Here is a 1,153,433-nt window from a genome sequence, read left to right on the forward strand (position 1 = left end):
TGGAAAGTTATATCTGCACTTTGATTACCCATTCTGAAGGCAGAAACTTGTTTCAGCTCCATTAAAGCTCTAGAAGGCTAAAGTGAAACTCAGTTTTCCATTTACAGGTGGTTAAGCTCAGTCTTTTGAGATGTGAAATTAGGTTTAGATGGCAAAGAATTTTAAGGGATTGCGCTGCATGAATCATCTACCATCTAGAAGGACAAGGGCAGCAGCTACATGGGAACACCACCTCCTGGAAGTTCCCCTCCAAGCCACTCACCATCCTGACTTGGAAATATATTGCCATTCCTTCACTGTTGCTGGGTCAAAATCCTGGAACTCCCTCCCTAACAGCACTGTGGGTGTACCTACACTACATGGACTGCAGCAGTTCAAGGAGACAACTCACCACCATCTTCTCAAGGACAATTAAGGATGGGCAATAAATGCTGGCCTAGACACCAATACCCACATCCCATAAATGAATTTTTAAAAAGGACAGACTGTCTACTGCATTCAATGTGAGAATAAGTAGGGTAGCCACCTCCCTAACCTTCGTCAGGAATGTGAGATTTTCAAGCTATGTGAGTCAATATAGTGCCAAGACTTTAATCAGTTTGAGATTTTAAGCTTGTTCTGTTCATATAACAGGAGGATCCAGAAACAAACTCTTGAGGAAGGGGTAAAAACAAAAAACTGTGGATGCTGGAAATCCAAAACAAAAACAGAAATACCTGGAAAAACTCAGCAGGTCTGGCAGCATTGGCGAAGAAGAGCAAAGTTGATGTTTCGAGTCCTCATGACCTTTCAACAGAACTAAGTAAAATTAGGAAAGGGGTGAAATATAAGCTGGTATAAGGCCTGGGGGGGGGGGGGGGGGGTGGTGCGAGAGAAGTGGGTGTTGTTGTTGGGACAAGCAAGCAGTGATAGGAGGAGATAACCAAAAGATGTCACAGACAGAAGAACAAAGAGGTGTTGAAGGTGGTGATATTATCTAAAAGAATGTGCTAATTAAGAGTGGAGAGCAGGACAAGCAAGGTGGGGGTGGGGTATTCCACCCATCATTTACTTCACCCCTTCAACACCTCTTTGTTCTTTTGTCTGTGACATCTTTTGGTTATCTCCTCCTATCACTGCTTGCTTGTCCCAACAACACCCCCCCCTCTTCTCCACCCTCCACTTTAAACCAGCTTATATTTCATCCCTTTCCTATTTTTACTTAGTTCTGTTGAAGGGTCATGAGGACTAGAAACGTCAACTTTGCTCTTCTCCGCTGATGCTGCCAGACCTGCTGAGTTTTTCCAGGTATTTCTGTTTTTGTCTTGAGGAAGGGGTACTGGCGGTGACAACTGTCAGGAGCCACAGAGACTAGGATCTCAGCTGACTGGTGCTGAACTTTTCTGCATGTGTAGGGCCCAAATAATCACTCGTTGATACGGTATCAAATGGCAGCTACTTTCAAGGGGGTCTGGGCTCTCCAACTGCCAAGTAACTGGGTCCGTGCAACTCCGGATACACTTTCAGTTGGCCTACAGGGCCTTCTCTCTTAGCTTCACACACGCACTGACTGGTGCTGGACGGCCTCGGGTTTCACATATGACTGAGAAAATGGACTGAAAATGCAGCTGTGAAGACCAAGTGCTACTCGATGTACTAAACGGCATTGGCGTGTTTAGCGGTATTTTGGGTGCAAGGAGTGGGTTTGCGGCGCATCCACTGTCGGGACCGCAATGGGTGCTGTCGATGCGGGGACATGGGCCCTTAGGCTGGCCGTCGGGCTGTTGTCGGGAGCTGTGGGACTCTACGCCCTATATAAACTGACAACGTTAAATCAACAGCAAGAGGAGCAGATGGGGCGGGGTAGCGGCGACCGGCAGATAGAGAAGCAGAACTTAGTCCATCGAGTGTCCGGCCTGAAGGTGGCGGGTGATAACCGAGGAATTGCGGATACTCAGCAGGGTAAATGAAGTCGAATTACACGAAGCGTGGAAGGAAAAAAGAGCCATTCATCTTACTAAACCTTCCCTTTTCACTGTCCTTACACAATATATTGGACCATTACCCCATTCCTTTAAACTCCCTGAAGCAAAGTGCGGCATAAATACTTCCACATTTCATATTCGGGGAGGGGGCAACTGCAGGTTGTTCGTCCACACACGCACCTGAATTTTTCAAAACAAAAACAGAATTACCTGGAAAAACTCAGCAGGTCTGGCAGCAACGGCGGAGAAGAAGAGTTTCAATCCTGACCTGTTGCATTTGACGACAAAATCTCCCTAACAAGGAGACACTAATGGGATTGAAACAATTAGAGGATGAAGGCAGCAGGGTTTCTGGGTGCCAGAATTAAGGCACTAAACCTGTTTCTACACACTAGCAAGTATAAATAATACACATTAGATAACATCTTAAATGTAGAAAAAGTTACAGGGATGAAGTAAAAGCAGTGAGCCCTGGCACTAAAGTAATGTTGCGGATGGGAGGAAAGGGAGGTGTGGTAATTTAAACAACACCAATTTCTCCTCTCTCCACACCCCAAACAGAAATGTGTTTTGGATCTGCTTCTCTCTTCGTAAGAGTTGGTGTATTTCCCCAACGCCTCAAGTTTTTGTGATCCAATTTGCTAGAATAACCCCACAATGCAGAACGAGGGTCGCAACATTGCCTCCACACTCAAACAGTAGAGTGAGAGAGAAAAGAAGGATTTACAGTACAGAGAAAATAAAATTTGATTCATGTGGGTTCCAGAGTCCAGAATCAAAGTCCATTGAGGTATTCCTTCACAGAGGTTAGTGGGTTGAAAACCGATGCTGTATAATTCACTTTTCAGTTGGTTTTGACTTCACACGAGATAGGTATGCAGAGATGAATCAATCTTGTAGGTGATGGTACAGAACTCCTAGCAGAAGAAGGGTAGATAGGACCAGTTGTCAAACCTGGGCCAAAGTTTCTTCATTGTGACTTGCTAGTCAATTGTTAAAGAGCAGTCTCAGTTATTCAGCCCAGCAAGGCAATATTACTTGTTCAACAAGCCAGAAGTGTAGGTCATGTGACTTTACCTCCACCATGTCTTCAACAAAGGATGTTTATCTAGTGTTTGGAAATTGGCTTTGTGTTCCAGGCTGATAATATCTCAGCCATTATGAGTCAAAAGGAATGTTGGAGAGGCCACTGTCTTAGTAGACGTTCCACCTCCCCTGGCCAGCCTGGGTTATCAAATGTTTGTTAGTAGCTCCTCAGAATAGCAACGTGTGAGTTCCCCTTAAAATACAATGTGGCTTCTTTTGTTCAGGGGTCAGAAACAGACAGTTTCAGCCGTTTTACAGGTCTTTGTTCAGTTTTTAAAATTTTAGAAATAGCGTTAAGCATATTTATTTATATTTTATAAAAATATACAGTCTAAGATCTTAGTCCCCTCGTAATAAGGAAAAGTGGGCAAAAGCTTGGTTGGTTTATAAAAGTGTTGCGAGATATAGAGACTGCGATTTAGGTCAGAGGTTCCATTGTGCAGTGTCAAAGCTTTGCCACTAATGGTGGAACAACCACAAAGCAGGGGATGGTGGTAGTGGTGATGAAATTTGAGGAAGAGTGAAATAGGGTGGGGAAAGATTGTAGAAATGGGGTGGGACAAAACCATGGAGAGATTTTAACATTGTGTTGGGGTCGTAAATATTGATCACTGTATGTTGCAGATATGAGAAGAAGGGGCATTGCTGGACATGTACTATCTGCTTTCAATAGGTGGGAGTAAATCCTCAGGTCTCATCATAGTTGGCCTGTGGAAGAGAGGAAAATGGAGAACACTGTGATTAGTCACTTTGAAACATTGCAAAGAGCTCAAGAAGGGGAAGGTGAGATAATGCTCAGAAGGACGACTGTGGAAAGTACATGAGGCCACCAAACAGTTTTATGCTTGGTGGTCTTGAGTATTTTTGGCAGCATTTGGTCACGATACAATGGATTGAAAAAGTCCTGTTTTTTTTCTGCTATGGAATTTATTCTTCAGTATATGCAGGTGGTTTCTGCAGCCCCAATGCATATACAGTCAGTTTTTGTTTTCATTATGTTTGATTAATAGAAGATGTTTTCCACAAAATACATAAGCTGTACAAGCTAAACATTCAATATAATTTTCAGATTAAGATAAAGTTTGTTTAGATGAAATAATAACAATGCTGAAAATACAAAAGCAAAAAAGGCATGCCTTGCATGAATTACATTGTATCAATGCCTGACTGGCAGATATTGGTATATTTTAGCAGTGAAGAAGAATCCTGAAAGTTGTAATTCAGTCCAATTGAGGAAATTATCCTGAACATCCGTTTGGTTAATTTGGGAGCTGCAACTGAATTTAGATATGAAGCACAAGTCCATTTTTGCTTTGTAGTTCTAAATCTAAATGTAGGCGTAGAGCAGCGGAATCCTTCATTTGTCTTCTTCCATCATGGTCTGCTAACTCTTTACTGTGATGGAGTGGCTGATGTCAATTTGTGAAATGACCTTGCTGTATATTGCTGCCATCGGCACAGAATATAGCCTCACATTTCTGTTTGGGGAATGGAATTAGTTTTTAAATTCAGACTGAGGAATGGAAAGAGGAGAAAATCACTAAGGCTTCAGCTCTTGACTGACATCCAGTGACTCCTGCTGGATGTACATATATAGATATTTGTGGATTTATCTGTGTTGCTTCATGAAGTTCAGTAGCCTGCTGAGCTGGCTACCAAGGGTGGCAGACTGATAATGGCTTTAGCTCCACTAAAGGACAGTGTCCTTCCACTTTTGAAATTATGCCCTGGATTTTCATCCTCGAGGTGTGTAGCAGGAGTCAGGGAAAATTCCCAGCTTGGCCTGCCCACTTTGGGAGAGAGTGCCCACAATGGTGGGATCTTCATTGCTGGGGAGCAGTCACAGAGACTGCCAGTTGCAGTGGAGGGCTGTTTAAAAGGCCTGGCTTGGTGCTGTGTGTCTTTGTTCCAGTTAAAATAAAAACACAAAAACACTACAGCCCTCACCCCCTCATACCCTGTCATTCTGCAAACACTCCCCATGCCCCATCCATGCCACCTCATGCTCCCATACCAAGCTATGCCCTTTAACCCACCCCTAAAGCCCCCGTGTCCCCCATGCCAAGATATGGCACTTCCATGCCCATTGATTCGCTATACACTATCTAGAACCAATGAACCCTGTAGTTAACAGTAGGATGTTTTAAAAAAAAGCTTTGAAAAAAGTAATTCATTCATAAGTCATTTCACTACAAGCTAATAAAAGTGTCAATCATATAAACCCTTTAAAGTATCTAATCTCTGCTGTCAATTTCACAATGCTTGTTTACGTAAATGTCTATGTAAACAAGCATTGTGAAATTGACAGCAGAGATTAGAGAGCCTGACCTATCAATTAAATACTGTTTTCTCTGGGGAGCAGCTGTTTCACAAGCTTAATGGTTTTCTGGGCTCAGCCAAGTTTTATTATGTATTCTTAGCTGAGAGCCCAGATATCTGTTACTCTTGGTGAAACTCCTGTGCTACAGAGAAAACATTGCTTGATTGACAGCTCAGGCTCTCTGATCTTTGCTGTCAATTTCACAATGTTTGTTTACACAACTTAAGTGGTTACAAGGGTTTATGGCTTTGTTGATACTTTAAAGGGTCTGGATGATTGACACTTTTATTATCTTGTAATGAAATGGCCTTTTTTCAACATAGGAAACAGTTATAAATGAATTTTTTTCAAATTTTTTTTTAGCCATCCTACTGTCACTACAGGATTCATTGCTTCAAGGCAGCATATAGTGGATCATTAGGCATGGAAGCACCCCAGAGTTTTGCATGGGAGCATAATGGGCCATAGGGGGTCGTTGAAAGGGCATTAGAGCCCATCGGGGGTGGGTGGAAGGGTGGATCTTGGCATAAGGAATCATGGGGATGGTGGATGGAAGGGCAGAACTTGGCATGAGGGGCCATGGGGGATGGGTGGAAGAAAAGAAATTGGCTTGGGGACATGAGAGTCCGTGGGGCTGGGTGGGTGGAAGGACATAGTTTGACATTAGAGGTATGAAAAACCTTTTGAACTTACTTTTTAAAAGGTCCCCTCATGCACACCTGGGCCATGACTCCTCTGACGGGTCATAAACCACAACTCTTTAAAAACCTGGCCTGATTCCATGAAAACTGCGAAGGAGTAGGACATGCCTACTTCCACAATGGAGCCGGCCAGATCAGGAGTGCCGGATGCAGGCTTTTGACAAGAACCAGCCCGCTCACTTGGAAGGTGCTCCGGAAAATCAGACAGCCTGGAAATGGAGTCGGGAATCCTGGAATCAGGACCTGCCTGCCATTTTTAAAGGGCTTCCGAGTCATTCTAACTCAGTGAAAAGCCAGGCCTATACCTCAGTAATGAGTTATCAAGTGGAGAAAATTGATGAAGAAAAGAGAACTTTAAACTGGATTCATTTTATCCTATGTATCCATCAGCAGCAGTTGTTGATAAGAGGATTGGATACAGTATTTTAATTAAATATTTCTACATTTTTCAAACAACATGGTTAAAGGGTAAAGTTTGCCTTCATTCTTCACAAGTTCTCTTTCTACAGTTAGTGTAAGATAGAAGATACGTTTGTCCTTAATTCAGCATAAGATATTGCTACAGTATTCAACCTGCATCTTCTCGCTATTTAATAATGGCCCAGGAATTTGCTGCACTGACAATGACAACAGATGGCAAATGTTGGGCCATTTTGCACCCCCTTTCCCAACAATGTTCAGCACCATTTGCGACTCCTCAGATACTGAAACAGTCTATGTCCGAGTGCAGAAAGACCTGGGCTGACAAGTGGCAAGTAACATGTATTTGAGGAAGCAAGTTGTTTTATTTCTGTTTTTGCAGATTTGTGTGGAACTTGACAGAAGCCACCCAAAAACTCTTGATTATTGACACAAATTCTCATTTAATGAGCATCATCGGGAAACGATCTAAGCATCTAGGTCCTTCTTTTAATACAAAGCTGATGACTTGGAGCGATATATTCATGTCACATGACTCAATTTATCTAAGAAAATCCTTGAACTCAGTCACTTTAGTACTAGTGGCCACTTAAAATTCTGCCCTTAAAGAGACTGTAGCCATTTGCTATACGATTCAAAGAGCAGATGAAGATACCTGTAATTAAAAGTCTGCTCAAATAAATAATTGTTTTCATTATAGTTTTAGAAATCTGATCAGTAATTTACATCTCAATGATGTGCATCCAGTTTCAAGAAAGCCATATATGAGCATAAGTAATATCTCAATGAATATAAATACAAAAGCAAAAAATTGAATGTTATCTCTTCAAAATGTTATTCACAAGTTAATTTAAATGGCATATTTATAATTACCCTAGTGAAAATATGAGTCTGGAACTAAATTAGAAGTAAGTACTAGTTTTTAAGACATTTTCAATCAGTGATAAATTGGCATTCCTGCATAGCAGGTAGCCATCAATAAGACAATTCTCCCTTTCCTTAACATTTTCTCCATTGTCAATATTGGGGCTGGAGCTGGAAGAGTTCAGAACTTCTGACAGTCGATGAGTCACCAACCTATTGATAGCATCCACCTAAAATCATAGACTGCCCACTGCTTGACATTGGAGTGCCACTGTATCCACACAATAGCCAGTGGACTTTGTAACCGTTTTGATAAACAAGTTGCCTTACTTAATTTACTTTGTCTCATTTTGCATTGTGTTTTATAACATTGGTATTAAGTTGAAAGATAAATTGCACCGTTAGCAGGATCAATACATTTGACCATTGGTTGTGGCACTTCTGATTTGTTGCTCGCCCACTTTGTAGCATTTAGATTAGCTCTCCAAAACATTTTGGCATAAATTCATTACTGGAGTATCTGGGGTGGGTGAGTTATTTTTATTCATTCATGGGATGTAGGCTTTGCTGGCTGGGCCAGCATTTATTGCCCATCCCTGGTTGCCTTTGAGAAGGTGGTGTATAGCTGCCTTTTTGAACTGCTGCAGTCCATGTTGTGTAGGTGTACCCACAGTGCTATTAGGGAGGGAGTTCAAGGCTTTTGACCCAGTGATAGTGAAGGAACTGCGATATATTTCAAGTCAGGATGGTGAATGACTTGGGGGGGAACTTCCAGGAGGTGGTGTTCCCATCTATCTGCTGCCCTTGTCCTTCTAGATGGTAGTGGTCATCTAAGAAGCCTAGGTGAATTCCTGCAATGCACCTTGTAGATGGTACACACTGCTGCTACTGTGCGTCCGTGGTGGAGGGAGTGAATGCTTGTGGATGTGATGCCAATCAAGTGGTCTGCTTCGTCCTGGATTGTGTCAAGTTTCTTGAGTGTTAAGTTCATAAATCATGCCACTGCCAGATCTGCAGCTCCATTGTTTTTCAGTCCAAGTGGCAATGACATGAAAAGTGACTTAAATGCAGCAAATTTGTCACTACCATTGATTTTAATAAGGGCAGAGCTAAGATGATTATTTCACAGCTATTTTTGGTGAGGGATAATGGAGTGCAAAATTCCCAGAAAATTATGGTCTGGTGTCATTCTCGTCATATTTTCCGAAAGCTTTCTACTGGAACTATGGATAACACCATTGGTATAGCACAAGATTTCAGCAAATTCTGGGCTTTTTTTATTACTTACATTCTGGCCTTTCATAAAAAGCTTCAAGGTAGCTGAGCTCTTTGCTGAACAAGTTATTAACAACATTTCATTATCTGTTTTGTTCCTCCCCAGGTGTATAAATCAGCTTGGAGTTCATCAACTAAACACAGGGAGTTAACTCTAGGGTCATTAAGTCAATTCCTTCCTAAAGTGTTCATTACCAGTGTATTTGTCTTTAGTCTTTGGCTTAGGTTGTTTTACTGACCTTCATCACCTTTCCACAGACGTCTTTGTGTTTTTTCACATTATTATCCAAAAATTGAGAATAACTTTTCTCAGCAGTAAAAGAATAACAAACTGATTTAAGGATTTTTGTTTTAAAAGCATTGATGTGCTGTTTCCTCCTCTCCTCCCAGGGCTTGTACTTGCAAAATCTCCTGATGGTTTGGAAAAGCAACATCTACAAATGGTTCTGGGTCTACTTCAGGGGTCCTCTGATTCTTGCACTCGAGAACTAACACTGGTGACTGTAGGTAACAGTGCTGCGTTCACCTCTAATCAGGTAAAGCCAATTACATTTGTCATCCATTTAAAAAAGTGAAATAAATTTTAAGGGTCAGTTCTAATATGAAGATGGTAAACGAAAAAAAAATGTTATTACGATCATATATCTGTACTTAGCGTATATGTTTATTCTTGGCACACAAGATTTTGTCGAAATTTTCCATCTGCACAAACAAATTATTTCTGATGTGAACTTCAAATGACCTTACGTTGTTTACTTGTTTAATATTACATTAGAACAAAAATGCTACATTGATTTTCCTAAAATTAGAATGTAAGAATTCTTAAATTGACTTCTGCCTTTATATTTTCAGGATCTTATTCGCAGCCTAGGTGGTCTCAGTGTTGTTGCAAATTGCTTGTCTGATGAAGTCGCATCAGTCAAAGTTAAGGCAATGAATGCCCTGAATAATCTCTCTATGAATGTTGCTAACCAAGAAGAGCTGAAGGTAATGAGATATTACTGTGTTTAAGTTAGAAAGATATCTTGCAGTGTGGTAACTCAATAGTAGAACTGCTTCCTCATTTTTGTACTCTGCTGCGCACAGTAATACCTTTTACCTTCTATTCATGTCACAAAATGCTTTATAACCAAAGCATTACTCTTGAAGTAGTCATTTTCTACACTAATTTTTTTACATAGGCAAATGTGACAGCCCAATTTCTGTACCAGGTGCCCAACAGTAAATGAATGAGTCATCATATAACTGTTTTAGATGATGCTGGTTGAGGGAGGAATGTTGGCTAGAACACTGGCAGAAGTCACTACTCCTCTTCAGTATTGCTGAAAAAAAGGGACAATTTTTTGTTGAAGCTTTTCATCCTTCATTGATCAGGACAATTCGCAAGAAAATGCCCATGTCAGGGGAAAGAACAATTTATACTGTGTGAGAAGAGAGTGCTGATTGGTTGGTGAGTGAACTCTGGTTCACTGGTTCATTCCCCAGGTCAATGATTTGACAAATCAGAGTCAAGCTGCCTGGTTTAAATTTCGAACAATGCTTGGCAGTCAACTGTCAGTCACCATCAATTGATGTATTCTCCATGTCTACCTCTACCATTCTCTACCAATTAGAATCCATTTGCCAACCAATCAGCATTCTTTTCTCATACAGTATAAGTTGTTGTTTCCCCTGACATTGGCATTTTCTTGCACATTGTCCTGATGAGTGCAAGACGAAAAGCTTCAATAAAAAAATGTCTCTTTTGAGCAATATGCGAGTTCTGTGCTAACAAACGACTCCTCTTCAAATGGTATAATGAGATCTTTTACATCCATTGGAACAAGCAGATGAAGTTTAGCATGGCATCTGAAAGAGAGCACCTCTGACAACTCTCTGTGATGTACTGTACCATCAGCCTAGGTTATGTGATCATAATAAAGCTTGAACCCTTAACATTGTGACGGAGGCAAAAATGCTACCAATGGAGTCAAGTTGATAACTCTAAAATATTTAGAAACTGCACATTGTATAGGCTGTACTTTTAAATCTGTGCTGTCTGGCTTGGATGCCTTTAAAATTAATCCAATTCATGAATGAATTTGGAACCACAGGTGGCCAAATTAAGTGGCTGCAACAAATTCAAAGGACAAGTCTCCAACAGTAATTCAATACTACATATACATCTAGATTACCAATGTGTTATATAAATAAGTATGTCTCTGTGCATATCTTTTCTAAAGGATAACAAGAGCTGGAAATATGCTCTCATATTTCTCAATTCTGTTGTTTAGCCAACTACCAGGAAATGCAGATAAACTGTTGTGGGTAACTTATCCTCCAGCTTTCTTTTTGATCCTTTGGAAAGTGTCTGTCCCTGCTCTCAGCTGCAATGGATAGATTGATTAGTTGACATGTGGCCAGTTGCAGACATGAAACTTCCTACCACCATATAGTAAAGTACTGGAGTTCTCCAGCGCACTAGCCACCATAAAGCCCAGGATAGTGACAAGAGAGTAGGAAGATCGAAGAGCATTGAAGCGTTAGGGTAGGGATTTGGGAGGGCAGAGTATCTGAGGGAAAAGAAAAGAAAGGAGGTATGACAAAAAGAGAATAGGGTTCAGGAGGAGTAAAGAGAAAAGTAAGGAAAAAGGGAGAAGATAAATTGGAATTAGAAGTGATGTGCTCTGGTCCAGAGTGGCAGCCAAAAAGTACCACATGAATGAACACAGAAACCTCAGGTTGCCTAAGCCTGGTTATGAAGCAATTTAGGATACATAATATATGTAGGCTTTAAGAAACATCTTAAAGGAGGAGAGAGGCAGAGAGATTTAGGGAAGAAATCCCAGTGCTTAGAATTTAGATGAATGTATGATCTACAGTGATGGAACAATGAAAATCAGGCAAGCACAAGAATTGGAAGAGTGCAGAGATCTTGAACAATTGTAGGGCTGGGGTTGGTTACAGAGATAGGGAGGGGTGAGGACATTGGGGCACTTGAAATGAAAATTATAATTTTAAAATCAAAGTGTTGCCGGACCAGGAGGCAGTATAGATCAGTGAACACTGGCTGATGGATTTGGAGTATTAGGTTACTCTGAGGTAGCAGACTTTTGAATTAGTGAAATTTATGGAAGATCAGACGATTGACTGAGGTTGGGTCATAAAAGTTCTGCTCTAGATATGGAGAGGGTTGAGAGTGCAATTAAACAGATTGATGGCTGCAAGTGTGATTGAAAGACCAAAGGATAGTCAGTAAGCAGCTTGAAAGTCCAATTGTAAGTGAAACTAAAACACTGAAACACTGCACAAAGCAAGCCCAACAGAGTGGTCCATTTTATTTAACTGAGTGTCCCTCTGTGGGTTCATTGGATAAAGATACATATCCTTGGTCTAACCAGACTCCCTGATGATTTACAGGGTAAAAGCATCTCCATTGGTGCTTCTTTCTTTCCTCTTACACGCACATACTTTTCTACTTTTATCAAAGTGACCAATCAAGATGACTCATTTTATCGCAAGGAATCATTTTAAGTATCAGTCACCTTAAACAGGCATGTCAAGCACCCAGTGAGTAAATTTTAATTATTCAACAAACACCAGATTTGCTCATTAACTGTTGAGTTCTTTTAAATTTGCCTGTTAGACCAGACAATGCCAGATAATATTGCAAAAGCAAAAAAATGCAGATGCTGGAAATCTGGAATAAAGACAAAAAATGCTGGAAATACTCAGCAGGTCAGGCAGCATCTGTGAAGAGAAAAAGAGTTAATGTTTCAGCTCATTGACATTTCATCAGAGCTGAAGAAAGATAGAAATGTAAGAGTTTTAAGACAGTAGAAGGGAGAGGGGCAGGAAGAACAACAGGGAAGGTCTGTACTAGGGTGGAGGGCAGGATAGATTACCTAACAAAAGATTTCATGATGCAAAAGCTAAGGAGAGCGGTAATGAGTATAAGAAAAAAGATGAGGTGCGAATGGCTATATAGCAGCCATCTGAATGCAACGTGAAGGGATAGAGAAAGAAACAAGCCAGCAAAAAAAAACACTCAAAAAATCCCAAAGAACAAGATGGAACAGAGGTAATGATCTACCAGATAATAATGCCTTTCTTTCAGGTCACTCCCAGGTACTGTTTATCTTAAGCAGGCAGAGTAACTTGTGCATTATCGCTGGGTTTGTAACCTTGACAACCAAGGATTATCAGCTCCAATCATTAATTGGAGCCAGCTGCTAGTTGTGTCTTTTGTTCTAAAAGTACCTGTACGGGCTTGGCCTAAATAGCCAAGTGGTTATGGTACTGGGTTTGTAACCCCAAGATCCAGAGTTCAAATCTCACAAAGGCAAACTATGAAACAATGTAACTTCATCTGAAACAGATGGAAATGGGTTTGTACTTGAAAGAGTTACGGGCTTCACAAAATACTTAACATTAACTGTTTCCCTAGAGCTCATTTCAGTGGTTTAAAAACAATTTTAAGGCCATTTATCACACACAATTTTTAAGTACGTTTCGTTTCAGTAATGGTTTGGAATCAGAATCTTGGCCAGTGTAAGATTGGTCAAATTTTAAAATCTCAAGAATAAGAAAAATAAATTGTCTCTGACTAATTAATTTTCAGGCTGGGGCTCAACCCCCACCATCCAAAGAGTCGGCGGGGAACATATCCCCACCGGCAGTCCCGATGCCATTTCATGCTTTAACAAGTGTTGATTGGCAGAAGGCGGGACTTCTGCCCATCACCGGGAGGAATTCCCGCCTTGGAGAACTGCTGGTCAATCAGATTGGCTCTCCAGTCATTCCAGAAACAGCACTGCAGTGGCCGGAAGAGGCACTGCAGCTAGCTGCCTGGATCGAAGTGCCAGGAACCTAGAGGAAAGGTAAGTGGTAGGGGTCAAGGGGGTGTGGGGATGGCCTCGGGGGGTTGTGAGGGGGGCGATCGGGTTCTCTGGGGAATAAGGCATGGGTGGGAGAGAGGTCTGGAGGTCACTGGGCCTAAGGAGAGAGCGCCTCAAGTCAGAAGGGGGCTTCTGATGGAGGGGCTCCATCCCCAATTCCCACCTGAGATGGAACTTTGTTCAACTTCGGGTGCCCCCCCCCCCGCCCCAGTCTATCATCCGCCCGCCAAAATTGAGGCTAGACGTGCAAATACCCTTGTGTGGCTATTAAATGGCCACTTAAGGGCCTTAATTGGGGCAAGGGTGGGCATCCTGTCCGAGGCCCTGCCCACCCCAGCGTAAAATCGTGACCAGTTCGGGGTGGGGTGGGGAATCTTGTGTATGCAATTTCACACCCCCTACCCCAGCCTCAGAAGTTACTGTGGGGAGCGTAAAATTCTGGCCCAGACGTTGTTGGGTTAATTAAATCCAGGAGTGCTGTTGTCGTTAATGTGAGAACTGTAAGTTTGCAACTGATGCCGCTCTTACCAAGTTAAAAAAATTTTATAAGTCCCATCCTGTAGCACTGTTTCCTCGGGCTTGTTAGCTCCAAGATGGTTTTTAGGCACTTTTAGGTTTTGCTGTTTGTTGTTTATAGCTGAACAGCTACCTACAATTCATAACACCAAGGGAGGGAAATCCTGTTTAAGAATCACCAAATTACCAGAAAACACATGTTTTCAAAGAAAAGCTTTTATTTAAACACAGTGTGTCAGAATTTGGGACCCACCTTAAACTCAAACATAAATATTTTTGTTGTTTTCAGTCCTCCTCTTCCATTAGGTACCTGCCTTGTCCTTGTGCCTTAGTATCACATCATGGAGTGTATTTACCTACTTAGCAAGTAGCTCTGAGGCTGTGTTTTTTTATGATGCTTGAAACTCATAGGGCGATTAGGACATTCCTGTTTAACATTGGCTCTGCACTACCACTGGGTCAAATCAATCCCTTTTCAGCTAATTTAAGTGCTACAAATGGGAAGGGTACCAAAAACAAAAATACCTGTAAAAACTCAGCAGGTCTGGCAGCATCTGCGGAGAGGAGCACAGTTAACGTTTCAAGTCCGCATGAGTCTTCAACAGAACTCAAGGGAAGGATGGTTTGTTTAGAGTCTGGAAGTGTGACAATGTAATTTCAGATGTATCATATTTATGATTTATTATAATAGTACAATTGTCATGTTCTACTGTGTTGGACTTATAGTTTTTGAGAATACAGTGGACAATATTAAAGGTACCTTCCTCCTATTAAACCTGTAAGAACTTATCAATTTCCAAACAAGCCATCCTGTGATCTCTGCCCAGTGATGCTAAATATTTAATGTTTAAATAAAGGGAGTTTTGTGCTGTATATTTACTTTATTTTGAGAAAGTAGGTATTTAAATTTAACTATGTGCTGTCCAGTTAAGGACTTAAAGGTGCACATTATGGTTTTCTTAATGTATTCTAAAAAACACAATATTTGTTATAGATTTGGATCCCTCAAATATTGGAGATCATAGAGGCCACCACGTTAAACTCTGAGTTGCAAGTAGCTGGCCTTCGAGTGCTGACTAACATCTCTGTAACCAATAATTATCATCACATGATGACCAACTCCATTCCTCACTTTCTGAAGCTACTGGTGGAAGGAACTGAAAGCATAAAGGTATGATTACTGACTGCCAAAATTTCGGCTTTAATAAAGTAAGCATGTTTTCTAAAGTACAACATTGTTTATTAGCTATAACTTGTACACTTCAGTGGTATAGAAGATTTAATAAGGTGAAAGCCAGCCTGTAGCACTCTTCCATTCTCAGCACCAAGAATAACATGGCCAAATGCAGAACAGTGATACTCTTACTGTGCCTGAGTAACAATCCTCAATTCCTTTCTTTAGCAGGTCACTCCCAAGATATCTCCTGCATATGTTTGAACTTAGCCATTTCAGTACAAATCATCCCATGGCCTCTGTCAATGAGGATGTACATGTAATGCTTAAATAAAGGATTTTTTATGCTGTGTACTTGTGCCCGTTGAGTTATGGTGAGCCAAAAACACTTGACAAACCTTTATATCTGGCAGGATGATAGCCTTCTCTTTTAATTTTGATAGGCCTTAGGTTCCAAAGTTCTTGTAACTTCCAGCTTCTAGGCATATTCTTTAGTGATGGTCAGAGCCAACATTTGGCTTTGACATCTTCCTGTCTACCCAATCTGAGAAACTGATCCTCTACATATGATTGTGCATAAATGGTAAACTGTCCTCTTTGCTTTGTAAGAATGTAATCACCTTGCCCCAGTTTAATGCAGTATTTAGCACTTCCCAACTCTTGCCAGATTGTTTCCTGATCCTTTAATGGATAGCCCTGTCTTGTTCCAGCAAGGCAATTTCTTGGCCTTAGGGCTGCAACCATCTCAGGAGTACATGACAATCATTGTTTGAGACTTGTAGTTATGTATTGTTAAATCAGTGTTCCTCTTTATTACAATCCATATTGTGTAGTGTACAAATCAACCTGAATTCCAACTGTCATTATAGTGATAAGTTCCGTAGAGTGGAATGTACTTGGGGAAATATATCCTACATTGTCAGAATGCCAGTGTATAGTACCTGATCAAAGTTGGTAGCCAGGGCAATCAGGTTGGTGCAGTAAGTTGAAAAATGACCTTTCACTTCAGGAACCCGAGTTCAAATTGAGCCTAGGCTGGTGAGATGAAAGTATCTTCTATCTGTAAGGTCCTGTGTCTTTTTTCATTTATTCTTTCATGGGATGTGGGTGTTGCTGGCTATGCCAGCATTTATTGCCCCATCTCTAATTTCCCTTGAGAAGGTGGTGGTGAGTCACCTTCCTGAACTGCTGCAGTCCATGTGGTGTAGGTACACTCACAATGCTGTTAGGAAGAGAGTTCCAGGATTTTGATCCAGTTACAGTGAAGGAAAAGCAATATAGTTCCAAGCAAGGATGTTGTGTGGCTTAGAGGGGAACTTGCAGGTAATGGTGTCCCCATGCATATGCTGCCCTTGGTTCTTCTGGGTGGTAGAGGTCGTGGGTTTGGAAAGTGCTGACTTTCCCTTTGGTGTGTTGCTGCAGTGCATCTGGTAAATGGTACACACTGCTGCCATTGTGCATCCGTGGTGGAGGGAATGAATGTTTAAGGCTGTGGATGGGGTGCCAATCAAGCAGGCTATTTTGTCCTGGATGGTGTCAAGCTTCTTGAGTGTTTTTGAAGCTGCACTCATCCAGGCAAGTGGAAAGTATTCCATCACACTCCTGACTTGTGCCTTGTTTTTGGTTGTCAGGCTTTGGGGAGTCAGGACGTGAGTTACTTGCTGCAGAATTCCCAGCCTCTGACCTGCTCTTGTAGTCATGGTATTTATATGGCCGGTCCAGTTCAGTGTCTGATCAATAGGAACTCCCAGGATGTTGACATTAAATGAGTTTGGACAGTTGCAGACTAGTTCCTAGTGAGTAAAAGGTTATACACAAAACTGTCCTAATTTGGCATCAAGGACAACATAGTGGCTGATGTAGGAAATGGGAAACAAAGTCACTTTGGAGCAGGAGGAGTGATGTTTCCTGACCAAGGCACATTGTGGGAACAGAGTAGAGAGGACCTGACTTTGGAGTACTTTATGTCGACCTTGGAGGGTTGAAACAGGAATAATTCCATTCCTTAATACTAACATCTTTTCATCTTGATGCTGACAATAATTAAGTTTAAATTTAAAGAAAAGTAGCTGTCTTGTATTTCTGCAAGCAAACTTCTACCAGTTGGTGTACCTTTTGATGGAGTTCCCCAATAAACTTCTGTGCTTCTAGGTTGTTGTAAAACATTGCTATTTAACCATTAACGACTATATAAATTTAGATCATATTAAATTAAGGACAGAATGCAAAACTTTAAGATCTGTACCGAATTATATCTGTGCACTGTTCTAGTAAAGATTCATGCAACCTAGACAAACAAGTGTTTGAGGAGCAGTAGCATAATTATGTAAATTTAGATGAATATATTTTGGTTTCATTGGAAGCTGAGCCTCCTTGATCAGTGAATTATTCTTAAGTAGTTAAACCATACAGTTCAGGAACATCAGTTTCGGTACCTGGTGTTAGCTTATCTCAGCTGGGGAATGATAGGGAAGCAAGGATTGGCATAGCATCCATGAGTTAGGGAGAGGTAAATTGATCAGGGTTCCAGTTTTGATAGCTTTCCCAGTTACCCCTGCTGAAATTTTGAAGCCATGTAAGGACAAAATTCAGCTTGGTTGTGATGTTCTGTCATTTCAGGTCATCTGTTCACACTTGTGAAGACCCACATGAATAGCAAGCTATTAGAAGGTGATTGGTATAGTTGAACTACATACACTCTAGCCTCAGGAGAGATGATGGCAGGGGATCCAGGTTGAGTTTCCATAAACAGCACTTTTAATGGATTTTTATTTGTTTAAAAAACAGGTTCAGGTATTAAAAGTCCTGGTAAATTTGTCTGCAAACCCAGGCTTAACTCATGACCTTCTCTATGCTCAGGTAAGATCCAAGCTAATGCTATTAATTGGAGCTATTTTGCAGCTGAATACTTGATTTAAACAGGATACGAATAGAAAAGAAACCTTTTACTCCTTGCCTAATAGTCCATAGATATTGTCGGTACTAATGAAACACTTTGTTCAGAATGATCTTCACTTATTTTATCCAATCACATTGTTTTATGCTTGATGGGGTGAAGATCAGAATTCCCAGAAAGTTTGAACAGATGCCCAGCGCATGTATGTACAGTTTTAGACAGCCTTGCTACCAGTTTAGATTTTGAGTTCATCTTGCAATTGCCAATATTGATTTTGTATCCCAGATGATTGACACTGATAACAAAATGTAATAGAAATGAAGCATGAGTAACTGAAAATGTTCTTGTATAAGTATAGGATTCAGTATCACTGTTCCTTTTTGATAACCAGGTGGTTAATATGTGTGTAAACCCAGAGTCTTCTAAGGAAGCCACACAGGTAATGTTTCTGTTTATTCAGTGGTGTGTGTCTTCGCTTCACCTACCTATGTGCAGAGAGCTCAGGTCCTGATGTGTGAAGACCAAAGTGTAGGAACAAGTGTGCACATGTTTACAGATAGATAGTAACCAGTTAAAACCAGCCAACTAACAAGCAGGTGACAATACACTACCTACTGCTTGCATATAAAATGTGAGCTATTGCCACCATCCTCCTCACACAACATAGCCTTCAAATATGGAATACAGGACTTTTGGTTGCAGAGGAGCAAGCAGTTATTGCCATCATGGCATTGAATCCAGGTTCTTATACCTGTTCTGCTGAGAACTTCTTGCAGCAACTGTTAGTCCAGGTGTCAGAAAATTTGTATATATCATGGGCCTCTGTCTTTAGTAAAGTGGAAAGACCTTAGTAGAAGAGCTGGCAATGTGCAGTGTGTCAAAATCCATTTTCACATACTAACTGCTTAATCCAGATGCTTGTCTGAGGGCTTTAGCAAAGCTCTGGAGGCATTCCTGAAGGTTTGATGATGATGTCTGCAAATGTTATTGCATTTACCTGATAAAAATTGGGTCCTTTGTGGTTGATTATTTTTGCTTGTGGTTTTGTGCCACGAGCTGTAAGAACTAGTAAGAACTGGCAGTTGAAGAGGGGAAACCACTGATTCCTAGCTCTGCTGGGCCCCATGTCAACCTCATTCCCCTCTCTCTTTCTGCCCAAGCTTAATTCTCCTCTCCAACCCTCCAGTTCAGTGTTGAAAGTATGTTTTTTTAATGGTTTTGTGTAGGTGTGACACTTTTCTTTTTTAATTCTCCCCCCTTGCACCCCCATCAGCCAAACTATGGTCATTGCTGCTCTGAAATTTCTTCTTGTTCATCAGCTTTGAATACATTGTCCTTTTGTATGATTTTCCTTCCAGTACCTTTGTAAAAATCAAGGTAGTATTAACTAAATAGAGAAATACAAGAAACAGTGCAATAGGAAGAGAGAACTTGGAGACGAGAGATGAGTGAAGAACCCACTCTCAGATGCTGGGCTTTTTGTACCTGTCCAGGTGTTCAAGAGAGATGTTAGAAAAGTATCTAGATAATGGAACTAATTCTAAATCTGGAACACACTTGGACTTTATCAAGAGTTGCAAGATGTTGATGGAAAATTAGGTGTTTATTATGAGAAAACAAAGATTCTTGACGCCAACCTACAGTGGAAAGAGGTGTAAGAGTTCCTGAAATCTGAGGAGATATGAGGCCAAAAATTTCAATCAAGCCATCAAAGGTAATCATTGTACTCATTGATAAACAAAATATTCATTGCACCATCGAAGGCATGGAAGCGACTAAGGTACAATGATTAAGCTTTACTGTCTGAGAAGAACAAAGGTAGTGAATATTGAAGAGGTGAAATCTAAAGGAAGTTGATGCGTATGGATTGAAATCATTATAAGATTGAATAGGGTCAAATGATAAATGGAGGTTCGATGCTACAAAAGTGACAAGTTATGCCACCCTAACAACACAATTATTTTGGGGTGACCAACTGTTCCAGCTTGGGCCTAGTAATATTGGCCACATGTACATTGATGTTCTAGTATCCACTGAAATTCAATGATGTATTTTGTTATGAAATTCAGTGTGTATATGCATGTGGGATGGATCCCTTCAAAATTTGTGGCATGCTATGAATGTTGCTTTAGGGTGCCCAGGCTTACTCAACAAAGATAATTAAATATAGCTGTGGTTTGGCATCGGCTGCCATAACTAACAAAGGCAGCTGTAACCAGAGGTTCCAATTTCAGGAATCGTTCCGTATGTTTGCAATGGGTTTCACCCACAGAATCTTCTCCCATATTGTTGTTAATAAAATGGGAATTCAAATGGCCTCTTTATTGTTGGGATAATTTCCTGAATTTTTCTTAAACTCAGTTTACAAAAAAGTTTTCTTCCCTTTATGAGAAAATACAGTATTTATATGCAAAATATAAGAAATAGCCTTACTTGAAATGGAACAGATGTCGGCTGCTGCTCCCTTTAAACTGTATCAATATATCCTAATTTTAGCCTCCAGAACTTAACAGTTATGCCACACCTGTAGTGGTTTTTCTGAGTGATATTGCCAGTTATTGTGGTTATTAAATGCTGGAACAAGTTTCCCTCACTCCAAGTGGTCGAGACAAGATTAGCTGCTGAAACAATTTGTATTTGGGATATTTGCAGATGTCCCAGAGAGGACATTCCCAGTTTAGGTGTGAGAGATGAAAGGGCAATGTTTTAACTTGCAGAACCCACCTATGTTTTCCTAATTGTTTGTGAATTTAGGTTCTTGGTTGGGAGTTGTGTATTATATATAAACTTTTATCATAGGCACTAATTGCACTGTAAAATACAAGCATTCAAATAAACACTTCATAACTCAAATTATATGTAATGTTGCCATTTTGTACATCTTTTTGCATTAAATGGACAACCATTTTGGTAACTGGTGTCATGTGTAAAATTAGTAGCAAAATAAATTGGCATTTGTTTTTTAAACAAGGAAATATACAGATATGTCTGAAATCCAGTTTTCACCATGATCAGAATACTTGGGGATCAATTGGACCTTTATTTTAAAATGTGATTTATAAACTATGCTGTGAACTCATTTATACTTTGTTCTAGGCACCACTGTCGTTCCTTTTATTGTTTGACAGCCGTGTAAACAAAGAAGTTCTTCTACGATTGCTGATATTTGTGGCAAATCTGAAGGAAAATTTGAATCTGTTGCAGGGCTCTGTTCAGTATGAAGTGGAATCTCTCCATTCTGTACTATTTGGGAATCCAACACCATTTTCTCATAAACTTGCAATGCTCATGTTGTATCAAGATAATGAAGTGAAACAACAGGTTGCTAGGATTATCTCAGACTAAATTTTCATTACTTACTTAATAAGCAATTCTATGTTTTAGTGACAATACGAGCTAAATGTGTCAAATTGAATATAAATATTGAAGTGTCACAGTAATTTAGCTCACCATGTTTTATTCAGTGTCTATATATTGCTTTTGTGTAATCCGAAGGGGGGAGTAGTTTCCAATGCTCATGGAAATTATTCTTGTGCCAAAGTTCTTTTTGCTGTTACGTTATTTGTAAAGGAGTAATAGGATCTTAATCCCAAAAAACTAATTGTATAAAGAAAGATTAAAAATTTATTTTGTCTAGTGTTGAAAATCATTACAATATTTTAAATGTGTATAGTGACTTATCAGGATTACTGAAGTGTTTTTATGAATCACTGTAAACTGATTTAATATGATTGATTACATTGTATTTGTTTTGTCTAATTATTTAATTTGCAACACTGCCCTTATTCCTTGGTTGCTTTTTGAAGCTAAAGGTGATGATCATCGAATAAGTTGCAAAGACAATTAAGTCACAAACAATTTCCTGTGTAGTTCCCTAAATTAGATAATAAATTTTAGCCAGGAAAGGATAGTGGCGGTAAACAGAAGTAGTGAACCCATACTTTCTTTATGACAAACCGAAGATGAAATTTAGATAATGCATGCCACTGGGTTCCTACAAGAACAGAGAAAAAATATGTACAAATTGACAGAAGACAATGTAAAACCACTTAAAAACTTAATTTATACCGTTAAACCGGGAAAATGTACAAAATCACAAGAAGTAAACAAACACAGAGAGGCACATAAATGCACCCAAACAAGAAATTACATTTGCTGAAACAGATTTGAAAGTGAAAGTTTTATTTGATTGTCAATGGTAAGACTATTCCTGAATTCTTGCTCTTTTTTGTACAGTTAAGATTAATAATATAGTAATCAAGATAAATATTTTTCAGACATTACATTGAGGCAGATCTTTTTAGATCTGTAGCAACAGTGGATATAGTTTGAAGCTTAATATCCAGCCTTTGGACAAGAAAATCCATCTCCCTGCCTCTCTTATGTTCATGAGACATTTGGAAAAAGTTATCTTAAGTTTGGGAATTAAGATATTATACATGGGTATTTATTTATCCAAACTAAGTTTGTAATAAAATGCAGACGCTGCTATAGAATTTTTTTCCCCAGAAAATGTGTTGTTACTAAAACGCACACTGATTCTTGAGCAGGACCACCACATTTTGAATGTCATAAACAAGTTTTCATCAGGAACAAGCAGCTGGAAAATAGCTTTTAAACATATTGGTGTTTGGGGAAGATATCTAAAGTCAAGGAAGTTGGCACAATGAATCTGCACAATGAATTAGCATGTCTCTCAGAGATGCAATTTTTTTTAGTTTCCTTCCCCTAGACCCAGAATATTGCAAACTATTAAGAAGTAACTTTGGTATATGTGCAAATTCACAATATTTTCAACATACCTTTTGATCGAAGCAGTGTATGATGTTTTGCAGAAACTATTGATACATCATTCCTAAAATATAACATACTCCTGAAGTAAGTTTTCTGGTCAAAATACATACTATGTACCCAATGTGCTGAGTCTGCATTGATTTCTGCAAGATTTTAAGCTACTTTAATTAACAAGCAGATTTTGCATAATGAGCTGTAGATCCTAGATCTCTTTCCAGTTCAAATCCACAAGACTGACTGAAGTAGGAGCTCAAAAGCCACTAAGTTTTGATCATATGTTACTTTGTTGAGATATTCGAATATATTTGTAAAGACAAAACCACAGCTAAAATATGTAACTGTAATTTGTAATATAGTTAGCATGAAGTCCAAATCATTCAGCTGCTTTTCTACCATCTACTCAAACTCATTTAAAATCACATGAACCATTTCAGGCAGGAGAAAACCTTCAGTCCACCTATCATCTTCCCCCGCAGTCTTTTTTCAAGAGAGAAAAGACCCATAGTAGTTTATATTTCCTAATAGGTCATTCCATTAAGTTATAATGAACCATGTAGACCTTCCATGTACCTCTTCCAATAACTGTATATCCTGTTTAGAAATATATGAGGTAAAACTGCATGCAATGCTCCAGATGTGATCTGAAGGCCAAATACAGTATCAAAATTACCTTAACTGAATAGAATCAAAACTGCATGCAGTATTCCAGATGTTATCTTGAGACCAAATACAATTTTAAAAATACCTTAACTGCATTTTTATGTTATATCCTTTGCTATGCATCCAAACATTGTTTGTTTTAAATGAATTTAAGAACATTGTACTGATGACTTTAGTGATCTGTTCACTAAAATTTCAGGTAGAATCTACCTATGGTGGGTGGGGGCAGGTGTGGAGCCGATCGCCACCCATGATCATCTGCACACCGCCATTTTACAGGGAAGGGCCAATTTTGTAAACTTCACAACATGTCCCCTCATGTGACAGTGTCACATGAGCTGCGACATGTTTGAAGTTTACAAAATTTATTTATTAATTTTAGGAAACCTTGTCCCGCTTGTGGATGAGGTTTCGTGGAAAATGCGAAGGCCGCTTAGGCTCTATGCCTGCTCGCCAACCTTAAGATTGGGTGGCGTTGTTAATAAGGTCAATTGCTTTCTTAATGGTCATAATAGGCCGTTGACAGTTCGGGCGCACAGCTGCCTCTGGCGCATGACTGCCGAACGCAATATTGAAATGATGTGCGATGACGTTGGGATGCGCGTCATTTTACATGGTGTGTTGGGCCCACCCCTGCACGCCAACGGCAATATTCTGCCCTTCAAGATCTCACTACTATTCCTGTTATCTCATTAAGATAATCCACATCAACCTTCCCTCCAAAATCCTCATAGCCTTATGTTTCCTGTATTAAATTGCACCTGCCATTTTTCTGCACTGTCATTGAGTTGTCGAGATTATTTTGAATTTGTGCACATTGATATTCATCGTTTACCACTTCTCCCAATTTGCTATTATCCCCTGAATCCTGAAAACTAAGAGAAAATTAGTTCTTCTGAAAATTTAACTTCTGAAAATGAGTGAAGTTAGATAAATGGCTAATACACTTATTTCCACTCCATCTCATCACACAGAGATAAGCTCTCCCTCACTCATTCAATTGGTCTAGATGAAGTATAAGTAAAAATATAGACAGGAGTTCTTTGTGTTCTCCAAGGTGATAATATCCCATACACCTTGCCTGCTATGATTTGTTTAAATAACATTTTATGTATTAAAAAGCACCATAATATGGCTTTGGTTTTACTTCCCTATTGGAATGATAGAGAAAGGAACATGTTTGGCATTTATGCAGTAACATTTGTAAATTCTGAAGAAGTGCCATGTACTGACCATCATGTGATCATACATCATAGGTTGTGAGATCAAATTTCCAGGGATATGTTCAATCAAAGGTTGGTAACCGTACCTCAGGGGCAACTTTGTTTCTGTTATCAGCTGCTTTAGCCAACATTAACAAGCTTCTTGAAAAGCAGAACACTGCGGATGCTTGAAATCTAAATAAAAACAGCAAATTCAGAAAGATCATTGAGCTGAAACTCTGTTTCTCCTGCCACAGATGCTACCCGACCTGTTATGTATTTCCAGTATTTTCTGTTTTTATTAACAAGCTTCTCTGTTGCTGCTTAAACATCTTTTAAGCAATAGGATCAGCAATTTCAGTATGAGAGCTTACCTAAGTTGGCTTCACATGAGAATTGACGCTGATATCACGCACGTTGCAAGCATACAACATTGTGCAACTATGGAATGACATCATCATGACACACACTCATCTCCATAGTCAACAGAATATCTTCATTCTAACTTTACAAACAAATATGGGTGAAATAAATAAACAGCAACTTAAGAGTTCATTGCTCTTACTCTGAGGTTACTTTTAATTTCTCCTTTTGTGCCTTATCGCATTATCTGGATGTCCTAAAATACTGTGTCCTTTCAGTTTTTTGAAGTGCAATCATAGTTTTGCAGGCAAGTGCAGCAGTCATTTTGAGTATATCAAGCTTCCACATCTCACAAACTGGAAGAATGCCCAGTTAATGCACTAGTCATTTGGAGGTGTGAACTCATGAGTCTTCAACGTTGCTTAATTTTGTAGGGTGACCCGTGTTCTTACACTGAAGTTACAATGGATACAGAAATCTAGCCCTTTCATATTTATGTAAAAAAATAAATCTTAATCTCTTAAAGAACCATAATGGAGACAAGCAAAGACAAGATAACAGGAAAATAGAGACTTTTTTAATTTTTCGTCTGTGAACAATGTCATTGAGAGATCAGCTGGAGTTTTCTCCTCAATTTTTACATTTCATCACATTTTTATGTAACTAAAAAGATTTCATCTCAGCTTCTACTCAGTTCTAATGGTCCATTTACTACACCCACACAGTCCTTAAGTGTTAAATCAGTTGTAAAGGAGTATTAGCATAGTAGCTACAAAATATGTACTATTAGCCATTCAAATTTGTTAGGATTTTTAAATGGGAAAATAAACCCAGGATATCAGATGTACTTCCCACAGTGAAAGTAGCATCCACCCCCTGAGAAAATCGATTAAAAACATTTAAAATATCTCCTGTCTGAGAGCAAACACAAAGTATTTATAAAACAGCCAAAAATACAAATTGAGAGGTTAATTAGCAACAGACGGAGCCAGGGTTCCAGCAAAGCAACTTTGAATTAACTAGGTAGCCCTACCATTATCCTTTCTCTCCAGTCTTGCATCTTCCCCTAACTGTGTAGCATACTCTTATTTTCACAATGATTACCAAGCTCAGGGCTATAGATCATTTATTCATAAAAGACACTGATAATCCACATCTTTGTATATCTATCTGACCACCAATGCATCTATAGTGTCAGTACAATTTCTGATTATTAAAGAGGCACTTGGCTTAAGGCCAACTTTCCATTTCAAGTTCAAGGTCATAACTCAAGCTGCACTGAAATCACTGCATGAATAGTATTTAGTTATAATAAAGCTTTATGCATTTCACATGCCCAAAATATCCATTTATTTAAAGTGTGCAAACTTAAAACATTTTTGGCAAACGTGCAGGTGACTAAATGCATCTACAATGGAAGACAATCACGGGTTCACTTTAGGCAGCTCACACACTGCAAAACCCACTTATTTATCCAAAGCATTCAGCAATAAAATGGTGTTTTTTTGGTAGTTTGATAAAACAAACACTATATAGACTTCAATTAATAAAAATTTTGGGGGGCAAGAGAAATTTAATTTGTAAAGCAGCATATATGATGCTTGTTTTTAGAATATGTGCAGTGAGATTAAAGAACTGTGACAATCCATAAGCTAATGGCACTTCAATTAAAATTCAGCCCAAAATTAAAAACAATGGTTATCAGAAAGGCAAGCCAAGTTCTGCTTGCTGTGTGTGAAACAACCACACTTAGCTTATAATCAATTTGTAATTTTATTGAAAACCTTCATCCTCACTCAAATTCTTCGATTCTCCATGCTTCAAAACAAAGAAATCCTCCGGTTTCAATCCATATCTTTCTCGAGCTTCCTCAAGTTTCCTTCGAGGTTCCAAGTAGTACTGGAATTGAAACAATCCTTTAATAATTCATACTGTAGATTTGAAGTATTAAAGAAAGAAGACAAATATTAATGCCAATAAACAATATAGCATTTCAGTACGATCAATAAACTGCCACCTCTTAAAGAAATACACTTCATTTTTTTTACAATTTTATATTCTTTGCTCTGGTTTTCATACCTAAGATCCATTCCATTCCCACTTGAAAGGACAGGAAGGCTGCTTGAGGTTGTCCTGAAAGACCATCTGCAGTCTCCTCCAGTGAAAGCCAGCAGCATTCAACCAGCCACCTTGCAGCCATAGGGATAGTGCTAGATAGTGCCACATAGCAGACTAGCAAAGGGAAAGGCACATGATAGACAGGCACTAAGGGAATGCACAAGACTATGCCTTCATGATGGTACGGTTGTGCAGCATGCAGACTAACATAAATCTTGACATCTGCGCTCCTGAGGACAGCAGGTCTCCTCTAGAGTGGCCCAGGCAGCAGAAATGTTTCAGCAGGCCAGTGGTCTGCTCTATCATTCTGGCAGCATGACATTCCTTGTATGCATGCTGTGTGCTTATGCATAGGTTGCACACAGGAGTCTTGAGCCATGTTGTCTGTAGTTACCCTTTATTTTGCATGGTGGCACAATTGCAGATAGCACAGCATAATGTACAGAGTGAAAGCATCATGACTTCTGTCAGGATACCATGCACTGACCTGCATGATTCACAGCCTATAGTCATACCAGCTGGACAACGAGAGATGCAGTATAGGTGCCCATAAAAGGAAGTGTGTGCCACTCTGCATCTTGGGGAAGCCTACAATCCTTGTAAAGCCATATGCTCACTCCGCTTGCTGCTCTCTGGCAATGAAATATAGTCTCTTTGAACGTGACATCCCTTGTGTAACTGTGAATGTTAAACTACTGTATGTTACAAATATCTCCAGCTCCAGCCTGGTAGGAGCCCAGCACATCAAATTTCATCGCCATGGTCACTTTCACGGCCAGTGGCAATGTGAATCTTTCCCTGCTCTGAGGTCACAGTTTTGGCTATTGCAGGTGGCAGATTTCAGTGAGGACATCTGACAGATTATTCCTCAGAGGTTCAGATAGGAGAATTGCTCCCTGAACATGCTGAGAAGACTTGACTTCCTGCTGAGAGCTGCTCCTCTTCCTCCTCTATCTCCAGCAGCTTTCCCTCTGTTCATTGTCTGAAATCTATTACTTCAGCCATGTCTGGGAGCAACTGGTTTGTGCAGAAGCCTTGAAGTCAAAACAAAGTCCTTCAGCACCTGCCACACCACTCCATGTAGACTTTAATAACTTTAAAGAACTTCAGACAGCACCAAACACTTGAAAAATCATAGCAATAGCCAGTAAAAATGAACCAGCAGCTAACATGTAAGCATCCGACGATCTCTTTAAATAGCGTTGGTGGAATATGGGTTGCTACTTCTGGCTGTTGAACATTCAGTCATGCGTGATTAAAAGATAGAATTCAAGATGCAACTTCTTAAATGCCATCCACTATTGACTAATTGTCTCTCTATTCAAAGTCCTTTGACTACATTTCATTTAAATCCTACATGCTGATTTATGCCCTGATTTACTTAATCTGTAGATGTCTGGCAGATACTCACTGAATGCATACTAATGCCCTCACCAATATGGTGACTTGCACATGGCACAGGCACCATTTTGGAGGGTAATCATAGTGCTCAAAAACTATGGACCCAAATTTTGTGCTGGTTAATTCTAACTACCAGGCTGTAATGCCTAACTATTACGCTGTGTGGCACAAACATTCCACCAAAACCAAATAATTCTGTTTTCACTATATAAATGTGTCACAATTTCAACAATAAATACATTTGCTGTCCTGACACATACTTCTAAAGATCAGGAATTTGAAAAGTTGCTTTCAAAATTTATTAACCCTTTAAGTTGCTCTTTGTAAATTCTAAATTAAAAATATAGAAAAAAATATTTCTTACGTATTAGAAAGAAGAGTTTAAAAAATTAGCATTGGGCAATAACACCTCTGATGAGCCTCCCTCTCTCAAAAAAAAATCACATTATGAGCTTCCCTTTGGGAATCCCACTGGTGACACTAATGGAGCAAATAGAGAAAAATAGAATAGTTGCCAAAAAAACTCATGACAACCTAACAGAATGTTACAAATATGAGGTTTTTAAGATTATTATGTTTTGGGATTGTGTCTTTAGGATAAAATGAGGGCTTCTATTCTGAAGTCTGCCTAACAATAAATAGGCCTGTGTGACGTGCCTGTTAGAGATTAAAGGGAAGCCGGATTGTTTTGCTGGAAAAGACGTTCACACTTGGATACATTTGTGTTTACGGTGGTGAGAATGCTATTCTCCAAAGTCCCAGGAAAGTGATACAAATGTCATGTTGTAAACAGTTATGCTTTAAACCGCCCACTTACTTTCAAGATAGAGTAGATTTGGGTTTAAAGAATAGCTAATCAGCATTTCTACCTGGATACAAGGCACATATGATTCATATTGTCATGGAGATAGAAACGCTTCCCCTCTCAAAGCTCAAGATATCCCTGAAAGCTCACAGACTGAGTTAGTCTGCCAGGAACCAGGAGAGGGAGAGAACAACTAGAGGCCAAAGGTCCCTATGGTTCACCATGCAAGAACGTAGGTGGAAGCTCACACTTGGATTGAAAAGACCAAACTCGTTAGGGCTGGAAGAATTGCCTAGCTTGTGCTAGAGGGAGAATCTCCAAGAAAACCCTTCACTGTAAAAGGCAATTCTGAGGTTAAAAGTTACCAGACTGGGAAAGGAATGGGAGTAAATACTTGGGAGCTAAGAATCACTTTGGACTCTGTCCAGGAAAATCGAATGACTACTCAGTGTGAAGTCTGGCTGTGAAGTAGTTTTTTTGGTGGTGTTAAAAGTAAAACGGGAAAGTTCTGTTCTGTAGTTTAAGTATAAGTTGCCTATAAAAATAGTGTTTAGTCAACTGTGCTTTTAGTCTGTTGTCACAGTAAAAGTCTTAAAATCTTGTTGTGTCATCCCCTTTCAGCTATTAACTGGAAGTTTGTTTTCCTTGAAAGGTTATCGGTCTCTACGGAGATCATAACAAATAACATAAAATCATGAAAATGGCACAGAAATGACCATAGAACTTTCCACAGAATCGTTTTACAGTGCCCTTAAAATTAACTTACAAATACAGCTGACCTCTGGGTAACCCTGGATACTCATTTTATAAAGGAGTTAATTACATTTAGCATCCTGCAGGCATGAACTTTGCAGAATGGCATGCAGGACAAAATTATGTCATTCCTTCTCAGTTTCTCCCCATCTATTCAGCATGTGGAAATAAAATGCAAAGTAGACTGTAGGGAAAGATTCTGCATAATGGATCACCACTACCTGTGTAAATCAGTTTATAGGACATAAGGAGACAAAAGGCAATACCAGCAACTAAATACAGAAACTGTACAAACAGCTCTCTACATTTTTAAGAGCCTGTTAATCTATTGTGAAAATGAAACCTTTTTTTATGATCTCCCCACACACACCCAGTCCCACAATCATCCCGAAGTTTTTTTTCCCTTGGCCAATCTTTGTGTCACATGCATCCTGGATCTTAGACCTCTCAGTGGGCAACCTAGTTCCAGGATACTGGCAAAGAAATACTAGTAAATATCCAGGATATAGGTGAAAGTGGTTCCATGGAGATACTCCCAAACTACCCTACCCCTGTCAATTTTTACTTACTCTTATTCAGACATCCTTAGTCTTCACTCAGTGTCTTTCAGCTGCAATTCAATTAAGATTTTTTTAAATGGAGAAAATCAATCTTTGTCTCATTAGACGACATTAAGTGATCCAAGATACTCTGCCACCATTCCGTTTGTAGATTATGAAGTCATTCAGTGGAATTTATTTTCTCTTTAAAACACTTAAGATACTCTGTTCTAACTGAAATATTTTGGCAATTATCAGTTTCAGCACAGGCCTAAAGTCAGGGTGTTTTTTTTAAAAACAGCGCTGTTGGTCATTCTTTGCTTCAAGCCAAAATAAACACTTCTGAATATATACACATCTAATTCATTATTGTCTAATTACAACATACTCAATATGAAGCAAAATATATGTCTCCACAAGACTATTTTAAGATATGAGCCAGGGATTTCTCAAAATTGCTATTTATGAAGTGGTAATTACCATAAATTAGGTCCTGGGCCAAACTCCATAATATACGCATGTTATTTTTTTTAAAATGCTTAGTTTTCCTGTATGTTCATTTACTGCAATACAAATTCCTTATGGAGCTATAATAAAATATGTTATAGCACATGGTGTGTCATACAGCTGGAGAATTCTTGCAATTCTCAAAACGTTAATATACAAGCTCCTCCCTTCTACAGAACACAACAAAATAGGCCAGGCTTTGCTGGAGCAGGTCATCTCATGATGTGCTCTGCTAATTAACTCTTTTTTTCCCTCCCCAATTAACTCAAAAAACAAACTTGCCCTGTAAGTTGCTGCAAGTGTGAACTGAATGGTGCGGTGAGGACAACGAGGAGTTTGGGACTTTAGTGAACAACAGGGCAACAATCTACATTCTTAACCAAGTTACAGGTTGAGAAAAAAAGGAACAACGAAGAAAGAATTAGAATCAAATCAGGTACAGAAAGAGAAATAAAGAATTGGATTAAGAGAGAAAAATTAGATCAATGAAAACTAATAAGAAAAATAATTAAATTTTAAAATCTCTTAACAATATTTTATCTACCTGAAGGAATGAAACGCCACAGTTTAAATTGTACTTTATCTGGGCTGGAGAGATTAAGCAGCATTGCAGGAACATAAATCTCCTCAAAAAAGTTACTGACACTGTTAGGAAACAGCCCAAACTAACAATAAATATGCAAATGCAGCAACTTCATGAAACTCATACATGGGCCTGATATTAACTCTGTGCAAATAAACAGGTTTTGAGTAAGTTAAATTCTTGCCCATGTCAAGGTTGAGAGTGAGTTGCCATTTTCATGCTAACAGCGGAGTGGCAGAAATCACCCAGCGAATTGTGGCAATTCACTTCCTTGACAAAAGTTGTTAGATGACTTACACATTAATAACTATGCGTGTATTAAACTCGCTGTCATTTTGCCAGAAACTCTGGCCCAATATTTCACTCAGCCTGTACTACTCAACGTTACTTGGGGTAGCAACCATCTAGTATAACTATATATTTCCAATATTATCCCAAGGTGGGATTACAAGATACATAGATGAGCAGCCTTTTGGATATCACAAAACCAAAATACCTGTGGCTCATTCACAAGAATAAAGTACTCTCAATGAGTGATCATTCTGATGTCTTCTTCCAGTCAGGTACAAATTGGGATATCACTCAGACTGTCAGCAAATTTAAATACGATTAGTACAGGCAAACAATTTCTCACTCTACAGTTTATCTTTTAACATTTACATTCAACTGCAAAAGCTGGATATTCATGTTCTGACGAAAATACAATATTGGAAAGAAACACTTGACCATTTTGCTCCTTAGAACCACTTCTTATTTTTATCTGAATGTTTAGAAATGCATTGAATCTTATGTTCCAACAATTTTCTCTGCCAATTTTTTCCATTCCTCTTCTGATGCCACAACTCCTTGGTTAATGTTTCCATAACCATTGATTACCTAAAAGCAGGTACTAACGTCAAAGCTGGTTCAGATAACACCAACATAAGAACATTTTCAGCAACAAAATTAATTTGATTAAATTTTGCTCATTTAAATAGAGTTAATATGCTATGCTTTGACCTTCAGAACCTGGGTTTAAATTCAGTCCACATTGAAAGGCTGAAAAATTCTCTCTTTGCTGGATGTAAGAGGCCCATCTGAAATGAGCTTTCACAATCAGCATGGGCTCACAGCATAAAGCTGCCTACATTTTAGCACAAATTGAAAATGTGATTCAGAAAGGCTGTAAGGATGATTTACGTGGAAACAGGGAGAAAGGTGTCCAATCGGTTCTACCTGCAAAGGATTTATAAAGAATGGGTTTATTATTTTGTGACACATTACAGACAGGGGAAATGTTCCCTTTGGTGCAGAGTAACAGCGGCTTTATTCTTACACCCAGCTGTGCTACACCAGACTTTGCAGTGCCTGACACTGACAAAACTGACTTCTTCATTCACTCCACGGGCAGAAATTTCCCTCCGTCGGGGGTGCTGTACAGGGGTAGGCGCGAACCCAATCGGCACCCTCGATAGGGGCTGCGCCGCCATTTTACATAGGTGCGCCTTACGCTCGCCTGGAAGCGCTGAACACACAGAGGTGCCTCAGGGAGATTTGTTTTAAACATCCAAATAAAGAAATTAAAAACTTTTAAAACATGTCCCCTCATGTGACAGTGTCATATGAGTTGGGACGTGTCAATGAATTTTTAAAAAAAATTTCATTGAATTTTTAAACACTTCATGAAACCTCATCCCGCCCGTGGATGAGGTTCCATGAAAAATGTAAAGGCCGCCTGGGCTCTTCGCCTGCCCGCCAACCTTAAGGTTGGACAGGCAGCTTATTTAATTATTTCAATTAGTTTTTAACAGGCCTTAATAGGCCTTTGACAGTTCGGCGCAGCTGTGTGCTCGCCGAACTGGAAATCTAAATGACGCACGAATGACGTTGCGATGCCTGCGTCATTTTATGCGTTGGCAAGTGGGCCCCGCCCCTGCTCGCTGATCAGAAAATTGTACTCCAAGAAGCATAAAGATCCTTTTATTGCCCATCCCTAGTTGCCTTTGAGAAGGTGGTGGTGAGCTGCCTTCTTGAACTGTTGCAGTCCATGAGGTGTAGGTACACCCACATTGCTGTTAGGAAGGGAGTTCCAGGATATTGATCCAGCGACAGTGAAGAAACGGTGATATATTTCCAAGTCAGGATGGTGAGTGACTTGGAGGGGAACTTCCAGGTGGTGGTGTTCCCATTTATCTGCTGCCATTATCCTTCTAGATGGTAGTGGCCATGGGTTTGGAAGGTGCTGTCTAAAGAGCCTTGGTGAATTCCTGCAGTGCATCTTGTAGATGGTACACACTGCTGCTACTGTGCGTCAGTGGAGGGAGTGAATGTTTGTGGATGTGGTGCCAATCAAGTGTGCTGCTTTTTCCTGGATGGTGTCAAGCTTCTTGAGTGTTGTGGGAGCTGCACTCATCTAGGCAAGTGGGGAGTATTCCATCACACTCCCGACTTGTGCCTTATAGATGATGGACAGGCTTTGGGGAGTCAGTGTTACATTATTCCTAGCCTCTGACCTGCTGTTGTAGCCATAGCATTTATATGACTGGTCCAGTTCAGCTTCTGGTCAATGGTAACACTGAGGATGTTGATAGTGGGGGATTCAGTGGTGGTAATGCCATTGAACACCAAGGGGCGATGGGTGGCTTCTCTCTTGTTGGAGATGGTCATTGCTCGACACTTGTGTGGCGCGAATGTTACTTGCCATTTGTCAGCTCAAGCCTGGATATTGTCCAGGTCTTGCTGCATTTGGACATAGACTGCTTCAGTATCTGAGGAGTCATGAATAGTGCCGAAAATTGTGCAATCATCAACGAACATCACCACGTCTGACCTTATGATGGAAGGAAGTTCATTGATGAAACAGCTGAAGATGGTTGGGCCTAGGACACTACCCTGAGGAACTTCTGCAGTGATGTCCTGGAGCTGAGATGATTGACCTCCAACAACCACAACCATCTTCCTTTGTGCTAGGTATGACTCCAACCAGCGGTGGGTTTTCCCCCTGATTCCCATTGACCCCAGTTTTGCTAGGTTCCTTGATGCCACACTCAGTCAAATGCGGCCTTGATGTCAAGGGCAGTCACTCTCACCTCACCTCAGGAGTTCAGCTCTTTTGTCCATGTCTGAACCAAGGCTGTAATGAAGTCAGGAGCTGAGTGGCCCTGGAGGAACCCAAACTGAGTGTCAGTGAACAGGTTGTTGCTAAGCAAGTGCCGCTTGATAGCACTGTTGATGATCCCTTCCATTATTTTACTAATGATCAAGAGTAGACTGATGCGGTGGTAATTGGCAGGGTTGGATTTGTCCTGCTGTTTGTGTACAGGGCATACCTGGGCAATTTTCCACATAGTCGGATAGATGCCAGTGTTGTAGCTGTACTGGCACAGCTTGGCTAGGGGCGCGGCCAGTTCTGGAGCACACGGAGATCAAAGCTGGGAAATAAACATTCAGGGGTATGTGACTTTTCAAAAGGACAGGCAGGAAGGAAAGAGTGGTGGGATAGCTTTGTTAGTACGAGATAGAATAAGTATGATAGGAAGAAATGATCTTGGATCGGAAGACGTGGAATCTATATGGGTGGAGGTAAGAAATGACGAGGAGAAGAAGACACTGGTGGGAGTAGTCTGCAGGCCTCCTAACAGTAGCTATACCGTTTGACAGAGAATAAATCAGGAGATAATCAGGGCATGTAAAAAAGGCAGTACATTAATCATGGGTGACGTTAATCTTCATATAGATTGGGAAATCAAATTGGCAGAGGTAGCCAAGAGCAAGAATTCATAGAGTATATTCAGGACAGTTTCCTAGAACAATGTGTTGTGGATCCAACCAGTGATCAGGCTATTTTAGATCTATTTTAGATTAATGTGTAATGAGGCAGGTTTAATAAATGATCTCAGAGTAAAAGATTCCCTCGAAAACAGTGACCATAACATGGTTGAAATTGACATTCGGTTTGAGAGTGAGAAACTTGGGTCGAAAACAATTGTGCTAAACTTAAATAAGGGTAATTAGAAAGGAATGAGGGCAGAGTTGGCTGGTGTGGACTGGGAAAGGAGTTCAGCAGAAAAGTGGGTTGATGAACAATGGCAGACTTTTAAGAAAATAATTCATGACTCACAACAAAGATATATCCCAGTGAGGAAGAAGGATTCCATGAAGGGGATAAACCAATCATGGTTAAATCCAGGAAGTTAAGGGTAGTATTGAATTGAAGGAAGAAACATACAATGTGGCAAAGATTAGTGGTAAGCCAGAGGATTGGGAAAGTTTTAAAACGCAACAAAAGATGACCAAAAAATAATAAAGAGGGAGAAAATAAACTTTGAGGGTAAACTAGCAAGTAATATAAAAATGGACAGTAGGAGCTTCTTTAAATATATAAAAAGGAAGAGAGCAGCCAAAGTGAACATAGCTGGGGAAATATTAATGGGGAACCAGGAAATAGCAGAGGAGTTGAATAAATACTTTGCATCAGTCTTCACAGTAGAAGACACTAATAGCATTTCAAAAATACTAAATAATCAAGGGGCAAAAGGGGGGGAGGAAATAAATACAATAACTATCACTAGAGAAAAAGTGCTAGGGAAACTAATGGGGCTAAAGGCCAATAAGTCCTCTGAACCTGATGGGTTGCATCCTAGCTTATTAAAGGAAGTAGCTACAGAAATAGTGGATGCACTGGTAGTAATCTTTCAAGAATCCTTAGACTCTGGAAAAGTCCCAGAGGACTGGAAAACTGCCAATGTAATGCCCTTATTCAAAAAGGGAGGGAGACAAAAAACAGGAAACTACAGGCCAGTTAGCTTAATATCCATCATTAGGAAAATGTTGGAGTCTATTATAAAAGATGTTAAAGCAGAGCATTTAGAAATACATAACATAATCAAGTAGAGTAGGCATGGCTTCAAGAAGGGGAAATCATGCCTGTCAAATTTATTAGAATTCTTTTAGGAGGTATCAAGCAGGATAGATAAAGGGGAACCAGTAGATGTAACATATTTGGATTCCCAAAAGGCATTCAATAAGGTACCACACATAATTCTATTTAATAAGAGACCATAGTGTTGGGGGTGGTAATATTAGCATGTTAGAGGATTAGCTAACTAATAGAAGACAAAGAGTTGGGATAAGGGGGGCATTTTCAGGATGGCGACCTGTAACTAGTGGAGTGCCACAGGGATCAGTACTGGGGCCACAATTGTTTACAATATATATTAATGACTTGGAAGAGGTAAATGAATGTACTATTGCCAAGTTTGTGGATGACACAAAAATAGATGGGAAGACAAATGGTCAGGATGACACCAAGAGTCTACAGAGGGATATAGACAGGTTAAGTGAGTGGGCAAAAACTTGGCAGGTGGAACATAATGTGGGAAAATGTGAGATTATGCACTTTGGTAGGAAGAATAGAAGAGCCGCATATTATTTAAATGGAGAAAGACTGCAGAAAGCTGCAGCACAGAGGGATCTGGGAGTCCTCGTGCATGAATCCCAAAAAGCTAACATACAAGTTCAGCAGGTAATAGGGATGGCAAATGGAATGTTGACCTTTATTTCAAAGGGAATGGAATATAAAAATAGGGAAGTCTTGCTAAAACTATGCAAGGCACTAGTTGGACCACACCTAGAGTACTGTGAACAGTTTTGGTCCCCTTTTCAAAGGGGACATATACTGGTATTGGAGGCAGTCCAGAGAAGGTTCACTCGGTTGATCCAGGGTATGGAGGGATTTTCTTATGAAGAGAGGTTGAGTACTCATTGGAGTTTAGAAGAATGAGAGGCAACCTTATTGAAACATATAGGGGAGAATTTTCTCCCTGTTGGGGGAGCTGAGTGCACCGCCATTTTATGTGGGTGGGCCAATTAAGGCTTGCCCAGCATGACGCGCACCCAGAAGCGCTGTGCGTGCCCTGTGCTGACAGGGGGAGTAGCCTGAGTCAGATTAAGATTGAACGGGCAGCTCAGTTAATTACTTTAATTAATTTTTAAATAGTCTTAACAGGCCTCTGACAGTTCAACAGGCGTGCAGCTGACTCTGGTGCATGCCCCCCAAACTGAAGATCTGAATGACGGGCGGTGACTTCGGGACGCACGTCTGACATCACTGCGTGTCATTTTATGCGTCGGAAAGCGGGGCCCACCGCCACACGCAGACCCAAAGATTCTTGCCATAAGATTCTTAGGGGTCTTGACAGAGTACATGCTAATCGGTTGTTTCCCATTGTGGGAGAGTCTAGGACCAGAGGGCATCATCTCAGAGTAAGGGGTCTCTCATTTAAGACAAAGATTAGGAGGAATTTCTTCTCTCAGAAGAATCTGTGGAATTCTTTACTGCGGAGGTTTATAGACAGATTTTTAATCAGTAAGGGAATCAAGGGTTATGAGGAAAAGGCAGGAAAGTAGAGGATTATCAGATCAGCCATGATCTCATTGAAAGGCGGAGCAGACTCGATGTGCCGAATGGCCTACTTTTGCTCCTGTCTTATGGTCTTAAAAAATACTGTTATGTAGGTATAGTGTGTTTTTTAAAACTGCTCATAACTCAATTTGTTTTAACTGTCTTAATTTAATTGCAATTAAGGCACATCACACTATGCAGTATAGTAAAACGTGACTAGTTTAAAGTGTATTACTACACTGCCTGCCCCACCTTATGAACAATGGCTGCTTTGTAAGTAGCTTGAAGTTTTGTGCTCTTTGTAAGCCACACCATTTTACTTTGTTCCCAGATTTAGGCTTTAGGATTGTTACTAAAGAATAATCCATGCTTTAATGACCAATACTATGCAGCTAATTCTTTGCTACCCTTAAATTAGATAAATTCTTCCTGATGTTGGAGTCTAATTCTGGCTTCTCTGTATCAAACAGCAATTGATTGATTCAGGAATCAACAAATTAAAACTACAAAAATATCTCTATAGCAACACTCTTTAAGGCAAATTTGGCTCACAGACAACAATGGTTCTTGCCCAGGTACATGATGAGAGATCAAACAATTTAGCACATACTTTGACACAATCACATTCCATGCACAAAAATTCCATTGAGAGGAATTATTTTATTGCTTTTGCTAAAGGTCAGTTTGCTGGAATGGATAAATTTCACCCCCCGCCCCGCCAAGTTACAATGAAAAAAAAATCATTCAGTATACCATCTATTATAATTTCCAGTGGAAAGTCACTTTATTGTTTTCAGTTTGTTTTTCAAAATAATTCTCACAATTCCTCAATCTTCCCAGCTTAATGTTTTTGCTGCCATAAGAAGGATGCCTACTAGGCATCAAGGTCAGTTAGTATACCATGTCACAGGGAAAATGTTAGAAGCTATTATTAAAGATGCTCTAGCAGGACACTTAGAAAAATTCAAAGCAATCAGGCAGAGTCAACATGGTTTTAAAAGGGAAATCATGTTTAGCCAATTTATTCTTTGAAGGAGTCACATGTGTTATGGATAAAGGGGAACTGGTGGATATTTTGTACTTAGATTTCCAGAAGGCATTTGATGAAGTGCCACATCAAAGGTTATTGCAGAAAATAAAAGCTCATGGTGTAGGGGGTAATGTATTGGCATGGATAGAAGATTGGCTTGCTAACAGGAAGCAGAGAGTTGGCATAAATGGTTTTTTTTTCTGGTTGCCAGGATGTGCCACAGGGATCAGTGCTGGGGCCTCAATTTTTTACAATTTATATAAATGACTTGGATGAAGGGACCGAAGGAATGGTTGCTAAATTTGCTGATGAAACAAAGGTAGGTAGGAAAGTAAGTTGTGCAGAGGACATAAGGAGGCTACGAAGTGACATAGATGGGTTAAATGAGTAGGCAAAGATCTGGCACATGGAGTATAATGTAGGCAAATGTGAAATCCTTCATTTTGGCAGGAAGAATAAAAAAAGGCTTATTATCTAAACGGTGAGAGACTGAGGAGCTCTGAGATTCAGAGGGATCTGGGTGTCCTAGTGCATGAATCACAAAAGGTTAGTATGCAGGTACAGCAGGTAATTAGGAAAGCTAATAGAATGTTATCATTTATTGTGAGGGGAATTGATTACAAAAGTAAGGCTATGCTTCAGTCGTTCAGGGCATAGGTGAGACCACAAGTAGAGTATTGTGTAGAGTACTGGTCTTCTTATTTAAAGAAAGATGTAAATGTGTTAGAGGCAGTTCAGAGAAGGTTTTCTAGACTAATACCAGGAATGAGCAGGTTGTCTTGTGAGGAAAGGCTAACAGGTTAGGCTTGTATCCATTGGAATTTAGAAGAGTAAGAGGTGACTTAATTGAAACCTTTAAGGTCCTGATGAGTCTCGACAGGGTCGATATGAAAAGGATGTTTCCTCTTGTGGAAAAATCTAGAACTAGGGGTCACTGTTTAAAAATAAGGCGTCGCTCATTTAAGACAGGGAGGGTTCTGAGTCTTTGGAGCTGTCTTCCTCAAAAGGCGGTGGAAGCAGAGTCTTTGAATGTTTTTAAGACACAGCTAGATAGATTCTTGATTAACAATGGGGTGAAAGGTTATCGGGAGTAGGCAGGAATATGGGGCTGAGGTTACATGCAGATCAGCCATGATTTTATTGAATCGAGGGGCCGAGCAGCCTACTCCTGCTCCTAATTCATATGTTCGTATATAACTTGATTCCTGACGTTTTTGCCAATGCCCCCTTTGACCACTGTTTGGAAGGTTGCATTAAAGGAGATCCCAGATCACCATGAGCTTTGTGCGTGTTGGTGGTGAAGGGAGATTGTTAGAATCCACATTTTCTAAGGTAAGTGGCTGGAATTTTCCATTGATGAGACTAAGTTCGGTGGCAGGTGGTTTCAGCGCACCCGCCCCACTGCTCGAAATGGCAGGAACTCACGCCCGATTTCGCATTTGGGTGCTCATTAATTATGCAGAGGCGAGTATCGGGCTGAATGATCTAGCGGGTTGCAAGCTGATTCATCCACCCTGCCGTCAGTTGGTGGGGTCGAAGGTCTGGGTGCTACATTTAAACGCCAGTCGAACACATACATCTCACTCTCTGCAGCCCACCTGTATCCAGGAGACCATTACAGATGTCTTCCACACACAACAAGAAGGCTGCGCCCCACTTCAGATGCGATGCCCTCCAGGCCTTGATCAGAGGAGTGCAGGTTCATAGGAATGTGCTTTATCCCAGGGACGGTTCCAGGAAGCACACCAGCCTTACTTCTTGGGCCTGCAAGGCCATCGCCAAGGAGGTCAGTGTAGCTGCCAGCTGCGCCCAGAAATACATCCAATGCAGGAAGAGGATGAATGATCTCATCCGCTCCGCTACGGTAATTCATCCTTCAACTCCCTCTAATATCAAACTCTCATCTTGACACCATGTACTCAAATGGCTATTCTCTTCAGGGATCTCACACAACCATTACAAGGGAACACATATCAGCAGTGATAAACTAAAGGAACCTTTTATATCACCACCACCCCATCTATCATGCTGTGCACTCTCCATCCTAAGACCTGCTGGAGAGGACTCACCACACACAGGGGACATGAATCTTTGCTAACCCATGTTCCATCCCTTCTCATCACATGCCTTTCTTCTGTCTTCATCCAGGTCAAGCTTGCCCACAACAGGTGGGAAAGTTCCCAGGCTTGGAGTGGGGGGCACAGCCGACACCATTGACCTCACACAGTTTGAGGAGGCTGCAGCCCAGATTGTTGGGGAGGACAGAGGAATGGGAGATCGGATTGTCTCAGCAACCCAGTAAAGATTACTCCTCCATGAGTTCATCACATCCTGACAATCACAGTGAGTGACACGCAGTCTTGTATTCCTCATGCTCATCTACTAAAACTCTATTCTCTATCTTATAGGCACCTGCAGATCGAGGCCAATAAGGGACACCAATAGAGCTCCCAGCCCCCAGACCACATCCGAGGATGTCACAGCACTCACCCACACCCTCCAGCAGTCCATTGACTCAGTGGGGAACATCTCTAGATGATGCTCGAACTCATTTTCTGGAGAACGCTTCACTGACACTCCCCGTAACAGTCGGAGGCAGGGACAGGCCAGGTCTCTGGCACTTGAAGGGCTTCTGGAGAACAGCCACCCACTCAGTCCAATTGATGCTGATAAGCCTCTGGAAGTTGTATTCCAACTCATGATGGATAGTCAGCAAAAGGTGGGGAAACATCACACATCGGTGTCTGAAGCCCTCAAAGAGGATGACCACCAAAGTCATTAAAGGCAAGAGGGCAAACAACTCCGCAGACTGCCTCCACCCCTGCTGCGGATGTCAGGGCAGCACCTAAAAAGAGTGGAAGGCCTAGAAAAATCAAAACATTTTGATCACAGCTTGTTGCACAGGTGAAGACAATAATTGTTACTAACTGAACGTCTGCAAATATATTCACTTTCAATGCATATTGTTTACAGTTGTCTTTCAGCGTCCTTCCCGAGGCTTTGCAAGGCCCACCACCACCAAGCAATTTTCCTGCGTGCAGCCGGCCCCACAACTAAATCTGCAGGGAGAAAGTTCTGTGGCAGTGCCTCTCAGAGCCTTGTGCAAGCATGCATCCGCACACATGGAGCCTTCATTCATCAAACACATCTCACTGGTCCTTAGCATATTCAATAATGGCTGCTACAGTTCCCTTACTGTTGTCCAGCTGAAAGAACCAGCATCTCCACCCATGCACTGACCCAACTCCCATGCAGCACCTTTGCCAGTCCAACACAAGGCTCTGCTCACTTTCAATTTGAGAACTATGGTTGTAGTGACTTTCTTTATGAGCTCCTCCACCATTTCCCCTCCCCAAGTCACCCATGTCCTTTCCCTCATCACCATTGACATCCCCCCCACCCCGGCAATACCTCTAACCTTCCCACCATCACTGTCCTGCCTGCACCCTTCTCCTTCCGGGATGTCCAGATGAACATACAGGTTCCCTTCCTTCCAAGGCATCCTACTCCCATCCACATTGACCTCCTCCTTCCACCACCCCTCCACCCTGTGTTTGTGTCAATCTCCCTATCCCAACTAACAACCCTCGCTGCCCCTTTGCTTGATACCATCGAACTCTCACCCTCACACCCTACCGGCTCCCTCTGCCCCGTTACCTTAACCATCCCTACCTATCACACCCACCCTGAGTTTGCACCCAGGAGTCAGAAATTGACTCCACCAACTCCTCCCTGTGAGTACATTCATCTGGACATCTGTCCGCGCCACCCCCCCCACCTCCAGCACTCATCAGTACCTCCTGCTGCCTTCCATCCCACAGCTCGAGGCTCCCATCCCCCATGCTGAAGTCCCTAGAAGATAGTCCGAAACCTCAGCGAAGTCCCTGAAAGGCTGAAGCCACAGCGAAGTTGAAGCTGCAGCATGGAGACTTCCCACCTTCCGAAAGCTGCTTTATGGAGGAGCCGTCTGGATGAGGCTCCACCCACCATGCGTTTTACATGTTCCTCCAGGGTCTGATAGCTGTAGACCTCCATCATCTTCCTCTCATCAGATACCTGTGAGCTGAGCAAGGCCCTAAAGGTAAGTCCTGACTTGTGCACGCCACTCATTTTCAAATGGGTTTGAGGCTGATGTAATTACCCGCTGGTATGACGCAAGATTGGGAGGCGTGAGGAGATTCCAGCAAGCAGCTGTATTAATGAGTATTCATGAGATGTTAATGAATGCTAATAGCGTTTACACCACTAGTCGACAGGATAACCAACCCACCATCGGGAGAACCGCAAACTGTTTTCACACCGGCGGGTTTCCACCTTTTTGGCTCCCGCTGGAGTCTCCGCTCCTGCCTGCCGTGAAACCCACCGCGGGAAGGACGGGAAAATTCCACTCAGTGTTCTAACACAGTCTACATATCAGTAAATTTTATATTATTGTTTCCTACATTACAACAACGACTACATTTCAGAAATACTTCACTGACTGTACAGCACTTCGAGGCATCCCGAGGTTGTGAAAGGTGAGATATAAATGCAAGTCTTTCATTCCGAGAGCCCACTGATCAACAGGAGGGCAGACCTAACATTAGTTAGATTCAGCAGACATGAAAACGTCACCCCAAACCTCTCAGGACCCACTTTCCATCATTTGTTTTCCCCAAATGGTTCCCGAAGTCTAAAGGCAGTGGTCAAAACATCAGTTTTGGATGACTTGATGAAGAAAGAGTTTGTTCTGTGCTGGCATCTAGGGCTGAAAATTAAATCTGTAATTTTGATGTTTGGGGGTTGGAATTAAGGGTTAAATTGGTAATCTCAGCTCTGTCACCAAAGGGAGGCATGGAATAAATGTCAGGCTCTTCTCTACAGGAAGTTGGGGGTGTGGTGGGTGTGGGTGGTAGTCATTATCAAACTCAGTCTATCGCATATCTCAGTGGCTGCGCAAAGTGATACTGGCAGAATGCTTGGACTAATTATGTAGCTAGGGAACAGCTTAGGGAAGACTAAAGTTAAGGAACAAAAACACAAAAATAAATTTAAAAACTATCCTAGTGCCAGGATAGAGATTGTCACTTGGCTATGCCTAAATACAACGTGTGGGCAGTTGGCAGTTACTCATGCAGAAGAGCCACTGTAGCCTGTAACTGGTAGCAAGGCAAAATCAAGGAAAATGGTTAAGAAATAAAATGGATTGACAGAGACTGAGAGATTGAGAGCAGGAGTTTATAAAACAGCACAATGTATTAAAGGGGTGTAGTGCTACTGGAGTGTACTGCAGCACCACTCTGGCACCTCTGACCAGGGCCCAGAAGAGGGGATTGCAGACAGTTCCAAACATGAGGGCCCAGGGGCAAGAGGGTCCCAGGCTCAGTGTTTTAAACAGAGCTCAAGTCCGCTACGATGAGCAGCCGGAGCTAAGGACCTGACAGACGGGCTTAAAAAAAATTGGAACTTCTGAATTGGAACATCAGGTCAATTTCATTCATTGCTGCTCCGCTGCTGGGGAGGTTGGAGGGGTATGTGGTGGTGGTGGTGGGCAGAGAGGGTTGGGGAGTGGGGAGGGGTGGTTGGGAGATGGAGAGGGGGTGGGTTGGGAGGGTGGTAAGAAGGGTTTGAGGGGGTGTTTGGGGAAGGGGAGTGGGGAGGAGGTTGGAGGGGGTGTAGGAATCATCATTTGGTTCTATAAATGTCAACTTCCCAATGAACCAAATCACAGGTAAACTAAATGTTTTCTGTAATTTTCTCAAAGTATTGACAGAATTTTTCTTAAAGATGGAAGAGTGCACAGAGAAGACTTGAAGTGGAAAACATTTAGAATCAGGTCATTCTTTTAAACTAAAAGAGGAGTAATCCCCAGAGTGCATGTAACTTGTTGATTATTTTTCAGACTACTGGGCAGTTTATTTACTAGTGAGCCACTGAGTCATTCTTTTGAATTTGCTCAGCTATTAAAACAAGAAGTAGGAATCTGCAAAAATTGCCAGCACTGTCCGCCTTTCACAATTTCAATTTACAATCGAGCGGTGCTAGAAAAGTTAAAGGATCCCAAACCAGATAAACCACACAAACAAAAATCATAACGAAGGATGCAAAAAAATGTAGTTTTAAAGTCCTTGTCGCTATTAATACAAAGTTTATTAATATAAATCAAACAAGCATCAGTGTTGAAAACAATTCCTGCTTCCACTGCCATCTCTTCTCAGGGTGTGTCATGCTTTGAGAAATCCCTTTGCACTTGTTCTGATGTCTCGGCACATTTTTGTGCAGCAGTAATGTGTTAATTGAGCAATATCCAAATAGGGGGAAAGCTACAACAATTAGAATGTATAACTATCCAAAATGAGCATCAAGAGTACAAATGCCAGCGATCGGGGACCTGAATACAGTTTAAGTTTTTAAAGCAATTAGGGAAATGTTAATTACCAAAAAATATATATAGATTGCGGTGCCAAGTATAAAACAATTTGTATGTATCCTGAAGGTGGCAGAAGGATGATTCAGCTGCTTGACCTAATGTTTAAACCAGTGTCCTTATATATTTAGCGCACACTTGCCCCCGCCAATTTTACATACTGGTCCAAAAGTTACATGCACTCTGGGTTTGGGCAGAAAAAGTTTTCGCAAGCATCCTGATTGGTGAAGAAGCTTTGCAGGGGCAGGGTAAGTCGAGCAGGGCACTCCCCACTTTTCAGTGTTTCAAATTCAGCAACTTCCTGGGCTACTTCAACCAGAAGCATTTTTTTTATTTAACAAATAACTTACTGGACTGTTTACTGACAGAATACTGGACTGTTTACTGACAGAAAGAATAGAGTTCAAAGGAACTGTTTCACTTTCCCTCCTAACACCACCATCAAAGCAATGAGCGATTAACAGGAAAAGCTTGTTGGGGTAAGGCTCTACAACAAGAAAAAGGATTTATCACTTCTCAGTCCTGTATTAAGGCAGGTAAACTACACTCACTGTATATGGGGAGTGGGGATCATCTTTCATTACTACGGCTCTCTTTGTATTTAAGTCTCCTCCCACCTTTTTGATCACACTATCAGGGTAACCTCCAGCTTTTTTCTTCCTCAGGTGTTTATCAAGTTCCTTGAATGTATCTATAATAGAATCACAGAATGGTTACAGCACAGAAGGAGGCCACTCAGTACACTGTCTTTGTGTCATTTCTTTGCAACAGCATCACAGCCAGTCCCACTCCTCGACCTTTTCCCTGTAGCCCTGTAAAATCTTTTCAGATAATTATCAAGTTCCCTTTTGAAAACCACAATCCACATGTTAGGCAATGCATTCCAAATCCAAACAACTTGCTGCATAAAGAAGTTTTCCCTCATGTCGCCTCTGGTTGAGGACTCTGGGTCTATACGATGGAGTTTAGGAGGATGAGAGGGGATCTGATTGAAACTTACAGAATACTGGAAGGCCTGGATAGAGTGAATGTGGGGAAGATGTTTTCATTAGTAGGAGAGACTAGGGCCCGAGGGCACAGCCTCTGAGAAAGGGAAGACCTTTTAGAACAGAGATGAGGAGAAACTTCTTCAGCCAGAGAGTGGTGAATCTATGGAATTCATTGCCACAGAAGGCTGTGGAGGCCAGGTCATTGAGTGTATTTAAGACCGATGTAGATAGGTTCTTGATTGGTAAGGGGATCAAAGGTTAGGGGGAGAAGGGAGGAGAATGGGGTTGAGAAACTTATCAGCCATGATTGAATGGCGGAGCAGACTCGATGGGCCGAATGGCCTAATTTCTGCTCCAATGTCTTATGGTTCTTTTGTTAATCACCTTAGGATTCTTGACCTTCTGCTGACAGGAACCGTTTTGCCCCAGTTACCCTATCTAGACCCCTCATAATTTTGAACCTATCTAACAAATCTCCTCTCAACCTTCTCTTCTCCGAGGAGAACAGCCCCAGCTTCACGAATCTATCCACATAACCGAAGTTTCTTGTTCTCCGAACCATTCTCATAAATCTTTTCTGCACCTTTCTAAAACCTTCACATTCTTCATATTGAGGCTGAACCAGTGTTTTATGAAGGTTCATAACCTACTTGCTTTTGTACTCTATGCCCCTATTAATAAAACCCAGGATTCAGTATATTTATTAACTACTTTTTCAATCTGCCCTGCCACTTTCAATGATTTATGTATGCACATATACACCTAGGTCCCTCTGCCCCTACATTCTCTTTAAAACTGTACCCTTTATTTTATGTCACCTCTCCTTATTCTTCTGACCAAAATGTATCACTTCACACTTTGCTATACTAAATTTCATCTGCCGCATATCTGCCCATTCCACCAGCCTGTCTGTATCTTCTTGAAGTCTATCACTGTCCTCCCCACAGTTCACAATACTTTCAAGTCTTGCATCATCTTCAAATTTTGAAATTGTGCCCTGTACACCCAGGTCTAGGTTTTAATGTAATTCAAGAAAAGCAGTGGCCCCCTCTATATACCATCCCCCAGTCAGAAATAAAGTTTTCTGCAATTCATGTTTTTAATAGTCTTGAATTAAACAACTAAACTGTTGCATAATGAAATTCTAGTTATGCTAAAGATTAATGATTCAAAATACCACATGGTTCAAAATATAATGCCTACCGGCACTAATATTTTTCACTTAAAGAGATAGTTTTACTGATGTTTGGGGACTCAAATGATTCATACATAGGAAAACAATGTGATGGTAGGTTTAGAAACGATATGGCCAACACATTTTCTTAGAGCTCTTGCGCTTCAAAATTTGGCACTACACCACTGCCCTATTAGATGAGACTGACAAGTAAAGCGAATAAAGAAGCAGATTGGAGTGGCATTTTTATGTGTGATCAGAGGAGGGTCGAAGGATTTACTACAGTTGAGAATTTAGGGAATTTACAAATAGTCAAAAGAAGAATATTCAAACTGCAGAGGTTTGTGGAGCCATTGTAACCTCCTGCAGAAAATGCATTATCATAAAATAGCCTGAAATATTTAGGGAACTTTGTCTTTTGCATTCTTAAGTGAGAAATAAAATAATTATTATTTTAAGGGTAGGCTTAGATTAAACAAGTAATAAATCAGTAATGCTGTGCAACAAACTAATCCATTGAAACATGGCAATCAGTTTCAAGCTAACGGTAACTGAGTACTGTGGAATTACTGAAACCTCAGCTATGTATTGCAGCATACATTCCCTCATATTTCTTGCAAAAATAGTTTCACTGCCATTCCACAACAAACCAAATCTCCCAAAATATTTGACCTTGCAAACCATAATTAAGTTGAACTTTAGAAAGACAAAATTCACTTAAGCTATTTTTAAAATACATACTCAGTTCCCTGCAGTGTTTTAATGCTAGGGGACTGACCTTTAAGTATAGATGTCTCATGGCCAATTTTTGACTCCTTTGGGTGTGGCAGAGTCAAAGTCCAACAGGCCACCTGCTAATTAAAATAATTACATTACTCCAATTACCCATCCCCAAAAGGAACTTCAGTTGAGGCTGAAAATGATTTTACATCCACAGGCTTAAAAAGAAAGCAAAATGTTTGCAAACAGGCATTTTTGCAAAAACTTTAATTACTGTTTTGGAAAGTCATAAGCTCATTTAAAGTAAGCAAGGTAATAAGGTAAGAATATCCTATGAATAAATATGTCAACAATTCTCTGATGACATAGACTGACTTGCATGCAATTAAAATTACAGTCTACAAGAGTGGTGTAAAGTAATCACCACACTGCCAGAATATCTGCCAGCCTGGTCTCAACCACTAATGTGATTATTGAAGGGTGCATTTACACTTTAAATCTAGTGTTGCTTCCCACCAACACGGCAATGATAATGTAAACACAAACACAATCTGATGTTAGGCCCAAAGTGATACAGGAACTGTGTTACGTGAAACTTCCCTGGAAAACAAGTTCTGCTTTTCAGTCAATTGAAGCTTTTACATTCAATTTGCACTCCAAGGGCTGCATTATCTCGCTCATCGTCAAGTCCCACAACCAGAGCTGAAAGCGGAAGCCAGTCCCGCTTTCAGGTGGCAGGACCCCGGGGTGGAATATTGCTGGCGGGAGTCAGTAAAAAGGCTGCCGCCGGGAATGCCATCCAATTCAGGAGCGGTGTCTAATCTCAAATTCTGCTGCTAGTGGTGACCACCGCTGAGGCTGCAGCTACAGGATGAGGGCTCTTCAATGGCAAGACGCCCTCGAAGAACAGGTAGGATTTCATGGGAATACCAGAACTAGGTAAGAAAGCCCAGCGATCGAGCAGAGGGAAGGACAATTGTGGTGCATTGGCAGAACTCTTGCTCAGGTGGGGCCTCCCGAGGTGGGGCCATAAAGTACCCATAAAGGAGGGCCACCCCCTACGAACCCAATGGGAGGCCGCCAGGGTTTACTTAGCAATCTCCCCATGTGGCAGCTGGCTCTACAAATGTGGGAAAATGCTCCCAGGTGTGGGAAGTGGCCCTTAATTTGACCATTAAGCAGTTCAACTGGCTGCCAGATTGGTGGCCACACCGCTAAGATTCGTGCCACTGGCAATATGCCCAATGTCAGAAAGATTATGGGCTCCCCTCCCCACCGCATGTTGCCAGCACTCCCAGCCTGATCCCAATGGGTGGGAAAATTCAGCCCCAAATTTAGTATCAGTGCGAAGTGTTTTCTCCTTTGCAGCAACATTAAAAGTGTGCAGCGATACAGCTCTGTAACAGAGATCCCCTCAACATGGTCAGAAGTTCAGAATTCCAAAGAAATAACTTCTACTACTTGTTACGGTGTGTCTTCTGGTATTTTCAATAATGATAATTGGAGGGATTTTTTTTTTAAATGGAAGTTCTGTGGTAGGACTTTTGTTTCTAAATGAAGTGAGCAGAAAGTTATTTGAGTGTCATAAGTGGAAAATCATATTAGAAGGCCCTACATAAAAAAATAGAATTAAATAGGAATAATCTTCCTTGCAATTCATGACCTTGTGTTTTAATTTTTTTTTAAAAAGTGCTCTGCTGTTACTAATCTCCTCCACATGTGCTTGGGTGGCAGCAACTTTACAATACCTTCCCAAATGGTCACTCGTCAAGTGTAGGCAGAGGCTGACAGGTTATTTATCAACCTCACACCTCGCCTCAAGTGTGGTGACCCTCACGTTAAACTTGCCACCAGTTGGTGTCTCTCATATGAGACAGCAGCCTATGGTCCTCTGGGACTATGCGACTTTCACTTTTCACTTTATTCCAGTCGGGGAAGGAGATAAAGGGAAGACAGCATTCAGGATACTGATCCTGTCCTCAACCTACATTTACAGACACCTACAATCCAACAAGGATCACTGTACTGCAATAAAAACAGAAAGTGCTGGAGAAACTCAACAGGTCTGGCAGCATCTGTGGAGAGAACAACAGGATTAATGCTTCAAGTCCAATATGATTCTGCTTCGGAATCGATCCAGAAAAGAGCCCCAGTTATTTTCCCCTTCGCAACTTGTGGTTGTTGGTAAACTCTGGAATTTAGAAAATTCTAATGACAGTAGGGTGAAGGTACTGTACTAAAATAGATGACCACCAATATGACTTCTGAGATTCTTTTGTGATTTTAATGGGGCAGTTAAAGAAAATGTTGAATATGCTATTTTTTGGGAAAGAGCTTTCTAAAACTTAAAATTCATCATAGGAATGAATAGCACCAAAAAAGACAATGTTGTCCATCTAGTTGGTCCCAGTGTCTAAGAAATATCATACCTCAAGATAGCTCTCACACCCCTCTTTTTTCTTTCCAGATGCTTATACAACTTTTTCTTGAATTTTCCTATAGAATCAATCCTCCTGCCTCTTTTAGCAGGCTGCTCCATACATACACTACCCACACATAAAATAGTTAAAGCTAAACTGTGTTTTCAACCTCTATCTTTTAAGTTTAATGCTTGTTGTTGAATCTGTGACTGTTAAACATATTAAACCCCAAATTTGCTCGCGTCTGCAAGAGTTATGCTTGACAATGCTGCCTCTGATCACTCAGTGTGATTTTCCTGGGGCAGCCAGTTAATGTCCAGAGAGTTGGGCTCACTTCCAATTAAGGATACCAAGGCAGACTCTCGAAGCAGGATGGCCAATTAGAGGCCTTGCAGCTTGAAAGCAGCAGCAGGATGCCATTGCAGTTAATTGAGGAAAGAGGTGCCCAAAATGGAGATGCACTCTCTCCAACATTTTCAAAGTTTAAATTAAAATTGGGTATTGCCACCAAGCCACCACAGTCGGGGGGAGGAGAGGAACCACTTTACAGGGCAACCTGTGGTTTCTGCTGTATTCGGGTAGGCAGGGAGGGCCTCTAAGCCTGTCTGGGAGTACTGCTCCCCCAATCTGCTTCCAGGCAACTAAACTGTTCCCCACCACCTCCAGAAACCTGAAACTGGAAAATCCCAATTGGCCTCCTTCGATTGGCCTTAAGTGGCCCATAATTGGTTTAATAGATTACTCACCACATACAGGCAGGCAGCCCTGCTGCCGGAAACCAGCACATTGGTTGTGCCGCTATTTTTAGCACCCACCCGCCTCAATTCCCGACCCTGGCAGAAGCTCAGAATCTAATGCAGAAATTGCTGTCACTTTCAAAGGGGTAATGACAGCTGTTTGATCACTAATATAGGTACCACAAAATCCAGGATTATATCACTGTAAATGATTTTCAATGTAGATCTGAGATTTGGGAATATACTAAATCTAAAATGTAGCATTTTAAATTTACTCTTCCAACAATCAAAGGTGAAAATTTATTTCATGTCTATACAAAAAAAAATTGGTTTGTAAGTAAACCGCAGGGAGAAAGAGGTGGAGATGCATCAGATTTTCATTTAAATGCCCTCAGAGACTTGGAAATATTGTCCTCACAAGATTTTGGCGATGGTTTGAGCTGAAAATTTATGCAATTTTATAGACGAAATGAGCATCCCAATTGCACATTACAGACTGTTATCAGAAACGTGCATCATCTGCTGTTATAAACAGCTTAATAATCAGCCTCAATGGAATATCTTCAAAGATTAACAACAATAAATTACACTCCCTTAGCACTGCCAGTAATGTACTATAGATAATTACCCATTTCCCACAAACATACATTAAGTGACAATCTGATACTAACATTCTCTTAACATCCTTCATTTGTTCACATAAACGCAGGTGGTCAAGGTCAGCAAATGCGTCTTCAAATGATTTCTCCTATCCACCACACCACCAACCCCTTACAATGCTCAATGCACCACAACTACATCGCTCACCCATCAACAATTAAAACTCATGCCTAACATTCAGATTCTCCACCTCACCTTCACACACTTAGCAATACTGTCAGCCTCACATCCACCTCTTACAGCTTCTACATACTTCCATATACCTCTTCAGCACATTACCCAAACACAGTGCAATATAAACTCACTGACGTTTTTTCCTCTCACTTTCTGGACAAAGTTGCACATAACTGCAGGAAACAGCAGAGAACCAATGGGGGACTGGTATGCATGCGTGTGCTAAGATCTTCGGAGGAGATGATGTTCCACATCATGGGGCCAGCTGTGAGAAAGGCCATTCTATCTGACATTGCTGAGAACATTCAAGGCAACGGTATATTCCTGTCTTATGCCTTTTCAAATCCAATTCACTCTCAACCTGCTATATGAAAATGAAGTGCAAGCTCTCTTGCTTTACACCCAACCTCCCCCTTTCCCGTTCTGCATTTTTGTTTTCGGTTATCCAAGATATGCTATCTGGCCAGCCATAACAGCCTCACCGTGAAATATGCCAGCAACAGCAGACCTCTGATGAAGAAGCACCATTACTTGATCTGACACTTGTAGCCACCAGCACAGATATGGCACCTCACATACCTTACAGGGTAGTATAGATTCTGGATCAGCATATATTGAGTGTCTGGGCACAAGTGGACTGCAGAAGGGCCAGGGGGAAAAGACAGTGCCAATTCACTCAAAGATGTGGCCGCAGACAAGTTCTACAGGCAGAGGACTCCTAAGAGAATTTTGGTGAGGCATTGTACAGGAAAACACTGATGGGTAAGTACACAGATGTACTTGTTGCATTAGCAGGCATGCCAGAGAGTCTGCTGTCATTGTCAAAGAGCTCAGAAGAGTCCAGCTCCAAATTGGCACAAGGACTCACACAGAACTTGGAGCTCATCCATTCCAGAGTTGAGGTGGTGACCAACTCCATGACAGCACTAAAAGACTCAACTGTGACACAGCATCTGGCAGCCGACATTTCAGCTTCCACTGCAAAGCAGGCAGAAGCCAGCCAACTTCTCAGTGCTGCAGTGGAAGCTCAGACTGAGGTGATGAGAGAGATGCTTGTTGATATGCAAATGCAGCTTGGTGCCATGCGAGCTCAGACCGCTACTGTCACAGCTGTAGATCTCAGTGCTCATAAGGGCATGCAGGCTCTCATAGCAGTGCAGAAATCTGTGCTCCACTAGACTACTAGGATTGTAGAGTGGCCACCTCAAGGGAATGGCAATTTCTCCATGGTGTACAAATCTGCTGTCCTCTCTCTGAATTACATCATTCATCTACTGCCACTGTCAGTGTCCCTGCTGTTACCTCTCAGCCAGCCAGCCCAGGCTGCTATCACCCTTACTGAGGTGGTGTAGTCCGTAACCAGGCCCTCATTGTCAAGAGCTGTTTGAAGGTGTCCTGCAAAGCAGGATCTGGTGATCCCATTAAATAGTGTTAGTGAGGGTGGGGAAGGTCTGGGAGGGGGAATCTCTTGTGCAGCTGAATACATGCAGCTGAGAGAATTAAAAGAAGTTGTTAACAGGAACTGAAGTCCAAAATGGCTGTTCTGCGCCAAATCAGTGTGAAACAATGTTTGACCACTCTGCATGCTTCTGTGCACCTATGGCACACCCATAGTGCTAGTATCCTTACAAGGCATGGGGTGACACAGGGGCTGCGCCAGAAGTGACCAGGAGTAATCCAGCTAAAATTTTGAAATTCCGGGCTTCCGTAGCGCCACACTAGCAATATTGCGGAGCTGAAATTTTCAGCCCATATATTTGCCAGAATGAGTCACTGAAATACTGACCATGAAAGAATTTTTGAAAAAGCTTAATTTATCCAATCAGTCAGGGAGTTGAGGTCATCCTGTTGCACTCAGCTGCTGTCCTGCCGAGATTAACAAAGATCACAGAACCTGGCAAATTCCTAATATGTGATGTTCAGTAGAAATGATTCAGTGCAGGAGAATTGTTTGTGTCAACATTTCCTACCTGCCCAAGATAGGCCAATTCATCTTGGACAGAGTTAAGTGTTACAGCCAAATTGAAAGCAAACAGGTCATCAGTGAGATATGAATCAGAATGACCAGTGACAATCAGACTCAGAACCCGCTGCTCGAGACCTATTGATATGGGTTTTGCTGTTTTCACAGAAGCCACTGCAAAGCTGCGTGGGTGCATTGTTAGCAGATGGCACAAGACTTTTTCATCTTCACATCTAAAGTGGATCTGTAGTGATTTGCAGATGATTCTGAAGAATCAGCATTCTATTCTTTTGTTCTACTTTACAGAGGTAGTCTTACTGTAAGTTCCTTTATCAAGATTTGGGGAGATTGAAAACAGCGTGAGAGGTGAGTCAGTCAGGAGATTGAAAACAGCGCGAGAGGAGAGACAGTTGGGAGATTGAAAATAGCGCGAGAGGAGAGGTGATTGGGAGATTGAAAACAGCACGAGAGGAGAGACAGTCAGGAGATTGAAAACAGAGCGAGAGGAAAGGTGATTGGGAGATCGAAAACAGCGCGAGAGGAGAGACAGTCGGAAGATTGAAAACAGCGCGAGAGGAGAGGTGATTGGGAGATTGAAAATAAAAGGAGGGGAAGCTGAAGAGGAGCAGCCAGCGTGTGAGCAGCCTAGTGAAGGAGTGGAGCTTTGAGGCTTTGGCTTGAGAGGCTGAAGACTAGCTTGGTCCCAGTGAGGTAAGGCCGAGTAAGTTCCTTTAATTAAATTAGGAGTAGGTAATGGAGGCAGCAGTTAGGGCAGTCGAGTGCTCCGAATGCAGCATGTGAGAAGTCTGGGACAGCACAATTGTCCCTGATGACTACACCTGCAAAAGATGCATCCAGCTACAGCTCCTGACAAACCGAGTTAGGGAACTGGAGCTGAAGCTGGATGAACTTCGGATCATACGGGAGGCAGAGGCAGTAATAGACAGGAGTTTCAGGGAGACAGTCACCCCTAAAAGTCAGGAGGCAGGCAGCTGGGTGACTGTCAGGAGAGGGAAGGGGAATAGACAGAAAGAGCAGAGCACACCTGTGGCCATTCCCATCAACAATAGGTATACCATTTTGGATACTGTTGGTGGGGACGACCTACCAGGGACAAGTTGTAGTGGTCGCGTCTCTGGCACCGAGACTGGACCCTCAGCTCAGAAAGGAAGGAGGGAAAAGAGAGCAGTAGTGATAGGGGATTCGATAGTTAGGGGGACAGATAAGAGGTTCTGTGGGAGAGATTAAGAATCCCGGATGGTCTGTTGCCTCCCTGGTGCCAGGGTCCGCGATATCTCGGATTGAGTTCTCAGTATTCTCAGGAGGGAGGGTGAGCAGCCAGATGTCGTGGTCCATGTAGGGACCAATGACATGAATTGGAAGGAGGAGGAGGTCCTGCAAAGAGAGTTTAGGGAGTTAGGTGCAAAGTTGAAGGACAGGACCTCCAGGGTTGCGATCTCAGGAGTGCTACCCGTGCCACGTGCTAGTGAGGCTAGAAATAGGAAGATAATGCAGCTAAATACGTGGCTAAGGAGATGGTGCAGGAGGGAGGGCTTCATGTTTCTAGACAATTGGACTCTGTTCCAAGGAAGGTGGGACCTGTTCCGACAGGACGGTTTGCACCTGAACTGGAGGGGGACTAACATCCTTGCAGGTAGATTTGCTAGTGCTGCTCCGGGGGGGTTTAAACTAGATTTGCAGGGGGAGGGGAAGCAGAGTGTTAGAGCAGATAGTGAGGTGGAGGAGGATAAAGGTCAAGCGAGGAATGCAAGTATAGACAGAAATCAAAGGTTTGTACATGATAGAAATGTTCTCAGGTGCATCTATTTCAATGCAAGGAGTATTATCGGAAAGGCAGATGAGCTTAGGGCGTGGATTGGCACGTGGGATTATGACATTATTGCTATTAGTGAGACTTGGTTGCAGGAGGGGCAGGACTGGCAGCTCAATGTTCCGGGGTTCCGTTATTTCAGACGTGATAGAGGGGGAGGGATGAAAGTGGGAGGAGTGGCGTTACTAGTCAGGGAAAATATCATAGCTGTGCATAGACAGGACAGCCCAGAGGGCTCGTCTACAGAGGCCATATGGGTGGAGCTGAAGAACGGGAAGGTGTGACCACACTAATAGGGTTGTATTATAGACCGCCCAATTTCATAGAGAATTGGAGGAGCAAATCCGTAGAGAGATGGCAGACCGATGTAAGAAACAGAAAGTTGTAATAGTAGGAGATTTTAACTTTCCACATATTGACTGGGACTCCCATACTGTAAAAGGGCTGGATGGCTTGGAGTTTGTCAAATGTGTTCAGGAAAGTTTTCTAAATCAATATATAGAGGTACCAACAAGAGAGGATGCAATATTTGATCTCCTATTAGGGAACCAGACAGGTCAGGTGACAGAAGTATGTGTAGGCGAACATTTTGGGTCCAGTGACCACAATGTCATTAGTTTTAAGTTAATTATGGATTAGGATAGGTCTGGTCCTTGAGTTGAGATTCTAAATTGAAGAAAGGCCAATTTTGTGGAAATGAGAAAGGATCTAGGAAGAGTGGATTGGGATAAGTTGTTTTCTGGCAAGGATGTGTTCAGTAAGTGGAAGATATTCAAAGGTGAAATTTTGAGAGTGCAGAGTTTGCATGTGCCTGTCAGGATTAAAGGCAAAGTTAACAGGCATAGGGAACCTTGGTTTTCAAGGGATATTGGCAATCTGGTTAAGAAGAAGAGAGGTTTATAGCAGGTATAGGCAACAAGGAGCAAATGAGGTACTTGTAGATGATAGAAAATGTAAGAAAATACTAAAGAAAGAAATCAGGAAGGCAAAAAGAAGACATGAGGTTGCTTTGGCAGATAATGTGAAGGTAAACCCGAAGGGTTTCTACAAGTATATTAAGAGTAAAAGGATAGTAAGGGACACAATTGGTCCCCTTGAAGATCAGAGTTGTGGTCTATGTGTGGAGCCTCATGATATGGGGGAGATCTTAAACAGTTTTTTTGCATCAGTATTTACGCAAGAAACTGGCATAGTGCATAAGGAAGGAAGGGAAACAAGTAGTGTCATTGGAACATATAGAGATTAAAGAGGAGGAGGTGCTTGCTGCCTTACAGCGAATAAAGGTAGATAAATCCCCCAGGCCTGACATGATATTCCCTCGGACCTTGAGGGAGACTAGTATAGAAATTGCAGGGGCCCTGGCAGAAATATTTAAAATGTCCTTTGCCACGGGTGAGGTGTCGGAGGATTGGAGGGTAGCTTGTGTTGATCCGTTGTTTAAAAAAGGCTCCAAAAGTAAACCAGGTAATTACAGGCCAGTGAGCCTGACGTCAGTAGTAGGTAAATTATTGGAAGGTGTTCTGAGAGATTGGATATACAATTATTTGGACAGCCAAGGGCTGATTAAGGATAGTCAGCATGGCTTTGTGCATGGTAGGTCGTGTTTAATGAACCTTGTAGTTTTTCGAGGAGGTTACCAAGAAAGTAGATGAAGGAAAGGCTGTGGATGTTGTCTACATGGACTTTAGTAAGGCCTTTGATAAGGTCCCACATGGGAGGTTAGTTCAGAAGGTTCAGACACTTGGTATCCATGGAGAGGTTGTAAACTGGATTCGAAATTGGCTGTGTGGAAGAAGACAGAGAGTGGATGATTGCTTCTCAGACTGGAGGCCTGTGACTAGTGGTGTGCCTCAGGGATCTGTTCTGGGACTATTGTTGTTTGTTGTCTATATCAATGATCTGGATGATAATGTGGTAAATTGGATCAGCAAGTTTGCTAATGACACTAAGATTGGAGGCGTTGTGGACAGCGAGGAAGGCTTTCAAAGCTTGAAGAGGGATCTGGACCAACTGGAAAAATGGACCAGAAAATGGCAGATGGAATTTAATGCAGAAAAGTGTGAGGTGTTGCACTTTGGAAGGACAAACCAAGGTAGGACATACACAGTAAATGGTAGGGCACTGAGGAGTGCGGAGGAGCAAAGGGATCTGGGAATTCAGATACATAATTCCCTAAAAGTGGTGTCACAGATAGACAAGGTTGTAAAGAAAGCTTTTGGCATACTGGCCTTCATAAATCAAAGTATTGAGTATAGGAGTTGGGATGCTATGGTGAGGTTGTATAAGACATTGGTGAGGCCAACTTTGGAGTATTGTATGCAGTTCTGGTCACCTAACTACAGGAAGGATATCAGTAAGATTGAAAGGGTGCAGAGAAGATTTACTAGGATGTTGCCAGGTCTTCAGGAGTTGAGTTACAGGGAAAGATTAAACAGGTTAGGACTTTATTCCTTGGAGCTTAGAAGATTGAGGGGAGATTTGATAGAAGTTTACAAAATTATGAGGGGTATAAACAGAGTAAATGCAAGTAGGCTCTTTCCACTTAGATTAGGAGAGATAAACACGAGAAGACATGGCTTTAGGGTGAAAGGGGAAAGGTTTAGGGGGAATATTAGGGGGAACTTCTTCACTCAGAGAGTGGTGGGATTGTGGAACGAGCTGCCATCTGACGTGGTAAATGCAGGCTCACTCTTAAGTTTTAAGAATAAATTGGATAGATACATGGATGGGAGAGATCTGGAGGGTTATGGACTAGGTGCAGGTCAGTGGGACTAGCGGAGTAATATTTCGGCACAGACTAAAAGGGCCGAATAGCCTGTTTTTCTGTGCTGTAATGTTCTATGGTTCTAAGAAGTTAATTTTAATACGTTGAGGACAGCATTTTACCGTAGCCATCAGGGCGCTGACATCCAGACCAAATGGGCATCCCAAGCCCACATATGCCGGGAGGCAGACTGGCACAGTAATATTCCTGGAGGTGGCCTCCTGATTAGCCACCTCCGAACTCGAATTCCTCATGGGCTGTAGATGCTGCTGGTCTGTTCAGAGGAAGAACGTGAGGGCATCAAAAATGGAGGCGCCCTTGGGAGGGTCAGTATAATTTTAAAATATTGGATGACCAAGGGAAGCTGGCAGCCTCCGCATGTGGCGGGCTGGAGAGGGGGGGCGGGGGGGTGGGGTGGGTGAGGAGTGCTGCTCTACCACCAGTAAAATGCGAATAGGCCCTCTAAATCATAGAATCGTTATAGCAAAGAAGTAGGTTATTCAACTCCTTGTGTCTGTACTGGCCCTTTGAAGGAACAATTCACCTGTCATTCCCCTGACTTTTTCCCGTGGTCCTATAAATTGTTCCTCTTCAGATAATCATCCAAGTCTCTGTTGAAAGCCACAATTGGATCTGCTTCCACCACAATCTCAGGCAGTGCATTCCAGATCCTAACAACTTGCTGAGTAAAGAAGTTTTCCCACATGTCACTGTTGCTTCTTTTGCCAATCACCTTAAATAGGTGCCCTCTGGTTCTCAATCCTCCCACCAATTGGAACAGTTTCTCCCTATCTACTCTGTCCAGACCCTTCAATATTTGAATACCTCGATCAACTCTCCTCGCAACAACTTCTTATCCAAGGAGAAGAGCACCAGATTCTCCAATCTATCTATACAACTGAGGTCCCTCATCACTGAAATCATTCTTAGGAATGTTTTTTGCACCCTTTCTAATGCCTTTATATCCTTCCTAAAGTGTGGTTCCTGGAATTGGATGCAATACTATTGTTGAGGCTGAACCAGCAGTTTGTACAGGTTTGGGTCATAAGTTCCTTGCTTTTGTACTGTTATGCCCCTATTTACAAAGCCCAGGATCCTGCATGCTTTATTAACTGAAGCCTCAACCTGCCTTGCCCCTTCAATGGCTTGTGCACATATACCTTCAGGTCCCTCTGTTCCTGCACCCCTTTTAAAATTGTACCCTTTATTTTGTATTGCCTCTCCCCATTCCCCCTTCCAAAATGAATAACATTACACTTTACTGCATTAAATTTAATCTGCCACTTGTCCATCCATTCCACTAACCTGTCTACGTCCTCTCTGAAGTTTAATACAATCCCCTCAGAGTTCACAATACTTGCAAGTTTTGTGTCACCTGCAAATTTTGAAATTGTGCCCTATACACTAAAGTTATTAATAAATATAAGGAAGAGCAGGGTTCCTAACACCGACCCCAGGGGAATCTCTACAAACCTTCCTCTAGTCAGATGAACAACCATTCACCACTACTTTCCATTTCCTGTCACTCAGCCAATGTCATATCCATGTTGCTACTTTCACTAAATTAGCCCTAATAGAGGCCTTAATTATTTAAATTGGTTGCCCGCTTCCCTTTGACCTTCAGGAACTGTATTGGAGCCAATGATTCAGGAGCTCTTTCCAGGTCAATACCTACCTAGGAACTATACCCTAGTTAATTACCCCTTCAGGGTAATAGAGAAAAAATGACATCAAAGTTGACTAATTTCTTTTAAAAGGGATCATTTTCACATTTATTCCAGAGGAAGAAATTCTACTCTTAGATTTTTAGAGCTGCTTAATCTTATAGGCAATGCTGAGGAGAGGAGGCAATTTGGAGATTCCTTCTAGGTAGGGAGAGAATAAGGCCTATTAAAATATGAATGTAATTCATGGCAAGGGCAGTGAATATAGCAACTTGGAATGTACATGATGCAAGTAATCCTGTTTAATATGACAGAAAATCTGTCCAGACTTGGATGCAATAATAGATAATTACAAGAGATACACCCACGACCAAATGAGTCAGACAATTACAAAGGATGAATAGTAAGCTGCTGTATTCTCTCGACAAAGAGCTGGTTTGAGAAAGAATGTCCCTTTCTCTTTGGATGTTTTAATTATGGACTCAGATGGGCAATTATTGCTCTCAAGATGAAGAGGTTACAATAATAAATTCTCAGGAAGCAGGAGATACTAATCAGAAAAATGGCAGAATTAAATTCCTCTGCCCCTCAGATATTCTATTTCTACAGATCAAATTTTGCATAGACACTGTGACCCATAATAAAGAGGATGTTGATTGGGGTATTGAGCCCTGCCAATTTATAGGCCAGGATTTTGCCCTCGTCGGGCAAGCTCAGCAGGGGCAAACGGGAGCAGCCACGAAAGCGACCACCGCCCGCAATTGAGTCTCGACTGCGATTTCACATTGGCGGGCGGGAGGAGGGCAAGGGTGCAAGTTCACACATGCGTGTGCAATGACAGCTCCCTGAGACACAGAGCTGCTTCAGGGAGCTGAAGATTTAAAAAATTAAAAATAAAGAATTTTAAAATGTTAAAAAAAACATGTCCCCTCATGTGACTCTACCACAAGAGCAGGGACATGTTATGAATGAAATGTTAACATTTTTATTTAATTTTTAATTGCTGTTGGAAACCTCATCCCACCCGTGTATGAGGTTTCCTAAAAAATCCAAAGGCTGTTTGGCTTTTTTGCCTGCCCACCAACCGTAAGGTTGGACAGGCAGCGAAAAACTTAATTCAATTGGTACTTTAATGGCCTTAATAGGCCTGTTAATTGTCAGCGAGCGCGCTGTCAACCGAAGTATTGCATGAGTGCGCAGTGACGTTGGGACGCTCACCCAACGTCATCGGGCATCATTTTACGGTCGTGCGGGTTGGGTGCGTGCTGGCCCAACAAGCACAATATTCTGCCCATACTTTCTACAATATCCCGTGGACATCATATTCTACTTTTAACAATGCAACAGTCAAATATGGTCAAACCCTAACCCTTTCCTAGCTCCAAGATATTTGGTTAGAAGCTATATATGTACTAACATTGATATTATTACATTACGGGATCACATGCCTTTAACTTGTACCTTATTACAATGTTTAGATTTCCTAAAGCTGTGTATTTCCTTATGGATAATGCGGATAAGCGTGATGCAGGACAGAGGTACACACGCCAAGATTAAATTCCTAGTCTGTGCTGAGCAAGTTAATCTCAATCAAGGCAGTAGTGTAAGCCTGATAATTGGCCTCAAAATTCTCAAGCTAGGCAGGGGGTAGAAAAAAACAACAGGATTCCCATTCCTGATCATAACGCAATCTTCTCTTTTCGCAGTTTTCTTTCTTCCGGTCTGTCCTAAACATTTAGCCTTCACTCGGGAATATAGCATTATGACCATTATTTATGTGTTGGCTCTAACATGGCAGTTGGATTTTTCTCTGCTATCCCTCCCAATATCTGGAGGAATATCATTGCAAAAAGGATAAAATCAGGTGATAAAGCAAATCCTCACATGCAAATTGCTGGCAGAAAGTAGGTATCTAGGGTTCCAGCAGATTTTCCTGCTTTCCTTCTTTCTTGTTGTAGAAGTTTCCTCGGAAAGATGATAACTGGCCCAGTGACTGCAGCAATAAGGCCTCAAATTCTTCCTGTGGGAGGAAAAGGGGCCTCCCCTTCTTCCAAATGGACGAGTGACCTGATCTTTTTAGGCCCTGGTTCTTTGTTTTTTCTGCAGGGCTCCACCATCCCTTTTAAATTCCCTACCACCTTTTCTAGTCCCGCAGCATGAATGGTGGAAATTTGTGTCCTTGGATTGATAAACTCTGTCATAGTGGATGCCACTTGGAACCTGTTCCACATTACTAATGGCCCCTTGATTCAGGAAAGTGAATTGGGCTGGAAGGACAGACAGATGTTACATCCCACTTCTGCCATGCTGCAAAAAGGAGAAGCCAGTTTGCACCCCTGTTTCTACCCAAAATCTACACACATGCAGCTCCAACAAGGGATAGCAATTATGATCCATGGTCAAATTTTCTTTCCTCTTCTTATCCTCGGTTGCTGAAGTCAACTTCATTAGCTCCTGCTGTCATCCCAGGTGAAATCAGCTAACTCAGCAGACTGGGGAATGTCTGCTCTGTTTGGCTCAGCTACCAGTGGGCATAATGAGCCACTTAAGGAATCATCACTTTGCTGTTATCTGTACAGAAGTCCAGCTGTGTGGAAATAAGGACCCTAATCGATTTATGAGCCACACCATTGATTAAGGAGCTACAACCTAAGCCGTGATATACTGCATGGTGTTGCGAACATCTGATTTCATAAGTTACATGTTTTAGGAAATAACTTTTAGTTTAGGAATTGAATGTTAAATGTAGATAAATGGAAACACTTGACTGAGAAACCAATAAATAGACCAAGGATAACTACAGTTCAAAGGGTAACCTGTGTTCAGTTAATGGAGCATCATTTCTGAGTTCGTGGTAGGGACTGGAGGTCTACAGTTATTTCAGTAAGGGATTTAAATTATTCATGCAGTTCCCAGGTTACAGAAGCCCAAAGCACCTTTGTAAACAAAGGCGTTTCTTCGTGTAACCGTCAAGTCTGGTAAGTGGCCCATCAACTCTATTAGAGATTATATATTATTATTGTGGGTCACAGAATCAATTGGTTGTTTTGAAGGTAAATGTTAATTAGTTTATATTTTTGGTTGCAGCAGCCCAAATTGTGCCACATTGCCATGGAGATGGGTTGTGGGGGTTAGGAAGGTTTCTTTGTTTTAATTTATGTGTGTGTGTTTGTTCACTGAAACAGGCAGTGAGCAGTCAGCTTGTTTAGAGCTAGTAGGCAGAGCTGCCAGCAGCTGTGGGAGCAGACTGGAAGAAGGCAGTCTGTGTCTGTCCAAAGTCAGGACAAGAAGCATAGAGGCCATCAGGAACCAGGGACATTCCTGATTTTTTAAAAATCAGGGAGCATGAATGCAGTGAGGCCCAAGCATGAGTTGAGAAGACCACAGTCATAATGTTTTGAAGGAAAGTTTGAGGGTCGCTAGCCAACAATTAATGGAAGGGTCCCCATGAAATTGCATACCTTGGAGAATAGTTGGAACACAGAGGATAAATCAAAGTGAATTCTAGAGAGCTGTGGCATACTTGATTTGGTCCCAGAAGGAGAAACAAATGAACCCTCAAGATCACTTAATTTTTAAGGGAATTCTTAAGGGAATTTTAAGTGGAATTAGGAAGTAAAAAGAGGAACTGGATTTATACTCTAAGTCTTGATAAACTATAGTGTTAAGTTGTAGTGCTTGCTTCGTTTAATTGTTTTAACATACAGTAAATTTTGTTTTTGTTTAAAAATGTGAAATCTTGTGGCATAGTTCTTTCAGTTAATCATTGAGTGTTCAAATTTCTCTTTAAACCTTAATGGTATCTACGGAGATCATAACAATAGTTGAACAGTCAACACACATGATCCAAAGTTCACAAAAGCAGAATGGTGCTTAGATGAGATAATAGAGATTGTAACTGCTTTTTTAAAGTTTTACTTCCAATTTATCCGAGGTAAATTATATGAAAATTAAAGTACATGACTATCAAAACACCAAAATAAACTTTTTGCCATGAGTATGGAAGTTTAATGTCTACAAATGGCACTTTGATAGGCAAAGTACTTACCTCATTGGCTAAAGCAAAAGTTCCCCAGTGTATTCCTACAGACTTTTTTGCTTGAACATCTATGTGGATCCTTACAGCCTCCTCTGGGTTCACGTGGTTATATTTCATAAACCATCTGCAGCAGAGACAAAAACATAGATTAGTAGACTAGAGGCCTCAAAGTGAATAGCAACAGAAGCTGCATATTTCTGTATTAAATATAATGAAGTGTTACATCCCTTTTTCCTATTTGATAGAATCTCAATCATGTTTATTAGAGACAGTGCGAGAGAAACAGAGGAAAAGGACAAGAGAGACAAAAACAGATCGGCTAGTGCATGTATAAACTTTAAATTGTTACCTACACACTAATTCTCAACTTTTTAACCTCCGTCATCTACATACCAAAACTAAACTGACCACCATAGATATACATGATCTACAGTTTGTGGATGACTGCAGTGTTGTTGCCCACTTTGCACCAGATTTGCAAGCCACTCTCAATCTCTTAAATTCTGCTTACAAGAAATTCGGCCTGTCCTTGAATGTTACCAAAGCAAAACCCACACCTGGCCAGCCAAATATTCCACCTCCCATATATGTGAAGGAGAGACTCTGGAACATGTTGGGCACTTCCCATACCTTGGCAGACACCTCTCTCAAAAGGCCACTATTGACAAGGAAACCCAACACCATTTCAGCTGTGCCAGCTCAGCCTTCTACAAAATACATTAGTGAGTGTTTGACAATAAAGACCTCCGCAAATCAACAAGCAGAATAGTTGCCGTCACCATACTCCTGCGTAACTGAGTAGATGTCATCCTCAAATCAAGGTATATTGAGCTGATGACAACGAGATCTCAGTATTACTTTGCTTGGTTTGCATTTGATATTCCCAGAATTTTATAAAATAAATAAGCAATATGGAGATTTCAGGAAAAGTTCGCTGCTGCCCTAATAGAAGCCAGATGTCCTTGTCTTGCTCCATACTTCCTTACGTTCTTAAAGAATTATTCTCCTCTGAGTGGAGCACATACTTGCCACTGCATGGCTCCATGAAGTAAATCAATGAACATTACATCTGGCTGCTACCCTGCTACCACCAATAAAGAATGATAATAAAGCAAACATGTGAAATGAATTCCATGGCATATAGTAATATATGCCTTTATATAGTATGTTATCACATCAAAACATCTCATAACACTTTACAAAATTATTATTTGATGAGAGTGATTGTCATTATGAATACAAATGCAGCAACATCCTGTAAAAAGACAAAGGATAATCAACCAGGTTTTTTTGGCAGACTTTGTTGAGGTAAGAACATTGGTAAAGACCCTGCAGGGGCTCCATGCTTTGCTTCCAAAAAAGCTATGGTATTCGAAAGGCCTATCTGAACCACTGGAACAGCCAGATGTAACGTCATTCTAACTTCTCATTCAATAAGTGACATCTCAAGGGTCTCGGTTTAACGTCTCAACTGAAAGGCAGTGCAGCACTCTCTCAGCATTGCACTATTAGCCTAGAATTTGTGCTCAATTATCTGGAGTGGGATTGATCCCACAAACGTCTGACTCAGAAGTGAGTTCTACCAACTGAGCCACAGCAGTTGATGAAACTGAGCCCCTCACAATTAAAAGGAAAACTATTAAAAGCATAGAGAGAAAAAAACAGGTAAATGGGATTTGGAGCTCCAAGGTAAAGGTGGCATTGGTGAAAAGATGCTGAGCCTCCGTTTGTGCTGAAATTTCTATGATAAAGCATGGTATTATAGTGAGGCCGTTACTAATACATTTATTTGAATTTACCAGACCGTTTACAAGTCTGAATGGCTAGACTATAAAACAAGAGAGATTAGAAATGATAGACTATAAAAGAGGGATTAGTCAGTTCACTGCAAGTCATTTTGTAGGACTGGTCAGAATTCACAGCTTGCTGTTTAGTATAAGATCCAACTGATGATAACCTTTGTATTATCAAAATACTCCACTGAGGACTGAACAAAATCTCAGATACGGCTGCATAACTGCATGCCATCATTTGAAATTCCTATCTGTTAGCATGAAAGTAATCTGCAAGGTACATAAAAATAAAAATATACCAAAGCATGCAGAGAGGAAAAATAAACCCATGCAGCTGCTGCTAATATCATTACAGCACCGAGGAGAAATGGGGGGGCGGGGAGGGGGGAGCAGCGGGAGGGAGTGCAAAGTGCACTGTCACAGCACTCTTTCAAAAAGAACATTTTTCTTTCTTTGCATGGAATCAAGGAAAATTATCAAATCAAGGACAGATCAGGAGTTAAATGCCCATTCATAATTGTTAAGTTTGTCTTTCAACTCTGGCATGTGCGCCAGAAGGACACAGAAGTAGGCCAAGGTCTGGATATGTCGAGTTCTGGCCTAAGGTGGCAGTTTCTGCTCATTCTTGCAGGAAATAAAGTTGCTGTCTTCCCCTTAAAGGTCAGTGATACAAAGGGTGCAGAGATGGGACTTCATATGCTGGGGTTATCCATTCCCCCTGGGCCACTGGGACCTAGCATAAGGTTGGAAACTGCTATATCCAGTGGAATGAGGTGTACTGGTTGCCAGAAGGGTGCAAGTGGACTCACCAGAGGGTCAGACCATGGAAGTGGCCTGGACTTTGGAAGAAGGGCTGACCTAGAAATTCAGCTGCACAACACCCATTTTTTGGATATTAAATGACCTCCTAAGCCTTCAATATGGCATATAGGAAGCACACACCCATTGTGAGACAACAGCGTGCCAATCGCCATAAAGATGAAGACCAAAGAAATTGGCATAGAATGGGCATGTGGGGCCCCAAGCCTGGCAGATCATCCCAGCTCCACCTTCCACTGAAGGACCTAATTCCAAAATTCAAAGGTGTTTATGCCCCTTTTAAAAGATCTTCACAGTTCTTCTGGTGAAGCAGCAGTGGTACTGTTGCAATAGCAGTGGGAATGGGCTCTGACTTGGTGACAAGAATTAAGTCCAACATCTGCCCTATATCTTCAATGACTCCCAAATGGGTTGGTGATCCAGCGATGTTGGAACTGTCACTGGGAGCAGAATCCTAGCCCTTGACTCTTACAGAACATGTGGGATGAACCAGGACAGTTTTCTGTTTTTGCTATTAATCCGATACTGAGACAAAGAGGCCACTGTAAGTCAAATTTTAAATCACACTTGCCCTCTCTGTCCAAACTCTCAAAATATACAATTCTTGGGTTTTTAATTTGTTTGGGGTTTAAATATCCTGCTTCCATCACACCAAGCACCAATGTAATTGTGCCTCATCAAAGGATCAATGGGAGCAATTTTGACTTTGGACTATACAGTAAGAAAGGGTGTAACAGCCACCTTGAAACAGCTCTCTCAATTTTAATTTCCACCAAAGTCAATGGAAATGAAAATGGGGAGAGATGTTTTATGGGCAGCTGGTCCAATATCACCTGTCTCACCCAATTACCAAAGTCTTAGGGAGAGGGGGAAGGGGGGATAAAAAGTGATTCAGATGTCTTCTCAATTGAAGGGAGAAAATCAAAAAGGGTATTCAGGCATTAGAGAAAGCACAAAAAATCTTGAAGTGGATGATGCCAGAAGTGAGAGGCTATAATTATCAGGTAAGACTGAATAGGTTGGGGCTTTTTTTCCCTCTAGAAATGAGAAGGTTGATGGGTGACCTGATAGCAGTTTTTAAAATTATGAAGGGGTTTGATAAATTAAATGTAGAGAAAATGCGGGGCAGTCCCACACTAGAGGCCATGAATATAGGATAGTCGCTAACCTATAGGGAATTTAGGAGGAAGTTCTTTAACCAGTGAGTAGTTAGAATGTGGAACTTGCTACCACATGGAGTAGTTGAGAGATGAATTGTTTAAATGCATTTCAGGGGAAGCTGGAGGAGGCTCGTGTGAAGCATAAACATGTAGAAAAATATAGACCAGGTTGGCTGAATGGTGTCTTTCTGTGCCATAAATTCTATGTATAAAAATGGGCGATGAGGAAAATAGATGAACACTGGAACAGTCAGTGTGGCAGTACTGATATCTATTCCATTCTCATACTGTAGAGCTTCTCTCTTTAGTTCCCTTGTTGATGTCAAAACTGACTCTTTTAAGAAGAAACAATATTAAACAAATGAATAGAAAAAAAACTGTGTTTTTGGTTAGTTTCTTTCCCTTTCCTCTGAATTTGGTCTCCAAGCAGCAATCCGATCCCCAGAGAAAGAAGCAACCAACAAGTAGGCCTTTGCCTGTGACAGTTTAAATGGAAATGAAAGTGAAATGCAACACTACCCTAGGGTGAACATTCTCTGATTTGTCTGCCTAGTGAGGAAGTGAGTTACCTTCATCGACCTTTCCTCACTACAACACAGCTGTGATTGGCACCTCAGTGAGTAGAGTGTTATGTGGGCTCATTCCCCTGCCCCACTTCATATTGCCGCCAAAGCAAAAAAAAAATCTAAGTTAAAGTTAACGATAATTCTTTGTAACAGTTTGCTTTTTACACAGGCGCAATGATGGCTGTTGCTATTTAAATAGTATGATTAAGTTCAATGACAAGAAATTTTATTGAAAGATAACGAACTGGTAAAGGCACTGAATGGAAATTCCATGGTTAGTATTGCAGATTCCCTCCTTCCTCACTTGTGCTTATTAGACAAGTTTGAGTGCAGCCCAGAAACCTGCAGCGCATTGTGACATGACTATTCCTTCTGATTTTTGCCCCTTCTCTTCTGCTGAGGATGCTGATATGCATTCATGATTCAATTGCTGAAACCTTGGCTGGAATTGTATTGGTGTGGCAGGGGCAACCTGGCTTCAGCCATTTGTCGGACACTCAGCAGCATTGTGCGGCCATCTGGCAGCTAATTAGTTGCCACTGGCGCTCCAGTTCCTTTAAAGGATGGGCACCCACTCCAGGAGCTGCCAGCTAATTGGGGCTGGCACCTCAGCAGCATCACAGGGCACGGTGGCACTGTTGGGGCTGCGCCTAGAAGAGAGGATGCCACTGAAGCAGGCAGTCATCCCAAACAGGTACATGGAGTCTGGGGGCGCTGTGGGCAGGTATGGGTTTCCACAGAGACGGCCAGTGACATGAGGGGTCCTCCACCATGCACCACAAAGTGCCTGATTGGAAGGGCCCAACCTGAGCCCTCAGGAAGGCCGTCAAGGTTCATCAGGTAGTCTCCCCATGTGGCAAAGGGCCCAACCACTGCTGGTAAAATCCCAGCAGTGGCAGGAAGAGACCTTTAATGAGCCACTTATTTGGTTCAGTTGGCTTCTAGGAGGGCTATCCTCCACCTTTCCCATCGATGGTAAAATGGCATGATGGTGGGAAGATGACACGGGCACTCCACCTCACACCTTCCCTCGCCTTTTCAGCACTTTTCACCACCCTCCCCACCCCGCCCAGTCTGTACCCAGAGGGCTAGTAAGATCCAGCCCCTTGTTCAAGAAGCCATTTCAAAGACACAAAGGGCTGAATTTTCCACTCTGGGATTATGAAACAGGTCAGGACTGCTTCTCGATGCCACACCCACCCCCAGGGAAGAAACAGTCACTCATGGTGATTTTCACAGGATTGCCCCTTAAATGGCCTGGAGACAAGTTTGCTGTCCAATTAAGGGTGACAGGAGGGCTCTCAAAGCTGGAGGGCTAATCAGAGGCCTTCCAGCTTTAAACAAATAGCAGGCTTCAACAGAAGGTAAATACGAGAGAGGGTGCTTCAAGATGGAGGTGCCCTATCTCCAACTGCTTAAAATCTTAAATTAAAAAATGGCATTTGCAGCCAGACCACCACATGGTGGTGGGGTAGACTCTTCTACAGGATGACCTGCAGATGATCTTGAAGCCAGGCAGGCAGGAAGAGCCTCCAAACCTGCCTGTAACATTGCTTCATGCACCCCCTCCACAACCAGCAGACCAGCTTGCTGCTGGGAGGCCACCTCCAGGGACCTAAATTGGCCCTTGCCATCTGCAGAACCTGGCGGCCCCCTGGAAAATTCTAGTCAGCCTCCTTTAATCGGCCTCGTGGCTCTTAATGAGCCCGATTGGCTAGCTCTCATCCCCGGAAACCACCACCACAAAAAATGGGCCGGCGCAGGATGGAGCTGTGAAACTGGCAGGCCATATGGCAGGACTAATTTTAGCTCTCACCTGCCTCAGCTTTGAAGGTCGAAAATCCAGCCCCAAATGTCAGCAGGAGTTGAAATGTTGGAGCATCACAGCTATGCTGAATCCTGTCTTTACCTAGTGTCCACGCATGAAGAGGTCTGTTCATAGCAAACGAGTTGATTTCCCACCCCAGCTCCACAAATCCAAGGGGCACTTAGGCCAATTTTAGCCAATTCTTCTGTCACCCAAAAATCAGCTCAGACTGGGAATCAGATTAGGGGACTATCCTGATTCATCTGTCTCAGTTTCACATTAGGCGCTTCAGTTACAAACTAAATCATAGCTTACTAAAAATACCTTATTTTAAGGGGTGGCAATACCATTGGTCATCCACACAAAAGAAGTGCCTACAGGGAATGGTAGAATCTTCTGTATATGAGGTCGTATGCTAAGGCGGTATGGAGACAATACTGATGAGGATGTCTCATACTGGTGCCTTAGTAAAATAAAAACCAAAAGCAGCTCAGAAGCACTCAGCCCATTATGCTAAGAACATGGGTTCCTCAAAAGTCGTTTATTGGCTTTGTACTGTCACCTTACTGTGGAAAGAAAAAGATGAGATTCTTCTCTGGGAAAATGGCAATTTCAGTATTAAGTCATGTTTGTCTGATATTTTCTGACACTAGCATAGGTTTAAGTGGCAAATTCCTAATGCTAGTGGAGTAAAATCATAAATTTAGCTAATTTTTGGACTGGATCCAATTAACTAAACTGGGAGTAATTGACTCTGACAAAAAGCAAAGAAATATTCTCCAGCATGCCAATCCATTCAATGTAAGTGAGCATCAAATACACACCAATTTTTGAACAAATCAAAAAGGGGAAATGATGCCAGATTGACGTACCTTGGCTCATAGGCTCCAATTGGAATGGCAGCAAGGTCAAATGGTCCGTATCGTTTCCCTATTTGCTCAAAGGCCACACAGTAACCTGTATCTCCAGCAAAAAAAAATCTGTTCCAGGGTCCCAGAACACACCAACTTCCCCACAGCACCTTGTTGTCATCTGTCACAGTCCGTTTGCTCCAGTGTTGCACAGGTGTAAACACAAATGTGACCTCATCATGTCCAGGGACACAGTTTTCTTCCCACCAGTCCAACTCAATTATGTTTTCACAGCCACACTTCTGCATCCAGTCTAAGAGACCCAGTGGTACAAACCACCTCAAGTCACCCCCAAATCGCTCATTAAGACTCAGCACTGTATTGTAATCCAAATGATCATAGTGGGTATGACTGATAACTACAGCGTCTATTTTGGGTAACTGTGCCACTGTGCAGGGTGGATTTCGGAAACGTTTTGGTCCAAAGAATTGCACAGGTGAAGCTCTCTGACTGAAGATGGGATCTGTCAGAAAAGTTAGTCCTTCCATTTCCACCAACAGTGATGCATGTCCCAACCAAGTCACTCGAATTCCATTCCCCATACTTCCTACCAGCTCCGGGTTTTTGACAAAGTACGGTTCTATTATCGGCAATGCTTCGTCAAGCTCCTAGAGGCAGAGAGAAAAAAAGTTTAAAAAGTAACTCCGATCTATAGCCTTGTACAAATTGATGACACCTGGAAAATTTAACTGAGTCAACTGAACATTTTATTTAACAGAAATGCAGTGCAGCAAAAGCCAAACATAATAACTACCTCTGAAGATGACTTTAGATGGTCTTTACAATTCAGGTATCAAAATCACTGCTGTAAGTAGACTTTAGTAGTGTTTCCTATACATTAGAAATGTATTTGTTCTATTTCCTTGTTAAATAACCTGCCAAAACTTACTGGTCAAAGCCCACACATGAATAATGGTGCCTTAGGAGACAATAACTGGTACCTGTGGAGCTGTAACTCAATTAAGGTTTTAACAGCTTCTGGAGCCAAGGGAATGCCAGGATACTGACGCTGCACGTAAAAGAATGATGGTATATGTCCAAGTAATAATAGCTTGGAGTTGATGCTGATGTTCGTATTTTAGTCCTTCTTGGTGGAACAGATTATGGGGCAGAGAAATGCTATTAAAGTAAAAAGCAAAAAACTGCGGATGCTGGAAATCCAAAACAAAAATAAAACTACCTGGAAAAACTCAGCAGGTCTGACAGCATCTGCAGAGAGGAACACAGTCAACGTTTTGAATCCGTATGACTCAAACAAAGGAACTAAGGGAAAATAGAAAAGCGGTGAAATATAAGCTGGTTGGAGTGGGGGGGAGACGACAAGTAGAGCTGGATAGAGGACCAGTGATAGCTGGAGATAGCCAAAAGATGTCATAGACAAAAGGACAAAGAGGTGTTAAAGGTGGTGATATTATCTAAGGAATGTGCTAATAGGTGACATTAAGGGTAGAAAGCAGGACGAGCAAGGTACAGATAGCCCTAGTGGGAATGGGGTGAGGGGAATGAATCGAAATAGGCTAAAAGGTAGAGATAAAAAACAATGGATGGAAATACATTTAAAAATAATGGAAATAGGTGGGAAAAGAAAAATCTATATAAATTATTAGAAAAAAGGGGGATCGGAAAAGAGGTGGGGATGGAGGAGAGAGTTCATGATCTAAAATTGTTGAACTCAATATTCAGTCCAGAAGGTTGTAAAGTGCCTAGTCGGAAGATGAGGTGCTATTTCTCCAGTTTGCGTTGAGCTTCACTGGAACCTTGCAGCAGGCCAAGGACGGACATGTGGGCATAAGAGCAGGGTGGAGTGTTGAAATGGCAAGTGACAGGGAGGTCTGGGTCATGCTTGCGGACAGAGTATTGAATTCAACAATTTTAGATCATGAACTCTCTCCTCCAGCCCCACCACCTTTCCGATCCCCCTTTTTCCCAATAATTTATATAGATTTTTCTTTTCCCACCTATTTCCATTATTTTTAAATGTATTTCCATCCATTGTTTTATCTCTACCTTTTAGCTTATTTCAATCCCTTCCCCCCACCCCACCCCAACTAGGGCTATCTGTACCTTGCTCGTTCTGCTTTCTACCCTTAATGTCACCTATTAGCACATTCCTTAGATAATATCACCAGCTTCAACACCTCTTTGTCCTTTTGTCTATGACATCTTTTGGCTATCTCCAGCTATCACTGGCCCTCTATCCAGCTCTACTTGTCCCATGTACAACACCCCCCCCCCCCCCCACCCCGCCTTAAACCAGCTTATATTTCACCTCTTTTCTATTTTTCCTTAGTTCTGTTGAAGAGTCATACGGACTCGAAAAGTTAACTGTGTTCCTCTCCGCAGATGCTGTCAGACCTGCTGTTAAAGTAAACTTGGTTAGTTGCTGCAATGCATTCTGTATTTGTATGTACTGCAGCCACAAGGTGCCAGTGGTGGAGAGAATGGATATTAAGTTTAATGGTAGGGATGCTGATCGAGTTGAGTGCTCCACCCTAAATGTTGTTGAACTTCTTCAGTGTTGTTGTAGCTGCACACATTCAGACAAGTGGTACATATTCTATCACTGTTCTAACTTGAACCTTGTAGATGGTGAGGAGTATTTTGGGAATGGCTACATTTGCTGCCAACCTGGTGCATGCGCAGTTATAACGTTTTACTCCATGATGTCATTGCGAACAATGGAATTCAGAATCAAAACCAAAAAGAACTTAAACCAACTTTCCAAACTAAAAAAGTGCATGCAGATTAACAGAAACGTTTCCAAAAAAACACTTGACATAGAAAGTTAAATGTGAGCCAGAAACTAGATGCATGTACCGCTTTCCCCTTGATCTCCGACTCAGTTCAATGCAACAGGTTTGTCACAGCAGTTATATAGACAGCCCGTCATTGAGTTTTTTTAAAACTCTTTGCCTATGTAACCAGACAGGGACAACAAGGTTTCTCTGATTGTTTTAATATTCCCCTCCCCTCTATCACAAAAGTTTCTTTTCAAGACAGGTTTTGCTAGCACTGTGTCTCCAGAGGAACTTCTGCAATTAGATCCAGTGACTGAGATAACTGGATATCCAGAAACATAGCCATCTTCCTTTGTGCCAGACATAACTCCAGTGACTGGAGTATTTGCCACATGACCCCCATTAACCTCATTTTTTTTTCTAAGGCTCCTCAGTACCTTTAATGTTAGGGTCAGCTATTCTTACTTCATTTCTGGCATTCTACATTTGCATCCACGTTTCAATCAGGTTAGTTACGAAGGGTTTTGGAGCCAGGTTTTCTAGCAGAACTCAAAATGACCATCACTGAGAAGGTCAACTGGTGAGTGCATTTTGTTTGTTGACACTGTTCATGTCTGCTTCTTTCACTTTTATGATGACTGGGAGGGTGCTGGTAGGAGGGTAATTGCCCTGGCTAGATTTGTCTTCATGTTTGAAGATTGTAAAAATATTGTCCAAGTATATTCATTGTCAAACAGATGCCAGTGTAATACCTGTAGTGGAATAATTTAGCTAGGGGAATGGCTAGTTCTAGTATGGAGGTCAGCCCTGCTTACCAAGTAAAGCTCACTCACCATGACATGATGGATGATTTTCTAGATATGTACACTCTATACTACAATTGTTATGTGTAATAATGTGCTGTAAATAAACAATTGTAAAACATTATTTGCTTAGCCAAATGCGAGGGAAATTACTTTATAGTTTTTGGAAAAGTTTCCTTTGATCTTCATGTTTAATTTTCTTTGACATTTATTTCTTCTACTGTTGTGCAGCAGTAATGTGTTAAAATTAAAATGCTATCAACAACTTGTATTTATGGAGCACCTTTAACATAGTAAAAAATATCAAGGTGCTCAAAGAGCATTACCAAAAATAAATGCCACCAAGCCAAAGAAGGAGGGATTAAGGCTGGTGAAGAAATGTTTTGGTAAAGAGGTAGATTTTAAGCAGGGTCTTAAAGGAGCATAGCGAGTGGAGAGATGAAGTGGTTTGGGGAGAGAATTCTAGAGTTTAGGGCCCAGAGAGCTGAAGGCACAGCCAAGTAGATATAAAGCATGTAGAGGACAAGTGCATGTGATTACTTTTTTTAAATTACTTTAGTGTTTACAGCTGGCTTACACTAGAAAACATGATACACAGGAGGATAGATCTTTCAATTGGATATGTTTTTGTACTGGCCCTGAAGTGTCCACCAGCTAATAGGGGGTTAACTATACTCTATTAAAGTTAGCGTTATTTCTATGACATCTCCAACATCAAATGAAACTCTTACATCTCCACTGTTGTACACATTTGCCTTCCACATTATTCCATTATTCCTTGTGTCAAAATACAGGCTCATCATGCTGTTTTCTACTCTCCCATTCATCCCAAGATCACAAAACTATGGAACTCCTTACCATTATCAATCTTCTATACTCCTATATAATCTACAAATGCTTAATATCTGAGCATGGCATCACTTTCTCTCCAGTTCTGGGATGACTTCTACTATTCTCCTAATCTAGGTAGTATTCTGCATTATGAACCTAGGCCCTTCACCTGAGTTTCTTAATAAAAAAAGAAAATCAATGGCAGGCACTTTTAACAAATGACAACTTCCGGTCAGTCAAACCCAGTGGCAAACATAACCACTTCTGAACCTTTGACCTGAAGACCCAAATTGAAAAATCATGTTTTGCTGGTACAAGTGATGTGCAGTGCCTCAAGCATCAATGCTGGAACACAGAAATAAATAAACTTTAATAGCACTCTTGTCTTATTCCCCATTTAAAACTACACTGACTAAAAATAAACTGCAACTTGACATTGACCTGCAAACCAGCATAATTCGCTGTATGTAGCATAATCATTTAATTTTAGGGAAACCACCTAAACCAATCCAAAGATATGAATTTACACATTGTAGGTTTCAGCCGGAAACTGTTACAAGTAGACATTTTTTTAAAAGAGAAAAATCATTCACAGATTCATAGTTATTCATTTGCTCAACAAGAAAACTGTACAGAGTAATACAGATCTGATTCGTTTTTAAGGATAAAATATTTGGTGATCCTCCTCTCACTGTAGGCTCCAGCCTTTCTCCTCCCAAGACTAGCATTCTTATCTTTTCTTCTTTGCTATCTATACTGCTTTGGTTATTTCTTCTCTGAACTTTCTTGAGCTCCAATACATTAATATACATGTTTCCTTCTCCCTGTATCCTTACTCTGTTGAAATCACAACTCCGTTGCCGAATATAACTCAGTCTTTTCCAGCAAATTCCCCCTATTTCTCAGTCTTCCTTTCTTCCTATGATCTGCAAGTTTTTTAAAACTCAGCTTGGCAGCACCTAATCACTGAACTTTGACTTCTCTTCTGTCTAGTGCCTGGACTAGGAACTGTGCAAAGCAGATGGATCCAAACAAGCCCCTTTCTACTCTGGCATTAAGTGTTAGAACTCCATCAATCAATGCCACCAAGCTACCACACAAACCAGATTGTTTTAACATTTTCATTCATGAGGAATGTAACTCATGCCTTGATGTAAAAATGATATTTCATCAGCAGGCAATAAGTATGTATTACGAAAATTACCAAAACACTGCTTTGTTTGCTACACCTACTTGTTTCACAGGATCATTCACTGAGGATACAATGCAAATAAGAATGAAATGATTAATAAATCATATATGAATAATAAACAGTTGAATTACCTATGATCTTATATTTGGTCAAACCACTCACCGCTTTTGAACGTGGGATGTTGGTGTGGTCCTTCTCCATCACAGCAAACTTCAGCACGTTGGTGAAAGCAAGGTCACTCCAGGTTGGCCAGGGATTGACAAATCTGCCATCTTTTCCTCTTCTGGATTTTGTCACATCTTCTTCCAGACGGTAGTCCAATCTGAAGCTTTTCCTGGAGGATCGGGATGATGAGCTCCCTCTTACATCTCGGCTCACATTTCCCGGTCGTTTCTTCACAGCTTCCTTTGGATAATGACTGCTGGAAACCTGCTCTTCAAGCTTCACATCCATGTTTCCCTCAACTCCGTAGTGCAATCTAAAAATGTGGATACATAATAATTACTACGAATGTAGTTCAAGACTCCTCAAACTTCTACAAACATACGTTCAAATGTCTGCAAAGTACAAAATTCCAGAATTTACATTTCTCTAACTATATTATCCAAATAATGATTTAACATTAATTGCCACTTTCAGGTCCATGTGTAGTTGCAGATGTGAATTGATGTCAAATGGCAGTCGAAGTTAAGGTCAGATTTCAATTTAATTGGTGCATTAATGCCAAATTATGAGAACCCCCCCTCCAGGAAGCCATTTAACAACAGTTTAAAGCTTGCACCTTGCATTCTGGTGCATTATAAACACGGCCAGAGCAAAAGCTGCATTTTAAAAGTAACCAGATGACCCACTTGACATTCTGGGGTGGGGGGAGATGTATACATTGACTTTTTTTCTTGTAGAAATTAAGACGATGGCTCCTACCTACGTTCTCCTAATATCAACAAATAGCTCTCTGGCCTTTGCGCAGGGGCCTTAGCATCTCAGTGGGAGCTGCAACTGAGGCAAATCGGTAGTAAAACTCGGACCGGCAGTTGCGCAGCACATTCCACCAACACAAATCAACCACCAAGAACAGCACTTTAAATGACACTGCGGTAAGGCTGCTTGGCAACTCCGGCTTACAGCTGCTTAGAAGATGAACGATCTAGAGTCGGTAGATCAGCTGGACAATTTTTGATAGATTTTTTCCTGTAATAAAAACGCTATTTAATCTGCCCGTAGCACGAACGTAACACCGAGTTATACCAAGGACCATAACGGAGCTGATTTTCATGAACCAGCGTCCCCCCCAAACCAGCATCCTGGTGCAAAGCCACGCTTTATATAATGTTGATATTATTAACAACGTGAAGCTATAAAATACATATACAAACTTTCTGATTGGTAGAAAAAAACACTCGTGTGATGTTACGCTGTATATTAAAAAGATACCCGGTTAATTACCACCAGACACGCTTAACCCCGCCAAACATTAATAAAATATACAAAAGTTCGTCGCAAAGGCTAGGAACAGTTTCTCAGCTTACGTCGTAACATCTAGACAAAACAGAACTGTTAGCTCCAAAAACAGCAGAGAAGCGAAGGCAGAACACAGAAAAGAAAGGGAAAACATTGTGAACCTTGCAGAATGATAACGATGTGTTGTAAGTTGGGGGTGGGGGGAAAAGAAGCGCCGCAGTCTCCCACTTTATCCACTTACTGTAGATTTTCCCCCTTGTTCCCGCCCGCAGATGATGTGACAAGAGGAACAAGTCGGGGCTCTGATGTCAGCCTCAGCCCAGCTCCAACACGTGATCGCCTTATTATCCTGCAAACCAACCATTCAGCGCTTGAGTCAAATTGCTGAGAAGTACTCTTGTCAGAGGCACAAAGGGAGATTCTTTCTGGATCCCAACAACCTCCATTAAAATAAACAACAGCACAAAATAAACAATCCTAAATTCCTCGCTATCATCTGCTTCAAGGCTTGCCAAAGTAGCTTTAACACAGCAGCAACAAAACGGAGCTGTGAGATTCTGCAGCCCTGGTTTGACATTTTAAGAACTGCACTCTGTTTTTGCGAAACAGGTCTAAGAGTAAAGTTGTCTTCAATCCTTTGGTTGTTGAATTTCCATATGCAATAAGTCAGACTTGTGCAAAGTTTTGACATTGGATCGGAAATTGCGAAAATGTCCTCGGAAAATCGAGATGGACAAAAGAAGAGTTAATAAGGAGAAATTTCCCAGTGTTTTACCTTTTTTCAAAGATATGATTATGGTCGATTGCGTTCGATGTAAAAATAGTTAGTACCAATTACAAATAAAAAGTGAAACTTAAAATATAATTTCACAATTAGAACGACTGAACGCATTGTCTTTAAAAGACAATGTTGTCTTCCCCTCCCCAAGAGTGTAGGTAATTTCGTTACTCTCCCTCCCAGCTTCTGCGGGGGTTGCTGAATGTCCGCCGCCCTTTCTCTCTACACCTCTATTCTTAGTAAAGTTATACAATAGCGACTGACCGCAGCCACTCCAGTAAAACCAATGGAAAGGAAATGATTTGACTGGTTTAAGAAAGTCCGATCTGAATTTCAGATTGTTCCAATTTTAAAACAAACTTTCTCGAATGATCCTTCAAAACAGTGCAGTAGTCGGTTCAGTCTGGTCGCCGCTCAGCTTGTTCACAAACCCGAATTACATTAATTCCCTTTGTTGAAACTCCTCCCAAAAGGTTGCACACGGTGTCAAAACTGTCATAGGGATTAGCACTAAAATCTAGGGCTGAGTCAGTTGCCCAGGATAAAAATATTTAAAGGGGTTGCAAGTTCAGAACAATACAGAAAACGCGTCCAAAAGTTGTTAAAACAAATCAAAGAGCATCTGCTAGCAATTAAAGATTCGGGGTTTTGCAATCAAGTTTATATGCTTTTGTTATGAACCAGGATCTATGCGAGAATTTTCTGAGGCCGCTGCTCTTAAAAAAAGGAGAATGAGATCATTTCTGAATCTATAAAGCAGCATTTAGGGTGAAAATTGACATTGCCACAAAAATGGATCCGATCAGTTAAAAGGAGCTCATAGAAGGTTAAAGGTTCACCTGGGGTGGCAGCGAAACTTTTTCTCTGCTAAACCGCCTCCTTGCTCACTCTGACCGCACTTCACCGAGTATCTATGGATGGAACTCCCTACTTTACCTGCTGCTGTGACAGAGGCAGCCGAGAGAGGCCGACACATCTCTAGGCATGCAATCGCAGCCCTCTCCCTGACCATCGCCTCTCACAACACAAGCCTCGACACGTTATTCAGATCCATCTTTTAAAAAAAAATATGGTAACTTCAGAACGACGAGGTGCAGGCCAAATAACGACAATCCGCAAATTTCCCAAGATCAAATCCCACGCACCCGACGCGCTCCTGCAAGGCACCCGGAAACCACAAGCCACGTGTACTGCACCTAGTCGTTGAGCACCCACAAACCAGGTGGCAACTTCAGTCCTGTGGTTCCATTGTCTGGTTTGGCCAGCGGTTAGAATTCTGAACCACCAATTCGACCCCTCTCCCATGGCCAGATTTCCCAAGATTTGCGTGGAGTTGCCGTGTTAATGGGCTGTTTTCCATAACCATATTTGAATTTTTTTAAAATTGGTTAAATCTGACTGCACGTATTCTGCTTGCGAGTACATTTTGTGTTGTAAAGTTACAGTTTCTATAAGAACAATTGGGATGGACAACAAATGCCGGCCTTGCCAGTGACGCTCACACTCTAGTAATGAATAAAAAAAGGTAATAAATTATGCAGTCCTAACACCTAATCACGAAAACAACATACACCACAATTTTAACGCCTTAAGCCTCAGACATTAGAGGTTAGGGTTGGTTCACTGAACCAACCCTAAGACGTTGCCAAACTTTTTACTTTAAATGTCATGGTTTGAATAAATGCTTTCAGAATGCAATTTTTATTTAATGTTATATTTCGCAATTCCAAATTATTCATGCAAATTTAATTGAGAATATTTTAACATTTCATAATACGATATATTTAAGGACACGGTTGTATAGGTACAGCTAAGTGGCAATCTAGTGATGTCTGCCTAAACGTTAATTAAGCATACTTATTGAACCGGTGAAACACACAATCTGTTTACTGCTCACAGAATGCGAATTTATATTTGTGTCAGAAACGAGTTGGTTATACACAATATGCACGTTGTAACGCATATTTTTTTAAAAACTCACCTAAATGCTATTACAAATTATCGTCCACTTTTTAAAATAAATATTTATGTGTGAAATGTAATATGTAAAATTAATATTTTGTGATTTTGTAAATATTCCCAGAACAACAACCAGATATCAACAGGAGAAATGTGGATCCATTCTCGTGCTTTAGACCACAGCAACTCGGAGCTCCCAAGCAGGGCTACCCATCCCGCAAAGCGTCTGTGGGTCGATTAGAACTGCCTGTGTGTGGCAACCTGCTGTGACGTAAGACGCACGCCCTCACTATCTGCGCATGCTCACTGGTGGCCGTAAGATGGCGGCGTGTTTGCAGCGTTTGAGTCATGTTGCCGGACAGAGACTCCTCGGGAGGGTTTTGGCCAGTTGCAAGCGGCAGGTAGGTTCGGGGCGAAGCAGCACAGGCTGTAGATCAGTTGTTGGAGATGGGAATCTGTTTTTATTAACCGGCGATTTGGGGCTCGCCGATGTCTTTAATCCCGAGCCGGGGAATGGAGATAAAAGCAAAAAACTGCGGATGCTGAAAATCCAAAACAAAAATAAAAATATCTGGAAAAGCTCAGCAGGTCTGACAGCATCTGCGGAGAGGAATACAGTTAATGTTTCGAGTCCGTATAACTCTTAATCAGAAGTAAGGAAAAATAGAAAAGAGGTGAAATATAAGCTGGTTTAAGGGAGGGGGGGTGGTGGGACAGGTAGAGCTGGATAGAGGGCCAGTGATAGGTGGAGATAACCAAAAAATGTCACAGACAAAAGGACAAAGAGGTGTTGACGGTGTTGATATTATCTAAGCAATGTGCTGATAGGTGACATTAAGGGTACAGAGCAGCACGAGCAAGGTACAGTAGCCCAAGTTGGGGTGGGTTGAAGGGATCGAAAAAGGCTAAAAAGTAGAGATAAAACAATGGATGGAAATACATTTAAAAATAATGGAAATAGGTGGGAAAAGAAAAATCTATATAAATTATTGGAAAAAAGGGGGATCAGAAAGGGGGTGGGGATGGAGGAGAGAGTTCATGATCTAAAATTGTTGAACTCATTATTCAGTCCGGAAGGCTGTAAAGTGCCTAGTCAGAAGATGAGGTGCTGTTCCTCCAGTTTGCATTGAGCATCACTGGAACATTGCAGGAGGCCAAGAACGGACATGTGGGCATGAGAGCAGGGTGGAGTATTGAAATGGCAAGCAACAGGGAGGTCTGGGTCATGCTTGTGGACACACTGAAGGTGTTCCACAAAGCGATCACCCAGTCTGCATTTGGTCTCTCCAATATAGAGGAAACTGCATTGGGAGCAGCGAATGCAGTGCACTAAATTGAGGGAAGTGCAAGTGAAATGCTGCTTCACTTGAAAGGAGTGTTTGGGCCCTTGGACAGTGAGGAGAGGGGAAGTAAAGGGGCAGGTGTTGCACCTTCTGCAGTTGTATGGGAAGATGCCGTGGGAGGGGGTTGAGGTGTAGGGGGTGATGGAGGAGTGGACCAGGGTGTCCTGGAGGGAAGGGTCTCTACAGAATGCTGCCGGGGGTGGGGTGGGGGGAGGTGAAGGGAAGATGTGTTTGCTGGTGGCATCATGCTGGAGTTGGCGGAAATGGCGGAGGATGATTCTTTGAATGCGGAGGCTGGTGGGGTGATAAGTGAGGACGAGAGGGATCCTATCATGGTTCTGCGTGGGAGAGGAAGGATGTGCGGGAGATGGGCCAGACACAGTTGAGGGCCCTGTCAACCACCGTGGGTGGAAAACCTCGGTTAAGGAAGAAGGAAGACATGTCAGAGGAACTGTTTTTGAAAGTGGCAGCATCAGAACAGATGCGATGGAGGCGAAAAACTGAGAGAATGGGATGGAGTCCTTACAGGAAGCGGGGTGTGAGGAGCTGTAGCCGAGGTAGCTGTGGGAGTCGGTAGCCTTGAAACGAATATTGGTGGACAGTCTATCACCATAAATTGGGACAGAGAGGTCAAGGAAGGGAAGGGTAGTGTCAGAGATGAACCATTTGAAAATGATGGAGGGGTGGAAATTAGAAGCAAAATTAATCAATTTTTCCAGGTCCAGACGAGAGCATGAAGCAGCACCAAAGCAATCATCGATGTACTGGAGAAAGAGTTGTGGGAGGGGGCTGGAGTAGCACTGGAACAAGGAATGTTCCACATACCGCATAAAGAGACAGACATAACTGGGGCCCATGTGGGTACCCATAGCCACACCTTTTATTTGGAGGAAGTGAGAGGAGAAATTGTTCAGTGAGAGAACAAGTTCAGCCTGACAGAGGAGCATAGTGGTGGATGGGGATTGTTCGGGCCTCTGTTCGAGGAAGAAGCAGAGAGCCCTCAGACCATCCCATTGGGGGATGAAGGTTTAGAGGGATTGGACGTCCATGGTGAAGAGGAGGCGATTGGGGCCAGGGAACTGGAAATTGTTCTTATGATGTAGGGTGTCAGAGGAATCCTGGATGTAGGTGGGAAGGGACAGGACAAGGGGAGAGAGAATGGAGTCAAGATAGCAAGAAATGAGCTCCGTTGGGCAGGAACAGGCTGACACGATCGGTCTGCCGGGACAGTCCTGTTTGTGGATTTTGGGTAGGAGGTAGAAGCGGGCCGTCCGAGGTTGGGAGACTGTTAGTTTGGAAGCTGTGGAAGGAAGATCTCCAGAGGAGATGAGGTCAGTAACAGTCCTGGAAACAATGGCTTGATGTTCAGTGGTGGGGTCATGGTCCACGGAGAGGTAGGAGGAAGTGTCTGCGAGTTGACCCTCAGCCTCTGCAAGGTAGAGATCAGTGCACTAGACAACAACAGCACAACCCTTGTCAGCAGGTTTGATGACAATGTCAGGGTTGGACCTGAGAGAACGGAGTGCAGCAAGTTCAGAGAGAGATAGGTTAGAGTGGGTGAGAGGAGCAGAGAAATTGAGACAACTGATGTCACACCGACAGTTCTTAATGAAAAGATCAAGAGAAGGTAAGAATCCAGAGGGAGGGAGAATATTGGAGGCGGGTAAAAGGATCCATTGAACGGGGAGAGGACTCCTGCCCAAAGAAGTGAGCACGGAAACGAAGGCGGCAGAAGATTAATTCAGTATCGTGCCAAGCCTGAAATTCATTGAGATGAGGGTGCAAAGGTATGAAACTGAGTCCTTTGTTGAGCACTGAACGTTCAGCATCAGAGAGGGATGGTCAGAGGGTACGGTGAATACACGACCGGGGCTGGGATTGGAAGATGGGATGGGAACAGAGGGACGAGCAGGGGTGGAGGGTCCCGGATGGGCATTGATGTCGATGAGTTGTTGGAGCTTGCATTCCTTTGCACCTGAAAGAAAGAGACAAAGTTTCTTGTTGAGGCGTTGGATGAGACGAAGAATAAGATGAAACTGAGGGCACGGGCAGCTTAGAAATAGGGTGCGTCGGTGCTGTTGGAGGGAGAGGTCAAGTGTGTTCATATGGCGGCGCATGGCACTGAATGTGGATCTCAGGATGCAACGAGAACAGCAGTCCGAGGATCATTATATGTCCCAGAGATACCTGTAATCCTGGATGAAACATGAGGGATGGAACTTCAGTTGGAATCCACGTGGGGTAAGTTGGAGACGGAGACAGTCACTGAGGAAGGAAATATGGCTGTGAAAGCAAGTTTTAGTAAACACCTTGTCAAACACTAGGAGAGAAATGAAAAGCAATGAAGGTGAACAAGGCAAAAGAGAGAGACAGAAATCCTGTCTGAGAGAAGAGCAATTCTTCTCCAAGGTAGGCATTCCTTGAAGAAAAGTGGCAGTCAATTAACACTAAGATAAAAACAAAAAACTGCGGATGCTGGAAATCCAAAACAAAAATAAAAATACCTGGAAAAACTCAGCAGGTCTGACAGCATCTGCAGAGAGGAACACTGTTAACGTTTTGCGTCTGTATGACTCTTCAACAGAACTAAGGAAAAATAGAAAGGGCGTGAAATATAAGCTGTTGGGGGGTGGGGGGGTGGGGGGGAGTAGAGTTTGTCCTTTTGCCTATGACATCTTTTGGCTATCTCCACCTATCACTGGCCCTCTACGCATCTCCACTTGTACCCCCCACCCCCTTTAAACTAGCTTATATTTCACCTCTTTTCTATTTTTCCTCAGTTCTGTTGAAGAGTCATACAGACTCAAAACGTTAATTGTGTTCCTCTCCGCAGATGCTGTCAGGCCTACTGAGTTTTTCCAGGTATTTTTATTTTTGCCGGGGAATGGCTGTGTGTGATTAATGTGACCGAGCCAAGGCCAGGCTGTGGTTTGTTAATAGTTTTAATGAGGGGACTGGGAATGTTTGGTTGTTAGTGTCACAGAATCATGTTTCGGGTCGCTATCACCGGTTGGCCCAGTACGGTCTTGTTGCAGTTTCACGTTGAAGTAATAATGACACAATTGCAACTGTAAATTGAAGTTCTACTTCTGAATAGTGATAGATTAACACCAATTTTGTTTTGAATGTGTTATTTTATGAATTATATCAATAAATTATAAAGGGTATAAAGATGTAAGGGTGAGACAGCCATTGTCATGCTATTGATAAGTCAGAAGATTGTAGGTTCGAGCTCCTTTCCAGTGACTTGATCTACGCAGACACACCAGGACTGTGGTGAGGGAGTGCTGTACTGTCAGAGGTTCTGTCTTTTGGATGAAATGCTAACCGTCTTCATCGGGTGAATGTGGCATTTTTTTGAAGATGAGCAGCAGAGGTGTCCTGGCCAATTGTCAAATCATTTAATTCATTGCTGTTTGTACACCATGCTGTGTGGAAATTGGATTCTCAATATTATAAGTTATTACACTTCAAAAAGTGCATAATTTGTACTTTGACTTGTTCTGAGATGGTGAAAGGCATTCTAGAATTGCAAGTTCTTCATCTGTGACTACCTCAGTATTTGTTTCTGGCAAATACAAATTAAGTTACAGTTCACATTGTTGAACTGTGGTTTTGCTGCTGTTTGGTCATTGGTCTCTTTCTTTGAACTGCGTTAAGTAGTAGTCCAGTGAGTTAGCATTACATATAAAACTGTAATATGGTGCATCTGAATCGAACTCTTTGTGTGTTGGGAAAAGGGAGATATTGGAAACCCTTCCCAATATGTAAGGCTTATTAAAATGAAAACTCAAAAATCGCGTGAACAGATGCATGTTCTGCTGTTTTGACAAGTTAATGAGGAAGAACAGAATTCCAATGGAATTAAATATTGCTCATAGGTCACAGCAATAGAATGGATGGCTGAATAAAAAGGAGCTAATCTTCCTTGGCAGTAAAAAGTTTAAGAGTGCTGATTGGCTTTTGATACTTTTTAACTAAACGTAACTGCAAATATGAGTTTCAATTAGATTTATACATGGATTGCATCACCCTAGCAGAAATTTTAAATTCAAGGAAAACTTAAAGAATTGACTTTATAGACAGCATGTATATTAGAGTAATTAGGAAAATTGTCAATTACAATCTTTTTTGTAATTGTATTTTTCTGCCGTTATTTTGCCTTATTATTTTAGCCTGTCCTACACAGCTGGAACCGATTCCAGGCCACTCAAGCAACAGCTGCACATATTGTTCTGAATATCCCAGAAACAAAAGTAACCATTCTGGAAAATGGACTACGAGTGACATCTGAAGACTCCAGTCTTTCAACATGTACAGTGAGTACTGAGCTGTTTGGTGCACTGTTATTTGTTGCTTGCTCAACCCTTTTTCTTATGTGAGCTTTATAGTAACCAGGAATTTAATTGCCACATGGTGTATACCTGTTTTTGCTTTATTGCATTATTTATATGAAGGATGTACAATTTTTTTCTCAGTGACTATTTGATTGGTATACCTTGGAACCCATGTATGGATCAGCTATGTATAGGGTAATGCCATATATCAATGATCAAGCTCCAAAAGGCAAATAACCCAGCATAATTTTGCTATAAACACACCACATTGAGCACATAGAGTAAATATAAAATAATTACATTTAAAAGTTTCAGTTTATAAAGTACTATCTTCTGACCCGGATTTCTGTTCTATATTGCCTGACTCCATCTCTAAACCTTTGCCGTACTGAAACTCTTATTCATTCCTGTATCACCTACAAACTCAGTAACCATCAGACTGTCATTGCTGGATTCCCGTCCTCTACAAATTTGAGCTTCTCTGAAACACTGCCGAAAACTTCTATCCCAAAGCAAATTCAATTTGGCAATCAGCTGTATCCTCATTGACCTATATTGGCTCCGAGTCAGTTGTCTAGAGGGTGTGAAATTAGGAACATTTCATCAACCAAAGCTGAAAAGTTTGGACCCCTCCAACACAAACTGCAATTGATGTTAGGTAATTTGTTAATTTTAAAATTGAGATAGATTTTGGTTCACCAAAGGTGTTAAGGGATATGAGGCACAGGCAGATATAATGAAGTTAGGTTGCAGAGCAGCTGAAATCTCATTGAATGGCAAAGAACAGGGTCAAGGAGTTAAATGGCCTATCTTGTTCCTGGGTCTCAAGTCCCCAAAGGCAATAGGTTTAAAGTTCTGTTCTTGTCTATGCCATGCCACACCCTTCTCTGCTGTCTCCTTTGATTCTGTATCCTGTCCTCAGTGCTCTGCTCCTTTGACTGCAGTCTTCTGTGCATTTCCCACTTCATCCCACCACTAGGAACAAAACTTTCAGCCACCTAGTTCACTGCTTTGGAACTCCCTCCTTAAGTCACGCTACCTGTACAACCTCAAAACCTCTTTTGATCACTTGTTCTAATCTGTGCCTTTCTGACTCAGCATCTGTCTCACTTGCATCTACTTGTGAAGCCTCTTGGCCATTTCTTGCCTTGAAGTCACTGTGTAAATGTTTGTTATCCTAGTCCAAACTCTTCATCCTACTCATGAAACCATGCTACACTTTCCAACCATAGTAATGTGAATCTCCAATCAGGTTGATACATAGGGTAGGTTTCCTCCTCCTCTTCCCTTAACAAACCAGGCTGCACCTGTAGCATGTTAACTGATACAAGATGCTTACATCATGAAAATTAGCACAAAAAAAAAGATTCACGATAGCAGGGCAAAGCTGGAAGCAAAAACAAAAATTACTGGAAAACCTCAGCCAGTCTGACAGCATCTGTGGAAAGGAAGACAGAGTTAATGTTTCGAGTCTGTATGACTCTTCATCAGAACTGAAGAGGAATAGAAATGTGGTGAAATATGAGCTGTTTAAGGTGGGGTGGGACAGGTGGAGCTGGATAGAGGGCCAGTGATAGGTGGAGGCAAAGGAGAGATTGTCAAAGATGTCATAAACAAAAGGACAAAGGGGTGTTGATATTAGCTAAAGGATGTGCTAATGGTGACATTAAGGTAGAAAGCAAGATGAGCAAGTGACAGATGGCCCTAGTGGGGGTGGGGTGGGGAGAAAGGATCGGATTAGGCTAAAAGGTGGAGATAAAATGATGGAAATAAATTATAAAAATAATAATAGAAAAAGGTAGAGAAATAATATATATCTATAAAAAATATATAATAATTATTAGGTAAAAGGGGGATCAAAAAGGGGGTGAGGATGGAGGACAGAGTTCATGATCTGAAGTTGTTGAACTCAGTGTTGAGTCTGGAAGGCTGTAATGCGCCTAATCCGAAGATGAGGTGCTGTTTTAGTATGCATTGAGTATCACTAGAACATTGCAGCAGGTTAAGGACGGACATGTGAACATGAGAGCAGGGTGGAGTGTTGAAATGGCAAGCGACAGGAAGGTCTGGGTCATGCTCGTGGACAGACCGAAGGTGTTCCACAAAGCAGTCACCCAGTCTGCATTTGGTCTCTCCAGTATAGAGGAGACCGCATTGGGAGCAGCGAATGCAGTAGACTAAATTGAGGGAAGTGCAAGTGAAGTGCTGCTTCACTTGAAAGGAGTGTTTGGGCCCTTGGAGAGTGAGGAGGGAGGAATCAAAGGGGCAGGTGTTGCACCTGCTGCGGTTGCTTGGTAAGGTGCCATGGGAGGAAGTTGAGATATAGGGGGTGATGGAGGAGTGGACCAGGGTGTCCTGAAGGGAACAGTCCCTCTGGAATGCCGACAGTTTGGAGGGAGGTGGGGGGTGAAGGGAAGATTTGTTTGGTGGTGTCATCATGCTGGAGTTGGCAGAAATGGCAGAGGATGATCCTTTGAATGCGGAGGCTGGTAGGGTGATAAGTGAGAACAAAGGGGACCCTATCATGGTTCTGGGGGGAAGAGGAAGGTGTGAGGGCGGATGTGGGGTAGATGGGCCGGATACGGCTGAGGGCCCTGTCAACCACCGTGGGTGGCAAACCTTGGTTAAGGAAGAAGGAAGACATGTCATAAGAACTGTTTTGGAAAGTGGCATCATCGGAACAGATGCGAAGGAACTGAGAGAATGGGATGGAGCCCTTCCAGTAAGCAGGGTGTGAGGAGCTGTAGCCGAGGTAGCTGCGGGAGTCGGTGGGCTTGTAATGAATGTTGGTGGATAGTCTATCACCAGAAATTGAGACAGAGAATTCAAGGAAGGGAAGGGAAGTGTCAGTGATGGACCATGTGAAAATGATGGAGGGGTGGAAATTGGAAGCAAAGTTAATACGTTTTTCCAGGTCCAGATGAGAGCATGAAGTGGCACCGAAGCAGTCATCGATGTACCGGAGAAAGAGTTGTGGGAGGGGGTCTGAGTAGGACTGGAACAAGAGAGACAGACATAACTGGGGCCCATGCGGGTACCCATGGCCAAGTTATATCCAGCTTGAAGAGAGCCTGAAAGGAAATCTGAAAAGATCAGCCCTTAAATCAACCTGACATCTAATGTTCTGTGTATGGGAAAAGACTCCTCACAAAAATCAGACTTTCTAATCATATGAGAATCGACAACTGTATCAAATGAAGATAAATTGTAAAGCTGTCACCATTTACAACAATGGAAAAACCATTATAATCACTAAAATAAATTTAATTGTGAGCATATCACTGTCAATACCAAGTGTCTTTGGAAAGATAAAATAATCAATACAATAAGTAAAATATTTTTTAAAATGTTAAGAGAAAGAAAATATAAAAAATATTGCCACTTTTTACTTTTCTGTTTGTTGTCGTGTTGCTTCAACCTCTGGTTGCCTGTAGGTCTTTGTCCTGGCTCAGGCTGACTACTCCCTATCCTGTGGTTGAGATTCAAAGGGCCCAGAAAGAGAGAGGGGTGCGCCGCATCCCTTTCGATGTTCTAGATCTAACTGAGCTTCCAAATTCTTATTGATCACACCTGCCATTGTTAGCTTCATGCTATCTCCGAGGTTCCACAAGCATCCACAACAACCGTTTTGAAGTTGTTCAGTGATTATATATTGAACCTGGCATTTCAGGTTTGGGATTAACATAGCCCTGTTTTATCTATGATTAGCTCTGCCAATTTTGATTTTTACACTCTAACTTTCTGCCTTTTAATGCTGTATGTATCTCCTTGAGTCTCTCTTCTGATGGAATGAGAAATTTTGTTGCATCCCTGCCTTTGGTTTTATTTCCCTGGATACTCATTGCTCCTCTAAATTAGCTACTGTAATAATGATATATTACATTACTTCATTTCCTCATATGACCTCCAGCAATTGTCATTTTTCCTATGTGTAGCTAACTGACCTGTTAGGTAACTGTTTTGGGAATTTTTTTTCCTAAATTCTCATTTTTGTGAGATGAATCAATAAGAAAACAATATCTTCTAAAATTTGAGAACAACCCTCCCCATTGCAATTTCCCATTAATTTCTTGCCAAAAATCAGGTCCTGACATCAGCTTGCATGTTGCACCTGCCATGTTGACATCATAGATGTGATGCAAATGTATCTGGACTGGATTACAGGAATAGAAACAAAGACTATGTAATTATATTTTAGGGGAGCCTGGATTATCTTTAGGTATTGCTGTGAGGAAATTGTTTGGCTTTGATTCAAATTTATATGCTTCCTCCTGAGTAGAGTTTGTTGTTTTCTGTAGGTTGGACTGTGGATTGATGCAGGGAGCCGCTATGAGAATGAGAGGAACAATGGAACAGCTCATTTCTTGGAGCACATGGCTTTCAAAGTAAGGCAACACCAACCCACCAGTGCTTTCAGCCTGTATCCATAGAAGTATTTTTATGTAATACATAAATAAAACATAAAAGTACCCATTAAAAGTAGAAACTTTCATTTATGTAGCACCTTTTTATGTAGTAAAATGTCAAAGCAGCTTTTATTAAGTGACAATCAGTCCTGAGCTGGAGTACAGAATAGAATTAGGTGGAGTCAGCTGAAAGGATAGACTTTAAGGAGGTTTTTGATGTTGTACCAAGCTGGAGTGATTGGGGAAGAAAATCATTGTAGGAATAAGACATCATCAATATTTTCATGAGTGAGGATGGGGGTAGGAAGAAGAGACATACAGTAACTAGAGTTGGAAGAACTGAGATTGCAAACAAGAATTTAGGACCCAAGGAAGGTTGCAGAGGCAGAGTGGAGTGAGGGTGTGTAAACATCTGTGCTGAGGACAGGGGGCCAGAAGTATTCACCAAGTTTAGGGGTAATGGGTAGTGAGACTCAGTATACTATAGTTGGAGTGTATGTGGAGCAGAACTTGGGAGACTGATGGAGAGAGCATTGGAGAAATTGAGCTTGCAAATGATAAAAGAGATGGTTGCGGTTTTCAGCAGAGATGGGTTGTGGGCTGGAGAAGGACACTATCTTGGTGGATTGTCAGCTTTGGGGGGTGGACTGGGTGTTGAGTTGGAAGCTCAGTTCAGGGTCAGACATAGTATAATTTCCAGAAAAAAGCACATACCTATTCTTTCATCGCAATTCAATACATTGCCAGTAAACCTATTCTTCCTCCTTCCGCACAGGGCACAAAGAAACGCTCTCAGCTAGACTTGGAACTTGAAATCGAGAACATGGGAGCCCATTTAAATGCATACACATCTAGAGAACAAACAGTGTATTATGCGAAAGCATTTTCTAAAGATCTGCCCAGAGGTGATTCAATTAATCTCTAATTATCTTTTGAACCTGACTGCTATAGAACATAAAGGTTCTCTTATTTTAAAGAGAGCTATAGTTCTGTAAATTATTTTTTTTGTGACGGCTTGTCTCTAATAACTGGAAGAGATGCATTTCCACACCACCCCCACCCCAGCTAGCGCACACACAGTAATGTGCTCTTTAATCTGAATTCATTGTGAATATAATCAACATTGTGTTTTCCAGAAACTTTAAACATTTGTCTGCTTACAAATGACGTGTTGCATCATAATGTTACAGGATTCAGTGATGAGAACTTGGTCATAAAAACATCAAATTAAAACAAGCCTACATTTTTTGCTACTTTGCTCACAGCTGTTGAAATCCTCGCAGACATTATCCAGAATAGTACTTTGGGAGCAGCTGAAATTGAACGTGAGCGAGGAGTTATTCTAAGGGAAATGCAAGAAGTTGAAACTAATCTTCAGGAAGTCGTCTTTGACTATCTGCATGCAACAGCCTATCAGGCTACGGCTTTAGGCCGTACCATCCTGGGCCCTACGGAAAACATTAAGTATGTCCTTGTTAATAGTCATTTTGAATTTTTGTCCTAATTTTTAAACTCACTAGAATAATTATTTTAACAGATCTATAACTCGGAATGACCTAGTGGAATATATCACAACACACTACAAGGGACCAAGGATGGTATTAGCTGCTGCTGGAGGTTAGAACATTTTCAGTCGATTCTTCTAATAAGGAATGATCTTCATTCAGTGGTCAATGTATCACAGTGCATTCAGGCAACAGAGAGTATGGTTTTGGTGTAATTGGTCATTTTAATTTCTTTTGTTATTGATATGAACATTTTATTTAGCGAAGATATGCTATTGGATGTAAAGAAGAGTGCAAGAAATGGACTTTAAAAAATATTTTTAGGGAATATTGTTATTCTGTGGAAAAGGCTGTGTGTGTGTGTGTTTGTGAATGTATGATTAAGCTGGGCAGAGTTTAATAGGAAACAGGTTGCCGGGGGTGGGGGGCGTTAAAACATGAAAAGGAGAGTGTTAGGTTTGAGGTACCAATGAATAGATTAGATCTAACATTTGCATTTTTTAGATAAGGTGAGAGTTTGTTTGAATATCAAAGGATAGTCAAAGGTACAAAGAAACATGTTTGCATCTTGCAGGAGTTCCATAGGTAAATAGAAGGCGGGGTATTGTATTTTACTGACCTGAAAGTAAAGAGAAGATGGAAACATGGAAGATGTTATATTTGGAAGGATTTGAGTTTCAAAGAGGTGTGAAAACAATAGAACCTGAGATGAAAGTGAAAAATGGTATTTAAGGGTTCCTGTGGAGACCTTAGGGTAGCTGTTTGAGCTGTGAGTTGTAGCAGCTGGAGCTGTGGCTGAGAGAGGATGCAGTTTAAATCAACCATCCAGTCAAACCAGAAAAGTCTCTGACTGCAAAAAACAATTTTATTCTGAAGTTTGGATTTTCATAGCAGAGTGGAAGTGTGTTCCAGGTCATGTAGCTGAGTTTATTCTGTGCATAAATCTGTCACACAGATGAGGAATATTCAGTCCTTGGTTTGCATTCTGTAAGGCTGCTAACAATTAATATTCCAGGTTTAAGGAGCTTTTGTTCCCATTCCAAACATTATTACCTGTTGGACCCTGCTAGAAAAGCACATTTGTGAATGTCAGTTGAAGATAGGATTGGGCTTTACTATACTGCTCCCTGCAGTTCATTAGCCTGTGACACAGTCACAGCAGACATATGAATAATGGCCAGTTGGATAAAGTACTGAAAGGTGATCAGTACACACACAAGCCCACCCAAACAAGAAGAAATACATGTCTTGACATGCGGGTATTTAAGTTGTACATGTTTTGCTTAGATTGATCATTAGGCCAGAAGCAATCAGCTTTACATTGTAAGTACTGTATGTCCAGAAATTAATTGGATTGATTGAATATTTTTCTATATGTCTGCCAGCATAGTTGCACATTTTCTTCAATCCTTTAAAGTTTGAAATCCTTCATGCAGGAGTGGGACATGAAGAATTGGTTGACTTGGCAAAGCATCATTTTGGTAATCTATTAACGACTTATGACGGTAATACCACACCAGATCTGCCTCCCTGTAAATTCACAGGAAGTGAGGTACGTGCATAAAGACCTAATATTTCACAAAGTTTGCATGCTATTGCAAGACTGAGCATGTCAGTAGGTGACTTGGTTCCAATTCCTTCTATATAGTTTGGTTGTGACAAGTGGCTGCTGTGAGATCATCCTTCTTTCTTAACTTTGAGTGTAACTTTGCACACTTCCTTGTGATCTTGCAGAGATCTGCAGTATCCTTGTGAGGATTGAGAGTATGATGGTGGATCACCTGGCTAGCTGTTGTCTACCTGTCTTTTCATCTTTCTAGTCACTTGTGTGTCATTTCTTCATCCTTGTGTAGCAAAACAAATGTACTTATTATTCTGGTCAAATTGGGAAAGAAGTGAATGAGTTCCTTTTATTAACCATTAAGGAGGACAAAGTTTTACTTGATTGTACAACTTTGTATAAGCTTGCACCCCAAATGCCAGCCAGTAGGAGGGAGAAAAAGGGCCAAGAAAGTCTACACCTGATTGTGTAACAATTGTTTGATAACTATTTAGATCTCATATTATGTTGCTCTAAGAATTTTGGTTGGGAAGTAGTAACTCTTCCAATTGAACTGAGGAGGTCAACTCCAACACATCGTTAGACTTTAATTCAGATGGGCCATCACGTCAGAACTCCCCAGCGTTGCATTTGGTGGGGTACCCCAGATATGTGCTGGGGAATCCCTCTCGGAAGTTCCCAGGGAAGAGTTTGCATGGCAATTGCCCAGAGGTGCAAACTTCCTCTGGACAATTGCCCTGCTCTGGGAACTATCTGAAAATACGATTTAAATCACACACAAGCTTCAGATGGTTCCGCCAGGGTTACACCAGTAGTTACTCAGGAAAAAGTTAGAAAAATTAAAACCTCTTCTAACTTCTGAATAGCTAATCTAAACATCCAGACCAACTCTCCCTGCATCTCTGCCCACAAGGTTTCCCACCTCCCGAATCCTATCCACTTATCTTCTCCCCTGTCAATTTCACTGGCCCTTTAAACGTACCTGTTTTATGGCAGCTAGTGTCATAAAAGGCTGCGTGGCCTCCTTGAATCCATTAGAACTGCATATCACAGGGACCTGCGAGGAGTCTTTTGATGCAGACCCCAAGCAGCTTCAGGTGTAATTTAAGGGCAGGTATGTATTTATTTAAGTCCTGCGGCCCATCTCTTTCCGACGGTAGTTAGAAGTTATGGTCCAATTGTTGTATCTTTGGGTGCATTGTTAAAGTTTTCTCAACATTTCTGCTTGTATTTTCATAATTGCAGCAGACTTGCATTGAAGTGCTAACTGACTTTGTTTAATAGATTCGTGTAAGAGATGACAAGATGCCATTAGCTCATATTGCAATTGCTGTTGAAGCTGCTGGCTGGTCACATGCAGACACCATTCCTCTGATGGTGGCAAACACCCTGATTGGTAACTGGGACCGTTCTTTTGGTGGTGGTGCGGTAAGTAAGCAGGAAAATCCCAACAGAAAATAGGCTCTATTAAACAAAAAATATCAATTATTTGTACCCTCCTTTTAAACCTGTGAATATTTAGTTTGAGGTTGGTGCTTTCAGGAAAGTTGTGGCAAAGTGTAGACGATTTTCCAATAAAATACTAAATACTTTGGGTGGTGAAGAAGCCAAACTGAAAATTCCACTTTGTGACAAATTCCAGCACCATCTGAAATTGGTAAATAAACCCCTCATCACTTTGGCTGGCTGCACCAAGAATTTCTCTCAAATTTAATTAGCTTCCTTCCTGAAACTTTTAACTATGCAGGTAGCACAGAATAGACTCTGGTAGAATCCCACCAATCACTGGCACCCTCAAAACAATCTTTTTCCATTTGTTGTCATTCTGATTTCTAATACAAAACCAGTTTGCAAACTAGTTAGCCGATTTTTCTATCCATTTCGGTTGTTTATCACCCTAGTTTTGGGCTGTTGCATGTATTGAGCCAACCAAGATCCACAGCATTAGGTCACACTTCTCTGGGCCGTACAGCTAGTATTTAAGGAGTTTTGAATACCTTACTTCTTACCAAACCACAAAATGGTAAAATACGCTAACTGTTCTATTCCACTGCTTTGTGTTCTAGTTTAAATTAAGTTGACTTTCTGAATAAACAATTCACTTTTTTTAAAACAGAACTTGTCCAGTAAGTTGGCACAGATGGCTTGCCAGGGAAACCTCTGCCACAGTTTCCAATCATTCAACACCTGCTATACAGATACTGGTCTTTGGGGGCTTTACATGGTCTGTGAGTCTAACACAATTGACAACATGCTGCATTTTGTTCAAAGAGAGTGGTGAGTGAGTGTCCATAATGCATCACAAGTCTTACTTTTTAACTGTCATGACTATCTTCCTGTGATCTTGGTGATATCAAAATACTGTTTTCATAGAAAATTGCAGTTTATTTTATGGAACTAAAGCTACCTTAAGTACAAAATACTTTAGAGGCGGGGGATAGTGTGCAGAGTTCTGTCAGACAAAATATCAATGCTTTAAAATTCCACATCCTTCCATATACTATTTAGACAAAACTTAGTTATAGCAAATAGTTTTTTTACAAAACTAGATCTAGGCTTTGGAGAAGACACAGAAGGGATTATTCTCTTCTGAATAGTGAAAACTAAGAGGGGATTTGATAAGTGTTTTTTAAAAATGAAGCTTCAAATAGATTAGAGACACTGCCTCTGGTTCTTGACCCTTCAGACATTGGAAACTATGAAAAACCTTTTTACCCAATGAGTGGTTAGGATTTGGAATGTGCCATCTGTAAGGGTGGAGAAAGCAGCTTTAGTGATAGTGTTATGACTCTGTTGCACTAATCAGCCTCAGGAACCACCTATTAGAAACTATTTTGATCCTTATAGTGTAACAGACACACATGCAAAAAAAATGGCTGCTACAAGTTACTATGGCTACAACATCTCAAAAACACTTTGATCATACCTAACAACTTATGCTGGAACTGTATGAAATGCTGGTTAGGCCACAGCTATATTATTGCGTGCAGTTCTGGAATCCGCATTATAGGAAGGATGTGATTGCAGTAGAGAGAGTGCAGAGATTTACCAGGATGTTGCCTGGGCTGGAGAGTTTGAGGAGAGATTGGATAGACTGGGGTTATTTTCTCTGGAGCAGAGGAGATTGAGGTGGGGGAAGATGACTGAGGTGTATAAAATTATGAGGGGCATAGGGTAGACAGGAAGGAACTTTTCTCCTTGCTGGAGGGATCAATAACCAGGGGGCATAGATTTAAGATAAGGGTCAGGAGGTTGAGGGGATATGAGGAAGAATTTTTTTACCCAGAGGGTGGTGGGAATCTGAAACTCACTGCCTGAAAGAGTGGTAGAGGCAGAAACCCTCATAACATTTAAGTATTTGGGTGTGCATTTGCGATGGTATACAAGGCTATGGGCCTAGTGCTGGAAAATGGGATTAGAATAGTTAGGTACTTGTTTGACCGGCACAGACTCATTGGGCTGTAAGGCCTTTTTCTGTGCTGTAGACCTCTGACTCTAATATCTCCTTTGGATATTTTTATACACGTTGAAACAAATGATGGATCTGAGCTACAAAGACTGTATATGCCACTAATTCAGATGTTTTTCTATTTCAGGATGAGATTGTGCACCAGTGTTACTGACAGTGAAGTTGCTAGAGCCAAAAACCTCTTAAGAACAAACATGTTGCTGCAGCTTGATGGTAAAGATGAGGTTTATCTATTTGTAGAGTTTCTTACCAACGTTTGTCTAAAATATTCATTTAGAATTTCAAAATTTGCAGGATCAACACCAATCTGTGAAGATATTGGGAGACAAATGTTGTGTTACAATCGAAGGATTCCAATCCCAGAGCTTGAAGCTAGGATTGAGGTAAGTGTACATAATGCCTGCATACTAAAGCTGAACGTGCTGTTGGGACAATTAAGAGGACAGTTGTGTTTAAGGAAGTTTACACAAAGCGTACCTTTGTGCAGCTGCTTTAAACTAAATAATACTTTGCATTTTTGAACCAGGCTGTTGATGCCAAAACAGTAAGGGATGTGTGCACCAAGTATATCTACAATAAGCACCCTGCAATTGCTGCTGTTGGTAAGTGGACATCATCATCATCATCATGTAATTTTCCTGCAGGTTGTTTCAATGTTTTGTAATGCTATTTATTTTTTGTTCCAGGTCCTATTGAACAGCTCCCAGATTATAACAGAATTTGCAATGCAATGTATTGGTTGACAGTGTAATTAGCAGCAGCTATAAATGTTTGTAAAAAATAAAGTGAGACATTTATATTTGGTTTTGTTGTTTTATTATCAAATAATCACATGCACAATGATAAAAGGGAGTGGTAACATCTCATTTCTTCGATCTAGCAGTATTAACTTGGTCTTGTGCAGCTTTCTTTGCTTTGACCATTTCAACAAGTTCCTGTTAAGTAGGAGCAAAAGTTTCAACATAAAGGCCAGCTTTGAAATCAGGCATAGCAGATGACTAAACATTAGTATAGGTAACACCTCTGAATCAAAGTTATACTCAAACTAAGTTTAAATAAAATGTATACATTTTTAAAAAGTTGAAAAGGTAGGAACTTGCAAGTCTAAATTTTATTATGCTTAAGAGGTTGCAAACTGCTTTGGATTGTTTATAAAGGAACTAGAACTGGTTCAGACTTTTACTCACCTTGTATCTCTTCATGCAATCTCTCTTTGTTCTTCCTGGAACAGTTGCTGCTATCTTTTCCCATCGTTCAGGGGTGTTCACTGGATAGGTCTTTAGTGCTTGTTCCAGAAGTTTCTGTTCTTCTGCTGTCCAAGGGTTAATGTCACTACCAGGTGCTATGGCACAAAACAAAATAATCAACCAGTAATGTAGGGTTTTAATTCTTCTAGTCAAAAGCAAGCATCAGAGAAGCATTTACAAACTTGCTGTCAGTCACTTCTTACCTTTGAAAAATTCCACAAAGCCTTTATTTGTTCACATCAAGATCAGAATTATAAAAGGCATTGAATTCAGGGTAGCTATTACTTGAATAAAGCATTAAGTATGACTTGCTAAGTTTTAGTAGTCCAATTTTCTACCCTTTTCTCTCCTAAATGTCACAAAAGTACCATTTTTTCATTATAATACCCCACAATAATATTAAGTAGGCTTATGGTTCTGTGTGGCTGATTTGATTTAATTGAATTAGAGTTGGATAGACTGCAAGGTTGAAATTAAAGAGTTAGGTGTAAAAAGGGTATGAAATGCATGAGTGAGCTAGGGTGTGCATGAAATTTGCATTTTAATATAAGTGGAGAGGTGTTTATCATCATTCTTTGAAAACCAAAGTTCTACATCTGACAGGATAAATAGGGCAAAGTTATTACTTTTCCCAAAAGGAAAAGGCCATATTGACAACATGAAGGATTTTTAGAGTATGAGAAAAGTAAATTCCAAAGACACATGGAAACAATGGGATTTACAGATTAAGAGGAAGAAATATATTTAAAGAAGGATGGAAGGTTGTATTGGGGTGGCTGCATAGGATCTAAAAGGTACACTGGGGAAACAGCGTCTAGCCACTTTAGTTACTGCAAAGTTGTGTTAAAAAGCCTTTAGCATTTCACTGTCAAGTGAATGCCTTGCTGGACTGCCTCTCTACATTTAAAATCTATTTTGGACTGTTGCCTTAAAGGGTGTATGTTGTTGGGAGTCAGGTTAATTAGGAATTTTGGGATTTGTTATAAGTAAGTAACTCATTGTATATGCTTTTTCTTTTGCTAATGTTTTAATTTTTAAAATCTCATTAGTCAACTCATTACTTCTCAATTCAATGCACAAATTTCCTCATAATAAGTGCAAAACTATTGTGATAGCATAGCCAAGTTTCCCTTGATTTGGTCAGCCAGGCAAATACCACATGCCACATCATAACAGATGTTATCAATTCATTTTAATGCCAATTTCCTGCTTAAGTGGTTATTTTTGTGAGCCAAGGCCTCAAACATCACCAGCATACTGCAATGGAGAGTAGCAATCAAACAGACTTTATTCTACTACCACCACCCATGCACTTTACAGAGGTGTTAATCAGAAGCAGGATTCTCTCCCCCACCCACTTTCCTCCTCAGGAGTATAGAGGTGAATAATATATTCTGAGGCTAAATAACTAAGGACATACACTGATTAACCCTCACTATTTTGAAAGGTATTGGAGTTTCACTGCCTCTTCTAAAGTTGAATTCTTTTTTTCTCCCCTTTGGGGAACTAAAGTGGTCCACTAGCCAGGAGTCATTCCAAACTTAGTTGTCCCAAAAAATTAGGTGCTCAGCCATTATGAAGGATTTTTTTCTTTTGTTTTTACTCCTGCTGTTGCAGTATAACATTTTGGCCAGAGAAGCTTTTTCTCTTGTACCTTAGTGTTTTTTTCATTTAAAAAATTGAAACATTACTATTAAAAGACAACTTTTCAGGTACTAGTTGTCTGTGATCTAATTGCCCTTGGTTGCCTGAAATTCAGTGTGCATACTCTCACAACAGTGAAGAGTACACTGGGTGTAGACATTAAATGTGAGTGGGACAAAACACCTGTTTTGCTTTCCAGTCTTCAAAAATTATAAAATATAACTTATGATGCTTTCTGCTTGCTTAAGTCCCAACATATATACATCAGCTTTAAATGTTTGTAAATGAGCACACTTTCAAATTCAGTGTGGATTGATGTCATTTTTTAAGAGATAACAAATATATTCTCATTACATACTGTTCACCATTTCTTACCCTCAAACCTCTCTGAAGGAGTTGCCTTATCCAGTGCTGCAACTGCTGTACTGTGCTCTTTATTGAATTTTTCAAATGCTTTCTTATTAATTTCATCTTTTTGCAGAGGATCTGAAAGACAAATAGAAATAATTAAAAAGCTACCCACTTTTGTTGGTGGACAGAACATGGTGCAAAGGAGAAAGCTGTATTGACAGCTGAACTCGTTTAAGTTTAACTATTGAAGGTTTACCCGACTGATTCCTGGGATGGCAGGACTGACATAGAACCATAGAAAAGTTACAGCGCAGAGGAGGCCATTCGGCCCATCTTGTCCATGCCAGTCCAAGGACACCCAGGTGCCCTTTCTAATCCCACCTTCTTGCACCCAGCCCATAGCCCTGCAGCCTACAGCACTTTAGGTGCAGATCCAGGTACTTTTTAAAAGAGTTTAAAGTTTCTGCCTCTACCACCAACTTGGGCAGCAAATTCCAGACACCCACTACCCTCATGACCCACTACACCTTCTGCCACTTATCTTGAATCTATGTCCTCTGGTTCTGGAATTCTCCATCAAGGGAAACAATTTTATCCTGTCCACTCTATTTATTCCCCTCATAATTTTGAACACCTCAATCAAGTCATCTCTCAGCCTTCTTTGTTCTAAGGAAAATAACCCCAACCTATCCAATCTCTCCTCGTAGCTACACTTTTCTAACCCTGGCAACATTCTTATAAACCTCCTCTGCACTCTCTCCAGAGCTATTACGTCCTTCCTGTAGTGTGAGGAGAGATTGAGTTGATTAGAATTATATTCGCTGGAGTTTAGAATGAGGGGGATCTCATAGAAACCTATAAAATTCTAACAGGACTAAACAGGGTAGATGCAGGAAGGATGTTCCCAACGGTGGGGGAGTCCAGAACCAGGGGTTACAGTTTGAGGATATGGGGTAGACCATTTAGGACTGAGATGAGGAGAAATTTCTTCACCCAGACAGTGGTGAGCCTGTGGAATTCGTTACCATAGAAAGTAGTTGAGACCAAAACATTGTATGCTTTCAAGAAGGAGTTAGATATAGCTCTTGGGGCAAAAGGAATGAAAGGGTATGGGGAGAAAGCGGGAGCAAGCTATTGAGTTGGATGATCATAATGAATGGCGCAGCAGGCTTGAAGGGCCGAATGGCCTACTCCTGCTCCTTTTTTCTATGTTTCTATGTAAATGCTTTTGTGATTTTCCTTCATTTGAGTTTCTCTGCATTGAAAGGAATGAATAGTGCTTCCAAATATATGTACAGATAAACATCAGAAAGCTCAGGAATGAACCTGCAAAGCAATGCAGCTTTCTATTATGACTACCCAGCTCTACAACTGATCAGTACAACACTAAATATCCAAAAGATTCAACGATTAAAATTCAACAACATCATGAAAGGTTTTCTTTTGGCCATAGCATTTGCTTGATAATTCTCCCTGAAACAACTTATGTTTTTCCATATAAACTGATTAAAGCTTTTCAGTTTTTCTATCGTCACTTACAATGCTTTTGTCAAATGGTGGATCAGGTTATGCTGAAGATTGAATGAAAGGAGATCCCGTACTTACCAAGTTTTTGTAAATTCTTGGCTTTGTTGATTACGTCCTTGGCTGTCCTTTTGATTCCACTTGTTGAGTGTGAATTAATAAAATTAGCAATTACTTCCCATCTGAAAAAGAACAGTTCTATACGATCACTCGGATTAATTACTCGCTTTAACAAATTGGATTTTTTTTTAAGTGATGATTGGAAGAGAAAGGGGCAACCTTGGACAGGTATTTGAGCATCCAGCTATCCAAACACAACATTTCTGATGTAGTGACCCAAGCATAATGTTAATCATTAATCTTTCACTTTTAAATGTTGACAAATTTGCAGTCAAACTATGGCATATGAGATGAATACTGTACAGTGATTGGTTGTGATGGCATCTCCCACACCCCCTCACATGAACAGGTTTCTGGAGAAATGAAGCACCCACGGAACAATAATTGAACCTTCAGAGGATGAAAGATACAGAAAAATATAGGTGGAGGAAAAGTCAGAAGACAAATATTTCCCTCAATTAAGGATTAGGGCCTACCAAGATGTGCAGTAGAGATGGAAAATCAAGAGGGTCAATGAATCAACCGAGGGAAGTCCCATATTTTTTGGAAATATTTAAGTTAACATTGACCTGCTTATGTTTTTGTTCATCTTCATCGCGTTACCCACCCACGCCGCCCCCCCGCCCCCACCCCCCCACCCCGGTGAAACAAAGGTACAGAGCTAAGGACTCTTGCTTCTAATTTTACATTTAGAAAACAAAAGCATTTTCATTTCTCCAAATACTTATGCTGGATTTTCACAGTTGCAAAGAGCTGCAGCAAGCATGACACATTCTTACTATAATTAAGTTACTTATTCAACATTTTTTGCCATGTATTACCTTGCATTAGTTCCAGCAGGAAAGATATTTACACCTTTTATCAACAGCTGTAAGTCTTCTTCTGGCCAGGTTTTGCTTCCTCCACCACATCCTGTGGCATGATCAGAACTTTTCGCAGCCTGGCGCATTCGTGCCTCAGCTTCCTCTTTCTCTCTTGCCAACTGTGCATTTACCTCTTGGATCTTTAGAATAAGTTAAAATTTAAAAAGATTATTGCTCATTCAATTAGGATTTCCTCAAATTCCAATTTTTCAGTACAATTATTCGATATCAACTTTCCCTCATCTGGATCTGCTAGGGATGCTATCATTCAGCATTTGTTGGAATTAGCTATTGAAACAGATCAAGTACAGAAGAGGGAATAGAAGGCAAGCATGTTTTGTTCATAATTAGAGTCATAGAGATCAACAGCATAGAAAAAAGCCCATTGAATCTGCACCAGTCAAACAAGTACCTAACTATTCTAATCCTATTTTCCAGGACTAGGCCCATTGCCTTGTATGCCATGGCATCGCAAGTGCACATCCAAATACTTCTTAAATGTTATGAAGGTTTCTGCCTCTACCTCCCTTTCAGGCAGTGAGTTCCAGATTCCCACCACCCTCTGGGTGAAAAAATTCTTCCCCTCATCCCCTCTAAACTTCCTGACCCTTACCTTAAATCAATGCCCCCTGGCTATTGATCCCTCCACCAAGGGGAAAAGTTCCTTCCTGTCTACCCTATCTATGCCCCTCATAATTTTAAGCACCTCAATCATGTCCCCCTTCAATCTCCTCTACTCCAGGGAAAATAATTCCCAGTCTATCCAATCTCTCCTCATAACTAAAACTCTCCAGCCCAGGCAACAACCTGATAAATCTCCTCTGCACTCTCTCTACTGCAAACACATCCTTTCTATAATGCAGATTCCAGAACAGCACACAGTACTCTAGCTGTGACCTAACCAGCGTTTTATACCGTTCCAGCATAACCTTCCTGTTCTTATATTCTATGCCTTGGCTAATAAAGGCAAGTATCCCCATATGCCTACTTAACCACCTTATCTACCTGCCCCACTACCTTAAAGGACCGGTGGATATGCACACCAAAGTCCCTCTGATCCTTGGTACTTCCCAGGGTCCTACCATTCATCGTGTATTCCTGTGCCTTGTTTGTCCTGCCCAAGTGCATCACCTCACACTTATCTGGATTAAATTCCATTTGCCACTGACCAGCCTATCTATATCCTCCTGTAATCTAAGGCTATCCTCCTCACTATTTACCACCCCACCAATTTCGTGTCATCCACGAACTTACTGATCAACCCTCCATTCTTCTTGCCATTATTGCCATTTAGAAAAAGAGACACCATGGAATGGCAACACAAAAGGCACTACAAGTACTTGTAAAAGAAAGTAACCTGTTCCCAACCACCAAATGATTTTATTGCCCGGCGCTTTTGGTGGCAAGTAGGTGGCATACATGAATTATTTTTGTATGATCAAACACAAAGCAAACTGAAGCTCAGATAATTAAGGTATGTAAATAAAAAAAAAACCCTAAGACACATGCACAGACCAACAGGAAAAAATGTTAAACTTTGCTTGCAACAATCACAAGTTTGAGTCAGTGCCTAACACTAGTTACATTTAGTGTATTACTACTATTTTGCTGGGAGTGCAGTTGGAGAAAGATTTCTTAATTAAATTCATACACATTTCACTGTGATGTTCTTAAACTGAACTGCTCCCACCAGTATCAGCAACAGTGTTTCTCTACCCCCTCCACCCCACCCCGTCTTACAAAACTCTCTTCAAACACAATCCAAATTTGAAAGCACAGATGTAGTACTGCCATGGAGTTGAAGTACAGATCAGTTGGCAGAATAGGCTCAAGGGGCTGGCTGAATAGCCTGCACTACTGTTTCATCCAGCAAATATTATGGATCATAAGCAAAAGGTCATCAGACAAATGTTAACTCTGCTCCTCTCTCCGCAGATGCTGCCTGATCTGCTGGGCGCTTCTAGTATTTTCTGTTTTTTTATAGATCATACCTGTTTCTCTATCTCAGCTTGGCCTTCATCCCTTGTACTTGATGCAAGTACTTCATTTAAGGCTTGCAGGCTGGAAAGAAATAAGACATGAAAACACATTGAAACCTACTAAATAAAATGCTGTGGTCAGGTTTTCTGGGGCTGATTGTAATACTGTTGGCCCTTAATGTTACAGACGTACTTATGGGTGGAATTAATCCAGTCCTTGAATGGACACAAATATAAAAAGTGCAAAATTAACACTTACTCAGCGGGGGCGGGGTGACTATTAAAGTTTGTGCATGTATGTTAAAACTCTCCCCCCTCCCAGCCCTGAAAATCAATTTGCATTTGTATAACATCTTTAAACTGAAAAAAAATCACTCCATTAAGTGCTCTGGAGGCATACTCAAACAAAATTGACTAATTCAAAGAAGCAGCTATTAGTAGGGGTGACCAAAAGCTTGGTCAGGGTTTCAAGGAGAATGCTAAAAGGAGGAGAAAGGGTTGTAAATGGTGATGGAATTCCTATGGAAGGTCAGAGAAAAGAAAATGCACAAAACATGGATAAAGATAAACATGATAAGCAGCAAATGGGTTTAAGAGAAGGAGCGAGGGGTGATGTTAGAGGTGTCAGTCTTTGTGACAGAGGAGATATAGGGTGGGGAGCTCAGCTCAGGCTGTGGACATTCTGGTTCAACTTGAAACAATGGCCAGGGAGAGGGATTGAAGTTGTGGCATAGGCAAAAGTACTAAAACATCATTTTATGCTCTAATTTCAGATTTTCAGTATTTGTATTACTTTTTTTATTCATAGTTTTTGTTCCTATCAAGGAAGAACTGAGGGAAATCCTGAATTACATCTCTTCCAAATATACTTCAGAGAGACCACGAGCATAAGTATGAACTTAAATTTTAAAAATAAATTGAAAGCAAACTATTCACCTGGAATTACGAAGATAAGGAATTTTAAAATAAAAGGATATTTACCTCATCAGTTCAAGTCGATCACAGAGTTTCTCCACATCCTCCATCATTTTCACATTTTCAGTATGATCATCAGTGAAGTAGTTCCAATTCTTTGAAAATAAAAAAGTCTTTCATCTTTACAATACAGTAATCAGACTGGAAAGTCCAATGATTTAAGTCAGCATTGATTATAACTACAGATGCCAATGGCGCTGATGTTGTATAGTTCTCAGAACTACTTGTACAGTGGTGGCAGCAGTACATACAGAACATGGATAGCAGGGCATGATTTCAAGACAAAAGCTGAATGCTAAGTACACTAGCTAGCCAACACAGCCATAAAAACAAATCAATGGCACAAATCTCAATCCCTCATTAGCTGTCAGCCAAGGCAGTGGGTGATGCTGCTACATTTAGTCTTGAGCATGTCACCTCTAAAGGGGGCAGGTGGGCGAGGGGAATAAATCAGCTGGTTCCCACTTCTGATCCCTATCCTATCAGAGAACGGATAGAGGTGTGGATAGCATGAGGCTCAATAATTCTGCCCCTAAACAGCCAACTAACATTTCTGAGCTTCTGGTAAAGAATCACATCCTAGAAACTTTATCCAAGTATGAGGACACAATATAAAACTAGCTTGAAGTGATGCACTAATTTAAAGCCCCAAAGACACTGCCCTCTTTATAATAAATTTCAAGACATTCTTTTTTGTGTCTATCAATAAGTTTTTAAAAGCCTTACTTTAGTTGTGATCAGTCTGCAAGCTGTGGATGATGTAATGTCAGTTTATTTTTCTTAAACAGTTTGCAGGTGGACAAAAATATCTCCTGCTCTTTATAGTAAGGGTGAAAAAAGTAGACATAAGCTGAGCCAGTGATGATTTTATGGTCTAGATTTTCCAAATTCTTATTGTAAACTGATAGCTGAACAATGAATACAAATATGTGATACTACTGGATGTTTGGCAACAAATATGGTGATTTATTGAAAAGCATCTTTATATCCAATTATCAATTATGGAGTACAGTATGTAGTTCTTGTCTGGTTACCTAATTATGGGAAGGTGTTCATTACTTTTGAAATGGTACAGAGAAAGGGAGACAAAGACAATTCTAGATATTAAATTAAGTTTATAAAAAGGGTGAAAGAAGGTGGGGTTGATTTCTATTGAAAAGAGGAATCTCATAAAACCTTAAATAGGTAACCTCAGATATAGGGAGGGGAAAAATCAACAAATTTGATAGACGCAAATTTTTCTTAATGGTGAAGGGCTTGAACACAATTAAAATGAGGAAGATAAGTCACTTTAATTTACACAAAGGGTAAAAGCTGTGCACAAAGTTAGAAATGAGGTATTGAAACTGACATAAATCAGCTCAAGAAAACAGTAAATGCATTTCTGGAAAGAGCAAAGAGGGAGATACGGTGATTTGATGAGAAAAGTACTGGGAGAGATTGGACATGTTTGAACAGCCTTTTTGTTGTTGCCAAAAATTCCCAAAAAGGCAAGACATAACTGGAAAAGTGTGTCCAAGACAATTCACAAATATTTGAGATAGATGCTAAACAATGAAAGAAGAGGCCAGAAAGGGTGATTGAAGGCTAAGTTAAAGATAGATTTTGAAAAGGTTTTTAAAGAAAGAGCTGCAGAGGTAAAGGGAAAGGAATATAGTAGCTGTAGCCTAACCAGATGAAGGGAAGATGCACAGAAGGCATAAGTTAGAGCATTCAGAAAGGTATTTAGGGCTGGAGCAGATTGTGAAGATTTTACAGGACAGGAAACGGTCATTCTAAGCCTATTTTGTTTGTGCTGTTGTGGTCTCGGCAGAGTATAAATCAAGTGGAGCAAGGGCATGAAGTGTCAGATAGATAGAGATGAGGATTTTGAATTATTATTCACGGCACTGAAGTCAGGGAGATGGGTGAGTTCAGAATTGAATTTTGGACAAGTTGGAATATAAGGAGGGCAGGGAATGGGAAAACAGGAAAGGAGTGTTGCAGAGTCAAGTCCACACATGACAAAGGCACATAATATAGATTTCAATGGTAAAAGACTGAGGTAGCAGTGGAGGTGGACAATGCTGTAGTTGTGGATGTACACAGCCTTGATGACAATCAAGGACATGAGATTTAAAGCTCAGCTTGTGGCTTTACAGGGCACCAAAATTTTGAGCCAAGTGTGCAATGGGAAAGGGGAAGAGGTCAGTAATGTGAGTAGAATTTGTAGCAGGGGTCAAAGACAATCGCTTCAGTCTTCCAGATATTGTGACTCATTCAAGACTTGATATCATACAAGCCATCTCCATGCTGGCAAAGTACAAAAGAAGCAGCAGAGAGATGGATAAAAGCAAAGAACTGCGGATGCTGGAAACCTAAAACAAAAATACCTGGAAAAACTCAGCAGGTCTGGCAGCATCGGCAGAGAAGAGCACAGTTGACGTTTTGAATCCTCATGACCCTTCAACAGAATCTTCTGTTGAATGGTCATGAGGACTCAAAACGTCAACTGTGCTCTTCTCTGCCGATGCTACAAGACCTGCTGAGTTTTTCCAGGTGTTTCTGTTTTTGTAGCGGAGAGATGGAGTTGGGTATTAACAAATACAAGCCAGGTGAAAGCTGACCCAGTGCTTTCAAATATGTCAGTAAGGAGCAATGTGCAAATAATAAAAAGCAAGTTAAGGTTACTTGAGGTGATGATAGGTGGAAGCAAAGAAAAGCCGAGAAAAGCTGGAAATGGATGGGCCATAGTTAGATATGAAATGAATCATAAAAGGCTAGTCTCATGGGTAGCAGAGGAGAGACATTGTTGCATGATGGCATGGTCAAATCATAAGGGATATTGTTTAAAGGTCAGAAAAGACCAGGAGGGATAATTTCAATTTAAATCACATCCATTTGTCTTGGGAGACTGCACCCAAGGTGCTTGTCACTTCTGTATTGAACATCGTCTGTTGTGGCTGTGGAGACCAATTCATGAGTGGTAGTCCCTTCCACAGCTGGCACAGATAAACAGCATTCACCTGAGGTCAACAGGTGTTTTTTTTCCTTCCAGCAGACTCACTTTTCCACCGTCTAGTCACTTCTTTTATCCTTTGCTTTTTCCAGGATCTTCCTGACTGCTTGTCTCCAAGCGCTCCTGTCAGCAGCAAGAACTTCCCTTGCATCGAATCCAATCCCTGTCAATTTGAAGTCCCGCTTGCAGACATCCTTGTATCACAGATGTGGGTGACATTTTAGTTTTGTGCCAATAGTAAGCTCGCCATAGAACATGTCTTTGGCTCGCATGACCCAGCAAATAGAGTTGCCACTGGCTCAAGGAGGCAAACACTTTGGCCTTCCAAATGTTGATCGTCAGTCCAAACTCTTTGCATTCCCAGGGGAACTAATCTACAAGCTGTTGCAAGTGGACTTCAGTGTGGGATGCCAGCGTGACGTCATCAGCAAACAGCAACTCATGGCCTAGGGCATTATGTACTTTGGTCTTGGTGCGCAGTCGTCAAGTTGAACAGCTTCCCGTCAGCTCTCGCATGCCAGTAGATACCATCATTTGAATCACCAAAAGCATACAATAGCAGCATGGTGAAAAATATGCCAAAGAGAGTTGGCACCAGGACGCAGTCCTGCTTTGCCCCACTGCTGATCTTGAAAGGCTCCCATGATGCTCCATTGTAACTGACAAAACTGTGTATATGTTCTAGTGGAAATAAGAAATGTTGTCCAGGCCGGCAGCCTATTTTCTACAGCAGTTTAAAGAGTCCATCTCTGCCAACAAGGTTATAAAGACAATGTAGAGTGGTCTGTGCTGCTTGCGGCATTTTTGTAACTGCCAAAGTGAGAAAATGTCAACTGTCAATCTGCCAGATCTGAAGCTGCATTGAGACTCAAGGCAGATACATGATGCTGCCAGAGTCTGCAATCTGGTCAGAGCAACGTGGGCAAAGGCCTTCCCCACAATACTTAATAAGGAAATGCCTTATAATTGTTACAGTCACTGCAATCCCCTTTGCTTTTGTACAAGGTGACTATTTTTGCATCACGCTCGTTTTGAGGCACAAATGTTTGCTTTCAGCAGAGACACAAAAGTTCATGGAGAAGCTGCAGCAATGCTGGTTTTCCACTTTTGATGATTTAAAGTGGAACGCCATCATTTCCCTTGGGCTTTACCACTGGCTAGACGGTCAATGACCTTGTTGAGCTCTGCTATAGTGGGTTCACCGTCCAGCTCCTCCATAAAAGGAAAATCTGGAATGGCACTGACACTTCTTCAGTGACAACTTCAGTGATAATGCATGATATTGAATTATAAAGAAGATCATTCATGACTTTGGCTAAGGCTGTTTCAGTGCTTTGATAAGGGGTGAAGCAGGATTAGAGGGAGGGGTGAGCATGCAGCTGGAAAGCAACATGTTCAATAACTTAGGAAAATGAGATTAGAGATGGGTTGATATTTAAATAAAACAGACAAATCAAAAATGGGTCATTTGGAAGAGGATGATAATGCAACATTGGTTTTGATGAGCAGTAGAATGATGCTAGAGGAAAGGGAACCAATAACAATATCTGCTGGAATGGGAGCCAGGAAGATGAGCTGGATGGTCAGGAGTCAAGTGGGGAGAGAATCAAGAGAGCAGAAGTTACATCTCATTAGTTGAACTTGGCGAGGGTGGTGGGGGATTAATGAGCTGGACGAAGAAACAAAAAAAAAAAACCTCTGAAGATACCTGAACTAAAACGTGTAAAAGATAGTGCACGGAAACCAGTTTGACACAGACGTCACTAAAAAGTTTGTCATACAAGTTCATGAAGTGACTATCCAGAAAAAAGATTTATCCTATCAAAATCCTTAAAGCTGGTTTTGGCTTTTAAATAGCTGGTAATGCTGTTTCACAATGCATTAATTAGGTTTCAAATATCATGTTTTGCAATTTGCCAACTGTAATTGTAGATGATATATTAGGTTTAATGATAGCATGTAGGCATATCACGTCACAAACAACACAGTAACTGAAACCAACATCTGGTGAGAAGTGGAAAGTGAGAGAATAGAAGCCTGGGGGCAATACAAATTTACAAGAGAAGGGATGTGGAAATCACCTGTAAAGCAAAAACTCAGCTGTCTAAAGATTGGCATGTAATGACTGTTGGAATAATTCTAAAGGACAATAATATACACCCAGGGATCAGGAATAATATCTATAGAGAAAATTGAGGGTGGATTCATGATTAAATCAATGAACTATACATTAAGAAATGGACAGAAGGAGGATTAATGGATTAGCAGGGACAGAAAAACAAAAGACTGGAAAACCATTTGTTCAACTGCTGCCCAAATGGCAGAGAGCAGAAACAGTAACAAAGTCTGGTCAGATTAAATATATTTTGTTTGGCTTTTCTACGTCAAATAGAGCAATTGCTGTTCTTTGAGATTAGTAGGTAGGAGCTGAAGAAATAAGAGTTTTTAGCTCAGTGTAAACAGCATGCTTCTTTGTTGCTTGCACTTCAAAGGATATTTGATAAAGTATATGCTAATCTCAATTGTGGTAATATGTTGATTGAGGGAGATCACATTAGAATACCTTACAAAGTGCCATTTATATAAAAAAGCTATTTTGGATTTTTTTAAAAATCATCATGGTCCTCATGCTGTGAAAACTATAGGGTAACATTTCTCGGTTTACCTGCTCCCTAATCAGACTTGGTTTCTAGGAATATATACCCAATAATCACACGCTCAGCTCCCCATGATTTTCCACCTATTAATTTTCTGAAAATTATCTTTATATTCACAATGAAAGCCACAGAACTGACCAGCTACACCAACTAAAATAATAGTGCATCATACCTTACAGACTGTACGCAGCTTTTGCCTTTCTTTCTTAATTGCTTTCTTCTGTATTTCCTTTTCCTTCTTTGTTTGCAAGGCCTGCTGTCTGGCTTCTTCTTCTTCTTTCTCTTTGGCCAAGCGGGCAACTTCTAATTCAGCCTGCTTTTGCTTTATTGGAAATAAAAAAACAGAAGTATTTTGAACGACTTTCTAAATAGAACAAAATGCTGATGTAAGGTGGTTTGTGCAAGTAAAATTTATTCGTGCATAATAGATTCCTAAACCTGATATCAGTTTAACTGAAAAATCCCAAATTAAATAACAAAATACAGGGAAATGAACCATGTATTTCAAATTATAACAATATTAGTGCCTGAAAATTTATAATTTTGTAAATATTTAGGATAAAAATAATATAAAAGTACTCAAAATTTACAAGAGTGCTGGATATAATATTGGCCTGTATTTATTTAATCAGGTACAATGGCTGGAACCAATTTCCGACTCTACTCAGTTCCTTCACAATGCAACCAGCTGCGTTATACTTCCGCACCTGTACAGGGTCATTTCATGCAATATTAGTGTGTTTTTATATGATGTCCTTCATTCATGCATCTGTGATGGTCTGGGTCTGGTTCATTGATTTACGATATTGATCAGCACAAATGATGAAAGCAGACTTGTATTTTATATGGTGCTTTTCGTGATCTCAAGTTATCCCAAAGCACATTACAACCAATTAAGTACTTTTGACGCATTCACTGAGTGATGTAGCAAAGCACGCCAGGCCATGTCTGTCCAGCAGAGGCCCACAGACAGCAATGAGATAATGAATTTTAAAATCTGTTTTAAGAGATGTTGGTTGAAAGATACATGTTGGCCTAGACACCTTGGTGAACTCCACTACCTCAGATGGTGCTTTAGGATCTTTTATACTCATCTGATAGGGCAGATGTCTCAGTTTATCCTCTTATCTGAAAAACGGCACTTCCAAAAGTGCAACACTCCCTCAGTACTGTATTGAAATGGCAGCCTAGACTGTGCACTCAAGGTTCCTGATGCTGAGCGCCACCAGAAGTTGCAGCAAAGTTATTGGTTTAGGAGACCTTTTCTACCTAGATTGGAAGTCTGGATAATAACGTGCAAACTATCCCAAGAACATGTTTTATCAAGAATGGAACTCATTTGGTTTTATGGCTCAAATGGCCTAAGTCATAAATATATACTATAAATACTCTGATATACCTATTGACAATGAATTAATTAATGGCCAGATTGAAAACATGGTATAAAGGAAGGGTGTGAGCTTAGTTTGGATTAGTATTCATTTCCCATCCCTAACTACCCTTGAGAAGATGATAATGAGCCAACTTCTTGACCACAGCAATCCATGTGATGTAGGCACACCCAATGGGTGGGGGGGGGGGGGTGCTGGTTTGGTGGTGGGGGTGGAGTTCCAGACTTCTAACCCAGTAATGATGAAGGAATGTCGATGTAGATCCAAGTCAGGATGGTGTGTGACTTGGAAGGGAACCTGCAGGTGGTGATGTCCCCATGTGCTTGCCATCCTTGCCCTTGTGAAGTTGTGGCTTTGCAAGGTGCTGTTGAAGAAGCCTTGGCGAGTTGTTACATTTGTTAAAATGGATCCCTTGCCTTCTAATACATTTCTTAGCCAGCTGGTAGCTGAAATGTAAAGATTCCAAGACAAACCTAAGGCATGTTTTTTGGTCACAAAGGAGTTATATTTTAAGACATTTTTTGATCCAATTTGAAATCTTTGCAACAAAAACTACTGACTAATGATAGTGGGAGACTTTACACTGTTACTATCCTATCCCATATGGTCTACATTAGGATAATTAAAGGGTGGAAAGGGGTAAGGGGAGTGTGTTTAGGGGAATTTTCTTGATCAGTATGCTTCCAGTTCAACAAAGGAGGAGGCATTGCTAGAATTGGTTCTGGGGATTGAGGGTGGTCAAGTGTCAGCAAGGGAGCATTTAGAGAACAGTGATTATAGTATCATATTAGCTATGGAAAAGGACAAGCAGCAATTAAAGTAGAAATATTTAATCGAAGGAGGACCACTTTTAGTGAAGTGAGAATTGATTTGTACTGGGTAAATTGGAATCAGATTAGCTGGCCAAATTGTAACAGAACATGTTTAAAGAGGAGAATGCTTGGGTATATTCAAGGTTTGTTCCCCATGGGGGGAATGGTAGGGCAACCAAAGCCAGAGATAAAATACCTTCCTGCACTGACAATTCTGGTATAGTGCGATTTTCTCACGTGACATTTGTTTTTAAATTATTTGAGCAGAAATCGAGTTGTAACATATTCAAAATTAAACCGCAGACATTACCAGCTTTTAATCCTTACTTTCTCTTTTTCTTCCTGTTCTTTTCTTTTTGCTTCAGCTTTTGCTTTCTTTTCTGCTTCTTTCCTTGCCTTTTCTTCTTCTTTAAACTTTTTTATTCTAGGATCACAGCTGTAAGCAGTGTCTGTCAAGCAAATCACCACAAAAAAGTTGTATTTGGCATTTTATTATACAGGATTTCTTTGGTATAAACTGACAATATACGTTCACGTATGATAGCCTTACGGACCAACACTCACCACAATCAAACCCAACAAAAGTAAGAAACAGATACTATAAATTCTTTTGAAGGGGAATTAGGTGGTGGGGGGCGTTCCTAACTGCTGTGCTAAGTGACCTGTGCCAACACTGTACTCACCCTCCTCGATCACAGGAGATCATTGAAGCGCTTACGGCACTGCACCCATGTGCGCCTCACCACATCATGGGAGCTCACCCTGGATGGCACCTCCTCCCAGGCATTTTTGGTGAGGGGTTTGGGGGAGGGGCTCCTCCTCCTCCTATTCCTATCCCTGGGGAGGATATTAAAGGGAAGGGTTGTGCACAGCAGTACATTTAGGCTGAGCCATGTGAAGACACAGACTCAATGAGGGTTCAATGACCTTTCCCTGTGCTGTACCAATCTATGATTCTAAAATGGGTGAAGTTGTTACATGACTGTCCATTTCCTTTTAACCATCTGAAATGAACACATTGGTTACAAAAAATATCAAGTGCACTGAACAAAAATGATCATATTGAAATTAATATGTATTAGAAGGCACTTTTGTATAGCACTATCACGTCTTGAAATGCTTCACAATAGTGAATTGTTTTAACCACCATGTAAACACGACAACTAAAGGTCCTATGATTAGCTAAGTGACACTAGTTCAGTTAGGAATATTGATGACCAGGACGCTGGAAGAACTCTATGCTTCATCAAATAATGCCACTTAGGTCCACTTGAATAAGCCATTTAATGTCACATTGGAGATTCTTTCCTTTTACACAACACAGCAGACTGTACTGCATTGAAGTATCAGCTCATAGATGCGCAAAGATCCTGGGGTAGGATTTCAACTACAGATTTCGGACTCAGGCAACATTACTACCAACTAAGTGAAGCAGATATGCAGCACTTTTGCAGTTTGTTCCTAAAGCTTGTCCATCCCTTACTTAGTAGTACAAGAAAATGTCCCTTTAGAAACAGCTTACCTTCATATACTGAATATCTTTCTAGTATATTTACCATTATAAGGGCTAAACAAATAATTGACCCATCAGAGACTACAAAACTATCTTTCCACTTTAATCATGTTCAATCATGGATTTGAGCACTGAAGAACAGGTCCCCAAGACTGATGCAATACATATAATACCCCAGTTACTTAACTGTTGCCACCTGCAAACCTGAAATATGATATCCACGATTCATACAAAAATTGTGTCTATAGATTAGTGTTTAACTAGTTCTAGTCCTTTCTCAATCTAGAGAAATCCATGCCTTATTCCACTATTTATTCACCTTACCTGGTTCTTTTATTTTCATTTATTCATACACGGAATGTGGGTGTCACTGGCAAAACCAACATTTATTACTCATTCTAATTACCCCAAGAGGTGGTGGTGAGCTGTCTTCTTGAACTGCTGCAGTTCATGTTGTGTGGGTACACCCACAGTGCTGTTAGGTAGGGAGGTCCAAGATTTTGACCCAGTAACAATGAAGGAACAGTGATATATTTCCAAATCACCATGGTGTGTGATGTAAAGGGAAACTTGGAGGTAGCAGTGTTCCCATATGCTGCTGCCCTTGTCCTTCTAGGTCATAGAGTTGGTGGATTTAGGAGGTTATGGCAAAGCAATTTTAGTGAATTACTGCAGTGCATCTTGGCACATACTGCTATCACTCTGCACTGGCAGTGAAGGGAGTGAATATTTAACATGGTGAATGGCGTGTCAATCAAGCAGGCAGCTTTGGCCTGAATGGTGTCTGTTTCTTGAGTGTTGTTGAAGCTGCACAAATTCCAGGTAAATGAAAAGTATTTATCATACTCTTGACTTGTGCCTTGTGGATAGTGGAAAGAGTCAGGGGGGGTCAGGAGCTCAGTCATTCACCACAGAATATCTAGCCCCTGACCTGATGTAGCAACACATATCTATGCCACTGGTTTCAAGTTTCTGGTCAATGGTGGCTCGCAGGATATTGATGGTGGGGGATTCAGCAATGGTAATGCCTCTCTTGTTGAAGATGGTCATCGTCTAACAGTTTTGTGGCACAAGTGTTACTTACCGCTTATCAGCCCGAACATAAATGCTGTCCAGGTCTTGCTGCATGTGCACACACTGATTGCTTCATTATCTGAGGAGTTGTGAATGGAACTAAACACAAATCGTTAGCAAAAATCCTCACTCCTGACCTTGTGATGGAGGGAAGGTAATTGATGAAGCAGAAGATGATTTTTGGGCCTAGGACACTTCCCCGAGGAACTGCTGCAGCAATGACCTGGAGCTGAGATGACTGACCTCCAACTATATTCCTTTGTGCCAGGCATGATTACAGCCAATGAACAGTCTACCCCCAATTCCTAGTTACTTCAATTTTACTCGGGCTCCTTGATGCCACACTCAGTCAAAGGCTGCCTAATGTAATGAAGCTCAAAGAGCTCATCCGTCATGCTTTAAATTAACCAGTAATTCAGATGAAACAATTAAATAAACAGCACAGGAAACATTTTACACGTGAAAAAAATTGAACTAGCAGGTAATTCAAATTCAAAGCAACTTCCAATTAACAGGAGCTTGTAAAGAAGTTTTGAAAAATCATTTCAAGTTACCAACTAGTGTCCTTATCCTATTCATTTCTTCTTTCTTTCTTTGTGCTCGAGCTGCTCTGTTCTGCTTCTCAATCCACTTTCTCTCATCTCGGCTGCAAACAGAAATATCACAAAGTATTAGGACTATATTATTGATGTTCTTGAATCCTTGAGAGAGTTTGGACAGGGTTCCAAACTATGTTGAGTTTGTGCTGAAACAATTCAATCTCTAAGTGCAGCTGTACATATAGCTCTCAGAACTGCAAGCTATACAGAGTCATCAGACTTGCAAAGTTGGACCAAAAAAATTATAAATGGAACAACAGTAGAATCTACTAAATTATAAACAGAAAAACACGGCATGTCAAACTGCTTCAAGCTTTGACAATTCAAGATATGACCAGCTGGAAAAAGCAAACTATGTTTAATGGGCGGCTTTTGCAAAAACAATTAGGAAAAATACCTTTCACATTAAAAACAAATCATGTCCTTTCACAATTGCTATTAGATGTAGATGCTAGTTAACACATAACAGTATTGATAGAGCAAGGAATGGGATTGAGCCAAGTATAAATCAGGCTTGGGGTGGCATTGAGGTGTTCTAACATACAATGACATAGATTGGAATGACTCTTGTTTATGCCTGTTAATTCTCACTTGGTAAGTGGAAATGTTGACAATAACCTACAATTGCATCATTATGGTAAAAGTTGAAGCTAAAAGCTGTGTAAACTTACCCAGTGGGTATATCTGCTGTGTGTTATGTACAGATGAGAAGATTCATGTTTCAAACCCTAGTCCATGTGAAATTAGTTGAACAGAGCTGAAACTTTGGCAGAGGCTCCAGACTTGATCTCAGCCTCCCCAGAGATTGACAATAGGAGAAGAAACCGCAGACAGCTGGGATTAATACTTCTGAGCTGTACCCATAAATTCCTACTAGGAGTGGGAGCACGTGGATGCCAACTCTGCTGCTGATTGGATCTCACTCAGATGATCCTATAGTCATCCTGCTATCTAAGGTCACACACAGAGAATGGCCATTTGGGAAGAATATACAGTTACACAACACCAAAAAAACATATCCCTGCCTGAGCCACTGTTTTTCTTATTTACTTTTGGTTTGGGAGGAGGGGCAATGGTAGGGGGTGCTGGTTGGGTCAGGGGAAGAGGGAATACATCTATTCAAGTTTATCCAGGATCTTGCCTCCTTCAATGTGGGCAAGCCGAAGCATAATATTCCATCTCAATATTTTTTTTAGTACTGTGACCATTTCATTTGTATGGATTGACAACAGTAAAGCTTCAATTGTCTAATTTGGGAGTTTTGGTGAACAAATAGATCCAACTGGATGAGAAACAAGCAATGTTTCTAAAATGATTTATGTTAAAGGATTTCAAAAAAATATTGAACAAAACCAAAAAGGAGTAAAAGACTACATACCATTCTGCTTTTTCTTTTTCTTCTTCATCCAAGTAAGAAAATTCCCGCCAAGAGTCAAAGTTATACCTGAACATAAAAGGACTTGAGCATTAACTATGAAGCAGAAGAAACTCAAATGAAGCAAATACAATGCAAGATCACGTTGTGCAATTAGAAGCTCAACCCAGTACCATAGCAATTAAGAGCTGTGCAACTGGGAGCATTCATTCAGGTGCCATTGACAACATGCTGAATATCTGAAATAAAATCAGAAAATGGTGGAAATACTCAGCAGAGAAGGCAACATCCATGAACAGAGAAACAGAGTTAATGTTTCAGGTCATGATATTTCATTAGGTTCTGAAGTCGTCAACCTGAAACATTAACTTTGGGCAGAATTTTGCCCTCGGATGGCATGCGGGCCCCACCAGCTCGGCGGCGGGCGGACAGCCGACCCCCGCCACCGAAACGGGGCCTGCCGCCATTTTGAGTGGGTGGGCCAATTAAGGCCTGCCCAGCAGCCTACCCAACAGGGAGCACTATGCGCTTCCAGTGCTAGGGGGAGTGGGGGGGAGGTGGGGAGGAAAGGATTCCCCAACTGTCAAAGTGCGCTCTTTCGCACACGCTCCCTGAGACTAAGTGCTGTCTTAAGGAGATTAGTGACAGTGCACAAAACTTAAAAAAATAGAAAAATAAAAATATTAACATGTCCCCCTCATGTGACAACGTCACACGAGATGGGACATGTTAATAAAAAGGACATAAACTTTATTAAACTTTTTAAAAACGGATATGAAACCTCATCCCGCCAGTGGGACTCCTGGTCTGCCCGCCAGCCTTAAGGTTGGATGGGCAGGTCTTTAATGATCTTAATTAGCCTGTCATTGGCCATTGACAAGTCAGTGGGCGGACAGCTGATTTCACTGTCCGCCCGCCTTCCTAAAAATTTAAAGGAATGGGGATAACATCGGGGGTTCCTCCCAACATCATTCTGCATCATTTTCCCATCAGCGAGCGGGCCCCGCCCCCAAATCGCCAAAGGGAAAATTCTGGCCTTTGTTTCTCTCCACACAGATGCTGCCAGACCTGAGTATTTCCAGCATTTTGTTTAATTACATCTACAGTCAGAAAAACAAAATTGTATCTATGTGGCAGCTTTGCACATCTTTAGGATGGCGTAAAGCATTTCATAATTAATGAATTGCTTTATGAAGTGCAATCACATATATTGCAAAATGCAGAAACCAATTTGCACACAGAAAGGATGCTGGTCAAAACACAATTCTTCTTTTATGGCTAACTGACAGTTAGGGACCTCAGTTTAGCATCACATATAACGGACGGTAAACTTCGACAATACAATACTCCCTCAGTATTACAAAGTGTCGACCAGATTACATGCTGGAGTATTGCTATAAACCACAACCTTCTGACTAAGAGGTAAATGTGCTGCCAATTACATCAATTACACTTGATGCACCACATGGAGAACATTTTCTTTACATAGGGAAGAGAGAAAGAAAGGCAAATTATAAGCTCTTTATCTATAATCTTACCCCTACAACAAACACACATCTTACAAAAACATAATAGCTTCAGAACATGTAGACAAACACAATTATACTTGCACTAAGAGAAATAGCTACAGTGAAGAAAATTTGTGCAGAGGAAGAAAAACATTACAATATTTGTTTGGGAATCAATTTTCCTTTGAATTATCAGACACTGTTTTGGGGGTAAATTGGCTTGTCACTGCATTTGCAATATTCAGAATTCAACATATTCTGTTATTGTCATTATATGTTGCTGATAAATCTCTGGTACTTCCAATAAACTTAACTTGGGAACCACAGTGGTAATCTTGTATCACACCTAAAAGCTAAACTTACACATTGACCCTCTTCTTAATATTATTCCACAAGTCAGTGGAACTATAGAACTGTTTGCATTTTCAGGTTTTCCAGATTCCATGGAAATGTACTAACTCTAAGTTATAAAAGGACCAGGAATCAAACCTACTATTTGGGGGTTGTTTTTGATTCAATCTGCTTCCAAATTATGCTGCCAACTTTAAAAACCCATCCAGTGATTATTGTTCAATAGCATGATGTCATGCTACAAATCAATGTTGTGATTGTGTGATCAGCTTATGATGGCCAGGTGAGCACATTGCTTAAGTGACTGCCACAATTTATAAAACAACACTCAGAAGCATTTGGAATTGAGCCCATGTTCTCAAAAGAACATGAAGATGTTGTTGAGGAGATCACAGAAGAGATTTATGAGAATGATTCCAGGGGTGATGGATTATAGTTATGCGGGCAGACTGGAAAAGCTGGGGTTGTTCTCCTTGGAGCAAAGAAGGCCAAGGGGGAATCTGACAACCGTTGTTTAAAGTCATTGAAGAGTTTAGATAGAGCAAATGAAGGGAAACTGTTTCCAATGGCTGAAGGGTCAATAATCAGAAGTCACAGATTTAAGGTCATAAAATTGGCAAAAGAATCAAAGGCAACATAAGGAAAAACTTTTTTTTAATGCAACAAGTAGTTAGGATTTAGAATGCACTGCCTAATAGGGTGGTGCAAATAGTTTCAATAGTAGCTTTAAAAAATAAATTTAATACAAAAATAATTGCAGGGACATGGGTGAAGAGCCAGTGAGTTGGACTAACTACATTGCTCTTCGAAAGAGCTGGCGCAGATTCAAAAGGCAAGGTTGGTGTCCTTCGGTGCTGTATTATTCTATGATTCTAGGAAACATGCAACATGATGAAAAATATCAAGAACTTGCATGTATATAGTGTCTTTCATGATCTCAGAACACCCCAGAGTGCTTCACATTGGTATAATTTTGAAATTCACTGTTCTAATTTAGGAAAACATAGCAGCCAATGATATGTCCCACAAACAGCAAAAAGCTAAATGATTAAGTAACCTGTTTTCAAGTGACATTAGTTTAGGGAGAAATGTTTCCCAGCACAACATGAGAACTTTCCATTCTTCTTCAGGTAGTGCAGCAGGGTCTTCTATATCAACACTAGAGAGCAGATGGGGCCTCAGTTTTAACATTTTATCTGATTGATGGCACCTCTGATGGTACAGCCGTCTCTAGGTACCACACTGGTGTCAATCTAGATTATGCACTCACTTTTCTGGAATGGGACTTTAATCCACAATCTTTTGATTTAGGAGTGAGTGTGCCATCACTGAGCCAAACCTGACATCTAGATTAAGACACTAATTTTCAAGACATCGGCACTGAAATAAGATGTGTTGACCTGATAGTTTATTAAATGGTTTTTTAGTTGTCCGGTATTTTTAATGTTAAGTGTACACTTTACTAGTTAACAGCAAAAAATTGAGTGGAATCAATTTGGTAATTTCCAATTATCCATCTGATCTACAGCAATGGCTACAATTAAAAGACAGTGTGCAAGACAATCATCTGATTGACTGCTTAAAAAAGAAGCTTCTCCTGATAGTGCAGCAAGATCCTTCCCAGAACCTGCACCTAGCTAATTAACTCTTCCGCCCTCCTTAAAACTTCCTCATTCCTTTTGCTAAAATGCTGTAAAATACCTAGGGACACTTTGTGCCATAAAGATACTATATAAATGCGAGTTGTTGTTAAGGTTGCAGCAGATCATTTGTTTTGTAGACAAACACTAACCGACATCTAAAATACAGTACACTACAAAATAAAATAAAACTTACCAGAATGAATAAAAAGAATCTACTTCTTCAATGGAAGAATTCAAATTGCCCAGTTTTGGGACATGTTTCTTTTTGGACCACCTGAGAATAATATTCATATTTTTCTTAATCAAATGTTAAAGTACAACGCAAAGCAGATCTTATAAATGACAAATGAAACTAAAATAAATGTTGGTATTACAAGGAAGCAGTGTCAAACCACATTCAACAATTTGCATTTGAACAACTAGACGCTAAATCCAAATTGAGAAAAATACACTGAATAAAGTATATGAGACACATTGGATTTACAAAAACCCATGTTCAGTAAAAACGAATTTTGAATATATTGTATAAAATTATGCAACTTTATTCAAAAATAGAAGGGACTAACAAATTAATAATGTCAGTGGGTTTAATATCAATAGCAGCCCAAAGAAAGAGCTATGCTTCTAAAATTTTTCAGTGAGGCATGAAGAACACATTACCCCACACTGAAAAGATGGAGCAGAGATAGAAAATAATCATTTGCTAGTACAGAACTTGAGTATTGCTGAAAAAAAGACATTGTCAAAGCTTTTCAACTTGCACTCATCAGGACAATTCGCAAGAATATCAAATGCAAAGGGAACAACAATTTATACTGCACAAGAAGAGAGTGTTGATTGATAGGCAACTGGACTCTGATTAGCAGAGGCGTTGCCGAGGAGAATGCACCAGTTAACTGATGACTGACAGTGTGGCTCACTTACGTGTGCTAGAAGCTACATATATTAATACACAGGGCACTGTCCTTTGCAGACAGAGTGCACACATTGTGCCTTTTTCAACTAGACAAAATAGGCGACAGCCATTCTGTGATTCATTCTCCAGGGCAATGCCTTGACCAGAGTCAACCTGCCTGATTTGAATTTAAACAAAACTTGGCAGTTAACTGTCAGTAATCAGTTAACTGGTGCATTCTCCATGGCAATGCCTCTACCAATCAGAGTCCACATGCCAACCAATTAGCACTCTTTTCTCATACAGTATAAATTGTTGTTCCCTTTACATTTGGTATTCTTGTAAATTGTCCCAATGAATGCAAGATGAAAAGCTTCAACATGTGTCTTTTTTCAGCAATAGAGATAGAGAATCTAAGTCACTGAATCAATTAGCAGGATCTCCCTCCAATCCCCCCCCAATCAGCAAACATTGAAGTCATAGCTCTCTATTTTGGAAACATTTTATTTACACCATTTCAGTCTTATCCATGTTTGTGTGAATCTACAGATGTGATCAAATTAAAGAGCTGTCATTCCATGTTCAAGAGCAGATTGCCAGTCATGAATAAGGTCCTTTTGGATATCAGAGCTTGGCATACTGTGTGGGCACATTAGCACTTGAAACGCCATAGCTTACAGGGCAACGGGCCAAGTGCTGGAAAATGGGATTAGAATAGATACCGAAGACCCTGTTTCTGTGCTGGATAACTCTATGACTCTATATATTGCTAACTCGGTTATAAAGCTAGTTTCCAATTATGATTTTTTATGGTCCAGTACAGAGTTCTGCAATGTAGGATTTAAAACATGTTATCCAACCAGTAGCAACTAAAATAAGAAAAGCAGTGAATGTGGAGCAGGTGCAAAGACCCAACAATGTTCCAATGGGATTCCAAAGCAATTGTTTTTCAAATATATTTCAAATGCAACATAATTTCATATGCCAATAGTGAAATAATATTGTTTTTCATGCTCCTATAAGTAAATTTGCTTACTTCCTAGATGATTCCAAGTTCTCAAAAGGAGTCATTCAACATAATTTATTGAATACATTCAAATGATTGTGTGCATGAAGCATAGTGCAAAAATAGGCTCTAAAATGCCTAAATGCACTGTGCAAATCTAAAGCTATTATCTGTTTTACCACATTAGAATTCACTTGTTCGCCACGCAGCTTTTATCCAGTTGTATCCATCACAAGACAAGTAAAATTTTGATGGCACAGTTTGAATATAAATCTTTGAAACAACTGGATGAATATTTCAGAAATTGTGATAAGGGATTATTCAGACATAAATATGTCATTGTGAACGCAATCTGCAACTTCCAATAGCTCTAACAATCCATTACAATGTAACAAGAGCACAATTTCCTAACAATAATACTTCACGCATCTTATAATGAAGCTTACTGTTCTAGCCTAAATGGAGTGAACTACTTTGCACTAAGATTTCATTTATATTTTAACAGGCAAATTTTTGATTTACGAAAGCAATATATTTTGATATTCAAAAGTGCACATTTTGGATTGCGCTGTTACTGTTTAATTCAACTTGTTCTCCTCTGCTCTTGCTACGGATCGATTCGTGGAAACATAAGTCACTACCGAGATTTCAATACATTCAAACTTTCCACAGCAAAGCAATTGGAGATTGTCTCTTACCTGGCATTCCGTTCGAAAGCTGAAGAAAACACCTCAATGAAGTTCTCTTTTGCCTCACTCTTAGAAGGTATTGCATTGTCAAACGTAGGATCTACACTGTCAAATGCTCGGCGTTTCAAGGGATCTGACAGCATTTCGTTGGCTGAAATATTAGGAAAATGCCGTTAACAAATGTCATCCCATCAGGAGGTAAAAATCAACCAAAAGATAAAATTAGTTACAATTAAATCCCTCCCCATCACTTTCACAGTTCAAATATAATTTGAACCTTATCACAAATTAAGTTTTCTACATTACAGCAAGGGTTTAAATATCTGTTCATGTTCATGTTCATGTTCATTTTAAATCATAAGAGACATTTGCAAATTGTTTACTTACGATCCACACACCAGTAGAATCTTACCTTTTGTGATGCATGTAAAATAGTCATTGTCCCCTTCACCTATCTGTTCGCCTGCTGCTTTCCTTTTGTCAGGATGATGCTTCAATACCATTGTTTTATCTGAAAGAGAATATGGTAGCTTAAAATTGATTTACATTGAGCAAATTGAGCAAAAACTGTTTTAAACATTTAAACATTGTTGAAGACTGCATTTACAATTCTGAATGAATCATGTCCCAGTGGTCTATACAAAGGTTTCCATTAAATCAGTCATGCACATACCAGGAGGAATTAAGCTCCCTCTTGACGTGTACTCAGTTTTGGTTTCCAGTTTAATACATATATGGTCTGAACTTCCGCAGTGACAATCAGAGTCAGATTGCCACTCTGCTCCCAGTTACTTAGATGGAAATCCAGCCACTCTTTTCTCAACCAACCTTCCGATGCAGGCCAGACGAGAACTGTGTAGGGCAGCGTACTCCTCAGGCCTTCAGTTGAGGGTCAGAAAGTCACAGGTAAGGAAGCTATGCACTGTTTTTTATGGCACAAGTTGCCATAAAGCAAGTAAGTTTAAAGGTCCAGCCACTGTCAGAACCAAGGGGAAGGTAGGTTTGTGAGGTAAGTGGGTAGGATTAGAGCGGGAGGGGTGGAAAATCGGGTGGGGAGGGGGGTTCCTGTGGGCAGGTCAGTACTATAGTTACTCAGGAGTTAGAAGTGATTTTAATTCTTCTAACTTTTCCTGGGTAGCTATTGCTGCAAGACCTTCAGAACCATCCGAAGTTTGTGATTTAAATCATGCTTTCGGATGGATCTGTTTGCAGGGCAATTGCCCAACAGAAGTTTGAACTTCCTGGGCAATCCTCACCCTGGGCCTTCCGGTGGGGTTCCCCAGCGCATCTCTGGGGTACCCCCAAGTTACGACTTCCAGAAGCTTGGAAGTTACTGGCCACTATTCATTGCTTGACTCCATCAGCTAGTGGCATGCAGAGATCGTAACTCCAAAAGCCAACTTGTATAAGCACCACTAATCGTTAGATAGGCTCCTTACCCTGCTTTTATAAATTCACTCCATGAGAAATCAGAAGTACATTTTTATAGTTTTAAAATGTTGGTGAAGCAGGGACTTGACAGATTTGCACGCATATGTGTAGAAACTAATATTTGTTTTCATTTGACATAGTATTTAACTCAGTTAGGGAGTCACAATTGACAGTCTTGTTTTGGAAATCCGTTTAAAGATTGGGTAGTTAAATATAGATCTGCAAACCCCCTAGAGTTTGTAAGAGGATGATAAGAAATTCACAAGGCCAAGCTCTTGTCCAGCTGCAAGTTATGACCATGCTAATTCTGCTGCTTTACACTTGGAATAATTTTTTTAAAGTAGCAACAAAGATAGCATATTCCTGTTTTCCTTTAGGTGGCTGACACTGTGTTTTGACAGTTTGGACAGGGAGGCCCATGAAAGTGTGCTAATATTTAAAATGGGACCCTAAGCACAAAAGTTGAAAATTGTCCATGATTGCTAGTGACATAACTGGGGTACTATCTTTAAAGAATCAATGCTGGAGAGTTCCTGGGTTTATGGCTACATCCTCAATGCTAATAAGGCTGATCAAGCTAAAACTCATTTAAACTATACCGCCATTAAGGTCAAAATTAAAATGTTTACGCTTTTGTACCATGGATAATAGGTCTTAGTAAAATTTTCTCCAATTTAAATTACTACTGCTGGACCGATTATGTTTTACTGTATTTACCACAGATGGTCAAACAATGTTACATGGTAAATTTACTTGAATTAAAAAAGGACTACTATATAGAATTATAAAATAAATATCCACAAACAACGTTATTTACATCCAAAAAAGTTTTCAAAAGCAAGGCTTGAAGCAAGTCTTCATGAAATGTGGCAAAGCACACAACACAATGGCCCAAAAATCGCCTTCAAAGTAGCTAATAGCCTCACTGTTATTTATGTGCAATGTCACAGCAACTTCAGGCGATTGCAGATGCACGATTAAACATGAAAATTCAAAGTTTGCTGTATGTGATGCACCACTCTGCCATTAGTTTTGCAAAACCAGCATTTTGTCGTCTGCGTCATCATTCAAGTGCATTGAACAGCGTGAAGCTCCTGTACTTGCTTGGTGGGTATGAATTATACTCGCTAGAGAAAGCTAGGGCTTGTCCTTTTCAGTCTAGGCACCTTTTAATTATTAACTTCAAATTAACCTCTTTGGCACTGAAAACTGTTACAAGTATGGAATCTCATTCCTTTAGATTTTGATTGTTATTGGAGGTCTTCTTACTGTCTTTTTTCTCTATGATTTTTGTTTCACACTCTAACTTTCACTTCTCTGTTTAGACAACACACTATTAATTTCACAAATCTTTAATTTGATTTGTTAAGGAGGTACACAGCTGTTTGTTTTTTTCATCTAAATTCCAGATGCCCTGTAGAAGGCACCATACCATTTTCATCTCTTGTCCAGCAATTTGCTGTGCAAAATATCAACAACACTAAACAGGCATGGGAAAATCTAACTAACAGCAGCCACTGTTCATTAGCCTGCCACAGCAATTTCTGGACTAATATCAAGGATATAAAAATGTATTACTGTGTCACTTCCACACAATATTGTTACATCAAAATTAATGTATAGCTGTTCTTAACAACCCCCAAAGGGTCGACAAAGCATTTTATAATCACCTTCCAACTCTTTGCATATAGATCAAGCCAAATAAAAACACTTTGACTGACAAGATTAAATCCCTTGAAACATATATCAAGAAAGTTGCAAGAATAAGAGGGACTCAAAGGGAGTGAACCTTTCGGATTAGATCAGAAAAAAAACTTACGTGCAGCTTTGATTTGCCTCTGCGTTGCTTTGTACCTCAAATGTGCGAGCCCCAGAACTGCATAATGATCTTGATTCTATGAAAGGTACAAAAAACCAACTGTCAAATTAACAATGAAATTAGTATAGAGATGGACATCTCAGGTTATCTGTAAACCATTCCACTCAGGTCAGGATGAGTTACTGGTATTTAATAGCTCCCTGTTTACCTCATGATTTACAAGCAAACAGAAGCTTTTACTACCTTTGGTGCTATACTGAAAGTATTGCTCCAGGATATTCTGCATTTCCAGTGCTTTGAGAGCAGTGCCTTCAACCAAACCCTATCACCTTAACAACAGAGGAAACAAAAGCCAGATTGCATCACATTTACTACTTCTACAAAGGGTTACTTTTTAAAAGCTTGTTAAGTAGAGGTTAATTGGCTTTCCTCATCTCCAATCCATCCTAGTGATCCTGAGTGGCCTTGGATCCTTTAGAGCCTTATAGAACTAATTGGTGCTTAATGTCATGTACAGTTAGAATTTTATTCCAAACAGTGGAAGGGATCAGATTCATTTAAGTATGGGACAGTATATTGTGTACACTGGGTAATACAGAACTTGAATATTGCTGAAAAAAGAGACAGGCTGTTGAAGTTTTTCATCTTGTACTCATCAGGACAGACACAAGAATGCTAAATTTCAAACGGAGCAACAATTTATACTGCATGTGAAAAGGGTGCTGTTTGGTCAAGGCGTTGCCATGGAGAATGCACCAAGGGACTACTGCCCTCCCCTTGTGTTTAATTCAAAAAACACACGATGCCTGGACATGTTCCTTTTCTCTGCAGAGGACAAGTCTCTTCATATGAACATATGTAGCTTCTAGCAAGTGTAAGTGAGCCACATTGCGAGCCTGACTGATAACCTTAAATTGTTTTAGTGTAATTCTCAGCTTACTCAGCAAGTGAAATCACATCTAACATTAGACATTACATTGAGTTTTGCAAGCACAGGCTGGTTGAGCGCAGTCAGTAAGCTGCCTATTGCAGACAGCCAAAGGAATGTGCTATTTGATATGATCCACCAGTCATTGGACGTACAACCCAAGTACCTGGCATCATAACGGCAATGAATTTCATATCCACATTACTCATTTGTGCGGCAGGAAGAACGTCTTCTTGGCTTGAAGGCAGCATCCAATCAGTGGAAAATACCAAAAATAAAAATAGAAAATGCTGGAAAATCTTAGCAGGTCTGGCAGCATCCATGGAGAGTGAAACAGAGTCAATGTTTCGAGTCCATATGACTCTTCTTCAGAGCTAAAGAGAAGTGGAAATGTAATGGATTTTATACATTTTAAATGGGTGTGGAGCAAGATAGGAGGTTAGGGATAGGTGACAGCCAAGGAGGGCTTGAGAAAGATGTCATGGACTCAAGACAAAGGGAGTATTAATTGTGGAGGTAATGAGTAAAGAAGGTGCTGGTAGTGGAAAAAGGTAAAAGAGCAGAAGGTGTTAATAGCAGAACTCTATGACTGATGGCCCTATCCGGGGCAATGGAGGTTGGAGAAAAAGGATTTTAAAAATGACCAAATAAATGAAAGAACAAAATAAATAGATAAGAATTGGATTTAAAAAGGGGTCAAGATGGAGGAGAGTTCATGGTCTGAAGTTGTTGAACTCCAGATGTTAAGTCCAGATGGCTATAAAGTGCCTAATCGTTGGACGAGGTGCTGTTCCTCCAGTTTGCATTGGGCTTCACTGAAACATTGCAGCAGGCCAAAGATGGACAGGTGGGCATGAGAGCAAGATGGTGTGTTGAAATGGCAAGCAACAGAAAGATCACATGTTTGCAGACTGAGCGAAGGTGTTCTGTAAAGTGGTCACCCAGTCTGCTTTTAGTCTCCCCCGTGTAGAGGGGACTGCATTGGGAGCGCAAATACAGTAGACCAAATTGACGGAAGTGGAAAATACTTGTGTTGCTGCTGCATAGTAGCAGTGTGAAATAGCTAGCTTCACCTGTTGCTCAAACTGAGATAAATTAACCTGGAAGGGTAGAGTGAGGTATACTGCCCTTACACCCATTTGTGAGTATGCACAATACACAGCACGCAGTGATCTGATCAGGGTAACCATTATCCCACAGAATAGCTTTAATGTAACCTATTTCGGCGTCAAGCTTGTAAGGTGAGCAAATGACTCGGGCCCTATTTATGGGATTGCCAATAAGGCCAAACTTATAGCACATGGAGATATAGAAATCCCAACAAATGGTAGCATGCTTAGATTACCATGATATAGTGACATGGTGCAAATGTCTATGGTTTCCTGAGTAGCACATTAATGAATAGGATCATAATGTTGAACGAGCACAGAGGTCATGGTATTGCTATCGATTATCGATATGGAGGCTGCATTTAGTCTTCGCGAAGGTGAAGGAATCCTTCACTCTATGTGGAGAACTCACTCAGAACCGGTTACAGTTCCATTTGGCCAATATATGTGCGAAACCAATCATAAAGTAAGGCGTATTGGGACATCACCTTTGTATGTCTTGGGCAGCCCATACATACATGGACGTAGTGAGCCATGAGGACAATGGTACATAGATGAGACATTTGTTGCATTTGAAGCTGCAGCTGCGTATAAGGATTTCCTTACACAGATTGTGTTCCATCCCGTGACTCAAATTCACCTTTGAAATAGAGCAGTGATATGAGCTTCCTTTCCTTTCCTGGGTGTGCTAGTTGAAAAATCTACTAATAGGTTCTCTACATTGTCTTTCTATCGCAAGCCTAATTTCACTGGTCAATATACATGTTGGGATTCCTACAGCTCCATGTGCTATGAGATTAGCCTTATTGGCAATCTCATAAATAGGGTCCTGGCCATTTATTCAATGTGCACCAAAATAGGACACATCAATGGGATAGTGGCTACCCAGAGCAGATCATTGCTGTGTATCATGCATATTCATGATGGGCCTAAGGTCACCACTTTCAGACCTGAAAAGGGCACAATATTCCTTAAATTGCCCTGGAAGTGTAAGGTATCTCAAAAATTTGAGACACAGGTGAAGTTAACAGTTTCACGCTGCTACAATGCTGTAGCAACACGAGTGGTATTTTCCACTAACTGGGTGCTGCCGTCAAGCCAAAAAGACGTTCTGCCTACCAAAAAAATGAGTAATGAAGTATATGAATTTCATTGCAATGCCAGGTACATAGGTTGCACATCCCAACGACTGGCGGATCATATCAAACAGCAGGCGCCTTTGGCTGTTCACAATAGCACTTTACTGACCATACTAAACCAGCCCGTGCTTGCAAAGCTCAGAATATAATGTCTAATGTCAGATGCGATTTCACAATTGGACAGCAACTGCTGAACAATCCCAAGTGTGCCAAGAAATACACTAACAACCAACTTAAGATTATCAGTTAGGCTCGTAATGTGCCTCACTTACACCTCCTAGAAACTACAAATATTCATACACAGGGACCTGTCCTTTTCAGAGGAAAGGAACCTGTCCAGACATTGTGCCTTTTATGAGTTAAACAAAAGTGTGGGGGGACAACAGTACCCTGGTGCATTCTCCATGGCAACATCTTGGCCAGAGTCGAGTTGCCAAACAATCAGCACTGTTTACTCATACTGTATAAACTGTTGCTTCCTTTGAAATTTGGCATTCTTGCATCTGTCCTAAAGAGTGCATGATGAAAAGCTTCAACAGCATGCCTCTTTTTCAGCAATACAGCATATTATGTTCAAACTACTAACCATTGTTGACTTATTGACTTAGACTTAGTTCCTCAGGTCCCATGTGGGGTAATAGGCAGCAAGATTCCACCACCAGTTCAAGTCCATTGCAATTTCTTTCACTCCAGCGCAGGTGGTATCCCATTCTTGGAGGTCCTCCTTAAATGTGCTTTGCTAGGTCTTCTTTGGTCAGCCCGTTGTCTTCTTCCATCTGATGGTGTCTATTCTACTGCCACTCTAGCAGGCCATACGTACGGGAGGCGAAATATGCAGCCTGCCAGCCTGTCATCTCTCCGTCACCATGTCCCACAGGCTCCTCTGAGCAGTTTTCTGTAGCTCTTCTCCGTTGGTGATGTTTCCTCTCCATGTGATACGCAGGATCTTAGTAGGCAGCGGTGGTGAAAGATGTCCAACTTATGTGACACCTTTGCCATTCTCTTCCATATCTCACAGATATAGATTGCAGTTGGTACTACTATGGACATGTAGAGATACAGCTTTATGGCCACGTTGGTGTTGGATGCTGAGGCCGTGTGGAGCCATTGGAAGGCTGATGCCGCTTTGGCAATTCTTGTGTGAGTGTCGATCTCTACATCACCCTCCCTGAAGATGTTACTTCCTAGATAGGGGAAGCAGTCATCATCCTCGATGTTCTGTTGTCCAATGGTGATGGGAGTGCCTTGATGCCGTCCAGTCATCATTCTTGGTCTTCTCGCAACTGATGCGTAGATCAACCTTGGCACCACAAATCACAAAACTGGTGGTCATGTCTTAGAGTGCGCACAATTCTTCGGCCAAGCCGTCTGCGAAATCCAGGTCTGTCAACCTGTGGTTTTGCCACAGGATGCCAAAGTCTGCATCCACCATCACCTTCCTCATGATGAAATCAATAACCAACAAGAAATGGTACAGGATGAGTATGCAGCTTTGTTGTACTCTTGTAATGATGTTGAAGGAGTCTGTTGTGCCCCCCCCACCCGCCCACCTCTCCCTTCTTGCTAGTGTGCTCCACACAGGTGCATGCCCCATGCATCATGGGATTATTCCGCTGAAAATGGGAGTCGCAATTTTGGGTAGATATGAGAAGTGATCCATACTATAAAGAGAAACCATATTACGAATTGGGAATATAGGGAAGAAAGAGACTGGAAATATCATGCTAGCAAAAGGGAATGCATTACATTAAGATTGAGATATTTAAAATATATTCATGGCAAAAATAATAATTCAAAGTAAGTGGCATGCTAATAAGGTGGTTCAGAAAATTATATAGATGTAATAATTGATCAAACAGCCGAAGTATTATCATTGCCCAACCAGCAGTTATAAAGGCAAACAGGAGCAGGATTGGGCCATTAGGCCTTTCATACCTATTCAACAATTCAATGAAATCATGGCTCATCTGGATTCTAACCTCATCCATCCAACCACCTTGGCTCTATTTCCTCAATAACCTTGGCTAGGAAAAATCTATCAATTTCAAATTTTAAATTATTAATCAAACTTTTTGTACTTACAGCTTTTTGTGGGAGAGTTCCACATTTGTACCACTCTTTGCTTGAGGTATTGGCTCCTAACTTCTCTCCTGAATGGCCTGGCTCAGCTATGATTTTAAGCTTTCCCCTTGTCCTAATCACCCTCAACAGAGGATAAGGTTTCTCTATCTACCCCATCAGTTACTTTCAAAAATCCTAAAAACTTCAATCATACCAGCTTTTACTTTCCATAAGCCAGGGAGTACAAGCCTAGTTTACATAATTCCGCCTCATAACTTAACCCTTAAAGCTACTGGTAATATTATGGTTAGTCAATCTGTGCTGTTCTCTTTACAAGTACAGTTTCTCTCTCCAGCTGCTGCCTGACTGGTTGAGTGTTTCCAGATTTATTTATTTTCATTTCTTATTATAGTGCCCAATTACGGGCACCAAACTGACAAAAAGCAGAGATTCATTGGCAAGAATGCTTTTTTTCAAGGGAGAAGTAGCAAATAGAACCTGAGGTTTAAAATAATGAAAAGAGTTAATAAAGATGGATGTAAAACTATTATGTGTGAAGGCTGAACAGGCCTATTATAAGATAAAATAATCAGAATGGGTCAAGAAACATAAAACAAGATGAAAAGATAGAAATAACAAAAGCTCTCACTCCTACATTGGAATTATGTAACTTGAAGGTGATCTTTGGTGGGTACGTGAGGGGAGCAGGGGGATTTTAAATGTTTTAATCAGAACAATGTTGAATAAATGAATGCAAACCTTCCAATCCTTTGGGTCGAGTGTTTTCAGCAATGGATATTCCTCCAATTGTAATTCCTCATCTTCTGACTCAGAAGATGATTCTTTCTCATCTTCCAACTCATGAAAGGAGGCTGACACATTCCTCGCCCGCCGCTTTACAAGTGCTTCAAACCATCTTCCCACTGGTTCCACTGGACAAAGCACAGAAGCTGCAAATAAAAAAGATGTTGTTTGAAAGGCCTTGCTGCATACATCTATTCTTATTCTACCAATCTCAAATAAAACTTGAAAACTGACAATTCAAGTTGAAATCTAGGGAACTTAACTTTGTGCAGTTCATAATTTAACAACCTCTATACTTACAACTATTACAAAAATGCCCTTCTTTATAAAGAGGAACTGACAACCCAATAGAAATGATCAAGGTTGAAAAGAGTAAAAGAGATTAATTCAGGTGATTAAGTGTCCCAAAGCTTGGATTTTTAAAGCTGAGTGAATGTAGGAAGCAAAGATTGAGGGGATAAACAATTTTATAGCTTTGAAGTTCTGAGAAACAATGAATTACAGTAGGAAACAATGAATGATGGTAACATAGTGGCCTGGATAATATGTAAAGAATTTTGTGAGGCTGACAGTGCTCATCATTATTAAGGAAAAAATTGGACAGCAACTTCTGGATTCTGTGACGGCACAGTTAAAAGCGGAAGTCTGAAACCCAGGTCTTCCAGGCAGCAATAATGACGGTCGGATTGTCACTGCGCTCAAAAACACACCTGACTCAATACTGTTACGTGTTTTTTTGGGGCCTTCCATTCCCAGCTTTCAAAGAAAAGCACAACACATCAACCCCTGGGGAACTCAAGTCGGTGAGAGAATGGGTAGGTGTGTAGGTGGTTAGGGTTAGCTCGGGAGGGTTATCAGGTCAGGGCAGGGCAGGTAGTCCAGCCGGGTCAGGAGGTGTAACCGGTTGGTTAGTTGAGGTGGTTGACAGGGATGGTGGGGGGGAGTTTGTAGTCGGATGCTCAAGTGAAGTCATCAGGGGGGGTGTGGGGTTTTAGGTGTGAAGGTCAGGGGTTAGTCAGAATTCTTTTTGGGGTGGGGGTGGAGAGACGACTTATTGGGGTCGGGGTGGAGAGATGAGTTATTGGGATCATTGACAAGTCGGCTGTGTAGTTACCCAAGTGTTAGACTAGGTTTTAACCTGTCTAATATTTCTTGGTAGCTAACCAGCTAAGTACCATGGGAGTGTCCGAAGTCTCCAATTCTAGCTCAGAGTCGGAGACATTCGGGCAGAGTCCCAGGGAGTACGGAAATTGTGCCTCGTAAGTTTAAACTTCTGAGGCAACTCTCATGTAGATCCACGCATCAGGGCTTCCACAGAGTCCCGACACACATCTTCAGTTGTACGCCCTGTCTCCGATAACCTGGAGACTGGAAGGTGTGGCCCATGTTGTCCAATGTACCCCGTTCTTCCAAAAGCTTTGCTACATCAGTAACCTCTCCCTTAGACTTGGCATTGAAATCCATGTAAGAGTGTGTGGATGCTGTATTTACCCACTAGTTACCCATTAAACATGCCAGGAAAGGTTCGGGCTGGTGCATTCAAGAACAAGTGAATTTTCGATCATGTGATAAGTCTTAATTACTAGCAAGCAACCTCTTTGGCATTAAAAACTAGCTTTTACAAGTGTGGAGTCTCATTCTTTCAAATTGTAATTATTGTTGGGGAGTTTTAAAAATATATTATTTATAACTTTTTCTTTCAGTCCTGATCACTCTTAATCCCAGCTTCCTTTCCCTCTCTTTATTCTGCTTTCTGTACATGATTTTACAATGAATTAAATATTCCAATTTATACTTACTGGTTTAGACTATGCATGTCTCAGTGAGGATTCTTCAATCTGACGTTGTTGCTTGCCCTGCTCACAGACGCCACAGGTCCCCTGTAAAGGGCGCCAAACTGGATCAGACGCCTGATGACAGCAAATTGCCGCTCAAAAGCCCGTGAAAAGTCTGTGGGCAGCTATCAGCATAGTGAACAGCAAGTGCCGTGCCTTCGCAGCTGACCGCAAAATCCAAGACAATGTGTACCCCAAGAATTAGTACACTACTGTAACGTCCCTTCACCAGATACTTCTAAAATTAAAACTGGGAGTTCATTGAACCCAAGTCAGAGTACACTACTGTAACATCTCAGGCATTTCTGTAAGTGAAACAGGAGTTAAGGCTACTCTAGAGAATTATGTAGCTTCATTTCTCCTTGCAGGGACTGGGCTGGATTCTCTGTTGTTGTTGAAGGTACATTATTACTGGATACTGAAACCTAGCTCTCTGAAAGATGCATTTTCAGAATAAGTCTTTGTAGCCCAGAACAAATCTTCATTAGGGTTCCTTCAATTTCAAAAACAGAATAGATCAGTACACTACATTTAAGTCTGTTTGGGGAATGTAATAATTTTTAACATTCCATTAGGTATCACTCTAGAGCACATTGACAAAGGACCAAATTTCAGTTCCAGAGCCCCAAACATCAGTTATAATTTCTAAATTTTGCTTAATAACCATGCGATTTTCTTAGATAGATTGGCAATAAAGTTAACCAGTAATAAACCCAACAGTACTTGTTCCATAACATTCGGTGGTGGTGACTACAATGTTGGAAAACTAGTACCTTCAATCAGGAGTTCTCACTGCTTGAGCAGTGAATGGATTAATTTGACTTATTTTGTCCCTATTAGCAATATGACACTACTCCTGTGTACAGTGGTTTACGCAAATGGTGAGTAGTGTATTGGTGCTTTCACAGGAATAAGTTCCCAATTCTTGTTTGAGAGATTTTCTGGGATCACTGTTTTAGATGTGAACCTTGGTTAGGTGGTAGGACACTTGCCACTGAGTAAGAAGGCATGGGTTTAAACCCCATTTGAGTGCATAATCTAGGCTGATACTTCAATGTAGTACATATGGAGTACTGCACTGTCAGAGGTTAATTATATCAACATCTGCCCTTTCAGATGAATGTAAAAAGATCCCATTGTGTTATTCAAAGATGAAGAAAGCTTTCCTGGTGTTCTTACTAATAGTTATCTCTCAACCAACATCACTAAAAGCAGTTAGATTGGACATTTATCTCATTGCTGTTTATAGGATCTTACTGTGTTTCCCAACATTACAACAATAGCTACACTTCTAAAGTAATAGGCTGTAAAGCACTTTGGGATATCCTGATCTACTGCTATATAAATGCAAGTTATTTATTTCTTCACTTCTTTGCAGCTCAATGGCTTGACATTGAATCTTTGAACTTCACAAGTACAGTAGGCTCAGTATTGTTGAATGCTGCAGGAGCAGTTGGATTTCAGCATTGGAAAAGGACAAACACAAATCATGGTCCAGATTTTGAGGTGGTGATGACCGCGAAATTGTCAACATTTGTCATCATTGCTCCTCGGAAACTGACAGCAACTTCCGTAGACTGCACATATGCTGTTAAACACAGAGATCCAAAAGCTGCTGTCAATGATTCTAAGCTTCTCCAAACAGTGCACTGTTGAAACCATTGCCTGCAATCATTTACAAATTACTGAACTGATGAGAAACTTGCCCATTTTTACTGTTAATCTAATTGTAAAAGCCCCTTTAAAAAAATTTACCTCTTATTGAAAAGGGTTTTTAATGATATACCAAGTTCATAATTACTGCTGAACAGCCTCAATGGGCCTGAAAAACTATTTGTGGAATGTCAAATTTTTCCATTATAAAAAATTCAACATATTAAAATCATTGTTTTTGAAGTTTAATATTTCAGTTTCTACTTTAATCCCACATTTATGTCCCAATCTTAATTTTGCTTTCTAAAATGATACATTAAAAAGTGACGGATAATCAGTGTTTTTAAACTTTGTTTGCTGTCTGTGAGAATACTTCAATCTAAGTGGCTGCTTACCCTGCTTGCTGCCTTCGTTGTTGCTGAATGCCTAAGATCTCCTCAACTAGGTGCCAGATTCAAACTAACATTGCGAAAGTTGAAATCCACACCAGAGATTGCCTAATTTTAATGTGCAGCTTTTTGAGGTCAGCAGTGAGCACCAGCACTTTGCCGCTGACTGCAAAATCCAAGCCATTATATATCCATGTGAGTGGACTTCTGTATAAACGGGTTCTTTCACAATGGTTAGAGAGATTTGAGAAAATTAACACTAGTGACAAATATCAATCCAAGTACTATAAAATGAAGAGCAGGGAATTTTAACTATTTTAGCAAGAAACTTGGGAATGAAGGTTACTGAAAGAGGATAATTAAATATTACCGGTATTTAAAATGTAACTCATATTTTTAGTAAATTTTATTAAAAATCTCTGCAAGAATAAACCATTGTAAGAAGCAATTGTGATGTTCCAATGGTAGCCTTATTGAAAAAGCATTTTATGAATCTTTTATGAACCAGCTTATGCAGACTATTTTTAATATATTCCTATTAGGCATGCTAATCACTACATAGCTCAGCAAGGGATGAATAAAGAAATGTGGTAAATTAGGTCATTGCATTTTAATTACCTCAGTTCCTGTTTACTGATCCTTCCAGTCTATTATACCTGAGATTCTCAATGGTAATTCATAAGGTAGGGTCAGTAATAATTATTGTCCAGTCAGATAGTTACTGTAAGGTTAACTACATCACATGATGCTCAGTTTTTAATGCAAAAAAAAATGACCATTGTAAAGCCTTGTAACTAAATTGTTTTGTGAACACTCAATTAGCCTATTATTCAAAGAGCAAAGCAATTTACAAATTTAAGTTGCAAAGATCACAAGATAATTGGATAATTTAGTCCATCTTAGTTCACTCGTAAGGCTCCTCTGCTTCTCCCTCCACACAGCTGCAAACTTTCATCCCCGTCACCCCCATCACACTATGCTTTCTTCCTCCATCTCCTTTACCACACTTTCCCATTTCATTTCTTACATTTTACATCTCAGTTTTTGTCAAAGTAGATTTTATGAAGAAAGAAGCTTAAGATTCCAGCAAGGTGGACACTGGAAAAATCAAATCTGGAGATGATAAAAGTATGGTTGATGGTTCCAAGGGCAAAGTCCAAGTTTGGGGATGAGGTGAACAATGTTGCAAATGCAGTAGTGAAAAGGATGTGGGGTTTGAAGCTCAGCTCTGGGTCATTGGAAATTCCAAGGTTTCACAAAGTCTGGTTCAGACAGAATAAGCAGCAGGGTTAGGTTGGGGTGGGGTCTGTAGCAAATAAGCAAATTTTACAAGACGATAATGGCTTTGGTCTTTCTGATTTTCAGTGAGTAGCACTTATGCCCTTAAGTCTTTTTTCATCCATCACAATTCATGGTCAATCTTTTCTGACCTCAAAAGGAAACACATTGGCTCCCTTTCTAAAACTTTTTCCAAGAAACTGATGTCATGAAAGAACAAAAACCCATTTCCCTCCATATCAAATCTCTATAAAACACATGTCAGGTCAAGAACTCAATAGTTGACCAATATATTAAAAACTCTTCCAGTTCTTCTGTTGCAATCTTGGGAAGAATGCAAGGAAAACCCGGTCATTTGGTGATCTTTCTTCTACCTACAACCTCCAACATCACAACTGTTCACTTTTTCTACACAACTGTGGCCGGCAATGCTCTGAACACTTTTCTCATCTTCTGAAGTGCCAAACTTTCATGCTTCTCTGCCTCCCTCATCCTCACGGTATTGCAATCTAGACTGACTGGACTGTCTCCTACATTAACTCATTCCTTTCCAAAAATTCAAAATTCTGGAGCTTCTCACCTTTCCCTATCTTTCCTTCCTTCAATAATCTTTAGTTTTTAAATTTAGTTTTTAAATCATGGCATGCTCTAATCTATTTCCTCCTCTTTTTTACTCCTTACAACTATTATGATTTCCTCCACTAGGGGCCTTGAAAGCTCGTGATTTTCTCAATTTTTTAAAAGAATATGTTCAACTAGTCCGTATTAATTAAAATGGCAATGAAAGAAGTTGCCGTTTGTGTGACTTTCACAATTGGAATGTCCCAAAATGTATTTAATAACGTAGATATGTTCAATTTAATCATTTACATTTATTAAATTTACTCCTGAAGTTCTTATAATATCGGGTTGAAACACAGGTTTAGTGTCTCCTGTTGCAATTTGATAATACCAGTAATTTGGTTTCATTGAACCATCCCTTCACTACTGCAAAATTTAAAAGTACGAAGTACCTTCAACGGACATTATATATCACGGATCGCCACCAGTCTCTTTGGAATTTCCAATTCCATTCTCATCAAGATCAACACATGCTCTAAACCTTGCAAACTGCAATACAGCTGTCTTGGGCAAGCCTCCTAGAACGTGGAGAAATTTAACACCGTTGCACAACTTGGTAACTCAATCACTTGGTAAACTGTGAACAAAGCCTCTGTGAATCAGGCCAGTTTCAGCTGTGTTCAAGGATAGGAGCGTGCACTGTCAGCCTGACTCTTGCTTTACTTTGATCTTTCGGTCCCGGGGCCCAGGACAGACAGAGGCGGCTCTTCCTCTCCCTCCAGCCCAAAACCCCTGCGCAAACTCTTACCTGGCAGGGTTTTAAAGACGGCGGTGGTAAGGCCCTCCTGCGCCTCGCACAGCATCGTTAACCCACTCACTCCCCGGTCACACAAACTCCGTCCACGGGACCATGAAACAGGCTGCAAGCCCCCTTCCCCCCGCTCCGGCTCAGCTCTGAGGGAAAGAGCGGCCACCGCCGGCTCCGCATGGACGCAACAACCGGCCGGCTACCCTCACACTAACATTTCCGGGTCACCAGGACGTCCTCGCTCCTTTTCTCCGTGTGCAACATGTTAACCAATCCGGCCAATTACTGAGGTCTTAAAGAAACGTTCCGGAGAGCAATCCGACTACTGTATGCTGCTGGGAATGCTAGCATTGCGATAACAATAACTTGCATATATATATATAGCGTCGTTAACGTAGAATAGCGTCCTATAGAAACTTCACGGATACAAATTGACACCCAACCAAAGAAGGAATTGTTAAATGGCCAAAGGAGGAGGGGAGCTGGGGTACAGAGGGTTAGGGAGAGAATTCCAGAGTTTGGGACTTTGATGGTTGAAAACACGCTCGGCAGTGCTGGGCAAAGGCAGTGGGTGATGCACAAATCGGTAGACCTGAAACGTTAACTCTGTTTTTCTCTCTACACAGACGCTGGCTATACTGCTGAGTGTTTTTCAACTACATTGTTTTGTTTTTATGTTAGAGCAATGCAGTTACCTGAGGGCTGGAGGAGGTTACAATACGGGCAGCCGTTTTGGATGAGCTAAAGGTGGGAGGCCGGCCAGGAGATTATTGGAATAATGGAGTCTGGGTCAGGTAACAAGGACGTGGATGAGGGATTTAGCGGCAGATGGGCTGATCGGCAAAGGCGTATAAGACGGTCTTTGTAGATGATATGGGGTCAGAAGCACAACTGTGACCATAGAATGCCATGGTTGAAAACAGTCGACTTCAACCTGAGAATTGGCCGGGCAGGAGAACAGAATTGGAAGGGATCAGGATAAAAGCAAAATGTTGGGAAAGGATCAGGAGTTTATGACATGATCAAAGAAGATGACTTTGATGTCCCCAGTGTTTAACTGGAAGAATTTGCGGTCCATCCAAAACAGGATTGACTTGGATAAAGCAGGCTGACAACACAGAGACAGTGGATTTGTCAAGAGAGGTTAAGCTGGATGTTGTGAGACTACATGTGGAAACTGATACTATATACTTAGATGGTGACACGATGGGGCAGCATGCAGGTGGAGAAGAGGGAGAACAAGGATAGATTTGTAGGTCTGCAGAGAAGCCCAGGTGGCCGTAAATCATTGCTAGAAATAGACTAAGATTGAATGGTAAGACTCCTTATCTAACTGTATTCATATAATGTAAATTGACTATCCAATTGGAAGGAACAACAACTTATTCTGAAAAAAAACAACTACTAAATGTTCCACTGCAATGCAATAAAATGCTTTCATCAATACTAACTAAAGTGACCTATGTCTGTGCTTTGGTAGGAACTGCAATAGAAATTGTATCTGAAGGGTCATACAAACTCGAAACGTCAACTCTGTTTCTCTCTCCACAGATGTTGTTAGACCTGCTGAGTTTTTGCAGCATTTTCTGTTTTTGTTTCAAATTCCCAGCATCCACAGTATTTTGCTTTTATCTTAGGAACTGTATAATGTTCCAGTATCTGCTTTGCCCGTCACAAAGATGGCGACGCTAGGAGCAAATTGTCACAGACCGGATATTGGGATGTTGTTTCCGGTGAAGCGCATTTTGAGTTGGGCCTGATAAAGTGCTGTGTAACGCTGCGGCTTTGAGCTGAGGTTGAACAGTGATTGTCATCGTTATCATGCCGGATTATCTGGGAACCGACCAGCGAAAAGCTAAAGAAGAAACTAAAGAAGAAGAGAAGCCGATCCGAGGTGAGTGACGATTTAAACCGGTGATGCCCCCCGGCCCGGAAGGCCTGAGGCCCTGGGAATGGAGTTGGGGACGAGCCGGACAGGATTGGGCAGCAGAGGCCCTATTAATGTGGGAGCTTTGGCCTAATCTTACTGATTTAATTCTAAACATGCGCAATTCCCGAGCAGGAGATATCTCCGGGGGTCGCGGCCATCACTTTTCCCTCAACCAAAACCTATTATCTGATCTTTTAAGTCCTTTCTGTTTGTGGGATTATGCTGTGCCCAAATTGGCTGCCGCGTTTCCCCATTTTACAGTCCAAAAACATTCCAGTTTACTGTGAAACCCTTGTCACCTCTTAAGGTCATGAAACGTGGTATATAAGTGCAAACTTGTTCATTCTTTCCTTTTGTTTAAATGACAGCCTCTCTATTGTTCATACATAATGTAAAGTGTCCTAATGGTAACAAATTTCTATTGTTAATATCTCCTGGGGACCAATAACTTTTAAAAAGAAGTTTGAACTTCTAGTTAATAGCTGAAAGAATGACATGTCAAGATTTCATCTTTTAAATATTTTACTGTAACAAGTAACCCAAAGCACTATTGATTAAACACTTCTTTTTGTAGGCAACTTATATTTTACACTATGCAGAGGAACACGCCCCCTTTTACCCTTAACACCCATCTCACTTCACAAAATTACAGTCCTAATAGCAAAAAGTCCAGTTGTTCCCCGCTGCTGAGAGTTCCTGTATCCCCATTTCGCTTAGTAACTTTGAGTGACCATCTCCAGGTGTTCTTTTCAGTTTTCTTAAATCCACCAGCATCTGTAAAACCTGTTCAATAATTCTTCTTCCCCACACCTACGGCCATGCCGGAACAAATATCCCGGAATCCATAGAAGGCTGTGAGATGTGTCTCTTCGACTACAGACTGTCTTCCTCCTGCATCCAGCTGCGGTAGCTCATAAAGTCAAGCAATCTTTTCTCTCTGCTGACCACACAGAACTTCTGCTGTTTGTGATTTTCATTGATTTGTAGAGAAGCCTGTAACCTGATCTCAAAAATGGCTTCTCTACCCTCTTTGCCCATGGCAATGCGAAACATATTAACCTTGCATCTAGGTAGAAATGTTAATTAACTACCCTTGATTCCATATCCCTTTCATCTTAGAGGGAAATGGACATTTTACAGCATAACTATTTACAGCACCTTTCTGGGACTTTGGGAGACTCAGTCTATTCATGGTAAACTAAGGGACTGATGCCATTGTCTCCAAGTGTAAATACCTTGCATTTTCTTCACAATAAAACAATCTAAGCCTCCCTATGATCTTTAACAATCAAACCACCCAGGCTTATTGTCAGCAGACTGCAGAACAGGTCACATGACCTTTTTTTATCTTACATTTAAAGCTATGGTCCCAAAATCTTATAAATGTCGTAATTGTAACACTATATTGTGTATGGCCACCTTTACATAGCTTAGTTTCAGATATGTAGTTTTAGTGAATAGATTTTGAGATTCTGAACACATTGTTTCTTTAGATTTGTGGGTTCCCATTGGAAATTGTCTGAAATATGCTTGGATTTCAAATACAATAAAAGATAGACTTTTGGGAGTTAATTTGCCTTGAATAAATTAAAGCAAAGTTGATTGGTTTAATGGGTAAGTGCTTACCTGATACAGACCAGAAAACATTAGGTTTGATCCCCAGTCAGACAGCAGTTAGGATGCTAAAATTGTTCATCGGTTAGATAAAGGACAATCAGCCAGAATTGCTATTCAGCATCCATTGTTTGAAGCTATGTGATAACAGAGTTAGCAAAACACTTGCTGTCACTCACTCCTCTGATCCATTGCCTACCTATTAGAGAAATCTAGTATATTTTGATAGACAAACATTAATAAATGTAAGGAAGCTTGGAAGAAAATTTGAAAACCGCTGTATTTGAGATCTGTGTATAGGTTCATGGCTGTTGCCTTTTTTGAACATGGATATATATATAGAGCTGTTATAAATGAAAGCTGAAATATTGTAGGGGTGGGGCAGAAGGGGAAGCCAATGAGTTAAGAGTTCTATGAATTGAATTAAAACTTAAGCCCATTGCAATTATTTTGAGTAACATGGAGGATGGCATGGTGGATGCTGGTGGGTAGGAGGTGGTGGCGGAAATGGGAGGGATGATCTATCTGGCAGAATCAGAACTGGGAAAGACAGCAGTGCAGATAAAACTGTCAGGAGGGAGGGTTTTTTGAATAGTTTTGATTATTGCCCATATATATTTTTAACTTATGCAAATACACCGCATTTTGACTTTTCTTTCGTTATTTTTCTGAAATTTTAAACTCCCATTCCCAGTTCTTATCAGTTCTGCAGAATGTGAGATATGAAATGAATAACATAAAGTACGTTTCATTTTTTGAAAAGAACCTATGGATGATCTTGAAGAAAGAACTTGTATTTTTATCACACATTTCGGTGCTCTGCATTTCAGGAATAACGTACATATGTTGTTGAATCTCATATAAATGTTTAAAATCATCCAGAACAATATTCTGCTTTTCTTTTTAACTGTTATTTTTTGTGTTAACTCTGAAGTTTATCATAGAAGACTTGGAACAGTTCCATATTAACACAACTTACTGTAAGAAACTGCTATTCCTGATTTTTGCAGCAAATATTGGTCTGAATTTTTTCTACTATTCTTAGGCAATGGTTGTGTCTCTGAGCCCTGACTTTTCAGTGGCAGCAAAACAGGCCTACACTTTCCTACGGTGCAGTGGGGAGGACAGGCCTTGCCAAATTTTCCAAAGCAAACTCATCCACTGGTTTCAACTTGACCTCTGAAAAGCATGTGTAGGTTGTCAGACTTTCATGCTGGTTGATTGGACTTAAGCTATCAGCTCACCCCCAGCTCATCCCGATTTTAAATGGGTTGCCATCAAAGCAAGTTCTATAGTATATTTTGTTATTACTTTGTTCCAGTAGTTGGGAGGATTGTTGTTTTATTGGGGGATGAGTCCATGACAGTCTTAATGTTAAAAGCATAACAAAGAAGGTGGCCATTTTTGGTGGTGAAAGCCTCCCACCTATTCCAGTCCATGTTGAATGGGTGGAAGTAGCCGAGTAAGTAGACAGTCTTCCAAGCCTCTCGTACTTTGGAGCAAATATGTAATAACTTCAGTGACACTTATATCCACCGCTGGGTACATGTTAATTCTTCAACTACAGAAGGCCTGGGCCAAATCTCAGTGTTTACCTCCTGCATTGTCAGGGAGTTGGGAAACAAAGGTCATTTGCCGGTTATCATGCCAATCTTTCAGACAACAAAAACTGTAGGGTTTAGTTCATGAAGCAAAAGCAGCATGCAAGCTACTTCACACGGCCCACATTGAGGTGTCCTATAAAAGCAAGTATTTTTTTCTTTCTAACCTTGCCTCATAATTCATCAATTTTACAGTTGTGATCAGCCTTGCTCTTTTCTGGTCCCTTGGTGTTGTTACGGACCGAAGGGAGGCTAATTTTAACAGCATTAATTTCTTCTCTCACCACCGGTCCTTAAACAAAAAGATGTTTTGGTTTGTTCCCCTCTTTATAAGTGGTGGTGTATTTCCCAGCCCCTCGGTTTTGGTGAAATCCAATTTTCTATTAATAACCCCAAAGCAAATTCAAGATAGATGAACTCAGAAGGGTTAGTTTATTTGCATACACTCAAAGTGCAAAAGGAGGGTCGCAATGTCGTTTCCACACTCAGAAAGTAAAGAGAGGGATAAAGAAAAGGTTTTACAGTACAGAGACCACAGAGAAAATAAAAGCAAAATTCTGCGGATGCTGGAAATCTGAAACAAAAACAGAAAATGCTGGAAAAACTCAGCAGGTCTGACAGCATCTGTGGAGAGAGAAACAAAGTTAACGTTTCAAGTCCATATGACTGAAGAAGGGTCGTACAGACACAAAACGTTAACTTTGTTTCTCTCTCTCCACAGATGCTGTCAGACCTGCTGAGTTTTTCTAGCATTTCTGTTTTTGTTACAAGAGAAAATAAATATTGGTTCACAGAATCAAAGTCCAATGATGTATTCCTTCACAGAGGTTGGCGGGCTGAAAACTAATGTAGAATTCACTTTTCTGGTGGTGTGGACTTCACAAGATGAGATAGGCAATGGTACAAAACTTCCAGCAGCAGCATGGTAGATGCGGCCAGGTGTCCAATGTGGGCCAGAGCTCCTTAGGTATGACCTGCTAGTCTGATGTTTGAACAGCAGACTGAGCTTTTCGGTTCAGCAAGGCAATATTACCTGTTCCACATGCCAGAGGCTGATGTCACATGACTCCCACCTCTCAACCATCTTTGATAAAGGATGTGTATCCATCATTCAGATTCCAGAGACTGTTAAATATCTCAGCCATTAGAAATGAAAAAGAAGGTTGCAGGGCCTTTGTCTTAACATACAATCCATCTCCTTCCGGCCAGCCTTGGTTATTAAATGTAGGTGGTCTTTGCAGAGCTGTCTTTGAAGTTGGGCTGTACAGTCCACAGGGGGCCATTAGGATCTCTGAGGAGCTAACAAGGTGTGAGTTTTCCCGAAACTGCCTAGTAGCTTCAGTTGTTCAGGGGATGGTCACAGACAGACCATAAGTTCAGCCATTTTAAAGGTCTTGGTTCAGTTTTAGAATTTTAGAAATAGCATGGCTATGGTTCCTTGTGGGCTATGGCTAATTTTCTTTTGACTTGTATAAGAACAGAAGTAGACATGTCACTTTTCATTAAAGTTGAGATAATCTTTTCTTCTGCCGCTGCTTTTTCTCTCTCCTTTGCCCACCTAGCTAAATCTCCCCTCTCCCAAATTACCCCAGCCTTGGACTAAATGTATATCCCTGACTCTCCCATAGCCCTCACGGAGCTTAGGTCGTAACCTCACAAATATATAAACTTTCATTTTAAATTTATGAATTACTTTCCCTGGAGTTTTATTTCTGAAAGTAGGTTTCGGTGCAATCATTAAATACGTTACTTTTTAGCCAAGTAATTATTCTAGTGATTTTTAGTTGCAGGTAATGTATTTTCATTTCTGATTGGTTATACTTTCTTTTGATTGATTGCAGCATTAGATGAAGGGGATATTGCCCTCCTGAAGACCTATGTAAGTATCCTGATATGTTCAATTGCCGTTTATACATTATTGTAAATTTTAACATTTTTTATAATTATGATGTGCATGTGTGGTTTGTTGCTGTATGCATAATGTTTATAGTTTAGTTCCTTTTTCGATCAAAATTTGTCCCTCATGCTGCTAGCTTTCCTGATTGTTCATCAGATTTACACAGTGAGCAGGTGAACCATAAAGAAAAATAATAAAATCTCATTCTGTCCTCTGGTCTAAACCAAATTGCAATTGAGTTCCTGCAATTGATGTATTGCCTGAGTTAAACAGAAATGATTATCAACCAGGATCTCTTCTTTGATTGCTATCCAAAAAGCCCCTTCAGGTACTCCATATATGTGAGCATTGACTAGAGATAAGATTTGGTTGATTGTGACACTACAAAGTTGAATAGCTTGTCCACATGCACTGTGAAACCTCACACGGCAATTTGGGTGGTGTCTGTTGGATTTGGAACTGGAACACAGCAAGGAATGGGCACAGGAGTAATTTGATAAACAAAAAAAAAATCACTTAAAAGATTGGCCAGGGTGGGGTGCAGTGGTTGCAGTGGCCATGTTTTTTTTCCCCCCTTCTCCTTGGGGAATCCTGTTTTCTGCTTCTCACTTGAAAAATCAACCTCATTATGAAAGAAGTGGCCACACCAACTAGGGTGGGTTTTCAATTGCTTGGACTGGTGGCCAGGTGTGATTGTCTTTTGGACAGCAGGTTTTCAGGCTGGGAAACTTACTTTAACAGAAGAGCCGCTTGAAGGTTGCTGTCTCCCGTCCTACGTTGACCTACCAGCAAGACCTCCAGGGCACTAGAGCCAAGGTCAAGACGAGAGTGAATCTCATACTGAAACTGGCAGGTACCACCTGGGGCAGCAGTGCTCACACACTATGCTTCACTTGCTCTGGTCTGCCCAACAGCAGAGTAGTTTTGCTCAATTTGGTTCAGGAGCTGCAACACAAACGTGGTAGATATCCACCTCCAGGAAGTCATGACGACTATTTTTGGGCTGTTGAGACGAATACTAGCTTCCTGGGCTAGTTCACATTAAACCTCCTTATGTCAGCAGGGAAAACATCCTCCTCAAAGAATACTGTCAGCTGACAGCTAACTAAGCATTCCCATTGACACAGAACCTCAAAAATAAACAAATCCACACACTTGTCTGAAGCACTGTAGTCCCTACTGGAACACACTCTACACCTACACACTGACAACAGCTCCACTTCTTCATGGCACATCTCATGGTTGACTGTAAATGTCGCCAACCACAACTGGGGTGAAGTACCAGGTTTCAGCCTTCCACAGAAAATCTGGAGAACCCTCAAATGCTTGAGGACGGGCCAGGGAAGATGTGGCCACTTGCTGCACAAGTGGAACATGAGGAACAGCTCAAATTGTAACAGTAACCATCCAGTCAGACCGTTGCCTATATACTGAACTTCTTGTCCAGAAAGATCTATTCTAGGTAGCATCACAACCATTCATACTGAGTCAGCTGAAGTCATTGAATAGATTGAAGGTCAACAGCAAATTATTATAACTGCTTCCCCATCCATGCAAATAAAAATGGAAAATGGCTAGGGTTAGTGTCTCTGATTTCCTAGAACCGTTTCCATTGAGATTGTATGGAATAATTATGGTAATCAAGATGACGTGGTTTTTTTTTTGACTCACTCAAAAAGGATTTAACAGTATTGTGATCTTGACAACTTGCACAGGAAGCTTCTCTGACATGTAACGTATATTCCAGCAACACTGCACATTCTCAATAGTAGCATACAACTATGCTGTACGTACATTTTGAGTTAATCAGATCTGGTTATTTCTGAGAAGCCAGTTACACGGTAAGAGGAATACACTATCATGCAAGACTAGAGAAATTAGTTTATGTATGATAATGGTTGAATGAACAAAGAAAAGCTTACAAATAGAGAGGCATTTGAGTGGTATTTTTACTGAGGATGATATGCCTTTCATAAAAATTTAGGCCCCTAAAATCATTAGAAAAGTTAATTTGTTGATTTAATTTTCTAATAGACTGGTAAGGCTGTGCATACCATGGTATCAGATTTAATTGACCAAAATGAGTATTGTTATTAATATCTGGTTAATATCAGTTCAGTGCCTGATTTTGTTGCAGACCTATGACCATCTTGTGCCCCATTTTTCATGTTTTATAGGGTCAGAGTACATATTCCAGACAAATCAAGCAAGTAGAGGATGACATCCAGCAGCTTCTCAAGAAAATTAATGAGCTGACCGGTACGTTTTGAATAAAACCTCTAAAGGCAACTTGCACGATTAGATCTGGGAGTATTACATTCAGTCCTGGGTGCTGCATTTTAGGAAGGATGTGAAGGCATTGGAGAGAGTGCAGAAAAGATTAATGAGAATGATTCCATGGATGAGGAACTTTAGTTATGAAGCTAGATTGGAGAAGTTAGGACTTTTCCTTGGAGAAAAGAGACTTAATAGAATTGAGGGGTCTGAATAGAGCAAACAGGGAGAAACTGTTCCCATTTATGAAAGGACCGAGGACAAGGGCACAAATTTAAAATAATTGGCAAACGAAACAAAAACAATGTGAGAAAAATCATTTTTCACACAGCGAGTGGAGGTTAAGGTCTAGAACGCTTTGCCTAAGTGTATGGTGAAGGCAGGTTCAATCAAAGCATTCAAAAAGGAATTAGACTATTTTCTGAAAAGGAAGAACATGCAGGGTTACGGGGAGAATGGCGCTAAGGGAATTGCTCATTCGGAGAGCTAGTGCAGAAGTGATGAGCCAAGGAGCCTCCACCTGTGCTGGAACGATTCTGTAAATTGCTGATCAAATGCTTGCATCCACTGTTGGATTCAAACATTCAGATAGAGAAAAAATTTGTTTAATATAAATTTTGCTGCTGGCAGTATTTTAATTTAATGTTGTCAGTGTATGTTGTGTTTGATCCAAATAGTTTATTGAAAGCTATCTTCAGATGCAGAATTGCATTAATCTTCTGACCTGATAGACAAATCACAGCATTTCAGTAGAATTACAATGAGCTATTTATTGTAAAGGCTAAGTAATTCCAACTTGGATCAGCTGATATTTACAAACTACTAGGTTAAGTATTATAGTTTACAGGACTTGAGTGTGTCAAGTGATGGCATAATCCCATTGCCAAAATACATTTCATTGGCCTGCTTTCTCTTCCCTCTCACCAGAGTACTGAACTATCTTTCATCTGCTTCACTTCAAACATTCCATTGCATTTTTTCTACATTTTAAAGCCTATTTTTATGCCTCAGTCTTTTTTTATTATTTGTTCATGGGATATGGGCATCGCTGGCTAGGGCAGCATTTATTGCCTATCCCTAATTATCCAAAGGGCATTTAAGAGTCAATCAAATTGCTCTGGGTCTGGAGTGACATGTAGGCCAGACCAGATAAGGACAGCAGATTTATTTCCCTAAAGGACTAATGAAAGTCATGAACAAAGAACTTCCTTATTAAGCTCCCTCTGTAAAGCATGCTTTCATATAACTTAGAATGACGGTGTTGATAGGGGTTACTATAGCTCAAGTATCTAGGCTACAGGGCATGGTTACGTTTGAATCAAATGTAATTTGAACCAAATTTATTGAATGACTCTCAAATAAAGAAATTACAACACAATTCCACTTTTTGTAGCTTTAGCACAAATCAGAACCTATGCAAATTGCACATGAATTAACAGGCAAATTATACTAAAAATAAAAAGTTAAATCTCATTTTAAATAATTGATTTAGCAAAGATGCATGTTATGCAACTAAAAGCATTCGCATCTCTCCCTGCACAAATGTGGCACTATGTTGCCACACAGTTCCACAATATGCTGTTCTTTACTCACACAGGGTAGATCAGGAGTCCTAGCCAACAACAGCTTTCACCTCAGAGTTTCATGAGTACAATTATCAGCTAGGCATATTTCTATGAAGCCTCTTTCCCAACCTTTCAGAGTTCCCTTTCAACTGACCAATCAATAATGTCCCGATTCTTGGTTTGGCCACTTATGGGAAAAGACCCAGTTTTTAGCATCTCCGAGCTATTAACAAACTGTAGCCAGTTTGCAAAGTACCCTTCCAAGAGCTTCTGTCTCCTTTTCTGTCAAACAGAAAAACTGACCTTTTCCTGAAAGTGATTTTCTTCTCTGCTCAAGAATTGTGTTCCTCCTCCTGTTTCTATCTGCTTTCTGTGTCTGTGTTTATGTGCTGATTGCCTTCATCCCCTGCCCAGCCCCGCTCCACTCCGCTTGTAGCTCTCCTTCATGTTTGAGAGCGACGTGGCTTCTTTCTTTACTTGCTTCCTTGTGGTACTGTTTCCAGGTCATGGGTCACCAGATTACACAGACCAGTATTTATTATTATCCAAGAAAATTAGAATTGATCCCTTTACAATTGATGCAAACTCTTAAAAGTCCTTTGCAAACATTCTTAAATACAATTACAGGTTCTACAGACATTTTAAAGAAATTACAAATCTCCTTATGGTGCAGTTTCCAGGTCAGAGGTCATCACGCCATTCATTGTAGGATATGGCGGCTTTGATCCATTGGTTGTGGACTCACTTTTAACTCTGTTTTAGGCAAATTTGACTTCTTGCTAATTTGATTATACTACAACACTCTTTAGTTTTTCATTTTGTAATGTTTTACAGCATCTGTCTGGTTTAATTGGAGAAAAAAAAGAGAAGTTGCCTGGTTATTTGAAATGCCAACACTGTAAGGATAACCCTCCTTGAAATTAATTTCAGATTTCAAAAAGTTAATTGTTCATCTTCCACATGGCATGCTGTGATTTCTCTTATCAAAACTCCTAGCTGTTCTTAGTGAGTGTTTTAAGTATTATGAATGCTAATGTTTGCATTGCGCGTAATATACTAGTAGTTGTTTGAAAATTTTCTTGACACCATCTGAACCATGTTTAATTTAACATTCTTCTAAGTTTGGTTACTTACAACCTAATATGTGTCCAATATTCTTTCACAAATATTTGACATTCAAAGGAATGTCACTAGACTGCAGCAGTTCAAGAAGGCAGCTCACAACCACTTTCTCAAGGGCAATTAGGGATGTGCAACAAATGCTACCATTGCCAGTTGATGTTCACATCCCATGAAAGACTAATTTTTTTAAAATTAAGATCACATGAATTGTAGCGTGTAATCTGATATTTTTGAAAATCACAATCCGGGAGAGTGATGGTTTAATACCTATTCAGAAATTATTTCTTTTTTTACGTGTACAATTTATTTTTTCCAATTTTACTTTGCTCAAAATGATAAGTTAATACATTTTTAAAGACTGAATTCTTATGTGTAGGTATCAAAGAGTCTGACACTGGTCTGGCTCCTCCAGCGCTATGGGATCTGGCAGCAGACAAACAGACTCTGCAAAGTGAGCAACCTTTGCAGGTTGCAAGGTATGAAATTTAAAATTACCTTCAAACTGAAAAAGAAAGTTCTGAATTTCCCAAATTTTGTTGAGACTTTTTCATTCTTTCCACGTGGAACTTGGACTCGTCAATATCCTTAATTCAACTGTTTTTCGTTCCTTGTGAATAGGTAGTATAGTATTTTTGAACTAATTTGTTTCCATGGTGTCTTCCATTCCTGCCTCGTAACCTTATCTGCAGGTTGTTGAAGAAAAATTGGCCAACATGATGTTGTAACTTGAGATGCTGGCATTAATTAAAATTTATGTAGGATATTGTTGGGTGAACATGGAAAAATTATTGTCTCTGCTTGGGAAGTCATTGCTGAGGCATTATATTAAAATTGTGATTGAGGGTGAAGAGAGAGGGCGGGAGTTTTTATTTTGTTTACAATGTTAGAAATTGGAATGCTTTGCGATGGGGAGTAGTTGAGGCAAAGACAGTTGCATTTTAAGGGAAAGTAAATAAACAATTGGGGAAAAAAGAAAGATGCACATTAGGGCAGTGCATTTGTTTGGATTGTTTTGATAAAAAAACCAAATGGCCTTCTCCCATGGTTCCAGATACAGCTAGAGATAAATTGAAGACTAATAGTTGCTGGAAACAACATAGAATGGAGGAACTTTTGACATTAATTCAGAGTCATAGTACCTATTGTTACTAAGGCATATTACTCTTACAGAGCAGAGGTGTGTAAGGAACAGAGATTTTTGTACTCCCTGTACTGACACTAGTGCACATAAATTTTTAGAAACGGACATCCTTCCATTTTCCTCATCTTCCATGCCATAACAAAAATGTCTGTGATGTGATATTGTTCACATGATAATGACTACATTCTGATAAGTCTGAGACTCAATAGTTACCAAATAAACTATTTGAATCTGAGGAAATGTACATGAGGGAGCAATTAACTTTAGATTAAAAACCTCTTTTTGAACTTGAAGGTAAGAAAGTTGATTCCTCTTTGATTGTCTATGATAAAATACTCCAAGAGGAATAAGGTGAATGAGAACTGTTTTTTCCCCTTTGTAACCCACATTTTTACTGTTGTTAATGTGGACAGTCAGCCTATCACCAGCCTTCAAGGTATCCCTCCAGACTAGAACTGGTCCACAGAAAACTAAAATCTCTAATTGAGCAAGTTCAGAAAATACCAATTAATGAATCATAGACATGAGTCTCAGTTCTGTCTTCATTTACACTACAGATTGCTATATTTTTAAATTGTCATGAGTTCCTCACATCATAAGCAGCATCAATTGACTGATCATTCATTCAAGTGATGAATGTTTATATGAACTTGAAGAAATTCAATGGAAAGTGTTATATTTTTCTTATCTTGGCAGTGTACCAGTCTGGTGGATAGTGGACATGTCTAGCAAACAAAACTTTCGGATATTGACCCCTATTTTTGTGTAGTTAATTTTAGGATATCCTGACTTTCATGCAGAATTAATGTCACTTGTTTAGACTGCCATGCTTCAGAAGATTGTGTTTTGAGACTTTTTAAGAGGAGTCTAATGTTGCTATAAATTTTAATCCAAGCCTACATTATATATTGTCACTTGCTGAAGCTTAATAAAGAGATAAATAAGAATGCACTGTTACTTTTTGTAGATGTACAAAGATCATTAATGCAGATTCAGAAGATCCCAAGTACATCATCAATGTGAAGCAGTTTGCAAAATTTGTGGTCGATTTGAGTGACCAGGTGGCTCCCACTGACATTGAGGAAGGAATGAGAGTTGGGTATGAATAATATCTTCTAATTTTACGTGCCGGCAGATATGCACTTCTTGTATGATATGGAGAATTTTATATATTTTAATTTTATCAAATTTAAGATTGCTTCAGAATCACGATTGCATTAATCATTTTATACCTGTTATAATCAACAAATAATCATTATAAAACTATTTTATTTCAAACTGCGCCACCATTTTAATAAATTTTTTAAAATTTCACAGTGTGGATCGAAACAAGTATCAAATCCATATTCCACTGCCTCCAAAGATTGATCCCACAGTTACCATGATGCAAGTAAGTCCGACAGCAACAACTTGCATTTATATAGTGCCTTTAGCTTGGTATAATGTCCTGCATATTGCAGGAGTGTAATCAGACAGTAATTCACACTGAGTCAAAGATGGACTGGTGAGGTAGGATTTAAGGTCCAGAGGACAGAGGCATAATGGTTTAAGAAGTGAATTCTAGAGCTTGGGGCTAAAACAGCTGAAGGCAGGGTTGTCATTAGCATGGTGAAGAAAATGATGGATCAGCAGAGGCCAAAGATGATGGAATACATAGTTTTCCGTGCAGTGTGAGGTTAGGGGGGTGGGGAGGCCATGGAGGAATTAGGAATTTTTAACACAAGGATGATCATTTTAAAAAGGTTATGGGGACCAGAAAACAATGTAGGTCAGTAAGCACAGGGGTGATAAGTGAACAGGACTTGATGCAAGTCAGCACCTTCCAAACCATTACCTACTGCCCTAATTCTTCTAGGTGGTAGAGGTGCATGGGGAGGCCATATCATCATGGCTTGGAAATGTATCACCATTCTCTTGTCATGTTGACTCAAAATCTTGAAAATGCCTACCTAACAGCACTGTGGATGCACCTACACCACCTAGACTACAGTGGTTCAAAAAGGTGACTCACCACCACCTTCTCTAGCAATTAGGGATGGGCAATGTATACTGGCTTTGCCAACATGCCCATGCCACATACATGGACAAAAAAAGATATTTGGATGAGCTCAAGTTTATGGAGGGTGGAAGATGAGAGGCCAGCTAGGAGAACATTGAAATAGTCATCAAAAGCATGAGCAAAAGCAAAGCAGCAGCTGGACAGGGGCAGAGACTAGTGATATTACAGAGGTGGAGGTAGGCGGCGTTGTTGATGGAGAAGATATGGGTTTGGAAGCCCAACTCCGAGTCAAGTAAGATAACAAGGTTACAGGTGGTTTGGTTCAGCCAGGGACAATGGCCAGGAAAGCAGATATAGAATCTGTAGCTAGTGAATAGTTTGTGGTCAGGCCAAAGACAATAGCTTCAACCTTTTCAGTGTTTAATTGGCAGGAATTTCAGCTCATCCAGGACTGGATATCGTTGAGTAGTTTGACAAATAAGAGGCAGTGGAGTGGCCAAGTGAGGTGATGGTGAGCCAGAGCTAGGTTGTAGCTGCACTGTCAGTGTACATGTGAGAACTGGCTTAAAACACAAATGTTCAGATGATAGACTCTTGGTCTCCAGAGTTTAACTGCAGGGGCAGGAAGAAAAGCTATTGGAGGAGATACTTTGGCTGTGCCTGTATAGTTAAGAATGGAATCAGCTAGGCAAAGGTGGTGAAGCTTTGAGAAGGATGGTGTGGTCATCTGTGTAGCAAAGGCTGCAGACAGATCAAGAAGGATAATGCACCACAGTTGCATAGGATGTCATTTGGGAGTTTGATTTGGGCTATTTCATTTCCGTGTTGAAGTAGAAACCTGATTGGAGAGATTCAAACTTGGAACTGTGACAGGTGGGACTTGGAGATGGGGCAGTCATTTGTAAGGACAGCATGTAAACACATTTCTTTTTAGGCATGAAGAGGTGGATGATTCAGAGTTGAAAGGAAGGGGGAACAATACCCGAGGAGAGGCAACCAGAGAACTTGGTTGTATTCCAGTGCAGTTTTAATGGTTATCTTAGATACATTTATAATACTTCAGGCTCCTCTAATAAAACTCAGAGAATGTTAACTAGATATCATCAGTTTCAAAACACCATAACAAAATATTATTGTCAAGGCCACTGTTATTTTCAAGTATAAATACTAATTCAGAAATGGAGCTCTCATATAGGTTACATTGATTTTTTTAAACACCTTACCTAGCGGCCTCAGTAATCTTTCCAGCTCAGTATTGCAAGCGTTACTAATCTGTTCAATTCTACAGTCAGTATATGACTATTTGATCTTGAGATAAAAACAAAAAGCTGTGGATGCTGGAAATCCAAAACAAAAACAGAAACAGAAATACCTGGAAAAACTCAGCAGGTCTGGCAGCATCGGCGGAGAAGAGCACAGTTGACGTTTCGAGTCCTCATGACCCTTCAACAGAACTGTGCTCTTCTCCGCCAATGCTGCCAGACCTGCTGAGTTTTTCCAGGTATTTCTGTTTTTGTATTTGATCTTGAGGTTTGTCATTGTATTTGGAATCAAACTTGAATATTTAGAGAAGGTTTTACGGCTAGAGGGATATATTATATTATTGGTGCCACACCACATTTTGTTTCAGTTTGCTCTTTCCATTGAACCAGTAGAAGTAGAAGAGTGATCACCTTAATTTTGTAAACTAGCCTTTACTACTTCTGGAATTTTTATTGTTGACCTAGTTGTTTTTTTTTGAGGTACTTAATTAACCAAGTGTTTAAACCTGTGGGACTGTAATAATTTGATTCCCTTTACTCCTCTCCAGAATACTATTAACAAGTTGTAAAAATTTATTAAGAGGGTAAATTTGAATCAATTAAATAGTCAATTCTTCAATGCATTTTCAGGTGGAAGAAAAGCCAGATGTGACCTACAGTGATGTTGGTGGCTGCAAAGAACAGATTGAGAAATTAAAGGAGGTTGTGGAAACTCCTTTGCTGCATGTAAGTATATATCTGGTGTGAAATAACATAGCATAAATTGCTTAGGATTTACTAGATTTTAAGATCCAGTTTGATTGTGCAGTAATGTCAGTATTTTTGTCCATTGCAAACAACAATTGTGGGGGGAAAAAAATACAACCCCAAGTAAATGGGTATGTAAATAGCCAACTAACTGGGAAATTGTACACTTTTTTGGTATTGCTTTTTCTATTTCAACATCATAGCTACCACAGCTTTGTCCTACAATTCTGCTGAATAAAAGAGTAATACTGGTCAAGAAAGAATTTATAATAACTCTCCAGTCTGTTTGACTTGCAGCCAGAGCGTTTTGTGAACCTTGGTATCGAACCACCAAAGGGAGTGCTGCTATTTGGGCCACCAGGAACAGGCAAAACTCTCTGTGCACGAGCTGTAGCAAACAGGACGGATGCCTGCTTCATAAGAGTAATTGGATCTGAACTGGTGCAGAAGTATGTTGGGGAGGTAATGACTAATAACATTTATTACACTTCTCTTCCAGTGGTGTGAGATCTGATGAACCAAGCCCTACTCTATTAGTTGTATACATATTCTACGCTGACGCTGCAATGCAGCGCTTGGGTAGTGCTTTTGTCTCTCAGGATCTGTCCTTTACACAAGACATCGAAGCAAATCTTTCAATTTTGATCACCCATTTCAGGTCATTCTAGTTAATAGTTTGCTGAATCCTTTCTTGTAATTTCATACAAGTAAAAACAAATCTACTTAAAGGTGACCTCTCCCACATTATTACAGAACTAGAACTGTTCAAGATATACTTAACAATAACTTTTTATTGCATTTAGGGTGCTCGAATGGTTCGTGAACTTTTTGAGATGGCCAGAACAAAGAAGGCTTGTTTAATATTCTTTGATGAGATTGATGCAATTGGAGGTACTTATATGTCTTTTCTTTAGAGAAGCGGGTGTTTCAGGGCTAAATGACAATTTGAAGATATATGAATATAGTTGATTTAAAAAGTAAATAGACTGAGCAAATGGTACCATTTCATTAGATACTGACAGTAATCTGGAAACTGTTTATTTCAGCAAACTTTGGCACCATCAACACAATTATAAACGAGAATAACTAATGTGTTTCCTTACTGAAATCTCAAGCAGCCAATTTATCAAATGAAGGAACTAACTCAGAGTATATTAATAAGCCTTTTCAATGACTAATTTATGTTGTGATTTGATAGAATAAGACATGAAGGATATTCTGCAAATTAGGTTAAGTAATTCAGTTTTACAGAATGATCCAATTTGAGAGATTTTTAATATCTTATTTGAGCTTTTGTGCTCACAGTAATTTGTCAGTGTTCATAATGTTTTGATATGTCTTTTCAAGAATAATTTGAAATTCCACATCCTTTTGTGAAGTGATAAATTTGAAAAGCTTAGCAAATATTCTGAACCTAAGGGGGCCATTTTAACCCCAAAAATAGGTGGGTTAGGGTCGAGTGAGATGTAAAAAGTGTTTTAAAACATTTCAGACCTGACCCCTACTAGCCTTCAGTTCACCCAGTTCTGGGTTTAATGGTGGTGGAACAGAAGGCGGGAAGCCAACATGCTGTCAAAAGACAGGTTGGTCATGTAAATATGACCTAATATGCTTTACTTGATTGAAATATCCTGAGGGGTCTTGACAGGGTGGATGTAGAGGATGCTTCCTCTTGTAGAAGAATTTAGAACTACGGGTCACTATTTAAAAATATGGGATCACCCATTTAAAACAGGGATGAGGCAAAAATTTTTCACTGAGGGTCATGAGTCTTTGGCACTCTCTTCCTGAAAAGGTGGTGGAAGTAGAGTCTTTGAATATATTAAAGCAGAGGTGGATAGATTCTTGGTAACCAAGGGGCTGATAGGTTATCGATGGTAGGTGGGATGCAGATTTCAGGTTACAACAGATCAGCCATGATCTTAATAAATGGTGGAGCAGGCCCAAGGGGTGAATAGCCTACTCCTTGTTCATATGTTAACCCTGATCAGCTGAGTTTCCCAGACCTTAAGAAACCAGATGGCCCAAGGGAGACAAGTACTGCTTTTTCAGAGAAAAATTATGTGCTGTTTCAACACTGCATGTGGGACAAGAGGAGCAAGAGTGCTTCCTCCCAGCCCACCAAGCTACCTGCTTCCCTGCCATTGAAAGCCACACATCCCCACTAGCATCTATGGACTCCCTACCTTCGCCAGCAAACTCTAGTGCTCCCTGTGTGAAAGCCTTTCAATCAGGCTGACTTCTGGATGGATATCTAGTTTAATTTAAAAGAAAAAGACACACCCTATGGAGTCAAAACTTCATGTTGGAAAACCCAGACTTCAAGGTTTCCAACCCCCTTATGAAATCCAGCTGTCACTATCTGGACCTAAACGTCTCTTCTGGTTGACCACTTTTTTTTCATAAGATGTATAACACTACCACAATTATAAAGCGACAGACCAACGTTCAAAAATAATTTGGCTACATAGCCTATTTTCTGTATTTCAAACCTAATCCCGCAAGGGTATTAGCATTTGATAATTTATTCTCTTTCCTCCAAGGTGCTCGTTTCGATGATGGTGCTGGTGGTGACAATGAAGTTCAACGAACAATGCTGGAGCTCATTAACCAACTTGATGGTTTTGATCCCAGGGGCAACATTAAAGTACTAATGGCCACAAACAGGCCTGATACATTAGATCCAGCCCTAATGAGACCTGGACGTTTAGACCGCAAAATTGAATTCAGTTTACCAAATCTTGAGGTATGGAAATATGTTGCCAAATACATTTGGAAAATTAGTGAAAATATTTTTTATATATTATATATATATTTTATATATATATCTATCTATATATATGTATATGTATATGTATATATATATATTATATATCTATGGTCGTAATATTGCTACACTACATGTCACCTGATTTCCAGCCAGTTTTGCCCTATAAATGTTTCTGCAGTAATTAAAACCATTAAAAATGAAAAATTGGACATTTATTTTACTATTCTTTCCAGCTGTAAAGTATAAAGGTATTGCACATAAGTGCTTCCCAAACTTTTTCCCCACTGGGACCGCAATTCGAGGCTTCAAAATTGCCGTGCCCCTTCAGTGGGAGCGGGGAATGTGAGAGAGACCTATGACAGCAGTTTTTTCTAATTTTCACATTTTTTAAAACTTATTTTCAGTTGCCTTTCTGAAGTAGGTCCAGGCTTCATTCACCATTTTTAAAAAGCGAGTATTTAAAGGGGCCTCCCTGCTGTTAACTTTCAGTCGGAGCTCCGCAGCAGCTGTTGCTGCTACAGAGCTCAGGAACCCAGAATGTCATCTTGTGACCCCCCCAGTTTGAGTAACCCTGGCATATAAACCACAGTTTATTTGTTTGATTTTTCATTTCAGGGCCGAACTCATATTTTTAAAATCCATGCACGTTCCATGAGTGTGGAGAGGGAAATAAGGTTTGAATTGCTTGCTCGACTGTGTCCTAATAGTACAGGTAGGTTAAGTAAAGTATATTTTAAATCAATTTCTAAAACACAATGAACTTTTTCATTTTGAAGTTGTTTAGATCTGAATGTTTATAAGTGTTAATAGATGATGGAATCTCTTATAGCTGGTCTTGGGTACTACTGCTGTGGGCATTTTAAATACCCATTGGTTGTAACAAAGCCTTGAGATTGCTAGGATGATGAATTGTCCTTTTACCTCTGAAGTCCACAAACCCTTGATTCAAATGCAGGGTGTAACCAACTGACACAGAATGATGCTGGGATTTTGAATGTGGTGAAAATCTCCCTATCTATTGGCTGTACGGGTCCTACATGAAATTACTTTGGCCAGCCCTGTTAGATGATTCTTTAGCACAACAGTAATGACTATGATGGAATAACATAAAATGAAGTGATTTTATCAAGCTTCATGATATTCTCCACTTCTTTACAGGAGCTGAGATCCGCAGTGTTTGCACTGAAGCTGGAATGTTTGCTATCAGAGCACGTCGAAAAATTGCTACTGAGAAAGATTTCTTGGAAGCTGTAAATAAAGTTATCAAGTCCTATGCCAAGTTCAGTGCTACTCCAAGATACATGACCTACAATTAATTCAGTCATAGTTTCTTTCTCTGTGTGACTGTAATATTTGCATTCTGTAACTGTGCTTTTGACTAGCTGTAATAAGTTTAATGAAGATCATTTTCACAAATTTGTTGTTCCAGTACAAATAAAAACTTAAATTTAATGCACCAGTCTGGTAACTGCTACAAACAGGTTAATAGTAAAAAATGCACGATTTTATACAAGGGCTGTAAAATCCTGTGGGTAGCCTTCCTGCCATCTATCCCCCAACCTCTGAAATTTTACAGGGGTTGGGAGAAGCGTTGGATGGCCTGCCTACCCTTGGGCCTATTAATCATGGTGGGGGAAGGCCTATGATATGTGGGAAGCCCAGCAACTTTAGCTGTGCAGGCTGGTGTCAGACAAGGCGGGGGGAGGGATCCCCTTGGGCCCAATAGAGGAATCTCCCAAGGTCATACTTTCCCTTCTCTCCAGGCCTCTCCAACAAGCTATTACTGCTTAATGTTGGCTAGAAACCAAAGCATCATAGTCAGGTACTTGATCATGACTTTTGGTGGGGCTCAGTGCTATGAAAAGGGCAGAAGCTAGACATGGGAATTTTAACCTGTCATAGGGGGGAAAAAGTCATTTAAAGAGTAAACTGGTTTGAAATGGGGGAAGTAATGGTAAGGATGGAAGGGTAGAGGTTGGGTATTAACAATAGGATAACGAAAATAGGTTTGAAGGGGAATAGAAGCCAATAATAATTTTAGCTAGTATGGGAATTGGGAAAAGTTGTGTGAAAGAAATCAGTGGAAATGAAATGAGCCAAGAGAGAACAGGGGAAAAATAAATCAAAATTTACAGGGCTATCTTGAAGACTAATATAGGAACTCTTGGCACTAGACAGTTGAGGTAAGCATGAAAGAGACAGGGAAAGGGGTTTAAGGAGGCACTTAGCTGTGTTATGACCCAGCAGTTGGTAAAGCTGAAAAGTACTCCATCGGTTTTTCAAGTCCAGTGTCATCATCTTGCAACAGTACAGCCCCCAGTGCCTATATCACTTGCGTCAATGGTCAACTTAAATTGCTTGGTGTAATTGGGTACTGTCAAAACTGGTGTCATGGTTAATAGTTTTCAAATGATCTAATGCCTTCTGACATTCCTGTGTCCGTTGAAACTTGTTGTTCTTTTTTAATAGTTCAGTCAGTGGAGCAACCACACTGCTTGGTACAAATTTCCAACAAAACCCACACCTACCCAGACATCTTAAAACTTCTCATTTTGTTGTAGGCACTGGGAAATCCACAATAGCCTTGATTTTTACATCTCTCAGAGCCACCTTACCATGTCCAATGGTATGGCCTAGATACATAACTTGCACTTTTGCAAATTCACTTTTAGCTAAGTTCATCATCAAATTAGTTTCTTGTAGTTGAGTAAATAATCCTTCCAGATGCTGCAAATGCTCCCCCCATGTCTGACTGAAAACAGTTAGATCAATATAAACCGCACAATTACTTAGACCTACAATAACTTTGAGTGTCTTTGAAATGTCACGTGCAATCTTCATACTAAATGGCATGACTTTAAGCTGATATAGTCCACTTGGTGCTACAAAATCTGATATCTCCTTTGACAACAGTACCTGCTAATATCCTTTTAGCAAGTCAATCTTTGTGATAAATTTCGATTGTCCCACTTTCTCAATGCAATCTTCCAACCACGGTATGGGATATGATTTCTGCTTTTGTCACCACATTCAGTGTTTGATAGTCCATGCAGTGTGTTCCATCCAGTTTTGGTACCAGTACAATAGGCAAACTCCAGTTACTGCAACTAGACTAAATGATATCATTTTGAGGCATAAAATAAATTCTTTTTGTACTTGTGATAACTTTGCTGGATTTAATTTATAAGGTTGTTGCCTTATTGAAGATGACATTTCTATACATACATCATGTATAGCTAAATTTGTCCTTCCCAGCTTATTTCCACAAAAGGGTTTGTGTGACAAAATCACTTTGACACTTGCTTGGAAGGTAACTCAATATTTCATTTAAATTTTCAAACACTCATTATCCAATTTGGTTAGAGGAAAATCAATTTCAGAATCCTGCACTTCTACCTCATCATCACTAATACCTATTTTTGTTCCTCTTCCATGCCCAAGTACTTTTTAAGCATATTTATATGACACAACCTCTGCTTTCTTCCATCTGGAGTATTTATTAAATAATTTACTTCACTCAATTTATTTTCAATCCACTAAATCTTGCAGTTAATGAATCATCTAATACTGGAAACAAAACTGCTTTCTTATCAGCTTTCACTTTCATCATTTGCTGTGATGTTTTTAAATGTTCCCTAGCCAACTCACATGCTCTGTTCAATCTTTCCCTGAAATTTAATACATAATCCAGGATAGTGGACTCACCAATTTATCATGAATCAATTTCAATGCCCCCCTACCTCATGATAAACTAGTTCAAAAGGGCTAAAACCAGTCAATGCATTAGGAGCATCTCTAATAGCAAACAACAAAAATGGAATTCCAGTATCCCAATCCTGTGCATAATCCTGACAGTATGCTCTTATCATAGTTTTTAAAGTTTGATGCCATCTTTCCAAAGCTCCTTGTGACTCCGGGTGATAAGCTGTTGACTTAAACTGTTTTATCCCCAAACTATTCATTTCTTCCTGAAAGGGAGTTCAAGCGCCCTCCGATCCCGCAGCAACCACATGAAACTTGAGCTTGTTTAACCAGTTTTTAATCAAACATGCAGGGGAGATTATATCCATATAAGATGGGTACAAGCTCCCTAAATGGTTACATTTTCTTGCAGTTATACTTTTCCCTTATCATACTTTATTTGCATGCACCAATGATCAATGTCCACATGTTTTAACCTCGTTACAGAACCCAATCATTTACACACACAATTAGTTCATTAGTACTATCCTATTATCTTCGAGACACTCGTACATAATTATATTATCCACTCCTATTCAATGTATACACACAGACTTTGACTCATATCTGGTCCAGACTAAGACTTGTGGTTTATCAAAAGCCACCTCTTTGTCCATTGTTTTTTAACTCTTTCACCTCCCCCTTCACTTCCTTAGACAGCTGTGACATGAAATTTGACCCCTGGTCTGATTGTATTTCCTTAGGTAAACCATATCTTGTAAAAAAATTTAATTAACTCCTCCACAATCTTATTAGTTGTAATATTTCTTAAAGGTATCGCTTCAGGAAACCTGGTAGACACATCCATTATTGTCAACAAATATCGATTTCAACTTTTAGTCTTAGGGAGGGGTCCTACACAATCAATCATGACCTTGGTAAATGGTTCTTCACATGCTGGTATTGGGATTATGGGTGCTGGCTTAATCACTGCTTGTGGCTTTCCTGTTATTTGACATGTATAATAGGTTCTACAGAATTTGACTACATCCCTGTGCAATCCTGGCCAAAAAAAACCTTTATCTTTTCCTATGTTTTCCTAATTCCTAAATGTCCCCTCCAATGGAATTTCATGAGCAATCCTCAGAATCTCATTTAATACCCTAATGGGATAACAATCTGATGCACTTCCCTCCAGCTTTCATTTGTTGAGACATGATCAGACCTGCACTCTCTCGTTAAAATACCTTCCCGAAGATAATAACATACTGGAATACACATTACTTCTGTTTCTGAATAAGCTTCCTGATATAACTTAATTGCAAATCATTTTTCTGTAATTCCACTAACCTCCAAGTTAAACACATCAGCTGAATTGTCCTGTATTCCTTTGTGAACAATATTATCAAATACAGTGCCAGCTAATTGAATTTCAACACCACCTTCTTGCCTTTGAATATTGCTTGCTTATCTCATTTGTCTTGTTCTTCCTTATGGCCTTTGCTCCCATTACAACACCATCAGGAAACAATCCAGGATATTCCTTCTGTAATATAAAAGCAAAAAACTTCGGATGCTGGAAATCCAAAACAAAAACAAAAACACGTGGAAAAACTCAGCAGGTCTGGCAGCATCTGCGGAGAGGAGCACAGTTAACGTTTCGAGCCCGAATGACCCTTCAACAGAACTAAGTAAAAACAGAAGAGAGGTGAAATATAAACTGCTTTAAGGGGGGGTGGGGCAAGTAGAGCTGGATAGAGGGCCAGTGATAGGTGGAGATAACCAAAAGATGTCACAGACAAAAGGACAAAGAGGTGTTGAAAGTGGTGATATTATCTAAGGAATGTGCTACTTAAGGGTAGAAAGGACAAGCAAGGTACAGATAGCCCTAGTGGGGGTGGGGTGGGGTGGGGTGAAGGAAGCCCACTAAGGAGGATATTGAGGTGTTGATGGACACCTGTTTAGGAACAAACAAATGGAAACAGGTTAAGGACAAAAGTGAATGGCCGCAAGGACCTACCCTAGGGGCCGAGCTCACCAGCCTCTGGGATCGAATCTTAATGGCCATAAGGGACTGTTATCCCCAGGTTATAGACTGGTTTAGAATCAATGCTACACAGCAGAAACCAGGTGAAGACGTGGGTGATTATGCTAAACGAGTACGAAAAGTGTTTTCAGAATGTTCAGGTCTAAAAGAGGGTGAAGAAGGACCTGAATGGTTAATGTTATTGTAAACGGTTTGTAATCTGATATGAAGAATATGTTTTGTACAACTTGTATTGGATGGGAAGCCAAATCCCTGGTTGAGGTAATGAGTGTGTTGCAACATTGCCAATGCCAGAATCAGCATCAGCAGCAGAAACCCTTTAAGAAAAAATACGAACGAGATGCTTACGTGCACAGGTCCAGTTGAACCTGCTCCGCACCCACCGTACAGTGGGCGCCAGCAAAGAGGCAGAAGGTGGTATAGAGGAAGGCAGAACAGAGATAATTCCAATCGTTACAAATGCGGAAAACAAGGACATTGGGCTCGTAATTGCCCTCAGCCCCATCCACCTCCCCTTCCTCTCCCCGGGCCGTCAGGAATGGCAGCCCCTTTTACGATGAACAATCCATTTGGTCAGCCCCAACAACCCCAGCAGTGGCAGCAATGAGGGTGCCATCTTCCGAACGAAACATCATCTCAATTGAATAGCATCTTACCCCTTGTAACCCCGAAAGAACCCTTAATTCCCCTTGATGCGAATGGCAAAACAGAGCAATTCCTTGTGGATACAGGAGCCACATATTCCACCCTTAGAATAACAGAAAATTCAATGATAAAGGCAACGTCAAATTCGGTTCAGGTAGTGGGATTATCTGGGCAGCTGATTTCATTGCCCGTATCAGAAACCCTGCCCCTAATTATCCAAGGATGGAATGGAATGCCTCAATTCCTAATGACCACTGAAGTGCTGATAAATTTGCTGGGAAAGGACCTGTTGTGCAAATTAGGATGTACCATTGAGTGCACACCATATGGGATTGAGTTACAAGTCCAGGAAGCAAGTTATGCCCATGCCTGTCGAGTCATGAATCAATGGAGAAGCCAGTCCCCTGTTAACTGGAGGTGGAAGGTATTGACAGAAGATTTATCTGATCAGATGCTGGCTCTAAAGCAACAGTTGTTGCACGTTCCTTGTGTAAAACAGTCATTCACTTCCTATGACATAGACAGGGAGCAATGGCACTATGAGTTACATTGTACGGCATATTATGATAAGGAAGGCCATGACCAGGACTATGCACTAATGGCAGCCCCACAAGTGGGATCATTCTTTCTTTTGGAAACAGGAAACATTTATATAGGCCATGAAGGAATAGCCTTGCAAATTGACTTGCCAGAAAAAGCGAAGTTGCTATTCCATCATGCATTTGGGCCCGATGGTTAAGCGACTCTTGATTCAGAAACCCACGTACTCAAGGCTGACGCCCTATGGAAGAATCGATGCTTTACCAGACTCCGAGGTACGGATCATCATTACGCGAAGGAGGATCCCCACAATGTTTGAGCGCCAACAACCAGGAGATGATTCCACCCCGAAAACAATGGGACAGGAGGAACAGGAATTACTTCAGCAAGTACCAACATGGCTGTGAGCTAAGCACTCGAATGAGGTAGGACGAATTCTATCTGCCGAACAATTTCGCATTCAAGTTAACCCCACCAAACCATTGCTTCGAAAAGCGCAATACCCCTTAAGTCCAGCAGCGGAAAAAGGCATTCAGGAGGTAGTCGCGGCCCTCCTCCAGCAAGGAGTTCTCATCCTGGTAATGAGCCCCTGCAATACAACTACCCTACCTGTAAAAAAACCCAGTAAGGAAGACTGGCAATTCGTCCAAGATCTGCGAGCTGTTAATGGCTATGTAATCCCAACCTTCCCGGTAGTGCCTAACCCTGGCACCATTCGGAGCTGCGCAGCCTGTGGAACTTTGTGCACTTACCAGGGCCTCTGTCTTAGCCCAAGAGAAATCTGTCAATATATATACTGATTCGCGATATGCTTTTGGGGTAGTTCATGATTTTGGTACACTTTGGAAATTGAGAGATTTTATTACTGCCTCTGGAAATCCAGTCAAACATGATTTGCTTATCAGAAACTTGTTACAGGCTATTTTGTTTCCCAAGTAGCTGTCATTAAGTGTGCTTCTCACACCAGTCAAAAAGATGATGTTTCTAAAGGAAATGCAAAGGCAGATTGGACAGCTAAGGCCGCAGCAGCCCAATCTGACCGGATGGTGGTCAACCAATGTGTTATGGCCCGTTCCAGTACTCCCTCTAACCCTTTAACAATTGATGTAGTGTCCCAATTACAAAGCACTGCTGATGTTGAGGATAAGAGGGTTTGGCTTGCAGCTGGCTGTTGCCAGAAGCCTGATGGTCTTTGGATCTCCCATGACAGCCGCATGGGGGCTCCAAAGAACCTGCTCCCCTGGTTTGCACATGCTTGTCATTCTTTCACGCATGGTGCAAAAGGGGAGATGAATTATATTATGCAAAAATCTTGGTATGCACCTGAATTTGCTTCTATTGCGGAAAGCATTTCTACCAAATGTATGACTTGTCAAAAGTATAATGCGGGAAAAACGCCTTGTGTTAAACCTGCTTCACAGCCTCAACCATGGGGCCCCTTTGTACATATGCAGATGAACTTTATACAAATGCCCAAATGCACGGGACTACAATGTGTGTTAGTAATAATGGACTTATTCTCTAGATAGGTAGAAGCGTTCCCCACCAGAAAAAACGATGCTACCATGGTAGCCAAATTACTTTTAAAAGAAGTTATCCCTAAGTTTGGAATATCTGAACGGATTTCTACTGACAACGGACCCCACTTTACAGATCAATTGGTCAGGGAAGTGATGAAAGGACTACAATGTAAGCAACACTTGTCCTGCATCTACCGGAACAGTAGAAAGACAAAACGGTATCCTTAAGACAATAATAGCATAACCCTGTACAGAAACAGGAGTAAAGTGGCCGGAAGTACTTCCCCTAGCACTTATGCTAATGAGACCTAGCCCCAACAGAGTGCCCCCTATGAGATAATAATGGGCCGTCCTATAAAATTGCCTATAAATGCTCCCATGACCATCAAAGAATTGAACACAACCTGCAATTTGAGAGGAAAAAGCTGGAATCAGATGTAACGGTATTACAGTTGAATAAAGGCAACTACAGAGTCATGAGGGAGGACCTGGCCAGAATTGACTGGGAGATGAGCCTAGCAGGAAAGACAGTGGAACAGCAATGGCAGGAGTTTCTGGGAGTAATTTGGGAGACACAGCAAAAATTCATCCCTAGGAAGAAGAAGCATACTAAAGGGAGGATGAGGCAACCATGGCTGACAAGGGAAGTCAGGGACAGCATAAAAGCTAAAGAGAAAGAATACAATGTGGCAAAGAGCAGGGGATTGGGAAGCCTACAAAAACCAACAGAGGACAACTAAAAAAGAAATAAGGAGGGAGAAGATTAAATATGAGGGTAAATTAGCCAGTAATATAAAAGAAGATTGCAAGAGTTCTTTTAGATTTATAAAGGGTAGGAGAGAGGAAAAAGTGGACATTGGGCCGCTGGAAAATGACACTGGAGAAGTAGTAGTGGGGAACAAAGAAATGGCGGAGGAACTGAATAGGTACTTTGCGTCAGTCTTCACAGTGGAAGACATGAGTGACATCCCCAAAGTTCAAGAGAGTCGGGGGGCAGAGGTGAGTATGGTGGCCATTAGCAAGGACAAGGTGCTAGGAAAACTGAAAGGTCTGAAGGTGGATAAATCACCTGGACCAGATGGATTACACCCCAGAGTTCTGAAGGAGATAGCTGAAGAGATAGTGGAGGCGTTAGTGGTGATCTTTCAGGAATCACTGGAGTCAGGGAGGGTTCCAGAGGACTGGAAAATCGCTAATGTAACACCCCTGTTTAAGAAGGGAGTGAGGCAAAAGACGGGAAATTACAGGACAATTAGCCTGACCTCGGTTGTTGGTAAGATTTTAGAGTCCATTATTAAGGATGAGATTTCAGAATACTTGGAAGTACATGGTAAAATTGGGCAAAGTCAGCATGGTTTCATCAAGGGGAGGTCATGCCTGACAAATCTGTTAGAATTCTTTGAGGAAGTAACGTGGAGGTTAGGCAAAGGAGAGCCAATGGATGTTATCTACTTGGACTTCCAGAAGGCCTTTGACAAGGTGCCGCACAGGAGGCTGCTCAGTAAGATATGAGCCCATGGTGTTAGAGGCAAGATACTAGCATGGATAGAAGATTGGCTGTCTGGCAGGAGGCAAAGAGCAGGGATAAGGGGGTCCTTCTCAGGATGGCGGCCGGTGACTAGTGGAGTTCCGCAGGGGTCAGTGTTGGGACCACAACTTTTCACTTTATACATTAATGATCCAGATGAAGGAACTGAGGGCATCCTGGATAAGATTGCAGATGATACAAAGATAGGTGGAGGGACAGGTAGTATTGAGGAGGCGGGGAGGCTGCAGAAGGATTTGGACAGGTTAGGAGAATGGGCAAAGAAGTGGCAGATGGAATACAACGTGGGGAAGTGTGAGGTCATGCACTTTGGTAGGAAGAATAGAGGCATGGACTATTTTCTAAAAGGGGAGAGAATTCAGAAATCTGGAGTGCAAAGGGACTTGGGAGTCCTAGTCCAGGATTCTCTTAAGGTTAACTTGCAGTTTGAGTCATTGTTAGGATGGCAAATGCAATGTTGGCATTTATTTCCAGAGGACTAGAATATAAAAGCAGGGATGCACTGCTGAGGCTTTATAAGGCTCTGGTCAGACCACATTTAGAATATTGTGAGCAATTCTGGGCCTTGTATCTCAGGAAGGATGTTCTGGCCCTGGAGAGGGTCCAGAGGAGGTTCACGAGAACGATCCCAGGAATGAAAGGCTTAACATATGAGGAACGTTTGAGGACTCTGGGTCTATACTCGATGGAGTTTAGAAGGATGAGGGGGGATTTGATTGAAACTTACAGAATACTGAAAGGCCTGGATAGAGTGGATGTAGGGAAGATGTTTCCATTAGTAGGAGAGACTAGGACCCAAGGGCACAACCTCAGAGTAAAGGGAAGACCTTTTAGAACAGAAATGAGGAGAAACTTCTTTAGCCAGAGAGTGGTGAATCTATGGAATTCATTGCCACAGAAGGCTGTGGAGGCCAGGTCATTGAGTGTATTTAAGACTGAGATAGATAGGTTCTTGATTGGTAAGGGGATTAAAGGTTACGGGGAGAAGGCAGGAGAATGGGGTTGAGAAACTTATCAGCCATGATTGAATGGCGGAGCAGACTCGATGGGCCGAATGGCCTAATTTCTGCTCCTATGTCTTATGGTTAACATACACGACATGAGTGAAAATATGTTAGCTTACTGCATAGCACTGACTAAGCACTCGAATGAGTTTTCATTCTCAAGTAAAAGAAGTGCAGAAGGAAGCAACTGCTGAGGTCTGCCATACCTATGAGCTGGGGGACCACGTATTCGTAAAGATCTTCCATTGGAAGAATTGTCTGGAAGCCCGTTGGGAGGGACCGTATCTGGTGCTTTTGACTACCTATAAGGCTTTAAAGCTTGAAGGGAAACCAACGTGGATACACGCCTCTCACTGCAGAAAGGCCCCTGCAACAGAAGGACGTGCGGAACCCTGTGACAGTGTAACCAGTTCTGAAAGGAATAATCCAGAGTGCTAAAACCAAAAGACTAAGCTACTAACTGCTTCAAAATATATAATATAAAGTAGAAACTGTCACACTAGAAAATGGCACTACAATGCTTTGCTGAGATTGTGGTTCTGATGTTTGCAGTATAGTAAAACGTAACCTAAAGGCAGGAGAGCCAAACTGCTCTCTGAGCCAGGGGACTGGCCAAAAGGAAACAGGCACCAACGGAAAGCAGGTATATGATCATTCAGAAGCAATAAAATGTGTCAGAGGGAACCTAGGGTGTTACAACTCCACAGGCAAGTTTGTAAATTTAAAAACTAACCCATGCAGACTCTGTAAAGATTATAAGTATAAGATAAACTGCTGAATGGGGCTCCAGATAGGAGAAGGATATGTTATGAACTGTGATGAGCAGATACTGAGGTGGGCCGCCTATGGCAATGTAACTACCCCAGCACCAACAATCACTCATGCCAGAGATGGTTAGCCATAATTTGATCACCACTGAACCTGCTGCCACTACAGTAACTACCCCGGGGCCCGCGAAGTGTCCCAGAAACAACACAGACATAGTGCCCCCAAATACGGGATTGGTGGCAAGACCTGAAAGAGAAAGAGTAGTGATAATACCAGGGTACACTCAGGTAAAGATAGTAGTAAATCTGACCAAGCTCAATATGCCAGAATGATGCCCTAATGGACTAATGAATTTGCATACTAAACTATTAATAGGAGAAGTTAGCCAGACAGGATTAAAATTGAAGGTTGAAAAGGAACAAGCAATAAGTGCCACGACCACAAACCCCACTCAAAAGCACTGTGAGAAAAGAGCTTTTCTAGAGGTAGCAGGAATAGGATATACAGCAGGAACTGCCACGGTAAATACCTTAGATATAGGTGCGTTGCAAACAGAGATCGAAGAACTAAAGACCAATATGAAACAGATAGTTCAGGAACAATATAATGTCCAAGGAGAATCAGCCCAGACTAGCAAGCAATTAACTGTCCTTATCCAGGAAGTTAAAATGCCTGAAGCTGGTAACAAATACAATAAATACCCTGCTAGAGCGGGAGGAAAGTGAGGAAACGAACAAAATAAGAGATGCTGTATGCACCTTGTATAGGTCTTAGGTGCTGGCTTAGGTGGACAAAAATTTACTACAACTTAAAACCCATCAAGCACCGGATTGGATAGGAGAAAGGGCTTTACAGAAATGGACAAGATCCCCCTTGACGAATGTTAAGGATGTCTCCCTAGCAACCCGCATTCCTCACCGTGCTAAGAATAATGCAAAGAGAGAGATAATTTTAGGAATGATTTTGCATATACCATAAACTAAGGATAATACATTAAGATCACAATTAAATAGAATTGAGAATATTTTCCCATGTACTAGTAATCCTCCAAGCATTGGTTATAGTCATTTTGATCATCCTAGCGATTGTCTTAAAGAAAAGGATTAATGCTTGGACGGTAAATTGACTTAAGAAAGACTTGGCCTTGTTAGAGGTTAATACCCACCGGTCTGAATATGACAGATTGTAAGGATTGTCCTTTAAAGTACAAAAGGGGGGAATGTGGAATAGAGTTTAAGTCAGCTAAATTGTCTAATGGGTTAAATGATCTAAAAGTGATTATATTGCAGTAAGGAATGATGTAAACTAATCGAGCAGTGTAAACTAATCAAGCGACGTATCTTTGAAAAGTTTGTGGTTACAACTGCGTCCTGTTATGTGCTAGACAAAACAATGGTGCCCTGATTAAATCTGCTGATATGGTAATTTATGTAATCTTTACGTACATAATTGTAGTTAAACTGTCTGCTGTCTCTTGTGAAATGCCTGTAGTTGTATTACTGTGTTCGCCTTTTGAACGTGCTAACCATGACATAACTGTGATTTCTTGTTGTACGAACCTTATATGGTATGAATTTCCTGTTATGAGCGTTATAAACGACTGTGGATTCTCAGTTCAGGGCAGTAGACTGACTAGGAACCACGTGTGGTGTCCTGAGCAGCCGACTCCCAAGCATGCTTGAATAAATACAGTTTTGGTTCTAACAAGTCAGTGTTTTCGTAGTTGTGTCGTGATTCGACACATGGAAGGACTTTCCCTTCACATACAAAATATTTAAACATTTCTGCAACCTGCTCCTCAGAATTGTCTTGAGTAAACTGTGAACACATTCCCACTTCTTTACCTATCACTGATTCTCCCTATTTCATCTGTACACGAACCATTGGTTTCTCCTGTACCTGAACCTTAGAATCCATAGTACTTTTACTTCCAGGGCTTTGCTGTGCCCCCACAATTCCAACTGATTTTTCCTTCAATCTCCAACACACCAACTTCGTGTGCCCCACTTTATTACAATGAAAACACCTCAATTTTTGAGTGGCACTTCTACCTTCAGCACCTTCCTTTTTATTCTGAGAAAAAACTTCCTAGGAACATCCAACTACTCCTCTTCCTTGACTACCTGCCGTCCTTTCACCTTCCCACTTTTTATCCTTTTCCAATTTGAATGGGTGATGACAAAAAGAACTAATTCAATCATCAGCTATCTCTGCTGCTTGTCTTACAGAATCAACTCTTTGTTTCTCCACATGAGTTCTCACTACTGAAGGAATTAAATCTTCAAAGTCTTCCAAAAGAATTACTTCCCTGAGAGTTGCAGAGGTTGTTTCCATTTCTAAACACCCATATTCACCGGTCAAAATTACTTTGTTTTATTCTTTCAAACTCATTATAAGTTTGCCCAGGCTGTTTTATCATATTCTTGAATTTCTGTCTGTATGCTTCAGGAACCAACTCATATGAACTCAAAATAGCCTTTTTCACCACATCATAATTTACCGACATTTCTTCTGATAGTGAAGCACATAGCTTATGCGCCCTACCTCACAACTTAGACTGTAATAATAAAGTCCAGTTTTCCTCTGGCCATTTCATCTATTTAGCTAGCTTATGAAATGAAATAAAGAATGCTTCAATATCTTTTTCCTCAAACCTTGGAAGACCTTGTATAAATTTAAATATATCCTCATTGGGTCCAACTCTAGAGATAAATTCTTCCTCACCTACAGACATCTCTTTTTTAACTCCCAACATTTTTAGTTGGAATTCTCTCTTTTTCTCTTCTCTCCTTCTCTATCTTCACAATTTCTAATTCCCTTTTAAAAGTTATTTTTATGTCCTTTGCTTCTAATTCAAGCTTTTTCATTTGCAACTGAATTCTCACTGTCTCCAGCTGTGACTCACTAGTGTCAGGTTTCACTTCCAATTGTAGGTACTGTGCTATACTTTTAATTATATCTGATTTCCTTGCACCCTCAGGTAACCCCAATTTTAACTTATCTGCCAAATCTGTTAACTTACTTTTGGTTAATTTTTCCAATCCAGAGTTCTCTCTTCTACTCCCAGACATGTCTTAGCAATTGACAAAGCCATCTTGCAGTCTCAACACTTCTAAAATACCTTACCAACTCCTGAATTCAAAGTGCTTCCCATAACCTTAAGATTCACCAATTCCAAACCAATCAAGGAATTAGAAATATTTTTAACCCAGCAAAAGCCCCCAGTTGTTATGACCCCAGCAGTTGGTAAAGTTGAGTTATTTAAAAATCCCAGAGGGAAACTTTAAATAACTGTCATAACCTATTTTTAAGTAGTACATTTGAGATGCAACTCTAAATTCAGGAATCAGACCACCAGTTCTCAAGAGGTTTTATATTAAACTAAATAAAACATTTTATTGAGCTATGACACATTAAACACGTACACGTGGCTATGGTAACAGCTCCAATAGACTTAACCAGACACCATGCATTTTCACCTTATGAATTTAAAATCAGGTTCTTTTCACCTTGGTTCCTTTGGAGACTTAGCAGTGAAGGGGCTGAGGATGGGTCAAGGTACAGGATGTTGGTAATGTATTGTATTAAGACCATATGGGATGGTCAACAGGGAGCCGAAGTTATGAACCAAGTTATGAATCACCGATTTACTGTACTTTCAATTTAGCATACTGTATTTGCTGCTCACACTTTAGTCTCCTCTACATGGGGAAGGCCAAATATAGGCTGGATGACTGCTTTATGGAACACTTCTGTTCAGTTTGCAAGTGTGATCCCCCCCAAGCTTCCAGTTCCCTGTTATTTTAGTTTTCCAACGTTCGCACCCTGTCTAATGAAGTTCGACACAAGCTCAAGAGACAGCAAATCATCTTTTGACTGAGCACTCTACAGCCTTCTGGACTCAACATGGAGTTCGATAATTTTAGGCCACATCTTCTGCCCCATTTTGGGTTTTTATTCTGCTGGTTTGTTTTTCTTCCTGTTATTTGTTAATTCATTTACTTTGTGTTTGGATGCCAGCTATCCTGCCATACACATCTCCTCTAGATACTTTTGTTTTTTTCATGCCCGTTCACCACTCCCTCTGGCCTTGCACTATGAAACCATTTGTCATTTAATATCGCCTGCCCTCCACAGGTTGACAATCTTGTATTTTCTGCCTGTTATCATTTATACACTTTGTATAAAATTAACTACACAAGCTGGTCTTTGTGTTTGGACTTAATTATACTGTCTGAATGATGCTTTCTAAAGGTTTTGGATTTTGGTTGGAAAAAATGATTGCATAGTGTTGCAAAGTGAACAATATTAATGTTCACAAGGATTTTGAAAGGAGTGTTTTGAAAATGCAATAGCTTATTCTATCTTAACTTCTAGCATCATTTAAATGTTATGTATCAATTATAGATTTGAAGGTTTCTATGTACTGTCTGGCAGCTGAGGTCTTAAAGCTGGCAGACTTTTGCTCACATCAAGACTCTGTGCACTCATCCTATGGATTTGGGAGGAAAAGGAACTTGCCCCATCGCCATCTCCCCCCAAATTCAGGAAGACAACAATTGTAACTATATCTTCAAGGAGGGAGATAAATCATGCTGTGAAAACTATTGAGATATTTCTCTCGTCGGTAACAGTGAAAATCATTACACACGTTCTCCTGAATTGCCTGCTTCTTGTGGCTGAGGAAATCCTCCCAGAAACAATGTGGCTTTAGATCTTGAAGAGGAACCTCCCACATGGTCTTTGTTGTCAAACAAGTCCAAGTAAAATGTTGAGAGCAAAAGCAAAAACTCTTCATTGCATTCACTGACCCACCCAAAGAATTTGACTCAGTAAATCGCAAAGCTCTTGTGGCTTGTGCTCTAACTATTCAAATGTCCAAGAATCTTCATCACAATCCTTCAATTGCTTCCTGATGATATGACTGCAACTGGCTTGAGGGGGGAGATCTGATATAGATGCTTTCAAAATACCAACTGGAGTCAAAGCTGTATGATGACCGAAATTCAAAAATGCTTTATTACGTTTGCAGTTTAAAATTTTTCAGGTTCAACAACAATTTGTATTTACATCAGACCTTTAATGTAAAAAATGTCCTAAGACACTTAAGTAACATAAGGATATAGTAGTCAGTCTTTGTAACATTGTTATGAAGATTGTTATTTAGTAGACCTGCTGTGAGATTACTCAAGGGCAGTCCAGGGATTGGAGGAAAAGGTTTTTAGATGTTACTGCAATCTTGTCAGGGAAGTACCCCCGATGCTGTAAGTTAATTTGCTTCATGCTGCTATTCCTCAAATTTGAGGGCAGGCTGTCACCATCGAAACAGATTATGTCATCTTTAATTTAATCAATTTAAATGAATAGAGACCTGCCAGTAAATGCAGGGTATACACAGCCAAGCCGTTTCTGTAAACAATTTATAAATTCCAAATTTGAGATAACATTAATACTGTCTGAGTTTCAATATCTGCAGGTGAAATGCAGGTTTTAAGTTGCCAGTTGGGGGCTCCCTTGTGAAACTTATGCAGCTGAGCCATCTCTCAAGCTTCTCTCCCAAACACAGATGCTGACAATAATAAAAATACCTGGAAAAACTCAGCAGGTCTGGCAGCATTTGCAGAGAGGAACAAAGTTAATGTTTCGACTCTGTATGACTGTATGACTCTTCAACAGAACTAAGTAAAAATAGAAAAAAACTGAAATATAAGCTGGTTTAGGGGGGGGGGGTGGGGTAGAGCTGTATAGAGGGTCAGTGATAGGTGGAGATAGACAAAAGATGTCATAGACAAAAGGACAAAGAGGTGTTGAAGGTGGTGATATTACCTAAGGAATGTGCTAATTAAGGGTAGAAAGCAGGACAAGCGAGTTACAGATAGCCCGAGTTGGGGTGGTGTGGGGTGAAGGGAAAGGATCGAAGTAGGCTAAAAGGTAGAGATAAAACAATGGATGGAAGTACATTTAAAGATAATGGAAATAGGTGGGAAAAGAAAAATCTATATAAATTATTGGAATAAAAAAGGGGAGGTGGAATCAGAGAGGGGGTGGGGATGGAGGAGAGAGTTCATGATCTAAAATTGTTGAACTCAATATTCAGTCCAGAAGGCTGTAAAGTGCCTAATCGGAAGATGAGGTGCTGTTCCTCCAGTTTGCGTTGAGCTTCACTGGAACAATGCAGCAGGCCAAGGACGGACATGTGGGCATGAGAGCAGGGTGGAGTGTTGAAATGGTAAGCGACAGGGAGGTCTGGGTCATGCTTGCGGACAGACCGAAAGTGTTCTGCAAAGTGGTCACCTCGTCTGCATTTGGTCTCTCCAAATAGAGGAAACCACATTGAGAGCAACGAATGCAGTAGACTAAATTGAGGGAAGTGCAAGTGAAATGCTGCTTCACTTGAAAGGAGTGTTTGAGCCCTTGGACGGTGAGGAGAGGGGAAGTAAAGGGGCAGGTGTTGCAACTTCTGCAGTTGCATGGGAAGGTGCTGTGGGAGGGGGTTGAGGTGTAGGGGGTGATGAAGGAGTGGACCAGAGTGTTCCAGAGGGAACGATCTCTGCAGAATGCTGCCGGGGGGTTGAAGCGAAGATGTGTTTGGTGGTGGCATCATGCTGGAGTTGGTGGAAATGGTGGAGGATGATCCTTTGAATGCAGAGGCTGGTGGGGTGATAACTGAGGACAAGGGGGACCCTCTCATGGTTCTGGGAGGGAGAGGAAGGTGTGACGGCGGATGCGCAGGAGATGGGCCAGACACGGTTGAGGGCACTGTCAACCACCGTGGGTGGAAAACCTCGGTTAAGGAAGAAGGAAGACATGTCAGAGGAACTGTTTTGGAAAGTGGCATCATCAGAACAGATGCGACGGAGGCGAAGGAACTGAGAGAATGGGATGGAGTCCTTACAGGAAACGGGGTGCGAGGAGCTGTAGTCAAGGTAGCTGTGGGAGTTGGTAGGCTTATAATGAATATTGATGGACAGTCTATCACCAGAAATTGAGACAAAGAGGTCAAGGAAGGGAAGGGAAGTGTCAGAGATGGACCATGTGAAAATGATGGAGGGGTGGAAATTGGAATCAAAATTAATCAATTTTTCCAGGTCCACACAAGAGCATGAAGCAGCACCGAAGCAATCATTGATGTACCGGAGAAAGAGTTGTGGGAGGGGGCCTGAGTAGGACTTGTCAGCCTGTTCCTGCTCCACAGAACTCATTTTTTGCTATCTTGACTCCATTCTCTCTCCCCTTGTCCAGTCCCTTCCCACCAACATCCGTGATTCCTCTGACACCCTACATCATATCAACAATTTCCAATTCCCTGTTCCACATATCCCATAGAGATACAGGCATAACTGGTGCCCATGCGGGTACCCATAGCCACACCTTTTATTTGGAGGAAGTGAGAGGAGTTTAAGGAGAAATTGTTCAGTGTGAGAACAAGTTCAGCCAGACGGAGGAGAGTAGTGGTGGATGGGGATTGTTCGGGCCTCAGTTCGACTACCGGGACAGTGCTGTTTGTGGGCGGTCCGAGGTTGGGAGACTATGAGGTTGGAAGCTGTGGAAGGAAGATGAGGTCAATTTCTCTGCTCCTCTCACCCACTCTAACCTGTCTCTCTCTGAACTTACTGCACTCCGTTCTCTCAGGTCCAACCCTGACATTGTCATCAAACCCGCTGACAAGTGTGGTGCTGTTGTTGTCAGGCGCACTGACCTCTACCTCTGAGGCTGAGCGTCAACTCGCAGATACTTCCTCCTAACTCCCCCTGGACCATGACCCCACCACTAAACATCAAGACATTGTTTCCAGGACTGTTACTGACCTCATCTCCTCTGGAGATCTTCCTTCCACAGCTTCCAACCTGATAGTCTCCCAACCTCGGACGGCCCGCTTCTACCTCCTACCCAAAATCTACAAACAGGATTGTCCCGGCAGACCAATCTTGTCAGCCTGTTCCTGCTCCACAGAACGCATTTCTTGCTATCTTGACTCCATTCTCTCTCCCCTTGTCCAGTCTCTTCCCACCTACATCCGTGATTCCTCTGACACCCTACATCATATCAACAATTTCCAATTCCCTGTCCCCAACTGCCTCCTCTTCACCATGGTCGTCCAATCCCTCTACACCTCCATCCCCCACCGGGATGGTTTGATGGGTCTCCGCTTCTTCCTCGAACAGAGGCCCGAACAATCCCCATCCACCACTACTCTCCTCCGTCTGGCTGAACAATTTCTTCTTAAACTCCTCTCACTTCCTCCAAATAAAAGATGTGGCTATGGGTACCCACATGGGCCCCAGCTATGCCTGTCTCTTTATGGGGTATGTGGAACATTCCTTGTGCCAGTCCCACTCCGGCCCCCTCCCACAACTCTTTCTCCGGTACATCTATGATTGCTTCGGTGCTGCTTCATGCTCTCATCTGGACCTGGAAAAATTGATTAATTTTGCTTCCAATTTCCACCCCTCCATTTTCACATGGTCCATCTCTGACACTTCCCTTCCCTTCCTTGACCTCTCTGTCTCAATCTCTGGTGATAGACTGTCCACCAATATCCATTACAAACCCACCGACTCCTACAGCTACCTCGACTACAGCTCCTCACACCCCGCTTCCTGTAAGGACTCCATCCCATTCTCTCAGTTCCTTCGCCTCCGTTGCATCTGTTCTGATGATACCACTTTCAAAAACAGTTCCTCTGACATGTCTTCCTTCTTCCTTAACCGAGGTTTTCCACCCATGGTGGTGGACAGGGCCCTCAACCGTGTCTGGCCCATCTCCTGCGTATCCGCCATCACACCTTCCTCTCCCTCCCAGAACCATGGTAGGGCCCCCCTTGTCCTCACTTATCACCCCACCAGCCTCCGCATTCAAAGGATCATCCTCTGCCATTTCCACCAACTCCAGCATGATGCCACCACCAAACACATCTTCCCTTCACCCACCCCCCCCCCCAGCAGCATTCTGCAGGGATCATTCCCTCTGGGACACTTTGGTCCACTCCTCCATCACCCGCTACACCTCAACCCCCTGCCACCTTCCCGTACAACTGCAGAAGGTGCAACACCTGCTATCTTGACTCCATTCTCTCTCCCCTTGTCCAGTCTCTTCCCACCTACAGCCGTGATTCCTCTGACACCCTACATCATATCAACAATTTCCAATTCCCTGTCCCCAACTGCCTCCTCTTCACCACGGTCGTCCAATCCCTCTACACCTCCATCCCCCACCAGGATGGTTTGATGGCTCTCCACTTCTTCCTACTTCCCCTCTCCTCACCGTCCAAGGGCCCAAACATTCCTTTCAAGTGAAGCAGCATTTCACTTGCACTTCCCTCATTATAGTCTTCTGCAATCGGTGCTCTTAAAGCAGTTTCCTCTACATTGGAGAGACCAAATGCAGACTAGGTGACCACTTTGCAGAACATCTTCGGTCTGTCCGCAAGCATGACCCAGACCTCCCTGTTGCTTACCATTTCAACACTCCACCCTGCTCTCATGCCCACATGTCTGTCCTTGGTCTGCTGCATTGTTCCAGTGAAGCTCAACCCAAACTGGAGGAACAGCACCTCATCTTTCGACTAGGCACTTTACAGCCTTCTGGACTGAATATTGAGTTCAATAATTTTAGATCATGAACTCTCTCCTCCATCCCCCACCCCTTTCCGATTTCCCCCCCTTTTTTCCCAATAATTTATATAGATTTTACTTTTCCCATCTATTTCCATTATTTTTAAATGTATTTCTATCCATTGTTTTATCTCTATCTTTTAGCCTATTTCGATCCCTTCCCTTCACCCCACACCACGCCCACTAGGGCTATCTATACCTTGCTCGTCCTGCTTTCTACCCTTAATTAGCACATTCCTTAGATAATATCACCACCTTCAACACCTCTTTGTCCTTTTGTCTAGGACATCTTTTGTCTATCTCCACCTATCACTGGCCCTGTATACAGCTCTACTCCCCACCACCACCCCCCCCTTAACCCAGCTTATATTTCACCTCTTTTCTATTATTACTTAGCTCTGTTGAACAGTCATATACACTCGAAACGTTAGCTGTGTTCCTCTCCGCAGTTGCTACCAGACCTGCTGAGTTTTTCCAGGTATTTTTATTTTGGATTTCCAGCATCTGCAGTTTTTTTGCTTTTTGCTGACAATGTTCCCCTTCTGGTTACTGGAGTTGGACAATGATAGGCTGGGAAGAGAAAAGCCCAGACCTTCAGAAATGGTGGAAAGTACTGCTGGGGCCCATTTAGGCTATGGAGGTGGTGGTTGTGCACAGATAGCAGAGGAGGGGTTTCGAAACAGGGGGTTGAGTTCAGTGACAGGGAACAATAGCAAACAGTGAGGGAGCTGTTCATGGTTACTGTAGTGAAACCGAAATTGAAATTTCTTTTCCTGCTGTCCTGTCTGGTTATTTGGATGTGTCCAAAGCCCTATCAGGTGCACAATAATTAGGCATTTACAAGCAGCACAAATATTGCAACTGTTCTCACCCAGAGATTGCTAGAATGTGAATTTAAGAATTGAAAATATCACATGATTGGTTAACCCTAATGAGATTAGAAAACTATTAATGTTATCACATCTGAAATCACTGGCTACTTTATACAGAAGCCTGGCAGTGGTCAGGAAGTAATGATTAATCGACTACCTGCTTTCCTGCTGACACATTGAGATCCTGTGGATGTAAAGGCTATTTTGGCATTTTAAAAAAAAGATCATCATGGCATTCTCCACATCTCCTAGCCAATATATTTCCCTTGGCCAAGATCACTATAAACAGATTCACCGTTTATGCACCTTATTTGTTTTGTAGGACAGCTTGCTCCATGCAAATTGACTGTTGAAGTTGTCTGAATGTGAACAAGTTGAAATGAATTCACTGATTCTAGGCTGCTCAATGTCCTATTGTTACAAAACAAAAACAGAATTACCTGGAAAAACTCAGCAGGTCTGGCAGCATCGGCGGAGAAGAAAAGAGTTGACGTTTCGAGTCCTCATGACTGGACTCGAAACGTCAACTCTTTTCTTCTCTGCCGATGCTGTCAGACCTGCTGAGTTTTTCCAGGTAATTCTGTTTTGGATTTCCAGCATCCGCAGTTTTTTGTTTTTATCTCTTTGTCCTATTGTTACTTCTGACAAAAGAAAAATTAATCAGTAACAACTAACAACTGCTCTCTGTTCAAGTTAAATTGATACTCCAGCTAAAAACCTGTCAGCTTTATGAACAGACAGGAAAAATGCAAATGCAATAGGCCTTCCCATGGTTGTTTCAACTGCAGCTGCCCTGACTAAAGCGTCCATTCTTTCCAAGGCTGACATGCATAGCTCAGAAAGTATGCAAAGAATAATGCATTTAACTTCAACCATCTCTTACTCCATAAACAATTTAGAAAGTTGTGTTCCAAAGATCAGGATCCCTACCTTCATTGACTGGAGGATACCTTCTAGTCAGAAGCTTTCCGCTCCTCTTAGCCAACCTCCACCTGTTCACTTGTGCACCACAGGTCACTCAGTAGTACCTTTGCTATGTTACGATATGGATTATGGGAATGCAGGTTAGAATTCAGATAAGCAGAGTCATGATACAGGTTTGTTTAAAACAACACAGTAACCATTCACTTACTGGGGCGGTTGGAATGCACAACTTGTTTGGCTCAGAATGAGTTTGTAGTTGGCTTGCAGGTTTGATTGGTGACTTAGTTGTCCAATACTTGGCTAGTGGGCTGAAGAAAGCTTAAGTCAAGCTCATTTGCTTCCACTCAGCTAGGACATGGAAGCTGGAGAATTTGGTAAAGTAACCAGACACTGCAAATTAGTGCTTTCTCATTGTAGTGGGGATCACAATCAGAATTACTCGTCATAAGATTTAGCATAACGGGATCACAGGGGATGTTGTTTTACATTATACAGACTATATTACAATCCATAATATTTGTTGCTCTGTTCGCTTACTGTTTGTAGCATAAATAAGTTTGATTTACATTTAGCCTTATTACCTCTCCCCACCTTAAGAGGCAGAGGTAATGTTTTTACTCGTTTGCTAGTCTATATCTCAAAAAAAAAAGATAGATTTCAATGAAAATTGGTACACAGAGCCTGGAAAAACTGAAAAGTCTTTAGTAAAAATGCAGATTTGGATCCTGGAATTTTTTAAAGAATCAGTTAACATTAGGAGATAGGGCAATTGGCTTTTTAAAAAGAATGTTGTGGGTGATTTCATTTAGAATGCCGTTGTTTTAGAATATTGCGGATTATCTCAGCTATTGTAATTATTTGTCACAGCTATAAAAACACGCAGAGTTTTCAGAGCAGGTTTTTGGATGTGAGTTGGCCTGAAGATTCCTCAGTGAGTTGGAAGCTCTTAAGATTTTCTTCAGTGCTGTAGTTAGAGCATCAACCAGACAGGGGAAAATCTCTTGCAATAAGATTAAAAAAAAGTGTGGTGGAGGTTTGCATGCCTCTTCACTTGTTTACTGAAATGTTCATCCATCTGCCTTTTGGAAAGTTGGTAGTGTACCAACTTTGGCACTTTAGATTATAATATCATATTCTCAATGTTAAGGCCCCAAGTAATCGAGTCAAGATAAGGGGCAGCAAAGTTAAATGCCCGGTCTTAAAATATCCATCATCTGCTTAAGGCAAGACCACTGATACAGAGAATATCTAGTGAAAAATGTAAATTTTTAACACAGTTGCAACTTAAAATGAGCATTTGAGAATTCAACTTTTAAAAAATTGCAGCAACAGTTTAGCTTTCAAGAATCTTTTGTCAGCATCCATCAAAACACCCAATTAGATGAATTATCAAAAACATTTAAATCATTACTTTCCCTCCCTTCTTTCAGAAAAAAATATTTCACTCCTGATTCTAAGCAAGAATGTGCAGGGCTACAGGGAGAAGGCAGGAGAGTGGCATTACTCCTGCAGCAAGCCAAATGGCCTCCTTCTGTATCAATTCTGCAATTCTGTTTGGTGCATGTTTTACAAGTGAAATTGCAAAAGGAATGTTGCTAATGCCACACCCTCCTGTACTCCATTGGGTAACTGCATTAAGCCAATGCTTCCATTTCCTTTCAAAAGCAATGTTTGGCTGCAGTGGCAGAGGGCTTGAAGAAATGAGATGAAATATAAAAATGTTTAAAAACCAGAGTTAATTATAATTTTGTCCAACATTAATGTACAAGATGGTGATTTCTTTATCAGTTCAAATATATTTATATTTTAAACTTTAGGACAAAGAGAACGATCTTTCATTGGAAAAAATTAAATTTGATATATCAGTCAGTCTCAATATCTGGGATTAAATATGTTCTTGTAAAATTTGTCTGGCGATAATAAAGTGACATTGATTTCTATCTTAGGGAACTCAATTTCCATCAGATGCAGGTTTCATAGGCCGAATATGTTATGACACAGCCAATGGTAAATGCTGAGCTGTTCAAATTCTGAAGGGAAACTTGAAACAACTTGTATAATTTGTATAGATTTCGAGATGTGTGTTTTGAAGTCTGTAGTAATAAGACCAAGTCTTATAGGTTTTTACAAAACTAGATTAAACATTTATTAAGAGAAATGATTTTAAATACATACATAGATCTACAAATTACTATTATGATAACTTTTAAATCCCCTACTCAATCTAACTCCCAGTTACAATTTCGATAAGGCAACAGTTAAGACACACAGATTTTAAAAGACCCAGGCAAAGAAACATGATACCCTGAATAAGTCAAATTCAAAGTGAGGCATAGATGCTGATGGCTTTTTCACACTTGTAATGCCTTCCCTAACAAACAGTCTTCTTTCCTTTATACATATCTTCCTCTTTGAATGCAAATACCCATTGTTTCACTATGTCTTTGGACTTTATCTCCCTGATAATTAAAAACCTCTCATAGCACTAAGTTTTACCAGTAATCTTTGGGAAAAATAAACACACAGGGCAGAATTTTATGGCCCCGTTTTGACGGGGACGGGGATGTAAAATGTAGCTAGCTGTTATAAATCCCATTGACGACAACAGAAACGTAAAATCCCGCTGTCGTAAAAGTCTGCTCACTGTTTCTAAACTTCACACGGCTGGGTGACACATTTCACCCCTCCTTTGAAAACAAATCTAGACTGGTTTATTTCAAAATGCAAATGTTTCCTTGACACCTATGTTTCTAAACTTCCCATGTTTACTTAATTAACATTTCAAACTTAACTTTTCTTCTTACATCAAAGGACCCAGACTAGCTGCCTCTAATTCAATTAAGTCTTGCCCACAAACACATCCCACTCTTGATCTATTTTACAATAAATTCCAATAACATTATGAGAATTAGTATATCTTCCTGACAAATATAAGAGCTAATCAATACATAAATGTATATAATAAAAATATTTTGCAAACTAAACTTCTTGCATTCTTTCTGCACTGCTTATGGAAAGTTCCCTTCTTGTCCTGGCAATTGTTTTACCACGTGTTTTGTTACATGGAACAACTTTGAGTCATTAACTAATCTGAAAATTGTAGCACCTGAAGTACAGTAGAAAATGTTCTGTAGCTACTGATGGGTGCCTACTTACCTGTTAACTCTGTCAGGACTTTTCAGCCAGGGGTTTAGAAAAATCTCCGAAGATCAGAGATGACCCAGAAAAATTCAAATTGCTACACAAGTCAAGAATCTGAAGGCAAGCTACAAGTCGCATAATAGGGTCTGGTAATGTTTCAGAAAAATCAGTCTTATATTACTAATGTCTTTCCCTGCATCAGAAAACACATTGTAGAATTACATGGAATATACAGCACAAAAATGGGCCATTTGGACAAACCTGTCCATGCAGATATTTATGCTTCACTTGAGCCTCAGCCCAGCCTTACTTTTTTTTAAACTGGAAATCTCCTTCCCCCTCTAGCTGCTCCGTACATGCATTTATTATTTGCGTGAGGCTGGATTAAGTAATGCTGTCATTCTCCACTCAGTTTGGTGATTTCTCAAGCACATGTTTGAGGAGAGTTTAGAGGCATTAAGACGCTATATGTTAAAAACCTTCCAGCTGCGTGGAAGAATAGGGAATTAGATCTTTTAATTAAATAAGCAAATTAAAGGTTAGCCAGAGTATGTGTGTGTGCGTGCGAATCTGAGGAGTTGCTACTTCTGTAATTAATGATAGAATTAGCAACTACAAAAAAATAAAAGTAACTTTCATAAAAACAGATAAAATTCACACAGAAACAGTTTGCAATACTAATCTTTTATAGTTAGTACAAAAATACCATTCAAAAAACATTAAATTGCATGTCAAAACATGTAATTTGTAATTGTATTATACATTCATGAGGAATTTGTTTGGTACAATAACCAATAAATACAAGAGTATAACAAACTCTTATATAGCCAACATGTTTTGCATTTTATACTCTCTATATCCAGATATCAAAATAAATTAAGACAATATACAGGTCCTGGATTGTTAAAATGGAGTATAAATTAATTGGTATCAAGGAAGTCACAAACTCACAAAACTGCTGAAGGAATTTGGACTGCACTATGGATTTTAATTCTTGCCTTTTAATAAGACCATAAGATGTAGGAGCAGAAGCAGGCCATTCGGCCCATCAAGTCTGCTCCACTATTAAACGAGATCGTGGCTGATCTGATAATCCTCAACTCCACGGTCCCAATGGAATGCTGACAGCATTGGAGTTGCCACCACCAAACATATTTTCCCTTCACCCCCACCCCCCCATCAGCATTCCATAGGGACCGTTCCCTCCAGGACACCCTGGTCCACTCCTCCATCACCCCCAACAACTCTTCCCGTTCCCATGCAATTGCATAATGTGCAACACCTGCTCCTTTACCTCCTCACCATCCAAGGGCCCAAACACTCCTTTCAGGTGAAGCAGCACTTTACTTGCACCTCCTTCAATTTGGTTTACCACATCCACTGCTCCCAGTGTGGTCTCCTCTACATCAGACTGGGTGACCGCTTTGCGGAACACCTCCAGTCCGTCCGCAAGCATGACCCAGACCTTCTGGTCGCTTGCCATTTCAACACACCACCCTGCTCTCATGCCCACATCTTCGTCCTTGGCCTGCTGAACGTTCCAATGAAGCACAACGCAAACTGGAGGAACAGCACCTCATCTTCTGATTAGGCACTTTACAGCCTTCTGGACTTAACATTGAGTTCAACAACTTCAGACCATGAACTCTCTCCTCCATCCTTATCGCCTTTTTTAATCCCCTTTTTTCTACATTCTTTTTTATTTTTTATCCACATTTTTATTTTGACTCATTTATCTGTGATAAAACCCAATTTTTATCCCCCTTTTTATCTCATTTTCTATCCTTTCTTTCCCCATCACTGCCCCCTCCCACCACCCCATCTCCAACAGCGTTATCTGTTACTTGTTCCATGTTGTTCCTTCACATAATGCTACCCTTGTTCTACAATTATCACATTTCTGCTTTCTTACCTTTATGCCACTATCAGCACATTTTTAAAAGCATTAACCACTACCATTAACACTCCCTTTGTCCTTTAGTTCATGACATCTTTGTCAATCCTTCCTTTGTCCCTACCTATCACTGGTCTTCTATCCAGCTCCACCTTTCCCACCCCACTTAAACAGTATAAATTTCATCACATTTCCACTTCTCTTCAGCTCTGAAGAGTCATACGGACTCGAAACGTTAACTCTGTTTCTCTCTCCACAGATGCTGCTGGACCTGCTGAGCTTACCCTTGATTCCCTTACTAATTAAAAATCTGTCCATGTCAGCCTTGAATATACTTAATGGCCCAGCCTCTACAGCCCTCTGCGGTAAAGGATTCCACAGATTCTCTACCTTCAGAGAAGAAATTCCTCCCGATCTCTGTCTTAAATGGGCAACCCCTTACTCTTGAGATTATACCCTCTGGTCCTCAATTCTCCCACAAGGGGAAACAACCTCTCAGCATCTACCCTGTCAAGACCCCTAAGAAGCTTATATGTTTCAATAAGGTTGCCTTTCATTCTTCTAAACTCCAATGAGTACAAAATCTACTCAACATCTCCTTATGAGAAAATCCCTCCATACCTGTGATCCATCTAGTGAACTTCTCTGGACCACCTCCAATGCCAATATATCTTTCCTTAGATAAGGGGACCAAAACTGTTCACAGTATTCTAGGTGTGGTATAACTAGTGCCTTGTATAGTTTTAGCAAGACTTCCCTATTTTTATACTCCATTCCCTTTGATATAAAGGCCAACATTCCATTTGCCATCCCTATTTCCTGAACTTGTATGCTAGCTTTTTGTGATTCATGCAAGAGGACTCCCAAATCCCTCTGTGCTGCAGCTTTCTGCAGTCTTTCTTCAATTAAATAATATTCAGCTCCTCTATTCTTCCTGCTAAAGTGCATAACCTCACATTTTCCCACATTATATTCCATCTGTCAAGTTTTTGCCCACTCACTTAACCTGTCTATATTTTTCTGTAGACTGTGTCATCCTCACCTCTTGCCTTCCCATCTATTTTTGTGCCATCCGCAAACTTAGCGATAATACATTCACTTACCTCATCCAAGTCTTTAATATACATTGTAAATAATTGTGGCCCCAGCACTGATCCCTGTGGCACTCCACTAGTTAGTTACAGGTTGCCATCCTAAAAATGTTCCCCTTATCCCAACTCTCTGTCTTCTATTAGTTAGCCAATCCTCTGTCCATGCTAATATACTACCCCCCAGCACCATGGGGTCTTATCTTATTAAGTAGCCTTATGTGCAGTACCTTACTGAATGCCTTTTGGAAATCCAAATATATTATATCTACTGGTTCCCCTTTATCTATCCTGCTTGTTACCTCCTAAAATAATTCTAATAAATTTGTCAGGCATAATTTTCCCCTTCATGAAGCCATGCTGACTCTGCTTGGTTATATTATGTATTTCTAAATGCTCTGCTATTACATCCTTTATAACAGACTCTAACATTTTCCCAATGACAGTTGTTAAGCTAATTGGCCTATAGTTACCTGTTTTTTGTCTTCCTCCCTTTTTGAATAAGGGTGTTACACTGACAGTTTTCCAATCCTCTGGGACTTTTCCAGAATCTAAGGATTCTTGGAAGATTATTACCAGTGCATCCACTATGTTTGTAGCTACTTCCTTTAATATCCTAGGATGCAACCCATCAGGTCCACGGGACCTATTAGCCTTTAGCTTCATTAGTTTCCGTAGTACTTTTTCTCCAGTGATAGCTATTGTATTTATTTCCTACCCCCCTTTTACCCCTTGAGTATTTCGTGTTTTTGGAATGCTATTAGTGTCTTCTACCATGAAGACTGATGCAAAGTATTTATTTAACTGCTCTGCCATTTCCTAGTTCCCCATTATTTTAGGACAGGTTAAGATCAGACTTTGCAAATGTGAATTTAGTTAAAAGCATGAATAGTCAATAAAGGATAACTTGTCCTGGTCAATACAATTGAGACAAAATTACAGGTAGATTAACTAGCATTAGATAGCCAACTCAGAAATGCATTAATTGTATCAAACCACTACTCCAAAGATCAGTGTTAAACCTGGTCAAAATAAGATGTATGATGGTCTTTGCTTATTCTCTAGGATGTTTGAAGAGTAAAGTATCAGGGAGCTTGTTACTGTTCCAGAGAAAGACTGTACTTATGAAGGAAACTGGCTATCATAGATAAACAGGGTCAAAGAACAAAAAGTTGTCTGCTGGAACTTGGGAAAAACACTAGTTATACGTTCTACCAAGTAATCAATTTGGAAAAGTTATAAAAATACAGGCTTAATTTTTTTTGAAAAACTATAAGCAACAGAGGAACAAGACAATGGAGCAGATTCCTATTTCCCGAGGGAAAAATCTTAATCATTCCTTCATTCTGGAGTTGCACTTTTTAAAAGGGTTGTACAAGCAGCTACTTCTTTCTTTCGGGTAAATGCAGTGTCTTAATGTCAAATCATTTTTTAAGTTAGAAAATAACTACTGTGTCACTTGATCCTTGATCTTTCCTAGACTGAACAGTCACAAATCTAACACTGATTATAATAAAAATACTATTTTTAACATTTCTCAATGTGAGACATCTTCACATATTTACTTTTAAAAAAGTGCATTGCAGAAGAAACAGCTTATTTTCAGTAATGGTTTCAAAATGTTACCATCGAGGTAGTGCATCCAGTTCAATTTTTCATCCTCAACAAAAAAAGCCTCATCAATGCTCAGACCATACTGGTAACCATGATCAGTTGAATATATATTGCATGCAAGAAGAAAATGTTTTGCCCATTAAAATACAATATGGGACAATAGAACAGAAGCCAATAAAAATTAGTAGTGAAGTGGTTTGCTAAAGGTGTTTTAGCTCCAGCAACTAAAACTGACTTGTTTTGGATCACCTACCCATCATTGCTGAAAATGTGCAGAATACACATTCTTTTCCATTTTTATTGATTCTTGTAACTGCATTTTAAATAACTCCAATGGTTTTTACAATTATATCAATAATGTACTACCAATTTAAGTCGCAAAATGTAAAATGTAAAAAGCGACCTTCAAAAAAAAAACTATTGAACACTTCTGAAATCCTGAGTGATGAAAAACAGCTTTACAGATTAGAGATTCCAATAAGGTTTCAAAGTCTTAAAAAGACAAATAAAATTCACAGCAGCATCAACTCTATTTACATTACTTCAATGAAAGCAAATGTATTACTACAGCCAATACGGCATCAATATAGCAACTTCTTGATAGCTTAGTTGGTAGATCCCGCATTGAATGCATGGTATGCAAGTTATTTGAGTTCAGCTGGGAAAGGAAGGAGGGCACTACAACTGGTTTCAGCATCCCTTGACTAGGTAAGAGGGGAAAAGTCAGTCAATCTTCTAATTCCCAAAAATGGATTCAATTTCATTACTTCAAACTAAAAGAGGAAATGGGAACCACATTTGTACTTTTCTTCATCACCTGAATGAGAAGCGAGATAGGCAGGAGCATAGGAGCAAGGCATTTGTTTATCATCTTGGAGAGTTGGATGTAATATACAGGGCAACTTCAAACATAACTTAAAATGCAGAATGAAGAAAAAGGAGAGAAAGTTATATAATTTGGGTAAATAACCACATTTTTATCATAACCACAACTCCATGAAGATAAACCATGGGATATTATAATGTATTTTACAAAAACACTGCCAATATAAATGACCCAGGTCATAATTGTATTTGGGAACTATTTCGCAGAAGACAGTTTTCATAGTTGACATTAATATTTTTACAGAATGACGATGGCTGTGAGTGGATGCAGGAGAGAAAGCAAGTAAGTGGGAATACAAATCTATTTTGTGCATGACATGGCTGAAATACAGATGGGTTCTAGAGGTATGTGATATTGAGTGGAGGAGAAAGTTAAGCTGAAGAGTCACCTATTCAAAGTCCACAAGATTAAGCTGAAGAAGTGTCTATTTACTTTAACAGCAGGAGCAGTGATATTTATGGGAATTAACTTTGAAATAAAAGTGCAAGTGCCACTTCCAACTGGATTCTCACCAAGATGTCAAAATAACAGCTCAGAAATGGCACCCAAGTTCATCAATTAAATGTCCAAAATGTATAGATTTAAATTTCACCATTTTAATGCTATATTTATAAAGAAGGGCAATCAAAGTTCACATATTCAAGCTATATTTCAGAAAGTAAAAGCTGCCCATTGGTAACATATGTACTAGTGATATAATGATGGTTCCACTTGACTCTCGCACACCAACAGGAGCAAGGATGGGGATGGGAGCAGTGCTTTTGTTTTATAAGGTAAGGCTACTTATTCATCCATTTAGCTCAGATTCTATGAAGATATTCCTCAAACAGCAGTTTGGGCAGTGATGGGTAAAACAAAAAGCAGCAACAATGGAGAAAAGCAATAATTTCAGGGAGACAAACTTTATGTACATAGATACAAACTTTCTCTACATAGATACGTATGAAAGTAACTTAAGAAAACAGTTCAGAAAAATATTGATTACTCAGTTACCAGGCACTATAGAAGTTGGTCACACCTTAAACTCTTACCATACTGAATAAAAGTTAAGACCCATTAATCTGGCACAAATGCTTAAACTAGTCTTGTTGGCTTAATTTCCTCTGACTTAATATACTTGAAACAGTTACCATTCTTGAAAATGCTGCGATATTTTCCTGCAGTGGCAATTCTTCTAGTTTCTAGCTGGTCTGTCAAGACTCAAATAATGTAACAAATGATTTTATTTCAACAAGATGGTCAGTTCAAGAGGAGGACCTTTCTGTGGAGGAGCCATCTCCAAAAGAAGCCAAATTCTGGCAACGAAGAACAGCATCATGTACAGAATGAAACAGAAGACCTCTTGTAACTGATTTTGCAAAAAAATCCAATCTATTCAGATCTGCCACAACGGACTCTGCCAGTAAAACAAAATATATTGAAACAATTTTTTATTTAGAATCGCCACAACATAAGATTTGTGTTCTAAACATAAAATACAACAATTTGTAGGCAGAATAGACTGTGAAGTTGTTTGATATGGGTAACAATCGTGAACAGGCACAGCAATTCTCTGGGCAACAGTTTTTAAACGATATCAGTCACCATTTTCATAAGTACTGATAAATGTTGAACAGAAACATTAGCCAATTTGCAGGCTAATCCTATTGTCCCATTTTACTGCTGCATTAACTTGGAAATGAAAAGTACATTTTCAGGAGGGGTGGGAGAATGGACAAAAACAACAAATGGTTATTGATAATTTCTTACAAAATGTAGGTATTTGGATGCTAAAACTACTAAGCCAAAACCTCAACAGATAAACAATACCACATTAAAGTGATAAAACATTGTTGAAATTGGCTTGAATTCTTCAATAAAAGGGAAAAAGAGTAATATTTGTTAAACATTCATACTTTCCAAAGTGGTTTCAACAAAAGCATCATCTATTATTGGCCTCAGTGGTGTGGATGGCTATTTTCTGAAACATTATACTTTCTCCTCAGGGTCTTCAGATTGAAGCTAACCTAGACTGATGAAATCCTAACCCTCTTCTAGACATTTGAACCTAAATTGAAATGATCAGCTTTAAACCAATTCTCAACAGGAATGGTCCTGAACACAAAACATCCATAAGGTGTACTAAATGTAGGCATAGATATAGTAGGGTGGGATTAATGCATATTGTTGAGGTTAAAGTAGCAAATCTGCATCTGGCCACAGTATGCCTGATACATGAATGATTGCTACAAAAACCAAATGCCCAGAACCAAAATGTACTGCACAACCTAGCACAAAGATGACATTCCAACAACAACTTCTAGACAGCATTACACTTACCATTGCACCCAGCTAAGACGACATTAATTCCAATTTCTCCATATTCCTTTATTATCTGAAAAGGTAACATTACGAAACAAAAATGTCAATCAAGGTTAAATATCGGCATGAGTTTTAAGATCTGAGGTATTAACGGGATTTGAAAATGCTCCAAGTTTAGGCTCTTCCAGTGGCTTGTTAAGTTTGTCTGAGTATTTTAGACAGAACAAGAGGTTCCAAGATTTACTTGGTCTGTGCAGCTAGCTTAATGAAATCAGGTCAACAATAAGAGCATCCTTAATTTAAAAATGAGCAGGATTCTTCTAACTGCCCAGTAACTCCAGTTGTGTACAATCAGCTCAGCTGTGATGCTCCCACTGGTAAAACAGCCATTCTCTAACAAAAGTCTTCATGATATAAATGGCCACCTGAGCTAGACACTAGAGATCATCCAGTGCCTCTGCAAACAATGAAAAAAAATTTCTAAACTGTGCAAGAACAACTGATGGCCACCATCTTTCAGGTTCTTGAAAGTCAGAGGAATTAAGGAGCATAAGAGTAAACTATTGAAATATAATGAACCATAAAATTGTTCATAACTTTGTACATTAACTTCTCAAGTGCATCCACTTTACCATATGTTTAGCTTTGCTGCGTGGTAGCACTCTTAAAGGACACAATGATCCTACAAATTACAGCATGAAAGCAGGCCTCTCTGCCTGCTTTGTATTGGTGTTTATCCTCCACTTGAGCAGTAGCCCCAAACCTGTGTAACAATCCTGAATGCCTATATCCCCTTTCCTTGAACCATCAAAGTGCTGGTATCATCTCTTCATTAACTCCACTAGTGCATTCATAGCTTCCAAATCCCACACAAAAAAAAATCATCCATCAAATCCTTCTGTAGTCTGCTGTGCTCTAACAAAAATAGCCCTATTCTTCCAGACTTTGCTCATATTCATATTCCTTCACACTTGGTAACTTTCTATTGAATCTGCACTGTACTCTCTCTTTGGCATTCTACTCTGAAAGCCCAAAACTGCAGCTACACCTACTGTGGTCTTACTTTTAAAAAAAATAGATTCTCCATACAATTCCATTTTTATATTTCATAACTCACCAAAAATTCCATTTTAATGTTGCCTACAAATTCATGAGTAGCGCATGGGACAGGAACATCCATTTCGATTTGCTTAATTAACTGTTCTCAACTCTTATTCTTTCTTCTTTGTCAGTTTAGAATCCAACTTAATAACTTTTCCCCCAAGTTTTTTACACGGTTTCTTTCTGAAAAACTATTTGAAAGTTCATGGAAAGCCCATCCACCACATCTATCACTTCCTCAAAAATCTGTCTTTAGCACAATGTTTCAAATTCCACATTGTCTTACAATTGCTTTTTCTTCACCTAGACATTCAATAATTTCATTACTAAATATTTAATAATTTCATTAGATTCCAAAACTTCCTTACTCCACTGGATCGTAATTACCCAGGTTAGTTCCTTCTCTCTTTCTGAAAATGGGCATTACATTAGCCACTCCAAGCTATGGCACATGGCTCAACAGATCCCTGGAATATAATTACTGTATTATTTAGCTGCACCCTGTTCTGCCCTCACATTCCACTGGGTGTACCTGACAATTTGTTCACCTTTAGATCAACTGATTCTTCTGTGCTTGGTATGTGGGCTACACTGGCAAGTTTGCACTGGTTCCCTATGCTTAGTTGCCAACAATGGGCAGATCAACTGTTTTCTGGAGAGAAGCTTCTTGAAAATTGTTACAACTGATGGACCTCTCAATAGGGAATTCAACATACTGGCCTGATAATAATGAAGAAATTATTAAGCAAGTCCAAGTCAGGATAATGTGCGATTTGGTAGGGCACTTGGGGGTGATGGTGTTCCCACACCATTACCACTTGTAAAGAGAAGTAGAGGTCACAAGTGAAGAGATGCTGGTAAACTAATCAGTGAGTTGCAGTGCATTCTGTGGATCATTTTTGGATCACAACGCAGCCAGCATGCCACTGGTGGGTACTGAGATATGGGCAGATCAAACAAACTGTTTTCTGGAGAGAAGCTTCCTGAAAATTGTTACAACTGCATTCATCCAGACAAGCTGTAACTTGAAATACAAACAGAAAATGCCAGAAAAACCCAGCAGGTCTGGCAGCATCTTCTGAAGAGTCATATCAGACTCGAAATGTTAACTAATTTCTCTCTTCACAGATGTTGCCAGACCTGCTGAGTTTTTCCGGCACTTTCTGTTTGTATTCAGATTTGCAGCACCTGTAGTATTTTACTGTTATTTAAGTTGTAACTTAATATATTTTCTACTCCTGCCCAGTTTGCAGTAAAGTTTAAATCTATATGTTGTTATGACAATATTGCTTTTAATTCCCCAAGTTTATTTCCCACAACATGCATTAGAATATATGCAGTAATATTTTGCTCATTTTAACATTACCTTTCCTCCTATTTTCTTCTGCTCAAGTTAATAACCTCATTCTTTTATCTGTCTTTTCCCTCCTTATAACCAACTATTTCCATGTTATACTTATTCCTTCAGTATGCTATTGTTAAAATTTTCATTTGAATATTAACCTCATCCATCACCACCATCTGTACTTGGCCAATACTGCAGTGCAGAGTGTGCTACAATAGCGTAGGTAGCATCTTTCAGATGAAAGTTTAAGCCAAGCTTCTGTTTGCCTGTTCAGTTGGGAAAAAAATCCCACTGTACTATTTGAAGAGCAGGACATTCTCAAATCCCAAATAACATTTATGCCCAATAAACAAACAACAAAATAGTAGAAATCTGAAATAAAAACAGCATCTGTGAAGAGTGAAGGTAAGGGTTAACTTTTGAGGTCAGTGGCTTTTTGTCAGAATCAGAAGCTGAAGGTTGGCGGAGGGGTGGGGGGCGGTGGGAGAAGTATGAAAGGAAAAACACAGAAGGCTCCTGTGGCCCAGGAGTTTAATGGAAGTAAAAGGTAAGTATACACCAGGGGTACAGACCACACCATCTGCTGTGTACCAATAAGGTATCCCGAAGCTAAACACCACAAAGTTACCCTATTCCTAGAGCATGGTTACTGCCACTCTGTCCAAGAAAAATTGAGAACTGTAATTAAGGTCTAAGTGTGCAGCTTGCACGTTAAATATCAATATTAAGGCCAGAGGGCTGTAAACTGTCTCAGTAAGTAGATCTCACTATTGCCTTTTTCAGTGTCAGTCATAATGCAGTGGTAGCATTCTCTTACCGGAGTCAGAATGTTGTGGGTTCAAGTCTTACGCCAGCAACTTAAACACATAACCTAAGCTGATACACTTCAGTACAGTAGAGAAATCACTGCATTATCAGAGGTATTGTCTTTCAGATAAGCCATTAAACTAAGCCTGCCATCTCAGGTGGATGCAAATGCTCCCGCAGAGCTATTCGAAGAGAAGGGGCTTTCTCCTCATGTTCTAGCCAGCGTTTATTCTGCAACCAACACCTAAAACAGACGATGTGGTTACTCACTTTACTGTTGTTTGAAGAGAAGTTGCCTAGTACCCATATTTCCTCAGTCTAATTCACCAAAGATGATGATGATATACGTTATATATGGTTAAGAGGTGAGGTTTTTGGGATTTCCCAAATGCTTGAGATGCATAGGCCCCACATATAGTTAGCAGAGACAAGACATTTTCAATAATAAAAACAAAGTGCTGGAAAAACTCAGTATATCTGGCAGAATCTGTGGAGAGAGAAGTTGAGTCCAATATGACTCTTCTTCAGAACTCAAAACATTTTCACCTGTTATTAATGCGTTATTTCAATACTTGGAAAATATGCCCAGAGTTTTGAATACTGATAATTTTGAAGACAATGTGGACAAATTATTATTGATGATGATTTAATCACCAAAATGAATGTTGTGACATCCAGCTGATCACTGGGGAATATCAGGTTCAGTATAAACTCAAAAATTCAATGTCAGTGAACATTAGCGCAAGTCCCATTAAAACTTAAGACTCACCATTTTAAGCACTTTTGCTCCAACAGAGTCTACAAAATTGACTGGGTTGAAATCCAGAATTAAAGAATGTGTGTCAGCTGCTGATTTGATAAAGGCTGCTAGTTCTTCATCATAGTTTGCATCATGTTCCATGGTCTCTGGAACACTCAAAACTCCATTCTGAATCTGTTCATTTGGAACTTCTACAGACACCACCTCATGTTCTGCAGCCCCCTTTGCACTTTTTCTCTGTAGAATAAGCAAAGAAAGATCCTGAGAGGGTAACCTAATATACAAAGCATCTATTGACACCAGTGTGTTAGCCAATGCCGGGAGGAAGTGCTTACAATGCAGAAAAGCAGAATAAGCTCAACAAAAGCAATTTTTTACTATAAGAAGGCTGGATGAATATCCATTAAGAAAAGAATTGTAGATTACAAGGATTGTGGAATAAAGTGGTCAACCAGCCACACAGCTAGCCAGGAGAGAAATGGCTTAATCCCTGTTAGGAGGGAAGAGTTATGAGGCACAACTTGATAGGCTAGGGGTCTTCAGTCTGAAAGGCTTTTTAACAAGTGGATCCTTATAGAGATAGTCACGATATTTAACAGGAGGATGAATGTAAAATGCTAAACTTTATTTTTAAATTACTGTTTACATCAAGACAGTAGTTCAAGAGGGCTCATGTCCAGAAAGCATTTCTTTCCTGAGCAAGGTAATCAATAATTGGAAACTGATTTCCAGAAAGTTTGTTGTAGCCAGTTATTAGACTAATTTCAGAAACACGGAGGTGCTGTAACAGAATAATGAAAGAAGCTGGCATTTTAGACATCTGAATATAGAATGGGCTGTGGGGCTGTCATTCAAACACAAAGTTATGTTTGACTCAACTAAATTTCTAGCTTGCTCACACTGTTCTCTCCCAGTTATACTATCCTGATCATACATGTAACTACAATGACATAATTATAAAACAAGTATATAAATTAACACAATACATGTAATGCACTATTGCCCAACTAATAGAAAAGCATGGCCCCAGGATGTTGTGCAAACCTACAATTAAAATTATAGTTCAGCAATGCAAACGGATATACACACACAAAAGCAATACCGAGTGAAGTCCTACCAAAGCTAAATACTTGAAATAGAAGAAAGATCATGCTGTGATATTTACATTTACCAATTTTAGGATCATTTTCTTTTTCCTTCCTTCTGCTGACTGTGCTTTCTTTTTTCCTTCAAGCTTTTTCTTTGCCAATAATATTGCAGCTGGATCTATATCAATCTGAAAGAGTGCAGAAGAAATAGCTGAAGATTTTTTAAAGATGCATAGTAATCACTTGCAAAACATTAAATGTCACTTATTTATGATTTTCAGAAAGACTTAATTGCAAACTTCTCATTGCTCACCTTTTTGTACAAAGCACTCACATACATATCAACGTTTGCAAAGTAAAGAGAGGCGTTTGATTGGAATATCTTTATTCCAGGAATTTCCTGTACCTAGAATATAAACATTTTCCACCACATTAAAGGCCATGAAACAGCTGCTGGCTAAGCAAATCCATAACTCAAATCTATTTTACAATTTGCCCAAAAGCAAACTACCAGTGAGACACTGGGTTCTCACCTCCTCATAAGCCTCTATGTCCAAGTAGATATCTGTATTAGGTATCTGACCAAGAATTCTGTATTTAGGACTGCAAAAAGAATTTGGATTTACTGTTAGGTTAGTTATTAACATATTACCTTAGCTGGTCAGGATTATCGTTTACAAATAAAATATATGGTTCAAAAATTTAATTTCTAAAACCTGCAAATAAGATACATGCCAAAACAAAATCTGTTACTACAACAATTTATATTTATATAGTGCATTTAACATAGTTTTAAAAAATCCCAAAGCGCTTCACAGGAGCCACATAAAGAGACATTAGAACAGGTGACCAAAAAATTAGTCAGAGACAGATCTTAGGGAGCACCTTAAAGGAAAAGAGAGATAGAGAAGTGGGAAAGGTTTAAGGAGGAAATTCAGAACTTAGGATGTAGGCAACTGAAGGCATGGCCACTCATTGGTGGAGTGAAGAAAATCGGGGATACAAGTTCAGAATTGGAAGAGTATGGAGAAATAAGGTGAGAGAAAACAATAAGTGGAAGGATTCTGAGAAGTGCAGTAGACAGAGGGTCCTTGGGATGCATACCCATGGATCTCTGAGGCTGGCAAGACAGGTAGATAAGGTGGTTAAGACGACATTCAATATAGTTTCCATGCCTAAGAGCAGGGAGGTTATGGTAGGACTGTATAAAGCACTAATTAGGCCACAGTTAGGGTGCTGCATGCGGTTCTGGTCATTATATTAAAGGAAGGATGTGATTACACTAGAGCAGGTACAAAGGAGATGCAAGGATGTTGTCCACACTGCAAAATTTTAGCTACGAGAAAATGTTGGATAGACTGGGGTTATTTTCTTTAGAACAAAGGACGCTGAGGGAGGATTTAATTAGGATGTATAAAATTGAGGAGCCCAAACACTAGATAAGTCCTATTTTTAGCAGAGAGGTCAATAATCAGGGGGAATAGATTTAAAGTATAGTGGTGGGGCTCTGGAACCCTCTGCCTGAAAGAGTGGTAAAAACAAACTCAGTGGATTTAAAAAAAAACAGTACTTGGATATATACTTGGAAATGCTTTAAACTACAAGGATATAGACCAAGCGGAAACTGGGATTAGGCTGAACAGCTGTTTTTTGGCTAACATGGACACAAGGGGCTGAGTGCCCTCATTCTGTTTTGTAGATTTCTATGATTCTATTTTGAAGGATTGCAAGGCTGCCAAAGGTTACAAAGATAGGCTGGGACAAGGCTGTGGGAGGAACTTGAAAACAAGAATGAGGATTTTAAAGCTGTGGCATTGCCAAATCAGGAGCCAAGATAGGTCATCAAGCACAGGGAGGGACGGTTGAAAGAGACAGTGCAAGTTAGATTATCATTTTTGGAGGAGCTCAAAATTACATAGGGTGCAAGATGGGAAGCCAGCCATGAGAGCATTGGAATAGCTGAGTCTAGGGGTAACAAGGCCATAGTTGAGTGTCTCAGCAGTAGATAATCTGAGATGGGTGATGCTGGAGGTGGAAGTTGACGGCTGTGGTGATGGAAAGGGTCAGGAGTTCAACTCTGGCAAATAGAACTCTAAGACTGCAAACAGTCCAGCTCAATCTCAGACAGTGGCCAGTGGAGAGAAAGAGAATTGATGGCTAGGGAAGTGTGTGTGTGGCGGGGATTAAAAATAATGGGTTTTAGTGAACTTCTGCTCATCCCATTTTGGATGCAAGTCAAGCAATATGACAAAATGAGAAGCAGTGAAGGGGTTGAGGGGGATGGTGCTGAGATAGAGCTATGTTGCTGCTAATGCATGCGCAGAATCTGACATGTTTTCAAGTGATGTGGCATCATTTATGTGACAGGGAGCAAAATGTAGAAATACAAGACCACCAAGGTTGGATCCTTGGAAGACTCGAGAGGTAATGCTGCAGGAGCGGGAAGAGAGGCCATTGTAGTTGATTCACTGGTTACAAATGGATAGTAAGAATGAAACTAAATGAGGACAGTCAAAGCTGGACAAACAGAGGAGAGGCATTGGGTGAAGATAGTGTGATCAATGTGTCAAAAGCACAGAGATCAAGAAGGAATAGTTTACCATAGTCACAGTGGATGCAAATGTGACTTTGATAAAAGGAGTTTCAGTGTAATGGCGGGTTGGAAATCTGATTTGATAGTTTAAATATGGAGCTGCTGGAAAGATGGGCATGCATTTTGGAGGGAACACCATATCCAAGGACCTAGGAGAGGAAGTGGAGGTTGGAGATGGAGTGGTAGTTTGCAGAGACAGGGGGGTCAAGGGTGTTTTTTTGAGGAAGGGGTAAGATTTGAAGGGGAGCTGGGCTGTACCGAAGGAGAGGAAACTGTTAACAGTATGAGATAATTATGGGGTCAGAAGGGATGCTTGGTGTCTAAAAGTTCAGTTTTTCCACTGTTAAAACAGCTGTCTTGAAAGCGCCATAATAATTTAATACTCATGATGAATGTGCTTTTTTAAAAATATTCGATTCACAGTTTTTGAACATTACAACAATTCTCAAATTATGCTGTCCGTTAACAGGATCCACATCCATTCGTGCAGTCAAAATAAGACACAGAGCCTTTCCTTGCTGAGAGAGATTATTGACTTTGTTCAGTGTCAACACTCCTCACCTCCACCTAGTGTCCCAGCTATCCCTTATTTATATGTTCAAATACCCATCAATTTCCCTCAAGGTGGTGGACATGAACCGACCTCAACGTGATCGACATGAACCAACCTCAACGTGATCGACATGAACCGACCTCAACGTGATCGACATGAACCGACCTCAACGTGATCGACATGAACCGACCTCAACGTGATCGACATGAACCGACCTCAACGTGATCGACATGAACCGACCTCAACGTGATCGACATGAACCGACCTCAACGTGATCGACATGACACTGACATTGTCAACTACCAGAGCACTACCTAGTTTGAAAAATGGAGAGTCTTGTGAATGACCCATTTCGGGGGGGGGGCAAAACCTGATGTGTTGTAGAAGAGAGTATTTAAAACCAAGTGCAGTGTTATGCATGTGGACAGGACTAACACCAAGCTTGCTTAAGCCATTCAAAGAACAGATCTGTGGTAAAGTAAGATTTTCATATTATAGCACATAACGCTAAAGGTTCAAAATTACAGCAGTGAAGGTTTATCTAAAGCAACTAGGCTGGATTCACAGGACTGGATTTTTTTTTTAATTCATTCATGGGATGCAGGCTTCACTGGCTGGGTCAGCATTTATTGCCCATTCCTACTTGCTCTCAGAGGTGGGGGTGGCAAGCTGCCTCCTTGAAATGCTGCAGTCCACGTGGTGTAGGTACACCCACAGTGCTGTTAGGGAGTTCCTGTACTGGAACAGCTTGGCTAGGGGCACAGCAAGTTCAGGAGCATAAGTATTATTGCCGGAATATTGTCAGGGCCCATAGCCTTTGCAGTACCCAGCGCTTTCAGCTGTTTCTTGATATCACATGGAGTAAATCGAATTAGATTGGCATCTGTAATGCTGGGAGGAGGCCGTGATGAAGCATCCACTTGGCACTTCTTGACTAGTCTGTGAGACAGCTCTCCCAATTTTGGCACTAGCCCCCAGACGGGGCTTAGACTGCTGTTGACGTTTCCAGTGCCTAGGTTGTTGCTGGGTGGTCCATCTGGTTTCATTCCTTCCTTGTGACTTTGTAGTGCTTTGTTACAACTGAATGGCTTGCTAGGCCATTTTAGAGTCAACCACATTGCTGTGGGTCTGGAGTTACATGTAGGCCAGACCAGGTAAGGACGACACATTTCCTTCCCTCATGGACATTAGTGAACTAGATATGTTCTTACAACAATCAACAATGGTTCCATGGTCATTAGACCTTTAACTCCAGATTTTTTTATTGAATTCAAATTCCACCACCTGCCATGACAGGTTTCAAACCCACCACAGCAGATGGTCCACCAAATTCGAACTCTGGATCACTAGTCCAGCGATAACACCACTACTCCATCGCCTGCCTCTAATTTACAAAACAAAACACACTATTTTGACATTGTACATGACCTGAGTAAGCCTTATCCACAAAAATGATTAAAAGTTTAAACGCTTTAACTGCCCAGATAGGATTAAGGAGCTGGGCCTAGATACTTCACAGTACAGCAGTTGCGGTTATAATTTGATTAAGCTATATAAGGTAATGAACAGATTGAAATTAAAGCAAAATACCGTGGATGCTAGAGATCTGAAATAAAAACAAATTGCTGGAAAAACTTAGCAGGTCAGGCGCACCTGTGGAGAGAGAAACAGAGTTCACGTTTTGAGTCCAAATTGACCCTTCTTCACAACTGATGTATGCACACTGGGATTTGGGGTAGTTTTGGGAAGATCAGGGGTCACGTTTGTTCCATTGTGTAACTTACACACAAGTTAGATGTTAGGCAATTCATCTTTTCCCATAAAATAGTGACCCTGTAGAATAGGTTGTTAGTTTGTGAGGTGAGTGTCGATTCACTGTGGACCAAGAAAACTAACCAGGTCCTGGCTGGAGTGGGGATCACTTAATACTAAAGGTAGGTATCAATTTATAAGTCAGACTCCACGTGGCCTCCTGAACCAGGTTTGATAGCCAACAATTATGAGAGAGGAAGTTTCTTGATCAGTTTCCTCTAACTAATTAGTCTTAGATTTTTGATCAGAGTTTCATATCTGTATCAGGAGACTGCATCGCACCTAGCAGATACAGAGTCTTTTGATGTGATGCATAAGGAATCACAAATGTACAAGACAAACTTTTAATGGATCACTTGGTCTTTTCCTATCCAACATTTTATGTTTGCAATAAACTTCTTGATGGATATTCCAGCTAGCGATGGTGGACACACCTATTGAAAAGCATTGTCTAATAGCCCAGCATAATTATGGCAACATGCCTACTGTATATATAGTTCAGTAAGAAATCGAAACTGGGTTCTGACTAACTGATCGTGCAGACCACCAAAAATGAAACTTCACAGGATTCGCTACGAATTACCAATTTCAAAAGATAAAGCAACAGCGCATCAGCCATCAAGCCAAAAAAAAAATTGTATCTAACCTTTGTGTTCGGTAAACAACTGTAATAATGGCAAATGCCACTGCAACCAGGAGTCCATAGTCCAATCCCAAAAGGAGAGAGGCGACAAATGCTACAATCCACAATGCCTGGATCAGAAAAAAAATGTATTCAGTATTAAAGAAACACTAATTTATATGCTGAAAAATGAAATAGCTGAGGGCAAGATACGTTGGTGTGCCAATATACTACACCAGGGGTGAGGGGTGAAAGGGTATGGATTTAGATACACAATGTGTCCCTAATGCCAAACACGCCGTTTGGTGGAGTTGTACAACAGTATCTGGGCATTTCCTTGCAAGAAAGGAGGGAAAAATGGGTTGCTTTCAGACACCTGCTTGCAGTCAACACTTGAACGCCATATATATGCCTGGAAAAAGGGCATATGCCTGCTTTATTGGACTGGGAATAATACATAGCATCGAGCTGAAGAATAAAACTAACATACCTGAATTACATTTTAAAAACCACCTACATGAGTTACCTAAACAGGCATGATAGAACATTTGGGTATGTTGTTTCAATTACTTCTAAACTAAGTTATACAAAATATACTTACAGTATACACAAACTTTGATCAATTGATTTTTTGGGTAATGTTTTGAAAAGATTCTATCCTAGTATTATAGCAAATATTATGAAGTGGAAAACACTTGTAATGAAACACCAATTCCATGCCAACATTTATATACACAGTTTCATTCAAAATATAATATTCTACTGCACATCAACCAATTGATTAAATTCCTTAATTGACAGGGAGTCCAGGGTTATGGGGGACATGCAAGTGCTGTTAAGCCCACAATCAGATCAGCCACAATCTTACTGAATGGTGAAGCAGGTTCAACGGGCTGAATGGCCTACTCCTGTTTCTATTTCTTATGATCCTATGTTCTTATGGTCACATATTGAGATGGAGACATCAGGTTTGTTTTTTTTTTTTACAGATTTGGTAAACAATCTACCATAAAATCATCATAGGTTTGTCACTGAACTTTGCCTCAAAAGATCACAGAGTTCTAGGGACTTTGGCAATAAGTTATGTGGTTTCACTGTGTGCAGGTAGCAATTGACATGTGAATTCTCCTAGGAGAGTAAATCATTTGCTGAACTGTGATCCTGTATACTTGCTTTAGCTATCAATAGCATCTAAGATTTGATCTATTATTCTTCTCTTAAGCAATTTCATTACACCACAGCACATCAGTTTTATGTATTAATAATACACAAAACTACTGTTCTGTTTACAGTCATAAGTCAAGTAAGACAATGACAGTGAGCTGTCCTCCAGAATTTTTCAACCCCTGCACCAATCATTGATTCTTCAGGTCACTGGTAGATATAAAGTAATTAGAGCATTGGAATTAGAATTTGGAATAGGACACCAAGATAGAAACATAGAAAATAAGAGGAGTAGGCCATTCGGCCCTTTCAGCCTGCTCCGCCATTCATTATGGTCATGGCTGATCATCCAACTCAATAGCCTGCTCCCCCTTTCTCCCCATACCCTTTGATCCAAGAGCTATATCTAACTCCTTCTTGAAAACGTACAATGTTTTGGTCTCAACTACTTTCTATGGTAACGAATTCCACAGGCTCACCACTCTCTGGGTGAAGAAATTTCTCCTCATCTCAGATGCAACAATGCACTTGTTAAATGACAAGCAACTTCCTTGTTTGTATCAGATCAATGCACAAATTTATCTTATTTCATTGAGCCACAGTGTTGCTCTTAATAGTGAGCTCCACCCACTTATTAAAAAGGCTGGCCTCACCTTTGACATTTTAAGGTACACATCCAAGATGGAAAACTGGACTTTTTTTTTTAAGCACGTGGTACCAATGCCTTTATAAACAGAGGTATAAGAGTACAAGAACAAGAAAGCAATGCTAAATTTTTCCAAATCATTGGTTAGGCCTCAGCTGGGCTACTGTATTCAATTATGGACAGACTTTAGGGAAGGAAAAGATTGCTACCAGGAGCTGTGTCTTGTCATGCATCATTGATCAGTGAAAATATTTATTGTTGAAGTACCCTGTCAATTAGGACATCGTCTGGCCATTTAATTTTTTCCTATCTTTTTGAACTTGCTCTCATGCTGATGTGCGTATTTTGCTATTCCATGACAGTTATTGATCATATAATTTTACAGTTTGGTGATCATTCAATCCATTGTGCCTAAGCTAGCTCTTCAAAAGAGCAATATAATTAATTCCATTCCTCTGCTCTTTCCCCATAGCCCTGCAAATGTTTTCCTTCTGAAGTTAATTCTCTTTGGGTAGTTACTATTGAATCTGCTTTCACCACCATTTCAGGCAGGGCATTCCAGATAATCTTGGCTTGCTGAACAAAAACATTTCTTCGCATTCCACTTCCTTTTTTTTGCCAATTATCTTAAGTCTGTGCCCTATTGACCCTCCTGACAGTAGAAATGGTTTATCCCTATCTGCTCCTACCAATACCCTTAATGAACAGCTTCATTAAATCTCCCCTTACCCTTTTCTGCTTTAAAGACAACAATCCCAGGTTCTCTAGTCTTTCCACATAACTGAGATCCCTCACCCCTAGTAGCAATCTTTTCCTTCCTAACACCTGTCCATAATTGAATACAGTAACCCAAGCTGAGGCCTAACAAATGATTTAGAAAAATTTAGCATTGCTTTCTTGTTCTTGTGCTCTTATACCTCTGTTTATAAACCATATGTTTAAAAACAGTCCTGTTTTCCATCTTGGAAATAAAATTTAATTGGAATTCATTTGTTCCGATAACCTCTAGACCAGGCAATTTAATTACTGCTTCTTAATTTACTTGACTATCTTTACTCTTCAATCTTGATGACGTCCTGCAGACCAAGTGAAGGGCCAAGACCTATGTTTTTCGGCATCTTGAAACAAAATCCCCAATACTGATACCCCTTGTTTTGATAACTACAAACATGGCACACTTTCTACAGGTCCTACCTATTTGCAGTACTTACAAGATCAAATTTGCTGATTCGCCAGAGAAAAGGTATATCCAGGAACTGCTTAAGTATTCCTTTCAGGTTCACCATCACAATTGCAGCTAGCGCAGTCTATAAGAAATTATTTTGAGTTCTAAATCAAGAGGTATGAGAATGAAGCAACTTGGTTTTACATTAAGCAACAAATCATCATCTGTGATATGAAAGCCTTAAAGATCTTTTTATACAAATTATATAATTGCTTTTTATAATCTAAATTGTAAATGACGGTTTAGCATCTTGAATACTTTGATTTTAAAATTCTCATTCTTGTTTTCAAATCACTTTGGCCTCACTCCTCTCTATCTCTATAACCTCTTCCAATTCTGGCCTCTTGTGCATCTTGGATTTTAAAATAACTCCACAAATGGGACCCAAACCCTCAGCTGCCTAAGTCTCAAGGTCTGGAATTCCCTTCCTAAACTATCCACTCCTCAACTACTCTCTCTTCCTTTAAGATGCTGATTAGAGCATAACTTTTTGACAAGTTTTGTCACCTGTCCTAATATCTCCTTATATAACCCAGTGTTACATTATGTTTGATGACAGGGGTGTGAAGCTCTTTGGGATGTTAAATTAAAGACACAATATAATTTCAAGCTGCTGTTGCTGATATTGTTAATTCTCATTCCCTCCCTTTCTTTGCCCCTCTCAGCACCAAAACATTTTTAAGCCATTTACATTTCCAGTACTCTTACCCCAAATTCAGTTTATTTCTTGTTCAAGTTTTTATTAATCTATACATTTGTCTGTATAATGACAAGTTTAGTTTTTTTTAAAAAAAGGGATGGATTATCACTGAACTCTTCTAGCTGTGGACCTTGGTACAAAATTGCTAATTTTTTTTTTGCCAGGTCCACATTTCGCTTTCCGAAACACAATTGACATAACAGTCAACTTTAACAGGAGACAAGATTGGTGAATGGGAGATCTGAAACGAGCAATGCACCTGGAAGTTGGTAAATGAAAAGAGGAGCAGATATTAAAATTGGAGATCAGCTGAGCCACCATCTGAACAGCACACACAAGCAGGATTTCTGCCAGCAGGAGGCTACTCCAGGCGTGAGATAGTGGTCATAAGCCCAAGGTCTCTTCAAGCAGCATTCTTGCTCCCCCGGTCCACAAAGGAAACAAAGGATAAATGTCCTTGCTGCCTCCTATTTTAAACTGCAGTCAGCCAGAAAGTCAAAAGTCAGTGGGTAGGTTTCCCACTCCATTTTAACTGTTCTCCCCATGTGGATGCCAGGTTGATGGGATTAAAATTCCCCACCATGTGTCAAATGCCACCATATTTTCTCAATGTTAAAATATCATTGTGATATCGAACAGGTGTAGAATCACAGAACTGTTACTGTATAGGAGGCTGCAATTTGGTGTTGTGTGTACACCAGGGCTACACGGGAGCAATTTTCCTAATACCACATTCCGCCTTCTCCCCATAGTTTTGCACACCACTTCCTGTTAGGATAACAATCCAATTCCCTCTTTAATGCCTCAATAGAACTTGCCTCCAGCACACTCTTAAGTAGTGCATTCAGATCCTAACCACTTGCAATGTGAAAGATTTTCATGTTGCTATTGCTTTTTTTGCTATCATCTTAAATCTGTGCCTTCTTGATTTTGATCCTTCCTCCAATGGAAACATTTTTTCCCTATCTACTCTGATCATGATTCTGAATAGCTCCATCAAATTTCCTCTGAACCTTCTCTTCTCCAAGGAAAAAAGTCCCAACTTCTCCGATCTATATACTTAACTGAAGTGTATTGGCAATTAAGAGAGGTCAGAAGTAGATCAAGCATGACTGATTTTGCACTTTCAAGCAAGATATACTTCTTAACATCTGTCATGAATTGACATAAAAATACAAAAGGTAACAGAAACCTATTGCCAAATGGAATGGGCTTTTGGGTAAAGTGAAAGAGGCAAAAATTGGGGCTATTTAAGATTTAGATCCCTTGCTTATGGTGTTTTTGGAAGTCAGTCAGGATGAGCCAAATGACCTTCATTATTCTATTTTGTGATCTTGCAAAGTGAAGTGAAGTGCACATTGGAAGAGACCAGGTGGAATTAAAAGATGAGGAAAAAGTATACAAATGCATTTACTTGAGAGTTACTATGGGTTCCACAAAACTGGATATAGGTACAAAAGGAAAGAATCATCCACATGCGTCCAGCAATTAAAACATTCATGATGAAAATAAAATTATTACAGCTAATAGAAGGGAAGTCTGAATGCTGGGAGTTGTTTCTAACCAAAAGGAAAATAAGTCTTGATCTGTGCATGGAAATCTTTCTGAATTACTTCAAGTCAGCATCATTGGATTGAGAAGAAAATTAAGTAAGGTTCCTACAAACAGTGGGGAAGAAAAGGATCAGATGCAGCAAATTTTTCTTTCATTCATTCATGGGATGTGAGTGTTGCTGGCTAAGCAGCATTTATTGCCCATCTCTAATTGCCCTCAAGGTGGTGGTGGTGGTGAGCTGCCTTCTTAAACTGCTGCAGTCCCTGTGGTGTAGGTACACCCACAGCACTGTTCGGGAGAGTGTTCCAGGATTTTGACCGAGCTACAACGAAGTTAAGTCAGGACGGTGAATGGCTTGGAGGGGAACTTGCAGGTGGCAGTGTCCCCATCTGTCTGTTGCCATTGTCCTTCTAGATGGTAGTGGTCATGGGTTTGGAAGGTGCTAAGGAGCCTTGGTGAGCTCTAGCATCGTGTAGATGGTGCACACTGCTGCTACTGTGCGTCGGTCGTGGATGGGGTGAACGTTTGTTGATTTTTTAAAATTCATTGACAGGATGTGGGTGTCACTGGCTAAGCAGCATTTATTGCCCATCCCTTATTGCCCTTGAGGAGGTGGTGGTGAACTCCCTTCTTGAACCTCTACAGTCCATGTGGTGTAGGTACACCCACATTTCTGTTAGGGAGGGAGTTCCAGTCTTTTGACTCAGCGACAGCGAAGGAACGGCAATATATATCCAAGTCAGGATGGTGAGCAGCTTGGAAGGGGAACTTCCAGGTAGTGGTGTTCTGATGTGTCTGCTGCCCTTGTCTTTCTAGATGGTAGCAGTCGTGGGTTTGGAAGATGCTGCCTAAGGAGCCTTGGTGAGTTTCTACAGTGCATCTTGTAGATGGTACACGCTGCTGCTACTGTGCCTCAGTGGTGGAGGAAATGAATGTTTATGGCATTTGGTGTCAATTGATGTCTGTAAGGTATGATTCCAAGAGTATGATGCTGTCAGGCTGTTGCTCAACTAGTCTGAGACAGCTCTCCCAATTTCAGCATAAACCCCCAGATGTTAGTAAGGAGGACTTTGCAGGGTTGACAGGGCTGAATGTGCCATTGCCTAGGTCGATGACGGTTGGTTCCTCCTGTTTTATTTCTTTTAGACTTTGTAGCAGTTTGATACAACTGAGTGGCTTGCTAGGCCATTTCAGAGGGCATTTAAGAGTCAAACACATTGCTGTGGATCTGGAGTCACATGTAGGCCAGACCAGGTAAGGATGACAGATTTCCTTCTCTAAAGGGCACTAGTGAACCAGATGGGTTTTTACGACAATCGACAATAGTTTCATGGTCATCATCAGACATGTTAATTCCAGATTTTTATTGAATTCAAGTTTTGCCGTCTGTCATTGTGGATTTGAACATGGGTCCCCAGACCATTACCCTGGGTCTCTAGATTATTAGTCCAGTGACAATACCACTATGCCACTGTCTCCCCGCATTATGCTGGTAGCAATCAAATAGCCTGCCAACGTTCATTGCTAGTACATACACATGAATAGTGGCTATGCAGATAAGGTACTGGAGAACAAAAAGTGCTTGTGCAGCCATAGCGTGGAGTCAAGGCATTCAGTAGATGAGAAGAAAACTTGGAGGGAAGAAGAGAAAGGAATCTTTTTAAATATAAAATGGATATTTTAGCAACATTACAAATAAAACATTACAAAGGATAAAGAACATTCTAAGCTTAGACATACCTGAGGCAAAGGTTCAAAGAGATAGCCAACAGCAACAATGACTAACAACACAACCAAGGCAGATAATCCTCCAGCAATCTACAAAAACAAAATAAAACAAATTTAACCAACAGGAAATAAACTATTTTTCCCTCTCTCCCTTCCCATCACCAGTCAGGATTCACAATGCAATAATATGATTAGCTTCTAAGGCTCAACAAGCATCAACTCTAATGGCTACTAGAAAGCATACAAGAATAGTCTCAAGTAGCTCCCTTTCACTGAGTGATGAAGAAATCATAAGAAAAAAGGTTATTGAGAAGTACAAACAGGTCAAGGTTACCGCATGTGTGTGTGAATTTACAAAGCATTAAGAATAAAATTTGAGATCATGGAGGCACCAATTATAGCCTAAATGAAATGTCCACGCCTGGGAATCAGTATGATCAAACAATAGGTCATTTTAAATATAAGACATAAGAGATACAGACTAAATACATTAGCAGGAATAAGGATGATTTGTTAATTTTTCTAGAACTGCAGAATTAGAGTGAAAATGGGTGGAAGGAAGGGACATAATACATGGTATCAAAAGGAAAGGAAACAAGAAACTTTAGGAAAGCCAATAAGCAGCCAAAAAAAATCACCAAAAAGGGAAATGGCCAGGACACACAAAATAATACTCAAAGAAGCAATGGGATCGCTTAGAAAATAAGGAGACATCTTGTAATTGAGTGGCACTGATACTTAGTATTTTCCTTCGGTTTCTAAGAGGATGAAAATGGGACTAAGACTCCAGGGAGATATGGAACAGCCACTATTGGCGACACCCAAATGGGAACTATTAAATATACAAAAAGGAAACTATTAGAGTTAATGGAACTAGAAGAGGCAAAATAACTATACCTATATTGAATGCATTCCAGGGGAAAGTTGGGGAGTAGAAGATCTAAACATATTTTTTAAAATGGCACGGAAATAGGAATTATGCCAAAACAAATTACTAAGGAATAGAGATAAGCCGGAAATTATTGGTCAATTAATCTTGCCTCATTTGTGGGTAATCTTTTGGAATATACTGGGACAATCAGCACAGATTTGTCAAGTGCATGTTATGTCTAACTAATTTAACTGAAATTGTACAGTGGATACTGTACATATAGATTTTCAGAAAGTGTTTGATAAAGTAACTGAAACATTCTCTAATACCATTATCTTAACTTTTGTAACGTGAACATAGTCACATGGACAGCAAGATGGCAAGAGGACTGAAAATAAGATATTTTTGGGATTGATATTTTGTGGATAATTGCGTGTCATGACCTCTTTTCCATTTATTTAAATAATAATGGAATATTAGGCACAAGAAGAGTATTCATAAAGTTTAATGATAAATTGAAGGCATAGCAAACTGACAAACAATGAAAGGGATTGTAAGAGGCTAGTGGAGTGGGCAGTTAGGTGGCAGATGTAGTTCAATACAGAAATGTGAATAGAAGAGCCTACAAATTTATACCTCAGTTTTCCCTCCTGTGCTCTCCTGCACAAGGCTTCGAGACATCGAGGTGGTGACAGGAAACGTTTGGAAAAAGGATCCAACAGAATTGCAAATACCTAATGCAATAAGTTCCTGGAGGAAGGAAATATAAAAAAATGTTCTAAGTGGCTATAAAATAGTTACATATGCTAATATATATACAGATAAAGACACTGACAAATACACAATGAGAAAAAGTTTCACTCCTGCAATTTTTGTACAAAATTGAGTCCATTCTAAGCAAAGTGAACAGACTTTCTGGAAACTCATGTACAAGGCAACAATTTTAAAGAAATGAAATTTTATGTTCATCAGGATGATGGATTGGAATATATCTGTTTCATTGCCAGGGTTAGAAGAATATTCCAACTGTATGAGTCCCAATTCCTAGGCCAACACTTTTTTAAAAAAAGGTTACCCCCTTTTTACAACTTTTATTCACTTCATCATCCAACTGACTTAATGCATTAAGGTGAGTACATAACCAGTCAATAGACCTATGATGACCCAAGTAGAATGACAAAACTTAAATTTGTGTAGAAAAAACAAATTTCTGCAATTCTGAAATTATAATTATTTTTTCAATACATAAATTGAATAATACAAAACATTATAACATGAAGTTACAACTTCATACTGAAGTTTCAGAGGTCATTACCAGAAAATCCTTTTATAGTTAAGCTTGCCAGATCATTGGTTATAAATGGTGAGATTTATGAAGTTGACAACATAAAATTGTATTTATTACCTGATTACCATCTACGCTGTAGCCATGTCTCAGAGCAAATATCTTTGCCATTGATATAGTCATTGAGAATCCAACTATTGCAATTGCAATAGAATCTGTAAATATTTCACGAAGTAGGCTGAAGTCAGGTAGAACTGGAGCTCTCAATCTGAAATAGTGACAAATGCACTGTTCAGCACTTAAAACCCTGGAAGCAATAATTCTTTTTAGTTTCACATGCTAAAAGCACACTAATAATAATATAGCTTGTGACCATGAAGATTGTCAACAGGCACAGACTGTAAAGATGCAACTCCTATGAAGAAGTATCTAGATGGTTGCAAAATAGAAATTTAAAAAACTAATTTAAACAAAACCAGGAGAACATTTAACAAGGAAGCAGAGGACAGAATATGCTCCATTTGTTTAGTAAGTGAGAGGGATGGAACAGACTACCCAGCTAATCAAGAGCAGTACATTGTTGGCTTGTGAAATACAGTGGTTACTAACGGAATTATTGGCCAAATGATTCAGCAAATAAAACTATGGATGTTTCTTATCCCCCACATATCAGTTAACTACACATAAAATTGTTACTACAAGTCTGCTGAAAAAGGTCACAGTCTTTGATCACATCTCAGGAAAACAATCTAAGCATTGGGTATGAGTGAAGAGAACTGATTCCGATTGTTAAGTGAGGAACGAGGAGGAATATTTTGCACAAGGCAAGAGTATGGAGAAGGGAAACACAGAATACTTTAAATTGTGAGAATAGGACAAAGGGAAACAGATGGAAACCAATAAAAACATACAAGACAATCTGAAAGTTTTTCCAGTATTCATCCCTCAAATCAACATCACAAAACAGATTATCTGGTCAATATCACATTGCTGTTTTGGGAGTTTGCTCAAATTGGCATATTATAAAACTTACATTACAACAGTGCTTCATTGGCTGTAAACCATTCAGGCACATCCTAAGGTTATGAAAGACACTATACAAATGCAAGTCTTGCTTTTAAAAAAAAAACGTTTATTGCTCATTCCTATGCCCACATGCAACTCCTGGCCTTGATATTCCTGTAGGCCTGGAATCGTCTGTAGGCCAAACCAAGGAAGGATGACAGATTTCCTCCCTAAAATGGACATTAGTGAACCAGATGGGTTTTTACGACAATCTGGTGGTTTCCTGGTTGTCATGGCTGAAAATAGCTTTTTTAAAAAAAGATTGTTGACCGAATTCAAATTCCCCTTTTGCCTTGGTTGGATTTGTATTCATCTCCAGCTCATTAGGCCCGACCTCTTGATTACTAGTACAATAAAAATCATTATGCTACCTAAGATGGGGATATTTCTTAAGAGTACATCAAACGAAATAAGGTGGACCAAATTATGATTTCTTTGTTGATAACTACCAGCGGCAAAGTCGCTGAATTTGACAGAGGTGGGCAGAGTCTGATACAAGATATATAGGCTTGTATTTAACATCAGATCACTGATCTCTGTTAAAACAGCAAGAATTACACAGGGTCCTTTCTTTATGGAGATGCTTATTCCATTATGAGAGTCATGGCCAAAAAAGCTACCCACTAATAGTGGAGTATACAGAGAACAGATATAAGAATTGGAAGATTAATCGATTATAAAATGCAATAATCACAGAACTGAACACACACAACCATTTAATAGATTTTATTTTCAGATTCAAAAATGTTTCATTCCTCTTAACAGTGGAATTTACCAAGTATGTCTTGTAAGTTTGAAATTCCTTTTAAAACACTACCACTGCCATATTACATAGTATCATACAGAACAGGTGGTAGTCATTTGGCCCAGATTGCCAGAGCATTCCTAAAAAGAGCTTTCCAATCACACCCATTCCCCTGCTCTTTCCCCATAACAACTCTGCAATTTTTTTCCAATTATATATCCTATTTCCTTTGAAAATTACTGTTGAATCGACTTCCACCACCCTTTTAGGAAACGTATTCTAGATCATAGCTCAGTCCATTCGCAAAATCTTCACCTCCTCACTGTTATACAACTGGCGTGAGAAAAGCATTATCGTAATATATATACAGTATGTTCCATATATTGTGAAATATACACAATATATAAAATGCATATATTTCTACACATATCTTATGTTGAAAATGGTGAGTGGTCTCAAAATTCTAGTGGTAGTGTGCCTCTAGACAGCACTAAGTGTAATGTGATAGGCTGCTGAACTCCAGCTTCCCTTTCTGGACGTTTGCAAGTAGAATGTCTTCTTTATTATTTTAAGTTGTACTCTCAATGAATTGAAGCTCACACAAAACTTCATTCAACTTGTAAAACGTTAAAACCCCAGATACACCCAAATTTTAAGTGAAAAGAGAGGCAGAACTACATTAAAACACCCAAAAAGTGAAACAGATTTACTGTAAAGGCATTGTTTATGACCAAGAAGCTTGAATGAATTATTCATGAACAATCCTCCATAAATCTTTTGTTTTCTCCTAATAGCTGGTTCTGTCCTATGAACCACACCCTACCCCCTAAACTGACGGCTGCCAGAAATATTAACTCATGAACCCACAGAGAAAGAAGGATGACTAGCATAGTTTGTGGTGAACTATGCATGCACTTCCAAATGCTCTTAATTGCTCAGAAACCTGTAAGTTGAGCTTGATACCAGCACCTATGATCTTATAGTTGGAGTGACATCTCAAACTGGGAATGAATTCTGCCCCACTCCCCGCCACCTCCCAAAAAAGCAAACTACACTCTCCTCTGTCCCCTCCACCAACATGAAGCAGCAATTTCATCCATCCAATTTTTAGACTTAGGACTCCCCACAACCATCCAGTGGACAAAACATTTATAGCCACCGCCTCCAAAGAAACAACTCTAACCTCTAACACCCAAACCAAGAAGCAGCTCAGAGCAACTCAGCAAAATCTCACCTTTTCTGCTATCAGTCTCACATGGCACCAATCCCCTACAGATATAAATTTCTAGCCCAATGCCACTCCCCCACCTTCCCATCCATCTCCTCCTTCTCCCTCCCTATCACCTCTCCCGCATCAAGTCAATGTATCTCTATGCCTTTAAAACTGTTTAAAAAAAATGTAAAAAATGCCTGTGCATGCAACCAAACAAAATATTGATCAGAATTACAGAATTCTGAAACTGAAGAATCACTCGGGTAACTAGCCCTGCGTGTTTTCCCTACCCAGTGGGTATATTTCCAACAATATCCACTTTATAGTTCTCAGTCAGGTTCATCGCAGCAGAAACACCAGTGCTGATAATTACCTAAAAAGAAAAACACAAGGTTACAGCCAATGTTTTAATTGGAAAAGATATAGTTTTTTTCCAATATAGTAAAAGTGAAAGCACCAGCATGACAATAACAATAAGCTCGAGAAAAAGCTACCTCTGCCAGAAAAATAATCAAACGTGGTTTGCTTTACTGATATACGATGTTATCATAAAAGACCACATGGCACAGTCATCTGAAGAGTTCTCCCCAGCATCTTGGCCAATATTTATGCTCAATCAACATTGTTAAACAGATTATCTTCCTATTGTTGTTTGTGGACAAATGCACATTGCTGCATTTCCTAGATTACAACAGTGACTGCACTTCAAAGTACTCCATTGACTGTAAAAAGCATCGAGACATCCAGAAGTCATGAAAAGTACTATGTAAATGCAGGTAATTTTTTTGGTCAGAAATTGCTTCAATTACAGTTGAAATCACTTATTGGGGGAGAACAGGAAAGAGCGCGCGCGAGAGCGAGGGGAGGGTGGAGGGCGAGTGGCACGAGAGCGAGGGGAGGGTGGAGGGCGAGCGCACGCGAGGGCGAGGGGAGAGCGAGGGGAGGGCGAGCACGCGAGCAAGGGTGGAGGGATCGCGTGCGCGAGAGAGGGTGGAGGAAGAGCGTGCGCGCGTGAGAGAGAGGGTGGAGGAAGAGAGCGCGCGCGAGAGAGGGTGGAGGAAGAGAGCGCGCGCGAGAGAGGGTGGAGGAAGAGAGCGCGCGCGAGAGAGGGTGGAGGAAGAGAGCGCGCGCGAGAGAGGGTGGAGGAAGAGAGCGCGCGCGAGAGAGGGTGGAGGAAGAGAGCGCGCGCGAGAGAGGGTGGAGGAAGAGAGCGCGCGCGAGAGAGGGTGGAGGAAGAGAGCGCGCGCGAGAGAGGGTGGAGGAAGAGAGCGCGCGCGAGAGAGGGTGGAGGAAGAGAGCGCGCGCGAGAGAGGGTGGAGGAAGAGAGCGCGCGCGAGAGAGGGTGGAGGAAGAGAGCGCGCGCGAGAGAGGGTGGAGGAAGAGAGCGCGCGCGAGAGAGGGTGGAGGAAGAGAGCGCGCGCGAGAGAGGGTGGAGGAAGAGAGCGCGCGCGAGAGAGAGAGGGTGGAGGAAAAGCGCGCGAGAGGGTGGAGGAAGAGCGCGCGCGAGAGGGGGTGGAGGAAAGGGGCGCGAGAGAAAGAGAGGGGTGGAGGAAGAGCATGCACGCGCGAGAGAGAGAGGGGTGGAGGAAAGGCATGCGCGAGAGAGAGGGAGGGTTGGAGGAAAGGCGCACGCGAGAGAGAGAGAGGAGTGGAGGAAGAGCGCGCACGAGAGAGTGGGTGGAGGAAAGGCACGTGCGAGAGAGAGGGTGAAGGGAGAGCGCGCGCGCGAGAGAGAGGGTGACGGGAGAGCGCGCGCGCGAGAGAGAGGGTGGAGGGAGAGCGCGCGCGCGAGAGAGAGGGTGGAGGGAGAGCGCGCGCGCGAGAGAGAGGGTGGAGGGAGAGTGCGCGCGAGAGAGGGTGGAGGGAGAGCGCGCGTGCGAGAGAGAGGGTGGAGGGAGAGCACTCGCGCGAGAGAGGGTGGAGGGAGAGCGCTCGCGCGAGAGAGAGGGTGGAGAGAGAGCGCTCGCGCGAGAGAGAGGGTGGAGGGAGAGCGCTCGCGCGAGAGGGTGGAGGGAGAGCGCTCGCGCGAGAGAGAGGGTGGAGGGAGAGCGCTCGCGCGAGAGAGAGGGTGGAGGGAGAGCGCTCGCGCGAGAGAGAGGGTGGAGGGAGAGCGCTCGCGCGAGAGAGAGGGTGGAGGGAGAGCGCTCGCGCGAGAGAGAGGGTGGAGGGAGAGCGCTCGCGCGAGAGAGAGGGTGGAGGGAGAGCGCTCGCGCGAGAGAGAGGGTGGAGGGAGAGCGCGCGCGCGAGAGAGAGGGTGGAGGGAGAGCACGCGCGCGAGAGAGAGGGTGGAGGGAGAGCGCGCGCGCGAGAGAGAGGGTGGAGGGAGAGCGCGCGCGAGAGAGAGAGGGTGGAGGGAGAGCGCGCGCGCGAGAGAGAGGGTGGAGGGAGAGCGCGCGCGAGAGAGAGGGTGGAGGGAGAGCGCGCGCGCGAGAGAGAGGGTGGAGGGAGAGCGCGCGCGAGAGAGAGAGAGTGGAGGTAGAGCGCGCGCAAGAGAGAGAGGGTGGAGGGAGAGCGCGCGCGCGAGAGAGAGGGTGGAGGGAGAGCGCGCGCGCGAGAGAGAGGGTGGAGGGAGAGTGCGCGCGCGAGAGAGAGGGTGGAGGGAGAGTGCGCGCGCGAGAGAGAGGGTGGAGGGAGAGCGCGCGCGCGAGAGAGGGGGTGGAGGGAGAGCGCGCGCGAGAGAGGGTAGAGGGAGAGTGCGCGTGCGCGCGAGAAAGGGTGGAGGGAGAGTGCGCGCGCGCGAGAGGGTGGAGGGAGAGCGCGCGCGCGCGAGAGGGTGGAGGGAGAGCGCGCGTGCGCGCGAGAGGGTGGAGGGAGAGCGCGCGCGCGCGAGAGGGTGGAGGGAGAGCGCGCGCGCGCGAGAGGGTGGAGGGAGAGCGCGCGCGCGCGAGAGGGTGGAGGGAGAGCGCGCGCGCGCGAGAGGGTGGAGGGAGAGCGCGCGCGCGCGAGAGGGTGGAGGGAGAGCGCGCGCGCGCGAGAGGGTGGAGGGAGAGCGCGCGCGCGCGAGAGGGTGGAGGGAGAGCGCGCGTGCGCGAGAAGGTGGAGGGAGAGCGCGCGCGCGCGAGAGAGGGTGGAGGGAGAGCGCGCGCGCGAGAGGGTGGAGGGAGAGCGCGCGCGCGTGAGAGAGGGTGGAGGGAGAGCGCGCACGACGGAGGGTGGAGGGAGATCGCACGTGAGAGAGGGTGGAGAGTGCGCGCAAGAGAGGGTAGAGAGAGAGCGCGCCCACAAGAGGAAAAGAAGGAGAGAATATTTCATGGGAGAGAAATGTAGACAGACAAGGTAAAACCCATTAAGAGGCAATATATTTTCCCTAGTTTCAGCTAACCAGTTGGTGAGTAAATGATATGCTCAAGCAGTCATGTGCAAATAATTTGAGTCAAGATGTAAAAACTGGGTTCACTAATGACTAAAAGAAAAACAATTTCTATATGTTCAGCAGAGCTGCCAATGCATAAGGTAAAAATCAGCTTAAGACAAAAAGCACTCTTCTACTTACCACGATGAGTTCCACAGGAATGGGAGCAGGAAATTTAGCTTTGCATCGGTCATTCAATTCTTTTACCCCCAACAAGATGACAATACAAATTGCCCCAACAATTACTGCTGTAATATTAGTTTTTTTAATATTGGAACACACAGCAATAAAAGTCTGGAACACAAAATAGAATTAGCCATCAACAAAGTGCACATGAAAAGCTACAATGTGAAATTTCAACAATTAGCAGGTAAATAAGACACCGAGTCACTGCTCTATTAGAGTTTCACAGCTTTCAGAGAAAATGAATCCCCAGGAGGAATAAAATCCACCTTTGGCTTGGAGGAAGAGCCATTTATTGGGCACCTGAAAAAGTGCTGTATGCTCAAGATTAAAAATAGCAAGAAAAAAAAACTGAAGATGGATAAATAAACAAGTGGAAAAGTTGGTTTGATTTTTCCTCTTCACCAAAATTGTATTAGAACAAAACATGAACTTCTTGAAGGTTTGTAAAAATGTTAGGTTTGTAAAAATGTTAAGGTTTAAAAAAACAGTATACAGCTACTTACATAAATTGCCGACAGTGGTCCACCAAATCTTTTGGTTTTGATTCCCAGAAGGTACTTCAACTGAGACACAAAGACATGCACAGCTGCAGCAGTAGTGAAACCTCGTACTAAGGGTTCAGCCAGGTAAACAACTACAAACCCAAAACGTAGAAGCCCAAGGCACAACTGCTCAAGAAGAAAACAAATTAACCTGATAGAAATAAACCAGACAAAATCAAAGTAGAACAGATTGTTCTTTACGTTCATCTCTGTCTGCAGATGTCTCTCAGCTGCAGCAGTTTCCTTTAACCAGGAAAATGGGCCAATCAGGGCCATGGATTTGTAAAAGAAACTTTATCCATTGCAGCCACACAAGTTTTAGTTCTAGTCAACGGTTAACAATCAAAGATAAGGGAATCTCAATGCAGATAAGTATCAGTTCACAATTAAGCACGGCAGTAAAGTTTACATCGCGATTCTCTTTTGGCTTCCCTCATCTTCCAATTACCTGTATAATTCCCGAAAGGAATGCCGTAGCTGCTGCTACTTTAACTCTCATTGCATCTCTTGCCTCATGCGACTCAGAGGTATTAGTTGCATTCATAGGAAAAACATCAAACATTTCATCAGGTGCAAGCTTTATAGCAACTCCACCAACCATCAAGCTGATTACTGCAAAGGTGCCTAGGATAAGGAACAAAAAAAAACTTCAGTTGTCATTATGACACTGGCTCCTTCTATTTATACTAGAGATTCTACCCTGACAGTATTTTTTTGCTTACCTCTACTTAGTTCTAAGTCCAACAAAATGTCAATGCAACATGTAACATTCATAAGAAAAATAACGTTCCATTTTGAGTGTTAGATTGAAAACAACCAATACTAAATGTTAAACTGAACTGATTATCTGATTTGTTAAAATGGGAACTTTTGAAGCAAAAGACTGAAAAACTCAAGCACTGGCTATGCAATATTTAAATCAAGGAATAACATTATATTGCATTTTTGAATGTTAAAAACAACTCAATTTGCATACATTTAAAATAGGGCTATTAATTCCACACTAAGTACATGATAGGACTTGATACAAAAGCAGAACATCGGCAACATCACATTCCTGTCAGCACTTACTAAATTCAACAATTGCAGAGGCTGGCATATTTTGATAATATTTACAGTCCAATGTGTTGTGGAGTTGAATCTTTAAACTGGAGGTGATGCCACCCCCAACTGAAATTTAAAAGGGCTAATTTAAATGAAGCAGAAACTTGGCTCCCAAGCCTACAACTGCAACTTTTACCCCCAGCCCCAGGAACCAAAGCCAATAAGCCTTAGCATCTTCCACTGGCTGGCTGAAACAGCTCCTCTAATGGGCAGAGGGAAGGCTGCACACATTGAGACAAGGGATCAATAACTTGGTATGGACTAGTAAGAGCAGAGAACAACACATAATACTGGAGAAATAAAATACATGACCTGGAGAAAACTATAAATGAAACCATAGAGAAGGAAAGATTCAATTATGAATTAGAATTGACTACAAGCACTTAGGCAGCTAACTAGTGGATTGATTAACCCACTTTATTTATAAAAGTAGCCTCAACCATAACATCTGTTTTTTTATTCTTTCATGGGATGTGGGCATGGCCCATCCCTAATTGACCTTGAACTGACCTGGCTAGGTTATTTCAGAGGGCAGTTAAGAGTCAACCACATTGCCTTGAATCTAGTGTCACATAATAGGCCAGACCAGATTTCCTTCCCTAAAGGACATTAGTAAACCAGATGGGTTTTTAATGACAATCAATGATAGTTTCATGGTCACAAACACATTTATTAATTGAATTCAAATTCCACCAACTGCCGTGGTGGGATTTGAACCCATGTCCCCAGAGCATTACTGGGTTACTAGTCTAGTGACATTACCACTATGCCACTGTCCCCCCTCTACTCTCCCCTCTGGTCTTACTACTCACATGGTCTCAATTACAGACAAGATCATCTCTGACCACTTCCTCTACCCTTATATCCACACCATCCTAATCTGTGCACACCCAACTTCCTACTACTTTGCTTCTGAAATAAACCCCCAAGTCTAGCCTATGGCCCATGACTTGCTATAATACTTCTGTAGTTATCAATCTGCTCCACCACTCTCTCACCCCTCAACCTCCAATACAGCCATTACTCTATTTATCAACCCTTCTCAGTCAACTACTGGCATGACCCATCTGTGCTTCAAGTTTAAGAGGCACGGACATGAGCATTTTTGGCACACAAATAGTTGAACCCAGCATGATCTACTGGGTCATACACTGGGAATCCCTTTCTATTCCAAGAACATCCTGCAGAACAAGGATAGGTTCTTCCATAATCATGACTTTGCGCTCTTCTCCCTTGTCTCTTCCACCTGCACTCCCAACACGTATAAGTACCTCATGAGCTATGTAACTAAGATTATGGCCATCCATTCTGCTGCCTCTGTCAGATCTCACCCTTACCCCTCCCATCAAACCAAACCTCCACAAAAGCTTCCTTTTGTCTCAGCCTTAAACCTGTGTCTAGCTTCTCTCAAAACAAAAACAGAATTACCTGGAAAAACTCAGCAGGTCTGGCAGCATCGGCAGAGAAGAGTTGACGTTTCGAGTCCTCGTGACCCTTCATGAAGGGTCATGAGGACTCGAAACGTCAACTCTTTTCTTCTCCGCCGATGCTGCCAGAATGAAGGGTCATGAGGACTCGAAAAGTCAACTCTTTTCTTCTCCGCCGATGCTGCCAGACCTGCTGAGTTTTTCCAGGTAATTCTGTTTGTGTTTTGGATTTCCAGCATCCGCAGTTTTTTTGTTTTTATCTAGCTTCTCTCATCCTCTCATGATGTCTCAAACTGCTTTTATCCATGAATCCCCCTTGAACCCACCCAACTTAACTTCCTAGCCTTGGTGCTGCATTCCGGGCCTCAGGAGGGTCCTCCTCCCATTCAAAACAGCCATAATACGCCTCCTTAAAAAATTCATGCTGGATCACTGAATTTGTGCAAATTACTGCCTAAACACCTTCTTTCCTCGAAGTCCTTAAGCGTATTGTCAACTCTCAAATCCATGTCCATCTTTTTAGCAACTCCATGTTTGAATCTTTCCAACCAAATTTCTGCCCTGCCACAGCACTGAAATAGCCCTAATCAAAGCCACAACATCCTCAGATTGTGACACACTATCGCTACTTGACTTCTCTGCAGCCTTTGACATGGTTGACTACACCATCCTCTAAAATCTCTTCACCAGGATCCAGATCAGTGGGACTGTGCTCAAATGATTCCACTCTTACCTATTCTATCATAGCTATGTGACCTCCAAAAAAATGGCTTCTCATTCCCAACCCCTTGGCCTCGATCTTCATCATCAACATGGTCCCCCATGGTGATATAATCCAAATTACGAGATCAGGTTCAACATATATGTCAATGTTATCTAGTTCTAACATGCCGCCAGCTCTCTCAACTCCTTGGTGTTGTCAAACTGTTTGCCCAACATCCAGTCCGGCCACTAACTTCATACCTCATCATTAATTTAATCCTCCTTCCTGATCAATATCTCAGCTTGAACAAGACTATACTCAATCATTCTATTTTACCCAAAGCTGAGGTCAGCTTTTCAAATCTATACCCTCGCCAACACAAAGTTAACCAACTTCCATCTCTAATATTTCCCATCTCAGCCCATCATGTGTTACCAAAACCCTCACATATGCCTTCAGCACCTCCCAGATTTTACTATTCAATGCTCTTCCAATTGGTCTCCTATCTGAATTTCAGCTCAGGCATATTCCATCCTGCACAAAGTTTCTATGCAGAGTCTACACTGGCTCCCTATTGCCCCATGCTTCCAATTTAGGCTTCTCATCCTTGTGTTTAAATCCCATCATGGCCTCCCCTCCTCCTCATCTCTAACTTGCTCCAGCCCTACAATCTTCTGAGAACGCTGCATTCCAACGACTGCCTTCTTGTGCACCCATCCAACTCCTTTTGAATCACAAATGGTGGACAAATTTTCAACACTCTAGACCCTAGAATCTTTCTGCAGCTCCTTCAACCTTCCTTAAAACCCATTTCTGATCAACCTTTTTGACATGCATCTCATACCATTGCATTTTTTAAATTCAGCATCCATTTTTGTCTGAATATACTCCTGTAAAGCACCTTGGCACACTTTTCTACATTAAAAGCACTGTATAAATGTAAGTTGATTAAAACAAAGCAGAAGAATGTTACATGTCATTTTAATCATCAAATTGACTAAGTAGAACAATGGCATATCTAAACTCAACTACAACATACCTATTGACACATGTCTTGATGACCCAAAGACCATGTATAACAGGACAGGAAAAAATGAAGTATAGAGCCCAAATACAGGGGGCACAGCTGCCAATAAGGCATATGCTAAACCTAGACAGAAAAGAAAAAACACACAAATACAGCTGGCATTATTTAATAAAAGAACAAAAATACCACCAAATAATAGAGCAGCCAGGTGGAAAGCAAAATTAACAAAATGTTGGTTGTAATTCATAGGTCTATCAAGTTATTTATACACAAAAGATATTGCTCAGTCAACTTTAAAAGATGCCCAAGTCAAGCACTTAATTGTTCATATTAGAATTCTTCAACTTTATAATTGAGTGTTCTATACAAAGTCACTCCGCAGATATTGCCCAAAATATGCTGCAAGGAATACATTTTTGTGCAGTGTTATGTGCTAGATTTTTCTAGTGCAGTACCACATTCTTTGAAACAACTGACAACAGGTCAGTGTTGCACAAGGCAAGAGGCTCACTCTTGGTTTGCTGGATGGTCATTAGTGGCCATCAAATGATTTTCATTGGGAAATGCACATTAAAGTTAACAAGATCCAAAAAAAAAGTGACAGCACTTTAATCATTATTATAATTTGCTCCAAAAATTGAGCTTTAAGAATCAACAGCATAATTTATGCTTTGGGAGCACCCCAACAATGCTCACTGATTTCTCCCCTTTCTAATATTAATGTTTTAATTACTGGTTTGTTGCCAGTCTTTAAATCAACAAAGCTATGATTGTAAAGCAGAATACAGCGGATGTTGTAAATAAAAACAGAAAATGCTGGAAATACTCAGTAGACATGGCAGCATCTGTGGACAGAGAAAGAGAGTTAACATTTCAGATCCATGACCTTTAATCAGAACTGGGAAAAGTTAGAAATGTAATAAGTTTTGAGCAAGAAGCGATTGGGTAAAGGGACAAAATGAAGGGCTGTGATAGGGTGAAAGACAGAAGAGATTGAATGACAGGAGAGTTAGTCTAAGATGACCAAGGGGAATGGTGATGGGGCAAGAAAAGAAACAAAAGATGTGCCCAGATCAGGTGGAAATAAGGGAGCAACTGAAACCTGCAAAGGGAAGGAAACAAAATGTTGGGGGTGGGGGGTGGGGAGTGATCATCTCTGTGCTCAGCCTACTGCATTGTTCTAGTGAAGCTCAATGTAAGGAACAGTACCTCATCTTTCAATTGGGCGCTATACAGCCTTTCAATTTCGTACTGTGACCGCACTACCACCCGCAAACCACAGTTTTGGCAAAAGGTCATCTACCTGAAATGTTAACTCTAATTCTCTCGCCAGGCCTGCTGAATATTTTCAGTATTTTCTGCTTTTTAAAGCTAAGATTGTATTTGCTGCTTAGTGTCATTGAAGTGATCCTAAACATGCCAATTAGTTATACTATATTGAAGGCATTCAAGTAGTTTGGCAAGCATGTAACTAGCAATGAATAAGTAAAACTGACTTTAAATATGAGAAGGAAGTTAGCAATGAGTCAAGAGCCAGAAGGAACAATAATGATATTATGTTATCATATTATTCGTAAAGAAATACATCTGGGGTGCTACATTTTGTTGCTACACTGCAGTCATATGCTGAGTAACAGTCTATCAATTCACCAGCTACATGGCGTGCTGAAATAAATACATTTAATGAAGCTCTAGCATTTTGAGTCTAAAGTGTGGTTATTTCTAACTTACTGGAACTAAAAGACATAAAAGGTGAGCTTTGACACCTGTTTTTAAAGTGGTGCATCGAAGAAAGCCTTCAACTAACTACTAAGCAGATTAACTGATCATTTATTTAATTGTAACACACTCCCACAAACAATGATGAGGTTTAGAAGATATTTTGGGACTGTGGCTTTAAATTTAAGGTAAATGAAGGGGGCCATGTGACCTGTTCTACAGTCTGTCTGACAGTAAGCCTGGGTAACTTGATTGTTAGAGATTATGGGAAGGCTTAGATTACTTTATTGAAAAGGTGATGCAGGTACTTAATCTTGGAGACAATGGCAGCAGTCTCTGGTTTTGCAATGAGTTGATCCTGAGTCTCCCAAATTCCAGAAAGGTGTTGTAGGTATCGAGTTGTAAATAGTTGTGCTATGACCTGTCCATTTACTTCTAAGATGAAAAAGATTAGGGATCAAGGATAGCCAATTAGCATTTCTACCTGGATGCAAGATTAATGTATTTCACATTATCATGGGGAAGTGGGCTGGGAAGCTATTTTTGAGATCAGGTTACAGGGTCCCCTACAAATCAATGAATATGAGAGATAGGCAGTAGAGGTTCTGTGGTCAACAGAGAGAAAAGCATGCTTGACATTGGAAACTTTCAAAGTCAGCCTTTTACAAATTAACATTCATCACCACCAGCAGTAAAATCTGTTCTGGAGAGTGCAACATGTAATTATGTACAAAAGGGAATGTTCCTTTCTGTAGCTTAAAGTATAAAGTTGCCAGCAAAAAGAAACAGTGTTTAATCAATAGTGTTTTTCATCATTTGTTACAGTAAAAGTTTAACACGCGAAATCTTGCTCTGCCATTCTTTCAGCTAACAACTGGAAGCTTGAATTTTTAAAAACATTATCAGTCTCTATAGAGGTCATAATGGGAGGTTGTTGTGCACAAACTGCTGCTTTTCATACACTACAACAGTGACTACACTTCAAAAAGTACTTTATTGGATACAAAATGTTTTAGGAGGTTGTGATGTATTTAAATACAAATCTTAATTTGTAAGAGGGAATGAGTGTTTGAGAGTCCAAGTAGGAGGTGGTTGGTGCAACAATGGAAAGGAGTTTGAGGAGATCTGTTCGTCAGAATACAGGGGCAAAAAAAGGTCAAGAGATATTTAGTGATGAACAGCCTTTGACCCAATTGCTGCTTTCATTCTGCAGTGCCTTGTGTGTCAGTAAAGTAATTAATTCCATTTTACCACTGTTGAGAGATACAAAACTTTGGAACTTCCTTGGTTCTGATTTTCTCCCATAATCTTCATGCTTTAAAAACTCAAGTTTACCACCTCTTTGATGATTATTTCCTAATTTACCTTATCTTCCAGTCTTAGCAATGCTGTTGATTGTGTTCTGCACAATAGATTTTGGTCTTTTAGCTTAATTTAACATTATTTTGTGTTGTTTAAAGATCCGTGATTATATTCAATTCAACATTCAGACATATTTACAAAAAATGTGCAGATTGGAATTTATTTTCTCCTATTTACACAACTTGCATGTTGAACAATAAATCTTGGGAGGGTGTTGGGTAGACTAGAGAAAATATAGCAGTTCTCATGCTATGCAATCCAACTGAGCATGAGCAAGACCTAAAATACTGAAAAATAAAATCTAATAATAATTTCCAAACACATTTTCACTTCAAAAGCATAAATAATTTTCATATTTACTTTGAGGTAGCTGCATCACTCCAGTGCTCAAACCAGAAATTATGTCTCCTAATAAATACTCCTTTACTGGATATTTGGGTAGCCATTCCAGAATGGGAAAAAAGCTGATGAACATTGACTTGGCCTTCTCTGTTGAACAGCTAGAGAAAACAAAATAAATAAGTATTGTGGTTAATTAATTAGAATTCAGCTGAAATAGAAAATTGGCATGGGCAGGAGGTAAGGTCTTCCACACAGTGCCCTAATAAGCTTTGGACCAAGTGCTTGAAATTTATTTCTGGTGGATGGTGATGAGAGTAAGTTTTTTTTGGTGTTGTCAGGTTAAAGTAGTGGGCAAGCAGATTTTCAGCTTTATTTCAGGATAACTTTTGCAGGTAGGGAAAGTGGATGAGAATTTTAGAGCGGACGGCCATGATGGCTAAAGGCTCTGGCACTGAAAATGGGGCAGACGGTGGGGTGCTACACACAGCAGGAAAGATTCAAACATCAAAACAATGTGCTGGGACATAGGGTTGAAAGAAAGTAGCAGGGTGAGGCATTGGATGGACTTGGTCTATTTTGAAATCAATGCCATGGAAATGGCGAGCTAATGGAAGTCAAAAGGATGCAAGATATAATGAGCAGCACTTAGGAATGGATATTGTGCATTTGATGGAAAACTTAGCCACAGAAGAATATTTTACTGACAGTAGTTTGACATATGGGTAAAGACAACCAAACATTCAGAATGGAAATAAGTGACATTGATTACAGAATATGGGGTGTGAATCTTAACTTAGGGTCAACGAGGATACAGATGTTTTACACTGTAGGGTCTAGCATAAACAATCAGCTATTTAGGACAACAGAATTAAGGGCTAAGATACAGAAACTGCATTAGTTGCTAAATAGGGAGGTTTTGATGTTCACAATGTTCAAGTTGGATAAAGTTCTGTCTCACTTATAACTCAACATGAGACAGTCGGATAGCAGGAGTCAAGAATGGTGGAATGCAATATTCCTTCTAAGTTGAGCGGCGTGCAACTGCAGAATCAGGATTGCACCACACACAAGCAATGTTCCCTTTAAGATGTGCAAGTGTGTAACTGTGCAACAATCTGAAATGGACCACGCAGTGTAAAAGCCAGCTGCACATGACAAACAGAAGTTTGAGGGCATGTTGGAGGAGGGGTACAGCTCAAGTTAAAGCACATTAAAGGAAGCATGGAATAATGAAATAACCGAGGCATAATTGCACAGCCTCAGAAAAATAAGCCATTGAAGTGCATATGTTCATTATACTGTGACAGGCAGGATGAGAATCATGAGAACACAATTTAAATACGTTCTATGTATTCAAGGTTTCAAACTGGTTAGGAAGGATACAACCATGGCATATTAATTTAAAAACAGAATTCATTGTTTATAAAGCAATAAAGAACTACAATGTTTTGTACAGTACCAAGATATGTAAGTTAGAAGATCCAAGGTTAGATTCATTTTCTGCATTAAGTTAGTGCTCAGTTTTTACAAGTAACCTAGTGTCGCAGCTCAACTGAAAAAGAGCAACAGACCATTCAGTAAGAGCACTGATAGTTAATAAATAGGAAGATAAAACAATCGTCCCATAGACTTAATACTAAAGAGCTCAAGAAATTTGCATAACCTTTGTAAATAGTCACAACATACGCCAGAACTGACTCATTCTGTAAATGGGTGCTTCTACTCACCAATGCAAAATGCCAAATTATTCTAAACAATGGCTGCTGTGGCTAAGTACTGTTTTGATATGAACCATAATTATTTATTTCAAATATATCAGTCATACTGCATTTCATCTACTCATGTTTGCACATTACATGTACTACATTTCAGAATTTTGCATCATCAAGCTTGATGAAATTCTGTTGCCTGAGACTGCATAAAGTTTGCATAGAAATTCAGGGCATCACTATATAATAATCTTGTATAAAAACAATGCTAAACGGATTTATAAAAAGTTAGGTTTTTAACTTGTCCAGGAGCAGTTTTCTATGCTCTTGCATTGCCAAATAATGTATGCCAATTGGCAGCTGGTGTCTTACCTGATCTAATCAAGTGAGACAAATACATGCTGCAGTGTAACAGACAACTAGAGAACAGAGAGACTGGCGAACTAGGTAAACGTGGCATGCAATTTAATGATGATAAATGTGAAATGTTCCGTACTGGATGGAACAACGTGGAGAGGAGGTTTGCCAGCATGATAATTGGGATGAGAGATTGGAGAAACTGAGACTGTTCTCCTTTCAGCATACAGGGTTAAGGGAAGACTTAGAGATATTCAAAATGTTGAGGGGGCTTTGATATTTCTCCCTACTTTGTTTCTTCTGGCAAGTGAGTTGGTAACTACAGGTCATATTTATAATAAATTTGCAGAGAAACTATAAGTAAAATAAGAATTTCTTCCCCCTTCTCAACCAGAGGGTTTTTAGGATCAAACTGAAAAGAATTGTACAATCAAGTTTCATAGGAGCTTTCAAAAGGCAACTAGACATATTTTTGAAAAGGACTAATTTGCAAATTTATTGGGGTGGGGGGAGGGTTGTTGTGGGGGAGAAGCTGGGATATGAGCCAAAAGACCTAAGTTTGTGTTGTAAGATTCTATAATTCTATGACAAATTGTAGATAGATTAAGATATCTGATGTATCAAGTGCAAATGGCACCAGTTAATCTAATCCACATTGAACCACACTTGTGCATAACTGACCTCTGAACTCACTGAAACTAAATATAATGTCCTTATGTTGGCCTAACTGAAATCAATTTAACTCACTGCAGGTGAACCTAGGATCTTCCTATTCATGGCTCATTATCACAGAATTAAGCAATTAGCCATTTGGGGAGTCAGAGTGAGAACTCCCAAAAATGAAACGTATTTCCACGAAAAGTCTAAGTTTCCTTTAAGGTAGTTACGGAAAATAAATTCTAAGTAGGTCCTCCTTCTGAAATAACACTTGATTACGATGTCATATGGACAATGGAACTAGTTACTGGAGGTAACACCTGAATACAGTAAAGAAAATTGGTTTTGATGTTGAGTCAAAGACACAACATCAAAACAGAGCACATTGAGGGGAATTGGTTCTGTACATGCTCATTGTATCACAACAAAAATACTTGAATAAGCCTTCCAACAAAATAATGTTTATCAGCAGAGTTTAATGCAAGTTTCACATGGCATAGTCCCACAATAACTTGGTGAATTCATATCAGATTGCTCGACACTGCAACTTCCGACCAACACTTCCCTCTTCGGGAGAGGTTGGGAGGGCAAAGCTGAATAAATTAATGGCAAATCAATGCTAGTGGCTAACCACAGAGTGGGTCACTCACTTGGACAGTGATGTAAATGGCTTCAGAAGGAGAGAGAGAAATTACAGTTCTTCAAAACAAAACAAAGGAAATCAATAAGACAAATTTTATTTCAAGGAAAAACAAAGTGCTGGAAAAACTCAGCAGGTCTGGCAGCATTTTGAAGAGAGAAACAGAGTTAGTGTTGAGTCCAATATGACTCTTTCAAAATCCAGTTCTTAAGAGTCAAACTGGACTTGAAACGTTAACTGTTTCCCTCTCCATACATGCTCCCAAACCTGCTGAGTTTTTCCAGCACTTTATTTCAGATTTTCAGCATTCACACTATTTTGCTTTTATGTCATGACAATTAGTCCAGCTCCACTATAGTTTGTAACATTGAAGCTCATCATAAAATAGCAACTTACAAAACATACCGAAAATACTGCAGTAACTTTGCGCTTCTAGACGACTTTAGTTTCTCCTTCCTATGTAGACGTGCTTGAAAAGATTCCTGGTTAAAAACTGGGCGGCTGACATTGTAGAGACTTATTTCAGAAACATCCATACTGGAAATGAAGTTTTTAATCAAATGTTGTGGAAGCTGTTTCAAGTGTCTCTTTCAGTGAATCCACTATAAAAAAACAAGCAATGGAATTAGGTTTAATTTTCTGTCATCAACAATACCAAAAAAACAAAATTACATACTATAGCACCAATAAATTGCTGATACCTAGAATTTGAAAACATTATGTTAGAAAAAGAAAATGCGTATTGTTAATTTCAAATTGGTAATGACCATGTTTCACAGAAAAAGAGAAAATACTAATGTCATGGACAAATGTGTTTTCTTACTGTCCGCGATCAATATATTTTGTATGTCAGGTGTGTGTATTTTCTTACCCTTAGAGCGGTTGTTCCATGTTAAATAATTCCAGCAGCAAGCTTTTTTGAGTTTTAAAATAAAGTTTTTTTTATTATCCCACACTTGCTCTGGAGGTTTAAAAATGTGAGGTCTCCCACTCACTCAACTCATACACACTTTCATTCACATAAGGATTAGATACAGATGAAAAAAAAAATGTGACTACAAAGTATAGTTGACTCAGTCTCTCTTTCGTGGCAGGCCCGTAGTTTCTTAAATCAGTTGATGCTTTTAGTTGAAGTGAAGGTCTTGTATGCAGCAGAATCACTAAGCTGTGAGGCTTCCTGTAGTTGAATTCCCAGGAGGTTGGTTCTCAGGTGAACTTGAAGTTAGAACAGGAAAGTGGGAGAAGGCATCTCCCCAACAAGGTATGGTTGTTTATTACCTGGGCTGTGTAGTTGACTTGCATCTAGTTTGAAGGCTGCCTGATGGATTTCTGTCCATTACAATTTCTTGATGTTTTTAAAAGGCCACAATCAAGGCTGTCTCACCATATGACCTATTACAAATCCAAAGTCCTTTTCTAAATAAGTTGGGTGGCCAGGCCAATTATATACCCTATATGATGTGTTACGGACAGGAGGGGGTTCAATTTAAGCAGTCCTGATTTGTCTCACTACCCGTCCATAAACAGAAAGGCGTTTCTGATTTTTCCCTTTTAAAAGTGGTGGCATATTTTCCCCAAACCTTCAGTTTTGGGGTTATCCAATGCTCTATTAATAACCCACAGCAACTTGAGTTAAGATAAAATAAGAGGGGTAATTTATTTTACACACAAAAAAAAACACAGGAAGGGGTTTCACAACATCAGCCATTTTTTGCATGCTTACAATAAAAGAGGGATAGGGAACAAAAGGGAGTCACGGCAAAGGCCATGATAAAAATAAGAATTATGGTTTTGCATGAGTCCAGAGTCCACAATCAGAAAGTCCAGTGGCTATTCCTTCAGTGGTTAGTAGGCTGAACCTGTTGCAGGGTGATCCTTCTTTCCAGTAGCGAGGACTTCCATGATGGGAGCAGGCACGTAGAGATGAATTAGTCTTGAAGGTACAGATACATAAATTCTAACATTCCAGTAGCTCAGCATAGAGGAGGGCCAAGCAATGTAACTGGACAGAGCTCTTTCTGCTGCTACCTGTTAGATGATAAAATAGTAGACTGCCTGGGTTCAGTTCTGCACAGCAATATTACAGGTTCTGGCACCCCATGGGTGGCATGTGTCATACATCCTACTTTTTCTCCTGAGTGTTGAACAAAGGATGTATTTTCCCAAGTCTGGAATCTTGAAGTGTTTAATATAGGAGACAGGTCCCTTTTGTCCTTTGCAGGCATACAGTCTCCATTGGCCGGAGATCTGTCTTAGAATTGTAAAGGGGGTTGGTACATTTCTTTAAAATTTGATTATCGTCCATCACAAAGGACATTAGCACCCGAAGATTAGAAATTCCTCTGGTAGGAGTCAGGATCAGGGTAAAGCCTTGTCCCTTTATAAAGTAGTCAGGTATATAACTTTCACACTTTAAGCGTTTGAGGCAGCTAGTGTCTTTGTATCTGAATGACCCATTGAATTTGAAATTACTCTTTTGAATTAGTTTCAGGAAAAGGCAGAATCAACATCAGTCTGGAAAGTTCCTTTTATTCCCCCTTGAGACCTTGAGACAGGTGAGTGTTTCAACCCACAATGGAAGTCAGGTAATCCTCAGGCAGCCATATTTTTGTACATTTTTTAAAACCACAAAAGGCTAGGTATTGATTGGAGATCTTGTGGTGCGATGGTAGTGTCCCTATCTCTGGGCCAGAAACTCTCCAGGACTTGATGACCATGGAAGATGTATGCATAACGTGGCCAATCTGGTTGAATATCAGCCTATAAATCCTTCTAATATGCTTCATGGCAGGCAGTAAAGAGCAGGAGAGTCTCCTGGTCAGCCTTACTGCAGAAGGCAATGGCAAACCACTGAAATATTTGCCAAGCATAATTGCAGACCAATTCATTGGATGCTCATGGTCGCCAATGCCTCTTAGGGCATGATACCTCCCGGAGGAGGAGGAGGAGGAAAGTATTGACTGAGAGTTCATAACATACTGGAACATGACAATAACCCACAGGATAAGCTTCTGTTTAAAATATTGTCACGACAGTGGATTACAACCCCGAATTACTTACGGGTATATTGAAATTTTAAGGAAGACACGTTTTTTGAAAAAAAGACATACAATCAAAGACACTGAGCAAAAGATGGCTGAGAATGTAAAGTAACCACTTTCTGGAAAATTCCTACGTGGATTATACTTGACCAACTAGTACAGAAAGAACATGGAATGTCACACCTAAAAATGTATCAAGGCCTACTTCAGACAGAGAAACTTGAAAGGAAGAGATGAAATGCAAAAGACTGAACTTTAATCTTCTGTGGTTGCAGAGACAATGGAGACTGCCACAGCTCAGCAGAAATCCAAAACATCTCCTGTTAGGTTATATCTCAGAACTTGGGAATGGTCTGAGTTGAAAGAAAACGGACTCTGAATGAAAGGCATATTTGTTTTTTAACTTCCAGGAATACACAAGGAACTGGGTTAAAAAGCTAGCTAAAGACCTGATCTGTGTGTACTAGTGTGCTGAGAGAGTGACAGCAGGTGATCAACTAGGCACCTCTGCAGCTTGCAGGCAAAGGCTCTCTCTCTCTGTTGCTCAAGGCAAGTCAGCAAAGCCACAATCAGGAAGGAAATAGGCCAGCCTTTTCAGCCAACCTGCAGAACGTGTCTCCAGAACAACTGCTAAACTGCCAAAGCCAGCTCTACCTGAATCACCCAACTTAACGGCCTCAACGTTTCACCATCTACTCCTCAGACAAGCCAAAGACATTATTAAAAACTTATATTTGGACTCAACTTTTCATTTCTGGTCTGTGTGCATGTATTGCATTTTTATTATTTTTTCCTTGGGTTTTTAGCAACTAATAAACTTACTCCTTTTTTGATTCTAGAAAGCCTGGTTAAATTGGCTCCTAAAACAAATACATTTGGACTGAGAAACAGTACCCATGGGGATGGGATCCCCTTTAAATTAATCTTGTCATGACCAATCAAGGGGGGTTGAATAAAGAAGGGGAGCTAGCTCACTCCCCCTTACGCAGGAGTATAACAAAATTGGGGTCCCATTGGGGAAGTTAACAAATTGTGGGACCTCACCCAGGGACCGGTTCCAACAATATATATCATCCAGTTGTTGGGTTCCTACAACATGGAAAGAAACCCACCGCTATATATATTTAAAAACTTTATCCTTATTGCTATTTATTTTTAACACTGGCCTTTCTCTAAAGAAAATTAAGAAGGGTTGGCCCTCTGTCTGGTTGCTATCCCCAGGGGTTCCAAGGGCAAAAGAATTCTTCACAATTGAAGTCATTGTGGAGGAGGGTCACATGATCCAAGCCTCCAGCCTTTTAGACAGTTTAATATTACACCTCTGGTCTTCATAGCCAGACTGCAGTATTAACATCAACTGGACAGAACTCCAGTGTCCAGGCTGGGAAAGCAGTCTCAACTCCACAAAGCCTGCTTGAGTTTTAAAAGTCTCTGATCAATGCCTGTCAAGTGGTCTAAGCACAGAAAAGCCCATTGTGCAGCATCATCATTCATTTCAAGGATTTTCATATCGTTTAACCAGCCAGAAACACACAGGAATGAAAGCCCACCATGAAAGAAACACCCTCTGGATTCTGACTTTGGACTCTTCAACACATGTGAATTAATATTCATTTTTCTATGGCCTTCATACTGTACAGCTCTTTCTCTATACCCCTTTACTGTGTGAATGTGTGGAGTGGGAAGTGGCAAACAATCTTTCTTCAGGTTTTGAATGTGTAAAATAAACCTTCTGAGTTAATCCAAACTCGAGTTTGCTGTGGATTATTAGTACAATTGGATCACACAAAAAAACGTGGGATTGGGAACGCACACCATCACTTATTCTTTTAAAAAACTAATTCAAAGCACCTTCTATTTACGGACAGGTGGTAAGAGAAAATCAGTGCAGTTTGAACTGCCCCTCTCCTGTTCGTAACATTATACATTTGTGACTGGCTTAGGATCTTCTGATCACAAAACAGACTTTCAAAATCCAATTTAATGAAACTATATTTAAATAAACACTTTAGGTCAATGATCAGTCATCAGATTTGGAGAAGAGTTAGAGATAACAGTTATTAAGTATGTACAAGCCAGGGGAAAAGTGTGGGAAAGACAAAAGGGAAAGGTCTGTGATAGGAATGATTAAATGGATAATGGTGAAAAATTTGGTTTCAGCTTTCTGGCATCTGCAGTATTTTGCTTGTTTCATGTATTTACACAATGCACTTAACATAAAAGTCCCAAGGTCTAAGGAGACACAAAGGGAAAAAATAGGTGTAAAGCAAAAGAAGTTGATAACAGGAGGGCTAACATAATTATTCCAAGATCATAACTCCCAGTTTCTTTTCATTAACAATCTTAACATCCCCCCTCTTGTCTCCTCCACCTCCAACATGCTCAAGGAATTCATGATCACGAAGGTTAATACCATCTGTTCAATTGTCATGGTCGGTTCCTCAGCCAACCAGTTCAAAACCTCCCCTGAAGCTCCCCCCACCCAACTCTGAACTTGCATCTTTCTCTATTTTTCCTATCTCCCCTCATGTCCTCTCTGAGCTCATCTTGTCCACATGACCCATCTCCTGCTCCACTGACTCTATTCCCACCATAGTGATCATTCAGATTTCCTTCCTGGACCCTGGATTAGCTGATAGATAATGGCTCCTTCTCCTCAGGTACTGGCTATCTCCCTTTTATCAACGTTATCACATTTCTCCTCAAAAAAAAACTTTGATCTCACCACCTTTGCAAACTTTCACCCCATTTCCAACCTCCCTTTCCTCTCCAGAGTCCTTCAACATGCTGTTGCTTCCCAAATCTATGCCCATCTTTCCTAGAACTCAATGTTTGAATCCCTCCAATCATGTTTCCATTGAAATGGCTCTTGGCAAGTCACAAATAACATGTAGCTGAGCATTGTAACCTATCCTTCCTCATTCTTCTCAACTCATCTGCAGCCTTTCGTCTGGCCAGCCACGTCATTCTCCTCCAGTGCCTCTCCAATGTCAACCAGCTGAATGGATCACCTGGTTCCATACTCTTCCATTTTGTCATCTCCATAGAATCACCAACAATTGTTTCCCTTTCCACTCCCACACCATTATTTCTGGGGTCCAAAGTTTATCCTTGGCACCCTCCTATTTTGTACCTACATGCTGCCCTTTGGAAACATCATCTGAAAATACAAATGCAAAGTTCCACAAATACGCCAATAACACCCAGCTCTATCTCACCTTTACCTCTCTCGACTGTTACACTGGCTCAGGTTTTTCACATTGTCTGACACTGAGTACTGGATGTGCCGCAGTTTTCCCCCAAATAAATATTGGGGAGACAGAAGCCGCTGACTTTGGTCCATGCCACAAACTCTGCTCCCTAGACACTGACTCCATCCCTCGCCCTGGCCACTAAGGCTGGACCAGGCATCTGCAACCTTGGTATTATATTTGACTGAGCTAAGCTTCAGACCACATATCCGCACGACCACCAAGGGCGCCGCCTTCCACCTTCATAACATCACCAGGCTGACCCAGTTCCTCACCACTGAAACCCATGTTCTTTTCACCTTTAAACTTGACTATTCTGATGGACTCCTATTTAGCCTCCATCTTTCACCTGAGCTCTTCAAAATTTCGACAACCCATATTCTAACTCACACCAAGTCCCATTCACCCATCACCCTCTGTTTGTTGAACTACTGGTCTCCTGTTGCTGAGATGTCTCCCTTTTAAAATTCTCATCTTTGTTTTCAAATCCCTTCAAGGCTTCACACCGCCCTATATCTCTAAACTCCTCCAACCCTTTATGATCTCTATCCTCCTCCAATTCTGGCCCCTTGCACATTTCCTATTTTAAAATTGCTCAACCGTTGGTGGCTACGCTTTTAACTGCCTAGGCCATAGACCACTTTACCTCTCTCTCTTTAAAGCTAGCCTGACCAAACATTTGATCATCTGTCCTAATATCTCCTTATGTAGTTCAGAATTAAATTTTGTTTGCTAATGGTCCTGCAAAGCATCTTGGAACATTTCACCATGTTTAAAGACACAATATAGATGCAAATTTGTTGTTAAAGCTTAACCAAAGGGATGCTTGTTTTAAGAAGAGTTTTAAAAGGAGAGAGAAGTGGACAGGCAGATTTAAGGAGGGAAGTTCATTATATGGCATCAAGAGGGCTGAAGGCTTAGCTGCCAATCGTGAGGCGAAGAAAAGGGGATGCACAAGAGCGCAGAGTCAGAGGAATACAGAGTCCTAAGTGGGAGATGGAGTGTGTTCAGTGCTGGAGAAGGAGAAATTGAGCGGCAAAGTCATAGGGAGATTTAAAAACAAGGATGAGAATTTTAAATTTGAAGTGTTGGTGAGACCAAGTAACCAGACAAGGACATACACTGGGAAGAGGAGTGACTAAAAGCTAGACCAGATTTTGGTTTTATGGAGGATTTTAAAAGGAGTCAAGGAAGTTGGAGGCCAAGAAATTTAGGGAGAGAATTTCAGAACACTGGGTGTCACAAAGTGCTTTACAGCCATTTTGTACACAGCAAGGTTCCATGAACAGCAGTGAAACAATAACCAGTTAATATGTTTTAATAGCACTGAATAGGAATAAATAATTGCTAGGGCAACGATGGGTTGAAGGGAAAGGGAATGCAGAGCAGATTTGAGTCGGAAGAAAGTTAAAACATCTTGGTGTAGGAAGTGGTGTGCTCTGCAGAAAAAAAAGCATGTAGGAGAGATAGGGAGCAGCACAAAAAGAACTAACTACAAGGACAGAATTTTAAATGGAAGTTATTTGAAGACCAGGAGAAAACTGAAGGTGGTCATGATAGATAAGCAGGACAGGTTAGAGGCTGCGCAGATTTGGATAAAGTGAGGCTTACAGAGGATGGAGAATGAAAGGCTGACCAGGACAGCATTTAAAGTTGAGTTTGTACAAAGGTGAGGGTTTCAGGGATAAATGGGCAACATTACTGATATAAGAATTGATGGTCTTTGTGTTGGAAAAAAATTAGGGTTTGGACAAGTTTGGTCCAGAGTTGAATAGAACACTGGTATGCAACCAGAGACAGTGGTTTGGCTGGAGGATCTGATGAATTGATGGAAATTGTTAGTAGGCAGGGGCAGAAACAGGCAAGGCTTCAGCTTCCCCAAGGTTCAACTAGAGGAAATTGCCCCTTGCCTAAGACTGACAAGAGAGGTGGTAAAGTGATAGATTTGGGAGTCATCAGCATACATCTAGAGGCTGACACCATGTTTGTACATGATTTTGCCAAGGAGCAACATACAGGTTAAGAGTGCCCCAAAACAGATCCTTGGGGATTTCAGAGATAATGGAGCAAGGCTGGGAAAAAAATACATTGTTGAAGATGGCTCTGGCTACCTCGGATAGGTGAAAACCTAATCAAATAATAGCCACCCCAAAGTACCTGACTGCCTATGAAGTTTTTTGTGACATACAGTCACTATTGCGATTTAGAGAACACAACAGCCAATTTACACATAAAATCGCAAATAGTTTTACATGATGGTTGAGGATAACCACTGGCAAGGATACTGGAAGGACTCCATGACTTTCCTTGAATACTGGCCTCATCTGGAATACTGTGTCCAGTTCTGGGTGCCATACTCGAGAAAAGATATGAAGGCTTTGGAAAGAGTACAGAGGAGACTCACAAGAATGATTCCAACAATAAGGATAGATTGGAGAAGTTGGGACTCTTTTCCTTAGAGAAAAGAAGGCCGAGAGGAGACTTGATATTGGTATTCAAGATCCTGAGGGGTGTGGACAGGGTAAGCAGTAAGAAACTGTTCCCACTCATGAGAACATCAAAAACACAGGGCACAGGTTCAAAATAATTGGCAAAAGGAGTAAATGTGATGTGGAGAAAGATTTTTTCACCCACAGGGTGGTTGGAGTCTGGAACAACCTACCTGATGGAGGCAGGTTCGGTTTAGGTATTCAAAAGGGAATTGGATTGCTACCTGAAAAGAGAGAATGTGCGAGGTTACAGGGATAAGGCAGGGGAGTGGGACTAGGTGAAATGCTCTTCCAGAGAGCCCGTGCAGACGTAATGGGCCGAATGGCCTCCTTCTGCACTGTAAAGATACTATGATAAAAGCATATGAAATAGAAGTAGGCCATTTGGCCCCTCGAGCCTGCTCCACCATTTAGTAAGATCATGGCTGATCTGTTTGTGATTTGAATTCCATATTCCCATCTACCCCCAATAACCTTTGATTCCCTTGCCTAAGAATCTACCTACTTCTGACTTTAAAATTTTCAACAACCCTGCCTCCTCTGCCTTCAAAGGCTGAGTTCCAAAGTCACACGACCCTCAGAAAAAATTTCTCCTCATCTGACCCAAAAGGGCACATAATTTCCATGTCCACTTTGTCAATACTATTATTATATTATTTGTTCGTGCTGCCTAGGCCAGCATTTATTGCCCAACCCTAAAGACCCTCTGAAAAAAGGCAATTAAGAGTCAATCACATTAGCTGAACCAGATGGGTTTTACAACAACCAACAATGGTTTCATGATCATTAGACTTATAATTCCAGATTTTTACTGAATTCAAATTCCACCATCTGCCATGGTAGGATTCAAACCCGGATCCCCAGAGCATTACCCTGGGTCTCCGGATTACCAGTGACAATACCACTATGCCACCGTCTTCCATACACTTCAATCAAGTCACCTTTCACTCTTAAATTCCAGAAACAAGCCCAGTCTGTCTAACCTTTCCTCATAAGGCTACCCACTCATTCCAAGTAGTAATCTAGTAAACCTCCTCTGAACCACCTCCAATGCACTTATGTCCTTCCTTAAATAAGGAGACCAAACTGCACGCAATATTCAAGATGTGGTCTCACCAATGCCCTGTATAACTAAAGCATAACATCCTTATGCCCTTATGTTCAACTTCTTTCATAATAAAAGATAGCATTCCGTTAGCCTTAATTACTTACTGTACCTGCATACTAACTTCTTGTGACTCATGTAGTATGTTTCCAGTCCAACGAGAGGACATGCACTTTTGGACCTGGTTCTGGGGAATGAGTTGGCCCAAGTGGATCAAATATCAATGGGAGACCCTCTAGGGGACAGCGATCATTGTATCGTAATGTTTAGGTTAATCACAGAAAAGGACAGAGAACAATCCAGAGCAGGGATAATTAATTGGGGGAAAGCCAACTTCGATGGGGTGAGAATGCATCTGAGTTGAGTGAGTTGGAATCAAATGTTGGCAGAAAAGACAGTGGCTGAACAGTGGGACACCTTCAAAGAAAAATATTGCAGGCAATGTCAAGGTATATTCCCTTGAAGGGGAAAGGTAGGGCAAATAAAGCCAGGGCACCCTGGATGACAAGAGATAGAGATAATGGTGAAAAGGAAGAAGTGCACATATGGCAGATGTCAGGTAAAAAATACAATGGAGAATCAGGCTGAATATAGAAGGACCAGAGAGGAAGTGAAGAAACTAATAAGAAAAGCAAAGAGAGAGCATGAAAAGAGGCTGACAGCAAACATAAAAGGGAATCCCAAGGTCATTTATAAGCATGTAAATAATAAAAGGATGGTAAAAGAAAGAGTGGGGCCGATTAGGGACCAAAGAAAAGGGGACTTGCATGTAGAGGCTGGAAAAATAACGGAGCTGTTGAACGAGTACTTTGCACCTGTCTTTACAAAGAAAGAACTTGCTACTCAAGTCGAGGTGAGAGAGGAGGTAACTGGTACATTGGGAGAACTTATAATCGAGAGGAAAGAGATGTTGGAAAGGCTATCTCTGCTTAAAATAGATAAGGAACCAGGACCAGTTGAGATGCAACCAAGGGTACTTAGAGAAGTGAGAGTGGAAATTGCAGAGGCACTAGTGATAATCTTTCAGTCTTCCTTAGACACAAGGGAGGTGCCAGAGGATTGAACTGCGAATGTTACACCCTTGTTCAAAAAGGGGTGCAAGGATAAAACTGGCAATTACAGGCCAATCAGTTTGACCTCAGTTGTAGGGAAACTTCTGGAAATTATAGTACGGGATAAGATCAATAATCACTTAGACAAGTGCAGGGTAAAAGGAAAGCTAGCATGGGTTCAAGGGAAAATCATATTTAACTAGCTTGGAGTTTTTTTTGAGGAGCTAACAGAGAAAGTTGATAGAGGAAATGCTGTTGATGTGGTGCGTATGGATTTTCAAATGGCATTTGATACAGTGCCACACAACAGCCTTCAGCAAAATTCTAGGTTATGGAATAAAAGGGAAAGTAGACACTTGGATAAGAAATTGGCTGAGTGACAGAAAACAGTAGTGGTGAATGGTTATTTTTCAGATTGGGGGAAGATTCGTAGTGGAGTGCCTCAGGGGCCAGTGTTGGGGCCCTTGATCTTCCTGATGTATATTAATGACCTAGACTGTGGTGTGCTGGGCATGATTTCAAAATTTGCATATGATACGAAGATTGGAAAGGTTGTCAACTATGACAGGGATAGTCTGGAACTTCAAAAGGACATAGACATGTTGGTGGATTGGGAGGACAAGCGGCAGATGAAGTTCAATGCAGAGAAGTGTGAGGTGATTTGTTTTGGCAGGAAAGATATGGTGGAACAGAACAAAATAAAGTGCGAACCTTTAAGGGAAGTGCAGGAACAAAGGGACCTTGGTGTATACGTACATAGGTCCTTGAACATGGCAGAGTGTGTTGAGAGCAGCTAATAAAGCATATAATACCTTAAGCTTTATTATTAGGGGCATTGAGTACAAGAGTAAGGAGGTCATATTGAACTTGTATAAGACTCTAGTTAGGCCTCATCTGGAGTACTGCATCCAATTCTGGGTGCCAAACTTGAGGAAGGATGTGAAGACATTGGAGGGTGGTACAGAGGGGATTCACAAGAATGATTCACTGGATGAAGGACTGTAGCTATGAGGGTAGATTGGAGAGTTTGGGACTGTTTTCCTTGGAGAAAAGAAGGCTGAGAGGAGACTTGATAGAGGTATTCAAGGTCATGAGGGGTAAGGCCAGGGTAAATAGTGAGAAACTGTTCCCACTCAAGAGAACATCAAGAACTAGAGGGCACAGATTTAAAATAATTGGCAAAAGGAATAAATGTGAGGTGAGGAAAAATTTTTTCACCCAGAGGGTGGCTGGAGTCTGAAACAAACTTCCTGAAAGGGTGGTGGAGGCAGGTTTGATCGAGGTTTTCAAAAGGGGATTGGATTGCTACCTGAAAAGAGAGAATGTGCAAGGCTAAGGGGATAAGGCAGGGGAGTGTGACTAGGTGGAATGCTCTTTCAGAGAGCCAGTGCAGGCTCAATGGCCAAGTGGCCTTCCTCTGCACTGTAAAGATACTGGGACACCTAGATCCCTCTGCACCTTGGAATTCTGCAGCCGTTCTCTGTTTAAGCAATACGCTGCTTTTTTATTCTTCCTGCCAAAAAGTGAACAACTTCATATTTTCTTACATTATACTTTATCTACCAGATTTTTGTCCACTCACTCAACCTATATCCATCTGCAACCTCTTTATGTCCTCTTCACAACATACTTTCCTACCTATCTTTGTGTCATTTGCAAATGTAGCTACCATACCTTCAGTCCCCTCATCTAAGTCATTGAAATAAATTGTAAAAGTTGAGGATCCAGCAGAGACCCCTGCGGGACTCCGTTCATCACATCCTGCCAATCAGAAAAAGACCCATTTATGCATACTCTGTTTTCTGCCAGCCAGCCAATCTTCTATCTCTGCTAATATGTTACCGTCTACACCATGAGCTTTTATTTTCCGCACTAACCTCTGATGTGGCACCTTAGCAAATACTTTCTAGAAATCCAAGCACAGCATGTCTACTGGCTCCTCTTTATCCACAGCACGTAACTCCTTCAAAGAACTCCACTAAATTGGGTAAACATGGTTTCCCTTTCGCAAAGCCATGATGATTCATCCCGATTACCTTGAGTTTCTCCAAGTCCCCAGCTTTAATCTCCTTAATGATCGATTCTAACACCTTCCCCACAATTGATGCCAAGTGGCCTATAGTTTTCTGATTTCTGCCTTCCTCCCTTCTTAAATAGAGGAGCTATATATTGGCTACTTTCCAGGCTGATGGAACGTTTACAGAATCTAGCGAATTTAGGAAAATTAACACCAGCGCATCTACTACCTCATTGGCTACCTCTTTTAAGACCCTAGGAAGAAGTCCATCAGGACCAAGAGACTTGTCCACCCACAGCGCCATCAGTTTGCTCAGTACTGCTTCCTTAGTGATTGGTATTTCACCAAATTCCCCTCTCCCTTCAACCTCCTGATTTACAGCTATTATTGGTATCTTTTACATCCAGTTGAAAAGGCAGATGAGACCCCAGTCTGATGTCCCTTCCGAAATAAAAATATTTCAGCAGTACAATACTCATTTAATGTTGCACGTAACAGCTAGCCTAGATCAAGGTGCAGGAGTGGGGGTTGAACCACACCCTTGTGACTCAGAGGTACAGATGTTACAACTGATCTATCACCCCACTCAGTAAAACGTTACTGCAGGATGATCACTCTGCTGCTCCTTGTGGCTCAGAAGAGCAACATACTAAGCAGATTTTGGCATACAAAATCAATCTCATTATGAGATTTTGTTCGATATACTATGCATAGAGTGCAGTGCTATGGCCTGTAGCCAAATATAAAAAGGCAATCACAGCATATTTGTAGAAAAACTTTGCATTAGCAAGACAAAGCACAACTTACATTAAAAAATGTAAGGGGGAATTCTATTTCAATCTCCACAGATGCTGCCTGACCTGCTGAGCGTTTCCAACATTTTGGCCCAGATCTTCCACTCTCCAGATCATCAGCAACCATACATACGACCCAAGATGCATGTTGAGAACCCGCAGAAGTCCCAATGTGGGAACTGCCAGGGAAGTTTGTATTTCCGATGGGTAATTCCCCTGTTCTCTAGGAAAGTCTCTGACTCTTCGGACAGTTCCGTGGTACCTACCTGGGGTAGTTACCCAGGAAATGTTAGACCAGGTTAAAAAACTTTGTCTAACCGAACACCCCCTGCCGAATACCGACCCTTCCTCCCATCCTACCCATTCATTCACTAACATTCACACTGGACCTATAAACATAACATTTGGCAGCTAGTGCCATAAAAAGGGGGCTTTCCTGTCTTTCATCCAATGCTACAGCACAACGGTGAAGCTTGAGAGGAATGCAGCGCTCTACATTTCTGGAGAAGCTGGGCTCGGAAGATCTGGCAAGAAATATTGATCAGCATCGAGGCATGGAAGAGTGAGTGGAGCAGCAATCCAACGATGACTGTCAGTCCACAGAAGGTCTAGGCCTTTGTTTTTATTACAAAATAAGAGTTCCTTATTTAAAAAAAAATCTAGATCAACTCTCACATCAGCATAAACACAGTTAACTGCCACATTTCCCAAGTGTCACCATCTATGAAATTCTGCAACAATTTCCTAGTCCTCCTCCAGTTAAGCACAGACACAAATATGCACTCTCCAAAAGCAGACTATCCTGTTAGAAAATGTTTGAGAAGAAAATGTCAAGTGTGCTTTAATTCATAGTTTGTTGTCCAACTTATGAGAAAAACGGACTAGAAAATGCTGTCATTTATCTCATTGCTGCATGAGGAGCCTTGCTGCGCACAAACTGGCTACCAAGGCTATCCACATTAAAAGAGTGACTGTACTTCAAAAGCAATTCATTGGTTGTGAAGCTCTTTGGGGTGTCCCTAGTACATGAAAGGCACTGCATAAATAATTTCATAAATGGTGAACATTAAAGGAATTTTGCAGTTAGCTGCATTTATGCTGGTGTGAAAGCCTATTTGGCTGCACTTCTTAAAACAAAATTTTTGTAATTCCCTCTTCCATTTTTAGATGCAAGTTGGGCTTTGTCTTACTAATGCAACATTTTCCTACAAATATGCAACAATGACTTTTTATACAGATCCTGGTCTTTTCATGGATTATATGGAGCATCCTTTGTTCCAGTCCTACTTAGGTCTCCTCCATCACCTCTTTTTTTTACTACACTGATGACTGCATCAGTGCCATTTCATTCTCTTGCCAAAATTAGAAAATGTCATGACTTTTGCTTCAGATTGCCACCCGACTCTTCCCCCTCCAAATTTCTGGAGATAATGTAGACATTAATTGATAGTCCAAGTCCATTAACCCCCAGAGCCACCTTGATTCCTGACACCCATAAGGACTCTTACGTTTTCCCAGCTCCTCAGTCTCATCTGTTCCGATGATGCCACCTTCCACACAATGGTTCCAGCTGTGTCTTCCTTTGCCCCTAACCAAGGATTCCATCCTCCATCCACCACCACCCTCTGCCACCATGGCTAACAGGAGCTTTGATCTTGTCCATTTCATTTCCCACACTTCTGCCCTCACTCCCAGAACTATGATAAGGTTCTCCTTGTCCTCACTATCCACGTTCAACAGATTATCCTCCGCCAGCTCCAGCATGATGCCACTAAATTCCTCTCCCATCTTTCTGAAGGGACTGCTCCCTCAGGGATATATCCTGGTCCACTCTTCCATCAACAACCTTCCCATGGTGCCTACCCATACAAGAGATGTATCACTTACACTTTCACCTCCTCCCTTCCCATCACCCAGGGCCCCTAACGTGCATTCCAGGCAACGCAACAAATTTATTTGTACTACATTCAGTTTACTACACTGCATTCACTGCTCAAGATGCAGTCTCCTCTACATTGAGGAAACTAAACACAGATTGGGTAATCACTATGCTCATCACCTCCACCTATCATTAAATTCTCTATCCCACTCCCACACTGACCTCTGTCCTCGGCCTCCTATTCTGTTCCAATTAAACTTGTGGAACAGCACCTCCCATCTATTGATTAGGCACTTTACAATCTTCCATACTCAACATCGAACTCAACAAATTCAGGTAACACTAAAAGAAAACTATTGCGGATGCTGGAAATCTGAAATAAAAACAGAAAATACTACAAAAAGTCAGGGCTGGCAGCATCTGTGCAGACAGAAACAGGGTTAACATCAAGTCCATATGATTCTACTTCAGAGCCCAGGGCTGAGTTTTTCCAGCATTTTGTTTTAATTTCAGATAATCACTGCTTTCATTTATTTGGATGGCAAGTGCTGATAATGATTTTGCTGCCGCGTTTTTTGCTCTAGACTTTTTGCAGCTTTACTTGCCCCATTACCACCCCATTTTGCACCATGATCATTCCTGCCATCCACCCAAAAACCCTCTCATTTTATTCTTTCTTCTTTTTCCCTCATTACCAACCCCTGTACTTGCTTAAGATCCATTACATCTGTAATACTTGCCAGTTCTGTCAAAAGGCCACTAACCTGAAAAGTTGACATTTTTCTCTCCACTGGGGCTGCCTGACCTGCTGACTTTTCTGTTCCTATTTTAGATTTAAAGCAGAGTATTTTGTCTTTGTACTACATAAATGCAAATGCTTGTCTCTCTGTAATACTGAGGTTGAAATGGAGATGCCAAAACCACTAATCATTGTTGCCATTATCTGCCAGAATCCACCAGCAGAAAAGTGTGCTTATGTCATCCTATAAACTCAGCTTTTTTACTAAAAATTACAAAAGTCTTACACAAGAGACTTCCCACTGTTGGAATAGAGCATGGGTTGTCAACCATGCGTATAGGAGAAGGTTCCAGAGAAACTACCACCACCACCACCCCATGCCTTCCCACAACACCATCAATCTAGCCCTCAGGTTCAACTCTTACAACAGCTAATCACCGTCACAGCTAGCACCAAACCATGTGACCCACCTGACTTCTCACCTCTCATGTGGCTCCAAGGCATTTATAAAGTTCAGCATTAAAACTAATCTGACGACAATATTTGGATACATTTTCATCCTTTTATGACTATGATGTTTGATTTATTACCATTTTCTCCCAATGTTCCTCCACTGCCCCACCCCATGTACCTGGGTGGCATGACCTGATCAGTTTAAATTATCAGCACGTAGGATAGAAATTTTGATAGAGAAAGCTATTTGAGTACCAGAACTGCCAAACAACAAATCCAGAGCTTGTAGTTGAATGCACCATTCAGGTAGCTAGTCAGAAGCAGGCACCTCAATGCGCTGAAATACCACCACTAGTGGTGTCTTTTCTTTTATACTTGTTCAAGGAATGCAGGCATCGCCAGCTCGGCCAGTGTTTATTGCCCATCCCTAATTGCCCTTAAGTTGGTGGTGAGCTGCCTTCCTGAACCACTGCAGTCCATATGGTGTAGATACACCCACAGTGCTGTTAGGAAGGAAGTTCCTGGATTTTGACCCAGTGAACGTGAAGAACGTCAATATATTTCCAAGTCAGGATGGTGAGTGGCTTGGAGGGGACCTAGCAGGTGGTGGTGTTCCCATGCATCTATTGTCCTGTCCTTCTAGGTGGGAGGGGTTGCAGGTTTGGAAGGTGCTGTCGAAGGAGCCTTGGTGAATTGCTGCAGCGCACCTTGTAGATGCTACATATCACTGCCACTGTGCATTGGGGGGTGCAGGGAATGAATATTGAAGGTGGATGTGGTGCCAATCAAGCGGGCTGCCTTGTCCTGGATGGTATCGAGTTTGAGTGTTGTTGAAGCTGCACTCATCCAGGCAAGTGGAGAGTATACTAACACATTCCTGACTTGTGCATGGCAGACAGGCTTTGGGGAGTGAGGAGGTGAGTTACTCTCCACAGAATTCCCAGCCTCTGACCTGCTCTTGTAGCCACAGTATTTATATGGCTAGTGCAGTTCAGTTTCTGGTCAATGGTAACCCCCAGGATGTTGATAGTGGGGAATTCAGCAATGGTAAAGCCATTGAATGTCAAGGGGGCATGGTTAGATTCCCTCTTGATGGAGATGGTCATTGCCTGGCACTTGAGCAGCACAAATGTTACTTACCGCTTATCAGCCTAAGTCTGAATACTGTCCAAGTCTTGCTGCACATGGATAGGGGCTGCTTTACTATCTGAGGAGTTGTGAATGGTCCTGAACATTGCACAATAATCCCAACTTTTGACCTTATGGTGGAGGGAAGGTCATTGATGAAACAGCTGAAAATGGTTGGGCCTTGAACACCACCCTGAGGAACTCCTACAGCAATGTCCTGGGACTGAGATGATTGACCTCCAACAACCACAACCATCTTCCTTTGTGCTAGGTGTCACTCCAACCGGTAGAGATTTCCCCCTGATTTTTCAGTTTTGCAAGGGCTCCTAGATACCACACTCAGTAAAATATTGCCTTGATGTCAAGGGCAGTCACTCTTACCTCAAGAGTTCAGCTCTCGTGTTTATGCTTGGACCAAGGTTATGATGAGGCCAGGAGCTGAATGGCCCTGGCGCAACCCAAACAGAGAGTCACTGAGCAGGTTACTGCTGAGTTAAGTGTTGCTTGATCGCACTGTCGACAACACTATCACACTTTCCTTCACATGATCCTCCAAATTCAGTAGCTTCATAATGCCTGATGGGGTTATGGAAACAGATTCAACAGTAGCTTTCAAAATGGAATTGGACAAATACTTGAAGGAAAAAAAATGCAGGGATATGGGAAAAGAGCAGAGAAGTAGGACTAACTGGATTGCTCGGCAGAGACCTGGATGGTCTGAATAGCCTCCTGTGCTATACTATTCCATTGCTTTGGAGATAACAAGGGCTCCAGGTATGAATACTCCAATGAATACAGCACTGCTCCTTTTGCAGCACTGAAAGTGTTGGTCCATTTAGTATAACTTTCTTACGCAAAGCTGGATTTTCAGCAATAATACCAATGAAAACCAACCCAGGGTGTACACGCATGCGTGCTTGTTAATAATACCTCCATGTCTTGACAGAATTGTTGCTCAACATCAGCGACATTTCACATCAAGTAAGAACCACAAAAATATGTTTAAATGTGTAATTATACAGAAAAACAATCCTTGTGTGTTACAGGCAGCCTCTGAATATTCATAACACAGGAGGGAGGGCCTCAGACGCAAAAATGTCAAGAACCCCTGGAAGAGGACTGAAAAAAAACTTGGATCCAGAATATAACCTGACCTATCAGACCGCTGGATTCTTGCAGTCACAGAATCATTACAGGGTAGGAGGCCATTTGACCCATCGTATCTCCACCCACTCTCTGAGCATTTTAACTTAGCACCAATCTCCTGCCTTTTCCCTGTAACCCTACACATTTTTTCTATTTAATTATCCAATGCCCTCTTTATTACCTCAATTGAACATACCTCCACCCTCTTCCAAGCACTGCATTCCAAACTCTACTATTCGCTGTGAAAAAAACTTCTCTCACCTCGCATTTGCTTCTTCTGCAAAACACTTTAAAACTGTGCCCTCTTGTTTTTGATCCGTTTACGATAATGAACAATTTTTCCTTATCTACTCTGTCCAGGCCCCTCGTTATTTTGAAAACTTCTATCAAGTCTCCTCTCAGCCTTCTCTCCAAGGAAAACAGTCCCAACTTCTCCAATCTTTCCTCATAACTGAAGTGTGTCATCCCTAGAACCATTCTTGTAAACCTCTTCTGCACCCTCTCCAATGTGTTAACATCCTTCCTGTAGTGTGGCACCCAGAACTGTACACAATACTCCAACTGAGTCATTGATTCATTACCCAATGCATTGGTTATCATCCAGCAGCTGTTTAACAAATAACTGTTAATGACTAATCCAATTTGTGTCAACTTAAGTTTTATTAAACATTTTCCCAATTAGAAAGGAAGTACTAAACTCTGTCAACATAAATTTAGCAAGAATGTTACTTCAGCAAAACAAAGACAAAGCTTTTATTAAAACACTTCTCCAATTAGTTCCCACCTGTTCTGCTTCAAATTGAACCCTGATACCAAAATATTAGGATATCTGCAAAGTTCAAGGTTATATAGAATCACTCATGGATCAGTCAGATGAAATAGCTAATGCTTTACATCCTGCTGACTTAGGACTGAGCTACATGTGTGAGCAGGCTTCCAATTAAGACTAAATTTGCCACACAGTGCCTTAGCCAATGTGGCATAAAAGGGAGAAAATACTACCAGGGTATGCACACTGCATGAAGTTTGAAATGCTCATACATGTGTGTTACAATTACATTTAAATCCAACACATTCCTAAATTAGTTCAGGCAATCCTCCCTGGCACTTGCTGGGGTACAGTTCTACAACCTGTGCCATCTTCTGGTACCTCACAAATGGGCTTGGTTATTTGCAAGCCACAACATGACGAATATTAGTAAGCTATAGACCATGAGTAGGTCACTGGTGAGCACAATTTTATCCTCACACCTTCCAGCAAAAAAGTGGCCTGGAGCAGAAACCTCAAATAATTTTGTTTTCCTTCTGAACCCAAAGTCACCCAGGGATGAGACTGTAGATAATCAGCAAATGTGAGAATTATATCTAGGACTTCCTGAACTCTTTTGGTCATTTCTTTTAAACAAAAACGTGACTGAGAGAAGAAAACCACTCAACAATGGAAAAAGATTTGAAACTAGCTTTTAACATGCACTTGGGTCTTAGAATGGTCGCCAAAAATTTTAATTCCTAATTAGGCACAGAAAATTAATCCTTACAGAGTAAGGCATTGTAGATAGTGAAGATGAAATTCCTGGGGCAGAAAGAAAATGCTGCAACAGGTCAGATAAAGAAAGGGAAAGAAACCATGCTTGAACCATGTCAGAACACTGTAACCCATATCCTGACATACAACCCCATAAATCCTTTGATTCTTCCAACATAGCTAGTCCATGTTCTTTGCTCCTTTCACTTCTGATTCCAAGCCCTTGCTCTACTCTTGGCCTTGCCCTACTTTTTTAAAAGATATATAAAGGGTAAGAGAGAGGCAAAAGTGGATGTTGGGCCGCTGGAAAATGACGCTGGAGAAGTAGTAGTGGGGAACAAAGAAATGTCGGAGGAACTGAATAGGTACTTTGCGTCAGTCTTCACAGTGGAAGGCACGAGTGACATCCCCAAAGTTCAAGAGAGTCGGGGGGCAGAGGTGAGTATGGTGACCATTACCAAGGAGAAAGTGCTAGGAAAACTAAAAGGTCTGAAGGTGGATAAATCACCTGGACCAGATGGATTACACCCAAGAGTTCTGAAGGAGATAGCTGAAGAGATAGTGGAGGCATTAGTGGTGATCTTTCAGGAATCACTGGAGTCAGGGAGGGTCCCAGAGGACTGGAAAATCGCTAATGTAACACACCTGTTTAAGAAGGGAGTGAGGCAAAAGACGGGAAATTACAGGCCGATTAGCCTGACCTCGGTCGTTGGTAAGATTTTAGAGTCCATTATTAAGGATGAGATTTCAGAATACTTGGAATTGCATGGTAAAATCGGGCAAAGTCAGCATGGTTTCATCAAAGGGAGGTCATGCGCGACAAATCTATTAGAATTCTTTGAGGAGGTAATGAATAGGTTAGACAAAGGAGAGCCAATGGATGTTATCTACTTGGACTTCCAGAAGGCCTTTGACAAGGTGCCACACAGGAGGCTGTTCAGTAAGATAAGAGCCCATGGTGTTAGAGGCAAGGTAGAGGCATAGATAGAAGATTGGCTGTCTGGCAGGAGGCAGAGAGTGGGGATAAAGGGGTTCTTCTCAGGATGGCGGCCGGTGACTAGTGGAGTTCCCAGAGGTCAGTGTTGGGACCACAACTTTTCACTTTACACATTAATGATCTAGATGAAGGAACTGAGGGCATCCTGGATAAGTTTGCAGATGATACAAAGATATGTGGAAGGACAGGTAGTATTGAAGAGGCAGGGAGGTTGCAGAAGGATTTGGACAGGTTAGGAGAATGGGCAAAGAAGTGGCAGATGGAATACAACGTGGGGAAGTGTGAGGTCATGCACTTTGGTAGGAAGAATAGAGGCATGGACTATTTTCTAAAAGGGGAGAGAATTCAGAAATCTGGAGTGCAAAGGGACTTGGGAGTCCTAGTCCAGGATTCTCTTAAGGTTAACTTGCAGGTTGAGTCAGTAGTTAGGAAGGCAAATGCAATGTTGGCATTTATTTCCAGAGGACTAGAATATAAAAGCAGGGATGTGCTGCTGAGGCTTTATAAGGCTCTGGTCAGACCACATTTAGAATATTGGGAGCAATTTTAGGCCCCATATCTCAGGAAGTATGTGCTGGCCCTGGAGAGGGTCTAGAGGAGGTTCACGAGAACGATCCCAGGAATGAAAAGCTTAACATATGAGGAACGTTTGAGGACTCTGGGTCTATACTCGATGGAGTTTAGAAGGATGAGGGGGGATCTGATTGAAACTTACAGAATACTGAAAGGCCTGGGTAGAGTGGATGTGGGGAAGATGTTTCCATTAGTAGGAGAGACTAGGACACCAGGGCACAGCCTCAGAGTAAAGGGAAGACCTTTTCGAACAGAGAAGAGGAGAAACTTCTTTGGCCAGAGAGTGGTGAATCTATGGAATTCATTGCCACAGAAGGCTGTGGAGGCCAGGTCATTGAGTGTATTTAAGATCGAGATAGATAGGTTGTCGATTGGTAAGGGGATCAAAGGTTACGGGGAGAAGGCAGGAGAATGGGGTTGAGAAACTTATCAGCCATGATTGAATGGCAGAGCAGACTCGATGGGCCGAATGGCCTAATTTCTGCTCCTATGTCTTATAGTCTTATCCCTAAGACTTCTGCCCTGTCACCTCCATTCCTTTGCCTCCTCAAAACCACTCTGTTTGGATCAGTTTTTGATCCTCTCCTGTTGTCTATTCTTTATTCAGCACCCTGTAAAGCACACAGGGACATCTGCTGGCATATTAATTGCAAGATGTTGTTGAGAAAGAACAGGCTCACATTACTGTACTTAGAAACATAGAAACTAGTAGAAGTAGGCCATTCTGCCCTTCGAGCCTGCTCTGCCATTCAATATCTTCATTGCTTATCCTCTATCTCAACACTATATTCCCGCTTTCTCTCTATACCCCTTGATGCCCCTAATATTCAAAAATTTATCAATTTCTTTCTTGAATATACTCAGCCTCCACAGCCTTCTGTGGTAGAGAATTCCACAGGTTGACCGTCCTATGAGTGAAGAAATTTTTCCTTATCTCAATCCTGAATGGCCTTCTCGGTATCCTGAAACTGTGGCTCCTGGTTCTAGATTCCCCAACCAGAGGAAATATTCTCCCTGCATCCAGTCGGTCTAGCCCTGTTAGAATTTGATACATTTCAATCAGATTCCCTCTCATTCTTCTAAACTCTATGACTTTCAGCTGATCAGAAGTTACTTACTAACTTACATCACATAAGGTTAGTTGAAAAACTAAATATCCAAGCAATTGGGAACGCAGGATTGATTTAACATAGGAAAATAAATTGATACAGGAACCCAAAAGAACATCCTAACCAGAACCAGTCAACTGAAAGACCAGTGTTCACAGATTTAACCATCAACATAGTAGCAGCTAAAAATACTTTTCACCTTACATACATTTATCTGTTGAAGACTAACCTCTTGTAGACCGGTACTTACTTTTAATCGAGGAGTGAAACTGATCAGGTAATGGAAGTAGGAATTGTTCTGTGCATCATTTTTTTACTTTTTCACAGAATGGTTACAGCACTGGAGGCCGTTCGGCCCATCATGTCTGCAGTGGAGCTGGTGTCTCCGAAAAAGCAATTCACCTTCTCCCTGTAGCTCTGCACATTCTTCGGTTTCAGATAATCCAATTTGCGTTAACCATTAACAAAACTTAATGTATGTTGAAACATGAATCTATAATCTGTTACAGGATTCTGCAAACTTGTGCAAATAATAAGCATAGATCATCAAATTCTCTCAAACAGTGCCTCCTATAAGAACCACTGCTTGCTCTACACATTTCTGCTAGTGAAATGATGGACCAAACATTGAATATTGACAGACTATTCTTGGGGTCTTAGGCAGTCCCTTGGGATTGAGGATGACTCACTTCCATTCAGTTTTGATGGGTTCTGAGATGGCTGATAAATCCAGTGTGCGATCTGTAGACTCTGCCACATGCACAGCAGGTGGTGCTTGAAGGGTCAAGTACGAGTTGTTTGAATCTTTTTATGTTTTCTCCAATGCCACGACTTCACCACTGCGCATTCCTGACTTGGGTCTTTCTACGTGTTGGGTGTCTTCCCGAATGAACCTTCTCCATTTTGGCTGCTCACAAGCCAGAGACTCCCATGACTTGGTAAGGATGCTTGATTACTTCAGGGATGCTTTGAGCTCATCCTTAAAACGTTTCCGCTGTCTTCCTGGGAGTCTTCTGCCATGACCAAGTTCCGAGTAGAACAGTTGCTAAGGGAGTCTCGTGCCAGGCATACGACGACATGTTCTGCCCAGTGGAGCAGATTTTGAGTGGTCAGTGCCTTGATGCTGGGCACGTTGACTTGGGAGAGAAAGCTGCTGTTGGGCTACCTTTCTTGTCACCAAATTTGGAGAATTTTGCAGTGGTACTTCTCAGGGATTGAGGTGCCTGCTGCTATTAAACAAGCAAGGAATGGCGAGCAGTCCATCAACACCAACCAACATCCACATATATGCATTATATGCATTTTACAGCAGGCAATCAGGAACCTGAGCTTGTTTCTCCTACAGGCACACCTTTACCCCTCATCCCCACAGCCGAAAGTTGCCAAGCTCCCACAATCAAGACATTTCCTCTAATCATCCTTCCTGAAGGTAATGCAATTTTTTATTTTGCCTAGAGCTACTACTCAGATTGGGCAATGCTGCACTTGCCACAGAATTACTCATGATTAACCATTAAAGGATGGGACAAGGGTGATATTTAACAAGGTGCCACATAGGAGACCTGCTGATGAAATTAAAGCAAACTAAATACAGTATCAAAAGGAGTATGGAATCATGGATAGGGAGCTGGTTAGAGAACTGAAAACAGTTAACTGACGCTTTTCAGATTGGAGAAATGTAAACAGGAACATCCCTCAGGAGTAGTCTTGATACTACAGTAAACCCTCACAAAGTTGTAGTTATGTTCTTGAAAAGTGCAACTTCAAGTGAAACCAATGTAAAACCTGTAGTTAGGTCCTAAGAACCTCTCTCATCAGAAAACAAACATTAAAACGTTATATCGTGTAAATTAGAATACTTTCTTTACATTGCTAGATTCCTAGGTTGGCAAATGAAATAACTTAAAATATAAAAATAAGAAAAATGATATGTTTCGACTTACCTGCTGCAAACTGCCGACCCTGCTTGCCACTCACCACACTGCCCGTTCCCCGTCCCCCCTTCTCACCACCAACCCTTCCGGGCTCACGGCCTTTCACGCTCCCTGACGCACCCTCTTGCCAATTCTTTCTTTCACCGAACTTCCCCTCCTTACTACCCTCTCCTAAACCTTTGCTGTGAATGAGGGCTCTGGAGATGAGTGGAGAAAGGCAGGAGGAGCAGCTTCAACTTGCAGGAAGTCAAGCTGCTCCTCCTGCCTCACGCCACTCATCCCCAGAGCCCTTGATCACAGCAATGGTTCAGGGGACGGAAATAGCGAGCAGGAAAGTCAGGGAGTGGGAGATTCTGCGAAAGGAAGAAACAGCAAGAAGGTTGGTTAGGGAGTGGGTAAGGCCGCCAGCTGTAGGGTTAGCAACAAGAGGGAGGGTCAGGGAGCAGGAGAGCCCATGAGTCAGAGGTTCAGCAAGGGAAAGGGTCATGGAGCAGAAGAGGCTGCTCCAAAATGGCACCAATAGGGTCATGTGGCCCTATGTCAGACCAGCGTGAAGCGACTTTGAAACAAAACTCAACACTAAATGAGAATACAGGCACTATTAAATGACCAATGTTAAAGTTAAACAATGTAAAATGGAGACTTACAGTATTCATCTATCAAAGAGGTGATCTGAAAACCTGGGTATAGAATGCACTAAAATATGCATTCAACACAAAAGTAGGAATCATGATTAATTGCAAGCAAAAATTGTAGGACAGAGATACATTTTTAGTTTAGCAGATAAATGACAAATTAAGTTTAATGTAACAAGATCAGAAGGAATGTACAGTGATAGACTAGGGCTTCCATGGCGAAGGAGGGAGTTTGGGTGTGGGGGGCGGTGAAGGAGGGGAGAGGTGGTGGGTATGGAAAAGGGGGAGGTGGGACACAAAAAACAAACAAGGTGAAAAGCAGATTTGACACAGGTCTTCAAAATTATGAGGGGCTTTAATAAGTCTACTTCAATAACTATGTCGAGCAAGTCAACAAGACGCAAATGGGGAAGGGCCCTATTGTGGAAAGTACAAACAGGAAGTGCATCCTAAATGCAAGACTTTTGATTTTACAAATGAAACGAATGATTGCCAGCTAGCTAATAGTAGAACCCTTGCTGCCTTGCATATCAATTGGCAAATTTACTTTTCAACCATTCTGTGGGTACACAGGAGTGCAGTAAAATCATCACAGCAAATGAAGTAATAAAAACTGACATTAAGGCAAGGCTTTTTTCCAGCAGATTACAAGGAAGCCAGTTAACAGCTGGCAAAACAAATGCAAAACACTAGCTTGGATGAGTGCAGCTCCAACAACACTCGAGAAACTTGACACCATCCAGGACAAAGCAGGCCACTTGATTGGCACCCCATCCACAAACATTCACTCACTTCAGCACTGACGCACAGTGGCAGCACTGTGTACCATCTACAAGATACAGTGCAGGAACTCACGAAGGCTCCTTGACATCACCTTCCAAACCCATGATTGCTACCATGTAGAAGGACAAAGGCAGCAGACACATGGGAAGGCCACCTCCTGGAAGATCCCCTCCAAGCCACTCACCATCCTGACTTGGAAGTACATCGCTATTCCCCTTCATTGTTGTTGGGTCAAAATCCTGGAACTCCCTCTCTAACAGCACTGTGGATGTATCTACACCACGTGGACTGCAGCAGTTCAAGGCGGCAGCTCACCATCACCTTCTCAAGGGCAAATAAGGGTGGGCAAAAAATTCTGGCCTAGCCAGCAACACCCACGTTCCATGAATGAATAAAAAAATGAAATTGAGAGCAAACAAATGTGCTTTATCATTTGCAACAAGGTGACTTATCATACTATAAAAATATACAAACAATACCTTTTGAAATATCAATCAAGGACCCATAAATTAGTAACCCTAACTAGAAAGGTCCGCACACAAGTTTTTTTTTGTGGAGGAGACAGCGACATAGTGGTAATGCCATTGGACAAGTAATACAGAGGCCTAGGCTAATGCCCTGGGCACATGGGCAGAATTTTACTATCCACCACCTGCAGATTTGCAAGCAGGAGGGGTGGACTTGTCACCCCAAATGAGCTCCTTACTGAAGGAGCATTTCCCATCTGGCCTCAATTTTTGAGGTTGGTGGAAGTAGTTCGGGGTGGCAGAGTGCCTAGCAGGTCATCCTGCTCAGGTCTTGGGCAAGAATAGGGAGCTGGATGGGGAACCTCCATAAAGGGCACCCCTTTTCAAAATTGGGCAATCTCCCTCTCCCCAGTCTGCCTCCTGGAGGTGCTCCTTCCCTCTGCCTCCAGCCTTTCCATCAAAAACCCCACCCCTCCTACCCAACCCAACACCCCTCTCCCCAAACCTGGATTCCAGGACTTGGACTAGAAGCAGTCCTCTGATTCTAAGTCCAGGACAAAGTCCAGGACTGTTGCCACAGAGTTGCTGAGACTATAGAGCTGCCCCCAATCAGAGTGGTCATCAGCTGAGGTAGGATTACTGCCTGAGAGGTGGAAGACCATCTACAGCCAAATAATCCTCCTTAGAGCATTAAATGGCGGCTGGACTGCTGTGATTGGTGGAAATCTTTTCTCCGTCAACTCTTCCTGCTCGTGCGTTCATATCCCACCATGGCAGCTAGTGGAATTTAAATTCAATTAATAAATCTGGAATATAATGCTAGTCCCAGTAATGGTGACCATAACAACTATCATCAATTGTTGTAAAAACACATCTGGTTCACTAATGTCCTTTAGGGAAAGAAATCTACCATCCTTACTCGGTCTGGCCTATATATGACTCCAGACCCACAGCAATGTGGTGACTAAGTATCCTCTGAAATGGCCCAGGAAGCCGCTCAGTTCAAAGGTAATAGGGATGGGCAACAAATGCTGGCCTTGCCAGCAATGCCCACATCCCATGAAAGAACAAAGGAAAAATAAATTCTTCCACTGGCAGAGAAGCACAGAGGGCATCCAATGATGGATTTTTATTCTGCTTAAACTTAAGTCAAAACTGCTGTGAAGGAATGTATTTAGAAATAGTTTTAAATGTATCTTGGCGTAGAAGGAATCTATGTCAGCCACACATAAAACACCAACACAACAAGGATGCAGAATGGTTAAATTTAAAAGAGATCCTGAGATTCCAGCTTTTAGCTGTAATTCTATTTCAGACAGAAGGCCAAAATTCACACCTTGTCAAACATTTACTTATTTAGTTGCAAAAAAATGCAAAGTTGATCTACTTGGTGAGCATAAATGTCATAATCAGTGCTTGGTTACCTATTTAGATCCAGATTATATCTCTTATTCAGTATTCAATCTGTCAGTGACATTAGGAATTCCCTAGATTACACATAAACCAGCTCTTTTGAAAGGTTTTAATCAACTCTACCTTCCTTTCTCCACAGATGCTTCCTGACCAGCTAAGCATTTCCAGCATTTTCCAAGTTTATTTCAAATTTCCAGAATGTGCAACATTCTGCTTTTTGTTCTCTGAATTAGAATGTAAATTCCCTACAGCGATCCAGTTGCTAGTGGCATCAGGCAGTTTACAAATGCCAGTTCAGTCCAAAGTCACTTTTTCATTGATTTCAGTTAGTTTCACACATTTCTCCTGTCCCATTCATTGATAATACTATCTTCTAATCCAGATAGGCATTATCTGCTCTGCACCACTTTCAAAAGGGAGGCTTAGTTTCACTCAGCCAATTGAAAAGATCTCTCTCTCTTCCTTATTATCTGCTTTATTTATATGTATTCTAGTGGTTGTTTTGTAACAATTTCCTTTCCCATTAGGTTAGCACCTTGTCTGACAGTTCAAAAAAAAGTACTTTAGAAAAACAGGAAAGATACATCATCACAGTTTATTATCTAGTACAGTGGGTCCACTGTTGCACTCCACACCCCTACTAGCTGATGCTTTACCTCACATTGCATTTCCTCTTCTAGGCAGCTCACATCACATGCTTGTGATGACCAATTTCTCTTGAATCACATGACTGCTTTCCAGTGTCATTTTTCAAGTGGCTTTATGACACAGTAAATGGACATTTCCAAAAATAGCTGGAAAAACTCAGCAGGTCTGAAGTGGCCACTTCCACTTTCTTTAGTGCACTCGATTTTCCTTGCTTTTAATAAACAAATATCAAGTCAGTTAAAATAAATGATTCTATATTGTTAATCACAAACTGTCGAGCTGTTCAAATGCAGATATGTAGCCATGTCATACTGCAAATTGTCAAGGGTATAGTACTCAGCAAAGCACTCTCAAGATCGAACAAAAAAACTAAGTGTCCTTTTCAACTCCATTCCCAATCTGTTATTACAGTAGTTACATCTATTACAATAGTTTACTTGCTGTTTCCATTAAAATGATAATTGTGATCATCCAGCAGTAACCAGTATTTTAATTCAGGTTCTGTAGGGATTTAGTCTCCCATTCAGTGATTTTGTTGCATGTTGCATGGGTTTGCTCAACAAACAAACAAACTCCCCAACACCCCACCACCACCCCCCCCCCCCCCCCCCACTTCCTACCACCAGCCTCGCAAAAGTAGAGGCTTCCTTCTGTATCTGCGCTTGAAACTGTTTTTTGCTCTCACCAGGGGTTCAAAAGTGAGCAAACTTTCCGCCCCTCATCTAAGCTAGGAGCTAAATTCATCAAAAATACACAAGATAAAAATATGTATCCTGACAAAGTACGAGGTATTTAAATATACATAACGTGATTTCCAAACAACTAATCGTAGAGCAGTACTTGGTCAGCGTTAAACTCCTTGTGTACTACAGAAATTGCGTTATCGCAAATCCTCACTGAACAATATTCATAGCCGCATCTGGGCAAGTGGGAGACATTTACAGGGCTTTTGAAATGCCATATCCGATGTTCTCTGTTTCCTTTATCCAGCACCGGAGTTTCTATTATGTTCCTGATAGCTGTCTAGGCTGTTATCTTTGCTGTGCCACGACCTTCATCCTTAACCTCTACAAGCGACAGCAATTAGGATAAAGAATCTGCTGGCAGTGAACCTGAACACAGCAATTTGAGAGAGATGTGAAACCAATTCCGACTGGGGACGGAATGTGAGGCATCACTTACTGCCCAAGGACTGCGAGACATGCAAGCGCCTCCACAACCCAGCGACAACGACTCACCCTTCCAGTCTCTCCCCTCTCACCCGAGTTACTGTTCACTGCCTGCCTGCCGCTGCCGTAACAGCCAGAGTCACCTTGCCTCCTCCATCTTCCAGGCGACAAACACGCTCCGACTCGAGCCTTCTCCTCTCCAAATCTGATTGGTTCAGAACGGCAATCGGTTACGTACATGGCCCCGCCCCCATTTCATCATCTTGGCATTTAAGAGACACCAATTCCTGCCGTGTTCTGCGCCTGCGCGAATCCTTCATTGCGTCTGGATGGGCCTAAATTAGAAGGGTGTTGATATACTGGTGCACATTGAGGGGTGGCACAGGGCAAGATCCAATGCTCCCATAGTAACACCACAACCCACTCCCCCACCTGAATGGAGGGAGCTACTAATTTAAATGCTGCATGTTCAGACTAAGTTGAATTGGAGCCAAAGACATTTGCTTAGGACAATGATGAAAGGACATTGATACAGTGTTTTTCACAACTACAGGATGCCCCCAAACTGCTTTATAACCAATGAAGTACTTTTTGAAGTGCAGTCACTGTTGGGATGTAGGAAACACAGCAGCCAATTTGCATGCAGCAAGCTCCAACAAACAGCAATGAGATAAATGATGAGCATTTTTTTTTAGTGATGTATGTTGAGGGATAAAATCTTTCACTTTCAACTGAGAGGGACAGATTGCTTTGATTTAAGGTCTTATCTGTGAAAAGCAAACTTTATGAGATACATGATCAAACATGAAACAGATAGGAATGAAGGGGAACAGAGGTTAATAGAGACAAATAGCAATTCCTTTGAGAGAAGAACAAAGTTCTGCTGTCAGGAAATCGCTAGAATATATAATTAAGGTTAGGGCAAATGAACAGCTTGGAGATTTTCAGCTGATTAGAGCTCCAACATAGATTTGTAAAGAGTGAAAGATTATCGGGGATAGGCAGGAATGTGGGGTTGAGGTTACATTCAGATCTTATTGAATGGCGGAGCAGGCTCGAGGTGGCGAGTGGCCTACTCCTGCTCCTAATTTGTATGTTCGTATTAAAGCATGAATGAAGTATTGGACAGGGGATTGTCTACGCATGTTATTTATACAACTTCTGGAAGGCATTTGATAAAGTCCTTCACAAGAGACTGTTAGTTAAAGCTCAGGTTCATGGAACTGAGGGTAAATTATTGACCTGGTTAGGAAATTGACTGAGTGCCAAGAGACAGACAGTGGGGTTAATGGGCAGGTAGTTTAATTGGCAGGATGTGACTAGTGGTATCCTGCAAGGATTTGTGTTGGGGCCTCAACTATTCACTGTATTTATTGATGACTTTGATGGACCAGAAAGTCACATATACAAATTTGTTGATGCTGCAAATATAGGCAGTGTAGATGCTAAAATGGAGGAACAGGAGGGCAAGTAGGACCCTGAGCAGAAGCCCACATCCAACCAGGTCTTCATGGAGCAATTCTCCAACCACAACCTTAATGAGGAACAGTGCATCAGATATCTTTGCTTCACCAAGGAGATGCTCTGGAATCTACCACTTGTTCCAGCCAGAACTGCAGCCTCGGACAGAGTGAGGACGGCATTGCCAGTAGCTGTTAAGGTGGCCATGGCCTTGAACTTCTTTGCCTCAGTTTCTTTCCAAAGTGGAGCAGACAATATTTGCAATATCTCTCTGTTTGCCATGAAGTGTTGTGATAGGGATATCACTGAGGTTCTGTACACAAAGAGACCTGAATAAATTTCATTTTCCCTTCCCAGAGATTCAGAGAGGGAGCAAGCACTCATCTTTGTCAGGATTGCAGACTTCTCCATGATGCAGGGTACCATTGATGGGAATAGGGTGCTAAATGCAGGGTGCGTTTTTGGCTGCCGAATCTAAATTATGGAAGAGATTCCACTCCCTCAATGTCCAGCTGGTATGCAACCATACTCAGAGCATCTTACAGGTCCATGCCTGGTATCCTGGTACCAGTCATAAATGTCTTCATTCTGCAGCAGTCTGCTGAACTATCTAGATTTGAGGCACCATGACAAACTAGAGACTGGCAACTGGGCAACAAGGATTATCTGCTGACCACCTTGCTCATGAGTTGGGTTCATGATCCACACACACATAAGCAAAATGCATATAACAGAAGAATGCTGCCACATTAAATGTGATCGGGCAAACCACTTGGGTGCTTAAACAATATTTCTGCTGCCTGGAAAAGCCCTGCAGTACTCTGCAAAGTGCATGGCATGATACATCATGGTCTGCTGCATAAGCATGTGAAGGTGAGGCAAAGCTACAAACATGAGGTATGAGTTGTGATTGATAGGGTTGATATGTGAATGATGGGGCTGTGGTAAATTGGACTGTGTCTGAGGCTAGTGGTTCAGTTGTATGGATATGGCATTTGAAGAAGAATTTGCTGACCTTGATCACTTGTGTGAGGTAATTAAGCTGATGCGCACAACATCCAGGCTGTTGGGACTACACTGCTTGTATCAACCATAATGGACACATTAACTTCACAATGTCTGTCTGGAGAGTCTCTTGCTTTAAGTGGTGCTAACCTTGCATGAGCTTGAGCCATGTTCTGAGGCATGCAGCCTAGCTCATTTAGTATGAGTTGCACACAGCTATCGTATAACCGAGCACCCTTGGAGAGGTGCTGGCATAGTGGTATTATCACTAGACTAGTATTCCAGAGACCCAAGTTCAAATCCCACCAGGGCAGATAATGAAATTATTAATTCAATAAAAACCTGGATCATGAAACCATGACCAATTGTCATGAAAACACACTAATGTCCTTTAGAGAAAGAAATCTGCCATCCTACATGCGACTCCAGACCTGCTAACCACCTGAACAACGAAATGTCCTCTGAACAAGGACAATTAGGGATCGGCAATAAATGCTGGCCTAGCCAGCGAGGCTGGCATCCCATGAACGAATAGAAAAATCAGAAGGAACGGGTGCAGGTTAATCGAGAATCACAATCTACCAGCACATTTCAGATATCCCTTCCCTATAGCAAAGAGGAACCCCGGTTTTGTCACTGATTTCACCTCTCCCCACCCCGACCATCCGAAATTAGCAATTCTACCTCTAATTCTGGGTAAGGCTCTCGATGCTTTCTTTGAATACCCTTCGGAACAAACACCCTTGTCACTTATTTTCTTCTCAAAAAGTTTTATTTATTTTTCTGCTCGAACCGTTTAATCTGATCCCTTTATGAATGAAATGTGCAATTTAAAAAATTAACGGTGTAAAATTTTTAATTGAGATTAATTGTTTGACAGCCCGACCAAAATTTTATTTCATTTTTTGAAAAAGCAGGGCAACTTCAGCTGAAGGCTATGAACTTTACCAAATCCTGCAAAGCTAGCTCTCGTCTTTCAACTTGATCCTTTATCAAAATGCTCTGGTATTGTTCGAGTAAACACGGAGTCGAGACTCTTGACCTAATATCAGGACGTCAGTTTACTTACCAAAGAACATGCGAACTCAACAAACCCTTTTGGTATTTAGCCAAACCCGTGTGAAAAAATCCCACAGGAAACGCAGTTTAGGGATCTACCCAGAGCCAAGTGTATTAAATTGAAGACTTATTTTAATTATTTTGTAATCCATTTCTACAAAATACAATTCATCCTTGGGAATGGCGCGTGGAGTTTTTGTATGTGTCTTGTTTTGTTTTTGTCTCATGCTTTCTGCCATGGTTTCCGTTAAATCTGCAGAAGTGTTTACCCGGGTTCCAGTATCTGATCGGGAAGCAAATCTGGCTGTAGATTATGCCGTGAATGCTTACAACAGAAAGTCTGACAATCCTTACCTTTTCAAACAGAAGCATCTTCAAAGTGCCAAGTATAAGGTAAGTAATAATTACCCATGTAACGAATGGTTGTTCATGTAATTAGCAATTACCCGTGAAACTAACAATTACTGACTAACTGGTAACTGAAGAGTGTAAATAGTCTGCAAATTTTGAGATATGCAGAACAAAGCAATGTCTTTTCTTTGTTGTTTACATATCGTGTCCATATTATACATTTAGATATATTAAATTAGCAACAATTTAAACTTGAATGGAAGGCCTGACGAGTGGCAATCTTTGATTCAATTTACTGGATTAGGTTGAATGTACAATAATGTTTTTCGAACAGCAACCTGCTTTACCCACTGTGAAACCCATCCCGTCTGTTATACTAAACTGCACTGGTCGCCAGAACCGTTCTCATAGTGCTACTTGTAGCCATCCGGGCGTCCTATCTGAACTGGAGTGGCGTACCCCAGCGCCTGAAAGTCCTGATTGTGCGTGATCGTAACCGCACTGGCATCAACGGGTGGAAACACTCTGGTGACTTGCTGGAGGAGTTTGGAGGTTTCTGCTGACCAGATAAAGGTGTCAGTTCTGTTGAAGGGTCATGAGGACTCGAAACGTCAACTCTTTTCTTCTCCGCCGATGCTGCCAGACCTGCTGAGTTTTTCCAGGTAATTCTGTTTTTGTTTGAGATATAACATTGCCTTGTATAGGTGTGGGAGCAGTCGTTACAGTGTCACTTGCTGTGCAAAATGAGAACGACATGCAAAGGAGGAGGCAGAGAGGGCACCTCTGCAAGAGGGAAGAGAAGGAAGGCTGTCCTTAGAAGGCCTTACCCGGAAAGGGTCATCCGAGAACACTAGTCGCACGTTTGGGATGAGCCAGGGGCGGTGCCTCAATTGCTTTGCTAAGGAGGTAGAGACAGAGTTGCAGCTCCTCCTTCATAGTGACCTGGAGTTTCAAACCGCGTGAGACCAGCCTTTCCAGTGACTTGGAAGATCTCTGTCGCCCTTTGTTTCTACTCAACCGTTTCCTTCCGGGAAGGAGCAGGTGACATCAGCGGCGTGTCACAGTTCACTGTGCACAGAAGCATCAGAGAGGTGACAGGGGGCAATGTACGCAAGTAGAGGTAACTTCAACTTCTTCTCCCCGAGGAGGGAAGATTAAAGTGAAAGGGCAAGTGGATTCACCAGGATAGTGGGCTTCCTGAAGGTGCAGGGCACTATCAACTACATGTACATAACTGGGCAGGTCTCCCAGGTCAATACGGAGTGATACTGCAACCTCAAGGACTATCATTCCGTCAGTTTGTAGTTGGTGTGCAGCTGCACCAAGAAAGTCACCTCTGTGAACGTCCACTATCCTGGCAGCAACTATAATGCTTTCATCCAACATCAGTCAGATATAACCAACATCTTTGGGTCTCCAAAATAGACAACAGGATGGCTGCTCTGCAACAAGGACTACCCCTTCCACGCATGGTTTATGTCCCACCTTCTGCCCCCGCTTCCTGCCATATCACCGCATGAGTCAGAGAGCCTTCAATTAAATTCATCGAGTCACCCACAACAAGAGAAGCATACTATCAATCTCCTAAAGTTTTCTCTGATTAGATCGCTGGGGAGAATCTCTGCAGCACATGCACAAAGAAGGCCTCCATGTTTATGGTGGTGTGCTGCATCCTCCACAACCTAGCCATTCTGACAGCCCAGCAATTTTCTCCTGGGATCCAAAGGGAGAAGGAGCAGGAGGAAGAAGAGGTGGAAATGGAAGAAGAAAGGACACCATCTCCACCATGTGCAACTAGATGGAGTGAGAGGGAGCAAAGGTGAGGCTTCACTTCAGTTGAAATGATTTTCTCAGCCACAACATGAACCTTCAATTCCCTTAGAGTGCATCCATTTCAAACTCCCCTTGGTTAACATCATTCAATAAAGGCCAACAGTAAAACCTTCACTCAATACATTTATCCAGCAATATGACAATAATACAAAAAAAATCTCTTGTGCATCCCCTTGTGCCTGTCTTGCTGGTACCCTTGCCTGGGCTAGTATTCCTATGCAGTATTACCCCAATGGCTGCAACAGAGCTGGTGGAAGGCTGCTGTTTTTCACTGGGGGAGATTGTAGATAGCCTTGGTGACTGCCCTCAAGCAGCTCTGGGCCTTGAAGGTCCACCTCTGGAATGCAGCACCTTAGTTGTCTGTGTTGGCTAGCTGAGAAGCAATAGTAAGGACACTGGTGGACTGGCAGAGGTGGGAGCAGGAATGCTGTAACCCTGAGAAAGAACAGTAGATTCGTGCTCCACGGTTCCACTGTCACTCCGATGGGGCAGCATCTCAGCAATCCTTGTAATTGACAGAGATTGCCTGACTGCTGTGGGAGCCTATATGCGCCGTCGAGCATTGAGATCCACACCTACAATGGCAGCACCCTGAGCCTGAGTGCCAGCAGCCATGGATCTCATGACCTCTTTCTAAGCTTCCACTGCAGCGCTGATATCAGCAGGACTTCTCCTGTGCTGAAGTGGAAGTTGAGTCACTGAACGCGACATCAGATGCTCCTTCGTGGTTTGGACTGGCAGTGCTGTTATGGAGTTGCTCGCCACTTCCATTGTGGAAAGGATGGGCTCCAAGCTCTGGGCAATGCCCTGTGCCATGTGGAACTGGACTTCTCCATGTTTCTAACCAGTGACTGGAGGCTATCTGGCAGGTCTGCCAGTGCACCAAGGATCTTAATGTTCTTGTTAATCAATACTTTCCCATAGTCTGCCGTGATGAGGTCCTCATTTAAATCCCCTGCAACAGAACTCGTCTGTGAGCTTGGCCTCCAGGGAGTTCGCACATGAACTGACCTATCCTCCTGTTCTATCTGCAGCCCACTTGTGCCTAGTAACTCACCACATGCTGATCCAAACTAATCTCAAAGGGAAACGCAATGCCAGTGCCTGAGTTGGTGGCTACAAGTGTATGGTCAAGTGATGGTGCTTCTTCTTCCTGCCCTTCTACCCGACGCTACCGTTTCTGAGCAGCCAATAGTTCTTGATTATCTGAAAGCACAAGAGCATAAGGGGAGGCTAGGGATGACAAAAGTGGGGCTGGGGGTGGGGGCGGCAGAAGGTTTACAGTCACTCTATTGGCAGTTTCCATTTCGTGACATTTTTCAGGATGAGCACTGAATGGAGAAGGTGCATAATTCTGGAACTTTGCATCATCCTGGACGGCCTCAGCAACATGAGGTGCCCATTATCTTACTGACCATTTCCTCAAAGGCACTGACGGGATGGGTATGTGATGGACCTCTGCTGGTCCTTTTGTTGCAAGACAGAGGGCAGAATAATAGTGATTGTATATCAATATGGTTGGGTGATCTGCCTACATAGCTGAATAGGTATTCATTTGCGGAATTGTGTACAGGTATGTGTGGATGTCATGATTGGAAGGTGAGTGTGGGTGAGGTGCAGTGTAAAGATATTAAGGATGAGCCCTGAGTGTCAGGCAATGTTGCTGGGTGAAAGACAGGTGGTAGTGGTGCATTGAGCAGTGTGAGTGATGGGTGCAAGATGTGATATGCAGATACATTCATTCACCTTGACCACCTGAGCAAGGTAATTACATTTTTTCTATCACTACTGACAGGTTCTAAGAGCCACAGTCTGAGCATTGAGCACCATGCAACATGCTACCATTCCCTGTAGAAGCTTAATTTCGAGTGCTTCCTTTCCTTCCATTGGAAACATGGCCTCCTTTCTGGTCTTCACTACTCTCTATAGTGCGTCCACGATGGCAACACTGAAGAGGAGAGCTCTTTCCTACCCCTGGTGTGCCATCTGTTTTCTCTCTCAGTGCCAAAATGCAATTATCCACCAGCCTGCAATGGCCCTTTCATTCTGTAGGGACTGTGCCTTTAAAAAGGGAAAAATGCCTGGAGCACGTGCTTTCTTCACAATATGACTCAGTCTACTATGGTGCGCAGAGGACACTGGCAATGCAGCGGAGTTTGTGGCTGCATGGCAGCCGATCATGACTATGCTACATTCAGGGAAATGAGGTGTGAATGAATTTTATGTGCTGCTTATCTCATTTCTAACAGGTGTGGGCATGTTGCAAATTTAACAGGACCCACGCCCAAAAATCAAGGTCAACACTAATCATGCACATAAGTCAATGAATCAGCCAACCTGAACCAAAACACGTGACTTCTTCCACTAATAACAATAGAGAACTGAGCTATTACAGGTTAATGCTGGTATCTCATTTTAAATTAATTTAATTCCTACAATTAAAATAAGAAGGAAATGTAAAAAAAATTGCAATATTTGTTTTGCACCCTTTGGGCAAATTTGTACATGATCTTTCTAGGCCTGATTTCAAAAGCTGGAGGGGAAGAATTGCACTAGCTGTGCACTAAGGGTAGTGCCATCATAAATGTATTCAAAGGCAAGTTATTTATGATGTTGCAACATACAGAGATCAAAATAATTCTTTGTTCAAATTGCCATTAAACAAGTTTTTTTGAATTCCACTGAAGAAGATAACTGACGTAACGTTATTTCTTGGCCTGCCTGGATAATGTTTTCTGCCGTTTTATAAGTCACTATAATAGCTGTAGGTACTTTAATAGTTATGTTACTGGACTAGTAATCCAGAGACCTGGACTAATGGGCTGAATTTTATGGAGTGCCATGGTCTCCACTGCTCCCGAGCTAAAAATTCAGGGCTGGGGGGTACCCAATCACAATCCCACCAGCTGCTCCACAGTAATTTAATGCTGGAGAGATTTCCACCCCATCTCAGGAGGAAGTCCCGCCTTAGGGAGCTGCTGGCCAAATGGATTGGGCAGCAATTTTGTAGTCCCAGTAGCTCCAACTGGGAGTGGTGGCCACTGCTGGGATTACTGGCAGTCCCAGGCCAAAAAACCTGGAGTCGGCTGTCTTGGCAGGGGTAGGGGGGTTGGGGGTCAAGGGGGCAGGTTCAATGGGCCAAAGCGGAGGATTAAAGGGGAAGGATGGCCTTTCGGGGGATGCCTTGCTCCTCCCACTTTTTGCCCAACATCAGCCTGTGCAGCCGAATCTGCTCTGCTCCCCACATGGTGTGAACCTCTGGTTGCTGTCGGTAGAGTACTGGCAGCAGCAGGCTGAGGCCCTTATTTGGCCATTTTCAATAGGCTCATAGGTGGGACGGCTGCCCAAAACCTCCCCTGCCCCCAGTAAAATTTCAGTCAGGCGGTAGGTTGCATTTTACTTCTTCAAACCTGCCAGCAAGGGAGAGTAAGAGCCAGCCCAATAATCCAGAGAGTCTGAGTTCAAAGCTTATAGTAGCTTGAGAATTCTACATTCAGTTTAACAAATCTGATATCACTAAAAATTACCATGAAACTATCAGATTGTTTCCAAATTCTAACTGGTTCAGTAGTATACTTTTGCAAAGTAAATCTGCTATCTGGCTTATATGTAGCCCATAACTGTCCTCTGAAATGACCTAGTAAGCCACTCAATTGTATATAACAGCTGGGGAAGTAAGAATGCAATAAATACCAACCTTGAGAGTGATGCCCACATAACTGAGAATCAAAATAAAACAGGCTGTTGTAAAATATGTTCTTTCTTCAGAAGAATTAAGAGTGATGAAATGCTACACATACAAATTACACAGGACAACGAACATCTTTTTTGGGGAATGCTGTAAAGCACAAGCTAGGCAATGGAATGTCTTTTTTTGGGAAGGTGGGTGCCAAGATCAGTTGTATTGTCTCTACTGACACTCAACTGAGATTAACTAATTCAGCATAAATTGGGATTGGACTCTGGGACCTTTCTCATCTCTATGGCTGAACCACTCACTGGGTAACTCACTGAAATATCAGGCAGCCTGCCAGAAACAGAAAGGCAGAATAACTAACTCACTGCTTTTGGCGTTGAACAAGTTGTACATTGCTGCAGTCATGTTGACTCCATATTATCATTCCTAATTTTTTTACTTTAAACCTGTTAAATGAAATAAAATCGACATGCCACTTGCCAACGTCTCAAACAAAATGGCCATGAAGTTGGCAGGAAATGGCTGCCCAGTCAAAATTAGGTGGCTCAGAGCCCGCTGTTGGGGACTTGTAGGAATGGTCCTTGCAACAAAAAAAATAGATCAGAAGGGATTGGCATAGCAATTACAATCCTGGAAAGGAGGAGGAAGCCTAACACTCGGCCAAAATGGGCTGAGATTGGAGTGGGTAACTTCCTAATCTATTTTAATTGCCCCCAAACCTTGTTTCTAATGGGCTGGGCATTCGGGTTGGTTCAAATCAACCACTTTTATGGATCCTGCCTTGGCAACCACCATCAGGAGCAGTCTCTAAGCACAAACCAGGTATATCATCATATTGAGAGTGAGAAAACTGAAGAGCCATCTGATTGTAACCTCACATTCCCACCTACCCCTTAGAACCTTTCACCCCCTTGCTTAGCACAAATCTATCTAGCTCTGCAATAAAAATATTCAAAAACTCTGCTTCCATCATCTTTTGAGGAAGAGAGTTCCAAAGACTCACGACCATCAAAGAGAAAAAAATTCTCCTCATCTCTGTCTTAAATGGGCAACCTCTTATTTTTAAACAGAGACCCCTAGTTCTAGATTCTTCCACAAGAGGAATACAAACATTGTCCAGGTTTTGATGCATTTGGACATTTTTAAACAGAGACCCCTAGTTCTAGATTCTTCCACAAAGCTGCCTCAGGGAGATTAGTTTGATTTCCAAAAATTTTGATAAAGAAAAAAAATTTTTTTAAGACACGTCCCCTCATGTGACAGTGTTACGTGAGCTGGGACATGTCAATGGACTTTAATAAAAACTTTCATTCAACTTATAAACACTTCATGAAACCTCATCCCTTTCATGAAAAATGCAAAGGTCGCTTGGCGTCTTCGCCTGCCCGCCAACATAAAGATTGGACAGGCAGCTCCGTTAATTCCTTTAAATGATATTTATATGGCCTCAATAGGCCTTTGACAGTTTGGCGGGCACACAGCCGACTCCGGTGCGCACCTATCGAACTGAAGATCTGAATGATGCGCTGTGACGTCGGGATGCACGCCCAATGTCACCATGCGTCATTTTATGCGTCGGCGAGCAGGCCCTGCCCCCACTCGCCAACCAGAAAAATCTGGCCTATATGTGCCTTAAAATCCCCCATGATAATCACCTTACCTTTTTGATGGCTCCCTTCATTTCCTCCTTTATACCCTGTCCTGCATATGGTTACAATTAGGGGGCCTGCACACCACTCCCCCAAGTGACTCTTGCCTTTTTCATTTCTCATCTCTGCCCAAACCACTTCTACATCCTGGTTTCCTGAATTTAGGTCATCCTTCTCTATTGTGTTAATACCATCCTTAATTAAGAGAGCCATTCCTCCAACTTCTCCTAGCTTCCTGTCCTTCTTAAATGTCATGTATCCTTCAATATTCAGGCCCCAATCTATGTCACCCTGCAGCCATGTCTTTGCAATGGCTATCAGATCGTACTTATTTAGTTCTATTGACACTATCAGTTCATCTCTTATGTTTGGAATACTACGTGTATTCAGATACAGAGCCTTTAGTTTTGGCCTTTTATTATTTTTGTAACCTCTAGCATTATCTGCTGATTTACTCTTAGATTTGTGCTCTTTTCCCTTCCTGTCACAGTCTGTTTATCATTCCCTATATTAATACCTGTCTCTCCTGCCTCGTCTGTACTCTTTGGTTTACCACATCTTCCCAAATTTGACCCCTGGCTGCCACTATTTAGTTTAAAGCCCTCTCTATTTCCCTAATTATGTGGCATCAGTCACAGCACAGTTCAGGTGTAAGCTGTCCCTACAGTACAGCTGCCACTTTCCCCAGTATTGGTGCCAGTGTCCCATGAACCGGAACCCACTTCTCCCAAACCAGTCATTGCGCCACACATTCATCTCTCTAATTTTATGTACCCTATGCCAATTTGCACATGGCTCAGCTAATAATCCAGAGACTATTACCTTTGAAGTTCTACTTTTTAATTTAGTGCCTAGCTCCTCAAGCTGGCCATGCAGAACCTCTTTCCTAGTTCTACCTATGTTGTTGGTAACTACATGGACCATGACGACTGGATCCTCCCCCTCCCACTGCAAGTTCCTCTCCAGCTCTGAGCAGATGTCCCAAACCCTGGCACCAGGCAGGCAACACAGCCATCTGGACCCTTGCTCCTTGCTGCAAAGAACAGTGTCACTCCCCCTTACTATATTGTCCTCTACTACCCCTACATTCCTTTTTTGGTCCCCCCACTTGAATGGCATCCTAAACCACAGTGCCTTGGTCAGTCAGCTCATCCACCCTGCAGCCCCCATTCTCATCCAAACAAGCTGAGAGAACCTCAAGCCTATTGGATAATTACAAAGGTTGAGGCTCCTGCTCTCATGACCTCTGGGTCCCCTTACCTGCCTCACTTGCAGTCATACCCTCCTGTCCCTGATCACTGACTAAATCAGAGGACCCTATCGTCAGGGGCATAATTGCTTCCTGGTGTAAAGTATCCAAGTAGCTTTCCCCCTCCCTGATGTGTCACAGTGTCTGCAGCTTGGCCTCCAGCTCAATGACCCTGAGCCGAAGCTCCTCGAGCCGCAAAAACTTACTGCAGACGCGTTTGCCCTGGATCACACTTGCATCCAGAAGCTCCCACATGGCACAGCAATGATACATCACCTGTTCTGCCATCCTTAATGTGTTTTAAATAACTATTTAATTATATTATTAAATTATTTATTTTCCTATTTTATATATTTTACAAAATTTACCACCACTTCCTGTACTATTTTAAACCTTAAGAATGGAATAGACCTTAACCACATAGCAGATACTCACTGAGCAGCCAGCTTCTTTCCCTGTGATAGAGTAATAACCAAATCCTACAGGGTGAAAAAGTTATAAAAAGAAAGAGAAAAGGAACACCTTTTTCCTCTCGTCATCTAACTCCCCTATTCACCAAACTTCCAGGTACACACGCAGTTCCAAACTTCACTCATTTGCAAGGCTGCACTAAAGACCTAGGAAAATTATACTGTCATCTCTTGGAGCCTCACTGTGAAATGATAATGGCAAGAGCTGGGAAATGTGACTGCCTACCCATGTCCCCATCCCTCTCAGCTGAGCAACGATGCGAAATGAGGAAGAAATCTAAAGAAGAGGAAGTAAAATATAGGGTAAAAAGAACAACAGATTAAAATAAAATGAAATCAAGATACAGTATAAATCAAAAGTTTATGAAAATGTTTCAATCTAATGGAAAAATGTTTTTCTCTCAGTGTTGCATGGTTATGATATTTTTTACTTGGGCAAGTTGAAGCCTGAAGACTAAATAAGAGCACAGAATATAAAACATCATTGTGCAACAAATAATGTTGCAACTTAGATTCTTGTTATTATCTATGCGACTGGTTTTACTGAATGGCAGCATTATTAGATATGTTTTGGCATGAAATTTATGGACTCAGAAATTTATTTGTATCATAGAAATTTGTCTGTAGAGTATAAAATTAAGATTATTTTTGTAGACCGTTGTATCTATTACTGCTTCAGGTTTGGATTTTTAAAAATATTCATTCATGGGACGTGGGCATCACTGGCTAGGCCAGCATTTATTATCCATCCCTAACTGCCCTTGAGAAGGTGGTGTTAGCTGCAGTCCATGTGATGTAGGTACAACCACAGTGCTGTTAGGGAGGGAGTTCCAGGATTTTGACCCTGTGACTGTGAAAGAATGGTGATACACTTCCAAGTCAGAATGCTGTGTGGCTTGGAGGGGAACTTCTAGGTGGTGATGTTCCCATGTGTCTGCTGCCCTTGTCCTTCTAGATGATAGTGGTTGTGGAAAGTGCTGTCTAAGGAGCTTTGGTGAATTTCTGCAATGCAACTTGTAGGTGGTACACATTTGCTACCACTGTGCATCTATGGTGGACGGAATGAATGTTTGTGAATGTGGTGCCAATCAAGCGGGCTGCTTTGTCCTGGATGGTGTTAAGTTTCTTGATTGTTGTTGGAGTTGCACTTATCCAGGCAAGTGGAGAGTATTCCATCATGCTCCTGACTTGTGCCTTGTAGATGGTGGATAAGCTTTGGGGAGTCAGGAGGGGGAGTTACTCGTCACAGGATTCCTAGCCTCTGACATGCTCTTGTAGCCACAGTATTTATATGGCTAGTCCAGTTCAGTTTCTGGTCAATGGTAACCCCCAGGATGTTGAAAGTGGGCAATTCAGAGGTGGCAATGCCACTGAATGTCAAAGGGCGATAATTAGATTCTCTCTTGTTGGAGATGGTCATTGCCTGGCACTTTTGTGGCGTGAGTCTTACTTGCCAATTGTCAGCCCAAGCCTGGATACAAATATATGAACAAGGAACAGGAGTAGGCCATTCAGCCCCTCGAGCCAGCTCTGCCATTTAATAAGATCATGGCTGATCTAATAGTAACTTGAAATCTGCATCTCACCTACCCCCAATAACCTATCACCCCCTTGTTTACCAAGAATCTATCCACTTTTGTCTTAAAAATATTCAAAGACTCTGCTTCCGCCACCTTTTCAGGAAGAGAGTTCCAAAGACTCACGACCCTCCGAATGAAAAAATTTCATCGCATCTCTGTTTTAAATGGGCAATCCCTTATTTTTAAACAGTGACCCCTAGTTCTAGATTTTTCCACAAGAGGAATACAAACATTGTCCAGGTTTTGATGCAGTTGGACATGGACATAGACTGCTTCAGTATCTGAGGAGTCACGAATGGTGCTGAATGTTGATGACTGCACAGCAAACATCACAACTTCTGAACTTACGATGGAGGGAAGGTCATTGATGAAGCAGCTGAAGATGGTTGGGCCGAGGACACTACCCTGAGGAACTCCTGCAGTTATGTCCTGGAACTGAGGTGATTGACCTTCAACAATCACAACCACCTTCCTTTGTGCTAGGTGTGACTCCAATCAGCGGAGAGTTTTGCTAGGGCCTCTTTATGCCGCACTCAGCCAAATGCCGCCTTGATGTCAAGGGCGTCACTCTCACCTCACCTCTGGAGTTCAACTCTTTTATCCATGTTTGAACCTAGGCTGTAATAAGGCCAGGAGCTGAGTGGCCCTGGCAGAACCCAAACTAAGTGTCAGTGAGCAGATTATCACAAAGATTTCACTGATGATCGAGATGGGGTGGTAATTGGCCACATTGGATTTGTCCTGCTTTGTGTGTGCAGGACATACCGGGGCAATTTTCCAAATTGCTGGGTAGATACCTGTGTTGCAGCTGTACTGGAATAGCTTGGCTAGGGATGTGGCAAGTTCTGGAACACAAGTCTTCAGTACTACTGTCGGAATATTGTCAGGGCCCATAGCCTTTGCACTATCCAGTGCCTTCAGTCGTTTCTTGATATCACGTGGAGTGAATCAAATTGGCTGAAGAGTGGCATCTGTGATGCTGGGGACCTCCGGGGGAGGCGGAGATGGATCGTCCACTCAGCACTCATGGCTGAAGGTTGTTGCAAATGCTTCAGCATTATCATTTGCACTGATATGCTAGCCTCCCCCATCAGTGAGGATGTGGTTATTTGTGGAGCCTGCTCTCCAGTGAGTTGTTTAATTGTCCACTGTCATTCATGACTGGATGTGGCAGGACTGCAGAGCTTAAATCTGATCCGTTGATTGTGGAATTGCTTAGCTCTGTCTATCGCTTGTTGCTTATGCTGTTTGGCATGCAAATAGTCCTGCGTTGTAGCTTCACCAGGTTGATGGCTCATTTTTAGGTATGCCTGGTGCTGCTCCTAGCATGCCCTCCTGCACTCTTTGTTGAACCAGGATTGGTCCCCTGGCTTGGTGGTAACAGTAGAGTGGAGGATATGCCAGGCTATGAGGTTACAGATTTTGGTTGTTTACAATTTTGCTGTTGCTGATGGTCCACAGCGCCCATGGTTTCCCAGTCTTGAGTTGCTAGATCTATTTGAAATATATCCCATTTAACACAGTGGTCTTACCACACAACACGATGGAGGGTATCCTCAATGTGAAGATGGGTCTTTGTCTCCACAAGGACTGTACGGTGGTCACTTCTACTGAGACTGTCATGCACAGATGCATCTGCAGCTGGCAGGTTGGTGAGGATGAGGTCAAGTATGTTTTTCCCTCTTATTGGTTCCCTCACTACCGGCCACAGACTCAGTCTAGCAGCCCTGCAGCCAGTTCAGTCTGTAGTGGTGCTACCGAGCCACTCTTGGTGATGGACATTGAAGTTCCCCACACAGAGTACTTCTGCACTCTTGCCACCCTCAGTAGTTCCTCCAAGTGGTGTTCAACGTGGAGGAGTACTGATTCATCAGCTGATGGCAGGGTGGGGGTGGTATGTGATAATCAGCAGGTTTCCTTGCCAATGTTTGACCTGATCCCATGAGACTTCATGGGGTTTGACCATATACCACTGTGCCACAACCTCTGCTGGGCCTGTCCTGCTGGTGGGTCCTGACATACCCAGGGATGGTAATGGTGGTGTCTGGGACATTATGTGTAAGGTATGATTCCGTGAGGATGACTATGTCACTCTGTTGCTTTTCTTGTCTGTGAGACAACTCTCCCAATTTTGGCACTAGCCCCCAGGTGTTAGTAAGGAGGACTTTGCAGGGTCGACAGGGCTGAGTTTGCCATTGTTGTTTCCAGTGCCTGGGTGGATGCCACATGGTGCATCTGGTTTCATTGCTTTTTTTGGAATTTTTAGCGGTTTGATACAATTGAGTGACTTGCTAGGCCATTTTAGGGGCATTTAAGAGTCAACACATTGCTGTGGATCTGGAGTCACATGCAGGCCAGACCAGGTAACGACTGCAGATTTCCTCCCCTGAAGGCCATTAGTGAACCAGATGGGCTTTTACAACAATCGACAATAGTTATCCAGGAAATATTAGTCAAAATATCCTAGTCTAATTCCTGGGTACCCATACAACTGCCACTCCCTGACTCCCCTCCAACCCCTCTGACCTGACCTTACTAGCCTCCACCACACAACTCCCCCTGACCCAACCTGACTAATCCCCACCACCTGACTCCCACCCCTGACCCACGAACCGACCTGTCTAGACACCACCCGACTCCCCAGACTCCCTCCTGACTTGACCCAGCTACTCCCCGACCCATCTGTCACCCTGCCCACCTACCACCCTGCTCAGCTGCTGCCCTTCCCAGCTGCCACCATACTCACCTACCACCCTGCCCAGCTGCCATCCTACCCAGCTGCCACCATACTCACCTACCACCCTGCCCAGCTGCCACCCTATCCATCTACCCACTTTCCTCACCCACCCCAGCCACTTACACACCTACACATTCACCCATTCACTCACCTATTCACTAATTCACTAACACACTGAAAAGCTGTTTAAATGTCCCAAAGCTTCTCCGTGTGTTAGTGGACACTGAACAGAATACGAAGACATGGCTTATCTTCCTCCTGATGATCTATTGCTATGTGGAAGCAGCTCGATGGAAGTCAGCTCCGCATTTCTGAAGAAACTGGGCTTTGGAAGACGCAGCCAGAAATGTGGAGCTACTTCGTGGCGCAGAAACTTAGAAGTGGACCAACAATCTGATGGTGATTGTCTCTCCTCAGAAGATTCACGCCAATACCACCTTCTGTGGCTCAGCATCATACTTTGTTCTATAATGCTCTGTAAAGCACCTTGGGATGTTCAATGCATTTAAGATGATATATAAATATAAGTTGTTGAGGTTGTACTTCATGCTTTTAAGTATATCTAATACATATCACTAATCAATAAGGAATGTCTTACAGGAGGAAAGTGAGGTAGAGAAGCAGAGAGGTGTGGGGAGGATATTCCAGTGCTTGGGGCCTAGACAACGGAAACCATGGCCATCATTGGAGGAGCAATTAAAATTTGGGATGCACAAGAAGCCAGAATTAGAGGAACATGGATTTCTGGGAGGGTTGTGGCTGAAAGAGATTAGAGAGTGTAGGGGTTCCCCTTTTCCCTCAGAGACCCTCCCCACACTCAAGTTCATGACACCAGATTCAGAAGTGTATGGCTTGAACAGAATGACCAGCGAGACAAGTTTCTTCTGATAATTCACAATTGCTTTATTGAATCAGCCACAACCCCACAATACAAAACCCAAAATTTAAAACAACCTATTCCTAGTACCCGACACAAAGTCACCACATTTCGGTTAAAACTTACAAAAACAAAGGCAAATCACCGCGTCCTGTCCTGAAACCTTTAGAGAAAAACCCTCAGACCAATATCACCATGATATGGCTGAAAGAAGTTACGAGATACTGGCAAAAAATACACCAAGTTTTCACCCCAAACCTTCACAAAACCCTCAGACCAATATCACTACAATTTGGCTGAAACTTACAATCCCCAACATAGCTGGTCTGTCCAGTGTTGCCTGTAGGCCTGAGTCAAGGTGACCAAACTCCACCCTTCTTCCAACTGTAGCCCAGGTGATCAGATTTGCTCTTCTTTTATAATAATTTAACTCAGACATGTCAAAACATATTTCCTGTTGTTCCAATGTCCATTTCGTTGATTCCACACGAAGTCTAGACAAATGTCATCAGCTCCTGCTGGTTGAAACAATACAGGGTTTTCCATGGAAGATATATCCAGATGAATATTATTAGTTCTCATTGTATGAGCAATTCCCCAACTGTTTGAGGTGGCACAGTAATAGCACAGTAACACTTCCTGGCTCCAGAGTTAATGAGGATTTGAATGACCCTATTCCAGTACTATTGGCTGTGGTGGTTGAATAATTCCTTGAATGTATTGTATTGATGACATGTCCTTTGTAATGGGTAATCAGGCTTCTTGATCGTGTTAGTCACTGATGAGTCACTGTGTTTTCACTAAATGTCCAAATTAACAGCCCTGTAATGCTGACTGCAGTTTATCTTTTTGAAATTTATAGTTCCAATCATCCAGTGGGTTTGAAATTATGTTCCATAAGTTTCCCAGTTGGAGAGGATTTCGATCCTACAAGAGAAAGGGGCCGTTGAGGCCATGCAGCAATTAGAAAATAAGGGTGAGAATTTTAGATCCAAGGCTTTGCTTGACCAAGAGACAATATAGGTCAGCAAGCACAGAGTGATAGGCAAACAAGACTTGCTGTAAGTTAAGACACAGGCAGCAGAGTTTTGGATGGCCTCAAGTTTACAGAGGGTAGAATGTGGGAGACCAACCAGGAGTGCGTTGAAATAGTTAAGTCTCAAGTTAACAAAGGCATGAATGAAGTAATCAGCAGCAAAGCTGAGACAGAGGCAAAGTCAGGTGATGTTATGGAGGTGGAAATAGGCGGTCCTAGTAATAGCACAAGTATGAGGTCGGGAGCTCATCTCAGGTTCAAATGTGACACCAAGGTTGCGTACAGACTGGCTTAATCTCACTGTTTCCAGGGAGATGGATGGAGTGGGCACCTAGGGAATGGAATTTGAAGTAGGGGTTGAAAACGATGGCCTCAGCCTTCCCAATATTTAATTGGAGGTAATTTCTGCTCATTCATTTCCAGATGTTGGAAAAACAATCTGATAACTTAGCCATATTGAAGGAGTTGAGAGAGGTGAGGGTGAGGTGGAGCTGAGTGTCATCAGTGTACATGTAAAAACTAACATTGTGACTTTGAATGATGTTGTGGAAAGGCAGCATGTAGATTAGAAATGGGCGGGGGCCAAAGATAGATCCTTGGGGGGACTCCAGAGGTAACAGTGCAGGAGCAGGAAGAGAAGCCATTGCAAACGATTCTGTGATTGGGTAGATAAGGATGGAATAAGGTGAGCGCAGTCCCACGCTACTGGATGACAGTGGAGAGGTGTTGGAGGAGGATGATGGGTCAACAGTTTTAAAAGCTGCAGAGAGGCCAAGAAGGACGAAGAGGGAAATTTTTTAAGTAGGTAATTCCCTAAAAATACAATTGCAGATCGAATAAGCCATTAAGGAGGCCAATCTTTTGGAGATTTTATAAATAGAGGTTTAGAATTTCAGTATAAATAAGTCACAATAAAGTTATAAAATATATTGACTAGGCTATGACTAGAATACAGTGGTGTGTGTAGCTTATGGTGCCCATTAGGAAAGAATATGAGAGCCATAGAGACCATGTAACAATAAATTGACTGGGATGAAACCAGGTATGAAAACTATTGTTATGAGGGGAGAAGAGATCCTGGAACCATTTCCAGTGGAGTAGGGAAGGGTAAGAAAAGATTTAATTAAGTTTATTAAAATTATGAAGGGTTTTTATATTGAATAGAGGAAAGCTATTTCCTCTGACTGGGGAGAAATTTAGTTGTGTTAAGTATTGTAGGAGCATGCAATGCTTTGCCAAAAGGAAGTAGAGAGATTGCTTACTATAAACAGAACTTGGAAAAATATTTGAAGCAGAGAAAGCTATGGGGCTTTAGAAAGAGTTTGGTGCAGTGGGCTTAGTTTTGCATTCTAACAAAGATCCAGCATTGGCACAGAAGGCTAAAAGGCCTCCTATTTGCTGTCAATTTCTATAGTTTTAATATAAGATTTATTACAAATTGTGGAGGAAGGTGTGGAGTTCAAACCCAGCTCCAGACAATCCCATGAGTGGAGACCCAGGGCTCAGACTCTGAATTCTGGTTTGACATTCAGCAGGGTACTCATGTGTCCAGTAAGCGCAGGTGTTTTACCCTCATAACATGGCTTCTGAGAAGCCATAAAACTCTTCTGTTACTTGGAACTAACCATGCTAATGGCTGGGATAATGGCGGCTACGGTCATGGAAAAAGTTTTTCATGTCACAGCCCATTAAACATCCTGCGAATCCTTCCACAATTATTCTCCAAGGAAAGAGTAAAACAAATAAAAAAAAATTGTGAAAAATGTGCATTCAATTTTTCACCCTCTCTTTCAATCATTCAATGTACCAGTAACAGATTTTTCATGAGGGAAAGAATCACATGCTGACAAAGAATTTCCTTGCACTTTTTATTGTATTTTATGTTGCTTAGATGATTGTTTCCCATAAAAATAGAACATTACAGACAGTAGGCAATTAAATGTGTGCATGCGAAGATGTCAAGGATAGGGCAAGGCCCTTGAAATAACTCTTCATCTGTCAGTAATAATGAAAAATATGAAAGCATTCATGTTATGTAATGTGGTATGTTCATTTCATTTCCATTACGTGGATCCAGGTGAATGATAAAGGAAGAAAACATTGTTTTATGTTATGTGCTTCTTAACAGATAACTTCTCCAGGGGTGAAGGCATACACTGTGATATTTGACATCAAAGAAACCTTCTGCCAAGAACAAGTGGAGCTGCGAGCTTGTCCATTCAAATCTGACAGTGATGCTGTAAGCATTTTTATACTAATCGTTCCTTCAGGAAAAGCCCAAAACTAATTTTTAAAAAGCGATCTATAACTTCTTGAGTTTATAACATATCATCTAATTTAAACAGTGAATAAGGAAATTAAATGATCATTCTGTAACTAGTGTTAAGCGAGGGGTGTGGCTGTAAACATTTGCTATTTTGCAAAACAGAAATTTGCTGAGAGATTCTTAAACATAAGCTTTATCTGGTATCTGTGCCAATCTTTCCAGGGATATTTTCTTGTGTGCTTTCTATATGTTGCTATGGGAATCCCTGTGGTCCCTCCTTTTGTACATGTGGGGAGAGAATGAGAGGTAGCATATTAGATGCATAGGCACCTGAGGCCATTGCTTAGAGCCTATCCTTATGCTGCCACCCACATTTGTGGGCAGAAGTTTTCAAGTAGAAATTGATTACCCAAGGAGCTTGTCACACAGCTATGTATATTCCTGTACCCATTTCTGCAACAGGGCCACAGTTCTGTCGGTAATTATTGAGGTAATCATTGCCTTGAACTTTGATCCAACAAATACTTTATACAACAATAGGAGCTGTCACACTGTACAGTTGGATCATTGAAGTCACATATGCTTTGTTTGGATGACCCATTTAAATAATCAATTTTCCCATAAAAAATATGCAGCAACGCAATTTCATCCTGCAAATGGGTCTTCCCCTAGGAAGAAGAAAGAAAGCAGCAGCAAGTAGGGGCAGAAGAAGACCAAAATCAATTATCAAAATGTAGTATCTTTCCAACCATTTGGTCACTAGCAAGGGTCTTAAGACAAACTCTTAACAGATGACACATTCAATTAAGTGTGTGAAAAATATAATGGTCAATAATTATCTAAACATTTATCCCATTCCCTGCCCAAAAGAATTGTTGCAATGGTCACAGTTTCACAGCAGAACTCATGAATACAGCAGTAGTTCTTCTCAACCATCTTCTTTTATTCCAGCTCAAATGAAGTTTCAGGCCATATTACTGTTCCAGTAACATCAAATTCTCTTTACCCTGTTCACCCTAACAACTGCTTCCATTTATTTCATTTATTTGAATATCATTAATGCATTTGATTTTTTTAAAAACACTTTGAAACACCACAATTTCTGAAAAAAAAACCCTTGATGTTTTAATCAATAAAAGACAGCCTTCTTTTCAGCCTGTGTTCAGTTTCCAAGAAAACTCGGGATTATAGAAGAGAAATAGGGTAAGTGATTTGGCACAGTAAAATGAACAGCAATACAATAGAGAGTGTGAGACTGATCAATGTTTAAATTAAATGATTCATGTTTTCCAGTCTGTGGGTATGTGTGAAGCAGAAGTCGTCTTTGAATTTGGGTTCCAAATTAAAGTGCCCGAGACACCTTTATGTAACCTAATAAAGCCTGTGAAAAGAGTTGGTGAGTAACATTTTATATAATGCTTTGGAAATGCTACTACCTTGATAATATCATTCACTGTGGCATCATTGCTGTGTACTGGAGAAAGCTGGGGAGTTCCATTGAAATCAATAAAATGAAAATTGAGTGGATTTGACAACAGACAGATGATCCACTCTGCCAGATTACCACTCAGGTAGTAAGCACAAAAATTTACCCCAGAACATCTTAGAAAAAGAAGTTTAGAGAACCCAAATTGGTAGGAGCACAGATACATAGGCACATGATTTCCGTGGCGGTTCTCCTAATTCCACGCTGTAACTTTGGCAGAAGATTGGTGGAAACCAATGTACTTTCTAATTTTTTTTCTTGCAGTGTTATGGTGATTTGCCTTTAAATTTCTTTGTGTGTCTTTGCAAGCATCATAAATTAAAGGGGCCAATATATGCGAGGCCTGCATGGGCACTTTCAGGTTGCTGCATGACTGAGAGGAAACATTGATAGAAACCCTAGACAAATGGTAAATGTTTTATGCATGCTATTTCTCAGGACTTTCTGCTGCTCTTCTGTCAAAGTCACAGCAGTACGTTGGGAGAACCCCCACCCCACAGAAATTTGACTATGTTGATCTTTAAAGGTGGGAGTGAAGGTAGAAGTGGCAATATTAAGAAAGACAAATGGTTTGGTTTATGGAGGCATTGAATACAAAAACAAGAAGCGATTGAATTTATACATGACATTGGCTTGGCTACAAATTAGAGTATTATGCACAGCTTTGAACACTCCATTATAGGAAGGCAAATATAGCTTTAGAAAGGGTACAGTGAAGATTACATGAAATGATTACAGGATTGAGATGTTATAATTATGAAGATAGGTTAGAAAATGGAGGCATTTCAACTGAGAAGGTTAAAGGGGATTTAGTAGAAATTTATAGAATTATAAAAGATTTTCAGAGAGGAAATAACAAAGGATTGTTATTTTTAGTTGGCAAATCAACAACAACGGGGCATAAACTCAGGATCATCGTTGGAGAAAAAGAGGGATGTTAAAAGAAATCAGTTCATGCAATGCAATTCTGCTAACTCTCCTTCCTTGGTGGAGCAGGCTTGAAGGACCAAATGGCCTACTCCTGCCATTATTTCCCATGTTATCGGAACATGGAATCACACATAACCTTTCAGGCAGAAACTATATTGTTTTTTGGGAAGAATGAATATAAAATGACAGGTGTAATGGCCCAAATGGTACTTTACTGTGCTACAATACCTATGATTCTACAAATGCATGTTTTGAGTTTGTGGATAAAAATCCAAGCCTCTTTAAAGTCTGCAATCCTTTATTACCTACTGCTGCACAGGAAATCCCTGGAACTTATATGCTTATAAACGCTGAGTTCAATAAGATTCACAATAAGATACATCCAAAAAAGATGCATTTGGCACAGATATGTTTTGTCTGAACATCAATTACTGATCACTGAATGGTATTACGTGAAAAGTTAAATTCCAGATAGATGATATGGAAAACCTTGATAATTCAGTCATTAAAATGACATAACATCAATAAAACAGTTTCAGATTCATTCCCTAATGCTTTATTCCCCAATTTATTTAATGTAATGAGTCAGCTGAGCAGTGACTGGTATTACCATATACTGTCATTACAGTGACAGAGTTTAACACTTGGACTGACAGTCTTGTTTAAGGTATAAGTTTCTGATTTATTTGTCAGTCTTCCCTTCTCACCTCCAGTTATTTGCCTAATTATTGAAGATATTTTTCACTCCCTTACTTCCTTCTTATAGCATGTTGCTTTTTGCTGAAATTGTCATTACCCAGGGAGGTTCCTTTTTACACTGCTGAACTTCCAAGGACCAGAATTTGGACATTTTGCATGATCCGGGCTGACTGATTCCAGCCACAATGTCTGACGTCAGTATCATTGTACCTCAAAATCATGGTTCGGGTACAAACATCAATTCTAATTGTTGACTCAAGGCCATCCCAGTTAACTCAGAATTTTTGTTTAATGACTGATTTTCCTTGCCCTGTTGGAAAAAACTAAGATAAGCTGTAAAGTTTATTGGTCTTTTCTTGTTCTCATGGTTGGAAGGCAAGTCTCAAGGTAACTATTATTTATATAAATAGTCATTTGGCAATACAGAACTTGAGTATGGCTGAAAAAAGAGACATGCTGTCAAAGTTTTTCATCTTGCACTCATCAGGACACTTCACAAAAATGCCACTAGTAAAGGGAACAACATTGATACTGCATGAGAAGAGAGTGCTGATTGGTTGGCAAGTGGACTCTGATTGGTAGAGGTGTTGCTATGGAGAATGCACCAGGGGACATTTAACTGCCAAGCTTTTCAAATTCAAACCAGGCAGGTCGACACTGATGGGTCGATGCATGGTTGGGAAATGAACCAGAGAATGGCTTTTGTTTAGTTGAAAAAGATGCAATGCATGGACATACTCCTGTCTGCAAAGGACAGGGCCCTGTGTGTTTATAAAGTGAATCATGAAGGGAAGAATTCACTCCATTTCATAGGGGTGGTTAGAGGTGGAGATGGAAAGGATGGCATGGGGTGGCAGGGGTGGGTGTAGGAGTGAGGCGATGGTGGATGGGGTTGAGGGGGTGATGGGTGAGGTTTAGGGGCCCTTTAAACAATGTTGCGAGCTAGGCTGCTGTGTTGGAAAACCAGAGTGGGCCTTCCAACCAGCCCATCTCCGCACCCACTCTCCTTAAGCTCTCCATCGTGGCTTGAATAATTCACTGTGAACCTGACCTGTGAAATCCCAGGCAAAGTCACACAGGGTCAGGTTTGCATTTTGGGAGGTGCAAAAGTGTACCAGTTGGGTTTTCACAAGCTCACAGGAAGATCTGGCCCCAGATATCAGTATAAATTTGATGTCAATTATATCATTCAGTGAGGCTTTGTTTGGCGATCTCTTTAATTTTGAACTATCCATGCAGCTTGCCTTTCATGTTGAAAATTAATTGCATCACTTGTTTCTCCAGTGGAGACTGTTGCTGTTACTTGTGAAGGTTGCCCGGTATCTGTAACCCTTGACAACCCTTTGGTGAAAGCATCTGTGGAATTAGCAGTGAAAGCCTTCAATGACGAAAATAAAAAGAAGAGGACGTTCACTCTTAACAAGATTATTTACGCGATAAAGGAGGTAATGAATGAACGGAATTAAATAACCAACATGCCAATATCTTTAGAATATATACTTGAGAAGGAAAAATGTGCAATGTTATTGGGAAAGGGAGGGGAGTGGGACTAATTGAATAGCTCTTTTAAGGGTCAGCTCAGGCCCCGGGGGCCAAAAGGCCTCCTTCTGTGTTGTAAGACTGTGTGGCTGGATTTTACAACATTCAGCAGTGTGTTTGCAGACAGGGGAACCCATAAAATGTCATGGACGCTGTGCTTGCCTGCCCCTGCTGCGATTTTACCAGCAACGGAGGAGCCGTTGGAAAGCCTGCCCACCTGTGGGCTAATTGAGGCCCTTAAATGGCCAGTAATGGCCACAAGGACCTCAATCCATCACTGGGATATAATCCATCACACGCCAAGTGTCCAGCCCAGCAACTTGCACTGCTTGGGCTGGTGGTGGGCAAAGGGAAGAACCTTATCAGAACCTTACCCCCCACCCTCCTCGCAGGTCATCACATCCTCCACTCCCCCGCTGACCTGTCTGCCCTGGACCCCTCACCCCTGCTTTCTAATCTGCTAACTTGGCCTCGACAGATCCCCCCCTCCCACCCACTCTGGCTCAGGCTCCTCAGTGTTGGGGAATGTTGTCGTCCCAGCAATGATCAGTGCTCCCTGTGGCGCTGCTGGGACCAGAGAGCTATTGGTCATTTGATTGGCTGGCAGCTCTTTGAGGCGGGACATCCTGTCCAAATGGTTGGGAGAAGTTCTGCCTTAAAGCAATGGCCCTCTGAGCTTTAGATCCCTGTGGGCCTATCCGAGTGAGGGGTGGGCTCATCCCTGACTTTTTTTTAATCAGGTGAGCGGGGATCCAGCACCCCTTTAAACCCAGCCCAATGAGACAATAAATAAATGCAGATATATAATGGTCGTATGCTGCCTTGACCTATGGAAGACAGTGCCATGCAATTGTAGGATCCAGATTTATGCTTATAATTTTCTACATCTTGGATAATCGTTCAGGACAAATACTGAATGCGTACTTAACATTTCCCTAGGAAAAACAGAAGGTGAGTTAACCTGCACTGCTTCCATGTCCATCTAGGTAACAGGTATGATAGTCACATTGGCAGATACCAGCCTGAACTCTCAGCATCGGAACAATGTGTGACAGAATTTTCTTTTTAAACTTATAAAGTATGTATTTAGTTTTGTGATTAATTTGCCTTGTAGAGTGCATTATTTCACCAGTTAACACAATGCATTTCAGATGTTTCAATCTTTTTGCTATACTGGCCCTGTCCACCTGAATGAATCAGTATTTGGGTGTAATATCGAATAAATTGTGGAGCCATTCCAGTGATTTTCTTGGGAAGGAATCTGAAAATTATATCAAATGTGAGATTACTTTTGTCCATAGTCTGGATGAGAATTTGTATACATATGAAATAGGAGCATAAGTATGGGAAACTTTCTGGTTGGTGATTTGCTTGATGACCAGTTTTTAATTAATCAAGCTTCTAGGCCCAATTTTCACTCTGGGCCAGTTTGAATGGGTAAATAGCAGTTTGAGCTGGAAACTCACCAGTTACTTCAGAAATAAGATCCAGGATATTTTAAACCCTTGGTCGACTTCTCACACAATCCATCCAGGGAGTCAGTGGGAACGAATGAAAAATTGTGGGGCCTGGATGCCATCCACTGAGATCGGGTAAGTGATTGGATATGTGGCTGTGGTCTCATGATTGGGGAAGAGGGGGTGCTTTGGTGGGGACTGCAGAAGAAGAGGCCTAAACTTTCCTTATCTGTCCCTACGAAAGAGGGGAAAAAGACCATACCTTTTTGGGCCTATTCTGGCGACAGGAGGTTGATGGGCTGGCAAATTTACTTTGATTTCCTACTCAAGCTGTCGAGTAAAAATTGCAGTTGGGTCTTGATGACATCATCAAGATGCTACATGCTTGTGTGGGGAAAAAAGACCCTCGTTGCTTTTGGGTAGGTGTCTTAGTCACCTACTCATTTGAACAAATGAGTCTCCAGGCCAGGCAAGTAACCTGGGTGGTATTAACTGAGTTTTTTTTTAATGTTATTTGAAGTCAATCAGAAATTTTGGCTGGAGCAGTAATAAGGGGAACTGAAACCTATTATTAACAGTTCTCTGTCCACTGAGGGGAAGAATTTAGCCATTTAATTGGGGATGGAATTTGATAATTTTTCAGAAATACAAGTGAAATCATAATGAATCAAATTCAGACAACACAAAATTCCCGTTGCATTGAAGTTGTCAACCATTTGCTATGGCAAAACCGATAGAACGATACCTGTGATAAGCTGAAATTCCGGTCTGGTGACTTTGGATTAGCTAAATTTGCCTAAGCTTGTCACATGACCGTGCCAACCAATCAGAACGGTGTTAGACCACACATGAGCACTAAATCATGGTGTGCTAGGATAACCATCATTTGACATCAAGGTCTCCCTGTGAAAGAACATGCAAAACCTGAGAGATTGGCTAAACCTGTGTGAAAGTTAAAAGTGTTGTCAATCAGAGAGAAGGTGAAGTTGATACAACAAGTGGAAAACTGGTGCAATGTGGAAAGCGGACATCGCAAAGCAGTGGGAGATTCCACCGTCGAGTTTGTCCACCATTATAAAACACAAGGTGAACATGTAGAAGAGTTCAATAAGTAGGCATTCTCTGTATCAAGGAAGAGGATGAGAACGGCTGTCTATCCCGGTGTTGAAGAAGCTCAGCTAATGTGGTTCAAGGCAGCCTGATCAGAGAACACTCCCATCTCCGGTCCAATTCCTCAGGAAAGGGAAGTTGCCCTGGCAAAGCAACTGGGCCACATGGAGTTCACCTCGGCTGGACCGATTCAAGACAAGGCACGGCATCATCTTCTGTGCGGTAAGTGGTGAGGGTGCAGTGGTTACGGCAGCAATGACAGATGATTGGCTCCAAAATAGCCTCATCCACGTGAACAAGCTTGCAACATGAGACATTTTTAATGCAGATGAAATCAAACTGTTTTACCATCTTTTTCTAGATCGCTCTTTGATGTTTAAAGGTGAAACATGTAATGGTGGAAAGTGGAGCAAGGAACACATCACTGCTTTTGTCTGTACCAACATGGATGGCACCAAAAAGCTGCCACTTCTTGTGATGAGTGAATCCAAGAAGCCACAGTACTTGTTGAATGTCAAGACACTACCCACGCAGTACGAGACTAACAAAACTGCCTGACTGACCTCCAGAATTTTTGAGGCATGGGTAGATAAAAAGCATCAACGAAAGGAAAGGAAGTTGTCATTATTGCTAGAAATCTGTCCCACACACCCTGACATTGCTGGCCCAAAAAGCGTCAAGCAGATGTTCTTGCCTCCCAACACCATGACCAAGCTCCAGCCAATGAACCAGGCAGGGGTGATTAGGAACCTGAAAACCCACAAATGACGGCAGCTTGATCTCTCAGGTTGTCATAAACACTGATAAGCAGGAGCACAATCCAGCTGTTCTAGAGACAATGTTCATGATGAACACATGGAAGGTGATGGCAGAAGTCACAACTGCCAACAGCTTCCACCACACTGAGTTCAAACCAGTTACTATTACACAAGGCGTCAAGTATGAGGAGAAGCAGGGTGAGGCCAACCTACCCAATGACAAGGCATTTTTTGCTTGGCTGCAGGAGGCCGGCATGGAAATTCCAGAAGAGACAATCATGGAAACTTACACGGAGGTGGACAATGCCATATGCTGCATGACAGAGCTGATGGATGATGCCACTGTAGATGCTGTACGTTCTTCAGTTGAGGAGCCCAAGGAGGCCAGTGACCCTGAAGAGTCCACCTGCCTAGTCAATGCCGCGAAGGCTATAGAGAAGCTCTGGGGTTTTGCAGTGCAGCATGAAAACAAAACCTGTTTGACTGCATTGACTGAACTGTATCGTGCACATCTGAAGACAGGATGCTAAGCAAGAAAAGATTACAGAGTTTTTCCAGAACCAACTCTGGATATTTTTCAATACCTAGCTCCAGCCTAGCAAGCTCAGGACATTGTAAGGTTTGAAAAAAATTGAATAAAGACTTTTTCACATTTACTGCATTTTCATTTGGCATTTGAATCTGTTGTTTTTGACATAGACCCTCTTTTTAGGCCTATCAAGTTACGTGGGAATAGGGCCTCCTCATATATCACGAAGCTCCACTTAACATGAATTTGTGGGCGGATCCCCTGGGACTCGACTCATCAGGATTTTACTGTAAACTGGATTTCTGTACCAACCTTTGGGTTTCTAGTGAAGTGTGCCATACTTAAATTTTTGAGTGTTTAGTCCTCAATTTACTGACAGAAGTTTTGCATATGTAAATCTAGATCTTTTCAGATTGGAAAGTAGCAAATGTTTAATGCAGCAGCTGAACTGATTTGAGACTTTCCTAAGTGATGTTGAGGGCTGGAGACAAAGAGAAAGACAGAGAAACTGACAGAGAATTAACTTATCCTTGATAGTTCAGTTGGGAGAAGCAGTGTGTAAGTAAGCCTTACTGGTCCAGATTCAATTAATAGTTCTTATGAGCTGGTCTTGTTTGGAGTGCCTATGAAGGGGTAAATCATTCGAGGTTTTGCTATTATGTGGTGACTCCTGCTAGAAAATGCTTTGTGTGTGAACAAGAAGAACTTGCATTTATATAGAGCCTTTAGCCATAGAAAAATACCCCAAGGTACTTCACAGAAACATAAACAGACAAAAATTGACATTTAAGAAGGGTCTTAAATGAGGTGAGTGCGGTGAAGGGGCAGAGAATCTTAAGCAGGGAATTCTAAAGGCCAGGGCCGAGAAGGTTGATGGCACAGCTGCCAATAGTATAACAGAGGGAGCGGGGGATGCACAGGAGACTGGAGTTGGTGGTATGCAGAGTTCTTGGGGAATATTGGAGTTTGAGGTGGTTAGAGAGATAGGGAGAGATGAGGCCACAAGCACATGTGAAAATAAGGATGAGAATTATAAATTGGAGGCATTGGAGAAACCAGGAGCCAATGTATATCAGTGAGCACAGGGTGATAGTCTGTGATGCAGGTAAGGATACAGGCATCAGAATTTTACACTGTTTTATGCATACCATCCAGCTGAGCAGTAGAATAGTTGAGTCTCGAGGTTATTCATGTTCAGACCATAGGCTGACACTAAAGGCTAAATTTTTGTGACTGCCTATAGCTGGTGTTTTCGACACACTGATTCCAATGAAAATCACTTGTGGAGTACTTTGGCGGACGATTTCTCCCTCTTTGGGCGGGCGCAGTGGGCGTGCCTGGGAGCGGCCGCGAAATGATCCACTGCCCACAATAGGGCCCCGATTGCGATTTCACACTGGCTGGACAATTAACGACCAGCCAGAGTGAAACTCACGCTGGATGCCTCAGCGCTGCCTGGTTGGGGGGGGTGCGGGAGGAGCCTGAGCGCAGAAGCCTGTGCATGCGTAGGAATGCGCTCACTGAAAGCTCCCTGAAGGAGCTGAAGAATTTTAAAATGAAACATAAAAGATCCGAAAAACAAGGAAAACATGTCCCCACATGTGATTCTGTCACATGAACAGAGACATGTGAAAAATGGGTTTAAATTTTTTTAATTGTTTTTCAGTCATTGTCGGAGAAACCTCATCCCGCCCGTGGGTAAGGTTTCACAAAAACGCAAAGGCCATCTGCTCAATTCATCCATCTGCCAACTGTAAGGTTGGATGGGCAGTGAAAATTGCAATTTAATTAATTAACTAATGGGACTTAATCGCCCTCTTAATTGTCAATGAGTGCACTGCCGACTCTTGTGCGCTCCAGCCGACTGAAATATCACGCGAGTGCGCGATGATATCGGTACGCTCGCCTGATGTCATCGCGCGCTATTTCACACTGGTGAGTTTCGGGCGCCATAGTGTTTTTGCAATCCCAGTTGGCAATGTGAGAGACCTCGTGGTTAGTGCATAAATCCAATTGCTTATTTTTGACTTCATAGGAGATAAAAGCAGCTGATGTCTCTGATTTGCTTTTTCAGGTGGTAATAGGAGAGAGATACTGGGTGCATTTTCAAATTCAGGAGACAGAATGTCAAGAGGACAGAAATGAGTTTTCATCTGATTGCCCAATTAAAGCCAAGGATGAAGCAGTAAGTTCATGTATAATTAACACATGCAATGCTGCTGAAGATGAATGGGAAATTATATTTAAACAGCATGAATAAGTAATAAGAAGTGCACAATGTTAATTGAAATAAAATAGGATGGGGTAGCCAGCATTGTGGACGTCAGCAGTAAACATGAAGGGCAGAATTTTTCCATCATGCCAAAGGTGGGTTTTGTGGTGGGCGGGAGTGGAGAATCTAGCGGGAGCCAAAAAACTGGAATCCTGCCACCATGAAAACAGCTTGCAATTCTCCCAATGGCAGGTTAATGGCAGGTCAGGTATCCCGCTGACTAGTAGCGTGAACGCCAATCGCATTCATTACCATCTCATGAATTCCCATTAAATATGCTGCTCACTAGAACTACATGGCCCCTCCCAATCTTGCGTCACTCCAGCAGCAAATCACATCAATTTGAATCACATTTGAAAAAGAGTGCCGTGCAGTGGTTGGATCTCACTTTGCTCATGACTTTGAGGTGAGTGCAACATTCATAGCCTGCCTGCTACAGCGCTGTGCTGGTCTCGTTGCAATGCCAGTGGAACACCACACTGCTGGGGTGTTGGGTTGGTGTGCCTCCATTTTTCTGAAGACACTACCTAGCAGCAGTACTCAAGCAGCCCTGAACATTCAGAGACCAGCAATTAGATGGGGGTTACTGGGGGGAAGGATAATGGACACACGGGGGCAAACGGGCAGGAAGGCATTGCAAAGGGTTGTGGGGGAGGGGGAACGATGGAAGACAGAGGGGAGACTGAGGGGTGGGGCGCTGGAACCCGACAAGGGAAACTGAAAAGCTGACAAGCAATGGGGTAGGTGGGATATCAAATGTATGAAGGGGAGGGGATGCATGTAGGCTTCGGAATAGGAAAGTTGGGGGTGGGATGGGTGGTGTTCATATAGCGGAAGAGGGATGGGTCACACTGAAACTCATGAAGCTGGGTGGGGGGGTGGTGGAAAGGGAGACAGTGTAGTGTTCAGTTTTGAGGGCAATGGGGAACTCACTGAAAGACAAAGTCCTTGGTCTGGGGCCAGTAGGGTCAGAGTCACAGAGTAGAAACACTCCTTGGGTTCACAGGAGTCAGGGAATGATACAGTCCTCGGGCTCTGTGGACCTCACAGTCAAGAGTGAGAGAGTAGAGACAGTCATGGGATGTACCAGGCTATGCTACTGGGCTATACATGGCAAGCACCTTGTACTCCCGCTCCAGAGAGGAGCAAGGACTGTATGCTGATTTGGGATAATGCACAGCTTACTGTGCAGGGCGTTTTCACAGTCACTGTCCATTGGCTTGTCTAGCTCTGAACTGGTCTGCAGATGGGATGGTAATGGTTATGGGAGGCAACTGCAGCCTGTATTTGGGGAAAACATAATAAAAGAGGTGGGGGTTGGTATATGAAACTTTCATGGGGGAGGGTGTTCCTCTGTAGGTGATGGTGCACACAGCCTCTGGATGGAGAGGAATGAGGTCCACATGGGCATGCGTATGTCAACAGTGATGGGCTTGAGGGGAGGGTGGAAATGTTGACCACAACAACAATGGGATCCAGTATTACTGGGGAAGGCTAGAGAATAACAGGAGGGAGCTCTACCTTCACATTGTGAGGTTCCAGGTAAATTTCTGGGACACGGACAGTGAGAGAGGGAGGATTGAAGCTGGTCTCCGAGTATCAGTGCAGAAGCACCATCTTGCATTCTCGAACTAATGGAGCAGTTGTTAGTCGAAATTAGAGGTGATTCCGATGGGAGGAGTCTGAGGCTGTCTGGGAGGAGCACACTGCTGGACTAAGGGGCCCTATCTTGGGATGCCCTCTAACTTGGTGCCACAGGATTAAAATTGAGTCAGAGCTGAGAGAAAGGAGGAAGACCTCCTTGAAAAGCTAGCCATTGGAACTCATGCCTTTTGCCACTCTGTAATAGGGAAATGTAGTTGTCACTGCCTTAACATCACAGTTGCTGCATTTCAACATTAACATAGAGGAATGGGAAATTCGGGAATGCAGGCGACTGTTAAGGAGGCACGTATGCTGCATATATGGCATCCCATCAGTGGAGGACTTTCATGTGCTTTACAGAATTGGCTTCCATAACATGCCAAAGGGCATCAAGTTATTAATCACGAGTAACATATTGTTAATTAGTATGCCAGATCTGAGATTGGAGCACTGAGCTAGGTCAGGTCGCGCATGTCATTCAAATCTTCCCCAACCACTGTGTGATTCAGATGTTAAGTCTCAGGGATGGCATCTTGGTCACCTTGATGTGCCTGTTAGCACCTCAGATACACGGCTGCATCAGCAACGAGGCTAATAGGGCAGAAGCCATTATAGACCATTAAAGTTGCTATTAGTTTAAGATTGTGAGCTTCACTATTTTCACCCGTTATTCATTAATCTATTCAATATATCATTTCAGAGAAAAGGACCAAACAATTATGGATCCAGGGCTCAATGCTGCCTTTTTGAGGGTTATGATAGAATGGAGGAGGAGAAGAAGGGTTAGGTGACACCAAGCACAGCTTCAGGAGGAGGCCCCGCCTGAGGTCCAAGATGTGAGGAAACCACAGCAAGAACATGAGGATCAGGAGGACAGACTCAGACTGCGGAGGCGACTCGCTAGACCAAGGGTCTACTGAAGAAAACTCTCCTATTTGCAAATGAGTGAGAGTCAATGCTGCACACATCTTCACTTGTCCCAAGCTTTGGTGGATCACATCTGCCACATTCTTTGTGAAGAACTAATGCCCCGTGGAGTGGGAAGCTATCCCCTGTCTTGAAGGTGATTGCCACACTCAATTTCTTTGCCTGCGGATTGTTCCAGGGATCCACGAGGACCTGTGCAGCATCTCATAGTCTGCCATACATAGATGCATCAAGGAGCTCACAGATGCCCTCTACAGCAAGGCACATCACTATGTGAGGATTACACTTGATGAAGATAGCCAGGCTGCGAGATTCAACAGGCTTACAGCTATCTCAGGCTTCCCAAGAGTGTAAGATGCAATCGACTGCACCCATGTGGCTTTAAGGGCTCCATGGCAGCAGCCCCTGATGCTTATTAACCTTAAAGGCTTTCAGTCCATCAATGTTCAACTAGTTATGCAACCATCAGAAGTATATAATGCATGTTTGTGCCAGATACCCTACGAGTTGCCATGACTCATACGTCCTGAGTCATTCCCAAGTGCCTCACACATTCAAAGGGCCTGAATGTCTATAGGGCTTCAGCTTGGGGGATAAGGGTACCCACTCAAATGATGGCTCATGACACCTGTGCATCAGCCTTAGAGTGCCTTGGGGGAGAGGTACAACCTGGAGCATAGCTCCACATGGTACATAATCGAGCAGACCATTGGCATCTTGAACATGCGCTTCCAATGTTTAGATCATTTCGGTGGAGATCTGCAGTACTGTCCAGACAGAGTCTCCCACTGGATCGTTTTGTTTTGCATCCTTCACAACCTATGCTTCAAAGGGGTGATCCGTTGCCTGAGGTAGAAATGGAGGAGGATGAGAGCTCCCCAGAGGATGAAGAGCAGGAGGGCCAGGATCCTGAAGAGGGTGATGAGGATCAGCTTCCATGAGACGATGCCATTGATGAAGCAAGATGTGGAAGACATGCCCATGCCACTTTGTTACCAGGTTCCAGGGGGAGTGAAGTGAAGGCAAAGGGGGCTGGCCACATTTCTCCTGGCCATAATGCCATTTCATTGCATTGAAAGGGATGACCAACCAGTCACATTAGAGCTAGTTCAGCATTCAGACTTGCATTTTCCAGCCTCATGATTCACCGGGCCATGATCTCTTAAGAAAGTCAGCAGTGCCCCCTGTATGTGGTCACTCTGGGAAGTGGGAGTCGACACAACAGTAAGAACGCTGTAGCAACTTACTTGATGCAGTCGTCGCCACGTTAATGAGAAACTACAGCAACCATTAAGATGAGGACATGATTGGGGACCTCATCCTCCCATCGTCGTCTTTTCCTTTGGTGCTACCACCGAAGAGACACAACTGCTGCGAATCCCTTAAGGCTGCTGAACTACCCGCGTACAATAGTGTGTCATGAGGAAAAAAGAGTTACAAACACATTAAGCACATACTTGCAATAAAGATTTTAACACAGCTCCATGACATCACTCAAACTATCTTCAGTGAGGTTAACATCACATGAATGTGAATCTCACAGAGGGAGACTATAGCTGAGTGGGAGGATGGCTAAATCTTGAAATAAGAGGATTCATATGTACCTAATCACTCCTTCACTCAACCAAGTTATTCACATTAGCATCAAATGTATTAACAAAAGTGTGATCTTTTTACGGTGGTTGCGCACCCGTGACCCAAATGTGATTTCAATATTTCTTAATTTTCCTACCCCACACTACACCTGGGTGCAACCACTACATCTGCAGCAGGGTTAGAGGCAGCCTACTGACTGCTACATCCTGATGCCTGTGATGACTTTGGCAGCTGTCCTGTGGTGACCCAAGACCTGGAGGGTCCCGGCCTGATAAAGGTCTCCTGCTCAGAGGCAGAATCACCCCCCTTGGCCTGACTACCTGGAGTGGATGGGGGGTCACAGGCAGGGGGGATTCAGAGTGGCTGGACACCCTTGCAGTGTCCTAAGTGGAGGCCCCGGCAGGGCATCCGGCTGATGCTCATCCTCCCTGTGGGTGCCCAAGGCCGCTCCCTGACTCCTTGACCGGAAGGGGCACTTGGAGGGAGGTCAAGGTACCTCGTCCCCTTTTCACCTAGTCACTGATCGTGCCCACCAGTGTGTGTGACCATGGAATCCAGGGCTGAGTGCAAACACGGCAAAACCTGCTGGACCAAGGTCTCCATGGTGGTTGCCAACCTTCCCAAGGTGACCTTGAGGCACTTGCATGTTGGAGCCATGACGGCAGACAGAATACGGACAGACTCCTCTATCCTTCGCTCCAGTCTGCTGAATGACTGTCGCATCTCTGCCTGATGTTCCGACCCCGTTGCATCTCCAGCATTGTTTTAGCAGCCACTCACAGAGACTCCCCATCTGGCTCGGACTCAGTGGGCGTCTGGTCCCCAGCAGACCTCCATGTTCCAGAGAGCTGCTCTGTCCCTGCCTCCACATGCTGCGGGGTCCTGTCAGTGAGGTGACCCTAAGCCTAATCTAGAGTTATGAGCTACCGAGGAGTTTGTCTCTGCGCTGGTGGATGGTACAGGTGAGCGCAATGACGGTTTTTCCTCAGTGGCTTACTCAGCTTCCTCTCCAAGGTGGTCTGGGGGTTGGGGCTTATGTTGGCCCCCCTCGTCTGCCAAGATCTGCTGGTGCCCATGAGAGAGAGGAGAGAGTTTTAGTTCATGAACAGGCAGATTACAACATTGCATGTCACTCACTGTTAATGTCAGGATGTGATGAACTCATGGAGGTATCATCCGTACTAGGTTGCTGAGATCTCCCCTTCTCCACAGGAACGATCCCTGTCCTCCTCAGCCAGCTCGGCAGCATCCTTCTTAAACTTGGTGAGGATTATGATGTCAGGCATCCCTCCCATGGTCTGTGATCTTTCTCGTCTGTCGTGGGCCAGCTTGCCATGGATGAAGATAAACGAAAGGAATGTGATGAGAAGGGATGGAATTAGCTTGGGAAACATGCATGAGTGGTGAGCCCTCCCCAGAAGGGGCTGAGGACGGAGTATGAGCAGCATGATAGTTGAGGCATGATAGTTGAGGCATGATAGTTGAGGCATGATAGTTGAGGCATGATAGTTGAGGTAGACGGGGTGATGTGAAAGTTTCTGAGAGGTAGTCAGTGGTAATATGTGTTGTGTGAGATCTCTGAAGAGAGTAGCCCTTTGAGTATGTGATGCCGCAATGCGATTTTGATATTTCAGGGATTTGAAGGATGACTTACCCTGGTGGAGGAGATGAGATCATTCATCCTCATCCTGCACTGGATGGAGTTGCAGGTGGTGTGGCCAGTCACGCTAACCTCCTCTGCTATGGCCTCCCAGGCTGGAGAGGTGAGGCTGGTGTGCTTCTTAGAGTCATCCCTGGAATGAAGCATATGTCTAAGCTGCTGCACTTCTCAGATCAAGGCCCTGGTTGGGGTAGAAGCCGAGTGCAGCCTTCTTCATCTGGTCGCCAGACTGCTCTAAGGGTCTCCTGGAGACAACTGGGCTGGGGTGTTTAAATATGGCGCTGGGACCTTCGACCCCATCAGGTAACAGCAGGGCTGATGAATCAGCTCCCGACCCACCAGGCGATTCGGAGAGACACTCACCTGTGCATAATTAACAAGGTTCCAAGCACGGAATTTGATGCGAGTACCCCTTACCACTCCGGCCAGCGGGAAATGCTTCACAAAACCCGCCCGCCATGGCACTTAGTTTCAAAACTGGAAAATCCTGCCCTTAAATGCTGAATTATTCTTTATATGTTGCTGCAGCCATCGGGGGATAAGGAAAATACTGTTCCAAATGTGATTCCTCCTGAACGCAAAGGAAGGCACCGCCCTTGACGACCCAGTACAAGCACACAGCATTCATGCAATTAATCACTGGGTAACCAGTTAGTCCAGGTTTTCTCACGCAATTATCACTTTTAACTTTTCAACTCACACACTGAAAGAAAGCCCATGTTTCTATAATGTTCAAGTATTGGGAGTAACTTTGTTACTAGAATATTAAACCAATACAATCACCTAAAACAATAGAAGCATTGGCACTGAATATTCATGTGGGGTGCACATAGAGTCATGTAACGTTGTGCTCGCAAGGAACCTCCAATATTAACTTTGTTAGACTTTCTGGTATCAAAAAGGGATTTTCTCTAATGACCGTTATAACGACAGATGCCCACAAGACCAGGAAAATGTTAAGGATGCCTGCCCACCATAGAGGCCTGAAGCCTTCAAAACCCACAACCTCTACCACCTAGTGCAGCAGATGTATGGGAACACCATTGCCTGCCTTCCCTTCCAAGTCACACATCATCCTGACTTTGGAATGATATCACTGTTCCTCCACTGTCACTGGGTCAAAATCCTGGAACTCCCTTCGTAACAGCACTGTGGATGTACCTACACCACATGGACTGCAGCGGTTCAAGAAGGTAGCTCACCACCACGTTCTCAAGGGCAACTAGGGATGGGCAATAAATGCTGGTCCAGCCAGCGAAGTCCATTACTCACAAATGAATAAAAAAAGATTATTCCTAACTAATGTACCTTGTTCTTTTCATTCCTTAAACTCTTTTCCATTAAACTAACTTTAAGAAAATCTTATTCATCTGTTCCTTCCGCCCTTGATTCCTTGATGACTCCCCCAATCCACTTTGGAGGTGAATTCCACATTAAAATTAAAAAAAAATACCATCTGACAGGAAACTATCGCCAAAGGTTTTCTTCAGCTAAACAAGAGTAATGTTTTAAAATAGACATTATTGTACCATTGTCAAAATGAGGTATAATTAGAAACGCTACTGATGGATGAGTTAACTCGTCTGTTGTGCTGGCAAGAAAATTTGTTTCCATACTCTGTGAGTTAAGACACTCTAGGCAGAATTTAATGCAATCTGACCTAAAGTGGGATTCATGATGGGAGGGGCCACAGAATCAGGTGGGTGTGGAAGAGTCAAAATCCTGATGGTGGAACCTGATGATGGAATTAAACTGCCAGCAGGAAGCTGGTGAGGTGACAAACCTGCTTGAATGTGGGAGGAAGGCGATTAAGAAGGCAATTAAGAGACATTTGCATGAACACAATTAAATACGCTTTTTGGGATTAAACGAGTGGTGAATGTGGAACTGTCAGATCCCCGAACAGTGGAAGGTTGTGCTGTTGAAGTGAGGTGGCTGTCTGAGGCGGATGGTCAGCCATTTTGCAGCTGCTTTCCACAGGAGGACAGAAGGAGTTCAAAACGTTGCAGGCACCAGGCATTAGAGGCACCATTATCAGGCAGGAGCGGGATAAAGGCCATCACCACTACATAATTGGACAGGCCCTCATTGGACGGCTGCTGTGTAATTGTGGTCAGCTGGCCCCTTCCGACTCACTTGGGAATCCCGCCAACTTCCAGGTGTGACAGCTGGGCCCCCCCCTCCCCCTCCCCACCCCCCTCCCCCATGTCACCTGGATCAAATTCTATCAGGTGTATTTGCATGAATACCTTGTATGCACCAGGGGATCCAACATAGCAAAAGGCACAGAGCCCTGTAATGTTTGGTCTTCATCTTTTTACCACAGGAGGTAGTTGCAGAAGACACTGACCTGAGGTATTCAAATTAATCCCACCATCTTTTTTGCCACCTTCATGCAAGAGCACACTGCTTCCCAAACACAGCTGTATAGTTTTTGTATCCAGAGTTGCTACCTGCTGTTTTGTAATTAAATACATTTAAAGGATCAGTAAGAAGATTCACTAAATATTTTTTTGGGTTACAGTACTTGTGCCTCATTTTTCTGAATTATTTTGCTGCTGGCACATAGGTTCCCATGGACCATTGTGTCAATTATTTTAATTATTTCGCCCCTGGAGCACTCCTGAAACCAGCTGGCTTGCCGGTGTCAGTTCCCCTAATCTGAGGAGGAAATTGATGGCATGTCTGGGAGGTTAGGCTGCCTGAGAGCTGCCCTTTGTCCAACTGCTGATTCCCGTTTAACCATAATCTGCAAAGAAGTTACCACGTCACACTTCTACTGACGATTGGCCTCTCAAGATAGGTTGTTACACCAGCTCCAGTGGGACAGGTATTTGTGTGAAGGGCTTGACCAGCTATTATATGCTATTCTTCAGAAGCATTGTTGTCACAGAATAGAGATGGTAGATTTTATATGAAGCTTTAGCAATATTTTTCCTAAAGATGATTTTTTAAAAAAATGTTACTTTTTGACAAAACATGAATATGCTACAGTTTCCAGAAAGGCAACTATTTGTGCACAGGATGATTAACAGTCTGGTTCAGCTGAGCAGCCAGTTTTCCTGTTGTAATATCCATGTAATGCTGTGTTCTGTACATCCCCAAGGTGCTGGGACACTGCTCTGCAGAAGTTCTATTTCCAATTGGCAAAACTAAAGGTCATCTGATAGGATTACCCAAATGTCAGCTCTTCCAGCTGATTGTGGATGAAGGTAACACACAGCTATAAAGAAATCTTTTTCCTTTTGTTTACTTTACTTATTTATTTTCTTGTTTACTTTATTTATAATTAGAAAATTCAGCCACCCTCTTCTAGGTTCAAATGAGAGATTTTTAAAAACTTGTTCATGGGATTTCATGGCCAGCATTTATTGCCCTTGTTCAGAGGGCAATTAAGAGTCAACCACATTGATGTGGGCCTGTAGACCAGACCAGGTAAGGACAGCAGATTTCCTTTGTTGGTGAACCAGATGGGTTTTTACAACAATCAGCAATGGTTTCATGGTCAGCGTCAGACTTTTAATTCCAGATTTTTATTGAACTCAAATGTCACTATCTGCTGTGGTGGGATTTGGACCCAGGTCCCCAGGGCATTACCCTGAGTCTCTGGAATACCAGTCCAGTGACAACACCACTATGCCACTGCCTCCCCTTCTGAGTGAGAAAATGGCAGTACTGAAATCATACAGTAATATATGAGGATCTATACAATAAATAAATGTGTGCCCTGGCACTTCCATCACACACATGATATGCAAAATGCATGTAATACTTGCATCTGACTATCTAACATCATAGTGTATGCCCATTCCTAATTTACCTTAAGCTGAGTGGCTTGCTAGGCCTTTAGAGGGCAGTTAGGACTCAACCACATTGCTATGGGTCTGGAGTCACATGCAGGCCACAAGACCCTGTTCCATAATGCTGTGCTTTTAAGAAGTGAAAAATTATTACTTTTTTTTTCAACATTATCAATAATCTCCTAATAAGGGTATTGTTTTCTAGATGTTGATGGGTTGTCATGCGTTGGTTGCCGATTGCCCTTGAAGACTAATGACCCCAGAGTACACAGGACTGTAGAGCATGCCATTTCTAAATTCAATGACAACAGCGGGCAGCTTTACAAATTTGCTTTGGCTCGAGTTCTTTCAGCAGAACATGAGGTAAACCATGTGGCTGTGTGTTTGACTTTCACTTTATCATTGACTTACAGATCATTGAACCTTAATCTGACTGTGTAAATGAGCTTCAAAATAAGCAGTGCAATTCCCCAACAAGATCATTAGATTGTTATTTTAATAATAAGACCCTCGGATGTAAAGATACTTACAGTGCTGGCGACATAGTTGTTTTATATAGAAATTCAAAAACACTCAGCAAACTTTAATGGCCAAACTGTATGTAATCAATAGTTAATCACACTTTAAAGGAAGTTGTTCCCATTACATAGGATTTACCAGCTTTATTGTTTTTAAACGCTAATGGTTAGCTGTATCCCATAAAAAGTGTAGCCTTTTTACATCTATTACGAAATGGACAAAAATGTAAACACACTTCCATTATATAAATCACATATAGTATTTGATGTATGGACCTTGTTATTAGCAAACAGCATATCCTTGACTTACCATGAACATTGTCATAGGAGACTTTGTAATATAACTTATGCCAGTCCATTCCATTAGATATCACAAGAGCTTTAGGAACACAAGTAGACATCTAGAAAACCAGAAAATTGAGGAGAAGCAGGAAAACTATTACAAGAAAAAGGAAATAATTTCCTTAGTGATTAAGTAAAGCCATCGTAGATCTTCTGAACGGATAAGGCTCCACTGGCGTCAGAATCTCACCGCTATTCATGCATGAACCTTGTCACTGCGCATTGGTAGGTCATCATGTGGAGCATCACAGCTAAGCCTGCTCTTGTCCTGATTAGAGGTCCACCCACATACAGTACCATCATCATCAGCTCTTCAATCAGAAACAAGAACAATATCTATTTTCCCCTTGCCTATTCTATGGCCAGCATCCAGGTGAGCTCTGTTAACTCAATGCAGAGCAAGGATTCAGTCTGAACCTTCAATGTTTGCATGGCTCAGTACTAGAGTGCGCAGTGTATTTACTCACTGAACCAGAGGGCAAGGGACACCAATTTTATTTATACAGTATGTTACAAGCTGGTGAGAAGAAATGAGCTGGCTCTCATTTTCAGTCTCCTCGGTTGGTCACAACAAAGATTTGTTTTAAGTTCTTTCCCCGCCATGGATACGTTTTTCCAGTCTGAATGTATTTCTTTTAACAAGGATCTAATCAAACCAGGTTTTCCTGAATCATAGAAAGAGTAAGTGTATTAATCACTAAAGCCTGAGGAAAAATAATAAAAGACACAACACGTATTCACACAGATCAGAGAAGAAAGTGAAGAGTCCAAATAAAAGTTAAAAAGAATATATGAATAAGTCTTTGGCTTGTCCGTGAGGCATATATAGTGGGATGTTGTGGCCATTAGGTAATTTCAGTAGAACTCTGGAGCTGACTTTGGCAGTTTTGCAGTCTGTTGGAGACAATTGTTGGCTTGTCCTCACTCAGAGGGGAAGATGACCTGCTTGTCTCTGCAGGAATGACCGAGGAGGCTGTCCTGTCCCTTCCTGCTTGCTGTCTGTCTCTGCTAAAACACACTTGCCTTCAGCAAGAGAGAGATCCTGCTTTCCTCCAGCAGTATTCGTGGAAAACTAATGTTTCTTCTTACTTCTCTCTCTTTGTCTTAAAGACATTTATTTCCAGCAAGAGAGAGAGAGAGCGACACACAGAGAGAGGTGCCCTTCTTGCTTCTTTGTTGTTGTTCTTCTGCTCCGCTCAACACTGGCCTTCAGGTCCAGTTTTAAACTCATTTCTTGATGTGTTCCCAGGAGGGAAATTGACATGCCTTGCATCCAGAGTCCATTTCACTTTCATCTCAGAAACATTTTGACATATTTTGAGATATAAATCAACAGGAGATGGTTTTTGGATGTCTGATGGGATGTAACTAGCTGTAGGGACAATTTCCATTGTCTTCACAGAAACACAATGATTTAAAAGTCCAGCCTTTTTGCATTTTATATGCCTTCCTCTCAAGTGTCTCTGTTTCAAGTGGATCGCGACACCTCTATCAGTATAATCCACATAGGAATTTTCCAGAAGGGTTCATTTACAGTATCAGCCATATTTTGATCAGTGTATTCTCTTGCATTAAAAAAAACAGATCTTCTTTAAACAGTTCAATATGTCTGTAGTTAGTTATAGGTTGTGGGTCGCTCTTACTCTGACATCATGTTGGCTTTCATGACATGTAGATTTCAGAGCTGCGTAGATATTTGATTTCAAATGACAATTTATTGAAATCAATAACCTCTTCTAACTAGTTGTAAGCTTATCTGACAATGTAATGCAGCAGCAAACAGTCCAAAACTCAAAGAAGAAGCAAAGTGCAAGGTATTTATCTTTTAAAATGTTCATGCAGTAATGGGAAAACAATCACATGAACAGGTATTACACTACAGTGAATGATATTTCAATAATGATTTTTGAAACATATTTCACTTCTGCACTTTTGTATTCATAGACTTCTGCAGGAGAGATAATTACTTTGAATTTTACACTTATTGAAACCACCTGTCTGAACAATAATGACACAGCACAAGACATGTGTGGACCAAAGATTCCTGCAACAGCAGTAAGTAGCCTACCCTGTGGGTTGAATTATTGTTTACTGAATTTTGTGTCAGATAACATGGATCGCTATTTTAAAGAGAATTTGGCTACATCCAGTAGCAGTTAACTTTAAGACCTCCAATCAGCATCAACGTTTGATATGACATATTTATTCTGTGTAGGGCTCTGCTATCTGTTTAACTAAGCAAAACTATGACATCTTTGGAGAACTATTATACCACAGATTAAGGTGCAATGTGACGCAAGACTGGACAGTGCATGCAATTGATGTCACGGTAAGTACTAATCTATTCAATGCAATATATCATACTTATGTATTTACCTTAAAGTTACATCCAGTGGCTCAGCTGGTTAAAATATTCAGAACCATGTGGACCTGGAGAATCCTAAGTTCGATCCCCAGTTTGTGTTCAGTTAGCTGATCTTAATAGGGTGTTGGTGGGGACTCTACAGTTGGACTTTGCAATCCTTGGTTTGAGTGGGCAATTGGCTTGGGTTTGCATTCCTGATCATTGTCCAGTAATCCTTCTGGAAGTGTGCTTTTCTCAACAGTGAATAAGGATAGGATCAGATGATGATGAAGTCATCATCTCTTTTTCAGTTCTGTTGAAGAGTCATATGGACTTGAAACGTTAACTGTACTCCTCTCTGCAGATGTTGTCAGACCTGCTGAGTTTTTCCAGCTATTTTCATTTTTGTTTCAGATTTCTAGCTTCCGCTGTATTTTGCTTTTATCTAAGGATAGGATCAGGCTTGGCTGTGATATACACCACATCCCCCACTAGCTGCAGCCCTGAAACCATCTGTCCACTATATTCAGGAGCAAGCAATGGAGAAGAATTGAATTCTGAATTTTCCCAGCTATAGATAGAAATGAGATGCCCCAGTAATTTCTACAGTGAGATTTTTCTCTATTCTTGTATAGCTTGATGATGACGGGATCCTTTAGGCTCTGTGGGCCCTTCTCCTCATTCCAGATGAATTTGTGCAGGAGATCAACAAGATCTTTAATTTTTTCCAGAAATGCCTAAACCTCATGGAGGCCTCTATTTCCCCAATGATCAGTAGACTTTCCAAGATGTCAGGATTGACCTCTTGCAGAATGTGTTCCCACACTTTATGCTATAATAGACAACACCATTGCTGTGCTACTACTTGGCAATTGATATTCAGTACTTTTAAGAGCTGACGTGGATATGGAAGAAAGTGAACATAGTTCTCTTCATTTCCTCTCTGCAGTGTGTTATGACACAGCAGATGATATGCGCTAGATGGATCAAATCCACGAGGGAAACGATTTTGCAATTTGTATTTTATTTCAAGATGCGTGCTCTGAATTCAGTAGTAATAAGTCCACCAAGAATCTAGAGATATTTTACAAAACTAAATTAAACACTTATTAACAAAAGAAAAGATTTCAAGCACAGGCATAGGTCTATAAATTAGTACTATAAAAGCCTCTAAAACCCCTAATTAATTGGGCTTCCAGTTACATCCCCATTAAGGCAATGGTAAAAAATAGATTTAAACAGATCCCGGCAAGTCAAACACAATACCCTGGACAGTAGAATTCAAAGTGGCTTTTCCCAGCTTCAGTTTCCGTGGACAGCAGCCTTAATGCACAAATACTGGAGGCTTTTCAAACTTCTGGTAGATTTTGTAATGCCTTCCTCTCTGACACATAGCCTCTTCTTCTTTATATGTTTCTCCATTTTAATGCAAATTCCATTGCTCCCATATGTCTTTGGAACTTTATCTTTTTATAATATAAATCTTTTCATGGTGTTAATACTATCAGTAACCTTTGGGAAAAATAAACACATTGTTGGCTTAGCTTCTTGGCTAGGTGTAACATCCTACCATCTCTTTGAAATTCAAATCACCCTAATTTATCTAAAATGCAAATTCTCCTCACCTCACATTCTAAAACTTCAGCCATGTTTATGTATTTAGCATTTCCAACCTAGCTTCTTCTAATGAATTAAAGCCTCCAGACAAGCTGTTTGCAATTCAATTAAATCCCCCCTGCGCACACACACACACATACACACACAGAGAAACTATCCAAACTCCCACTATTAACCTAATTTTAGAATAAATCACAATATTATAGAATTATTATACTTTCATGACAATGGCCTAGCTCTATTTTTAAGATTATGTTCTCTTGATGTTCAGGAAATATATCTAGCCTATCAAATCCTTTTAATATATTTTTAAAAATCATTAATACTTCACTTCCTTCTACTGCACACGTGTTTAACAAGTTATGGTGAGAAACCATTCATCACATACAATGATCAAATTGGCTTTGCACTAACACATAACTTATATTTATGCAGCACCTTTAATATAATAAAATGCCTTAAGGTTCTTCAAGGGAGCATTATGAAGCAAAATTTGACACCGAGCCACATAAGGCAATATTAGGGCAAATGGAAAAGGCTTGTCAAAGAGGCAGGTTTTAAGGAGCATCTTAAAAGAGGAGCGAGAGGTGGAGAGGTTTAGCGTGGGAATTCCAGAGCTTAGGGCCTAGACAGCTGAAAGTATACTATAAGTTGTGGAGAATGTACTTATATTGTAAAAATATCATTTGAGACAATGTTTCATGGTATCTACATGCTCGATAATTCAAACATACCCAAGTTCCATTCATCCCAGTGCTTAGTGATCTACATTAGCTACCGGTCCAGCTATGCATTGATTTTAAAATTCTCATTCTTATGTTTGAACCCCTCAATGGCCTCCCTCCCTCTTGTAACCTCATCCAGCCCTACCGCATTCGAGACATCTTAGCACCTCCAATTCTCGTCTCTTGGAACATTCCTGATTTTAATTACTCCACCATTGGCAGCAGTGACGTCATCTGTCAAGGTCCTAAGCTCCAGCATCCCTCCCTAAACCTAAATCTCCTACCTCTGTTTCCTCCTTTAAGATGGTCCTTAAAAGCTGTCTCTTTGAACAAGTTTTTGGCTATTGGGTCTAATATAACCTTCTATAACTCCATGTTACATTTTGTTTGATAATGCCCCTGTGAACTACCTTATGCCGTTCTACTACATTAAAGGTGCTATATAAATACAAGTAGTTGTTATAATCAATGTACGAGTAATTGAACTGTCCTGAAGTGGTGAATTATTCTATATAAATGCAAGTCCTTTTTCTTTCTTTAGTTGCCCTCCTGACTTTCAAAATGTGTATTTACCATGCTTAAGGAAGGAATGCTGAAACGGTCACCATATTTAGATGAAAGGGCAGAATTACAGAACCTATCCCTTTTTACACAGAACTCACTGCCCACGAGGGTGGTGAAAGTGGAAACAATTAATAATTTCAAAAGAAAATTGAATGGGCACATGAAGGAAGTAAACTTTCAGGGCTACAAGGATCAAGTGGGTGTGGGACTGATTGGATTGCTCCATGGGGTGCCAGCATGTACTTGCTGGTCCTACAGTGCCGTAAATGACTCTAAGATTATGTGCTGTCTGATTTGTACTTTGGACTTTAAAGAGATGCTATTTACTTTGTTATTGCAGTGTGTGGTGAGTGGTTGAGATGATAAAGTATACGAGGTAATTGCACTGTAATGGTGAAAACTATTCACTGCACCTGTCGATTACTCAGCAATAGCATCCCTGACCTAGATTATGATGAGATTATGAGCCACTATCTATGATCAGTGTTCATAGTTCAAAGATACAGCGAGGGATTCTCTTTGAGTAGTAGATTGATAAAAATAGCAGTTCAATACTTACTGGTTTCCGCTGACCTGGAACTGCAAATTTACAAGCGTTTTGTAAATTTCAAACTTTCCTCACCATCAACAATTAACCTCCAATTAATATCCAGGGGCTGGATTTTCAGCTTGGCATGCAGGTGCGCGCCTGACATGCATGAGCGTGAGATAGTGCGCAATGATGTCAGGTAAGTGTCCCAACATCATCGTGCACTCGCGTGATATTTCAGTCAGCGTGCGCAGGTGGGTGTTGGCAGCATTGGCAGCATGCCCACCAACAATTAAGAGGGCTGTTAAGACCATTAATAGATTAACTAAACTGAAATTTTCCATGCTCGTCCAACCTTACAGTTGGTGGGCAGGCAAATAGGCCAAATGGCCTTTGGATTTTTGAGGAAACCTCATCCACGGGCGGGATGAGGTTTCCGATGTTATTTAAAAATAAAATAAAAATTTTTAAACCTCGGTTTTAACATGTCCCTGCTCATGTGACAGTCACATGAGGGGACATATTTATATTAATTTTAAAATCTTTATTTTGAATATTAGAAATCTATAGCTCCCTGAGGTAGCTCTCTGCCTTCAGGGAACTTTCACTGCGTGCTCCCCCCGCACCCGTGCTGACTTCCACGCTCACCCTTCTCCCCTCCCCACCCAGACAACGCTGAGCGTTTTAGCACGTGATTCACACTGGATGGCCATTAATTGGCCGATCAGTGTGAAATCGTGGTCGGGGCCGATCACGGGTGGTGGACCGTTGCGTGGCTGATCCCAGGCCTGTCTGCCCGACAAGGGGAACATCCTCCACCAGAGGTTCTATTTTAGCAAGTAGATTTTCTAGCTTAAAAGCCAGGATGGCATAAATACAGCTGCAGCAGAACAATTCATTATATATTAGATGGTATAATGCACTTGTTATGAAACCATGCATCATATGCCTTATCTTGAGCAATGTTACAGGAGATCCAATAGTTATTGTATGGATAAACCAGCATTGTTATTAAAGAAGTCAGGAATTGAACATCATGGGGTAGAATCTTCGGCTTGGCAAGCGGGGGCAGGGCCCGCTTGCCGAGGCGTAAAATGACACGGGGTGACGTCGGGCATGCGTCCTGACATTGCCACGCGTCATTCAGATTTTCAGTTCGGCAGGCGCACCCGAGTTGGCTCCCAGCCTGCCAAACTGTCAAAGGCCTATTAAGGCCATTTAACAATCAATTAAATCATTGACCCGAGCTGCCTGTCTAACCTTAAGTTTGGTGGGCAGGCGAAGAGCCCAGGCGGCCTTCGCACTTTTCATGGAACACCATCCACAGACGGGATGAAGTTTCATGAATGGTTTTTAAAGTGTTGGAAAAATTTTTACGAACATTAATGGACATGTCCCAGCTCTTGTGACAGTTTCATTTGAGAGGACATGTCCTTAAAAATTTTTTCTCCCATTATTCAATGTTTTATACGTGAAACTAATCTCCCCCTCTGTGCCTCAGGGAGATTTCTGCGCTCTTTCACGTGCATGCACGAAAGAGCACACTCCCCACTCAGCCTACTCGCCCCGCCCGCACAGGGAGTGCTCAGCGTTTCCAGGCGCATGTAACGCTGGGCGGACCTTAATTGGCCCATCCATGTAAGATGGCATCAATCAGCTGTATGCCCACCTCCGCCTGCCCAACCCCAAATGGGGAGAAAATTCTCCCCCACTTCTCATCGCAACTCCACTGAAGTGTACATTTTTTCCTGATATGAAGTTGCAAATTATTAAGTTATCACTTTTGAAAAATCTTCCTAAGTGTTGTTTGTCTGTATGTTATACTTATAGAGCACTTTAATTTTGTCTCTTCAGGAAGTGTTCAGAAATGGAACAGATTCCTTGGAATTTCAGCCTGAGAAGCCAGTAACATCTGAACCCACAATGAAATCCCCTGTTAATCCCACAACTGAGCACCCAACTGAACCACTTGCTGAGTCTCAAAACTCAGCAGAATTGCTGAGCTTGGTGAAAGAGGCTAAGCCCATTGTACCAATTGAAATCACCGAATCTGATCTGTTAGATGAGTAAGAAAGGAAAAGGTGTAGAAAAGAGCTTTCTGATTCACGCTTATTTTTAACCAAATCTTTTGGTCTGATTGTGATTTTTGGTCTGATGGCAACATATACCAATAAAACAATGAGACTCTGTGATCGGAATGGCAAAGCACATACTTACAAATTTCTAACTTTCTGACAATGTACAAATGGAATAAAATAAAAACTGCTAGAAATACACAGCAAGTCAATAGCATTTGAAAAGAGGAAAGATAAGTTAACATTTTCTATGTAAACCCTTTAAAAATCTAAAACATCTCAGTGAAACCAATAAATAATTAGAAAACAATCTACTTCGATGATCTTGTGTGTCCTTGTGGTATGAAAATAATCATTGCTTGTGCAATCAACTATACTGTAATTATGGATTGTAATACTGGAGAGTAAATGCACATTGCATACAGTGACTGTTAAACCTTACGGTAAGAAATTGAAAAGATTGAAATCCAGTATCTCAGCTCAAATAAAACACTGACTGATAACCGCATGATACTCTTCCTTAAACATACTGGGATAGAATTTGGCATCCTCCCAATCTTTCACAGGAACTTTGGAAAAAGGATTGGCAGAACCCCTGGTGAAATGGTGTAAATGGCCATTATACCAGTTCCTTGGTTTTTTGCTGAATTTCTGCCAACAAACTGATGGTTGGAGATCAGGGTAACCCCTGCAGAAATTCATTCTTAATATATTCAGTGTAGGTTCAACATTACATACACCAAACTCTTAATTTTAGAACTAGAGTGGAACAATAAACTGCCATATTTTGAGTCACACTCAGCTGTATATATAGATCGAACTGAGAACTTATCAATATCTTCAACATTGCTAGTATGTCTCAATTAATTGAAAGTCAGTAATTCTAATCCCCTCCCCCACACTGGTTAGGCTAGCAACTCCATTAAGGTCAACCAATAATATCAATTTTCCACCTTTGCTTTGAGCCTCCTTTTCTATCTTTAAGGCAATTTTATTAAAAGAGAGAATAGGAGGTAGCACAGCAAAGGCAACATGGTAAAGAGTGAATGTCATTGTCCATGAGGAGACAGACATAAGGGGCAGGGTTGATAACCAGGGTGACCAACTCTCACAGGAAAAGTTATGGGACACTCTGGCATCAAGAGTCCATTAGAAGAGAGGGGTGCTGTGGTGTTCCCAGAAACGTTAAAACTGGGTTTTTCTGGAGGGTGAGGGTGCAGAGCTGTGAGAGCATGCAAATGGAAACAGAGAGGGTACACTGTGCATGCATGAGGTTTAAAGGTAAGAATTACGAGACAAATAGTGTCCCAGGTGCATGCAGCCAACCTGGGACATCAGACTGTTGTCTCTATTACAGGATCCCACAGAATAATGGACGATTGGTCACCCTGTTGCCAACCCTCCGGGATTGGCCTGGACTCTCCAGGAATTGAAGATCAATTTCCAAGACACTGCTGTGTGCAACCCTGGAGAAAAATCACCCGGACGTTAAAAAGATTGCCTTTTTATTGTAACTTTCTTTGACCATTTCTCTTCACCAAATATAAAGATAGCAAAAATGGGGGAAAAAGTTGTTTGGCTGACAGTCAAACATAATCCAATTGGGCAAGTCATGTGATGAAACCTCTAGGAATGTATTTAATCACAGTTGGCAACCCTTATATGGGGATAATTCTAACCTAGCCTGTCTGGTGGAACACTCATTCTGATTGGAGTGACAGTGACAGTGATATTTTTATAATTCAATGATCTGTTCTAAGATGATTTACCATCTTGGAGAGTTTGCATTTACATAATATCTTTCACAACTTCAGTATTTCCCAAAGCCCTTTAAAGCCAATGAAGTACTTTTGAAGTATAGTCACTGTTATAATGTAAGAAAGAAAAAAAAACTGCAAGAAAATCTCAGTAATAATGTAATATTGTGATTGTAGCTTTATTGAAAGTATGTTTGGATCTATTTCTGTAAATAACATTGTGATATATTAATTCACTCTATCTAGTTTTAGATAACATTACACCGCAGTTATAACTATGCTGGATTAAGTACAACACTCTTACTCAAAAGTTACAAACATGGTCCAGCTTTTAATCAGTAGAAACAAATTCAAAATAAAAACACAATTAACACCAAGCTGTCATATCGAATAAGCATCATCACAAAGAATTGCTGCAAAAGGACACACATGGCAGCTAGTGTAAGGATTTACATCAAAAGCATTAGTGTTTAACCAGAAAAATGCACATTTAAACTGCCACACAGTGTTAACTATAACAGTTAGCTGTTGAAGGCTTTAAATGGCAAACCATTAAGATTCACAAAAATCAACATCTTACTGCATCTCCAAACTCTGAAGTTGTCATTCATTTTGAACGTAAGAAATACAGATTTTTTTTGTATTTTTGTTAACTTTTACTGATAATAGAAAGCAAAGACAACCATTGTTTTTCATTTCGAATATACAGACAGAAATATTTCATTTACCTCTTCATCATTACTTTGAAATTTTGTCAGCCATGGTAACTCTACTTCTTTAATACCAATTTTTTCATATTCCCTCATACCCTCACTTCCTTCAAGTAAAGACCCAATTTGTTTTTAGACATTTCAATTGGTTCTGCATCTATGGCCATCTGGAGCAGTGCATTCCACATGGTTACATCTTTTGTGCAAAACAACTTTTTGTCGGTTCACTTTTAACTGGCTCAGTTTGAATTTTAAGATGATGTACTTTGTTCCAGATTCCCTATCAGAGGAATGCATGATTCCCTATCTAACCTGCCAATTCCCTTATTTTAAACATATTAAACATACACACATTTGTATGTGATGAGCACCATTTGATATTGTTTGTGTTATTGTGTCACTATCCTATGAAGATCGATACATTGCAAAGTAAATTGTGCTTTTACATTTGCTTACAATACTGTTACAGTAACTGACATTGCAACACATCACATAGTACACAGCCACATAAAGAATAAACAACAATACATTTCAGAAAGTAAGCCACTTCATTCATTAATTCACAGTGTGTAATAGATGTTGTATTCTTGTAGTCTTCATACTGATTTATTTCATTATATTCCTATATCTGATATTGGCCCCTTATGAGAAACAGTGCTTTGTTTATTAGGATCATGAGGATCATAAGACATGACAGAGATGTACACTTGTAATTCTTTAAAGGTTTCGGCTAAGGGACCTTCGTCTTCTGCTGTAGTAATGCCTGAGCGTATGTTGCCTTGAGAAGTTCATCATATAGTTTTGCTTACGAGTCCTACAATTAAAGAATAAAATAATGAAGCTGAATAAAGAACAAAAATGCAAAAGGCATTAACCAACATCTTTTATATATAGGCTTCACTTTCAGTAAATCTGGCTGATGACTTTTCTTGAAGCTTCTCAGAGTTCCAAAATCAATCTTAGTTTGTGACTATAGTGGGAGAGAAATGAATACTGATAATTTATCCCTTTTACAACACAGCACTCAGATACTTACAGGACCACTTCTACGTGATCCAGAGCCCACTGGTCATGGCCTGTTCCGTTATGACGTGGCTGCCACCATCGTAGCTGTACACCTTTAACTCGTGCCTCCCTATAGTAATAAAAATTAAGATGTTAGCTGCTGATTGGCTTCATAATATTTGAGGTCATTTTATTTGTTAAGCTTTTAGGAATAGCTATTTACTTTGTAGTTTATATATTGTCTGTAAAAGGTACAACTGGCTGCAATAGCTACTAGCTCCACCAGAGAAAAATGCCCATCTGGGGATAATTGAATATAAAGGCATTTATCCCTTGGTCTCAGGTGAGGTGGCATCTCTGTGCAAGAATGGGGATCTCTATTTCATAAGGAAGCAAGCATTTCCCAATATCAGCAGGGTTGTCCATGACTGCATCCCAGGATTTATATAAACTGATATTACCTTTTTTAGCATGATCACAAGACACTTTTTTCAAAAAGTTACTTCACAGAATCTTAATGGCACAGAAGGAGGCCATTCGGCCCATCACATCTGCGCCAACTCTCCAATGAGCATTTTGACCTAATACCATTGCCCTGCCTTTTCCCCATTCTCCTGCATCTTGTTTCTATTCAAATAATCATCTAATGCCCTCTTGAATGCCTCGATTGAACTTGCTTCTGCCACACTTCCAGACAGTGCATTCCAGACCCAAACCACTTGTTGTGTGAAAAAGTTGTTTTTCACGTCATATGTGCTTCTTTTGCAAATCGCTTTAAATCTGTGCCCTCTCGCTCTCAATCCTTTTACAAGTGGGAACAGCTTCTCCTTATCTGCTCTGTCCAGCCCCCTCATGATTCTGAAAACTTCTATCAAGTCTCCTCTCAGCCTTCTCCTCTCCAAGGCAAACAGTCCCAACTTCTCCAATCGATTCTCGTAGCTGAAACTTCTCATCCCTGGGACCATTTGTGTAAACCTCTTCTGCACTCTCTCCAATGTGTTCACATGCTTCCTATAATGTGGTGCCCAGAACTGTACTTCCTGATGTTGTTCGATTTAGCTAAAAAAAATTTTCACAAATGCAAATAGTGTTACAGTTTATGCAATACTATTTCCCTATCACTGGGTGGTGCAAGTGCACTTTGCGCAGTTCCTGAGTCTATGATTGACTAAACACTGTCAAAATAGGTTCAAACGCAGTTGTACATCGAAGGAGCAGGATCCACCCTCATGTGGACCCAAAGATAGGTATACGAGCTATCAGCATTAATCACAACAAATCAGCATTACACGTTGTTCCTGCAGATTCAACATCCATCAAAAGTCCGGTTTCATCTAATTTCTCATACATAAATATATCTGTGCAAACCAGAAAGATGGAGCAATACATAGCAATAATCCCTAGGATTACCACATGATCAAACACAAATTTCAAAACAAATCAGATGCTATACATTAGAGACAGAGAAAGATGAGAGTAATGAATGATATTAAGACTCAATTATTCTGTGGTTAGCAAAGCAATTGCTCTTATGTCTAATTATTAGTTCAACGTGTCAATCAAACAGCAAAGTTGGGGTCAAAGTTAGGATTCAATTAGGGAACAAAGAAGTTTCATTCATTCTGAACTGATTGTAGAGATGCTGGATTGTGGCTACTGTTACAGCAGCTTTTCCAGCAATGATGGAACACATTGTGATTTTATATTGAATATTACTTTAATTAAAATAAATGGTGATTTCATCACTCAAAAAGATTATTGTTGGAGGTGTGCAGTAAAGAACAAAGGTTCAAGGCAGAATAGAATTAAGAAATTCTAATTTAGATAAGGGCAAAGGGCCTCAAAGGTAAGATGGAAGAAAACAGGGTAGGATTTTTCGGATGGTGGGGTTTCCCACCTCATCACCTAAAGTGTCAGCGGGGATGATCACAGCAGCCCCACATCCATTTAATGTTCCAAGGAGCATTAATTGGTTGGAGAAGGGACTTCCACCCCTCACTTGGGTGAAAGTCCCGACTCAGAGAGGAGCCAGTCAATCTGATTGGCTAGCAGCCCTGTAGTCTCAGGCGCGCAGTAGCAGCAGTGGCCAGGACTGGGACTATAAGCAGTCCCCAGATTCCAAGTCCTGGGGAAGAATTTTTCCTTCGGCGAGTGGAGGTGGGGCCTGCTTGCTGATGCGTAAAATGACGCGCAGTGACGTTGGGCAGGCGTCCTGAGGTCACTGTGCGTCATTTAGATTTTCAGTTCGATGGGTGCGCAGCCCCCCGCCGAATGGTCAAAGTCCTATTAAAACCTAATTAATTGAATTTAATGAACTGCCCGTCCAACCTTAAGGTTGGCGGGCAGGCGAAGAGCCCAGGCAGCCTTCATGTTTTTCATGAAGCCTCATCCACGGGCAAGATGAGGTTTCATGAAGTGTTTTAAAATTTAATAAAAATTTATACATTTATTCTTTGACATGTCCCAGCTCACGTGATAGTGTCACATAAGGGGATATGTTTTAAAAGTGTTAAAAACCTTTACTTAAACTTTAGCACTAAAACAACTCTCCCTGAGGCACCTCCATGCCTCAGGGAGATCTCTGCACTCTTTTATGTGCATGTGCAAAAGAGCGCAGGGAACCACTCAGGGAATCCCCCCCCCACCCCCTGCACAGGGAGCGCTCAGCGCTTCCAGGCGAGTGTCACGCTGGGTGGGCCTTAATTGGCCCACCCACGTAAAATGGTGGCGTGTCCCTGATCTGGGGTGCCAATTGGGTTCGCGCCCGCCCCCGCACAACCCCCCAGAGGGGGGGGAAATTTCTGGCCCTGGAGTCCACAAAGAATCTCACAACAGGGAGGACAGCTGAGGCCTGGGGTTGGGTTCTTGATGGAGAGGCCATCGGGGGAAAGAGCACCCATTGAGGGGCAGACCTTGTTGAAAAGGGGCCCTTGAAGGAAGTGTCTCCCCCGCACTTCCTACCCAAGGCCCAAGCAGGTTGACTTGCCAGGCCTCCCCCAGCGCCTGAACTCCTCTTGCCAGCCAAAAAATTGAGACCAATAATTGGCCGCTTAAGGGCTTCAACTGGGGTAAGGGTGGGCTGGCCGCCCTAAGCCTTGCCCGCCTCACGTAAAATTGTGGATTGGTCAGGGCAGGTGAGAGGGAGGCGGGGAGACCACCAGGGAGTTTTACAGGACCACCCACCTGCAAATCCACTGGTGGGGGTCTCTATAATTCTGCCCATAGATACCATTCTCTGTACTAGCCATTTTCACAACATGTAATTGAATAGCTCTCCTTTCCCTTTCCAGCAGGTGAGTAAATCAAATATATGTACAACTTTTCATACCAACATTACTTTGGCCTTGAACAAGTAGGCCTGTAAATGGGAGAGCATTCCACGTGACTGAAACATATTTAATATGTAAGTCAGTATCCTATGCTAGTTATCAGAGCCTGATTGCAATTTTCAGGTGTATGTGGGTGGAACGTACATTATGCCGTCCTGCCTATTTCCACCAGGTATTGAAAGGCCTAACCAGGACCCATTTAAGGGGTGCTGGCAAGCGTTCAAAGAATAGCTCAGGAAATTTAAAGTTCTTTTGGTGGGTTCAGGAGGGGCAGGAGTGCTTCTCGAGTCCCCAAAACACTCCAATTCACGGCTGCATCATTTAAGGCCTCCCTACAATTGCCTCCCTGTTTCCCCAGGTTTGATTTGCTGGCCAGCACAGTGTGGGAGCAGTTGATTGGCTGCCCGCCCATAACTAGTGAGCTGCAGTGGGGTGCCCACCTGGAGCCTGCAACTTGCCATAGGCATGTTAATGAGATCTCAAAATGGCTCAGTTCTCAGGCCAAAACTAGCAGGGTGACAGCCTATTTTGGGCGTGACTTAAAAATTGTCCTCAATATTCTTTTATCTAAAGTGATGAACAGGGGAAAGTATCATTGTTTTCTCACCCCATTGTGAGCATTCAAAAATAAGCTGATAACAAGACTGGTGCCATTTATCCCTCACCCCTGTGTTTGCTGACTTACACAGTCTCCAGGTTAAGCAACACCTTGATTCTAAAATTCATCCCCTTGTTTTCTAATCTCTCCACAGCCTCATCCCTCCCTATCTCTGTAACCTCCACCAGCCTACTAACCCTCCGAGATATCTGTGCTTTTCCAAATCAGCTCTCTTGCACATTCCCAATTTTAATTCCTCTGTTATTGGTGGCCATGTCAACAGCTGTATAGGCCCTAAGCTCTGGAATTCCCTTCCTAAATCTCTCTGCCTCCCTACCTCTCTTTCCTTCTTCAAGATGTTAAGAGCTATCTCTTTCACCAAGGTTTTGGTCATCTGGCATATCCCCTTATGTGACTTATTGTGAAATATTGCTTGATAATATTCCAGTGAAGCAACTCATACATTTTACTATACTAAAAACTCTATAGATACAAGTCATTGTTGTTGGTAAAGAAAGGGAAGGGTCACCAAATGGGTCCCTGAGATAAGGGGTTTGTCCTATGATCAGAGGCTGAGTAAGTTGGGCCTACATTCTTTGGAGTTTAGAAGAATTAGAGGCGATCTCATTGAAACCTACAAAATTCTGAAGGAGATTGATAGTTGCTGAGAGATTATGTCCACTGGTCAGGGCATCTAAAACATGGGGCACAGTCTCAGGATAAGGGGCCGATCATTTAGGGCTGAGACAAGGAGACATTACATCACTCCAAAGGTTATGAATCCTTGTTAATTCTCTACCTTAGAAGGTTGTGGATGCTGCATCGTGAATATATTTAAGGTCTGGATAGACAGATTTTAGGTCTCTCAGGGAATCAAGGGATAGGGAGCGGACGAGAAAGTGAAGTTAAAGCCCAAAATCAGCCATGATTGTATTGAATGATGGAGCAGGCTGGACGGGCCTTATGGTCAACTCATTTTCCTACTTTTTGTGTTCTTGCGAGAGGAAGAGTTAATGCAATGAAAAGAGTAGAAACAGATCTTTTCAGTTGGACAAAATAAGCCTCTATTTCCAGACAAGTGGCATTTTACTTTGTGGTCTAACAATAACTTGTATATCGAGGTCTTATAATATACACTGATATTGGTTAATGAAACAATTTCCTTTCACACAACAAAGGACTTGCTTTAACCCAACTCACAATACCACCAGCTTCCATTTCACTGATAGTTACAATGGGGTAAGGATTGCTTCGGTCATTGTGTGCAGTGATGGAAGTACATTCTGGATTATATTCAGTGTTACCTATTTCCGAAAGAGTACATATATAACTTTGCTGGAAATACCCTACCTAAAATCTTCCCAACAGCATTTATAATTGTACCAATAGAGGACTTCTGAGCCCAGCATACCTGATACTACAGAAGTAGATCTTAACATCTTATGTACGTTAGACTTTTGAGAGGTTTCTCAGCTGTGAAGGTTAGATACTTACAGAGGGACATTGTAAGATATCCTCTGGGCATGTACGAAATCCTTTGGTTGGTGCTGAGCAATAACTTGCCATGTAATTCCTCCATTCAGACTGTACTGTAGCAGGATGGCCTTGTCTGCGATGTTGGGGTCTGTCAGGTCAGCATTGCAGCTCCCTGTCTGTAATGTGCTGCCGATCTGCAGCACAAACATGATTTTGCTAAAGAGAAAACATTTTCTGTTTAGCAAATATATCATCAAAACTCAGAAAAAAATAGCTAAGCTCTGTACAGTTAAGATTCCCTTGGATGAGTATGGTAACAGTCTCAGGGAATGTTCAAGCAATTTTATATAAATTAAGTTTTATAAAGAGAAAGGAAAGTCTGGAGGGATTACAGTTTGTTCAAAGTGTTCTCCCGTCGTCAGTTAAAATAGAAAAAATAGAAAGACAGATTTAATTTAGCATTTTAAGTAACATTTTTGAATCTCCTTCACTTCAGGCTGTTCTGATAACGTTGCTGCACCTGTAAGGTGTAAATTACTTCCTGGAGAAGTTCCCTGCACTTTAGTAGGATTTGCAACCTTGGACCAGCATGTGAGATGATCTGGAGCAAGGTGGCTTTGGGGAAATACTTTGCTGCTCTGAATAGGACAATTTGCCAATGGCTGGGATCCTGATCCCAGGTTGGTGTGATGTCACACCCCCAGTCAAAGTGAAAGGAGCTAGTCTGGGATGCAGATTATTGCTCTGCCATAGAGCAACCTGAAGGAATGGAGATCTAACGTGGCAGTTCTCTGATGCAGCAGGAAATTTGCAGTGCAATTCCACCCAGGTCACCTTATCCTCATGTAGGGAGACCTAACCCCATAAGCATCCTAATTCAACATTTCCATCATATAATTTAGGATTCAGTGATTCAAAGTTTACTCTTTCTTGCAATTTAGTTGAGCTTTATCTTACACTATTGCTCCTCCAATCTCATATGCAAGGATTGTTTTTTTTAAATTTTCTAAAACCATTAGCCACTAATCATAGGAAATGCGGTATAGAAAGGTTTTCAATGGTGCCTTCCGAAGAACACATTTCACCACTCACTAGAGGAGGAGGCTCCACAAAGATCCGTATCCTCACCAATGGGGGGGCCCAGCACATCAGTGCAAACGATAACGCTGAAGCACTTATAACAACCTTCAGCCAGAAGTGCTGAGTGGATGATCCATCTTGGCCTCCTCCGGAGGTTCCCAGCATCACAGATGCCAGTCTTCAGCCAATTCGATTCACTCCACGTGATTAACAAGGAACGACCGAAGACATTGGATAGTGCAAAGGCTATGGGCCCTGACAATATCCCAGCTATAGCACTGAAGTCTTGTCCTCCAGAACTTGCTGCACCCCTAGCCAAGCTGTTCCAGTACAGCTACAACACTGGCATCTATCCGGCTATGTGGAAAATTGCCCAGGTATGTCCTGTACACAAAAAGCAGGACAAATCCAACCCAACCAATTACCACTCCATCAGTCTACTCTCAATCATCAGTAAGGTAATGGAAGAGATAATCAACAGTGTTATCAAGCGGCACTTGCTTAGCAATAAACTGCTCACTGACGCCCAGTTTGGGTTCTGCCCGGGCCACTCAGCTCCTGACCTCATTAAGCCCTTGGTTCAAATATGAACTCGAGGTGAGGTGAGAGTGACTGCCCTTGACATCAAGGCAGCATTTAACCGAGTGTGGCATCAAGGAGCCCGAGCAAAACTGGAGTCAATGGGAATCAGGGGGAAAACTCTCCACTGGTTGGAGTCATACCTAGCACTAAGGAAGATGGAGCGGTTGTTGGAGGTCAGTCATCTCAGCTCCAGGACATCACTGAAGGAGCTCCTCAAGGTAGTGAGGACCTGGACAATATCAGGCTTGGGCTGACAAGTGGCAAGTAACATTCACGATACAAAAGTGCCTGACAATACCAACAAGAGAGAATCTAACCATTGCCCCTTGACATTCAATGGCATTACCATCACTGAATCTCCACTATCAACATCCTGGGAGTTACCATTGACCAGAAACTGAACTGGACGAGCATATAAATACTGTGGCTACAAGAGCTGGTGAGTAGCTATGAATCCTATGGCGGGTAACTCACCTCCTGACTCCCCAGAGCCTGTCCACCATCTACAAGGCACAAGTCAGGGGTGTGATGGAATACTCCCCATTTGCCTGGATGAGTGCAGCTCCCACAACACTCAAGAAGCTTGACACCACCCAAGACAAAGCAGCCTGCTTGATTGGCACCACAACCACAAACATTCACTTCCTCCATCACCCACGCACAGTAGAAGCAGTATGTACCATCTACAAGATGCACTGCAGGAATTCACCAAGACTCCTTAGACAGCACCTTCCAAATCCATGACTACTACCATCTAGAAGGACAAGGGCAGCAGACAGATGGGAACACCACCACCTGGAAGTTCCCCTCCAAGGTACTTGCCATCCTGACTTGGAAATATATCGTTGTTTCTTCATTGCGGCTGGGTCAAAATCCTGGAATTTCCTCCATAACAGCACTGTGGATATACCTACACTACATGGACTGCAGCGGTTCAAGGAGGCAGCTCGTCATCACCTTCTCAAGGGCAACTATTGATGGGCAATAAATCTGGCTCAGCCAGCGAAGCCCACATCCCATGTATGAACAGAATACAACAAAGGCTTTTGCCCTTTCAGCAATGCAAAGCTCAACTCTCATGGTTATTTCTTAAAGAAAATGTACCTGGCCCTCGTCAGATCCAGAAGTTTGGTTACAGCCTGTCTCATCTGACAGCCATTGAAGTACAGCGACTCCCCGTGAGCATAGGGTGCCAGCTGACCACATCCACTGCCAATAGCTCCTCCTTGAATCACCTGCCAGTTTATTTCTGTAACACGCGGTGACTCAAAGTTGTCCTTGATGTAACTGGGCAGGTCATTGATTGGAACAGAACAGTAATCTCCTGCATAAAAGATAAGCGGCTTTTAGGTAAGGTTGAAAGAAAATTCTGGAGTTATATTTTTCAAAGAGAATTTTTTTAAAGATTACTTTTATTTATTATGTCAAGATGGTAATTAATACACAGCTATGGTTATAGTTTTCCCACCTGTAGCAATGGTTAAAGTTGAATTTTTATTTGGTCTTTGTTACCCTGGAAATTTTTGTAACTTATTAGGAACATAGAAATTTGTAAATGAAAAACTAAAGTCGATTTAGTTTGCCTTCTACCATCCTGGTAGTTGCATGATACAACAATAAAGGAGTTGCCTGACCAATTACAGCAAGCATCATCAATTACTTTACAACAGACCCAGACCTGAGGTCAGGAGACCTCCTGTGAAGAAAAACTTTGGAAACCGTATGTCTAACTCACCAAGTCATGTCTAAAATTATTCATACGTTTCATCCCAAAATATTATTTTCTGAAAGTTATCAATTAATTTGCGTTTGAATGAATCAGTACTTCCACTGTCTTCCTGGGGATTCTTTTCCAGAGATTTTACACTTGCTCACTGAAATAATGGGGATAACTTTAATCCCCAAAAATGGGTAGTTTTGGGTCAGGTGGGAGGTTAAAAAGTTCAAAATCTGAAACTAAAATTCAACCTGCCTCAGCCCAGCCGGTTTCCAGCTTTAATAGAGGCGGAATGAAGAACTGGCAACCAATCCTGTATCAGGAGGCAGGTCGGTCAATGAAACTTTTGAAAAAGGCTGCATGCTTGTTTTTTAACCTGAACAGGTTTCTTTATTTTTAAACTTATGCTGACCAGGTTAGGAAACTCAGCAGATTTAGGAGGCCAGACAGGTTGGTACATCTGATAATTAAGTGCCTTTACAACTTCTTGTAGGCCAGGAGGAGCAGAACTGTTTCCTTTGGACCCAACAAGGTAATCTGTATGAACCCGCAAACCTCCATGATTCCCCCCACTGTCCTGAGACCATCCCCCAGCAACCTGTTCGATTGCCCACCTCCACAATCTCCTCTGAGAGCTCTTTGACCCCCCCAATCTCTCCTAAACCCCACCCTGATCGCTGATCCCCCCTCCAACCTCTCCCAGACCTCCGATCCCTCCAATCTCTGATCATGCCCCTGCTTTGCTATCTCCATGACTCAGTGCTCAGAAATTCCTTGTTTCCTCCCAAAATGCCCCCACTGATCTATGACCCCTTCATGATCAACCCCTAACTCCTGGTCCCTGCAAACCATGCTCTATACCCTCTCCCCCAATAATGTCCACCCCCAGTAGCCACAAGCTTACCTGGTCCTTGGCTGCGACCTTTTCTGGAAAAATCAGACTAGCTGCTGGATCAGGTTTTGTTAAAAAATATACACGGATGTTGTGGAACTCCACACCGTTTGATAATTCCTCCCCTCATCGTGCAAATATCAGGGCCACTGTGTCCTTTGATTTGTTTGTCTCTGCTGCCTCCCCACTTCCTATTATGTAGCTCCTAAATCTCCTCCAAGAACCTGGACTCTCACTGTCTCAGTGCTTCTTACTACAGGAGTCCTCAGTCTTCTTCCAGAATGTCGTGTGGAGAATGTGGTGGTGATATTGTCACCCAGCATATCAGATATTTGATCCCTTGGCAGCATTGAACTGGTTCATTTTAAATAGAAAAATTAGAGCCAGTACCTTGATAACCCTCATCACAAATACAGATTGTTCCAGTTCTACAGTATCCGTGTCCACTGCAGAGCTTGGCACAGGACTCTCCAATGTATACATTGTCAATTCCCCAGCTTTGTTTCTCTGTAATGCCCTCCTTCTGAATCCATCGGAACTGAGTAGCACTGAAAACAGAGCCATAAGCATTTATTTAACCAGTTAATAGGTTGTTGCTTCAACAAGGAACTAGCACTTAATTTGGTTCTGGGCAATGAAACAGCAAATTGGCAAATTAAATTTATGGAAATATTTGGGGACTGGTTTAAGGCACAATAGAACAAAAGAAAAACGAAAGTGGAGAACTGATTAGAAAAAGGCAGATTATAGCAAGATAAAAAAGGGACTATATTATACGGATTAAATGGAAAGTCAAAAGCAGAGACAGGGATAAACCAGGAAATCATATGTCAATTAATCTTATTTCAGCTCCTGTAAATGTACTAGAATCTATAACAAAAGATCAAATTATTAAAGCATTTGGAAGGAAGTTAACCAGGACCATTCAGCACAGATTTCAAAAAGGCAGGTCATACCTACCTACCTTATTGAAGCCCTTGAAGAAATAATAGAAAGAGTAAACAAGAGAAATGCAGTGGATGAAGTTTAAAGGGATTTTTGAAACACGCTTGATAAGCTACCACATAAGAGACTTAAGGCAATGATAGGAATCAAGGGGAATAGAGTCACATGGATTGGATGACAGAAAGCAAAATGTGGCATTAGATGGGACTTGCACTCAAAAATGTAAAGTTGTTGAAGGACATAGGCAAGCTAGTCGGATGAGCAGAAAAGTGACGGTGTTTAATTGGAGGAAATTGCAGGGTTGGATGTTAGACTTGCAATCTGACATCCCTCATCCTTATAGGATCCAAAAAATTAGAAGAAAAGTGAAAAGAAACTGTGACAAATAGTAAGTACATATCATGTGGAGGAGCGACCGTTCTCTTCTCTGAACTGTACCTGGATGCAACATATTCAGGTAGTTGGATGGTGACCCTGTTCCAGCTGGAGCAATTGACAGAACTATAAATACTGGCTTCATGGAACTGGAACGGGGAGCAGCCAACATTGCTGCTTGTTGAAGGAAGACACTCCGTTTGCACAAGTGACCAGGAGTCCTTCCTGCAAGAGTAAAGAGAAAGCTTCACTGACAAAAGACAGGGACTAGTTGTCAAATTAAAGGAATGATGTTGTTATGTTTTACATGGTACCAATGGGACCAATACCAAATGAAGCAAAAACAATTTGATTGGTTATGCTTTAAGATAACTTTATATTCATCAGCCCACAGTGCCTCAATGTACAAATGGGAAAAAACAGTGATGGAGGCTGGGCTTTGCTAGGGATTTTGAGAATAGATTGGAACATAATGCAGGATATCAACTTTCATTCTCCCTTCTCTACTCCTACCCACTCACCCCAAGAATTAAGAGTCTATTCTGCCCTCCAAGAGGAACCTATGCTCAAAGAGAACATGAGACACAGATAGAGTTACGATATTGCAGCCTTAATGCCCTTATTTGCACATCCAGTGATTGTGATTTCACACGGAAAGCCTGGGATAGTGGAATTATCCTTTTAATATATTTCACGTTTGAGATTCTCCAAGTTTGCTGTTCTGAACCCATGATTTTCCACCAATTATAACGAATGGGTGGAAAAACCATGGCCAGGATATTTTGGATGGCGGAGTTTCCCTTACTGCCACCCGGGGAGTTGGCAGCAAACACTTCCCACCCATACTGGCTGCCCCACCACCATGTCACGCTCCAACGAGCATCAATTGACTGGAAGCGGGTCTTCTGTCCCTCAGTCGGGAGGAAGTCCTGCCACAGAGCAGTGTCTGCCAATCTGATGGCTGGTAACTCTCCAGTCCCTGCAACGCCATAATCTGCAATGGACCGCACTGGGACTGCAAGCTGTCCCCAAAGCTTAAGTCCCTGGAGTCCAGGACCAGGTAAATTTTGGGGGCTTCAGGGCAGGCAGGGTAGGTGAGGCCTGGGGGGGGTGGACAGAGGAGGTTTGGGGTGTTGGTGGAAAGGTTGGGGGTGGGGAGGGAGCCCCTGCAGGAGTCAGACCTTTTGGAGGGGGAGGACACCTGATGTTGAAAGGAGGCTGTTGATGGAGGCACCCCCACACCCCTCCCGCTCGAGGCCTGAATCCGATTTATTTTCGAGTTTCACCCCACCCTTGAACTCCTCCCTCCTGCCTGAAAATTGAGGCTGGGCAGGAAACAGCCCTTAAGTGGTCAATAATTGACCACTTAAAGGCCTCAACTGAGGCAAAGGCAGGTGGGCCAGTCTAGGCCTCACCTGACCCAGTGTAAAATTGCGGAGAGATTGAGGCAGGTGGGAACCCCCAAAAGTGTTACAGTCACCCCCAGCCCTTTCCTCACTGCCTGCAAACCCATCAGCATCAGAACATAAACTTCTACCCCACGTGAAGAATTTTACAGTCCTCTGCCGGCAAGTGTGTAGGCAGCGGAGCCCATAAAATTCCTTGGGTAGCCTACCTGCCTGCTCCTGTCAACAATCCACAATTTTGCGTGGGGTGGATGGTGCCTAGGCCAGCCCTCCTTACAACAGTTGAGGTCCTTAGGCAGCCAGCTTAAAGGCAGCTTTCCACCCAGCCTCAATTTTTCATTTGGCTGGAAGAGTTCAGAGGCAGGGGAGAAGCCTGGCAGGTCAGCCGGCTTGGGCCTTGGACGTAAAAGGGTGCCCCTCCCAAAGTCTGCACCCCCAGTGGTGCTCCTTCACATCTCATCCACACTCCCTAACCCCGGTTTCTGCAAAAAGACTCCCACCCCCCTCAGGCCTCCCCTCTTCTCCCTGTTGTGAGAAACCCCCTGCCCTCACCTGATCCTGGACTCCAGGACTTAGAATCTGGCACTGCTTGTGGTCCTAGTCCTGGCCACTGCTGCTGCTGGGACTACAGAGCTGCCAGTCAATCAGATTGGCCAGCAACTCTCAGACATGGGACTTCCATCCCTTATTCAAGCAAAAGTCCCACCTCCAGCCAATTAATGCTCCTCGGAGCGTTAAATGGCTGCAGGGCTGCTGTGATTGGCATGGATGCATTTCCCGCCGACTCTTTGGGTGGTGGGGTGGGAAACTCCACCATCCAAAAATCCTGCCTCGTGGACTGGAAGCACAGAAATAGAAAATCCTAGCCAATATGTCTATGGTGGCTCTTTCTTCCTGTTGTTAGGAGGATACACTGTTTTATAACAGAAGTGTTAACCTTGTAAGAAATAACTTGTTCATATAGAATCTAGCTGATCTTGTGCAGCTTGCTGATAGGTAAAATGTATTTACTGTTTGAATTTAAAACCTTGTTGATGAAAAGAACTTAAAAGTTCTTGAAACATCATGATGTTTGCAAAGAAATATGAAACTTCTCATGCAGTTGAATACATCAGTGATTATTTTAGATCATTTTGCTCACCCAGTTCTCTGAAGTTCCTTTACAAACTGTTACAATGGTGCAACAGAAGGGGAAGGTACTTTTTTTCTCTAAGGTTGTAACTGGCTCCTTTTTTTGAGAATCAAAGGATGGATATATGGTCATAAAACATCATTCTGTAATATCAACATTTCACGCACCATATATCTTAAAGACAGACACTGCTCTCACAGTGCAGATGCTATGGAATAAAGTGGTGTTTAGCTGTGAAAGTTAAGAGGGCAGGAGTATCAGGTTATATGAATCACACTTTTGTATTCTGAACATTTGAAATCACAGCATGTAATTTTGGCCACCATATGGTGAGGCTTTATACCATAAGCTGCTGAGTTTCCAGGCCTGCTCCTGGTTGCAAAGTTTACTTGTTGAATTCATCAAAGCTGATTCTAATGTCCTTTGTAGCAAACATTCCCATCTGTCAGTCACAAACCTGTTTTTTGGGATTACCACTCACCTTGGATCCTTACTGTATTCCAGCAAAACAGGCTGGAGATCCCCACAAGAATCAGCTTCACAGCCAACTACAATCTGGAAACATATTACAGAAGATAAACTCTAGGAAAGGTCCATTTAATGAATGTACAGGTATAACAAAGCACATTTCATGCTTGATACCCACTTTAAAAATATGGCAATGTTGTTTCTTTGCCCCTATAACCAAACAAGCAGTCTGATGATCTAGTTGATTGTTAGAATAAGTAGGATTCAGTATAGTGATGAAAGAAGATAGGATAGATCCAGGGATGGGATAGATTCAATGAGGTGAAGAAGCTCCTTGTGCAACACATGGGCAACAACAAAAGACAGGATAGAGATATAAGAATGTACAAATCATGAAAGAACATTCAGCTCATTTAGCCGATTCTCATCTGTCAATTACATAGTTTGATGTGGAGAAATATTTGGTTTCAGCTCTGTGTTTCTTTTCGAACAGTAAAGTGTTCATCAGTGGAACCCCTAGAAAAATGTCATTGGCTAAAAACGGTCATTTCCATTGTTTCTCCGGGGAGTCCACTGCTCTCCTACTAAAGTTATGGCAGGAAACTGGAAGAACCCTGTGCCAATATATGTCCTATTACCAAGGCACTTGCGCTATAGTGACAACTGAAGACTGGCATGACCTAAACATTCTTAACATAAGGGAGTGCTATGATCTAAGTAATGCAATTCAAAGCCGTCCTCTAAGGCCTGTTGCCCTACATTCCAACAATCTCCCACCGATTCTAGTCTTGCAGTTTCTCGCCTATCTTCCCTCTTGTCTTTAAGACCCATTTCCTCTTCCCTTGATCCCCAAATCACTCCCCTCCTAACCACTCAACTTTCCTCCCTGATTCCCATGCTAGCCGATATTAAATGTGGCTCCCTTTCTCAGGTGCTGTTCTTTGAATGCAGTTCCCTTCAAAACTGTCATTACCCACCACCGCCCCACACCCAGCCCCTCCCACACCCTACCCTCTCACTTGCCATAAAGCTCCATTTCAAAAATGTATCTTTAATAACCATCCCCTGTCATTGCCAATTACTGTCCCATTTCTGACCTCGCTTAAAGTGTCACTGCATCCTAGTTCTTTACTCCTCAAAACATCCTGTCTGAATCTTCCCCCAATAAAGCTTCTACCCTTCTTACAGCACCAAACCAACTTCAGCTAAAGTCATAAATGACACCCTTTGTGACAGTCTTGCATTATCCCTCTTCCTCAGCCTTTCTGCAATGTTTGATATAGCTGACCATGCCACACCTCTCCTGTATTGTCCAGCTTCACTGGACTGCTATTGATGGTTCCATTCATACCTCTCTGAAGGCAACTACTGCACTTCCGCCAATGGCTTCTCTACCCTTCCCTCCTCTGCACCGTCAGTTCCTGGATATCTGAAGACACCATTTCTGTGGCAGTTCTCGTGCCAGTACTGATTTAAATGATTATTGGTAGAAACTGGCTGCCAACTAATTCAAATCTTTGTAGGCAAGCCAATGTGTTTCACTTCCTTTCATGTGCTGCTTTCCTCCACATCACTTGCAATTTAGCTCTCCTATCCAATTGCTAAAACGTCCTAAATCAAAATAGAAAAAGAAATTCTGCCTATGCATGTGCACAACTAATGCTCATTCATTAAAAAAAACTAAAGGAACCACTACAGAATCCCATTTACGGTTCTTTAGAGAAGCTGCCATCACAGCAGAGGAGCAACTAGACAGGAAGAAAACTACCAGTATCAGTTATAAGAAAGTTAGTTGCTCTTAAAACATACTATTCTGTCGAGACAACGTGTACCCATCAATCATGTAGAAAGTGGCAATGACATTTAGAGAGGTTTTCACTCACCCCCTTTGCAAGTTTGTCAGAACAGAGCAAGTACAGAGCACTAAGGGTTCGAAAGGGACTGACATAACTCTGTTACTTAAAATTGTCAAAAGACAGACCTGGAACCATATGCAGGTAAGCTTAACGTCAGCTCATAGGGAAAATCTTTTAAACATTTTAAGGGATCCGGCAGGTGCTTACTTGGAAAAGTATGTCTTGTTAAGGACAATCACCATGGATTCAGGTTATATTTAACTAAACTGCTTGAGTTTCTAAGATGAAAATTAAAATTTAGAATTAACTAGGGAAGTCAAGGCAGAGCTTTTCTTTACACAAAGAGTAATATATATCACTGATGATAAGAATTTGTAACTGTAATTTCTCTGAAGTAAGTAATTCTTTGGTATTTGGAAGAATGAGAGGTGAATTCTTTGAAATGCATAAAATTCTTAGAGTCTTTGACACAAAAGATGATGAGAGGCTGTCTTCCCTGATTGGAGCATCTAAAACTAGAGGCCATAGTCTCAGGGTAAGGGTTGGCTATTTAATTTGAGATGAGGAGAAATTTCTTCACTCAGAGGGTTGTGAATCTCTGGAATTCTTTACCGAGGGCTGTGGCAATTCAGTAGTTGAATGCAGTCAGGATTGAGATCAACAGACTTTTAGATTCAAAGAAAATCAAGGGACATGGGAATTGGGTAGGAAAGTGGAGCGGACGTAAAAGTTTAGCCATGATCTTACTGAATCGCAGAGCAGGTTTGAGTGGCTTACTCTGTGCTTATGTATTATGTTAAGGGAAGGCAATAACAACTTAATTCCATAGAAAATTATATGATTTTCAAGAGAGAGAGGAAAAGAGATAGTGAAGGGTAGGGTGGAAGATGGTCAGATAGGGTCAAAATCAATGGAAAAGGGATGTCTTTTCATTTTACAAATAATTTTTTACATTCCAGAAAAACAGGGCATAGTTCTTCATGTGGCGTGCTTCATGTGGCGTGCAGATAATGGAGCGTGATTTAAAGGAGTGCCTTAGTATAACTTAAGCATAACAAGTATGAAGTGTCCCAAATAGAATCTTACTCTGAACTGTAGTATATATCCTGGTGCTACAATAAGTTCCCGTGAAGCCAGGAAATTGTGTGTCTTATCTTTCTTCTTATTAGGCCAATAGAGATGGAATGAAGGATTACCGCAGAAGCCTGCTGTACGAACAGCATTAGGGTAGAAAATCCAGTTTTCATCATGGTTAACACCTTCTGTAGGGGGAAAAAAGTTCTTTAGGAACAGAATAATAAAGCTGCTATCTCTGTTTTAAAGTTTAATAGCACAAATATGCACCAATTATATGATCAAGGCTCAGTCTAAGTTTCTCTGTCAGCACAAAGGAAGCCCACAGTGCAGTGAGTTGGCAGCCTGCTAATTTGCAGTTTAGTTCACTTGAATAATTATTCATAGCTGTCTGTTCAACTTTGGTATTTTGCAGGGAGCAAGCCTGATGGGAATGTGAAAATGCTTCTCAAATTTAAAGGGAAACTGGATACTGAAAGGTAAGTGCCTACATAGGGGGAATGGATATTGTTTTATCTCTTATAAAGCATCAAGATACATTTTAAATCTTTGTCAACCATCGTTGAGGTTAGGCGGGTGGAAAAGTGGCAGGCAGAATGTGAAGGCACAAAAATGTCTTTTTGAACAAGAATCAGAGTGATGCAACAACATAAGCAATACCTAAGTGGATAATACGGCTATCAGGATAACTACGAGACTTGGAATATGATGCAGAGAATGTTCATTTTAAGAAATCAGGCAAGGATGGTCCAAGAGTGAATGCTACAACTTGTTCCACATTTACTTTGCTCACCCATGTCAAGCCCTCACATAAACATACAGCTCTTTCATTGCATTTCATGCACATCCATACCTCAAGTAAGCCACACACACACACACACATTCACAATATAAAATACAATTAAAAATCTTGCCAAATTCACATCTTCCAAGGGCATCATACCTAAAGTCACCGTAATAGAACCTAGATGTGTGATGCACTTGCTTATGACACCCAGGTGGGTCAGGCACATGCTGCTTTAATTTCCAATATTTCAAGTCTTTTTTTTCCTTCTACAACAACATGGAATATCAAGGGCATGATTCTGACTTGGAAAAAAGTCTCCCCATTGAAGGATTGGTGGAGAAAGTGCATCTCTGACATAACCAAGAAGCTCTGGTGGGATCTGAGGATGCACACTCTTGGCTACAGCCTGCTTGGGCCACGAGACCTCAGGTGGAAGTGGACTTGCCTTTGCGTATTCCTATGGAACATCCCCACCACCCCTCCGTCCTCCAGCTCGCTGAGGGAAACAGGAGTTCCCAGGGAAATTATTAATTTTCAAGTTTTGGGTGGTGAACCTCCTTGTAATGATAGATGTGGTGAAAGAGAAGAAACAAGAGTGTCTAAGCTGACTAAATAACAGGGTTAGATTGACAAAAGAAAATTCAACATATCACAACCATTTCCAGAACAAGTCAACACACCTTTAGGAAAAATCTTGGTGAAATGTTTTTAACTAACAAAGTGATTGCCCCAGACAATTAAGGATAGGGAAATCCTGCCCTCAGCTGCAAAATGTTTGAGCCTGTAAAGAGCTTGGATGACAGCAGTGATCGCCCACTGGAAACATCTGTACTCTGTAATGTCAGTGCTGAGGAGATATAAAGGCTAATTCTGGGATTTTCCAACCATCCTGTACTTGATCACATATGTGACTGGCACTGGGGACGACAAAACTTTCCTGTACAGTTCTTATCATCTATCAAGTCATAACCAAACACTTCCATTCACAATTCTTAACTGTCATCAGCGCCATTCACCAATCTAATGTTTCCATCTTACCATCATCAAATGAATCCATTAGTTGACTTGGGTTGATCTCAGATCCTCCAATCAGGATGTTGTCCAGTGCCCATTGAGCACGGTCTCTGCTTGCTACCATCCGGCCTTTCAGAACAACAAAGGGCTGCCACCATCGCAGGCGAGTTGTGTTGGTGTGAGCCTCCTCTGGAAGGAGGACATAATCTTGGCGCACAGAAATATATTTCTGGTAATCCATTTCATGCAGTAGGTTCCAGGTGATTCCTACAGTCATGAGAAATTAGTTAGTAACAGAATTTATTATTTCAACAGAAATGTAATGGAAAGGTTTTTCTCAAAGTTCACTCTGGCAAAAGTTGTAAACAATGGTGACTATGGTTGGAATATTTATGCAGAATTTTGCAGCACAGGAACAAACTATTTGGCCCAATGAGTCTATACTGATCAAAAACAGAATTACCTGGAAAAACTCAGCAGGTCAGGCAGCATCGGCGGAGAAGAAAAGAGTTGACGTTTCGAGTCCTCATAACCCTTCAACAGAACTAGGTGAATCCAAGGAGAGGGGTGAAATATAAGCTGGTTTATGGCGTGTGTGTGGGGGGTGGTGGGGGGAGAAGTGGAGGGGGGTGGGGTGGTTGTAGGGACAAGCAAGCAGTGATAGGAGCAGATCATCAAAAGATGTCAGACAAAAGAACAAAAGAACACAGAGGTGTTGAAGTTGGTGATATTATCTAAACGAATGTGCTAATTAAGAATGGATGGCAGGGCACTCAAGGTATAGCTCTAGTGGGGGTGGGGGGAGCATAAAATATTTAAAAATAATAGAAATAGGTGGGAAAAGAAAAATCTATATAAATTATTGGAAAAAACAAAAGGAAGAGGGAAGAAACAAAAAGGGGGTGGGGATGGAGGAGGGAGTTCAAGACCTAAAGTTGTTGAATTCAATATTCAGTCCGGAAGGCTGTAAAGTGCCTATTCGGAAGATGAGGTGCTGTTACTCCAGTTTGCATTGGGCTTCACTGGAACAATGCAGCAAGCCAAGGACAGACATGTGGGCAAGAGAGCAGGGTGGAGTGTTAAAATGGCAAGCAACAGGGAGGTTGGGTCATTCTTGCGGACAGACCGCAGGTGTTCTGCAAAGCGGTCGCTCAGTTTACGTTTGGTCTCTCCAATGTAGAGGAGACCGCATTGGGAGCAACGAATACAGTAGACTAAGTTGGGGGAAATGCAAATGAAATGCTGCTTCACTTGAAAGGAGTGTTTGGGCCCTTGGATGGTGAGGAGAGAGGAAGTGAAGCGGCAGGTGTTACATCTTTTGCGTGGCATGGGGAGGTGCCATAGGTGGGGGTTGAGGAGTAGGGGGTGATGGAGGAGTGGACCAGGGTGTCCCGGCGGGAACGATCCCTACGGAATGACGACAGGGGGGTGAAGGGAAGATGTGTTTGGTGGTGGCATCATGCTGGAGTTGGCGGAAATGGCGGAGGATGATCCTTTGAATGCGGAGGCTGGTGGGGTGATAAGTGAGGACAAGGGGGACCCTATCATGTTTCTGGGAGGGAGGAGAAGGCGTGAGGGCGGATGCGCGGGAGATGGGCCGGACACGGTTGAGGGCCCTGTCAACGACCGTGGGTGGAAAACCTCGGTTTAGGAAGAAGGAGGACATGTCAGAGGAACTGTTTTTGAAGATAGCATCATCGGAACAGATGGGACGGAGACGAAGGAACTGAGAGAATGGGATGGAGTCCTTACAGGAAGCGGTGTGTGAGGAGCTGTAGTCGAGGTAGCTGTGGGAGTCGGTAGGCTTGTAATGGATATTGGTGGACAGACTATCACCAGAAATTGAGACTGAGAGGTCAAGGAAGGGAAGGGAAGTGTCAGAGATGGACCACGTGAAAATGATGGATTTCAGCTGAAATTCCACCCCTCATGTTTCGAACCCTCCCAGGATTACAGATATCTCCGGGACATAAAACGTTTCTCGGACTGCTGTTCCTGTCACATTCTGAGATCCACACCCAGTGCCATGCGCCACCATATGAATACACTCGACCTCTCCCTCCAGCAGCACCGCCGTACCCTTTTTCAAAGCTGTGCGTGCCCCCAGTTTCATTTTATTCTTCATCTCATCCGACGCCTCAACAAGAAACTTTTTCTCTTTTGCTCAAGTGCTAAGGAACGCAAGCTCCAACAACTCTTCGACACCAACACCCATCTAGGACCCTCCACCCCTGCCTGTCCCTCCGTCCCCACCCCATCTTCCAATCCTAGCCTTCCCTTCCCTTTCTTGATCTCTCTGTCTCAATCTCTGGTGATAGACTGTCCACCAATATCCATTACAAGCCTACCGACTCCCACAGCTACCTCGACTACAGCTCCTCACACACCGCTTCCTGTAAGGACTCCATCCCATTCTCTCAGTTCCTTCGTCTCCGTCCCATCTGTTCCGATGATGCTATCTTCAAAAACAGTTCCTCTGACATGTCCTCCTTCTTCCTAAACCGAGGTTTTCCACCCACGGTCGTTGACAGGGCCCTCAACCGTGTCCGGCCCATCTCCCGCGCATCCGCCCTCACACCTTCTCCTCCCTCCCAGAAACATGATAGGGTCCCCCTTGTCCTCACTTATCACCCCACCAGCCTCCGCATTCAAAGGATCATCCTCCGCCATTTCCGCCAACTCCAGCATGATGCCACCACCAAACACATCTTCCCTTCACCTCCCGTCGTCATTCCGTAGGGATCGTTCCCTCCGGGACACCCTGGTCCACTCCTCCATCACCCCCTATTCCTCAACCCCCACCTATGGCACCTCCCCATGCCCACGCAAAAGATGTAACACCTGCTCCCTCACTTCCTCTCTCCTCCATCCAAGGGCCCAAACGCTCCTTTCAAGTGAAGCAGCATTTCATTTGCATTTCCCCCAACTTAGTCTACTGTATTCGTTGCTCCCAATGTGGTCTCCTCTACATTGGAGAGACCAAATGTAAACTGGGCGAACGCTTTGCAGAACACCTGCGGTCTGTCCGCAAAAATGACCCAAACCTCCCTGTTGCTTGCCATTTTAACACTCCAACCTGCTCTCTTGCCCACATGTCTGTCCTTGGCTTGCTGCATTGTTCCAGTGAAGCCCAACGCAAACTGGAGGAACAGCACCTCATCTTCCGACTAGGCACTTTACAGCCTTCCAGACTGAATATTGAATTCAACAACTTTAGGTCTTGAACTCCCTCCTCCATCCCCACCCCCTTCCTGTTTCTTCCCCCTTCCTTTTGTTTTTTTCCAATAATTTATATAGATTTTTCTTTTCCCACCTATTTCTATTATTTTTAAATATTTTATGCTCCCCCCACCCCCACTAGAGCTATACCTTGAGTGCCTTACCATCCATTCTTAATTAGCACATTCGTTGAGATAATATCACCAACTTCAACACCTCTGTGTTCTTTTGTTCTTTTGTCTGTGACATCTTTTGACGATCTGCTCCTATCACTGCTTGCTTGTCCCTACAACCACACCACCCCCCTCCACTTCTCTCCCCCCCACACCCCCACACACCTTAAACCAGCTTACATTTCACCTCTCTCCTTGGATTCACCTAGTTCTGTTGAAGGGTTATGAGGACTCGAAACATCAACTCTTTTCTTCTCCGCCGACGCTGCCAGACTTGGTGAGTTTTTCCAGGTAATTCTGTTTTTGTTTTGGATTTCCAGCATCCGCAGTTTTTTGTTTTTATTTTTGTTTTTATCTTTTTGTTTTTATATTTGAGTCTATACTGATGTTTACGCTCCACATGAACCTCATCTCATCTTACTCCATTTCACCCTATCAGCAAACCTTTCTATTCCTTCTTCCTGTACTTATCCAAAGCAAGGATATGAGTTGAGTCTCTGTAAATTCAGATGGATTTTGGCAGTCGCAAAACACTAGTTCCTAGTGTGTTCACGTGCTTCAGAAAAATGCTGCCAAATTGACAGTATTCAGTAATTCTGTGAGAAACCCAGCAGTGATGTCTGAAGAAAATAACTGTTCCTTTAAGGAAGAGGGATTAGGGTTAAGATTGGGAACAATTCAGGGAAGACATTGCGAGATGTTGAGACTGAAATTAACGGTGACACATTTAAATCTGAGATCAATTCATATTTTCATTATCAAAATTGAGATATGTACACTGGGGTGTTTAAAAGTCATCTCCAACTGTTACAAGCTCCTCAATGTGTAGTCACAGTTTTATAGTCTTTAGAGTTAGAATTTTCTCAGAGTAAAGGCCCAGCATTTAGGTTGCTGATTGAACCTTTTCAGGACTTTTATAATTAATTAGAATACAATATTTCCTATTTGTCTTAAATAAAACGATATTCCAGAACACTAAAATTGAATATTATGGAACATAATGAAAAGAGAGTACAAAGTACAGGCCAGGGGTGGCAATGTAAAGTGGGGAGAAGGCAGAAGGGAAGGAATTGTCTCTATCCAGAATCGCAGCTATTAGCTACAGGAAATTACTGAGTTACCACATTCGGTGGTCAACATCTCTCTGTCTCTCCTTCTGGTCTGCTCGTCTTGTCAAATAGTCTGATTCAAATTTTATTTGACACAGTTAAGAGGCAGCTAATTAGAGAGTTATAAAAATAGAGAAAAAGCCTCACCTCCATCAGTGGAGTAGTCCAACAAAACCCCTTCCTTCCTGCATGTAGGCTGATGGCATGTGGTCATATTGTTCTCACTGCCTATTCTGGCCCAATATTGCACAAATCTGGGTATAAAAGATCAACATTAATGTTGTATACCTGAAATTGTAAAGGAGTCAATAATATACTTTTAAATAGCAGTCTGCCAATCCAGCTCTTAAGATATTAATTTCTCACAATCAGAGTGTTACACCTAGAACAGCTTATCAGAATATCATGTTGACTTTTCAGAAACTCTCAACCCATTTGTGGTTTTGTGTGTCAGGTCCTGGAAGTTTTAGACATGATGTAAGTGCAAAAGAGCAGGAGGGCTCTACTGCCACTGATCTAGAATCACATTTTGCTTGTAACACCCACTCCAGACCTTGCAAGAGAACATGGGGTCAGAGTCATCCAATTTACATATTTTAGTTAGGTTCTGTGACAATGAGGATGTCCCTGGAAGTAGTGCAAATTGCACCATCAAATAACTGCGAGAAGGTGCTGGACTCCCCATGTAAAGGTGTAGCTATACCAGTGATTGGATCCATTTGTAAGAGGAGATGATTAAAAGAAACTGCCAGAGTCAGTTCTTGGATCTTCTAGTCTACAATACCACCTTGGTGTGCCCAACTTCTGTGTGAGAAACTACCTCATTCCCTTGTCAGATTTTCAAGTAAATTTTCTGCCCAAGTGATTATTTCTTCTTGATTGCAGCGTAGGGAGGAGACTGGAGCTTTAGGAATTCTAGTGAGAGAAGCAATCTCACCAGCCTTTCCTTCCTGTCATGGCATGGGTCACATATGGGGCAGATGAAAGCCCCATTCCTTCCAGGGCCCATCGGAAACTTTTGCTGATCTTTCTTTTGGGCAAAAATTTGACCTTTCTGGGTCCTGCCCAAATTTCTGCCCAGCGGGCTTCTCAAAGCTAATTTATCTCCCCCACTTTCTGCCTCAGTCCCCAGTGAAACTCAGGGCCAATCAGTTCATAGCAGATGTGTGGTGTCTCTAAACAGGTGCTTCTCCTTAGGTTGAGCTTGATGAACTCCCTCTTCTCTTTGGCCATTCTTTAATTTTCAACTGTTAAATAGTTTGACTTATTTTGAGCTCATCAAGGCAAATGAAGTTGTTGCTGAGAATTCAAACACTTTGGGCAGGATTTTACACATCGGCGAGCGGGGGTGGGGCCTGCTTGCCGACGTGTAAAATGACACGCAGTGACATCAGGGGGAACTCCCAACATCACCATGCCCCATTTAAATTTTCAGGAAGGTAGGAGTGCAGCAAAATCAGCTGCGCACCCACCAACCTGTCAATGGCAAATTGAGGTCATTGACAAGGTCAATTAAGTAATTAAAGGACCTGCCCATGCAACCTTAAGGTTGGCAGACAGGTCAGGAGCTCTGACAGGAACAAAAAAAAACATGAAACCTCATCCATGGGCGGAATGAGGTTTCATGTCAGCTTTAAAAAATTTTAATAAAGGTTTTGTAAAAATTATGGACATGTCCCAACTCATATGACATTGTCACATGAGGGGACATGTTAGGGAAATTTTATTTTTCTATTTTTATCATTTTTACATTTACAGCCGATCTCCCTGAGGCTGCACTTAGCCTCAGGGAGATGAGTGCACTCTTTCGTGCGCGTGCGCGAAAGAGCGCACTCTCAATTTTGGGATTCCCCCTGCCGTACAGGGAACGCATAGCGCTTCCGTGCGGACTTCACGCTGGGCGGGCCTTAATCGGCCAGCCCACGTAAAATGGCGGGTCATCAATCAGAAACGTGCCTGTACATGCCCGCCCTTCAACTCCCCCCCCGATGGGGTGAAAATTCAGCCCTTTGTATTTCAGATACCCAGGGGTAGGTTTCCACTATCTGTGCTTAGGCATTAGTAATCATCTGAATAGAAAGCATAAGAGAAATGGGCAAGCCCAATTATCAGCCTTCCTCACTTGATTCTCCACCGAGTACTCAGCTCGGGTGATTATTTATGCCGGTCACAGGAGAGGAAAACCATCATGTATTCCCAGATCAGGAACAATAAATACAGATGGAGAAGAGAGCTCCTTTTAATCTCTAATGTGTGACGTGAACTATCTATTACAGCACTGTGACATTTTTCCATTTCTCAAATGAACAATTTTGTGACCTCTTGAAACAATATTGCTGGTTAAATGCCAGTTTGTATCAAATTAGGGCCAGTTTTGTGCTCCCATAGGTGAAAGTCAATGTCCAACTGATTGAACCAAAGAACTTATTAACACCTTGTTTTTCCAACTTGACCAACACTAAAGAAGGCTTGACATAGAACTGCATAAAACTTACTTTGTACCCCGAAGATCAAGGTCTGCCGTTATTGCCTGCCTCATGCCTGCTCCACTGAAATAGAGGGGCAAATCTTCTGCGAGGACACCACAATCTGTGCAAGCCTTTCCACCTTCCAGAGAAATCCATAAGTCTGATTTCATGGCATCAGTCTCAAAACGTTCCTTCAATGAAGTCTGTAATACATTAGACAACCAATCATTAAATGGGTCAAAGGAAATGCAATTTGCCCATCTTCAACTCTGGCGAGTATCCAACTAAGTAAAAAAAAAGTTTAAACTGGTTTTCTTTCTCTTCTACTTTCCCTTTCTCTAGATTGCATGGGCTATATAGCACTATGAGCTATGAGAGGTGAATTTATCTCAGGCTTTAATCAGCCGATGCTGCTTGTAACCGACTGATAGGAACTACGTGACAGCAGTTAATGTTAACTTCCCCCCTCTTTGGAAATGTCCTGTCTCTGCTTGGCATCTCCCCACAATCATATGGCTGAGATTGTGTTGTGAGTGGTGAATGGTGGCCCAGTTGGTACTACTGATAGAGTTGATCCGCAGACACTCCTTAGGTGGAAACTTTAAAGTTTATTTACAAGGTACTCAGCAGACCAATTGTCCATGGTTGGATCAAAAGGATCAATTCTTTTGAATTGCAGCATTTTGAGAGGGAATTACTTCGCTGGTTCAAACTGAACTTCTGCTTACAATTATTAGTCAGGGTACAGTGCTGATTTCTTTTCACTTGATTTCTTCTGTTAAACTTGTTTTATCCTCATGCCTAGCTTGCTGTGAGTGGTGGCTGAGTTGGCACTATTGATAGAGTTGATCCGCAGACACTTCTTAGGTGGAAACTTTAAGTTTATTTACAAGGTATTCAGCAGCAACCACATACGTGCTTTCAGCTCAAACTCTCTCTACATAAATAACTACTAACTACTGAGGTAGCCTGTGCTACCCTCCTATTGGGTACTAAAGATCATGTGGTCTTCCTTAACAAGCATTTTTCTTAAAGGTATATTACGCACTAAATAAAACCATAATTACCACAAATTAGTAGTCTACTGTGAAGGACTCAAGGAAATAAACCTTTGTTGAACTACTCACATTGCAAAATACTGGAGCACTGGAGCTCCATGTTCCACCATTATACTGTCTCTCTTCTAATTACAGCTTTGCCTTCTATTCCTCAAATGTGACTATCTGAAAATTTATTGCGCTGTGTTCCATTATGAATTTGATATTTGTGCACTAAAACCTTATAACAAAAGCCCCAATAAATATATTTTAGGTACAAATAAATATCAAATGCTAAGTAACAAACTGATTGTTTAGCAGTAATTGATGCATAATAACCACAAACTACCAGCATGTCACAACAGATATCATGGTTTATACCCCTCGCCCCACTGGAGACTTGCTAGGTATAGTTCCATGGAGATTGGCAGCACTCCAGTATCTTTACATTCTTCCTTTATGAGTTTTGACAGTTAGCCCCTGGTGGCACTTTGTGTCTACAAGCTCTGTATTGTTCTCTCCCAATGTCCTACACTTTTCAACAGAGGTTATTGGTCAGTGGCCAAGAGTAGGAAGGTTAGCCCATGGATTACTGATGCTAACTTCAAATGCTGCCATGATTGAGATCAGCTACTCAGCAGAGATAAGAAATTTAATCTGTACAGCTTAATACTATATGCCTTTATCCATGATTAATCCTTTATCAATGAATTCATTATGCAAGTTATGTCAAAACATTTTTAGCAGATAATGACTAAATCTTTCACCACATTGTGATGGAGGATTAACATCTAGAAAGGGACATAATTATTGGGGCAAGTGCAAAACTGAGCATCGTTCACTGAAAAAGCAATTGTCCTATATATTCTTTTGCTAACAGCCAAGGAATTTTGTATGTTTAATTTATTGTGAATCTGAATAATAAGAACCACACAGAATGAACTGCATTCATTATTAATAAAATGGAAAATCATGTTTAGTTGGGCTGTGTGAGTGATCATGTTATCTCACTCCACTCTGTTACTCATAACCCCTATAAAATGAAATGCCTATGAATTTTCAAATAAATATTTTGCCCGTCTTTGGATTTTAGGAAATCTCAGATAATCCAATAATACCTTCAGAGGCTGAGTCAAGTAACAATTTGACCCAGTGAAGCTGGGGTCACAGAAGCACTGTTTGTTCAGGCAGTCTCCATGTCCTCCACAATTGTCTGGGCAAGCAGGTCCCACATAGAAATTATCAATCGCCCACTGCATATCTGAATACTTCTGATAGAATCGGAATCTCACAGGACTGGAATAAAATAGCATGTGTTAGTTTTAATTCACTTGGAACCTGCACAAGAGTTCCCATAATCCAGAATGACAATTTTGTGAAAATACAACACATGTACAGGATGCAAATATACTGTATTGACAAGAGCATTGTGCTTTTCCAGTCAAATTGATTGTGTGTTTTCCCTTCTGCATTCTTTCTCAGCTGCACAACTGCTCCAGCAGTTAGGGAAATTAAAACGTACAGCAAGCCCTCCTTTGCTGCTTTCAGGGTCCATTTATTATTGGTTCAGATGGAAGTGGCACGGTTCCATTGCTTAGGGCAATATGGAGTCCGTTTTACTGCCACAGAAGAATGATTCACTCATTCACTTGGCTGAAGAATGATGAAAGGCATCATACAGTGGACAATTTCCAGCACTGCCTCAGGCCAGTGGTGTTAACCTTAATGGAACTGACCACTTCATTGACTTCAAAAGTCTGCATAAAGCTGCTTAACATCATATCCATCCATCGAACACTGGTTAGATTCATGGTGGAACAGTATGTAACTCATACGCATTGAGCAGATGTTGCACATATTTAATGTCCTTCATGGCAACTGAAGACTCATATCAAAGATGGTTCATATTAAACTTCGACTTTTCGTTTTATCATTTATATTTGAGAACTTTGGTTTCAAACAATGCAGTCTAGCCTCCTCCAGCCATATGTTGGTGTTTGATCAAATGTAGAATCAAAGATGCACTGTATGTAAGCTGACCTGCCATTGCACCGTACAAAGGGAGTTCAGACCAACTGTAGTCTTCAGGTTAAGCAGAGCCATTTGGACCTGGGTATGCAGACATAATTCTGCCCCCATTTTAAAGTCTTTTTGCATTTCTATTATAAATTTCTATTTCCACATTTATAGTGGAAACTGTCTACGTAAACATGTCATTCATTCTGTGGTTACACCATTCTGCCAATGGTAGCATTACCGTGCTTCCAGTGGAGTGGTGGAGGATGTAATCACTGCATTATGAATGCGGGAATAGGAATTTATAATGGGAAAACGTTGACAGGAGGTGCAGGTAGATGGAAGTTTTCGAATTTAGTCTTCTGTGACGCTGCACATAGGAGGGACAAAACTAAGTGCAGTTTTTAGGACAGGCAAGGTGAAAAGTTAGTTTTTTAATTGGAAGATAACTGGACCCAGATTGAGGAGAGAGGGAGAAAGAGAGAGCGAGGGAGAAAGGGAGAGGGATGTGAGGAAGGAAAGGGGAGTAGTGATTCGAGATTGAAGAGGAGGATTGTATAGTAAAAGGTAGAGGACAAGAGAAACGGGTGGAGGGAGCTGTATTTCTGCCACTTGACTCAGATTTTACCTGGGAAGGGGATTGGGGAACTATGCTACCCTTCATTACATTAGTTTGTCTTGTCGTAATAGGGAAGTGGGGAGATCTCCATGACCCCATGCAGGCAGGGATTTTAATTTCTAATTTCAAGTGGGGTGGGTAGGAGACATGGGGTGGAATTTTATTCTGGCAGAATTTTACAGCCCATCAAACAACTCACTGCATTTTAAGGCCCTGCACCACCGCAGTGGGGCTGTAAAATTCTGCCCATGGGCTCTTGTGATCTCCAGGTCCAGATTGACATCTGAGCTAGGCAGAGATTTTCCCTTCTCTCCACTGAACTTGGAATTTCAGGTTTAATGGGGGATTGGTTATGGTGAGCAGATCGAGATGATATTTGCATTTGGGGGCAGTGGTATTGGGTGTGGTTTGAGAAGGTGGGTTGAGGTAACTCTTTCAAGTACAAACCCGTTTCCATCTGTTTCAGATGAAGTTACATTGTTTCATGGTTTGCCATTGTGAGATTTGAATTCTTGATCTTGGGGTTACAAACCCAGTACCATAACCACTTGGCTATTTAGGCCAAGCGTGGGTTGAGGTAATATGGACCTTCAACCATCCAAGCTTAAATGGAAGGGAGCAGGGAGCATTGTGCTGTCAGGTCTGAATTTGAATATTTAATAAAGATAAGAGGATCCATTTGGGAAGAGCTGGAACTGCAGTCAACAGTATTGGCACGCAATAGGAAAGAAATATATCTTTGAAAACTCCAGATTTCTATTGAGTTGTTTGTAAGATCAAAATGTCAAAGAGAAGCAATTGAGTAGGATCACATCACTACAACAACTCTTTACTCACTTGCCCACTAAATTTTCTGGCAGTGGATAAATGGCTCTTTTCCATTCCTTGGCAGGGAAGAATACAGATGGCTGTGTGATATCACCAGAACACTGTGGGTCAGCTGGTAGACACTGTGGCACCAGGTAATGCCAGTTAACTCCAAAGTCTGTGGAATACTGAACATGAACCTGATTCTGAACAACCTTTTCCGTGGTTTTACAGCCCACTGAAATCTAAAAAGAGGAAATAACTTCCATTATCAAGGATCATTGACTTTTTCTACTTATTACTGTGTTTACCATAATCAAAATGACATTTTATTAGTTTGTAAAGTGAAGAATTGGCTTTGGAAAAGACCCAAACCATTGGTGGGCATTGTCATTGCAGAATCAAGTTAATCAATGTGAGATGATGATTTAAATAACAATTGTACCCCTCAACCTGAACTCAAAAGGGCCTCGGGACTCCTCAGCCAAAACTGCCATGGTCAATTCTCCTTCCACAGCATCTGTCCTGATAAAACCATGGGAGAATCCTTTCAGGCCTGAGGCACTCAGCCCAGCCATGCATATGGGAGGAGTTCTGCTCTGCCACACTTGTTTGGACAAAAAGCAAGCCCAAGAAACATTGAATGTTATGTTGTGGGTTGACATGCACTGTTACTCCTAGCAGCCCCAAGGACCTTCCTGGTGCCTGCTTGGTTCCTTCACCATTGCCTCCCATCCTACTCAGTTCCTTTCACCCGACTCAATACCTCTCTCAGGGCTGCTGCCAGTATCACAGTGGTCCAGAATTCATGTTCGCTTCATTGGCAAGCTTCTTGATGATGAGCAGGTGCCCACAGCCTGCCTATCTAATTTCAAACAAGCCTGAGGCCTAATTTTGATGGTGTGTCAGGCCTACCTGTTCCAGTGAGGGGTTTATTTCCTCTATCCAGACTAGTGCTATGTAATGTCTACCCTAATACCCTGAACTATATGTATATAAAGTGAAGCATATGGCCAACAACATCAAGAAAAAGCACTTTAGTTTCTCATACTTTGACAGCCTTATAGCTGTCAGCAATTTCTCATTTATGAGAAACTCTGGTTCACGGCTGTCAACTTCGCTAAGAGTCAGAAGATTGTGTTCAAGCCCCATACCAGGATGCAAGATAGGCCGACAATTCAGCGCAGTACTAAGGGAGTGCAGTAGTGTCAGTGGGATCGTCTTTCAGCTGAGATGTTAAACTGAGTGCCCAGCTCCAGCAATTCAATCAATATACAAGATCTCATGCCACATTTCAAATGTGTTGGCCAACATTTCCCCCTCACTGCTGTTGCATTACCTACACAACAACAGTGACTTCATTTTAAAATTGATTCAAACAGTTTGGGATGTCCTGAGGACATGATAAGGATTTACTTAGCGGCAAAATTTTCCTTCTTCCTATAACATAAGGAAAGAGATGTGTAACATTTTTAAAATGTATAATGATTTTCATCTGTAATGTTTTACACAGAGTTTGCATTTTTAAATGCTCTAAAGTTACTGTTACTGGGAAGTTTGTTTTGTGTTAAAGTTCCCTGTTTAGGTTGTTCTAAGCTGTTTCTGTAATTAGGTTGTTTTTGACCTGCCCTCTGCTCCAATGTATAATTTATAATTTTCAAAATACTTTTAAATGAGGGAAAGGAAACCATTTAAGATTTTATTTCTAAACCCTTTATTGTGGCTGTTTTGATCTTATAACTAAATTTCTCTAAACCCCAGAGCTATTGCTATTTTTCACTGAATGAGGTTGGTTCTTTGTAATTACATCAACCTTTTTGTTTATATAAAGTTCAGCCTTTTCTGAAGGAAAAATGTAGCTCTAAAACCGCAAAGACCATTATTTCAGCAAAATGAGCATTAATGTTTTGATAACAAAGTTGAGAAACAAAACTACAAAGCGCTTTGTCCCTTTTAAACCTAGCGCTGTCAGAACTGTTTCTAACTGTAAAACAGAAGATACCAAATAGTCCATTGTGAGGTTATAACTAAACATCAATATTAATTTGTGTGCATGTCAAGATGCCCAGCCTGTTACAATTCCATATCCATATTGAAACAGCTTCAGCTATCCTTGAAAACGGAGTAAAAAACAGAAACTTAAATGCTGGAAATCTGAAATAAAGAGGTTCCAAACAGATTTGTCAACTTCTGAATGAGAAATGCATGCTAATAGTGGTCATGAGGCTATCATGGGAGGGAAGTGGTGGCGTAGTGGCATTGTCACTGGACGAGCAATCTAGAGACTCAGGATAATGCTCTGGGGATCAGGGTATGAATCCCACCACGGCAGATTAAACAAAATCTACAATTAGAAGTCTAATGATGACCATATAAATTGTCGTAAAAACCCATCTGGTTCACTAAGTACACACATGTCCTACCTGACTGGCCTACATGTAACCCCTTCGTGTGGTTGATTCTTAACTGCCCTCTAAAATAGCCTAGTAAGTGACTCAGTTCTATCAAACTGTTACAAAGCCGAAAAGGAATGAAACCAGATGGTCCACTTGGCATCGACTTAGGCACTAGAAATGACAATGCATATGTCGACCCTGCAAAGGCCCTCCTTATTAACATCTGGGGCTTGCACCAAAATTGAGAGAGCTGTGTCACAGACTGACATAGTCAAACTCACGGAATTATACCTTACAGATAATGGCCCCAACACCACCATCACTATCCCTGGTAAGTCCTATTCCACTGGCAGGACAGACCCAACAGAGGTGACAGCGGCATACTGGAACACAGTCGGGAGGAAGCTGCCCTGAGAGTCCTCAACGTCGACTCTGACCCCCATGAAATCTCATGGCATCAGGTCAAATATGGGCAAGGAAACCTCCTGCTGATTACCTTGTACCACACCACCTCAGATAATGAATCAGTACTCCTCCATATTGAACACCACTTGGAGGAAGAACTGAAGGTGACTAGGGTGCAGAATGTACTCTGGGTGGGGTACTCCAATATCCGTGAGTGGATCAGATGCACCACTACTGACCGAGCTGGCTGAGTCCTAAAGGACATAGCTGCTAGGTTGGGTCTGTGGCAGGTGGTGAGGGAAAAGCACACTTGACCTCATCCTCACCATCTGCCTGCTACGGATGCATTTGTCCATGACAGCATCGGTAGGAGTGACCACCGCAAAGTCCTTGTGGAGATGAAGTCCCATCTTCACACTAAGGATACCTTCCATCGTGTTGTGTGGCACAACCACCATGGATCTAGCAACTCAATACTGGGCATCCATGAGGCACAGTGGGGCAGCAGCAAAATTGTATACAATCTCTAACCACATGGTCCAGCATATCCCCCACTCCACCATTACCACCAAGTCAGAGGATTAACCCTGGTTCAATGAAGAGTGCAGGTGGGCATGCCAGAAAACAGCACCAGGCATACTTAAAAATGAGGTGTCAACCTGGTGAAGCTACAACTCAGGACTACTTGCATGCCAAACAGTGTAAGCAGCATGCAACTGACCAGAGCTAAGTGATCTCACAACCAATGGATCAGATCTAAGTTCTGCAGCCCTGCCACATCCAGTCATGAATGGTGGTGGACAATTAAGCAACTCACTGGAGGAGGAGGCTCCACATATATCCCCATCCTCAGTGATAGGGGAGTCAAGCAGTACAAAACAAAAGGCTGAAGCATTTGTAACTACCTTCAGCTAGAGGTGCCTCCAGAGGTCCCCAGCATCACAGATGCCAATTTTCAGCCAATTCGATTCACTCCACGTGATATCAAGAAATGTCAAGAAGGTGCTGAGTACTATGGGCCCTGACAATATTCCGGCAATAGTACTGAAGACTTGTGCTCCAGAACTTGCTGCGCCCCTAGCCAAGCTGTTTCAATACAGTTGCAACACTGGCATCTACCCGGCAATGTGGAAAATTGCCCAGGTATGTCCTGTACACAAATAGCATGACAAATCCAACCCGGCCAATTACTGCCCCATCAGTCCACTATCCATCATCAGTAAGGTGATGGAAGGGGTCATCAGCAGTGCTATCAAGCGACACTTGCTTAGCAATAACCTGTTCACTGACACTCAGGCTGGGATTTTCCAGGACCCGCTGCAGGCGAGGTGGCGCCCCAGCAAAAGTCCATTGGTTTGCAGCTGGACCAGAAGATGGTGGTGGCAGGCGGGTGCAGAAAATCCCACCTTCGGTTTGGGTTCTACCGGGGCCACTCAGCTACTGACCTCATTACAGCTTTGGTTCAAACATGGACAAAAGAGTTGAATTCCAGAGACGAAGTGAGAGTGATCGTCCTTGACATCAAGACAGCATTTGACCGAGTGTGGCATCAGGGAGCCGTGGCAAAACGGGAGTCAATCAGAATCGGGGGAAAACCCTCTGCTGGTTGGAGTCATATCTAACACAAAGGAAGATGGTTGTGGTTGTTGCAGATCAATCATCTCAGTTCCAGGGCATCACTGCAGGAGTTCCTCGGAGTAGTGCCCTCAGCCCAACTATTTTCAGATGCTTCATCAATGACCTTCCTTCCATCAAAAGGTCAGGTGTGGAGGTTCGCTGATGATTGCACAATATTTGGCACCATTCACGATTCCTCAGATACTGAAGCAGTCCATGTCCAAATGCAGCAAGATCTGGACAATGTCCAGGCTTGGGCTGACAGGTGGCAAGTAATATTTGTGCCACACAAGTGCCAAGCAATGACCAACATTACCATCACTGAATCCCCCACTATCAACATCCTGGGGGGGTTACCATTCACCATCAACTGAATTGGACTAGCCATATAAATACTGTGGCTATAAGAGCAGGTCAGAAGCTAGGAATCCTGCGGCGGGTAGCTCACCTCCTGACTCCCCAAAGCCTGCATCTACAAGGCACAAGTCAGGAGTGTCATGGAATAATCTTCATTTGCCTGAATAAGTGCAGTTCCAACAATACTCAAGAAGCTTGACACCATCCAGGACGCAGCCTGCTTGATTGGCACCCCATCCACAATCATTCACTCCCTCTACCACTGACACGCAGTAGCTGCAGTGTGTACCATCTACAAGATGCACTGCAGGAACTCAGTAAGGCTCTTTTGACAGCACCTTCCAAATCCCCAACTTCTACCATCTAGAAGGACAAGGGCAGCAGATGCAGGAGAACATCACCACCTGACTTTGGAAATATATCGCTGTTCCTTCACTGTTGTTGGGTCAAAATCCTGGAACTCCCTTCCTAATAGCACTGTGAGTGTACTTATTCCACATGGACCGCAGCAGTTCAAGAAGGCAGCTCTCCCCCACCTTCCCCAGGGCAATTAGGGATGGACAATAAATGCTGGCCTTGCCAGCAAAGCCCAGATCCCATGAATGAATAAAAAAACTGACGAAAGGCTGACTTAAAATGCTAACCTCTTCGCTGTCAAGCATTGACTAATTAGTTTTGTTACTTTTTTGTTCTATTCCAGAATGTCCTGTAAACTGAAGGATGATCACAAACATCCCAAAATGCTGGCAATTCAATGACCCTTAGCACTGTGCTGAAGTATCAGACTAGATTAGATTAGCTGAGGAACACAGCTTTACGAATCAGCCGATCCTTCAAATTTATTTGGGTTTCTGAACTCTTCAAGTCTTTGCTCTTCTGCTCCTTTTAAAGCTTAACCATTTAACCTATATGTATTTCTTTCTATGCATTGATTATAACACACTGAAATATGATATTCTTTTTTTTTTGTAAGATGGAATGAAAGGTTTTACCTTGAACTGCACAATCCAGTCCTCACTGGGTGTAAGGTCATGTGTTGTTGCATCAACTTCCCGACCATCATGGCTGCCACACAGCATCACTCCATCAGGGGAGTCACAGAATCTTTCCACAGAGCACTCATCATGAAACATCCAGTACTTGTTTAGTTTGTAAGCTGTAAATATATGCACAGCTTCCATCAGTGTCCAAAATAAAAACACATTTTAGTGAAACATCACTAATTGTGTACACAAAACAGGTAACACAGGAATCCATCCTGATAACCTCCAGTAATTAATTAAGTTGTCATCACATCTCAAATAACAGTGGGATGACTTTTGTATACCTGTGCATCTATGGATTCTTACAATGTTAAACCTCTTCTTACCTACTAACGAGAAGAAATTAATTATATAATTTAGCATCTTGTTTAGTTGGATCTGTGGTGCCTTTGTAGTGCACTAGTAAAGATAAAATGTTGTATAGTAGCTGATGTCACTGAATATTTGGCTGGAATCCAAATGCTATTGACATTGGATCTCATGAATGTAATTAAAAGCTTGTGTCCAGGAGAGGTCTGTAATAAGAGTTTTGTAAAAATGGGATAGGCAGTAGCAACTAGAAGCTTGCATTGGGGTCTCCAGACAGCTGCAACTAGAATTTTTGCCTGGGTCACAGGATTGTAATTAGGAGCAGGGCTGTAACTGGAAGCTTGTGTCTGGGTCACAGCACCCAAACAAGAAGCTTGTGAATATTTTCGGGACAGTTTCTAATTTATATGTTCGTATGTGTCCGGGTCGCAGGACTGTAACCGGAAGCTCGCGTCCGGGTCGCAGGACTGTAACCGGAAGCTCGCGTCCGGGTCGCAGGACTGTAACCGGAAGCTCGCGTCCGGGTCGCAGGACTGTAACCGGAAGCTCGCGTCCGGGTCGCAGGACTGTAACCGGAAGCTCGCGTCCGGGTCGCAGGACTGTAACCGGAAGCTCGCGTCCGGGTCGCAGGACTGTAACCGGAAGCTCGCGTCCGGGTCGCAGGACTGTAACCGGAAGCTCGCGTCCGGGTCGCAGGACTGTAACCGGAAGCTCGCGTCCGGGTCGCAGGACTGTAACCGGAAGCTCGCGTCCGGGTCGCAGGACTGTAACCGGAAGCTCGCGTCTGTGTCACAAGACTGTAACTTGAAGCTTATGTCTGGGCCACAGGACTGTAAGTAGAAGGTTGTATAAAAGCAAAATACTGCGGATGCTGGAAATCTGAAACAAAAACAAGAATAGCTGGAAAAACTCAGCAGGTCTAACAGCATCTGTGGAGAGGAATACAGTTAACATTTCGAGTCTGTATAACTCTTCATCAGAACTAAGGAAAAATAGAAATGAGGTGAAATATAACCTGGTTGAGGGGGGTGGGATAGGTAGGGCTGGATAGAGGGCCAGTGATAGGTCGAAGCAAAGAAGATATTGCCAAATATGTCATAGACAAAAGGACAAAGGTGTTGACGGTGGTGATATTAGCTAACGAATGTGCTAATGGTAACATTAAGGGTAGAAAGCAGGACGAGCAATTGACAGATAGCCCTGGTGGGGGTGGGGGGGGAAGGGATCGAAATAGGCTAAAAGGTGGAGATAAAACAATGGATGGAAATAAATTTAAAAATAATGGAAATAGGTGGGAAAAGAAAAATATTTTAAAAATTATAAATTATTGGAAAAAGGGGGATTGGAAAGGGGGTGGGGATGGAGTTCATGATCTGAAGTTGTTGAACTCAATGTTAAGTCCGGAAGCTGCAAAGTGCCTAGTCGGAAGATGAGGTGCTGTTCCTCCAGTTTGGGTTGAGCTTCACTGGAACAATGCAGCAGACCAAGACGGACATGTGGGCATGAGAGCAGGGTGGTGTGTTGAAATGGCAAGCGACAGGGAGGTCTGGGTAATGCTTGCGGACAGATCGAAGGTGTTCTGCAAAGCGGTCACCCAGTCTGCGTTTGGTCTCTCCAATGTAGAGGAGACCACATTGGGAGCAGCGAATGCAGTAGACTAAATTGAGGGAGGTGCAAGTGAAATGCTGCTTCACTTGAAAGGAGTGTTTGGGCCCTTGGACGGTGAGGAGGGAGGAAGTAAAGGGGCAGGTGTTGAAACTTCTGTGGTTGCATGGGAAGGTGCCGTGGGAGGGGGTTGAGGTGTCCCTCATGTTTCGAACCCACCCAGGATTACAGGTATCTCCGGGAAGAACAACGCTCCTCGGACTGCTGTTCTCGTCGCATCCTGTGATCCACACTCAGTGCCATGTGCCACCATATCAACACACTTGACCTCTCCCTCCAGTGGCACCGACTCACCCTATCTCTAAGCTGTCCTTGCCCCCAGTTTCATTTTATTCTTCGTCTCATCCGACGCCTCAACAAGAAGCTTTGTCTCTTTCTTTCAGGTGCAAAGGAACGCAAGCTCCAACAACTCATCGACACCAACCCCATCCAGGACCCTCCAGCCCTGCCCGTCCCTCTGGCCCCATCCCGTCTTCCAATCCCAGCCCCGGCCGTGTATTCACCCCCTGACCTTCCCCTCTCTGATGCTGAATGTTCAGTGCTCATCAAAGGATTCCGTTTCATACCCTTATGCCCTCACCTCAATGAATTTCAGGCTCGGCACGATGCTGAACTCTTCCTCCGCCGCCTTCGTCTCCGGGCTCACTTCTTTGGGCAGGAGTCCTCTCCCCGTTCAACAGATCCTTTTACCCACCTCCAATATTCTCCCTCCACCTGGAGTCCTCCCTCTGGATTCTTACTTTCTCTTGATCTTTTCATTTAGAACTGTCAGGGTGACATCAGTCATCTGAATTTCTCTGCTCCTCTCACCCACTCTAACCTGTCTCTTTCTGAACTTGCTGCACTCCGTTCTCTCAGGTCCAACCCTGACTTTGTCATCAAACCTGCTGACAAGGGTGGTGCTGTTGTTGTCTAGCGCACTGACCTCTACCTCGCAGAGGCGAGCGTCAACTCACAGACACTTCTTCCTACCTCCCCCTGGACCATGACCCCACCACTGAACATCAAGCCATTGTTTCCAGGACTGTCACTGACCTCATCTCCTCTGGAGATCTTCCTTCCATAGCTTCCAACCTGATAGTCTCCCAACCTCGGACGGCCCGCTTCTACCTCCTAACCAAAATCCACAAATAGGACTGTCCCAGCAGACCAATTGTGTCAGCATGTTCCTGCCCCACGGAACTCATTTCTTGCTATCTTGACTCCATTCTCTCTCCCCTCGTCCAGTCTCTTCTCACCTACATCCATGATTCCTCTGATGCCCTACATCATATCAACAATTTCCAGTTCCCTGGCCCCAACCGCCTCCTCTTCATCATGGACATCCAATCCCTCTACACATCCATCCCCCACTGGGATGGTCTGATGGCTCTCCGCTCCTTCCTCAAACAGAGGCCTGAACAATCCTCATCCACCACTACTCTCCTCCATCTGGCTGAACTTGTTCTCTCACTGAACAATTTCTCCTTAAACTCTTCTCGCTTTCTCCAAATAAAAGGTGTGGCAATGGGTACCCACATGGGCCCCAGTTATGCCTGTCTCTTTATGGGTTATGTGGAACATTCCTTGTTCCAGTCCTAGTCAGGCCCCCTTCCATAACTCTTTCTCCAGTACAATGATGACTACTTCGATGCCGCTTCATGCTCTCGTCTGGACTTGGAAAAATTTATTAATTTTACTTCCAATTTCCACCCCTCCATCATTTTCACATGGTCCATCACTGACACTTCCCTTTCTTGACCTCTCTGTCTCAATTTCTGGTGATAGACTGTCCACCAATATTGATCACAAGCCTACCGATTCCCATAGCTACCTCGACTACAGCTCCTCACACCCCGCTTCCTGTAAGGACTTCATCCCATTCTCTCAGTTCCTTCGCCTCCATCGCATTTGTTCTGATGATGCCACTTTCCAAAACAGTTCCTCTGACATGTCTTCCTTCTTCCTTAACCGAGGTTTTCCACCCACGGTGGTTGACAGGGCCCTCAACCGTGTCCGGCCCATCACCCATGCATCCGCTCTCACACCTTCCTCTCCCTCCCAGAACCATGATAGGGTCCCCCTTGTCCTCACTTATCACCCCACCAGCTTCCGCAAAGGATCATCCTCTGCTATTTCTGCCAACTCCAGCATGATGCCACCACCAAACACATCTTCCCTTCACCCCCACACGGCGGCATTCTGCAGGGATCGTTCCCTCCGGGACAGCCTGATCCACTCCTCCATCACCCCCTACACCTCAACCCCTTCCCACGGCACCTTCTCATGCAACCCCACCCCCCTTTTCCAATAATTTATCATTTTTTAAATATATTTTTCTTTTCCCACCTATTTCCATTATTTTTAAATGTATTTCCATCCATTGTTTTATCTCCACCTATTAGCCTATTTCGATCCCTTCCCCCTACCCCATCTCACCCCACCCCCACTAGGGCTATCTGTCACTTGCTCATCCTGATTTCCACCCTTAATATCACCATTAGCACATTCCTTAGCTAATATCACCACCATCAACACCCCTTTGTCCTTTTGTCTATGACATCTTTGGCAATCTCTTCTTTGCCTCCACCTATCACCGGCCCTCTATCCAGATCTACCTGTCCCACCCCCCTCAACCAGCTTATATTTCACCTCATTTCTATATTTCCTTAGTTCTGATGAAGAGTCATACAGACTCGAAACGTTAACTGTATTCCTCTCCACAGATGCTGTCAGACCTGCTGAGTTTTTCCAGCTATTTTTGTTTTTGAACTAGAAACTTGTGTCTGGGTCACAGGACTGTAACTTGAAACTTATGTACGGGCCGCAGGGCTATAACTGGAAGCTTGTGTCTGGGTCATGTTGATAGTGTTGTGGTAGAGTGGGTTGCGACCCTGCCTCTGTGCCAGAATCTCCAGGTTAGAGTCCCACCACAGGACTTGGTGGCCAAGAAAGATGTGTTGATAATGCCACCAAATTGGTTGAGTATCAACATGCAAATCCTTCCAACACATGCCAATGGCAGACTGTAAGAGTGGGAGAGATTCTAGGTCAGCTTGTGATGGAAAGAAAGTTAGAGCATCTACCATACTCACAGACTACAACCTGCATGTAAAATTGCATGTTGACACGGCAGCTTTGACTCTGAGTGAACTGTGACACATCTGGGTCCCAGGACTGTGATTAGGAGCTTGTTCACAGTTCACAGGACTGTAATTAGCTTGAGTCTTTACCTTGAGATGATAACTGTATAATTGGTTCTCTGCACTGGAAAAAAAGACTGCTTTTTTCTAGATGAATCACTGCTTAATTAAGTTTGTGTTACGGAGTTAGAGGGATCGCGTAAAGTGTAATAATGGTAGTTGTCAGGTTGCAGTCTCATTGTCGTTTTAATGCACAAAATCATGATTGATATTAGAAGTCACTAAGGTAACCTTAAGTCTTAAAACAATGGTCTTTAAGGCCTGTTTAAGACCAGTATTTTTGGTTCTAGTTGAATATGACCACATTGATTTAGGGCCACGAACAGGCATGCTGCCCAAAGCAGAACATCCTGAATGTCAGGCAGTCAAATGTGAAGCTTTCTAATTAAACACTGGACTCTAAGAGCAGTCTGCCATTTTCAGCATCTTAATGACTATTGGTGACTCGTATAGAATTTACCTGTGGGTCTTTCTTCAAACAGGTCAAAGATGATCCTACCAACAGGTCCACTGTCAGCAGGACTCCGGTCATGTGGTGGGACAGGAGTACTGCTGAATGTATCCAGCATGAAGGTTCTCTCTCCGGCTGTTCCAGATATCAATACGTTGTCAATAGCCCAGTCACTCTGCTCATGTCCATCATGGGTAGGCTGCCACCAACGGAATCGAGTGCCAACTACTTTGGCCTCAGGTGGTAGAAGAATACTCACAAAGCTACAAGCAAGATACAAGTAGATTAAAATAATCAATTTTGAAATTATTCAAAACTATATTGCAGATAAGTTAGAATCATAGTATTTATAAACCAGCAATCATGGACAAATTTGGTTAAATGTCAGTCAAAATCTGCCTGATGGATCACTAGTCAGTCCAAACCTGCTGCTAAGGAGTTAATTTCCCCTTTACGCACTAGACAATTTTCCCTTCAATAGCTATTACCTGAGATTCACCTGACCAATAACTCTTGATCTCATTAGGGCAGATAAGGAGCAGCGAAGCAGAGGTCAATTACCCCCTTCTTTGCAAGGCAAGGAAATCTGGAAGGTTAACTGAAGCAGTTTTATTCCCAACACCCCTAACAATTGGTTTAATTGAGGCAGTGGAAAAGCTCTGGAAATTCAGAGAAAAATATAACCAAAACATTTGAATTTACCCAGATCATTTAAAAAAAACTCCGAAATGTGCAGTACTAGCTAATGAAGGCACCCTGCAAAAACTGCAGCGCAAACATTTGTGCCTGGTACATGTTACATTTAATACTGAACTGGGCCTTTCAGAGCTGGCTGTAGTACACACTGAGTTAAACTCTAAATTACTCAGCTTGTGGACCATACCTTTTGAACTACTTAAAGGGAAACAGACTCGACAACATTGGTAGTCGCATTGCATTTAGAAATTTCTAAGGAAGTTGGTGTTTCTTTTATGAGTTTAGGGGAATAACAGCAAAAAACGTCCAGATTATTCTTAGAACAAAGAAAGCTAAGAGGAGATTTGACAGAGGTATTTAATACGATCAAGGATTTAGATAGAATAAATAAAGAGAGGCTCTTTCGAATGGCTGAAGGATCTATCGGAGGGCCAAATTTAAGGTAAATGGCAAAAGAGCCAGAGGTGACATGAGGGAAATCCTTTTTACCTAATGAGTGGCCAGGATTTGGAATGCATTGTCTTATAGGGCGGTGGAAACAGATTCAATAGTAGCCTCCAAAAGGAAATTGAATAAATATTTGAGGAAAAAATTGCAGGGATACAGGGAAAGAGTGGGGAAATAGGACCAACTGGATCAATCTTTGCAAGAACTGTGAAATTTTGCTGGGACAAATGCCCTCTTTCTGTGCTGTACTACTCTATGATTGCCGGTTTAAAAATTCTTATCTTGAAAAGTTACAAAATCTTAACACTAATTTGATATCTCTATTCTAGGTGCCTTAATATTATGAAAAAAGAGTAACAAGGAAAATACCTTTAAACGTGAACTAAGGCTAATTTCATCTTCATTGTTCTCTTTGCAACACTAAACGGAACATAAATCAGCTGTAAAGGCCAAAACTAATTTCAAAATGAAGCAGAATGAGACCACCTCCTCCAGGGAGTCTAACTAAAATGCCTCTGGTGTCAGATGAGGCTCCGTTTCCAAATTCTGTCCACATTTACACTGCTCATGTAGCACAGCAGTTAAAAGTGTACATGCAGCCTCTGTCCATGTTTTTACTTTACAATAGGGAAATTAATGTGGGGTATGAGCACTTGATTCACTCACGAAGGCTTATTGTACTGATCGAAGAAGATTTCCATCAAGATGTTCCATGTGATGCCTCCATTAACAGAATAATCCAGGAAGACCCCCTGATTCCGGTTGTTAGGAGGAACAAGGCAGCCATACATGAAGTAGAACTGGATAAACTCAGCATCCATAAGGTCCAGATCCACTGTCACCAACTGACGACTGCAACCCTAAGACAAAGGAATAATTCAGTCAGAAGCAGATTTTGCTTGTGTTTCAGGATTTTTGGATGTTGCTTCATCTCAGCATCATGCATGTTCAAAACTTAATGGAAAGCAAATTGATTGTGTTATTTGGTAGGAGAACCTGGAAACTGCAAGGATTAGTTTTAAAGCACTCTCTCTCATCCTTTGAGAATTTGGGGTCATTTTTAGTCTTCAGGTTCTCCTTTCTGCTTACATTTATTAACAGGAGGTATAGTGCTGAACTGGATTGGATTTCTGTTTGAAAAGTCAATGGTGTAACTGGGTTGTCTTTTAAGACTTTGGTAGTGTAACATTTGCCGTGTTTGAGAAAACTGGTCCTTTAATAGAGTTTGTCTGAAGCATTTGACATTTTAACAGGGTAATAATCAAAATGTCGAACTTTATTTCAACTTATCCTTTTCTTTCTCAGGAAAAGTTTCAATCCTGTGTAAGTAAACAAGCCAATAGTCACCTCAGAAAACTAGCCTGAGCGAGAAGTTGGTAGACTGATCATTCTGCGCCAGACTTTGAGTTCCAAATTATTGAACTCTGCCTTCCCACCTTTGTCAATGATGTGAGTGGGCTGTGCAACAGCCTTTGCTAAAGCACTGTCAAAATGGCGTTGGTACAATTCCAATAGGTACAGCACAAAGACAACAAAAACTAAATTACAAAGAAAAGCCCGCCATCTGTGCTTCATTGTCATGGGGAGCTCATTCTTTAACCAGTGAGTTGGAAGATGTGTAAACTACAAGTGCATATTACAAAGTGCTAATAGTAACTTGCACATTGCAGGTCAGAGGGAATTTCTTCCAGTTACATGATTTGAATTGCAAACTGCATCCAGTAGTCTTGGGTAAGAATCAAATCTGCAGCAAGATACAAATTATCCATTGATTCACAACATTTTGATTCATTTTATTCTGATTAGTTGTTCATTTAGGCCTCTTCTGATTTTATTTCACTGCTAGACAGGCAAGCTTTTAGGACAGTCATTAAAATGCAATTTCACAAAGGAAAGGAAAGCCAAACATCAGGAAATTAAACACAGACCTCAACCAATCCAGGAAACAACTTTGGCTCTCGTTCCTTCCTCTTTCTGTGTGATGCAGAATTGTTCTGATATTAATATTTATTCAAATGATCCTGCCACAAAGGCAGGCTTTTAGAAAAATCTATCATGTCACTTCTTTACATTTCATTCACCTCAGGCTGTTTCATAAAACACCCTGAAGAGGACAATACTTGAGTTAATAAGTGTTTAGTGCCACACTGGCAAAATATTGACTCTTAAATTACTGAGTTGCAAGGAAAGGCTTGAAAATAAATCAATCCTGTTTATTGGTGATGTTTGTGGGGGCACGGGGAAGAAAATCTCAGCTATCAGTCTCTTACTTTGAATTGGTAATGCGCTGCGGAGAAGTTTGTGCGTAAGCAACAAAAAGGAACTAGGAAATCAATTCATCTTCCATTTAAAGGTGCCCTTTTCCAGGAAGCATCACTGTATAGTGAAGAAGAATGGGAACTTCACCTATCTTTTCCCCCATTTTCTATTCTAATGGGACTGAAGTCACTTATAGTGCTGACATTAGGTAATTCAGCACCGAGCACAGGCAGTGTAATGTTGGTGAAAGGCCATCCAGAGTATGTGAAGTTAAAGTTGAAGGTATGCAACGTCACACATTATTGGAACTCCAGTAACGCCAGCTATTTTCCTCCAGCAGAATTGAAGCAAATCTCTCACTTCACATCTCTACATACACAAAGTGTGAACACACAGAGTCGGTAGCTTGAAAGCAACATTATACTTACTCCACTGAAGTGAAGAGCCATTCCAGAGGCCACGACACCGCAGACGCTGCTGAGTTTGCCACCATTTACCATCAGCCAATTGTTACTGGAGGGGGATCTGTTGAAGTTGTCTTTTAGCTGCCGAGGTAGACTTGTCTCTGGTTCATCGCAGTATACCCCACCCCAGTGCTCATCACAGCTGAGTTCAATAGAAAACCATTTGATATAGCGTAATCGTAAAGATAGAGAGGGGGAATATAGGAAGAATTACAGTTGGGAATAAAAAACAGTCACACAAAGAAAGAAAAACTATCTTTTAAACTTTGTCTCTAAGCATGGGTGTGAAAAGTCAACTAGCATATTCTGAAAATGGTTGCTACTTGTATCCAGTAAAATGTCACTCAAAATTTAAGCCTCCCACTGTTTGTAAATTCTGGAACAGTGAGAGTTAGTGAAAGCTACTGGGTATATGGTGTTGGGTTACTGGTATCAGTAAATCACTTTTTTTAAAGTTCTGGTAACAAATGATCATTAATTTTGGCACAAACTAAATGCCCTTTCCTGATTTACATTGTCATCTCTCCTATGCTTTTCAACCTCGGTGGTTTGTGCACATTGTCTATCACCTAGATTTCTCAATAATAGAAACATGAATAGGTAAATGTGAGAGTGGACATAGATTTAGTGGTGCAGTGTGTAGAAGGCACTGAGGGTAAAGACAACACTAGGACACAACAATAGAACTGTCTTTGATGCTACCCCACCCCAGCTTCCCCAAAATATTGAGTAAGAAACACGTGAGGAGGCAGGCGAGGGTTGTGAGACTTTGGAACTCTGCCTCAGAAGATGGTGGAGGAGGAGTCATTGAATAGTTTTAAGGAAGAGGTAGATAGATTCTTGTTAGGCAACGGAATCAAAGGTTATCGAGGATGGGTGGGGGTGTGGAATTCGAAACACAAACAGATCAGCCATGATCTTATCGAATGGTGGAGCAGGCTCAATGGGCCAAATGGCCTATTTGTGCTCCTATTTGGTATGTTTGAATGTATTGTTTCAACACAGAATTCTATTATACCGTATAAACTCTAGCCACATCTGACATTAAGAGTGCTTAAAATAATGCAGAAATGTGACTAATCTTCAAACTTACTGCTGCCAGTGTTGACAGAATGAAATAAAAACAAAAAGTGCTGGAAAAATTCAGCAGGTCTGGCAGCATTTGTGGAGAGAGTTAATGTTTTGAATCCAATATGACTCTTTTTCTGAAAAAATGAAATATTGCACACTGCGAACTGTGGTGGAAAACTCACTTACACTGGATTCCAGTTGGCGAGGTTACGACAGTAGAGTGGGACGAGTGTTGTCAACTGCTGTAGGACTTATTACAGGGTTCTTCATCACATGGCCTCCCTCCTCCAGCCACCCCACCTCCACACTCCTGCTATTTGTTATTGGTTGCCCAACACTTGCATTTCGCCCCCCCCACACCAATTGGAAAACAATTAAGCTCTTCATTTCCCAATCAGCTAAATCTTGATTGTCAGTCAAATAGCCTTTACTCCCCATCTCCAATATTTTTACAACTAATGAACAAAAGCGTTTAAAGAAAGTAAAAAAAAACACGATTTACTTTAATGCCCCCCATGAATTTTCCTGAGTAACTTACGGCAGTGTCCTGGAGGTTACTCAATCACTGAGAGTTGGCAACCCTAAGCGGGAACAGCTCCATGGAAATTGCTGACCATTGTTCTAGCACTCAAAGGATTGCAGCTGAGGAACTGCGTGCATACTTGAGAGTTTGGTGAGTAGGGGAGTTAGACGAGGGACAGGGATAGGGGAGGTGTTTGTTTGCTTTTGCTTTTTCTACCTTTTTCACCCCGTAGGAAAGAAGCTAGATGTTTGCTAAGTATCTGCTATGTGGTTAAGGTCTGTTCCAGTCCTAAGGTTTAAAATAGTATGTAAATTGGTGGTAAAGTTAATAAGATATATAAAAAGGCAACACAATAAGTGGTAATATAATTAGGTAACTAATTAAAACACATTAAGGATTAGGACAGGTGATATGTCAAGGTGGCAGCATGCGGGAGCTCTTGGATGCCAGTGTGAATCAGGGCAAACACATCTGCAGTAAGTGCTTGCATCTTGAGGGGCTTCAGTTCAGAGTCATTGGCCAGGATTTTTCCGTCGGTGAGTTGGGGGTGGGGCCTGCTCACCGACATGAAAATTACGTGGGATGACGTCGGGGGGAACCCCCGATGTCATCCGACCCCATTTAAATATTCAGGAAGGTGGGTGGACAGCGAAATCAGTTGTCTGCCCTCCGACCTGTCAATGGCCAATTGAGGCCATTGACAGGATAATTAAGCCAATTAAAGGCCCTGCCCATCCAACCTTAAGGCTGGCGGGCAGGCCAGGAGCCCCAGCGGGCTTCTGAAAAAACGTGAAACCTCATCCACTGGCGGGATGAGGTTTCATGTCTGTTTTAAAAAACTTTAATAAACTTTATGTGATACTTATTAACATGTCCCATCTCGTGTGACATTGTCACATGAGGGAGACATGTTAATAATTTTTTTATTTATCTATTTTTTAAGTTTATAAAACTTTCAGTGCTCTCCCTGAGACAGCACTTAGTCTCAGGGAGATGGGCGCTCTTTCGCGAGCATGTGCACTTTGACAGTTGGGGAATCCCTCCCCCCTCCACACAGGAAGCACACAGCACTTCCCATTGGGTGGCCCGTCTGCCCATCAAGGGCAAAATTCTGCCCATTGAGTTGGAGTTGAGCTGCAGACACTGCGACATCAGGAAGGGGGACCGTGGACCATGTATATATAGGGTGTTGTAGGCTGCACTCCCTTTTTAGTTATTTGAAAAACCTTTTATTGATGTTTTGTTTGCACTTCAGCCCCACGCTCCTGATCTATGGGCACCCGGTGCGGAAGGGGGTCGGGAAGGAGGAGGACCTCCTCGTGAACCTGCTCCTGGGCCTGGCCAAGTTGGCAATTAACAGGTCCAGGCAGCGGGCGATCGACGGGGGAGTCCCGCCCGATTGTTTGTCCCTCTTCCGCGGCTACGTTCGCTGCCGGATGTCCCTGGAGAAGGAGCACGCGGTGTCTGCTGGCACTCTCGAGGCCTTCCGTGCTCGGTGGGCACCGCGGGGACTGGGGTGTTTTGTTGACCCCTTTAATCACATTTTGATTTAAAGTTTGTAAGTTTCCTTTAAACTTTGTTCTTGGTTTTACAGCTGACCTGAATTAGGGGCTGTGCCTGATTTATCCCAATTTTGTTGATTTGGTTTTCATTTAAAAGATTATCAGGAAGGGGGAACATTACTTGGATGCTTTGTACCAGGAGGCAGTCACACCACTTATAGGATAGGGTCTTCTGATTTTATCAGTGGTCAGAGACAGGAGGGTGTGACTGCAGCTGAGGCAGGTAAGGAGACCCAGAGGGCAGCAGTGTCAGCCTCTGCAATTGTCCAATAGGTTTGAGGTTCTCTTGGCTTGTTTGGATGAGAGTGGGGGTTTCAAGGTGGATGAACAAACTGACCACAGTACCATGGCAGGAAGCCATTCAAGTGGGGGACCAAAAAGAAATGTAGTGGTGGTAGGGGACAGTATAGTGAAGGGGATTGACACTTCTCTGTAGCAAGGAGCGAGAGTTCAGATAGTTGTGTTGCCTGCCCAGTTCCAGAGTTCATGACATCTGCTCAGGGCTGGAGAGGAACTTGCAGTAGGAGATCCAATTGTCGTGGTCCATGTAGGTACCAACGACATAGGTAGAACTAGGAAAAAAGTTCTGCATAGACAGTATGAGGAGCTGGGCACCAAATTAAAAAGCAGAACCTCAAAGTTTATAATCTTTGATTATTACCTGAGCCACATGCAAATTGGCACCAGGTACGTAAAATTAGAGAGATGAATATGTGGCTCAAAGACTGATGTGGAGAAGCGAGTTCTGGTTGGCAGTGCAATCTGAAAGCCATTACAGAGACACCTCTGCAGGATGGCATAGATAGGGACCAAAATATTGAAGGGTCTGTGACTTTTAGGAAGGATAGGAAGTTAGGAAAAGGTGGTTCTGTTAATTAAAGATGACATTAGCACAATAGAGAGGGATGACCTACGTTCAGGAAACCAGGATATAAAACAAGTTTGGTTAGAGGAATGGTAAAGGCAAGAACTCACTTGTGGAAGTGTTGTACAGGTCCCCTAAGAGTAATCACACTAGGACAGGGTATCAAAGAAGAAATAGTGGGAGCTTGTCAGAAAGGTACAGCGATTATCATGGAGGATTTTAATCTACATTTAGATTGGAATAATCAGATGGGCAAAGGTAGCGTAGATGACAAATTCACAGAATGTTTTTGGGATAATTTCTTCGATTATCACGTTGAGGGCCTATCAGGGAGCAGGATATACTAGACCTGGTATTGTGCAATGGGATAGGATTAATCAATGACCTCATAGTGAAGGCGTCTCTAGGTAGCAGTGATCATAATATGATTGAATTTTGCATTCAGTTTGAGGGAGAGAAACATAGGTTTAAGACTAGTATTTTAAACTGCAATCATGAGGCCGTGAAAGCAGAGCTAGTGAAAGTAAACTGGCAATTCAGTTAAGGGATAGGTCAATACAGATGCAGTGGCAGACACTTAAGGGGATATTTCAGAATACACAGAATGGATACATTCTAATGAGAAAGAAAAATTCCAGGGGGAGGATCCACCAAGTTAAAGGCCATATCAAACTTAAAGAAAAAGCATATAATTGTGCAAAGGTGGGTGGCAGGTCAGAAGATTGGATAGAATATAAAAAACGGCAAAGAATGACTAAATGATTAATAAGGAGGCAAAAGTTAGAGTACAAGAGAAAACTAGCTAGCAATATAAAGACAGTTAGTAAGAGTCTTGATAGATATTTTAAAAAAAGTTAAAGTGAACATTGGTCCTATAGAAAATTAGTCTGGTAAATTAATAATGGAAAATAGGTGATGGCAGATGAATTGAACAGGTATTTTGCATCAGTTTTCACTATAGAGGATAGAAGTAACATCATAGCTATAAATCAGGAATTAGAAGGGAGGGAGGAATTGAAGAAAATGATAATCACCAAGGAAATGGTACTTAGCAAATTGTTGGAGCTTCAGGTTGACATATCCCTGGGTCCTGATGGATTTCACCCCAGGTTCTTAAAAGGAGTGGCTAGTGAGATAGTTGATGCATTGGTTTTAATTTTCCAAAATTCAATAGATGCAGGGGAGGTTCCATTTGATTGGAAAATAGCTAATGTAACTCCTTTATTCAAAAAGGGAGGAAGACAGAAAGCAGGAAACTATGATACCTGCACTGATAACCACTAGGCTTTTCAGGTTTGCTGAAGGGAGAAACTTGGCACACTGATACTGTCTCCAGCCAGCTGAGAGAAATCAGTATGACTTTTTGAAATAAAAAACACAAAAATCACAGGATACCAAACTCCCTGACAAAGACATAAGCTCCATCATCCATCTATTGAAAATGTTCAAGAACTAAAAATTGTGCTTGCCCCTTTTCTGTCAGTGATTGCCATACACTTTACACAGAACCATAGTGCCTTATAGCACATTCTTCCGATCACTAGTTCTCTGATGGAGCAATCCACAGTCCCATTCCCCCTTCTCCGAACCTTTTAAAATGCTTTTATAATGTTCCGGTGCTACTAGCTCCCAAAGCTTGGGTCTTACATCAAATTGAACATAGGAACCACTTGACAGTAAAATCCAAGATCCATTTAGTTCATCTTCTACAATTCTGGTAGTCACATGATACAATGGATAATGGAGTTGTTGATGAGTCAAAGCAATCAATCTCTGCCAATTGGTCTGGAAGTGGCCCATTTGTGATGTGAGGAAGACCCTAGTGGTGGAGAGCTTTCCTAGGCCCAACCATCTTCAGCTGCTTCATTGATGACCTTCCTTCCATCATAAAGTCAGAAGTGGGGATTTTTGCTGATGATTTCACAATTTTCAGCACCATTCGTGACTCCTCAGATACTGAAGCAGTCCATGCCCAAATGCAGCTAGACCTGGACAATATCAAGGCTTGGGCTGAAAGTGGCAAGTAACATTTGTGCCACACAAGTGTCAGGCAATGACCAACTCCAACAAGAGAGAATCTAAACATCACCCCTTGAAATTCAATGGCATTACCATTGCTGAATCCCCACTATCAACATCCTGGGGGGTTACCATTGACCAGAAACTGATCTGGACTAGCCAAATAAATACTGTGGCTACAAGGGCAGGTCAGAGGCTAGGTATCCTGTGACGAGTAACTCATCTCCTGACTCCCAAAAGCCTGTCCATCATCTACAAGGCACAAGTCAGAAATGTGATGGGATACTCTCTGTTTGCCTGGATGAGTGCAGGTCCAACAACACTCAAGGAGCTTGACACCATCCAGGACAAAGCAGCCTGCTTGATTGACACCCCTTGCACAAACATTCACTTCCTCCACCACCGACAAACCGTGGTAGCACTGTGTACCATCTAGAAGATGTACTGCAGAAATTCACCAAGGCTCCTTAGGCAGCACCTTCCAAACCCAGGACCACCACCATCTAGAAGGACAAGGGCAGCAGATACATGGTAACACCACCACCTTGAAGTTCCCCTCCAAGCCACTCACCATCCTGACTTGGAAATATCACACTATTCCTTCAGTGTCACTGGGTCAAAATCCTGGAAATGCCTCCCCTACGGCACTGTGGGGGTACCTACACCATAGGGTCTGCAGCTGTTCAAGAAGGCAGCTCATCACCACCTTCTCAAGGTCAATTAGGGATGGGCAATAAATGTTGGCCTAGCCAGTGACACCCACATCCTGTGAATTTTAACAAGTCCAAAGTCATCTGCTCCTCCCAAACACATTACACTTACCATACAGTATATGAATAATTTGAGACATGATGTATCTCAAAATATTAATTTGAGAGAAATCTATCTAATTTGCAAGGATCAATAATAACTGTAGCTCTGTCTCCTAGGGGATTGTTTTATAGGTTGATGATATGCTCACTGAAGTAATTATCCTGCACATTAATTTTGAATTTACCCTACTTCACGTGCAGGTTGTGTTCTCCAGTTCTACTGTTCTGGACATGGTGAAACAGTTTGTCATGGTCAACTTCATTGAGCTCCTTTAGAATTCTAACAGTAGCAATCATGTCATTTCATATCATAACAATGAGAACATGCCTAATTTTCAAAGTTGTTCTGCTTAATGCAAATGCTCCATTCCCTTGATCTGTCTGGTTGCTCTTTTCTGTATCCTTTCAGTAGCTGCAATATGCTTTCTTTATTGTGGTGACCAGACTGTACAGAAAGGATGGGCAGAATTTTACACTCCCCAGGGCAGATTTACAGGTGGGCGGGGGGGGAGAGTAAAAATTGGGCACAATGCAATGGGCACATTTCCCAGCGCCTTCCCGCTTGTCCCTGACCTCATCACAATTTTAGGTGTGGCGGCGGAAGGTGTGGGCCAATGGAGGCCCTTAAGTGGTCAATTAACAGCCACATAAGGGCCTCTTCACCCCCCCCACCCCCCCACCCCACCCCACCGCAATTTTTCCCATGGTGGGTGGAGGAGGGAGCCAAGTTTGAAGGCTGCAAGGACTCACTCCTTGGGCTATTGGCAAGAAAGGGGAAGCTCGTTTCTTACATCCCCAAAGAAAACAAAGAAGTTAGATTGACAAGGCACCCCCTTAATGAAGCAATGTTAGCTCTCTTTTACAATTTTGTTTCTGTTCAGATGTTCCATGATCTTACAGATTCCCACAACTCTATGGCTGTAATTGGTCTGTAGCTTCCTGGCCTACTTTTTAATAAATAGGAGTGACATCAGCTTTCCTCAATCCCCACCTCAATGATTTTTGGGAGATTTGTGCCGGAATTCCTGCAAGTTCCTCCCTGATTTCCTTAAGGATCGTCAGATGCATTAATCTGGCCCCTGAGATTTACTTACCTTAAGGTTACATGGCAACCATACTCCCAGGCTACTACAGCTAGCGAGATTAGGAGGATGATTCTGGTGTGATCAGGATTCACCCCAGATCTTATCTTATCACAGCTATAGGATATCAACTGGTCTCTATATTTAACTTCCCCAGCTAAAGGCCTTAGTGAATACAAGTTTACTTTGGTAATGCTGCCAATTGCATGAGACACATGTGTGAGGAGCCAGTGGTGCTCGTGCTACACTACAGCAATATAAAAGCAATTGCAGAGTAATGTTTCAGCAAAGTTAGAAAAACACCAAAATCCTTCACTTACATGCAGGAACCACGTGAGCATCTTCCATGGCCTGTGCACATGTCCACACAGCTATCCCCGATGTAAAGATTGTCTATGGCCCATGTCTGTTGCTTCTCAAAGGGTGCTGGCTGATACCATCGGAAACGGGTAGCCTGTGACCTTTGGGATATAAACTGATTAGAGTCAAAACAAATATCATTATAGGTTCAGTAACCACATAATAAAACTTCTACTGCATTCTACTGCAGTCTACAGCATTTGCTGCTCCCAATGCGGTTTCCTCTACACTGGAGAGACCAAACGCAGACTGGGTGACCGCTTTGTGGAACACCTTCAGTCTGTCCGCAAGCGTGATCCAGAACTCCCTGTCGCTTGCCATTTCAACACTCCACCCTGCTCTCATGCCCACATGTCCATCCTTGGCCTGCTGCATTGTTCCAGTGAAGCTCAACGCAAACTGGAGGAACAGCACCTCATCTTCCGACTAAGCACTTTACAGCCTTCCGGACTGAATATTGAGTTCAACAATTTTAATCATGAACTCTCTCCTTCCCCCCTTTTTTCCAATAATTTATATATATTTTTATTTTCCCCACCTATTTCCATTATTTTTAAATGTATTTCCATCCATTGTTTTATCTCTGCCTGTTAGCCTATTTTGATCCTTTCCCCCACACACCACCCCCACTAGGGCTATCTGTACCTTTATTATCACATTCCTTAGATAATATCACCAGCTTCAACACCTCTGTCCTTTTGTCTATGACATCTTTTGGTTATTTCCACCTATCACTGGCCCGCTATCCAGGTCTACCTGTCCCACTCCCCCTTAAACCAGCTTATACTTCACCTCTTTTCTATTTTTCCTTAGTTCTGTTGAAGAGTCATACGGACTCAAAACATTAACTGTGTTCCTCTCCGCAGATGCTGTCAGACCTGCTGAGTTTTTCCAGGTATTTTTGTTTTTGTTTTGGATTTCCAGCACCCGCAGTTTTTTGCTCTTATAATAAAACTTCTCAGTTGAGGCTGTTTCTAATATTGAATAATGGATACTACCTGTCACAAACATGTAGTTATGATATTATAGATTTTGTAAGAAGCTAATCTTTCTTTTAAATGAACAAAGGAGCCTTAAAATGGCTGCCAAAAGTCTCCTGACCTTTTACAACTGTAACGCTTGTCAAACTTCTTGAAGGCTCCAAGTGGATTGCAGACATACCCAAACATGTAAAGGCACCTGAAATTCAATGTGCATTTCCACAAGTGTAAACAGAAACTCACTGACAATGGCTTCCCTGGAAGTGTGAATAGCTCTTTCCTATCTCACCAAACCTGGAAGAATGGGAGCCATTCAAGTTAATGGCCAAGACATTTAAAAGTTGAATTACCTCAGTCAAAAGACAGTGGATAGGACCATGCCCCAGACATGGGATAACCCAATGCCGAATATGGAAGCATGATTCAACAGTTTGAGAAAGGAGCCATTTAAAGTTTTGAACTGCATTAGGTCGGGTTGAGAACAGCTATTTTGTGCAAAACCTCAAGAAGAACTCAGAGGCAGATCATCCAAGAGGGTTCTTGGCCAAGAGAGGGCAAAGAGGAAGGTATTCAGAAATCAATTGTTCTGTTGAAAGAGTCTAGGTAATCTACAAGCGCCATAACTGCAAAGCTAGTGAGGAACAAGAAACCTCTCTCTCCCAAAAACCTGCTGAATCCACCTACAAAAGTAACCTCTGGCTATTCTTCTTCAGAAGCTATCTCAGTTGCTGAACACAACTCTTCAACTTCATCCCTTCAATCTAGAAAAGAAACACTTCAATTGCAAGCTTCAGGCCTGCAATGATATCTTAAAGTACTGAACTGAATTTCATATTTATAAATACCTTTTATCCCTGCATCTAATCTTTGTATGTGTTTAGTTAGTGGCTTTATTACTTTTACTTAAGTAACTTACACAGCAGGTGTTTTGTAATAAACTAACCTTTATCTTGCTTAAGACTAAAGCTTTGCTGCTGCTCATTTTTAAATTGAGCCACTCAAATTAAAAGGGGGCTATATACAAATGCACATAAATCTGAGCATGGACCACTTTGAGAAAACGCCTTTTATGTGGTCATGACACTACCCTTCTACCGTTCTGAGAGGAATTGAAGACAGGCAGAAAATCTGCATGATAAACCTGAAAGCCAAATTGTTCTCTAGGCCTGCCTCAGTTTCCCGGCACATTAGAGTGCAGGAGTGGTCTATTATTCCTATCATTTCTGTTTTATGCTGCTATTCTGAGTCACTAACTTGCCCTTCTACACTGTATAGCTGCCAAAATTCCCTTCACAGTAGCAGAACTAGAACCTGAAAACTTACCACTGCCCTAGAGAGGCTCACAGTGGGGAAAGGGGAAAATGGTTGATTATTAGAGAATGTAATGATGGAACCCTCAATCAGGTATTGAGTAACTCAGAGCACTCCATTTTCAAACACTTGTGAAGAGATATCTATTTATGTGAAAGCTACATCCATGAAATAAATGACTGTGAATTTCTGCCTTTATCAATAAATATGATCAAAATATCAGGAACTAAGCAGATTGACCAGTTTGCTGAATTTTGCAAAAATAGGCAAAGCAAATCTGAATCACATTGTACTAAAACTAATGGTTTAGAAAAAGCAATTTAAGTTGTTTGGAAGTAAATGATAACAAATGCTGTAAACATGGGAAAGATACATGTGCGCTGGAGATTATATCATATACATTTTGTACAATAGGCTTCAATTTTAACTGCTGGTGGGAGCAAATGACAAATGTTGCAGGAAATGAGAGTCCAAGGTCTGGCAGAGGAGGGGAGGATCCCAGGGCATCAGAAATGGGAGTTTATTTCTGGGACAGGAGTGCTCCTATGGGCCTCACGAGGAAATGTTTTTTTTAAACTCACCAAGATGGATGTCCTTGACTTCCTGATAGGTTCACCTGATGGCATGACTGTGGCAGACTTCCTGAGCAGGGGCTAGTTAAAATTCCATTGGGGAGCCAGGTCTATCACAGGAACTAACATATTTATTAATGATATATATTTATTGGCATCTGGCAGGAGCTTCGACCACTGCTGAAGCAAGTGGCATTAAAATCTAAAAGGTATTAAAATTGGAGGAGCGGAGCAGGAAACAGAGCTGCTCCATTTTAACTGTGAACCTGCTCGGCTCCTGTCAGTCAGGAGGGTTTTACTTACCTGTAATGAATCTATATTGAGTCTAGAATTAGAGGAGGAGGTGTTTGTCAAAATTGAACTGAGAAGAGAATATTACACTAGGTGCACAAATGTTTTAATTCCTAGATTTTGTTTGCAACTTAAACTTTGTTTCAAAATGGAAAAAAAACACTTGGTTGAGAAATCAATGTTAAGCAATTCTGAAAAATGATGTCCATGCTTTGCAGTACTTATGTCAATCACTAGGTGACACTGTTTCCCATTCATTGTCAGATGCTTTGGGCAATAAGAGATCCACAATGGATAGAAAGGAATATGGGGAGAGAGGGTAGAGAGGTTTGGGTACTGCACCAATTATGGATACCCACATCTCTCTTGCTTGGATGGGATTTATTCATGTGCACGTCTAAACTGTGATTGTGAGCAGGCTATTTGATCTGAGAGTCATTATAACAAGCCTGATTGCATCCTGACATACAGAACACAGCTCATTTACAGAAATGAGGTGAATAGCTGTTTTCATTGTTTTTCTGGGGAATCTTGATTAAGTTACAGTGGGAGACTGGGATACCTCTCCCTGTGGGATTTGGTCACTGGACGGTTTCAACGGGGAACTTTGGCTGATTTTCTCTTCTATGTTGAAATTTTTGGAACTGTTTGTTTGTTAAAAAAGTGACATTTTGATTCCTTCTTTTAAATTGAAACATGTTTGGACTCCAGGACATAATCATTTCTCCTTTGATTCAATCTCACTTGCCCACCCTATCATCCCCTCTCCCGACAAACAACAGACATGTGAATTTGAAATATTTGTTTCTATTTTTTATCCAAAATCGTTTGGAAGTTTTATAAACTGAAAGGAGAACATTCAGGTTACCTGGTACATGGTGGCAATGGCAGTGTGAGTCTGGTCCACTTGTTGAAAGTGTCTGACACCAGGATCCTCTGTAGATGGTACTTGTTACATTCCACATTGGTCGGTAGACAATCCGTCAGCACAGGCTGCCAGGTCAGTCCTAAGTCCACTGAGTACTGAAGCTCCACAGCTGAGTGAATGGAAGAGATCCAAATATTCACATTCAACGTGCCTATCTAACCCATTTGACTTCACCTACGCTCAGGGTGTGGCTAACTAGCTATTTCAAGTTTGTGCACACAGGTGCTGATCCTTTGAGCTTCTAACTGGCTACTGTCCCCCCGCAAACCTTCACTTGAAGATAGACACCAGTCTTGTGGGCATCACCATTTTGTTGCTAACCCTTTCTGCTGAAAGAATGCACGAACAAAAATGGCATCCACCTGACTGGTTTCTCCATCACAGCCAAAATGCATGTATGGAGTGTGGAGCTGCTGCATGTACCTCCTGATGCCCATGTTAACAATTAGCAGGATGTGACTTTGCTCAATCGCCCGTTGGAGAGAGTTTGAGATTAGCTGTGGAACTTCTGTTGATTAGTTTTCTGTGGCTGAAAGACTTGGTAATGAATCCAGACTATAATTAGAATTTAAGATTCACAAAGGGTTTTCAGGAGCTGACAATAGTGTGTAAAGTAGTTACCAATTTGGCTGACAGATTTGCTGACTTGTTTTCAAGTTGGGAACAGGTGAATACTCAGGAGTTTTCCTTGATTAGCTTGGGAGATTGGGGAATAGTTCTGCTCAATTTTCCCTGAGAAGTTTATAGGGCTGATTCCCCCCTCCCAGTAGGCTGTGGCATTCACAGGGGACTCATTGTCTGAATTTGCAGCAGTATAACCCATGATTTTCCACCCTTTTATTTCAATGAATGAAGAACCACTGGCTGCAAATTGTTCCCTGCAAACACAGCTCCCTGCTGAGAGAGGGTTGAATTAGCTCTTATGTTGTGGGGTAGATGCTAAAAGACTGTACACAGTCTGGGGGAGGAGTGGCCTCAATAAGCTGAATTCTTATTTAATGCCTTATATACTCGATACCATGTTCTGTATGTCACTACTGATTAACTTATTTAAGTACAAAACAAAAACAGAATTACCTGGAAAAACTCAGCAGGTCTGGCAGCATCGGCGGAGAAGAAAAGAGTTGACGTTTCGAGTCCTCATGACCCTTCGATAGAACTTGAGTTCGAGTCCAGGAAAGAGCTGAAATATAAGCTGGTTTAAGGTGTGTGTGTGGGGGGCGGAGAGATAGAGAGACAGAGAGGTGGAGGGGGTTGGTGTGGTTGTAGCGACAAACAAGCAGTGATAGAAGCAGATCATCAAAAGATGTCAACAACAATAGTACAATAGAACACATAGGAACACTATGTGTTCTATTGTACTATTGTTGTTGACATCTTTTGATGATCTGCTTCTATCACTGCTTGTTTGTCGCTACAACCACACCAACCCCCTCCACCTCTCTGTCTCTCTATCTCTCCGCCCCCCACACACACACCTTAAACCAGCTTATATTTCAGCTCTTTCCTGGACTCGAACTCAAGTTCTGTCGAAGGGTCATGAGGACTCGAAACGTCAACTCTTTTCTTCTCCGCCGATGCTGCCAGACCTGCTGAGTTTTTCCAGGTAATTCTGTTTTTGTTTTGGATTTCCAGCATCCGCAGATTTTTTGTTTTTAACTTATTTAAGTAGCTGACAAAACAGTCAATGGCTACTTATACACTATACAACTCCATGAAAAGAGGAACAAGTGAAGCCTGTCCATAGCAACCATCATAGAGACAGATCTAACATATCCATCGATGCATTAATAAATTTGTTTGAACTCACGGACAGAGCGAATATTAATCTATATTAATACAGAGTAAAGCTCAATTTACTCTTCCAAGGCTGGCATTAGTTGCACTGACTTGCTGATCTTTAAGATAACAGGGTTGAATGTTGTACATGTAGCATAGCAGTAATCCCATGATCCTAGATTCACAAAACAAGTCACAGTCACACAGCATGAAATCTGAATAGAGCTATATTTTGATAGCTTTGAATCTGTGACCTATGACCTTGTGAGCTTGGCACCATAGTAGGAGGATGGGATTGTGGAATCAACCCTTATAGTTAAACTGCATGATTGTCCAGTAGGCACTGAGACACTGATATTCTTGAAATGTGAAAGGGTAGAAAGGAAAATTTTTGTTTAGGAACACAGAAATTTGAGGCAGAACCTGATTACGTCAGGATAACACCCAATTTCCACTGATGCTTTCAATTTTGGAGGTAGAGATGTGGATTCTCTGCCAACTGCCCATCTACCTGACATCAAGTGGCATCTCAGTGGGAGTTCCTGGGCTAGCCTGGGAAATTATGACCAATCTGCACTTATAAAGTATCAAAGGAATTCACCACCTAAGAAGGCCTCTAAACCTTTTCCATGGCAAGTTGATCAATTATTTTAGGGACAGGCAGCTTTGAGATGTCCTTCCAGGAGTGATGGCTATTCAATCCTGTCCCTGAAAATTGGGATGAAGTTGCTGGGCTGAATTTTGCTATCCCGAAGCTAGGCAAGCCTGTGTTGGATAGCCAAAAATGGAGGTGGGGGTAGGGGGGAGGGGCACCTTGAATTTAAATTTTCCATTAGATTCCACCGGCCGCCATTTTGATTGGTGCAGGATTTGTGCACTCAGATTAACGTCGGGTTCAGCCTATTAAATGCCTGCTCAATTGTGAATTTCCCCAAGACTGATATCTTTAGTGAGGCAGGTAGGTTCCTGAGGTCTGTACAAAACACATCAGTTCAGTCATTTTATAAATTTTAAAGGAAGCCTGTTGTGGAGTCAGAAACCATTTGACAGGTAAGCTTAAAAGGACCTTCCCAGTGTCGTAATTACATGCTGAATGATAAGTTATGCATGTTTTTATTGCAGTAATTGATCATAGGGCTCAGGTCTTAAAAATAAGTCATCATTAACTTGACCAGCATTGTGTAAGTGTTCAGATACATTAGAGTACTATATCCAGTAGATAAAGTGCTCTTCTGGATTTAACAGTATTGAGAATCTGATATTGTGTCATTCTGACCCTGTACTTTGATTTTTCTTTATATTGATTTGAAATTCAGGTGGCTGTTAAGCCTTTGAATAGCTGAACAGATGCCTGACTTCTTTGTCCATCTATTGAATCTCTGAAAAAAATAAACAGATGACTAGCCATATGTTCGAACAACTTCAAAGGCTCCAAATTATTGAGCCCTGGGGGGTTTGTTTATTCAGTTGTGCAATAAAACTCATTATGAATGCATGGCTGAGTTCCAAAATCCACTGATGGATTTAGTTCAGCAGGGGTTGTTTATACAGCTGTAAAGAGCACTGAGAACTTTGTTTGATTGAGAGTTCTATGAGCAGTTGATAATATTAGTGTTTTGAAGAGGTTTTTGAATGGCTGTTTGTTTATCTTGACATATTTATGAGCACTTAAGAGGAAAGAGCTTTTTTCAAGGGGAGTTTGATGAGATGTTCTTTTATTTTGTTATTTCAGGAGCATTTCAAGAGCTTCCTAATAATATTATAGGGCTCATGAGTTCTATTGATGGTGGATACTGAGTGAGTTGGTATGGAGGGGGAATGGAAGGGGCACAGGAAACATGAGGTGGAATGAAGGGGGAAACGGAGTGGGTGGGGCTGTGAGAGGTGAGGGCTGGGGGCTAACAGTTATCCACAGAACTGGGCCAATGTCCCAGTGAATGGAGTTGGGCCTTCTAACCTCAGCATCCACCTGCCCCCATTCCTACCTCAGGCCAGCATCTGAAGATGGTGACCCCAACTCCAGGCTGCCCCTAACTCCTTGGCGTGAAAATTACATGTGAGCGGGTTCATTCAGAACTTAGAAGTATGACATCAGTAAATAGCCCGACTTGCGATTCCCAAGCCAATGATGAAAATCCGGCCTGGTACCTTTAGATATGGGTGGATTGGGGTCCCGCCCACCCCAGCTGAGCAGAACCCCCAAGAATTTCAAGGCCTGATTCCTTTGAACCGTCACTCATCAAAGAGACATTTACCGTAACAAGAGTCTGTGACAGAGCAGGATGCAGCAAAATCGAACTGCAAGAAAGAATCTTCATTCACTACCACGTCAGTAGAGATAACGTAACGGGTGTAAGCCTTCTCAATGAATACCAAGGCATCCCCACTCGAGCCGCAGACTGGCATCTTTGTGCCTCCCGGGTGGAGCAGCCACTTCCTGTTATCCAATGTGCCGAAGTTATCTTCAATCACTGTGTTACCGGTAATGCTTCCCCCAATCACAATCTGGTTTTTGGAGAGAGGTAATAGTGAAGAGGAAAAAAAATTAAACACAAAGGAATCATATCATTGAGATGAAGGCAATGTGCAAAAATATTCAGGCTAACTTATACAGACAGGGCACTAGAGCTTTATTTTCAAAAGACTGGCTAGTTTTGCATGAAGGTGATTTGGAAATGGATAGTTTGGAGTTTGCTGATTATCTTTGAGGATCAGGAAAAACGATGCAGAATATTCCCTCTGAGGTTAATGAGAAGGGATATTGTCCATGATACAGATGCTTGTTCAAGGATCAAATAACATTTTCTCATTCCAAATTCTTCTTCCCAACCTGCTCCTCATACTTGGCTTTTCTGATGGACGTGTCCATGCTGAGATACAGTCCAAAGGGCTGATGGCTCTCTGTGATTTTACCCAAATGGCTGTTCTCCATTCATGTGTCTAAACAGTAAATATCTGAAAACAGTTGAGTGTTGGGCATCAGTGCCGAGCCAATCTTGTCCTCATTCCACAATTGACATTCCTATATGTTTTTTTAATTATTGCTCTTGGGATGTGAGCACTGCTAGTAGGACCAGCGTTTATTGTTCATCCATAATCGGCCTTGAGAAGGTGGTGGTAAGCCACCTTCTTGAACTGCTGCAGTCCATGTATTGTAGGTACACCCATAGTGCTGCTAGGAAGGGAGTCCTAAGATCTTGAGCGGTGACAGGGAAGGAATGATGATACAGTTCCTAGTCAGGATGGTGTGTGACGTGGAGGGGAACTTGCAGGCATGGAGGCATTTGCTGCCCTCGATCTTCTAGCTGGTAGAGGTCGTGGGTTTGGAGGGTGAAACTGATGGAGCCTTGGCACGTTGCTGCAGTGCATCCTGTAGATGGAACACACTGCTGCCACCTAGCCTTGGTGGAGGGAGTGAATGTTTTAAGGTGGTAGATGGGCATATTGATCAAGCGGGCTGCTTTTTCCTGGGTGGTGTAGAGCTTCTTGAGTGTTGTTGGAGTTGCACTTATCCAGGCAAATGGACAGTATTCCATCACACTCCTGACTTGTGCCTTGTACATTGACAGGCTTTGGGAGTCAGGAGGTGAGTTATTTGCTGAAGAATTCCCTGGCTCTGACCTCCTCTTGTATTTATATCGCTGGTCTAGTTCAGTTTCTGGTCAATGGTAGCCCCCAGGATATTGATAGTGGGAGATTCAGTGATGCTAATGCTATTGAATGTCTATGGAAGATGGTAAGGTTTTCTCTTGCTAGAGATGGTCAGTGCCTGACACTAATGTGGCATAAATGTCATTAGCCATTTATCAGCCCAAGCCTGAATGTTGTCCAGGTCCTGCTGTGTGTAGGCATGGACTACTTCATTATCTATGGAGTTGCAAGTTTGTCCTGAACATTGTGCAATTATCAATGAACATCCCTCCTTCTGACCTTATGATGGAAGGAAGGTCAAGGATAAAGCAGCTGAAATGGTTGGGCCAAGGAACTAATCTGGAGAACGCCTGCAGCATTGTTTTGGGGCTGAGATGATTGACCTCCAGCAACTACAAAGATCGTGCTTTGTGCTAGGTATCACTCCAACAAGTGGAGAGTTTCTCCCGTTTCCCATTTTGCTAAGATTGCTTTAGAGCCACACTTGGTCAATGCAGCCTTGATGTCAAAGGCAGTCACTCACACCTCACCTCTAGGATCAGCTGTTATGTCCATGCTTGGACCAAGGCTGTAATGAGACTTTAGCAGAACCCAACCTAAGCATCAGTGATTAGGTTATTACTGAGTAAGTGCCACTTGATAATACTGTCCATGACACTTTCTGTCACTTTGCTGATGCTTGATACTAGGCTGATGGGGTGGTAATTGACTGGAATGGGTTTGTCCTGCTTTTTGTGGACAATTTTCCACATTGTCGATTAGATGCCAGTATTGGAGCTGAACTGGAACCGCATGGCTAAGGGTGTGGCTAGTTCTGGAGCACAATACTACAGTACTACAGCCAGATTGTTGTCAGAGCTTTGTTGTATCCAGTGCCTTCAGCTGTTTCTTGATATCATATAGAGTGAATCGAATTGGCTGAAGACTGGCATCATGACGCTAGGGACCTCAGGAGGAGGCCAAGATGGATCATCCACTCAGCATTTTTGCTGAAGATACATGCAAATGTTTCAGCCTTGTCTTTTGCAATGAGGTACTAGGTTTTGCAATCAATGAGGATGGGGATGATTTTGAAGTGTCCTTTTCCAGTTAGTTGTAATTGTTCACAACCATTCATTACTGGGTGTGACAGGGCTGCAGAGCTTAGATCTGATCCGTTGGTTGTGGGAATGCTTTGCTTTATCGCATGTTGCTTCTGCTGTTTGGCATGCTTGCCATCCTGTGTTGTAGCTTTACAATGTGGCACCTCCTACTTAGGTATGCCGGGTGCTGCACCTGACATGCCCTCCTGCACTATTCATGAACTAGGGTTGATCCCCCAGCTTGATGATAGTTATAGAGTGGGGAACATGCTGGACCATGAGGTTATAGACTGTGGTTGAATACAATTTTGCTGCTGCTGATGGCCCACAGTGACCGGATACCTAGTTTTGAGCTGCTGAAATCTGTTCTGAATCTATCCCACTTAGCACAGCAGTAATGTCACACACACGATGGAGGGTGTTCTCGGTGTGAAGACAGGACTGGGTGGTGATCAGTCCTATCAAAACTGTAATGGACAGGTGCAACTGTAACAGATAGATTGGTAATGATGAAGTTAATTTGGTTTTGCCCCCTTGTTGATTCTCTCACCATCTGCTGCAGGCCCAGTCTGGCAGATATGTGCTCCAGGATTTGGCCAACTGGATCAGTAGTAGTGCCACTGAGCCACTCTTGTTAAATGAACATAGGTGCTCCACCCAGAATCCAAGTTTGACCTGATTCCATAAGACTTCATGGAGTCCGGAGTCAATATTGAAGACTCCAAGGGCCACTATCTCCTGACTGGATACCACTGTGCTGCTACCTCTGCTGGGTCTGCTCTGCTGGTGGAACAGGGCATACCCAGGGATTGTGATGTCTGTGAGATAGCTCTCCCAATGTTAGTATAACTTCAATGACTGACCAACTTCATTGATTGACTGGGGAGACTGTGTCTTTGTCATTTCCAGTATCAGGTTGATGCCAGCTGATCTCTCCAGTTTTATTCTTATTCGACTTTTCTGTAGAAGTTTGATACAACTAAATGGCTTACTAAATCCTTTAAGAGGGCAGTTAAGAGTCAACCATGTTGTTGTGGATCTGGAGACTGGGTAAAGAAGTCAGATTTCCTGAAAAATGTGATAGTGAACTAAATGGGTTTTTACCATAATCCATTAGTTTCATGATCCTTGTTAATGAGACTAGCATTTTATTTCAGATTTATTAATTAATTGAATTTAAATTCCCCCAGCAGCCATGATGGGATTTGAAGTCACAGCTCTGGAATATTAATCTGGGTCTCTGGATTACTAGTCCAGTAACATTATCATCCCCTTAACAACAACAGACATTGAGTAGCCATCAAAAGCAGAAATTCTGGCTAATGTTAGTCCTCCTTAACCTTATGGATACTGAGTACCTACCTAATCCCTCATGTTTAGCCCTGACTAAGGACTAAAACCCTTGGGCACAGCTGTTTGTCATAACTCTATTACTGCAATGGGGATTTTTAGATGCGAGGTCTCACCTCATCGATGGCCCAGGGGCTATAAAAATGCCCATCTTCAGATGGCTGCCACCAACGCAGACGGGTGGAAGAGGATCGAGCCTTTAGTGGGATCTCGAGTGCAATGTATCGACCCACATTACTCGAGTTGCTGAAGAGGAATTCCTGGAGAACGCCCCAGCTGAGGCCTCCATTCAGCGAGTACTGTAAAAGCATAGGTTGGCTCCTGGGGTCTGGGGATGCTTTCCCACAACCTAGTCTTAGGAAGAACTGGACAAACCTGAATGCAGAAATAATAGAAAGCAAAATTAATAAAAATATTGGTTGATATTTCATGAAGTTATAGAATAGGACTGTACGGAAAGAGGCCATTCAGCTCATCAATCTGCGCCCAAATTTTAGGAGCACAGTTCAGTTACTTCTACTCCCTTGCTCTTTCCCCATATCCCTGCAATTTTTTCTCCTTACAGTATCTATCCAACTTCCTTTTGAAAGTTACTATTGAATCTGTTTCCACGATCTTACAAGGCAGTGCATTCCAAATCCTAACCACTCATGCAAAGAACTGTTTCCTTATGTCAACTTCATAAGACCAATCTTAAAATATCCTTTCTTCAGGATCTCCACAGGCCATCATGTAAAGAAATGGTTCATGTAGCGGGGATATATGCTTAATCACCAACTTGTCCACTTATCTGGACACAGCATGGCATATTGAGCCTGGTCATTTGTTTGGTGCTGTTTCCAACCCATAAAAATAACCAAACACAGACAAATATCAGCAAAGACACTGGAACTGTAGGCTGCGATTTAAAACCAGGGCTTTTCTGAGGCGTGGCAGAAGTGGTTCTGATATGTTGCTGTTGCAACATACTGTGAATAGGGTGTGGTTTCATATGGCAACTTTATAATTTTTATATTACTAACTGATCTGTGGAACTGCTCCATGTGCCCTGTGGTTTTTGACTGTTAAGGTCGCAGTTGTGTTGAATGTTGGCTGTTCTGCTAAGTCCATTGCTTAGGTACTTCCTTGGGGCAGTGGTCTAAATAGTGATAGGCAAGGACAATTAGAGGCGAGTTGCTGAGGGCAGTTTCTACAGATTGGCAGCTATTTATAAATAAATAACTCTTGTTCTTGGGTTTCAAGGTCAAAATTGGCACAAAATAATTCGGTACCTTTAGCACTTCTAACAGTTTTAAATGTGGTGCACATTGTGATGTCTGAAGTGTGACTGACATACTTTTTATATATTACAAATGTTTTGGAGGATATTCTACATATTCAACAGAGAATAAGGAACAGCCACTTTAATCTGGAGAACTTGATGATTCCATTGTGTTATCTGATAATTGTCCATAGATGCTCCCACATGCTTTCTGATATTGAAGTACATTCCGTTAGTCACTGACAGTTCTGACTTTCCAAAATCGTCTCTGCTTTTGTAATGAGAGCTCATTAAGATCACATCCATAATCCCACTGGCCTAAGTTAAAGGAGGACTGACGGTGCCACACTGTGAAAAGCATTGGGACATACATGTGTACTCAGCATCAGTCTCTAATATTTATATGTACCAACCGTCAGGTCTCAAATTTGCAATCACCCCAGCACCTCAGGGAGGGGATACTGGACTCTTAACTGCCAAGACATTAAAGAGTGCCCTGGCACTCAGAGAAATGAAAACACTTGTTTCTTAAGAATTATATGGAACCAGGATGCATGGATTCCTCTTATCTTCTCAACATGACAATCCAACATGGTTACCTGGGCTCACTGATTTGAGTGAAATAAATCATCATGGCACAATTTCTGCATTTTTGAAATGAGTATCTTGGGAAGGGTGGGAGGGGATGATTCTTTTTTTAAACATTCAGCTATTAATGCCAAATCTCATAATGCAAAGGAAATATAAAGCTAGTATTTCTGCTCCTGATATGATGAAAGAGGAGAACAACAAACATTTCAAAATCTGCGCTTGATGTTAGGGGTGACGGGATTGGAAGATCAAAGAAGGGAAGAAAAATGGAAACATTGATATGCTAAATTTAGGAATCATCATGTGAAGGGGAACTGAAGTTAAAGCTGACTTGGAGAAATAATTATTCCACATGTAAAACTGGCTGTCACTTGGTGCAATGAATATAGCTTCAATGGAAACTTCAATGGATGCATTAGTATGAGGAAAAAGCAGTCTGCATCAGGACAGAAGGGAGACACAAATGGTTTAGTTAGACCTGAACAGAGAGCTAAAGAACAGGGTGAGCCCTTTTGCCTAGCAGACTTTTCTAATTTACACTTTATTTCATTTAAAATTATTTTAAATGTAATTCTTTTTGAATAGAGCACTTCACAGGAGGTCCCTTTACAAAAAGCTTAAAGTAACTGATGGACAAGGAAGGAAGAAAGGCCCAGTGACTAAATGTGTTCCAAATACCTTGCATGGGACAAATCCATATCCACTGTCATCAGCATTCGTAGTCCCTCTTCACTGAAGAAGAGGCTGTTTCCACTGGACATTAAGCCACATTTCCTGGAAGGCTTCCCACCGCTCACCACTAAAAATTTCTCTGGGTCTATTGGGCCTGAAAATGAAAGTAAGTCAAGTTTAGCATGTGAAACCAACTGTCACAGGTTTGAAACACAAACAATGCTTTAAAGCGGCTGCCTTGCTAGTTGAGCTATTTTATAGTTACAAGAGATTTGCATAGGACATAGAAAAATTATTACTTTCATATATTTGGGATTTTTAAACTTTTATCCTTTGGATATTCTTTAACAGAAATAATGCTAAATTTAATTTAAAATGGATCATTCCTATCCTGTTCAATCGCTACTCACACTCTACCCCATCACTACTCCTAGGTTACTCAATCTGTAAGAAGAAATTATTGCATTTATACAGTGCCTTTCAGAACTACTGGACATCTCAAAGTGCTTTATAGACAGTGGAGTATGTTTGAAGTGTAGTTACTTCATTATGTAGGAAACATGGCAGCCAATACACGTGCAGCAAACAGCAATATGATAATGAGCAGATAATCTGTTTTTGTGATATTGATGGAGGGATAAATATTGGATAATTCCCCTGCTCTTCTTTAAAGTAGTGCCATGAGATATTTTATATTCACAGGAGAGAGCAGAAAGAGTCTCAGTTAAATTCATTCGCACTCTGGGAGACTAATATTGTAAAATAACCAGTGATCATGCCCTAGTAGATGTTACAATAACTCCAGACGTTTTAATGATGATTGACAGTGTAAGCTTGGTTCAGTTGTGGCATTCTTGTCACTGGGTCAAAGTTTTGTGGGTTTAACCCCCAGTCCGATACTTAAGTGCAGTAGTGAAGTACTGGGGGAGTACTGCATTATTGAAGGTGTTATGATTTGGGGGACAAGGTTTAAAACCCATGGCACAACTCAAAAGGCAGGGGCTCCTGACCAACATCCCTCTCTCCAAAAACGAAAATCAAAAAGCAGAATGGCTGGCTATTTATCTTGTAATCTTTTGTGGGCTAGTACTGGTGAAAAATGGTTGCCATGTTTGCTTACATGACAGGCACCATATTTGCAAAGCAATTCACTGCATGAAACACTTTGAAGCACGTTGGTGTTAAGACAGAGGGCTTTATAAATACAACGTATTTCTATCTTTCTAGTGAATCACATGAGCATACAAAATTGATGGGATTAATTAATTAATTAATTGCAAAATTAATCCAGCTGGCACCATACCATGATGTCCAGAGCATAGGTATTTAACACTACACCCCCTTCCTGCCCCACCAATTCTAATGATCTTATGGACAGAGAGAGTAGAAGTTAATGTGGTGTAAAGATCCAGGTTCTACAGATAGGCCTACCTGTTACAGTGCAAAATACTGGCTAAGGTTTTCCACTTCAACAGCCACCAGGCCTGTGATTTTGACCCATTCACTTTAATGGACAGAAAGCAATGGGTTGGTGAGCAGAGAGGTGGAAAACCCTAGTGAGCAGCTACAAATAATATGAATGAATGTTGCAGATGGGTGACCTTAAGCAAATGAAAGAAATCATAAACCGTCTTTCACCCTGTTTTCAACAACTTCACATTCCACATTCAACATGAAATATACGAGAATGCTTGTAATCAAGATACCAATGAAAGGTGATCTTCACTCTCCACACCCACTGCTACTGCTCTGTGTCACTTCCTTTAACCCATGCCTCACTCAACTATAAAGCCATCTTTTCAACATACCTTTAAAGTCTCCCTTCAAGAAATCTGGGTTTTTGGAGCTGATTTTGCAGGTCGGTCCAGAATACCTAGAATCGCAAATGCACTGGGTTCCACTGACACAGCTGCCATGTCCATTACACATCTCCTCACACTGTGGTCCAATGTAGACATTATCAATGGCCCAGGTCACTGGTTGAGAACCTGACCTGTAGAACCCTTGGTACCATCGAAACCTCACAGATCTGTGAGCACAAAAAGCACATCCATAAAACAAACTATATGAAAATAAACTTACAAGGATCAATAAAGCTGCTCGTCTGGGGGAGATTATTTTGCGATGGGAGACAGAAAAAGGCTTTGTACAAAAATACAGCTGGTGAACATTGGTCTTAGTTGAGTTGGATAACTAGTTTGTCAAGTGAGCAATAGGTCATCCATCATTGCAAACTCAGTGCGTGAATTGTAAAGAGTTCTTTTACGTATTGAAGTCCAGACTGAAATTGTATTCTTCTGAGAGGGCAGGTGGATGATGTTTGTTTTGGCAGCATCTTACCTGTCAATGTTTTTACCTCTGGCATGGTGCCACCTAAAGTGTGAGTGAAAAATAAATTTCAAGAATGGATAGAGAAACAAATGCTAAGGATGGCAGAGTAGTTATGATCAAGTCGACATTGCTGGCTTGAGAACAGAAAAGGATCACAAAATGAGAGAGATAAAAGTAGAAGAAAAACAGATATCAGGGATAGGTACAATCTGAAAGATCAGAATTACTGGTGCGCTTTCCCATTGGTTTGAGGCAGGTGCTACTGGAGAATTGGGGGCGGCGCAGGGAGTGTGGGGTGGGCGGTGGCGCGGATGAGGGGTTTACCGGACCTTCACTGCCAACTCACTGCAAGACCAGAATAGGGTTGGCAGTACTGACTCAAGCAGTGTGGTAAGAATATCAACTTATATGTTGGAGGAATACAACCTACCGATGGCTATTTCCCCATATCTCCTGCCTGCAGCAGCAATATTGGTCTATGTAGGGTCCTTTTCACAAAATACCTTGTGCCCCCTTTAGCTGGTGATCCTCCCACTTTGACTGCTGCAGTGTGTCTCTTTCATTGGCCTGATGAAAGCACCATCTGTTACTAATCCATTGGTAAATTGGCTGTAAATCTTCCCCTGCACCAATAAAATGCTTTATCTGTTAGACTCAAAATAGCATCTCCTATTACACCAATGAAAACTCTCCATTTTCTAAGAAAAGCTGCCATCATGTACACTAGGAACTAGTGTAGAAACTACTGTACTTACAGGTGTACTGTAAAGCTGGCTAAAAACTTGCCTCCAAGGTGATTGAAGGAGTAAATCTGAACCTGTTAGTTCCAGAAGCAATACATGTACCATAGATATACATAAGTGTATTAGTTGACGTTTGAAGACTCCAAAAATCATACTAAAAACTGGGGTTAACTTATATGCCAAGTATAAAGTGTGAATTGCCGGTGTGGACGGTTGCTATTTTGAAATGTGATTAAAAAAAACACCAGTAATTCATATTAAATTAATGTGGCATGGTTTATTGAACAAATTAATTGTACAAATTATACAATTATACAATTGTACCTTTAACCACAATTAAAGTGTTTTAAAACCCAGCAAATTCATTGTCTTCTGCATCCGATGCAAAGACTTCATCCAACTCATTCTGAGTAACTTTGGCTATTGCATCATCATTAGGATTCCACTCTGGATCAGATTAGGCACTTTCAGAATCATTCCTCCACAACAAATCATCTTCCTCTTCATTCATTGAATTGGATATTTTGCATTTTTGAATGATCTGATGAGAATTTATGCACTAATAGCATCCCATCATTTGATGGCAAAACTACACAAATCATCAAATGGGGCAGGGTGCATGGTCACTCTTGGTGAAGGGTTTTTTTGCATTAACAATCAATTTATTCCATTCGGCATGAAGATGATCCTTGAAAGGCTTGTTGAGGCACACATCCAAAGGCTGAAGTGGGATAGACCTCTTGCTATAGCTGCAATGTAGGTATTATTTCTTTGCAGGCACATCCTGATCTCATCTGTTATATGGAATCTGAACATACCCTACATTAATAAGCTGTATCCTTTACGTAGGCCACCGTGGCACCTATTCCACACATTGCTGATCCATAACATCACTCCATCCTTATCATTCCATCCATTGTCATGGACATGTGCAAAAATTTCTGTAAGGAACTTGATGTTTGGCATGGTTTTACATTTGAATATTACTATAGGCTTTAATTTCATTCCATCGGCCATGCAGGCTAGTACTGCCATGAATCTTGTCTTCTCATGTCTGTGGTTTTCACTAGAACTGTTTTTGAACCTTCTCACTCCGCAGTTCAGGCAGTGTGAAATTCATGGGCGTTTCATCCATGTTGCCGAAGTGGCATAATGGGTACTTGTGTTTTTGCCACTTTCTGATGAATGACTGGAAACTGGTCTTTTTGGCATCGAGGTCTTTTGGTAGTCTCTAAGCAGTGCTAGTCTTCTGCTGCAACACTAGACATTTTTACTCCACAAAGTGGCTACACTAATTAGATGTTGCTCTGAAATCTTTGCTGGACCCAGGATTTGATTTGGCCCATTTAAGTGCGTATATATATATATATATATATTGCATTTCTGGTGACGATAAAACCATCCTGACGATTTTCAAGGACCTAATTCGATGCATGCTAGTGGCTGGCCCCTGTTCTGATGGCGCATTTGGTCTTATCCATCTTCTTCAGTGAAGACTTGTTGTTCTTCTACTCTTGCACCAATTTTTCACTATCACTGAATTCCCTCGCTGCAGCACAGTTACTTGGTAAGTTAGCAAATGTCACAACTGTTAGCTTGAAATCAGCTTTGTAGTTCATTCATTTTGTTGGAGTAGTCATTTCTGTTTGCCATTCGCCATGCAGGGTCTGTTCTGTGTAGGTGCATCTTAAACATTTGCACATCCTCGCAGCACAGCCCTTTTTGCCTATTCGATCCCTTGCACCAGTTATAAGGTAGGTAAAATATGCATTTATGGGGTGAAAAATTGAGGCTGACTACTAATGCATTTCATTATTGAAAGGGGGGTCTACGTATATGCCGAGTATATGCAAAAACACGATTTTTGGGGCCAGAAAAATGGGGTTGTCTTATACACTGCGATTGACAGTATTATTGGGGAGAACTTATATAGTATTTACAGTACAGAAATAGGCCAATTGGCCCAACAGGACCATGCTATTCTTTATACTCTACACAAGTCTCCTCCCACCCTTCTTGGCCAACCCCAGTAACATATTGTTTTATTCTTCTCTTCCTCTTCTGTTTGTCCAGTACCCCTACGCTTGAATGCATCTATTCTATTTGTCTCAACTACTCTTGTGCTTGCGAGTTCTATATTCTAACCACTCTTAGGGTTTCTCCTGAAACTTCCTGTTGGATTTATCAGTGATTATCCGATATTTATGGGCCCTAGCTCCGGTCTCCTCTGCAAGTGGAAACACCTTCTCTATATTATCCTCAGTTTAAAAGAACCCAGCATGTTCAATCTTTCTTGATAGGCATAATCTTTCAGTTCTGGTATCATTCTAGTAAATCTAGGGATATTGTGAAAAATTAAAATGGGGTTGAGACCAATTAATAAGGGATTAACACTTCTGGGTCCTAAAATAACCGGTTCCAGTGTGTGGAAAGAAGAAAGTCATGTTTGTGTTCTGAAATAGGAACTCACCCACACAGATGGAGCCTGCCAAAGTGGATTACCTCTCTCTTCCAACCCTGGGTGGTACCGGCATAATACGTGCTGCTGGGATGAAGTTCAGTAGAACAGAGCGCACTGATATGGCCACTACTATAGCAGAGCGGCAAAAGCAAGTGCCAAGTGGCTCCAAAATCCCGTGAAAACTCCAACCTAATAGGATCTGAAGCTGAACTGTCTGTATTGCATCCAACATTGATCTGAAATTATAAAGGAAATAAGCATCATTAATGGAAATAGCTTAAATTTACATTTCTTTCACTGATAATAAAGATCTTCCATATCGCTGTAGAATTATGGTGAGCTTTGAACAATTGCTCTCAAACTTTTTTCAATTGGAGTGAACAAGGTTTTGATTCAACAAATATGAATTAGAATATTTAGAGGAGCTTTTGCCTCCCTCAGATTACTTCTTTCATTATTAAATCTCTTCCAACTGTGTTGTTACCAAGATCAAATATATGTTTATACGTTTATGCGTAGTATTCATTATTCATTGTATCTAGTGTTACAAATGTATCCGCTTAAGCCTATAAATAACAATTGATAATTATAGCAGAACGATGCTTCATTTGTTTGTTAATCTTTTCAAGACAGGTGTTAACTGGCCTATTTTAAACGGACTAATGCCTCTTTTTTGGTTCATTCATTTTATTCTAGATATTTTTGGGTTCCGTTTCTGGTTGCTCTGAAAAGCGGATCTCTTTGTTCCCTATGTCTTCAGTGCATTTCATTTGCTCTGGCAAAGTAGATAAAATATCATAGTGAGTCCAGAATAACGAACAGAGATTACTTTAGCTACTAGTTCTATTCTGTCCCTCTTTGGGATTAGCCACCGTTGCTCTGTGCGAGTTCTGCATGAGGCAAGTGAAGTGCTGGGGGGGTTGGTAAATTGGAAACTTCTCCAGCATGACACCCAGGACCTTAATTTAAATAATGTGCTCAGTGCTCACAAAATGGGCTTTGCACGGCTGAATTTCAAGGCCATGATTTCTCTCGATGTTCTCTCTGTGTGGTCGTATCCTGAAAGTTGTGTGATGTGGTAAAAAATGGTGAATTTAACAACCTGAAGCAGATGTAAATATATTAAACTGTTGTTACCTCAAATTGAACAATGGTATTCTCATTAACATCTAGATCGCGTGTAGTGATGGAATGCTCCCCAACTACATTTGACACGAAGACTATGGCAGAATCTTCCTCCCTGGGTAATGGGAAAACAATTCCAAAATATCAAAGCTGCACGTTAACAAATAAATTGAATCTATACATAGAGGGCACAGCCGCTATGAGACGTTGATTGAGAATATATAATATAGTGCAAAACGAAGGAAGCAATGCTATAACAATCCTCTTCAGCACTAAAAATAATTTTTTAAATGTGGAGCCAGAACACTTCTCCTCCTCATTATTTCACAATACAGTAAGTAAAAAAAAGATTACAATTTGCCTTTCAGGAGGTCCCTGTAAGGGCCACTGTTTTAATTGCTAAGTGCCTGAGAATACTTGATATAGTCTGTGGCCAGCTGCCAGCAAATTTTAAAAGCAGCCTGTGAAAAGGCTGATGTATTTCTAGACCAAAGTGTCTACCATCATGTGACAGTTCTCTGGTGTTCAGCACAATTGCTTTTCCTATTCCATAGTGACCCAACATACACCAAATCATTTAGTAATTAGATATATTCTGCTGAAAATTTCACTTTTTGTGAAGGGTGTTATGCTGAATGACAATTTTGGAATAGTCACATTAAATAAAATAACCTTAATCATCAACAATAACAACTTGCATTTATATACCACCTTTAACATAGTAAAACATCTCATGGCACTTTACAGGAGTGTAATCTGACAAAATTTGATACCAAGCTACATAAGGAGATATTAGGGTAGATAACCAAAAGTTTGGTCAAAGAGGTAGGTTCAAAAAGCTTCTTAAAGGAGGAGAGAGAGCTGGAGAGGTGGAAAGGTTTAGGGATGAAATTCCAGAGTTTAGGACCTGGGCATCAGATTATTAGAACATTTTTATTATTGTACATAGTTACAGACCAATATCTTCATCCACAGGAAAAGCTCTTATTCTTACGTGGCTCCTTTTGATACATAAGGACAATAGAGGCCAATGTTGCCACCAGGATAAAAGAACCAGTTGCCTTCTTTGGGCCCAAAGTCAAATGCATCTAACAAAACGCCAGGATTTTTCTGATTGTTCCCATCAATAATGAGGTCATCGATGATCCAGATTTCTTCCTTTTTCCCTTTGTCGTTGAACAGAAAATCAGAATGAATTTGGCTTCAGTTTCTCAACAGTCAAACAAACTGCTTATTGTGCAACATAATTAGAAATCCAATTTTAATTCTGCACAAGTTTGCAATTGTGTGTTGAAGCATAATTAAATCTATTACCAATCATCAAACTTGTTATAGTTTGGATTACCATAAAAATAAAATAAGGCCATTTCATTCAGTATTTTCGTAAAGAATCTTAAATGCTGATAAAAAGTCTGGATTTACTTCCAATCCAACATTCAAATAGTTTATCATTGTACATAATAACCATTACAATCAAAGAATAAAGATAGAAAAGATTAAATAATAAAAATTGGTGCTGCTTTAAATAATCTTGCTTAATTTTAATCAGTGGTCAAGATTTTTTTTTTACACAGAATCAAACCGCAATATTGAGCTTTATCATTTTCAATGACAGTAGAAGAATCTGGAAATCAGATATAAAATAAAGTTAACATTATTTATTGAATTGAGAAAGTGGTTCATCTGCCTTTTAGCACTGGAAGAAATGAGGGGCTGACTAGTTAGAAAGTTACACTGCTGCTGATACAACTATTAGTTGTTTTCTGGCTCTGAAGGTGTTATAATAGGGTTATATTATAAATGCCTATTTTGCACAGGGTCTTGCCAATTTTATGCATGAATGGATGGAGAGCTGAGTTGAGTCTGATGTGCAATGTCTTCATGCTCTTCAGTGAAGAATTACACAGTTTCAGCATACAATTCCATACAACATTAATTTCTGATTTCAGATGGGTCACTGGAGTAAGAAACAGTAATGTCACAGGATGGTTTTCTGAGGTTGGTGCTGACAACAGGGGGGCAGAATCAGGTGAGCTTTACTCTGCATCTGCCTGTGCTGTTTCCTAACCTCAGATCATTTAATGATGACAGCAAGGGTAAAATGCACTAAAAGCTTCATTAGTAGCATAAGATTGTCTTCCTTCCATGTGTTTAACCCCAGCCATAAAACATACATATTATGTAGTATAGTACAAATGAAATATGTATTTGCATCCTGGAAATCAACATTGATTTTGTAAGCTTTTAACAAAATGATTGAATTAATTTACATTAAAAATGCAAACTAAACTCTCCAATGGACCCCAGAAGCTATTTAAGAATGACATAAGTCTAAACATAATTCCAGCTTGTTACCTTCGTTGTGGGGTTGCCAGAGGCGGAATCTAGTTGCATTGGTCTGGGCTGTTTGTGGTAAGGGAACATTAATAAAGAGGACCTCTGTTGTCTGAGGGAAGTAGAATTCATCCATCAAATGCCAGGTAATGCCACCATTGATAGAATATTGTAGAAGAACAGAATGTGACCGATCAGGGGCACCTGAGTCAAAGCACAGGATTGAGAACAATAAAATTGTCATTAAAATAATTCAGTCAAAGGCACATTTGGTAATAAGACTACTTGGAAAATATCACAGAAACTAAATTATTTTCACTTTAAAAATATTTGTCTAATCTTAGTTTGCATGCCATGAAATGTCAGTGGTTCCCCTATTGAAAAGTCCCACAGAGAGCTGAGGAAGCTTGCCACATGCGTAATTTGCAAATGCAGGAGACTGGCTTTTGAAGGACTTCATGATATGCTAACCAACCTGACCACTTCACTCCCTGCATCACGGAATTTGCATGATGCTTGTTTATAAACTCAAGTAGCCTAATGGTGAGGGCATATACTTCACACAGCAAGATGCCTTGAGACATATTCTAGAATCCTACAACTTTGCATCATCAGCAACTGGCTTTAGAAACCTTGATGTGCATGTCACACTGAAACTCGGCACCACGAAATGAAAGGAACTTCCTTGCCTCCCAGTATATATGTGAGATGGAATAGCTTGTTCGTATATCAATCCTGGGTAGAGTAAACACAACATAAAGGTGCTAGTTCTTCCCTACCCACTGAACCTATTAGCAATGTTGCCCGTCAAGGTACCAGGCCAACAATTCTGAGACTTGGGCAGTCACATCTCCAAGTTCCTCCAAATTAGGGTTCTGCAATTTCCCACACAGTGCTCTCCTGAATTAGACTGTATGGCAAAGGAAAAAGGTTGAGCCAAGGATAGGCATAGTCCCACAAGGACATCATCAAATCATCCTTGTCCATTGTAGGAGTGGGAGGCATCGAAAGACGGCCAAAATACAATAAAAACAGGGGCAAAAGAATGATTATATTCGCGTTATTAAGTACAACTGCAAACTGTTGGAAATGTATAAGAACATTTCAAATTGTGAATGGAATTTAATGATGTGTGAAGTAATAGAAACAGACATAATACATTTCTCCACTTTTTGATTCTGTATCTAGAAATTGCACAAATAATAGAATTTCAGTTTGATCTTTATTTAAATATAAACACAGAATAACAATAATCCACCATTGTTGAGACTGTCTGAATCCCTAGCTCTTAAATGTAATTAAAACTGGTGAGCTACATTCTGACTGTGTTAATCCAAATTCTACATAAACATTGCATTAATTGTTGGTAGCACTTTGGAGTAACTGTGTGCAATCCTTGAGGTAGCATTCCTTCTACCCAGAGGCGAAAAAATCCACTAACTTGTTTTCAAACATGCACTCAAGATGAATGCTTCCTTTTCTCTTAAGGACTAATGATATGAACGGTGTCCATGTGTTATCATAAATAAACCCGCTCAGTAGTTCAAATGCTGAATTTTTTATCAGCTGAAATGATTCTTCTGTCATTTTAACTTGCTTGTCACTATAACAGTTTCAATATTTACTCCAGAATTCACACAGAATTTCCTGGATGCTCTTAGATGTCTCCTGCTATTACTGCAGAGGATGCCGTTGGGCATTTTCTTTTATTCATAGCCATATGTGCTCAGCACTGTCATGTAAACTTTAACTTTCCCTCTTCACCCTCTTTGAAGTTACCTTTTATTGTGCCTTAGTCATAGGAACAGTTATAGGAATCTGCTATCAGTGCTGGCCTTGATCAAGTCACCAGGATCTGTAAGGGAGCAGCCTGGAGTAAGCTGCCATCAAACTTTATCCTCTGCCTCAACCTCCCTGTGAGGCTATGCCCAATTCTTGCTTAACGCTTCTCTGTCAGCCCCAACTCAGGAACTCATCAGGTAAAAGATCAGGAATGCAAAACTACATCCTGCCTTTCTGATACTACATAAGCACCAGCTCCCCATGCCACTGCACCACAAAATGGATATTATAGCCTGGGAGGAGGGGGAAATGAAATCGGCTGGTGTTGCTGTTCCTGATTCATTTATGATGGTATGAGTGGGGCCTTTGGGCTTGACTGCCATGACCTCCACAATTGATTAGCATAATGTTGTATAGGTTACATGTGGGAGATAGACACTTAAGTGAGGTACAGGAATGCAACTTGTGTCAGTGCCACATTAGCCCTGCAAATAGTCAATGGCTTCAAGACAGGACAGAAATTGGTGAGGAAAATACTCTTTTAGAGTGGAACCTTTTAACTTTCCTTTGAGTTACAACAGCAACCAGAATTGGTCAAGGGTCTCACTCAAAGCATTAACCTGTCTTTCCCTTTCAGATGTTCATTGATCTGCTGTGCATATCCTACACTTTCTGCTCCATTTCATGTATTTATTATACATATTTTACAACATTTGCCATTGTTCTTGTTTTTATCTCTGCAAGATGAACTGTAAATGTTCCAACTGACACACACTGCAACCTCAATTTTTGCAGAGTTGTGGAGACTCCGGAGACATTTAAAAATGGTAGGTGGGACCTGGGTCCTGTCCCACCCATATTTCCAGTAGATCCCATATTTAGCAGGAGGGGAAGGGGCGGGTGGGGATGGTGGGAGGAAAAACGGAGATGGGACAGGACTCACACATGTGGGAAACCTGAACTTGGCAGGGCTATTTTAACTTAATGCTGAATTCAAACAGACCCCATTTTTGCCAGAACAAGGGCCTTATCCGCAGTATGTGAATTGAAGATTTTTAAAGTAGATGTAAATGCTTGTGAAGGGTGGATAATTTCTGTAGAACTGTCAAGCTGTCAAGTTATTTAAATAGCCTGACTTTTAAAAGTTGAAAAAAACTGCCTGTCTTTGTCTGTAAATTGAAAAAGACAATGCTTGAGGTTTCAATAGCCATTTGTTGACATAGCCCCAAGTCCTATCATTATAGCATTATTACTATTTGGCTGCTTTCCACAACCTATCATTATCACGGTGGGGTGGGGGAACTAAGTTCACAGTTTAGTTGACAGCTCAAGAGAGGTTATTAAAGGATTAGCTGTCTTTGATGTGGGGTTATGAATACAAATGTTTGTTTTCATAAAGGATTAAGTACTTGAGAAGATTTCAACCTATTAAATGGGCTTTCATGAATGAGAGTGTTGTTTATATAGTTAAGTCTGTAATAGATATTTAAACCATTATTTTATTTCACCTCAGCATGGCTCCCAAGGTCTAACTATGCTGGATATTGGGTGAATTGATAAGAAGGGTGTAAGGGCAAAGGGTGGGGGCTATAAGGAGCCATGGGGGTGCGTGGAGGCATGGGTTGGCATGAGATGGCACTATGTTGGCAAGAGTTGGCATGGGGCTATAAGGGGCCATGAGGGTGAGTGAAGGTCATGAATTGGCACTAAGTTTGCATAGGGGCTATAAGAGGCCATGGGGTGGATGAGAGGGCATGGGTTGGCATGTATGGGCATAAGGAGTGGGTGCGAGGTGAGGCCTAAAGGGCCTAAATATTTAACAGAACAACTGGGAACTCCCAGAGAACCAAGGTGGGCCTATTAATCAGGCTGCCTTGGCACTCAGCATCCCCTTTTGCCACATCCGATCTGCATCCAGGGGCAGCTGGCCTGTATTGCTTGCTGGGGAAAGGAAAAGAAAAGAAACACACCTTTTGCAATGAACTTGAATGAGAATTGAATATACAAAGTGCTTGTGCACTCCAGGTCCCTGGAAACCAGCATCCTGAGTCCCTCCTGCAGGAAACAAAGAGCATAAGTGAGTGGGTTGAACCAATGAGATTGTACATAGTACAAAGAGCATGAAAATTGCTAATGGCATTCCTGCAAAGTGCAATTTAGAAATGATTTTGAGATTGTGTTGGTTGTTTCACAAAAACTACAAATAATTGGACATGAACAGCTATCTTAATTAACTCAGCTATATTTAGATGTTGAAGGAAACAGATTCTCAAGTGTGTCCAATAACACACTGTGCAGTGTGTTAAGAGTATTAACATAATACATCTGCTCTGTGCCAATTAAACAAACGAAAAGAAAGTAATTTTATTACCTTTTAAATATAACTCTTGGCACAAATGTTGCTGGAGCCCACAAAGGATTATACTTCATTTTCTTCATGTTATTGTCATTCTACTTATGGTCAAAAGGACCATGATAAATGGAGATATTATTTATAGCAATACTATAGGCACCATTGTTGAGAGTGTCGAGGCAGTTAAACTATGTTATATCACACCAGAAGTCTTTAAAAGAGTGATTGTGTCTTATGTCTTTTGGGGCAGACACATGACATGGATTAGTACAAAATAACACCATTGCTAGGATCTACCAAAAGTATATCATGCTAATGTGGACAATGGCTTTTTGTACCATTAAGGAACAAAAGCTGCAAATGAATAATAATCTATTGAGAGAATTTTTTATTAAGAGGAAATTCAGCAGAAACAGAGCAGATAAAATAACAGCTTACATTGATATTCGAGAGGGAGCTGACATTGCAGACTTGTCGGCATCATGACAGCACTGGAGTATAGTATATGTATAAAATTAGTTTTCTTTTCTAGGTGACTTTGGATCATTTGTGAAAATTACAATGAAATTTAGACCTGTTTGGTTCTCTTTGGATGAAGTTAACAGGTCTGCGAGTACAAATACTGTATTAACAAAAGCTTCTTTGTCATAAGGTGAAGTACAGTGCAGATTTAGACTGTTATCTGGTAAACACTGCTGTGAGGCAGCATGCTGATGAACCGAAATAAATCCAGTTGAGTTCAAATCAGTTCAGAATGTATTAACTCTACAGAACTGCACAAGATATACATTTATTTAAAATTATGCAATACGTTGACAGGCAATTCTTGTTTATTCATGTGTGAGGAGGACAACTTTCTTTTGATGCCTCCACCAGAACAACTTCCAGCTGTTTCGAGACACATTAATGGCCTGGATTTTGTGGTGGTAATGATAGCGAAATTGTCAGCGTTCACTGTCATTACGCCATTGAAGCCGACAACAATTACTGGATGCACATTTCTGCACATGCGCAGAATAATGTGGAAATCTGGAAATTGCTATCAGTGGTTTGATGCTTTTCCAGAGGGTGAGCTTTTGAGGTTCCCTCAGACTGCAATTAATGGGAAATCTATGAACTAATGGAGAAAATTCACTCTTAGCTTGTTAGTCTTGCTATACAAACCCTTGAAAAAGTTATTCCTTGATGAATGAGGTGTAACTGGATTTTTAACAGCATGCTAACTTCATAATTACTGCTAAACACATTCACTGGTTCTGAGAAGCTAATTTCACATACATAGAATGTCAAATTTCTCCAGAATGTTAAAAAATTCCACATATTTTTAAAATAAATATATTTTGAAAGTTTGTTTATCTTTAATTTAGCTTCTATCTTAATCCAATCAAAATAATTTATTTTGCCATTTGAAAATTTAAATTAAAAGTGAAGGGATTCAATGCTTTTAACTTCCAAGTTTGCTGTATTTGGTAAGACAGTGTTGGGGTGCTAAGATCCAAATTTCTGATTCTGCTCCTGGTCTTAAATCAGACTCCACGGGTCTGGGACAATTCCACCCAGAGAGACAGAGAGAGGGCAACATTTTCAAAAGCCAGCAGAAAGTTCTCCACTCTGTCACCACCCTATCACGTACACCCACCAGTCCAACTAGATTCATTGCATTAACACAGGCAGTACAGATGAGGAATTGACCCAGGTGGTACTCAACTAACACAAAGAAGTGAGAGGATAAGATATTACGTTCTTAAGAGGATGTTGATGCAGCATGTAAATGTAAATACAGCAGTCTCAGCTTCTCAGCTCTCCCGAACATCATGGTGCTGTGCAAAATCTATCAGCTCCCAATAATGGGAGAAGTTTAATTGGTAAATAACTTTAGCATGATATGCTACAATATAAATGATACTTGGCAACAAGGCGTGAAGAGATTAATTCTGGTCAATCCCAGCAATGCAGATTAAAAGATTGAAACTATTGTACTTGCAGAACGTACACAGGCTGAGGTCACAATATTGTGCATCTAGTAAGGAGCCTCGCTTGCCAGCAGTGCATACCATGAAATTGTGACTGTGGTCTCCATGAAGTTCCACAGAAGGCCCCACCGTTAACACACATTTGTACAATGGGCCTGTATCTTTGTTTAAACACCTTCAATCACTGTGAGTGTATCAATAACAAATTCCTAACCCCTTTAAAGACTAGAGCTGTTCCAGATTTGATGATTTCCCCGTCCAAGTTCCCTCGCTCTGCTCCAAGAACTTCAGGCCAAAGGTCAGGGTGTGGTTTTTCATTAAAGTCGTCTTTGAGAATTGATGGCAATGGAAGAAAGGGCACACAGTTACGTCCTCCAAAGCCACTGTCACACCTGAAAGTAAAAGAAAAGGCCAGTCAGTAAATGCAGTGAAATACTGCAAGTTTGAGACTCACCATGCAATCCAAAGTGGGAAAAAATCAGTGCAACAAATGTAACAGCCAGATATCTGTCATTATTTGCTGTATAATGTAGGAGATTATTCAATTCGTGTACTCATACTCCAAGGATCAAAAATGTTCTCTGGTGTTCCAGTTTTTTACTCAGGCTAAATGCTGCTGTCAACAAACAGAAGCTTCCTTACCCCCACACCACGTTAAATGATGAATAATTTAAATCAAAACAGATTTTCAGAACAGTTGAAATCCTATTATCTCTGAAGCAAACAAATAAAGCAGCCAGTCATTCCCTTTCACGTGACATTACACTTCTCCTGATCTACAGAATTTCGAAACCTAAGCCTGAAACCACCCAACCATTATATTTGACTGATACGTATCAAGCAGCATTCACATCACCCGATTGTCAGGCAACGTCCATCTGCAGCAAGAGAAAATCTAATCCTGTGACACTCAATGGCATTAACATGGCCAAATCCATCAACATCAACATCAACAGGATGGAGTGTCACTATTGACTGGAAACTCAATGGGACCAGCCATATAAATACTGTGGCTACAAAAGCAGGTCAGAGCTTAAATATTCTGTTGCAAGTGTCTTATTTCCTGACTCCCCATAGCTTCTCCACCACCCACAAGGCACAAGTCAGGAACGTGATTGAAAACTTTCTACTTGTCTGGATGTGCGCAGCTCCAACAACATGCAAGAAGTTTGACAACATTGAGGACAAAGCAGTCCATTAGATCAGTGCCCCATCCTTAAACATTCACCACCTCTGCCACTGAAGCACCACGTGCTAGCCACAGGCTGCACTGCAGCAATCTGCCGAGGTTTCACCTCCCAAACTTGCAAACTCCACCACCTTAAAGGACAAGGGCAGCAGGTGCATGGGAACACCACCAACTGCAAGTCACACAACATCCCAACTCAGACATATATTACCATTCCTTCATTGTCATTGGGTCAAAATTCTGAAATTCTCTATGTAATAGCACTATGAAAATGCCTTCACCAGAGACAGCAGCAGGTTAGGAAGAAAGTCCATTATCACCACCATCATTTCAAGGACAATGCCCTTGGAATTCCCACATCCCAAGAATTAGTTTTCTTTTTAAAATGATTTACCTTGTCCAATGCTGTTTTTTTCAACTTTGTGCTGACAGGCACAATAGCCCTTAGTCTTTCACTTAGAATTGTATAATTTATAAACAGGTCATTGGGTTCATCAAGTCTGTGTCACTGTTTTTCTCCCATGAGTCAACTTATATGATCCTATACTAATGCACGGCTACCCTGCTCAGAAAAATAGATGAAATTAAACCACACTTCATAGGAAGAGCCCATTTGGTCCAGCTTGCCAGAGAAGAGCTGGAGTGGTTGCCCCTGAGAATTATTCACTGCCTAACTCCAGTTGGAAATCCCGTTAAGAAATGTAATCTTCAGTCAGATTGATGTCCCATGGTGTTACTCAATACTGCCGTTGCGAGGAAGGGGCTAAACCTTATTTGGCAATGAAACTCCATACAATGAGTTGATTTGGATTCATGGAGTGTGAGGGAGCCAGAGAGATGGATTTCTGTTAAGGAAATGTCTCCTTCTTAGCGGAGATTGAGGAGAATACTGCTATGGTTTCAAACTCAGAACCCATGGGTTATCACCTTAAAATAAGACTGCATCACCTGTATATCTCCAAGGACGTTCAGCAACCAACAGTTCTTATTAGTAGCTACCTTGGGAAGTTTATTTCCTTGCGGTAGATATTAACTCGAGTGTTGCAGCTTCACTGGAATCTAAAGAAAGCCCCAAATTAAAAGTGACCGGAGACCAGTCGATTCCTCCTCCTCCACAGAAGCATGGGCTACTGCCCTGGTGACAGTGGGAAACAGAATAGACAGTAACCTGTGCAACAGATTCCAGGTTATTGAGGCTTGGATTTGCTTTCTATCTCATGGGACTTTCTGAATTTGATATCTGCTATTGGACCCTCCCTCCCAGAAATCAACAGGAACACTGATACAAGGCCCAGTGGAAAGGCAATGGCTGGAACAGACCTGTCTGAGGCTGCCATTTCTCAGGGTAGTAAAACCTGGCAGATCCTATGGCTTTCCTCCTCCCAGAGGCCAGTGGAATGTAGGAGGCAAAATCAATCTACCCAGAAACATGTTCCAGAGATATCATACAATTAGACATAAAGTAGTGAGAATAAATTTCTATAACACTCAAACAATGAGACCATTTAAAGGAGTGCCTGATACCCATAAACCCAAGGAAATAACTTCAATGGACCTGAATTTGTAACAATCATCTAATACTTTGTAAATATATTCCAAACACATTCTAAACACAGAACTCTATTGTAAAAAAAACCTTCAATGTCACTCAATAGAGATTGGTAGCTATTGTACATGATTGCAAAGCATCAGTCAGATTGAGCCGCTAAAACAACATTATAAACTAATATACTAAAACCCAAGCAACTGAGATTAGATTGCAGCTGAAAATTATTGCCTGTATATAACCTACACTATGTTCAGCTTTTATATAACCTTATGTTTTTGTGTACATTTTCTATTCCTCAAACACCAGCCTACTTCTCATTCCCTGTCTGTACCCATCAGAAGATACCCTTTCATTTGTGTTCATCAAGTTGAAAGATGTCACCCATTGTCTCACACAGTGTAAAGTATAGAATAGGATATATGCAGAGTATAGCTTCTACTCCTCTAGCACAACATTCTACTACCAACAGCACCTCCTGCAGAACCATACATTTAGGAGCTTGAAAAACATTAAAAGCCAACAGAGAGGGGGAACATTTATTCCAACAGTTTACTGTATTCATACTCATGTTCAAGTATCTCACTGGACTGCCCAAACTGGAGAAGCTCATGCACAAGTTTCCATTGTTGGATTTGGTCACCAATTTCGCAAATATATTTCTAATAAGGTCTCTGACACAAATCTGAAAGAACGTCAACCAAAGCTAGTTCCAATTATATAGAATATAATAAATATGATACAGGTTATACATGTTCAGTCAGAAATGTAAATGTCACATAAATAGCCAGGAGGGTTATTTATTTTTCCATTGTTATATTCCAGCCAAACAGTAAACCCCTGGGTTTGGAGAGTGCAGTTCGTTATACCTGCTGTTGCCTCTCCTGACACTTTAACAAAGTTGAAGTGAGACTTGCTCCCAGAAAAGCATCAATTAAAAGTCTGCCTTTTATCCATTCTGTTCCCAAAAGCATTCAATAATTCAGTGTTCATAAAGCCTTTAGGAACTGAATGCACCAAGCTCCAGGGCAGCCACTGCTCCTAGCTTCTTTGAGTTTTGCTGTCTCACTGTTCATCTAAAGAAGCGAGCTTGGTAAATATAAAACTTATCCTAATATCCTTTTTAATAACAGAAATAAAATGCTGAACAATCAGGATCCAGTGAGGCAATTAAACCAAATGAACTTACCAAATGGAAAATCATACATGAACGCTTAGTATTTAACTCTCTTAACTATTGTTATGACTGGTCCTTAGGTGAGGTCCCCAAATTTGTTAACTTCCTGAACGGGACCCCAATTTTGTTACACTCCCAGGTGAAGAGGAATGAGCTAGCTCCCCTTCTTTATTCAACCTTCTCGGTTGTTCGCAACAAGGTTAACTTAAAAGGGATACCCTTTCCCAGTCCAAATGTATTTACTTTTGGAAGGAGCCAATTTAACTAGGCTTTCTTGAATCAAAGAAAGAGTAAGTTTATTAGTTACCAAAACCTAAAGATAATAAAAATTCAACACACATACACACAGATCAGAAATGGGAAGTTAGGACTCCAAATAAAAGTTAAAAAAAAATTCAAATCAGTCTTTGGCTTGTCCATAAGGTGTAGATGGCGGTACATTGCGGCTGTTGAATTGGGTGATTCTGGTAGAGCTGACTTTGGCAATTTTGCAGTTGGTTTGGAGATACTTGGTTATGCAGGATAGCCGAAGAGGCTGTCCTTTGATTGGTGGCTTTTGCTGAGCCTTGCCTCCAGCAACAAAGAGAGACTTTGCCTGCAACTGCAGGAATGACTAGTTGGTAATCCTGTGCTGTCAATCTCACAACACACCAGCACACACTACACTGCTCTGCAGCTAGCTTTTTACCCCATTTTCTTTCTGTGTATTCCAGGAGAGGAAATAGTCATCTTGCATTCATATCAAAACAATTTACACATTTTGAGATATAAATCAACAGGAGATGGATTTTTGGGTGACTGCTGAGACGTGCAAATCAGTCTTATGTCTCCGCAACCACAGGAGATTAAAGTTCAGTTTTTTGCATCTTTCTTATCTCCCTTTCAAGCGTCTCTGCTTGAAGAAGGCCATGACACCTTTTCATGTGTGCCATTCCATGTTCTCTCAGGAGAGGTCTGTCAGCATAATCCACATAGGAATTTTCCAGAAAGTAATCACTTTACATTATCATCCATCTTTTGCTCAGCATCTTGCTTGTATTTCTTTAAAAACACAAGTCTTCCTTAAAAGGTTAATATGCTCGTGAGTAATTTGAGGCTGTAATCGGCTTCCCATGACACTGTGTATGCCTATAGTTGTCCCATCTTGTTGGTTTTTCTGTGCATAACATTTATATTGCAATTCTCATGTACAAACCTCCCTTGGAAGTGGTGTATAAACAGGCAGCCAATCCGTTATCATCTGGCTAATACTATTGGCAAAAGTTAAACCTACCTCCATTTTACTAATGCGCAATTGCAATTCAAAATGTGGAAAAAAACCTTCTAAACTTGAGCAAAAAGCGGAAATGTAACCATACATCATTTTCTTTTAAAAATTACAACCACAGTTTGAGTTTTGGATCAATCACTATATTTCTAATTATTGGTTTGTGACAAAATACCTTGCTAAGAACTGATCTGAAAAATTTCTAAAGACAAAGTAATCAAATTATCTTAGGAACAGACTATAATCCTGCCATTTTTAACTTTGACAGACCAGCATTAACGCAGATCATCCCAAAATCTTGTCAACCAAAAACATTTCTTTATAACTGAGGCCGGATGCAGCAAATTGTTGTTCAATAGCAATAATGAACTGCCAGAGTTACTTTAACTCGTGACTTCTGCTCTTTTGGATTAGTTTATTATGAGATACATTTGTCAACTGTATAATGAATGATAATTATGATTCTGGACCAGACCCCCAAGTTTTTTGGTGCAATCCAATTTTTTGTTTAAAGTAGACAAAGTTTGAGATTCAAGACACTTGCTAAGAGAATAATGCCACAAGATTCCACAGGTTCTGAACAAACAAAAATACACTTTACTACACAAGGTCAGAAAGATAAAACAATTTACGAAATCTATCTTCTGCTCTAACATTCGGGGTTAATATGAGGTATATGTGAATTAAAGGCAAACTCTAGTTGAACACACCACACTGCACAATAAATGGTAGGTGCAACCAAGACAGGTTCCACAGGTTTCTCAACAACTCACCCAGACCTCAGTAAACACTGTGAGTCAACCACTTTCGTTGAAACACCTTCTTCCTCATGAGGAATTCCAGTCTTCACCTTCGAAGATCTCACCTTGGAATTCCCTCCAAAAGTTGCTCCACTTCGAATTGCCTCAATGACTGATCATCTCCCAGGGTTTTAATCTTATCCCCCAAGGCTCTATTCCCCTGAATTCCCATGTCTGCACTCAAGCACCAATTCACAAGCACATTTTCAGCTCTTTGGCCATGGCAAGCAGAATACCACTGTTCCAAAGGGCTACCTTCACCTCCAATGGTCCACAGCACAGAACAACCAAACCTTTACTGCCTTCTTTGACCGTCAGGGCTTCTCCTGAGCCCTCTTCGATCACCAGGGCTTCTCTTGAGCCCTCACCAATTAAAGTCTGCCAACCGCAGTCCTTTATCTGTTTGGAGCCTTTTGCTCTGCTCCTCTATTTTAAAATGGGACCTCTCCTTGTTCCCTCTCCCTTTGGGACATCTCCCTATCCCCTCTCCCTTTTCCGATTATGGTGCATCACTCCCAGACCCTGTTTTCGCACCATTTTCTTTTTACGCAGTCGCACTGGCGCATCCTCAGTCCGAAGAACTAAAAATCACCGGATTGAGCATGTGCCACCTGCTCCCAGTCCACACTTGTGCTAAATTCCCGAAGCACATTTGGAGTTGCAGTTCCCAGCCTCCCAAAGACAATAAGATAAGTTTCATCCGTAACATAATGAAAACATTTCTCAACTTTTTCTGGCTTGATTTTGAATCTGATTGGATTTTAATAGGCTGCAGACAGCAGGTAAAAAATGTTATTGGCTTACAAGAGTGACAATATTATAGAATCAATATTTTCATACTTACACACAATGACCCATGTCACAAATGCCATGACCAGAACACATCCAGGGGCATGCTGAAGCAAGGATCACATTATCAATAGCCCAGTTAGCCGTCCCATAAGAGTATTCCATTTGAATCCATCTGAATCGGGTCCTCGGAGAACTAATTACACAACGGCAGAGTAAATAAATTAGTATCAAATGGAAAGGTAATAGTTAAAAAGATCATTATCAACTTCCAGAAGTTGAAAATTGACAATTTAAAATTAGCAATAAAACCTGAATCCAGTCTTACAAGCACTGTTCTGGCAAAATCTTTTTTCTTGCACAAAAATTATTAAGGCAACGATAAGAGGAGAAGAGTGAAGGCCAACACTAGCTGTAAACAAATGCACTACTAGGCATTACATCACCATCATATCTGAAACAGAACATCTGCTGGGGGATTTGGGACAGATTCAACTGTACTGTTCTCACCTGTCATCTGCAATATTTGTTCAAATGCAGAATTTCTTATCTCCTAGAGATATAATTATGGAAGTCAGTACTCTTGCCTTGGGCAGTGATTCAAAGGATCTGACTGTTTGGTTTCTATGGTGATCCAGAGACATCTCAGGGATCCAGTCCTCAAGCAATATAAAGATGCATGTACTCTACTCAACAATCTAAAGATACACTTATCCTTTGCTCCACAATCTAAAATTGCACCTACTCTACACAATCTTTCCTTGTATAATATTATTCCCTCATTTCCAGTGTTTCTTTTTGTTTGACTTTGGTAAATCCAAATTGAGCAGATCAAGGGCTGCATTTGAATCCAAATCCAATGCCCAAAATGCTTCTGAACACTCATTATAATTGGAACAAATGCTTAAGATCCTTATATTTAACTGTGCATTTCAAAGCTTCATGAGTATACTCTACCTTTATATAATTAATAATTTGTGACATTTTCATAATAAAAATTATCTATTTGTATGAAATTACTCTTTGGTGATAGCTTTCGTAAATTGTAGAAGGGACACAATTCCTGGTTAGAACTGGAGATTAGCAGGTCATGCTGCAAATGTGAGAAATGGTTTCAATATTATCAATCATTCTTTTGATATCAGATGCTCACCCAGAGCAACAAAGCAACTCAGAATTTCTAAAGAAATGAATTGCTTGCTCACAATTTTGAACTGCCTTGAGTTTTTTTTAAACTAAAATCTGGTTTCCAATATTTCTCCCAATGCCCCACTGAAGCTGGTAACTTGCTGTGTCCTGTTATATGGGTATCCATTCTTCAGGTGTGAGGTTAGATGGAGAGAAGAAAGTTTTCCTCTGTTCACTATTTCTAGTAAAATTGTAAATGCATCAGAAAATGGATTTACAATTTTGCTGTACAAACAGGAAGTATTTCCCTTGAGCGTCCACACTGTTTAATCATGATGGCGATGCAGTGCATCACAGTTCAGCGTGATCCCATTTTTACCTGATATCCACACAGGCACACTTACAATTTCTGTTTCTCTCTCTACCTAAGGAATACTAATGCCAATTATAGTGCTGGTAATGGAAAATCAACTAGCTCAATATACTCCAGGGTCAAACCTAAGACCTTCCTGTGTGGCTCAGTTTTTATACCCACTGAGCATCATTAAAAATTGCTTCCTGAAACAAAAATGTCCTTTTAAACATCTTGAACACACATGGCTTATACAGTAGGAATTAGTCTTCCAATGTTAAAAGTAAATTTATTCAGGAACTGTCCCATTGAATTGGAAGACTGCCAATGTCACTTCATTATTTAAGGATGTGAGGGATAAACTAGGAAATTACAGACCTACTAGTCTAACATCTCTTGTGAGGAAGTTACAAGAATTAGATATTAGGGACAGAGTGACTGAGCATTTGTACAAATATGAACTAATCAGAGGAAGAGAGCATGGATTTGTAAAGAATAAGTCATGAATTTTTTCAGCCAGTAACTAATTTGATAGAAAAGGGAGTGCCTATGGACATTATTTATATGGACTTCCAGAAGACATTGATAAGGGAGGCATGAAGACATAAGAGACTGTTGACAAAAATAAGAGCACATGGAATTTGTGGCAACCTACTGACAGGAGTGGGGAACTGGTGAGGAGATAGTAGACAGGACAGTAGGACAAAGCAGCCTGCTTCATTGGCACCACATCCACAAATATTCACTCCCTCCACCACCGACCCACAGTAGCAGCAGTGTGTACCATCAACAAAATGCACTGCAGGAATTCACCGAGGCTTCTTCGACAGCATCTTCCAAATGCTCAACCTCAACCATCTAGAAGGACAAGGGCATCAGACACATGGGAACACCACCACTGGGAAGTTCCCCTCCAAGTCTCTCACCATCCTGACTTGGAAATATATCACTATTCCTTCACTGTTGCTGGGTCAAAATCCTGGAACTCCCTTTCTAATAGCACTGTGGGTATACCTACACCATATGGACTGCAGCAGCTCAGGAAGGCAACTTACCACCAACTTCTCAAAGGCAACTAGGGATGGGCAATAAATGCTGGCCAAGCCATTCACATCCTGTGAATGAATAAAAAAAATGTACTCCAACTGGTAGGATGGGAGTTCTGGAGCACTGTGTTCAGTACTGGGCACTGCACCTCAGGAAGGAAATATTTGCCTTGGAGTGGGTGCAGTGCAAACTCACCAGAAAGATACCTGGGCTAAGAGCAATAAATGAAAGGTGAACATTATAGACCGCTACCATCTGGAAGGACAAGGGCAGTAGACACATGGGAACACCACCAGCTGGAAGTTTCCCTCCAAGCCACTCACTATCCTGACTGGGAAATATATTGCTGTTCCTTCACCGTTGTTGGGTCAGAATCCTGGAACTCCCTCCCTAGCAGCACTGTGGGTGTACCTACACCACATGGATTGCAGCGGTTCAAGAAGGCAGCTTGCCATCACCTTCTCAAGGGCAATTAGGGATGGGCAATAAACACTGGCTTAGCCAGCGATGCTCACATCACATTAATGAATAAACTTTTTTTTCCTGAATATAGAATATTATGAGATGATCATTTAGAAGTGTTTAAGATGAATACATGAGTTGACAGGGTAGACAGAAACAATTTCCTCAGATGGAGGGAGTCCAAAACCAAGGGGCACAGCCTTAAAATTAGAGCTAGGTTGGTCAGGGGTCATGCCAGGAAGCACCTCTTCACACAAAGAATAGTGTAACTCTGGAACTCTCTCCCACAAAAATCTATTGAGACTGGGGGTCAATTGAAAATTTCAAAACTGAGATTGATGGATGTTCGTTAGGCAATAGTATCAAGATTTATGAAATTAGGGTTGGTAGATGAAGTTAAAATACTTATGCCATGATCTAACTGTATGGTGGGACAGACTTGAGGGGCTTAAAGACCTAGAATTGTTTCTATGTTCCTAAAAACTTACATGGTTCCTGGAGATAGGTAGACAGTGACACGCTTCCAGTTCTGGAACCTCTGCGAGGTGTAGACCGAGCTTTCTGCGTAGTGCAGGCAGCCAATGCTGGGAGGAACACATTCCTCTGTCACTAGGTGCCAGTCTTTGCCTGTGTTCAGGGAGTACTGCAGGTGGATGCCATAGGAGTCTGGAGAATGAATGCCACAGCCTAGATTGAGCTCAAACTGCAAGAACGTGGAGGGGGTAACATGGAAGTCCCAAGTTTCTGCAAAGCGGGGCTTGCCTAGAAATCAGAAGAGTAACAAGCATCAGAGATGAAAGACAGTTTGTATTTGAAGGTTGAGAGGATCTAAAGAAAACATTTTATTATTTTTCACAAATTGTGGACTAACATTCCTCTGTTGGCTATAGGGCTAATTTTATTGATTTTTATTACAATTTTTTATTGACTCTGTGATGTAATTGTCGATAATATTTTCAAATACAGGTTAGTGGGGTACTATGCTCTGAAAAGTCCTGAGCAGTTGTTCGGAAGTAATGTTTGCATTTTTGTTCAACTATATACCTATATTAGCATTAAAAACCAGTGCTGTATCCTTTGAGAGGCAAAACATGTCTGCCTTTCCCCCTTGAATACGATACCAGTTGGATTGCAAATCGGAGGAATCATCAAACGTATCCTGAAAATCAGGAAGGGAGCTATCGTTCATTCCAATCAGGACATCATCTAAGGCCCACTGTGCACTGAGCTTTCCTAAAAAGAAACAAAAATCAAAGTTAGAGCATATGATGGGACACAAAATGTATTAAATGACACCCTGACAATCTGATCACAAATGAATCAAATTTTTAAAAATGTTACAAAGGCCATAATATTAACAATGTTTTCTTCACCCTAGCACGATATGCAATAAAGATTCAAGGCTAAAAATTAGTAGAAGATTGAAGCAAGAAGGGCATATTTGCCTCCTGCTGCCTGTGCCAGCTCTTTGCTCCAGTAATTCAAAATTAATCCCACAGTTATACTATGACCCTATCATTCATTGCTTTTAATGTTTATTAATTCTTCCCTTGAGAATTTCTGCCTCAAATCTTTCCTGTAGCAAACATTTCATGCCCAAAGAAATTTCATCTCCCTCTCCAGTTGACTAAAAATGTTAAAATAATGACCCACTCATCACTAATCTTATACTATTAGATTTCCCTTGGCTATTATAAAAGAAGCTTTGATCAATTTTAAGCAGAAAAAAGAGAAACTTGATGAGCTTCAACTGTCCATGCAATAATCGTGCAACACTAATTCCTGATTTCTATATTCAGTTGGTTTGTAATAATACAACTATTTTCCATATTGCTGCACAAAATGATTAAATGCAGAACAAGGATACAAGGCAATAATATAATTAAGTTCAAATGGGCTCTAATAGGAAAGCTTGATTAGTTTATAACTGTGATCTAATCTCCAAGTTTAAAGAAGGATCTTATTACTTTATGTAGTGACAGAAAATGAGATGTACTTCTCCATTTTAAGTGATGTGGAAAAGGGAGGAATTAGTGCAGATCTGACTTACAGCGAGTTGCATGTTTTTGGTGACTAATGGTGCTTGCTGAAGGACTAATGATTCTTGCATTCTTACTTCAAGCTAACTGAAAACCTTCTACCAGGAAATTCCAAGGCCAATGTGCAGAACAAATATTATATCTCAGTACTTCTCTGCAGATTGCATTTAAGTAATCTTGCAGTGTTTACATCCTTAATCTAACATTTCAGTTAAGACATTATTAAGTATCAAGAGAATGAAGGATCAACCATGATGCCCAACATCAAAAGATGACAATTTTACATGGTGACAGATCAGACTTAACAGGTGTGAGCATAGAATTTTTTTAGAATTTTCCTTTCTTAATGGTCTAATTACAGTTATCAAAAGTGGATGGACAATTTTCTTCCATGATCCAGAAGCTATAGTTTTTCTATTCTCTCCTTACAGAACTGCTTCTTGAGGGGTATCAGTTATCCCAGATTGATTAATTACCAGATTGAGTGCAATTTTGCACCACATAGCAAATTTTTCCTCAAATAGTGAATATTACCAAACAGGTGCACATAGTAAAACTATTATAACTTAATTTACAAACAAAGAACAATATGAAGCATATAAAATGGCAACTATTAGAAGTAAAATATAAATACAATATAAACAATAAAAAATATCTATAATTGGTAAATTTCCATTGCTAAGAATGACTTCTGATTTGGTTTAAAAACCTCTGACAAATTGTTCTTTCATATTTGCTACAGATTCTAATGAATCAGGATTGAAGGATTCAAAGACTTTGGGAGAGAAATTCAACAATGCTTCATCAATGTTTTGGGCAAATGATAGGAACTTCTTTATAGTACAATGGGTTAATAAACAGCTGTCACGTGCTAGAGACTCTGAACAGCAGATGGAATATTCTGTACACAAGTGAGAGGTGCTTACCCATTAGCTCATCATGTAAATAGTGAATATAGTGTAAATAAAGTAGTTTCGAAGTTAGCAGCCTGAGTCAGAGTAGAGTTACTCATGAGTAAAGGGAAATCTTTCTGGTAGAGATTAGGCCACGATACAAACCACAAAACAGTTATGGCATCTAACTTTGGGTCACAATCACCCAGCTCCAATCTCACCTGGAAGTGTACTGGCTACCAAATTGGAAGCTGACAACTTTGAAATGTTCAGAGGGTGCACATAATAGAGGTGTTAGGTGCCCTGCATATGCGAATCAGAATCCTAACATCAGTTCAGGACCCAGATTAAAATGGCTGTACTAATGGGAGGAGCTTGCGATGTACATGTACTGACTGCCCAGAAAATTTTTCAATAGTTACTTTCCAGGGGTAGCTGAAGGAGCACGAGTTTCTCCAGGCTGCACAGAAATACCGGGCACTGCTGCCAGCCTGGACCCACCAGCCCCTAGCTTCGCTCTCCTCCTGTCTGTGGGTGATGTCAAAGTTGGCAGGATTTGGTCGGTTCTTGATCAAGGTGCTGCAGCGGAATGTCTGACTGGTGTCTTTAATACAAATGAGGGCCAAGGCTCAATTTTGACCCCTCTGCAACAATTATTCACCTTGTACCATCCATCCACACATATAGCATGAGGTGGAAACACAGCAGCATGTGACATTAAATATACGCTATATATTCAGTGACTGTCAAAATCACACACTTTGCACTTAATCTTTGCTTTCAAAAATTAGCGTTCTCTAGATAAACGTAGTAACAAGGGTTGTTTTTTGAAAAAGTAGAGAGAAAATAGCCAATTAAATATGAAGGAAATTCTTTAGTAAGAGCTTGTTTACCCCATGCTGCTTCTTCCAATGGCTACTCTAATTCTCCTACCTCTTGGTCAGTTTCCTCATCTTTCTTCAGCACCAGGGCTTGTTGTGATCTTCCAACCTCCCCAGCTATCTGGTGTAACTTGAAGCTCACCACTACTATTGTGCCAAGTCTCTCTGTGAGATACTATATAACAGCCTTGCTACAGTTCTAAACATTGGAATCATTGTTTCAGCAACACTACGTCTGCCTTACAAAGTTGTTGCCTCTTGCACTTTGTTTAGGCCGTTCGTGGAGACGTACAGGGGAGGCTGGATATTGATACCCACAAGCCATATTTTAAGGCTAACCCAAATGTTTGAAGAGCCAATATTTAGTCTGTTGTCAACTTGGAGCAAGTGAGGAATTTACATTTTCCTTAAGACATAGGTATTGTAGACACTGCCTCAGAAACACGTAACAACATTGAGAATTATTCAGTCATGGTCACTGAGCTTTGAAGAAGGGTCATACAGACTCAAAACATTAGCTCTGTTTCTCTCTCCACAGATGCTGTCAGGCCTGCTGAATTTTTCCAGCATTTTCTGTTTTTAGGTCATTAATAGGAGGTTGCTTGAGTAGAAAACATGAATAAATTGCACATTTACCTCAATTGGTGATCCGTAATTTTAAAAAAATGTTTAATTATCTCTTTGTAAGAATGTACCTTAAACCAGATTATCTCCTGGAGCTTTATCAGAACCCATGGGCAAAAATTAAGTGAGTCACCCATTGCTGCTAAGACACCAAATCAGTGTAGATTTAGCACATTCACATTATCTCTAATGCATAGAAGAAATTCATTTCCCTAGGTATCAAATACTAAATATCTGGGAAGCTCTAAGATGTTTTCTCCCCCAGATTAAATCAAGCATTACATTGTGCAACTTTTCAAATAAAAGAAATTGCTGCAATAAACCCAATTAAAAACAGTAGAAACCACTGTGTCATTTCTCATCAATAAGTAGATAATTTTATGGATTGCAAACAAGAATCTGTTAATTCGGGCCACAGATATGCACAGTGCTATTTGCATGTACCCACCGGTTTTTAGTTAATTGCTATAATGTCTCACAATGGAACAAACCAATTCTTTATGGAACATGGAATTCCTACTGATTAAATCAATGAGACCATTTGCAACTGAAATCAACAAACCAATCTGATCTAAGATCAAACATATGCTTTGAAGTGAAAGTCAAGGAGTTAAGCCACTCAGCCTGTGTTATTATGAGGCAGGCTTAGTGAAAAAGGCACTTATTTTTCTCATTTACTTAAAAATGTAAAGGACAATAAGTGCATCATGGTGCTACAGCATATGACAAAAAAGGTGTTTTCTTCCTCCCTCACCACCAAAGAAGAAAAAAAATTGCTAACAGTGACTTTCTCATAAAGACAATGGCTCTTTAATATTGCGGTTACAACAGTATTTCTATTTATTTTGATAACAATTTTAATAAAAATAAACATTGCTGTGGGACTGGAAATTCCCATCCGAAGTCAATGGCTAGTTTGTCAAATTTTCTGTCCCACCTGCAACGATTCCCACTGCGGACAAGACCAGAAAATCCTGACCTTGAAGTTCATGATTGCTGCTGATGGTGTTATCTAGATTGATTATTTTTGGGCAGTTACTTCCAAACATGCATTATTTCTAGCTGTATGAGGACAACATGAAGGTACAGGGGTCATGTCCAAAAAAGACTTTTTGTGGCTTTTCTTCATGACATTGCTTTTTTTTGCCTCATCAGTCATTTGATGTTGTCTATGCTGTTACCCAATATTTTCAATTGGTTTTGATTTCAACCTTGCATTCTTTGGTATCTAGTTGGACAGCCTCCTTGATTTCATTACAACATACCCTAAAATCAGACCTTGAAATCAGATAATATCTAGTTGGCCAGAACTATCAATGAAGAGTCTGCTGCTTCAATAAAACAATACTCTGATTCTAAAGTGTAGTTTTACAGCTTACCATGTTGTGGCTGCCACCAGCGAAATGCTGTAGATATGGTTTTGGCTTCTGGAAGTAGTTCAATTGTTATTATTTGAGGTTGCAGAAAAGACATGTAGTCCAGCTCACGCAGAACATGCCAGGTTACTCCATTGTCATTGGTATACTGCACAACAATTCCTAGATTTGGAGAAAGGAATAAGATCACAAGAGACCCCAGGATTTTGTTTTACATTGGCAGATATCCCATGGCATTGCTTACAATGAGTCAGAAATTACTCTGTTCCAAGGGGTAAGGAGAAAAGCTAGCATGTAGAGCTGGTGGAGGTATGAAAGAATTTGGGAAAGAAAATTGTAATAGATTGTACCAGGGTGATTAATGTTAGCATTTTTAATTGTTTACTTATTTACTTACAAGGAGCCAAACAGATAGATAAGGAAATTATTTATCTACCTATTGCATGCACACTGACATAAGTTAGTCTCTGTGTGAAATATGGAGGAGTTACTTATAACTTTATTGGCCATCTGTTGGTTTTACAACGAAAATAAAAAAGAGATATATACATAACTAAATAAATTATTAATCTAATTTGTGTCTTTCCTTCTTTAGGAGATAATTCTGCAACAGTAGTCAGTACTAACAAACATTTATGCTTAAAGAAATATGTGAGGGCTCAACACTTCAATTCATTTACTGTCTACAAACTTCACACTGTCCTTCTTGAACTCCCCATTGTTTATACTGACCTGTTTGCTTCCTGGTTGTTTGTGTTAAACATAACAACAGCTTGTATTTATATAGTACCTTTAACAAAGTAAAACGTCCAAGGGGTTTCACCAGGTCATTAGCAGACAACATTTGACAGAGCCCCGTAACGAGATTATAAGGCAGATGACCAAGGAGGTCAAAGAGGTAGGTTTTAAGGACCATCTTAAAGGCGGAGGAAAAAAAGATAGAGAGGTTTAGGGAGGGAATTCCAGAGCTTAGGATCTAGGCATGTTGAAGGCCCAGCTGCCAAAGGTGCAGGAATTAAGATCAGGGGATACTCAAGCAGCCAGAATTGGGAGGAGTGCAGAGATCTTGGATGAATCAATTGTAGCTAGAGTAACCAGTTAATATAGCTAACTATGATAAAGTATAAAGAAATGCAGTGAGTGATTCCTCTTGAAGTCCCAGCCCCCATTCACCAGCTTTTAGTATCTGTTTAACTGACCTTTTAAAGTTGTTGCTGTGAGAAAGATCAGTTAGTGATACTATACAGCATTTCATTTTCAGAGTTAATTCAGTGAAAGACTGATGGGTTCATGCCTTACTTTGCTTTTGACATTTTATAGAAAAACAGATCTGGTTAGTATTTCAGGGTTTTTGTCTGGAGAAATTTTTTGATCGATACACAGGAGTTTGGAAGGGAAGGGCTCTACAAATAGCAGGTCCTGGCGTACTCTGTGAATGAACAGTCTTGCTTTCGATCACAAAAAACAATTCCTGTAAGTTGCAAACACAAACTCATGTTGAGAATTTCAATTTGCTAGCTTGTTGTGTTGTTTCAGCTGAGAGTGAGGGCTCTGTGAATTCACATGAATTTAAAACTCAGGTTTCTTAAAAAGGCACATGTCTCTTTATGGAAACCTCATTGGCAGCATTTTGAACACAGAAAAGGAAATTAAATAATTTCTTGTAAATGCTGCATTTTTTAAAAAATGTCCTATGTTACAAATCCTATTCTAGCTGTGACACTTTAGCTTGATGGGGAAATTAAAATAATGGTTAAGACTGGAGCAATTTCATTGGTTCTCCATCTTTCTTTCATTAGTCTGTTCCATTGCCTCGTCACCCAGCATTCATGTTTTCACATGTCTTTAGCAGCTCCTCATTCACTGGGCAGGATTTTCCACTCCCGTTGGCGGCAGGCGTGATTGGCAACATGAGCAGACAATATGGTGAGAAGGCTAAAAATCAGTTTTACGGCATCGTGAGACCAGTTTGCGATTGTCCACTCTTTGTCAATGGCAGGCCGTGCTTCCCATCATTGCGCATCAGGGACCTAACTTCAATACTTTAGCATCTCATTATAAGTCCTACTCGCTAGAATTATCCCCTCACGCTGGATCACCCGGGCAAGCCGGTGTGACTGCACGCTGATGTGTTTCACAACTGTACATAAACAATGTGCACCTGGCGAGTTGCACTTCGCTTGGGACTTCGAGGTTTGTTTGCCTAACTTGCTTCAGGCAGCACTTGCGGACATCAGTGCCAGGCTTCACAGGCAGCACCACATCACTTTTAGGAAGACTCACAGGCAGATCTCTACCTGCCAGACCAGTCATAAGGTTGGGATGGTATTTCATTGGCTGAAGAGCTAGAGCTTGCTTGGGGAAGGAGGTATCCCAGGGTGTGTGAGGGGGCATTTGCACTGAATTGGCACTGAGCACTACTGCCACCACCTCCCAAGCAGGAGTGGTGAGGTTGCTGGACCTCCTATGGCCAGAGTGGAGGGTGGAGGACATCATGGTGGGCCTTCAAAAGGCAATCCAGTGATGGTCACTGAACTCTTCTTGGCTTCCAGTGTTAGGGAAGGGAACAGTTAAAGAAGTTCAATTGCTAATTATTAGATTGTTTAACTAAGTACCTATTTAGTTTTATCAAAGGGATAACAGCTGACTAGTGCTGTCTGGGAAGAGTTTTATGACAAGTAATAAAACTCTCTGATGGAGTCTGTCTTGGTTTTGGTCTTCATTTCTGAAGAACTATTGGTCCTTAATAGTGGGAGCAGAGGTTGGTTCATGCTTGTAAGCAAGAAGATTAGAAACTAAGCTTTCTTTGGACAAAAGACTGTATTTGGAGTTAACCTTATGAGCAGAATGGTTTCGAGTCACTCAAAAAAAATCCGGCTGAATCAAAATGTAGTGTTTCGGGCTATGATTACACACCAGTGTTTTCTGAGCGCCAATCATATGCCCAATGGAAAAATGAAGTAACCACGTGGACACGGGTTATGTCCTTGCCAAAGAAAAAACAGAGAATGGCTTTTGCACTTTCGTTACCATGGGCAAAATTTTTAGCTCGGCAAACAGGCATGCGCCTCATCTGTTCGCGCGTAAAATGACGTGCATTGACGTTAGGTGAGCATCCCGACATCAACACGCAGTAGCATGGTATTTCATTTGGTGGGCGCACTGTCGACTCTGGTGCATGCACGCTGATAATTAAAAAGCCTGTACACATGCATGAAGTTCGCGCTCGCCCCGCTCGCACTCCTCCCCCTGCCTGTACAGGCAGCGCTGAGTGCTGCTGCTTGTGTTTCACGCTGGGTAGGCCTTAATTGACCCGGCAGTGTGAAATCGCTTTCCAGCCCTGATTGCGGACAGTGGTTAGCTTCCCGACCGCCCCCGCCTGACATGGGTTAAATTCTGCCCCGTATGAAAGCAAAATAAGATGCAAAATATTTTCGGAGTTGGAACCTGAGCATTTAGACACAGATGCAGGTTTGGAAGCTGTATTAGGCTTTATGGATAAGATCTATCAAAAAGATGATTTATTAAGTGCTTACGAAGCATGGTCCGATTTTGACAAGTTTAGAAAGTTGCAAGAAAATTCCATAGAAATTCTATAATGGAATTCAGCAGACTATATGCAAGATTACAAAAGTTCAGTTTAAAAATTCCCCAATCAGTGCTGGCATTTAAGTTACGAGACTGTGCCAGAGTATCGAATATGGACAGGCTTCTAGTTCTGATGGGAATTAAATTTGCAGAAAGACACATATTACTAGAATAGATGTTAGAAGCTCTAAAAAAAAATGGCTCCTAAAACATTCCTTTCTGGCAGTGTTCATGGCGCAAATGGGTCATTCAGCAGTAAGACAGAAAATGGAGGGTACAATGTTAACAGGATGGTGTGATTGTCTAGAAACAGGGTGCAGGGGTCAGTATGAAAGGAAATTTGTAACTAGAAACAATGGGAATAGAAACACCTTTAACAATTATGGCAGGAGAAAAGAATTGGGGAATTACAACAAAAGGATGAACCCCAGAAATGCCCAGGGTGTAGTCAATCGGTGTTTTAAGTGCAATTCAAAGTACCATTATGCAATAAACTCTCCTAAACAATATAATAAGGTGTTTGAAATTAAACAAGAGGCATAAGACTCAGAAGAAGATGGAGATATTGACCAAAGAGAGGGCACTGCATTAATTACAAGAAGTTTCAGCCTGGTGATGAATGTCTTGGTGGCAGAGTCCTTCAACTGTGTGGTGCTAGATAGTGGATGCACGTCCCATGTGTGTGGAACAAACTGGTTAAAATGCTACCTGGGCTCCTTAGGACCAGAATAAGGTTAAATAATTTGAGAGTTCCACCAGTTTTGGAAATGATAATACCCTAAAATCTCTAAACAGGGTAGAGATTCCCTATAAGATAGCTGGAGTCAATCATTTCATCAGCATGGATGTAGTGTCTAGTGAAATACCATTTCTGTTGAGCAGGCCATCGATGAAGAAAGTGCAAATGAAGCTAGACATGGAAAATGACAAGGCCATTGTATTTACAATTTACACAGTCTGGACACTACTGTACTCCTTTAATGAAACCTGACTTTTCTACTAAGGAAACTGAAGCATTATTAGTGTCAGAGGATAGGAATTTGGAAGACAAAAAGCAAATCGTGTTAAAATTGCATCAGCAGTTTGCCCACCCTTCTTCGCAAAGATTAAAAATTTTACTAAAGGATGCAGGAATAAGGGATGGAGAGTACACTAAACTTATAGAGGAGATAAGCAATAGATGTGATATATGTAAGAAATATAGAACGGCACCATCACGGCCGACAGTGAGTACCTTTAGCGAGGGATTTCAAAGAAGCTGTGGTGATGGATTTAAAGGTGTGGGATAAAAGGAAAGAGCATTTTTATTTTACATTTTGTAGAGTTGACAACAAGGTTTAGCCAGTTGACAATCATATACAGTAAAGAAAATAATTGTGGATCAGGTAATGGAGAAGTAGATAGGGACTGGATTGGAACCACCAACGAAATTCCTCACTGACAATGGGGGGGAATTTGCTAACAATGAATATCAGGATATGTGCGAAAACATGAATAGTTATGGATACCACAGCTGAAAGCCTCTTTAGTAATGATGTGTGTGAAAGGAATCACGTGGTTATAGATGAGATGCTTCATAAAATATTGGCGGAAAGACCAAGCTGTAAATTAACATCAGCTCTAACATGGGCTGTCCATGCCAAGGATTCACTGCAGATGGTTAAGGGTTATAGTCCATATCAGTTTCTGGTGGAAACTTCAAAATTCCTTCAGTCCAGAGTAATCATCCCCCAGCTTGGGAGGGAGCTACTATTAGCTCTTCCTTTTCTGAGTGTTTAAATGAACTACACGCTGGTAGAAGAGCGTTCCTTAAAGTCAAAGTTTCAGAAAGAATTTGGCGAGCTCTAAGACACTATGTATGACCATTGGAAATTATTTTCAAACAGGGAGACTTGGTATACAATAAAAGATAAGGACTTAACGAGTGGAAAGGCCCAGGAAAGATTATAGGTAAAGATGGTAAAACAGTCATTTTACAACATGGGAACTAGACTATTCGGGTACACTCATCAAGGTTAGTTGGTACAGATTATAAATTTGCGGGTTCAGAAAATGTAGGAAGGGACGGGGAACCATGTACTTCTCATACCAATATGTTGCATGATTGTGAGGAACAGGTAGCTGAAGTTGACAGGGTATCTGAGGATGGAGACAGTAATTTGAATGAACAAGATGAGGCAATTTGTCCCAGAAGCTGGCACTAAAGTTACATACTTTCCAGAAGGGGCCAGTCAATGGCGGGATGAGATAATTGTAGGTAGAGCAGGGAAGACCACTGGAAAATACAAAAACTGGTTAAATGTATGAGATAAAGGACAGGAGGTTAGGCCTCTGAATTGGGAACATGAAGTACAAAAATGGAAGGCATGGAAACGCAGTGTCAGTTCAGATAGTGGGCCTGGAAGTGAACATGCCTCTAGGAAGAGATCGTGAACAGTTGAAATAACATCCACAAATGGGAGAGGGAGATCAAACAGGAATAATCCGGAGCGTGATAGAAGACAGGATAGAGGGCTTAGCTTCGCAAGGTCAAGGAATATGGCACAGACTGGTAACGCTACAAGGAGCAGAAGCCCATGTGATCAAGAAGTCGTAGTAGCTTCAAACAAATTAAATGATAAATTAGTAAAGGATGCCAAACAGCGGGAACTACATAATTGGAAAGAATTTGGTGTATACACAGAGGTGCCAGATAGGGGATAACCAGCTCTGTCTCATAGATGGATTTGCTTCCTGATGGGACTTACAAAGCTAAAGCCAGGCTAGTGGCACAAGGGTTTGAAGAAAAATTGGGTTACTGTCATATAAGATAGATTCACCTATGGCAGGGAAAGTTATGCTGAAGGTCTTTTTAGCTCTATTAGCTACAAATGCTTGGGAATGTAAGCCCATTGATATCAAAGCTGCTTTTTTGCAGGGACACCAACTTCAAAGGGAAGTTTTTCTCCGTCCACCAAAAGAGGCGCCAAATGCAGAAGGGACGCTCTGGATGCTAAATAAATGCATAAACAGTTTAAATGATGCCTCCAGAGTTTGGTATTTCTCAGTGAGCTCAGTTTTGTTAAAGTTGGGCTATCTTCAGTTGGAAGCAGACCCGGCAATGTTTTGTTGGCACCATGGAGCGAAACTTGCAGGCATCTTTGTGATGCACATAAATGATTTTCTGCGGGTGGTAGTAGCGAATTTGAAACAGTTGTCATTAATGGGCTCAAAATGGAGTTTAAAATTGGGAGTCAGGCTTCTGGTGCGTTTAAGTATATTGGATTGGAGATCAGGCAGAGCGGATCACATGTCCTTTTACATCAGTAATCCTATTAAGAGAACATCAATCCCATTGCAATTAGTTGTGGTAGGGCCTCCCAGAAAGATACAGTGGTTTCTGAAACAGAAAAAGAGAACTCAGAAGTCTAATTGGGCAACTCAATTGGCTAGGCAAACAAACAAGGCCAGACGTCAATTTTGACGTTTTGGAATTGCGCACTAAAATGAATGACCCCAAGATTGAAGAAATCATACGGACAACAAAACATTGACAAAATTAAAAATGGGGCAGTGTGTTTTGAAAGTTCCATCTTTGGGGGATCTTAGAAAAATGAAACTGATTGTTTTTTTTAAAATTATTCACAGGATGTGGGCTTCACTGGCTGGGCTGGCATTTATTGCCCATCCCTAGTTGCCCTTAAGAAGGCGGTGGTGAGGTGCCTTCTTGAACAGCTGTAGTCCTATGGTGTAGGTACACCCACAGTGCTGTTAAGAAGGGAGTTCCAGGATTTTGACCCAATGACAGTGAAGGAACAGTGATATATGTCCAAGTCAGGATGGTGAGTAACTTGGAGGGGAACTTCCAGGTGGTGGTGTTCCGGTCTATCTACTGTCCTTGTCCTTCTAGATGGTAGTGGTCGTAGGTTTGAAGGTGCTGTTGAAGAAGCCTTGGTGAATTCCTGCAGTGCATCTTATAGACGGTAAGCACTTCTGCTACTGTGTGTTGGTGGTGGAGGGGTGAATGTTTGTAGATGTGGTGCCAATCAAGTGGGCTGCTTTGTCCTGGATGGTGTCAAGCTTCTTGAGTATTGTGGGAGCTGCAATCAACCAGTCAAGTGGGGAGTATTGTATCACACTCCTGACTTGTGCACTATAGATGGTGGACAGGCTTAGGGGAGTCAGGAGGTGAGTTATTCATCACAGGATTGCTAGCCACTGACCTGCTCTTGTAGCCACAGTATTTATATGGCTAGTCCAGTTCTGTTTCTGGTCAATGGCAACCTCCTGGTTGTTGATAGTGGCGGATTCGGTGATGGTGATGCCATTGAATATCAAGGGGTGATGGTCGGACTCTCTCTTGTTGGAGATGTTCATTGCCTGACACTTATGTGGCGCAAGCCTGAATATTGTCCAGGTCTTGCTGCATTTAGACATGGTCTGCTTCATTGCCTGAGGAGTCACGAATGGTGCTGAACATTGTGCAATCATCAGCGAACATCCCCGCTTCTGGCCTTATGGTAGAAGGAAGGTCATTGATGAAGCAGCTAAAGATTGTTGGGCTGAGGACACTACCCTGAGGAACTCCTTCTGGGATGTCCTGGAGCTGAGATGACTGAACTCTAACAACGACAGCCATCTTCCTTTGTGCTAGGTATGACTCCAACCAGTGGAGAGTTCTCCCCCTGATCCCCACAGACTCCACTTTTGCTAGGGCTCCTTGATGCCACACACAGTTAAATGCGGCCTTGATGTTAAGGGCAGTCACTCTCACCTTACCTCAGGAGTTCAGCTCTTTTGTCCATGTTTGAACGAAGGCTGTAATGAGGTCAGGAACTTAGTGGCACTGGCAGAACCCCAACTGGGCGTCAGTGAGCAGATTATTGCTAAGCAAGTGCTGCTTGATAGCACTGTTGATGACCTCTTCCATTACTTTAATGATGATCAAGAGTAGACTGATGGGGCAGTAATTGGCCAGGTTGGGTTTATCCTGCTTTTTGTGTACAGGACATATTTGGGCAATTTTCCACATTGCCGGTTAGATGCCGGTGTTGCAGCTGTACTGAAACAGCTTGGCTAGGGGCACGGGAGGTTCTGGAGCACAAGTCTTCAGTACTATTGCCGGAATGTTGTCAGGGCCCATAGTCACTATCCAGTGCCTTCAGCCATTTCTTGATATCACGTAAAGTGAATTGAATTGACTGAAGACTGACATCCATGATACTGGGGACTTCCGGAGAAGGCCGAGATGGATCATCCACTTGGCACTTCTGGCTGAAGATTGTTGTGAATGCTTCAGCCTTATCTTTTGCACTGATGTGATGGGCTCCTCCATCATTGAAGATGGGGATATTTGAGGAGCCTCCTCCTCCAGTGAATTGTTTAGCTGTCCATCACCATTCATGATTGGGTGTGGCAGGACTGCAGAGCTTGGATCTGATCCGTTGGTTGTGGGATCACATAGCTCTTTCTATCACTTGCTGCTTATGCTGTTTGACACACAAGTAGTCCTGTGTTACGGTTTCACCAGGTTGGCACCTCATTTTTAGGTATGCCTGGTGCTGCTCCTGGCATGCTCTCCTGCACTTTTCATTGAACCAGGGTTGATCCCTTGGATTGATGGTAGTGGTAGAGCTGGGGATATGCCAGGCCATGAGGTTACAGATTGTGTTTGAGTACAATTCTGCTGCTGCTGATGGCCCACAGCGCCTCATGGATGCCCAGTCTTGAGTTGCTAGATCTGTTTGAAATCTATCCCATTTAGCACGGTGGTAGTGCCAACACGATGGAGGGTATCCTCAGCGTGAAGGCGGGATTTCGCTTCCACAACGACTGTGCGGTGGTCACACCTACTGATACTGTCATGGACAGATGCATCTGCAGCAGGCAGGTTGATGAGGATGAAGTCAAGTATGTTTTTCCCTCTTGTTTGTTCCTTCACCGCCTGGACCCAGTCCAGCAGCTATGTCCTTTAGGACTTGGCCATCTCGTTCAATAGTGGTGCTACCAAGCCACTCTTGGTGATGGACATTGAAGTCCCCCACCCAGAGTACATTCTGTGCCCTTGTCACCCGCAGTGCTTTCTCCAAGTGATATTCAACATGGAGGAGCACTGATTCATCAGCTGAGGGAGGGCGGTATGTGGTAATTAGCAGGCGGTTTCCTTGCCCATGTTTGAACTGATGCCATGAGACTTCATGGGGTCCGTTCGAACCCCGGTCCCCAGAGCATTACCCTGGGTTTCTGGATTACTAGTCCAGTGACAATACCACCACACCACTGCCTCCCCCGATGTGTCTTATGCAAATCTATGTACTAGATTTTTGAGTGTGGGAGGAGTAATAATACTTCTCATGGGGGTAAAAGGCAAATGCTGCCCTTTTGCATGGGAATCTAAAAAGATACAAAGAGTTGTAAAAAGTACATTGGCAGCCTTGTTGAGGCGGTAGATATAGCATTCTTTATATCAAAGATACTGGCAGTAGTTTTAAATGGAACAGTACATATAGAATGTCTTATAGATAACAAGTCACTTTGGGAAAATGTTTACTCTACGAAGTGCGTTAATGAGAAGAGATTGAGAATTGACATTGCAAGCTTAAAACAGATGCTCCAGAATAAGGAGATTGGCAAGATCAAATGGATTGACAGCGGCAATAATTATCTGACTGCTTCACCAAAAAAGGAGTGAGCTCCAAGAAGTTAATAGAGATCCTCAAAGAGGGACGTCGTTTTCTTTAAGAAAAAATACTTCTTTTGTGTGGACATATCTATGTATCCTTTTTTTTAAGGAGGGGAATAAGATCAATTTATTGAAAGAAAAAATATATTTATGTTTGTTATTACCATTAATTTTTTTTGTGTGATTATATAAACTTAAGGTAACTTTCTTATTGAGAAGAGGGGAACATGTTAGGAAAGGAAACAGTTAAAGGAGCTCAATTGCTAATTATTATCTTGTTTAGCTAAGTACCCATTTAGTTGTATAAAAGGGATAACAGCTGAGACTAGTGCCGTCTGGGGACAGTTTTATGACAAGCAATAAAATTCTACCTGAAGGGTTCTGTCTTGGTTTCAGTCTTCAATTCTAAACAACCATTGGAACTCAACATCCTTCACTGGAGCAGTCCTGGACTGCAATTATATTGTGTGCGCGTCTGCAGTTTAGATAGGGCACCCGGAGTGAGGAAATGGTGAGGAAAAGGCATGGCTGGTGATTCAGAGGCCACCCGCCGGTGAGACAGCATGTTTCCTGTGGCTGCATAATTAATGAGGTGGTAAGCAGATGATATGGTGCAAAAACCTGCCATTGCAGTCGGTGGGTAAAACGTCTATTTTTCATGCTTGCTACCTACTTCTTCATATCTGATTTATTTCTATTTTATGATTACAAAATTCGAACCAATCATCAGCATGGCATGTAATACCTGAAGTGTACTGGCAGAAAGTTTGCTGGACCTGGAAATTCTGCACAGTCTTTCATGTGGAATTACTGAATCTGGGCTGGGTGGGGAAGGGGAGGAATTTGGGTGGAGCCTGTTTTGTGTTTTTGCTCCCTCCTGGATCAGCTCAGTGGAAAACAACAATAAAAAAAAGGGAAAACCTATCAAAATATCAAGGAAAATACATTTAAAGTAACATTGAAAAGGGCCTTTATGAACAGGTCTCAAATGCACGCGTGTCGACCGCACAATTGACAAGCAACCTAGGAATCAAAGAAGTGGCCAGAAAGATCAACAAAAGAAAGCAGAAAATTCTGAACCCAGGCTTATTACTCAGGAAGAGTCCTACAATGAAGGCACTTGAGGACAAACTCCAAATCTGAAAAGGCCAATTCTACAAATCAGTTTGATAATATGTTAGTATTAATCATGACATTTCTGGTTTAATACACAAAACCTAATTTGAATATTACGTTCTTGAGCCATTGTGAAAACAAGATGACTGACAAAAAGATCTGGCAAGATATATCATGAGCGATTTTATTGGCTTGCCTGTTTTGTTAGTGGATTTTACTAACTGACTAATTTTATTTGCAGCTATTTGAACTTCATAATTCATAGTCCAATGCTTAAACTTAAGTGGCTGTTCCTCATAGATGGAACTTGACAGCGAATGTTGGCAGCATATTCAACCATGTGTGCTTCACAATTAATTCAATCCTATTGTCCCTGACATCCATATGTGTCTTGCGCTTCCCAACATTTGTCACCAGATAGCAATCAGGAGTGAGAAAATTAGCTTATTTTTCTGCCCCCTGACTTAGGGTGGCTAGCATCAAAGCAAGCCAGCCAAGATGAGCCAAAATAACGCAAACAGAGGCTTAAATCTGGGGCTTCTTGGCCTGGGTTCTGAATTTTCTGCTTTCTTTTGTTGATCTTTCTGGCCACTTCTTTGATTCCTAGGCTGCTTGTCAATTGTGCGGTTGACACGTGTGCATTTGACATCTGTTCATAAAGGCTCTTTTCAATGTTACTTTAAATGCATTTTCCTTGATATTTTGACAGGTTTTCCCTATGAACAGTGCAATCCAACAGTTTTAAACCTTACATGCAAACAAGAGTGATGATAATATTGCAGATATCTTCCTTTTATAGCACTAAAACAATATAATTCAGTTTCCTATATAAATAAACAAAAATTAAATGTCAAGGTTTGAACAAACACTTCAGAGTCGTTACCTTCATTTCTCGTTCTTGGTTTGTTGCAGGAGGAACCAAGGGTTTTGCTTCCAATTTGGATATAAAATTGAACCAACCTATGCATGAAACATAAAGATTACAGGGTTCATAGGAAGAAGGTACTACCCATGCACTTTGTTAAATACAACATATGTCATTAAACAGGCCCACTGTACTGTATTATGGACAATATCAGAAACTTGGTTATGATCAAAATTGGGAACAATTTGATAGTGTAGTGGTTATGAAACTAGATTAGCAAAGACAACCATGACAAGCTGCAAAATTGAATTCTGGAATTAATGACTATGGAACAGATACATTGGGGGAGTGGGTAGTAGGGTGTGGATTTCAACAGTACCTGCCCAGCAGAAACTGGGACAAGGAGCAGTTAAAATCCCTCAGTGACGTTCCTGCTGCTTTCCCACCTGGACCTGAGCAGGTGGGAAAGGCACCACCTGAGGCTAACAGGCTCTTCTTTACATATGCAGATTGTTACTGTAACTCAGTTCTGAGCGGGGAAGCTGCTGCAGCTTAGAAATGAACTTAAGACATTGTTAGTCCTTAGTACAAGACATCCAGAACTTAACTCAATGTGATAACCTTTCTATGTAACAATGACTGGTGTGGGAACAGGGTAAATTCACACTGGGATACTAAGCAGTCTTCTTCACAATTGGGTATTAGGGAACACACTGATAACACAGACTAGCAGGAGCTCTATTCTGCATATAGCTCTTGCTTCTGATTGACCTGTCCTTAATATGACATTGGATGATAAAATGACTGCGTTTAACAACCCTGAAAATCCTACCTTAATGAATACAAATCATTCACCCGCAGATGTTAATTTATTACCAGCATCATTATAGAAGTATATGGGAGTCAGCACAGCAGATTTTAGTTAAATTTGAATATCATAAGGGCAAATCCTTCCAAGTCTTCAGGTTCACATTTAGAACTCCAAATCAGATTAAATTAGTATTTCCTAATGGTGCAACTAAGCTTAGAAGCAACTTCAGCCACCAGCTATCTCATGGTTGCATTCATCTTGAATGAACAGAGTGGTATCCAAGCTTATCTGAATTGACCAGAACTGAGCAAATTCAGAGATTCAGACTGGCTCAATTTGGATTTGCAGACAATCTACACTCTGCTTTGTGAGATATAAATCTGGCTGAAATGTTGTTTTCAAATAAAATAATAGATATGCAATTATATTTGTGCAGTATTTTATTGAAATACAATGCACTCACACAACATTAACAGAGAGCTCTTAATGTGAAATTGTTCTGCAACAAATATCAAATTTTGCTTTTAACCTGATGTTTGTTGTGTCAAGACTGACAGTTCTGGCCTCTCTTGCCCCAGGGCCATTGAAGTAGAGGGATTTCCCATCATTCAGTATCCCGCAGCCTATACCAGTCTGTCCTCCTGTAACCTTGAACCAGAGAGGACTGAGCTTATCCTCAAAACGATCAGACATTTCACTGGGGTTTGATGTATTCGGCACACAGGTTCCCTCTTCAACTACGAGAAAATGGAGCCATGCATCATCAGTAGGAGCAGGTTTCTGTATTAAACATTTGCTATTAACACGGGGAATCATTTCTATTAACTAAACTGCAAACAGGAACACAAAAAGAAGCAAAGAATTAAACAAGTTTGGAAAGTGCACACCAATAAAAAATTGCTAAACATAAGTTACATTTAAAATCAATATGAGGTTACAATGTATAACTCTTGGATATGTTTCTCCTTTGTTACCTTGAGCACAATGTGGAAGTTAGAAATACACAATAGGAATTTGTGTTACTGTGTGATTTGTTAAAGCTAGTAAATGTGCTCAATGCATTGAAGGGAGCAGGCACAGTCCTGGCTATGGAAGTATGCTATTTTAAGTAATTTAAGTCATGCACATTCTGGTAAAGATGGAACTAGTGCCAGAAAAATGCCATAAAATCACTTATTTCTTTTAAAATAAAAGAGCTCCAGTATTGTTTTTAAATAAAAAATTACAGATTTCTAATAATGTCGCACCCAACTTAAGTAACGTTGTAATTCATGGTTCATTAATAAGCTTTGACCTGTTAGCATTCTGACCATTACCACCCTGACATGGCTCACAACATGATGCCACACTCTATGATACCCATCACATTCAATCACATGGCATCATTTTCATTAGATTCAAGTGTAGATTTACACAATAGCATGAGGAGAAACAAAAGCTACATTTTTCACGCTAAACCCAATCTTTGATCAGCCAGTGCCAGAAAAGAGTGCACCCCTGACTCTGGACCTTGGCTCCTCGATTGTTTCCTGGACATATCTCACTATGGGGCATTTATTAATTTGCACACCTTATTACAACACATGGGGAGTGAAATTCATCTTGGGAGGAATCGCAAAATTAATAATAACATGGTGGGTAAGTCATTTTACACTCAGCTTGATGTTGAATGGAAAAAGAAAATAGCTATTGCTTGTTTTGCACCATCACCCAGTGCACTGAATTCCGACGTCTCAGGCACCTTATTACAATGAGATGAGTATGATTTAAAGCTTAGCTTTATCAGACATCTAAATAATAATCTGCAATTTAAAAACAGGAACACTTTAGAAGTTGACAATTATACAAGAGCGTAATAATGTTGCTCAGTGTTTCATTTACATTCTGGTGACTTTATGAAATGAAAGTGGCCTGATTGCCAACATGGACTTGTTGATCAGAGGGTCAAAAATCAAAATGAAACTACTTTTCCTTTGTTGGAGATTTCAAATATCCTTTCCCACCAGATATAATAGGAATTTCTACTACTTTCAATTGGAACATGCAAATGTTTATTTAAAATCTTAGGAAATGCAACGTAGGCACAAAAATTGCTGACAAAATAATAGGTGGCTAATTGCACTCTCAGTTATTTATACACAACTGCCACAGGAACCTCAGGCAAGGGCAGATGCACAATTAAACAGAGCAATCTAAAAGTTGCTGTCTGAGATTCACAGCTATGCCATTAGCTTCACGAAAATGTCATCTCATTGTCTGGATACAAATTAACTGCATTGAGTACCATGAAGCTCCTTACTTGCATAGTAGATATGAACTAAACTCTCCACAGAAAGTTAAGGCTTATGCATTTCAGTCCAAGCACCCTTCTATCAAGATGGCACTGAAAATTAATATACGTGGAGTTTCATTCCATCACTTTTAATTGCTGTTGTTGAAAAAAAATATTTAAAAAAAAAAACATTTTCTTTGGCCAGAATTTTGAGGGTGGCAGGCGAGCGCAGTCAGTGGGCCTGGGAGCAGCCAGGAAACGGTCTGTCGCCCACGATTGGCCCCTGACCGCGATCTCTCACTGGCTGGCCAATTGATAGCCAGCCAGCATGAAAGGCACGCTGAAATGCTCAGCGCTGCAGAGGTGGGGGTGGGAAGAGGGTGAGCGCTGTAGTCAGCACGGGGGACGCTCACAGAAAGCTCCCTGAAGGCTGCCTCAGGGGGCTGAAGAATTCAAATCTAATAAAAACAGATTTTAAGATCCGGAAAAAATGCCCACACATCAGAAAGTGTTACCTGAACATATAAAACATGAAAATTCTGTGCAAACATTTTTTTAAATTTAATGACTCAAACCTCATCCTGTCTTTGAATGAGGTTTTCTGAAAAACGCAAAGGCCACCTGGCCGATATGCCTACCCGCCAACCGTAATGTTGGACAGGCAGCGAAAAATCCCAGTTAATGGGCTTAAAAGTCCTCTTAATTGTCGGCGGGCACACTTCTGAGTTTAGCGTGCACCTGCTGACCGAAATATTGTGCAAGTGCACCGAGCGAAAATTCTGCCCTATGTCTTTTTCTTTCTCGTAATAGTGTCTATCTTTCTTTACTCTATTTCCTTATCTGTACCTGATTTGACATTGAATTCACCCATCTAATTTACTCCTTCCTTATTCAGACCATGTGCTGTTAATTTCACAATTTTTCAACTTGATTTGTTAAGGAGATACAAAACTGTGCACCCTATTCACTCAGATCCCAGATGCCGTGTAAAGATTACCACTTCCATCTCACACTTCCAGCAACTTGTAGTACAAAATATCATCAACATTCAATTGTCAAGAACAACACTAACTAAAAGCGGGTGCCTTCACTGCAACTTTTGGGCCATATATTTTGCGAACCTAAAAACACAACTAGCCTTGATGCAACTATTTTATAGGATTGCATTCATTTTTTATTTATTCATTCATAGGATGTGGGCGTTGCTGGCCAGGCCAGCAATTTTTTATTGCCCATCCCTAATTGCCCTTGAGAAGGTGGTGGTGAGTTACCTTCTTGAAGCACTATGGTATATAGGGTGTAGGTACACCCAGAGTGTTGTTAGAAAGGGAGTTCCAGGATTTTGACACAACGACAGTGAAGGAACGACGACATATTTCTACGTCAGGACGATGAGTGGCTTGGAGGGAAACTTCCAGGTGGTGGAGTTCCCATGTGTCTGCTGCCTTTGTCCTTCTAGATGGCAGCAGCCGTGGGTTTGTCTAAGGAGCCTTGGTGAGTTCCTGAAGTGCATCTTGTAGATGGTGCACACTGCTGCCACTGTGCACCCTTGGTGGAGTGAGTGAATGTTTGTGAATGGGATGCTTTGACTGGATGGTTTCAGGCTTCTTCTTCCGCCGTCTTCGTCTCCGGGCTCACTTCTTTGGGCAGGAGTCCTCTCCCAGTTCAACGGATCCTTTTACCCATCTTCAATATTCTCCCTCCACCTGGACCCCTCCCTCTGGATTCTTACCTTCTCTCGATCTTTTCATTGAGAACTATCGGCGCGACATTAGTCGTCTCAATTTCTCTGCTCCTCTCACCCATTCTAACCTGTCTCTCTCTGAACTTACTGCACTCCATTCTCTCAGGTCCAACCCTGACATTGTCATCAAACCTGCTGACAAGGGTGGTGCTGTTGTTGTCTGGCGCACTGACCTCTACCACGCGGAGGCTGAGCGTCAACTCGCAGACACTTCCTCCTACCTCTCCCTGGACCATGACCCCACCACTGAACATCAAGCCACTGTTTCCAGGACTGTCACTGACCTCATCTCCTCTGGGGATCTCCCTCCCACAGCTTCCAACCTGATAGTTGCCCAACCTTGGACGGCCCGCTTCTATCTCCTACCCAAAATCCACAAACAGAACTGCCCCGGTAGACCGATCGTCTCAGCTTGCTCCTGCCCCACAGAACTCATTTCTCGTTATCTTGACTCCCTTCTCTCTCCCCTTGTCCAGTCCCTTCCCACCTACATCCGTGATTCCTCTGACACCTTACGTCACATCAACAATTTCCAGTTCCCTGGCCCCTACCGCTTCCTCTTCACCATGGACGTCCAATCCCTCTACACCTCCATCCCCCACCAGGATGGTCTGAGGGCCCTTAGCTTCTTCCTCGAACAGAGGCCCGAACAATCCCCATCCACCACTACTCTCCTCCGTCTGGCTGAACTTGTTCTCACGCTGAACAATTTCTCCTTCAACTCCTCTCACTTCCTCCAAATAAAAGGTGTGGCTATGGGTACCCGCATGGGCCCCAGCTATGCCTGTCTCTTTATGGGGTATGTGGAACATTCCTTGTTGCAGTCCTACTCCGGCCCCCTTCCACAACTCTTTCTCCGGTACATCGATGATTACTTTGGTGCTGCTTCATGCTCTCGTCAGGACTTGGAAAAATTTATTAATTTTGCTTCCAATCTCCACCCCTCCATCATTTTCACGTGGTCCATCTCTGACACTTCCCTTCCCTTCCTTGACCTCTCTGTCTCAATCTCTGGTGATAGACTGTCCACCAATATCCATTACAAACCCACCGACACCCACAGCTATCTCGACTACAGCTCCTCACACCCCACTTCCTGTAAGGACTCCATCCCATTCTCTCAGTTCCTTCGCCTCCGTCGCATCTGTTCCGATGATGCTACATTCAAAAACAGTTCCTCTGACATGTCCTCCTTCTTCCTTAACCGAGGTTTTCCACCCACGGTCGTTGACAGGGCCCTCAACCGTGTCCGGCCCATCTCCCGCGCATCCGCCCTCACTCCTTCTCCTCCCTCCCAGAAACATGATAGGGTCCCCCTTGTCCTCACTTATCACCCCACCAGCCTCCGCATTCAAAGGATCATCCTCCGCCATTTCCGCCAACTCCAGCATGATGCCACTACCAAACACATCTTCCCTTCACCCCCCTTATCGGCATTCCGTAGGGATCGCTCCCTCCGGGACACCCTGGTCCACTCCTCCATCACCCCCTACTCCTCAACCCCCTCCTATGGCACAACCCCTTGCCCACGCAAAAGATGCAACACCTGCCCCTTCACTTCCTCTCTCCTCACCGTCCAAGGACCCAAACACTCCTTTCAAGTGAAGCAGCATTTCACTTGCATTTCCCCCAACTTAGTCTACTGCATTCGTTGCTCCCAATGTGGTCTCCTCTACATTGGAGAGACCAAACGTAAACTGGGCGACCGCTTTGCAGAACACCTGCGGTCTGTCCGCAAGAATGACCCAAACCTCCCTGTCGCTTGCCATTTTAACACTCCACCCTGCTCTCTTGCCCACATGTCTGTCCTTGGCTTGCTGCATTGTTCCAGTGAAGCCCAACGCAAACTGGAGGAACAACACCTCATCTTCCGACTAGGGACTTTACAGCCTTCCGGACTGAATATTGAATTCAACAACTTTAGGTCGTGAGTCCCCTCCCCCATCCCCACCCCCTTTCTGTTTCCCCCTTCTCTTTTTTCCCAATAAATTATAAAGATTTTCCTTTTCCCACCTATTTCCATTATATAAAATAAAAAAAAACCCACTAGAGCTATACCTTGAGTGCCCTACCATCCATTCTTAATTAGCACATTCGTTTAGATAATATCACCAACTTTAACTTTAACACCTATGTGTTCTATTGTACTATTGTTGTTGACATCTTTTGATGATCTGCTTCTATCACTGCTTGTTTGTCGCTACAACCACACCAACCCCCTCCACCTCTCTGTCTCTCTATCTCTCCGCCCCCCATACACACACCTTAAACCAGCTTATATTTCAGCTCTTTCCTGGACTCGAACTCAAGTTCTGTCGAAGGGTCATGAGGACTCGAAACGTCAACTCTTTTCTTCTCCGCCGATGCTGCCAGACCTGCTGAGTTTTTCCAGGTAATTCTGTTTTTGTTTTGGATTTCCAGCATCCGCAGTTTTTTTGTTTTTATCTCTGTGTTTAATTGACTGCCACTGCTCTTCAAGAAATGCCTACCTCCTTGAAGAAGTTCTGTTCCTCTCTGCGACAAGATTTCCGGATTTCTCTGTTGCCTTGTTCACCTTCATTGCTTTCCATTTCTCTCCTAGTGTTTGACAAGGTGTTTACTAAAACCCGCTTTCACAGCCATATCTCCTTTCTCAGTGACTGTCTCCGTCTCCGACTTACCCCACGTGGATTTCAACTGAAATTCCACCCCTCATGTTTCGAACCCACCCAGGATTACAGGTATCTCCGGGACATAAAACGTTTCTCGGACTGCTGTTCCCGTCACATTCTGAAATCCACTCTCAGTGCCATGCGCCGCCATATGAACACACTCGACCTCTCCCTCCAGCAGCACCGCCGTACCCTTTTTCAAAGCTGCGCGTGCCCCCAGTTTCATTTTATTCTTCGGCTCATCCGACGCCTCAACAAGAAACTTTTTCTGTTTCTCTCAAGTGCTAAGGAACGCAAGCTCCAACAACTCATCGACACCAACACCCATCTAGGACCCTCCAACCCTGCCTGTCCCTCCGTCCCCACCCCATCTTCCAATCCCAGCCCCAGCCGTGTATTCACTATACCCCCTGACCTTCCCCTCTCCGATGCTGAACGTTCAGTGCTCAGCAAAGGACTTAGTTTCATACCCTTACGCCCTCACCTCAATGAATTTCGGGCTCGGCATGATACTGAACTCTTCTTCCGCCGTCTTCGTCTCCGGGCTCACTTCTTTGGGCAGGAGTCCTCTCCCAGTTCAACGGATCCTTTTACCCATCTTCAATATTCTCCCTCCACCTGGACCCCTCCCTCTGGATTCTTACCTTCTCTCGATCTTTTCATTGAGAACTGTCGGCGCGACATTAGTCGTCTCAATTTCTCTGCTCCTCTCACCCATTCTAACCTGTCTCTCTCTGAACTTACTGCACTCCATTCTCTCAGGTCCAACCCTGACATTGTCATCAAACCTGCTGACAAGGGTGGTGCTGTTGTTGTCTGGCGCACTGACCTCTACCACGCGGAGGCTGAGCGTCAACTCGCAGACACTTCCTCCTACCTCTCCCTGGACCATGACCCCACCACTGAACATCAAGCCACTGTTTCCAGGACTGTCACTGACCTCATCTCCTCTGGGGATCTCCCTCCCACAGCTTCCAACCTGATAGTTGCCCAACCTCGGACGGCCCGCTTCTATCTCCTACCCAAAATCCACAAACAGAACTGCCCCGGTAGACCGATCGTCTCAGCTTGCTCCTGCCCCACAGAACTCATTTCTCGTTATCTTGACTCCCTTCTCTCTCCCCTTGTCCAGTCCCTTCCCACCTACATCCGTGATTCCTCTGACACCTTACGTCACATCAACAATTTCCAGTTCCCTGGCCCCTACCGCTTCCTCTTCACCATGGACGTCCAATCCCTCTACACCTCCATCCCCCACCAGGATGGTCTGAGGGCCCTTAGCTTCTTCCTCGAACAGAGGCCCGAACAATCCCCATCCACCACTACTCTCCTCCGTCTGGCTGAACTTGTTCTCACGCTGAACAATTTCTCCTTCAACTCCTCTCACTTCCTCCAAATAAAAGGTGTGGCTATGGGTACCCGCATGGGCCCCAGCTATGCCTGTCTCTTTATGGGGTATGTGGAACATTCCTTGTTGCAGTCCTACTCCGGCCCCCTTCCACAACTCTTTCTCCGGTACATCGATGATTACTTTGGTGCTGCTTCATGCTCTCGTCAGGACTTGGAAAAATTTATTAATTTTGCTTCCAATCTCCACCCCTCCATCATTTTCACGTGGTCCATCTCTAACACTTCCCTTCCCTTCCTTGACCTCTCTGTCTCAATCTCTGGTGATAGACTGTCCACCAATATCCATTACAAACCCACCGACACCCACAGCTATCTCGACTACAGCTCCTCACACCCCACTTCCTGTAAGGACTCCATCCCATTCTCTCAGTTCCTTCGCCTCCGTCGCATCTGTTCCGATGATGCTACATTCAAAAACAGTTCCTCTGACATGTCCTCCTTCTTCCTTAACCGAGGTTTTCCACCCACGGTCGTTGACAGGGCCCTCAACCGTGTCCGGCCCATCTCCCGCGCATCCGCCCTCACTCCTTCTCCTCCCTCCCAGAAACATGATAGGGTCCCCCTTGTCCTCACTTATCACCCCACCAGCCTCCGCATTCAAAGGATCATCCTCCGCCATTTCCGCCAACTCCAGCATGATGCCACTACCAAACACATCTTCCCTTCACCCCCCTTATCGGCATTCCGTAGGGATCGCTCCCTCCGGGACACCCTGGTCCACTCCTCCATCACCCCCTACTCCTCAACCCCCTCCTATGGCACAACCCCTTGCCCACGCAAAAGATGCAACACCTGCCCCTTCACTTCCTCTCTCCTCACCGTCCAAGGACCCAAACACTCCTTTCAAGTGAAGCAGCATTTCACTTGCATTTCCCCCAACTTAGTCTACTGCATTCGTTGCTCCCAATGTGGTCTCCTCTACATTGGAGAGACCAAACGTAAACTGGGCGACCGCTTTGCAGAACACCTGCGGTCTGTCCGCAAGAATGACCCAAACCTCCCTGTCGCTTGCCATTTTAACACTCCACCCTGCTCTCTTGCCCACATGTCTGTCCTTGGCTTGCTGCATTGTTCCAGTGAAGCCCAACGCAAACTGGAGGAACAACACCTCATCTTCCGACTAGGGACTTTACAGCCTTCCGGACTGAATATTGAATTCAACAACTTTAGGTCGTGAGTCCCCTCCCCCATCCCCACCCCCTTTCTGTTTCCCCCTTCTCTTTTTTCCCAATAAATTATAAAGATTTTCCTTTTCCCACCTATTTCCATTATATAAAATAAAAAAAAACCCACTAGAGCTATACCTTGAGTTCCCTACCATCCATTCTTAATTAGCACATTCGTTTAGATAATATCACCAACTTTAACTTTAACACCTATGTGTTCTATTGTACTATTGTTGTTGACATCTTTTGATGATCTGCTTCTATCACTGCTTGTTTGTCGCTACAACCACACCAACCCCCTCCACCTCTCTGTCTCTCTATCTCTCCGCCCCCCACACACACACCTTAAACCAGCTTATATTTCAGCTCTTTCCTGGACTCGAACTCAAGTTCTGTCGAAGGGTCATGAGGACTCGAAACGTCAACTCTTTTCTTCTCCGCCGATGCTGCCAGACCTGCTGAGTTTTTCCAGGTAATTCTGTTTTTGTTTCAGGCTTCTTTAGTGTTGTTGGAGCTGCACTAATCCAGGCAAGTGGGGGAGTATTCCATCACACTCCTGACTTGTGCCTTGTAGATGGTAGACAGGTTTTGGGGAGTCAGGAGGTGAGTTACGCATCACAGGATTCCTAGCCTCTGACCGGCTCTTGCAGCCACAGTATTTATATGGCTAGTCCAGTTCAGTTTCTGCTCAGTGTCAACCCCGAGGATGGGGATTCAGTGATGGTAATGCCATTGAATGTCAAGGGGCGATGGTTGGATTCTCTCTTGTTGGAGATGGTGTTTGCCTGACACTTTTGTGGCGTAAATGTTACTTGCCACTTGTCAGCCCAAGCCTGGATATTGTCCAGGTCTTGCTGCATTTGGACATGGACTGCTTCAGTATCTGAGGAGTCAAGAATAGTGCTGAACGTTGTGCAATCATCAGTGAACATCCCTACTTCTGATCTTATGATGGAAGGAAGGTCATTGATGAAGCAGCCGAAGATGGTTGGGCTGGGGACTACACTACACTGAGCAGCACCTGCAGTGATGTACTGGAACTGAGATGATTGACCTCCAACAACCATAACTATCTTCCTTTGTGCTAGGTATGACTCCAACCAGCAGAGATTCCCATTGACTCCAGTTTTGCTAGGGCTCCTGATGCCACACTCAGTCAAATGTTGCCTTGATGTCAAAGGCAGTCACTCTCACCTCACCTCTGGAGTTCAGCTCTCTTGTCCATGTTTGAAACCAGGCTGTAACGAGGTCAGGAGCTGAGTGGCCCTGGCAGAAATCTAACTGAGCGCCAGTGAGTAGGTCATTGCTAAGCAAATGCCGCTTGATAGCAATTTGGCCCCTTCCATCACTTTACTGATGATAGAGAGTAGACTGATGGGGCGGTAATTGACTGGGTTCAATTTGTCCTGCTTGTTGTGTACACTGCATACCGGGGCAATCTTCCATATTGCCAGGTAGATGCCAGAGTTGTAGCTGTACTGGAACAGCTTGGCCAAGGGCGTGGCAAGTTCTGGAGCACAAGTCTTCAGTACTATTGCCAGAATGTTGTCAGGGTCCATAGCCTTTGCAGTATTCAGTACCCTCAGCCATTTCTTTATATCACATCAAGTGAATTGAATTGACTGAAGACTGGCATCTGTGATGCTGGAGATCTCTGGAGGAGGCCGAGATGAATCATCCACTTGGCATTTCTGGCTGAAGATTATTGCAAATGCTTCAGCCTTATCTTTTGCACTGATGTGCAAGTCTCCACCATCACTGAGGATGGGAATATTTATGAGGACTCCTCCTTCTGTGAGTTGTTTAATTGTTCACCACCATTCATGGCTGGATGTGGCAGGACTGCAGAGCTTAAATCTGCTTCTACACGTTGCGGAATTTGCTAAGCTCTGTCTATCACTTACTGCTTATGCTGTTTGGCAAGCAAGTAGTCTGTTTTGCAGCTTCACCAGGTTGACACCTCATTTTTAGTTATGCCTGGTGCTGCTCCTGGCATGCACTTCTGCACTCTTCATTGAACCAGAGTTGATCCCATGGCTTGGTGGTAATGGTAGAGTGGGGGATATGCCGGGCCACGAGGTTACAGATTGTGGCTGAGTACAATTCTGCCGCTGTTGATCCACAGCGCCTCATGGTTGCCCAGTCTTGAGTTGCTAGATCTGTTCAAAATCTATTCCATTTAGCAAGGTGGTAGTGCCACACAACAGAATGGAGGGTATCCTCAATGTGAAGATGGGACTTTATCTCCACAGGACTGTGCGGTGGTCACTCCTACCGATACTGTCATGGACAGATGCATCGGCGGCAGGCAGGTTGGTGAGCATGAGATCAAGTATGTTTTTCCCTCTTGTTGGTTCCTTCACCACTTGTCATGGGCCTAGTCTAGTAGATATTCCTTTAGGACTTGGCCAGCTCGGTCAGTAATGGTCTACCGAGCCATTCTTGGTGATGGACATTAAAGTCCCCCACCCAGAGTACATTCTGTGCCCTTGCCGCCCTCAGTGGTTCCTCCAAGTGGTATTCAACATGGAAAAGTATTGATTCATCAGATGAGCAGGGGACAGTACGTAGTAATCAGCAGGCGGTTTCCTTGCCCATGTTTTACCTGATGCCATGGGGTCTGGAGTCGATGTTGAGGACTCTCAGGTCAACTCTCTCCCGACTGTATACCACTGTGCCATCACCTCTGCTGGGTTTGTTCTGTAGGTGGGGCAGGACATACCCAGGGGTGGTGATGGTGGTGTTTGGGACATTATCTGTTATTAGAGCTATTAAAACTAACATATTCCCTTTTACTTATATAGGCACTAAATTATTCAATAGAAAAATTCAGCTAAAAATCAATTTCTTGATTTTTGCTGAAAAAAGAGACATGCTGTCAAAACTTTTCATCTTGCACTCGTCAGGACAGATTTGCCAGAATACCAAATCTAAAGGGAACAACAATTTATGCTGCATGAAAAGAGAGTGCTGATTGGTTGGCAAGTGCAAGTGGACTCTTATTGGTAGAGGCGTTGCCATGGGGAATGCCCCAGGGAATAGTTAAATGCCAAACTTAAACTTAAACCAGGTAGGTCGATTCTGAATAGCCAAGACATTATCATGAGTAATGAACCAGGGAATGGCTGCCCCCCAAGCTTTTGTTTAGTTAAAAATGGTAAAATGCATGTACATGCTCCTTCTGATTGAAAAGGATAGGATCCTATGTGTGAATATATGGAGCTTCTAGCATGTGTAAGTAAGCCACACACACTGGGAGCCCGACTGATAATCTTAAATTGGTTGTCAGTGTAATTCTTAGCACAATCAGGATTGTTTAGCAAGTGCTGACCAATCACGGAATCACATCTAATGTTGGACACTATGTTTTGAGTTTTGCAAACATGGGCTGGTTGAGTACGGTTAGTTCTTTGCCTGTTGCAAACAGCCAAAGGGATGTGCTGTTTGATACAAACCACCAGTTGTTGGGACGTACGACCTACATATCTGGCATCACACCGGCACTGAAATCGCTTGGCATTTAACTATCTCCTGGTGCATTCTCCATGGCAATGCCTCTACCAATCAGAGTCCACTTGCCAAGCAATCAGCATTCTCTTCTCATGCAACGTAAATTGTTGTTCTCTTTACAATTGGTATTCTTGTGATTCTGTTCTGATAAATACAAGATGAAAAGCTTTAACAGCATGTCTCTTTTTTCAGAAATGCTCAAATTCTGTACTACCAAGTGGCTATTCTTAATTTTTTTATCTTCATCTGTCATTTTGCTCTTAAAAGCAATTTAGACTAAATCTTTACATGAGCTACTATGTTCCTCATTACAAGCTTTATGAACATTTTTGAGTTCACTGATGTTCCCCCATAACCGAAATAATTCCTCAGCAGAAAGAACCAGCCTCTGAGCAATGCCGTTGTTTAGTTCGGATATTTCTGTCCTGCCCAAGCAGAAGTACCGACTCTGTATCATTGCGTCCCAAATTTAGCAAAGGTTAAAATCTTGAGATAAAAGCAGAAATGTTGGAAAAACTCAGCCGATCTGGCAGCATTTGTGGAGAGAGAAACAGAGTTAACGTTTTGAGTCTGTATGACTCTTTCCTAGAGCCATACGGACTTGAAACGTTAACACTGTTTCTCTCTTCACAGATGCTGCCAGATCTGCTGAGTTTCTCCAGCATTTTCAGTTTTTATTTCAGATTTCCAACATCTGCAGTATTTTGCTTTTATCTTAAAATCTTGAGATATTTGGCACAAATCCATTTGCACTTTAGTTAGATCAAACAACTTCTTGATGTAATCTTACCAGTGTAGCCAAGATCACAGAAGCAGACACCAGAGATGCAGTCACCATGTCCACTGCAGTAGTTAGGGCAAGGCTCAGAGATGTAAACTTCATCTAAACTAAATGCAGATGCACTCCTGTGGGTGCTGGTCTCCTGAAACCAGCGGAATCGAGTCTTACTGTAATTCAACAAAAGAATGAAAGAAACTGAAATAGTATAATGCTGTTACAAATATTTATTAATTATCGCTAGAGCAGTAATAATGCTGCAGTGATTTATCGGTGGTTTTTAGTTTAGCATTACCAATCCCATTATAGTGGAAGGTAACATTGCAGGAATCAGTTTATTGGCCAAACAAAAAGTGATCTGCAGACACTTCATTCTTCTATGATACAACACATGGCATGAAAGGTTCCCAGGTGCCAATTTTTGGTAATGGGCTTTCCAAACAGAAGGCTGCACACAAGACCTTGCCCCAGGCTTTCCTACAAACTGTACACTGCTGACTTCAGAGATGGAGAGAGAGGCAGCAAAGCTTGTCTTTTCTCCCAGCAGGTTATAATCAAAGTGGAGGTTGCTTTTCCCCCAGTGGCCTCAAACCAGGCAAGGCCAGGGTAGTTACCCTACTTCCCAGCTGTCACTTGCAAGTTTCGATCAACCACCTAGTGTTCGCTTCTTTGGTTTTATGACAACATTACAAGCATGTCTTTGAGATATTTGTGCTAGTGAGTTCCACTTAAAGCAGTTAGACTGTACTTTCAAGTAAGATGTTAAACCCAAACCCCTGTCTATTTGTTCAGGTGAACATACAACATTCCATGGCACTATTCAAAGAACAGTGCGTTCACCTGATCTATATTCATCACTAAACCAGTACAGATTAGCTGGTCATTAATCTCATTGCTGTTTATGAGACCATGTAGTCTGCAAATTGGTTGCCATCACATAAATATATATCTACCCTCCTTTCCTCCCTCCTGCTTTTGGAATGGTATGAGTGGACAGAGAGATGTCATCTTGCCCCCTTGCACTGTTATCTGATCAGGGAAACAAACACTGCATGCGTATGCACTTAAACACAGCAATAGGATTGTTCTCTTGCTGGCAAATTATTTAAAATTAGAAAATAAGTGACCATTCCTTCAGTTCTTTACCAACACTAATCTTTAAATGCAGTTCATCAGACCACTTGAGAAGTTTGAAAGTTTAGCTGTGTGCTAGTTGCACTTAAGCTGAAACAAAGCCAAACTATTGTTTGGGGAAGGTCTGCAGGTACTCTCAGACCACCAGAATGTTTGATTCATTCCTAGTTTGATACTGGATGTTTCGTTAAAACTGCCCTATTATGTGCTGAAAATCAGCTCTTCACAATTTAACTGCTCTAACCAGACTGCACTGTTCCATGGTAAAATTAGAGGCCAATTTTCAAGTAGTACACACAAGAAGAAAAAGAAAAGCTAGGAGTATATTGTGTTCTCTTTAGTTTTGTTGGGAGCACCCATTTTGTTTCCTCCGTTCCTCTCAGAATCCACTAGCTGAATCTATTTCTATCTAAACTGAACACTAATACCCAAGGTGAACATTGACTCACTCATAAATTATGATTCCCTAACTAGCAGAAATTTTATTTAAAAAGATAATGAAGAGAGATCATCTATTCACTTTTAATGCTATAAGTAGCTCTTTTCTTGTTTGAAAAAAAAGATAAATTCTATTTGTGTTGGTTGTTGATTATTACGTAGAATTATGTTATAAATATGGCACAAAAGCAGGCTATTAGGCCCAATCCATGCTCCACCCATCCATTTAATCATATCAGCATGACCTTAAATTCTTGTCTCCCTTATGAGCAGAATATTATGCTCAGTGTGCGGGCGCGTGCCCAACATGCCCGAGCATAAAAAGACGTGGGATGACGTCGGGCGTGCGTTCCGATGTCATCACGCAGTCTCGGGATATTTCATTCGGTAGGGGCACGCCAGAGTCGGCTGCGTGCCCACCGATAACTAAAAGACCTATTAAGGCCATTAACAATCTAATTAAATGCGAATTTATGCTGCCCGTCCAACCTAATGGTTGGTGGGCAGGATAAAAGGCCAATTGACCTTTACATTTTTTAGGAAACCTCATCACAAGCAGGATGAGGTTTCCTAAAGCAAATTTTTGAATTAAAAACATGTCCCAGCTCATGTGACAGAGTCACATGAGGGGACATATTTTATTAAATTTTTATTCTCTTCATATTTATTTTTACACAGCGTTTCAGTCGCCCCGAGGCACGGAGCTGCCACAGGGAGATTGAATTGCTCTTTCTTGCACATGCACGAACTGCACACTAGGCTCTCCCTCCTCTCCCTGCCCGCACAAGCAGCGCTCAGCACTGTCACTTGCGATCCACACAGGGCGGGCCCTAATTGGTCCGTCTGCGTGAAATCGCAATGTGAAGCCAATCGTTGGCAGTGTTCGGTATCCCGAAAGCCCCGCCTGCCCCCGCAAAGCCCACATGCCAAGAGCAAAATCCTGCCCTATGTGTTTATCTGGCTTCCCCTCAAATGCATAATTTTTGCTTCATTTACTCCTTGTGTTAGTTAAAAAATAACATTCCTCCAACATACCTGGATGCGACAGATCTTGGGATAACTATTGTGATTCTCGTCCATGTTTCAAAGTCTCCTATATAGAAAATTGTCGATTCCCTCAGTTCTCTTGAGCTTCCCTCGCAGCCTTTGACACCTGGAGATGCTGGGTAGCAACCTTCTTTTACCAATGACCAAGATCTACCAGCATTATGAGAGTATTGAAGAAGGACAGGAGTAACACTACTGAACTGGCACTCGCATCCAATGTTCAGCTGGAAGGACCAGATATGACAAGTTAAAACAATTTTGAACAACAAATCTTAGGATGCCTTGGGACATGTATGTGTGTAGGTATATATGTGTATGTATGTATGTATGTACATATGTATGTGTGCACTTACTGTAAAAGATGTCAAGTTACATAAAATTATGGTAATGTTACTGCCCAGTACACTCTTTCTACACCCAATTTTGAAATAAGGAAGAATACATTTTCATTGAATTCTGGCCCACTTAACTTTCTGATTTCACCAAGAGTAAGTATACTGTGAGGGACTAAGACCTCACTATATTTTTATAAACTATATATGGATATCCTCATTGCTATTTCTAAAATGTTAAAACTGAACAAAGGCCTTTAAAATAGTTGTACCTATGTCTATCTGTGACCCCTGAACAAAAGAAGCTACTTAGCAGTTTTGGGAAAACCCGCACCTCATTATCTCTGAGGACCCACTAATGACCCCCCTACTGACTGTACAGCCCAACTTCAAAGAGAGCTTTACAAAGACTATTTGCATTTAATAATCCAGGCTGGCCAGGAGATGGATCTTTTGCTAAGACAAAGACCCTGCAGCCTTCTTTTCAATTCCTAATGGCTGAGACATTTAACAGTCTTTGGAATCCAAAAAATGGATACACATCCTTTGTCAAAGACCCGGTGGAGGTGGGAGTCATGCGATATCAGCCTCTGGCTTGTGGAACAAGTAATATTGCCTTGCTGAACTGCATATCTCAGTCTGCTATTTACCATGTAATTAGCCACCTAACCGACAAGGGCCCCTGCTCAGGTGGAATACCTGGCTCCCATTTACACTGCTTCTGCTAGAAATTCTGTACCATCACCTACAAGACTGATTCATCTCTGCATACCTATTTCATTCTATGCAGTCAACACCACCGGAAAAGTGAATTATCCAGCATCAGTTTTCAGCCCACCAACCCCTGTGAAGGAATACCTCATTGAGCTTTTATTCTGGGCTCTGGAACCCACCTGAAACAATATTCCTTTTCCCTATGGTCTCTGCACTGTAAATCTTTCTTTTCTCTATCCCTCTCTTTACTATCTGAATACGAGTGTGTGCAAATAAACTAACCCAGTGAATTTTTTTTATTCAGTCATGGGATGCGGGCATCGTTGCCTAGGCCAGCATTTATTGCAGATTCCTAATTGCCCTTGAGGTGGTGCTGAGCTGCCTTCTTGAAGCGATGAAGTCCATGTGGTGGAGGTATACCCATAGCGCTGTTAGGGAGGGAGTTCCAGGATTTTGACCCAGTGACAATGAAGGAATGGCAATATAATTCCATTCCAGGATGGTGAGTGGCTTGGAGAGGAACTTCCAGGTGGTGGAGTTCATCCTTTCTCAAGTTTGCTGTGCAGTTATAAATAGAAAATTGGCTTGCAGCAATACCAAGCGGTTGGGAATCATGCCACTGCTTATAAAGAGGGGGAAACTAATGATAACATCTTTCTGTTTACAGATGGGTGGTGAGAGGAGAAATTAGTGCTGTTTAAGTTAATCCCCCTTCTGTCCATAACAGTAAGAAGCTCCTGTCTGAAGCAGGTGGGAGTTTCATTCCCTTATTCAGAAGGAAGCTTTTAAAGAACCTTAAAAGACATCTCAACCCATTACCAGCAGCCTTTGACAAGGCCAAAGAGACCAGGGATTTAAAAAATGGCAGGCATGAAGGGAAAGGGACTGCTAACTGCAGGCACAAGCCTACAGTTTGGTAAAGGATCAGTCCTGCACCTAACCATCTTTTCAAAGTTCCTGAATGCAAGGGGGAGCTGCATGAGATGCTTCCAAGAGAATTTTTCCTTTATGTCATTCCACAGCACCATATCGGTAGGTCAACATTGGAGTGCCCATCCAAGGACAGGCAGATAAATTTCAAGGCACAGCAAAAGAACTTGTATTTATATAGGCCTCTCACAAACTTGGGTCTTACAATAAGGAATTCCAAGCTAATGAAGTATAGTCACAGTGGTAGAGAAACCTGGGAGCCAAATTGTACACAGCAAGGTCCCACAGACAACAATCAGATGAATGATCAATGTGTTTTTAAAGCAAAATTAGTTGAAGGGTAAATATTGGCAGGACTAAGGTAATATTGGACCTTTCGCCTGAGAGGGCAGATGAAACCTTGGTTTAATGTCTTACCCAAATTATGGCACCACCTACAATATAGCACTGCCTCAGTCCAGCACTAGAGCATAGTCTGTGGATTGATATTTGAAGCCAAGAACTTCTGCCTTGGGCTAGAGTGCTACTGCTGAGCCAAGGCTGTTACAAAGCTGACGTTGCTGCCCTTAATGAGCCATCCTCAGACTGGTCCTTACCTCAGGTTTCACATCTTGGCATTTGCCTCTCTGCTGACCTAGATCCTAAAACATATAGGCCTCTCCTCCTTTCTGTGGCCATGAGCCATGCTGGATGTTAGGTCAAAGTGCTCTGCCACATCTGTATCTGCAGGAGGAGATAAAATTACCTCACTTTGGCAGACACAGCTGGTGGAGGTTTGTCTTCCCAAAGAAAGCTGCGCTCGCAGGCTTCATGTGGCTCATTACTGCCTGTCTTATATGTTATTCTGGAGGCTTCTTCAGAACTGCTCCAATTATAGGTGTGGCACTGCATGAAAGAAGGGCTGCCAGATGTTCAACAGTCCATCCATGCTAGCTGATTGATCACAGCCCACAACATGCTCACCATCCATTTCTGCAAGCTCTGGCATGGCTATCTGCCACTGACCATGGTGAGGGGAGGGTGCAATCTTTTTAGGATGTGGGTCAGCAGGGAGGAAAATTCAAAGATGTGAAACCTGAGGTAAGGACCAGTACCGCACATTTAACAGCAACAATTGTCAGCTTTGTATCAGCTTTGGTTCAACCTCTTGCCTCTGAGTCAGAAGCTCTTGGCTTCAAATCTCAATCCGCAGACTATGCTCTAGTGCAGCACTGGGAGAGTGCTGTACTGTAGGTGGTGCCATAATTCGGGTAAGGCATAAAGCAAGGTTTCACCTGCCCTCTCAAACGACAGATCCAATAGTGTCAAAGTCCTGTCAACATTTATCTTCCAACTAACTTAGCAAAAAAAACACATTGAACATTCATCTGATTATTGTCTGTGGGGCCTTGCTGTGCACAAATTAACTCTCACATTCCTCTAAATAGTTCAGTGGCTACACTTCATTGGCCATTAATTCCTTATGGAATCTCCTGAATTTTGAAAGGCCTATATAATTGCAATAAAAACAAAAAAATGATGGAAAAACTCAGTAGGTCTGGCAGCATCTGTGGAAAGAGAAACAGAGTTAATGGTTCGAATCCGTATGACTCTTCTTCAGAGTTAAAGAGAATGAAAGTTTTTTTGCTGTGCCTTGAAATGTATCTGCCTCTCTTAGAAGGCATGCTACAATGTTGGCCTAGCGATGACATAAAGGAAAAATCCCCTCAGCATCTCTTGCAGCTCCCCCTTAACTTCAGTGGGCATTGAAGGGATGGTTAGGTGCAGGACTGATCCTGCGGGTCTGTAGAATTGTGTCTGCTGACTTCACAGTCCCTTTCCTTTCATTTTTGCTTGCCATTTTTTAATCCCTGGTCCCTTCAGTCTTGGCAAATGCGGTTTGGCAATTGGCTGAGATGCCTTTTAAGGTTTTTCAAAAGCTGCCCATATCTCCCTAATTTGTCAGTGTTTGTTAGTTAGTGACTGCGCTTTCAGCAGGGGATCCAGGGATGCCAAAGTGGGACCAAAGACACAAAGCAGCAATATAAACTAATATAAAACAAAGAAGCTAACCTCCTGTACTAGCACAAAATCTTAAAACATTTTATATCTTCAAAATGAATGTTTTCAGTACTATGGTTGCACTTGAAACCCTTCAGTTGTCTGGTGGGCTAAGAAGTAGGACATGCCAAATAAGGAAAGCCAAATTTGAATGATGGCAATTGCATTATCAAATATATTCTAATCATCAGCCAACAGAAATCTACAGTGGTCGTGGAAGCACTTCTCTCCATCCAAGCATTTTGTCTGAGAGATTCAAAAAGCACTGTTTTGAGCCTCAGTCCCCAAAATATTTGAGGCTGGAAGTTAAAAGATGCCTCTCTACCGCTATATTAAAGGACATGTTAGCCTATTTAAAAATAAAAGGTTTGGAGAACATCTGTTAAAATACTGGGCAGAGGAAAGTCAATTAAAGCATTAATCATTCATCTGCTAATATTTTCATTCATTTACAATAAAATAGTTCACCCTTTCAACTAATTTTGCATATACAATGTATTTGGGGATTAGCAGAATATACTCCATGTAAAGAAGAAATAATAAACTGTATGTGAAGGGCTTCCTGCTGTCTTGTGGCCTCACACTGAAAACAATAGGAGGAGGGATGCAGACATGTAGCCTGTCCTGAGTGTGAAATGTGTTTTCCATCATCTGTGCTACTTTTTCTTGTTTGTTGATTTAAATTCACTCTGGAGTGCATTGAAGAAATACTATCAGCACCTATGAAGTGAAAATATTTTGTCTCTCTTTCTCTTGTTCCAAGGCTGTCAAACACATGCCTAAAAGCATCAAGGGGTGAAAAAAACTAGCAAGACTAAAAAATCCAAAGTGGTTAACTTTATTGCTCAGAATCTCAAGCTGTAATTCCAAACCTTAGGGAAAATAAATCTATGGTAATGAATCAACTGTTAACCTCTGAAACCTTTTTATTATTTTACAAGCTTTCAATTATTCAGCTCTCACCTGTTATACAACATTGATCAGTAGTTCTTGTATGGTTCACTAGTTTTAAATTACAAGCACATGACTGATACAACCCACCACAGGGATTTCATTATAGCATCAGACTGAGGAGTAGAACTCCTTTTGCCATTCTATCAAAGTGATAAGGACAATCCCACAGATCCTGATGTGCTATAACTTCCTATCAGTCTTACAGTCACAAATATTTATGCTGAAGAAGTAAAACATGTACTCTCCATGGGATTACAATATTTCTACTGCACAGAAAAAGGTTATTCAACCTAACTGGCTACTGTTGGCAGTTATACTCCACATCAGCATCCTCCCATTTTATTTACATCTTCCCACTCTGCTCCAATAAACTTCTATTTCCTTCTACTTCATGTGAGCATCAAGCCTCCCCTTAAATGCATCAATGCTATCTGCTTCAACCACTCAATGTGTCAGTGAATTTCACATTCTCACCCCTCTTTGTATAATAGAATTTAGGAGGAATTTTTCTTTGCTGTTAGTGGCTATCTTATAACTGGAAACAACTTCTCCATATCAAGCCCAGTAAACCCCTTCATAATTTGAAAGTTATCTATCAGGTTCCCTTTTAACCTTCTCTTTTCCACAGCAAAGAGCTACAGCCTGTTTAATCATTCTGGATTGCCACGTCAATTCAATTTTGGGTAGCATCCTTGTAAATCTGTGTTGTACTTTCTCCAGTACTTTAATATCCTGGTAGTATAGAGAGGAAAACTACACACAACATTTCAAGTACATTCTTACATTTTGTGATATTAGCATGAGATTCCTTTGTCTGCTATTTCAGTCATTTTAAAAAAAACAGATCAAAGCCTTTGTTAAAAGGCTGGAGAAAAGAAGTTCATACAAATGCATAGATTCAACTCCTTATTCAGTTACCTCAGACCTAACACAATGTTGATTAGACCACAGTTTCTCTTAACTTCAGCTGTGCTGTCATTGTGGAAAACAATTAATTCCAAAAAAAATATTAGATTTACTGCAGCTGAATGGAGAGAGTGAAAAATCGAATCCCTGTTCTTGGCTAAACAGTGGTTGTAAAAGACCCTGCAGCACTATTTTGAAGAGGCACAAAGCGTTCTCTTTGTACTCTGCCCAATATTGCTCAGTGAACCAATACTACCAAAAGCATTCATTTCATTTGTTGTTTGTGGGATTTTACTGTGCACAAGCTGTCTTTTGCTCTTGTTTACAGAACACTGCGCCTCAAAAATAATTCATTGCAAATGAACTACTTTAAGACATCTTAGAACAAAAGTGCTATATACATAGAATCATAGAATGATACAGCACAGAAGGAAGCCATGTAGCCCATTGTGCCTGTACTAACTCTTTGGTAGAAACATTCAACCGATCCTCCTACCCTGTTCTTTTCCCATAGCCCTGCAAATGTCTTCCCTTCAAGTATTTATCCATGACCATGCAAGTTCATTTTTTATTTAGCCAACAAAAAGCTAAATTCTCTCACTCCCCACTGAAACATTACATGTCAATCTAGTCGATGGGAGAAAGTGACAAAATCATGGGAGTTAAACCAAACCAACATCTATATTTCTGTTTTTCTTTTACCCCTTTCCCTGCATGGCCCTCACACCCCTCATTTCATCATCAGCTGTGGCTTTCTATCTGTTTTTCTCTTCCATTCTTTTTGCATCCTGCTCTTTCTGCAAGTCTACTATTTCCTTCTTTCCCGCCTGTTTGTTTTTCATGGTGTCTGGATGCAACTTTCACATTTTCTTACAAATAGTGCGACTGTGCCTTTTTATTACATAAGTGAGGGTATGAAGCGCTTGTCCAAATGTAACTGGTTGGAGACAAGAAGTTTCACTGGGCTGGTGGGAGATGCCATCAGGAAGGTGTTGAAACATACACAGCTATAAAAGAAATCTGGGATGGCAGTGAGGGGTAAAAGAGGCCCATGCCTTGAAAAATGCAGAGCACTGTATGCAAAATAAATACCTTGAACTGAAGTAAATATCCAGGTTTCAGAGTCAAGTCCCGTGTCACAGCAACCCGATCGCCATCCGATTTCCCAAACACCATAGCTGAGTGCGTCATGGAGCAGAAAGTCTTGTTGCTGCCCATCCCTTCGTTAGCCAGCATTAACCATATGCTCAGCTGGCTCAGTGGGATATCATAGGAGGGTGTGTAGTCCTGAAATGCAAGGGAGTAATACAAATATATTAAATCATACATGTCAGCCCTTCAACCTCTACAAAGAGTATTACTGAAATGAGAAATTTAATGAGTATATGAATACATTTTTGCTATCACACAAGATTAAAAAAAAAAGTCTGTTTTCGTGTTAAAGGAGTGTTGTCACACATTGCACAGTTTGTGGTGTAATGATATATTTGTTTGGAAATGAGAGTTTTAGATGATCCTTTGAACATTAGTAATGCTGTAGCAATGTTGCAATTAAGTAACTGGTTAGGTTCAAGCTTCAGTAAATCAGTCTGCAAAATGCAGCCTGTAAGCCAGCAGTGAGCTGCTTAATGTAAAGTTGCTTTCAAACGCAATAAATCCAGTTGAGTTGCCATTTGATGCTGGATTATTAGGAACCCGAAACAAGATAACATCAGAATAACACATGTGGAATGGATAGATAAGCTGCTTATAACTGCACTGTTTATAACGGTTTCATACTCAATGTGCATATGGAGCAGATGCACGAGTGTTCCAAGACATCCAAGCTACACATTCCTGGAACACCCATCTCCATAAACTATACTCGGATCTCACAATTTTCCTACTGCGAAAAGCAGGATGTGGTGTTATCTTTGAAAATGTGGATTTTACAAAAAATCTGTGCTGAAAACAATCCCCTAATGTCATCATGTCACTGAACACATCAGTGTACCTCTGCTCCTGCCCAAAGTTATTTCTGCCTTTCAGACACTTTCCCTTTATGGTAACAATCCTTTAAATTTGTTCTTTAAAATGCTGCTGACAGTTAAATTTACAAGTACATTTTCAAAAATTTGATTTAAATAATTCTTCAGACTGATCAACGTTAAGTAGGTTTCTTGAACGGCTGATCAAAAGCAACATAAACTCTGATGCTTAAAACAGAGCTTGTTAAAGTTTAGGAAGGCTGCAATATACAACAACAGACTACAGAAAGGCCATATCATCATTAACAAACAAAGATCAATATAAGAGGTCCTGCAGAAACCTCCACTTTTTTATTCAGATCTTTTCACCTGGACTCGAAAAGCAACCACCCTACAATTAATACAATTTGTTATTGAAATATAGCTTGAAACACCATAAGGAGCAGGATGGATTGATCACATGCTGGGCTGGTAGATATAATTCCATTTTGTTTCTTCACAAATTTTTGTATAATCCTATAGTCAATGTAATGGGTGTCATCGCTGTGGAATGAAACCGTTTTTCACTTCTGACAAGTCAGCTTCAGTATCGAACATTCTTGTATTAGGAACAGCAGGGACAGGATGGAAAGTAAACCTTCCTCGACTCTACCTCATTCACGGAAGGGTGCACCCTTATGGATCATTATGGCATTCCCATTCATGAACAAGGCCATCATCAATGGATAAAACTGATATTAGAAATTTTCAGTTGCAAGTCATGTGCTTGATGCCAAAAGCACATTTAAAGGCAGCAAGCTGTGTCCTTCATTTGGCCTACAGCAGAAGGCTGCTCTTTGACATCAGCAATTGGGAAGCATCATGTAGCTGCTTCATTGATTAAATAAACCAACGAGGATCTTCTCATTTCAGGAAACCACTTCATTGGCTGGTTACACTGCATAACCAGAAGTATGCCGGGTTTCCATGACATTAAAGATCTGAATCCCGATTTTCTGCTGGCATTTCTACCTGATGTGGACAGGCTGAGAAATCAGCCAGCGAATTTTTCCATTGGCTTCCAGCCATTCAATGTCACACCACAAATGATGACAAACTTAAATGCACCCACTGAATTGTTAGCAAGTGCATTTAAAGCAGTTGGCAGATAGTTTGATGCCAGACATCATGTTTATTGATCTCCATAGCAATACTGGACACAAGTATGTTACTAGTATCCATGATGTTATGGTAGGCAGAAGATATAAATTTGAAACCCAGCCACAGAAGCAGCTGGTAATGTTCCGCTGTCACAGGTGTCCAATGTCTTTTGTTTTATTTGTTCATGAGATGTGAGCACCATTGGCAAGACCAGCATTTGTTGCCCATCCCTAATTTCCCTTGAGAAGGTGGTGGTGAGCTACCTTCCTGAATTGCTACAGTCCATCTGGGGTAAGTACACCCACAGTGCTGTTTGGGAGAGAGTTCCAGGGTTTTGACCCAGCAACAAGGAAGGATATAGTTCCAAGTCAGGATGATGTGTGACTTGGAGGGGAACTTGCAAGTGGTGCTGTTCCCATCTATCTTCTGCCCTCACCCATTTAGGTGGTATAACTCGCAGGTTTAGAAGGTGCTGTTGAAGGAAACTTGGCAAGTTGGTGCAGTGCATCTTGCATATGGTATACACTGCTGACATTGAGCGTCGATGGTGGAGGGAGTAAATGTTTAAGGTGGTGGATGGGGTGCCAATCAAGCTGGCTGCTTTGTCCTGGATGGAGTTGAGCATCTTGAGTGTTGTCAGAGCTGAAATCATCCAGGCAAGTGGAGACTCCAGGCCTCATCCCTCACCCGCAACCCCCCACACCCTCCCTATGCCCCATCATGTCAACTCATGCCTTCCACCCATGCCCCATGGCCCCTCATACCCCTCATGCCCATATCCTCATGGCCCTTTATGGTCCCTATGCCAACTTAGTGCTAACTCATGCCAACCCATAACCCCACCCACCCTTTGCTCTTAACCCTTCTATGCCAACTCACCTAGTATACTTTGACAGCTCCTTGACAGCTTTGATAATGTGACAGTTCTTTGACAGGTCTAGTGCGTTTGTGTGTAAAAAGTACACAAGCACGTTCACTTTTAACAATCCTAAAGGATGCCTTACCTCTCCCAAAGGGTGCCTTACCTCTCCCAAAGGTGTCCCTGTACCATATCCAAAGGGGTCCCTCACCTCTCCAAAAGAGGTATCCTGGCAATCCAAACAAATTCACCAGGTTCAGACCTCCTCTTACCTGTTCTAAGCTGCACACTTCGGGTTTCACAGTCCTGGCCTCCTAAAACCCAAAACAAAAACAGAATTACCTGGAAAAACTCAGCAGGTCTGGCAGCATCGGCGGAGAAGAAAAGAGTTGACGTTTCGAGTCCTCATGACCCTTCGACAGAACTTGTGTTCGAGTCCAAGAAAGAGTTGAAATATAAGCTGGTTTAAGGTGTGTGTGTGGGGGGCGGAGAGATAGAGAGAGACAGTCACTGAGAAAGGAGATATGGCTGTGAAAGCGGGTTTTAGTAAACACCTTGTCAAACACTAGGAGGGAAATGGAAAGCAAAGAAGGTGAGCAAGACAACAGAGAGATACGGAAATCTTGTCGCAGAGAGGAACAGAACTTCTTCAAGGAGGTAGGCATTTCTTGAAGAGCAGTGACAGTCAATTAAACACAGAGATAAAAACAAAAAAACTGCGGATGCTGGAAATCCAAAACAAAAACAGAATTACCTGGAAAAACTCAGCAGGTCTGGCAGCATCGGCGGAGAAGAAAAGAGTTGACGTTTCGAGTCCTCATGACCCTTCGACAGAACTTGCGTTCGAGTCCAAGAAAGAGTTGAAATATAAGCTGGTTTAAGGTGTGTGTGTGGGGGGCGGAGAGATAGAGAGGGACAGTCACTGAGAAAGGAGATATGGCTGTGAAAGCGGGTTTTAGTAAACACCTTGTCAAACACTAGGAGGGAAATGGAAAGTAAAACCCACTTCAGTGGAGGCAGCTGATGATTTAAATGGCCAGGTGCCTCCATAAACCATGCATTCATGGACCCCAGCCTAACTCCACTCCTGCCCCCGTGAAAATAGGACATGCTGTGATTGGGGGCAAGACCTAGAATTATTTTTCTCAAAGGGTTGTGAATCTGTGGAATTCACTACCTCAGTGTTCAGTGGATACAGTGACGCTGAATAAATTTAAGGAGGAGATAGATTTTTAATTAGTGACGGGTTGAAAGGCTATAGGGAGAGGACGGTAAATTGGAGTTGAGGCCGAAATGAGATCAGCCATGATTGTATTGAATGGCGGGGCAGGCTCGAGAGGCTGAATTGCCTACTCCTGCTCCTAGGTCTTATGTTCTGAGTGTTAGGTCTTAGGAAATATGGCAGAAAAACATAATACTTGACAGACAAGACGAAACAATTGCCTTAACGTAACAGAACCAGTTTCACTTTTATTATTAAGTAAATCCCATCTCAATGGGAGACTCAGTTCCACAGCAAAAACAAAAATACCTGGAAAAACTCAGCAGGTCTGGCAGCATCTGCGGAGAGGAACACAGTTAACTTTTCGAGTCCTAATGACCCTTCAACAGAACTTCAACAGTTTTTTGCTTTTATCTCAGTCCCACAGGTTTGGGTCCTCTGCAGGAGTCTTTTAGCTTTTTTATTTCCAAGGTAGATATAATGACCATATCTGACCAGAGATTCCGCACAGTATCTGACACACAGTCAAACTGTCCGTCTTTGGCCATCGTGGCTGTTCAGCAATAAAACAGCATCACCTCTGTGTGTTTAAACTCTCTTCTTCTGTGACAGCTTTGAGAACTTTTCATGGCCTCTTTACATAATAACATTGATGTAGAGAGAAGTCCTAGCTTTTGACTCTAGGTGCTGAAACCTATCCGAAAAAGTGCAAGTAACGGCAATCTTAAGGAACAATGCCGTAATCTGTTGTTCTGCTCAATTTATTGAGTTGCACTCCCTGCTCCTCATCAGGAAGCACCAGATCAGGGAATCACCCCAATATACTATTCTGTATAGTCCACTATTCCACTGTCAGTGGAAATGGCTGCCTTTTTCATTTGCCATAGGTAGGCTATGCTTATTATATACAGTGCGTATGGGAGCAATTCCTCTACAGGCATCAGTTTGCAGTACATTATGTTCTGTAAACAACTTGGTCCTCAGAGACAAAGGTGTTCACATTCACTTCAGAGCATCGTGAAAAACCTATCATGCAGTGAGATCGAGTTCAGCTTTAATCTACAACACATGTTGCCTGTAGATGCAATCTCCAGGGGATTTTACCTGGCTATACAAGCCATTTTAAAATCTATATAAGTGCAAAAAAAACCTGTCTACCCCCTCAGATTCAGCAAAGAAGCACACATTTAATGCTAATAATTAAATAGCAGGAACTTGAGTGGGAATCTCCAAGGTGCCTTTGCACTGGTATCTGCTTATTTTGGATTACAGGATGCCAGCATGTTTGGTATGGCTCCCTGGATGATTGTTGTTATTGCTTTGAAGCCAAATCACAGACTCACTAAGAAACAAACAATAGCATTAAAGGTACTTTCTGTGCCCATTTCTCTTGTGTGCAAAACTGGAAATAAGTAATCCACATGAGTTAGAGAAAAAAAGCTGGAGCTCACTTTGATTGAGAATTTTCTCACGATTTGAACAGTATCTCAAAAATGAAGAGATCTATTGTTACCTGTTAAAGGATACTGTCACTGCATTGTTTAGTTTTTCAAAACAAGTTAGTTATTGCAATGACTAGGAACAGCTTACTCTGAACAGTCAGTTGAAATACTGTCAAGTATTATCATACATTGCTCAAAACTGGGACCAGAAAAACTAGAAAAAGCAAGACATTCATAAACAGGTAAATATTTGAACCTGATCAACTTACTATATCCCAATGATTACTAAATCTTTCAGCTACTTCTCTAGTGCAATTAAGACATCTAACTTATCCAGATATCCCAGATTTACATGGGCAACAACCTTGACTATTTACAATCAGAATTTGTTATTAACGATTAAAAAATTGCTCCATTCTGGTGATTAGATTTTATGGCAAGACATATATGTATAAAGTTCAAATCTGCTTCCTGAAGCTATTACCACAAGCAGTTCCAATCATAAAATTATATCGAGTGCATCAGTGACATCAGTCTATATTTTATATCAAACATTGCTAGTTCATATTAGTATAGCTAAAGTAGCTGGATTTATGAGCATCAGAACATGATTGGTACTTGATTAGGAACTCTAATAATTAACTCCCTGGAAGCAACTGGCAAGGTTACACTTGAGTTAACTGGCAGGGCATGAGGTTTTGAATGGGCTTCTTTCATCTTAGTCCACAAAGCTTTGACATTAAAACAGATACAGCACCTCAGAAGGCCACTGAAGAAAAATATGTTCAAAATAAACATTTAACTTTACTGAAGCAAGAAAGTTGGTTACAAATAGTTGACTGGTAGTACAGAACTTGAGTATTGCTGAAGAAAGAGACATGCTGTCAACGCTTTTCATCTTGCACTCTACAGGACAGATGCAAGAACACCAAATTTCAAAGGGAACAACAATTTAATAAAACTTAACAGTTTAATTAATGGAAAGCATGTTGGACAATAACATCAACTATAACGCCTCAAACAATCAGAATCGACTTCCCAACCAATCAGCACCCTTTTCTCATGCAGTATAAATTGTTGCTCCCTTTGAAATTTGTCATTCTTCCATCTGTCCTGATGAGTGCAAGATGAAAAGTTGGTTACACAAAAATACTGTTGCTGAAAGCTGCTGAATCTGTTAAATGGATGTTAACTCAATTTATTGACCTACCTTATCTGCCTGATGCCAATACATTACAGTTCCCATTACACTCCCAAGTAGAAGACAAGGTGAATTTTTAAAATTGTCCGCATTTCTTTACTATTTTACACTAATTTACTACTTAAAAAGAAGCCTGTCTCCATTACTTTTACTGAGCGCTTGCTTTAAATTGGACAACTGGAAGGTTCAGGAAAACTCAGGTCTCTCTGGGCCAGTCAGATTTTGTGTTTGTCTCATTTTCTAGGATGTGGCAATCAACATTAATGTTACAGTGATAAAACTATTCAAACATCAGGAATAACAATGACACACCACTAAACAAAATAGCCTTAACAAAATTTGCATAAAAATAAAATCACTTAAATTTCTGAAAATATAAAGTGCAGATTGCATAATTCACATTGCTACATTGCAGACAACTGCAGGCTGATATTTGCTGTGCTAATTTACATCAAAACTCTTTCGTGCTATCTGCAACCCAGTTGTGTCTGGCAGAGTAAGTGTCTGGAGTATTGTAAGGATTAACTTTCCAACCTGCTGATTGAGCTTATTTACCATTGTATTTTATGTTGTGTCTATGTATTAGTTGTGAACATCACTGATGGGAGTTCAAGAAGGCCATTTGATTTAACCCAGCGATATCATCACTAATGAAACTGTAATTTAATTGTCTGCAAAATGCCAGATCTGGGGATGGAAAGGAATATCTTCTTTTTAACTGTTAAACACACTGAATTTTATTTTACACTCCTGGTGACTACAGGTTTTCTGTAGTAATATTTTTTGTTTATTCATTAACTGGATTTCCTCAAAGTAAAGCTCTATAATAAAAATTGTCACATTTGTTACCTGCTGGACTGTTGGCGTAATGACGGGGATAATCTGTTTCTGTCGCTCTGATAAAATGATGATGTCATCAATAGCCCACTGGTCATATCCCTCACCCGAATGAACAGGCTGCCACCAGCGGAATTGTGTACAGGTGGTCTTGGCAGAAGCCGGAAGCTCAAAATAAACAAATCTGTTGAATGCAACATAAATTATCAAAAACAAAATGATTTCTGTTTAGTTTCATTGTTTACCAGTAAATTTCTTTTCCCATTGCTCTACAAGCTTGAACCATTGTCAGATAAGAGAATCTAATTCCCAGGCCTCCCTGTTGAACCAGATGCAGATGAACCTTATTTTTTCCCTCCTTCCTGGGTGTGAGTGCATATATTCCCTTGATGCTTTCCTCTGATGGAAAAGCAGAATTCTTTAATTCACTTTGCGAGGGAGCATTGGCCCAAAACCCACATGTTGCAGCAACGCAGCACAGTTGTTGAGCCCACTGCCAGAAAAATGGTGGCCTGTGGGGCATAAGCATTTTATACCAGATTACTGTCATCTCTAGAGTCAGAGAAAACCACTTCAGGAAGAGACCACAAGTTCCTTTGGCTGAAACAATGCTATTTCATTTGCTGTACAAAGCTGATGTGAGAGCTGGCACTGATAGCAGGACTTTAATGTAATTAGCTGGTGATGCTTCTATGACAAATTTGGTGAAAGTACTTTTGCAGAGCAACTTTGTGCCACCTGGTGCAACGGTACCAGAGGTTGCCTTTAGCGTGTGTTTAATTGACTTAAATCTAATAAAAAAGGCACTGGAATGTAAGTGCTCCCTTCCCAACTCTTACCTGGGTTGACTGTAGTCAGAAAAGTACATTTCTGAAAGTAGGTGCCAGGTTATGCCACCATTGTTGCTGTACTGCAATAACACACCCTCCTCTCTGCTGTCAGGTGTGTTACAGGAGCCTGTGTTCCCTCCAATACGAACGTAGAACTGGATAAAGTCTACCCATTGGGTGTCCAGGTCCCAGCTGACTAGCTGCCTCTTCCCATTCTGGATGAGCAAGTAAATGTAACAACTTTAATGTTACAGTATCTGATACGCTTTTAAGTTTAACGTTGTTAAGGCAACCAACAATGTAAGTTAGGAGTGTGATGGAATACTCCCCACTTGCCTGGATAAGTGCAGCTCCCACAACACTCAAGAAGCTTGACACCGTTCAGGACAAAGCAGCCTGCTCAATTGGCACCATATCCACAAACATTCACTCCTTCCACTACCAACACACAGTAGCAGCAGTGTGTACCATCTACAAGATGTACTGCAGCAACTCACCAAGGCTCTTTAGACAGCACCTTCCAAACACATGACCACTACCATCTAGAAGGACAAGAGCAGCAGATAGATGGGAATCCACAATCTGGAAGTTCCCCTCCAAGTCACTCACCATCCTGACCTGGAAATATATTGCCATTCCTTCACTGTCGTTGGATCAAAATCCTGGAACTCCCTTCCTAACAGCACTGCGGGTGTACCTACACCACATGGACTGCAGCAGTTCAAGGAGGCAGCTCACCACCACCTTCTCAAGGGCAACTAGGGATGGGCTCATCAAGGATGCTGGTTCATCCCACGAATGAATTTTTTAAAAATGATGGAATTGCTGAGAAAATCACTTACAAAATGTGGAGGGTGAAAAAGATCAAAGGTGGCTGTACTTTGAAAAACATAGGAAAACAAACTGTTATCTTGGACTGGAGCCCACAGGCAGATTTTCTTCCCTCCTGTCTCAAAGACACAGTGCATAGTTCCATGGGCACCTGCTCACCTCCTGCACCTCAGTCAAGTGATTAACCTTCAATTGAGAGCCTCGGCAGTGGCTACAGGGGAGAGCGATGTTTGGTACCATAATAGTCAAGCTATCTTCGCTTGGATTTTTCACATCCACACTTTACAGTGGGGGTTATGAGAATGTATATCTTGGGTGATTTTCCTCTTGCTTAGCACAGGTCATCAATGCCCATTGTAACACTCTCATCCCTGCCTGACTGAGGTCACTGATCTAAACAAATGAGCTATTATGGAATCTAGCAGTTTGTTTCATTTATAACCTTAAAAATGGCATGCAATGAGCACAAATACTCACATGATGCTATAAAAGCCACATTTTTTTTAAAAAACAGGTTCAGGTTGTATTGGATGAAGAGTGAATTGTACCTCAGAGAAGTAGAGTGATGAACCTGAGGAAATGACTCCACAGCCTTGCTCTGGTTTAACGATTTGTCCACCAATTACTTCCTGCCAATCATTCTTCATCACAGCCTCATTCTCAAAGTCACATGTCACTGTTGAAGGCAACATAGCCTCTGGCTTACAGGTAGATCCATGATAACCTGAATCACAGCTTTAAGGAAAGAAATTACCATTTTCAGCTATTGTGATTCTACAGTTCTGCACTCTGTCAATTAGCTGAATTTTAACTTCATTTACCTAAAGAACTGATAAAACAGATGCTTGCTGGGATTTTAAGGTCATAAATATTAATGCAGTCTTTTGGGCTACAGAGGCAAGCAAGTGTGTAACTAAACATAACAAGATATGGAATGAGATAAAGGCATTCGGTCTACCAAATGCACCTGTGTACAATTCACCCCATCATGGATTTTACTTTGACTTCAAGCACTATAAAAGTCTTGACCATTTCTAGAATCCTAGGTTCATCACTTTGTTAGCTAAGGGTATCAAGGAATGTGCATCAAATGGGTAAATGGAGTTGAGGTGCAGATCATCCATGATCAAACTGAATGATGGAACAGGTTTAAGGGGCTGAATGGTCTATTCCTGTGCCCATGTATATACATATCTAGTGGTCAGCCAATATTTCTATATTATTACTTCAACATACTTGCATAGTCCATTGTAACACCAGCCATGTCCATTACACATTTCAGGACACTGTTGACCAATATAAATATCATCTAATGCCCATTCATCCTGAACCATATAGTAACTCTGGCTCCAACGGAAACGTGTAGCACTTGACCTGAATAAGTTTAAAAAGAAGATATTAATCTTAAGAATTTACTTAACTAAAATGATGTGTGAAAAACCTTTTATAATATGGAGATCAACAGATCTGAGGAACTTGACTGTATCATTAGCGATTGCTGCAAAGTACGCTGGAGATTTATTGAAAGAAATGTTTATAACTCCCTAATTAGTTCAGTTGGTTAAATGTAACTGGGCCATGAAGGCCAGAGGTTTCAAGTTTATTTTAGCTGATCTCATCCAGGGTGGTAGTTAAGGTGCTACAATAGGCCTGAATCTCCTGAACTGGAGCAGGGAGGATCAGCCGTAGTCCCTGGTCTTGATTATTATTGTGGAAAGTCCACACTTGTGGATAGAGTAATGTTTGGTTGTAACAACAACACGATTGATGAACCTGGTAATATTCACTGTTCAGGTTCATACTTAAAGAATGGTCACTTGGGTAAAGTATCATAGGACAGCCAATTTGCAACTATATCTCAAAATGAGTCAGCAGCTCCCAGATGGGAGGGTACTAAGAAATAAGTAGGACCAAACACTAATTTTTAAAAATATATTTTATACAAGGAACATTGTAAGTTTATACAAAAGAACATTTGATGTTGCTCAGTGACTGCTCTACAGTGCTATTGAAGTGGTGAAGCCAATGGAGCAGGGAATCTAATCTGGTTCTTATTAGGAACCTGCTTGCAAATACCTGGGCACATATAACTATAATAAACCTCCAACTCTAATAAGTTTTCTTCTGATCATAGTCAAGTCTAATATTATGATCAAAGAGGTTAAATTTCAACAAAATGAATCCCAAGCCATGGTGCATTGGTTGAATGCGGAAATTGTTGTTTTATTGTACCAGTGAGTCCCATGTTTGTCAAATACTACATGGAGCATCTGCAGATTTATACTGCACTAGTAAAAAATGCCTCTCTAAATACGTTATTTAGCCTGTAAATCTGATTTTTGTAAGGCTGAATCTTGTCTTCCCACATGACGTGTGCTGCTCCCAAAACTACATTTCTTTTCTGGAGCTCTTGTGTCACTTTCAACACGCCTTCCTGGTCTGAATAGCAGGACGTTCGAATTATTGACTTTAAGGCAGCTAGGATATGTCATACTCCTTGTATAATCTCAGACTAGTTTTCAAGGTCAACCACTTAGGAAGTTCAGATGATTATAAGTGAATGTAAGAACAAGATCTTCCCTGTTAAGGACCAGATAATGCAATAATATTTTAATATTTATATTCCAAAACGCAAATGTGATAATTACTCTGCGTTTGTTTAAAAAAAAACTGTCCCCGACAGCTGCCTGCATCTCATCAGCAGTGTTGATATGCAAATATACACTCAAAAACAAATTCATTTTCATAAAGCAATAGCCAATGTAATTTGTTTAAGCCGCACTTGGTACATAATATGATTGGAAGAAAAATGGCAGGCTCAGTGCAGCAGTTTTCATCAAATGCTTTATGAAATTGGTGCTAAGATTAACAAATCCCTTCTGACACACTTGAACATGTTTAAGCACCAGTGTTCTTTGTGATTTGAAAGCATTCACTGAGATACTGAAGAATTGTACACATTCAATCAATGTTAAACAGAAAATTGTTAATTTTTTTATGGCTATTAAAGAGATTAAAAATTCATTTGCACTGATAACAGCTGTTAAGATAATTAAAACCGTAGTCACAAGTTGGGGAGGAGCCAATTATAGCCCAGTTACCTGGCGTCTTTGATTTCACATTCTGCAGATTTATGTGAAGAGACAGTTGGTGGGAAGACAATGATTCATCTTATATTTGGCCCATTCCCAAGGATTAATGCCCGCAATGATTTTCTTACCATGTTTTCTGTTGCAGGGACACAGTTACTCTTTTCCACTGTGTGAACTCCGAGGAATGATAAACACTGGCAGAGGTGAACTCTTGGCAACTGGGCATGCTGGGGAAACATTCCTGCAGGAAAATATGTCAAGCCAGAAAGTATCAAGATTACCAAATATTTAAAATTCCACATCTGCCTATCAAAAGGCTCCAAAAATACAGTTTGGGAATCAATGGATTAATGTAGATAGATCCAGAATTGCAAAGACAAAACTGAATTTGGTCCAGTGGTAAGCAAGGTCCTGTCTCCTTTTCACAACTCTGATCTTTTTTTAATTCGTGTTTTGAGATGGTATGTCCATGTTAATTTGTGCATTAATTAACTAATGCATAATTTTCAAAATTGCAATCCTGTAAGGTTTTCAACAAGATTGTGAGAACAGCCTCCGAGTCAGACATAGTTGGAATACCTGCAGTGGTCATCCGGAATTGATTTGTCAACATTATCAATTCATATTCCGAGAAAGCCACAGGACTATACCAGAATGAAACATCCCGAAATGACTTTTATATTTTTCAGATTCAAAATCCAAACAACTAAACCTAGGGCAGAATTTTGCCCTTGGCGTGCGGATTCAGCGGGAGCGCTCAGGAAGCCAAACACAGCCTGCGATCAGCAGCGCTCCGTGATTTTATGCGGGCGGGCCTTGCAGCATGATACGCAAGCGGCAGCGCTGACTGCTGCCTGTGTGTGCAGGCCTAGCGCGAACTTCATGCATGCGTGTGAGAGAATGCAGAATAATCTCCCTGAGGCACAGAGCTGCCTCAGGGAGATGAAGAAATTTTTGAAAAATAATAAAGAACAAAAAAATATAATGAAACATATCCCCTCATATGATTCTGTCACATGAGCAGGGAAATATTTTTAATTAAAAAATAAAGTTTTTATTCTATGGATTGTGGATGAGGTTTCCAAAAAAAACGCAAAGACCGCTTGGCCTTTTTGCCTGCCCGCCAATCATTAGGATGAACGGGCAGTGAAAAATTATTAACTTAATGGCCTTAATAGGCCTTTTAATTGTCAGCGGGTGCGCTGCTGGCTCCGGCGCGCGCCCACCAACTGAAATATTGTGCGACTGCGCGTTGACGTCGGCACGCTCGGCTGACATCATTGCGCGTCATTTCACACTCAGTCGGGTCGGGCGCACAGTCACCCACCCGCTGAGCTAGAAATTCTGCCCTAGTTTTCTTCTTTCCATACCACAATGCAGTCCTGTGATGAATGGAACTTCCAGTCAGATTTAGCCATCATGATCCAGAAACAAGTGGAAACCACTAAAATTTTAGTTCTGTCTGTGCTAATGTGGCACTAGAGGAGCTATCAGAGCTGAAATTTAATAGCATTAGAGGGGAGCAAAAGCAGCCACCTACTGAAATCCTATGATATGCTGTACAATGTTGGCAATGATGAAGGGAATGGTGCTGAAGGAATCTTTCAGAAAATCTTCAAGAAGGCAGTCCTTGGCTAAGAAGATATGTATTGAAGAAGATTGTGGGCCAAAGCTATCTCCTCTAGGGAAAGCATTTGCATCAGTTTCAGTAGAAATTTGGACATGAAAATAAAGTCTTCACAGACTGAGAAGATGGAATTGATAATTGTGAAAATCAAAACCCTGTTCAAAACTAAATAAAACTATATTGATGGACATTAACCTTTTCAGTAAATGCCTAAGCAGGAAGTGGACTTAAATGTGTTAGTTCAAATAAAATCACAAGCAGGGGCCTTATTTTTTGAAAACACATATCTGGTGTCACAGTGAAGGCCATGCCACCAGAATGCAAGTTTAAATAATGACCACACAAATTCTTAACAATAAACGCAGCAAAAAGCAAAATTTGGGATTGACAGGAACAACGTATGTAAATTGTAAACTGTTTTCCAACATCACTAAACATCATTTGTGCAAAGATATGGAACAAGTCTCAGGATTGAAGTGGCCCCAAAATACAAACTAGGGCCTTAGCATTCATGACATTGCACAGGGTCATTTTTCGTTAGCACTCAGTAAAGTCATGACCAGCAGTCTGTACATGTTCCCATCCAATTTGAATAAAATTTGCCCAACAACACAATTCAAAAAAGGGTGCACCCATTTAATTTTTGCAATGTTTAACATTGAGCCCATTAGATTATTTTAAAAAGATTGTCATAAAAATAAAACAAAACTGTAGTTAGCTTGAAGAGTAAAAGGAATTACCCTAATTAAGAGTAGGGTAAATTCAGTGCTCTTAATAATGAACCACACTCAAAGGAAACATTTGCAGGAGGGAAAGTTGTAACTGCTGCCTCGGTTCTCTTCAAACACAGGAGTGCTCAATTTATCATTTCATGATTTCACTTTCCTTTGGAGAATTTAATACTTTTGTCTTTCATTCGACTTTAATTAAGCAACTCAACAAAATAAATCATTGCATGATAACAAAAAGATAGTATGTGGGAGCATAATTGGGGTCAAGGTGCTTAATTCTAACATGACTATATGGGACAGACACATTGGACCAGTTGATCTTTACCTGACAATAATATTTGTATGTTCCTATAAGCTACAAGTTTCTGGCCATATCTCTGTGCATATTTAGCAAGTCCAAAAACCTAGAAAAGCTTGCTCTCATATTTACCTCCTGTACAAGGTGCCAGGTTAGACCATGGTTTGCGGAGTATTCTAGTCTGATTTGGTTGTCCACGTGTAACGTAAAAGACTTTCCGCAGCCCATCAGCAGGCTGAATTGCAGCATATATGAGGCCCCGATCTGCATGGACTGGGTTTCAACATAGCGCATGCTTGAACTTGTTTTAGAATCTCCAGTGAAACTGTAGCAATGACAAATAAAGAAGTATTAAGTGGACATAGTTGTTAGGATAAAGCTAAAGGCAGAATTCTTTAGTAAAGTAATGCAAGCGATTGGATTGGTTAGTCACTGGCCATTCACCTCGAAGCTATAGGTTCAAATCTAAACCAGGCTGATTGATAAAAGTCTTATTTTGCTGCTGGTTGCCCAAATCCAATTCCTGGAGGTCGTAAGCTTACATGCATAAAGCTGTATTATTTTGGGACTACTTCCAATCTTACTGAGAGGGACTACGAGTTGGGTGTTGTGGGAAACGTAAAAATACTGTGCCGATACAACAGAATATGTTCTTCTAAGATTGGGGCGGAAGCACATTGTTGGGCTGAACTTTGCTCTCTTTCTAACCAGGTAATCCTTAAACTGGAAATATTTGACAACAGGTGTCCAAAATGCAAACTATTCCATTCCCAGCATCATGATTCCTTATTTTGATGAACAAAAACATTCACTTACAAAAAAGCAGTTATATGAAGGTATCCTCTAGGGTTCAGATTTTCAAAGGCTCTGCACTAACTAGCTGGCATGACTTATGTAGTCTCAGATCTGGGACATATTTGTAATATTTAGTTCCTCAGATGGACAGGCCTATAACCTAGTCTGTCCCTTTCAGACACTGTTCACATCGTGGTTTAAATAGGCACAATCTATCATCAATTAGCAGCTAACTATTGAGGGGATGTTTCCTTTGACTGGAAAAAAATCTCATGCTTCTCCCCTGGGGAAAATTCCAGCTTAAAAAAAGAGCCACGAGTGGTTTTCTTTTTTTAATGTCTTTGATTCTTTAAATTTGAATTGTGACCTTTGTCATGTATTTGATGTAGCTTTTTGTCCCTCTTTTCCTAAACAGTCATTTTATCCATTTGATCAATATATTTTACATCAAAACATTAATGAGTACAAACAGGAAGTGATATGCTTTGTTGATAAGTTGAGGTTTGAGTATAAATGATATGCAACTCTTAATAATTCAGGTCTTTGAAGTAACAATGTCTCAAATTCCTTTGAATATCATAGATTATTGGGGTAAACTATACTTCAGTGAGGAGAGACTAACCCTCACAGTGCACACAAAAATATGCTGTGACTTCATGCATGCTGTCACATGGAACTGCAGCCAAGTATAGTGTTTATGCCACAATGGAATTTTAATAACGAAAACCAAATAGTTCAAAGCTGTCCCTGTACTCTGGCAGCAAGGACAATGGTGTTTCCAGAGGTCCACTGTATAAATGCTTTATCCATACTGCCATGATGGAATTTATCTAAAATGGTCTTTTTGGCTGCAACAGAAACATGGCCATGTAATCATTCTTTGGTAGGCTGGTTAGCTGAGTTGGCTGAACATGTGATTCAGAATAATGCCAACAGTGCAGGTCAATTCCTGTTCTGGCTGAGGAAGATTTGGGACCTGCCTCCTCGTACTGCCCGAGTATGGAAGGCAATGGCAAACCACCAACAAAAAAAACTGCCAAAAAACAAAGTTCAAGATGAAGCATCAGCAGACAATGAGCAAAGGACCTGCCTTTGGGCAGAGAACATGGAATGGAATGGGAATTGTTCTTTGGAGTAATCTCTTTTGATGCCATCACTTTTGAAACATGCTAACAAACAACAAATACGACATGTGTGGTCATAGCAAGAGACAGCTGAACTTCAGCAGTCTAATGTAAATTTTGGGTGCCCAGCTACTAATCAAAGGCTGTTTTCATAACCTTTATTCATAAAGATGATTTCTGGGAGAACTTTGAGAATGCTAGCCATCTTTCTTCTTTTGCACAATAAGAAGCAATTGAATGGAAACTAAGCTAACCCAGCCCATCTTTCAGTTCCCAGAGATAAATCATTTTAATTTTTCTTTGTTCCAGAAATAGTAGCTTATATCTGTGATTCTTTGTGACATCACTACTGGCTATAGACTGTGTATCCCTCTGTGTTATAAATAGGATCCACGTAGCCTAATCCCTTTAGATCCTACAATCCCAAATAACTTTGTGTTACTATATCACCAGTCACATGATACAACATCCGTTGAGTTCCAACATCAGACTTTTCCACCTATGTCTTTATTACATATGCCTTTTGTGTTAGTCACTCCCACTACACAAGAACTATGGCCAATGGCTGTAGACAACACAAAACACAACCATGCATATTTTATAAAGAATGAAAAAAATGCCATTTACAAGAAAATATCTCAATTATGGATTATTTTAATATTTGACTGGACCAGTTGATTGACATCTTTAAAACCCTTCACCTCAATTACTTCCTCTACTTCATTGCCTTTCATTATCCTATATTCACCATAATCATAAAGCTGCCTTCCTCTTATGGGTTGTTTAATTTGTCATTTGCAGTAAAAAAAGATGCGATTGATGTAGTTTGTTTTTTCTTGCACAAAGCCACAGCATCAAATCCACCTAATTCATGCATGATTCAGAAGAGTTCCAAACCCTAGTTTTCTCTAAATTGCCCATAAGGTAATTTCCTTCCTGCAAGGATAGCATCAGGAGAGCATCCTAATAAAGAATAATTTATTTCCCAGAAATCATTTTGATTCCCAAATTCAGTGCCCTCTAATGCTATAGGTTACAATCAAACGGGGAACAGTTTCAGACTGGCCTCCTCCAGAGGGCTGTTAAGGTAAAACTTCTGCACACTGCCTTAGCACATTTTTATGTGCTGGGGATGTTTCTCTATGCAGGAAAGGCTAGGACAATACCTAAACAGGGAATGTCCTTGGTACCTAAGGAGATAAGTACCCACTGCTTCAGACATTCAATTGCTGTTCCAGGAATAAATGCAAGCCTCTTCTGGCAGAAGGCGGGTTGTGGTAAGAGTACAACCCTCAAGGTATGCCACCCTGATATCCCTCTGCTAACAATTTAGGGCAACGTATGGAGGGAAATCCAGCCCTGCAACTTCCTTAAGAATCTTTGACAAATCAATATGTTCATTCATTTTCTCTAGCCCATACCACTTCAGAGGATGGCTGGTGTCATATTGTCCCATTAAGCGCATATCCCCTACTTTCAAACCTATCTATTTAAAATGCTGTTGAGTTTGTTGTTAAACAATTTTAAAATTCAGTCATAAGCCTAGTTCACTGTGTGATTTGAAAATGAATAAATCATTTCAAAACAATTATTTACAATAAAGTTTAAACTGCAAAGAGATTTTTGTTTCTGGCAGTGTCAGATAACTGTAAACTTGACCTTGTGTGAGCTATCTGCTTGGGAGAAGAGTTTTGCACTGTAATTACTTTATTATGACTTTGTGGTCTAAAATAAGCCCATGATAATTTAATCATATTTGTTTAAAATTTAAATAATTTATGAGCATTTTAACTGACTCCAAATTTATGGCTTCTTATTTGGTAAAGGAAAGTGACTGATGGAAACATTACACATGATTAGACACGTTTCACTTGCTGCAGAAAATGAGATAGGGAATAGTCTGCACTGAATGATAAATCATCCAACCCAAGTTCACGCAATAAAGAAAATGTTGTCAATCACTCCCCTGTGACCAACAGCAACATTGCACCTAACTCATTGCCGTGGAGTTGCCAAGAGCAAACCAAATGGAAGCCCAGCTGAGATCAGCTAACATTAATTAATTTAACCACTAATCAGTTAGATAGTGTGAATTGGTCTGGAGATTTCCCATGGGATAATGGCTGGCAAGGGCTATGAAGGTCATCAGCCAAATTCAACACATCTCCACCAGCTCCATCATCCTCCCCATTAACCTCTTTATGTATCTGCTTTTCCTTGAGGCTATTTCTAAAAGCATAGGCTAAAAAGTTAATGTTGGCATTACACAAATTCCTCCAAGCTACAAAATCTGAAATATTTCCTTACTCTGTTAATTATACAGAATTTATGAAGATCATATTTCTATTATATTAGACTATTACAGTATGCTAAGGCATGCTGTCATCTGAAAATTAGAGATTAAGGGGTAAGGAATGCATAGGAGGAAGGGAATAGATTTTATTCAAAATTCACCCCTTCCTATAGAACATAAGAAATAGGAGTAGGAGTAGGCCATTCAGCCCTTTGAGCCCGCTCCACCATTCAATGAGATTATAGCTGATCTTTTACATCAAGACTATTTTCCTGCACTATCCGCATATCTTTTGATGTATAGGATAAATTTTAAGTCTTTGCATAAAATCTGGCGGCTTGTTTTTAAAAGGAAATAGTGAGAATTCAGGGCCAATATGTTCCTGTAAAGGTGAAGGGTAGGACCAAGAAGTCCAGGGAACCCTGGATGACAAGGGGTATAAAGGATTGGATAAGTAAAAAAAAAGGAGGCACATGGCAGATACAAAGGACTGAAAACAATGAAAGCCCTAGAGGAGTATAGAAAGTGTAGGGGGGGTACTTAAAAAAGTAATTAGGAGAGCGAAGAGGGGGCATGAAAAAACACTGGCAAGCAAGATAAAGGAAAATCCCAAGGCATTTTATCACTACATTAAGGGCAAGAGGATAACCAGGGAAAGAGTAGGGCCCATTAGGTACCAAAGTGGCAATCTGTGCGTGGAGCTGGAGGACATGGGTGAGGTTTTAACTGATTACGTTTCATCTGTGTTCACTATGGAGAAGGACGGTGTAGGTGTAGGGAGGGGACTGTGCTATACTTGAACAAATTAGCATTGAAAGGCAGGAAGTATTAATGGTTTTAGCAGGCTTAAAAGTGGATAAATCCCCAGGCCCAGGTGAGATGTATCCCAGGATGCTATGTGAGGCAAGGGAGGAGATTGCATGGGCTCTGACACTAATAAATCCTCTCTGGCCACAGAAGAGGTGCCAGAGGACTGGAGGGCAGCGAATGTGGTACCATTATTCAAGAAGGGTAGTAGGGATAAACCAGGTAACTATAGGCCAGTGAGTCTAACATCAGTGGTAGAGAAGCTATTGGAACAGATTCTGAGGGACAGGATTAATCTCCACTTGGAGAGACAGGAGTTAATCAGGGATAGTCAGCATGGTTTTGTCAGGGGCAAATCATGTCTAACAAATTTGATTGAATTTTTCAAGGAGGTGACTAGCTGTGTAGTTGAGGGTAGTGCAGTTGATGTAGTCTACATGGACGTCAGTAAGGCTTTTGAATAGGTCCTGCATGGGAGAATAGTCAAGAAGGTAAGAGCCCATGGGATCTAGGGCAATTTGGCAAATTGGATCCGAAATTGGCTTAGTGGCAGGAGGCAGAGGGTGATGCTCAATGCTTGTTTTTGCGATTGGAAGTCTGTGACAAGTGGTGTACCGCAGGGATCGGTGCTGGGACCTTTGCTGTTTGTAGTGTACATTAATGATTTAGATGTGAAAATAAGAGGTATGACCAGTAAATTCACAGATGACACAAAAATTGGTGGTGTTGTAAACAGTGAGGAGGAAAGCCTTAGATTACAGGACGATACAGGTGGGCTGGTAAGATGGGCAGAGCAGGGGCAAATGAAATTTAATCCTGAGAAGTGTGAGGTAATGCATTTTGGGAGGACTAACATGGCAAGGGAATACTCAATGACTGTTAGAACCCTAGGAAGTACAGAGGATCAAAGGGACCTTGGTGTACATGTCCAAAGATCTCTGAAGGCAGCAGCACAGGTAGTGGTTAAGAAGGCATATGGAATACTTGCCTTTATTAGCTGATGCATAGAATATAAGAGAAGAGAGGTTATGTTGGAACTGTATAAAACACTAGTTAGACCACAGCTGGAGTACTGTGTGCAGTTCTGGTCACCACATTATAGCAAGGATGTGATTGCACTGGAGAGGATGCAAAGGAGATTCACCAGGATGTTGCCTGGGCTAGAACGTTTTAGCTATGATGAGAGACTGTATAGGCTAGGGCTGTTTTCCTTAGAGCAGAGGAGGCTGAGAGGGGACCTGATAGAGATATACAAAATTATGAGGGGCATAGATAGGGTAGAGAAGAAGAAACTTTTCCCCTTAGTGGAGGTGTCAATAACCAGCAGGCATAAATTTAAGGTAAGGGGCAGGAGGTTTAGAGGGGATTTGAGGAAAATTGTTTTCACCCAGAGGGTGGTTGGAATCTGGAACACACTGCCTGAGGGGATGGTAGAGGCAGGAGCCCTCACAATATTTAAGAAGTATTTAGATGAGCACTTGAAACGCCATAGCATACAGGGCTCCGGCCAAATGCTAAAAAATGGGTTTAGAATAGATAGGTGCTTGATGGCTGGCATGGTCACAATGGGCCAGCATGGTCATGATGGGCTGAAGGACCTGTTTCTGTGCAGTATAACTCTATGACTCTAAGTACAACTTCTCACCACTGTAGAAACTCTTCAGCAGTGACTCTGGAAGCAGATTTGCCTGCTGGGGGGGGGGGTGAGAACAAAGGTGTGCTGGTTCTTCAGCTAAATCCTGCCTCCCGGCCATTCCCCAGAAGGAAAAAAAGTTCAGAGCAGTACTCTTATTTCCCAGTTTTTACTGGTGTTCCATCTTAAGGTATACATGACCAGTTCGGACCAGTATTCTTATTTCCCAGTCTTTACTGTTTTTTCCTTCTGGGAGAGATGAGATGGTGCATTGGCAAGGCTGTCTGCCCGCATGCAGTGGGTAGCCGACAAGGCTCATCAAGAGCCTTCTGAGGTCAATTAAAGGAGACCGCCTGGGATTTTCCATGTCAGCCTCAAGGTCCCTGCAGGTGCCGAAGGGCCAGTTTAAGTACCTGGAGGCAGCCTCACAGTGGCAAATCAGCAGGTCAGTGCTCTAGGCAGGCCCCCCTGCCTGCCTGGGTAGAGGACCAGCCACTGTCACCATCACCCTGCCCCCACCCCGCTACTTGCAATGGTGGCCTGACTGCAAGATCCATTTTTTAATTTAAGTTTTAAAAATGGGAGGGAGTTACCTCCATGACGAGGTAGCCTCTTCCTTACCCTCAATTGCAGTTTGCTACTCCTTTCAAGCTGGAAGATGTCTGCTTGGCACTCTAGCTTTGGGAGACTGTTTACCACACTCAGTTGGATGCTGAGCCCATGTCCAGGCCAATTAAGGGAGCACTCCCATGAAAATTGGGGTCAGTGACTGCTTCCTCCCCAGAGGCAGGTTCGGGAACTGCCTTTGCTTTCAATAAGAAATACATCTCCTAAACTTTCCTTCTCCTTTAAGTTTATTTTGACAAGTATAAATCTATCTGAATAACTCAATGTAAGGATGACTGGTTCCTTATTGTTCAACAATGGGTTGAATTTTCTGTGCTTGCTGGCGTTGGGAGTGACCGTTGGCGTGAGCAAACAATATGGCGCAATGGGTTTTATGATGGCAGGAAACCAGTTTGTGATCATCTGCTCAGCCTGCTGACGGCGGGCCATGTTTCCTGCCATCAGATATCAGGAAGCTCATTGCAATATATCAGCATATCATTATCAGACCAGCCCGCTGGAATCATTCCCGCCCCACCCCGCTGAACCATCCACCCACCTCAGTGGGAAAGCACGCACACATGTTTCACAACAGCACATAAGCGATGTGCACTTGGCGGCCTGCATTTTGAGCGGAACTCAGAGGTGAGTACACAGTAACGTTGTGCATCGCTCGTCAGGGTCGCCTGTTGGACTTCAAGCTTTAGGGGTGCTCTGGGGGGGGTTAGGGTTAAGGGCAGCCCAGCCAGTGGGGTGACTTGTGGCAGGGGGCACGTTAAGGGAAGCCTTGCTGTTGAATATAACGCACGAGCATTGGAGGTGGGGTATCGGGTGGGCGAAGGAAGTGGTCATGCATTCGGGAAACTTGTATAAAGTGACCATTCCTCTGCAACTGAGACAAGTTGGGGTTGGGCTCCTAGCTTATCTGCCCACTCACGCAATGCAGAGGCATCAAGGTGCCACCAAGTGCTCCAGAGCTTCCCCCCGTGCACTCCCCCTCCCAGCACATACTGCAAACTAATGAGCTTTTTGTGGACTGCAGAACAGTTGGAAGACTGCACACATTATACGATCTCCTTGCTAAAGCTGGCCATGTAGCAGTCACTGCTGGAGGCCCTTGCAATGTCAGCATCCTGGTTTCGACCAGTGTCCCCCATGGTTCAATTTAATAGGGCAGCCATGCAGCAAACTAATCTCAGGCTATCCAAGTGGTGGTCAGCATCCTCCAGGAAGCGTTAAGGGGCAGTCACACTTAACCAGGAGAGGTTCTTTGTACACCCATGCCAACCACGTGTCTCTTTCTTTCATCCAGCAGGAGGGGCACATCATGATCATGGAGCCTGGTGATCTAGCTGTATGCTTGATGGCCTTCAGAGAGTGAAGATGACAGAGGAGAGGGTAACTGAGGCTTCTGGTTGTGCAAAGGAAGGAACAGCAACCTCAGGAAGAAGGAGCGGCTGGGGCTCCCACACATGCTGCCCAAGAGCCACAGCGAGCTGTTGCAGGCCAGCGCCTAGCAAGACACGGGGTCTATAGACGCTGCCTTTCATTCCTGCGGGTGACCGAGAACCAGTGTCGTCGAAGACTGCGCATGTCTAGGGAACTGGTCGGTCACATCTGCCAGCTACTGCAGGTTTGGGCGCCCATGGGGACATGGAGGGCATCCACTGCCAGTGGCCGTACAAGTGATGGCAGCATTCAATTTCTATGCCAGTGGCCCCTTTCAGGACTCCACAGGTGGCCTCTGTGGGATCTCACAAGCCGCCACCCACAAATGCATCCATGAGGTCACGGATACCATCTTTGCAAGGGCACACAACTTTGTGCATTTCGCCTGGGACCAGGACAACAAGGGTGCAAGAGCGATTGGATTTACCCAGATCTCAGGTTTTCCACAGGTTCAGAGTGTGATCAACTGCACTCACCTGGTGCTCAGATCTTCATTGCAACATACAGTGGACTAGATCAACTGCAGGGGGTTTCATTCACTGCATATGCTAATCAGGAGCTGACCACCATCTAGGGAGCTGCCCTGATACTCTCTGGAAGTCTTCAGTTGCTGCTTCCAGAAGAGATTGGGTGCAAGCCATGCAAATATGGGACACAAATTTCCTGCTCAGCAAAATAAATTGGGAACACTTGGCAAGGGTGAATGCAGAATAATGCTCCAGCTATTCTGTTCTAACAAACTACCTCAAAAATAAAGATAAAAACAAAAAAAACAAAAAAACAAAAAAAAAAACTGCGGATGCTGGAAATCCAAAACAAAAACAGAATTACCTGGAAAAACTCAGCAGGTCTGGCACTACCTCAAAATCCTGCTTAATATTTCCATTCCCACAACTCACAACCTCTTTAATTTATGGTCAGCCTTGTCATGCCAGCCCATGCTCGTTAGAAATCATTTTGAAACTCTCCAAACCCATTTCACACCAGATTATTACAGCAGCCAGGCGAGAAAGGAGACTTTCATTCTAATGGACTCAGCTGGATTGAATCCCAGAATCTAATGATGAAAGGATAGTGCTTAACCCAGGGGTCAACTGAAAAAAGCCTTATAAGAACCCAATTGGCCAAACACAGAAATAAAAACAGAAAATGCTGGAAAAACTGAGCAGGCAGAATCTTTCTCTTGTCGGTGGGCGCACACCCAACACGAATGAGAATAAAATAGTGCATGATGATGTTGGGCGAGCATCACAACGTCATTGCACACTTTCGAGATATTTCGCTTGGTGGGCACCTGCCAACAATTAAGAGGCCTATTAAGGCCCTTAATCAATTAATTAAATCAAATTTTTCACTGCCTGTCCAACGGTTAGGTTGGCAGGTGGGCGAAAAGGCCAAGCGACCTTTGGATTTTTTATGAAACCTCATCTACGGGCGGGATGAGGTTTTCAACGGGAATTAAAAATGAAAATAAAGAAGTTTAAATCTCATTTATAACATGTCCCTGCTCATGTGGCAGAGTCTCATGGGAGGGGACATGTTCACCTTATTTTTTAAAATCTTTATTCGTACTGTTCTAATTCTTCAGCTCCTTGAGGCAGCTCTGTGCCTTCAGGGAGCTTTCAGTGTGTGCACATGCCTGTGCGCATGCGCAAATTTCCACGCTTGCCCCCCCTCCTGCCCCCATCCCGGCAGCACTCAGCGTTGCAGCACGCGATTCCTGATGGCTGGCCATTAATTGGCCCGATCGTGGGCGGCGGGCGGTTTTGCGACCACTCCCGAGCCAGCCCGCCCGACAAGGGCAAAGTTCAGCCTAGCAGGTCTGGCAGCATCCGTGGAGGGAGAAACAGAGTTAACATTTCGTGTCCGTTTGATTCTTCTTCAGAGCTAAAGAGTAGAAATGTGATGGATTTTATACTGTTTAAGAGGAGGTGGAGCAAAATAGAAGGTCAGGGATAGGTGGGAGCTAAGGAGAGATTGACAAAGATGCTATGGACACAAGACAAAGGGACTGTTAATGGCAGTGTTAAAGGCTAAAGAAGGTGCTGATAGTGGCATAAAGGTAAGATAGCAGAATGTGTTAATAGCAGAACATGAGTCAGCGCTTTGTGAAAGCACAACATAGAAACCAGTGACAGATGGTCCTATGGTAGGTGGGAGGTGTTGAGGAAAAAGGGTTAAAAAGATTTTAAAAATAAAAAGGTAAAAACTGGATTTAAAAGAGGGTAAAGGTGGAGGAGAGAATTCATGGTCTAAAGTTGTTGAACTTAATGTTAAGTCCGGAAGGCTGTAAAGTGCCTAATCGGAAGACGAGGTGCAGTTCCTGCAGTTTGCGTTGGGTTTCACTGGAACGCTGCAGTAGGCCAAGAATGGACATGTGGGCATGAGAGCAGGATGGTGAATTGAAATGGCAAGTGACAGGAAGGTCTGGGTTATGCTTGCGGACTGAGCAAAGGTGTTCCACAAATCGGTCATCCAGTCTGTATTCAGTCTCCCCACTGTAGAGGAAACTGCATTGAGAGCAGCGAATACAGTAGATCAAATTGAAGGAGGTGCAAGTGAAGCGCTACTTCACCTGAAAGGAGTGCTTGGGCCCTTGCACAATGAGGAGGGAAGAGGTAAAGGAGCAGGTGTTGCACCTTCTGCGATTGCATGGGAAGGGGATGAGGAGTTGGGGGTGATGGAGGAGTGGGCCAGGTGTCCTGGAGGGAACAGCCCCTACGGAATGCTGACAGGGGGGGTGAGGGGAAGATGTGTTTGGTGCTGGCATCGTGCTAGAGTTAGCAGAAATTGCAGATGATGATCCTTTGAATGCAGGGGCTGGTGGGATGAAAAATGAGGACAAGGCAGACCCTATCATGGTTCTGGGAGGGAGGGAAAGGGGTGAGTGCAGAGGCATGGGAAATGGGTCGGACATGGTTGAAGGCCCTGGCAATCACAGTGGGGGGAACCCTCGGTGAAGGAAAAAGGAAGACGTGTCAGAAGAGTCGTTTTGGAAGGTAGTATCACTGGAACAGATGCGACGGAGGCAGAGGAACTGAGAGAATGGGATGAAGTCCTTACAGGAAGCAGGGTGTGAGAAGCTGTAGTTGAGGTAGCTGTGGGAGTTGGTGGGTTTGTATTGAACATTGGTAGGCAGTCTGTCACCAGAAATGGAGACAGAGAGATCGAGGAAGGGAAGGGAAGTGTTGGAGATGGACTATGTGAAGGAGAGAGAGGGGTGGAAATTGGAAGCAAAATCAAAAATGTTTTCAGGTCCGGATGATAGCATGAAGCGGCCATTAGCACGAAACAGTTATTAAGGTAGCGGAAAAAAGAGTTGTGGGAGGGGGCCTGATTAGGACTGGAACAAGGAATATTCTACATACCCCACAAAAGGACAGGCATAACTGGGGCTCATGTGGGTACCCGTAGCCACACCTTTTATTTGGAGGTAGTGAGACAAGTTAAAGTAGAAATTGTTCAGTGAAGGAACAAGTTCAGCCAGGCGGAGGAGAGTGGTGGTGGATGGGGATTGTTCGAGTCAAATACTGTCTTGTTAGCCATGACTCCAGCGTACTAATATACTAATAATGTTAGGTGGATTTCCATGAGAAGAGTTTTCAATCTGTCATAAGTCCAGAAGAATGAAGTGTACATAGTGATCTTATCAACAATACAACTGGAAAAAATTACAGCCAATGTAAATTGTCCTATGAATAACAATAGAAAACCATAAGCTCCTTAGTTTCAAACAGCCAAATAAATCACTGAAGAAATAATTTGAAAGAAAGCTAACCAAAGCTAACTCATGCCTTTATAAGTGTAATGCCTGTTCAATTTATGTATTGCAGAAGATAGGAAATGAGAAACTCACTGTGATATTTAAAAATATCATAATTTATGAATGTAATAGCTAGACTACTGTCTGCTTTGCATTCTATGGATTTTTTTTGCAAAAATATACTTCATTCATAAATCTTCAACAATATTTCAAACCATTTCAAAATCACCATCACAAAAATACAATCAGGTTCAACTTTTACAACATGAATCACAAGATGTATCAGTACAAACAATGAATATTACAATCATTGGCAGACATTCATTTTGAGCTGTACATCCCGAGGGGCTCTTCACAGTTCCCAGCCCCTCGGTGCACTGTGGCAGAAAGTACTTAGGCAACGACCCTTCCCCATTGCACCTTTGTGGCAGCTGCCCCCAGCTGCATTGAAATAGTCCTACATTCATGGATACAATAACTCAGTCAACAGAACATACAATCCTGACTCAAAAAACCTATACCACCTTTACCCTTTAGATGGATAGCATGCATCCTTCCTGCTGCTTCTGAAGCAAATCCTTGAGGAAAAGCATTATGTAACAGCATTTATGGGAAGATAAATGACAACTTTATTCTTCATGTTGTTTTAAAATGAAAATGGTGAAACACTGCTTAATTAATTCATCATTCTTGCCTTGTAATCTTCCAAACTCTGACCAATTATAGTTGGCTCTGTTTTAGAGGATCATTAAACCAAATTGTGAAATGAAGGGAGTTGTCTGTCTTGCCAAAGCAACTTCAGGATGTTTGATCTTGGTCATTTTTTGAAGATGAGGACAATAATGCAAATAGTGAAGGGAAAATGCCATCATAGCACCAACGCAGTGCTAATATTTTAATTTAAGCTTTAATAGAATCACAATTCCAACGAACAGTGTAGGAAGCAGAAGAAAGATAAATGAGAAAGTAGCAAATCATCACCAAATAAACAATGGTCTTTTTGAACACTGACCATGACTAAGGAATACATGTTCTGTTGTCACTATGGGCTGAATTTTCCCAGCCTCGTGATGGCAGGTTTGACAAATTCCCACTTCCGGGGAACTTTCCCAAGGTGGGCTGGGAAACAGATTAGATGCCTATCCAACTCAGCCTTGAATAAATTCAATGGCCCAGTCTCCAATGCTTTTTGGGGAAGAGAATTCCACAGACTAACGACTCTCAGAGAAAAAAAATATCTTCTCACCTCTGTCTTAAAACTTGTTATTCTTAAATTGTATCCCCTAGTTCTAGTATCCCCCACAAGAGGAAACATCCTCCTGGTAACTACTTCAAGTCCCCTCAGGATATGTTTCAATAAGATCACCTCACATTCTTCTAAACTCTAATAAGTATAGGCCCAATCTGTTCAACCTTCCTCCATAAAATAAGCCCTTCATCACAGAAATGAGCCAAGTGAACTTCACTGAACTGCTTCTAATGCAATTATGACCTTTTTCAAATAAGGAGATCAAAACTACACACAGTATTCTAGGGGTGGAATCATCCCAGATTTGCAGCAAGTGCGGTAGAGGGCGGGTAAAATGTTTGACCCGCTGGCTGCAATGGTGGGTTTTCACACTGTATCATTCCAAACCAGCCACATTATTTATGTGCTCCTGGGAAACACGCCCTTTCTATAGCAGATGGGCTCTAATTCACCTGCCCACCATCACCACCACTGCATCACGCTGTCGTCACATTTAAAGTCCAGCCACAAGCACACATCTCAGTGCTTCCAGACCACCACAGCTGCACGGAAGACATGGCCCTGAAACTGAAGAAGACTGAGCCCCCAGGTTCAGCGATGCGTCCCTCGAGCGCTTTTTGGATGTCGTGGAGGCCCACCAGGTGTCCTCTACCCCCACTCGAGCCATAGAATGGGCACCAACAGCACTGACCCGGCTTGGGAGGGGATGGAAGCGATGGTCAGTGCCACAAGAGGATTAAGGATCTCCTCCGTTCCTTCAGTGCTACAAGAGGATTAAGGATCTCCTCCGTTCCGCCAGGGTAAATCACTCTTCTCATCACTCTCAACTCACACACTCACAAGCCCACCACACATCCACAGGGCCCTCACTCACTGCCGGTTCAAGGGACATCACCATTCACTCTCTCACAATCACCATCATTGTCCTCATCCTGTCCATGGGAATACTCACCACCCACAGGCCAGGAATACTTATTATCCAGCCTGGCAGGCATCCTGCTTACATTATCTCCATTTCTATTCATGTAGGACTAGCTGGTATATAAGATAAAGACGTCGTAAACCGGTGACGGAATGCCCAAAATTAAAGGTTAGCATGGGCTTTGAAAACAGAGCCATCCAGCTGGCCAGTGAGGATCTGGACTGGTCCTGTGCTGACGGTGAGGTCGGCACTACTCTACCAAGCAAGGGTCCAGCAGTGCAACATCTATCAGATAACCATGCTGTGAGTGATGTGTCCTGTTTCACACGCCGTTGCCATGCATTTATTATCTCACCTTGCTTTCGCAGGCACATCTGCCAAACAGCCGATGGAGTCCACGACCCGGGGCCTCCAATCAAGACCCGAAGAAACCTCTGAGGAGGAATCTGGAGGCACCCTCCCTTAAGTCCCATCACATCGCTTACCCACAACCTCCACCAGCACAGAGAGACACACCTCAGTGGGACCTAGCTTTAGCCTTGGGATCACAATCTGGTGAGCATGTTGCACCGTCCGATCCACAGCAGGTGGAGGCAGGGACTTCCCAGGTTTCTGGCACTCGGAGGACTCCTGGTGGCCAGAACTTTGCTGAGTCCAAGTCTGATGATGAGCCTCTGGAGTCGGTGATGTCACAGTTGCTGGAGCTGCAAAGGCAAGCTTAGGAACATCAGGAAGGGATGCACTCCTCAGATTGAAAGGCATGATGGAGGAGTCTGCCCGTCTTCAGTCTGAGGTGATTGCGCCGGCATGCCAATGTACTGAGATCAACACTGGTAGGATGGCAGCTGCCATGGAGACCTTGGTCCAGGACTTCCGTTCCTGCACTGCTGCACGGGCTCAACTCCATCATTGATGCCATAGTACATGTGTGTATGTGAGAGGGATGCCGGGCAGTTCGATCTCACTCCAACTATCCCTGTTCCTCAAGGAGTCAACCAGTGGCCCTTAAACACCCATAGGGAGGAGGATCAGCTGGTGTGCACTCCGGGCCTATTCATCCAGGTGATTCAGAGAGTGTCTCGCCCATCCGACTCCCCTCTTCCTGAGTCCTCAGCAGCTCCAGCTCCACAGGTCGAGGAGGGTGTCACTGCCACACAGCAGGATCCTGAAAGCCGGCCAGGGCCCTCCAAGTCTCGGCTCTCCAGAGGATGCCTGCTAAGATCATCACAGACAGGGCGTCGCAGTCAGCAGGCTGCCTCCACCTCTGCTGTGGATGTCCAGTGAGTGCCAAGCCAGGGTTAGGAAAGTTAAGGAGAATCAGTTGCACAGCCTGGGCACAGGTGTTAATCACTTGTACATACTGTTCACTATTGTCAATAAACTCCCAAGAATGTCTCCCCGCCTATAGCTCCTTCTTTTGATGAGCAGTGTTCTTGTCACTCAGATGTGAAACCTTTCTGCACAAGATAAAGGCAGATGTCTCAGTCTAGGGCCACTTCCCTGTGCTCTGTCAGCCTTTGACCAAAGTGATGGTCCGGCCTCACACTCCCTGGAAACATTACTGATGCCTGCACCTTGGCGATGCTTGTCATTGCTGCCAGAATGTGGTGGGCAGGCACCACAGAGTTCTCTCATTCTCTCTTCGTGCTCTCAGCACCTTTAAGGAGGGGCTGGCCCCCATCTATTCAGCATCTGTGACCACTGATGGTGTGCTCCTGAAGGACTCAGGTGCAGAAGGTGAACAAAGCATCTGATGTTTCTAAAGTTTCATGGCTGCGTCTCTATGATATGACCCTGATCACAGAGTGTAAGGGATCTGCCCACGGCCAGACAGGAGTCAGACATTCTCAAAGGCTATGTAAAGATATATGGAGTGGCCTCACTGCATGTTGTCATCATCCTCCTGCAATTGCATGACTATTAAGGTCTCTACTGCATCTCCATCACAGGAGTAATCTCACAGAGAGCATTCACAATGGCATAAGCCAGACTGGAGTCAAACATTCACAGATGCGATGTGAGGATCTATGGCGTCGCCTCACAACATGTCGTCACCATCCTCCACAAATCTAGCAGCTATGAGGGCCTCCTGAGCATGCATCATCTAGCCAGTGGGAGGGCCTCATCCAAATCATCGTTGCCTCTGAGGATCTCCCCAACCCCATCGGCATCCACCTCATCGGAGGAGACGTGCATCTCCTCCCTCTCCTCCTCAGCGAGTTCATCTCCCCTTTGGAGCGCCAGATTGTAAAGGGCACAGCAGATAATGACGATGTGTGACACCCTCTTTGGACTGTATAAAGGGCTCCACCAGACCAGTCCAGGCATTGAAACCTCATCTTCAGCATCCCAATCGTCTGTTCCACCAAGTTGCAAGTTGCAGCATGAGCCTCATTATACTGTCACTCTGCTGCAGTCAGGTGTCATCAGCCATGTCCAAACCAGGATGCTGAGGGTCTGTGAGCGCCTCCAGCAGTGACTGTTACATGGCCAGCTTTAGCGAGGAGATTGTACAACGTGTGCAGTTGTTCAACTGTTCTGCAGTACACAGAAATGCTCTTGAATTTGCTGTCTGTGCTGGTGGGGTGCGGGAGTTTCGGTGGGGTGTTGTGGGAGAGCTCTGGAGCACTTGGTGGCACTTTGATGCTTCTGCGTTGCTTGAGTGGACATATAAGCTAGGAGCCCGACCCCAATCGTATCAATGTGGCTGCGCCTGAACTGTCTCAGTTGCAGAAGAATGGTTACTTTATTCAAGTTTCCCGAATGTGTGGCCATTTCCCTCAGCCACCTGATCCCCCACCTCGAATGCTTGTGCGCTACACTCAACAGCAGGGCTGCCCTTGTCCCCTCCACCCACTTCCAATAGTTGCCACAGTGGCAGGGCTACCTTTAACCGCACCCCCGCCACAAGTTACCTCCACAGCAGGGCTACCCTTAACCCCTTGAAGCTTGAAGTCCAACGGGCAAACCTGACGAGCACTGCACAACGTTACTGCGTAGTCAACTCTGAGTTCCCCTCAAAGTGCAGGCCGCCAAGTGTACGCCTTTATGTGGTGGCGTGCTTTCCCGCCAACGTGGATGGACGATCCAGCTTGGGGTGGGGGTGGTGGGAGGAGTATGCTGATGTATCGCAATTAGGTTCCTGATGTCCTGATGGCAGGAAATGTGGTGGACTGAGTGCACGATCACGAGCTGTTTTCCTGCCGTCGTAAAACCCATTGCGCCATATTGTCCGTTCACACCACCTTCCATTGCTTTACTAATGATAGAGAGTAGACTGGTGGGGCAGTAATTAGCCATGTTGGATTTAGCTTGCTTTTTGTGTACTGGACATACCTGGGCAATTTTCCACATTGCTGGGTAGATGCCAGTGTTGTAGCTGCACTGGAACAGCTTGACTAGGGGTGAGGCAGGTGCTGGAGCACAAGCCTTCAGTACTATTGCTGGAATATTGTCAGGGCCGATGGCCTTGCAGTATCAAGTGCCTTCAGCCATTTCTTGATATCATATGGAGTGGATCAAGTTGGCTGAAGACTAGCATCTGTGATGCTGGGGCCTCTGGAGGAGGCCGAGCTGGATCATCCATTTGGCACTTCTGGCTGAAGGTTGTAGCAAGTGCTTCAGCCTTATTTTTTGGACTGAGCTCCTCCATCATTAAGGGTGGGGCTATTTGTGAAACCCCTTCCTCCAGTGAGTTGTTTAATTGTCCACCAACATTCATGGCTGGATGTGGCAGGACTGCAGAGCTTAGATCTGATCTGTTGGTTGTGGGATTGCTTAGCCCTTTCTATCACTTGCTGGTCATGCTGCTTGGCATGCAAATAGTTCTGTATTATAGCTTTACCAGGTTAACACCTCATTTTTAGGTATGCCTGGTGCTGTTCTTGGCATGCCCTCCTGCACTCTTCATTGAACTAGGGTTGATCCCCTAGCTTGATGGTAATAGTGGAGCAGGGGATATGCTGGGCCATGAGGTTACAGGTTGTGTTCAAGTATAATTCTGCTGCTGCTGATGGCACACAGCACCTCATGGATGCCCAGTCTTGATTTGCTAGAGCTGTTTGAAATCTATCAAATTTAGCATAGTGGTAGTGCCACACAAGACGACGGGAGGTATCCTCAATGTGAAGGCGGGAACTCATCTCCACGACTGTATGGTGGTCACTCATACTGATACTGTCATGGACAAATGCATCTGCGGCAAGTGAGAATGAGGTAAAATATGCTTTTCCCTCTTGCTGGTTCCCTCGCCACCTGCCACAGACCCAGTCCAGCAACTATGTCATTTAGGACTTGGTCAGCTTGGTCAGTAGTAGTGCTATCAAGCCATTCTTGGTGATAGACATTGAAGTCCCCCACCCAGAGTACATTCTGCGCCATTGCCATCCTCAGTGCTTCCTCCAGGTGGTTTTAAACATGGAGGAAGATTCATCAGCTGAGGGAAAGCAGTACATGGTAATCACCAGGAGGATTCCTTGCCCATGTTTGGGCTGATGCAATGAGACTTTATGGGTCTGGAGTCGATGCTGAGGACTCCCAGGGCAATTCCCTCCTGACTGTATACCACTGTGCCACCACCTCTGCTGGGCCTGCCCTGCCAATGGGACAGGACATACACACAGTTGGTGATGGTGGTGCTTGGGACATTATCTGTAAGGTATGATTCCGTGAGGATGACTATGTCAGGCTGTTACTTGACTAGTCTGTAAGACAGCTCTGCTAATTTTGGCACTAGCCCCTAGATGTTAGAAGGAGGACTTTGCAGGGTCGACAGGGCTGAGATTGCTGTTGTGGTTACTGGTGCCTAGGTCGATGCTGGGTGGTCCATCCAGTTTCATTCCTTTTTTGTAACTGTAGCAGTTTGTTACAACTGAGTGGCTTGCTAGGCTATTTCAGAGGGCATTTAAGAGTCAACCACATTGCTGTGGGTCGGGAGTCACATGTAGGACAGACCAGCTAAGGACATTAGTGAACCAGGTGGGTTTTTACAACAATCAACAAGATCATTAGACTTCTAAGTTCAGATTTTTATTGAATTCAAATTCCACCATCTGCCATGGTGGGATTTGAACCCAGGTCCCCAGGGAATTACCCTGGGTCTCTAGATTACTAGACCAATGACAGTACCACTATGCAATTGCCTCCTTTACTGCTGTATAGCCCAGCGAGAGCCTTTGAGGCGCCCTTTTGGATCTCAACCTGCCTCACCAATGCCTACCTCTCCTGGCGGGGCTGCTGAGACTGAAGAGCTGCCAGCCCCCTGTTTGGGCTGGCAGAATGAGGAACCTTAATAGGACAGTGAAGGTGGAGGTGGCCAATTAGAAGGCTGTCTCTTGGAAGGTTACTGAGCAGGTCTCGCTGCTGGTAAGTGTAGCCTGAGACACCCATTTGGTCCCAACATCAAGGTCCTGAAGCCTGCAGGAAAATCCAGACCTCCTGCTTTTTAAACAGCAAAGTTCTATTCTATCAGCAGGCTATTTTTATAGGCAGGACTTCAAATTCACACTTGCTTTGCAATGATCCTGTCTGCTTGCTGCCATTAAAAAAAAAGCCATATTCCATCAAAGCCAAAATTGGGCAGCATTTGGCACATGCGTTTGAGTCTTTGAGATCAGCGATCTTGTGTTAAGTTTGATACTCAATTCAACTTACAACAAGTACATGGGGCCAGTTGGACAGTTTAGCTGGAATGCAGGACTAAATATTTCAGCAAGTTAAACACAATGAAGCCACTGGTGTACAGTACAGCTATTTACATGAAATCATTAACACTAATTAGATTTAATCTAATCTAATCAATAAAGCATGCAATAGTTGCTTTCACAATGTCCTTTTTAGTCCTAATGAGACTAATTTTCTCTCTGAATGAAACTCGCTTGTTACCTTGATATCCTCCCAAATCAGCTTTCAGCAATCACTCCTTAGTCCAATGTTCATTAACATTGTCAACTGCTCTCTTCCTGCAGGCAGTAATGCTGCTATTATCATTTGCCTTCTGGAAAAGCCTTCCCTGATCGCTCTGTCCATTTTGCCTCCCAGTCCTGTGTAAGTCATTTGAAAGTATCATCGCAATTCAACAATGACAACAATTTGGATTTATAGTGCAACTCTAACATAGTAAACTGTCCCAAGGCACTTTACAGGAACTTTATCAAACAAAATTTAGTGCCAAGCCACAAGGATGATTTTAGGAAAGATGACAAAAAGCTTGGTCAAAAAGATCGATTGGTTTTAAGGAGTTTTTTTTTTTAGGAGAGAGTGACAGAGAAGTAGAGCAGAAGTACAGATGGATTTCCAAAGCTTAGCGCCTGGACAGGTGAAGACACAGGCGCCAATGGTGTAGTGAAAAAAATCAGGGATGCTCAGAAGGCCAGAACTGGAGAAATCTCAGGGGGTTGTAAGAGCTGGAGGAGGTTAGAGACACAGGGAGGGACGAGGCCATAAATAGATTTGTAAACAAGGATGGCAATTTCAAAATTCAGGCCAGTGGTTAGCGTGCACAGGGGTGATGGATGCATGGTAATTGGTGAGAGTTAGGATATGGAAATGGAGCTTTGGTTGAGCTCATGTTTACAGAGTAAAAGGCAGGAGATAGGTCAGGTGAGCACTAGAATAGTTGATTCTGAAGGTCAAAAAGGCATAGATGAGGGTTCAGCAGTAGACGAGCTGAGGCAGGCGTGAAGATGGGTGATGTTATGGAGGTGGAACATCAAGACAGTCCTCATCAATTATTCTCCCATTAAAACTGCTATCATCACCTGCCTTCTTAAAATAGCCCAGCTTTGACTCCTTTATCATTTTGTGTGACTATGTCTCCTTGAATACTCTGTAGTCCTCAATACGTCATGATTTTATTCTTATCCACCTAACATACCCAAATCCTCTCCTCCTAGGCCCGTATCATTATTTTGATGTCCCAAGACTTCATTGCATTCTTTGTCCTATTCATTATCTATAAAAGCCTCTTGGAAACATCACGGTGAACACGGGGCTAAGTTCCACATATATGCTGATGACATCCAAATCTATTACTACCCTTGATTCCATAACTGTTACCATGCTGTCTGATTGCCTGTCTCTCAAGTCCTGGTTGTGAAATGTTATTCGCTTCAACATCAAACCTAGTTTTGCTTGTGGTAGAATCTTTGCACCTCAAGTGCCAACTCCATCTTCCTCCATCAATGCCAATTCAAGCTAAACATGCAGGTGCACTCACCTTGTAATCCTCTGCTGAGATGAGCTTCAAATCCAGCATCTCGTGCATTTCCAAAACCACTTCTATCCATCTCCAGGAACATCACTTCACTTCCACCATCAATAAAACGTTCTTCATAGCTCAAACCGAGAAATGTCTTTCTTGTCAATCTCCCCATCTTCAATATACACAAATTCTTAAAACACCCAACACCCTGAAAGCCTTGATCTAACCCACAGAAATCTCTCACACAACTATCTTTGTCTTTTGCAACTTCCAATGGCTTCATCCCCCAGCACATTAGCATCAAAATCCTCATTCTCAAATCCTTCTGTGAACTACCTGTAGAATTGTCTCCAGCTACACACAACAGTATTAATGCTCCATTCACCTGACTTTGGTCCACTGCACATTTTCCCCTTCTCCATTCCACAATGGCAAAACCTGAAGCTATCTTGCACCTTGCATACTAGAATTCTTTTAAATAAATCTCTTTGCCTTGTGAGCTCTATTCTTATCTTTCATCAAAGTCTATCTTTTGTGTTGATCTATGCAAAGTTTGTAATGATTAAAAGTGTCACAGAATCCCCAGCAATATAATCAGTAAACTATGCATCCGTTGGAGTTTCAGTCTTCTTTCAAGATATAAGAGCAACTCAAAACAGATCACATTATAAGGTGAGAACTTTTCAATTATCTCAATGAATCCATGCCGTAGTTTTCAGGGGTAATGTCTCCAAGCTTTCTATGAAAGCTAACTATAAGTCAATAAGAATTCTTCATCCAAGACAAGTTCATACATAGAATAATCCAAATCTTTTATTTGTTTCTCTCAGTTTAGATTTAACGCCAAAAAGCTTTGGAAAAACAAGTATGAAACGAGAAGCAATCATATCCTATCATTTGACTAAATCATTTCTTGTTTTCCAAACCTGGAAAAATTCCTTTAGGGCAGCATGAGAATTTGAAACAAGAACGGAAAATGCTGGAAAAACTCAGCAGGTCTGATAGCATCTGTGGAGAGAGAAACAGAGTTAACGTTTCAAGTCCATATGTCTCTTGTTCAGTGAATTTGAACCAAGTGCAACAACTGGAGCATGCTTCCTACCTGAGAGTCCAGTCGTGGTTACAGTAAGGTTGGACATTTCCCAGGTAGAAGCCCAGGGACTGAGTGACATCCACAAGATTGGTGAAGTTGAGACTAATGCTGTTGTACAGGACTGACGTCATGGTCATTTCATCAATAGCCCACACATCCTCATGCAGCCCAGAGTGATAAGGCTGCCACCATCGGAACTGGATGCCAAACTGCTGGGCGTTGTTTGGGAGCTCCACGGAAATAATTCTATGACCAAAAAGAGCTCAGTTTGAAAATTCCACGCAACCTAATTTGCTAATCATCCCTTTGTATCTACAGTAGTTTCAGCAAGTATAGAGTATGGTAAAATGTGAAGTTAAACAATGCTCACAAATATTGCCCTGCAGAGAGGAATGAGTTTGCAAAGTTTTAAAAGCAGTGATGTCAAGAAAAGAAGCTACACAGAAACGTGCAAACAACATTCTGATAGATCTCTATAGATATTTATAAAAAGGACTTTTGAGATGGCACCAATTCTGGTCTGTAACAAAGGCATATATGGTTTCCAACATGAAAGTGAACCAGAAGGTTTATGAGACAAAGCTTATTAAGTAGTTTGGGGGAATTCTTGGAAAAAGTTGTAAAATTATTGAGCAGATAAGGTGGTCTTCACATGTAAGTTACAGGTCAAAGGATCAGTAGTTCCAGTAACATTCACCGCTAAAAGAAACCCAGAGAACGATGAGAAAAATTAGTTTGTCCAGGTTAATATTTTACTTATTGAGGTGAGATAATTTCTTACTGATGCTCAACAGAAGTTTGGGTAACTTAAGCTTGATTAAAATTTAGTCACATATTTTAAAGCTATTAGGGTAATAGGCTGTTGCCTTTTCAAGACCATGTGATGGCTGCAACAACAGAAATCGCCTTACGAGAGATGGTGGCATAGTGATGATGTCACCGGACTCGTAAACCAGAGGCACAAGCTAATGCTCTGGGAACGTGGGTTCAAATCCCATGGCAGCAGGTGGAATTTGAATTCAATTAATAAATCTGGAATGATAAAGCTAGTCTCATGGTGACCATGACAACAATCATCACTAATATCCTTCAGGGAAGGAAATCTGCCATCCTTACCTGGTCTGGCCTACAACAATGTAGTTGACTCTTAACTGCCCTCTGAAATGGCCTCCTGGCAAGCCACTCTGTTCAAGGGCAATTAGGGATGGGAAACAAGTGCTGGTCTTGCCAGCAGCACCCATACTCCTGATATAAGAAATAAAGTAACAAAGGAGCTTAAAAAGCAAGCAGCATTAAGGAGCCCACAAAGTTTTAAAGTATTATTGCTTACACAACCCCTAGTATAAAAATAATAATGAAGTTGGATGCAAATTTGGATCGCAGAACTACGGACCTGGTTGGCAACATTAAATGGAAGAAAACCTAAATTTGACACTCCTTTGTCCAATATTTTACCACAGCATTAATTCAAAGAAATGGGCCTGCATTTAATTATGAACCAAGGAACATCAGATAAATCTTACATTGGCTAACATCACCAACAATAATTTCTTGCCTTGGATATTAAATATAAATAATTAACAGATCAATACCAAAGCTCTATTCCCAACCAAAGAAATAAAAGACATTTCTGTTTGTGCCAGATGTTTTAAAAAAAAGCAAGTAAATAGATATTGCCTCCCTTTCTATTGAATCCACAGTTTAGACTGAATTCACCAGTTTACCTTGTTTGCCAGCCATCATACTTAGGCACTAGCAAAAGTCATTTCTTTTTCTCTGCTGCTTTCTCCTAATTGCTAATAATAGTAATTAGTGCCAAGTCTAAATTTAGTACTTAGTGTTTACTCAAAACGTTCTTACCCACTTATCCATTAGAATAGTGCAAACCTTACAAAATATGGAGCACTAATGAAGAATAATGTAATGTTTTTAACAACTGTCGACATATGGCGCAGCAGGGAGGACATATTATCACAGGAAAAAATAATTCTATCTCCATGATTAGCTCCATAAATCAACAACACTGTTCCCACCCAGCTCTGCACCTGCCAGGTTCAGCGAGCAACTGGGTTTCTTGGCAAACTTGCTGGTCACTGCCACTGCACAGCACCAATGATTTTCCTGTCTAAAAGAGCTTTCAGCAGGCAGCCTGCTGAATTTCATGTCTGTTTTCAATTTATTAAAAATCATGATTCTTTCATGTGAGACGGACTTATGCCTAGTCAGCAACTTCTATTGCACAACACTGTTACATTCAAGTTTTCTAAGATTAAATTTCAATATAAACTATAGAAAAGTGAAATTAATTTAGAATGAGATAATAGACACCTGAAATATCAGTGTAATGTTTTATCATACAAAGAAGATATTAATAAATGAAGTGAATGGGAAAAATATGGCAAATGGATTTCAATGTTGGCAAGTGTAAGATCATCACTTTGAATCCAAAAAAGTTGGAACATGATACTTTCTAAATGGTGAAAAGCTAGAAATAGTGGAGGTCCAAGTAAATTGGAGCAGGATTTTCAGCCCCTGATGGGGGCAAGTATGGAGGCAGGGGCAGAAAAATTCAGTCTGCCGAATGGCATCTCTTGGTTACCCCACCCCCTGGTCATTTTCACAGAGGCTGGTTCAGCAGTTAAAGGGCTACTTGCCCACAAGCAGTGGGTAGCCAATTGAAGATAATTAATAGCCTATTAGGGCCTATTTTCAGAGGCCCACTGGAATTTTCCTATGGTCCCTCCCCTGGTGCATTGGGCCAACTACCCAGTGGCAGACTGAGGGGCCACTGCTCCAGGCAGGCTTTGTGCCCTTCCTCTCTGCCTGGGCTCAGCTATGCCCACAGCGTGCCTTGTGGACAGTTTCCTCTCCACAATGGTACGTGGCAGGGCTGCCAAGGCCTTTTTTTAATTTAAGAGTTTAAAAAGTTGGAGCAAGGGCCCAAAATGGAGGCGCCCTCTCTCTTATTCCCCTGCAGCCTTTATCTTCTTCCAAGCTGGAAGGCTTACTATTGGCTCTTCAGCTTTGAGAGGCCACACTTGGAATCTTAATTGGATGGAGAGCCTGCACTCCGGTCACTAATGGGCCAATTCAGGGAAAATTGCTGCCAAACAACTCTTTCCTGCACAGGTCCCCCATTTGACCCCCATTTTGACCCCAATTTTGGGGTCCTGGCCCAAAAGGCAAAGTCCTACCTTTATAGGCAGGATACAATGAAGAATACAAGGAATACAAGGAAGTAGGTCAAGGTGTTAAGAACGTAATAACACAAGAAATAGAAGCAGTAGGCCATTCGGTCTCTCAAGCCTGCTCTGCCATTCAGTATGATTGTGGCTAATTTGATTATGACCTTAACTCCACTTTCATGCCTGTTCTCCATAACACTTGACTCCTTTGTCAATAAAATCTGATCAAAAGTGCCACAGCTATATAAAACCCTGGTTAAACCATGCTTGAGTACCGTGAGGAGTTCTGGGCACCACACCTTAAGAAAGATATATTGGCCTTAGAGGGGGAGTAGTACAGATTTGTCAGAATTATACCTGGACTCCAATGGTTAAATTATGAGCAGAGATTATACAAACTAGTGCTACATTCTTTGGAATTTAGAAGGTTAAGAAAATAAAGGGAACTGATAGGGTAGAGAGATAGAAACTACTTCCACTGATTGAAGAGTCTAGAACATGGAACACAGTCCAAAAATTAAAGCCACAACCTTTCAGGAGTGAAATTAGGAAACACTTCTGTTTACAAAGGGTGGTAGGAGTTTGGACCTTGCTTCTGCAAATGTCAGTTGATTCTAGATAAAAAGTTAATTTTAAATCTGAGACTGATAGATTTTTGTTAGCCAAAGGTATTAAGGGATAAAGGGCAAAGGTGAATGAGTACATGGAGTAAGGTTGCAAATCAGCCATGTATTCCTTGAATGGTGGAATAGATTTGAGCAGCTAAATGGCTTACTCCCGTTCCTATATTCCTATTAAAATATTTATAACGAGGATAGTGCCTTCATTATGCAGCCTGCCTAGTTTTCTGCCAATTGATAGATAATCATGTGGCTGCATAACAGGTGTACAATTCTCTACACCAATTATCCAATATGCAATCCCAGGATGCAATGCTCAGTGGCAGAAGCATAAATTGGAAAATCAAACATTTGAAGTTAAATCACATTTGGAATGTTTTGGCCACTTGATCTTCAAAATAACATTAATGAGTTGATGACAACAAACAAGAATAACTCTGAAGTTTAGGGCCTATAACTGAGTGTTGCCTAAAATGTTAGCCATTATCTAACATCTGTTTAATTTGGAATGGTATGGCTAATTGCATTTCTGATTAATAAATTACCATGTCAATACTCATATTTGCATGAGATTTGCATGGATTCTTTAATTTTGCTGTGTGTTTGTTGATAAAATGTTAAGATGAAAATCAGATTGCATGAGTACATTTTAATCCTTATGAGTGCTTCACTTCCTTGGTACTGAGTGATGGTAGACGGTTAAGTAAATATATATATGTGAAGTAAATTTACCTGTACTGCGAGAGTATATGTAGTGTTTTCTACCAAAATTATGCACATGGCTCAAATTGTTGCCATAGCCTCACGAGTTAACAATTTCTATTGGACAATACTACTATGATTAATGAGGAGAGATTTAGAGTTGAATTTGTCTTCATTGGAAAAAGGATTGAGGAGACATGAAAGTGAACAACATTCAAGCAAGATTACAGATCAGAAGATCTTGTTTTGTACTGAATAAGAAAGAAAGCATTTACATTTATAAAGTACCTTTCACTACCCCAGAACATTCCAAAGTGCTTCATAGCCAATTATATTCTTTTTTAAATGTTATCACTATTATAAACGAGGAAATGCGGTAAACAGTTTGTATGTGGCAAGGTCCCACAAATAGCAGAGCTGATGAACAGTTGACCTGTTTTATGGATGTTGGTGGAAAGATAATTATTGCTCATGACACATAGAGGACTCCACAGTCTTCTTTGAAAAATGCCATTGAGTCTTTTACATCCACTTAAGAAGGCAAACGATACCTTGGTTTTATCAGAATCATCAGAAATGTGGCATCTCCAACAGTGCAGCACTTCCACAGTTCTGTACCAAAGTGTCAGACCAGGTTATATGCTCAAGTTTTTGGAGTGGGACTTAAACCCACAACCCTGACACAGGTGAGAGTGCTACCATTGAGCCACGGCTGACATCTAAAGAAGAGGATATGTAGAACAGATTCTCAGAAAAGGATAGTTCCTGCTGCACTGATTAACTTTTTTTTTAAAAAAGGAGGATAAATATTTAAATGGGAGGTTATGGAGATACTATAGACCAAGACCAAATCCTGTATGTTCAACAGAAACTGTTGGAAAAATTCAGCAGGTCTGACAGCACCTGTGGAGAAAGAAACAGTTAACGTTTGGAGTCTGTACGAAGAGTCATACAGACTCGAAACGTTAACTGTTTCTCTCTCCACAGGTGCTGTCAGACCTGCTGAGTTTTTCCAACAGTTTCTGTTTTATTTCAGATTTCCAGCATCCATAGTATTTTTCTTTTATCTTAACTGTATGTTCAACCACTGTTCAAGAGGTGTGGAAATGGATAGGAAAGTGCTGCGTCATTAGTTTTTCAAAATGATGGAGTATTTGCACAGGCCTTTTCTTCATGAGACTAACTAGAGGAAATAGAGCCCATGGTAGGATAATTCATACATTGTCAAGGACAAATGTCAAATGCAGCACAGTTGATAGCACACTTGCCTCTTGAGTTTTGGATTGTGGCACAAAACTCAAGGTTGACGCTCTAGTACAGTGCTGAGGGGGTGCTGCACAGTTGGAGGTGCTATCTTTCGGATGAGACATTAAAATGAGGTCCCTTCTGCTCTCCTCTGGTGGAGATTATCTGCTCATTATCATATTGCTGATTCTGGGAGTTTACTATGCACAAGCTGGCTGCTGCATTTTATACGTGACAACAGTAATTAAGCTTCAATTGTACTTCGTTGGCTGTAAAGTGTTTTGGGCATCTGGTGGCTGTGAAAGGTGCTATATAAATGCAAGCTTGTTTTTTTTGAGGAAAGAGTCATTTTCACTTTTTCTCGTTGCATAATTGCTTATATCTTTCAATATAATTATACTTTGATCACAATAATTCTTTATAACCAAACAATTTTTTTACCTTAACAGAAATGATACCTTCAATTGATAATAATTGAAAATAATTGATTTAAAATAGAAAACCAAAGACTGAACTTTCGAGCAACTTTCCGCCTGCATGAAAATGCCAACAGAGGCCCAAACCCAGAAGTCCCACCACCGAACCCGGCCTCTGCAATTTTTGCAGGGGTGGGGGAGCTGAGAGGCAGAATTGGGGGCAGCTTCTAAATCATACATCGTTAGTTCACAGAGGCAGCTACCCATATGAATCAGCAGCTGCCTCCACTCATGCGTGATTTTGGTGAGGTAGATGTATGAAACCCGAAGTGTGCAGATTAGGCTGGTAGGACCAGGTTTGAAACTTGAGTATTTGGTTAGATAGCTAGGGTACCCTTTTGGAGATGTAAAGCATTGCTTTGAATTTGTTCCTGGGACACCTTTGGGAGAGGTCAGGTGCTCTTGGGATTGTTAAAATTAGACATGAATTTGCATAAAAAGTGCATAAATGCATCGGAACTGTCAAGTTGCTAAAGAATTGTCAAAGTTAATTGGAACTGTTCTAGCAGTCAAGGGATTTAACACTGCTGTGCTTTAAATTTAATAAAAATAGGTGGAGTTTAAAAAAAATCAGTGATAACTGTTTCACTCTGTCTGCTGACATAAGCCTGAGGGTTATCATTATAGGATTTGGGCTGCATGAATTATTTTACAGCCTAACATTATCACTTTGGGGTACCTGTTAAGTGAGCAGTTTTGATCAACAACTCCAAGTGGTCATAGAATAGAGATATTTGTTTTCAAAAGAGGTCTGAACTTCTTCAGAAGTACTTAAGTGAAATGTTTATCTTCATTAGGGGAAGAGTTAAGTAATTAAGTGAAATGTTTATTTTCGTAAGAGATTAGTTGAAGGAATTTCAATATATTGATTTTTTTTATTATCAATGAGTGTTTTTTAAAATAGTGACATCATTACAACTTTATTTTATGTCAACATGGCTCCTGGGGTTTGCCCATGGTGCATACTAGGTGAGTTGGAAGGGAGGAGGTAAGGGAAAGGGGTGGTGGGTGGGAGGGGTCATGGGTTGGCATGAGTTGCACTTAGGCATAGAGGATATAAAGGGCCATGGGTTCATGGGTTGAGTGCATGGTAAGGGATGGCAATAGGGGTATGAGTGGGATAGGGGTGGGTAGAGGGGCATAAGGTGACATGGGGGTATGAGAGGTCATGGAGGGTGGGAACAGGGGCATAGGTTGGCATGGAGGGTCTGCAGGGTCACAAGGGTGGGTGGGGCAATGAGGTGGCATTAGTTGGCATGGATGGGGCATGGGAAGTGTGTGGGGGGGGGGTGAAAGGTAGGAGCTGGATGTTTTATTGTGTTTTTTTTTAATCTTTCACACAGTGCTGATGCACCAAGGCAGATCTTCCAGCCAGCTACCACTGCACTTGACAGCCTCCGCACTTATTCTGGGGAGCAGCAGGCCCAACTTCTAATCCAGCCCGCCCCAGGGAACAAAAATCCCAAATTCCAGGCCTCTTTTTCCCAGGTTGAGTTCATGGACCTGGGAAATGTCCCGATTCTGCACACCTGACTTGGGAATGAAAATCCAGGCCCAAGATATCAAAACATTGAGCTTAAGGGAATTTGACTTTGAATGTTAAGTGGAAATAAGATTGCTGCTGTGCCATAAAATATATCCTTTAAAACTCCTGTTCTATTTCCTGCTGCAAAAAGCCAGAAAAACAAAAACATCGCCGCCAAGAAGAGGGAGCATATGCAGTTTTGCTCTTCTACTCTGTTGACTGTCACCCCATTGATACTAAATCATCTCAAACAAGTGTACATGGAGTCACTGCCACATAAACAGAATCAGTGTGGTCATATACATTATATATAATATATTATATAATATATATTGTATATAATATATATTGTATAATATATATTGTATATCTCCAACTCAGTTTAAGTTCAAGGGAACAGTCCTAACTTGCCAAAATGCCACAATACTGACATTTAAATCTATTGTTCATTCTATTTATTATCCCATCAGGTTATGCTTTATGGGCTGAATTGTCGCCCCGTCGGAGGCGAAGTTGAACAGCGGGAGCGCACAGGCGCACTTCTGATCGGCAGCCCCGATTAGGAGCAAGGCGCCATTTTACATGGGTGGGCCAATTAAGGCCCGCTCAGCGTGACGTCCACACAGAAGTGCTGTGTGCTCCCTGTGCGGGCGGGGGGTGGGTGGGGGAATCCCAAAATCAAGAATGCACTCTTTCACACAGGCATACGAGAAAGCGCACTCATCTCCCAGAGGCTAAGTGCTGCCTCAGGGAGATGGCTCAAAATGTAAAAAACTTAAAAATAGAAAAGTAAAATTTCCCTAAAATGTCCCCTCATGTGACAATGTCACATGAGTTGGGACATGTCCATAATTTTCACAAAAACTTTATTAAAATTTTTAAAAACCTACATGAAACCTCATCCCGCCCATGGATGAGGTTGCGTGCTTTTTCTAATTTGCACCAGGGCTCCTGACCTGCCCGCCAACCTTAAGGTTGGATGGACAGGTCCTTTAATTACTTAACTGACTCTGTTAGTGGCCTCAATTGGCCATTGACAGGTCAGTGGACATGCAGCTGATTTCGCTACGCCCTCGCCTACCTGAAAATTTAAATGGGGTGCGGTGACATCAGGAGTTCCCCCCGACGTCATAGTGCATCATTTTACGTGTCAGCAAGGGGAGCCGCATAAAATCCTGCTATGTTTCTAATTGTATGAAGGAAGCAACCATAATAAAATAAAATGACTTGAAAATCAATATTAAATCTGATCACAAATTCATTAAGGTGACAGATAGTTATTCAGGGGTTAATTGCAAATCAGCATAGAGGGATGAACTAAATGATAGCATCATGCTCAGAGTGTGTTTTATTCAGCTGGCAGTGCTGTACCCAGGACAGGTGGCACACACCACAAAAATAGTGCACTTGGCAGAATCCTTGGGCCTAACACAGCTGGGGAACTGTTATAAAACCTGGTACAGCTGCCGTTCTAGTCACAATGGGCACTGCGGACAAAGCTGAAACAGTGGAGATACTTGGCAAAGGCCGAAAGCTGGCCCAGCAGGCAGCCACTGCCTGCAAAGATCCCTGTCTTGTTTGTCAACTCGAGGTTGTTCCAACTCGTCAATGACAAGTATGTATAATTAGAGAACAAAATTGGCCAAAAGAAGATGGAGTACAATAGGAAGCAAGAGTTTTTGGGATATTTTATAAGTTGAAGGTGAGTACTTCAGGCATCTGTAATTCTGAAAATTTAAAAGGATTACAAGCAGCTTTATACTGTGAGGCCCCGAAAAATTATTTGTAAAGTTCAGTGAAACTGAATCCTGAAATCTTGGCTGGAGTTTGTGACAAATAACTTTTAGTTCCAGTGTAACTATGGTAACACGTTAATTAATAACACCTGTTTCAAAAAAAATGGTACTGTAATGCTGATTAACATTCCATAGTTATTGATTATGCTATGTTGGAAAAAAGTAAATAACTATAAGGTTTCTGTCTATTTTTAAATTTGCTGGAACAGCTGAAGATTGCCAAAGGATTACATAATTTCCCCGCTTCCCCCAGATCTCATATTTCCCCTCAGTGTGACACTTCATCCACTAACCATGTGAAAACTGACACACCAAGAGTTCAGAGCGAAAAGAACTGCAGTCTTGTTTTATTGAAGGCATATAACTCGGTCCAAGCCCTCAGTTTATCTGAAGTGCACATTGATTCCTTCTGTTGAAAGTTGTATTGCAATGCTGAATAACCTATCTGATAGATACATTGATTATACATTAAGTAAAAGATTGCTTTGAGGTTTTTTCTGTAATTTGCAGTACCATCTGAAGATTGCCAAACAATTATATAATTCCACCCCCAATGACATATTTCACCTCAGTGTGACACTATCCACCAACCACAAGTTAAGTCAAGTGAGTCAGACTCAATTGGATTCAGCTTCCAGCTTCATGCTGTGGCAAATACTCCCATTTTATGATTTATCCAAGCTGTCCATTGAAACTAATAGCATTTATTATCATATTATTAGTAGTGAACTTAATTAATACTAATTATAGACAGTTAGTAGATGGAAACTATAGTTGACCAGTTGGCTGCCATTTATAAAGGGTACCCTTATCATTGAAAAGGCACTGGCAAAGCTCTGCAAGGGCTGTTTGTGTTTATGAACAAAATCATCTCTGGCACAATGCTGCCAACAATTACATCTCTGTGAGGAAGCAAAGGGTTTATAAAAAAAAGTATTTGTAAAATATTACACTTCTCTACAAAAGTTGTTGCCAGCTGAAAATTACATTGCATGCTTGTGCTTCATAAATTTCTGCTTGCAGTTTTCTGCCCTGCAAATACCTTTCAATCCCCTTGATCTCAAAGTGCTAAATAAGCATTATCAGGATGATTTATGATCATTGCTAATTGTTAGGCTAATGTGACTCAGGTCTCTGTAACTCAACCGCTAGAATTTGTAGCAAGCAATGCACATGCTATTTTCCTCAAAAAATACTGAAAACATAATTCAGATGTTGATTTCGCTGATCTTGTTTCCTCATGATGCATAGTTTGAACTAATGTCCAGTTCAATTGAATTTTGAATATTTCTGGGAACATTGTTGACGTTACATAGTTTTAATTTATTGTGTGATCAAATTCAAGGGCATTTTCATGAATTGATATTTATGTACAGTAAGTAATAATCACCAAGTCAATAAAATAATAATTCTACCATTTGGGAAAATGCTATAGATAATTGTGCAGAAATCAAAACATTTCATGTAAACGAATGGCTCTTGGAGAATCTTGGAGAAGTTACATTGCTGCCACGAGACTGCAATATGTGGCACCAGTAAAAGTAGCAGCAGTTAGAAAACGTGCATCCATTCAAGGAAGTTGCAATCATTCTTGATTTCAATGGGGTGGAGCAATCAAAATTGATCCACTGAATCAGCAAGGTTAATGGCAGAGCAGAACAGATGGCCCAGAAACCTTTGGTATGTTATAAGTAATGGTGTAAATCAGTTTCACCATATCCTTCTGGAAAATCTACACTCAATAATTGTATACAACAAATATGCAGACCAATAATTTCTGATCATAACCAATGTTGCAATCTTTTTCTGACAGCATATGGCTTGTAACGGTTCTGTTTTTGCCATTTGCAGCTCCTCTAGGCCTATCTTTTGTTTCTAAACTTGTCCCATTGCCAGCCCTATACCATCATCCCTTTTGTGATTTAATCTCTACTTCCAGCCTAGCAGACTTTTCCCTTTTGTTCTTCCCCCCCTCCGTGTCCCTTGCCTCTGTACTTGGTTAAAACCGGCTACATCTGTAACATTTTCCAGTTCTGATGGATGGTCATCAGTCTGAAACGTTAACTCTCTCTCCACAGAAATCGCCAGACTTACTGATTATTTCCAGCATTTGCTGTTCATGCACCCAATACAGCCACGTGGACAAATGTATAATTCATACAGATGAATCGATTTAAGCAAATTCATCGTGAGCTTCAAACTAAAGCTTTCAAGGTCCAGGCATTAGAAGATATCATTGAATGATGAAGTTCATGCCAACATGCTAAATTAGAGTTCAACTTAAAAGACAATTGCAACAAGGCCCCTCAACCATGATTCCTTTACAGTGGGAGCTCACTCTGGATGAGGCTATCCTATCCAGAAAGCCGGCAGAGTTCATATTGTATGGACAGCACAGCTATTTGTGCTCTATTATTACTACCAATGATGATTAGATCCTGATTCTAGCTGAAATTGACAAACTTGCTTCCTGGGAAAGTGGAATTTGGGATGTCAACTAATGGACGATTCCAGAGTTTGAGTCTACTCAAGCAACTTGAAATGTACTCCATGACCTTTTCAAAAATTCAGACTAACAAGGGAATCACAGGTAAAATCCCATACAAAGCAACAAATTAAAAGTTGAAATAACATTAAAGCTGGTGTACCTTTTAATTTTTTTTATTCGTTCTTAGGGCCAGCATTTTGCCCACCCATAACTACCCTTGAGAAGGTAGTGGTGAGCTGCCTTCTTGAACCGTTGCAATCTATGTGGTGTAGGTACATGCACAGTGCCTTTTTTCCATAGTAGTTTGAAAACCAAGTGGCTTGATAGGGCATTTCAGAGGGCAGTTAGAAGTCAATTCATTAATTAAAAGTTAATTTGTTAGTATTAACAGAAGTGCTATACAGTAATGTTTATTTTTCTTACCGTGGTTCATGGTAATTCTGATAAGAGTAGTGTTGCAGCAAGTTCCATGTGATCCCATTGTCAGCAGAATAGTGCAGTAGAATCCCTTCTCCCGGCTGGTCTGGGGGCTTGCATGTGCTTAATACAGACTTGCTGCCCAAGCGAAGAGTAAACTGGAGGAACCTGGAGAATAGTAACAGTGTGAGGCAGGACAATGACTACCTTACGTAAACCCATCCTTAAAACTACAGTAAAATGTAGTTGCATGAGTAGCAGGAGGTGCTATTAACAGTGAAATTGTTCAGAAAGTCTAATGTTACTGAATATTGGATTTTCTTGATTGTGGCACAAGTGGGTCCACCAGTTGCCCATGAAAGAGTCAGGCCAAAATTAATTCTGAATTCAATGATTTACCAGGCTATGTAACTCAATGTCGCAAGAAAACCACATTTCTCCCATCACATAGTACACAAGTAGGCTCAACTTGCAAATTATATTTTGGTGAGCCCCTCGCAGTTCCCAGGGTACAACTGGTGCAGCTCAAACCTATTTGTTTCTAGCCAGAGCATCTCCAGAAATGGCTCCTCCTTCTGTTTCCCACACTGTTACCTCTGGACTCCTCAAGAATTGATTTTTACCCAGTTCTCCCTTTTCACTGCCTCTTTTAATCCTTCTACTGCTTCTGTGTTGTCAGTCTGTTTTTCTAACATCCAGTCTTGAATGCGCTGAGATTTCCTCCAGTTAAACATTGGGAAGACCAAAGTCATCAGGCAGGATTTTCTGGCCCCGACATCAACAGGCATCATTGCAGGCAAAATTTGGACAGCTGTTGACTTTTAATTTCTGTCATAGTAGCCAAAGATGGTGGGCCAGAAAATCTCGTCCACCATCTTTGGCCAACATAACAAACTCTGCATCCTCACCATGGATTCCAAGCCCTCCCCAGCCATTTTCTCAGACTGAACCTGACTGTTCACTACCTCAGTAATATTCTGTAATATATCTTATCTGTGTCATTTATTCTTCCATATATGCTCCCTTAACCTTAATTGTTTTTTTTCCTAGACTGCACAGCATGAACCTCTCTAAGGTAAAAACAAAATACTGTGGTTGCTGAAAATCTGAAATAAAAGTGAACTTCTCTAATCTGTTTTCATAGGTCACCGTCTTTTCATTTGGATCAGATTTGTTGCTCTTCCTTGTACTCTGTCTATTATATTTATATTTTTTACAGCATGATGATTAGACTTAAACACAATATTCTGAGTATGGTGTGATTAGCGCATTATAAGAGCTGAGTACAACTTGCCCAGATACTTATCTATGCTAATTATATGGGATGGGAAAAATAAAGCTAACTGACAACAAAAAAATGAAAGAGTTTCTAACAGGTGGAAAATGAGCCTTGCAACCGCTGTTATATGTGGTTTGTCTTGAATATCTGCTCAGGCTGGAGTTAAAATTTCAGTTGGGGTCTGTTGGTGCCATGAAATCCCTATCTGCATATTTAAAGGAGGATTCAATGGCTTCAGGTGGGTGTCTTTGCCACTGGAAGAACAAGAAATTGACAGGTAAGATACCTGGAGTATTTAACTGCCCACCCAGCTGGTTTCTGTCAGCCAGGAAAGGTTAAAATTTCTCTCCTTTATGTGGTGAAACCATACCACAGATTCAAACTGGCCTGGACCTTTTGCTGCCTTTGGACTGTAGGCTGACCAATTGGGTTCAGATAATGGCAGATAAAAGCCAATCTGAGTCTGCTGGCCACAAAGTTACCAATTATAGAATTATCACCAATCATTGATCCTGCTCCTTCTTGTAGTTGTCAATCAAAACCACAACCCCCTTCTACCCCGGTTGACTTGTCTCTTTGATCTTTGCCAGGTGCTAGTCCAACCTGTTTTAGCATCTTGTGGTTACAGTGTCATGAAGCTATTAATGTATATATTATTGGAAAATATTTTTCTTTTAAAATAGAGGTTTAGTCTATGGGTGTGTCTTAACTAGATTAAAGCCAGCTAGTCTGAGTGTTTTGATGTGTACTAGTTTTGAGATGTAAGAGAGGTAGAGTATATTTGTATTTTTATTGAATAGAGCATTAAAGAAGTGGGGTGGGGGTGGTAAAATCTGGCACCTAGCTAGCAGAGACCAAGCAATATGTTTATATTACTAATTAAATTGGTACTATGAAAGGGGTTTTATTGTTAGAAGAGGTGGAGTTCAAAGGGGCTGGTGATACAATGAGAATTTACATTCAATGAGCTGTGTTGGGTATAATAGACAGCATTTTTGTGTGTGCAGTGCAGGCAATGTGATATCAAAGCAGCTGTAAGCCTACAACTGTCTCTACAGGGAGGAACCTCATTTTGAATTTGTGAGGTGAAAATGCTTTGCCTGGTGTCTGGTAAAGTCTATGGGTTGCTGTTGCCTTAATAGAGATTAGTCTGGGAATTCGTTAAAAGTTATGATGGTAGTAATTTGTAGCCATGTGCATGTGTTTAATGTGTTGTAACTTAATAAAATGTTTGATTTAGTTTAATATAAAAACCTCTCGAGAACTGATGGTCTGATTCCCAAATTTAGAGCTGCATCGCAAACATACCACTTAAAATATAGGTTATGACAGTTGTTTAAAGTTTGCCACTGGGATTTTTAAATAACTTAGCTTTACCAAGGGTAGGATCTTCCGGTCGTTGAGTGGGGGGGTGGAACTCCCGACGTCACCCCATGTCATTTCCATTTTCAAGTTGGCGGGGGCGCAGCCGAGTCAGCTGCGCACCCACCAACCTGTCAACAGACTATTGAGGCCATTGAAATACTAATTAAAGTCAATAATGGACCTGCCCGTCCAACCTTAAGGTTGGTGGGCAGGCCGGGAACCCTGGCGGGCTTCGTTAAAAAGCATGAAACTTCATCCACAGGCGGGATGAGGTTTCACAAGGGTATTTAAATTTTTTTTTTAAAGGCTTCAATAAAAGTTGTGGACATGTCCCAACTCATGGGGCAGTTGGGGGGACATGTCAGGGAAATTGTTTTATCATTTGTATTACAAATTTTAATTCCGAGCCAATCTCCCTGAGGCAGCACTTAGCCTCTGGGAAATCTGTGTGCTCTTTCGCGAAAGAGCGCACTCCCGGCTGAGGGAATTCACCCCCCCCCCCCCCCCCCTGCACAGGGAACGCATAGCGCTTCCAAGCGGACGACACATTGGGCAGGCCTTAATTGGCCCGCCCACATAAAATGGCAACACGCCTCCAATTGGGGGCGTCAATCAGAAGCGCACCTGCCCGTGCCTGTTCCCACACTCTACCCCCACCCTGACAGGGGGAATATTTTTCCCCAACTGCTGAATCATAACAAACAATAGATGTTATTAAATTTTATTTCTTATAAGCGTTCAAACCATGCTTTAAAAAGATGCATAGGATATTGGCCCTTTGATTGAATTACTGCTGTAACAATCTAATTGTCAACAGATTAATATCAATGACTACACTAACAAATATTAGCATAGAAATCTCTCTTTTGTCAGAAACCAAAACTCAAACATACATTAATTGAATTCTGCCTGCCGGACCAAAACATGTAACCCTGTACCTTGCCGAAAGAGCTAACAAAAAATGGTATTAAGCCCATGTAAGCTGTATCCATCAACAGCAAATCCAAAATAATTTTAACAAGTGCAAAAATGCTTCATTTTAGTCACAGCTCTTTAAGCATCTACTATCTTGGCAATGAAAAAGCCAATGACTGTGACATCTTTTCAGTGCAAAATAATTTTGGAGCATTCGGAAACCAAATAGTAAGTAAGGGCTAAACTGCACACATTACTACTGATCAGTAATTCTCAAAGTGTTAAGCTTGATGCCAAACAGCAATTCCAAAACTATGTGATTCCCAGACTGTGAGGATGATATTAATTCAGCTGAATAGTCTCTAATGCTCCTTTTGGCTGAAATCACCCAGCATTTATGAGACTTTGGAAATAACCATGCATTTGTTCTTCCAGATTAATTTCAACACTACTCAATAGATTTACTCCAGTCGTGTACTACATCTTGGGGCAGACAGATCAATAGGATGCCACATCATCACAAATTACAAAATGTAGTTAGGTCACTTCATCTCAGATGTGAGCATGCCATGCTTTAATTCACTGTGCTCATCTGTAGAAACTTCATTGCATTCTCCATCAGTGTGTCACTCTGGGTTGGAAGTATTGGCTGCAGCCAAATCATTTCTTTCTTGAATGATTTTGCCATGCTCTTGCTGTAAATCAGTTCATAACAGGTAACACTTAAAAGTAAGGCTGTTCAACTTGTAGCCCTAGAGGCACATATTGGCTGTGAACCCTGCAGCTCAACCTTCAAGGCTGAAACAATTCAGATCTATTTCAGCTAAAATACTTATCTGTTGGTGGTCTGCTTCATTTTGTGCACCTGGAGATTTCCAAACAGCTGATTTGAGCTCTGCTCCTATTTGTGAATGGGACACCAAGATCTGCAGCTTATTGGGAACATCAATGTGACCCTTTTATTTCAGATTTACAGCATTGGAAATATTTTGCTTTTTTATCAAGTGACCTTTACACGTGGCCCCGAGACTCCATGGTTTGCACCATTTTGCTCCACAAAAAGAAAAACTTGGACACTCCCATTTTAAAACAATATTTTACATATTCTATACTTGGATCCTGATTAATTCTAGCACAAACATTTTATTTTCTCAGCCACAAAACACCCGCAAAGAAAACTTTTGATCATAGGTAGAAATGTTGAGGTGAAAGGAGGTCACTGAATAGGAAACTGTTCTCCATTCTCACAGTAGCACCAACTCAATTAAAACAAATATACTTGCACATTATAGAATGTTAGTCTGACCTTTTCTTTCTCTCTTAGTGAAGTTAATAACATTTATTTTAACATTATATTGACAGATTATTCAATAAAGAAGCCTGACTTAAAGATTTTTTGTTTTTAAACAAGTACGGAACAATACTTGGGGTGTTAAAGTTTGAGATTAGACTAAACCAGCTATCTTGACCCACTGTCTTCCAGGCTTAAAGCAGGATGATAAAGATTGTGCAGTGTTTACCATCGTGTTGCAGTGCCACTCAGCTGTTTGACAATAAACGGGGAATTGTATCCCAAAGCAATTCAATGACTGAGGAGATTAACCTCAGAGAAAAAATCTTTCACTATAAAGAATTCTGCAGTGATATAAAAAATAATTTTCTCAAAGTAAAAGTACGCCATTTCTGTATGAACTCTAGCAGCCATTTTAATTCCTATCGTTTATTAAATACCATCTTACTATTTACCTGGCTAGAGTACTGTCAAGGAAAGAAGTAATGAGCTCTCGCCTTCCCTCTTTGTTAAATACCAGAGCCTTGCCACTCGAGAGGACGCCACAACCAAAGCCAAGTTCTGCACCACGGATTGAGTGGAAGTTGTGGTAGGATGAGAGCCGGGAACTACTAAAGCTTTCTGAAATGATAGTAGGAAAGGTTTGCGAAGCCATGTCACATCCAGGCCCTGAAAATCCTGGGTCACATCTGAAAGCAAATAGGAAAGCAGATAGATTCACGTCAAAACACTAACAGCAAACATAACTGGGCAGAAATCCTTTACAGTATTTTTTTATTTAATGTAACATTTTAAGTAATTAATGATCAAAGTGTTTAATGCATTTCTAATATAAGCATCATACATTGGGTTGTGATTGGCTTCCTTTGAATTACTGCAGTCCCAACTTCAGACGTTGTATTGTCAGTTGAGTCAGGTTCCTTAAGTTTGAAGCTTTTGAATTATGAATCACCAGAAGCAGCTTTGTGCTATGCACTCATGTCCTTGAAAGACTAGGCTTAAACTTGTAAGAATTGGTAAGAGACAGATAATATTGATTTTCTTGTTTTGAAACACAAACATAGAGTGCTGTAGGAAAAGGCCATTTGATCTCACAGCCATGCCACTTCTTGAGGGATCTCATTTTCACTTTCCTGTCTTCTCTCAGTCTTCTTTCTACAGAAAGATGTACACTTACACTCGAGCCTATTTATTTGCCTCAATGCTCTTCCATACTAACTTATTTCAAATGTTATTGCCCTTTGTGGGTAACTGTTCTACCTAAATTCCCTATTACTCCTATATTTTAAAAAAATGTTCTGGCTCAAGTTGGAACTTCTGCTCATGATTTTCCACCCATTGAAAGGAATGGCTGCTTGTAATTTGAGACCTATATTGTTAGGAAGAATTTACTTAGATTAACCTTTGTCAGTACCTTTCATAATTTTGGAAACTTCTAATTAGCCCAGCACAAAATTTCCTCTTTTCCAATCTTTTCTTAATCTTTGCCTATGTTGTTCTTGGAATTTTGGGCTTTTTTGGTTTTTGTTATAGTCTTTCAGATGTAGTATCTGGAGTTTAGCTTGAGCACTGATACTGATAATGATTTTTAATTTAATTAATAAATATAAATTATGATTTTTTTGCTGATCTGGCGGTTTGTGAAAAGCATAAACAAAGATCCTTTCTACAAAAAAGCGGGCAGTGCTACAACAGGAATGGAGCCTAACTATTGTCTTGATATTATTTTGTTCCTCTTCTAATATAATCCTGTGCCTATTTTCACTGTTGTTGCACAATGCGCTGAACAATGCGGTTAATTTTGATTGTAACACACAAAAAACTTTTCCTAATTAGTAAATTGTCTCATTTCTGAATTTCAAAAATTGAGGCTCAAATCCAGGGGTCTGAGATCTTAGTGTAAGTGCTAGGATGTGCCAGCTGGTAATCTCCACCACTCACCCTGTGGATTTTGCAGGACCAAGACAGATTCCTTAATCAGCATAGCATTGGCAGGTATCTCTGCTACTATTGGGGTAACTAAGGCTCCTGCCAGACGGTAGCAGAAGATGTTGTATTTCCTATTTGGTCACCAATTCACCAGCACCACTGGTATAGAAGATGCAAATAACATTCTCACATCACCTCTCTTTATAGTTGTCCTAAATCTTTCAAGGATGCAGGCCAAGTACCAGATCTGGAGCCCAGGGTTCCACTTCCACAGATCAGTCTCCTTAGTCCTAGACAGTCCCTTGGGATTGAGGGTGACTTTCTTCCACTCCAGTTCGATGGATTCTGAGGTGACTGATAAGTCCAACGTGTGATCTGCAGACTGCCATATACCAGACAGGGGTGCTTGGACGGTCAGATTGATGAATTGTTTGGGAGTTTGTGTGCTCTCTCTGACCTCTTGACTTCACCTCTGCATGTTCCCAATTAAGTCTCTCAATGGTTTTGATGCCTTCCAAAATCAACCTTCTCCATTTTGGTCAGTTAAAGTACTCCCATGAGTTGGCAAGGATGTTTGACCTCTTCAAGGATGCTTTGAGAAAATCCCTAAAGCATTTCACCTGTCTTCCTGGGAGTCTCCTGCCACGACTGAGTTCCAAGTTGAGCAGTTTCTTCAGGAGTTTGGTATCAGGCATGTGAGTGACATGTCATCCCTGTGGAGCTAGTTTTGAGTGATTAGCGTCTCAATGTTGGACAGGTAGGCTTGGGGGACGACACTGTCATTGGATCACCTTTCTTGCCACTGGATATGGAGGATCTTGTGAAGGTACCACTGGTCATACTTCTCCAGAGCTTTGAGGTACCTGCTGTAGGTTGTCCAAGACAGATCAGTGTGCCTTCTTCTATTGGGCATACACCTCAGATACTGGGTTCAGGGACACATCCTTCCATCCATGCCCTCTGATGTTGGAGGCCTTTTTAGGGAAAACAGAGGTTCATCCTCAAACAAGGCCCCGTGAATAGTTGTAATTGCAGGCCAGGATCTGTATTTCCAAGTTTTGGCCTCATTCATAGGCCTTCTGTCCAAATCATAGTGGGACTTTGTAAATGGGGCTATGCTCTTTATTTTGGCTCCTTGTTTCCGTGCCAATTATTTCACATTTAATGAAAGGTAATTGTTAAGATGTGAGTTTCACTGTCAAGGTCAATATTTATTGCCCATCCCTAGTTATTCTGAGAAGGTGGTGCTGGGCCTATTTCCTGAATGGCTGTTGGTTTGATACAACTGAATTGTTTGCTCGGCCACTTCAGAGATCAAAAAAGAGTGAATCACCTTAGTTTTGGGGTTGAAGTCACACATAGGCCAGACCAGGTAAGGAGCTAGGTTTCCTTCCCAACAGGACATTAGTGAACCAGTTGGCTTTTTAATGACAATACAACAGCTTCACGATCACTTTTACTAACAAAGTTTTATTTCTGGCCCAGTTTGCAATATGATTCAAATCCTTCCCAATCGGATTGCAATATTGCTCATTATTTGCTATACCTCTAAGTTTAGCATCTGGAAATTTGGGGACGTTGCCTTTGACACATTATGCCATTTATATATATCTATCTCTATAAGAGCAATGCCTAGGGTGCATCACTTACAATCACTCTTCAGCTTAAAAGGTATGGATAGCTACCCTCTTGTTTAGAGCTATACTTTACTTCCTATTCCAAGTTTGTTGATCTGATGCTGGCCCTCTGTGCATGGGGGAGGATTTTCCCCTTATTGGGCAGACGGGCCCAGGAGTGGCCGCAAAACACTCCGCAGCCTGCGATCGGGCCTCAACCGCAATTTCACTGGCTGGGCAATTAGTGGCCAGCCAGCATGAAACGCGCACTGATATCCTCAGTGCTGCAGGGATGGAGGTGGGAGGAGCGCGAGCGCTGAAGTGTGCAAATGCACAGGGGTGTGCTCAGTGAAAGCTCCCTAAAGGCACAGAGTGGCCTCAGAGGGCTGAAGATTTTTAACGTGAAAAATAAAGATTTCAAAATAGGGAAAACATGTCCCCATAGGGGCATGTGAAAAATGAGTTTTAAAAATATCTATTTTTTTTTTAAGTGCCTGATGGAAACTCATCCCATCCATGGATGAGGTTTTGCAAAAAATGCAAAGGTTTCCAAAGGCCTATTCACCTGTCCACCAACCATAAGGTTGGACGTGTAGCGAAAAATTCAATTTAATTAAGTGATTAATGGGCTTAATAGCCCTCTTATTTATCGGTGGGCAGCTGCCAACTCTCGTGCATGCCCACTGACTGAAATATCATGCGAGTGCGCGATGACATTGGGACGCTCGCCCGACGTCATCATCTGCTATTTCATGCTCGTGCGTGAAAATCGAGCTGAAAATCCTGCCCATGATTTTTTAAAACAATTATCTGTAGGATTTTTCTCACTTAATCTAATCATAATAACTTTAGGAACACATCAACAGAAACTCATTTCTCTGAATTGTTTTAAATTAATTTTGATATTAGGATCTCTGAACAGTGAGTGAAATTAGGCAGTCATTCACCAAGTTTGTGTTAGAAGTCAGTTTGGTTAATTTAACTGATTGCTGTTATCAAAACTCTAGAGCTCATGAGTATATTTCTGAACGGTGGGAATGAGAAGCAAAGTTTTTAAATTGTACCTAATGCCATACAAAGATAAGATCATAATGTGTTCCTTACAAACAGTGCACAGGATATAAAACACACACACAGAAGAAATCTTCCCTCAACATTGCCACAGAGAATACCTAGGGCAGTTGTTTCATCAAACGCTGAGCATGGTTTACAATTATTATGATGTCTTGCATCTTGATTCATTTGAGAGAGCAAATTACATGGCAAATGTGTTACCAAATACTCCTGTCACATAACTATTAGCAAAAATAGAGAGTTCTGCCTGTTGCTTCCATAGTTGCTTTACCATTTAACCTGACTGAAGTGAGGGTTGTGAAATTTTTCAAGATTAGTATTAAACTGCATCAAACAAGATAGTATCTACAGGAAGTTTATTTAAAGCCCACTGTGCTGGATTGGTAAACAGTTCCCAGTTAAATAAATAATTCTGTTTTCTTGTGCGTGTCATATGGGTGAGATATTGGGGATACTGAAGCAAGAGTAATTGTCAAAGGATTTAGATCAGTAAGAATGTTTTAATTTGTCGGTGATATCACAAAGTCATGTTTAGACTTAGATGAAATAATAGAGAATAATGAGGTTTCATCTTACTTGCATCCGTTGGTGGTGCATCGACCTCTACCAGAACACAATTTGTAGCACGCAGGGCCAATGTAGACTGCAGAAGGAATAAAACATCCCAAAGATCAGACTATTGCAATGTTAGTTAGCTTACAAGATTGGCAAAGAGAATAAACTTACTGGCATCGGGTAAACATGTTGCATTAAGAAAAATGGTTCCTTTGAGTATCTGAGATAACCTGTTTTGTCCTCATATTGACAGTTTTGCTAAAATTATGAGCAGGAGGAATTTATTAATGGAAATATGAACAGTGATATGGTTAATGCCAATTATATCTGTCACTACCTTTTCAATTAGGTTTTCATTCTTCTTTATCTCTGGTTTCCTGCAGTTGCGATTCCCCCATTGAAGGGAGTGAATTAACTTGTGTCATAGTTTCACAAGCAGCCTTGGTTCTCTACTGCTTCACCCAGGTAGCCACTGTTTGAACCTGGACTGTCATTGTTGATGGGCGGGTAGATCATGTGCAGAGTTCACAACCCAAGCCTAGCACTGTCCAAATCCTATCCACATGGGCTTCAGGCAGGGGCAGCTGGGTCATAGACAGGATGGAGAGCCATGGCCAGTTGTATCCCAGCCCAAGCACAATGAGACTCTTGGACAATTAATCTCAACATACTCTTACCCTGACTAAGTTTGGTTTTGAAAATGGAACCTTTCTGGTATGTATGGCTGAGACTCAAACAAGAGGATGCATTTACCCTGTGGGCCACTGGTAGATACGATTTTCTTTTTTTTTGAACCATTGTTTTAATAAAGCACTATACAAGTTAAAAAAAAACAATTCATTGGAAAAATTTGCTGAGTAGGACTTCAGAGTGGGCTGTCTATCTGACATTAGTTATTGTTCGTAATGGAGTTTTCCAGGTTACCCAATGAAAAAGTCAAGGGAATTCAAGTAAAGCAAATGAAACATATAAGCAAGTAAATGGTTGAACACAACTTGGTCAACTGAAATCATGCTGCCATTTTCTGTGTTGCTTTAATTCTAAAAACATGATGTTACTAACCATTGTCAATTGCCCACATATTTCCTGCAACTGGGCCCATCTGGCTCCAGCGAAACCTGGTCCCAGTGGTGAGCGCTGCATATGGTAGAGGAATGGTTATACGGCTCCACCTTTAACACAGGACAACATACAAGTTACAAATGACAGCTTCAACGTTGACAAGTTCAGCAGTTCAGTCACTTGTAGAAGATCGGTCGAGTGTGGGACCAGCCTCATTTAAATTTTTTTCAACAGGGTCCTTACACTATTTCACCTGCACTCGTGTAGTTTGCTGCTGGTGGATGATAATAGAAGGTTAAACTGACCGATGCCTTCATTGGTTCAATTGGCTGCTTTTACCATTTAAACAATGTGTTACTTTATGCTTCCTCTAACAACGAATACCTGGCATCTGCTGGGGATACTAACTATCTAACAGTGCTACAGTGATAACAACTGAAATGTGAACGAGGTCACTGAATATTATTGCCTCTCTTGAATGTATCTGTTCCATGGATGCTTTGGCTGTCTGACAGAGTGATGTTGGACACATAAATGTGCAGGGACCTGGCTTTGGCATCTCTGCTTAATTTCTCTGCCTATCCCGATATCACTGTTAAACCAGCAGAAAGTCAGTTAAAAGTCCTGACCATCCAAATTAACCGCAGAAAACCTCTCTCTATTTTTCATACTAGGTATAAGTGAGATAAGGTCATGAATAACATGACTCTTTCAAAGAAAAACGTCATAGTTTTATCAGTCACATGATTGGCATTTTTCACCAATATACATCACTTGTTTTATAATTATTATTTTTAATTATTCTGCTTTCTTGCTTGACTGTCTCCCTCTTTGATTTCCAGTTGAGTGGCCAACAGCCATCCCTCTCCTCACCCCATCCCACACCTCTGTGTAAATACACAGGCAACCCTAACTATGCCAGTGTGTTCTCCTGTATGTTTCAATCCACAATCTTTATGTTTCCAGTGCATTCACTCAAAAGGACGTTGAAGGAAGCTGTCCATTAATTTTTAAAGACAGAAAACTGGGGTTGCACTATTTCTGCTGAAATTGAAGGGTCATGGGACTAATCTCATGTGACTAAGAGGTTCATCAACCCTCAAAAATATTTATGTATTCCCTTAAAAAAGGACCTTTAAAAAAAAGGTCAGGTCTCAAGTTCATTCTCTTTGATAAGCTCCGCTTTTCAGTCTTTGAGTCATTCCGCATTGAGATGCAATCATTTAAAGGATACAAAAATTTTTGTCAAAGATAATAATGGAATGTTAGTTAGATTCTTACCCACTATAGTTTTCAGAAGAATAGACGGAGCTGTGGGGATGGTGTGGGCCTGTGCACAGATCAGGAAGACACTCCATGTGCAGCAGGGACCAGGATCGTCCATGATTAGTCGAAAACTCCAAACTTATGCTGGTGTCACAGAAACGCAAAAGAAAAAGTGACCATCACCTTCCTTCACAAAGAATGATCTAGTACAGGTGAGTGGGGCAAAGGGACTTTAAAATTCAGGCTGTAATCTGTGGAATCTTATAAGGCTTCAACACAACTAACCAAGAGCTGACATGATCTCTGCACAGACCTTCTGCAAATCCCAAACCTTTGGAAGGGAAAGAGAATTGATCCCGAAAGAGACATGTTATTTTTCCGAACAGGTGAAATGGCCAAAGGCTTTGTTTTCAGCTAACCTTATAGGTTTTAAAGGAACAGCAGTGGGTTGCTCTGCCACACAAAGGCATAATGGGGGCAGGGACCTTTACATTGACAGGAGGCCTTTCTCAACCCTGCAAATGATTCTGTTCCTGTGACAGGGTCCCCAGCTTTGGACCAGGGTAGATTGAAGTTCTGCCTCATACTCCAGGCCTACGTAAATTGGCAGCTCTAATTCTCAAGTCTGGGCACTGTCATGTTTTTCTGGTGACACCCCTAGATAATCAGAACAAAAACTGTGTTCATCAACTCACTGGAATTATACTTATTTGAACGGAGCAACAGGTCACTGAAAGCACAAACTGAATAAATTTTCAGTGCAGACAGTTTTAGAGCTCTTCATTATTACAAAACTAAAGACTTTAACCATCTTATCATTAAATATTTAATAGTAATGAAAAGACAGTTCCCAATGATGAAGCACAGCAGTAATGATCCTTTATTACTTGTAGAAATTAAGAAAAAGTTTGTTACTGCAGTTGTGTACCATTTCTAAATGGAAAATAGCTCAAGAATGATGGAGAAAACTCAATCCAGTGATCAAGGGACTAAACCAAGTAGCTTTCTGGTCTGCAAAGCTCACAGTGACAACACTGAACTATCAGGGGAGCTATGTGCTATTTTAGAAGTTGTTAAGCAAATTGATAAAACTTCACCAGGTGATCGATTTGTTGATACCTGTTGCCTGGTTGATGAGATCCGCAGCCCATATTGATGGAAAACTCTGTTAAGTGAGAAGGTGTTGGTGGCATCACAGGTAGAATGTGGAAGAAGTCCACAGCCCACACATTCCTGTTCAGTCCTTGGTGACTCTTCTGTTTCAAGCAGAACTTCGTGGCTGATGTCTGCAGTTCTGGAGTGATAGCAACAGAAACCAGGGATGGTTTCTGCAAACAATACCAATAGGTTAAACATGTAGTCGTCTCTTTTACTCCTTTAATTTAAACCAATAAGTGTGCATTGAACATTGCCATGCTTCTAAATACACTGAAATTAATCAAGAATTGTCATGTTCAGTAATGACATATTAAAAATACTGATGACTGTTGAGGATCTTGGTCCATTGCTGTTGAAACAAGGAAATTTTCACACCTCACACCCCTCCTGAGCTCAAAGAGACTCTTGGAAACAAGGAAACAGGGGGAAAAATGGGGAATTATAAGTAATAAATTATACCTTTTGGCTCAATAATTCTGCAATGTGATTATAGGCAAAGGGATAGGAAATTATTCATTTACACTAAGTAGCTGAAGAGGACTCCAAATCTCCAATATTTGACTTTATAAACAACAATTTATATTTATATAGTGCCTTTAATGTAATAAAACATCCCAAGGTGTTTCATAGGAGCATTATGAAACAAAATATTACACCAAGTCACATAAGAAAACATTAGGTCAGATGACCAAAGCTTGGCCACCTGAAAACGCCATAGGATATGATGTCACTACCTCAATTGCCCAGCTGGGTAATGCAGCAGTGGACTCTGACTGATTTACAGCCATCATAATTAAGGGCCACAGTTAAACTAACAATGACTATATTTTGGGATTTAGTTCCTTCACTCAGGGTTGGTTCAGTTGGTTAGGTGGCTAGAGTGTAGTGCAGAATAAAGGCAACAGCACGGGTTCAATCCTTATAGCAGCTGAGGTAGTTCTTGGGGCCTGCCTCCAATCTTACCTCAGTGATATCCTGAGAAATGACTAGCAACCCTTGGACAACGAGTGTGCTACATAGAGAGGGGGAGTCTCTTCACTCATCCCAAGCAACTATTCAAAAACTATTATAATAAAATATATATGCATACACACAGATAAATTTTACGATGAATTAATGAAGATTTTCACCAAGTAAGTATTCTTATCAGTTAACATGTTATCAATGTTTGAATCTTATCTTTTAAGAGCACGTCTCCCCTTTCTGATCTCTCTGGGCATATACCTCCCATCACTTTGTTGGCTGCATGCAGACTCCTCCTAAAGCCTTTCTTCTGTGGCTGACGAGAAATAGTGACAGCAGACAACTCTCTCTTCACTTTTCCACATCTTCCTGGAGAAGCTGACTGCCCTCTAACTGCCACACGACAGTGCAGATGTTGCAGTGGTTGGAAACTTAAGAGCAGAAGCTGAAGATTGAACCTGTACCCCATCACTATGTCACACTATATTTCCTGTCCTTACTTTCATTGAGCTGGAAAAAAAAACTGTTAATTTAAAAAGTTTGCATCATGGTTTGATTGATGGGATTTAGTTATCCATACACACTCAAATATACATTGCACATTGTTATCCCAAATAGCAATTTTAAAACATTGGGTAATTAATATTAGCCATTTTAATTAGATGCAGCAATTCTACCTACCCTAAAGGTTGAAAAAGGCAACACATCCAAAACATGCTCTTTTCTACCCTCAACCATGGCATAGAGCGTGACATCGTTTTCATGTGAATCCCCTGGATTACATGAACCACCCCCTGATAGAAAGAGATAGAATATTATTTCCTGTGCAAATATGGCTATCAGCAAACTATCTGATCACACAACTTCTGGGCATACAAAACACAATATAAACTACCCTATATTTAATTACATTTTTTATTTTGTTTGGCTTGTAGATACAATTCAAATCACATTGTTCCATTAATTTGGCCTTATAAACATATATAGTTACAAAGAAAATATTACAGTCTGATTGCAAGGCTACTGGATGCCTGTCTCTATACTGAATAAATCAGAACTGCAATTCTAGAAGGGAGCCCTCAGATGGAGTGCGGGCCCCACCAGTTCGACAGCGGGCAGACAGCCGACACCCACCACCGAAATGGGGCCCGCCGCCATTTTGAGTGAGCAGGCCAATTAAGGCCTACCTAGCGGCCTGCACGACAGGAACCATTGTGCGCTTCCTGTGCGGGGGGTGGAGGGATTCCCCATCTGTCAAAGTGCGCTCTTTCGCACATGTGTGCAGAAGAGTGCATTGCTCCCTGAGGCAAAGTCCTGCCTCAGGGAGATTTCTGAAAGGTAAGTAAAGTCTAAAAATAAAAAAATATTTAAATTATTAACATGTCCCCCTCATGTGGGACATATTAATAATAAACACTTAAAATTTATTACATTTTTTAAAAATGACATGAAACTTCATCGCGCCAGTGGATGGAGTTTCATGAATAATCTGGAGCCTGCTGGGGCTCCTGCCCTGCCCACCAGCCTTAAGCTTGGGCGGGCAGGTCTCTAATTATCTTAACTAGCCTGTCAATGGCCTTAATTGGCCATTGACAGGTCGGCGGGTGGACAGCTGATTTCGTTGTCTGCCTGCCTTCCTAAAAATTTAAATGGCCCGGGATGACGTCGGGGATTCCTCCCAACGTCATCCGTGTCATTTTCCCCTTGACGAGCAGGCCCGCCCCCAAATCGCCGAGGGGGAAATCCTGGTCATAGCGACTTGGCCTCAAAAATCCATGCCCATTCCTATGTGCTCCTAACAGAGAAGGAGAAATTTTCAGAAAAATAGGAGGAATAATGAAAAGACTGATCATTATTTTGTGGCTCTTTATGGGTAAAGTTTAGGATCCTGCCTTAGATGGTCTCTCTATTAAATCACTGCCATTCATTCCCAAAAGTGGTCTAACCAACTTGTGTTTAAGGATATGCACGTACAGCCCAATATTCAATTACACAGCAGTATAATTCAGGGGTATAACAGTATATTACACATAGCCTTACGTTATTTCATTTACATGTGATCTGAACTGGATATTCATGATTTTTTGCATGTGTACTTCTTCAGTCTTTTCGAAGGTGACCACGAAAACACTTTTTAGATGAAGAGTTAAAATTTCAGAGCAAACAAACAAAATTACTCCCCACTATGCTTCCTGTCTTTTCCGTTCACTCACCCATGCTAAAATAAAATCTGAGATTTCCATCATTAGTTGTGTCCAGGAAGGGTGTGCAAATACTTCGGTCTCCATCTTTGTGGAACACAAGAGATGAGCCTGACTCAACTACACCACACTTGGTGCCAATGATAGCTCCTGATACTTCCCAGCTGTAGAGGGAAAGAATGCAATAAACAGCCAGCACAGCCTATTTCTGCTTTGCACTTTAATTACAGTCGCAATAACACTTAAATCCCACTTTACTTTATAAACATCAGCAGCACATACACTATTGTTTTAAGAGCTGAAAATTGAGGAAGCTCAACTTTGAATAAAGTTGTCTGATAGGCTTGATAAAAATAATTGTTAGGAATGTTAATGTAAACACATTTTTCTTAACCCCAGAGCAAGATATGAAATGTTAAACTGGGATTTAAAGGATACAACCTGTGGAATGTGACTTTGTTAACAGCCACTTGAGCGAACAAAATAAATTTTTCTACAGAAAATGTTTACAACAAAGTGACATTGATGATTTTCAGAAATAAATACCTGTATTAACAAGTGATTTTAAATGATATACCAGGGTAGAAAGGGATTGAGTTGACGATTCTCACTATGAAACAAAGCACTAATTGGAGATCTGGTCAGTCCAGACTAAAAACATGTCTAACTCTGCAGATTACCACAGGTCACTAGTTTAAACAGCAAGATTATTTTTCCCACAGAAAAATTATTTAAAACCCCAATGTCAGTGGAGTTTTAGGCTCCCAACCTGGAGTCATGGCTTGTGTACCAATGCCAGACTGAACATTAATATCAACTTTTGACATTTATCATAAAGTCAAGATAGGGAAAGATGAAGCTAAATAAAATGATCTCAAATGCTAAACATCAGAAACAAAAACAGAAAATCCTAGCAATGCACTGCAGGTTAGTAAGTGTCTGAAAGAAAAATACATATTCATGTTTTGGATGGGACCATTCATCATACATAAAGCTAAGAACCTGCATTTATATAGCACCTTTCAGGTCTTTGAATAGAAACAATGCTAATTTTGATTAAACAAAATGATTTCACACCAATAAAAAAATTCAAAATCCATTACTTATTTGTCAATATTGTTGAGTTTTGTTTGAAAATCAACAGGAATCCATTCAATCTTATGAGATGCTACTGGAATTAGACAGTATTTATCTAGACAGTATCCAGTGAAGATAAATACAAGTAGTTGTAAAGAAAATCTATGACAGGAATGCTCACCAACTCTTTGTTGGGGGCAATAATCCTAATCTTTCTCTTCATATCTTCATTAAACAATTTATTCTTACAATATACCTTTAATGCAGTAAATATCGTGAGACACTACACAGAGCAGAAAAAAATAAGAAGGAAAGCAGTCAACAAGCAGCAATAGGAGAAATACATGGATATCCCAATATAGAAACAGGCTGATTGGCTCAACTAGACCATGTTGGTGTCTATCCTCCACACGTATAGTATTCTCATATCCTTCTATTCAATTCTCCTTCAACCACCAATCTAAGCTATTCGGGAATTAGTAAAGCTACTAGAATGTTGTTGTTTATTGTGAGGGGAATTGAATACAAAAGTAGGGAGGTTATGCTTCAGTTATGCAGGGCATTGGTGAGGCCACATTTGGAGTACAGTGTACAGTATTGGTCTCCCTATTTAAAGAAGGATGTAAATGCGTTGGAAGCAGTTCAGAGAAGGTTTGTTAGACTAATACCTGGAATGTGAAGGTTGTCTTATGAGGAAAGGTTGAACTTAGAAGTGTAAGAGGTGACTTGACTGAAACATATAAGATCCTGAGGGGTCTTGACAGATTGGATGTGGAAAGGATATTTCCCCTTGTGCAAGAGTCTAGAACTAGGGGTCACTATTTACAAATAAGGGGTCGCCCATTTAAGACAGAGTTAAGGAGAAGTTTTTTCTCTCAGAGGATCATGAGTCTTTGGAACTCTCTTTCTCTAAAGCCGGTGGAAGCAGAGTCTTTAAATATTTATAAGGTAGAGGTAGATAGATTCTTGATAAGCAAGGGGATGAAAGGTTATCGGGGGTAGGCGGGAACGTGAAGTCGAGGTTACAATCAGACCAACCATGATCTTACTCCTGTTACACCAGTTCGTATGTTCATAAGTTACAAATGAGAATGTTTTTTACTTTGTTCTTTCATGGGCAGGGGCATTGCTGGCAAGGCCAACATTTGTTGCCCATCCCTAATGCCCTTGAACTGTGTGACTCGTTAGGCCATTTCAGAGGGCAGTTAAGAGTCAAAGACGATGCTGTGGGTCTGGAATTACATGTGAGCCAGACCAGGTTAAGGATGACAGATTTCCGTTCCTAAAGGACATTGGTGAACCAGATGGACTTTTACAACAATCGATGATAGTTTCATGATCACCATTATTGCGACTAGCTTTATATTCCAGATTTATTAATTAATTGAATTTTAAATCCCACCAGCTGCCATGGTGGTATCCCCAGAGCATTAGCCTGCACCTCTGGATTACTAGTCCAGTGAATTACCACTATGCCACCATCTCCCCCAAATGAATGGTAAAGTAGATGGTGATTATGGATTACTGATGAAATATCAGAGAATCAAGGCTAAGCGTGTCCAGTTGACTACACAGGTAGGTGATACCACATCACTAACTCTGAACATGGAACATTTGTACATATTGTTAGTTCATTGTAGTGGAAGAAAACAGTAAGTAACATTAATGGAAAGATCGCCTCAAAATACCATTCGTAGTAAAATCATAAATCCATAATTTATTCATGCAGTTACAACTTTGGTACAAGTAGAAAAGAGAATATTTTTTCCCATTTACAAAATACTGCAGATGCTTGAAATATGAAATTTTTTCCTATGTTACACAAAAACATTTCATAGTTACTCAGATTAAAATAGCTGATATCTCAAATATTATGGACTCTCATAGGGTTAACTAAAAATTAAACTCTCCAGGGAGGGTGTTGCATGTATATCCTTGTGCAGTCAATTGAATGAGGGTAGGCACTGAGGATAGGTTCAGGGAATTAAATTCCCTGTGCTGTCAAGTGCTTTTTCTATAAGCAAGTGTACAGAAACCTTTTAGAGAAACTCTATAACAGTGAATTGAGAGAAGACGGTTTATTTTTCTAGTGAAACAAATAGGTATGAATGTTTCCCTTTGAACACAGAATGGTAATAAAGAGTTAAAATATTATTTCCAGCGCATCCTTTACATCCCACTACAAATATTTAGTTCTTTCTCTCAGCAAATTTCGTTGACATCCAGCTGCAGTTTAAATATGTATGTGTGGGGCTAATGCAACCCTCCTTTGAATCTCACTTATCCCCCAGATAACAGTACACATATTCAGAATACTACAGATAACAAGTACTTACCCTGCAGGCTGACTTTCAAACTCTTCCACCCACTGTGTTACAATGCCTTCAGTCCAAAGATCAACATCTCTGGTTGTTACAAAGTTAAAATCAGTGCCCTCAGTCCCATGGAAATACATAGAGTTACCATCAGATTGACAGCTATGCTGTGGAGAGAGAGATAGAGTGCATTACAAGGGCTCAGGACACTAGTTTGTAACCAGAACAAACTCAGGCTTCAACAAAGAGAATTTTGAAGATAAGTTTTCAATTATTTATTCATTATTGCCTTAAGCATGAAGTCAAATTACAGTTAAACAACACAGCAGTTCAGTCCCTTAGTCTAAGAATCATCGCAATAGATAGAATATTTATTTTGATGAATGTTTTGTATGCCGATTTATTTAAAGCAGTAATAAAATGAAAATGCTCTGGTTTCTACAACCGCAATCATTTTAACAATAATTTTTACACTTGATTACAGTAATCTCAAGCTCCTCAGAACTATAATTCCTGATTTGTGGCATCACTCTCCTTAATATACACTAATCTACGGCTTTAGTGGATTTTTTATATAGCACTATACCCACAAGACCACAGACAATCGTCTAAAGTATATATAAAGCCTATATAAAGTTACTTTAGCTTATTTGGTCTTGCAATTTAAAGGTGGAATGTTACGGCCCTGTCACAGCAGGGCAGTTGGTGGCACAGTGGTATATGGTCAGTAGGGAGTTGCCCTGGGAGTCCTCAACGTCAACTCCGGATCCCATGAAGTCACATGGCATCAAGTCAAACATGGGCAAGGAAACCTCCTGCTGATTAACACATACTGTATCCCCTCAGCTGATGAATCAGTACTCCTCCACACTAAACACCACTTGGAGGAAGCATTGAGGGTGGCAAGGGCGCAGCATGTACTCTCGGTGGGGGACTTCACCAAGAGTAGCTCAGTACCACCACCACAGACCGAGCTAGCCGAGTCCTAAAAGGCATAGCTACTAGACTGGGTCTGCAGCAGAGGGTGAGGGGACCAACAAGAGAGAAAACATACTTGACTTCATCCTCACCAAACTGCCCGCCGCAGATGTATCTGTCCATGACAGTATCAGTAGGAGCGACCACCGCACAGTTCTTGTTGATATCATCCATTGTGTTGTGCGGCATTACCACTGTGCTAAATGGGATAGATTTCAAATAAATCTAGCAACTCCAGACTGGGCAACTGTGAGGTGCTGTGGGCCATCAGCAGCAGCAGGATTGTACTCACCCACAATCTGTAACCTCATGGCCTGGCATATTGCCCACTCTACCATCACCACCAACCTAGGAGATCAACCCTGGTTCAATGAAGATTGCAGGAGGGCATGCCAGGAGCAGCACCAAGTATACCTAAAAATGAGGTGTCAACCTGGTGAAGCTACAACACATGGCTACATGTGTGCCAAACAACATAAGCAGCAAGAGATAGACAGAACTAAGTGATTCCACAACCAACAGAACAGGTCTAAGCTCTGCTGTCCTGCGACATCCAGTCATGAATGGTGGTGGACAATTAAACAACTCACTGGAGGAGGCTCCACAAATATCCCCATCCTCAATGATGGGGGACCACAGCACATCAGTGGAAAAGATAAGGCTGAAGCATTCGCAACAATCTTCAGCCAGAAGTGCCAAGATGATCCATCTTGGCCTTCTCTGGTGATCCCAAGCATCACAGCCTTCAGCCAATTCGATTCACTTCACGTGATGAAGGCACTGGATACTGCAAAGGCTATAGGCCCTGACAACATTCTGCAATAGTACTGAAGACTTGTGCTGCAGAACCTGCCTTACCCCTGGCCAAGCTGTTCCAATACAGCTACAACATTGGCATCTACCTGGAATGTGAAAAATTGCCCAGGTATGTCCTGTACACGAAAAGCAGGACAAATCTAACCTGGTCAATTACCGCCCCATCAGTCTATTCTCAATCATCAGTAAAGTAATGGGAGGGATCAAAGTGCCATCAAGCAGCATTTGCTTAGCAATAACCTGCTCACTGATGCTCAGTTTGAGTTCTGTCCGGGCCACTCAGCTCCTCACCTCATTACAGCCTTGGTTCAAAAATGGACAAAAGAGTTGATCTCCAGGGATGAGGTGAGAGTGACTGCCCTTGATATCAAGGCAGCATTTGATCGAGTGTGACATCAAGGCACTGTGGCAAAACTGGAGTCAGTGGGAATTCAGGGGGAAAGCTCTCCGCTGGTTGGAATTATACCTAGCACAAAGGAAGATGGTCGTGGTTGGTGGAGGTCAATCATCTCAGTTCCAAGAGATCGATGCAATAGTTCCCCAGGGTAATGTCCTAGGCCCAACCATCTTCAGCTGCTTCATCAATGACCTTCCTTCCATCATAACGTCAGAAGTGGGAATGTTCGGTGATGATTGCAAAATGTTCAGCATCATTTGCGATTTCTCAGATACTGAAGTAGTCCATGTTCAAATGCAGCAAGACCTGGACAATATCCAGGCTTGGGCTGCAAAGTGACAAGTAACATTCGCCCCATAAAGGAAAAAACAGTAAAAACTGGGAAATAAGAATACTGGCCTGAGCTGGTCTTATATACCTTAAAGTGGAACACCAGTAAAAATTGGGAATTAAGAGTACTGGTCAAAACTGTTTTTTTCCTTCTGGGGCGCAACACAAATGCCAAACAATGACCATCTCCAACAAGAGAGAATCTAATAATTGCCCTTTGACATTCAATGGCAATACCATCACTGAATCCCCCACTATCAACATCCTGGCAGTTTCCATTGACCAGAAACTGAACTGGACTAGCCATATAAATGTATAAATACTGTGGCCACAAAAGCAAGTCAGGGGCTAGGAACCCTGCGGCGAGTAACTCACTTCCTGACTCCCGAAAACCTGTCCTCCATCTACAAGGCACAAGTCAGGATGGAATACTCCCCAAAACAAAAACAGAATTACCTGGAAAAACTCAGCAGGTCTGGCAGCAGACCCTTCGAAGGGTCATGAGGACTCGAAACGTCAACTCTTTTCTTCTCCGCCGATGCTGCCAGACCTGCTGAGTTTTTCCAGGTAATTCTGTTTTTGTTTTGGATTTCCAGCATCCACAGTTTTTTTGTTTTTATCTATGGAATACTCCCTACTCGCCTGAATGAGTGCAGCTCCAACAACACTCAAGAAGCTTGACACCATCCAGGATAAAGCAACCTGCTTGATTGGCACCACATCCATAAACATTCACTCCCTCCACCACTGACGCATAGCAGCTGCAGTGTGTACCATCTACAAGATGCAGTGCAGGAACTCACCAAAGCTCCTCAGACAGCAGCTTCCAAACCCATGACCACTACCATCTAGAAGGACATGGGAGCACCATCACCTGGAAGTTCCCCTCCAAATCACTCACCATCCTGACTTGGAAATGTATCGCTGTTCCTTCACTGTCGCTGGGTCAAAATCCTGGAACACCCTCCCTAACGGCACTGTGGGCATACCTACACCACATGGATTGCCAAGGTTCAAGTTGACAGCTCATCACCACCTTCTCAAGGACAACTAGGGATGGGGAATAAATGCTGGCCCAGCCAGCAATGCCCACATCCCATAAATGAAGAAAAAATCTGAATTTTTGTAACAACCTTCTTGTGAGACACCCTATTGAAAGCTATTTGGAAGTCAATATACCCCACAATAATTGCATACCCTTCATCTACATAAATAATCACATCCTCAAAAAAGGCAATTAAATTTATCAAACATGATTGATCTCTAATACATCCATGTTAGTTTCTAAATGTCCATTAATTTCATCTAGAATTAAGGTTTGGCCACAGAAGACAATTGAGTAACAGTTCTGCAATTACCTTAGTTATTCTTCTCTCCCTTCTTGAACTGAGGTGTCACATTGTGCAAGGGATCTGAATGGTAGTCAATGAGCATGATAAGGAGAACTGAAAAATTATGGTCAGAGCCTCTGCCATCTCTCTTTGACTTCCTTCAGCTGCCTAAGTTGTTTGCCATCATAATCCAGTGACATCCATCTTGAATTCTGCTACTTTTCTCAGAACCAATTCATTTTTTGGCAGTTAATTCTAACAATGGAGGAGGCTTGAGTGGAGCATAAACCCTGGCATGGACTCGTTGGGCCAAATGGCCTGTTTCTCTGCCATATATCCTACGTAATTCAATGTAATATTGCATTTCCTCCTCCGCACACTTATATCCCAGCATCATTTGTAAAGTCTGAAGCAACATATTTAATATTACTGCCATACAGTCATATTGCAAAGCTTCTCTGAGTAGACCTGGCCTCTTGTTCCCGGTTTTAAAAAAATTTTAACATGATTAGAGAAGTCCTTATCAATAAGAAAATAACTAGGTCTCAGTACAGAGTAATTGCACATGGTTCATGTATGTGTGAAGAAGCAAAAAATATCAGGAAGGCTCTGAAAATATATCTTACTTTAGGAATATATAAGCAACCATAATGGACAGGGAGTAGGCTAAATTGGCTGAAATGGGATTTGCAGCCCTCACTGGGGACAAAGTCCCACCCTCAGGAGTTGACTGTCCAGACAGCTCCAGCAGTCCTGGCAGTGCCAAGATCTGATCAGTGGGCACTGTTGGGACGGCAGCCAGTCCCAAGAAGGTCCAATGGATCCTGGAGAAAGGTAGGTTTGGGGTATTGGGTGAGGAGGGTTTGGGCAGATTGGGGTTGGGGGTCCAGGGCTGGTGGGTTTTGGAGGGCAGATGATTAGGAAGAAAGGGGGGTACTATCTTTGGGGGGCTGCCCCCCACCCCTGATGGGCAAAGAGCAACCCTTGAAGGTGGTACTCCCCCTTCCTTCCTGCCCTTTTAAACAATTTTTAACCAAGACTTACTGCCCAATCCCTCCTAACTGCCCATGCCAACCATTTTATGGTTAACAAGCTCAATTGATCCTTGATTATTTATTTAAACATGGCAGGTGGGCTGCCAATTTCAGTACCCGCCCCCTATTGTGTTATGGGGGGGAGCTCAGGGGGGCAGGAAGGTGGTGGGCTGGGACCCAGCCCTAATTTACATGCCCACCACCTCATTGAAAACACGCCTGGCGGGGGCATATAAAATCCAGTCCATTATCTCTTGGAATTTTGTTTTTAGGGCCAAATAGTGGGAACCAATAAAACCACTTAAAGGATTTTGAAAGATATTTTAAGTGACCTGATCAATTCCTATCTCTGCAAAAAGGATTTTTTTGACAGCTAATGATGCTCAATGTACTTGTGAGGTTTTTTAATGTTTTTGTTTAGTTGCTTTTCTGTGAATGAGAAATTTCAGTCCATAGTTGTTTTATATCTTATACTCTCCCTTGAAGGAGGTCTAATGGCACAGTGGATTACTGTCTCCAAATCCCACCCCAGCACTTGATGACCAAAGAAGGTGTGTTTGTGATGTGGCAAAGCAGATCAATCATCAGCTGACAAATCCTTCCATCACGCCAATATGGCAAGCAGTAAAAGCAGGAGAGATTCCTGGTCAGCCATGTGATGAAAAGCAAATTGGAGCCTCTACCATCAATAGCTCCTGACTGCAACATGCATGTAAAAGTGCATGTTGCCATAGAAACTCAGACTCTCTGTGATCTGTAACACATACACTCTGCCTTACTCTTCAGAAATATTGTCCTATGGATAATGGGAAACGTTTAAAAGACAAAGATGGAATAAATCCAGCACATTTCTGTTGCAACTCTTTTATCCTATACCTGGTATTAGTTTTATAAAACAAGCAGTAATTATCTCAATCAAAGGAACAGAAAAATGAAATTAATATGCAGAAGCAAAATATTATTGAGTGGATTGGTGTTTTTTTATTCGTTCAAGGGGTTTGGGCATCGCTGACTAGGCCATCATTTATTGCCCATCCCTAAATGCCCATCCCTGAGCGAGCGGTAGAGGCAGGAACCCTCACAACATTTAAGAAGTATTTCGATGAGCACTTGAAATGCCATAGCATACAGGGCTACGGGCCAAGTGCTGGAAAATGGGATTAGAATAGATAGGTGCTTGATGGCCGGCATGGACACGATGGGTTGAAGGACCTGTTTCTGTGATGTATAACTCTATGACTTTAATTGTCTCTGAGGTGGTGGTGGGAGCTGCCTTCTTGAACTGTTACAGTCCATGTGGTATAGGTACATCCACAGTGCTGTTAGGGAGGGAGTTCCAGAATTTTGACCCAGATACAGCAAAGGAACGGCGATATATTTCCAAGTCAGGATGGTGTGTGGCTTGGATGGGAACTTCCAGGTGGTGGTGTTCCCATGTATCTGCTGCCCTTGTCCTTCTAGATGGTAGTGGTCGTGAGTTTGGAAGGTGCTGTTGAAGAAGCCTTGGTGAATTCCTGCAGGCATCTTGTAGATGGTGTACACTGCTGCTACTGTGCATTGGTGGTGGAGGGAGTGAATGTTTGTGGATAGGATACCAATCAAGCAGGTTGCTTAATCCTGGGATGTGTCAAGCTTCTTGAATATTGTTGAAGCTGCACTCATCCAGGCAAATGGAGAATATTCCATCAAATTCCGGAGTTGTGCCTTGTAGATGGTGGACAAACTTTGGGGAGTCAGGGGGTGAGTTACTTTCTGCAGGATTCCTAGCCTCTGGCTTGGTCGCAATCACCACTTAATATTTGTTCCTCCAGGTCTAACATGAATGGAAAAGCATGAGTATAAGACAGGTTCTTTGTTGTATATTCATACTATCTTTCCAGGCTCATATTAGTGACAAGAAAATACATCCTGACATATTACCGGACAAGTATATTTTATAATGAAGGATCCAATAAATACTGTATTCCACATTGTCCGTGTGGAAAGATGATGCGGTAACCCTACATTTTTTTCATGCAGATCATTGACATTTGGCTGTAAACATTATGGAAAATCTGAAATAAAAAGAGAAAATGCTGGTATAGAAACAGCGTTAGCACTTCAGGTTGATGTTCGCCCGACATCATCGCGCACTATTTTACTCTTGTTCGGGTCAGGCGCGCGCCCGCCCAATGAGGGAAAAATTCTGCCTTAGATGTGCAAGGCTCTTTTCACAATGGATTCCAGTTGGGCTCATCCTCATAATTATGACATTATTGAATAAAAGTCAGATGATGTGCTGCATCCATGCAAACTTTGTACTGAATTAACTTGGCGTATACTTTTCTACCCAACAATCTAATATCCATCTTTTAACTCTAATAGTCACACTGTAGATTAGTAATCTGCCTTAGAAACGAAGCTAATTGAGAAAAAAATAGCTAAATTAAACTTAATTTTAGTAAGTTTGCTATTAAATCTGTGCACTTCACTTGAACTAATTTTTGAGCTAACTGTGATTAAAACAGGCAAGTTTTTTGGCATGTTGTCCCTTGTTACTAATAATTTGATCACACAAGAATGGAAGTCAGTGAATCATCTTACTGTAACTGTTAAGGCAACAGTTTATTTAATATATGTAGATTCAGTCAGTTTGCTTTCTCTTCATTTCATGCATTCACAAATTAATACTTACAACTAAAAAATAAATCAAGTTAACTAGCTTTGACAGATGCATTAAAGTAAATCTGGATTGCTCCTATACAGCTTGCACCTGAAACTGCAAGAATAGAATGGTTACATCTTGCAGTGAACTGAACATTCCACAGCACACACACGAGTTTCGTGGAACAGCAGATGCAGTTGTGTCAGACGTTGCTTTCACCTTTGGAATATCTCCCTTCAATCTATCCCAGAGATGTATGAATAATAGATCACTTCCGTCTGATGACTTTTAAGAACACGTCAGGGGTGAAATGAGTTCCAGCGGACTGAATTCAATGGTGAATGAGATAATATTTAAAATGCCAACAAAATAAATATATGGGTTTAAGCTTTGGCAGATCAGAAAGGGTTCGCTATTAACCCACACCTATCCATCTGCCATTGTAACAGCTTGTAATAATTTAAACTAACTTGTATATTAAATTAAAATAGCTTGGCCATTTGTGGTTGAAAAATTAATACATCTAACATAATTCAAATTTAGATCAAAAGCTCATAGGTGAGTTAGTGCTGGAACGATAGCAGAAGCTTCAGAGGATGATGTTGAAATTCAACAATAGTGACAGAGATAAGAAAATGTTTGATGAACTGGCTCATGACCTCAAAGTTACAGGGGCTGCTCACACTGGAAGAGAAGCCACTGATGGAATAAACATATCTGAAAGGTTGCAGGTAAATGGTAGCAGATGGAGGTCAGACTCAGCAGATCCATCCATAGTTAGTACTATGAAGAAAATCTTTAGGTTTTTTTTTTAACCCACTTTAAAATACTTCACCCAAGAAATATTCAAACCCTCAAAGTTGTGCAGAGAGCAGCCATGGCACTGATCTCAATTGCCATAATTCTAAGAAATAGGTTGGGAGATAGACTTTTTAGCTTTGAAATGGAATGATTGAGTGGGCTTCTCATAAGTGCATTTAAGATATTAGTGATATAGAGGAGACATATTGGTATATTACTACAAATAAGCTGTAGGAAATTCAGCACAGTATAAAGTAATTTAGGACATATGCTGAGAATTTCTTCTTCCTACAAAAGAAATTAAGACACAGGATGGACTCCCAGGTATGATACTGGAGGCAAAACCTTGAAATCATTTAAAAAGAGAGCAGGATGCTGCACTGGGGACCCTAGGTTATTTCTGGATGGATGAGCCAGGGTGAGCTTAATAAGCATCCTCATCCATATCCATCTTGTGATCATGGAGACAGAAAAGGTAGAACTAAGGTCACAGGGAGAAAATAGGCAACAGAGATAGATAAAGCTGAGAGATTAGGAGGATAAGTGGTAGAACAACACCATTGCAAAATGAAAAAAATAATTAACAAAAATAACTACAAACTATTACTTAATATTATTTACATTGAGGTAACCTATTTATTCCACACACAACTAGTTAAAATGAAAGATTTGAAGATGGGGAAAAGCAGTGCTGAGAACTTCTGATGATAGCATAGGTGATGACTGACAATGCTCACAGACAGGTGAGGTGGATAGGGATAAGTATCACAAGGAGCATTAAACTAAAGAAAAGAATGAAGGATAAAGTTAAAAATTGATGATAAAGATATAACCAAGACAATGCAAATAATGACAGAAAATTAACAGACTTGCTAAAATCATAAAGGGCGCAGGAAAATTAGATAGTAAATTAAAAAAAAAACAGGGACATTAAGCAAAACAAGAATTCTTCATGAAAAAGACAGAAATAAGAGAAGCAGATGAGTGAGAAAAGGGAGATGACAAAACTGAATTAAACAAATTTTGAAAGAAATCAATGTTGACAAATGAGTTTAAAGATGCAAATACAAAAGGTAGAATATCCTTACTGGTTTCTACTAAAATTGCTTCTGGGTGAATGGGTGAGAAATATGGTTGGATTTTGTTAGGCTGGTGGGGGTCTTGCCCGCCAGCTCGAGAACTGACAGGGAATCCACGTCAGTTTTGTGAGGGAGGGCCAATGGAATCAAGTGCTCTTCAGGCATTTAAGCGGGTCTTTCCCGCAACTGGAGTCCCAGGGAGTGGAAGCCCGCCCATTGAGAACTGCTGGCCAATCAAAGGCCAGCAGCTCATCATTGCCACTAATGTAAGCAGGAGTGGAAGTGGTGGCAGCTGGTGGCACTGCAACCACCAGAGGCCCCACATCATCATGGGTCTCCAGGTCAAAGATGAGTGAGAATGGATAGGGGTCATGGGGTGGGAGCTGCGGGAAAATGGGGGAGGTCAGTGCAAAGGCAGGGTGTGTCTTTCAGCCTCACCCCCTCCTAATGCCAGCTCCCATGATCAGGCACTGCCTGACAATGAAGGACTCCCAGGGGGCCACTGGCAAACCCTGCAGGGGAAGCAATGCAGCCCCCATTTAATCCCTGAACCACCACTAATGCAATGGGCTCAGGGTTAATGGGTATCAATTTGTTCATTAATGAGCCTAATTGACATCCTACCGCTGCCAGCCAGGAAGCCCATGTCACTCCTTCTATCCTCCCATTTAATCGGGGGAGGTTTTGCCACTGCAGGGGGCTGATGGGGGGCCTATGCTGCGATCAAGTGTGCCTGGCCACCATGCTTCCTAGAGTGATGGACTGTATTCAATCCAGCCCTATGAATGAGGCCTTAAAAGAAAACTAGTGCCAAAAATCCCAGGGCATGTGGGCACTCAAGATTCTCAATGCGTGACAATCCAGTCTCTGATTGGCCAGAAACTCTCAGCTTCTGCTCAGGACTTCTGCTGCTTGGGACCTAAATCACAGGGGAGGCCCATCATTGGCCACTTAAGTGCCTGAAGAGCACTCAATTCCGCTGGCCCTCCTTCATGAAACTGGCACAGGTTCCCCTACCGGTTCTCCAACCAGCGAGCAACACCCCCATCGACCTAACAAAATCCGGCCATAGTCTCTCAGCCATTCAACCAGGCACATTTTTAATAAAAATCAGCAAGGATATTCTATCATTTGTATTTACATCTATTTAATTATTACCCAACATTGATTTCTTTCTAATTTTGTTATATTCACTTTTGTCATCTCCATTTTCTCCTTCACCAAAGGAATTTAAAGTGGAGAAGCTGCCCAGAGTTCAAGAAGTCTGCTGAGGTCAGTGGTTTGAGGTTGTGGTTGGATCTATCCACACCCTCCCTCTCTCACCTCTTGGGTTTCCAGTCTACCAGTTGGGATGAAAAACTAGACAGATAGTGGTTCAATAGAAACAGGAGGTTTGCATTAAAAAAAGTCTTGTGTCAGAATGTATCCATGTTCTGACTCTGATAGATTAACAACATTAACTAGTTGCACCACACTTTCTCAACATTGTGTCTAAATTCCTGTTAAAGACTGAATATCTTTGGGTCAGCATAGAGTAGGGACAGAGCTGATTTTGGCCTTAACATTCTCCTATAATTAAATATCTGTACTGCAGTGAGCTTAATTAAAACAAACAACCTTGAACGTGATACAAAGCAAAGATTTCTTGTACTCTTCTTTTTTTGTGCCTATGCCAGTCCTGGCGACTGAACCTGCCTCTGTTTTTTATATCCAGAGTCAGCTCCAAACCAGCCTTAGGAAGAATTAGTATCGGTAAAATGTACAATGAAGTTCCCTCTGTGATGCCTCATCCTCTGCTTTGTCACAATCTTAATGTTGATAACCCTGTGTTCATAATTTGATTGAATGGAATATGTTTTTTTTAATAAGAGGTTTCCAGCTACTTGGGAATGATACACCAGTTAAGTTACATAAAATAAAGACTCAACTCTCTGGAGCTTGTCTGAAATGCTAACAAACCTAATTAACTATGTCTGAATTGTTATTTTTTTTATTCCTAAACCAGTTACAAACCCCAGCTGGCAGATCTAATTTCTCAACTTCATTGTTTAGTTAACACAGATTCTGCAGGGTCGGTTTTCACATTTAGGGCAACGAATGGGCAGAGTGCGCTGATTGGTCACTTGTACATGCCATTTTGAGACACCAGCCTCATTTACATCAGGCTGGTAAACAGCTGGTTACAGCTCAGTAGATTGTGGGTGGTCACTGCCAGGCCACCATTAAGGTAAGTATGTGGGTGTTGTTATCGCAGGGTGGGCATGGGGGATTGCAGAGTCCCTGGTCTGCAGTGCAGAGTTTATTTTTGTGGCGCTTCAGGTGAATTCTCCTGTTAAAAAATACTACAGGCCCCACAAAAAAAACCACTAAATTTACCTTGGCTCCATCACCAGTGGAAATAGAAACATAGGCAGATTTACAGCACAGAAGGGGGCCATTTGACCCATCACGTCCATACCAGCTGAGAAAGAGCTAATCCCAACATAAACCCACCTTCCAATTCTTGGTTTGTAGTCCTGTTGGTTACAACACTAAATGCATACCCAGGAATTCTTTAAATGCAATGAGGATTTCTGCCTTTACCATCTTTTCGGGCAGTGAGATCAATACACCCACTGCCCTCTGGGTGAAAACTATCTCCTCAACACCCCTTTAATCATTATGCCAATTACTTTAAATCTATGCCCCTTGGTTATTGACCTTTTTACAATTAGAAATAGGCCCTTCCTATTCATTCTGTTTAGGCCCCTCATAATCTTATACACCTCAATCCCCACTCAGCTTCCTCTATTCCAAAGAGAACAAGCCCAGCCTATTATCTTTTCTTGCAGAAAAAATTCTCCATTCCTGGTAACATCCTTCTGTACTATGTCTAGTGTGATCACATCTTTCCTATAATGTGGTGACCAGAGCTATACAGTACTTTGGCTGCGTTCTCACTAGGTCCTGCATAACCTCCCTGCTTTTCTAATCTAGGCCTCAGCTTCTCCCTTCCACAGGCAGGATGCCTTATCCAATTGCAAAATGTCTCAAACTAGTCCAAGCAGCTTTGGATGACTGTGTCAGGTAGACTTGGGCCTATGTGTATGTAATCACTGCAGCAAACAGGCAAACAGGTAGAACTGCATGAAAGAATTCTGAAGTTGTTTTACTTTTCTCTCTCTATTCTAACATTCACCTGTCACTGTTTTGTAATGTAAGGTTTCTTAAAATATATTATTAATGAAAGTAATGATTCGTTCCCCTTTGAGGGAAAATAAATTTGGTATCTAAAGAGCTATTTCATTCTTCTGCATATATGTGGCGTTCAGCTAAATCCAGTGTTGATATTACACCTCAAATGGATTCTTATAATTTGAAAACCTGAACCAATACACTGACGTTCAGGATGATGAGATAGGATCTGTGCAATGGTTATAATTTAAGTATTTTTCAATTATTCTAAAGTCTTTGTGATGCTGATATGGGTTTAGACGTTCTTGGAGTTGGTCTTAGAAATATACATATGGTGCATTTATAATATTTTTGAATTTTGAGGACTGTTTTGTTCACTAACTGGAAAACTGAACATGTTTCTGTGTTCATACCTTCAATTTGCTTATTTCTTCTTGTAGTTGTCTTTCCTTTATCTCTCCTGAAGGATCTAACTTGCTACTGGGTTACAAGGCCAAATGTATCAGAATAACTCCTACACTTTGTCCAAGTGTCCAATCTGCATATGAGAGCCTGAACAGTCAGTGTCAGCCACTTATTCAACCATAAGAGCTATCACAGCCTAGTCTAATAAAAACAGAAACTGCTGCAAAATTCAGCAGATCTTGCAGCATCTGTGGAAAGAAAAAGAGTCAATGTTTCGAGTCCAATATGACTCTTCTTCAGAACTGAAGTTCAGGTTCTGAAGAGCAGTCATATTGGACTTGAAATGTTAACTTTGTTTCTCCACAGATGCTGTCAGACCTGCTGAGTTTTCCCAGCATTTTCTGTTTCTATTTCAGATCTTCAGTATCTGCAGTATTTTACTTTTATTACAGCTGGGCATCAGATGTTCACACATTCACTTCCAACTGGTGGTCACTGGATGCTGATCAAAAGCAGTGAAGCTGACTAATTTTTTCCCCCTTCCCTAATCAGGGAATGATGCAGCCAGTTTTAGTATTCTTATTGCTGCCCAGAGCCTATTTTTAATCTCTACTTAACCAAATTTGGATCCAGTTCTTATTTGTAATCACAAAATTAACAGAACATTAAATGCTTTTGATTGCATTGTATCAAATTACTGGACTATTACTATTTGAAGCAGATAACAGCATTCTCATTAACCATTCATTATTGATACTAATATTATTAACCACACTATAAAATGTAATGAAATTAGTCAATTATTAGTATTTTTATATGCATTAAATACATGGATTTAACTTTAAAACTGTACTAGAATTAAGATTTAGACAAAACAAAAAGTAGAATACTGCGGATTTAAACAATTTTGAAGATTTAAATAATCTTGCTTTAGGTCGTTCTGAGTTCCATTCATAAATGACATGCAGAGTGATTTTAAGTCTCCCCGATCAATGGGGAAGGAGCAAGAGCATGGTTAAAATAGAGTGGCTCCATTTGATGCTCCATTCCCACCCATTTGCAGTTTTATCACTGTACCATCTCACCATCTATCCTGGCAAACCTTGCAAGAATTTTTAGGTGTTTCAATATGAGTTCACCTCTCATTTTTCTAAACTGCAGAAAATATAGATCCATTCTAAAGTATTTACCACAGTAAACAATTTCAACACCAGAGATAAATAATAATCAAAATATCTGGGGAGTAGGGAACACGAGGCCTGTTTCTGATGCGAGCAGGTTGTTAGGTTGAGCTAAAACAATTCCCATTTCAAGGATGTCCCATTACATGCAAATCTAAATGACCTCACCTTCATGTCCTAAGAATGTTTCCTGTCACATTTATTATCACACAGCTAGATGCACATCACAGACCAATATCAAAATAAATTCTTGATTTTCTCCCTAAGGCTTCACTGTTGTGATGATATTTACCGACAGCTGGGCCTCACACTTTGTTAGGATTACTGCTGTTGGATTACAGGCAATGGGTTTGGGAAATGGCAGATTGCAAATGGCTGGTGACAGATGGAGAGGAATCTGCCCTCAACACCTTCATTTCAGAACAAGTGAACATCATAAATTTCCTAAATTAAGAAGATGTCATTCAACCCAGCCAGACGGAAGGACATATTTGATAGCCAGACGGACCAAGGCATAATTGCAATACAAATTCTGTACAGAAAAGCACTAAATGTCATTTGTAAGTAGGTTTAAATTAATGTGCCCTTCCAACAGCGAAGACTTTTAATGACTGTCATATTTTAACAGATTAGTCACTAGGCATAACTGCTCCACAGAGGTATAAAACTTACCAATTAGAATTAAGACATAGCAAAGAGATGAGTATGTACAAAACAGTAAATGATTAAGTTAAGGGAATTAATTGGAGCAAACCTTTACTGTGGCTCCAGGGAAAAAAAGCCAGTGGCCTGTGTCGACTGGGTCTAGGTTATCTTCCAGAAGCATCTGTTTGTGGGCAGCATTGATGATCACTATGTTATCCAGAGCCCAGCAGGCCTCATACACATCACTTGCATGGAGATACTCTTGCTTCCATTTAAATTTAATATTTTCACCTTTTGCTTCTTGGGGAAGATAGATTATGTGGATAACGGTGCTGGTGTTAGATGGAGCCCTGTTATTTAAGAAACGCATGTCATTTATATTTTTTGTGATTTATTTCATTTTGCTCTCTACTTTTCACTTTTGCAACTCACTTATCATCTCATATTCTCTTCACATAGTAAAAGGGTGATTACATATTCTCAACTATTACTATCAATCTGTAGAAGATACCAATCAAGCAAACAGGGCAATGCAAGCATTTCCCTCCCTTATTTTAATTTCTTGCTTGTATGCACTATTCCACTTAGCAACAGTTAAAGTTACAAAGGACTTCCCCAACTGAGCAAGTCAGCTATAGGGTCAAGTTCATAACCTTTTGGCTAGTGATCATGTTTAACCTCTGCAAGGGCACCCATATTACCCAATTCTGAAACCAAGCTATGGGATTGAGAGTGTAGTGGCAGCACAGTATGGTGACATAAGTCTCCCCCTCCTCTTTCTAGTTTCTTACCATTAATGTGCTTTCCTACAAACCTAATTTTCTCCAGAGCAATCCAATCGGCTGAGGTGTTCTTGCTGTAGGACACGACGATACTGGGATCAGTATAACTATAGCGACATGTACCGGACCCTGGAAGACAGATCAGAGGGGAAAAAAGTCATCAGAAAAAGATCTGATGGAGGCATCAGCGACCAAAGCCGTGACCTTCCATTGCCCCCATATTAGTCTTCAGCCTTTCATGCATTTGATTTATGATGAAATTATTGGCTGATTTGTTGTTATATGTAAATATGGAATTGTGTATGATTTATGTGACATGTGTGATATATAGATGATAAATCACAATCCTGGAAAGTAATCTGTCACTTTTCCCAAGAGGGAAGACTGAATAAATTTAAAGAAATATTAGGGAGTTGGTAATGCAAATGGGTTCACCTGCCATAAAAGTGCTTACTGCCGTTTTAACAGCTTGGCCGCACATGTAGCTTTGGCACATCTATGAGGAGTAATAAATAATACATAGTCAGGACAGAAACCTGATTTTTAGTGCATGAACGGGCAGAAAACAATAACATGTATCTCTCGCTCTATCAGATGCAACACCTGATCAGCACTGTGTTGGTTCAGCACAGCTGCAAACAAAATATATACATTGTACAAAGAACATTAACAGTTTTCAAACACAAGTTAATCAGAAGCAGTTTTTGACTAACAGAAGTCTCTTTGAACTCACCGAGGCCTATAAACGATCCATGAATTTTATCAATGAGTTCCAACAAAAATGCTGCAGACTGGAAGTTAAAGGCTATATTTTAATCTGCTAATTATGAACGGACTCCAATACTACAATTGTATTGTATTTTTTTCCCTCTGAAAATCTTATTTGTTTCATATTTAATAGAATTTTCTGCCTCCTCGGGAGGTCTTTTCATACCAAGTAACAATCCCCAACAAAACCGGCAAGCAGAAGATCCCATTCCTGTCTTTCCAATGTAGTTTTTGTGTGAGGTCTAGGGTGACCCACCTGCTGATTCTATAGGCAACCGCCAGGCCCTGACCTGCCGTTTCTTCACAGTACCGCAATCTTGATCCCCTGCAAATGCCACAACTTATTTCTCTCCCTCTGTCTATTTCGTCCCATTAGTCTTTTTCACAGCTGTTGTCACTGGGCCTCTGCCTCCTCATGCCCAAGTCAAGGGGTATCATGGCTGGAGTTATGGAGGTTTCTGCCTCCTCATGCCCAAGCCAGGAGGGTATCATGGCTGGAGCTGTGAAGGTCGCCACAGCCACTCACAAATGTTCCTCTTCTATCATCTTTTAGTACAAACTGCAGTTCAAGCAAGGATAGTTAGATGCTACCTCCTCTTTCCTCCCCTCACCCAGTTCACCTTAACTGAGCTTAGCAGCTTACTTTCATGCAGTGCTCCACTTAACTGCCTAACTGGGAACTGAAAGCAATTACATACCAGAAAGCAGCCTGCCAATATGGACATGGACAGCTGAGACCAGAGTAATCCACTGAGGATTTTTTATCAACACACTATGCTGGTTCTTTTTTATAAACCAGTCTCATTTTAAACAAGGTGTGACTGATGCTTGCTGTTAAAACTTTCAGCAGCTACAAATATCAAAAAAGCACTAGAACAAAAGATATTTTGCTTGTGATTTAATCCAGCTAGGATAATTGTTCTCTGATAAACCTGCTTGATAGATTGACTGGCTGTAATTCCTATTGATATTGAATGATGGTGTCCTGAAGGTCTAATTAAACACAAATTCACCATAGCTTTCTGACAGGAACTGATTTCTGCATGAATTATCTAACTTTACATTTTGACAACATTTTGAAACTATAATGCAGTTTTATTTTTTAAAAATGCTCCTTTGAAAAATCTCTGCTCTCATTCAAACAAGGTTCCAGACATTAAAATGTTTAGCAGTGTAGGGATGGTTCATAACCACTTTCTAAAATGTAATACAAATAAATTGTGAACTTAGGTCCAGTAACCATATCAAAAAGAACAGAAATGTTTTTTGTACCATATTCTATTAAAACATTCATATTTTTCACTCATTGGTGATATGAGCAGATAATGAAGCAGTTAGGTGAAACTGTGCTTTCTCGGATCTCTTACTTTGGTTGCACTTCAAGGTCTAATTAAAGATCTGACATTTGAAGGTATGGTCACTGTCACATGAACAATATTTTACTTTTAGGTGTGAAATTCCTATATGCTTTCTTAGACACTGAGCTCTGTTTCACCATGTACAGCAATGTACATCAATTGGAAAAGATAGGTTCTTTCAGTTAACAGGGTAACAGGTAGCAAGTACTTTAATTGATATTCATGACTTCTTGATCTCAAGTGCCATGAGTGAAGGCGGTATTACATCCCCAAAGGAAGTGGTGGCTGTCCCCTAGACCTCTCTAATGTAGCTCCATGTAGCTGGCTGAAGATGGACAAATCACTGACCACCCTTTTGATCAGAGGATGGTGCAGGGCAACATCAGGTCTGAACAGAAAGGAGGGGCTGAATTTTCATTTGTGGGTCCAGATCCCACTATTGGGAAGAAGTGCAGGTCGGGAATCTGCACATGCCAGCATCAGGACCCAGAGGATGTTATTCAAGGAGGTGGCCAGGATAGTGGATAGACTCCCGAGTCTGGAGACCCACCGCTTGCAAGGAAATACAGGCCCGCCAGCCAGTCCCCCTCTGCTGTCAATTGAAAATTTGGTCCAAGAAAATGGAGCAAAACAAATTTTAAAAAGTCAATTTAAAAGTATCAGCATAAAAGGTTAACAATTTGTAAAACCATTCCAAGGAGATTGGGTTAAAATATATTTGGTGAGTTGTCCTGGTGATAAACCAATCACTAGAAGAGCACTCCATCACTAGGCAGAAAAAGCAACATGGCTTTTACTGTCACAGGCAACGCCATTTACCTTCCCAACTGAAGGAAATTAACACTAAATGAAACAGGCTGATTTGAAAACCTAAAAAGGAGCACTTAGCAATGGAAGGGTTAAGTACCTTATTAAAGAGACATTATGTATATGGCATGATATTAATTTTATGCATGGGATATATTTCAAATAATTGCATTTAAAACTATAGTTCATTAGAAATTTGAACTGCAGCTGGAGTAAGGGACCACGACCAAATTCCGTCTATTTTACAAAAGGATAAAGGGAGCTTAGGCTGTTCCACCATCTGCTCAGCAGGAAAAAAAGGTGATACAATTAATATAATTCTATTTAATTTTTTCCTCAATTAATCTCTATTATTACATGAAAGGTTGCTATTCAAAATGTTTTATTTGGACACTGTCCCTAAATGCCATAAAAGAATCAAGAGTTAAAGGGCCTTACATATACGTCCCAATCCATTCATTATCTTCATGAGGTACCCTTGTGTAGCACTCATCTTTAATTCACTAATGTAATCTTTGACATTTTTACCAGCAAAAAAAAATAACTTGTGCTTTTCCATCAATAGCTTAGCATTTAAAACTAAATCCTACAGCTTAACATGAATGAGTGATTAGTTTTTATTTTTATGTATAGCTTCATCTCAAGTATTGCATCACGTGTGCTGTGCATGCTTAAGACAATATTGTAAATGAAAGACTTATTAAAACAATGAGTTATGCTTAGATTAATCTTGGATTTGACTCTTCAGCGAAATAGATCAATTCAGCATGCAAATATAAATGAACGAGTAAAAAAAGTGGAATGAAGGAGAAAGATCATTGCTCAAATTCCTCAAGGGTTCTGTCTCACATCATGTCTCCACTAGGAATCCAATAGAACTTACTGGAAAAAAGGAGGGGCCTGGTTTGGCTGGATTCTTACCAACTCCTTCAATTCCCAGGGCCGGATTTTCATCTCCCAATGGAGCTGTGAATTGTGTTTTGAAACACTGAACCTTTTTTTTGCTGGAATAAACAATTTTCCTGTGCCTTCCCGACCCACACCATTTTCACGTAGCCTTTTCGCAGGTCGGAAAGGCCTTGGGTACAAAACGCACATTAGGGTCCCCATTACGAGGATGACACCCCAACCTATATGTGACTTTGCCTGGGGATTTTGGTCTTTACACACAGGGGTTCGCGGTGCATTTTGTGAACCATGATGGAGTTTGTGAGGAGTGTGGGAGTAGATGCGGGCCAACGAGAAGGCCCAGCTTGGTTCTCCAACACAACAGCCCAGCTCCCAACATAATTTAAATACTTCCTAAAACTCACCCTCTCATCATCCCCCCAACTACCCCCATGCCACCTCATGCCCCCCTCAGGTCGCCCATGCCACCGCATGTGGATTTTCGAAGCTGTAAAAAAAAAAAACACGCCTCCTCAGAGAGTTCATGACCACTGGGAGAAATGTGCTGAGACGTCAGGAACATATGAAAAGTAAGTGTAAAATGTTTTGACCCTTTCGAAGGTCACTATTAGATGCTGTATTGTAATGCAGATGTGTTTTTAATGCAGTGATTCATTATAGGATCAGACCTACAAAGGTAAGTTGACCCTTACATTGACCGCTGTGTAATTATCGTTATGCATGGCATAACTTTTCCAATTGTCAAAAGTACCATAATGCATTAAAAATGCAAAAAGAAGCCCTGTCAGGCTCTGCTTTCTTGTGTTGTGCTGTGATTTAATTGACAAACAGCTCTGGCTATGAAAACAACCCTGCTTTTGAAAGTTGAAAAAAAAGTCTGCATCTGCTCCCCTCTGTTGATTGACAGGCACTTTACTTTGAAATGGAAATAGGATACCATTCTGTTATGTCAATTTCAGGCAATGTGACTGGAAGCTTTTGTTATGACAACTGCAGCCATTATAGATTCTTGGCTGGGTTTCAAAAGTTACTATCTGCATCGATTCAGCAGGTGGTCTATTGATCCAAGAATGATTAAAGGCTTTAAGAGGCTGTAATAAGAGAATGTGTCTTTTATGTGGTTTCTTGTTTGATAACAAACCTAATAGGCACTTAAAAGATTACAATTATTTTTTGCACTGGAGTATTTATTTTTCCAGTATCAATAATAGTTGGTTTGTATTTAGGATTTTATTGGCTTGTTGGAGGTTTTTTTTTTTTCCAATGATGTTAGAATAATTCCCATTGCTATTGCGTGATTCCTGAGGACTATACATGGCGGATACTGGGTGAGCGGCTATGAAGGATACATGGGGATATGGAGGTGTCATGGAGATGGCGTGGACAATCTGAGGTGGTATGGGGTGGCATGGGTGACCTGAAGGGGCAAGAGGTGGTGTGGGGGGGGGGGGGGATGAGGTGGGTGAAGTTTAGGAAGCCTTTAACAATGTTGGGAGCTGGGCTGCTGTGTTGGAGAACCTACTTCCATTCCCACACTTCTCACGAGGTTTATCGCGCTGTGAACCCTTGTGTGAATAGACCAAATCCCTGGGCAAAGTCACATATGGATCAGAAGCCATAAAAGTTTGCTGGTTGGGTTTTCCTGAGCCCATAGGAAAATCCAGCTTTTGGTCGGCCTTATAAGGAGTGGTGAACTTCCACCCATCTCTTAAAAATCCAATGACACCACAGGGGTGGAGTCTCCAACTACAAGGAGACACTGCTTTCTTACAGCAGAATCTGACATGAATTGCCCAAGCTCTTTCTCTCTTGTGCCTACTGGCAGCAGATTTAAGTGTTACAGATAGTATCCCATCTGTCTTGACCAGGAAATGCCCTCTCTCTGGGGAGACCCAATAATAAAGTAGAAGGTAAAAATAAGTTGAAAATGGGGTTTGGGGGTGTGGGTGGGGCCAGCAGGGCAGCATGTTGGACTTAGCTCCTCATGCCTCTTCGGTCTCCCTTGCAGAGATCATTTAAAGTTATGAAGAGGTAAAGAAAATAATCAATAAGCCCAATGGAATGCTGGTCTTTACATCTAGAGGACTAGAATACAAGGGGTTAGAAGACATGTTTCAGTTATACAAAGCACTGGTCAGACCTGGAGTACTGAGAGCAGTTCTGGCACATGTTAGGCAGGATATATACTTGCCTTGGAGGGAGATTTACCAGAATGATACCGAGGGTTACATTATGAGGAGAGATTACACAAACTTGGATTGTATTCCCTGGAACTTAGAAAGTTAAGGGGCGAAATCAAAGTTTTCAAGATATTAAGGAAAACATGGATAGTTTCTCTCCATCTATGCTATTTCCACTGGTTGTGGAGTCCAGGGCCAGGGGCATAGTCTAAAGACTAGAGCCAGACTTTTCAGCAGTGAAATTAGGAAGCACTTCAAAAAGTGGTAGAAGGTTGGAACTCTCATCTACAAATGGCAATTGATTCAAGATCAATTAGTAATTTTGAATCTGAGATTGATAGATTTTTCTTAACCGAAGATATTAAGGGAAATAGGGCAAACATAGTTATATGAAGTTAGGTCACAGGTCAGTGATGATCTCATTACATTACAACTTGGCTTAGTTGTAGGAGGCAGAGGGTGATGACAGAATGATGCTTTAGTGACTGGAAGCCAGTGTCCAGTGGCATACCACAGGGATCTGTGCTCAGTCCCCTATTATTTGTCATTTAAATAAACGACTTAGGTGACTATGTAGGGGGTAGGATTAGGAAGTTTGTGATGACACAAAGATTGGCTGGGTGGTTAACAGTGACGTTGAGTGTCTTAGGCTACAGGAAGATATAGACAGAATGGTCAAATGGGCAGATAAGTGGCAGATGAAATTTAACCCTAAAAAGTGTGAGGTGATACACTTTGGAAGGAGTAATTTGACAAGGAAGTATTCAATGAACGGCATGACACTAGGAAGTTCTGAGGAACAAAGGGACCTTGGCATGTGTGTCCAGAGATCTCTGAAGATGGAGGGGCATGTCAGTGGGGTGGTGAAAAAGGCATCTGGGACACTTGCCTTTACCTATCGAGGTATAGATTACAAATGTAGGGAGGTCATGTTGGAGTTGTATAGAACCTTGGTGAGGCCACAGCTGGAGTACTGTGTGCAGTTCTGGTCACCACATTATAGGAAGGATGTGATTGCACTGGAGGGGGTGCAGAGGAGATTCACCAGGATGTTGCCGGGGATGAAACATTTAAGTTATGAAGAGAGGTTGGATAGACTTGGGTTGTTTTTGTTGGAGCAGAGAAGACTGAGGGGCGACTTGATTGAGGTGTACAAGATTATGAGGGGCATGGACAGGGTGGATAGGGAGCAGCTGTTCCCCTTAGTTGAAGGGTCAGTCACAAGGGGGCATAAGTTCAAGATGAGGGGCAGGAGATTTAGGGGGGATGTGAGGAAAAACTTTTTTACCCAGAGGTTGGTGACAGTCTGGAATGCACAGCCTAGGGGGGTGGTGGAGGCGGGTTGCCTCACATCCTTTAAAAAGTACCTGGATGAGCACTTGGCACATCATAACATTCAAGGCTATGGGCCAAGTGCTGGTAAATGGGATTAGGTAGTTACGTCAGGTGTTTCTCACGTGTCGGTGCAGACTTGATGGGCTGAGGGGCCTCTTCTGCACTGTGATTCTGAATGGCGGAACAGGCTTGAGGGGCTAAATGGCCTCCTCCTGTTCCTATGAGATGCAGAACTTTGCGGCCAAAATGGCAGACAGGCTCACGTTGTTGTTGTTCTTGGACTGGTCAACAGGGTTACACTCATGGCTAACATAGGATGACTATCTCTGGTGCATTGGTGCTTGGCCTATAAGCATCTCAGGCGATCACTGAGGTAATCAAAATTCTGTCTAATCTTTATCTGATTACTACGTTTGTTAACGTAGTAGAACATTCTTTTTGTGGCTGCACTTAATAAGGAATCTTTCTCTGCTGAAAGCACTGATTTACTTTGGGTAGCTGGCCCTGTCTTAAGGGAGTTAGGACAGTAGTCTCTGGAAATCTGCCAGATTTGAAATTGTACCTTGTGGGTGTAGCAACATTTACAGGGAACCACAGGAGTGTATCAATAATTGAATGGCAATCCTTCTCACAGAAAAGTATAAATACCAATGCGAAATGCCTCATCTTCAATCTTGCCTCTATGAACTTTCTTGGCTGAGATTTAAAATATGCCATGCGAGATATTGTGGTGGTGAAGTTTCTTCAAACTCCTTCATACCATTGTGTTTACAAGCACCAAACTATTGCTTCAACTGGCTCCCCCAAACATTACTTATAATAATTTTTCTATCACAGATGGAAAGTTAAAAATAACAGAAGTTTGGATGCACTGCAATTGCATTTTCATTCATTTCTATAATGATCTGCAACAAGCTAAAGTAAAAACTGTTTGAGAGTTGAGAAAAAGCTTATCTGAAAAAGCTTTGCACAAATTGCTTTTTAAGGTATGAGAACTTTTCACAGACAACATAAAGTTATAATTTATGTGTGTGTGCCAGCTCCAGCTCAGTTGGTAGCACTCTTACTTATGAGTCAGAATATTGTGGGTTTAAGTCCCACTCCAGAAGTTTGAGCACAAAAATCCGAGCTGACACTTGAATGTCACACTGCAAGAGTCTTTCTTGTGGGCATGAAGTATAGCACTATTTTCAAGAACAGCAGGGGAGTTCTCCCCAGTGACCTGGTTGATGTTTATCCCACAAGCAAAATTACAAAAGCAAATTTCTGATCATTATAAAATTGTGGTTTGTGGGACCTTGCTGTGTGCAAATTGGCTGCCGTGGTTTCTGCATTACAACAGTGAATACACTTCAAAAGTAATTAATTGGCTATAAAGTGTTTTAGGATGACCTGGCGGTCATGAAAGGTGTTATATAAATGCAAGTCCTGTTTCTTTCTTTCAATAAGGTCATTAATACAACAGCTTAATTGAAAGTATATCTGGAGTATTTTAAGACCATTTTAAATGTTTGCTTTCAACAGGTTGTAAAATGTTTGCTTTATTAAAATAGAAGTTATTTGAAGTGAAAGCTACCTCATCCCAAAGATTTCAAAATGCTGCTTCAATGTTAATTGAGCTGGATATGTGAAGAAAAGGTGAATATTACTTACCAATAGAGAACTGAAGAACAGATGCTGTGGTTGTATTAAGCATAACAGTGGTCTAGAAAAAAAGAAAAAGAGAATTAGAAAAGAAAACATCTTGACCTTAACTGCTGAAATAATTGAATTAGAATGCTCTTTGGCTGAAGTCACTTCAGATACCTGCCTGAAAGCAATTAAACTTTCAAACGAGGAATTTGGCTCTTAGTGGTGTGAGCAATCAGGCTAATTGAGAAAGCGTGAATCAGAATTTCCACTCAAACCATCATAATTGCATCCAAAGCTGAAAATGAAACTGCAATGAAATGTCAAGAGGAACATAAGGATGTAAGAATAAGAAAGGAGATGCACCCCCTGTGGCTGACTCTGTCACGAGATCCTATTTTCAGAGCTGATCTGATCATTTCCCATCTTCTTCTTACCTCAAACCCATATTTTTCAGCCTTCTGCCAAATCTGGAATTGATCCAATGATTTTTTTAATTAGTTCAACCGAGTCAGTGTGTACTTTACAAGGTAACAATTTTTTTTAAGTTCACACCCAAAATGTGTTATGCTCACTTTGATGTTTCTTCATGTTATAATCCAGGTTGCTTCTGCAAAATGCTGAACTATCATTAGATTTACAGTCACCAGATACACTTTCAGTTGAGAAATCCTCATTAACACTGGTCACAAACAAAGCCAAGAAAAAGTTTAAATATTGATTCTCGAAATTAATACAATAGCATTTGTAAAAACAGTAGCCGAAAGTTGACTGTGTCTTTAACAAAGAATGCTGACTTGTTGCTGACATCAGGGCGTATAAACTGAGCATAACTGTCAAATCAAGCCAGGTGTTAATAGTCAGTTAATTAGCAATGTAATCAGTGTATCTATGATGTTTTGCATCCATCTATCCCACAGGCCCTACAATTGCTTCATTTGTCATTTGAAATGGCTGCTATTCACAAGATAAATTGGATGACTCGCAATCCAGATTGTACCCAAATGCTGATGACTGATTAATCATCAATATTTCACATGCTCTTCATTTGTGCTTAATGAATAATTTTGTGTACAAAATTCTGCTTCCATCTAGAATTGGGCTGCAGCTGTAAAAACACATCTGATTGGACATAGTTTTCAGCTGTTAGAGGAGATCTTTAGCAAGAATATACACAAGTCTTTGAGTATGCTTTCAATCTTGTGCAGAGCTGCCTCCCTACTCTGTAATACAAGGTCTGATTCTTAATAAGGTTTCAGCCCACTTAGCAGGAGTAAAGAGGCTGAAGAGTTTCCAGTCAAGCAGCTCATTAGAATCATCCTACTATGGGATTAGAAAAAGACATTGCTTTCTTTATATCATACTGTACAACTCTGCATATGGATATCATAAGCCACTGAAAAGTTCACAATTTGGGCTTTTGCAATTTTCTACCAGTTTTCTACCCTTTTCTCATCTCTTCTTTTGAGGTCAATGGATTGGATTTTCTTTTGGGACAGCTTCACTGCTGGAGAAAGGATGGGGTGGGACTTCCCCTAACCAGCCAGACCCTGTCCCAGTTTCGCTGGTTGAGGATCATTTAATGTGCAGGATGAGCTCCCACCTGGATCCCCTCTACACAAGGGGGAGCCTATTGCTGCTAGTCAAGAAAATCCAGTGCATTACAGCAGAATATTTGATAAAGGAGGAGGGGCATTTCTTGGAGGGGACAAAGCAGCCAATGATTTTGGAGAAGGTCTTCTTGATCTGTAGGAGTTCCAGCTGCAAGTTCAGTGCCTGAAGAAAGGGAAATGTTCCCATTACCAGGTTTGCTTTCTCATATATTATCACCAATGGGCTTACTGCCATAGTGGTATACTGATATCCCCCTACTGGTGGCCCCTGGGCTTGGCGGTAGTGGGAAACAGTGAAATCATCCGGTTTCCCAGGACTTATACTCCCATTGTTTATTTAATTTCAGTGGATGATCAATGTCAGGCAGCCAAGTTCCCTGTTGGGATGAAGCAGGGGAACAGACAGTATCATTTACAGCAGTGTGGGCATCCATTGAAAGTATTCCCACCTTGAATCTCTTTATTTTTTAGGATTAATGGGGGAAGATCCAACCCACCGACTTTTCCTGTGGTACAGATTCACAGTCTAAAGCTACTAAGCCATGTGGCTACTCCTACTGTGGAAACCCAGAGATTAGGCATGACAGCCTCTTTGAAATCACAGCCAAGGCTGATCCTCAGACCATTACAGCCAAATTCATCAGTATCTTCATATCTTCTCACACTTTCAAACAGTGGCCACTGGATAGCAATCAGGAGGGCCATCTTTCACTGAATATTTTTCCCTTCCTATGTCGGGGTTACTGAGACCAGTAGCACCTCACCCAAACTGCTGCTCCAGGTATAACCAACTAAATCAGCAGAAGCCAGGGATCAAACTGAGACTTTCTTGAACTCAATGACTCAGTGTCACAAAGTTAGCATTTTCCCACTGAATCACTGGGGAACTTCACAATGATTTTCATTTGATGTGTGTGGTGACCATGAAATATGTCAGAACTGTTATAAGTAATCATCACGCTCCTAATAATACCTGCAGAACATGATGATATACTTTGGAAAACTGGATGTAGATCAGAATGAAAATCAGAATTAAGATCAATACAGCTGCTCAAAACATATGCCTAATTCTTCTCCATAACCCACCCTTTGCAAATGTACAGAAAAATGATTTTTTCTACTTTAGCACTGTAATTCCACCTATCTGAAAAGAATTGTGGTACTAAAATTGTTAACTGATGGTCATTAAGAATCAAGAGTAGATGAGATTGTAATTAAATTAACAGTAAAGAAAGAAAAAACGAAAACCAAACATGAAACAATTACAAATTGCCTGCATGATTGTTTGCCCTTTGAAACTTAATTAAATAGTAATTAGATAAAGGAACACCCACACATGGCAGCCTCAGTGGAAAGGCAGTCTCAGTGGAACGGCAGTCTCAGTGGAATGGTCATCTTAGTGGAATGGCAGTCTCGTGGAATGGCTGTCTCAGTGGAAAGGCAGTCTCAGTTGAAAGGTAGTTTTGTGGGGTGGCAGTCTCAGTGGAAAGGCAGTCTCAGTGGAAAGGCAGTCTCAGTGGAATGGCAGTCTCAGTGGAATGGCAGTCTCAATGGAATGGCAGTCTCAGTGGAAAGGCAGTCTCAGTGGAAAGACAGTCTCAGTGGAAAGACAGTCTCAGTGGAAAGGCAATCTCAGTGGAAAGACAGTCTCAGTGGAAAGTCAGTCTCAGTGGAAAGGCAGTCTCAGTGGAATGGCAGTCTCAGTGGAAAGGCAGTCTCAGTGGAAAGGCAGTCTCAGTGGAAAGGCAGTCTCAGTGGAAAGGCAATCTCAGTGGAAAGGCAGTCTCAGTGGAAAGGCAGTCTCAGTGGAATGGCACTCTCAGTGGAATGGCAGTCTCAGTGGAAAGGCAGTCTCAGTGGCAAGGCAGTCTCAGTGGAATGGCAGTCTCAGTGGAATGGCAGTCTCAGTGGAAAGGCAGTCTCAGTGGAAAGGCAGTCTCAGTGGAAAGGCAATCTCAGTGGAAAGGCTGTCTCAGTGGAAAGGCAGTCTCAGTGAAATGGCTGTCTCAGTGGAACGGCAGTTTTGTGGAGTGGCAGTCTCAGTGGAATGGCAGTCTCAATGGAATGGCACTCTCAGTGGAATGGCACTCTCAGTGGAATGGCAGTCTCAGTGGAAAGGCAGTCTCAGTGGAAAGTCAGTCTCAGTGGAATGGCAGTCTCAGTGGAATGGCAGTCTCAGTGGAATGGCAGTCTCAGTGGAATGGCAGTCTCAGTGGAATGGCAGTCTCAGTGGAAAGGTAGTCACATTGGAACGGCAGTCTCAGTGGAATGGCAGTCTCAGTGGAAAGTCAGTCTCAGTGAAATGGCAATTTCAGTGGAATGGCAGTCTAAGTGGAATGGCAGTCTCAGTGGAAAGGTAGTTTTGTGGAATGGCAGTCTCAGTGGAATGGCAGTCTCAGTGGAAAGGCAGTCTCAGTGGAATAGCAGTGTCGTGGAGTGGCGATCTCGGTGAAATGGCAGTCTCAGTGGAATGGCAGTGTCGTGGAGTGGCAATCTCGGTCGAATGGCAATCTCGGTCGAATGGCAATCTCGGTCGAATGGCAATCTCGGTGGAATGGCAATCTCAGTGGAATGGCAGTCTCGTGGAATGGCAGTCTCGGTGGAAAGGCAGTGTCGTGGAATGGCAATCTCAGTGGAATGGTAGTCTCAGTGGAAAGACAGCGTCATGGACTGGCAATCTCGGTGGAATGGTAGTCGCAGCGGAATGATGGAATGGCAGAGCTGGTATATTCCTTTTCTCTTTACGAATGATGCCACACTCCTTATCAAACATTTTGAAGATTTTAGGATTGAGAGAGAGTATTTTGTTTTTAAGTAATTCAATAATGTGTGGACTCTCATCGCTCTTTGCTAAATCTGTCAACTCTTGAACAAACTGTGACATCTGTTTCTTACATGTCATATATTCCAAGAAGAAAATGTTAGTCCTTTCAGGATTGAATGCCCCATCTGACATTCAATCAACCCACTAAATGATTTCTCATTGTTTCTGCTGCTTTACATCATGTGGACAATAAAAAAGACTCCGGATGAGAGGAAAGATGAAAATTGTTTTACACAAAGGAATTGCTCTTCACATTTAGTCCAGATTGGAATAGAGTTTGTTATGACAAAACTGATGGTAAATACCGTGTTGTCCAAATCCCAGAGGGAAACTTGAAACAACTACCAAAGTTTCTTACAATTTGTATAGTATGAGGAGAGGTTCTGAAATCAGGAAATGATGCCCCTGACTACTTGTGCTGATTTTATAGTAGACTAAATGTTTATTAAAGAAAATAGAGAAAGAAAAACACAATTACACTTAAGCACAAGAATGGCTTTACACAGTAAATAGTACTTTAAAACAGTTCCACAAGATCTTAACTTAACTACCCTCAGACCCAACCGTCCCCTTTTCTGTGCAGCAAACTATCCTTGCAGATTTCAAAATCTATGGAATTCCAGTAACTTTTACCACACAGTGCTTTTTTCCTTCTGGTACCCTCTGAGGTTGATAATACCTGGTTCTCCCGGTCAGCCTTATTCTCACTGTCTTCTTGGAGATCTGACCAGCTACCCTGCTGTCTTCTGAGAGATCTGACCAGCTACCCTGCTGTCTTCCAGGAGATCTGATCAGCCACTCTGCTGTCTTCTTGGAGATCTGACCAGCCACCCTGCTCTCTTTTGGGAGATTTGACCAGCTACCCTGCTGTCTTCTGGGAGATTTGACCAGCCACCCTGCTGTCTTCTGGGAGATCTGACCAACTACCCTGCTGTTTTCTGGGAGATCTGACCAGCCACCCTGCTGTTTTCTGGCGGATCTGACCAGCCACCCCCACCTAAGAATCAGTATTTCCTTAAATGCATTCCCTTCCTTTGATTTCTCCACTGTCTCAACCAGTCTCTTTAGAAATGCTTTCTTCCAAGACTTGATCAGACTATGATTTACTTCAGCTCTTAGACTTACAAAAACAAACTTACCCTAGCTTTACCTTACTTACACCTTCTACAACCTACATATGTCCCCCTTTTAACTAAAACAACTCAATTAAAAATACTCCTGTTATTGCTTTATGTAAAACTCTGATTGAAGTTCCTCTTGGTTCATTAACATATCAAAACCACTTCTTACTGTTAGTTTAGACTCTTACACTCACTCTAACTCTTATTCCAATTACCATATTTACATCCCCAACAGTGTGACTTCCAGCACGTAAGAAAAATGACCGTGATATTAGCAGATGAAAAGTATTACAATTTCTTGTTTTCTTGACAAGTTGATAAAGCAATAAAGAACGTTATCTTCTAACACAAAACAAAATTCCTCATTTAGCCAGATTACAGAATTTACAGAATATTACTCAAAAGCGGAAGTGACACATTTAAAAAAAAAGATTGAATAATCAGTATATTAGTAAAGATCACACCCTGTGAATGGCAGTCCACAGAGCTCCCCAAGGAACACTCCCTATGTACATCAGTCCACAGAGCTCCCCAAGGATCACTCCCAATGTACATCAGTCCACGGAGCTCCCTGAGGATCACGCCCTGTGTATATCAGTACAAAGAGTTTCATGAGGATAACTCCAAAAATACATCAGCCAAAAAAGCTCTCTGAGGATCACTCCCTGTGTACATCAGTCCAAAGAGCTTCCTGGGGATCACTTCCTGTATACATCAGTCCAAACTACACCCTGAGGATCACTCCCTGTATGGACCAGTCCAAAAAGCTCCCTGCAGATCACTCCCTGTGTACATCAGCCCAAAGAGATTCCTGAGGATCACTTCCGGTATACATCAGCCTAAAAAGCTCTCTGAGCATCACTCCCAGTATACATCAGCCCACAGAGCTCTCTGAGCATCACTCCCAGTATACATTAGCCCACAGAGCTCCCTGAGGATCACTCCCTGTGTACATCAGCCCACAGAGCTCCCTGAGGATTACTCCTGGTATACATCAGCCCAAAAAGCTCTGTGAGCATCACCCCTGGTCTACATCAGCTCAAAGAGCTCCCTAGTCTCTGAACACTTGCAATATATGTAGATACACATTGAACAATTTATTAAGGAGCCTCCATAGTAAAGAGCTTACCAAAACAAAGTACATTCTTGTTATCTAAAACTGAAAGAGTGAACTTTCCTTTCAAAAGCAGTTGAAGGATTTTACAACCTTGTGCCAATCTTTCCCATGATTTTCCTGTGCGGACTGTCATTTTATTAAATAGTAGGAGATTTAAACCACCTCTTCCCCTGAGGCTAGATAAAGCCCTTAATTCAAGAAACGGTTAAAATATGTGTCTTTAGTGGCAGAATCGGATTACTGATAATCTAAATAGACCTGTCCTGGTGTAAATGGCCTGGGATCCAAACTGTAGATTAACTCAGAAAAATCATATTTTATCTATAAATTTTAAAAAGCACTCATATGCTCATGAGTATGATGATTGGTAAATTCAGAGCCCAATCCTGGTTTCTTTTTGCATCATTTGCTGCCCTAATGGCAGGATTACAATACAGCCCTGACTGATCTCTACCATTCACATTCTACGGTGGGGGTTGGTTAAAATTTCAAACATGATAAGATTTTGGGTAGTAAATGACATTTTTAATCTCTCAATCATCTCATTTTACCTTCACAATGTTTGCAAGAGGATTTCCTCTCCATTTGTAATGGTGACTAGTAATGGCCAAGGGAGAATGGATTAAGGAATTACAATTAAACAGCACTTCTGTGGATATTTGTCAAATCCCTCATTATCTAGTTTTTTTCTCCACTTATTTAGCTTCTCTTCTACCAAGTCAGTTGCAAATCCCCAGAAAAGGTGGCAAACTGGCAAACTGTCACCTGATCTCTGCCAATGGTTTCTGTGATCTGCCACTACCAGATGTGGGATCTTCCATCTCTTCCTGTAGGAATATGTCTAGCCTTTAATCTGCATCACTTCCAATATCCAGGCAAAGTCTGGGAATTCATGGTGTGGAGACCAAAAGCAGAGATGCACACCCAAACATGGTGCTGAGGTATAGCAACATACTGCACACTCGGTATCCAGCATAGTTCTCAGAGGGTCACACCGCACAGTTATTCATTTTTATATTTTAATTTTAATAGAGAATACAAAGTGCCATCAGCAGGGGTTTGGAGGAGGCTCTTCCACCAACCCTCTCGGATAGGGGTGCTGTGTTGTGCAGCATAAGATGCAAACGTAGTCTAAAGAAAAATCAAGTATCTGATTAAAATAGATGATTAAAAAATGTTTTATTCTTATTGTGGGTAGATTTTTAAGATTATTGGGTCTGAATTTGCTCTGAATTGATAAGAATCAAGAAGAACATGAATGCTCCTCCCGAATCCACATTGTTCCTGACAACTGCGATCAACTCCATCACTGTTCTTCATCCATCCATCCACCACACTCTCCTACCCCCACCCCAACTTGCTGCCCACCAGAAAAATGACCCAAAATTCATCTGATCAAATGGGAGAACTGCCTGTGGAAATGTGGCAGGTGGTAGTAGGCCACCTAAATTATTAAATTAAGGCCTGAGGCCCAAATTTATTTTGAGTGGTCTTGAACCTCAAGGGGTGCCTGTTGCCTGAGCAGGGCCAGTTCTGAGCTCTAAATGTGCCACGGTGAATTTCTAGCCCATTTAGTAAGCTGCAATACTTGAGGAATATGCACACAGTTAACCTGAACTCCTTTCATAATAAGTGCCTCACTTCAGTTTTCTGTCATTGTTCATTACAGAAAGGGTAAATCAATCAGCTTTAATTTCATAAAATAAACATTACACATTTAAAAGCAATTTACCAGTTCTCGTGGACCATATGGCTCACAGAATGTAATCGCATTGCCATGCATTATGATACCGCACTGATCTCCCACCAAACAGTGGCTGCATTCGAACCTTAGAGAAATTAGACAAAGAAAGATTATTTTAATTCATTCAGGCCATTTTATTACACAGATTATACAAAATGATTAAAGAACAACAAAAATAAATACTTTGCATTTATACAGCACCTTTCACGTCCCAATAGCACCTTACAGCCAGTGAACTGTAAAAAATGTGGCAGTCAGATGCACACAGGAAGATCCCACAAACAGCAAATTGACAAACAACCAGATAATCTGTTTCTGCTGATTTGGTTGAGGGGAGAATAATGCCATGGGATTATTTTATATAGAGCTAAGGAGGCAGACAGAGCTTTGGTTTAACATTTTATCTGAAATTATCACTTTCAACAATGAAGTCATCTTTTTTGTAACTACCGCATTGAAGTGTGAGCCTAGACTGTGGGTTCAAGTGTGCATTGGAACTAAAACCCATTAACTTCTGACTCAGGCTTAGAATGCTGCCACCTGAACAAAGTACAGGAAGTAAAAACATTACAGATTCAAAATCAGCAACACCCTGCATTTTTGTAGCATATTTAACACAAAAAAGCATGCTAAGATGCCACACAGCTCCCTACCTAACAGGGCTGTGGGCATACCTACACTACATGGACTGCATGGCTCACCACCACCTTCTCAAGGGCAATTAGGGATGGGCAGTAAATGCTGGTTTGGATATTGACACCCACACCCCCCAAATATAAAAAATATGAAGATAGATGGGAAAAGCAGATTCCTTTAAACCAATTCATTCAGAAAGGAAACTTCTGATAAAGGGTTATACTTTAAAAATTAGATGTCTGTCTCATCAGATGTTCACTGACCAGTTGTGTATTTCCAATATTTTCTAGTTCCAGTTTTTGGGGCTTTAATTTTTTTTCAGATCGGTAGAGCATCACTTGCCCCACAAACATTGAAGCTGGTGGACAAGTTAAAAGCACGTTCTGAGATACAGGAACACCCATGTTTTAGACAAGATGTCTGAGGTCTTTATTAATGACGGGGCAAAAAAAAACATTATATCAGAAACTCTATCCATGTTAAGCGTGAATTTACCATAATAAAGGGTTGAGTTACGAAGTAAAGTGTCTTACTGAGACACCATATTATGTACCGATGAACCTGATTGATGACACAATGACCATCACATTCCATGGGGCTGCAGACTTTTCTTCCTATTTTAGTTCAAATAAAATCGATGATTACAAATGTTATTAAAGTGGTTGAAATTTTTCTCATCAGTAGACAGAACAGCTGTGGCTGTGTGAATTTGCAGGGGTGATAGTGGAAATTCCAGGAGAGCTGTTCTTGACCATCTCCAGAATTGCACCAATGTGAAAACTCGAAGGAGACAAGTATATTTCAGCTGCCAATACAAATTTGAGGACTGAGGTGTCACCTACTGTTTCTGCCATTCCTCTTTTGAAAGTCAATTCCCCAGGTGAATGGTTTGAATCGTTCAGATTAGAAAACAGTTAATCTGAGCAAGGCATGTCAACACTCAAGGGGGTTGATTTATGTACCCTACAATCAGACTAAGAAACTACATCTCTTTGTGGTCAATCCTATAAATATATGCTGCAAAGAGCTTACTGGGATTTATCAGAACAAGGACTGTCAGTATAGTCCTCAAGTATTTGATCCAACCTGCTCAAACGCTTTTAATAAATCCCATAAGTGTCATATTTTGAGATAAATGAACTGCTACAGAATCATTGAATGTTCTGGTGTAAGGAACGTTCTTTGGAAGCTGTTTTTACTGTACCAAACAGGTATCTGTACCATTAGCATTCCATACTTATAGTCAGATCTCGCACATGGACAGAGCTAAATGGAGGATTAAAGGGAAAGGGGAAAGCAGAAAAAAACAGGAAAGTGGAGGATAGAGAGCAGAAAAAAGTCAGTAACCTTATTGATAAGGAATGGAGGTGTTTTTGTGGAGCCAGCTGTTTAAGCAAAAAGTAAAAATTTGAAGAACTACCAAATAAGGTTGTTTAGGTTTTGTGTGAAGTGAGCCATGAGCAAATGTGGGTATTAAAACACTGAAAAACAAAATATAATTTTATACAGTCATAGAGGTCTACAAGCACAGAAAAAGGCCCTTCTACCCATCGAGTCTATGCTGGTCAAACAAGTACCTAACTATTCTAATCCCATTTTCCAGCACTAGGTCCATAGCCTTGTTTGCTATGGTATTGCAAGTGCGCATCCAAATGCTTCTTAAATGTTATGAAGGTTTCTGCCTCTACCACCCTTTCAGGCAGTGAGTTCCAGATTCCCACCACCCTCTGGGTGAAAAAATTCTTCCTCACATCCCCTCTAAATCTCATGCCCCTTACCTTAAATCTATGCCCCCTGGTTACTATCCCTCCACCAAGGGGAAATGTTCCTTCCTGTCTACCCTATCTATGCCCCTCACAATTTTGTACACCTCAATCATGTCCCCCGTCAATCTCCTCTGCTCCAGGGAAAATAACCCCAGTCTATCCAATCTCTCCTCATAACTAAAATTCTCCAGCCCTAGGCAACATCCTGGTAAATCTCCTCTGCACTATCTCTAGTGCAATCATATCCTTCCTATAATGCGAATTCCAGAACTGCACTCAATATTCTAGCTGTGGCCTAACCAGCATTTTATACAGTTCCAGCATAACCTCCCTGCTTTTATATTCTATGCCTCGGCTAATAAAGGCAAGTATCCCATATGCCTTCTTAATCACCTTATCTACCTGTCCCGCTGCCTTAAGGGGCCGGTGGACATGTACACCAAGGTCCCTCTGATCCTCAGTACTTCCCAGGATCCTACCGTTCATCATGTATTTTGCTCCAAAGCTCGGTTTCAGGCGTGGTCGCCCCTGCAAAAACTGCACATATTTCTGGGTGAATTTGTAGATCTCTGCACCTGCACAAAGGGTGAAAATCTGCACGTGTGCATGGGGCTGGGGATTTTCTACCCGCTTTATGCCATTATTGGTGGCATAAGCTTCAATAATTTCTGCCCAATTCTCCAGGACTTCCTCCCTATAGCTATCCACCTTGCTAACTCTCGTCCTTACTTTAAAAGCCTCATTGAAACCTAACTTTTCATCCGTGTAACAGAAACAGAAAATGCTGGAAAAACTCAGCAGGTCTGGCAGCATCTTTGGAGAGAGAAATGGGGTTAACATTTCAAGTCCGTATGACTGTTCTTCAGAGCAAAAATTGCCGAGTCAAACAGACTTGAAATGTTAACTCTATTTCTCTCTCCATAGATGCTGCCAGACCTGCTGAGTTTTTCCAGCATTTCCCGTTTTTATTTCAGATTTCCAGCATCTGCATTATTTTGCTTTTCATCCATGTGTTGGGTTATCTAAATTAACCCATTTGCTTGGCATCTCCTCCACCTCTGTGAAGCACCTGGACGATGTTTACTACAGTAAGGTCACTATATAAATAGGAGTTATTCAAACTAAGGGGATATGGCACACACGGACCAAATCTGACAATTTCAAGGAGATTTGAAGATTTTAGTTGGCTGTGTGCTCACTAGCATTCACAACGAAAATAAGACAGATGCACTCTGCTTCATAGCAAGCGTCAAAATAACCTTATTGATAATAAGACCTTCAGCTCCCCTCCTAAAGACCAAGGTTAAACGTTTTGTTTATGTTTACAAGTACACCTACCAGATGTCTGGATTCAGGTCCAGTTGTGGGTATGAATCAAAGTCATCCCGAAGAATCACACTGGCACTGTGGATATCAGCTAAGAAAGGAAATAAAGCCTAATTAATAAACAATCTATCACAAAGCAATTTTATTTGAAAACATAAATGCTGAGCTTGTCCAACAATGTCTCAAGAGCTCCATCAATTTTTTTTATTAAGAGAAAGCATGAGTTTTCGTCACACAATTTATATTAAGTGCAATACTCTGGAGAGTCAGCCTTGCCTCACTTTGGCCTGTGTTCAAAGCCAGTTCTTTCAAGGACAAGATGTGTGCAAATCTTAGCAATAGAGGTTTCATCTCCATGGCAACATTAGTTTGTTGTGGTTTTATTCCTTTAAAATTTAAATGAATGCTAATGGTAACTTCAAAGGATAATGCCACATAGGGCCTGGAAAATGACTATGCTCCATTAAAAATTGCAGTCTACCAAGGGATGCAGGTTGTACTTTAGCATTTTATTATGCACCGCTGCATGCCTATATTAGCATCCAATTGTGCTGTTTAGTCCCGCTCCTGATGCCTGTAAAACAGTTATTGAGCATGGCACCAGTTATTGTCTCTTAGAGAGTTACCAGAATAACCAAGCTTGAGATTCATTTTTACAAGTCTACCTACTCAATACATGATTATATCAGCAAAATATTACTTAAAGGATGCAAATACCTTTTAAAACCAGGGTCTGTCCTTTAAACATAAATACTTAAACATGAGCAGGGACCTCACTTCACTGCATTTGCTGGAATTTATACAGGCAAGAAAGTCAGTGTTAAAAGAAATCATGTGGGAATCCAAATAATGAAATCATTGGAACACTGAATAATTTCACTGTTGACTATTTATATTCTGGCAATATTATTTTCTTGAACTATTGCAATTTTATTGTTCATAAATGTAAAGTATGTTAGTGTTGTCATCTAGAACCCTCCCATTTCAGATGCCCAATGCCAGTATTAAGTGCTTCTAGGTATGACACCGCTAGATGCAGACTAAAACTCCCTTGACTTTGCCACAACAATCTGCTTTGATTCACCCTCAAAAGAACATTCTCTACTGCACCGATGTGACATTTTTCTATTTCTCCCACAAAACCATCCTGTGGTTCTGAGTGGGGTTGCTAATTTAGTGCCTAACTTTGTACTGAGAGACTAGATAAATATATTGAAGAATTTTTTTAAACTAATTTTGTTCTTATTTTGCATACCTATATGATAGAACATTTTCTGTCAAAAAGACAATGATACAACATATTCTAAGGCTACTACGAAGGTTGTATGAATCTAACTAATATAAAGGCACAAGAGCAGTATCCTCTGATTGTCGACATCATTCTGAACATTCTTCAGGAGCTTACCAGCTCTGCTGATAACTCTGCTAAGAGAAACGGGTGTCTCATCAATCCATGGCATAGCACACTTACACATATTACTAACCTGCACTAGAGCGGATCTGTGTACTACTTATTTACAACATTGTAGGCACCACACAGCATCCATAAGCTAGACCACAGGAGAAACCACCACCGCAACAACTTATCTTTTTTAGTGCCTTTAATATAATGAAACATCCCAAAGCACTTCACATGAGCATTATAAAATGAAGTATGACACTGAGCTACTTAAGGAGAATTAGGTCAGATGACCAAAAGCGTGAGAAATAGAGATAGGTTTTAAGGAGTATCTTAAATGAGGGAAGTGAAGTAGAGAGGCAGAGTAATGTAGGGAGGGTATTCCCGAGCTTATGGTCTATGAAACTGAAGGCATGGCCACCAACAGTGGAGGAATTAAAACTTAGGATTCACAGGAGTTCAGAATTAGAGGCATGCAGATATCTTGAAAGGTTGTGAGGCTGGAGGAGATTATGGAGATGGGGAGGGGTGAGGCCATGGAGGGATTTTAAAACAAGGATGAGAATTTTAAAATCAAGACATTGCTTGAGCAGGAGTCAATGTAAGTTATTGGGCACAGATGTGATAGCGGAAAGGGATTTGCTATGAGTTAAGACCTGGAAAACCAGAGTTTTGAGTGACCTCGTGTTTACAGAGGATACACTATGGGAGGCCAGCCAAAAGTGCGTTGGAATAGTCACGTCTAGAGGTAATAGAGATATGAATGATTGTTTCAGATGTGATGCAACAGGGGCAAAGTCAGGCAATGGTATGGAGATGGAAATAGTCTTAGTGATGACACGAATATGATGTTGGAAGGTTATCATACAATCAAATGTGACACCAAGGTGTGAACAGACTGGTTTAATCTCAGACTGCTACCAGGGAGAGGGATGGAGTCGGTAGCTAGGGAATGGAGTTTGGAGCAGGAACCGAAAACAATGGCTTCAGTCTTCCCAATGTTTAACTGGAGGTAATTTCTGTTCATTCAGTACTGGATGTTGGATAAGCAGTCTGATAATTTAACAACAGTGGAGGAGTCAAGAGAGGCTATGCCGACAACAGACCCGAGTGATCACTGGACCAATAGGGCATACTGCCCTAGCAGATACAGCTCTCCATTCATGGTGGCATCTGTAAGTATTTGGTTCCATTTCAATCATAGTTCTTGTTACATTTCAGGCTCCAACACTCTCTGTTCATGCTCACCAGTTTCCATACCAGCCTTGTGCCTCCTCTGAAATAAAACTTAGCCTTCTGCATAAAGTGACTTTGATATGGTACACATAGGACTTCTGGAAGACATGGGCATGAAAGTAGAATGGGAAGATAAGTGGCATGTGCAAATTAATGCAGAGAAGTGCTCTGGAAGGTAAAATAAGGAATGAGAGTATATTTTCAACAGAAATATCCTGAAAGGCATGGAGAGATGGAATCAGAGGTGTAAATACATAATTCCATGAAAGTAAATAAAACCATAAAAAAGACCTCTAGCATTTTAGGACTAATAGGAGCAAAAAGGCTATGATCAATTTGTACAAGGCTATAGTTAGGTTGTTGCTTTATGCTGAATATTTTGCGTGCCCTTAATAGAAAAGCCATTAAAACCATAGAAAACATGTAGCATAAATTCACTAAGATTATACTAATTTGAAACCTATTTTTCTCATTACAGATACTGACTTACCTGCAATGTATTCTAGCAATTTAATCTGCAGCATTTGAAACTTTTTCACTTTTATTTTAAGTTTCACGTAATATTTTAAAGATCTGCTACAACTCAGTGCTGCCCCCAAAAAGACCAGTCTTTGCAAAATGGTGGTCCCAGGAGGGAGATGATGGTGGCTCGAAAGCTGCACATCCCTGCAACAACTGCATTCTATGGAAGGCCAAGGCTGTGTAGAACCACTCACAATGGATCTCAACCCTGAAGAGCTTCCCTCTGTTCCCCAGAGAAACTGAGGCTGCGCTAGATGGTGTGATGCGTTCAGATGCAAGGCACAAGACAACAGGTTCAGTCTAGTGTGTGCCAGGAACAGCGTGCATCAGTTATCCAAAAAGATGCTGCTATGCACCTTAGATATCGCTCCCGCGATTTGTTCAAATGCAAAGTGTGAATGAGCGTGTGGCATTTTCTCAGCCATCTGCAGAGGATGGCAAAAACAGTAAAGAGACCAAGCACAGAATAGTGTTCTTGCAGACTCTGTGACTGCTGCCATTGAGACCTTAGGCATCTACTTGCTGCTATACTAAAAGGACTCAGTGAAAGAGCAATGATGGCAGATGCCTTAATCCTCTTTGAAGACACCCTATAAATTTTTCTCACGCAGCCAGCTGAGCCTCCAGCTGTGGTGCCCAGCACCAGTGGTTCAGTTGTTGAAGGGCAAACCAGGTGGCTTCCTTTTAAGGCAGACATACATCTTCCCACTTCAGCCAGATATCATATATGTTTGAGAAAGTGTCGGAGAGTGCCAGATGACATACTGGCAGCTATTATGTTGTTGTATACAGTTCCATGGATATATGGGGACCCTGTACGCAGAGCATCAGAGCCATGAAAATACCATACACTCACAACACTAGCTTTTCCTGCCAGCACAAATACTCCCCCCACTCAAAGACCAGGAAGGTTAAGCAATAAGTAAAGGGAAGCATTGGGGTGGGAAATAGATAAGTTCAGTTTTGTGCAGGCAAGTCAGTACATTATGAAACTTTATTTTTCTTCTGTTTTAAATGTTTCAAATCTGCTTGGTGGATGAAGACAAAAGGGTGTAGAATGGTGGGTAAACTGTCAAATTGATAAGCCAACAGGGAATATGCTGTTTATGGAGACTTTATGGGGTATTGTAGTTGGATGAAAGATGATAGATGGGTGTAGGTATGACTTTCTTGAACTTACTTATCTTTGAATGACAATGTTTTGAGTCCATATTCCCGCTTGAACATCATAATCCTCAACCTTTTTTCCTACTCCTCTATTGTTGCCCTACTCCTCCAGCTGCATCCTCACCCTTCATACAAAAGCATGCAGCAGACAGTAATGATCAACAGCCCACCCAATTAATCTAAGTACGGGAATCACTGTTTGATCATCCCAATGGAGTGCTCCACGGTCTCTCAGTTGGTGGCATGGGATTCATTATATCCAAGTTCTGCAACTCTGTGGGGGTTTCTAATTGGGGTCAGGGACCATGGGTACAAAGGGTAACCCTGGTCCAAGAGCCATCTGGACATTCTCTTAGCAGCTTCAAACAACACAAGATCTGTGGACTGCTGCAGGACAAAAAACATTGTGGGTTCACCCTGGATAATGCTCATTATGATGTAGGATGACATTATTGTGCTCAGAAACTATTTCCATATTAATGGTCTGTTAACTCTTCCTGTTTACATATGCATTGCAGTTGTTCTGAGGGGGCCATGAGGGCCAGATGAGTTCCATCAAAAATGCCCTGGATCTTGGGAAGGCTGCCAGGTTGTAAATATTCTATGCCCTTTTCAGTTGTTGTATCTTTTCCCTGAGAACGTGATAAAGTTGTTTCTCCCGGTAAAAATAACATTAGTCACTTGTTTGATATGGGGATGAACTGCAGACTTGCTTATCTGATACTTGGCTATTACAATGGCCTGGAAGGATCTGGTAACAGAACATTAATTGTCGTGGTGACTTTGACATCAACAGGAAACACTGACTTTAAATCAGGCAAAGCTGTATCAGTGCATTTATAGTGAAACAGAGGCATGGAAGACAGATTCCATCTTCAGGTAGGAGTGGCATGATTTGAACACATTGGCTCTGGAGCAGTGGTCAGTGTGCACTTATCTTTGGATCTGCAGGTGATTTGTCCTCTTCAAACAGTGGTATGGAAGTAGATGCAGCAAGTTCCATCATCCCAACCATCCTACATGCTACCTCGATTGCTGCAGCTATTTCCCACTTCAAATGCAAGGGCAGCAGAGCAAAAATGATGATTGTGCAAAATGACACTGGTCGACACTTTGGAGGCCAGGCAGGAAGGAGCAAAGGGAGGGGGGGAAATAAAATTTTGGGTGGGGGGTGTCCAGTGCACTCTCCTTCCTTCCTGCCTTTTAACCAGTTGAGTTTAAAAAAATGGCCTATCCACTCCCACTCGCCTACCCACGCCAACTGTATAATGGCATGGGCAGCATCATATTCGGATCAATGGGCTTGCTAACGAGTTCAATTGCCCATTAATTACCTTTTTAGAAATGGCAGATGGGCTGCTGATTTCGGCGCCTGCCCACCTACTGTATTATGGGGGTAAGCTCATGGTTGGGTGGGAAGACGGTGGGCTACTCAGCTGTCATATTTTACATGTTCCCCCCACCCCTCGTCAAAAATACACCCAGTGGGGGCTGTAAAATCCAGCCCAATGACTTTAATACCTCTAGACAGGATCTGAAGACTAAAGGATAAATGAAAGACCATCATAAAAAGCTTCAATAAATACTATACAAAAAGATGCAGCTTAGAGGCATTTTATAACATGTCTCAGTATAGAATCACATTTCTCTCCATTTATAATAGTACTTGGAGGTACCTCCCTCCATTTATAATGGATCTACAGGTTGTTAAAACAAGAAAGAAAGTCTCCAACCAAGACACACAGCCTAATTAACGTTATAGTATTAATAACACTGTTTATTGAAAGGATCTTCCTTTATCTGTGTATAGTCATCTGGTTGTAGTTGCCTGCACATTGTGTGTGATTGTTTGAGCTTCTAGCACCATGAAAGATTTGATGAAATTTTTATACACCAGAAGAGATCCTTGCTGATTAGCCAGCAATGATACAATGAAATGCTATAAGATTATTACATATGTATATGATCTTCTTGCTAAACGTGACACAAGTTAAGTTGGCTCAGAGGACAACTTGAGACAAAGCAAAACAAGTACACAAGGCATAATAGCTCGATAAAATCTTCAGGTATATCCAAAAAGATGTCAAGAGCACATCATGATAACAATGGGTTACTTAAGAACTTCAGACAGCATTCATGTTGTGTTGAAATATCCTTACTTACCCAGCTTAGGCCGTAGGGGTGATTCAGTGGGAGCTGTGGGATGAAAACAGAACAGATAAGTTATGTTAATTGTTAGGCAAATGCTATTTTCTTCCAGTGTAATGATGTCATGTGTAAATAATTTACAACTGAAAAATTTTTATGTACAATGTTCTCTAGGTAGAAATGGTAATTTTAGGATTTGATGTGAATTCATGATGAAGCTCATTTTTCTGAAGAATCTGATTGTTTGACAATCCAAGTTAACTTTAAGAACAGCCGTTAATAATTAGGGAACTGTGGATAGTTGGAATTTTTTTTAAGAGAATCACTATTTAACTTAAGTGCTATATTGATGTTCACCTGGAGCATTTTAAATGGAAAGCTGGTCAAAAACTCAAGTACCTAACTATGTCCCCTTCACCCAGGATCAGGAATTTGCAAAATGGGGAAATCATAATCAATTGAATCTATGGCAGTAGCATGTTATAAACTACACAAATAGGGCACATCACCAGCCTGCCCTTATACAGCAGCTTTCAAATGTATCGTCATTGTTTAGGAAAGAAAAATCCATTGGTCTCCTGTGCAATCAGTTTTAATCTGTTTTGTTTATTCATGAGTGTATGAATTACTATTAATACTTAAATAAAGTTGCAAATGTGTTCAATTCTAACTACTTATGAAGACAATGCTGAAAGCTATATAAAAAATAAACGTGAAGGCACTGTTTAATGTAAATCCAACTTCGAGAATGCTGTCCATATGGGTTCTTTGCTCTCACTTCTTTCCCCTCTTTTTAAAGTGCAGTCGCTTGCTGAAATCCCAGTTTCATTAGTACCAGCAGGTCTCCAGGATTTCACTCATATCTATTCTTCATGTGTCAGCCTTTGAGTGAAAGCAGCTAGGATATTTGACTGTGACAGCATCACACCTGAGTCTGATCTTCAGAAGCACAAATTATTTCCCCTGCTTTTCTTTCAAACAGTGGCATGGGATCTTTCACATCCAACTGAACAAGCAGATGGTGCCTTGGTTTAACATCTTATCCATAAGATGGTGCCTCCAACAGTGCAGCATTCCAACAGTGCAGCACTCCCTCAGTATTGCACTGGAATGTTAACCTTGAATTTTTGTGCACAAGCCCTGGAGTGGGGCTTATACCCAGAATCTGTGACTCAGAGCAAGTGTGCTACCAACTGAGCCCCAGCTAACACATATTATCTGTCACATATTATGAAACATATTATCCAAGCAGAGTTGGTTGAGGGAGCTTTACTCTGTTATGTGACTAAAACTGTATGTATGTTGAATTATTACACTGGATAGTAGAATGCTCCATTCCCTATCACTAACATTCATCATCTTGAGAATCATAAACTAACTAAAGATATACATTTTAGAAGAAAGAGTTATTGAATTGAAAATAAATACAAATCAAAATGCAATCAGTCAACTGACAAGTTACTAGGACCATACATTAAAAATTAACAGTCAGGTTATTGACCACCTCAGGCAAACTGAGAATTGATTTTTCTTGGTATGTTTTGAATCATATTTAGTGTAGACATATGGTAGAATCTTGCATTAGTGACTATCAGTGCCTTACACCATTGATAAAAGAGAAGATTTTGGGGAGAAGCACTGCTTGCCTCTCCTGTGCTTCTCTTTACAGTAATCTATTGGTAATGGGGCAAATCTTCTAAAGCTTCTACCAATTTACAGGTGATGCGAAGATATTTGCTTCAAAACCATAGGGCATTGCTTTTCAATGCATTTATACACTAACACCTTGTACTTGTGCTGCATTTTATCCAAAAGCTTTAAAATTCTGTGAACCCATTCAGGGTAACTAAAAGTGTGACAGGCTGGAACCTCTCCCTGCTGTACTGGCCTTTCCATAACCCCGTCCCAAATCCCAGGGAAAGAATCATTTCATTATTCAAGATGGACGCCCTGCATCTGCAAGCAATACAGCACCTGCCCTTCTTTGTCGCCTAAAACATGGAGTGATGCCTGTCCGATTGAGGTGGGTAGAGTACGGTCTATGAGGCTCTTAAAAGTTCAGGGATAGTACTTTTTTAAAAAATGTCCCCTGTAAGGAAGAGTGGACCAGCAGTAAGAAGATTGTCAATCCGTCTGGGATCAAATAGCTTTGTTCCTTTACATCTTTTTTGGCCTTTAGTAAGGTTTACAATCGATCCCACACCTATTCTGTGAGAACAGCCAGACTGTTACTGGTAATGTCCCCAGACAACTTCTCAAACTGCTGCCTGAACTCAGAGGCGTGGGCTAAAGAAGCACCTAATCCCAGGGTAGGAATTCCCATTTCAGCAGGAATAGGGAGGAAGCAAAAATGGAAAACACTCAGCCAATCAATCAGCATGTATGAAGACAAGTTAGTATTTGAAGGGTTTTGAGAGTAAATAGAAAGAAATTGCTTCCACTGGTAGGAAGGATGGCAACCAGACAATACAGGTTTAAAGTGAATGCTAAAAGGGAGGTAAGAAGTATTTTTTTAAACTTAGCCAGTTATATTGATTGGGAATGCTTTGCTTGAAAGGGTGGTGAAAGCAGAATCAATGGTAATTTTCAAAATGGAATTGCATAAACATGAAAAAGGTTAAATATGTAGGGCCATGGGACAAGGGCTGGGGAGTGGGACTAATTGGTAGCTCTTTCACAGAGACCAGCACAAGCACTAAGGGCCAAATGGCTCCTTCTGCACTATATGATTCTACCCATTACGGGTTCTAACAAATGGTCACACCTGAAAACATTAATTTGCTTGTTCTCTCCACTGGTGCCAATTGACATCCTGAGTATTTTCTGCATCTTCTATCTTTGTTTCATACCTACCAGTAAACATCTCATACTCCTCCATCACCATCCCTAGGTATGTCTTATCCCACGAGGTCAGACTCACCAGAGGTTGTGACACAATGGTATACAGTCAGTAGGGAGTGGACCTGGGCATCCTCAACATTGACTCCAGGCCCCATGGAGTTTCATGGTATCAGGGCAATTACAGGCAAGGAAACCTCCTGCAGATTCCAACTTCTGCCCTCCCTCAGCTGATTAATCAGCACTCTTTCATGTTGAAACCCAATTGGAAGAAGCACTAAGGGTAACCAAGGCACAAAATGTACTTTAATCTCTATCACCAAGGGTGGTTTGGTAACACCACCATTGATCGAGCTAGTCCTGAAAGACTTATCAGCCAGGCTGGGCCTGTGACAGGGGGTGAGGGAACCAACAAGATGAAAAAAAAAGTTTAACCCCCCTTCAATCAATCCACCTGTCACAGATGCTTGTGTTAGTGATAGCATTGGTAGGAATGACCGCTGCAGTGTTTGTGGAGAGAAAGTCCTATCTTCACACAGGGAACATCCTCCATTGTGCTGTGCGTAAAATAGGATAGATTCAGAACAGATCTAGGGGGCATCCATAAGCTGCTGTGGGCTATCAGCAGCAACAGCATTTTATTCCACTACAGTCTGTAACCTCATGGCCCTGTTTATCCTGCACTCTCCCATTACCAACAAGCCAGGTGGCCAACCCTGCTTCAGTGAGAAGTGCAGGAAAGCATGCCAGGAGCAGCACCAGAGGTGTACATGAAAATAAGATACTGACCTGGTGAAGTTACAACACAGGATTAGATGCATGTTAAACTGCAGCAAGCTATAGAGTTAAGTAATCCTACAAACAATGGGTCAGGTCTAAGCTCTGCAATCCTGCCTCATCCAGTTGTGAATGGTGGTGGACTATTGAACAACTAATGGAAGGAGGCGGCTCCATAAACATTTCCCTTCCTCAACAATGGGGTCCCAGTACGTCAATACAAAGGCAAGGCTGAAGCATTCTCAATCATCTTTAGCCAGAAGTGCTGTGGATGATCCATCTCAGCCTCTTCTCAAAATCCCTATCATCACAGAAATCAATCGCCAGCTTGATATCAGTATCCTCCAAGTGATATCAAGAAACAGCTGAGTGCACAGCAAAGGTTGAGTTTTGGCTGCAGCCTGGCTATAATGCTGAAGACTTGTGCTTCAGGACTAATCACTCCTCTAGCCAAGCTGTTCCAACTACCACACTGTCATCTATTTGACAAAGTGGACAATTTCCCAGGTATGGCCCGCCTGCAAGAGCAAGACAAATTAAATTTGTCAATTATCCCACCAGCAGCCTAATCTCAATCATCAACCATGGTTCAGTTGGTATCACTCTTGCCTCTGAGTCAAGAGGTTGTGGGTTCAAGACCCACTCTGGGACTTGAGCACAAAAATCTAGGCTGACACTCCAGTGCAGTAATGAGGGAGTGCTCTGATGTCAGAAGTGCTGTCTTTCAGGTGAGATGTTAAACTGAGTTCCCCCTCAGGTGAATGTAAAAGTTCCCATGGCATGATTTCAAAGAGTACAGAAGTTATCAGCAGTGTCCTGGCCATTATTTATCCTTCAATCCAAATTGCAAATCAGCCATGATCTCACTAAATAGCGGAACAGGCTCAAAGGGCTGAGTGGCCTACTCCTGCTCCTAATTTGAATGTTTGTATGTAATAACTGGTCTTTATCATATTGCTGTTTGTGGGAGCTTGCTATGCACCAATTGGCTTCCATGTTACAACAGTGTTCATGCTGTGCAAACTCTTAACAAGCTTGTATGGTATTTCATTGCTCATGATTTTCAGCGTTATCAACCATGTAAAATAAATATTAATATCTTTACTAAAATAGTGAAAAACAGTGTGGTAGTAATGCAATAAGAATTCATACATAAATATTTCAAACAACAAATTCGAGGAATGTTTCATTATTGGCTCTGTAGAATCCCATTAAATGTTCCAAATGCTGTCCTTTACTGGATTTCATGAATTTTAAAGGCATGTTAACATTATTTTTCATTCACTACAAATGATTCATTTCTCATAAGTTTCAAACTGCGTGGTAATTTGAAACATTCTTCAAGATTGAGTTCCCTACCACAGTTTCCACCGTTTATACCATCCACACTTATCACAGGCAGTCCTCTATATCGGGCAAATGGCAGTAACCATTTCGAGGGAAGTCAATAGAAAGGCTCTGAAGAAGAGTCATAAGGATTTGAAACATTAACTCTGTTTCTCTCTCCACAGATGCTGCCGGACTTCCTGGGTTTTTCCAGCATTTCCTGTTTTTATTTCAAAATCTGTTTGTATCAGGAATGTGGTGAAATACTGTCTGGGTGATGGGATGCCATATATTTACTCTCCATTACTCAGCCTACCAGATTTCATTATCTTTCTAAGTAGTATCTCCCACTCCTCCTTATTATGTTGATGACTCCCACATAAACAAAAGCAAAATACTGCAGATGCTGGAAATCTGAAATAAAAACAGAAAATGCTGGAAAAACTCAGCTAGTCTGGCTGCATCTGTGGAGAGAGAAATAGAAGTGACGTTGCAAGTCCAATATGACTCTTCTTCAGAACGAAAGAACAGAATCCCACATAAACAAAGTAGAGCTGATAAGGTTTTCATTCACCGCTTTGCTGTTTTAATGCCCGCTGGATCTACTGGGCAATTGTATTTTGAAACTGAACCTTCCCTTTTATTTTTCAATCGTTCTGCTCCTGATATTCCGTCTGCAAACCCCACCTTAGGCAGTGTGACAAACATCCTTAAAGACCTGCAGCAGTCCAGACTCGTGGTGAAATATAGCCTGCTGGCTGTTGTCTGAAACAACTACGAAAGAGCACCCACCCATCAAACCCCACCCCTTTGCAAAGCAGTGAATGCTAATGTCTGACTTCCATGGGTATCCATTAACCAGGTGTTCACTTTGTTGAATCCTTGTGCATTATGAAATTCCAAGTCATTTACATACAATTTAAATGATTCCACCTATTTCAGCTTCCTACCCATAGCAGAACCTAGACTTAAACTTAGTTCCTTTGGTTCCATGCAGGGGAATGGGGAGCAATACATTGCCATCTGTCCTGATCCATCTCAATCCCTTTCATTCCAAGCCCAGGTGGTGTCCTGTTCTTAAAGGTCCTCATTAAATGTACTTCGACAGATCTTCTCTGGCCGACACCGTCTTCTTCTTCCACCTGATAGAATCCGTTCAACAGCCACTTCTGGTGGGATGCACATTTGGGAGGAGGCAGACATGTCCTGCTAGCATCAGTCATCTGTCCACCACAATGTCCAACAGGTGCCTCTGACCTGTCCTCTGTAGCACTTCCTTGTTGCTGATGCTGTGTCTCCATGTGATGCCCAGGATCAGCACTGATGAAAGATGTACAACTTACGTGACACCTTTGCTGTTCCCTTCGTGTCTCACTGGCATAGATTGTGGTTGGTAATACTATAGACTATGGGTTGCAGCTTCATGGCCATGTTGATGGTGTTAGATACCCACAGGAATTACCCTAGAAATGTGACAAGTGCAAATGGGGCATGGTCCCAATATTTTGATTTTCTGCCCCTGTTCCTCTCCCTTGAACTTCAGATAATGCTAAATCTAGGATATTTAGTAAACATAAGAACATAAGAACTAGGAGCAGGAGTGGGCAATTCAGCCCGTCGAGCCTGCCCCGCCATTCATTATGTTCATGGCTGATCTCATTTCGGCCTCAACTCCAATTTCCCGCCCTCAACCCAAAACCTTTCAACCCATTACTAATTAAAATTCTGTCTATCTCCTCCTTAAATTTATTCAGTGTCCTGGCATCCACTGTGCTCTGAGGTAGTGAATTCCACAAATTCATGACCCTTTGAGAAAAGTAATTCCTCCTCATCTCTGATTTAAATCTACCACCCCTTAGCCTAAAACTATGGCCTCTCCTTCTAGAATGCCCCACAAGGGGAAATATCTGCTCCACGTCTATTTTGTCTATCCCCTTTAGCATCTTATATACCTCAATTTGATCTCCTCTCATCCTTCTAAACTCTAGGGAGTATAGGCCTAAACTGCTTAATCTCTCCTCATAAGACAAGCCCCACATCTCTGGAATCAATCTAGTGAACCTCCTCTGAACTGCCTCTAGTGCAACTACATCCTTCCTCAAGTAAGGGGACCAAAACTGTGCACAGTACTCCAAGTGCGGTCTCACCAATGCCTTGTACAGTTGCAACAACACTTCCCTATTTTTATACTCTATTCCTTTAGCAATAAATGCCAAAATTCCATTTGCCTTCCTTATTACCTGCTGTACCTGCATACTAGCTTTCAGCGATTCATGCACGAGGACACCCAGATCCCTCTGCACTGAAGCATTCTGAAGTTTCTCTCCATTTAAATCATAAGTTGCCTTTTTATTCTTCCAAACAAAATGGATAACCTCACACTTATCCACGTTAAACTCCATCTGCCAAATTTTGGCCCATTCACCTAACCTGTCCATATCCATTTGTAAATTTCTTTCTTCTTCATTGCAACTTACTTTCCCACCTATTTTGGTGTCATCTGAAAATTTAGCTATAGTACCTTCTCTCCCTGAATCCAAGTCATTAATATAGATTGTAAATAGTTGGGACCCAAGGACCAAACCCTGCGGCACTCCACTAGTTACAGCTTGCCATCCAGAAAAAGGCCCATTTATCCCGACTCTCTGCTTTCTGTTGGTTAGCCAATCCTCTATCCAAGCTAATATATACCCCTAACTCCATCTGACCTTACCTTGTGTATTATCTTTTGTGCGGCACCTTATCAAAGGCCTTCTGGAAGTCCAGTTATATTACATCTACAGGATCCCCATTATCCACTTTGCTTGTCACATCTTCAAAGAACTCTAGCAAATTAGTCAAACATGATTTACTCTCCATAAAACCATGCTGACTCTGATGGATTACATTTTGACTTTCCAAATGCCCCATTACTACTTCCTTAATAATGGATTCCAACAATTTCCCAACGACAGATATTAAACTAACTGGTCTATAGTTTCCTACTTTATGCCTCTCCCCCACTTTTTGTATAAGTATATTAGCATTTTTTCAATCCATTGGAACCTTTCCAGGATCCAGGGAATTTTGGAATATTATAGCCAATTCATCCACTATCTCCACTGCCATTTCCTTTAAGACCCTGGGATGTAGGCCATCAGGTCCTGGGGATTTGTCACCCTTTAATCCCTATATTTTGCTCAGTACTTTTTCTCTAGTGATGGTGATTGTTCTAAGTTCCTCCTTCTCTATATTCACTGCACTACCTGTTACTATTGGGGTGGTACTAGTGTCCTCCACTGTGAAAACTGGGGCAAAATATTGATTAAGCGTCTCTGCCATTTCTGCGTTCCCCACTATTAACTCCCCATACTCGTCCTCCAAGGGACCAACATTCACTCCAGATATTCTCTTTCCTTTTATATATTTGTAGAAGCTTTTGCTATCAGTTTTTACATTTTGCGCTAGTTTTCTTTCATAATTTACCTTTGCTCTTTTTATTATTTTTTTAGTAACCCTTTGGTGATCTTTAAAAGTTTTCCAATCTTCCAGCTTGCCACTGACCTTTGCAATTTGGTACGCCTTAGTTTTTGCCTTTAAGTTTTCTTTAACTTCCTTGCTTAGCCATGGATGTTTTTCCCCCTCTTACCATCTTTCTTCCTCATTGGGATATATTTTACTTGGGAGGAATTGAATATCTCCTTAAATATCTGCCACTGTTCATCAACTGTCCTACCTTGTAGTCTTCCTGTCCAGTCCACTAGGGCCAAATCTGCTCTCATACCTACGTAGTTACCTTTGTTTAACTCCAGAACACTAATGTGAGACTCAAGTTTCTCGCTCTCAAACGGAACTTGAAATTCTAGCATGCTATGATCACTCTTCCCTAGAGGATCCTTTACTATGAGATTAGTAATTAATCCCATCTCATTACACAAAACCAAATCCAGAATAACCTGCTCCCTGGTTGGTTCCACAACATATTGCTCCAAGAAACAATCTCTAATACACTCTATGAACTCTTCCTCAAGGCTACCCTTGCCAATTTGATTAGGTCAGTCTATATGAATATTAAAATCACCCATGATTATTGCCATTCCTTTCTTAAATGCTCCCAGTATTTCCTGGTTTATGCTGTGCAAAGGGAGATTGGTCCTCTCTATATTAAACTGCTATCATGTGAATGCAGGGCATACAGTTCTCTCAAAATGGCTTGTAAAGTGATACAAATAAAAATATTGGGCTAAATTCTTAAGAGTAAAATCCTGGATGAGCAGGAAGATATGCAAATGATGCTCTGTTCATGCTTTTCGTTCGTCCATTGTGTTGTTAGTTTTGCATATTGCTTTCTTCTTTTGTCCCAATCAAATACTGTATAACAACAATGGTGTCAAGGTTTTCAGATAAACTAGTTTCAGCAGTGTTTTGAATTACTTAGGGATTGTGAGGCAAGTCTGCAGAAAATTCCAATATAATTGACAACTGATCCATAAAACATTAGGTGAAAGGAAGTGCCATTGGTCCCTGCAGGGATTCTATCACCAATCAATCCTGTTGGAAAAGCCTGTCTCTTGCAACAAATCCTCTCAAATGTAAAACATACCTTTGAAATAGAAATCCTGGGATATGGTTTGTCATTTTACTCAAGTTTATTTGAGAAAGCTTTCTCCATCAGTAAGTTTTATAACAATGGGATGTTCAGGTAACTGCCGAAAGCTGTATAACAATTAAACATAAGAATTCCCTAAGTTTCACATTTGCCAAGAGAACATTAACATGAGGGACAGATGATTAATCTTTTATTAGATAGATTTAATAATCACGTTCAGAGAATCTATATCTCTGTTAAATAATTAACTTTGAAATTAACTATTATGTTTGAGAAAAAATGAAACATTTATGTATGAAAAAAATTACATCTAAGCCTGAATACATTTATTAAAATGCCAAAATATGAGCGACAGCCTTGGTATAAAAGTTTAATGTTTCAAGAATAAATGTTCCAAATCCTTTTTGTACTCAACAGACCTTCAGAAACTTGCCCTGGGTTATCAGTCGGAATGAATTGTAATTCTGATTCATTCAACTGCCTACAAATAATTTAGAAAGTTATTAAGAATCAATGGGTTGATCTTTAATGAGCTATGGACTGAGGCACTCATAACCCCTGGTATACTTTATTCTGTGCATTTCATTTTCACTAGCAATTAAAGAAAATTATATCTAACCTTCATCGTAATTCTGCTTTCAAATGGTATAAATCTAGGGAACATTCATGGTCTTACACAGGCTACAGATTAAAGCATACAAGAAGAAAATATTTTCTCTACACTTGGAAAATGCTCAAAATTTCTCAAAGATAGCTGTAAGTGTTATAATTCTGCAAGCTGCTCTGGCAATGGACCTCTGCAGTGGTTCTGTATTTGTCCTCTACTAGCACATTTCATAATACTCTACAAATTAAAGATGCAAATATAATTGCATTTCTCCAAATCCTGAACCATTGTTTCACTTATCCTTGAAAATGTGCATATATTCTTCAGTCAAATCTCAGCCTGTGAACTAACTGGGAGAATACTTTGCTTCATTTTTGAACCTCATGGTGGATTAATAACATTCTTTGTTTACTAGTATGATAAAGTTGTGGCTGTAACCATCAATTCTGCACTGATGGTGACAGAGTAATGAAAATTGTAATTTTAGCACTAACCATCTGCCAAATTAAAAAAAAGGGAAAGTAAATGTTACAGAAATCATTGTTTTTAATCTTTGAACTGCCAGAGGTCCAGGGCAATTCTGGTCTCCCAGATTTTCTTTAAAGCTCTCAGTCCTGTCAAAGGGTCATGAGGACTCGAAACGTCAACTCTTTTCTTCTCCGCCGATGCTGCCAGACCTGCTGAGTTTTTCAAGGTAATTCTGTTTTTGTCTCAGTTCTCATACTGGGTTTAGTAGTTGGGACAATCATGTGCCAGAACAGTGCAGATTGTCAGGTTCATGTCTTTCGTGGAAGCAGCTCAATGACGCACTTCAAAACTTCAAATAGTGGCTTATTACTGCAGGATGAGTTAGCTCATCTGTTGTGTCGGCAAGCTATCTGCACCCTCTCAGCAAAAGAAAAGTTCTTTTTTTTTACCCTGTCACTTCCTTAAATGTGAGTAGGCTGAATATTGCTGTGCACTAACAACTTGACTCTCTTTGCTTGGCAGTACTGACATCATGACAGGCATAAGGGCCTGAATTTTCAGCTTGGCAGGCGGGCACAATTGGCGGGGCCGGGAAAAGGACCGCTGACCGCGATAGGCCCCCAAATGCGATTTCACGCTAGCTAACCAATTATCGGCCAGCCAGCGTGAAATGCACGCTGAAAAGCTCAGCACTGCCAGGGTGGGGGCAGGAGGAGGGCAGGCAATGACATCAACGTGGGTGGGGGTGAGCACTGAGAGGAAGCTCCCTGAAGGCAGAGAGCTGCCTCAGGGAGCTGCAGAACCGAAAACCATGAAACAAAGTTTTGAAAATCGGAAAAAAAAATGTCCAAGCATCACAATCAGGTTCCTGAACATAAGGATGATAAAAATGCTGTCCACAGATTTTTATTTTTATTTTATTTAATAACGGAAAGCTCATCCTGCCCTTGGATGATGTTTGATGAAAATGCAAAGTCCGCCTGGCTGATTTGCCCGTCTGGCAAAAGTAAGCTTGGACGGGCCACAAAAAATCAGAGACAATTGCACCATTAATGGGCTTAATTGCCCTCTGAATTGTCGGCAGGCGTGCGTCTGACTTTTGCACACGCCTGCTGAGCGAAATATTTCTGCAGATGACGTCGGGGTGCTCACCCGACATTTTCCACCACTATTTTACACCCAATCAGGTCGGGCACGCACCCGTCCGCAAGGTGTAAAATTCTGCCCAAGCAGTATCAATCAGTAACCATGCATCACTCTTTAATTAACAAAATCTAAAGCTTGAATTATTTTTGATTCAACAATAGATTTGGGAGAACAATGAAGGTATTCAATTTCACGTGATAAAGATACACGTACTTCCTTTAAAATTTTAGATTCTTACTGGTTTCTCAAATCCCCTACTTGATTTCCAAAGCACTCACAATTGGAAATAGTACACAGATCACTGTTTCACAAGAGGCACTGGGGGCAGTATCTAAACGATATACAAACAGTGTTTGTGGTACAACATTATTATAATTGCCATGTTATAAAACAGACATGCATGCACAGGAGAGGATGCAGGGAAGATTTACAAGGATAATGCCATAAATGGGTGAGTTTATATTTCAGGAAAGGATTGACAGGCTAGGTCTCTTTTCCTAAAAGAAAACTGAGGCATGACCTAGAAGCCTTTAAAATTATGAAATGTTTTAATAGAGTGGATAAAGAGAGAATGTTTCACCTTGTGAGGAACAGCACAACTAGCGAAAGAGCGCAGGCCCAACTCAGCCTATTCCCCCTGCCTGCACAGGGAGCGCTCAGCACTTCTGGGTACGCATCACGCTGGGCGGGCCTTAATTGGCCTGCCCACATAAAATGGCAGCAAGCAGCCGAGTGCAGATGGCAATCGCCTGCATGCCCGCCAGCCCGTGCCTGCTCCCGCCCAACCCCCGCCAACAGGGAGAAAATTCTCCCCTCTGTTTAATATTCTGTGGAAACCCATTATAAAGATTTATGAAATATATATGCAGGGTTCATGAATTACCAGAGTATGTAGTGACATTAAGTAAATATATTGAGGTCCAAACTCAAGAATTAGCAAATTAATGAAATGAATAGGTGCAAATCACTAGTTTGGAACGAACTTACAAGGGAATTGAGCAAAATTAATTAACTAAAATGAGGTATGGAATTCAAAAGTGAATAAATAAATTAATTAAATAGGTGATCTGAAGAATTAAAAGTGGCCATAGCAGAGAATTAATGGAATGCAGCAGATAAAATAGGTCAAGAAACTCTAACTAATAGCAGGATTCAGGAATTAAACAGTTTTATAGAGAATGCAATGGGGGAAATGACAATAAGTAAATGAACAAAGCAAAATACAGTGGAGACAAAGTAGGGAAAGCAACCTTCTGGAGAATCAGAATCAACTGAAAGGAAGTAAATGGAGTTAAATGTGAAACTGAGAATTAATAATTTTACCAAAAATAAAAGTCAGCAAAATGAATTAAGTAAAGATATGAGATTCATGAATTTTGAGTGGCTTTGCATAAGATTGGGAGAACCAACTCCAGATAATTTAAACTCACCAGTTAGAGGTTTAAATATTAAAATTGTTGAGTAGGTTGCAACATCTCTTTTCAAAATGCAGTGTAAAGTCCTTTGTTATATTATCTCAATGAGGAGACCAAATAAAAAGTGACAATATTTCATTACAGTACCTGTGACACATGTAGGTGTTTCTTAAATAAGATCTTTCAATCTTTAATGTCATGTAACATTAGCTTCAAAAACAACAGCAGCTAAAATAAAAAAAAGGTGTGTGTATAGTTGCGGACTACTGATGTCACTGTGCGACATCCTAAACTTGTTCAACTAGCAGTCATGTTGGAAAAGTGTTCAGACTAAATCATGGCAAGGTTGAGAAAGATGTAAAGGGAATAGGGATTAAAGGGGTACAGAGAGGGAATAGGAGCCTGAGAGAGTGTGGCAGTCTGAGAAAAAGGGGAGAGAGAGAGGACGGAGGGAGAGGGAGAGAGAGAGAGAGAGACAAGGGAGAGAGAGAGAAAAGGGGAGACTGGGTGAAGGGGGAGACTGGGAGAAGGGGGAGACTGGGAGAGGAGAAGACATGGGGAGGGGGAGGATGAGACAGGGGGAGGAGGAGACAGGGGGAGGAGGAGATTGAGAAGGGAATTGAAGAGATGGGGGTATTGAGAGAGGAAGGGTTGTGAAACAGGGATTGAGAGAGCAACTGAGGTGGGATTGCGGGTAGATTTAGTGGGGGATTGAGTAGAAGACTGAAAGAGGGAAGGATCAAGGGACAGGTTGAGAGGAGGTTTGAGAGTGGGGGATTGAAAGAGGGTGGGATTGGAAGAGAGAGATTAAGAGGGGATATTGAAAAGGAGAAAAATTAAAATTGAAAGGGGGGATTGAGAGAAGGGGGATTGAAAGAAGGAGGGAAGAGAGAGGGAAAGAATTGAGAGAGGGGTAACTGGTTGTTGAGAAATAAAGGGATCATGGCTGATAAAAGTTAAAGGAACATAGGGCGGAATTTTACGGCCCTGTTGCAGCGGGGCCGAGGCCAGAAAATGTGGCGAGCCTTTCAAAAGCAGGACCAGAAAATCCAGCTGGTGGGAGGGGCTGTAAAATTCCACCCTTACAGGAAGAAAGGTAGACAGTTTCTCTTTTTCATTTTATTTGATCCATGTTCAAAAATGAAATGAATTTTGAAAACAAACAATAACTCTGAGGGAAAAAAACAAGTGTAGAAGAAGAAAGTGGAGGGAAACAAGTTGAGCGTAAAAGCCTCTAAGCTCTTGTTTCCTCTCCATTTGGGAGGAGTGAGGAAAGGGATGGAGCAGATGCAGTGATAAGCTCATTTCCCCATATTCCTCACTATGCCACTTGCCTTTCCCATCCAAAAAGGATGACAGAAATAGAAACAGAAGACGACAGAGAAAGAGAGGCAAAAGGGACAGAGAGAAAACAGCAACCAGAATACTTCAGATAACTAATAGAGATCATATTCTCCAACTTACCATGTGTAACAACATGGAGGCCAGATAGTAATATATGAAAATGTTAATGGCTGGTGCATTTTCTGTCAGCATTCTCCATTATAAAGTATTATGCCCACATTTTATAGCAAGCTTTCTACATAAATGTTACATGCTCTAATTAAATCTTCCCTCTAGTGGAAATGCTCCAGTGGTCAGAAGATGCAAGTATAAGTTTACATAGGCAATTTCCACTGTAAATAAGAACATAGGAATTTATAATGGAAATATAAAAATAAGGACAGCAATGGGGATTGAACATTTTAACAGTGAGGATGAAAACTAGGCTATTCACAAATACATTTGGGATGTAGCGAGAGTTGAAATCACTTGTTTGGCAGCTTTTATTACTTTTAAGTCATTTACTTTTTATGCCATGGTCTTAATTAGTTATAGGTCTGTTTTAGGCTTACAGATCTGACAGTAACAAGCCTGACAATCAATTTGTTCTGTGTCGCTGAAAGATGATGGCAGGCACACTGAAAGATTAACAATTGTGATTTTTTCCTAACTGTTTACCTAGAAATAATTTGCATTGATTTTTGGGAAATTCTACTGCTTGTGCGCTATTTGTCGAATTAAACAATGGAAGGGAGCATGAATCTGCATTGAAAACCCATGTCCATAATGAGTTCTGCTGGCTTGGAAAGGGAGCTCTAATATATTTACATTTCAACCAAATACAACTTAACAATTTGGAGCTGAGCCAAGTTTTCACTTTGCAGTGAGCTAAAGGAATTAATAACCTTTTAATTGGGTTGAATTGAGCAATGAATCACTGGAAGGCCATTTACTGATCACCGTAACATATTACAAATTGTCCAGAACGCTGCAGTAGATTAACACGTACATTTCAAGAAATAATCAACAGAGTAATCAGGAGTTCCAGTTGACTTTGTCTCCTTCTCCATGACAGATGAGAGTGCTTTATCAGGCGTTTTACTACCCTGTCTACGCCTTGACAAAGTTGAACTGAATTTATTTATGATCAATATGTTCTCAGCCTAACTTCAGGATCATCATTTGAACTCCAGCACTAAATCATTTCCCTACCATTTCTCTGCCTTTTTCTCCTTAAGTTACCAACCTTTGCTCAGATATGGCTCCATACCTGGAAGTTCTCTAGTATCTTACATAAGTGGCAATCCTTCATAGCTGATCTGACATTTTCATTAATTCAGTCTCTGAGTTCTCCAATATTAATTTTGTAATATTGCAATGACATTTTTAGTGTGAAATTGGCCATTTATAGACAACATTCTCAGCTGGGCAAGAATTGTGACATGCTAACAATACATTCATGGAGAAACAATGTTCTTTTTGATGAATAGTTTTCTAACATACGTGCAAACCCATCACCAAGTTTAAGGGACACCAACATAACTATTCAAAATCCATATATATTTCTGTTTACCTCATGTGGAGTATCTAGTCCCTCTCCCTACCCTTAAGCCACAAGGGAGACCCCCAAATGGGCATTGGAATAACCATGGAGCTTAACTGACTAGAACCATGCAGCATATTAACCTAGGGTTATGTTTCTCACTAATGTCCAGATAACATCGCCCTAAATCTTAATGGTGTGTTTCAAGCATTATCTGAACCTATATGATCCACATTCCCAATGCTTGCCCTATTCTTGCAGATATCATCAATTAACCAGTTAGTTATTCAACGATACTCCACCTTGTTCCATTATCTGTTTACCAAATATGTCCCAGATAATAACTCAGTTATTAGTTCAAATTTCCCACAGTGGAGCATGTCAGCAAGGTGCCAACTCAATCCTAAGGGGAGCCTGCTTAAAGAGTAAAACTGCTGGGTAAACAGGTGTTCTGAAGTCAACTTGCTCTGGAGTAACATTATAATTAACAAATTCTGAACTCAAAGTGTTAAGGCTTTTGTTGTTTTTTTTAACCTCTTAAAATGCCCGCACTCATTTTATAAAGGGTGAGTTGAGCCTTCAATTAACATATAACATTCATTATAAGATTAGTGTCTTTAATGCACAAAATCAATCAGGGTTTCAACAGAAGTTAATTCACATTTACTTGGATTAATAATCACTATTGAATCAGAGTTGTTGTGATTTGAATTCAGTTCCGATTTCATACTGAGTTATCAATCACCACTGCTGAATAGCATGATGGTAGCATTCACTGGAAATCCAGTGTGAACCACCTGAGTGGTCAAGGTATGGGCTTGAGATGTTTATTGTCCATCTTCTCAATTCCTGATTTCAGCCATTTCAGGCTGCCAGTAGGAAAAATGGAGGGCAGATTAGGCTGGGCAACTCTTACACATCCTCTGGCAACCAGATTCTGCATGCCACCAAATCATCATCTTAGCTGTGGTGCTACTTTCTGCAGGGGTTGAGGGCCCTGTTGGGCTCAAGCAAACAGCAAATAAATTTACAAATAGCGTGGAGGTGCTTCTTCAGTGATTTAATAGTGAATAGTTAAGCCACATAGACCAGGGGGATGTCAGGGTCAATTCCCAGTCAGTGGTGAGTTAATTGATATCACTCAGGATAGCACCACAACAAGCCATGGGTTAGGAAGGGGAAACGAGCCAGACTTACTGCTTTTGATCATCACTGATCTCCAATGGAGATGTATGGGTGGGAATAGGAAAAATGCTTTTGTGATGCCTCCTGCAGTGAAATAGCCCACTTTCTGACAAAGTTCAAGCATGAATGACCACTTGAGCAAGTTCTGGAGGGTGCCTGGTTCCCATGGATTCCAACCCAACAAGGATACAACACAAAAGATTGGTTGAGAAACATCATGAGAAAAGGCTAATCAAATCAACAACATAACTAGAATTAAGTGTTACTTCCCACATAATTGAAGGAAAAAAGTGAAATATTTTTTCTAAGGCAAAATAAGATGAAGAACTTCCATGGGGCCTAGATTTCCAACATGGGTACAACACTGTTTGAACTAAAACAGGAGAAGTGATGGCAGTTTATTTTCCAGGTAACAATGTGAACAATGTTTTCTCTTACCTCCTTGCTCACACAGCTGCTGGACCAGGGCATCCTTGAATATGATTTGACCCCTCTGTGTAGCTGTAGCCCTTATAAAATAAGATGAAAGAAAATGTATAAGTAATGATATTTTCTCATTTCCTAAGCCAGTGTAGTAAATCAAAATATAAAGATACTATTAAGGTTCATCGGCCAAGGCTTCACACCTCCTCTGCCCCTGCAACTACCACCCATCTGTAGTCAACTGAAGAAAATCCATCCATCATTGAAGTATGAAGGGGGAATTTTAAACTGTTTTTGATTTCTTGCACCCCTGACTTTACACTTGTTTGTGACTATTGAGGGGCAAGAGTGAAAGTGATTCATTTCTCAATATGGCGTAAACTGATTACTACATACACGAAAAAAACTCAAGTTGCATAGAACTATTAGTAATGTAAAGTATAGTCAATACAGCCGAACGATGCTTCTACTGAACAACAAGGTGGCAATGATATAAAATATTTATTCTCTAGATTGGGATACTGCGAATTGGTAAGCTGGGAATTGCCTGGAATCAAATAATTTGGCACATCAAAATGTGGATCTCTGTAGAGATTCAATCCAGAAACCAGAACGCGTAAGCTAGCTGGCAGAATACAACTCAGATTTTCTGCGTGTGCACATGCATGTGTCTGTGATTTTTGTAACACTGCACTTTTCATGTGAACATTTGCCACTTTTTCAGTTCTGATTTGCGACATTTTTTAAACATTGAGATAACTAACAATGTATGATGTTGAAAATGTGACATTAGACAACCCTTAGGAGTGTACACAGATAAGAATCACAAGAACATAAGAAACAGGAGCAGCAGTAGGTCATTCAGTTTCTCGAACCTGCTCCGCCATTCAATAACATCATGGCTGATTTGACTGTAGCCTTAAATTGACTTTCCTGCCTGTGTCCCCCTAATCCTTGACTTACTTGTAGATCTGTCCAACTCAGCCTTGAATATATTCAATGACCAAGCTTCCACTGCACTCTGTGGAAGAAAATTCCAAAGACTAATGACCCTCTGAGAGAATAAATTCCTCCTCATCTCTGTCTTAAATGAGAGACTCCATATTTTTGGCTGTGCCCCCTAGCTATAGGTTCCTCCATGAGAGGAGACATCCTCTCAGCATCTAGCCTGTCAAGCCCCCTCAGAATCTTATGTTTCAATAAGATCACCTCCCATTCTTCTAAACACCAATAACTATAGGCCCAACCTTTCCTCATCAGACAACTCTTTCATCTCAGGAATCATCCTAGTGAATCTTCTTTGAACTGCTTCCATTGCAAGTATATCCCTTCTTAAGGAGACAAACTGTACACATTACTCTAGATATGGTCTCACCAATGCCCTGTATAACTATTAATATATAATTTTTTCTCAATTAAGTAATTTGATAATCAGTATTATTGAAAGAAAACACAAAAACCTTAGCTTACCTAAAAGTACATCATATTTACCCCTTCAAACAATGAATACAATTACATAGGCAGATTTCAGGAAAATTACTGATTTGAAATTAGGTTTTTATGAATTTCAGTATTTTATAACAAAACACCAACATACCACATTACTAAAACCTGCTAAGTAAAAGATCTATGCATAGTCATTAAGAATTTTCAAATGGTCTTTAAATAAACATTACCTGATTCTCTTTTAAAGATTTCAGTCCAAAACATGGTTTGTTTCTTATATCATAGGCTGTGAATTTCCTTGTGGCTTCTTCCACTGGTTACCATGATTTTGGCAGAAGTTCAGTGGAAACCCTGTTTATGCACAAGAATAGGATTTCCAAAGAACTCCCTCTAAAGTTACAGCATCTGAGAGGAAGAAGTCCTGAAGAAACTCCCAGCATTAGATTGCTGAAACCTGGCCAGAGTTTAAACACACAGAAACAGACAGGCCGAGAAGGGTTAGAGGGTGAAAATTTTAAAGCTCTGAACCTTGACTCCAGTTAGTCTCTAACGCACACACTTCCGGGCTTTATAGAGACAGGGCAAAGGATAAGGAGCCAATCCTCACCCAGGAGGCAGGTTGACAACTTAAATATGTTAATGATGCCGGCAATCTTCAATTTGTAGGTTTTACAGTTGGCAGCCAGGATTCATAGGACTTGAGAAACCCAGCAGATGAAGGGTGGCGAAGATGACCAGGGAGAAAATAAATGCCTTCACAGCCCTGCTTGTGGGCCAAGAGGAACAGGAGAGTTTCCCAAGTTCCAGCTATCAGACCACCCCCACCCCACAAGCCACCTTTATAAAAACCTCTGGAGATAGGGCCTACCTGGTCCTGCAGCCTGCTTTGGCATGCTCCCCATCCAAATGGAAGTCAAGCCTGTCAATCACTCCACAGTATGTGAAGGAAGCTCAAACTTCTGGGTTTCCCATTCAATGCTCTGTTCTCCCCCACCCCTGGCCTACATTGATATTCAGGTCCTAATGCTTTCACAGAGGTATATATTAAAAATAGTTACAGTATGAAGAAAATCTTCTTGTGTACAATTCTACAGAATCTTGAGTCATTGCTCAGTGTAAGAACTCACTGTAAGCTCTCATTAATTAAATAACTGCTGACTATTATCTCTAACCACTATTTATAGAGAAGTCCACAAGTAATAACTCCTTAAAGGAGCTGCTTTATAATTAGAATAACACATAGTTTAGGATGGTGGGGCTGGTTATGCTGGTTAGATTCCTGGGTTTGAACAATTTACTGATTAACAGTGGGCATATGAGCTGCAAAATTGAAAAGAAAAGAAAAATGATCCATATTCGTGTATTCAACAAAACAGGTCTCCATGGTGACAAGTTGTGGGAATTCTGAACCTCAACCAAATTCTGCAAAATGTGCTACATTAACGGTACATAAACAGAACAAATACGTACTAAATATACATCACAATCCTAGTGAGTCACACTGTGGAGTGTAGCATGTCATGTAAAAACAGTAAAAAAAGATTAAGTGACATCTTTTGGTTATCTCCTCCTATCACTGCTTGCTTGTCCCAACAACACCCCCCCCCACTTCCCCACACTACCCGCCCCCCCCAAACCAGCTTATATTTCACCCCTTTCCTACTTCTACTTAGTTCTATTGAAAGGCCATGAGGACTCAAAACGTCAACTTCGCTCTTCTCCGTCGATGCTGCCAGACCTGCTGAGTTTTTCCAGGTATTTCTGTTGTTGTTTTGTAAAAAATATTACGTTTTGGTAACTAAACTTCTGTTTTTAGTTTACTTCTGCAAATAGAAAGTGTTCTATCCATTCATGTTTTATTCATCTATCTTCTAATACTTAGCAACTGGTTTGAGGAGTACTTGAGTTTCATCAAAGCCATATGTTAAAACATCGAATAAGAGGCAAACGTTGCTATGGAGGGTGACTGAGATTGCCCATGTATAAATACCACCTCTTGATACATCTCACCTTCTCTCCTATTCCTTTTTTTTAATCTTAGTTGGTGTCTGCACTAATGACCTATACTTTTCAATAATAATAAAAGATAAGATTCAAAAGCCTTCAGTCAAACAGCATTTGAATTATTAAGGTACTAACTGAGGACCATTACATCTTGCATAGGGGAACAGTATTAATGTATCAGTGCTTTGGAATTTACAAATGGATTTATATTAGGGCCAAATTGCATGGTTCCATCAAAAACTTTATGTCTCGCCTCCTGTGATTTTCAAAATTGCAGGGTACTGCACTTTTGTGACATCCTTAGCTTTTGCACTTCCTGGAATAGAATGGTTTTGCAGGAATGTTGAGGTCAACCAAGTTCTTTAAGAATCATTGGAGCTGTGAGTTGCTTTCTGTTTGAGTTATATCAGTGAACTATCCCTGAGTCACCACTGGCAAGAAGTCCCCGATTTTGCTTCACTCTAAATTACTGAAGTGACAAGAAACAGTGAAAATTGAGAAGAGAATTGGAGAACTATTTGACAAAAGTATAATTTTCAGAGTAACTTATATCATATGGCGATAGGTATCTAAATAAATTTTTAAAAATTTGTCAAATATTTTTCATGGTAGCAATGCCCCTTTAATTCTGATTGCCTTTAAGAGCATTCTAAGATGACTTTTTATCAGTGTTATCATAGACATCAAAGAATTGGAACACAGTTGTCTACTAATGGCTGTAGTAACTGAATCTGCAGGCTTTTCTCTCTGCTAGGCGTTTGTGAGCTGATTAAAGCCGTGGCCATCAACTTGTGCTTTAATCAGCTCACAGTCCCCCTAATCCACTACAGAACCTGCATCTTTAGATATCATAGTTACATGCAGTAACATCATAACCCGCAGTATAGAACAGACTTCTCCTCAATAAGTGCCGATGATCTCAATCTCAAACTGTAGAACAAAGGCTGTAAAATTTCTGGCTAACGTTGCACTGCATTAATATTGTGTATGCTTTGTTTGTCAATCATGCACCTTTTCATCAGTCTTAGGCTAATACCCAATTTTACACTTGAATAGTGATGTGAAAGCTAAAGGAATAACATTATACAATAATAACATTGGTACTGCTCTTGGCTGGCAATATAACATTGTGGCATCAAATTAGTACAGCCCTTGTACCACACTGGTCTTCCGTTACACTAAATTCATGCAACATGATTCCAAAATACACAGCACTCTGATTAAGTTGTTAAAGATTTAGAAAATGAATAAATTTGCATTTACATAGTACCTTATGATAAACAGAAAAGAGATTATGAATGATTTGTTAATTGGATTTTGGAGGTGTTGATTGAGGACATTGGGACAGTTCCCCTCAAATGCGCCATGGGATCTTTTACACCCACCTGTCCAACAGGAACAGGCAGATGGGGTCTCAGTTTAACATCACATCTAAAGTAAGGGTTCCGAAGAAGAGTCATATTGGACTCAGAACATTAACTCTGTTTCTCCTTCCTCAGATCCTGCCATACCTGCTGAGTTTTTCCAACACTTGCTGTTTTTATTTCAATTTTCCAGCAATTGCAGTATTTTGCTTTTATATCACATTTAAGAGTTGGCTTCTCCAATACTGCAACACTCATTCGGTACTATAATGAAATGGCTATCCAGATGATGTGCTTATATTTTGATGACGGAAAATCTGATTCAGACAAGAATTTATACCTTTATGTAAGGCTTTAAAATGAACATCCCCAACTGTTGGCAGCACACTGTTAGCATGGCTTTAAAGGGAGAGATATGAAATTGTGTGAATCAGTTGCTTTACATTTTCAAGTTCTATTCATTTAACAGATGCCAGACTTCTCTCTGGCTTCTTAAATGTTGATTTGCACTTGACTCTATGAGAGAGATGGCAAAAAGAGAGCATGAGAAGAGACTGGAAGCTAACATAAAAGGGAATACAAAAATCTACTATAGGTATCTGTTGGATCCTAGTCACCAGTTTGTTGGATCCTGTTTGCATGCTTGTTGTAAGGGATGGCCGAGTTGGTACTAATAATAGAGTTGAGTAGCAGACACTTCATATGTAGAAACTCTAAGTTTATTTACAAAGGTACTCAGCAGCAATTAAACATATGCTTACACTTCAAACTCTCTCTACACTCACTCAACTACTAACTACAGAGGTAGCCCGTGCTACTCTGCTATTGGGTACTAAGATCATGTCATCTTCCATTATAACATTCTCCTTAAAGGGGGAGGTGATGACGATGGCATAGTGGTATTGTCACTGGGCCAGTGATTCACAGAACCAGGGTAATGCTTTGGGGACCTGGGTTTGAATCCCGCTATGGCAGATGGTGGAATTTGCATTAAATAAAAATCTGGAATTATAAGTCTGATGATTGTCGATTGCTGTAAAAACCAATTTGGTTCCTTTAGGGACATTACCTTACCTGGCCTGCATGTGGAGTCTGGAGTCATGTGTGGTTGATTGTTAAAATGCCCTCTGAAATTGCCTAGCAAGCCACTCAATTGTAACAAACCGCTACAAACTCACAAAAAAGGAATGAAACCGGACGGGCCACCTGGCATCGACTTAGGCACCAGAAATGATAATGACAAGCTCAGCTCTGTCAACCCCGCAAAGTCCTCCTTATGAACATCTGGGTATTAGTGCCAAAATTGGGAAAGCTGTATCACAGACTAGTCAAGCAGCAGCGTGACATAGTCATCCTCACGAAATCATACCTTACAGATAAATGTCCCAGACACCACCATCACATCCCTAGGTGTGTCCTGTCCCACCTGCAGGATAGGCCCAGCAGAGCTGCTGGCACAGTGGTATACAGTCAGGAGGGAGTTGCTCTGGTAATCCTCAACATCAACTCCGGACCCCATGAAGTTTCATGGCATCAGGCCTAACGGGGGCAAGGAAACCTCCTGTTGATTACCACGTACTGCCCTCCCTCAGCTGATGAATCAGTGCTGCTCCATGTTGACCACTCGGAGGAAGCACTGAGGGTGGCAAGGGTGCAGAATGTAGTCTGGGTGGGGGACTTCAATGTCCATCACCAAGAATGGCTTGGAAGCACCACTACTGACCGAGCTGGCCGAGTCCTAAATGACGTAGCTGCTAGACTGGGTCTGCGACAGGTGGTGAGGGAACCAAGAAGGGGGAAAAACATACTTGACCTCACCAACCTGCCTGCCGCAGATGCATCTGCCCATGACATTATCAGTAGGTGAAGTTTCGCCTTCACATTGAGGATACCTTCCATCGTGTTGTGTGGCACTACCACAATGCTAAATGGGATAGATTTCAAACAGATTTAGCAACTCAAGACTGGGCATCCATGAGGCGCTGTGGGCCATCAGCAGCAGCAGAACTGTACTCCAACACAATCTGTAACCTCATGGCCAGGCATATACCCCACTCTACCATTACCCTCAAGCCAGGGGATCAACCCTAGTTCAATGAAGAGTGTAGGTGGGCATGCCAGGAGCAGCACCAGGCATACCTAAAAATGAGGTGTCAACCTGGTGAAGCTATAACACAGGACTACATGCATGCCAAACAACATAAGCAGCAAGTGATAGACAGAGCTAAGTGATCCCAGCTCTGCAGTCCTGCCACATCCAGCCGTGAATGGTGGTGGATGATTAAACAACTCACTGGAGGAGGAGGTTCTACGAATATCCCCATCTTCAATGTTGGAGGAGCCCATCACATCAGTGCAAAAGATAAGGCTGAAGCATTTGCTACAATCTTCACCCTGAAGTGCTGAGTGGATGATCCATCCCGGCCTCCACTGGGAGTCCCCAGCATCACAGATGCCAGTCTTCAGCCAATTTGATTCAATCCATGTGATATCAAGATACGGCTGAAGGCACTGGATACTGCAAAGGAAATGGGCCCTGATAATATTCCAGCAATAGTACTGAAGACTTGTGCTCCAGAACTTGCCGTGCCCATAGCCAAGCTGTTTCATTACAGCTACAACACTGGCATCTACCCGTCTATGTGGAAAATTGCCCAGGTATGTCCTGTACACAAAAAGGACTTATCCAACCTGGCCAATTACCGCCCCAGTCTACTCTCAGTCATCAATAAAGTGATGAATGGGGTCATCAACAATGCTATCAAGCAGCACTTGCTTAGCAATAACCTGCTCACTGGCGCCCAGTTTGGGTTCCGCTAGGGCCACTCAGCTCCTGACCTTATTACAGCCTTGGTTCAGACATGGACAAAAGAGTCGAACTCCCAAGGTGAAGTGAGAGTGACTGCCTTTGACATCAAGGCTGCATTTGACAGAGTGTGGCATCAAGGAGCCCTAGCAAAACTGGACTCAGGGGGAAAACTCTGCTGGTTGGAGTCATACCTAGCACAAAGGAAGATGGTTGTGGTTGTTGGAGGTCAGTCATCTCAACTCCAGGACATCACAGCAGGAGTTCCTCAGGGTAATGTCCTTGGCTCAACCTTCTTCAGCTGCTTCATCAGATGACCTTCCTTCCTTCATAAGGTCAGAAGTGGGGATGTTCGCTGATGATTGCACGGTGTTCAGCACCATTCATGAATCCTCAGATACTGAAGCAGTCCATGTCCAAATGCAGCAAGGCCTGGACAATATCCAAGCTTGGGCTGACAAATGGCAAGTAACATTCACGCCACACAAGTGTCAGGCAATGACCATCTCCAACAAGAGAGAATCCAACCATCGCCCCTTGATGTTCAATGACATTACGATCACTGAATCCCCCACTATCATCATCCAGAGTGTTACCACTGACCAGAAACTGAACTGGACTAGCCATTTAATACGTGGCTACAAGAGCAGGTCAGAGGCTAGGAATCGTGCGACGGGTAACTCACCTCCTGACTCCCCAAAGCCTGTCCCCACTGCAGGAGTTCCCCAAGGCTCCTTCAACAACACCTTCCAAACACATGACCACTACCATCTAGGAGGACAAGGGCAGCAGATAGATGGGAACATCAGCACCTGGAAGTTCCAAGTCACTCACCATCCTGACTTGGAAATATATTGTCGTTCCTCCACTGTTGCTGGGTCAAAAACCTGGAACTCCCTTCCTAACAGCACTGTGGGTGTACCTACACCACATGGACTGCAGCAGTTCAGGAAGGCAGCTTACCATCACCTTCTCAAGGGCAATTAGGGATGGGCGATAAATGCTGGCCCAGCCTGTGAAGCCCACATCCTATGAATGAATAAAAAAAAACTTATTCAAAAAAGGGTATAAGGATAAGCCAAGCACCTACAGGCCACTCAATTTGGCTTTGGGAAAGCCATTAGAAACAATACCTCAGGACAAAATTACTAACCACTTTTGAACAACTTTGGATTAATTAAGGGAAGCCAGCATGGATTTGTTAAAGGTAAATTATGCTGTTCTAACTTGACTGAATTTTTTAATGAGGTAACAGATGGAGTTAATGCGGGTAATGCAGTTGATGTGCAGTGTGATAAAATGCCACATAACAGGCTTGTCGGCAAAGTTGGGGTCCATGGGATAATAGAGAAAGTGGCAGCATCGATACAAAGTTGGCTGAGTTACAGGAAACAGAAGAATGGTGAACATTTGTTTCTTTGTACTGGATGTCGGTATTACAATGGTGTTCCCCAACGGCTGGTAGTTGGACCCTGGTTTTCTTGATAAATATTAATGGCTTAAACTTGGGTGCACAGGGCACAATTTCAAAATTTTCAGATGACACAAAACTTGGAAGCATTGTGAATTGTGAGGTGGATAGTGATAGACTTCAAGACATTGGGCAAAATTTTCTGTGCCCGCTGGCATTGGGCGTCATGGCAGGCATGAGTGGACAAATGGCGAGAAGGCCAAAAATCGGTTTCACGGCATCCTGAAACCAGTTTGCAATCATACGCTCCGCCCGTCAATGGTGGGCCGCATTTCCCGCTACCGCAAGTCAGGAACTTCAACGTAATACATCTGCATATCATTATAAGCCCAAATCACTGGAATCATTCCCCCATGTTGGGTCATCTGAGCACATCAGCATGCATTTCGCAACTGTACATAAGTAACCTGCACCTGGCGAGCTGCACTTCACTCGGAACTTTGAGGTTTGTTTGCCTACCTGGCTTTGGCCAGCACTCACAGTCATCAGTGCCAGGCTTTGCAGGCAGCACCACATCACTTTTAGGGGGGGCTCACGGGCAGGTCTCTACCTGCCAGACCAGCTGTAAGGCAGGGGTGCTTTTCAGCAGCTGCAGGGACAGTGCTTGCTTGGGGAAAGGGGCGAAGTGGCCTCAGGCAAAGGAAGAGGCTGCTGCTGGGTGAGGGCTGTACTGGGGAAGGGGGATATCCCAGAGTGTGTTTGGGGGCACATGTTGATCTGTGCACGTGGTCTCAAGATGGTGAGTGCTGAGGAGGGAGTCTCTAGAGGAGGTGAGGCCAGATGGAGATGTGATGGTGTGTGTGAGAGGGTGAGTGGTGATGTCCTTTGAGCTGGCAGGGAGTGAAATGCCCGTGAATGTGTGATGGCTTTGTGAGTGGGTGAGTTTAGAGTGAGGAAATGGTTGCCTTACACTGGAGACATGGTTGACATCATTCATCCTCTTTCTGTGCAGCGTTGGCACTGACCACCATTGCCACCATCTCCCAAGCTGGAGTGATTAGATTGCTGGATCGCATGCAGCCAGAGCAAGAGTGGAAAACATCACGGCTGGCCTCCAAAAGGCATTTCAGTGATGAGTCACTAAACTCTTCTTGGCATTTGGGGCCATGTATTCACTGCAGCAGTCCTGGGCTGCAAGCATTGAGAACTGTATGGGTGGCTGCAGTTCAGATATGGCACCTGGAGTGAGGAAACAGTGAGGTAACGGCATAGTGGGCAATTCAGAGGCCAGCCACCAGCGAGACAGCATGCTTCCTGTGGCTGCATAATTAGTAAGGTGGGATTGGGAAGGTATGGCGTGAAAAGCCGCCATTGTGGCTGGCAGGTAAAACGTCCTTTTTCCGGCCTGCTACTGCACTTAGTGCAAATCTGGGATGATTCCACACATAGGCATGCTGGTTGGACTGGGCAAACACTTATCAGATGAAGTGCAATGCAGAAAAGTGTGAGGTGATACATTTTGGTAAGAAGAAAGGGGAGAGGTAAAATAAATTCTAAAGGAGCTAGATGTGCATAAATCATTGAAGGTGGCAGGACAGGTTGAGAAAGTGGCTAACAAGATATGCAGGATCCTGGACTTTATAAATAGAGGCATAGACACAAGGAGGTTATGATCAGCAATTATAAAACACTGGTTCAATGCGAGTATTGTGTCCAATTCTGGACATCACAATTTAAGAAGGATGTAAAAGTTTTAGAGAGGCTGCAGAGAAGATTACAAGAATTGTTCTAGGGATGAGGGACTTCAGTTATGTGGATTGATTGGAAAAACTGATGTTGTTCTCTTTGCAGAAGAGAAAGTTGAGAAGATATTTGATAGAAGTGTTTAAAATCTTGAGGGGACTAGACAGAGTAGGTAGAGAGAATAGAGAGAAACTGTTCCCATTGGCGTAAGAGTTGAAAACCTGAAGACACTGGTTTCAGGTGATTGCCAGAAGAACCAATGGTGGCATGAGGGAAACTGTTGTACTCAGTGAGTGGTTAAGATCTACAATGCATTGCCTCAGAGTGTGGTGGAGGCAAATTCAGTTGCGACTTTCAAAAAGGAATTGGATAAGCATGAAGCGAAAAAAATGCAGGACTATGAGGAAGATTGAGGGAGTGGGACTGGCTAAGTTGCTCTTGCATAGAGCTGGCACAGACATGACAGGCTGAATGGTCTCCTCCTATGCTGTAACTATTCTATCATTCTATTACTGCAAGTCATAACATCACAAGGACAGGATATTCATTTCTAAAATGCTCCAGACTCTGTTCCTTGTCACACTGCACCTCCACTTCATTTCCATCTCTGTTACATCTTCCTATCACTTACATTTTGAATTATATCCAACTCCAGGCCATGTATTTTCCTAATCCCGTTGTACCCACTGCATTTATTATAATACTAATTAATAGCATTTTATCATTTAAAAACAGGGCCATGGACTAGGGCCCGAAAGAGACAGCACTTATGTATACATGTAGACACAGCTCTGCTTACCATTGAAGCATTTCTTTAAAATTTTTGTTAATTTACATTAAGGTAAATTTGGGACTAAAGTTTTAATTAGTTTCAGAATGATGTTGAAACCTTAGTATTTTACATATTAAATAACAACCAGTTTTCAATATAGACCACTCAAATTGTAGACAAGGGTACAGAGAAGAACAACCAGAATAATTCCAGGGCATTGTTTCCCAAACTTTTTTTTTCCATGAAATCCTATTTATCAGCTCAGACTTGCTGTGACCTCAGAGTTATTGAGCCGTAGTGGTGAGGGCACGTTGGGAGGTGGCCTTCAGCTTTTAAGTTGGCTGGGTGGGGAGGGACCAAAATGTGACAACATAGCAGGATAGTAACCTTCAGTATTTTTTAATTGAAGTACCAAAATAGAACAAGACAGCAGGATAATAACCGTCACTACTATGTTATTAAAGTCAAATAAAACAAAATATCAGGATAATAGCCTTCACTACTGTTTTATTAAAGTGCTGGAAAATGGGATTAGAATAGTTAGGTACTTGTTTGACTGGTGCAGACTCGATGGGCCGAAGGGCCTTTATCTATGCTGTAGACCTTTATGACTCTATGACTCTATGGCACTGGGTCTAATGAGACAGAGTCCCTCACGATCTGGCAGTGTGGTTGATGGTGCACATCTATATTTCCGATGTGATATCAAAGCTTGATCGATATCAAGATTTAATGCAGAACAGTGTGCTAAGCCCAGCTTCATACAAATAAGTACTGGTAAAAGGAACCATCACTTGCCATGTGTGCAGTGCAATGTCAGGATAGTCAGTCTTCACATCAAACCAGAATTCTGTCAGAAAAAACTCTGGAAATTTTTTTAAAAAATCGAACGCATGAAATTTTGATCAAGCTGACATTGAAAAGGGTTTTGGACCCAAGCAAACATTGTCATATCCAAATCAGGGAAAAGGGAGGCAACGTGCGCCTCCAGGCAGCTGCGAGTGGGACACTGTTTGATTTCATTGTCAGAGAGAAACTTGGAAAGTAGGAGAAAAGAGTCATAGTTCAACTTCAGCATATTATTCTTCCAAAATGCAATTTTATTCATGAATGCTGTAAGCTGATCGTTCAGTTGCAAAATGTTTGTGTTCTTTCCTTGCATTTTTTTTATTCGGTTCGTTTAGTTTCCCAAATATGTCTGCAACATAAGCAAGGAGGCACATTATGCTTTGGTCACAGAGAAAATCAATAAATTCCATTTTTTGACAGTCCAATGCAAATGCAAGCAGTTGATCCATCAGTTCAAAAAACCTCTGCAATACCCCTCCTCTTGACAATCAGTGGACGTCAGTACGAAACAAAAACACATCATGATCAGATCCCATGTTTGCACACAGTTTTGCAAACAACTCGTCCAAAGTGGTGAGGTTTAATGTTTTATCACAATTGATGTGACCTAATGCAATATTTCACCTAGCTGTGTACTCAGTTCTTTTGTTGCTAGTTGTTTCCCATAAATTATGCTGCAAGTCCAAATGACAGTTGGAATAATTCTCATCAAGGCCTGCAAGCTTGACTTGCGACTTGCCGTAGCTGGGGCACTATCGGTATGAAATTCAACCAGGTGATTCCAGGGAATATTTTTGTCTTCCATGTAGCCATCTGAAATACTGAATATTCCCTGTGCCGTTTCATGGTCAGCGTGAGACCAAAAGGAATGTCAACAAGAATACGATTCTCCCGCATGTATTGCACAAAAGTCATCATGTGCACATCGCACCCATCAACACTCACATCAGTTTGAAGTGCAAAAGCAGGTGTGAATTTCAGCTGCTCCACCTGCATAGGTTCCTGAACTGTTGCAATTGTTTGCTTCACGGTGTTGTTTGAGAGCCTCAGATTTTTACAATTTACATGAATGACTTGGATGGAGGGACCAAAGGAATGGTTGCTAAATTTGCTGATGACACAAGGATAGGTAGGAAAGTAAGTTGTGAAGAGGACGTAAGGAGGCTACAAAGAGACATAGAAAGGTTAGGTGAGTGGGCAAAGATCTGGCAAACGGAGTAAAATGTGGACAACTGTGAACTTGTCCATTTTGGCAGGAAGAATAAAAAAGACTATTAACTAAATGGTGAGAGATTGCAGAGCTCTGAGATTCAGAGGGATCTGGGTGCCCTAGTGCATGAATCACAAAAAGCTCATATGCAGGTACAGCAGGTAATTAGGAAAGCTAATAGAATGTTATAATTTATTGTGAGGGGAATTGATTACAAAAGGAGGCACATTATGCTTCAGTTATACAGGGGTCTTGTGGGAGATTCTAGAACTAGGGGTCACTGTTTAAAAATAAGGGGTCACCCATTTAAGACAGAGATGAGGAGAAATTTTTTTCTCTCAGTGGGTAGAGAATCTTTGGAACTCTATTCCTCAAAAGGTGGTAGAAGCAGGGTCTTTGAATATTTTTAAGGCAGAGTTAGATAGATTCTTGATTAACAAGGGGTGGTAGTGGTGAAAGATAATTGAGGGTAGGCAGGGATGTGGGATTGGGGTTACAATCAGATCAGCCATGATTTTATTGAATGGTGGAGCAGGCTTGAGGGGCTGAATGGCCTATTCCTGCTCCTAGTTCATATATTTGTATGTTCGTATGTAGGGGCACTATTGCAACTCGATTTCCCTGTGCCTGTCCAAACATTATACTAACTATTTTGAATGCGGCAGGTAAAATCAAAGTTTCTGCAACCGTACAAGCTTCTTGGCCCATGCAATCTGATAGCTCACCTCAAAAGATGCTCTTTGAGCTTGTTCAGAGTTGGTCATGTCCCTCTTTGGTTGCTGCGAAAGCTCCTCTTTCTGATGTTGGGAAAATGATTTTGATTTCCTGATGTATTCCTTCTGAGCGGTCTCTAAGTATCACTTAAGCTTACTTGGCTTCATGCTTTTGCTGGACAGCACTTGGAGGCCAATTAGGCATTTTGATCTTTCTTCGGATTTGACTGAAACACTTATGAACCCGTACTCAAGGAAAGCATTATTGTATTTACGAACACATTTCCTACCTATCATTTTTCATTTGCAAAGGAGTCTGAAGGCTCGCTGCTGGAAGTTGAAGCTCTGCTAAAACATTTGTCCATGGTGTGACCCGCAAGTAATTATCAAATCACTCTCAGCCTGTTCAGCTGTAGATTAGAGAAGCACCGTGCCAATGAGGAATTTGAGAGTTTCAGGCAGACAGAGGCTATTTCATGGCCCCACCCTCTCATCACAAACCTCCAATTGCGGCATGTCCTCCCTCCCTGACTCACTGTTCCTCCAATCAGGATTCCATTTGAGGAGGCCTGTCACTCCCCTCCAGCGAGCTGGAAAATAAAAATTGGGTGCATGCCTGGCAGCCAGTCCCAGGACAGAGTCTCCTTTCCACAGTTGCCATTACAGTCTTGGACACTGCATCCATTACCCCATCAGGGTTTGCAACCCACAGTTTGGGAGCCCCTGTTCGAGGATTTATGAAGGAACATTCACAAGAGCTGCACTTATTAGTTTCTTGCATTTAGAGCACACAACTGGAGAATGAGCGCATAAATTAGCCAGTTTCAATTGAGATGGGACAGTAGAAGAAACCTATTGTCTCCACATAGCAGTGGGGACTCTGCAATTTGTGGTGGTTGGGATCAAGGGTAGAGGCATAAATATTACTGATTTAATGTATTGAGTAGGTTGGTCAAATATTCTGTGAGACACAATAGCTACTATATTTCTGGAGCAGCAAGCCAGAAGTGAATAGTGTAATTGGTTGAATATTCTAGTTTTGTGATGGGAATGCTTTCTCGAGAAATTAAACGGATTGGATAAGGTTGATGATAGGATAGAATGAACACAGTCAATGGAAGGAGCAGGCTTCTGAGTTAAAATCCTTTTCTCGTCCCACATTTTTTTTTATTTGCAAATGCTTACCTAATGGTTCATGGGGCAAATGAATGGAGTGGCATGATCCTGAACCATACAGGCAGGAAGGTCTCAAGTTTGCTTCCTGGTCTATACCAAGTTGGCTAGTGTAAGTCAAGCTGAACATAAGGGTGTTACAATTAACCTCGGCACCCTAGGTTACAAAGCAGAAAATCATCCCATATCCCATTTCTGATTGTTAGCTAGGAACTCCTGCTGGATATGTTCATGCATCAACATTTGGTGAGGATAGTAATGGACTTGGCTATGACAATTAATCATTTTGCCAACAAGTCAATGGTCACGCATGAAGGCACTACAGGGAAACCACTGTATTTGGAACAATGAAATTATACTGAGCAAGGAATCTACGGCAGGAATGGAGGAAAACACATCAAGCGTTTTAAATATTTTTGTACAGGACCTGTTACCCAGTGTTAGGTGTGACCCTTAGACACTATCCTTACACCTTAAACAGGTGAGAATTGTTGGGGGGGGTGGTACGATGATCTTATCTCAATGTTCTCTGGACAACAGTGAACAAGAGCCTAATATTAATGTTCTCAATGTCAGTACTGAATAGTGTTAACAATTTTGCTAACAAGTGCAAACAGTTCATGGAGTTTTTTTTAAAGACTATCACACACATTAGCTTCAGTTCATGACTAAATGCCGACATAATGTTGGAAAGGGTCCTGGTACAGATCATTTTCAGCATCTGTGGGATCTGTGCTTATTACATTTGCCAAAAAGAATCAGTCACAATCTGGTTAAAAATATCAACTGTTTTAGATCAACTAGTTGTGTCATATTTGATGATGTGCATGTTTTCCGAGTAGACTCATAAATACCACCTCCTTGTTCTGAACTTTTCATAGATAGAATGGCAGAAATGTGACATTACATAATGCAAGGATTGCAACGTTTTCGCAAAATAACTTGGAAAAATTAGCTAAGCCTTTTTTCTATTATTCTCAAGGAGACATATGTGAATACCAAGCAACAGAATCTGAGCTCAGAAACAGCAGAGGATTCAAAGAGCCCACAAGTCTCACTTTGTTCTGAAGTAGTGAAAAAAAAGTTAAAGGGATAATGTTTTCACAGAAAAACTTTGGCAATCCCTCTTTCATTTAAGATGGAACAGGAACCCAAAGAATGTATTCTTATTAGAGTGATGTCAGATGGAAGTGACATAATAGTGTGTTTTGATTTGGCTTGCATTATTACATTATTGTTTGTAAGAACGAAAGAAAATGACAACTTTTTTGATGAAGATAATACTTCCTTACTGTGTTAGCAGTGACTCAATTGGCAGCACACTTGCCTCTGAACAAGTAGGTTGTGGGGTCAAGTCCCACTCCTGAGGCTTGAATTCAAAAATCTAGGCTGACACTCCAGTGCAGTACTGAGGGAATGCTAGACTGTCAGAGATGCTGTCCTCCGAATGAGGCATTGAATTGAGGCCCTATCTGTTCTCTCAGGTGGACATAAAGGAACCCATGGCACTATTTTGAAAAAGAGCAGGCAAGTTATCCTCAGTGTCCTGGTCAACATTTATCTTTCAGTCAACATCACAAAAATAGATTATCTGGTCATTGTTACATTGCTGTTTCTGGGAGCTTACTGCATGCAAAATTAGCTGCCGCATTTCCTACATTCCAAAGGTGAGTACACTTAAAAGAAAGTATTTCATTTGACATAAAGTGCTCTGGACATCCTGAAACCATGAAAGGCACTATGTAAATGCAAGTTTTTTCATTTATTACTAATAAATGGTGACTAGAGCTTAAGAGGTGTTCAAAGTGCATTTTATTGTTGACCAGGATGGGCTATATGAAATAATGAGTAATTAAAGTTAATAGAGAATTAAAAGGATAAGTTCAACATTATACAGTGTGCCATAATTTTGTCGTTTCAGTTATGGAGTTGCCCATTGTGAAGGCCATCAAACAGCAACTGAAAGCCTGGGAAGAGAGCAGAAAAACTGTTGTGCAGCAAGTGAATAACCTCCCAAGAAAATATGGCGGGGTGCATCTATTAATCTTTTTCTAAACATTTCTTCTCTGTTTACAATTACGTGCCAACATGTGGTCCACTGCTGAGGCTTCTTATCAATTGATTGAGCAATCGATTACAACAAATGAAAGCCCAGCAGTTCTGCCCGGCTGTGTCTTTAATGATTTTAATAGTGTATCCCTTTCAATGTTGTTCACATGGGCTATTATAGATGACAGCTGCAAAGAGGAGACTGGTGGTGTCAGTAATTACAGGCATTCACCACACAACTTTTCACCTGCTCCGCTGCAGATTTTAAGTGAGGTCATCACTGACAGAGATAATAAAGGACACAGTTAATTCCTTTTATCTGCCAGAAAGTAAAACTGTTTTAACAATTGATGACATTCCCAAAAAAATATTAATTTCTACTTTTTTAATGTTTGACCTATTCCTGAAAGAGTGGTACATGAATTTGAATAGATATTCCCCTTACAGTTTAGATCAGAGTTGTTCCTTTCTATAATATTAATCGGTGTAAAGTTCTATTATTTCAGAGCTGATACTCACCACCACCAAAAAGACATAGTCAACAGCACCAGAGCTACTATACAGAGTATCAAAAACTAAGACCACCCTGACCTGTCATTGAGCTCCAATACGCTGATGATCCTGCAGTAAGTGCTGTGCCAGAAATGGATCTCCAGGGAATCATCAATTTACTTGCTGAGGCATACGAGAAGATGGGACTTACACTCAACATTAAGAAGACCAAAGTCCTTCATCACAAGCAACAAATGCATGTGCCCCAGCCCCATTGATTAGGATTCATGATGAGTGCCTGGGAAATGTGGTACACTTCGAGTGCCTTAGAAGTTATCTTTCACAGAGGACTGACATTGACGAAGAAATCCAGCATCGCCTGAAATCTGCTGATGCAGCCTTTGGCCAGTTGAGGAAGCAAGTGTTTGAAGATCATGACTTCAAAACTGAAGCCAAGCTCATGAACTACCACGTGGTCGTGATCCCTTCCTTAGTGTACAGGGCTCAAATATGGACAACGTATAGGAGGCACCTCAAAGCCCTGGAGTAATACCATCAACGCTGCCTGTGGAAGATCTTACCTATTAGGTGGGAGGTTAGACGCACAACATCAGTGTCCTCTCTAAAGCTGTCACCATAAGCATTGAGGCCATGATCATCTGCCATCAGCTTCATTGGTGATATAGTTCGGATGTCAGATGCCAAAGCAGGTCCTCTTCTCCCAGCTCAGTCAGGGCAGATGCACCAGAGGAGGACAGAAGAAGTGTTTCAAGGATCTGCTGAAAGCCAACATGAAGAAATGCAACATTGACATCAACTCCTGGGAGATCATTGCCTTGGACCGAACCAGATAGTAGCAGAGTCTGTGGGGAGGATCCCACAGCTTTTCGAGACCCGACAACAAAATGAAGAGGAAAAGCAAAAGTGGCAAAAAGAACACACCATGGGCTGGATTTTCCGCACCTGCCTGCCACTGGCATCTTCTGGTCCCGCCGCAAATCAATGGCCCATGTCTCAAACTGATAATATACGAGCAGACATCCCACATGGCAACAAATGCCCTACGTGCCATTAAGTTTGCAGATCCGAAATCGGCCATCTTTAGACTCATGGGAGACAGTTATTCTCACTAATGAGGAATAGCCAATGACAATAATAATAATACACAAAATATTATTGATCACACTGGGTTAAAGCTACTACACTCTCCAAATCGGGCACATCCTGGCTGGGTAAAATGAAAAACTCCATTAACTCTTCTTACAACAGGAGCAGATTTCCTCTGATCTCTACATGTTAGTGACATTGAAAAAGTATTTGTTAAAATAACAAAAATTTAAAAAGCAACGTTACTAACACATAGTGTACTTTTTAAATGTTAAGCTTTTTCCCCATTTCTTTTCATAAGATTAATGACAAATTAAATTCATATGGATGGAATAAAATGAAGGAGCAGGGGCCTAAATCTTGTAGTATGATTGGTAAAGCACAGTTCCAATGCTAATGATTGTAGAAAATCTTTTCAAAGTTATTATCATTGTCTTCTTTCTTCTTCTTGAGTTCTCTGCCTGAAGGCAGGTCTGACCCACAGCGCCACAACCTCCACTACAGGTAGGGCAGGTGGCCAGGTCCCAAATCCACCCAGTCAGAATGGGGATCAATCCCTAGCTCTCAGCCCCAATCGGATCCACTGGCCAACTGAGCCAACCAAACCCCACCCCACCCCCAAGAAGCCCAAGTTGCTATGGCAACATGCACTTTTACACGCATGTTGTAGTCCAGAGCTATGGACAGTGATGGTAGAGGTTCCAATTTCCTTCCACCAATCTCTCCCACTCTTACCACCTGCTTTTGGTGTATGTTGGAAGGGTTTACAAGATGATGCTCAACCTGTTTGGCTGCATTATGACACACCTTCCTTGGCCATCAGCTCCTGGAGTGCGACTTGAACCCTGATTTTTGGGCTCAAAGACAGGGCACTACCCACTATGGCACAAGACCTCCCCATCATTGTCTAGTCAAATGAAAACTGACAATGATTACAGATCAAATAGTGGACACAGTGTGTGCTCTGGTTAGGTCCAACTGATGAATCAAAACAGCTAAATCTCAAATCTCACAAGATACTTTTTGGGAAGTCCATCTTACATCAGATAAATTCTTGTCCTCTTTAGTCAACATTTCCTTTCAGTTTATTTGGACTTAATTGGAGAATGCATTACATATTTTTAGGGAAACTGGCAACATCAGATGTGAGAGTTTTGTTCATCTGTTAAGTTTCAGCAGACAGAGATACTGTCAAATTGGTGAAAGACAGGGGACCCATTACATAACTGATGGTTGCACTCCTGTGTAGAATATACTATAGGGGAAAATGACAAGAATGGAGAAAGCAGCCAAAAATGGACGAAAGGCAATAGTTATTTTCATTTCAACAGGAGAAAATGAAAATACAGCCAACAGCAATAATGGTAAGAAATTAAACTGGCAAGTAAGATTCCCAGCTGAAAGGGATCATATAGAAAACAAATGCTCTTACTGAAACAGCAAAGATGACACAGCTTCAAGTAAATAAGCTAAGAAAAAAATCAATGTAGAAATGATCTACTGAAAACGAGGATCCATTTTCCTCCGCAGTATATTATTACTGGTGTTTTTTAGTCATATTTTTCTAACACCAACTGATCTGTTATGACATTGCTCCTGAGTATTCAGGGATGTGGAGAATACTTGTGAATCTAACTTACTTTTTAAAAATGTTTTTGGGACAAGAGTATCACTGGCAAGGCCAAAATTTATTGCACATCCCTGATTGCCCTTGAGAAGGTGCTGGTGAGCTGCCTTCTTGCACCAGTACAATCCTTGTGGTGTAGGTACATCTACAGTGCTTTCTTTCTGTAGTAATTTGGTACAACTGAGTGGCCTTCTACCCCATTTCAGAGGGCAGTTAAAAGTCAACCACTTTGTTGTGGGTCTGGAGTCACACATAGGCCAGACTGGTTAAGGATGAGAGATTTCCTCCTCTCAAGGACATTACTGAACCAGATGGGATTTTACAACAATTGGTAGTTTCATGATTATTGTGAATGAGACTAGCATTTGATTCCAGATTTATTATTTAAATTTAAATTCTCTCAGCTGCCGTGGTGGGATTTGTCCTATTCCTTGAATGCACTGCTCAATTACTCCCTGTTGGGAAATATTATAAACTCTTATGGTGGGTGAGGAGTGGCGGTTCAATCACAAAACAATTTTTAATTGTAATTTTTGAGCTTTAAGTCAGAAGAACCCATCTCTGGCTCACTGGCCTTTTTATGTATAGCTTTTTAATTATAGTTTTGAAACTGTGACAATGTGACACTTTATAGATAGTAGCACGTGAATTGTGATGGAAGTGCTAGTTGCGAGTCTTTTGCATAAAATCAGAAGTTTATGGCACAGCAAGAGCCATTTGGCCCATCATGTAGATGCTGGATATTGATATTGTTTCTAGCAGATCTCCTCGAGTGTTGTTCACAGGTAGTCTGCAGCACAGTTACTGACTTGGTCTTACTTATCTAATGTACCTGCAAATTCCTCAGGTCACTCAGTCAGTAAATCTGCTTGTAAATTTCAGGCTCGTGTTGAAATGCCTGGCCTACTTTCTATTATCTTTAATAAAAGGTGATTTAGCATCTGTAACAAAGTGTGATATTTGTCATATGACAGACGCACACTAAAGGCAAAGTTGTTTTTTAAATGTACTAGTGGATGTTTTATCATGATAATCTGTTTTATAGGGACAGGAATACTGTACAACGTAATGCAGGAAGTATTATTCTGCTCTTAAACAGAATTACAGCTGTGTGCCCTAGCCCAATCAACTCCTGCACTCCAACCTTCTTCACCTGAAGAACCTGAGGACGCTTTGTGCAGTAACGGTCATTGTTGTACAGGTACTTGACTTGTTTTATTGTATAGTTGCACATGTGAAGGAGCTGACAAAGCTTTACTCCCATCTCCTTAACCTGAATCTTTCTTTATAATTCATGAAGTTTCTCACCTCATTTAATAACCACATGACCTTGTTCATCCTTCAAGACCAAGATGACCATGTTCATAAACTGTGGTGTTTGGTAGGGTTCCAGTGGGTACATAGGTGACTGCTAAGGCTGAACTCATTACTCACTGCATCAATGATTAGTTAAATACTGCAAGTATTTAGTAATTAAATTATTCACTACAGGCCTAACATTCTGAGCCCAGGCCTTGGCATGGTACTCCGTGCACAGTCAATATCGCAGGGCATTGATCGTGATTCTCCATCTTTGACTGGAATCAATGGTGTAATATTGTGGAAATTATACTTCTAATTTTCCAAAGCATGATGGTGAGATCGCTTGCTGCCAGTCTGAGCTTAGAAAATTTACCACTACCTTTAAAGCAATCCACACCACCAATATATTTTATAATTCAGTGAGTTCCTTACTATAACAGCAGTTTAGTAAAATTTTAATAATTTATAATTTCAGTTCTGTTATTATAAGCTCATCCATCTCCTTTGTGAGTAGTGTCATGACAGAATAATTTATCATTTATTTTATTTGAAAATTGCATTGCTCATCATTTTAACTTATACTTTTCTGGAACTTTTCAAAACAAACGTTTTCCTTTCCCCACCTCTTCTCCTACCAGTTCTCCTGAATCCATACTATCACCATGATCCACTCATTGGATATCTTCATGGATATTATCAATGCCAGATCTTGGTTGACTGACAAGTAGGTGTTTCTACATTGCTTCAGGAAGTGACTAACAATAATGTTGTCCTACATTACTGGTATGTTGCATTGTCATGTAAGTAACTTCTCTACATCCAGAGTTTATGCAGAAAAGGTCATCGCTGCAACAACTTCATACAGTGTTTCTAAAGTGATTAGAAAGCACAATCTTAAAATCAAAGCATATGACTGCAACAACATTCCCAGTAAGCTACTGGCTCATTGCCAGGCACTTTAGGACAGGCCCATCTTTCATTTGGAAGCCAGAACCTTGTCAAATCTAGCTGTTTAATTACTGTGACGGCTTTTAGATTACACAACTATTTCTCTTCGGGAAAAAGACAGTTAATTTTATACAGAGGTCTATGCTGACAGCCCAGCAGAATGATTACTTCACACTGGAAGGATTGATATTGAAAGAGAACATTAATATAACTGTTAGGTCACAGCACTGACTTTGGTAATGACACTGTAATGTAAGTGAGTGAGGCCTCTGGAGGCATGGGCCCAAATCTTCTGGTCTCTGGATGGACATAGCCTGGACATACCCTGGAAGATACGCGACTGGACCCCTTGCAAGTACAATGCAAGGACACCGCAGGAATTGCCCAGGATATTTCAACTTCCGATAATTCCCCTGCCTCCAGAAACCCTCCAAAATAGTCTCTAACTCTGAGTTACATAGTTACCAAGGAAATGTTAGACAGAGAGAAACCATGTCTAACACCTGAGTGAGTAACTGCACCCTGCCCCCTCTCTAACCACTTACATTCCGATCCTCACCCCAACCCTCCAGGTCCCCCTCCAACTCTCTGGTTCCTCCCCTCCAGCTCCCCCACTTCGACCCTCTGACTCCACCCAGTGACCCTCCAGCTCAACCCTATCCCTCACGACCCTCCAGCTCCACCCACCCCTCCAGTGACCCTCCGGCTCCCTCCACCCCACTGTGACTCTCTGGCTCCCTCCACCTCCCCTGCAACTCTCCGACCACACCTCCCGCAACCCTCCGACCCCGCCTCCCGTGACCCTCCGACTCCAACCCCACCCCAACTGCACTTACCACCCTACCCCCTCTACCCACTTACCTCAGACACTCATTCACTAATACAGTGAAAAACAATATAAATGTCCCAAAGCTTTTCACTGCGTTGGTGAATCAAGTCTTTCCAAAATATGGCAGTTAGCACTGTAAGAAGGGGGTGTGGCTTGGCTTCCTCCAACGATACCGCACTACGAAGTAGTCCCAGAACACGTACACTCTGCTTTTCTGAAGAGGCCCGGTATGGAAGTCCGGGCCAGAAATGCGGAGCTCCAGTGTGTGTAAAAAAAATGAGTGGCATGACAATCTGATGGTGATTGACATTCCTCGGAAGATTCGATCCAGGATGAACAAGGGCATCTCTAAGTGTAGCAGTGTGAGCAAATATAAAGGTTGCCACCAACACTGACCACCATTTTTCTCGACCCAAATGTGACAAATGTTGAAATAGCCACTACAGACCAGGCCTTCTACTTGTTGACATGTAAACATCAAAGCAAATCCACTTCCAGAAATAGAGGTTGCATTTACAAACTTTAAACAGCTGTGCATCTCCCGTTGGTTTGGCTGATGGCATATGTGCAAGAGATTCTTCTCCACAGTGGGATAAATGGTTCCACAACACTGGAAGCTCCAGTGTTGCTTGAAGCTGACCCGTAATAGTCGGGATAAAGGATGGTTCAACTTGCCTGTTTCAACTGTTAGACATGTTCCTGAAACAGAGAGGTATTGATGGTGGTTTTACTCATCCACCTGCCCCATGGGAGAGCACAAATTTGTGCCACTGCTGGAGAATTGAGTTGTGGAGAGCAAACTCATAAAAGATAAAATGCAACCCCATACTCCAAAAGACTGGGCAGCAGTGTGGCAGTGTTACAAGAAAAGGGTATGTGGATATTGTGGAAAATGGATTCACTTCTTACAGGGTTAATTGTAGATACACATAATAACACACTTTTGCACGGACCTTTCACCTTTTTATGGTGACTGTTTTATTGGCTATCAAAGCATCAGATTATTTTATAGGTTGGTTGGTTAATTATTAAATTCTCATGGTTTCTCAGGACGTTCTCGAAAACTAGAAAACCAGTTAATAATTAAAGTAGTGTTTAAATTGGCGCAGTTATCATTTAACAGAAAGGTGTCCAGAGAGCTATAAAATGGGCAATAAATGGCTTTGTAAAAGATGAATAGCTATTTTGTTCTAATCTTCCACAGACCAGACTATAAGTACCACATTGTTTACCTAGATTTAGTTCAAATGACTCCCTGCAATGGCTGTAGTGCATTAAACAACAAGCAAAGATTTAAGGCACTATGAATGTCTGACCAGAAAGTTGTAACTTATTCGCATAATACAATGAGGCATGTCTGTCGTAGATAATAGAGCTCTTTTAATTGTTACATTTCTATACTTCATAGCTTTCTGTCATTTGCTACACATGTAGACTGCTCACCACCTGCCAGGAAGCTGAAGGTTGTGAAAAGAGTATAAAAATAGAGCTACCATGAGTATTGAATGTTGTCTCCAAGCTACATACTTTTCCTGAATTGTTCTGAGCAGGTCGTATGTGCCAGGTCGCCTCAATGCTTTGGCTCCTGTTTTTTCCTGTTGTGAAGTCCATTATTTTGTTGCTTTCCTGTTTTTCTTGGATGCTGTAATGCTCATCTCTTGCTGGTCCTTTGTTGGTCCCACATTACAGATTGTGATGTCTTCTTCAGGAATTGTTATTCACTTGTGGACCCCTTTTTAAATTGCAAAATCTTTTGGAAGAACCAAGGCTCATTTGCAAAACACCATCAAGGTTCAAAAGATGGAAGAGAAGGCAAAGTATATGAAGAAGTTAAAATGAAATGATATCTGATTTTGGTTTTTAAGGGCTGAAAACTATAGAAGGAAGGAAACACTGATGGAGATAATGGCTCAGATCTTCTGAACTCTGGATCGTTGGAGATTGAACATACTCAAGATATGCGCTGGGACCCTGAGGAAGTCCCGATGCACTGACTCTGTGGGGATTTCCTGCGAAATTTTGAACTTCTGATGGGCAATTTCCCCTGCTCCCCGGAACCCTTTAAGTTTCAGTCAGAGATTTTGGACAGTTCCAATTTACTTACCTGGTTAGTTATCCAGGAAATGTTAAATAGAAAAATCCTAGTCTAACTCCTGGGTAACTATACAACTGACCCCCCCAATCACTCATATTGATCCCTTCCCACCAACTCTCTCAGCTCCCAACTACCCCCCTGACCACCCCCCACCACCCCCTCACCCACCTACCCACTCACAGTCATTCTACAACATCCACCTGCCACCCTACCTAGCTCACCCACCTGCCACCCTGCCCATCTGCCATCCTTTCTGCTGCCACCCTGCCCACCTCACTCACTTGCCACCCCACTCACATAGCTATTTACCTCATCCACCCTACCCACTTACCTCACCTATCTTACCCACTTACATACTCACCCATTCACTGAAAGGCTTTGGGACCTTTAAATACTTACCAGAATATGGAAGCCAGTGCTGTAAAAAAGGGGTCATTGTGTCCATGCTGATTCTCTTTATTCCTCTCACTATGAATTCCTGCACTGACGGAGTTCTTCTGCATCATGGATCAGACATTTGGCTGGAAAAATTGTATCCAGGTAAATGGGTAGTTTTCTGTTTGATCAAGGTCAGATAAAGCAGTTCCGACGCTCATTAGAAGATTTTGGCCAATGGAGGCCAATTTCCTAATTGGAACGTCCTACTAGCCCCTTTTGACAGAACAATCCCATGAGAGAAACAGCACAAGACATGGATTCCATGGGGACAGAGGAGGAGCTGGTGAAAGATCCTGCTTCAAACAGGTAGGGGTCTGTCCTATAATACAAGTGATGCAGGAGCACCATTTTGAGTCCTTATAGTCCATTCCCACATTTTACCCAGTTTCCGTGTTCTGTTGTGAATAATGATCATGGTAATTGACCATCCAGGGTTGTTATGCAACTAGTTGCCAGGCAGATAAATCAGTTCATAGAGCTGCAAAAACCAAACATTTTTGTTGCTTTGAGGCCATTTCTAACTCACTTTAAATGCTTCTGCTCGTGTCACATAGATTCTTGTGAGTGTTTCTACCAATTGTTTATCTTTTTTTGCAGGGTCTTTACAATCACCAATGGATTTTCCAATGGGAATCTCCCTATCTGAGAGCCTGGGAGGAAAAGAAAGATCCCTGAAGATATGGCAGGTGCACAAGAGAGACTGTGTGCCCATCCACTGTAATTTCCAACACAGCAGCATCCGTAAACAGAGTTGGCCCAAGCTCAATTTGGCTGATAATTGGTGCTTGCAGTTAGTTCTAATCTCAATGTAGATTGTGGCAACAGTCACTCACAAATGTGAAAACTGGATTAAACAGTTCTTCAGAAGCAGCCCAATCACAGCGTGCCATGCTTTGTTACTGTGTGGAGGAAGGCATATCAGGCAGCAAAGCCTAATAGGCTGACATCTGCCAAAATGTCACCAACTTTTATTCCAGGTATTGCTGCTCTGGCAGTGGCTGTGGACATTTTTTTCCCCACAGAGTTTGCAGCAGTAGAGAGCCAGATTTAGAGTTATGCCATCTGCTGAGGCCACTTACTGCTAGAATGCACCATTGGGCTGGCAGAGCAAATGACAGAACCAATCTGCTGCAGTTGCAAGCCTGTACTCCTGCCTTCATTTCTGTCACATTGCTTAATCCTTTGCCTTTTTGCCTTGGCAAAGCCTGTTAATGGGCTGAAATATCTTTTGAACCTTTATAAAAGCTTTCAGAATTTCCATCTTCCCATTGTGACTTTCCCCCTTAATTGTCTCCATCATTTTAAATTTCATATTCTCAAATTTCCTCTCCTACTGCTAATGTACCCCCAATATTCATAGATCCAGGTGGAAACAAAGATTGAAATGAACTGGCCTATGAGAATTGTGTCCTATCTAACACAAGGGGATTTAGGATGAGTTCTTAATCTTTTAGAAATGACTGGCATTAGATGAGGAAAACTGACCCCTAAAAATTCCACAGTATCAGTCCTCTGGAAAAGAATGCGTTAGGAAAGAGAAACACAATAGCACTGATATCACCTTCCAATGGGAAGTTGGCAGAAGCAGGCATTATTCCTAGCTGGAAATTTAGGGTGGATCCCCAGTAGAGTTTACCTGCCTTATTTGAATGACACCATTTGATTGTTTGGTCATTTTTGGTGGCTAGAGCCAGCTGGGGAGGAAGATGGGGCAACCTGGAGGCTGCCCATTGGCATTGGGTAAAGGTTGCCAACACAAGCCAAGTCTGAGGGGGTGGGACAATGTTATAAAAGCCTCATTCTGGGAAGCACAGGTCAGTAGAGGCCCAGATTTTCTTTGCAGGGGAACTGCCACACAAGGCCCACTAAGGAAAGATCTTCTTAACTTGCCTTCATTGCCTTGCCAACATGCATCATCTGGCAGGGCAGTCATGGTTGGCATTCCACTCAGGAATGGGTTGAAATACCACAGTGGTCCTTCATCTGCTGCCAAAACCAATGGGAGCAGAACACAAATGGAGCCACTCAATTTTAAATGTGCCCCCAGCTCCTTTCAGTAATTATGGAGAGTTGAAGCAGGTAAACTGAGTAGCGCCTCAAAGTGAGTGAAGCCCAAAATTGAACTAAGTTCATCCTCGGATCTCATCAAAATAAATTAACTGAGATGCAGGTGCTGTGCCCTGATATAGAGTGGGGGAGAGTGTGGCAAGTTGATCAGTAGGGGAGGGGCTGCGAGGGTGAGCCACTAAGGCCACGTAAATAAAGGCCCTGACTAACTTAATAGTGAACTGAATGCCATGCTGATTGGACACCTGCTGAATTGATTATCATTACGCCAGTAAATAAGCACAATAATGTTAAATTTTGACCCTAAAATTCCATCTTAATGAGTCGTGAATTATTTTTCAATGGGAGGAGGAGGTGGTAAAAATTCGCTTGAAGGTTAACTCCCCTCGAGGGAGAGAAAAGGAGAGAAAAAGAGAGAGACAGGTGAGTCACCCTATCAATAGGAAGGAAAGCCAGAAAGCTGAATCCTTATGTTATATCCTGTGGTAAATAGTTAATTACCATACATGAATTTACACATTACTGTGGGAGAGAGCCGATTTAAAAATGAGAGCAAGAAGGATGAAGATTAAGAGCAGTGCTTAAGATTACCTTAAGGGCATTAAAAAATTTGAATGATAAGAGACCAATGGTCAGATATTTGCTAATATATTATCACTAGGAATATTTATCAAAGAGAAATTTTTTCACTTTAGATTTGAACAAAAGTTTTGTCAAGCTGGCTTGTATGTCCAGGGGTACTGAGTCCCACACATCAGGGCCAATTCATTTTATTGAGTTATGCGGTAAAGCAGTTTTTTGGATTGACCAGATGCACATAACATGAATTTCTGGTAGGGGTTGTAAATGGCAGAATTCTATTGAAACATTTTGTTGAACAAAGATGGAAATTGATTGGCATGAAATCCAAACATAATGAGTGCATTTTGTAAAAGAAAATGTGTATCTTCAATTTTCAAAGCGAATAAATAGACTCAGTTTTGTCAAAATAACCTGTGCCTGCACAAATTCATTTAGCTTTCTTTTGTAATAGAAGAATAGGATGGTTTCAACAGCTAATTGGTGTTAGTTTTGTTACTGTTTTTAATAATAGATTATAAAGCTACGAAATACAACTAAATAAATTTGTGCTGGTGGTAAGAGTTTAAAATACAGCCAGAGTTTAATATTCAATTCAGTGTATGGAGTGGCCAACTGCATTCATTGTCGCTCCTTACAGTATGTTTACTCACATAAAATTCACGCAGCCTGTTCCTGCAGGTGGAGCGATCCAAACAAAGCTGAGATTTGTCTGTGGAAGATGACTGACATGAGACGCTACAACACTGCACATGAACTGGGATCCGAAAGGTTGATCAGACATGAACCCTGCAACAACACAAAGAAGGGCATCAGATACTGTAAGTGAATAGCACGGCTCATTTGTGTAAATGTTCTCTTGTGTGGTTGCTTGGTACCTCTTTGGAATAGGTTTTCTACAGCTTTAAACACTAGGTGAAAATCAACTTCAGTCAACAATAACTGGGTTGGGTTAAGAGGGCAAGGGATCACTCCATCACATATGTCTCTCTCTGCCAAATGTTGACTTCATTTCAGATAAGGGTGAGACTTATTATTTGTGGGGAACATACAGACTGGTAACAGCGCATAGCGATTCCAAGTGATTTTTGCACTATTGTACTAACCTCTCGATTTAGTGGTAAGACTGGCAGATCGAGGAAGCCAGTAAATTTGTTAGCGCAGGATTTGAAAAAAAGCTGACCCTAATACTGTACAGGATGTTCTTTTGATGCCAAGGTGGAGTAGAGGGTACTGTGTGCAGCATCTGGTCTGGACTACACCTGATCTGGGAGTGCTTGATACTAAACCATGTTAAAAAGCTGGTGGCAACATTTCACTGCTCATCATTGACAGCTCTGTAGTGACAAGAGAAACTGACCAAAAATGTGACTATTTTATTGCTTCTTGTCGCATGCTTCGTGTGGCACCTCACTTCAACACTTCAGTAAGCTTGCCTCCAATATCAGTCTCCTACAGCCAATATCAGTCTCCTACAGAAAAGTAGCTGCAGATCTGTTGTCTCACTGCAGCCAAAAAATGTTTCCGTGCTCAACAACACGTCACCATATGCTTTGGTGTCATTGTTGTTTGTGAATGAAGTGCAGTGTGAGGCTTCATGTTCCAGGAAAGTGTCTTAAGTAACACATTTTTAAATGAACTTACTGATTTCTACAGTATGTCACCCATATGCTTCTTAAGTGTCACCATGGCTAATATATGCAGTGTAGTACGGGACAATGAATCAGAGTGTTTCTAGATAAATCCACATGAAAACAAAAACTACAACAGGTGTGTAATCTGAAGAGTAAATTCTTTCTCTCACTCTCTCGCTATCACTCATACACACACACACACTTGCATATATTTTCCTCAGCCACATGTCAATTGCAGGCAGCAGCCTTCTCCACCACACCACTCCATATCATAAATCACATCCCATCTAAAAGAAAATAATTAGAGAAAGAAGCAAAACAAAAGTTAAGGAAGAAGAAACAGAAGGGAAGAGAAAGAGATAGAATCAGAAAGGAGCAGCAACATAAAGATTGGAAGAATGTCTTTGTGCATGGCCAGTTGTGCAGTGTGGCTTGCCATAGTCATGTGACATCTGAGTCCTGTGACCTCAGGAGTAAAGGATTGAGGCTGAAGCCATTTTACCTACCACATGAATGCAACTCTCCAAGTGCTACAGGAAGTAGTTTTGAAAGGATGGCCTGAAACCATCAGGGAAAAACCTGTTGCTATTAGAGAGTATTGGGTATACAGATGGCAGCTTGTATGAAGGAACTAGTCATAAGGAGATGAGAAATGGAATGCATGCAAGCCATCAAGAAATTGAGTCTCATCTGAGGAAGACAAGAGACGTGCTCTACTGGCCAAACATGAGCAATGAGATTAAGGACCAAGTCATCCATTTCGGTGCTTGTAATGAACATCAAGCTACAAAGCCACTCATGACACCCAGACAGACCATGGATGAAGCATGGAGTGGACCTCTTCATTCTCTTTGGTACAGACTCTCATCAACATTGATTAGCATTCAGACTACTGGGAAGTAGGTAAGCTGGTGTCAGTGACTGCCAGTGAGATCATAAAATGCCTGAAAGCACACTTAGGTCATCATGGGATTCCCGACATTGTGATGAGTGACAATGGCCCTCAGTTCATGAGTGAAAAATTCAGACACTTCATGAATGATTGGGAAATTCAGCACAACAACCATCTCCCACACTATCCCCAGTCAAATGGAAATGCTGAGGCAGCAGTGAAAATTGACAAAGGGATCATCAAAAAAATTGAGTAGATCCAGCACAGATGTGTACAAGCGATCTTAAGAGTGGAGAAATACACCTATTGAAGGCATGGAAAGTAGTCCAGTCCAGCGACTAACATCCCAGCACACCCAGACCACTCTCCCAATAGCTAAAAACCTACTGAAGCCAGAAGTAGTAACAGGAGTGAGTGACAAAATCAAAATGAAATCAGAAAAGGCAAATTTCACTTTGATAAAAAAGTCAAATCATTGCCAGAGTTGAGAGTTGGAAGGCCAGTCAGAATACAAACATTCAACACACTCAACGAAAGTCAGTCCACCTGGCACTGTGGAACCTATGTAAAGCAGTTGTCATCTTGATCATACATGGTGAAAGTGAATGACCAGATGTATTGTTGCAACTGCTGACATATACATGCAAACGAAGAAGCTGCTCCTGCACAGCATGCAGCTGGTGAAGAGTTGAGTTTGCCAACTGAATAAAGAACAGAATGGCCATCAGTCCCAGAGGTCAACTGCTCCCCAACAAATTCAGTGGATCAGCAGCAACACTTGCCATGGCAACGACATTCCCGGAGAGGCAAAGTGACCCCAGGAATCAGCAGATATCAGTCCAATAACCAATAACAATCTGCACACGCACCATTAGAAGACCTGAATGCTTTAAAGATTGTGTGTGCAATGCCTGTGTAGAGACAGATGAAAGTAAGACAGACTAGAATGAATAAATTTCTGTATGCTGGTGATTTTCTTTATAGGGAACTTGCAACTGCAAAAGATAGTGCATGCAATGTGTTCTCTTTCTTTTATGAAAAGGGGATGTTTGGAGTAGTGCCTTTGCGCACGGCCTGTTGTGTACTGTAACTTGCCACAGTCATGTGATGTCTGGTGTCATTCCTTTGAGTGTAAAAAATTGAGGCAGAAGCTATTTGACCTGCTACATGGAACAAAGATGTCAGAACAAAAACAAAAACAGAATTACCTGGAAAAACTCAGCAGGTCTGGCAGCATCGGCGGAGAAGAAAAGAGTTGACGTTTCGAGTCCTCATGACCCTTCGACAGAACTTGAGTTCGAGTCCAAGAAAGAGTTGAAATATAAGCTGGTTTAAGGTGTGTGTGTGGGGGGCGGAGAGAGAGAGATGGAGGGGGGGGTGTGGTTGTAGGGACAAACAAGCAGTGATAGAAGCAGATCATCAAAAGATGTCAACAACAATAGTACAAAAGAACACATAGGTGTTAAAGTTAAAAGTTGGTGATATTATCTAAACGAATGTGCTAATTAAGAATGGATGGTAGGGCACTCAAGGTATAGCTCTAGTGGGGGTATTTTTTTTAAAAAATAATGGAAATAGGTGGGAAAAGGAAAATCTTTATAATTTATTGGAAAAAAAAGGAAGGGGGAAACAGAAAGGGGGTGGGGATGGGGGAGGGAGCTCACAACCTAAAGTTGTTGAATTCAATATTCAGTCCGGAAGGCTGTAAAGTGCCTAGTCGGAAGATGAGGTGTTGTTCCTCCAGTTTGCGTTGGGCTTCACTGGAACAATGCAGCAAGCCAAGGACAGACATGTGGGCAAGAGAGCAGGGTGGAGTGTTAAAATGGCAAGCGACAGGGAGGTTTGGGTCATTCTTGCGGACAGACCGCAGGTGTTCTGCAAAGCGGTCGCCCAGTTTACGTTTGGTCTCTCCAATGTAGAGGAGACCACATTGGGAGCAACAAATGCAGTAGACTAAGTTGGGGGAAATGCAAGTGAAATGCTGCTTCACTTGAAAGGAGTGTTTGGGTCCTTGGACTGTGAGGAGAGAGGAAGTGAAGGGGCAGGTGTTGCATCTTTTGCGTGGGCATGGGGTGGTACCATAGGAGGGGGTTGAGGAGTAGGGGGTGATGGAGGAGTGGACCAGGGTGTCCCAGAGGGAGCGATCCCTACGGAATGCCGATACGGGGGGTGAAGGGAAGATGTGTTTGGTGGTGGCATCATGCTGGAGTTGGCGGAAATGGCGGAGGATGATCCTTGAATACGGAGGCTGGTGGGGTGATAAGTGAGGACAAGGGGGACCCTATCATGTTTCTGGGAGGGAGGAGAAGGCGTGAGGGCGGATGCGCGGGAGATGGGCCGGACACGGTTGAGGGCCCTGTCAACGACCGTGGGTGGAAAACCTCGGTTAAGGAAGAAGGAGGACATGTCAGAGGAACTGTTTTTGAAGGTAGCATCATCGGAACAGATGCAACGGAGGCGAAGGAACTGAGAGAATGGGATGGAGTCCTTACAGGAAGCGGGGTGTGAGGAGCTGTAGTCGAGATAGCTGTGGGAGTCGGTGGGTTTGTAATGGATATTGGTGGACAGTCTATCACCAGAGATTGAGACAGAGAGGTCAAGGAAGGGAAGGGAAGTGTCAGAGATGGACCACGTGAAAATGATAGAGGGGTGGAGATTGGAAGCAAAATTAATAAATTTTTCCAAGTCCCAACGAGAGCATGAAGCGGCACCAAAGTAATCATCGATGTACCGGAGAAAGAGTTGTGGAAGGGGACCGGAGTAGGACTGGAACAAGGAATGTTCCACATACCCCATAAAGAGACAGGCATAGCTGGGGCCCATGCGAGTACCCATAGCCACACCTTTTATTTGGAGGAAGTGAGAGGAGTTGAAGGAGAAGATGTCAGATACTGATTTTTAAAAAAAGAGTCCATATTCTCTGAAGTATTGAGTACAATGCAAACATTGTAGTACATGGCATCACCTTTCAATTATATATGTGTCTCTATCTGTCACAGTTCCAGTGCTGACAATTAACATCCAAAGTATGCACCACACTTGTGCCTGATTGTCTGAAACTTATACACAAGAAATTGCAATAAATCACAACCAAAGAGATAGGCAACATATCAACCAAATATTGAGGGAATGGATAGCTAGTTTAGTAGCGCTCCTACAACACAACAGTGGCTACAATTCAAAACTATTTATTTGTCTATGTAGCACATTGGGACTTCTGGTGGTTGTGAAAGGTGCTATACAAATGCAAGGTTTATTTCTGTGGATGAACATCCAATGAAAAGCTGAAAACAGAATAATCAGCCAGCAGTAAAATAAAGCAATGAACCAACGAAGCTGCTCAGGCTAATTTAGAAGTTTTTTTTGGCCACCATCGTTATTTCTTATTCAGAGAAGAAACTTAGTACTGGTTTGTTATCATAAAGGAGTAAAAAAAAAAATGTTTGTAAGAAATTGATTACATTTTCCTATGCCAATTGCCTTTTGTTCATTTCCAATGCCTCCAATACTGTGGTCAGTTGAAGGCTTGTTCCTTTGAGAAGACGGAGAGTTCATGTGGCTTCCCAGAGCTATTTCACTATTATTGGCTCCAGTCATTACATTCACTTGAACTGGAATATTGAGGCCAACAAATGTAATAATCTACTTGCAATGGGAAAGGAAAACACAATGGTATTGCTGTACATTCCTGTCCTATATACCCGGGGAACAGTTTCCAAGTATATCTTTCAGATGGGACACAAAACCGAATCTACCTTCTCAGGTGGATATGAAAAACCCCTAGGCACTATTCAAGGAAAAGCTGGGGAGTTCTGGTGAAAACAATCCCTCAACCAACATCAATAAATTTACAGAATATCTGGATGTCATCTCTCTACTATTTATAGGAATTTGCAGTTTGCTCCTACATTACAACAGTGTCTATACTTCAAAAGTACTTAATTGGGTGTAAAGTGTTTTGGGACATCCTGACATTGTGAAAAGCACTGTAGAAATGCCTGTCCATTCTTTTCTTTCTTATTGCTGCTTATTAATACAGGACAAATATTTCACATGGACATGATTATGCCAGAGCACTGGTAAATGTTGCACAGGCCCTCTTAACTCAAACTAAGATCCCAATTACAATGGCATCTGTCTGATGAGGGCACTTCAAATGGTGGAATTTGAAAATTATAGCAGAAAATGGAAAGTAAGTGGAGGTCCAGCGTAACAGATCTCTGCCCCATTAGCAGCATGAAGTAGGGCAGAAAATCAAACCTTTGATATCCTGTTGGTTCCCACTGTGTACTCTGCTTATGCAACATGTAAAAACAAATATAAGAGAACAGCAATTCCTGTCAATACTTGGTCTACACGGGATGTTAGAACTGGCAAGAACTAGACTCAGGAGACATGCAATGGATAATTCCATTTGATAAAGTGTTTTGTGGTAATTAAATATATTTTTATTTTGTGGTGTTGCTGTCCTTAAGTACACTATAAATCAGATCAATATATGGTTAAAAGTAAAGGAAGAAACATGCTTTTCTAGAATTGGTTCTGACAAATTTTGGGATCCTAAGACACATGAGAGAGTCCTAAAAATACAACCTCTGGAAACTCTGTTATTTATCTCATTCACTGGCACACTGATAACATATGCAGAACACTTCCCTATCATCTATGTAACCTTTGGTTGGAATTTTAGAGTTGATTCTAACCAATTATGAAGTTAACAAACTAAACATTTTTATCACTGCATGTATAAACAATAAACGTTTAGAATATTTTGCTTCACGATCTAAAGTTCTATTTTAAAAACCCTTTGTCATGCCTCCATAATCAACAAAGATAGATTTGCTTGGACCTTGTATCATAACAGGACTGGTTCTGCTGGCTCAAAACTACTAGTGTACCCTGAACTGTGGGAAAGAGCTGAAATAGTCTATAAATAATTAAACATATGGGACTCATCACGGGGGAGGTCCTGTCAGTGTTGGGGAAGCACAGTCATCTTCAGGTTTATCATCTTGTGTGACTTAATAGAGTTTTAATATTATAGTTTATACAAATATACAATTTCTAACAACTAGATAGCTTCCCATTGCAAAAATCACAAGAGATTTGGATTGTTCAGTTTAAAACCAAGACCCACAATCTGATTTAAACCAAGATCCTCTCTACGCTACTGGTGCAGATTTCTTGCTTACTTTCTTTAAAATTTGTTATTCCATTTTTCCCCTCTTCCTGAAGGTGGTAACTCGATTTAGGATACATTATTATGGGCAGTGGGAGCCTCTTCAATTAACCATCTTTCAGGTTTGAGCCAAAGAGTGTGGGGCAAGCTGTTTGCCACATGACATCACATAGAAACCTAATTCTATCCAGGCTTGACTTTTTAAGCAGAGCTCGATGGAATGAGTTCTGGAGAGGTGGTGGTGTGTTACAGATCATTCAGGGAGTTTGGGTTGCTGTGGCAACATTCACATTTACAGCATGTGGTAGTCTGAAACTAAGGATTCAACTTTTTTTCCATCACATGGTTGATCAGGAATCTTTCCCACTCTTACCCCCTGCCATTGGCATGTGTTGGAAGGATTTGTAGGTAGATACTCAACCTGTTTGGCCATGTTACAAAGGCACCTCTTTTTGGCCATCAAGTCCCAGGGTAGGACTCAAACCTGGGTCTTCTGGCTCAGAGGCATGAACACTACTCACTGTGCTAGAAGATAGACTCTCTGGAGAGGTAACCCTTCCTGACTTTACCCTAACTTGAGGGCACAAGTCCAATTATAATACACCCAACATTACCTCAGCTATGATCAGCCAATTCAGCAAACACCAGGAACTGGAGTTTCAAACACCCATGGGGGTGAAGTTGGGTGCTTTCAAATGATGCTCCAGATGGTGTGTTGGTCTACCAACACCTCCAGATGATGCTGCAATTTTCAAAGTGAGATCAGGGAGGGAATCTGGCAAACTGCCCACCTTCAATTAACTGCCTATTGAGCTCATTGAAGAACTTGTTAATAGGCCGGAGAGGACTAGAAGAAATTTAAAAGTGATGAATGCGAAGAGCAAACAGTCTGAGACACGTTAGTGCACATCTGTCAGGGGCACTGCGGGAAGTCATAATATGATGTTGCTGCTGAATTAAAGTGTTGAGAAATAGAATTATTTATACAGAGGTGCTCAAGCAATGGCAAAGTCGCCAGTGCTTCAGCAAAGTGGAATAAAAACAGAAAATGCTGGAAAAAATCAGCAGGTCTGGCAGCAACGGTGGAGAGAGAATCAGAGTTAATGTTTCGAATCTGCATGGTTCTTCTTCAGACCTCTTCTCTGAAGAAGGGTCATACAGACTGGAAACGTTAACTCTTCCTCTTCCAACAGATACTGTCAGCCCTGCTGGGTTTTTCCAGCATTTTCTATTTTTATTTCAGATTTCCAGCATCTGCGGTATTTTGTTTGTACTACAGCAAAGCGAGTCATGTAGCTTATTAACCATTGGCCACTTGTATGCACCGTGAGGCTGCTGGGCCCTTTGCTCTCTTCTTTTCTCCAATCTACAAGGCAGTGGCAGGTCCAGTCATGACTGCCATCTACTTTTGGGCATCTACCTCTCCAAAAGCAGTTCCTGCCTCCATGCCATGCCCAACACCATTAACCAGGCACAAGCTTAGCTCCATTCCAATTATGGGGGATTATATTGGAATAGAGTCATGGCAGCGACACAGATGCCACGTGGGGTTGGGACCCAAAAACGATGTTGGTTCCTGATCCTAGATTGAAAATCTAGTTCCAAAAATCAAATCTGGGGTCTTCCGGTCTGTGTACCTCTACCACACACTACATTTACCTGTGGCATTTCCTACATTGCAACTGTAACTACACTTCAAAACTACTTCAATGGCTGTAAAATGTTTCGGGATGTCCCATGGTTTTGAAAGGTGTGATATAAATGCAAGTTTTTCACTTATAACTCAAAGGTTTATTGCATTTTTATAAAAGCTAATACCTTATTTCTGATGGTATTTGTCTGGAAATCAGCCATCCAAATTCCAGAAATGAATTATGTTGTATGTATTTATTTGTCAGCCTTTATAAAAATGTTTCCAACTCTCTAGAACTGAAGTATTGTCTTTGCCTGTTATTTGAACAGTTAAGACACTTGAGAGTTACAAACTGAATATTACTGCAGGTCAGTTCAGATTGTTTGGGTTCTGTTGATAAAGCTAAGGTACATCTAAATCATTACGCTCCTCTTTGTTGGTAAAATATACAAGTAAAGACATGATTAACAACAGTTTCATACAACAGAAAATATCTCTTTCTCCATTTTTTATCCTGCAGCCTGCATCAGTATTAAGTGCTGGTCCTAATGATATTATAATGCATAAACAGTAATATTCCAAAACTCTACAGAAAAAAGAAAGGACATGAAAACAAACTACAATTCTCAGTTGATAAAGGACTGCTTGAATTATTGAATGTGCTTAGGCTAGAGGCAATTTATCTTAAGATTTTCTGCGGTGATTGACCGTTGGCATTAAAACCAGTTGTGTGCATCTCTGTTATGCACTCCTAATCTCCTTTCTGAACAATGATCACAGTGTGCAGCTGCTGCATATGATAAGGGTGCACAGTTCCCCTTATCAATGGAATGCAGATTCAATATAAGAACAGGCTGGACTCATGCTGAAAATTATTATAGAAGTTACTGGGTACAGGTACATTTTTAGAGATGAATTGACAGAAGAATGAGAGGAAGGGTTTGAGGTCAAAAGGTATGAACCTCAACACTTTTGCTTGGTATTTCAGTTATATGCATTCCTTCTCCCATGCCCATCCTTGTTCTTGCTCTATTTAGAAATTCGTTAACAAAGTTGGTTATCTTATGAGAAGGAATACAAACTAAATAATCAGATGTAAAAAATGAGACAGCACTACATAATTATCTGGAACATCCTAGCAATCTGGTCATGCTCATTGCCAGGTTCATACCAGACTTCCTGGCTTTTTATGACAGACCTCCAAAAGTTTACAGAAAGAATTTCAATAAAATTAATCCCTCACATTTCATTTACCTGCAAATATTGTTTACACAGCCTCAAGCACCTAAATCACTTTGATTTATAAATGCTTTTGTTGTTGGGAAAAGTTCAGATGGGTTGCTGCCTCAATGTTGCCATATTGTAGAAACTCAGATGTGTAGAATTTCTAGGACAGTGGACTTGGCCAATGTTTTACAGTGTAAGCTCCCAATTGAAAAATATATTTGCTATAATTAAAATACAATCTTCTGGAACAATATTAAGATACAAATCAGAAAGGAAAGCCACGGAACTTGAATTTATATAGCACCTTTCACATTCTTACCTACACTCCAAGGTTTTATCTTCAAGTCTGAGATATAAAGATTTTTGATGGACAAGGAAGTCACGTGTTACAGGGGGCAGATAGTAAAGTGGAGTTGAGGCCACAACCAGATCAGCCAGGATCTTTTCAAATGGTGAAGCAGGCTTAAATGGCCTACTCCTGCTCCTAAGTCCTATGTTCCTAGACTTCTCAAAGTGCTTCACAGCCAATTATTTTTGAGGTTCCCGGAACATGAAGGCTTTATATAAATGCAAGTTCTTTCTTTAGGAGTCCTAAAGTACTTTGCAACAAATGAACTACTCTGAACACTAATAAGTGACTCCGACTAGAATGTGATTGCATATTGGCTGAGGACAAGATTGGGTTTCGATTCTTCCCCACAGAAGAAGATATCTGCTGACATTGGCTTATAATACGTGAAGATGAGTCAGCAGATCCATGAAAGAATGAGGGGGAAAGGCCACTCGCTGATTCTTCAGCTTCTATGATCGTGACCACACAGAAATTCACAGTCTTTTAACTAGAGTGGAATATATAGTGGTACTGTCTGCAAGAGAAGTAAAACAGGAGACATGGGACCACTATACAGATCAATCAGTGGCCATAGAGACATGGACTACAGAGATGTTGACAATTACAGTGCACTTTTTTTAAGCAGAAAAATTAAGTTTAACTTGGCTGTCAGTGAAGCAAAGGATCAAACAGATTTGAGTAAATTAATCTTGAGTGCTGGTGCCTCAATGGTATTTCTTTGCTAAGCAAGTGTCTGCAAACTCCAACAGTTCCTGGAGATGGCCAAATGATAAAAAACACAGCTCACATTTTACTTTTTTGTATTCTGAGTAACATATTTTTGCTGGTAAGTGTCATTACCACAGGCTGTTTGTTCCTGGAATATTTGCTTGTGTTATGTGTTTGTAACAAAGACATCAGCAATCCACAGGAGTGTTAGAATCACAATGGTGGAGCAGTGGATTGTTGTAAAGAGATCGTAAACCTTTTACAGAAAACAAATTGCACCACAATTTATTGTCATTTGATTGGTTATCTGAAGGGTAGCTGAGCTCTATGAAGCACACCTGATGCTGTAATCAGATGTCAGACTGAATTCTAACATAGCCAACAGGGAAGAAACTAATGGAACAAAATGGATAAATTGTCAGTTAATTTCTACAAAAATGTGGAGTAAACTTAACATTTTTATATGAAATGAATAGGAATAAAATAGACTCATTTCATTGCAATACATTAACTGGTAAGTGGTTGTGGCTTCCTTCAATTGTATACCTGGCCTTGGTTCACATCATGTTCTTCAGTTAATTTAATTTTAGTTATGTGAAATACAATATTCCAATTGGCTCAACATCGCACATTAAATTTAATACTATAGCTGTCCTTAGTTCCTCTCTTATCATGGACCACAACACACACTACACACTTATTGATAGAGTATACTGTCAAGTGAAACTGAGGATAAGCAGGTTGCAAGTCATACCCAATCTAGTCTTTGAAAGATTGCTACTTAATCTTAAAAGTGATAGGGAAATGGATAGAAATTGGGTGAAGGATAGAAAGCAGCTGGTACTGGTTAGGGATTAGTGTGGACATTGGAATGGGGATAGGAGTACTAACTGAAGTGACCAATAACTAATGCTGGGCTTACTATTTTGAGTGCCATGGCTGACATTAATGATGTCTAAATAGCCAATGGTGAATCTGAAACAGATTTTGGGGCTTTAATTAACATGCTGCTTTAAATGTCCAACGAGTGCAAAGCAGCATTGAGTAAAAGAAATTGAAAGTTGAATTACATAATCAAAACAGTATAATACAAGTAAAATTGTATGTTGCTCCTGGTCAGACTACACCTTATGTATTGTGTGCACTTCTGGTCACTGAGACACAATGGAGCCAATTAAGCACAGATGGTGGTAAAAGCCACAAGTCTGAATCAGAATACTGAGGAAAATGATTCGGCTTGTTGCCCTTTACTTGTTTTCTGGTTGGATGAGATTTCTCTTACTAAGTGGCTTGGAGATAACATGTCTTAAGTTTTTCTTGCAACTATTTCTTTGCAACTATTTACATCCAAGACCTCATGGTTAAGTACATTATTCTTTGGACAATTTTTGTTTTTATTCATTTATGGGATGGGGGCATCATTAGGCCAGCATTTATTGCCCATCCTTAACTGCCCTTGAGCTGCCTTCTTGAACTGCTGCAGTCCATACGGTGTAGGTACATCCACAGTGCTGTTAGGAAGGGAGTTCCAGGATGTTGGCTCAGTGACAATGGAGGAACGGCGAAATATTTTCAAGTCAGGATAGTGAATGGCAGATGGCGGCCTTCCCATGTGTTTGATGCCCATGTCCTTCTATATGGTGGTGGTCGTGGGTTTGGAAGATGCTGTCGAAGGAGTGTTGGTGAGTTCCTGCAGTGCATCTTGTAGATAGTACACACTGCTGCCACTGTGGAGGGAGTGAATGTTTGTGGACTGGGTGCCAAACAATCAAGTTGCTTTGTCCTGAATGGTGTCAAGCTTCTTGAGAGTTGTTGGAGCTGCACTCATCCAAGCAAGTGGAGAGTATTCCATCACACTGCTAACTTATGCCTTATAGATTGTGGACAGGCTTTGGGGAGTCAGGAGGTGAATTACTCGTCGCACGATTCCTAGTCTCTGACCTGCTCTTGTAGCCACAGAATTTTTATGGCTAGTCCAGTTCAGTTTCTAGTCAATGGTAACCCCAAGGATGTTGATAGTGGGGGATTCAGTGATGGTAATGCCATTGAATGTTAAGGGACAATTCTCTCTCAGGTCATTGCCTGGCACTTGTGTGGCGCAAATGTTATTTGCCACTTGACAGCCCAAACCTGGATATTGTCCAGGTCTTGCTGCATTTGGACATGGACTGCTTCAGTACCTGAGGGGTCGCGAATGGTGCTGAACATTGCACAATCATCAGCGAACATCCCCATTTCTAGCCTTATGATGGAAGGAAAATCATTGATGAAGCAGCTGAAGATGGTTTTGCCTAGGACATTACCCTGATGAACTCCTGCACTGATGTCCTGGAACTGAGATGATAGGTCTCCAACAACCACAACCATCTTCCTCTGTGCTAGGTATGACTCCAACCAGGAGAGAGTTTTCCCCTGATTCCCATTGAATCCAGTTTTGCTAGGGCTCCCTGATGCCACACTCAGTCAAATGCTGTCTTGATGTTAAAGGCAGTCACTCTCACCTCACCCCTGGAATTCAGCTCTTTTGTGCATGTTTGAACCAAGGCTGTAATGAGGTCAGGAGCTGAGTGGCCCTGACGGAACCCAAAGAACATCAGTAAGCAGGTTATTGCTAAGCAAGTGTCTCTTGATGGCACTTTGGTGACCCCTTCCATCACTTTACTGATGTTAGACAGTAGACTGATGGGGTGGTAATTGGCCGGGTAGGAATTGTCCTACTTGGTGTGTACAGGACATACCTGGGCAATTTTCCACATTGCCAAGTAGATGCCAGTGTTGTAGCTGTACTGAAATAGCTTGGCTAGGGACGAGGCAAGTTCTGGAGCACAAGTGTTCAGTACTATTGCCAAAATATTGTCAGGGCCCATAGCCTTTGCAACATCCAGTGCCTTCAGCCATTTCTTGATATCACGTGGAGTGAATCAAATTGGCGAAGGACTGGTATCTGTGATGCTGGGGACTTGTGGAACAGGCCAAGATGGATCACCCACTCAGCACTTCTGGCTAAAGATTGTTGCAAGTGTTTCAGCCTTATCTTTTGTACTGATGTACTGGGCTCGGCCATCATTGAGGATTGGGATATTTGTGGAACCTCCTCCTCCAGTGAGTTGTTTAATTGTCCCCCATTATTCACGGCTGAATGTAGCAGAACTGCAGAGCTTTGATCTGTTCCGTTGGTGGTGGAATCGCTTAGCTCCATCTATCGCTTTCAGCTTTTTCTGTTTGACATGCAAGTAGTCCTGTGTTGTAGCTCCACCATGCTGACACCGCATTTTTAGGTTTGCCTGATGCTGCCCCTGGCATGCCCTCCTGCACTCTTCATTGAACCACGGTTGATCCCCTGGCTTCAATATCCATCTCCAAGAGTGGCTCGGTAGGACCAGTACAAACCAAGCTGGCCGAGTACTAAAGGACATTGCTAGTAGACTGGGTCTGCGGCAGGTGGTGAGGGAACCAACAAGAGGGAAAAACATACTTGACCTCAGCCTCACTAACCTGCCTGGTAATGGGAGGGTGGGGATATCCCAGGCCATGAGGTTCCAGTTGTGGTTGAGGACAATTTTGCTGCTGAAGGCCCACAGCGCCTCAGTTGCTAGATCTATTCGAAATCTATCCCATTTAGTATGATGGTAATGCCACACAACACAATATGAAGCGGGGACTTCATCTTGATAAGGACTGTGCGGTGGTCACTCCTACCATACTGTTATGGACAGATGCATCTGTGGCAGGCAGGTTAGTGAGGCTGAGGTCAAGTATGTTTTTCCCTCTTGTTGGTTCCCTCACCACCTGCCACAGACCCAGTCTAGTAGCAATGTCCTTTAGTACTCGGCCAGCTTGGTTTGTACTTGTCCTACCGAGCCACTCTTGGTGATGGACATTGAAGTCCCCCACCCAGAGTACATTCTGTCCCTTTGCCACCCTCAGTGCTTCCTCCAAGCGATGTTCAACATGGAGGAGTACCGATTCATCAGCTAAATGGGGGTCTCCATACATGGTAATCAGCAGGAGTTTTCCTTGCCCATGATGCCATGAGACTTCATGAGTTCGGAGTCAATGTTGAGGATTCCCAGGGCAATTTCTTCCTGACAGTCTACCACTATGCTGCCACCTCAGCTGGCTCTGTCCTGCTGGTGGGACAGGATAAGCTCAGGGATAGTGATGGTTGAGTCTGGGACATTGTCTGTCAGGCTGTTGCTTGACTAGTCAGTAAGGTAGCTCTCCCAATTTTGGCACAAGCCTCCAGATATTAGAAAGAGGGCTTTGTAGGGTCAACAGGGCTGAGTTTGCCATTGTCGTTTCCAGTGCATAAGTCAATGCCGGGTGTTCCCTCTGGTTCCATTCCTTATTGACTTGTTTTTAGCAATTTGATACAATTGAGTGGTTTGCTAGGCCATTTCAGAGGGCGGTTAAGAGTCAACCACATTGCTGTGGGTCTGGAGTCACATGTAGGCAAGATCAGGTAAGTAAGGACAGCAGATTTCCTTCCCTAAAGGGCATTAGTGAACCAGGTGGTTTTTTTCCAACAATTGAAATTAGTTTCATAGTCACCATTAGACTTTTAATTCCAGATTTCAAATTCTACCATCTGCCTTGATGGGATTTGAACCCAGATCCCCAAAGCATTACCCTGGGGTCTGGTGACAATTACATTACGACACCAACTCCCTTGGAGTCTCCTGGTTACCTGACCCTGATGTCATGCTTACATCATCATTATCTACTTAACATAGCCAATAATTCTTTACAGAGAACACTTGGAATTTTCAATCTTGAAATGGGGTGACTAAAAGTAACCTCTTAAGAATATATTGGGTAATAAACAGTGTAGGAAAAGCTGAGCAAGATTTTCTATTGGAGTTACAGCAGTTCCTGAGCATAGCTCTGGTGGATGTGAAGGAAACTTCTTCAGGAGCCAATCCAGCAGTCCCCCCGTGTATCCACCATTTGGAAGTGACATCAGATATATAATACATCTGTCCATATACATCATATTCCTATCATTTGCCCTCATTGTCACTTCTGACAATGTAGCACTGCCCAGTACTGTTATCCTAGATTATGTGCTCAAATCCTGCAGCGAGAGTTAAACTTTGTCTTCAAGGTGTTTTGAACTTAGCCAAGTTGACATAATGAACTATTAACACATTGAATGGAGTTCCAAATGTGATCCAATTGACAGATGGCTGGGGTGGGTGCTGGTAGTTCTAAACTCTTTCTGGATACATGAAGTAAAATATGTCAACTGGCCTTCCTGATCTCTGTCTATTTTGTAATCCTGTCCTGCCCTTCAGTCATTCTTCTTTTCCTCAGTTCTCCAGTAGACTACATGCACTCATCCATTATTGTCTTAGTGTGAGACAGTTATGAAATTATAACCAGTAGAGCTTTCAGTCCTCTCCTCTGTTATTTTTTCTAACAATAATTAAGTATCATTAGTCTAAATCACTGGAGCACGAGCAAAATTTTGTTAATGGTGACAACTTTAATGAATACATTTGACTAATGGCTGTACTACTGCTTCATAGAGGAGCTGTTCTACTAAAGTTTCTAAGTTATTTCATGCCCTGTTTCACATCAAACTAATACAACAAACTCCTTCAGATCAATAGTACCTATTCCTTCTCCATCTGATGAAGGAAATATCTTGAGGATAGGAATTAACCATTAAAAAAATCCTGTTGTCTCACTCAAACGTAATAACATATTTTTTCTTGACCATTAAGGATGTGCACTCAGGACAGGTAATGACGATAATAGCTTTACAAAACTGTGATAGGCTGTTAATTCATCTGAAGTGCCACTAATTTTATCATTTTTAGTGCTCCTATGTTGGCCACTGATAGAGCTTTTTAGTATCAAGTTGATGCCCTTTTTGCACCCTCTTCCCACACATATAATGTCCTCATTTTTTCTTGTACTCCCATAAACTAATATATCTGGCTGGCTATGGTACAGAAATAAATCAATAACACAGTAATCTTTAGTCAAAATCTGATCAAATTATTATTCACAAGAGTCAGTTCAGCACACTAACATCTATTAGACCTATTACTCTATTGTTCCAAACTCGATTGTATTTCAACAAATAAGCTTGTGCAAATAAGATGTGGTACTCAGATTTGTCAGTTCTGAAGCTAATCTTCCCCTAAGGAACTTGGCCTAATCATGTCAATGTCTCAAATTCTAGGTCTTACTACTGCTCTAAAGATCTGGTTTAGTCATCCATCACCAGATCTGGCTGATGTTATAAGGACTCCCTACCTAAACTGCCCAATATCCCAGGACTATAGCAGAGATCTTCTTTTCCCCACTACAAACTGTCTTCTTCAACTACTCTCCTCCAATGCAACATTCCCATCCCCAACAAGTGTGAGAAGCTCACAGACTTCAGTCACCAAAGTTGAGATTATCTACCTCTAGTACTTCTCCCCTCTCCTCTTGGCTACCATGTCAAATTTCCTCCAAGTTTACCCTTTCCCCAGGGTTGCACTGATATCTTCCTCTAATTTATTCCCTCTCCAAAGACTGTGAACATATCCTAGCCTTCCAAATTAGTGCCCATCTTTCCCATATCTCTATGTTTGAATTACTCCAATTAGTCACCACCATAAACAAAGTCACAAATGATATCCTTCTGTGACTATGGTGTACGATCCTCATCCTTGTCAGTCTCAATCTCTCGGAAGCCTTTGACATGATCAATCTCTCAATCTTCCTTCAAAATTTGTCCTCTGTTAACCAGCTCTGTGAGTCAGCCCTTACAAGGTTCAATTCTAGCCTATTCGCTCATAGCCAGAGCATCTCAAGTAATGGCTTCTCTGTCCACCCCTGAACCATTATCTCCAGAGTCACTCAAGGTTTTATTCTGGAGCCCTCCACGACACGCTGTTTCCATCCGTTCCATGTCTGTTTCTACCATTTCTTCCACAACTTCGCTCAACTTCATCCTGCCTCAGCTCATCTGCTGCTGAATCACAGAATTGTTACAATGTAGGAGGAGGCCATTTGGCCCATCATGTCTGCATAGGCTCCCTATGCATTTTAACTTAGTACCAGTCTTCTGCCTTTTCCCTGTAACCCTACACACTGGATGATTATTTAAATAGAAACAAAACCCTCTTGAATGCCTCAATTGAACCTACCTCCACCACACTTCCAAACCCTAACTACTCGCTGTATGAATAAGTTTTTTCTCACCTCGCATTTGCTTCTTTTGCAAAACACTTTAAAACTGTTCTCGATCCATTTAGGAGTGGGAACCTTCATTCATGCCTTCATTACCTCTAGACTTTACTATTCCAATGCACTCTTGGCTGCTCTCCTACATTCTACCCTCTTGAGGTCTGCCAAAACCCCACTTCCCTTGTCCTTACTTGCACCAAAACCCTTTCATCCATCACCTCTTGTGCTCTATGACCTACATTGGCTCCCTGTCAAGCAATGCCGCAAGTTTAAAATTCTCTTCCTTGTTTTCAGAACCCTACATAACCTCACCCCTCCTTATCTCTGTAATCTCCTCCAGACCCACTACCCTTTGAGATATCTGCACTCATCTAATTCCAAGCTCTTAAGCATAATTGATTTTAATCACTCTACAATTTGTGGCTATGACTTCAGCTACCTAGGTTCTAAGCTCTGGAATTTCCTCCCTCAAGCTCCTTGCCTCTCTACCTCTCCTTCTTCCTTTAAGATGGCCACGATATGAACACACCTTCCATGGTCATCAAGTCCTGAAGTGGGACTTGAACCCATAGCTTCTGGGCCAGAGGTAGGCACGCTACCACTGCACCACATAACCTCTCAAGACATCATTAAGCTATTTTATTCGGATAATTTTTATTGAGTTAATTATAAATATCCTTACATCAGTAATTCAAGGTCCTGCCACTTCTAAAAGAAAAGACAAAGATCACTAGTTGAGTTCATATGCGTGAAGTTTATCCAAACTTTCTAAGTATATGAGAAAGACACTGATAATCTTCATGTGGAGGCCTTGTAGTGCAGTGCTAGCATCCCTACCGCTGGGCCAGAAGCTCCAGGTTCAAGTTCCACTTTCGAACTTAGCCACAGAAGGTATGGAATGTGGCCAAACAGCCTGTAAACCCTTCCAAGATGCCTGATGGCAGGCGATAAGAGCGGGAAAGTTTCCTGGTCAGCCATACTACAGAAGGCAATGGCAAACCACTGCAGTACTTTGTCAACCATAATCACTGACCAATCCAATGGAAGTCCACAGTTGCCAACACCCTCTTCCGGCACAGTACCTGAAGGAGAAGGAATGATGTCCTAAACAGGGTAGGGCAACAGAGCTTCATGCATCATTCTCTTTGCTGTGACATTAAGCACAAGCGATACAATTTCTGTTACGGCATGGACCTGTTCAGTGAACAAGAACAATTTGGCACTTTATGGAAATAGTTTTTTTTATTCTATTAGGGGATGTGGGCATAGTTGGCTAGGCCAGTATTTTTATTGTTCATCCCTAATTGCCCTTGAGAAGCTGGTGGTGAGCCACCTTCTTGAACAGCTGTAGTCCATGTGGTGTAGGTACACCCACAGAGCTGTTAGGGAGGGAGTTCCAGGATTTTGACCCAGCAACAGTGAAGGATGTTAGTTCCAATAATTGTATGCTGAGAATGGGTCTGAAGCTAGCCTGTACCTTAAAACAGCTTAAAACAGGTTTATTTCCAAGACAGCAAAGTAACAAACTCTCCCAGTTCCTCCTCTCCTCTGTGTTCCAGCTGTCCCCATTTATACTCTTTTGAGTACAACAAATAAAACAAATGGACAAGTTAACAAAAAGGGGCAAATTAACAAATTAAGAAATGGACAAATTAAAGGGCGGTTATCCCTTAAAGGGACAGTGTAACTAAAGACAAAGCCTCAAAGGAAACTTACAAAACTTGAAAGCAAAATGTGGTTGTAGGGGTCAACAATACACCCCAGCTCCCATAATGGAAGGCCTTCAGTGTGCCAGTGGACACTGCATGCTCCCTCTCCAGGGACACGGTAAAGCAGCAGTTGGGCAGTGTCCCCATTTATATTCTTTTGAATATAAAAAATGAACAGAAAATAAAACAAATTAACAAATCGTGGAACAATACCCATCACCAGTTTAACAATGCAATTGTCTTAATGTAATTGCCATTTAATAAAGTGATTGCCATTGGACCTTAACATTGTTATTAATAAGACATTGACGAAGGAATGGCAATGTAGTTCCAAGTCAGAATGGTGTGTGGCTTGAAGGGAACTTGCAGGTGGTGTTGTTCCCATGCATATGCTGCCCTTGTCCTTCAAGGTGGTGGAGGTCTGATTTAGAAGGTGCTGTGGAAGGAGCCTTGGTGAGTTCCTGCAGTGCAACGTACATAATACACACGGCTGCTACTGTGCATTGATGGTGAAATGGATGGGTGTCGATCAAGCAGGTTGTTTGGTCCTGGATGGTGTCCAGCTTCTTGAGTGTTATGGGAGCTGCACTCATCCAGGCAAGATGGTGGACAAGCTCTGGAGAGTCAGGAGGTGAGTTACTGTCCTCAGAATGCTCAGCCTCTGACCTGCACTTGTAGCCACAGTATTTATATGGCTGTTCCAGTTCAGTTTCTGGTCAATGGTAACCCCCAGGATGTTGATAGTGAGGGATTCAGCGATGATAATGCAATTGAATGTCCACGGCAGATGGTTGGATTCTCTCTTATTGGAGATGGTCATTCCCTGGCATTTGTGTGACACAAATGTTACTCACCACTTATCAGCCCAAGCCTGAATGTTGTCCAGGTCTTGTTGCATACGGACACGGACTGTTTCTTTATCTGAGTTGTGAATGGTGCTGAACATTGTGCAATCATCAGAGAAAAATCCCAACTTCTGACCTTATGATAGAAGGAAGATCATTGATGAAGCAGCTGAAGATGGTTGGGCCTATAAGATTCTGTCCAAGGTCATCGCCAATCAGTTTAAGTCTGCTCTGGAGTTGGTGATCCACTCTGACCAGGCCTGCACTGTACCCAGCAGGAAGATCTCTGACAGCCTTGTGCTACTCAGGGATACGATTGCCTATGTACGGGACAGGGGTGTGGACACCTGCCTCATCAGCCAGGACCAGGAGAAGACCTTTGACAGAGTATCGCACACCTACATGGTGAATGTGCTCTCCAAAATCCCAACAGGGCAGGGAATTCCCAACTGGATCCAACTGCTCTGCACAAACATTTGTAGTGCGGTTTCAATCAATGGGTGGGAATCAGAAAGCTTTCCAATTAAATCTGGAGTCAGGCAGACTCTTGTCCAGTTTGTGTGTTGCATTGAACCCTTTGCTGAGTCCACCAGGAAGGATCTGGGCATAAGAGCAGTGACGATCCCAGGCAGTAGAGGCACTTAGGTCAAAGCCACCTTGTACATGGACAACGTCACCGTCTTCTGCTTGGATCTGCTGTCAGTGTGCAGACTGATCAACATCTGCGACCAGTTCGAATTGGCCTCAGGAGCCAAGGTAAATCATGGCAAGAGCAAGGCCATGTTCTTTGGGAGCTGGGCTGACCTGGCAGTGAAGGGGACAAAGGAACAGTCAGTCCAGTTCCCAAAAAACATGGCCTCGCTCTTGCCATGATTTACCTTGGCTCCTGAGGCCAGTTTGAATTGGTCGCAGATGTTGATCAGTCCGCACACTGACAGCAGATCCAAGCAGAAGACAGTGCTGGAGATATGGTTTGGAGGGACCAGGGCATGCGTTAGAAGCTGGAAAAAGCGAGTGGCTATGTGAAAAGAAAACTGGGTATGTGGGAGAAACGCTCCCTCTCCATTGCGGGTAAGAACCTGGTCATCAGGTGTGAGGCACTCTCGGTGTTGCTGTACGTGGCGCAGGTCTGGCCCATTCCTCATTCCTGCGCTGTGGTGATCACCCGAGCCATATTTTGCTTTATCTGGAGGTCAAAAATATATCACATTTGCAGGGACACGATGTACAAACCTCTAGATAAAAGGGGAAAAAAAACGTGCCCAACAGCGCCCTCATCCTGACGGCCACCTTTGTGTGTGGCTGCATCAAGCTGTGCATGGACCCTCAGTACGCAAACACCAAGTATCACTACGTGCTGAGGTTCTACCTGTCCCCCGTGTTGTGAAGGATGGCTCTAGCCACGCTGCTGCGAAATGCCCCAAGTAGTTGGACCGTACCGTACCACCTGTCCCTTGTGGAAAAATTTATGCAGAGAAACACTTTTGACCACAAGTCCATCAGACAGTGGTCAGCACATAACGTCCTAAAGGCCATGCGGGAAAAAGAGATGGTGGATCCTGTCAGATGGTTCCCTAAGCAGACTGTCAAAGTCATTTTGCAGAACACCTCATCATCGGAACTTTCCAACAAGCACCAAGACGTAGCTTGGCTGGTGGTGAGAAAGGCCCTCCCCGTCAAATTCTTCCTACACTCCAGGAGTCTCACCCTCTCCGCATGCTGCCCTCTAAGTGCCTGTGGTGGGGAAGAGACCGTTGTTCACCCCCTTGTGGAACATGTCTTTGCAAAGAAGGTCTGGAGAGAGATGCAGTGGCTTTTGTTGAGGTTCATCCCGAGCTGTTCTGTGACACAGGACTCTGTGCTCTACGGGCTGTTCCCAGGGACACACAGCAAGACAAACATCAACTGCAGCTGGAGGATCATCAACTTGGTGAAAGACGCTCTTTCATCTGCTTGAAACCTGTTGCTCTTCCAGTACAAAAAGTTGTCCCCGACCGAGTGTTGCAGACTGGCACGTTCCAAAGTCCAGGACTAGGTGCTGGGGAACGCACTAAAGTTTGGGGCAGCCGCCGCAAGGGTGCAATGGGGAAAGGTCGCTGTCTAAGACCTTTCTGCCATAGTGCACCAAGGGGCTGGGAATTGTTTAGACCCCTTGGGCTGTATGACTCACATTAAATGTATGCAGTGAATGCTACATGTATCACATTGTATTGAAGCACCTCAGAGTGCAACATGATCTATGTCGATAACTTGAATACCATTGCATTGTCTGTAATGACCATGTTGAAATGTCTGTAATGTTCACTGATTTTATCGAACCACCTCATGATCTATGCAGAAAACTGGAATATGATTGCACTTTTTGTGATGGCCATTTTGAAATGTTTTGTAATGTTCTTACTGATATTTTATGAATAAAGTATATTTTTCCAAAATAAAATTAATAAGGAGAAGGGTGAGTAAGGTGAGTGTCAGTCCTCTAGAGAGTGAGAATGGGGAGTTAATAGTAAATGATAAGGAAATGGCAGATGAGATGAACAAATATTTTGCTTCTGTCTTCATTATAGAGAATACAAAAACATTCCAGTGATACTGTAAATCAGGACGTGGAAGGGACAGGGGAACTCGGTGAAATTACAATCACTAGGGAAGTGTACTAAGCAAACTGATGGAACTGCAAGCTGACAAGCCTCCAGGTCCTAATGGACTTCATCCTAGGGTCTTAAAAGGGATAGCTAATGAAGTAGTAGATGCGTTGGCATTAATTTTCCAAAGTTCGCTGGATTCTGGAAAGGTCCCATTGGACTGGAAAATAGTAAATATAACCCCTCTATTCAAGAAGGGAGGGAGGCAGAAACCTGGAAACTATTGACCAGTTAACTTGATGTCTATCATGAGGAAAGTGTTAGAATCGGTCATTAAGGAGGTTATAGCTGGGCACTTGGAGAAACAAAAGGTAATTGGGAAGATTCAGCATGGTTTTGCAAAAGGGAAATCACGCTTAACCAATTTTTTTTTTAAAAGAGTTCTTTGAAGGAGTAACATGCGTTGTGGATAAAGGGAAGCCTGTAGATGTGCTGTACTTGGATTTCCAGAAGGCATTTGATAAGGTGCCACATCAAAGGTTATTGTGGAAAATAAAAGCTCATTGTGTAGGGGGTAACATATTAGTATAGATAGAAGATTGGCTGGCTACCAGAAATCAAAAGTTTTTTAAAAATTCATTCATGGGATGTGGGTATCATTGGCTCGACCAGCATTTATTATCCATCCCTGGTTGCTCTTGAATAGGTGTTGGTGAGCTATCTTCTTGAACCGCTGCAGTCTCCATGGTGTAGGTACACCCACAGTGCTGTTAGGCAGGGAATTCCAGGACTTTGACCCAGCAACAGTGGAGTAAAGGCAATATCTTTCCAAGCCAGGATAGTGTGCGGCTTGGAGGAGAACTCCCAGACGGGGTTGCATAAATGGATCTTTTTCTGATTGACAGGATGTGACTAGTGGAGTCCCGCAGGGGTCTGTGCTGGGGCCTCAACCTATTATAATTTATATCAATGACATAGATGAGGGGAGTTTGCAGATGACACAAAAATAGGTAGAAAAGTATGTTGTAAAGATGGCATAAGGAGGTTGCAGACGAATATAGATAGGTTGAGTGGGCAAAAATCTGGCATTTGGAATATAATGTGTGAAATAGTGAAGTTGTTCACTTTGTCAAGAAGAATAAAAAAAGCAGAGTATTACTTAAATGGAAAATGGCCACAGAATTCCAAGATGCAGAGGGATCTCGGTGTTCTAGTGCATGAGTCACAAAAAGTTAGTATGTAGGTACAGCAAGTAATTAAGAAAGTTAATGGAATGCTATCCTTTATTACGAGAGGAACTGAACATAGAAGGATGTTATGCTTCAGTTAAACAGAGCATTGGTAAGCCTACATTTCGAATAGTGTGTGCAGTTTTGGTCTCCTTATTTAAAGAATGTAAATGCGTTGGAGGCTGTTCAGAGGAGGTTTACCTAGATTGATACCTTGGATGGTTGTCTTATGAGGAAAGGTTAGACAGGCTGGGTTTGTTTGCATTGGACTTTAGAAGAGTGAGGAGTGACTTGATTGAAGAATATAAAATCCTGAACGGTATTGACAAGGTTGACATGGAAAGGATGTTTCCTCTTGTGGGTGAGTCGAGAACTCGGACAGAGATGAAGAGAGTTTTTTTCTCTCAGTGGGTCTTTCTCTCAGTGGAACTTTGCAACTCTGCCTCAGAAGGCAGGGTCATTGAATATTTTTGAGGAGGAGGTAGATAGGTCCTTGTTAGGCAACGAAATCAAAAGGTTATCGGAGGTAGGTAGAATTTGAAACAAACAGGTCAGCCATGATCTTACTGAATGGTGGAGCACGCTCAAGGGGCCAAATGGCCTACTTCTGCTCCTATTTTGTATGGTCATCCACCCAGCACTTCTGACTGAAGATGGATGCAAATGTTTCAGCCTTGTCTTTTACACTGATCTGCTGGGCTCCCCCATCATTGATTATGGGGATATTTGTGGAGCTGCCTCCTCCAGTTAGTTGTTTAATTGTCCCCCACTATTCACGACTGGACGTGGCAGGACTGCAGAACTTAGATCTGATCTGTTGGTTGTGGGATCACATAGCTCTGTCTATCGCATGCTACTTTTGCTGTTTGGCATGCAAGTAGTCCCGAGTTGTCACTTCACCAGGTTGACACCTCATTTTGTTTTTAGGTATGCCTGGTACTGTTCCTGACATGCTCTCTTGTACTCTTCACTGAACCACGGCTGATTCCCTGGCTTTATGGTATTGGTAGAATGGAGATATGCTGGGTCGTGTGATTGTGGCTGAGTATAATTCTGCTGTTGTTGATGGCGCACAGTGCTTCATGGATGCTTTGTTTTGAGTTGCTAGAGCTGTTCAAAATCTATCCCATTTAGCATGGTGGAAATGCCACACATGATGGAGGGTATCACCAATGTGAAGATTAGACTTTGTATCCACAAGGACTGTCACTCTTACCAACAGTCATGGACAGGTGTATCTGCAACAGGTAGATTGATGAGGATGAAGTCAAGTACATTTTCCCCTCTTGTAGGTTCCCTCACCACCTGCCACAGACCTAGTTTAGCAGATATGTCCTTTAGGAGTCGGCCAGCTCAGTGGTGGTGCTGAGCCACTCTTCATGATGGACATTGAAGTCCAGAGTACATTCTGTGCCCTAGCCAACCTCAGTGCTTCCTCCAAATTGTGTTCAATATGGAGGAGTACTGAATCATCAGCTGTGGAGGCAGGGGTTGGAGTATGGTGGTATGTGGTAATCAGTAGGAGGTTTTTGCTATGAGACTTTGTGGAGTGCAGAGTCGATGTTGAGGACTCCCAGGGCAACTCCCTCCCAATTGTATACCACTCTGCTGCTACCTCTGGTGGGTCTGTCCTGTTGGTGGGACAGGACATATCCAGGAATGGTGATGGTGGAGTCTGGGACATTGCCTGTAAGGTATGATCCGTGAGTATGACTATGTCAGGCTGTTGCTTAACCAGTCTGGGGGACAGCTCTCCCAATTTTGGCGCAAGCCCCCAGATGTTTGTAAGGAGGGCTTTGATATCACCCCTAGTTTAGAATGTTGTCATATCTTTTTTGATAAAGATTTCTTTCAGAAGTGGCAGTTTTAAGGTTATCTCCATAAGTTAAGTGAACGAGCAACGATTGCCAAACCAAAGAGTATAATTCATAAATTAGCCTTTACTTTGGATGAGATTTACTAGGTTTTGGGTGCAACACCAGTCAATAGCACAACCATCCAATTCAAGGGAAAGAAGAAATTGCTGGCACACGATCACAGGACAACACAATTTTACAGGGCAGCACTGACAGGAGTTACAGACATTGCTGGTGCTCAGAGCTTCCTGGCTTCAGATAAATGTGCAGAGGGGAAAGCCAAAGGGAGGAAGGATACCTCAAAACTGGGAGAAGTTGCTGAATTTATTTTTCCAAGACAGGTACCAAGTCAAATATCTACTTATTATGAACTGCAACAGTGTGTTTTGATGCCTCAAAATTCATATGCAATAGCAATTTTTACAATAAATCTACCACATTTAGTAAGAATGTAATATTATAAACAACTGCTACAGCTCTGCAGCATTTTAACATCTTCCCAAAACTCCCACTGACATACCATTTAAATATTTAAGTTGACTTGTTATTTTGGCTGTACAAAATCCATTATTTGAAGCTTAATTGAAGACATACTCATGTTGTACTAACAAACCAATTTCTAAGCTGCATTTCCAATTAGTTTAAACCATTAATGCATTAGATTGTGACCTTTGACTTAATTATTTTTATTTTCCCCTCTGACAACTTTTAGCATAATTGAAAATACTGTACTACATTATACAACATTAATAATGCTAACTGTGAGACTCACACTCCTAAGATTTATTGGTACAATGAATCATGGCACGAGGAGCTCTAAAATCAGGTCAGAATTATTGGAGCAGGATATAATTAGAGGGATGAAAATTCTACTATGGTCCTAATTATCCGAGCGGAATTATTAGCTGTTTTTGTTGAGACTAAAGGGAAAGATCAAAATATTTTTCAAACATGAAAGTCAAGCTTGCACTTGAAAATTTGCAACAAATGCTAATGAACAATGATAAGCCCTCTGAAGGCACGATTTACACAATTTTATCCAGACTTTGAATGCATGGAGAGGTGCGAATCTGTAGAATTACACCAAGATACCATTTGTATGTGGAAATTAAATGAATGAGGAAGAATGCCTTTTTGCCAAGAGTGGTTAAAAAAAGCAATAATTTGGAGATAATTAATATATTGCCATTACACAGATTCCATAGTAGTTGAGACATATGTTCTCCAGGCGTGGCTTATGATTTTTTATCAACTGAGCAGCTGACATCCTAATGTATTTGTGTTGAATTGAATTTTCTCTGTAAGTTAACAACTTAGAAATTGAAATACAACAGTATGAATTTCAAACTTCTGGGCTCAAGTACCTCAAGCTGGAGAAGCTGCAAAGTCGCTAAGGACATGAGTTTGAAATAGAAAAATGCCAAATATACTAAAAATAAATTCAGTTAAAAAAAATTCCTGTTCTCTGTTACTGTACGAACCAGCACGCTCTAGTCACCAGAATTTTTTTATTTTGACTGGCGTTGTCTTTCATCCCTGGCGCTAACACTTACTGCTGAGTGGTTATGTTCACCCGTCCCTCCCAACTGTCACACGACCGCCAAATACAGTGAAACTCACAATCCGCGGCCTCCCACACAGCACCACGTTCCCTTGGCGTCGCTTTTACTCAGTTCGCACGCGCACCCGCACCTCTCGCGAGACCTCAGCGCCTGCCTCCCCGCGAGATCACCCGGGAGCTCTCTGGATTGGATGACAACTGGGAACTCTGTTCGTTCGCGTTTTTGATTAACCGGCACCTCCCGTGTCCGGAGCACGCCAGATAACAGAATTTTCTTTCTAACTAGTAATAAGAATATTGAGAAACATTCTATTAATCCCATCAATTGTTAAACTTCAAATCATTTTGTTACATTTCCTCTTTTATTTTCCTATTGATGTTAGCTTGGCCGCACATTAAATGTATCCTTAATTAGAATTTGGTAAGCTCTCCAAGCCAGGCATGTTCAAAAGAGCCACCAATGCTGTACCTCAACTGGATTGAGGTCCACATAAAGGTCTTCCCAGCTTCCTGAAGCTGATTAAACTAATCTAGGAGAAACCTGCCTATAAATCTAACTCAAGATTGGCCTGAAGGAAGGCAGCCAGGAGGAAAAGAAGGAGCAAAAAACATGCCAAAGTGCTTCACAAATTAATCACTTAAGTGTAGACAGGGGCAGCAGATAGATGGGAACTCTGCCATCTGGAAGTTCCCCTCCAAGTCACTCACCATCCTGACTTGGAAATATATTGGCGGTCCTTCACTTTCATTGGGTCAAAGTCCTGGAATTCCCTAACAGCACTATGGGTGTACCTACATCACATGGACTGCTGTTGTTCAAGAAGGCAGCTCACCACCACTTTCTCAAGGGCAATTAGGGATAGACAAGAAACTAGCAAGCAAAGCCCACAACCCATGAATGAATAAAAAACAACTTTGGTAATATAAGTAAGCACAACAACCAATCTGAACACAGCAAGATTCCACACATCACGATTAGCTAAATAGCCAATCATATTTTTTTAATTAAGATTAATGTTGGTCAAAAGAAGAATTGTGGCCAGGGCACAAAGAACTTCCTTTAGGGTTACCTCAAGAGGGCAAATGAGACTTTGGCTTAACATCTCATCCAAAAGATGGCAGCATTGCCATCATTCAACAATGCAGCACGGTCAGCTCTGCACTGAAATGTCAACCTAGATTATGTGCTTAGATCCCTGGAATGGGGCTTGAACCCAACTCAGCGCTGTCACTGAGCCAAGCTAACATCTCAGTCTGAATGTCCTAGTCAGGAAGTTACATCTGCCATTCAGATGCTTAAAAGATCCCATGGCATTATTGAAAGAGTAAGGTGTTCATCCCTCAACCAACATCACTAAAACAGATTACCTGGCCATTTACAGTTTGTAGGACCTAGCTGCACAAACTGGCTGCCATATTTCCTATAAAACAACAAAGACTGCACAATAAAAGTAATTGATTAACTATGAAATGCTTTGAGAAGTTCTAGAGATGTGAGAAGTGCTATATAAATTCAAGTTATTTCCAGCATTGGTGAATTTAGACCAGTTTAAACCTGACAAACAGTGCTCTAAAATTATTATTCTGCAATATAAAAAAATGTTTTGCCCTGCTGAGAGTTATCTTTGAACTTTGATGGCACTATTTCTAACATAATATTTCAAGAGCTGGATGCATAATCTTGAGCAAGGATATATATTGAGAGGGGTAAGCAGGAGTTCGAAGTCAGACCACATATGCCAGTTGTGGTAAGATTGTTTAAAAAATTAGCATACAATCGTTAAAAGTTATAAAGAGGCTATACAGTTGATATTACTTTAGATTTTTTTATTCTGGCAAAACTTTGTAGGAATCAATCATCACAACTAGTTCAAAACTGGCACTAAGAAAAACAAAGAGTCATATTTAATGGATTCTCCCCAGTAAGAGTCATGTCTCATGTGGATGTATGTCTTTCATCACAGGAAATATTACTGATGTTTGTTGAAAATTCTTAAGTATTTGTACAATTTCAAAAAGGCCATAAAAAAAGAAAAAGAGTACTCTGAGCCACTGACGAAGAGTGTTTATATTACAGGAATGAGAAATGTGAAAAAAATTCAGAGGACCAGATAATAATTTAATGATAATCATAAGATTCAGGGACAGTTTAATTATTGGATCAAAGGAATTAACTTGATGCACTCTGTAAAGGAAATATCAGTACCTTGGCAGTATACCCACACATCAAAAGACACCCGAACACTACTGGCCTATGTCCTCAAGTCCAGAGTTCTGCACTTCTAACATTGTCTTTGTCAAGCTGAATTAGCTTTTTGTGGCCCAGCAAAATAATTTTAAGATCTGTGCCCAATCATTCATATCTCTCCATGGCTTTGTGCTCACTATCTTTGTGATCATCTTCAATGCACATCCCTACATCTACTATGCATTTGGTTGGTCTTTCAGTCATTACACCATTGTCCTCTGTAGCCCGCTCAGTCTTGCCAACTCCCTTCCTTTTATTAAGAATCATCTAAAAAATCCATCCTTTTTGACTCTGCTTTTAGCTCTGCCAATAAAACATGTTTTGATCCCATTTCTGCCCAACATTCAGTTTTTGCCTCTGCTTGGTAAAATGAATTAAGATGCCTTTCAGCATGTGAGGAATGCTGTGGAAATGTTAGTTTTAGTATTCTTTGCGACATAATCAGATGCCCTGTGAGTAATTCCATAAAAATATCAAAATCCAGAAACTATTTCCATAGTAACATCACAAGTTCTCTGCAGGTGTTGCTGTGGCAACATGGTAGACCACCTGTTACTACTTTAACAGTATCACCACTGATCACCTTGTTAATATATGCAACGACTTGAGACACCAAATCAGTACTTCCATTGTAATATCAGACATTGTTGTAGCAGTTCCATCATTGTGTAGCCTATACAGAAATAAAACAAAACCTATCAACGTCAGAAGAAAAAGCTGATATTGACGTCCCCACCCTGTAAAACAAAATTCCAGTTCAAAACTGGCCTTAATTGTTGAGATGGTGTTGGTTGCAGAATGTGTATGTTAAAGAAGTCTTCATAGCTTTCTATATGTTAACAGCAAGTCTTTATTAACTAATTGTAACTATACACAACTATACAGTAAAAGGTACAGGTATGGAGTTATCTCCACCAGAGGTCTTATCATGTCTCTTGCCAACACCACACTAACCGCAGGTCTAGGTCATATACATTCTTACATCAGTGTGTGGCGGTACCGTACTCAGTCCCACATTAACCCTGTATGTACCAGACCCTTCTATTACATTAATTATGCCTATAGCATGAGAACAATAACATTGAATGTACAATGGAAGAAGTGATTGTAACTTATCTGGTATGTATCCCAACATTCCTTTGCTTCTAGTGGATGAAAATAAAATATTAGAATATGACAATTAAAAGGAAAGAGGCAAAACTTTATATTTTAGGGTGATTTTGACATTTTGTGTGGTACATTTTACTATTTTGGAACATATAATGAACAAGGGCTTTGCATTTTTTTTAATATTGAGAAAGGTGATGCTCCCACGGAAGATGTAGAATTTTTGCATTAAACAGGGGGCATTTTGGCTAATTTTAAGTATATGCATGCCTTGCAATTGCTGGATTTTTGATCTAACAGGAGGAAAAATTTAAGTGACATTTCGGTTTTCAAGTGATCAATTAGACCCAGCTTCCCCCAAAGCTGCCTCAGCAGTACTCGTCCATTTTTAAACCATGCCTGCTCAGCTCAGAGGCCCTTTATCCCTTCATCCTTAGAGACATTGTAACTTGATCAAAATCCCAGAACTCCCTTCCTAACAGCACTGTGGATTAGCTGCACCACAAGGATTGCAGCAGTTCAAAAAGGTGGCTCGCTATCACCTTTTCAAGGGCAATTAGGGAATAGGTTACATATGCCAGTGACACAACATCCCATGAAAGAATTAGAAACACTGTACCCCATCAAATACCCTTATCCTGTTCACAGAGAGTTTCTTCTCCCCATTTTTTTTTTTACTCATTCACAGGATGTGGGCTTCACAGGTGGGCCATCATTTATTGCCCATGCCTAGTTGCCGCTGAGAAGATGGTGGTGAGCTGCTTTCTTGAACTGCTGCAGTCCATGTGGTGTAGGTACACCCACAGTACTGTTAAGAAGGGAGTCCCAGGATTTTGACCCAGCAACAGTGAAGGAACGGCGATATATTTCCAAGTCAAGATGGTGAGTGGCTTGGAGGGGAACTTCCAGGTGATGGCGTTCCCATCTATCTGCTGCCCTTGTCCTTCTAGATGGTATTGGTCATGGGTTTGGAAGGTGCTGTTGAAGGAGCCTTGATGAATTTCTGCAGTGCATCTTGTAGGTGGTACATACTGCTGTAACTGTGCATTGTTTTTTTTTAAATTTATATATCTTTTTAAATAAAGTTCCTCCCAGGAGGGGGAATGGGGGAGAAAGGTGAAAATTACCTCCCCCTTTTAAATGTTAAAATAGAGGAGAGGAGAGAGAGGGGTAGAGGACAGGGAGGCACAGGAGGGGAAGGGGAAAAGTCTAGGTGGGTGTCTCTGGGTGGAAGATGGACAGTGGGTGGGGGCCTTGATGATCTTCCGGTAGGGGGAGGGCAATGTCTTCACTAGCCAGCACTGGCCACTGGGAAAAGGCTGGGCAGAGGAGGGGTGGCAGCAAAATGTTCTTAACACACACACAAACACACACCCTTTTAAAGGAATGTCAGGAGTGGAGGGAGTGAATGTTTGTGGATGTGGTGCCAATCAAGTGGGCTTTGTCCTGGACAGTGTCAAGCTTCTTGAGTGTTGTGGGAGCTGCACTCATCCAGGCCAAGTGGGGAGTATTCCATCACACTCCTGACTTGTGCCTTGTAGATGATGGACAGGCTTTAGGAAGTGAGGAAGTGAGTTACCCATCACACAACTCCTAGCCTCTGACCTGCTCTTGTAGCCAGTGTTTATATGGCTAGTCCAGTTTAGTTTCTGGTCAACAGTAAGCCCAAAGATGTTGCTAGTGGAGGATTCAGTGATGTAATCCCATCGAACATCAAGGGACAATGGTTGGATTTTCTCTTGTTGGAGATGGTCATTGCCTGACACATTTGTGTGGTGCGAATGTTACTTGCCACTTGTCAGTCCAAGCCTGGATATTGTCCAGGTCTTGCTGCATTTAGACATGGACTGCTTCAGTGCCTGAGAAGTCATGAATGGTGCTGAACATTATGCAATCATCAGCAAACATCCCTACTTCTGACCTTATGATGGAAGGAAGGTCATTGATGAAGCAGCTGAAGATGGTTGGGCCAAGGACACTACCCTGAGGAACTCCTGCAGTGATATCCTGGAGCTGAGATGACTGACCTCCAATAACCACTGCCATCTTCATTTGTGCTAGGTCTGACTCCAACCAGCGGAGAGTTCTCCCCATTCCCATTGACTCCAGTTTTGTTAGGGCTCCTCGATGCCACACTCGGTCAAATGCTGCCTTGATGTCAAAGGCAGCCACTCATCTCACCTTGGGAGATCAGCTCTTTTGTCCATGTTTGACCAAGTCTGTAATGAGGTCAGGAGCTGAGTGGCCCTGGCGAGACCCAAACTGAGCGTCATTAAGCAGGTCATTGCTAAGCAGGTCACTGTTGCTGACCCCTTCCATTACTTTACTGATGATGGAGAGTAGAGACTGATGGGGCGGTAATTGGCCGGGTTGGATTTGTCCTGCTTTTTGTGTACAGGACATACCTGGGCAATTTTCCACTTTGCTAGGTAGATGCCGGTGTTGTAGCTGTACTGAATCAGCTTGGCTAGGAGCAAGGCAAGTTCTGGAGCACAGGTCTTCAGTACTGTTGCCAGAATATTGTCAGGGCCCAAAGCCTTTGCAGTATCCAGTGCCTTTAGCCGTTTCATCATATCACATGGAGTGATTCGAATTGGCTGAAGACTGGCACCTGTAAGGCTGGGGACCACCAGAGGAGGCCAAGATGGATCATTCGCCCAGCACTTCTGGCTGAAGATTGTTGCGAATGCTTCAGTTTTATCTTTTGCACTGATGTACTGGGCTCCTCCATCATTGCTTCCCAAAATCCTCCACCATTCATGCTGCACTCCCCTTTTTTTTGCCTCCTCCTGGTTAATGTTAGAAATCTTTTTTCTAAATCCCATTAAGGATGACAAGGTCTACTGCAAAGCATCAACTTCAGCTTCCCTCTCTCAAAGCAGCATTCTATACTTCTTTCCTCCCACAAAACTGCTGCTCTCACTGCTCCCTCCTTAATGGGTTACTCTTAGTTTCTCATTTCACTCCCTCTAAAATGCTGTTCCCAGCTACTCTTCCACCTGTACCGTCTCTTGCTTATTCTCTTTCTCAGTCTCAAAGAAAACTCCAAACCTCATACTTCCTGGTACATCTGCTTTGTAATTGATGTTGCTGCGCATGGTGGGTGGGAATTTATGATCTGATGAATATTTCAACCCATTGTGTGCAGTGATTTCAATCACTTAGAACAGGAGTGCCAGGAGATAGCTGCTAGTGGTACATGGACAAAGGTCTGGTCCCTGCTGATAGCACATACAAGGACATACAAACCAAGGCCTCCAAAATGCTAATTGTCTGTGTCAATGCAGATGGTTCACATTGATGTTGTTACACCATTGGATACCATGCCAGCATTCCTGCTGTAACATTAACAGACACCATGATGTTACTTCTAAACTAACAGAGTCCTGATCCCATCTTTGCCCAAAATCCATACATGTGCATTTTCCAGTAATGATCACTTCTAGGGGGACAGGGATGAATTTAATCTGTGACTGAATTCATAAAAAATAAATCATGTTACAATTTTGCAACACTACTGCTGACATCAAAAATCTTCCACCCGGAAAGTGATCAAGAGATGTAAACTGGACCTTTGTCCCTACAGTTTGTATATTTTCTCAACTGTATGCCTGTGGGGTTGACAATATTAACACTTACGTAATCTGCTTATGAAATGCAATAGTGTCGCACTATTCCTTCTTATAAATGTAAATCACACAAATGAAAGGTTAACAGGCTGAAGCAACTAATAACTTTAATTAGAATTAAAAACTAACAAGAAGCACAAAAATTAGCAAATACTAGAAGGCTACAGGGGAGTGGAGGCACAAGGTACTATGTTCTCCCTCTTTTTAAAAAGCTCAGGCATAAGCAGTAAATAATGCCTCCTGATGCAATCATGTTAATGCACCGAACTGGCTCAATGAGTGTGTTTAGAAAACAAGGCAGAAGTTGAAATTCTGGCTACCGATAGGGAGGCCCAGCTAAGACTGGATTTCAATTGCCATCAACTGAAAGGAGTAAGCTTCCATTTGCGGAGTGCCATTGGTTTTGTGTGGGATCTGCAAATCAAGATTTAGCAGCACTACATTAATGTAAAAAGTACTTCCATTTGGAATAAGCAACACATTTCAGAAGAACTGTTATCCTGTTTCAAACTCCTGTTTTTAACTTAAGTGTCAAAACAAACACTTCTGTTAAATCCTGTAATGTAGAGATTTTCAGAGAAACTCAGAAATATTTTATACGTACAAGCAATTAACAAGAAAACAGGCATTTACAATGCATGTTCTGGAAAACATGATCTTCTGTCAATCATAGAATGGAATAAAACAATTGCCTTCCCATCAAAGGCACAACACTATTTGTTAAATCCAGAAAATGGGTCACTTTTATTTTATAATAAAACCAGCCACCCAAGGGCAAGAGACTGGAAGGCACCTACAGAAATGTACAGAATCAACCCCTTCAGAAGAGAGGAAAAAATGGGTGAGGTCAGGCATTGCATCATAATTTCTAGCCACTCATCATAATTTCATTTGCTTCGAATGGTTATTATTAGTAATCTGAAGTGAACATAAAAGTATAAAATGTTAACTGATACATTTGCCAGACAACAGTAATGTTAAATATCTTGAGTCAACAAAATTCATGGAGAAACATTAGTAAGAAAAATCTGAACATTTTGATGCGTTGTGTGTCTTTACATGTGATAAGTGGTTGTGCTTTAAATTCAGTTACTTTCACTGAACCCTAAGAGGGTAAATTATCAGTACCTTCAAGCAGACCCATCTCACATTTCTAAAAGCAGCAGAAGTTTAAAGTGTACTAATTAATAGTGCATGATCCATCATTGGGTATATTCTGCATGATCATTCATTTTCAAATAAACATGCTGGTTGCTGACTTGCAAAATAATGCATTGGTTCAAAGGGTATTTGATATAGACAAGGCAGAGAATGGCCTTTTAAAAACACACCAACTGTTATAATGAGGACATAGAAAGCTAGGCCTTGATGGATAACCATCTGTTTGGTTTCAGGTATGAATCTCTTGTGGGAATCATGAATTTCAGATACACCTCCCCCACCCTACCATCATCACCATCACTATCTATAAATGTCTCATAGCAATCCTGACCAAACCTAGTTTGTGCAGAAACAGTGAACTTCGTCAGGGAATATTACTGAAAGGCAGTGTTACACTTAAAAGTCTGGAAGGGACAAATTTACCTCAGATGGTTTGGTCTGAGAGTGAATTACCCATTTAATTTCTGTAATAGCGCATGACATGAAGCAGTGTGGTTTCATCAATTTTGTGTAAAGCTTTTAAAGAATGTGTTAATACTACAGATCTTTCGCACAAGCAAAAAAATGTAGATCAGGTTCCTGCCACAACGCCTTGCCTCAAGTCCAGAATGTTAGGGGGAGTATTCCTAAGCAAGTGTGGGCAGATTTGAGTGCATGCATGATGTGGGGAATTAAATCCCCCAAAGGTGACATTGGATCAGGATCCTAACATCATTCTGCCCACTTCCAGGTTTCACGGTGATGAGGGGGTATTGAAGGCAAACAGGAAAGCTCCTTGGATCTGTTGGGAGGCCGCCTATTTCCACCTCCATAACATTGCTCTACTTTACATGGCTCAGCTCATCTGCTACTGAAGCCCTCATCCATGCTTTAACTAAGTCATTTCTAGACTTGGCTATTCCTACACATTCTGGCTGGTCTCCCACATTCCACCCCCTGTAAACATGAGGTCATCGAAAGCTCTGTTGCCCGTGTCTTAACTTGCACCATGTCTCATTCCCCTTTCACCCCTGTACTCGCTGACCTACATTGACTCCCGGTCAAGTAACATCTTGATTTTAAAATTCTCATCCTTGTTTTCAAATCCCTCCATGGCTTTGCCCCTCCCTATCTCTGTAGTCTCCGCTAACCCCACAACCCTCCAAGATACCTGCATTGCTCTAATTTTGGCTCTGTGTGCATTTCCACTCATAATGGCTCCACCATTGATGGTCGTGCCTTCAGTTGCCTAGGCACCTAGCTCTGGAATTCCCTCACTACACCTCTCAACCCACTAACTTGCTTGCCTTCTTTAAGACACTTCTTAAAATCTTCCTTTTTGACCAAGCTTTTGGTCATCTGACATAATGCCTTCTTGTGTGGCTCACTGTCATACTTTGTTTTATAATGCTGCTGTGAAACACCTTTGACCTTTACGTTACGGCCACTAAATAAATGTAAGTTGTTTTTGCTGTTGGAGGGAGCACTCATCTATTGTTAACTTCCTTGAGGACTTCCACCCACGCCTGCCTGTTTGGAGAGGTTGTCCTCTTCATCCCGTCCATGGGAGGGCTCACCTCACTGGAGTCCCTCAGTTCCTGTAGCAGGATCACCAGGTAAAAGTGAGACACCTGGGATGGGGGCAGTTGGGGAGCCACACCAGGTCATCTCTCCCTTCTTGTAGTTGCTAAAGCTTCAAAAATCCAAGTGTTGCTGAACTCTTGTAACTCATGTTCATGGCCCCTTTAATTAGAAATCCTCCCTTTCACAGAATAGACACATTACCCCGCCTGCCCTCCCTGATTGGTTGGGGAACCTGGAGGTGGGATGTCATGGCTCAGTGTAAAAGATCTTTCACCATCCAAGTTCCCAACCTGCAAATGGTGCTGCCATTTTGGCAGGAATTAATTCCAAAAAATTCCATGCATTATTGCTGAAACATCAATTCAAAACAAATATTGGACCAGATTTCACAGTCAGCAGAGAATTGACAGGGCTTGCTGCTAGCTTCAAGAAGAATTGCCCACAGGAATCTAACAAATTCTGAGAAGTGGATTTTGTCTTTCCCAAAGCCAGTTTGAATCTAGCATCAAGTCAAGGGGATCTTCAGGTATGTACCAAAAGTGATCTCATCAGGCAACCAATCATATTGAAGTATTCCCACAGACAGCAAATTAGGAAGTAAAAACTACAGATTATCCTCCACTTTTAATTCAATTTTACAGAGAGAAAAATAAACATTTGGGATATACACATGGTATTTAGGTAGATGTTGTGTACATGGATTTTAGCAAGGCATTTGACAAGGTCCCACATGGCAGATTGGTCAGGAAAGTAAAAGCCCATGGGATTCAGGGTAACGTGGCAAACTGGATTAAAGGTTGGCTTTGTAACAGGAAACAAAGGGTAATGGTCGATGGATGCCCTTGCGAATGGAAAGTTGTCTCAAGTGGTGTTCAACAAGGCTTGGTGTTGGGACCCTTGCTGTTTTTGTTACATATTAATGATTTGGACGTGAATGTGGGGGGCACAATTAGGAAATTTGCAGATGACACAAAGGATTGGCTGAGTAGTGGATAGTGTAGAGAATAGCCATAATCTCAAATGATATAGATGGGTTGGTGGAGTGGGTGGTAAAGTGGCAGATGGATTTTAACATAGAGAAGTGTGAGGTCATACATTTAGGGAGGTCAAACAGTTACAGGGATTACACAATAAATGGGAATACACTAAGAGGGGTAGATGAAGTGAGAGATCTTGGCGTACAAGTACACAGGTCCCTGAAGGCAGCAGTTCAAGTAGACAAAGTCTTAAAGAAGGCATGTGAAATGCTCTCCTTCACTGGCAGAGGTATAGAATATAAAAGTAAGGATATAATGTTGGAATTGTATAAAACACTGGTGAGGCCACAACTAGAGTTTGTGTGCACTTCTGGTCACCACATTACAGGAAGGACATAATAGCTCTAGAGAGATTGCAGAGGAGGTTTACAAGAATGTTGCCAGGGTTAGAAAAGTGTAGTTACAAGGAGAGATTGGATCGGTTGGGGTTATTTTCCTTAGAACAAAGAAGGCTGAGAGGTGACTTGATTGAGGTGTGCAAAATTATGAGGGGAATAGATAGAGTGGACAGGATAAAATTGTTTCCCTTGGTGGAGAATTCTAGAATCGGGGACATAGATTCAAGATAAGTGGCAGAAGGTGTAGGGGGGACATGAGGAATAACTTTTTTATGCAGAGGATAGTTGGTGTCTGGAATTCGCTGCCCAAGTTGGTGGTAGAGGCAGAAACTCTAAACTCTTTTAAAAAGTACCTGGATCCGCACTTTAAGTGCTGTAAGTTGCAGGGCTATGGGCCAGGTGCAGGAAGGTGGGATTAGAAAGGGCACCTGGGTGCCCTCGGGCTGGCATGGACATGATGGGTCGAATGGCCTCCTCCTGTGCTGTAACTTTTCTATGGTTCAAATTTGAAATATCAAATAAATTTTATCATAATGGAGAAATTTGGTATCCCACAAGAATAAAATTAGTTTTCCAACGTCAGAGAGTTTATTCAACAATAATACACTGTTAAAAATCCAGTTACTCCTCATTCAACAAGGTGTAACTTTTTCGCGGGTTCTTAACAACAAGACTAATAGAATAAAAGGGCAAATTCTCATTGGTACTGTGATTTAAAATTGATTGCGGTCTGGAAGGCCTTCAATCGAGCGCCCTGTAAGGAATTGTTGGATCGCTGACAGCTGTTTCTAAATTTCCACACTTAACTCTGCATGTACGGACTCCAGAAGTTGTCAGTTTCAGAGGAGTAATGATGGTGAATGTTGACGGTTTTGCCATCATAGCTACCGCAAAGTCCAGCCATTGAAAATGTGTTCATGTTTTGGTAAGGTAAAATCTCTTTCTTAAAAATTGATTTGCAAGTTAATAAGAACTCAATTATTAAGTTTTCAAGTGTTGAATATCCTTTGTCAATTTCAATATTTGACTCTGGTACCTGTAAAAATTATTTTATCACTACACAAGTTGTTAATAGTAAATATTTAATTAAGTCTGAGAATGTGTGGAGCCAGTGAGAAATCCTATTAAAAGCAGAATTCTCAAGAAGAAAGAAAGTGTTTTATTTATGTATTTTGGTGTAAACTTCTCGATAGTTTTTAAAAGTGTTTTTGTAAAGTGAGAGTGCTGCATATATTAACATTTAACAATCTGTCAGATTGTCCTCATAACATCTGTTTGACAAATACTCTCAGCATAAACCAAAAACCCAAAAGAGTAATAATTAAAGGATGGAGTCAAATAGATGTATATATCTCCAGAGGTAAAATCAACCGTGCCATTCCTCTTAGAACTGAATTTTGGATTTTAAAAATGTTCTACTCCTATTTTGAATTTCTGATTTAAGATTGAATGAAAAGTGGCATCCATACTGAATCAAACCAGTTCATTATATGATAAACTACAGAGATAAGACATTCAGAAATTTTACATCACTTAGAGAATCTGGATGGCATGCACAAACATTAGCTAATACACAAAAATGGTGCAGACCACATGTAGAATCCAAATTCTGTTCATACATTTTCTGTAGCCATCCACAGTCCATTTTATCAGTTATGGTTTTGCTCAATCCCAACTTAAAAATCCATCCCTCTGCAATTTATTAGTGATGTTGGTTACATATAATTGATTTAATTCATTTCTAGAATGCTCTTGTAGTGCATTTAAGATGTGTAGTGTGGGATTATTTGAATTAAATATATATTGTTTACATTCTGATCTGTTGGAGATTGGCCAGTAATGCTGAAAGGGTTTCATACACCTAAAGATGTATTTTCTAATACCCTGCGCCATCTCCCCAGTTTCTGTCCTTAGACATTTGTAGTAGTTAGCTAGTGTAAAGGAAATATGTTATATTTACTTGTCATGAATACTAACAGCCAATTTAAGTAAAGCAGGTTAGTGGTATATTTCAGTCATACCAGTTTACACTGTTTTAAAAAAGAAAACTAGGGCCAGGATTTTCCATTCGTGGGGCGGGTCTGGCGGGAGCAGTTGCAGAGCCGACCACCACCCACAATTGTCTCAGCAACGTGATTTCATGCGGGCGGGCCAATTAAGGCCTGTCCTACATGGATCACGAGCGGCAGCACTGAGCGCTGCCTGTGCGGCCGGGGGGAGGAGGGAGAGCTGGGCCTAGCGCGCAGTTTTCGCAAGTGCGCAGAAGAGTGCTTCAATCTCCCTGAGACGTGGAGCTGCCTCAGGGAGATTGAAGCGCTTTATGAAAAAATTAATAAAGAACAGAAAAATTCAATGAAACATGTCCCCTCACGTGACCGTGTCACATGAGATGCGACATGTTAAGTTCAAATTAAACTTTTTATTTAACTTATAAGATATTCAGGAAACCTTATCCCGCTCGTGGATGAGGTTTCCTAAAAAATGTAAACGCCGCTTGGCCTTTTTGCCTGCCCGCCAACCATAAGGTTGGCTGGGCAGTGTAAAATTCAGGTTAATTACCTGGTTAATGGCCTTAATAGGCCTATCAATTATTGGCGCGCGCCCACTGAACAAAATATCACGCGACTTCATGTTGCACGTTTTTTTATGTTCTTGCGTGTCAGGCATGTGCCCGCACGCCGAATGTAAGATTCTGGCCCTTGGTTTCTTCCATGTGCAATGATTTAAGTTGGACTTTGACTAATTATGGACTTTTGAGTATAATCATTTTTGTAATATTCATGTTCTTGTGCTTAGTTGCTGCTTCTGGCTTTAATCAGCTCTCTGTCCTCAATTCCAGCATAGAACAGATGGAGATTACTTTATCAGCATTGTATATACAAGATAAGGTTCTCACTAGAATAAAGTGCATGTATAGCACCAGTTTTGTAAACAATACAACTTAACTGTGTACATCACGTAGACTTTGTAGTCTTTAATTACTGACATTATTTTGCAAATATCCCAGGCAACTCTTTGTACTCTTAATACTGAATTTGCAACTTCTGCAAATAGCTTCAGATGTTTGCTGTTCTCCAGTGCACTTAAATGGACTCCAATATTCAATCAAGTGCAAGAACATTTTTTTTTAATCAACACACAGAGCTCTAATTCATTATGGCTGAATTTTTGTCAGATTACACTTCTGTGATGCACCTCGGGATGTTCTTCTAAGACACTAAATAAATGCAACTTGTTGACATATACAGCTAACCCATTTAAACCAACCAGTTTTAAGTAAACAAAACTCCACAGCATCTTCCCTTTATACTGACTAACAACTACCTCAAAGTCATTTCAAAGGTAAATATACATAATGCATGGATGTCAAAAAATGTTGGGAGCTTAAACTGGTTGAGGTTGACAGAGTAAATTATAGATTAAATTATGAAAGGATCAAACTTGCTGGACTTAATGCCCTTTTTGTGTGATTTCATTTCCAAGGTTTGAGAATTTCAGGAAATCAAATGAACAATGTGCATATTGATGCAGTCCAGATGTTACAGTTTCCTATGCTTAGTAGACCCGTATTAAAAAAAAGTCCCATTACAAATAACAAAACCAAATCGCAGACATTTTGCAGCTAATCATTTAGTACTTGGATAGCCAAATAGACATCTTTGAAGTGCACACTTAATTAAAAGGGGGCTGTCAGCTATGATTGATTTTAGTGCAGGAATGAATTGTGGTTCCCAAGCGCATTTGCCTGAAGAGCAATTGGGATGTACAGCTAGCATATAATTATTGAAATACTAATGCACACAACCAAATTCAATCATCTTTGAAACAGGACTGATTTTATCGTGTGCATGTAAGTATTCCTTTCCTGAAGAACCTGACAATACTTAACACAAAGCAGGTCGAGTATTATATATGTTAGTGGCTGGGACTTTTTTTTAATATATAAGTCACAGATTAAAGAACCATGGTAATTATGATGCTTCCATGCAGTGGCAGGAATAGCAAACCTGCATCACTGTTGTACCACATACAGACAGTACATGCCAAATCGTTTCAAGTGTCACACTTGCATGCTCTGTAAAGCTAATTTTTTTAATGAAACAACTACACTTACTTGCACAGGAATAACATGATTAGCTGTCTTTATGTATTCATTCACAGCTACCCTCGCCCATGGCTAGTAAATATCTAGCTGAGAGAATGAAGTTCGCAGCATGAGAGTCATGTTCCCTGTGGCAAGGTGTTTTCAAACATATTAGCTATGAAAATGAGTTACTGTAACTAAACAATCACTGGCTTTCAGATGGGAATTCCAGGCAACCAGTATTTTCTCTTGCAATTTTTCTTTTACCTCCTTCTCTCACTGGCCCCTAGATGGTAATCAACAATAAATCTAATTTCCTATTTCAAAGACATATATATTTAATTGATTACCTTGTGTCATGACTGGAATTGTTGCCCTTCCCTGTTTCCCCCCCCCACCCCCAATATATTATGCCACATTACGATTTAAATGATTTTAGCTCAGGCCTCCCTGAACAACGTAATGGCTTTCAGTAAGCATGTGTCTTATGGTCACCTTTCATCACTGTGACGTGAGGAAGAAATTTCATTTTTCCAGTCATTATTCGAAATGGTAGCACAATGTGATAGACAGAGCAAGAATTCTGAATTAAATACTTTTAAAACAAACATCAAAATACTCAAAACAAAAGTTTAAATGTTGCACTCTTGTTACTTGACAATGACAAAGAAAAACCAATCCACTCTGCTATCATGCACAGATTTGAATAATTTAATCTTTCCAAAGGGAAGATTTAAAAAGATATTCCTTCCCACTTTTCCTTCTGCAGTTTCCCTACATTGTATACCATCTCCAATAGAAAAGGGCCATAAGAACACAGGTTAGTGAGATTCATCCTCCAGCCCAACCTCTTCCCTCCTTTGCTCCCACCCAATTAGGAAGTTCTCCACCTTTATTATATCATTCCTAAGATCAATAGCTCCATCCATGGGAGTTCATAGACTTATACCTATTCTTCTACCACAAGAATGGCAATTTAAAAAGCAACTTACCTAATTAATAGTTTTTCATGAAATGTGAAAACATTAAAGTTAGATGCTTGGAATTATAAACATCATATAAATCAGTGTTTCTCACATCCAAAAGCAGAATACTGCAGATGCTGGAAACCTGAAATAAAAACAGAAAATGCTGAAAATACTCAGCAGGTCAGGCAGCATCTGTCGAGAGAGAAACAGGTTGATGACCTTTTCATCAGAACCTTTCTGATGAAAGGTCATTGACCTAAAACATTAGCTGTTTCTCTCTCCAGAGATACTGCCTGAGTATTTCCAGCATTTTCTGTTTTTATTCCTCACATCCATGTTATTCATTCTAGTCAGAAGAGTGAGACAATGCAGATTATGGATAGCTCAACAAATATTGTCACTGTCTCTAGTTGGCTAATATTTGAGAAGGTAGAACAAAGTCCTGCTTTCCCTCTCATCAATACAGCCAAGTCTGATTAGAATCTCCAATGAAGAATCCCAAATATGAATAACAGATGAGACTTCACCTTCTAATCAAGTCCCAATTTTTGACATTGTTAACAACTGGCAGCATTGAGAATGAGATTACTGGTTCATTTTAAGCTGACACTCACTTCCATGGATGAGCTGATCTGCTTCCAGGGTACATGGTGTTATATGTTCAATATCCCAATATTAAAATATGACTTCAACAAAGAATTAGCTATTGTGTTCTAGGTTGTAATCTTGACCCGAGGTGACATACTTCAGTAAGGCAGCCTGTTTATTAGCTTAGTGCTCTTTTGTGCAAAATAAATGATCAATTACTCTCTCTCATACTTTGAAGTTTAATTGTATTGGTGAAATAATCACTGTGACATTAGGTTACAAATACAGCTCCAAGATGCAAACCATTTTCCAATATGTTCCATTTCTTTGAATTTTCTCAATCATTTATTAAAATCATAATTAAAATTTATTTTTGACATTTGATGAGAAATGATTGAAGTTTAAGGGGTGCTGAGACCTACCAAGACCAAATGAGCCAGGACCACTGACACTTTGCGGGGTTTGGATGCTTGTCGATGTGTAAAGACCAGTCACCAGTAAGCCATCAAAGTATGTGCTGGTGGAAATAGTCACTGAAATACATAAAAATAGGTTTGATCCATTAATGATTGTGAAATCAGACAAGGCAGACAATACAAATCATTAGGAGCATATTTTGGGATGCGATGGTCTCACCTAGGCCTACTGCAGACACAATAGTTATTCAGTACAACAGGTGATCATGTGTTCAACTCAGCAAGATCACAAGATACATGATTATCAAGGGTTGTCACATCATCTCTTGGTCACTATGTGTGCTGAACCAATGTTATTAGATTAACTAGACAGCAATCAGTGATGGTAACCATGCCCCTCGAGTATATTATGTACAGAATACTACAATGAACAAAGATACATGCAAAAGATAAGTTACTACTGCCTTAAACAGTAAACGTGGATGCTTATTTTAACAAAATCTACAACAGAAATCCTGCTAACAATTACACTGAAGAAAATTTGGTTTAAATTAACAGTGAAATGTTCATTAGATAGTACAATTTTTATGAAGAAGAGATTAAAATCCACATTAAAGTGAGCACTGGCAAGACCAAATTAGGCTGATTAAAACAGTACCTGCTTGATCGACTATGTAGTCTTTGGAGAACACTTTTGTTGCCTTACCAAGATCTGTTGCATGATTCCATTGATATTTCTTTTGCTGTTTTAGTCTGTTTGTAATTTTCCCTCCTTACCCAAACACTCCCAGCAATATGTTTTCTATCTTTTTAAATGATTTTTTCCCAGCTCTAGGTAAGGGTATGACGCTGAATTGTCAATTATCTTTTATCCACACATTAATCAATCTGTTCAGTATTTCTTGTTTTTACTGTTTCTGTTTCAAATTCTTAGCATTTTCAATAGTTGCTTTTTAAATTATTGAGCAGGTGTTCACACAGCATGTAGGTTCCTGGAGCTGGGAGGATCAGCAGTCATAGTGATAAACCTAGTAAAGAGTACATGCTTTTTATGAATGAACCATGGGTCTCATGGGAGAAACCTAACCGGGGAAGGTGGAAGGTCTTATTTATAATTTTTAACCCATTTTTCCACAGAAATGATCTGTGTATTTAAGTTACTCCATGGCTTCATTCTATCCCTATAACTTTCTACAGCATTACAACCTTCCCTTTCCCCAGCATTACTTTGCTTTAACTTGAGCTTCATGTGCGTCTCCCATCCCTTCATCCTATTTGTGGCTTTGCTTCAAGCATTCCTCCTCTAAATCCCTTGACCCCTCAACCTCCCTTTTTTATATTAAGGCCATCTTTAAAATCACTCTGGCCAAACTTCCTAACTTCTCTTTCTTTGGTTAGGTGCTTGTTTTTCTTAATCTCTCTGTGAAGCATCTAATTTTTTAAGATGTTAAAGGCACAGTATAAATGCAAGTTGTCGACTGTGAAAGACTGGAGGGGGACCTATGTATATAGCTAGATGGGCAGATCGACAGCAGATGCAGTTCAATGTTGATAAATTAATATATAAGTAGGAGCAGAAGTAGGCCATTTGGACCCTTGAGCTCACTCCAGCATTTAATAAGATCATGACTAATCTGATTGTGGCCTTAACTCCACTTTCCTGCTGGTCCCAAAAAATCCTCGACTCCTTTGTAGATCCAAAAAATCTGCCTAACTCAGCCTTGAATTTATTCAATGCCACAACCTCCACAACTCTCTTGGGTAGGGAATTCCAAAGATTAATGACCATCAGAGAAGAAATTCTTCATCTCTTAACTGGAGATCCCTAATCTTGAAACTATGCCCCCTTGTTCTATAACACATTTTGCAAATGAAAGGAGAAGGAAGTGGTCAGATTTTAAAGTAAGTAGAGGAACAGGAGGACTTAGGAGTACAGATACAAATGGCATTAAAGATAGCAACAAAATTAGATAAGGCCATGAAAAAAGCAAAATCCTTGAATTTCTATCCGGATGTATACATTTTAAAGGGAAGGAGGCAATGTTGAACTTAGCTGAAGTTTGCTGAGTTGAACTTTACGTTCAGCTCATCCAAAACTGCCCAAACCTTATCCAACAGCAATAACATTCACCCATCACTTCTCGCCATCTACAATTGGCTCTTTGTTCCAGAGCACCTCAAATTTTAAATTCTCATCCTCATGTTTAAAACCTTTCACTGTTCATCCCTTAATAACTCTGTAGCCTTAACTAGTCCTATAACCTCTACCTGTATTATAAACCATGCGTTTTGGCCTCTTGTGCCTGCTGCTTCTCCCCTCAACCCACCCCACCTCTGGCTATGCCTTAAGATGCCTAGGCACCGTGGTCTGGAAATTCTTCCCTAAATACCTCCACCCTGCTTGCCTCCTTAAAATCTAGCTTTTAACCAGGCTTTTCATTACTCCTCCCTATATCTCCTTCTTTGCTCGATGCTCATTTTTTGATTATGCCTCCGTGAAGTGCTCTGGGATGTCATTCTATATTTAAGGTGTTATATAAAATTTGTTGTTTGTTGTCAGTGGCAAAGGCAGGAAATTTATTGAAGCTTGTTGGGATGAGAGCTAGCAGACCAAAAGGTCTATTTTCCAATTAAGGATTTCAGAATAAGATTCAAATAGAAAAAAAATTAGTTCTACCAAGACAAATAAAGAAAATCAAAAGACAGTCTTGTCAGACTAAACTCTAAAGCACAAAGGCCAAGTGCTGATTATGTGTTGCTAGTCTATCAATAACATTGCTAATACTCAATGTAATATCCTAGCAAATATTTAGAGGCGCAAGTCCCCTAATCAGCTTTCACTTGTCAAATTGTGGAACTGTTTAGCTCTAGGAAAACATATATTATTTCTGTGTTCTATCAAATAATTTGAGGCATGTTTTTTCAAAAGAAGGAGTGATCCTAGAGTTTTGAGGGTTATCTGAATGCCCAGAACACTCCCCATACCTACATCTGTAATTGTAGTAGATGACTTAGGATGTTACTGGGGATGAGGGGCTATAATTATGAAGGTTGACTTGAGAAATTAGTTTCTCTTTTTCTATTGATGGTAAGAAGGTTAAGGAATGGGCCAATAGAGGTATCCCAGATTACAACAGATAATAGTTAGGTAAATAGTAATAGATTCTTTCCATTGGTTGATAAGACATCAGCAAGAGGGCATAAATCCAAGGTAATTTCAAAAATAATTAAAGGCAAGGGGTAGAAAACATTTATTTACCTAGAAGATGGTTAGAAGGTAGAACTGTCTTCTACAAATTATTGTTGTAACAGAGTTCAAAAAACAATTCAAATAATGCCTTGAAAAAGCAGAACATTAAAGGTTCGGGGAGAAGAAAGAGCATGAGATTCGAGTAGGCTCATGTGGAGAGAAACACCTGTGCTAGTTTGATGGATGCAATGGCTCTTACAATGCTGCAATATGCTATGGGGTAGATCTTAACTTCATGTGATTGATTTCAGTAGGAATAAAAATCAGGAACGTGTAAAACAGGCTGCCAACTGCTTTCACCTGTTTTACACTATCGCACAAAGTCAAGATCTACCCCTGTGTATCCAGAAACACAGAAATTTCATTGCTTAGTGTCACTTAATAGCTAACAAGAATAGTGTGAATATAAAGTGAAAGATTGTTAATATTCCAGGTATGTGAGAAAGTGATACCTTCAGAAGTGCAAGCAGCATGGTTTGAGATTAACATAAATGCTGGAAATCTGTCTGCTGTTCTTCATTTATTATGCATTTGTTTGCTGTAGAATGACAGAGGCACTTTCAGACGTTTAGACTTTCACAATAACACATACTGACACTTGTTCCTAAAACCTGGTTGAGGCAGCAGAAAGTATAGGAATGCAGCCTTCATGTTAGAAAACTAAAGCTAATAAACTAGATTGGAATTCAATTTTACCATTCACTAGGCTGATGACTCAGGCAACAGGTTCCACTGTAGAGATTAATGAAATTACTAGTCAGACATTGGAAGACGACATATGAAACGAACCATGCTTTTTCAATTCAATAACCTTTAATGTAACTTTTCTCAAAACAGGCGCAGTTAACCACCTTTGATGCAAAGTTATGGAAGCGACAATCAAAATTATTCTTCATATTATGAATTAGCCCTTCAATTAACTATACTAATGAAATAATTATTTATAACAGAACTCCTGTTACAATCATTACATACAGAATCAGAAGTTGCATAAGTTCTGCTTAGTTCAAAATTATAGCATGAGAATGGTGTCAAAATGTACCCTGCACTCTGTTGGTTGTATCCTTCGTTTATGCCAATACCATGTAATGTTCTAACTGTGAAATGCTTTTTATGTTGCCCATTAGGTCTGACTTTGAAAATTGCAGCAATCCAACTTGTACTAGGTTAACAACTTTTAATTTACCTGTAGAACAGGTGGGATGGGCAGAATACTCATTCCGCCTGCCTGGTGGCTGCAACAGCAGGCCTGATCCATTGTAGTAATTGGGTACTATTTAAATTCAATCAGTGATATACCAGCAATAAGCGAATGCTGATAGGCAGCTTCCCAATTGGAGGATGTGGGAAATTGTGGTAAATAAAGGCCAGGCGAGATGATCAGCCAGGGAGGGTGGGGACTGGGGATTCAATCTCTCTGGGGCCTGTAGCAGCATTCTTACTATGTTTTTTGAAATAGCCTCCTTAAAGGACCGTCAAGTACCAATAAGTGTAGCATGCCTGTCATACGCTATGTCCTTTTACACTTCAAAATTACATTGGGTTCCTATAGACATCATAGAATCCTGTATTACATAAACCCACAAGTGCCTGTCTGCTTCCAGCAGGTACCCGGTTTGCCTATTTCAAAATGGCAACAGCTGAAACAGCAGCAGGAACAAGGCCTTTGTACTTTGCAACATTTTTTACTGCATTCCCAACCTCTTCCCACCCACTGGTGAAGACAAATATCAGCCCCTGAAAATCTAATTTACTGCAATTTCAAACATTTTCTTTTACTTGCTTTTACTTTTGGAATTCTCAAAAAGCTTGAAAACTTCCCAGGAGTTCAAGTTAAGTTGTGAAATGAATGCTGGAGTATGGGCTTGTTCTGTCATTTGACTTTAATCCAATCCTGAAGTGCTGTTAAAAAAATGTGTAGCATTTAGTTATTTGAGGGCATTCCATAGCCCGTGTGCTTGATTCTAAAGAGCGCTAGTCAAGTCTTTATAACATTGTTGCATATTTCCACAAAATACCCTGTCAGAAGTCTTGGTATAAGTCATGCTCCATTGCAGCTCTGCATATTGAGAGGAGACACTTTGCACCTGCAACTAGAGACTGGCAAATGTTCCGAAAAAAAATGACAATATAGAAATTAGATTGCTTAAGTTACAATCAGCACTGAGTACTTTTTATAATCATAAGCATTCTGAATTGCTAAGCTTTTCCTGATGTTAAAGAAAAATAAAAACACTTCCATTTAGTTATATTAGCAAATAGTTGAAATCAACATAACAAGCAGAGCTAATCACCTGTATACAATGAGATGATTACTCAAAAGTTACTTTTTACTCAAAAGAGTTACAATGAGATGATTGGAGGATGGAAGTCATGGTGTACTGGTGGTGCCATTACCATCAGGGGGGGCCATGGAGCATCCATCAAGGAGGGCGCCCCCACTCACCCCCTTTCAGGAACCTGCTGGGAGGCTGCCAGGATTTACCTGATGGTCACCCCATGCAGTGACGCAACATAGGCAAAATGCCCAGAGGGGCAGGAAGTGGCCCTTAATTTGCCAGTTAAATAGTTCAATTGGCTGCCCATCAATGAGCTTGGAAAATTCAGCCCATAGTGTCACCTAAACATTGCTCGTTGATATAGCTGGCCTTCTCTTCTATTTGTTAACCAACACTAATGGTGTCCTGCACCATGGCATCATTTTAGTTTCTCAATTTTTATTAAATGTAGGATGTAAAACTGCAGAGTTGTGATCTTACAAAACAATCTTCAAACATAACTTATAAAAATCTAGAGGCTCTGAAACTCTTTTTCCAAGATTAAAGTGCTGGTGGGCTGTGTGGGGCTGAACTAGGTGCTGAGACTTTGAATAATAAAGCAACATTTTATCACACGCAGTTTTATTTTAACTTTTCACATGTTTTTGAAAAAAACACTTCAGCCTCACAAGCTCTTATATCCAATTCTAGGTGACATCAATGATGAGGTCAGATGAATATCTGCTCTTATAGTTAAGAGAGATTTAATTTTGCTATTGGATTATGGAAAAAAATAAAGGAAAAAATCAGGAATAAAAGTAGAAAGCTCAACATTAAAGTTAGACTTCATAAATAACTAAAATAATAACATTACCATAATAATGATTTATTACTTACCTGAGGATTGAATAACACTTTCCTGTAACTTTGTCCCAAAATTTCAATTGTTTCTTTCACATAGAATAGACTATATTAGGTGTCAGCCTTGGTTCAGTGGTGGCACTCAGAATGTAGTAGGTTTAACCCCTATTCTTGAACATCAGATCTCAGCAGGCACTTCAGTGCAGTACTGACAGCGTGCTGCAATGTTACAGATGCTGTCTTTCAGATGAGATGTTAAACTGAGATCCCATCTGTCCTCTCATGGACATTTATGATCCCATGACCAATGGTCCCTGTAAGCAATACTGCCACACAGTAACGCAGAAGTTTCCACCTCGGCTGCACAAAAATCTTCCCCTCTAAGTTACTGCTTCTGCACAGCTGCACAAAAAAATTTGAAGGAGCTGTGCACTTAAATAAATCAGCTACACACCCAAAATAAAAGGGATCATTGCACATGACACTCTTCAAAGAAGAGCAGATGAGTTCTCCCAATGCCCAATGTCCTGGCCAATATTGTTCCTTCAACCAATATCCCTAAAATAGTTCAGCCAGTCATCTAACATATTGTTGTTTGTGGGACCGTGCTGTGCGCAAATTGCCCACCCCATTACAATAGAGACTACATTTCAAAAATACTTAATGGTCAGTGAAGTGTTTTGGGACATCCTGAGGATGTGAAAGGTGCTATATAAATGCAGGATCTTCTTTTTATTTTGTTGAAAATTCACCAAAGGCGGGAAATTGGCATTGCCATTGCAACTCTCAAATGCATACCTGTGCTGGTGGGTTGCTTGGGGCTGAACAAGATGTTGAAACTTTGAACAATCCGGTTTAGCTTTGTTACAGTGATTGGGGAAGGGATGGAGTCAGTGGCAAAACCAACGATGATGGTTTAGGACTGCCCAATTGTTAGCTGGAGGAAGTTACGCCGCATCCAAAACTGAATGCCAAACATATAGTCTCATAGTTCAGAGCAGTGGAAGTTTTAAGAGACACAGAGGTAGAGCTGTGTGTCACGAGTGCCATTGTGGGAGCTGAGCTCATAGCTGGGATGATGTCACCAAGGACTTGCTATTAGATAAGAAAGTGGAGAGGGATAAGGATAGTTCATTGGGTGATTCCAGATGTAACCATGTGGAGGTTGGGGTAAAGAAGCAATTATTAAAGATAGTCTATGATCAGATTGGTAAGACTGGAACCAAGCAAGGACAGTCCTATTAAGTTGGACAATGGAGGAGAATGGTGTAAGGAGGCTGAGGAGGACAGTCACAGTTGTGTACTGTTGACTGAGAAAGTTCATATTCAATACTTACTCAACAAATGAACCTCTTAGATTGCATTTTTATTAAACATTGTAGTTCTCATTGTTAAGAGTGCAAATTATCTGCTTTGGGATTATACTGTTACTCACAATACTGAAAATAAAACATTATTCAAAAAGAATAACAGTTAAAATGCAATTTATTGCCTCCTCTTTGGAATGTTACAGACATAATTAATATTTCACAATTTTTTTTTGATTTTTAGATTCTGTGGATACCACTACAGTGCATATCTTGCATAGTTTTTCTAACAGATGCAGTAAACTCCAGTTTAATAGATTCAGGATGTGTTCTAGAATAACAGCAGTACTCAATCAGCTGAACAACATTAAACATTGCTGATTTTTGATTAAGTGAAATTGCCTCTGGCAGTTCCTGTCAAAAGCTAATAAAACTCTTCACAGAAAAGTTGTTTTCAACATACTAATCATATCAAGTCCTGCAATTAGTATGGTAGACCTTGTCGATTTGATGAAACTTAAATTTTTGTATGTCTTTAATAAATGTAACTTGTTGAAATTGGAAAGGTTAATTATTCTTGAGGGAATCTAGCTTATTGAAATTCTTAATATAACTCATTCATTTTATTATTTATGAACAAATTAAAATCAGACCAGCTTATTTTTAATTTAGATACAGTTACGCTGGCTCTTGTAATCAAGATATATCGAGTACTAACAAATTACTCTGATTACTCTGTTTATTGAGGAGCCTTTTAACTGGGCAGAAATAAGTCATCAAAGGGTAAGTGAAGGTACTGTAGCTTTGCTTGCGTCACCTTTTCCATAAAAATTTTTGGAAATCAAATCTACTGTTGCTATCCCACAATGGATCTAATTTTCAAAAGTTTTGGGGGACACAATCACAATGTCCATGTCTGTTGTGAATTTTTGGATCAATCCAAAGCTATGCAGTTTCAGAGCACATGGCAACTTTTGCTAACTTCTGCATCCTTGCAGAATTCCACTGAAACGAATACAATGAACTATCCAAACCATTCACTTTGTTAATACCAGGCGCCGCTCTTTAGTGTGTTGGCCTAGAAATGTAGCACTTTGTAAACATCAAGTTATGTGGAAGGCTAATGGTGTGGTTGGTTGATTTACCAGCTTGCTGAGCCAGTTTGAACTTTGTCTGTCCATGCAGTTCTGGGTAAGCACTTGCAGAATGGCTTAGGCTTCGAGCTTCTTGTCCTGTCAGGGGCTACGCACAGAAAGGAGTAGCTGAGCAAAGCTTTCTAATGCAAATATTAGAACTGAACTACAAACCTGTTAGAAATCAGATAAATCCATGATGACATTTGCTACATTTAAAACAAAAAGTCTGTCAGAAGGGAAATATCACAGAGCATGGATTTTCTTTTAAGAAAACATATATTCCCTGTAGACTCACACCCCAAATGCTTTAGATATGTTGCAACAAAAAGTTAATTTGTGGAACTATACTTTTAAAAAAAGGTTTTGAGTTTGCAGTCTGGTAATATTGAGGCATCCATCAACAACATGTAGATATTTAATAAAAATATGACTGATTTTTAACTAACTCAAAGGCATCCTTTCATAAAATCCCAGGATTAATTGCAAACCGATTTGAACTATACTAGAGAATTGCACTGACTGTATAATAATTCAAGACTCAGTCCATTCTGGAAATGAAAGGAGAAGGTTTCTAAATTAAAGACATACTTAATTTATGAAGGTAGTCTTGTAAAATATTGTGGAAGAGACGAGTGGGATGTATGCTCTTTGTCATTACTAAAAAGTTTTGATGACAATATGAAAAATTAGAGTAAACCTAGGGCAGAATTTTATGGTTTCCTGCTGGCAAGTTTGAAGGCAAGAGGCTTGTAAAATGCAGTACATGGCCCACCTGCCTACTTTACAGGCAGCCTGCCCATCCTTGGACCTATTGAGGCCCTTAAGCAGCCAATTATCATCCTACCCTGTCACTATTTTATCTGTGGCAAGAGGAGGTTTATGCCGAGCAGTAGACCGGCAGCTTTAGTGGACTGGTGTCAGGCAAGAGGTTTGGGGTGATGGGGGTGGGGGTGAGGGTACCTTCTTTGGGGTTCCCTGTACTCGGAGTCACCCCCCTCCCCAACCAGGTCATAAGCATCATTAACCCCCCACCCCCTCAAACTCTATGCTGCAACCCCCTCACTCCCCTCGTGGGGGCCTGCCAGCCAGGCCCCTCCAATACCCCAGACTTACCTTCAGTCTGGCCTCCATTAGCTCCTCTTCTTTGGGGACTAACTGTGGTCCCAGCAGTGACCAACGCTTGGACCTGGTGCTGCTAGGGTTACAAAGCTGTCAGCCATCCGATTGGCTGGCAGCGCTCCAAGGTGGGATCTCCTCCTTAAATGGGAGCGGAAGTCTCCCCCTTATCCAATTAACATTCTAATGAATGTTAAATGGCTGTGGGGAAAACAGTATCGGCGGGGATGCATTCCTTGCTGACTCTTCAGGTGGCAGGGTGGGAAACTCTGCCATCTGAAAAATTCTGATGAATTTGTTTAAATGCCATCTAATTTAAGATTGTATTACATTTTCCGAGATACCTTTTAATTTTTAATAAAATACCCTGCAAGTGGGGAGCTATCCCCTTTCAAGGACACTGACTTTTATATCCTTCTTACTGTAATAAAAAACATTATATAAACTCTGGAGGTAATTTTCACCATCACCATTTGAGCAATTAACTTACCCAGTATAGAATCCACCCGATTTACATATGTGACATGAAGAAGTTACTTTATAACAAAACAAAATGGTTGTAATTATCACATGACAGACTGCTGCTTCAGAATGATGTGCAGGTCCTCAATATAGATTATATCTAGTAACATTTCCTGAAAAGGTCAGATGATAATTTTAACTTTTAAAATGTTTAGAATAATTTACATTTATACAGTGTTCCTCATGTGGATGTTAGACTCAATGCAGTGAGCAAGAATAATTTCAGAAAAGAAGAGAAAATGAAACAAAACGTGTGCTTAAAAGTTGTTATTTGGGGAGAAGTGGTCAGTGAACAAAAAATTATTTTAAAAAAGAAAGAAAATATGAAACAAAAGGTTACCATAACAAGGTAAAATGGCTTTGAAAAATAGTTCTGGAAAAACTTGATAGAGTACTGGTAATAAACCTGATGTAAAATGCAAATCAAACAAGCTTGAATTGATAACATCTAAAAGGTAACTTGTGTTTATTCAACAAAGTCAGGGGTAGAGGTGTCAAGTAAACAATTAAGGGTTTTCTCTTAGCTTTGTAATGGAACCAGACGGTCTACCCTTACTTCAATAGAGAATGTAAATTATTTATGTAGCTCCTAAATGAAGGAAGCTAAAAGTTAGCAATTCGGGGGGGGGGGGGGGGGGGGGGGGGGGGGGGGGGGTCATAAAACTCCATTAAGATATACATTATTCGTATGGGTTACAGAATCTAAGAGTTGCACTTCCTCTCTCCTCACCGTCCAAGGACCCAAACACTCCTTTCAAGTGAAGCAGCATTTCACTTGCATTTCCCCCAACTTAGTCTACTGCATTCGTTGCTCCCAATGTGGTCTCCTCTACATTGGAGAGACCAAACGTAAGCTGGGCGACCGCTTTGCAGAACACCTGCGGTCTGTCCGCAAGAATGACCCAAACCTCCCTGTCGCTTGCCATTTTAACACTCCACCCTGCTCTCTTGCCCACATGTCTGTCCTTGGCTTGCTGCATTGTTCCAGTGAAGCCCAACGCAAACTGGAGGAACAACACCTCATCTTCCGACTAGGCACTTTACAGCCTTCCGGACTGAATATTGAATTCAACAACTTTAGGTCGTGAACTCCCTCCCCCATCCCCACCCCCACCCCCTTTATGTTTCCCCCTTCCTTTTTTTCCCAATAAATTATAAAGATTTTCCTTTTCCCACCTATTTCCATTATTTTTAAAAAAAAACACCCCCACTACAGCTATACCTTGAGTGCCCTACCATCCATTCTTAATTAGCACATTCGTTTAGATAATATCACCAACTTTAACTTTAACACCTATGTGTTCTTTTGTACTATTGTTGTTGACATCTTTTGATGATCTGCTTCTTTCACTGCTTGTTTGTCCCTACAACCACACCACCCACCCCCTCCACCTCTCTCCCTCTCTCTCTCCGCCCCCCAACACACACACCTTAAACCAGCTTATATTTCAACTCTTTCTTGGACTCGAACTCAAGTTCTGTCGAAGGGTCGTGAGGACTCGAAACGTCAACTCTTTTCTTCTCCGCCGATGCTGCCAGACCTGCTGAGTTTTTCCAGGTAATTCTGTTTTTGTTTTGGTAAAATAACTAGTTTGCATTTCTGCTTGAACCATCCCGATGCATGCTACGTTGTTATGGAAGAAGGGTCTTTTGATTAGTTTATCTAGGTGTTTCTAACAGAAGGCAGTTGCAATTTTGGTCGTGTCGTCTGCAGCTCAGAGTCGTGAGAAAAAAAGATGAACGTTAAGTCAGGCCTACATCTTGAACAGAGAAAATACTAACTATATCATTCACCACACAAAATGCAGGTGGGGGCTCCAGCTCAGATTTGAATTTGTGAAGGGCAAAGGAGCTGGAAGATCTGCCTAGCTCAAAGGCAGATGAGGAAATATACGGTGGTCCTCACAGTGAAAGGCACTTAGCCTTGTGGCAGAAAGCAGTTAGCTTGGAGAATTCAGTGAAGCCTAAATTTGAGTTGAGAAGTCCACAATCATGAGACTTTGAGGAAAAATTGGAGAAAAACTAATGGAAGGATCCCCATGAAACTTCATACCTTGGAGAAAGTTGGAACACTGAGCAGAATTAAAGTTGATAAGTTTTCCCAGATAGGCAGGAAGACCACCATGGGAGGCTTTAAACAGGGATTAGGATCTTGAAGTCAATTTGCTCATGAATCAATAGAGTTTGGCAAAGGATGGATCAGGTGCGGGTGGATAACACTGGTTTACAAGATTTTGTGAAGCAGAAGAACTGGTTGTAGAATTCTGGATTAGCTGAGCTTTGTGAAGGGAAGGATAGGGAGACTGATAAGAAAAAAATAAAAGGAAAAAGAACAAACTTCCAATTATATAATTCCTTTCATAACCCCATGACATTCCAAAGTGCTTTACAGCCAGTGAGCTAATTTGAAGTGTAGTCATTGTTGTAATGCAGGAAGCACAGCACCAAACTTGCACACAAGGTCCCACAAACAGCAATCAAAGAAGTGACCAGATCATCTATTTTAGGTGTAGGTTAGGGGGTCATGATACTGGGTGAACTTCCTTGCTATTTTTCAAACTGTGCCACAGGATCTTTCACATCCATTGGAAAGGGCATACAGGCGCATTTGTTTAACAGCTCATCTGAAAGACAGAACCTCAGACAATGCAGCAATCCCTCAGTACTACATTGAAGTGTCAGCCTAGATTATGTGATCAAGTCTCTGAAGCATGGCATGAATCTACAAGTTCTGGGTTAGAAGCAAGATGCTACCTATAAACTGAGGCTGACATCTTGAATTTGAAAATTTGGTGTGATAAAGGAAGGTGAAATTTAAGGGGCTGTCAGTTAAGGAAAGGTCTTAATCAGGCAATGTTCAGGAGTTTGAAGGCGGCAGATTTTGTAAAGGGTTAGACTAGACTTGGGGTTTAAGCTTGAGATTAAAATTAAGCAAACTGTGCATCCCCTTTTTTCTAATAATAATTTTTATATATATATTTTTTCTTTTCCCACCTATTTCTATTATTATTTTAAAAATGTATTTCCATCCATTGTTTCATCTCCACCTTTTAGCCTATTTCGATCCCTTCCCCCCACCCCACCCCCACTAGGGCCATTGTCACTTGCTCATCCTGCTTCCTACCCTTAATGTCACCATTAGCACATCCTTTAGCTAATATCACCACCATCAACACCCCTTTGAACTTTTGTTTATGACATCTTTGGCAATCTCTCATTTGCCTCCACCTATCACTGGCCATCTATCCAGCTCCAGCTGTCCCACCCCCTTAAACAGCTTATATTTCACCACGTTTCTATTTCTCTTTAGTCCTGATGAAGAGTCATACGGACTCGAAACGTTAACTCTGTCTTCCTCTCCACAGATGCTGTCAGACCTGCTGAGATTTTCCAGCAATTTTTGTTTTTCAGATTTCCAGCATCCGCAGTATTTTGCTTTTTATTAAACTGCATCAGCATGAGTGAGAAGCCAGGGCGATTGGCAGTCAAAACGATGTGTTCAGGTAATAGTCAAATACAGGTTTGATGTTGTTGACATTAAGTTGTAGGAAATTTGGTCTCACTCAAGACTGTTGGACAGAAAAGGGAATAGCACAGAAACAATATTAGACAATGATGATGGCAGGGAGGTAGAGGTTAGGTGTCATTGGCACACAACTGGAATCTGCTTGTGGATGGTGTCGCCATGGGACAGCACATAGCTGACATACAGGAGGGGATGAGGGATGTAACTTTGGGTCACATCAGAGGTGACTATATGCATAAAGATATGGCTCCTAAAGAAAACTCTGATGGTGAGAAATTCTGCTCTTGATACACTTGTTGCACCAAACCAGGTGCAATTAAATAAAGAAGATCTATATGTCTTATAACACCTTTGGCTGCCTACTTACTGTGAGTGGATGCAGAAAATGTGACTTATTTCCTGAAGTCCTAAAGGGGAGATTTGGAAAAAATGGTTTACAAGAATGTAGTTAGAATGTAAAGCTCTTGCCACAAACCCTTGTTGAAATAGAAAAGGGTATAGGGAGCAAGCAGGAGAGAGATTACAATAGGTGGCTCATGTGGAGGAAATCACTGACACAGGCCGGGGTTGTATGGCCTGTCTCTGTGTTGTACCATTCTATAATTTGAAGTCAGCATTACCATGCAACTGGAAAGCTCATATCTTACAGGTGCATTTGGTTTCCCAGCTGCATCACGGACCCTCTTAAAGATAAGCACTTGTTGGCTTTGTGACCCACTTACCAGATTTAAAATGTCTAAATCTCTGTCCCTGTTCCTGTGTGTTCTCCTTGACTGTGCTCATACAGGCTCACAGGTAGTTCAGTAAATATCTTACCAGCCGGACAGTTTGGGTACTCAACTTCCCTCCTAGTTGAATGTCTTGCTGTTCCAACCAAGCAACCATACTCTTGGATCATTTGTAACTACTTGCAAAATTTTCAACATTAATTGATGTGGTTTCTCAATATCAATTAACTGTTCCTCATCTAACCATAACTTCTGAATAATCTCCAACTGTATGCTTAATTTGCTACAAGTCCCATATAGAGTTTAGCATTGTTCCTGTGCTATTTGCTTTTCTGTCCAACAGTCTTGAGTGAGACCAAATTTCTTACAGCTTAAGGTCAACAACATCAAACCTGTATTCAACTATTATCTGAACACCTTTGGTTTTGACTGTCAATCTCCCTGGCTTCTCACTCATGCTGGACCCAGTGGTGCACAGTTTGTTTAATTTTAAACTCAAGTTTGGGCCCCACATCTAGTTATTTAATTCTTCACTGGCATGCTTCAGGTGAGATGATGGATAGTGGTAATGTCACTGGACCGGTAATCCAGAGACCCAGCCTCTGGGGACATGGGTTCAAATCCTACCATGACATCTGGTGAATTCAAATTCAGTTAATAAATCTGGAATATAAAGCCAGTATCAGTAATGATGACAATGAAACTATCATTGATTGTTGTAAAAACCCACCTGCCACAAAGAAAATCATCAAAGGAAATCTGCCATCCTCGCCTGGTCTGGCCTACATGTATCTCCAGGCCCACAGCAATGTGGTTGACTCTCAACTGCCCTCTGCAATGGCCTAGCAAACCACTCAGTTCAGGGGCAATTAGGGATGGGCAACAAATGCTGGCCTTGCCAGTGACACCCACATCCCATGAAAGAATAAAGAAAAAAATTAAGCTATAAACAGTAAGAACAGCACATTTTACCATTTCATAGACTACACTGTCTACTGGATCCACTTGCGAGAAACCCATGAGCCCTTTACTGTTAAATGATAGTACAAGCCAGCCTAGTGAAATATCTGTATTCCAGTCATAATGGCTTGCTAATAAGACAAACACCCATAAAAATTGATTTACATCATCTCCCTCTTTAAAATGTGATGTGGGCTAGTTCAACCCTACTCCCATATATCAGCCTTGATGATGATATGCGTTTCTCCACCAGCTCAGCTGTGCATCAATGCACCTTCTCCTTCTTTCTGCCTCAAATTTATACCTGCATCCTTCTCATCAGCTCTGACTTGAAGCAGTCCTTCTGCTCAAGTTTGCACTGTTCCCTTTCCCTCAAGCTTTTCCTTTGCAATCTCCAATTACAGCATTTCTAAATAGTAGATCTTTACTTTGTTATTTACCACCTCTGCATGCAAATAAGCTATTCTCTGGCTCTCTTTCCAAGTTGTTCTGATGCATTGTATTCATTTAAAAAAACCACCATTTGCTACTGCTCAGTTAATTTTAAATGAAATAACTTGAACAGCCTTTTAGGTCTCAGATGCACTCAATCTCACAGCACTGGATATTCTTGAGGTCTATCTCACCAGCTGCTTCCATAAGTGGACCTCGTGACTCAGAGTGTGGCTTTACTGCTCTATATATAGATAAATGTGGCAAGACTAAGATGACAAAGAGAGAACCTTTGCTCCTATACTTGGTAACTATCATGCGATCTCCCTGACATCAAATAATGGAATAAGATGGTCTCTATCTGAGAGATAAGCTAAGGCTGGAAAGCAAAGTTTATTTAATGTTAAATGTAGTTTATTTAACATGAAACAAGTAACTGAACAATCATTAGAAACTTTACTATTTCTCTTGAAATTTCAAAACACCAAAGATGTTTCTCCTAAACTATTCATAAAGATGAATTTGATCCTTGAGCTGTTGCTTGCTTCTTAGAAGACAGGTTGCCAAATACATCAGATGTTGGAATTCAATGGAATGGCTTGGTCCATTGAACTGTCAAAAATGTGACTGGCCAGTCTAGTGGATTTCCATCAAGTACAATGACAACAATCAAACCTTGGAGACCACAGTCTTTTTGGGCTTTTTCGTAAAGTACAATAATTAAATAGACTGTAATATATATTCTATGCAATTGCAGAAATAGCACTAATAGACCTTAACCTGCATATTGTGTGACCAACATAAAAGAATTTAACAGACAAAAATGCTTCATTACTGTGGAACTAGAACAGTTCCAAATGATTTGTCCAATAATTTATATAGATTTTTCTTTTCCCACCTATTTTCATTATTTTTAAATGTATTTCCATCCATTGTTTTATCTCTTTTAGCCTATTTCGATCCCTTCCCTTCACCTCATCCCATCCCCACTAGGGCTATCTGTACCTTGCTTGTCCTGCTTTTTACCCTTAATTAGCACAATTAATTAGATAATATTACCACCTTCAACACCTCTTTGTCCTTTTGTCTATGACATCTTTTGGTTATCGCCACCTATCACTGGCCCTCTATCCAGCTCTAGTTGTCCCACCCACTCCCCCACCTCCCACCACCCCCCCTCCCCTCTTAAACCAGCTTATATTTCACCTCTTTTCTATTTTTACTTAGTTCTGTTGAAGAGTCATTTGGACACGAAACGTTAACTGTGTTCCTCTCCGCAGATGCTGCCAGACCTGCTGAATTTTTCCAGGTATTTTTATTTTTGTTTTGGATTTCCAGCATCTGCAGTTTTTTGCTTTTATCCAAATGATTTGGTTGTTCTCCATGCTGGGCAATGTGCTTACCATCAGAGCCATGCGCGAAACCCTTTAAATTAGGACAGTATTAACACAAATGTATCAGGATAAGTGGACAATTGTGGTTAATTTAATTGAGCTGCTTGTTCAAGATATGGTTAAGTTAAATTTAATTTTACTTCAGAAGTGGAAACCATCCTTTTTGTGAGGCACCTAACATCAATTATGATGAAACTAGCAGTACAGAACCATTTCCAGGTACATATTACTTCTACTCCCAACTCCTGGCCAAAAAAAAAATCAAGAGCTATGCTATAATTAACAACCCGTTGAAACATTACTAAAAAAAAATCTCGATCTCCTACAAGTGCAAAATACTGTAACCGACTTTTAGGGCTCAGATTCAGGATAAAGATGACTCCTGTTTGGCTCACATGGTTTATGCTGGCAACTAAACACTGTGACTGGACCTAACTTCCTCCCAGAAATGTGTGTTAAAAATTTTTCATTACAACAAAAGTTTAGACAAACCAAGAAATAATATTTGACAAGAATATGTAGTTAGTATGATTTTTCAAAAAAAAAGTATAGCAGTTATTTAAAAGGAAAGAAGTATATGCAATGCCTTCCTTTGTACAGAATTTGCGTTGCTTCCCAGATTTTTTTTGCCACTTTATATGTAAAGACACTTGTTGAGCACAAATTTAGCTCTTAGAATTACAGTGAAACGTTCTTTGTTATAAAGTGAAATGGGAACTTGAAATGAAGCAGAGCTGGCTTGTTCATTGTGCTGCAGCAGCATTTTGAACATTCCTATAAGTGTTTCCTCATTAGTTTACAAAAGCCTTGTATTGGAAGCTCTCCACTCTCCTGGAAGTCGCTTTGCATTTTTCTACGAACTTGCTGAGATTGTCATTAACGCAAAGGGACAGGAGACTGAATATCTAGGACTCATGGAAACAACATCAGTTTGGTTCATAGTGACTTCTGGGTTTTGCATTCACTAAAACAGTAAAGTGAACTGACAAGCTTTGCAAATCACTGAAGATGTGAACATTGATCATGCTGACAGTCACTGTGCATGTATATCAGTATTTTTAAAATTATGGGAGTTAATGTTGCTCCAGGGTCACCAATGTGCTGTTAATGACCAACTGAAATATTGTAATTGATGCATAACTGGCACCAAAACAAAGCATCACCAGATAAAAGGATGGTGACAGTGGATTGTTAAAACCAATTTCATGCAGGCACCCAGTTATTTAAAACAAATATAGAAAATGCAGCGATGTAAATTCTTTGTTTCAGATTCCCAGATTTACTTTGTTTTTCTATTTGTGTAGCAATGTAAGGAAAAGTTGAATGCAAGTCTGTTTTGTAAGCATTGAATGAAAAAGATGATTAGATGTATGGTAACTCCACTAGCCTCATATTTATCGATGTAACTGAGCTATATGTTAACTTTTGCAGAGTGGTTGTCAAAAATAATTTCCATGAAAACGAGAACAAAATTGAGAGGCAAATTGAAGCAGAGACCTAAACCTGCCTAAATCTGCAAATATTTTTGAAAATTTATCTAACTGGACAAGTGAATAGACTGATGAGCAATCAAAAGTAAAACAGCAACTTAATTGAGGATTCAAATTTATAGGGACATTGTGTTCATTAAAAAGATACCGAGAAACTATTTCACATAGGGATAGGGAAAAGCTATAACATGGATTTGCAGATTTTCATCATACTAATACCATGTATAAATGATAAGTTTGAAGTGATTGACACTATTTTATTTTGTTTATAAAAGAAAACAAGCATTTTCCAACATACATGTTGGAACTATTCCTGGAACATAAAGCAAGGAAGAACAAAAGGCATTTGGGTTCATCAGGTTGAATTTCTCCTCAGATCAGGTACAATTCACTCTGTCATTGACTTCACTCAATCTATCAAATGTCCCAAACAAGGATTCTCCTAAGCTTTACTCTGTCCCTCAGAAAAGACAAACCCAACAAACTTCCAGAATATTGGCATCCTTAGTTCCATCAGCTCCAGAACCATTATATTCCACAGAGCATTCTTCTGCCTAGCATCTAAGGTCTAAATATGTCATCTTTCACACCCTTCATCTTGGTTACATCTTCAATCTATTGAAATATGAACTGAATTTCCCTCCCATTTAATTATCTGATCTAAAATGATTCTAGCCAACACACCAAACACAAGTTTTTGATTCTAAATGCATGCTCAATATTCCTCATGACTCTTGGTGTTCTCTAGCTAAACATTGATACAATTCCTAAAATTGTTCTCAAGTGATAGGCTCATCAGTTTTTGTTGCAAGTTACTTTTCTATTTTCCTCTTGACTCTTACAATGCTCATTTTTTTCCCCTCCAATTGATTTTTGCTTAATTTCCAGTCATTTTTGCTTGTACATTTTTAAAATGGGCATCAGGTTATTTTTGACCTTTCAACTATATTTGAAGCCACTGAAATTTCTCAGATAAACTCTTATAATTCTATGCAAACCTTGCAATCCAATGAAGCGTCAAAATCTGAAGCTCTGATTAAAAATTAAAAGTAGTGTTGAACCTGAAAAGAGCACTGGCACATAAAGGATGCAGTACGGTCATTATCATTAAAGTCTTCTCTCATTAACCCACATTATTAAAATGTCATGTCTGCAATACTGTATGATTAATGTAATTTTGATTGAGCTAGTAATGTTGTAGGTTGATCTGTGCTAACCATATGACACTACTAGAACAATCTGATCCCCAGAAGATCACTTCTCTACATTAAAAAATTTATTTCTAACTTTCTTTTTGTGTTCTTTATCTCCCTACACAGTTCCCGGCTTCTCAGTCTTTCTGATCTTTCCCAACCCAACCTCACCTTTCATCCAAACTCAACTTCATGCCAAGCCTTGTTCAATCTGTGTCACATTTGGATTCTCTGCTTGACTCAACTCCGTTCCGGCCTCTTCTTGACCTAGCAACCAAACCTGGCACCTGCCTGCCCACTCAACCTTGAATGACATCTGGTGTAAGCATCCAGCCTCCATGCCATCTCTACCTGGCTGACAGCCTCCAGTCCAATAATTTTGTTTACCTGCCCACTTTTCTTCAGCACCAGGAAATGAGAGGCCCAGTGAATGAGAGTTTTTATTGCCTTTCCCTTTAGATGTGCTACCAAGCAACAAGGAGGAAAGAAAGTCATACTCGCAGAAAGAGGCCCAAACAAGGTAAACAGAAAAGGAAACAAAGTGTGGAGGGTGGGGCTGGATTTTTTACAAAGGTGGAGGCAGCTAAGGTAAAAAGGTCTCCTTGTACCTTTCTGGTACTAACGATTGAAGAGATGGTGATATTGTGTTTTGACCAGCAGATAAGTTAATAAATACACTGTCAGTACTTACCTCATTTCCAGAAACCTATTAATTACAAAAGAACATCAGTATTTTCCAGCTAATATTTTTACATTAAAAAAATAGTTTACATGTAGGTGGTTTTGTGATTTCTGATATATATTCCATCTCCCTCCTTCTGCTCCAAATTCAGTAGCAGCATCTTCAGCCATTTTGTTCCTCTCCTGTAGAGCTCTCAAACTTATTTATCTTTCTCCCTACTAACAAAGATCTCTTCACGACCTACTTCCTCAACTATGCTTTCAACTTCCGCTAAGTCTTCTACCACTGCTTGTAGTATAAGGATATGGCACATATAGGGTTAATGTGAGACTGAGTACAGTACCACTCACACAATGATCTAAGAGAGCACATGACCCGCACCTAGGGTCAGTCTAATGTTGGACAGAGCCGTGCACCAGGAAGTATGGAGACAGCTCCTAGCTTGTGCTTTTTACTGTATATTTGTAAATAGTTCTAACCCTACGTATGACTACGAAGAATTCTTCAGACCTACTGAATTGTAACCAATACTCTATAACACTGCTCAGCATTTGTTCTTGATTACATTAAAAGGTGCTATATAAATGCTTCACAAATTCTTTTCTTTTCCTCAGTAAGATGCTAAGAAAGTGTATTTTCTTCCTCCTTGTAAACTCAGTAGATTTGATGGCCTGCTTTTACTTCTGGGACCAGCTTTGAACCTAATCAGGCTAATGGATTTAAAGTCTCCATATCATGCCCTTATAACAATTCATGCGAAATATGTCTGGGCAGTCTCGAGATAGTTTCTATCAATTGCAGCTGGCACAGCACAAAATTTGCAATTTTACTTAGACAGGCTACAAGGGTAGCTGATGGGGAAGAGCACAGGTTCACATGTGCACAGTGAAGATACAAGCCAAGATTTTCCCAATAGTTAGCAAGGAATGCAGTTGGAAGCAAGGGAAGAGATCATGCTCACCTGACCACCACCCTTAATACAGCTAATTTGCTTTTCTTGGGAAAAGCAGCTCTCATCACAAACAGGCTAGATGTTCAATTAAAGATAACAGAATTTATATATATGTTCATGACTGCATGCATGACTCATGCAAGAAATGTGACGTGCATTCATCTTGACAATATAAAATGGGTGTTCAAAGTTGCAGATAGACATAATGTTAACATTTAAAGGGCAGCATTGATAGTTTGATATTTGAGGTCATTAGGAGAAAAGCATTGCAAATGTTTTTTGAACTCACTTTATTTTCATAGTGTTTATGCAATGCGTTTTGGCATTGCAAGTTTCAGTTGCTACAATTTAAAATGAGGTCTATGGAGGAATACTTTTATACTATTTGGAAAAGGAAGAGGAACAATAGGGATTCTGGGCAATTTGGGATACATCAGAGGAAGACAGACCATGTCCAGCGTTAACCTAGAACCCCAGCATAAAGGCTGAACTTCATTTAGCTGGATTTCAGTGAAATTTTGTCTTTGTAGATTGTGATTCTGCAGGAACATTGTGACATAGTGCTGCTTGCTGAAGCCTGATCTTTCACCACAAGATAATGGTTTTCAATGTCACCACAACCCAGGCTCATTCCAGGGTGCCACAGAAGATATTATCAAGCAGTATCCTACTGACGGTACATGTAATCAAGCAGGTCATGCCTTGTTTGGCAGAACAAACAACTAAGCCACAGTTCTCAATGGATAACTGTTAATACATTGGAAGACAATGCATTTTTTCCAAAAGGCAGAACTTCCTAAAGTGTAGGATGCCATTAATGGTATCGACGTGGCCCTATGAGCTCCAGTATGCAAAAACTGCACAGCTATGAATCACAATGACAGCCTGACTGAAGGATCATGTACATCAATGCCCATTCCCGGAATGCGATCATGATGTATTTATTTTAAGGAAATCTATCAGGTCATGATTTAACTTAAGAAGAGTGCAATGTTGGTTATTCTAAAGTGCTGGTCATGACATCTTCATGACAGCTGTGAAAAACTGCAAAGTATAGATACAACGAGGTCCATACAACTACACAAATCATTACTGAAGATACTATAGCCATGCTGAAGCAAACAATTCAGATACCTTTACAGATCGAGGGTGCCTGAGAATTTAGTTAAGAGTATAAAACAGAGGACAATCACCAAATTAATTTTTCTCACAGATGCTACACTGAAAGGGCTTCACAGGGTAGACATGAGAGGTTGTTTCCTCTGGCTGGGGAATCTAGGACACGGGGGCATAGCGTCAGGATAAGGGAATGATCATTCAGGACTGAGTGAATCTTTGGCCAGGATTTTCTGTGCCTGCTGGCATCGGGTGTGTTTGGTGGCATAAGTGGGCATCATGGCGAGAAAGCCAAAAATCGGTTTCATGATGTTGTGAAACCAGGTGATGGCAGGCTGCGTTCCGTGCCATCGGATGTCAGGAACCTCATTGTAATACATCAGCATATCATTGTAAGGCCAGTCCGCTGGACTCATTCCCCCCCCGACTGGATCATCTGCCCATGTCGGCGGGTAAACATGGTAACGTGTTTCACAACAGCATATATAAAGGCGTGCACTTGGCAGGCTGCACTTCACTTGGGACTTTGTTTGCCTACCTTGCTTCAGTCAGCACTCGCAGTCATCAGTGCCAGGCTTCACAGACAGCACCACATCACTTTTAGGGGCGCACAGGCAGATCATTACCTGTCAGGTCAGCCATATGTGGGCGGCTTTTCAATGGCTGCAGGGCTAGGGCTTGCTTGGTGAAGGGGGAGAATGGCCTCGGGCAAGAGAAGAGGCTGCAGGATGAGGACTGTTCTGTGGAAGGAGGGTATTCCAGGATGTGTGTTGGGGGTACTTGTTAATCTGTGCAAGCGGCCTCAAGATGGTGAGGGCTGAGGAGGCAGTCTCCAGAGATGAGGTCACATGGACGTGTGAGGGTGTGTGTGAGAGTGGGTGGCGATGCCCCTTGAGCTAACAGTGAGTAAGATGCCAGTAAAAGTTTGATGGGCTCGAGTATGAGTTTAGAGTGATGAAACGGTTGTCATACCCTGGCTGCACAGATGAGATCATCCATCCTCTATCTGCATTGGCATTGATCACCACTGCCATCGCCTACCAAGCCACAATGGTAACGTTTCTGCCCCTTCTGCAGCCAGAGCAGTGGTAGAGGACATTACAGCAGGCCTCCACAGCGTCCAAAAGGCACTGCAGTCTTCTTGCCTTTCGGGTCATGTCTTCTTTGCAGCAGTCCTGCGCTCAAAGCACTGAGTGTACTTTAAATGTGGTGCCTGGAATGGCAGATGAATCGGCGCTCGCCTGCCATGGTAATGGCGTGTATCCTGGGAATGCATAATTAACGTGGCAGGTTTGGGATGATACGGCGTGAAAAGCCACCATTGTGGCCGGCAGGCAAAGTATCATTTTTCCCGCCTGCTACCACACTTAGTGCAAACCTGGGACAATTCTGCCCTTCGGAATTCTGTACCCTAGAGGGCTGTGGATGTGCATCCTCCATTTAAGGCTGAGATAGACAGACTTTTTGTCTCTCAGGGAATCGAGGGATATGGGAAGTGGGCAGAAAAATGCAGTTGAAGCCGAGGTTCAGCCATAATCATATTGAATGATGCAGCAGATTTAACTGGCCATGCGGTCTACTCCTGCTCCTATTTCTTAAGTTCTCATGCTCTATTAGAACAATGAATGCTTTACCACAAGAGGCTATTGGATGAAGACTATAGCATCATTTAAAATTAAATCAGCTAACAATTTGAAAAATAAAATACGAGGATATAGGGAAGGACAGAAATAAAGATAGAATGGTAGCTCAAATTAAAGAGATAGCATCATCACAAAAGGGCTGCATGGCCTCATTTTATAGTGTAATTTCTATGAATCACGTGCAAATTCAGACATGCTCAGGGAGCATGCTAGTGGTTGAAGCAGAAAATTGCACCTAATGTTAAAAAGTTGAAGAGAATGTCATCATGACTTTCGGTATACTGACCACCACCTAACCACTCTGGGCAGAAAGCCAGAAGGGAGTAAATGGTATGTGGAACAGACGTGTGACAAATTAGTATTCAAAGAAAGCACCAGCCTGTTTGAGGTAGATGCTCCTAATGTAGCTGGTCATGCCTACTGGAAAATGCACTGGAATACAAGCAGACAGATCCAGTAGAAATGGTTTCCCTCTCACTTTCCAATGCCAGCTCTCTTTTGTGTTGTTTTGTTCCTGCTACAAAGTGACCATGTTTCTCCCCTAAACAAGTTTTTTAAAAAAACCTGTTAACAACACTAGTAATTCAATATAGCAAAATAAATCCAAGATTTATGAAGCCCAAGACTATGTACAGGTACAAGATATATAGGTTTTTTTTAGGTTTTTGGAATGCATGATTTCTGAATCCACATTGATCCACTGAGTAGCCTATATGGCTCCAATCATTAGATTTCAAAGCAAAGTTCAATTGGTAAATCTCATTCTGGAAGTATCTGGTCAGTTTTATAATCTAACATTTTTATTTCAATACACACTTTAAATTAGAATAAAATAGGAGATTTTGCAATTGTAATAGATGATCATTTGTTATTTAAAACATTTTGATATTGGTACACAGTCAAGTGTAACAGTTTGCTTTCAGGAATTAAGAAGCTGCTGGCACAAAAACATTTCCACTCTATGTCACACCTGTCAGACCTGTTCTAGAATTGAAGCACTTTGCTGATAAAGGGACAATATTACAGGACATATTAAATGATCATATGTGAGAAGCTTTTCTTCAGCAAATATAGTGGACTTCAAGACCCAATTTTCCCATTTCATCAGCTTTCAGGCAGTTATGAAGAACAGTTATGAAGAACAGTATTTTTCTTCAATAAATGACATTAAGATTTTTGATGAATTTAAGCAGAAATACCCAATTTATATCATAAGATACTGGTGGCTCAAAGCATCAAAGCTCCATCAAAATGTTTTAAATCTATTGTTATACCTTGTAATTTTTCCTTTTTAACTCCAATTGTTGTTAATTGCTTTTATTCAATAAACAAATAAAATAAAGTCAAATGAATGATACTAAGCCCATCATAGATATTTTCATCATGTAGACACAGATTTGAGAAAGCGAAGACAACAGAGCAATATGCCATATAGCCAATGATAGTGAATGAGGATCAGCAACACGTTTCCATAAATATGAACTTTAAATAAAAGCTGGAATACCACGTTTCTTATTTGTAAAACATCAATCTTAACTTTCACACCAAGTGTTTGTCCCATGGTCAGTAAAATCATTGATCACAAAATATCCTGCAATGAACTGTTACGTTAAAAATGACCTGATCTCATGGGCCCTGAGAAACTGATCACAAAATGACTATTTTTCTATATTACAATAGTGACTACACTTTAAAAGTACTTCACTGGCTGTAAAGTGCATTGAAACGTCCCGTGGTTGTGAATGGTGCAAAATAAACGCAAGTCTTTATTTTTGATATGTTATCATGTCTATACTAATATGTATAAAACAGCAGTTTACATTCAGTTCTTGTGACTCAAATCATGTGGATTTGTGCCAAGGCAGAGTGGCCAAGTCCAGGGAAAATAGTCAAGTCCAAGCCAGCTGTCAGGCTTTGGTTTATTTAGGATGTGAGAACAGTATCACTGCTTCCTACTCAGAAGAAATTGGTAGTTCATGCTGAAAGGATTGTGTTACAGAATATTGAAAAATTGAACACAAGATATTTTGTTTTATACCCTCCTCCTCTATTTTGAAATTTTTGCTCCCCTTCAATGCCCATTCACATCATGCTGAGATATAGAGCTGAAAATACTGTGCTCTTGGACATCTACAATATCATTACTAGTTGATTGTCAATAGCCTTGACGTAGTGGCTAGGAGTTAACTTTTCCTCCAATATCACCCAACCCTACAAAACAACACCTGCTCGCCATTGCCATTCCATTTTTATGACATAATTCAGAACAGGAACTCAATGGAGTGATGACTCAAATCTGCTCTACACAATGCTGCATGTTAATGTTAAAACAAGCTATTCTCTAAAACTACTTGAGATGGTCATAATTTTGGTTAAAAAAAGCGAGTGAAAAGCAGGCAATTTGATTTACTTCCTTTGTATTATATATCAAGCACAAAATATAATATTGAGATTTTGAAAAAGCATTAACGAACTATCTTGTTTTCCCTACCATTTCCCCAGTTAGTTAGCTCTCTATCTCAGTCAGTTTTGAGGAAGACACTTAGAATGAATCTGCTTCTGGGGGGAGATATGGAAAATCATTAGGAGATTCCAACTTGTACATATGTCCAATTCAAGAGCCATTGGTAGAGGTTTGCAAACAGGTCTAGCATTTTTGGTTGAAGGATGCTTTGTAAGCTATCCCAGCTAAAATTTTTGAGTGGCAATATGGTTAGAGCATAACTGCTACTCTAGGGTGAGGAAAACAAGTGGAAGTAATTCCCTTAAATATTTGTTATCTATTGAGTTTCTGAAATGAGATGTTTGTTGAATCTGCTTCATTTCAGAATTTCACTGGCTTAATCCCAGAATTACAAAAGTTTCAAAGGCAAAACGGCTTAATCATGTAGTACAGCAGAGACAATTATAGGCAGCAACCTGTTAAATCTAACTATTGAATTCAAGCTTCATTGGCTGCCACCCCAACATCTACAAAACAGTAGTTAGCATACCTATTATATGTTTAGATGAGTTTAGGTGTTGGGAAATGAATTTGTTTCTATTTTGCTATATTTGCCCCCTATAACTGTGCATAGGGTTGCCTTTTGCATTTTAATTCTGACTTGCAGCACCAAACTAGACACCTGACTTAGCTCAATCTTGAAAAAGGTCTGGCTTCCTTGCCTACATCAATATTGTGAAATAATCAGAAAAAGGTGACCCAAAAGCTATAACATTTTAACCTTCATTAAAAAGTTTTCACAAAGCCAATCACTCTTAAATTTACAGCAGAATACACCCTGGATGCTAATAAAACTGAATCCAAATTCATTTATTGACAAGAATGAATGTCACTATTTAACTGTAGATTGGCTAATTTGTAATAGGACGTTTACCCTCATCAACTATTCCAAACAGAAACATAGTCCAGGTATCAAGAAGAGTCGTGCGGACTCAAAACGTTAACTTTGTTTCTCTCTCCACAGATGCTGTCAGACCTGCTGAGCATTTCCAGCATTTTCTGTTTTTTATTTCATATGTCCAGCATCTGCAGTATTTTGCTTTTATCATTATTATTTTGTTCTCCAAGTGAAGATTGTACAATCGTCTGTATTGCTCTCTATGCTTTGTTTATTCTTTCTATACTTTAATTGTACTGAAATGGTAATTGAATACAGAACTAAACATCCCTACATGTTTTAAAATAAAATATTACAACCTTCCAGGAAAATTGTAGTGCATTCATCTTACAGCTGTTTGCCACAAATTAGTCCCAATGGATGAACAATTGGCAGTACTTGAACTGAACTGGTTAAATATCATGTTTGAATACAAATATATCATCTGATTCCATCATATTAGGGCAGCTAATCTGAAATGAAAGGGACATTTTTTTTTACAGATTTACACTTTGAAACTTAAAGCACTGTTCTTTCTGCTTTCAGTAAAATTATTTCAAAGTGCTTAGTACAATTATTTAATTTTTCCTTTTGGAGATTGCCTCTTGTGCCGATACAAGATTGACACTTTTGCTTCCTACTGTGCAAGTCAAGCTGTTTTTTTTCCATGTTAATTCAACCCCATGCACGGCTGACCTGAACTCTCACTTTTGGCTTACAGGGAACAGTCTGCTGTCTTTCACACATGTACAGTGGAGATACTGCACTGGGCATTACGGTATCTTCTGCCTGACCATGAACACAGTCCACAAGATAGAAATAACTCGCGAGTGCACTGTATGCTCTCACATCGGAAATGTATCCACTTTATTTTAAAAACGTAGACCGGCCTGGGACTGACAGCTGTCCCAGCAAAAGGTTTTTATACTCGAGTTCAGCCCACACACAAAGCCTACTCAGACCTGCCAGCTTAGTTTAATACATCCAAGTACAGATTCTTTGAAGGACAGAGATTCAAGAACAGAAAGGGAATGGTTCACAACAAAGGAGGAAACCCCAAAGGATTAATTTCTTTTCATAACTCATATCAGCAAGCATGCTGATAGTCAAATAAATCATGTTAATATGATTCCATTTTTAACTTTGCTCTTTTTATAACATAAACATTAAAATATTAAATGCTCCAGTGGCTCTGAAAACAAAGAACTGCTTATTTTAAATATGCAGACTTTAACCAGATGCATGCCACTTGAATAATAAATATGTATTTCACACGTCACATCATGTGAAAGAACCATACTTGTTTCACCCAGATACAAACTGTTACACTGTTATGTTAAACGGGACACTAAAACCCATAAGCAACATCTAGTTAATTATAAAAGTGACCTACCATGATATTCTTGACCAGGCACATAATATTCTGGGTTTCCCACAATATGAAGTGACATCAACACCTCTCCCTGTTCTCCATCGCCCTCCAGCTCTCCATGGTGGGTACAAAGGAAAAAGAATGGGGCAAACCTTGGGTAAAACCCCACTGATCCATATACAAAATCTGGCAAGAATAGTCCAACCAGAAATAACAAGGTCCAAGATTTAAAGCATCGCTGTTTATCCATATCTCTTCCTCTTCGTATTCTGTTCTGCTGGGAACCCGGTTCTTGTGAATGAGAGTTTTTTCGCTGTATTAAAGAGATTACAAGTTTAATGTCAGGGAGCTTCTGTTGGGAAAGTCATAAGCCAGGAACTGTAGGAACTGCCAGCTGTCAGCTGTTTCTACTGCATTCTAATACATCAGCTTCATAAGCTGCAATACAGCTTTTGAACACGTCTTCCTCAGAGCATATTGTATTCCACTTTCCAGCCCCCTCCCACGTGCCTCAAGGCGCGTCTTTTTTTGTTAACTTTGTTTTAGGAGGCAAACGCCTTCCCTTCAGTCAGAACACTGACTAAAACTGGAAGCTGATCGGGCATAAAATGCAGTCACTGGAAATAATTTATTTCCCCTGCTGCTTTTACTGGAGTGCTGGAAAACTCCACCTTCTCAGATGAACATCAGACAGAGGAAGCCATTCCTCACTCATTCACTCTGACTGTCCAAAGCTGGAAATTTCTTATTTACGCCTTGTCTTGTTACTAAATAGACAAATGGTTAAATCTGAAGAGCAAACACCAAGCATTGTTAGCCCAGTGGCATACACTGAAAGGCAGTTTAAATGCTGTTTCAGTTCTAAAGTGCTAACCACCTTTATTAACGTAATTAATGATTTAATTTCACTTTTGTAAAATGTCTGCAGTGTGCTTGACGCACAATTGTCAAAAATCTCTTGAAAATCCGGGTTTTGCACAGGGCACTTAAAACAGATTAAATTGTTATCTGTGGTAGCAATTGTGGACATTTAAAAAAATGACTAACTTCTCTTGTTCTTTGATCTTTTTTAGATTTAATATTAAACTGCCAAAATAATCAAAATGATGCAAATATTAACTCTTCCTGAACCATTACAACAGCAGCATAACTATCACAATTTTAGATAATTGACGTTGTTAACTATATAAATGCCTCAAATGCAAGTCCTATCTTCCGGCTCAATGTCAGCTCAGAATATAGAACAAAATAACCAGTGGACACTGAGCATTAGGAAAGGAACTCTTCGTTAGTCTAACAGACATAATAGTTTGGATGATAACATAAAGTAATTATTTAAAACATTAAAGCTCTATATAGATGCATCCAGTGGGTCACAAGCCCTTTGGAAGCTGAAATTAAATCACTTTCCGTATCTAATTAAATATTTGGCTCACCTTTTATTTACTTTCATCAGAGTTAGACTTAGCATAAGTACCTGCTGAGGAAAAGTTTACATTTTTGTAATTCGTGAGCTCAAAACAGCAGCCTGAAACAACAGAAGTTGACAAATGGATTTGAAGTTCAGCTACTCTGACACATTCCATTGGGGGGGGGGGGGGCGGCGAGGGGGTGTTAATGTTATGATAATTATTAATGCCATGTCAACAGAACTTTAACCTCACAGCAAATAAGTTTACACAAGTACCAGTGCACATTTTATAGCCAACTATTCAGCATAGTTGAATTACTCATAACAGTTTCCTTAAAAAAACCTACCTGATAGCTTGCATCTTAACTTCTAAGCTGAATAGACAGCTCCTCCATACATGGTAGTTAACTTCATATTACCTGCAGGATAAACAGACAATTGAAAAAGTGCCTTTAAAGTTGTTTGTAATCTTACTCTTTGTAACAGAGACTAACCAAGAGAAAAGCAGAGTGTTCTTTGTTTGCATGCTTTCGCCAGTCCATCTAATTAATTCAAAGATATTTAACCATTTCATTGGACTGACATTCCCATCCTCCTACACAGTTGAAGGTTCTAAATGAGGCTCATCAACAATCTATTGTATTCAGTTCATGTAGTTACCTCATAGATGCTGCAGAATGTGTCAACATTTAACCAGTGTAAGACCAATTAACTGAACATTTCTATTAACTGATAGAAACTGCAGTAGGACCTGGTTTGATTTCATGTTAGAAACTGATCAGAAATAGAATTCATTTAAAGATATGTCGGTAAAGGGGCAATCATTGCACTGGGCAAAAATAATTGTTAATTTAATTGTCTAATTAAAGGGGTCTTGTTTATTTCCATTCATGTGCTTACAGTTGCAAACCAACTGACAATGCAAGCTATATTTTAGAATTCTGTGGAAGTTAAATAAAAAATATTTTACTGAACTATTACAAATTATTTGAAAAATGTTTTACTTTAACCAGAGATGAAAGTACAGTAACTGCTTAATGTTTGGTAACTGTGTTTGGTAACTGTACTTAAGAGGTCTGGTCTGAGGGAGAATGACTAACTTGTTTCTGACAAGTGTCATTAGATAAGTATTTTTCACTTTGAGGACAACTGACGGTATTATGATGGTGTGTCTGCAGAAGCAATCTTACAGAGCACCAGGGATAACCTGTTGGTCACCAGCTTGTTGGGACATAAAATGGGCTGGTACCAACCATTAGAAAGATATGTTGACAGTGATCTATGAATTCTATAAACTGAAAAATATGATTAAATACAGGAAGTCAAAAATCTATATTGCCTTCATTACATCTGTAACAATACTGCTCTTGTGTTTCAGAATACCAGTTTCAGCAGTAGATATTTCATGCACTGCATATATCCTTCCAAGACCCCATGCCAAATGTGAAATAGGTTCAGCTGCTACCATATAGCAATCTTAACACTGGTTGGCTTTTCTAGCTTTACCTTTCTCTGCTTGGACATCCTTTATTACCCTACACTACTACTTCATCAGCTCACTCAGAATGAAAACAAATCGTTTTATAAAACTCACAACTCTGTAAACAAATGAACTAAAAACTATGTAAAAATGGCTAAGTAAAACAAATCAAGAAACATTGGAGACGGACATCCCATGTTACCGAGTAATAGTTATGAATATGGCTTTGAGAAAAAGCAGCTCATAATTTATGTTTCTCAAAGCCCATCTGACATGCAAGCTTTGTCAAATAAATTCAGGATAAACATAAACAATTCTGTATTGCCAGTGAGATTTCTGTTCATTATTATTAAGCCGAGCATTGCCATGACTAAAACAAAATTGAGAACTGCTTCTAACAAGCACTGCTCAAAATTACATTATATCCTAAGCAAGAGTGATCAACATTTGTCACAAGGTAGTCATAAAATTACAGGAATTAATCTATGAGATTTATGATAGTTTAAAAATTGTATTTAGAAACCACACTGGGTTCAGCATCGAAAGGTGTTCTGGCTCACAAGCATGGAAACCTACTGAATTTGGAGAAAAAATTGTAGCTCATTCAACTGAGCTTTACCCTTCCTCCCATGAGAGTTTTGACAACAGACCTTCATTAACTCTTACATTGCATGACTTGAAATGACGGTCCCAGTAATGAGCATTTTTGACATGTTGAAAAATGATTAAATACCTAAAGAATACTGATGCTTCTCACTTTAATTCAATTATTTGAATGTGCTATTATCTGGTATTAAGGGAAAGTGCCTACATATGCTGAAAATGATACAAGTTTTAAACTAGATTATGATCTAGAATTGATACTGTTATATTAAAATAATGCAAATATACTAAATGCACTTAAAATATATTTAACATTTGCATTTAGTAAAGAGGTATGAAACTTTTAACAAGCCCAAAGTTGTATAATCCTTTTACTTATTTTTTTAACCAAATATTTGAAATTTAAATCTTATAATAGGCAGCCAACAATTGAAACAAGATAGGGACATTATGCAGCACCTACCACTTCCTTAGGGCACACTTTTATTTGTTATTAAGAAATTTAAGCTCCTCATACATAATATTTCAGTGTGAGCAAAATTTCACATAAGGAGTAAAAATAAACCAACAAAAAAATTGGTTTAATACCTCATTAGATTTGTAATCAAGAAATCTAGTATAGCACTTACTGAGTGCAGAAGTGCTCAGTGGGGTATTTTCTTGTATTCTACATGGGCCTGCAATTATATATAGCTTGTAACTGAAGGACTATTTCACCGTGTGCATCGACCCTTTAGTAGCACAAATTGACTTACAGCTTCTTGTATGAACATAGAGTTTTCCACATGCAGCATTTAGAAAATGAGGTAAAACAATAAGTTTTCTATTTTTGTCAAAATTGACAATGTTGGTGCACAACTTCTTTTGATCAAAGAAAAGAAAATCATTTTCTGAAGTGAGTGGAAGGATGAGAAAAGTGAAATGAGATATTTACATAATCTAAAAATTCTCAGGATATGGGTACTGCTGGCAATACTACCATTCCTTGCCCAATCTGGTCACCTTGATACAATCAAGTAGCTCGTTAGGGACAATTAACGGTAAATTTTAGTATGGAACTGAGGTCATAATTTTTATTTTCTCCAAAAAAATACTTTATTCATAAAATTTATAAAAATACATTACATGACCAAAGTTGACATTCCAAACCAAATCAGTTTCTTCCAAAACTGTAGTTATTCACTACATTTATTACAAGATTCATCACGTCATACAACCTGATGGGTTTTACACAGTTTCCAGCTGCTCAGCTGAAAGGCCTTAGACAGTGGCCTTTTGCCATTTCTGAGATTGCTTCAAGCTTTAGTGATTCTCTCAACACCTAGTCCTGGACCTTGGAACGTGTCAGGCTGCAATATTCGGTCGTAGACAACTCTGCACTGCAAAACCAGCAGGTTTCGGGCAGAGCAAAGAGCATCTTTCACCAAGTTGATGATCAGCAGCAGTTTTGGTGCCTTTCTCAGCGTGCGTCTCTGGGATCAGCCCATAAACCACAAGAGCCCTGCGTCATGGAGCTGCTCGGAATGAACCTTGACAAAAACAACTGGATCTCTTTACAGAGGTCACAAATAAGCTGGGCCAGGGAAAGCTGGCATATTTCCTCTCCTAAAGGACATTAGTGAACCAGTTGGTTTTTAATGACAGTCTGACAGCTTCAAGATCACATGTACTGATGCAAGCTTTTATTTCCAGATTTATATAACAATCAAAATTTGTAGCCCATTTACATCCAAAAACATTAGCAACGATGATTTATTCAAAAGCCACTAATAAAGGGATACTGTATTTATTTTTAACAATGCAAAATTTAAATTACAAATTAATGTAAATGTTCACTTACTACAAAGTGTTGAGTATTAGCACACCCTGTACTGAGAGCAGTTCAAAGACAAGTAGCTCAATCTCAGGTTGCACACAAGCACAAGCTGAAGTCCCAAAGGACATGTTGCTCAATTCAATCACAGCGATTTTTTAATCTGCACAGTATGCACGCATACAGCATGCATTTGTTAAATTTTCATAGGCTGTAAAACCAGCAAGCTGAATGAAAAAGCACTGTTACTGAGTTATGTTGCCAAATCATTAGAGTATAAGCCACGTAGAAATAACTGTTCTGATCAGGTCACATTTGATTATTATTCTGAGTCTGGTCACCAAGACGCAAAAGAAACATCCAAGTCCTGGATGTGGTGCACAAAGAACTATAGTTGACCATTAGGTAAAAGGACCGAGTTAAATGGACAGACTGAAGAAAAATACAACTACTGCCCTTAAAGCAGGAAAATGAGGGGAGCATTATAGAGGCATAATAAGCAGAATAACAATGGTAGATTGGGAGCAATATTTTAAATTAAGATCCTGATAACAGGACATAAATGAAAGCAAATGCATGACTGACATCAGGAAGCACATCTCCACATGGTGTGCAAGTGAGAGGTATTGCAAGAATATGTTGATCAAACCCTTAAGGATTATGTATGTAACATTCCACCATTTTAATAACTGTTCAATGCTAGTGAGTCTACCAGTTCATTTATTGTCTTCCCTTTCTCGGGTTTCAAATAATTTTTGTTATGGAATCTGACTTAACAGGATAATGCTAGCTTTGCAAGGAAACAGTGCCATCATCGTATCAAAATATGTTTTATTAGAGTATAGAAGCACATATCACATTAATAAGCCAACAATTAGAGGGAAAGTGCACACTGAATTAGAGACTGATCCAGAGACTGATCCCATTTTGACAACCTGGCCAACAGTCTTTGTTTTGGGAGCTTCTGGTAATCCGGATGTGAATTTTGCTAGTTTTGAAAAGCGTTTCATTTCCCCTCAAGTTTCTGCTGAAACATATTTGCATATCACTGATACAGAAAAAATTATGAGTGATACAAAAACAGAACTACCTGGAAAAACTCAGCAGGTCTGGCAGCATCGGCGAAGAAAAGAGTTGATGTTTCAAGTCCTCATGACCCTTTGACAGAACTAAGTAGAAATAGGAAAGGGGTGAAATATAAGCTGGTTTAAGGTGTGTGTGTGTGTGTGTGTGTGGGGGGGTGTTGGGTGGGGGGAGAGAAGTGGAGGGGGGGTGTGGTTGTAGGGACAAGCAAGCAGTGATAGAAGCAGATCATCAAAAGATGTCACAGACAACGGAACAAAAAGGTGTTGAAGTTAGTGATATATATCTAAACGAATGTGCTAATTAAGAATGGATGGTAGGGCACTCAAGGTATAGCTCTAGTGGGGGTGGGGGGAGCATAACAGATTTAAAAATAATGGAAATAGGTGGGAAAAAGAAAAATCTATATAATTTATTGGAAAAAAACAAAAGGAAGGGGGAAGAAACAGAAAGGGGGTGGGGATGGAGGAGGGAGTTCAGGACCTAAAGTTGTTGAATTCAGTATTCAGTCTGGAAAGCTAAGGGCCCTTAGCTTCTTCCTCGAACAGAGGCCTGAACAATCCCCATCCACCACTACTCTCCTCCATCTGGCTGAACTTGTTCTCACACTGAACAATTTCTCCTTCAACTCCTCTCACTTCCTCCAAATAAAAGGTGTGGCTATGGGTACCCGCATGGGCCCCAGCTATGCCTGTCTCTTTATGGGGGTATGTGGAACATTCCTTATTCCAGTCCTACTCCGGCCCCCTTCCACAACTCTTTCTCCGGTACATCGATGATTATTTCGGTGCTGCTTCATGCTCTCGTCGGGACCTGGAAAAATTTATTAATTTTGCTTCCAATCTCCACCCCTCCATCATTTTCACGTGGTCCATCTCTGACACTTCCCTTCCCTTCCTTGACCTCACTGTCTCAATCTCTGGTGATAGACTGTCCATCAATACCATTACAAGCCTACTGACTCCCATAGCTACCTTGACTACAGCTCCTCACACCCCGCTTCCTGTAAGGACTCCATCCCATTCTCTCAGTTCCTTCGCCTCCGTCGCATCTGTTCCGATGATGCTACCTTCAAAAACAGTTCCTCTGACATGTCCTCCTTCTTCCTTAACCGAGGTTTTCCACCCACGGTCGTTGACAGGGCCCTCAACCGTGTCCGGCCCATCTCCCGCGCATCCGCCCTCACGCCTTCTCCTCCCTCCCAGAAACATGATAGGGTCCCCCTTGTCCTCACTTATCACCCCACCAGCCTCCTCATTCAAAGAATCATCCTCCGCCATTTCCGCCAACTCCAGCATGATGCCACTACCAAACACATCTTCCCTTCACCCCCCCTGTCGGCATTCCATAGGGATCATTCCCTCCGGGACACCCTGGTCCACTCCTCCATCACCCCCTACTCCTCAACCCCCTCCTATGGCACCACCCCATGCCCACGCAAAAGATGTAACACCTGCCCCTTCACTTCCTCTCTCCTCACCGTCCAGGGGCCCAAACACTCCTTTCAAGTGAAGCAACATTTCACTTGCATTTCCCCCAACTTAGTCTACTGCATTCGTTGCTCCCAATGCGGTCTCCTCTACGTTGGAGAGACCAAACGTAAACTGGGCGACCGCAAGAATGACCCAAACCTCCCTGTCACTTGCCATTTCAACACTCCACCTTGCTCTCTTGCCCACGTCTGTCCTTGGCTTGCTGCATTGTTCCAGTGAAGCCCAACGCAAACTGGAGGAACAACACCTCATCTTCCGACTAGGCACTTTACAGCCTTCCGGACTGAATATTGAATTCAACAACTTTAGGTCCTGAACTCCCTCCTCCATCCCCACTCCCTTTCTGTTTCTTCCCCCTTCCTTTTGTTTTTGTCCAGTAAATTATATAGATTTTTCTTTTTCCCACCTATTTCCATTAATTTAAAATATTTTAAAATCTTTTATGCTCCCCCCACCCCCACTAGAGCCTTACCTTGAGTGCCCTACCATCCATTCTTAATTAGCACATTCGTTTAGATAATATCACCAACTTTAACACCTATGTGTTCTTTTGTTCTGTTATCTGTGACATCTTTTGATGATCTGCTTCTATCACTGCTTGCTTGTCCCTACAACCACACTCCCCCCTCCACTTCTCTCCCCCTGCCCCCCCCCCCCCCCCCACACACACACACACACACCTTAAACCAGCTTATATTTCACCCCTTTCCTATTTCTACTTAGTTCTGTCAAAGGGTCACAAGGACTCGAAACATCAACTCTTTTCTTCTCCGCCGATGCTGCCAGACCTGCTGAGTTTTTCCAGGTAGTTCTGTTTTTGTTTTGGATTTCCAGCATCTGCAGTTTATTGTTTTTATCTATGAGTGACCAATACCTGGAATGGTCAGATAAGGTGGTAAGAATCAGATAATGGTGGTAAAAATTATGGAAACATTCAAGGAGCAGTTAGTTACTGTGATGGGGAGACTGGCTATACATTTCTAGGAAAGGTAAGGTAGATGGATTAAAGTGCTTGCCTTAACTGCATTGTCTTTGTTGCTCCTGCAAAGATAAAGTTTAAAAGATAAAATGGTCTTTTGCTGATTAACAGGCATTTGTGAAAACAAACCCAAGCCATCCATTAGCTTGTATCGCGCTTAATTCTGATCAGTACATTTAATCAGAGTTAGAAATGAAGTAAATGTAAAGAGATACTTGCACTCTATTTGTGCTTTTCATAAAGGGGGACAATCCTTACAGTAAGAAAAGTGATTCCCCAAGTAAAGCATTAAACCGTTGAAGACTTAAGTTCACAATTTGCATCAGCGTATAGTTTAACTTTCCTTGTGAATTATTCTTCACAGCTGCTTGGGGAAAGACATTTTATTGAAGATAATGATGTAGATTTCCAGCATGCAGAGCATACCGGTGTCTGTCAGGACACACTATTTAAATTCCTTCATACTGATAGCAGCTTGTCTGTTGCATTTGAAATCAATAGGGCACAAATGTGCTGCTGATAGCCAAGAACACAGGAAAAACCTCAGCCACTGAACTGAAATACCAGTAGGCGACACAGGTTTCCTGATGGATGTTCTTTTTGATGATTCATAAGAATGCAAGAAATAGGAGTAGAGCACAGCACATAGTCCCTCGAGTCTGCTCTACCTTTCATTATGATCATGGCTGATTTTCTGCCTCCACATCACTTTCCAGCCTGCTCATCACATCCCTTGATTCTCAGAGATCAAAAACATCTATCACTGTCTTGAATAAGTTCAATGATGGAGCATTCACAACCCTCTGGGGTAGAGAATTCCAAAGATTCACAACCCTTTGAGTGAAGAAACTTCTTTTGTCAGTCCTAAATGATCAACCTCTTACCTGTGGCTGTGTCCCCATGTTCTAGATTCCCCAGCCAGGGAAGTTAATCTTGTGTCTAACCTGTCAAGCTCCTTCAGAATCTTGTATATTTTAATGAGATAACCCCTCAATCTTCAAAACTCCAGAGTACACCCAATTTACTCATCCTCTCATCATAGGACAACCCGCTCATCCCAGGAATCAATCTAGTGTATATCTTTGCTGTACCACCTTCCGGCAAATATATCCTTCCTTAGATATGGAGACCAAAACTCCAGGTGTGGTCTCATCAAAGTCCAATACGGTGGTAGCAAGGCTTCATTGTTCTTGTACTCCAGTCCCCTTGCAATAAAAGCCAACATGCATTTGCCTTCCTAATTGCTTGTTGTGCCTGCATGATAACTTCATGTTCCTTGCAAAAGAATCAATGATGACATGACATTTTTACTCAGCGTGCTGTTAGGATACGGAATGCAGTGAGAGTGTGGTGGAGGCAGATTCAACTGTGCCTTTCGAAATGTAATGGGATAAGCACCTGAAGAGAAACAATTTGCAGGGTTACAGGGATAGGGTAGGGGAATGGGACTAGCTGAGTTGCTCTAGCAAAGTGCTGTCACAGACATGATGGGGTGAATAGCCTCCTTCTGCATTGTGACCATTCTATATCCTGACGAATTTCTATGATTCTATTCAGAGTTATGTTGAATGAGAATATCCAGCCTCTGACCTGTTCTGGCAGCCACAATATTTGCAAGGGTTATCCGAGCTAAGTTTCTGGTCCTCAGTAATTCAGGATGTTAATGGAGCTGGATTCAGTAACTGTAATGTCAGTGAATGACAAAAGGAAATGGTTAGTTTTTCCTTTCTTTAAGATGGTTATTGCCTGGCAGCTGTGGGTTGGTAATGTTACTTGCCACTTATCAGCTCAAGGCTGAATGTTGTCTAAGTCTTGCTGCATGCATGCATGGACTGCTTCAATACCTGAGCAGTTATAAGTGGAATTGAACACTTTTGCAATCATCAACAAACATCCCTTCTTCTGATCTTACAATGAAGGGCAGGTCATTGATGAAGCAGCTTAAAATGACTGAGCCCAAGGCACTACCCTGATTGGTCTCCAACCATCTTCTTTTGGGCTAGGTATGGCTGCAGCTGGTGGACAGCCTGCCTTCTGATTCGCATTGACTTCAATTTCACTTGGACTCCTTAATACCACAATTGATCAAATGCTGCCTTGATGTCAAGGGCAGTCACTCTCATCTCATCTCAGGAATTTAACCTCCTTTGTTCACGTTTGGTTTAAGGGTATACTGAAGACTGAAGCCAAAAGGTCCTGGCGGACCCTAATGTTCCATCAGTGAGCAGGCTTTTGGTATTAGCAGCACTGGCAAAATACACCTTCCATTACTTTGCTGATGATTGAGAATAGACTGATGGGGCGGCAAATGGCTGATTAGATTTGCCCTGCTTTTTGCAGACAGGGTATACCTGATCAGTTTTCCACATTGTCAGGTGGATGCCAGTGTTGTAGCTGTACTGAAAAAGCTTGGCCAGGGATGCAGCTAGTTCTGAAGCACAACTCTTTAGCACATAGCAGAGATGTTATCAGGGCCCATAGACTTTGCTGTATTTTCAACATGTATTTAAACTGCTGAAACACAGACATGAATTAGTTTTATCATATCCAAAAGGTGAAAAAAAACATACTCCTGGATGGATATTTCTCTTCAAAGACTTAAAACGAACAGCAATAAAACACAATTATTGCATCATATTTGTTTATTTCTGAAAACTAAAAATAGAGTTTTTTTTCAGAATGAATAATGTCCACAAAATCTTTCAAAGGAGCAGACAACTCAAAAAAAATTAAAGACCCATCACAAATAAATGGCTGCCACACTACATTCTGCGAAAAGGACACTTCACAAAAGAAAATAATTGCAAGTAAATACATTTCAGGTAGCGTTTGTACTCATATAATGTTATTATGTTGGAACAGATTGTGCAGAATTCCTGCTGCTAATAATTAACACTTAGCTCCAAAATACTGAAGAGTCCCTGGTAAATAGTTCATTCTAAAGATCCATTCTGACCAATCAAGATATTTTCATCAGATCCCATGCTGTGTTAACACCTGCTTGGACAAATCTAATGCAGCCAAAATGCCTCTGCCGCTTATCAATGGAGTAGATGGATCAGTACGAATCGGTGCAAAAGCATTGATCATTGCTTGTAATATTCATATGGTTGTGCATCTGGTCTCACAAGAAATCATACAGGTATCTCACCAAGTCAAAATTCACAGTCCTAGAAGAAAAAAATGAAATAATGGGTTATTAATCACCTCACAGGTGTAACGTTGTAATGAATTTAGATCTTACCCACATTAGAAATTCATCTTGTGTGTGGTGTAAACCTACCTGTTGTCAGTTTTTTCAGTTACATGGCATCTTCTTCCGTGGTCTTAACAGTGGATGCATATTCTTAACAGTAGGTGCATATTATTTGTTGGTCATATACATTATTGGTTATATATGATCAAACAGAAAGTACTTAGAATTAAATATCTTAACCACTGAGCCTGATCCACATGCCACTGGTAAACATCCTACACAGAAAGACATATCAAAATTGGCCACCTGCTGCCACTCAGGTCAAGTGTACAACTGATGTTCTGGTGATGAAGAGGTATCACAATTTCACAACAAAGGGGTATCTGGAGAGTGCCAGGTTGAATCCAGGGCAAGAAGCCTAAAATTTCCCTGTGGGGCCTGAAGAAGTATTTTGTTTGTTTAAAGAATAGGCTACCCTGGGCTATATTCTTTTGCAGGCTCAGCATTTAGATAAACTGCGTGGTCCATCTATCAACACAAGCCACTGTTATTTACGTCTGTCTGTGACCACAGGATGTGGTCTGTTCAAAATATTTTAGTGTTCAGCAAGGCTGCCACTTGAATTTGCCTCTAGTTTCCAAATTCACTACCTTCACCATCAAAACTAAATGATGTGAAATACTTTGCAATAGGTAATTCAGTTTGCTGCATCCAGAACCACTATCTTGCTAGTCAGCTATGAGGCACATTCATCCTTGCTCATCTTAGTTGGAAATATATTCAAATTGTTGAGAGCAGTGTGCTGTGCGCTGATCATCTTGTATGAAGTGGATGATAGTGTATTCATAGAAAGTCACTTCACAGTGAAACATTTTAATTGCTACAGTTCTGCCCCAAGTTTTATTTTATTATCCCCTCAACCAACTGCACCCCCCACCACCCTTCTAAACTCCAGTGGAAACAAGCCCAATCTGACCAACCTTGCCTCATAAGACAACCCACTCATTTCCGGTATCAATCTAGCAAACCTCCTTTGAACTGGCTCTAATGCATTTACATCCTTCCTTAAATAAGGAGACCAAAACTGCACACCGTACACAAGGTGCAGTCTCACCAATGCCCTGTATAACTGAAGCATGACATCCTTACTTTTATTTCAATCCCCTCTTGTAATAAAGGATAGCATTTCATTAGCCTTCTTAATTACTTGCTGTACCTGCATACTAACTTTTTGTGACTCATGTACTAGAACACCTAGATTCCTCTGCACCTCAGAATTATGCAGCCATTCTCTATTTAAGTAATACTCTGCTTTTTTGTTCTTCCTACTACAGTGAACAACTTCACATTTTCCCACATTAAACTCCATTTGCCAAATCTTTGCCCACTCACTCAACCTATCTATATCCATCTGCAACCTCATGTCCTCTTCACAACATACTTTCCTACCTATCTTTGTGCCACCTGCAAATTTAGCTCTCATGTCTTCACTCCCCTCATCCAAGTCATTGATGTAAATCATGAGGCCCCAGCATAGGCCCCTGTGGGACTCCATTCGTCACATCCTGCCAATGTGAAAAAGACCGATTTATGCACACTCTCTGCTTTCTGCCAGCCAGCCAATCTTTTATCCATGCTAATATGTTACCCCTTATACCATGCGCTTTTATTTTCTGCAATAACCTTTGATGTGCCACCTTATCAAATGCCTTCTGGAAATCAGAGAAGAGTACGTTTATAGGCTCTCCTTTATCCATGCACATGTTACTCCTTCAAAAAACTCCAACAATTTGGTTAAACATGATTTTCCTTTCACAAAACCATGCTGACTTTTTCCAATTGCCTCGAGTTCTTCTAAGTGTCCAGCTATAACCTCCTTAATGATCGATTCTAACAACTTCCCCATAACAGATGTCAAGCTAACTGGCCTATAGTTTCCTGTTTTCTGCCTCCCTCCCTTCTTGAATAGAGGGGTTATATTTGCAACTTTCCAGTCTGATGGAACCTTTCCAGAATCTAGCAAATTTTAGAAAATTAAAACAAGCGCATTGACTACCTCATTAGCCACCTCTTTAAAAGTCCTAGGATGCAATCCATCAGGACCCAGAGGCTTGCCAGCCTGCAGCTCCATCAGTTTGCTCAGAGCCGTTTCCCTAGTGATTTCAATTTCACCAAATTCCTCTTTCCCTTTCACCTCCTGATTTGCAGCATATACTGAATTTCCTAGGAGACCATGTACTATGATGTTCCCCTTCTTGAAGTGATGTTAATGGTTCATTAGAAAGTAGAGATTCAAGGAATGAGGAAAAATGTGACATTTGTTTCAATCATTAAATTACTTTAAACAACTGTTCAAATGGAAGCTGCTTAAGTATCCTGAAAAATTAATATCTCAACAATCAGAATTCCTCCAACTAAAGCAGTTCAACTTGAAATTCAATTACAAGGATAGACAGAATCACATTTATTTTTTTAATGTGATAAAACAAGAAATTTAGCATATCTCTTCATGCCATGACTACCTAATGAGACTTAACAGTAATATTATTACAGAAAATTTGAACTAAGCTCCTAATTGGGTATTATGTAAATGTAATTTGCATTCCATCTGTTTGCAAGACAAGCCCAAGCAAATATTTAGAAATTCTCTTGAGGCATGCATGATCTATACCTGGTATCAGCCAACCAGCTTTCTACTTAGCATTGAAATCTTTCACAAGTTGGCATACATAATGCTTCCATACATCAATGGGTTAGATTTAACGGTCAATGGCAAACTAATGCCGCCTGCCATACGCTACACTTTCCCACAGACTTTCTATGGAATTTGCACTGGAACTTGTGATTAGAGAGTCACTTCAGCACAGCATCCTCTACAGGATATTTATGACCTGTGTGAACAGAACAAGCAACTAATTCCTTAACCAATCAGATCAAAAATCTGTTACTTAGCAGCCAGAATTTGAACTAGGAAGTGTAAATTAGAATATTTAATTCAATATCAAATCATGTACAGAAAGCAAAACAGAGGGAAAAGAATAATAGTGTTAGGAGATAAGGATTTAAAAAAGTTACTTTTTAAAATCTCTAACAATAATTAAACTCTGAAGGGAAGAAACTCCACAATCATAAAGTTTATTTTTTCAGTGCCAGAGAGGTTGTTTTGTAGGAGCTAAGATTCTCATGCCATTTAATATTCATGTCCATTGAAATGGGCAAGCCCTAACATTATCTATCTATTTAGTATGTATCTAGCACATGCGTGCAGCAACATCACACCATTCCAGGTGCCTCAATGCAGAATCTCTCAGCTGTGGCGCGGTTTCTGGAGAAACCTGGCAACTCAAACAGCAACTTCTTAATTTCTAGTTAGCTGCGCCTGCATGGTTGTGGAATGTTGCTGCCCAATTTACTCTTTAACAGCAATGAATGCCGATATCCACATTGCTATTTTTATTGCAAAATGCAGACTGTAGTCCCTGTTCATATACTGATCCCAGGACTGTCCAGCTCTAAGGGTTGTTCAAGGGCTGAACTCTCAAAATCATGTGTCTGATCTGAGCTATATGCTAAAGAATTCTCAAAAATATTATTTCAATTCAGTCACAACAATTAGTTTTCCAAATCCATCAGATATTTTAAGCTGTCGATTAAAAGGCAAACCAATTCAGTGAGACCTAAAATCGCTTTAACCCAGAGTATTAAATTTCTCCTGAATCTTTTAAGCTAAATACAGAATTTGCATTTATTACATAACACTGAATGAATATTCTATAAATATGCATTGTAAATATTGAACACAGAAATTAGACGGATGCGCATTGCACCACAGTGCACTATCCCCACCTTCCCAATATGCTCTACATAAACTGAAATATTACCTAAAGGATCTCTCAAACAATTTTTCCTATTTCATCAGGATACAGCCAGAAGCCTGAAGATCGTGCTTTTTTTAAAGCTTATGAGTGGAGGTAAAATCAAATATCTATTGGCAGATATTTAAAACTAGCATAAAGAACATACTCCTCATACATAGTGACCCCACAGTCCGAAGGAGTAACTTAATTTCACTCGTAAACCTCTGTTTAAATGTTTGCAAATCAGCAGAAGACATGGGCAAATACCTGGCAATTGCCCTTATGAAATCCAGACTTGCCGTGCATTTATACTTTGGTCCATCCAGCTGATCATCATGGCCAACGTGGGTTAATAGTTGAAGTGCCACCAGGGAAGTGATCTGAAGATGCAAATAAAAATAAGGATAGAATCTTATTGCATTCCATAACTATGAGGTAGATTGATAAACAAGAAGAAACTCTCAAAAGCTTGTTCTATGCAATTAAAATATTCAGCAATAATTCAGAACTATTACTACAACAATATTCCAAACTCTGGTTGTCAAGTTGAGCTGAGCAAGTTAGAACATATCAAGTGAATTAATACCAATGATAGGGTCAGTCTGGAAAATTCTACTTGCCAACTAGTTAGAAGTGAATTACATTCTACCTGTTATAGACTGAAAAGCAATGAATCCCAGATTGCAAGTTACTGCATTGCATTTATCCTTACATTGTTAATCCTCTTGTTTCTTGCTCCTTTTGATTCTCTGTAGTCTGTTGCAACTATTTGCCATATTAATTGATCAGCTTCTCACAAACTAAAGCCTTTGTTTTTATAATTAACTTTCCCTAGTGAGAATCCAAATAAAATGTTTTGTTCAACGCAAAACTTTTAAGGGAGATAAAGAAGATACGATTTTCCAAAGAACTTACATTTATATAGCACTTTTCACTGCCTTATAACATAACAAATGAACATAACAGATGATCATAAAGTACTTGATTGGCACTTTAAAGTGCCACTCTAAGTCAATAGTCTCTTTTGTGGCGGTGAAATGCAGTCACCAAGTCTGTCACAGCAAGATAATGCAAACAATGCAAAAGCAACCAGATAATCTTTTTTTAGTGATATTGGGTGAGGGATAAACATTGACTGTGAGAACTCCCTTGATCCTTTTCAAATAATGCTAAGATCTTCTTCATCCATTTAACAGAGTAGTTGGGACCTCGCTTTAATGCAGCATCCAAAGGATGGCACCTTGGATAGTACAGCACTCCCTCCTGTTGAGTACATTATTTAGACAGATATTTCAAAGTCCTAGAGCAGGACTTAAACCATTAACCTTCCAACTCAGGTGAAAGAGTTACTCACTGAACCACAGCTGATATCCAAGCGATGAGTACATTTCAAAACATCCCTCCAACACTGACTATTCCCAACTCTGTTTTTCTACAATTATACTCCAGTGATGAGTGAAGGAACGTATCCATAGACATACATCAGGACAAATTCATGTTCATTTTCAAGCATCTTTGAAACAGACAGCTGTTCTTACACTATAATATTATGGCTTTTAGGCTCTATTACTCAGCAAAATGCTAATTTTCCCAGAACAGTTCAATTAGGTTGACTTTGTTTTACTCAGTTCCATTAAGTGTCTGTCTATTAAGTGTCTGTCTATTAAGTGTCTGTCTATTAAGTGTCTGTCTATTAAGTGTCTGTCTATTAAGTGTCTGTCTATTAAGTGTCTGTCTATTAAGTGTCTGTCTATTAAGTGTCTGTCTAGAAGTCCATGTGCAGTGGGAACTTGGGAAGGCAGGTGGGGAGGGAAATAATTTGTGGTTATGGCCATTTGATTGTAAACGTGAAACAAACCAAGTTTATTTTCAATTGATTTGGCTAGTACAGTAAGGGAAGTGTCATATGCTAGGCAGGGAAAACCACAGCAATGATCCAAATATCAATACTTGGGTATTGCTACAAAATTCTTGTTACAGATAGAACTATGGTATTTTCTGGTGATCAAAAAAGAATAGACACATGGATTTATTTAAAATCTATAAAGGCTACATTCTACAGCATTTTGTATTTATAAGTTTCACATTTTACTAAATTTAAAGAGTAATACTAAAGAGCTTGATAGATTTATACTGTAAAGTTTAGCCCAGACAATTTAATAGCCTTCATTACACTGGAAAGCAATAACAACTTGAATTCAAACAGCTATTAGCAGACTACTTGCAGACCAGATATCCCATTAATAACCCTACTTTCTACATTTTTGAGTGAATTTGTATGATAGCATGATCTTAGTAAGGACATTTTATTTAAAAAAATTGAAAATATTTAACACTTAGCTCTACAGCACAAACAGGAACTACAACTGGTCATTACTGACATTCATGTGTCATTCCTATTTTATTTAGTCAAGTCTTTAGTTGGTTAACCATTATAACCAGCATCTGCTATGTATTTCCATTTGATCTGGCTGCACTTCATAGTCACTACATTTTTCTGAATAACAAAACATTCAGCCTTCATTGATCTCGGTTTGGAAATGTTATTTGAACAACCTTTTGGGAAGGGAGTTTCAAATTTTCAATACTTTTCCTGTGAAAGTATTTCCCGATTTCATTCTTAAATAGCCTGGCTCTAATTTAACCCCCCCTCCACCCCTCCTGTTCTGATTCTCCCAGTAGAGGAAATAGTTTCTCTATATCTACCCTAAAGAATCCCTTCTTTTGAAATATACTAATTAGATTATCCCTCAATCTTCTAAATTCTAAAAATGAAAAAATACATAGATTTGAGCTTCTCCCCCAAAAGGCTGTGGCTGCTAAATCAGTTGAAATTTTCAAGACTGAGCTTGATACGTTTTTCATAAGTAAGGGTATCAAGAGATGTAGATCAAAGGCAGGTAAATGGAGTTGTTATCAGCCATGATCAGATCGAATAAGGGAGCAGGGCCAAGGGACTAAATTGACTATCCTTGCACCTATGTTTCTACAAGGTTTATGTTGGCATGAACTTCCTTCATTGACCAAGGAACCATAATGTTTCAGAAGTAGTTCAAGGAGGCTTCATTTCTATTACATTTACAATCAAAATATGTGGACAAGTATCTGAATATTACTAGCATTCGCACAGAGGGAACATGGAAAAGGGGGGGGATCTACCTGGAAACATGCCAGTTACTTTGAATACTTGATTTTCATTCTTAAAGAACTGGTATTTATATTAATAAAAGTTGCATGAATAACTATAACACAAGAACAAATATATTTGCATAATGACTCTCAATCTCAGAACAGCCAATGAATTGCCTTTAAAAAGTGTTGTAACAGAGGGAAACATGGCACCCAATTTACATCCAACTCCCATGAACAATAATAAATGATCAGACATTTTTTTTTGAAGGAAAAATGTTGGCCAGGACAGAGGAATAACCAGTGAAGCTCAATGCAAACTGGAGGAACAGCACCTCATCTTCTGACTAGGCACTTTATAGCCTTCCGGACTGAATATTGAGTTCAACAACTTTAGATCATGAACTCTCCTCCATCCCCACCCCCTTTCCGATTTCCCATTTTTCCAATAATTTAAATATATTTTTCTTTTCCCACCTATTTCCATTATTTTTAAATGTATTTCCATCCATTGTTTTATCTCTACATTTTAGCTTATTTCGATCCCTTCCCCCCACCCCACCCCCACTAGGGCTATCTGTGCCTTGCTTGTCCTGCTTTCTACCCTTAATGTCACCTATTAGCACATTTCTTAGCTAATATCACCACTGTCAACACCTCTGTCCTTCTGTGTACGACATCTTTTGGATCTCCACCTATCACTGGCCCTCTATCCAGCTCTACCTGTCCCACCCCCTTAAACCAGCTTATATTTCACCTCTTTTCTATTTTTCCTTAGTTCTGTTGAAGAGTCATATGGAGTCGAAAAGTTAACTGTGTTCTTCTCCACAGATGCTGTCAGACCTGCTGAGTTTTTCCAGGTATTTTTGTTCCAGAGGAATAACGTCCTTGGATGTCTTCTTTTACTAGTGCTATCTGATCCCTTGCATTCATCAGAGTGGGAAGATTTGGCCTCAGTTTAATATCTCACCCAAAAGATGGCAGCTCCAACTAGTGCTGTACTGAAATGAGTCAGAGTCATAGAGGTCTACAGCACAGAAAAAGGCCCTTCTGCCAATCGAGCCTGTGCCAGTCAAACAAGTACCTAACTATTCTAATCCCATTTTCCAGCACTAGGCCCATAACCTTGTATGCCGTGGCATTGTAAGTGCACATCCAAATACTTCTTAAATGTTATGAGGGTTTCTGCCTCTACCACCCTTTCCAGAGGTGGGTACCGGATTCCCACCACCCTCTGGGTGACGAAAATTCTTCTTCACATCCCCTCTAAACCTCATGCCCTTACCTTAAATCTAAGCCCGCTGGTTATTGATCCCTCCACCAAGGGGGAAAGTTCCTTCCTGTCTACCCTATCTATGCCCCTCATAATTTTATATCCCTCAATCTCCTCTGCTCCAGGGAAAATAACCCCAGTCTATCCAATCCCCCCTCATAACTAAAACTCTCCAGCCCAGGCAACATCCTAGTAAATCTCCTCTGCACTCTCTCTAATGCAATCACATCCTTCCTATAATGCAGATTCCAGAACGCAATACTCTAGCTGTGGCCTAACCAACGATTTATATAGTTCCAGTATAACCTCCCTGCTCTTATATTCTAAGTCTTGGCTAATAAAGGCAAGTATTCCATATGCCTTCTTAACCACCTTATCTACCTGTCCCACTGCCTTAAGGTAGACATGCACACCAAGATCCCTCTGATCCTCAATACTTCCCAGGGTTCTACCATTCATCGTGTATTCCCGTGCCTTGTTTGTCCTGCCCAAGTGCATCACCTCACATTTATCCGGATTAACTTCCACTTGCCACTGATCAGCCAGTCTATACCCTCCTATAATCTAAGGCTATCCTCCTCACTATTTACCACCCCGCCAATTTTCGTGTCATCCACGAACTTACTGATCAATCCTCCTACATTCAAGTCTAAATTGTTTATATATACCACAAACAGGAAGGGACCCAACACCGATCCCTGTGGAACGCCATTAGGCACAGGCATCTAATCACAAAAACACCCCTCAACCATGACCCTCTGCTTCCTGCGACTCTGCCAATTCTGGATCCAATTTGCCAAATTGCCTTAGATCGCATGGGCTCTTACCTTCAATATCAGTCTCTCATGCGGGACCTTATCAATGTCAGTCTAGATTATGCACTCATGTTTCTGGAGTTGGGCTTGAACCTATGACCTGAGTCTCAGAGATGAGAACGTTGCCATTGTTGATACTCATATAAAAGTTTAAAAATCCAGTAGTCACCAATGAAATGCACAGTAAGCAACATGTGTGAGAGATATACGAGGGCTTGGCATGGGCCAGCAGCAAACATGGGTAACAATATAGCATGCATGTCTGAGTCTTCTATCAGGTAAATGACACAGTAGAGACCTAATGCACATTTTTTTAAGGTAATTGTTTCCAACTAAGCGCACTCATTTTGACCCTAGTCGTTGATAACTGCACTGCTGTCCTCTTGGTAATTGCCAAGCACTGACAGTGTAATCACTCCATCCCATGCAGCAGTACTTCCACTTTATCAACTAGCAAATATTTATCCTGGAGTCAAATTTTGGTATTCCATTGGGGTTCTGCAGCCACTTTGTGCTCCATTCAACCTTTGAAAAGGTTGCAAAAGAGGCAGAGACTATTTGCAACCATTTTTTGAAAAGCTGAAAAAATTTCTGACCCCCATGCAATCACTCACATTTTAAGTGGTCAATTCGTTTTAAAACCTTCCCAAGAGCCCTTCGTAACTGTTGTCACAAGCAACTTCTGTATTACCCCCATTTGGTGAGGTCCCTGCAGTCCCACAATATGGTCTGGGAGTTCATCCAAGTATTTAATTAAGGCCAATCACCGACAATCTCAGGAGATTGGCCCACTTCCAAATCAGCAAATGTAAGGTTCGCTGCTCTGTTTCAGTCCCTTTTTAAATGTATACTGTCAAATATATCCTTATAGTGCAAGCATTACAAAGACCCATTTTCCAGTTCAAAGTCTTTAAAGTTATCTTTAAAGCTTGCTGCTGGGAGCTCAGCAGAAAGGCACAGAGCAACTATATTCCCCTTGTTGGCATCCCTGCCACTAAAGGAAACCTCCATACATGTTTATGAAAGGAACAGAGCAGGTTAATGAGGATACAAACTCGGATCATTAGCTACCAAGACCATTCCTTTACCTGGCAAGGATCTGAGCTGAACCTGACCATTCGCAACCTTGGTGCTGTGTATGGCCCCTACATGAGGCTCCAAGCACACACCCACTCCATTATCAAAACTGCCTACTTGCATCTTCGTAACATAGCCGGGCTGGCCCTGCTTCAGCTCACCCGCTGTCGAAACCCTTATCTGGCCAGTCTTCCATTTTCCGCCCTACATAAACATAAGCTCTCCAAAACTCTACTGCTTGTATCCTAACTTCCATCAAGTCCCGTTCACTCATGTTATAGTACTTGGTGGACCAAACTGGGACTTGGTCCTGTAACACAGGTTTTAAAAATCTCATTTTCATTTAAAATCCTTCCATGGCCTCACCCCTCCTATCTTTGTAACCATCTTCAGCTTTACTATCCTCCTAGGTCTCTGTGTTCCTCCAATTCTGGCCTCTTGTACGTCCCCCAGTTTCAGTTTCTCCACCATTGACAGCTATGCCTTTAACTGCCTAGGACCCACAAGCTCTGGAATTCCCTTCCTAATCCCTTCTACAACCCTCTCCTCCTCTAAGATGCTTCTGAACATCTACCTTGCACCTGTCTTAATATTTCCTTATGTGGCTCAATGACAAATTTTGTTTGATATTGTACCTGTGAAGCACAGATATCTTATTCCATTAAATGTATTATATAGATGCAAATAGCTGTTGTAGTGTGGTTGGCAATGGGTTTTTATAGACTTTCAAAAGACGTTGACAAACTTGTTCACAAAATTGAAGTCCATGACATTAATAGGGACAGCGGCAATGGGGACATGAAATCAACTAAGGGACAGAAAACAGAAATGTGGTGAATGTTTGCTTTAAAGACTGAAAGTAATTATATTGTGGTTTTCTCAGGGGTCAGTATTAGGACCACTGCTCTTTTTGACATATATTAATGACTTGGTTTGGGTAAACAGAATAATTTCAAAGTTTGCGGATTACACAAAACTTAGAAATGTAGTAAACAATGAGGGGCAATCAGCAATACATCTAGACAGTTTGGTGAAGTATGCAGACATATGGCAAGTGAAATTTGACGTAGGGAAGAGCCAATTTGGGGGAACAATAATGAGAGGAAATATAAACTAAACAATGCAATTTTAAAAGGGGTGCAGGAACAGTTAGGCAAGAGGTTGCATATACACAAATTTTTGAAGCTGCATGATAGTTGATAAGGTTGTTAAAAAGCTTGGCTTCACTAGTAGAAGAATAGCATCAAAAAAGAATGGAACCAAGGCAAAATACTGCAGGTGCTGGAAATCAGAAATAAAAATAGAAATGCTGGAAATACTCAGCAGGTCTGGCACTGTGTGTGGAGAGAGGGACAGAATTAATGTTTTAGGTTGATGGCCTTTCATGAAAACGACTGGACTATTCTATGCACTAAACTTTAGGAAAAATGTCGAGGTTGTAAACAGGATGCTGAAAGAGATTTACCAGAATGGTAGCAAGGATGAGGAACTTCAGTTATGTGGAAAGACTAGAGAAGTTGGGGCTTATTATCCCTGCCGCAGAGAAGGTTAAGAGGAGATTTGATAGAAGTGTTCAAAATCATGAATAGTTTTGATAGAATAAATAGGGAGAAACTGCTTCCAGTGGCAGAATGGTCAATAACCTGGGGACACAGGTTTAATTGGCAAAAGGAGGCAACATTTGGAAATGTTTGTTTATGAAGCAAGTTGCAGTGATTTGAAATGTGCTGCCTGAAAGGGTGGTTGAAGCAGATTCAATAGTAACTTATAAAAAGAAACAAAATAAATATTTGAAGGGAAAAATTTACAAGGCTGTGAGAGAAGTCCAGTGGACTAGTTGGATAACTCTTAAAGACAGCACAGGTCCATCACACCACATGGCCCCCTTCTGCCCCATCATTCTATGATTCTAACAACCAAAGATAAAACAAAAAATCTTAAAGTGTAAAGGACCTATGTTTACCAGTTGATACCATAACATACAGCACCATCTAAAAGTCACATCCTTAATTTATCCTTTCCTTTTTTCTGTTTAGTGAAGTCTATTCATCAGGTTAACTGAGCACATTTTTCAGATGGTCTCCATTTGCACTACAGTGTGAAAACATTTTAAAAAGCAATATTTCAGATTAGACATTTCATCACACTACCCACAACGGAAGGTAGAGAACACTTTCTTTACAATATTTAGACCAAGAGCACAAAACATCAAGTACTACAAACACTACGTTTCCATAATTATTTGAAATGCCTCCAATCAAACATCAAGAGTGAAAACTCTGCCAGTTATCAGTAGACACCAAAGTACACAGCATTCTTTCAAGCCTACATTCCAACATGTTTCCACAATAACAAATTTGAAGAAGTAATTTCTTTAAAAAGGAACAAGTTAGTGCTGTGATGTATTACCCTGGCTCACTAAATGACAAGATACAAGGTTGGGATAACATAAAAATAAACTGTAAGTATGAAATTATAACATAAATACAGGGAGTAAAAGAAAATTTGCATTTATATAGCACCTTTCACGACCGCAGGATGTCTCAAAGCATAGTACAATTAATCACTTTTGAAGCATAGTCACTGTTGTGACATAGGGAAACTGGCAGTAAATTTGCACACATCAAGGTCCCACAAACAGCAGATAGTGACCCGACAATGTTTTTCTATAGTCATGTTAGTTAAAAGATAAACAGTAGCCAGAATATACACCACTCCCTTTTGTACATGAAAGAAGATATGTTGACATTTCACACTGATACCTTGGCAAATCTTTGACTGTCATTCCTTACTACAAGGCACTAGAGCTTGCCTTGAAGTAAACTTGCTCCAGGGTGATGAGGAAAAACATGCAATGGCAAAATGCAAGTGACCTGGGCCCACATTAACGTCAAGATAAGTGTCATGGACTGTGTCACACCCAGCACCTAGTCAAAGGGAACACTTGAAAATTGGTTTCTGCATTTCAGAATTCTGTCACCTATGAACTCTGTTGTCAATTGGCAATAGTGTGTCAATTGGCTAATGAAAGTATCACCAAACATGATGGTCACATTTAATTATGAAAATTTGTTGCACAAAGTGTTAGTAACATAATGCAATTGCTACCTTTTCTCTCCCTCCCTGGCTTTGTTGGTCATATTTAAAGGTCAAAGTCATTTAGTTAAGGTTGGAAAGAGACATACACTCTCACACTATCATGTAATTGTGGTCATATAATTTTCTTCACTAAAATTCCCCTCTTCCCTCTATGGGGAGCTGCTATTACTGCCCAATGATTATTATTTGGCAGTGAGCGTCAGTTGGCTATTCAGGCATGGAAAATCACAGTCTAGCCAATGATAACACTTGCGCTGCCGCTCTGGCTGATATTACTTGGCTCAATCTTCTTGGATCCATCAGGGGAATCCATAATTGCCTCAAAACATCCAGAGAATCTCAACCTTTGATAAATTGTTATGCTAATTTACTTAAGTCTGATTGCAAAATAATAAACCCCTCTCTAATTAAAGGGAGAGTGGGGCAAAGGACAGGGGGGGTGGGGGCAAAGGACAAAGAGGGGGAGGGCAAAGGACAGAGTGGGGGGGGAGAAGGACAGATGGGGGGGGATGAAGGACGGTTTGGGGGGGGGGGGGGGTGGAGGAAAGACGGGGGTGACTAAAACTTCACTAAAATGATCCTATATGGGGAGATGATATTTTTGCCCAATGATTATTATTTGAATCGAGCCTCGACAGTGAGCGTCAGTAGGATATTCAAGCAAAGAAAATCTCAGTCTAGCCAATGAAAACACTTGCACTGCTGTTCTGGCTGATATTACTCAACTCAATAGAGCATGGGTCCTTCTTGGATCCATAAGGGGAGTCTACAAACGCCTCAAGATATCCAGAGAATCTCAACCTTCAATAAGTTATTATAATTTACATAAGCTTGACTGCAAAATAATAAACCCCTCTAATTAAAGTTAAAGGGACAGAGATGGGGAAGGGAGAGGGGGGGGAAAGGAGAATGGGGGCGGGGTGAGAATGTTGGGGGGGGGAGGGAATGTGGGGGGAGTCAGAGGGAATGTAGGGGGGAGAGGGAACGTTGGGGGTGGGGGAAGAGGGAAGTGAGAGAAAGAGGGGCAGAAAGGTAATGAGAGAGCGTGTGTGGCACTAGCAGTGATGCAGCTGTTGAAACAGAGCTGAGGGCTATTAGAAACCAGGAGTGTTTCTTTTTTCAAGCCAACAAGCAAGAATGCAGTGAGGCCCTTGCTTGAGCTGAGTGTATCCACAATTGTGAGGTATTGAAGGAGAGTTGGAGGGTCACTCAGCCGAACAGTCGTGGAAGGACCCCAAAAGATCTCATACCTCAGAGAATAGGTGTATCACTGAGGAAACACCAAATGAATTCCTGAAAGCTGTGGCATACCTTGGTTTGGTCCCAGAAGTGATTGAACCTTCGAGGTCCTGTAAAGCATAGAGGAATTCTTGGGCTGAAGTAAAAGTAGGAAGGGATTAAAGGATCAGTATTTACGTTTTGTTAAGATTTGAGTATAAAGTATAAGAATTTACAAAATAGTGTTAATTTAGTAGTGCTTACAGTGATTAATCAGTGTACAGTAAAGTTTGGTTCAAAATGTAATCTTTTGGGGTAATTTTTTCAGTTTAACTGGGAGCTGTAATTTCCCTTTCAACGTACGTAAATCATAAACATTTCCTTCTATTAAATTTGGAATTTTCAAATCAGAACGTATATTCCTAAAGATTTAAAGCTAAAACCACTTTAATTAGTAAATGGAATGCATGATTAAGTTGTTTTCTCTTTCTACTGGCTCTTCATTTTGTAAGTGAGAAATTAAGTTAAATGATATTCTCATCATGTTCCTGCATACTTTGAAGACATATGACATATGATGTTGAAAGAATAACTTTTTTCAATGTCTTCCTTGAAGGCTCAGTGCCATTTACCCAAAGATTATCCACACTCTCCCAATTCTGCATCAGATCGTAGTTCACAAGCACAATGTGCTTGGCTATAGCACAGTGCCCTGGTGATCAGGTTATTAAAGGACTTCCAAAAAGTTAATCATTAGATTATGCTAAACCTTAATTCTATGACAATCCAGTTTGATGAGGATTGGGAGGTGGGGGAGGAAAGTAAGAGAGCTGATACTTGAAAATTGTAGCAAAGGCATTATACTTAAAGGAAGGCATTTTAATTCTAACTATAATTAAAATGAATGCCTGTAATGCCGAATCTTGCTGACTGCAGCATAAGTGACATATCTAGAAGTGTACAAATGCTTAATAATTATAAATCTCTGTTAAAGGCATTTACTTTGACCATAATTGAAAATATGATATTTCAACAAAATGACTGCACCAACCAGTTACGCAGTCATCCTTCAAATTCTTCCTCTGTATGATACTTGAGTGAATAACACATTTGGATTTCCTAACTAACACATACTTTGAAAATACTGAACCATATATTTTTAACACATAACTCCCCCTCAATACCATTCGTGTCTTGAGTGACAAAGGGAAATAGCATTGCACTGAAACTGAGAGGGGGAAGAATAAGAGATGGAGAAGGGGAAGTGGGGGCAATATATAATATTCAGTAAAGAATAGCACTGTGGTAAAGGGACCATTGTACATGACATACTTTAACCAGTCTGTGAATCATTTCCCGCATCTGTAACTCAGAACGGAGAATGAAAAACAGATTGTAGTTTTTGTCAATTACCCACAGCTTAAAGAACATTACACAAAATCTGCTTTCTCTTTAGAAGTCCTGAACGCTTTCTCAGTACAAGCTTTGTTTGTTTAGTATTATTGGTACAATATGAACGATGGACACTATTAGTAGCACCACTTTGGACGTTAAATTTAGATAAGATAGGTGAAGCTACAGCAAAATATTTAAATACCAGGTAGTGACCAGTTTTCTCAAACTGTAGAATGCGAAACATAATTATGGTATGCTATTACGGGCTGTCACTGAACACAAGTTAGCATCAATTGTTTATTAAGATTACAGGAGCATCAATGGTGCTTTAAGGATAAATATCTGAATGCTTTGTTAAGCGATGTTAATTAACTGCTGCTCAACTACAGGAACTGAATATAATAAAAATATGTGCTTGAGTTTTGGCAACCAAGTAAAAATAGTATCATATGAAAAAAATCTGCTGTGCCAAGGGATAGCAAGAACTTACACTACAGAAGAATTCAGAATCTACAAACAGTTCACAAATTAAAAAAAAGATTTTTCATTGACTGCACCATCCAGTAGATTGCTCTTAGTTTGATTATTCTTGTAAGCTTCTTATTTGATCACACGTTTTCATAGCACAAATCAAAAATGGTTATGATTAAGGAACTAATTTAAGTTTGACTCCAAACGTTCTTAATAAACCTAAGTCTCTCCATATGCCATCACTGCTTCAATGATTCGTAACTAAGACACTCCATATCTTAAGAGAAGTGCATTTTATCAGCCAAATGCTACATAGCATTTACTGCATATGTACAAAAATGACAGCATGACGCAAAAAAATGCAAACCCTAACTGACATTTTCAAGGGGGACTAAGGTGTTATAATAAATTTATCACCATTTTAAATACACCATTTTATCAAATCACTGCACCAAAAGGAATCAGTAGGGATCATAGTAGAAATGCAAGGAACACACATTTGTATGTGCCTTCACAGTAGAAGCCACAAGTTACACACCAGAGAAGGTAACCTAGGGGCTAATATAAGGGTGAGGAAATTAAGGTAATTAATAACAGAGAAAAAGTACTGGAGAAACTCAAGGGACTAAAATCTGACAAATCCCCTGGACGTGATGGCTTACATCCAAGGATTTTTAAAGAGATAGCTGCAGAGATAGTGGATGTGTTGGCTATGATTTCTCCAAAATTCCCTAGATTCTGGAACAGTATCAGCATGTTGGAAGTCTGCAAATGTAACACTGCTATTCAAGAATGGAGGAAAGAGAGAAAACAGGGAATTACAGGCCAGTTAGCCTGACATCAGTTATCAGGAAAGTACTGGAATCTATTAAGGAAGTCTTAACAATGCACTTAGAAAAGCGTAGTATAATTACAAGTCAACAACATTTTACAAAATGGAAATCCTGTTTGACAAATTTAGTAGAGTTTTTTTGAGGATGCAGCTAGTAGGGTAGATGTTGTACAGTTGGATTTCTAACAGGTATCCAATAAGGTGCTACACAAAAGGTTAATACACAAGATAAGAGTTCATGGAGTTGGGTGTGATGTATTAGCATGAATTGAAATCGGGAAACAGGAAGCGAGAGTAAGGATAAATGGGGCATTTCCAAGTTGTCACACTGTAACTAGTGGAGTGTCACAAGGATCAGTGCTGCGGCTTCAACTATTTACAATCTATTAATGACTTAGGCTTCAGTAAGAGTAATGTACCCAAGTTTGTTAATATTAAGCTAGGTGGGAATGCAAACTGTGAGGAGGACACAAAGAGGCTTCAAAAACAGGCTAAGTGAGTGGGCAACAAGGTAGCAGATGGAGTATAATGTGGGGAAGTGAAAGGGTATTCACTTTGGTCAAAATCCTTGAACTACCTCCCTAACAGCACTGTGGGTGTATCTACAACACATGGACTGCAGTGGTTCAAGGAGGCAGCTCACCACCACCTTCTCAAGGATAAGTAGGGTTGGGCAATAAATGCTGGCCCAGCCAACGAAGCCCACATCCCTTAAATGAATATAAAAAACAAAAGCAGATTATTTTTATTAAAAGGCATGAAACTTGTAAATGTTGATGTTCAGAGACTTGGGTGTACTTGTACAAGGAACCCAAAAGGTTAGCATGCAAATGCAGCCAGCAATTAGTAAAGTAAATGCCTGTTGACCTTTATTGAAAGGGGATTGGAGTACAAGAGTAAGGAAGCCTGGCTACAATTGTACAGGGCTTTGCTGAGACAACACCTGGAATACTGTGTGCAGTTTCGTCACCATGTTTAAAGAAGGATATACTTGCACTACAGCAAAGGTTCACTAGGTTGGTCCCTGAGCTGAGGGGATTATCCTATGATGGGAGGCTGAATAAACTGAGTCTACATTCTCTGGAGATTAGAAGAACAAGAGGTGATCTCACTGAAACATTCAAGGTTATGAGGGGGCTTGACAAGGTAGATACCAAGAGACTGTTTCTGCTGGCTGGGGAGTCTAGAACAAGGGGATACAGTCTTAGGGCAAGGGACTGATCATTTAGGACTGAGATGTGGAGAAATTTATTCACTCAAAGGGTCGTGAATCTTTGGAATTTGCTACCTCAGAGGGCTGTGGATGCACCATCATTGAATATGTATAAAGCTAAGATATACAGAATTTTGGTCTCAGGAAATCAAGGGGTATGGGGCACTGGTGGGAAAGTAGAATTGAAAACACGGATCAGCCATAATCAAATTGAATGGTGGAGCTGGCTCGACGGGCTGTTTGATCTTTTGCTCCTATTTCTTATGTTTTCAAAGGAATCAATTTTACTCTTTGTGGTATCACAAAATCAACTGGATGAAAATCGGGCAGATTTTTAAATGGGCAGGTGATCTGCTCCGACAGATTTCACCCAGGTATCGAATTTGGAATTTCCTCCTAATTGTTCATTCACTATAAATTATCCTTGGATGCACTGCCAACAGCCTTTGTGATTTTAAATAGTTTTTCTATCAAGCATTTTGATTTTAAAATTTAGCAAATAATTTATGTACGTATTTCAAAAGGTTTTCAATAGAGTACATCATTCGGAAGCATAGATTCAGCTTCTGACTTGTACAGTATGCCTACATGTGTCACTGTGGGAAGTATCCTTTGCGTTCCTTAAAAGCATCCATGTGCCATGACATTAATCTCTATTATGGCTGTTAAGTATTGAGCTTCTGCAATATTACCTGATCAAGCAAATGCATCCTATGTACAAGAATATTTGCATTTTTTTTAAAGGTTGTGTGCATGCATCAAATTCAGTGTTTTTGTTGCAGGTATGAGAAGAGCTGCTTTCTTTTAAAATTTAAACTAGACTCCAATCGTTCTCCATTTCCTTTCATCTCTGATAAACCACTTAGCCATTTTCGTGCAGAATACTCAACAGCTAATATTCTTAAGCTGTACAGTCTTGCTTGTTCGTTTTTTCCTTTTGGTCAATCACCTGATGGCACACCCAAAAATAACATGTACAAAAAACTTAGTGAAACTAAATGAGTTTTTATGCATTATGGTCACTATTTTAAGTACTAATCCACTGTCTTTGACATTTCAGTTTTCCTGAATTTCAGTGTTCCACATTGTTATACATGGAAGTTGATACAAACTTAAAACCATTTACTGTACCTTCCCCTTGTAAACAAACAATACATACTTAAATCTGGTAAACCACACCACTTGTAATAAATTTTAATGCTGAAGTCCAAAGAAAGGCAACTCCATTTCTCTCCTCTGGGTCATTATTACATTAATCTGTATGCATCCCCTCCAATAACAATATTTTTCCAGTATAAAATGTGGTGGTGTAGTGGTATTGTCACTGGACTAGAAATCCAGAGACCCAGGGTGATGCTCTGGGAACCCGGGTTTGAATACAATTGAGTGGCTTTTGAACGGTGGAATTCAAATTCCACAAAAATCTGGAATTAAAAGTCTGATGATGACCATGAAACCATTGTCAATTATCATAAAAAACCCATCTGGTTCACTAATACCCTTTAGGGAAGGAAATCTGCCATCCTTACCAGGTCTTACCTACATGTGGCTCCAAATCCACAGCAATGTGGTTGGCTCTTAAATCTCCTCTGAAGTGGCCTCCTTCAGTTACACCAAACCACTAGAAAGTCAATAAGGAATAAAACCGGACAGACCATCCGGCATCGACCTAGGCACCGGAAGCAACAACAGCAAACTCAGCCCTGTCAGAAGTCCTTCTTACTAACATTTGGGGGCTTGTGCCAAAATTGGGAGAGCTGTCTAACAGATTAGTCAAGCAAACACCTGACATAGTCATCCTCACCGAATTATACCTTACAGATAATGTCCCAGAAACCACCATCACCATCCCTGGCTATGGCAGGACAGGCCCAGCAAAGGTCACAGTACGGTATACAGTCGGGGGTGAGCTCCCCTGGGATTCCTCAACATCGACTCCGCACCCCATGACATCACATGGCATCTGGCCAAACATGGGCAAGGAAATCTCCTGCTGATTATCAAGTGCCATCGCCACCCCCAGCCCCCCGCACCCTCAGCTGATGAATCAGTACTCTTCCATGTTGAACACCACTTGGAGAAAGCACTGAGGCAAGTGCGCAGAGTGTAGGCTGGGTGGGGTCTTCAACGGCCATCACCAAGTGGCTCAATAGCACCACTACAGACCATGCTGGCTGAGTGCTAAAGGACATAGCTGCTAGACTGGGTATAGGTCAGGTGGTGAGTGAACCAAGTGGGGAATCATACTTGGCATCGTCCTCACCTACCTGCCGCAGATGCATGTGTCCATGACAGTATCAGTAGGAGTGACCACCACACAATCCATGTGGAGACGAAGTCCTGTCTTTACATTGAGGATACCCTCCATTGTGTTGTGTGGTACCATCACCATGCTAAATGGGATAGATTTCGAACAGTCTAGCAATTCAAGACTGGGCAGTTACAAGGCGCTGAGGAGTAGCAGCAGAACTGTACTCAACCACAATCTGTAACCTCATGGCCTGGCATAACCCCCCCTACCATAACTACCAAGCCAGGGGGTCAACCCTCGGCTCAATGCAGGAGGGCATGCTAGGAGCAGCACCAGGCACATACTAAAAACGAGACATCAACCTGGTGAATCTACAACACCTGGTGAAGGACGACTTGCATGCAAAACAGCAAAAGCAGCAAGTGAAAGCCGAGTGGATGGCCCACCTTGGCTTTCTCTGGAGGGCCCCAGCATCACAGGTACCAGTCTTCAGACAATTCAATTCACTCCACATGATAGCAAGAAATGATTGAAGGCACTGGATACTGCAAAGGCTACGGGTCCTGATAATATTCCGACAATAGCACTAGAGATGGTACTGAAGATTCTTGCTCCAGAACTTGCCACGCCTCGAGCCAAGCTATTCCAATACAGCTACAACACTGCCATCTTACCTGGCAATATGGAAAATTGCCCAGCTATGTCCTGTACACAAAAAAGCTGGACAAATCCAACCCAGCCAATTACCGCCCCATTAGTCTACTCTTGATGATCAGTAAAGCGATGGAAGAGGTAATCAACGGTGCTATCAAGCAGCACTTGCTTAGTAATAACCTGCTTAGAGATGCTCAGTTTGGGTTTTGCCAGGATCACTAAGCTCCTGACCTCATTACAGCCTTGCTTCAAACATAGTCAAAAGAGCTTTTAGTGTACAACAAATAAGGAAGTAGAAAATTTGAAAAAAATATGAAGCAAGATAAGTTAGTAAATAAAACATAATGGAGATGCAAAGGAGGAAGAAATAAGGGATTTAGATTGAGCAGATGAACAAGGGATCAATTGTATTACTGAGTATATTATAGACTACTAAATAACAGAAAGGAAACGAAGGGTGAAGTTCACAAAAAAAGAGGCATGTATTAACAGTTAAAATTGTAGGAAATTTGAATTATACAAACATATGACAGGATCGGAAAATATTTGTAATGAAGGTTTCTTTTGCAGTGTCTTCAGAACTGTTTTCTCAATCAAATATTGCCTTTACAGGAAAGGAACACTACTTGACTCGATTCTAGGTTATGAAGCAGTTAACATAAAAGTAGGGGACCGTTTTCAAAACTGTGAAAAGGTAATTAGGTTCGGTGCATGGCTAGAAAAAGAAAGGGTGTATGGCTAGAAAATAGCATGATAAAACGGGGACTTTCCCAGGTAGAATGCAAAGAAACCAATGGCAAATTAGAACAATAGCTCAGTAATTGTAAATAGTAGTTCACCAGGTGATGAAAAGGATTTAAACAGATGATTCAAGAAGATCAAAAAGGCCATGTATAAAAGGCTGGGCTTTACTGGATGAAAACAAAAAAACAAATTAGAACATAAAAAGCATTTATTTTACCCTTGCAGCGCAGATAATGAAAATGGAAGTGAGAAACAATATAAAAATAGGAAACCCATCAAAAAGGGAAATTAACAAGGTTAAGGGGAAGAATAAGTGAAAATAAGGGAAAACATTACCAGTAGTAACGTTAGATTCTATGGGAGTGCACTGCAGCAACTTGCCCAGGTTTCTTCAGCAGCACCACCTAGACGGATAATGTGAATGATAGATATGAGTTCCGACTGATAGGGATTGCTGTTAGGCGAGTGACGGCGGTATGGTAAATTGATGCTAGTGGTGCAGATGATAGCATATGGCATTTGAAGATAATCGTGACCACCTGTGTGAGCTCATTGAACTTTTTACAGCTCTGCATCCAGGTCCTCTGAGCTCGACTCCTGGCATCGACCTCCAAAGTTATCTGCTCCCACTGTCTTTTGGCCATCTGTATCCTGCCTCTTCAATTAAGACCTTCTGCAGTGTCTAAAAACCTTGGAGCCTGCTCTCTCATATTCCACCATTCTTGACTATTTCCCAGGTCAAATTCACTAGGTTTGTGGACCCCCTGCTGATGCATACAGCCAATGAATTGTGGCTAGTGCTGGCTGCATGTAGAAATCATTACGCACAAGCAGCATGAAGTACTGCTTGTACTTGTGCACTGTGATCCCCTCACCTGTTTCAGGGGCTCTCCAATTTAACATTCAGATACTTTTAAAGTCATGCTAATCATTGTCCCTGGTTATATTACAATTGGAACATCTCCAATGTATTTGAACTGACACTTATTTCTCAGCATCAAATCATTTTTGGTGGGATACTTGCATTTTTTCAACATTAGTGAATATGTTTTACAGTCAACTAAGCAATCACAATAAAAATCCACGAGGAACAGATAATTCAGTCCCTTAAAATATTCAAATTGACCATGAAAACTATTTTTAATAAAATAAATGAATGCTGCTTTGAATATTTTCAGGTCTAAAATCAGATACATTAAACTAAAGCATCCTGTAAATTCTGATTCAAGATCATATAATTCAGACAAATTTGCTCGTTAAATAAACCAGTTGCTGATCTGATTAAGTAGCTTGTGGTCTGCAAGTCTTTTAACCATAAGGTTTATTTTTGCTGTGGCATTTGAAGATAAGCAGGAAACTCTTATTTTGTACACTGACAAAAAGGCCATAATTAACGCTGAGGTTGTGCCAAGTTGTTTCCTCGCAGCATCACATACCTATAAGTGTCTTTGTTTAGCATGTTTTTTTGAAAATCCTATTATCTCTCTTTACCCAAAAAAGTGCTTTTAGTTATAATGCACACCTCCTTACTAAATCACTCTGGAAATCATCAGATTGATACATAGGCGATATTTAAAATTATCACCCATCCTTAAAAAGGACTCGACCACTTCACCTTCCCTAATTATTGCCCCACCTTTCCTCCCCGTTTCTCAATAACCTGCTCTCAAATATGCCATTAACACCCAATTCTCTTCCTGTTTGAATCCTTTGGAGCTTCTGCCTGTCAATTGATTCAAAAGCACCGTGGCCAAATTCAGCAAGGGCTAGATGGCTGCAAACATGATCAATTAATCCTTTTAATCTCACCATGGCTTTCAATGAAGTTGATTACTCTAACTTCCTAAGCAGACTTTCCTTTGTCTACGGATCTACTGTGATTTCATTCATACTTGTACCAGCATAGTTAACATTGTCTAGAAAGGTTTCTTCTCTAATGCTGGCAGAGTCAGCTCCAGATGTTCTAATACTCTGTTACCCCTCCTTGGGCTGATGTATGTGTTGTCTCAGGCATGGAAGTAAGGTTCCAAGTGTGCACTGATGACACCCAACCTCACGAGTCCCCCACCATCTTGATTCCATAGTTGCAGTGTTATCCAACAATAAACCATCAATGAAACAGTGCTTTCTGCAGCTCAACATTTACAACACTGAAGCCACTTTATATTACTTTCTGGAAGCTTTGTGCCTCAGGTACCATTTCTATCCCTCTGACCTTTTATGTTCAATCCTAAACTGAGTTTCAAACCAGACACCTAATCCATAATTAAGACTTCCTATTGCCAGTTTTGGTGCCTGGAGATCCCCCATAAAAAGTACAACTTGCATCAGAAATCTAACAAATTCTAAATCCTACATACCTATCACTTCTGTCGCCTCCATTAATTTCCACCCCCAACTTGTAACATTTTGTCTAATGTAATCTGGTTATTAGTGAAATGATTACCTTTAAAAAAGAACATGCCATCATTTTAAAGGCAGTTTAATGACAAGATTTATTTGTCAATACAGACTGATCCAAAGAAATTCCTTTGAAGTAAAGCTGCTTTTGGAGTGCTCTGAGACAGGTAAGCCTGCCACTTGGCCATGTGGGGTTCTTTGGAAAAACATGTTGTTCCACAATTGGCTTCTAGCCATAACTGATACTTCTTGAAATGCTCCAGATTTTGCTGAGAGTTCTAGTATACTCAACATGTTCAGCAAAAGAGGATGTTTCCTGCATAAGAGCACTCATCAGATTCATCTAAAAATCCACAGGAAAGTATCTGATAAATAAGAAAACGTTTCTGTGCAGCATGCTGCTACTTTAAATCTTTTACAGTATGCAAAATATTATCTACTAAAAGGCTTGGGGTCTCCAGCACAAACAAAGTCTAAAGCAATACAGTATATGCATCAGCTGAGGCACAGGTGTCTATTCAAGCTGTAATGTCAGGTGTTCTTACATAAAAACCTTTTTCTCTGACAAAGGTACCATCGGTGCAAGTTTGGAATAAGTCTGAGACAACATCTGCACCTTTGCCCCACAGGGCTTGGAAACAGATGGTCTGCTTTTCCACAGATCACTGACCATGCATAGCCAATGCCTAATTCTACTGGCATATTAAGAATGAGCTTCAGGTTGATTACCTATACTTTCAGCCAAATACAGGGAGATTTAATGCATTAAACTGGTCAAAAGAGATGTGCTTAGGAGAAGTTATATATTTATCCTTTCCCTTCTTAACTAGAGTTCCAGATGGTTATTTGAAACCTCAAAAGAGAAAGCATACTGAATAAGCATATGTTCATTGGGGCTGCCATGGAACAGTGTGTTCTTAGATACCAGATTATATATAAGAGATTTAGGACAGAGAGCAGGAAAAACTTATTTTTAGTATAAAAGAAGGTTGGGAGACTGTGGAATGCACTGCTGGAATTAGTGATGAAAGTAGGTCATATCAACTTTTAAAATAGTTTGGATAGCTGGTTGAAGAAAAGGCAATTCAAAAGGGAGAACTGGGAAGGCACATTTGGACAACTGATGGTAAACATGCATCGAATGCTTCCCTGTTGTAACTTCCATCTACTTAATTTCAGCTCTGCATTGTTAGATAGCTGACAGCGCATTTTCAGATAAGACTAAGGCAGAAAGAATAAATGCTGAAATAAATTTAAAAGTTGCAATCCATCTTTAAAGCAGTTAGTCTTTAGAAATTGCATATATCTATTTATACTGAAACTGCATGTTTTTAACCTATGGAAACATTTAGAATAATCATTCCAGATAATACATTGTTTGGCACCAGAAAGCTGGATCTTTTCCCAGCTAGAAGAGTTTATGAATTATAATGTTTTTAACAGAGTTTTTCATACAAGTTACCAGTTCATTTTTCAGTAGAAAGTAAACCAGTGAACAAAAATTTCCTTAAGCCAGGTAATAGTTTCAAGTAAAAAATAATGATGGATTTAATGGTCTGGGATAGAAAGCCAAAGAGTTTTTTAATGTCCAATTTGAATAAAATTTAAAATAACATCTATTGGGATTTATTTTTTTCTGTCTCAATCTTATGTGAAAACGTACCATCGGCTATATAACAATGCAGAGCTGAAAGTAAGTAGATGGAAGTTACAACAAAGATACATGTAATGTGGGTAATACAGTAATAATGGCAACTTCAATTTACACATTTTGGTTAACCAAATCAGCACTAATGCTGTAGAGGAAGAATTCCTAAAGTGTGTACGAGATGGATTGCTGGAGGAGTATGTTGAGAAGCCAACTAGGATTTAGTGTTCCGTAATGAGAAAGGGCTAATTAATAGCCTTGCTGTAAAAGAGCCTATGAGAAATAGTGACCACAATATGATAGAATTTTGCATTAAGTTTGAATGTGATAATAGTTCATTCTGAAACTAGGGTCTTAAATCTGAAGAAAGGAAATTATGAAGGTATGAGGGCAAATTGGCTATGGTGGATTCGGGAAAATACTCAAAGATTTTATGGCAGACAGGCAATGGCTAGTATTTAAGGAAATACAACATAGTCTATAACAGATATACACTCCTCTAAGGCACAAACACCCAAAGGGAAAGGTAAGTCAACCGTGGTTAATGAAAGTTAAAGATTGCATTAGATCAAAGGAAGTGGCTTATAAGGATGCCAGAAAAAGTGGTAAGCCTGACGATTGGAAGCTATTTAGGACCCAGCAAAGGAGGATCAAGAAACTGATTAAGTAAGCGAAAAGAGAACATGAATGCAAACTAGCAAGGACCATAGAGGTAGATTATAAAAGCTTATTTAGGTGTGTGAAAAGGAAAAGTTTAACTGGGACAAATGTGGGCCCATTACAGGTGGAGACAGGAGAATTTATAGTAGAGAAACAGGGAAATTGTGGAGAAACTAAACAGTTACTTTGTATCTGCCTTCATGGAAGAAAATACAGAAAATCTCCCAGAAATACCAAGCGACCAAGGGGCTTAGAAACCGAGGAACAGAAAGAAATTATTAGTAAAGAGGTAGTGCTTGAAAAGTTAACTGGATTGAAGGTCGATAAATCCCCTGGACCAGATGAGCTTCATCTCAGAGTATTGAAGGAGGTAGTTAGAGAAATAGTGGATGCATCTTTCCAAATTCAACAGATTCTGGAAAGGTTCCTGCAGACTGGAAAGTAGCAAATGTAACCCCACTAATTAAGAAGGGAGGAAGTGGGAGAACGAAGAACTAAAGACCTTAGTTTGAAGTCAGTAGTAGGAAAATATTAGAATCTATTGTAAAGGATGTGATAACTGGACATTTAAAAAAGAATGGTAAAATTGGGCAGGGCCAACATGGATTTATGAAAGGAAAATCAGGTTAGAGTTTTTTTTTGAGGATATTACTTGTAAGTTTTGATAAAGAAGGATCAGTGGATGTGGTGTATTTGGATTTTCAGAAGGCTTTTGATAAGGTCCCACACAGGAGGAGGTTAGTAAGTAAAATTAAAGCACAAGGGATTGGGGGAATTGCTTAACAGACAAAAAGCAGAGAGTAGTAATAAATGGATCATTCTCAGGATGGCAGGCTGTACTAGTGGGGTACCACAAGGATCAGTGCTAGGTCCACAAATATTCACAACCTATATAAGTGATTTGGATGTGAAGACCAATTGTAATTTTTCAAATTTGCTGATGACACCAAACTGGGTGGGAACACAAATTCTGAGAAGGATGCAAGGAGGCTCCAAGAGGACTTGGACAGGCTAAGTGAATGGGCTAGAACATGGGAGATGGAATATAATGTGAATACCACCACTCGGAAGTTCCCCTCCAACCCACACACCGTTCTGACTTAGAAATATATCGCCGTTCCTTCACTGTTGCTGGGTCAAAATCCTGGAACTTCTCCCTAACAATATTCTGGGTGTATACACACCATATAGACTGCAGCAGTTCAAGTAGGTAGCTCACCACCAGCTTCTCAAGGACAATTAGGGATGGGCAATAAGTGCTGGCCTCGTCAGCAATACCCATATCTCATGAATGAATTAAAAAACTGTGAATTTATTCACTTAAGTAGAAAAAACACAAAGGCAGAATATTTCTTAAATGGTGAGGGGTTGGGAAGTGCGAGTGTCGAAAGGGATTTGGGTGTCTTTGTTCATGAGCAACTAAAAGTTAGCATGCAGGTGCAGCAGGCAATTAAAAAGGCAAATGGTATGTCGGCCTTCATCAAAAGGGGATTTGAGTAAAGGAATAAAGATGCCTTGCTGCAGTTGTGTAGAGCCTTGGTGAGACCTCATCTGGAGTACTGTGTACAGTTTTGGTTCCCTTTTCTAAGGAGGGATATACTTGCCACAGAGTGAGTGCAACGAATGTTCACCAAAGTAATCCCTGGGATAATGGGATTGTTTTATGAGGAGAGATTGATGAGACTAGGTCTGTATTCCCTGGAATTTTGAAGAATGAGGGGTGACCTCATTGAAACTTACAAAATTCTTACAGAGCATGACTGGGTAGAAGTAGATAAGATGTTTCCCCTGGCTGGTGAATCTAAAACCAGAGGACATGATCTTAAATGGCCTACCTCTTACCCTGAGATTGAGATCAGAAGGAATTCTCTACCCCAGAGGGCTTTGGCAGCTCAATCATTGAGCACGTTCAAGACCGGAAGTTGATAGGTTTCTGAAACTAATGACATGAAGGGATATGGCGATAGTGCAGGGAAGTGGCATTGAGAAAGATGATCAGCCATGATCTAATTGAATGGTGGAGCAGGCTCGACAGGCTGAATGGTCTACTGCTGTTCCTATAATACCTTGAACATGGTTGGTTTCCACAATCAAATCTACCTATGAAGCCACACTTGGCAATTAGAGAATTATAATGGTATACCCCAAGTCAGAAGAGAGCAAACTGATGCTTATTCATACTTTAAGAATGCATTTTGCAAAACTGCTCAAGATCTTGGAATTCATTAAATTTATAACACTGATGGAATTTATAGTAATGAAACAATATTAACATTTTTTTTTACAGTGAGTGCAGCTGCAGCGGAGGAAAAGTAGAAGAAAGAAACTTCTCTTCAGTTGTTCTCATTTACAATAAAACAATGCCCAAAGAATTTTCAGCACACATCCTTGTCAATTCACCTGCGTTTTTCTAGTATTTTAGAAGCAGCCAATAATAGTAACCTCAATAAATATGAAGCTGTTAATTTCTCAACTGAAGATGGCAATACTTAGAAAAGAAAATGGGGGAAGATAGGAAAAAAAACATTAAAAAGTCTTAGTAATTTAATTTTTCTTCACAGTGGTGTATCTAAAACAATTTCTATCTAGTTTCCAAGAACATAACAGGAAAGTAGAAATATTTGTGTATCATGCCCAATATTCAAATTTTATTTCAATAAATTAGAAGTAAATCAATAAATTATTAGCAGTATTTTTTTTAAATTCATTTACGGGATGTGGGCTTCACTGGCTGGGTCAGCATTTATTGTCTATCCCTGGTTGCCCTTGAGAAGGTGGTGCTGAGCTGCCTTCTTGAACCACTGTAATCAATGTCAAAGCCTCAATCTGCTAAGCTTGCTATCAAAATATGTTCAATGACACAAAATAAACTTTCAAAAAAAGTTTCATTTCTAGATCATGCAGCTTTTGATAAATAAAATCATTTGGCTCATGCATATAAACGGCATTCCAAACAAATTAATAATCTTTTAAATTTACAGCGATACCCCTGCATTAATAACCACCATTAACAGGGCTACGATCTTATCTAATGGAGATGAAGGCCAATAAGTCCCCTGGACCTGATGGGTTGCATCCTAGAATATTAAAGGAAGTAGCTACAGAGATAGTGAATGCACTGGTAGCAATCTTCCAAGAATCCTTAGATTCTGGAAAAGTCCCAGAGGATTGGAAAACTGCCAAAGTAACACCCTTATTCAAAAAGGGAGACCCCAAAAAACAGATAATTATAGGCCAGTTAGCTTACCATGTCATTGGGAAAATGTTAGAGTCTATTATAAAGGATGTAATAGCAGAGCGTTTAGAAATACATAATCTAATCAAGCCGAGTCAGCATGGCTTCATGAAGGGGAAATCATGCCTGACAAATTTATTAGAACTCTTTTAGGAGGTAACAAGCAGGATAGATAAAGGGTAACCAGTAGATGTAATATATTTGGATTTCCAAAAGGCATTTGATAAGGTACTGCATGTAAGGCTACTTAACAAAATAAGAGCCCATGGAGTTGAGGGTAGTATATGAGCATGGATAGAGGATTGGCTAATTAATAGAAAACAGAGTCGGGATAAAGTGGGCATTTTCATGATTGCAACCTGTAACTAGTGGAGTGCCACAGGGATCACTGCTGGGGCCTCAATTATTTACAATATATATTAATGACTTAGATGAGGGAAATGAATGTACTCGCACCAAATTTGCAGCTAATACAAAAATAGGTGAGAAGGCAAGTGTTGAGGGTGACACAAGGAGTCTACAAAGTGATATCGACAGATTAAGTGAATGGGCAAAAAAGTGGCAGGTGGAATATAACATGGGAAAATATGAGGTTATGCACTTTGGCAGGAAGAATAGAGGAGCTGAACTTTATTTAAATGGAGAAAGACTGCAGAAGGCTGCAGCACAGAGGGATTTGGGAGTCCTTGTGCATGAATCCCAAAAAGCTAACATACAAGTTCAACAGGTAAAAGGGAAGGCAAATGGAATGTTAGCATTTATTTCAAAGGGAATGGAGTATAAAAATAGGGAACTCTTGCTAAAACAATACAAGGCACTAGTTAGACCACACCTAGAATACCGTAAACAGTTTTGGTCCCCTTATCTAAGATAGATATACTGGCATTGGAGGCAGTCCAGAGAAAGTTCACTAGGTTGATTCCAGGTCTGGAGGGATTTTCTTATGAGAGGTCGAGTAGGTTGGGCCTGTACTCATTGGAGTTTAGAAGAATGAGAGGCGAGCTTAGGGGGCTTGACAGGGTAGATGTAAGAGCTTGTTTCCCCTTGTGGGAGAGTCTAGGACCAGAGGGCATCATCTCAGAGTATGGGGTAGCCCATTTAAGATAGAGATGAGGAGGAATTTCTTCTCACAGAGGGTAGTTAATCTGTGGAATTCTTTACCACAGAGGGCTGTAGAGGCTGGGTCATTAAGTATATTCAAGGCGGAGATAGACAAATTTTTAATCAGTAGGGGAATCAAGGATTATGGGGAAAAGGTGGGAAAGTGGAGTTGAGGATTATCAGATCAGCCATGATCTCAATGAATGGCAGAGTAGACTCGATAGGCCGAATGGCCTACTACTACTCCTACATTTTATGGTTAACCATTGCCCGGGGGTGGGGGGTGTCAGTTCCTAATTAACTTTTTACAGAAACCTAAAACAGCACAGATAAAGTAGCAAAACCATTCTTAACAGTTATTTGAAAAATATTTTGATGTATCACATGGAATGCAGCAGTTCATGGCGGCGGCTCACCAACTCTTTCTCAAGGGCAATTAGGAATGGGCAATTGTCCAACTGATCTTGTTGAACAGGTATGAAATGCTTGCTAACTGTGTGGATGAGGAGAAGGTGAATGAGTAGACTGGCTATGGCACTATGCTGAAGGATGCCATTCAAGTGGATGCAGTGAAGAGGAATGTGGTAGTTATAGGAGACAGTATAGTCAGGGGCATGGATATCGTTCTCTGCAGCCATAACAGGGAGCTCCAAAGGTTGTGTTGCCTGCCTTGTGCCAGGGTTAAGTACATCTCCTCGTGGCTGGAGAGAAATCTGGATTGGGAGGAGGACGATCCAATTGTCGTGGTCCATGTGGGAACCGATGACATAGCAGAACATCCCCGGTTCTACCGAGGAGAATTTGAGGAGTTAGGGTCCAAATTAAAATGCAAAACATCAAAGATAACCATCTCAGGATTGCTACCTAAGCCATGTGTCAATTGGCATAGGGTTAAACAGATTAGAAAATTAAAGACATGACTCAAAGAGTGGTGTGGGAAGAAGGGGTGCTGGCATTACTCAGGGAAGAATAAGCCTGTTGGATTGGGCTCTACTTGAACCGGGCTAGAATCAGTGCCTTGGCCAATCGTATAACCATAACGTGATGTATAACTTTCAGCTAACGGAGGGGGTGTGGGGGGGTGTGTGTGTGGGTGTGTGAGTATGTGAGTGGGGGGGCGGGGGTTTGAGGGTTTCGGGTGATGGGAGACTTAGAAATCAAAACAGTAAGGTCAAGGTATTGAAACAGTATATTGCTGTTGGTAAAGGCAAGCAGAGTAGGAAAGGAAGGGACAGAGTTTAACGAAAATGTACATTAGCAAATAAGGTCGTTTCAGGGAATAGAAATTTTAAAAATGAAATTAAAGGTTCTTTAAACTGAATGGATAAAGCATCTGCAACAAGATAGATGAATTTGCTGAACAAATAGAGGTAAATGATTTAGATCTAATCGTGATTATAGAAACATGGTTACAAGGTGATGAACGTTGGGAAATAAATATTCCAGGGTACAATATTAAGACAGACAGAAAGAAAGAATCTGGCCTCTGGAGATCATGAAGTAGAATCAGTATGGGTGCAAATCAGGAATAGCATGAGTCGGAAAACACTGGTGGGAGTTGTTTTATAGGCCCTCAAACAGTAGTTATACCGTTTGCAGAGCATTAAACAAGAAATTATTGGAGCCTGTAACAAAGGAAATGTAATAACTGTTGGGGGACTTAAATCTTCACATAGACTGGGGCATCAAATTGGCAAGAATGGTCGAGAACAGGCTTGTCCAACCTTTTCATGCAGTGGTTGGGGGCGGTGGGGGGGGGGGGGGCACATTTCAATTTTTTTTTCTCAGTCAAGGGGCTGATGAGCTAATTTCAGGAAGATAAGGGTTTGCTGCAACATTAAACATGAACTTAAATAAAATGTTGAGGCATGAAGAACAGGCAACTTGCCGAGCAAAAAAAGAAGCAATAAATTGATAATTTAAAAACAAGTAGTCAATAAAAATAACTAATAGAGTGTGAGGGGCTCAAATTGTGCTTGTCCAGTTCACTCCCAGTCTCACTGTGCTAGTTAGTGCGAGTGTGTTGGCGTGTGGGGGGTGAAGCGATTGCGAACCCCTAGACTGGAAGTGAGCCAGACACACTAACAGCACGAGCAGCCATCTCTCCCCTCGCTCAGTAGTCACTCATTCCTTGCTCATCAGCTATTTTGTCCCCGCTCAGCAGCCACTCTGACTCTTTCCCCCTCCCTGAAAACCCCTTCCCTCCCAAGCAAACTCACTCCTGCCGTCACGCCATTTTTTTCAGGCTGAAGAAAGCTGCTCCTCCAATCAGAGACAGATTCTCTCCCACATTTGCTGCTGATAGGATCACAAGTGACCTATCAACAGCAAATACAGTAGAGAAGTGGCCTGTGATTGGAGGAGCAGCTCATTGCATAATCTTCGAATTCACTTACCAACATTTAGAACATGGGGTCTGCAAGCTGAATGGAGGGGCCTGTGGGGGGATGGATAGTGGCCTGCTTGCTGTGTGTTAGACAAGCCTGGTCTAGAAGATGAGTTTATAGAATATTTTCATGAGTTTCTTGAGCTGTACATAGAGGAACTGACTAGGGATAAGATCCTAGATCTGGTATTGTGTAAACAAACAGAGTTAATTAATATCAGGGTAAAAGATCCACTGTGAAAGAGTGACCATAATACCATTCAATTCCATGTTAAGCTTGGAAGTGACATTTACCAATCACAAACTAAAACGCTAAACTTAAACAAAGCCAATTACACAGGTATGAGAGGGAAAACTAGTTACAGTTAATTAAGTCAATAGATTAAAACGTATGGAGGTAAATGAACAGTGAAAGACATTTAAAGAAACAATTTAAAATGTTCAACAAAACTGCATTCCACTGAAGAACAAAAGTTCAGCAAGAAAGACCCAACCGTGGCTCACTCAGGAAGTTAGGATGGTATTAGATTAAAACAACAGGTTTACAATGTTGCAAAAACAGTAGCAAACCTGAGGATTGGGAGTATTTTAGAAACCAGCAAAGGGCCATCAAAAAGTTGATAAAAAGGGAAAAAAATAGAATGAAAGTAAACAAGCCAGAAATGTACAAAAGCTCTGACAGGCTGTTTTTTTAAGTATATAAAAAGGAAGAGAGTATTAAAGTAAATGCCTGTCCCTTAGAAGCAGAGACAGGAGGAATAATCATGGGGAATGAGGAGATGGCAGAGGCATTCAACAAATATTTGTGTCTTCTGCTGCGAAGACACATATAAGTTCCACACCAGAAATTGACGATAATCTAAGGGCTAAAAAATGAAATTAGGGAAATTAATATCAGCAGAGATAAAGTGTTGGAGAAACTAAAGGGACTAAAATCAAACAAATCTCTGGGGCCTTATGGCCTACACCCTGGTGTTCTAAAAGAGATAGCTGCATGGATAGTGGATGCGCTACCTATGATTTTCCAAAATTCCTTAGATTCAGGAATGGTCCAACTGGATTGGAAGTTGGCAAATGTTGCACCGCTGTTCAAGAAAGGAGGGAGAGTGTGACTACAGGCCAGTTAGCCTAAGACCATTGTTGAGAAAATGCTGGAATCTATTAAGGAAGTCTTAATAATGCACTTAAAAAAGCATAGTATGATTAGAACAATGGTTTTACTAAAGAGAAACCCTGTTCGACAAATTTATTAGTTTTTTGAAGATGTAACTAGTAGGGTAGATAACAGGAAACCAGTGGATGTAGTATACCTGGATTTCCAAAAGACATCCGATAAGGTGCTGCACAAAAGGTTAATAGGCAAAACAAGGTCTCACGGAGTTGGGGAATATTATATTGGCATGGATAGAGGATTGGTTAATGGATAGAAAACAACTGGCAAGCAGTGAATAGTGTGGTGTCATAAGGATCAGTGCTGGGGCGTCAGCTATTTACAATCTATTTTAATGCCTTAGATGAAGATATAAAGAATAATATACCCAAGTTTGCTGATGATATCAAACTAGATGGAATGGTAAGCTGTGGGGAGGACAGAGGGACTGCAAAGAGATATAGGCTGGTTAAGTGAGTGAGCAACAAGATGGCAGATGGAGTATAATATAAGGAAATGTGAAGTTACTCACATCAGTCGTAAGAATAAAAAAACTAGATATTTTTTTTTAAAATGTGAGAAACTTGTAAATGTTGATGTTCAAAGAGACTTGAGTGTGCTGGTACAAGGAATGCAGAAAGTTAGCATGCCGGTGCAGCAAGCAATTAGGAAGGAAAATGGTATGTTGGCCTTTGTTGCAAGAAGACTGGAGTACAAGAATAAAGAAGTCTTGCTACAGTTGTACAGGGTTTTGGTGAGACCACATCTGGAGTAGTGCGCGCAGTTTTGGTCTCCACTTTTAAGAAAGGATAAACTTATATTGGAGGTGGTACATCGAAGGTCCACTAAATTGGTCTCTGGGATGAGGGGGTCGTCCTATGATGAGAGGCTGAATAAATTGAGCTTATATTCTCTGGAGTTTAGAAGAATGAGAGGTGATCTCATTGAAACCTACAAAATCCTGAAATAGCTTGACAGGGTAAGAGCTGAGAGATTGTTTCCATTGGTCAGGGAATCTAAAACACAGCAGCACAGTCTCAGTCCCAAATGAATGGCCCCTTATCCTAAGATGAGGGGAAATTCCTTCGTTCAAAGGGTTGTGAAGCTTTGGAATTCTCTACACCAGAGGGTAGTGGATGCTCTATTATGCTGGAATAGACAGATATTTGATCTCTCAGGGAATTAAGGGATAAGGGAACGGGCAGGAAAATGGAGTTGAAGCCCAAGGTCAGCCATGACCGTACTGAATGGCAGAGTAGGCTTGATAGGCTGTGTGGTCTTTTCCTGCTCCTCTTTCTTAAGTCCTTATGGGCAATATAAGCTGGCATGGCCAGTGATACCCACATACAGTGAGCAAATAAATAAAAAAAATGTGCAACTCTAATATCTGAACACTGAATCGCTCAGGGCCTTATTTGCATTCTCTAGGCTACAGGAGCAATAGTACAGATAGTAACTTAGCATTTTACATTGAGTCTGTCATCGTGACGATCAACTCACTCAATTTCCTACATGCTTATCACAATAGTGTCGAAACTTCACTTCATGGAGTTAGTTACCTTTTTTGAACAAATTAAGTCTTGGTGTGTGTTTATTTCTCTTGTCTCTTCTGTCTTGGTGGGACACATGGCAACCTCCACCCCCAGTGGTCCCAAAGATTTACGGTAATTGGCAAAAGTAGCAATGACAACATGAGAAAAAAAATTTTCACGCAGCGACTGAAGATCTGGAATGCACTGCCTGGGAGGGTGGTGAAGGCAGATTCAATCAAGGCATTCACGAGGGAATTGGATTATTATCCGAAAAAGAAGAATGTGCAGGGGTACAGGGAGAAGGTGGAGCTATGACGCTAGGTAAATTGCTCCTTTGGAGAGCTAGCACAGACACGAAAGGCTGAATGGCCTCCCATCTGCAGTGTAATCATTTTGAGATTGAGTAATTATTTTGGGTGCACTTCTAAATCACCTTTATAGGGGTGTTCATTTCAGTCAGATTTTAGCTGACTCCAAAAATTCACACTACTAAAACTGCTTTTCTTATCCTGCCATAAGACTCAAACCCAGGAAAACTGAATTCTGTCTTCAGGAAACCAATTTAGAACTATAACATATTAAAAGCCAGTTCCTGGAAGCTGACACAAAAGTTACAATAAAGGCGTTTTAAAGAACAAGTTACAAAAATAAAATTTGGAGAAGCTGGGTGCCACATAGTGGCGTAAAGGAATATCACATGTTTTGTAACAGGAATAGGGGCTGAATTTGAAAACTCAGACTCATAATTATTAATGCTGCAAGCTGAAAAGTGAATATACAGTACAAAGTACAGGAATCAGTGCAAGCCACAGCATTAAGGAAGTATTGTGGCACGAAAGCTGATAGAAAGAGGAAATAGTGATCAGGGAGACCAAATTTTACATGACTACATAACAACATCCCCATGAAAATTAAATTTCAAAATTTAACCTAAATCAAAATATTGACTTAATGCATGCTGGAGAAACTATGATATATTAGGACACCTAATAAACTGAACTACATCCGGTGATTCATGTGCAATAAACAAAAAGCTGATCTACTGCACACATTCACCATCAACAAGTATGAAATCTAGTCCATGTGTATATCTCCTCACATCCTGTAAAACCCAATATTCTGAACCAATGACTACACTACAGCTCCCACAAGACATTAAGCAACCCAGCTTCCATCACAATGCATGCGCAGAGGGCACAAATGTACTGTGAGGCTGACTGAGAGAAAACCAAGCAACTAAGTTTCAGCTCCCAGAAACCACAACACAGCCCCATGCTTTGATCCTGCTTCTTCCCTCTCTGACACTGCAGGAAACACAAGCCCTGCACTGTGCCATTCTCTTCTTTTATCAACCCCAACTTGTCTCTCTAGACCACACTCCTGTGTTTACGTCTGTGTTTAATCTGATCCTGCTCTCCAGGTGGATCAATCTCCTGCTCTCTCCCTATAACTGACACAAACCATATTTTGTTTCAACCCTGGGCCCCATTCTGGCCCTAGACTTTTCTGTTCTCCATCATGCTGAACTTCCCAAACTTCATTGCCTGTTCCTTCCATTCCCTTAAGGAAACCAGTGGACATATTGGGGCGAATTTTAACAGGGAAAAAAACTGAAAGGCTTGGGAAGGTTAAAGTGTGAAAAAAACTGTATCCAGACCCATTCTTGCCTACTTCAGGCCTTAACAGAGTCTGGAAAATGAACAACCTGTTTATAGGATCCAAGTTGGTTGGTGAAGCCAAAACCACGACACAGAGCTTTTCTTTATTGAGACAGTTTATTAACTTGTTCAGTCTCACAGCTCTCCAGCTATCCCCTATTTATATGTGCTCAAAGACAATCAATAACCATCACTTGTTGCTCTTAACCTTAACAATACAATTGACATCACAGTAACAAACCTTAACAATGCAATTAACAAGACATTAACAACTAACCCATGCCAAGAAGGTGGTTTGGAACTTTAAATATGACAATAAGGTGGACAGCCTCATTGTCATTCTGTTTATCAACTTTAACTCTGGTTGGTTGCATTTCCTAAGCATCAGAGAACTTGGCAGTTTCATCAAGGTTCAAGATGAGGACTTGGTGGATTCAGGAGATAAATGCCCTTCCATCTATCTCCTGGATCCAGGTGCCAGTCTGAAGAGCCCCCACAATCAAGTGCTACCACCGCCCTTTCATGATTTCCCCCAAACTCTCCAAGGCTTCCCCAATTCCTTCCCACCACAACCAGGCCCTAGTTGATCTGCCATCACTAGCCAATACCAGGCTTCCAAAGTACCTCTGCCTCCAGGAATCAACAGACCACCCTACTAAACCCCTTCCCTCCCCCACAATACTGGCACAGACTTACAAGGTCCTGCTGCCTTCATAAGCCAGTTCCTGCCTCTCTTTTACAGCAGTCTCTCCCGACTTTGCTCAGCAGTCTCTCCCCACTTTACTCAGTTAACTTAGAGGAAATGCTGTACAACAAATTTGTATCTTTGCAACACAAATTTCAAATCTTCAGTGAGGAGCACAATGCTCAAAATTAAATTCTCCAGTGCATGGATGGAAATTATAGTTACTAAACAAGTTTTCTGAGGAAGGTCCTTTGAAGAATAATTAGCAGCATGCATCAAAAAATGATGGCCGGAATTTTCTAGCCCCTCACGCTGGCAGGATCTTCTGGCTCCTCCGATGTGAATGGAGATTTCTGCAGTGGCGGGGCTAGAAAATTCTGGCCTATGTTGGAGTTCAACCACAAACATTGTATTTTAAATAAGTTTGGCGCTATCAATTTAATTACCTACACAAATATTTTTATAATTTTTTTAAACTGAAGTTGAAAGAGTTAAAAATGTACAAATATTAATTATTAGTGCTTAATGTTTAATATGGAAATATTGGCATCTCTCACTTTTATTATTACATTATTCTAGTAAAGTTAAGGAAAGACAATTAAACTGCAGTAGATATGATGGCATTTACACAAATTCTGACGTGGGGCAAGATGAATAAGGCTTTGCTGATGTTTCTATCACAACAAATTTATTGCCAATGAACTAGGTTGAACTTACTTTAACCTCCATTCCTTGTTCACGTGTTTATTTCAAAATGTTATGAACATTATTTTTAAAAAGACTGGGATAAGAGAAATAGTGCATCATCGTGACTAATGAGAAGATGCTGGAGTTGGCCTCACATTATTAATGTGAAGCTGTTCATTACTGAAGGAGGAAAAACAAAACGCAAATCACTAAGTTCAACAGTAAAAATTGGACAAAGACTCCCTGCCTTGCATGGCTCAACGATTAAATGGAGTGCCTCACAGGGCCATAAGCGAGATCTGAGTAGGGAAAGAGTTGAAGGAAATTATAGTTCCATGATTTTCAGGTTTTAAACTATTGATTGCTTCCTGAGAAAAGTGCAAGCAAAATATACAGTAGGGATAAACAGAGCATTTTCAAGTTGGCAGACTGCAAGCAGTGAAATGCCACAAGGGTCAGTGCTGGGGCCTTTAGCTGATTACAACTTATATTGACAACCTAGACAAAAAGATTGAAAGTAATGTGTCCAAGTTTGCTGACGATACAAAACTAGGTGGCAATACTAGTGACGAGGAGGACACAGAGGCTGCAAAGAGATGTAGACAGATTAAGTGAGTAGGTAACAAGGTGGCAAATGGAATATAATGAGGTCATTCACTTTGGTGGTAAGAATAGAAAAGCAGAATTTTAAAAAAAATGTAAAACTTGTAAGTGTTGAAGTTGGGAATACTCCAAAAAGGAATACAAAGACTTGGGTTATAGAATCATTACAGAAATGAGGAGGCCATTTGGCCCATTGCAAGGTGGACTTATACAACCAACAGAAAACTAGCATGCAGGTATAGCAAGAAATTAGGAAGGCAAATTGCACACTGGCTTTTATTCCAAGGGGATTGGAGTACAACAATAAATAAGCCTTACTGCAATTGTAAAGAGCTTTGGTGAAACCATACCTGGAATACTCTGCACGGTTTTCATCTCTATAACTAAGGAAGGATAGGCTTGCCTTGAAGGCAGTACAGTGAAGGTTCACTTGATTAGTTTCTCAGATGAGAGGGTTGTCCTAGGATGAGAGGCTGGGTAAATTGGGTCTATACTCTCTGGAATTTAGAAGAGTGAGGTGATCTCATTGAAACATACAAGATTCTAAAAGGGCTTTACAGGGTAGACCAGAGAGGTTGTTTCCCCCTAGCTAAGAGTTCTTTTTTTAATTCGTTCATGGGATGTGAGTGTTGCTGGCAGGGTCAGTATTTATTTGTTGCTATCCTTAAACCACAGCCTCAGGATAAATGGTTGATCATTTAGGACTAAGATGAGGAGAAATTTCTACACTTGGAGGACGGTGAATCTTTGGAATTCTCTACCCCAGAGGAATATAGGTGCTCTATTGTTGGGTATATTCAAGGCTGAGAGAGATGTTTGATCTCTCAGGGATCAAGAACTATGGATAGCTGGTAGGAAACTGGAGCTGAGGCAGAAGACTAGGTACGATCGTATCAAATGGTAAAGCAGGCTTGAGGGACCAAATGATCCACTACTGCCACTATTCTTATATTCTCCCATCACCAGTGTTTTAAAATTCTTTACTTGAAGAGCTTTTGTCATCACAGACTTTCCATTTGAGGTATTAACACAGCCAACTTGAGTAAGACACAGAACTGCATTGTCAGGTGTGGGTCATGATTAGGCTATTTGCTCTAAATGGTCAGGAAACCCAGAAGTAGGACATTAATGTCATGGCTGAGTTAAAGAGACTCTGCAAAACTGGTTTCACAAAGCTACTGCCGACCTCCCCTGCTAAGTGGGTTCAAAAGTTAAACTTCTGCCTCTTCATTACTATAACTACAAACAGAGGAGCTGGGGAAGGGGGCAGGGATGATGAAGACAGCCAGGCACCTCTGGACTTTCTGTTGTATTTAATATGGTGAGTACCTTTGATGGCAGGTTAACTAGGCAGCTGCCAACCGATTTTGGAAAACTCATTTCCTTTTCGCATGTCATGTGGAGAAGATTACTTTGCAAATCTTAGCACAATGCTGCCACCCAGTGTTATATTTGTTTAATGCACCCAGTATAAAACAAAAAAAAATAGCCAGTTACATGCAACAAAAATAGCCAACTCTAGGCCCAAATTCAGTCTGCTTCCCTATTTCAAACAGCTTAAAGAATTTTAAAGAACAGAAGAAAGCTGCTTGTAGAAACAGATTATTTTCTATTCATGAAAGAATGGACCAACAGCCAATTCAGTACAGGAAGTTATCATTTTCAGCTGAGACCTTCCACTTAACATTGCTGATCTTCCAGGAATGATTTCCAGAGAACAAGGCTCTGTACTAAGATAGTTCCACCAGGTGAGGAGAATCTTATTTCATAAAGATATAATTTGCAATGCCAACTAAGCTATCTGTTTTTTGTCCAAGCCCTAAAGTACTAGATTCTAGTTTCTGCCAATCTGTTTTCCTGGGAGAAGATGGGGGGAGGGGGGGAGTAAAGTTGTGTAAGTGCTTTTCTTTAATACTTGTCATCTCACTTTTTGTGGCTCTGTAATAAGAGATGAGAAGATCAGAGTAGCTTTGGATGAGTTTGCAGACTTTCAATGGAATCCTTTTCCACTGAGCCAGAAATCAATTATTTTAATCTTTGAAGTTCCCACTGCTGGCTTTCCCACTGGTGGTTACAAACTGTTAAAAACACAGGAGCATGAAAGGAAAAGTGAAAAGCAAAAGAGAAAGCAATAAAGGCATGGGTGCAAAGAAATATGCATATGGATGCGCTCAGAAAGAATACCATGGAAAAAGGCATAAGAAAATTAAAATAAGGTATATAATTTACAAATAAAGTTAAACAATTAAAACAGATAAGCAGAGGCCGGAAAACCAAAAGGGGAGACTGGGGAAGTTTCAATTTAAAATGATTACAGTAATAAAGCAATTCCTGTGTTGGGTGGTCATGGGTGAGGTGGCAGAGTCCCATGGAGGGTCATAACAATAGTTACCCAGAAGTTAGAAGTGGTTTTCATTCTAACTTTTCCTGGATAATTGTTACTGTAAGACAGTCGGAACCATCTGAAGTTTTCAATTTAAATCATACTTTTGGATGGTTCTGAGTGAAGGGCAATTGCCCAACGGAAGTTTGAACTGGGGGTCGGGATGTCCAGCACAGCTTTGGGCTACACCACCCCCAGTTACGACTCCTGGAAGATCAGAAGTTATGGGCCAATATGTTTCCATTTACTATACTAGTATAAGTATGTCTGTATTACTGATACATTTCGGAAAGAGGTACGTGGAATCCAGAAAACTGCCTTTATTTGTCAAACACTGACCCCATTAATATGCACCCACACATCTTCAATATAAACTAGTACACTATATTGGTATATCAACTCTATAGATTGCATAGGTAATTGGGGTTATAAGAGAAAGAATGTGCAATATAAGCACTACTTCCGTGGATTCAACAGTTATGGAGCATGGGATTGTGCAGACCACAAAAAAAGTTCCATTGTCAGATTAAAGTCAATAAATACATTGCAATACCAAGTTTTCACAACATTAGCATTACATACTTATTAATTCAGCTTTCAATGTGTTTTCAAAGATTGTGGCCAATTCATTTCACATTCTTGGAGTGGTGCAACCTTTTCATCTCTGAATCTGTAACCTTTTCAAGGTTTTCCCCATGGAACTAGTTAACATTGACATATTCCAAACTCACCTGAGAGAAAATATGTGCAGTGGGAGTCACTCTGTTGTCGACAATGCTGTAGAAAATTGCCAACAACCTATCCAGTGGGAATGGTTTGGGGCCAAGGAGGTGATTGCTGGTCTGTAAGAAACAAGGTTAATTAGACTGATCTGTCTTGGTAATAGTGCATCAAGGGACATTAAATGCCTGCAAGCCAATTAAGTGAACAACCACCCGTTTATATAATTCATTTTCTTAAGCTGTTGTGCATCATGTTTTCAAAAAATAACGGCCATTAATTAATGAGATGGATGTTGCAATAATTGAGAAGAGTAGCTGAAGGTCTGTAGTCAACAGTGACAACACTATAAGGCAGCAAAATATCAACGTTTCCCTCTACACTGGTTTCATAAAACACCTAAAAATGTGTCAATGAAAACCCATGCACAAAAGGAAAAAAACTCAGAAGTTTCCTATTTTCCACTGACTGGATCCATCTTTTCCATTATAATTCATAAATTGAATCTTTAGACAACTAAGTCTGCTTATAATACCACACTAATCACCAAATGTGTGAGCATTATTCTTTTCTCAGCTCTGACTCACCACTATAAAGGCTAGTTGCTAAGCTTTACTTTTCACAGTAAATTTTTAGACTTTTATTTATCCAAGACTGTTTTCTAAAATCTTCCTCAGGACAACTCACCCCAAGCATCTTACCTCCTCCCCAACTAACATGAAATTCCTAACACTCGCAGCTGAATTTTCTCATGAACTTCGTGACAAAATGGAAGTCCCGAGACACACTTGCCGGCAATGCGACCAGCTCGGTGACATTCCCAGAGAAGGCCTCCTAATAGCTGTCGCGCTGGGCAGTTTTCTGATGTTGCTGGCCCAATCACAGGGCTGGCAGCTCTGAAGACTCAGCATCTTCACCAGGAGAAGTGGGCGCTGCTGAGGGTGATCAAGAATGGAGAGGATGTCGCAACATGGGGCTGCCTCTTGGAGAGGTAAGTTTAAGATTTGCATAGGCAAAGCAGGCATTTCCCTCTTATCTGAAGGTGGCTCTGTTGAATACTTTACCAGACAGTTTCAGGCCATTCTATTAATAATTGAACAAAACATGCATGCAAGCTAAATACACAGCATTTAAAAAGTGTAATGGTCTATAGAGTCATGCATGAACAGCTCTCACCAGGTTGGTGTGTACTCAACCAACAAAATCACAGCTCACAAACAAATTCCAATAACAAACCTGCACATTGGTAATTTTATCCAGCATTTCCTGAATGAACCAGAAAAACTGGTAACTGAAATTTTAAACAGCTGATTTTCCTCTACTTGATGACCAGTCAGCTCTCACTATTATCAGGTTTTCAGAAGTATAAACTGCGTGAGTGATTGCAATGCTTCCAGGTTTTTTTGCAGAAGGCATATAAAAACAACTAGAATTATTTGGTAATTTTATGACCCAACTGGTCTTACTCTAATTATGTGAACACAAATCATCACAAATCGCTCGTCATTTATCGCAGAATCCATAATATAAAACTCTCATTCTGCAGTGCAAATAATTTCTGCTTGGGAAACAGCCAAATAGATCATAATGAAGTATAAAAGCAAAATACTGCAGATGCTGGAAATCTGAAATAAAAACAGAAAAAGCTGGAAAAACTCAGCAGGTCTGGCAGCATCTGTGGAGAGAGAAACAGTGTTAACATTTCAAGTGCGTGTGATTTCTTCAGAGCTCTGAAGAAGAGTCACACGGACTCAAAACATTAACTCTTGTTTCGCTCTCCACAGATGCTGCCAGACCTGAGTTTTTCCAGCACTTTTTGTTTTTATTTCACAATGAAGTATGATATATCAACAGAGTTAAAGAGAACATCTACAAATACAATATTGTACTGGAAAACACCCATCACACAAGTGCAGCTATCCTTAAAACTCAGTCAACTCTCAGTACCACTTTAACATTTTGCTACCAACAAACTTAGAAAATACGATACTCAGGAAGTGTTTTGTGATGTACAAAAAAAAGGCCCAATATTTTGATGCCAACGGAACTAAGAGATCAGGACTTTCGACTGCTATAAATTATGGAATCAGCTAATAAATATGCAGTAGAAGTTAGGCTGCAAATAGGCACTAAATGCCTGGGGAGACTGGAAGCGTTTGGAGAAAGATTGGGGAAAAGGCCAGCAGAGCAGCATAGACCCGATGCAGCAGCACTGTAGGAAGCAGGCAAACTGAGCAACAAGAATTGTAATTCGATAAAGAAACTAGGAGCAAATTTCCTAAAGCCAGGCCTGTATGTGTTCCTGTAACAGAGGTACACCAATGAAGCAGAAAGGACAGGTCATTTGGAGTTAGGGGTCATTGACGTGTCATGAATGTGATACGAGCGAGTGCCACATCCTTGGACCCCAGGGATCCATTCCTGTACAGAGGAGTATTTTTAAAATTCATTTTCAGTATGTTGGCATCGCTGGCTAGAATATCATTTATTGTCCATCTCTAACTGCCCTTGAGAACGTGGTGGAGAGCTTCCTTCTTGATTTGCTGCAGTTCCTGTGGTGTAGGTATGCCCTCCCTATTAGGAAGGGAGTTCCAGGATTTTGATCCAGCGACAGTGAAGGAACAGCGATATATTTCCAAGACAAGATGGTGAGTGGCTTGGAGGGGGTCTTCCAGGTGGTGGTGTTACCATCTATCCGCTGCCCTTGTCCTTCTAGGTGGTAGTGGTTGTGGGTTTGGTTTGTGCTGCCTAAGGAGCCACAGCAGGTGCTGCCAGGATAGGTGACCTGTTACTCGTGATTTTCCTTACTATCTCTTTATATGTATGGCACTTCATTCATTACCCTCTGCAGTGGAGTCAGAGATGAAGGTGGGATCTGACAGTGTGGGAGATTTGGCAGAAGTTAGCTGTTGGCTCCTGGACCTGAATCCAATCTTTAGGGCCTTGCTGTAAAGGGAAGGATGTTGATGAACCTCATTCTCGGATGGTGGCACTTAAATACTGCAGACAGGTGGTGGTTGTGTGTGTGTGTGTGTGTGTGTGTGTGTGTGTGTGGAGGGGGGGGGGGGGGGGGGGGGGGGGGGGGGGGGGGGGGGGTGGCATGGACACCTGCCATCAGCATTAATATCAGAAGGTGCAATGCAGCACCTGGAGAAGGCGGTGGCACCAGGAACATGTGTGTTGATCTCTCCCCAGGAAAAGTCTCGAGGCTATATAGTGTATCCAACACTGTTCCATTGCTGGAAAATGCACACAAGGACAAGGACATTGGGAGAGAACAAGATCAGACTCAGCAGTTGCAACATACAAAGCTAAGCAGCTTGCTGACTATCGCTGTCTAGATTCTGACACAGGCTGGTTGCTGGTGTTGTGGAACTGTACCTCAGCGAAGCAGAGGAGTGACAAAAACACAACAGAATTGATGTGGCAAAATGGCTGCTTCTTACTGCAAAGTCCTTGATCACACAAATATAGTGTATGCATTTTTTAAAAACTAAAGATTAGATTTATTTTGTGTCTAAAGTTTCTAAAGTTGATACTTAAATTGAGAATCAAATACAGATACACCTTGCAGCCACATTAAGTTAGTTAATATTGTGCTACACCAGTGAAGAGCAAGTTATGGATTCTCATAAATAATTGGTCACACTAATAAGGAAGGAACAAAATGGAGCTCAGGCACTACAGTTAGAGGCACAAAAAGCTTAGGCAGTCGCCCTGAATTTCAGAGACTTGTGCAAAAGTGAAATAGAAAGTATGAACATTACCTTTCTGATTATGGAATAATGAAGGAAATGAGCAGATTTATGATTGTGGATAGAGAAATGGAGATACAAATATTAATATGTACTTAATACAAACATTCACTAGCTCTGAAGTTAGCTACTTGTGTCTGATGAAAAGAACTATTACCATGGAAACTATTTTACAACAGTTGCGTAAGTTGCATTCCATTTTTATTATTTGGGATGTCAGGATTTTTTAAAAAATCATTCTTTCATGGGATGTGGGCGTTGGTGACAAGGTTTGTTGTCCATCCCTAATTGCCCTCAAGAAGGCGGTGAGCCACCTTTTTGAACAACTGCAGTCCATCTGATGTAGGTAAACAGATAATCTGGTGTTGTTTGGGAGGAGTGCCAGGATTTTGATCCAGTGAGGAAATGGCGATATAGTTCTAAGTCAGGACGGTGTGTGGCATGAAGAGGAACTTGCAAGTAGTGGTGCTCCCACGTGTCTGCTAGTCAGCGGCAGACGTTGCAGGTTTGGAAGGTGCTGTCGAAGGAGCCTTGGCAATTTGCTGCAGTGCATCTTGTAGGTGATACACACTGCTGTCACTGTGCATTGGTGGCAGAGGGAGTGAATACTTAAGGTGGTGGATGGGATGCCAATCAAGCAGGTTGCTTTGTCCTGAGTGGTGTCGAGCTTCTTGAGTGTTGTTGGAGCTGCACTCACCCAGGCAAGTGGAGAGTATTCCATCATACTCCTGACTTGTGCCTGTAGATTGTGGGCAGACACTGGGGAATCCGCAGCTGAGTTACTCTCCACAGAAACCCCAGCCTCCGACCTGTTCTTGTAGCTGCAGTATTTATATGGCTGGTATGGTTCAGTGGATGATTATCAGTGTTTTGGGAACTAAATCTCTACATAAATCCTTTGAATTTGACAAGCATGGAACACTTCAATAACCTACGCTTAAAAGTTGGTAATTTAAATCTATTTTCAACCCTGTTAATCACTTATGTGCAACTTAAAAATAAAGTGGTCAAAAGTACAAAGCAACTACAAAGAACACCAACTGGTTTGATTTTTGGCTGCACAGAAGAAAAATTAAACCGCAAACATATCAAAATATAAGGAACACTGAAAAATGTTTGCTCTGATCTAATCAGTCTCAATTGTGCCTGACCATGCAATGTTCCAATGCACATTATACAGTCTGAATAAACCAAACCAACGGTTTTCAGGTTTACACTGGAGACACAGATGCGCACTTGTAAATGATCCAAGAGATCATAAAAGTGTTGTACTTTTTAATTGTGATGCAGTAAATATTACAAGCAAACTTCTCAGAGTTCATTTGGTAATGTACCATCTGGATCTGCACTCTACAGACCAGTTCGATACTATGTCTATGTTCAGTTAACCATCATAACACAAGTTTTTTTCTATCTTCTCATTCTTTACAGTCCAACTAACATACTGGTTCAATCTAATTTGATTATAATACTGAATATCAATAATCACCTTTTCATGTTTCTTCAAAAATGAGGTTTTTTTAATTTTTCCATGATGCTGGAAATAAAACAAAGGAGAAAGAAAAGTTAAAACATTGTGCTGATCTGCAAAGTACTCAATGTAATTATATATCTACAATAAAAAGGGTGATTTACTGTTTCTCAAATTATAAATCTATTTTGCACATGGACCCAAGTTTGTGATTATAACTGCACTGGAGTAAATCCAAAATAGTTCCTTAATTCAACAGCTACCCTCAGGATAAAGAAAATTTCCCATTAAATCGAAATATTTCATTACTAAGTACTAGTTGCTCACCCATACAAATTCTCTCCAGTAAACTAAAAGGTCAACCATACAGACTACATGATCCTTCACAAACAAAAACATACTACTTTGATCTGAAGCACCAATAAAATACGATGTGTAAGCCAAAATACTAAGGTGCCAGGCTTGGCTCAGTGATACGATTTTCACCTTTAAGTCAGAGGTGGTGGGTTCAAATCCCACTCCATATCACAAACACAATCAAAGCTGATGAGAGAGAGATTTTAAAATCAAGGCTTCATCTGCCCTCTCAAAGACATAAATGATTTTACAGCACTTATCAAATAAGCAGGCAAGCTTTCCTAGTTTCTTGGCCAATACTGAACTCTTAACCAACATCACTTCTTTCAGACAACAGATTGTATGGTGTCAAGAGATATAATAATTCTCATAATGTTAACGGAATTTATTGTAAAATACAGTAATAGTGTGTCTGTGCATGCGTGTGTCTGTCTGTGTCTGTGCATCTGCATGCATGGGGGTGGGGGCATCGGGGAGTCCCGTGAGGTCAGCCTGGGCCTTTACAATAGTTACCCAGAAGTTAGACGAGGTTTTAATTCTTCTGACATTTTCTGGGTAACTATTGGTACAACCCCGGCTGAACCATCTGAAGTTTGTAATTTAAATCGCATTTTTGGATGGTTCTCAGTGCAGTGCAATTGTCCAGAGAAAGTTAGCACTTCTGGGCAATTGCCGTGCAAACCCTTGCCTGGGAACTTGCCAGAGGGATTCCCAGTGCAACTTTGGGGTAACCCCCCCCCTTCAAATCTGACCCTGGGGAGCACGTAAGTTAAGGGCTATAGTGAAATGGGTATTTGTATTTAAAGAGGAAGATATGTATAAAAAAAAGGCTGTTTTGTAAGGGAAGGCATTTTTAAGATCCTACAAGTGTGTGAAAAGCCTTCAGCATCTATGCCTCAAGCTGCTGTCTTCAAAGGACTGAAGTTAAGAAAACTCACTTGGAAGTCAACTTGTTCAGCGTATCATGTTTCTCTGCCTGGGTCTTAAAATCTGTGTCTTACTGTTGCCTTAACAAAAGTGTAACTGGGAGTTAGATTGAATAGGGGATTTAGAAGTTATCATGGTAGTAATTTGTAGATCTATGTATGTATGTAAAATCATTTCTCTTATTAAAAAAGGTTTAATCTAGTTTTATACAAACCTATAAGACTGGGCGGCCTTATTCAAATTCAAAGCACGCTTCTTGAATTTTATACAAATTGAAAATTGCTTGTGACAATTGTTTCAAGTTTCCTTCTGGGATTTGAACAGCTCAGCATTTACCGTCGGTTATGCCATAACCATGGCAATTAATCTCTATGTTTGCAGGACTTTGCTGTGTGCAAGTTGGTTGCTACAGTTACCCACATTTCAAGATTGCCTGTACTTCAGAAGTAATTAAGTTACAATAAAACATTCTCTTGCATTAGATTTTTTTTGTTTTGCTAACACATTTGCTAAAGTCTACTTTAGCAAGTCAAACATTCCTTATTATTCTGTATCATTAAAATTGCTTTCAGGATATCACACCCAAAGGAAGTAAAAAGGTATTTAAAAAGCAAGCTTATTTACCCGACGGGACATTTTATTCCAACATTATTTTAATTTGAGTAAGATGCTAATACAAATTATATCTTTTACAACATGCAAACAGGAGACTACTTTTATATTTACATTCACTCCCTTTTAACAAACTTTTCAATTTTAAGATTCCCAATCATATTTTCGAATCTCCATGGCCTTGTCCTGCCCATCTCTAACCGCCTCCCGACCTACAACACTTCAAGATACCTGGCTTCTTGAGCATCCATGATTTTAAACAATTCAGCATTGGCAGTCATTCTTCTGGTTGTCAATGCCCTAAAACTCAGGAATTCCCTTCCTAAATCTCTCTGCATCTTTTCCCTTCTGTCATCATTTTGAGATGCTCCTTAAAACCTACCTCTTTGAGAAGGTTTCTGGTCATCTGCTCTAATCTCATGTGGTTCAGTGTCAAATTGTGTTTTATAACAATCCTGTGAAATGCCTTAGGACATTTTACTACGATGCTATGCAAATAGAAGTTGTTATTGTTAGGCACCATTATGACCAACCCTGCACTCACCAGCTGGAACACTCCTTACATACTCCCACAAAGAAGAATCTAGCATTGCTTGACAAAATCAATCTGAACTCCTCCAAGCCAGCATAATTCATCTAAGTGGATGCCCACTCACCACTCCACAGCGACTCGATCAGCAGCCCGGGACAGGGGCTCGGCTCCCTGCTAACCATTAGGGAGGGATCCAGGTTATAGGCTCAGGTGCAGTCTTGAACTGAGAGGTGGCAGTGGGGTTGGGTGGGGTGGGGTGCCAAGAGCTGAGTTTCAGGAGTGCTGTGGGCGAGACAGAAGCTGTGCTACTCAGTACTAAATCACACAAACAAGCCCCATCTAATTTGAATTTATACAGTATTTCTGATATATTCTGTGATTCATCTTATTTTACAAGTTATTCCAGCTAGGAATGCACACTGCTGCACATGTATAGTACAGTATTTCAACTAATACATTGGTTTTTCCCTAACTCCAGCTTTAATATTGATTCCTATGGGAACCAATGATTCACTTAAGGTCACAATTTTCAGGAACGCGACCACAACTTTAAGTACTTACTGTATGCAATATGACTTGTTTAAATGAACACTTCTGAAATTACTTTGGTGTCATCAAAGGAGATCCCAGCAGTTACTCCTGATGTTTTGTTACCATATTATAGCAAAAAAAGATTTAACTTTTCTAACTTCTGGAACAGTCAAATATGCAATAAATAGGGCCATCATATATGGTATTACTGTAACAAAGTTGGTGGGTCACAATAGTAAAGAGGAAAGCTTCCAATCGACAGCAAACTCTTTAATCGCAAATGCCAAATCTGACATATTTCAGAATGTACAATCTACAGAAACATAGAAAATAGGAACAGGAGTAGGTCATTTGGCCTTTCGAGCCTGCTCCGCCATTCAATATGATCATGGCTGATCCTCTATCTCAACGCCGTACTCCTGCTCTCTCCCCATACCCCTTGATGCCTTTAGAGTCCAGAAATCTATTTATTTCCTTCTTAAATATATTCAATGACTTGGCCTCAACAACCTTCTCGTGATAAACAATTCCACAGGTTCACCACCTTCAGTGAAGAAGTTGCTACTCACCTTAGTCCTAAATGGCCTTCCCCATATCCTGAGACTGTGACACCTTGTTCTAGACCCCCAGCCAGAGGAAACATCATCCCTGCATCCAGTCTGTCCATCCCTGTTAGAATTTTATACGTTTCAATGTGACCCCATTTCATTCCTCTAGACTCCAATAAATTTAGGCCTAGTCAGCCCAATCTCTCCTCATGCAACAATCCTGCTATCCCAGGAATCAATCTGGTGAACCTTCGCTGCACTCCCTCAATGGCAACTATATCCCTTCTTAGGCAAGGAGACCAAAACCGCACATAATACTCCAGGTGTGGTCTCACTGCTTCCTTTCAGTGATTGGTGTACCACGTTCATTTGTACATCAACATTTCAATCTATCACCATTACTCTGGCATTCTGTTTCTCCTACCAAAGTGGATAACTTCACACTTATCCATGTTATACTGCATCTGCCATGTATTTGCCCACTCACTCAACCTGTCTAAATTGCCTTGAAGCCTCTCAACATCCTCCTCACCACTCACAATCCCACCAAGTTTCATGTCATCAGCAAACTTGGAAATATTACATTTGGTTCCCTCATCCAAATCATTTATATATATTGTGAATAGCTAGGGCCCAAGCACTGATGCCTGCAGTACCCCACTAGTCACCGCCTGCCACTCTGAAAAAGACCCACTTATTCCTGCTCTCTGTTTCCTGTCTGCCAACCAATTCTTAATCCATGCCAATATATTACCATCAATCCCATGTGCTTTAATTTTACACACTAACCTCTTATGTAGGATTTTATCAAAAGCTTTCTGAAAATCTAAATGCACCACATTCACTGGTTCTACCTTAGCGATTCTATGAGTTACATCCTCAAAAACTCCAGTAGGTTTGTTAAACATGATTTCCCATGTTGACTTTGTCTAATCCTGTTGATATTTTCTAAGTATCCTATTATCACATCTTTTATTGTGGACTCTAGCATTTTCCCTACTACTGATGTTAGGCTAACTGGACTGTAATTCGCTTTTTCTCCCTCCCTCCTTTTTTAAATAGTGGGGTTACATTTGCCACCCTCCAATCTGCTGGGACTGTTCCAGAATCTACAGAATTTTTAAAGATGACAATGAACGCATCCACTATTTCCATGGCCACCTCCTTTAGTACCTGGAGATGTAGATTATCATTGGGGGTTTATTGGCTTTCAGTCCCATTATTTTCTCCAGCACTATTGTTTTAGTAATTCTAATTTCCTTCAATTCCTCCTTATCATTAGGCCCTATTGTTTTAGTAATACTAATTTCCTTCAATTCCTCCTTCTCACTAGACCCCTGGTTCCCAGCATTTCTGGGGAGTTATTTGTATCTTCCTCCATGAAGGCAGAACTAAAGTAGTTGTTTAATTGCTCTGCCATTTCCTTGTTCTCTATTATAAATTCTCCTGTTTCAGATTGTAAGGGGCCTACATTTGTCTTCACCAATCTTTTTCTTTTTACATACGTATAGAAGTTTTTACTGTTTGCTTTTATGTTCCTTGCAAGTTTACTCCCAAAATCTATTTTTCCCCCCTTAATCAATCTCTTGGTCCTCCTTTGCTGAAATCTAAACTGCTCTCAATCCTCAGGCTTGCTAATTTTTCTCACAACTTTATATGACTCCTCTTTGAATCTAATACTATCCTTAATTTCTTTTTGTTAGCCATGGTTGGGCAGCTTTCCGTTGTGTTTTTGTGTCAGAAAGGAACGTATAATTGTTGCAATGTATACATTCATTCCTTAAATATTAGCCATTGTCTATCCACCATCATGCCTTTTAATGAAGTTCCCCAATCTATTGTAACCAATTCACGCCTCATACCTTTGTAGTTTCCTTTGTTTAGATCTAGGATCCTAATTTCAGGTTGGGCTACTTCACTTTCCATCCTAATGAAGAATTCTATCATATTATGGTTAGTTCCCTAAAGGACCCCACACAAGATTATTAATTAACCTTCTCATTGTACAATACCAAATCTAGTATGGCCTGTTCCCTAGTTGGTTCCTCAACATACCGGTCTAAAAAAAAAATCTCATACACACTCCAGGAATGTATACACCACAATATTATTATTGCTAATTTGATTTGCCCAGTCGATATGTAGATTCAAGTCACCCATGATTACTGTAGCACCCTTGTTACATGCATCTCTAATTTTCTGTTTAATGTGTTCCCCGACCTTACCACTACTGTTTGGAGGCCTATAGACAACTCCCATTAATGTTTTCCATCCCTTGTTTTTCCTTAGCTCCACCCAGATGTATTCCACATCTAGATTTTCTGAGTCAATATCCTCTCTCACTATCGTACTGATTTCATCCTTGGCAAACAACACCAAGCTACCTCCTCTTCCTTTCTGCCTGTCCATCCTGAATATCGAGTACCCTTGGATATTCGGTTCCTAGCATTAGTCACCATGCAGCCATGTCTCCGTAATTGCATCATATCGTATCCGTTTACATTTATTTGTGCAGTTAATTTGTCTACCTTATTGCGAATGCTCCGTTAATTCAGATACAGATGCATAAGTTTCTTTAAGCATTGTATTTCTGTTTCATTGCTACTACATTGCCCCCTTGATCACAGTTAACCACACAATCACAGCATGCACATTTTACCATCCAAAGCTTGAAACATAACATTGCATTCTCCAAAGGATTCTGATGAAAGTTCACAGGCATGAAACAGATGCTGCCGAACCTGCTCACTGTTTCCTTCTTATTCAATTTTTTATGCATCAATTAATGGTCAAGATTAAAATAAACTGAATTACTGTACCTTCAAGAAAAACCTTTTGTCTGTTCTCGCAGGATTGTAGGAGGAGAGGTAAGCAGCAATCAGCAGGAATTTGGAGTAATATGGAAGTTCAACATGTGCGTGAGCAGAAAGTCCTGAACATTCAAACAAAAAAAAAGTCTGCAAAGTTATTAGAAATACAGACCTTGGGCTAAAATAAATCTGTGGGTAGAGGTATACTTTGCTGAAGTATAATGATTGTAGTAGTAAATTTCAAGGTGAAGTGCTTGACATAAACGTAAATTTATTTGGGGGTTCCTTTTTTTACAATAAAATTTCACTCTCTTTTGGACATTTCATTCCAGGTGATATTTCCCATTAAGACAGTAGATAACATCATTATAGAATTTTAAACATCATTACAGAATTTTAACGGCACAGAAAGAAGCCATCCGGCCCATCGTGTCTGCATCAGCCCTCCAAATCAGCATTATGACCGAGTGCCATTGCCCTGTAACCCAGCACATTGTTTCTATTCAAATAATCATCTAATGCCCTCTTGAATGCCTCGATTGAACTTGCCTTCACCACACTTCCAGGCAGTGCATTCCAGACCTGAACCACTTGTTGTGTGAAAAAATTTTTTCTCACGTCATTTGTTTCTTTTGCAAATCTCTTCAAATCTGTGCCCTCTTGTTCTTGATTCTTTCAGAAATGGGAACAGCTTCTCCTTATCTACTCTGTCCAGCCCCCTCTATCAAATCTTCTCTTAGCCGCCTTCTCTCCATCAGAACAGTCCCAACCTCTCCAATTTATCTTCGTAGCTGAAATTTCTTATCTCTGGAACCATTCTTGTAAACCTCTTCTGCACTCCCTCCAATGTATTTACATCCTTCCTATAATGTGGCAGCCATAACTGTACACAATACTCCAGCTGTGGTCTATCAGCATAGCCTCCTTGCTCTTGTACTCTGTGCCCATATTAATAAAGCCCAGGATACTATATGCTTTATTAACTGCTTTCTCCACCTGTCCTGCCACTATCAATTAGCTATGTACATATAAACCCAGGTCTTTCTGCTCCTGCACCCACTTCAAAATTTTACCTCTTATTTTATATTTTCTGTCCATGTTCTTCCTACCAAAATGTATCACCTCACACTTCACCAAAGTGAACTTCATCTGCCACCTATCTGCCCACTCCACCAACTTGTCTATGTCCTTTTGAAGTTCTACACCGTCGTCCTCGCAGTTTACAACACTTCCAAGCTTCGTATCATCAGCAAACTTTGAGATTGTTCCCTGAATGCCAAGATCTATATCATTAATATATATCAGGAAAAGCAAGGGTCTCAATGGGGGAACTCCACTACAAACCTTCGTCCAGCCCATTGACAAAAACAAAAAGCTGCGGATGCTGGAAATCCAAAATAAAAACAGAATTACCTGGAAAAACTCAGCAGGTCTGGCATCATCGGCGGAGAAGAGAAGAGTTGACGTTTCGAGTCCTTATGACCCTTCAACAGAACTAGGTGAATCCAAGGAAGGGGTGAGATATAAACTGGTTTAAGGTGTGTGTGTGTGTGTGTGTGTGTGTGTGTGTGTGTGGGGGGGGGGGGGGGGGGGGGGGGGGGGGGGGGGGGGGGGTGGAGAAGTGGAGGGGGGGTGGTGTGGTTGTAGGGACAGGCAAGCAGTGATAGAAGCAGATCATCAAAAGATGTCACAGACAACAGAACAAAAGAACACAGGTGTTGAAGTTGGTGATATATATCTAAACGAATGTGCTAATTAAGAATGGATGGTAGGGCACTCAAGGTATAGCTCTAGTGGGGGTGGGGGGAGCATAAAAGATTTTAAAATATTTTAAATTAATGGAAATAGGTGGGAAAAAGAAAAATCTATATAATTTACTGGAAAAAAACAAAAGGAAGGGGGAAGAAACAGAAAGGGAGTGGGGATGGAGGAGGGAGTTCAGGACCTAAAGTTGTTGAATTCAATATTCAGTCCGGAAGGCTGTAAAGTGCTTAGTCGGAAGATGAGGTGTTGTTCCTCCAGTTTGCGTTGGGCTTCACTGGAACAATGCAGCAAGCCAAGGACAGACATGTGGGCAGGAGAGCAGGGTGGAGTGTTAAAATGGCAAGCGACAGGGAGGTTTGGGTCATTCTTGCGGACAGACCGCAGGTGTTCTGCAAAGCCGTCGCCCGGTTTACGTTTGGTCTCTCCAATGTAGAGGAGACCTGTCTCTACAACCACACCCCCCCGCCACTTCTCTCCCCCCACCCAACCTCCCCCCACACACACACCTTAAACCAGCTTATATTTCACCCCTTCCTTGGATTCACCTAGTTCTATTGAAAGGTCATGAGGACTCGAAACGTCAACTCTTTTATTCTCCGCCGATGCTGCCAGACCTGCTGAGTTTTTCCAGGTAATTCTGTTTTTATTTTAAATAACCATTGACCTTTACACTCTGCTTCCTATTTTTCAGCCAACTTTGCATCCACATTGCTACTGTCCCTTTTATTCCATGAGCAATAACTTTTCTCACAAGTCTGTTGTGTGGCACTGTATCAAACGCCTTTTGAAAGTCCATGTACATCACATCAACAGAATTATCCTCATCGGCTTTTTCTGTTACCTCTTCAAAAAACTCCAGCAAGTTAGTTAAACACGATTTCCCCTTTAGAAATCCATGCTGGCTCTTCCTTACCAATCCATATTTTTCCATATGGCTACTAATTCTATCCCAAATAATTGTTTCTAGAATCTTGCCCACCCCTGAAGTTAACCTGACTGGTCTGTAATTGTGGGGCTTATCCTTACAACCCTTTTTGAACAAGGGTGTGATGTTTGCAATTCTCCAGTCCTCAGGCACAACCCCCAAGTCTAAGGAAGACTGAAAAATTATGGCCAGGGCCCCTGCAATTTCTACTCGCACTTCCTTCAATATCCTTGGATACATCTCGTCCAGTCCCAGTGCCTTGTGAGTTTAAGTACCGGCAGTCTATTCAACACTTCCTCCTTGTCAATTCTGAACTCTTCTAGTGACAGTTTCGTCTCTCACCATGGCCTGGGTAGCATCTACCTCCTTGGTAAAGATGAATGCAAAATATTCATTTAATACCTCAGCCACGGCCCCTTCATCCATGTGCAAATTCCCTTTTAGGTGCCTAATCGACCCTACTCCTCCTTTTACCACCTTTTTACTATTTATGTGCCTATAGAAGGCTATGGGATTCTCCTTTATGTTGGCTGCCAATCTTTTCTCATAATCCTTCTTTGCTTATCCAATATGCTTTTTCACCTCCCCTCTGTATTCCCACCACCCCCTGTATTCCTTTTGTATTCTTCTTGGTTCTCAATTGTATTTTCTACCTGACACCTGTCATAAGCACACTTTTTCCTCTTTATCTTAATTTCTATCTAATTTTTTCATCCAGGATTACAATTTCTTTTTGATAAAACTGTAGGAAAGTGCATGACATTGTATACATATTATTGGCTGTTAAGGAAGTAACTAGCAACTGCTTCCCAGTTCCTTTTCTGATGTAACCAGAATCTGGAAATCTCATGCAAAACTATGACCCATTTGATAGAACAGTATGGCATTTCAGTAATTTGTTGCATTAATTTGAAGGCAAGTTTCAATATGGTAAAGGAGTGATGTTAATCAGTAGGCATAAATTTAAAATGAACAGAAAAGTTAAAAATTATGATTGTTTGCAGGACTTTTTTCCTCTTTGTTAATGAAAAGCACGATCGAACTGAAATAACAATTCGTCAACCCAAATGATCCATACCATATGTTTACAAGGCCCTAATTATTCAAGGCTCTAATTAGTTAACATGTCACTTCACTATGTTACAATTGCAACCAAGTTCCCATTTCCATTCCCTTGTGCCAAGAAGTATAACATCTCTATAGCTAAATTTAACTGATTGTCATACCACTTTGAGCCTAAAATATTGATTTTCATCTAAAAAGGTGTTTTCTTCATTTAAATGAAGAGTGGATCTTCTGTGGTACTGGTACATTTGAAAACACAATTTTACAATGACAGTAATTTATAATTTCTCTCTTTTCCCACTCTCCCGTTCCTTTTGTTGCTTCTTTCTTTTCCAATCTTTCACTCTCTGTATAGGCCAAAGCTTCTCATTGACCGTGATTGTATAGTCCAAAGCTTCTCATTGACCATGCTTGGATAGTCCAAAGTTTCTCATTGAACCTGTCTGTACAGCCAAAAGCTTTTCATTGAACCTGTCTAGCTCCAAGTTTCTTGCTTAAGAGACTATGCTATACAGGAAGATGGAAGGTAGCATACAGAGTGTAAGGCTCAAAAAAAAAACTGTCAAGAGATGCTGCAAAATGTGTAGCTGAGAAAGAAGGTGCCCTAAGGCCAAGCTAAAAGGGCAAGGAAGGAGTAGTGAATCTGCATCCATGATGAAACAATAATTTAAGCTCAAGGTGGAATGGGAGAAAGCAGGCATTGCATAGGTGTGGGTGAGGGAGTTAGGATGGGCCTTGGGATAACCATGAGGTGAACAGGACATGGGGAACCATGAGAGTATGAACGCTTAGTGGAATTCTGGTTTTTGTATTTGGTGGCAGCTAGTTTCAAGGCAGTTAAGGGAGCAGGAGCATATAAAAAAACACCCCACTAGGAACAGAGCAGCAAGCCAGCATTTCAAGCGTGCTTGTGAGAAGCACTCGGGCTAGATGAGCATGTATGCAGTCTAGCACATCATCAAGATGGGCAAGTAAATCAGCACACTGAAAATAATCTCAGGTGGGAAGGAATTCTCCACAGTCCAGTCTGTTCCGACTCAAGTCATTCTTGTTTCCTTGCCTCTAATAGTTCCTGCCCCAAACTGTCTGCTCTCACCACCTTCTGCTCACTCAGGACTATGTAACTTCATAATTCTTTTGTCCAGTAGAATGGCTTAAAGATTGAGTACAAAGTGGCAATGTGTATAATTATTAATTATGAGCAAAAATTGAGAGTGTAGATCATCTTTGTGTAGTATCCTACAATCCCAAAAATAGTTAGAATTATAAGTTTTAATTTAATTATATGACTTAAGGTTGCAATTCATGCTCATCTACAAAAATTCATAATCTGATCAGTAGCAAATAAAGGACAGATTCTTCTGGTCAGCTAAACCAGGGCTGGTTCACCTTTCACATGTCCACCTTCTTTATCTTCTTGCTGCAGTCTCTCCCACTGAGAGCTGAAACATATAGGATAATGTAATTAGCAAAAGAATATTTTTGTGCACAGAACTATAGAAATCAATCAAGTCAATATTTTTTCCATTCTCTTAAAGGGCATTGTATTTTAAAACAAAAGTTCCACTTCAATCTCAAAACAATGAAATAAATTCTCCAACTTTTTCAATTATGGGAATATCCCCCTTTAAATATTTTAGTCACAGAGAAAATTAACTGGAATGAATATAGATCTTTTAGATAACTTTGCAGCTTTTTTGAAAGCACCAAAATCACAAGTTCAAACAGAACAAAATCTCAAATAGGAAGTGCAAATGGCACAAGTTGCTTGGGTTTTACTAATGGAGCTTGGTGGTTAGCACTCTACATTAGGTGCTGAAGATAATCCCAAGTACATCGTTCCAATGTGTTTTCATTTGCTGGTAACAATAAATTAAAACATCTAATTGAATAGAACTTACTGTTCTGAGGAACATAACTAAGCAATTTGATATGCACAAATCTGTCTGGCTTATAGTGCTTTCTATTTTCCATCTTTTTACTGGCAAAGTCACAGAGTAGATTAGCTTTCCTTTCGTGAAGCAATCCATACAATACAAACATTTTTTTCTCACAAGAATGAAAATTGCTCAGCTCAATGGGGCATCAAAAGTCTTGGCAATTCATTTTCAGTATAGCTTTAATAAAGTGGCCTTCAAACCATAACCCCTAAGTTTCATATAGCTTAAAAATTATGGAAATTCAGCCCATGATAGAAAGGTAACTCAGTCCTCCTTAAAATTGAGCTACATTTTCCGCTTTTGCGGTTTGCAGTTTGTGGACCTGGAAGCTTGGAATTGGTCATTAAAGCCTGTTAGGAAATAAAGATAGTTTAAGTAAGTTATATTGGTATTTGTGGGTGTTAGGGATGAGTTTTAGCTTTAAAGTTTAAATTTGATTTGTATTTTTCTGTGTGTTAAGAAATGTCAGATTGAGTTTTAGTTTCTCTTTCAAAACGTGCCTGCATTTCTAATGAGTTTTATGACTCTTAAAGAGAAGTCAAGCTACAACAATAGAAAAAAATAGCCTAGCCACAGGGGCCCAGAGAGGCAGGACCCTCCCACAGGAAAACTAAAGATATATCAGTTTTAAGCAGCTTGAAGCCAGGACTGAGAAGAGTGTCCTACAGTTAGCATCACTGTGAAGCAGTCTGGGAAGGGTGTCCTGTAGTCAGCATTGCGGTGAAGCAGTCTGGGAAGAGCATCCTGCAGTCAGTTCTTGTTGAAAATAACAACAGTGACATCACAAGACAACGTAAGAAAGCGGTAGAGAGATTAGAACCAGCGCAAGTGTGGGGAAGCTTCAAAAAGTGATGTCAGCACAAAGGTGAGAGCTGATTGGTTTGCACTGTGTAAGTGTTTTTCTCCAGTTTAAAATAGATTAAGCTAAGGAAAGGTAAGGGTTCTAGTTTTTATTTAAAGTACACAAATAATTTAACTTTCTTATACTTTATTTAACTTAAAGTAAGGGTTTTATTTCCAACTAGAGGCATAGTAGGACAGCACAGTCACATGTTATGTACCGCCTGCAACATGTGGGAAGTCCTAGACGCTCCTTGCAATCTGAACGACCACATGTGCAGGAAGTGCTACCAGCTGCAGCTACTTGAGCTCCGGGATTCAGAGCTTGAGCGGCAGCAGGAGGTGCTGAGGTGCATCCGTGAGGCTGAGAGTTTTGTGGATAGCATATTTTTAGACATGGTCACCTCACAGCTTGCAGAAGTGCAGACAGAGGGGAAATAGGTGACCATCAGTCAGGTAGTCAGGAAATTCCCAGGGTGCATCTTGCTCGAGAACCATTTTTCTTGTTGGAAAACTGTGAGAGTAACGGTTCCTCTGGGGAGTGCAGCCACACTCATGGCACTGTGAGTGGCTCAGCTGCATGGGGCAGGGGGAGAAAAAAGAGGGGAAAAGCAATAGTGGTAGAAGACTCGATAGTAAGGGGAACAGACAGGCATTTCTGCAGCCTTAGATGTGACTCCAGGATGGCATGTTGCCTCCCTGGTGCCAGGGTCAAGAATATCACTGAACTGCTGCAGGGCATTCTAAAGGGGGAGGGCAAGCAGACAGAGATCGTGGTACATATGGTATTAACGACATAGGTAGAAAAAGGGAAGAGGTCTTGCAAGCAGAATTTAGGGAGCTAGGAAACAGATTAAAAAGCAGGACCTCAAAGGTAGTAATTCTGGATTACTTCCGGTGCCACGCACTAGTGAGTACAGAAATAGGAGGTTAGTCCAGATGAATGCATGGCTGGAGAGATGGTGCAGGAGGGTGGGCTTTAGATTTCTGGGACATTGGGACTTGTACAAGGTGGACAGGTTGCACCTGAACCGGAATGGGACCAACATCCTTGCAGGGAGGTTTGCTAATGCTGTTGGGAGGGTTTAAATTAACTTGGCAGGAGGATGGGATCCTGAGAGGTTCAGCAGGGAGAGATGCACAGCCAAAATTATATGAGAGCGCAAATGAGTCTGGAAGGCATAGAAATTATAGGCCAGTTAAGGCACAAGGGAGTTTGGCAAGGTTTGATGGTATTTATTTTAATGCAAGGGGTCTGATGAATAAGGTAGATGAGTTGAGGGCACAAATTAATACATGGAAGCATGATGTCATTGCTGTCACAGAGACATGGTTGAGAGAGGGATTGGCAGCACAATAATCCAGGATACAGGGTCTTTAGGCATGACAGGGAAGGAGGTAAAAGAGGAGGGGGTATCACAATATTGATCACGGAATCAATTACAGCAATAAGGAGGCATGGCATCTTAGAAGGTTCCTCAAATGAAGCCATATGGGTAGAACTAAAGAACAAAAAAAAACAATCACAATGCTGGGAGTGTACTATAGACCCCTCAAACAGAGAAAAATAGAAGAGCAGATATGAAGGCAAATTTCAGAGAAGTGTAAAAATAATAGGGTAATAATAGTGGGGGATTTCAACTTTCCCAAAATTAACTGGGTTAGTCATAGTGTGATAGGTTTAGAGGGAGCAGAATTCCTAAAATGCATCCAGAAGAGCTTTTTAAGCTAGTACATATAAGTTCCTACAAGAGACGGGGTGGTCCTGGGCTTAATTTTAGGGAATGAAGCCAGGCAAATGGTAGAGGTATCACTAGGGAACATTTTGCAGATAGTGATCATAACTCCGTTAGATTCAAGGTTGTTATGGAAAAGGACAAGAATGGAACAGAAATCAGAGTTCTAAATTGGGGGAAGGCCGATTTTAATAAGATCAGATATGATTTGGCCAGAGTGGACTGGGAGCAACTACTTTTAGCTAAATCCGCATCAGAGCAGTGGGACTCATTCAAGAAGGAAATAGGAGAGCACAGGGCCAACATATTCCTGTAAAGACAAAGGGTGGGTCCAACAAATCCAGTGAACCCTGGATGTCGAGGGATATACAGGATTGGATAAAGAGAAAAAGGGAGGCATAACCTAAAAAGGAAATTAGGAGAGCAAAAAAGGGGGCACGAGAAAACATTGGCAGGTAAAATAAAGGAAAATCCAAAGTTATTTTACGTACATTAAGAGTAAGGGGATAACTAGGGAAAGAGTAGGACTCATTAAGGAACATAGTGGTAATTTGTGTGTGGAGCCGGAAGACGTAGGTAGGGTTCTAAATAAATGCTTTGTGTTGGTGTTCACAAGTGAGAAGGATGACGTTGGTATGGAAATCAGGCGGAAGGACTGTGATATAATTAAAGAAATTAGCACAGAAAGGGAGGAGGATCTAAGTGGTCTAGCAGGCTTAAAAGTAGATAAAACTCCAGGCCCGGATTAAATGTATCCCAGGCTGTTGAGTGAGGCAAGGGAGGCCCTGGCAATAATTTTCAATACCTCTCCAGCCATAGGAGAGGTGCCAGAGGACTGGAGGACAGCCAATGTGGTCCGTTATTCAAGAAGGGAGGAAGGAATAAACCAGGGAACTACAGGTCAGTCAGTCTAATCTCAGTGGTGAGGAAACTATTGGAAGCAATTCTGAGGGACAGAATTAATCTACACTTGCAGAGGCAGGGATTAATCAAGGATAGCCAGCATGGTTTTGTTAAGGGGAGGTCATGTCTGACCAATTTGATTGAATTTTTCGAAAAGGTAACCAGGTGTGTAGATGAGGGCAACAAATTTGATGTAGTCTACTTGGACTTCAGCAAGGCTTTTGATAAGATCCCGCATGGAAGACTGATAATGAAGGTAAGAGCCCATGGGATCCAAGGTAATTTGGCAAATTGGATCCAGAATTGGCTGAGTGGCAGGAAGTAGAGGATGAAGGTCGAGGGGTGTTTTTGTGACTGGATGCCTATGTCCAGTGGGGTTCCACAGGGACCAGTGTTGGGATCCTTGCTGTCTGTGGTACGTATGAACAATTTAGACCTGAATGTAGGAGGGTTGATCAGTAAGTTTGCGGATGACACGAAAATTGGTGGGGTGGTAAATAGTGAGGAGGATAGCCTTAGATTACAGGAGGATACAGATGGGCTGATCAGTGACAAATGGAATTTAATCTGGATAAATGTGAGGTGATGCACTGGGGCAGGACAAATAAGGCACGGGAATACACGATGAATGATAGGACCCTGGGAAGTACTGAGGATCAGAGGAACCTTGGTGTGCATATCCACTGGTCCCTTAAGCTAGCGGGACAGGTCGATGAGGTGGTTAAGAAGGTATATGGGATACTTGCCTTTCTTAGCCTAGGCATAGAATACAAGAGCAGGGAGGTTATGCTGGAACTGTATAAAATGCTGGTTAGTCTACAGCTAGAGATTTGCGTGCAGTTCTGGAATCCGCATTATAGGAAGGGTGTGTTTGCACAAGAGTGTGTGCAAAGATTTACTGGGTTGTTGCCTGGGCTGGAGAGTTTTAGTTATGAGGAGGGATTGGATAGACTGGAGTTATTTTCCCTGGAGCAGAGGAGATTGAGGGGGGACATGACTGAGGTGTATAAAATCATAAGGGGCATAGATAGGGTAGACAGGAAGGAACTTTTCTCTTTGGTGGAAGGATCAATAATCAGGGGGCATAGTTTAAGGTAAGTGGCATGAGGTGTAGAGGGGATGTGAGGAAGAATTTTTTCACCCAGAGGGTGGTGGGAATCTGGAACTCACTGCCTGAAAGGGTGGTAGAGGCAGAAACCCTCATAACATTTAAGAAGTATTTGGATGTGCACTTGGGATGCCATGGCATAAAAGGCTATGGGCCTAGTGCTGGAAAATGGGATTAGAATAGTTAGGTACTTTGTTTGACTGGCACAGACTCAATGGGCTGAAGGGCCTTTTACTGTGCTGTAGACCTCTGTGACTCTATGAGGACTCCAGAGAGACAGGACACTGGGAGTCCCTCTCAGATTTCCCAAAAGAACCAAAAGGTCCCAAAGCCAAAGGAGTGAGACAGAAACAGGGGAGAGTCCAAAGAAGACCTTCTAGTCAAAGTAAGTGTAGGGACCTGGAAACAGTCCTGTTAAGTGAAGAGTAAGGGGCAGAGAGAAAGGCTCCAAGCTTCAAATTTAAAGAGACAAAAGCTGCAGAAAGCAGACTTAAAGCAAGAACAGCTTGCAAGAGGCAAGAAGGTCCAAAGAGACAGGTGAAGGTCTGTAACACTTTGCTATGGGTTTGTGAAGCAGTGGTGTACTGTTGGCACTGAGTCAGTGAGACAGAGTGCTTGGAAGATAGCTTGAATGCATGTGGTGACCCAGGGAAGAGGAACATCAGAAGGACAGTTCGAAACCCTGGAGGTGAAATCTTGTGGAAGGCACCTGAAAGAAAGCTTTGGTTTGGGAGAAGATTCCAAAGCAAGTTCTTGGAGAGTGGAGGTTGGAAACCCTTGTGTGAAAGACAGAGAGCAGTGAGACTGGTTGGTTCACAGTGAGACAAGGGTCTGAGGGAGTTGATGAGATCCATAGCATCTGATTGAGGTGGCATCTGTTACTTGGTTTCAGGGTGTGGTGTGTCTGACCATAGGGTGCCTACTAGTTTACATGGACTGTGTACCTACTGGAAACATGAGAGTATAAGATAGTTTTTGTAACTGGTGTTATCCTTACAAGTCCGTATATATCTGTATAGTTGTGGGTGAAGGAATATTGTAATATAGTTCATCTTTTCTTTATGTTTTATTCTTTTGTTAAAAGTTCATTAGCTGACTCCAGTAGCCCCTCTCCACATCACCATATAGACAAATAAAAGTTAGGATCTATCAAGCTGGGTTCCTATCTGGAATCAGGCTTGTCCAGGGGTGACTGCAGCAGGGATCATAACAGAGCCATTGCCTCATTTAATGAATAAATAGTAAATAAGAAAATGAAAATCGGTTTTATTTGCAGCCTGAGACCTATGAAAATAACAAGAATATAGATTAAACTTTAAAGCAGAGGTGGGCCATGTAAAGAGACAAGTCAAGTTCCTAGCTAAATATAGCCATCATGCTCCAGGCCCCAAACTATCCACAGGTATCCATGAGTAAAGCCATGGTGATCCCTACTACTTACTAAAATTTTGCATCAGCTTTGCTCAGTAGGTTTAACAGTTCCAAATCTGGTTCAGAAGATGTCAAATTCAAACCATATATCAAGATTGCCACCTCAATCTAAAGGTGGCCCTCCACAGAGAATGCTGCATGACCAGAGATACCATCCTTTGGGGTAAGACATTAAATCAAGGCTCCCTCTGCAAGTTCCAATGATCTAGATGGACACTAAAGATCACACAACCAATGCACAGGGAGGCCTCCCAATGTCTAAGCCAATATTTCTTCTTCAATTAATGCTATGAAGAAAGACCAATTTTTTTCCACCTGCGTTATTGCCATAATGGCATTGTGCTGTGTGCAAGATGCCACCTTATCTGTCTACTTAAGAAGTCACAGCAATTCAAAGTATTTTTTGTAATGTGAAGGGCTCGGAAACATTATTGATGGCTACATAGTGCTATTTAAATACAAAATTTTCCTTTATATCTTGCAAAACTTGTATGTTCAAAACTTTTGCTGTGCTTGATGTAAGTAAATTATTAGTCTTATTGTAAAGACATAAATTTCACAATCCAAAAATCAACCTTTTTTAAAAATTAATTTATGGGAATTTAACTAATTGCTCTCGAGGTGGTGTTGGTGAGTTTCTTGAACCACTGCAGTCTGTGTTAAGTAGGGACTTGCAGGATTTTCGCCTAGCAACAATGAAGAAATGGTGATATAATTCCAATTCAGGATGGTGTGCGACTTGGAGAGGAACTTGTATGTGTTGGTGATTCCCATGAGCCTGTTGCTGCAATTTTTTTCATGTGGCAGAGGTCGCAAATTTGGAAGGTGATATTAGAAAGGCCTTGGCAAGTTGCTGCAGTGCATCTTTTGGATGGTACATACTCTAGCTACTGTGTGTCGGTGGTGGAGAGAGTGACTGTTTAAGATGGTGGATGGAATGCCAATCATTAAATATATCTTCATACTTCCACATATGCAACTAGTTCCTCAGTCTCACCCACATCCCACCATAATCTCAGTGGAAGATAAAGATAATAGGATGTCTGTCTGCAATAAAAAAAAAACTTCTGTTCTGACAGATTATGAGAATAAATGTAAATAGTAATCCAGCAGTAGTACAAAAATGGAACAAGTATTGAATTGGGACATGTTCAGCACATCACATTTTGTAAAGAAACCAAAATAAGAGGTCAAGGGTTGCAGCGTACAATAAACTGGGGGATTTAACACATAGGACAAGATCTCTATTGTGCTCTCTCCCTGTAGTATCTACTGGCGTTTCAGAAATAACATCTGTTTTTCCATGCAGTGAAAACTAGTGGCCTCACAGTAGGAAATTCAATTAAGGCAACTAGAACTGTATATATGTGTGATGCAACATAAGAAGGTCTGCAGCTGGGAGACATTAAACTCTTCTTGTAATTTGATACCACCAGCTTAACAAAATCAAGTGAACTTCTTTTAGTCAACATTACAGTCACTAGCAAAATGCTTCTTGCAAGATCTCAGATTCTTGGTGGTTGGTCTTTATCTTTGTCACCCTGGTCATGTCTCATTTGGGCTGAGCTAGAAACCAATAGTGAAGTATTTTCTGCTTGTGAAAAATAATTAGAGCCATTCTGCTTGCCACATGAATCTGTGACAAGATTCATGCCACATCTTGAATATATGGCATATTCAAGAGCCACAAATTTTGACTCTGATAATATTCTGGGATGCTCATGTTCACTTCCCCCACTTTAGATGGCAAAATATCATTGAGTGGCTATACTGTTTATTCATCAGGTGATTACCTTGAGATTTCTCGCAGATAAACTGTTTGCATTGCTTTTTTCAGGTGCGGTTCAATGTTTTTCCACAACCGATGAGCATCCTCTTCTCTGGCTTGAAGAAAAACGTTAGCTTTTTCAATCATTGCGTCTGCATTTTCTTTCTGTCCTCTGTATCACAATAACTTCAGTCCCCAATGTCAGCAATACTCCAATGACATTCAAGCAACAAGGAAAATCAAAATTAAGAAGTCTAACATGCTTCTTCATTCCTTCAGTGCCTGCGTACAAATAGATTATGGCAAAACTAGAAACTCTGCAAAGCTAAATTTAAGCAGAATTTCAAATAGGGTAAAAAAAAATGCTTTTCAGATTGAATTGTTAAACTAAAGACAATAGAACATGCCATGTAGCTGCCTTGCTGTCATGGTGAGACACAATGTACACATGCAACACTAAGGTATTTATTTGGGAGCCACAATCCTCATGTAAATTGCTTAAGGGCTGCTCTGAGAAATACACCACAAAGCAATTCAAGCAAGACTTTACTTATATGCCTTATCTCATCCTTTTTCAAAGTTGCTTACAGATGCATGACTTGCAAGAAGTCCTGAACTTCAATTCCCACACAGGAAAAAAAAAGCAACCACATTATATTTGTGACCTTGCAGCTGAGTACCAATCAGCGTCGAAGAGCAGAGCAGCAAATGTACTCTAGATTTAGTTTGGCATCCTTCAAGTGATGGCAGCAAAAATTCCATGTCTGGACTTGTGATTCAGAATCATCTTCAGTGAAGAAGTTAAAGATAGAATAAGCATTTTTACAAATAATGTAGTTAGCTCATAGTGAGCAGAATTTGGCAACAATATAACAAAACTCATTTGTATCCATGCGGTGGTCAAATGACGATGCTATGCAATGAAGCAAACTCGGTGTACAGAATATCAGCCTGACATAATTAGGGCAAATCTTCTCTGCAGATTCTTTTTTATAGCTCCACAAAGATGAAAAATGTGGAACAAAAAAGTAAAACTGAAGAAAATTATTTTGCATAATGACAAACGATAATACCCATCTATAAGTTCACTCTTCTTTTAATTGACTTATTTGAACCTGTCAAGCAATGTGGACGTGCATACATTCTTCACCATGATGAGATTAGTAACAAAGACACTGTATTTCTCATTTCTGCCATGCACAATCGCTGGTTAATGAAACAAGCACCTTTCTTAATACCCAGTCACATGACTGACCAGACAAGACACATTGCAATTCATGCTTTGTCACTAATTATTGCCTAGATGTACACCAAGTAGCTCTAGTGGCAGAATGTGGGGTCTAATTTTAACAAAGTCAAATTCAGAAATGATACTATCCAAGGAATAGGAGCAATTGAATTGGAGGTAGTGCCAGGGATCATAACTTAGAAAAAATTTGAAGTGAGCAGAACAATAATAAATTAAACTTGCAATGAATAAGTCTAAGTAGTGTACAGAGGGGAATATCAGTTGCAATGGTTACCCTATGAGTGGTGCTGAAATATATTTTACATGAAGTTGAAATGAATCTAGAGGAGTAGTGCACTTGACACTTTACATGTGCCAATTTGCAGCAGCAACAAAAAGCAAATATATCGCTTTGTTCACAATCTCGTATCTCAGGTCTGGTCACTAAGATGCAAAGGCAACATGGAAGGCCTTGAGGGAGTGCAAAGATCCCTAGTATCAAATAACTTAAGAGGAAAGGCTGGAAAAGCTTTGAATGTTGGTGCTTAAGAAGGGACCCTCAAGAAGAATACAAGGTAGCAAACTGATACAAAAAATAAATTTAGACCATCATTTGAACAGTCACACATGACTTACAAATGACAAATTTAGGATGGAGAGTGATCCTACACTTTATATGGACTTGCAGGTGCACAAGTGCAGCAAAATGCCAGGAATCATTAAATCAAACAGCCAACTACTGAATTTTGGATGTGGTGGGGGCAGGAGGAAAGTTTTTTTTTCAATTCATCTAGGATGGATGAATGGTCTTCATTAACCTGATCCATCTTGCAAATGTGTAATTTTGAACAATTTTCCTCAGTTTGCTGTTAACTGAACTTTTAAATGGCACCCTGTGTAGTTGCAGATTGCTGCACTTTATTTTGCAGAACAGCATTTCTTGTCAGCTACTCATTGAATGGCAGCATCTGTAGTCTGTCATGCCCTCCTAATTTGAGAGAAAACAGCCTGCTAGGTAGTAGCCTAAAATGAATTTTAACCACCAGTTTTTTTTCCAAATTAAGCTATTACAAGAAATTACAGTTACATTTTCTTTCAGTTGGAAAGCACCTCAACATAACTTCAATAATGGGGCAAGGTTTATATTGAAATTCACCCTTTACCTTTTCCAATTATCAAATAATCATACAATGGCAAGGACCAACTAAATAATTTTTAAACATTTTAAATGTAAGGATTTTCCTCAATGCAGTTATTTAAAAACAGAAATTAAATCTCCTTCTCTAAGGCTTACCATCTCCTCTTTCTACGGGCTCACAGAACTTTGGAAAATTTAGTGCAGCCTGAAAAAGAACAAATGAGCCCTTCAGTCAAAATGTTAGTTCAATTCATTGCCACCAATTGTTAAATCAAACCTCGTTGTCTGCTAGTGTGCAAAAGAAAAGTAAGACATCTTTAGTTTTAAATAAATCACATTCAGACAGTGTTAACCTATTCTCTCCAATTCACTGATAAATTAACAATGTCACTCTAAGTAGTCAGAGGAGGATTGGTATTGGATTGGAGAAATGTTAACATTTCACAACAGTGCAGTATAGGTTGCTCGAAGAATTGAGACTGAAGCAGGAGAGCATCTGAAGCCAAAATCCACAAGCAAAAACATGATACATATCCTCTGGGACTGCTTGATGCTAACAATGTGAAGCCTAAAATGGATAACATTCCATTTCCCAGCATTAACATACAATCTTGATAAATTGCAAACAAAAAATTGAATAAGCTGGAATATTGGTAGTGTAATGAAACTTTCCTATGCTAGAGACTTCAAGGCAATACATAAATGATTAAGTGGTTCACATTTTAACAGGACTAAAACTTATTACATCCAATCTTAAAACACTAAATACAGACATTAGGAAGTTTTGAATATAGCCATTTAATATGACCAATTTAGCCCAATTGTGTGTTTCATTTTTTTGACTACTACACCTCAGACATTGCATGCACCTACAATTCTCAGATTATTTTTTAGTTATGATAAAAGGTAACAAATCTTTTCTTATATTAATGGAATATTTTCAGGAATCAGAACCATTTTCCAACCCTGCACTGGTCTGCCATGCGTGCTCTGGCATGATCTTCCAGGAAGCAGCCTCCTAAATTGGTCACCTCCATCATCCAATTTTTTAAAACTTCACTCACGAGATGCGGGCTTCACTGGCTGGGCTAGCATTTATTGCCCATCCCTAATTGCCCTTGAGAAGGTGTTGGTGAGCTGCCTTCTTGAACCGCTGCAGTCCATGTGGTGTAGGCACACCCACGGTGCTGTTAGGAAGGGAGTTTCAGGATTTTGACCCAGCTACAGTGAAGGAATGCCGAAACATTTCCTAGTCAAGATGGCATGTGACTTGGAGGGGAACTTCCAGTGGTGGTATTCCCATCTGTTTGCTACCCTTGTCCTTCTAGATGGCAGTGGTCGTGGGTTTGGATGCTGCTGAAGAAGCCTTGGTGAATTCCTGAAGTGCATCTTGTAGATGGTACGCACTGCTGCTACTGTGCATTGGTGGTGGAGGGAGTGAATATTTGTGGATGTGGTGCCAATCAAGTGGGCTGCTTTGTCCTGGACAGTGTCAAGCTTCTTGTGGGAGCTGCATCCATCCAGGCAAGTGGGGAGTATTCCATCACACTCCTGACTAGTGCCTTTTAGATGGTGAACAGGCTTTCAGGAGTCAGGAGGTGAGTTACTCGTCGCACGATTCCTAGTCTCTTGTAGCCACAGCATTTATATGGCTAGTCCAGTTCAGTTTCTGGTCAATGATTACCCCCAGGATATTGATAGTGAGGGATTCAGTGCTGGTAATGGCATTGAACATCAAGGGGCGCTGGTTGGATTCTGTTGTTGGAGATAGTCATTGCTTGACACTCATGCAGCTCGAATGTTACTTGCCACATTAGCTCAAGCCTGGATATTGTCTAGGTCTTGCTGCAATTGGACATGGACTGCTTCAGTATTTGAGGAGTCGCGAATGGTGCTGAACATTGTTCAATCATCAGCGAACAACCCCACTTCTGACCTTACGACGAAAGGAAGTTCATTAATGAAGCAGCTGAAGATGGTTGGGCCAAAGACACTACTCTGAGGAACTCCTGCAATGATGTCCTGGAGCTGAGATGATTGCCCTCCAACAATCACAACCATCTTCCTTTATGCTCGGTATGACTCCAACCAGCAGAGAGTCTTCCCCCTGATTACCACTGACACCAATTTTGCTCGGGATCCTTGATGCCGCGCTTGGTCAAATGTGGCCTTGATGTCAAGGACAATCCCACCTCGGGAGTTCAGTTCTTTTGTCCATGTTTGATTCAGGGCTGTAATGAGGTCAGGAGCTGAGTGGCCCTAGCGGAACCCAAACTGGGCGTCAGTGAGGTTATTGCTAAGCAAGTGCCGCTTGATAACCCCTGTTGATGACCCATTCCATTACTTTACTGATGATGGAGAATAGACTGATGGGGCAGTAATTGGGCGGGTTGGATTTGTCCTGCTTTGTATGTACAGGACATACCTGGGAAATTTTCACATTACTGAGTGGATGCCAGTGTTGTAGCTGTACTGAAACAGCTTGGCTAGGGGCGAGGCAAGTTCTGGGGCACAAGTCTTCAGCACTATTGCCGGAATATTGTCAGGGCCCATAGCCTTTCCAGTATCCAGTGCCTTCAGTCATTTCTTGATATCACATGCAGTGAACTGAATTGGCTGAAGACTGGGATCTGTGATGCTGGGGGCCTCTGGAGGAGGCCGAGATGGACCATCCACCCGGCTATAGATTGTAACAAATGCTTCAGCCTTATCTTTTGCACTGATGTGCTGGGCTCCCCCCATCATTGAGGTTGGGGGTATTTGTGGCTGCTTAATCGTCAACCGCCATTCACAGCTGGCAGGACTGCAGAGCTTAGACCTGATCCCTTGGTTGTGGGATTGCTTAGCTCTGTCTATCACTTGCTGCTTATGCTGCTTGTCACGCAAGTAGTCCTGTGTTTATAGCTTTACCAGGTTGACGGCTCATTTTAGGTATGCCTGGTGCTGCTCCTGGCATGCTCCCCTGCACTCTTCATTGAATCATGGTTGATCCCCTGGCTTGATGGTAATAGTCGAGTGGGGGATGTGCCAGGTTATGAGGTTACAGGTTGTGGTTACTGCTGCTGATGACCCACAGTGTCTCATGGGTGCCCAGTCTGGAGTTGCTAGATCTGTTCAAAATCTATCCCATTTAGCACGGTGATAGTGCCGAACAACACAATGAAGAGTATTCTCAATATGAAAGCAGGACTTCGTCTCCACAATGACTGTGCAATGGTCACTCCTACTGATACTGTCATGGACAGATGCATCTGCAGTAGGCAGGCTGGTGAGGATGAGGTCAAGTATGTTCTTCCCTCTTGTTGGTTCGAGACGGTTAAGGATGGCTTGTGGGTTCCAGAGAATCCCCAGCCTTGGACGGCTGGCATGCCCAACGGAAATGTGCATATAATTTCAAAAATAAAGAGGTCCCAAGCCAGGAGGGCCACCATACTGAAGGGAAAACACACTGGGGGATTTGTTTGGGCAGCAGATGTGTCCTTTCATACCTGTGGCCCTATCATTGAGACTCTGGCTCCAATGACCACCTGGCCTACTGCCAGAAGGCCACATCCATGGAACTACCTGACTCTGCACTCAGTGAGAATCTGCTCCAACACTAGGAAGATAACCCAAACCTCCCTGTCGCTTGCCATTTCAACATACCACCCTGTTCTCATGCCCACATGTCCATCTTTGGCCTGCTGCAATGTTCCAGTGAAGCTCAACGCAAACTGGAGCAACAGCACCTCATCTTCCGATTAGGCACTTTACAGCCTTCCGGACTTAACATTGAGTTCAACAACTTCAGATAATGAACTCTCTCCTCCAGCCTCACCCCCTTTCCGATCCTTATATATTTTCTTTTCCCAGCTATTTCTATTATTATTTTTAAATTTATTTCCATTCATTGTCTTACCTCCGCCTTTTAGCCTATTTTGATCCCTTCCCCCTACCCCACCCCCACTAGGGCCATCTGTCACTTGCTTGTCCTGCTTTCTACCCTTAATGTCACAATTTTTAGCTAATATCACCACCATCAACACCCCTTTGTCCTTTTGTCTATGACAACTTTGGCAATCTCTTCTTTGCCTCCACCTATCACTGGCCCTCTATCCAGCTCCACCTGTGCCACCCCCCTCAAACAGCTTATATTTCACCTCATTTCTATTTTTCTTTAGTTCTGATGAAGAGTCACACGGACCCGAAACATTAACTCTGCCTTCCTCTCCACAGATGCTGTCAGACCTGCTGAGTTTTTCCAGCTATTTTTGTTTTTGTTTCAGATTTCCAGCATCCACAGTATTTTGCTTTTATCTAGGAAGATTCTGATGGACACTGCCCATCCTTTGTTAATGCCTTAACTGATCCTGACTACTCGGTGCTACTACATAGGTAGGCAGTCACTCTTGTTGTTCACCTGCCTCTGGCAAGATTGTTGGGAGGAGGAATGTGTCAGGGCATCGACCTAATGCCCTTATTTCCAACCTTGCTCCCAACTGCCTTCAAGCTCACCTCTGCAGGGCCTTCACAGATGCTGCCTAACGCGCTTTCTGGCATTTTCTATTTTTATTTCACATTTCTGCAGTATTTCACTTTTGGTTTTAGGAAATAATGCGAGGTCAGCTCATTGAAACATTATTGTGGCATTCCTGGCACTTCAGTGTTATGATCGATGCAGTCGGTAAAGCGAAGTTATTTTAAAGTTCCAGAGGGAAACTTTAAATAACTGTCATAATCAATAATCTTAAGTGTTATGTTTGAGATGCGACTCTAAACTCAGGAGTCAGACCACTAGTCTGAGGCTTTACATTAAACTAAATGAAACATTTTATTAATTTATACAGGTTAAAATATATGTACAAATAGCTACAAATTACTATCATAACTTTTAACAAATTCCCAAACTAATCTCCATTAAGCCAACAACAACCCATAGACTTAACCAAAACACCAGGCAAAGTATTTTCACCGTACAAACTCAAAATGAGATTCTTTTCACTGTGGAGCCAGATGGAGGCTTACAGCTGCCTTTTGATCTTACATTGCCTCTGCCTGCACACCCGAAAACAACTAAGTTATACCTACCATCCCCACTGAATGTTAATTCTCATTGTATCAACAACCTCTTTGAACTTCACCATTTAACAATGAAACCCTTTTCAGAATACCTATTTTATTAGTAATATAGACATATGGCTTAGTATCTTTAAAAGGGCATAAGTTTTCACCCCAGTTCTTGAATACTCTATTCAAAAAATGCAAATGCACGCTCTCTCTGTTTACATCTCAAACTAGTACATCAAAGCACCCAGACTAGCTGGCTATAATCCAATTAAGACATATCCGCAGACAAAACCTTTATTTTAAAAGAAAAATATTTTCCAAAATATTATATACATTAATAGCTTCATGACATGCAAAATCTCCTTGCCATTATTATTGGAAAGAAAAGGCCTAAATGAAAATAAATATAAGTGACCTTGCATGAGACATGATACAAAGATCACTGGAATACAAAACACCTAATCTAAACACTGGCAGTAGACTACATTTACCTGCCTCTGTCGTCAGGATGAAATAACCTGTTCTGGCGTAACTTTGATTTAGCATTCAGAAACCTGCCAGGCTGGTGTGCCAGTGATGAAGGTGGTAAATACTATGAGACATAACCCATTAATATCAAACTCCTCTTCTGCTTTTAATGCCAGAATGCTTAATGTTTGCTGACACCATCTTTCGATTTCTGCCACGCTTTATTTCAGAGATGAATAACGGCTAAGATGCTGTAATCTTTGCAAAATACCTATGCTTTCAAATAGTTGTCTCCTTTTACGTGCGCACCTACCTTCTGCATGCCATTAAAAGTTTTTTATTTTTACAGCTGACGAAGCATGAGCCAGCTAAATGATGAGTACAACTAGCAGTCTCAACAGCAACGATCACAGTTTGACAATTAAACATTGCTCCCAGTGTAGAAGCAGTTATGGTGAGTTACTCAGCCTGTATGAAAAATCACATGTTCAGACACACTCCCAATCTACAAGATTTTACTTACTGTAGTTAGGCTTTTGTTACACTGTGTCAATTTTGTCTATATATTTATTATACTTGATTTTGACTGCCAGTGTGCACTTCCTGTCCACAAACTTTCCTCTATCAACATTTTTTGGTAATACTTGTAGGTCTACATTGGTAATGCAAACATATTGGTCCAAATCTTCTGATCAGGGTTGAAATCCCTATTTCTGACAAAAAAATACACACTTACTTTCCTCTGATTTCTCAGGGCAATCTTTCAATGGAGGATCCTACAGAACTCAGTCAGTGCAGGAAACCTCGGAGGAAGCAGCGGAGAGAATCCACGAAGAAACCATGCCCCTTTTTATGGCGCTGCCATATTCTGTTAAGTGAAGTTTAAATGACCCAAAGCTTCTCTGAAAAGCTAGAGAGAGAAGGTGGGTGGGTGAGAGGTCAGAGAATGGGTAAAGGGGTAGGGTCAGTGGGGGGTCGTGTGCGGGAAAGAGAGTCGTAGGGTCAGAATGGGGTAGTAAGGTGGCCAGTGTGAATGAGTTAGGAGTGGGCAAGTTCTGTTGTTATCCAGGCGTTAAACTAGGTTTTAATCCATCTAACATTTCCTGGTAACTATCCAGGTAAGTAAGTCTCAGAGTTGGAAATTTTTTTTCAAAGGGTCCCAGGGAGCAGGGGAATTGACCTTCTTAAGTTCAAACTTCACGGATAATTCCCATGGAGTCATTGTGGGGTCCCATAGCTTATCTTGGGGGGCATCAGGTCTCCGACTATCCAGGGACTGGAAGATCTGGGCCATTAAATGAAGATTTTCTTTGGAATTCCGATGTCAACACTTACCTGTAACAATTAACTGTCATAACATTGTTGACTTTGTATGACCTCATCATTCACTCACACAACTACCAAATCTCTACTTCTGAAGCTCACGTTTACTTTGCACTTCCGCTTGGAGAAAGAAAGTATTTGTTTCTTGCAGACCAAAATTAAGTTTACTTTTACTTCCTGCCGCTCCCTAACCTGTTCTAGGCCATTCAAGCATCCTGTCCCAAGATTTTTCTTTCAATAACCTCTGTCACCCAGTTGTCCACTTTGGTTTCTCCAATCTTTGGTCTTGTTCCACTCACTGATTAGTTTTTTCTTTAAATTCAAAGCTCCACCCTCTCCCTTCAGCCTCTTCCCAATCCTTTGGCCTGTTTGATTGGCACCCCATCCACAAACATCCCATGAATGAATAAAATGAATTAAAAAAAAACTTTAATTTCAAGCACTTTACTCTCTGCTTGTGGCTGAACACTTTGTTAAAAAAAAACATTGCTAGTTCCATTCCTACAATAACATTGGCACTTGAGGCTTTATTACTATCCCCGATCTGGTGTTCTGTCCTTGGTCCAAACCCTAGCCTAAACAATCCCTTAACAGGCACAAAGTACCGGCTGCATGTCCAACCAGGACCACTCTACCTATACAGGCAGTGAATTATGGTGTCACCTGTAACAAAACAGGAAGAGTCCAAGCCTCCAGTTGACTACTCCAAGATTCTATCACTAAGCCAGACTTGTTAGTCAATTATCAAATTATAATACAATAGTATACCTACTTCTCAATCTCAGCACCACTACAATCAGGATGAAAAACAGAGGGAAAGGTCCCACAGTCACCAAATAGGTGACGACTTCAGAGCAACACTGTCAGATATTTGACTCTCAGGATGCAGTTGACACACAGCCCAGGGACGCAAAGAGGGTTTGAGGGGTGCGGGGGTAGAGAAACACATAGTTCCACACAGAGCATTAGAAACTTACTAGATGTCGCAGCTCTTTTAAATCTCGACAGACAGTGTAGAACACTCCAAGTAGAATATTAATATAAGAAGCATAAAAATCTGCGGAGAATTCTGGAGGATGATCATGTGAAAGAATTTTCTGGAGGTCAGCTGAAATTTAAAAACAAGCAGTTTCAGTAATGGTAATTGTCATTAGATATATTAATTTACTTCATACAATATTCTATATATTCCCTCATAAGATCAGAAATGGGAATACTCACTGATGATTGCACAGTGTTCAGCATTATTCATGACTCCTCAGATACTGAAGCAGTCCGTGCCCATATGCAGAAAGACCTGAACAACATTCAGGTTTGGGCTGATAAGTTGCAAGTAACATTCGGGCCACACAAGTGCCAGGCAATGACCATCCCAACAAGAGAGAATCCAATCATCTGCCTGTGACACTCAATGGCATTACCATCGCTGAATCCCCCACTATCAACATCCTGGGGGTTATCATTGACGGGAAACTGAACTGGACCAGCCATATAAATACTGTGGCTACAAGTGCAGGTCAGAGGCTGGGAATTCTGAGAAGCGTAACTCACCTCCTGATTCCCCAAAGCCTGTTCACCATCTACAAGGCACAAATCAGGAGTGTGATGGAATACTCCCACTTGTCTGGATGAGTGCAGTTCCAACAACAGTCAAGAAGCTCGACAACATCTAGGACAAAGCGTCCCGCTTGATTGGGACATCACCCACTAGCTTCGACATCCACTCCCTCCACCACTGAGGCACACTGGCAGCAGTGTGTACCAACTACAAAGATGCACTGCAGTAATTTAACAAGGTTCCTTCAACAGCACCTTTCAAACCCACAACCTCTACCACCTTGAAGAACAAGGGTAATAGATGCATGGGAACACCACCACCTGCAAGTTCCCTTCCAAGTCACACACCATACTTGACTTGGAACTATATCACCATTCCTCCAATATGGACTGCAGTGGTTCAAAAAGTCAGCTCACCACCACCACCTTCTCAAGGACAATGAAGGATGGGCAAGAAGAATGCCGGCATAGCCAGCCACGTCCACATTCCGTGAAAGAATAAAAAGACTATAGGTCATATGCCTAGATCATTGTTGTTCTGCTCGTCATTTTGGACATGTTTCAGCTGGAGGCTGATGAGGATGTTGTCAAAAGGCACGAGTTGAAATCAAACAAAGCGGCCAAAAATACATGTATAGTAATACATAGAAGTTACAAGATGGAAACAGGCCATATTCTGCCCAAACAGTTTACCCTTCCCATGAGAGAACAGACCTAATCACATTTACCATCTTGCTCCCATTTCTCCAAAAAGGTGCAGTTGCCTGCCCATATTGCAACATATTAAATTTCTTGCTCCGATGAGCTTTTCTGCTTAATTTCCAAATGGATAAACTTTGGGAAACATCTGCCACAATCTGCATTATTGTCGATCCCACATTCTCAAAACTGCAATGAATTTGTCATCAAAAACCCATCCAAACCTACAATTACTAGTCTAATGCTATGGCTGCTTGCCAGTTCTGAAGTGCTGTTACTACTCATTCAAGGTAGTTTGAAGATCAGGCATCCCATCTGTTTCAAGGGGTGCTAATGTTAAAAATACAATTCCTACCCACTTACTCATCCCCTTTTACTATGTAGGCCAAAATAGCTGATGTTATTCAGTAAGGCTAAGAATAGAAGAAAGATTAGAGTGAACGGTAGTCAGCGGGGCTTTGCAATGTCATTTTGGGGAAAAAAAATTCAATGCAGAATTTTAATTCATTAAAGTGCAGTACTTGAAAACAAACAATTAAATTTTGATTCATGCAATAAAATATGTAAATGTGTGTCATGTGGGTCAGCTGTGGCTCAGTTGGTTGCACTCTCGAACCCATAACCTTCTGACATAGAGGCATATCCCACTCCAGAGACTTCAGTAGAAAAATCTAGCCTGAGATTCCAGTGCTGTACTGAAGGAGTGTTACACTGTTGGAGGTGCCATCTTTCAGATGAGACATTAAACTAAAGCCCCGTCTACCTTTTCAGGTGGATGCAAAGATCCCATGGTACTGTTTTGACGAGCTGGGAGCCATCCCCAGTGTACTAGCCAATATTTATCCCTCAATCAACATCACAAAAAACAGATTATCTGGTCATTAATATTGCTATTTGCTAGAGTTTGCTGCATGCAAACTAGCTCCACATTTCCTACTACACTTCAAAAGCAATTAATGGCACTCTGTATAAATGTAAGTCTTTTTTTAAACCTTTTTCTATAGTGTTACTATGTATTACTAATCAAAGAATGAAAGCTATAAACAGTGCCGTTTTACCTTTGCTGTAGTCAGGGAAATGCAAGATTAAAGGCTCAAAGCAGCCTGTATTTGGCCGAAATTTTTCCCAAACAATCTCACTGAGGAAGATAACTGTTGCATTTACTTCAGCCTGTGAATGAGGCAAAAGTTATTATTAAAATTCATTTAGTTTTTAAAAAATCTAGAGTCAATGACCACTTATTCTTAAAGAGGAAGGAACATGTAGGAAGCATTTTGTATCAGTGTCATGCTAGATTTTTATTAACATCAACCTGTAGATGTTACAGAAAGGTGTTGCAAACAGCTAGGTGCTGGACTATAGACAATCTGAAGGGCTACTCTGAGGCAGTCTGACTCCAAGAAAGGAAACTAAGATCTAAGGAAACTTTGGCTGATTCTGATAAACCATGTTACAAGGGCTTGTGCAGTATTTAAGCTGATCTGCAGCTATATTCATATTGCTTGCAAGAAGTCGCTCCATGGGATAAATGTGGTCAATGATAAATTTGATCACCAGAGCATCCTAGAAAGGAGAGATGCCCTACTTTAACAGGTTCATACCAGTGTCACAATTGAAGTTCTTTAAAAAAAAGTGTTGGCCAAAAGAGGTTACACTTTGAAGAAAAAAATAAGATACAATTAAATTGAATGCAATATTACATCATTTGTTGCTGCTACTGGAGTGAAAACACAGTCTTGTAGCACTTAACTTCACACTTATCATTTCTTAAGGAGTTTCTCCTTGATCTACCCAGAATCAATACTGTGCAACAGAAACCCCTAAATGGTATTGGAGTAGTATATATTTAAAGACTCCACCCTATCCTACTTCCTGTTAGATATTTTGTCCACCTCGTCTTTTCTTTGATCTTTCAAAACTGCAGACCTCCTCTGGGTGAGAAGGAGCACAAATTAATCACTCTCATCCACCCACTATAATAAAGTTCCAAACATTAGGTTTGGAATAAAAAGCTAAAAACTGCAGGTGCTGGAAATTGGAAGCAATGGGCCATAGCTTCCAACTAGTGTCAGAAAGTGCTGGCCCACAGGAGTACAAAGAAATAAATGCACACTTACCTGGTCTTGAAAATTACGCTGACCCTTCTGTTCACTGGAGCTGCTTGGGGTCTGCATCGAATGACTCCTCGCAGGCCCCCGCGAAGTACAGCTCCGGTGGATTCATAGGGGCCACACCCCCTTTTTTATGGCACTTGCTGCCATAAAGCAGGTAAGCGGGAGGTTGGGGAGAGCCCCACAGATGTGGCGGAAGTCCCGTGGGATCAGTCTGGGTCTTTACAATAGTTACCCAGAAGTTAGAAGAGGTTATAATTCTTCTTCTCAGTAACTATTGGTGTAACCATCCAAAGTTAGCGACTTAAGCCACATTTTTGAATGGTCCCCAGTGCAGCATAATTGTCCAGAGGAAGCGTGCACTTGTGGCCAATTGCCTTGCAAACCTTTACCTAGGAGCTTCAGGAGAGATTCCCCAGTGCATCTTTGGAGTGCCCCCCAATCTGAAAATGGGGAGCTCGGAAGCTATGGCCCAGTAACAGTGCTAGAAACACACAACAGTTTAGTCGGCATCGGAGGAACAGATAAGCCACACAAGAGAGGTTATCAGAACTGAAAGAAATTACAGAACAGCATTTCAAGGAATAAGGGGAGGAGTGAGAGGAAAGAGTTGCAAAACAAATACACAAACACAAGAAGCAAAATTAGCTTTAAAGTGCACAATTGGAAAACAGGAGATGATTGAATGGCTGAAGTGATATCTATGAGCGATGAAGAGGCACAATGAACAAAATTAAAACCATTTCAAGGCACAAAACGTATTAATAGCTGAGGCAAAGTGGGAGGAGTGGGGTGGTGGCAGTGAGTGCATGTAGAAATGAAGTAGTGAAAAAGTGGTCCAAGAGCCAAGTTAACCTGCTTTTTTCCTGACACCTATAGAAGCACATTTACGATGCAAAGAACAAAATAACGCCTACTATCCAAATTCAGATGTTCACTTAAAGTGCTGGTCTGATGGCAACATTGAGCTGGTTTCCAGTCTAAAATCTAGACAGTCCAATCCAAGTAATAGCTTGACACATTGGAATCATTTATATCTACTGCCTCAAGTTTTTTTCTGAGTCAATAGGTAGATGGTTTACATCCAGGTTATATTGACACATATTTGAACACACCCATTCACTCTGAAATCTAATGTAATACTACACATGTGCAGTGCTTAAGTAATGGTGCTCTGAGGTTCAGAGAAATCCAGAGCACATGATTATGTCCAGGACTCAGAAAACATCATTCAAATATACCCAACTTGTACCAACAGGTTAACAGTTATATCTTACATTTATATAGCACCATGTAGCAAAACATTTCAGGGTGTTTCACAAGAGGGTTATCAAACAAAATATGACACTTTGCCACCTAAGGAAATATTAGGTCTGGTGATTGAACAAAAGCATGGTCAAAAAGATAAGTTTTAAAGAGTGCCTTAAAAAGAGGAGAGGTAGAAAGCTTTAGGTAAAAATTCCAGAGCTTAGGGCAAAGGCAGCTGAAGACAAGGTTACGAACAGTGAAACAAAGAAAATTGATGATGTCCAAGAGGCTAGAACTGGAAGAGTGGTGAGATCTCGGAGGGTTGAGGGGCTGGAGGAGGTTTCAGAGTGGGTCATGGAGGGATTTAAAAACAAGAATGGAAATTTTAAAACTGAGACGTATTGGACCAACAGCCAATGCAAGTAATCTAAAACAGGGGTAATGGATGAGCGAACTTGGTGCGAGTTAAGAAAATACAGTTTTAGATTTGCGTAAGTTTGTGGAATTTCACTTACTGAAAATGGATAATTGGCATGCCTGTTAAAAAGACAATCTGTACCACAATATTCTGAAGAACAAATATGTTTGATTATACTGTATTTATTTTAAAAATACAAAGTGTAAAGGGTAGAAACAAGTTCCTCTTTAAAAGTGGCAATTTTGAAACTCTTCATCTGAAAGTTTTATTGAAAAATTCAGTCAATCATCGTAAAATCCAGTGCATTCTTGCCATCTCTGGTTTAGGCCACTGCATTCTAAAAAAAAATTTCGAATGTTACGGTAAATTTTTGATTCCCCGTAACAATTTCTTTTTTTTTTAAAGATATTGCTTTGGGATGGTTAGAAAATGCATCCTGTTGGACCATGTAATCTATCATGTTTTTAAATGGCACTGGCTGCTATACAGCTTACTTAGATTAGTATTCCACTTTCACCATACACGCTGGCTGATAACTGCAAACAGAAAAGAAAGGCCATACATCATAAGCAGCACACAGGTACCATCAATGTCTATCAAAATGAAAAATATTCAGCCATTTTTCAAAAGTCATTAAAAATTAGATTTAAGTGACATCAGTGATAAACACTTCTAAATGTTGAGTAATTTTATCAAGATATTTTCAGGTTATTTGAAGAGCCTAACCATTACCACAAAGGACAGTTGTGAGGTCCTAAATAACAGAATGTGCAATGCTGCACTTACTCACTTTAATGGAAAACTGACAGTGCGATTAGTGAGATCACTGACAACAGCTAGTTGTATGTGACACTTAGGATCAGGTACCGATTAACTATAAAATTAAGCAATTTATCAATTCTGAGCCATACCTTGCAACATGATAAGCCCTAGCCTTCTGTTAACACTTTGAAGTTCAAGAGCTGAATTTGAGAAACAAAACTTTAAAAGGAAAGCACATAATTGAGAGAAAAACATGTCAGAATATTTTAATAAAATGCATTTTTGTCTTATCTTGGAAAACATAGGGTGTTGGCGTTTAGTTACTACATATATAGGTAAGGCATTATCTTGAATTGCCTGGAATAGAGTCCCCCATCTCAGTTTTAGTGTTTCAAACCAAATGCTTGACCACACACAAAAAAGGTTCTCTTCCCTCTTCTTGTGGCTTCACCTGTGATCCTGGTCCCCCTCACATAATTTAATCATTGTTCCATACTATAAATATACAGGATCACCTCTAAGATGTCTCACTTCATGATTGAAAAACCCAAGTTTCTTCTATCTATGCCAGAGAGTGGTCATAGACACAACAGGCTATGTGGCCACCTTCTGTGTTATAACCATTCTATGCTCCCAATTATTTACCTCTCTTTTGAAAGTTATTAAATCTATTTGTTTCCACTATCCTTTCAGGCAATGCTATCCAAATCATAACACTGGCTATCACAGGAAACAATTTCTCCTTGTTTACTCTATCAAAACCCTTCATGATTTTGAACCCATTTATCTAATCTCCTCAACCTCTCTGCTCCAAATAGAATAAACAGAGCTTCTCTGTTCTCCCCACATAACTGAAGTCTCTCATCTAATTCAAGTAAATCTCCTTACACCATCTCCAAGGCATTCACATCCTCCTAAAGTTTGTTGCACAGGATTGGCCATAATACTCGAGCTGAGGTTTAACCAGTGAATTATAAAGGCTTATCATAGTAACCTTGCTTTTGTACTTTATGCCTCTATTTATAAAACCAAGGATCATGTATGCCTTTTTAATAGCCTTCTCGACTTGCCCTCCCAGTTTCAAAGATTTGTGTAGATATACAAGGTCTCTCTGTTCCTGCACCTGCTTTAAAATAGTCCCATTTAATTTATGTTGCCTCTTCATTCCTCCTACCAAAGTGAATCAGTTCAGACATATCTGCATAACTTGTAACTGCCATGCCCATTTCATCAATCTATGTTTTCCTGAAGTTCATTATTATCATCGCCATTGCTTGCTATATTTCCACGTTTCATGTCTTCTGCAAATGTAAGTAATCTCTAAACAATACATTCAAGGGAAGGTTTAGCATTAAAGGTTAGCATTAAACACCTCAATACCTAATCCAATGAAGGGGTTAAGTACAGAAAATTAAATACAAAGTATAATGCCAGAATACTAGGCTGTCCATTTCTCTCAACCTTTTGGATGCCTCAATGTAATGCCTGATTTTTAAAAAAAAATCTTAATAGCACGTGCATGGGACAGATAGTATACATAGTTAAAAAAAATTGCATTTTACTATTTTAGCAGTTTCTTTTCACTGCCAATACAACTCCTGCAAGCAAGTTTAATAAGACAGAATGGAGACCCTACTCCATTAATGCTGTCCTACAATTGCCCAGGAGTGTGTGCATAGTTTGGGAAGCCAAACAATACAATTTTTCTCTGTACCAGTGGGAAGCCACCTATCAGATCCCTGGGATGTACTTTCCAAAGCAGCTTGGCCAAGATCAAGAATTCTGTGTAGATAACTGTTTTGATTTTGAAAGTGAAGTACATTTGAAGCTCTAAACAGCTATATCGCTATTGTATCAAGCGAACTAATTTTCGAAAACCATCCCAGTTAACAACAGAAGGCTATTTACTAAACTTGTTAAAATTCAATTAAGTTAGAAGAAAATTTTACTTAGATGACAACACAAGAGAACATAGAAAGGGAAACAGATGGCGCCTTTAACATCATAAACCATTCCAAGGCACTTCACGGGAGCCTTATTGAACAATATCTAACACTAAAGTAACTTGACTTGATTAGGACAGGTGACCAACCAAAAGCTTGGTCAAAGAGACAGATTTTAAGGGATTGTCTTGGAGGATAGAGATGGGTACCAGATTAGATAGCTTTCTCCACCTTCCCCCGAAAGCAGGTGCAGGGATTGCAGTGCATGATTAACCCACATCCATAGCTTAAACTGATGGTAACGCACTAACATTGTGGTGTCTGAAGAGTAGCATTTGTGCGTGCAGCTGGCATTAATTGCACTGTTCATTGGCTGCAGGCATTAGAAGGAGGCTCATCACTTCTTAAAGCTAGTCTGTACTTCTAAGGGGGAAACGCATTATGGCTGAAGGTGGTGCAGGGAGTCATGCAGGAAATGACTTTGACCTAGGAAGCAGAGAATTACGGTACACCATGGGGGAGAATGAGCTCCAAGATTTTCCAAAGTTGCAGTGAAGGTCTCACAAGATATGGAAAGATGTCCTGTAGCCAAAAAGGGCCACGCAGCTCTCCAGATACAGTAAAAAGGCACTGGGAGCAGTTAGCCCTGGAGATCAATACCAGGAGCCTAGCCCCATGGATACAGTGGTGCAAGAAGTTCAATGAACTTATGAGTGGTTAAGGTCACTGAACACATCTTCAAATGCCATATCCTACCAACTATAATACTAGCCTCAAACCACTCAATTCACCATACCCCCAAATCATTAGACCTACCCACAATCTATCAGTCAGAATTCATATCTAACATTATATGTTCCACTGCATCGCAAATACTTGGCATTCCTGCAAGCTTCAGAATCATCCCAAAGCTTCCACACAGTGCCGGCTAGCCAAACCACAAAAGCCACATCACTCAAATATATTTCATGACACTCATTGGCCCATTTCCCTTTTTCTTACTGGACAAGTTTGCAAACAACCTGCTGGAACTAACGGTGGGGAGGAAGACAGAGAGAGAGAGGGAGGGAGAGAACTGTATGTCCTAGCCCCCATGAAGGCAACACTGCTGGCCATTATTGAAATAACTATGGCTGAGGCCATGGTCAGCAGTGGAGCTGAAACCATTGAAGAAAACAATATCCTCATAACTAATCCTCCTCACATCCAACTTCCATCTCCCATAATTTCTTCTGATTTATAAGCTCCAGGTGGTATAAAGCATACACCTCTTTCCCCCACTCCTCTCACCACAACCTTACCTTGCACCATTTACCTTTCAGATTCCTGATAACTGCAAAATGGAGGAAGAGAGAGAGAGAAGACAACATACAGTCGCTTGTTTTCACATTGCCTCTATCTTAACCTCTTAAGATGTGCACACAGTCTGCATATGGTGGGACACCAGGCAGGGGACAAGGGTAGCACGGCATGCCAGAGAGAGTGTTTACACAAGTTCTGCCGGCAAGTTCAGATGAGGAGTTCCATGAGATGTGCTACAAAAGATCGCTCATAGGCATACACAACAAAATTCTTGATGCAATGGGAAGCCTACAAGAAAGTCTGCACCCAGTGTCGAGGAACATACCGGAATCTGGCACCAACTTGTCTCAGGCCTTTGTGCTTAATGTGGAGGCCATTCTTCCCATCATGGAAGTCACAGCCAAATTTTCTTCCATTTATGGTACGTGGGTGTTGATGGCAAGGCCATCATTGACCACCAATTGCCCTCGAGAAGTTAGTGGTAAGTGTCCTTGACCTGCTGCAGTCCATGTGGTGTAGATACTCCCACAGAGCCCTTACATAGGGAGTTCCAGGATTCTGACACAATGACAATGAAGAGATAATTCCAATTCAGGATAGTGAGAGACTTGGTGGGAACTTGAAGATGGTGGCACTCTCATTATCTGTCTGCTGCCCTCATTCCACTTGGTGGTAGAAGTCACGGATTTGAAAAGCGCTGTTGAAGGAGGCTTGGTGAGTACTGCAGTACACCTTGTAGAATGGACACACAGCTGCCACTGTGCGCAGGTGGTGGGGGGAGTGAATGTTTAAGGTGGTGGATGGGGTGCCAATCAAACAATTGCTTTTCCTGACTGGTGTTGAGCTTGAGTGTTGTAGCAGCTGCACTCATCCAGGCAGGTGGAGAGAATTTGATCACACTCTTGATTTGTGCCATGTAGATGGTGAACAAATGCTGGGGAAGTCAAGAGGCAAGTTATTCTCTGCAGAATTCCCAGCCACAATATATGTATGGCTGGTCTAGTTCAGTTCTGGTCAATTTTAACCCCCCAGGATGTTGTTGGTGGAGAATTCAGAAATGGTAATGCTGTTGAATGTCAAGGGAAGATGATTAGGGTCTCTTTTGTTGGAGATGATCATTGCCTGAGGTAGCAAGTAACATGAGCACTACATATCAGCCCAAGCATGTTGTCAAGGTCTTGTTACATGTGGACATGGACTGCTTCATTAGGGAGGAGTTGCAAATGGGACTGAACACTGCACAATCAGCAAATATCCCCACTTCTGACCTTATGATGGAAGGAAGGTCATTGATGAAGCACGCTGAAAACAGCTGACTCTAGAGCACTGCCCTGAGGTACTCCTGTAGCAATATCCTGGGGCTGAGATGATGCAGTTGTTCAAGACCAAACCATAATCTTTTGTGCTAGGTGTGACTCCAACCAGTGAAGAGTTTTACCCCTGCTTCCCCTGATTTCAATTTTGCTAGGGCTCCTTGATACCACAATTGGATAAATGTTGCCTTGATGTCAAGAGCAGTCACTTTCACGTTATTTCTTTGGCCAAGTTTGGACAAAGCTGTAATCAAATCTGGAGTCGAGTGTCCCTTGCAGAACCCAAGCTGAGCATTGATCAGCAGATTATTGCTGAGTAAGTGCTGCTTGATATTACTGTCGATGACATACCTGAACATTTTCCATATTGTCCTATTGATAGCCAATGTTGTGGCTGTACTGGGACAGCTTGCATGGATAATTCTGAAGCTCAGGTCTTCAGCACCACCAAACAGATGTTGTCAGTGCCCACTGCCTCTACTGCATAGAGTGCACTCAACTGTTTCTCAACATCACATGGAATGAAATGAATTGGCTGAAGACTGATTTCTCTGAATGTGCAGCTCTCAGGAAGAAACAGAGACGGATCGCCCACTCTATACTTCTGGCCAGAAACTGAATTCTGGCACATATTTCAGTCTTGTCTTTCGCACTGGCGTGGTGGGCTCTGCCATCATTGAGGATGGGGATGCTCACAGAATCTTTTCCTCTGGTTGGTTGTTTAATGTGCACAACCATTCAACGACTGGATGCGAGAGTACTGCAGAGCTTTGATCTGATTTGTTGGTTGTGGGATCACTTAGCTCTGTCAATAGCATGTTGCTTCTGTTGTTTGGCATACATGTTGTCCTGCGTTGTAGCTTCATCAAGATGGCACCTCATCTTAAGGTATGCCTGATGCTGCTGCTGCTGCCGCCATGTTCTTACACTCCTCATTGAACCAAGGTTGGTACCCTGGCTGACGGTAATAGTAGAATGAGGAAAATTTTTAGCATTTAGGTTACAGAGTTCGTGGAAAACAACACTGCTGATTGCCCATAGCACCTCATAGATGCTGATTTTTGAGTTCAGATCTGTTCTAATCTACCCCACTTAGCAGTGCAGTAGTGCCAAACATGATAGCAGGTGTCCGCAGAATGAAGACAGATCTGATTTCCACAAGGACCACGTGGTGGTCATTAATCCCAATAGCACTCTGAACAGGTGCATCTGTGATAGGTAGATTGGCAAGAACAAGAGCAACTAGGTTTTTCCCTTGTGCTGGTTCTAATGCCTGCTGCAGGCTCAGTCTGGCAGCTATGTTCTTCAGGGCTCGGCTAGCCCTATCAGTGACATTGCCACCAAGACACTCCTGGTGGTGAACATTGTAGCCCCCATCCAAAATATATTTTGTGCCCTTACCTGCTATGCTTCTTCCAAGTACTGTTCAACACGCAGCTGTACTGATTCAACAGCTGAGAGAGAGCAGTAGGTCATACTCAGCAGGAGCTCTCCTTATCTATGGTTGACCTGACACCATGAGACTTCATGTAGTCCAGGGTCAATGTTGAGTACTCCAAGGGACACTCTCTCTGGACTAAATAACATTGTGCTGTAACCTCTAGTTGCTCTGTCTTGTTTGGGACAGAATATATCCAAGGACAATGACTGAAGAATCAGGGACTTTGGCTGGAAATTATGATTATATCAGGTTATTGCTTGACAAGTCTATCAGACATGTTTGCACTTTGACACAAGTCCTGTTTTCATTTTGACACAAGTCCTTGGTTGTTAGCAAGGATAATTTGTAGTTGCAGTTCTGGTGCTTAGGTCAATGCCGGGCGGTCCATCCAATTATATTCTTATTTCACTTTTTCACAAAATCAGAATCACAGGATTATTACAGTAGGCCATTCAGCCCATCACATCTGCACCGGCTCTCCGAATGAGCAATTCACCTAGTGCCATTCCCCCAATTCTCCCCATAACCCTGCATATTCTTCCTTTTCAGATAACACTCCAGTTTCCTTTTGAATGCTTTGATTGAACCTATCTCCATTACATTCCCAAGCAGTGCATTCCAGATCTTAACCACTCGCTGCGTGAAAAAGTTTTTCAGGATGTCACTTTTGTTTCTTTTGCCAATTATTTTAAATGTGTCTTCTCACTCTCAATTCTTTTCAGAGTGGGAACACTTTTTCCTATCTACTCTGTTCAGGCCCCTCATGATTTTTAATATCTCTACCAAATCTCCTCTCAGCCTTCTCTTCTCCAAGGAAAACAGTCCCAACTTCTCCAATCTATCTTTATAACAGAAGTTCTTCATCCCTGGAATCATTCTCGTGAATCTTTTCTGCACTCTCTCCTATGCCTTCACATCTTTCCTAAAGGGCAGCATCCAGAACTGGACACAATACTCCAACCGAGGCCGAATTAGTGTCTTATACATTTCAACATAAGCTCCTTGTTTTTGTACTCTATGCCCATTTTAATAAAGCCAAGGGTACTGTATACTTTGTTAACCACTCTCTCTCAACCTGCCCTGCCACCTGCAGTGACTTATATACATATAAACCCAGGTCCCTCTGCTCCTGCACCCCCTTTAGAGTTGTACCCTTTACAAGTGACTACATTTGTGGATCCAACCATAATGCAGTATCTGATGACCAATGTCTCAGTTTCCATTTCAGAACAACCACCATTAAACCAACATTTTAGCGTTGCAATGGAAGTTCAGGCTCCTGCCCTCATGGCTCTGGTAACCAGGCGTAAAAGGGTTTTGGGGACGTCACAGCACTCCTGCAATCCAATCTTGAACAGATATTCTCTCTGAAGAGCCTCTGCAGTTAAAGGACAACAGTTGTGAGCCCTTTGTCCCCCCCCTCCTCCTCAGCATGATCTATGCTCATTGGCCCAGTCATGCTCAATGCCAAGAGGAAGCCCCTACTTGACCATCCATGTCTGGGAGCAACTAGATTGCGCAAAAGCCTTGTCAGCAAAAAAATCATTCAGCGCCTGCCACAGCACTCCCTGCAGACTTTCACAACTTGAGACAACTATAGAATAGGGCTAAACACTTGAAGAATTATACCAACAGCTAGAAGAATTCAACCAACAACTAACTTTGTAATTGATTAATTTTTTAAAGCACTGGCAGGAAGAAGTAGTCCTTCCTGCTGTTTAATGCATGCACTCCAGCGCCGTGCAAGGTAAAGAAAGGGCACTGGCTGGAGTATGGAGCTACTAACTGTCAGCGCAGATAATGTAATTCAGCACTGCATGCTGAATCATGATATCTCTGTCCTGCACCATCCATCATTAGCCATAGTTCATGAGGGACTATGGGCATCTCTTCTGTTGACTGCAATTCTGCATACCACTGCCATTTCTCCCTCCGTCCAGTTTCTGATGCCGTCCTCCCATCCAGTCCTTCTCTGACCTAGCCTGTTCTTTCCTGATGTTTCACATTCTATATTATTAACGTTAGACTCTCAACCCACCTTTTCCAGTGGTCGTACTCTCTCAATTTGCACTTCTTCAATTCAGCTAAAAGCCCATGAGATGCTCAGACTCCTATTTTCCTGTAGACAGTTTCATTTGTTTTTCACCCTGTCCAGCTGATTCTAAGGACCCTGGTATGGAACATTGCTTTGCATGCGTGGAAGAACTGGGCCCTAAATAAGGCTGATGAGGAGAATTATCATATCTTTTGAAATATGGTTCTACCCTGCATACTTCCAGCAAACGTTGGCTGCGCACCTGCTAACGTCTTCACCAATATGGCATCCAACACAATTCACAGCTGAAGTGTGCATGTGCACATACTGGATGCCATTTTGATCCCCAATTGGCACCCAACCAATGGATGCTAACAAGCCCACTTTCACACATACAGGTTTGGAATGCCTTCCCTAAACCTCAAGGTTTTGATAAGTGAAGATACAGCCACTAGTAGTGAAGCAAAGAAAACTGGAGTTGTGCAAAGGCCAGACTGGATGAGCGCAGAGAACTCAGAATTCCAGGGCTGGAAAATATTGCAGAGATAGAATGGGTGTAGCCATGGAGGGCATTGAAAATAAGGATAAGTATATTAAAACGGAGGCCTTGTTGGACTAGGAATCAATGTAGATCAGTAAGCACAGGGATGATGAATGAGCAGGGCTAAGTGCAAGTTAAGATCTGGACAGCAGAGTGCTGAATGAGCTCAAGTTTATGCAAAGAGCAAGGTGAGAGTCTGGCAAGGGGAGCAATGAAATACACAAATCTAAGGTATAAAAGGCATGGATGAGGGTTTTAGCAGCAGGTGAGTTGAGACAGGGCAGAGACAACCGATGCTACGGTAGTGGAAGTAGGCTGTCTTGTTGATGGAGAGGATTTGGGATTGTAAGCTCAACTCAGGCTCAAACAGGATGCCATGGTTGTGAACAATCCGACTCAGCCTCGGACAATATCCAGAGAGAGAGACTAAGTAATTGGGAACAGAACTTAGGGTGGGGACGAAAGGCAATGGCTTCAATCTTCCCAATAGACTTTGATATAATCTAACCAATCATGGATTCAGCTCTACCAACATAACTTCCTATTATAAATATTCTGCTCTCTATTCCTCAAAAGTAATTGAGTAAATTTCCAGAAATCTAGCAAACCTCTCTAATGAGTTTCAGCACCACAGCAATTATTCTCTAAAACTGCAGTAACTCTGAAGCAATTATTCTTCATGGCAGTCACTGTTTCACGGTCCCAAGCTGCACAAATCTTGTCATACTTGAACAAATACTACAAGGATATAATTATGTAGCTTGTAGAAATGTACTGATTAGAAAAGTGCCAACGGTGCCAGGATTTGCAAGAAGGAAGAATTTAGTGTCATCGTGATAGCACCTCATTAATGGATGTATGTCAACTGAGCAGTTTCCTTGCGGTTTTCAGCCACCTACTGGTATGAAGACATCTCCTCACACGTGGGGGGATGTTCTTCACTCAGCAGCAAAACTAGTAGCCTTCCAACTAACATAGCCAGTTCAAAGTAGTCATTTTATTAAAAATGCTATTTCGACTAGCAACATTTTAAGACTTTGAAATAATATTTTAAGAAATTAAAAATAATACAATGGTGCTTGTTTTAGGAAGTTACAATAACCATCAAGAAGCTAGCTACATACCAATTCTTGGAACCTCAGAAATCCTGGCAGCAGGTTTGCATCCATTTCTCTCAACTGTTCTGCTTTATCCAACACCTTGAATTAAGATATTTAATTATTTCATATAGCATTTACACAAGACACTTCCCTATGTCATTACTAATCACCTATATGCATCTTACACCCTGCCATTTAATTCCTAAGTAAGTAATTTTCAAAACATTTTATAAAAATGCAATGCTCTTTCAATTGCCAACCTAAAAATATTTGTAACAGCAACTAACTGGGCATAACTACTGATTTGTCACCAAAGGTTCACATGCAACACGGGGTCATTAGGGAAAGCAAGTAGGCTTCTTGTCAGCATTGCTGGTTTAATAAAGAATGGAAAAGATCAAATTAGATTACATAAAGCTTTGACTATTTAGCTTTGATCCCTACCTCCATTGGTAGATATTGAGGCTACAGAGAGGGTGTAAAAGAAGGCAATGTTTGTTATACCTAGAGTTATGTCTTTTAATTACTAGAACTGACTTACAGTTCTATTTACAGTGATATTTAGTTTGAAGAAAAGTAGACTCAGAGGAGGATTACCAAAGGTTGACTTGTAGATACAAATGTTACTTGAAAAGGTTAGAAACAATTAGAACTAAGGGGCATTCTTAGATACCAGGAAGCATCGCTTTCCTTAGGAACTTCTAACAGAGGAGGAGGCGACAAGTATAGACACCTACAGTCATGTAAGAATTGACCAAAGTTTCTGTAGGAGAAGGATATTGGGATGCAACAGGGTCCGTAGATAAGTTTGTTTAGTGACAAGTCACGGTAACCATGTTATCCTGAACTATTATTTCATGGAGTTTTTGGAAAATTTCTCCCCAATTTTTCTTGAAATTGGCTACACTCTCTTGCTACCTCTCCCAATGGCTGGCAGTGAACTTTGAGTTTTTTTTCATTCTTTTGCCAAATGTCAAATCACTCTTGGAAAAGGCAATTCAGTATGTGATATAAAAACAAGGGCTACCCAAAAGAGTCAGCTGCCAAAAGCAGTGATTATGAAACTCCTCCAGTTCGGCAGTTCAGTAATTTGCTGAGCCATACGGATGAGCAAAGTCCCAGTTCAGTTCCTGGGATCTTTTCTCAGTTAGCCCTCTGAGATAGCAGCAGGACCTCCATTGGCTTCAGCAAGAGTGATTACAAGGGCAGCAAAAGGCAATCCGAGGCTTTTACTTATCATCAGTATTTCATAATCCCTGTTACAATTAAATGTGTGGAGATTGAGTGAGGATAAATTTGAACCTGGCTGTGATTAACTCAATAGTATAATCGCCTGCAACACTTAAGAAAACACAAGGAATGCACACAGAGCATGCAGGTGGTGGTGGGGGTTTTGGAAGGGGGGAGGCGGGGGGGGGGGGGGTGGAGGAATGGGTTGAAAAGAACCACATTTTTTCAAGAGATTAGTAGTTTTAATTCACAAGCAAACTAACCTCACAGTGCAGAAGCAGGTCATTCAGTCCAATGTGCCTTTGCCAGCTCTTTGGTAGAGCTGCCCAATTAATCCCACTCCATTGCTGTTTCCCCACAAAACCTAGATGCTAATTTCCAAAAAAGCCAGTGTAATTTCATAATCTTTTACTTACAATGATGACAGTTTGATTGTTCAAATTCTGCTCATGGACCACTTGTTTAAACAGTAGAACAAACTCATTGAGTGTGTTACACTGCAAACATGAAGAATATTCATTTGCGGGGGACAGCGAATGTCCCTGCAGCTGATTGAGTATTTGTTCGAAAAGCATCCTTGAAGAAAAGCATTCCACACAGTTCACAATCACGTGGGGAAACTGCAAAGAGACAAAGACTGTATATTAACCACAATACCAGAACATATAAAACTGCATCTACTCCTAATGTATTATCACAATACAGCAGAATATACCACACTTAATGACTAATAGACTAATAATATTGCTTTCAACACTTGGGGCTGGGTTTTCCTATACTTGCCTTTGCAAGATCATCTTGTAGTTCTAACTCAGTTTCCTGGGTCGGAGTCAATATGAGACAAGGCATTCAATAGGTAAGAAATCCAGGCAAAAATGGAGGAAAAGGGCCTCTACTAGGCCCTTTCCTCCATTTACAATATTTGGGTCTACAGTCACTGCTATTCCAAGTCTCCTAACACCTTTCAACAGGTAGTCTCAGGGAATGAATGCAGATGGAGTAGGTGAAATGAAAATGGGCTGGGAACTGAGGTATCATCTTCCCCATCCTACCACCGCCACCCTCCCGCCTCCACTGACATTAGCAATGCAGTGACCAACAGCTATTCTGGGCAGCAGGGCTATCTATTGGGTGACTGCTTTGCAGAACACCTTTGCTCTGTCCGCAAACATGACCCAGACCTCCCTGTCGCTTGCCATTTCAACACACCACCCTGCTCTCATGCCCACATGTCTGTCCTTGGCCTGTTGCAATGTTCCAGTGAAGCTCAACGCAAACTGGAGGAACAGCACCTCATCTTTCGACTAGGCACTTTACAGCCTGCCGGACTTAATACTGAGTTCATCAACTTCAGATCATGAACTCTCGCCTCCATCCCCACCCCCTTTCCGGTCCCCCCTTTTCTAATTATTTATATTTTTTAAATATATTTTTCTTTTCCCATCTACTTCCATTATTTTTAAATGTATTCCCATCCATTGTTTCATCTTCACCTTTTAGTCTATTTCGATCCCTTAAGACCATAAGACATAGGAGCAGAAATTAGGCCATTTGGCCCATCGAGTCTGCTCCGCCATTCAATCATAGCTGATAAGTTTCTTAGCCCCATTCTCCCGCCTTCTCCCCGTAACCTTTGATCCCCTTACCAATCAAGAACCTATCTACAAGACCATGAGACATAGGAGCAGCCCCACCCCCACTAGGGCTCTGTCACTTGCTCATCCTGCTTTCTACCCTTAATGTCACCAATAGCACATTTCTTAGCTAATATCACCAATGTCAACACCCCTTTGTCCTTTTGTCTATGACATCTTTGGCAATCTCTTTTTTGCCTCCACCTATCACTGGCCCTCTATCCACCTTTAATTGTCCCACACCTCTCAACCAGTTTATATTTCACCTCATTTCTGTTTTTCCTCAGTTCTGATGAAGAGTCATACGGACTCGAAACGTTAACTGTATTCCTCTCCGCAGAAGCTGTCAGACCTGCTGAGTTTTTCCAGCTATTTTTGTTTTTGTTTCAGATTTCCAGCATCCGCAGTATTTTGCTTTTATCTAGGGGCTATCTATTGGTTGGGACAGTGAGAATGATATTCAATTTATCCACTGTCGGACTCATTTAGGAGCAGAATAGTGAAGGAAATTCCAATCCTTTCTGCATAATGTTTAGTTACCTATCCCTCTTGATTTCCAGATATAAAATATCTGCAGCTAGACCACCAACTGGTCACTATAAAGCATTTTCTTGTAAAGAGAATCTTTTAGAAGATATTGGTGAAACCAGTAGGTAATTTCACTGTGGCTAAAAATACTTACATTTGAAAATAAACTTTTTAAATCTATTTTGGTGCTTATTTTACTTCAAATGCTCATTTTCTGGGAGGTGAAGTCCTTTCAAATGAACATCAATTCATTTGAAAGATCATTTTGCTCATTTTCTTCATGTAAGTGACTGCAAAATAACTTATAGGAAAATAGCTGAGGTAAGAAAGTCAGAACACAGGGGTTGGTTGTGCTATTCTTCATTAAAGCTCCAAGCTAGCACCAAAAAAAAAAACACCTTCTAAAATTATACAGTTTCTTGATTTTGTTTTCTAATGTGCAAAGAAAACAAAATTGCTCAACAAATGAATATCACAGAGCATCAATATCACTAATACATTCCATGATAATTGATAGAAGTCTTTAACAGGGAACTGACCAGTTTCACCACATTCTTTACTAAGTGACAGTAGGTATAATTTAACATTTCCATCTTATGAGCAACCACTAAGACATGACTAATCATACCTCAAAGACTGATGCAGAATGGATTCAAATTTTGAAACCAAACCTTATGTAAAGAATTAACATTCCTCATTATCTTTACTAGAATAAAACATTGTATAATTTTTCTTATTTATGCTGTTTGCTGCCACTCACTTGTGTAATTAGTTTATAAATTTAAATCCGATAATGGATCTTCCAGTGGAGTCAGGGATATGCTATCACTTGCTTACTTACATCAGTCTAATGTTGCAGTTTTGCTATCTCCATCCTGCTTCTTTCTCTCGCTTTTTAATTTCAGGTGAGGGGTACTAGGTGGCTCCTTCATAAAGGAAAGAAGCTGCCAAAGCCCTCAACTTGCTGTGAAGGGTTCTGGTTGCAGACAATTTCTGGGTTACTGATGCACGGGAGATGGATTATGAAAATCCTCTTATTTATACGTCAATAAGGCTTTCATAAGCAAAGAAAAAGCCTGTAGGCATTCAGCTTGTAGGCCTGTGGCACTGTGCTTCATTGTGTGTCAACCATGACTCAGTTGGTAGCACTCTCACCTCAGGAGTTTGTGGGTTGAAGCCCCACTCAGGACTGAAGTATGAAGATCAAAGCTAACGTCCCAGTGCAGCAGTGAGGGAGTTACTACTGTCGGAGGTACAGTCTTTCAGATGAAACGTTAAACCAAAGTCCGATCCGCCCTCATGACACCATTCTGATGAATAGCAACAAACTTATCACCATTCTCCTAATCAATATTTATCCCTCAAGTCAACATCACAAAAAGATTATCTGTTAATTCTCATACTGCTGTTCTAAGAGCTTGCTTGCAAACTGGCTACCACATTTCTTACATTTCAACAGTATCTATACTTCAACAATCAAGAAGCTTGACACCATCCAGGACAAAGCAGCTCGCTTAATTGGCATCACATCCACAAACATTTACTCCCTCGACCGCCAATGCACAGTAGCAGCAGTGTATGCCATCTACAAGATGCATTGCAGAAATTCACCAAGGCTCCTTAGACAACACCTTCCAAACCATGACCACTACCATCTAGAAGGGCAAGGGCAGCAGACACATGGGAACACCACCATCTGGAACTTCCCCTCCAAGTCACTCAACATCCTGATTTGGAAATATATCTCCATTCCTTCATTGTCACCGGGTCAAAATCCTGGAACTCCCTTCCTAACAGCACTGTGGGTGTACCTACAACACAGACTACAGCGGTTCAAGGTGACAGCTCACCCACCACCTTAAGGGCAACTAGGAATGGGCAATAAATGCTGGCCCAGCCAGCGAAGCCCACAAGCCACGAATGAATTTTTAATAAGTATATAGTTGGCTGTAAAGTACTTTTGTGATGCCCTGTGGACATGAAAAGAGCTAATAAATCAAAGTCTTCATTCCTCTATCACACAGGATCTCAATCTGGCACTGATTGCTTCACCTCCTATCCACTTCATGACCCAGTGTACCAAACAGCCACTGCAACTCAGATCACCCAACTGACCACATCAGCTCCAATATTTACAAAACCAAAAAAACATGATTTGGGAATACTTCATGCAATGATGGAATGTTGAAAGTGCAAAATAATCACAATTAAATCTAAATAAAATATTTCATTTTAAATAAAAACTCTCCACTTTAACAAAATAGAGAAAAAGGGAAATACATGGGACAACTAGCCTATTCCAGTCAAGCAATATCTATATCTGCCTTCTGTATTCCAATAGGTCTTCTTTATTTATCAAATAAATTGTACACCTTTATCTTCCATATCACCTCCCTTCAGACTTCAACAATTACTTTCAACTTATCATTCATTCAGCTGGGAGAATTGGATGATATCGACCAGACCCCTCAACAGTTGTCAGTTCATGCCATAATCAGTCAGCAGAAACTGGGTTTTTGAGGGTTAAGACAGTTTTGAGATTAAACTTGCAAAGATTACTTTTTTTGTTCACCTTTCCTAAAAGTGCTGTAGCGTCTCTCAAAATCAGCAACCTCGGGACTGAGCCCGTGCCAGATTTCAGACCCTGCTGGTTTTCAGAGGCGAGGTGCTGGGTGGCTTCAGCCTCATGCATATTGCAATATGTCTGCTCTTATGTTTTTATCCCTCCCTTTGAGTCTTGTTTGGACCTAGAGCCTGCATATTTCCCTCTGCCACGTTGCTTCTTTTCATTCTAAAGGTCATGCAAAATATAGTTTTCATGGATGGTTATAGGCACTGCTCACCTGTTAGTAACAGAGGAAACCGCTGTACAGTACTTTCGTTCACCAGCAAGACCTGCAGAGGGGCACTAATGGTGAAACTGGAACCATGCTGTGACTAAGGTTCAGGTTGGGTAGGGAAGGGTCAAGGGCCTCTCCGACCACTCAAAGCACGGGAAACGAAAGGCACGCGACACTGCATGGACCCGTGCATTTTGTACCCTCTGGCCAGAATGAAAAACATTTGGAGTTTTGCCTCTATTGTCAATTTGTGGTTAATTAACTAAAACGAGCAAAACACTACAAACCTTTTGGGGGATGAGCACTTAAATTATTAGACTTTTAATTATGCACTTGTCTCCACGGGGCATTCTTGCATGGGCCGTTTTTAAAAACTGCCCGGTTTTTGGATTGCTGGATTTGAGATACTGTATCTGTACTACCAAAATGACCAATGGTCAGATCGCTACTCCAGGAAAGCAGTAACTTCAGTTTTCTTAACTACAACATTTCAAAAATTACTTGAAATCTGTAGTCATATCAAAAACTCCTCATGGTAATTCCTATTATATGAGAAAATGTATTGCTTCCTAAACGCAGAGTATAAAAAATGATGACATTTTACAATGAATTACATCACGGTCCTGTAGTTGATATGACTGTGCTTGTTTTCCAAATGTCGCACATTAACTTTTCTGTATCAGATGAATTACAATTAATTTTGTGATGTTATTGATAATTACAAAACATTACAACATTTAAAAGTCAAAAATAGTGATTAATCTGATTCCAGCATCAGGATTCCACACTAAAATACAGTGGAAGAAATTTGTAATTTAAAAATTTTTAAATGCAAAATAAGTTATAAAGAAATATCAAGTAAACATGCACCATTGAAGAAAATTGAATCTCATTCACATCTTCAGTTAAGTAGCTCATTTGTGCAGGGTACACAATATTTCCTTATTTGCTGAAAAATACACTTTGAAATTACAATAAATGTCATTTTTCACCTCAACGACTCAGTAAGTCCCAAATATGCCCAAAACTTAAATGCTCCTTCGGGCAGGCAGGCTTTCTATCGCCCTCTTGCACCACTTGACAACAGTAAAAAGGAAAGCTCGTCATCTGACAAGTGATCCTTCTACTATTTCCAACTTCCAACCTTTCTCTAGCCAGTACAACCTTCTCTCTCTATTTTTCGCATTCCTCCCAAGCTCAAATTACATTACTGTGAACAAAGGAAGATTCATCATAGTGCCTCATATTTTAACTGATTTTTGAGGACCTGCAAAATACTCGGTGAAACACTTTGGAATATTTTCCACGTCTTTGACATTACATAAATGCAAGTTGTTGGAGATCCACAGCATCAATGAGGCAAGTCAATATTTTAAATTTCCCATGTTACTGCATTCAGTAATAATCCTGTTTGACAAATGGAATTCTCTTTTCATCTTACCTTCAATGTCTTCAACAGTGTTTGTGTCGCATATGTTTTTCCTGTGGCTGTATGCCCATATACAAAAACAGATGGGTAACTATAATGACGAGGCTGAAAGGAAGAAAAACATTTTCAAGATTATTAAAATACCTATAGAGGCATGCTTTTCTCAAAACATCTAAAAGTGTTAGGGAATCTGCTTTAACATGGATATTTTTAAAAAAAAGACAGATATTCTAGCAAATTTACATGACAGGCTAAAAAAGTAAAGAAAATGTTCACCAGAAAGGGAAGTGCTTTGTATGTCTTCCCTCAAATCAGTTAGGATCATAGTTCAACTGATCTAAAATAAAGGCTACAATACTTTCAGGCCAACATCAGCATTAAATATTCTAAAATACAATGAGCTACAACAACAATATAGATTGGGGAGACAGAGATTTTTCACTATTGGGCTTAAGTATAAAAAATAGTAAGATGAGAAAACAATGTTTAGAAACAAAAAAGTTGCATTTATACAGCAACTTTCACGACCTTGGGTGGTCGCAAAGCACTTTACAGCCAACATAGTATCTTCTGACGTATAATTACTATTGCAGTGTAAGAAACGCAGCAGCCAATTTGCGTACAGCAAGGACGCACAAGTATCCAACGCGACAAAAAAAATGTCTTTTAAGTGTTTATGATGGACAGGACATCGCACAGAAAATAATCAAAAAAATAAAAAAGGAATTAAAATATTAAAGCAGCAATCTGCCAATTGACTTTAGTTTCATCAATTACATCATTTCAATCTTCAGGCCACAGGATCTCATCAGAGGACACTTTTTACAATGTGAATCCCTATCCTTCCAAAAACAAGCAGCAGCACTCAGGGAACTCAAGAAAGAATTTTTAAAAATAGGCAGATTGAATAGAATAAAAAAGTTAAAATCAAAATAATAACACAAAAAAGATAAAAGGAGAGTTGTTACAGTGCGAGATTTTGAAGGATGGTTATGTTTTAAATAGAAGAGATTCATGTGATCCACAAGTTCTGCCCAACATCAAGGCTCTGTGGGTTGGTTACCCTGGGAACTGTTCTAGCCAGTCATGTGCTATTTAATGCACATGCCAGGTTAAGCACTTGAAAACAAAGGTAGAAGCAGATGTTCTTGTTATTTCAGACTTTTGGTCTCAAACATTGAACAGGAACAGAAAGAAAGGGGGAACTTCGGGAGAGAAAGACAGAGCGAGACAACTGTAGCTGCAACTGAGTTAGCTACCCAGCGGAATGCTGATATCATATGGTCCTCTAGTCAAGGAGAGAGAACTGGCAGGAATTTAAGAACTCTAAGAAATTCACCCTGGTACGACTGGGGGCAGGGATCATCAGAGTGAACTGTGCTGCTGGAGGTCGAATCGGGATTTCTCGCAAGGTTAAGGGAGGCTGTTTTTGATAGTCGCTGGGCGTTACAACTGGGCAAAACAGGAAAAAAGCAAGCCCATTGGAAGCTAGGAGTGACTTTGGACTGTTTCCTGAAAATACTACAGCACACTCTCCACAGAATCGCAATGTGCAGTGTGGGATTATCAGTCGCGTTGAGACAATAATAAGGGTTATCCTTTCTATAGCTTACTTAGTAGGAAGCTAATACTCTAATGTTTCGTCCATGTTGCTTTTACTTTTTTTTTTAAAAACAGTAAAAATCTTAAAGCGTGAAATCTTGTGCAATTCCTTTATAAGTCAGTCACTGGGATTTCAAGTACCTTTTTTAAAAGTTACTTTATGGAGATCATAACAGATTAAAAAAAAGCCAAATACAAGATATGTAAAAAGAAGCTTTTTCTTCTGTTACACTCCAAGATATTAATGATTTAAATCTTTAAACACAATAGAATGCTACACAAAATTACCCCGACCTTCAATTACATTTGTGTAAGAAGCCAATCTTGTGTAAAAGTCAACCCCATGATCTTTGGCCTAAAAAGAGTAATTTTTGTTTGCACCACATGGAAAAGTCAATCCTAGTTTTCCAGGTATCAAACTCCGTTGTGATTATTAATTACTTATCGGTGATTACTACAGTTTATTGATTTAAAGACACACACAGGAACCTTTAGATTTTTACTTGCCAATTCTAGTAGCAATCAACAAGAGTAATGTATACCACATGATCTGTCACAATGCCTTCAAGAAAGAACAATTACACACCTCCATTTAAACTGGAGAAAAATATGTGGCAGAATGAATTAACGAGCAACAAAACGGTTATATTATTAACTCTAAAGCCAGACAGCTCAATACCTTTAGATGGCATTTCAGAATTCAAGGCCAGTGTCAGGTGGCGCACAAGCTTCACGAAAAGGCATGATTTAGTACTCAGCTAGAAATTGAAAATTTCACAGCATCTGCCATCTCAACGCAATAAAAAAACCGCCAAATTCAATCATTTTGTTGGAGATCAAGAGAAGAATGCATATTGATTGGCCTGCATTGGAAATGTGGTTAAAACACCAATGAACTGCGACATGTTAGCAAACAAGGCCGTTACCAAGATTGGTGAAAATCAACACTTATGTAAAGTTGACTAACCACGAGAAGACACAGTTCACATTGGTTCCATCATGTAGACCAGATGGCACAAATTAAAACCGATAGTTATATTCAAGCACAGAGCTCACTCCAAAGAGAAATTTCAGAAAGGTGTTATTGTCCATGTTCAGGAGAAAGACTGGATGAAGGCACTTGCAAAAATGGTTCAAAGAAGTGTGGAATTTGAGGCTATATGGGCTATGCAAGAAAATTCAACTGGTTCAGATCCTACTTCGTTAGCGATTTGGTCCATCTTGACCAACACCAACATGGCAGTTATTCTCAGTGGTCCCGAGCGATGTTCAGCCTTTTTGGATGCGTGCATAAATAAACATCTCAAGGGCAGTAACCAAAGGATGAGGAATAATTGGATGTTGGCAGGGGAAAAACATTGAGTAAAGGTGGAAATATTGAAGCTCCCTCACAATATTGTGCCAATGGGTCATCGATGCGTGGAACGAACTTGATCCCAATATTGTCAAAATATAATTTCTAAAATATGGAATATCAAATGCTTTCAACAATACTGAGGACAATTAGTTGTTGGAACAATGACGCTGAAGTTACCGGAACTACCAATGATCTTGATGAAGGTGAGGGAGGTCCACATGATGATGTTATGAAACTAGGCTATTGGGATGAATTGTTGGTGATTCAGATAATGAACAGAGTGATTTTGGAGGATTTCAATGTGAAGTGTTGTAGTTAATTCGTTGTGGCATATAATGATATCATGTTGGATCAAATGTTTATAGTATGTAATGTTATAAATTTTTAGAGAACTAATATGAATTCTTTAGTGTAGTTCATTTTTACTGTATAACACTGCAAGAGCCTTTTTTAGGCATGTCAATCCTGCAAAATATTACCTGTGTAAAAGTCAACCCATGACTTTTGGTCAAAAAATTTGGTTTCAAAAATTCAACCAGTTCTTTTAAAATAAAAATTACCTCTCCTAGTATTGATTGTAGAGTCAAAATCTGGGTGTCCCGACAAATCAGTTTCTCTTTCAGCAAAAGCATCTTCTCTTCTGGATATTCAATATAATCGGAGATAGACATCTTTACACACTATATGCAACAAAGTTCTCCTGCAGGCCATAAAATAAAAGCCAAGTGTGAAACTTGATTATCTTATGATACATATACAAAATATGTATCAACTAACTTTAGCAATTAATAATCTCTTGAAAACAGTAATATCTTGTTCATCTACACAACATATATTCAACATTATTCCTAAAGCTTATCAATTAAAGGAAATGGACCTACCACATTTGGAATAAATGGACAATGGAATCTCCATTATCTAGCATACTGAAAGGCATCCCTTGTTGGATATAGAAAATGAGGTTGCTGGGCAGGCCAGGAATAAGTGACTCTCTAAATTTTGCACTTGTACATATGGTACAGAAATACCTCAAGAGCAGGAAGAAAGACAAGCATAATACCAATGGCATGAATACACTTGAATCTTACTTGGGCTATGATACCCAATCAGGAGATTAGTGTCTATATCCTGCGAATGTATGCAAAAACATCTATATTGTTCAATTAATCATACTGCCTAGTTTTACATGAAACCATTTCATTTCTAGATTGTTTTTGAACTGCAGTCTACTTACTCTCCGCTTCATAATTACATATATTTGCATTTGTATAGCACCTTTAACATGGAAAAACATCCCATGGTGCTCCCTCATAGTATTAATTTATTTTTACTCATTATGCTTCTATGTCAAAGAGGAGATTATGAGCGTTGCCTGAAAGGTAAAGTGGAAGGTTTTAAGAAGTGTCGTAAAAGGAGGGATTTCCAGAGCTTAGGACTGAAGGCAATCAACCAATAGTTGGGCAGAGGGAAGAGGCTGCACAAGACTCCAGCATGGGAAAAACACGGAGGATGGAGCAAGGGCATTAAGGGATTTAAACACAAGGATGAGAATTTTTAATTTGAAGCACTGGGGAATGGGAGCTTATTTAAAGTTGTCCATGGGTGATTGGAACCTGGCAGTGATTAGGATATGGGCAGCAGAATTTGAGATGAGCTAAAGTTTATGGAGGGTTCAGGAGGAAGGGATGGATAACATCTGAATAGTCAAACCTGGAGGCATGCAGATGGGCTGAGGCAGGCAAATTAGAGGTGGAAGTAGTCCATCTTTAGAGGATAGAGTCAAATACTCAAGCTTCAACTATATACAATTACTGGGAAGTAGGATGGAATTGGTGGCAAGGCTATAAAGTTTGTCACAGATGCTGAAGACAATGGTCTTCCCTATGTTCAACTGGAAGAAACTAAAAGAACTGGATGTCAGATAAGCAATCTGACAACACAGTGGCAGTGGATGGGTGAAAAGCAATGATGGGAGTATAGAGCTGGGTGTCATCAAGATACACGTGGCATTTATCAACATTACTTTACTTGAGGTGACCGAGGGGCAGGATGTGAATGAGAAAGAGAGGTCCAGACACAGATTACTGGGGGACCCCTTAGCCAATAATTGTCTCACAGTTTTGTGTGAATTAAGTTAGAAACTTGTATTTATTTATCTTAACGATACAGCTTACTTGAAACAGAAGCAACTGTTCACTAACAAAAACAGAAAATGCTAGAAAAACTCAGCAGGTCTGACAGCATCTGTGGAGAGAGAAACAGAATTGATCCTTCTTCAGAGTCATATGGACTCGAAACGTCAACTCTGTTTCTCTCTCCACAGATGCTGTCAGACCTGCGGAGCTTTTCTTGCATTTTCTGTTTTTGTTTCAGATTTCCATCATCTGCAGTATTTTGCTTTTAAGCAACTGTTGGCTACCTGGTTGTGTTGAAAGGTCATGTTTATGTTGCAAATTCTTTGGCATTGCAAGTGTTTCTGCAACATGGGAAGAGCAGAATTCAGAACACTAGCAGGCAGCTAGTGAAACTGATGCTTTTCATAATCTCTTGGGTATGTAACTATAGCTAGGTATCAAGAAAGGGAAATATACAAACATTTTATTTCACTATTTTTGGGGTCAGTTAATCTGCCAAAATTTCCACTGAGATTTAAGTCAGGACATGGCACATGCTACATTATCTATAGAAATGGGCTTGATGTATCAAATTACTATTTTCATTCAAACAAAATCAAAACACTACAAATGCCAGAAATCAGAAATAAAAACAGAAAATGCTCAGCAGGTCTGGCAGCATCTGTGGAGACAGAAAAAGAGTTAACATTTCAGGTCTGTGACCTTTCATCAGGACAGGAAAAAAGTTAGAAATGTAATAGGGTTTGAGCAACTGAAAGGGAGGAGGGTGGGAAAAAGAACAAAAGGGAAGGTCGGGTGGGGTGGGCAGGAAAGACAAAAGAAGGGAAATAGAAAGCAATGAAGGCAACAAGGTAGAAGAGACAAATGGAAATCCCACTAGAGAGAAAAGCAAAACATCAAGGTGGGCATTCCTGGAGGAACACAAGTTTTCCCAATTCTGCTGAAAGGTCACAGACATTAAATTTTAACTGTTTCTCTCTCCCCAAATGCTGCAGGCCTGAATATTTCTAGCATTTTCAGTTTTTAATTCGTTTTTTTATTCCACATTTTAATATGCCCTTGCATCTAAATCACTATACTTGAAACAAAGTCTCTCCACTTAAAAAAAAATTCCGTGTGAAAACTGTTATGAAGTTTTTTTTGAGAATCCACCTATTGAATCCGTGTAAGATACCAATGCCTGTCTCTTTATGGGGTATGTAGAACATTCCTTGTTCCAGCCCTACTCCGGCCCCCTTCCACAACTCTTTCTCCGGTACATCGATGATTACTTCGGTGCTGCTTCATGCTCTCGTCGGGACTTGGAAAAATTTATTAATTTTGCTTCCAATCTCCACCCCTCCATCATTGTCACGTGGTCCACCTCCGACACTTCCCTTCCCTTCCTTGACCTCTCTGTCTCAATCTCTGGTGATAGACTGTCCACCAATATCCATTACAAACCCACCGACTCCCACAGCTACCTCGACTACAGCTCCTCACACCCCACTTCCTGTAAGGACTCCATCCCATTCTCTCAGTTCCTTCGCCTCCGTCGCATCTGTTCCGATGATGCTACATTCAAAAACAGTTCCTCTGACATGTCCTCCTTCTTCCTTAACCGAGGTTTTCCACCCACGGTCGTTGACAGGGCCCTCAACCGTGTCCGGCCCATCTCCCGCGCATCCGCCCTCACGCCTTCTCCTCCCTCCCAGAAACATGATAGGGTCCCCCTTGTCCTCACTTATCACCCCACCAGCCTCCGCATTCAAAGGATCATCCTCCGCCATCTCCAGCATGATGCCACCACCAAACACATCTTCCCTTCACCCTCCCTATCGGCATTCCGTAGGGATCGCTCCCTCCGGGACACCCTGGTCCACTCCTCCATCACCCCCTACTCCTCAACCCCCTCCTATGGCACCACCCCATGCCCACGCAAAAGATGCAACACCTGCCCCTTCACTTCCTCTCTCCTCACCGTCCAAGGGCCCAAACACTCCTTTCAAGTGAAGCAGCATTTCACTTGCATTTCCCCCAACTTAGTCTACTGCATTCGTTGCTCCCAATGTGGTCTCCCCTACATTGGAGAGACCAAACGTAAACTGGGCGACAGCTTTGCAGAACACCTGCGGTCTGTCCGCAAGAATGACCCAAACCTCCCTGTCGCTTGCCATTTTAACACTCCACCCTGCTCTCTTGCCCACATGTCTGTCCTTGGCTTGCTGCATTGTTCCAGTGAAGCCCAATGCAAACTGGAGGAACACCACCTCATCTTCCGACTAGGCACTTTACAGCCTTCCGGACTGAATATTGAATTCAACAACTTTAGGTCTTGAGCTCCCTCCCCCATCTCCACCCCTTTTCTGTTTTCCCCTTCCTTTTTTTTTCCAATAAATTATATAGATTTTTCTTTTCCCACCTATTTCCATTATTTTTAAATATTTTAAAATCTTTTATGCTCTCCCCATCCCCACTAGAGCTATACCTTGAGTGCCCTACCATCCATTCTTAATTAGCACATTCGTTTAGATAATATCACCAACTTTAACACCTGTTTTCTATTGTACTATTGTCGTTGACATCGTTTGATGATCTGCTTCTATCACTTGCTTGTTTGTCCTTAAAACCACCCCCCCCACCCCCCCACCTCTCTCTATCTCTCCGCCCCCCCACACACACACCTTAAACCAGCTTATATTTCAACTCTTTCTTGGACTCAAACTCAAGTTCTGTCGAAGGGTCATGAGGACTCGAAACGTCAACTCTTTTCTTCTCCGCCGATGCTGCCAGACCTGCTGAGTTTTTCCAGGTAATTCTGTTTTTGTTTTGGATTTCCAGCATCCGCAGTTTTTTTGTTTTTATCTCTGTGTTTAATTGACTGCCATTGCTCTTCAAGAAATGCCTACCTCCTTGAAGAAGTTCTGTTCCTCTCTGCGACAAGATTTCCGTATCTCTCTGTTGTCTTGCTCACCTTCCTTGCTTTCCATTTCCCTCCTAGTGTTTGACAAGGTGTTTACTAAAACCCGCTTTCACAGCCATATCTCCTTTCTCAGTGACTGTCTCCGTCTCCGACTTACCCCACGTGGATTTCAACTGAAATTCCACCCCTCATGTTTCGAACCCACCCAGGATTACAGGTATCGCCGGGACATAAAACGTTTCTCGGACTGCTGTTCCCATCACATTCTGAAATCCACACTCAGTGCCATGCGCCGCCATATGAACACACTCGACCTCTCCCTCCAGCAGCACCGCCGTACCCTTTTTCAAAGCTGCGCGTGCCCCCAGTTTCATTTTATCCTTCGGCTCATCCGACGCCTCAACAAGAAACTTTTTCTCTTTCTCTCAAGTGCTAAGGAACGCAAGCTCCAACAACTCATCAACACCAACAACCATCTAGGACCCTCCACCCCTGCCTGTCCCTCCTTCCTCACCCTTTCTTCCAATCCCAACCCCAGCCGTGTATTCACTATACCCCCTGACCTTCTCCTCTCCGATGCTGAACGTTCAGTGCTCAGCAATGGACTTAGTTTCATACCCTTACGCCCTCACCCCAATGAATTTCGGGCTCGGCATGATACTGAACTCTTCTTCCGCCGTCTTCGTCTCCGGGCTCACTTCTTTGGGCAGGAGTCCTCTCCCAGTTCAACGGATCCTTTTACCCATCTCCAATATTCTCCCTCCATATGGACCCCTCCCTCTGGATTCTTACCTTCTCTCGATCTTTTCATTGAGAACTGTCGGCGCGACCTTAGTCGTCTCAATTTCTCTGCTCCTCTCACCCATTCTAACCTGTCTCTCTCTGAACTTACTGCACTCCATTCTCTCAGGTCCAACCCTGACATTGTCATCAAACCCGATGACAAGGGTGGTGCTGTTGTTGTCTGGCGCACTGACCTCTACCTCGCGGAGGCTGAGCGTCAAATCGCAGACACTTCCTCCTACCTCTCCCTGGACCATGACCCCACCACTGAACATCAAGCCATTGTTTCCAGGACTGTCACTGACCTCATCTCCTCTGGGGATCTCTCTCCCACAGCTTCCAACCTGATAATCGCCCAACCTCAGACGGCCCGCTTCTATCTCCTACCCAAAATCCACAAACCGAACTGCCCCGGTAGACCGATCGTCTCAGCTTGCTCCTGCCCTACAGAACTCATTTCTCATTATCTTGACTCCCTTCTCTCTCCCCTTGTCCAGTCCCTTCCCACCTACATCCGTGATTCCTCTGACACCTTACGTCACATCAACAATTTCCAGTTCCCTGGCCCCAACCGCTTCCTCTTCACCATGGACGTCCAATCCCTCTACACCTCCATCCCCCACCAGGATGGTCTGAGGGCCCTTAGCTTCTTCCTCGAACAGAGGCCCGAACAATCCCCATCCACCACTACTCTCCTCCGTCTGGCTGAACTTGTTCTCACGCTGAACAATTTCTCCTTCAACTCCTCTCACTTCCTCCAAATAAAAGGTGTGGCTATGGATACCCGCATGGGCCCCAGCTATGCCTGTCTCCTTATGGGGTATGTGGAACATTCCTTGTTCCAGTCCTACTCCGGCCCCCTTCCACAACTCTTTCTCTGGTACATCGAAGATTACTTCGGTGCCGCTTCATGCTCTCATCGGGACTTGGAAAAATTTATTAATTTTGCTTCCAATCTCCAACCCTCCATCATTTTCACGTGGTCCATCTCTGACACTTCCCTTCCCTTCCTTGACCTCTCTGTCTCAATCTCTGGTGATAGACTGTCCACCAATATCCATTACAAACCCACCGACTCCCACAGCTATCTCGACTACAGCTCCTCACACCCCGCTTCCTGTAAGGACTCCATCTCATTCTCTCAGTTGCTTCGCCTCCGTCGCATCTGTTCCGATGATGCTACATTCAAAAACAGTTCCTCTGACATGTCCTCCTTCTTCCTTAACCGAGGTTTTCCACCCACGGTCGTTGACAGGGCCCTCAACCGTGTCCGGCCCATCTCCCGCGCATCCGCCCTCACGCCTTCTCCTCCCTCCCAGAAACATGATAGGGTCCCCCTTGTCCTCACTTATCACCCCACCAGCCTCCGCATTCAAAGGATCATCCTCCACCATTTCCGCCAACTCCAGCATGATGCCACCACCAAACACATCTTCCCTTCACCCCCCTTATCGGCATTCCGTAGGGATCGCTCCCTCCGGGACACCCTGGTCCACTCCTCCATCACCCCCTACTCCTTAACCCCCTCCTATGGCACCACCCCATGCCCACGCAAAAGATGCAACACCTGCCCCTTCACTTCCTCTCTCCTCACCGTCCAAGGACCCAAACACTCCTTTCAAGTGAAGCAGCATTTCACTTGCATTTCCCCCAACTTAGTCTACTGCATTCATTGCTCCCAATGTGGTCTCCTCTACATTGGAGAGACCAAACGTAAACTGGGCGACAGCTTTGCAGAACACCTGCGGTCTGTCCGCAAGAATGACCCAAACCTCCCTGTCGCTTGCCATTTTAACACTCCACCCTGCTCTCTTGCCCACATGTCTGTCCTTGGCTTGCTGCATTGTTCCAGTGAAGCCCAACGTAAACTGGAGGAACAACACCTCATCTTCCGACTAGGGACTTTACAGCCTTCCGGACTGAATATTGAATTCAACAACTTTAGGTCGTGAGCTCCCTCCCCCATCCCCACCCCCTTTCTGTTTCCCCCTTCCTTTTTTTTTCCAATAAATTATAAAGATTTTCCTTTTCCCACCTATTTCCATTATATATATAAAAAACCCCACTAGAGCTATACCTTGAGTGTCCTACCATCCATTCTTAATTAGCACATTTGTTTAGATAATATCACCAACTTTAACACCTATGTGTTCTATTGTACTATTGTCGTTGACATCTTTTGATGATCTGCTTCTATCACTGCTTGTTTGTCCCTACAACCACACCCCCCCCCCTCTCTCTCTATCTCTCCGCCCCCCACACACACACCTTAAACCAGCTTATATTTCAACTCTTTCTTGGACTCAAACTCAAGTTCTGTCGAAGGGTCATGAGGACTCGAAACGTCAACTCTTTTCTTCTCCGCCGATGCTGCCAGACCTGCTGAGTTTTTCCAGGTAATTCTGTTTTTGTGTAAGATACCAAGCTTGTTTTGCTGAATGCATACGCTTTAAAAGGTCGACAGGTGACACAGACAGAAAACAAATTGGTCACGGCACCAATCGCAAAATCCACTAACTGTGCTTTACTTGCTGTTTTCCTCATTTGCACAAGGTCTTTTTAGTTTAAAACGTTATTTTTTTTTAAAAAAAAAGCACTTCAAAACCAACCCATTGCCCAATGTGTTCGAAATCGTTCGCGCTCTTTTTAACCCTAGAAAAACAGTGTCTCCCACCATTCGCCTCTCGCTCATTAAGTGAAAAGCAGTCAAACATCCGGCTGGCTAAATGGCGCCAGCTACTTGCTCGGCTCCGTCTCACTATCCCCCTTTCTTTTACCGTATGTTTATCCGCTGCGCCCAGGCCGCCGGACTCCGTTAACACTTTCTCCCGGTCGGGTCCGCCGGCCGCTTACGCGCCAAATCCTCCCACAGTGAACTTCGACCCCGCGGCGAGGAATCCCACTGCGCAGGTGTGCAACAACGGTGTAGGACGGGACTTGTAGTTCCCAGGCTGAGGAACTGCCTGAATGAAGAAAACAAAAACAGAATTACCTGGAAAAACTCAGCAGGTCTGGCAGCATCGGCGGAGAAGAAAAGAGTTGACGTTTCGAGTCCTCATGACCCTTCGACAGAACTTGAGTTCGAGTCCAGGAAAGAGCTGAAATATAAGCTGGTTTAAGGTGTGTGTGTGGGGGGCGGAGAGATAGAGAGACAGAGAGGTGGAGGGGGTTGGTGTGGTTGTAGCGACAAACAAGCAGTGATAGAAGCAGATCATCAAAAGATGTCAACGACAACAGTACAAAAGAACACATAGGTGTTAAAGTTAAAGTTGGTGATATTATCTAAACGAATGTGCTAATTAAGAATGGATGGTAGGACACTCAAGGTATAGCTCTAGTGGGGTTTTTTATTATATAATAGAAATAGGTGGGAAAAGGAAAATCTTTATAATTTATTGGAAAAAAAAGGGAAGGGGGAAACAGAAAGGGGGTGGGGATGGGGAAGGGAGCTCACAACCTAAAGTTGTTGAATTCAATATTCATTCCGGGAGGCTGTAAAGTGCCTAGTCGGAAGATGAGGTGTTGTTCCTCCAGTTTGCGTTGGGCTTCACTGGAACAATGCAGCAAGCCAAGGACAGACATGTGGGCAAGAGAGCAGGGTGGAGTGTTAAAATGGCAAGCGACAGGGAGGTTTGGGACATTCTTGCGGACAGACCGCAGGTGTTCTGCAAAGCTGTCGCCCAGTTTACGTTTGGTCTCTCCAATGTAGAGGAGACCACATTGGGAGCAACAAATGCAGTAGACTAAGTTGGGGGAAATGCAAGTGAAATGCTGCTTCACTTGAAAGGAGTGTTTGGGTCCTTGGACGGTGAGGAGAGAGGAAGTGAAGGGGCAGGTGTTGCATCTTTTGCGTGGGCATGGGGTGGTGCCATAGGAGAGGGTTGAGGAGTAGGGGGTGATGGAGGAGTGGACCAGGGTGTCCCGGAGGGAGCGATCCCTACTGAATGCCGATAAGGGGGCTGAAGGGAAGATGTGTTTGGTGGTGGCATCATGCTGGAGTTGGCGGAAATGGTGGAGGATGATTCTTTGAATGCGGAGGCTGGTGGGGTGATAAGTGAGGACAAGGGGGACCCTATCATGTTTCTGGGAGGGAGGAGAAGGCGTGAGGGCGGATGCGCGGGAGATGGGCCGGACACGGTTGAGGGCCCTGTCAACGACCGTGGGTGGAAAACCTCGGTTAAGGAAGAAGGAGGACATGTCAGAGGAACTGTTTTTGAATGTAGCATCATCGGAACAGATGCGACGGAGGCGAAGCAACTGAGAGAATGAGATGGAGTCCTTACAGGAAGCGGGGTGTGAGGAGCTGTAGTCGAGATAGCTGTGGGAGTCGGTGGGTTTGTAATGGATATTGGTGGACAGTCTATCACCAGAGATTGAGACAGAGAGGTCAAGGAAGGGAAGGGAAGTGTCAGAGATGGACCACGTGAAAATGATGGAGGGGTGGAGATTGGAAGCAAAATTAATAAATTTTTCCAAGTCCCGACGAGAGCATGAAGCGAGCAGATCATCAAAAGATGTCAACGACAATAGTACAATAGAACACATAGGTGTTAAAGTTAAAATTGGTGATATTATCTAAACGAATGTGCTAATTAAGAATGGATGGTGGGGCACTCAAGGTATAGCTCTAGTGGGGTTTTTTTTATTATATAATGGAAATAGGTGGGAAAAGGAAAATCTTGGACTTGAACTCAAGTTCTGTCGAAGGGTCATGAGGACTCGAAACGTCAACTCTTTTCTTCTCCGCCGATGCTGCCAGACCTGCTGAGTTTTTCCAGGTAATTCTGTTTTTGTTTTGGATTTCCAGCATCCGCAGTTTTTTTGTTTTTATATCTGAATGAAGAAAAACCGTTTTTTTAAAAAAAACAAGAAAATGCTGTAAACACTCAGCAGCATCTGCGAAGAGAGGAGCAGAGTTAACATTTCACCGGAACTAGACATATAATAGGTTTTGAGCAAGGGGTGCTTAGGAGAAAAGGGACAAAGGAAGGTAAAAGCAATATACCAATATAGCTCTGAAGAAGAGTCGTGCGGACTCGAAACATTAACTCTGTTTTTCTCTCCACAGATGCTGTTAGACCTGCTGAGTTTTTCCAGCATTTTCTGTTTTTGTTAGGAACAAAGGAAGGTTTCCGATAGGGTGGAAGACAAGAGAGATTGAATGACAGAAATACAGGACTTCATTGAGTCAATCTTTAGAAATGTCAAAATTAATCAGTTTTAAATATATCTTACTGGTGTTGGACTTTTCTAATGATGTGCACCGTTGATAAACTATTCTTTAATATTATTCTTCCTTTTGTTAGAGTTCTGTTCGCATCCTTCTTAGGCAGTCCCATGGGGTTGATGATGCCTTGCTTCCATTCCAGTTTGATGGGTTCTGAAATGACTGATAAGTCAAATGTACGATTTGCAGGCTCTGCCACTTACAGGACAGGTTGTGCTTGGTCAGGTAGATAAGTTGGGAGATTTGTGTCCTCTTTCTGATGCTTTGGCTGGAATTTTCCAGCCCCATTGGTATCTGGTGTCATGGCGGGCAGGGGAGACAATATGGCAAGAAGACCAAAAATCAGTTTCATGCTGTTGTGAAACCAGTTTGCAGTCTCCCACTCCGGCTATCAGTGGTGGGCTACGTTTCTTGCCACTGTTTGTCGGGAACACAATTTCAATACTTTGGCATCTCATTATAAGCCCCTCTTGCCAGAATCATTCACCCATGCTGGATCATCCGGGCACGCCAACATGTTTCACAACTGTACATAAGAGCTGCAGTTCGCTTGGGACTTCGAGGTTTATTTGCCTACCTATCTTCAGGCAGCGCTCGGTCATCAGCGCCAGGCTTGGCAGGCAGCACCACATCACTTTTAGGGGGACTCACGGGCAGGCCTCTACTTACCAGACCAGCCAGAGGCAGGGGCAGCTTTTCAACGGTTGCAGGGCTAGGGCTTGCTTGGGAAAGGGGGAGAAGTGGCCTCAGGTAAGGGGGAGGGAATGTACTAGGGAATGGGGGTATCCCAGGATGTGTGTGGGGGCATATGTTGATTTGTGCAAGAAGCCTCAAGTTGGTGAGGGCTGAGGAAGCAGCCTCCATGGGAGATGAGGCCAGATGAAAATGTGAAGGTGTGTGTGTTTCATCAAAAGATATTAATGTCTATAATGTTATTAATAATTTTTAAATTGGACTTGTAGTAGGGTCTCTGTCTATGTGTGTGTCATAATTGGATTAAAGCCAGCCAGCCTTTGATATATAGTAGCTTGAGATGTTAATTAGATAAACATAAGGAGTAGAAGATAAATTGTAAATTTGCATTTCAAAAGAATGGGTAAAATCTTGCAACTAGTTGGGAGATGCCAAGAAATGTGTTATATTAATAAAATTGGTGGAATGAAGGGATTATTGTTAGGAGAGGTAAAATATAAAAAAACTAGTAATATAATGGAAAATTTACATTCAAAGAGAAAGCTAGGTATAAACAAAAAGGAGTTTGTGTGTATAATTCAGAGGCATTTAAGATCTAACCAGCCTATAAGCCTACAAACTAAATCAAAAATAGCTGGAAAAACTCAGCAGGTCTGACAGCATCTGTGGAGAGGAAGACAGAGTTAACGTTTCGAGTGCGTATGACTTTGTTCTGATGAAGAGTCTTATGGACTCAAAACGTTAACTCTGTCTTCCTCTCCACAGATGCTGTCAGATCTGATGAGTTTTTCCAGCTATGTTTGTTTTAGTTTCAGATTTCCAGCATCCGCAGTATTTTGCTTTTATCTATAAGCCTACAACTTAGTCTGCAAAAAGAACTAACTTGCAAGGAACCTCATTTTGAATTCGTAAGGTCAAATGTGCTTTGCCTTGCATCTGTTTAAAGTCTATGGGTTATTGTTGCCTTGGTGAAGATTTACCTGGGAGTGATTAATTTGGGGATTTGTTTAAAAAATGATTATGGTGGTAATTTGTAGATATGTGTATGTGTTTAATTTTTTGTTAAATTAATAAATGTTTAATTTAGTTTTAAATAAAAAACCTCTTGAAGCTTGGTGGTTTTATTCCTGAATTCAGAGCTGCATCTCAAACATACCAATTGAAAATATAGGTTATGACAGTTGTTCAAGTTTCCCTCTGGGATTTAAACAACTCAGCCTTTACCAACTGCTGTGAAATAACAGTGTGAGAGAGTGAGTGGTGATGTCCCTTGAGCCGGCAGCGAGTGAGATGTCAGTGAATACAAACATATGAATTAGGAGCAGGAATAGGCCACTTGGCCCCTCAAGTCTGCTCCACTATTCAATAAGTCCATGGCTGATCTGATTTGAACCTCATAAATCCTGCCTTTCCCTGGTAACCTTTCACTCCCTTGCTTAACAAGAATCTACCTATCTCTGCCTTAAAGATATTCAAGGACTCTGCCTCAACCACCTTTTGAGGAAGAGAATTCCAAAGTCAAGAATATGTAATGGCCTAGTGAGTGTGTGAGTTTAGACTGATGAGGTGGTTACCTTACCCTAACGGCATGAATAAGATTATTCATCATCTTTCTGCCAACCTCTTCTGCATAGTGTTGACACTGACCGCCACTGCCGCCCAAGCCAGAGTGGTGAGATTGCTGGACCTCCTGCGGCCAGAGTGAGGGTGGAGGACATCCCTAAAGTATTTCTGTTGTCCTGGGAGCCTCCTGTCACAACCAAGCTCTGAGTAGAGCAGTTGCTTCGGGAGTCTGGTGTCCAGCATATGAACTACATGTCCTGCCCAACAGAGCTGGTTTTGAGTGATTAGTGCCTTGATACTGGACATGTTGGCTTGGGAGAGGACACTGGTGTTGGATCACGTTTCTAGTCACTGGATTTGGAGGATATTGCAAAAGCACCACTAACATTTCTTCAGTGCCTCCTGTGGTTGTCCAAGTCTCCAAAGTAGCGTGGGGAATCACTGCTGTTTGGTAAACCATGACTTTAGTCTCAGTTTTCAGATCCTGATTCTCAAATACTCTTTTCCTCTCTCAGCCAAATCCTGAGCTGGAACTGCCCACATTCTCCACTTCGGTTTTTGTGGGAAAATGTGAAGCTGTTCACTTTCGCAAGAAGAATAAAAAAATCAGAGTATTACATAAACGGAGAACGACTGCAGAATTCCAAGGTGCAGAGGGATCTAGGTATTCTATTGCACGAGTCACAAAAAGTTAGTATGCCTGGAATGAGTGGGTTGTCTTATAAGGAAAGTTTAGACAGACTGGGCTTGTTTCCATTGGACTTGATTGAAATATAGAAGATTCTGAATGTTATTGACAAGGTGGACAGGGAAAGGATGTTTTCTCTTGTTTGTGAATCTGGAACTAAGGGGCACTGCTTTAAAATTAGGGGTCGCCCTTTTAGGACAGAGATGAGGAGAAGTTTTTCTCTGAGGGTTGTGCAACTTTGGAATTCTCTGCCTCAGAAGGAGGTGGAGGTAGGGTCATTGAATATTTTTAAGGCAGAGGTAGATAGATTCTTGTTCGGCAAAGGAATCAAAGGTTATCGGGGGTAGGTGGGAATGTGGAACTTGAAACACAAACAGATCAGCCATGATCTTATCGAATGGCAGAGCTAGCTCGAGGTGCTGAATGGCCTACTTCTGCTCCTATTTTGTATATTGATATGTTCATATTGGAGGCGATCATGAATTTCATTGCCTATGTCTGCATTCATCAAAAGGAGGTTCCCAAGATATGGAAAATGGTCCATATTTTCCAGGATCTCGCCATTGATCTTAATCAATGGAGGAGGTGTTGTGCTGTGGGAGCTGGATGGAAGAGAACCTTAGTTTTCTGGGTGTTTAGTATTGGAATATTTGGTGTTAAAATGTTAATGTTACAACTTCAGTCAGTTGCAGCATTTTAACTCATTAGAACCTGCCTTAGCTACATCCAACCTTTGGTTCCGCATCATCAATTAGCACTTGATAGAAAATTAGCAAGCAGGATCTCAAATGTAGTAATCTCTGGATCACTCCCAGTGTCACGTGCCAGTGAGTACAGAAATAGGAGGATAAGGCAGATGAATGCGTGGCTGGAAAGTTAGTGCATAAGGGAGGGCTTTGGATTCCTGGAGCACTGGGCCTGGCTCTGGGGGAGATTGCACCTGTACAAGCCTGATGGGTTGCACCTGAACAGAGCTGGGACTGAGTTCCCTTGGAGGCGTTTTGCTAGTGCTGTTGGGAGGGCTTTATACTAACTCAGCAGGGGTGTGGAACCAAGAGAAAATATTAGAGAGGAATAGCAGGCTACACAAAATACTAGGAGGGACACATAACACTAGTATAGAGAATAGCAAGTTAAAAGATAAAGTCGGGGCAAGGGAGAAGGTAACAAAATCTAAATCAGGGTTACTATGCATGTATGTGAATGCATGGAGTATAACAACAAGATTGGGGAGTTACAGGCACAGATTGCCATGTGGAAATATGATGTTGTGGCGATAACAGAGACCTGGCTCAAGGAAGGGCAGAACTGGGTGTTAAATATTCCCCGATACAAGGTGTAATTAACTGGACAAGAGCCTACTTCGATGGGGCAAGAATGGAGCTGGGCCAGATAGATTGGAATGAAAGATTGGGTGGAAAAGCTATAGCTAAACAATGGGCTACCTTCAAAAAAGAATTGGTTCAGGTAGAGTCAAGGTATATTCCATCAAAAGGGAAAGGTAGAGCAAACAAATTCAGAGCTCCTTGGATGAAAAAGGAAATTGAAATTAAGATAAAGAAGAAAAAGTATGCAGGTGTCAGGTAGAAAATACAATTGAGAAGCAAGAGGAATATAGAAGTTTCAGAGTGGAAGTGAAAAAGCATATTAGAGAAGCGAAGAGGAATTATGAGAAAAGACTGGCAACTAACATAAAGGGTATCCCAAAGTCTTCTATCGACATATAAATAGTAAAAGGGTGGTAAAAGGAGGAGTAGGGCTGATTAGGGACCTAAAAGGGAATTTACACGTGGATGAAGGGGCCATGGCTGAGGTATTAAATGACTTCTTTGCATCCGTCTTTACAAAGGGGGTAGATGCTACCCAGGCCATGGTGAGAGTTGAGGAAACTATCACTAGAAGCGTTCAAAATTGACAAGGAGGAAGTGTTGAATAGACTTTCGATACTTAAAGTTGACAAGGCACCGAGACCAGACGAGAGGCATCCAAGGATATTGAAGGAAATCAGAGTAGGAATTCAGGGGCGCTGGTCATAATCTTTCAGTCTTCCCTAGACTGGAGGACTGGAGAATTGCAAACATTACCTCCTTGTTCAAAAAAGGTTGTAAGGATTAGCCCAGCAATTACAGACCAGTCAGTTTAACTTCAGTGGTGGGCAAGATTCTAGAAACAATTATTTGTGATAGAATTAGTAGTCACATGGAAAAATGTGGGTTGATAAGGAAGAGCCAGCTTGGATTTCTAAAGGGAAGTTGAGTTTAACTAACTTGCTGGAGTTTTTTGAAGAGGTAACAGAAAAGGTCAATGAGGGTAATGCTGTTGATGTGGTGTACATGGACTTTCAAAAGGCATTTGACACAGTGCCACCCAACAGACTGTGAGGAAAGTTATTACTCATGGAATAAAAGGGACAGTAGCAGCATGGATACCAAAATGGTTGAAAATAGTAGGTAGAGAGTAATGGCCAATGGATATTTTTCGGGCTAGAGGAAGGTCTGTAGTGGAGTTTCCCAGGGGTTGGTATTGAGACCCTTGCTTTTCCTGATATATATTGATGATCTAGATCTTGGTGTGCAGAGAACAACTTCAAAGTTTGCGAACGATACAAAGCTTGGGAATGTTGTGAACTGCGAGGAGGACAGTGTGGAACTTCAAGAGGACATAGACAAGTTGGAGAGGGTAGACAGGTGGCAGACAAAGTTCAATGCGAAGAAGTGTGAGGTGATACTTTTTGGTAGAAAGAACATTGACAGATAATGTAAAATGAGGTGAAATTTTGAAGGGGGTGCAGGAACGGAAAGACTTGGGTATACATGTGCATAGATCATTGAAGGTGGCAGGATATGTGGAGAGAGCAGTTAATAAAGCATATAGAATCCTGGGCTTTATTAATAGGGGCATAGAGTACAAGAGGAGGGAGGTCATGATCAATTTATATAAGACACTTGTCAGACCTCAGCTGGAATATTGTGTACAGTTCTGGGTGCCACATTATAGGAAGGCTGTGAACACATTGGAAAGAGTACAAATGTTTACAAGAATGGTTCCAGGGATGGGAAACATCAGCTATGAGGATAGATTGGATAGGTTGGGACTGTTCTCCTTGGAGAGAAGAAGGTTAAGAGGAGATTTGATAGAGATGTTCAAAATCATATGGGGGCAGTACAGAGTAGATAGGGAGAAGCTGTTCCTGCTTGTAAAAAGATCAAGAATAAATGAGAGGACACAGATTTAAAATGATTTACAAAAGAAGCAAATGTGACGTGAGAAAATTTTTTTTCACCCAAGTGGTTCGAGTCTGAAATGCACTGCCTAGAAGTGTGATGGTTCAATCGAGGCATTCAAGAGGGCATTGGATGATTATTTGAATAGAAACAATGTGCAGGGGTACGGGCCAAAGGCAGGGCAATGGCACTAAGTCATAATGCTCATTTGGAGAGTTGTTGCAGGCACGATGGGCTGAATGGCCTCCTTCTGTGCCATTAAAATTCTGTGATTCTGTGACACTAGCACATTTCATCCATCTTTGTATTATTCTGACTTTGCAGCAGCATTGGATGTGTTTGAGTGTAATAACATAAGACTGAACATTCTTTTGTATAAAACAAAATGAGGTATATAACCAAAATCTGAAATAAATCCTGTATTTTAATGACTGTAATTCCATGGGTTTAGGGGCACACAGCTGGCTATCAGCACCCACTATCCTGAATCAAACATTGCCCAAAGTGCACACTTACCACATTTTTGAGTTGGAAGTTACTTATTAGTCAGCGCCCATATAAAAGGAAAATAAAAACTTGCATTTACATAGTGCCTTTCATGACTCAGGACATTTTTCAGGCAATTAAGTACTTTTGAAATATAGTAACTATCGCAATGTAGGAAGCCAAATTTTGCATGGCAAAGTCCCACAAACAGCGTTGAAACATATGATCAGATATTTTGGGTATTTTGTTGTTGAGTACTTATTTCCCTATGCCAACCTCAAACACCAATATTTTCCTTTAACATGGGAGAAAGCATTTTTCCACTTACCTTGTTTCATTTTTTTTACCTCCTTTGTAACTCTTCCACTTTCACCAACTTAAATTCTCCCTTGGAAGTTGTAATAATTGCTGTAATAACAGATTGTTGCCACTGAACGGCACTGTAATAAGCTTCTTTTTCACTGCAGCAGAATATGTCGATGGTTTCCATAACACCACATGGTGGCTAAAGTAAAGGATTTTTGCTGTTTTCGATTAAAATAAGACACAACAGATCTAGCACCTTAACAGTATGTTTTGTTTGAATTATTGTCACCAATCTTTGCCCAAGTTCAGATGGCATTTAGGAGTCAATCACGGACCAGGTAAGGGTCCTTCTCTGAAGATTTTCTTCTCTAAAGGGGATTAGTGAACCAGATGGGCTTTTACAATGATTTCATGGTCATCACCAGACTTTTAATTGAATCCAAATTGGACAGTGCAAATTACACCATCTGCCATGGTGGGATTTGAACTTAGGTCCCCAGAGTATTCTGCTAAGTCTCCTGAATAACTAGGCCAGTGACAATATCATTGTGCCACAGTCTTCCCTCAAAAAAATACTTTACATATTCTGATTAGATCGGAGTAGAATCATTTAACAGGCATTTCATCAAGCATTTTAATTTTATCAAATTATGATAAAAACACAGATGTTAAATGACTGATAGTTAAGCACTGTGATGTACCTACACCTCATGAACTGTAGTGGTTCAAGATGTCAGATCATTACATCCACTTTCTTAAGGGTAATTGGGCTGTAAATGCTGGCCTTGCCAGTGATGCTCACATCCCAAAAACAAATTTAAAAAATAAACCTAGGACATATATCTGCCAGCTGCAATGAGATAGTCCACTCCTAACAATTCCATTCCTCCTTTTCTAACCTCATGCTTCATAACCTCTGTATCCTTTTTCTCCTTATTGCGAAATACTTCCCCCTACGTCATTTTCGCTAGGTCAGTTCTGGTTGGTGGCCGCTAGGCAGCATCCAACAGTTTAATAAGATCATTAAATCGATCTGTGCTGCTAAGTTTTTCTCCTTGAAGAATGAAGTTGCAGGTCACCGCGATATAGCTTTCAATGACTGCTGAAGAGCAATGTTTTCCAATTTCCCTCGATGCATTTGTTTTTCATTATTTATAATCTGCACTGCATCAAAAAGCAGGAACATTAATAATTGTATGATGCTAGGTAATATTTGACAATCTTTTTATGGTTATACATAAAATAGGAGTGGGTGAGCTCCTAGACAATCACTGAATCAAGAATTCAAATTACAACATAAATTCTGAAGTGAGGTTGCGTTTATAACATGATTGAAATTATAGCAATTTCTGAAATTAGACTTATTTTATGAGACCTGAAAATGATAACGCCAGACAGCAGAGGTTGGACGCATACCAACTAGATCACTAAACTACCATGGAACACAGGCATCTTTACTCACTCGGAAGGAAATTAATGCAACAAGATTTTGCAAAATATCAATCTGCTAAAACCTGGACCAGCTACAATCAGATGCCATTATCAGGGATTAAATTAAATAACTGAGAATCTAATACTGCTCACTAGTTTTTTTTTCAAATCTCCCAGCAGGCTAACAGAACCTTGGGACCAAGTGATTCAATGAATTAGACAATCGTGTTGAAAAAGTGCCCTGTAAATTGCCCAAAAATGCTGATGGAAGAAGTTACATAAACTGTGACTCGAATGAAGATTTAACTCGGAAGCTGACAACACACAATGGAGTTCAGCTGTTCAACTAAATGCTGAGGAAAATATCTTTTACCTTACACAAGTAAAATTAACCATAATCCAGGCTTCAGGCAGTGGTTCTTCCTAAATTATTTGGCCATAAAAATCATACAAAAGGAATTAAAGTCATAAAACGTCCTAGGTAATGATCCCAGAAAGGACCCGTGTTTATACTACAGGGATCCATTACTATAATGGTACACCATTATTGCTAACACAAACCACCTGGTTAATACTTAATGGAATATAAAGGTATCACTTCTCCACATTTGTATGAAAAAGCTCAAAAAATGCAAAGGGTGGAGACAGTCTGTCTTCTAAGAAAAAAAACCATGCCCCAGCAATTAAATGACAAACATAGGAATGCACTTTTATTGGATTTTATTTGCAGGAGAGTGGCAGTGACGGGGGCGGGGGGCAAGAGGGTCGGTGTTTTCCTGATTGCTGAAGTGAATTTGGGGTGACCTCCCTTTAAAATTAAGATGTAAAAATAAATGGTTCTGTGGCCTTCCGGTTGATCTTCAGAAGTAGTATCAGTAGAAAGTCTGTAGAGGACAAGCTTTTGTCTTTGTAGCTGTCTCACTGTTAGTTCACTCGAATTCTCTTTCATCTGTTCCAGCAGATGCAGAAAACTCCTTATCATGATAGGGAGTAAAATACTGAGCCAGCTTGTTAAGCTCTGCAGTCAGTTCCAGGAGAGGAAGGTGTCCGTTAACTTCATAAGAATTTGAGATCAAAACAAGGTGAGAGTGAAGCCAATTCAGATATCGTTGCTTTGATCCCACTACGAATGGGTTCATCAACTCAACATGCCGGAACTTAACACTTGCATCCTAGGAAAGAGAAAAAAATGACTTAGCCATGCCGCTCATGAAGATTCAGCAATGTAAGCCCTTTCCACTGTTAATACAACGTGGTATTGAGCTATTAGGCTGGCAATTTAAAGCTGTCAGCTATCCAAGAAATCACTATTAAAATAATCTTACCAAGTTATAACATTAGATTCCGGTCACAGCTATAGTTGTGTTCAGTGTCCGTTAGTGCAGACTTACGTTGATACTCTGAATTGATTGGGCAACCTTTGCTACTTGGTTACAAAAACAAAATACATTACTGATTTTCTATTCAACTGCTAGATAACTGATTACATTTATGCATGTCTATTAAAAGTTCATATGCCCAAAGTTGCAATTTGCAACAAATAAATATTCATTGTTTCAGGCTTGACTTACGGTTTGACTTCTTTGGTGATTTGGTGAGAAATAGTTTATTCTCTCGCTCAGCAGCTTGGCGGGGTGGTTGGGGGGGGGGGTGTGGTATAAAGACAATGGAGAGTTAATAATTATGATTCAAATTGGGTTAAATGTAGTTCAGTGAGGTGCATTGGAGCACTATTTATCCCTAGATCTACACTAAAAGGTAAAACCCCAGACAGTTTGTTGACGAGTTAAAGGAAGGAATTAAGGATTTGTCTGGTTCCTCTACATATTTGTCCTCACTGTGTCAACCTTTACATATTGCTGCATAAATGTAAAACTATTATTGCACAATTAAATGGTATAACTACAGGTGTTACTGAAAACAACTCTGGTAAAGATTGATGTCTCATGAAATTAAGCATGGCAGTTAGCAAGAACACACAATATTTGGCGATTTGTGCTTGGATATTAATAGACAAACCGGAGCCCTTTTATTGCTTAATTGCATACTTGAAGACTGGTTCAGTGGGTAGTAGTGTAATATTGTATCTGAACTCCTGCTTAGTGTAACAAGAGTGTTTGGTGACCTGTAATTATTCATTCTAACTTTGATTCCATCAGGTGGAACTTGCTATTTCCTACTGAAATGATTCAAGATTTGGCAGTTAAGATAAACTGGAGAACAGCAATTTCCTACTTAAGAATATAAGAAATAGGAGCAGGAGTCAGATATTCCACCCATCAAGTCTGCTCTACTATTCAATATGATCATGGTTGATCTTCAACCTCAAAGCCAGTTTCAGTGGGATCACCTCTCATTCTTCTAAACTTTAGGGAATATAGGCCTCAATTTCTCCTCATTGTACAATCCCCTCAGCTCAGAAATTAGAGAGTGAATCTTCATTGCAGTCCCCCCCCCAATGCAAATATATCCTTGAGTCTGAAAACAAAACTGTATATAGTATTCCTAGAGTGGTACTCTTCTGAGAACCCAGGAGCTATGTTATTACTGACTCTATGAAAAATCTTAGCCCAAAAGAACTCTTTGAACTGCCAGATGGTACATATTTCATTTTTTTTAACCATTGGGACTTACTTTACTGGAATTTATTTTCTGCTGACAATCACATCCATAAGTGCTATCTTCAAACATTTATTTCTTGCTGCTAAGTTTGCTATTCAGTCAGAGAATGTGCTATGTAGTTTATCTGCTAAAATTGACCTAATTGTTGCCAAAGCTGTTATTGCTAAAGTCGTAAATGTTATCAAATACATATTCACAGAGAAGCTTCTCTGAGATTCCCCCTGCCCCACAGGCATACCTACAGTCCCATTGCTTCAGTAGGCAGGCACTGTGTGCAACTCTGCTGCACAATACTGCCCTGCCCCATGGTCTTGCAGCTGCCACACAAAGATTGTGGACATGTAGCTAAATGGCACCACGGGGACACTGTCAGCAATGCCCATGTCCACTCCAACTGATTGGCCCCCAGTGATATTCCTTATTTCCCCATTTGCCAGTCACCACAATGCCATCATGCTCCATGAGATGGAAAAAGTAATGAACAGCACCAACATTCCCACTCACAAAATCTTGAAAACCCATCTGTAAATAATTATTTCAACACAGCCTTTTGTTTTGTAAGTTAAAACCAGAATGGTTGGCAAAATGGGCATGTACATTGGATTGCCCACACTTTTATCTTAGCCAATCAGCATTATGCAGGGGACTTATCCAACCTTTTTTTTAGATCATTAAGTGTATGATTAGTAGCTTAACACATGGCTCTTTACTGCATGACCACCCTATTGGCTTCTCAGTTGTGCTTTAACTGTGATGGTTCTGGTTTACACTGCTTTCAATGAGTAAAGCAGCATACATCTGTTAGTGTATTACAAATAGTGGTAAAATCATTCTCATTTAATGCAGCCTAAGTGCATGAAGAGTTTTTTTCCCTATTTTCACTCCATGTTTTTCTTAAATTCCACATTGACCCCAAGTCAACAGTAAAGTCAAAGGATTCAGGAAAACTCTACAGAAAACTCTTGTACTGCAATAGTAGAAGGGAAGGCTGTAAACCAAGACCTGTAAACATTTCTTAAAAACTAATAAACAGCTACACCAACAGTGGAAGTTTTCAACATACATGAATAAAACTTGATGGTCAGCCCAGGGAACAGAGAGAAATAGATCTTGAGATCTGTCAGAGAGACATTGCTGTGAAGGAGACGATGAAAAGATGTCCTGATCAATCCAGAAATGTCAAAGTAGGAGCTGTTGTACATAACTTAAAACTGTACAAGTTCCCAATTTCCTATCAAGTTATTCAGAATAAGAGAGGAAATATGTCCAAATTCAAAATGCTGCAGTTACCTTTCCATGACTTCAAGAAAAAATGAAGTCTTCCTCATCACAGCTTGGGAATTATCAAGTCCTCCAATTGACCAGGTGGATGGAGCTCGATAAAGTTCTGAATCAAGATATTCCACATAAAGGATTATTCATGGTGATTATCTGTTTTATAAATTTAAGATTAACTGAGCTTTTAGGGTTACTTAACCATAGTTTAAGGCATTTAAAGTAAACATAATTTATTTAAATTTGGTTTAAAAGATTTCCAGTTTAAAAAAAAACTAGGAAGAATGTTACATCATGTTTATGATGTTGCTCTAAGAACCTTCTGGGATTATTACAACTTGTCTATCTTCTACATGGCTAATCTTCACAATTTGCTGAAATATAAAGCCATTTGTTCATGTAACAGTCAATACAAGTTCAAAATGTTTGTTGTGTAAAGCACTTATCATTGTGAAAAACACTATTAAAATAATATAATAAAGATATATACATTTTAAGGTAATTTAAAATGGTTACAGATACAAAATACAATATTGGTCTGGCATTTACTGTATATATACATATACCACACACCCCCACATACAATGTATACATAATTATATTCTCTAGATATATATATATAGGATTTACCAGATATTAATAGGATTTTTCCTTTATCTCTGCCTTTAATGTAAGTGCATTTTCAGAATGTCTCAGCTGAATGCATCATAGTCTTTTTCTGCTTCCTTCTGGATTTCAATTCAAAAATACTAGATTCAGATCACTATTTAATGGTCTTCATCTTCACATTCAATCGTTATTTTTGCAAGGATGGCAAACTCAGGGTTACGCTTGCCATATGCAGACTTGCCCACACTGGCACTGGAGTATACTGATTTTTGCAATGCTGAACAGATCTTTGCAATGCTGAGTTCTTCTGGCCAGTACCATAATTACTATAGCCCATGAAATCCAACAAGTTTTTAAAGGGCTCATGCTCACCATTAAATGTTAGTATTGGTATACGGTTATGGCATATAAAATATGGTTAATGAGGGCTTTGAAGAATACTCAATTGTCAATGGAATCACAGAATCACACAGTGCAAAAGAGACCTTTCGGCCCATCGAGTCTGTACCAACATGTGAGAAACACCTGACCTACCTACCTAATCCCATTTACCAGCACTTGGCCAATAGCCTTGAATGTTATGGCGTGCCAAATGCTCATCCAGGTACTTTTTAAGGGATGTGAGACAACCCGCCTCCACCATCCTCCCAGGCAGTGCATTTCAGACCGTCTGGTAACCTCTGGGTAAAAAAGTTTTTCCTCACCTCCCCCCTAAACCTCCTGCCCCTCACCTTGAACTTATGTCCCCTCGTGACTGGCCCTTCAACTAAGGGGAACAGCTGCTCCCTATCCACCCTGTCCATGCCCCCATAATCTTGTACACCTCGATCAGGTTGCCCCTCAGTCTTCCCTGCTCCAATGAAAACAACCCAAGTCTATCCAACCTCTTCATAACTTAAATGTTTCATCCCAGGCAACATCCTGGTGAATCTCCTCTGCACCCCCTCCGGTGCAATCACATCCTTCCTATAATGTGGCAACCAGAACTGCACACTGTGGCCTCACCAAGATTCTATACAACTCCAACAAGACCTCCATACTTTTGTAATCTATGCCTTGATTGATAAAGGCAAGTGTCCCAAATGCCTTTTTCACCACCCCACCAACATGCCCCTCCGCCTTCAGAGATCTATGGACACACGTGCCAAGGTCCCTTTGTTCCTCAGAATCATCAGAGACCCTACTGCTGGGGTGTAATGGTAGAAGGTAGTTTCTTTTGGAGCACAAGGCCACCCTCCTAATTGGGAGAAAATACAAAATAAATGTTGTGGTATCTGGAAAAGTACCAAAGTATACCCACCTTTGCATACAATATCATTACATAGAACACATGGACAAAAATAAACAATGAGCTACTAGACCCTCAGGTAGATAGCACACAACGCATTAAGATAACCATTTCTCTTTTGTTGCACTAAGGCTGTTGGGCATAATTCTCATGGGGCAAACTATGGTCTCAGTATGAAAAGTTCTAAATTGTGTACTGAGAAAGGACTGGCCCTATAAATAGCAAGTATGCGGTTTTGCAGTACCCTCATAACACAAACTGGATTATCTGATGGATGCCAAAGTTCAGTCAATTTTTTATTGAAGCAGAGGTAGTAAAGACAGAGCAGTGTTAACCACGCACAGGAAGTAATGGCACATGGTATAAATATGGGTCTTTGAATTTTAACTTGAGCATGCATAGGCTATGGTGCGTCATTGCACCATAAGATTTTGACCTTCATAAAATCATCATCCTCAACTAATTTATACAGTACAATAATAATACCTAAAGAGATTTCTATCCTTGCAACTTGGTTAGCTGAATTTGGAATGCAGGACCACTGAAAAAACTGCAGGAAATTCTTTCTCAGGAAAGTGACTGGCATTGTAAAGATGCGTAAATATAAACAAAACATAAGCTATGCGAAATATTGATACAGAAGTAAATTAATATCCACAGCCGAAAAAATTAGCTGTAATAAAAACAACCTAGCTTTAGGGATTGTACAAAGGCAGGCTAAATCAATGGAGCAATCATGGACCAATTTTATATTGGTAGCCTGTTCACCAGTGGCAGAGCTCAGGTGAAACTTGAGAAATTTGCAAAAGATTTTATTTAATTATTTAATGTAAATGCACAGCCTGGTCCCCTGCATTAAATTCACAGATCGTAAAGTTCATCATGGGGAGAATTTTCTCCTATTGGGCGAGCCAGTCGGGAGGGGGCGCAGTTGGGCTTGGAGCCAATCAATGCCCGCGATCGGCTGCGCGCCACCATTTTATATGGGCAGGCCAATTAAGGCCCACCCAGCACGAATCACGGCGCTCAGTGCTACCTGTGTGGATGGGGGCAGGAGGGAGAGTTCGGGCAGGAGGGAGAGTTGGGGGCCTGTGCTCTTTCGTGCATGCACATAAAAGAGCACAGAAAAATTAAGTAGACAATAAAAGTTCAGAAATAATAAAGTTAAAAATTATTTAGACATGTCCCCTCAGTGTCACATGAGCTGGGAATGTTTATGAATTTTTATAACATTTTTAATTTAATTAATAAAAGCTTTCGGCTTTCATAAAATCACCATCCTCAACTAGTTTGTACAGTAAAATCCACGGTACAGTACCATCCATGGGCAGGATGAGAATTCATGAATAATGCGAAGGTCACCTGGGTTCTTCGCCTGCCAGCCCTGACAATGACCTTAATTAGTTTATTAGTGGCCTTAACAGGCCTTTGACAGTTTGGCAGGTGCTCGCCCCTGCATGCCAAACAGAAGATTCTGCCCCAAGATACAAATGGGACATGTGGCATAATGCACCCATGAACCGCTTAGCAGTTTGCAGCAGTCTCCCCTATACACCCAAACCATTTACTTAATTTTAGTCCAGAGCCATTGCAAACCCATTTACCAAGCACATTGTATGGTCTGATCTTCAGCATAACACTTGAGCTTACCCTCCAACCATTTCTAGCCGCTGGATTAATGTCGCAGTCATCTCTCAGTACCTGTTTAATAATCTCAGCAATAGCGCATTGTCCTTCAAGATACCATTTCATATCTTGCATCCTTATATCATGAACTTGACTATTCCCTGGTATGTTTCTTAATCGACCTATCTACTAGATTCCTCCTTGCAGCACTAAGCCACCAGTGATAAAATAATAAAAAATTGTTTGAAACAATTAAATTCATTATATTTTTCAAAAATTTAGCATTAACTTGTGAGAGCTCTAGCAAACTAAAGAGCTTATTTTAGGTCTGAGGTTAGAGGAATTGTCTAGCTGCAAATTATCCGGCAGGAGCCACAAAGGCCTTCATCTTGCAATAGCTAATGGTACCACAGCTCTTTGAAGAAGCAGGATGAATGGCTGCTCAGGGACCAGGAATATCCCTTGCTGCCACAGTTATTGATACTAGCCTGCAGCCACTATTCCTACATGGAAGAATAATATTTTGAGGCCTTGTACCAGCACTTGAATTCTCACAGAACATATTATCAACATGTTGTAGTTTCTAATGTCTGGAGAGATCAGGCAGAATTCTTGAAAGAATCAAAGATCATTTGCATAATTTTACCTCTAAAAGAGAGAACCTATGCAACCACAAAGACTGGAAGGCTACACTACACATCACTCAGAGAGGAAGATGATGATGAAGAAGAGGTAATGAAAGATGAAGGAGCAGTGTGTTGGGCTGATGCATGGCCAGGCAGATTGTTGTGACAAGGACTGATTGACCCAATTTTAGTTGAAAAGCAGCCCTCCAGTACCAGCATGCTGGGTCAAATCCTGCATTCACTACCATCCCCACATCATGTATTTCTCTGGTCAACTAATCATCAACAAACTTTCTAAAGAAGGAACAATTAATCAATATTTCCACTTCACATATATATCCCTTCTGTGATATTTGCATCTTCGGAGTTTCTCTTGATGGAAGTGTAGTGTGTGTTATCTACTTTCTGAGCTGCTTTTTCGAAGTGTTACTTCAGTTGGAAGATCAAGTGCTTCTGCTACTCAGTGGGAATCCATGACTCATTCACAAGGCTGATGGGTGCTCATGTGGTGAGGATGCTTCATGCTCCTCCCTTAGTGTCAGCTTCCTCTGGTGAGATCTGTACACATAAAGAAAGGGAATTGTTAGGATGGGTTGTGCAGCCAATGGTTTTGCACACAACAAAAACTTGTATTTATATAGCATCTTTAACATACTAAATAAAATCTGACACTGAGTCACAGAAGGAGATATTGGAGATGATGACCAAAAGTCAAAGAGGGAGGTTTTAAGGAGTGTCTTAAAGGAGGAACAAGAGGAAGACAGGCTAAGATGTTTCAGGGGCGAATTCCTGTGCATAGCGCCTTGGCAGCTGAAGGCCACCAATGGTGGAATGATTAAAATCAGGGCTGCTCAAGAGGCCAAAATTGGAGAAGTACAGATATCTCAGGAGCTTATAGAGTTGGAGGAGATTAGAGACATATGGAGGGGTGAAGCTAAGGAAAGATTTGAAAACAAGGATGAGAATTGTAAAATCAAGGTGTTGCTTAAATGGGGACAAATATGGACCAGTGACCACAGGGGTGAATTAGGACAATGGCAAGCCTGGAATATTAAAGATCCATGTTGAAAATGCTATATAAATGCAAGGTGTTGTTGAGGCAATTGCATTTATCTTTTTACATGTCATTATAGTGTTATCCCCACTGTTACTTGATTATATTATTTCCAGAATTGACTAATTCAATGCTGTCTTGGTCGACCTCATACTTTTCACCCTCTGTAACCTTGAGCTTATCAAAAGCTCCCATGCTCATATCCTAACTTGCACCAAGTCCCATTCACCCATCACTGTGTATTTGTTGACCTACACTGGATTCCTTGCTGCTCACGATCTCTGTAGCCTCTTCTGGCCCTAAAATCTTGAGTTCTCCGTATTTCTGCAATTCTGGTCCCTTCTATACCTAAGATTTTCTTTGGTTCATCTTTGGCGGGCACACCTACAGCTGCCTAAGCCCTACAGTTGCATCCCTAAACCTTTCTGCCTCTCCACCCCACTCTCCACTTTCAAGTCACTTCTTAAAATTTAACTCTTTTGACCAAACTTTTGGTCACCTGGCCTAATATTTCTCTGTTGGATTCAGTGTCAAATTTTGCAGGATAGAACAACAACTTGCACTTTGTCTTGCCTTTTACCTAGTAATATTCCCAAGGCACTATCAAATTATCAAATAACACCCCTGTAAAGTGCCTTGGGACATTTTTAAAACTATGTTAAAGGTGCTATATAAATGCAAGTTGTTGCTATCTTCCAGTGAAGTGCAGTGGTATGGCAGCTGATTAAAAACATGTTATGCAAATACCAAGGCGCTTTTCGGTGCCAATAGACATGGCAAAGAGCCATGCATTTACACAGTAGGTAAAGGTATAAGCATATTCTGCACATTCAGAGAACAGTTAATGAATGACTTAACGTTTTGGATTGAATTGGATTGGAGAAACGTGGCCGAAGAGACTGCACTCAGATCGCTCTGGGTAACTTAATTTTCGAAGCCTATTTGTACATATTCATTTGCAATGACTGGCACAGTGACTGGGAGATCGTATCATTTTAGTTTGGCAAGAACTACATGTCCCAACATCCAGCGCGCTTGGCAGTTCGCGCTTGTGGGCTGTGCTGTGTTCGAGGTACCATCTCAGACCGTCCTTGGTGGATGGGGCTTTGCAGCTCGCGAACCAGTCGCTGCTCTGCCATCCTCCAATAATTCTTCAGCACCAGAGCCCGGGCTCAGGAGCTGCCAGCGTGAGCTATGCGTCGCTGATCAACGCACTTTGCACATAGACTGTACCTTGTGGCAGGGGAAGAAAATCCTTCTGACGAAAAGAGGTAAGAGTCACATCACGGAATCCTAACTCCAGAAATATAGGAATAATGTCAGATTGGCAACAAGGTCAGGTGGTTTCTATTTTTTTACATCAGAAGGTAATCTTTTTGGGGGAGGACTGAAGATCATCCCTGGCGAGTTGGCTGACTGTTTATCGCAAGGTCCAGTGTGACCCAGAAAATCAAACATCTTCTGGCACCAGAAACTATCTTTCGCGGATCGGCTGACACGGGCAACACCGGCAATGTTGCCAGCTCAGGAGGCAGCCAAAATCTATCACACCAATTACGTGAGGAACTCCAGAGCGATCGGTGTACTCTGGGCGATTTTCACCATTTGTTTTGCTATAGTGAACGTGGTGTGCTTCATCCAGCCTTACTGGATCGGGGATGGGGTGGACACCCCCCAAGCCGGTTACTTCGGGCTCTTCCATTACTGCATCGGCAACGGGCTCTCCCGGGAGTTGACCTGTCGCGGCAGCTTCACCGACTTCTCCACCATTGCGTCCGGGGCTTTCAAAGCCGCGTCTTTCTTCATCGCGATGTCCATGGCGCTCATCATGGGCTGCATCGCCTGCTTCGTCCTCTTCTTCTTCTGTAACACGGCTACCGTCTACAAAATCTGCGGCTGGGTGCAACTTACATCTGGTGAGTCAACAGGGGGAGAATTCAGCACTTGTTCCTTCTCCATTGGCCCCTTACCCACCACCCAACCCCTCCCCATTGGCCACTCCTTAAAAAAAAGCTTTCTTCTCGATGCAATTTTTTTAAAGATCAACTTTTTCCAGGGACTGCAAGTTTCTGCAGAGATAAGGGAACGATCCTCTCGAAGTCAATGTATGTTTGATAGGTTTGAGATATTCTCAGTGGGTCTTTTGGTTGTGTGGTCAAACTCTGGTGGTGTTTCAACAGGAGAACACGTTTAAAGTGTTGCTGTTAATAGGCAAGAGGCCCATCTACGGATCACAATAATACATCCGGTTTTTAAAATAATAGTTGCCAATGTATTTATCTGCGTGATTCTGAAATAAGGATGCGTTTTATAGGGTTCTTGTCAGTTGTGGTTCCACATCTCCATCACCTTTTTAGCCAGCCATCATGCATCGCTGAAACAAATGTCGAAGGTTTTATTATCCCGCATTATTCATTTTGGGTTACTGTACATTTGCAACAGAAATAATGAAACTCCTTTCTGTGATAATGTACGGGACAGAATTGACAGCTTTGATCAATTGAGTGACTCCCCATTTGTAATTTTCAAGATAAAATTCGGACGAATTTTCATGTGACTTGTGTAGTGGGAACCCATGGATGACAGGCTTTTCCCCAGGGCTTTTATTTTATAGACCTTTGAAGTTCTGGCAGCTTTAAAAACGCGGGCCCCATGTACTGATGTGTGGGGGCTTTTAAGCAGCTGAGTTGACTATAAGTCGGTTACGGGTCAAGCCATTCCAGGAGCAGGTTTCCGAACAATGCTTTAGAGCGGGAAATGTTTCGAACTCAACCAAGTTTTCAACTCTTTCACCGTTGCTTTTTAAAATGGGTTCGGATTCCCTAAATGTAGCTATCTAAAGTAACAACCTTACAGGAAAGCTAAGATTTATATCACGTGGCAGTTATTGTTACCTTCAATGGAACAACTGGTGGCTTAATTTAAACTTGATTGTATTTTAATTCACTACCATATATTTGGAATTTGTTTTTGTGTCAGATATTGAAAACAAATAATCAACTTTCAAACTTCTTTTAATTGACATGTTTTTCTGCAATGGAAAGGGCATTCAAATAGACGTGAGCTGCTGCGGCTCCAGCACTACCTCAGGTGGTGACTGGTGAAATAAAAACAGAAAATGCTGGGAATATTCAGCAGGTCTGGGGGCATCAATTGAAGGAGAAACAGTTAATATTACAGTTACTTCTTGCCAAACGTCAAAACGCCTGACGAAAGGTCATAGACCTGAAACGTTGTTTCCCTCTCCATGGATGCTGCCAGACCCAGTGAGTGTTTGCATCCTTTCCCGTTTTTATTTCAGAGTCCCGGCATCCTCAGCATTTTACTTGTATATTGGTGACCCCTGTCTGTTGATTACTGAATGATAATGAGTCTGCATTTAGTCCATGATGCCATGTATAGAATGGGATGCTGTAATCCGGAATCCACACACTTTCGAAAATAATCTAATTTAACATGCTGGAGAATACAGAGGCTCACTCCATATTTTTGTGAGAAAAATACAATTCAAAGATGTTAACTACTGTGTTACGAGGTCTCCATTATAGGAGCGTGGCTGGTCTAGGGCGGTGGCCAGGTAATAGTATTTATAAGCTAAAACAGTGAAGATTAAAGCATTGCAGAGAAAGCATGTATTGTAAATAATTTAATAAGAAGGTATTAAAATTTACCATAATTTAACGTAGAGTATTGATATCGTTATCATAACTGATGTTATTCAATATGAGTGCGTAAGTAGTAGCTTTACTTTACTCCAATAATTTATTCGTTGGTATCCCAGAATATTTAATGAATGCTTGATCTAGCTACCTCATGTATGATCATCAGCATTCTGGCTACAAATGAAATTATAATTGTCATATAGATGAAAAATTAAACTATAACATACATGCTATAGTGGATCATTTCTGTTTTTGTTACCTTTGAGGAAGATAGTTTTTAACCTAATTTGATCTTCAGACTTCTGTCTCATTCTATACCATTTTATGGCTATTATTTTACCCACATGAAATAGTTACATTTAGAAAAATCCTACAAGAAAGATTATAAAAGGAGTACATTGCATAATAAATGAAAAGCAAAGATCAATTCCCACAGCTTCTGTGTCATTGTTGACTTGAAAGGGCATTGTTTTGTAAATACATGCTGAAAGTGTAACCATGCACGTCTCTTCAGAATAATGTGGACTAATATGATCAGTTTGCTTCAACTACGTATATGCCATGCAGTATTATCTTGTGTATAGGAGGCATCATATGAATGAGACTAAAGCTTGGTTGATTCCCCCTATTTCAACTATGCTGTCTGCTTTGACTGATCCTCTTTACAGACTGCAGATGACTTATGTTAAATATCTAAAGAGATTGAAGGTGGCAGCTGGGTCAGATTATTACCAAAGGGAATGAGATCACTTTAGCAGCATTCAGGAACTAATGGGAAAATCTTTCAAAACAATACCTTACTGAAAAATAAAATTAGGTTGCCATTTGAAATTTAAAGCAAGATAATACAACTCTTTTAATATTTGCCATTTGAAATTTGGTAATGACAGGTTATTTTATTTATTAATCGTAACCTTACCCTCTTTTGGAGCACAAATACTTAGACAAATTATCCATTAAGGTAAAAATACATTGGGTTCAGATGTCTAGGATTTTTAGAAGATCCAATTGGCTAGCATCTTGCAAGCTACTATGGAGGTCCTTCTATCAAGCTGAAGGCAGATTTCCTCATGTAGTTTACATATAAAACAAAAACAGAATTACCTGGAAAAACTCAGCAGGTCTGGCAGCATTGGCGGAGAAGAAGAGTTGACGTTTCGAGTCCTCATGACCCTTCAGCAGAACTGGGTGAATCCAAGGAGACGGGTGAAATATAAGCTGGTTTAAGGTAGGGGGAGAGAAGTGGAGGGGGGTGGTGTGGTTTTAGGGACAAGCAAGCAGTGATAGGAGCAGATAATCAAAGGATGTCATAGACAAAAGAACACAAAGGTGTTAAAGTTGATGATATTATCTAAACGAATGTGCTAATTAAGAATGGATGGTAGGGCACTCCAGGTATAGCTCTAGTGGGGGTGGGGGGCAGAAAAGATTTAAAAATAATGGAAATAGGTGGGAAAAGAAAAATCTATACAACTTATTGGAAAAAACAAAAGGAAGGGGGAAGAAACAGAAAGGGGGTGGGGATGGAGGAGGGAGTTCAAGATCTAAAGTTGTTGAATTCAATATTCAGTCCGGAAGGCTGTAAAATGCCTAGTTGGAAGATGAGGTGCTGTTCCTCCAACGCAAACTGGAGGAACAGCACCTCATCTTCCAACTAGGCACTTTACAGCCTTCTGGACTGAATATTGAATTCAACAACTATAGATCTTGAACTCCCTCCTCCATCCCCACCCCCTTTCTGTTTCTCCCCCCTTCCTTTTGTTTTTTCCAATAATTTATATAGATTTTTCTTTTCCCACCTATTTCCATTATTTTAAAATCTTTTATGCCCCTCACTCCCACTAGAGTTATACCTTGAGTGCCCTACCATCCATTCTTAATTAGCACATTTGTTTAGATAATATCACCAACTTCAACACCTCTGTGTTCTTTTGTCTGTGACATCCTTTGATTATCTGCTCCTATCACTGCTTGCTTGTCCCTACAACCACACCACCCCCCTCCACTTCTCTTCCCACCCCCCACCTTAAGCCAGCTTATATTTCACCCCTCTCCTTGGATTCACCCAGTTCTGCTGAAGGGTCATGAGGCCCCGAAACGTCAACTCTTTTCTTCTCCGCCGATGCTGCCAGACCTGCTGAGTTTATCCAGGTAATTCTGTTTTTGTTTTGGATTTCCAGCATCCACAGTTTTTTGTTTTTATCTCTTAGTTTACATATAAATTTGGAGGAGGGGATGATAGCTGCTGTAAGAGTATATGAATACTCACCCATACTTCCAGGGTTATTGGGAGTCGAAAAACAGATTTTCTCATTCAAGTCTCATCAGTAGCCAAGCTGGTTAATTAATCATCTGAAGTGCCTTGGACGATCGTAAACCTGCCTGACTCTGACACCAGATAACCGTGTCTTTCACAGAGTGAGTTCTAATCTCCCACTCATATGAATGGGCATTCAAGATCTCAAAAATGTCAGTCACATAATTTATGAGAGTAAGTTAGTCCGTGCTTGTTCCCTGCATTCTTTGAGCTCTCTTGCAGATGACCCTGAAGGTACCACTTATTCCATTGTGCTCTGTGTTTGATTAAATCATTCATTCATACCTGACTGCATAGAGGAGCACTGTTACATATTCTCTGGCAGTTGCTGCAGGCTACTCATGACAACTACAAAGGATACCATAAAGGTCTTCTGCTCTTGTGTTAACTCTTGTCTGAAGGCAGACCTAATAGCAAACTAATAACCAGTTAGCAGATATTCAACGCAAAATATAACAGATATATGAAATAAACACATGGACTTACATGAATCTATTGCCGCCAGATATGGCAGACTGGGATGGAAATAGCAGTGATGACGGGCTTCAGCCATGTGGGAGATAGCATGAAGATTGGTATCATACAGATCACTAGTCATTCAGCTGGGATTTCCAGCACCATTGGTTTCCTCACAGTTTGTTGTCTTCAGGACTTTTAAACAAATAATATAATTAGGTTTAAGGGATAATTATATATATTGCTGGAGAAAGAGGAAATTGAGGTCAATGACAATCACAATATGATTGATTTTAAGTGTTGGCTTATGATGAAGACAGGAGTGAGGACAACAAACTATCTCATCTTAAAGAGACTGAATTTTGAGGAGGTGAAAAGAAAAATAAGAGAGCCAGCATGAAATGCAACGATAAAAGAAGAATCTTTTAATGACTATGTTACTGAGATTACAAAGTAATCATATTCCACTGGGAAAAAGTAAAGGAAGCAGGAAACTGACTTGATCAATAAATGAAGTAATGTGGCAAATAAAGGGGTAAAACAAGAATTTCTCAAATGTAACTCTATAGGTAGATTATAGTACAAAGGTATTTATAATGATAAAGTGAAGGAATTAGTAACCTGGTCAGAAATGAAACAATAGAAAACAATACCAAGCAGCACTGTTTTCCTCTTAACACCTGTCCATAAACAGAAGGTGTTTTGAATTATTTTGTTTTAAAGAATAAGTGGTGGTGTGTTTTTCCAACCCCTCGATTTTTGTGTGATCCGATGTTACTAATAATCCACAGCAAGCTCAAGTTAGGATTAACTCAGAAGGTTTATTTAACACATTCAAAATCAGTGATAGGAGTGCCCACAACATCCCACTCCACATTCACACAGTAAAGGGAGGAGAGGGAAAAGGAGGTTTACACTACTAGGACCACACAAAAATTGTAATTGGTTCACGTAAGTTCTAGAGTCCCAAAGTCAGAGTCCAATGAGGAACTCTTTCATGTAGACGTTTCAAGTTCAACTGGCTGGAAACTGGTGCTGCAAGATTCAATTTTCAGGTGGTGTTGATGTTACAAGATGAAGTAGGCATGCAGAGATTGAGTCAGTTCTGTAGGCTATGGCATAAAATCTTTCAGCAGACTTAGGTTTGATGGGCCAGTTGTCCTGTCTGAACTGAGACGGTTTCTTTGTGGCTTGCCAGCTGGATAGTAAAACAGCATCAGGGTGTGCAGCTCAGAAAGGTAATATTAAACTGTTCAAAAGGCCAGAGTATTGGGTCATGTGACCTTCTTTCTCCACAATGACTTCAAAAAGGGATGTTTATTCAACATCTGGAATTGGCTTTGTTTTCAGGGCTGATAGTGTCTCAGCCATTATGGGTTGAAAGGGATGCCATTTAAGTTGAGGGTCTGACATTTGAGAAGCCATTGCCTCAGTAGACCCACTGACTCCGCCAGCAAGGTTTGCTTATCAAATGCAAATGGCCTTCCTGTAGCTCCCTTTGAAATTGGCCTGACCAGTCCCAGGTTGTCTTTTAGTATCTCCTTGGCCATAACAAGGTGTGATATTCCTGAAACTGAGAGGTAAATTCTTTTGTTCTGGAGACTGCTCAGGATAACTCCTAGACAGATGATCAACCATTTTAATTGTCTTTGTTCAGCAAAAAAGTTTAAAAATAAGAAATAGCAATAAGGGTAAAGTTTTTAAATATATGCAGTGCTGGGTTTCTGTTCCATGTCGGCAGAACCCAACACAAGGTTGTGGGAAAAATAAAGTCACAATTTTAAGCATGAAGAATATTTGAAATATGTTTTCATTGGTAATAGGTAGTCAGGGAATTAGAGTCATGAAGGTTTACAATGGATGCTTGCCTGCCCAGGAGGGTTGTTTTCAGTTTCCTGGCAAGTGTTTGTGCTATTCATAGTATCAATGGAGCAACTGCCTTAGCTGGGGGTGGAAATTCACTATGATAACTTGTCACAACCTAAGTGAGGGAAGTGCCATGAAGGAGCTAAATTTAAAAATGTTAAATGTTGCTGCTTTCACAGGAAGCCAGTTTAACGGGAACCAGTCTTTCAAATTTTAAATGCTTCAAAACAATTAGCGTCACTGGATTCCAGGCTGCACAGGCTCACATCTAAATACAAACATCTCGAGCCCCTGGTTAAGGACGTGACCAAACATTTTGAAACATTATCACATTTGAGATTAGTCCACAAGATGACCAGGTACAGAATAGCCAAGAACCTTATGGAGTGAGCAGAAATTTTTTCAAATCAGCAGAAGAAAATGATGCTGCACCAGAATGGAAGAGTGAGATTAGCGCGGTGTCTCAGAGGTCAATGGATCCATTTTTTTTGCTAAAAGCTAAAGGATAAACTATAGCATTTTTTTGAACTTTGACATCAGACAGATGGACTGCAATGGACTTCCTAATTTTGTACACTCTTATGATGAGAAAATTAATTTGTGGTTGGCCCAGAATTCATGTCTCTTTTAGCTAATCAGCCTTTTAGTTTTCCTAAAATTTCCTATGTGTTCCATGTTCTTAGTAAGTACAATTTTATCAGTAATAATAAATGCTCGCTGCAATAAAAGGAGAAATACTGGAAATAGATAGCATCTTTCAAAAGGTTAATGTTTTGGATGTAAACCCTCCTCAGAACAATGCTCACAAAGGACCTAAACTGAAACAGTATCATTTCAGATGCTGGCTCACCTGTGCATTTCCACCATTTTCTGTTTTTATGTCAGACTTTCAGCATTTGTCAGGAGTATAAAGAGTCTGCCATACATCAGTTTTATTTTAGGCAGGATCAAAAGCTTCTTCAGAAGAAGAACCTCTTCCCTATAAACTACCCTGGATATGTGTACTTTTATTAGTCTATTCCCAACATGATTAAGTGTCTTTGCAATCTGCTTAAGCAGCAAAATTTTCTACAACATAAGTAATCTATGCTATTTAAATTGCGTGTTGTAATTCATTTCCCAGAGCTTTTGTCATGAAATCCAAGTTAGGCTTCCTCTGCTTTTAAAAGGTTTAAACTAAAAGCAAACTAATTAGTCATTATTTCTTTCTATAATAACCAATGGTTGAGAGGTGTGAGAAGAAATAAATATAATGTTTAGATCAATTAGGTCTATTCAACCACATGAATGAAGTGTGCTATCCAAAACTTAAAAAAAAAGGAACAGGATCTTTATTATCATTTTTTATTACAGGACGGAAGAAAAACCCTTTTCTCATGAAAAAATCAAGTGGAGAAGCCACTGCATAGTCTGCTAGTTTTATTTGGTCTCACACACTGTTGTTATTATAGAGTGTGAACATTGACTCCCACTTGAAGATTGTCTATTTAAAATATTAGTACAGCTATGACCCCATAGCTTGGACAATTTGTCAAATTATTTGCTTACAAGCACTTGGAAGAGCTCAGGCAGAAACCCCTTGGCTGCAGTCTGTAGTTGGTGTAGGTTACTCACAGAGTTGGCCTCTATTGAAATAGGCCACCAAATAAAACAAAAATGATATACCAGTGCTTTATGATGGCTACAATGGCTAGTGTTTACAGATAAGATTACATTGTTTATCAAATTCATTATTCAATTGGGAGCAACTTTATATCTGTATGGTATGAATGATCATAAGTGTAACATTTAAGACTGGCACATCACCCTGAAATATAAGAGTTGTATTTCAGGAATGAGACATTTATATGTTGCTCATTTTGAAATAAAAAGTACTTATTTTTGTTTCTATAGTATTATGTTCATGCTTATAAAACCATCTTTCTAAAATAAAGGGTAATTAGAAGAAGACAGACGAACCTTTTGCAGAAAAATACTTCAGGAATAAATTGCAAGAGAAGGCAATTGAAGCAGAGAATGTAAATGGGTTCAAGAGACAGCAGCATTTCTGAAAAGAGCAGAGCTGGAAGGGTTTTGGGAGAAAGTATGTAGGTAGAGATGAGATCTATCAAAATTGGAGTCTTGTTCAGTCAAAAGGCATTTTCTGATTTATGATGAATGTTAATATTTATGCTCTGGTGCTTTTATGTCTTATGAGAAAGACATGTTTGCTATAACATGAAAGTGCTTAAAAGGAGGAACAGAAGTTCCTTTGAAGCGGCAAAAATAAAAGATTGAACTTTGCGCTTAGAATTTTGAAGCTAGGAGTAATTTTCATATTTGTCAGAATTTGAATTTTGGACCCCGTATGCAATGAAGCTTATCAGAGAGCTCATTGAACAACCACATCCTCTTATTTGCTATTTTTCTCTTGTCATTTAGGCATGCATGATTTACTAGAAGAAGACTTCTGTATCAGAACTTGAAAATTAAATGCCCAGTTCATTTCCAGTACAAAATTGAAATAGTGTTAGATACAGTCATCAGAAAATTGTTGTCAACCTCCAATAAGGCTTTCACAATATATCAAAGATTAATCAATGGCCTATGTTAGTCCTATTTCTCTAACATTTAAAGAAACACAGATTTGTGGAAGCACAAATAATTGTCATTGCTCAGTCAGCATTTAAAGTATCAATTTATCTATTCATTGTATTAAAAATTGTGCAAATTTACATTGCTTCTATCTGTTACATTCTGGCATCACACATCCTAATCGCTCCCACTTGACATTCAAGGACATTACTATTATTGAATTCCCCATTATCAACATCCTGGTTGTTAATTCCAATAATCATATGTTGAGGAAAGAATGAGTCAGAAGCCAGCCTGTACATTAAGACAGGTTTATTTCTGAGCCTGCAGAGTAAAGTCTCACCCAGTTACCCCCAACACCCGGTGTGAACACCTTTTTATACTCTTGTAATGAAGCCCTCATACTTCCCCAAATGGGGACAGATGCCCTTGATTACCAACTTAAAGAATGTACTGTATTGCAGCACAATTCCAACTTTAACAGGGTGTCACTGTTTACCACACAACTGGATCACCCACACAAATATTGTGGCTGCAACACCCAGGTCAGAGGTTGGGAATTCTGTGGTGAGTGATTCACCTTCTGGCTCCCCAAAACCTTTCCACCATCTAAAGTTAGGAGTACGATGGAATACTTTCCACTTGCCTCGATTGGTGCAGCTCCAACAACACTCAGGAAGCTTAACACCATCCAGGACAAAGCAGCCTGCTTCATTGGGCATCCCATCCACCACCTTAAACATTCCTTCTCTTCACCACTGGTACACATGACATCAATGTATATCATGCACTGTAGCAACTTGCCAAATCTTTGACATCTCCTCCCAACTTGCAACCACTACCACCTAAAAGGATAAGGGCAGCAAATGCATGTGTTCACCATTATCTGCAAGTTCCCACCATTCAAACCCCTCGGTCCAGCCACACACCATCCTGACTTGGAGCTATATCACCGTTCCTTCATCACCACTGGGTGAAAATCCTGGAATTCCCTTCCTAACAGCACTGTGTTATGATCCTTTTAGGGACCACGAACTTCAGTTTTAAAGTAGAGAAAGAGCTGAATTCTCTGGTCGGCGAGTGGGGGCGGGGCCCACTTGCCAACAGGTAAAATGACGTGCAGTGACATCGGGCGGGTGTCCTGACATCACCGCACGTCATTTAGATGTTCAGTTTGGCGCGCTGGCCGAACTGTCAGAGGCCTATTAAGGCCTGTTAAAAACTAATTTAAACAATTAAATGAGCTGCCAGTCCAAATTTAAGGTTGGCGGCTGGTGAAGAGCCCAGGTGGCCCTTGCATTTTTCATGGAACCTCATCCACAGGCGGGATGAGGTTTCATATGTGTTTAAAAATTCAATAAAAATGTTTTAAAAAATCATTGGTATGTCCCAGTTCATGTGACACTGCCACATGAGGGGACATGTTTTAAAAGTTTTCAAATACTTTATTTAGAAATTTTAAACTTAAACAAATCTCCCTGAGACTTCCCGCACATGCGCGAAAGAGAGCACTCCTGACTCACAGAATCTCCCCCCGCCCGCACAAGGAGCGCTGAGCGCTTCCGGGCGAGCGTCACACTGCGTGGGCCTTAATTGGCCCACCCACGTAAAATGGCGGTTTGCGCTCGTTCCCGCCTGCCCCCGCACAATCCCCCCCCCCGACAGAGGGAAAATTCAGCCAAAAGTCTGAAATCCCAGTTATTCACTAGCAGAATAAAGCCACAAGATTCCACAGTTGTAAACAAACAAAATAAACTTTACCATACAAAGTTAGAAAAGTAAACCAATTTATATTATCTATATTATACTCTTAACATTCAGAATTAACATCAGGTGAATATGAATTAATATGCAAACTGTGGTCGAACACACCACACTGCACATTAAATGGCAGATGCAACCAGGAGTGACCCCCTGGACTTCTCAGCAACCCGCCAGACATCAGTGTGAATCACAATATCTTGTTAAAACTCTGTCTCCCTCAAGAGGGCTTTCAGTTCCTCACTTTTGAAGATTTAGGGTGGAATCGTCCGTGCCCACTGGCGTCAGGCGTGCTCAGTGGTGTGAGTGGACAATATGGCAAGAAGGCCAAAAATTGGTTTTACGACATTGTGAAACCAGTTTGCGATCGTCTGCTCAGCCCGTCGATGGTGGGCCGAATTTCCCACCATCGGATGTTGAGAACCTCATTGTAATGCATCAGCATATAATTATAAGGCTAGCCCACTGGTCCTATCTACCCTGTGGATCATCTGCCCATCGCACCAATGTGTTTCACAGCAGCATATAAAAGGCTTGCACTTGGCGGGCTGCACTTTGAGGGGAACTCGTAGGTGAGTGAACAGTAACGGCTGTTGTACTTCAAGGTTGGGGCGATTTTGGGGGGGGGGGGCAGAGGCTGCGCTGTGGTTGAGGTGACATTGGGGGAGGGGGCAAACACTGCCCTGCGATTGAGGCAACTCTGGTGGGGGGGTGGCAAAGGCTGACCTGCAGTTGAAGATAGCACATAAGCACATGCAGGATGGGGAGGGTGGGTGAGGGAAGTGGCCATGCATTAGGGACACCGTGTATAAAGTGACCATTCCTCTGCAGCTGAGTCAATTCAGGTGCAGCCAGATTGATAGGATTGGAGTTGAGCCTCCAGCTTACTTGCCCACTCAAGCAATGCGGAGACATCAAAGTGCCATCAAGTGCCCCAGAATTTTCTACCCCTTGGGTCCAGACCGCAAACTATTGAGTGTTTTAGTAGACTGTAGAACAATTGGATGACTGGGCACAATGTACAATCTCCTTGCTAAAGCTGGACATGGAGCAGTCACTGGCGGAGGTGCTCACAGTCCCTTGCAATGGTTTGAACCAGTCTCCCCCATGGTTCAAGCTAACAATGCAGCCTTGCAGTGTGCGTTAGGAGAATGTCTGCACCTGAGCTGAGAGCACAGCATGCAGTCCAATGGGCAAAACTGCCACCAATCAGTCAGGTAGAGTGGGGTGGAATAAGATGGGGTTTCAGTGAGCCATGCAGCGCACTAATCTCTGGTCATCAAAGGGGTAGCCAGTATTCACTGGGATGCATTAAGGGGCCTTCAGACTTAACCAAGAGAGGTTCATAGCACACCCATGCTAACCCACACATCCTTCTTTCGTCTTTCATCCAGCAGGAGTACATCAGGATCATGGAGCCTGGTGAACTAGCTGTTTGTTGCATGGTGCATAGAGAGCGAAGACGACGGAGAAGAGAGCGATTGAGGTGCCTGGCTCTGCAGAGGGAGGAGCAGTACCCTCTGGAAGAAGGGACAGCTGGGGCACCCGCACACGCCGCTGAAGAGCCATAGTGAGCCGTCGCTGGTCAGTGCCTAGCTAGACCCAGGGTCTGTAGATGCTGCCTTTCATTCCTGCAGATGACTGAGAACCAGTGTCACCGAAGACAATGCATCCCTAGGGAACTGGTTGGTCACATCTGCCAGCCAATGCAGGATTTGGCACCACGTGGACATGAAGGACATCAACTGCCAGTGGCTGTGAAAGTGATAGCGGCACTTAATTTCCACGCCAGTGGGTCCTTTCAGGGCTCTATAGGTGACCTCTGTGGGATATCTCAAGCCTACACCCACAAATGCATCCACAAGGTCACGGATGCCATCTTCGTGAGGACACACAACTTGTGCATTTTGCCCGGGACCAGGGGAGCCAGGATGCAACAGCGACTGGATTTGCCCAGATCTTAGGTTTCTCACAGGTGCAGGGTGCCATCAACTGCACTCACATGGCACTCAGATCTCCATTGCAACACATAGTCAACTATTACAACCGCAAGGGTTCCATTCACCGAACGTGCAGCTGGTGTGTGACCACCACAAATGCATCCAGCAGGTCTGCACACGGTTTCCAGGGAGTTTGCATGACTCCTGCATCCTCAGTCGGTCACAGATCCCTGATGTCTTCAGTGGTCCATAGAGGCTGCAGGGATGGCTCCTTAGGGACAAGGGGTACCCGCAGAGGCCTTGGCTGATGACATCCGTGCGGCGGCCTCAGGCTGCAGCAGTGCGATGCTATAATGGGCTCATGCTGCATCTCACAACTTGGTGGAGTAGACCATCAGGATGCTGAAGATGCGGTTCCGGTGCCTGGACTGGTCTGGTGGAGCCCTGCAATACAGAGGGTGTCACGCATCATCATCGTTTCTTGTGCCCTTTACAACTTGGTGCTGCAATGGGGAGAGGAGTTGGCTGAGGAGGAGATGGAGGAGCTGGAAGTATTTTCCAATGAGGCAGACATAAATGGTAATGAGGAGGTCCTCGAAGGTGATGATGATGGCGATGAGATCCTTGTACTGGCCAGAGGAAGCAGGTGCGCTCGGGAGTCCCTCATAGCTTCTAAATTTGTGGAGGATGATGACAACACGCAGTGAGGAGACACCATAGATCCTCACATTGCATCTATGAATGTTTGACTTCAGTCTGGCTTATTTCAGCGTGCATACTCTCTGTGATAATGCTCTTGTCATGGAGAGGCAGCGGAGGCCCTATTAGTCGCTCTTTGCAGGAAGATGATGACGAGGTACCGTGAGGACACTCCATAGATCTTCATATAGCCTCTGACAATGTTTGACTTCTGTGGCCGAGGACAGCTCACTTGCACTCTGTGATCAGGATGATAGTGTAGAGACGCAGCCATAAAACTTTAAAAGCATCTGATCCTTTGTCTGCCTTCAGCACCTGAGCCCTTCAGGAGCACAGCGTCACTGGTCACAGATGCTGAAGAGATGGGGGCCAGCCCCTCCTTAAAGGTGCTGAGAGCACACAGAGAGAATGAGAGAATTCTGTGACGCCGGCCCATGACATTCTGGCAACAATGACAAGCACCTCTGAGGTGCAGGCATCAGTAACGTGTCCAGGGGGTGTGAGACCAGACCATCACTTTTGTCGGAAGGCTGCAAAAGCACAGAGCACAGGGAAGAGGCTCTGGACTGAGACACCTGCCTTTATCTTGTGCAGAAAGGTTTCACATGAGTGACAAGAACGCTGCTCATCAGAGTAAGGAGTCATAGGCAGGGGGACATTCTTGGGAATTTAGTGACAATAGTGAACAGTATGTAAAAGTGATTAACACCCATGGTCAGGCTGTGCAACTACATCTTCTTAACGGCTTGGCCTAAAAAGCCAAGTGGTTACGGTACTGGGTTTGTAACCCCAAGATCAACAGTTCAAATCTCACAATGGCAAACTATGAAACTATGTAACTTCATCTGAAACAGATGGAAACGGGTTTGTACTCGAAAGAGTTACATCTTCTTAACGGCTTGGCCTAAAAAGCCAAGTGGTTACGGTACTGGGTTTATAACCCCAAGATCAAGAGTTCAAATCTCACAATGGCAAACTATGAAACAATGTAACTTCATCTGAAAACAGATGGAAACATGTTTGTACTCGAAAGAGTTACATTTCTCATTTAGCTTGGCCTAAATAGCCAAGTGGTTATGGTACTGGGTTTGTAACCCCAAGATCAAGAGTTCAAATCTCACAATGGCAAATTATGAAACAATGTAACTTCATCTGAATAAACAAATGGAAATATGTTTGTACTCGAAAGAGTTACAACTTGTTAACCTTATTTTGCTTGGCCTAAATAGCCAAGTGGTTATGGTACTGGGCTTGTAACCCCAAGATCAAGAGTTCAAATCTCACAATGGCAAACTATGAAACAACGTAACTTCATCTGAAACAGATGGAAACGGGTTTGTACTCGAAAGAGTTACATCTTCTTAACGGCTTGGCCTAAAAAGCCAAGTGGTTACGGTACTGGGTTTGTAACCCCAAGATCAACAGTTCAAATCTCACAATGGCAAACTATGAAACTATGTAACTTCATCTGAAACAGATGGAAACGGGTTTGTACTCGAAAGAGTTACATCTTCTTAACGGCTTGGCCTAAAAAGCCAAGTGGTTACGGTACTGGGTTTATAACCCCAAGATCAAGAGTTCAAATCTCACAATGGCAAACTATGAAACAATGTAACTTCATCTGAAAACAGATGGAAACATGTTTGTACTCGAAAGAGTTACATTTCTCATTTAGCTTGGCCTAAATAGCCAAGTGGTTATAGTACTGGGTTTGTAACCCCAAGATCAAGAGTTCAAATCTCACAATGGCAAATTATGAAACAATGTAACTTCATCTGAATAAACAAATGGAAATATGTTTGTACTCGAAAGAGTTACAACTTGTTAACCTTATTTTGCTTGGCCTAAATAGCCAAGTGGTTATGGTACTGGGCTTGTAATCCCAAGATCAAGAGTTCAAATCTCACAATGGCAAACTATGAAACAATGTAACTTCATCTGAAACAGATGGAAACGGGTTTGTACTCGAAAGAGTTACATCTTCTTAACGGCTTGGCCTAAAAAGCCAAGTGGTTACGGTACTGGGTTTGTAACCCCAAGATCAAGAGTTCAAATCTCACAATGGCAAACTATGAAACAATGTAACTTCATCTGAAAACAGATGGAAACATGTTTGTACTCGAAAGAGTTACATTTCTCATTTAGCTTGGCCTAAATAGCCAAGTGGTTATGGTACTGGGTTTGTAACCCCAAGATCAAACGTTCAAATCTCACAATGGCAAACTATGAAACAATGTAACTTCATCTGAAACAGATGGAAATGGGTTTATTCAAAAAAGAGTATCAAGAGTCTTACCGAGGTCGAGTTCTGGTCATAAACCAGCTGATCGCCGCCATGTTGTGGTATCGGCTGGTCACTTTGACCCCTCCCCCGGACTTTGTCACAAGAATCCAGAGATTGTTAGTCGACTTCTTCTGGGACAAAAGATTGCACTGGGTCGCTGCCGAGGTTCTGAGTCTCCCGCTTAGGGAGGGTGGTCAGGCGCTAGTGTGCCTACGCACTCAGGTGGCGACTTTCCGCCTTCAGACCCTGCAGCGATACCTCTACGTCGAGCCTCCTCCTAGATGGTGTGCCCTGATGACGTATTTCTTCCGTCAGGTGCACGGCCTGAATTATGACGTGCAGCTCCTGTTTATAGAGCAGCTGGGCCTCGGTGGCTCCTTGCAGGCGTTGCCCGTCTTTTACCAGGACCTGATCAAAGTCTGGAAAGTGGTCGCCTCGTGACGCAGCTCTCCCCCGTCAGGAGTAGCGGCTATCGTCAGAGAGCCGCTGCTCAGGAATCCGCCCCTCCGTCCTTTTCAGTGGTTGGCGGAGAGGAGGGCTGTGGCCGCAGGGGTGACCAGGATCGGGGACGTGCTGGGTGGCGGAGGACTGGGCTGGATGCTCCCGCAGGAGTTGGCGCGACGCGCGTCTGAGAGTGTCCAGGTCGCAGCCGATGCCATCCAAGACCTGAGAACGGTCGTGCTCGGACCCGACGTTATTTTGGGTCTTGAGGTGGCCCAGGTGCGCGGTGGTCTTCTGTCTGAACATTCCCCTGTTCGGACAGAATTCCACATTGGCCCCAAGCCCCGAACCCTCCCTCGGGTGCTGGTGCCCCGCAATATGAGCCGCCTCGGGGACATGCCCTCTGTGCCTTTTGGCACGGCAAAGAGGGGCTTTTTGTACAGACTGCTGCTGCACACCTTCCATTTTCTCGCCCTTGTCCGTCGACCGGACACGCCCTGGCGTGCCTTGTTGCCGTCCGGCGGCGGAGGCCCTCGATGGGAGGCCCTCTACGGAGGTGTCCTCCCCCTTTCTATCGGGGACCTGGGTTGGAGGGTGTTGCATGCAGCAGTCCCTTATAATAAGAGGATGCATAGGTTCACGGACTCTCAGGACACGTGCCCTTTTTGCGGTCTTGTGGAGTCCGTGGACCATGTATACATAGGGTGTTGTAGGTTGCACTCCCTTTTTAGTTATTTGAAAAACCTTTTATTGATGTTTTGTTTGCACTTCAGCCCCACGCTCCTGATCTATGGGCACCCGGTGCGGAAGGGGGTCGGGAAGGAGGAGGACCTCCTCGTGAACCTGCTCCTGGGCCTGGCCAAGTTGGCCATTAACAGGTCCAGGCAGCGGGCGATCGACGGGGGAGTCCCGCCCGATTGTTTGTCCCTCTTCCGTGGCTACGTTCGCTGCCGGATGTCCCTGGAGAAGGAGCACACGGTGTCTGCTGGCACTCTCGAGGCCTTCCGTGCTCGGTGGGCACCGCGGGGACTGGGGTGTTTTGTTGACCCCTTTAATCACATTTTGATTTAAAGTTTGTAAGTTTCCTTTAAACTTTGTTCTTGGTTTTACAGCTGACCTGAATTAGGGGCTGTGCCTGATTTATTCCAATTTTGTTGATTTGGTTTTCATTTAAAAGATTATCAAGAGTTCAAATCTCACAATGGCAAACTATGAAACAATGTTACTTCATCTGAAACAGATGGAAACGGGTTTGTACTCGAAAGAGTTACAGTCTCATTAGGGTTTGGCCTAAATAGCCAAATGGTTATGGTACTGGGCTTGTAACCCCAAGATCAAGAGTTCAAATCTCACCATGGCAAACTGTGAAACAATGTAACTTCATCTGAATAGGAACAGATGGAAATGTGTTTGTACTCAAAAGTGTTACAAAAGCATAGATGATCTTTGCTTGGCCTAAATAGCCAAGTGGTTATGGTACTGGGTTTGTAACCCCAAGATCAAGAGTTCAAATCTCACAATGGCAAATTATGAAACAATGTAACTTCATCTGAATAAACAAATAGAAATATGTTTGTACTCGAAAGAGTTACAACTTGTTAACCTTATTGGCCAAGTTGGCCATTAACAGGTCCAGGCAGCGGGCGATCGACGGGGGAGTCCCGCCCGATTGTTTGTCCCTCTTCCGCGGCTACGTTCGCTGCCGGATGTCCCTGGAGAAGGAGCACGCGGTGTCTGCTGGCACTCTCGAGGCCTTCCGTGCTCGGTGGGCACCGCGGGGACTGGGGTGTTTTGTTGACCCCTTTAATCACATTTTGATTTAAAGTTTGTAAGTTTCCTTTAAACTTTGTTCTTGGTTTTACAGCTGACCTGAATTAGGGGCTGTGCCTGATTTATCCCAATTTTGTTGATTTGGTTTTCATTTAAAAGATTATCAAGAGTTCAAATCTCACAATGGCAAACTATGGAACAATGTGACTTCATCTGAAACAGATGGAAACAGGTTTGTACTCGAAAGAGTATCAAGAGTTCAAATCTCACAATGGCAAAACTATGAAACAATGTAACTTCATCTGAAACAGATGGAAACGGGTTTATACTCGAAAGAGTTACATCTTCCTAACCTTCTTAAGCTTGGCCTAAATAGCCAAGTGGTTATGGTACTGGGCTTGCAACCCCAAGATCAAGAGTTCAAATCTCACAATGGCAAACTATGAAAAGCTGTCAGAGAACCTATTGCTTGGCCTAAATAGCCAAGTGGTTATGGTACTGGGTTTGTAACCCCAAGATCAAGAGTTCAAATCTCACAATGGCAAACTATGGAACAATGTGACTTCATCTGAAACAGATGGAAACAGGTTTGTACTCGAAAGAGTATCAAGAGTTCAAATCTCACAATGGCAAAACTATGAAACAATGTAACTTCATCTGAAACAGATGGAAACAGGTTTGTACTCGAAAGAGTTACATCTTGTGCTTGGCTTAAATAGCCAAGTGGTTATGGTACTGGGTTTGTAACGCCAAGATCAAGAGTTCAAATCTCACCATGGCAAACTATGAAACAATATAACTTCATCTGAAACAGATGGAAACAGGTTTGTACTCAAAAGAGTTACATGTTTTAGTTCTGGTATGATAGCCAAATGGTTATGGTACTGGGCTTGTAACCCCAAGATCAAGAGTTCAAATCTCACCATGGCAAATTATGAAACAATGTAATTTCATCTGAATAGGAACAGATGAAAATGTGTTTGTACTCGAAAGAGTTACACCAATGTCTTTAAGCTTGGCCTAAATAGCCAAGTGGTTATGGTACTGGGTTTGTAACCCCCAGATCAAGTGTTCAAATCTCACAATGGCAAACTATGAAACAATGTAACTTCATCTGAAACAGATGGAAACAGGTTTGTACTCGAAAGAGTTACAACAACACAACACTCCTTTAGTAGGCTTGGCCTAAATAGCCAAGTGGTTATGGTACTGGGCTTGTAACCCCAAAATCAAAAAAAGTTCAACTCTCACAATGGCAAATTAAGGCTTGGCCTAAATAGCCAAGTGGTAATGGTACTGGGCTTGTAACCCTAAGATCAAGAGTTCAAATCTCACACTGGTCAAACTATGAAACAATGTAACTTCATCTGAAAAACAGATGGAAATGTGTTTGTACTCAAAAGAGTTACAAAGTGGCTTCAGCATTTTTAGCTTGGCCTAAATAGCCAAGTGGTTATGGTATTGGGTTTGTAACCCCAAGATCAAGAGTTCAAATCTCACAATGGCAAAATTATGAAACAATGTAACTTCATCTGAAACAGATGGAAACAGGTTTGTACTCGAAAGAGTTACATCTTAACCTTCTTATGCAACTTTCTTGGTGGTCTACTGTTAAGGATTCGGTGCTCTCACCGCTACAGCCCGGGTTCGATTCCCGGTCCAGAAATGTCGATTCATTGATCAAGAGTTCAAATCTCACAATGGCAAACCATGAAACAATGTAACTTCATCTGAAACAGATGGAAACGTGTTTGTACACGAAAGAGTTACATCTTCTTAACGGCTTGGCCTAAATAGCCAAGTGGTTATGGTACTGACCTTGCAACCCCAAGATCAAGAGTTCAAATCTCACAATGGCAAACTATGAAAAGCTGTCAGAGAACCTATTGCTTGGCCTAAATAGTGAAGTGGTTATGGTATTGGGTTTGTAACCCCAAGATCAAGAGTTCAAATCTCACAATGGCAAAATTATGAAACAATGTAACTTCATCTGAAACAGATGGAAACAGGTTTGTACTCGAAAGAGTTACATCTTAACCTTCTTGGTACTCCCTGGATGTCTACGGTGGAGGCAGTCTGCCGAGGGGTGTTGTCTGGTGGACTAAGACCTGGAGGGCCCCAGCCAACTTACAGGGAAATGCTGTATGGCAGTGACACCTTTCGTGAGCTGTGGAGCTGGAGTTGCTGGGGTCACAGGAAGAGGGGATCTGGATGGGCTGGACACTCCCGGAGTCACCAAGGTGGATGGCCCCTGGGTGTGCATCTGCTGATCCTCCTCCCTGTGGGCACCCAAGGACCCCTGGCTGACTCCTTGAGGTGAAGGGGTAGTTGTACTGAGATCAAGCTGCTCTACATCCCTCTCACATACACACTGTTGAGGCCAACTATGGCATGAGCGATGGAGTTCAGCCCACATAGCGGTGCAGGAGCAACATCCTGGACCAAGGTCTTCATGGGGGCCGTATTCCTACCAGTGTTGACCTCAGTGCGTTGGCATGCTGGCGCTATCATCTCAGACTGAAGGCAGATGGACTCCTCCATTGTGCCTTGCAATGTGAGGAGTGCAGCGGACATCCCTTCCTCATGTTCCTGAGCTTGTCTTTGCAGCTCCAGCAACTGTGACATGACCAAGTCCAGAGGCTCGTCATTTGACTCGGACACAGCAAATTTCTGGCCTCCAGCAGTCCTCTGAGTGCTGGAAACCTGGGAAGTCCCTGCCACTACCTGCTGTGGATCAAAAAGTGTAATTTGCTCATCAGATTGTGACCCCAAAGCTGCTCTAAAGCCAGGTCCCTCTGAGGTGTGTGGCTCTGTGCTGGTGGAGGGAGTGAGTGAGCGCTGTGATGGGACTTCATGGAGGGTCACTTCAGATTCCACTTCAGAGGTTTCTTCGAGGCTTGATTGGAGGCCCTGGATCATGGACCCACCTGGCAGTTTCCCAGATGTGCCTGTGAAAGCAAGGAGAGATAATGAGTGCATGGCAGTGGCCTGTGAAACAGGATACATCACTCACAGGATGGTTGTCTGATGGATGTTGCACTGCTGGATTCTCACTTGGTAGAGCACCGCCAACCTCACCATCAGCACAGGGACATCACAGGTCCTCGCCGGCCAGCTGGATGGCTCTGTTTTCAAAGTCAGTGAGGACCTTGATTTCAGGCATTCCTCCACTGGTACGCAATCTCTTGTTGTGTGCCAGCTTGTCCTGCATGAATAGAGATGGAGAGAGTGTAAGCAGGATGCCTGCCAGACCAGATGATCAGTATGCCTGGCATGTGTGGGTAGTGAGTGGTCCCATGGATGGGATGAGGACAATGACGGTGAGTGTGAGAGAGTGAATGGTGATGTCCCTTGGACTGTCAGTGAGTGAGGGCCCTGTGAATATGTGATGGGTTTGTGAGTTTTGGAGTTGAGAGTGATGAGAAAAGTGAATTAGCCTGGCGGAACGGAGGAGATCATTTGTCCTCTTTCAGCACTGGGTGGAGGACCTCTTTTGCAGGGCATTGGTACTGACCACTGCCTCCCAAGTCAGATTAGTGACCATCCTGCAGCCAGAGCAGGGGTAGAGGACATCACGGCGAGCCTCCACTGCATCCAAAAGCAGCTTGAGGAATGAGTAATTGAACCGGGAAGCCGCAGTCTTTTTGAGAAGTGTGCGCTGGGTTGCACTTTAAATATTCCAACTGGTGTGGTGAAGCGGCGAGAGGATGGCGTGGTGGGTGAATGAATGAATGAATGCCCACCATGGAAACGACATGTTTCCTGAGAATGCACAAATAATGTGGCGGGTTAGGGATGATACGGCATGAAAAGCTGCCATTGTGGCCGGTGGGTAAAACGTTGTTTTACCCGTCCGCTACTGCATTTAGTGCAATCTGGGAGGATTCTGCCCTTAGCTTCTGAATTCCCTCAAAAGCCGTCCCGACTCAATCTGACTGAACTACTGCTTGCTTACTAATAGTTCAATCTCCTCTCCTGAAACTGTGGCCAGAACTTTGATGTCAGGGTGCGGGGGCGGGCCCGACACGCTGATGCACAAAATGACGTGCGATGATGTCGGGCGTGCGTCCTGACGTCATCGTGCATCAATTAGATCTTTCGTTCGGTGGGCACGTGCCAGAGGTGGCTGCGTGCCCGCCGAACTGTCAAAAGCCTATTAAGGGCATGGGCGGGATGAGGTTTCCTGAAGGTTTAATAAAATCAATAAATAAATATTGCCAAATTGACAAACATGTCCCAGCTCATATGAGGGGACATGTCTAAATAATTTTTCTCTTTCTTTATTAAGAAATTTCAATATGTACTTAATCTTCCTGAGGCAGCTCCGTGTCTCAGGGAGATTTCTGTGCTCTTTCGCACAAATACACAAAAGAGTGCAGGCCCTGACTCTCCTTCCTCCCCTTGCCCACACAGGTAGTACTGACTGGCCATGTGTCACGCTGGGCAGGCCTTAATTGGCCCACCTGTGTAAAATGGCGGCACACAGCCAATCGTGGGTGGCGATTGGCTCTGCACCCGCACCCGCCCACTCCTGACCGGCCCACCCGACATGCAGAAAATTCTCCCCTGTGTGCCACAGGATTTACAAAGCCACACTCCCAGCCCTAATTACTGGCACAATTCCAAATCTTTTGCCGACTGCAAGCTGCTCTGAGCTGGCACCGTCCCTGGGTTTCTCCAAGCTCCAGACTCCTGGCTGCTTCGAGCTATAAATATCTCCCAGGGCTTCACTGAGCCCTAACTATCTCCAGCACAGAACCAATGACCTTCCGCTGCCTCCTTGACTCACCTGGAATTCTGCTGATCCCTAAATGCACCGAACAGCTCCAAGGGCTTCTCTGTGAGCTGCAAACCACACAAGATCCAAATTGCAATAGCTCCCAGGGCTTTTATGAAGTCTAACATCAATGACCTTCCTTCCATCACAAGGTCAGAAGTGAGTATGTTCGCTGATGATTGCACAATGTTCAGCACCATTCATGACTCCTCAGATACGGAAGCAATCCATGTCCAAATGTAGCAAGACCTGGACAATACCCAGGCTTGGGCTGATAAGTGGCAAGTAACATTCGGGCCACACAAGTGTCAGGCAATGACCACCTCCAACAAGAGAGAATCCGACCATCATCTCTTGATGTTTAATAGCATTACCATCACTGAATCCCCCACTATTAACAACCTGGGAATTACCATTGACCAGAAATTGAATTGGACTAGCTATACTGTGGCTGCAAGAGTCTCGGAATTGTGCGACGAGTAACTTACCTCCTGACTCCCCAAAGCCTGTCCACCATCTGCACAAGTCAGGAGTGTGATGGAATACTCCCCACTTGCCTGGATGAATGCAGCTCCCACAATACTCAAGGAGTTTGACATCACCCAGGACAAAGGAGACCATTTGATTGGCAACACATCCATAAACATTCACTCCCTCCACCATTGACGCACAGTTGCAGCAATGTGTGCCATCTACAAGATGCACTGCAGGAATTCACCAAGGCTCCTTAGACAGCACCTTCCAAACCCACGACCGCTATCGTCTAGAAGGACAAGGGCAGCAGATGGATGGGAACATCACCACCTGGAAGTCCCCCTCCAAGTCACTCACCATCCTGACGTGGAAATATATTGCCGTTCCTTCACTGTTGCTGGGTAAAAATCCTGGAACTCCCTAACAGTACTGTGGGTGTACCCACACCACATGGACTGCAGCGGTTCAAGAAAGCAGCTCGTCACCTCATCACCTTTCAAGGGCAACTAGGGATGAATAAAAAAAGTCTGTAGCCTGCTAACAACAGCACACTTTCAGTATAGCCTCTTTCCCTGCTGCAGAACACTAAGATGAATCGAAACCACAGAACCTACTTAAGCTCCACCCATCTCCCTGATGACACAGCCTTTCAGGGTTCACTGAATGCTCTTAAACTAATTTAGCTTTAACTCCCAAAACAAAACATCTCTCTAATCTGCATTTCTTTGCAAGCAATGTAGACATCACTTCTCAAGCTTCTCTAGCAAAGTAAGCCCACCTACTATTTTGGGATCTTACCTTTCTATCTGTTACCCACTTAAGTCAACATTGCCTCAACCTTTTAGTATAATAGACTCCAAGCTGCTTTAAATGCACTTATCCAATTTTCTACAGTTAAACTTTAATCTTCCCATAACTAAATATTACCTCTAAAATATTAACATGAACCATGAACTAGATATTTGTAACAACCGTGGGAGCAACTTTACCACGTGGACTATGATGGTTTAAGAAGGCAGCTCACCACCATCTACTCGAGGGCAATAAATTTTGTCTGCCAGAGATGCTCACATCCCACAAATGAAAACACTCTGTTGTCAGTCTTTAGTGCCATTATTTTTTCTAATACTGTTTTCTTGCTTACGATAACCTTACTGAGTGCCAGCCATTAACCCATTGTTAGTTTCCCTGGAGTGTCAGGTACATTATTCTCTTTCTCCACTGTGGAGCCTGCCACACTGTAAATATTAAATAGGCCTTTGATTTCCTTATTTTAGTTGCAATATTGCCTCAACCTGTTTTTAAAGTGCCCATACTTCCCTTTTTCTTCCAATATAATAAAAAGCCATGTTGATTTTGATATTCCTCGCAAGTTTCATTTCGTATTCCTTTTTACAGCTCTAACTTTTTTTTAATCTTCCTTTGCTGTTCTTTATATCTCTCCCAATCTCCTGGAAGGACACTACTCTCCACACTTTTGTATGCTCTTTTAGTTTTATGCTATCTCACCTCTTTTGTCAACAAAGGATGTTTTAATTGGTAAGTAGAGCTCTTTCCCCTTAGGGATATACACTGACCATGTCGTAAGCTAAGTTCTTTTTTTGAACACCTCCAACTGTTCATCTGTAGTTTTACCCAATACGCAGTTCTCCCTCAACAGTACTGACCTGGCAGTTGCAGCCACAGTTTATTTTTAAATGATGTAAACATCTTCAGCAGGCAGCCCAAAATGGAGGCACCCTTTCTGTCCAGCTCCTACAATGGCAGCGCCTACCTTTGCTAAGGCTGTAGTCCCTCTGATTGAGCTCACCCACCATTTTTAATTGAACAAGAAGATCACTCCCTGGAAGATTATGCTATCCACAATTATAGGGTAAGATTCCGCTCTTTGTCTTGTAGCTAGAGCTAGCCTATCTGAAATCTTAGAATTTCCTAATTGTCCTATGATTCTCCTTATCAACCTAGCATTGAACTTGATCATTTTATGATTACTGTTTGATAAATGTTCACTAACTGTTAGATTATTAAGTAAATCTGTCTCATTACTAAATCTAGTTTAGCATGGCCTCATGGGTCTGGTGCACATTGCTTTGGAAAAGTATCTTGAACACACGCCAGAAATTTACTATCTTTCTAATTTGAGCTAATCTGTTCTTCTTAATCCATATGAAAATTCAAGATTCCCATTAAAACCACTCTGCTTTTGCTGCAAGCCTCTCTAATCTCTGAATTAATATGTTCTGCTAATTCAATTACTCTACAGATGGTAGAATAGAGTCCTGGTTTGTGACTGCAAATGCAACCTGTTTTTTGTCTATTCTGCAGCAACCTTTCTTTATACACACATTTCTGAGATCGATCATACCGCTCAAAGACATTTTTTTTAAAGTACTTTCAGATTGTTTCAGATATCTGGTTTTAACCTTTAAGATGTCCAAATCCTTGGTTTTGTGAAATGTTTATCATTGCTTTCTCAAACCAAGTAAAATAATGGCCAATGCAATATTCTGATTAGTCTTACTAGGCAGTTTATGGATGGTTTTTTTGAACAAAGAATACTTGGTGCTTAAATTTAATTAAGCACAGTGGAACAATCTCCAGACAGAAAAATATATTAGAGTGTTTACTTGATTTGAGGCATTCCCAATGAAAGTAAAAGTTATTTTAGTCAATAAGAGTATTTGGAGTTTCAATCTATGAAACATTATTGAGGATTGAAGGCTTCATTTAACACTAAAAGCAAGGAGGCATAGCAATTTGATCTCCTGATCTATAGGTATAATTTGTTCTCCAATCAGATACCTTACCCCCAACCTTAAAAGATCAACCATTACTTCACCAATGAGAATTTTCCATTTCCCACAGCAGCCATCCTGTGGCTGCTATGATTGAAGATGCCAGTTCATGACCAAATTACAGATCTAGGTTCAGACTGAACAAATAATGCTTCATGCAATTTTCTGATTAATCCCAGGAGATTGCTGGTAAATTCTTTCTCAAACAGCAAGACTGGCCATTCACAGTGTGTGCAAGATATAGCTAATTTCATTTAAGTTTGTGGAATGACTTTTATCTTTTTAGTCTTGGCTGAATTGAAACTCAGGTTTCAGAGGTTAGAAAATGCAGTTAACCCACTATATCATACTGCTTCTTTGACATTAAATTTAATAGAAATTTAATAGGACAATAATTAACTCAAATGAAGGTAGGTTTATTTTGAATGCATGTGCTTTTACTGAACAGTTCTTCGCAGTAGTATGTGATAATAGATAGTATTATTATCTATAATAATATATATACTTTGAAACATTTTTTTCTTTAGCTGAGGGACACATTAAGTGACTAAACATCTTTTAGTGCTGAGTGTCGAAAAAGCAGTGTAATAAAAATTACCTTTCTTTTAAAAAATGTACTGCATCATGTGCTATAGTTTACACTTCAAAGTAGAAAGGCTAAATGTGATTTATTAACATGGGTGAGGTTTGTGTTCGGATACTGAATATCCTAGGCTCATTGGTCTCTGCTGAGTCACCAAGTTTTTGGGGGTAGGGATGTGGGCAAAGACAATTGACCTCAGCCCTCCTGAGTAAGCTTACTGTTCCTGGTTGCTATTCAGTGAAGCATGCTGGAGGTACCCATGTCTGTTGACTGAGGCAGGATCTGGCTTGAATGGGGTGCCCTTTATTGAGATATAGTTTGCCAACTATTATTGCCAAGGCTCACATAAGAAGCATGGTTAATTGGACCAGAAGATAATTAGTGCCAGAGATGGAACTGTTTCTCTGAGGTGTGCTAACTCCTTCAGAACAGAATGGTAGGGGAGAAAGTTAGTAAGAAAGAAAATTATAACAAAGTAGTTGACCTCTCATGATGTTGCTCAAAGAAACTATAAACAGTAGTCAAGAATATAAACTTATATATTTAAGCAGAACATTTCAGTAAAACATTGAATGCTGTTGCAAATATATTTGCTTTAAAAAAGCAAAATTGCAAATCAGTTTTTTTTTAATCAAGTTCTTTAGACTGGATTTTATGGTAATAATGATGACAAAACTGGCAGCATTCACTGTCATTACTCCTCTGAACCTGTCCACCCATTTGCAGTTAAATGCAGAAATCCAGAAATTGCTGTCAGTGATTGTACTCTTCTCCAGAAGGTGCACTGTAGCAGTCTCTCCATAATGCAATCAGTTAGGAATCATAAAATTGACAAGAATTTCCACTGTCCCGCTTTTAATCTAATTGCAAAGGCCCTTGAAAAAGTTATAACTGTACTCACTTTTAAAGAATAATTTTATACTTTTTGAATATGAAATTTTTCCATTACATTAAAACTTTCACTTATTTATAAGGGTTTCAGTGATTTTAATTCTTGTTTGCTGCCTGTGAGAATTCTTCACTGTGATTGGCTGCTTGGTGACAGCAGTGCTGCTGGATGCTTCAAACTGGCATCAGGAAAGGGGAAATCCATGCCTCAGAGATGGCTAGATCTTTGTGGACAGCTTTCTTCAAGGTTAGTGGTAAGCACCATTACTTTGCTACTGACTGCAAAAATCCAGCCCTTTGTTTATAAATCTGCATTCTAAAAATATGGGACATTATGCCAACTTGGTATCTTGGGTAAAGAAATGCTTCTTCCCTGTAAAAAATGTTGATACTATTCCAGTATATAACTAGTAGGTGAGGGGGAGATATTTATTTAAATTTGTACCTGGATTGGGTGCATTATTTATTTGCCAGGAACACTGGTCATGTTCTTTCTGAGGAGCTCTTGTACCAATTTTTTTAATCCTTTCACTGGAGATGTGCATCACATTTTTTGTTTCTGCTTAAATTCCTGAAGGCAGGATGTGAATGTACAGATCATCACTTTTATCCATAGAGAATAGGTGGCAAGAACAACCTTGTCAGCATCCTGACAAAAACAAAATCCATCAGTGAAGTACTCCTGTCAAAACTATAGCAGTGTCAGGCTGCAGCTCCCGACACATTCTCATCTTTTATTTCCTGCTGAGTGTTCAGTACTATGTCAACAAGTAAGGCACCGCTTTTCTTTTGTGACACTGTTAAACAATACTTTCAAAAGGTCAAAGGAACCCTTACCTGAAATTTTCTGCCTACAAATTGTAATTATTTAATCTAAAGAAATATTACTCCAGTTCTGCATGTTTTAATCATGCTAAACTTTCTAATGCTTCATTACAGATGATTCGTACATTACACTGTTCCAACAATGGATGTTGTTGGTTTGTTTTTAAACAGAATATTGTAATAATTTTCAAGTAGTATGCTGGTTCTGAATCACATCATTAGGGAGTTTCTGTTTGGATATTAAAGGTGAGCTTTTAAGGATGTTTAATTAGCATCTAACTTTATGTTCTGCTCTCACCAGTTTATTTATTCAGAGTGAATATTAACACCACTGTGTCAGCCAGTGAGCTGGAGTCAGGATGGGACTTGTAGTTTTTATTTACAGTATCTGAACTCATGGTCGAAATTACAGCAGCAGTGTTGCCTGAGTAATTCAGGATTATTTCTCCAGCAAAATACCATTACAGGAGGATAATTACCTAACAATAACTTGTATCTATGTAGCGCCTTTACATAGTAAAATGTCCCAGGGTGCTTCATAGAGCACACCTGTACCCCCCAACACCTTTGACAGGAAATATTGGTTTAAGAAGCATGTTAAAGGAGAAGAGAGATTTAGGGGGAATCACAGAACATAGGGGCTGGGCAGTTGACTGAATGGAGCAATTGTAAGCAATTCTACTCAGCAATACACAAAAGGACAGAGTTGTAGCACTGCAGAGATCTCAGGATGTTGTAGGATTGGAGGAGATAATTAGTGCCAGAGATGGAACTGTTCGTCCGAGATGTGCTAACTCCTTCAGAACAGAATGGTAGGGGAGAAGGTTAGGAAGAAAGACAATTATAACAATACTAGTTGACCTCCCATGATGTTGCTCAAAGAAATTATAAACAGTAGTCAAGAATATAAACTTCTATATTTAAGCAGAACCTTTCAGTAATATTGAACACTGTTGCAAATATATTTGCTTAAAAAAAGCAAAATTGCAAATCAGTTTTTTTAAATCAAATTCTTTAGCCAGGGTTTTATGGTAATAATGATGACAAAACTGGCTGCATTCACTGTCATTACTCCTTTGATCCTGTCCAGCCATTCGCAATTAAATTCAGAAATAGGGAGAGGTGAGGCAATGGTGAGATTTGAAAACAAGGATGACAATTTTAAAATCGAGGCATTGCCAGACAGGGAGTCAATGTAGGCCAGGCAGCAGGCATGATATGTAAGACAAATTGTATTTTTTTCATTTTTTCATGGGATGTGAGATTCACTGGCAAGGCCAGCAATTGTTGCTCATCCCCAATTGCCCTTGTGAAATTAATCCCAGTTAATTACAGCAGGATGATCTCCAGGCCTGATAAATGGGGAAATTACCCAATAATTTCCATTCTGGCTGGCATTTATGAGGCTGAATTTTCAATCAGGGATTGGGAACTGGATGTGGGGGCTAGTTCCAAGTTGCCCCACTGCACAGTGTGCTTTAGACACGCCTAACGCATTTTTCAATAGTTCAGCCAATTAAGACCAGGGAGAAGGCTTGCCGTTCAATCAGGAATGGTGGATGGGCTCCCAATGCTGGAGGCCAGTGTGAGGTCCTCCAGCACTCAGTGATCGGCAGCCCACTAGCTGAGGTGGGAGCTGCTGAAAAGTAGATGGAGACAGTGAGGGACAAAGGCAGGTGCAATTATTTTCTTTTTTAAAATGTCACAGCTACCTGACCATGATCCTGAGGAGCAACCCCTCCAGGGGAATGGCTAGGAGCTGCAACCCCTCAGCTATTATAGATCCGGTGGAGAGAGGGGGAGTGCAGAGTTCCCTCACTTGAACCATTGTGGCCACCTCCTCTACCTTCCTGCCCTGAGCTCGCCACGTTCGCTTGGACATGGTTCAGGCAAATGTGGACTGCCCGCATTGCTGACCGCAAATCTCATTTGGTGTGGCTACAAGACCTTAATAGACCTTTTATTTAAAAATAATTAACCTAAATTGGCTATCCGCCGCTGGCTGGCTGGCTGGCTGGCAGCTGATCCAACCCCAAGCCAGCCTCTTTCAAAACGGCTTTGGGTTGGGATTGTGGCAGAGAACTGGCATGGAGGCTGATGGCACCAAATCTATCTGGATGCTGTTGAATTTATTGAATGTTCTTGATTTCACCTGGCTGTTCTCTATCTGACTTTTGGCATTCCTGATTTCATGGCCACATTTCATGCAACTCTATTCATTTCTGCTGGTTTGTTTTTGGGTTTTGCTGTCTTCAGATGCTAAGCAAAATACCGACTTTGGGTTTTTGTTTATGTTGCTCCATAATCTGCTAAAATAGGGGTCAAAGGCTGAGATCAAACTGCAAGTTTTCTGTTTCTGCTTCCTCTCTAATGAATTATCCTCCTTCTTCAGGACAGGCCTACTATAGCATCCTTACCAGATACTCAGAGATTAACTCTGATAATTGTCAGTAAAATAGTAGTTAATGATATTCTTCCCTGTTTGGCTAATGACTTATGGCTTGTCTGAGAATTCCAAGAAGAGAGTAGCCTCTAAAACAAATTTCATTTATGTGAATTTGCTTAAAATTACATAGATGCCAAATTACAGCCACAGAGAACTAACAAAAACAATTTCTTCCACACCAAAGAAGTACAATTTGCTATCTTGAAAAGCAATGTAGAAATTTTATACCGTGTGAGGAGTGCCTAACCTAGAACTGTTTGCTTTTAACTAAGGCTATATGGAAACAAAATGTCCCACCCTGTGAAGGATTTTGGCCCACTTTGTTGAAATGTATTATTTGTCTAGTTTTAGATGGGCACTGAATAGTAGTGCTCTGGTAATTGTTGTTAAAATTTAGCATGAGACCTAACCTGAATAATTAATCCATGGAAATGGAATTCTGCTTGCCAAGAATGCAACCCCTTTTGCCCACCAAGTAGATTATTTCTGGGTAAAGTTGCTTTGTATTAATCACTTACTGTATTGATATTAACTGTGCAAGAGAATAAACAACTTTTGTCATCATTGCATAGTTGTAAAGGTTCACTAGCACAGTAGGAGCTTGTTTATATTCTGTGCTGTGAATAACCTTAATGAATAGTAGTGATACTGAAATTTCTGAAGAATTGCTTGGGAATTGGGCAGACATATGGCAAATGGTATTCACTGTAGAGAAATGCAAAGTGCTTCACCTGAGGAAAAAAGAATCCAGGAAGAGACTATTACTTTAGTGGAAAGAAAATAATGTCCATGGGAAATGAAAGAGATCTGGGGGCTCTGATTGACAATAAATTGAAACAATCACAACAACACTTGGCGGCTGTGAGTAAAGCAAATCAGATGTTGGGAAGCATTAGGTGGTCAATATTGAACCGGAATAAAGAGGTAATCTCCTGCCACTTTATAAATCAGTGATGTGGCTGCACTTAGAATACCATGTACAGTTGTGGTTACGACAGTACCAAAAGGATACTGCAACTATTGAAAGAATATGGAACGTTTGAGGGCATGGAGGAATTGGATTATGAGGACAGAAATAGAGTATTGTTTTCTTGCTTTTCTTTAGAATTAAAAGCACTTGTAATTGTTTGAAATCCTTAATTCAATAATTCCAGTCTATGGAATCCCTTTTAAACAATACTTAGTAGCATTCACCTTTTCTTTCCTGTTTGTGTATTTTTATACTATTTTAATGCAATGGTACGTTGTATTTTGAAGATTTATAATTTTTTTTTCAGAAAGCCTATTAGCTGCAGTCAAACATAAGTCAACCTGGTTTGTGGACGTGTGATAATATCACCTTCCTTCCCACTGCCTCATTAACGAATTATCAATTATTTAAATATAAATAATGTAAAAACTGACAAAATGTAGATGGTTTTAGCGTTGGTGGATAGATTCCAAAGGAGCTGAAGTTGAACTTCAGTCTCCATTATCATTTTCCACCACCCTTGAGGTGGTGACATGAGTGATGAGCCTGCATCAGTAGAAGTACCTCCTGAATTTTCTCCTCCTGTTTAAATTCACCTTTCATACAAGTTGCTGTCATTGGACTAGCTCACTTAGTTCTCACATCCCTCGATCTCAATGGATAAATCTGATTACATTTGGTTGGCATGCCTATATAATCATAATTTTTATAGCCTTTCTCAGTCAGAGATACACTTTCCAATTTTCCAAAGATACCCTTAGATAACTAGTAGGAGAACTAGAACTAAAATAAGAACAAAAGATTGAAGACTGAGAACTGAGCCTGAACTTTAGTATCAAAAACACTGAGGGTAATGTTCACTTTAATTGCTTGGGCGGTAATCTATAGGAACTGACTACATATTCATTGTACGGCCTACCTGATTTTCATCTCATTGAGATCAACAGGATAAAATTGGCCAACTCCACAAGTTGGATGATCCATTCTGCCAGACTACTGCCCAAGAGTTAAAGGTTAACATCTTGCATATTCTTAATTTTCAAAGAAATCTCCTCAATTCTATTGAACAAATGTGCTGAAAGGGTTCTACCCTTCTAACGCCAATCACATCACCTTCTATGTACCTTGATGACCTCTCAATCAATGAAGTACAGGCACCTAAGTATGCTAGGTCAGTAGTTTACTCCCCTAACAAGAGACCTCAAATAGTTCCAGAAAGGCAGGACATACTTATGCCTTTCTTAATGAAGCACCTCCAGCCCTGTGGTCTAGAAAGGTTGTCTTCTGTCCCCGTTCATGAATATTTTATTTGTATAAACCTTCACTGTTAACTTACTACTTTCCTATCCTTTCATGCGGCCTGATTACTAACTCTATTTTGAGAACACATGTAAGACAATTCCTATAGAATTTCTCCTACAGTATGATCTTAGTGAATGCTTTCTGCATCTTCTCCATGACATCCCATAGTAAGGCATTCCTGCTCCTTTTGGCTCATAATGAAAGTACAAAGTTGATTATAAAAGAAATTTACTTTCTGGTCCTCATTTGGCTCTTTTTGCTGCTCCCGACAGGTTTTACCCAACAGGGAAACCATCATGCTCCCTCGCTCAGATTAAAATGGCAGAGAAGGCCAAGATTTTTACATATGAGCTAACAGATGTCCACTGGCATTGTGCATTTTAAGCCAAAGGAAATACTAGTCTTACAGAGACAGGAACAACATAATATAATGCAGTGTTGATAACATGCAGATATGTGCCTTTTTAATGTTTTATGATGCTACTGTTCTGCATTCATGAAACGAATGCTTGAGTCAGATCAGATCCGTGGATTTATTTGTGGAAAGGTCAATATTGGAATAACAGACATTTTGGCTGCAGAATTAAGTATGATGCAGAGATTTGCATTAGTGTATGACATACATTTGACAAATAACATTATTTTTTGTATTATTGCATTTATATGAATAACCATAGAGCAAAGTAATGTCTAATTAAAGAAGGTCTTTGCATTGATTCTGCTGATTCCATTTCAAATGCATCTTTCTCATCATCTCTTTCTAATTTCTCATCTCTCTTATCCTGTTACTCTATTTACAAATCCAAAGATCACATACTTTTCTCCAAACGGCCTCATCAACTTGTCCTGCCACCTTCAAAGATTTGCCTATGAGAATCCCCATGTCTCTCTGCTCCTGCACCGCCTTTAAAATTGTACGTCTTAGTTCTCCACATTCTTCTTTCCAAAATGCGTAATTTCACGCTTCTTTTCATTAAATTTCATCTCTATCCTCTTGAAGTCTGTGACTATGTTCCTTATTGTTTACTACATTTATCAGTAATAATTGGTTTTAATTGCTGAATTGTTCAGTATATCTGCATTTCTGTATTTTGTATTTATGCATAGTTTACAACATTTTTCATTTGACTTCAATATTCCCATCCTTGCTTTCAAATCTCTCCATTGCTTTACCTCTCCCTGTTTCTGTAATCACCTCCATGACAACCCTCCGAGATCTCTGAGCTCTTCCATCTCTGGGCTCTTGCACATTCCCAATTTCAATTGTCCAACTTTTGGCAGCCATGCCTTCAACTGCCTAGACCCTAAGCTCTGGAATTTCCTCCCTAAATTTTTCACCTCTCTGCTTGTCTCTCTTCCACTAAGATGCTCCTTAATACCTACCTCTTTGTCCAAGCATTTGGTCATCTGTCCTAGTATTCCTGATGTGTCTCGGTATCCAATTTCATTTGATAATATTCCTGTGAAGTGCCTTGGGCGTTTCACAATGTTAAAGGTGCTATATAAATGCATGTTATAGTTATAGTTTGGTTGTAATGTGAAACTTAGTTCATGGTGTTACACCAGCTCTTATACTACTGAGCCTCTTGGCAATCAAGTTTCTAGTTCAACGCACTTGTGAAGATAAATTTTTCAGTCTAATCTCAAAGGTTTATTATTTCGTTGTTGACAAGGTCTGTCCAGAGTACTTCACTGTATCAACTTTTTCATACAACAAAGTAAGAATATGGCTATAAGTATACTTACTATGGGACTGAAGGTGGGATCGTCCCAAATTTGTACTAAGTGTGGGCGGGAACCAGCTGGTCACAATGGCAGGTTTTCACACCGTATTATCCCAATCACGCCTCATTAATCACGCATTCCCGGGAAACACATCGGGTCACTGACAGGGTGGCCCCTCATTTGCCCACCCTGCCATCACATAAGGCCGTAACTAAACCGGGACCAATATTTAAAGACGACCCCTGCAAAGACCTAGCACTCTTCAAGAGATAGGAAGCTACTGCAAAGCGATGGCTGCCGAAGAGTGAAAAATTGCTGTCCCCAAGTTTACTGATACCTCCCTTGAGCGGCTACTAGATGCAGTGGAGCCCACCGCGATGCCCTCTACCCCCGCTCTGGACAAAGGCCATCAAGCAAGGTGACAAATTCAGCATGGGAGGCGATGGTAGCAGTGGTCAGCAACAATGGCCTGCAAAAGAGGACAGTCACCCAGTGCCAAAAGAGAATGAGTGATCTCCTCTGTTCCGCCAGGATAAGTCACTCACCCCATCACTCTCAACTCACACACTCACAAACCCATCATACATCCACAGGGATCTCACTCACTGCCAGTTCAAAGGACATCACCATTCATTCTTCACATACATCTTCATTGTCCTCATCCCATCCATGATACCACTCACCACCCACACATGCCAGGCATCCTTATCATCTGGCCTGGCAGGTGTCCTGCTTACACTCTCTCCATCTTGTATCATGCAGGACAAGGTGGCATATAACAAAAGGGAGAGGTCGTAGACTGATGGAGGAATGTCTGACATCAAGGTCCTCACGGACTTTGAAAATAGAATCATCCAGCTGGCCGGTGATGATCTGGACCATTCCTGTGAGGTTGGCGGTGCTCAACCAAGTGAGGATCCAGCAGTGCAACATCCATCAGACAACCATGCTGTGAGTGATGTGTCCTGTTTCACAGGCCACTGCCATGCACTAATTATCCCTCCTTGCTTTCGCAGGCACATCTGGGAAATGGCTGAGGGGGTCCACAACCCAAGTGCTTCACTCAAGCCCCGAAGACACCCCTGAAGTGGAATCTGCTGAAACTATCATTGAAGACCTGTCATAACGCTCACCCACAACCTCTACCAGCAAAGAGACACATACCTCAGTGGGACCTAGCTTTAGAGTAGCCTCAGGATCATTATCTGGTGAGCACATAGAACTTTCTGATCCCCGGCAGGGACTTCTCAGGTTTCAAGCACCCGGAGGACTGCTGAAGACCAAAAATCTGTTGAGTCCGAGTCAGATGATGAACTTGTGGACTTGGTCATACCTTAGTTGCTGGAGCTGCAAAGGCAAGCTTGGGAACATCAGGAAGGGATGTCCACTGCACTCCTCAGATTGCAAGGCACAATGGAGGAATCCATCCACCTTCAGGCTGAGGTGATAGCGCAGGCATGCCAACACACCGAGGTCAACACTGGTAGAATGGCAGCTGCCATGGAGACCTTGGTCCAGGACATGGGTCCTGCATTGCTGTGCGGGCTGAACTCCATTGCTGGTACCACAGTTGGCTTCCAACAATGTCAATGTGAGAGGGGTGCAGAGTAGCTTCTTCTCAGTCCAGCTTCTTGTTCTCCTCAAGGAGTCAGCCAGGGGCCCTTGGGCACCCATAGGGAGGAGGACTAGCAGGTGCACACCCTGGGGCCATCCACTGGTGACTCAGGGAGTGTCCGGCCCATTGAATCCGCTTTTCCTGTGATCCCAGCAAATCCAGCTCTACAGGCTGAAGAGGATGCACTGCTACACAGCCAGACCCCAAAGGCAGGCCAGGGCTGTCCAGATCTTGGCTGTCCAGAGGATGCTGGTCAAGGTCATCACAGGTAGGGCATAGCAGTCAGCAGGCTGCCTCCACCTCTGCTGTGGATATTGGGGGAGCATCAAATGTAGCGGCAGGGTTAGGAATGTTAAGAAGATGTAGTTGCACAGCCTGGGCATGCGTGTCAATCACTTATAATAAAAACAGAATTACCTGGAAAATCTCAGCAGGTCTGGCAGCATCGGTGGAGAAGAAAAGAGTTGACGTTTCGAGTCCTCATGACCCTTCCACAGAACTGAGCGAGTATAAGGAGAGGGGTGAAATATAAGCTGGTTTAAGGTGGTGGTGGTGGGGGGGGGGGGGGGGGGGGGGGGGGGGGAGAAGTTGGCGGGGGGTGGTGTGGTTGTAGGGACAAGCAAGCAGTGATAGGAGCAGATAATCAAAGGATGTCACAGACAAAAGAACAAAAGAACACAGAGGTGTTGAAGTTGGTGATATTATCTAAACCAATGTGCTAATTAAGAATGGATGGTAGGGCACTCATGGTATAGCTCTAGTGGGGGTGGGGTAGAAAGACTAGCGGGTCATAAAAGATTTAAAATAATGGAAATAGGTGGGAAAAGGAAAATCTATATAAATTATTGGAAAAAACAAAAGGAAGGGGGACGAAACAGAAAGGGGGTGGGGATGGAGGGGGGAGTTCAAGACCTAAAGTTGTTGAATTCAATATTCAGTCCGGAAGGTTGTAAAGTGCCTGGTCGGAAGATGAGGTGGTGTTCCTCCAGCTTGCGTTGAGCTTCACTAGAACAATGCAGCAAGCCAAGGACAGACATGTGGGCAAGAGAGCAGGGTGGAGTGTTAAAATGGCAAGCGACAGGGAGGTTTGGGTCATTCTTGTGGACAGACCGCAGGTGTTCTGCAAAGCAGTCGCCCAGTTTACGTTTGGTCTCTCCAATGTAGAGGAGACCGCATTGGGAGCAACGAATGCAATGGACTAAGTTGGGGGGAATGCAAGTGAAATGCTGCTTCACTTGAAAGGAGTGTTTGGGCCCTTGGACGGTGAGGAGAGAGGAAGTGAAGGGGCAGGTGCTGCATCTTTTGTGTGGGCATGGGGAGGTGCCATAGGTGGGGGTTGAGGAGTAGGGAGTGATGGAGCAGTGGATCAGGGTGTCCCGGAGGGAACGATCCCTACTGAATGCCGCCGGGGGGGGGGTGAAGGGAAGATGTGTTTGGTGGTGGCATCATGCTGGAGTTGGCGGAAATGGCGGAGGATGATCCTTTGAATGCGGAGGCTGGTGGGGTGATAAGTGAGGACAAGGGGGACCCTATCATGTTTCTGGGAGGGAGGAGAAGGCGTGAGGGTGGATGCGCGGGAGATGGGCCGGACACGGTTCAGGGCCCTGTCAACGACCGTGGGTAGAAAACCTCAGTTAAGGAAGAAGGAGGACATGTCAGAGGAACTGTTTTTGAAGGTAGCATCATCAGAACAGATGCGACGGAGGTGAAGGAACTGAGTGAATGGGATGGAGTCCTTACAGGAAGAGGGGTGTGAGGAGCTGTAGTCGAAGTAGCTGTGGGAGTCAGTAGGCTTGTAATGGATATTGGTGGACAGTCTATCACCAGAAATTGAGACAGAGAGGTCAAGGAAGGGAAGGGAAGTGTCAGAGATGGAACATGTGAAAATGATGGCGGGGTGGAGATTGGAAGCAAAATTAATAAATTTTTCCAAGTCCCAATGAGAGCATGAAGCAGCACCGAAGTAATCATCGATGTACCGGAGAAAGAGTTGTGGAAGGGGGCCGGAGTAGGACTGGAACAAGGAATGTTCCACATACCCCATAAAGAGACAGGCATAGCTGGGGCCCATGCAGGTACCCATAGCCACACCTTTTATTTGGAGGAAGTGAGAAGAGTTTAAGGAGAAATTGTTCAGTGTAAGAACAAGTTCAGCCAGACGGAGGAGAGTAGTGGTGGATGGGGATTGTTCGGTCCTCTGTTCGAGGAAGAAGCTAAGGGCCCTCAGACTATCCTGGTGGGGGATGGAGGTGTAGAGGGATTGGACGTCCATGGTGAAGAAGAAGCGGTTGGGGCCAGGGAACTGGAAATTGTTGATGTGACGTAAGGTGTCAGAGGAATCACGGATGTATGTGGGAAGGGACTGGACAAGGGGAGAGAGAAGGGAGTCAAGATAATGAGAAATGAGTTCTGTGGGGCAGGAGCAAGCTGAGACGATCAGTCTACCGGGACAGTTCTGTTTGTGGATTTTGGGTAGAAGCGGGCCGTCCGAGGTTGGGCGACTATCAGGTTGGAATCTGTGGGAGGAAGATCTCCAGAGGAGATGAGGTCAGTGACAGTCCTGGAAACAATGGCTTGATGTTCAGTGGTGGGGTCATGGTCCAAGGAGAGGTAGGAGGAAGTGTCTGCAAGTTGACGCTCAGCCTCCGCGAGGTAGAGGTCAGTGCGCCAGACAACAGCACTACACTTGTCAGCGGGTTTGATGATAATGTTAGGGTTGGACCTGAGAGAATGGAGTGCAGTAGGTTCAGAGAGAGACAGATTAGAATGGGTGAGAGGAGCACAGAAATTGAGACGACTACTTACACATAATGTTCACTTTGTTAATAAACTCCCAAGAATGCCTCCTTGCCTGTGGCTCCTTGTTCTGATGAGCAGTGTTCGTGTCATTCAGATGTGAAGTCTTGGTCCCTGCACAAGATAAAGGCCGATGTCTCAGTCCAGGGCCTCTTCCCTGTGCTTTCTGCAACCTTCCCAGCACCGTTGAAGGTTCAGCTGGTGTGTGACCACCACAAACGCCTCCTGCAGGTCTTCACATGGTTCCCAGGGAGTGTCCACAACTCCTATAGGGTGAGGAGGTCCTCAAAGGCAAGGGTGATGGCAATGAGGCCCCCGTCTTATCAGCCATCAGTTACGGCGAAAGAGTAATCTTGAAAGCTTCAGCTCATTAAGGATAGGATCAGGAGAAGTTAAAGTTTCCCTACTGCATCTCCATGATATGATCCTGTTCACAGAGCACAAGCGATCTACCATCAGCCAGATAGGAGCGAAATGTTCACAGATGCAAGTGAGGATCTATGCTGTCTCCTCTTTGCAAGGCATCATCATCCTCCACGAATCTAGCAGCTATGAGGGCCTCCTGAGTGTGCCTGCCTCATCTGGCCAGTGTGATGGCCTCATTGCCATCACCCTTGCCTTTGAGGACCTCTTCACCCTATAGGAGTTGTGGACACTCCCTGGGAACAATGTGGAAACCTGCAGGAGGCGTTTGTAGTGGTCACACACCAGCTGAACATTCAATGAGTGGATAAAAACAAAAAAACTGCGGATGCTGGAAATCCAAAACAAAAACAGAATTACCTGGAAAAACTCAGCAGGTCTGGCAGCATCGGCGGAGAAGAAAAGAGTTGACGTTTCGAGTCCTCATGACCCTTCTGTCGAAGGGTCATGAGGACTCGAAACGTCAACTCTTTTCTTCTCCGCCGATGCTGCCAGACCTGCTGAGTTTTTCCAGGTAATTCTATTCAATGAGTGGAAGCCGTTGTGGTTGACGTAGTTGACCGCTTGTTGCCGCGGATATCTGAGCGCCACGTGAGTACACTCAATTGAGCCCTGCACCTGTGGGAAACCAGAGATCTGGGCTAATCCCAGAGCTCTTGCTTCATGGCTTTCCTGATCCTGGATGAAATGCGTAAAGTTCTGCACCTTCGCAAAGGTGGCATCTGTGACCTCATGGATGCATTTGTGTGCATAGGCTTGCAATATCCCACAGAGGTCACATGTGAAACCCTGAAAGGAACCACTGGTGTAAAAATTGAGCACTGCAGTCACTTTCATGGCCACTGGCAGTGGATGACCTCCATGTCCCTGTGGCACCAAATCCTGCAGCAGGTGGCAAATATGACTGACCAGTTTCCTGGACACGTGCAGCCTTCGGTGACACTAGTTCTTGGTCATGTGCAGGAATGACAATCTCTAGACCCTGGGCCCAGCTAGGCACCAACCAGCGATGGTTCGCTGTGGCTCTTCAGCGGCATGCACGGGAGCCCAGCTGCCCCTTCTTCCTGATGGTGCTGCTCCTTCCTCTGCCCAGCCAGGTGCTTCCATCGTTCTCTTCTCCTTCATCTCCGCTCCCTGTAAGCCATGAGTCATACAGCCAGGTCACCAGGCTCCATGCTCTTGATGTACTGCTCCTGCAGAATGAAAGAGAGAGAGCCATGGGTTAGTTTGGGTGTACTAAGAACCTCTTTTGGTTAAGCCTAAAGGCCCGTTAATGCATCCCAGAGAGTGTTAGCCGCCACATGGATGGCCAGAGTTTAGTGCGCTGCATGGCTGCCTGAAACCTCACCCACCTCTGCCCCATCCCACTTGACCGATTGGCGGCAGCTTTGCCCACTGGACTGCATGCTGTGCTCTCAGCTAAAGTGCAGGCATTCTCCTAACCCGCACTGCAAGGCTACATTGTTAGATTGGACCATGGGGGCCAAACCAGGATGATAACATTGCAAGGGACTGTGAGCGCCTCCACCAGTGACTGCTCCAAGGCCAGCTTTCGCAAGGAGATTGTACAACATGTACAGTCATCCAGCTGTCCTGCAGTCCACTCAAAGGCACATTAGTTTGCAGTCTGTGCCCGAAGGGTGAAAAGCTCTGCAGCATCTGGTAGCACTTTCAGGCCTCTGCATTGCTTGAGTGGGAAGATAAGCTAGAGGACCAACTCCATACACGTCAATGTGGCTGCACCTGAACTGTCTCAGCTGCGGGTGGATGGTCACTTTATACAAGGTTTTCCTAACACGTGGCTGCTTCCCTCTCCCCGCCCTGGATGTGCTTGTTGAACTACCATCAACCGCAGTGCAGCCCTTGCCCTCCCCCAACTCGCCTCAACCGCAGTGCAGCCCTTGCCCTGGAACCGCACTGTCAGCCAGCTAGGAAAAAGCGACTTGCCTGTGCCCTCGTCTGAATGCGCGGCACCTCTACCTTGAAGCCCAACAGACGACCCTCGCGAGCACTGTGCTACATTACTGTGTACTCACCTGAGTTCCCCTCGAAGTGCAGCTTGCCAGGTGCATGCCTTATAAATGCTGTTGTGAAACACATCAGCTTGCATCACGGCAGCGTGCCCATACGATCCAGCATGGAGGGATGATTCCGGTGAGCAGGGCTTATAATGTTATGCAGGTGTATTAAAATGTCTTACGTGCAGTGGTGGGAAACGTGAATGCAAACTGGCTTCACGATGGCATGAAACTGACTTTTGGCCCTCCTGCCATATTGTCCGCTCACACCTGCCATGACGCCCAATGCCAACGAACATGGAAAATTCCGGCCTAAGTATTAGCACAGAAGTGTACTGCATTGTGAAAGTGCTGTAAAGGTTCTTAATGACCTTATTACATGCACAGTCAACTGTAACATTATTCCCTACTTAAAAGAATAGTACTGGAGTAAGTGTGTGCTTTACAAAAGCTTTATAGGAGAAAAAACAGTAATTACAAAACACAGTAGCTGTGGTAAAATGGATGAGCAGTTATATTAAGAATATGCTGGCAGGATGTAATTTATTTCAATTTCCATATAAATGCCAATGGGAAAGAGTTTTCAAGCAATTCTTTTGAGACTATTTCATAGAGCATGTTTAAATTGTGTTCTCAAATGGAAATTGAGTAACTTGTAAATTATTGGGTAAATAAAAAAAAGCATTGTACAGAAATCCCTGAAATGTTACCTGTTAAACGCGTACATGACTTTTAATTCAAGGCAGTTAGTGCTGATGCATGCCATTTGCTTGCCTCGATAATTCACATTTAGTTAATAATAAACTATTCTTTCATCATTAATTTTATTTGTAAAAGAAAAATTGGACTTGTCCGATACAGATTTACTGAACTATAAAAAGCAGCAAGTTTAGAATTTTCATATTTTAATTTTACAAAACAAAAGAAGGACTAATGATTAAGGCTATCTAACCAACTCTCTGTAAATCAATAAATCATGATTTGGCCCTTTTTCAAAAAGTAAATTGTAATTGCTCCATCAGCCAGGTAACAAACTTGACATATAAAATAGAGATGCCATAATGCACTCCAAGCGAAGAGACAACCAGGAATTGAGAAGTGGGAACAAACTTCGTTCAGATTGATTAATAAACAATAATGTTGAAAGGTCCAAAACAGGGTATTGTGGTGGCGTCATGTATTGGATTGCATGTAGAGCACGACTGTACTGGTTCTTTTTTAAAATTCTTCTTTGGGATATGAGCATCGCTAGTGAGGCTGGCATTTATTGCCCATCCCTAACTGCCCTTGAGCAGGTGGTGGCGAGTTGCCCTGTTGAGTTGCTGCAGTCCATGTGGTGTAGGTACACCAATAGAGTTGTTAGATAGGAAGTTCCAGAATTTTGGCCCAGCAACAGTGAAGGAACAATGCCATATTTCCAAGTCTGAATTGTGTGTGATTTGGAGGATAACTTGCAGGTGGTGGTGTTCCTATGCAACTGTTGCCCTTATTCTTCCAGGTGGTAGAAGTTGTGGGTTTGGAAGATGCTGTCTAAGGAGCCTTGATGAGTTGCTGCAGTGCATCTTGTAGATGGCACACACTGTTGCCACTGTACACTAGTGATGGGGGGAGTGAATGTTGAAGGTGGACAATGGGGTGCTGATCAAGCAGGCTGCTTTGCCTTGGATGGTGTCAAGTTTCTTGAGTGTTATTGGAGCTGCAATCCTCCAGGCAAGTGGAGAGTATTCTATCACAATCCTGAATTCTGCCTTATCGATGGTGGACAGGCTTTGGGGTTTCTTATTGATGCAGTTTCCAATGGTGAACAGTTCTTCTAGGTCACCTGTAATTTCTTCAGGCATTTTTCCTCTCTCCAACTTCCTTTCAATGCAAGATATTTTTGAGGAACTTCTGGGAATATGGCTTAACTTCTTGTAACTCATAGAAGAGTGGAGCCACTTTCAGCCTTGCTTCTGTGTTTTCTATTTCACATTAAAAATACTGCATCATCAACTAAACATAACACTTCCTTCAGAGCCAAAGTGAAATTCTAAGGCCCGGATTTTGGCTCCCAGTTCAGGAGTTCAGAGACATGACAATTCCCGGCTCCGTCAACCCAATCTGGGAAAAGAGGCCCAGAAGGTCAGATTTTCCTTATGTGGGGGTGGGCTGGATTAGTAGTTGGGTCTGCCGCCCCTGAAACAAGTGTGGAGGCTGCTGGTTGCAGATGAGGGGTGGGCAGAAAGCCTGCCTCAGTGTAGCGGCACTCCGTTGAAGTTATTCAAAAATTGACTAAAACAAAAAACATTCCTCACCACCCCACCTCCCCCCACACACTCTCCATGCCCCATCCAATCCAATCTATGCCATCTCATGCCCCCCACCCAAATCCCGTAGCCCTTCATACACCTTCTGGCACCCTATGCCCCTCTACCAATCCCCATGGCCCTTCATACCCCTGTGCCACACAATGCCCTACATCCACCCCACATGACTCCTCATACCCCCATGCCAATCCATACTACCCACTCATCCTCATGGGTCTTTATAGCTCCTATGCCAATTTAATACCAACTAGTGCCCTCAACCCACTACACTTTGCCATTATCCCTCCATGCCAAATCACCTAGTATCCACCATGGGCAAACCTCAAGAGCCATGCTGATATAAAATTGTGTCTATTGACATGAAACTATTTAAAAAAAACACTCATTGATAAAAAAAAATCAATACATAGAAATTCTTTCAACTAATCTCTTATGAAAGCAAACATTTTACTTAAGTACTTAATCTCTCAAAGAAACAAACATTTCTATTCTATAAACAATTGGAGCTGTCAATCAAACCACTTACTTAACAGGCACCCCACTGTGATAATGTTGGGTTGTAAAATCAATCATGGAGCATAAATTTTATAATAATAACCCTCAGGCAAATGTCAACAGACAAAGTGAAATAGCAGGCACTGATTTTTTAAACTCTGCACATCATTTTTAAATTTAAAGCCCAGCAGAGTTAAAGCATTGACAGCTTTGACAGTTCCAATGAGTTTTGACAATTCCAATGAAGTTTGACAGTTCTTTGACAGTTTTGACAGTTCTTTGACAGCTTTGACAGTTCTTTGACAGCTTGACAGTTCCAATGAGTTTATGCAATTTTTAAGCACAGTCATGTCTACTGTTAACTATCTCAAAGGGCACTTAACCTACCACAAAGAGCACCTTCCCTCCACCAGAGGGTAATTTACCTCCACCAAAGAGCATCCGACCTCTCCCAAAGTTGTCCTGGGACTATATCCAAAGCGGTACTTCACCTCTCCAAAATGGTACCCTGGCTATCCAAACAAATCCATGAATCTAATCTGCACACCAGGTTTCTGACACCTACCATACCAAATTCACATGAGTGGAGGCAGCTGCTGATTGATTGACCAGTTGCCTCTGTGAAGCACAAATGTGTGATTTATAACCCACCCCCATTCTCCTCCACCCCAACCCCCGCGAAAATGGCAGATTTCAGATTTGGCCTGTGCCGGCATTTTCACGCAGATGGAAAGTCTCTCTGTCTGCGTGCAAATTCAGGCCCAAGTCTCAGTGTGCCATTGTTGGAATTACTACTGTTTATTTAAATTCTGATCTTACTGATAAAGGATAAATTGTACCTTATCTATAATCTCTTTAATCAGAAAGCCTTGATTCCTTAGGCTACCTACAACCCAGTCCTACCTTCAGCAGACCAACAAATATTATGAACAACTGAAGAGATTGGTAAGAACTGAAGATCGTGAACGTGTTTTGATCAGCTTTATTCCTAAAAGGACTTGATAACATTACTTTTATCTTTATTTTACTGTTCCCTTAACATCATGGTTTTGACAAGAGGATTTACATTACATCGGCATAAACTTCTGATTGATAACTGAATCATAAATATTGACTAGAAATTCATGTGCCCTTTCGGCACCAGAGGCCATGATTCATATTGTACTCACGCCCATCCAGGTCGAGGTGGGTAAGATATAAAATTGATCCACCTGTTTCATCTGCATGGTTTTGGCAGCATTAGCCCCTGCTGCTGGTCTCTTCTCAATGCTACCAACAAGCACTGCACTCAGCATGGGGCACGGGCTGCTTTGTTTGCCATTCATATGCTTTTTCTTAAAGTCAGGCTACTTCTTAAAGGTAAAACTTTCCGCAATGGAATTCCTTGCAAAGTGAACACAAGGACACACAGAGGGATCCAGACTGATTGATGTGTGCTGGAGGCATTTGTTGTGCAGGTGAGCATGAGAAAGTATGCGCGCCGCCAGGAGACTTTCAAGGCCCACCCTCAGAAGGGAGTGGGAGTGTGTAGCCAGTAAGAACAACTGTTGGGGTTCAAGTTTCACATTGAGCATGGGAAACAGGAGCCGAGGCTGTTTCTGGATCCTGAGCCCACTTCCGGGGAGATCAGTCACGTTGAGATTTTGACTGGGGCACCCTCTTAACTGGCATGGAGACAGGTTCCTTGTCCAATTAAAGCTGATAGGTGGGCTGTCAAAACTGGAGGGCCAGTCAAAGGCCTTGCATCTTCATGGGAGCACCTGAATGCAGTAAAGGGTAAGTAACTGAGAGGGCGCTTCAGGGTGAAGGTGCCCTCTCAGCAACTTTAAATTTAATTAAAAAATAGAAAAAGCAAACGGCCATCATTCTGGGGTGTGGAAATCCTTGTACACAGCGGTCTTTGACTGCACCTGCACCCAGGAAGGCAGGGAGGGCTTGTAGGTCTGCTTGGAGAGCTGGATCCCTGGCCTGTTCTGGGAAATCCCAGCCTAATTGACCCCATGAGCCTAATTGGCTGCCCACCTTGTGGAGGTGGGCAACCTTGTCATACCCCGAACCTGTATCCCCCAAAATGGTTGGCCCTGGGAATGGTGTCAGGAAACTGGAATGTCAGCTGGTGCCAATACTTTCAGGACCCATTCACCTCCGTTCCTAACCTTTCTGGGCCCTGAAAATCCTGGCCCTGGAATCTGGGTCCTAGGATACGGCAGCAGTGCCAGAAGAGGTCTACTGAGCTAACGCAGGTGATCAATGTCAGTGAATGTATCTTCGCATGACATCTCCTACCCACCACAACACCAACCTCTTACCTTGCTCAATGCATCACACCCCCATCACTCAGCCGGCAGCACTCCCTGACATTCAGGACTCAGGCCTAACATCCAGATACTCCACCTCATCCTCACACCTTACAATGCTGTCAGCCTCACAGCCAGCTCTCAGTGTCTCCACTTACATCCAGCTTACGTAGCTTTGACAAGCATCCAAACATAGTGCTGCACAACCACTGATATTCTGCTCTCTCTATTGCAGGACAAAGTAGCACAGGTAGAAGGAAGCAGAGTTGAGCTGGTGGGGGACAAGGGCACCTGCGTCTGCTGAGCCATACAGAGAAAATGGTTCTCTGCAACATGGTACCGGCTGCTAAGGGGCCCGGAGTATCTGACTTCTTGGAGAACATTGAGGATGATGGCATCTTCCAGTCTCATGCCCTTTCTCAACTCCCAGCTCATCCTCATCCTGCTATCTGGTAAGCTGCTGATGATGTCACTATAGCCCTCTTGCTTCCCACCCTAACCTCCTCCCCTCATACTGACCTTCCCCTTCTGAGTTCCTGCTTTCAGACCCAAGAACTGCTGCTTGCCCAACCATTGCAGGCAAGGAGAAAGAGAGCAATAGCACAACACCAATGAAGAGGCCCATCAGTTGATCTGAAACTTGATGCCACCAGCTCAGACACTGGTAGTGGCACTTATCTTGGAGGCTTGCATTGAGCTGGGATCAGTGCATGGTGAGTTACTGAGTATGGGTGGGCCACAAGCTGGCCAGAGTGAAAGGATGGTTCATTTGCCAGCTCAATAGAGGGTGAGGTGGCAGACAGGTACTGAAGCACAAGATTCAGATCAGGACCTAGATGGGGTGGCATGCAGGAGACCACTGAATAGGATGCACACCAAGATTCTGGGTGCAATGGCTGGCCTGCCAGACAGCCTTCTGCCACTGTCAAGGAGCATGGAGGAGCTCAGCTTGGCAGAGGGCATGACACAGAGATTGTCCTTTCCCCACCCTCTGCTCCGACTTCCGGCCATAACCCAGAGACACTGGTCACTGCTGCCCCCTGCCTATTGCAACCTTTGTGTGGACAGGTCACTTACTCTTCTGCCATCCCCATAAGTATGTTGCCACACTCTCTGGGAAATGCACCAAAACACCTCAGGAAATATTCCAGAGTATTTTTGGTGCTTTCCAGCATAAAAAGTTCCTTAAATTTCACTTGCCTACAATCCTTGAAAGGATACCACTGCGGGGCATATCACGTTATTTCACCCTTCTTCTTTTCAGAGTCAACGGTGCAACCATTGCAGGACCTTCATTGACTAATTTTGGTGCCCTGGCTTCACAGCAGCCATTTGGGCAATGTGACATCAGGATAGTGCCATTTTCATGTGCTCAGGCACACATTGTGGACATAGCTCCTTGCGTCCATATCAAAGGTGAAGACTGCTTGGGGATGCAGTGGTAACAGCCTATGTGCTGCCTGCCCTGGGGAAATTCTGCATAGCTACACAAAGGTATTTGTGGCCCAGTAGCTGTTTAGTTCTGACACACAGGCACAGTCACACACACATATATATATATATATATATATATATGATATTTATGTTGAAAACTCAAGATAATATGAAGGAAAGTGTGTTTCTCGCTGATGGTGTAAATTTTACACAGGGAGTCTAATTGACCTTTTCATCAGTGAGAGAGGAGCTTCATTGCCAACACCAAGATTATGCCAGGAGATAGTTTAGAAAAAATGGTGATTTAACACACTTTCTTAACTCTCCTATTATTGCTTAGTGCTCATTCTTTATTTGTGAAGCACCTTGAGGTATTCTACTCTGTTAAAGATGCTTTATAAATAGAAGTTATTGTTGTTTATGTGGTTGTTTGCCTTTGGAGGAGGGAGTGAGTGAGTGAGAAGGGGAAACCGTAAGTGGCTTCACCTTCCCCTAATACCTCCGTGCTTTTATCTGCAGGAATATTCATGATGGCCACCTCTGAGAGAATCAAAGGCTTGTGGTTATTAAGTTCTCCTTCAGTTCAGGTCAGTTTCCTGTATATATGTCCTCTGAATGTATAATTAATATAATCTTGAAGGTGTACATAAATAGTAACCTGCAGCCATCAGTAACTGCCCATGCAACATGCAGCTATATTGTGTTACAATGATTGAAAGTGTGAAGCTCTTTGAAGCTGGCGGTGTATGCTAAGGCTTTCAGTTGTAAATCGCAGTATGAAAGTTCCCAGAACCAGCAGGCAGGATACACAACCTGGATCCTGTTTGCTTTCTCCTACCAGGCATGTTGCTCTGCTGACCTCTGGAGAAGGTGCTCTGAAGTGCCAAACAGAATGGCTCTCCTTGAACCTGACTCATGCAGCGCTAATACCACATTGTCAAACGTGAACTAGGGCCTTTGGTTCCTGCTGTGAAATTTTATCAGCTGCCTATGGGCATTGTTTCCTGACTCCACATTTGATTTACAATTTACATTCAGTTACATCTTTGTCCCATTAGTTGTTATTACACATGGAAACTCAAATATAATTCTGATCTCCGATCCATACAGTCCTGAGGATGCGCCTGATTTCCTTCATTTCCCCATTCAGCATGCTTTCTGCAACAGGACCAGCCCAGGCCAGGAGCCACCTTGCTAAGGTCAAGGAATCAGAAAATGTTCTCTGTGTCATGTATCAATGAAGAAGGAGGAAAGTATTGAAGAGAAAAGAGAGTAAGAGTATTATTCAGATCATCTACCAGGCATTAATTACACAGAGCAGCAGTTGATGCTTGTGGCATATTGTGCCAGAGATGCCCTCATTGACCTGTGCTACATACTCATTGAATACATTAAATCACCACCCCTAATTGCTGAAGCCTCACCAATTACAGTCAAGGTTACAGATGTAATCAACTTTAATGTCTGGTATTTTCCTGTCAACAGGCAGGGATTTTGTAGTGTAGTCTGTTATATCAACATTTTTACACCATCAGTGGATTTTGTAATGTCCTTGCAGTGGTAAACTACATGCATGCAGATTAAAATCAAGGCCCAAGACACAATCTGTAGCTTACGTTATCTGGAAGAGACACTTCTCTCAACATTCAGGTTGTCAGCGTTTGCAAAAATCTTATCTTATAGTCAGCTGCTAATTCTTTGTCCCAAATCATGACACCATTTTTGGTTTGAATACTTTGGTCTTGCAGAAACCCTTTCATCAAAGAGACAGAGTGAATCAGTGAGTTTTTGGAGACCACAGCTGTGGTCTGAAATCAAGGCTTGTGACACCTCCTCATCACCTCAAAGCCACAAAAGCCATGCATAAAGAAGTGTACATCATGCTACACAAAATATAATTGAAAAAAGCTTTGGCAACTTTAAATAAAGGTTCAGTTGTTCAGAATACTCCAGAGGTACCTTTGCAACATATTTTATTGTGTGCTGCATGCTTTCACAGTCTCACTGCGTAGCAGGGCAGAAAAATCAAAGTCTCTGAGGAAAGGATGTATTTTGATGTAAACTTGGAATTTCAGCAACTGCAGAAAAGAGGTGGTGCCCTGGAAACAACAAGGGAAACTAAGGTCTTCGATGAATTTTTCATTTGAAAATCAAAGCCACTTGAACTGGAGATTTTTCTAAGACCAATCAAAACAATTGTATGAAAATATTTGGGAAAATAAGGAGCACGTTTTAGACAGGTGGTGGGAGGAGCAATCACATTGTCTGACCAACGGTTCGAGCATGTGGCCCAAATTGTTTTCATGGTCAGGCCTTTTAAAAGCTTACAGTGCTCACCAGTAGGGGTGGGGTTGTGTGGGTGGTGTGTGAGAGGAGGAAATCTGATTGTTCCACTGCATAACCGAGCTCAAAGTAAGGGTTAAGTGGGGGCTAACACAGGGTTGGGAGTCATTTAGCAGCTAGCAACAGATAAGGAGATTTTAATGGAGCCAGGAGAAACATTCTCCTCCATGAGCCACATTCAGTACCAATGGATGGTGTGCATAGCAGACGCTCTACCCATTAATATCTGAAAACTGCCATCTTGCTGTAACTCTTTCAAGTACAAACCCATTTCCATCTGTTTCAGATGAAGTTACATTATTTCATAGTTTGCCATTGTGAGATTTGAACTCTTGATCTTGGGGTTACAAACCCAGTACCATAACCACTTGGCTATTTAGGCCAAGCCCGACATTTTCCTGTAACTCTTTCAAGTACAAACCTGTTTCCATCTGTTTCAGATGAAGTTACATTGTTTCATAGTTTGCCATTGTGAGATTTGAACTCTTGATACTCTTTTGAGTAAACCTGTTTCCATCTGTTTCAGATGAAGTTACATTGTTTCATAGTTTGCCATTGTGAGATTTGAACTCTTGATCTTGGGGTTACAAACCCAGTACCATAACCACTTGGCTATTTAGGCCAAGCCCGACATCTTGCTGTAGGTGCAGATCCTGTTAGACTCTCAGATTGCTATTCATGCAGGTTGTTGGCTCTTCAAAAAACAAAGATACATTGACACTGATTACAGCTCCAATTTGTTGACTTTAATCTGGTATTAATTAGTAATCTAGAGACAAATTTCACTGCCAAACATAGACAATGGGAGGAACTGGTGGAGCAAGAATTCACCCTCCTGATACACATTGCATTGTAATGGTCTGTGAAAAACTGTTGCAACCAAATGGACTGCAACAAATACATTCTAGAAAGGAACATTTTAATCCCTTCTGGACTTATTCTATCTTTATAGTTTAACACAAAGTTTTAGATTAAAGCAAAATACTGCGGATGCTGAAAATCTGAAACAAAAGTTGCTGGAAAAACTCAGTAGGTCTGACAGTTTCTGTGAGAGAGAAACAGAGTTAACACTTCGGGCGCATATGACTTCTTCAGAACTAAAGAGAAGTAAAAATGTGGTGAAATATATACTGTTTAAGGGGGGGTGGGACAGGTGAAGCTGGATAGAAGGCCAGTGATGGGTGAGGGCAAAGGAGAGATTGCAAAAGATGTCATAAACAAAAGGTTGAAGGGGTGTTGATGGTGGTGATACTGGCTAAAGGACTCTGTCTTTCTCTCCACAGATGCTGTCAGACCTGCTGAGTTTTTCCAGCAATTTTTCTTTTTGTTACAAAGTTTTACTTTCTTGCTGTGTCTTGCTGCTTCTTTATACTTCATTTGCACTATCATTTTTAGCTCATACATATCAGCACATCAATATGGTATGTATGAACCACATTTCTAAAAAAAACCAGAACATGGTGGGCAAGCCATCTGATTTCTGGTAGCCAATATCACACAATAAAAGGATGGTCTTTAATCCTGGGCACTGAGATGATTGCAGCCTCAACAGCAAAAGTTTTAGTGGAAAACTAAATCATAATGTTAAGCATGATCATTACTTTTTTCACCATGCTGCCCATTCGCTGCAGTTTCCAGCTGGGTGGTATGAGTTAGTGATAATTTTAGATAAGTCAATGGAAATATGTTCTGATATCATGTGGGAATGTGAATAATAATATATTTATGGGACAGTAATTAAAAATCACTGTACACGATGAAGGGTATTAAACTTAATGAAAGCTCTGAAAATTCCTCTGAAGATGGGCGGAATAATCCCAGATTTGCACTAAGTATGGTAGCTGACGAGTAAAATGACGTTTTACCTGTGGGCTGCAATGACAGTTTTTCACGCCATATCGTTCCAAACCTGCCGCATTAATTATGCATTCCTGGGAAACACGCCATTTCCATGGCTGGCGGGCTCTCATTTGCCCGCCACACCATCACCTCGCTGCTTCAGCATGCCGGGCACCACTTTTAAAGTCCAGCCACACGCACACCTCTCAGTGCTTCCAGCCCACAACTGCTACAAAGAAGACATGGCCCTGAAAGGCAAAAAGACTGCAGCCCCCAGGCTCAATGACACATCCATCAATCGCCTTTTGGACATAGTAGAGGCTCACCGTGATGTCCTTTATCACCATTCTGACCACAGGGTGGGCAGCAACCTCATTAGTCCAGCTTGGGAGGCAGTGGTCAAAGCCAATACCCTGCAAAAGAGGACAGCCACCCAGTGCCGCTACAGGATGAATGGTCTCATTGAGTTGATGGCTCTCATCACTCTCAACTCGAGCAAGCTCAAAAACATTGCGAACCAGTGCACTTGCTCTTTGCTATTCCACTGCCGAATACACCTGTCCTGCATGGGAAAGATCTACTCATGCTAAGAAGATGGATGCCGTTCTGAATGCAAGCTGCCAACTTATCACAGGTTGTTTAAAACCAACAAACACCAACAGCCTATATATCCTGGCAGGTATTGCTCCCCCAGATATAAGAAGAACAGTAGCCAGCAAGAAAGAGCGACTCCATCAAACATCAGATGAGAGGCACCCTCTACATGGTCATATACCTACACCCAGCCGCCTAAAGTCAAGGAAGAGCTTCATGAACAGTGTTGTTCCATTACAATCAACCCCATCTGAAGCCCACATCGCCTTGTGGAAAGACCGGCACACCAGTCTGGAACAACCCCCAGTGATGGAAATTCTACCGGATGAAAGCCTTCCCCCAGGAGCGAATTGCAACTTGGCAACCTGGAAGCGCCTTAACAGACTTAGGACTGGTGTAGGTCGTTCAAAGCTGTCACTAAGCAAATGGGGATATACAACCAGCCCGACAACTTGTGAATGTGGAACTGAGCCACAGACTATGCAACATCCCCTGCAATGCCTATCGCTAGAGGAACCCTGCACTGCCGTAGATCTTGCCGAATTCAACAACAAGGCTCAAAAATGTGTCCAGTTCTGGCTGGGCCATGTATAGACTGTCCATGGACACGATAAAAAGATCACTCTCAACTCACACATTCTCAAACCCATTATACAGCCACAGGGAGCTCACACCTCAATGCCACTAACTGGATATGTGAGGGTGTATGTGAGAGTTAATGGCATTGTCCCTTGAGGTGTGAGCTCTGCCAAGCGACCGACCCCTCAGCCAGCCAGTTCCTCAGCTGCATCCACATCCTCACCTCCAGCCAAGAGGACGCCTCAATAATCAAGGGGCAAAATGGGGGGAGGAAATAAATACAATAACTATCACTAGAGAAAAAGTACTAGGGAAACTAATGGGGCTAAAGGTCGATAAGTCCCCTGGACCTGATGGGTTGCATTGTAGGATGTTAAATGAAGTAGCTACAGAGATATTGGATGCACTGATAGAAATCCCTTAGGTTCTGGAAATGTCCCAGAGGATTAGAGAAGGGCCAATGTAACACCCATATTCAAAATGCGAGGAGACAAAAAACAGGTAACCAAAGGCCAGTTAGCTTAACATCTGTCATTGGGAAAATGTTGGAGTCTATTATAAAGGATGTAATAGCAGAGCATTTAGAAATACATAATCTAATCAAGCAGATTCAGCATTGCTTCATGAAGGGGAAATCATGCCTGGCAAATTTATTAGAATTCTTTTAGGAGGTAACAAGCAGGATAGATAAAGGGGAACCAATAGATGTAATATATTTTTGGATTTCCAAAAGGTGTTCGATAAGGTATGGCATGTAAGGCTATTTAATAAGATAAGAGCCCATGGTGTTGGGGCAGTACATTAGCATGGACAGAGGATTGGCTAACTGATAGAAGACAGAGAGTTGTGATAAGGGGGGCATTTTTGGGATGGCAATCTGTAACTAGTGGAGTGCCACAGGGATCAGTGCTGGGGCCTCAATTATTTACAATATATATTAATGACTTAAATGAGGGAAGTGAATGTACTATCGCCAAGTTTGTGGATGACACAAAAATAGGTGGAAAGGCAAGTAGTGAGGATGACACAAGAAATCTACGGAGGGATATAGACAGGTTAAGTGACTGGGCAAAAACTTGGCAGATGGAATATAATATGGGAAAATTTGAGGTTATGCACTTTGGCAGGAAGAATAAAGGAGCAGAATATTATTTAAATGGAGAAAGACTGTAAAAGGCTGCAGCACAGAGGGATTTGGGAGTCCTTGTGCATGAATCCCAACAAGCTAACATACAAGTTCAACAGGTAATAGGGAAGGCAAATGGAATGTTGGCTTTTATTTCAAAAGGAGTAGAGTATAAAAATAGGGAAGTGTTGCTAAAACTATACAAGGCACTAGTTAGACCACACCTGGAATACTGTGAACAGTTTTGGTCCCTTATCTAAGGAAAGATATACTGGTATTGGAGGCAGTCCAGAGAAGGTTCACTAGGTTGATCCCAGATATGGAGGGATTTTCTTATGAGGAGAGGTAGAAAAGGTTGGGCCTGTACTCATTGGAGTTTAGAAGAATGAGAGGCAACCTTATTGAAACATATAAGATTCTTAGGGGGCTTGACAGGGTAGATGCTGAGAGATTGTTTCCCCTTGTGGAAGAGTCTAGGACCAGAGGGCATAATCTCAGAGTAAGGGGGCGCCCATTTAAAACAGAGATGAGGAGGAATTTCTTCTCAGAGGGTAGTCAATCTGTGGAATTCTTTACCGCACAGGGCTGTAGAGGCTGAGATAGACAGATTTTTAATCAGTAAGGGAATCAAGGGTTGCAGAAAAAAGGCAGGAAAGGAGTTGACAATTATCAGATCAGCCATGATCTCATTGAATGGCAGAGCAGATTCAATGGGCCAAATGGCCTACTTCTGCTTCTACGTCTTATGGTCTCCTCCAATGAAGAGCTGGAAATAAGCAGCCTGAAAGACCTGTGACAGCACTTACCCTCACCCTGCACCAGCACAGAGACACGCATCTCGGTGTAACCTAGATCTAGAGTGGGCTCGGGTTCACAATCTGGTGGTCACCGCACAGACACATGTCCGCGGCTGCAGGAGGCAGGTTTGTGCGAGCTCCCTGGCACTTGGAGGGCTGCTGGGGTTCAGGCATCTGTGAGGTCCAAGTCAGATGACGAGCCTTCAGATTTGGCTTTCAAACTCATCCTGGAGAGTCAGCAGAAGGCATGGGAACATCACGCAGAGTTGTTGGAAGCCCTTAGCAGAGTAGCACGCGAGTCGGAGAAGCGCATCTGCTGCTCTCTGATGAAGTGGTGCCCACAGGTGCATGTATGGAGGCCTCCCTGGGGATGATGGCGAATGCCATGGAGATGCTGGTCCAACAGAATGCAGAGATGTGTGCAGACCTGCACTCCATCGCAGGAGCCATGGGTGACTTTCTGCAGTGGCAAAACAGGGCACCTCGACATCGCGCCAGGTACTCCTTTCCCTCAACGAGTCAGGCCAGGGCCCCAGGGCACCTGAAGGGCAGAGGAACAGCAGCTAGACACCCGTGGCTCATCCACTCAGGAACCTCAGAGGCTGTCCTCTCCCTCTGAGTCCCCTTTGCCTGCGAGCCCCTCAACCTTGTCCTCTGTCACTGCAGAGCGAGCAGCTGGCCAATGAGTGATTCTCGGGGAAGATATGTGTGTGTGGCAGGGCCTTTTGGAGCCTCGCTCAAGCACTCTTCCACGCACACGGATCCTTCATGTATCGTACTCATGCCAATGTCCTGAGCATTTTCAATGCTGCCTGCTGGGGTTCACTTTCAGTTGTCCACCTGAGCTGACCTGCATCTCCTCCCGCCCAATGATCACACTCCCATGCAGCACCTGATCTTGCGCACCACGACTCTCGTTTCACTTTCAATTTGGATAACATGGTCTAAGTTCGATTTTTCACCTCCCCCATTCACCCATTTCCTTTCCCCCATCACAGTCGACCCCCCTGGCATCACCTTCCACCTCCCCTCCATGGCTACCAGCCACAATGTTTTTCCTTCAGGGATGTCCAGGTGAACGTGCAGGTTCCCTTCCTTCCCGAAAATCCCACCCCCATCCACATTCACCTGCCTCTCTGACTTCCTCCTTCCCACCCCTAGTGTCGGTTTCTGCCTCCAAGTCGCCATCAAGCACCCTCGCCGCCCCTTCTACTGCTATTGTCAAACTCTCATCCTCCCATCCTACTGCCTCACTCTGCCCTTAGTGATTCTCACCATTCCCTCATACCACACCCACCCTTATTTTGCTCCCCAGGAGGCTGTCTTGGAACGATTAGACCCCTCTCTTGCACATTCACCTGGACATCCCCTCCTCCAGACCCCTTCCCCCGGAACCCCTTACCCCGCTCTGGACCCCTTCCCCACCGGAACCCCTTCTCCTCTCTGGACCCCTTATCCCCTTGGAACCCTGTCCCCCTTAGTCCTTCCACCCACCCCAGAGCCGCCGCCGCCCCCCCCCCCCCCCACTTAGTTCCTTCCCATTCCTGACTCCCTCAGGCACCTTACTTCTTCCGCCACCCTTAGCCTTATCTCTCCTTCCAGTCTCACTTCTTCCTCCTCCAGCACAATCCTTCCTCTTCCTGACTCCCTCAGACACCCTCACTTCTTTCTCCAGCTTTATTCCTTCCCCTTCCCAACTCCTTCCTCCACCCTTACTTCTTCCTCCACCCTTAGTCCCTCCCCTCTCCGCACTCTTTCTTCTCCTACTCTGAGCTCCTCTTACACCTTCCACCCCTCCTTATACTTACCTCCCTAATTGCCATCTTCTCCTCCGTTACCTCCTCCACCTCCTGTACTCCCTCCTCCCTCCCAACTCACCCCCCCAACACTTATTCCTTTCCCAGTCGATCCTAGACCTTCCTCTCCCACCACCTCGACCATCATCTGTTATGAGCGTCAATGGTGACTTTCCAACTTAAGTGCGCTGCTTTGCAGCGGAACCATGCCCATAAGAATCCACCCAGCATGGTATGGACGTTCCTCCAATATGCCATTGCTTTTGAGTTCCAGCATCTTCTGCTCCTCGGATGTCCGTGATAAGAGCAAGGCCCTGGCGGTAAGTCCCGACTTCTGCATGTCACACTTGTCAGGACGTGTTTTGCATTGGCGTGTTTTCCGCCTAGGTGGGCGGATGATCTGGTGGGGGGGTGGGGTTTGGGTGGATGAGGGGGATGGTGGGGAATGTGGCCCATTGACGGGCTGAGCAGATGATTGCAAACTGGTATCACGACATTGTGAAACCAATTTTTTGCCTTCTCACCATATTGTCTGCTCATGTCACCAAACACGCCCAATGCCAGCGGGTACGGAAAATCCCGGCCGATGCATTTATGATCATCATAAGTGTGTTGCAGTCTTTCAGCTTAGTTATTTAGTTTTCAGTTCCATAGTTCCATTTAAGAGTGGCTGAATAATCTGCTGTAAGTGTATTCATTGAATAGTTAACAGCAAATCAAATCAGTTTTGTCTCCTCATAAAACATTTTTGATTAGTTTATCGTATCCTTCAAGGTACAGAGTAAAAACTAATTCATTATGAATTAAAAAAAAACACTTTATCATTTCTCAAAAATAGCGCAACACAACTTCTGAAACACTGTGACTTGTTATTTGGGAAAATGTATGAACGTACAAATTAGGAGCAGGAGTAGGCCATTTGGTCCCTTGATCCTGCTTTGCCATTCGACAAGATCATGGCTGATCTGAATGTGGCCTCAATTCCATTTTCCTGCCTGTACCCCATAACACTTGACTCCCTTGTCGATCAAAAATCTATCTTAACTCAGCCTTGAATATATTCAATGATCCAGCCTCTAATGCTCTCTGTGGAAGCAAATTTCACAGGGAAACGGCCTTCATTCTCCTCAAAGATTCTCATCTCTGTCTTAAACTGGCGACCCCTTACTCTTAAACTGTGTCCCCCTAGTTCTAGGGCAGAATTTTGCCGTCGGCGAGCAGGGGGCGGGGCCTGCTTGCTGACGCAGGATGACATTGGGCGGAACCGCCGACATCATCCCACCCCATTTAAATTTTCAGCAAGGCGGGCGCCAGCAAAATCAGCTGTGCGCCCGCCAACCTGTCAGTAGCCAATTGAGGCCATTGACAGAGTCAATTAAGTAAGTAAAAAACCTGCTCGTCCAACCGTAAGGTTAGTGGGCAGGCCAGGAACCCTGGCGGCAAATGGAAAAAACATGAAACCTCATCCAGAATGCGGTGTTCTAAAAAGTTTAATAAAGTTTTACTGTAATTTATGAACATGTCCCATCTCATGTGACATTGTCACATGAGGGGGACATGTTAGGGAATTCTTTTTCCATTTTTAATATTTTTAAAAGTGTCAGCGATCTCCCTGAGGCAGCACTTAGCCTCAGGGAGATGTGAGCTTTATCATTCGCATGCGCGAAAGAGCGCACTCTCACTTTTAGGGAATCTCCACCCCCCCCAGCCCACACAGGGAGCGCATAGCGGTTCCCGCTGGACGTCACGCTGGGCGGGCCTTAATTGGCCCGCCCACGTAAAATGGCAGCGGGATCCCCTTCTCCGGTGGGGATCGGCTCCTGGCCTGCCGGAGATTGGGTCAGGCCCGCCCGCCCGACAGGCAGAAAATTCTGCCCCTAGTTTTGCCCATAAGTGGAAATGCCCTCCCAGCATTCATCCTGTCAAGTCCCCTCAGAATCTTATATGTTTCAATAAGATCATCGCTCATGTAGAAGCCATTTTGGACACAGAAAGACCCCAGAAAGATAATTGAGTCAAATGACCAGTTTATCAGTTGTTTTGATGTTATTTAAGTGCAAACTTTGGTGAGGAGAATGGAAGAACTTTGTTTTCTTGGACTTGCAACATGGACGGGATGTTTTGGATGCCAGGGTTACCTACCCCCACAAAGAGTCAGTGAGGAATGCATCCCTGCTGATACCGACTGCCCCGCAGCCATTTAATGCTCCAAGGAGAGTTAATTTGCTGGAGATGGGACTTCTGCCCCACACTTGGGAGGAAGTCCCACCTCAGAGAGCTGCCGACCAATCAGATTGACCAGCAGCTTTGTAGTCCCAGCAGTGCCGGTAACAGCAGTGGCCAGGACTGGGAGTGGGACTACAAGCAGTCCCCAGACTCAAAGTCCCAGAGTCCAGGACCAGGCAAGTACAAGTGGTCTCATGGAGTTGGGGAAATGAGGCCCAGGGAGGTGAGGAGAGAGGACTGGGGGTCATGATGGAGAGGCTGGGAGAGAGGGAGCACCTGCAGGTGGCAGACCTTGTTGAGTGGTGGGGGGAAGAGCCTGACGTGGAAAGGAAGCTGTTGAAGGAGGCGCCTGTAGGATTTTGGTAATATTTCTCATTTTTAGGGTTTCATTCAGTTTGAAGTAACATTTTAGGATTTTATCTTAGCCAATTTTTAAATAGTTCAGTTTAAATTCCTGTCTGCTGAGTGATACAATTAAACTGTTAAGAGCAAGCTGAGAACAGAAAGCAACTGTGTCTGTAAATAAACTATTTTTCTTTACCAATGACCTTAAAGGTGATGAAATGTCTAAGAAGCCTAAAACCTTAAAAGAGATAAGCAAGTTTTGGTCAATAGTTTGAACTCAACATGGCTTCTTTATCTTGATATTTGTAAAACAAGAACTGTGTTTTTGAATTAGACTTAGGTTGACCTATTAACCATATCTATAGCTTAAGAAGGAAGTCCTGTGGCAGCGTTGGGCCAGACGCTCCGGGTTCAAATCCCAATTCAGGGCTTGATGACCGTGGAAGGTGCATTCATAATGTGGCCAAACAGGTTGATTATCAGCCTGTAAATCCTTCCAATTTGCCTGATGGCAAGTGAGAGTGTTTTCTGGTCAGCCATACTGCAGAAGGCAATGGCTAACTAACCACTTTGCCAAGCATATTCATGGACCAATCCAATGGGAGTCCTTGGTTGTCCAAGCTCTCTTGGGGCATGGTAGTTGGAGGAGGAAAATTGTGAATTGTCTACTACAGTTTGTATTAGTGATAAGAGGATGTAGCATTGTTTGTAGAACTGCAATCTGTATCTAAAGGATGTGCTGTCATTTGTTCACAATGTAATGTAACCTCCTGGAACTCAGGAAAAAGAGGGAGGCATTTGTCCCAGCCTATGTGACTCTAGTAGGGTGACACCAGATGACCTTCACCCTTAGCCAATAAAAAGAGTTAATTTGGACTATTCCTTAATAAGGGAATCAAAGATAGTTATAATTAAGGATATAAGTTGAAGACTCTCAGTCTTCCTCTGCACAGGTCCACCATTGCTTTTATGGTATAATTCTTCTGTGACACAGTTCAACATCACTTCAGACAGAAGACGAAACCTAGGCATTGGGGATAAGAAATTTCCATGCTGTCTTCACTGCTTTTTGTTAAGTAGATATAATCTTTTGCATATTAAGATAAAAGCAAAATACTGCGGATGCTGGAAATCTGAAACAAACAGTAAATGCTGGAAAAACTCAGAAGGCCTGACAGCGTCTGTGGCGAGAGAAAAACAAAGTTAACGTTTCGAGTCTGTATGGCCCTGTATGACAAGGGAGAGATTGACAAAGGAGGGATTGACAGAGAATGTCATGAACTAAAGGGATTGTTAATGGTAGTGGTTAGTGCTAAAAAAGGAACTAATAGTGACATAAAAATAAGAAAGCAGAATGCGATTATAGCAGAATAAGGGTAGCATTGTGTGAAAGAACAGCATGGAACAAGTGACAGATGGCCCTGTAGGGGATGGGGTGGGGGGAAGGGGTGATGGCGGGGAGAAAAAGGATAGAAAATGGGATTAAAAAAAAGGGATAAAACTAGAGATGAATGAATAAAAATAAAATAAGTGGATAAAAAATAAAAACGAATGTAGAAGAAAGGGGTTAAAAAAGGGGGTGGGGATGGAGGAGAGAGTTCACTGTCTGAAGTTGTTGAACTCAATGTTAAGTCCGGAAGGCTGTAAGGTGCCTAATCGGAAGATGAGGTGCTGTTCCTCCAGTTTGTGTTGGGCTTCACTGGAACATTACAGCAGGCCAAGGATGGACATGTGGGCATGAGAGCAGGGTGGTGTGTTGAAATGGCAAGCAACAGGAAGGTCTGGGTCATGCTTGCAGACAGACCGGAGGTGTTCCACAAAACAGTCACCCAGTCTGCGTTTGGTCTCCCCAATATAGCGGAGACCACATTGGGAGCAGCGGATGCAGTAGACCAAATTGAAGGGTGTACAAGTGAAGTGCTGCTTCACCTAAAAGGAGTGTTTGGACCCTCAGATGGTGAGGAGGGAAGATGTAAAATTGAGACTGGCTGGGAAACGACCTGTAAGTGGTCATTAATTGACCACTTAAGAGCCTCCATTGGGGCAAGAATGAGGAGGCTGGCCTAGGCCTCGCCCGGCCCACTGCAAAATTCTAGACAGGTTGGGACTGGCGGGAGGACGGAGGGAAGGCCATCTGGGGAATTTCACAGCCCCCACCCCACTCCACCCCACTACCTGCAAATCCACCAGTGGGGGACCATAAAATTCCGTGACATATATTTTTAACACCCCCATGAGCAGAGGGAAGAAACTTTTCTCAGAACAGCACTTCTCACAAGGCTGCACTACCTCCATATTCAAAGTGTTTCTATTTCAGTTTCTTGCATTTAGCCCCTTGGGCTAGGCAACATTTATGCAGCCTCCGTTGATGTAAAAATTCTTGGGCAATTTTATCAATAATTCATGCATATGTGGAGTTGATAATGGTAAACAGATGTCAGGAATAAAGTGAATCATAGTCCAGGTAAAAATGACGACTTTGCAGATCTACAACGAGAATTCAAAAGTCTTTCATGTTACAGGAATGATGCTATTATTTAAATAGGGAAATAAAATCACTTTGATTTTTTTAAATGGATGAAATCACTGGCACCTGTGTTTTAATCAGAGATTAAAAATCGATAAATTTTATTGAAACGTTTGGTCATATTTACTGTATTTGGAAGTTCAGGAAATGTGAATGTGATGCAAGGAATAGCATAGGCTTAGCTCAATTTACACAATAATAATTGTGCAAAGGCAGCAAGAGTAGATAAACTGCATGTCGTTGGTGTATTTTTAAATTACGAATGATTGGATGCTAGCTAGGATCATTGAGTTTCTCCTGATGGCCATTCAGCAGATACTCTTGCAGAAGTAGGGGTGGTGGGGAATTGATAAACCCCCCCAAAAAACAGGTTTGGTTGGGAGTTTAAAAAGCCAGAAATCTGAAATAGGAACTGAAGCTGCTTACTTCAGGGTTAAATGAAGGTGAAATGAGGGGGGAGTGACCAATCAGCTAGCAGGAGGCGGGTTGGTTATTTCAATAGTTTTTTGAGGCTGCACATTTTCATTTTAACCGTGACTTTATTTTTATACACAATTGGACAGGTTTCCCAGGGGTAGAATTTTCTGCTTGGCATGCGGGCATGTGCCCAACATGCTCAAGCGTGAAATAGTGTGCGGTGATGTCAGGCAAGCGTCCTGACGCCATCGCGCACTTGCGACAATTAAGAGGCCTATTAAAGCCACTAAACTAGTAATTCATGGCGATTTTTCGCTGCCCGTCCAACGTTATGGTTGGCAGGCGGGTGCATCAGCCAGGTCGCCTTTGCGTTCTTGAGGAAGCCTCAATCAAGGGTGGGATGAGGCTTCCGTGATTAATTTAAAAAAAGATTAAAACGTTTGGAAAAAATTTTCACCATCCGTATGTTGAGGTGTCTGATTCTGACGCAAGGACATTTTTGCCCGATTTCATATTCTGTTTATGTTGATTTTAAGTTCGTCAGCTCCTTGAGGCAGCTCTCCGCCTTCAGGGAGCATTCCTTGTGCTCCCCCACACCCGCACTGACTTCAGCGCTCGCCCTCCTCCTGCACCCAGCCCCGGCAGCGCTGAGCCTTTCACGCTGGTTGGCTGTTAATTAGCCGGCGTGAAATCGCGGTCGGGGACCGATCATGGTCAGCAGTCTGTTCCCCAGCTGCTCCCGGGCTCGCTGATCGTGGCTGCCTGCCGACCCTCGAAAATTCTGCCCCAGAACTTCGGGAACCCAGCAGCTCGTAGGAGGTGAGGAAAGTTGAATTTTTATCCCCAAACTTAAAGCCACAGTCCAACCAATCCCAAGCCCCTTCCTTCCTCCAAACGAATAACCAGTTACAGTCCAATATTAATGTAGCTCCAAATTGTTACCTTGATTTAACCCGAGCTGCAACAGATAGGATGAATGTTGTAGATCAGGTTTTCAATTCAATTGGTCGAAAAGGACAAATGATATCTGCATTTAGGAAACCAGAAAAAAGGTTATTAGTTTATTCAGAGATACCTGACCAGTTCCTGTGTGACTCTTTAGCGCGGCAATTTTACATTTACAGAGCTCTGGAAGCTGTCAAATGCACGCATTAAATGAAATACAAAGCTTCTCAAATTTCATAATAAACCATGTATTCTTGATATTTTACACTCTTAGCACAGCAGGTAGCTAAAGCTGCTACAATATGATGTAAGCACCATAGCTATAGAAAAATAGGTCTTTACCAGTAGCAAATCTGTCATATTGGGCAGGATTTTCCAGCCCTGCTAGCAAGGCCACTCTGCAAATTTTCCCGTCCTCCCTGTGATGATGCCCCCTGCTGGCAGGGCTGGAAAATCCCACCCATTGTCTTTGTTTTACTGGTCAGATAGATTATTGTTTGATACCCATTAATAAATGATGTTGAATTGCCCACAAGTCATTTGTCTTTGAGATAAAAGGGAGAAAATAAACTGTAAATGTTGGAAGTCTAAAACTAAAAGTAAAGAAAAAATTGGAGAAATGGAGCAGGCCCATTAACACCTTCAAATAGAATGCTTTGGGTGTAAAACTTTATGCTTTACAGATAATTATCTGACATTTTATTCCAGTCATTTGTTCATGCTTTTCACTTTTTGGTACTTCCTGAGATTCTAAAACTGTTTCTGTTCAGTGATTATTACCGATTAATAGTTTGTAACAGCGTTAAAACTTACAAGTGATTGAGTGCAACTGACATTGAATGTGAGAAAATGCAAGACTGGAAAAGACAAGGCCAAAAAACAGAGGGCTGGACTAATGATCCAGAGGCATGAGTTCAAATCCCACCACAACAGCCGGGGAATTTAAATTCAATTAATTAACTAAGTCTAGAATAAAAAGCTAGCATCAATAATAATGAGCATGAAACTGCTGGTTTGTTGTAAAAGCTCATTAGGTTCACAACTGTCCTTTAGGGAATCTACTGTCCTTACCTGGTGTGACTCCATACCAAAGCAATATGTGGTTGACCCATAACTCTTCTGAAATGGCCTAGCAAGCTGTTCAGCTGCATTCAAGAAGGCAGCTCACCATCGCCTTTTCTAGGATAATTACAGATAGACAGAAACACATCCCAAGAACAACCAAAAAAAATTGAAAATACACAAGCAGAGAACAGCTGGGCCATATAGCATATTTCTGTGCTATGCTCTAATTATGGTGCCTAGAATTGTACACAGTGCTCAAATGGTGGCCATACCAGTAACTTTAACAGGTGCATTAAACACTTCCTGGGATTCAAGCTTGATTTTTCCAGCTATACTTTTCCAAGAACCAATTAGCTTCTTATTGCAACTACTTGGTTGTTAGTTTTAGTGAGCTACCAATAATTTCTATTCCTGTGTTATGTCCAGTTTCCTAGAGCGATTTATTTCCATTCTTTTCCCTTCCTGAGTCTCATTACCTTGCACTTGGATACTTTAATTCCAATTGCCAATCATTTACCATCTGTGGAATTTGTTCAGACGTCTTTGCACCTGATTTTCCTCCTTACCTATCATTTGAGTCCTGAAGCAATTTGGCATCATCTGTGAACTTAAAAAGGTGTTATCGACGGCTTGGTCAGGTGGCAGGTGGCAGGTCAGAAGATTAGACAGAATATAAAGAACAGCAAAGAATGACGGAAAGATTATTAAGGAGGGAAAATATAGATACAAGAGAAAGCCAGCTGGAAATATAAAGATGGATAGTAAGAGTTTCTATAGATACTTAAATAAGAAAAGAGTTAACCAAGTGAGTTCCATAGAAAGTGAGTCTGGGGAATTAATAATTGAAAGTAAGGAGATGGCAGATGAATTGAGCAGGAATTTTGCATCGATTTTCACTAATCGTTATCTTGATTTAACCTGAGCTGCAACAGATAGGATGAATGTTGTAGATCAGGTTTTCAATTCAATTGGTCGAAAAGGACAAATGATATCTGCATTTAGGAAACCAGAAAAAAGGTTATTAGTTTATTCAGAGATACCTGACCAGTTCCTGTGTGACCCTTTAGTGCGGCAATTTTACATTTACAGAGCTCTGGAAGCTGTCACATGCATGCATTAAATGAAATACAAAGCTTCTCAAATTTCATAATAAACCATGTATTCTTGATACAAGTAACATCCCAGAAATTGCTATAAATCAGGAAATGGAATGGAGTGAGGAACTCAGGACAATTATAATCACCAGGGAAGTGGTATTGAGCAAATTGTAGGAGCTGCGAGTTGACAAATTCCTGGTTCCTGATGGACTTCATCCTAGGGTCGTGAAACAAGTGGCTAGGGAAATAGTTGATGCATTGGTTTTAATTTTCCAAAATTCCCTAGATTTGAGGAAGGTTCCATTAGATTGGAAAAGAGCAAATGTAACTGCTTTATTCAAAAAATGAGGGAGATTGAAAGCAGGAAATTAAGCCAGTTAGCCCAACATCTGTCATAGGGAAAAAGTGAGAAGCTATTATTAAAGATGTTATAGCAGGGCACTTAGAAAAGCTTAAGGCAATCGGGGAAAGTCAACATTGTTTTGTGTAGGGGAAATCATGTTTAACCAATTTTTTGGAGTTCTTCGAAGGAGTCACATGTGCTTTGGATATGGGGGAACTGGTTGGATGTGCTATACTTAGTTTTCCAGAAGACATTTGATAAGGTGCCACATCAAAGGTTATTGTGCAAAATAAAAGGTCATGGGGCAGGGGGTAATATGTTAGAATGGAGAGAAGATTGGCTTGCTAACAGGAAACAGAGGGTAGCCATAAATGGGTATTTTCTGTTTCACAGGATGTCATGAGTGGTGTGCCACAGGGATCAGTGCTGGGGCCTCACCCTTTTACAATTTATATAAACGATTGGATGAAGGGGCACAAGGAATGGTTGCTAAATTTACTGATGACACAAAGATAGGTCGGAAAGTAAGTTGTGCAGAGAACGTAAGGAGGCTACAAAGTGACATAGATAAGCTAAGTGAGTGGGCAAAGACCTGGCAAAGAGAGTATAATGTGGGCAAATGTGAAATTGTCCATTTTGGCAGGAACAATAAAAAAGAAGCTCATTATCTAAATGGTGATAGACTGTAGAGCTCTGAGATTCAGAGGGATCTGGGTGTCCTTGTGCATGAATCACAAAAGGCGTAGGCAGGTACATCAGGTAATTAGGAAAGCTAATAGAATGTTATTGTTTATTGTGAGGGGAATTGAGTACAAAAGTAGGGAGGTTATGCTTCAGTTGTACAGAACACTAGTGAGACCACATCTGGAGTATTGTGTACAGTTTGGTCTCCTTATTTGATGAAAGATGTAAATGCATTAAAAGCAGTTCAGAGAAGGTTTGCCAGACTAATACCAGGAATAGGTGCGTTGTCTTGGACAGGTTTGGCTTGCATCCACTGGAATTTAGAAGAGTAAGACGTGACTTGATCAAAACCTTTAAGATCCTGAGGGGTCTTGGCAGGGTAGCTGTGGAAAGGATGTTACCTTTTGTGGGAATCTAAAACTAGGGAGTCACGGTTTAAAAATAAGAGGTCACCCATTTAAAACAGAGATGAGGAGAAATTTTGTCTCCCAGACGGTCATGAGTCTTTGAAACACTCTTCCTTATAAGGCAGTGGAAGCAGAGGCTGGGATTTTCTGCGCCTGCTGACATCGGGCGTGGTCGGTGGCGTGAGCGGACAATATGGCAAGACCAAAAATTGGTTTCACAATGTCGTGAAACCAGTTTGTGATGGTCCACCTCTGCCTGCCAATGATGAGTCATGTTCCCTGCCATCGGACATCAGGAGCCTCATCATAATACGTCATATCATTAAAAGGCCAGTCCACCGGACTCATCCTCCCCACATTGGATCATCGGCCCAATGCTGATATGTTTCACAACAGCATATATAAGGCATGCAATTAGCGGGCGGCACTTTGCTCAGGACTTCAAGATTTGTTTGCCTACCATGCAAACACAGTAATCAACACCAGGCTTCACAGACAGCATCACATCACTTTTAGGGGAGCTCATAGGTAGGCTTCTACCTACCAGATCAGCTATATGTGGGCAGCTTTTCAGCGGTTGCAGAGCAAGGTCTTGCTTGGGGAAGGGGGAGAAGTGGCCTCAGGCAAGGGAAGAGGCTGCAGGACAAGAACTGTACTGGGGAAGGAGGGTATCCCAAGGTGTATGTTGATGTTGATCTGTTCAAGCCTCAAGATGGTGAGGGCTGAGGTGGCAGTCTCCATAGGAGATGAGGCCAGATGGACATGTGAGGGTGTGTATGTGAAAATGGGTGGTGATGTCCCTTGAGCTGGCAGTGATTGAGGTGCCAGTGAATGTGTGATGGGCTTGAGTGTGTGAGTTTAGAGTGATGAGATAGTTGTCATATCCTGGCTGGATGGATGAGACCATTCATCCTCTATCTGCTCTATCTGCATTGGATGGCCAACCTCTTCTGTGCAGCATTGGCACTGATCACCACTGCCATCGCCTACCAAGCCGGTGATAATGTTGCTACCCCTCCTGCAGCCAGAGCGGGGGTAGAGGACATCATAGCGAGCCTCCACGCCACCCAAAAAGCGCTCGAGGGCTGCAGTCTTCTTGCCTTTCAGGCCATGTCTTCTTTACTGCAGTCCTGGGCTGGAAGCACTGAGCACGGCTGTGCTTAAATGTGGTGCCTGGCATAATGAAACGGCAAGGTGATGTCGTGGCGGGCGAATGCGAGCCCACCATGGAAACGGTGTGTTTCCTGGGAATGCATAAGTAATGTGGCAGGTATGGGATGATATAGCGTGAAAACCAGCCAGCTCGGCCGACGGGTAAAACGATGTTTTACCCACCCCCTACTGCACTTAATGCAAATCTAGAACAATTCCGCTAAGGGTCTTTGAATATTTTTAAGGCAGAGTGAAGTAGATTCTTGATTAACAAGGGCATGAAAGGTTTTCAGGGTAGGCAGGAGGTTACAATCAGATCAGCCATGATCTTATTGAATAGCAGAGCAGGCTTGAAGGGCCGAGTGGCCTACTCCTGTTCCATGTTTGTATGTTCATATGTTTGTATCACTTCCTGTCAGAGTTTTTATGGTTATACTCTAGAAATATCAACCTTAATAAAAATTAAACTAATTTGAATAATTCCTTCTTTATGATATGTGTTGTTAATGATACGTAGCGTTACCATTGGCTGAAAATTCATGTTTAACACTAAGACTTCATCTCAGGGCATTCCCCCCCCAAACCTGAATGATAATATGTTCTTCCCGAACTTCCTGCTCTTATATATCTTATACTGTACTCTTTTACTGCTGATTATTGCTGAGTTGTCTCTCAGATTCACTGTTCTATAATAACTATACATCTTCTGACCATTTAGAATATAATGCAAAATGAAACAATGGCACAGCTATCACAACTGGTTTACTTGCCACACATATAACCACCAAATTTGATCATTTGCATTGTTTTTCTTGGTAAAGTTACCCTTGTTAAAGTCCTGATTGATAAAGTTCAAAAGTTGATGTCTTTCGTTGTTTTGATGCTTTATAGAGAATGAGAAAATAAATTTCAGTTACCTGCACTGCTACTGACAATGGCTTCTTGGCTGCTTGGGGCACTGGTACTCAATACTTTTTCAAAGTACTTTTTCAGTGTGCCATGCCCAGTAAAGGCATATTACAAATTTTAAATCTGTATTTTAAAAAGTGAACATAAAAGCTGTTAAGGTGGCTGCAGCATACCATGTGACTTTTGGCATTTGAACTGTTGACAGACTTCAGCCAGTACCTGATTAAATATGGACCAGAACCTACTGACAACTTGACATTGAAACTCAATGGGTGTTAGGCAATTCTGATGGCCCTCATCCAAAAACAAAGACCTTGGCTATCCTAAACTCACAAAATTTGAAAAGCCACAACATGGTATGTTTATCGGCCTAACATACCACCTTATTTGGAAAAGGACTTTGGACTTGTAACAGGTCACATGGGCTTGACAGCTATGTTTGTTGCCTGCTTTTAAAACAGCAAGAATCAGTGCTGCAGAGACAGAGAGACCAGTAGAAAGCCATTGAACCGTTGAAAGTCAACTAAGCAGCCAAGGTAAAAAAACAGCAATACCTTGAAAGAAGGACTCTCTCCAATCTGCTCTGACTTCAAGTTCACCTGAGGACCAACCTCCTGGCAATTCAACTGCACAAAACCTCACAGTTTACAGAGAATCCTCTGCATTTAAAGACATTCGCTCCAGCCAAAGCATCAACTCATCTAAGAAACTACATGCCTGCTATGAAAAAGACTGAAATAATCCCAAATTGTAACTTTTTTTTTCTCCACCTGTATCTAATCTTTAGTGTGAATGTACGTGTGTGTGATACATTGCATTTTTAAACCTCTGGGGTAAGCGTAGGATAATAAATAACCTTCTTTATTTAAAACCCAGGAAAAACCTTGCTGCTGGAATTATTTAAATTAGGACAACCACTCTGAGGGTGAGAAAACACATGCACCTCACATACAAACACTTTGATTCAAAACACATAAAATCTGTCCATGACAAAAGTTGAACTGGAAAAGAGGGACGGGGCTTACAAAAAGCAAGTCCTGGTATCTTCTCTAAGATGGCAGTCTTACTATCAGTCACAAGACAAATCTTGTATTTGTAGGTACTGATTGTTTGTGAGAGTGGCTTTATGAACCAAGTTTTCAGAACTCATCAGGATGCACATATGAAGTGAGAATATTGCATTCTGGAAGGTGGCTGACAATTTGTTGAGCCGCTTCACTGAGCAGATGTAGTGATAGCTATTGAATGCCCCAGAGAGGAATAGGCCTCCAACAGAAAATCTTTTTAGAGATTTTTCAAGTGCACAAAATATGTATTTTTAATATCTTTAGAAGGTTATAAAGCTTTATTTCCCCCAATACCAATTTGCTCAGTTTGATGAAAAACCAACACGGCAACTGACCTGCATATTTCCAGAATTTTCCGATGCACGTTTAATTTAGGTTTCCAGCATCCACTGTATTTTGCTTTTGGCAACTGAAAAGCTTTTTAAAGAATGCTTGAGGCATTTTCTTTGGTAGCTCAGTTGTTTCTCGCATGCTCAACATATTCCAGAGTCTCTCCTTCAACATATATGGGAAATGGCCGAGTAAGGCAGGGATTATCTGGCCTCACTGTGGCGGGACACGCCACGGGGGATGCAATGGGCCAGCCAAAAATCCATTGACTTTCGGCGGGACCAGATGATCCTGGGTGGCGAGCAGGTCTGGAAAATTCTGCCCTAAGTGTGGGTTGATACATGAGTTTCGTTTTGGTAACGTTCAAGGACAGGCAGAATTGTATTCAGAATTGAAGAGACTGAGAATGGCTTGCAAATCTGGTTCAGAGTGGACAACGTTACTGTAATCACCTGCACACCGTAGATCATGTATATCTGTGAAGGTCAGTTTAATTTTGGAGCGGAGGCGACGAAGGTTAAAGAGCTTTCCATCTAGGCACTATTTAACACTGACACCAGAATGGGAGTTGATCTTTGATGAGGTGAATAGCCACTGTCAGGTCGGTTGTAAGTAGTACGGGGGCTATCAAACAGCCTTCCTTGATCCCAGTCCAGATTTTTAAGGCACTTGTTTCAGATATCCCACTCAAGATGTTTGCAGTTATATCATCATGTAGCAGGATTGTGTTAAAGTCTCTTGGACATCCAAATCTTTCGGAGCACGATCCACAGAGCCTTGTGGATTACTGAGCTTTGCTTCTTGAATGTTTCAGTTGGCAACTGTGATGCCCAGTTTACATGGCTTGTTTGCTACCAAGACTAGAGTTGTGCAAAGTAGAAACGTAAATATAGTATTAAATAGAATTTGCATCCAGCAAGGAGCAAATAAGAGAAAGAGTAAGAGTGTCACGTTATGCACAGCAAGTAGAAACCAAACACCCTAAAGAATTCTTAGTAACATCACAGATGTCTGAGATTATTAAGATTCCTTTGATCATCAAGATCAAAGCATCTTAAAATCTGTAATTTTTAATTACCAGGTTCTTTTATTCTCTCCTTAAAAGAATTTGGGATAGAGTTTGTTGCATCTTTGGCTTTGATCCTACAACTATATTCTGGTATTTGATAATAGGACCTAAGGCTCCAAGAAAACAGGTTTTGTTGTGGCTACTGAAAGGTTAGGAGCAAACGTTGTTTTGTAAGAACTAGACTTGTTTTGTTTTCCAGTTTTCTCCTCAGCCCTCCTGAAGGATCACCCATGAATATTGGCAGTTGCCCAGGATCTTGTCCAAGGTGCTGCATGGGAGTACAATCAGTGGGTGGGCTGAAATGCAGGTCAGCTTAGATGGACAACTGAAAGATAACCCCAGCAGGCAACATTGAAAATGCTCGGGACATTGAGATGAGTGTGATCGAGGAAGGATCTGCATGTGTGGGAGAGTGCTTGCATGGGGCTCTGAAAGACTCTACCACACACACACTTCTCCTTCCAGAATCACTGGTGGGCCTGCTGCATGTAGCTGAACTGTTATTGGGGGGGGGGGGGGACATGTTTTCCTTATTTTTAGAATCTTTTATTTTTCATTTTAAAAATCTTCAGCTACCTGAGGCAGCTCTGTGCCTTCAGGGAGCTTTCACTGAGCACACCTCTGCGCATGCGCAGACTTCGGCGCTCGCGCTCCTCCCACCCCCACCCAGGCCACACTGAAGTTTCCAGCGTGCGTTTCACGCTGGCTGTCCGTTACTTGGCCAGCCAGCGTGAAATGCGGTCAGGACCCGATCACGCGGTGGACCATTTTGAGGCCGCTCCCAGGCCCGCCCGACGAGGGGAAAATCCTCCGCTATAAAATGTTTTCAAACTATTATTTTAGTTAATTTGGATATCATTATAGTGGGGATGAGAAAAGTGGGGGAAAATCTCAAAGTTTTCATAGTATTAATGTGAGGTAGATCTCGCCTCTTCTCACAATTATCTGATGCATTGAAAAACCCCTAATAGAGAGATAGAGAGAGTACAATCCCTAAAACAACACAACTGAGCACCACAGCATTGCAGTAAGATGTATTCACAATGCTCTCACATGCCAAGAGACTTTGGTGTGTTTGTCAGAGCATGTTCTAGATGTGTATAAGATAATCCTTTTTTTGCTGTTTTCTGTTCCTAACTTGACAACCTCCATCAATTCTACATCCATTCTGGGCAACTGTGCATCCTTTGCTTTGCTTTCAACCATCAATGGCAGCAGTTTCAGCTACTACAGTGCTATCCTCACTCCTTCTACCTTTCTCTCACTAACTCCAAAAGCCTTCTTAAATTCTCTTTCTTTGACCATGTATTTGACCATCTTACTATCTTTTCTAACTTCACCCAGTGTCATTTCTGGCCAACCCCTACCCCATTGTTTGTTAAGTACTTTTAGGCAGTTTGTTGGCGATGTCCACAACACAATCTGTTTCCTGTAAAGGTTTTTCTGTTTGCCCTTAAGACTGGCACAGTCAGTTTCATTTTAAACCTCAGAGAAGAATTAGTTTCTGGATCCAGGTTCAGCAGTGCCAGTAATCACTATATATGCATCTTACACTCAAGGAATCATTAAACTATTTAAATCTAGATATCGACTGCCATGCACAAAACTACAGTACAATGGAATTAAAAGTCCATAATGGATATTTAGGCCCAGATTTTCACTCCCGGGTCAGGTGTGCAGAGATGGGAGCATACCCGACTGTGTGAGCCCCACCTCTAAAAATGTCTGCCTGAACATTTGAATTTTGGCGAGGGGGGAGAGGTGCAGTGGTGGGGGACGGGGTGTGTTGGGCTACAAAAAGCAGGCGACCCCGGTAGTAGTGGGAGTCAAAGGCAGGCCTGGTGCCAGTTGGGTGACTTGGGCGCAGATGAAAAACAGGCCTTCAGAAAGGACCATTTGAGAGGTAGGTCATTAATGTTAAAGTCCCTGTGCCTCAGAGGAGATGTCATTGCATTGTCAGGTGAGAGTCCAAGCTGTCAATGTTGTCGAACTGTTAGCTGACCCTAGAATGGGTGGCCCATCATGGGTTTTCCCTAAGGGAGAAATGTCATTGTTGCTGCCTAAACAAGGTGTATTCTACCGAACCGCTGAAATCATGAAGTGGATTCTCAAGGCACAGCCATGAAGATGCCATCATCTTGCCACCACTACCTGGTATAGATATTACGTAGTCATGTTGTTAGCTGCCAAGATTTAGTGGGTGGATGAATGATGAACAGCGCCATGCTCATTATCCCATCCACTTAACCTCTTGCCAGCCATCTATATGGATGTGCCCACACAATTGGCCTTTGACCCTCACAGCTGCACACTGTCATGGCATAACAGTGTGACTAAGAGGGAGGAAACCAGTAGGGCTGTCAGTGGCCGTGGAGCACAGCATGCTACCTTGGAGTCACAGCTGCAACATACATGGCATCCAGCTTTTGCACACAGCTATTTGCTCCACCAAATCTTACCAGTAATCATTGATTAGTGCATGTAAGCACACAAAAGTGAGTGAGACCAATGTAAATGGAATGGCTCACAACTCTTTTCGCCTTAGATTTTTATTCATAGAATGTCACAAATAGGATACACGGGGGAAAGGATGGGTTCAGCTACCCCTCGCTTTTCTGACCAGGACTTTCACGTTTTGGTGGATTAGATCCAGAAGAGGAGACCAGTCTATCCTGCTGACCGCTGTAATGCACCTGCAGCAATCAGGAAGGCCTGGATTCAAATTGCAGCTGTGGTGAGCACAGCAGGAGACCATCCGCGCTCATGGATTCAGTTCAGAAAAAGGTTCAATGACCTGCTGCATTCCAGCAAGGTGAGAAGCTTGGCACATCCACACAGCGCTCCAAGGGAAGGGTCAGATCTGCATGCTGCAGCTAAATGTGAGACATGGCACATACCTCTGCTTCAGCACTGAGGCTTGTATGTGTACACAGCTCATGTCACTGCACACAGAGCACATGTGAATGAGTGCTGTGATGCAACGACACAGTGAAGAACAACATCCCTCCATGGACTATATCAGGCTAATGTAAATTCATAAAAGCACAATACCGCAGATGCTGGAAATTTGAAATAAAAACATAAAATGCTGGAAAAACTCAATGAGTCTGGCAGCATCTTTGGAGAGAGAGGCCGAGTTAACATTTCAAGTCTGTATTACTCTTCTTCAGAGCTAAAGAGAAAAGTAGAAATGTGATGAAATTTATACTGTTTAAGTGGGGGTGGAGCAGGTGAAGCTGGATAGAAGGCCAGCGATAGTTGGGGGCTAAGGAGAGATTGACAAGGGTGTCATGGACAAAAGGACAAAGGGAGTGTTAATGGTAGTGGTAAGGCACTTTACAGGCTTCCAGGCTTAACACTGAGTTCAATAACTTCAGACCATGAACTCTCTCCCCTATCTTCACCCCTTTTTAACCTCCCCCCTTTTTGAATTTATTTTCATTTTTATCCACTTTTTTTCATTTTTATTCATTTATTCATTGTTCTATCCCCTTTTTAATTCCTTTTTCCACCCTTTTTCCCAAACCACTGCTACCTCCCCCCACACCACGCCCAAAAGGGCCATCTGTTATTTGTTCCATATTATTCTTTCACAAAGTGCTTACCCTTGTTCTGCTATTAACACATTTTGCTTTCTTACCTTTATGCCACTATCAGCACCTTCTTTAGCCCTTATCACTACCATTACCATGGGATGTCAATCAAGTGGGCTGCTTTGTCCTGGATGGTGTCAAGCTTCTTGAGTGTTGTGGGAGCTGCACTCACCCAGGCAAGTGGGGAGTATTCCATCACACTCCTGACTTGTACCTTGTAGATGGTGGACAGACTTTGGGGAGTCAGGAGATGAGTTACCCATCGCACAATTCCTTGCCTCTGATCTGCTCTTGTAGCCACAGTATTTATATGGCTAGTCCAGTTCAGTTTATGGTCAATGGTAACCTCCAGGATGTTGATAGTGGGGGATTCAGTGATGGTAAGGCCATCGAACGTCAAGGGGCAATGGTTGGATTCTCTCTTGTTGGAGATGGTCATTGCCTGGCACTTTTGTGGCCCAAATGTTACTTGCCACTTGTCAGCCCAAGCCTGGATATTGTCCAGATCTTGCTGCATTTGGACATGGACTGCTTCAGTATCTGAGGAGTCACAAGTAGTGCTGAACATTGTGCAATCATCAGCGAACGTCACCACTTCTGACCCTATGATGGAAGGAGGATCATTGATGAAGCAGCTGAAGGTGGTTGGGCCGAGGACTCCTGCAGTGATGTCCTGGAGCTGAGACAACTGACCTCCAACAACCACAACCATCTTCCTTTGTGCTAGGTATGACTCCAAACAGCAGAGAGTTTTCCCCCTGGTTCCCATTGACTCCAGTTTTGCTAGGGCTCCTTGATGCCACACTCGATCAAAGGCTGCCTTGATGTCAAGGGCAGTCACTCTCACCTCACCTCAGGAGTTCAGCTCTTTTGTCCATGTTTGAACCAAGGCTGTAATGAGGTCAGGAGCTGAGTGGCCCTGGCAGAACCCAAACTGGACGTCAGTGAGCAAGTTATTGCTAAGCAAGTGCCGCTTGGTAACACTGTCGATGACCCCTTCCATTACTTTACCGATGATCGAGAGTAGGCTGATGGGGTGGTAATTGGCTGGGTTGTATTTGTCCTGTTTTTTGTGTACAGGAGATGCCTGGGCAATTTTCCAAATAGCTGGGTAGATGCCAGTGTTGTAGCTGCACTGGAACAGCTTGGCTAGGGGTGTGGCAAGTTCTGGAGCACAAGTTTTCAGTACTATTGCTGGAATATTGTCAGGGCCCATAGCTTTTGCAGTATCCAGTGCCTTCAGCCATTTCTTGCTATCATGTGGAGTGAATCGAATTGGCTGAAGACTGGCATCTGTGATGCTGGGGACCTCTGGAGCAGGCTGGGATGGATCATCAGCACTTCTGGCTGAAGATTGTTGCAAATGCTTCAGCCTTATCTTTTGCACTGATGTGCTGAGCTCCCCCATCATTGAGGATGGGGATATTTGTGGAGCCCCTTCCTCCGGTGAATTGTTTAATTGTCCACCACATTTCATGACTGGATGTGGCAGGATTGCAGAGCTTAGATTTGATCCATTAGATGTGGGATCACTTAGCCCTGTCTATCATTTGCTGCTTATGCTGTTTGGCATGCAAGTAGTCCTTTGTTATAGCTTTACCTGGTTGACACCTCATTTTTAGGTATGCCTGGTGCTGCTCCTGGCATGCCCTCCTTCTCTCTTCATTGAACCAGGGTTGACCCCAACTCGATGGTAACAGTAGTGTGGGGATATGCCGGGCTATGAGGTTATAGATTGTGTTCGAGTACAATTCTCCTGCTGATGATGGCTCACAGCACCTCATGGATGCACAGACTTGAGTTGCTAGATCTGTTCAAAATCTGTCCCATTTAGCATGCTGGTAGTGCCACACAACATGATGGAGGATATCCTCAATGTGAAGTTAGGACTTCACCTCCACAATGACTGTGCGGTGGTCACTCCTACCGATACTGTCATGGCTAGATGCATCTGAGGTCAAGTATGTTTTTCCCTCTTGTTGGTTCCCTCACCACCTGTTGCAGAACCAGCCTATGACTTGGCCAGCTTGGTCAATAGTAGTGCTACCGAGCCACTTTTGGTGATGGACATTGAAGTCCCCCATCCAGAGTACATTCTGCACCCTTGCCACCCTCAGTGTTTCATCCAAGTGGTGTTCAACATGGAGAAGCATTGATTCATCAGCTGCGTGGAGGGGCATGGAGGGGTGGGGGTTTGGGGGGGGTGGTGCGGTTACATAGTGAACAGCAGGAGGTTTCCTTGCCCATGTTTGATCTGATGCCATGCAACTTCATGGGGTCCGGAGTTGATGTTAAGGACTCCCAGGGCAACTCCCTCCCAACTGTATACCACTGTGCACCACCTCTGCTGGGTCTGTCCTTCCGGTGGAACAGGTTGGTGATGGTGGTGTCTGGGACACTATCTGTAAGGCATGATTCTATGAGGGTGACTATGTCAGGCTGTTGCTTGACTAGTCTGTGGGACAGCTCTCCCAATTTTGGCACTAGCCCCCAGATGTTAGTAAGGAGGACTTTGCAGGGTCGACAGGGCTGAGATTGCCGTTGTCATTTCCAGTGCCTAGGTCGATGCCAGGTGGTCCATTGGGTTTCATATCTTATTTGTGACTTTGTAGCTGTTGTTACGACTCAGTGGCTTGGTAGGCCATTTCAGAGGATATTTAAGAGTCATCCACATTGCTGTAGGTCTGGAGTCATGTGTAGACGAGGTAAGGACAACAGATTTCCTTCCCTAAAGGACATTAGTGAACCAAATCGGTTTTTACAACAATCGACAATGGTTCTATGGCCATCATTAGACTTTTAATTCCAGATTTTTATTGAATTTAAATTTCACCTTCAGCCATGGTGGGATTCGAAGCCGGGTCCACAGAGCATTTCTTGGGTCTCTGGATTACTAGTCCAGAGACAATACAGAATACCACCTTATTCCCAAAACTTTTAAAATAATAACATCCATCTTCATAGGATGAGGACTTTAGCATCTCATTATAAGCCCTGCCCGCCACAATCACCCCCCCCCACCCCCCTCCCCACTGCATCATCCAGGCATCACGATATGTTTCACAACTGTACATAAGTGAGGTGCACCTGGCGAGCTGCACTTGGCTCAGGACTTTGCGGTGTGTTTGCCTACCTGGCTTCGGGCAGCATTGGCGGTCATCAGTGCCAGGCTTCGAAGGCCAACATCAGTTTTGGGGGAGCTCATGGGCAGCTGCCAACTTACCAGACCAGCCATAAGGCGGGGGTGGCTTTTCAATGGCTGCAGGGTTAGTGCTTGCTTGGGGAAGGGGGAGATGTGACCTCAGGCAAGGGAAGAGGCTGTAAGATGGGGGCTGCACTGGGGAACGGGGGGTATCTCAGGGTTTGTGTGGGGGTCGCAAGTTGATCTGTGCAAGAGGCTTCAAGAAGGTGAGGGTTGAGGGGGCAATATCCAGAGCAGATGGAGATGTGAGGATGTGTTTGAAAGAGTGAGTGGTGATGTCCCTTGAGCTGGCAGTGAGTGAGGTGTCAGTGAATGTGTGATGAGCTTGAGTATGTGAGTTGAGAGTGATGAGTTGGCTGCCTTACTCTGGCTGCACAGATGAGATCATTCATCCTCTTTCTGCATTGGATGGCCAACCTCTTCGTGCAGCATTGGCACTGATCACCACTGCCATCGCCCACCAAGCTGGAGTGGTAATGTTGCTGCCACTCCTGCGACCAGAGCAGGGGTAGAGGACATCATGGTGGGCTTCCACAGCTTCCAAAAGATGCTTGCGGGACGCGTCGCTAAACCTGGGGGCTGTAGTCTTCTTGCCTTTTTGGGCCATGTCTTATTTGCAGCAGTCCTGGGCTGGAAGCACTGAGAAGTGTTCACGCGGTTGTACTTTAAATGTGGCTATGGCGTGATGAAGTGGCGAGGCGACGGTGTGGCGGGTGAATCAGAGCCCGTCTGCATCTAAACGGCATGTTTCCTGGGAATGCATAATTAATGCAGTCGGTTTGGGACGATACAGCGTGAGAAGCCATATTGCGGCCGGAAGGTGAAACATTGTTTTACCCACCCACAACCGCACTCGGTGCAAATCTGGGACAATTCCACCCAATGTGTTTCATGTGGTAAGCAGAGGTATATATGGAAGTCAGGAATGTTGCATCTCACCCCCATGTCAAAAACTGGATCATTGGCTGGAATGAATGTTGTGCAAGTTCTTTCCAAGAGCTGTTGTTGTACAGTTACAGCTCCTCATGCGTGAGGTGCCTTCTCTGCACCTGTGCTACAAAATACAATCCTATCAGCATGTATAGGCTTTGAAGTCTGACGTCCTGTCACTCTCAACATTGTGGGCATGGTTTTATTATGGACAATTTGGCAGCATAAGCCCCTCATTTACAGTCATTGGCATTCATGTGAGGGGCCAGCTTATAAATGGCTTATCATCATGTGTGTTTGCAATATGTTGAGGCCTACGGTTATGATGGTGAGGATGTCAGCCATATGAATATGACAGTCCGACTCATTGATGTTTATTATGTGCCTTTTGGAGATGAGCAGTCCCTTGAGTAATTGTGGAGTCAATGTACAAGGTTCTTTATGTGGAAGTATGTCATCAAGGACTGGCTGATGGCAGTTGTGATACCAGAGGATCTTATGAGATTCTATCTTGCTCAAGGACCCATCTGGTGATGATCCCCTCCTGCACAGAGTCAGCCCTGGCTACTTGACCATGTCTCCCATCTGCTCTGTCATTTAAGGCCTCCTCATCCTGTGAAGATCGATGTTATTATTTTAATATTTTGGGGGATAAGATGGTTTTCTGTAAAGAAGGCTATGCATGTGTGTCGATGATTAATTAAACTGGGGGAAAGGTTAGCGAAGACAGCTTGTCTGTGGGAACTCAGAGATTAAAGATGCAGGCATTTGTAAAGAGAAGCTCTGGTGAAGTTGGAATTACAACTAAATAGGCTGGGTTTTAAGATTTGCACTAGGTGATAGGTAAGGACATGACCTTTCAGCTGCTAAATTTCAATGTGACTTTAAGGGACTTTTACAATTTGCAAAGGTTTCATAAGTAAATGAGGGGAGATTATTACATTTTATTTGACCCAAAAGTGGAGGCAATAGGAGTACATGAAAGATTTCCATATTTTGGAAAATTTGAATTCAAAGAGGTGTTTAGCACAATGGAGTCTAGGATAAAAGAGAAAGAAGGGGGATGTTTAGTTAAGTTGAGGTGGCTGTGTGGGGAGATGTCCTGAGACCAGCTCTGTGCTGAGAAAAGTTATCAATTTGAAGCAGCCATCCAGTTTCAAGCCAGAAAAGTCATTGTTTTCAGAAAGCAGTCTGTTTCTGAACTTCCTTCGGATTTCCGCACCAGAGTGGAAGAGAGCGAGAAGTTGTGTGGTATACTTTATTAAAGTAGCCGCAGTTTTTGCCTTGGGTAATATTACTGGATTTTTATGGTTAAAAATCTATAAGGGAGATGTTGCCAAGTAGTTTACTTGCGTGTTCTGGCCAAGTGGGGTTTTTTTGGGCAATGTTTTGGAAGATTGTTCCAACTGTGTAATTTTAGTCTTGTGTGTTTAAGTTTTTTTTTTCCTGTTAATAAATCTTTAATATTTTAAAATCCTAAAAGCTTTACTGGGATTCTATGCTTCTGATAGCTTTCAGTAGTTTTCCCCTCGTTTTCAAAATACAAAAAAAAAGTTATGATCAGTAAGCCAAGTTTCCCTCTGAGATTTAGCTTGCTCAGCTGCGGTCATAACAGTGCTTATCCGTTTCGGAACCCTCAGAATGGATGGGGTCTTCCTCCTCCTCCTCATCTCCCTCCTCCTCAGAGGTTGGGCTCTGCCCATGGCACAGTCATCGTCGATTTGTATGCCCCTTTGCTGTGCAGTGTGCAGCTCACTACAACTATTCTTGATACCCTTGCTGGGGCATATTGCAGAGCTCCACCTGAGCGATTGTGGCACCTGAAGTGCATCTTTTAAACTGCCAGTTTCCTGCTTGGTTGTTCCCCTGGTGACAACATGGCTGCCATTGTAGTTGTGCTCTGCCTCTGTTTGTGGGCTCCTAAAGGAGGTCATTATCCAAGCTCATTAGGGGTAATTTGTGTCCCCTAGATGCCAACAGCGCATCTGCATTGGTAGCAGAAATAGCTGAGGGAGCTGGGAACTCTTCGGTATGAAGGAGACATGGCAGCTGCCAGGGATCCTTACATACACATGAATGAAGAACGTGTGGTGGTCACAAACCACTTGTACATTGATTGAGTGGAAGGACCTCAGGTTGACAAAGTTGTCCACATTTTGAGGTGGTGCCATCAATAACAACCTGCACCTGAGGGAAGGCTGCTCATTGGACAAAGGCTGTGGCTCTCTGTGTCTGAGGGAAAGTAATGTGATCCCCCACATAAGCAAACAGGGCATTAGTTACAGTCTTAATGCAGCTGTGTACAGCTGACGGATATACCAGACAGGTCGTCTGATGATCCCTGGAATGATCCTCAGGCATGGAAGTTGAGAGTAATGGTTACCTTCACAGCCAGGGGCAGGGCATGGGGGTCAATGGATTGTGGCTCGAGTTGCTGCTGGACCAGTTGACATATGTCTGTCACCGCCACACGGCTTAGCCTCGGTCGTCTTTGGCACTGGCCCTCTGTCATATTGAAGTAGGATGTCCTAGGTCTGTAAACCCTTCCCCCAGGGCAGTACCTGCTTACCCGGTCTCTCCTCCTCCTCCTTCCTGGTGCAAGGGCAGCAGCCTCTCCCTCCTGACCTTCTGCCCTCCCTCTGGCCTCTGACTGCTCCCAGTGACTGGTTTCCAAGGCCTATATGTGCGAGGGTGCATTGCACATCTTCTATGTTCCTTTGCACAAAGTGTTATATACCCTTCTCCAGCACAAAGTTATTCCTGGTACCTGGGGGCATGTGTTGGTAGGGGCAAAAGGAATATCCCTGTGAGACCAGGAGCCGCAACCTCCTACTTCCTTGGATTGATGGAAGATGATTGTGCCACTTCTGGGGCAGTGAATAAAATTCGAAAGCAAATTCAACAAGGGACCCTACCTCTCCAAAGGGGTCTCCTGGCTATCCAAAGAAATACGCGAAGTTTGGACCTGCTCTCACCAGGTCTACACCGCACATTTCAGGTTTCACATTCCTAGGCTATCAAAAGCCTGATTAGAGTGGAGGCAGCTGCTGTTTTAAATAGCCAGCTACCTCCATAATATGTGGATATGTGAAATGTATCCTGCCCCCATTCCCAGGGAAGTGCCGTGTTTGGGGGCGGGAGTTACGATTTTTGGGATTTCTGTTATTTTTGCTCTGACAGTTGTGACAAAATTCTGGACTTTACTGGGGCAAGTTTCAATCTCCCTCTTTGACACCATTTCAGGTTGAACCAGACTGTTTGCAACCTTAGCATCCTGTTCGACCCTGAGCTGAATTTCCAACCCCATATCTACTCATAACAAAGTCTACCTACTCCCGACTTTGTAACATACCCCCTCTCCTCTCCAACATAAGTTTATCTGCTGTTGAAACCTTCACCCATGTTCTCACCTTCAGAGTTAACAATTCTAGTGGTTTTCTGGTCAGCCTCCCACCCTCCATAAACTTGAGCTCACCAAAATTCTGCTACACCAAGTTCTGTTCACTCTTCACCCCTGTGCTTGCTGATCTGAATTTTACTCAGATGCCTTGACCTTAAAATTTTCTCTATTTCTTTAGCACCTCGCTCCCCTGCTCCCCACTTCCTATCTCTGTAACCTCCTCCAGCCCTGCAGCCCTCCAAGATCTCTGCATTCCTCCAAGTAATGCAAAAGCATTCAGATGCATTATAGATTAACTCAATATGCTGAATAGAGATGCAGTTTTGGTGCTTTTATGACCTGACCAGTCTTGAGCCATGTTTGAGCATAGATAATCCTCATATTAGGTAGCCACTTCTATACAGAAACAGCATGGTAAAATGTGAACGGAAGAAAAAGAAAAGTTGAAGAGCAAAACTGAAACCAGATAAAATGAGTGGATCATTCACAAAATTCAGTGGCCACGGATTAACGTTGGAATATTTTTGACCTAGTTAATATTACTATCATGAAGTCTAACTACAAATGCCTGTACTTCAGTTCAGATCCTGAATGGGGACCTGAACATTGGATTGAAAGCAAGGTCTGCACGGCCTTTTCTGTTTACAGAGTGTTTTGTGTTGATCTGAAATAACCCCACCATCAGTCCAGGTGTTTACACTCAGCTGCAATATTCTTCTGGTGTTGCTTCACACTATGTTCCCTGTTCGCCTTGACACCATTTATCCCTTCATGCATTCTTGTTTCAAATAATAAGGCTAATTTACTTTATCATTTGCCTTAGCTTTTTGACTAGTAGACACTTCTGTTGTCCACTGCATGTTCCTTTAAAATTATCTTGCAAATGTTGCCGTGACACTGGCAGCTTTGTTTCAGTTTGTCAGCATCTAACAAAGTGAAACATTGTTTGACAAGCAGTGCAGTACCCTAGCATGATCAGAAGAAAAAGCACTTGCATTGAAGGCCTAACTTTCGGAAATCTTCTTTAGTTCTTCACATAAGGGAATCTCTGATTTATGTTAAACAATTTCTCAGTAACCCCCACAACAGTTTTTTTAGACTCCCATGTTTTGATAATATGGTTGTGCACCCTATCTTTAATATTGTCAATGAGCAAGTAAAGTATACAATATGTAACAATTAACACTAAAGAAAGATGTAGCTTCTTCAATGTAATTTATGTGCAAACACATAATAAAGTTCTAAACTTTATCCAAGACAGGACTGAACAAAAAGCAATAACTTTAAGATTTAAAAACTTAAGGCTTGAATTTCTACAGGGCTCTCTTGCTCTGTTGTAACTGCAGTGAGAGATTGACAGAACCATTCCACCCCCACCCAGAGAAATGGTCAATTATGATCTTTCTCCAAGGGTTCCACTGATTTCCTGCTGGAGGATCCCTGTGGAAATTCCAAGCAATGATAAATAGCAGCTCAGTCTCTGCTAATAGAACTCCATCTTCAATCCTGCTTGCAGTCTGCTAACAGGCTGATCAATTGGCAGGTAGACAGATATTGATTGTTAATGGGGTCCCCCCAAATTACATAATCTTATATAAAATGACATTGGAGAAAACGCACATTCACAAGTTCTCATAGTAAATGAGGTAAAGTATTAAAAATCCTAAGAACATTGCAACAAATATCCAAGCCTATGTACATTGAAATCAATGCAGTTTGAAGTGGCTCAGTCAGTCCCCTGATGGACCTGTTTTCAACCCTATTTTAAGCTGACTGCCTGATCTCATTCAGAGCAGTCCTGTTGATCTTTAAAACAGAATGATAATAGAAAAGAATAAAAATTACCTTAAGATTAAAACAGAAACCAGGGTAAATGAAACACACCATTTGCAAAGAACAGATAGATTTTTCTTGTCTTTTTGATTTTGCTAAATCCGTTGCCATGAGCCCTAACTTCAATCATCCAGACCTTTGCACTGAGCAATACTCTATTATTGTACTTCTGCCCCAGTGGCTTCTCTAGGTCTAGTAGCAGAACTCCAAACTGAACACACATTCTGACAGTTTGCAAACACCTTTTTAAGAAAAAAAAATTCTGCCAATGTTAAGAATAATTACATAAAAGATGAGGTTATGATCTGTAAAATGACACCTTTGCTGGAATGTGTTGTAAACATATTTTACCGAGTGTTTAGATGTTATTCACTTCAGCCAAATACTTGTGTTTAATTTTTAACAGAGGTTATTCTCTGAAATTTTAGCAAACCAGTGGAGAAAATAGTTTAAGGGAATCTTCATTTAGTCACATTGTAATATAAAATATCAAATGGAATTTATACATTTGAAAGAGTAGATTTTTACAATAGAAACTCTAAGTCCTATTTTGAATGAAACCCCTTGCTGATTAAAAACGCCCTGAATACATGTGATGAAAGTCGCATCATATGAAGCATTAGAAATTGCCAAGTTTATAATGTTTCAGTAATGCTGAATAGGAACTTAAGTGAGTTCTTGCTCTAAATATGTCAAAGAACAATGCTGTAAAACTTTACAAAAAAGCATTGCTTCACTGAGCCTGTATTATTAAGGTGCTGTATCGTCATAGGAGAGATAATAGAATTTCAGAAACAACTCAGAACACCCTGATATCAATAAACCGCCTGAGTGCCAAGTCAATGAAGAATGGGAGTCCATCATGTTTACCCAAAACTCATTGTTGCAGTAAGTTAAGACAGGGAACAATGCCGGAACCATTAGTGCTCTCTATCCACATAAATGACCTGAAAGTGCAATTTATGTATTTGTGGAAGACACCAAATTGGTTGGGGGGCAGGGGGAGTTGGAGTGTAGGTAATACAGAAGGAGGTCTTGTGGTGCAGTGGGTAGCGGCCCTGCCTCTGAGCCAGAAGCTCTGGGTTCAAGTCCCACTATAGGACCTGATGGCCAAGGAAAGTGCGTTTAAAACGCAGCCAAACCGACTGAATATCAGCCTATAAATCCTTCCAACTTACGCCACTGGCAGGTGTTAAGAGCGGAAGACTTTCCTGGTCAGCCAGGTGATGGAAAGAAGATTGGAGCCTGTACCATCACTATTCATAGCTCCGGGACGACAACATGCATGTAAATGTATATTGCCACAGCAACTTAGATCCCTTGGAGGGTCGGTTGGTTCAGTTGGCTAGACAGCCAGTATGGATTAGATGGGGAAGAATTTTGCCCTCGTTGTGCCGGCTCGGCGGGGGCGAGTGGGAGTGGCCGGGAAGCCGACCGCCACCCGCAATTGGGGCCCGACTGCAATTTCACGCTGGTGGGCCAATTAAGACCCGCCCAAAGTGAAGCATGCGCTGTAGCACTCAGTGCTGCCTGTGTAGGAGGGGGAGGGGAGGGGTGGGGGGAAGAGGAGGGTGAGCGCGCAAGTTCACGCATGCGTGTGACTGCACGCAGGTTAAGCTCCCTGATGCCTCAGGAGCTGAAGATTTTGAACAATGAAAATAAAGATTTTTAAAAATGTTAACAATATGTCCCCTCAAGTGTCTCTGTCAGACGATCAGGGACATGTTAGAAATTAGTTTGAAAAGTTAAAGTTTTTTTTAAAGTGACAGATCGAAACCTCACCCCCGCCCGTGGATAAGGTCTCACAAAAAATGCAAAGGCCGCCTAGCCTCTTTGCCTGCCTGCCAGCTGTAAGGTTGGATAGGCACGAAAACTTTAATTCAGTTAGATCTTAAATGGCCTTAATAGGCCTGTTAATTGTTGGCGGGCACGCTGCCAACTCCCGCGCATGCCCACCAACTGAAATATCGCCAGAGTGCGCGATGATGTTGGGATGCTCACCGGACGTCATCGTGCGTCATTTTACCCTCATTGGGGTCAGGCGTGCGCCTGGCCAACGAGTGGAGAATTCTGCCCATGGTGTCAACAGCAAGGGGTTTGAACCCCATTTCAGCTGGGGTGGATTCAGGGCATACCTTCTTGCCCTACCCGTGATGAAGGTCGTGGTGCTGTGGGTCAGACCTGCCTTTGGGCAGAGAACTCAAAAAGATGTTAATACAGAGGAGACAGTAACAAGATATAGGAAAACATTAATAACCTTGTAGAATGGGCATTTAATTAGTCAATTGACTTCAGTATAAATGAATGTGAAGAGTACATTTTCGTGGGAAGAATAAGCAGTTTACATACTTCTTGAAACACAAATGTCTAAATGGGATTAGATGAACAGACAGATCTGGGGTACACAGATACAGACCATGAAATCTAGTGACACAGTTTAATATGGCAATAAAAAACAAATAAAGCATGGGATTCTTATATAGAGCAATAGATCTGAAAAGCAGAGAAGCTGTATTAAATTTCTACAATACCATGGTTAGACCACATTTGGAATATGGTGAACCGTCTTGTTTTGATAATATAAAAAACGATATAGAGGCAGTGGACAAAGTGCTAAAAAGGTTTACTGTATTGCTAGCTGAGCTGAGAGGTGTTACAGACAGGAGAGGAAAAATAAACTGATACTCCCAATTCTCTTCCCTTACTGTCTGCAATCAGTGTGGTTTTGTTGGAAAGATAGATGTGTGTGTTTCTAAGTCCCCTTTAGCATGTGGTCAGTTTAAAGAACCAGTAGCAAACTTTTGTGGGTTTAAGTAAGGAAGATTACTTATTCGCAAACTCATTCCAAAATCTAAACGCTACTTCAGTCGCACACCATGCACTCAAGAATGATACAATTAAAGAGGATATTGCGCTTCTGCAGGTGTTAAACCAAAAAAATAGTTAACAGTTCACATTTTTGGATTGTTGTAGGAGATCAGTCAGTGTGGGGCCCCAAAAACTCTTGAATTGTAGTTCAGATGGGTTCAAATAGCTGAAATCAGATGTCCAGATTGTTGCATGATTTCCTCAGGAGGTGAACGTTCAGCAGATTGCAAAGCTGGGCATTTGTGGTTTTCATATCAGGATGTCAGATTCCTTTGCAGATGGACTTGGAGTTTGGGAATCAGGCTAGGAGATTTTTAAAGAATTTACAGCCTCCTGGTTCTTAAAAAAGGAGACACTGCCTTTTCTGCAGTTGCTATGGCTTTGGGTGCTCTTCTGCAGGCTGCCAAGGCCTTCTCCTGGATTTTTTGGATAATAAAGGATTTTGGTACCAGAGACCGGTTTCAGTCACATGATCAAAAACTATTGCCCACCCAGAATGGCTTGAAGCTAAAAGGCCTCTGATATACAATAGGAGATAGATGATGGCCCTTCAGGCTTATTTAGTGGATAACTGGTCTCTTCAGCTCTCTTTTGTAAAGCATTGATCTTGGAGAGGAGAAGTCCATTGACTTTAATTTTTGGGTAAATAATTTAAAGCACATCATTGGCAAGGAAGAAAACAAGGAAAATGCTCAGCAAAGACCTGTCAACACTGCAATTTCAATAATAATCTCTGATCTGCCTATAGAGCACAACAGTTTAAAAGCCTGAAAGTCCAGTTTTATACAGGCAGGTAAATGAAGCAGTGCAAAGCAGGCAGGAGTATCCAATCTTCACCATATTCACATTTTGCACCAATTTACTTACAATAGCATATGTAAATCCCACAGATAACATTCATCCAGGGAAGCCCCACCCCCACCCCTCCCCCAACCTCTCAGGGCAATTTGATTAGAACTCTCTGGAAGCTTGACCTAGTCTGTGTTGAATAAGCAAAGGGCACCTGACTCTTGGCAACCATCTTAGCCACCTTGTGAGTGTCCATTTTGAAAGATAAAAGACAGTTCTGAAAAATTATATATGAACTCAATCCTTGTTTAAAGTTATGAATAGGGCATTCCTTTATTAGGCATAACAGAGGTTATACCTATCAGGAAAATTTGAACAGTTTGGGGCTTTCTCCCTAGAAAAGAGAAAATTGGGAAGTGGCCTAATAGAGACCTTTAAAATTATAAAAGGTTTTGATAGGGTAGATATGGAGGAGATATTTCTACTTGCAGGGGAGACCAGAACTAGAGACAATAAATATAAGGTCGTCACTGATAAATCCAATGGGGAATTCAAGAGAAACATCTTCACCCAGAGAGTGATTAGCAAATGGAACACCACACCACACGGAGTCAAGGAGCTATTTGCACACAAAAGGTGTGTTATTCCAATATATGTTTGAGCAATTGATTGAGTTTTTACTTCCCTGCATAACTTAATCTTCTATTGTTAATCCTTCTACAAAGGATATTGCTACAAAATGGCTATAGCACTTTGATACTTGCAAACCAGAGAGACAAACCAAAATAGCAATTAAGATTCTGTCATTTATGTATGGGATACAGAAGCAGGGTTACTTCAATTTATCAAATCTGTAAGTGAATACAGAGCAAGGAAAGGGCAAATTACTGGAAGGGCCATCAATTGAATTATTTTTTATTTGTTTTGCTCACGAGGAAATGTGATTGAATCCAATAGTAACATTAATAACTAACACAATAAGGCAGAAAATTAAAGTGGTAACAATGGAGTTCCATTTAGATAGCCAGCACTTTGGAGAGCTGGTTACAATTTAAAAGATTTCTGAACAGCCCATTCAAAACTGTTTTGGCCCCAGCTGAAGTATTGGGCTGGAGTTAATGCAGCCCGTCACAGCAGGAACCATGGAGGCCGACTTAATCGTGGGAGAGGCGCTGCATCAGTCTCCCATCAGTGGCAAAACCTTCTCCAATTAAGTCAGAGGGCAGAAGGGGCTGGTACAGATTCCCTGACACCACCGGTGAGATGTCAGTTAAGCTCATTGATGAGCCAATTGATACCCATTACCCCTGACCCCACCACAATGTGTGGTGGCTCAGGGATTAAATGGAGGTCACATTGCTTTCCCGTGCCCTTGGAAGGCTGCCTAGCAAATTCTGTTGGATTTTCCAGCAACCACCCATTGGGGGGTGGGGAGGGGGAGGGAGCCCTCATTGTCAGGCACTCTGTACCTGATCAAGGGACTCAGCATCGACAGGGACATGACCACTGAAAGCCACCCCCTGCCCTTGCCTCCGATACCCCTCCCTCCCCACCATGACTCCCATCCCACCCTCACTCACCTTTAACCTAGGGTCTCGTGATGATCTTGGGCCTCTGGTAGGTGCAGTGCCACCAGCAGGCACCACTCCAATTGCTGCTGGTGGCATGAGGCCAGCAGCTCTTGGGAGGCGAAACCTCTTCAGTCAGGGACTTCAAATAGGGGGAAGGCCCACTGGTGGCCACTTAGGAGAGTGAAAGGCAATTGATTCCATCGGGAATCCATGGACTCGTCCATGGAACTGGCAGGGGTTCCCCTCTCCAACCAGAGGGCAAAACAGCCATTGGTCTGACAAAATTCCGGCCATTGTGTCCAACATTGGGCTGATTAGGAAATATGTGAAGGCTTTAGAGCGGGTGCAGAAAAGATTTATGGGAAAGGTTCCAGGGATGAGAGACATCAGTTACGTGGATAGATTGGAGAAACTAGGGTTGTTCTTTTTAGAGAACTGAAGGTTGAGAGGGGATTAGATAGAGTGAAACTGTTCCCAAAGGCAAAAGAGTCAAGAACCAGAGGATACAAGTTTGAAGCTATTGGCAAAAGAATCAAAGCAACAGGAGGGAAAATATTTTTATTCAGTGAGTGGTTACGATCTGGAATGCACTCGGGACAGGATGGTGGAGGCAGATTCAATCATGGCTTTCAAAAGGGTACAGGATAAGCAACTGAAAAACAAAACATTGCAGGGCATTGGGGACAGGGCAGGGCAGTGGGACTAGCTAACTTGTTCTTGCAGAGAGTCAGCATTGGCTTGATGGTCTGAATGGCCTCTGTCTTTGCTGGAGCCATTCTATAATTCCATAACTGTCAGGTTCAAAGCTAGATGAATAAGACTATTCTGAGAATTGTTCTTCTGCAACAAAAAAGAGCTCACAAGATACAACACAACCTCATTAAAATCAAGTGCAGTGCACAATGTTTGTTGTCAAGCCTATCTATTACAATGGTGCTGATTTAATTAAAATAAGCCGTTTTATTCACTGAATTATTGTTGTTGACAAGAACTGGAGCACTGCAAATGAAACAGGCAAGGTTTGGTGTGATAATACTGGTCAGCAGCTCTAATAAATCCTTCATAAGTGCAGTTGCTATTAACTCAACATCTCTGGGAGGCCATTGACTTGCTCCCTTGTCTGAGCTTTCTATTTATAAGATTTCTGTTATAACTCAAATGTTTATTCCAGCTAACTTTTCCCTTGATGACAATTAAAAGCTTTCTATACAATTACCATCTTCCACCATTTCAATATTAAATTGCACAGCTGAATGAATTCTTGCCCATCTGTGCCGACAGCCATAGCAACCAATACAGCTCAATTAAACTTTACAGTGACGAGGTTTGTGACCATCTTTCCTGTTATGTAGCTCTAAAGAAGCTGGATGGCGCACAATTTAAGACAATTTAGTTCTAGCATTAATTGAGCATATGCCATTTATGATTGTGTATTAATTCAGTTGCAACACAAGGTGAAAAGGATTTAGAATCTGGATCTTATTATTGAATTAATGAGATATTAAGTACTTTTGCATGAGATTTCTGCAGCTGGTATCTTAATTTTTTATCACTTAATAGACCAAAAGTTCTAATGATAGATGCTAGGAATAAGCAGGATAATGAACCTGTGCATGATACTGCAATTATTAGGCCTCTGAGTATAATGTAGTTCAGCAACTAGATTAAATGTTAAAGAGCCATTTATGGCACAAAAGAAGACCATTTGGCCCATTGAGTCGATGCCAGCTCTCTGCGAAACTATACAGTCAGTCCGATTCCACCTGTCATGCCAGTACAGGCATGAAAATATTACTCTTCAGATGGCTGCCAAGAGGGTCAGGTAATCTTTTGCAACTTCAACAGGCTAACAAGCTTCCAGAAAGTTCCAAATTGAACTATAATGGGTGGGTGTCGCCCCCTTGAACAGACATGCCTAAACAGCACTCATCTGTGGAATTTTCCACCTGCTTTGTCAAAGCTTACTCCAAAACACAGAGACAATAGACTCCTAGATTCTATGACTCCAGGTTTACCATGTAACAAAGGAAAGCTATTGAGACCAGTTATCCACAAGTGAAGTATGAAAGACCACCATTTATCTTCTATTGAATATCAATGGCTTTTGACCATGTGACTGAAACTAATTCTGTGCTACTGAAAGACCACCATTTGCGTTTTATTGTGTATCAATAGCTGTTAATCATATGATTGAAACTGTTGTCTGATAATTAAGTTCTTTCATTCCAAAACCCAGAAGAAACCTGAGCAGTCTGCAGACCAACACCAAAATACCACAGTTGCAGAGAAAGGCTGTGCCATCTTGCCTTTTAAGAACTGCATGGCTTAAAGGTCTTTTAAAAAGCCTCCTCCAGCCTGTTTCTGAATAGCTCCAAATTCACTTGTAAAGAAATTTGACCCCCCAGTTACAACAACCACCAGTACCTGTCTACATGATCTGATGAGCAGTCTTCCCATCAAAGGAACCCTGCAGTAAATCTGGATCAGAATCCAGCCATCTGAACTTACCTGAGCTACAATTCCAGAGGTGGAAAAGCTCCCCCCTTTACTACGCTCTCAAAGACATGTGAACTGCTAATTATTCTGTTTGATTTTAATACTTGTAGAAGTGCACTACCTTCTTTAATTGTATCTTTCTTGGGTGTGTGATGTGTGATTTACGTTGCCTTAGACTTTCTGGCATGTCTGTGTGAATAAACAATCCTCCTTTAAATCCATGAAAGTCTACTGCTGGTGACTTCTAAGTTGGCTGCACACTGTTGAGGGTTTGGGAACATACACATTAGCCTTTTCAAAAATAAACTACACAGATTACGGCAGAAGGGAAGAGGAATTGGGGGTTTCAGTTTATCTCTGTCCGCAACACTTTATTTCAGTGGTCCTGCAAGTTTATTTCCTTTAAGTAACCATCCAACTTACTTTTGAAATTGTTGATAGTCTCTTCTTCTACCACCCTGTGGGCAGCAAGTTCCAGATCATTATTGAGTTAACAGAAGGATATTTTTAATAGTGGAATAGGAGAAATAGTCTGCTACCCTGTTTTCTACACCCATCCTTTATTATATGCTTCTTGGCAATTTTTATTATACCCAAAAGTGGGTAAAAATTTAAAAATGACCATTCTAGGAGAACAAGAACTGAGATTCATGCCACAATTATGTTAAGTTAGAGTGTAGTGCTGAAGGGAGTGCTGAACAATTTGGTACAAGTTATACTGCACATGATTATATGACAATAATGTTGTAAAGGACAAAAGTTTAGTAATAAATGGAGCATGTGATAGGCTGTGACAAGTTATGGAGAACAGATGATTTCTGTGTCAAATGGGATTGTGAAGTTGTCCAGGTATTTGTACTTGGATGAAACATTTGGTTTGATAAGTCCGTTGTCTTGACAACTTCTAAAATGTAAAACCAACAGTCCAAAGTCTGATTTTTACAAAAAGTTTATTTTTCAGTTTTCTTAATGATTAGCAAATAATAGTTATGATTGTGAATTCATTCTTATTATCAACTAAAACATACAGAACTGATGCCATCATCCCATGTCCAACCACTGCCCAGTTTTACACTTAGAAAAATGCGGGAACTTTATGCAAGTGAAACATTTTCAGGTATTTTTGTGGCTTGCTGTAATCAGTCAGCAAGCAATGTATTCGGTTGGTGCCACAGGTCCATGCTGAGCTCTGTACTTACAAGAGAAATGTGTTTTTCATGTGTTGGGCCTTTGCGTCTATTTTTGGTTTTGCCTTTGTTGGCGAATGGATGTTTGTAGGTTTTAAATTATTGTGGTATAGTCCATTGGGATCCCAATTCATGTTTGTGTAGCTCCCACTGTTTGCTTTGGGGTGTTTTGTGTATTAGAGAGTGGCAGTAAGCAGATGCCTTTTAAAGAATGAAAGAAAGAACAAAGAAAGACGGGACAATTCTGGAGGAAACAAAAACAGGGAGAGATTGTGAAAATGTCAAAAGGAAATGAGAGGACGGGGGACAAACCTATTCATCAGTGTCAGAGGAACAAGCCCATTCAGTAATATCTAGTGTGACAGAAAAATAAAAACTCTCTCCTCCTCATTAGCTACCACAAATCTATCTGAACCTTACTCTGACTGTCACTAAGTTGTCAGGCAGTTAGGCTGGTGTCATTATTTAAAAAAAAATATTCAGATGCATTGCTGAAAAGAGAAACATGTCTAAGCTTTTCATCTTGCACTCATCAGGACACTCGCAAGAATACCAATATAAGGGGGAAAACAACAATTTATACTATATGCGAAGAGGGTGCTGATTGGATGGCAAATGGCGTTGCCATAGAGAATGCACCACTGATGGTGACTGACAGTTAACTGCCAAGCATTGTTTGAAATTTAAACCAGGCAGCTTGACCCTGATTGTTTAGTTGTCCACCACCATTCACAACTGGATATGGCAGGACTGCAGAGCTTAGAATTGATCCGTTGGTTGTGGAATCACTTAGCTCTGTCTATTGCATGCTGCTTAAGCTGTTTGGTATGCAAGTAATCCTGAGTTGTAGCTTCACCAGGTTGACACCTCATTTTTAAGTATGTCTGGTGCTGTTCCTGCCATGCCCTCCTGCACTCTTCATTGAACCAGGATTGATCCCATGGCTTGGGGGTAATGGAAGAGCGGGGGATATGCTGGGCCAAGAGGTTACAGATTGTGGTTGAGTACAATTCTGCTACTGCTGATGGCCCACAGCACCTCATGGTTGCCCAGTCTTGAGTTGCTAGATCTGTTTGAAATCTATCCCATGTAGCATGTTGGTAGTGCCACACAACACGATGGAGGGTATCCTCGATGTGAGGACGGGGCTTTGTATCCAGATGTATGGCAGTGGTCACTCCTACCGATGCTGTCATGGACAGATGCATCTGCGGCAGGCAGGTTGATGAGGATGAGGTCAAGTATGTTTTCCCTCACCACCGGCCGCAGACTCAGTCTAGCAGCTATGTCCTTTAGGACTTGGCCAGCTCGGTCAGTAGTGGTGCTACTGAGCCATTTTTGATGATGGACATTGAAGTCCCCCACCCAGAGTACATTCTGTATACTTGCCACCCTCAGTGCTTCCTCCATGTGGTGTTCAACATGGAGGAGCACTGATTCATCAGCTGAGGGAGGGTGGTACGTGGTAATCAGCAGGAGGTTTCCTTGCCTATGTTTCACCTGATGCCATGAGACTTCATGGGGGCCAGAGCCAATGTTGAGGACACCCAGGGTAGCTCCCTCCCTACAGTGTACCACTGTGCTGCCACCTCTGCTGGGTCTGTCCTGCTGGTGGGATAGGACACACCCAGGGATGGTGATGGTGGTGTCTGGGACATTATCTGTAAGATTGACTATGCCGGGCTGTTGCTTGATTAGCCTGTGAGACAGCTCTCCCAATTTTGGCACAAGCCTCCAGATGTTAGTAAGGAGGACCTTACAGGGTCGACAGGGTTAAGTTTGCCGTTGTCATTTCCAGTGCTTAAGTTGATGCCTAAGTTAATTCCTTATAGACTTCCTAGAGGTTTGATATAACAGAGTGACTTTCTGGGTCATTTCAGAGGCATTTAAGAGTCAACCACATTGCTGTGGGTCTGGAATCACATGTAAGCCAGACCAGGTAAGGACAGTAGATTTCCTTCCCTAAAGGGCATTAGTGAACCAGATGGGTCTTTATGACAATTGACAATGGTTTCACCATTATCATTAGCTTTTTAATTCCAGATTTTTATTCGATACAAATTCCACCACCTGCCAACTCAGGATCCCAGAGCATTACCCCAGGTGTCTGGATTACTAGTCCATTGACAAAACCACTGCCTCCCAGTGGCTCCAGCGTGGGTAAGAAACTTCGATGATTTTAACTGAATAAAATTTGAAAGCAAATTCAACAGGGGACCCTACCTCTCCAAAGGGGGTCTCCTGGCCATCCAAAGAAATTAGCCAAATTCAGGCCAGGTCTGCTCTGCGCACTTTGGGATCCACATTCCTAGGTTATCAAAATCCAACTAGAGTGAAGGAATTTGCTAATTTAAATGGCCAGCTGCCTCCTTAAAACATGCATCCCTCCCCCATTCCCACCCCAGCGAAAATTGGAATACTGTGTTTGTGGTGGGACTTACAATTTTTGGGCAGTTCCGCTATTTTCACTACAATAGAGAGGCTTTCAATCGTGGCAAAAATCTGGGCCCCAATATCTCCTGGCCATGGTGGGATATTCCCATGAGCAGGAATATGAGCAGCTCAGCCGCCTGGCGATTGGAGGCAGGCGGCCAATTATTTCAATTAACTGACCAATTAATGGCCACTTTACAGCATTTTACTGGTGAATGGAGAGACTGCAAGATACATTGAGGTGACTTCTCAGGGTGTGGGGAGGCCTTCTTTTTGGCTGTTCCATGGCCCATGGAGGGGTCCGTCCCGTTCCCCCCACATCCCCCCCCCCCTCCACCGCCCCATTCCCCAAGCCCCCATCCCCCATCCCGGTGACAATGGCTAGCCCTGCAGGAGGGTTCACCCCTGCAATCGCCAGACCTCTCTCCTAGCCCCAGCATATCAAAGAAACTTCTTAACTACCCTATGAGGACACCAAATGCTTTCAGTCTTGGTAGCGGGAGTTGCTTCCTTCTGGTAAAATTCTGACTGATGTCTTATACATTAGAAGAGCAGGAAATGGGGAGCAGGATGGAACCAACTCAACTCATACTTAAATTAAGTGTCTATCTGTTTGATAGGATTATTTCTAATGTTGCTAGTTTTGTACTCTAGGGGCCAGAGTGAATGGAATTCCAACAGGATTAAACTCCTGCCCATTTTTTGTTATGGACTGACGTATTAATATTACTCTTTATTCATTCATGGGATGTGGGTGTCGCTGGCTAGGCCAGCATTAATTGACCATCCTTAGTTGCCCTTGAGAAGGTGATGGTGAGCTTGAACCCCTGCAGTCTATGTGGTGTAGGTACACCCACAGTGCTGTTAGGGAGGGAGTTCCAGGATTTTGACCCAGCGACACTGAAGGAATGGCGATATATTTTCAAGTCAGGACGGTGTGTGCCTTGGAGACGAACTTCCAAGTGTTGGTGTTCCCATGTGTCTGCTGCCCTTGTCCTTCTAGATGACAGCATTTGTGGGTTTGGAAGGGGCTGTCAAAAGAGCCTTGGTGAGTTCCTGCAGTACATTTTGTAGATGGTACACACTGCTGCCCCTGTGTGCTAGTGGTGGAGGGAGTGAATGTTTTGTGGATGAGGTGCCAATCAACCAGGCTGCTTTGTCCTGGATGGTGTCAAGCTTCTTAAGTGTTGTGGGAGCTGCACTCATCTAGGCAAGTGCCTTGCCTGTGCTTTGTAGATAGTGGACAGTCTTTGGGGAGTCAGGAGGTAAGTTACTTGCTGCAGGATCCCTAGCCTTTGACCTGCCCCTGCAGCCACAGCATCTATATGACTAGTCCAGTTCATTTTCTGGTCAATGGTAACCCCCAGGATCTTGATAGTGGGGGATTCAGTGATGGTAATGCCATTGAATGTAAAGGGGCAATGGTTAGATTGACTCTTGTTGGGGATGGCCATTGCCTGGCACATGTGTGGCGTGAATGTTACTTGCCACTTGTCAGCCCAAACATGGATATTATTCAGATCTTGCTGCATTTGGACATGGACTGCTTCAGTATTAAATGTATATAATATATTCAGTACTAAATGTGTATAATATATTCAACATTAGTACATCGGTGGCTGCCATTGGAAAACACACACTAAACTGCCTATTATTTAATCAGTCTTATTAACTCATCTGTTGGTAAATTCCTGCTGACTATTTTATTAAATCAGTATCCTTCTATGATATGTAGTTTATTTTGTTTCATGCCTGTTGTAAATATGCGTATAATTTGCCCTCCTTGCCATTCCTATTTATGTAGCTTTAATATTTCTGAAGAACATATCATATAATTGCAATAAAATGAAATCTGTGATTTCATCAAGCACCCATGAAAAAGCACAACCTTTGCAGAGATTCTCCAGTCACCTTTCAGTGACGTTTGGTGGCACATTATGCTTCAAAATAGCATCATACTTGCTCTTGAGAAATTGCATATTAATCAGAGCATATCTATCTCTGAGATACATATTACTAGCACTGTGTGTCTGACATAGCGCTGAACTATGTTTAAACCTACAGGACAAATCCTTTGAAAGAATGAAGAGGTAATTTAATACTCATACAAACTACTTGGCGTAATTGTCCCAGATTACTAAATGCGGTAGTGGGTGTGAAAAATGACGATTTATCTGCCGTCTGCAATGGAGGGTTTTCCCGCTGTATCGTCCACTTCCCGCACCATTAATTACGCAGCCAGAAGAAACACGCTGTCTCGCTGGCAGACGGCCTCTGAATCGCCCACTACCCCGTTACCTCACCATTTCCTCACTCTGGGTTATATTTGCTACTTTCCAATCAGACAGTAGGGGAGGAGCCTCTGGCTTTGCAATTATCAAACAGATTTGAGGTGCTCACAACCTATGTGGATGAAAGCGAAGCCTGCAAAGTGGATGAGCTGGCTGGCCATGGCACTGTGGTACAGGAAGCCATTCAAGTGGGGGAGCAAAAAGGAATGGTAGTATGGGATATAATACTGAGGGGGATTGACACTGCGCTGTGCAGCAAAGAGCGAGAGTCCAGACGGCAGTGTTGCCTGCCCGGTTCCAGGGTTCGGGACATCTGCTCAGGGCTGGAGAGGAATTTGCAGTGGGAGGGGGAGGATCCAATTGTCTTGGTCCATGTAGGTACCAATGACCTAGGTAGAATTAGGAAAGAGGTTCTGCAAAGTCAGTATGAGGAGCTAAGTTAAATTAAGAAGCAGGACCTCAAAGGTAATAATCTCTGGATTATTACCTGAGCCATGTGCAAATTGGCATAGAGCAAATAAGATTAGAGGGATGAAAGTGTGTCTCAAAGACTAGTGTGGGAGAAGTGGTTCCGGTTTGTGGGTCACTGGCATCAGTACTGGGGAAAGTGGGGGCTGTACCGTTGGTACCATTTACACCTGAACCGTGGTGGAACGAGTGTCCTCACAAATCACATAACTAGGGAAGTAGAAGGTCTTTAAACTGAACAAGAGGGGTGAGGGATCAAGTTTGGGTAGATGTAGCAATTCAAGGTGTAGAGTCAAGACAGGAGAGCAAAATAGTAATATGAGAAATGAGGGTCAGAGAATGGCAAAAAGTGACAGAGAGATAAAACCTAGGAATACATCAGCAGTCACGACTAGATGTTACAAAGGTAACAAAAAAAAACTGAAGGGTCTGTATCTGACTGCGCGTAGCATTCTTAACAAAGTAAATGAATTGATGGCCCATACTGAAGTAATTAAATATGATCTGATAGCAAGGGGAGAACCCACCATCCGTGTTAACTAAAGAAGTTAAGGAAAGCATCAAACTTAAGAAAAAAGTATGCAACTCCGCAAAGATGAGTGGCAGGACAGATGATTGGACAGAATATAAAGAATGGCAGAGTATGACTAAAAGGTTAATCAGAGAAAGAAATTAAATTATGAGAGGAAGTTGCTAGAAGTGTAAAAACAGATAGCAAGAGTTTCTACAGGTATTTAAAAAGGAAAAGAGTAAGTAAGTGAGTGTTGGTCCTCTAGAGAGTGACTGTGGGGAGTTAATAGTAGATAATAAGGAAATGGCGGAAGAATAAACAAATATTTTGCTTCTGTGTTCACTTTTGAGGATACAAATAACATTCCAGTAATAGCTGCAAATCAGGAGGTGAATGGGAGAAAGGAATTTGGTGAAATTGAAATCACCAGGGAAACGGTACTGAGCAAATTGATGGAGCTTCAGGCTGGCAAGTCTCTGGGTCCCAATGGACTATATCCTAGGGTCTTAAAAGAGGTGGCTAATGAGGTAGTCAATGCGTTGGTGTTAATTTTCCAAAATTCGCTAGATCCTGGAAAGGTTCCATCTGATTGAAAAGTAGCAAATAAAACCCTTCTATTCAAGAAGCGAGAGAGGCAGAAAACTGGAAACTATAGGCCAGTTAGCTTGACATCTGTCGTGGGGAAGTTATTAGAACCGATCATTAAGATGGCTATAGCTGGGCACTTAGAAGAGCTCAAGGCAATAGGGAAGAGTCAGCATGATTTTGTGAAAGGAAAAATCATGTTTAACAATTTATTGGAGTTTTTTGAAGAAGTAACATGCACAGCGGAGAAAGGAGAGCCTGTAGAGGTACTGTACTTGGATTTTCAGAAGGCACTTGATAAGGTGCCACATCAAAGATTATTACAGAAAATAAAAGTGCATGGTGTAGGGGGTAACATATTAGCATGGATAGAAGATTGGCTGGCTGGCAGAAAGCAGAGAGTATGCATAAATGGGTCCTTTTCTGATTGGCAGGATGTGACGAGTGGAGTCCCACAGGGGTCTGTACTGGGGCTTCAATTTTTTACGATTTACATCAATGACTTAGATGAGGGGAGTGAAGGCATGGTTGCTAAATTTGCAGATGACACAAAGATAGGTAGAAAAGTGTGTTGTGAAGAGGACGTAAGGAGTTTGGGGATGGCTACAGATAGGTTGAAAGTGGGCAAAAATTTGGCAGATGGGGTATAATGTGGGAAAATGTGAAGTTATTCACTTTGGCAGCAAGAACAAAAAAGCAGAGTATTACTTAAATGGAGAACGGCTGCATAATTCTGAGGTGCAGAGGAATATAGGTGTTCTAGTACATGAGTCACAAAAAGTTAGTATGCAGGAACAGCAAGTAATTAAGAAGGCTAATAGCAATCTATCCTTTGTTACGAGAGGGATTGAAAATAAAAGTAAGGATGTTATGCTTCAGTTATACAGGGCATTGGTGAGACCGCACCGTGAATACAGTGTGCAGTTTTGGTCTCCTTATTTAAGAAAGGATGTAAATGCATTGAAGATGGTTCAAAGGAGGTTTACTAGATTGATACCTGGAATGAGTGGATTGTCGTATGAGGAAAGGTTGGACAGACTAGGCTTGTTTCCACTGGAGCTTGGAAGAGTGAGGGGTGATTTGATTGAAGAATATAAGATCCTGAATGGCCTTGGCAATGTGGACAGGGAAAGGATATTTCCTCCTGTGGATGTGTCCAGAACTAAGGGGCACTGTTTTAAAACTAGGGGTTGCCCTTTTATGACAGAGATGAAGAGAAATTTTTTCTCTCAGAGAGTTGTGTGATTTTCGAATTCTCTGCCTCAGAAGATGGTGGAGGTGAAGTCATTGAATATTTTTAAGGCAGACCTAGATAGATTCTTGTTAGGCAAGGGAATCAAAGGTTATTGAGGTTAGATGGGAACGTGGAAATCGAAACACAAGAAGTTTAGCCATGTTCTTATTGAATGGCGGAGCAGTCTCAAGGGGCCAAATGGTCTACTGCTGTTCCTATTTCTTATGTTCTTATGACTCTAAACTCACAGACTCACAAGCCCATCACACATTCACTGGTATCTCACTCACTGCCAGCTCAAGGGACATCACCACTCACTCTCACACACATAACCTCACATCACCACCTGGCCTCATCTCCTCTGGAGACTGCCTCCTCAGCCCTCACCATCTTGAGACTACTTGCACAGATCAACATGTGCCCCCATACACACCCTGGGATACCCCCCTTCCCCAGTACAGCTCTTGTCCTTCAGCTTCTTCCCTTACCTGAGGCCACTTCTCCCTCTTCCCCAAGCAAGGCCTAGCCCTGCAGCCATTGAGAAGCACCCCTGCCTCACAACTGGTCTGGTAGGTAGAGACTTGCCTGTTTGCCCCCCTAAAAGTGATGTGGTGCTGCCTGCAAAGCCTGGCACTGATGACTGCAGGTGCTGCCTGAAGCAAGGCAGGCAAACAAACAAGTCCCGAGTCAAGTGCAGCTTGTCAGGCATATGTCGCTTATGTACAGTTGTGAAACATGTTGGCCTGCAATTACACTGATGTGCCCGGATGATCCAGCATCGGGGGATAATTCCAGCAAGCAGGGCTTATAATGAGATGCTAAAATAATGAAGTTAGGTTCCCGACGTGCGGTGGTGGGAAATGCGGCCCGCCATTGACTGGTGGAACGGACGATCGCAAACTGGCTTCACGACAGCGTGGAACCAATTTTTGGCCTTCTTTCCATATTGTCCATTGAAGTCCACAATGACGCCAGCCGCCAGTGGGACCAGATCATCTGCCCACTGAGCTTGTATTATTGGTAGTGCAGTGAATTTGGATAAATACAAATCAGTAGTAATCTTAGATTTCCAAGATATCATTTGTTAATTTAGTTATATATTCTATACAAAACCATTCAGTATAAATCAAAGAACTCAATTTTTAAAGAAAATAAAAGAGAAAAACTTGCATTTATCTAGCACTTTTCATGTCCACTGGACATCTCAAAGTGCTTTATAGCCAATAAAGTACTTTTGCAGGAAAGTACAGGAAATGCGGCCAATTTACACCCAAGAAACTCCCACAAACAGCAAAGTGATCATGACCAGATAATCTGTTTCAGTGATGATGGGCCGAAATGGAAATGGATTGGTTGTGCCCAATTTGTCTATATCAGCTCATTAACATAGCTACAAGGATGCAAACAGCACAGTATCACTGACAGCGGAATCTTATGCACAAGTGAAAATATATATTTGGCATTTTTAAAAACTTTTTACAATAGAAGGATTCTGATATAATTCATGCTGAAGTGTTATGTTTAAATTGAAGGGAGATCACAAAGGTTTAAATCCAGTTTACAACCAGAGCTGGAAGGGGCTGAGGGAAGAGGTTTGTCATCAAGCTCGATGGACCAGCTAGTTGAGTATTGCCTGCCTTGTTACCATTCAAGGAAGCAGAGGGAGATTGGAGGTGGTTCAGCCTTTTCGTTGAACCATTCAGATTCGTGTTGAGAGAATGCAGTTCATTTTGAAATGGCTTACGGCACCATTCCAAGGAGGAATGGGAAGGGTAATGATAGTTGGATTATTTGGAAGATCTCCTGAACTTCCTTAACCATCAGCATAACAAAAGAAGATGGTAGTGTTCATGGTTACAAGATAACATGTGGTGAGAAAGGCAGAAACTTTATGAAAGTCGGCCAGGATCCATGGAAACTTTGGTCTGATTCAGTGACAGGGCTGACCAAAGGAAGGTGTTACTTAATCTTGTAACTGGAACAATGTGATGTTGTTCATTATTTTTCTTGTTTACAAAGAGAGCCTGAAGTAAGGTGAAATTTGTTGCTACTGTCACTCTGCAAACTCACTTACAGGCTGTGAAATAGTTTCAACAGTCCAAGCACTAAAGAATGAATCAGTTCACTTGTCAGAATATTAGAAGAGCACACAGAAGACACATGTTGAGGATTGGCCATGATCTAATTGGATGGTGGAAGTGACACGAGGACTCAGTGGCTTGTTCCTGTATATTCCATGATCATGATTTCTGGCCCAGTGTTAACTCCAAGTCATGCTATCATGTATCTAGATTCTGCGCAGTGAAAGTAAACACCTGATTGGGAATGATGTGGGTCCACTTATGGAAGAGACCAATGACATTTAATCTTAGTGAATATCTAGATTTGAAATTTGAAGTCTAAAGTGATTGGGACAATTAAATGAAACTGACAAAAATTCTGAAGACCTCAAAAAGCTCCCACATAGTATTTCCAGCACCAAAGCAGTTCATTCGGCCCAACAGGTCCATGCTGGTATTTATAGTCCACATGAACCACCTCTTACCATTTTTCATCTAATCCCATCAATAAATTCTTCTATCCCTGTCTCCCCTATGTGTTTATCGTGGCCCATTTGCAACAGGTGAACTCAGAAGATTCCTCATACAGCCTTCCCTGTCTTATTGGTCTCCCCTTCTAAACAACTCAAAAAAGGTTTTTATCCGGAAACCCATTCATAAAATCATGGAATCTTGTAGCACAGAAGGAGGCCATTCAGTCTAATGAGCCTGTGCAGTCTCTTTGAAACAGCTATTCAATTAATCCCACATTTAAGTGAAGCAGCCACTTGTTTGAGTTGGGTTTTTCTAACACTGGTGTTCTCAGCCCATAGGGAAGTCAATAAAGTTAATAATTTAAGTCAAAAATTGGGAGAGATATAAAAAACGAGCTGCTGATTTTCTATCACCCCTTTTATACCATTGCACAATCAAAATCTACTTCATTATAACAGGATGATGCTACTAATAACTGAAAAGTGCACAAAGCCAGTAGACTGCCTAAGAATGAAGAAAAATGAGACAAGTTTGTGGGATGAAGTAAATCCTTTTTGTGTCAGGTAGATTCTAGACAGAGACCAAATGCTGATCCAGTTTGAATCAGTCCAGGCTCTCAGGGATTGCATGTCATTTCATGCTCAGGAAGAGGTGATGGATGATCTGAGATTGGTCCAGAGAATACAAGGAACAGTTCTAAGTTCAAAGGATAGGAAGCAGTCCAACTTTTCACACGGTGGCAATAAGATGAATTATTAAAATCCTAATTAATTCTAAATGTTATTATAACCCTTTGAGCAGAATTACCTTTTACTCATTCATATAAAATGTAGTGCAAATATGTAACCAGAACTCCCAACAGGTTAAAGTGACTAATAATTTTCAGTATAGTATTTGACAACTTTTTTGGGCACTATTAGTTGATTTAGTGCAATGCAAGGGTGTGATTTGGTAATGTAAAACTCAAAAAGATTCAGCACTGAACAACCTTCTATAAAACTACAGGTAAATTATTTTACTGGAAAATGCCCATTGTCCCATTCGTCTCTTTGACTTGATTTAAATCTGAAGGATTTTATGTCTTGCTGGGGCAGGAATTAGAGACAGAGAATGATGAGTTGGACTTCAGAGTTCATGGCACAGTACATCTGCACAACGTACTGGTATAAATCTTTCAGAATGACATGAATACAGCACAGGCTGTTCATCATTAACCCTTACTACTTATACAGCAAACTCATTGGCATATTTAAACTGTGGCCCAAAAATTCAGCCATGTGCTTTTTCGGGCACATTCCCTGGTCCTAAATGGTGAGGCCTGAGGCTCTCCAGTTATTGGGCCTGGGGCCTGTTGTCCATGTACATACGAATATACAAATTAGGAGCAGAAATAGGCCACTTGGCCGCTCGAGCCTGCTCTGCCATTCTATAAGATCATGGCTGATCTGATTTCAACCTAAACTCCACATTCCTGTCTACCTCCAATAATATTTGCCCCTTTGCTTATCAAGAATCCATCTAGTTCTGCCTTAAAAATATTCAAAGATTCTGCTTTCACCGCCTTTTGAGGAAGAGACTTCCAAAGACTCACGACCCTCTGAGAGAAAAAAATCCTCCTCATCTCTGTCCTAAATGGGCAATCCCTTATTTTTAAACAGTGGCCCCAAGTACTAGATTCTCCCACAAGAGGAAACATCCTCTCCATGTTTACCCTGTCAAGACCTCTCAGGATCTCAGTGAGAGTGTGATCTGAGCTGTTGTGGATCCCTAATGTATCCAAGGGCAGCACATTTTTATTAAGTATTAGAACATTGTGGCACAAAAGATCTTGGTGTATAAGAAGCAATTAGCAAACTCCACATTATCAGAGAGTATGAGGAGCTCCTGCATTGTATTCTCCATAACTTGATCACTCAGGAGGCAATTGTAGCCAGTTCATGTTGCAGGTTTGTGTGGCATTACCACTGTACTAAATGGGATAGACTTCGAACTAATATAGTAACTCCAAACTGGGCATCCATGTAGGCCATCGGCAGCAACAGAATTGTATTCAACCCAATCTGTAATCTCATGGTCCACCATATCCCCCACTCTACCATTACCATCAAGCCTGTGGAGCAACCCTGCTTCAAAGAAGAGTGCAGGAGGGCATGCCAGGAGCAGTGCCAGGCATATCTGAAAGTGAGGTGTCAGGGTGGTAAAGCATAGGATTATTTGCATGCCAAACAGTGAAAGCAGCATGCGATAAACAGAATTTAGCAATCCCAAAACCAACAGATCAGATCTAAACTCTGCAGTTCTGCCACATCCAGTCATGAATGGCGGTGGACAACTGAACAACTCACTGGAGGAGGAAGCTTCACAAATATCCCCATCCTCACATAAGTGCAAAAGAGAAAGCTGAAGCATTTGCTACAGTCTTCAGCTAGAAGTTCTGAGTAGATGATCCATCTTGGGTTCCTACCCAGCATCAATGTTGTCAGTCTGCAGCCAATTCGATTCACTCCATATGATATCAAGAAATGGCTGAAGGTACTGGATATTGCAAAGACTATGGGCTCTAACAACGTTCCAGCAATAGTACCGAAAACGTGTGCACCAGAGCTACTGGTGCCATTAGCCAACTGTTCCAGTGCAGCTAAAAATGGCAATGTGGCCCAGGTAGGTCCTGTACACAAAAAGCAGGACAAATCCAACCCAGCCAACTACTGCCTCATCAGTCTACTCTCGATCATCAGCAAATTGATGGAAGGTATCGTCGAAAGTACTATCAAGCGGCACTACTCAGCAATAACCTGCTCACTGACGCTCAGTTCGGGTTCTGTCGGGGCTATTCAGATCCTTACCTCATTACAGCCTTAGTCTCATGAACTGAAGTGAGAGTGAATGCCTTTGACATCAAGGCAGTATTTGACTGAGGAGACCTAGCAAAACTGGAGTCATTGGGAATCAGGAGGAAGCTCTTCACTGGTTGGAGCCATACCTAGCACAAAAGAAGATGGTTGTGGTTGTTGGAGGTCAATCATCCCTGGACATAGTCACAAGAGTTCCTCAGAATTGTGAATCACGGAGGTATAGAGTTATAAAGCACAGAAACAGGCCCTTCGGCCCATCGTGTCTGTGCCAGCCATCAAACACCCATCTAATCCCATTTACCAGCTCTTGACCCATAGTGCCTTAGGCCCAACCATCTTCAGCAGCTTCATTAATGACTCCCCCTCCATCATAAGATCATATGTGATGATTTTCACTGATGGTTGCAGTATTCAGCACCATTCACGACTCCTCAGATACTGAACCAGTCCATGTCCATATGTAACAAGACCTGGACAATATTCAGGCTTGGGCTGATAAGTGACAAGAAACATTCAAGCTGCATAAGTGCATAGCAATTCTCTCAAGAGAAAATCTAATCATCTCCCCTTGTCATTCAATGACATTACCTTCGCTGAATCTCCCACGACCAACATCCTGGGGATTACCATTGACTGAACTGGACCAGCCACATAAATATCGTGGCTACAAGAGCAGGTCAGAGGCTGGGAATTCTATGGTGAGTAACTCATCTCCGGACTCCCCAAAGCCGTCCACTATCTACAAGGCACAAGTCAGGGGTGTAATGGAAAACTCTCCACTTGCCTGGATAAATGCAACTCCCACAACTCTCAAGAAGCTCGACACCATCCAGGACAAAGCAGCCCACTTCATTGGCACCCCATCTACCACCTTCAACATTCACTCCCCCACCACTGAATCACAGTGGCAGCATTGTGTACCATCTACAAGATGCACTGCAGCAACTAACCAAGGCTCCTTAGACAGCGGTTTCCAACCTGCAACCTCTACCATCTAGAAGGACAAGGGCACCAGCTGCATGCGAACACCACTTGCAAGTTCCCTTCCAAGCCACACAGCATCCTGACTTGGAGCTGTATCACAGTTCCTACATTGTCACTGGGTTAAAACCCCTAACAGCACTGTGGGTGCACCTACACCACATGGACTGCAGTAGTTCAAGAAGGCAGCTCACCACCACTTTCTCAAGGGCAATTAGGGATGGGCAAAAATGCTGGCCTAGCCAATGATGCTCACATCCTGTGAAAGAATAAAAAACAAGGGTGAATCAGGTGGACTGATTAAAGAGGATGGGCCTGAGCAACACTGCAACACTGCAATACCACGGACCAAAGGATTGAGAGGCAAGTTGACAGAAATAGGAGTATTAATTATGATTTATTCCATATGCAACAGACATCCTTTTTAACAATCGTGATTAGGAATCCAGATGTTGTATCATTGTACCCGGGTGAAAACCAGCACATAATAGAAATATTTCTGGGAGGACAGGCAAAGGAACCAAATGTCATGGTCCATGTTAAAACCAATGAAATAGATTAAAAGTACATTTAAAGTCTTGAAGAGGGATTTGCATTCAGTATTAGATTGAAAAACAAGACTTCAAAGAGTTGGCGGTCTCTAGATTTCTTCCTGTGTCGCACATTGAACTGTGAGAGAGAAAAATTAGGAGGACCAGTGTGTAGCTGCAGGAAAAAAGCACTGACATTTTGGGGACACTGGAGCTAATTCTGGAACAGGGAAGGCCTTCACCTCAACCAAAAAAAATCAACAACATTGTTATGGAAAGGCGGGTGTTTAATTTCAACGGCACTAATTACTCCTCTTACCACCCATCCGTAAACAGAAAGATGTTTTTGATTTGTTTCCCTCTTTATAAGCAGTGGTGTATTTCCCAACCCCTTGGTTTTGGTGTGATCCAGTTTTCTATTAATAACTCCAGAGCAAGCTCAAGATAGGATGAACTCAAAGGGTTAGTTTATTTGCATACACTTAAAATGTGGGAGGAGGATTGCAATGTTGGGTGGGATTTTCTGCACCCTTCTGCTGCCAGGATTGTTTGGTCCCACCGCAAGTCAATGGACTTCTGGATGGGGCGCTGCCTCCCCCACGATGGGGCCGGAAAATCCCAGCCATTGCCTTCATACAGTAAAAGAGGAGTAGAGAAGAGAAAGATTTACAGTGCAGAGATCACAGAGAAAAAAAGTATTGTTTCATGTGGGTTCCAGAATCCAAGTCCGTGAGGAATTCCTTAATGGAAGTTGGTGGGTTGAAATCCGATGCTGGTTAATTCACTTCTTCAGTCGTGTTGATTTCACACGATGAGATAGGCTCACAGAGGTGAATCAGTCTTGTAAGTGGTGGTACAGAATTTCCAGTAGAAGCAGTGTAGTTGGGGCCAGATTTCCAACCTGGGCCAGAGCTCTCTGTCTGTGTTGTTGCTAGTTAGATGATAAAATGGCAGACTGACTTTGCAGTTCCACAAGGCAATATTACTGATTCCACCAGCTAGAGGCCCATGTCACATGACTGCAACCTCTCCACTCTGGCTTTGACAAGGGATGCGTAACCCTAGTCAGGCACCCCAAGGTTGTTAAATGTCTGAATCATTAAAAATTGAAAGGAAGGTTGCAGGGGCCTTTGCTTTAGCAGACAAGTAGACTCCAGTTGGCCAGCCTGAGCTATGAAATGCAGTTGGCCTTTGTATAGTGCTCTTTGAATTTGGCCTGTGCAGCCCACAGTTGGGGGGGGGGCCTGCGGTGGGGTAGTCATTAGCGTCCCTTCAGGGATAACAGGGTGTAAGTTTCTCCAATTCTTCCAGGTAGCTTCTTTTGTTCAGGGGCCTCTGACAGACATAGATTCCGTTTTTGAGATAGCACTGAGCATATCTCTCTCTATATTTTATTCATAAAATTATACAGGATGAGGTCTTAGTCCCCTCACAGCATACTTATGGAAAAGATAAATAGAGCAGAGGAGAGGAAACATAAACCAATATGGCATAGCTGTGGAGAACGTTGAGATTTGAGATCGAGGAAAGAGTGTACAATGATAAACCCCATTGGAATATAAGCAGAAGGTTTAACAAAATTATAAATACTCAAAAAATGTCAAAGGAGAAAAGATAAGAAAGATGTGTTGTGGACTGTGTTAATGTTTCAAAAATTGGAATTAGGATTGAATGGTTTGTATGTGAATGCACAAAGTGCTCAAAATAAAATTGGTCAGTTAGAAGCTTTAGTATTGACACAGTAACTAAAACAGACATTGATTTGGGAACTTAATATTCATGGTAATAACATTACAAAAATGGCAATAACATTTCTATGAATATTGTTGAAAAAAAAGACGTCAAAGCTTTTTGTCTTGCACTCATCAGGACACTTCTCAAGAATACCAATATAAGGGGAATGCAACAATTTATACTGTATGTGAAGAGAGTGTTGATTTGTTGACAAGTGGATTCTGCTTGGTAGAGGTATTGCCATGGAGAATGCACCACTGATGGTGACTGACAGTTAACTGCCAAGCATTGTTTGAAGTTTAAACTAGGCAGCTTGACCCTGATTGGTCAAGGCATTGCCCTGAGGAATGAGTCAGTGAATAGCCTAGATATGATCCGCCAGTCTTTGGGGCGTACTGTCTACATATCTAGCATTACATTGGCACTGAAATTCATATACCACGTTACTCATTTGTGTGATAGGCAGAACATCTTTTTGGCTTGATAGCAGCATCCTGTTAGGGCAAGGGCAAGGTATCTCAAAATTTGAGCAACAGATGAAGCTAGCTGTTTATGCTGCTACTATGCAATAACAACACGAGTGGTATCCACCACTAACTGGAAACTGCCATCAAGCCAAAAAGAGTATCACACAAATGAGTAATGTGGTATATGAATTCCAGTGCTGGTGTGATGCCAGATATGTAGACAGTACGCCCCAAAGACTGGCGGATCATATCAAACAGAATGTCGTAGCTGCTGTTCGCAACAGGCAAGGTAAGACCGTACCCAACCAGCCCATGTTTGCAAAACTCAAAGGACAGTGTCCAACATTCGATGTGATTCTGCGATTGGACAACATTTGCTAAATCATCCTCATTGGGCTAAGAATGGGTGTGCAGGCAGAGGCAATGTAAGATCAAAAGGCAGCTGTAAGCCTCCAACTAGTCCAACTGGCACATCGGTTGTGAGGAAATCTCTTCACATGCATAGGCAAATCATGTTTGAAACATTTAATTGTATTTTGAAGAGATGACAGGATATTTAGAAGGCATGAGTTAGGTGTTGCACATATGCATTTACAGAAGATATTTTATAAGGTGTCTCACAAGGCTTCTTGAAAAATTCAGGAAACAGGCATAAGAGGAAATGATGACAAGTTGTTGATGAACAAGAAACTAATTTAGAGTAAATGGGCATTGCACAGAGTGGAGAAGGGTTTAAGTTGTGCACTCTACTGGCCTACCTTGTTCTCATTCATATATATATATATATATATATATATAGACAGATGATTTGGAGCACAGTCTTGAACCTTGCTGATGATACAAATAGGGAATTTGATAAACAGTGAGGTAGGCTGTTCGATTCTTCAGGCAGGTAGTTCAATGGACATATAGGTGGAAAATGCAATTTTACATATATTAATGCAAAATAATTTGAGGAAAAAACAGTAATGGGAATAAATGTTCAATGGAAAGGCAATGAAGGGTATGAATAATTAGAGATCAAATACAAAACTCTCTGGAAGGTAGATACAATCATAAAAAGGCCAACAGCATTTTGAATTGATAAATATGGTTATAGGGCATTATAGCTAAGAGGACAGACTTGAGAAACTGGAGCTATTTCCACTGCTGCAGTGATGGTGAAAAAGAGATGGAGCAAAAGTTTTTTTTTAATTATGGAGGGTTTTGATAGAGTGAATAGGAAAAGGGAGAGGATGGACAACCAGCACAGGGAAATGGGAGAGAAATGGGGAACGGAAAGCACAAATCCTTTAATTATTTCACAAACCAAAATTAATTTGCTTAATGTTGACAATCTAATAGAACTTCTGGCACCAAGTAGTTTTTCACAAAAGGAGGGTAAAAATTCTAGTGCTAGGGAATGATTTTTATGGCTCAGTGCTCCTCTTAGTACAGCCCATTCTTCTTCTTCTGCCCAAAGGCAGGTCCAATCCACATTGCGACCATCTCCACCACAGGTAGGACAAGGAGGCAGGTCCCAAATCCATCCCAGCTGGAATGGGGATTGTGCCCTGTGCTGTTGGTGCCAGTCTGATCCACACTGGCTGTCCAGCCAACTGGCTGCCCAAGGAATCAGAGTTGCCACGGTAAAATGGACCTTTACATGAATGTTGTAGTCTGGAGATATGAATAGTGGTGGTAGAGGCTCAATCCTCATTCCAGCTGGGATGGATTTGGGACCTGCCTCCTTGTCCTACCTGTGGTGGAGATGGTCGCACTGTGGATTGGACCTGCCTTTGGGCAGAAGAAGAAGAATGGGCTGTACTAAGAGGAGCACTGAGCCATAAAAATCATTCCCTAGCACTAGAATTTTTACCCTTCTTTTGTGAAAAACTACTTGGTGCCAGTAGTTCTATTAGAATTGTCAACATTAAGCAAATTAATTTTGGCTTGTGAAATAATGAAAGGAGAAGTTACATATTGGTTATATTGTGCACTCTGCATGTCCAGCAGTTGACTTTTTCCTTTCTGATTTGGAGTTAATCTGCTGGTTAATTAATCAGTTGCCTAGGCAACATGCCCGGCTTCTCTAATTGGAAGTGTCTTTTGCTGCAGTTTACTATTTGTCTACCTGATACCATACTTCTATACCAAAACTTAATGCCCATTGTTTTATTGGTTCATATGTGTCTACTTCTAAGTTATCTGTATAAACGCAGAAATGATCAGAATCAGCTGTTTGAAATCAAAGCAGGCTCAGCACATACTCGCATTCAACACACACACATAGCTGATTCCTCACTAAGGTCACAGGTCTGACTGAGCAGCAGCACAATATGAGTTTAAGAATAAACTGTTTTTTGATTCTGCTGCTTAAATTGAATGTTTACTATCATATCTCTTATTTTAAATTTACCATTGAAGATGATTAGCTCACTTCATATTGATTCAGTACTTCAAAATGAAAACTTACCAATTTCAGTGGTGAGAAATAAGTCTCTTTTCAGTATCTTCGGCAACAACTGGAATGAAATGATTACGTTGTGCATATCTGTAATGTTGCAAAGTCATAGTAATGCTCATGAGGCACATCGATGGAAGTTGAAAATAATGAACATTCATAAAAGCTTTTTGAAAAGTTTGAAACTTTTTAGGTTGAGCCAAGTAATGGCACCATGATGGATATTGGATGTGAATTCATATCCCTGCCTGTCTACTATTCTAGGATGTTCATTAAAGGAGACAGTGAATGGATTGAGGAAACAAAACTGGTCATGCCAACCCACCCTTAGACAACAGTGGCATTGACCACATTTTGTGGGGGCATATTACCCATTCCTTAAACTTATGTCCTCCCCATTCTAAACTGGAGAGAGAGGACTTAATTTTCGCCATGGAGGCAGGAAACAAGAGCCACGTCTGTTGTTGGTTCAGAAACCTGCCTCTAGAAGGAAACTGATTAAAGTTCAGATTTTGCATGGGAAAGCCCATAATTGCATTGGAGACAGGTTTCCTGTACACTTTTAGCTAGTGGAGCGGGAATAGAAGTGGGTCAGTTGAAGTGTGGGGGCTCATTTAGATTCCCACGGCAGCCATCACTGAGGCAGCTGGCTGTCCCAAGGATGAGAGCTGTGGTGTGTGCCAAAACCTTCCACTGTCCTAGAGGGAAGTGAGATGTCACAGGGGAGCCAGAGCCATGGCACTAGGGCAGGACAGACGACGCTTCATTGATTCAGACCTGGATCGAATGTGGAGGCCGTGAGGGAGAGAAGGGAGGTCCTCTTCCTGGAGGAGACCACCTCGTCATGCAGCAGGGGAACCCCTCTGTTCAGCGCATCTCTCTCCACCTCCTGTTCTTCTTTATCTCTGATCTTCTGTCCCTGCTCCTCCCTCGATGAACTGTCTCCTTCCAGAGGTTCATTGCCAACAAGGTCCACACTTCTCTCGAGACCCATGTACTGGAGAGCATAGCAGACCACCACAATGACCAAGACTCTTGCAGGAAAATATTGGCGGGCACTACTGGTCAGGGCACCAGAATCGCATCTTCAGAAGCCCAATGGCCTGCTCGCTGCTCATCTCACTGAGCAGGTGGAATTAGTTGCATCATCTCTGTGCTCTATCTGGGGCTCCTGTAGACGCCTCAGTAGCCTGCTCTTCAAGGGATATCCTTGTTCCCTAGGATCCATCTCGCAGCTTAAGGATTGGAGTGAAGATCTGAGGCAGCCTGGACTGGTGGAGGATGAAGGAGTCCTGGCAGTTACCAGGAACGTGGGCACACACATGGTGGAAGCTCTTGTTGTGGTTGCAGACCATTTGGGCGTTGAGGGAGCGGAAGCCCTTCCTGTCAATGTATCTCACTGGCCGGTTGCTGGGTGCCTTGAAGGCCATATCGGTACAATCAATGACACACTGCACTTGGAGGAGTCCAGAAATGGAGTCTGAACCCAGTGACCTCTGTCCCTGCAAGACCTTGTCCTTTGTCAAATGAATGTGCTGTCCAGCGAGATGCAATATGGTGTGTAGCCATTTATGAGATGCCACCAAGATTTGCAGTTGATCCTTGGAAGGAGCCAGGTGAAAATGTTCAAGGCCTCAGTGACTTTGACAGCTAGCGGCAGAACAGGTTGATCAGTGTTGCGAGGTGCAAGGTTTTGGTGATGAAGGCGCAAATGTTCATGATCAACTGCCTAGAGAGTGGTGGTCTCCTGCAGCACTGGGTCTCAGACATCTCCAGGTAGCTCCACCTTCAATGGCGTATCCTGTATTGACGCTATGGCCTTTATTGCCCTCCTGCCCTCTTTCCTCTCTCGTACCCTCCTAACGCCTGGACTGCCACTCTTCCTCTGGAGGGGTGTTGACCCTTATTGCCATTGAGTCTAAAATCTGACAGTTGTGCCCTCAATATCAGATGCTGCCTTCCTTTTAGACAGAAAGCTGTCCTATTTTGGTTGGGAGCCTTGGCCCCTGCTCTTCTACTCCCGTGATGCCAAGGCTGGGTGATGATCCCATTCAATGCCTGAATGCTATGCCAACCCTCCCTGCTATCTGTACAGTGCCAAGTTCATCTCCTCACCAAGTGCCAAGCCCCCTTTGCCATGCTGACCCAATTGTGGGGCCAGGCTGATGCCCTGGGGAAGCCTGGACTAGCTGCAGACTGTTCTCCTCTACTGTTCAAAAATTGACACCTGTGCATGATTTGAAATATTCCCACTTGCCTCTTCAACAAGCTCTTAATGACCTTTTTAACTAGTTTAATTGGCCTTAATTTGGAGGAGAGCAGGATCCCTGTACCGCCCTCTCCTTGCTCTGGCAATTATTCTTGGTGCTGGAATCGGTATCTGGAAATTGACACACCGTTTGGCGCCAGTATTTTTGGGGCATCCCCACCTTGGTTCCTGCCTTTGGGGGCCCCAAAAATTCAGCCCGTGGTTCCTGGCTGAAGAGGAGCAAGACAAAATAACAGGAAAAGCAATTGTCAGAAAAGGACAAGAGCAAGGATCCAAGAAATGCAATATTATATAATTTGCTGCTTATAATCTTTCTAACAAATACATTTTTGAACTAATTATATTACTTTTAGGAATGCATTGATATCTGATAGGAAATGCAACATGAAAGCATTAATAAGGACATTTAATCTATTCCAGTGGTCCTAATGACCTGTGAAAATCAACCATGATATGAGGGTTCTTCCATTAAGAGTTTATTATAAAATCCATTTTCAGCCACATCCGCCACTGAAAGAATTCCACCACATGATACACAAAGCTGCTGTAGTTCTGAAACCCTCCACGCGAGTTCTTGTAAACTACAGATTATTATGAATCTTATTGAATGACAAATCTCTTAAGCACAGGGAAACATGTTCCCACTTTTTAAAAATATAAATAGCTCAGTCACCAAATTTTGTTTGGCTCCGTAAATCAGGGGCAGAATTTTATGTCCCGCGGGCGTGCACGTGCCCGACCCAATCAGGTGTAAAATTGTGCACCATGATGTCGGAGGAGTGTCCTGACATCATCGCGCACTTGTGTGATATTTCGCTCGGCAGGCATGCGCGTGCGCCAGAGAAGTGTCCACCGTCAATTAAATGGCCACGTAAGGCCTGTAACAGTCCAATTAATTGTGATTTTTCCTTGCCCGTGCGATTTTCTGCTCATCGCACAGGCAAACTGGGCAGGCGGCCAGCGACATTTTCAAAAACCTCATCCAAGGGCGGGATAAAAAGAGTCAGCAGCATTGCCAGTGTGAGTAGTGAGGATTTTGGAGGTAGTTTGCAGCTGGTGGCTTATTAGTACTTGGCAGCTTCATCTCAGTTCGGGGCTTCATTCTTAGCATTTCCAGGCTTCATTCATTGCTGTCTGCTAGGCCCCTGGAGGATTTAGGCTGTGTGGATCCTTCCTGGTATCAGACAGCCTTCCCTTGCCCTGGGAGTGGGGAGTGTGCTCTCCGCTGGCGGCACCTCCTCTGAGGAGGAACAGAGGGGCAGAAGGGAGAGGGGCCAGGTGTCCCAATGCAGCTTCCAGGGGAGGGACCCTGTGGGAGGAGAGGCGCAGGCACAAGGGGCGCAGGGCCAGCAGGTAATCCAAGGTGGAAGGGGCCGCAGAAGGGGCCACTATCCTGCTGCCAGGGTTTACAGGCAGCGATGCAGCAGGCTCAATATGTTCAAGGTGCAATGCCGAAGGAGACACCGTCTCTCAAAGGAGACCGTGACCTCCAGCTGCCAGATGATAGGGCCTGAGATCAGCTGTGACTGTGTGGGTGGACATCCCATGCCAGTGGCTCTGAAGGTCACAGTGGCCCTCAACTTCTATGCCTCTGGCTCTTTCCAGGGTGCAGTGGGTGATCTGTGTGGAGTCTCCCACTCAGCTGTCCACAGTCGCATCAGGCTGGTGACAGAAGCTCTGTTCAGGCTGGTACTGACCTTTATTCTTTACTATATGGAGGGGGCCAGCCAGACAGAGTGAGCCAGAGGCTTTGCTGCAATTGCTGGGTTCCCCCGCATCCAGGGTGCCATCGACTGCACACATGTGGCCATTAAGGTGCCAGCGGGTGAGCTGGGTACCTTCGTCAACAGGAAGGCATTCCACTCCATGGATGTGCAGATAGTGTGTGACACAGGATGCAGATTCTGCAAGTCTGTCCAACCTACCCAGGCAGTCCCCATGACGGATACATCCTGAGACACACCCAGTTGCAGAGGCTCTCCCGTGCTCCAGCCCACTGGATGGATGGCTGCTGTGTGACAAGGGCTATCCATTGAAGAGGTGGCTCATGACGCCTCTCTGACTCCCAAGAACAGAGGCAGAGACACGTTACAATACGAGTCCACCACCAAGGGCGGTGGTAGAGAGGACCATAGGTATTCTCAAGATGCATTTCCAATGCTTGGACCATTCAGGGGGAGTACTACAATACCCCCCCAAAGCAGGTGTCACTGATCGTGGTTGCATGTTGTGCTCTCCACAATCTGACACTGACAAGAGGGGACCCACTGGAGGCCATCACAGAGACCATTGCACGCATACCCTCCATGAATCTCCACCAGATCCTCCTGCAAATCTCACTGGACATCCAGCATCTGCTACCTAACGGACAACTCCAGAGGCTCAGCATCAACCTTCGACTCAGCATCGTCCTGGTCCCCAGCAGTTCTCTGATTGCTGGGGCCCTGGGCACTCTTTGCCTCCGTCTGAGCCTCAAGCGATTGTGAAGTGCCCTCACCGATGTGCACCGAGATTCTAGACTCCATTCTGATGCCCACCGAGGTGCTGGTGCCTGCTTCAGAGGGCAGGTGTGATGCAGGTGCAAATGATGCACAGTGGTCCTCCGTTGTCAGAGGTGGCCCTTCGGGGTCTGGAGATCGAACACCTGCGGGTGAAAATAAAAGGGAGAAGAAGGACATGTCATTAGTTAAAGTCATCACACTGTCACTGTGCATGGCAGGCACCCTGGTGAGACAACGAAGATCTGCATCATTGTGCCCTTGTATTCCAATGATCAATGGGGTCTCCAGGTTTGAGGCTCACATCAATGAAGAGAGTACACTAGAATGGTTGCACAAGCCAAAATTCTCACCTCAGTGCACTGCACTCTTACCTTCGTCTGGCACCCCCACCTCTCCACAACCGGTGGCATGTGGGGCGTGTCAGCTCTCAGGTTCCAGGGATCTTGCTCATATCTTGAGTGCAATAGGAGGCTAGCAGGGTCTGCAACCTTTCTATATTTTTGTGGGCCATTTTCTCCTGAAACAGCAGAGGAGCATTGATTAGTCCACTCTGTACCTGCAGCGCCATTGCAGCCTGGCCAACCCCAGCTGAGGAACATCTGGCAGGGCACATCCAAGTTGTGGCCCTTGAGCCACAAGGCACTCATTCCAAGCAGCCAGGGCTCACCCCCTTGGCCAGCTCCGGTGTGATTGACAGTTGACACTCAGACTCTAGCACCCTGAGGTCCAAGGGGAGATGGCCAGACCTTAACACATCTGCACAATGACCCATGCCAACATGGTACTCACCCTTCTTGAACGCAGCAGATCATTGAGGCACTTTCGGCGCTGCAGCCAGGAGCGCTGCACTATGTCACAGCCACTGACCAGCGCTGCCACCTCCTCCCATGCCCTCTTGATTAGGTGCGATGGCCTCCTCCTCCATTCCTGGGGACAAGGGTGTCCCTGCTGGCAGCCACCTCCTCCAGGAGGATGGTGAGGCACTCATCAGAGAAGGGGGGCCAAGTGCCCACCCAACCTACCCTCCTGTCTGCCGTGTCCGGCCACTCTCGGGTTCATAGTGTCGGTTCAGGGGACATCCTCCGTGACAGCCGTCCAGGGCTGCCTGGGCCGCTCTTAAGCCCGGCCGCTGGGTTGCTATTGGACCTGGTGGCCGACAGGCCCATACCCCTGCTTGGCCCTTTCCGTCCAGTGCAGAGCCGCATTTCACGCTGTGCGGGCCTTAATTGGCCAGCCAACGTGAAAGTGCAGCCGGGGCCCAATTGTGGGCGGCGGCACATTTCTCAGCCCCTCCTGGGCGCGGGCCCAACTACCGGAAAATCCCGCCCCAGGTTTTCTTCCTCACAAGCTGAAGATAGATCAGTCCTACCAAATTTCTTGGTTTGATAAGAAAAATATTGTAATCGGGTGGATTTTGTGGTTGAAATGAATAGTTATTTATGTGGAAATCGAATACGACTTCTGTGACCCCATATGTGCAGCTTTGCGTGGGAATCAGGAAGTTGCTATCAGAGATGCTCTGCTCTTCTAAAAGCTGTCTGATAATGGTATCTCACTGAGAGATTCATCATTCAGATGGATTTCACGGCATGAAACTCCTGTCACCTCATAGGTACAAACTAAACATGCCAGAAAAAGTTTGGCCTCATCAATTCCACTGTATGTATCCTTATAGTAGCTTGGTAAGTCTTAATTATTGCCAAATGACCTCTCCAGCACTGAAAATTAACTTTTATAAGTTATAAGTAGTTTCATCCCTTCACATATTGGAAATATAAAAAGTAAAAATTAGATATTTACATTTACTTTTTCTTTCTGTCTTTTATCTCTTTTAATCCAATCTTTCTTTCACTTTCTTTATTTCACTTTTTGTACCTGAGTTTACATTGATTCAATATTCTGGCAGACACTTACTGATTCAGACTCTGCTACTTGTTAACATTCTTCAAACTGATTGGTTAAGAATAGACACAGTGGCTTGCTCTGTTCAAATAGGTCCCAGAGCTTTGGAGTAGGTGCTGCATATTTTGAATAGTTGACTAACAGCATCTTCTAACCATTCATTTACTGACTGCAAAATTGCCCCATAGTACTTGGGTCACAATGTAGCTGTTTTCTGTGAATATGACAAGCGTGGGACAAAGAGGGTCGATTGTCTGTAGGGCGATCTCAACAAGGTAATTAAAGACTTGCTGTTGAAATCACAAGTTCCCCTGTATAGATCCTATTATGTCAATTTTACAGATGGCAGATTTGATTTCAGCTACATTGTGATTTGAGCAGTGCACCTTTCTTATCAGATCAGAAAGTGTTTAAGGTTGACTACTGATTGCTAAACTATGAATGGGAATATCTCTCAAGCCTGAAAGGAATATAAATTAGCGATACATCCACTTGCAAAATCCATTTTCCGGCCAGCAAGGTAAGATTGCACTAGGACAGCTAATCCATCAACATGCTGGTTCACAGCTTCCACACACACCACCAGCAACAGTCCCCCCAACCCCACAGACACACAAACACTTTTCTGCTGGACTCATTCATAGATCACTATGGCTATGATTAGGACTCAAGAGCTTGATGGAAATATTGGTCGATGAATCTCGTTTATCTGAATCCCATTTGTGGATTTTGGGTCCCCCAAATTGTTTGATTAAATTATATAGAAAATAATACGTCAAAACATACATGTACACATAAGCCGGCCTTGGTGTGCTCTACTATTAGTTGTATATTTATCTTTTGGATTGTACAATTGAATTTCATAATAACTGGACCCTTTTATTTACCATTGATATTTCTGATGGTATTGTGTCTAATGAGTGCAATTTGTAACATAAATAGATATACTGTTTAACTTATTAAAAGAAAGACTAATTAAAATGAATACAACGCAATCTCTAAGTTCTGATTTCCCTTGCTAAATTGAAGAATTAATTGGTTTATTATTGTAGTAAAAAGCAGATGAGCAACCATAAAGTGCTTATTATTAAGCAGGGCTAAAAGCGGTGTGGGATGGGATTATGAACCCTGAAGCAATGTGCTACATGAGCAAGTAACGCGATGACCTTTTCGTGATGCATTGACATTTTTACTTTGCAGTGTGAATTATGCTGCGTCTTTATCAAGAAAAAGGAATTTTTCCCCTTATATTAAAGCAAGAGAGCAGTAAAAAATAAGACTCTAAAGAAAGAATCATGAAACTGGAAAAGGTGGAGGCCAGATGTTGATAGAACAGGGAAAGAAAGGAAAGACCGGCTTGTAGTTATATAACATCTTATTTCAGAAACATCTCAATGTGCTTCTCATTAAATTAATAGTTTGATTTTCCTTACTGTCTTTACAGCCAGAAGTGCACGTAACGTTTGGCCGCCATTTTGTGCAAAGCAAGATCCCACAAGAAGTAATGTGACAGAAAGTTGTTTGATTCACTTTGGTTGTGCTGTTTGTGGGAAAATTCCCTGAATAGAGCTATTAGATATTTTACTGTTCATCTGGATGAATAGGAGCTACAGACATGCAGCCTTGGTTTAATATCTGATGTAAGGAGCTCTGGCATTGCATTTCTTCTTTAGCATTGCACTAGTATGTCAAGGGCTGGAATGGAGCTTGAATTCACAATATTGAAGCTCAAAAGACTAGATTCACCAACTGAGCCAAACTGGCTCACAGGAGCCGACCCAAAGTGACATGGAGCAGATGACAGCAGGGAGTATGAGTCTAGAAATTGACACAATAATTAACTGGGTAGAATACAAGGTACAATCACACTGAATAATAACATGCTCGAGCAGGTAAAGCCAGGGGATGATGGTAATGAATACCTCAGAACTTCCTGCTTATGAAGATGATGATGACATAATCAGAGAGAAATTTGAAATTAAAGAACAGGCTATCGTCGAGATTAATGTTAGGTTAACAGTGGAATAGAGGAAGGATGCAACATAAATTCTAGCAACTTTAGGAAAAAGGATATTAAATATTTAGATATTAGAAAAGCAATTAATAGTACTGCAGGCAAGATTTTCTACAAAAGTGGGAGGCATGGAATGCGGTGTGATGGAAAGTTGGAAATTAAATTGGAAATTGGTTGAATCAGAGAAAACAAGGGTCAATTGTACATGCAGCTGCCTTGATATGCAAGGAGTTGCCCAGCAGACACCTTAGTTATCTTTGTAAACAACAAATGTCCGTGCAATATAAATCACTTTATTGGAAGTGGGAATAAAATCAAATATACAAGAAACTAGAACCAGTTACAGAAACTGGGGATGTTTACACTAACATGACACAGGGAAGATCTTAATAAAATAGTGTAGTCGAAAAAAAGCATGGACTCACACTTTTAAGGGGAAAGTTAAAGTTATAGTTCTGGTTTAATTATTTTACACAGGGAATGCTGAACCTGAAGAATTGACTGTCAAGGATCTAGTGGGAATAAATCAAGAGGACTTTGTAATTTGTCTCAAAGTTGACGATCCTACTGAGAAGATGATTGGACGGCTGGTATAGACAATGTATAAATGTCACATTAGGACAGTAGGGATGCTCCTTTTAGATTCGGGATGAAAGCGTCTTATTAAGTCAGAAAATGGGCCACCTACTGGCTCTAAGAGAAGGCCAGAGGAACCTTGAAATAGCACAAAATTAATGGGAACATATGTTTAAACTCACGATGCAACTCAGAAAGATAAAATCTTAGACACCTTAGTATTGTAATTTTAAAATCCTTCTTAAATGTTATTTTTTTAATGCCATTACGATGTTACAAATATTATTTGCAGTGATAAAATCCTCAGTTTGGTACGAGTTTTAGCTCAGTGGTTACTAATGATCGGCCAGTTGTTCCCCAAGCGGTTACGAGTTCATTGTTATCTAGCCAGGGGCACTGGCTGTCGTTTTGCTGTTGATTTTATCTCATTGAAACATACAAAATTCTTACAGGGCTCAACAGGGTGGATGCAGAAAGCATGTTTCCCTTGGCTTGGGGGGCTTCTAGAACCAGGGGACACAGTCTCAGAATGAGAGATAGGCCATTTAGGACTGAGGAATTTCTTCACTCAAATGGTGGCAAAACTTTGGAATTCTCTACCCCAGAAGGCTGTGGAAGTTCAGTTATTGAATATATTCAAGACAGTGATTGATAGATTTCCAGATATTAAAGTTATCAAGGGATATGTGGATAGTGAGGGAAACTGACATTGAGGCAGAAGATCAGACATGATTTAGTTGAATGGTGAAGTAGGCTCGAGGGGCTGAATGGCCTACTCTTGGTCCTATTTCCTCTGTTCACTTTAATGAGACCTGGAAGGAGCTATTAGAAATATTTTTTTCTAAGTCTCGATGTCCAAAATCAACCGGGCTTTGCTCAACCATCAACAAATGATCAATGATGTTTTAAAGAAGATAAAATAAAATTACAAATTAAATCAGTAAGGGAATACATCTAGAATGGAGATTTATAGGAGAAAGAGAAAAAAGCAAAGAACAAGGGAGACTTACAGAAAAAGGGAAAGAGCTGTCATATCTCCATATTTATGGTTACTTCTCTGGGGCAATAACTCTGAAGATTGATTTATGCTATGGTCCAACTTCAATATTTGCATGTAGAGTTATTGCAGATTACTCTGGCTGAAGTGAGAACTGATCAGTTTCTACTTTATCGATCAAAATTCTGAAATATTGGATATTTGATTTTTTAACTAAGGAGGTGAATTATAGATTCCAGTTGTGACATTCTGGTAATAATTCTAATTTTAATGTTTGAAGCCCTAGTTTCTGTCAGTGAAATCACAGTAATGCAGATAAATAAATCATGGTCACCAAAAGGCGGTGGCACCACTGCAGCATTATTAAATTGGCTAAATTATTTTACTCTAAACAGTTTTATTGTACATTTTTAAAGAAAATAATATATAATTATCAGATATTAGGAGTGTACTAAAATGTTAAGAATTACTGAAAGTAAAATAAATCCCTTTCTGATGTAACATTACAATAATGAGCAGCAGTATTTTGATTATCTGATCACTGGCTCATGCTTCTGTGTAAAATAAATTAGGAGTTGCTAGTCCTCCAAATGATTTCAATAACAGGGGCATACAGTAGTCATTGGTTGACTCTATCTATTGTGAGAATCAGAATGGATTGTCGAGAGTCTGCTTTACAGCTTCCGAATTTAGGACCTCTGAGGTTGAATGTGAAATTACATGAAATTTCCACCATTAATTTAAACATTGCATGGCTTCAATAGTTCTCATAAACTTATGAAATATGAACCAAAAAAAGTGACAGCCGAGGACAGAAGAACCTATTCGCACAGGCAGAGGCAGAGTAATGAATCGTGGTTCAGGTCGCTGGCAATAGTACCTGCATCATTAAACTTCACAATCACAAATCATTGGTCCAAGCTGCTAAACTGGCAAGCACGTATCATAACTCTTCATAAATTATTTGCCACCGCTTCTTACCGTGCAACCCAATTCTATAATAACCTATATCAAGAATTATGATGAAGAGGATTGTTAATCTAGTAAAGTGCATGTTGTTTTTGAATAAAATTTAACTGATTACAAATACTGGACAATACATTTTCTTAAACATTTAAAGTGATGACTTCACTTACATAGTGATTATTGTTTTCATGTCCAGACACTTTATCCAACTGCAGCCAAGAAGATAGTCTCTTCTCTCCGGAAGGAGTGAAGGTCATGAATTAAATGAATCTGGATAACGTTAGCTCAGTTCCCAGTGATCACTAGTCTATACCATAAAACTACCCCCAGGTTTGTAATGATTTGTCAGTGTACATTGAAGAAGAAAAAGGAAGATGGTGCAGGCAATAAATGACGCATTGGCTCAGTAGAGATTCCTGTTTGTTTAGCAGAGCTCTGTGTTGCATCTAACCAGAGAGAATGCTTGAGACTGTTTGGGATATATAAAAGATAAAATTAGTCTCTCCACTTCAGAAACAAACACGTCAATAAGGAAAATAAGCTCATATTTTAAAACTAATGACATTATTAAGCTGTAAGAGCAAAATTTTATTAATAGAGAAAGAATATTTAAACTTTATTTTTCCAAGCCGTTTTCTTCCTTTACAGGCAACTTGCCAAGATGGTCAAGGATGGCAGTGGATCTCCATAATTAATGTTACTTAAAAAATTATATCAAGCTTATTAATTTCACTCCACTACTCAATTCTTTCAGTTCTTCTCAATTCTTTACCAGTATTTCTGGTAAAGTTTTATGCTCATCAAGGTTAGGGTTGCTGGTGTTGAAGAACAGGTTGCCTGGTTTGGGTATCACATTGCCAGCTGCAAAGTAAAGAGCAACTTCAATTCCGCTTCTAGAATGGGTCCCAACCTCATCCTCTGAAGAGGATGCATCAATGCAAACTTTTCTTCTTCACACACTAACTGTTCCTAAAGTTTCCTTGATCAAAATGGCCAATTTAGTTGCAATTTCTGGACAGTTTTGTGCCTGAACAGGCTGGTGAATCTGGCATGTTATAAAACAACGTTTCACCTATTAACCTCCCATTACTCTGGACTAGGTTGATGTTTAGGTCTTCATTGATGAAAGGGTTTCTTGTTAATCCACAGTATCGTCTCGGCCTAGCTTCTTGCTCATTCTGTTTTTTTGAGTATTTACTGTTTCTCAGCTGTTTTTCATTTCCCAGTTCAGGGCCTCTTGCTCCATCATTTAGACTAGCTGACATAAATTGGCCTTTGAGAAACTGTAGGGAAGTGATGGTCCTGCAGACTTAAAGATAAAAGAACCATGGTGGTTGCTAGGAAAGCAGATGCAGAGCTGCAATGACGTACTGCTGGTGAACGCCCACCAACTGTATATAAATGGAGAGAAGCAACTGTGATCCTTGAAAGTGGGATCAAAGATTGTCAAACCTCCAGGATTGCCCTGGACTCTCTTAGGAATTGAAGATTAATCTTAAGGACATAATTTGGAGGAACGCAGGAGAAAACTCCTGGGGGAATGTTTGAAAAAAACTAACTGCTCTTTGATCACTTGTTTATTATTTATAACAAAGTTGAGCATATAATAGGAAAGGCCGTTTGACTGACTGTTAAGAATCATCTAACTGGGCAGTGTAGTTTCTTCACTTTCCAATTGAAAAATGGGGTTATGCCTTGAGAATGAACATGCTGGGTGACCAATAGAGGGAGCGGGAGGTCAGGTGAGGTGGTGGGGGGGAGGTGGGGCCAGGGCAGTTGGAAGGGTGAAAATCATGTGATGAAACCTCCATGGGTACATCCAGCATGAGTTGGCAAACCTTAAGGAGTTCATCTGAAGGAACCCACAGGCGATACGGGAGAAGCTAACGACACTGTGGACCTTGGCAAGTCCTGTAATCTGTGAAAACCCCAGAGCTCTATTTTGCTGCATCCAGTTGTCCACAGGAAAGGCAATGAAAGTGAGAACAGGCAGCAGTCACCTGCTACTTAATGCAGGCATTGAGCTGCAGCCTGACTTGATGATACTGCTATTCTCTGTGGCCACCCTGATAGAGCTGGAGGGAAAGGAGCTGAGGACTGCACTGAGCTTGACTGCATCAGGCAGTGCTGTGCTGCCTGTGGCAGTTTGTTTCTTGTTGCAGGAGGAGTCACAGCCGTTCGGGAAAGCTCCTTAAGGGCTGCTCCTCAGGAACTCCAAGTTTATTCTTCTGGGCCTATAAACTGTGTTGAGAAGGTGAAAATTCCAGTGAACACACCCTTCTGTTTAGTTTCCCTGCAGCTGCAGGTCTGCTTGCACCTTCCTCCTATTGACACTGCTGCACCTCTTGGCAGAACCCTCATCAGTCAAAAACACTTTTGTAGGTCATTCCTTAAGTGTTCAGAATATGCTGTGGCACATACAAGTCCTTTCTAAGGAGCAGAAAAGCACTGGCCTAGAAATTCAGGCCTGCCGATTTCAGGGTGCCTGGGGATGCAAGGCACAATCCCTGTACGTGAATGGTGAGGCCCAGGACATCCCCCATAATGGGCCTTGGGCCTCATACTCGAAGCCCTGAATGGACCACATACATGGTACCAGGGCCGTCCCTAGTGAGTGGGGGGGGTTCTGGGGCCCAAGGGAATTCCCACTTTGCGGAGCACCCCCCCAGAACATTTTTATACAGGTGAACGCTGGTTACAATGAACGTCAAGGGCAGCTGCAGGCTGCAGGTTAAATATGATACTGTCCAACTGTATAATTACAATGCGGTTATATTATGTTGTGCTTCTTATGCATAATTATAATTAAGTTGATATCATAAAAAAACCTCTCTGATCGCAATCAGGGCCGCGCAGCTTACATTCTGAAATCCACCTTCCGAGAGTCCCTTGCAACAAACTCTGCTATCTGATCGTGGTAATCCAGGTTAGATGCTTCTTCCTTCTCGATGAACAGAATTGCCAGTCCACCCAGCCTACCTTGAGACATAGTTGTCCTCAGGTAGTTCTTTATCATTTTTAACCTAGAAAAACATCACTCCCCTGAAGCCACTGTGACTGGAATTGTCAGCAAAATCCAGTACACTATTGCTGCGTTTGGGAAGGAACTGCTCAGCCTTTGAAGATGCCAAAGGGCTTGAAGTGCAGTCCTTGTTCCTTCGGGAATGAATTGTCATAGCACCCGAAGCTCTGAGAAAATGTCCGCACCGTCGATATCATGAGATTCTTTGTCAAATAATATGATGCCCGATTCCATGCACTGCTTTCTCATCTCATCTTCTGTCATACTGTTTCTTCACATCATACAGAAAACCGAAATTGTTGGCGTATACTTGGATTTGTTCGAATTCTGTGGTCAGTGACAAGAGAGCCTGATCCACAATGACCAGAAAGTAATTGGTTTCAAATGTTTTCTCAGGCAAATTCTCTAGTTCCTTCTCACCTCTCTTTTGTTTCACATGTTCTCTGAATTTAGGCTCAACGTCCATTTCAGCTGCTGTTTCTGTTGCTGTGTTCTTGGCTGAGGTAAAGTCAGTACTCCTGTATTTCCACAGACAATCAATTAGTTCTTTGCTGTGTGCGAGAGCTGCATCAAGCTGCATTTCCCTGGGTTGAAGTGTCTTGCTCACAGTGTTTACGATGAACATGATGTCGTACCACACAACCATTGCAAACAGGAATTCACAACTTTCAAGTTTGTAGTTGACCAAGGACTCAGCCTCACTTTTAAATTTTGAGTCATCGCATTCTTCAGCAACTTTAAGCAAGATGTTCCTGATATCACTTGTCTGGTAACGGATTGCATTTGCACACTCTACCCCACACTCCCACCCGGTGTCTGACAACTGCTTTGGAGTTAGAGAGGGAGCAGTCACTCTCAAGATTTGCCATCTATTAGCTGAAGCTGCAAATATATTGTAAACTCTCTGCACAACTCCAAAAATTGCCATGGCTTTAGAACTACACTTTGCCATATCTCCCATTACCAGGTTTAAGTTGTGGCAGCCACATGGAATGAAAAAGGCTCAGCGGTTGAGCTGAAGGATGCGTGCCTGTATGCCTTGTTTCTGGCCTTACATATTTGCTCCATTATCATATCTCTGCCCCCTACAATCAGTAAGAGTGCAGCCATGAGAGAATCTGACGGTCCTTGTCCACTTCTATCTTGAATTGGGAAAAAGTCAATAAAGTTCTCCTTTACCTTCATTTCTTCAAAAGTCATGTCAACATAATGAAGCACAAGGAATATCTGCTCTTGGTGACTCAGATCAGGAGTACAGTCAAGAATAACTGCAAAGTATCTTGCAGTCTTCACCTTTTCAATAGTGTTCTTCTTCACTTTCAATGCCATCATTGAGTTTAGCTCATTTTGAATACAAGGTCCAAGATAATGGTCATGGATTTCTTCACGCGTCGGACATGTTCTTGCATTGTAGGACCAAATTTAGCTATCACCTCAACTAACCCCAGAAAGTTGCCATTGTTATGTTCATAAAGCCTTGTATTTGTTCCACGAAATGCTGAGTTATGCAAAGCTAGGTACTGCCCAACTGCTATAATACGTGTTGACAGTGATTGCCAATGTTTCTTCTTGCTTATTTCTTTCTGTGCGTACTCATCTATTGTCTTCATTGCAGAGAATCTTCACTGTATGTCAATCCATTTTGTTGCGCTTTGAATATACTCCTTAGATAATTCATGAGATTGCAATCTGTCATTGATATGCTTCCAGTCATTGCTGCCTTCCTTGACTAATTTGCGTTTTTGAGCTGTACAATTTGCAGCAGAAGCAAAAAAGCTGCATCGGCTTTCTTCGGGTACACCAGCTAATGTCTTTCAACCCTTTCTTCATTTGGCATTCTCTATGTGCATACGTCTTCTGAAAAGTTTTGATTATCATCATTCTTCGGTAGCTAGTCACTACCAGTTATTTTAACAGGCCCTGTCTCCACTCAAATGTCTATCATCATGTTGTCGAATAAATCTGGCCAATTTGCTGGATCATGCATTTCTTCTTCAGTGGAAATAACATTGGAAGTATTAGCCATTTCATCAACCTGTGTACGTTTTGCACTAATGCCCTCTTCCTCAGCCGTGGTGGTACATTCATTGGCGTATATTAATTCAGCATTTTCCTCACCAGCCAAAACACTTTTAAAAACCTTGAATTTTTCCAGCAAACCTTTCAGGGTCTTAACCATTTCTTCCCTCTTTTTTTTCTGCCTTTTCTCCGCACCTGAGCTATATTTTCTCCATTTGTCTTTGTCTCTGCTAGCGCTAGCCACTGTATTTGAAGAAACAATAGGGCCGCTCCATTGGGTTAATGAAAAAAACACCTTCAAACTAAACCGGAAACGATAGGCCACATGCATTCACCCCAGCCCAGGGCCCCCCAAAACACGGAACCCCCAAAATGGTTGATCTGATTCGCCATACCCTAGGGATGGCTCTGCAGAGTCCTGCATTCAGTGCCAGGCACTGTGGGCTGAATTTTCACCTCAGCATGCAGGCACACGCTGGACACGCATGAGCGTGAAATAGCACGCGATATTTTGGTTGGTGGGCACGCATGGGAGTTGGCAGCACGCCTGCCGACAGTTAAAAGGGCTGTTACATCCATTATAATTCACCAATTAAATGGAATTTTTCCTGGCCTGTCCAACATTATGGTTGGCGGGCGGGCAAAAAGGCCAAGCGGCCTTTGGATTTTTGAGGAGACCTTATCCACGGACGGGATGAGGTTTCCGATGTTAATTAAAAATAAAATAAAAATGTTTAAATCACCTTTCTAACATGTCTCTGTTCATGTGACAAGTCACATGGGGGGGGGGGGCGCGGACATGTTTTTCTTAATTTTACCATCTTTATTTATAAAGTTAAAAATCTCCAGCTCCCCGAGGCAGCTCTGTGCCTTCAGGGAACTTTCTGTGAGTGCACCCATACGCATGCGCTGACTTCTACCTTCGTCCTCCGCCAGTCCCCACCCCGGCAGCGCTGAGCGCTTCAGTGCGCGATTCACGCTGGCTGGCTGTTAATTGGCCAGCCAGTGCGAAATCGCGGTCGGAACCCGATCGCGGGTGGCAGACTGTTGCATGGCCGCTCCCGGACCCACCCACCGTGCCCGCCCGACGAGGGGGAAATCCTCCCCTGTGTATCAGGAAGTGCCGGTATAACTCTTTCGAGTACAAACCCGTTTCCATCTGTTTTTCAGATGAAGTTACATTGTTTCATAGTTTGCCATTGTGAGATTTGAACTCTTGATCTTGGGGTTACAAACCTAGTACCATAAATTATTAACCTCAGTGTGCAGTGCAGATTCATCAGCTTGATAACAAGGTTTGAAGGGTTAAATTATGAGGACAGGCTGCATAGGATAGGTTCAATTCCCTTGAACATAGATATTAAGGGCTGATCTAATTGAGGTGTCTAATATAATTAAAGAAGTTGGTACCATAGAAACTATTTCCTCTGATGGGAGAGTTCAGAACTAGGCTATTCAGATTCTAAGTTAGGAACTAATACTACACACAAAATTCCTTTAAGGCTGGGTAAATTGAAACTTTCAAAGATAAGATTTTTTGAATTTTTTTTGGAAAATTTTAGCTAGGTAAGGATATTAAGGAAATGGAAGTCAAGCTGGGTAAATGGAGTTGAGGTACAGATCAGACCTAATCTCATTAAATCACAGAACAGGCTTGAGGGGTTGAATGGACTGCTTCTGTTCGGACGAGCAGTGTAAGAGGAAGCTGAAACAAAAACAGAATTACCTGGAAAAACTCAGCAGGTCTGGCAGCATCGACGGAGAAGAAAAGAGTTGACGTTTCGAGTCCTCATGACCCTTCAACAGAGATGCTGCCAGACCTGCTGAATTTTGTTTTGGATTTCCAGCATCCGCAGTTTTTTTGTTTTTTTCCTCCGTAAGAGGAAGCTGGTCTGGGAAAGTATTATTGAAACTTGGGCTACTACGATGCTGGTTTAAAGAAATCAATGGCTGAGGAGAGGCAGCAAGGGAGTGGGGGCTGCCGGCAGCCAGAGGTCTATTAATAGAGTATAGGGAGGAGCATTCCTATTCTTCACACTTCAGGCAAGTTTATTTTTTTAAATCCTACTTTCTTTTATTTGTTGGGAGGGTGTTGGTTACAGAACAGTATGTCTTAAAGAAGTCTCTGTAGGCTTCTCTAAGTTAATTACAAGTCTTTTTAAATTACTAGATCTATTTACACATCTACAGTAAAGAGCCTAGGCTAGGAGATGTCTCCATGCTTTGGTCTGTACATATCTCTGCTCAACACCACACTGACCTTGGGCCTGGGTCATGTGCCTTCTTACATCACTCTGTGGGTAGTACTGTACTCAGTCCCACGTTGACCCTATATTGCCAGATCCTCATTCTACACCTCTCCCCAGGTCTTTATCCAATGTATTTGGAGTTATACTAGTTTACTTCATGGGCAGAATTTTTTGTCCGACCCGACCGGGACTAAAATAGTGTGAGATGACAGCGAGCGAGAGTCCCAACGTCATTGTGCGCTCATGCGATATTTCGGTCAGCAGGCACGCGCAAAAGTTGGCCACGTGCCCGCCAACAAAAAAGAGGCCTGTTAAGGTCCTTAAGCAAGTAATTAGAAGCTATTTTTCGCTGCCCATCCAACCTTACGGTCGGTGGGCAGGCGAATAGGTCCGGCAGCCTTTGCATTCTTTACTAAACCTCATCCACGGGCAGGGTGAGGTTTCCAACAGCAAATAAAAAAACAATAAAAAGTGATTAACATCATTTTTAACGTGTCCCTCTTCATGTGACTGGGTCACATCTGGGGACATGTTTATATCATTTGTAAAAGCTTTATGTTTCATTTTAAAATTCTTCAGCTTCCTGAGGCAGCTCTGTGCCTTCAGGGAGCATTCAGTGCCCACAACCCCACGCAGGCGCAGACTTCAGCGCTCGCGCACCCCCCCCCCCCGCCCCTGCCCCCGCTCCCACAGTGTTGAGGCTCTCAGCGCGCGTTCCACGCTGGCTGCCCGTTAATTGGCCAGCCAGCAGGCAATTGCAGTCGGAGCCCGATTGCGGGCGGCAGTCCATTTCGCGGCCATTCCCAGGTCCGCCTGCTGCACCTGCCCGACGAAGGGAAGATCCTGCCCCATGTCATTCATTGTCATCAGTCCCATGTGTTTATATTGTTGTTACTATGTTATCACTATCTCATCTCCCCCCCCCTTCAAGTCCATGAATTTAGAGGTTCAGGTGGTCTCGAGGCCTCATAACCCTTCCACCTCATGATCACCGTCCTGTCGGAGGAGTGGGAGGCTGTTGTTGCTGGTCGTCTCTGTTGGCCTGGAGATTGAGCTGGCACCTGGGGTAAGCTTTCATTCTTTTCCTCCATCCCTTCATGTTGAATTGCACTTGGTTGGTCTAATTGAGGAAGAGCGTTCCTGTGATGAGAATAAGGTTTAGTGGTATGTTCACCTCCACTTTTTGTTGTTGGCCTTGGACAGCTGCTACCAGGTTCCAGCATCTCTCTGCCTTTGGCATGCCGGCTGAGAGTTGCAGCGTATACACAGTGGTTGCAGTGCTGACCTGTTGCACCGTGTTCAGGGCTGGAGGTAGAGGCTTCTCAAACTGTTGGTCATTCTCTTTCACCTCTTCCACCGGAGGCATCGTGGTTACCTCTCGGTGGTTGGCTGGTCTGACCATTGAGGATTTGCTGGGACCAGTAACGAGAATGGACAAACCTGCTCTGCAAAGAGAGAAGACGGTTCAGAGCTGAAATCCCAGCTAGGATCTCACCCAAGAAGCATGGCCGTGTGCTTTGTGGGTATGCGTCCTGACCTTGTGGATCATCTTTGGGCCTTTTCTGTGTATCAGAGTTCTTCCCTTGCACAGTTTGCCATAGTGTCCAATCCTGTTGCACTGGGCTGCAGTTGCAGGACATTGATCTCACCTGTGAGAGCTCTTCGCTCCACAGCACTGACATGATCACTCTGCTGGCAGTTCAGGAGCTGCTTTCCCTGACTTAGAGTGTCCCTGGGCAGAATTTTCTGTGCCCTTTGGCGTCGGGTGTCATGGGCATGTGCGGACAGTATTGCAGGAAGGCCAAAAATTGCTTTCATGCAGTCGTAAAACCAGTTTGCAATCGCCCGCTCCACCCGACAATGGTGGGCCGCGTTTCCCACCGCCGCAGGTCAGGAACTTCATTTTAATACATCTGCATATCAATATAAGCCCAGCTCACTGGAATCAACCCCCCATGTCAAATTTACCACGCACATTGGCGGGAAAGCACACCGGTGCAGAACAGGTCTTGACAACTGTGACATGCAGAAGTCAGGACCTACCACCAGGGCCTTGCTCACATTGCAGACATCCGAGGAGCAGAAAATGCTGGAGCCCGACAGCAACTGGACACTGGAGGAACACCTGCATTGCATGCTGGGTGGATTCTCATGGAAAAGACTCTGGAGCGAAGCAGCTCATGGAAAGTGGAAGGCTACGGTTGAGGTAAGAACAAAAAAACTGCGGATGCTGAAAATCCAAAACAAAAACAGAATTACCTGGAAAAACTCAGCAGGTCTGGCAGCATCGGCGGAGAAGAAAAGAGTTGACGTTTCGAGTCCTCATGACCCTTCGACAGAACTTGCATTCGAACGCAAGTTCTGTCGAAGGGTCATGAGGACTCGAAACGTCAACTCTTTTCTTCTCCGCCGATGCTGCCAGACCTGCTGAGTTTTTCCAGGTAATTCTGTTTTGGCTACGGTTGAGGGTCTGCTTCAAGACATCAGTGTCTTGGCCATGGTCTGGTACGGTTGACTGTCGAGTAGCTGGAGAGGAAGTTCCAGCTGTGAGTGGAAGAGGAAGGTGTACTGGGGGTGGGAGAGTGGGAGAGGATGGCCCTAGGCTTGACTGGGAAAGGAAAGTGTACCGGGTGGGAGTGAGGTTGGGAGGGGAGTGAAATGGTGTCGGTGTGGGGTGAGGTTGGGAGGAGGGGAGTGCAGTACGGATGGAGGAAGGTGTTATGGGAGTGAATGAGGCAACTGAGGAAATAGGTGTGAGGAGGAATAAGGTGCAAGGGAATGAGTTTGGAGGCGGGAAGGAGTTCAGGTGGAGGAAGGAACCTGGAGGGGGGAAGGAGTCCAGGGGGAGGAAGGAGTAAGTGTGGAGGACGGAGTAAAGGTAGAGGAGGGAGTAAGTGGTGGAGATGTTCAGGTGAACATGCAAGGGAGGGGTTTGTGGAATCCATGACTGCCTCCTGGGGAGGGTGGGCATGGTAGGAGGGAACGGTGAGAATGAGAGGGCAGAGTGAGCTAGTAGGGCGGGAAGGTGAGGATGCAATGGGAGCAGTAGAAGGGATGGTGAGGGTGGTTGGTGGGGACTCGGAGGCAGACACGGACCCTAAGGGTGGGAAGGAGGAGGTTGGGGAGGTCAATGTGGATGCGGGTGGGATTCTCCAGATGGTAGGGAATGTGCACGTTCACCTGGACATCCCAGAAAGAAAAGGGTTCTGGCTGGTGGGGAGGTGGGAGGTGATGCTGGGGGGTGGTCAACAGTGATGGGGCATGGGTGACTAGGGGAGGAGAAAAACTTCACCAGTACCATCCTGCAAAATCAAAAGTGAAAGGAGCCTCATGTTGGGCGGGAACAGGTGCTGCATGGGAGTGTGGCCAATGGGCGGGCGGAGATGCAGGTCAGTGCAGATGGAGAACTGAAAGAGAACCTCAGTGGGCAGCATTGAAAATGCTCTGGAGATTGAGATGAGTTGTGATGAAGAATGGATCGGCGTACGTGGGAGAGTGCTTACATCAGGCTCTGAAAGGCCCTGCCACACAGACACTTCTCTCTCCAGAATCACACCTGGTCCGTCTGCATGCAGTTGAGCTGCTAGTGCATTGGGTGGTGGGGGGATGCAGGGGGAGCCTATAATACACCATTACACATGAAATACACCATTACACACTATTCAATGAAAGTGAATATAATTACAGATTATAAAGTGGCAACATGTGTTCACATGTGCAACCATTTATGATCAGAATTTTTTAACTTTCCTAGGCTTACCACTTCTTCAAGGTGCTGCCCTGACACCACAGCAGGGGTGGAGACAGCCTGTACAATGGTTGGCCCTGTTGCCTCTGATGACTTCGGCATGGGTCCTCTGGAGAACCGAGGTCTTGGGTGCCCAGGTTGGCTTTGGGTGTTGTCCCGTGGGTCAGCTCCTCCCTCTGCGGTGTCAGAGTACGAGGTTGAGGGGCTCACAGGCAAAGAGGGCTCGGAGGGAGAGGGCAGCCTCTGAGTATCCTGAGTGGATGACCCAGGGGTGTCCAGCTGCCACTCCTCTTCCCTTCAGGTGCCCCAGAACCTTGGCCTGACTCCTTGAGTGGACGGAGCACCAGGAAGGATGTCAAGGTGCCATGTCTCTCGCGTTGCCACTGCAGGAACTCACCCATTGCTACCACGATGCAGTGCAGGTCTGCAAGCATCTCTGCATTCTGCTGGACCAGGGTTTCCATGGTGTCTGCCAACCTGTCCATGGAGACCGCCATACACACACAGGTGGGCACCACTTCATCAGGCACAGGCGGAGACATTCCTCCGACTCACGTGTTGCTCTGTTGAGGGCTTCCAAAGCTCTGCATAATGTTCCCCCACCTTCTGCTGCCTCTCCACAATGATTTGGAAGGCTGAACCAGAGGTCTGTCTTCTGACTCAAACCTCACAGATGCCTCTACAACAGCAGTCGTCCAAGTGCCAGGGAGCTCGGCTGAACCTGCCTCCTCCTGCTGCAGACACCCGTCCGTGCGGTGACCACCAGATTGTGAACCTGAGTCTGCTCTAGACCCAGATCCCACCAAGGTCTGATGCAGGTTGTGGGTAAATGCTGTGACAGGTCTTCCAGGCTGCTTATTTCCAGGTCACCAATGAAGGAGGAGCCCTCTTGGCTGGAGGTGAGGACGTGGATGGGGCTGAGGGGCTGACTGGCTGGTTGAGGGTGTCAGTTGCTTGGCAGAGCTCCCTGTGAACCAAAGTAGAGATAATTAGTGCATGGCAGCAGATTCAAAAGCAGGAGAGAGAGCACCCACATTTGCATTGAGAGAGGGATGATGTGGTGCAGGATCCTCGCGAGGGTTTTCACCGCCGACCCCACCATCACCGCAGGGACAGTCCACATCCTCACCAGTCAGCGCAATGGCGCACTCTTCAAAGTGAGCGAGGGCCCTAATGTGGGCCACCCCACCCCCGGTCTGGGACCTATCCCTGCTGCTTTGAGCCAGTTTCTCCTGTATGAGAGCAGCTAGAGTGTGAGCAGGATGCATGGCACTACATCGAATGTTTGTGTGGTTAGCGGAGCCATGGACGGGATGATGATGCGGGCTCGAGAGAATATGGGCCTGATGGAGATGTGAACGTGTGCGTGAGAGTTAGTGGTGTTGACCCCTTGAGGTGTGAGATCCCTGTGGATGTGTGATGGGTTTGTGAGTGTGTGAGTTGAGAGTGATGTAGAGTGACCTATCCTGGAAGAACAGATGAGACCGCTCATCCTCTTCTGCACTGGGTAGCTGTCCTATTTTGCATGTTGTTGGCGCTGACCAGCACTGCCACCGCCTCCATGCTGGATTGGCGACCTTGCTTCCCAGAGCGGGGGTAGAGGACATTGGGCTTCCACTGTGTCCAGTAGGTGCTCAAGGGAGGCATCGCTAAGTCTCCGGGCAGCATGCATCCTCTCTTTGGCAGCCATCAGTTTGCAGCAGCTTCCTACTACTTGAAGAGTGCTGGCTCTGTACAGAGGCAGCCTTTAAATATAGAGCCCAGTTTACTGAAGGCCTTGAGGTGACGGTGGGGCAGGTGAATGAGACGATGCCCCGCCAGCGACCCAGTGTGTTTCCTGGGAATGCATGATTAATGAGGCGGGATTGGGATGATACGGTGTGAAAAGCCGCCATTGTGGCCAGCGGGTAAAATGTCCCTTTTCCCACACACTATCACACTTAGTGCGAATCTGGGATGATTCCACCCCGTTTGTGATCTGACAAGCAGGACTGAGTGTTGGCCTCTACATCATGTTTTATTCTCTGCCCTTAAGATTGTCCTGTGCTGCTCACAGAGTTCTGACTGCCTACCTACCTGGATTGCCTTTTCCAGTGTTAGATCTTCCTTTACTTGTAAGAGGTTCGAGAGCATATCACCTGCTACTCCTCCCACTATTCTGTCTCCGATGAGTTCAACTTTAAATCTCTGTATGCACAACCTTCTGTCATCCTGTGCACATCATTGATGAATGAATCGACTGGTCTCATGGATCTCTTATTGAATTTAGCTCTTTCAAGTATTTTATTGCTTCTTAGATTGAAATAAATGTTGAATGATTTTAGTACTTTGAATGATTTTAGTACCTTGTCAAATTTTGCGGATGATTCATTAATTCCTTGTCTTACAATGATGCCGTCTGCAATTGGGCCTATCAAGTAAAGCAGCGTGTCCACCTATGCTTTTCCTGATTTTTTATTTAAACTTGGGAATGATGCTGTATCTTAAGAATCTTTTCCTCCAAAATTCCCAATTTTGCGATTGGCCTGAGCCTTGGATAGTCAGAATTGGCTCGGAATTGTGGAATTGTGATCTATGTTAAAAATGTTTAAAAGGGTATGTGCAGCTTTAAGAGCTGTCTGGGATTCAAGATAGCGTCAGCGTTCGCTCGGAGACAAAGGGATTTCCTGTGCCTGCCAATTCTGGCCAGCTCTGCAAAATGGTGATGGCACTCTTCTTAAAAAAAAATTAACAATGGCTGCCTGGATCAGTTGCCTGCTGACTTCTTTTGTTCAGCAGTTAACTTTGTAAACTGTCCAGTCAGTCAAATTGGAGCGTCTACTTGTTTTTTTTTACTGAGCTGAAGAGTCGTGACATTCCCGAATATTTATCTCATTCACTCTTTTTTTCTTTCAGACGAGCTTGTGTCCCACCTTTTCGGGCTCTGACTTGGGGATTGGGTTTTAGCACCGGGTTTCTTTCAAATGGCACTTCTGACACTGAATTACTTAAAGGAGCTCTCAGGATTTGCTACAGCCTGGAATTGTAAAAGAGCTAGCTCACCCTTGCAGGTTCTGTTGACTCTGCACTCTGAAGTTGGACTTCCATAGGATAGTCAATGGAGTCTGCTGCAGTAAGGAATTTTAAACCTCTGCCTTCAGCTTCCAGGACTTTCTCTGGAGTGTTTTCTAGTGATTTTTCCTCTGCACCTCTGCTTCTTTAGGAACTTCTTTTCAGGCCAGAATGCTTTGTTGAATTTTTCTCAGTCTTCCAGCATTTCGGTTTATCTCTACATTTTAGTGAGGCTCTGGGTGTTTAATCCCCTTCCTTCTACCATGTTGTGAGGTTGTTGGTTATAGATTAGTATGTCTTAAAGAAGTGCCTGTAGTCTTATGTAGGTTTATTGTACGTCTTTATTAATGACTAGAACTATTCACACATGTACAGTAGAGAGTACAAGCTAGGGGCAGTCTCCATGCTTAGGGACATACACATCTCTGCTCAACGCCACACTGACCCTGGGTCTGGGTCATGTGCCTTCTTACATCACTATGTGGGTAGCACTGTACTCAGTTCTACATTAACCCTGTATGTGCCAGACTCTTATACTACAGTTTTGGCCTACAGTGGTCCCTTTAAGGCACTGGCTGGCTTAGGGGGCGGACCAGTCTTGCAATATGAGCCTCAACCAGGCAGTAGAGGCCTTATTTGAATTGTGAAGGGCATCACTCCTGTTTCAGCTGGAGGCATTGTGCATGGATTGTTGGGGTTTTACTAATGAGACAGGTAGTGTACATCTGGTCCACAACGACCGTATGCTTCCTGCCCACTACATAGGATGTTAATTACATTGTTAAGATATAGGTGAAGGTCATTGTTCAATTAAGTACCTAGAGCACTTGTAAAGAGAGACTGAGGTCCAGGCAGTGGGCGGCCGAGGGGGTGGTCAGGTCCAGCTGTCTGTGCTTAGGTTTGCAGCACTGTGGGTGCATCATTGGCCCCCAAAACGATATTTTGATTTAATTTGGAAAGATGCCGTTACTTCTTTTCCTCTTAGTTACAAAGCCCCTTTACGGAGCTGTCAATTTGTTTAAATTAGTTAATTTGATCAGTTACTCTTAGTTTGTAGGTTCTCAAAAGAGTATAAAGAGTGGCAGCAGCCAGTTGAGGGAGTTGTCTGGCATAATATATGCCCCTTTTCTGCAGCTATGCTCGTGGCCGGGTGTCTTTGGAGAGGTGTGCACTGGCACACGAGGCCTTCTATGACTGGTGGGCACTGCTGAGGGCTGGAGTTCATCGTTGGCCCCCAAAATTACATTTTGCTTTAGTTTGTGAAGTTTCCTTTAAATCTTTATCCTTTTGTTACAGTGCCCCTTTAAGGGGCTGTCAATTTGTCTATTCAATTAATTTGATTCATTAATCTGTTTATTTTCACAGGTGCTCAAAAGAGTATAAAGTGGTGCCTCTTTAAGGGGCTGGTCATTAGTTAATTTGTTCTTTCAGTTTTAGTTTACTCAAAGGAGTATAAAGAGACTGGGACATGGGGGTAGTAGGTAGGAAACCGAAATAGGTAATGCTGCATTGTGCTTCCCCCAATTTGAAATTATTAACCCATAATCAAATCTCTTCGTGGCCTTGCCATGATAGGTTACACAGTGGGATTCAGGCAACAAGATTTTGGGGATCTAACAGTTATAGAATGTAGAGGATAGGAGGCAGGCCAGAAGAACATTGGAACAATCGAGCCTGGGGGTTGACAAATGCATGGATGAGAGTTTTACCAGCTGATGGGGCTGAGCAAAGATGGATGTGGGGGAATGTCGCGGGGGTGGAAGTCTTTGTGATGGACGGTGATGTGGGTTGACCTTGCCATCTATTCGTCGCTCCTTCTGTCTTTGCAAAAATTCCCCGAGAATAAATTTCTGGGTCTATTCTGGAGAGTCCACCAATGTGCCCTTTAAGGAGAGCTGGTTTAGGCTGCACACTAACTGGTACACATGAAACAGAGTGTGCACTGTGCTTGTACCACCCACTTACACAGGGTCCTACAAACAGAGTCAGGTTGATGATCCCTCAACATAACTGGAAACATTACCTCTGTTTTTCTCTCCATGGAGACTGCCAGCCCAGCTGAGCAGTTCCAGTATTTTCAGCTGATATTATTTTTCCTAATCTATTTTGTAATCAAATTAATTTGAATATAAAAGCATATCTAATTAGTGGTGCTTCAAATGTTAATTTTTCTACCATAACATACTTTGTGGTTTCAAAGTCTAGTTGCTATGTACTCACTTCATACATACTTTTTTAGTCTAATTAGCTTAACTGACTATTCCTTTTAGAATTGCTGAGAGAACTTAGCTTCAGGTTTTGTAAAATGAGGAGTTATGTTTATCTGTGGGTTTGGCCCCTCTTTGTTTCTCCTCTTTGCTTACAAACGTACTGAACTAGTATCAAAACAGAAAAGGCTGGAAAAACTCAGCATCTGTGGAGAGAGAGAGAGAAACAGAATTAACGGCCAGAATTTTCCTGTTGGCGATTTGGGGACTGGGCCCGCTTGCCGACGGGAAAATGACATCGGGAGGAACCCCCGACGTCATCCCGGTCCCTTTAAATCTTTAGGAAGGCGGGCGGACAGCGAAATCAGCTGTCCACCCGCCGACCTGACAATGGCCCATTGAGACCATTTGCAGGGTAATTAAATTAATTAAAGGCCCTGCCCGTCCAACCTTAAGGCTGGAGGGCAGGCCAGGAGCCCCAGCGGGCTTCTGATAACAAATGAAACCTCATCCACTGGCGGGATGAGGTTTCTTGTTCCTTTTAAAAAACTTTAATAAATGTAATGTGATATTTATAAACATGTCCCATCTCGTGTGACATTGTCACACTAAAGGTTTTTCCTCATGTCCCCTCTAATCCTCCTACCAATCACTTTAAATCCATGACCCCTGGTAACTGGCCCCCCAGCTATGCGCTTCCTGTTGGGAAGGTCACTGGACGGGCCACTCAAAACGGCGGCGGGTCCCGTTTCGGCAGCAGGGGTCGGCTGTCTGCCCGCCGCCGAGCCGGTGGGGCCCGCACGCCCACCAAGGGCAAAATCCTGCCCAATGTCTTAGAATAACAAGAATGTTGCCAGGGCTTGAAAATTGTAGCTATGAAGAAAGATTGGATAGGCTAGGGTAGTTTTCTTTAGAATAGAGGAGGCTGAGGAGTGACCTAATTGAGGTGTACAAAATTATAAGGGTCCTAGTTAGGGTAGACAAGAAAGACCTGTTTCCCATAGCTGGGGGGCCAATTACCAGGGGTCATAGATTTAAAGTGATTGGTAGGAGGATTAGAGGGGACATGAGGAAAAACCTTTTCACCCAGCGGTGGGCATCTGGAATTCACTTCCTAAATTGGTGTTTGATGCTGAAATGCTCAACTCATTTAAAAGGTACCTGGATATGCACCTGAAGTGTTGCGCGGCTACGGACCAGGTGCTGGAAGATGGTGATAAAAATGAGCGGCTAGCTTTTTTTTTGGCTGGCACAGGCACAACGGACTGAATGGCCTCTTTCTGTGCCGTAACTTTTCTATCATTCTGTGCTTTCAAGTCCAATTGGACTCAGCGTTAACTCTGTTTCTCTTTCCAAAGATGCTGAGTTTTCCAGCACTTTTCTGTTTTTATTTCAGATTTCCAGCATCCGCAGTATTTTGCAGTAGTTGTTCTTCAAGACTAACGCTAACACCAACAAAATCAGTACTGGGAAGGAACCCTGCAATCTTCACACTGTGTAGGTGTCACCTCTATCGTGGGTTGTGAATTTATCAACTGAACTTTGCTGAATGTAGATATAGAAAAGAAAGTCATTGTGGAGAACACAATGGTTTTAAATGGCATTAGTTTTATTGACATTTACTAATAGGGTTGCTCTTTAAATTTTCTTAATGTCACTATTACTGTGAATTTGGCTGGTTTCAATTCATATTTAGCGTTGTATCTTTGGATTTTTAACATGTACTGACTGGCCTCTCTCTCTCTCTATCTGTCAATCTTAATAAATGTGGGAGTTAGCTGGGCATGGTTTAAAAATAGCTTTTATTTGCTGCAGATGTGGCTTTATCGAGGCCAAGCCACAGTGCAACTATCAAATAAACAGGCTGTTTGAAAATAGGCATTTATTACTGGAACAAAAATCAGATATTAAATTATTTGATTTATGATTGCTAGCATGATTTCCACAAGGCTAGAGATGCAAGATATGAAGTTTTGAACAAAATTGATCAAAATGTTAACACATTTCAGAGAAAAATGATTTATCATTTCCATATATTTACCAAATGTACAGACAGTTCCATCAAGGTCGAGGGCACATTTTTTATTATAAGAGCCAAACAGACAAATGTAAGAAGACATTAACCTACCTTAAAGCTTCCCTTCTTTGGTGAACATCAAAACAATAATACTTATTGTAATGAACAGCTCTTATTGGATTTTGCTCCTTATTTGAATGGTGATTCAATCCTCCTAGATTTCATTTCTTGTACTTTTATCTCCTCTCCAGATTTTTGTGTTAAGATAAACATACCTTCAAATACAGGATTCAACAGAAAATGATTGTACTTGTCATATCAGCAATAATCTGTCACATACTTCATCAATAATACGGTGATTTTTTGATGCATGGCCAAATTTGCCAATGTACCTTCAATCACAAACGTTCAAAGAATCTAAAGAGTTGACATGTAGACTATTGCATTTAATTTGCTTCCATTGCATTTCAAAATGGATACATGCACCTGATTGACTCAAACAAAATATTTCTAAAACAGCAGCAAAGCACAAAGGAACTGATGGGGAATTTATAAATGACAGATAACATCATAAAAATACATTTGGAAAGGAATGTTAGTCATTTCCTGTTGGTTCCTGCTAATCTGAATTTGGAGATTTACAAGATGCCAATTTTACAACTTTCTTCAGTGATAGCAATTAGCCTTCAAGTGACCTCATGATGTGCTTATCTGTAGTAAGATTTTGTGGCCTGAAGAACCTGGCAAGGATATCTACACAGCTCCATCTCAATACCAGGGGGATTCATTGTGTGGCGCATGCATTAATGTTCTTGTTATTAAAAAAACCCCAGCATATACTCTGAATCTTCCTGGTCCTGCGAAGGCGGGTTTGAAGGCAGGACTGGGAACAAACTTGGGATGTGAGGGCGTCAGGTTGTTGGCCCAATGCGTTCACACCTCTGGATGATATTGCCAAAGGCAGGATCACACCAGCAATGGCCACTGTCTGCCAGTTGGGGGTAGTCAATCAGCGGCCATTTGTGGGCAGATTGAGGTAACTGCCAGGATGTTACTGGCAGTGAACCAGCCTCCTGCTATGGTTGAATCCCGACAGATCACTGGAGTTGGCCTCTGGAGGAGGCCAGTGAGGCCTCCGTCATTTCCTTTCTGCAACCCCTTTCAGGAGGCACACTTATCAGAAGGCTACAGTTGTGGCCAAATGCCCTTCTGTGGAGGGGTTTCCTCTCAACAGTGATGGTCTAGTAACTGCGGCCAGCTATTTAGAAATGTTTTTTATGTCTTCAGAGGGCATCTCCAGCTTAGGGTGAACACCCCTGCTGTCTTCCTCCTACATCAGCAGCACCCACCTTTCCCCATGGGTGCCATTAGCCCTCCTCCTGTGAAGATCGTCCATTGTTCCTAATTGGTTGGGGCTTCCAAAGACAGCGTCTTAATTGGACACCGCCCAGAAGATTGCGCAGGTAGGTGGGGCTTACAGTCCATCCCCAATGGAAGAATATTTGCCCCAAATGGAAAAATACTTTCAAAAGCCATAGGATTCTATGTGTGATGAGTGACACTGCAAGACTTATCTACTATTTCAATCAAAAGTTAAACCTATTTAAGTAGGTGAGGAACCCTGAAATGATTATTTATCAAATGCATGAATGTTACATTAACACGTTATGATATTATGATGGAGACCTCAGAGGAGGCTGAGATGGATTAGCCACTGGACACTAAGTTAAAGCAAAATACTGTGGGTGCTGGAAATCTGAAACAAAAACAGAAAATGCTGGAAAAACTCAGCAGCATCTGTGGAGAAGAAAAAACAAAATTAACATTTTGAGTCCTTATGACCCTTCTTTAGAGCTGAAGAGAAGTGGAAATGTGATGAAATTTATACTGTTTCAGTGAGGTGGGGCAAGTGGAGCTGGACAGAAGGCCAGTGATTGGTGGGGACAAAGGAAGGATTGACAAAGTTATCATGAACAAGAGGACAAAGAGAGTGTTAATGATAGTGGTTAATGCTTAAAAAATGGTGCTTATAGTGGCATAAAGTTAAGAAAACAAAATGTGATTATAACAGGCCAAGGATAACATATGTGAAAGAAAACATGGAACAAGTGACAGATGGCCCTGTGGGGGATGGGATGGAAAGAGATGGTAGGGGGAAAAAAGGATAGAAAATGGGAAAAGAGGGATAAAACTACAGATAAATGAATAAAAATAAAACAAGTGGGTAAAAAATGAATGTAGAAGAAAGGGGATGAAAAAATGGAGGTGAGGATGGAGGAGAGAGTTCATGGTCTGAAGTTGTTGAACTCAATGTTAAGCCCAGAAGGCTGTAAGGTGCCTAATTGGAAGATGAGGTGCTGTTCCTCCAAGTTTGTGTTGAGCTTCACTGGAACATTGCAGCAGGCCAAGAATGGACATGTGGGCATGAGAGCAGGATGGTGTGTTGAAATGGGAAGCGACTGGAAGGTCTAGGTCATGCTTGCGGACAGACTGGAGGTGTTCCGCCAAGTGGTCACCCAGTCTGCGTTTGGTCTCCCTAATGTAGAGGAGACCACATTTGGAGCAGCGGATGCAGTAGACCAAATTGAAGGAGGTGCAAGTGAAGTGCTGCTCCACCTGAAAGGAGGGTTTGGGCCCTTGGATGATATGGAGGGAGGAGGTAAATGGGCGGGTGTTACATTTTCTGCGATTGCATGGGAAGGTGCCAAGGGAAGGGGACGAGGTGTTGGGGGTGATGGAGGAGTGGACCAGAGTGTCCCAGAGGGAACAGTCCCTATGGAATGCTGACAAGGGTTGGCGGAGGCGGAGTGGGTGGGGGGGAGAGGGGGCAGTGAGGGAAAGACGTGTTTGGTGGTTGCATCATGCTGGATTTGACAAAAATGGCAGAGGATGATCCTTTGAATGCGGAGGCTGGTGGGGTGAAAAGTGTGGACAATGGGGACCAAATCGTGGTTCTGGGAGAGAGGGGAAGGTGTGAGGGCAGAGGTGTGGGAGATGGATTGTACACAGTTGAGGGCCCCGTCAACCACAGTCGGTGGGGGAACCTCGGTTAATGAAGAAGCAAGACATGTCAGAAGCATTGTTTTGGAAAGTGGCATCATCGGGACAGATGCGATGGAGGCGAAGGAACTGAGAGAATGGGATGAAGTCCTTACAGGAAGCAGGGTATGAGGAGCTGTAGTCGAGTTAGCTGTGGGAGTTGGTGCGCTTGTGATGAATATTTGTAGATAGTCTATCACCAGAAATGGAGACAGAGAGATCAAGGAAGGGAAGGGAAGTGTCAGAGATGGACCATGTGAAGGTGATACAGGGGTGGAAATTGGAAGCAATCCTGTCAGAGAGATGAGTAGTACTTCTTCAAGGTAGGCATTCCTGGAAGAGAAATGGCAGTGAATTAAACACTAAGATAAAAGCAAAATACAGCAGATACTGGAAAGCTTCCAATTTCCACCCCTCTATCACCTTCACATGGTCCATCTCTGACACTTCCCTTCCCTTCTTTGACCTCTCTGTCTCCATGCTGCTGCCTCTATATAGCATGTTTGCAGATCTGTGTTGTAGCTACACCAGGTTAGCTATTTTTTGGTACTTCTGGCATGCTCTACTACTCTCCTCATTGATGCAGGGTTGATTCCCCAGGCTTCATGGTAATGGTAGAGTGAGTGATATTCCAGACCAGGAGGTTACGGATTGTGGTGGAGTGTAAATTTGCTGTTGCTGATGTCCCAAAGTGCCTCACGGATGCCCTGCTTTGAGCTGCTGGATCTGCTCTGAATCTATCCTATTTAACACGGTGCCACACAACACGATGGACAATATCCTCAGTGTGAAGACAAGATTTTGTCTCCACAAGAATTGCGTGGTGGTCACTCTTATCAAAACAGTAATGGGCAGGTGCATCTGCGACAAGTAGATTGGTGAGGCCAACGTGCAGGTTCTCTCACCACCTGCTACAAGCCCAGTCTGGCAGATATGTCCTTCAGGACTTGGCCAGCTCAGTCGGCGCTATTGAGCCACTCTCGAGGATGGACATTGAAGTTCCTCATCCTGACTATATTCTGTGCCCTTGCTACCCTCAGTGCTTCTTCCGAGTGGTGTTCAATATGGAGGAGTACTGATACGTCAGTCCACATTTGATCTGATGTCATGAGACTAGGTTGATCCCAGGAGGTCCATCCATTTTACTCAATTTTTTTGTGGCAGTTTGTTACAACGGAGTGGCTTACTAGGTCGTATCAGAGGGCGGTTAAGAGTGAATGACATTGCTGAGAGTCTGGAGTCACACATAGGCCAGATCAGGTCAGGATAGCAGATTTCCTTCCCTAAAGGGGATTAGTGAACCATATGGGTTTTTACAACAGACTGGTAGTTTCATGGTCACCATTAATAATACTAGCTTTTTATTCCAAATTTATTTAACTAACTGAATTTAAATTCCCCAGCTGCCACGGTGGAGATTTAAACTCATGTCTCCTGATTATTACTCCAGGCCTCTGGAGTAATGGTCTGGTGACATAAGTACTATGCTACTATAGCCACAATTGCATTCTGTGGCTACATTCTGCTGTATACTGCACTCGAAGATTAGATGTCCTATGAATGTGAATGAGCTGAAACCTTCATTGGAATCTCTGGAGGTTGTAAAGTGCAGAACAACCTGCTGGTGTAGTCATTCAGTACAGACTTTCAAATAAAACCAATATGGCTTTACAGGGAAACACATGTTGTACATAAACAAACAAATGTGCTGTTTTTCCTATTTCATTATGTGCATGGTCCATCATCTTCAAATATTACAATTATACAGAATCGTATATAGGGCTAATTTGCATGGCATCATTAGGCTGCTTTCTTATTTCCTCCATGACATTGCTACATGGAGCTTGGAGTATAGATTATGATTAATTGATTTGCTCACTTGAGCCTCCTTTCATATTTGCTACAGCATTCTGTGCTTATCAGTGAATGCATTAGCTTTGTAGGTTTCAAGCTATCTAACAGTCTGCAAAAGCTATTCACTGTGAAAACGTCGGAATATTTTCCACCTTGAGGCACAGAATGCAAGGTTACCTTGTCCTCTGCACCCTCACTCCAAATTGAATATTGTGCTTTATAAAAAGCACTAGATTTGCAGTAAAGGTTATTGTCATTGGAAATCAAACCTGTGATTCCTTATGAAGATATGAAACGTGGCATTGATTCTGCTGCAGTCCAATAGCAACATCTCATGAAATTTCATTTCAATAATGGTGTAATTTTTCAAGTTAGGATAATAAATGGAAAGTGATAGGAATTGCCCTGTGTTTTCAGATTTCCGCTGGTGGCTGGAAACCTACTCCGTGGTGCCACCTTGGTGTACTTTCCTATATGTCAGATCATATGGCCAGGATTTTTCAGTCGGCATGCGGGGGTGGGCCCGACACGCTGCCGCGTAAAATGACGCTTGATGACATCGGGTGTGCAACCCGAAGTCATCGCGCTATCTCGCGATGTTTCGCTTGATGGGCACGCGCTGGAATCAGCTGCGTGCCCACTGATAATTGAAAGGCCTATTAAGGCCATTAACTAGGTAATTAATTTCAACTTTATGCTGCTCATCCAACCTAACGGTTGGCGGGCAGGCTAAAAGGCCAAGCGGCCTTGACTTTTTTTAGGAAACCTCATCCGCAAGTGGGATGAGGTTTCCTAAAGCTTTTATGAATGAAATAAGAAGTTTTTCAGAAAAGTAAAAACATGTCCCATCTCATGTGACACAGGCACATGAGGGGATATGTTTCAAAAGTTTTTATTACATTTATTTATGTTTTTCAAAAGCACTTCAATCTCCCTGAGGCAGCTCCGTGCCTTAATTGGCCCGCCTGTGTAAAATGGCGGTGCGGAGCCGATCACGGGCAATCCCACCAAGCCCGCCCGACGTGGGAAAAATTCTGGCTTATGAGTTCTCTTCAGGAAGCCTTTGAAAATTAACGTTAGTCACAGAATTGAAACATTGTGGCCTAGTTGTGTAAATGTTTAGACACTGACTCCTTAGATTAATCATGGAACTTGTGACAGCAAATTCTCACTCGGAGACGATCTTTATTGTTTATTGTCTTCTGCCCATCTCAACATTGCCCTGTTCTCACAAAACATGCGACTTGCATTAGAGGAGGCTACCAAAGGTGTAATCAAACAGAAGAAGCCTTTAACATTTAATGCAAGAGCAAACTACTACGAATGCCGGAAATCAAAAATAAAAACCTGAAAATGCTGAAAAAACTCAGCAGGTCTGGCAGCATGTGCGAAGAAAGAAACCGAGTTATTGTTTTTGGTTGATGACCTTTCATTGGAACTGGGGAGGAGATGTGGCTATGAAACAAGTTTTGTTAGATACCCAATCAAATACGAGGAGGGGAAATAGAAAGCCAAAAGGCAAACAAAGCAGAAGAGACAAACAGAAACTCCATCAGAGAGAAGAGTAGAACTTTTTCAAGGTGGGCATTCCTGGAAGAAAAGTGGGAATGAATTAAACACTAATACAAAAGTAAAATACACCTAATGCTGGAAGTCTGAATTAGAAACAGAAAATGCTGTAAGTACCAGCACCTAATATAGTATAAAGGGTCAATAGCTAATATACATCATCTGTGATGACAGATCACATGTCACTAGAACTCAGAGAGATGGTTCTGGAAGGAGCCTCATGCTTATCTATCCCTGTACATAGTTGTATATAGTTAATAAACATTTGGAAGTTTCATTGCTGCTTTGTTTTCAGTAGTCTCTGTTAAATACACCCTGGGACTGTTTCTGATGATACTTCATGGTGACAGCGGTAAACATACTGCATAGCGAGGATCCCAGATGAATCTGCCAGTGGTGGGAAAGTGAAAGCCATTGAGAATAAAGGAGCAAAAGAATGACTGCGCCAAAGAATTGAAAGGAAAAGCGCCAACGGAGTCTCAAGACAGTCAACTGAAATAACTAACAATTGTGGGAAAAGCGCTACTTCTACCTGACTATGTGGAAGGCATTGACCACAGCACACTGAAAAAACTGGTGTTGCCAATTCAACAGGTATAGGACCATTTCAGGGTTACAGAAGCTTGGTAAAGAGCAGGTGAGCACACCCTCTATTCCACTGGCAGCAGTGCAGATGATATTTTAGTAACACACAGCAACCTATCAAGGAGGTTATTAAGGTCTTCGATTCATATTTCAGTCTTCAGAGGAACATTATTATACACTGGCCGAGGTTTAACAGACACACTCAAGAATCCGGTGAAAGTATTGATTTTTTTATTAATGACCCATATCGTTTGGCTGATAGTTGTGAGAATGGGACTTTAAAGGAGGAACTCATCCAAGACCGCATTGTGGTCAGCGTGCTTGATAAAGCCTTATCTGATTTTCTGCAGTCCAGGGAAGAGCTAACATTATCCAAGGCAGTTCAAGTAGTGTGACAGCTTGGTGTAAATGGATGTGTTGCTCAGGCTGCACCTTGGAGCTGGAGGGTGAGGACGAGGTGCAGCAGCAAATAAGAGAGCAGACTTTCTAACTGCAGGCAGAAGAGAGCCAGATAGTGGAGGACGCGGGAGCTTTACACCGCATATGTCTTCCACAACCTGATGTCCTCCTTAAACTTCAATGGAGAGCATTGTGTCTGGTGGCTCTACCTACTTAGGGAGTCTGTGCCTGAACCATGCTCCCTATTGCAGCAGCAATTGTAACCCAGAACCAACTTATGTACATCAGTAAACAAAAACAGAATTACCTGGAAAAACTCAGCAGGTCTGGCAGCATCGGCGGAGAAGAAAAGAGTTGACGTTTCGAGTCCTCATGACCCTTCGACAGAACATCAGTGCCTATTACTGGAAAGGTCACTAACAGTCTCACTTCTGGGATAATCCAGGCTGCAAGAGGTGGCATTAGCAATATTATTCAAGTTGCTGTGCACTGCTGTATCAGCCGAATCATAGAGGCCCATTTTAAAGAGTGCAACCAATTTTATCACCTTTCTAATGGATGCAGTTACATAAAAAAGGGCTTCAGGCATTGCCAGAATTGCAAGCTTCCAAAATGTCCAGATTGTCATTGATTGCACACATGCTGCCCTGCATGTTCCATATAAAGACACAGGCTATTCATGATCAGGAAGGGCTACCACTCCTTGAATGTTCAGCAGGAGTGCAAGCACAGGCAGCAAGCAAATCATGTACATCCTGATGGAAATCCTGATGCATTTATCCTGCACCGGTCCTCCATCTCTACTTTCTCTTCCACCCAGACTATCAGTTGTCAGTAGGGTATTCCTGGAGATTTCATCACATGACTTTTCCCCCACGCTCCAGACCAACATACCCATCCTTCCTACAACAATTAGAAAGCAAAAAGACTCATTCACCCAATAGCATGATACTTGACTGTCAGCCAAACATCCCTTTCCCCCCCTACCATTTTCAACAGTTTTATATCTGGTAAAGAGAACCGTTGAAAGAAAATAACAACAAAAAATCTTTTTTAATGTCCTGGTGATTTTTCTCCAGGGTTGCACGCAGCAGTGTCTTGGAGATTGATCTTCAATCCCTGGACATTTGAGGCCAATCCTGGAGGGTTGGCAACCCTAGGTGTTAGGCTGGCTGCTTGGGGATAAAACTGTTCCCTGATCATGTAGCTCAGGACTCTTATCAGAAACCTAAGCACTGACACTCAGTACTACAATCAATACCACATCCTAAACAGGACTCTGATAGAATAAATTATTGTCATTCCAAAGCAGAGTTTCAAATACCTGGATAGATCTGTCGGTTCCCTTCAGTACGGCTCTGAGAAGATCCCTGGATTTGTCGTGTTATGCTGCACATTCTACAACTTGACCCTGAAAAGAGAACAACCCCTTAAAGCACCTCAGGAGGAAGAAGTTCAAGTGCAAGACAAAGAGAAAGGCAAAATACTGAGGATTCTGGAAACCTGAAACAAAAACAGAAAATGCTGGAAAAACTCAGCAGGTCCAGCTGCATCTGTGGAGAGAGAAACAGAGAGAGTCCGGGTGACCCTTCTTCAGAGCTCTCGAAATGTTAACTCTGTTTCTCTCTCCACAGATGCTGCTAGGCCTGCTGAGTTTTTCCAGCATTTTCTGTTTTTGTTGTGCAAGACAAAGAGGATAGCCAGGAAGTCGAGGATGAACAGAAAGAACAAGAGCACCAAAACCTAAAGCTGGTGGAGCTCCACGGCAGCAAATTATTATCTCTCCCCTTCAAACTATCAATAGTCCATCCTACCATCACACTCACTCCTCACACCCAGCTGATAAATGCCCTCAGTATTCAACACCAACACCACTGCAATGAGACTGCTCATTCCAACATTCATTACTGTAGTCAGAAATTTTTTTTAAAAATCTATGTGAGATTAAAAAAGGAATTTCCAACACAGAAAATACTGCTTTCTGGGTATGTTTACTCAAGCTCTTGAAATTCTGTAACATTTTTATATCTAACTATTCCTTTCAAAAAGAGCTTTTTATCTATGACAGGTTGTCCTGGGTGTGTGTACTTAGAGATGGATCAAGTAAAAAACACTTTTTATTATGTTACAAACCTCATTTCCAATAGTAAGTCTTCAGCTTAGTAGAAAAGTTCATGGCTGAAAACCTTTCAAAAGCTAACTAGAATGGTCGGATTGGTTCCTTCTGTCCTTTTTTTAATTGGTAGAGGGTAGAAAGGGATTAGAAGGATAGCAGGTAAATGAAGTTGAGGTACTGATCAGCTATGTTCTAACTGAATAGCAGAGCAGGCTCAGGGAATGAATAGCCTACTCATGTTCCTAGACTAACAGCCTGATTTTAGATTGGTTTGATGATATGCTAGAAGGGAGAAAAACAAGTTCTGTGCAGTTTTTCAACTTCAATTAGATGAGCTGGATAACCTTGTGTCATATCTAGACTCAGGTCACTTTTGAACCCTGTGAAACACTCAACACCTGTGAAGAGGCTTTATTGTACAAATGACTTTCTATACAAAAAGCTAATCCCTTCCTTTATCCCTAAAGAAGTCTCACGGCATGCCCGTCAGAATGCTATAGGCACCAATGTACTTTGCCTCAGTTAGACCATTTGACGTCCCCTATGTACCCTACTAGGCTAGGTGTACATGCTGCCAAAGTGAATGTATCAAATAAACTTAAAATGAAAGATTCCAAGAGCTAGTCTCCATAAATAATCCACTGTCACTTTACACCAGGATGCAGTCCTACCCATTTTCCTTGTTGCTTGAAATAATTCATATCAAAGTGCCTTTGGTTAGCTCTTTATGGCTCCTGGAAATATGCATGTCTGAAAGATTCATGTCAACCAAATTGAAGTATTGCTTTGTACCTTTTTGCAGAATAGACTTGACACCAACAATGTCAAAACTAACAGCACTTTAGTGAAGACAATAATTAAAGGAAAGATGGTTTCAATATGAATCACATCAGTGAACTATGATATGTGTGGGATCGTCCTGTAAATCAACTTATATATTAGAGCAGTTAAAGCATGACTGAGAGTGTTAACATTCCCCAAAAATGTGTCATTTTAAAAAATGTAACATTCCTGAAAGCTAGGGAAATGCCATTTATCTCTGACAGTAATATTAACCGAGACTACTAAACCAGGACTAATTCCTTTGGATTTTAAGGCACATTTTCATTGATCCCTCAAAGACAACATTACAGAAATAGAATGTTGTAGGGGAAAGATTTAATTGGTGTCTGCCCGTTTCTCACTGCAAAAGATAGTTCTGTATGAGCTACAGCTACTGCTTGGTGGCCAGAATCTCCACTGGTAACCTCAACCTAAGTGAACCAACTAGGAAGCATTTCTTTGGTTTGTTAAATTGGCCGTCTACAATTGAGTTGCTATACTTATGGTTAGTTGTATAGACTGAGCCTGTTTATTTAAGGCATGTTATAAATTGATATCTATTAGATTGTCAGCCCTGTTATAATTGATTACTGGTAGATTCCAGATTTACAGATGTATACATTTTTATTTGGCTTATCATATAGTAATTCTTAACAACACTCCCAAAAAGGCCTTTGTTCAATCTCACTCACAATTTATTCTTATCACAGTTGAGGTCTTGACTCTCACAATGTTTCAGTTATGTTCTACTAAGTTTGGGCATGAATATGAACCAGTTTATTCCTGACTACCTGTACTATTCTACATTGCTATATGTTTTACCAACAGCAACCCATAGGGCAGAAATTTGCCCCATCGGTGGGGTTGTGCGGGGGCAGGTGTGAACCCGATTGGTGCCCCCAATTGGGGCCACGCTGCTATTTTATGTGGGTGGGCCAATTAAGGCCCGCCCAGCGTGACGCTCGCCTGGAAGCACTGAGTCTCTCTGTGCGGGTGGGGCCAAACACTCCTTTCAAGTGAAGCGGCATTTCACTTGCACTTCCCTCAATTTAGTCTACTGCATTCGCTGCTCCCAATGCGGTTTCCTCTACATTAGTGAGACCAACCGCAGACAGGGTGACCGCTTTGTGGAACACCAGTCTGTCCGCAAGCATTACCCAGACCTCCCTGTCGCTTGCCTTTTCAACCACCCTGCTCTCATGCCCACATGTCCTTCCTTGGCTTGCTGCATTGTTCCAGTGAAGCTCAACGCAAACTGGAGGAACAGCACCTCATCTTCCGACTAGGCACTTTACAGCCTTCCGGACTGAATATTGAGTTCAATAATTTTAGACCATGAACTCTGTCCTCCATCCCCACCCCGTTTTCGATCCCCCTTTTTTCCAATAATTTATATGGATTTTTCTTTTCCACCTATTTCCATTATTTTTAAATGTATTTCCATCCATTGTTTTATCTCTACCTTTTAGCCTATTTCGATCCTTTCCCCCCACCCCACCCCCACTAGGGCTATCTGTACCTTGCTCGTCCTGCATTCTACCCTTAATGTCACCTATTAGCACATTCCTTAGCTAATATCACCACCTCTATGACATCTTTTGGCTATCTCCACCTATCACTGGCCCTCTATTCAACTCTACCTGTCCCAGCCCACCTCCTCCTTAAATCACCTTATATTTCACCTCTCTTTTATTTTTCCTTAGTTCTGTTGAAGAGTCAAACGGACTCAAAACGTTAACTGTATTCCTCTCCGCAGATGCTGTCAGACCTGCTGAGTTTTTCCAGGTATTTTTATTTTTGTTTTTGTTTAGGATTTCCAGCATCTGCAGTTTTTTGCTTTTATCTTACATTGCAAAGTTCTATTTTAAAATTTTAAGATTTTTCAGCTGGTAAACAACATTTAACCCAAAATCTGTTTAATTTAAATTCCCTTTATACATTCTGTTCAGGCGATAGCGAATCTACTGGTTCCACTTAGCCCTCGAAGGTAGAATTCACAATGCACAAGTCAGCATCCAATTTACTGGTTGACTGGCAAAGGGTTGTGTTTGTATAGATACAAATCCTGAAGTGATTGCTACTCACTGCCTAGCACCAGTTGTTTATCCAGGAAATAATTTCAGCTTTCATCTCTTGTCCTGAGTGTTTTACTGATGAGACTTTGGAGTTCAATATATTTTCCTACATCACGAGGAAAACAGTACAAAAAGATTGCATATCTCTGCACCAATGAAATGACCCTTAGGACAGTCCTAAAATATATTACTGAGGAAGTTGCGTTATTTATGGGAATATACTTACTTGGACCCTCAATATGCTTCCGAAAGATATTAAGCTACTCACTACTAATAGCCGACCTACAGTATGAACCTGCTGCTGGTCTCCTGTAAATGCGCATGGTTGCTTTCAACTTTTGGGAGGCTCATCTATGGGACTGGTCTTGAGATGTTGGAGCCAGAGACTGGAGTTCTGCCATTAGTGTCCGACTCCTGTTAATAACAGGAAGGTCTGAAATCAAACAGGCAGCAAAAAAAAAAGCCTCATCCTTTAAAGATAGTGATCATTTTTCTGATACAGAGCATGCTCAGTGATTTAAGGAATTGATAGAATCAAATAATAGTTTCCAACTTTTATCAATTTACTTGTGTGTGCACAAGGCCCTGCTATTTGCACAACTATATTTTGACTTAAAACCTTTAATTCCTCTTCTCGTCGGCAGTCCCTCGGAATCGAGGATGACTTGCTTCCACTTTGGTTTGATGGGTTCTGAGATGGCTGCTAAGTCCCATGCACAGTCTGCAGGCTCTGCCACATGCGGGTAGGTGCTGCTTGAAGGGTTGGGTAGATGAGGTGTTTGGAGAGTTGTGCGCTCTCCTAAGCCTTGACTTTGCCTCTACACATTCCCGATGAAGTCTCTTGCTGTCTTTGCTGCGTTGCCAAATAAGCCTTCTCCATTTTGGTTGGTCATAAACCAGGGACCCCCATGAGTCGGCGGGTATGTTTGACCTCTTCATGGATGCTTTGAGGGCATCCCTAAAGCATTTCTGCTGCCTTCCTGGGAATCTCCTGCTTTGACAGAGTTCTGAAGAGAGAAATTCCTTCCAAATCTGGTGTCAGGCATATGAACTACAAACTTCTTCAAACCTTTAACAGCTACTTTTTGGCCACTCATCCCACCCATCCTCACATCCCACAGTGTGAATGAGGTGGCTTTAATGTGGAGTGGAGGGAAGGAGGCTGCATGGAATGTATAAAACTACTTCTTATAAATGAAGTGGAAGGTTTGATTATTCATATAAGTATTAAAATAGCAAAATACTGGAAAAGCACACTCCATCCAGAATTCTTAGAATGATTGGCAAATGCCAGAGTACAGCTGAGTTTAACATATTTTGGTGTATGTAAGCCATTGGTGTTTTATCCAAATATTTCAATTAAATATTCGGAATCTACTTTGCACGATGTTATCCCGGTGTTAATAGGCTTCACTTAATTAGACTGTTTGTAATGGGAGAAGAGAAGTATCTTTACAAACTAGCTGATTGGCAAACTAACAGCCATCTCCATCTGTGCGTGGGCTTAGGGTTGACTTGTAATTACAAGCTCTATATACAAGAACTATGATGAAGAAACAACTTATCCTGAATGCTACACATTTGTGAAAGTGTCTAAATTGTATTGCTTCTGGAGCCTGTATTTAAATGGAAGTAGATGCGGGTTTGCTGGGCCAGGATTTTGCCCTGGTCGGGCGGGCTCAGAAGGGGTGAGCAGGAACGGTTGGGAAGCCGGTTGCTGCTGCTATTGGGCCGCAGCTGCGATTTCACGCTGGCGGGCCGATTAAGCCCTTCCCAGCATGAAACGTACGCTACAGTGCTCAGCGCTGCCTGTTGAGGGGCAGGAGGAGGGTGAGCGGGTACCTTGTGCATGTGCGTAGGTGTGCACAGGGAAAGCTCCCTGAGGCACAGAGCTGCCTCAGGGAGCTGAAGTTTTTAAAAATTTTAAATAAAAAATTTTAAAATGTTAAGAACATGTCCCCTCATGTGACTCTGTCACATGAGCAAGGACACATTATGCATGAAATTTAAACATTTTTATTAATTTTTATTTGCTGTTGGAAACCTCATCCTGCCTGTGGATGAGGTTTCCCAAAAAATCCAAAGGCCGCTTGGTCTTTTCGCCTGCCCTCCAACCGTAAGATTGGACGGACAGCGAAAGATTGAACTTAATTATTACTTGAACGGCCTTAATAGGCCTTTTAACTGTCGGCATGCGTCCATCGATTGGAATATCACACGAGTGCGCAATGCTGTTGGGACACTTGCCTGATGTCATTGCGCGTCATTTTACGCTCGCTCGGGTTGGGCACGCGCCTGCCCAATGAACAAAAAATTCTGGTCCTGGTCTATTATTTTGTAAGGTAACTTCCGCTCATTAAATAATTTGCATTATTTAATTGTTAATACTTTGTGAACTGCAATGGCACATTTAGAGGCAAACTTTAATGTCAGAGTAATTAGAGGTGCCCATGATATTAGGATCAAGACCCAAGATTGGGAAGACCGATTCATTATGAGCCCACAAAAAACAACTTTATTAGGTGGTTTGGGCTGGGCCGCAACTTTTAAAAGGCAAGACAACTGATTTAATTTCTGCCATGCCAAATTATTTTTATAAACATGCCACTACGTCTTATAGTTACATGCGAACATACATACAAATTAGGAGCAGGAATAGGCTACTCGGCTCCTTGAGCCTGCTCCATCATTCAATAAGATCATGGCTGATCTGATTGTAACCTCAATTCCACATTCCTGCTTACCCCCGATAACCTTTCACCCCCTTGTTAATCAAGAATCTACCTAGCTCTGCCTTAAAAATATTCAAAGACTCTGCTTCCACTGCCTTTTGAGGGAGGGAGTTCCAAAGGTTCACGACCCTCTTGAGAGAAAAAATTTCTCCTCATCTCTGCCTTAAATGAGTGACTCCTTATTCTTAAACAGTAATCCCTAGTTCTAGATTCTCCCACAAGAGGAAACATCTTCTCCACATCCACCCTGTCAAGACTCCTCAGAATCTGAAAGGTTTCGATCAAGTTGCCTCTTACTCTTCTAAATTCCAGTGGATACAAGCCTAATCTATCCAGCCTTTCCTCAGAAGACAATCTGGTATTGGTCTAGTAAACCTTCTCTGAACTGCTTCTAATGTATTTACATCTTTCCTTAAATGAGGGCACCAGTGCTGTTCACAGTTCTCCAGGGGCAGAGTTATTCGTCCCGCAGGTGGGCGCGCGCCCGACCAGATCGGGAGTAAAATAGTGCACTATGATATTGGACGAGCGACCCAACATCATTGCAATTTTTCCGTTGGCATGTGCGTGTGAGAGTTGGCAGCGCACGGGCCGACAATTAAGGCCCTTAAACAATTAATTAATTTGTATTTTTCGCTGCCTGCTCAACCATTCGGTTAGTGGCCGGGCGAATAGGCCAGGCGGCCTTTGCATTTTTTACGAAACCTCATCCACGGGCAGATGAAGTTTCCAATGGTAAGATTAAAAAAAGTAAAACATTTTTAACATCATTTTTAACGTGTCCCTCTTCATGTGACTGGGTCACATGTGGAGACATGTTTATATCCTTTGTAAAAGCTTTATTTTTCATTTTTAAATTCTTCAGCTCCCTCGGCAACTCTGTGCTTTCAGGGAGCATTCAATGCGCACAAACCCGCGCATGCGCAGACTTCAGCGCTCATGCTCCTCCCGCCCCCCCCCACCCCCACCCTGGCAGCTGTGCGTGTTTCATGCTGGCTGACTGTTAATTGGCCAGCCAGTGAGAAATTGCAGTCGGAGCCTGATCACGGGCAGCGGTCAGTTTCACGGCTGTTTCAGGCCTGCCCGTCGCACCAACCCGACGAAGGGAAAATCCTGCCCCCGATGTGGTCTCACCAGTGCCCTGTACAACCGAAGCATAATCTCCCCTACTTTTGTAATCAATTCCCCTCACAATAAACAAGAACATTCCATTAGCTTTCCTAATTACCTGCTGTAAATGAATACTAACCTTTTGTGATTCATGCACTAGAACAACCTGATCACGCTGAAACTCAGAGCTCTGCAATCTCTCACCATTTAGATAATAAGCTTCTTCTTTATTCTTCGTGCCAAAATTGACAATTTCACATTTTCCTGCATTACACTCCATTTGCCCAATCTTTGCCCACTCACTTAACCTATCTATGTCCCTTTGTAGCCTCCTTGTGTCCTCTGAACAATTTACTTTCCTACCTATCTTTGTGTCGTCAGGAGAATTTAGCAACCATATCTTCTGTCCCTTCATCCAAGACATTTATATAAATTGTAAAATGTTGAGGCCCCAGCACTGATTCCTGTGGCACACCACTCGTCACATCCTGCCAAGCCCACTCCATGGCTGTGCCAATCTAAAGCCTCCCACACTCATTCCCCTTCTATCCCACCAGAGAGATCAGATAAATAGCAGCTGAGAATTGAGGGAACATTTTTATTCCATGGAGAGTTTTTGGAGCTAGGTCCATAATTCATGAATGCTTGGAGTTTTATTCAAACAGACTCCATTTCTTAGACAAATGCAGGAATCAGGCTGCAAATCCTCTGTGGGTAATCCCAATTTTGGATTCCATTAGAAGGGATTACTACATTTCAGAACAGTTAAACTGTCATCAGATGTAACATAGTTCATTTTATCACCTGAGATTGATGAACGTCCATCCACTTTCCTCGTATGATGTGTCCTTTCACCAATTTTTAACACCCTTAGATCACCCCACACTGTTGTAACATTCTATTTCCCATACCAATGCCGGATCTGTGATGTGAACCCATGTAATAGGAGCTGGATTGAAACTGACAACCCTCTTGATCAAAACAGGAAACACAGAACCCACTATTTTCAGCTGGACCCAAGTCAAGTTACAGAGGTAAAAGGGCAGTATATAATATCATCCACGTGGCTACAGAGTGATCTAGATTTTTAATTTATTAATGAGATGACAGGGATAATTTACTTATTTGCAGATTACCTGTGATGGTAACCATCCATTGAGTAGTTAGAGCCACACTGCAAAATGCAAAGAGTCCATCACCCTCTACCTATATGTTACAAAAGGTAACACAGTACAATCACATAGCATAGCACAAGCGCTACCCATCTGTAATTGAATTTTACTTTCAGAATCCTATACTGACATAGGACCCCGATTTTCACTGTTAAAGTGCCTTATGCCTGGATCAGGCAGGCGCCTTGGATAATTAAAGGTCATATAACCCATTATGGCAAACTGCACTGAAATTCTGAAGTCTAGTGGTATTCTAAAGGCACGAATGAGAAACCCTTTTAAATTAACGTGTATCCAACAATATTTGTATAAAAATACAGGTAGATGCAATCATGTATGTCCAAGTAGGCGCTAACAGTTGAGAACCTCGTCTATCAGCAGTGCATAGCACATTGTAGGCAAGGTTTCCCAGAAAATGATCCTCCAAATGGCTGGGAGTAGGCCATCTGTGCCCTCTCCCACTCTCAGGTTCAGGGAAAGGTGAGGGATTTAAGCCCTCATAAAAATAACACAAAGAAAACTATGAAAATGACCCATTAAGCAGACTTGATTGTTGTGAAGAAGGTGGTCTGGGTTATTGTTTTGTAATTTATACAATCTCACTAATGCCAAAAGATATCTTAAATGATTTTAATCAGTAAATGTGTGTGTAAAATGTCACAGCTAAACAAGACAATTATATGAAACGCGGTGGCACTTACCCATTTCTAATTGCTGGCTTAAGCTGAAGAGTCTGTGAAATGTTCATTGAAAGGCAACAGTTCAGATCAAGGGTAGTTCCTAACTAGCAGAATGGAGCAAAAAATTTGTCTGATCGAGTAAAGGAAAAAGATAATTAGGCTGAGCTGATTACCTATATTTTTAAGTTAAAAAACAGATTTGAAAAATGTTCATAGATTAAGTCAGAGGTCAGCATTAACAGTAGAAATAATGGTTGTCTAATATCAAAATTAATGAAAGCTCATTGATTAGACAAAAAAATATAATGTGGAATTCCAGACTGCATACAGAATAAAAAGATGGAAAACAATAGATGCGATCAAAGCAAACTTTGATTAAAAACCTGAATCCAAAACAGTTGGTCCAACCTTTTATGCAAATACTTTTTGTTTCTCCATTTTCCTATTCACACGTATCATTGACTGCATATACCAAAGGTTTCGAGGCAATTTCTGCTAGTTCATTCTTACTGATAAAAAATAGAGCTTTAATCTAGCAAAGAAATCATCTGTAAGCAATAGAGTTACCACTGGGAATTTTTTGCAGCATATCAAGCTTAGTTCCACTTACTAAACCAATAATGAGCTGCAAACGTTTGCAGAGATATTTCTTTATTTCATTCTTTTGGTAAAATACACTTCATTATTAGTTATGAACTAAGAGCACACCAATAACACCTGAAAAAAACTGCAATTGTAAGCCTTTTATTAATTAGTAAAAATTTCTACAGTAATGCAATACTACACCAAGCTGTAATGTGACAGATAGCTCCAGGAATTTCAGGGCTTTTCTTCTGCCCTGTAGCGATTGCAATAGTTGTATAGGGTTGCACTTTGAGGAGCTTATGTGGTATGTAAAAATAATCGTCCCACAGTCCCAGAGTAAAATGTGTATACAGAACAACTGCAGCTGCCTCTGCCTTAATGCTTATTGCATCACCAGGTGTTACTTACTTAGATACACAAAGCAGTGCTACATAGACAAGTTGCAGCCACACCCTAATGTCAGTGTCCATGATGTAATATTAGGTGGGTGTTACAACAACTTTGTATTATAAATTCTGCAAAAATGCCACCATTTTAAGAATACGAGAATGTCAAAGTACTACTGCATAAGAATTTTAAGATAGTTTTATAGTAACTCCTTGCTTAACTGCAAGCTGGTTTCTGTGTACCATGTGGTATAAATAATACTTTACTATTGTAATGCTATGTATTTAAGTGAAACTGAGATATGTAAAAGCATATTCCATGGAGTAGCTTGTGCCTGTGCAATATCCCCAGTCCAATGACAAACTGCATAACTTGATAATGCTGAGGTACCATGTGATGTGTGTGATCACAATCTTTCTTGGGATTGATTAACATTATACTCGTGTCCTCCTGTCCTGTGATAAGCTATTTGTAATCATGTAATCTATGTCTCTGAAAGGCCTTTACTCCTGCTCCTTCTGAAACATTTTTGTACCAATAAGATCAAGCTCAATTCAGTCCTCAAAACTTGGAGGTTTAAGTGACAGAATCACCACTGTTGTGGTTTCTTGAACTCTTGCCAAAACGTCAAAATCCTTTTTTTGGGAAGCTGTGCCCAATATTACACAGAATGTTCCAAACCTAACCTTATCAATGAGACATGCAGTGCTGAATAAACTGCTTTAATTAATAATCTCATATTCTTAAGATTGCAGTGTTTGGTCAAGCTAAAAGATTCTTACATTAAATGTATAATCACATATAAATTACATTTTCACCATAGTCTGCAAATCTCATTTGACTTATCAGTACACATTACCTAACATTGAGTACTGCTGAAAAAGACTTTTTTTGTCGAAGCTTCTCATCTTGCATTCATCAGGACAATTCACAAGAATACCAAATGTAAAGGGAACAACAATTTATACTGCATGAGAAGAGAGTGCTGATTGTTTGGCAAGTATGTGAATGATACATTTGCTATATTTACATCTACTGCTGCATGTAATAATTTCCTTACATGCCTTAATGGGCTCCATCTGCGCTCAAATTCACCTTTGAAATGGAGCAGCCAAATGAACTCCCTTTCATTGACATACTAGTTGAGAAATCTTCCATGGGATTTTCTATTACGGTCTACCGCAAGCCTACCTTCACTGCTCAGTATATGCGTTGGGATTCTTACAGTTCCACTATAAGACTGGCCTTATCGACAACCTTGTAAATACGGCCCGAGCCATTTGCTCACCATGCAAGCCTGATGCCGAAATAAGGTGCATCAAAGGCATCCTGCGGGATAATGACTACACTGATTAGGTCATTTCCTACTGTATATCACGCAAACTCATGAACAGGCCTAAGGCTGTCATTTTCGGCTCTGCAAAGTGCCCATTCTACCTCAGATTACCATGGAAGGGCAAGGTATCTCAAAAATTTGAGCAACAGGTGAAGCCAGCTGTTTCACGCTGTTGCTATGCAGAAGCAACACATGTGGTATTCGCCATTATCAGGATGCTGCCATTAAGCCAAAAAGACATTCTGCCTATCACACAAATGATTAATGTGATATATGAATTTCAGTGCCAGTGTGATGCTAGATATGTAGGCCTTATGTCCCAAAAAATGGCGTCCCATATCAACACTATGTCTCTTCCGATGTTCGCAACAGGCAAGGTACAGACCCTACCCAACCAGCCCTTGCTTGCAAAACTCAAAACATTGTTCACAGTCCAATACTAGATGTGATTCCATAATTGGACAACATTTGCTAAATATTAAGATAAAAGCAAAAAACTGCGGATGCTGGAAATCCAAAACAATAACGAAAATACCTGGAAAAATGCAGCAGGTCTGGCAGCATCTGTGGAGAGGAACACAGTTAACATTTCGAGTCTGAATGACCCTTCAACAGAACTAAGTAAAAATAGAAAAGAGGTGAAATATAAGTTAGTTTAAGGGTGAGGGGGTGGGTGGGACAAGAAGAGCTGGAAAGAAGGCCAGTGAAAGGTGGAGATAATATTTGCTAAATATTCCTCAGTGTGCTAAGAATTACACTGACAACCAATTTAAGATTGTCAGTTAGGCTCACAGCGTGGCACATTTGTGTGTACTGGAAGCTACATGTATTAATACACAGGGCCCTGTTCTTTGCAGATAGCAAGAACATGTATACACGTTGTGCCTGTTTCAGCTAAACAACATAAGTGACAGCCATTCGCTGGCTAATTCCTCAGGACAATGCCTTGACCAAAGTTAAGCTGCCTGGTTTAAATTTCAAATAATGCTTGGTAGTTAACTGTCAGTCACCATCAACCGATGCATTCTCCATGGCAATGGCTCTACCAATCAGAGTCCACTTGCCAGCCAATCAGCATTCTCTTCTCACACAGTACCAATTGTTGTTCCTTTTACATTTGGTATTCTTGCAAAGTGTCCTGATGAGTGCAAGACAAAAGCTTCGACATAAGAATGTCTTTTTTCAGCAATACTCAAGTTCTGTATGATCCCTGTTACCTAACATTCTTACATTTCCAACATTACAACAGGAATAATACTTCAAAAGTACTCTGTTGGCTGTAAAGTACCTTGGGAGGTCCTGAGCTCATAAGTGCAAGTTGTTTCTTTGTATTCATCCACATTCGTTTTGATCTGCCATCTTTTAATCCAGACACTGGTACAAGTGGAACTGACTTAGATCTTACTTGGGTGCAGCAATATGTTTTAGAGTTTATGTTGAAAAACACAATTCATTTTCCATGATAACTATCTGAACAATAACTTCTATTATTTAGCGCATAGAGCTTTTAACAACATCCTGCCAAAGCTTGTTCAGTTACCTACACTCTGGCTAAATCTCCAAATTATATTTGTTAAAAGCATTCTTTCCATTTCTGGTACAGGAAACGTTTAATTGTAGATTGTTATCTTTTGTACCATAGAATTTTCAAAGCAGCCCGAAGTGTTATAAATTCCCTATGTTATTCACTGAATAAAGGAGGAACCTGGAGCCTATTTTTCCTTAACATGGGTTTATTCACAAAACCCAGAGGACACAGGCTTCTTCTTCCTTCTCCCCCACCCATTCTTATGGGCAGAATCTTGTTTGGTGGGGGCGCCCGCGATCGAGGCTGGAAGGCGACTTCACGTTGGGCGAGCCTTTATCAATGCTGCTCTTTCTCACAAATCAAATCATAACAGGGAAGTATGATTATATTTCTTGTCATTTTATCTCTGTTTATAAATAAATGTATGCACACATGGTGAATCTTTATGACGCTATTATTATAATTGGTAATCTACAACAAATGACATTAACTGAGGAAATCTGCTTGGATGGATAATTGATCCTGACAGTTGTTCATTTTATTTACTGGAAAGTCACCACCAATTATGTAGAATGAACTCCAAGCTATCCTGTCAAATGAGGCTCCATGCCAAGAGTGCTAATGTATCAATCTTTGTCTTTATCAATGCAGTGTTGAACAAAGTGAAAAGGGCAGTAATCCTGCTGGCCTTCTCAAACGGTCCAATTCTGCTCCCAGTGAGTCCAGCTTGTTAGTATAATGATAGCTCTGATTTTAAACTAACTTGCCCAGTGGCCTCTTGAAATAGCCATATTGATTGCTGGGATTCCAGGAGTATGATGGCCATCTGTCCTAGGCATGCAGGGGTCCTAACTAAAATGGGAAAGTCTCGAACAATAATGCCATTGAATTTTAACTCCTGGGATTGGGATACCCACATGCCGCCAAACCCATGAATCTGGCAGCAATAAGCATCGAACCGGAAGAGACCTAGTTGGTAAGTCGCTTCTTCTACACTTTTGAAGGTTCCTTATTTCTGAGGAGGACCAAGCATTCTCCTTTTGGCCCAACAAGGAATCTTGGGTCTCTTCTGCCCCAGGCTGGCATTTGGGAAGATATTTCAGCCCGGTGTATCAATATTTTCTATCATTAGTTAAAACAAATGTCTCAAGATATTTAACTGGATTTGAAAACAATTGGCATTGTAAACAAAGTAGTAGAGCATCCTCCAGACTTGGCTTGAATAGAAACTACATTTTTTTTTAAACAATAATGAGTTTTTAAACGGCAATATTAAAAAATTTGGAACAAATCTTCCTCATATTCTGATTGGCCTGAAGGATGAATAGAGGAAGCACAAGCAGAGAGGATAACATGCCCATAAAGGAGTCTGTCCAATTTTCCATCATTAATGTAAATGGGGCAGAAGTGGATGTGCAATCTGCTCTGCTCAATGTTTTTGTAAGTGCTGAGCCCAAGTGACCCTTTCCTTTACAACAAACACAATAAGAAAATATGCTCCAATATTTTTGTCAGCTACGTGTTACAGACATTAAAATGTTTGCTGCCTCTTTCAGCTTTTATTTTGCTGTTTAGTATGCCAACACAGTGCTAAATAATGGTGCATTTTTAACAAGTGGGGTTAATTGCTAAGATTATACTAAGTTCAACAAATTGATCGCACATTCAGTCCTGTGTGTTTAGGAACTGACACAATGCTTTATCTTTTAGCTAATTTGTCACCTGTGCTATTGTTGGTATGTGTGGTGTAGCCTAGCAACAGAGCTATGGCTGTGGGAACCACACAATTTCTTTTATTGTGTTTTTTGCTTTTTACAGAAAAAAAATCTGTGAAGAAATGCTGGTTGGAGGTATCAAACTAACAGTAAGATATTAATGAAGGAACAATGGGCTGATTATTACCAGCCCTTTGGGTACAGGCTGGCATGTAGGAAGGCTGGTAAAATGGCAGGGGAAGGCAGCAGGTGGCAGTGGATGCTGCTGCCATGCCATTTTGTCAGCAGTGGGAAAGGTGGCAGCTCGGAGCCAGTTAAGCCACTTTGGCTTCTTCCCATCTTCACTGGCATTTTACCAGCTACAGGTGCGGTTGGGGTGGATGTGACCTCTGCTACATGGGGAGAGCATCCACTGAAAACTGGTGGGGTGGGGGGGAACCTTCTTTTTCAGGCACTCTTTGGCCCAAGGAGGCGTCACCCTGGAGACAATGGCCACCCCCCCATGACAGCCTGCCTGGCACCTGCACCCCCTAGACTCCACTTATCTGGCTTAGAGGATGTATGACCATTGATGTGCCCTGATCCTCCAGGTGCAGTCCCAGCAGTGACCACCACTCTCAATGGTACTGCTGAGCTGCCAGCCCTCTGATTGAGCTCTGGCAAGGTGGGCTGCCAACCTTAATAGGGATGACAGCCCTGATGGCAACCACTTAATTGACTGTCACCAGCAAAATGCGAACCGAGGCCCTGCTGCCCACCAAAGTGGGGCCGCAACCCGCTTTAGGCCCCAAAGGCAGGACCCCCTGCCATCTACCTAAAATTGAGCACAATAATTCCATTCTAGAAGCTGGTGCTTCCCAGGCCAATGTTCTTGTTAGTACAGAATATTTAATGGACCCTTTTTGTTAAGAGAGAAATCATGGTGAAGGACTAAAGTTTACATTATAGGACACCCTTAAGTTTGAAAGAGTAGAAGTGAAGATGAAATAATGGTTATTTGACATTCGAAACTCTGTTGACTGTAATGGGAAAGGCAGAGAGAGAGGTAAGGAATTCCATAGATTTCACATCATGACAAAGTATAAGTTACAGTAGGAAATGAATGTAATGAATGGTCATTAGAAAAGAAGATCTGAGCCATTTTGATCAGGTAAGTCATTATAGAGGACAGGTGAACACATTGAGGAGTGAAATGGAAACAGAAAACACTGGAAAAACTCAGCAGGCCTGCAGCATCTGTGGAGAGAGAAACAGAGTTAACGTTCTGAGTCCAATAAGACTCTTCTCAGAACAATGAGTTTGAGTTTGTTAATGCCAGTTTGGCCAGGTAAAAATCAGCCCAATTGGTTTACCATGAATTTTCTATTTATACCATGGATCCTGATGAGACACTATATTTAAGAACATTAGGAATAGGAGCGGCTCTAGGCTATTTGGCCCTTGAGCCTAGTCCCCAATCAATAAGATGATCTTTTTCTCTGGTGATAGTGATTGTTTTAAGTTCTAACCGCACCTCACCCTACTTTTGCACCTTGATTTTCTAATATTCTTGGGTTGCTTTTAGTATCTTCTACTGTGAAGACAGATACAATATACTTGTTCAAAGTCTCTGACATTTCCTTGTTTCCCATTATTAACTTGACATTCCCATCTCGAGGCCAATACTTACTTTAGCTACTCTGTTTATATATTTGTAAAAGCTCCTAACTGTCTGTTTTTATATTTCTTGCTAGTTTACTCACATATCCTAATTTCTCCTATTTTTTTTTTAGCCATCCTTTGCTGGTTTCTCAAATTTTTCCAATCTCCTGTTTACCACTAACCTTTGTAGCATGGTACACCTTTTCATTCGATTTGATACCATCCTTAAATTCTTTAGTTAACCAGAAATGGTTCATCTTTCTTGAAAGGTGTTTCTTTCTCAATGAAATATATCTCTTATCTACTCTCTTCCTTTTTAGCCCATTTTCCCAGTCTACTTTAGCCAACTCTGTTTTCATACATTTATAATTACCTTTATTTAAGTCAAAGATACTAGTTTTATATCCAGGTTTCTCACCCTCAAACTGAATGTGAAATTCCTAAGTTATGATCATTCTTCCCTGGAGAACCCTGTACTATCAAATCATTAATTAACCTAAAATAAAAACAAAAAAAGCTGGAAAAATGCAGCAGGTCTGGCAGCATCTGTGGAGAGAGGAACAGGGTTAATATTTTGAGTCTAATTTAACTGTTCTTCAGAATTAATCTTCAGAATTGATTAATCAGTTGGGCAGCAAGGGCCAGATCATCTGCATAGGCAAATTTCCCAGAGGTGGTGGGAGGCATGTCACTTACATCAGTGTTGAAGAGGATTGGAGTTAAAACTAAGCCTTGGCGAAGGCCATCAATCAGGATCCTTGTGGAGCTTGTTTGCTCTCCCAGTGAAAGCCTGTATCTTCGATTGCTAAGCATTGAAAGAAGGACATGCGTTGTAGCTGCCAGTGGTAAAGTCTGGCAGCTTTCAACAGAAGACCGTGCTGCCCTACAGTGTCATATGCTGATGAAAGTTCAATGAGTGCAATGCCTGTCTTGAGCATGCATTGGTAGCCAGCTTCAATATGAATGGTAATGTGGTACTTGGTCAACTCGGCTACTATCAGCTCTGAAACTGGCTTGCTCGTTAGAGAGGTTGGGTTCCCCCACTGAAGAGAGCCTGACCAGGAGGAGCTCAAACAATTGGTAAGATGTCCAGGGTAGAAATATGAGCTGATAACTAGCTGGGTCAGCAGCAGGTTTCCCTGATTTGAGAATGGCAATGACTTTAGCCCCTCTCCAGATTGTTGGAATGACACCAGTTGCATGGGTATTAGTACAGAAAGAAACCAGCCAGTCATGTGCATTAGGTCCCAAGTACTTCAGGAATTCAGGATATATGCCATCGATTCCTGTTGCTTTCCTTCCTGTAGTGGAGGAAAACCCTGTGTCAATGTCAGCTGTAATATAGGGCAAAGAAAGCAGGGATGTGGACAGAGATAATGAAATGGTTTTGGAGAGTTCCTTCCTAACTTCACAATGAGCTTCCTTAGTTGAGGCAACCTTAGAGTGGAGGAGCAGCCTAGAAGCAAAAGCATTCTAGGGGGATCCAGACGTTGCCAAGGTAGAAAGGTTTGGAATCTACTCAGAAACATTGGAGGTGCTTTACCTGCTCAGCATCAACCTTCCTGCCTTAGTCCTGTGAGAGTATTAAATCCTAGTTTTATACTGATTTGTAGTTCAGTCAATAAAACTTTTAAAACAGCAGAAAGTAGCCACATTAATTAGGTTAATTTTTACTTGAGTGAGTGAAGTTGAGCTCCTCCGTAGTTTTACGTCACCTTTCGTGACTGGCCATATCCTGAGTTTCCAAGGATTCAGTGGCAACATCTGGATCCCCCAGAAGCTTCGTAGTGTTGGACGAGTTCCTCAGTGGGGTGGGAGATGACAGCCTTCCCCTGGCCCACCCTGTTTTTAACCATTCTCATCACTTTAACATAAGTAGTTCAGCTAATAGGTACTCGATGACATAATACACAAGGAGCAGAATTTTTTATCCCATGGGCGGGCACGGGCCCGACCCGATCAGGAGTAACATAGGGCGCGATGATGTCAGGCGGATGTCCCAATGTCATCGCGCACTCGCACGATATTTCGCTTGACAGATGCATGCGGGTGCCAGAGCGACACCTGCCATTAATTAACAGGCCATTTAAGGCCCTTAACAGTCCAATTGACTGTGAGTTTTCCCTGCCCGTGCAATTTTCTGCTCATTGCACCAGCAAAACGGGCAGGCGGCCAGCCAACATTTTCACAAACCGCATCCAAGTGTGGGATAAAAAGGGTCAGCACCATTGCTAGTGTGAGTAGCGATGAGTTTTGGAGAAAGTTTGCAGCTGGTTGCTTATTGGTTCTTGGCAGCTTCATCTCTGCTCAGGCCTTCATTCTTAGCATTTCCAGGCGCCATTTCAGGACTCATTGCTGTCTGCTAGGCCCCCGAAGGTTTTAAACCATGTGGACCCTTCCAGGTATCAGCCAGCCTTCTTTTACCCTGGTAATGGGGATTGTGGTTTCCGCTGGTGGCACCTCCTCTGAGGAGGAAGAGAGGGGCAGAAGGGGGAGGAGGCCAGGTGTCCCAATGTAGCTTCCAGGGGATGGACCTGAGGGAGGAGAGGCACAGGCACAAGGGGCGCAGGGCCAGCAGGTAGTCCAAGGTGGAAGGGGCTGCAGAAGACACCACTATCCTGCTGCCAGGGTTTACAGGCGGCGATGCAGCTACTTCAATATGTCCAAGGTGCAATGCTGAAGAAGGCTCTCCCTCTCAAGGGAGACCGTGACCTCCATTTGCCAGGTGATTGGCCCTGAGATCAGCTCTGACTGTGTGGGTGGACACTCCATGCCAGTGGCGCTGAAGGTCACAGCGGCCCTCAACTTCTATGCCTCCGGCTCTTTCCAGGGCTTAGTGGGGGATTTTTGTGGAGTCTCCCAAACAGTTGCCCACAGTTGCATCAGGCTGGTGACAGAAGCTTTGATCAGGCGGGTACTGACCTTTATTCTTTACCGTATGGAGGAGGCCAGACAGGTTGAGCAAGCCAGAGTGTTTGCAGCAATTGCTGGGTTTCCCCACATCCAGGGTGCCATCGACTGCACACATGTGGCCATCAAGGTGCCAGCGGGTCAGCCGGGTGCCTTTGTCAACAGGAAGGGAATCCACTGTATGAACATCCAGATAGTGTGTGACCACAGGATGAAAATCCTGCAAGTCTGTACAAGGTATCCTGGCAGCTTCCATGACATTTATATCCTGAAACACGCCCAGGTGCCGAGGCTCTTCAGTGCTCCAGCCCGACTGGATGGATGGCTGCTGGGTAACAAGGGCTATCCATTGAAGAGGACACCTCTCCGCCTCCCAAGAACAAGGGCAGAGATTCGTTACAATACGAGTCATGCCTCCACAAAAGGTGGGGGTAGAGAGGTCTATAGATCTTCTCAATGCCTGGACTATTCAGGGGGAGCACTGCAATACCCCCCAGAGCAAGTGTCACTGATAGTGGTTGCTTGCTGTGCTCTCCACAATTTGGCATTGGCAAGGGGGGACACAGTGGAGAAAAGGGATCTTGACACAGCTGCACTCAGCAAGTGTAATAAGTGGAAAGCAGGGAGATGCCTGTGTAATTTCCACAGTTGGATTTGTCCCCTTTCTTGGAGATTGTCACAATCCTGGCTCCTTGAGATCATTCGTGACTTCATTTTTATTCCAGATCTGTATGATAAGGGCTTGGAGCTGTAATGTTAGTTCACCTCCTCTGTGTTTAAAGATTTCAGTGGAGATTCTATCACCTCCTGCTGCTTTGTTGTTCTTCATTTGTGTGATGGCTTTCATCACCTCCATAGGTGCTGGTGGAGTTCTGAGCTCAGCCCTAACTGGGGGTTGTGGGATGGAGTTGAAATCAATCTTATCAACAATTGGTTCTAGATTGGAAAGGTCTTCAAAATGCTCCCTCCAACAGGCCTTGATAGCTTCCTTGATCAGATCTACCCAGTCGTTGGGCCTCAGAGGAGCTGATTCGTGAGTACTTGTGCCATAAATAACCTTTGTGGCAGTGAAGAAGCCAAGGATATCTTTCATGTCAATGAGATGTTGAATTTCCTTTGCCTTGTCTGCCTACCACATGTTCTTCATGTCGTGGGTGTACATTTGTACCTCGGTCTTTACTTGTTGGTAAGCCAGTTTCTTTGCTTTGAGTTTCTGCCAAAAGTCTTGCGCTTACAATCAATCAATTCATTGATATCCTGATCATTTTCATCAAATGAATCCTGATGTTTCCTGACTGAAAATCCAAGTGTCTCTTTGCAGGCTTGATGATATTGGATTTAAAGACATCCCAAGCTCTATGGATGCTCTTCTTCAGTTCTTGATTGAAGTTTGAAAGTTTTTCCCTAAGGCATTGTTGGAATTAGTCTCTTTTGATTGGATCCTTCAGAACTTCGACGTTGATCTTGTGTGGACATCTCTCCTGTTGTACCTGTTGTCTTCTGTCTCCCCTTTCCAGAATAAAATATAGTCACCTCGGAGTTCCTTGATCTGCCCCTCTCCAGCCCGCTGGGTCTCATTCAGATCACCAGTTTGATGGGCAAAATTGAATGAATGAAGTGGTGATTGGTCCAGCAATCATCAGCCCCCTGTCATTGCCCTGGTGGCATGGACATCTTTGCAATTCCGGGGACAAATGGGGATAATGTAATCAATCAGGTGCCTGTATTTGGACCATGGGCGTTGCCATGACATTTTGTACTTGTACAGGGTATTGGTGATGATAAGCCTATGTTCTGTTCATTTGACAGAGTTGGCGTTGACGTTTCCAATTCCTACCTGCCAATAGTTTCATTCCAGAGATTGAAATCCCTTCCAACTCTGGTATTGAAGTCTCTAAGACGAAGAAGCCTGTCCTCCTTCAGAACCCCACAAAGAACCTGGTCAAGTTTGGCATAGAAATCTTCCTTGGTTTTGCTGTTGGTACAGAGTTGGGCATATGCACTGACCATGGTGGTGAATTGGCTCCTTGCCAGTTGAGAGGTGCGCATTTCTTCCAAGAGGGAACTCATGAAGTTGGATCATAAGTTAATTCTTGATGGCAAATCCAACTCCATTAACTCAGCTATTCATCTTATGATTTCCCTTTCCACAAGAAAGTATAGTTGAATTGGAGTTTCTTGAGTTGACTCTCTCCAGCTCACTGGGTCTCATCAGAGCAGCAATGTCAATGTCATATCACCAGAGTTCTCGGGTGCTCTGGGTGTGCACTCGCAGGTTGTCCACGAGGGTCCTGCTGTTCCAGGTCCCAAACTTCACTACTTCTGTCTTTTCGGTGTTTCTACCACAGAAGTTGATCCCTCTGAACGTGGCTATCCATTCGGGAGAGGTGAGGCAGCCTATGTTTAGGACACCTTTTTAGCACTCTCCCCAATAAGAGGTGAGCAGAGTGGATCCTAAAGAGGGCTGCTAAGTCATAGTTACAGCTGCCAAAATGTGCCCCTGCCTCACCCGAGTGCTAGGCGACCATCTTATAACTGCTGCCTCCGTGCCAGCTCATGGCTAGAAGCTTCCAGACGACATAATCCCGCTCCTGTCACCATTTTCTGTTCACCAAAGGGCTTGGGAGATGTGGTCACAAAGAAAGATGCCTGTGCATGACATCTTTTAGCGTGAAGAAACTGTCTGAAAAGACAGGACAAAAACCTTGATCCAATGGCAAGGAAACTGAGACTATTGGAGGTTTCGTTCTGCTGCAGCCTTCGTCTGCTGGAACAGCTGTTGAGATTTCCAGATGGCACATCTTCCTCTGCCTGTTCTGCTGTTGAGAACTTGTTTACCAAAGCTCTGTCTGCTAAGTATTTCTAGAGTTCCTAACAGGCGTTTACGATAAGTGAAGTGGTCCAGGACATAAGGAGTCTCATCGTACTTCATCCTTTCTTATTCATTGCCCAGGTTCCACGGTGAGAACGAGAGAGTAGACTTTGGAACAAAAGGTGTGTGCAAGATAACTGCCATCCGAACACAAAGTGAAGAAAATAAGGGAGAAAAGAAATTAAAAAAACAAAAAAGCAAAGAAACATGAAACAAAATTGGGGCAGAGGTTAAGATCTAAAATTGTTGAGCTCAGTGGTGAGGCCAGACAGCTGTAAAGTTGAAAGATGAGATGCTAGTCCATGAGCTTGTATTGAGCTTCATTGGAACACTCTTCAGCAGGCCAAGGACAGAAAGGTCAGAGTCACCAAATACTTTCACTAGAGTTGAACAGCAAAACACTTGGGGCAGAATTTTTCATTGAGCGGATGGGCATGTGCTCAACCCACTCGAGCATAAAATAGCGCATGATGATGACGGGCGAGTGTCCTAATGTCATCACACTGTTAGGAACATATCTTTTTATTTCTGTTGGACTGTTGTAAAGAATATATCTTTTTATTTTCTATTAGACTGTGGTAAAATTACAGTGGCTGCAGTTGAAAGCCTTGTCCACTGGCACAGAATGAGAGATATATACAATTTTGCAGCCCTGGAACAGTGTGCGCCATGAAAGACAGGATGGTGCCAGAAAGGAGTCCTGGACCAGTGGAGCTGTCTGACAACAGCATTTTAATTAGCTCCTGACCAGGTGACTACGTTTTGTGTGAGTGCAGCAGAATAGCTCCTAGCCTGAAAGGAACAAGACCTAAAATCTCTTTCTCCTGTGTGTGGAAGATTCTAGTAATTCCACAATAATAGCTAGCTTTTTTATTCTCCTCATATCTCTATAACCTGCTCTCGCTCTGAAAACCCTGTCAAGAGGCAAAAGGAAAAGCCACTGTCAGAGACATTGAAAGACAAATGCTCAACCAGTGAACTACAGACTGAAAATGCTGGAAGACCACCTTGTGTCATCAACAAGAACTGAAAGGAATTTGGAAGACATTGATCAAAATCAACCCATCGAAGCCTGTACCCCGGAATTGGTGCTAGTGAACTGTTTTATCCCACACTTGAAATCCATGTTTTGTTTGTCTTGTGTGTGTGTGTATAGGGATTTGAGAAGGGGATAAAGTTTAAGTTATAGTGTTAGAAGTTGGCAGTTCATATTTCTTTCTTCTGCCACTAGTTAATGATGATTTGTTCAATAAACAGTTATTTCCCATTAAGTTTAGAAACCTGGCGTTCATATTCTGTTAACCTAAATTAAACAGTTAGGTAGAATTGGGACAACCTGGTGGTTTGATCAAACTTTTCACTTTTGTTGCGGCTCAGGGAACAGTGGGGCTTGATATTACAGCCCACTATCCCCAGTGAGTCGTGACAGCGCACTCGCGCAATATTTCGGTCAGCGGGCGCGTGCGGGAGTTGGAGCCATGCCCACCATAAATTACAAGGCCAGTTAAGGCCAATAAAAAGGCAATTAAACTAGATTTTACATTGCCTGTGCAATTTCGCGTGCGTCACATGGGCAAAACAGGCAGGCTGGCAGCCGACAATTTGCTAAACCTCATCCAAGGGCAGGATTAAAAGGTCAGCAGCATAGCCAGTGTGAGTAGAGAGGAGTTTTGGAGATAGTTTGCTGCTGGTTGCTTATTGGTACTTGGCAGATTAATCTCTGTTCAGGGCTTCATTGTTAGCATTTCCAGGCTTTGTTTCAGGACTTACTAGTGTCTCCAAGGCCCCTGGAGGATTTAGTGTGGTCCCTTACAGGTATCAGACAACTTTCCGTTACACTGGTAATGTGGATTCCACAGGTGCCATCTCCTCCTCTGAGGAAGAGAGGGGCAGAAGGGAGAGGAGGCCAGGCAGCTTCCAAAGGAGAGACCTGTGGGAGGAGAGGCGCAGGCACAAGGGGCACAGGTAGTCTAAGACAGAAGGGGCCGCAGAAGACACCACTGTCCTGCTGCCAGGGTTTACAGGTGGCGATGCAGCTACCTCAATATGTCTGAAGTGCAATGCCAAAGGATGCTCCGCCTCTCAACGGAGACCATGACCTCAGTTTGTCAGATGATTGGGCCTGAGGTCAGCTCTGACCATGTGGGTGGACACCCCATGCCGGTGGCTCTCAAGGTCACTGTGGCCCTCAACTTCTATGCCTCTGGCTCTTTCCTGGGCTCAGTGGATGATCTTTGTGGAGTCTCCCAATCAGCTGCCCACAGTTGCATCAAGCTGATGACAGTTCATCTGTTCAGACAGGTACTAACCATTATTCTTTACCATATGGATGAGGCCAGCAAGGCTTGGCAAGCCAGACACTGCAGCAATTGCTGGGTTCCCCTGCATCCAGGGTGCAATCGACTGCACGCGTGTGGCCATCAAGGTGCCAGCGGGTCAGCCGTGTGCCTTCGTCAACAGGAAGAGATTCCACTCCATGAACATCCAGATAGTGTGTGACCATAGGATGCAGATTCTGCAAGCCTGTGCAAGGTACCCTGGCAGCCCCCATGATGCTTACATCCTGAGACGCTGAGAAGTGCCGAGACTCTTCAGTGCTCCAGCCCGACTGGATGGATGGCTGCTGGGTTACAAGAGCTACCCATTGAAAAGGTGGCTTATGATGCCTCTCCACCACCTAAGAACAGAGGCAGAGCAGCGTTACAATACGAGTCATGCCTTCACAAGGGTGGTGGTGGAGAGAACCATAGGTCTTCTGAAGATGCACTTCCGCTGCCTGGAACGTTCAGGGGGAGCACTACAATAACCCCCCCCCCCCAACCAGAGCAGCTGTCACTGAAAGTGGTTGCATGCTGCGTTCTCCACAATCTGGCAGTGGCACAGGGAGACCCACTGGAGGAAGAGGATCTTAATGCAGCTGCACGGGCCCCAGATGATGAATCCAGTAGTGAGTTAGAAGAGGAGCACAGTGAGGAGAATGCTGAAGGCATGGAGGCAGAACTCAGTAACCTCCAGGGAGACGGGAATGCCTTGATCCAATGCTCCTTGAGCTAGGCTGCCAAAGATCTCCTTCCACATCATGCCAGGGCTGCCACCTCCATCTTGGATGTCTGAAATGGCCATTTCATTTGAACCCAAAGTCCACTCAATGCTGTGCAATAAGGTATCAAGCCACTCACATTACTTTACATACTGGCATATCCTGTACTACAGAAAAAAAAGGGGTGAAGCATACTCAGGCCATCAGGACAATTGCTCACGATTGAAGGATGGGCACCTAGCTGGGATTCTGGGTGTCTCATCCTTCTCCCACACTGGCACTGATCACCTAAGGTCATAACCTGTGTGAGGGCTTGCAGGTCCAAGCGCAACCTCAGGAACCCCTGATTCTGTCCCTGGAGCAGCCTTTCCATGAGAGTCGCTACTTTCTCTGTGGAGGAGCCAGTGCGCTCAGCCATGAGGTCAACGCAGTGCTCATGCTCTGCATGGACTCCTCCACAACGGAGACCATGGCACGCAGACCCTCATGGATTTCCGCCAGATCCTCCCGCACATCCCGCTAGACATCCAGCATCTGCCACCTAACGGACAACTCCAGAGGCTCATCAACTGCTTTCGACTCAACTTTGTCCTGGTCCACAGCAGTCCTCCAACTGCCAGCCCCTGTGGACTCTCTGCCTCCACCTGCATATCAGATGAGTGTGAAGTGCCCTCACCAACATGCACCAACATTCTATCCGCCGATCTAATGCCCACCAAGGTGCTGGTATCTGTGCTGGCGCCTGGGTCAGAGAGCCAATGTGACGCAGGTACAAGTGAAGCCCGGTGGTCCTCTGGCGTCAGGGGTGGCCCTTTGGGGTCCACAGAGCAAGTGCATGCTGGCAAATCTAAGGGAGAACAAGGACATGTTATTAGTTAAGGTCATCACATTGTCACTGTGCATGCCAAACACCCTGGTGAGACAATGGAGATCTGCATCATGGTGCCATCGTCTTTCAATGATCAATGGGGACTCCAGGTTTAAGGCTCATATCAATGAAGAGACTACACTAGAAAGGTTGCACAATCTGAAACTCTCACCTCTGTGCACTGCACTCTTACCTTCGTCTGGCACCCCCACCTCTCCAAGCCTGGTTGCACATGGAGAGTGCTGGTCCTCTAGCTCTAGGGGATCCCGCTTGAATCTGGTGAGCTGCAGCAGGTTGGGCGGGCCTCCACCTGTTTGTGACCTCTCTGATTGGTTATGGCTCGTCTTCTCCTGAAAGGTTAGAGGGGCATTGATTAGTCCACTCTCTACCTGCAGCGCCATTGCAGCCTGACTAACCCCACCTGAGGAACACTTCGCAGGACATATCCGAGTTGTGGCCCTCAAGCCGCAAGGCACTCAGTCCAAGCAGCCAGGGCTCACCCCTTTGGCCAGCTCCGGCGTCATTGACAGTTGGCATTCAAAACCTAATACCGCTGAGGTCCACAGGGGGACGGCTACATGTTAACGCTTCTGCACAGTGACCCATGCCAACACGGTACTCACCCTTCCTGAGCGCAGCAGGTCATTGAACCTCTTCTGGCACTGCACCCAAGTGCGCCGTGCCACTTCATGGCTGCTCACCTGGGCTGCAACCTCCTCCCATGTCCTCTTTGTGAGGTGTGGTGGCCCTTTCCACCTCTGGGGACAAGGGTGTCCTTCCTGACAGCCGTCTCCTCCAGGAGGACCGTGAGGCACTCATCCAAAAAGCGGGGGACCGAGCGCCCACCCAACCTGCTCTCCTGCCCGACATCTCCAGCCGCATTCGACGCCTTCACCTTAGGTAACAAGAGACATTCTTCCATGGCAGCCTTCAAAGGGCTGCCTGTGCCATTCTTAAACTGGCCACCGGGTTGCCATTGGACCTGGCAGCTGACAGGCTGCTGCCCGGCTCTTCCCAACCAGTGCGGAGCCACATTTCACGCTGGGCGGGCCTTAATTGGCCCGCCAACATGAAATTGCGGTTGGGGGGGGTGGGGGGCGATTGCGGATGGCGGCCTGTTCCTGGCTGATCCCAGGCCCGTTGACCACGCCCATCCACCGAACTGAAAACTCTGCCCAGAGAGCTGTTCTTCTACAATACATACAGGGATCTTTTTACTATCAATATGGTATTTCATTATTGCAGGAGTAAGCTGAACATTTTTTTTATTTACTTTTCAAGAACTAATCAAAAAAATAATTTACTTCAAGGTCTCTGGGGAAATCTGTTCCAAAGTTATTTCACTGGAAATGTATACACACTTCCTCCATTTCTGCATCCCAACAATCAAAGCCCCACTTTCCTCACCACCACCCCCTCATACCTCCACCACTCTTCAGCTATAGACTAATGCTCAACATTACTGAACAATATCATGTTTTTTTTTTAATGAGGAAACACATTTCGAATAATGTAATTCATTTTGTGGAGACTTGCTATTCTGAGTTGCCGTTATAAAATTGATTGATGGTGACTGTTACTGGGCAGTCCCATGAGTTACGCAGAGGCTTCTTACCCATCTGCTGCTGATGACATGCCAAGATTCACGTGGCTGTTCCACTGTTGTGGCCACACACCTCATTTTAGACCCAGCAGCCGCAAATTCCGGTTCCATAGTGCTGCTTTAACAATGTCGGCTGCAACACTTCTGGCCACTTCTGATTGTAAGGGTGCTAGGCAGGTGTGGCAAGCTTGCGCAGATCATGACATTAAACAGTATCTCACTTAATCCCTCCCAGCTGAACACGTGTGGACACAAGGGATCCCCTCCCCACAGCCTGTATTTAAAAGGGGTCACCCTGGGGCTTCCAGGCTTTGATTTTAGTTTTCTGAGGCAGACTGAATGGAGGTACAGTGTTGAGCGTTATTGAAGAAGTTTGGAAAGGCTTTTAGATTCACAGGGTAATGGTGCTGGACTTTGCCAAGGGGGTCAGAGGAGTTTTTTGGCCTGTCAGGAGAAAGCCTGTTTCAGTAATGGGTCTATAGATGCTGCTTCTCTCTTGGGCTGCTGCTTGAGTTGGGAATGGAGCAGAGGCAGGAGAGAGGGGAAGCTGTGTGCAGAGGGAGGAGAAGAGCTTTTAACAGAAGGCCTTCTCACAAAGGGTCTTCAGAGAGCACTTCTCCTACCTCCACCTCAGCCAGGAGCATTGTCTGAGGCACCCATATTTCACCAAGAAGGTGCTTACTGAACTGTGCCACCTCCTACAAAAGACCTGCATCTGCACAACAGGGTGAGGATGACATGGCCAAAGGCTTTTAATTTCTGTACCAATGGATCCTAATGGGCAGTAACAAGTGACATTTTCAACTCTTCACAGTTCATCATGCAACATTGCATCAGGAAGGTGACGTTCACCCTGAGTAGGAGGAGAGGGGACTTCATTGTCTTTTCTCTTACTGGGGAGAAACAGAAGGAGTGAGCAAGTGACTTTGCCAAGCTAACGGGATTGCAGGGAGCCATCAATTCACATACTTGGCTCTACAGGCTCTACATATCAATAGGGAATGTACCACAACTGCAGAAGGTACCACTCCATCAATGTGCAGGAATTGTGTGACCATACCCTGAACATCCTGTCAGTGAATTCCCACTATCCTGGCAGCTGCCACAATACATTCATCCTCTGCCTCCATGAAGAACCAGATGCTAGCTGCTGGGTGATGTGGAATGCCCACTCTACACCTGGCTCATGGCTCCCTTCTGCCACTGACCACATGTGGACAGTGTGCTTACAAAGAGAGCCATGTTGCAGCCCTTTGTTCTGGACAGGTGGTCTGTGAGCAGCTACTCCTGTTCTGAGAAATCTCATATGAGTTGTCTGCAGCAGAACTGTGATCTTGCCCTCTGGAAGCTGGCACACACACTATCTTCTGACTTTGCTGCAGCCCACTTGTGCCCAGATACTCACCATATGCTGCCTGTGACACTGTTATTCCTCTCCGATTCTTTTGACAGTGCCAGCACATTATCGTTCCATGCCTCCTCCAATATAGATGAGTATTTTTTTAAATTCATTTATGGGATGTGTGCGTCACTGGCTAGGCCAGCATTTATTGCCCATTCCTAATGCCCATGAGAAGGTGCTGGTGAGCTGCTTGAGCTGTTGCAGTTCATGTGGTGTAGGTACACCCACAGTGCTGTTAGGGAGGGAGTTCCAGGATTTTGACCCAGTGATGGTAAAGGAACGCCAATGTATTTCCAAATCAGGATGGTGAGTGGCTTGGAGGGGAATTTCCAGGTGGTGGTGTTCCCACGTATCTGCTGCCCTTGTCCTTCTAGATGGTAGCGGTCGTGGGTTTGGAAGGTGCTGCCTAAGGAGCCTTGGTAAGGTCCTGCTGTGCATCTTGTAAATGATACACACTGCTGCTACTGTGCGCTGGTGGTGGAAGGAGTGAATGTTTGTGGAAGGGGTGCCAATCTTGGATGGTGTCAGCTTCTTGAGTGTTATTGGAGCTGCACTCATCCAGGCAAGTGGAGATAATTGTCATGATCCCAGCTGATGATACAACTGGACAAGCCTGATCCCAGAGTGGAACCCTTGATAGATCCTAACTTTTAATTTGTTTGTTTAGATACGAGGAGAGTAGCTAATGAACAGAGTCACAGAGTCAGCTGATGAACTTTTAACAAAAGCATAAAACATTTATTAAACAAGAAAAGATGAACTCTATTAAAATACTCCTTCACCCACAACTATACCTGAACAGATTTATACAGATTTGTAAGGATAACACAGGTTACAAAAGCTATCTTATACTCTAATGTTCACGGTAAGTACAGTCCATGTAAATCAATTAGCAACCTGTAGTCAGGCACACCACACTCTGAAACCAAATGAGAGATGCCACCCCAAGCAAATGCTATGGATCTCTCCCCAACTCCCCCCAGCTGCTTGTCACACTGTGAGCCAACCAGTCTCATTGAACTTCATCTTTCACACAAGGGTTTCCAATCTCCACTTTCCAAGAACTCACCTTGGAATCTTCTCCCAAACTGATGCTTTCCACAAGGGTCCATCTCCAGGGTTTCGACTCTCCCCTGGTCACCATGTGCATTCACGATTTCTTCCGCACACTCACTCGCGCCGACTCAGCTGTCAACAGTACACCACTGCTTCACATGCCCAAGGCAAAGAGTTACAGACCTTCAGTTGCCTCTTTGGACCTTCTGACTTCTCATAAGCCTTTACATTGTTTCGACTCTGCTTCCTGCAGCTTGGAGCTTTAAGCTTGAAGCTTGGAGCCTTTCTCTGCCCCACATTCTTAACTTCACTTAACAGGACCTTTTCCAGATTCCTGTCCTTCTTTTGACTAGAAGGTCTTCTTGGGACTTTCTTCAGTTCCATCCCCCTGGATTCTTGGGGACTTTCTTTAGTTTGGAACTGGCTGAGACTTCTAGGCTGCTTCTGTCCAGCAGCTGTCTTCAAAACTAAACTCAAAACGGCTGTTTCTAGTTTCTTCTGTGGGAGGAGCCTGCCTCTCTGGAACCCTGTTGCTAGGCAACAGCCCAGTTTTTCTACTCTTGTGATTGCTTAACTTCTCTTACAGTCGTAAATTCTTATTAGAAATGCAAGCACCTTTTAAAGTGAAACTAAAAATCAACTTTAACTTTTGTTAACACAGATACAGAAATATAAATCAAACTTAAACATTAAAGCCAAAACTCATCCCTAACCCCACAAATACCAATATAACTTACTTAAACTATTTCTATTTCTTAACAGTATTCCATCACACTCCTGACTTGTGCCTTGTAGATGTTGGACAGACTTTGGGGAGTCAGGAGATGAGTTACTCGCTGCAGGATTCCTAGCCTCTGACCTGCTGTTGTAACCACAGTATTTATATGGCTAGTCCAGTTCAGTTTCTGGTCAATGGTAATCCCCAGGATGTTGATATTGCAGGCTATTTAACTGGAAACATCAAGTTCACTCTGCAGCCGATGTGAAAAACACTTTCCAGCTAGAACCACTGGATGGTGATTAGCAGCCAGTACTCAAGCTGATTTTTGTTGTCCTCACATAGTAATGCTTAGGAGCAATTTCCACTGTGTCCTTGCCAAATGGGTCACCAATGAGGTGCTGGAATTATTTCTGACTGTCATCTAAAACCTGAGACTAGATTCCAGTCCAGTAATAATTTTCAGCAATTTCATTTTGATTTTATATACATATGCATAAATAACCTTTCATGACGGTTTTATTCAAATCTTCTGCGGATGTTTGTGGCAGTATTTTTTAACGAAACAATTTACTATGAATTCTATGGTCAGATTGAGTAGAAGCTGGCATCGGTGCTGTCCCAGGCTGTTTTCCTTGCTTTCTGCAGGCTGTCCTTTCTAAAATGCCAGTGTTTTGTTCGCAATAATACCTGCTCTGTTACACCCTGGTTGATTCTCCCTGTGATATTTGCAAAAATTCACACTCTCCAAATGTGATAATTAAAGTATCAGGCCCCTGTGAATACATTTTCAGACGCATTAGACTGATGGCGAAAGCTGTGGTTTCCCTCAGGACAGAACAGCAGAGGATCTAAATTGACATGATTCGAAGCCGCGTGTACAAGGAGCTTTTCTTGTCCAGCTCATTAACACTTAGTAAGATGTACACTCTCAGAAGAACATGATAAGAATCACTCCAGCTTATTATTTATAAGATTTTAACACTTTGTATTAAATTGCAGTAATGCTTATTTAACTTTCATTTGATCGAGTAGCTGCACATTGTCCTATCAGCATACAGTGACTGACAATAGCACAGCTTTATTCATTTTAATGCTGTATAATCTTTCTCACTGTAATAAGTACAGCACCCTAAAAAACACGCCTGCATTTGCAATCTGGTTTATTTCAATACATCTGTAATCTATCACTGTAATAGGCACAGTTATAAGTTTCGCCATGATGTACGACATAGAAGTGCCACCAAGCATGTCCATTTGCAAATGGACTATATTTATGACACAAGCAAAAGAAGATAATTTAAGAAAATGTGAAAATTAGAAAAAGAGTAAGGCTATTTGACAATCAAGAACCAACCCTCCATACTGAAGTTCAATTTCTAACCACCATGGAATACCCAAACCCCATTCAGTCTCCCAAAGGACAGGTATACTCCTAAAATAATACAGCTTTATGAAATTTTTCCCCAACCCTTAGGGTAATGAAGCAAAACTGGAGAATATTAATCTTACAACTCCCATGTATTCACACTCATTCATCATTCCAGTAGCACAGGAACTGTCATGGTCCATAGAGTGTTTGATCAACTGTGCCTATTTCATCCTGCTTTTGAACATTTATTCAACTCTCTTAAAGCATTCAATCAACACAAGATTAATTGCTTTTGCAGATAGTATATTCCACCTATTCACTAATGCGATGGATTGTTTTTCCAATCTGTCATCTCGTTTTTAGTTTGTTAGTTGTGTGCTATTTGATCTATTTCTGCACAAGCAACATACTTACATCTGAAATTATCTCAGCATTTTAAAGATTTAAATCATAACTCCTCTCTGACTTGTTTTCCTCATTAATAGAAGTTGAGTTCAAGAAGTTTCCAAAGCAATATGCTCAATTAGAATTGTTACACCAAATGCTTCATTGTAGTTACATTTCTTTGCCTACCTTTAGATGATAAAATGGACAGATTCACCACATTTGTAGAAGTTATCTCTGATCATTGGCCATCTGATTGAAAGTCTCTGAATGAATATCCTGGGATAAAGGATTAATGAAGCACAAAAGCCTTGTGGCAGTTTCCCAGGTGGCATTCATTCTGATGAAGAATAACATAGCTGGTAAAACACACCAGTTGGACATTGAATGACTCAAACCCTTTTCTCTTGATACAGTTGTTTAGATGTTTGTATGGAGCTGTTATTACTATGTATGTCCCACTGTTGTGACCCTGCAACGGGGGAATTCTAACCAAACTGTAAACCTGCAAGCATTCCCTACCCTGCCAGGGCAATAGGAATAAAATTGCAACAACACATTCCTGAAAAGGACATCTGCCACTGACTTGGTCAATACGCTCTTCTGGTCTGGGTATCTCATTTAAGGGTTCAGTAGCTTCTATAATGATGAATTAGCTCAGCAACCACACCCCCCCCCCCCCCCCCCCCCCCCCCCCCCCCCCCCCCCCCCCCACCACCTCATTAATGATCCTCATCACCCTCCTCCTGGTAGCAGAAATGGTGCAAACTAGTTCTTCAATATCGGCAATAATTTAAATTTGGCACTGGAAGGATCCTGGTTTAATTTCCGGGAAATGTCTTTGTTCCTTCACAAGTACAAAAGATTATAAGATGTAAAATTTACTTGCACTGCTTCAAGATACTACAGTTATGAATTCTAAAATCAGCCCCTACATCAAGCAGAAGCAGTACAATTGGCAAGATACCTTTATAGTGTCTGAAGAGTGGCAGTCCTGAAAGGAAATTGAGTGGCAAAGAAAGACCCACCCACTCACTGGCAGCAGTGCAGGCAGTTACCATCTGCACACAGGAAAATCTTGGCAGACTCTTTTTGGGAGTAGTGTATTGTCAGAGAATTGTCTTCCTGTCCTATTTTCCGCCAAAGTACTAAGTGATGATTTGGAGGAATATGACCCCCTCACCTTTCAATACAAGCGGACCATTTTGAAACCTCGATCATCAAATGCTGATTGTGTGTCATGATCTTGCAGGAAGATTGGGATCTGATTGTGACCTGTGAAAGAGTTGTGAAGAGCTAAGAGGCAGTATAATGTCATTCTCTGTACTCCACCAATGCTAGCCTCTTGAGTCATCCTGATTTTAATCACTCCACCATTGGCAGCTGTGCCTTCAGCTGTCTGGGTTCTAAGCTCTGGAATTTCTTCCCTATGTCTCTCCCCTTCTCTTCCTTGCTTTCCTCCTTTAAGATGCTCCTTAAAACCTGCCTCTGTGATCAGACATCTGGCCTAATATCTCTTTGAGTGGGGTCGGTCAAATTTTGTTCCACAAAGCTCTTGTGATGTTTTATTACATGAGAAGTGCTATCTGAATGCAAGCCTTTGTTGTTGAGAGGAAGAAACTGCAGCTGGGTGCAAAAGAAAATGTAAGGAAAGTGACATATAATAAATTAAATGCAGGACATTGTTCATGCCAGTTTCGAGGGCCAAGGCAGCTGTTGAGGGCGAGTGCAAGCAGAAGGAGGCGTTGAAAAGTGTCCCATTGAGTTAGACACTTGTGCATCAAGGAAAAGAAGGATTGGTACTGATGAGGGTAAGTGTGGTGGTGAGGGGCTGTATTCACAGTAAGAGAGATGTCAAGGGGAGCCTTGGGAAGGCCTTATTTTCTTATGGCACTGCAGGCAGGTCCTAAGAATAACGCTACTGGCGTTGTCTTGTGCGGTCACTTTTCCCCATGTATTCTGAACCCTTTGTAAATTATCCACAGAATTTCCTTCATCCACCAATTTCTCTATTTCCTGAAAGAACAGGTGTGAACTATTGCTTCTATATCACTGCTTACTATGTCCTGCTATTCTTTATAGCTCTTTGCTTTGAGTGATCATTAGCATTCCATAAAATGTTCTCAAGTACATTATTTATGAAGATGATAATTCATATGACCTAGCTTCAGCAACTCTTCAATATGGGTCTACATTAGCATTTTACTTGGGTTTCAGACCAGCTACAAATGATGTTGGGCCATATTGGGAATAGCAAGCTGGTGATATAATGAATGAGTAAGTTCTGATCCCTATGGAAATCCATTTTTCTGTATCAGTTTCTGATTTATCTATGAGGCATTTCCACCATTTTCTGTATTATCTCACTTCTAAAGAATTCAGTCTGTTGTTGGTGTTAACAGTGATAAATCAGTAAGTTTTCTAATCTTTGTGTTTGCCCACATCAGAATTGGTGCTGGAGGCTTCATGATGAATGCTTGGTGTTTCTTTTGGCTTAAGTTTTGGAAAAGACAGGACACTATTTATATGTGGCATCTAGAAAATTTACTCTATTATCATTGACACTGCCAGTCAATGTGACTGGAAATCGTGTTCCATTTTGTAGCCTGGATAACACACAGTAATCTGATTAGGTTTTACATCATAAAATGAGAAGGGTCAGTACCAATCTACAATGTTTAAGTTATCAGATGGAATTTCTAACCTTGCTACAGTTAGCAAAAACCTCTGTCTTCATAATAAGTTGCATTTATATACGATTTGTCAAATTGGCAGAATATCTGAATCCTATCAGTCTTCCTATTTGAAATTTATAGTGGCAACTAACTGGCCCAATGACACATTAGTAAAAGAATGTTCAAAAGTGGTTTTAAAATATTATGCCATTAGCACATAAACCCTAGTTTGTTCATAGTTCAAATAGCAGTTTGTGACTTCAAAATATTAGCTAAATTTAAATTTTCAAAAAGATAAACCTTCCAGAGAACAGAAACATCTGAAAGCTTCCCTGTCCTTATATATAATTGTAATTATGACTGAATACTTGTGTATTGTGTGTGTGTATTTTTACATAATTAACTGTGTGTCTGGATCTATGTGTGTAGAGATGTAACTGTCTCCTAAAGATTTCCATGTATGTACCTGAAATTGTCTGTTGTGCACATGCCTGTATATATATGGCACAACTATAAGTGTGTATAGTTAAAAGTATGTGTCAGTGTGTGTGGGTTTGTGACTATGTATGGTAATTATGTGTGATTGTCTCTCTAAATAGATGTCTCATTATCTACAAGGAGAATTTTCCACAGATGAAACCAGATGTTAGAGTTAAAATCCAAATGACAAACTTGTTCCTCTATTCCTGACCCATGGCCATTTTAACCCCATTGTTTTGTTGGGCAACTGACTTAAGTGGGAGTTCATTAACACATTGGTGTACTGTTATATGGTCCCATCCTGGGTCAAGTGAAGCCCATCCCAACAGAATATCTCACTTTTCCCTGATAACTGACACCAGTGCCCCATGAATCAAAACCCCTTCTTCCTATATCACTGTTTAAGCCATATATTTGCTTCTCTAATCTGCTTGACCCAATGCCAAATGGCACATAGCTCAGGTAACAATCTAGAGATGATTAGCTTTGATGCTGAGTTTTAATTTGGACCCTAACTCCTCAAATTTTTTTAGCAGAACATGATTCCTGGTTCTACCTTTGTTGTTGGTTCCCACATTGGCCACAACAACTGGCTCCTCCCACTCCAAGTTCCTTTCCAGCCACGAGGAGATGTCCATAACCCCAGCCCAGGCAGGCAACGCAACCTTCGGAGTTCCCTGTCACAGCTGCAGAGAACAGTATCTATCTCCCTGACTATACTAACTCCTGCATTCCTTTTCACTCCCCACAATTGAATGGCATCCTTCCATAGTGCTATGGTCAGTCCACTCATCCATCTTGCAACCCTTCTCCTCATCCACACAGGCAGCAAGCAGCTTGTGTTAATATGGCAAATTATTAATTAATGCCCATCACCTGTTTAACTAACAGTTGGTTTTAACAAGATGATTGCCATATTAACAGCTTGTACCTGTTGGACAAAGTCAGGGACCAAGGTTCCTCTATCATTACATGCTGATTCCCCCTACCTGCCTGACTCGCAGTCACACCATCCTGTTCCTGACCATTGACCAACTCAAAAATTTTGCTTAACCTAAAGGGGGCGACTGTCTCCTGGAACAAAGTGTCCAGATAACTCTGCCCACTCCCTGATGCCCCGCAATGTCTGCGACTTAGACTCCAGCTCAGCAACTCCACGCCTAAGTTGTGCAAGCTGGAGACACTTTGTGCAGATATGGCTGTCTGGAATTGCAGTGCATTCCACAGATTTGCACTTGCCACAGTCAGGGCACACCACCAGCCCTGCCATTTCTGTCCAATCTCATTTATTTAATTAGGCAATTAATTAATAATTTGCACAGCTAAAGTAATAGAAAGTTACACTCTGCTAGCTTGCAGACAAAGATAAAATACTCATTAACTACTGGAGTCTGGGAAAAAAAGCATTCCCCCTCTGCACTGAATTCCCATTGAACCAAATTCCCAACTACACACTCTGGCCAGGATTTGACGGCCCTGCCGCGGCGTGTCTCTCTCCCCCCCCACCCCCCAGCGGACGCAGCGAGCCATTTAAATCTCCATTCAGTTCAGCGAGAATGGAATATCCCACCGGGCGGGAGGGGCCATAAAATCGTGGCCTCTGTCTATATGCCTCACTCCGCGTAGCATCCTCTCATTGCATCTCCTTACTCCGTAACATCATAACACATGATCAAGAGATAATGATGGAACAGGAAGACCATTCAGCCTATATTGTTTCAACCATCTAGAAGCACCTGCAGTTCCCCATTGCTGTATCCTATTGTGTATTAAATAAATCGAAGGCGAGGGTTTTGATGTCAGCGTGTGGGGGCGGGCCCAGCATGCTGACGCATAAAATGGCGCGCGATGACATCGGGTGTGCATCCTGACGTCATTGCGCGTCATTTATGTCTTTCGTTCGGTGGGCGCGTGCTGGAGGCGGCTGCGAGCCTGCCAAACTGTCAAAGGCCCAGTAAGGCCATTAGGAAACTAACTTAGATAATTAACAGCGCTGCCCATCCAACCTTAAAGTTGGCGGGCAGGCGAAGAGCCCACGCGGCCTTCGCATTTTTCAGGACATCTCATCCACGGGCGGGATGAGGTTTCCTGAAGGTTTTATTTAAAAAAATAACTTTTTTTCACAATTCATAAAGGTGTCCCAGCTCATGTGGCATCGTTGCATGAGGGGACATGTCTAAATAATTTTAATCTTTCTTTATTTAAAACTTTCAATCTGAACTTAATCCCCCTGAGGCAGCTCCATGCCTCAGGGAGATTTCTGTGCTCTTTCACACGCCTGCACGCAAAAGAGCGCAGGCTCCGACTCTCCCTCCTCCCCCCCGCCCGCACAGGTAGAGCTGAGTACTACTGGCCGCGCGTCACGCTGGGCGGGCCTTAATTGACCCGCCCGTGTAAAATGGTGGCGCGTAGCCGATCGCGGGCAGCAATTGGCTCCGTGCCCGCCCGTGCCCACTCCCGACCAGCCTGCCCGACGGGGAGAAAACTCTGCCCGAAGGTTTTGCTACCCTGACGTTTACTGGGAAGCCCATTACATGTGTTGATCACTCTTTACCTAAAGCACTTCCTAAATCAGTACTAAAGTTATCTAACTATTTTGCAGATACTGATGATAATTACGGTTTCTGTTTTTCTCTAGGTGGGTGGTAATAAGTTACCTTTAGCTCCAAAACTACTTGTCTGCCTCTTAATCAGTTTTCTACTCTGCTGGGGATCTGGCAGTTTATCTATTAATGTTATGGAAACACTTAGAGCAGGAACATAGGAAGAAGAGGGTAGGAATTTAAGACGATGGCTAAGTGGGTGCTAGGTTGCAATATATTAAATATTTTGATTCTGCTGCCCCTTCTCTGAATAGCTTGTGGAAAGGCAGTCAGAGTCTAACCCTGCTGAGAACAAAATCCAGCTTTGAAATAGACCATTTAGAGAACAAAATACTGTTGCATAGTTGGTGCTGTGCCACTGGTATATAATGCAAGCTGATAATTCCAACAGCATCTCTAATTTGCCCATTATATCCCTCATCAACGCCAGCAGAAAACTAATTTGACGTGCCTGCAGGTCAAAGGTTAAAAAAATTGCAGCCTTACCACCGAAAGAATAGCTTAAATAATTAGATTTCAAACCTTGAATTTAAATGAAATATGTTTAGGCACTAATAACCTTGATAGTGTTATTGATTTCCTGTGTTACAGTATGACAATGCAGTAGTGTCCTTTATAGTTGTGGATCTTTTTGAATGCATTTTTGATGCTGTTATACATAATGGCCAGAACAGTAATTTCTCCATTGTCAGGACAGTGTTGAGGGAGCTTTACTCTCTCTTTATCAACGTCTGATTAAACAGTGCTTGATACTGACTATGGATGCCCAAAATGGACTTTCCTCACCTTGATGGACACAAAGATAAATAACAATGTAATTTATCATTGAAAATATTTTTTCTATAAATTAAACATATATTGCAGTAGAATTAGTGTATATGGATAACAGGACACTTAGAAAATATCAATGGGATTAGAGAAAGTCAACATCGATTTATGAAAGAGAAATCATGTTTGACAAACCTACTGAAGTTTTTTGAGGACATAACTAGCAGGATAGATAAGGGAGAACCAGTGGATGTGGTGTATTTGGATTTTCAGAAAGCTTTTGATAAAGTTCCTCATAAGCGATCAGTGTGTAAAAGTAAAGCACATGGGATTGGGGGTAATATATTGGCATGGATTGAGAATTGGTTAGCAGACAGGAAGCAGAGAATAGGAATAAATGGGTCTTTTTCGGAGTGGGAAGCGGTGATTAGTGGGATACCGCAGGGATCAGTGCTTGGGTCCCAGCTATCCACAATATACATCAATGATTTGGTTGAGGGAACCAAAAGTAATATTTCCAAGTTTGCTGATGACACAAAACTTGGTGGGAATGCGAGCAATGAGGAGGGTGTTAAGAAACTTCAAGGAGATTTAGACAGGTTGAGTGAGTGGGCAAATATATGGCAGATGTAGTATAACGTGGATAAGCACGAAAAACAGAATAACAGACTATTTAAATGATGATAGATTGGGAAATGTTGATGTACAAAGAGACCTGAATGTCCTTGTACACTTATCACTGAAAGTGAGCATGCAGATACAGCAAGCAGTTAAGAAGGAAAAGGGTATGTTGGCCTTCATTACGAGAGGACTTGAGTACAGGAGCAAGGATGTCTTACTGCAACTGTACAGGGCCTTGGTGAGGCCACACCTAGAGTATTGTGTGCAGTTTTGATCCCCTTACCTAAGAAAGGATGTACTTGCCATATAGGGAGTGCAGTGAAAGTCCACCAGACTGATTCCTGGATTAAAGGATCGTCATTTGAGGAGAGATTGGGCCGACTAGGCCTGTATTCACTGGAGTTTAGAAGAATGAGAGGGGATCTCACTGAAACATAACATTCTGACAGGGATGGACAGACTGGATGCAGGGATGATGTTTCCTTTGGCTGGAGGTTCTAGAACAAGGGGTCACATTCTCAGGATACAGGGTAGACCATTTAGGACTGAGATGAGAAGAAACATCTTCATTCAGGAGGTGGTGAACCTATGGAACTCTCTACCACAGAGGGCTGTGGAGGCCAAGACATTGAATATATTTAAGAAGGAAACAGATAGATTTCTGGACTCTAAAGGTGTCAAGAGGTATGGGGAGAGCATAGGAGTATGGCGTTGAGATAGAGAGTCAGCCATGATCTTATTGGATGTTGGAGCAAGCACGAAGGGCTGAATGGCCTACTCCTGTTCCTATGTTTCTATTTTTAAAGGATATTTATAAGGAGAATTGTAACAAAAATATAGGCACGTGCCATAAAAGAAAAATTAGACTGCACACTCTATTCTTCTCCAACCTGAGTCCAGTTTTCTACTGACACATGGATGGCTCGGACTTGGGTATATGGAGCACAATACTTAAATTTGCTGACATCATAGAAGTAGGAAGTTTGGCAGACATCAGATAGAACTACAAACAATTTCAGGAAAACATTTACAGGTCTGTGCTCCAACCTTCCATAGTTCTTAGCTGTTGATGCATCCACCTATCAATAAATGATATATCAAAAATGTTGCATTTTGACCATACATCCTGTGTCAACATATTTGAGTCATGCCTTTTAAGTTGACATCTATAATAGCAAAACCTTACCTTACATGTTAACATATTATAACACCAAAGCAATGTTAACGTTTGCACACCCCCACCCCTCGCAATTTAATGGGTTAGGGGAGCCCTGTGCAATTTGGGATGGAGAGCAGGCTGTGTAGGCGGGAGGACCAATCAAAGCACCTAGGGTTGTGGGCATTGGCTGTCCCACCAGAAGAGGCAGGTGCAGGTGGAAAGAGGCTTCAAGATGGAGACACCCTCTGAAAACTTCTAAAATTGCTAGAAGCAAGTGTAGCCACTGTCAGACCATCAGTGTGGAGGGCGATCCCCTCCACAGGGAGTCCTGTAACCAGGGCTGTGGCCTGTTGATCACCGCAGCTCTGGAACAGGGGGACTTATCCAGAGTGTTGATGGAGCCCTGGCCTGCCGCTGAAACTCCATGTCCAGAGAACTGGCAGGCTCCCCATGTGGTGGGTGCGGGGGGTCTGCTTGAATGGCGGGAAGCTCCCATTTCCATTGGAAAAGGGCCCCTCAATGGACGCTTATGTGACATAATTAGCTGGTCACCTCATTGGAGTGGGCTGATGATTCTCTCCCCTCCTCCACCTGGGAGGTTCCCCTGGAGGCAGGAACGTGTCGCCAAGCCGTTCCAATGCATCCCCACCCCCAACTCCACCGGGCCAGCAAAGTTCAGCCCATGGCTTTGTCAAGGGCAAGTTGTGTCGAATTAATCTAGTTACTTTTTTTTGAAGAGGTCACCAATAAGATTGCATCCATATATGTTATCTATGTGGATTTCCAGAAGGCATTTAATAAAACTACACACGCATGATTATTGGTGAAAATGAGAGTGCACAGATTGGGTTATAATTTGGCTGGGAGGTAGGGGAGAGAGAGGTTGATAGGATGTTATTAATGTTCTGCAGGAACCTGCTCTGGAACCTTAACTTTTCACCTTATTTAGTAATGACTGGGATGAAGGAATAAAATGTTGCATACGCAAGTTTGCAGATGGCACTAGGTTAAAAAGGTCAGTAAATGGTGCAGATTGGAGTTAGAAATTAAAAAGGGGCATAGACAGTGTGCAAAACCATGGCAGATGGAGTTCAATGTGGTGAAGTGTGAAGTCATCCACTTTGGACATAAGAAAGATAAAGGGGAATATTTTCCTAATGGTAAGAAATTAGGAATTGTGGAGGAGCAAAGAGATTTGGGAGCTCAAGTAAACTTATCATTTAAAGCTAGTAAACAGATACAGAAAACAATATAAAAATAAGCAAATAGAATGTTTATCTCATGGGCCTGGTTTATAAAAGCAGGGAAGGTTTGCTTCAATTATACAGATTCTCACTCAGGCCCCATCCGAAATACTGCATCAAATTTTGGACTCTGAATCTCAGGAAGCTGATAGGGTATAGATACGAGAATGATATTGGGTCTACCTGATTGAGGTGTTTAACATGTTAAAAGGGTTCAATAGGGTAGGTACAGGGAAATTATTTCCACTGTTCAGGGTATCAAGAACAATGGGGCATAACCTTAAAATCAGAACCAGGCCATTTGTGGTGGGGGGGCGGGGGGGGATGCTCATCATACAGCAGGTAGCAGAAATCCGAAATTGGCCTAAAAGTTGTGGATGCTGCAACAGCCAGAGCTTGCAAGACCAGGGTGGTTGGATTTTTGTTAGGTTAGGGGATCAAAGAATTCTCCTCCTCCTTCAGGTTTCATGCCGTAAGAAAGCATTGGCAACCGTGGACGTCCATTGGATTGGTCCATGATTATGCTTGATAAAGTACTGCTGTGGTTTGCTATTGCCTTCCTTAGTATGGCTGACCAGGAAACCCTTCTGCTTTTACCACCTGCCATCAGGCATACTGGAAGGATTTACAGGCTGATAATCAATTTGGCCACATTATGAATGCGTCTTCCATGGCTATCGTGTCCCAGAGTGGGACTTGAACCCAGAGCTCCTGGCCCACTACCACTGTGCCACAAGAGCTCCTGATCAAGGAATATGCAGTTAAAATGAGCAAATGCAGGTGGAGGTACAGGTCAGCCATGATCGAATTGAATGATGGAACAGATTTGAGGGGCTTAACGGCATGAGAAATTCACAAAAATATATTCAAAGCATGATCTTAGCTCTGTTCCCTGTGTTAAATATATTTTTGAGTATATACAGGACAACGTTTACATAATGAGAATGGTTGCTGGTGTGACAAAAGGAGAAAGACAGGCTTATGGCTGATGATTAATTATAATCCCGTAGTTAAAGTGTACAAGCCTTTGTAAGATTTCTACAGATGCTAGAATGTTACAATAGGTGAGTCATGTGGGATTTGGTATCAGCCGGACCAGTAAAAATGTTTCTCATTTCAGTTTGTGAGAGGAAGGGTTTTAGATTAGGAAGGGTAGAGCCATTAAGCAAACACGCTGGCTTTACGCTGATGCGAGGAATATTATTGATAGAGGAAATAGAAGCAAGAATACAGTTAGAATTCAATGATGGAACAGCAATTACTGAGCCCTGGCTACATCTTGGGCAAGATTAAGAGCTCAAATAGCAGGATTTAGGATATTTAGGTAGGGGAGTGGAAACAAGAAAGATGGAGGGAGGCTAGCGATAATAATAAAATACACCATTATGTCAGTAGAAAGGAAAAATGTAAATAAGTGACGTGTTTTTGGATGAGCGGCAGCATGTCAATGCGAGGAGCCAAAGTTAGACCTTTGAGGTAACAGTGTGGGAATGGGCAGAGAATCCATCTGGCTGTGACTGGATAGATAAGAAAGGAACCAAATGAGTGCAGGTCCACCCAGCTAGACAATGAAGGAAAGGCATTGAAGGAGGATGGTGTGATAACCGTGTCAAAGGGTCCAGTTGAGAAGAATGAGGAGAGATAGTTTACCATGGGCACAGGATATCATTTGTGATTTTGATAAGGACTGTTTCAGTGCTGTGATGGATGGAAACCAGATTTGAGGGGTTCAGAAATGGAGTTCTGTGAAAGATTGGCATGGATTTAGGGGGCGGGGCGACAACACGTTCAAGAACTTTAGAGAGGAATGTGAGGTTGAAGAAGGTTTGGCAATCTGCAAGGACAGAGAGGCTAAGTGTGTGCTTTTTTTGAGGATGGGGTGATGATGGGAGATTTGAAGGGATAAAGGGACAGTACCTGAGGAGAGGGTACCGTTAACAATATCAGCTAACCTGGGGGCCAGGAAGGAAAGTTGAGTGGTCAGCAGTTTGGTAGGAATATGGTCGAGGGAGCAGGAGGCGGGTCTCATGGACAGGATGAGCTCGGAGAGGGCATGAAGGGACAAGGGAGAGAAACACGCAAATTCAGGGGTAACGGTAGCGGAGTAATATTAGGGGAAGTTTGCCCCTGTGGGCTAGGGGAAGGGAGGGAAGCGGCAGAGGCAGCTGATCGGATGGTCTCAGTCTTCGTGACAAATAATTCTGTGAGTTCCTTGCACTAGTTGTTGGAGGTGTCGATGAAAGAGGCAGAGGAGAGATTTCAGAAGACACTTTGTAGTGGAGAAATGAACTGGGGGTTATCTTTGAATGCCAACATGCAAGTAAAACCTGAGGAGAGCAGGACCCCATAATGCTTTATGTAGTTCAGCTAGATCTGGCGTTAATGGCTAAACCAATTGTCATAAACATTTAAGTGTGAGTCCCTTGGATTTCAGTGGGCGGACATCATGGCTGTACCGGGAAAACGCTTTTCATGGGGATTAATGCATTATAGGTGGAGGTGAGAGTGTGATTGAGCAGCTTGGTAGCAGCAGAAATGTCGTAATGAATGGAGAGCCAAAGGCTAGACGGTTGGGAATTTGAAAGCCCGTACCTCCAATCGTAGAGCTGAGCCAGCCTTTTTGCTAAAGTGCCATCAATATTTTGAAAACTAATAAAAAGAAAAATTTTTCTAATGTCCATATTCATTTTCTCCTGAGTTACTCAGTGTTGGACAGTTGGCTAACAGTGTCGAGGAGATGAACCTTTTAACTCCTGAAGAATCCTGGAGAGTTGGTGTCATTTCCATGTTTGTTGAGTTGTCACCAGACTTTACAACAGGAAAGGAGATCTCTCAGAGAAAGCCTGTGGAAATGTGCAAGGCAGAAATAGTTCTGAATATTTCAGTTTGTGTAATATCTGTCCTTTTATCTTTTATCTTTCTCACCTCTCTGAAGGAAAGCTAACAAAGAAACTCCCTTGAGGCTTTTCCGTTATTTAATTGAAATTTTAGCCTGAGCGTGAATTTCTTGTATCCTTCATCATCCTGGGGAGACTTCATTCAATTACTTATCCTTCAGGACACATGTTGATTCTTCACAGTGGAGTGTGACCAGCACCACACACAGCCCTAAAGGAATGAATATTAATTTAATTTGTCATGAATTATAAATACCTGTAGGATGATTAGATCTAAGGGACAATTCTGGCCTGATACAAGTTCCGGTAATGCAGCCTGCAGAATTATAATGTTGTTGATGTAAACATTTTTGGATCCAAACATACAGACAATGAGCATCAATACAAAAAAACTTTAAAGATTCATAAATTATATAAACTTAAGTAAAATAGAAACACATTTAAGAGCAGTATTTAAACATCTGACAATGACTGCTACAGCAATAGTCCCAGAGTCAAATCGAAGCCACTTTTTTTATGTTTGTTAAACTTTGAGTTTTTATTTAGCTGATTTTGTTTGCCATTTTTTTCATTAGCAGTTTTTCACATCCTTCAGCCCCCTACATAACAAGCAAAAGTTACGTATTACATACGAATGTGAGTTAGGAGCAGGAGTAGGTCACTTGGCCCTCTGAGCCTGCTCCACCATTCAATAAGATCATGGCTGATCTGACTGTAACATCTCGCCTACCTCAGATAACCCATCACCCCTTGTTTATCAAGAATCTATCTACCTCTGCCTTGAAAACATTCAAAGACTGCTTCCACTGCCTTTTGAGGAAGGGAGTCCAAAAACTCAAGACCCTCTGAGAGAAAAAATTTCTTCTCATCTCTGTCTTAAATGGGCAACCTCTTATTTTTAAACAGTGACCCCCTCAGTTCTAGATTCTCCCAAAAGAGGAAACATCCTCTCCACATTGACCCTGTAAACACTCCTCAGGGTCTTAAAGGTTTCAATCAAGTCACATCTTACTCTTCTCAACTTCAGCAGATAAAAGCCTAGCCTGTCCAACCTTTCCTCAAAAGACAACCCATCCATTCCTGGTATTAGTTTAGTAAACCTTCTCTAAATTGCTTCTAATGCATTTACATCCTTAAATAAGGAGACCAATACAGTACACTGTACTCCAGATGTGGTCTCACAGTGTCCTGTATAACTAAAACATACCCTCCCTATTTTTATATTCAATTTCCCTCGCGTTAAATAATAACATTCTATTAGCTTTCCCGATTACTTGGTGTAGCTGCATATTAGCCTTTTGTGATTCATGCACTAAGACACCCAGATCCCTTTGCATCTCAGAGCTCTGCAATCTTTCATCATTTAGACAATGTGCTTCTTTTTTATTCTTCCTTTTAAAATGGACAATTTCACATTTGCCCACATTATACTCCATCTGCCAGATCTTTGCCCACTCGCTTAGCCTATCTATGCCCTCTTGTAGCCTCCTAATGTCCTCTTCACAACTTATTTTCCTACCTATCTTTGTACCATCAGCAAATTTAGCAACCATACCTTCTGTCCCTTCATTCAAGTCACTTATATAAATTGCAAAAGGTTGAGGCCCCAGCACTGATCCCTGTGGCACACCACTCATTATATCCTGCGAACCTGAAAAGGGCCTATTAATGGCTACCCTGTTTTCTGTTAGCCAGCCAATCTTCTATCCATGCCAATATGTTACTCCCTACATCACGAGCTTTTATTTTCCACAATAATCTTTGATGTGGTATTAAGGCAGCTGAAGTATGGATTATCAATGAAATCTTATTCACTCTGTTCATATTAATGGTGGTGCTTTGAGCCAATTTGTAGCTTGTGTACTCTCAGGCTGCAGCAGGTCAGTCACGTCTGCCAGGGGGTGCATGGACAGATGGGTTGCTAATCTGAAAGAACCTCTAAATTTGCTGGGGTATCAAAAGCATAGCATTGAAATTATATTTTTCCCTCTCTCAGAAATATGAAGCACTCATAACTAAAATTCCTCGCTGGGTCAATGTAAAAACAAGAAACAAAAACAAAAATAGCTGGAAAAACTCAGCAGAACTGACAGCATCTGTGGAGAGGAAGACAGAGTTAACGTTTCGAGTCCGAATGACTCCTCATCAGAACTGAAGAGAAATAGAAATGAGGTGAAATATAAGCTGGTTGTGGGGGGTGGGACAGGTGGAGCTGGATAGAGGGCCAGTAATAGGTAGAAGCAGAGAAGAGATTGCCAAAGATGTCATAGACAAAAGGACAAAGGTGTGTAGATGGTGGAGATATTAGCCAAAGGATGTGCTAATGGTGACATTAAGGTTAGAAAGTAGGATGAGCAATTGACAGATAGCCTTAGTGGGGGTGGGGTCGGGGGAAGGGATCAAAATAGGCTAAAAGGTGGAGATAAAACAATGGATGGAAATAAATTTAAAAATAATAATAGAAATAGGTGGAAAAAGAAAAATATATTTTTTTAAAATAATTATTATTCGAAAAAAGGGGATCGGAAAGGGGGTGGGGATGGAGGAGAGAGTTCATGATTTAAAATTGTTGAACTCAATGTTAAGTCCGGAAGGCTGTTAAGTTCCTATCGGAAGATGAGGTGCTGTTCCTCCAGTTTGCGTTGAGCTTCACTGGGGCATTACAGCAGGCCAAGGACGGACATGTGGGCATGAGAGCAGGGTGGTGTGTTGAAATGGCAAGTGACAGGGAGGTCTGGGCCATGCTTGTGGACAGACTGAAGGTGTTCCGCAAAGCGGTCACCCAGTCTGCGTTTGGGCTGTCCAATTTAGAGGAAACCGCATTGGGAGTAGCGAATGCAGTAGACTAAATTGAGGGAAGTGCAAGTGAAGTGCTGCTTCACTTGAAAGGAGTGTTTGGGCCCTTGGACGGTGAGGAGGGGGGAAGTAAAGGGGTAGGTGTTGCACCTTCTGCAGTTGCATGGGAAGGTGCTGTGGGAAGGGGTTGGGCTGTCAGTTCTCATCCTGCTTTCTACCCTTAACGTCACCATTAGCACATCCTTTAGCTAATATCACCACAGACTATACCCCTTTGTCCTTTTGTCTATGACATCTTTGGCAATCTCTCTTTAGCCTCCACCTATCACTGGCCCTCTATTCAGCTCTACCTAGCCCACTGCACCACCAGCCCCCCCCCGCCCCACCCCCCAAACAGCTTATATTTCACCTCATTTCCATTTTTCTTCAGTTCTGATGAAGAGTCATACGGACTCGAAACGTTAACTCTGTCTTCCTCTCCACAGATGCTGTCAGTTCTGCTGAGTTTTTCCAGCTATTTTTGTTTTTGTTTCAGATTTCCAGCATCTGCAGTATTTTGCTTTTATGATGATGTAAATACGTTTTTGTTTGTTTTAGTGGTGGCCCATGAGCTTCAAGTCACAGTAAGAAAATCACCTCACCTGGGAAAGAAAAGTGCTGGGCTGAGAGGGAAAAGAAAAAGGTTTTGAAAAGATAAGGCGTGAAAAGAAGCTGCCTGGAAAATTAATTTCACAGGGGAATGTTAAAAAAACCTCTGAATTACTTCAGCGATATTGAAATATTAGATAGAAAATGTTATTAACTTTGTTATGGTGCTTCGTCTTTGCTGCTGCAGTCCAGAGTGTTTCATTTATATTCTGTTAAGATAAGTTAATTATTTGTAAGATAATAAAATAGCATCTTAAAACTTGATGATCCCTCTATCTAATTTTGAAGTACTTCATGAATTAGCTCATACTTGGGGGAAAAATCAATTTGCAATTACATTGAATTACTGAAGAGTTGCAAGGTAAACTGCCTTGAATATTTTCAGATGATTTGCTTATTAAGTACAACATCAGCTTGGATACTTTCCAGTGTATAGGTGATGCACAATACTCTTGGTGATTCTCAGTCATTCAGTTAAAATAAATAACTGTCAGGGAAGCAGCAGTGGTATGGTGTCATTATCTGCAACAATGTGAATTTATTTTATTCTTTCGTGGGATGTGGGCGTCACTGGTAAGGCCAGCATTTATTGCCCATCTCCTTGAGAAGGTGATGGAGAGCTGTCTTCTTGAACTGCTGCAGTCTATATGCTGTAGGTACAGTCACAGTGATGTAAGGGAAGGAGTTCCCAGAACTTTGGCCCAGTGACAGTGACAGAAATGTAATTTACAGTAAAGTCCTGCTGATCGTGGGAGTTACTTTCCCGCGAAACCCCCCCCCCCCCCACCCCCACCAAACAGCAAAATCGCGAACAACGAACATGCTTTTCCACGGGACTGAATTAGATTGGTTCCAGCCATGCCAGGGGAGCATTGGTTTGGACAGTTACTCCGCTCTAAATTGTGGTGCAGTACCTGTATCCAACAGACAGGGGAGCCTCTGAGCAATGCATCGGTGAAGAGTTCAAAACGAGCACAGTCATTATTGCAGCGCGATTCGGACATTTCCAGGTTATTCCGTTCATTCGGGCTGCACTTCAGTTGCAACTGTTCCAGGTCTCCGCTCCATTATGGCTGTTGCCTCCCCGGGAAGAGAAGAGAGAAGGAGAAGAAACCGCGGATGAGCAAACACTGCTCACGTGATGTATGATTCTGTGTACAAAGTGCAAAGCGCGGGTAAGTGAAAACGCGAACCAGGAAAACACAAATGCGGGACTTTACTGTAATTCCAAGTCAGAATGGCGTGTGGCTTGGAGGCAAACTTGCAGGTGGTATGTTTTCCCATGCCCAGCAGATATAGCCTAAGAGTGGAAAACAAGAGACTGGGAGAGTACTACACAGAAAACTATCAAAAAAGGAGGGATTGTACAACTTACCACATGGAAAAGATAAATGGAGCCCACAAACTTCAACAGATAGCCACAAGCCTGGTTGCCTTTTAATGCTGTCAGTCAACTTGTAGGAGTGACTAGGACCATGGTATCCAGAATGCTGCAGCAGAAAGTTTCAGAGTGATTCAGATGCTGACAAAGAAGTGGATGGGGACCGAGCCTGAACACCATCCCACTCCCCACCTGAATCCTGCAAGTGGACCTGATATTGCAGCCATGCATTTGTGAGCGCTCTACACGCTTCTCACCCTTGGAGTGTGAGCTCTGTCCGTTCTCTTAAAGCAGCAGTGTTAGCACACCTAGAGCCCGCCTGCCTAACTCACTTGTGTGAATACACAGAGCCTCAAAGTTGTTGTCCTTGTTTGATATAACTTTGTTGTCTAGCTTTAAGGGAGCAGCCATTAGGATGTAAACACAGTTCTACTTCTGTGTAATTTGGATTATATTTTCCTCTAATTTTCCTTTTTCAATTAAGCCTAACATAAAAATAAGACCATGAGACCATCAGTCTTTAAATGAATTGATCCCATTGGCCTGTTACAGAATGGATGAGATCCAAGGAGAGAGCACCCAGGCTGACATTACCTCTAGCATGTCAACTCAGAATGAAAAGGAAATTATATAGTGTTTCAGGGAATAGAAAATATGAATGTTTGACGAACAAACAACTAGGCACCGATGTTTGGGTTTTGAAATGCAGTGTCCTACCTGGCTTACTGTAGTCATGTGACTTTGGCCATGAGGCACTCTCTCTGCAAGTAGTTTAATAAAAACCTCACACTGAGAAAGACCTGAAGAAGCACTATTGTCTTTGAACTTGAAACATCAGAAGTGGGATTTAAAATAGAGTTTTGAAATTCTGGAAATTCTGCAGAGAAGCCACAGCTCAGAAAGGCACACAGGAATTAAAAGCTGCTGAAAAAGGGCAAAGAAAAACAAACCCAAACTGAAGGATGCAAGTGAAATACTGGGTGAGTTAACAAGGTTTACACTTCCCTATCCCTGCTCTGGTAGAAATGAAAGGTGATATGTGGAAGAACTGGTAGTTTCTCCACTTGCAATTGTAAAACTACGTGCTTGCAACATATTTAATTAGCAAGCCAGAACCAATATGAGTAGCCACACTTCTGACACTGCTGGTGAGGGACAGGTGCAAATTGTATTCCACCCTAAATCTAAGCAATGAGCAAAGGAAACAGATGGCAGACATTTTGAAAGCCTTTAATGCATGCTTTGAAACCCGATTGAACATTACTTATGAATGCTATGTGTTCAACACTAGAACTCAAGATGAAAACGAGCCCATCAATCAGTATGTGACTGCTGTGACACAGCTTGCAGAATCATGTGAATTCAGGCAATTAAAAGATAACCTGATTAAAGATTGAATAGCCTTAGATCTATGCGATCCCTCTGTGAGACCGAGTCTACTGAAAGAGGAGGAACAAATGCTCAGGAAAGCGATAGACATGTGGTCAGTTAAAGCACATAAATGGCAGAGCAGACCAGCAGATATATTATATTGAGAAACATTCCAGGCTGAAAGAGCAGAACAATCACAGACAAAGGTCAGGATGCAAATACTGTGGACAACATCATGCAAAGATGAAAAAGGATTGTCCAGTGTGGGGAAAGCAGTATTTTAATTGCAAGAAGCTGAATCATTTCACATACAAGTGTTTGGCTAGAAAGAAGCAAAACAAGCCTATACAAATGGCCATTGGAGAGATATCAGTAGAAGAGTCTGAGAAGCACAATACACTATACAACAGGCTGGTTCCATCATATCTATAGGTAATAAATAGTTTGTGACTGTTACAAAAGTGACTGTAGAAGGAGAGCATCAAGTGAATAAGAAGTGTCAGATAGACATTGGTGTGTCATGCAACATCATGACCTTCACAGACCTGTGCAAAGTGGCACAACATGGCGATCCAAAAATGAAGCCCTTGAAAGTAAGGTTGACGATATATGATGGTACAATACTCATACCGAAAGGACAAATCAATCTGAGAGCCCAATGCAATGGCAAGAAGGAAGATCTAGAGTTCCATATCATAGATGGGACACACAGTCACTCATCTCAGCTGAAGCAAGTCTAAAGCTTGGACTGGTAACCCTGAACGTGCCAGCAGAGGTTTACAACGTGTCGCAGCACACAAAACCATTGACCGCCAAACAGATCCTAGAGGAGTACAAAGATGTGTTTACAGGGTTGGGATGTTCAGCAGGAGAATATCATCTAAAAGTAGAGAGCATAAGTTCAATTCAGCATCTGCCGGGAAGAGTTCCAGCTGCCCTCATATCAAACCTAAATGACAGGATACAGAGCAGGAAAAAAAGGGAGTAATCAAGAAAGTGACAGCTCCTACAGGCTGGATTAGCAGCATGGTAGCAGTGAAAAAACCTGGAAAGCTGGGAGTATGCTTAGACCCAAAGGATTTAAATAAAGTGCTGAAGCGATCTCACTACTCTATGCTAACCTCAAAGGGATATTGCCACAACTTGCCAAGACCAAGATCTTTACTACCCTAGGCATAAAGGATGGTTACTGGCACATGAAGCTGGATGAAAGCAGCAGCTTTCTAGCTCTATTCTGAATGCAGTTTGGGAGATCCAGATGGTTGCGCACGCCATTTGGCATTTCCATGGCTCCAGAAATGTATCAACGCAGACACACGAGATAGTCAGTGATCTTTCCAGAGTGAAGACCATAGGGATTGATCTACTCGTCTATGAATGTGGAGACACAAGGGAAGAAGTGATAGCTGGCCATGATCAGAATTTAATATGACTGCTGGTGAGAGCTCACCAGATGACCTGAAGCTGACCAGGAAGTAATTGCAACTGAAGATGCCTGAAGTCAAGAACATAGGACATGTATTGAGAGCAAAAGGTCTTTGCCCGATCCTGGCAAAGTGAGAACTGTTGCAGTGACTAATAGATGTGAAAGCAGTGCAACGATTTGTTGGATTCATGAATTATTTAGCAAAGTATTTGCCCAATTTGTTGTCGGAGTGTGAACCATCACACAAGCTCACTGCAAAAGAGGTGCAGTGGTATTGGGGCACATAACAAGAAGCAGCTAAAATCAAACAACTAGTGATGGCCGCACTAGTGCTGAATACTATGACATCAGTGTTGAAGTCACCTTGCAGTTTGACGCCAGTGAGACAGGTCTTGGAGCAACCCTAAAGCAGAAAGGACAACCAGTAGCATTTGCTTCCAGGGCACTAATGCAAACTTAGCTATGCTAAGATTGAGAAAGAGTGCCTGGCTATCATTTTTGCTTGTGAACATTTCCATCAATACCTGTCTGTCCACAGGCCACTTCAAAGTATTTTTCTCAAACTGCTACTATCTGCTCCAAAGCATCTGTATAAAGCAGCAGCTCAACATAATCTGTAAGTCATCAACCCAGCAGAGACGCTGAATCTGACAGACAAGCACCTTGCTCAAATCAAGCAAACTACCCAACAAGATACAGCTCTTCAAGTGCTATAAGAAGTAGTGATGAAAGGATGGCCTGAGAGTATCAAGGATGCACCTGTGGTCACAAGAGCATATTGGGCATATTGAGATGAATTGACAGCCCAAGATGGCATCTTGTACAAAGGAAATAGAGTCATCATCCCTAAGGAGACGAGGGAAGAGATGCTGAAGTGCATCTATACAAGGAATCAAGGAATTGAATCAATTCCGAGAAAGGCAAGACAAGTGCTCTGCTGGCCAAATATAAACAATAAAATTAAAGACCGCATGGGCCAGTGTGGTGCTTATAACGAGTACCAAGCTAAACAAGCTAGAGAGCAGTTGCTGATACATGACATCCCAAATAGACCATGGATAAAGCTGGGAATAGACTTCTTCCCTATAGCAGGAGCTGATTATCTTGTCACTGGAAACTACTATTCTCAGTACTGGGATTTAGAGTAGCTGACTTCAACAAGAACAGAAAAAATAGTAGAATGCCTGAAAGCGCAGTTCAGTCATTGTGACATTCCAGACATTGTGATGAGTGACAGTGGACCTCAGTTCACGAGTGAAGAATTCAACCGCTTCACAAAGAATTGGGAAATTCAACACCACACATCACTTCCACACTATCCCCAGTTGTATTGAAAGGCTGAGGTGGCAGTGAAAATCACCAAATAAATCATCAAGAAATCATGAAAATCTAACACAGATGTATACAAGGTAATCCTCAAGTGGAGAAACACACCGATTGACTGAAGGCATGGAAAGTAGTCCAGTCCAAAGACTAATGTTGTGCCACGCCCAAACTACTCTTCCAAGAGCAAAAAAGCTACTGGAACCAGAAGTAGTTACAGGCGTGAATGAAAAAAATCAAGGTGAAACAGCAGAAAGTCAAACTTCAGTTTGACAAGACTGCCAAATTATTGCCAGAGTTGAGCATTGGAGAGCCAGTCAAAGTACAAACCTTCAGTGCTCTCAACAAGAGTCAACCCATGTGGAAACTTGGGACATGTGTAGAGAAATTCTCACCTCGATCATACAAGGTGGAAGTGAACAACCAAATATACCAGTGCAGCCGCAATCATATACATACAACTAGCGAAGCTGTTCCTTCATGGCACAAAGCTGTTGCTTCACAGCAATCAGCCAGTCAAGAACAAGGGATCTCACCAGCTGCACTGAGTACGGAGTTACCATCAATGCCAGGAGTCCAACAACCACAATGGAGCAACAACAGTTATGATGGCAACAAGTGCCATGGGGTTGACACTTTCTAGACAAGGAACATCACCCAGACAAATAGTCGAGGACAAAGGCAAAATACTGCAGATGCTGGAAATCTGAAACAAACACAGAAAATGCTGGAAAAACTTAACAGGTCTGACAGCATCTGTGGAGAGAGAAACAGAGTTGATATTTCTAGTCCATAAGAAGGGTTATACAAACTCTGTTTCTCTCTCCACAGATACTGTCAGACCTGCTAAGTTTTTTCATAATTTTCTGCATTTGTTTTAAATAGTCAAGGACAACACGCACATGCACCATTAAAAGACCTGCACTATTTGAAGAAGGTGGGTGGAATTTTCCATGCTCACCAGCATTGGGTGTTTTTGGTGGCATGATTGGACAATGTGGCGTGATCGGTTTCACGATGGAATGAAGCCAGTTCGCGATTGTCCGCTCAATCTGCCAATGGCGGGCCGCATTTCCCACCACTGGACATCGATAACCTCATTGTAATACTTCAGCATATAATTATTAGGCCAGCCTGCCGGAATCGTCCCTCCACCCTCCTGAATCGCCCACCCACATCGGCAGGAAAGCATGCCGATGTGTTTCACAACTGCACCTAAGTGGCGTACACTTGGTGTGCTGCACTTTGATGGGAACTCGGAGGTGAGTACACAGTAATGTTGTGCAGCACTTGCCAGGGGTGCCTGTTGACCTTCAAGCTTGAGGGACATTGGGGGGTCGGGGTTAAGGGCAGCCCTGCTGTTGAATATAGCGCACAGGCATTCAGGGCGGGGGAAAGAGTGGGCAAGGAAAGGGGCCACGCATTAGGGAAACCTGTATAAATTGACCATTCCTCTGCAACTGAGCCAGTTCAGGCACAGCCACATTGATATGATTAGAGTCGGATTTCTAGCCTAGCTTCTCTGCCCACTCAAGCAATGCAGAGGAATCAAAGTGCCACCTAGTCCTCTTAAGCTTTTCACACCCCCCAACCCCCTGGCACAGACTGCAAAGTTGTGAGCATTTTAATGGACTGCAGAACAGTTTGACAACATTGTACAGTCTCCTTGCTAAAGCCAGCCATGGAGCAGTCACTGCAGGAGGTGCTCACAGCCCCTTGCAATGTCAGCATCTCGATTTGGACCAGTCTCCCCCATGGTTCAAGCTAACAGTGCAGCCTTGCAGCATGGGTTTGGAGAATGCCTGCACCTGAGCTGAGAGCACAGCATGCAGTCCAGTGGGCAAAGCTGCTGCCAATCATTCGGGTGAATTGCAGCAGAGGTGTTGGGGTTTCGGGCAGCCATGCAGCACACTAATCTCTGGCCATCCAAGTGGTGACCAGCACTCTCCAGGATGCATTAAGGTGCCTTTACACTTAACCAGGGCATGTCCTTAGTACACCCATGCTAACCACGTGTCTCTTTCTTTCATCCTGCAGAAGGACTACATCATTATCATGGAGCCTGGTGAACTAGCTGTATGCCTGATGGCCTACAGAGAGCGAAGATGATGGAGGAGAGAGCGACTGAGGCTCCTGGCTGCGCAGAGGCAGGAGCTACACCCTCAGGAAGAAGGGGCAGCTGGGGCTCCTGCGCACACCGCCAAAGAGCCACAGTGAGCCATCGCTGGTCAGTGCCTAGCGACACCCAGGGTCTATTGACGCCGCCTTTCATTCCTGCAGATGACCAAGAACCAGTGTCACCAACAACTGCACATGTCTAGGGAACTGGTGGGTCACATCTGCCAGCTACTGCAGGACTTGATGTCACTGGGACATGGAAGGCATCCGTTGCCAGTGGCTGTGAAAGTGACTGTGGTGGCTCTTTTCAGAGCTCCATAGGTGACCTCTGTGTGATCTCACAAGCCTCTGCCCACAAATGCATCCATGAGGTCCCAGATGCCATCTTTGCAAGGGCACACAACTTTGTGCATTTTGTCCAGAACCTGAACAGCCAGGGTGTAAGAGCAATTTGAATCACCCAGATTTCAGGTTTCCCACAGGTTCAGGGTGCGATTGACTGCACTCATGTGGCGCTCAGATCTCCATCACAACACATGGTGGATAACATCAACCGCAAGGGCTTTCAGCTGGCATGCGACCACCAGAAACGCATCCTGCAGGTGTGTGCACAGTTTCCAGGGAGTGTGCACGATGCCCTATATCCTCAGTCGGTCACAGATCCCTGGAGTCACCCAGGGTCCACAGAGGCTGCAGGGATGTCTCCTCGGGGACAAGGGCTACCCGCAGAAGCCGTGGCTGATGACACCCATGTGGCTGCCTCAGACTGCAGCAGAGCAACGGTATAATGAGGCTCATGCTGCAGCTCACAACTTGGTGGGGCAGACCATCGGCATGCTGAAGATGTGTCCCCAGGGCCAGGATCGGTCTGGTGGAGCCTGCAATACAGTATGCAGAGGGTGTTATGCATCATCGTCGTCTGCTGTGCCCTTTACACCTGGCGCTGCAACAGGGAGATGAGCTGACTGAGGAGGAGGTGGAGGAGCGGCACGTCTCCTCCAATGAGGAGGACGCCAACAGGGGTGAGGCTCAGGAGGTCCTTGGAGGCGACAATGATGGGGATGAGGTCCTTGCAGTGGCTAGATGAGGCAGGCACATGTAAGTGGCCCTCAAAGCTGCCAGATTTGTCGAGGATGGTGACGACGTACAGTGAGGTGACCCCATAGATCCTCACATTGCACCTTTGAATGTTTGACTCCAGTTTGGCTTATGGCAGCGCGAATACCTTCTGTGAGAATGCTCCTGTCGTGGAGATGCAGCAGAGACCCTAATAGTCACTCAATAGCAGGAGGATAATGACAACATGCAGTGAGGATGCTCCATAAATCTTCACATAGCCTCTGAGAATGTCTGACTCCTGTCTGGCTGAGGGCAGATCCCTTGCGCTCTGTGATCAGGGTCATACCATAGAAACACAGCCATGAAACTTTAGAAATATCTGATCTTTTGTCCGCCTTCAGCACTTAAGCCCTTCAGGAGCACAGCGTCTCTGGTCACAGATGCTAAAGTGATGGCGGCCAGCCCCGTCTTAAAGGTGCTGAGAGCACACAGAGAGAATGAGAGAACTCTGTGGGGCCTGCCCACTACATTTTGGCAGCAATGACCAGCATCGCCGAGGTGCAGGCATCAGTAATGTTTCCAGGGAGTGTGAGGCTGGATCATCACTTTGGTCTGAAGGCTGCACAGAGCACAGGGAAGAGACCCTGGACTGAGACATCTGCCTTTATCTTGTGCAGAAAGGTTTCACAGCTGAATGACAAGAACACTGCTTATCAGAACAAGGAGCCATAGGCAGGGAGACATTCTTGGCATTATTGACAATAGTGAACATTGTGTTCAAGTGATTAACACCTGTGCCCAGGCTGTGCAACTAATCCAGTTTAACCTTCCTAATCCTGCCGCTATGTCTTGGTGCTCCCCCGACATCCACAGCGGAGGTGGAGGCAGCCTGCTGACTGTCTGTGATGACTTGGCGAGTGTCCCCTGGAGGACTGAGACTTGGAGGGCCCCGGCCTGCTTTTGGGGTCCTGTTGTGTGGCAGTGTCCTCGGCCTGTGGAACTGAAGCTGCTGAGGTCACAGGAAGAGGGGATTGTTATGGGCCGGACACTCTCAGAATCACCTGGTTGGACAGCCCCAGGGTGTGCACCTGCTGATCCTCCACCCTATGGGTGCCCGAGGGCCCCAGGCTGATTCCTTGAGGAGAAGGGTAGCTGGAGTGAGATCGAGCTGCCTGGCACCCCTCTCTTATACACACTGTTCAGGCCAACTATGGCGTCAGCGATGGAGTTGAGCCTGTGCAGCAATGCAGGACCAATGTCCTGGACCAAGGTCTCCATTGTGGTCGCCATCCTACCAGTGTTGATTTTGCTGCATTGGCATGCCAGCGCTATCACCTCAGCCTGAAGGCAGATGGACTCCTCCATTGTGCCTTGCAATCTGAAGAGTGTAACGGACATCCCTTCCTGATGTTCCTGAGTTTAACTTTGCAGCTCCAGCAACTGTGACATGACCAAGTCCAGATGCTCGTCATCTGACTTGAGCTCAGCAATGTTCTGGCCTCCAGCAGTCCTCCAAGTGCTGGACACCTGGGAAGTCCCTGCCGCTGCCTGCTGTGGATCAGGCAGTGCAATGTGCTCACCAGATTGTGATCCCAAGGCTAATCTAAAGCTAGGTCCCACCAAGGTGTGTGTCTCTATTCTGGTGGAGGGTGTGGATGAGCGCTGTGATGGGTCTTCAGGGAGAGGGCCTTCAGATTCCTCTTCAGAGGTTTCTTTGGGGCTTGATTGGAGGCCCTAGGTCATGGACTCCATCTACTGTTTCCTAGATGTGCCTGTGGAGACAAGGAGAGATAATTAGTGCATGGCAGTGGCCTGTGAAAGAGGACACATTACTCACAGCATGGTTGATGTTTGTCGGACTGCTGGACCCTCATTTGCTAGAGCACCGCTGACCTCATCATCAACACAGGATCAGTCCAGATCGTCACCGGCCAGCTAGATGGGACTGTTTTCAAAGTCTGTGAGGACCTTGATTTCAGGCATATCTCCACTGGTCTGAGACCTCTCCCTGTTGTTGTGTGCCAGCTTGTCCTGCATGAATAGAGATGGAAAAAGTGTAAGCAGGATGCATGCCATGCCAGTTGATAAGTATGCCTGGCCTATGTGGGTGGTGAGTGGTCCCATGAATGGGATGAGGACAATGACAGTGAGTGCGAGAGAATGAATGATGATGTTCCATGAGCTGGCAATGAATGAGATCCCTGTGGATGTGTGTTGGTTTTCTGAGTGTGTGAGTTGATGGGAAGAGTGATGAGTGATGAGAAGAGTGACTTACCCTGGCGAAATGGAGGAGATCATTCATCTTCTTGCAGCACTGGGTGGCTGCACTCTTTTGAGGGGCATTGGCGCTGACCACCAGTGCCATTACCTCCCAAGCCAGATTAGTGAGGGTGCTGCCCATCCTGAGCAGAGTGGGGGTAGAGGACATCCCAGTGGGACTCCATGGCTTCCAACAGGCATTCTAATGACACGTCGCTGAATCTGAGGGCTGCAGTCTTTTTTTCCTTTCAGGGCCATGTCTTCTTTGCAGCAGTTGTGGTCTGGAAACACTGAGATGTGTGCGCGTGGCTGGACCTTAAATATGGTGCCTGGCGTGATGAAGCAGCGAGATGATAGCTGGCATGCGAGTGAGAGCCCATTCACCATGGAAATGGCGTGTTTCCCAGGAGTGCCTAATTAGTGTGGCAGTTTTGGGACGATATGGCATGTAAACCCGCTATCATGGCCGGTGGGTGAACCATTTTACCCACCCGTTACCGCACTTAGTGTAAATCTGGGACGATTGCACCCTATGTATGCAATGCAGGGGCAGAGAGTGACTGGGGAACAAGCAGTTGTTAATGCATGAGCACAGTGAGTGTATAGTGGGTAACATGGATTAATCGTAGTTACATATGATCATGCATGCAAAGCTGTCTTTTGTTCGTTTGGAGAAGAGAATTGTTTGGGTTTTGAAATGCAACATTGCTACATGTCCTATCTGGCTTGCTGTAGCCATGTAACCTCTGCCATGAGGGACTCTCTCTCTAAGCTGCCATTTTACAGCAGTTCAATAAAGACCTCACATTAAGAAGTATTGCTATCTTTGAACTCGAAACACCCAAAGTGCTCTATTTAGCAGAAACAACTAAAAACATTGGAAAAATCCAGGACAAAAAGCTATATCAATGTTCATCCCAATAACATCCTTGTTCTCTTATTTTAGCATCCAATTGTATTTTGAATGTTTATAGTGTTATGACATTTATTTTTCAGCTATGCTGATTAATCCAAATGTTTATCTTTGAATATTGATCAATAGCTATTCCTGTTACATTCACATTTAATTTTCATTAATTTATATTGTGCCTTCCTGGATGTAATGACTCGGAGATACCCTTACATTAGCATCCATAATAACATTTTTAAATATAATTTGTAGCACTCTGCCTCATTTATTTTGCAATGGGTTTGCTCTTAGGACAGCAGTTTGGTTGAGCACATAGTTTGCCAACATAACGAAAGGCAAAAAGCTTAAATGATTTATTGCATGATTTAGTTTGAAATACTGCAACTATTTGCATTGGAGCAGAGAAAACTAAGAGAAGATTTAATAGATTTAAAAATTTTGAAGGGTGTTAATGGCATGAATAGGGAGAAAAAACCTATTTCTTCTGGTTGGGGAGTCAATTATGAGTGGCCATCAATTTTAAATTGTCATTAATAGAAAGAAGAGACAGGTTCGGGGAAATTTCATTATGCAGAGGATTGGAGGAGCATGGAATGATGCTCTACTGTGAGTAGCTGAGGCAGACTGCATTGCATAATTAAAGAAAAAATTAATAAACATTTGAAGTAGATGATGATGTAGGACAAGGGGGAGGAGTGGGATTCATGTTGGAATAATTTAGCAAAAAGCTGGCATGAATGTGATGGGCTGAATGGCCTCCTGTGCTGTAAATGTTTAAGGTTCTCTGAACTAATGCGGTAGAATGGCATTTTGTGAACTCATACTGTCAGTCCTTGATCAGTAAATTAATGTAGTCTGAAACTGGTAACAAGTCTGCCTGTGGAAATAAATCTTAAATTTCAAAGTAACTGCCATTGTTGTCTGTGCCCGTAGAGGTTCAACATTAAGCTTAGTAGAGCAAGAGCTGAGAATTTAATTAGTTGCTATTCCTTTATCTACCTATTTGATCTTTATCCCTTATCAGTTTTAAAGCTGAGAAGACAAAGCAAGTTAATTGGCAAGGTACAGAGTTGGAGTTCAATATCTGATATGCAGTGGTCTTGGGGAGAGGAAGTGGTGTTTAGCTGCACTTTGGATAATGTTGTGTTTTTGCAGCACTGAGATGATCCTGTGTTTGGTTTTGGCACTGTGGGTCGATCCAGAGATCTAGTAGAACCAGGTTAGAGCACCAATGGTTTTTCAGCAGGGGGATTTCTTTGGTTTGACAAGACATTAAATGGTAAACCTAGGGTGAACAGAACTTCAGAATAAAACACAACTGAAAACTGGATAATTAGAGACTTTTGTTTGATTTCATAATTCAATTTTTTTTATATAAAGAAGAATTCAAACTGGGATGAGAAAAGAAACTCTGCCCCCAAAAATCGTCGCTCTCTCACTCGCGCACACACACACAGCCTTTCTGATTTTTCTTCAAATAATTAAATAAACTTTACATGAATTAAATATTGCAATTTGTCCTTCAGCTTCAAGTAATTTAGAAAAATATCCAAATCAATTTGTAGATGGTGATTATCATTTGGCTAGTTTAGAATCTATTGATGCAACTGGGCAATTGTGCATTCTGCACATGCTCAGGTTGCAGAAGCTGTCTTCAGCTGATAGTCACCTGCTCAGAGCAAACAAGGTCAAGCTCAACATTTTGCTTGAGGTTGAAGCTTTCAAGTGACAATTCCGAGAAGGTATGAAAGGACATGAGAATAATTCAATTGGCAAATTGACTCATTCATTTTGATTTTTAAAAAATATTTTGATGGAAATCTTATTTTGAACATTACAAGCTTTAGTTACAGTGTATTCAAATAGTGGGAATGTTCTCTGAAGTGTGTGCATGAACTGGCTCTATTGAGCATTCCTGTCACTGTATTCATGGAATTGGTAGGGTTTGAACAGGGTGAAAATAGTGAGCTTTACTAAACAAGTTAGCCTAAGATTCCTATATTTTAGATAATTCCACAGTGTACTGCTGTGGTGTGGACTGTTGACTTGTTTGTGATAGAATCAGTTTTTGATAACATTCTGTATTTCTGCTGTTTTTAGTTCAGCCACATGGTTGAGGCCCTTTAATACCTTGTGGCAACCAGAGAAAGAGCCCACATCGTGTATATTCCAGCAATCAATAGTCACGTGGAAAAATTAGGATTGGCATTAGTAATCAATAAGAGTATAATGACCTTGCCAGACAAAAGACAATCGGTTAGGTGCATCTGAGAGCACAAAATTCAGCTGTCTGTTCTTGGCAACTACATTATTGTTCACTTTTACTTTCTTTTAATGATTGTCTTTTATCGTTGTGGGTCTTAGCTTGGGTTGTCCTTGGTTAGGATCAATAGAGACTGCTGGAGGCAAGGCTGTTGGTAAACTTGATCTTTTATTAAATATTCTTCTAACTATGGACAAGGCTTCACATGGAATCATCCCCCAGTAGGCTCTGCTGTCATGTGATCTTACATCACTGATGATGTAGACTGTTTACACATCTAACATTAACCTTTTGTACTACATCTCTCTCCGAGTCTCTGACTCTATTGAATACATTATTTACATCATCCTACATTTCCCCCCCAAAGTCTCTGACTTCATCTCTGGTTCACAGAGATAACAGTTGTGGTGGTTTCACCAATCTCCTTGATCTTGTTCTCAGCTTTCTTGGACAATGTATTGGATTCGATCTCTCCATGTTCTCTCTCAAATTCAGTAGAGTAGCATGTGAATTATCAGTGAATACCAGCTCATGGTTCCGGTTGTCTTCCAGATTTTCTGGGTAACTGGTCCATTCCATTGAAGGTCGTCGTCTTGTAGATACGAGTGCACTTCTATTTCTTCTCACTTTTCCATTGTCAATCTCCACAGGATAAGATCATAAATGTAGTGATTTTTCCAAAACCTGGCCTTGCGATTTTGGTCACGAATCCACACTAACTTTCCTCCCTGGAGTTTTGGTAAGTTGCGTACTCTATGGCGTTGATAATAGTTTCTGGTTTGATTTGCATGATACTCATCGTCCTCTTCCCTGCCTCCTGCTCTGTCAGCTACCATGCCCTAAGAAAGGCATTGGTGACCATGGGCTTACATTGGATTGGTCCCTAATTATGCTTGGCAAAGTACAGCAGTGGTTTTCCGTTGCCTTCTCCTTTACACTCTCTATATCTGATGCCTTGAGGCATGGCATAAGCGTGTGCAGAACAGCAGGAAGTTGAGTCTCCTGTTGTCTTCCCATTAGACTTTGACACAGAACCAGACCATTCTGGAGCAGTGTGGAATGGCAGCTCAACAGTACCAAGTTGATATTGCCATTTTTCTTTGACAAAGCCTTTACTATACCTATTCCTCTTTCGGCCTCCGCTTGCAGATATTTGGGTGAGCTAGTCGTGTGGACAAATGTAAAGGCTTCTGTGAACTGCTTAAATCATTCATTGGCAAAGTGTGGGCCATTGTCTGGAGTGACTAGACCCAGAATACCATGTATGGCAAAAATTTATTTTGGTGATGTAATGACAGCTTTCAAGGTGGGGCCATGAAGATGCTTAGTCTCAATCCATCTGGAGTAGTAGTCAACAACTATTACAGTATCACAGTATCTTTACAGTGCAGAAGGAGGCCATTTGGCCCATTGAGTCTGCACTGGCTCTCTGAAAGAGCAATCCACCTAGTCCCACTTCCCTGCCTTATCACCATAACCTTGCACATTCTCTCTTTTCAGGTAGCAATCCAATTCTCTTTTGAATACCTCAATCGAACCTGCCTCCATCACCCTTTCAGGAAGTTTGGTCCAGACTCCAACCACCATCTGGGTGAAAAAAAAATTCCTCACATCACATTTACTCCTTTTGCCAATTATTTTGAATCTGTGCCTTGTGTTCTTGATGTTCTCTTGGGCGGTAAGTTTCTCACTGTTTACCCTGTCCATACCCCTCTGAATCTTAAATACCTTTACCAAGTCTCCTCTCAGCCTTCTTTTCTCCAAGGAAAAGAGTCCCACCCTCTAAAATCTATCCCCACAGCTACAGTTCTTCATCCCAAGAATTATTCTTGTGAATCCCCTCTGTACTCTCTCCAATGCCTTCACATCTTTCCTCAAGTATGGCACCCAGAACTGGATGCAGTACTCCAGATGAGGCCTAGTTAGTTTTACAAGTTCAACATGACCTCCTTACTCTTGTACTCAATGCCCCTATTAATAAGGTCTAAGATACCACATGCTTTATTAACTGCTCTCTCAACATGCCCTGCCATCTTCAATGACCTATGTATGTATGTGTTGAGGGTCCCCCGGTTCCTGCATCATTAGAAGCTTTCACTTTATTTCATGTTGTCTGACCATATCTTTCCTGCCAAAATGATTCACCTCACATTTCTCTGCATTGAACTTCATCTGCCACTTGTCTGCTCAATCCACCAACATGTCTTTGTCCTTTTGAAGTTCAAGACTATCCCTATCACAGTTGACCAAATTTCCAATCTTTGTATCATCTGCAAATTTTGAAATCATGCCCTGCACATCACAGTCAGGGTCATTGATATATATCCGGAAGAGCAAGGGTCCCAATACTGAGGAACTCCACTGCAAACCCTCCTCCAATCTGAAAAACAACCATTTATTACTACTCTGTTTCCTGTCATTCAGCCACTTTCTTATCCAAGTGCCTACTTTCCCTTTTATTCCATGACTTCGAATTTTGCTCACAAGTTGTGTGGCACTGTATCAAATGCCTTTTGAAAATCCAAATCCACCACATCAACAGCGTTTCCTTTATCAACCGTCTCTGTTACCTCCTCAAAAACTCCAACAAGTTAGTTAAACATGATTTTCCCTTGATGAATCCATGCTGGCTCTCCTTAATTATCCTGCACTTGTCTAAGTGATTATTTAACTTTTATCCTATACTACAGTTTCCAGAAGTTTCCCTACCACTGAGGCCAAACTGACTGGCCTGTAGTTGCCAACTTTATCCTTGCACCCCTTTTTGAACAAGGGCGTAACATTCACAAGTTCCCCAGTCCTCTGGCACCTCCTCTCTGTCTGAGGAAGACTGAAAGATTATCACTAGTCCCTCTGCAATTTCCACGATCACTTCCCTCAGTAGCCTTGGATGCATCTCATCTGGTCCTGGTACCTTATCTATTTTAAGTAGAGATAGCCTTTCCAACACCCCCTTTCTTTCGATTGTAAGTTCTTCTAGTATACCAGTTACCACATCTCTCATCTCGGCCTGGGTAGCAAGTTCTTCCTTTGTAAAGACAGATGCAAAGTACTCATTTAACACCTCCACTATTTCTCCAGCTTCCACATGCAAGTCCCTTTTTTGTCCCTAATTGGCCCTACTCTTTCTTTTACCACCCTTTCATTATTTACAGCTTAAAGAAGACCTTGGGTTTCTCTTTTATGTTTGCTGCCAGCCTCTTTTCATACTCTCTCCTTGCTTTTCTTATTAGTTTCTTCACTTCCCCTCTGGTCCTTCTATATTCGGCCTGATTCTCCATTGTATTTTCTACCCGACATCTGTCGTACGCGCACTTCCTCCTTTTCACCTTTACCCCTATCTCTCGTCATCCAAGGCACTCTGGATTTATTTGTCCTACCTTTCCCCTTCAAGAGAATATACCTTGACATTGCCTGCAATATTTTTTCTTTGAAGGTAGTCCATTGCTCAGCCACTGTCTTTTCTGAAATGTTTGATTCCAACTCACTCGACTCCGATGCATTCTCATCCCATCGAAGTTGGCATTCCCCCAGTTAATTATCCCTGCTCTGGATTGTTCCCTGTCCTTTTCCATGGTTAACTTAAACCTTATGATACAATGGCCACTCTCCCCTAGAGGCTCTTCCCAATGATATTTGATCCACTTGGGCCAACACATACCCCTGAAACAGATTTAAAAGTGCATGTACTCTCATTGGACTCGGAACATCCTACTGTAGAAAATTATCTTGAGCACATTCCAGGAACTCTCGCCCCTCTTGTCCTTTTGTACTATTCCTATCCCAGTCTATATTTGAATAACTGAAGACCCTGTTATGATTACTCTGTAATTTCTTTGCAAATTTGTTTCTCCGCATCCCTTCCGCTAGTTGGTGGAAGCCGACTGCCACCTGCAGTCGAGGCCAGAAGGCGATTTCATGCTGGTGGGCCAACTAAGGCCTGCCCAGTATGAATCATGAGTGGCAGCGCTCAGCGCTGCCTGTGCAGGCGGAAGGAGGAGGGCAAGTGTGAACTTTGCACATGCACACAAGTATGCGCTTGATAATCTCCCTGAGGCATAGAGCTGTCTCAGGAAGATGAAGAATTTTTTTTTTTAAATAAATGAAAAATGCTATAAAACATGTCCTCTGGACATGTTATTAATTAAATTTTAAAATTTTAATTTTATTTTTATTTGCTTTAGGAAACATCATCCTGCCTGCGGATGAGGTTTCTTAAAAAGTGCAAAGGCCGCTTGGCCTTTTCGTCTGCCTGCCAACTGTAATGTTGGATGGGCACTGAAAAATTTATTTCAATTACCATGTTAATGGCTTTAATAGCCCTTTTAATTGTCGGTGGGCATGCTGCCGACTCCGGCACACACCCGCTGACCTCACGCGGCTAAGACAAGGCTTAGCACGAAGCTTCACACGCAACCATCCCTCAGTAGGCTCTGTTGTCATGTGACCTTACATGACTAATGAATTTACATGTATAACATCAACCCTTTACACTACAGATTTCAGCCTGTGATGATTATTCCTGGTAGAAAAAGCTGTAGTTATTGAGTATTGCTGAAAAAAGAGACATGCTGTCTAAGCTTTTCGTCTTGCACTCATCAGGACAGGTCACAAGATTACCAATGGTAAAGGGAACAACAATTTATACTGCATGAGAAGAGAGTGCTGATTGGTTGGCAAGCAGACTGTGGTTTGTAGAGGCGTTGCCATAGAGGATGCAGAAGCGGGTATTTAACTGCCAAGCTTTTGTTCAAATTCAAACCTGGGAGGTTGACTCTGGTCAAGGCATTGCCATAAAGAATGAGCCAGGGAACGACTGTCCCTCAAAGCTTTTGTGTGGTTGAAAAAGGCGCAATGCATGGACATTCTCCTTCTGCCTGCAAAGAACAGAACCCTGTGTGTGAATGTATGTAGCTTCTAGCATGCGTAAGTGAGCCACACTGTGAGCCCAAATGATAATCTTAAATTGGTTTTCAGTGACAATTTAAAACATGGAAACCATGTCAAAGTAACTTCCTCATTGATTTCCTCATAATTCTGGTCACTGGTCATGTGCTAATACTTACAAATAAACTGGACATTCATAGCTACCAGGCTGCTTCTGAAATCGAAGACAGAATTTTTCCCTCTTCAGGCGGGCGCGTGCCTGGCCCGAACGGGAGTGAAATAGTGCGCAATGGTGTCAGGTGAGCGTCCCGATGTCATCAGGCACTCTCGCAATCTTTTGGTCGGCGGGTGCGCGCGAGAGGTGGCAGTGCACCCGCTGACGATTAAGAGGCCTATTAAGGCCCTTAAGTAATTAATTGAGCTGTATTTTTCACTGCCTGCTCAACTGTTCAGTTGGTGGGAGGGTGAATAGGCCAGGTGGCCTTTGCATTTTTAATGAAACCTTATCCATGGATGGGACAAAGTTTCAATCAGTGACTAAAGAACCAATAAAACTTTTTAAAACTCATATTTCACATGTCTCTGTTCATGTGACAGAGTCACCACACGTGCGGACATGTTTTCCTTATTTTTGAAATCTTCATTTGTCATGTTAAGAATTTTCAGCTCCCTGAGTCAGCTCTGTGCCTACAGAGAGCTTTCAGTGAATGCACCCCTGCGCATGCTCAAACTTCAGTGCTCCCACTCCTCCTGCCCCCCCACCCCTGCAGCGCTGAGCTTCTTAGTGCACCTTTCACGCTGGCTGACAGTCAATTGGCCAGCCAGCGTGAAATCACGGTTGGGGCCTGATTATGTGTGGCAGTCGGTTTTGCGGCCGCTCCTGGGTCTGCCCGCTGCACCCGCCCGACAAGGGAAAGATTCTGCCCCAAGTGCCATATAAAGGACAGGTACCATTTGAGTGGGAAATTGACCTCTGGGCTATTAGGTAAAAAAATGTGCACTGGGCTTCGTACTGCCCAGGAACTGTTAAGGGGAACAGACATAACCAGTTTTTAGCCTTTGTTATACACCTTGGCACAATGAATATCCTATTCTTGACCGCATTGTGTAGAAGGACTTGTAGCCCAACCCCAGAATAGGCACAGTGCTGCCAGTAGCAAAGAAATTGGCAGCCACTTTATTTTTTTTTTGCTTCTGTCTCTTTCCAAGGGTACATCAGCAGGACCAATCAGTCTGAGCAAGCAAGCAGTTGCCACCAATGAGCTCAACAATGGTCATGCTCAGAAGGCATCCTTCTGTTTAGCTGGGCCCAAGGCATTTGGACTCAGCTTTGGATAACCCTCTTAGTGGGTGCCTTCTGCTCCTCCTGGACTACTTTCACCTGCTTATTTGTGTTTTGTGGTTCTCCCAGTGAGCTACCCTCGAACTGACTGACTAAACTCCCCAAGGTGAATGAATCAATGCTGCTGTCTTTCAGTGGAATGTTACTAGACAAGGCCTGGGTGACCCTGGTCAAGAAGGTTCCCAAACAGCCTTCTCTGCCATTCTTATAGAAAGTTTAAAGATTAGCACCAAATCCTCATAACAACTTGTTGCAAACATTCACATAAACATTGGTACAAGGCCACTGGGTAATACAAGCTTCTGTTTCTGTGCTTGTGTGAGTTTGCTCTTATTCATTCATGGGCTGTGAGCGCCACTGGCACGACCAGTGTTTGTTGCCCATCCCTAATCGCCCTTGAAAATGTAATGGTGAGCTACCTTCTTGAACCGCTGCGGTGTAGGTGCACCCACAGTGCTATTATAAGAGTTCCAGGATTTTGACCCAGTAACAGTGAAAGAACAGTGATATAGTTCCAAGTCGGGGTTGTGTGCGACTTGGAAGGGAACTTGCAGATGGTGGTGTTCCCATGCTTCTGCTGCTCTTGTTCTTCCAGGTGGCAGAGATTGCAGGTTTCGAAGGTGCTGTCAAAAGAGCCTTGATGAGCTGCTGCAGTGCATCTTGTAATTGGTACACACTGCTGCCACTCTGCACTGGTGGTGGAGGGAGTGAATCTTTAAGGCGGTAGATAGGGTGCTGATCAAGCAGGCTGCTTTGTCCTTGAACGTGTTGAAATTCTTGAGCGTTGTTGGAACTGCCCTCACCCAGGCAAGTGGAGAGTATTCCATTACACTCCTGAGTTGTGCCTTGCAGATGGTGGACAGGCTTTGAAGGAGTCAGGACGTGAGTTACTCACCACAGAATTTCCAACCTCTGATCTGCCACAGCATCTTTATGGCTGGTCCAGTTAAGTCTCTGGTCAATGGTAACCTTAGGATTTTGATGGTTGGGGGTTCAGTGATGGCCATATGGTTGAACGCCAAAGGGAGATGATAGATTCTTTCTTGTTGGGGACGATCATTGCCTGGCATTTGTGAGGTGCGAATCAGCCACTTATTAGCCCAAGCCTCAATGTTGCCCAGGTCTTGCAAATGGTACTGACCTGATGATAAAGGGAAGGTCATTGATGTAGCAGCCAAAGATGCTTGGGCCTAGGACACTACCCTGAGGAACCCCTGAGGTGATGTTCCGGGGCTGAGATATTTGGCCTCCAACAGCTGTGGCCATCTTCTTTTATGCTGAATACAATTCTAAGCAGTAGAGAATTTTCCTGTTGATTCTCATTATAAGAAATATTACAGTATTGTTAAAACACAAACATACAAATAAGCAGCTCAACCAGTAATGTCCGGACACAATTGAGTGAATTCCTTATGCCTGTTGTTAGTGATAGTAGATCCCATGGGTATTTTTCCATGTTTTCTTTTGATTAAATGTCTAGCAACCCAGCATTAATCAGCTTTTTGCCTTAAGCTCATGTGCCTTTTGAATCTAATTTGGAATTTTTGAAATTTTTTTCCATGTGTGTGTTGATTTTCAAACCTGGCCAATTCAGTCTGTCACATCATGCTAGAACTGTGTGACAGATGGCATTTAAGTAGTAGCATCAAAACCTACAAGCAGGAGTGAGATAAATGTGAATTTGTCTCAGCTGGTGCAGGGAGAGCTCCATATAATACCATCCTCATTATATTAGCAAGCTCAGTGCAACTATATTCGGTGATATAACACAATGCAGTGTGATACACGCCATGTCACTCAAATAAGTGAACATGAAACTCAGACTCCACAGTAAGGAGTGTTAATGTTATTTGCTAAGTTTTCACATTGCAAACTCTTGTTTGTGTGATATTGATGCAGAATTATTTTTAAACATCTGACCGAACCAGCAAGAAAGCAGCAGTGATGATCTTTGTTAATTAATTGAGCATTTTAGAATACAGTTGACTAGGATGCCCAAATGGCTCAGTGCGTGGTGTGGGTATTAGAGCTGATTTCATATTTGTGTACTCCAGCAGAGAATAGCACTTACTAAGAGGATATTGTCGGTGCAAAGCCCATAATTGTCTGTTCCTGGATCTAAAATCATGATTTCCTGCAATGCCACCAGGATTGGTCTGGAGTCTTCAGGAATTAAAGATCAATCTCCAGGGCACACTGGAGCTCTGTGCAGCACTGGAGAAAATTCATCGGTACATTGCTCTTTTTTTGTGTCATTTTCTTTGAACTTTTCACTTTACCAGATATAAAAAATATGGAAAATGGGGAGGAAATATTACACTGTTTGGCTAACAGCCTAGCATCATCCAAATCAGATAATAAGTCTTTTTGCTTTCCAATTGGCATAGAAAGGCAATGCATCACAAGGATGGATGTGTTGGCTGACTAATGGCAAGCATGTGGGAGGAAGGTCATGTGATAAAACCTCCAGGAATATATTTAATCACAGTTGGCAACCCTATACTGGTGTAGGATCACGGAATTAGTGGGACTATAGAACAGTAAGGCTTCAGCTTTGGTTTGTGCTCAATCAGTCAGATATAAATTTTGTCAGCATCCACCAGCTATGGAGAGGAACACTAACGAGATTTCACCACTCCTGATCGCTATCTGATGACCCCATTGAATGTGCAAGAAGGTCAGGTGATAACAGGATCATGGTGGGATAATAGACAAACACTTGAAGAATAGACACAAGCTATCTTGCCAGAGGTGAGGGAAATGTGGCAGCAGCTAACCAATTGGGCCATTTTAGGGACCTTCCCGACTTTGGAAGGATGTGATAGGTTAAGGGGTTATCGACGCTTCCCCCTGAATCACCCCTGGCCATAAGCAGTCCTGTGGAGGGGTTCTCCCTCCACAATGATGCCTGCCAGGTGTGACCATTCACCAATTTTAAAGTTAAGGCTTCAGTGAAGGCTTCCATCTTGAGGCACCCTTGCAAAATCCTATCTACTTCAGCATCCACTACTCCCAGTGATGCCACCAGCTGTCCATAGCTTCGGGCCCTCTGATTGGGCTTCCCACCTTGAAAACCCACCCACCTGCTGTCCTTAATTGGCCATCTCATGTAAGATCACAACACCCTCCATCTACCCAACAGCATTAGGGTCAGGATCCACTTTTCGTTCTGATAGCAGAAAAAATTCAAAGGTGCTAAGTTTCCACCCAAGGTTTCTTCACGTTTAGTGAAAATGTGGTGGTGAAGTAGAAGCAGCTCTGAGGAAATTCCTGACAAATGTGTCTCAATGAAGGGTTTGTCCAGAATACTTTTACTGAGAGATAATCAAAGGAGAGAAAGTGATGGATGAGAATACATTAGGGTCATACTGCTCTGTAGTTAGACGATCGTTACACATTCGGATCAGTTAGTTTTATAGTGTCAGTCACTCTCAAGAGGCCTGAGCATCTTAGTTGCGTGGGATTTGACTTGGACTGCTCGACATTTACTATATAATGGCACAATCCAGTGATGTAACCATGGAATACTTTGTGATCTGAACTGGGTATTTGTGTCATTTACAGGTGTCTTTCTTTGATTTCAGTGAAGTGGACTGAGCAAATAGTTGGTGAGATATGAGGCCAGGCATTGTTACATTGTTATTTCACAGTGAGTGAGGAATTAGAACAAAAAGTGAAAATCCAATTCACTCCGTTCAACTTGACTTTGCTAGTATTATAAAATAATGAACATTTGATGCTTCTCTATCCTACTTGACTGAAACAGAACAGCTTTCTATTTTCCTATATTCCAACCTACTCACAGCCTTTGCTGCCTACTGCATTGCTAAAATCCTCAGTGACCTCTGTACCAACCTCTGCTTATCTCCCAATGTTCACAGCCAAAAACGGATCAATGATTTTCCAATACAAAGGGTGTGAGGTGTTTATTGATGACCGGATAAGATTGCCAACCCTGCAGGGTTGTCCTGGAGTTTCTAGTAGACTAGCAATCTGGAAGAAAAATCGTTAACTAGTTATTAAAAGAATGCACTTTTTATGAATTGAACATTTTCAGCAATTCGTTATAAAAACTTAGAAGATGGGGTGGGGAGAAAGGCTGTTTGCCTGGGTGAGGAAGTCAAGACATGGAATTTCCTATTACCAAGACAGGTTAACAGATTGCTTATTGTTAATAGTCTGTGTTAAAACATATGTTAACTACCTTTTAATATAGGTACATTTTTAAAAATTTTAAACTGGAATGCACATATTGTGATGTAAAATGTGGTTACTCAATCCTTTGTGGAAAAATAACTTAAAAAAACCCCCCAAAATGTGCCTATAGTATTACCTGCATTTGGACATGTCTACAATCCTAGAAGTTCTGTTTGTTTTACCAAGTACATTGGTTGCAGAGAACTGCTTTTGGGCAACTGATGCTATCTTTCCCATACAATAAAAGTGCAATCGACAAAAAGATGTACTTAAAATGAATGGATCTTATTGCTTTTAAGTGTTTATCTTTGCTTTTGTGCTGCTGTGCTGTCCCCATGTGACTCATGCTGTGCATGTGCCATTCTCCTAATTGTTCCTCGAGCTAAGGAAATCGTGCTGGTGGTTGGCTGCAGTCCATTGGTGAGCCAGGTAACTGCATCAGCAACTAACCCTGATTATAGCAGAATTAAATTTCCTTTGCTGGAGTCCCTGTGGGCTCATTTGTTTTTAAATGTCATACCTATAGCAACTGATGCAGGGCTAACTGATAGCATGGAATTCCATTGATGTAAGTAGGAATCAACTGCTTTTCTGTTCCTTTGCACATGCAGCAGGCAACAGACAGCTGCTCACAATGCTCACTGATCTGTGGAAGCTTACAACAACTGGAATCTCTGAATTCAACCCTCTTAGTTACATAGTATCCTGCAAATGAAGACCACTACTCCATTTGGAAAAGAGGCAGGCTGGCCTTGCCAAAGGATATTTTTTTTCAATCTGAGGTCTTCCATTAGTTGAGTTAAAACTTGGTTAATGACAATTCAGCAGCTGTTGGGAAACACGATGGTGGACTCCATGCAGGTCTATTTTGCATTGGTTGTATGCTCACTGGAACTGGTAGGATTTCTGCATTCTACCAGCCTTACAGAGATGTTATGTTAGAGGGAAGGGCAAATGGAAGAACAGGAGTTTTGAGTCCAGTTCTGGATGCTACACTTTAGAAAGGATGTGAAGGCATGAGAGAATGCAGAAAAAGTTCATGAGAATGATTCCAGGGATGAGGAGCTTTGGTTACATAGATAGATTGAAGAAGTTGGGACTGTTTTCCTTGAGGAGTAGGCCGAGAGAGAAGATTTGATAGAGGCATTCGAAATCATGAGGGTCTGGTCAGAGTAGATAGGTAAAAACTGTTCCAATTGGTGGAAGGATTGAGAATCAGAGGCCACAGATTTAAAGTAATTGGCAAATGAAGCAATGATGACATGAGGAAAACCTTTTGATGCAGCAAGTGGTTAGGATCTGGAATGTACTGCCTGAGACTGTGATGGAGGCAGCTTCAACTGAGGCACTCAAGAGGGATTTGGATTATTATCTGAAAAGGAAGAATGTGGAGCGCTACAGGGAGAATGCGGGGGAATGACACTGGGTAAATTGCTCCCTTGGAGAGCCAGCACAAACACAACGGACCGAATAGCCTCCTATGCTGTAACGATTCTGTGAAGAAGCATGCCCCAAGTTCCACCCTAAATTGCCACTGACTATCACCCCCAGCTCCACTTCCGCCCTGGTTGTGTGATATCCATGCCAAAATGGGCTAAAATTTTCAAGAGTGGTGTTGAATGAGACAGAGTGATTTGGGTCATTGAAATTCTTTCATGCTGAATATTCTCATTGCCAGTGTGAGATGGATATTGTAATTTGCAAAACCCTGCTATTTTTATTTCTCCATTACTTGTTACATCCTTGACAACATTTTCAAATGTGAGTACAACACTTTTGACAATGTTGACTTGTTTATCTCCATACGTGTCCTGTGTTGCAACTTCACAGAGATATTCTTTCCTCACCATGAAGGTAATTATTTTACAATTGTAAAACTCTATCTCCTACCAGCCCTGCAGAATGGTGGGCCTCGAATTCACATTGTCAATGATGTATTGCCTTACTTGTTATCGCCTCACCTGGGACTCATTCTCCCACTATCAATTTCCTGCTGTTTCTCATTGATGCAATTCAGAAGCAAATTAAGAACCCAAAGGTACGTTGGGCTTTTTCAAGCCTACAGCTCAGCCAGTTTTGCCCAAATACTCTCACTCCACTGCTCGAGTACAGAGTGATTTATCAACTTTTCTATTTAAGTATCTATTTTGAACTTTGAGGGCAGAATTTTGCCCTCATCGGGCAGGCTTGGCGGGAGCGGTCGGGAAGCAGATCACTGTCTGCGATCGGGGCCGGACTGCGATTTCACGCTGGTGGGCCAATTAAGGCCCGCCCTGCATGAAAAGTGCACTTCAGCGCTCAGTGCCGCCTGTGGTGGGGCGTGGTGTGGAGGAGGGCAAGCACACAAGTTCACACATGCACACTGGAAATTCTCATGTCACATGAGCATGGACATGTTAGAAATTAGTATGAACATTTAAAAAACATTTTTCATGATGCATCAAAACCTCATCCCACCCGTGGATGAGGTTTTGCAAAAAATGCAAAGACTGCCTTTGCCTTTTTGCTTGCCCACCAACCGAAAGGTTGGATGGGCAGTGAAAAATTTAATTCAATTAGTTGTTTAATGGCCTTAATAGGCCTTATAATTGTTGGCGGACGCGCTGCCAACTCATGCGCACACCCGCCGACCAAAATATTGTGCGAGTGCGCGATGATGTCGGGACACTCACCCGACGTTATTGCGCATCATTTTAAGCTCATTTGGGTCAGGCACACGCCTGCCCAACGAGTGAAAAATTCTGCCCTGAGTGTTTTAGGATCAATTTCATGGGCACATTATGATTGATTATCACTTTTTTTCTCACCAGAGAAACTGCATGTTTCAGAATTGGGCAGGCAGTGAATAATGATGAAAATAATGCATTAAATTATCTTAACAAAAGTGAAAAAATGGAAAGCAGTTTGACATAAATATACTTCATATATAATATAGTAAAAGTCTTCCTTTGTAATGCAACTCTTCCTAGCCATCTCGAATTCAATACAATGGATTTCTTGGGAGTTAATTTACCGTAATTCCAATGATTTCCGCTCATCTGTAGGAATATTGCAGTGACCAGCTTGGTATTGCCATGCTGATTTTTTTTCCCCACTCATTAAAATGTTCTAACTGAGAACATAAAAATACATTTAGTAGTTTGGTAGTACAGAACTTTGAGTGTTGCTGAAAAAAGAGACATTTTTTATATGCATTCTCCATGGCAACACCTCTACCAATCAGAGTCCACTTGCCAACCAATCAGCACTCTCTGCTCATAAAGTATAAGTGTGTAGTTTCCCCTGACATTGGTATTTTTTTGCAAGTTGTCCTGATGAGTGCAAGATGAAAAGTTTCGACAAAACAAAGTCTCTTTTTTTCAGCAAACATTCATTTGTTGTTTTGTACCATCGCTTTATGCCATCCTTCCATGTTGCAGGCCTCCTGACTGTTTTTGTCGGTGAGCATATGGACCCGCTTTCAAAAATCATTGGGCTGATGGCAGATGGTTCATTAAAGAGTATTGCAGCTGGCTGAAACTGGCTATGACCATAGAGGCGGAAACAATGGGCTAAAAATGTGGCGTGGTGCAGTACTGTTCTGGCACTCTGTGTGCCTGCGAGCTCAGCTCAACTGAACATATTTCCGTTACTGCAGGTGGGTTTCTCATAATAGACTGAGGTCATCAAGACGGTGGGGGGTGGGGGTGGTTGGTGTTGCATAGGCCTCAAATCTTGAGGGCCAGCAGCCAGGCAACGGCTGTCAGCTGTTCATGAGTGCCAGCAATTTCACCAGCTAGGTAAGGGGGCTGATAGGGAAGCAGCTGTGGGTGGTGGGGAAGCAACAAGGGAGAGATAGGGGAACTGCATAAGAAAGGGAGAAAATAGGTTATTTGTACTGCAATCCTCCCCTTAATAGTTTTCTATCTACATTATGATCATTATAAGGCAGATCACAATTTAAGTATTTTTCAGGCCTTAAGCCTTGTGCACGCAGCAGCACTGGTCATCCATATAGGATGTGCTGGGTGTCTTAAATGCATTGCAGGCTCAGGCCTGCATGCTACTTCTCCAGGGATGGGCACCTTATATGCCTAGTCCATTGGATGCCCACCACATTATTGGACCCAGTGTATTTGACATTTGAGTGTGGCAGTCAGCCTTGTCCCAGTGTTTCATCGAGCATAGATATCTGATTTTTGCATTTTATATTTCAATTTTCAGCACACTTCCTCAGACAATAACTCATGCTGAGAGATATTTCCATCAGCACCAGCAGCCTTCCTGTACCTTGCCCAATGGCCATTTCTCATGGTAAAGTCTAGGCAGTTTCAATAGGCTATTTGGCTGGTAAGAGTGAAGGGGTTTGCATTCTGCCCTTCCAATCACTCACATCCTGATAATTGGAATCCTAACAGAATGAGGATCCAAGCTGATTTTACATGTTTAGCCTTCCATCATAATTTAACAAACCTGCCTGTTTCAGATTGATTTTAACCCTGTATACATACCTGGAGACACTAAAACCCAACTGCATTGCTTCCAAGGCTTCTCCGGCTGTGATTAGCTAATTCGGCCATGATCAGGTCTAGGATTTTCCTTTTCTGTGTGGCTCAGCGTAATGCTACAAGGTCCATTAAGTCAACAAATGAAATTTAACACATCTATAAAGGTGGCACTGTGCTATGTTTCATTGTACACATGAGCTGACTATATAAAAACTGTGGAAAATCAGTTATAGCTCAAGAAGATTGCACAATGCTCAACAAATCTCCCAAGAAGCTTTTTAAAATATAGTAGAACTCTTTTACAAATCCCACTACTTCTTTTTGTTCTTTGTCCCTATCTGACCACAACCTTATCCTTGCTCCAATATTTTTTTTCAATCTTTGCTTCAGTTCCAAAATCATAAGTTTTGCTGAGTTTTGCAAAAGAAAATTGACTGCTTTGTTGCACTTTAGTCCTCTTCAATTATCCTGTGGATGACTGCCAAAGCTTACTTGAAATGTCGAGGCACATTATTGTCTGTGCCTTGGCAGATGAAATAGGGGAAACTTAGTGCTAAATGTAAACTATAGGTCTGCTGTTCTGTGTAGCGATTCACAGATAATACTGAGATATTTATTTTAACTGCATACTTTGGAAAAATAGTCAACATTTTGGATTAAACATAGTACAACAATCTGCATTTATTTAACACTGTTAAGGTAGTAAAACATTCCAACACGCTTCACAGAAGTGTTATTAGACAAAATTTGACATCAAGCTGCTTGAGATATTGGGACGAGTGATTGAAAGCTTGATCAAAAAGATAGGTTTTGAGCTCATAGCCCATTCTCAGAGACAATGCATTTGTAAAGGGCCTAATATCTGCTTCTGGCAGCAACAGGGCAGCCATTTAGGCCAATTTGGTGAGATGGCAAGAGTGCAGATGCACAAGAGGTAGACCGTGAGCGAGCAAGCCAGGCAGGCAGAGTGTGAGCACCCATGGAGAAGTATCATCTCCAACAGGAACACTTCACAAGTGGACATAGCTGAAGGCAAGAATGGATTTTATGTGGGAAATAAACTAATTGCATGCAGAATGTTGATCCCCAAGATTTTTCATTGTTGTGCTCATTTTAATTACATCCTTAATATGGGAACGGAGTCCAATTTCTGCTCCTCTGACTCTTCAGAGTCTGTTAAATTGATTCTGAACTGGAAGGCAAATAGTATTTTATATAAAATCCTTCATTATCATTCCCATTGTTTTTCTTTCAATGTTTTTAGAAAGTAGTGTTATCAAGGCAACGAAAGCCTCCAGAAGGTCTCAAATCTTCAACGCTATCACAACAAGCTGCCAAAGTACTTTTTTCTAAACCTTAAGTTGACTTTTAGTAAGTCATTGATAATTTGCCTTGTGCTTTGATCCAAAATGTAATTGCCTATGTTACAGGTTATTATTTCATCTTTAAAACACATGTATCTCCTTGGTATCTCTTTGACATTCCTGAAAAACTGGAATATTTATCTCAAAGAAATTCTTCTCATTTTCCAAACTTACTGCTAATTCTTTTGTTGTAACATCAAAATGTTTTGTGTCACTATTAAATAGAAAGCTCAAAACACATCAAACTATGATTGAGCCAGACTACTGAGAAATACGTTGGGTCCTTAAAGGTCCAATTTTTAGTCCCTGGCTAGATAACAGATTAATGAGTGTTCATTGGAACCTTAAATAAACTGCTGCCTTTAGCGAAGTGAGACCTGGGTCAGAATTTCACCCATGTCAGGCGGGCTCAGTGCAGGCAATCGGGGCCAGAAATCAATTTCACGCTGGTGGGCTAATTAAGGCCCGCCCAGCGTGAAACGCAAGTGACAGTGCTCAGCACTGCCTGTGTCGTTGGGTGCGGGGTGCCCAGGGTGGGGGGTGCAAGCCAGGTGAGTGTGACCTTCGCGGCTGCGCGCTTCATAATCACCCTGAGGCACAGAGCTGCCTCAGGGAGATGAGCTATATAAAAAAAGAATAAAGAAAATAAAAGTGTTATGAAACATGTCCCATCATGTGACTTTGTCAGATGAGCAGGGACATGTTATTCATTAAATTTCAAAATTTTCATTTTATTTTTATTTGCTTTAGGATACCTCATCCCGCCCGGGGATGAGGTTTTCTAAAACAGTGCAAAGGCTGCTTGGCCTTTTCGCCTGCCCGCCAACCATAAGGTTGGACAGGCAGTGAAAAATTCAACTTAATTGATAACTTAATGGCCTTCGCAGACCTTTTAATTGTCGGCGGTCGCGCTGCCGACTCTGGCATGCGCCTGTGGAACTAAATATCGCGCGACTGCGCGTTGATGTCAGGACGCTTGCCCGACGTCAACGCACGTCATTATATACGCGAGCGGGTCAGGCGTGGGCCCGCCTGCCTAGCTAAAAATTTTACCCCTGACATTGACAAAAGAGCAAATAGCCCAAGCCAGTATGTATTTCATTTTCCAACATGTTACTAAGGCATGACAATTAACATAGGGCAGAATTTTACATCGGCAGGATTTTACGGTCCTGCTGAAGTCCATGGGCTTTTGAACGGCTCTCTGCCATTTCTGGCCCCGCCCCTTCCATGGCGGTTTGGAACCTTTATTTAAAAAAATTATAAACTTCTTTCATCATTAACGTTATAACTGGCCACAATTTCAGTATTTGACTTCATGTAACTTTTTATTGTCCACCAAAACTAAGCAGGAACACCAACTGCTTACCAACAATGTAAATAGTAGAGGCCTATAATAAGTTGTGTGCATATTTCTGCTTCTGGGTATGTCTCATTGAGTATTGTATGCAGCTTCCTGCACGGGCTGAATTTTACTGTAAGTATTTTATTGCATTTTCAAAGGCCGCTCTCACCAGAACTTCATTGTCTTCCTTGAGAGTTTGACCTTTAATTGCAGAAAGGGAAACTTCCATAAACATTTTCTATACACTGCAGCATGCAGAAATGGGAATCATATTTGGATGCTTATTTTTTTCACAAGTAGCAAGTTCTGATCTCCACCAATGCCATTGTGCAAAGGCACCCTCACACACCTCCCAGTAGCCGATTGTGGAGCTGTATAGTAGCTGCATTGATGTGGTTACCTGAGTGGGTCTCTCTACAAATGTAAATTTTGATCTTTTTAATGTTAGCAAAAGGCCAAGAAGGCTTTCTGCTAACATTAAAACTGAGTATTCAGATGCCAGTGAGAAAAGTTGCTTCATTCTTGGCTAGAGAGCAGATCAAATCTACTGAAGTCCATTGACTGTTAACTGCAGCAAAGAAGCATTCTTAATGAAGTGATGCTAGAATGCATTTATTTACTATTATTGTATGGTAAATAATACTACTGCAGATTCTTTCCTACTACTAGTTATGGAAGTAATTTAGTAGATTATATTTTTTGCTAGTACTAGTATTAAAAATAAAATTACTTGGTAATATTAATGTATTACAGTTTTTTTTTACCAGTAGACAGTAACAGCTTTTCCCCAGATACTTTTCAAAATATTTGGGAGAAGTCTGAAGGGTTGTATTCTGTGGTGTTATTCACAGGGAGTCATGACCTAATGTGGTCTTCAAGGTAAGAGATTGGGGGATAATTGGATCAAAGTGCACTGTCATAGAGGTCTACAGCACAGAAAAGGGCCCTTCGGCCCATCGAATCTGTGCTGGACAAACAAGTATGTAACTATTCTAATCCCATTTTCCAGTGCTAGGCCCATGGCCTTGTATGCCATGGTATCGCATGTGCACATCCAAATACTTCTTAAATGTTATGTGGGTTTCTGCCTCTACCACCCTTTCAGGCAGTGAGTTCCAGATTCCCACCACCCTCTGGGTGAAAAAATTCTTCCTCACAACCCCTTTAAACCTCCTGCCCCTTACCTTAAATCTATGCCCCCTGGTTATTGATCCCTCCACCAAGGGGAAAAGTTCCTTCCTGTCTACCCTATCTATGCCCCTCACAATTTTATAGACTTCAACCATGTCCCCCCTCAATCTCCCCTGCTCCAGGGAAAATAACCCCAGTCTATCTAATCTCTCTTCATAACTAAAACTCTCCAACCCAGGCAACATTCTGGTATATCTCCTCTGCGCTCTAGTGCGATCACATCCTTCCTACAATGCAGATTCCAGAACTCCACGCAATACTCTAGCTGTGGCCTAACCAGCGTTTTATACAATTCCAGCATAACCTCCCTGCTTTTATATTCTATGCCTCGGCTAATAAAGGCAATTAACCACCTTATCTATCTGTCCCGCTACCTTAAGGGAGTGGTGGACGTGCATACCAAGGTCTCTCTGATCCTCGGTACTTCCCAGGGTCCTACTATTCATCGTGTATTCCCATGCCTGGTGTAATTCAGTCTCATTTCAAAGTCACATAATAGGAACATGTGAAAAGGATAAGGCTGTTTATTCCCTTGAACCTGTCTCATCATTCGATGAGATCATGGCTGATCTGCAGTCTAGGTCTATTTACCATCCGTATCCCATATCCTTACATTTTTGTTAGCCAAAGGTATCAATCTCAGTTTTAAAATTAACATTTTGTCTAGCATCAATTGCCGTTTGCGTAGAGGATTCCAAAGCTCTATTACCTTTAACATAAAGAAGTGTTTCCTAAATTCACTCCCGAAAGGTTTACATCTAATTATTTTTACTATGCCCCCTAAGCTTGTACTGCCCAACCAGCAAAAATACTTTCTTTCAGCCTCCTCTATTTGTTCCCTTTAATATCCTGTAAACTATGATCAAGTTACCCCTTAACTTATAAATTTCAGGAAATGTAACTCTGATTTGGTTAATTTTTCCTTGTAATTTAACTCCCCTTGGAGTCCCGCTATCATTCTGGTAAATCTATTCTGCACTCTCACCAAGGACAATATATCATTCCTAAGGTGTGCTGCCCAGAACTGTTTATAGTATTCCAGGTGTGATCTAATTTATATAGGTGAAGCATGAATTCTACCCACTTGTATGCTCTTCTGCTAGATATAAAGGGCAGCATTCCATTAGTCATTTTGATTATTTTCTGCACCTATTCAAGATGTTTTGATAGATTTGCGCACCTTGACCCCCAAGTCTCTTTAGACCTCCACTCTTTCAAGCTTTTCACCATTTAGAAAATACCTCTGTTCTATCCTTTTAGGTCCAAAGTGGATGACCTCATATTTACCTACATTGAAATCAATTTACCAACATTTTCCCCATTCTATTAATAATTAATCTATCAATATCTCTTTGTAATTTTTGCTTCCACCTACACTGCTTTTAATCCCCCCTATCTTTATGCCATCAGTAAATTTGGATATTTGACTTCCTTTCGTCCAACTATTAATGAATACAGTGAATAGTTGAGGCCTCAACGTAGATCCCTGTGGGACACCATTAGTCATATCTTGCCAATTAGAGTAGCTGTCTATTATCCCTAGTCTCTGTTCCTTCCAAACAGCCAATTTCCTAATCAGGTCTATGATTTGCCTTCAAGTTAAAGTTAACAGTTAAGACTGTTAACTTTAGCTAACAGTCTTTTGCGAAGGATTTTATCAAATGCCTTCTGGAAGACCATATAAATAACGTGCAGAGACATTCCCTTGTCTATTAGTCATCTTCTCAAAAAATTGAATTAGGCTCGACAGGCATGGCCAGCCAGCGTGAAAGGCACACTAATAGGCTCAGCGCTGCTGGGGTGGGTGCGGGAGGAGGGCGAGCGCTGAAGTCGGTGCAGGGGAGTGCGGAAGGAAAGCTCCCTGAAGGCAGAGAGCTGCCTCGGGGAGCTTTTGAATTTAAAATGAATAAAAACAGAATTTAAAATCGGGAAAAACGTTCACGCGTCAGAATGAGACACCTCAGCATACGGATAATGAAAATGTTTTCAAAACATTTTAATTTTCTTTAAGTTAATCATGGAAACCTCATCCCACCCTGGGATGAGGCTTCCTCAAAAAGGCCAAGGCTGCCTGACCGATTCGCCTGCCCGCCAACCGTAACGTTGGATGGGCAGCGATGAATCACCGTCAATTGCTACTTTAATGGCTTTGATAGGCCTCTTAATAGGCTTCTCGTGCCTGTTGACCGAAATATCGTGAGAGTGCGTGATGATGTTGGGACGCTTGCCCGACGGGCGGAACATTCTACCCCTGGTTTCCTTCTTCTCACCTTTCTCCTTATTTATTGGCTGATATAAATTTTCTAATATGTTAATTGTTCACTCATGCTGTTGCATATTTTTGCATCCATATTTATAATAGAAAATGTCTATGTTTTGCATGCTGATTTGTACAGTATGTTAAATTTGATAAAATAAGTTTGATAACGTGCTGACAGATCTCCTGTACTTCCATTTTGACATTAATATTGGTATAAATACTTAAGTATGTTCTACAAGAGGAAGAGGCAATGATGTTTTCATGATGTTAATCTACCTTGAAATATCCTGCAGGATTGATGTCAGCAAGATAATTAATTAAATTATTATAATCTACCAATTTGCCCCCTTTGAAACAAATAGAACTTGAGAACTATCAGAAAAGGGCAACATACATAAACAATGGGTAAAGAAAGGAAAATCTTGAAATACTGATTTTTTGAAATGATTGATGATTAGAGATGGATATTGTTTGAAGCTAATGGAGAAAAGACTTTGCATTTGGAACATGTTGCTATCTTCCACCTATTGGCAACATCGGGTATGGCACAAGTTCAATGTAATGCAGAGCTCTAAATAACAAGTCTCGATCCACAAACTACGAAGAATGCCCCAGTCAAATCAGCCTGATAGTTCTATCAGTTGGCCCCTATCCCTGTGACTTCTCTGAATAAGATAACCAAATTAGTGACAGCTGTGTTTGAATTTTCAAGGACATTTTGTTTTATTGATTGATGTAATCTGGGAATTAGGTTGTGGAGAGAGACTGTTATTTTAGTTAGGACCCTTCCTGGCTGTCAGAGACAGGAGCTCATCAAACACTGTGTCTTAGCTGGATCTGTCGCCACATCCAGAGATAAGCAGGCATTTCTTTAACACACTGTGCCATTGCTTTATTTACTTCCACACTTGGTAATTTTGCTTTGAGTGTGTTTTCTCCACCTGCCTTATCCATTGAAGAGTCCTTACCAGGACAGGCCCAACAACTACCCCAATCACTGTCCACAAATTTTGAAGGAGGATGCTTTAAAAGGCATAAGGAACCTGATTTGCATATTTTATGGTCTGAATATCTGTTTTATCTGATGCTGTCAGACCTGCTGAGTTTTTCCAGGTATTTTTTATTATCTATTTTAGGCGCCTGTCCACAAATTTAGCAGTGAGACTCATGCTTGTGCAGAGATAAAAGCAAAGAACTGCAGATGCTGGAAATCCAAAACAAAAACAATAACAGAATAACCTGGAAAAACTCAGCAGGTCTGGCAGCATGGGTGGAGAAGAGCACAGTTGATGTTTCGAGTCCTCATGACCCTTCAACAGACTAAGTAAAGATAGGAAAGGGGTGAAATATAAGCTGGTTTAAGGTGGGGGGGGGGGGGGGGGGGGTGCGGTGTTGAGACAAGAAGAGCTAGGTAAAGGGCCAGTGATAGGTGGAGATAACCAAAGTGTAGAGTGCCTAGTCGGAAGATGAGGTGCTGTTCCTCCAGTTTGCGTTGAGCTTCACTGGAACAATGACACTTCCCTTCCCTTCCTTGACCTCTCTGTCTCAATTTCTGGTGATAGACTGTCCACTAATATCCATTACAAGCCTATCGACTCCCACAGCTACCTCGACTACAGCTCCTCACACCCGGCTTCTTGTAAGGACTCCATCCCGCTCTCTCAGTTCATTCGCCTCCGTCGCATCTGTTCTGATGATGCCACTTTCAAAAACAGTTCCTCTGACATGTCCTCCTTCTTCCTTAACCGAGGTTTTCCACCCACGGTTGTTGACAAGGCCCACAACCGTGTCCGGCCAATCTCCCGCGCATCTGCCCTCACACCATCTCCTCCCTCCCAGAAACATGATAGGGTCCCCCTTGTCCTCACTTATCACCCCACCAGCCTCCACATTCAAAGGATCATCCTCCGCCATTTCCGCCAACTCCAGTATGATGCCACCACCAAGCACATCTTCCTTTCACCCCCCCGGCGGCATTCCGTAGGGATCATTCCCTCCATGACACCCTGGTCCACTCCTCCATCACCCCCTATTCCTCAACCCCCTCCCACGGCACATTCCCATGCAACCGCAGAAGATACAACACCTGTCCTTTCACTTCCCCTCTCCTCATCGGCCAAGGGCCCAGTCTTTTCAAGTGAAGCAGCATTTCACCTGCACTTCCCTCAACTTAGTTTACTGCATTCGTTGCTCCCAATGCGGTCTCCTCTACATTGGAGAGACCAAACGCAGACTGGGTGACTGCTTTGCAGAACACCTTCAGTCTGTCCACAAGCATTACTCAGACCTCCCTGTCGCTTGCCATTTCAACACTCCACCCTGCTCTCATGCCCACATGTCCATCCTTGGCTTGCTACATTGTTCCAGTAAAGCTCAACGCAAACTGGAGGAACAGCACCTCATCTTTCGACTAGGCACTTTACAGCCTTCCGGACTGAATATTGAGTTCAACAATTTTAGATCATGAATTCTCTCCTCCATCCCCACCCCCTTTCCGTTTTATCCCCCTCCTTTTCGTTTTTTCCAATAATTTGTATAGATTTTTCTTTTCCTACCTATTTCCATTATTTTTAAATGTATTTCCATCCATTGTTTTATCTCTACTTTTTAGTATTCCTTCACCCCACCCCACCCCCACTAGGGCTATCTGTACCTTGTTTGTCCTGCTTTCTACCCTTAATTAGAACATTCCTTTAGATAATATCACCACCTTCAACACCTCTTTGTCCTTTTGTCTGTGACAGCTTTTGGTTATCCCCACCTATCACTGGCCCGTTACCTAGCTTTTCTTGTCCCAACACCAGCCCCCACCCCCCCCCCCCCCCCCCCCACCCCCACCCCCACCAGAATTAAACCAGCTTATATTTCACCCCTTTCCTATTTTTACTTTGTTCTGTTGACGGGTCATGAGGACTCGAAACGTTACCTGTGTTCTTCTCCGCCAATGCTGCCAGACCTGCTGAGTTTTTCCAGGTATTTCTGTTTTTGTTTTTGACATGCTTGTGCAGATTGGCCGCAGGCTCTCTCTCAGTTAATATCCTTTGGTGTGCTTTGCATCAGTTTTACGTCCAAAACATGGGAACAACTCATATCAATTTCTACCCTTTCTTTATTAAGTCGTCAAAATGATTTTCATGTAAATTTTGCTGGCTGCTGTTTTGTACAAATTAATTTAATTTATTTCCGTACAATTCACACACAACACAAATGATCATGATCACAGCATTTACAACAATTACGAGATTCATATACATCAGTGCTTATGAATTGCTTTTATATGTTTGTATGGGAGGGGAAGGTCATAAGCATCACTAGATACGTTTTCTGTAATATTTTTGTATCCTATCTTGCAGTTTGAGTTCCTTTTGAATTTTCTATTATTTAAAAAAAGTTCCCTTAGCTTCTAAAATAAAACTCTTAAATGAAGTGATCACATTCCGCTCTCATCTGCAGCTTTGACAGACTTTCTTATTTCTTTTTGGGAATTAACACTGGAAAGAACAAATGCTGACCTTTTGTTCTCTGTATAATATGTTGTTATTGCAGTAACTCTTTCTAGGGAAATCCCAGAATGGTTATAGGCAGTCATTATTTCATATTTAGCTTGTTTCATCCCTTGTATTAATAAAAAAAACATCTGTCTTAGTTACTAATTAAAGATCCCTTCTACCTGTACCTTGGCTAGAATTTCAATTTATATTGGTGTAATTATACTGTCTTTAATGTGTTTCTGTCAGGTTTCATTTTAGTGACAGAATTTTGCAATTATAGTTTGTTCATCTTGCTAAAGCCTCACAAAGAACTGACGCAGTTATACTACATTTTAATTTATAATTCTAAATTCAGTGATACATACTGTATAATTATTCAATGACTACTCAAAATGTTCAGTGCCTTCATCATGAATATTGATTTCAATAAAGAAAAATTGCTTTTATACGGACACATTGTCAGGACTAAAATGGATAGGTTTTTATCAGTGTAACATGTGATTCATTCACATGGACTGCACAAAGGTTATAAAAAGTGACCTTTATTCCACTGGCATCAAATCTTCATAAATATCAATTGAAAAGCTTGACTTAGAGGAACAGAATATTTAGGATGGATATTCAGGTCCAACACTCCAGATCCAGGAGACCATCGCGAGCTTAATTCTTGACATTTTTTTTAATATATTCATTCACCGGAATGTGGGCTTTGCTGGATGGGCCAGCATTTATTGCCCATCCCTAGTTGCCCTTGAGAAGGTGATGGTGAGCTGCCTTCTTGAACCGCTGCAGTCCATGTAGTGTAGGTACACCCACAGTGCTGTTAGGAAGGGAGTTCCAGGATTTTGACCCAGCGACAGTGAAGGAACGGCAATATATTTCCAAGTCAGGATGGTGAGTGACTTGAAGGGGAACTTCCAGTGGTGGTGTTCCCATCTATCTGCTGCCCTTGTCCTTCTAGATGGTTGTTTGTTGTGGGTTTGGAAGATGCTGTTTAAGGAACCTTGGCAAATTCCTGCAGTGCATCTTGTAGATGGTACACACTGCTGTTACTGTGCGTCAGTGGTGGAGGGAGTGAATGTTTATGGATATGGCACCAATCAAGCAGGATGCTTTTATCTTGGATGGTGTCAATCTTCTTGAGTGTTGTGGGAGCTGCACTCATCCAGGCAAGTGGAGAGTATTCCATCATACTCCTGACTTGTGCCTTGTAGGTGGTGGAGAGGGTTTGGGGAGTCAGGAGGTGAGTTACTTGTCGCAGGATTCCTAGCCTCTGACCTGCTCTTATAGCCACAGTATTTATATGGCTAGTCCAGTTCAGTTTCTGGGTAACAGAGTTCAGTTGGTGGAGCTCCTACTGCTAATTTCCTGTGACCATGTGAATCCAATTACCTTGTCTCCCAGACTCAAGGGAATTCTTCCACTCCTCAGGGCTTCTCAGACTCAGGAATGCTGCCTAGGCAGCCCGACCAGGTCTCCAGCAACTATATGCCCATTCCAGTTCCACTTCCCAGTTCTCCAGCCACCAGAGGCTTCGAGCTGCCCTATTTGTGGCCTTGGCTTTTACTATGTTGCAAATCACAGCCCTGGACTTCTGCTCCCAGGGTGACCAATCATCTTTTATTTTACAGGATTGCCCACAGACGCCGCTGTCCAGTGCCCCGGGTTGAATGCTGCTGGATTTTCAATAATCTGGACCTTTAATCACATATGCACAGTACCTGCTCTCATCCTGTTTGCGCGCTGTGCCAGCTCCCCCCACCCCCACCCCAATTTTCCATGCTGTCAGAATTCTGACAGCACCCATCCTTCCCTTCCATTGTTACAGCTCTGGAACATCATCCACCCACCCCCCCCAAATAACCGGGCTCCAACAGACCCCCATGCCAGAGCTTCCCATTATTGTCTCTGTGAGAGTTGGTCACCCTTCACCCCATCAACTCCTTGCTGCTCTCTCCCTCATCTCATGGCATCTGGCTGCCCCTCAGCCTGCCAGAGACACTGCTGCCTGCACAGAGGGGCCCACAGGGGCCAAGTGGTTCCCCTGCTCAGCACTGTCCCCGACCATCACCACCTGATGGCAGAGACCCTGCTACATTCGGTAATGGATACCAAGGGATATACATCAAAAGCAAATATATTTGAGACACTGATTTCCCCCCTGATCTAACTGGTTGGCAGAAAAGTGCCTGATTGACGTTCTCCTCTTCCTAAATTCCAAAATGTGCATATAGCAAATTCCTACAAACAGTAAATTAGTGAATGACCAGATAAAGTTATCTTTGGGGATGTTGGTTCGGTGATAAATCCAGACTTCCCTGCTCTTCTATAAGTGATTCCCTGTAATTTTTACTTCCACCTGAATCAGTAAACAAATATCTAATCTGAAAGGTGGCACCTCAGTAAGTGGGGCTTGAACCCACAATCTAATGACTTGCGTGCTGCCAACTGAGCCAAACTATCATGTAGAATGCTTCAGCTAACTGATAGCTTTATCAAGAAAATAGTCATGATTATAAATGTGTGCAATGTCAATGAAAAGTACCAACGAATGATTCACCCATGTTTAGTGCTGCTAAACACTCCCCCCTCTCTCCTCCAGGAGACTGTGAATGAGGTACCTTTTTTCCTCTGCTTTTTTTGTATTTTACCCCAAGCAATCCTCATCTAATGAAACTGCTGCTCTGCCTCCTTCAGATACAGGCCTCTCTGCAGTGCAATATGCAGCATGATAATGCACAACAAGCAGTACAGGCACCCAAGCTTAAGTTTGACCATTTCTACCTCTGCTCTGGCTTCAGTTTTATCCGCGCTGCTTAGACTTGGGGTTGTGTAGACGTTTCTTCCTGTCCCCCAGAAAACATCCTGTCACATTCCTCACAGGGATGTCAGCGTTGGGAAAATTGAAATGTTTAAGTATTAAAGTCACCTAATCAGGTACAATTCGATATGGGTAAGCATGCCATTTAGTGCTTTTTCTTAGGCTGCCCAAAATGTATATTAACCGCATCAGTATGACAATTGCTGATTAGTATCTGGTACAGTTCTCTGCTATAGGATCGCATCCATTCTGAACTAGGTTCTGATTACAGGTTCCTTCACTTATAAAGTATTGTGTCTGGTGAAATGAGATATTTATCCTGTCAGTCTCGGCTCCATTTGGCTTCCATTTACCTGTCAGCAGTCATTCACTGCTTCTGGAGAGATCATTAGGAACATTTTGTCATCGAGATACCTGCTGCTTTTGAAGTACAGGGAGATGCAGTTCCAAATCTCTGCTTCTGAATGGGCTACTAGATGATAATCACAAAAAAGGTCTCTTGTGTTTGATTAGGTGACTGAGCATTAGCATCCCTGACTGTGGTAATAACCTAGGCCATCTTAGCCCTTTAAAATGGAAGATTAGACTGAAGTTTTGCCTTTTTAGAACATTCAAGCCTCTATTCCCCCCAATAGCAATTAGAATGATGAGCAATTGTTGTTTGTTCTGACGTACAGTACCTCATATTTATTCTCTTTAAAATTTGCTGTATTTTCTGCTTATCAAAGTGACCTGAAAGGCTGTCCAGGGGTTTCTAAACCATCAGCATTCTCAACATTGGTTGCTAATCCTTTAACAAAGTGCTGAAAATAAATCTAATTGGGCATTCATCTTGGAAAACAGATCTTCATTGTTTATAAGTCGTCACCATTTAGATCCAAACTCTGCAATGCCTTTGAAAGTTTGGATCTTGGTTGTCACTGTTGAGCTGTTACTGTAAGAAACTGAATTCACTGGACCTCTGTCCTGTGTTTTTTGAATGCTAACTTTATAAAAACAGATCCCAAAATTTCAACAACAACTTGCATTAGTACAACACCTTTAATGTAGCTTAAAAAGGCCCAAGTCACTTCAAAGAAGCATAACCAGACAAGTACTGACACTTAGGTTTTTCTGGTCTCTATACTATGTTTCAGACTGCTCAATGCTGAGTTAGCTTGTCTCAACTGGGATAACAATGGAATGTAATTGCTTTCTCTCTTGGTGTAGTGAGGGAGAAATTCAAAGTGAAAAGTCAATTACCAGGAGTACATTTCAATCCATGCACCAAATGAAACACAGCAAATTGTGTATGAGATTAAATTGTGATTCCACACAAGTACTAAAGTCTAAAGCAATATTACCTAACTTGTACCAACTTTGTGTTCGTAGCCACAATGAGAAAAGTTGTATTGAGTAGTGTGTTATGGCACAGTGGATGGTAAATGCTAAGCTGCTCAAATCCCAGAGGGAAACCTGAAACAACTGCCACAAATGTTTTGCGATTTGTATTTTTTATTTTGAGATGCGTGCCTTGAATTCAGTAGTAATAAGTCCACCGAGTCTTAGGTCAGGATTTTACAGCCCTACCGTGGTGTCTCTCCTCCCGGCGGTTGCTATGAACCATTTAAATCTCCATTCAGTTCGACGGGACCATAATGGGTGGGAGGGGCTGTAAAACCTTGCCCTTGGAGGTTTTTTTTTACAAAACTAAATGAAACATTTATTAATAAAATAAATAATTTTAAGCACGTACACAGGTCTACAAATTACTATGATAACTCCTAAAACCCCTTAATTAACTTCAGCCATGTTTACTTATTTAACATCTGAAATCTAATTCCTCTTCTGATAGATCAAAGCCTTCAGACCAGCTGTCTTTAATTCAGTTACGTCCCCCCAAACACACACACACATATGCAGACACACACACAGACTATCCAGACTCCACTATTCCTACTTTACAATAAATCCCAATAATATTATGAAAATTATTATCTTTTCATGACAAGTGTCTGCCTGAGGAAGCCCAGAACACTGGATAATAGAACTGATAGAAAGTTGATTTTTCTCTCTGGGTACCCTACATTATTGTTGAAGTCAGTTTCATGGTTGAAATTAATTAGTTTGTCACATGTTTCTAGTGATACATGGCCTGAAGGCTAAGCTATTCTGTTACTAAGGAACATGTGCATTTACTTTTCAAGGGGAATAGTTGGGAAAGATTGGCTATTTCAGCATTGACAAAATGAAAGGAGTTAAATAATTTTATAAACATTACAAACATTGAAAATCTCGTGCTCTTGTGATCTTTCAGCTTTCTTTCTGGGCATCCCATTAAAATTGCTTTGTGGTGTATGTGACTTTGGACCATTGCTATGTCTTATGATGAATTATAACCTTCAGGTCCAGTGCTTTAGGTTTCAGATGGCTTCCCATACAAAATAAGGCACAACCTTAACCATCTCTGCAACACAACACATTGGATTACACTATTGGTGAAATTGTGAAGATAACTGCAGCTGGAATGAGATTGTATGAAGCAACAAAGCTTGGTGGAGAAAACCAACACTTAAAAGGAAAAAATAGACTTATAGGCTATTAAAGTGAGTTTAAATGCATCAACACGTAATAATGTTAGCCAGTGAATATTTGTGGTGTATTGTTCAGCCATATGAACTAGGAAGAGACCATGTTTGACATTTCTCAATTGGAAAAAACAGTTTGAAACAGTACTCTTATTTCTGAGATTTTACTGGTGTTCCATTTTAAGTTGTACAAGATCAGTTCAGTACAGTATCCATATTTCCCAGTTTTTACTGTTTTTTCGTCCTTGCACTGAGTTAACAGGATCTCATTCAAAATAATGGTAGGGGTGCTTCAATTGCATTCAGTTCCTCTAGATTAGGAAAGGGAGATTCAATCTATCTGGTAAGCCTTGCAAGAATTGGATATGTATACCGGATGTTGGGTGATGGCAGGCTTGGGACTGACACTGGTGCCCTCATGGAGAATAGTTTGCATCCACTATTAATTCATGAACTTAGGCATTTGATTAAGGAAGGAGAGACCACCCAGCACCTGTGGAATTATATACCAGCAAGTAGTCAATTCCCTTTGGTGAAGAGAGTTGACAAGAATTTGTAAAAAAAAAAAAAAAAATTCTTTTAAGTTTTTATAATGTGCTGAAGGATGTATCCCATAATATGCTATCATCAGTAACGTGATGAAAGGGGTCATCAACAGTGCTATCAAGCAACACTGGCTTAGCAATAACCTGCTCACTGACGCTCAGTTTGGATTCCGCCCAAGTCACCCAGCTTCTGACCACATTGCAGCCTCGGTTCAAACATGGACAAAAGAGCTGAGCTCCTGAGGCGAGGGTGAGAGTGACTACCCTTGACATCAAGGCAGCATTTGACCAAGGGTGGCATCAAGGAGCCCTAGCAAAACTGGAGTCAATTGGGAATCGAGGGAACACTCTCCACAGGTTGAAGTCATACCTAGCACAAAGGAAGATGGTTGTGGTTGTTGGAGGTCAATCATCTCAGCTCTAGGACATCACTGCAGGAGTTCCTTAGGTTAGTATCCTCAGCCCAACCATCTTCAGCTGCTTCATCAATGACTTTCCTTCCATCATATCGTCAGAAGTGGGGATGTTCGCTGATGATTGCAATGTTCAGCACCATTCTCGACTCCTCCGATACCGAAGCAGCCCATGTCCAAATGCAGCAAGACCTGGACAATATCCAGGCTTGGGATGACGTGGCAAGTTACATCGTGCAACACAAGTGCCAGGCAATGACCACCTCCAACAAGAGAGAATCTAACCATCGGCCCTTGACATTCAATGCCATTACCATCGCTGAATCCCACTATCAACATCCTTGGGATTACCATTGACCAGAAACTGAACTAAAATAGCCATTTAAAAACTGTGGCTGCAAGAGAAGGTCAGTGGCTAGAAATCCTGCGGTGAGTAACTTACCTCTTGACTCCCCAAAGCCTGTCCACCACCTACAAGGCACAAGTCAGGAGTGTGATGGAATACTCTCCACTTGCCTAGATGAGTGCAGCTCCAACAACACTCAAAAGCTTGATACCATCCAGGACAAAGCAGCCCGCTTGATTGGCACCCCTTTCACAAGCATTAATTTCCTCCACACCGTCAAACAGTGGCAGCAGTGTGTACCATCTACAAGATGCACTGCAGAAACTCACCTAGACTCCTTAGGCAGCACCTTCCAAACCCATGTTTGCTACCACCTAGAAGGACAAGGGCAGCTGATACATGGGAACACTACCACCTGGATGTTCCCCTCCAAGCCACTCACCATCCTGACCTGGAAGTATATCACCATTCCTTCACTATCGCTGGGTCAACATCCTGGAACTCTCTCCCTAACAGCACTATGGGTGTACCTACACCACAGGGACTGCAGTGGTTCAAGCAGGCAGCTCACCATCACCTTCTCAAGTGCAATTCGGGATGGACAATAAATGCTGGCCCAGCCAGCGATGCCCACATCCCATAAATTAAGTTTTAAAAATTACAAATTATTGTGCAAATTTAAAATATCCAATCAGATAAGCTAATTTCTGTTTTAAGATTATTTGATGGTTTATATTTAAGTATCATCGATGCTATTAGGCTATAAGACTAGACAAATTAGAGATCTTCAAAAGGACATCATGGAGAAGAAACCTTGTATGAATATGTTAGATATTAAATGATATAGATAAACCTGAAGCATTATTTTGAGATCAGCTGAGACTCTGGAACAAGAGGCATGGATTAAACCATGACAATCTAAGACCATGTAGGGAGCTGCTTTGTCACAAATGGACATCCACACCTTGCACAGTCTTCCAAGTAGGGTAGTGAAGGTGGAAATTTTAGATTCACCCAAGTACTGTTACTCGTGATGGGAACATAAAGTTTTAGTGAATGGCGGGACTGTGAGCCTCAAAGTTCTGTATTTCCATTGTTTCCCGACACCATACTAGGAAATCTCATGCTACATAACACTGGTGTACTTGAATGTTGAACTTAAGAGTTTAATTCATGAGCACAGAGGTTTACTAACCACTAACTATCTCATTGTGAAGCGGTGGACATTCGGGTATTTTGTGAAGGGTTTTAAATGATACACCTGGGAGAAGGTTCGAAGAATGGTGCAGTGAACCACAGAACACTCCTGCCGAGGTTCAGTTATCCTTTTGAAGCTGAAGAAGAATTTGTACACACGAAAAATGTAATCTGTAAGAAAGACCTAAAGTTATTTGATTTTGTGGAGTGGACAGGTGCAAAGGTCTATAAGCAATGTAATGAGATATTACAAATAATGTAAATTTTTAAAAGTTAAAACTAAAGTGAGAAATGTTGGAGATGCATAGCAGGTCAATCAGCATCTTAAAAAGAAACCTACTTTAATGCTTCAAGTTAAGGAAATGAGAGAAAGAGGAGAATATTTTGTGTAAATGAAAAATTACACCCAAAGTATTATTGACCTGTTGTGCATATCCAGTATTTTCTGCTTTTACTTACACATGTCCATAATGAACAATTTCAAGGGTTTTCTAAGCACAGTTTAACAAGCTGAAAGGATAATCACTTAAACTATTAATTTTCAGAGGTTCTGTATGAGAAAAGGACCAAGGACTGAAGGAACCCTTTTCCTGAGTAACCCTTATAACAGAGGACATTGAGTTTGATTTTTGTATATTGTGTACATTGGGTGAGTGAGGCATTGTGCTCCATGCCAGATAACATTGGCCAGACACCCACGCCCGTTCTTGTGATGAGGCTTCATAATACTGAGGTTAGCAGCCAACGCTAATCATGCTTCCTATAGGAGGTTTGCTAATTTGGGAGGATGGGGAATCCTGTATGGCGGATGCTATTTAAGTTTTATGTTTTACATAATGAATATTAGAACATGTTTATCACAAGATTACTGTAGCTAACGTCCCCAGGTTTTAAGATAGTGCCATGGAGCAAATGAACAACACAAAGAACATCCTACTTCCCAGTGGTGATAGCCAGATGCTGAGGCAAATGCCTGAGCAGGAATGGAGAGAGGTGACAGAATATGTAAATGACACAAACATTGTTTTCAAAGCCTGGCTGCAGTGCAGGGGAAAAAATTAACAAGGTCACCAGAACTGCTAAGTAAAGGCGCCTCTTCACATCTCTCTCACTCTTGTATGGCTCTGCATGAACCTTCATTAGCCTGAACACCATCAACTGTTCCCAACCTTGTTTCTCCTGCAGACACAAAATTTCTCCTTCTGCTTCTAGTTGCATATTCAGGACCCTAGGCCGCCTCACAAAGTCAAAAGGGCACACATGCACACATTTCCACTCTTCTTGCAGGATAAATTAGCACATACCAAGAGATTAGCAGGAGGTCCTGCATTGATACAAGTGCTCGCATCAGTCCAGGAGGCTGCCATTGACATAATTGGCAGATGGAGGACACGAGGCATTGGAGACGATGAGGCTGGAGGCTACAGACAGCAGTATGTTTGGACATCATCTTTTACCGCTCTTTTTATACTGAACACTCTATCCACACAACATGATGTTCTTATGATGCATAGTGCAGCCAATCTTCTGCTACTGCTTACCCTTGCTATTACAGGCTAACTCTGGCCCCACTCCCTTCTTTCTAGTCATGCTGTGGCAGAGGGCAGGAGGAGACTGCTTCTGAAGGTGCACTGTCACTCACTCTCACTTTGTCAAGCACCAGCACAGTAATTGACGCCCCCTGCATTGCAAATGGTGGGTTAGAGGGGTCTGCACTAGAGCTTTCAGCAAGCATGTGAGAGGAGGAATAGGTGGAAAGGTTAACCCAGGATGCAATGCACTGGGCACGTGGGGGTGTAGTAGTGGGGGGGTGGCGGGTGGATTCTGCTCAAGAGGACAGAGGTTCAGACTTCAGGGGTCCAGCCTTTAGGGGAAGGATGATTTCTGAGCACAACTACCACAGAGTTTCTGTACTCCCAGCTTGTGTTGCTTTTGAAATTGTGCAGTCATCCATGCAGCATGCAGTCACCTCAGTGGGTCCTGCAGCTGGGCCCTCCATGTCACAATCTGTGATATCACTAGTAAGGATTCTCATGCTAGGTCCACTCAGGTGATGGTGCCTCCCCCAAGCTTGGACAGATGAGACAGAATGGATAGAGATTCAGTTGAGCCCCAAATCTGCTACAGTATGGAAAAAATGGCTTTATGTTATGCCTCGCATGACCTCTGCATTTTCCAAAGCATTTTAAAGCCAATGGATTACTTTTTTTGGAAGTGCAATCACTGCTGTAACGGAGGAAATGTGTAGCTAATTTGCATACAATGAGGTCCCACGCACAGTAATGTGATAATTATTAATGGATAATCTGGTTCACTGATTTAGGTAGAGGCTTAAGTGGGAGAGCTGAGCTTCAACCATGACGGAGCGCAGTGAGGTTATGGGAGTGGTACATGTTGGCCTCTCTGGCAATGCCAATATGCCTGCTCCCTCACCATCCCCTCAACAAATGATGGCCATGGTGCCAGCCAGCCAGCTTTCCAAAATTCCACATATTTATTTTCAATAATTTTTGTGAGGATCTGAAACTGCACCTTTTGTCCTCATCCTCTCAGCTAGGCAGCAACTTCAGGCAGCCAAGCTTGCTCCTTCTGCTAATTCCACTCTTGATCGCCAAAAGTGCCACGGTAGAGTCTGGGGACCAGTTCCCTTCCTGATTTTACTTATTTTCTCTGCAAAGTTATGGATGGCCTCTGCTCAGCACCGTTTCAGGCCAGAACAGCCGAGAGAAGCAATCCTGTGGCATGAGCGGAATCAAAACTTTCTCCAATATTTCAGGCATTCAGTCAGTGCACTTCACCACCACAACACGTGCAGTGTTATTTTTGATGCCGTGGGAGAGAATTGTCAACAATGCAGATTCTGGTTTTACAATACATTCAATGCAGATTTGAAAAGCAATTCTCTACAGTGTTGTTCACGCATGGACCAGTTGAGTTACAAAATAATCACACTATTATTTGAATCTTCAAAACTATACTTGCTAACCAATCAGCACCCTTTTCTCTTCTAGTATAAATTGTTGTGATCCTTGGAAACATGGCATTCTTGCATTTGTCCTGATGAGTGCACAATGAAAAGCTTTGGCAACATGTTTCTCTTTTCAGCAATATTCAAGTTCTGTACCACCAAGCGACTGTTTAAATCTTGGCACTTGTCTGCTATCAGTTGTACTTCTTCTTTAACTGTATATCATTTTTAAATATGTGCAATATTGGTAGGCAATTTCAAGATGTGGATGGCATAAATTTCAACATACCTTTCTGGCTTGGTGTTTGTACTAGCTTCGAAAAAATGGAATGAAGAGCTAATTTGAAAGGCTGTAGAAACTGATCCAGGGGATCTATAGGGATCTACTAGTGTAGTTACTGTCAGTGTTTAGCAGGAAGACAAAATTGAAAATTGTGCCATAACTGGGTAATGGCACAACAGGGATGCATAATACTTCAACAGTGGTTTTCTATTTGAAACCAATATTCATGTTTCTCTAAAACTACAGCTTTGTTCCTGCCTTGTTTGCCATATATTTTACCTCATTCCTACAGCCAGTCACTTGTTTTGACATATATATCTTTTAGTTTAGTACACCTTGTGTGCATTCAAATATGCGAAGGGTGGAATCGTCCCATTTTTACACAAAGTGCGATAGCGGGAGGGGAAAAAGGACGTTTTACTCGCTAACTGCAATGGTAGGTTTTCGCACCATATCATCCCATTTCTGCCTTATAAATAATGCATTCCCAGGAAACACTATAGGGCGGGGCGGCCTCAGATTCACCCACCCGCCCCCATGTCACCTAAGGCCTTCAGTAATCTGGGGGCCATATTTAAAGGACACCCCTGCACTGAGCTAGCTCTCTCTAAGACATCGGAAGCTGCTGAAAGTCATGGCTGCTAAAGGGAGGAAAGATGCTGCCCCCAAATTTAGCTACGCCTCCCTCGGGGCCCCGAATAAACGCTGTGGAGGCCCAGCATGAAGTCCTTACCCCGGCTCTGGGTGAAGACCAACAAGCAAGGTCACTAATCCAGCATGGGAGGCGGTGGCAGTGGTGGTCAGCGCTAATGTCCTGCAAAAGTGGGCAGTCACCCAGTGCCGAAAGAGGATGAATGATCTCCTCCGTTCCGCCAGGGTAAGTCACTCTTCTCATCACTCTCAACTCTCACAGTAACAAACCCATCACACATCCACAGGGATCTCACTCACTGCCAGTTCAAGGGACATTGCCATTCATTCTCTCATACACACCTTCATCTGTCCTGCAGTTGGGTCTCATCCTGTCCATGGCACCACTCACCACCCACACATGCCAGGCACCTTTATCATCTGGCCTGGTAGGCGTTCTGTTTACATTCTCTCTAGCTGCCTTCATGAAGGACACAACAAAAGGGGGAGGTCACAAACTGGTGGAGGAGTGCCTGACGTCAAGATCCTCACAGACTTTAAAAATAGAATCATCCAACTGGCCGGTGACAATCTGGACCGTTCCTGTGCTGGGTGGTGCTCAACCAAGTGAGGGTCCAGCAGTGCAACATCCATCAGACAACCATGCTGTGAATGAGTTCCCCTGTTCAGCCATCCCCTGCCATGCACTAATTATCTCTTCTTGTTTTGACAGGCACCTCTGGGAAGCAGCCAAGGGTGACCATGAGCCCGGTCCTCGACTCAAGCCCTGAAGACACCTCAGAAGAAGAATCTGATGACACCCTAATTGAAGACCCATCACAGAGCTCACCCACACTCCACCAGCGCAGAGACACACACCTCGGTGGGACCTAGTTCTAGAGTAGCCTTGGGATCACAATCTGGTGAGCACACAGCAGGCGGTGGCAGGGACTTCCCAGGTTTCCGACGCTCGGAGTACTGCTGGAAGCCAGAAATATGCTGTGTCTGAGTCCGATGAGGAGCCTCTGGACCCAATCATACCTCAGTTGCTGGCGCTGCAAAGGCAAGCTCAGGAACATCAGGAAGGGATGTCTGCTGCACTCCTCAGATTGCAAGGCATGATAGAGGAGTCCATCTGCCTTCAGTCTGAGGTGATAGCGCCGGCATGCCAATGCACCAAGGTTAACACTGGCAGATGGCGGCCACCATGGAGACCTTGGTGCAGGACATCAGTACTGCACTGCTACACGGGCTGAGCTCCATTACTGAAGCCACAGTTGGCCTGTAACCGTGTAAATGTGTGTGGGGTCCTGCGTAGCTCAGTCTCATTCCAGCTTCCCCCTTCTCCCCAAGGAGTCAGCCAAGGGCCCTTGGGCACCTGTAGAGAGGAGGATCAGCAGATGCACACCCGGGGCCATCCACTCAGGTGAGTCCTGGAGTGTCTGGCCCATCCGAAACCCCTCTTCCCGTGACCCCAGCAGCTCCAGCTCCACAGATCAAGGAGGGTGCCACTGCCACGCAGCAGGACCCAAGAGTAGGCCGGGGCCCTGCAGGTCACAGCCCTCCAGAGGACACCCGTCAAGGTCATCACAAGGCGCAGCAGTCAGCAGGCTGCCTCCACCTTCACTGTGGATGTTGGGGGAGCACCAAGACGTAGCTACAGGGTTAGAAGGTTAAGAAGCTGTAGTTGCACAGCCTGGGCAATGTATTAATCATTTGTACATTATGTTCACTATTGTAAATAAACTCTCAAAACTGTCTCCTTGCCCATGGCTCCTTGTTCTGATGAGCAGTGTTCACGTCGCTCAGATGTGAAACCTTGGTTCCTGCACAAAATAAAGGCAGGTGTCTCACTCCAGGACCTCTTCCCTGTGCAGTGTGTAACCTTCAGACCAAGGCATTGTTCCGGTTTCACACTCGCTGGACACCTTAGTGATGTCTGCACCTCGATGGTGCTTGTCATTGCTACCAGAATGTTGTGGGCAAGCGTCACAGAGTTCCGTGATTCTCTCTGTGTTCTCTCAGCACCTTTGAGATGGGGCTGGACCCTCATCTCTTCAGCATCTGTGACCTGTGATGTTGTGCTCCTTAAGGGGTCAGGTGCTGAAGGCGGACAAAGGATCAGCTGCATTTAAAGTTTCATGGCTGCGTCTCCATGACAGAAGCCTGAGCACTGAAGGTATGTGCACTGCCATCAGGAGTCACACAGGAGCCACTCAGGAGTCAAACATTCACAGATGCAAGGTGAGGAAGTCAGGACTGTCCTCACTCGTCATCATCCTCCACGATTCTTGCGACTGTGAGGGCCTCCTGAGTGCCCCTGCCTCATCTGGCCAGTGTGATGGCCTCATCACCAGCTTCCTCACTTTTGAGGATGCCATCACCATCATCCCCTCATCTTCTTCCTCATCAGAGATATGCAGCTCCCCCTTCTCCTCCTCAGCTAGGCCCTCTCCCCATTGTAGTACCAGGTTGTAGAGCAATAATAAGTGATGATGATGCACAACACCCAGTGGGGACTGTATTGCAGGGCTCCATCTCCATTGGATCTGTCGAGGCACCGGAACCTCATTTTCAAAATGCCTACTGTTTGCTCCACCAAAGTCCAGCTCATGGCGTGAACAGAGCAGACCATTGCTCTGCTGCAGTCTGAGGCCGCCGCACGGGTGTCATCAGCCACATCCCCTTGTCCCCAAGGAGCCAGCCCTGCAGCCTCTCTGAACCATGGAAGATGTCAGGGATCTGATACCTGCAAAGGGTGTAGAAGTTTTAAACACCCTGGGAATCATGCACAGACCTGCAGGATAAGTTTATGGTGGTCGTACAGCATCTGAACATTCAGCGAGTTCAGTTGACGTAGTTGACTCCTTGTTGCCACGGGTATCTAAGCACCATGTGAGTGCAGTCGATGGCGCCCTGCACCTGTGGAAAACCTGAGATCTGCGCGAATCCCAGCGCTTTTGCTTCCTTGCTTTCCTGATCCCGGTCAAAATGCACAAAGTTCTGTGCCTTCGTGAAGATGGTGTCCGTGACCTCCTGGATACACTTGTGCCTGGAGGCTCGTGAGATGCCACACAGGTCACCTGTGGAGCCCTGGAAGGAGCCACTGGTGTAAAAATTGAATGCTGCAGTCACTTTCATGGCCACGGGCAGTGGATGCCATTCATGGCATCAAATCCTGCAGCAGGTGGCATATATAACTGACCAGTTCCCTAGACATGAGCCGTCTTTGGTGATACTGGGTCAGTCATCTGCAGGAATGACAGGCACCGTCTATAGACCCTGGGCCTTAGCGAGGTGCCTACAAGTGATGGCTCACTCAGGATCTTCAGCTTCATGTGGAGCAGACCCTGCTGCTCCCTTCATCTTGAGGGAGGTGTTCCTCCCGTTGCCAGGCCAGGCACCCCCTACATTCTCTTCTTCTACTTCTCTGGTCTTTATAAGCCATGAGGAATATCGCTAAACCAATAGGCTCCATAATCCTGATGTTCCCCTCCTGCAGTATAAAGGAGAGAGACACACGGGTTAGCATGGGTGCACTAAGAACCTCTTTTGGCCACATCTGACAGCCCCTGCACTCATACCGGTGAGTACTGGCCATCACTTGGATGGTCAGTGTATCGTGCACTCACTGGCTGGCTGAAATCCACTCCACCTCTGCCCCACTCCACTTGACCGATTGGCGGCAGCTTTGCCCATTGGACTCCATGCTGTGCTCTCAGATCAGGTGCAGGCATTCTCCTAACCTGCACCGCATGGCCACTTGAACCATGAGGGATACTGGACCAAACCTTAATAAAGACATTGCAAGGGGCTGTGAGCTCCTCCACCACTGACTGGCCACCTTTTGCAAGGGGAATGTACAACTTGCCCAGTCGTCCAATTGGTCTGCAACCTCCTAAAATGCACATTAATTTGCAGTATACGCTCGAGGGGTGAAACATTCTGGAGCATTTGGTGGCACTTTCATGCTTTTGCATTGCTTGAGTGGGCAGAAAAACTTCAGAGGCCCGACTCCAAACATGTCAGTGGAGCTACAGCTGAATGGTCTCAGCTGTGGAAGGATGCACACTTTTGACAAGCTTTTCCAAGTGTGTGGCCACTTCCCTCACCACCTCTTCTCGCACCCACCCCCTCCCCCCATGTGATTGAGTGTTTCCTTCAGCCTGTCTGTGCTGTCACGCCCTCCCCACACCCGTGCTGGAGCCCTTGCCCTGGCACTGCACTGAAAGCCAGCTGGGAAAAAGCGACTTGCCTGTGCCCCCCCAGCAAATGCACAGCGCCTCTTCCTTGATGTCCTAGGAGCGGTGCTCATGAACACTGCGCTCCTCCATGTTCCCCTCGAAGTTCAGGTTGCCAGGTGCAGGCCTTTCAAAAACAGTTATGAAGCTGTTCTGAATTCACGCTGACATGGGCGATAAATGTGACGTGTGGGGATGATTCCGTTGAGCAGGGCTAATAATTAGATGCAAATGTATTAAAATGACGTTCCCGATGTATGGCAGCGGGAAACACGGCCGCCATTGACGGGCGGAGCAGCTGATCGCAAACTGGTTTCCCAATGGCGTAAAACCGGTTTTTGGCCTTCTCGCCATATTATCTCACCCCCCTGCCCCACCCGCCATGACACCCGATGCCAACGAGGCCGGAATATTCCAGCTGAAGCATTTGAATTGTACGCTGGGGTTTTCTGGCCCCGGCATGGTGGAACCCACAGCAGGAGATTTGGTGGCTGAGCCAAATGTCCATTGACTTTCGGCAGGGTCGGGTGGGGCTGGAGTGATCCGGGCGGGGGGAGAGGGCGGTTCCAGGGTGGTCCCGGCGGTGGGGGGGGGTGGGGCGGGGGGGGGGGGGGCGGGTGGTCCCGGTGGGAGGGCAGAGGCGGGGCCAGGGCGGGGCCGGGCAGTGGGTGGGGCAGGGCCAGGGCGATCCCGGGCAGGGGCGGGGCCAGGGTGTTCCTGGCGGGGGGGATGGGGCCAGTGTGTTCGTGGTGGGGGGATGAGGCCAGGGCAGTCCCACAGGGGGGCGGGGCCAGGGCGGTACTGGCAGGGGGCGGGGTCGGAAAATCCCACCTGTCGAGTCTCTTTTATTAACTATGGTTTGGCTTTGACCTTATTAATCAGGTTGAAAGCATTTTCAGAATTCCTTGTTAAATCTTTACAAGAAATAGTTTCTATCTATAATTTGTGAGTGTTGACGGAGGAAGTATTCAATTCACTTAGGGATGTGTTTTTCTCCTGTAGTCTTTTCAGTCAGGTTGGAACACTTTTTTTGGCAGTTCTCATTCAACGTAATTATTGAACAGCGTTTAACTCCCTAAAGCTGACAATTTATTTTGAGTGTAAAGGGCATATGAGGGACGGAAACTGATTTATCACCTTTATTATTTTGAAAAGTCTAGGTGATGGCATCGGTTACTTCAAAGACTTGGTTCACATTCTTATCTTGCACAGAAGTCTTGAAGAGGGTTGATAACCTGGCAGGGATGGCCCAATAGTTCCTTTAGAGAACTGAAGAGTTGTGCAGTTTGCTTGACTGCGAGGCCCCCTCTGTTGCATCAGAGCAGCATGAAGCTGTTCCTGCCTCCCAGGCCCCTTTTGGGCTGGCTCCTCTGACATGACCTTACAGCTGGAATGCAGCAGCCCCAACCATACTAATGACTCCATCACCACAAACAAGGACTGGGTCAGCATCATGCCAACTGTAAGCCAATTGGATATGGACGTAAAAAACTGTCTTGTGTCTGGTTACACTCAATCGAGACAGTCAGCAAGTGGGTACCAATTTCTGTTAGGAAAGTTGAGGATGTTAATGGTAGGTGCTTGCAGTGGCACATGGGCTCCATCCATGAAATACTCTGGGAAAGACAGCAACCTGATAAAACTGAATCATGCTGCTGTCTTGCCGTCATGCCAAACTGAATGAATTTCCCAGCTCTGCTAAAAAAAAAATGTTAGTTGATACCTGATGTATATGTGGCCAGCTAACCCCTTGGGTAGTATTACAGACAGCCTGTGGCTCCTTGAAATAAGCCTGTGGTCAACAATTTGAATGCAGTTTCCATTTTCACAGACACAGGCAGATCACCTTGGCTACAGGTCTTAATGCAGTAGCTATTGTCCCCATGGTGAAGCTTTCTCTTCTAATGTGGAGCTCCTCGCTAAGGTATTCATTGGACCTGTATGGCTTCTAATGTGTTTTTTAGAGTAGGTAATATCTTATATGCCCATGTCTCTTCAAAAGCTTCAAAATCTTTAATGAAAGCAGAAAATGCTGGAAATACTCAGCCGATCAGGCAGCATCTAGGAAGAGAAAAACATACTTAATGTTTCAGGTCGACGATGACTCTTCATCAGAATCTTTTCTGTGTCCCCAGTGATTTCTTTTGAAAATTCCTTTAGGCTCTAATGTAAAGCACCTCCATCAGTGGCACTTCTTTTGTTCCTTCCTAAATCGCTCTGTGCAATGGAGCGTAAGTCATAAGATTTGAGGATTTCAGTGCTGTCACTGCTGATTTTAATATGTGTCCACGCCTTCTTGTCAACATCAGCAGGCAGACATGGGGAAGGCCTGAGATTGCATTGAGAATGTCACCCCTAGCTAATGCAGAAACTCAGTGAGAAATAATCACACCCAGGAGCTACCATGGGATTGCCAGTGCATTCATTTAATGACCAAAACCCAGCAAAAACAGTGAGAAAAGTCAGTCCCAGTGAAAATAGGCTCAATGTATTCTCACAGAGGACAAGACACTCTTAACAGCTAACTGATTAACAGAGATCTGGGTGAAGTTCAGCCCCCTGTCATCACAACTGAAAATGATGTATGACCTGAAGACCAACAAAGATGAAATAAAGAAATATCTTAAGAAAGTAAATAAAAACAAAGTGACTGCATGATAATGTACAAGTATAATTTTGACTATTCCTAAATTCAACACTGCATAAAATTAAATTTGTTTATATCAGTCTAAAGGCTGACTGCGTGTTATTTTTGTCGGTGAGCTATTACAGCCTGAAATGGCCTCAGCTGTCAGTGAGAAATTTTGATTAATGGAAAAGTGCACCACAATATTAATTAATTTCAAGCTTCACTAAAATGAAGGGTGATTTGAGAAACATTGTGATTTAGAATGAACATGAAAAAATAGAGGGTATCTCACCAGTGACACTAAGTTATGACAGTTGAAATGAAGGATTGATGATACAGCAAGTGATCTGATTATCTTGTAGAGAAATGAAAGAATGAAGGGAACTCACTTTCACAGGCGAGATAATCTGTTTACTGTGTGTCAGGAACATAAGCACATATGTCCATGAAATCTGGAACATTTTCTAATGCTAGTGACAGCTAAAATGTGTTGCTCCATGTGTGCAGTTTTATGTAAAGGACAAAGCTTAAAAAACAAAGTTTCACAAGCTTAGGATGTCCAAAAGCACTTTACAATCAATGGAACACGTTTTGAAACAGAGTCACTGTTGTAATGTAAGAAATGCAGCAACCAATTTGCATAAGCAAGATCCCACAAACAACAATGTGATAATGACCAAATAATCTGTTTTTGTGATGTTGATTGAGGGATAAATATTGGCCAGGACAACAGGGGAAACCCTTTTGCTCTTCTTTGAAATAGTGTCGCTGGTTCTTTAACACCCACCTTAGAAAGAAGGCAGGGTTTCGGTTTAACATCTCATCTGAAAGACAGCTCCTCCCTCAGTTCTGCACTGTAATGTCTGCTTAGATTTTTTTTCGTCAAGTCTCTGAAGTGGGATTTGAACCCACAACATTGTTACTCAGAAGCAAGAGTGCTACCAACTGAACCACAGCTGACAGATATCAAATAGCTCACATGTGGAAAATATCAGTTCAAGCATACTTGAGATATGGCTGTAATATCCCTACTCATTATTCCTTTTTACAGTGTGTAGTAGACTGGCTCATATCGATAACAGTTAGATTTGCTAGATGGGAAAATATGGATTTGAAGCTATAAATAAACCGAAGTGAGTCTTTAAAGATTATTAAATTTCCTGTGCCAGTTAGAGTTTTAATTTCAATAGCATTTCAAGGACCTGATCATAGAAACTTTACACAACTAAGGTTTAAGAGAATCTCCAAATGGTTTAATGTGGACATGATGGGCTGAATGATCTCCTCCTGTGCTGTGACCATTCTTAATTATTAGTACAGTATTTGGTAGATGATCTGAAAAATCATTGATCCGGATTTTTGGTTGTAATGATGGTGAAACAGTCAGCGTTTGGCGTCATTACCCTGTGACACTGACACAACTTCTGGCTCTCGTGCCTGTGCAGTGAAACCTCTTACCCAGAGAGTGGTGAGAATGTGGAGCTGGTTACCATGGAGAGTGATTGAAACGAATAATGTAGATTCATTTAAGGGGAAGCTAGATAAGCACGATAGAGAGAAAGGGTTAGAGAGTTACAATGATAGATTTAGATGGGAAAGCTGGGAGGAGGATCAACTGGAGCATAAACACTGGCATGGACTGTTTGGGCCAAATGGCCTATTTCTGTGCTGTATATCCAATGTAATCCTATGTAAATCAAGAAGTTGCTGTCAATGATTCCCTGCTCTTCCACAGGGTGCGCTGTTGACGTCCCTGCAGATGGCCATCTTTAGGAGTCACTGAATTGATGAGAACTTACATTTTACATTGCAATATCATTGTTAGAAACTCCTGAAAAAGTTATGTTCTCTGTAAAATTGAATTAAAAGTTAAGGAAAGCAGTGCCTTTTACTTTCTTGGTTTGCTGTCTGTGAGAATCCTTCAATGTGATTGGCTGCTTATCCTGTTTGATAACATCATTATTGCTGGACTCCTGGACATCCCTTGATTTGGGGTCAGATTCAAATTAACATTAGGAAAGATGAAATCCGTGCCACAGATATCATTAGATCATTGTGGGTGGCGTTCTTTGAGGTCAGCAGTTAGCACCATTCCTTCATTGCTGTGTATAGAATTTGAGCCATTATGTATTACCACAGGAGGTCTGGTGAAATACAGATGTCATGAAAATGTGTTCAGCCTATTGCTGAATATGTTTTGGTATACATGAGATGCACCTAATAAATAACTTCTATTTCTTACGGAGAGAACTTGTGCATTGGGCTCACAATTTTGAAAATATAAATATTTAACGTAAAAATAATAGGGGAGACTTGCACAGTAACTCCACTCCCCATAAATTTGTCGGGAAAAGATACAGAAAATTTTAAATATAGGTTTTGAGACAAGTAGATCAAAGAAACATTAGGTTGGAATTTCCTCATAATTTTTAACATTGTTCCCAAGTTATAACTATTGGGCCCCTATTTAGTTCATTAACATAACCCCACACTGATGCAAAAGATATGAGAACACAAGTTTCATACATTTTTGGCTGTTCTGAACAAGCGGAAATGTACACCCAAAAATTTCAATGCTCCACAACACAAATTGATATGATTAAGCTTCAGTCTTGGTCCTAACAATTTATTTCTGGGGCAGAATCTTCCAGTCGGCGTGCGTCCTGATGTCATCACGACATTTTGTTTGGCGGGCGCGCGCGCGCCGTTGTCAGCTGCACACCTGCTGAAATGTTAAGGGCCTATCTTGGCCATTAAGGGATTAATTAAAGTATGTAAGAACGCTGCCTGTCCAACCTTAAGGCTGGCGGGTCTGTGAAGAGCCCAAGCGGCCTTCACGTTTTTCAGGAAACCTCATCCACGAGCGGGATGAGTTTCCTGAAGCTTTTATAAAATAAATAAATAAATGTTCCCACCTTTACAAACGTCCCAACTCATGTGACAGTCACACGAGGGGATGTTTGAATAAATTTTAAAATAGATTTTCAGATCCATTCGATCTTCCTGAGGCAGCTCCGCGCACATACCCTGATTCTGCCTCCTCCCCCTGCCCGCACAGGTAGCGTTGAGTACTACCAGCTGCACATTATGCTGGGCGGGCCTTAATTGGCCCGCTCCTGCCCAGCCCTCCTGCCTTAGGAAAAATCCAGGCCCTGGCGTCTGATGGTGATTCTTTTAATTTTCTCACTGAGACCTAATGTATTTTATGCATCCTTGAATGCTTTATAATGGAATTGGAATCTGTAATAATAAAAAGTGGAAGGATTCCTCAATTCAAATCAATTTCACTATATTATCCATATAGAAATTCAGTTCAGGTAACATTGCTCGATTGTTCTTTTAAAAATTACATATAAATGAATAATGACAATATAAGAAAATTACCCGATCACAGAGATCTAACTTTAACTAAGTATATATTAAAAACTATTCCAATGCATTAAAGCAATCAGTCAGTGAATCCCTCCCTGAGTGCATATATTCATCTGTACATCAAACTCCTGTTAAAAGTTCTTACAGAGAATAGCACAAACGAGTTCAGGGGAAGAATTTTCCACCCATCAGGGGTATGTTCAGGAGCGGCCTCACCTCCGATTGGTGCCCCCGATTGGAGGCGTGCTGCCATTTGACGTGGGCAGGCCAATTAAGGACCGGCCAGTGTGACGTCTGCCAGGAAGCGCTATGCGCTCCCTATGTGGTGGGGGGGCGGGGGAGGGTGAAATCCCTCAGCTGAGAGTGTGCTCTTTCACACATGCACTCAAAAGATTGCACTCATCTCCCTGAGGCTAAGTGCTGCCACATGAGTTGGGACACGTTCGTCACTTTTAATCAAAACTTTATTAAATTTTTAAAATCCCTCCTGAAACCTCATCCCGCCTGTGGGTGAGATTTCATGCTTTTTCAGAAGCCCGCCAAGGCTCCCGGCCTGCCCGCCAACCTTAAGACCATAAGACATAGGAGCAGAAATTAGGCCAATCGGCCCATCGAGTCTGCTCTGCCATTCAATCATGGCTGATAAGTTTCTCAACCCCATTCTCCCGCCTTCTCCCCATAACCTTTGATCCCCTTACCAATCAAGAACCTATCTATCTCAGTCTTAAATACACTCTCAATGACCTGGCCTCCACAGCCTTCTGTGGCAATGAATTCCATAGATTCACCACTCTCTGGCTAAACAAGTTTCTCCTCATCTCTGTTCTAAAAGGTCTTCCCTTTACTCTGAGGCTGTGCCCTTGGGTCCTAGTCTCTCCAATAATGGAAACATCTTCCCCACGTCCACTCTATCCAGGCCTTTCAGTATTCTGTAAGTTTCAATCAGATCCCCCCCTCATACTTCTAAACTCCATCGAGTATAGATCAGAGTCCTCAAACGTTCCTCATATGTTAAGCCTTTCATTCCTGGGATCGTTCTCATGAACCTCCTCTAGATCCTCTCCAGGGCCAGCACATCCTTCCTGAGATACGGGGCTCAAAATTGCTCACAATATTCTAAATGTGGTCTGACCAGAGCCTTATAAAGCCTCAGCAGCACATCCCTGCTTTTATATTCTAGTCCTCTCGAAATAAATGTCAACATTGCATTTGCCATCCTAACTACCGACTCAACCTGCAAGTTAAACTTAAGAGAATCCTGGACTAGGACTCCCAAGTCCCTTTGCACTCCAGATTTCTGAATTCTCTCCCTATTTATAAAATAGTCCATGCCTCTATTCTTCCTACCAAAGTGCATGACCTCACACTTGCCCACGTTGTATTCCATCTGCCACTTCTTTGCCCATTCTTCTAAACTCTCTAAATCCTTCTGCAGCCTCCCTGCCTCCTCAATACTACCTGTCCCTCCACCTATCTTTGTATCGTCTGCAAACTTAGCCAGGATGCCCTCAGTTCCTTCATCTAGATCATTAATGTATAAAGTGAAAAGTTGTGGTCCCAACACTGACCCCTGCGGAACTCCACTAGTCACCGGCCGCCATCCTGAGAAGGACCCTCTTATCCCCACTCTCTGCCTCCTGCCAGACAGCCAATCTTCTATCCATGCTAGTATCTTGCCTCTAACACCATGGGCTCATATCTTACTGAGCAGCCTCCTGTGCGGCACCTTGTCAAAGGCTTCTGGAAGTCCAAGTAGATAACATCCATTGGCTCTCCTTTGTCTAACCTACTCGTTACCTCCTCAAAGAATTCTAACAGATTTGTCAGACATGACCTCCCCTTGATGAAACCATGCTGACTTTGCCCTATTTTACCATGCACTTCCAAGTATTCTGAAATCTCATCCTTAATAATGGACTCTAAAATCTTACCAACGACCGAGGTCAGGCTAATCAGCCTGTAATTTCCCATCTTTTGCCTCACTCCCTTCTTAAACAGGCAGGTTACATTAGCGATTTTCTAGTCCTCCCTGACTCTAGTGATTCCTGAAAGATCACCACTAACACCTCCACTATCTCCTTCAGAACCCTGGGGTGTAATCCATCTGGTGCAGGCGATTTATCCATCTTCAGACCTTTCAGTTTTCCTAGCACCTTCTCCTTGGTAATGGCCACCATACTCACCTCTGCCCCCTGACTCTCTTGAACTTTGGGGATGTCACTCGTGTCTTCCACTGTGAAGACTGATGCAAAGTACCTATTCGGTTCCTCCGCCATTTCTTTGTTCCCCACTACTACTTCTCCAGCGTCATTTTGCAGCTGCCCAATGTCCACTTTTGTCTCTCTTACCCTTTATATATCTAAAAAAAACTCTTGCAATCTTCTTTTATATTACTGGCTAGTTTACCCTCATATTTAATCTTCTCCCTCCTTATTTCTTTTTTAGTTGTCCTCTGTTGGTCTTTGTAGCCTTCCCAATCCCCTGGTTTCCCACTGCTCTTCGCCGCATTGTATGCTTTCTCTTCAGCTTTTATGCTGTCCCTGACTTCCCTTGTCAGCCATGGTTGTCTCGTCCTCCCTTTCGTATGCTTCTTCTTCCCAGGGATGAATTTTTGCTGTGTCTCCCAAATTACTCCCAGAAACTCCTGCCATTGCTGTTCCACTGTCTTTCCTGCTAGGTTCATCTCCCAGTCAATTCTAGCCAGCTCCTCCCTCATGCCTCTGTAGTTGCCTTTATTCAACTATAATACCATTACATCTGATTCCAGCTTTTTACTCTCAAATTGCAGGGTAAATTCTATCATTTTATGGTCACTTCCTTCACCTTAAGCTCCCTTATCAAATCTGCCTCATTACACATCACTAAATCTAGAATTGTCTGTTCCCTAGTGGGCTCCACCACAAGCTGCTCCAAAAAGCCATCTTGTAGACATTCCACAAATTCCTTTTCTTGGGATCCACTACCAACCTGATTTTCCCAGTCTACCTGCATATTAAAATCCCCCATGATCACTGTAACCTTGCCTTTCTTACACACCTTTTCTATCTCCTGGTGTATCTTGTGCCCCACATCCTGACTACTGTTCAGAGGCCTGTACATAACTCCCATTATGGTTTTTTTACCTTTGCGGTTCCTCAACTCTACCCACACAGATTCTACATCATCTGACCCTACATCATTTCTTGCTATCGATTTAATTTCATTTCTTACTAACAAAGCAACCCCACTGCCTCTGCCAACCTGCCTATCTTTTCGATAGGATGTATTTCCTTGGATATTTAGCTCCCAGTCCTGATCCCCTTGCAGCCATGTCTCCGTAATGCCCATCACATCATACCTGCCAATTTCAATCTGCGCCACAAGCTCATTTACCTTATTTCATATATTGCGTGCATTCAGATACAACACCTTCAGTCCTGTATTTCCCGTCCCCTTTCTCATTGTTATCCCTTTATCTGATGTGCTTGAAGTTAGATTCCTAGCCCTTTCCAAACACTCTGTCCTATTTTGTGTTCTGGAGACTTTAATAGCCTCTCCTGGGCTCTCCTTTCTTCTCAGTTTTTTCATAATTTTCCATGAAGTTGAATCCACCCCCCCCACACGCTAACCTGCTGCTTTGTTTCCCATTAGTCATGCTTCTTCGTGTTTTACCCTTTCCTCCTCCCCCCTCCCCACTTTCTAGTTTAAAGTCCTGTTGACCACCCTATTTACCCTTTTCACTAGAACATTTGTCCCAGAACGGTTCAGGTGGAGACCGTCCCAACAGTACAGATCCCTCTGTTCCAATACTGATGCCAGTGCCCCACGAAATGGAACCCCTCTTTCCTGCACCACTCCTTTAGCCACTTGTTTACTTCCCTTATTCTCTTGTCCCTATGCCAATTTGCACGTGGCTTGGGTAGTAATCCGGAGATTATAACCCTTGAGGACCTGTTCTTTAATTTAGTTCCTAGTTCCTGATAATCCCCAAACAGGTCCTCTTTCCTAGTCTTACCTATGTTATTTGTCCTGACGTGGACCACAACAACTGGATCCTCCCCCTCCCTCTCTAATATCCTTTCAAGTCGGTCAGAGATGTCCCTCACCCTGGCACCGGGAATGCAACATACCTCGATCCTGCTAGCAAAGGAAGCTATCAGTTCCCCTAATTATAGAATTCCCTACAACTATCACTTGTCTTTTTTCTCCCCCCTCTTGAATGGCCTCCTGTGCCACGGTTCCGTGGTCAGCTGGCTCATCCTCCCTACAGCTCTCTTCTTCATCCACACAGGGAGCAAGTACCTCGTACCTGTTGGACAGGGTCAAGAACTGAGGCTGCTCTGTTCCTGAACACAGGATCCCTCTACCTGCCTCACTTGCAGTCACACCCTGCTGACCCTGACCACTTACCGGACTTGAGCTACTTAATCTACCGGGTGTGACCGTCTCCTGATACAAAGCATCCAGGTAACTCTCCCCCTCCCGGATGTGCCACAGTGTCCAGAGCTCGGACTCCAGCTTATCAATTCTGAGCCGGAGTTCCTCCAGCAACCAACACTTGCTGCAGATGTGGTCACTGTGGCTCGCAATGGGATCTGCCAGCTCCCACATCATACAGCTACAGCACATCACCTGCCCAGCCATCTCTACTTAGATAATTAATTTATTAATTAGCTTTGCAGTGTTTTTTTTCAAATTTGGTGCAGATTTCCTGCCAACCATTCAGGTCACAGCTTTCCTGTGATGTCACTCTTTCAGTTTTGGCTTCAGTTACTCTGTGCCCCGAGTTCATCGCTCCGGTGCTCCTCCCCCAAGTCCGCTCCCTGGAGACAAGGCCGTGAATCCCCGAGATAAGCTAGATTTATACTCACCGCTCCTGTGCTCCTCCCTCCGAGTCTGCTCCCAGGATTACTCACCAATCAGCTGCTTTTTCTTTAAAATCCACTTTCAGAAGAGTGTCCCACGCAGGTCTGGTGCACTCCTGAAGGCACTGCCTCTTCCTCACTTTTTTTAGGTTTGAGGAGGAGGGAGGGATGAAAACACTACAGCAATGAAATGTTTGGGGCTATTCCATTCTTTGACAGTGAGTCCTCCTCAATTCCCTCCTGAGTCGCTTCTCACCAGCACCCTATTAAGGTTGGACGGGCAGTTCCATTAATTATTTCAATTACTTTTTAAATGGCCTCAATAGGCCATTGACAAGTTGGCGGGTGCACAGCTGATTTGGCTGCACCCCCACCGATCTGAGAATTGAAATGATGTGGGCTGATGTCGGGAGATCCTGGCCCAGGAATCGATTTGCACTGCACCTGAGCGATTGCAGCCTTTTCCCTGAAAGCATCCAGCAGTAATACTGAAACCAGGGAGTGATTCTCATTGTTCATGACACTCTTTTTACTTTCATCAAAATTCTTTGACAGCAGATTTCATCAGAAAGATCTGCTTATCAGATAACCTTCCTGCTGGTTCAATAGTGTCTATGCTCTTAAATTGTCTGCTTTCTTAAGACAACAGTGCCAGGCAAGACACCCACTAAAGGTAGCACCCTCAACTACAGCTGTTTAGAAGTGTTCATGATTGCAGGATTTACTCAAAAAGATTTTAATTTTCTGAGGTAAAGTAATTGTGTATATCCCTTGGCCGCCACATAGGTATACTGTTCCTTCCAATTCAATGTATCATCTACATTGATACCTAGATACTTGTAGTTAGTAACTATTTCAATGTCCACATCATGAATCTCCACAGGAACAATATCATTAACCGAAGCTTTTTCTGAAGTCTAGAACTAGTTCTTTCACCTTAAGGGAATTGTTAGTGCACCGTTTTACAAATGTCTCCACTGAATCCCTATAGTTTCACTTCATTATTTCCGGTGAGACCCACAAGAACTATATCATCAGCATACTTCAGGATTATTATGTCATTGTACTCTGTTCAACAACCATTCATATGGAGGATGTAGAGTAAAGGTGACAGTACATAACCATGAGGAGATCCAGAATTGCATTTACTTAAACATGCAGTGGCGATTAATGCACATAAATGATGGTTTGATGGTTTCAAACTAAGTTTCATGATATTGATAAATTAGAGACAGTAAAAGATACCACATGTTTTTTCAGGCCCCTAAAAGGTTATGCTGAATTTTTGCTTGTTTTACACCAGTTTTAATGCTCCGGACATGCAAATGAGATCTACAGCAAAGTTGCCAATGGCAAGATCAGCATGGATTTTGGTGATCCTTCAGTGTTCGTCAGATCAAGGATATTCTGGGCCTACATTTTGGCTTACTCAGCCACCGAAACTCTATCTTTACAAGCAGTGTTTAACCATATTTCTATATGACACTCATGTTGGTAACATGAGTTCCTGATGTTCTCCAGATGAAAGAATTGGTAAAGATGTAGCTATTCCCTAGCTTTGGCATTTAATGTCATCCATCATATTCCATTTTACTTCTTATGGTAAGACAAATTATCTACAAAACAGTGGATATGATGGACTGGTTGAAATTCAAAGGCACAGACATGGAAAGTTGGGTTGGGGTGGTTGAGTTCTTCACCCCAAAATTGAATAATTTTATTACTACAAGTTTGCATTAAATTTTACAAAGGAATCAGGAATTAATTAGACCTGACTTTTCAGAAATATATACTAACACTATATCGGTACATTATGTCCACTTCTGGAGACCACTGAAATGAGATGATTTTATCGCTGTATAGCTAAATGTTATGATAAGCATGGCAAAAAATTGTCCAAAATTCAGATATCCCAAAATGGAATTATGAAGGTGGAAGGCAAACCAGTCAGGAGCTTGTATTTGATTGACATTTGCATCCAATGTTTTGTCATCCCATTCTAAAGTTTGTGTTACGTACATAAGTGGCAGGCTTTGTGGTATGTGGTTTTTTGTCACTTTTTGATGTTTTTTTTCAGCTGCCTGCTTGATCCTGGGCTGCATGATCTTCCCAGATGGCTGGGATTCAGATGAAGTAAAGCGCATGTGTGGTGAAAAAACAGACAAGTACACACTTGGTGCCTGCTCTGTTCGCTGGGCCTACATTCTGGCGATTATTGGAATCCTAGATGCACTCATCCTTTCGTTTCTGGCATTTGTCCTAGGCAACAGGCAAGATGGCTTACTGCCAGAAGACTTCAAAGTGGATACCAAAGGTATGATTTCTCTTCACAGTCATATTAAACCACAGAATTATGAAAATCACTTTATTCAAGTGACCTGAATAAATCTTTAAAGCATGCTTTGTACCCTCATGAAAGTAAATCTCAAATCTAAACTATAAATACCAATTTACTCAGTTCTCAAAATTAATTGATCCATTACTGAATATGTTTAAATATTTAAAAAGTTCAGAATATATATCCATGAATTTTATTAACATATTTAACAATATTAACTTGGCAATAATATTGTAGTTCAGAGCTTTGAACTTCTGAACATTAGATTTTAATAAGGAACTGATAAGAATTTGGAGGTAATATATGCTTTAAAGCAAGGTAATTGCGTTAATTGTAAAATGTATTTCCAAGCTTTCAGGGATTTCTTCAAAAGGATGTTTTGGTGTTATTTTCATCTCTTTTTGGAAGATGAATTTGCTTTCTTAACTAATCTAGGTCAAACCCATTTGGTTGCGCTATGTAATTGGTATGTTGCTTTAGGTGTCATTCTTCTATGATGATCACTGAGGGTGGAATCGTCCCAGATTTGCACAAAGTGCGGTAGTGGGCGGGGAGAAAGTTGATTTACCCGCTGGCCGCATTGGTGAGTTTTCACACTATATCGTCCCCTTCCCACCTCATTAATTATTCACTGATGGGGAGCACACTGTTTCACTGGTGTGCGGTCTCCGATTTGCCCGCCATACCGTCACCTCATGCCGAGTGCCATATTTAAACTGCAGCCGTGTGTACGCCTCTCAATGCTTCCAGCCCAGGACTGCTGCACAGAAGACATGGCCCCAAAAGACAAAAAGACTGCAACCCCACCCCCCCACGAATTCAGTGATGAGTCCCTGGAATGCCTTTTGGACGCCATGGAGGCCTGCCGTGATGTCCTCTACCCCCACTCTGGCCGCAGAAGGAGGAGCAACATCACCAGTCCGGCTTGGGAGGTGGTGCAAGTGGTGGTCCATGCCAACGCTGCCCACGAGTTTGGCCATCGAGTGCACAAAGAGGATGAACGATGTGCCGCCAGAATAAGTCAACCATCTCATCACTCTAAACTCACACATTCACAGGCATCTCACTCACTGCCAGCTCAAGGGACATCACCACTCACTCTCTCACACACACCTTCACTTGAATCATGGGGGAGGCTGGTCCAAACCGGGATGAAAACATTGCAAGGGGCTGTGAGCGCCTCCACCAGTGACTGCTCCATGGCCAGCTTTCGCAAGATTGTACAACTTGCCCAGTCATCCAATTGTCCTGCAGTCCCCTAAGACGCTCATTAACTTATTGTCTGCGCCCAAGGGGTGAAAAGTTCGGTGGCACTTTCATGCTCCTGCGTTGGTTGAGTGGGTAGTTAAACTAGAGGCCCGACTCCAGGCATGTCAATGTGGCTGCGCTGTCTTAACTGTGGAAGAATGCTCACTTTATACAGGGTTTCCCTAATGGTCACTTTCACGCCCCCTTTCCCCCCCCCCCCCGCCCCCAGCAAACCAACAACTCCCCATGTGCCTGTGCACTACCATTAGATCGTATTGCCTTCCCCACCTCCCCTACCTTTGCCCCAACTGCAGTGCAGCCCTTGCTCCGGCACCGCACTATCAGCCAGCTGGGAAAACGTGACTTGCCTGAATGCGCAGCACCTCTTGAAGTTGAACAGACGACCCTCATGAGTGCTGCATTACATTAGTGTGCACTTGCCTCTGAGTTCCCCTCGAAGTTCAGCTCGCCAGGTGGACGCCTTTTAAATGCTGTTGTGAATCACGTCATTCTGAAGTCGCACAGGATATGGGGGGTAAACATGACATGGGGGGATGATTCCGGCGGGCAGGCAAGATGATGAGATGCAAATGCATTCATGGGCGGAGCAGACAATGACTGACAAGTTTCACAACGATATGAAACCAATTTTTGGGCATCCCGCCATATTGTACCCCTCCCAACCCCCCCCAGCCCACCATGACACCCATCGCCAACGCGGGTTGACTATTCCACCCTGAGTTATGAAGAGTGTACCAAAATTTGTTTTAATTCATTGCCAAAGTATTTTTATCACCTGGGCTGATCTGTTTGGAATCAATGTTATGTACTGCATTCTGAATGTCAGATTTCATTCGTATGTGAGGTGCCTATAAGCAGACTAAGCAATGTGAAAACCCTACCAACCAGAAATGTGGACCCAGTAGGTTTTCAAATCTGTGTAGATGTCTATAGCACAGAAGGGCGCCATTTGGCTCATCGTATCCACGTTGGTCAACAAAGATCTGACTACGCTAATCCCATTTTCCAGCGCTTGGCCCATAGCCCTGGAGGCAATGGTCACGCAAGTGAATATCTAAATACTTCTTAAATGTTACGAGAATTTCTAACTCAACCACCCTTTCAGGCAGTGAGTTCCAGACTCCCACCAGCCTCTGGGTGAAAAAATTTCTCTACAACTCCCCTCTTAGCCTTCTACCTCTTAATTTAAATCTATGCCCCCTGGATATTGACCCCTCTACTAATGGAAAAAGTGCCTTCCTATCTACTCTATCTATGCCCCTCATAATCTTATACACCTCTATCAGGTCCCCTCTCAACCTTCGCTGCTCCAAGGAAAACAACCCCAGCCTATCCAATCGTTCCTCATAGCTCAGACCTATAAATGTATATTTCTGCAAAATTTTGACTGCTGATAAAAACTGCCAAAATGATATAAACATCGATCCTGGAAGTGTGAAGTATGTAGTAAACATGATGAATATTCAGGCTCTTCTTAGAAAAGTAATAAATGGAAATGCAGAATAAAGATATAAAGGTAAAAGACATTTAACAGTGGTAGACTTTCTATCTTCAAAAAGTACAGATTTTTTTTTCTTCCGGTATCATAAAATGATAAAAACATGAACTGAGGAAAGACAATTAAGCCCATCAATTCAATTCAATGCCAAGTGTATTACTTACTTTAGCATGGATTCTAGCCAATTCATTTAATCTTCTGAGACAAGGTTTTGCAAATTTTTTATTTGTTTGTCAAAGGCAAACTTTGAAATGCTGATCTAACCCTACATCTTACCTCCTAAGCCATTTTTGAACAATAACCTATTGTATTTATTAATATTTATTTTACAGGGCCTGTGGTCCATAACAATATTCAGTAAGAGATGGCATTTTGCTTTCCTTCATTTGCAATCAAATTCACCTTTCCCAAGGCGTCGAGCTTCTATAACTAATTAATTGCCTGAGGTGTACCTGCATTCAGCCCTCCAAGCCTGAGGGTGAGGGAGATGTACTTTAACCAATCACTCAGTCTAATTAAATTCTATCTGTCTCTAGAATGATATCCAGTTGGTATATAAAGAACACAAAATAAACCAAATTGTTTCCTAATTAACTCAAAAATGATTCAAGGGCTCCTGTAATATTTTGATTACATACTTTTTCACAGAAAGCATAGCAGTTAGAAATTATGCTATTCCTGAGTAATACATATTTGGACTAATCCCAAACTACCTAACTTATTATCAAAGCAGAATTTTTTTATCCAGTGTGGTTATTTTAGTCTTTATTTAATTGCTGAAAAATTGAGTGGAAATTTTTAAGTGCTGGCATTGAATTTTTGTATTGCTGACAGATAAACGTGAAGCACATAGATCACTTGTGTTGAAAGTATGATAACATCGCTTTTAAAAACTAGCCTAGATAATGATAAGTCGCACCTTGTTCTCTCACTTTTCGGCCATAGAAGAAGAACAATAGTGTTCAGTAAACTAAAGATAAGTTTAATACTTCACTTGTTAAACAGCTGTTTAGTTGTCAGCTTTAATAGGTCTTAGGGTAAATTTTCTGAACAATAACACGGGATTTTAGGGCATAATGTGGGCATTATTGATCCACTGGCAGGATCTTAGTGATGTTTGAGTGTAATTGTAATGGGTCTAGGAGGCGCCTGCCAGTTTGTGGGCAGATGAATATACATAAGGCCAAAATGATGTTTTGATGTTGTACATGATATTTTACATCAATTTAGCACATATTCCATTATCCAGGGATGCTAGAGACTGAGATGTATAGATTGAGTTTTGGAAGCTCTGTAAGAAGATTGTCAGGCCACTTTTCAACCATTTTTCATTGGTGATTTTTCTTGTTTTGATTTTCCCTGTTGGCACTTCAGATCCTGGTGGCAGTTGTTGTGCTGCTGTCTCTTTTTGCACAACTGATCCAATGTCACTCCAAGTGTTTTCCCTATGGGAATTTCCCGGTAGCTGGGTTTTGAAGGAAAAGGAGGATAAAGGGAAAAATGTCAGGCTACACCAGAATTGTTTTGCACCCACCTGATCTATTCTATACCAGAGTCTACAGACACCCCTACAGACAGAGATACATAACCTCCATTAGTCACAAAAATAGTGTCTGTAGCAACCACAACTTATGAAGCATTCTATGATGTCTGAACTACAGTCCAGCTCTGTCATAGGAGTGGCTTTGCCGGTTGCTGTTGAGGTCACAACTACCCTTATTTTGGATGCTTTGGGGTAGTTTTAGTTTCCATCGGGGACTTTGCCAACCTAAGCCAATCAGCTGTCCATAGATGTATTCAGCAAGTGACTTGCGAAACAATTTCATTTATTTTCCCCATAGAGAGCCAACAGCAGTATGGAAAGACTGAAATTCTATAGAGCGGCAGAACTTATCAGTGCCTATGGGATTATAGATTGTGGCCATACATGCTCCATTACATAATGCCATTATCTACGTAAATAAGAGATTTCTTTCTCTCAATGTTGAACTCATCTGCAATCCAGACTAGTTTATGCAAATTGACATTTACTTGTCAGTCATATTTTACGATGCCTTCAGTTTAAGTTAGTCCAGCATATCACTAATGTTTCACTTATCATGGCAACTCTCAGGGCGGCTCATTAGAATTTGAGGCATTCTCTGGAGCTATATATGACATCCATTAGGTAGTCTAGGATACCAGCTGAGCAGAGGTATAATGATTTGCTCAATGACTATGAAGACTTCTTCAGACCTACTGAACTGTAACCAATACTCTACAACATGGTGGCAGCTTGTAGAAAAACCCAAAACCTCGTAGGAAATGCAGAGAGAAATGAAAATGCTGGAAGACTGAGAAAAAATTTAACAAAGCATTCTGACCTGATAGATATTCCAGTTGCAGAGGTGCAAAGGAAAAATCACCAGGAAAGAAAGCTCCAAAGAAAGGCTTGGAAGCTGAAGGCAGAGATTTAAAATTTCTTACTGCAGCAGAAGACTCCAGTGCATCTCCTTTTAGAACTCCAGCTTCACATCCCAGAGCACAGTGTCAGCAGACCTAGCAAGGGTGAGCTAAATCTTTTAAAATTCCAAGCTACAGCAGGTCCTGAGAAATCTTTAAAAATTTCAGAGTCAGAAGTGCGGTTTGAAAAAAGCCATAGCTAAAAATACAACCCCTGAGTTGGCGTCTTAACACATGGTGTCTGAACCTACTCCAAAAACATTTATAAATAATTTAATACACTGGGGGAATCATGACTTTTTAAACCCAGCTAAAGGCAAGCAAAAGCCAGGATTCGATGAATTTGCAACTTTGAGCAGAAACACTGAGCAAGAGAACTCTGCAGGCAGCCGTTATTGATTTTTTTTCTACCTGAGCGTGATCACCATTGTAGCGAGCTGGCCAAAACCAACAAGTGCGGGAAATCTCTTTGTCTCCAAGTAAATGGCGACGCCATCTTGCAATTCAGAAAGCTGCAGCAACAGGTCCACAGCCGGCATCGTAACACGTGGTGGCTGATCTCAACTAAGTAAAAAAATGTTTTAAAACTGAAGGCAAGGCTTAAAAATTGCCTTTCAGTATATTTTCTCTGATTTAAAAATCCACTAGATGGCCCAGGGTTCTTGTTTTAAAGGTTTCCTGCAGAGACAACAAGCTTAAAAAAGTTTTAGTCAGCATAACAGGAGCCTACCAAAACCTGACCAGCACAGGAAGAATGAAGGGGAAAAAAAACAGTGGTTACTGCGGATCTACCTTGGAAGAAAAAAAATTAAAGAGGTACTCACCTGTTATGAAAAACAGCCATGGATAGTAAATTAAAACTACCAGGCCAATTTGGACTTATCCAAGGGCCAAACCTAAAGGAAAATTTGATGTCCTGGAGAACAGAATTTCTAAACTACTGGAGTATATGAGGTCTAAGTAGAAAGGCAGAAAAGGTCTAGATTAATACCTTTTTATGCAGGTTTGGTGAACTTGTGGAAGAAGTAATCCTAATGCAAAGCATTGATCAGCTTCGATGAAATATTAAAAGCCTTTGACGAATATTCTAATCTTCAAGTTGTGGAGCACTTAGAGTTTGAAAAGAGGGATAGAAAACCCCCAGCAAAGCTACAAAAGTGAAAAAGACATTACCTGAGCAAACCCAACACATTAGCCCAACTACAGTAGCAGGCAGCAGTGCAGAGCAAGCAGCTTGCTGGAAATGAAGAAAAGTTATCTGATGAAGTCCAAAATAAACCCTGCAAAAGGAAAATGAAATAAGATTGGAAAATGTTTGCATCAAAGCTGAATTGGGAGAGTTGAAATACAAAATTCAAGCTGAGTATATATCTTTGAAAACGTGCGACAAACTAAAGTCTTCAATGAACACAACTGTTCGAGATCTGAACAAACAAATTTCTGAGGTGACACAAAGGTGTCAGGAAGAAATAGCAGCTCTGAATTCCATTGTTGACAGATTGAAGAGGGAGTTGTGAAAACTCAACCAGAGGTACAGTCAGGCACAACAGTAGGCAGAAAATGCACTTAAGGAAGTTGCAGCCTTGAAAGACTCTTTTAAGATCCAATACGTGCCCCTGGGAAAGCATGAGGAGTTAAAAAAGAAATCGAATAGTACTTCAGAAAAAGCTGCATTGGAACTATCAGTCATCATAAAGCAATGCACTAAAGTGCAGAGTGAAAAGGCAAGGGCTGAACAGGAAAATAAATCGTTGAAAGAACCAACTGTCCTTCAAGATCAAATTCAAAAACAGTACATAATCCTTCAGCATGAAGAAATACAGACTACCTTGAACAACAGAATGGAAGAACAGCAGAATAAACTCGATGAGACTCTATTAAATTACAAAACTCAAGACAAAGTAATTGTGCTTTGCAGAGAAAAGGAAAACCTGCTGAAGGATTCCTCCTGATTCTTGTGTACAGGACATACCTGGCAATTTTCCACATAGCTGGGTAGATGCCAGTGTTGTAGCTGTCCTGGAACAGCTTGTCTAGAGGCACAAGTCTTCAGTACTGTTTCTGGATCATTGTCAGGTCCTACAGCCTTTGCAGTATCCAGTGCCTTCAGCCATTTCTTGATAACACACGGAGTGAATCGACTTGGCTGGAGACCGGCATCTGTGATGCTGGTGACCTCCGGAGGAGGCTGAGATGAATTGTCTCTGGGCCCTCTTCTCAGTCAGCTGAGCTTTTTGTTTCTGCTCACCTCTTCCAATGCCCTTCCAAACAGTCAGCCTTCACAGGTCAGTGCCAATGTCTGCCATCTTCATATCTCGTTTGCAGGTGTCCTTGTGGATGCCCAGGAGGTCATGATCCAGTGGCCAATTCATCATGCAGAAGTTCTTCAGGAGTATGGCTGTCATCTATCTGATGAATATGGCTGAGCCAATGCAGATTTCATTAGCTTAGCAATGAGTGTGTACGCAGATGGAATTAGCATGCTCCAGGATCCCTGGGTCGGTGACCTTGTCCTGCCAACAGATGCCGAGAATGAGTCTGAGACAGTGAAGATGGAAATTGTTCAGCTTATTCCCCTGCCTACAATATGTTGTCCAGCTCTCTCTCCACTGCAGAGTAGTGTGTTGAGGATGCAGGTTTAGTAGATTCGCAGTTTGGTACACTTAGTTAGGTTGCTGCTGTTCCACAATCTCTTACTTCATTTGGACATAACGGCTGCAGCTTTTGCTGTGAGTGAGCTGCTTTCAATATCAAGTGGCAGATTGCTGGTGATTGTGGAACCGAGATATATGAAGCTATCAACAATCTCCAGCATTACATTGTCAATGCCGATTGATGTCAGTAAGGCAACATCCTGGGCCATGACGTTTGTCTTCCTCATGCCGATGGTAAAACCAAACTCTTTACAGGTATGAGAGAGTTTGTCCATACGCTGCTACAGGTATTTCTCAGTATAGAATGTTAGTGCGGCGTAATCAGCATAGGGCAACTCCTTGAGGACTTGGCGTACCTTTGTCTTGGATCTTGGGCGAACAAGGCTGAAAAGCTTTCTGTAAATTCTAGTATATAAGTAGACAACCCTCTCTAGATGACCTGAAGGCATATGACAACAGCAAAAAGAAGAATATGCCCGAATGGCGTTGCCAGAACAACTCTGTTTGACCCCACTGTGGATCTCAAAAGGTTCCAATGTTGCTTGAACTTCTCTTTCTATGGCAGCATGATGGGTAAGGTCACATTGAACTGTTTCAACAGGCAGCCAATTGTCTTTAGCAACTTAAATAGACTACCTCAGCTCACATGGTCTATTGCCTTGGTGAGATCAATGCAGGCAATATATAGTGGTCTCATTTGTTCACAGCATTTCTCTTGCAGCTGCCGGACTGAGAAGATCACGTCAATTGTAGATCTTACAGCTCTGAAACCACACTGGGAGTCAGGGTAGATGTGTGCTGCCAGGATCTGCAGTCTGACAAGGGCAACTTGGGCAAACACTTTTCCCATGATGTTCAGCAGGGAGATGCTTTGATAGTTGCAATCCCTGCCCTTGTTTTTGTGCAGGGTCACAACCTTTGCATCACACACCCTGGGGCACTGCTGCCTGCCTCCAGCAGAGACACAAAAGTTCATGCAGATGTTGTAGGAGTGCCAGTTTCCCATGCTTGATAAGTTCAGGTGTAATAGCGTCAGCATCTGGAGCTCTGCCCATGGTATGTAATTCAATAGTTTTGCTAAGCTCCTCCACTGTGGGTTCAATATCCATCTCTGTCATGTCAGGCAGGCTTTCTGTGGTGTCTAGAGACAGTGTTCCTCCTAGTGTACAACTAAAGGGGGTGTTCCACCCATCTCTCTAACTGTTTAATGCAGTTGGTGATGACCAACCCTGCCTTTGTTTTCAGTGGAGCCATTTTCTTTGCTGTTAGACCTGGTGCCTTTTTAATCTCTTCACACGTGCCCTTGACATTCTCTCTGTCAAAGGACATCTGGATATACTGGCAGAGTTGCATCCAGTAGTTATTGAAGCACTGCCTAGCAGTTTATTAGACTTTACTTTGAGGGGCTCTTAGTGCATTTATAATCTTTTCACTCAGATGTCTCTTGTAATTAATGAGTAGACCACATGGTTTCAATGACAGATTCCATTGCAGTGATGTTAGCCTCGAACCAGTCAGCAATTTTCTGCTCTTGCTTCCCATATGTTGAGAGTGCAGTATTGTAGATTGTGTCATAAAATATGTTCCATTTTGCTTCTGTACTGTGTGTGGGAATGCTAGAGAGCATCTTTCAGTTGAATGAAGGAACTGTTAGTTTTTATCTGGGTAGATATTATGGCTGACATTGTTACAAGGATGGCACTTCTGATTTGAATGAAAATACTTCAAGGGTTGCCTCCTTACCCTGGTGTGCACCAGGGAGAGACCTGTAACACAGTCAGCGCTGTGGTAGCTGCGTGTGTTGAGAGAGTCATGTTTGGTGATGATCAGATCCAATTGGTGCCAATGCCCTGATCTTGGATGTCTCCTTGTGGCATAGTTTGTTTTGAAAGAAAGTATTAGTTACCCAAAGCTCATGGTAGCAGCAAAGCTTAAGTAGTCTGTCCATTCTTATTTATCTTTCCCAGGCAATGATGTCCGAGACAGCAGGGCTATACCTCATTAGCCACACCCACTCTTGCATTGAAATGCTGTGGTAGGTAAAGACAGTTTGACTTAAGGATTCTGCTGATAGCAGTGTCAAGCTCCTCATAGAACTGGTCTTTTGCCTTGAGTGGAGCACAGATTTGGAACATAGATACTCATGAGGTTAACTGGCCCTGTTTGAGCAGAGAGGCAGATGGAGCAAACATGTTTTGAACCATTAGTGAGGTGTTCTATTATCGAGAGTAATGTGTTTCTTACAGTGAATTCTACACCTTGCCCAACTGATTCCTCTGAACTCTTCCCCTGTCAGATGAATGTGTAATGCTTTTATTTCAGTGATCCGCTCTGAATAAGCCTGGTTTCTTGTAGGGGAGCTATTTTGATGTTCAACTTATTAAGTTCCATGTCGATCACAGTTGTTTTGCGCACGTTATCAACCAGTTGCAAGTCATCTGTCTTAAATAACTTACATTTAATCTTAATGACTTTCTGTTCTAAATCATAGTATCGCTGGAATCAGTCAGTTCTATCTACTCTGTCACATTCCTTCATAATTATGAACACCTTTATCAAATCGTGCCATAATTTCCTCTGTTCTATTGATTGTGCAATTGCCTTGTTGTTGAAAAAGCTTTTCATCTAGCACTTATCAGGACACTTCGCAAGAATACCAATATAAGGGGAAAACAACAATTTATATTGTATGAGAAGAGAGTGCTGATCGGTAGAGGCTTTGAAATTTATTTTGTTTAGCTGAAACAAGTGCAATGCGTGTGCATGTTCTTTCTGCCAAGAACAGGGCCCTGTGTATTATTATGTGTAACTTCCAGTACATGCAAATGCAGCGCACTGCGATCCTGACTGACAATCTTAAATTAGTTGTCAGCGTAGTTCTTAGCACACTGAAGATTCTTTAGCAAATCTTGTCTAATTGCAGAGTCACATCTAAATGTTGGACATTGTGTTTTGAGTTTTGCAAGCATGTGTTGGTTGGGTATGGTCTGCACCTTGCCTGTGGCGAACGGCGGCCGTTCAAATTTCAAACAATGCTTGGCAGTTAACTGTCAGTCACCATCACTGGTGCATTCTCCATGGCAGCGCCTCTACCAATCAGAGTCCACTTGCCAACCAATCAGCATTCACTTCTTATACAATATAAATTGTTGTTTTCCCCTTATATTGGTATTCTTGTGAAGTGTCCTGATGAGTGCAAGACAAAAAGCTTCGACATGTCCCTTTTTTCAGCAATACTCAAGTTCTATACTACCAAACAACTAATTGCCTTATTGTTGTTTCAATGGCATTCTCCTAGTGAGAGTAAATGAGCTATCTGCTTCTTCTAGATCTTTATTGTACAAGAGTCAATAGTCCTCTGTGACCCTTCCTGCCCCTTTATTCCATCATCAGTGCACGATTTCCTACCCAACAATTGTGGAGGGCTCAAAGGAAAAGTGGTCTCCATGCTTCAACTCACCTGGAATATCAAAATTAAGCTATGCCCAAAATTTCACTGTGGGTCAAGCAGATGGTCCAATCAGAAAATCTATGCATTTGCTTATCTGTAAAATTGGATGTTAACTCTGCCACTTCAGAGCTCATCACTCTTGGCTATGTTAGTAGCATATTGAGGCAGTGTTGTAGGTCAAAAGTTAATTATATACAATGGATGCAAATTTGCGTGACTGCAATCCTGGCAGTCAAGAGGCCGGTGAGCCTCACTTCACAGGGCATATTGGCCCTCCAAACTTACAGCAAGTTTTTAAGCAGGTCTCATTGAGTCAAGGAACCATATTTGAGGCGGAGCTTCTGTCTCAGGCAACCCGCTAACAAAATTTCAGTGAAGGCTGGAACCTAATGTATTCTACTTCCAGACTACTCTCCGGACCTTGTACTAAACTCCAGCTGGAGTTACGGATGGGAGTTTGACAGAAGACCAGCATATTTTCAATATATCATCATCTCCTGGCTTTTCCCTGTTCTCCAGCTTTCTCTATGAGATTGATGTTTATTATAGACAGCTGCATGTTCATAGCCTGCACATCAACCCAATGTCAGCAAATCTAAATCGAACCTACAATATATTTTATATAAAAACTGCTTATTCTGCTGCAGCTGAAATAAAATTTCTATGCCTTATTAAATTGTTTCTCTGAGGTCTGGATTTCTGGGATTTGCATTCATTCAGCTGTTACATTGTCAGACTGTGAGAGCACTGGCAGGCATCAGAGCAGCTATTAATTTTACTTTCTTGTCTATCTTTAAAAAAAAATTCATCGATTAAGCAGAACCAACCCAATTAAGTTAACTCAAACACAGATCCTTAAAAACTTGGTGACTTTTGACTAAGAGTGTGAAACATGGAGGAATATCTTATTAATTGCTATTCTCAGTGAATTTAAAGACATTCAGTGGATTAGGTCTATTGTGACGTTGTCTGATCAAAAAATCTCAGGTGTAAATTGGAAGCCAGGTTACTGGGATTGGTTATCATTTAACTGAGAAATCTGGAAGTGACAGGGCCTGTATTCAGATCCATGCAGAGGGTCACATGACATCAACATACCTTCCCTTGAGTAATAGGCACATATGTGAGCTGCGGGATGCTTCATTTATAAAATGAGAAGCAGAACTCCCTGGGTAACAAACTTGGCTGACTGCCTTGGAGCAACAGTACTTCAAGCGTGTGCGCCAATATGCAGGAGATCAATGTGTTATTTAAGAGCAATATTGCATTTTTAAAGAACATCATGCCAAGATAGCTATACTGCAGAGAAGTAGGAAGTGGTTGAAGATTTATTTTGGCTTTTTGTTGGTTATCAAAATAATCATTCTTAGCATAACTAATAAAAAGAGAGATGCCATTTAATTTTTAAAGAAACAAACATGAAGACCCATGGCTCATCATCAGGACACCAAGATGAAGTGTCGAAGAGAAATGTAACATCAATTGCCGTTTTTTTTTCCCTTTTTCAATCATGGAATGTCCTTAAGGACTTGGTCAAATTGGTCACTAAGCTACTGAGCCACTCTTAGTGATGAAAATTGAAGTCCCCTACCCAGAGAAGATTCTGTATTCTTTCTCCTTCTTCCGAGTGGTGTTGAACATGGAGGATACTGATTCATCAGCTGAGGGAGGGCAGTGGGTGGTAATCAGTAGGATGTTTTCTTGCCGATGTTTGGCCTATTGCTATGAGACTTTCCTGGGATTCAGAGTCAATGTTGAAGATTCCCAGGCCCATTCCCTCCTGACTGAACACTACTGTTTTATTCCTGTTCTGTTTGGTACAGCTGAGTCTTGCTAGGCCATTTTCAAGAATATTTAAGTGTCAGCCTTTGTGGGTTTGGGGTCACGTACAGCAGACCGAGTAAAGATGGCAGTTTCCCTTCTCAAATGGACATTAGGAAGCCAGACTATTTTTTTACAATAAACCAATAGTTCCACAGTTATTTCTTCAATTCTTCAATTGCCCTGGTGGAGTTTGAACTCTCATCTTCTGGTTCTTAGTCCATGCCTCTGGATTACTAATCTAGTAACAACTGCTGTGTGACTGTACCTTCTGAGGAATTGAATGATTTCGGAGCAGTTTTTGTCCAGATCAGATTTAGGCGATATTAGAAAGCAAAAGCATATTCATTTTAATTCAGATAACTGTTCCTTAAAAGAAGTGGTTAGCTAGCCATAACCACTTCAAAGGTTATGAAGGCTTGTGTTGCATTACAATTAGTCTGAAATGACTATTTTGCTAGATTCTCAATGTTTCTTGCAGTGCTTGAAAGGAAAAACAACTTTCCTGTATTTTTTTTAAGCAGAGAGTAGTTTATCATCCTTTCCAAGACAGCTGGAAAGAGTTTCTGACTCAGCGATTGATACAGGATCAGAGATTTTTTTAAAAACTTGAAATAGCAGAGGTACAAAACTCTGAAAGTGAAGTGCCAAGGCGAGCAACAGCAGTCTACTTGTCATTCCTTCAGTTGGTGGCACTGTATCTGCACTTGTTCTTACACCGACTTTTACATTCCAGAAAAGGTAAATGACCTCCGCTGGAAATATAGCTGCAAGATTGCTTTAGAAGCATTTTAGAAAGGTTTGACATTAAAAGCAATCCAGAACGTCCCAGGCCAGTGTTCGTCAGTTAGTAATCTCTGAACATAGCTGTAGCTATTGTGTTATTTATTGCTCCATTATAAAGAAACTTTACAATACTTGAGACCTGAAATCATGCTGTAGGATTCTGGTATTCAGATGTTTGATGCATTTATCTAAAGTTCCTACCTCTGCTGCTAGTGAGACTTTAACATAGTTATTTTTAAATGAGTTAACATCTTTACTAAAATGGTGGAGAAATGAATTTTAAACAAACAAATGAAATAAAGTTGTGTCATAACCTGGGTTCAAAATGTCTTGGTTCCTATAAATGACATGTTTGTTTCTGAGACAGTAGACTTGTTCCAAAATGATACAACACCACACTCGTAGTCCGTAGTAACATCATCTCTCATGGCAGTCCAGGCCAGTGCATGAGTATGAGGTGCTCTAGACAAACATTCAGCCTTGTGACTCTTTACCCCATAATTAACTTTTGAAAATGAATATTATGCATCAGTCTGAATAAAAATTCTGCATTTATAATTGCAGATCTCTTTTACATGAAAAAGGAGAATATTATTATTAAAGCAAAATACTGCAGATGCTGGAGATCTGAAATAAAAACAAAAAGTGCTGGAAAACTCAGCAGGTCTGACAGCATCTGTGGAGAGAGAAACAGAGTTAATGTTTCGAGTCCAATATGACTCTTCTTTGGAACAGTTCTAAAAAAGAGTCATATTGGACTCGAATTATTAACTCTGTTTCTCTCTCCACAGTTGCTGCCAGACCTGCTGAGCTGTTCCAGCACTTTTTTGAGAGTATTATTATACTGATTGTGCATTCTCAGTGTTCTGCACGTTTCGCAGGATATGTACTAGTAAAAATGCACATTACCATGTGCAGTATGGCTCACATGATCTAATGCTATGTGTTTCTGCAATGGATACTAGATGATTATATGGAAAATTTACCCAATCAATAACCTTTCGAACCCACAACCACTACCATCTAGAAGGACAAGGGCAGCAGACAGATGGGAGCACGACCATCTGGAAGTTCCCCTCCAAGCCACTCACCATCCTGACTTGGAAATATATCACGGCTCCTTCACTGTTGTTGGTCAAAATCCTGGAACTCCCTAACAGCACTGTGGGTGTACCCATACCACATGGACTGTAGCAGTTTAAGAAGGCAGCTTACCACCACCTTCTCAAGGGCAATTAGGGATGGGCAATAAATTCTGGCCTAGCCAGCGAAGTCCACATCCCATGAATGAATGAGTGGATTAGGCTAAATTGTTTTTTGATATTATTTATTGCTTGGTAGTTTTGAAATAATCATACAGATGTACAAGTTTGTAAAACTGGTGCATAAACAGAATGAGGAATATGATATGAAATTTTGGTAAAGACTGCAATGTAAATACATGGAAATCTATATGTATGTGTGGATGTATATCAGTACATCTAGACCTTTCATTCCCACTGCTGAAACTTATATACTTGTATAGTTTGATGAATAGTTCTTCCCATTTTTTGCCACGTTAACATTTATCTATTTTATTCTCTCGACTCAGTGAGCTGCAGCAGACTTTGTCTGTTTCCAAACTGAACTGCTGACTGCCTGCTTCTGCAAGCACAAGCACAAACATGTACACACTTACACATAATCAAAGGAACCTCCCTAACCCCCACATTCCATTTCCATGGCAAATGGCATACTTGGGATGCTCCAAACAGGAATGTAAATGAACAATATTTTACCTCCAAAACAACCCTTTTAATTTTGTGACCCATATGGATAATTTGTATCTCTAATAGAGTTTACGACCCTCTTTCCCAACATTGATAGTCCCACCAAAGAACTCTGTTGTGTACCAATTGCTTTTAGCTTCTTTCATCCGGGCACTACATAAATAATTTAAACTTTTTATTGAGATAACGATAGACACCCTGACTCTACCAGGTGGTCCAGAGATTCATTATTTAAATTTTCTAACCTGCACCTGTGACCTTGTAAGATAAACACAGGTTACCTTTTAACTGTGATTACCCTGGGTCTGTTTGCCAGTTCCTCAACCAAGTGTTCCATTTATCTACATTCAACACTTTAATCCCCAACCTAAAAGTTAAATACCTAAAACTAAAAGTTGAACCTCTAAAATACATGAATTATGGAATCAGATATTTGAACATGTTGAATATTTATCCGACAAACTTTTAACCAAATTCTCTGTATCATTTGATTCATTTTTTAACTAGTTGGAGTTGGAATGGATACAATAAAATTTATTAGATGTCCGCTGAAAACTGACAAAACCTGTTAGTTCAACATACTAAGCTATACCTTGCTCATTGTTCCATCAACATTGTCAGCATCTAGTGTTATTTAAGCCGCATTGATTAAACCTTCCTGCTGGTGTTATTATGGCCCAGTTCTCTCTGTCACTGGTAATCATTGGTGCTCCGTTCAAACTTTTCCACCCTCCTGGCATGGCTCCTTATTTCTTGCCTTGTCTTCCAAGTCTGGCTTTACTAGAAATGCAGTGTGCAGCACTCCTCGGAGAGCTGCATCATAGCGCTGTAACATTGAGGGGAAAACCAGACACCCCCTTTTTATGGCACTAGCTGCTGTATGGTAAGTTTATGGGTACAATTTTTCACTTGGTGGGTGGGGATGCACCAACCCAACCGAGCGTAAAATGATGCGAGATGACCCGATGTCACCGCACACGTGAGTGATATTTTGGTCGGTGGGCGGCCTATTAAGGCCATTGAAAAGTTAATTAAACTAAATTTTTCACTGTCCTTCCAACCTTATGTTGGGCGAGCAGGCAAAAACGCCAAGCGGCCGTTGCACTTTTTTGGAAACCTCATCCATGGGCAGGATGAGGTTTCCAAAAGCAAATAAAAATAAAATAAAAACTTTAATTTTTCATTAATAAAATATCCCTGCTCATGTGATAGAATCACATGAGGGGACATGTTTCATTACATTTTTTATTTTTTTAATTATTTTTTCATATATATTCATCTCCCTGAAGCAGCTTTGTGCCTCAGGGAGATTATGAAGCGCACACTCACACGCTTGCCCAGCTTGCACTCTTCCCTCCACACAGGCAGCGCCGAGCATTGACACTTGCGTTTCACACTGGGTTGGCCCTAATTGGCCCGCCAGCATGAAATTGCCTTCCAGGCCTGATTGCAGGTGGCAGTCGGCTTCCCGACCACCCCCACTGAACCCGCACACCAAGGGAAAAATTCTGCCCTAAAGGTCCAGTGTGAATGTTAGTGAATGGATGAATAAGCAAATGGGTAGGGTAGTGGGGTGGGTGAGGTGGCAGGTGGGTGGAGTGGCAAGTGGGTAGGGTGACAGGTGTGTAGGTAGGTGAGGTAGGTGGTGGGTGAGTGGGTAGGTGGGCCAGGAGCAGTCAGATCAGATCAAGGGGCTAGACAGGGGAAGTTGGGGGAGTGGGGTGTGTGAATGTGATTGGAAGGTCAGTTCTGTAGTTACCCAATAGTTAAACTATGTTCTTATTGTCTAAAGTTTCTTGGATAATTATCCAAGTAATGGATATTTGGAGCTGTTTGAAACAGTCCCGTGGAACTGTCCAATCTCTCCGACTCTAACTCAAAGTTGGGGATTTTTGCAGGGGTGCTTGGGAGCACAAGAATTTCCCGTCGGAAGTTCAAACTTCCCGAGCAATCCTTATGGATCTCAGCACATCAAGACTTCCATATGAACATATGAATTAGGAGCAGGTGGCAGGAGTGGCCCCTCGAGCCTGCTCTGCCATTCAATAAGATCATGGCTGATGTGACTGTAATCTCAACTACACACTCCCGCATACACCCAATGATCTTTCACCCCCTTACTTAACAAGACTCTATCTACCTCTGCCTTAAAATATTCAAATACTCTGCTTCCAACACCTTTTGAGAACAGAGTTCCAAAGATTCATAGCTCTCTGAGAGAAAAAATTTCTCCTCGTCTCTGTCTTAAGTGGGTGACCCGTTAAAATAGTGACCCCAAGTTCTAAATTCTCCCACAAGAGGAAACATCCTTTCCACATCTACCCTCTCAAGGCCCTCAGGGTCTTATATGTTTCAATCAAGCCGCCTCTTACTCTTCTAAACTCCAGCGGATACAAGATTAGCCTGTCCTACCTTTCTTCATAAAACAACCCTCCCAGTCCAGGTATCAGTCTAGTGAACCTTCTTTGAACTGCTTCCAATGCATTTATATCCCTCCTTAAATAAGGTGACCAATACTGTATACAGTACTCCAGATGTGGTCTCACCAGTGCCCTGTATGACTGAAGTATAATCTCCCTGCTTTTGTATTCAGTTCCCCTTGCAATAAACTATAACATTGCATTAGCTTTCCTAATTACTTGCTGTACCTGCATATTAACCTTTTGTGATTCATACATTAGGATATGCAGATCCCTCTGCATCTCATAACTGTGCAATCTCATACCATTTAGATAATATGCTTTTTTTTAAATTCTTCCTGTGAATATAGATAATTTCACATTTGCCCACATTATACTCCATTTGCCAGATTTTTGCCCACTCACTTAACTTATCTATATCCCTTTATAGCCTCATTATATCCTCTTCACAACTTATTTTCCTATCTTTGTAGCATCAGCAAATTTAGCAACCATATCTATTGTCCCTTCATCCAAGTCATTTATAAAAATTGTGAAAAGTTGAGACCCCAACACTGATCACTGTGGCACACTACTTGTTACATCTTGCCAACCAGAAAATGACCTATTTATGCCTACTCTCTGTTTTCTGTCAGCTAGTCAATCTTCTATCCATGCCAATATGTTAGCCCCTACACCATGAGCTTTTATTTTCCACAATAACCTTTGATGTGGCATCTTATCAACTGCCTTCTGGAAATCTAAGTACAGTACATGCATGGGTTCCCCTTTATCCACAGCACATGTTACTTCTTCAAAGAACTCTAATAAATTGATTAAACATGATTTCCATATCACAAGATCATGTTGACTCTGTTTACCTCGAATTTATCCAAGTGTCTTGCTATAACATCTTTAATAATAGCTTCTAACATTTTCCCTATGACAGATGTTAAGGTAACTGACCTGCAGTTTCCTGCTTGCTGTCTCCCTCCTTTTATGAGTAATTGAGTTACATTTGCTATTTTCCAATCTAATGGACTCTTCACCGAATGTAGGGAATTTTGGAAAATTAAAACCAACGCATCAACTATCTTGATAGCCACTTCTTTTAAGACCCTAGGATGAAGTCCATCAGGACCCAGGCACTTGTCAGCCCGCAGCTCCAACAATTTGCACAGTACCACTTCCCTGGTGATTGTAATTTTCTTGAGTTCCTCCCTCCCTTCCATTTCCTGATTTACAGCAATTTCTGGGGTGTTACTTGTATCCTCTGTAGTGAAGACTGATGCAAAATACCTGTTCAATTCATCTGCCATCTTCTTATTTTCCATTATTAATTCTCCCGACTCACTTTCTATAGAACCAGTGATCCCTTTCCGCAAGGTCCCATTGTGAATCTCTGCTCATACATCTGGTCTCCGATGATCCAGGGCTGGGATATCTGGGCCCATGTTTCATCCAACAGAAGGCTTGGACAAGAGGATGCTTACTTCCACTCTTAAAGTAGTAATTTAATAACTGTGATAGGTCCAACTCACCTATCGACTGAAAATAAGGAAATATGCTATTTTCGAATGATGGCAATCATTATTTTACCAGAACTTGTAAGTTTATAGGTTGGGAAGTTTGTAAGGAATATTAGAAAATACCAGGTTTTTTTTAAACAAACATCTGCAAAGGAACACAGTAAACATCTAATCTGCTGTTTATAGAATTGTGTATTTGTGAACCTATATATATCTCTATTGTGTGTGTGTGAAAGGTGATGGATTTTAACTCCTTAGAGGACTGTGGTCTTTTAAATAGTTTATGTATCCAGTTTTATCTTTTCCACCTTGATATTGAGGTAAATGGAGGGAATCAAACACGAGATTAAAATAACAAGAAGATTAAAATCCAATAAAAGTTGTGGGGTTTTTTTGTGCTGAAAAGGAGAAAGTTGGAAGTTATTTTTTATTCATTCATGGGATGTGGGCTTCACTGGCTGGGCCAGCATTTATTGTCCATCCCTAGTTGCCCTTGAGATGATGGTGGTGAGCTGCCTTCTTAAACCACTGCTGTCCGTGTGGTGTAGGTACATCCACAGTGCTGTTAGGAAGGGAGTTCCAGGATTTTGACCCAGTGACAGTGAAGGAACAGCAATATATTTCCAATTCAGGATGGTGAATGACTTAGAGGGGAACTTCCAGATGTTGGTGTTCTCATGTATCTGCTGCCCTTGTCCTTCTAGATGCTAGTGGTCCTGGGTTTGGAAGGTGTTGTCTAAGGAGCCTTGGTGAATTCCTGCAGTGCATCTTGTTGATGGTACCCACTGCTGCCACTGTGCGTCAGTGGTGGAGGGAGTGAATGTTTGTGGATGTGGTACCAATCAAGTGGGCTGCTTTGTCCTGGATGGTGTCAAGCTTCTTGAGTTTTGTGGGAGCTGCATTCATCCAGGCAAGTGGAGAATAGATGGTGGACAGGCTTTGGGGAGTCAGGAGGTGAGTTACTCATTGCAGGTTTCCTAGCCTCTGACCTGCTCTTGTAGCCACAGTATTTATATGGCTAGTCCAGTTCAGTTTCTGGACAATGGTAACCCCCAAGATGTTGATAGTGGGGGATTCAGTGATGGTAATGCCATTGAATGTCAAGGGGCGATGGTTAGATTCTCCCTTGTTGGAGATGGTCATTGCCTGGCACTTGTGTGGTGTGAATGGTACTTGCTATTTGTCAGCCCAAGCCTGGATATTTACCAGGATATTGGACATGAGTTGTTTCCTCTAGGAAATGAATATTAATTCAACCACCTGGCTGTGAAGACTTTGGAATGTCTTTGGAAAGTAGTTATATAAATGCAAGTTTGTTCATTTTGCCCAATGTAACAGCAGGATGCTATTCCAGTTAGGTAAATATGTAAGCTGAAGGTTCCAGTCCTCCAACCCAAAGATGTGGCTTAGCACCCATCTCAGAAGAACATATTCAGCTGTACCACTGTACCATTGTGACATTCTCTAAGACAGTCATCCCTATGGGACCTTTACACCAGCTATAATTTAAGCATATTTGTAGTCATGATGAATAGGATTGTTTGGAAACTGAGTATACAAATTTTGTTTTCAGTCAATGAAAACAAATTGTTTAGAATTTATTCCCATCTTGAAATGGATGATAGAAACCAAGAGGAGGTAAAACATTTAGAAGTGTGCTTTTTATTAGAGCAGGACAGATAGCTCGCCAGAAAAGACTGGAATTAAATTTTAAGTAATGGAAGAGCTGAAGGAAAAATAGGAAAATCAAACTAAAGTGATTATATTTGCTAATTTACTATTTCTTTAAAGCATTTTTATTGTAATTTACTGTTTCAGGAATAAGCTGGACCTGATAGTATTTATTACTGTAATATTTGCGCTGTCCACAGTGTCAGTGTGTGAGCTGAAAACCAACTAATCCAGTAAGGCATCAGTTATATTTTTTTTTAAATACCCATTACAATTGTAGGATCCCGTCTTATAATTTGCAGCTCCGTCACTTGTGGCTTCCGATTGCCGGGGGAAGGTTTGCTTCACACATGGGAAATCACAGGGCTGGATTGGCACATGGCTGCACAGCAAAGGTGGTGGACATAGGGCTGGATTTTATGCCCTCCTCCACCAGGTGTATTTTCGGCAGGCAGGCCACCATCCTGCCCACACCCGATCTGTTCCGCATAACGTGCAGGGTGGGTAGGTTGCCCAGTAGGGCGCCCACCCTTAGGCCTATTGAGGCTCTTAACTGCCCAATTAATCGGCAATGAAGGGCCTCAATCCACTTCCACTGCCAAAGAACATTGGGCAGTGGCAGCCGGGCAATACTGCGAAGGCTGCTTTTGAAAGACCTTCTTTGAAAAGGCAGGAAGGAAGGGAGGGTAGTCCCCAGTGTGCATTGGTAGCACCCCCAAAGATGCCACTCCACCCCCACCCCCGCAAGAAGTCATTCCCCCTCCCAAGATGTAACTCCCCCTCCCACGATACCACCCTTCCCCGAAGATGTCACCCCCACACCCAAATGTCAACTCCCACTTTGTTCCTCACTACCTGCCCTCTAAAATCTGGCCCCCACCCCACCTTCCTCCCTCGGCTCTGTGATCCGTCCCCATGTTAAAACCCCAGGGCTTGCCTCTCTCCGGTGGCTATCGCTCTTCTTCCTGTGCCTCCTAGCAGTCCTGGCAGCACCCACTATTGAGCCCTGGTACTGCCAGGACTGCTAGAGCTGCCAGCCAGCTTCCCGTCCATTGAGGGATGGAAGTCTGACCTTGAGCTTGTTTATCCCTCCCCCAGTGTGTTAGTGCTGTGGGGTAGGCTTTTTAAAAGTCGGCCCATTTGGGACTGACATTCCTTCCAGGACACCCCCCACCCCACCCCCCACCACCCTGTAAAACACAGCCCATAGAATTTGGGACAAGATGATAGATCCTTGTCATTCTTTTCCTCATCATCATCATCAGAGAACCACATGTGCAGCAATAGCTGTATAATTATAGGCTCCATCAATAACAAAGCATCACATCAGTGCGCGTTCTATTTTTATTGCAGTGAGTTACAAAGTACATGCAATCAACCTACTTACTCTCTTTTTAACACCATGCTTGTCTGGGTGCCTAAACATGCCTTACTTCTACTTTTGTGCTGCTTTGAGATTGTCATTTGAGTGTCAGGATCGGGGTATGGCTCCTGGTTCCACAAAAGGCTCATAAAACTAAAGTGGACTGTGTCTCAGGGCAGCTTGCTCCTGGCTGCATCTCTGGAGATTGTTCCTGGGCAGTCTGCTTTCGCTCCCACATTGCACTGGTGTGGTGCTCCCAAGGAGAAAAGCCAGTGGTCTAACATGTATTGCTATCCAGAGAGAGACAATCATATCATATAACTGGGACTCATGGGTAGTCTAATCCTCATCATTCTTTTCCTTCTCCTTGTAATCTCCTTCTGCCAGAAGGCTGGCTGCTCCTCTTCATCACTTGGCCTTCTGCTCAAAAGGGGTGAATAGTTTCAGGGTGCAGTTGTCCTTTACGGTGACCTGTTTCTGGCATGGCTTTATGCACAAGCTGCCTTGCAAGAAAGCTGCACTGCAGTTCCCATGCTCACACTCATTTTACTTGGAATTCATACCAATGACTACCCCAAAGGGTGTGTAAAGGAGCTGACCCAAGCACCTTTTGTGTAAATGCCTTTCTAAGCCACCAGCAGATGCATATCTCTTTTAATTGACAATTCACTGCACAGAAATTCGGGGCCTTAAGAGTCAGTGTTATTGAAAAGAATGTTAGAATTCTGGTGAAAAATACTTCTGAAGTCAACATTCCAACTGTTAAAACTAAATCTGCAATATCAGCTAAAGTGTCTACAGACAAATTGGATGACTTTTTTTTACCATGATTACGAGACTTTGAAGAATTTTTAACAGCCAGGCAAGTGAACACGTGAATGATTGAGGAGCAGATGGCAAGAAGAAAAACAGACTTGAAAGCCATGTTACACATGTAGAAATAACGGTTGTACTTGGCCATGTGTCTGAACATTGGTAACACCAGTTGTACTGTGTAAAAAATCTGAGAGTAAGATGAAGGTTGTGAGAAGAATGTGTAAATTGGCATTGCAAAGGACCAAGCACAGAACAAAAGAAGCTGGAATGCAGATGCACGCATGGAAAGGGAGAGGGGATCTTGAATATTGCAAATGGGGAAGAGTGAGGAAACGTGCAATGCCAAACTAAAAAATGAACTAGTGAAGAGAACCAGCAAAAAAAATTGGGAGGAAGGTAACAACACCGTCATATAAGTTTGCCAATGGATTACTTATATACAACTTTGTTATGCATGCATCTTAAAGATTTGCATAATAGTGGCTTTAACTTTATTTATGAACAGTATATGTTGTATTCTGGTTGATTAAGATATGCTGAAGTATGTCCAGCATAAATCATTGATTGATGATAACAGGAACTATAAGGCCCGTGATTGGCTCCCCGACCGTGTTTTCACCCTGGCTGGCCAATTAACAGCCAGCCAGCATGAAAGGCACGTTGAAGGGCTCAGCACTGCCAGGCTGGGGTCAAGAGGAGGGCGAGCGCTGAAGTCAGCACGGGCGCAGGGGAGCACAGAAGGAAAGCTCCCAGAAGGCGGAGAGCTGCCTCAGGGAGCTGACGAATTTAAAATCAGTAAAAGCAGAATTTTAAATCCAGAAAAAATGTCCACGCATCAGAATGAGTCACTTGTGTGTGGACGTCATAAAAATTCTGTGCATAATTTTAATTTTTTTAAATTTAATGATGGAAACCTCATCCCGTCCTTGGATGAGGTTTCCTGAAAAACGCAAAGGCCACCTGGCTGATTCGCCCACCCGCCAACCGTAAGGTTGGACGGGCAATGAAAAATCCCTGTCAATTGATACTTTAACAGCCTTCATAGGCCTCTTAATTGTGGGTGGGCACGCTCCCAACCTTTGCGTGTGCTCGCCGACCGAAATATCATGCGAGTGCGCGGTGATGTCAGGACGCTCGCCCGACGTCATTGCGTGCTATTTCACATTCGAGCATGCACGCCGAGCAGAAAATTCTGCCCAATAATTCTGTTGCTCATCTAAATGTTGTTAAGGATCTAAATTTGAGTTGTTTTCAGCCAACAGGGAAAACGTACACAAGCAGTAGTGTTTCAATTTTAAAAATTTTAGTTTTAAAGAAAAAGGACCAAAAGGACTTTAAATACTTACAATTTTAAGGACAAAACTGGCTCTTTTATTAAAGGTTCATGATGTTTTCTCTTGTGAATTTTTTTCTCTAAGTTAATAATTTTGTAATCTTGTAATGATAAGCAGTCTCGGCTGGAGAATGCTGGAGAACCTCGGGGGCAGAAAAACCTGGACTATGAAATAAGATGGTCATAGTAGATTGGTGACATCCTGACAAGTGAGCAGTATTGTAAGCTAGTAATATTTTATATTTTAGTGGTCCTGGGATTTGGCAGAAGAATGAATTAGCGCCTTGTACTTTCACTTTTAGGATGTGAGTTTGAATGCGGCTTGAACTGATGAGTTGATAAACTACTCTCTGAGCCAGCCCAAAGTTCAAAGTAAAGTGAGCTTGGACAGTCTTAGATTAGTTCATGGTGGTTCTAGGTTTATAAAACAGTTTGGACATAATTTGGCAAAAAAACTACACTAAAGTTCATCAAAGAGATCATGAGGATTGTTGTGAGAAATGGAAAATCCATGCTAATACAAAAATAGGATGGGGTTCAGGCATATTTCTTGAATAGAATAGAGGAAGCTTTCTCATACTATGTCTGGTAGAGGATTAAGCAAAAGCAGCCAGCTGCAGCTTTCTGCCAGTTTCAAGTGGGAAACTGGCCAGACCATCCAGATGAGGCCTGGGAGTTAAAATCTTTGGCTTGCCACTAGGCCCCCTCCCTGCTGATCCCAAGCAAAAGTTAAAATCAAGCTTATAATTCTATGGTCTAAAATAGACAGGTGAACATTACCAAATACAATAATAACCAAATAATAACAATACATATATACATAACACTAGCTGCTATTCATTGTGCATTCTGAATGAAGTCAGGTATTTTAATTTTGAATTATTTGGGAACGTGGTACAGAAATGTTACAGGAACCTTTAGTTAGTGAATCTGAAAGACGAGAATAAATGTTACAAGCATTTGGTTATTTGAGCTTATGGGAAAAGAACTGTGGAGTGATACTCATGACAAAGTTAGGGCCCCTGGTGTACAAAAAGCATCAAACAACCATAGTCTTGGTACATTACAGAATGCTAAGCAGATCTGAGACAATTTCCCCAGAAATCCAATGAATAATAAATATAAAGTGCTTTGTTGCATAGCATCTGCATGAAACCTAGAGGAGCATTAAGTAGAAGACAGGCTTGGAATACATTAAACAGGAAACGATTCATACATAGTGTAACACCTCAGCTTTTAAGCGACAGTGCATTTTTGTTAAATGATCATTCTTATTCCAAACATGGACATGGCAATGCATAGTTTTAATTTCAAAACCACCAGGCATCTAATTATCGTCCAATCACAGGAGCAATGAAATTTGTCTCACAGTGCAGATTTCTAGCTTCTGTTGCTTTGCTGTTCATCTGAAAATTAATCTTAAATATCATTATCAATATGTTGATGGGGGAGAAAAAAAGAGATCAGAAGTTTGAAATGCTTGATCAATGTGTAATTAAAATGTCCATCAACGAATGCAGTTCAATCTCATTTTACAAATTACTTATTAAATTTCAGTAGAAATAGCGTTTGGAATTAATGGCGACCCATTCTGCCAGTACAACCTGCAGCAACTGGCGTGTAAACTGAATATATTAGTCTCAGCTGAGTTAAATTTTCAGCTTAAAAAGTGTAGAGTCAACAGAAAAACAAAACAAGGTCTTTCTGATGGTACAGTGGGTTTATTCAGTAGACAGCTGGCCCATGCAAACTACAAAATTCCAATTACTAATCAGTGACAATTTGGATAAATTAGCTGGGGCACCAGCAGTAGCAGTGGTGCTACAATTAGTCTCGCTGCTTCTGGTTTGAGAATAGGAAAATTGAGCTCATGGTATCAATTGCTTTCTTGCCAAAAGTGGGCAGAAGTTTATGTGGAGCATAAACACAGGTATGGACCAGTTGGGCCTAATGGCCAGTCTCTGTGCTGTACATTTTATGTAAGGCAAAAGTGTCAAACTCAGAGCTCACCATATTTTTGATGCAGAACTCAAGGTCTTGATTAAACAAATGAGGGCTTACAGGGAAAGATTGATGGGATCACGTGGAAGAAAACCAGTAGAAGGAGTAGCCAGAGGCAAGTGTCAGGAGCTGGCACCTCTCTCATTCCCAGTACAGCAGACCAGAGCAAGAAAAAGTTGAGCAAGCTGACAAGGGCAGGCATAGTAAAAGAACCACCACTTTCCCCTTTTTACTTGGGTATCATGAGACCTCCTCCACTGAACATCCTCACATCTTAAACAAGTTGCCTTGCTGAGTTAAGAATTTGTGGTGGGGGGGTGCTGGGAGTTTTGGGGGGGTGTTGGTGAGGGAGGGTGGACATTTTTCAGAGGGGATGTGGAGGTGAGCATTGTCTGGAGGGAATGTGAACATTGTCGGGCGAAGGTGTGAGGAGGTTGAGCATTATCAGGGGTGCAGTTGGAGTGAATTCAATGACTCTTTAAACTTGCACCTGGGGCCTGTGTTTGGAATTCCTTTTGCAAGTCCTTCTTGCATATAAACCTTCTAGCTCCAACCTCTACTCCGACAGTGTCCTTGTAGTGCTAGTCCTTCCTGTTACATCAGCTGTCTCCCAGCACCTGGGAGATATCATTCAACTTCATATTAACTTCACTGATTATAAAACGAAAAGAAAAAGAACTACAAATGCTCAAAATTTGAGATTAAATCAGTAAAGAGAAAAGGTTGGGTTATAATCTTTTGAGTGTGTTCCCAAAATCAATCTGAAGGTTAATGGAGTCCACAGTACTGAAGTGTGGCTGACCTGCTGTGTAGGTCCAGCATTTTCTGCTGTTAATCTATACTCCAGCAGGAAATAACACACAATGCCCAAGAGAGGCAGACCTCTGCGGGGGCAGGACTATTCCTAACACCAGGTAGGGTTTCAGTGCCTGCAGAAGATTCTTTAGCTACAACTGGGTGGATACAAGTAGAGGAGGAAGATGCAAATCGGAAACCTAGCAACCAAGAACCTAAATCCCTGACACTGTCCTTTTAAAATTTGGAACTTCAGCTATCCTCTGGCTCAGTCGGTAAGTTTAACCTCCAAGGGGAGACTTAGGACAGAATTGTGCCAGATTTGCACTAAATGCCGTGGCAAGCGTGGAAAAGTCATTTTACCCACCGGCTGCAATGGTGAGATTTTGCGCCGTGTCATCACCTTGCTGCCTCATAAATTCTGCACCCCAGATCGCTGGCGGGCGGCCTCTGGTTGGCCCGCCACACCATTACGTCGCCACTTCCTCATGCTGGGCGCCATATTTAAAATTCAGCCGCGCTTACACTTCACACTGCTTGCAGCCCAGGGCTGCTTTGCTGAAGACATGGCCCCAAAATCCAGGAAGATTGCAGCTCCCCGATTCATTGCACCTCTGGGACACCTTCAGGATGTCATGGAGGCCCGCTGTGAAGTTCTTTACCCACGCTCTGGTCACAGAAGGCCAATCAGTCTCACCACTCCGGCTTGGAAGCTGGTGGCAGAGGTGGTCAGTGCCAATGCTGCACGCAAGAGGTCGGCCATCCAGTGCAGAAAAAGAATGAATGATCTCATCCGTGCCACCAGGATAAGTCAACCATCTCGTCACTCTCACTCACCTGCTCACAAGCCCATCACACATTCACTGGCATCTTACTCACTGACAGCTCAAGGGGCATCACCACTCACACACACCCTCACATCTCCAACTGGCCTCATCTCCTCTGGAGACTGCCTCCTCATTCTACCCATGGTTCCACTCAGCACACGCGAATGCTTGGCAGACTTCTCATTTGGCCCAGCATGCGTCTTGCTCACATTCTCTCCGTCTGTCTTTATGCAGGATAAGATCACGCACAATTGCCGGGAGATCCAGGGTGGAGTGCTGGACATCAAGGTCATCACTCCGTTTGAATGTTAGAGTTGGAGAGAGAGGACATTGATCATTCCTTAGGCGATGGTGAGGTCAGTGGCGAACACCCAGGTGAGGATCCTGCACCAGATCGTCCCTCTGTCAATGCATCTCTGAGCCCACTGTTCTGTGTTCAACATGGCTGCCAAGCACTAATAATCTCCACTTTCTCTCCTAGGAATATCTGACGTGTCGCCCTCAGGTAACAGTGACCCCAACCCCAGCACCAAGAGCACCTCGGATGAGGACTCTGAGGGTAGTACCATTGAAGACCCATCACAACGCACACCCACATCTTCCACCAGTGAAGAGACACACACCTTGGTAGGACCTAGATGTAGAGCAGCCTCGGGATCACAATCTGGTGAGCACAGCACACAAGAGTCAGGGACATCCTTGGTCAGCAGCACTCGGAGGACTGCTGGAGGCAAGGAATCTGCTGAGTCCAAGTCAGATGGTGAACCTCTGGACTCGGTCCTCACTTAGTTGGTGAAGCGGCAAAGAGAATCATGGGAACATCAGGAAGGGATGCCTAGTGCGCTTCTCAGATTGCAAGGAACAATGGAGGAGTCTGCCGCCTTCAGTCCAAGGTGATAGCGGACACACCAATACATTGATGTCAACACTGGCAGGATGGCAGCTGCCATGAAAATCTTGGTCCAAGACATCGGTCCTACGCTGGTGCACAGGCTGACCTCTATCGCTGACGCCATCGTTGGTCTCCAACAGTATCAACATGAGATGGGTGCAGGGCAGCTTGATCTCATGCTGTCAGGCACCCATGAGGAGGATTAGCAGCTTGAAACCCTGGGGCCATTCACCCAGGTGACTCACAGAATGTCTGGCTGATCCAACTCCCCTCATCCTGGAACCCTTGCAGCTTCGGCTCCATAGGCCGGGGAGGGTGCAACTGGCCAACAGCAGGACACTGAAAGCCGGCCGGGGCTCTCCAGGTCTTGGACCTCCAGAAGATGCCCATCAAGGTCATCACAGACAGGGCATAGCAGTCAGCAGGCTGCCTCCGCCTCTGCTGTGGATGTTGGGGATGCACCAGGGTTTGGTGGCAGGTTTAGGAAGGTTAAGAAGATGTAACTCTTTTTGGAATCAACCAATTAAACTAAATCAACAAAATGAGGGATAAAACAATCACACCCCTAAGTCAGGTCAGCTGTAAAACCAAGAACAAAGTTTAAAGGAAACTTATAAACGTTAAACCTAAATGTGGTTAAAGGGATCGATAAAACACCCCAGTCCCCGTGGTGCTCACCGAGCACAGAAGGCCTCGAGAGTGCCGGCAGACACCGCGTGCTCCCTCTCCAGGGACACCCAGCCGCGAACTTAGCCGCGGAAGAGGGACAGACAATCAGGCGGGATGACCCCATCGATCGCCCGCTGCCTGGACTTGTTAATGGCCAACTTGGCCAGGCCCAGGAGCAGGTTCACGAGGAAGTCCTCCTCCTTCCCAGCCCCCTCTGCACCGGGTATCCGTAGATCAGGAGCGTGGGGCTGAAGTGCAGACAAAACATTAATAAAAAGTTTTTCAAGTAACTGAAAAGGGAGTGCCGCCTACCACACCCTATATAAACATGGCCCACGGACTCCGCAAGACCACAAAAAGGGCAGGTGTCCTGGGAGTCCATGAACCTACACATTCTACAGTTGTAGGGGACTGCTGCGTGCAACACCCTCCAATCAAGGTCCACGATGGAAAGTGGGAGGACACCTCCATAGAGGGCCTCCCATTGGGCACCTCCACCGCCGGACAGCAACAAAGCACGCCAGGGCATGTCCGAGCGGTGGACGAGGGCGAGAAAATGGAAGGTGTGCAGCAGCAGTCCTTACAGAAAACTCCTCCGTGCTGTGCCAAATGGCATGGAGGGCATATCCCCGAGGCGGCTCATATTGCGGGGCACCGGCACCCAAGGGAGGGCTCGGGGCTTGGGGCCAATGTGGAATTCCATCCGAACAGGGTAACGTTCAGGTGGAAAACTACCGCGCACCTGGGCCACCTCGAGACCTAAAATTACATGAGGTCCGAGCACGACCTTCCTTCGGTCTCGGATGGCATTGGCAGTGAGCCAGACACTCGCAGACGCGCGACGCGCCAACTCCTGCGGGCGCATCCAGCCCAATCCTCCGCCACCTTGCATGACCCCTATCCTGGTGACCCCGGCAGCCACAGTCCTCCTCTCCGCCAGCCACTGAAAAGGACGAAGGGGCGGATTCATGAGCAGCGGCTCTCTGACGATAGCCGCTACTCCTGATGGGGGAGAGCTGCGTTGCAAGGTGATTTGTGGGGTTTTCCAAATGTTTGTACATTTCAACATGGCCCCATGATAATTCAAGAATATATAGATGCTGAAATTCCACGCCGGCTTGCACAGGATTTATACTGGTAAGTTTGTTCTGTTTCTTCACACACATAATTTTTCCCTTTGGGAATAATGGGTAATTGTTGGAAGCATTAGCATGCCAATTATCAATCTGTTGAAACGCATCATGAATGCTCCTTCCATGGCCAACAATCCTAGAATAGAGTTGAACCCAGAGCTTCTGGCTCAGAGGTAGGGGTGATACCTAATGAGCCACAAGATGGCTAATTTAAACTGGTGATTGATGAGTTGCATTGAAACATCTTCCGTGCCTAGAAGAGGTGTATCAAAGTTTGTGCTTCAGGTACTTCCAATAGGCTTAATCATCTACCAGAGCTCCCAAGCAATAAATTCACAGGGAAAAAAGGAACTCTTAATGGTAATGAAGGAATAACAATGTGAAATTCCAGAGTTTTCATGATCTGTATTAAATTATCTGTTAAGAGCCTCTTGAGACTGCTGCGATGGCCTTTATCTCACCTTAGCCGAAACCAAGGAAGGACCCTCTATGGGCTGCGTCTTGTGCGTGACCCACTTGGCTGACATTCCTCTCCTCTCCTACATGCTCTTTGAGGTACACATGCCAACCTGCAAAACTACAGGGAAAAGTTAACCAGCAGCTTTGAAGAAGCTGACAGCTGAAAAACAATGTATCGCCGAAAGACAGTCCTACATTGCTTCAAGGCATCAGAATATTGCATGCCTTTCTAAGATGTCCATTTCATTTCAGGATTCTTATAATTGTTTTGTGATCACCTTTGTACAATTCCATTTCTTTTTCTGTGAAAGCTGAAACCCAGTGGCCTCTCATTTTATATATAAAAAGTAGCCACAGTGGGAAAGCAGTAGGATATGAACCCATCCTGACTCAAGCTGTGACTGTTTCAAATATCCCCTTAGTTGTATAATAAGGGAAAAAAAACCTGAAGTAAACAAAAAAAAGTGTAATTTTTGCTAAGGTGAATTTAGCCATTTTTTAAAAAGAGGGATGTTATTGCAAAATTTCCTTTTCCTCTAGGGTCGCTTGCAGAGATGTTCAGGAGATTAATGGGCAACCCTAAAAGGTTGGCAACTCTAATAGTGCAGCTAGTTGACAGTGAACTCGGTGATCTAAACACTTTGCAGCTTTCCTGCTGCTTCATAAGTCAGCAGTGGCAAACTTGAGCCAAAATTGACTTTTTAAAATCTGCACTCTACTATCCAAGCACGCCAGCAAAATACACCCGTTTCACATCGGAGTTGCACCAATCAATCCTTCAACTAGTTTGTGAGTGAGCCTACTCACCATAAGACCAAAAGATGTCGGAGCAGACGTAGGCCATTTAGCTAATCAAGTCCACTCCATCTTTCAATGAGATCATGGCTGACCTGATAATCCTCAACTCCACTTTCCTGCCTTTTCTCCATAACCTTGGATTCCTTTACTGATTAAAAATCTGTCTATCTCAACCTTAAATATACTTAATGACCCAGCCTCTACAGCCCTCTGTGGCAAAGAATTCCACAGATTCACCACCCTCTGAGAGAAGAAATTCCTCCTCATCTCTGTCTTAAATGGGAGACCCCTTACTCTGAGATTATGCTGTCTGGTCCTGGATTCTCCCAGAAGGGGAAACAGCCACTCAGCATCCACCCTGTCAAGCCCCCTAAGAATCTTATATGTTTCAATAAGATTGCCTCACATTCTTCTAAATTCCAATGAGTTCAGGCCTAACCTACTCAACCTCTCCTCATAAGAAAATCCCTCCATGCCCGGGATCAACCTAATGAACCTTCTCTGGACTGCCTCCAGGGCCACTATATTTTTCCTTAGATAAGGGGACCAAAACTGTTCACAGATCCTAGGTGTGGTCTAACTAATGCCTTGGATAGTTTTAGCAAGACTTCCCTATTTTTATATTCCATTCCCTTTGAAATAAAGGCCAACATTCTATTTGCCTTACTTATTACCTGATGAACTTGTAAGTTAGCTTTTTGTGATTCAAGCACGAGGACCCCAAAATCCCTCTGTGCTGCAGCTTTCTGCAGTCTTTCTCAATTTAAATAATATTCAGCTCCTCTATTCTTCCTGAGCCTAGAAGCTTCAAGCTCTGTAGATCATTGATGAATGCAACTCATGCCTCATTTGTACAAGTTCAGCACACCCCACCCCACCATGTGGAATGCCAGAGCTAAATTATTCTTTCGTGTTATGATGTATTTTAGTGGCCTTATCAACCTTTAAAGTGACATCACCCTCGCCCCTCACCTGACCCTCAGGTTAAACTCGCCACCAGTTGTCTCTTTCCAATGAGAGAGCAGCCTTTGGTCCCCTGGGACTATGGCGACGTTCACTTTCAAATATAAGTGTGGAGCCAGTCACCTCTTATGACACAACCCAGCAGATTTTACCTAGATGATGTACTACCATGGAATATAGGAAGGTGTGTCCAGGTACTGTTACAAGAAGAGCCTTATATTGAATAGAAACTTGGTATTCAAAACAAAGTCAATATTAATGTTTCATTGATTCTGCTGTGCAGTGAGCTCAAGTTTTTGAGAAATGGCAAGGTTTTTAGTGAGACATGAAGACAATTTTTTTTCACATGAGAGGAAAGGAGTAGCCCTGAAGGCAGCAGAGGTGTTGGGATGTGTAGTCAGTGATTGCTGCTAATCTTTTGAGAATCTATGACTAATAATCTATCTATATGTCTCCATGGCAAATAGGATGGTAGTGTCCTCCAGGTCACAATCCTTCTAATGCTGAGACACAGGTGCCTGTACCTCTCAGGCAGTTGGGTCATCCTCTTCCATGGAGTCTATTCACATTCAGAGTGTAATTTCACACACACAATTTCATCTATCACTTTTTAGCCAATTCCCCCATCTTATTAATATCCCTTTGCTGCTTCCTTTGGTTTTCTAAAGAATTAACTCCCATTGACATCAAGCATTATACCCTTATTGGATAAGTCTTCTTGACACTTGATTACTGCCCTCTGGCTTTTCTATGGAGAAGTTTGGATTTAACTTGGACACCGCAGCACTTCAGTACTTTTAGAAGAAAAAATACATCCCAGTCTTCTCTATAAAAGCTTAACACCAAAGCAATCAGTCCCAATGAACAGTTACACTGCACAACAATTCTGCTGACAGCAAACTGAGTTCATTTCACATCCAACTGGTTAAAATGTCAGCCTCCTGCATTTTATGAAGAATTATTGTGAAACGGTAGAGATTTATTAGACATGAAATCTTTGAAATATGTACAATGCAATTTAACTATAGCAAAATGAATGTGTTTTCTTTAAAAGAAGGTACAACAGTTGCAATTTAAAGAGAGTTAAAAAATGAGAGTTTTTTTCTTCCATGAAGCACACTGCTAGAATCCATCAGAGACATATTGCTACATATTGATTTTATAATGCACAGGCTAGAAAATGAGTGCCCATGCAGGCCCCCTCATTACATTTGGAGAAATGAGAGAAGCTCCTTGCTAGCAAATGGTAAGCTTTATCCAAAAAGTTACCCAGTTGATAAGTTCTTGACATCTGGAAGAGGTGACAGAAAGAGAAGGAAAATTATAGGCCAGATGATTAATTCCAGTCCCTACACATACAGATTTTTGGATACAGACTATCATTACGGCCCAGTGAAAGGCTATCTTAATGTTCCTTTTGGGGGGAAAGGCTAACTAATGCAGGAGAAACTGGAAGATATTTTTAATGAAGAGGGCAGGGTAGTGCAGGACATGAGTGTTCCATTACATTGTGCTATAAGATATAAGGCTGTGTTCATTTATTCCATGGTCAATGCCAGACCAGCATTAGTAAGAGTTGGTTGGAAATTGGTACTTCCTTAGATGTGTAGTTACAGATTAATGATCACTCTCCTTCACCTCCTACTATTTAGCTGCATGTATCACCTCATCTGCATTTGGTCTCCCCAATGTAAAGGAGATCACATTATGAGCAGCGAATACAATACACTAAATTGAATGGTTTTCTTTGAACTTACACGCTTTTTATTGGTGTTCGTGGTCAATGTATTCACAACTTCAATTGCTTCCTCAATGCCTGAGGGTAATTTTTCTCGTTTACCCTAAAATATCCGTCATATCTTTATAATATAATAGAAGTTTAAAGATTAAAAAGTTAATTCAGCGCAATGGATCAATTCTCATGGGTATTTTATAAAACTAAAGCACAGGTCCGGTAGTGCACGTTTTGCACATTCTTTAATGAATAAATACAGTCTTTTAAAATGAGATGGGAACAAAAACAAAAGTATTTTTAAAGCCTACATAATACAATCCTGTCAGTCAGGATTAAACAAATAAACCAAGGTAAATACTCTTCTACACCCATGGATCAGGCAATTGTAAGGATAACCACTTCTCCCAGTAGCAACCCCTGACTCTCACTGAGAATTGGGGCTGTAGTATAAGGGTATCTTAGCAAGGGTTGATGCGAGAATGGGAACAGTACCACCCACAGTGTGATGTAAAGAGTCACATGACCAGAATCCAGAGAGAGCTGTGACTGGACAGAAACCTGTGCAGAAGCCAGCATGCAGTTAGCTCCTAGCTTGGACTATACTTTGTACATAGTTATGTGTTATCAATAAACATTTAATGTTTGACCATACAAGACTCAGGCTCTCTTCATGAGACTGACTGAATGTACACACACAACAGGAGCCAACTGTAATTATAGTTCTACAAACAAAGAGTAGTTGGGGAAAAATGCAAAAGATTTATTAGATGGGATTTGGGACAAGTAGGCAGGCAGATCTGAGATGTAATGGAGTAGTTCTGGTACATAGCCTTGGGTACTCCTAGTTGTAAACTGTTCTTTCTATGTTGCAACGAGAATTCCACAGTGCCACAGAAACATAAAATAATTGTATACGACCATGTTTGTAGCTACAAAGTTGGCCTATTAAGCATGAACTTCTGCTGAGAAATTCAACTTGTACCCAAAGCAAGTGCAAAGTTAGCAGAGTGATAGTTCCATCTGTTGATCTGTGCAGGCTTGAGTCTAACTCAGCTTCATCCCTTATTTAAATACCACCAACAAACTCCAGGCCCCCAGTGGGAGCCTCGATGCAGCTCGCTGGTTGGTGAGGGGAGAAAGTCCACAGGCTCTTCACTGAGCCAGCTGGTAGGTTGGGTGCAGGGGATGAATGAGTGGTGATCTCTGGGGAGCCTTGATCACACTGGCTGCAGACTAGAGTTTTCTGTGGGCCTAGGAGATGCAGTCCTGTTCTCCTGCACCCACAAAGATAAAAATGGAACATTTCCTGGACCTGTTTTGGTTTAGAGCCTCCTCTTTCAGGATTATTGCTTAGGTTGCTCAATCTCCAATACCCTTGAACATTCTCCTGCCTGTAACCCTGGAGACACGTGGGGATTGTTGTCTAAGTTGGAGACACAGCCTCTAGTGAGGAGGAGAGAAGGATTAGAAGGATGGGAGGAGTAGGGCAAGACGAAGAAGGGAATCTCAGTATGCTGTGATTCCTCAGGAAGGGGACAGACAAATGCCAGGCCCCGATGGTCAGGAGGTGCCCAGAAACCCTCATCGGCTGCACAGACAAGCTTATGCTGCCCCAAGGGTATATAGGCAGTGATTCAGCTACCTGCAACTGAGTGAGACTCAGTGCAGAAGAAGACTCAGGCTTTCAAGGGTGACTATGACATCACTATGTGAGATGCTCACAGCAAAGATCTCATCCAACTGCCTTGTCGTGTTGAAGGTGACAGTGGCATTTTACTTCTTTGCAACAGGCACATTCCAGGCAGCCTGTGGAGACCTCAGTGGGATAACACACCTGCTACACACTGTTGCATCAAGGTGTTCACAGATGCAAAGTACTGAAGGACTGGGGATTACATCTCCTTCACGCAGAATGTCCAATGTCAAATGGGCAGAGCCCAAGTATTTGCAGCGATTGCATGTTTCCCAGGATGCAGGGGGCCATTGATTGCACGCATGTAGCCATTAAGGCTCCTGCTGGACAGCCATGCACCTTCATAAAGAGAAAGGGCTTCCATTTGGTCAATGTGCAGCTGGTGTGCAACCATAATTGGCGGGTCATACAGATGTGTGCCAGGTACCTTGGCAGTAGTCACAACTCATATTTTTTAGGAACTCTTAGATTCCAGACCTTTTCACTGGCCTGGATTTCTTGGAGGGATGACTACTTGGTGATAAGGGCTATCCAATGAAAAGATGGCTAATGATGCCTGTGAGGTGCTCAGACCTGACGCAGAGAGGAGCTAAAATGAGAGCCAGCGCTATAGTGGAGCAGACCATTGATGCAATTCTGATGCCTGGGCAGATCTGGAAGTGCTTTATATTATACACCCTCTCATGTGGCCCTGATGGTCATGGTTTGCCGTGTACTCCATAACATCGCCATCCAAAGAGGAGATGCCCTGGAGGATGATACTCCAGATGGAGGCCAATCCCCTGAGGACAAGGACAATGATGAGTTGAGGGATCACGGTGATGCTCTTGCTGCTGGCCCTTGCCGTGATTGAGTGGATGGCTGTGATCCCAGGCTTGCCTTAATACAGCAAAGGTTTCTATAGTACATCTTGCCACTGCTACAGAAGTGGTTTGGTGAACTCTTGGCCCTCTTTTCCCCAGTGCTCAGCATGAGCTGGCCACGTTGATCACGTGCTGCACACATGAGGGCACCAAGGGCAACCTCACGGAATCTAGGGGCAGCTTTGGCCCTTCTAGAATGTGCTTCTCCCCTCCGAATGCCGCAAACATCTATGCATGGACATATGTAATAAATGTACAACTCCAGGAGGTGGGAGACTTGCTGATTTTTAAAATTTCTGGCATCTATGAAGATTGATATGGTTGGCAGAGATTAGCTAAAAATTTAAATTGACTTACCTGGCCAAGCTGGAAAACATATGAAGCTTCACTATGTATAGTAGATGCACTCAAATGATCATCTGATGGGTCACCTGACACTGTCCCGTGGCAGGGGGCCCTTTAAAGTGCTGACCGTCACCTTGTTCCAAGTCACAGCCTGCAGCCTCAGAGACTGGACTCTCCAGCATTCATTGGATGGGATGACGGTCTGTAACCCGCCCTTTCCATTAATTCACAGCAATTAGTGTATTATTGGGTGTGCACCAATGGTGGGCCCAGAAGTCGGAACGCCACTGACTTCCCAGTGCGGAACCCGCCATTGGCGCACAACTGCATTATTCAGCCCAGAGCCACCAAATATCATCTAACCTGGAAGAGAGCAGCTACGTCCAGGTGTGCGGACAAGACCTTTCCAAGTAGTTTTAAAGACTTTCTTTGTGTAAGTGACTGCTTCCCAAATGTCCCACCCACTGCTTTGCAAAACGTTGCTCCACCCCCTCTGGAACATCAGTTTCTATTCCCCCTGCCCCCAATGATCCTTGTCTTCGCCCTTAACCTGGATCCATTTTTCTGCTGCTTCCTGTCACCCCCCCCCCTGCCCCCGTCTTCCTATTTTGGATGGAAAGTGGGTCAGCAGTATGTTCATGAGGAGCGACCATTCAAATCAGCTAGGACTCCCACTGCTGCTTCTGGATGGGCTAGCCCTTCACTAGGCTGCTTTCCCATCTGGAAGTTAAAATTCCCACCTATGATTGAGCATCAAAACCTCTGAAGCTTTTGAAGAAAAGTAGCAGGGTAAAAATCCATTCCAATTGATTGTGGAAGTCTTAGTGAGAAGGCAGATGCATCAAGGTCTCACTGCATCAGAACCAATGATGAAACATCTCATGATCAGAAGCTAATGTTGCTCTATTGATCTAACTTGTGCTTCCAGAATCAAAGCCCTCCTGTTGTGACAACTGGACTGATGCTACCAACAGGTGAATCCAATCCCCTCAAAAGAATCAGCAAAGTAGAAGTCTCACAAATGAGGATTGTCACAAAGTAACACCAGACTATAGAAATGGGACTCCAGCAATGGTGATGCAGATATTCCAAACAAGCCTGGATCTTGGAAAATAAGAATATATATTAAAATCCATATTGTTTCGGCTTTTAGATTATAAAGTGATTTTCTAGAATGCTAACATCACTGTGGGTGTCCTGACACCACATGGCCTGTAGCAGTTCAAGAAGGAGGCTCACCACCACCTTCTCAAGGGTAATTAGGGATGGGCAATAAATGCTGGCCCAGCCAGCAACACCCACACCGCGTGAAAATCAACTTAAAGGAGGATGATGCAATGGCACTCACTGTATGAATCTGTAATCTCTACAATACATTAGTTTTATTTGTCTCTACATATTTTCTGGCATTGATTGGGATAGGCTGTATTGTTGGCCGTTATGGATAGATTGAGTAGTTCAACCCATCAACAGCCAGGGAAACGCATCTTGTTTTCCTTACAACATTGCCATGAAGGTTGAGGCTGTGAAGAGTGGCAGCACTATGATGTTACATAGAGGAAGATATTGATCTTCTCTCTGTACAGACAGTGTAGATATATTTCAAATACTTCAATAAACTGAATGTACAATCCTACACATTTCCATAACAGATGGACATGTTCCTCACACTGTTAACAGCTTTCATTTTATTTAAAGCTCTGTTGGATAAATGTGTATTGAAATCTACTTAAGATGACAATGTAGAGATTGATGGTCTTTGGAACCAACTCACTTAAAATCATTCATAGCTTTTTAGAATGATAGTGTTAAAGTATATATCTGAATAGTTTGTACATTTTCTTGTAAAGTTTCCTGCTACATCTGACTGGATTATGTCATCATTCAATTTCACAGTGTGTCCAAAGTGTAAACTTAAATTAATTAAGGATGAAGCTATCAGATGGTGTCCTCTAAATGCTGTAACAGACTATTTATTGTTTCAGAATCCAGTGTCCCCAGAAATCTATTCATTGTTATTAAAGAGTTTTATTGAAGATTTGACCTTTTAAGTGAAGAGTAGACAGTCAAGGTGAGGAATTGGTGAAAACACTGGTTACAACCAGAACTGCGGAATGTAACTGGCTGTTTGATTTTCAATTTTCTGCTGGAATTTCCTAGTGACCTCATAAAAGTCCACTACTGCCTGCTTGCCATGTGATGTCCTGACATGTCAGTCCAGTCTGTAGCTCTGAATTGAACATGCTTCTTGCCGTAAGTTTGCGGTAAAGGATATTTATTCAATGTCTAACTATTCTGGTCAGACACTCACTTAGCTAAAGATATTACCCTTCTCCTCATCTTAAAATATGCAAGTGTTGAATAAACTAAGTTCCTCTTTACTAGACTGTCCTTGCTGCATACTGAAACTAATACATGAGAAGGTGAAACGATTTGTTTCAGATAGGGTCCCTGGTCACACAGCATGTATTTTCCTGGACAATGGACAGGAGGAGCACACTCATAAGCCGGGGTTTTCCCTGAAATCAGCAAAGTCTGATATCAGGCAGGGCAAATAGCATTTGACCCGCCGATGGCAATGGTGCAATTTAACCCTGTATTGTGTGGAACATGGTTTAAAAAAAATTCAGATGCACGCATTTTACATTGGATCATTGGCGGGTGATCTCAGATTCATCCGCCCCACCATGACCTCAGAGCTTCAGTAATCTGGGCACCATATTTAAAGGCCACCCCTGCATAGAGCCAACACTCTCCAAGGGATAGGAAGCTGACGGGAACTGATGGCTGCCAAAGCTAGGAAGTATGCTGCCCCCAAGTTTAGCGATGCCCCCCTTGAATGCCTACTAGATGCAGTGGAGGCCCATCGCGATGCCCTCTACCCACGCTCTGGGCGAAGACTAACAAGCAACGTCACCAATTCAGCATGGGAGGCGGTGGCAGCAGTGGTCAGCGCCAGCACATTCAAAAAGAGGACAAACACCCAGTGCTGAAAGAGGATGAATGATCTCCTCCATTCCGCCAGGGTAAGTCACTCTTCTCATCAACTCACACACTCTCAACTCCTTCACACATCCACAGGGATCTCACTCACTGCCAGCTCAAGGGACATTACTATTCACTGTCTCACAAACATCTTCATCTGCCCTGCGGATCGTGTCCTCATTCTGTCCATGGTACCACTTACCACCCACACATGCTAAGCATCCTTCTCATCTGGCCTGGCAGGTGTCCTGCTTACACTCTCTCCATCAGTCTTCATGCAGGACAAGCTGGCACACAACAAAAGGGAGAGGTCACAAACTGGTGGAGGAATGTCCGACCTCAAGGTCCTGACAGACTTTGAAAACGGGGCAATTCAGCTGGTCGTTGAGGATGTGAACTGTTGGTGTGCTTGACATTGAGGTCGGCAGCACTCAACAAGCGAGGTTCCAGCAGTGCTACATCCATCAGACAACCGAGCTGTGAGTGATGTGTCCTGTTTCACAGACCACGCACTAATTATCTCTCCTTTCTTTCGCTGAGGAGGGTCCACAAGCCAGGTCCTCAGCTCCAGCCCTGAGGACACTACGGAAGAGGAATCCGCAGACACCAATATTGAAGTCCTGTCACAGCCTCACCCACACCCTCCACCCACACCCTCCATCCACACCCTCCACCCACACCCTCCACCCAGACCCCCCACCCACACTCCTCACCCACACCCTCCATCCACACCCTCCACCCACACCCTCCACCCAGACCCCCCACCCACACTCCTCACCCCCACCCTCCACCCACACCCTCCACCCACACCCCTCATCCACACCCTTCATCCACACCCTTCACCCACACCTTCCACCTGCGCAGGGGCACACACCTTGGTTGGACCTAGTTCTAGAGTACCTCGGGGTCACAATCTGGTGAGCACATCGCACTGTCTGATCCACAGCAGGCAGAGGCAGGGACTTCCCAGGGTGCTGGCACTCAGAGGACAGTTGGAGGCCAGAAATCTGCTGAGCCCAAGTCAGCTGAGGAGCCTCTGGACTTGGTCATACCTCAGCTGCTGGAGCTGTGAGGACAAGCTCGGGAACTTCGGAAAGGGATGTCCTGCACTCCTCAGATTGCAAGTCATGATGGAGGAATTCGCTGACCTTCAGACAAAGGTGATAGCTCTGGAGAGCCACCAAGGTCAACACTGGTAAGGTGGCGGCCACGATGGATACCTTGGTTCTGCAATGCTCCAGGGGCTGCACTCCATCTCTGAGGCACTTGCAGACATCCATCAGTGTCAACACGAGAGGGGTGCGGAGCATCTCGGGCTCACTCCAGCTGCTCCTTCATCTCAAGGAGTAAGCAAGGGCCCTCGGGGACCCACAGGGAGGAAGATCAGCAGGTGCACACCCTAGGGCTATCCACTCAGATGACTTTGGGAGCAACTGGCCCATCCGAATCCCCTCTTCCTGTGACCTCCACAGCCCCAGCTCCGCAGGCCAAGGAGGGTGGAACTACCTCACAGCAGGACCCCAAAAGCAGGCTGGGACCCTCCGGGTCTTGATCCTCCAGAGGATGCTTGCCAAGGTCATCACAGACAACAGGGCGTGGCAGTCAGCAGGCCACCTCCACCTCTGCTGTGGATGTCAGGGACGCACAAAAACATAGCGGCAGGGTTAGAAAGGTCAAGAAGATCAGATACACAATGTTGGCACGTGTGTTAATCACTTGTACATAATGTTCACTATTGTAAATACGCTCCCAAGAATGCCTCCTTGTCTTTGGCTCCCTGTTATGATGAACAGTGTTCGTGTCAGTCAGATGTGAAACCTGGGTTCCTGCACAAAATGAAGGCAAGTGTTGCAAGCCAGGGCCTCTCCCCCGTGCAGTGTGTAACCTTCTGAGCACAGTGATTGTCCAGCTTCAAAGTCACTCCCCTGATCAGTGATGCCTGCACTTCGATGTGGCTTTTATTTGCTGCAAGAATCTCGTACCCAAGCGTCAGAGTCCTGTGATGTTCTTTGTGTGTTCTCAGCACCTTAGACGGGGCTGCCCCCACCCGTCCAATCACTTCACCATTCCTGGTAGGTGAAGGGGTGGTGCTGAAAGGAACAGGTGTTGAAGCCTGCCAAAGGATTAAGTGCTGTTAAAGTCGATGTGCCTGCTGTATCTCAGCAGTGTCTCCATGATATGACCCTCTTCACAGAGCACATGTGCGGTGCTCTCAGCCAAACAAGTGTCAGACATTCCCATACACAATGTGAAGATCTTGGGAGTGTCCTCACAGCATCTTGTTGTCATTCTCCTGGAATCTTGTGGCATTGAGGGTCTCACGACTATGCCCGCGTCGTCTGGCCAGTGCACTGGCCCCATTGCCTGCATCCTCCTCTTCCAGAACCTCATCACCCTCATCCCCTTCGACTTCCTCCCCGTAAGCTCTTTCATCTCCTCATCGTCCAGGTCATCCCCCCTATACATCGCCAGGTTGTACAGTGCGCAGCAAGCCACAATGATGCATGATACACTCTGGGGACTGTACTGCAATGCTCCACCGGACCTGTTAAGGCACCAGAACCTCATTTTCAGGATCCTTTTAATTTGTTCCACCAAACCCTGGGTTGCGGCATGAACCTCATTGTACCTTCTTTCAGTCCTTTGCGGGTAGCACTTGTCCCTGAGGAGTCAGCTCTTCAGACTGTGTTGTCCCTGGAAGATGTCAGATCTGAGACCTGCTGAGAATATACGAGTCATGGGCGCTCCTAGGGTATCTTGCACAAACCTACATGATCCATTTGTTATGGTTGCAGACCAGCTGAACATTGAGAGAGTTCACATACTGGATTGCTTGTTGCCAGGGAGATTTAACAGCCTTGTGTGTGCAGCCAATGACACCCTGCACCTAGGGGAATCCAGAAATCTCAGCAAATCCCACCACCTGTGCCTCCTGGCTCACCTGATCGCCATTCGAAGTTGACAAAATTGTGTGCCTTGGCAGAAATGTCGCCTGTGACCTCCTGGATACATTTGTGTGTGGAGGCTTGTGGGATCCCGCACAGGTCACCCGTGGAGCCTTGGGAGGAGCCACTGCCGTAGAAATTGAGCACAGTGGTCACCTTCCCTGCCGCTGGCAGTGGATGCCCTCCGAGTCCCCCTTGGCGCCAAATCCTGCGGAAGATGGCATACGTGAGTGACTAGTTCCCACAACATGCGTAGTCATCGATGACACTGGTTCTCGCTCATCTGCAGGTAGCACTTGCGCCGTCTATCGACCCTGGGTCCAGTGAGGTGCCTACAAATGATAGCTCTCTGGGGTTTATCCTCTGCATGTGGAGGAGGCCCTGTCACCTCTTAGTCTTGAGGGTTCTGCTCCTCCCTTTGAGAAGCCAGGCACCCCTACCACATCCTTCTCTGTCTTCTCTCCTGCCAAAAGCAATGAGGCAGCCAGCAAGATCACCAGGTCTCATCTTCCTGTTGGTCTCCTCACTGCAGTATCAAGGAGACACAAGGGTCAGCAATTGTCTCCTAAGGACCACTCTTGGTCAAGTCATCACCTGTGGCTGCCTCTCAAGGTCCCTTTATGCATGCCAGAGAGTCCTGTTCACCACATGGATGCCCAGTGTTTAGTGCACAAGATGGTTAACCAAAACCCCACCAACCACAAGACCGAGTGGTGACAACTTTGGCCACTCAGCGGCATCCTGAACTCTGAGGAGCAGGCGTTGTCCTAACCTGCATTCCAAGGTTTCGCGGTTTGCTTGGACCATGAGGGTGACTTTAATGTCGACTTAAACATAATGCAAGGGATTAGGAGCATATCCCTCCATCAGTGTTCCATGGCCACCTTTCCCAAGATGATCCTCAAGCTTGCCCATCCACCCACTGGCTCTGCAGCACCATAGCGTACATTCGATTTTGAAGTCTACACACGAGGAGTTAAAAGTAGAGGAGCAATCATTGGCATGCTCAGGAATTAATGCTGCTCGAGTGGGCACAATTGACTAGCCTAACTCCAAGCATGTCAATTGAGCTCAAGCTAAACAGTCTCAGCTGTGGAAAGGTGCTCATCTTTGACATGTTTTTCCATTTGCCTGGTCATTTTCTTCCCATCACTGCCCCCGACTCTTCCTCCCCGCGCCCCCCCCACCCCCCCCCACCCCCAATCCCGCCATGTGTTAGTGTACAACCTTCAGTCTGTGCTGCCGTGGACCATCCCCCTGCACTGTTGGCCCTTGTCCTGATGCTCCCTTCTCTCCGGCACCGTTGTCCTTGCCCCAAGATTCCTTTCTCCCTCTTCTGGCACTGTTGCCCTAGCTCCAAGGTTCCCTTCTCTCTGCACTGTTGCCCTAACCCCGGTACCTCAAGCCAGCCACGAAGAAGCCGCTGTGGAGACTTGCCTGTGACCCTCCCTGAATCTGTGGAATCACTTGCTTGCATTGAGATCCTCATGAGCACTGCGCGAAGTTGTGTGCACTTACCTCCAAGTTTCCCTCAAAGTTCAGGTCGACTTTTAAAGACAGTTGTAAATCACACCGTTCTAAAATCACGTCAACATGAGATTTAAATTTGACATGGTGGGTGAGGTGGTTCTGGCATGTGGCCACAATAATGATATGCAAATGCATTCAAATTAACTTCCTGAAGTCCGATGGCAGGAAACGCGGCCCACCATTGACGGGGGAGGGGGACAATTACTTCCCAGATTTACGTTGTCACGAAAGGTGCCTTGGGCCTTCTCCCGAGATTTTCTGATCTTTCCACCGAACAAGTACGTCCTGATTGGGCGCAAAATTTCCCGACCATAGTGTCACTTAGAATTTACAGCACAAAAAACGGCAGAGAAACTAAACAAATATTATTGTCTGTCTTCATGAATGAGGATGCAAAAAACCTCCCAGAAATACTAGAGAACCAAGGGACTAGCGGGAATGAGAAACTGAAATAAATTAGTGTTAGTAAAAAAGTAGGACTGGAGAAACTAATGGGATTGAAAGCTGGCAAATTCCCTGAACCTGATAATCCACATCCCGGAGTGTTGAAAGAAGCACCTGTAGGGGTGGTGGACGCATTATTGATCATCTTCCAATATTCTATAGATTCTGGAACAGTTCCTGCAGATTGGAAGGAAATGTATTCCCACTTTTTAAGAAAGGAGGGATAGAAAATGGGGAACTACAGACCTGTTAGCCTGACGTCAGTATTGGGGAAAATGCTAGAGTCTTTAATAAAGTATGTGATAACTGAACACTTAGAAAATAATAATAGGACTTGGCAGAGTCAACATGGATTTATGAAAGGAAAATCATGTTTGACAAACCTGTTGTAGTTTTTTGAGGTTGTAACTTGCAGAATATACAAGGAGCAACCAGTGGATGTGGTGTATTTGGATTTTCAGAAGAGGTTAGTAAATGAAATTAAAGCACATGGGATTGGGGGTAATATTCTGGCATGGATTGAGAATAGGTTAACGGACAGAAAACAGAGAGTGTGCATAAACAGGTCATTCTCTGGTTAGCAGGCTGTGACTAGTGGGTTCTGCAAGGATCAGTGCTTGGGCCCAGCTATTTGCAATCTGTATCAATGATTTGGGTGTGGGGACCAATTGTAATATTTCCAAATTTGCTGATGACACGAAACTTGGTGGGAATATGAGTTGTGAGGAGGATCCAAAGAGGCTTCAAGAGGATTTAAACAGGCTAAGTGAGTGGACAAGAACATGGCAGAAGGAATATAATGTGAAAAAATATGAAGTTATCCACTTTGGTAGGAAAAACAGAAATGCAGAGTATTTTTTAAATGGTGAGAAATTGGGAAGTGTTGATGTCCGAAGGGACCTGGCTGTCCTTGTTCATGAGTCACTGATAGCGAGCATGCAGGTGCAGCAAGAAATTGCTAAGGCAAATGGTATGTTAGCTTTTATTACAAGAGGATTTGAGGACAGGAGTAAAGCTGTCTTGCCGCAATTGTATAGAGCCTTGGTGAGACTGCACCAGAGTACTGCTTACAATTTTGGTCTTCCTACCAAAGGAAGGATATAATTTCCATAGAGGGAGTACAAGAAAGGTTCACCAGACTGATTCCTGGGTTGGCAGGATTGTCCTATGAGGAGAGATTGAGGAGACTGGGCCAGTGTTCACTGGAGTTCAGAAGAATAAGGGTGATCTCATTGAAACATACAACATTTTTAAAGGGCTCGCCAGGGTAGATGCAGGAAGGATGTTTCCCCTGGCTAGGGGTGGGGTCTAGAACCAGGGGACGCAGTCTAAGAATAAGAGGTAGGCCATTGAGGATTGAAATGAGGAGAAATTTCTTCATTCAGAGGGTGGTAAATCTTTGGAATTCTCTACCCCAGCAGACTTTGGCGTTATTGAGTATGTTCAAGACAGATCGATAGATTTCTAGATATTAAAGACATTGAGGGATATGGTTATAGTGCAGGAAAATGGCATTGAAGTAGATGATCAATCATGATCTATTTGAATGGTGGAGCCAGATTGAGGGTGGAATGGCCTACTCCTGTTCCTATTTCCTATGTTCCTGAAAACAAACCATTTGGCCTAACTGTTCTATATCAGCATCCATGCACGCTAGCTTCGTCTCACCCTACTTCATCAGAAAACCCTTCTATTCCTTGTCCCCTCAGCTAGCTTTTTAAATTATTTTATGGGATGTGGGCTTCACTGGTTGGGCCAGCGTTTATTGCCCATACCTAGTTGTCCTTGAGAAGGTGGTTGTCAGGTGCCCACTTGAACCACTGCAGTCCATGTGGTGTAGGTACACCCACAGTGCTGTTAGGGAGAGAGTTCCAGGATTTTGACCCAGCGACAGTGAAGGAACAGCGATTTATTTCCAAGTCAGGATGGTGAGTGGCTTGGAGGGGAACTTCCAGGTGGTGGTATTACCATCTATCTGCGGCCCTTGTTCTTTTAGATGGTAGTGGTCATGGATTTGGAAGATGCTACCTAAGGAGCCTTGGTGAGTTTCTGCAGTGCACCTTGTAGATGGGACACACTGCTGCTACTGTGCGTCGGCAGTGGAGGGAGTGAATATTTGTAGATGTGGTGCCAATCAAGCCGGCTGCTTTGTCCTGGATGATGTCAAGTTTCTTGAGTGTTGTGGGAGCTGCACTCATCCAGGCAAGTGGAGTATTCCATCGCACTCCTGACTTGTGACTTGTAGATGGTGGACAGGCTTTGGGGAGTCAGGAGGTAAGTTACTCATCACAGGATTCCTAGCCTCTGACCTGCTCTTGTAGCCACAGTGTTTATATGGCAGGTCCAGTTCAGTTTCTGGTCAATGGTAACCCCCAGGATATTGATAGTAAGGGATTCAGTGGAGGTAATGCAATTGAACGTCAAGGAGCGAAGTTTAGATTTTCTCTTGTTGGAGATGGTCATTGCCTGGCACTTGTGTGGCATGAATGTTACTTGCCACTTTTCAGCCCAAGCCTGGATATCGTCCAGGTCTTGCTGCATTTGGACTTGCAGATTAGCTAGATTACTCTTAAATGCATCAATACTGTTTGCTGCATCTGCTTCCTAGGGTAGTGAGTTCCACATTCCAACCATTCCGTGGTTAAAGAACTTTCCCTTGAATTCCTTATTGGATTTATTACTGACTAGTGGGTTGCATCTATCCAGCCCCAGATATAGTGGAACTTCTTGCTCTGGCCAAGGCGTCCCTAACACAAACCCCTTGCTGGCAGGGCTTAGCAATGGTGGAAGGGACATGAGAAGCAGATAGAGGCCTCTCCCCCATGGATCCAGTGACTATTCACAAAATTATGTTCTACTGATGCCCCTGTCCTGGGGCACCAACCAATTGAATGAATGGATAAATGAGATGGGAGGCCAGGAACATTCACTTCCACTTCAGATTGGCTACTGAATATTGCAGGGGTAGGACAAACTCTGCACCTCCAGGAGAATCCCCGAATCAAACAGTGATGTAAAATGAGCTGAGACGTGGCCTGCCAGCTCTTCACACCTTTGTCATGACTTTAGTACCAGGAGGACTGAGAAAAAAGGTCATTTAAATTTACCCTCGTAACTCCAGTTATTTTTTTTTAGCACTATAATCTTGGCAATGTTTCGGGATTGCAGATGGTATTTTGAATTTTTTAACCTATTGCTAATTTCTGTGTCTCTTGCTGTGTTTCTTTGACAGAATCTTAGGAGCATTACAATACTAAACAAGTTCAGCAAAGGTTACATATAATAAGAAACAGATAGGATAATGTAAAATGCAGTTCCTAGTCACCACACACTTGTTTGTTCTCTTTGGCAATGTTTTAAGTGGCACAGTGTCAAAACAGTGTATGTTTGTAATGGGCAATATGCATTTTACAGGGTATTTTTAAAATCTAGTCCTAGATCCCAGAATACCAGGAAAAGTACTTTAATTGCATGTTATGGTGTTATGGTAAACCAATGTTCCTTGGTAGTTGGTTAAATAGATCCACCAGTTTTTTTCACTTAAAATATTTGATTTATTGTCTGCTAGGTTTGGTTAGAATCCAGTGTTCTGCTTTGTCCTCCAATAACAACTGGAAAATGTCCCCCTACGCTCCTTGATTACATCAGCCAACTGGCTTCAAATAAATATAGTTCAGGACTACAAAATGTAACTGACGATATGTATTAGAAGTAACTTTTGTAGCATGATTTAAAATCAGTTCTCACACTAGATCAAGTCTGACATTTGAGCCTTGCTCCCAAATAACAGCATGTTCTGTGGAGAGAGACAAGCTTTAGCTAATTTTTCATTTTAGAACAATATATGACTTCACTATGTAGTTTGGTTTACCAATATTTAATGTCAATGGGAATCAGAGGGTGAACTCTCCATTGACAATATCATACCTAAGACAAAGGAAGCTGATTGTAACTTGTCGGAGGCCAATTATCTCAACCCCAGGACATCATTGCAAGGATTCCTCAGGGTAGTGCTGTAGCTCCAACCATTTTTAACTGCATCATCAATGACCTTCCCTCCATCATAAGGTCAGAAGTGGGAATTTTTGTGCAAGAACAGGACAATATTCAAGCTTGGGCTGAAAGATGGCAAGTAATATTTGCATCACACAAGTGCCAGGCAATGACCATCTCCAACAAGAGAAAATTTAACCATCTCTTCTTGATATTCAACAGCATTACCAACATTCCCCCAACGTCAACATTCTGAGGTTTAACATTGAATAGAAACTTAACTGTACTGGCTACATGAATACTGTGGCTACAAAAGCAAATTAGAGATTGGGAATCCTGCAGTGAGTAACTCACCTCCTGGCTCCCCAAAGCCTTTCCACCATCTATAAGATATAAGATAGGAGTGTGATGGAATACTGCCTATTTGCCTGGATGAGTGCAGGACCAGCAACATTCAAGATGTTTGACCATCCAAGACAAATCAACGTGCTTGATTGACACGCCACCCACTACCTTAAAAATACATTCCCTCCACCACTGCTGCACAATGGCAGCAGTATGTACCACCTACGAGATGCTCTGCAGCAACTCGCCAAGCCTTCTACAACCGCCTCTTCCAAATCCATGATCTTTACTATGACCTGCAAGCTCCCCTCCCAAGTCCCACACCATCTTGACTTGGAAATATATTTACTATTCCTTCACTGTCATTGGTTCAAACTCCTGGAACTTCCTCCCCAGAAGCACAGGGGTCTGTACCTACACCACATGGATTGCAGCAGTTCAAAGTAGGTGGGTCACCACCACCTTCTCAAGGGCAATTAGGGACGAGTAATAAATGTTGGCTTTACCATCAATTTCTATCCAATAAACAAATAAAAAGTATGTGATCTTTGGTTAAAAATGACACCAAGGATCATTCTTAACCCTACTTAAGAAAATAAAAATGCTGCACCCATGATTTAGCAGTTAATGATGAACTGAGCCAGACAAGCTCAATGTCCTAGCATCAATCTTGATGTGTGCACAAGTGGCTGATCTGAAGCAAGGCAGCTGAAAGAGCGATTACAGTTGACCTCAGTGACCCTGGTAGCAAGGGAAAAATCATATACTACACAGTAGTATTACACAATAACACAAATCACATCAAAATGCATCAGCATATCATTCGCATGAGATATTGTGATGAAAATCACAAATGGTTTTCCTGGCTATTGTGACCATGCGGTTTTAAGACTTTTGTATTTCCTGAGCACGAAACTGCAGTGTCATTGTAATGAAATTTAAATCAGTAATCCACTTCACCTTGGCCTCAATCCTGCAGGATCCCCTCTCGGATTATCATCTCCATAAAGTAAACCCTTTTGCTGCTACCACTGTGGCATTTTTGCTGTCACTGAGACTCCTCTTTATCCATATTTATACTGGAGCTTGAGCTTTTCTCTCTGGATAAACTGATTTTTGTAGCCACCTGCTGGTATACAAGCGCTAGCTCC

General features: G+C 42.0%; 10 protein-coding genes across 43 annotated transcripts; 5 read left to right on the forward strand and 5 right to left on the reverse strand.

Annotated features, from left to right (window-relative positions):
- The first annotated feature begins 1,480 nt into the window (after positions 1 to 1,480).
- Positions 1,481 to 21,828, forward strand: armc10 (armadillo repeat containing 10). Of its 3 annotated transcripts, XM_041203430.1 has the most exons (7): positions 1,481 to 1,941; positions 9,021 to 9,166; positions 9,483 to 9,617; positions 15,018 to 15,194; positions 17,985 to 18,056; positions 18,485 to 18,532; positions 21,190 to 21,828. In XM_041203430.1, the coding sequence occupies exons 1-7, from the start codon at positions 1,713 to 1,715 to the stop codon at positions 21,436 to 21,438; spliced, it is 1,056 nt and encodes a 351-aa protein (XP_041059364.1). In that variant the 5' UTR covers positions 1,481 to 1,712; the 3' UTR covers positions 21,439 to 21,828. The 3 variants fall into 3 exon arrangements, with proteins under 3 accessions (XP_041059364.1, XP_041059366.1, XP_041059365.1); XM_041203431.1 differs by lacking the exon at positions 18,485 to 18,532 and having other exon boundaries at positions 1,492 to 1,941; XM_041203432.1 differs by lacking the exons at positions 17,985 to 18,056; positions 18,485 to 18,532 and having other exon boundaries at positions 1,487 to 1,941.
- Positions 21,829 to 23,940: 2,112 nt separating this feature from the next.
- napepld (N-acyl phosphatidylethanolamine phospholipase D) lies at positions 23,941 to 81,783 on the reverse strand. 20 transcript variants are annotated; one of them, XM_041202919.1, is made up of 9 exons: positions 80,567 to 80,801; positions 79,094 to 79,201; positions 77,554 to 77,869; positions 71,789 to 72,435; positions 64,781 to 64,895; positions 48,578 to 48,653; positions 46,254 to 46,327; positions 26,909 to 27,011; positions 23,942 to 24,944 (listed from the first exon to the last, which is right to left on the reverse strand). In XM_041202919.1, exons 1-9 carry the CDS (start codon positions 80,614 to 80,616, stop codon positions 24,901 to 24,903), a joined length of 1,533 nt encoding a protein of 510 aa, XP_041058853.1. In that variant the 5' UTR covers positions 80,617 to 80,801; the 3' UTR covers positions 23,942 to 24,900. The 20 variants fall into 20 exon arrangements, 19 of the variants coding, with proteins under 19 accessions (XP_041058852.1, XP_041058851.1, XP_041058853.1 ...); XM_041202921.1 differs by lacking the exon at positions 80,567 to 80,801 and adding an exon at positions 79,895 to 80,055 and having other exon boundaries at positions 78,921 to 79,201; XM_041202925.1 differs by lacking the exon at positions 80,567 to 80,801 and adding an exon at positions 79,895 to 80,052 and having other exon boundaries at positions 23,944 to 24,944; positions 79,014 to 79,201.
- A 58-nt stretch (positions 81,784 to 81,841) lies between these two features.
- On the forward strand, positions 81,842 to 99,007 carry pmpcb (peptidase, mitochondrial processing subunit beta). The gene is made up of 13 exons (XM_041202936.1): positions 81,842 to 81,990; positions 87,108 to 87,251; positions 91,568 to 91,654; positions 92,451 to 92,580; positions 92,941 to 93,139; positions 93,213 to 93,292; positions 94,617 to 94,732; positions 96,026 to 96,169; positions 96,858 to 97,018; positions 98,338 to 98,423; positions 98,505 to 98,593; positions 98,737 to 98,812; positions 98,897 to 99,007. Exons 1-13 carry the CDS (start codon positions 81,889 to 81,891, stop codon positions 98,959 to 98,961), a joined length of 1,479 nt encoding a protein of 492 aa, XP_041058870.1. The 5' UTR covers positions 81,842 to 81,888; the 3' UTR covers positions 98,962 to 99,007.
- A 2-nt stretch (positions 99,008 to 99,009) lies between these two features.
- dnajc2 (DnaJ (Hsp40) homolog, subfamily C, member 2) lies at positions 99,010 to 141,470 on the reverse strand. Its single transcript, XM_041202916.1, has 17 exons — positions 141,240 to 141,470; positions 134,671 to 134,861; positions 128,675 to 128,750; positions 125,837 to 125,935; positions 125,434 to 125,575; positions 123,028 to 123,108; positions 119,336 to 119,401; positions 117,913 to 118,004; positions 115,099 to 115,220; positions 112,741 to 112,890; positions 106,920 to 107,008; positions 105,951 to 106,020; positions 103,918 to 104,099; positions 103,058 to 103,158; positions 101,477 to 101,587; positions 99,398 to 99,552; positions 99,010 to 99,145 (listed from the first exon to the last, which is right to left on the reverse strand). The coding sequence occupies exons 1-17, from the start codon at positions 141,292 to 141,294 to the stop codon at positions 99,074 to 99,076; spliced, it is 1,854 nt and encodes a 617-aa protein (XP_041058850.1). The 5' UTR covers positions 141,295 to 141,470; the 3' UTR covers positions 99,010 to 99,073.
- Positions 141,471 to 142,946: 1,476 nt separating this feature from the next.
- psmc2 (proteasome 26S subunit, ATPase 2) lies at positions 142,947 to 162,613 on the forward strand. The gene is made up of 12 exons (XM_041202937.1): positions 142,947 to 143,133; positions 148,226 to 148,263; positions 150,459 to 150,540; positions 153,619 to 153,718; positions 155,351 to 155,482; positions 155,701 to 155,773; positions 158,275 to 158,370; positions 158,689 to 158,853; positions 159,195 to 159,282; positions 160,935 to 161,137; positions 161,777 to 161,873; positions 162,320 to 162,613. Exons 1-12 carry the CDS (start codon positions 143,061 to 143,063, stop codon positions 162,475 to 162,477), a joined length of 1,305 nt encoding a protein of 434 aa, XP_041058871.1. The 5' UTR covers positions 142,947 to 143,060; the 3' UTR covers positions 162,478 to 162,613.
- Positions 162,614 to 193,831: 31,218 nt separating this feature from the next.
- slc26a5 (solute carrier family 26 member 5) lies at positions 193,832 to 268,485 on the reverse strand. Of its 8 annotated transcripts, none has more exons than XM_041202381.1 (19): positions 268,301 to 268,485; positions 233,656 to 233,852; positions 229,906 to 230,045; positions 226,477 to 226,587; positions 222,652 to 222,827; positions 222,165 to 222,329; positions 221,617 to 221,769; positions 218,414 to 218,496; positions 215,221 to 215,368; positions 214,452 to 214,565; positions 212,957 to 213,034; positions 208,949 to 209,044; positions 205,952 to 206,058; positions 200,881 to 200,950; positions 200,661 to 200,753; positions 200,425 to 200,535; positions 199,269 to 199,496; positions 195,265 to 195,319; positions 193,832 to 194,341 (listed from the first exon to the last, which is right to left on the reverse strand). In XM_041202381.1, the coding sequence occupies exons 2-19, from the start codon at positions 233,784 to 233,786 to the stop codon at positions 194,190 to 194,192; spliced, it is 2,211 nt and encodes a 736-aa protein (XP_041058315.1). In that variant the 5' UTR covers positions 233,787 to 233,852; positions 268,301 to 268,485; the 3' UTR covers positions 193,832 to 194,189. The 8 variants fall into 8 exon arrangements, 7 of the variants coding, with proteins under 7 accessions (XP_041058315.1, XP_041058314.1, XP_041058318.1 ...); XM_041202380.1 differs by lacking the exon at positions 268,301 to 268,485 and adding an exon at positions 263,667 to 263,806; XM_041202384.1 differs by lacking the exon at positions 268,301 to 268,485 and adding an exon at positions 263,667 to 263,798 and having other exon boundaries at positions 200,431 to 200,535.
- Positions 268,486 to 268,505: 20 nt separating this feature from the next.
- On the forward strand, positions 268,506 to 314,298 carry si:ch211-284e20.8 (uncharacterized protein LOC563738 homolog). Of its 3 annotated transcripts, XM_041202387.1 has the most exons (10): positions 268,506 to 269,292; positions 284,730 to 284,840; positions 286,161 to 286,263; positions 289,267 to 289,427; positions 295,450 to 295,560; positions 304,581 to 304,686; positions 305,480 to 305,637; positions 308,079 to 308,189; positions 308,350 to 308,463; positions 313,768 to 314,298. In XM_041202387.1, the coding sequence occupies exons 3-10, from the start codon at positions 286,170 to 286,172 to the stop codon at positions 313,981 to 313,983; spliced, it is 1,071 nt and encodes a 356-aa protein (XP_041058321.1). In that variant the 5' UTR covers positions 268,506 to 269,292; positions 284,730 to 284,840; positions 286,161 to 286,169; the 3' UTR covers positions 313,984 to 314,298. The 3 variants fall into 3 exon arrangements, with proteins under 3 accessions (XP_041058321.1, XP_041058323.1, XP_041058322.1); XM_041202389.1 differs by lacking the exon at positions 308,350 to 308,463; XM_041202388.1 differs by lacking the exons at positions 268,506 to 269,292; positions 284,730 to 284,840 and adding an exon at positions 286,023 to 286,070.
- A 1,602-nt stretch (positions 314,299 to 315,900) lies between these two features.
- reln (reelin) lies at positions 315,901 to 689,727 on the reverse strand. The gene is made up of 66 exons (XM_041202329.1): positions 689,639 to 689,727; positions 689,317 to 689,357; positions 687,902 to 688,193; positions 658,569 to 658,679; positions 613,482 to 613,617; positions 583,820 to 583,890; positions 566,181 to 566,213; positions 559,706 to 559,784; positions 555,954 to 556,050; positions 547,571 to 547,622; positions 538,593 to 538,689; positions 537,888 to 538,128; positions 522,985 to 523,130; positions 519,584 to 519,735; positions 518,052 to 518,164; positions 516,369 to 516,577; positions 515,265 to 515,393; positions 513,984 to 514,093; positions 512,943 to 513,009; positions 508,203 to 508,436; positions 502,904 to 503,065; positions 490,453 to 490,689; positions 467,641 to 467,833; positions 464,981 to 465,093; positions 462,997 to 463,134; positions 462,309 to 462,495; positions 460,939 to 461,144; positions 460,112 to 460,283; positions 452,524 to 452,718; positions 445,544 to 445,779; positions 442,949 to 443,106; positions 429,935 to 430,142; positions 428,613 to 428,689; positions 416,368 to 416,526; positions 411,596 to 411,784; positions 411,040 to 411,313; positions 407,618 to 407,758; positions 401,009 to 401,186; positions 398,439 to 398,523; positions 394,708 to 394,890; positions 393,347 to 393,518; positions 392,365 to 392,467; positions 391,237 to 391,463; positions 387,501 to 387,721; positions 385,699 to 385,846; positions 383,285 to 383,543; positions 379,341 to 379,590; positions 375,247 to 375,415; positions 371,185 to 371,325; positions 362,895 to 363,072; positions 360,874 to 361,067; positions 359,074 to 359,327; positions 353,407 to 353,570; positions 347,670 to 347,884; positions 345,316 to 345,493; positions 343,188 to 343,363; positions 340,840 to 340,946; positions 336,216 to 336,458; positions 334,403 to 334,578; positions 331,474 to 331,547; positions 328,518 to 328,679; positions 327,525 to 327,682; positions 325,630 to 325,849; positions 322,882 to 323,079; positions 317,492 to 317,590; positions 315,901 to 317,269 (listed from the first exon to the last, which is right to left on the reverse strand). Exons 3-66 carry the CDS (start codon positions 688,128 to 688,130, stop codon positions 317,173 to 317,175), a joined length of 10,380 nt encoding a protein of 3,459 aa, XP_041058263.1. The 5' UTR covers positions 688,131 to 688,193; positions 689,317 to 689,357; positions 689,639 to 689,727; the 3' UTR covers positions 315,901 to 317,172.
- A 9,642-nt stretch (positions 689,728 to 699,369) lies between these two features.
- On the reverse strand, positions 699,370 to 812,816 carry orc5 (origin recognition complex, subunit 5). 4 transcript variants are annotated; one of them, XM_041202331.1, is made up of 15 exons: positions 812,728 to 812,816; positions 804,691 to 804,830; positions 801,184 to 801,276; positions 795,157 to 795,360; positions 793,535 to 793,609; positions 780,355 to 780,466; positions 778,018 to 778,148; positions 770,360 to 770,408; positions 767,863 to 767,953; positions 759,501 to 759,553; positions 754,367 to 754,479; positions 748,059 to 748,106; positions 742,826 to 742,936; positions 704,063 to 704,175; positions 699,370 to 699,912 (listed from the first exon to the last, which is right to left on the reverse strand). In XM_041202331.1, exons 2-15 carry the CDS (start codon positions 804,799 to 804,801, stop codon positions 699,867 to 699,869), a joined length of 1,350 nt encoding a protein of 449 aa, XP_041058265.1. In that variant the 5' UTR covers positions 804,802 to 804,830; positions 812,728 to 812,816; the 3' UTR covers positions 699,370 to 699,866. The 4 variants fall into 4 exon arrangements, with proteins under 4 accessions (XP_041058265.1, XP_041058266.1, XP_041058264.1 ...); XM_041202332.1 differs by having other exon boundaries at positions 804,691 to 804,770; positions 812,728 to 812,771; XM_041202330.1 differs by lacking the exon at positions 812,728 to 812,816 and adding an exon at positions 812,625 to 812,642.
- A 21,350-nt stretch (positions 812,817 to 834,166) lies between these two features.
- Positions 834,167 to 1,102,110, forward strand: lhfpl3 (LHFPL tetraspan subfamily member 3). Its single transcript, XM_041203121.1, has 2 exons — positions 834,167 to 834,584; positions 1,101,806 to 1,102,110. Exons 1-2 carry the CDS (start codon positions 834,182 to 834,184, stop codon positions 1,102,108 to 1,102,110), a joined length of 708 nt encoding a protein of 235 aa, XP_041059055.1. The 5' UTR covers positions 834,167 to 834,181.
- Positions 1,102,111 to 1,153,433: the final 51,323 nt, after the last annotated feature.

Source organism: Carcharodon carcharias, chromosome 13 (genome assembly GCF_017639515.1).
Source record: "Carcharodon carcharias isolate sCarCar2 chromosome 13, sCarCar2.pri, whole genome shotgun sequence".
NCBI classification, from domain to species: domain Eukaryota; kingdom Metazoa; phylum Chordata; class Chondrichthyes; order Lamniformes; family Lamnidae; genus Carcharodon; species Carcharodon carcharias.

Bases quoted from the DNA above. Each gene is read 5' to 3' on its own strand.
- armc10 (XM_041203430.1), top strand. From the start codon at position 1,713: ATGGGTGCTGTCGATGCGGGGACATGGGCCCTTAGGCTGGCCGTCGGG. The intron at 9,167-9,482 runs GTAAAGCCAATT...TTATATTTTCAG, and splicing joins CTGCGTTCACCTCTAATCAG to GATCTTATTCGCAGCCTAGG. The intron at 18,057-18,484 runs GTAAGATCCAAG...TTTGATAACCAG, and splicing joins ATGACCTTCTCTATGCTCAG to GTGGTTAATATGTGTGTAAA.
- napepld (XM_041202917.1), bottom strand. From the start codon at position 80,642: ATGGTCAGGGAGAGGGCTGCGATTGCATGCCTAGAGATGTGTCGGCCT. The intron at 77,870-80,469 runs GTGAACCTTTAA...CCACATTTTTAG, and splicing joins AAGTTTCGCTGCCACCCCAG to ATTGCACTACGGAGTTGAGG. The intron at 46,328-48,577 runs GTCAGTCCCCTA...ATTCTATTATAG, and splicing joins TGAGACATCTATACTTAAAG to ATACATTCAAGGAACTTGAT.
- pmpcb (XM_041202936.1), top strand. From the start codon at position 81,889: ATGCTCACTGGTGGCCGTAAGATGGCGGCGTGTTTGCAGCGTTTGAGT. The intron at 93,293-94,616 runs GTTAGAACATTT...TCCTTCATGCAG, and splicing joins GGTATTAGCTGCTGCTGGAG to GAGTGGGACATGAAGAATTG. The intron at 96,170-96,857 runs GTAAGTAAGCAG...TTTTTAAAACAG, and splicing joins GTTCTTTTGGTGGTGGTGCG to AACTTGTCCAGTAAGTTGGC.
- dnajc2 (XM_041202916.1), bottom strand. From the start codon at position 141,294: ATGCTGTGCGAGGCGCAGGAGGGCCTTACCACCGCCGTCTTTAAAACC. The intron at 106,021-106,919 runs GTAAATATCCTT...ATTTCTTTCCAG, and splicing joins GATCGACTTGAACTGATGAG to CCTGCAAGCCTTAAATGAAG. The intron at 101,588-103,057 runs GTAAGTACGGGA...TTTGTCTTTCAG, and splicing joins CAAGAATTTACAAAAACTTG to ATCCTCTGCAAAAAGATGAA.
- psmc2 (XM_041202937.1), top strand. From the start codon at position 143,061: ATGCCGGATTATCTGGGAACCGACCAGCGAAAAGCTAAAGAAGAAACT. The intron at 153,719-155,350 runs GTATGAAATTTA...TACTTTTTGTAG, and splicing joins CAACCTTTGCAGGTTGCAAG to ATGTACAAAGATCATTAATG. The intron at 158,854-159,194 runs GTAATGACTAAT...TATTGCATTTAG, and splicing joins TGCAGAAGTATGTTGGGGAG to GGTGCTCGAATGGTTCGTGA.
- slc26a5 (XM_041202381.1), bottom strand. From the start codon at position 233,786: ATGGATGTTTCTGAAATAAGTCTCTACAATGTCAGCCGCCCAGTTTTT. The intron at 221,770-222,164 runs GTAAGTAGCTGT...TTTGTGTTCCAG, and splicing joins GACCACTGTCGGCAATTTAT to ACTTTTATTGCTGTGTGTTC. The intron at 200,754-200,880 runs GTGAGAACCCAG...TTTATATTCTAG, and splicing joins ACATAGAGGCTTATGAGGAG to GTACAGGAAATTCCTGGAAT.
- si:ch211-284e20.8 (XM_041202387.1), top strand. From the start codon at position 286,170: ATGTGTGAAGCAGAAGTCGTCTTTGAATTTGGGTTCCAAATTAAAGTG. The intron at 286,264-289,266 runs GTGAGTAACATT...TTGTTTCTCCAG, and splicing joins AAAGCCTGTGAAAAGAGTTG to TGGAGACTGTTGCTGTTACT. The intron at 295,561-304,580 runs GTAAGTTCATGT...TACATCCCCAAG, and splicing joins TTAAAGCCAAGGATGAAGCA to GTGCTGGGACACTGCTCTGC.
- reln (XM_041202329.1), bottom strand. From the start codon at position 688,130: ATGGATAAACAGCGATGCTTTAAATCTTGGACCTTGTTATTTCTGGTT. The intron at 583,891-613,481 runs GTGAGTAAACAT...TTATTTTATAAG, and splicing joins ACAGGCTGCGTGAATTTTAT to GGCTACAGCTACACAGAGGG. The intron at 392,468-393,346 runs GTAAGAATAAGA...CCCATTACCCAG, and splicing joins TATGTATCAAAAGGAGCCAC to GGAGGAAGATTCTGCCATAG.
- orc5 (XM_041202331.1), bottom strand. From the start codon at position 804,801: ATGTCTATCTCCGATTATATTGAATATCCAGAAGAGAAGATGCTTTTG. The intron at 778,149-780,354 runs GTAAAACGGCAC...TTTAAATTTCAG, and splicing joins TTTCCCTGACTACAGCAAAG to CTGACCTCCAGAAAATTCTT. The intron at 767,954-770,359 runs GTAAGCCTTAGA...TTTTTCTTCAAG, and splicing joins GCCCGTAGAAAGAGGAGATG to CCAGAGAAGAGGATGCTCAT.
- lhfpl3 (XM_041203121.1), top strand. From the start codon at position 834,182: ATGTTGCCAGCTCAGGAGGCAGCCAAAATCTATCACACCAATTACGTG. The intron at 834,585-1,101,805 runs GTGAGTCAACAG...GTTTTTTTTCAG, and splicing joins CTGGGTGCAACTTACATCTG to CTGCCTGCTTGATCCTGGGC.